The following is a 994,403-nucleotide window of genomic DNA, read 5'->3' on the forward strand; positions in this document are numbered from 1 at the left end:
TACTATGCGGTCAGTATTAAAACACTAGAAAATATCCACCACAGAAAATACAAATCACCACATCTGACTAAAGACATGGAGGGTATATCTGCATCTCCAGAGACACAGCTAGGCTGCAAAAAATCCTTCACAGACAAAGCTGGACAAGACGAAACATGAAAAACAAAGCCAGGACTTATCTTTGAAGAAAAGCACAGCGAACAGGAGAGACCAGAAGGGATGTGAATCCTCCAAAAAACAATGGACAACTGGCACTGACAAAAGGATCAAGCTGTTAGGGCTAGCGGAACGCACCGAGAAAATAGAGATGTTTTATTATAAATGGTGCGTTCGCAGCCCGGGGTCCACCGTGCAGGGGAACCTGCTGCTAGCGAATGGCGGCACTGTTAGGCGGTATAGACTAGCTCTGTTACTCCACAGAGTAGCCGTGAAAGGGAAGCACTGCGCCCTGTTAGCCTCACAGGAGCACAAGCTTACTGCCAAGCTGATAGCAGTCAGTGGTTATGCTACATGCAATCTCCTCACCGGAGAAGCCGGTATTCTAGGGGCTTATTTCAGCCGGGTCCCTGAACACTCTTATACAATCTCCTCACCGGAGGTGCCGGTATTCTAGGGGCTTATTTCAGCCGGGTCCCTGAACACACTCATACATAACCACACTGGCGCAAAGCACATATATGAATTGATACTAGTGCATGGCCGTGCGGCCATGCGAGCCTTAAATAGTTACAGCATGTTTAGGACCTTTCAAAGAAGGACCAATGGAGTGCTGCAGCATGTGACCCTAGATCTCCACTGAGAGATCTCGCCCTGGGCATGCTCAGTGTGCAAAACAGGATTTAGTCCTAGCAGCTACAAGGACCTTAGCTGCAGTATCTGATCATGTGACCCTCGATCTCCACTGAGAGATCTTACTCTGGGCATGCTCAGAATGTGAAAAGCAGGACTTAGCCCCAGAAGCGTCCGCTCGCCGCTGCCCAGCACTGACTTCAATGGGAGAAGCAGGAAACGCAGCAGTAACTCTTAGCACAGAGTCAGACTGAGCGAGACGCTGGGATCGACGTCTCCGCTGAGCAGGCTCCACTGCGGCAGGAGAAGAATGGGAGACCGCAGCGGAGATGGGCCGAGATTCCCCCTGTGCAGAGGCAGGAACTCGACCCCTAACATTACCCCCCCTCCTTGGGCCTCGCTACGTTCGAAGGCAGCAATGAGCTGCGGAGCCCGAATGTGCTCAGCAGGCTCCCAGGACCTATCTTCAGGACCGTAACCCTTCCAGTCCACCAAATAAAATTTTTTGCCACGTACCACCTTGTACCCCAAAATAGCGTTCATCTCGAAATCGTCCGTAGACGAACCCGATGTCCCGGCAGATGACTCAGAAAACCTGGACATGTATACGGGCTTAAGGAGGGACACATGAAAGGTGTCGGTGATACCAAGGCGTGGAGGAAGGGCCAGACGGTAGACCACAGGATTAACCTGTTCGAGGACCTTGAATGGACCCAAGTAGCGAGGAGCAAACTTAGTGGACTCCACTCGCAGCCTGATGTTACGGGCGGAGAGCCACACCAAGTCGCCAGGAGCAAAGGTCGGAGCGGGGCGCCGATGTGCATCGGCGGAGGACCTCATTCTCTCCTTGGAGGCCCGAATGGCATCCTGAGTGCGGTCCCAAATATCCCGTGCCTCCACAGCCCAGTCTGCCACCCTGAAGTCGGCGGAAGACACGGGCATAGGCACAGGTACCCGCGGATGCTGACCATAGTTGAGGAGGAATGGGGTTTGTCCAGTGGAGTCAGCTACGGCATTGTTCAGTGCAAACTCTGCCCACGATAGCAAGGATGCCCAGTCATCCTGCCTGGCTGAAACAAAATGTCGCAGGTATGTGACCAAGGTCTGGTTGGCCCTCTCTACCAACCCATTCGTCTCGGGATGATATGCGGAAGAGAGATTCAACTCAATGCTGAGAAGACGACAAAGCTCTCTCCAGAACCGAGACGCAAACTGGGGACCCCGGTCACTGACAATTTTGTCTGGCATACCATGTAGGCGGAAGATGTGTTTTATGAACAACGCTGCCAAGGCCCGTGCAGAAGGTAACCGTGGTAGCGGCACCAAATGCACCATTTTTGAGAAATGATCGGTGATGACCCAAATGATGGTACAGCCGCGAGACTTGGGTAAACCCACAACAAAGTCCATCCCGACCATCTCCCAGGGCCTATCTGCCACCGGCAAGGGATAGAGTAACCCAGCTGGCCTTTGACGAGGAGATTTATTTTTGGCGCAGGAGACACACGCTTGAATATAATCTCTAACATCCCGGACCATATGTGGCCACCAGTACGCCCTCGCCAGTAGCTCACATGTCCTCTTTGTCCCAAAGTGTCCACCCACCCTGGACGAATGAGCCCAAGAGAGAACCTCCGGTCGCAAATTAATGGGCACAAAAGTCTTGCCCGGAGGCACAGACTCAAGCGAAACCGGCGCTACGGTTCTCAGGCTCTCTGAAGGGACAATAAGCCGAGGCTCCCCCTCCTCCTCCTCAGATGACACAACAGAGCGAGAGAGAGCGTCTGCACGAATGTTCCTCTCCCCAGCGAGATAATGAAGGGTGAAGTGGAACCGGGAGAAGAACAAGGACCATCTGGCCTGGCGAGAATTTAGCCGCTGGGCTGTTTGCAGGTATAACAAATTTTTGTGGTCCGTGAAGACCTGAAAGGGAAAACGAGCCCCCTCCAAGAGATGTCTCCACTCCGAGAAAGCCAGCTTCATCGCTAGCAACTCCCTGTCCCCAATGGAATAATTCCTCTCCGCAGGTGTGAAGGTCTTGGAGAAGAAGAAGCACGGATGCTTCCGACCTTGAGCATCCTTTTGGAAGAGGACTGCTCCTGCACCAACGGAAGAGGCATCCACCTCCATAATGAATGGCTTATCAACATCGGGACGATGTAGGATGGGAGCGCTAGCAAAACGGGACTTAATAGAAGAAAAGGCCCTGGAGACCTCTTCAGACCACAATTTGGGATTTGCTCCCTTCTTGGTGAGGGCTACCAAGGGAGCTACCAAAGTTGAGAAGTGGGGAATGAACTGGCGGTAATAATTAATGAACCCCATAAAGCGCTGCACCGCTTTAAGAGAATGGGGTTCTTGCCAGTCCATCACAGCCTGTAGTTTGGCAGGATCCATAGCCAATCCCTGGGCGGAGATGATATAGCCCAGGAAAGGTAAAGACTCCTGCTCAAACATACACTTCTCCAACTTTGCGTAGAGAGAATGTGCCCGTAAGAGGTCAAAGACTCTGCCAACATCTCTCCGGTGGGAGTCAATATCTGGAGAAAAGATGAGAATATCATCCAGATAGACTACGACCGAGGTGGAAAGCATATCCCGGAAGATGTCGTTGACAAAATCTTGGAAAACGGCTGGGGCATTACAGAGCCCGAAGGGCATCACCAGATACTCATAGTGCCCATCTCTGGTGTTAAACGCCGTCTTCCATTCGTCCCCCTCACGGATGCGAATCAGGTTATAAGCACCCCGCAGATCCAATTTGGTAAATACCTTTGCTCCCCTTAGCCTATCAAAAAGCTCAGAAATCAGGGGCAGCGGATACTTATTTTTAACGGTGATGGCGTTAAGACCCCTGTAATCTATGCAAGGACGTAATTCTCCATTCTTCTTCTGCACAAAGAAGAACCCTGCCCCTGCGGGTGACACTGACTTCCTAATGAACCCTCTTGCCAAATTCTCCTGGATGTATTGGGACATGGCCTCTGTTTCCGGAAGAGAGAGGGGATAGACACGTCCCCGAGGAGGTTCTGCTCCAGGCAAGAGATCTATAGGACAGTCATAGGGGCGGTGAGGTGGAAGGGTCTCCGCAGCCTTTTTGGAGAAGACGTCTGCATAGGACCGATAGTATTTGGGGAGAGGGAAGAGAGATCTGCGGGTATCTCAGTGGTGGAAACCTGAACGCACTCTTTCACACATCTGCCCTTACAGGATTCACTCCAACCCAATATCCTCCCAGAGGACCACTCTATATGTGGGGAGTGGAAACGGAGCCAGGGTATTCCCAGCAGAATCTCATCCATTCCCTCGGGAAGGACAAGAAGGGAAACTATCTCCTGGTGGGATGGGGACATAGCTAACGTGAAATTGACAGTCTGGTGTGTGATCTGAGATGGAAGTGTTGACCCGTTCACTACTCTAACAGTCACCGGTTTGGCGAGCATCACCAGAGATATTGCATGGCGCAGAGCAAAAGCCGAGGACATGAAATTCCCCTCAGCTCCGGAGTCCACACAAAGCTCGATTGTTAGAGAGTGAGAACCTAATATGATTGTCCCCTTGAAGGACAGCTTGGAGGAAAAAGCCGCTGTGTCTAGAGAACCTCCTCCAAGGGTTACTAGACGCGATTGTGTACCCAACCGCCGTGGACATTTATTGGCATAATGTCCCTCTTGTTGGCAATTTCTGCAAACCACGGGTACTCGAGCGGTCCGAGACTTAGGTCCCTCTCGAGAGACCTCCATGGCCTCATGGGAGTCGGACGCCTGAACGGAAGAGTCTAGAGGTCTGGCAAAGGTGGGAGCCAGCCGATACCTCTGCCTACACTGGGCCCGCTTCAACCTCCGCTCGTTAAAACGGAGGTCGATGCGGGTAGATATAGAAATAAGCTCCTCCAGTGTGGCGGGAATCTCCCTGGTGGCCAAGGCATCCTTCACATGGTCTGCCAGTCCTCTCCAGAACACCGGAATAAGGACTTTATCCGGCCACTCCAGCTCCGAGACCAGAGTCCGGAATTGGACGGCGAACTGGCTGACCATGGACGAACCCTGGGTTGTTGCCAACAATTGGAGCGCGGTATCGTGGGTAACACGAGGTCCCAAAAAGACCTGTTTTAGAGCGTCCAAGAAGAGAGGAGCACTCTGTACCACACGATCATTGTGCTCCCATAGCGGTGTTGCCCACTCCAACGCCCTGCCCAATAAAAGGGATAAAATAAATCCCACTTTCGCCCGTTCCGTAGGAAAACGTGCAGCCAGAAGCTCAAGATGTATGGAGCACTGACTCACGAATCCCCGACATTGTTTACTGTCACCAGCAAACTTGTCTGGAAGCGGGAGACGGGATAAAGTCGGAGCAGGGGTGGCAGAGGACAAACTGGCTGCAGCTACACTTGCAGCCTGAACAGCGACTGCGGTAACATCCACAGCTGAGGTTGTGCGCTCGAGAGCCGCCAACCTACCCTCCAGCTGCTGGATGTACCGCTGTAAACGCTGACCGTCCGCCATTTACTAGCCAGACCCTGGCGCTAGTATACTGTTAGGGCTAGCGGAACGCACCGAGAAAATAGAGATGTTTTATTATAAATCGTGCGTTCGCAGCCCGGGGTCCACCGTGCAGGGGAAACTGCTGCTAGCGAATGGCGGCACTGTTAGGCGGTATAGACTAGCTCTGTTACTCCACAGAGTAGCCGTGAAAGGGAAGCACTGCGCCCTGTTAGCCTCACAGGAGCACAAGCTTACTGCCAAGCTGATAGCAGTCAATGGTTATGCTACATGCAATCTCCTCACCGGAGAAGCCGGTATTCTAGGGGCTTATTTCAGCCGGGTCCCTGAACACTCTCATACAATCTCCTCACTGGAGGTGCCGGTATTCTAGGGGCTTATTTCAGCCGGGTCCCTGAACACACTCATACATAACCACACTGGCGCAAAGCACATATATGAATTGATACTAGCGCATGGCCGTGCGGCCATGCGAGCCTTAAATAGTTACAGCATGTTTAGGACCTTTCAAAGAAGGACCAATGGAGTGCTGCAGCACCTGAGCATGTGACCCTAGATCTCCACTGAGAGATCTCGCCCTGGGCATGCTCAGTGTGCAAAACAGGATTTAGTCCTAGCAGCTACAAGGACCTTAGCTGCAGTATCTGATCATGTGACCCTCGATCTCCACTGAGAGATCTTACTCTGGGCATGCTCAGAATGTGAAAAGCAGGACTTAGCCCCAGAAGCGTCCGCTCGCCGCTGCCCAGCACTGACTTCAATGGGAGAAGCAGGAAACGCAGCAGTAACTCTTAGCACAGAGTCAGACTGAGCGAGACGCTGGGATCGACGTCTCCGCTGAGCAGGCTCCACTGCGGCAGGAGAAGAATGGGAGACCGCAGCGGAGATGGGCCGAGATTCCCCCTGTGCAGAGGCAGGAACTCGACCCCTAACACAAGCTGGACTAAATAGCTGAGTCCAAATTGAACACACCTGATAAATGCTGCGATCCACAGACAGCAGCACTACCACTCATAACCACCGGAGGGAGCCCAAGAGCAGAATTCACAACACTATATACAGAGCTCATTGTGTGGTGGTATTTGTTCCTTGCATGTGTTATTATTTGGTCACTATGTTGTGGTAATATGTGATCTTGTCATGGTGTGGTGGTATTTCTCTTTTATGTGGTATTGTTTGGTCACTATGTGGTGGTAATATGTTGTCTGGTCATAGTGTGACTGTATCTATCCCCTGTATGTGATATTATTCAGTCACTATATGGTAGTATTATGCGGTCTGGCCATGGTGTGGTGGTATTATTAGTCCCTTGTATGTGGTATCATTCTGCTTATTATGGTCTGGGTATGGTGTGGTGGTATTTTGCGCATGTTTGGACTGTGGCTGCTGAGGCCAGAGATGACAGATGGGCATGTGCTCATCCTTTCCAATTTGAGCAGGTTCCTTTAGACTAATTTTCAAAACTTGTAGAAAACCCATTTAATACTATACACCATACTAAAATGTGAGTGACAGTCACTGGGACAGTGTGTGCTGAAAAGGAGGAAATGAGCATTTAAATTAAGGTACAGGAGGGGTAACAAGGATAAAATGCCTTTAATTTTAGTTACTGTTACTTGTATTTTGTGGTTGAGGAAAGTGTGCGTGAAAATGAGCGTGGCTAGAAAAATGGATTTCACTTTTAAATGGGCATGGTTTTCAAACACAAACAGGGAACATGTTAAAAAATTGAATCCCAACCTGACATTGACCCATCTCAAATCTCTCAGATGGGTCATTAAACACTAAATATTTACTGATTTATCTATCTATCACCAATTCTCCACATACATGTAAGTGATTGTAATTTTGCACACATAGGAAGGGTGACACTAGCCCAGGTTCCATGCCATTCCAGTAATGCTACTTGCACGGAAATCGTTGGTATGCTCTTACAAGCTGCATGCACATTGAATACAGTATAATCGTTAGGCCTCTTTAAGACATCTGTTCTTGAACATGAAAAAGGAGTGATTTTTTTATTAGTGTGTTGGATTAGATTTCCACCAATCTTTAGTACGTGTGTCCATTTTTGCTCTCAGCATGCAATTCCTTTTTGTTTTATGACCCCCCAAAAATTCAAAAGCTTCTCCTCCCCATTATACAGAAAAAAAATGAACAGAACATGGATGACACAAAGATGTCATCTTTTTGTTTTCCAATATTTCCACTTACTCATTGACTTGCATTGTTGAGTTTGATCAGCAACCCGGATAAAAAGCGGACATGTCTCAGTTTGTTAATTTTACTAGTCCACAAAAAACACAGACATGTGAATAATTTTTCATGGATAGAAAATGTATGGTCCCTTAAAAAATAACTAGTTGTTAAATAAATTTAACTGAGAAATCTACACAAAAAAATAACCAGCACCATTTTTTCTAAAAAAAAAAATTGTATTCAATACCATCCTACAAGATAATAACTATTGGTCATCCTCACACTTGAAAAACACATGTAATAAAATTAAGCTTAACATTGAACGGAATACAAAGAAATGTTGGACTCATTTTTAATACATCTTACCATTTAAAAATCTCTCTATTTTTTGGAGCACTTAATCATGTGTACCCCAAAAGGATAAGTGGTAATCTGAAAATCAATTATAAAAAAAATGCCTAAAAAAGCAATGTAGCCAATAAAGAAGAATAAATCATTAGAGAATACAGGAAAACAAAATGAAACATTGCCAGTGGTGCAGTACATGATAACGGCCTTGGTTCTTGCATCTTTCATTTTTTTTCGACAAGGAAAAAATGTTGAAATGTTTCACCTTCTCTGTGAATCAATTTCACATTCTTCATTTTACCGATGTCCATATAATCAAGGTCCCAGTTATCTAGTTTCAATGATGATAAACATGGTAGCAACTCCACTATGGAGCACAGAGTATGGACCTCACCACCAATTGGGTTGTATATTGCCTGTGTGCTAAGATCAAAATGTTTCAAGTTCCTGAGACTTGGAAGGGCTTGAATGAGTAAGGTCCAGCCATCACTACTTGCACTGTTATGTGATAGGTCCAGAAACGAAAGCTGTCCAAAACTGTTCAGAAAGTGTTTCGCTGTAAAGAAATAAAACTAGAAAAGTTATTTTAAAGTTTTATGTATACATACATACATTTTTTAGCAAATACTGCTGTTTTACCAAAGCACGTTATGTAGTTAGTATTACACTTAAGGCCTCTTTCATACTTCAGTTGTTTGGCGTCAGTCTAAAACAGCCATTTTCCTAAAATAGAGGATCCGTCATTTTTTTTTGGCGGATCCGCTATTTTCCCATAGACTTGCATTAGCGACGGATTGCGGCAGATGGTCGTCCGTTCCATCCGCCATGCGAAATTTGGCGGACGTTGTCTAGACATTGATGGACATTGTAACGTTTTTTGTCTACGCCTAATTGGCGGTCTGCGACGGATCCGTCGCGACTGCTATTTTATAGAATGGGCGGCTATGGGCGACGGATCCATCGCGAACCGTCATTTGGCGGATCTGTCGCCCCAATCCGCTTTTTTCAACTGAGCATGCTCCAAAAAGTAGATACCTTGCCCAGACAACCCCAAAACTATATAAACAGGACAGGTGGGCCTCATTCTTCAATGTGCCATCAAGAGAGAACACAGACCCTGCCAGCAAGAGAAACCCTGCCAGCAAGAGAGACCCTGCCAGCAAGAGAGACAGACCCTGCCAGCAAGAGAGACCCTGCCAGCAAGAGAGACCCTGCCAGCAAGAGAGGGACCCTGCCAGCAAAAGAGAGACCCTGCCAGCAAGAGACAGACCCTGCCAGCAAGAGACAGATCCTGCCAGCAAGAGAGACAGACCCTGCCAGCAAGAGAGACAGACCCTGCCAGCAAGAGAGACCCTGCTAGCAGCCATCAAGACCCTGCCATAGACTGCTATGTGAGTAGTGTCATCCAGCGTGTGTGTGTGTGTGTGTGTGTGTGTGTGTGTGTGCCCGCCTTGCATATTTTTATTTTTCATACTGTGCTGGTATTTTGAATGGCTGTGCTGTGACTTGTGTGTGTATAAATGCTGTGTGATGTGTGTGCCCGACTGCCCGCCTTGCATGTTTTTTATTTTTCATACTGTGCTGGTATTTTGAATGGCTGTGCTGTGACATGTGTGTGGTGTGTACAAATGCCAAGTGATGTGTGTCCTGCATTTTTTTTCATTTTTCATACATTAACATACTGTACTGGTATTTCAAATAAAGAGCAGTGTAGCTCCTACTTTCCAACCAAAAAAAAAGAAAAAACAAAAAAAATTGTAATAAAAATTACACAAAACTGTCCGTAGTATGATTTCAAGATAAATTTAAAACTGGTCTACATTCAATAAAGGTGTTTGAGGTTCTATATATAAATGCGGAATGCAAACCTTTGGTATAGAAAATGTTATCTGGTTTTAGAAAATAGTAACTAGGGTAACCATAATTATCATTTTTGGGTATTGGTATTTTAACTTTGAATGAGGGAAATTTTTTATAAGGTTGAAACTGTGTCTCGAGGAGGGGGTGGGGTAGGTTTACCAAAATGCGCATGGCGCATCTCAACTTTAAAGTAGTTTTGGTGTTGCTTTGAAGGAATTTTTGGGGGAAACAGGAGGTGGAAGGTTTTGCAGCTTGTGCATCAAGCATATCAAGTTTGAAGGGAACACAATTTTTTTTTTTTTTTGGTGAATCAAAATGTATGTTGGCATACCAATACATAATCATTCTAATTAAAACTCTGTTTACGTTGGAAGATTCTAGAGGGACCAAGCAAGGGACCCAAGAAAAACGCAGCAAGGACCCAAGACAGACGCAGCCAGGCCCCCAAGTTTGGAAAACATGTAAGTATAAAGTCCTGAAAGCTGTATCTATCCTTTTGTATAGTAGCTTAGAACTTTATACTTGCAGATTCTTAGGGACCCTAAACTAACGAGACCCAAGACAGACGCAGCAAGGACCCAAGACAGACGCAGGACCATAATGTGTTCTTCTGAAAGTCCCCCCTCACATCGTCAGCCACCTGAGGTGATTTTTTTTTTCTTCATAAATTTTTTTTGGTACATCTCTGGTAAGATATGTATTTGAATCCTATATGTATTTATTCTGTTTTCACAGGAAGCTGAAGCAGAGGGGCTTCCAGAAGGAGACGGGCAGGGTGGAGAAATGACAGGAGCGGGAGCGCATAGTGTAAGTTTTGCAGAGACAGATCCTCACATAAAACACACTACACCCAACACAAACATTCAGCACAGCCCACACACAGTAGATATGCCTCCATCCAAGCACATCATTTTTTTTTTTTTATTAGTCTTCACCATCCGGGGCTCGACGTAGAGTTCCTCAGAACACCTCCCATAGTCGTCGGAATGCTAATCGCGGCAGTCACCGAAGAGTAAGTTCCTATTTTGGTTTGGTGTTTAGCAAACTGTAAAATTTATGTGATATAATCTTTCCCTTTTTTTCCTTTTTTTTTTTGTTGCTTCACAGCGTGCTCCCGAACAGGATGAGGAAGAGGAGGGCATTGATGTGGACACCCTCATCCAAGCGGTCCAAAGTCCGGAGCCGTTATGGAACATGTCGGACCGCCGCCATGCTGACCAGTTCGTCACCTGACGGCTATGGGAGGAAGTGTGCAGTGCTGTTATTGATAACTGGGAGGAACTCGAAGCTGGGGCCCAGGATCTAGTGCATAAGTATTAACACTTCATTAACTTGTGTTAGTATGATTTAATGTGTTGTATAGTAACCAATTTTTGCTTTCTCTTTCCAGGTAACAGGGTTATCGTGCGGTGGCGGTCACTCAGGGATCGCTTCAAGAGGGAGTTCAACAAGGAGATGCAGGCCCCGAGTGGATCTAGAGGACGCAGGAGCAGGTACAAATATGCCAGAGCCCTGTCATTCCTCCGGTCGATGCTGCTGAGCAGAAGGTAAATATTCAACACCACATGTTTTCAGTCAAACTGTTAAAATGTGTAAACTTCAATTTTTCTTGGCAGCAAGGGCAATTGTAATATCAAGATACTAATTTTTTTTTTCTTATTTAACAGTACTGTCTGTACTCGGGAGCCTGCATCAGAGTTGCACCCCTCTGGAGCGATCTCTCAGGAGTCCGCCTCCGGGGACCACGTCGACCCCTCTGTATCTCTACCTTCCCTTTTGTGTGATCCCTGCGCTGGAGCAGCAGGGTGGACTTCGTCACTTGAAGCTGCAGGTGATGAGTTAGAGTTCCCTTTACCCCACCCCTCTGACACTGCCGCAACATCTAGACCACCTTTGGGGTCAGGACGGCAGCGCCAGAGAGGTCAGGAAAGGAGCTATGCGCCTGAGTTCTTGCATCTGAATGCAGCCTTCCAGAATGCCATCAAGCTTTTGGGTGAGCAAACATCTGCTGGGTACAGTATGCTTAACAAAAGCATACTTGAACTCAGCAGTCGTCTGGATAGGATGCAATCAGATGCAAACCAGTCACCAAGACACTGTTTTTTTCAGTCGGTCCTCAGGCACATGGAAAATCTAACTCCTAACCTGCAGATGCATGTGATGCAAGGCTGCCACACTGCTCTAGTGCAGGCGATGTCCCAAGCCCCTCCACCCACCCTTCATGTTTCAACACCTTTCCCCTCTCAAGCTGCCGTCTATCCTCCCGTCCGTCCTCCTCCCGTCCATCCTCCTCCCGTCCATCCTACTTCTACTCCTTCATCATTCCTTCCTTCCCCCCCTCAGTATTTCCCAGTACCTACCTTCCCCTTTCCATTCTTCCCCTTTAACTTCACCATTCCCAATCCCACCAACACCTTCACCATACCTCCCACAAACCACATCTGTACCTCAACTCCCTGCCCAACCTCATGTTTTCACCACCCATTCCACTTCTGTTCCTCCCCGTGATGTCCTGTCCCCCCCTATTGACGTGTCCCGCCCTGTCAGCCCCTCCGCTACTATCTCCACTCCAAATTATGAGAACCTTTAAAAACTGAAAACCTTTAAAAACTTGTAAATCAATAAAACTTTTTGTGGTTTAAAAACAATTTTATTGTCTTTCTCTTTTTTTTTAAAAAAAAAAAAACTATTAAAACCACCAAGGTTATGGTAATAGTAACAGTAGAAAATGTTTAAAGGGTACCGGTTCACATACAATACTGCAAGGTTAAAGTACAAAGGTTTTGTAACCAAACAAAAAATGGTATTTTTACAAGTGTGAAAAAAATTTTTTTTCTAAACCATTTCATACTGCCAGTCAACTGATCCTGGAGGAGACATGAAGTAGTCTGCAAAATTGTCCTGCATTCTGGAGACTGTTACTGGACTGCGAAAAGTTGTGTTGTGGTAATCCCGCAAGGTGCTTTCTCACACATTATCCTCCAGGGAAACTTGTTCTTTTGATAAAACAAAATTGTGAAGTACCACGCAAGCCTTCACCACATCATCGACAGTTTCAGTCTGCAGTTTAATTGCAGTTAGTAGTATTCTCCATTTAGCAGTTAAGATGCCAAAAGCACATTCCACTACTCTTCATGCTCTGGTTAAGCGGTAATTAAAAATGTTCATCTTCTGGGTCAGTCCACTACTTCCAAAGGGTTTCAGCAAATGTGGGGAAAGCTGGAAGGCATCATCTCCAACGCAAACAAATGGTAATGGTGGACCGGTGGTTCCAGGGAGAGGTCTAGGGGGCGGAAAGTCAAATGTCTCTCCATACAAACAACGCCCCATTGGTGAAGTTTTAAAGATCTGTGAGTAATTTACGCGTCCATACGCACCGATATCCACAGCGATGAACTTGCAGTGTGTGTCGGCTATGGCCATCAATACAATTGAGAAGTGCTTCTTATAGTTGTAAAACTCTGATCCAGAGCCAGAAGGTTTGACGATCCTTATGTGCTTCCCATCGACTGCTCCGACACAATTTGGGAACTGGCATATTTGTTGAAAATTTTGTGCAATCTCCAGCCACCTCTCCTGTGATGGCTCTGGAATGTATTCCGCTTGTAGGCACTCCCACAATGCCCGCCAGGTATCTCTGATGATCCCTGAGATGGTGGATATCCCAAGCCTAAACTGAAAATGTAGGGATGAGAACGACTCTCCAGTTGCAAGGAATCTGTTAACAAAAGGAAAACACAATAATTAATAAAAACTTCCAAAAACAGCATTACAGTTATAAGTTTGATGAATGAGAATCATTTAAAAAAAAAATAACTTACCGAATAGTCACCATGAGACGCTCCGCTGGTGATATGGAGAAGCGCATCTGGGTGTCTCATCTCCGTATAGATTCTTGCACATGGCCCAATAAAATTTTGAAATTTTCAGCTTTCATCCTCACATAGTTGAAGAACTTCTGAGGGTTTTCCCTCAGTTCAATGTAAAGTGTGGAATAAACACCATGGGTCATGCGTTGGGCTGTGATGGGATGGATCCACAGCCTTCTCTTCCGCCGCTGATGCGCATTCTTTCTTCCTCCTTGTCTCGAACGATGACTGCCAACCGATTTGCCTCAAAAGTAAAATCGGCACATATCTTCACAATGATCGCCAGTACTCCTTCCATCTCTGCCACTTTCTCTACAACCTTTCAAAGATGTGTAAATACACAGTATATATAGTTTTCCAGTAATTTCCAGTAGCCAATCACATTGAGATCCTCCCTTTTTAAAAAAAGGATCAGTCAAAAAACGGTTCCAATGGATGCAAAAACGGTTGCAACGGTACTAACGGATCCGTGAGTGTAAGTGATCCGTCACAAAAATGGATCCGTTGGTACCGTTTTTTCAACAATTGTGATGGATCCGTCGATCCGTCACGATGTCGGACCTGACTGACGCCAAACAACTGAAGTGTGAAAGAAGCCTAAGAGGGGTCGTTGACACCTTTTTTTTTTCCAATGGGCCAGTGTAGTGGGAGCGAGAAAGAAAGAAAGAGAGAAAGAGAGAGCTATGACTTTTGGAAGACAGGGAGGGAAAAACCAAAAGCGCAAAAAATATTAATTATAATGGGAAGCTAAAAGAAAAGGGGTTTATAATTTTTATCAGTGGAGACAGGCTTGTTACACATTGTCATTCCTGTCAAAAATCACTACACAGAAACTGTAAAAATGTTGCAAATAAACTCACCTAACTCAGTCACATCATCATCCGTCATGTACCACCTTCTAAAGCCAAGTTTGGACAGTCTTGTGAGTCCTTTAAGATGATTTATCAGTATGCTCAGGCCACACTTAACATTTGTGCCTCCAGGAAGTAACAACGTTGTTAGTGATAGTAGATGAGTCAAGGTTTGACCTGTAAAAATATTTTTAAAGTTTGGCATCGCAGTTTGTTATGACTTTAATTAACAATACATGTACTGTATGTACTTACCAAAAGTTTCCAATGATAACTCCTCATCATCTTCCAAAAAGTTGTCAGACAAATCAAGTATTTCAAGGTTCGTGAACTTTGTTAGAATGTTTGCTGTAATAATAGTAATAAAATATACATACATAGTAATCTTAATTATTCCATACATTGCATGTACATCATATATTGTCACATACTTATAATTATCATTAGTGATCAGACCACAATACAGTATAATTGTATTAACTTTGCTGTAATTGCATAATTGAGTAATAATTGTTGTCAAAAACACATAATAGGGTGATGTATATGACAAAGTTTACACTAGAGCCTTAAAATTATTATTCCTCTGCACAACAGTCTTGGAAAATTCTCAATTAAATCTACAGAGGCGTACAAGAAATGCAGAGTCTCTACAGCAGGATATCAACTGTGCATTCTTTTGAGGGAGGGTAGAATTATACTGAGACATGTAATATACCATGGTGTGATAAAAAAGGGGTTATGCCAAAAATATTCAGAGCTCTAGAGCTTGAGGTTAGAGGGTGTCCCAGCTATCAGACCCATAGCGATTGGGACGTTATCCCCTATCCTACTGTTGGGGAATATATTTCAAACTTGGGAAGATCCCTTTAAGCTTTCTCATACAATTCCATTCCATATATTTCACCATCAAGATTACAAAATCTTCCCTTATGTTTGAAAGAAGCATAAAGGATGTTTAACAGCATCAACTCTTCCATGGTAGGGCTTGGGTGTAAGTCTGAACACTGAATCCTCATCTAGCTGGTTTCCAAATACAGTTTTCTTTTCTCATAACTGAAAAATGGTCCTTTTTTTAGTGAGCTGGACCCATTTTCAGTCCATGTGCCAGTTTTTACAGTCCTTGTCGCATCCATTCTTTTATATGAAAAATCCATGTGATATCCATATTTTTTTCTCTCCATTGACTTGCATTGACCAGTTTGATCCACAACATGGATCAAAGTATGACATGTCTCCAGGGTTTTTTGTGTGGACAACTGATAAGAGACACAATCATTGTAATGAGTCTATGATCTTTCTAAAAAAGTATAGAATAACACACCTACCAAAAAAACGAATGTGTGAGGCCTGCCTAAGGTACAGGTGATCTAACAATAGCTAGAGATTTATAAGCGCCCACTTCGATATGTGTCCATCAATATGCGCATATTGACGCAAGCTGCACACTTCACGAGTCAAGGTACTTATTTTGTCTTCATTAATTACAGTTGACCATGTAACATGTCTTTAATGACAGCTTTGCTGCTCCTCTGTTCATGCAATTACGCTGCACATATACATTAGACACTCAGTATCTGTGGTCATAAACAATAGATGTGTCACCTTTAGGATTTACCTTTGTTTGCCATCTAGTCATGACTTTGGATTCATTTGCACATGTACTTTACTAAAATATATATCCATATACAATACTGCTGTTACCTACAGGATTAACTTTTTCTGTACATGCACTTTACTAATGTATATGTATTACATTTAGGTCTGCACAGTAAATACACAGTATATTTCATTTATCCTAAGCACAGTAAATACATTTATCCTAAGCACCTCAATATATGTATATTGCATCATGATGCCAATAGCTACATCACATTTTGTTAATGACTTCTTTTGTGATTTTTTTGATTTTCTTGTGATTTCTTTGGAATCTTATTGCATGATTTTTCATGTTTTGGGGATTCATTTGTTGATCTATTCTTTGTAAAATCTTTCTACATCATACCACATTGTGCTCCTCAATTGAATCATTCCCAAGCCGCTGTTTGTAGCATTATATATACAATATATGCCAAACAAATGCCACTTGAATTGGCATTTGATATGCACCTCCTTATTTTAGCAATCTTGTTGCATAACCACTGCATATTATTTGTATAATAACTACATTTTTTTTTACCACTACCTGACCGTAATCTCGGTTCTTTTTAATTTTTTTGTTTGTATTGTACATTTGACCGAGGGTCATTGCTATATTAGATCCAAGGTGGATGTGCACATTAACATTGTATGCAAAACATACTGTGTACATATATTCACGCCTGGCAATGTCTTTGTTCTTTTCTTAATAACTAGAGATGACTAGATCAATTTGCGGGATTCCGGTCCAATGTCCAGGTCTGTAGTACCCGGCGGCTAGATAGTAGTCCCACAGATATCTTACCTTTCAGCGTCCAAGGCACTGCTTTTTATTAGAAAGAGCTGATGTGACATGAAGCCAGATGGTAAGAGATTTGCAGGACTCCTGGCTGGCCACCAGGTACCACTGACCTGGACGATGAACCAGTGTCACGCAAATCGATCCGCTCATCTCCACTTATAACCAGTCCTACCTAGATGAATGAATTTGAAAGTAACATCTGTAATACTTACACAGAATAATCAAACCTTTTGAAGTCAAACAGCTGTTAATAAGACAAAGTTCTTTTATTTTGTCACAGTTCGAAATTGATTTTACTACATGTTCCATGGAAATTCCGATCTTGGGTAGAACTGACAGTTTCAAGACTTCTAGATTCTTTAAATGCGAAATACAATTTGCTGCAAATTAAGTTAGAAAAATGTATTGCTTCAGTATTATACAATGCAGAAAACTGAGAAACATTGGCATTATACAGCTACAATTGTCACTAAGGCTCCATTTATCACCATGCTAAAAACTGCTATGATATACTATGCTAATCATTTTTTGTAATACTGAATACCATAGCAAACTACTTTATTAATTCTTTATCCAGAATTTTACAACTGATCGATTTATCCTGACAATAGGTCATCAATATCAGATCTGTGATGTTCTGACTATCGGCATCCATAGAGATCAGCTGTTTGAAGGGGTTGCAGACACAGTTCCCTGTAAGAGTCCATCTATATTTGATGATGTGCAAGACTAAATAACCTAAAATCAGCAGCTTATTTGCTGGTTGATGGTCATTTAATTGCCTGTTTACACAGGCAGACCACAATTATGATGTGTACAGAATGATTTGTAACAGACTATTCAGTGCGCAAAGGCTTCCATTCGATGATCTTTTGTGTAGCACAAAGGATAATTTCATCTGACAAATAAACGTCCTACTAATTCATCAGGTGATCGGCGACCCATTTCAATTTGTTCGTATTCGCAATAATCTTGCAGTGTAAGGGTATGTGCACACGTCAGGATTTCTTGCAGAAATTTCCTGAAGAAAACCTGAAATTTTCTGCAAGAAATCCGCATGTTTTTTTTTGCGTTTTTTTCCCGTTTTTTTTTCGCGTTTTTTTTAGCATTTTGCAAGCGTAATTAGCTTGCAGAATGCTAAAGTTTTCCAAGCGATCTGTAGCATCGCTTGGAAAACTGATTGACAGGTTGGTTACACTTGTCAAGCATAGTGTTTGACAAGTGTGACCAACTTTTTACTATAGATGCAGCCTATGCAGCATCAATAGTAAAAGATAGAATGTTAAAAATAATAAAAAAAATAAAAAAAAATGGTTATACTCACCTCCTGCAGACAGCCGATCTCCTCAGCGGCGTCCGTTCCTATAGATGGTGTGTGCAGGACCTTCGATGACGTCGTGGTTACGTGACCGCGACGTCATCGCGGTCATGTGACCGCGACGTCATCGCAGGTCCTTCACACACACCAGCTATAGGAGCCGAAGCGGCAGCGTGCGCCTGAGAGGCGGGAAGACTGCGGTGGCCATCGAAGGTGAGTATATGACTATTTTTTATTTTAATTCTTTTTTTTTACCAATTATACGGTGCCCAGTCCGTGGAGGAGAGTCTCCTCTCCTCCACCGTGGGTACCAACCGCACATGATCTGCTTACTTCCTGCATGGTGGGCATAGCCACATGCGGAAAGTAAGCAAATCAATGCATTCCTAGGTGTGCGGAATCCCCGCAATTCCGCAAATTTAATGAACATGTTGCTTTTTTTTCTGCGATGGGCCCACTGCACCATGAGAGTGCATTTGATTTGAGGCCTAGACAGGTAAGCACCTTTGCATGTTTTTCTGTGGTGTTTTTTCTAGAAGAGTGGAGGTTTTTTCCTCCTGTTGTAGTTTTTGCTGTTAGACTAGGGCTGGCAAGTGTGAGGACCCGTGACGTGGGTTGCCAGCTTATGTATTGTGGCCATAATATTAACTAATACCTTACATATTTTGATTTGTTCTTGTGCACCTATTTTACTTTTACTTTTTGAGGTGCAGTTGGGCTCTGATGGCTTTGTAAGTTGTGGCCTCTGTTCACACGGGACGCATTACAGTTAGCGCTGGTCAGCCCGCCACATGGCATTACTAATAGGCTAGGATCCAGTTGCTGTGCATACTCTGTGTGAACACTGCTGCAGATTATTTATTTGCACTGGTGTGCCAAGCAGCCATTCCCTGATTGTAGGCTGGCTGTCTTATTTGGTATTATCACACCTGTGTAGTCGCCATCTTTACTTGGGCCCACTGCACCATGAGAGTGCATTTGATTTGAGGCCTAGACAGGTAAGCACCTTTGCCTGTTTTTCTGTGAAATTTAATGAACATGTTGCTTTTTTTTCCGCGATGCGATTTTTTTCGCGGAAAAAAATGCAACATTTGCACAAGATATGCGGAATACACTGAAAATAATGGGAGGCATATGTAAGCTTTTTTTCGCGTTTTATCACGGTTTTATAGCGAAAAAAACGCGAAAAATACTGAACGTGTGCACATGGCCTAAATGGTCCTTAAGATATGCAATCTAGAAGTGATAATTAGTGTTGAGCATTCCGATACTGCAAATATCGGGTATCGGCCGATATTCGCTGTATCGGAATTCCGATACCGAGTTCCGATATTTTTGTGATATTGGAAATCGGAATCGGAAGTTGCCAGTGTATGGTTCCCAGGGTCTGGAGGAGAGGAGACTCTCCTTCAGGCCCTGGGATCCATATTCATGGAAAAAAAAAGAATAAAAAAAAAAAATATGGATATACTCACCCCTGCGGCGGACCTTGGACCTTAGCGGTGCAAGCGGCAGCCTCCGTTCCTAAGAATGCAGTGAGTGTAGGACCTGCGATGACGTCGCGGCTGGTGATTGGTTGCGTGAGCGGTCACGTGACCAATCACAAGCCGCGACGTCATCGCAGGTCCTACACTCACTGCATTCTTAAGAACGGAGACTGCCGGTTGCACCGCTAAGGTCCAGGGTCGTCCGAGGGTGAGTATATCCATATTTTTTATTTTTATTCTTTATTTTTTACATGAATATGGATCCCAGGGCCTGAAGGAGTTTCCTCTCCTTCAGACCCTGGGAACCATCCAGGATACCTTCCGATATTTTGGTCCCATTGACTTGTATTGGTATCGGGTATCGGTATCGGCGATATCCGATATTTTTTGGATATCCGCCAATCCAATCCGATACCGATACTTTTGAATATCGCTCAACACTAGTGATAATGTTAAAAAGAAATCCACACTGCAGACTGAAATATCTGTAAATAGGTTTCTTGTTTGTTGACTTCATTTCTTTGTTGTTTCAACTCTTTCCAGATTGATTAGCTTAGAGGGAACATTGGCCACATCAATCGGGTAAAGGACAGGACACCCGCATTATTTGATGGCCATGGCTTGCTACTTTTAGTACCTATTGTGCCTAGTATTGTATCTCAATTCCATTTTACCCTCACCTATTGTATCCTCACCCATCCCTTGTAGATTCTGAGCCCTCGCAGACAAAGTCTTCTCTCCTCCTGTACCAGTTGTGACTTTTATTGCTTAAGAGTACTGTACTGGTTTTTATGTATAGCCCTTTTCACAGGTAAAGCGCCATGGAATAAATGGAGTTAAAATAAATAATAATAATTTACTTGCGTGACCCAAGGATGTAGTAAGCTGTAATGCCATGCACAACAGCTACTAAAAGAAGGATGGTATTGTGCCTCGTAAACAATGATGGACACATTGTCTTCACCAAAATAGTAAGGCCAGGTTCACATTGCGTTAGCAGCAGCCCATTCAGCATATACGCTAACGGGCTGCTGTAAGCGCAAGTGCCGCGGTTTGCATAGCGCTAGCGCAGATAGAGCATCTGCTAGCTCTATCTGCGCTAGCAGTGACGGACCCAAAAACGCTGCAGCCCGCGTCTCAGGGTCCGTCACTCAATGACAGCACATCCCTAGCGCACGCCCATTGTGGGTGTGCGCTAGCGATGCGTCCGACATTGCTTTCAATGGCGGCATTAACGGACTACATTACACCGCATTATGCCGTGGTGTAACGTAGTACGTTAAACGTACGCCCTCAACGCAATGTGAACCTGGCCTTAGGCTTATTCTAACAGCTTGCAGCTAAAAATAGGCCATCTCACAGCTGTTTTTTAAGTTTTTTAAGTTTACCATCTTTCAGATCTTGCTATCAGATCCAGAGAAATAATATTTTGAGTAAATATGGACAATTTTATTTCAGTAGTTTTGGAATTAGAGACAATTGCTTTCTAAGAAAGAAAATTTTATTTTTTGATTCTGTCTTTTTTATATATCTTTTAGAGTACCTTATATACTCGAGTATAAGCCAAGATTTTCATCCCAAATTTTTGGGCTGAAAGTGCCCCTCTCGGCTTATACTCGAGTCACGGTCGGCGGTGGGGTCGGCGGGTGAGGGGGAGAGCAAGTGTCGCATACTCACCTAGTCCTGGCGTTCCCCCTGCCCGTCCCACGGTCTTCGGAGCCGCAGCTCTTCCCCTGTTCAGCGGTCACATGGTACCGCTCATTAAAGTTATGAATATGGACTCCACTCCCATAGGGGTGGAGCCGCATATTCATTTCTCTAATGAGCGGTAACGGTGACCGCTGACAGAGGAAGAGGCTGCGGCACCCGGAGACCATCTGTCCGTGATAAGGAGCCAGGGACGCCGGGAGCAGGTAAGTATCTCATAGTCACCTGTCCACGTTCCACACGCCGGGCACCGCTCCATCTTCGCATCCTCTTGCTCTGACTGTTCAGGTCAGAGGGCGCGATGACGTACTAATCTGCGCGCTGCCCTCTGCCTGAACAGTCAGTGCGGAGAGACGCAGAGACGGGACGCTGAGGAGCTGCGGGCAGCAAGAGAGGTGAGTATGTCGTTTTTTTTTTATTGCAGCAGCAGCATTATATATTGCACAGATTTATGTGGAGCATCTATGGGGGCAATAATCAACGGTGCAGAGCATTGTATATGGCACAGCTTTCTATGGAGCATCTATGCGGCAGTAATCAACGGTGCAGAGCATTGTATATGGCACAGCTTTCTATGGAGCATCTATGGGGCCATACTGAATGGTGCAGAGCATTCTATATGGCACAGCATTCTATGGGGCAATAATCAACGGTGCAGAGCATTGTATATGGCACAGCTTTATATGGAGCATCTATGGGGCCATACTGAACGGTGCAGATCATTATATATGGGGCAGCTTTATATGGAGCATCTATGGGACCATAATGAACGGTGCAGATCATTATATATGGCACAGCTTTATATGGAGCATCTATGGGGCCATAATGAACGGTGCAGAGCATTATATATGTCACAGCTTTCTGTGGAGCATCTATGGGTCCATAATGAACGGTGCAGAGCATTATATATGGGGCAGCTTTATGTGGAGCATCTATGGGGCCATAATGAACGGTGCAGAGCATTATATATGGCACAGCTTTATGTGGAGCATCTATGGGTCCATACTGAACGGTGCAGAGCATTCTATATGGCACAGCTTTATGTGGAGCATCTATGGGGCCATAATGAACGGTGCAGAGCATTATATATGGCACAGCTTTATATGGAGCATCTATGGGGCCATAATGAACGGTGCAGAGCATTGTATATTGCACAGCTTTATGTGGAGCATCTATGGGGCCATAATGAACAGTGCAGAGCATTATATGTGGCACAGCTTTATATGGAGCATCTATGGGGCCATAATGAACGGTATGGACCATCTATTTTTAATTTTGAAATTCACCGGTAGCGGCTGCATTTTCCACCCTAGGCTTATACTCGAGTCAATAAGTTTTCCCAGTTTTTTGTGGCAAAATTAGGGGGGTCGGCTTATACTCGGGTCGGCTTATACTCGAGTATATACGGTACATATCAGATGAAAGAAGAAATGTTGCAAAAGTGTTAATTCACTACAACTAATAAATAAAATATACATGGCAAAAAAGCAAACCGGTCCTCTGGAAAAGCATCAACAACGATAACGCTAATAATAGTAATAATATAAGAATTTCTTTACTTGTGTGGTAAATACTCACCCAGGATTTCACCATCTTTTTCATTTATGTTGATGTTGTGCAGAATTAACCTTTCAATTTCATAAAGCTTGTATAACCCATTTAATAAGATTTCTAGAATAGAAAAGACAAATATGAGCTACTGCCAACATTATTTAGTTCATGAACTTACTGGGCTTATTTAAAACTATTTCTAATAAGAATTGCTGTGTTTTGAAGAATTATGGATGGTATGATTTATCTAATATAATGGCATTTTTACATCTGGCAATTATTGTATTATTTGTCTCTGAGTGAAATCACCAATAACTGACCAGTGTAGATGTAAACCAGTGATAATCACTAAAATTCATTCTCATTTAAAAGCTGCTTCTACAGAGAAAGCATTACTGTCCAAAAAACAATATCAATCGGTTGGGCCAACAGTTTGAGTAATGTGTGTCAGAGCTGCTGACAATTGATTGTCGAAGGAAACGTCCAATTTCATACTGCTGATTGTATTGCTCTACCAAATAGATATCCTGCAGACAGACATGTGAGTTGGCGGCTTTCTCATAAAGAACACAGAAGTCGTTGGCCGAGCAAACGCTGCTGCATATAGGAAAGTTGGCTGAGATGGCTGTCGGACAAATGATTGGACAAAGTATATTTCAGTCAACAGCCTAATCGAATGTATATGGGGTCCTTTACACTAAAAATACTTGTAAGAAAAATATAACTGTACGGTTGTTGTTATGTTACCCAACACTCATGATAGCTGTTGCCAAACAATAATGATTCACTATGAAGTTGGGGAAAAAACTGGAAATGATCATCAGATGCTCATTGCTTGAATTCACTGATTGTTCATTGGTGGTTTAAAAATATATTCTCTGTAAGAGAAGTCTTATTCAATTCAACTCTTCTAATTTGAAGCAGACTTTCAATTCTCTTCTACATGGTACTGTAGATTGGTGTTGGGACTTTTTGAGCTGGTATACATTACCTCTTCAACATGAGTCTCAATGACCAGAGTATGGTGGAAGATGGAGCTAACCAGAAGTTAAATTTTATGGCAAAATTATAAATGTATCACAAAAAAACAAAAAGTAAATAGTTACACATTTAATAATCACCTTGTCGATGCTCTTTATCCATGTTGGAGATACTTAACGTTTTCATATTTACCATTTCCACAATTCGTGCTTCATCATCATTGGTTAGTGGAGTGTTATTGATAATAAGCTCTCTCATTCTTCTGCAATTGTCCACAATACGTGTGAGTTTCCCAGTAATTCCAGCACTCGAGCTAATATTGAGCCTCAGGTGTTTAGCGCAACAACATATTTTTCCAAGAAATTTTATATCGTATTTATCCAAACAATCAAATTTCTTTATTGTAACCTCTAATGTTTGCAGATCTTGATTCCAATCATAGAATAAGTTGACAACTTTTTTAGAAATGTATGTTTGAGGTTCAAGTACATTTAGATCATCGGGGCATCGAACATTTATGCATCCTGTCTCTGAATTACCTTCTTTGCCAAAAAGATCTAATTTGACCAGACGCAGAGCACTGAGACATCCTGGTAGATGCTCAAAAAACTCAACATGATGAGAACCTACATTATGCATGCTAATGTGCAACGTTTTACCAGCAAAGATGGGTTCAAATTCTGCATTCATCTCCTTCTTGGTCCCACTTTCATAGAAAAGATTGATTCCAAACTCTACAAAGTCAGAACTGGTTTCATTCATTTCATTTTTATACACATTTCTAATATGACAAATTACTTTCCGAGTGGCGGTTTTGGATGAACCACATGTGTATAATAGTAGGTTTTTGTACTTGTTGGTAACATCATAAGTGGTTTGCAATTTGTTGAGATAACATTCTCCTTCCTTTACTTGGTCAGTTTCATCTGATGATAATAGTTGAGATAATCTTCTTCCTGCTGTGTACTCCTGGAATGATGTATGAAAAAATCTATAACTTGGGATTTGTTTTTGAGCTGAATATTTATTTAGCAGTCCTATTTTAAGCAAGATATCCTCTATGATATTTTTTAACTGCTCTGTTCTAAATTCGTACTTTTGTTCAAAAAGACCTTTGAGAGCTAAGTCTCCACACAAACTGATATTCTCTTCCACAATGTTTTCTTCTATATCTTTAATTTTGCTGTGACCTCTGTCAATCATCAAATCATACAATGTACAAAACAGAGATGTTTGAGTGTTCATTTGAAAATCCGTTTCCCCCATTCTAAGTGCACATGCAATCACTAGGAACAGTGGCGTTTTCATGAGATTTTTCATAAAATCAGAGTCATCCAACTGATTCAACAACCCGGCAGCTTCTTTTTCCTCTAAGACGTTTGTGATCAAGGTTTGGGCACTTTCAATCGTGAAGTCACTTGTTTCAACAATCAAAGCACCATATAGTCTCACTTCTCTGAGTGATTCAGTTCTTGTAGTTACAATAACTGTGTTGTTGAATTTATGGTTTTTCTTGATAAGGTTGTCTATTTCTTTGCAGCTTTCAGAATTGAATTCATCATAACCATCTAGTAAAAACAATACCTTTTCTCCAAGGTCATTTATTTTTTGCAAAAATGCTTTTTTGTTCCAGTTGTATGTAACTGGAAAAAGTTGGTCACAAAGGGTTTCGTAAAGACCTTTACTTGTACCACGCAAAGTGATGAAAAAAACAAGTTTATACCCTTGTAATGGTTGGCACTTTTCTGATGCCCAAAGAACAGCAATTCTTTTTAACATTGTACTTTTACCCTTCCCAGCTTCTCCCTCAATAATGCAAGGACTCTTGAGAATGTATAACACATCTTCAAATTTCATTTTCTCCTTCCTGCGATTGTGTATGTCTTTCCTCCACAGTAAAGGATCTGTAAAAGTTGTTTCCAGATTGAAAATTATGTCAATGCCCGTTTCTTCACCCAATGGGTAAAAGTTTTGAAAACATGGATATCGATAAAACCGCTTCAAAAACGTTTCCAGTTCATCAATATCATTTTCTGCTATGCTTGACCTAACATCTAAAAAATAAAGCAAAACATATCATAGATTATTAGAATAACAATATCTTATGTATGAAGTCTTTTTTATGTACTGTATTTGTATACATAACTCATATTTTTATGATAGGGTTTATTATCTAGCAGATTATTGCTACACATACTACACAATCTCCTTAGTAAAATTCCCGGATGGACATAATCCAAGAGAGAAATACATTATCTATACACACGTTATCTAATTTCTGCCTGCCCTGCCATACCACTATCAACCTAAGTATGCTATGTATCCACATAACAGAGAGAGGTGGCCTTACATTTCTGTTTTGAGGATCCACTTGTAAATTTGACAAAAAAACTGTTTAGCCAAAGATTGCTATATGTAGCCGCTACATTGCATCCTAACACAAATTAATGGATCACATTGTGACCTTCAAAATACCGGAACAAGCAAGTCGCAAAAAACACAACACTTTTTGTGCCATTTGCTAGTCGTGGTCATGGTATCCTAGAGGTCATATTGCAACAGCATTCACTTGCATGATGATACAATGTAGCAGCTATACACAAAAAAACAGCCGCACTCCAGTCTTGGTTTCAACGTAGAAAGTTTTTTTGTTTTTATTCAAGTGCACAGGCACCACCAAATAATTTTTAAAGAGAGCAAAACAAGTGATTGCGGACAACACGGTAACACGGTAACGTTTCGACCTGGCACGGTCTTTTTCAAAACCTCACTTAAATGGGAGGAGTAGTAAGGAAGAGAAGGTAAGAGCAGAGAGTCCCCAAGGACAGTTCCAAGTAGAATCCAGGAGTAAGATGTCCGTATCATTGGTGGTGATACGGACATCTTACTCCTGGATTCTACTTGGAACTGTCCTTGGGGACTCTCTGCTCTTACCTTCTCTTCCTTACCACTCCTCCCATTTAAGTGAGGTTTTGAAAAAGACCGTGCCAGGTCGAAACGTTACCGTGTTACCGTGTTGTCCGCAATCACTTGTTTTGCTCTCTTTATAAATTATTTGGTGGTGCCTGTGCACTTGAATAAAAACAAAAAAACTTTCTACGTTGAAACCAAGACTGGAGTGCGGCTGTTTTTTTGTGTATATGTGACGTTAGATGTCCAGCCAGCACCTCTCTCACTGAAATATACAGTGTGCCCATCCTACTCTCTGGATACAATGTAGCAGCTACACATAGCAATATTTGGCCACACAAGCTGTGTCGCTGCCAAAGTCACCATGTAGCTCTACACTTAGGCTGGAGCTCACAACAGCAATTTTCACACAAGTTGCACAAACAAGAATATCTGTGCAGGCTGCCATAGCGTAACTATTCTTAGCTGCGATTTTGCTGCAAAAAAACCCAAAATGGACAAATTGCAGGCAAGTCACAATCACATACAACTTGAATTGAAGTCTATGGCAAGTAAGTCACATGTAACTTGTGACTAACGATAGAAAATCTAACCCATTTGAAAACATTTGCATCCATGGGCTGCAATTGTTGCGGTAGGTCATAGGCTGCAATACAACATCAGAGGAAATCATTAGATTCAATATCATTTTACATCACTATAATCTCAAATTTTCACTGTAGTCTTAGTCTGACACTTTTTTTAATGTATATTTATCATGCACAAAAAATCACAGAAAGTGAAAAAAATTAGCCTATTTATTTTTATGCATTAAGATCATTAAAAAAAATCTACAAACAAAATCTTTTGTGTGAATAGGAATTAATATGTTGGTTTTCATTCATAGCAAATATTTGACTCCTGCTTTTTCCTAAAAAAAAACTGTACAAATACAGTGTTGACCCATTCTGAAACTGATATATTATTATGTAGTATTTTAGGCTATTTTCTCACATTCATGTCTTTCTGCTTCCGCTTCCGCTTCCATTGAACTTTCAACATTTTCTTCACGACCAGGGAAAGCTTGTGACAAAGAAAAAAAAAATAATTTAAAATAAATTCAACTTATTCAAAATAAACATTCAATAGCTACATTTCCAATTGTTTGAACACACAACTTACAGCATGGCATAAGAGTGGTACAGGTTTAAGATCATTCTTATATTAACTAAAAAATCAAACATTGTAAGTACTCACTTGGTCCATAAAGATCCCGGAAAAGAAATTGATCATATGTTTCAAGAAGTTGGAGAAAACAATTGCAAGATTCTTCACCTTTATTTAAAATCATTGTAATAAGAGTCCTTGCTGCATTATCGCTTATCTTCTCAGCAAACACACAATTCATCTCTTGCATTGAAAAAACACGGTTTTCATAAAGCTTTTCCACTATTTTTGTGGAAGTTGTTATGTTAATTTTTTCTATCAAGCCTGTGAAATTTTCCTGAATAGATTCCACTTGGGAGGAAGAACAAAATACAGTTATATGAAAAAGTTTGGGCACCCTTATTAATCTTAAGCTTATTGTTTTACAAAAATTGTTTTTTTGCAACAGCTATTTCAGTTTCATATATCTAATAACTGTTGGACACAGTAATGTTTCTGCCTTGAAATGAGGTTTATTGGACTAACAGAAAATGTGCAATCTGCATTCAAACAAAATTTGACAGGTGCATAAGTATGGGCAACCTTATCATTTTCTTGTTTTAAATACTCCTACCTACTTTTTACTGACTTACTAAAGCACTTTTTTTGGTTTTCTAACCTCATTGAGCTTTGATCTTTATAGCCAGGTGTATATATACAGATATATAGACATCTCAGGAGACACGGGGACTGATGTTGCTATCGTTTACTGTGGGACGGGAGCACATCTCACGCTATCTCTGCCCACAAACTATGTCCTGACTCTGCCACTGGCCAGCGTGAAGATGTAATATTTCATTGCACACGCCTCAGTGGTCAGTAGTGAAAGCTGTGTGTGGCCAGAGTAAGAAGAAACTAAGGGGCTGACGGCCATCAAAACGCAGCTGCTGGCCCAAACTCTACAGTTTTGGGGGAATCTGCTCGTGAGCCGGGGGAAAAGATCATCCTGAGGTACGTCAAAACAGGAAATTAGTTGAGACCAAATGCTCACATCAGCTCTCCTGGTTGTTTTGAACTCTCAGCTATATCCTAAGGAAGCATATACGAACGAAGATGTGAACAAAGCCTTATAGGTACAACCCCAATTAGTAAAAACTTGGGACGCAATGTACAATGTAAAGAACACAATTGCAATGACTTTCAAATCTCTTATCTCCATATTTTATTCATAGTAGAACATAGACAATAGATTAAAGGTTGAAAGTTAGACAATTTTCCATTTCATATGGAAAATTTAACTAATTTTTAAACTGATGACAACAACATGCATTAAAAAGTTTGGGATATGAGCCATATATATCATTGTGTAGTATCCCCTCCTGCTTTTACAATAGTCTGTAAGTGTCTGGGAAGATAGGAGACTGATTGCTGGAGTTTTAGGGTATGTTTCCACGTTTAGGAAACGCTGCGTTTTTGACGCTGCATTGAGCCGCAGCGTCAAAAACGCAGCGTCCAGATCTTACAGCATAGTGGAGGGGATTTAATGAAATCCTGTCTCCACTATGCATTAAAAGACGCATGCGGCATACCCGCGAAAATGCGCATGCGGCGCGTCTTTTAAGAACGCAACATGTCCTTGCAGTGCAGAAAGAACGCAAGGACAGCGCAGGTGACCTGCCAGTGACCTCAGGTGCAAATTTGGTCAGGATTTTACCTGCATAAAATCCTGACCAAATCCTGAAGCAATCCTGAACGTGGACACATACCCTTAGAAGAGGAATGTTGTCCCATTATTGTCTGATGTAGGTCTCACACTGCTCCACAATCCCAAGTCTTTCCAGGATTTTTAATTTCATAATGTGCCAACTGTTTTCTATTGGTGAAAGGTCTGGACTTCAGGCTGCCAGATCATCACCTGAAATCTTCTTCTGCAAAGCCTTGTAGTCTATGGTTTAACATTGCCTTGCTGAAATGCAAGTCCATCGCCGAAATAAACATTGTCTGAAAAGGAGCATATGTTGTTCTAAAACCTCTAGATAATACTCGATATAGAAAGCGCCTTTCAAGATATGTAAGTCCCTATGCCATACACACTAGTGCAATCCCATAACTTCATACAGTTGTGCTCAAAAGTTTACATACCCTGGCAGAATTTTTGCTTTCTTGGCCTTTTTTCAGAGAATATGAAAGATAACACCAAAACTTTTTCTCCACTCATGGTTAGTGGTTGGGTGAAGCCATTTATTGTCAAACTACTGTGTTTTCTCTTTTTAAATCATTTTAACCCAAAACATCCAAATGACCCTGATCAAAAGTTTACATACCCCATTTCTTAATATCGTGTTTTGCCCCCTCTAATATAAATGACAGCTTTAAGTCTTTTGTGGTAGTTGTGGTTCTTTATTTTCTCAGATGGTAAAGCTGCACATTCTTCTTGGCAAAAAGCCTCCAGTTCCTGTAATTTCCTAGCCTGTCTAGCATGAACTGCATGCTTGAGATCTCCCCAGAGTGGTTCAATGATATTAAGGTCAGGAGACTGAGATGGCCACTCCTGAACCTTCACTTTATTCTGCTGTAGCCAATGACAGGTTGACTTGGCCTTGTGTTTTGGATCATTGTCATGTTGGAACGTCCAAGTACGTCCCATGCGCAGCTTCCAGGCTGATGAGTGCAAATTTGCCTCCAGTATTTGCTGATAACGTGCTAAATTCATCTTTACTTCAAATTTGACCAAGTTTCCTGTGCCTTTGTAGCTCATGCATCCCCAAAACATCAGCAATCCACCTCCATGCTTTACAGTAGGAATGGTATCATCATAGGCCTTGTTGACCTCTCTCCAAATGTAACGTTTATGGCTGTGGCCAAAAAGTTAAATTTTTGGTCTCATCACTCCAGATTACCTTGTTCCAGAAGTTTTGAGGCTTTTCTCTGCGCTGTTTTGCATATTGTAGGTGAGATACTTTGTGGCATTTGCACAGTAATGCTTTTCTACTGGCGACACGACCATGCAGCCCATTTTTCTTCAACTGCCTCCTTATTATGCATCTTGAAACAGCCACACTGCTAGTTTTCAGAGAGTTCTATATTTCAGCTGATGTTATTTGTGTTTTTTTTTGCATTTCAAACAATTTTCCTGGCAGTTGTAAACAACATTATTGTTGGTCTACCTGACCCTGGTATTGTTTTTACAGAGCCCTCGATTTTCCATTTGTTAATCACAGTTTGAATGCTGCTGACTGGCATCATCAATTCCTTGGATATCTTTTTGTATCCCTTTCCGGTTTTATACAGTTCAACTACCTTTTCCCATTGACAATTCTTTTGCTTTCCCCATGACTCACAATCCAGAAATATCAGTGGCTGGATGAAAGATGCAAGAGTCTGTATGAATCCCAGAAACTCACTCAGCTTTTATGCACACACTGATTAGGAGCAAACAGGTCATAGGTGAGGATATTACCTTTAGTAGCCATTCAAACCCATTTGTGTCAACTTCTTTGCATGTTATCAGGCCAAAATCACCAGGGTATGTAAACTTTTGATCAGAGTCATTTGGATGCTTTGGGTTGTCATTACGATTTAAAAAAAGAAAACACAGTAGTCTGACAATAAATGGCTTCACATTATGATTTAGAAAAAGAAAACACAGTAGTCTGATAATAAATGGCTTCACCCAACTACTAACCATGAGTGGAGAAAAAGTTTTGGTGTTATCATTCATATTCTCTGAAAAAAGGCCAAGAAAGCAAAAATTCTGCTGGGGTATGTAAACTTTTGAGCACAACTGTAAATTCTGGATTTTGAACTGTGCACTGCTAACAACTTGGATGGTCACTCTCCTCTTGAGTCAAAAAGGCATAGCAGTCATGGTTTTCATGAAGAATTCACAATTGATTTTTTGGACCACAAAATAGTTTTCCATTTTGCCCCAGTACATTTTAAATTAGCTTTGCCCAGAGAAGATAGCAGAGTTTCTGGATTGTGTTAATATATGGTTTCTTCTTTGATGATAACTTGCATTTGTGGATTGTTTGGTGATCTGGATACACAGACAATGATTTCTGGAAGTATTCCTGAGCCTCTGCAGTGATTCTCACAACTGAGTCATATTCAGTGCCGCACTAAATCACTAGCATCCAATATAGAGAGTCAGCCTTGTCACTTGTGGACATGGATGACTCCTCTCTGAATCTTTTGATGATATTATGTACTATAGAGGGTGGGATATTCAAAATATTTGCATTTTTGCTTTGTGAAACATTTTTCTATGATTATTCTACAATTTTTAGATGCTATTGTTCACAAATTGGTGAATCTCTGATCATCTTTGCTTCTAAGAGACTCTGCCTCTCTAACATGCTCTTTTTATACACATTCATGCGACTTAGTTAAAAGATGCCCCTGCAGATGTTTTACATTAGTGTTGCTTACTTTCCCAGCCTTTTGTTGAACCTGTCCTAACTATTTTGAGATGTGTTGCTGCCATCAATTTCTAACATCTATTTTTTCAAATGAAATGGAAAACTATCTGTCTTTCAACCTGTGATCTGTGTGCTATGTTCTGTTGTGAATTAAAGTTTGATTGAATTATTGGAAATTTCCAAATCATTGCATTGTTTTCTTTACATTTTTTCACAGCAGCTGGAGTTTTTTTAAATTTGAGTTGCATAAACTATTTAATGTAATGAGCTATTCCAGACAACACAAATTCATATTTTTTAATATATTTTCACAAATCACTTAAATGCAATTAGTTAGCATTACATGCAGTAAAACTTACTTGTAAACGTTTAACTTTTAGTTCTGTTGAGAAAAAAAGCAAAGCTAGTAAACAAAATAATATTTACAAAACACACACATATATGTATATATAAATATATATTGTGGTTTTGCAACTGGTCATGTAATTAGTGGGCGGTATGTATAGCAGAGGTGGGTGGCCCTGTGATGGAAGCCTGGGCGTGTTTTGCTCCGCAGACCTACTGCTGAGGTTATTTGTTTTACATTGGGAAGGCTTCCAGGTAACTTGGAGAGAAGGATGGGTCCAGTCATCTACATACTCACCCAAAGGGATGTGTCTGAACACCTAAGATGGTTGTGTGTTTAAGGACCTGCAGTGATGTCATGATCACCTGACTAGCCATGTGATAGGTACCTGGGTGTGGTTAGAACCATGTAATAGAGGTGTGTTTAGCACATGTGAGTGAGTGGGAGTCTCCCAGTGTGGACAGACTTCCATATGTCCAGGCTGGACATTATAGAGTGGTCTGTCTTAAGAGGGAGAAGCCTTTCTGTCTCCATGGCTCCAGGTGGAGCCTGAGTGCTGGACATTATACAGCCTGTGTACCCACAGAACTGGGAGAGCAGAGCTCTGCTATGGACATTGATACTGTGTCTACCTGCTGTAAATACTGTTTACCTTTTTGTTGCTGATTTAACAAATAAACCCACATGGACGTTGAAGAGAATGTGCCTCCTATTTCCTCCTACGCATCTGAGTAGAATCCTTACAATTGGTGGAGAATGCGGGCAATGGTCTAAGAAGCACATGTTGCAGTGCTGGCTGGTCTGAGCTAGAGGAGTGGACGGTCTGACAACCGTGAGTGATACTGACCGGGGTCAGTGAGAACTGTTTGCTGGATACCTCTGAAGAGAAAAGGGATCCAGGAACCTGTGTGGACAACACTAACAGGTAGTGGACAGGAATCCGTGTTATGCTGACCGGGGTCAGTGAGAAACTATGTTTATGCTGTAAAGCCGAGTGTGTAATGGACAGGAGTCCATGTTATGCTGACCGGGGTCAGTGAGAGACTGTGTTTTTTTCTATAAAGCTGAAGGTGTTACGGAATTTTTTTTTCTTCAAGTTAACTTGCAGTGGCTCTGGCGGTAACTCAGCGGGGTTACTAAGGTGGTCAACATCCTCAACGTAGAGTTGTCTGGAGGTCCGCAAAGCCGTCTGGAGGTTTGCAGAGACATGCAGAGCAGTTGCAGCAAGAGGTTCTGCAGCAGGAGCTGCAGTAGCAACCACAGGAGCCTCTCCGTGAGGAACTGTTGGGGCCTGAGAGTGCCGTGGGGGAGTCCACAGCGTGTACCTCAGAGTGGGGTGGTGTCCCTAAAGGGGGTGAGTCCCAAAAAGGAGCGATGACCCAAATAATTATGGTTGGCCAAAAGGGGGCCGAACATCCCAAAAAAGGGGCGGCATTCCAAAAGGGAGTAATTGTCCAGAAGGAGGCAGAGTCCCTAAAGGGGTTGGTGGCCCTAAAGGAGAAAAAGGGGGATAATGGCCCAAAAAGGGGCAGCACCGCTTACCTCATTGGACATGTCTGGGGAACAGAGGTGTTTGTGCTTTACTTATTCCGAGTGCGGCATAGACTTCCTGTATGATGACAGGCAGCAGGTGTGTACCGTGATGTTACATCGGGAAGGATTCTCTGGACTGCTGGAATTAAACAGTCAGGTGACTCTGACGGGAACTCCTCTCGTTTTCTGTCTGACGGAGAAAAAGGTCAAGGTTCGCTGCATCCATGGGGTTACTGTGGACTATACTGTGGACAGAGTGATGATTAATATGTCCAAAAGTGTCAAGTGCCTAGTTGGAAATATAACACTGAACTTATTGTACCCCTTTGAGAGGGGCTGGGACTTTGTGTTCCTTGAATATCTATGGGAAGTTGATGAAGTGTGGGGTTGCTCAGAGGAGAGACAGAATGGTTGAATGGAAGCCCCACTACAGCAGCAGGCTATGGGGATTCTTGTTAATGGGATGTATAAGGAGGATGAGGTAGCACCACCTAAAAGCAATAGTCCAGAATTCCAGGTGACAGGAAGAAAGTGTGGGTCCGACACCTGTTTAAGTGGGGATTTGCTGTTCCAGGATGATAGGGTGAGAGGGGGTGATTCCTATTCAGACTGTGACTCGAACGCAAGGGAAAAAGAGTGCAGTATGGGGATGCCGAGTAAAAATGACAGATCTTCATCTCGTCGTGGGGGCCACGGAAAGGTGGGACAGGCTACACCCTCTGAGAAGAGAGATGATGAGGAAGAGTCAGGGGCACGTACAGATCTGGTTACTGTCCTTGATAAGGAGGTCACTTTATCTCTGACAAATCCCAGCACAGAGGTAGGGCTGGAATTAAAACAGACCTGTAGTAGACCCACATCTGCAATGCCCAGAAAGCGTGATATGGCTCAGTATGATGAAGGATCCAGAGTACCTGATGCTGAAGAGATGGAGATCTCTGAAGTTTCCATGAGTCGAGAGGTACCTAAGAGTGAACAGACAGAGAGCCCCGCAGATACCATAGAGGCGGATGCAAAAACAGGTGGAACTCTGAAGAGGCAGAGTGTGGGTGGACTAGAGAGCCCATTTGAAAATCTAATTAAAGACATGCACTGGCCAAAATAGACCAAGACCATGACATAGAACTGCTTAAAGAGACAGTCGAGCGAGAAAGGGTCCTGAGACAAGCGATTGAGCACAGAATGGATGAGCTGGAGAAGGACGTCTCTGAGCTCAGAGGTCAGCTGTCAGCATGTCAAACCATGAACAAAGCCATATTGAAAGATATCGAGGTGCTCAGAGATGTCCAAGAGAAGCATCAGCAGGAGCTTCTCCAGAGAGAGGATGAGCGTCGCTGCCTGGCAGAGGAGCAAGATAAAGTTCTCCAAGAGCTCAAGATAAAGGAGACTAATTCCCAGCTCCAGAAACCAATGGATGACTGGGAAATCGAACTGTTGCACTCTCCTGATCTGATTGCAATGAAGGAGAGTGAGCTAGAAAGGCTGACCAAAGAAGTGGCCTCCACGGAGGAAGAAATCCAGCAGGGGAAGTGCCACGCAGATGGCCATACAAGGGATGTCGAGGTCTTGGAAAACTGCGCTGGCGCTAAGGATGAAGAGGTCCAATAGTATGTTCAAGAAGGTGAGACTTCCGGTTTCAAGTGCATAATAGAGGTACTCGAAGACATGCGAGAAGCGTGTGCCAGTGAGGAGGTGCATGAGGTGGTCGAAGCATGTAGGGTGAACTGGGCGCCTGAGACTCATCAACTGATCATACTGTTGACTAGGGAAGTCACAGTGAAGCGGGTGGCTGTCCTGAGGGATATGCATCTACAATACCTCCGCACAAAACAGATGATCAGGCTGAAGAATGAGGAAGCCGCTCGACGTGTGGAAGACGTCATTCTGGTACCCAGAAATTTGGTGGGGAAAATCATCAGAAGGCTTGGGAGAGTGATGCAGGAGATTGTAAATAGAGCCGGTGTGAAGAGACTGAGGATTCCGGTTGATGACAAGGCCCAGATTGTGGGTGAAGATGGGATGGTTCCATTCCTTGATGTCGGATCCATGGAGAGTCTTGGGAATATCCAGATGCTTCTGGGGTATCGCATGGCATACCCAAAAGAAGTCGAGCAGCTAAGACGTGAGAGGGAGCAGATCAATATAGAGCTGCAGGAAATGGCAAAAAGATTGCCTCCACCCTCATCTCGTGGGATAAAGAGGCAAAGAGGTTCACTTAAGACTGGAAGTCCTCAAGCTGGAGCTAACAGAGGACATAGAGATAAATGGAAGGACTGCTCTCCAGGCAATAAAGCCCATAGTAGAAGTGGCCAGCAGACACATAAAGGAAGGTGGCCTAATGGCAGAGGTAGAAGTAGTGATGCCTCAGTTAGCTCAGGGCTGAGTGACCTAGGCGGGAGGCCCTGTAGCGGACATGATACCAAAGAGTCAGACCAGACAGGAGGTATGGGTGCAAGGGAATTGCAACACCGTGCTGACTGCCGGGGATGTGGGTGGTCTGACAAGGGGTCATCTTTATCAAAATATGTGACGGAGATGGATGACGAGTACCTACGAAAGGGTTCAGTAGTAGGGCCTGACTTAGACAGATGGTTTGACTGTCAGGGACGACCGAGAAGGGTCTCTGGTCGTGTAATAGAAAGTGCCAAGCCCCACGGCTTTAGGCAGAGGGGGGTTATGTGGTATGGCGACTGGTCATGTGATTAATGGGCGATATGTATCGCAGAGGTGGGTGGCCCTGTGATGGAAGCCTAGGCGGGTTTTGCTCAGCAGATCTACTGCTGAAGTATTTGTTTTACATTGGGAAGGCTTCCAGGTGACTTGGAGAGATGGATGGGTCCAGTCACCTACATACCCACCCAAAGGGATGTGTCTGAACACCTAAGATGGTTGTGTGTTTAAGGACCTGCAGTGATGTCACGATCACCTGACTAGCCATGTGATAGGTACCTGGGTGTGGTTACAACCACGTAATAGAGGTGTGTTTGACACATGTGAGTGAGTGTTTGGGAGCCTGCCAGTGTGGACAGACTTCCATGTGAACAGGCTGGAAATTACAGAGAGGTTGGTGTCTTGAGAGGGAGAAGCCTTTGTGTCCATGGCTCCAGAAAGAGCCTGAGTGCTGGATATTGCACAGCCTATGTACCCACAGGCATGGGAGAGCAGAGCTCTGCTATGGACATTGATTCTTTGTTGGCCTCATGTAAAGACTGTTTACCTTTTTATTGCTGATTTGATGGTTTAGGGTATGTTCACACGTTCAGGATTTCCATCCTTTTTTTTTCAGGACAGTTTTTTTAAAAAACTGCAGCTTTTGGCAGAAAACGCAGGTCCTTTTTTTGGTCCTTTTTTTGTCCTTTTTTGATGCGTTTTTTGATGCGTTTTTTGATGCGTTTTTTGATGCGTTTTTTTATCCTTTTTTTATGCAGTTTTCTATGCAGAGACTGTGTGTTTCCTAGGAAGCTTTTTAGGGCTAAAATGGCTGAAAATACCCTAACCCTACCCCTAACCCTAACCCTACCCCTAACCCTACCCCTAACCCTAACCCTACCCCTAACCCTAGCCCTACCCCTAACCCTACCCCTAACCCTAACCCCACCCCTAACCCTACCCCTATTCTAACCTTAGTGAAAAAAAAATAAAAAATTCTTAATTTTTTTATTGTCCCTACCAATGGGGGTGACAAAGTGGGGGGGGTGTCATTTACTATTTTTTTATTTTGATCACTGAGATAGGTTATATCTCAGTGATCAAAATGCACTTTGGAGCGAATCTGCCGGCCGGCAGATTCGGCGGGCGCACTGCGCATGCGCCCGCCATTTTGCAAGATGGCGGCGCCCAGGGAGAAGACGGCCGGACGGACACCGGGACGCCGGGTAAGTATAAGGGGGGAGATTAGGGCACGAGGGGGGCATCGGAGCACTGGGGGGGGCATCGGAGCACGGGGGGGGGGGCATCGGAGCACGGGGGGGCGGGATCGGAGCACGGGGGGGCAGCCACACTCCGCCCACGCACTTCCGCCCGCTCCCCCGCACTTCCTGCTGCAGCGGTTCTGCACATCAAATCGCAGTAAAACCCGCAGATATATTTTTGATCTGCGGGTTTTACTGCGATTTTGACCTCACAATGGAGGTCTATGGGTGCAGAACCGCTGCGGTTCAGGAAAAAGAAGTGACATGCTCCTTCTTTTTTGCCGCAGCTATTCTGCGCGGCTTTTTAAACGAAATTACGGACCATGTGCACAGCAGTGACTGTTTTCCATAGGGTTACATTGTTATGTACCCTGCATGGAAAACTGCTGCGGAACCGCAGCGGCAATACCGCTGCGGTTCCGCAGTAAAAAACGCACTGTGTGAACATGGCCTTATGAAGCAAATAAACCCACATGGACATTGAAGAGAATGTGCCTCCTGTTTCCTCCTATGCATCTGAGTGAGTACAATCCTTACAATATATATATGTATATATATATATATATATAAAAATATATATATATATGTATATATATATGTATATATATATATATATATATATATATATATACAGTTGTGCTCAAAAGTTTACATACCCTGGCAAAATTTTTGTTTTGGGTTGTCATTATGATTTAAAAAGAGAAAACACAGTGGTTTGACAATAAATGGCTTTACCCAACCCCTAACCGTGAGTGGAGAAAAAGTTTTGGTGTTATGATTCATATTCTCTGTAAAAAGGCCAAGAAAGCAAATACTCTGCCGGCTTATGTAAATTTTGAGCACGTCTGTATATGTATATAGAGAGAGAGAGAGAATTCCAACAAAGAGGCAGCACTCCATTGTTTCAGTGGGAAAATGTGCAGGATTTTAATCAACCTACATGTCTGGGTGACGTTTCAGCTACAAATGAGCCTTTCTCAAGCCTTGAGAAAGGCTCATTTGTAGCCGAAACGTCGCGCAGACATGTGGGTTGATTAAAATCCTGCACATTTTCCCACTGAAACAATGGAGTGCTGCCCTCTTTCTTGGAATTCTATCAAGTTTGGATAATCATTGGACAGATTGTCTAGGGGCCTTGCACCAGAAGATAAGTATTATACTGTGCTTTTCCTTTTTTTGTTTCTATATATATATATATATATATATATATATATATATATATACGGTATATGTATATTTAATTTTTATAGATATATATATATATATATTTTTTTTTTTAAGGGAATCTGTTAATAGGATCAACCCTCCTACACCATCTACAGTACATGCGCATGCAGATGATAGGAAGCAAACAAAAGATACCTTGATATCTGCGATCTAATGTCTTATTACAGGAAAATTCAAATTTTTCTTATTAATAATAATAATTTTATTTCTATAGTGCCAACATATTCTGCAGCACTTTACATTTTAGAAGGGACTTGTATAGACAATAAAGACCTTACAGTATAAGACATAACTGAACAGATACTAAAAGGAGTGAGGGCCGTGCTTGCAAGCTTACAATCTATGAGAAAATATGTAAATGAGATGTTAAGATCTATGTATATGACACAACACCTAATCCTGTGCAATCTTCCCTCCCTTTCTCTAACTCCCAGCTTTCTTTTGAACCGTCCCTGTTCTGGATCACCTGAACCGTGGCAGAGGGGGACATTGAGGCCTACCTTGGACCTTCAGCTGTGACCTTTCCAACAGGCACCTGCCCACTCGCGAGCCTCGACGGTGAAGAATACCGGAGGTGAAGGAGAGATTTCTAGGGGATTTCCTCAGGCCCTAGAGCTTAAAGCTGCGAACTCCAGCATAGAAGCATGCGCGTCGAGGCCGACGCTGAAAGCGCTGGAGGTACTGTTTGTGCTTTCCTCCCGGACTGGGCCTCTCAATGAGAGGGTGATCCTTTACCTGTGGAGTTCCCCCCCTGCTTCCCTAGATCTTGTACCCAGCCTGTGTGGAGTCTTCTTTAGTCCCGCTTGCAGCCGTCTTTCGTGGGCTGGGTGTGGGGCAGGGGGTGGTGCTGCTGCTTCCTAGTCCCACCGCTGGAGACCCCTTGTTTTGGGAGATAAGAAGGTCCCTGACCACTCTATGCCAAAGGACCCGGACATCCCATAACATCTTCAGCGTCTCCATAAACACTTGAAGCCAACACTACTTTGCTGACATCTAGTGGCCAGTTATCAGAATTGCATAATAAGGCAAATTTGCTATTATTATTATTATTTATTTATATAGCACCATTGATTCCATGGTGCTGTACATGAGAAGGGGTTACATACAAGTTACAGATATCACTTACAGTAAACAAACTAACAATGACAGACTGATACAGAGGGGCGAGGACCCTGACCTTAGCTTACTATTAATAAATCCTTGGGAATTTACACATTTATCTGCACTTTTTGACTTGAAACTACATTTGCCTATTCACGTAAACTGTGGCAGGTTAAAACCTGAGACTTTCGAAATGTCTTAACCCTCACCCCACTACATGTAGTTTTGAGATCAACACGTAATATGCTTCCCCTTTGATCCCAATTAAAAAGAGCTGGGCAATAACTAGTAGATTATTTTTAAAACTCAGACACCCTCATCCCGAACTCACGTAAAACCACCTCAGCGACTCCTATCTTCAGTAGATCTTGGCGACATGTTCTCCGGCCCACATTCTACAGCTGAACTATCCTGCTCATCCCTGCTGGATGGGGCTCACTCGGAAAGGAACCCAGCATCCACAACCAGAAATCAATGTACTCCTATCCTGGATCAAGCAGCTCGCTTTTCACAGTTCAAATCTCTTACACTCTGAATTATCTAAAATGTCAGATAAATTAACTAAAGAATTTTCTAGAGAAATCAGGGAGCTGGGCACTTGTACCACTGATCTGGAAGATACAATGGACTCCACTTCAGCTGCCCTCTCTACTCATGAAAAAGAGACAGAGATACCCCATGAAGAAATTTACTCTCTGAACAATAAACTAGAGGATTTCAAAAAACAGGCTGGCAGGAGTAATATAAGCATCAGAGGCCTGCATGAAACAATTACAGACCTCCAATCCACAGCTACAGCCCTGTTCCAAGATCTCTTACCTGAAATTACCATTAAATGCCTGGAGATGTATCGCATCCACAGAGCCCTGAGTAGAAGTAAGCCAGAGATATTATCCTCAAAACGTATTTTTACAAAATGAAAGAACAACTTCTGCAAGCGGCAAGAAATTTCTCACCTCTGAAATTCCAAGGCCACGCTTATGAACTTTTTCACGACCTGGCCCCCGCTACTATTGCCAAAAGATGGGCTGTAAAACCGTATATAGATGAATACCGCTGGGGATTTCCATTCAAACTGAATTTTTCTCATCTTGAAATGGTCAATACAGTTCTCTCCTCTAAAGGGGCAAAACTTTGTCTCACCATATTGCGGCTTTTGGAATAGCCTGCTTCATCTTCTTTGCAGCAACTCAAAGAACGTCCCTCCAGATCTCGAGACCCACCCCCTCCCCCTTGATCCTACAACTACATGTTAGGAGTCGAGTTTCCTCTGCTGCACAGGGGGAATCTCGATCCGTGTCTGCTGCGGTCTCCCATTCGGTATCGGCCGCAGTGGGCTCTGCTCAGCGGAGACGTCGCTCCCAGCGTCTCGCTGGGGCTGATTCGGTGCATAGGGTCACTACTGCCTTTTCTGGCTTTCCTATGGTACCCTGCACTGATCTGCGGCGAGCGAGCCTCTCTGGGACTAAGTCCTTGTTTACTCACACTGAGCATGCCCAGGGCAGGGTCTCCCATTGGAGGTCGAGGGCTACATGTTCGGTCACATGCTCAGGTGCTGCAGTACATTCCATTGGTCCTTCTGGAAGGTCCTGAAAGGGCAAAACATGCTCAGGTACTGCAGCACTTTCCATTGGTCCTTCTGGAAGGTCCTGAAAGGGCAAAAACTTCAGTAGCAGCTTCCTGTGATGCAACTATATAAACTAGTATCGTCTTATGCTATATGCTTTGCGCCAATGTGGTCATGTGTTTGAATGTGTTCAGGGACCCGGCTGAAATAAGCCCCTAGAATGCTGGCACCTCCGGCGAGGAGATTGTGTTTAAGTGTGTTCAGGGACCCGGCTGAAACAAGCCCCTAGAATGCTGGCATCTCCGGCGAGGAGTTTTGTATGCATGCATGACCACTCACTGCTCACATCTGGGTAGTTGGCCTGTGCCTCTGTGAAAGTCTAACAGGGCACAGAGCTTTCCTCTCGCGGTTACTCTGTGGAGCTAACAGAGTTGGTATATATCGCCATATAGAGCCGCCATTATTTAGCAGCAGGCGCTTTCCTGCACGGTGAATCCCGGGTTGCGAACGCACCAATTCCATTTAATAAATTATATATTTGGTGCGTTCCGCCAACCCTAACACTACATACCTTGATGTTACATTATTAAGATAGATGAAAAGTTTGCTTCACTGCAGTACTCCTTCATACATTCCAGCCATCACCCATCTGTTACTATATAATGTTATAAAAAATGGTGTGTCTAATTGGCTCCCGAATTTTCGAGACACCTTAATTGACTTGCTTGTTAAAATACCCTTAGATGGTTCTATAATTTTACTGTTTCAATTTACAAAGTGTTTTGCATGCCTACAAATATACTACCAACCACAGGTATACCTCAAGTTCAAGACTACCAACCACTACTCACTACACCTTCAAAACAGATAAGTGACTTTTCAATTGGTGATATTATTGTCTTTAGACTTTTGGAATTCGACATATGGAACTCTACTTTAAATTCTTTAACCCCTTCTGTCACGATAATGTAAAATACCATAGCAGAGGAATTTTTGCACATGTGACCATGGTCCTGAAAGCACATGGCAGCTTTGACCCCCCCTGAATACAATAAACAAGCTGTATGGCCTAGACACTAGGTAACTTGAAGCAAGTGTGTGAGCAGGGTGTGTCTTTGGAATGCAGGTGACCAATCCTGTAAAGCCTCTAACCCTCCCTCTCCCCTGCTATATAGTGTAATGGGAGACCAGGGTGCAGCAGCCCCTCCCACTAAAAGAAATTTCTTTGTCTCCAGACTCTAAACACCTAAATATCTCTGAGAGAGCAGTGCATATCATTAACCCGCCCACTTAGTGATGTCAAGAGCAGAGGGCTTATCTTTATGCTGGCTGAGTGTTTGTAAAGGTACCGTCACACATAACGATATCGTTGCCTTTTGTGACGTAGCAATGATATCGTTAAGGAAATCGTTATGTGTGACAGCGACCAACGATCAGGCCCCTGCTGGGAGATTGTTGGTCGCTGAGGAAAGTCCAGAACTTTATTTCGTCGCTGGACTTCCCGCTGACATCGCTGTATCGGCGTGTGTGACACCGATCCAGCGATGTCTTCACTGGTAACCAGGGTAAACATCGGGTTACTAAGCGCAGGGCCGCGCTTAGTAACCCGATGTTTACCCTGGTTACCAGCGTAAACGTTAAAAAAACAAACATTACATACTTACCTTCAGCTGTCTGTCCCCGGCGCTGTGCTTCTCTGCACTCCTCCTGCATCCTGTGTCAGCGCCGGCCAGCCAGAAAGCACATCGGTGACGTCACCGCTCTGCTTTCCGGCCGCTGTGCTTACACAGTGCAGAGGAAAGCAGAGCGCCGGAGGACAGACAGCTGAAGGTAAGTATGCAGTGTTTGTTTTTTTAACGTTTATGCTGGTAACCATGGTAAACATCGGGTTACTAAGCGCGGCCCTGCGCTTAGTAACCCGATGTTTACCCTGGTTACAGGGGACCTCGGGATCGTTGGTCGCTGGAGAGCTGTCTGTGTGACAGCTCTCCAGCGACCAAACAGCGACGCTGCAGCGATGGAAAAGCTAAATGGCTCCACGCTCCCCCCAAAAAATTCAGCAAATTCTGCGCTTCTAAATCCAAATGCCCCCCCTCCCTTTTGAGCCCCAGTGTACCTATACCACATTTAGCACTGTCATGGTTTGCGGGGAGGATACCGTTATCATCCCCACTACTAATTTGTCATGAACCTGGGTTGTTTGGTTGCCCCTGGTTCTTTCTGAAGGGGATTTATCTTTATCCCACTTCCCAGTTCCGGCTTGGAACTTGCAGCTCAGGTCAGTCAGGGTACTGCACCTAGGATAATTAGTCGGCAGAAAGGCTGCCTTACTTTGTACTGGCTAATGGGCACACTGCAGCGAGGGTGATATGACTACTCCCACTCAGGCGAGAACAATAATTATCAACGACACAGTCGCTACAAAGCCTCCCAAATGCACAGGACAACTCCGCTGCCACCAGCTCTGATTTCTTACGTAGTAACGGGTCCAGAGCCAACCCAAATTAGTAGCGTAATTCACCTCAGAGGACGTGACAGTTTGTTATAGAGCAAGGAGAGACAAAACTAGTAATTTTATACATTTTACTCTAAAAAAGGTAGGCAGTGTTTACAGAAGGATAAAAAGATATTATAAACAAGACAATTACAGTATGTACAGGACAGTTACAAATAAAATGGGATTAAAGTTGAAGAGAACACTTACATTTTGTTATGTCATATCATTTCATGGCTGACTTTTTGCTGTGGAGGATGGACGAGCATATATCCAGATGCATCACCCCTGTATAGCAGCTAGACCCCGGACAAAAGACACGTGAAGACTGCTGCTTCACTCACTTATTTCCCAGCCTAAAAACAAGCCACTCCCCCTCACTTAGAGGCTGAATCCTCCCCTTTTCTTAGAGTTATGGCACCCATTTTTATGCCTAGCTGGCTGTACGAACCTCATATACGAAAGACACAATGATCAGGAGGTGCATCATGTCGGGGGAATTCTTTTAAGTGTAAACACAGTGTAGTTACGTAACCCACTTCGGAGAAAACCGCTCCTTGCACTTGTTGTGCTTAGATTGTAGTGATTTCAGGGAGTTATAGATCCCTTGATGGACATCCAGAATATATAATCCTTATGTCTCTAGCCCTGATCAGTGCCAAGTTAAATAACCTTAAAAGAACAATAGAAACCCATGCGTTCTGTACCAGTTGTAACCGGTACCAGGTGGGAGGGGGGTTATGAGTAGGGTATTCCACGCAGAACCGGGTGGTCTGATCCTTCTTTGGCACGAGAACTACAGGTGAGGCCCATACGTTCTTTGACCGTTGAATCACCCCCAGCTGTAACATCTCATCGATCTCCTGGCACACAACCTGCTGCACCTCTTCAGAGATCCGATAGGGTGTTCGTCATAGTGGGGCTTGATTCCCAGTGTCCACTTCATGGACCGCTAACTCAGTCCTTCCAGGTGGGTTGGAGAACACGGCCCGGGAGGGTTCCAGAGTGGTCTGCAAATGCAACGGCTGGGGTTCGGATAACGAGGCACTTACCTCCACTTCCTCGATGGACCCACCAGCCTTGGCAATGGCCAGCATATCCAGGAGGGGGTCTTCCTCCCCATCTTCGGGCAGGCTGCAGACTGGTAGGATGTAGGCTTCACATTCATGTTGAGCCTTCATCATATTGACGTGAAAGGCCTTTCACCTACCACGACCATGGTCAAGCGTGACCACGTAGGTAACTGGGTTGAGCTGTTGGTGGACCACGTAGGGGCCTTCCCAGGCTGCCTGAAGCTTATCCTTTGTAGTTTCTTTATTAACACAAACAATAAACATCACCAGGTGCTTTTTTAGGAGGTAAATGGGTGGCGTATCACCCACCAGGCGGACGCGCTTCCACACAACTCCACCGGAGCTGCCCTATGGGAACTCAGCTCTTTCTCCTCTCCTCTACCTCTTTGGCATAAGTGAGGTTTTGATAAAGACCCGCTGGGGTCGAAACGTTACCCGAATTGAATAGTCCGCCACCCATTTACCTCCTAAAAAAGCACCTGGTGATGTTTATTGTTTGTGTTAATAAAGAAACTACACAGTTTGCTGAACTTTCAACCATTTGAGTGCGGCTGATTTTTCTTATACTTGGACTATTTTGTTCATGCCTGCACCAACCTAGTGACAGTGTGCACATCTTTTTCCTGGATATACTACTATGTGGGCTGTGCTATATATAACTATGTGGGCTGTGCTATATATTACTACGTGGGCTGTGCTACATACTACTGTGTGGGCAGTGCTATATATTACTATGTGGGCTGTGCTATATACTACTATGTGGGCTGTGCTGTATACTACTATGTGGGCTGTGCTGTATACTACTATGTGGGCTGTGATATATACTACTATGTGGGCTGTGATATATACTACTATGTGGGCTGTGCTGTATACTACTATGTGGGCTGTGCTGTATACTACTATGTGGGCTGTGCTATATACTACTGTGTGGGCTGTGCTATATACTACTATGTGGGTTGTGCTATATACTACTATGTGGGTAGTTCTACATACTACACTGTGGGCTGTGCTGTATACTATGTGGGCTGTGCTATATTCTACTATGTGGGCTGTGCTATACTACTATGTGGGCTGTGCTATATACTACTGTGTGGGCTGTGCTGTATACTGTGTGGGCTGTGCTGTATACTACTGTGTGTGCTGTGCTGTATACTACTGTGAGGGCAGTGCTGTATACTGCTGTGTGAGCAGTGCTGTATAGTAATGTGTGGGCAGTGCTGTATACTACTGTGTTGTCTGCACGATATACTACTGTGTGGGCTGTGCTGTATACTATTTTGTGGGCTGTGCTGTATACTGCTATGTGGGCTGTGCTATATACTACTGTGTGGGCTGTGCTGCATACTACTACGTGGGCTGTGCTGTATACTTTTTTGTGGGCTGTGCTGTATACTGCTACGTGGGCTGTACTGTATACTACTATGTGGGCAGTGCTATATACTACTATTTGGGCTGTGCTGTATTCTACTGTGTGGGCTGTGCTGTATACTGCTATGTGGGCTGTGCTATATACTACTGTGTGGGCAGTGCTCTATACTACTTTGTGGGCTGTGCTTTATATTACTATGTGGGCTGTGCTATATACTACTATGTGGGCTGTGCTGTATACTACTATGTGGGCTGTGCTGTATACTACTATGTGGGCTGTGCTATATACTACTATGTGGGCTGTGCTATATACTACTACGTGGGCTGTGCTGCATTTTACTATGTGGGCTGTGCTATATACTACTGTGTGGGTTGTGCTATATACTACTATGTGGGCTGTGCTATATACTACTATGTGGGCATTTCTATATACTACTATGTGGGCTGTGCTGTATACTATGTGAGCTGTGCTATATTCTACAATGTGGGCTGTGCTATACTACTATGTGGGCTGTGCTATATACTACTGTGGGCTGTGCTGCATACTACTGTGTGGGCTGTGCTGTATACTACTGTGTGCTGTGCTATATACTACTGTGAGGGCAGTGCTGTATACTGCTGTGTGAGCAGTGCTGTATAGTAATGTTTGGGCAGTTCTGTATACTACTGTGTTGTCTGCGTGATATACTACTGTGTCGGCTGTGCTGTATACTATTATGTGGGCTGTTCTGCATACTACTATGTGGGCTGTGCTATATACTACTGTGTGGGCTGTGCTGCATACTACTACGTGCGCTGTGCTGCATACTTTTTTGTGGGCTGTGCTGTATACTGCTATGTGGGCTGTACTGTATACTACTGTGTGGGCTGTGCTGTATACTACTACGTGGGCTGTGTAATCTGCTATACGGGTTGTGCTATATGCTATGCGGGTTGTGCTGTATACTCCTGTGTGGGCTGTGCTGTATACTACTACATGGGCTGTGTTATCTGATATGCGGGTTGTGCTATATGCTATGCGGGTTGTGCTATATACTATGTGGGTTGTGCTATATACTATGTGGGTTGTGCTATATACTGTGCAGGCTTTGCTGTGTACTATGCGGGTTGTGCTATATACTATGCAGGCTTTGCTTTATACTATGGGTGTTATATTCTATTCTATGGGGGAGGCCGTGTTATATACTATGTGGCTGTGTTATATACTATTGTGGAGGGTATATTATATTCTATGGGGGAGGCTGTTATATACTATGGGGGTATATTATATTCTATGGAGGAGGCAGTGTTATATATTATGGGGCCTGCATTATATTCTATGGGGGCTATATTATATATTATGGGAAGGTGGGCTGTATTATATTCTATGGGGGGCTGTATTAGATTTTATGAGGGATGATTGCATCATACTTTTTGATGGGGCTGCATTATATTGTGTGGGGAGGAGGGCTGTATTATATTCTATTCGGGCCTACATTATATTCTATGGGGGGCTGTATTATATTTATATTCTTTGAGGGGTGATTGCATCATACTCTATGAGGGGGCTGCATTAAACTATGAGGGGGCTGCATTATATTCTATGGGGTGGCAGCATTATACTCTTGGGTGGCTGCTATATACTCTGGGGTGGCTGCATTATACAATATGTGGGCTGCATTATACTGTATTGAGGACTATGGGGAATACGTTATACTATATGGAGCACTATGATGAGTGTATTATGCTATATGGAGGACTGAGCAGTGTATTTTAATATATGGAGGACTATAGGGAGTGTATTATACTATATGGAGGACTGTGGTGCACATTATAATATATGGATGCCTATGGGGTGTATTTTACTAAACAAGTAAATTGCTGCATATTCAGATTGTTTTTGCTGGAACAAAAATCATTGTTCTTAGCAGCACATCACCGGTGTAAACTGTAGATGTGCTGATTGGATTCTGCACTTCCAGTTTGCGGTTAGCCTCATAGGCGTCGGCAATCTGCGCTGCTTTAGTCACGTCTTTGGTCTCTCTGTCCATCACGAACTGTCGTACCTCAGCTGGGCAAAGATGTAAGAACTGGTCTTTGATCATCAGGTCCCGCTGCTGTGCAAAAGTGGTCACTAACAGTCCTTGGGTCCACTGATCAAAGTGGGTCCCGAGTCCATGCGCCACATCGCCGTAGCTGTCGTGTGGGCCACGTTGGAGGTTCCGGAACTTTTTACGGTAAACCTCATGATTGGGTTGGTACTTTGTTATCAGGGCCTGCTTGATGGCCTCATAATCTTCATCTTGATCTGGAGGGAGAGAAGCAAACACCTCCAGAGCTTTGCCTTTTAGCTCTGGGGTCAGGCATTGGGGCCATTCGTTCCCGGGCAGCCAGTACTGTCTGCAGGTCTTCTCAAAGGCCCTCAAAAAAGTGTCCAAGTCCTCGCCCTTTTCCATCACAGGAAAGTGCTCTGGCTGGGGTTTATGGGACGGATTGTTACCGGACTCCCTGCCCCGTGTTGTGGATGGTACTGCCCCAAGTTGGGCCATCAGCAGTTCATGGGCCCTCCAAGCTTGAGCCTTCCATTCAGCTCTCTACGCCTCCCACTCGGCTCGGTGCTCAGCTTGGGCCTCCTGCTGGTATTACTGGATCAGACTCAGACGTCCATCATGGTCGTCGACGGGGAGTTGTTCCAAGGCTGCCAGCAGGTTGGGGTCCAACCCGCCCTGGTTGCAAGTAGGGTCAGCATTCAGTGGTTGGACCTCTGCTGCAGCACCATTTTCGCTTGTGCTGACTTCTGCGGCCACTGGGCTCTGAGACCGAGCTTAGTCCGCTTCAAACTGCACCATTTCCATGACCAATTGAGCCTTGGTTTTGCCATGGTGGTCCAGGCCATGGTACGTGCATACTCCAACAAGAGTGTCCCTCTTCTGCTGGGTGTACCAGGCTTCTCCTTTTGCGGCCTTCATTGACAAATTAAAGATAGGATAGAAAAACAAAGAGAAGGGTAGGAAGTAATCGCAAGTACACACTATTGTCTCAGAACTAGAAAACACTGAGCTTGTTCTCCAAAATTATTTTGCGCCAAGTCATCGCAAGAACTGTGCAAGTTTTTAGTGAGAGGAATGATTGTTCAAACCATATCACTAATGCTTTATTATCCCGCAGCTGCCACCAATATGTCAGGAAGCCCACCGCGCTGCCACCAATAGGTCACGATTCACGGGGAGGATACCGTTATCCCCACCACTCACACCAATTTGTCATGAACCAGGGTTGTTTGGTTGCCACTGGTTCTTTCTGAAGGGAATTTATCTTTATCCCACTTCTCCGTTCCGTCTTGGAACTTACAGCTCTCTGGCGCCCCACTTACCCTCAAGTTAGTCAGAGTACTGCACCTAGGATAATAAGTCACCAGAAAGGCTGCCTTACATTGTACTGGCTAATGGGCACACTGCAGTGAGGGCGATATAACTACTCCCACTCAGGCGAGAATAATATTATCAATGACGACGTCGCTACAGAGCCTCCCAAATGCACAGGACAACTCCGCTGCCCCCAGCCCTGATTTCTTACATAGTAACGGGTCTGGGGCCAACCCAAATTAGTAGCGTAATTCACCTCAGAAGACGTGATAGTTTGTTATAGAGCAAGGAGTGACAAAACTAGTAATTTTATATATTTTACTCCAAAAAAGTAGGCAGTGTTTACCGAAGGATAAAAAGATATTATAAACAAGACAATTACCGTATGTACAGGAAAATTACAAATAAAATGGGATTAAAGTTGAAAAGAACACTTACATTCTGTTATGTCATATCAGTTCATGGCTGACTGTGTGCTGTGGGGGATGGACAAGCATATATCCAGATGCATCACCCCTGTATAGCAACTAGACCCTGGACAAAGGACACATGAAGACTGCTGCTCCACTCATTTCCTAGCCTAAAAACAAGCCACTCCCCATGTGGTGACCTCACTTAGAGGCTGAATCCTCCCATTTTCTTAGAGTTATGGCACCCATTTTTATGCCTAGCTCGCAGTATAAACCTCGTATATGAAAGACACAATGATCAGGAGGTGCACCACATGGGGGAATTCTTTTAAGTGTAAACACGTCGTAGTTCTCTGACCCGTTTACGGAGAAACCTCTCCTTGCACTCGTTGGGTTTAGCTTCTAGCCATTTCATTGAGTTATAGATCCCTCGATGGACATCCGGAATATATAATCCTTGTGTCTCTAGCCCTGATCAGTGCCAATATATATCACCTTAAATGAACAATAGAAGCCCATGCGTTCTGCACCAGTTTTAACCAGTACCAGGTGGGAGGAGGAATGCGTAGGGTAGGACTTGTCTGCCCAGCACAGAGCTATATAAATTCTTGAGGGAGGGGAAAATGAGGGGTTTAGGATTACATACATAGGCAGAGGGAGAAAGAGTGGCTCAGAATTCCAGCCTTGTGTTGGCAGGCAGAGAAAAACTGCAGCTGAGAGCACTGTATGTGTAAGTGAAGTAATCAGAACTTTCCTATTTCCTGACAAGCACCCACATGTTTGGCATTTCTGTAGTGATGAGAGCCAGCCTATTTTTCATGTGCGTGTCTCCAGAAGCATGAGCTGGACATAATGTACTGGTCACTAAAGCAGCAGTTTGCAATTTTCACTCAGCAACATTCACTGCTGCCTGTTTCTGGAAAACACCCATGGAGTCAAAATCCTCACTACATCTGTAGATAAATTCCCAAAAAGTTATAGCTTCCAAAATGGGGTCACGTGAGGGGGGGTTTCCACTGTTTAGCCACACCAGATGCTCTCAAAATGTGACATGGCATCTTTGGAGACACGAGGGGTCGGAGGGCACCCAGGGACCGCTAGCCGAAACCGCGTGAACCAGAGATCGTGCCACCGAATGCCCGCTCTCCCTTTAACGTGGGCATAACGCTACTCAGACAACACAAGTGTTGGAAATGTTTATTGGACCACAAAATAGGCAGATAATACATAGAACAGTCCCAGCACAGTACACACAGAGAGAGGAGATAACGACATGCATAGGAAGATGACAGTCCAGAGAGTCCATATGAGGTCTAAAGCCAGTTGACATGAGAGGCACCACCTGGCTTATCAAAACATCTCCATGAAGCCAGGCGACCAGCGGATCCCAATCCTGGCTTTCTTCAAATGTATCCATGATTCAATGATGATCAATGGAGCAGATCTGTATCCTTCCAATCGTAGCCGAAAACCTCTAGGTTGTGTCCTATAGAATGATAGATCCATGTCCCACGTGATGGTGCCATGATGATTTGGCTTCAGTCCTTTCTCTCTTGGGTGTTTTGCATGATGTCCAGCTGTGTCACTCTCTATGTCTCTGAGTCTTTTTATGCAGAGGCATTTAACCTATTTTTAGATTTACCCAGTGTCCTTCAGTCCAGCATCAAGATAATGGGAACAATGGCGATGACAAAGTTGCCCTGTTTGATTATGTCATGTATTTGCATAGATTTTCCTCCTTTGTTTTAAAAATCAACAAACTATCTGGGCTAGACAATGTGTAATTTGCATATCTGTAGACTTCACTATTCATCAAGGATAAGAGCACACTATGGGTACCGTCACACAGTGGCACTTTGATCGCTAGGACGGCACGATCCGTGACGTTCCAGCGATATCGTTACGATCTCGCTGTGTCTGACACGCTACTGTGATCAGGGACCCCGCTGAGAATCGTATGTCGTAGCAGATCGTCTGAAACTTTATTTCGTCGCTGGATCTCCCGCTGACATCGCTGAATCGGCGTGTGTGACGCCGATTCAGCGATGTCTTCACTGGTAACCAGGGTAAACATCGGGTTACTAAGCGCAGGGCCACGCTTAGTAACCCGATGTTTACCCTGGTTACCAGTGTAAACGTAAAAAAACAAACATTACATACTTACCTTCAGCTGTCTGTCCCCGGCGCTCTGCTTCTCTGCACTCCTCCTGCATCCTGTGTCAGCGCCGGCCAGCCAGAAAGCACAGCGGTGACGTCACCGCTCTGATTTACGGTTGACTGGCGTTGACAGTGCAGAGGAAAGCACAGCGCCGGAGGACAGACACGGAATGTAAGTATGTAATGTTTGTTTTTTTTACGTTTATGCTGGTAACCAGGGTAAACATCGGGTTACTAAGCGCGGCCCTGCGCTTAGTAACCCAATGTTTACCCTGGTTACCAGGGGACTTCGGGATCGTTGGTCGCTGGAGAGCTGTCTGTGTGACAGCTCTCCAGCGACCAAACAGCGACGCTGCAGCGATCGACATCGTTGTCGTATCGCTGCAGCGTCGTTTCAGTGTGACGGTACCCTAAGTTATATCAAATATCAGCTTACAAGTCAATATTACTGGTTTACACAAGCAAAAATCTGTTTTCTTGACCAACCAAAAATCAACAATTTCAAATCCAATCCAAAAGCTAACATACTGATAAAAAGTAAATTCTTCTTGGTCTGCTAAACATAGTTATCTGGGTCATTAAGATATAATGTTTTTTTTCACAGCATCCGCTAATTATTCCAGTAAATTTTACATTCAAAAAGTCAAATGGCGCTCCTTCCCTTCCAAGCCCTGTCGTGCACCCAAACAATAGTATTCCCCCACATATGTGGAATCAATGTACTCAGGAGAAATTGCACAACAAATTGTATGGAGCAATTTCACCTGTTACCCTTAAAAAATGCAAAATATGGAGCTAAAAAAGATTTATTTTGGAAAAATGTGATTTTTTTTTTATTTCTACAGTTCTACGTTATATAATTCCGTGAAGCACCTGTGGGATCAATGTGCTCAATACACATCTAGATAAGTTCTATAAGGGTCTAGTTTCCAAAATGGTGTCACTTGTGGGGGGTTTCCATTGTTTAGGTGCATTAGGGGCTCTATAAAGCGACATGGCAACAGTTAATTATTCCAGTATTTTTTACATTCAAAAAGTCAAATGGCGCTCCTTCCCCTCCAAGCCCTGCCGTGCACCCAATCAGTTGTTTCCTCCACACACTGGATATCTGCACACTCAGGAGAAATTACTAAACAAATTTTATGCAGCAATTTCTCTTGTTACCCTTATGAAAATGCAAAATTTGGAGCAAAAAAGATTTATCTGGGAAAAATGTGATTTTTTTTTTTACATTTTACAGCTTAACATTATAAACTTTTGTGAAGCATCTGGGGGTACAAGGTGCTCAATACACAGATAAGTTCCCTAAGGGGTATAGTTTCCAAAATGGTGTCACTTGTGGGGGGTTTCCACTGTTTAGGCACATCAGGGGCTCTCCAAACGTGACATGGCAAACGTTAATTATTCTAGCAAATTTGGCTTTCAAAAAGTGAAATGGTGCTCCTTTCCTTCTGAGCCCTACTGTGTGCCCAAACAGTAGATTTCCCCCACATGAACTAGATGGACTTATAGTCTTCCTTCAACCTTAATAACTATGTAACTATGTAACTATGTATCAGCATGCTCAGGAGAAATTGCACAAAAAATGTATGGTCCATTTTCTCCTGTTACCCTTGTGAAAGTAAAAAAAAAATAGGTCTAAAGGAAAATTTTGGGGAAAGAAAAGTCGTAAATGTTTATTTTTTTCTTCCACATTCCAAAAATTCCTGTGAACAACCTGAAGGGTTAATAAACTTATTGAATGTGGTTTTGAGTACCTTGAGGGGTGCAGTTTTTAGAATGGTGTCATATTTGGGTATTTTCTGTCATATAGGACCCTCAAAGTCACTTCAAACGTGAGGGGGTCCCTAAAAAAATGGCTTTGCAAATTTTGTTGTAAAAATAAGAAATCGCTGGTCAACTTTTAACCTTTTAACTTCCTAACAAAAAAATTATGTCTCCAAAATTGTGCTGATGTAAAGTAGACGTCTGAGAAATGTTATTTATTAACTATAAGGACATATAAGGGCATACAAATTAAATTTTGAAAATTGCGAAATGTTTAAAATGTTTGCAAAATTTCAAGTTTTTTAACAAATAAATGCAAGTTATATAAAAGAAATTTTACAACTATCATAAAGTACAATATGTCATGAGAAAACATTCTCAGAATCACTGGGATCCGTTGAAGCATTCTAGAGTTATGACCTCATAAAGTGACAGTGGCCAGAATTGTAAAAATTGGCCTGGTCAGGAAGGTGAAAACAGGCTTTGGGGCAAAGGGGTTAACTTTTCACTACTTGTTTAGTGTTGGACCATGTTAATTTTCTTTCCTATTTCCAACTTCAATGTTGACTGTTGGTCCCTAACTTTACTACTAGCTTCCATTTACCAAGCCTAACACCTTTTCCCTTCAGGGCTAGGCTTGACTGTCATCTGCCTGGGTCCCAAAGCCCTATCTGCCATTCAGTCGCTCAATCAAAGAGATCCAAATAATTGAGGATAATCTGGTACACCTCATTTACTATAACAGGATCATTACCTGTTAAATCTGCCAGCTCACCTTATCTCCCCCTTTTTTAAAAATATAAATATAATCACTATATTGTATAACGTGTTGCTCCTTTCAAATCTCTATGACCCATCAGAGTTACTACAAACTGCTGCTCAGCATGTTGTGCTTAGCAATCTTCAGTACTTGTTACGCTCCCTTCTTTCCGCTTTGTCCCCCATACCTTGTACAAGTTACATTAATTGTTCTATGCACCTTAACCTCCACCCCCACTCAATTGCCTGAGAGGACTCATAACAATTTGCCATTCTCAATATGATGCTCACATTACTAATTATTAGCCACAGGCAGGACTTTCATACATAACCCTAATACCCTTTTTAACATCTTTATTATTATTATTATTATTATACATTTTTATAGCGCCATTTATTCCATGGCGCTTTACATGTGAATACGGGGCAGATATAGACAAATACATTAAACATGAGCAGATAACAAGGCACACGAGTACATAAGGAGGGAGGACCCTGCCCGCGAGGGCTCACAGTCTGCAGGGGGTGGGTGAGGATACACTAGGAGAGGGTAGGGCAGGTTGCGCGGCATCTTATCACATAATGTGTGTGGGCTTAATTCCCTGCACAAACTCTCCAATGCTTTCCATTATTACAGATCCTAACAAGCAGACGTGATTTACCTTCAAGAGACATACTTCTCTACCACATTGCACCCACACTTTTTGTCCCCCTCTTACTCACAAATGTGTCCCTTTAGTTTTAATCCATTAGTCACAGTCTGACAGATAAAGATGGCCATTCCCTTATGGTGATAGGTTCTATGTCTGATGAGGTGGTGACTAGTGTTGAGCGATACCTTCCGATATTTGAAAGTATCGGTATCGGATGGTATCGGCCGATACCGGCAAAATATCGGATCTCGCCGATACCGATACCCGATACCAATACAAGTCAATGGGACACAAATATCGGAATGTATCCTCGATGGTTACCAGGGTCAGAAGGAGAGGAAACTCTCCTTCAGGCCCTGGGATCCATATTAATGTAAAAAAATAAAGAATAAAAATAAAAAATATGGCTATACTCACCCCTCCGAAGGACCCTGGCTCTCACCGCTGCAAGCGTCCTTCTCCGTTCCTGAGAATTGCAGAGAGTGAAGGACCTTCGATGACGTCGCGGACTGCTTACGTGACCGCTCACCTGACCGCGACGTCATCGAAGGTCCTTCACTCACTACATTCTCAGGAATGGAGGCTGACGCTCGCAGCGGTGACAGCCAGGGTTCTTCGGAGCGGTGAGTATAGCCATATTTTTTATTTTTATTCTTTATTTTTTACATTAATATGGATCCCAGGGCCTGAAGGAGAGTTTCCTCTCCTCCAGACCCTTGGAACCATACGCACCGCACACTCCGATACCGATTTCCGATATCACAAAAATATCAGAACTCGGTATTGGAATTCCGATACAGCAAATATCGTCCAATACCCGATACTTGCAGTATCGGAATGCTCAACACTAGTGGTGACCTTTGTATCCTATTATGCTCCCAATACTCATCAATCTGCCTTCTTTTCTTGACTACTTAACTTAGTCTTTGAACATGCCCAAGGCACTAAACTACTCTGCGTTTACTTCAACACTATATTTAACTCCACTCTTGACAAGTCTACAAACCATCAAAAATTAACTTCTTCAATAGATCCTTTTTCCACAGATTTAGCTGCTCTAAATAGGCTCCTTTCTCAGTACCAATGGGTATATTTATGGAGAGAACATTTCCCCTAGGTCAAGGACTACACATACTTCTCTCCACGCCATTTAGTTTACACTAGAATAGACCACATATTTGCCCATCCATCATTCATACCTAATATAATGAGCATTTCTCTACACTCCCTGGTCAGACCATTCTCCAGTCCATCTCATCTGCTCCACTCTACACCAAAGGCCCTGTTCATTCAACTCGATTCTGAATGACTCCATCTCCTACCCTGAAATTGCTCAGAGACTGAAGGATCGTCATGATGAATATTTCTCTTTGAACTCTCAGTCAGCTTATTCACCATTCTCCCTTTGGGAAGCTCGTAAAGCAGTGTTGAGGGGCTTCTGCATTTAAGGCTACTTTCACACATCAGTTTTTTGCCATCAGTCACAATCCGTCGAATTTTAAAAAAAGGATCTGCCACAGATTGTGAAAAACTGATGCGATGGATCCGTTTTTTTCGCCAGATCCAACTAGCTGATCCAGCTAATTGAATCCTGAAAAAATCAGAGCATGCTAAGTTAAAAAAAACGGATTTTATCACCGGATTCTGTAATTTCATGGATTCGGTGCTATAGTCTTCAATTCTAGCAAACGATGGATGGCGACTTCGCTGTCTGTTTTTTCGACGGACACAAAAAACGTTACTATGTCCATTTTCTCTCACCACTGGATAAACAATTTTTGACGGATCTGGCAAAAAACGGATGAAACGTGAGGCAATCCATCACAATCCGTTGCTAATACAAGTCTAAGAGAAAAAAACGGATCCGTTGGCAACTTTTGCCGGATCCGTTTTTTCAAAATTCGCCAAATTGTGACTGACGGCAAAAAAACTGATGTGTGAAAGCAGCCTAAGAAACTTCTTGTAAGAAGAAAGAATGCAAGAATAGCTACTCTAGAAAGTAGGGTATCAACATTAGAGTCCCAGATGAAGAACTCTCCCTCTCCTTCAACATACTGTGACCTCACACTGTCATGCTCTGAACTAAATCTTTGCCTCTCTGAAAGTGCAGACCAAGCCATTCGTTGGTCTCAACAGTGATTTTATGCCCCTAATAATGTAAAATAATTCCAACCTTGCCAAATACGTCAAATGCCTCCCAACGACTAGTACTCCTATCTATCTGTGAACTGCCACGGGCTTAGCCTCCAATCTGCAACTAATTACTCACCAGTTTCAACAACTTGAACATTTATACGATGACACCTCTTCAACCAATACACAAAAAATAGATGCTTTCCTAAACCCTACCCCCATCCCAACTCTTGGCCCTAACATGATTGAACTTCTAAATCAAGCCATCTCTCTCTCTGAAATAGAAAATTCAATTCAACATCTAAAAATCAACAAAAAACCAGACCATGATGGGTTCACATCTGACCTACTACATGGCGGTGATATCCATGATACCCAAACCTATCTGGGATCACACATTATGGTCTAATTACAGACCAGTATCCCTGATCACCATAGATCTCAAACACTTAGTAAAGATGTTATCTCAACGCCTATATTTGGGTTTTGGAGCTCTCATACACAATGATCAGGTTGGTTTTGTGCCTTGCAGGCAAACATCAGATAATATCTGGAGAGTATCTCATCTTCTGCATCAATGCAAATAGCATTGCAAGTATGTTACTATCACTTGATATTAAATAGCCTTTTATTCAAACTCATGACATACCTAAATGCAGTCTTGTGGAAATGGAAATGCCTTATATAGTTCTCCTTCAGCAGTTTTTCCTCAGCATATTTTCCTATCAAAAGAGGTACCCGTCAGGGATGCCCCTTATCACTGCTACAATTTTAATTGCTTGTAATTGAGCCATTGGCAATTCACCTTTGACTTGACCCAAATATTCAAGGTATAGAATTGCGTTGATTTCCCACAAACTTTTTATGTTCGCAGATGACATATTACTACTTTTAACTGCCCCACAATCTTCTCTGCCAGTCCTACTTCATTCCCTTAATAAATTTGAACTGACACGTTTATCTCAAAGCTGAAACAAGATTTTATTTTCCAATGGACCACCAATCACCTTGAATATCTAGATGTAAACTTATCAGCTAACTTAGAGTCCCATTTCACTGCTAATTATCCTCAAATGTTTCATAAACTTCATCTACAACTTCAGAATTGGAAGAAGCTACATCTTTCTTGGCTAGGTCAAATATGGGCGCTTAAGATAACTTTTCTCCCCAGAATGCTCAATTTATTCTGAGTATTGCTTATCCCTGTTCCACCATACTACCTCAAAATAGCTCAATGTCTAGTTAACACTTTTGTTTGGAAGCGCCGCCTCCCCAGGGTTAACCCTGCTGTACTGTTCGGGTCAATATGACCTGAAATTATTTTTGAGACCCTGTAGATTTTTTTATATGAGGATTTGAAACTAGTGGTATCTTGACTTCTCCTCATTTGTGGAGCTCTATATATATTTTTTTTGTTTGTTTGTTTTTGTTTACTTTTTGCTACACGCTGATTGTTACACTTGTACCGTTCGGGTCAATGTGACCCAATAGCATTTTGTATTGTTCTACAGGTCTCTGATTATTTCTGACTGCAAAAGTTATGTTTTGTATGTGTACTTCATCTCAAAATGGTGGTGGTTTCACTGTTCTTATCCGTAAACAAGTAATTATCTAGTAATATCCATTTGCTGTTTGTGAGAGAGGAGACTGGTTGTCTATCATTCAAAGGCTGGGGGTTTCACTGTCATCAGTAATCAAGTATTTATTTAGTCAAATGCATTTTCAGTTTGTGAGAGAAGACACTGTTGTCTTATAAATTGGACACCAGTCATTTGACTTACACCCTGAAGCTAAGTCCTGTGAAAGAGACACTGGAATCTGTGAGAGAGAGCACTGAGCTGTGAATACACATCTTTACAGGTATTCTTTTTTTTCAAAACTTGGATAAAAATGTTTCTAAAATGTCTATTGACCGACACTGTGAATACATATCTTTACAACTATTCTTTTCTTTTCCGAACTTAGGTAATTCTAATGAGCACAATGCACCATGACAATGCCGTAAGTGATAGAGAAGACAGAAAGCCTGACATTATTTTGGATTATAATGCCACAAAGGGACCAGTTGATACTTTAAACCAAGCAATATCAACATATACATGCAAACGCAAAACCAATCGGTGGCCAATGATTTTATTTTATAACATACTGGACGTTTCTGCATACAATGCATTTGTCTTATGGAGAGAAATCGACCCCGATTGGAACCGGAATAAGCTGCATAAAAAAAGATTATTTCTTGAGGAATTGGGCAAATCCCTGGTTAGGCCATATATTGAGAGCAGAAAAGTGACCCCCAAAAGTGAAGGAGCAACAGCCATTGTAAAAAGTGTGCAGCATGCTCAAGAAAGAGACTCCACATCCACGGCCTCCACCAGCACAGCTACCAGCAGCACAGCGACCAGCAAAAAAAGGAAGAGATGTAGCTTCTGTCCATCTTCCTGTGACAGTAAGACTAATCTGACATGTGCTGGATGTTCAAAATAACTGTGTAAAGGACGTGTCTTATTATTGCGTTCAGTGTAAAAACGTATGAACATGATCAGTTTTTCTTTCTAAAAAGGTTGAAGTTTTTATGATTTTTCATTTTTTGATTTATAAATATTGGTTTCAAAAAGTTAAATTTCATGATTTAGTAATAGTAATGTAAAGCTTCTTTGTTATTTGTGTGCAGAATGCCAACAATCAAAGATAATTGTAAAAAGCCTGTGTAACCTTTTTATGAAAAAAAAAAAATAATTAAGTTTAAATTTAAATTTTTCATTTGTTTATGATCAACCATGTTCACATACAGTATAATAATGAAAAAAGTATTCAAATAAAACACTTAGAGTAGATAAAAATCAAGAATTAGTAGGTCGGGTCATATTGACCCGGGAACAGTACAAGTGTATAGTAAATGCGAACAGAACAGCAGGGTTAATAGAGCAACTCTCTACTGACACTGCCTAAAAGGAGACGTGGGAGTCCCTTACCCTTACAAATATTACCAGTCAGCTCAGGTAGCCCAATTAACTCTATATCATACTTATTCTGATCCCCAACAATAGATTTCCTTAGAAGCCCCTGAGTGTAACCCAACAACCCTTAACTTTTTTATTATGAATTCTCCCAGCACCATACAAACAAATTATAAATCCAATCCTATCGCATTCACTCAAAACACGGGATTCCCTGAAATATTCCTCGAACTTAATCTCCCCCTTCCTGCCTCTTGCCTCACTTTTGGGCAATTCACAATTTCCCCCTAGGAAATTAGTCTCTTTTGAACTTCCACTTATGGGTCACTGCAGGGATCATGAGAGTCCACCACCTATTTAATGTTAATGGTATTACTCTATTGCCCTCCATCAGCAGCACAAACTCCCTAGAGAAATATTCTGCTTTTTACAACTGTAGAACTTTATTTTCACACTACTAAGAAACTCCACCCAGCCTTTTACGTTCACTCCTTTCAAACAAAGGTGCCACCAGAATCCACACACCACAGGTACCAACTCCCTTCTCTGCTCACATATCAATTACACTTCGCACGGGTGTAACTTAACTTACACCTCTTTTTGTGGGTCTGCCCTTACTGACCCAGAATGGTCTCAGATTTGGTCCTCTTCAGTCGGTGGAATTCTAAATACCTTAATGCTAGAGATAAACTATAAGGTGTTAACTAGATGGTAGAGTTGCCAAAGCAGTTCCTGACTTCTCTTCCAATTGTTTTAGAGGTTGTGAATCTGATGCTGATGTGTACCATATTTGGTGGACGTGCCTCGGGGTGCGCAGATTTTGGACTAGGGTATGTCACCTTATTCAGTCACAAACACTAACCTTAAAAAAACCCTTGGGATGCTTTACTTAACAAATGTATGCCTAATACTTCTAAACACAAACAAATTCTCATCTCATTTACCATATTTTTCAAATTATAAAACACTCGGATTATAAGACGCACACCAAATTTTGAGGAAAAAAATAGGATTTTTTTAAAATAAAATGGTGGTGCTTCTTATAATCCATGCTTATTGCTTACCGGGGATGTTTGCTGAGGTGAAGAGGGGTCCCAGGGTCGCTGCTGGAGGAGGCAGGAGTTGGGTGATACTGCAGGCCGCAGGTTTGGAAGAGAGAGGTGTTGCTATGTGCTGCACGACGCTGCGGTCCGGCACTGCTGCAGGTGCCCGATGATGCTGTGGGAGTGACAGGCGCTGCTGCAGGGATGTCCGGTGCTGCTGCATGGGTGTCCGCTGCTGCGGGGGCTCTTCCGACATTTTGTGAAAGGCCAGGGCCCGCTGGGCACCTGCAGCAGCGCCAGACACCCCCTCATCCCAGCCTGCAGCCTGCAGCAACTGTACTGTTAACTATTAATTATTGGTTATTGATTTATGCTTATTACACTCAATTCTGTACTGAGCCTCATGGAAGGTTTGGCTGACATTACATGTGCTATTCCTGTATATTTAGTGCAGAGTAAAAGTTAACACCATATAGAGAGAACACGTGCTCCATGGGACATATATATATATATGTTCATGACTCACAGGAGGGAGGAGCTCGCTCTCTTGAGGTCTCTTCACTCACTGTGGACACACATGGCACACAGACTTCAGACAAGATGGACAGCTGGTACGTGAGTTAGCCATGTGTTTCTTGATGGCTTCTACAGAGACAGACACCATTTACCATTCAGAATCTCAGGAAAGATGGGGAACAAACTTTGATATGGATAAATGGACAATTTCTTTGTAACCATTGTATCTATTTTATGTTTTGCTGCAATAATGCTTTTTGGTGGACAATCCAATAAACCACTACATTTTTTATAAGAAATATCATGACATTTTCTTTAGAGTATTGCATCTGGTAAAGAGTCCTGAATAATTAAATATACAAAATAAGTATTTTTAACATTTGGCAAAGCCAGCTATATCTTATTTTTTGTGCTATTTTTCATGGATTTCCTTCTACTTGCACATGGGGGAAGAGAGAAGAGCTTCGCTAAACGTTAGTTGTGCAAGTTTTCAGGAATTCCACTACGATACTTCAAGTCACAAGGCTCGGACAGGAACTTACGAGTGAGGACTAAGAGTTGCCAGATGGATTGACAAGTACCAGAAGTACTACAAGTGCCAGATGTACTGAAGATAGACGTGCTGATGACCAGAGCTCAGCATTGTCCAACAAAGGAACTACAAGCTGAGATATTTCAAGGTAAGAAACATGGATGTCATTACGTCTTTTTCTAAGCAAAGTCAACTGAAATTTATGTCTTTAGATGAGTCAAACTTAGAAATGTTATGGCTCCGTTTATATGCAGAATGCCAGATTGAAAATATAAAGATAGATAATAAGAAGCTGATGTCCTTCAATAGAGAAAAAGAAAAATTGAAAAATATTTTACAGTTGGTCGACGTATTTCACAAGTTTGTGTCAGAGAAATCCAAAAATGACTGTGTAAAAATAGTGTCAGATGATACTAGTGATGTTCTCAAGACTGACTATAATGTGGAGATGGAATAAGATGTGAAAAATGTGTCTGTAACAGCCACTCAAGGTGACCTTGTGTCTCATGATGTAAAAAAAGATGGAGGAAATGTGGAGGAGATATGAGAACTAGATGACGTATGAGGGACAGATGTACAAAGAACACTAAAAATAGAAGACGACTCAGAGAACCAACCCCAAATTAAAGTTAGAGAAAACTTGTTAAAATTATGAAAAATCATTCCTGCATATGATATGAAAATCCATTTGTGTAGAAATTCAGAGATATTTGAGAGTTTTGCTGATAAGTTTGATTTAACTAATGAGGAGAAAAATCAGTTGTTTAAAATGTGGCTTCCTGTAACTTTATCTAGATGGTTAACATTAAAAATGCAGTTAGATAACGAGTTACGTGAGATTTAATTGACTCAGACAGATTAAGAATTCTAATTTTCTGTGGATTAAATGAAAATCATCCAGATATTGATATTCTTCAAAAATTAAGGATTGATTGGAAAGAATTTACCTGTATATTCATGTCTATCTTTGAATGGTTGTACAAAACTCTCATTAAAAATGTCAAAATACAATCAATGATAAAATGTTTGGGAACAAATTTGGATTCCTAAATTCTGCTTCTCGTGTTATTGCATCACAAAAAGATTCTTTATTTGAATGTGCCCAATCCCTTGACTTTACTAGGAAACTTGAGAATTGTGAAAGGACAATAAATCATACTAAGTTAGTAAAATCAGACAGAGAAAAATCTTATCAGAAACCAGAATCAAAATCTCCTAAACTGAGTTATCCCAAAAATCAAATCTACAAAGTGCGTACAAAATTACATATTTGTTATAAGCCCTACCAAATGATCCAAGAGTACACTGAAAAAGTTGCACAGAAAGAGTTAAAAACTGAAGGTTCTGACCTCTCTTTAAAAAGACAAATGGTGGAAATTGACAGACAGAAACAGGTGATTTCTGAGAGCGACATCATGGGAGGTGAACATAAGACTCCATTATCGGAGTTCTTGAAAGAATCTGTAAGTTTAAAAATGGCAATGTTAAATCGAGCTTTTCTGGACATTATCGACAAAGAAATAAGATTTCGTTTAGGAATTGGTTAAAAATGTAATTATAAGTGATGAGTGAGCACTAACATGTTCGAGTGCTCGTTGCTCGGGTTGAGCAAATTGGAATACTCGGGTACTCGACCCGAGCAATGGGCCCAATGTAAGTCTATGGGAAACCCGAGTATTTTTACCGCGATCCCCCCAGGGGTCCTTTTAGGGTCTAAAAACATCTGAAAACATCATGGGAATCGCCTTTGGAAGCATTTCTGACTCCTAGGTCCCATCTGTAGACAATGTTGTCAGAGTTTCATGCCATTTTTAGAGGTGCACCAAAAACATACAAAAACAAAACCAAAATGGATTTTGCTGGGAAATATGTTAAGGTACATCCTTTCCAGGCTAATGACTTGTATATAATGCAAAATAATTTACCCCAGACCAAAATGTTCCTCCACCACTTGGGCTATGTTCACATGCACCGTTTTCGATCCGTTTTTCAACTTTAACATTGCTTTCAGCCAATACAAATGCATTCACTTGTAAATCTCATTGTAACATTTAACAACCCTAGCTGGGCATGTGGTGTGTGACACATAAGGAGACAAAGCATGTTTCATTTAAGAAGGTGGGACTCTGAAAGTCACAAAGCCTATTTTTAGAGGGCATCAGGTGGCATTAATATTCTTAAAGGGCCATAATTAAACAGTGGGTCTCCTATACTGTTATTGCTTATGCAGTGAGTAGCTGGGCTGCCAAGAATTACAATACACCCCAATACCCCTTTCATGAAAGGTACAGGAGGGTCTCCTGAAAAAAAATGTTGCATTGAATGCAAGGTTTGCCTTGCTATCAAGTCATATGCACCCCAATAAGCCTTTGAACCCAGATACTGGATGGCCACAGTAAAACCCACTTCACAGTCTTCAGTTGGTCCTGCCATACAGGTTCCTTATGCATTCAATGCAAGGGCCGCCTTTACCCAAATTTGCATGCACCCCAATCCCACCTTGGAAGAAACATGGAGAAGGGCCTCCTAAACAAAACTGTCCCATTACCAAGGAGCGTGTTTCCTAGACTCGTACTGCCCATACTCTAAGTGTATGGGCTTACCAACATTTCTCCATGGGGGTAATTTTTTTTTAAAATCATGACAAAATAGTGTTTACTGTTTTGAGCTAGGGTAACACATAGCAAAAAATGATAATGGAAACCTCAAAAGCACACGTTGTAGCCCACAGATAGATGTGGAGTGTCACGGAACTACCATACTGTGAAAAAAAATTGTTTTAACCAAGATAGTATAGACCTAGGGTACTAGACAGACCAAAAATTGGAATGTATGCATGAAAAAAAACTATTTTTAGACCACGCATAAAATGGCCATCGGACGGAGATAACAGACTGTTTGAATATGTGGCCTGTATTTTAAAAAAATTTCTAATCACAAAATACTGTATAAACCAACCAAGGGTATCCGACCAAAAAATGGAATGTATGTCTGAAAAGACAAGATTTGAAGACCACTGATAGACCAGACGTGAGATAACAGACTGTTTCAATACGTGGGATGTATTTTTTTACATTTTAAAAACCACAAAATACTGTATACACCATGGGTAGCAGTCTAGCAGACCAAAAAGTGCAATGTATGCCTGTAAAGGAAGGATTTGGTCACCAGAGATACACCATCCGTCTGACGAAGATAACAGAGTGATCAAAATGTGTTCTTGTGTTTTTTTGACCCACCAAAAATTATCCATAAGTGGGCTATTTACACTAAAATAAAACATTTGGATTACTAAAATTGTCCAAACATTTCCCCATGTGGGGTACATTTTTTCAAAAACTTTTATGGGCATCATAGACACCCTCTCCAAAAATTAGAGGAAAATAAATCAGCTCAACATGTCTTTTATCTTGACCTCCTATGTGATCACCAAACACCTCGCATGGACCAGGGTGAAGTAGCCACAATGAATCCAACAGAAAAGCAGGTGTGTCCAGCGAGTGGTGAAGGTAAAAAATAACTTTTAATGAAAATAAATTAAAAATATATCCAAATATATGGTATCCAGCACTCAGTACACACTAGCTATAGAACCTAATGACGATCTACTCGTTTCGACCTGGTGGTCTTAGTCATGATCATGACTAAGAGCACCAAGTCGAAACGCGTAGATCATCATTAGGTTCTATAGCCAGTGTGTACTGAGTGCTGGATACCATATACATGGATAATTTTTTTAATTTATTTTCATTAAAAGTTATTTTTTATCTTCACCACTCACTGGACACACTTGCTTTTCTGTCTTTCCAAAAATTGGACTGGTTGTAGCAGCACAAAACTCATTAACCATGGTGATCAAGTGGCGGAGAATGATGATATCTTGAGGAAGGCATGCTTAAAAACTAAGCCCAATTTTAAGGAGCGGGTCTCTTAGACTTGTAATGCCCATACTGTAAGCGCATGGGCTGACAAACATTTCCCCATGGGGGTTAAATTTTTAAAAAATCTTTTATGGCCATCATAGACACCCTTGGCAAAAATTGGACTGGCTGTAGCAGCACAAAACCAGTTAACCCTGGTGATCTGGTGTTGAAAAATGAGGAGACATAAGATAAATCATACTGAATTAAAACAAATAAATTAAAAAATGTGACTCCACCTATGAAAGAAAATAACAAAATATAGGGGCAAACACAGGTTCATAAATATGAAGCCAGAATGTGTCCAATGAGATATGTTTGTCCCTAGCAACAGCTCAGAGACAGGGCTATAAGTAAAAATATAGTATAAAAGTCTTTGAATAATTTTCTATCGTAGAGGTATACACTCATTAGAGGGACTGTCCAGAGCTATGAAAAATGGAAAATATAATAATAAATGGGAAGAAGATATGTTCATCTCCTTTTTACGAAATTTTTCCCCTGTGGGAGTAACATTTCTTTTGGTTTCAAATTGGAAACGGCCATCATATAGACACTTTTGCCAAAAATTGCACTGGTGTATCAGCACAGAACACAATAAACCTGGTGATCTAGTGGTGGAGAATGAGGAAACATTGATGAAGGCCTTATTAAAAACTAGGCCCAATGTAAAGGAGCGTGTCTCCTAGACTTGTAATGCCCATACACAAAGTGCATGGGCTGACAAACATTTCCCCATGGCAGTTACAGTTTTAAAAAAATTATTTATGGGTATTATAGACACCCTTGCCCAAAAATTGAATGGCTGTAGCGGCATACAACATGTTCACCATGGTGATCTAGTGGTGGAGAATGAGTAAACATTGATGAAGGCCTCATTAAAAACTAGGCACAATACACACTAGTGCGTAGTTTGTGTACGAAGTAAAAGATGAGCGGCCAAGCTCGTGTGCAGGAGCAGGCCCCACAAAGACGACCTTGACAGGCAGAGCAGCTCCAAGGACCCTGGCCAGCAGTCATATCTCAGCAGCCAGCACCTGAACCTTTGCTCATTGGAAGAGGGCACCAGAAAGGTCCGCTGGCAGTGGCAGCAGAGAGACCATAGGTTCTGCAGGTGTCAACCGGATTTGCAGAAGTGTCTATCGGGGAACAGGGTGGCAGTAGGCGTGACGTTCCATGATGTTGGGGTAAACACCTGGCAGAACATCAAACATGTCCAAAAATCGAAAGCTGGCACATCTGGAACCAAGATTTCTCTTGTGACCAACCACATCAAGCTGGTGTATTGACCACAGTGGGCTCTGTACCAGTATCATGTTGATTTTAAACCCGCCATGGAGTCCAAGCATGTGCGGTAAGGCCTCCTGTACCAACATGAAGAAACCATCGAGAAGGCGCAGGTGTCACGATAATGTAAAAATGTCATAATGTGAGATTAATTCTGAAGTTTTTTGTCCGTGTGCTAGTTGCTATACAGATGTGTGGCATGCATCTAGATGTGGCCCCTCCTCCTCAGCCTACGGCTAGCCATGATGATATGAAATGATCTGAACGAACTGTAAGTGTTCTTTTCAATTTTAATCCCATTTTATTTGTAATTTGCATTGTACATGTGTTAGGGGTCGAGTTCCCACCTCTGCACAGTGGGAGTCTTGAACCATTTCCGCTGTGGTCTCCTATTCTTCTCCAGCCGCAGTGGAGCCTGCTCAGCGGAGACATCGGTCTCAGCGTCTGGCTCAGCTTGATACTGTGCGGATGGTTACTGCTGCCTTTCCAGGCTCAGCCATTGTAGCCAGTGCTGGTCAGCGTTCAGCAGACATCTCTGGGACTGAGTCCAGCTTTTCCCCTTCTGAGCATGCCCAAGGTAAGACCTCTCATTGGAGGTCAGGGGTCCCATGCTCAGGTACTGCAGCAGCTCCCATTGGTCCTCAAGGAAGGTCCTGAAATTGCTCAGGTACTGTAGAGCTCCCATTGGTCCTGTAGGAAGGTCCTGAAGTTGCTGCAGATATAAAAGGTTTGCATGGCCGCACAGCCATGCGCTAGGATCAGCTTATGTCATGAGCTTTTGCTATTCAGTGGTCTTGACTAGAGTTGAGCGACCTTGACCTTTTTAGAGTCGAGCCGGGTTTCGCGAAACCCGACTATCTCAAAAGTCGGGTCGAGTGAAATCGGCCGATTATGACGTAAAGTCGGGATCGACCGAAACACGAAACCCAATGCAAGTCAATGGGGCAGCATAGTCGGCAGTGAGTGGGGGCCAGGAAAACACCTAGAGTGCCCATTTTAATGTCAAAACCATCCATTCTTCTTAATGAAGCTTGTCAAGCGTAATTTACCTTATAATAATTGGAAGGCATTTGAAATTGGGGGTCATTTGGCTAAAGTTGTGGTGGGTAGGGCTGGTTCAAGTAATTAGTGGGCCCAGGAAATCTGGACCACGTCACGGCAGTGGAGCAGGGAGAGGTAAGTATTTCAACTTTGCAAGTGCTGTGAACCTGAGCAAGCAGGGGGGGCCCACTCGTTGGCATTGGCACTGGCACAGGGCCCCTCAAAGTACAGCGGTGTGTTTGCACGGCGGGGGCGCCTCCCACCGGCAGCAACACTTTTGCGTACTATGAGAGGCCCTGTGCCAGTGACGTCGCCAACTAGTATTCCTCCCCCCACCTGATGAAGGAACCTGCACTTTCATCTGCACCTTCCTCTTTGTCCCCGTGTAAGGTGGTATGGTATGCGGGAAGAGCAACCTGACTTTCAGCAGGGTCACAATGTTGTTGTGTAGCGTGCACGGGGAATGTTGCGTTATGGGTCAATGTACCAGCAGACTCATCTATCACTGGCTGGGCAATGGGCAGGATGAGGAGGAAACACAGATATAGGCCCAAATAATAAAGTGGGCTAAATGCAGTTCAAAATTGGTAACACAGGAATAACCAGGGGGCATTGCAGTGGAGGACAACTGGAATGAGAGGCTGACACAGAGAGTAGGCCCAAATCAGTAAGTAGTCGAAATGCAGTTCAAAATTGGCAACCGTAGTAAACAGGCGGCACAGCTTTGTTCAGTGGAGGAGAACAGCAAGGAGTGGCAGACACCGATAGTAGGCCCCAACCCAACTAGTAGGCCAAATGCAGTCTAATATTAACAACTACTTAACGAGCTCCTGAAAACGGAATTTCAGGACAGGAAACCAGGAGAACAGCAAGGAGCGGCAGACACTGTTAGTAGGCCCCAAACCAACTAGTACGCCAAATGCAGTTGTTCCATTTAACCACAATTTAACGAGAGCCTGAAGATAGAAGCTCAGGAAAGGCAACCTGGAGAACACCTTGGAGTGGAACACACCATCTCTCTCCACCCCATACCCATTTTGTAGGCCTAATGCTGTGTAGTTTTCTACAACTACTAAACGAGAGTCGGAAGACCGAAGCAATGGCAAGGCAACCTGGGGAACACCTTGGAGTGTAACACACCATCTCTCTCCCCCCGATACCCATTTTGTAGGCCTAATGCAGTGTAGTTTTCTACAACTACTAAACGAGAGTCGGAAGATCGAAGCAATGGCGAGGAAACCTGGAGAACACCTTGGAGTGTAACACACCATCTCTCTCCACCTGATACCCATTTTGTAGGCCTAATGCTGTGTAGTTTTCTACAACTACTAAACGAGAGTCGGAAGACCGAAGCAATGGCAAGGCAACCTGGGGAACACCTTGGAGTGTAACACACCATCTCTCTCCACCCGATACCCATTTTGTAGGCCTAATGCAGTGTAGTTTTCTACAACTACTAAACGAGAGTCGGAAGACCGAAGCAATGGCAAGGCAACCTGGGGAACACCTTGGAGTGTAACACACCATCTCTCTCCACCCGATACCCATTTTGTAGGCCTAATGCAGTGTAGTTTTCTACAACTACTAAACGAGAGTCGGAAGATCGAAGCAATGGCGAGGAAACCTGGAGAACACCTTGGAGTGTAACACACCATCTCTCTCCACCCCATACCCATTTTGTAGGCCTAATGCTGTGTAGTTTTCTACAACTACTAAACGAGAGTCGGAAGACCGAAGCAATGGCAAGGCAACCTGGGGAACACCTTGGAGTGTAACACACCATCTCTCTCCACCCGATACCCATTTTGTAGGCCTAATCCAGTGTAGTTTTCTACAACTACTAAACGAGAGTCGGAAGACCGAAGCAATGGCAAGGCAACCTGGGGAACACCTTGGAGTGTAACACACCATCTCTCTCCACCCGATACCCATTTTGTAGGCCTAATGCAGTGTAGTTTTCTACAACTACTAAACGAGAGTCGGAAGATCGAAGCAATGGCGAGGAAACCTGGAGAACACCTTGGAGTGTAACACACCATCTCTCTCCACCCCATACCCATTTTGTAGGCCTAATGCTGTGTAGTTTTCTACAACTACTAAACGAGAGTCGGAAGACCGAAGCAATGGTAAGGCAACCTGGGGAACACCTTGGAGTGTAACACACCATCTCTCTCCACCCGATACCCATTTTGTAGGCCTAATGCAGTGTAGTTTTCTACAACTACTAAACGAGAGTCGGAAGACCGAAGCAATGGCAAGGCAACCTGGGGAACACCTTGGAGTGTAACACACCATCTCTCTCCACCTGATGCCCATTTTGTAGGCCTAATGCAGTGTAGTTTTCTACAACTACTAAACGAGAGTCGGAAGATCGAAGCAATGGCGAGGAAACCTGGAGAACACCTTGGAGTGGAACACACCATCTCTCTACACCCCATACCCAATTTGTAGGCCTAATGCAGTGTAGTTTCCAAGAACTACTAAACGAGAGCCGGAAGATCGAAGCTCAGGAAAGGCAACCTGGAGAACACCTTGGAGTGGAACACACCATCTCTCTACACCCCATACCCAATTTGTAGGCCTAATGCAGTGTAGTTTCCAACAACTACTAAACGAGAGCCGGAAGATCGAAGCTCAGGAAAGGCAACCTGGAGAACACCTTGGAGTGGAACACACCATCTCTCTACACCCCATACCCAATTTGTAGGCCTAATGCAGTGTAGTTTCCAACAACTACTAAACGAGAGCCGGAAGATCGAAGCTCAGGAAAGGCAACCTGGAGAACACCTTGGAGTTGAACACACCATCTCTATACACCCCATACCCAATTTGTAGGCCTAATGCAGCCTACTTTCCGACAACTACTAAACGAGAGCATGAAGATCGAAGCTCAGGAAAGGCAACCTGGGGAACACCTTGGAGTGTAACACACCATCTCTCTCCACCCGATACCCATTTTGTAGGCCTAATGCAGTGTAGTTTTCTACAACTACTAAACGAGAGTCGGAAGACCGAAGCAATGGCAAGGCAACCTGGGGAACACCTTGGAGTGTAACACACCATCTCTCTCCACCCGATACCCATTTTGTAGGCCTAATGCAGTGTAGTTTTCTACAACTACTAAACGAGAGTCGGAAGATCGAAGCAATGGCGAGGAAACCTGGAGAACACCTTGGAGTGTAACACACCATCTCTCTCCACCCCATACCCATTTTGTAGGCCTAATGCTGTGTAGTTTTCTACAACTACTAAACGAGAGTCGGAAGACCGAAGCAATGGCAAGGCAACCTGGGGAACACCTTGGAGTGTAACACACCATCTCTCTCCACCCGATACCCATTTTGTAGGCCTAATGCAGTGTAGTTTTCTACAACTACTAAACGAGAGTCGGAAGATCGAAGCAATGGCGAGGAAACCTGGAGAACACCTTGGAGTGTAACACACCATCTCTCTCCACCCCATACCCATTTTGTAGGCCTAATGCTGTGTAGTTTTCTACAACTACTAAACGAGAGTCGGAAGACCGAAGCAATGGCAAGGCATCCTGGGGAACACCTTGGAGTGTAACACACCATCTCTCTCCACCCGATACCCATTTTGTAGGCCTAATGCAGTGTAGTTTTCTACAACTACTAAACGAGAGTCGGAAGACCGAAGCAATGGCAAGGCAACCTGGGGAACACCTTGGAGTGTAACACACCATCTCTCTCCACCCGATACCCATTTTGTAGGCCTAATGCAGTGTAGTTTTCTACAACTACTAAACGAGAGTCGGAAGATCGAAGCAATGGCGAGGAAACCTGGAGAACACCTTGGAGTGGAACACACCATCTCTCTACACCCCATACCCAATTTGTAGGCCTAATGCAGTGTAGTTTCCAAGAACTACTAAACGAGAGCCGGAAGATCGAAGCTCAGGAAAGGCAACCTGGAGAACACCTTGGAGTGGAACACACCATCTCTCTACACCCCATACCCAATTTGTAGGCCTAATGCAGTGTAGTTTCCAACAACTACTAAACGAGAGCCGGAAGATCGAAGCTCAGGAAAGGCAACCTGGAGAACACCTTGGAGTTGGACACACCATCTCTCTACACCCCATACCCAATTTGTAGGCCTAATGCAGCCTACTTTCCGACAACTACTAAACGAGAGCATGAAGATCGAAGCTCAGGAAAGGCAACCTGGGGAACACCTTGGAGTGTAACACACCCTCTCTCTACACCACGGAAGGGCTGATTCTTAGGAAGGAAGGCTGTCGGAAAGAAGCAGGGCGCGTCCGAGGGTGATTATATTCTTATTAGGTATATACTCACCCTCGGACGCGCCCTGCTTCTTTATTTGTAATGAATGTTTATTTGCAATGTGGTTTTGACTTACTCTATTTTTTTGGTAAATAATGATTTTATTATTTTCATTGTTTTGCATCTTCTTGGCAATAATATAAAGAAGACTCGACAGGACAACACTCGGTGGATGCCATATCTGTGTTTTAAATTGAAAAAAACTTTCAGTTAACTACTTGCAGGAGAAAGTTATTGTAGCTGGTGGCCATTTTTAGTACTGTACCAGATTTTTGTTGTATGTGTTTGTTTTTAATGTTAAAATGTCTGCATTTGATATCTCTCCAGTATTTTCTTTTTTATAAGCAAAATACTTATTTTTATATTTTCTGATGTTGGTTCCAGGGGAACACGGGCGGCAGTAGACAGGTCAGTGGAGGCCTAGTGGAAGGAGGGACCGCAGACAGGCTTCGAAGCCCTAACATAATAAATTGGGCTGGCTGTAGGCAATTTAAAATTGGTTCCAGGGGAACCCGGGCAGCAGTAGACAGGTCAGTGGAGGCCTAGTGGAAGGAGGGACCGCAGAAAGGCTTCCAAGCCCTAACATAATAAATTGGGCTGGCTGTAGGCAATTTAAAATTGGTTCCAGGGGAACACTGGCAGCAGTGGCCTGGTCAGTGTAGTAGTAGTGGAAAAACGGGCCGCAGACAGGCTTCGAAGGCCTAACATAACAAAAATTGGGATGTAGGCAATTTACAATTGGTTCCAGGGGAACACGGGCAGCAGTAGACAGGTCAGTGGAGGCCTAGTGGAAGGAGGGACCGCAGACAGGCTTCGAAGCCCTAACATAATAAATTGGCCTGGCTGTAGGCAATTTACAATTGGTTCCAGGGGAACACGGGCGGCAGTAGACAGGTCAGTGGAGGCCTAGTGGAAGGAGGGACCGCAGACAGGCTTCGAAGCCCTAACATAATAAATTGGGCTGGCTGTAGGCAATTTAAAATTGGTTCCAGGGGAACCCGGGCAGCAGTAGACAGGTCAGTGGAGGCCTAGTGGAAGGAGGGACCGCAGACAGGCTTCGAAGCCCTAACATAATAAATTGGGCTGGCTGTAGGCAATTTAAAATTGGTTCCAGGGGAACCCGGGCAGCAGTAGACAGGTCAGTGGAGGCCTAGTGGAAGGAGGGACCGCAGACAGGCTTCGAAGCCCTAATATAATAAATTGGCCTGGCTGTAGGCAATTTACAATTGGTTCCAGGGGAACACGGGCGGCAGTAGACAGGTCAGTGGAGGCCTAGTGGAAGGAGGGACCGCAGACAGGCTTCGAAGCCCTAACATAATAAATTGGGCTGGCTGTAGGCAATTTAAAATTGGTTCCAGGGGAACCCGGGCAGCAGTAGACAGGTCAGTGGAGGCCTAGTGGAAGGAGGGACCGCAGACAGGCTTCGAAGCCCTAACATAATAAATTGGGCTGGCTGTAGGCAATTTAAAATTGGTTCCACGGGAACCCGGGCAGCAGTAGACAGGTCAGTGGAGGCCTAGTGGAAGGAGGGACCGCAGACAGGCTTCGAAGCCCTAACATAATAAATTGGGCTGGCTGTAGGCAATTTAAAATTGGTTCCAGGGGAACACGGGCAGCAGTGGCCTGGTCAGTGTAGTAGTAGTGGAAAAACGGGCCGCAGACAGGCTTCGAAGGCCTAACATAACAAAAATTGGGATGTAGGCAATTTACAATTGGTTCCAGGGGAACACGGGCAGCAGTAGACAGGTCAGTGGAGGCCTAGTGGATGGAGGGACCGCAGACAGGCTTCGAAGCCCTAACATAATAAATTGGCCTGGCTGTAGGCAATTTACAATTGGTTCCAGGGGAACACGGGCGGCAGTAGACAGGTCAGTGGAGGCCTAGTGGAAGGAGGGACCGCAGACAGGCTTCGAAGCCCTAACATAATAAATTGGGCTGGCTGTAGGCAATTTAAAATTGGTTCCAGGGGAACCCGGGCAGCAGTAGACAGGTCAGTGGAGGCCTAGTGGAAGGAGGGACCGCAGACAGGCTTCGAAGCCCTAACATAATAAATTGGGCTGGCTGTAGGCAATTTAAAATTGGTTCCAGGGGAACCCGGGCAGCAGTAGACAGGTCAGTGGAGGCCTAGTGGAAGGAGGGACCGCAGACAGGCTTCGAAGCCCTAACATAATAAATTGGGCTGGCTGTAGGCAATTTAAAATTGGTTCCAGGGGAACCCGGGCAGCAGTAGACAGGTCAGTGGAGGCCTAGTGGAAGGAGGGACCGCAGACAGGCTTCGAAGCCCTAACATAATAAATTGGCCTGGCTGTAGGCAATTTACAATTGGTTCCAGGGGAACACGGGCGGCAGTAGACAGGTCAGTGGAGGCCTAGTGGAAGGAGGGACCGCAGACAGGCTTCGAAGCCCTAACATAATAAATTGGGCTGGCTGTAGGCAATTTAAAATTGGTTCCAGGGGAACCCGGGCAGCAGTAGACAGGTCAGTGGAGGCCTAGTGGAAGGAGGGACCGCAGACAGGCTTCGAAGCCCTAACATAATAAATTGGGCTGGCTGTAGGCAATTTAAAATTGGTTCCAGGGGAACCCGGGCAGCAGTAGACAGGTCAGTGGAGGCCTAGTGGAAGGAGTGACCGCAGACAGGCTTCGAAGGCCTAACATAAGAAAAATGTCAATACAATGGTATTGACAGTGCCAGGCATTGAAGGATGTCAGCGCATAGACTAAACATTGGTGGAGCTGTGAGAGAAAATTTTGCAAGTGGTAGAGCACTGTTTGACCTGGGGGGGGGGACTGTCTTGTGGCCGGCGGTACAGGCCCAGGGCCCCTCATATTACAACGGTGTGTCTGACGTTGGGTGCGCACCACCACCGCCAGACACTTTATTGTACTATGAGGGACCTAGTGGCAGTGCCGTCGACCAAAAGCGGGCACACCCACCTCTTCAGACAAACAGTACTCTCACGGGTGCTGGCGCCAAGTGGCGGTACCACGGCCCCGTGTGGGGACTTTGGCCATTTAGGGAGGTGTTAACATGTCGGATGCTGGACAATCAGGTGCTGCAAATTACGAGATTGGAAAAGTCGTTCAGAATAGTCCACAGGCAAGACCTTTACATAGGAAAGCTAGGTGTCAGCCGGGCAAGGTGGGGCAAAAGATTTCGAAATCCAGTTGTGGTTCATTTTAATGAAGGTTAGATCATCTACATTTTGGGTAGCCAGACGAGTCCTTTTTTCTGTTAGTATTGAACCTGCAGCACTGAATACTCTTTCTGATAGGACACTAGTTGCCGGGCAAGCAAGCTCCTGCAATGCATATTCTGCCAATTCTGGCCAGGTGTCTAATTTTGATGCCCAGTAATCAAATGGGAATGACGGTTGAGGGAGAACGTCGATAAGGGATGAAAAATAGTTAGTAACCATACTGGACAAATGTTGTCTCCTGTCACTTTGAATTGATGCTGCAGTACCTGTCCTGTCTGCGGTCATAGCAAAATCACTCCACAGCCTGGTCAGAAAACCCCTCTGGCCAGCGACACTTCTGATTTCTGCCCCTCTAACACCTCTGGTCTGCTGGCCCCTGCAGCTCGTGTTAGAACGATCACGGGCGCTGTGTGCAGGGAATGCCAGAAGCAAACGGTCAACAAGAGTTGATTGTTTGGTTGCTAATATTAGTTCCAAGTTCTCATGTGGCATTATATTTTGCAATTTGCCTTTATAGCGAGGATCAAGGAGGCAGGCCAACCAGTAATCGTCATCGTTCATCATTTTTGTTATGCGTGTGTCCCTTTTGAGGATACGTAAGGCATAATCCGCCATGTGGGCCAAAGTTCCAGTTCTCAAATCTGTGGTTGTGCTTGGTTGAGGGGCAGTTTCAGGCAAATCCACGTCACTTGTGTCCCTCCAAAAACCAGAACCCGGCCTTGCCGCGCCAACAATTTCCACTGGCCCCGGAAAAGCTTCCTCATTAAAAATATAATCATCCCCATCATCCTCCTCGTCCTCCTCCTCCTCTTCGCCCGCTACCTCGTCCTCTTCGCCCGCTACCTCGTCCTGTACACTGCCCTGGCCAGACAATGGCTGACTGTCATCAAGGCTTTCCTCTTCCTCAGCTGCAGACGCCTGATCCTTTATGTGCGTCAAACTTTGCATCAGCAGACGCATTAGGGGGATGCTCATGCTTATTATGGCGTTGTCTGCACTAACCAGCCGTGTGCATTCCTCAAAACACTGAAGGACTTGACACATGTCTTGAATCTTCGACCACTGCACACCTGACAACTCCATGTCTGCCATCCTACTGCCTGCCCGTGTATGTGTATCCTCCCACAAAAACATAACAGCCCGCCTCTGTTCACACAGTCTCTGAACCATGTGCAGTGTTGAGTTCCACCTTGTTGCAACGTCTATGATTAGGCGATGCTGGGGAAGGTTCAAAGAACGCTGATAGGTCTGCATACGGCTGGAGTGTACGGGCGAACGGCGGATATGTGAGCAAAGTCCACGCACTTTGAGGAGCAGGTCGAATAACCCCGGATAACTTTTCAGGAAGCACTGCACCACCAGGTTTAAGGTGTGAGCCAGGCAAGGAATGTGTTTCAGTTGGGAAATGGAGATGGCAGCCATGAAATTCCTTCCGTTATCACTCACTACCTTGCCTGCCTCAAGATCTACAGAGCCCAGCCACGACTGCGTTTCTTTCTGCAAGAACTCGGACAGAACTTCAGCGGTGTGTCTGTTGTCGCCCAAACACTTCATAGCCAATACAGCCTGCTGACGTTTGCCAGTAGCTGCCCCATAATGGGAGACCTGGTGTGCAACAGTGGCAGCTGCGGATGGAGTGGTTGTGCGACTGCGGTCTGTGGACGAGGTCTCGCTTCTGCAGGAGGACGAGGAGGAGGAGGAGGGGGTGCGAATGGCTACAGCCAACTGTTTCCTAGACCGTGGGCTAGGCAGAACTGTCCCAAACTTGCTGTCCCCTGTGGACCCTGCATCCACCACATTTACCCAGTGTGCCGTGATGGACACGTAACGTCCCTGGCCATGCCTACTGGTCCATGCATCTGTTGTCAGGTGCACCTTTGTGCTCACAGATTGCCTGAGTGCATGGACGATGCGCTCTTTAACATGCTGGTGGAGGGCTGGGATGGCTTTTCTGGAAAAAAAGTGTCGACTGGGTAGCTCGTAGCGTGGTACAGCGTAGTCCATCAGGGCTTTGAAAGCTTCGCTTTCAACTAACCGGTAGGGCATCATCACTAACGAGATTAGTCTAGCTATGTGGGCGTTCAAACCCTGTGTACGCGGATGCGAGGCTAAGTACTTCCTTTTTCTAACCATAGTCTCATGTAGGGTGAGCTGGACTGGAGAGCTGGAGATCGTGGAACTAGCGGGGGTGCCGGTGGACATGGCAGACTGAGAGACGGTGGGAGATGGTATTGTTGCCGCCGGTGCCCTAGATGCAGTGTTTCCTACTACGAAACTGGTAATTCCCTGACCCTGACTTCTTTGGCCTGGCAAAGAAACCTGCACAGATACTGCAGGTGGTGCAGAAAATGGTGGCCCTACACTGCCGGAAGGGATATTGCGTTGATGACTAGCTTCATTGGCCGAGGATGCTACAACCTTAAGGGACGTTTGGTAGTTAGTCCAAGCTTGCAAATGCATGGTGGTTAAATGTCTATGCATGCAACTTGTATTGAGACTTTTCAGATTCTGCCCTCTGCTTAAGGTAGTTGAACATTTTTGACAGATGACTTTGCGCTGATCAATTGGATGTTGTTTAAAAAAATGCCAGACTGCACTCTTTCTAGCATCGGATACCTTTTCAGGCATTGCAGACTGAGCTTTAACCGGATGGCCACGCTGTCCTCCAACAGGTTTTGACTTTGCCACGCGTTTTGGGCAAGATACGGGCCCGGCAGATGGAACCTGTTGCGATGTTGATGCCTGCTGCGGCCCCTCCTCCTCCGCTTCAGAACTGCTGCCACCTGCACCCTGTTCCCCCAATGGCTGCCAATCGGGGTCAAGAACTGGGTCATCTATTACCTCTTCTTGTAGCTCGTGTGCAACTTCGTCTGTGTCACCTTGTCGGTCGGTGGTATAGCGTTCGTGATGGGGCAACATAGTCTCATCAGGGTCTGATTCTTGATCAGCACCCTGCGAGGGCAATGTTGTGGTCTGAGTCAAAGGACCAGCATAGTAGTCTGGCTGTGGCTGTGCATCAGTGCACTCCATGTCAGATTCAACTTGTAATGGGCATGGACTGTTAACTGCTTCACTTTCTAAGCCAGGGACGGTATGTGTAAAGAGCTCCATGGAGTAACCCGTTGTGTCGCCTGCTGCATTCTTCTCTGTTATTGTTTTTGCTGAAGAGGACAAGGAAGCGACTTGTCCCTGACTGTGAACATCCACTAACGACGCGCTGCTTTTACTTTTACCAGTTTCACGAGAGGAGGCAAAAGAGCTAGAGGCTGAGTCAGCAAGATAAGCCAAAACTTGCTCTTGCTGCTCCGGCTTTAAAAGCGGTTTTCCTACTCCCAGAAAAGGGAGCGTTCGAGGCCTTGTGTAGCCAGACGACGAACCTGGCTCCACAGCTCCAGACTTAGGTGCAATATTTTTTTTCCCACGACCACCTGATGCTCCACCACTACCACTACCCTCATTACCAGCTGACAATGAACGCCCCCGGCCACGACCTCTTCCACCAGACTTCCTCATTGTTTTAAAAACGTTACCAAACTAACGGTATTTGTTGCAGTCACACAACTTACACGGTGAGCTATAACTTCAGTATGATTTAGCTACCCCTTTACAGGTGGGTGAGGCCACAACGAAAATCAGGCACAATGTTACACACTCTGTTGTTGGTGGCAACAAATGAGAGAGATGCCACACACGCAGGACTGTCACTGAAGCGCAAATGTAAATATTAATCTCCCACTGATTTGTGTTTTTTTTTTTAAAAAGGAGACTTTAGAAAAAAAAAAAAAATGATTTTTTAAGGAAGAATTTATAAACCAAATAAAATGAAATGATTTTTTCACGGAGAATTTAGAAAACAAATAAAACATAAAATAGCCTTTCTAGGGCCCAGTGAGTGAGAGAGGACGCACACAGGAGTCAGGAGTGGCACACAAGCCCAGAGGCCAATATTTATCTCCCACTGATTGATTTAGTGATTTTTTCAGGTAGATTTTGGAACCCAAATCAAGCAAAAAAATTAATAGGCTTTCTATGGCCCACAATTGGAGAGAGAGATGGCACACCCAGGAGTCAAGACTGGCACACAAGCAGAAAGGGCAATATTAATCTCCCACTGATTTGTTTTTTGTTTTTTTTTCAGGGAGACTTTAGAAAAAAAAAATACAAAAAAAATGATTTTTTTCAGGAATAATTTAGAAACCAAATAAAATAAAATGATTTTTTCAGGGAGAATTTAGAAAACAAATAAAACAAAAAATAGGCTTTCTAGGGCCCACTGAGTGAGAGAGGACGCACACAGGAGTCAGGAGTGGCACACAAGCCCAGAGGCCAATATTTATCTCCCACTGATTGATTTATTGATTTTTTCAGGTAGAATTTAGAACCCAAATCAACCAAAAAAATAAATAGGCTTTCTATGGCCCACTATTTGTGAGAGAGATGGCACGCTCAGGACTGGCACACAAGCCCAGAGGCCAATATTAATCTCCCACTTTTTTTTTTTTTTCCAGGGAAAATTTATAAACCCAATAAAAAAAATAATAAATAGGCTTTCTATGGCCCACTATCTGAGAGAGAGAGATGGCACGCTTAGGACTGGCACACAAGCCAAAAGGCCAATATTAATCTCCCACTGATTGATTTATTGATTTTTTCAGGTAGATTTTGGAACCCAAATCAAGCAAAAAAATAAATAGGCTTTCTATGGCCCACTGAGAGATGGCACACACAGGAGTAAGGAGTGGCACACAAGCCCTGAGGCCAATATTTTTCTCCCACTGATTGATGTAGTGATTTTTTCAGGTAGATTTTAGAACCCAAATCAAGCAAAAAAATAAATAGGCTTTCTATGGCCCACTGAGTGAGAGATGACACAGACAGGGATGGCACTCTAGCAGAAATGCCAATCTTAATCTCCCACAAAAAAAAAAAAAAAAGGAACTGTCCTTCAATTACTATCTCCCTGCAGTAATCTCAGCCAGGTATGGCAGGCAGCAATAAGGAGTGGACTGATGCACAAATTAAATAAAAAGTGTGGACAAACAAACAAGATAGCTGTGCAGAAAGGAAGGAACAAGAGGATTTGTGCTTTGAAAAAAGCAGTTGGTTTGCACAGCGGCGTACACACAGCAATGCAGCTATCAGGGAGCCTTCTAGGGCAGCCCAATGAGCTACAGCGCTGAGGGGAAAAAAAAAAATGTAGCTTCCACTGTCCCTGCACACCGAAGGTGGTGTTGGGCAGTGGAAATCGCTACAGTACAAGCGGTTTGGTGGTTAATGGACCCTGCCTAACGCTATCCCTGCTTCTGACGAAGCGGCAGCAACCTCTCCCTAGGCTCAGATCAGCAGCAGTAACATGGCGGTCGGCGGGAACGCCCCTTTATAGCCCCTGTGACGCCGCGGACAGCAAGCCAATCACTGCAATGCCCATCTCTAAGATGGTGGGGACCAGGACCTATGTCATCACGCTGCCCACACTCTGCGTTTACCTTCATTGGCTGAGAAATGGCGATTTTCGCGTCATTGAAACGCGACTTTGGCGCGAAAGTCGCGTACCGCATGGCCGACCCCGCACAGGGGTCGGATCGGGTTTCATGAAACCCGACTTTGTCAAAAGTCGGCGACTTTTGAAAATGTTCGACCCGTTTCGCTCAACCCTAGTCTTGACTGCTTGTGGTCAGGGTCCGGCTGAAATAAGCCACTAGAATACCAGCAACTCTGGTGAGGAGTTTTGTGTGGTGAATTCAGGGCTGGCGTAAAGCCATTAGAATTCCAGATCCATCGGAGAGGAGGTGTTTGTGTGCTTGCTACTCCCTGACCTCTGATTGCTTTTGTTCTGTTAGGCAGCTTTGTTCCCCTGTGATGCTAACAGGGAACATCGTTTTCCCTTCAGTGCAACTCTGTGAAGTAACAGAGTTGGCTTATACTGCCATAGTGTGCCGCCATTTGCTAGCAGCAGGTTCGTCTCCTGCACGGTGGACCCCGGGCTGCGAACGCACGAATAATTATATTTAAATATACTCGGTGCGTTCCGCCAGCCCTAACAACATGTGATATTGTCTCCTTTATAATATCTTTTTATTAGTGATGAGCCAGCACTAAAATGCTCGGATGCTCATTGCTCATTGGGTCAAGCAGATTGGAATATTCGGGTACTCGGCCAGAACAACGAGCCTAATGTAAGTCTATGGGAGACCCAAGTATTTTTACCGCGATCCCCCTGGGTTCTATGGTTTAAAAACGTCTGAAAATGGTGGAAACATTGCTCAAATGGCACAGGGACAACTTGGGGATCGCCCCTGGAAGCATTCCTGACTCCTAGTTCACAGCTTTAATCTTTATTTTCCAAGATTCATGGCGTTTTTCCATGTCACAAAAAAACATTAAAACAAAATTAAAATGGGTTTTGCTTGGAAATATGTCAAGGTACATCCTTTGCAGGTTAATGACTTGCCTGTAAGGCCAAATATTTCCCCCCAGACTGAAAGTTTCCTCCCCCACTTAGGCTTAGTTCAGACGCAGCATTTTTGAAGCGTTTTTTCACTATAACATTGATTTCAACCACTACAAATGCATTCACTGGGAAATGTAATTGTAACATTTAACAACCCTAGCTGGCCATATGGTGTGTGACACATAAGCAGAACCATCTTGTTTCATTTATGAAGGAGGGACTCTTAAAGTCATAGAGCCTATTTTTACTGGTGCATCATTCGGCATTAATCTTCTTAAATGGCCATTATGAAACAGTGGGTCTCCTAAGCTGTTGTAGCCTATGCTGTGAGTGGATGGGCTGCCAAGAATTATGACGCACCACAATACCCCTGTCATAAGATATCCAGGGGGGACTCCTGAAAAAGTGTTGCATTGAATTCAAGGCCTGCTCTGCTACCAATTCATGTGCACCCCAATAAGCCTTTGAACCCACATATTGGTTGGGCCCATGAAAATCCACTTCACAGTATGCATTTTGTACTTCTTACTCCTTTGTTTTACACATTGGCAGCAAGTCCAGCCCTGCTGCATAGTCAGTCATATGCACCCCTTGTAACCCACATACTGGATGGGCCCATGAAAATCCACTTCACAATATGCATTTTGTACTCTGTACTCCTTAGTTTTAATCATTGGCAGCAAGGCCAGCCCTGCTGAATAGTCAGTCATATGCACCCCATTACACCTTGGAACCCACATACTGGATGGGCCCATGAAAATCCACTCGTATTTTTTAATGGTATGATGGTTCCCTCTTTGCACAATTATTTACAGGAGAATGTGGCAATTTTATTTGCCATGTTTTTAACACTCAGATACGTCTTTAAAAAAAGGCTAATACTAGTAATACAACGCAATTTTATTGCAAACTACAAAATTCAAGGATTAGTATGATTGAATAGTGTGAGTGCGTATACTTTTGTATATGTTAACATACACAGGTTAATAAGTACCTATAAGGATTAAATAAACATAGTGATTACGTATGTATAAAGATTAACTACATACAGTATACTTACATCATCACCAAGAGGCTTTTAAACATCCTCCGTCTGGAATATCAGAGAAGCAACACCATGACAGAGAACCCCTGGGAAATTACCTACCCTGCATGGGCGTCCCCAATTATGCAGGTGTCAGCATACTGTACATGTACAGGTACCCCAGTTTTGGCATATGTCTTAGTAATGTTTCTCTGGTCTTATATAGTGATTTACAATATGTAGTAACTTTAGTTTTACCCAGACCTTCAAGTGGCCACTTTTCAAGGTTGGATGAAACTGAGATATCATGGAGTCATCAGACGAGAGGCCATAAACCCCTAGAAAATAAAAGCCACAAGGATTTAGATCAAACCACCACCGGCATAGATTCAGTAAACCTTAATGTTTACAATGACAAAAAGCAAACATAAAGAGGCTTAGAACTGTTTATGAAGTGAATAAACAAACATTTATCAAGATTGTGTCACTATGAGCATTGTCTGTCACATCTGTACATGTTTTACAAGAAATGCAGCTATGTGATTGTCTGAATGCATTGGGTATACAGTATTTAAATCTTGGTTACAAATCACCATTTGTATATTCGCCATTTGTACATTTGAGGCAGCCAAAGTTATGGCTCTCAATGAGAGAAACTAATATAGTGGACAAGGCTATATTTTTAATGAACTACTGAGCCAAACTAACAGCATTGCTTTATCAAATTTATGTGAAGTTATTGTGTCCAATGTGAGCAACCAGGCAACAGAAAAATGAGCTTTTTAAGGGAGCTCTTTAAGGTACACAAATGTTATGAAGTCTTTGCCAATAAGGATGTGGTTTCACCAATGTGGGGTACCTTTTTATAAAAATATACTAGTCCCATCGCAGGCCCCTTGCCCAAAATTCGCCGGCCTATAACAGTACAAAGCATGTTCATCCTGGTGATCTAGTGGTAGTTAAACAAGAGACATTGCAGGAGACAGAGTTAAGAATTAGGCCCAATGTAGTGGTGTGTGTCTCTGAAACTTGTAATACAGTGCATGAGCTGCCAAACAATTCCCCAATGTGGATACCTTTTTTAAAAAAATAGACTAGTGCCATAACAGTCCCCTTGCCCAAAATGCACTGTACAGAGCATGTACACCCTGGTGATCTAGTGGCAGGTGAAGGACACACTGCAGGAGACAGAGTTAAGAAGTAGGCCCAATGTAATGTAGTGGCCAATTCCCCTATGTGGGGTCCTTTCTTTACAAAATAATATAGTGCCATCACAGCTCCCTTTCCCAAAATGCATCGTGCAGATCACGTCCACCCTGGTGATCTAGTGGCTGGTGAAGGACACAATGCAGGAGACAGAGTTAAGAAGTAGGCCCAATGTAATGTAGTGGCCAATTCCTCAATGTGGGGTCCTTTCTTTACAAATTAAAATAGTGCCATCACAGCTCCCTTGCCCAAAATGCACCGTACAGAGCACGTTCACCCTGGTGATCTAGTAGCAGGTAATGGACACAATGCAGGAGACAGAGTTAAGAAGTAGGCCCAATGTAGTGGTGTGTGTCTCTGAAATACGTAATGCAGTGCAGGAGCTGCCAAACAATTCCCCAATGGGGTTACCTTTTTTAAAAATAGACTAGTGCCATCACAGTCCCCTTGCCCAAAATGCACCGTACAGAGCACGTTCACCCTGGTGATCTAGTGGCAGGTGAAGGACACACTGCAGGAGACAGAGTTAAGAAGTAGGCCCAAATGTAATGTAATGCCCAATTCCCCAATGTGGGGTCCTGTTGTTACTAAATAAAATAGTGCCTTCACAGCCCCCGTGCCCAAAATTCACCGGCCTATAACAGTAAAGAGCACGTTCACCCTTGTCATCTTGTGGTTCTGAATGATGAGGATAAGGAGGACAACAGCAAACAGACCAAATGTGGAAGCATATACCCATGTGTGGTTGTGAAGAGGTGCATGAGAATACACCTCCCCAAAAGAGAGAATGTATTTGAGGTTATGTTTCGCTGGTTTTACTAGGTGGTGTACTGAAGTCTTTCCCAAACCAGCCCTTGTTCATTTTTATTAGAGTCAGCCTGTCAGAATTTTCAGTTGACAGGAGGATGCACTTATCTGTTATAATTCCACCAGCGTCACTAAAAACCCGCTCTGACAGAATGCTAGCAGCAGGGCAGGCCTGGACCTCCAAGGCATAGAGAGCCAGTTCATGCTACGTGTCCAGCTTGGATACCCAATAATTAAAAGGCACAGAGGAATCACAGAGGACATTTGTATGATCTGCAAGGTACTCCCTCACCAGCTTCACAAACATTGCACTTCTTGTGACAGCACCCCTTGCCTCTGTGCCATCACGATGGGAGGATCTGAGAAAACTGTCCCAGAACTTTGCCAGTGTTCCCCTGCCTGAGCTGGATTGCACTTCTGTCTCTCTAGCTTGGACTCTTTGGTTGTACAACAAACTCTGATGTCTGCTGCCAGCGTTCTCACATGGGAATTTTCTAAGTAATTGTGCTACAAGGGCCCTCTGGTACTGCAACATTTTAGTACACCTCTCTGCTTCTGGTAGAAGAGATTGAAAGTTCTCCTTGTAGCGTGGGTCTAGAAGTGTCACCAACCAGTAATGAGTGTCACCCAAAATTTTTATAATGTGAGGGTCACGTGAAACGCAGCGCAACATATAGTCAGCCACGCGTGCCAGACTGCTAACAGGCAAGACTTCCGTGTCCTCACCAACAGGACGACTGACCATGCTATCCTCCTCATCCTTATCCTCCTCCTCCTCCTCCCTGTCCTCAGGCCATCCCAGCTGAACAGACGTATGTCATCTGTGTTTGTAGTACAGTCTATAGTGCATGAAAGTAGCTCCTGTTCTTCCTCCTCCTCCTCATTGACTACCAATCCACGATGAGAAGATGAGAAGACATGAGGCTGGGCTGAGTGTAATCCCCCTGTATGTTTCCTTGCTCCATATCCTTGTACTCTACCTGCAATAGATCCTCTTTAATTGTGATCAGAGAGGTTTTCAGAATGCTGAGAAGCGGGATGGTGATGCTAATTATGGCGTAATCACCGCTCACCATCTTGGTGCAGTCCTCAAAGTTTTGGAGGATGGTACATATGTTGGACATCCATGTCCACTCCTGAGGTCTTATGTGTGGAGTCTGAACTGAATATCGACGGCCTTGTTGATGTTGGTAGTCAACAACTGCCCTCTTCTGCTCACAAAGACTTTCCAACATAAGCAACATAGAGTTCCAGCACGTGGGGACATCACAAACCAGCCGGTGAGCTGGAAGCTGCAAATGCTGCTGAAGAATGGCAAGGGCGGCTGAAGCACTAGCTGACTTTCTAAAATGGGCAGACAGACAGCGTACATTCACTAGCAGATCTGGCAGCTCCGGGTAGCTTTTCAGAAAACGTTGAACCACGAGGTTAAGCACATGGCCCAAGCAAGGTACGTTTGTGAGCTCACCTTGCCTCAGAGCCGCCACCAGGTTACGGCCATTGTCACACATGACCATGCCTATCTGTAGGTTCAGCAGTGTCATCCAAACATCTGACTGCTCTTTCAGCACTGTCCACAACTCTTCTGCATTGTGCGGTTTGTCACCTATGCAGATTAGCTTCAGCACAGCCTGTTGCCACTTGGCTGAGGCAGTGCTGCAGTGCTTCCAGCTTCTGACTGATGTGTTGATTTCAGAGATGGAGGATGAGGAGGATGAGGTGCAGGAGCTGTAGACTGTGGGGGCAACCCTGATTGACGTAGGGCCAGCAATCCTCGGTGTGGGGAGGATGTGTTCCATCCCAAGGTCCGACTGGGTCCTGGCTTCCACTATGTTAACCCAATGTGCCGTCAGTGAGATGTACTGTCCCTGCCCACAAGCACTTGTCCACGTGTCCTGGTTAGGTGGACTTTCTCTGTAACAGCATTGTTGAGGGCACGAGTAATATTGTGGTACACATGCTGGTGTTATTCCGGTACGGCACACCAGGAGAAATAGTGGCGACTGGGGATCGAGTACCTTGGGATGGCCGCCGCCATCAGGTTGCGGAAAGCTTCCATCTCAACGAGCATAAAAGGCAGCATTTCTAGTGCAAGCAGAAGATAAATATTAGAATTTAGGACTGTGGCCTGTGGGGCGTTGGCGGGGTATTTCTGCTTGCATTCCAAAAACTGAATTATAGACAACTGAAGGCTGTGCTGGGACAAGGACGTGGTCGAGCTTGATGATTGTGCTGCTTGACTGTGGGCCACAAAAGGTGCAGGACTAGAGGCATTTTCACATGCACAGTGTACTGGGGATTGGCTTCTCTGCAAAACAGGCGAAGAAGCAGTGGTGTGACCAGCATCAGTGGTCCTGGAGCCTGGTGTTCAGCCCATAAAGTCGGGTGCTTTGCTGCCATATGCCTGATCATGCTGGTGGTGGCCAGGCTGGTTGTTTTGCTACCCATGCTGACGCGTGCATGGCAGGTGCTGCAAATGGCCTGTTTGGGTTTCGGCAGAGTCTTTAAAAAATAACCAGACCCGGGAAAATCTCACAGTTGGAATGGCTACTTCCCTCATGTTGGTGTTAAGAGGAACGGATGCATGCCTTCTGTCTGTGGCCACCACACTGCTTCTTCCTGGCTGTTGTGGTGATATGCCTCCTTCCCCATGTGTGCTGCTGCCCTTGCTCTGCATGTCCTCCTGCCTGGTTGGGTCAGTCACTATGTCATCCACCACCTCGTCTGCCACATCTGTACCCTGCTCCTCCTCCTGACTTTCTGGCAATTGTGTCTCATCATTGTCCACCTCTTCTGACACTTTCCCACCATCGCATTCGCGTGACCGGGGCTGGTCAAAGTTTTGGGCATCTGTACATGCGATCTCTTCTGTCCCCACTTCTGTCCCCACAGATGACCGGCCGAGTGTTCAGAATCTTGAAATGGAAAACTGAACAGCTCCTCAGAGTGGGATCAGTCATCTTAAGGCACTCGGTATGGTGGGAGGAAGGAGGATCAGGGTGAGGAATATCCATGCCACACTCACGGCTACTCAGACTGTGTGGAAGACATGGTGGTGGTGGTGAAGTGAATGGAAACATTATCCGCTATCCAATAAACAACAATTTCACACTTCTCTGGCTTCCATAGTGGTGTGCTGTGGTCACCTAGAAACTGGGACAGGAAGGACGAGCGAGAAGATGTGGGTCTTTGTCGTTGCCCACTTTCACCTTAGCCACGGCCTCGTCCTCTGCATGCACCATCATCATTACGTTCAATTGACTGTCCATTGCCCCTTGCCTTTCCCATTTTAAATGGACTACTGCACTATGTGGGGTTCCTCAAGGATCAGTCCTAGGCCCCCTCCTCTTCTCTTTGTATAATGCCCCTATTGGACAAACAATCAGTAGATTTGGTTTCCAGTACCAACTCTATGCTGTTGACACCCAATTATACACTTCTTCTCCTGATATCACGCCTACCTTTTTAGAAAACACCAGTGATTGTCTTACCGCTGTCTCTAACATCATGTCCTCCCTCTATCTGAAACTGAACCTGTCAAAAACTGAACTCTTATGTTCTCTCCCTCTACTAACCTACATTTGCCTGACATTGCCATCTCCGTGTGTGCTTCCACCATTACTCCCAAGCAACATGCCTGCTGCCTTGGGGTCATCCTTGATTCTGAGCTTTCCTTCACCCCCACATCCAATCATTGGCTCGCTCTTCTTATCTGCATCTCAAAAACATTTTTAGAATTCTCCTTTTTCTTACTTTCGATACTGCAAAAACTCTTACTGTTTCACTCATTCATTCTCGTCTGGACTATTGTAACTCTCTCTTAATTAGCCTCCCTCTTACCAAACTCTCCCCGCTCCAATCTGTCCTGAATGCTGCTGCCAGCATTATATTCCTCACCAACTGTTACACCGATGCCTCTACCCTAAGCCACTATTACCCTCATCCACAAAGCACTCCATGGCCCAGCACCACCCTACATCTCCTCCCTGGTCTCAGTGTTGTAGCTGTTTGCGTTCTGACCCAATGTCAGACAGGCCAGATCACCAGTGAGGCCAAATCAGGAGGTTACGCCCGTCATTTTACAAGCGCACTTGGAGACAAAGGACACCACACACATATTCTGTGAGCAAGTCATTTTTATCTTATGTAATTCCGCAAGATGAAGTATTTATACCATTTACAACAAATGTAACTCTCAATGTAATTCATGTAGCCCTCCCCCCCGTTACCCTGGGGTCATACTGACCTTTATTTCTCACGTACCCAGAACATGTTGCGGCTGGCTATTGAGAACATACATGATAAGAAGTGTAGTCTCCTTGAAGAGGAGACCATCAGACTACTGCGTCAACAGATTCTAGTAATTCTAGCAATTAAAGGCAAAAGGCACTTAAAGGCAAACTATTAACCCTTCTATATAAACAGTCTACCACCCTACCCGTGCTCTCCATTCTGCTAATGACCTGAGGTTAACATCCTCAATAATCAGAACCTCCCACTCCCATCTCCAAGACTTTTCACGTGCTTCACCAATTCTTTGGAATGCACTACCCAGGTTAATAAGATTAACCCCCAATCTCCACTGTTTTAAGCGTGCCCTAAAAACGCATTTGTTCAGACTGGTCTACCACCTCAATGCTTTAACCTTACTATCCCTGTGTGGCCCATTCAAAGAAAAAAAAACAAAAAAACTTAAACCTTAATCAGGTTCCTCACATCATGTTCTCATATATTTCATGCAGTTAATAGCCCTCTGTGTCTGTACTGTTACTTACTTAGGCTGTTAACTGGTTCATGCAGCTTTACATGAACACCCTATCCTTACACTATGGCTGGTCCGAACAACGAAAGCAATTGTTACCATCCACCTCTAGTGTCTCCCTTTTTCCTATAGATTGTAAGCTTGAGAGCAGAGCCCTCACTCCCATTGGTATCTATTTTGAACTGTGATTTTTGTCATGCTGTAATGTCTATTGTCTGTACAAATCCCCTCTATAATTTGTAAAGCGCTGCGGAATATGTTGGCACTATATAAATAAAATTAATATTATTATTATTTCAAATGCCCAACACAAATATATTTATTAGTAGCGAAATGATATCTGAGCAGTATGCCTGCAATTCTACGATTTTTCAAACCCAAACACCAGGCAGGCCTCAGCCTGATATAACAGATTGTATTCAATTTTAGGGGCTTTTTTTTAAAGTAAATTTATGCTAAATAATGCTGTATACGCAATATGGCGCCCCCGCTCCTCGACGGCTCACCCTATATGCCCTATGAGTCCCTTGATGTGATGATGCTATATACCTATTGATGCACCTAAATAGCCCACACCACAGGGCCCGAAGAAGAAGAAAAAATACACACACATAGACCAAACACCAGGTGGTAATTCACCAACAACATGCAAGTCCACACGGGCTTGTCTGACCGTACAGAGCCCTATAGCCTAAAGTACTCCGTCAGCGGCTAAGGCTAGTGCACCCTAAAGAGTCCCTAGTGTATCCCCTGCACCTACAATCAGGCACAGCATACATCTCCGTTGTGACTTGAACACACGGATGTCCAATTTCCCATATGCCTCCTGAGGAACCACATCATGGGGGGGAAACGCGTAGAGGCAAAACCTGACCGCAGATAAGTGGATTGGGTTTTTTATTTTGTTATTGTTTTTGGTATTTTTCACCAACTATGGACGTATAATTGGCATGAGTGTTCCTGCTATTTGGAATATAGCCTTCATTGTATCGCCTATGTGAATGCTCCCTGTTTATTCTATCGTCATTGGGGGTATAACCTTGGCTACACCATTGATGCTAATGTATTCTTATTTATATGTATATGCCTAGATGGTGGAGGTGCAACGTTTATCAGCCATCTTGTGTAAACTATTGCAAATCCCTAATAGGTACCCTGTATATTTCAGCTATTGCTATTGGGGATATAACTTTAGTTATGCCATTAATACTAAAATATCCTCGTTCATGTGTATATGCCTAGGTGGTGGAGGTGCAATATTCATCTGCCATCTCGTGTAAAAGTTGCCTTTCTCTTAAAGGTACTTGGTATATCGTAGGGATTATTAGTTTATGTGTCTTTATACAGTCTGTATTTTTTCTTATGGTCTGACCGAAGTTAGAGGGGTCCATGGTTACGAGTCACCGCTTTAGCCCCTCAGGCACCACCTGTGTATAGGATCCCCCTACGTGTGTAGGGATTCAGTGAGGGTCAACAGGGGCAGCCGTCGAGGAGTGGGGGCGCCATTTGCGTCCAAGAGGGTGCCAACCTCCGCTGACAGGCAGGGACTCTTGGCTAGGGACTCTTTAGGGTGCACTAGCCTTAGCCGCTGACGGAGTACTTTAGGCTATAGGGGTCTGTACGGTCAGACCAGCCCGTGTGGGCTTGCATGTTGTTGGTGAATTACCACCTGGTGTTTGGTCTATGTGTGTATTTTTTCTTCTTCTTCGGGCCCTGTGGTGTGGGCTATTTAGGTGCATCAATAGGTATATAGCATCATCACATCAAGGGACTCATAGGGCATATAGGGTGAGCCATCGAGGAGCGGGGGCGCAATATTGCGTTCAAGAGGGTGCCAACCTCCGCAGACAGGCAGGGAGTATTTTTTAGGGATATTTAGAATTTTTAATCCCATTTTTTCTCCCCCCATCTCTTATGATCAAGCCAGGTTTTTATGGACCCACTCCCAATACTAGGGGTTTGGGTGTCGTGCTAGTTTTTAATCCAATGGTTTTGAAATAAAGGTATTGCTTATATTAGTTGTTTTTTGTTTTTTTTCGCTTTGATACTAATTTTTGATTATTAGAGACTGTACTTTTTTAAATAATGGTGTACAGAATTAGAGTATCAGACAGCAAAAAATGGGGTCCACCAGCCTACAATGACCAAACTTGGAGCACGCACATATTTGAGGGCTGTCACGGAAATACAACACTGGCAAAAATGTGGCCTTTTTTTTTAAAATGCAAAATAGTGCTGTATAGAATTAGAGTTACCGACTGTTAGGGCTAGCAGAATGCACCGAGCATAGGAAGGAAACAATAAGGTGTGCTCGCAGCCCGGGGTCCACCGTGCAGATATATCTGCTGCAAAATAATTGGCAGCACTATATGGTGGTATTACCGAACTCTGTTACCTTCACAGAATCGCAAAGATATGAAAACGCTGTGCCCTGTTAACCTCACAGAGGATCACAGCTATCTAACTGAGCAAAGCAAAGAGTGGTCATGCAGACAGCATAGCACACAAAAAACTCTCACAGGAGGTGCCAGTATTCTAGGGGCTTATTTCAGCCAGGCCCTGAATCCAAGCATACAAAACTCCTCACCGGATGTGCCGGTATTCTAAGGGCTTATTTCAACCAACCCTGACCACATGCAGACATGACTGCCAAGTAGCAAAGCTCATAACATAGGTTGATACTAGCGCATGACCGTGCGGCCATGCGAACCTTATATAGCTGCAGCAGACAAGGACCTTCCTAGTTGTCCAATTGGAGCTGCTACAGGACCCGAGCGTGTGACCCCCGACTTCCAATGAGAGGTCCTGCCGTGGGCATGCTCAGTGTGTACAAAGCAGGACTTAGTCCCAGAAAAGCCTGCTCGCAGCTGAGCAGTGCTGGCTACAAAAGCAAAGCCTGGAAAGGCAGCAGTAACCCTTTGCACGGTATCAGGCTGAGCGAGATGCTGGGACCGACATCTCAGCTGAGCAGGCTCCACTGCGGCTGATGCAGAATTGGAGATTGCAGCAGACATGGCTCGAGATTTCCACTGTGCAGCGGCGGGAACTCAACCCCTAACATTACCCCCCTCCCAGGGCCCCCCTCCTTGGGCCTGGCTATGCTCAAAGACTGCAATGAGCAGTGGAGCCCGAATGTGCTCCGCAGGTTCCCAGGTTCTGATCTCTGGGCCGTGACCCTTCCAGTCCACCAGATAACATTTCTTGCCACGTATCACCTTGCACCCTACGATAGAGTTCACCTCAAACTCATCCGTGGACGAACCTGATGTCCCGGCAGATGACTCGTAATACCCGGACAAATAGACGGGCTTTAAGAGGGAAACGTGAAAGGTGTCAGGGATACCAAGGCGTGGAGGGATAGCCAAATGGTAGACCTGTTCCAGAACCTTGAAAGGGCCCATGAAGCGAGGCGCAAACTTAGTGGACTCAACTCCCAGCCTGATATTACGGGCGGAGAGCCACACTAAGTCGCCAGGAGCAAAGGTCGGAGTGGGACGCCGGTGTGCATCTGCAGAAACCCGCATTGTCTCCTTGGAGGCCTGGATAGCATCCTGTATGTGGTCCCAAATGTCAAGTGCCTCCACTGCCCAGTCTGCCACCCTAGAATCGGTGGATGACACGGGCATGGGCACAGGGACACGCAGATGTTGGCCGTAATTAAGGAGAAATGGAGTCTGCCTGGTAGAGTCGGCTATGGCGTCGTTCAAGGCAAATTTCACCCAAGGCAGCAAAGATGCCGAGTCATGCTGCCTGGTGGAGACAAAATGTCACAAGTAAGTGGCCAGAGTCTGGTTGGCCCTCTCTACCAACCCATTCGTCTCGGGATGATAAACAGAAGAGAGATTCAGCTCAATGCTGAGTAAACGACAGAGCTCTCTCCAAAACTGACACGTAAACTGAGGACCCGGTCACTGACAATTTTTTCAGGCATGCCATGTAGACGGAAAACATGTTTGACGAACAACGCCGCTAAAGCCTGTGCAAAAGGTAACCATGGAAGCGGAACCAAGTGCACCATCTTAGAAAAATGGTTGGTGACTACCCAGATAACTGTACAGCTATGAGACTTGGGTTAGCCTACCACAAAGTCCATCCCGACCATCTCCCAGGGCCTGACTGCCACCAGCAGGGGGTAAAGTAGCCCAGCAGGCCGTTGCCGAGGAGACTGATTGTTGGCACGGGAGACACACACCCGAATATAGTCCCCGACATCACGAGCCATATGTGGCCACCAGTACATCCTCTGTTGTGAATTCTGTGGCTGAATTCACTCCTGTGGTCACAAGTGGTACTGCAGCTTCTGAGCTTCCTCCCTCAGGTGTTCTGGTGAGCTCGTTGGCTGCTTTATTTAACTCCGCCTGATTCTGTCTTCCTTGCTCCTTGTCAATGTTCCAGTGTTGGATCTGAGCTTCTGGATCTTTCCTGTGGCCTGCTGCTCTGCTTAGATAAGTGCCTTTTTGCTTTTGTTGCTACTTTTTCTGTCCAGCTTGTCAATTCGTTTTGCTGGAAGCTCTGAGACGCAAAGGGTGTACCGCCGTGCCGTTAGTTCGGCACGGTGGGTCTTTTTGCCCCCTTTGCGTGGTTTTTTGCTTTAGGGTTTTTTGTAGACTGCAAAGTTCTCTTTGCTATCCTCGCTCTATCTAGAATATCGGGCCTCACTTTGCTGAATCTATTTCATCCTTACGTTTGTCTTTTCTTCTTGCTAACAGTCATTATATGTGGGGGGCTGCCTTTTCCTTTGGGGTATTTCTCTGAGGCAAGTCAGGCTTGTTTTTCTATCTTCAGGCTAGTCAGCTCCTCAGGCTGTGCCGAGTTGCATAGGTAGTGTCAGGCGCAATCCACAGCTGCCTTTAGTTGTGCTTAGGATAGGTTCAGGTATTGCGGTCTACAGAGATTCCACGTCTCAGAGCTCGTTCTATTGTTTTTGGGTTATTGTCAGATCACTGTATGTGCTCTGATTGCTGGCACACTGTGTCACTGGATTGCCTACATAACAGTACAAGGAGCCCGCCTAATGATTCTCAATAGAGGGAAAAAAGAAGTTCTGACATCATTTTTTTTTCTCAGCTCTGTGTTCAGTCTTTTTTTTCCCCTAGACATTTGGGTGTTTCAGGACACAGGTGTGGACATGGATATTCAGGGTCTGTGCTCTTCAATGGATAATCTCGTTACAAATGTACAAAGGATTCAAGATACTATTGATCAGAAATCTATGTTAGAACCAAGAATTCCTATTCCTGATTTGTTTTTTGGTGATAGAACTAAGTTTCTTAATTTCAAAAACAATTGTAAGCTATTTCTGGCCTTGAAACCTCATTCTTCTGGTAATCCTATTCAACAGGTTTTGATTATTATTTCTTTTTTGCGCGGCGACCCTCAGGACTGGGCATTTTCTCTTGCGCCAGGAGACCCTGCATTGAGTAATGTCAATGCGTTTTTCCTGGCGCTCGGATTACTTTACGATGAGCCTAATTCAGTGGATCAGGCTGAGAAAAATTTGCTGGCTTTGTGCCAGGGTCAGGATGATATAGAAGTATATTGTCAGAAATTTAGGAAGTGGTCAGTACTCACTCTGTGGAATGAATCTGCGCTGGCAGCTTTGTTCAGAAAGGGTCTCTCTGAGGCTCTTAAGGATGTCATGGTGGGTTTTCCTATGCCTGCTGGTTTGAATGAGTCTATGTCTTTGGCCATTCAGATCGGTCGACGCTTGCGCGAGCGTAAATCTGTGCACCATTTGGCGGTATTGTCTAAGATTAAACCTGAGCCTATGCAGTGAGATAGGACTATGACCAGAGTTGAACGGCAAGAACACAGACGTCTGAATGGTCTGTGTTTCTACTGTGGTGATTCCACTCATGCTATTTCTGATTGTCCTAAGTGCACTAAGCGGTTCGATAGGTCTGCCGTCATTGGTACTGTACAATCCAAATTCCTTCTGTCCATTACCTTGATATGCTCTTTGTCATCGTATTCTGTCATGGCGTTTGTGGATTCAGGCGCTGCCCTGAATCTGATGGATTTGGATTATGCTAAACGTTGTGGGTTTTTCTTGGAGCCTGTGCGGTGTCCTATTCCGTTGAGAGGAATTGATGCTACACCTTTGGCCAAGAATAAACCTCAGTACTGGACCCAGCTGACCATGTGCATGGCTCCTGCACATCAGGAAGTTATTCGCTTTCTGGTGCTACATAATCTGCATGATGTGGTCGTGTTGGGGTTGCCATGGCTGCAAACCCATAATCCAGTATTGGATTGGAACTCTATGTCGGTATCCAGCTGGGGTTGTCAGGGGGTACATGGTGATGTTCCATTTTTGTCTATTTCGTCATCCACTCCTTCTGAGGTCCCAGAGTTCTTGTCTGATTATCAGGATGTATTTGAAGAGCCCAAGTCCGATGCCCTACCTCCGCATAGGGATTGTGATTGTGCTATCAATTTGATTCCTGGTAGTAAATTCCCTAAAGGTCGATTATTTAATTTATCCGTGCCTGAACACGCCGCTATGCGCAGTTATGTGAAGGAATCCCTGGAGAAGGGACATATTCGCCCATCGTCATCACCACTGGGAGCAGGGTTCTTTTTTGTAGCCAAGAAGGATGGTTCGCTGAGACCGTGTATTGATTACCGCCTTCTTAATAAGATCACTGTTAAATTTCAGTATCCCTTGCCATTGTTATCTGACTTGTTTGCTCGGATTAAGGGGGCTAGTTGGTTCGCTAAGATAGATCTTCGTGGTGCGTATAATCTGGTGAGAATCAGGCAAGGAGATGAATGGAAAACTGCATTTAATACGCCCGAGGGTCATTTTGAGTATCTAGTGATGCCGTTCGGACTTGCCAATGCTCCATCTGTGTTTCAGTCTTTTATGCATGACATCTTCCGTGAGTATCTGGATAAATTCCTGATTGTTTACTTGGATGACATTTTGATCTTCTCAGATGATTGGGACTCTCATGTGAAGCAGGTCAGAATGGTTTTCCAGGTCCTGCGTGCTAATTCTTTGTTTGTGAAGGGATCAAAGTGTCTCTTCGGTGTGCAGAAAGTTTCATTTTTGGGGTTCATCTTTTCCCCTTCTACTATCGAGATGGATCCGGTTAAGGTCCAAGCCATCCAGGATTGGACTCAGCCGACATCTCTGAAAAGTCTGCAAAAATTCCTGGGCTTTGCTAATTTTTATCGTCGCTTCATCTGTAATTTTTCTAGCATTGCCAAACCATTGACCGATTTGACCAAGAAGGGTGCTGATTTGGTTAATTGGTCTTCTGCTGCTGTGGAAGCTTTTCAGGAATTGAAGCATCGTTTTTGTTCTGCCCCTGTGTTGTGTCAACCAGATGTTTCTCTTCCGTTCCAGGTCGAGGTTGATGCTTCTGAGATTGGAGCAGGGGCGGTTTTGTCACAGAGAGGTTCTGGTTGCTCAGTGTTGAAACCATGTGCTTTCTTTTCCAGGAAGTTTTCGGCTGCTGACCGTAATTATGATGTGGGCAACCGAGAGTTGCTGGCCATGAAGTGGGCATTCGAGGAGTGGCGTCATTGGCTTGAAGGAGCTAAGCATCGCGTGGTGGTATTGACTTATCATAAGAACCTTACTTATCTCGAGTCTGCCAAGCGCTTGAATCCTAGACAGGCCCGTTGGTCGTTATTTTTTGCCCGCTTCGATTTTGTGATTTCGTACCTTCCGGGCTCTAAAAATGTGAAGGCGGATGCTCTGTCTAGGAGTTTTGTGGCCGACTCTCCGGGTTCATCTGAGCCGGTGAGTATCCTCAAGGAAGGAGTCATTGTGTCTGCCATCTCCCCTGATTTACGGCGAGTGTTGCAAAAATTTCAGGCGAATAAACCTGATCGTTGTCCGGCGGAGAAACTGTTCGTCCCTGATAGGTGGACTAGTAAAGTTATCTCTGAACTTCATTGTTCGGTGTTGGCTGGTCATCCTGGAATCTTTGGTACCAGAGAGTTAGTGGCTAGATCCTTCTGGTGGCCATCTCTGTCACGGGATGTACGTACTTTTGTGCAGTCCTGTGGGATTTGTGCTAGGGCTAAGCCCTGCTGTTCACGTGCCAGTGGGTTGCTTTTGCCCTTGCCGGTCCCAAAGAGGCCTTGGACACATATTTCGATGAATTTCATTTCTGACCTTCCCGTTTCTCAAAAGATGTCAGTCATTTGGGTGGTCTGTGATCGCTTTTCTAAAATGGTCCATCTGGTGCCCTTGGTTAAACTGCCTTCCTCCTCTGATTTGGTGCCTTTGTTCTTCCAGCATGTGGTTCGTTTGCATGGCATTCCTGAGAATATTGTTTCTGACAGAGGTTCCCAGTTTGTTTCAAGGTTTTGGCGAGCCTTTTGTGGTAGGATGGGCATTGACCTATCTTTTTCCTCGGCTTTCCATCCTCAGACTAATGGCCAGACCGAACGAACCAATCAGACCTTGGAAACATATCTGAGATGTTTTGTTTCTGCAGACCAGGATGATTGGGTGTCCTTTTTGCCGTTGGCTGAGTTCGCCCTTAATAATCGGGCCAGCTCGGCTACCTTGGTCTCTCCATTTTTCTGCAATTCTGGGTTCCATCCTCGTTTCTCTTCAGGACAGGTTGAGTCTTCGGACTGTCCTGGTGTGGATTCTGTGGTGGACAGGTTGCAGCAGATCTGGACTCAGGTAGTGGACAATTTGACCTTGTCCCAGGAGAAGGCTCAACTTTTCGCTAATCGCAGACGCCGTGTGGGTCCCCGACTTCGTGTTGGGGATCTGGTTTGGTTATCTTCTCGTCATATTCCTATGAAGGTTTCCTCTCCTAAATTTAAACCTCGTTTTATTGGTCCGTATAGGATTTCAGAGATTCTCAATCCTGTGTCTTTTCGTCTGACCCTCCCAGACTCCTTTTCCATACATAATGTATTCCATAGGTCGTTGTTGCGGAGATACGTGGCACCTATGGTTCCATCTGTTGAGCCTCCTGCCCCGGTTTTGGTGGAGGGGGAATTGGAGTATATTGTGGAGAAAATTTGGGATTCTCGTGTTTCTAGACGGAAACTCCAGTATCTGGTTAAATGGAAGGGTTATGCTCAGGAAGATAATTCCTGGGTTTTTGCCTCTGATGTCCATGCTCCAGATCTTGTTCGTGCCTTTCATGTGGCTCATCCTGGTCGGCCTGGGGGCTCTGGTGAGGGTTCGGTGACCCCTCCTCAAGGGGGGGGTACTGTTGTGAATTCTGTGGCTGAATTCACTCCTGTGGTCACAAGTGGTACTGCAGCTTCTGAGCTTCCTCCCTCAGGTGTTCTGGTGAGCTCGTTGGCTGCTTTGTTATTTAACTCCGCCTGATTCTGTCTTCCTTGCTCCTTGTCAATGTTCCAGTGTTGGATCTGAGCTTCTGGATCTTTCCTGTGGCCTGCTGCTCTGCTTAGATAAGTGCCTTTTTGCTTTTGTTGCTACTTTTTCTGTCCAGCTTGTCAATTCGTTTTGCTGGAAGCTCTGAGACGCAAAGGGTGTACCGCCGTGCCGTTAGTTCGGCACGGTGGGTCTTTTTGCCCCCTTTGCGTGGTTTTTTGCTTTAGGGTTTTTTGTAGACTGCAAAGTTCTCTTTGCTATCCTCGCTCTATCTAGAATATCGGGCCTCACTTTGCTGAATCTATTTCATCCCTACGTTTGTCTTTTCTTCTTGCTAACAGTCATTATATGTGGGGGGCTGCCTTTTCCTTTGGGGTATTTCTCTGAGGCAAGTCAGGCTTGTTTTTCTATCTTCAGGCTAGTCAGCTCCTCAGGCTGTGCCGAGTTGCATAGGTAGTGTCAGGCGCAATCCACAGCTGCCTTTAGTTGTGCTTAGGATAGGTTCAGGTATTGCGGTCTACAGAGATTCCACGTCTCAGAGCTCGTTCTATTGTTTTTGGGTTATTGTCAGATCACTGTATGTGCTCTGATTGCTGGCACACTGTGTCACTGGATTGCCTACATAACAATCCTCGCCAAGAGCTCAGATGTACTCTTGGTCCCAAAATGTCCACCCACCCTGGACTAGTGAGCCCAAGCGAGAACCTCCGGTCGCAAATTAGATGGAACAAAAGTCTTGCCTGGGGGCACAGACTTTAGCGAAACCGGAGCCACAGTTCTCAGGCTCTCTGAAGGGACAATAAGCCGAGGCTCCTCCTCCTCTGATGACACTACAGAGCGAGAGAGAGCGTTGTTCTTCTCCCCGGAAAGAAAATGGAGGGTGAAATGGAACCGGGAGAAGAACAGGGACCATCTAGCCTGGCGAGGATTTAGCCACTGGGCTGTCTGAAAATACACCAAGTACTTGTGGTCTGTGAACACTTGGAAGGGAAAACGAGCTCGCTCTAGGAGGTGTCTCCACTCCGAGAAAGCCAACTCCATGGCTATCAACTCCCTGTCCCTGATGGAATAATTCCTCTTTACTGGTGAAAAGGTATTTGAGAAGAAGAAGCAAGGATGCTTCCGACCCTGAGCATCCTATTGGAAGAGAACTGCTCCAGCATCAACAGATGAGGCATCCACCTCCATAATAAATGGCTTATCTACATCGGGGCGATGCAGGATGGGAGCGCTAGAAAAGTGTGACTTAATCGAGAGAAAGGCCTTGGAGACCTCCTCCGACCACAACTTGTGATTTGCTCCCTTCTTGGTGAGGGCAACCAAGGGAGCTACGAAAGTTGAGAAGTGGGGAATGAACTGGCGATAGTAATTAATGAACCCCATAAAGCGCTGCACCGCTTTGAGAGAATGGGGTTCCTGCCAGTCTATCACAGCCTGTCACTTGGCAGGATCCATAGCCAAACCCTGGGCAGAGATGATATAGCCAAGGAAAGATAAGGACTCCTGCTCAAACACACACTTCTCCCACTTGGCATAAAAGGAGTTAGCCCGTAGGAGGTTGAAGACCTTGCAAAAATATCTCCGGTGGGAGTCAATATCTGGAGAGTAGATAAGAATATCATCCAGATAAACTACGACCGAGGTGGGGAGCATATCCTGGAAGATGTCATTTACAAAGTCTTGGAAAACAGCTGGGGCATTACAGAGCCCGAAGGGCATCACCAGATATTCATAGTGCCCATCCCTGGTGTTAAAAGCCGTCTTCCATTCATCCCCCTCACGAATGCGAATCAGGTTGTAAGCACCCCACAGATCTAATTTAGTAAATACCCTTTCTCCCCATAGCCTATCAAAAAGCTCAGATATCAGGGGTAGTGGGTAATTATTCTTAACGGTGATGGCGTTAAGACCCCTGTACTCTATGCATGGACGCAGTTCTCCACTCTTCTTCTGTACGAAGAAGAACCCAGCCCCTGCAGGTGACACTGACTTCCTAATGAATCCTCTTGCCAGATTCTCTTGGATATACTGTGGCATTGCCTCCGTCTCCGGAAGAGCTAACGGATAGACTCGACCCCGGGAAGGCTCTGCACCAGGCAAGAGGTCAATAGGACTGTCATAGGGGTGGTGAGGCAGAAGGGTTTCCGCAGACCTTTTAGAGAACACGTCCGCATAGGACCAATAGTGCTTGGGAAGAAAGGAAAGATCTGCGGGTACCTCAGTTGTAGCAACCTGAACGCACTGCCTCTGATATCTACCCTCACAGGATTTACTCCATCCCAGAATTCTCCCTGAGGAAAACTCTATATGAGGAGAATGGTAGCGTAACCTCATCAATTCCTTTGGGAATGACAAGTAGGGAAATAATCTCCTGATGAGATGGAGACATGGAGAGAGTGAATAGAATGGTTTGGTGTGTAATCTGTGAGGGTAGTGTCGACCCATTTACCACTCGAACGGTCACAGGTTTGGCGAGCATCACCAGGAGTATTGCGTGTCGCTGGGCGAAAGCAGATGACATAAAGTTGCCTTCCGCTCCGGAGTCCACACAAAGCTCTACCATAAGAGTGAATGGGCCTATGGTAATTGTCCCTTTGAAGGACAGTTTAGAGGAAAATGTCTCCGTGTCTAGTGTACCTCCTCCAACTACCACCAGACACCGACGTTCCCCCGACCGCGGAGAACACCTGGAGCCAAGATGTCCTGACTGCCGGCAAATATGACAGACCCTAAGTGCACAAGCAGACCGGGACTTGGATCCCACTCGTGACACCTCTATGGCCTCATGTGACTCAGGCGCCTGGACTGGAGATTCCAGAGGTTTGGCAAAGGTGGGAGCCAGCCGAAACCTCTGCCTACTCTGGGCTCGCTCTAACCTTTGCTTGTGAAAATGAAGGTCGATGCGAGTTGATACAGCTATGAGCTCCTCCAGTGTGGCAGGAATCTCCTTAGTGGCCAAAGCGTCCTTCACATGGTCAGCCAGAAGAGAGATTATAAATCCCACCCTTGCCCGCTCTGTAGGAAAACGTGTAGGCAGAAGCTCAAGGTGTATACCGCACTGGCTCATGAAACCCCTACTGTTTTTACTGTCACCAGAGAATTTCTCTGGCAGCAGGAGATGGGATAAAGTGAGAACAGCTATTGCGGTTACATTCACAGCTGAGGTTGCACGCTCGAGAGTTGTCAACCTGCCCTCCAGCTGCTGGATGTACCCCTGCGATCGCTGTTTCTCCGCCATTACTTAGCCAGACCATGGTGCTAGTATACTGTTAGGGCTAATGGAATGCACCGAGTATAGGAAGGAAACAACAAGGTGCGTTCGCAGCCCTGGGTCCACTGTGCAGAGATATCTGCTGCAAAGTAATTGGCAGCTCTATATGTTGGTATAACCGAACTCTGTTAACTTCACAGAATCACAAAGATATGAAAACACTGTGCCCTGTTAACCTCACAGAGGATCACAGCTACCTAACTGAGCAAAGCAAAGAGTGGTCATGCAGACAGCATAGCACACAAACAACTCCTCACCGGAGGTGCCGGTATTCTAGGGGCTTATTTCAGAAGGGCCCTGAATCCAAGCATACAAAACTCCTCACTGGAGGTGCTGGTATTCTCAGGGCTTATTTCAGCCAACCCTGACCACATGCAGACATGACCACCAAGTAGAAAAGCTTATAACATAGGTTGATACTAGTGCATGGACGTGCGGCCATGCAAACCTTATACAGCGGCAGCAGACAAGTACCTTCCTAGTGGTCCAATTGGAGCTGCTACAGGACCTGAGCGTGTGACCCCCGACCTCCAATGAGAGATCCTCTCGTGGGCATGCTCAGTGTGTACAAAGCAGGACTTAGTCCCAGAAAAGCCTGTTCGCAGCTGAGCAGTGCTGGCTACAAAAGCAAAGCCTGGAAAGGCAGCAGTAACCCTTTGCACAGTATCAGGCTGAGCGAGACGCTGGGACCGACGTCTCCGCTGAGCAGGCTCCACTGCGGCTGATCAAGAATAGGAGACCACAGCAGACATGGCTCGAAATTCCCCCTGTGCAGTTGCGGGAACTCGACCCCTAACACAGACAGCAAAAAAAAGAGATATACCGGCATACAACGACCAAACTTGGAGCACGCAGATATATGAGGGCTTTCACGGAAATACCACACTGGCAAATATGTGGCCTCTTTATAATTTTGGAAGCTAAATAATGCTGTATAGAATTAGAGTATCAGATATCAAAAAAGTGGTCCACCGGCCTACAATGCCCAAACTTGGAGCACGCAGATACTGTATATGAGGGCCGTCATGGAAACACCACACTGGCAAATATGTGGCCTTTTTATATTTTTTGAAGCTAAATATTGCTGTATAGAATTAGAGTATCAGACAGCAAAAAAGGGGTACATCTGCCTACAATGACCAAACTTGGAGAATGCAGATATATGCGGGCTGTCACAGAAATACTACGCTGGCAAATATGTGGCCTTTTTATGATTTTGGAAGCTAAATAGAGCTGTATAGAATTAGAGTATCAGATAGCAAAAAAAAGTGGTCCACCGGCCTACAATGCCCAAACTTGGAAATACCTCACTGGCAAATATGTGGCCTTTTTATATTTTTTGAAGCTAAATAGTGCTGTATAGATGTAGAGTATCAGACAGCAAAAAAAAGGGATACACCGGCCTACAATGACCAAACTTGGAGCATGCAGATATATGAGGGCTGTCACGGAAATACCACACTGGCATATATGTGGCCTTTTTATAATTTTGGAAGCTAAATAGTGCTGCATAGAATTAGGGTATCAGATAGCAAAAAAAGTGGTCCACAGGCCTACAATGCCCAAACTTGGAAATAACAAGTGACCCTTTTATAATTTTGGAAGCCAAATTGTGCTGTATATAATTAGAGTATCAGACAGCAAAAAAAGGGGTCCACCGGCCTGCAATGACCAAACTTGGAGCACGCAGATATATGAGGGCTGTCACGGAAATACAACACTGGCAAAAATGTGGCCTGTTTTTTTATTAAATGCAAAATAGTGCTGTATAGGATTAGAGTATCAGACAGCAAAAAAAGTGGCAAAACAGCCTACAATGCCCAACATTGGAGCACACAGATATATGAGGCCTTTTTCGGTGAATTTAAAACAAAAAAATAAAGTGGCATAAGGCTAGCACACACAACTATGCTACGTATGCCTGACAAACTATGATTTTTCGACAGGCCTCAGTCTGACAGAACAAACTGTATATTTTTGTTTTTTGGGGGTGAAATTTTGGGGAAAAAAAGGCAACTAAGTATATAGTAAAGAAGCTGCAACAGCAGCAGCAGACAGTTATGGAGCTCTGTGAAGGATGCAGTGGGAGCATTGTAGGCACATACAGTGCCTGCAGGCCTTGCACTGATGTGGATATGTTGTGCCCTGCCTACCTAGCGCTGCAATATCGGGACCCACAAATTAGCCCTAAAAAGGACTTTTGGTTTCTGAGGAGCTATGGATTTAAGAGTTGCAGACCTACACTAATTCTAAAAACCACAATTCTCACCTTATCTCGGCACCAGCTCTCCCAACTCTCGCTGAATCAGGAACAGAATGCGGCAAGCAGGGCGGCGCCAGGACTCTTATACTCGGGATGATGCTGTACAGCCAAGCAAATCACTGCACAACCACAACAAAGATGGCTGCGGTGTTTCATGGCCTGGCAGAAAATCCCTGCACCGAGATTAGGTCTCTAAAGTCCCCCAAAATGCTGGGTGGAGACACCAGTTACTGCTGAATAATGCCGGCAATGCTCGGTGCTCACCGAGTACCCCAAGTACCCCGATACTCGGGCGAGTAACGCGTAGTGGCGAGCACATTCGCTCATCACTAGTGAAGACATGTGATTTTGGTCACTAAGACGGTGATGTCAGGTACAGATATGTAGATCTGCGTGTCATCAGCGTACTGATGATATAGCAAACCGCGCCATTACATCAGCTGTCCCAGGCCGAAGGTGTAGATGGAGAAGAGTAGGGTCCTAGAACTGAGCCTTGGGGAATACCGAAAGACCGGGGTCAAAGTAAGGAGGTGGTATGGGAGAGGGAGACACTGAATGTCCCTGTAACAGCCTGGTTGTTTTTTTAAGACTGTGCCGATGAACCAAAAAAGGCCATTTACACCACTGGCCATGCCTGCAGCAGCAGGGGTAGCAAAAATCCCATCCTAACCACCATAAGCATCATCAGGCACATGGCAGCAAAGCACCTGACTTTGTTGGTTGAACACAAGGCTCCATGAACAGTGTCTCCGGGTGATACCACTGCTTCTTCCGATGTTGTGCATGCAAGCCAATCCACTGTCCATGGTACATTTTAAGATGCCCCATGCCCTACATCTGCAGTTTCACACAAACTGAAATAGCACCACAAACAAGCACGTCCATGTCCTTGTCCCAGCGCAGCGTTCAATTGTCCATACCCCAGTCTTTGGAACGCAAGCCGAAATACGCAGCCAACGCCACAGTACTAAATTCACACTTTTGTCATCTGCTTGCGCTGGAAATGTTGCATTTTAGGCCCGTGGGAGACGTAAGCTTTCCGCAACCAGATGGTGGTGACCATCGCAAGGTACTCGTTACCCAGCCGCCACAATTTTTCCCTGTCTGCCGTCACGACATCACACAAGCAAGCACGTGTCTGACAACATTACCCATGCCCTCCACAATGTTGTTATTGGGAAAGTCCACCTAACCACAGACACGTGGACAAGTGCTTGTGGTCAGGGATGGTACATCTCACTAATGGTACACTGGATTAACATAGTGGAAGCCAGGACCCAGTCCGACCTTGGGATGGTGCACATCCTCCAAACCCCGAGTACTGCAGGCCCTACACCAATCTGGGTTGCCCCCACAGTCTACAGCTCCTGCACCTCCTCTTCCTTCGTGTCCTCTTCAGCCTCCATCTCCAAAAGTAACACATCAGTCACAAGCTGGAAGCACTGCAGCACTGCCTCAGCCAAGCGGCAACAGGCTGTGCTGAAGGTAATATGCTGTGACAAGCCGCACAATGATGAAGAGCTGTGGACAGCTCTGAAAGAGAAGGCAGATCTGTGGCTGACACTCCTCAACCTACAGCTAAGCATGGTTGTGTGTGACAATGACTGGAACCTGGTGGCTGCTCTGTGTCGAGGCAAGCTCACACATGTGCCATGCCTGGCCCATGTGCTTAACCTCATTGTTGAACGTTTTCAGAAAAGCCACACAGAGGTGCCAGATCTGCTAGGAAAAGTACGAGGCTCTGCGTACCCATTTTAAAAAGTCAGCTAGAGCTTCATCAATCCTTGCCGTGATTCTGCAGCACTTGCAGCTTCTGGCTCACCGACTGATGTGTCATGTCCTCCCCATGCATTTGAACTCTACACTGCATATTTTGGAAAGGATTTGTGAGCAGAAGAAGGCATTTGTAGACTACCAGCATAAACAAGGCCATCAGTATTCAGTCCTGACTTCAAACATAAGATCTCAGGAGTGGACATGGATTTCAGACATACGTACCATCCTCCAAAACTTTGAGGAATTCACCAAGATGGTGATCGGCAATGATGCCATAATTAACATCTCCATCCTGCTTCTCTGTGTTCTAATATTAATATTTATAGTTATTTATATAGCATCAACATATTTAAAGTTTCAAACACAACAGTCCTAAGTAACAACGATAACAATACAACAATTAAACAGAAATCAAAATACCCTGCTTGTGACAGCTTACAATCTACACTAAGTAACAACGAATAACAATAATTAAATCCCTCCAAAAAAACCTGCACGTGACAACTTACAATCTACAATGAGGTGGGGAGGAAAAACTACAGGGGAATGTATTTACAGTGATGTATTTACAATGATGTATTTACAATGATGTTACTGAGGTTTGTCAAAAGTCGTGGAGGTCTGAAGACAAGAGGCGGAGGAGACCATGGTCAGTTGTCCTCTTGGTGAGGACATGGAAGTATCGACTGTTAGCAGTCTTGCACGCATGGCTGAGTTTATGTTACGCTGCCTTTCCCGTCACCCTCGCGTTCTCAAAATTTTAGGTGATAGGCAATACTAATTGTTGACAGTTCTAGACCCACGCTACAAGGAGAACTTTATATCTCTTATTTCAGAGGCAGACATGTGTACTACATTGTTGGAGGACAATAGGGCCCTTCTTGCTGAACTATTTAAAAAAAATTCCCATCTGAAAACGCTGGCAGAAGAGGTCACAGTTTGTTGGCCAAGCAAGGAGTACAGGTGAGAGAGACACAACTCCAATCCAGCAGAGACAGTGGAACACTGACAAAGTTCGGGGAGAGTTTTCTCAGACCCTCCTATAACCTCAGGCCTGTGGGATTCTGACATGGAGTGCATTGTTTGGGAAAATGCTAAGGGAGTACCTTCCTGACGGTACCAACGTCCTCTGTCATTCCTCTGTGCCCTTTTATTATTGTTTTGCAAAGCTGAACACGGAGCATGAACTGTCTCTCTCTACTGCGAATGTGCGCTGTACTCATGGTCATGGAGCGCACGGTGCCTCGTTCTCTGGCGGTCACTGTGAACACGGCTCCTCGCTTTCTGGCAGTACTGCTTTTATTGGCGGTATCAAACGCCTTCGTAATACAGACACAGAATACAACACCGCCCAAGCGTTCACGCTCTGCTACTCAGACTTTCTATGTGTGCAGTGACTGCCTCTAGGCAGAAGATGATGATGGTGGTAGTAGCAGTTGGAGCATTTAACACAGTCATGAAGCAGCCATAACAACTTGAAAGAGAAGTATTTTTAACGAGATACCACACTGTTCGATATGTGGCCTGTATTTTTTAATTTTTTAAACTAAAATACTGTAGCGAACTCGGGTAACACACAGCAAATAAAGCTGAATGTAGGCCTGAATTTCCACAATTTGTAGGCCTCAAATACATCAGACATCTGACAGCGATAGCACACTGCCAAATATGTGGCCTGTATTTTTTTTAAATGTAAAAGAATGCTGTATATAATTAGAGTAACAGAGAGCAAAAAAGTGGTCCACCGGCCTACAATGCCCAAACTTGGAGCACGCAGATATATGAGGGCTGTCACGAAAATACCACACTGGCAAATATGTGGCCTGTTTTTTTTTTAAAAATACCAAATAGTGCTGTATATAATTAGAGTAACAGACAGCAAAAACAGTGGCAAACGGCCTAAAATGCCCCAACTTGGAGCACGCAGATATGAGGCCTTTTTTGGTGAATTTAAAACACAAAGAAAATATTGTAAAACAAGGCTAGCACACACAACTATGCTACGTATGCCTAAAGAATACTAGATTTTTAAACAGACTGTATATTTTTTGGGGGGATTCATTTTTGTGAAAAAAAAAATTGCAACTAGGTATATAGTAAAGAAGCTGCAGCAGCAGCAGACAGTTATGGAGCTTTGGGAGGGATGCAGTGGGAGCTATGTACGCACATACAGTGCCTGCAGGCCTTGCACTGATGTGGATATGACGTGCCCTGCCTACCTAGCACTGCTATATTGGGACCCACGAATTAGCCCTAAAAAGGACTGTTGGTTTCTCAGGAGTTGTGGATTTAAGAGTTGCAGACCTACACTAACTACAAAAACCATGATTCTGACTATTAGGCTGCCGTCACACTACCAGTATTTGGTCAGTATTTTACCTCAGTATTTGTAAGCCAAAATCAGGAGTAGAACAATTAGAGGAAAAGTATAATAGAAACATATGAACCACTTCTGTATTTATCACCCACTCCTGGTTTTGGCTTCCAAATACTAATGTAAAATACTGACCAAATACTGCTAGTGTGACGGCAGCCTTAAAAGCACAATTCTGACCCTATCTCAGCAGCAGCTCTCCCTACACTCGCTAAGTCAGGAGCAGAATTTGGCGAGCAGGGCGCCAGGTCTCTTATACTCGGGATGATGATGTGCGGCCAAGCCAATCACTGCACGACCACAACAAAGATGGCTGCAGCGTTTCATGGCCTGGCAGACAATCCCTGCAGCGTGATTGGGTCTCTAAAGTCCGCCAAAAATGCTGGGTGGAGACACCAGTTACCACGGAATAATCCTGTAAATGCTCGGTGCTCGCTGAGTACAGTGATACTTGGGCGAGTAATGAGTAGTGGCGAGCATATTCGCTCATCACTAATGATAATGCATCAGTTTTTGCATTGTATTTTTTACGGTGTTCACTACAGGGGTTAACTAGTGGGACAGTTTTATAAGTTGGGTCATTCGTTCCGGATGCGTTCATACCAAATATGTGTACTTTTATTGTGTTTTGTTTTAGTACAATATATTTATTTATGGTTACAATATATATATATATATATATATATATATATATATATATATATATATATATATATATATATATATATATATATATATATATATATATATATATATTATTTTGTGATCTTTTAAAAAATATTTACACATTTTTCTTTGCTTTTTTTAACATTTTACATAGTCTCACTGTAGGACTTTCCCTTTCTGCCATCTTATTGCAGTTATAAAATATAGAAATGCAGGCCTGCCAAGACAGCCGAGGGGCTGGAAAACAGTGGCCCATCTGCCGCACCGTGTCCTCCCATGTCCGCCCACTCGCTCCTCCGGCCACTTCCTCCATCAATCAACGTGTGAAACAACTAACACAATGACGTAATTTCATTGCATCAGCTGTGTACTGCAGAGAGTCAGCCCACCGAAGACATGTAGACATGAACAGAAGCAGAACGTCGGGAGAACGGGACCGAGGTGAGTATGTGGCTTTCTTTTTTGTTCATGTGTATGGGATATTTGGCTGGACATGAAGCTATGGTAGTCTCATCCTGGACATGGAGAGGCTATGGGGGCTCATCCTGGACATAGGGTCGCTGTGGGTGTCTCATACTGGACATGGGGAGGCTATGGGGGTCTCATGCTGAACATGGGAGACTATGAGGCTCTCATGCTGGACATGATGAGGCTGTGTGGGGTTCATGTAGTATATGAGGAGGCTGTTTTGGGCTCATGCTGTATATGGGGAGGCTGTCTGGGGCTCATGCTGTACATAGGGAGGCTGTGTGGGACTCATGCAGTATATAGGTAGGCTGTGTGGTGCTAATAAAGTCATAGAATCATAGAATGGTAGAGTTGGAAGGGACCTCCTGGTCATCTGGTCCAACCCCTGCCCAAAGTAGGATTCACTAAATCATCCAAGACAGATGTCTGTCCAGCCTCTGTTTGAAGACTTCCATGGAAGGAGAACTCACCAACTCGTGGCAGCCTGTTCCACTCAATGATCACCCTGTCAAAAAGTTTTTTCTAATATCTAATCTGTGTCTCCTCCCATTCAGTTTCATCCCATTGCTTCTAGTCTTTCCTTGTGCAAATGAGAATAAAGATGATCCTTCTACAATGTGACAGCCCTTGAGATATTTATAGACAGCTATTAAGGCTCCTATCAGTCTACTTTTTGCAAGCTAAGCATTCCCAAATCCTGTAACCGTTCCTCAGAGGACATGGTTTGCACACCGGTCACCATTCTGGTCCCTCTTCTCTGAACTTGCTTGAGTCTGATGATGTCTTTTTTAACCCCTTCATGACCCAGCCTATTTTGACCTTAATGACCTGGCCGTTTTTTGCAATTCTGACCACTGTCCATTTATGAGGTAATAACTCAGGAATGCTTCAACGGATCCTAGCGGTTCTGAGATTGTTTTTTCGTGACATATTGGGCTTCATGTTAGTGGTAAATTTAGGTCAATAAATTCTGCATTTATTTGTGATAAAAAACGGAAATTTGGTGAAAATTTTCAAAAAAATTTCGCAATTTTCGCATTTCGAATTTTTATTCTGTTAAACCAGAGAGTTATGTGACACAAAATAGTTAATAAATAACATTTCCCACATGTATAATTTACATCAGCACAATTTTGGAAACAAAATTTTTTTTTTGCTAGGAAGTTATAAGGGTTAAAATTTGACCAGCGATTTCTCATTTTTACAATGAAATTTACAAAACCATTTTTTTAAGGGACCACCTCACATTTGAAGTCAGTTTGAGGTGTCAATATGGCTGAAAATACCCAAAAGTGACACCATTCTAAAAACTGCACCCCTCAAGGTGCTCAAAACCACATTCAAGAAGTTTATTAACCCTTCAGGTGCTTCACAGCAGCAGAAGCAACATGGAAGGAAAAAATGAACATTTAACTTTTTAGTCACAAAAATGATATTTTAGCAACAATTTTTTTATTTTCTCAATGGTAAAAGGAGAAACTGAACCACGAAAGTTGTTGTACAATTTGTCCTGAGTACGCTGATACCTCATATGTGGGGGTAAACCACTGTTTGGTCGCACGGCAGGGCTTGGAAGGGAAGGAGCGCCATTTGACTTTTTGAATGAAAAATTGGCTCCACTCTTTAGCGGACACCATGTCACGTTTGGAGAGCTCCTGTGTGCCTAAAAATTGGATCTCCCCCACAAGTGACCCAATTTTGGAAACTAGATGCCCCAAGGAACTTATCTAGATGCATAGTGAGCACTTTAAACCCCCAGGTGCTTCACAAATTGATCCGTAAAAATGAAAAAGTACTTTTTTTTCACAAAAACATTCTTTTAGCCTCAATTTTTTCATTTTCACATGGGCAACAGGATAAAATGGATCCTAAAATTTGTTGGGCAATTTCTCCTGAGTACACCGATACCTCACATGTTGGGGTAAACCACTGTTTGGGCACATGGTAAGGCTCGGAAGGGAAGGAGCGCCATTTGACTTTTTGAATGAAAAATTATCTCCATCGTTAGCAGACACCATGTCGCGTTTGGAGAGCCCCTGTGTGCCTAAACATTGGAGCTCCCCCACAACTGACCCCATTTTGGAAACTGGACCCCCCAAGGAACTTATCTAGATGCCTAGTGAGCACTTTAAACCCTCAGGTGCTTCACAAACTGATCCGTAAAAATGAAAAAGTACTTTTTTTTCCACAAAACAGTTATTTTTGCCTCAATTTTTTCATTTTCACATTTTCACATTAGATAAAATGGATCCTAAAATTTGTTGGGAAATTTCTCCCGAGTATGCAGATACCTCATATGTGGGGGTAAACCACTGTTTGGGCACATGGCAGGGCTCGGAAGGGAAGGCGCGCCATTTGACTTTTTGAATGGAAAATTAGCTCCAATTGTTAGCGGACACTATGTCGCCTTTGGAGAGCCCCTGTGTGCCTAAACATTGGAGCTCCCCCGCAAGTGACCCCATTTTGGAAACTAGACCCCCCAAGGAACTTATCTAGATGCATATTGAGCACTTTAAACCCCCAGGTGCTTCACAGAAGTTTATAACGCAGAGCCATGAAAATAAAAAATAATTTTTCTTTCCTCAAAAATGATTTTTTAGCCTGGAATTTCCTATTTTGCCAAGGGTAACAGGGGAAACTGGACCCCAAATGTTGGTATCCAGTTTGTCCTGAGTACGCTGATACCCCATATGTGGGGGTAAACCACTGTTTGGGCGCACGGCAGGGCTCGGAATGAAAGGCACGCCATTTGGCTTTTTAAATAGAAAATTAGCTCCAATAATTAGCGGACACCATGTCACGTTTGGAGAGCCCCTGTGTGCCTAAACATTGGAGATCCCCCACAAATGACCCAATTTTGGAAACTAGACCCCCAAAGGAACTAATCTAGATGTGTGGTGAGCACTTTAAACTCCCAACTGCTTCACAGAAGTTTATAACGCAGAGCCATGAAAATAAAAAAAAAAATTCTTTTCTCAAAAATGATTTTTTAGCCCGCAATTTTTTATTTTTCCAAGGGCAACAGGAGAAATTGGACCCCAATAGTTGTTGCCGAGTTTGTCCTGAGTACACTGATACCCAATATGTGGGGGTAAACCACTGTTTGGGCACACGTCGGGGCTCAGAATGGAAGTAGTGACTTTTGAAATGCAGGCTTTGATGGAATGGTCTGCGGGCGTCACGTTGCGTTTGCAGAGCCCCTCGTGTGCCTAAACAGTAGAAACCCCCCACAAGTGACCCCATTTTGGAAATTAGACCCCCCAAGAAACTTATCTAGATATGTGGTGAGCACTTTTAACCCCCAAGTGCGTCACAGACGTTTACAACGCAGAGCCGTGAAAATAAAAAATAATTTTTCTTTCCTCAAAAATGATGTTTTAGCAAGCAATTTTTTATTTTCACAAGGGTAACAGGAGAAATTGGACCCCAATAATTGTTGCCCAGTTTGTCCTGAGTATGCTGGTACCCCATATGTGGGGGTAAACCACTGTTTGGGCACACATCGGGGCTCGGAAGTGAGGGAGCACCATTTGACTTTTTGAATACAAGATTGGCTGGAATCAATGGTGGCGCCATGTTGCGTTTGGAGACCTCTGATGTGCCTAAACAGTGGAAACCCCTCAATTCTACCTCCAACACTAACCCCAACACACCCCTAACCCTAATCCCAACTGTAGCCATAACCCTAATCACAACCCTTACCACAACCCTAATTCCAACCCTAACCCTAAGGCTATGTGCCCACGTCGCGGATTCGTGTGAGATTTTTCAGCACCATTTTTGAAAAATCCGTGGGTAAAAGGCACTGCGTTTTACCTGCGGATTTACCGCGGATTTCCAGTGTTTTTTGTGTGGATTTCACCTGCGGATTCCTATTATGGAGCATGTGTAAAACGCTGCGGAATCCATACAAAGAATTGACATGCTGCGGAAAATACAACGCAGCCTTTCCGCGCGGTATTTTCCGCACCATGGGCACAGCGGATTTGGTTTTCCATAGGTTTACATGGTACTGTAAACCTGATGGAACACTGCTGCGAATCCGCAGCGGCCAATCCGCTGCGGATCCGCAGCCAAATCCGCACCGTTTGCACATAGCCTAAGGTATGTGCACACGCTGCGGAAAACGCTGTGGATCCGCAGCAGTTTCCCATGAGTTTACAGTTCAATGTAAACCTATGGGAAACAAAAATTGCTGTACATATGCTGCAGAAAAACTGCATGGAAACGCAGCGATTTACATTCCGCAGCATGTCACTTCTTTCTGTGGATTCCGCAGCGGTTTTACAACTGCTCCAACAGAAAATCGCAGTTGTAAAACCGCAGTGAAATGCGCAGAAAAACCGCGGTAAATCCGCCATAAATCCGCAGCGGTTTAGCACTGCGGATTTATCAAATCCGCTGCGGAAAAATCCGCAGAGGACCAGAATACGTGTGCACACACCGAAACCCTAACCCTAACCCTAACCCCAACTTTACTGGGAAAAAAAAAATGTCTTTATTTTATTATTGTCCCTACCTATGGGGGTGACAAGGGTGAGGGGGGGGGGGTAATTTACTATTTTTTTTATTTTGATCACTGTGATAGGTTTTATCACATTGATCAAAATGCACATTGGAACGAATCTGCCTGCCGGCAGATTCGGCGGGTGCACGGCGCATGCGCCCGCCATTTTGGAAGATGGAGAAGACGGACGGACCCCAGGAGGCTCGGTAAGTATGATGGGGTGGGGGGGAGCACAGGGGGTGGATCGGAGCATGGGGGGTGGATTGGAGCACGGGGGGTGGATTGGAGCACGGGTGGGGTGGATCGGAGTGCAGGGGGGTTGGATTGGAGCACGGGGGGTGGGATTGGAGCATGGGGGAGCGGACAAGAGCATGGGGGGAGTGGACAGGAGGACGGAGGGGAGCGGAACAGTGTACAGGACAGATCGGTGGACTGGGGGGGGCGATCGGTGGCAGTGGGGGGGCAGACCAGTGTTTCCAGCCATGGCCGATGATATTGCAGCATCGGCCATGGCTAGATTGTAATATTTCACCAGTTTTAATAGGTCAAATGTTACAAATCGCTCTGATTGGCAGTTTCACTTTCAACAGCCAATCAGAGCAAATGTAGCCAAGGGGGGGTGAAGCCACCCGTCCTGGGCTGTACTACCACTCCCCCTGTCCCTGCAGATCGGGTGAAATTGGAGTTAATCCTTTCACCGGATCTGCAGGGACGCGATCTTTTCATGATGCCACATAGGTGTCACAGGTCGGATTGGCACCGACTTTCATGACGCCTACGTGGCGTCATGGGTTGGGAAGGGGTAAAAATGTGGTGCCCAAAACTGGACACAGTATTCTGGATGAGGTCTGACCAAAGTAGTAGAGGGCAATAATGACTTCACGTGATATATACTGTATGCTTCTGTTAATACATCCCAGAATTGCATTTGCCTTTTTTGCTGCTGCATCACACTGTTGACGCATGTTCAGTTTAAGATATATTAGTATACCCAAGTCTTTTTCACATGTGCTGTTGCTTAGCGCTATTCCTCCCATTCTGTATATGCTTTTTTCATTTTTATTGCCCAGATGTAGGACTTTGCATTTTTCCCTGTTAAAAATCATTCTGTTAGTTGCTGCCCACTGCTCCAGTTTCTTTCTTTCTTTCTGAATCCTCTCTCTCTTCTCTAGTATTAGCTATCCCTCCTAGCCTTGTGTCATCAGCAAATTTAATCAATGTACCCCTCAATTTCTTCACCTAAATAATTGATAAAGATGGTGATCAATACAGTATATAGGGAGGCTGTGTGGGGCTCATGTAGTATATAGGGAGGCTGTGTGGGGCTCATGCTATGTATGGGGAGGCTCTGTGGGTTTCATGCAGTATATGGGGAGGCTATGTGGGGCTCATGCTGGATATGAGGAGACTGCATGGGGCTCATGCTGGATATGGAGAAGCTGTGTGGGGCTTATGCAGTATATAGGGAGACTGTGTGTGGGGCTCATGCAGTATTTAGGGAGGCTGTGTGGGGTTCATGCTGTATATGGGAGGCTGTTTGGGGACACATGCTGTATATGGAGAGGCTGTGTGGGGCTCATGCTGTATATAAGGAGGCTGTGTAGGGCTCATGCTTTACATGGGGAGGCTCTGTGGGGCTCATGCTGTATATAGGGAGGATGTGTGGGGCTAATGCTGTATATAAGGAGACTGTATGGGGCTCATGCTGAAAATGGGGATGCTGTGTGGGGTTCATGCTGCATATGGAGAGGTTGTGTGGGACCCAGGCTGTGTATAGGGAGGCTGTGTAGGGGTCATAATGTATATAGGGAGGCTGTGTGGGGCTCATGCTGTATATAGGGAGGCTCTTATAGACTCATGCTGTATATAGGGAGGCTGTGAGGTGGCTCTTACAGTATATAAGGGGCTGTGGGGGCCCATATGATATATAAAAGGGGCTGTATTGGGGTTCAAATGATATATAGGGGGATGTCAGCATACTTAATTCTGCTGAATATTAAGTGATACAATTAATCTACTATATAATTGTCTAAGGGTCACTTCTGTCTGTCTGTCTTTCTGTCACGGTTATTCATTCGCTGATTGGTCTCGCCAGCTGCCTGTCATGGCTGCCGGGACCAATCAGCGATTGGCACAGTCCGGAAGAAAATGAGCACAGAGGCGTAGCTAGGGGTTCAGCTCAGGGGGGGCGAAACTTCTCAGTGGGCCCCTAACCCCTGATTACAACTATGATGGTGCACTCTAATCGTGGGTATAGTAGAACGTCAGCAGATGATCCTGCTGTAGGTAAAAAAAGGTCTCCAAAAAGACCAACACTGATATTACCACCATACAGTGACCATATAGTGGTGGATACCAGTCGTACAAAGCATACAAGTGATTACAGTACACTTGTAGATGGTGACCTACAGCTGACGTTCTTTTTGATTGAATCGTTTATTTTTCCCGTCTATTCCATCTGGACCAGACCGACATGACTTCTTCCACCCAGGACTGCTGCAGAGATTACAACAAAGACACAGTTCACTTTTCACATTTTCAGCACTGTCCCCAATGGGACTATTCTCAACCTGCACAAACTCCTCATCCTTGTGTCACCCCAATACTGAGCCACTGCCGTATGTGTCCCTATTACTGCACCTGCAGTGTGGCACAACAACAATGCTCCTCATACTGATTTACATAGTAATACCACCACTGTGCCCTTACATAGTAAAATGTCTCCTTTGTGCCCTGACAGTAGCCCCAAACTGTTTACAGGCCCCCACAGTAACTCCCACACTGCATAATGGCCCCTGCATTATCATTCACGCTGTATAATGACTCCGTATTAGCTCTCACGCTGTATAATGGTACCCGCAATAGCCACGTAGTATATTGCCCAGCCACGTAGTATATTGCCCAGCCACGTAGTATATTGCCCAGCCACGTAGTATATTTCCCAGTCACGTATTGCCCAGCCACATAGTATATAGCACAGCCCACGTAGTACGGTATATTGCACAGTCACGTAGTATATTGCCCAGCCACATAGTATATAGCAGAGCCACGTAGTATATTGCCCAGCACAGAGCCACGTAGTACAGAGACTTAAAAAAAAAAAAAAAACATATACTCACCTATAGCCCGTTGGAAGTCCTGCTATACTTACCATCCGCTGCCTTTCCCGCCACTCTCCTGGGATCGCTCCATTGCAAGCGGCAGCTTGCGGTCCCAGGGCTGGTGTGAGCAGGACCTATGATGACGTCGCGGTCACATGACCGTGACGTCATGGCAGGTCCTTGTCGCACACCAGCCCTGGGACGGGACCGGAAGCTGCCGCTTGCAATGGAGCGGTCCCGGGAGCGAGAAAGGCGGCGGATGGTGAGTTTAGCAGGTTTTTTTGTTTTTTTAATTATTTTTAACATGACATATTTTTACTATTGATGCTGCATAGGCAGCATCAATAGTAAATAGTTGGGGACACACAGGGTTAATAGCAGCGGTAACGAAGTGCGTTACACCGCGGGCCGTTACCACTGGCATTAACCCTGTGTGAGCGGTGAGCGGATGGGATTACGGAGCGGGCGCCGGGCAGTGAGTGCAGGGGAGGGACTAATCGGACTGTGGCTGTCGCTGATTGGTCGCAGCAGCCATGACAGGCAGCTGCCGAGACCAATCAGCGAATGAATAACCGTGACAGAAGGACAGACAGACGGAAGTACCCCTTAGACAATTATGTATATAGATATTCAGCCTCAACTTTTTTATTTTTAATACAAGGTTTCATAATGGGGTTTTCATGTTTACTACCTTGAATTTACTGATATGAGATCATGCAGACACTGTACTGATAGGATCCTGACCTTGGCTATAGGATGGATGGATAGATATCCTATAGCCGGGGTCAGGATCCTATCAGACCAGTGTTTGTGTGATCTCATATCAGTAAATGCAGTGTGTATATATATATATACTGACAAGACAGGTCAGCAATGAGCACTTATAGATTTGACCCCGGCTGCAGGATATGACACACACACACACACACACGCACACGCACACGCACACACACTCACACACACATACACACTCTACAGTGCCTCAGATATAGACTGCAGATTTACAGCACAAGGCAGGGTCTTATCAGGAGGGGAGCCGTGTTCTGCCACATCCTCACTGCACGGTGCAGACATCTCCGGCCAGTACCTGCAGAAATCTGTACTGTTACTTACAGCACCACTGTCCGGTGACTGTCTGTCTTGTTCTTCTCTGGACACTCACAGAAGCAGTGTCCTGGTCCTCCTGACTTCTCTGCAGCAGAGCAGACACGCTCACACAGCGAGCAATGTGGGCGTGACTCTGCTGTATGCTGGAGTCAGCCAGCAGACAGGTACAGTGCCGGCACCTATCCTCCTCCCTCGTGCATGAGTTCCTCTGGCTCTCCCCGGTCACTGCCCGCAGTAGTGCAGGGAGATCGTGTCTCCCTGCTCTACAATGGAACATGGAGATTAACTATATCAGCGGGCTGTGCACGCTGATATAATTACCGTAAGTGTAGTGTAGCTCCAGGTGGGCCCCTGTGAGCGATGGGCCCGGGGCGGCTGCACCCTCTGCCCCCCTGGTAGCTACGCTACTGGACCGCTCCTTACTCCCCGCAGTCAGTGCCTGTCACCCGCATAGTCCCCTCCGGTCACCGCTAACACAGGGTTATTGCCGGCGGTAACAGACCGCGTTATGCCACGGGTAATGCACTCCGTTACCACCGCTATTAACCCTGTGTGTCCCCAACTTTTTACTATTGACGCTGCCTATGCGGCATCAATAGTAAAAAATGTAATGTTAAAAATAATTTTAAAAAAAATAAACCTGCTATACTCACCCTCTGTAGTCCGTTGAGCCGCTCCCGCCGGCCGCCATCTTCCGCTGCACTTTCCGGTGGCCTTGCGTGCCTGCGCGACAAGGACCTGCCATGACATCACGGTCATGTGACCGCGACGTCATCACAGGTCCTGCACCCATACCAACGCTGGGACCGGAAGCTGCCGTGGACTACAAGGGGCCTTCAGAAAGGTGAGTATATGTTTCTTTTTTATTTATTCACCTGTGACAAACCTGGCTGGGCAATATACTACGTAGCTGGGCAATATACTACGTGACTGGCCAATATACTACGTGGCTCTGTGCTGTATACTACGTTGCTGTGCGATATACTACGTCACTGGTCAATATACTACTTAACTGGGCAATATACTACGTGACTGGGCAATATACTAAGTGGCTGCGCAATATACTACGTGACTGGGCAATATACTACGTAACTGGCCAATATACTATGTGGCTGGGCAATATACTACGTGACTGGGCAATATACTACGTAACTGGCCAATATACTATGTGGCTGGGCAATATACTACGTGGCTGCACAATATACTACGTGGCTGCACAATATACTACGTGACTGGGCAATATACTACGTGACTGGGCAATATACTTTGTGGTTGGGTAATATACTATGTGTCTGGGCAATATACTACGTGGCTGGGCAATATACTACGTCGCTGGGCAATATACTACATCACTGGGCAATATACTACGTGTCTGGGCAATATACTACGTGGCTGGACAATATACTACGTCACTGGGCAATATACTATGTCACTGGGCAATATACTATGTCGCTGGGCAATATACTACATGGCTGGGCAATATACTACGTCACTGGGCAATATACTACATGACTGGGCAATATACTACGTGGCTGGGCAATATACTACGTAACTGGGCAATATACTACGTGGCTGGGCAATATACTACGTAACTGGGCAATATACTACGTGGCTGGGCAATATACTATGTGGCTGGGCAATATACTACGTCGCTGGGCAATATACTACATCACTGGGCAATATACTACGTGTCTGGGCAATATACTACGTGGCTGGAAAATATACTACGTCACTGGGCAATATACTACGCACCGTTGGGCAATATACTATGTCACTGGGCAATATACTACATGGCTGGGCAATATACTACGTCACTGGGCAATATACTACATGACTGGGCAATATACTACATGGCTGGGCAATATACTACGTAACTGGGCAATATACTACGTGGCTGGGCAATATACTACGTGGCTGGGCAATATACTACGTGGCTGGGAATATACTACGTGGCTGGGCAATATACTACGTAACTGGGCAATATACTACGTGGCTGTGTAATATACTACGTGGCTGGGCAATATACTACGTGGCTGGGCAATATACTACGTGGCTGGGCAATATACTACATAACTGGGCAATATACTACGTGGCTGGGCAATATACTACGTGGCTGGGCGATATACTACGTGGCTGGGCAATATACTAAGTGGCTGGGCAATATACTACATAACTGGGCAATATACTACGTGGCTGGGCAATATACTACGTGGCTGGGCAATATACTACGTGGCTGGGCAATATACTACGTGGCTGGGCAATATACTATGTGGCTGGGCAATATACTACGTCACTGGGTAATATACTACGTCACTGGGCAATATACTATGTGTCTGGGCAATATACTATGTGGCTGGACAATATACTACATCACTGGGCAATATACTACGTCGCTGGGCAATATACTACATCGCTGGGCAATATACTACGTGGCTGGGCAATATACTACGTGGCTGGGCAATATACTATGTGGCTGGGCAATATACTACGTCGCTGGGCAATATACTACATCACTAGGCAATATACTACGTGTCTGGGCAATATACTACGTGGCTGGACAATATACTACGTCACTGGGCAATATACTACGCACCGCTGGGCAATATACTATGTCGCTGGGCAATATACTACATGGCTGGGCAATATACTACGTCACTGGGCAATATACTACATGACTGGGCAATATACTACGTGGCTGGGCAATATACTACGTAACTGGGCAATATACTACGTGGCTGGGCAATATACTACGTGGCTGGGCAATATACTACGTGGCTGGGAATATACTACGTGGCTGGGCAATATACTACGTAACTGGGCAATATACTACGTGGCTGTGTAATATACTACGTGGCTGGGCAATATACTACGTGGCTGGGCAATATACTACGTGGCTGGGCAATATACTACATAACTGGGCAATATACTATGTGGCTGGGCAATATACTACGTGGCTGGGCGATATACTACGTGGCTGGGCAATATACTAAGTGGCTGGGCAATATACTACATAACTGGTCAATATACTACGTGGCTGGGCAATATACTACGTGGCTGGACAATATACTACGTGGCTGGGCAATATACTACGTGGCTGGGCAATATACTACGTGGCTGGGCAATATACTACGTCACTGGGTAATATACTACGTCACTGGGCAATATACTATGTGTCTGGGCAATATACTATGTGGCTGGACAATATACTACATCACTGGGCAATATACTACGTCGCTGGGCAATATACTACATCGCTGGGCAATATACTACATCGCTGGGCAATATACTACGTGGCTGGGCAATATACTACGTGGCTGGGCAATATACTACAGCACTCGGCAATATACTACGTGGCTGTGCAATATACTACTTGGCTGGGCAATATACTACTTGGCTGGGCAATATACTATGTGGCTGGGCAATATACTACGTGGCTGTGCAATATACTACGTCGCTGGGCAATATACTACGTGGCTGGGCAATATACTACGTCGACATGCATATTCTAGAATACCTGATGCGTTAGAATCGGGCCACCATCTAGTATTAATATAATTATCAATAACATTATAATTAATATATTGATATTAATATCGAGCAGAATTAATTTCAGCCTATTGGTTTGGCCCTCCACAACAGTCACGGTCTCTCATGTGGCCCCTCATGAAAATTAATTGCCCACCCTTGCCTTTTAACCTGTCAGCACTGCAGACAAAAGTTAGATAGACCATGCACTGCACATGATCTAACTTCCTAGAACCTGGTGACCCGGATATCGTCATGACAACATCGGGTCACCATGGCAACGAACGGGTCTTCGATCCAAGAGTAGAGGGGCTTTCTTCCCTCTGCCTGCTCTCAACATGCTGCGATCGCACCATTCGCATCATTTAGGGTTAAAGTGTCAGGAGTGGTGCAGATACCACTTCTGGCACTGAAAGCTGGGTGTCAGCTGGCAGAATCAGCTGACACCCGGCGGCGATCGCTGATGCAGAGCCCCTTGTTCACAGGCGATCGCCATGAGGAACTGGAGCGCCCCCAGATGCAGGGCCGCGGGTTACTCGGTACCGGTCCTCTCTGGCTCGGTTCTGGGGATGTCATGGTGGCTGGACCCGGTCCGTGACCCTGCTAAGGAGCGTCCAATAAAAGGTGATACGAGTCTGTCAAGGTTTTGTGACGCCACCTGTGGTATTCGGTCATGGTGACCGACGCTGCTTGGGGTGCACTGGGGTGATGTGATGGCAGCTAGATGGTTTACCTTCCCACAGGTGAGGTGAGTCCCCAGGGCTTCCCAGTAGAATAGGTGGTGATGATGTGAGGTGCAGACAATAACGAGGACACAGGGTTGCAGTCTCTTTACCTCTTTACTGATAACTTCAGGATCCTCAATCCAGAGTACAGTTAACAGGGCTGTCTGAGACCGGCCGGTCCGAAGGCACATCCAGAGTCCCCTTTGCAGGTGGAAATCATTGTCTACCACTAGCGCCTGTGTGTTGTAGTGCTTCCCTGCTGAGCATTCGGGATAGTCCTCACAACTTCTATTCTCGTTCGTTCCAGTTCTTTCTAGTTCTTTCTATTCTCCGTCCCCCCGGGTTTGTTATGGCTAGGATGCACCCGTTTGACGGGTAGGCTCGGAGCTCTTCTGGGACCCTAGAGATGCCCCTCTCCACGTGTTGCCCCCTATGTCTGCTTAGGTGATGTAAGGTAGACAGCCAACCTATAATTAACTGTCCTGCGGTATTTGAAGTAAGGCATAAAGTCAGTTACTTCCTCGGTGTTACGCGCCTCAGTAGGATGATGCCGTTCTCCGGGCACAACTCCGACTGGCTCTCCTTTGTGCTTGATCTCATTTCTCACTGTCCACAATATCCTTTGCTTCGTGTCCTTTCTAAGGATACCGCCGCAAGGTAGTGCAGGCACGGTTCCTTTCGTTCTGTTCTTGTCGCTAGGTACCTGCCAGGTTCCCACGCCTGACAGGGACCTCCCTGAATCTTCCCCCCCGCAACACCCCCTGCCACGGGATGTTGCCTGGACAAAACCAAGTCAGCTTCTGACCTAACTTCCTATCCAACCCCTAGTTTTACCAGTGTGAAGAATGGCCTAATAAATAGAACCTTTTGCTCCCCTTAGTGGCCGGAGTGTGAAGTGTTGTGTGTGCTTGTGATACCTGGTCAGATGAACTCCTTTAGTGCCATCAGACGTAACATCACTCCCCTTAGTGGCAGAGCAACATTACTGCAACGACCAGGTCTCTGGGGCGCTGCAGTACCTGCAGTGCTTTAGTCAGAAAGTCCTTGGCAATGATTACGTACATGTACTACAAATGTCAGGAAGGGGTTAAAAAGATTTTTTACATTCTGTAGAAACAATATGTAGTTGACTATTTCTAATAGAGACCTCTTTATTGTATTATTTACTTAAGTTAATTTCCTAAAAGCTGAAATAAATATTTTAAACTGAAACTGAAAAATATAATATGCACAATACAGTATGTAGAAGTACAAAAACTTTGGAGGTTTGAATTTTTACAGTAAATTAGAGGGATTCACATTTAAGATTCACTAATCTCTATAGAAAAATTTAGCAAACACATATACAGTATATTGAATAAGGACAGTGCAATTTTCTTACCTTTCAAAGATGCTGGAAAGAGATAATGTAGGAAAAACCTACATTTATTCATTGATTCACAAAATCCAGCACTTCATATTAAGCTTCCAAAATGCATTGTGTCTTTGTGCCTCATAATGCAGCACTAAACTGAAAGTTTCTTTTTACTTCCTGGATTGCTCAAATTAGTACATGAAATAGAATATGCAAATTGCCTCTTTTGAGATAGGGAAGTTAAGGCTGTTTTTAAAAGTCACTAATGCAGCTTAATATGTACAGGGAGAAAACATTGGGCATAGCTGCCAACTGTTAACCCCTTTACCCCCAAAGGTGGTTTGCACGTCAATGACCAGGCCAATTTTTACAATTCTGACCACTGTCCTTTTATGAGGTTATAACTCTGGAAGGCTTCAACGGATCCTGGTGATTCTGACACTGTTTTCTCGTGACATATTGTACTTCATGATAGTGGTAAAATTTATTTAATATTACCTGCGTTTATTTGTGAAAAAAACGGAAATTTGGCGAAAATTTGGAAAATGTCGCAATTTTCCAACTTTGAATTTTTATGCAATTAAATCACAGCGATATGTCACACAAAATACTTAATAAGTAACATATACAACATTTCTACTTTACATCAGCACAATTTTTGAACCCAAATTTTTTTTTGTTAGGGAGTTATAAGGGTTAAAAGTTGACCAGCAATTTCTCATTTTTACAACACCATTTTTTTTTCTAGGGACCACATCTCATTTGAAGTCATTTTGAGGGGTCTATATGATAGAAAATACCCAAGTGTGACACCATTCTAAAAACTGCACCCCTCAAGGTGTTCAAAACCACATTCAAGAAGTTTATTAACCCTTCAGGTGTTTCACAGGAATTTTTGGAATGTTTAAATAAAAATGAACATTTAACTTTTTTTCACAAAAAATTTACTTCAGCTCCAATTTGTTTTATTTTACCAAGGGTAACAGGAGAAAATGGACCCCAAAAGTTGTTGTACAATTTGTCCTGAGTACGCTGATACCCCATATGTGGGAGTAAACCACTGTTTGGGCGCATGACAGAGCTCGGAAGCGAAGGAGGGCAATTTGACCTTTCAATACAAAATTGACAGGAATTGAGATGGGACGCCATGTTGCGTTTGAAGAGCCCCTGATGTGCCTAAACAGTGGAAACCCCCACAAGTGACACCATTTTGGAAAGTAGACCCCCTAAGGAACTTATCTAGAGGTGTGGTGAGCACTTTGACCCACCAAATGCTTCACAGAAGTTCATAATGCAGAACTGTAAAAATAAAAAATCATATTTTTTCACAAAAATCTTCTTTTTGCTCCCAATTTTTTATTTTTCCAAGGGTAAGATAAGAAATTGGACCCCAAATGTTGTTGTACAATTTGTCCTGAGTACGCTGAAACTCCATATGTGGGAGTAAACCACTGTTTGGGCGCATGACAGAGCTCGGAAGCCAAGGAGGGCAATTTGACTTTTCAATGCAAAATTGACAGGAATTGAGATGGGACGCCATATTGCGTTTGGAGAGCCACTGATGTGCCTAAACATTGAAACCCCCCCACACATGACACCATTTTGGAAAGTAGACCCCCTAAGGAACGTATCTGGATGTGTGGTGAGCACTTTGCCCAACCAAGGGCTTCACAGAAGTTTATAATGCAGAACCATAAAAATAAAACAAAATTTTTTTCCCACAAAACTTATTTTTTAGCCCCCAGTTTTGTATTTTCCCTAGGGTAACAGGAAAAATTGGACCCCAAAAGTTGTTGTCCAATTTGTCCTGAGTACGTTGATACCCCATATGTGGGGGGGAACCACCGTTTGGGCGCATGGGAGGGCTCGGAAGTGAAGGAGCGCCATTTGTAATGCAGACTTAGATGAAATGGTCTGCAGGCGTCATATTGCGTTTGCAGAGCCCCTAATGTACCTAAACAGTAGAAACCCCCACAAGTGACACCATTTTGGAAATTAGACCCCCTAAGGAACTCATCTACATGTGTTGTGAGAGCTTTGAACCCCCAAGTATTTCACTACAGTTTATAACGCAGAGCCGTGCAAATAAAAAATATTTTTTTTCCACAAAAATTATATTTTAGCCCCCAGCTTTGTATTTTTCCAAGGGTAACAGGAGAAACTGGACCCTAAATGTTGTTGTCCAATTTGTCCTGAGTATGCTGATACCCGATATGTGGGGGGGGAACCACCGTTTGGGTGCATGGGAGGGCTCGGAAGGGAAGGAGCATCATTTGGAATTCAGACTTAGATGGATTGGTCTGCAGGCGTCACATTGCGTTTGCAGAGACCCTAATGTACCTAAACAGTAGAAACCCCCAACAAGTGACCCCATATTGGAAACTAGACCCCTCAAGTAACTTATCTAGATGTGTTGTGAGAACTTTGAACCCCCAAGTGTTTCACTACAGTTTATAACGCAGAGCCGTGAAAATAAAAAATCCTTTTTTTCCCACAAAAATTATTTTTAGCCCCCAGTTTTGTATTTTCCCAAGGGTAACAGGAGAAATTGGACCCCAAAATTTGTTGTCCAATTTGTCCTGAGTACGCTGATACCCGATATGTTGGGGTAAACCGCTGTTTGGGCACACGGGAGAGCTCAGAAGGGAAGGAGCACTGTTTTACTTTTTCAATGCAGAATTGGCTGGAATTGAGATCGGACACAATGTCGCGTTTGGAGAGCCCCTGATGTGCCTAGACAGTGGAAACCCCGAATTATAACTGAAACTCTAATCCAAACACACCCCTAACCCTAATCCCAACAGTAACCCTAACCACACCCCTAACCCTGACACACCCCTAACCCTAATCCCAACCCTATGCCCAACCATAAATGTAATCCAAACCCTAACTTTAGCCCCAACCCTAACCCTAACTTTAGCCCCAACCCTAACTGTAGCCTTAACCCTAACCCTATCCCTAACCCTAGCCCTAACCCTAGCCCTAACCCTAGCCCTAACCCTAGCCCTAGCCCTAACCCTAGCCCTAACCCTAGCCCTAACCCTAACCCTAGCCCTAATGGGAAAATGGAAATAAATACATTTTTTTTAATTTTTCCCTAACTAAGGGGGTGATGAAGGGGGGTTTGATTTACTTTTATAGCGGGTTTCTTAGCGGATTTTTATGATTGGCAGCCGTCACACACTGAAAGACGCTTTTTATTGCAAAATATATTTTTTGCGTTATCACATTTTGAGAGCTATAATTTTTCCATATTTGAGTCCACAGAGTCATGTGAGGTCTTGTTTTTTGTGGGACGAGTTAACGTTTTTATGGGTAACATTTTCGGGCACGTGACATTTTTTGATCGCTTTTTATTCCGATTTTTGTGAGGCAGAATGACCGAAAACCAGCTATTCCTGAATTTCTTTTAGGGGAGGCGTTTATACCGTTCCGCATTTGGTAAAATGGATAAAGCAGTTTTATTCTTCGGCTCAGTACGATTACAGCGATACCTCATTTATATTTTTTTTTATGTTTTGGCGCTTTTATACGATAAAAACTATTTTATAGAAAAAAAAATTATTTTGGCATCGCTTTATTCTGAGGACTATAACTTTTTTAGTTTTTTGGTGATCATGCTGTATGGCGACTCTTTTTCTGCGGGACAAGATGTCGTTTTCAGCGGTACCATGGTTATTTATATCTGTCTTTTTGATCGCGTGTTATTCCACTTTTTGTTCGGCGGTATGATAAAAAAGCGTTGTTTTTGCCTTGTTTTTTTTTACTGAAGGGGTTAACTAGTGGGCCAGTTTTTTAGGTTGGGTCGTTACGGACGCGGCGATACTAAATATGTGTACTTTTATTGTTTTTTTATTATTTAGATAAAGAAATGTATTTATGGGAATAATATATATATATTTTTTCATTATTTATGAATTTTTGTATTTATTTTTTTTTTTTTACACATTTGGAAATGTTTTTTTTTACTTTTTTACTTTGTCCCAGGGGGGACATCACAGATCGGTGATCTGACAGTTTGCACAGCACTCTGTCAGATCACCGATCTGACTTAGAGCACTGCAGGCTTCACAGTGCCTGCTCTGAGCAGGCTCTGTGAAGCCACCTCCCTCCCTGCAGGACCCGGATGCTGCGGCCATCTTGGATCCGGGGCCTGCAGCGAGGAAGGAGGTAGGAGACCCTCGCAGCAACGCGATCACATCGCGTTGCTGCGGGGGTCTCAGGGAACCCCGCAGGGAGCCCCCTCCCTGCGCGACGCTTCCCTGTACTGCCGGCACATCGCGATCATGTTTGATCGCGGTGTGCCGGGGGTTAATGTGCCGGGGGCGGTCCGTGACCACTCCTGGCACATTGTGCCGGATGTCAGCTGCGATAGGCAGCTGACACCCGGCTGCGATCGGCCGCGCTCCCCCCGTGAGCGCGGCCGATCGCTATGACGTACTATCCCATCGAGGGTCAGATAGGCCCAGGGCACCTCGATGGGATAGTACGTCTAAGGTCAGAGAGGGATTAAATACATTTGTTAGACTGGAAAACAGATAAATAGTTTTAGATACTAAGTCCCCAATTCATAACATTCACATCTTGTATATTTTGCACCTTTTATTTACATAGTAAGATAGATTGTAAAAAAGAGAGGCCAGAGTATACTGGGACATGGCTGCAGCCCTCACTTGACTCTAGGAGACCACCAAGAAAAGAGTGAGGGATTTGGTGATAGAAAACTAAAAACGGCAACACACATCCAGCGGAACAACAGCCCATCCACCATAGGCTGCTCTGTGGTCTGGTCCATCCTGCTGCAATAGCATCACACAGAAACACGTCCCGCACCCTGGAAGGGGGCCGTCCATGGCTATAATATAAAAAATGCAGGCCATATACCAACAATTACAAGGTTCAGTTTCCCACTGAAACACAACACTGATATTGTAATTCAACCCAATTAAAAAAGCCCTACCAAGCTGGCACATGCAAAAATTGCCACAAAACTCAGTTTTGCTCCTTCACATAGAAAATTTTAGTAAATCGTGAAACATTTTTACATTCTGAACAGTAGCCAGAGTATACTAGGCAAGAGCCAACTCCCGACCCACTTAGCCAGGCAGACCACCTAAAATAGGGTGCAGAATTTGTTGATGGAAGGACAAACATGGCAACAGCCCATCTTCCACTGACTGCTCCGTATTCTAATCAATCTGGCTCCCAGGAAAGGACATGTCCTTGACTGCAATATTCATAAAACGCCCACTTCCCAGCAACCACTGGGGTCAGTCTCTCACTCACTCCTATTAGTACCCAATTAATAAAGCCCCAGCAAGCTGATACATGCAAAAATTGTCACAAAACTCAGTTTTCCTCTCCATGGAAATTTTTACTAAAAGGCAAAAGAATATTATGTGCTAAATTAGAAGAAGAGAATACTGGGCAAGAGCCTACTCCCACGTACCACCATGGATGCCGCCTTTACTTTACATTACTCAGGAAGACCACCTAAAAATGGGTGCGTGATTTGGTGATAGAAAAACAAAAATGGCAACACACAGCCAGCCGTGCAACAGCCCATCTTCCGCAGGCTTCTCCGTGCTCAGTTCCCTCCTGCTGACAGAAAGACACCTGTCCCACTGCCCAGAAGAAGAAGGCCATCAATGGCTACAATATTCAAATGAGGGCCTCTTCCCAGCAACCCCAGGGTTCAGTCTCCCACCCACCCACCCATTCCTTTATTCTGTTGTTGAACCCAATTAAGGAAGCCCCAGCAAGCTGGAGCATGCAAAAATTGCCACAAAACTCAGTTTTGCTCCTCTCCACGGAAATCTTTAGTAAAAGGCGAAAGAATTTTACATTCTGAAGAAAAGCCAGAATATACTAGGCAAGGGCCTCCTCCTGACCTACCACCATGGCAGCAGCCCTCACTTGGCCCGGGGAGAGCACCTAGAAGTGGGTTCGTGGTTTGGTGATGGAAAAACAAAAACGGCAACAGCCCATCTTCCACAGGCTGCTCCGTTCTCAGTTCTATGCTGCTGACAGAGCATCACCTGTTCCGTTGCCCGGAAGAAGGCCATCCATGGCTACAATATGCAAATGAGGGCCTCTTCCCAGCAACCCCAGGGTTCAGTCTCCCACCGAAACCCCACCCACCCATTACTTTATTCTGTTGTTGAACCCAATTAAGGAAGCCCCAGCAAGCTGGAGCATGCAAAAATTGCCACAAAACTCAGTTTTGCTCCTCTCCACGGAAATCTTTACTAAAAGGCGAAAGATTTTTACGTTCTGAAGAGAAGCCAGAGTATACTGGGCAAGGGCCTCCTCCTGACCTACCACCATGGCAGCAGCCCTCACTTGGCCCCGGGAGAGCACCTAGAAGTGGGTTCGTGGTTTGGTGATGGAAAAACAAAAACGGCAACAGCCCATCTTCCACAGGCTGCTCCGTTCTCAGTTCTATGCTGCTGACAGGACATCACCTGTTCCGTTGCCCGGAAGAAGGCCATCCATGGCTACAATATGCAAATGAGGGCCTCTTCCCAGCAACCCCAGGGTTCAGTCTCCCACCGAAACCCCACCCACCCATTACTTTATTCTGTTGTTGAACCCAATTAAGGAAGCCCCAGCAAGCTGGAGCATGCAAAAATTGCCACAAAACTCAGTTTTGCTCCTCTCCACGGAAATCTTTAATAAAAGGCGAAAGATTTTTACGTTCTGAAGAGAAGCCAGAGTATACTGTGCAAAGGCCTCCTCCTGACCTACCACCATGGCAGCAGCCCTCACTTGGCCCGGGGAGAGCACCTAGAAGTGGGTTCGTGGTTTGGTGATGGAAAAACAAAAACGGCAACAGCCCATCTTCCACAGGCTGCTCCGTTCTCAGTTCTATGCTGCTGACAGAGCATCACCTGTTCTGTTGCCCGGAAGAAGGCCATCCATGGCTACAATATGCAAATGAGGGCCTCTTCCCAGCAACCCCAGGGTTCAGTCTCCCACCGAAACCCCACCCACCCATTACTTTATTCTGTTGTTGAACCCAATTAAGGAAGCCCCAGCAAGTTGGAGCATGCAAAAATTGCCACAAAACTCAGTTTTGCTCCTCTCCACGGAAATCTTTAGTAAAAGGCGAAAGATTTTTACGTTCTGAAGAGAAGCCAGAGTACACTGGGCAAGGGCCTCCTCCTGACCTACCACCATGGCAGCAGCCCTCACTTGGCCCGGGGACAGCACCTAGAAGTGGGTTCGTGGTTTGGTGATGGAAAAACAAAAACGGCAACAGCCCATCTTCCACAGGCTGCTCCGTTCTCAGTTCTATGCTGCTGACAGAGCATCACCTGTTCCGTTGCCCGGAAGAAGGCCATCCATGGCTACAATATGCAAATGAGGGCCTCTTCCCCGCAACCCCAGGGTTCAGTCTCCCACCGAAACCCCACCTACCCATTACTTTATTCTGTTGTTGAACCCAATTAAGGAAGCCCCAGCAAGCTGGAGCATGCAAAAATTGCCACAAAACTCAGTTTTGCTCCTCTCCACGGAAATCTTTAGTAAAAGGCGAAAGATTTTTACGTTCTGAAGAGAAGCTAGAGTATACTGGGCAAGGGCCTCCTCCTGACCTACTACCATGGCAGCAGCCCTCACTTGGCCCGGGGCGAGCACCTAGAAGTGGGTTCGTGGTTTGGTTATGGAAAAACAAAAACGGCAACAGCCCATCTTCCACAGGATGCTCCGTTCTCAGTTCTATGCTGCTGACAGAGCATCACCTGTTCCGTTGCCCGGAAGAAGGCCATCCATGGCTACAATATGCAAATGAGGGCCCTTTACCAGGAACCCCAGGGTTCAGTCTCCCACCGAAAGCCCACCCAGCCATTCCTTTATTCTGTTGTTGAACCCAATTAAGGAAGCCCCAGCAAGCTGGAGCATGCAAAAATTGCCACAAAACTCAGTTTTGCTCCTCTCCACGGAAATCTTTAGTAAAAGGCGAAAGATTTTTACGTTCTGAAGAGAAGCTAGAGTATACTGGGCAAAGGCCTCCTCCTGACCTACTACCATGGCAGCAGCCCTCACTTGGCCCGGGGCGAGCACCTAGAAGTGGGTTCGTGGTTTGGTGATGGAAAAACAAAAACGGCAACAGCCCATCTTCCACAGGATGCTCCGTTCTCAGTTCTATGCTGCTGACAGAGCATCACCTGTTCCGTTGCCCGGAAGAAGGCCATCCATGGCTACAATATGCAAATGAGGGCCTTTTACCAGGAACCCCAGGGTTCAGTCTCCCACCGAAACCCCACCCACTCCTTTATTCTGTTGTTGAACCCAATTAAGAAAGCCCCAGCAAGCTGGAGCATGCAAAAATTGTCTCAAAACTCAGTTTTGCTCCTCTCCACGGAAATCTTTAGTAAAAGGCGAAAGATTTTTACGTTCTGAAGAGAAGCCAGAGTATACTGTGCAAAGGCCTCCTCCTGACCTACCACCATGGCAGCAGCCCTCACTTGGCCCGGGGAGAGCACCTAGAAGTGGGTTCGTGGTTTGGTGATGGAAAAACAAAAACGGCAACAGCCCATCTTCCACAGGCTGCTCCGTTCTCAGTTCTATGCTGCTGACAGAGCATCACCTGTTCCGTTGCCCGAAAGAAGACCATCCATGGCTACAATATGCAAATGAGGGCTTCTTCCCAGCAACCCCAGGGTTCAGTCTCCCACCGAAACCCCACCCACCCATTCCTTTATTCTGTTCTTGAACCCAATTAAGGAAGCCCCAGCAAGCTGGAGCATGCAAAAATTGCCACAAAACTCAGTTTTGCTCCTCTCTACAGAAATCTTTAGTAAAAGGCGAAAGATTTTTACATTCCGAAGAGAAGCCAGAGTATACTGGGCAAGGGCCTCCTCCTGACCTACCACCATGGCAGCAGCCCTCACTTGGCCCGGGGAGAGCACCTAGAAGTGGGTTCGTGGTATGGTGATGGAAAAACAAAAACGGCAACAGCCCATCTTCCACAGGATGCTCCGTTCTCAGTTCTATGCTGCTGACAGAGCATCACCTGTTCCGTTGCCCGGAAGAAGGCCATCCATGGCTACAATATGCAAATGAGGGCCTCTTCCCAGCAACCCCAGGGTTCAGTCTCCCACCGAAACCCCACCCACCCATTACTTTATTCTGTTGTTGAACCCAATTAAGGAAGCCCCAGCAAGCTGGAGCATGCAAAAATTGCCACAAAACTCAGTTTTGCTCCTCTCCACGGAAATCTTTAGTAAAAGGCGAAAGATTTTTACGTTCTGAAGAGAAGCTAGAGTATACTGAGGGCCTCCTCCTGACCTACTACCATGGCAGCAGCCCTCACTTGGCCCGGGGCGAGCACCTAGAAGTGGGTTCGTGGTTTGGTGATGGAAAAACAAAAACGGCAACAGCCCATCTTCCACAGGATGCTCCGTTCTCAGTTCTATGCTGCTGACAGAGCATCACCTGTTCCGTTGCCCGGAAGAAGGCCATCCATGGCTACAATATGCAAATGAGGGCCTTTTACCAGAAACCCCACCCACTCCTTTATTCTGTTGTTGAACCCAATTAAGAAAGCCCCAGCAAGCTGGAGCATGCAAAAATTGCCACAAAACTCAGTTTTGCTCCTCTCCACGGAAATCTTTAGTAAAAGGCGAAAGATTTTTACGTTCTGATGAGAAGCCAGAGTATACTGTGCAAAGGCCTCCTCCTGACCTACCACCATGGCAGCAGCCCTCACTTGGCCCGGGGAGAGCACCTAGAAGTGGGTTCGTGGTATGGTGATGGAAAAACAAAAACGGCAACAGCCCATCTTCCACAGGATGCTCCGTTCTCAGTTCTATGCTGCTGACAGAGCATCACCTGTTCCGTTGCCCGGAAGAAGGCCATCCATGGCTACAATATGCAAATGAGGGCCTCTTCCCAGCAACCCCAGGGTTCAGTCTCCCACCGAAACCCCACCCACCCATTCCTTTATTCTGTTGTTGAACCCAATTAAGGAAGCCCCAGCAAGCTGGAGCATGCAAAAATTGCCACAAAACTCAGTTTTGCTCCTCTCCACGGAAATCTTTAGTAAAAGGCGAAAGATTTTTACGTTCTGAAGAGAAGCCAGAGAATACTGGGCAAGGGCCTCCTCCTGACCTACCACCATGGCAGCAGCCCTCACTTGGCCCGGGGAGAGCACCTAGAAGTGGGTTCGTGGTTTGGTGATGGAAAAACAAAAACGGCAACAGCCCATCTTCCACAGGATGCTCCGTTCTCAGTTCTATGCTGCTGACAGATCATCACCTGTTCCGTTGCCCGGAAGAAGGCCATCCATGGCTACAATATGCAAATGAGGGCCTTTTCCCAGGAACCCCAGGGTTCAGTCTCCCACCGAAACCCCACCCACCCATTCCTTTATTCTGTTGTTGAATCCAATTAAGAAAGCCCCAACAAGCTGGAGCATGCAAAAATTGCCACAAAACTCAGTTTTGCTCCTCTCCACGGAAATCTTTAGTAAAAGGCGAAAGATTTTTACGTTCTGAAGAGAAGCCAGAGTATACTGTGAAAAGGCCTCCTCCTGACCTACCACCATGGCAGCAGCCCTCACTTGGCCCGGGGAGAGCACCTAGAAGTGGGTTCGTGGTTTGGTGATGGAAAAACAAAAACGGCAACAGCCCATCTTCCACAGGCTGCTCCGTTCTCAGTTCTATGCTGCTGACAGAGCATCACCTGTTCCGTTGCTCGGAAGAAGGCCATCCATGGCTACAATATGCAAATGAGGGCCTCTTCCCAGCAACCCCAGGGTTCAGTCTCCCACCGAAACCCCACCCACCCATTCCTTTATTCTTTTGTTGAACCCAATTAAGCAAGCCCCAGCAAGCTGGAGCATGCAAAAATTGCCACAAAACTCAGTTTTGCTCCTCTCCACGGAAATCTTTAGTAAAAGGCGAAAGATTTTTACGTTCTGAAGAGAAGCCAGATTATACTGGGCAAGGGCCTCCTCCTGACCTACCACCATGGCAGCAGCCCTCACTTGGCCCGGGGAGAGCACCTAGAAGTGGGTTCGTGGTTTGGTGATGGAAAAACAAAAACGGCAACAGCCCATCTTCCACAGGCTGCTCCGTTCTCAGTTCTATGCTGCTGACAGAGCATCACCTGTTCTGTTGCCCGGAAGAAGGCCATCCATGGCTACAATATGCAAATGAGGGCCTCTTCCCCGCAACCCCAGGGTTCAGTCTCCCACCGAAACCCCACCCACCCATTACTTTATTCTGTTGTTGAACCCAATTAAGGAAGCCCCAGCAAGTTGGAGCATGCAAAAATTGCCACAAAACTCAGTTTTGCTCCTCTCCATGGAAATCTTTAGTAAAAGGCGAAAGATTTTTACGTTCTGAAGAGAAGCCAGAGTACACTGGGCAAGGGCCTCCTCCTGACCTACCACCATGGCAGCAGCCCTCACTTGGCCCGGGGACAGCACCTAGAAGTGGGTTCGTGGTTTGGTGATGGAAAAACAAAAACGGCAACAGCCCATCTTCCACAGGCTGCTCCGTTCTCAGTTCTATGCTGCTGACAGAGCATCACCTGTTCCGTTGCCCGGAAGAAGGCCATCCATGGCTACAATATGCAAATGAGGGCCTCTTCCCCGCAACCCCAGGGTTCAGTCTCCCACCGAAACCCCACCTACCCATTACTTTATTCTGTTGTTGAACCCAATTAAGGAAGCCCCAGCAAGCTGGAGCATGCAAAAATTGCCACAAAACTCAGTTTTGCTCCTCTCCACGGAAATCTTTAGTAAAAGGCGAAAGATTTTTACGTTCTGAAGAGAAGCTAGAGTATACTGGGCAAGGGCCTCCTCCTGACCTACTACCATGGCAGCAGCCCTCACTTGGCCCGGGGCGAGCACCTAGAAGTGGGTTCGTGGTTTGGTTATGGAAAAACAAAAACGGCAACAGCCCATCTTCCACAGGATGCTCCGTTCTCAGTTCTATGCTGCTGACAGAGCATCACCTGTTCCGTTGCCCGGAAGAAGGCCATCCATGGCTACAATATGCAAATGAGGGCCTTTTACCAGGAACCCCAGGGTTCAGTCTCCCACCGAAAGCCCACCCAGCCATTCCTTTATTCTGTTGTTGAACCCAATTAAGGAAGCCCCAGCAAGCTGGAGCATGCAAAAATTGCCACAAAACTCAGTTTTGCTCCTCTCCACGGAAATCTTTAGTAAAAGGCGAAAGATTTTTACGTTCTGAAGAGAAGCTAGAGTATACTGGGCAAAGGCCTCCTCCTGACCTACTACCATGGCAGCAGCCCTCACTTGGCCCGGGGCGAGCACCTAGAAGTGGGTTCGTGGTTTGGTGATGGAAAAACAAAAACGGCAACAGCCCATCTTCCACAGGATGCTCCGTTCTCAGTTCTATGCTGCTGACAGAGCATCACCTGTTCCGTTGCCCGGAAGAAGGCCATCCATGGCTACAATATGCAAATGAGGGCCTTTTACCAGGAACCCCAGGGTTCAGTCTCCCACCGAAACCCCACCCACTCCTTTATTCTGTTGTTGAACCCAATTAAGAAAGCCCCAGCAAGCTGGAGCATGCAAAAATTGTCTCAAAACTCAGTTTTGCTCCTCTCCACGGAAATCTTTAGTAAAAGGCGAAAGATTTTTACGTTCTGAAGAGAAGCCAGAGTATACTGTGCAAAGGCCTCCTCCTGACCTACCACCATGGCAGCAGCCCTCACTTGGCCCGGGGAGAGCACCTAGAAGTGGGTTCGTGGTTTGGTGATGGAAAAACAAAAACGGCAACAGCCCATCTTCCACAGGCTGCTCCGTTCTCAGTTCTATGCTGCTGACAGAGCATCACCTGTTCCGTTGCCCGAAAGAAGACCATCCATGGCTACAATATGCAAATGAGGGCTTCTTCCCAGCAACCCCAGGGTTCAGTCTCCCACCGAAACCCCACCCACCCATTCCTTTATTCTGTTCTTGAACCCAATTAAGGAAGCCCCAGAAAGCTGGAGCATGCAAAAATTGCCACAAAACTCAGTTTTGCTCCTCTCTACAGAAATCTTTAGTAAAAGGCGAAAGATTTTTACATTCCGAAGAGAAGCCAGAGTATACTGGGCAAGGGCCTCCTCCTGACCTACCACCATGGCAGCAGCCCTCACTTGGCCCGGGGAGAGCACCTAGAAGTGGGTTCGTGGTATGGTGATGGAAAAACAAAAACGGCAACAGCCCATCTTCCACAGGATGCTCCGTTCTCAGTTCTATGCTGCTGACAGAGCATCACCTGTTCCGTTGCCCGGAAGAAGGCCATCCATGGCTACAATATGCAAATGAGGGCCTCTTCCCAGCAACCCCAGGGTTCAGTCTCCCACCGAAACCCCACCCACCCATTACTTTATTCTGTTGTTGAACCCAATTAAGGAAGCCCCAGCAAGCTGGAGCATGCAAAAATTGCCACAAAACTCAGTTTTGCTCCTCTCCACGGAAATCTTTAGTAAAAGGCGAAAGATTTTTACATTCTGAAGAGAAGCTAGAGTATACTGAGGGCCTCCTCCTGACCTACTACCATGGCAGCAGCCCTCACTTGGCCCGGGGCGAGCACCTAGAAGTGGGTTCGTGGTTTGGTGATGGAAAAACAAAAACGGCAACAGCCCATCTTCCACAGGATGCTCCGTTCTCAGTTCTATGCTGCTGACAGAGCATCACCTGTTCCGTTGCCCGGAAGAAGGCCATCCATGGCTACAATATGCAAATGAGGGCCTTTTACCAGAAACCCCACCCACTCCTTTATTCTGTTGTTGAACCCAATTAAGAAAGCCCCAGCAAGCTGGAGCATGCAAAAATTGCCACAAAACTCAGTTTTGCTCCTCTCCACGGAAATCTTTAGTAAAAGGCGAAAGATTTTTACGTTCTGATGAGAAGCCAGAGTATACTGTGCAAAGGCCTCCTCCTGACCTACCACCATGGCAGCAGCCCTCACTTGGCCCGGGGAGAGCACCTAGAAGTGGGTTCGTGGTATGGTGATGGAAAAACAAAAACGGCAACAGCCCATCTTCCACAGGATGCTCCGTTCTCAGTTCTATGCTGCTGACAGAGCATCACCTGTTCCGTTGCCCGGAAGAAGGCCATCCATGGCTACAATATGCAAATGAGGGCCTCTTCCCAGCAACCCCAGGGTTCAGTCTCCCACAGAAACCCCACCCACCCATTCCTTTATTCTGTTGTTGAACCCAATTAAGGAAGCCCCAGCAAGCTGGAGCATGCAAAAATTGCCACAAAACTCAGTTTTGCTCCTCTCCACGGAAATCTTTAGTAAAAGGCGAAAGATTTTTACGTTCTGAAGAGAAGCCAGAGAATACTGGGCAAGGGCCTCCTCCTGACCTACCACCATGGCAGCAGCCCTCACTTGGCCCGGGGAGAGCACCTAGAAGTGGGTTCGTGGTTTGGTGATGGAAAAACAAAAACGGCAACAGCCCATCTTCCACAGGATGCTCCGTTCTCAGTTCTATGCTGCTGACAGATCATCACCTGTTCCGTTGCCCGGAAGAAGGCCATCCATGGCTACAATATGCAAATGAGGGCCTTTTCCCAGGAACCCCAGGGTTCAGTCTCCCACCGAAACCCCACCCACCCATTCCTTTATTCTGTTGTTGAATCCAATTAAGAAAGCCCCAACAAGCTGGAGCATGCAAAAATTGCCACAAAACTCAGTTTTGCTCCTCTCCACGGAAATCTTTAGTAAAAGGCGAAAGATTTTTACGTTCTGAAGAGAAGCCAGAGTATACTGTGAAAAGGCCTCCTCCTGACCTACCACCATGGCAGCAGCCCTCACTTGGCCCGGGGAGAGCACCTAGAAGTGGGTTCGTGGTTTGGTGATGGAAAAACAAAAACGGCAACAGCCCATCTTCCACAGGCTGCTCCGTTCTCAGTTCTATGCTGCTGACAGAGCATCACCTGTTCCGTTGCTCGGAAGAAGGCCATCCATGGCTACAATATGCAAATGAGGGCCTCTTCCCAGCAACCCCAGGGTTCAGTCTCCCACCGAAACCCCACCCACCCATTCCTTTATTCTTTTGTTGAACCCAATTAAGCAAGCCCCAGCAAGCTGGAGCATGCAAAAATTGCCACAAAACTCAGTTTTGCTCCTCTCCACGGAAATCTTTAGTAAAAGGCGAAAGATTTTTACGTTCTGAAGAGAAGCCAGAGTATACTGGGCAAGGGCCTCCTCCTGACCTACCACCATGGCAGCAGCCCTCACTTGGCCCGGGGAGAGCACCTAGAAGTGGGTTCGTGGTTTGGTGATGGAAAAACAAAAACGGCAACAGCCCATCTTCCACAGGCTGCTCCGTTCTCAGTTCTATGCTGCTGACAGAGCATCACCTGTTCTGTTGCCCGGAAGAAGGCCATCCATGGCTACAATATGCAAATGATGGCCTCTTCCCCGCAACCCCAGGGTTCAGTCTCCCACCGAAACCCCACCCACCCATTACTTTATTCTGTTGTTGAACCCAATTAAGGAAGCCCCAGCAAGTTGGAGCATGCAAAAATTGCCACAAAACTCAGTTTTGCTCCTCTCCACGGAAATCTTTAGTAAAAGGCGAAAGATTTTTACGTTCTGAAGAGAAGCCAGAGTACACTGGGCAAGGGCCTCCTCCTGACCTACCACCATGGCAGCAGCCCTCACTTGGCCCGGGGACAGCACCTAGAAGTGGGTTCGTGGTTTGGTGATGGAAAAACAAAAACGGCAACAGCCCATCTTCCACAGGCTGCTCCGTTCTCAGTTCTATGCTGCTGACAGAGCATCACCTGTTCCGTTGCCCGGAAGAAGGCCATCCATGGCTACAATATGCAAATGAGGGCCTCTTCCCCGCAACCCCAGGGTTCAGTCTCCCACCGAAACCCCACCTACCCATTACTTTATTCTGTTGTTGAACCCAATTAAGGAAGCCCCAGCAAGCTGGAGCATGCAAAAATTGCCACAAAACTCAGTTTTGCTCCTCTCCACGGAAATCTTTAGTAAAAGGCGAAAGATTTTTACGTTCTGAAGAGAAGCTAGAGTATACTGGGCAAGGGCCTCCTCCTGACCTACTACCATGGCAGCAGCCCTCACTTAGCCCGGGGCGAGCACCTAGAAGTGGGTTCGTGGTTTGGTGATGGAAAAACAAAAACGGCAACAGCCCATCTTCCACAGGATGCTCCGTTCTCAGTTCTATGCTGCTGACAGAGCGTCACCTGTTCCGTTGCCCGGAAGAAGGCCATCCATGGCTACAATATGCAAATGAGGGCCTTTTACCAGGAACCCCAGGGTTCAGTCTCCCACCGAAACCCCACCCAGCCATTCCTTTATTCTGTTGTTGAACCCAATTAAGAAAGCCCCAGCAAGCTGGAGCATGCAAAAATTGCCACAAATCTCAGTTTTGCTCCTCTCCACGGAAATCTTTAGTAAAAGGCGAAAGATTTTTACATTCTGAAGAGAAGCCAAAGTATACTGTGCAAAGGCCTCCTCCTGACCTACCACTATGGCAGCAGCCCTCACTTGGCCCGGGGAGAGCACCTAGAAGTGGGTTCGTGGTTTGGTGATGGAAAAACAAAAACGGCAACAGCCCATCTTCCACAGGCTGCTCCGTTCTCAGTTCTATGCTGCTGACAGAGCATCACCTGTTCCGTTGCCCGGAAGAAGGCCATCCATGGCTACAATATGCAAATGAGGGCCTCTTCCCAGCAACCCCAGGGTTCAGTCTCCCACCGAAACCCCACCCACCCATTACTTTATTCTGTTGTTGAACCCAATTAAGGAAGCCCCAGCAAGTTGGAGCATGTAAAAATTGCCACAAAACTCAGTTTTGCTCCTCTCCACGGAAATCTTTAGTAAAAGGCGAAAGATTTTTACGTTCTGAAGAGAAGCCAGAGTATACTGGGCAAGGGCCTCCTCCTGACCTACCACCATGGCAGCAGCCCTCACTTGGCCCGGGACAGCACCTAGAAGTGGGTTCGTGGTTTGGTGATGGAAAAACAAAAACGGCAACAGCCCATCTTCCACAGGCTGCTCCGTTCTCAGTTCTATGCTGCTGACAGAGCATCACCTGTTCCGTTGCCCGGAAGAAGGCCATCCATGGCTACAATATGCAAATGAGGGCCTCTTCCCCGCAACCCCAGGGTTCAGTCTCCCACCGAAACCCCACCCACCCATTACTTTATTCTGTTGTTGAACCCAATTAAGAAAGCCCCAGCAAGCTGGAGCATGCAAAAATTGCCACAAAACTCAGTTTTGCTCCTCTCCACAGAAATCTTTAGTAAAAGGCGAAAGATTTTTACGTTCTGAAGAGAAGCCAGAGTATACTGTGCAAAGGCCTCCTCCTGACCTACCACCATGGCAGCAGCCCTCACTTGGCCCGGGGAGAGCACCTAGAAGTGGGTTCGTGGTTTGGTGATGGAAAAACAAAAACGGCAACAGCCCATCTTCCACAGGCTGCTCCGTTCTCAGTTCTATGCTGCTGACAAAGCATCACCTGCTCCGTTGCCCGAAAGAAGACCATCCATGGCTACAATATGCAAATGAGAGCCTCTTCCCAGCAACCCCAGGGTTCAGTCTCCCACCGAAACCCCACCCACCCATTCCTTTATTCTGTTCTTGAACCCAATTAAGGAAGCCCCAGCAAGCTGGAGCAGGCAAAAATTGCCACAAAACTCAGTTTTGCTCCTCTCCACAGAAATCTTTAGTAAAAGGCGAAAGATTTTTACATTCCGAAGAGAAGCCAGAGTATACTGGGCAAGGGCCTCCTCCTGACCTACCACCATGGCAGCAGCCCTCACTTGGCCCGGGGAGAGCACCTAGAAGTGGGTTCGTGGTATGGTGATGGAAAAACAAAAACGGCAACAGCCCATCTTCCACAGGATGCTCCGTTCTCAGTTCTATGCTGCTGACAGAGCATCACCTGTTCCGTTGCCCGGAAGAAGGCCATCCATGGCTACAATATGCAAATGAGGGCCTCTTCCCAGCAACCCCAGGGTTCAGTCTCCCACCGAAACCCCACCCACCCATTACTTTATTCTGTTGTTGAACCCAATTAACGAAGCCCCAGCAAGCTGGAGCATGCAAAAATTGCCACAAAACTCAGTTTTGCTCCTCTCCACGGAAATCTTTAGTAAAAGGCGAAAGATTTTTACGTTCTGAAGAGAAGCTAGAGTATACTGGGCAAGGGCCTCCTCCTGACCTACCACCATGGCAGCAGCCCTCACTTGGCCCGGGGCGAGCACCTAGAAGTGGGTTCGTGGTTTGGTGATGGAAAAACAAAAACGGCAACAGCCCATCTTCCACAGGATGCTCCGTTCTCAGTTCTATGCTGCTGACAGAGCATCACCTGTTCCGTTGCCCGGAAGAAGGCCATCCATGGCTACAATATGCAAATGAGGGCCTTTTACCAGAAACCCCACCCACTCCTTTATTCTGTTGTTGAACCCAATTAAGAAAGCCCCAGCAAGCTGGAGCATGCAAAAATTGCCACAAAACTCAGTTTTGCTCCTCTCCACGGAAATCTTTAGTAAAAGGCGAAAGATTTTTACGTTCTGATGAGAAGCCAGAGTATACTGTGCAAAGGCCTCCTCCTGACCTACCACCATGGCAGCAGCCCTCACTTGGCCCGGGGAGAGCACCTAGAAGTGGGTTCGTGGTATGGTGATGGAAAAACAAAAACGGCAACAGCCCATCTTCCACAGGATGCTCCGTTCTCAGTTCTATGCTGCTGACAGAGCATCACCTGTTCCGTTGCCCGGAAGAAGGCCATCCATGGCTACAATATGCAAATGAGGGCCTCTTCCCAGCAACCCCAGGGTTCAGTCTCCCACCGAAACCCCACCCACCCATTCCTTTATTCTGTTGTTGAACCCAATTAAGGAAGCCCCAGCAAGCTGGAGCATGCAAAAATTGCCACAAAACTCAGTTTTGCTCCTCTCCACGGAAATCTTTAGTAAAAGGCGAAAGATTTTTACGTTCTGAAGAGAAGCCAGAGAATACTGGGCAAGGGCCTCCTCCTGACCTACCACCATGGCAGCAGCCCTCACTTGGCCCGGGGAGAGCACCTAGAAGTGGGTTCGTGGTTTGGTGATGGAAAAACAAAAACGGCAACAGCCCATCTTCCACAGGATGCTCCGTTCTCAGTTCTATGCTGCTGACAGAGCATCACCTGTTCCGTTGCCCGGAAGAAGGCCATCCATGGCTACAATATGCAAATGAGGGCCTTTTCCCAGGAACCCCAGGGTTCAGTCTCCCACCGAAACCCCACCCACCCATTCCTTTATTCTGTTGTTGAATCCAATTAAGAAAGCCCCAACAAGCTGGAGCATGCAAAAATTGCCACAAAACTCAGTTTTGCTCCTCTCCACGGAAATCTTTAGTAAAAGGCGAAAGATTTTTACGTTCTGAAGAGAAGCCAGAGTATACTGTGAAAAGGCCTCCTCCTGACCTACCACCATGGCAGCAGCCCTCACTTGGCCCGGGGAGAGCACCTAGAAGTGGGTTCGTGGTTTGGTGATGGAAAAACAAAAACGGCAACAGCCCATCTTCCACAGGCTGCTCCGTTCTCAGTTCTATGCTGCTGACAGAGCATCACCTGTTCCGTTGCCCGGAAGAAGGCCATCCATGGCTACAATATGCAAATGAGGGCCTCTTCCCAGCAACCCCAGGGTTCAGTCTCCCACCGAAACCCCACCCACCCATTCCTTTATTCTGTTGTTGAACCCAATTAAGGAAGCCCCAGCAAGCTGGAGCATGCAAAAATTGCCACAAAACTCAGTTTTGCTCCTCTCCACGGAAATCTTTAGCAAAAGGCGAAAGATTTTTACGTTCTGAAGAGAAGCCAGAGTATACTGGGCAAGGGCCTCCTCCTGACCTACCACCATGGCAGCAGCCCTCACTTGGCCCGGGGAGAGCACCTAGAAGTGGGTTCGTGGTATGGTGATGGAAAAACAAAAACGGCAACAGCCCATCTTCCACAGGATGCTCCGTTCTCAGTTCTATGCTGCTGACAGAGCATCACCTGTTCCGTTGCCCGGAAGAAGGCCATCCATGGCTACGATATGCAAATGAGGGCCTCTTCCCAGCAACCCCAGGGTTCAGTCTCCCACCGAAACCCCACCCACCCATTACTTTATTCTGTTGTTGAACCCAATTAAGGAAGCCCCAGCAAGCTGGAGCATGCAAAAATTGCCACAAAACTCAGTTTTGCTCCTCTCCACGGAAATCTTTAGTAAAAAGCAAAAGATTTTTACGTTCTGAAGAGAAGCCAGAGCATACTGGGCAAGGGCCTTCTCCTGACCTACCACCATGGCAGCAGCCCTCACTTGGCCCGGGGAGAGCACCTAGAAGTGGGTTCGTGGTTTGGTGATGGAAAAACAAAAACGGCAACAGCCCATCTTCCACAGGATGCTCCGTTCTCAGTTCTATGCTGCTGACAGAGCATCACCTGTTCCGTTGCCCGGAAGAAGGCCATCCATGGCTACAATATGCAAATGAGGGCCTTTTCCCAGGAACCCCAGGGTTCAGTCTCCCACCGAAACCCCACCCACCCATTCCTTTATTCTGTTGTTGAACCAATTAAGAAAGCCCCAGCAAGCTGGAGCATGCAAAAATTGCCACAAAACTCAGTTTTGCTCCTCTCCACGGAAATCTTTAGTAAAAGGCGAAAGATTTTTACGTTCTGAAGAGAAGCCATAGTATACTGGGCAAGGGCCTCCTCCTGACCTACCACCATGGCAGCAGCCCTCACTTGGCCCGGGACAGCACCTAGAAGTGGGTTCGTGGTTTGGTGATGGAAAAACAAAAACGGCAACAGCCCATCTTCCACAGGATGCTCCGTTCTCAGTTCTATGCTGCTGACAGAGCATCACCTGTTCCGTTGCCCGGAAGAAGGCCATCCATGGCTACAATATGCAAATGAGGGCCTCTTCCCCGCAACCCCAGGGTTCAGTCTCCCACCGAAACCCCACCCACCCATTACTTTATTCTGTTGTTGAACCCAATTAAGGAAGCCCCAGCAAGCTGGAGCATGCAAAAATTGCCACAAAACTCAGTTTTGCTCCTCTCCACGGAAATCTTTAGTAAAAGGCGAAAGATTTTTACGTTCTGAAGAGAAGCTAGAGTATACTGGGCAAGGGCCTCCTCCTGACCTACTACCATGGCAGCAGCCCTCACTTGGCCCGGGGAGAGCACCTAGAAGTGGGTTCGTGGTTTGGTGATGGAAAAACAAAAACGGCAACAGCCCATCTTCCACAGGATGCTCCGTTCTCAGTTCTATGCTGCTGACAGAGCATCACCTGTTCCGTTGCCCGGAAGAAGGCCATCCATGGCTACAATATGCAAATGAGGGCCTCTTCCCCGCAACCCCAGGGTTCAGTCTCCCACCAAAACCCCACCCACCCATTACTTTATTCTGTTGTTGAACCCAATTAACGAAGCCCCAGCAAGCTGGAGCATGCAAAAATTGCTACAAAACTCAGTTTTGCTCCTCTCCACGGAAATCTTTAGTAAAAGGCGAAAGATTTTTACGTTTTGAAGAGAAGCCAGAGTATACTGGGCAAGGGCCTCCTCCTGACCTACCACCATGGCAGCAGCCCTCACTTGGCCCGTGGAGAGCACCTAGAAGTGGGTTCGTGGTATGGTGATGGAAAAACAAAAACGGCAACAGCCCATCTTCCACAGGATGCTCCGTTCTCAGTTCTATGCTGCTGACAGAGCATCACCTGTTCCGTTGCCCGGAAGAAGGCCATCCATGGCTACAATATGCAAATGAGGGCCTCTTCCCAGCAACCCCAGGGTTCAGTCTCCCACCGAAACCCCACCCACCCATTACTTTATTCTGTTGTTGAACCCAATTAAGAAAGCCCCAGCAAGCTGGAGCATGCAAAAATTGCCACAAAACTCAGTTTTGCTCCTCTCCACGGAAATCTTTAGTAAAAGGCGAAAGATTTTTACGTTCTGAAGAGAAGCCAGAGTATACTGTGAAAAGGTCTCCTCCTGACCTACCACCATGGCAGCAGCCCTCACTTGGCCCGGGGAGAGCACCTAGAAGTGGGTTCGTGGTTTGGTGATGGAAAAACAAAAACGGCAACAGCCCATCTTCCACAGGCTGCTCCGTTCTCAGTTCTATGCTGCTGACAGAGCATCACCTGTTCCGTTGCCCGGAAGAAGGCCATCCATGGCTACAATATGCAAATGAGGGCCTCTTCCCAGCAACCCCAGGGTTCAGTCTCCCACCGAAACCCCACCCACCCATTCCTTTATTCTGTTGTTGAACCCAATTAAGGAAGCCCCAGCAAGCTGGAGCATGCAAAAATTGCCACAAAACTCAGTTTTGCTCCTCTCCACGGAAATCTTTAGCAAAAGGCGAAAGATTTTTACGTTCTGAAGAGAAGCCAGAGTATACTGGGCAAGGGCCTCCTCCTGACCTACCACCATGGCAGCAGCCCTCACTTGGCCCGGGGAGAGCACCTAGAAGTGGGTTCGTGGTATGGTGATGGAAAAACAAAAACGGCAACAGCCCATCTTCCACAGGATGCTCCGTTCTCAGTTCTATGCTGCTGACAGAGCATCACCTGTTCCGTTGCCCGGAAGAAGGCCATCCATGGCTACGATATGCAAATGAGGGCCTCTTCCCAGCAACCCCAGGGTTCAGTCTCCCACCGAAACCCCACCCACCCATTACTTTATTCTGTTGTTGAACCCAATTAAGGAAGCCCCAGCAAGCTGGAGCATGCAAAAATTGCCACAAAACTCAGTTTTGCTCCTCTCCACGGAAATCTTTAGTAAAAAGCAAAAGATTTTTACGTTCTGAAGAGAAGCCAGAGCATACTGGGCAAGGGCCTTCTCCTGACCTACCACCATGGCAGCAGCCCTCACTTGGCCCGGGGAGAGCACCTAGAAGTGGGTTCGTGGTTTGGTGATGGAAAAACAAAAACGGCAACAGCCCATCTTCCACAGGATGCTCCGTTCTCAGTTCTATGCTGCTGACAGAGCATCACCTGTTCCGTTGCCCGGAAGAAGGCCATCCATGGCTACAATATGCAAATGAGGGCCTTTTCCCAGGAACCCCAGGGTTCAGTCTCCCACCGAAACCCCACCCACCCATTCCTTTATTCTGTTGTTGAACCAATTAAGAAAGCCCCAGCAAGCTGGAGCATGCAAAAATTGCCACAAAACTCAGTTTTGCTCCTCTCCACGGAAATCTTTAGTAAAAGGCGAAAGATTTTTACGTTCTGAAGAGAAGCCAGAGTATACTGGGCAAGGGCCTCCTCCTGACCTACCACCATGGCAGCAGCCCTCACTTGGCCCGGGACAGCACCTAGAAGTGGGTTCGTGGTTTGGTGATGGAAAAACAAAAACGGCAACAGCCCATCTTCCACAGGATGCTCCGTTCTCAGTTCTATGCTGCTGACAGAGCATCACCTGTTCCGTTGCCCGGAAGAAGGCCATCCATGGCTACAATATGCAAATGAGGGCCTCTTCCCCGCAACCCCAGGGTTCAGTCTCCCACCGAAACCCCACCCACCCATTACTTTATTCTGTTGTTGAACCCAATTAAGGAAGCCCCAGCAAGCTGGAGCATGCAAAAATTGCCACAAAACTCAGTTTTGCTCCTCTCCACGGAAATCTTTAGTAAAAGGCAAAAGATTTTTACGTTCTGAAGAGAAGCTAGAGTATACTGGGCAAGGGCCTCCTCCTGACCTACTACCATGGCAGCAGCCCTCACTTGGCCCGGGGAGAGCACCTAGAAGTGGGTTCGTGGTTTGGTGATGGAAAAACAAAAACGGCAACAGCCCATCTTCCACAGGATGCTCCGTTCTCAGTTCTATGCTGCTGACAGAGCATCACCTGTTCCGTTGCCCGGAAGAAGGCCATCCATGGCTACAATATGCAAATGAGGGCCTCTTCCCCGCAACCCCAGGGTTCAGTCTCCCACCAAAACCCCACCCACCCATTACTTTATTCTGTTGTTGAACCCAATTAACGAAGCCCCAGCAAGCTGGAGCATGCAAAAATTGCTACAAAACTCAGTTTTGCTCCTCTCCACGGAAATCTTTAGTAAAAGGCGAAAGATTTTTACGTTTTGAAGAGAAGCCAGAGTATACTGGGCAAGGGCCTCCTCCTGACCTACCACCATGGCAGCAGCCCTCACTTGGCCCGGGGAGAGCACCTAGAAGTGGGTTCGTGGTATGGTGATGGAAAAACAAAAACGGCAACAGCCCATCTTCCACAGGATGCTCCGTTCTCAGTTCTATGCTGCTGACAGAGCATCACCTGTTCCGTTGCCCGGAAGAAGGCCATCCATGGCTACAATATGCAAATGAGGGCCTCTTCCCAGCAACCCCAGGGTTCAGTCTCCCACCGAAACCCCACCCACCCATTACTTTATTCTGTTGTTGAACCCAATTAAGAAAGCCCCAGCAAGCTGGAGCATGCAAAAATTGCCACAAAACTCAGTTTTGCTCCTCTCCACGGAAATCTTTAGTAAAAGGCGAAAGATTTTTACGTTCTGAAGAGAAGCCAGAGTATACTGTGCAAAGGCCTCCTCCTGACCTACCACCATGGCAGCAGCCCTCACTTGGCCCGGGGAGAGCACCTAGAAGTGGGTTCGTGGTATGGTGATGGAAAAACAAAAACGGAAACAGCCCATCTTCCACAGGATGCTCCGTTCTCAGTTCTATGCTGCTGACAGAGCATCACCTGTTCCGTTGCCCGGAAGAAGGCCATCCATGGCTACAATATGCAAATGAGGGCCTTTTCCCAGGAACCCCAGGGTTCAGTCTCCCACTGAAACCCCACCCACCCATTCATTTATTCTGTTGTTAAACCCAATTAAGAAAGCCCCAGCAAGATGGAGCATGCAAAATTTGCCACAAAACTCAGTTTTGCTCCTCTCCACGGATATCTTTAGTAAAAGGCGAAAGATTTTTACGTTCTGAAGAGAAGCCAGAGTATACTGTGCAAAGGCCTCCTCCTGACCTACCACCATGGCAGCAGCCCTCACTTGGCCCGGGGAGAGCACCTAGAAGTGGGTTCGTGGTTTGGTGATGGAAAAACAAAAACGGCAACAGCCCATCTTCCACAGGCTGCTCCGTTCTCAGTTCTATGCTGCTGACAGAGCATCACCTGTTCCGTTGCCCGGAAGAAGGCCATCCATGGCTACAATATGCAAATGAGGGCCTCTTCCCCGCAACCCCAGGGTTCAGTCTCCCACCGAAACCCCACCCACCCATTACTTTATTCTGTTGTTGAACCCAATTAAGGAAGCCCCAGCAAGCTGGAGCATGCAAAAATTGCCACAAAACTCAGTTTTGCTCCTCTCCACGGAAATCTTTAGTAAAAGGCGAAAGATTTTTACGTTCTGAAGAGAAGCTAGAGTATACTGGGCAAGGGCCTCCTCCTGACCTACTACCATGGCAGCAGCCCTCACTTGGCCCGGGGAGAGCACCTAGAAGTGGGTTCGTGGTTTGGTGATGGAAAAACAAAAACGGCAACAGCCCATCTTCCACAGGATGCTCCGTTCTCAGTTCTATGGTGCTGACAGAGCATCACCTGTTCCGTTGCCCGGAAGAAGGCCATCCATGGCTACAATATGCAAATGAGGGCCTTTTCCCAGGAACCCCAGGGTTCAGTCTCCCACCGAAACCCCACCCACTCCTTTATTCTGTTGTTGAACCCAATTAAGAAAGCCCCAGCAAGCTGGAGCATGCAAAAATTGCCACAAAACTCAGTTTTGCTCCTCTCCACGGAAATCTTTAGTAAAAGGCGAAAGATTTTTACGTTCTGAAGAGAAGCCAGAGTATACTGTGCAAAGGCCTCCTCCTGACCTACCACCATGGCAGCAGCCCTCACTTGGCCCGGGGAGAGCACCTAGAAGTGGGTTCGTGGTATGGTGATGGAAAAACAAAAACGGAAACAGCCCATCTTCCACAGGATGCTCCGTTCTCAGTTCTATGCTGCTGACAGAGCATCACCTGTTCCGTTGCCCGGAAGAAGGCCATCCATGGCTACAATATGCAAATGAGGGCCTTTTCCCAGGAACCCCAGGGTTCAGTCTCCCACTGAAACCCCACCCACCCATTCATTTATTCTGTTGTTAAACCCAATTAAGAAAGCCCCAGCAAGCTGGAGCATGCAAAATTTGCCACAAAACTCAGTTTTGCTCCTCTCCACGGAAATCTTTAGTAAAAGGCGAAAGATTTTTACGTTCTGAAGAGAAGCCATAGTATATTGTGCAAAGGCCTCCTCCTGACCTACCACCATGGCAGCAGCCCTCACTTGGCCCGGGGAGAGCACCTAGAAGTGGGTTCGTGGTTTGGTGATGGAAAAACAAAAACGGCAACAGCCCATCTTCCACAGGATGCTCCGTTCTCAGTTCTATGGTGCTGACAGAGCATCACCTGTTCCGTTGCCCGGAAGAAGGCCATCCATGGCTACAATATGCAAATGAGGGCCTTTTCCCAGGAACCCCAGGGTTCAGTCTCCCACCGAAACCCCACCCACCCATTACTTTATTCTGTTGTTGAACCCAATTAAGGAAGCCCCAGAAAGCTGGAGCATGCAAAAATTGCCACAAAACTCAGTTTTGCTCCTCTCCACGGAAATCTTTAGTAAAAGGCGAAAGATTTTTACGTTCTGAAGAGAAGCCGGAGTATACTGTGCAAAGGCCTCCTCCTGACCTACCACCATGGCAGCAGCCCTCACTTGGCCCGGGGAGAGCACCTAGAAGTGGGTTCGTGGTATGGTGATGGAAAAACAAAAACGGCAACAGCCCATCTTCCACAGGATGCTCCGTTCTCAGTTCTATGCTGCTGACAGAGCATCACCTGTTCCGTTGCCCGGAAGAAGGCCATCCATGGCTACAATATGCAAATGAGGGCCTTTTCCCAGGAACCCCAGGGTTCAGTCTCCCACCGAAACCCCACCCACTCCTTTATTCTGTTGTTGAACCCAATTAAGAAAGCCCCAGCAAGCTGGAGCATGCAAAAATTGCCACAAAACTCAGTTTTGCTCCTCTCCACGGAAATCTTTAGTAAAAGGCGAAAGATTTTTACGTTCTGAAGAGAAGCCAGAGTATACTGTGCAAAGGCCTCCTCCTGACCTACCACCATGGCAGCAGCCCTCACTTGGCCCGGGGAGAGCACCTAGAAGTGGGTTCGTGGTATGGTGATGGAAAAACAAAAACGGCAACAGCCCATCTTCCACAGAATGCTCCGTTCTCAGTTCTATGCTGCTGACAGAGCATCACCTGTTCCGTTGCCCGGAAGAAGGCCATCCATGGCTACAATATGCAAATAAGGGCCTCTTCCCCGCAACCCCAGGGTTCAGTCTCCCACCGAAACCCCACCCACCCATTACTTTATTCTGTTGTTAAACCCAATTAAGGAAGCCCCAGCAAGCTGGAGCATGCAAAAATTGCCACAAAACTCAGTTTTGCTCCTCTCCACGGAAATCTTTAGTAAAAGGCGAAAGATTTTTACGTTCTGAAGAGAAGCCAGAGTACACTGGGCAAGGGCCTCCTCCTGACCTACCACCATGGCAGCAGCCCTCACTTGGCGCGGGGAGAGCACCTAGAAGTGGGTTCGTGGTTTGGTGATGGAAAAACAAAAACGGCAACAGCCTATCTTCCACAGGATGCTCCGTTCTCAGTTCTATGCTGCTGACAGAGCATCACCTGTTCCGTTGCCCGGAAGAAGGCCATCCATGGCTACAATATGCAAATGAGGGCCTTTTCCCAGGAACCCCAGGGTTCAGTCTCCCACCGAAACCCCACCCACCCATTCATTTATTCTGTTGTTGAACCCAATTAAGGAAGCCCCAGCAAGTTGGAGCATGCAAAAATTGCCACAAAACTCAGTTTTGCTCCTCTCCACGGAAATCTTTAGTAAAAGGCGAAAGATTTTTACGTTCTGAAGAGAAGCCAGAGTATACTGGGCAAGGGCCTCCTCCTGACCTACCACCATGGCAGCAGCCCTCACTTGGCCCGGGAAGAGCACCTAGAAGTGGGTTCGTGGTTTGGTGATGGAAAAACAAAAACGGCAACAGCCCATCTTCCACAGGCTGCTCCGTTCTCAGTTCTATGCTGCTGACAGAGCATCACCTGTTCCGTTGCCCGGAAGAAGGCCATCCATGGCTACAATATGCAAATGAGGGCCTCTTCCCCGCAACCCCAGGGTTCAGTCTCCCACCGAAACCCCACCCACCCATTACTTTATTCTGTTGTTGAACCCAATTAACGAAGCCCCAGCAAGCTGGAGCATGCAAAAATTGCCACAAAACTCAGTTTTGCTCCTCTCCACGGAAATCTTTAGTAAAAGGCGAAAGATTTTTACGTTCTGAAGAGAAGCCGGAGTATACTGGGCAAGGGCCTCCTCCTGACCTACCACCATGGCAGCAGCCCTCACTTGGCCCGGGGAGAGCACCTAGAAGTGGGTTCGTGGTATGGTGATGGAAAAACAAAAACGGCAACAGCCCATCTTCCACAGGATGCTCCGTTCTCAGTTCTATGCTGCTGACAGAGCATCAACTGTTCCGTTGCCCGGAAGAAGGCCATCCATGGCTACAATATGCAAATGAGGGCCTCTTCCCAGCAACCCCAGGGTTCAGTCTCCCACCGAAACCCCACCCACCCATTACTTTATTCTGTTGTTGAACCCAATTAAGAAAGTCCCAGCAAGCTGGAGCATGCAAAAATTGCCACAAAACTCAGTTTTGCTCCTCTCCACGGAAATCTTTAGTAAAAGGCGAAAGATTTTTACGTTCTGAAGAGAAGCCGGACTATACTGTGCAAAGGCCTCCTCCTGACCTACCACCATGGCAGCAGCCCTCACTTGGCCCGGGGAGAGCACCTAGAAGTGGGTTCGTGGTATGGTGATGGAAAAACAAAAACGGCAACAGCCCATCTTCCACAGGATGCTCCGTTCTCAGTTCTATGCTGCTGACAGAGCATCACCTGTTCCGTTGCCCGGAAGAAGGCCATCCATGGCTACAATATGCAAATGAGGGCCTTTTCCCAGGAACCCCAGGGTTCAGTCTCCCACCGAAACCCCACCCACCCATTCCTTTATTCTGTTGTTGAACCCAATTAAGAAAGCCCCAGCAAGCTGGAGCATGCAAAAATTGCCACAAAACTCAGTTTTGCTCCTCTCCACGGAAATCTTTAGTAAAAGGCGAAAGATTTTTACGTTCTGAAGAGAAGCCAGAGTATACTGTGCAAAGGCCTCCTCCTGACCTACCACCATGGCAGCAGCCCTCACTTGGCCCGGGGAGAGCACCTAGAAGTGGGTTCGTGGTATGGTGATGGAAAAACAAAAACGGCAACAGCCCATCTTCCACAGGATGCTCCGTTCTCAGTTCTATGCTGGTGACAGAGCATCACCTGTTCCGTTGCCCGGAAGAAGGCCATCCATGGCTACAATATGCAAATAAGGGCCTCTTCCCCGCAACCCCAGGGTTCAGTCTCCCACCGAAACCCCACCCACCCATTACTTTATTCTGTTGTTGAACCCAATTAACGAAGCCCCAGCAAGCTGGAGCATGCAAAAATTGCCACAAAACTCAGTTTTGCTCCTCTCCACGGAAATCTTTAGTAAAAGGCGAAAGATTTTTACGTTCTGAAGAGAAGCCAGAGTACACTGGGCAAGGGCCTCCTCCTGACCTACCACCATGGCAGCAGCCCTCACTTGGCCCGGGGAGAGCACCTAGAAGTGGGTTCGTGGTTTGGTGATGGAAAAACAAAAACGGCAACAGCCCATCTTCCACAGGATGCTCCGTTCTCAGTTCTATGCTGCTGACAGAGCATCACCTGTTCCGTTGCCCGGAAGAAGGCCATCCATGGCTACAATATGCAAATGAGGGCCTTTTCCCAGGAACCCCAGGGTTCAGTCTCCCACCGAAACCCCACCCACCCATTCATTTATTCTGTTGTTAAACCCAATTAACGAAGCCCCAGCAAGCTGGAGCATGCAAAAATTGCCACAAAACTCAGTTTTGCTCCTCTCCACGGAAATTTTTAGTAAAAGGCGAAAGATTTTTACGTTCTGAAGAGAAGCCAGAGTATACTGGGCAAGGGCCTCCTCCTGACCTACCACCATGGCAGCAGCCCTCACTTGGCCCGGGGAGAGCACCTAGAAGTGGGTTCGTGGTATGGTGATGGAAAAACAAAAACGGCAACAGCCCATCTTCCACAGGATGCTCCGTTCTCAGTTCTATGCTGCTGACAGAGCATCACCTGTTCCGTTGCCCGGAAGAAGGCCATCCATGGCTACAATATGCAAATGAGGGCCTCTTCCCAGCAACCCCAGGGTTCAGTCTCCCACCGAAACCCCACCCACCCATTACTTTATTCTGTTGTTGAACCCAATTAAGGAAGCCCCAGCAAGCTGGAACATGCAAAAATTGCCACAAAACTCAGTTTTGCTCCTCTCCACGGAAATCTTTAGTAAAAGGCGAAAGATTTTTACGTTCTGAAGAGAAGCCAGAGAATACTGGGCAAGGGCCTTCTCCTGACCTACCACCATGGCAGCAGCCCTCACTTGGCCCGGGGAGAGCACCTAGAAGTGGGTTCGTGGTTTGGTGATGGAAAAACAAAAACGGCAACAGCCCATCTTCCACAGGATGCTCCGTTCTCAGTTCTATGCTGCTGACAGAGCATCACCTGTTCCGTTGCCCGGAAGAAGGCCATCCATGGCTACAATATGCAAATGAGGGCCTTTTCCCAGGAACCCCAGGGTTCAGTCTCCCACCGAAACCCCACCCACCCCTTTATTCTGTTGTTGAACCAATTAAGAAAGCCCCAGCAAGCTGGAGCATGCAAAAATTGCCACAAAACTCAGTTTTGCTCCTCTCCACAGAAATCTTTAGTAAAAGGCGAAAGATTTTTACATTCTGAAGAGAAGCCAAAGTATACTGTGAAAAGGCCTCCTCCTGACCTACCACCATGGCAGCAGCCCTCACTTGGCCCGGGGAGAGCACCTAGAAGTGGGTTCGTGGTTTGGTGATGGAAAAACAAAAACGGTAACAGCCCATCTTCCACAGGCTGCTCCGTTCTCAGTTCAATGCTGCTGACAGAGTATCACCTGTTCCGTTGCCCGGAAGAAGGCCATCCATGGCTACAATATGCAAATGAGGGCCTCTTCCCAGCAACCCCAGGGTTCAGTCTCCCACCGAAACCCCACCCACCCATTACTTTATTCTGTTGTTGAACCCAATTAAGGAAGCCCCAGCAAGTTGGAGCATGCAAAAATTGCCACAAAACTCAGTTTTGCTCCTCTCCACGGAAATCTTTAGTAAAAGGCGAAAGATTTTTACGTTCTGAAGAGAAGCCAGAGTATACTGGGCAAGGGCCTCCTCCTGACCTACCACCATGGCAGCAGCCCTCACTTGGCCCGGGACAGCACCTAGAAGTGGGTTCGTGGTTTGGTGATGGAAAAACAAAAACGGCAACAGCCCATCTTCCACAGGCTGCTCCGTTCTCAGTTCTATGCTGCTGACAGAGCATCACCTGTTCCGTTGCCCGGAAGAAGGCCATCCATGGCTACAATATGCAAATGAGGGCCTCTTCCCCGCAACCCCAGGGTTCAGTCTCCCACCGAAACCCCACCCACCCATTACTTTATTCTGTTGTTGAACCCAATTAAGGAAGCCCCAGCAAGCTGGAGCATGCAAAAATTGCCACAAAACTCAGTTTTGCTCCTCTCCACGGAAATCTTTAGTAAAAGGCGAAAGATTTTTACGTTCTGAAGAGAAGCGAGAGTATACTGGGCAAGGGCCTCCTCCTGACCTACTACCATGGCAGCAGCCCTCACTTGGCCCGGGGAGAGCACCTAGAAGTGGGTTCGTGGTTTGGTGATGGAAAAACAAAAACGGCAACAGCCCATCTTCCACAGGATGCTCCGTTCTCAGTTCTATGCTGCTGACAGAGCATCACCTGTTCCGTTGCCCGGAAGAAGGCCATCCATGGCTACAATATGCAAATGAGGGCCTTTTCCCAGGAACCCCAGGGTTCAGTCTCCCACCGAAACCCCACCCACCCACCCATTCCTTTATTCTGTTGTTGAACCCAATTAAGGAAGCCCCAGAAAGCTGGAGCATGCAAAAATTGCCACAAAACTGTTTTGCTCCTCTCCACGGAAATCTTTAGTAAAAGGCGAAAGATTTTTACGTTCTGAAGAGAAGCCAGATTATACTGGGCAAGGGCCTCCTCCTGACCTACCACCATGGCAGCAGCCCTCACTTGGCCCGGGAAGAGCACCTAGAAGTGGGTTCGTGGTTTGGTGATGAAAAAACAAAAACGGCAACAGCCCATCTTCCACAGGCTGCTCCGTTCTCAGTTCTATGCTGCTGACAGAGCATCACCTGTTCCGTTGCCCAGAAGAAGGCCATCCATGGCTACAATATGCAACTGAGGGCCTCTTCCCCGCAACCCCAGGGTTCAGTCTCCCACCGAAACCCCACCCACCCATTACTTTATTCTGTTGTTGAACCCAATTAACGAAGCCCCAGCAATCTGGAGCATGCAAAAATTGCCACAAAACTCAGTTCTGCTCTTCTCCACGGAAATCTTTAGTAAAAGGCGAAAGATTTTTATGTTCTGAAGAGAAGCCAGAGTATACTGGGCAAGGGCCTCCTCCTGACCTACCACCATAGCAGCAGCCCTCACTTGGCCCGGGGAGAGCACCTAGAAGTGGGTTCGTGGTATGGTGATGGAAAAACAAAAACGGCAACAGCCCATCTTCCACAGGATGCTCCGTTCCCAGTTCTATGCTGCTGACAGAGCATCACCTGTTCCGTTGCCCGGAAGAAGGCCATCCATGGCTACAATATGCAAATGAGGGCCTCTTCCCAGCAACCCCAAGGTTCAGTCTCCCACCGAAACCCCACCCACCCATTACTTTATTCTGTTGTTGAACCCAATTAAGAAAGCCCCAGCAAGCTGGAGCATGCAAAAATTGCCACAAAACTCAGTTTTGCTCCTCTCCACGGAAATCTTTAGTAAAAGGCGAAAGATTTTTACGTTCTGAAGAAAAGCCAGAATATACTGTGCAAAGGCCTCCTCCTGACCTACCACCATGGCAGCAGCCCTCACTTGGCCCGGGGAGAGCAACTAGAAGTGGGTTCGTGGTTTGGTGATGGAAAAACAAAAACGGCAACAGCCCATCTTCCACAGGCTGCTCCGTTCTCAGTTCTATGCTGCTGACAGAGCATCACCTGTTCCGTTGCCCGGAAGAAGGCCATCCATGGCTACAATATGCAAATGAGGGCCTCTTCCCCGCAACCCCAGGGTTCAGTCTCCCACCGAAACCCCACCCACCCATTACTTTATTCTGTTGTTGAACCCAATTAAGGAAGCCCCAGCAAGCTGGAGCATGCAAAAATTGCCACAAAACTCAGTTTTGCTCCTCTCCACGGAAATCTTTAGTAAAAGGCGAAAGATTTTTACGTTCTGAAGAGAAGCTAGAGTATACTGGGCAAGGGCCTCCTCCTGACCTACTACCATGGCAGCAGCACTCACTTGGCCCGGGGAGAGCACCTAGAAGTGGGTTCGTGGTTTGGTGATGGAAAAACAAAAACGGCAACAGCCCATCTTCCACAGGATGCTCCGTTCTCAGTTCTATGCTGCTGACAGAGCATCACCTGTTCCGTCGCCCGGAAGAAGGCCATCCATGGCTACAATATGCAAATGAGGGCCTTTTCCCAGGAACCCCAGGGTTCAGTCTCCCACCGAAACCCCACCCACCCATTCCTTTATTCTGTTGTTGAACCCAATTAAGGAAGCCCCAGAAAGCTGGAGCATGCAAAAATTGCCACAAAACTCAGTTTTGCTCCTCTCCACGGAAATCTTTAGTAAAAGGCGAAAGATTTTTACGTTCTGAAGAGAAGCCAGAGTATACTGTGCAAAGGCCTCCTCCTGACCTACCACCATGGCAGCAGCCCTCACTTGGCCCGGGGAGAGCACCTAGAAGTGGGTTCGTGGTTTGGTGATGGAAAAACAAAAACGGCAACAGCCCATCTTCCACAGGCTGCTCCGTTCTCAGTTCTATGCTGCTGACAGAGCATCACCTGTTCCGTTGCCCGGAAGAAGGCCATCCATGGCTACAATATGCAAATGAGGGCCTCTTCCCCGCAACCCCAGGGTTCAGTCTCCCACCGAAACCCCACCCACCCATTACTTTTATTCTGTTGTTGAACCCAATTAAGGAAGCCCCAGCAAGCTGGAGCATGCAAAAATTGCCACAAAACTCAGTTTTGCTCCTCTCCACGGAAATCTTTAGTAAAAGGCGAAAGATTTTTACGTTCTGAAGAGAAGCTAGAGTATACTGGGCAAGGGCCTCCTCCTGACCTACTACCATGGCAGCAGCCCTCACTTGGCCCGGGGAGAGCACCTAGAAGTGGGTTCGTGGTTTGGTGATGGAAAAACAAAAACGGCAACAGCCCATCTTCCACAGGATGCTCCGTTCTCAGTTCTATGCTGCTGACAGAGCATCACCTGTTCCGTTGCCCGGAAGAAGGCCATCCATGGCTACAATATGCAAATGAGGGCCTTTTCCCAGGAACCCCAGGGTTCAGTCTCCCACCGAAACCCCACCCACCCATTCCTTTATTCTGTTGTTGAACCCAATTAAGGAAACCCCAGAAAGCTGGAGCATGCAAAAATTGCCACAAAACTCAGTTTTGCTCCTCTCCACGGAAATCTTTAGTAAAAGGCGAAAGATTTTTACGTTCTGAAGACAAGCCGGAGTATACTGTGCAAAGGCCTCCTCCTGACCTACCACCATGGCAGCAGCCTTCACTTGGCCCGGGGAGAGCACCTGGAAGTGGGTTCGTGGTATGGTGATGGAAAAACAAAAACGGCAACAGCCCATCTTCCACAGGATGCTCCGTTCTCAGTTCTATGCTGCTGACAGAGCATCACCTGTTCCGTTGCCCGGAAGAAGGCCATCCATGGCTACAATATGCAAATGAGGGCCTTTTCCCAGGAACCCCAGGGATCAGTCTCCCACCGAAACCCCACCCACCCATTCCTTTATTCTGTTGTTGAACCCAATTAAGAAAGCCCAAGCAAGCTGGAGCATGCAAAAAATGCCACAAAACTCAGTTTTGCTCCTCTCCACGGAAATCTTTAGTAAAAGGCGAAAGATTTTTACGTTCTGAAGAGAAGCCAGAGTATACTGTGCAAAGGCCTCCTCCTGACCTACCACCATGGCAGCAGCCCTCACTTGGCCCGGGGAGAGCACCTAGAAGTGGGTTCGTGGTTTGGTGATGGAAAAACAAAAACGGCAACAGCCCATCTTCCACAGGCTGCTCCGTTCTCAGTTCTATGCTGCTGACAGAGCATCACCTGTTCCGTTGCCCGGAAGAAGGCCATCCATGGCTACAATATGCAAATGAGGGCCTCTTCCCAGCAACCCCAGGGTTCAGTCTCCCACCGAAACCCCACCCACCCATTACTTTATTCTGTTGTTGAACCCAATTAAGGAAGCCCCAGCAAGTTGGAGCATGCAAAAATTGCTACAAAACTCAGTTTTGCTCCTCTCCACGGAAATCTTTAGTAAAAGGCGAAAGATTTTTACGTTCTGAAGAGAAGCCAGAGAATACTGGGCAAGGGCCTTCTCCTGACCTACCACCATGGCAGCAGCCCTCACTTGGCCCGGGGAGAGCACCTAGAAGTGGGTTCGTGGTTTCGTGATGGAAAAACAAAAACGGCAACAGCCCATCTTCCACAGGATGCTCCGTTCTCAGTTCTATGCTGCTGACAGAGCATCACCTGTTCCGTTGCCCAGAAGAAGGCCATCCATGGCTACAATATGCAAATGAGGGCCTTTTCCCAGGAACCCCAGGGTTCAGTCTCCCACCGAAACCCCACCCACCCATTCCTTTATTCTGTTGTTGAACCAATTAAGAAAGCCCCAGCAAGCTGGAGCATGCAAAAATTGCCACAAAACTCAGTTTTGCTCCTCTCCACGGAAATCTCTAGTAAAAGGCGAAAGATTTTTACATTCTGAAGAGAAACCAAAGTATACTGTGAAAAGGCCTCCTCCTGACCTACCACCATGGCAGCAGCCCTCACTTGGCCCGGGGAGAGCACCTAGAAGTGGGTTCGTGGTTTGGTGATGGAAAAACAAAAACGGTAACAGCCCATCTTCCACAGGCTGCTCCGTTCTCAGTTCTATGCTGCTGACAGAGTATCACCTGTTCCGTTGCCCGGAAGAAGGCCATCCATGGCTACAATATGCAAATGAGGGCCTCTTCCCAGCAACCCCAGGGTTCAGTCTCCCACCGAAACCCCACCCACCCATTACTTTATTCTGTTGTTGAACCCAATTAAGGAAGCCCCAGCAAGTTGGAGCATGCAAAAATTGCCACAAAACTCAGTTTTGCTCCTCTCCACGGAAATCTTTAGTAAAAGGCGAAAGATTTTTACGTTCTGAAGAGAAGCCAGAGTATACTGGGCAAGGGCCTCAGCCCATCTTCCACAGGCTGCTCCGTTCTCAGTTCTATGCTGCTGACAGAGCATCACCTGTTCCGTTGCCCGGAAGAAGGCCATCCATGGCTACAATATGCAAATGAGGGCCTTTTCCCAGGAACCCCAGGGTTCAGTCTCCCACCGAAACCCCACCCACCCATTCATTTATTCTGTTGTTAAACCCAATTAACGAAGCCCCAGCAAGCTGGAGCATGCAAAAATTGCCACAAAACTCAGTTTTGCTCCTCTCCACGGAAATCTTTAGTAAAAGGCGAAAGATTTTTACGTTCTGAAGAGAAGCCAGAGTATACTGGGCAAGGGCCTCCTCCTGACCTACCACCATGGCAGCAGCCCTCACTTGGCCCGGGGAGAGCACCTAGAAGTGGGTTCGTGGTATGGTGATGGAAAAACAAAAACGGCAACAGCCCATCTTCCACAGGATGCTCCGTTCTCAGTTCTATGCTGCTGACAGAGCATCACCTGTTCCGTTGCCCAGAAGAAGGCCATCCATGGCTACAATATGCAAATGAGGGCCTTTTCCCAGGAACCCCAGGGTTCAGTCTCCCACCGAAACCCCACCCACTCCTTTATTCTGTTGTTGAACCAATTAAGAAAGCCCCAGCAAGCTGGAGCATGCAAAAATTGCCACAAAACTCAGTTTTGCTCCTCTCCACGGAAATCTCTAGTAAAAGGCGAAAGATTTTTACATTCTGAAGAGAAGCCAAAGTATACTGTGAAAAGGCCTCCTCCTGACCTACCACCATGGCAGCAGCCCTCACTTGGCCCGGGGAGAGCACCTAGAAGTGGGTTCGTGGTTTGGTGATGGAAAAACAAAAACGGTAACAGCCCATCTTCCACAGGCTGCTCCGTTCTCAGTTCTATGCTGCTGACAGAATATCACCTGTTCCGTTGCCCGGAAGAAGGCCATCCATGGCTACAATATGCAAATGAGGGCCTCTTCCCAGCAACCCCAGGGTTCAGTCTCCCACCGAAACCCCACCCACCCATTACTTTATTCTGTTGTTGAACCCAATTAAGGAAGCCCCAGCAAGTTGGAGCATGCAAAAATTGCCACAAAACTCAGTTTTGCTCCTCTCCACGGAAATCTTTAGTAAAAGGCGAAAGATTTTTACGTTCTGAAGAGAAGCCAGAGTATACTGGGCAAGGGCCTCAGCCCATCTTCCACAGGCTGCTCCGTTCTCAGTTCTATGCTGCTGACAGAGCATCACCTGTTCCGTTGCCCGGAAGAAGGCCATCCATGGCTACAATATGCAAATGAGGGCCTTTTCCCAGGAACCCCAGGGTTCAGTCTCCCACCGAAACCCCACCCACCCATTCATTTATTCTGTTGTTAAACCCAATTAACGAAGCCCCAGCAAGCTGGAGCATGCAAAAATTGCCACAAAACTCAGTTTTGCTCCTCTCCACGGAAATCTTTAGTAAAAGGCGAAAGATTTTTACGTTCTGAAGAGAAGCCAGAGTATACTGGGCAAGGGCCTCCTCCTGACCTACCACCATGGCAGCAGCCCTCACTTGGCCCGGGGAGAGCACCTAGAAGTGGGTTCGTGGTATGGTGATGGAAAAACAAAAACGGCAACAGCCCATCTTCCACAGGATGCTCCGTTCTCAGTTCTATGCTGCTGACAGAGCATCACCTGTTCCGTTGCCCGGAAGAAGGCCATCCATGGCTACAATATGCAAATGAGGGCCTTTTCCCAGGAACCCCAGGGTTCAGTCTCCCACCGAAACCCCACCCACCCATTCCTTTATTCTGTTGTTGAACCCAATTAAGAAAGCCCCAGCAAGCTGGAGCATGCAAAAATTGCCACAAAACTCAGTTTTGCTCCTCTCCACGGAAATCTTTAGTAAAAGGCGAAAGATTTTTACATTCTGAAGAGAAGCCAGAATATACTGGGCAAGGGCCTCCTCCTGACCTACCACCATGGCAGCAGCCCTCACTTGGCCCGGGGAGAGCACCTAGAAGTGGGTTCGTGGTTTGGTGATGGAAAAACAAAAACGGCAACAGCCCATCTTCCACAGGCTGCTCCGTTCTCAGTTCTATGCTGCTGACAGAGCATCACCTGTTCCGTTGCCCGGAAGAAGGCCATCCATGGCTACAATATGCAAATGAGGGCCTCTTCCCAGCAACCCCAGGGTTCAGTCTCCCACCGAAACCCCACCCACCCATTACTTTATTCTGTTGTTGAACCCAATTAAGGAAGCCCCAGCAAGTTGGAGCATGCAAAAATTGCCACAAAACTCAGTTTTGCTCCTCTCCACGGAAATCTTTAGTAAAAGGCGAAAGATTTTTACGTTCTGAAGAGAAGCCAGAGTATACTGGGCAAGGGCCTCCTCCTGACCTACCACCATGGCAGCAGCCCTCACTTGGCCCGGGACAGCACCTAGAAGTGGGTTCGTGGTTTGGTGATGGAAAAACAAAAACGGCAACAGCCCATCTTCCACAGGCTGCTCCGTTCTCAGTTCTATGCTGCTGACAGAGCATCACCTGTTCCGTTGCCCGGAAGAAGGCCATCCATGGCTACAATATGCAAATGAGGGCCTCTTCCCCGCAACCCCAGGGTTCAGTCTCCCACCGAAACCCCACCCACCCATTACTTTATTCTGTTGTTGAACCCAATTAAGGAAGCCCCAGCAAGCTGGAGCATGCAAAAATTGCCACAAAACTCAGTTTTGCTCCTCTCCACGGAAATCTTTAATAAAAGGCGAAAGATTTTTACGTTCTGAAGAGAAGCTAGAGTATACTGGGCAAGGGCCTCCTCCTGACCTACTACCATGGCAGCAGCCCTCACTTGGCCCGGGGAGAGCACCTAGAAGTGGGTTCGTGGTTTGGTGATGGAAAAACAAAAACGGCAACAGCCCATCTTCCACAGGATGCTCCGTTCTCAGTTCTATGCTGCTGACAGAGCATCACCTGTTCCGTTGCCCGGAAGAAGGCCATCCATGGCTACAATATGCAAATGAGGGCCTTTTCCCAGGAACCCCAGGGTTCAGTCTCCCACCGAAAACCCCACCCACCCACCCATTCCTTTATTCTGTTGTTGAACCCAATTAAGGAAGCCCCAGAAAGCTGGAGCATGCAAAAATTGCCACAAAACTGTTTTGCTCCTCTCCACGGAAATCTTTAGTAAAAGGCGAAAGATTTTTACGTTCTGAAGAGAAGCCAGAGTATACTGGGCAAGGGCCTCCTCCTGACCTACCACCATGGCAGCAGCCCTCACTTGGCCCGGGAAGAGCACCTAGAAGTGGGTTCGTGGTTTGGTGATGAAAAAACAAAAACGGCAACAGCCCATCTTCCACAGGCTGCTCCGTTCTCAGTTCTATGCTGCTGACAGAGCATCACCTGTTCCGTTGCCCGGAAGAAGGCCATCCATGGCTACAATATGCAACTGAGGGCCTCTTCCCCGCAACCCCAGGGTTCAGTCTCCCACCGAAACCCCACCCACCCATTACTTTATTCTGTTGTTGAACCCAATTAACGAAGCCCCAGCAATCTGGAGCATGCAAAAATTGCCACAAAACTCAGTTTTGCTCCTCTCCACGGAAATCTTTAGTAAAAGGCGAAAGATTTTTACGTTCTGAAGAGAAGCCAGAGTATACTGTGCAAAGGCCTCCTCCTGACCTACCACCATGGCAGCAGCCCTCACTTGGCCCGGGGAGGGCACCTAGAAGTGGGTTCGTGGTTTGGTGATGGAAAAACAAAAACGGCAACAGCCCATCTTCCACAGGCTGCTCCGTTCTCAGTTCTATGCTGCTGACAGAGCATCACCTGTTCCGTTGCCCGGAAGAAGGCCATCCATGGCTACAATATGCAAATGAGGGCCTCTTCCCCGCAACCCCAGGGTTCAGTCTCCCACCGAAACCCCACCCACCCATTCCTTTATTCTGTTGTTGAACCCAATTAAGGAAGCCCCAGCAAGCTGGAGCATGCAAAAATTGCCACAAAACTCAGTTTTGCTCCTCTCCACGGAAATCTTTAGTAAAAGGCGAAAGATTTTTACGTTCTGAAGAGAAGCCGGAGTATACTGTGCAAAGGCCTCCTCCTGACCTACCACCATGGCAGCAGCCCTCACTTGGCCCGGGGAGAGCACCTAGAAGTGGGTTCGTGGTATGGTGATGGAAAAACAAAAACGGCAACAGCCCATCTTCCACAGGATGCTCCGTTCTCAGTTCTATGCTGCTGACAGAGCATCACCTGTTCCGTTGCCCGGAAGAAGGCCATCCATGGCTACAATATGCAAATGAGGGCCTTTTCCCAGGAACCCCAGGGTTCAGTCTCCCACCGAAACCCCACCCACCCATTCCTTTATTCTGTTGTTGAACCCAATTAAGAAAGCCCAAGCAAGCTGGAGCATGCAAAAATTGTCACAAAACTCAGTTTTGCTCCTCTCCACGGAAATCTTTAGTAAAAGGCGAAAGATTTTTACGTTCTGAAGAGAAGCCAGAGTATACTGTGCAAAGGCCTCCTCCTGACCTACCACCATGGCAGCAGCCCTCACTTGGCCCGGGGAGAGCACCTAGAAGTGGGTTCGTGGTATGGTGATTGAAAAACAAAAACGGCAACAGCCCATCTTCCACAGGATGCTCCGTTCTCAGTTCTATGCTGCTGACAGAGCATCACCTGTTCCGTTGCCCGGAAGAAGGCCATCCATGGCTACAATATGCAAATAAGGGCCTCTTCCCCGCAACCCCAGGGTTCAGTCTCCCACCGAAACCCCACCCACCCATTACTTTATTCTGTTGTTGAACCCAATTAAGGAAGCCCCAGCAAGCTGGAGCATGCAAAAATTGCCACAAAACTCAGTTTTGCTCCTCTCCACGGAAATCTTTAGTAAAAGGCGAAAGATTTTTACGTTCTGAAGAGAAGCCAGAGTACACTGGGCAAGGGCCTCCTCCTGACCTACCACCATGGCAGCAGCCCTCACTTGGCCCGGGGAGAGCACCTAGAAGTGGGTTCGTGGTTTGGTGATGGAAAAACAAAAACGGCAACAGCCCATCTTCCACAGGATGCTCCGTTCTCAGTTCTATGCTGCTGACAGAGCATCACCTGTTCCGTTGCCCGGAAGAAGGCCATCCATGGCTACAATATGCAAATGAGGGCCTTTTCCCAGGAACCCCAGGGTTCAGTCTCCCACCGAAACCCCACCCACCCATTCATTTATTCTGTTGTTGAACCCAATTAACGAAGCCCCAGCAAGCTGGAGCATGCAAAAATTGCCACAAAACTCAGTTTTGCTCCTCTCCACGGAAATCTTTAGTAAAAGGCGAAAGATTTTTACGTTCTGAAGAGAAGCTAGAGTATACTGGGCAAGGGCCTCCTCCTGACCTACTACCATGGCAGCAGCCCTCACTTGGCCCGGGGGCGAGCACCTAGAAGTGGGTTCGTGGTTTGGTGATGGAAAAACAAAAACGGCAACAGCCCATCTTCCACAGGATGCTCCGTTCTCAGTTCTATGCTGCTGACAGAGCATCACCTGTTTTGTTGCCCGGAAGAAGGCCATCCATGGCTACAATATGCAAATGAGGGCCTTTTCCCAGGAACCCCAGCGTTCAGTCTCCCACCGAAACCCCACCCACTCCTTTATTCTGTTGTTGAACCCAATTAAGAAAGCCCCAGCAAGCTGGAGCATGCAAAAATTGCCACAAAACTCAGTTTTGCTCCTCTCCACGGAAATCTTTAGTAAAAGGCGAAAGATTTTTACGTTCTGAAGAGAAGCCAGAGTATACTGTGCAAAGGCCTCCTCCTGACCTACCACCATGGCAGCAGCCCTCACTTGGCCCAGGGAGAGCACCTAGAAGTGGGTTCGTGGTTTGGTGATGGAAAAACAAAAACGGCAACAGCCCATCTTCCACAGGCTGCTCCGTTCTCAGTTCTATGCTGCTGACAGAGCATCACCTGTTACGTTGCCCGGAAGAAGGCCATCCATGGCTACAATATGCAAATGAGGGCCTCTTCCCAGCAACCCCAGGGTTCAGTCTCCCACCGAAACCCCACCCGCCCATTACTTTATTCTGTTGTTGAACCCAATTAAGGAAGCCCCAGCAAGTTGGAGCATGCAAAAATTGCCACAAAACTCAGTTTTGCTCCTCTCCACGGAAATCTTTAGTAAAAGGCGAAAGATTTTTACGTTCTGAAGAGAAACCAGAGTATACTGGGCAAGGGCCTCCTCCTGACCTACCACCATGGCAGCAGCCCTCACTTGGCCCGGGGACAGCACCTAGAAGTGGGTTCGTGGTTTGGTGATGGAAAAACAAAAACGGCAACAGCCCATCTTCCACAGGCTGCTCCGTTCTCAGTTCTATGCTGCTGACAGAGCATCACCTGTTCCGTTGCCCGGAAGAAGGCCATCCATGGCTACAATATGCAAATGAGGGCCTCTTCCCCGCAACCCCAGGGTTCAGTCTCCCACCGAAACCCCACCCACCCATTCCTTTATTCTGTTGTTGAACCCAATTAAGGAAGCCCCAGCAAGCTGGAGCATGCAAAAATTGCCACAAAACTCAGTTTTGCTCCTCTCCACGGAAATCTTTAGTAAAAGGCGAAAGATTTTTACGTTCTGAAGAGAAGCCAGAGTATACTGGGCAAGGGCCTCCTCCTGACCTACCACCATGGCAGCAGCCCTCACTTGGCCCGGGGAGAGCACCTAGAAGTGGGTTCGTGGTTTGGTGATGGAAAAACAAAAACGGCAACAGCCCATCTTCCACAGGCTGCTCCGTTCTCAGTTCTATGCTGCTGACAGAGCATCACCTGTTCCGTTGCCCGGAAGAAGGCCATCCATGGCTACAATATGCAAATGAGGGCCTTTTACCAGGAACCCAGGGTTCAATCTCCCACCGAAACCCCACCCACTCCTTTATTCTGTTGTTGAACCCAATTAAGAAAGCCCCAGCAAGCTGGAGCATGCAAAAATTGCCACAAAACTCAGTTTTGCTCCTCTCCACGGAAATCTTTAGTAAAAGGCGAAAGATTTTTACGTTCTGAAGAGAAGCCAGAGTATACTGTGCAAAGGCCTCCTCCTGACCTACCACCATGGCAGCAGCCCTCACTTGACCCGGGGAGAGCACCTAGAAGTGGGTTCGTTGTTTGGTGATGGAAAAACAAAAACGGCAACAGCCCATCTTCCACAGGATGCTCCGTTCTCAGTTCTATGCTGCTGACAGAGCATCACCTGTTCCGTTGCCCGGAAGAAGGCCATCCATGGCTACATTATGCAAATAAGGGCCTCTTCCCAGGAACCCCAGGGTTCAGTCTCCCACCGAAACCACACCCACCCATTCCTTTATTCTGTTGTTGAACCCAATTAAGAAAGCCCCAGCAAGCTGGAGCATGCAAAAATTGCCACAAAACTCAGTTTTGCTCCTCTCCATGGAAATCTTAAGTAAAAGGCGAAAGATTTTTACGTTCTGAAGAGAAGGCAGAGTATACTGGGCAAGGGCCTCCTCCTGACCTACCACCATGGCAGCAGCCCTCACTTGGCCCGGGGAGAGCACCTAGAAGTGGGTTCGTGGTTTGGTGATGGAAAAACAAAAACGGCAACAGCCCATCTTCCACAGGATGCTCCGTTCCCAGTTCTATGCTGCTGACAGAGCATCACCTGTTCCGTTGCCAGGAAGAAGGCCATCCATGGCTACAATATGCAAATGAGGGCCTCTTCCCAGCAACCCCAGGGTTCAGTCTCCCACCGAAACCCAAAACACCCATTACTTTATTCTACTGTTGAACCCAATTAAGGAAGCCCCAGCAAGCTGGAGCATGCAAAAATTGCCACAAAACTCAGTTTTGCTCCTCTCCACGGAAATCTTTAGTAAAAGGCGAAAGATTTTTACGTTCTGAAAAGAAGCCAGAGTATACTGGGCAAGGGCCTCCTCCTGACCTACCACCATGGCAGCAGCCCTCACTTGGCCCGGGGACAGCACCTAGAAGTGGGTTCGTGGTTTGGTGATGGAAAAACAAAAACGGCAACAGCCCATCTTCCACAGGCTGCTCCGTTCTCAGTTCTATGCTGCTGACAGAGCATCACCTGTTCCGTTGCCCGGAAGAAGGCCATCCATGGCTACAATATGCAAATGAGGGCCTCTTCCCCGCAACCCCAGGGTTCAGTCTCCCACCGAAACCCCACCCACCCATTACTTTATTCTGTTGTTGAACCCAATTAAGAAAGCCCCAGCAAGCTGGAGCATGCAAAAATTGCCACAAAACTCAGTTTTGCTCCTCTCCACGGAAATCTTTAGTAAAAGGCGAAAGATTTTTACGTTCTGAAGAGGAGCGAGAGTATACTGGGCAAGGGCCTCCTCCTGACCTACCACCATGGCAGCAGCCCTCACTTGGCCCGGGGACAGCACCTAGAAGTGGGTTCGTGGTTTGGTGATGGAAAAACAAAAACGGCAACAGCCCATCTTCCACAGGATGCTCCTTTCCCAGTTCTATGCTGCTGACAGAGCATCACCTGTTCCGTTGCCCGGAAGAAGGCCATCCATGGCTACAATATGCAAATGAGGGCCTCTTCCCAGCAACTCCAGGGTTAAGTCTCCCACTGAAACCCCACCTATCCATTACTTTATTCTGTTGTTGAACCCAATTAAGGAAGCCCCAGCAAGCTGGAGCATGCAAAAATTGCCACAAAACTCAGTTTTGCTCCTCTTCACGGAAATCTTTAGTAAAAGGCGAAAGATTTTTACGTTCTGAAGAGGAGCGAGAGTATACTGGGCAAGGGCCTCCTCCTGACCTACCACCATGGCAGCAGCCCTCACTTGGCCCGGGGAGAGCACCTAGAAGTGGGTTCGTGGTTTGGTGATGGAAAAACAAAAACGGCAACAGCCCATCTTCCACAGGCTGCTCCGTTCTCAGTTCTATGCTGCTGACAGAAGATCACCTGTTCCGTTGCCCGGAAGAAGGCCATCCATGGCTACAATATGCAAATGAGGGTCTCTTCCCAGCAACCCCAGGGTTCAGTCTCCCACCGAAACCCCACCCACCCATTCCTTTATTCTGTTGTTGCACCCAATTAAGAAAGCCCCAGCAAGCTGGAGCATGCAAAAATTGCCACAAAACTCAGTTTTGCTCCTCTCCACGGAAATCTTTAGTAAAAGGCAAAATATTTTTACATTCCGAAGAGAAGCCAGAGTATATTGGGCAAGGGCCTCCTCCTGACCTACCACCATGGCAGCAGCCCTCACTTTGCCCGGGGAGAGCACCTAGAAGTGGGTTTGTGGTTTGGTGATGGAAAAACAAAAACGGCAACAGCCCATCTTCCACAGGATGCTCCGTTCTCAGTTCTATGCTGCTGACAGAGCATCACCTGTTCCGTTGCCCGGAAGAAGGCCATCCATGGCTACATTATGCAAATGAGGGCCTCTTCCCAGGAACCCCAGGGTTCAGTCTCCCACCGAAACCCCACCCACCCATTCCTTTATTCTGTTGTTGAACCCAATTAAGAAAGCCCCAGCAAGCTGGAGCATGCAAAAATTGCCACAAAACTCAGTTTTGCTCCTCTCCACGGAAATCTTTAGTAAAAGGCGAAAGATTTTTACGTTCTGAAGAGAAGGCAGAGTATACTGGGCAAGGGCCTCCTCCTGACCTACCACCATGGCAGCAGCCCTCACTTGGCCCGGGGAGAGCACCTAGAAGTGGGTTCGTGGTTTGGTGATGGAAAAACAAAAACGGCAACAGCCCATCTTCCACAGGATGCTCCGTTCCCAGTTCTATGCTGCTGACAGAGCATCACCTGTTCCGTTGCCCAGAAGAAGGCCATCCATGGCTACAATATGCAAATGAGGGCCTCTTCCCAGCAACCCCAGGGTTCAGTCTCCCACCGAAACCCCACCCATCCATTACTTTATTCTGTTGTTGAACTCAATTAAGGAAGCCCCAGCAAGCTGGAGCATGCAAAAATTGCCACAATACTCAGTTTTGCTCCTCTCCACGGAAATCTTTAGTAAAAAGCGAAAGATTTTTACGTTCTGAAAAGAAGCCAGAGTATACTGTGCAAAGGCCTCCTCCTGACCTACCACCATGGCAGCAGCCCTCACTTGGCCCGGGGAGAGCACCTAGAAGTGGGTTCGTGGTTTGGTGATGGAAAAACAAAAACGGCAACAGCCCATCTTCCACAGGCTGCTCCGTTCTCAGTTCTATGCTGCTGACAGAGCATCACCTGTTCCGTTGCCCGGAAGAAGGCCATCCATGGCTACAATATGCAAATGAGGGCCTCTTCCCAGCAACCCCAGGGTTCAGTCTCCCACCGAATCCCCACCCACCCATTACTTTATTCTGTTGTTGAACCCAATTAAGGAAGCCCCAGCAAGCTGGAGCATGCAAAAATTGCCACAAAACTCAGTTTTGCTCCTCTCCACAGAAATCTTTAGTAAAAGGCGAAAGATTTTTACGTTCTGAAGAGAAGCCAGAACATACTGGGCAAGGGTCTCCTCCTGACCTACCACCATGGCAGCAGCCCTCACTTGGCCCGGGGACAGCACCTAGAAGTGGGTTCGTGGTTTGGTGATGGAAAAACAAAAACGGCAACAGCCCATCTTCCACAGGCTGCTCCGTTCTCAGTTCTATGCTGCTGACAGAGCATCACCTGTTCCGTTGCCCGGAAGAAGGCCATCCAAGGCTACAATATGCAAATGAAGGCCTCTTCCCAGCAACCCCAGGGTTCAGTCTCCCACCGAAACCCCACCCACCCATTACTTTATTCTGTTGTTGAACCCAGTTAACGAAGCCCCAGCAAGCTAGAGCATGCAAAAATTGCCACAAAACTCAGTTTTCCTCCTCTCCACGGAAATCTTTAGTAAAAGGCGAAAAATTTTTACGTTCTGAAGAGAAACCAGAGTATACTGGGCAAGGGCCTCCTCCTGACCTACCACCATGGCAGCAGCCCTCACTTGGCCCGGGGAGAGCACCTAGAAGTGGGTTCGTGGTATGGTGATGGAAAAACAAAAACAGCAACAGCCCATCTTCCACAGGATGCTCCGTTCTCAGTTCTATGCTGCTGACAGAGCATCACCTGTTCCGTTGCCCGGAAGAAGGCCATCCATGGCTACAATATGCAAATGAGGGCCTCTCCCCAGCAACCCCAGGGTTCAGTCTCCCACCGAAACCCCACCCACCCATTACTTTATTCTGTTGTTGAACCCAATTAAGGAAGCCCCAGCAAGTTGGAGCATGCAAAAATTGCCACAAAACTCAGTTTTGCTCCTCTCCACGAAAATCTTTAGTAAAAGGCGAAAGATTTTTACGTTCTGAAGAGAAGCCAGAATATACTGGGCAAGCGCCTCCTCCTGACCTACCACCATGGCAGCAGCCCTCACTTGGCCCGGGGAGAGCACCTAGAAATGGGTTCGTGGTTTGGTGATGGAAAAACAAAAACGGCAACAGCCCATCTTCCACAGGCTGCTCCGTTCTCAGTTCTATGCTGTTGACAGAACATCACCTGTTCCGTTGCCCAGAAGAAGGCCATCCATGGCTACAATAAGCAAATGAGGACTTCTTCCCAGCAACCCCAGGGTTCAGTGTCCCACCGAAACACCACCCACTCATTCCTTTATTCTGTTCTTGAACCCAATTAAGGAAACCCCAGCAAGCTGGAGCATGCAAAAATTGCCACAAAACTCAGTTTTCCTCCTCTCCACGGAAATCTTTAGTAAAAGGCGAAAGATTTTTACATTCTGAAGACAAGCCAGAGTATACTGGGCAAGGGCCTCCTCCTGACCTACCACCATGGCAGCAGCCCTCACTTTGCCCGGGGAGAGCACCTAGAAGTGGGTTCGTGGTTTGGTGATGGAAAAACAAAAACGGCAACAGCCCATCTTCCACAGGCTGCTCCGTTCTCAGTTCTATGCTGCTGACAGAGCATCACCTGTTCCGTTGCCTGGAAGAAGGCCACCCATGGCTACAATATGCAAATGAGGGCCTCTTCCCAGCAACCCCAGGGTTCAGTCTCCCACCGAAACCCCACCCACCCATTACTTTATTCTGTTGTTGAACCCAATTAAGGAAGCCCCAGCAAGCTGGAGCATGCAAAAATTGCCACAAAACTCAGTTTTGCTTCTCTCCACGGAAATCTTTAGTAAAAGGCGAAAGATTTTTACGTTCTGAAGAGAAGCCAGAGTATACTGGGCAAGGGCCTCCTCCTGACCTACCACCATGGCAGCAGCCCTCACTTGGCCCGGGGAGAGCACCTAGAAGTGGGTTCGTGGTTTGGTGATGGAAATACAAAAACGGCAACAGCCCATCTTCCACAGGCTGCTCCGTTCTCAGTTCTATGCTGCTGACAGAGCATCACCTGTTCCGTTGCCCGGAAGAAGGCCATACATGGCTACACTATGCAAATGAGGGCCTCTTCCCCGCAACCCCAGGGTTCAGTCTCCCACCGAAACCCCACCCACCCATTACTTTATTCTGTTGTTGAACCCAATTAAGAAAGCCCCAGCAAGCTGGAGCATGCAAAAATTGCCACAAAACTCAGTTTTGCTCCTCTCCACGGAAATCTTTAGTAAAAGGCGAAAGATTTTTACGTTCTGAAGAGGAGCGAGAGTATACTGGGCAAGGGCCTCCTCCTGACCTACCACCATGGCAGCAGCCCTCACTTGGCCCGGGGACAGCACCTAGAAGTGGGTTCGTGGTTTGGTGATGGAAAAACAAAAACGGCAACAGCCCATCTTCCACAGGATGCACCGTTCCCAGTTCTATGCTGCTGACAGAGCATCACCTGTTCCGTTGTCCGGAAGAAGGCCATCCATGGCTACAATATGCAAATGAGGGCCTCTTCCCAGCAACTCCAGGGTTAAGTCTCCCACTGAAACCCCACCTATCCATTACTTTAGTCTGTTGTTGAACCCAATTAAGGAAGCCCCAGCAAGCTGGAGCATGCAAAAATTGCCACAAAACTCAGTTTTGCTCCTCTCCATGGAAATCTTTAGTAAAAGGCGAAAGATTTTTACGTTCTGAAGAGGAGCGAGAGTATACTGAGCAAGGGCCTCCTCCTGACCTACCACCATGGCAGCAGCCCTCACTTGGCCCGGGGAGAGCACCTAGAAGTGGGTTCGTGGTTTGGTGATGGAAAAACAAAAACTGCAACAGCCCATCTTCCACAGGCTGCTCCGTTCTCAGTTCTATGCTGCTGACAGAAGATCACCTGTTCCGTTGCCCGGAAGAAGGCCATCCATGGCTACAATATGCAAATGAGGGCCTCTTCCCAGCAACCCCAGGGTTCAGTCTCCCACCGAAACCCCACCCACCCATTCCTTTATTCTGTTGTTGAACCCAATTAAGGAAGCCCCAGCAAGCTGGAGCATGCAAAAATTGCCACAAAACTCAGTTTTGCTCCTCTCCACGGAAATCTTTAATAAAAGGCGAAAGATTTTTACGTTCTGAAGAGAAGCCAGAGTATACTGCGCAAGGGCCTCCTCCTGACCTACCACCATGACAGCAGCCCTCACTTTGCCCGGGGAGAGCACCTAGAAGTGGGTTTGTGGTTTGGTGATGGAAAAACAAAAACGGCAACAGCCCATCTTCCACAGGATGCTCCGTTCTCAGTTCTATGCTGCTGACAGAGCATCACCTGTTCCGTTGCCCGGAAGAAGGCCATCCATGGCTACATTATGCAAATAAGGGCCTCTTCCCAGGAACCCCAGGGTTCAGTCTCCCACCGAAACCACACCCACCCATTCCTTTATTCTGTTGTTGAACCCAATTAAGAAAGCCCCAGCAAGCTGGAGCATGCAAAAATTGCCACAAAACTCAGTTTTGCTCCTCTCCATGGAAATCTTAAGTAAAAGGCGAAAGATTTTTACGTTCTGAAGAGAAGGCAGAGTATACTGGGCAAGGGCCTCCTCCTGACCTACCACCATGGCAGCAGCCCTCACTTGGCCCGGGGAGAGCACCTAGAAGTGGGTTCGTGGTTTGGTGATGGAAAAACAAAAACGGCAACAGCCCATCTTCCACAGGATGCTCCGTTCCCAGTTCTATGCTGCTGACAGAGCATCACCTGTTCCGTTGCCAGGAAGAAGGCCATCCATGGCTACAATATGCAAATGAGGGCCTCTTCCCAGCAACCCCAGGGTTCAGTCTCCCACCGAAACCCAAAACACCCATTACTTTATTCTACTGTTGAACCCAATTAAGGAAGCCCCAGCAAGCTGGAGCATGCAAAAATTGCCACAAAACTCAGTTTTGCTCCTCTCCACGGAAATCTTTAGTAAAAGGCGAAAGATTTTTACGTTCTGAAAAGAAGCCAGAGTATACTGGGCAAGGGCCTCCTCCTGACCTACCACCATGGCAGCAGCCCTCACTTGGCCCGGGGACAGCACCTAGAAGTGGGTTCGTGGTTTGGTGATGTAAAAACAAAAACGGCAACAGCCCATCTTCCACAGGCTGCTCCGTTCTCAGTTCTATGCTGCTGACAGAGCATCACCTGTTCCGTTGCCCGGAAGAAGGCCATCCATGGCTACAATATGCAAATGAGGGCCTCTTCCCCGCAACCCCAGGGTTCAGTCTCCCACCGAAACCCCACCCACCCATTACTTTATTCTGTTGTTGAACCCAATTAAGAAAGCCCCAGCAAGCTGGAGCATGCAAAAATTGCCACAAAACTCAGTTTTGCTCCTCTCCACGGAAATCTTTAGTAAAAGGCGAAAGATTTTTACGTTCTGAAGAGGAGCGAGAGTATACTGGGCAAGGGCCTCCTCCTGACCTACCACCATGGCAGCAGCCCTCACTTGGCCCGGGGACAGCACCTAGAAGTGGGTTCGTGGTTTGGTGATGGAAAAACAAAAACGGCAACAGCCCATCTTCCACAGGATGCTCCGTTCCCAGTTCTATGCTGCTGACAGAGCATCACCTGTTCCGTTGCCCGGAAGAAGGCCATCCATGGCTACAATATGCAAATGAGGGCCTCTTCCCAGCAACTCCAGGGTTAAGTCTCCCACTGAAACCCCAACTATCCATTACTTTATTCTGTTGTTGAACCCAATTAAGGAAGCCCCAGCAAGCTGGAGCATGCAAAAATTGCCACAAAACTCAGTTTTGCTCCTCTTCACGGAAATCTTTAGTAAAAGGCGAAAGATTTTTACGTTCTGAAGAGGAGCGAGAGTATACTGGGCAAGGGCCTCCTCCTGACCTACCACCATGGCAGCAGCCCTCACTTGGCCCGGGGAGAGCACCTAGAAGTGGGTTCGTGGTTTGGTGATGGAAAAACAAAAACGGCAACAGCCCATCTTCCACAGGCTGCTCCGTTCTCAGTTCTATGCTGCTGACAGAAGATCACCTGTTCCGTTGCCCGGAAGAAGGCCATCCATGGCTACAATATGCAAATGAGGGTCTCTTCCCAGCAACCCCAGGGTTCAGTCTCCCACCGAAACCCCACCCACCCATTCCTTTATTCTGTTGTTGCACCCAATTAAGAAAGCCCCAGCAAGCTGGAGCATGCAAAAATTGCCACAAAACTCAGTTTTGCTCCTCTCCACGGAAATCTTTAGTAAAAGGCAAAAGATTTTTACATTCCGAAGAGAAGCCAGAGTATATTGGGCAAGGGCCTCCTCCTGACCTACCACCATGGCAGCAGCCCTCACTTTGCCCGGGGAGAGCACCTAGAAGTGGGTTTGTGGTTTGGTGATGGAAAAACAAAAACGGCAACAGCCCATCTTCCACAGGATGCTCCGTTCTCAGTTCTATGCTGCTGACAGAGCATCACCTGTTCCGTTGCCCGGAAGAAGGCCATCCATGGCTACATTATGCAAATGAGGGCCTCTTCCCAGGAACCCCAGGGTTCAGTCTCCCACCGAAACCCCACCCACCCATTCCTTTATTCTGTTGTTGAACCCAATTAAGAAAGCCCCAGCAAGCTGGAGCATTCAAAAATTGCCACAAAACTCAGTTTTGCTCCTCTCCACGGAAATCTTTAGTAAAAGGCGAAAGATTTTTACGTTCTGAAGAGAAGGCAGAGTATACTGGGCAAGGGCCTCCTCCTGACCTACCACCATGGCAGCAGCCCTCACTTGGCCCGGGGAGAGCACCTAGAAGTGGGTTCGTGGTTTGGTGATGGAAAAACAAAAACGGCAACAGCCCATCTTCCACAGGATGCTCCGTTCCCAGTTCTATGCTGCTGACAGAGCATCACCTGTTCCGTTGCCCAGAAGAAGGCCATCCATGGCTACAATATGCAAATGAGGGCCTCTTCCCAGCAACCCCAGGGTTCAGTCTCCCACCGAAACCCCACCCATCCATTACTTTATTCTGTTGTTGAACTCAATTAAGGAAGCCCCAGCAAGCTGGAGCATGCAAAAATTGCCACAATACTCAGTTTTGCTCCTCTCCACGGAAATCTTTAGTAAAAAGCGAAAGATTTTTACGTTCTGAAAAGAAGCCAGAGTATACTGTGCAAAGGCCTCCTCCTGACCTACCACCATGGCAGCAGCCCTCACTTGGCCCGGGGAGAGCACCTAGAAGTGGGTTCGTGGTTTGGTGATGGAAAAACAAAAACGGCAACAGCCCATCTTCCACAGGCTGCTCCGTTCTCAGTTCTATGCTGCTGACAGAGCATCACCTGTTCCGTTGCCCGGAAGAAGGCCATCCATGGCTACAATATGCAAATGAGGGCCTCTTCCCAGCAACCCCAGGGTTCAGTCTCCCACCGAAACCCCACCCACCCATTACTTTATTCTGTTGTTGAACCCAATTAAGGAAGCCCCAGCAAGCTGGAGCATGCAAAAATTGCCACAAAACTCAGTTTTGCTCCTCTCCACAGAAATCTTTAGTAAAAGGCGAAAGATTTTTACGTTCTGAAGAAAAGCCAGAATATACTGGGCAAGGGTCTCCTCCTGACCTACCACCATGGCAGCAGCCCTCACTTGGCCCGGGGACAGCACCTAGAAGTGGGTTCGTGGTTTGGTGATGGAAAAACAAAAACGGCAACAGCCCATCTTCCACAGGCTGCTCCGTTCTCAGTTCTATGCTGCTGACAGAGCATCACCTGTTCCGTTGCCCGGAAGAAGGCCATCCAAGGCTACAATATGCAAATGAGGGCCTCTTCCCACCAACCCCAGGGTTCAGTCTCCCACCGAAACCCCACCCACCCATTACTTTATTCTGTTGTTGAACCCAATTAACGAAGCCCCAGCAAGCTAGAGCATGCAAAAATTGCCACAAAACTCAGTTTTCCTCCTCTTCACGGAAATCTTTAGTAAAAGGCGAAAAATTTTTACGTTCTGAAGAGAAACCAGAGTATACTGGGCAAGGGCCTCCTCCTGACCTACCACCATGGCAGCAGCCCTCACTTGGCCCGGGGAGAGCACCTAGAAGTGGGTTCGTGGTATGGTGATGGAAAAACAAAAACAGCAACAGCCCATCTTCCACAGGATGCTCCGTTCTCAGTTCTATGCTGCTGACAGAGCATCACCTGTTCCGTTGCCCGGAAGAAGGCCATCCATGGCTACAATATGCAAATGAGGGCCTCTCCCCAGCAACCCCAGGGTTCAGTCTCCCACCGAAACCCCACCCACCCATTACTTTATTCTGTTGTTGAACCCAATTATGGAAGCCCCAGCAAGTTGGAGCATGCAAAAATTGCCACAAAACTCAGTTTTGCTCCTCTCCACGGAAATCTTTAGTAAAAGGCGAAAGATTTTTACGTTCTGAAGAGAAGCCAGAATATACTGGGCAAGGGCCTCCTCCTGACCTACCACCATGGCAGCAGCCCTCACTTGGCCCGGGGAGAGCACCTAGAAGTGGGTTCGTGGTTTGGTGATGGAAAAACAAAAACGGCAACAGCCCATCTTCCACAGGCTGCTCCGTTCTCAGTTCTATGCTGCTGACAGAACATCACCTGTTCCGTTGCCCGGAAGAAGGCTATCCATGGCTAAAATATGCAAATGAGGGCCTCTTTCCAGCAACCCCAGGGTTCAGTCTCCCACCGAAACCCCACCCACCCATTACTTTATTCTGTTGTTGAACCCAATTAAGGAAGCCCCAGCAAGCTGGAGCATGCAAAAATTGCCACAAAACTCAGTTTTGCTCCTCTCCACAGAAATCTTTAGTAAAAGGCGAAAGATTTTTACGTTCTGAAGAGAAGCGAGAGTATACTGGGCAAGGGCCTCCTCCTGACCTACCACCATGGCAGCAGCCCTCACTTGGCCCGGGGAGAGCACCTAGAAGTGGGTTTGTGGTTTGGTGATGGAAAAACAAAACGGCAACCGCCCATCTTCCACAGGCTGCTCCGTTCTCAGTTCTATGCTTCTGACAGAGCATCACCTGTTCCGTTGCCCAGAAGAAGGCCATCCATGGCTACAATAAGCAAATGAGGACTTCTTCCCAGCAACCCCAGGGTTCAGTGTCCCACCGAAACCCCACCCACTCATTCCTTTATTCTGTTCTTGAACCCAATTAAGGAAGCCCCAGCAAGCTGGAGCATAGAAAAATTGCCACAAAACTCTGTTTTGCTCCTCTCCACGGAAATCTTTAGTAAAAGGCGAAAGATTTTTACGTTCTGAAGAAAAGCCAGAGTATACTAGGCAAGGGCCTCCTCCTGACCTACCACCATGGCAGCAGCCCTCACTTGGCCCGGGGAGAGCACCTAGAAGTGGGTTCGTGGTTTGGTGATGGAAAAACAAAAACCGCAACAGCCCATCTTCCACAGGCTGCTCCGTTCTCAGTTCTATGCTGCTGACAGAGCATCACCTGTTCCGTTGCCCGGAAGAAGGCCATCCATGGCTACAATATGCAAATGAGGGCCTCTTCCCAGCAACCCTAGGGTTCAGTCTCCCACCGAAACCCCACCCACCCACCCACAACCCTAGGGTTCAGTCTCCCACCGAAACCCCACCCACGCACCCACCCATTCCTTTATTCTGTTGTTGAACCCAATTAAGAAAGCCCCAGCAAGCTGGAGCATGCAAAAATTGCCACAAAACTCAGTTTTCCTCCTCTCCACGGAAATCTTTAGTAAAAGGCGAAAGATTTTTACATTCTGAAGAGAAGCCAGAGTATACTGTGCAAAGGCCTCCTCCTGACCTACCACCATGGCAGCAGCCCTCACTTGGCCCGGGGAGAGCACCTAGAAGTGGGTTCGTGGTTTGGTGATGGAAAAACAAAAACGGCAACAGCCCATCTTCCACAGGATGCACCGTTCCCAGTTCTATGCTGCTGACAGAGCATCACCTGTTCCGTTGTCCGGAAGAAGGCCATCCATGGCTACAATATGCAAATGAGGGCCTCTTCCCAGCAACTCCAGGGTTAAGTCTCCCACTGAAACCCCACCTATCCATTACTTTAGTCTGTTGTTGAACCCAATTAAGGAAGCCCCAGCAAGCTGGAGCATGCAAAAATTGCCACAAAACTCAGTTTTGCTCCTCTCCACGGAAATCTTTAGTAAAAGGCGAAAGATTTTTACGTTCTGAAGAGGAGCGAGAGTATACTGAGCAAGGGCCTCCTCCTGACCTACCACCATGGCAGCAGCCCTCACTTGGCCCGGGGAGAGCACCTAGAAGTGGGTTCGTGGTTTGGTGATGGAAAAACAAAAACTGCAACAGCCCATCTTCCACAGGCTGCTCCGTTCTCAGTTCTATGCTGCTGACAGAAGATCACCTGTTCCGTTGCCCGGAAGAAGGCCATCCATGGCTACAATATGCAAATGAGGGCCTCTTCCCAGCAACCCCAGGGTTCAGTCTCCCACCGAAACCCCACCCACCCATTCCTTTATTCTGTTGTTGAACCCAATTAAGGAAGCCCCAGCAAGCTGGAGCATGCAAAAATTGCCACAAAACTCAGTTTTGCTCCTCTCCACGGAAATCTTTAGTAAAAGGCGAAAGATTTTTACGTTCTGAAAAGAAGCCAGAGTATACTGGGCAAGGGCCTCCTCCTGACCTACCACCATGGCAGCAGCCCTCACTTGGCCCGGGGAGAGCACCTAGAAGTGGGTTCGTGGTTTGGTGATGGAAAAACAAAAACGGCAACAGCCCATCTTCCACAGGATGCTCCGTTCTCAGTTCTATGCTGCTGAAAGAGCATCACCTGTTCCGTTGCCCGGAAGAAGGCCATCCATGGCTACAATATGCAAATGAGGGCCTTTTCCCAGGAACCCCAGGGTTCAGTCTCCCACCGAAACCCCACCCACCCATTCCTTTATTCTGTTGTTGAACCCAATTAAGGAAGCCCCAGCAAGCTGGAGCATGCAAAAATTGCCACAAAACTCAGTTTTGCTCCTCTCCACGGAAATCTTTAGTAAAAGGCGAAAGATTTTTACGTTCTGAAGAGAAGCCAGAATATACTGGGCAAGGGCCTCCTCCTGACCTACCACCATGGCAGCAGCCCTCACTTGGCCCGGGGACAGCACCTAGAAGTGGGTTCGTGGTTTGGTGATGGAAAAACAAAAACGGCAACAGCCCATCTTCCACAGGCTGCTCCGTTCTCAGTTCTATGCTGCTGACAGAGCATCACCTGTTCCGTTGCCCGGAAGAAGGCCATCCATGGCTACAATATGCAAATGAGGGCCTCTTCCCCGCAACCCCAGGGTTCAGTCTCCCACCGAAACCCCACCCACCCATTACTTTATTCTGTTGTTGAACCCAATTAAGGAAGCCCCAGCAAGCTGGAGCATGCAAAAATTGCCACAAAACTCAGTTTTGCTCCTCTCCACGGAAATCTTTAGTAAAAGGCGAAAGATTTTTACGTTCTGAAGAGAAGCCAGAATATACTGGGCAAGGGCCTCCTCCTGACCTACCACCATGGCAGCAGCCCTCACTTGGCCCGGGGACAGCACCTAGAAGTGGGTTCGTGGTTTGGTGATGGAAAAACAAAAACGGCAACAGCCCATCTTCCACAGGCTGCTCCGTTCTCAGTTCTATGCTGCTGACAGAGCATCACCTGTTCCGTTGCCCGGAAGAAGGCCATCCATGGCTACAATATGCAAATGAGGGCCTCTTCCCCGCAACCCCAGGGTTCAGTCTCCCACCGAAACCCCACCCACCCATTACTTTATTCTGTTGTTGAACCCAATTAAGAAAGCCCCAGCAAGCTGGAGCATGCAAAAATTGCCACAAAACTCAGTTTTGCTCCTCTCCACGGAAATCTTTAGTAAAAGGCGAAAGATTTTTACGTTCTGAAGAGGAGCGAGAGTATACTGGGCAAGGGCCTCCTCCTGACCTACCACCATGGCAGCAGCCCTCACTTGGCCCGGGGACAGCACCTAGAAGTGGGTTCGTGGTTTGGTGATGGAAAAACAAAAACGGCAACAGCCCATCTTCCACAGGATGCTCCGTTCCCAGTTCTATGCTGCTGACAGAGCATCACCTGTTCCGTTGCCCGGAAGAAGGCCATCCATGGCTACAATATGCAAATGAGGGCCTCTTCCCAGCAACTCCAGGGTTAAGTCTCCCACTGAAACCCCACCTATCCATTACTTTATTCTGTTGTTGAACCCAATTAAGGAAGCCCCAGCAAGCTGGAGCATGCAAAAATTGCCACAAAACTCAGTTTTGCTCCTCTTCACGGAAATCTTTAGTAAAAGGCGAAAGATTTTTACGTTCTGAAGAGGAGCGAGAGTATACTGGGCAAGGGCCTCCTCCTGACCTACCACCATGGCAGCAGCCCTCACTTGGCCCGGGGAGAGCACCTAGAAGTGGGTTCGTGGTTTGGTGATGGAAAAACAAAAACGGCAACAGCCCATCTTCCACAGGCTGCTCCGTTCTCAGTTCTATGCTGCTGACAGAAGATCACCTGTTCCGTTGCCCGGAAGAAGGCCATCCATGGCTACAATATGCAAATGAGGGTCTCTTCCCAGCAACCCCAGGGTTCAGTCTCCCACCGAAACCCCACCCACCCATTCCTTTATTCTGTTGTTGAACCCAATTAAGAAAGCCCCAGCAAGCTGGAGCATGCAAAAATTGCCACAAAACTCAGTTTTGCTCCTCTCCACGGAAATCTTTAGTAAAAGGCAAAAGATTTTTACATTCTGAAGAGAAGCCAGAGTATATTGGGCAAGGGCCTCCTCCTGACCTACCACCATGGCAGCAGCCCTCACTTTGCCCGGGGAGAGCACCTAGAAGTGGGTTTGTGGTTTGGTGATGGAAAAACAAAAACGGCAACAGCCCATCTTCCACAGGATGCTCCGTTCTCAGTTCTATGCTGCTGACAGAGCATCACCTGTTCCGTTGCCCGGAAGAAGGCCATCCATGGCTACATTATGCAAATGAGGGCCTCTTCCCAGGAACCCCAGGGTTCAGTCTCCCACCGAAACCCCACCCACCCATTCCTTTATTCTGTTGTTGAACCCAATTAAGAAAGCCCCAGCAAGCTGGAGCATGCAAAAATTGCCACAAAACTCAGTTTTGCTCCTCTCCACGGAAATCTTTAGTAAAAGGCGAAAGATTTTTACGTTCTGAAGAGAAGGCAGAGTATACTGGGCAAGGGCCTCCTCCTGACCTACCACCATGGCAGCAGCCCTCACTTGGCCCGGGGAGAGCACCTAGAAGTGGGTTCGTGGTTTGGTGATGGAAAAACAAAAACGGCAACAGCCCATCTTCCACAGGATGCTCCGTTCCCAGTTCTATGCTGCTGACAGAGCATCACCTGTTCCGTTGCCCGGAAGAAGGCCATCCATGGCTACAATATGCAAATGAGGGCCTCTTCCCAGCAACCCCAGGGTTCAGTCTCCCACCGAAACCCCACCCATCCATTACTTTATTCTGTTGTTGAACCCAATTAAGGAAGCCCCAGCAAGCTGGAGCATGCAAAAATTGCCACAAAACTCAGTTTTGCTCCTCTCCACGGAAATCTTTAGTAAAAGGCGAAAGATTTTTACATTCTGAAAAGAAGCCAGAGTATACTGTGCAAAGGCCTCCTCCTGACCTACCACCATGGCAGCAGCCCTCACTTGGCCCGGGGAGAGCACCTAGAAGTGGGTTCGTGGTTTGGTGATGGAAAAACAAAAACGGCAACAGCCCATCTTCCACAGGCTGCTCCGTTCTCAGTTCTATGCTGCTGACAGAGCATCACCTGTTCCGTTGCCCGGAAGAAGGCCATCCATGGCTACAATATGCAAATGAGGGCCTCTTCCCAGCAACCCCAGGGTTCAGTCTCCCACCGAAACCCCACCCATCCATTACTTTATTCTGTTGTTGAACCCAATTAAGGAAGCCCCAGCAAGCTGGAGCATGCAAAAATTGCCACAAAACTCAGTTTTGCTCCTCTCCACAGAAATCTTTAGTAAAAGGCGAAAGATTTTTACGTTCTGAAGAAAAGCCAGAATATACTGGGCAAGGGTCTCCTCCTGACCTACCACCATGGCAGCAGCCCTCACTTGGCCCGGGGACAGCACCTAGAAGTGGGTTCGTGGTTTGGTGATGGAAAAACAAAAACGGCAACAGCCCATCTTCCACAGGCTGCTCCGTTCTCAGTTCTATGCTGCTGACAGAGCATCACCTGTTCCGTTGCCCGGAAGAAGGCCATCCAAGGCTACAATATGCAAATGAGGGCCTCTTCCCAGCAACCCCAGGGTTCAGTCTCCCACCGAAACCCCACCCACCCATTACTTTATTCTGTTGTTGAACCCAATTAACGAAGCCCCAGCAAGCTAGAGCATGCAAAAATTGCCACAAAACTCAGTTTTCCTCCTCTCCACGGAAATCTTTAGTAAAAGGCGAAAAATTTTTACGTTCTGAAAAGAAACCAGAGTATACTGGGCAAGGGCCTCCTCCTGACCTACCACCATGGCAGCAGCCCTCACTTGGCCCGGGGAGAGCACCTAGAAGTGGGTTCGTGGTATGGTGATGGAAAAACAAAAACAGCAACAGCCCATCTTCCACAGGATGCTCCGTTCTTAGTTCTATGCTGCTGACAGAGCATCACCTGTTCCGTTGCCCGGAAGAAGGCCATCCATGGCTACAATATGCAAATGAGGGCCTCTCCCCAGCAACCCCAGGGTTCAGTCTCCCACCGAAACCCCACCCACCCATTACTTTATTCTGTTGTTGAACCCAATTAAGGAAGCCCCAGCAAGTTGGAGCATGCAAAAATTGCCACAAAACTCAGTTTTGCTCCTCTCCACGGAAATCTTTAGTAAAAGGCGAAAGATTTTTACGTTCTGAAGAGAAGCCAGAATATACTGGGCAAGGGCCTCCTCCTGACCTACCACCATGGCAGCAGCCCTCACTTGGCCCGGGGAGAGCACCTAGAAGTGGGTTCGTGGTTTGGTGATGGAAAAACAAAAACGGCAACAGCCCATCTTCCACAGGCTGCTCCGTTCTCAGTTCTATGCTGCTGACAGAACATCACCTGTTCCGTTGCCCGGAAGAAGGCTATCCATGGCTAAAATATGCAAATGAGGGCCTCTTTCCAGCAACCCCAGGGTTCAGTCTCCCACCGAAACCCCACCCACCCATTACTTTATTCTGTTGTTGAACCCAATTAAGGAAGCCCCAGCAAGCTGGAGCATGCAAAAATTGCCACAAAACTCAGTTTTGCTCCTCTCCACAGAAATCTTTAGTAAAAGGCGAAAGATTTTTACGTTCTGAAGAGAAGCGAGAGTATACTGGGCAAGGGCCTCCTCCTGACCTACCACCATGGCAGCAGCCCTCACTTGGCCCGGGGAGAGCACCTAGAAGTGGGTTTGTGGTTTGGTGATGGAAAAACAAAACGGCAACCGCCCATCTTCCACAGGCTGCTCCGTTCTCAGTTCTATGCTTCTGACAGAGCATCACCTGTTCCGTTGCCCAGAAGAAGGCCATCCATGGCTACAATAAGCAAATGAGGACTTCTTCCCAGCAACCCCAGGGTTCAGTGTCCCACCGAAACCCCACCCACTCATTCCTTTATTCTGTTCTTGAACCCAATTAAGGAAGCCCCAGCAAGCTGGAGCATAGAAAAATTGCCACAAAACTCTGTTTTGCTCCTCTCCACGGAAATCTTTAGTAAAAGGCGAAAGATTTTTACGTTCTGAAGAGAAGCCAGAGTATACTAGGCAAGGGCCTCCTCCTGACCTACCACCATGGCAGCAGCCCTCACTTGGCCCGGGGAGAGCACCTAGAAGTGGGTTCGTGGTTTGGTGATGGAAAAACAAAAACCGCAACAGCCCATCTTCCACAGGCTGCTCCGTTCTCAGTTCTATGCTGCTGACAGAGCATCACCTGTTCCGTTGCCCGGAAGAAGGCCATCCATGGCTACAATATGCAAATGAGGGCCTCTTCCCAGCAACCCCAGGGTTCAGTCTCCCACCGAAACCCCACCCATCCATTACTTTATTCTGTTGTTGAACCCAATTAAGGAAGCCCCAGCAAGCTGGAGCATGCAAAAATTGCCACAAAACTCAGTTTTGCTCCTCTCCACAGAAATCTTTAGTAAAAGGCGAAAGATTTTTACGTTCTGAAGAAAAGCCAGAATATACTGGGCAAGGGTCTCCTCCTGACCTACCACCATGGCAGCAGCCCTCACTTGGCCCGGGGACAGCACCTAGAAGTGGGTTCGTGGTTTGGTGATGGAAAAACAAAAACGGCAACAGCCCATCTTCCACAGGCTGCTCCGTTCTCAGTTCTATGCTGCTGACAGAGCATCACCTGTTCCGTTGCCCGGAAGAAGGCCATCCAAGGCTACAATATGCAAATGAGGGCCTCTTCCCAGCAACCCCAGGGTTCAGTCTCCCACCGAAACCCCACCCACCCATTACTTTATTCTGTTGTTGAACCCAATTAACGAAGCCCCAGCAAGCTAGAGCATGCAAAAATTGCCACAAAACTCAGTTTTCCTCCTCTCCACGGAAATCTTTAGTAAAAGGCGAAAAATTTTTACGTTCTGAAAAGAAACCAGAGTATACTGGGCAAGGGCCTCCTCCTGACCTACCACCATGGCAGCAGCCCTCACTTGGCCCGGGGAGAGCACCTAGAAGTGGGTTCGTGGTATGGTGATGGAAAAACAAAAACAGCAACAGCCCATCTTCCACAGGATGCTCCGTTCTCAGTTCTATGCTGCTGACAGAGCATCACCTGTTCCGTTGCCCGGAAGAAGGCCATCCATGGCTACAATATGCAAATGAGGGCCTCTCCCCAGCAACCCCAGGGTTCAGTCTCCCACCGAAACCCCACCCACCCATTACTTTATTCTGTTGTTGAACCCAATTAAGGAAGCCCCAGCAAGTTGGAGCATGCAAAAATTGCCACAAAACTCAGTTTTGCTCCTCTCCACGGAAATCTTTAGTAAAAGGCGAAAGATTTTTACGTTCTGAAGAGAAGCCAGAATATACTGGGCAAGGGCCTCCTCCTGACCTACCACCATGGCAGCAGCCCTCACTTGGCCCGGGGAGAGCACCTAGAAGTGGGTTCGTGGTTTGGTGATGGAAAAACAAAAACGGCAACAGCCCATCTTCCACAGGCTGCTCCGTTCTCAGTTCTATGCTGCTGACAGAACATCACCTGTTCCGTTGCCCGGAAGAAGGCTATCCATGGCTAAAATATGCAAATGAGGGCCTCTTTCCAGCAACCCCAGGGTTCAGTCTCCCACCGAAACCCCACCCACCCATTACTTTATTCTGTTGTTGAACCCAATTAAGGAAGCCCCAGCAAGCTGGAGCATGCAAAAATTGCCACAAAACTCAGTTTTGCTCCTCTCCACAGAAATCTTTAGTAAAAGGCGAAAGATTTTTACGTTCTGAAGAGAAGCGAGAGTATACTGGGCAAGGGCCTCCTCCTGACCTACCACCATGGCAGCAGCCCTCACTTGGCCCGGGGAGAGCACCTAGAAGTGGGTTTGTGGTTTGGTGATGGAAAAACAAAACGGCAACCGCCCATCTTCCACAGGCTGCTCCGTTCTCAGTTCTATGCTTCTGACAGAGCATCACCTGTTCCGTTGCCCAGAAGAAGGCCATCCATGGCTACAATAAGCAAATGAGGACTTCTTCCCAGCAACCCCAGGGTTCAGTGTCCCACCGAAACCCCACCCACTCATTCCTTTATTCTGTTCTTGAACCCAATTAAGGAAGCCCCAGCAAGCTGGAGCATAGAAAAATTGCCACAAAACTCTGTTTTGCTCCTCTCCACGGAAATCTTTAGTAAAAGGCGAAAGATTTTTACGTTCTGAAGAGAAGCCAGAGTATACTAGGCAAGGGCCTCCTCCTGACCTACCACCATGGCAGCAGCCCTCACTTGGCCCGGGGAGAGCACCTAGAAGTGGGTTCGTGGTTTGGTGATGGAAAAACAAAAACCGCAACAGCCCATCTTCCACAGGCTGCTCCGTTCTCAGTTCTATGCTGCTGACAGAAGATCACCTGTTCCGTTGCCCGGAAGAAGGCCATCCATGGCTACAATATGCAAATGAGGGCCTCTTCCCAGCAACCCTAGGGTTCAGTCTCCCACCGAAACCCCACCCACCCACAACCCTAGGGTTCAGTCTCCCACCGAAACCCCACCCACCCATTCCTTTATTCTGTTGTTGAACCCAATTAAGAAAGCCCCAGCAAGCTGGAGCATGCAAAAATTGCCACAAAACTCAGTTTTCCTCCTCTCCACGGAAATCTTTAGTAAAAGGCGAAAGATTTTTACATTCTGAAGAGAAGCCAGAGTATACTGTGCAAAGGCCTCCTCCTGACCTACCACCATGGCAGCAGCCCTCACTTGGCCCGGGGAGAGCACCTAGAAGTGGGTTCGTGGTTTGGTGATGGAAAAACAAAAACGGCAACAGCCCATCTTCCACAGGCTGCTCCGTTCTCAGTTCTATGCTGCTGACAGAGCATCACCTGTTCCGTTGCCTGGAAGAAGGCCACCCATGGCTACAATATGCAAATGAGGGCCTCTTCCCAGCAACCCCAGGGTTCAGTCTCCCACCGAAACCCCACCCACCCATTACTTTATTCTGTTGTTGAACCCAATTAAGGAAGCCCCAGCAAGCTGGAGCATGCAAAAATTGCCACAAAACTCAGTTTTGCTTCTCTCCACGGAAATCTTTAGTAAAAGGCGAAAGATTTTTACGTTCTGAAGAGAAGCCAGAGTATACTGGGCAAGGGCCTCCTCCTGACCTACCACCATGGCAGCAGCCCTCACTTGGCCCGGGGACAGCACCTAGAAGTGGGTTCGTGGTTTGGTGATGGAAATACAAAAACGGCAACAGCCCATCTTCCACAGGCTGCTCCGTTCTCAGTTCTATGCTGCTGACAGAGCATCACCTGTTCCGTTGCCCGGAAGAAGGCCATACATGGCTACACTATGCAAATGAGGGCCTCTTCCCCGCAACCCCAGGGTTCAGTCTCCCACCGAAACCCCACCCATTACTTTATTCTGTTGTTGAACCCAATTAAGAAAGCCCCAGCAAGCTGGAGCATGCAAAAATTGCCACAAAACTCAGTTTTGCTCCTCTCCACGGAAATCTTTAGTAAAAGGCGAAAGATTTTTACGTTCTGAAGAGGAGCGAGAGTATACTGGGCAAGGGCCTCCTCCTGACCTACCACCATGGCAGCAGCCCTCACTTGGCCCGGGGACAGCACCTAGAAGTGGGTTCGTGGTTTGGTGATGGAAAAACAAAAACGGCAACAGCCCATCTTCCACAGGATGCTCCGTTCCCAGTTCTATGCTGCTGACAGAGCATCACCTGTTCCGTTGCCCGGAAGAAGGCCATCCATGGCTACAATATGCAAATGAGGGCCTCTTCCCAGCAACTCCAGGGTTAAGTCTCCCACTGAAACCCCACCTATCCATTACTTTATTCTGTTGTTGAACCCAATTAAGGAAGCCCCAGCAAGCTGGAGCATGCAAAAATTGCCACAAAACTCAGTTTTGCTCCTCTCCACGGAAATCTTTAGTAAAAGGCGAAAGATTTTTACGTTCTGAAGAGGAGCGAGAGTATACTGAGCAAGGGCCTCCTCCTGACCTACCACCATGGCAGCAGCCCTCACTTGGCCCGGGGAGAGCACCTAGAAGTGGGTTCGTGGTTTGGTGATGGAAAAACAAAAACTGCAACAGCCCATCTTCCACAGGCTGCTCCGTTCTCAGTTCTATGCTGCTGACAGAAGATCACCTGTTCCGTTGCCCGGAAGAAGGCCATCCATGGCTACAATATGCAAATGAGGGCCTCTTCCCAGCAACCCCAGGGTTCAGTCTCCCACCGAAACCCCACCCACCCATTCCTTTATTCTGTTGTTGAACCCAATTAAGGAAGCCCCAGCAAGCTGGAGCATGCAAAAATTGCCACAAAACTCAGTTTTGCTCCTCTCCACAGAAATCTTTAGTAAAAGGCGAAAGATTTTTACGTTCTGAAGAGAAGCCAGAATATACTGGGCAAGGGCCTCCTCCTGACCTACCACCATGGCAGCAGCCCTCACTTGGCCCGGGGACAGCACCTAGAAGTGGGTTCGTGGTTTGGTGATGGAAAAACAAAAACGGCAACAGCCCATCTTCCACAGGCTGCTCCGTTCTCAGTTCTATGCTGCTGACAGAGCATCACCTGTTCCGTTGCCCGGAAGAAGGCCATGCATGGCTACGATATGCAAATGAGGGCCTCTTCCCCGCAACCCCAGGGTTCAGTCTCCCACCGAAACCCCAAACACCCATTACTTTATTCTATTGTTGAACCCAATTAAGGAAGCCCCAGCAAGCTGGAGCATGCAAAAATTGCCACAAAACTCAGTTTTGCTCCTCTCCACGGAAATCTTTAGTAAAAGGCGAAAGATTTTTACGTTCTGAAGAGAAGCCAGAGTATACTGGGCAAGGGCCTCCTCGTGACCTACCACCATGACAGCAGCCCTCACTTTGCCCGGGGAGAGCACCTAGAAGTGGGTTTGTGGTTTGGTGATGGAAAAACAAAAACGGCAACAGCCCATCTTCCACAGGATGCTCCGTTCTCAGTTCTATGCTGCTGACAGAGCATCACCTGTTCCGTTGCCCGGAAGAAAGCCATCCATGGCTACATTATGCAAATGAGGGCCTCTTCCCAGGAACCCCAGGGTTCAGTCTCCCACCGAAACCACACCCACCCATTACTTTATTCTGTTGTTGAACCCAATTAAGAAAGCCCCAGCAAGCTGGAGCATACAAAAATTGCCACAAAACTCAGTTTTGCGCCTCTCCATGGAAATCTTTAGTAAAAGGCGAAAGATTTTTACGTTCTGAAGAGAAGGCAGAGTATACTGGGCAAGGGCCTCCTCCTGACCTACCACCATGGCAGCAGCCCTCACTTGGCCCGGGGAGAGCACCTAGAAGTGGGTTCGTGGTTTGGTGATGGAAAAACAAAAACGGCAACAGCCCATCTTCCACAGGATGCTCCGTTCCCAGTTCTATGCTGCTGACAGAGCATCACCTGTTCCGTTGCCCGGAAGAAGGCCATCCATGGCTACAATATGCAAATGAGGGCCTCTTCCCAGCAACCCCAGGGTTCAGTCTCCCACCGAAACCCCACCCATCCATTACTTTATTCTGTTGTTGAACCCAATTAAGGAAGCCCCAGCAAGCTGGAGCATGCAAAAATTGCCACAAAACTCAGTTTTGCTCCTCTCCACAGAAATCTTTAGTAAAAGGCGAAAGATTTTTACGTTCTGAAGAGAAGCCAGAATATACTGGGCAAGGGCCTCCTCCTGACCTACCACCATGGCAGCAGCCCTCACTTGGCCCGGGGACAGCACCTAGAAGTGGGTTCGTGGTTTGGTGATGGAAAAACAAAAACGGCAACAGCCCATCTTCCACAGGCTGCTCCGTTCTCAGTTCTATGCTGCTGACAGAGCATCACCTGTTCCGTTGCCCGGAAGAAGGCCATCCATGGCTACAATATGCAAATGAGGGCCTCTTCCCCGCAACCCCAGGTTTCAGTCTCCCACCGAAACCCCAAACACCCATTACTTTATTCTATTGTTGAACCCAATTAAGGAAGCCCCAGCAAGCTGGAGCATGCAAAAATTGCCACAAAACTCAGTTTTGCTCCTCTCCACGGAAATCTTTAGTAAAAGGCGAAAGATTTTTACGTTCTGAAAAGAAGCCACAGTATACTGGGCAAGGGCCTCCTCCTGACCTACCACCATAGCAGCAGCCCTCACTTGGCCCGGGGAGAGCACCTAGAAGTGGGTTCGTGGTTTGGTGATGGAAAAACAAAAACGGCAACAGCCCATCTTCCACAGGATGCTCCGTTCTCAGTTCTATGCTGTTGAAAGAGCATCACCTGTTCCGTTGCCCGGAAGAAGGCAATCCATGGCTACAATATGCAAATGAGGACTTTTCCCAGGAACCCCAGGGTTCAGTCTCCCACCGAAACCCCACCCACCCATTCCTTTATTCTGTTGTTGAACCCAATTAAGGAAGCCCCAGCAAGCTGGAGCATGCAAAAATTGCCACAAAACTCAGTTTTGCTCCTCTCCACGGAAATCTTTAGTAAAAGGCGAAAGATTTTTACGTTCTGAAGAGAAGCCAGAATATACTGGGCAAGGGCCTCCTCCTGACCTACCACCATGGCAGCAGCCCTCACTTGGCCCGGGGACAGCACCTAGAAGTGGGTTCGTGGTTTGGTGATGGAAAAACAAAAACGGCAACAGCCCATCTTCCACAGGCTGCTCCGTTCTCAGTTCTATGCTGCTGACAGAGCATCACCTGTTCCGTTGCCCGGAAGAAGGCCATCCATGGCTACAATATGCAAATGAGGGCCTCTTCCCCGCAACCCCAGGGTTCAGTCTCCCACCGAAACCCCACCCACCCATTCCTTTATTCTGTTGTTGAACCCAATTAAGAAAGCCCCAGCAAGCTGGAGCATGCAAAAATTGCCACAAAACTCAGTTTTGCTCCTCTCCACGGAAATCTTTAGTAAAAGGCGAAAGATTTTTACGTTCTAAAGAGGAGCGAGAGTATACTGGGCAAGGGCCTCCTCCTGACCTACCACCATGGCAGCAGCCCTCACTTGGCCCGGGGACAGCACATAGAAGTGGGTTCGTGGTTTGGTGATGGAAAAACAAAAACGGCAACAGCCCATCTTCCACAGGATGCTCCGTTCCCAGTTCTATGCTGCTGACAGAGCATCACCTGTTCCGTTGCCCGGAAGAAGGCCATCCATGGCTACAATATGCAAATGAGGGCCTCTTCCCAGCAACTCCAGGGTTAAGTCTCCCACTGAAACCCCACCTATCCATTACTTTATTCTGTTGTTGAACCCAATTAAGGAAGCCCCAGCAAGCTGGAGCATGCAAAAATTGCCACAAAACTCAGTTTTGCTCCTCTTCACGGAAATCTTTAGTAAAAGGCGAAAGATTTTTACGTTCTGAAGAGGAGCGAGAGTATACTGGGCAAGGGCCTCCTCCTGACCTACCACCATGGCAGCAGCCCTCACTTGGCCCGGGGAGAGCACCTAGAAGTGGGTTCGTGGTTTGGTGATGGAAAAACAAAAACGGCAACAGCCCATCTTCCACAGGCTGCTCCGTTCTCAGTTCTATGCTGCTGACAGAAGATCACCTGTTCCGTTGCCCGGAAGAAGGCCATCCATGGCTACAATATGCAAATGAGGGTCTCTTCCCAGCAACCCCAGGGTTCAGTCTCCCACCGAAACCCCACCCAACCATTCCTTTATTCTGTTGTTGAACCCAATTAAGAAAGCCCCAGCAAGCTGGAGCATGCAAAAATTGCCACAAAACTCAGTTTTGCTCCTCTCCACGGAAATCTTTAGTAAAAGGCGAAAGATTTTTACATTCTGAAGAGAAGCCAGAGTATATTGGGCAAGGGCCTCCTCCTGACCTACCAATATGGCAGCAGCCCTCACTTTGCCCGGGGAGAGCACCTAGAAGTGGGTTTGTGGTTTGGTGATGGAAAAACAAAAACGGCAACAGCCCATCTTCCACAGGATGCTCCGTTCTCAGTTCTATGCTGCTGACAGAGCATCACCTGTTCCGTTGCCCGGAAGAAGGCCATCCATGGCTACATTATGCAAATGAGGGCCTCTTCCCAGCAACCCCAGGGTTCAGTCTCCCACCGAAACCGCACCCACCCATTCCTTTATTCTGTTGTTGAACCCAATTAAGAAAGCCCCAGCAAGCTGGAGCATGCAAAAATTGCCACAAAACTCAGTTTTGCTCCTCTCCACGGAAATCTTTAGTAAAAGGCGAAAGATTTTTACGTTCTGAAGAGGAGCGAGAGTATACTGGGCAAGGGCCTCCTCCTGACCTACCACCATGGCAGCAGCCCTCACTTGGCCCGGGGACAGCACCTAGAAGTGGGTTCGTGGTTTGGTGATGGAAAAACAAAAACGGCAACAGCCCATCTTCCACAGGATGCTCCGTTCCCAGTTCTATGCTGCTGACAGAGCATCACCTGTTCCGTTGCCCGGAAGAAGGCCATCCATGGCTACAATATGCAAATGAGGGCCTCTTCCCAGCAACCCCAGGGTTCAGTCTCCCACCGAAACCCCACCCACCCATTCCTTTATTCTGTTGTTGAACCCAATTAAGGAAGCCCCAGCAAGCTGGAGCATGCAAAAATTGCCACAAAACTCAGTTTTGCTCCTCTCCACGGAAATCTTTAGTAAAAGGCGAAAGATTTTTACGTTCTGAAGAGAAGCCAGAGTATACTGGGCAAGGGCCTCCTCCTGACCTACCACCATGACAGCAGCCCTCACTTTGCCCGGGGAGAGCACCTAGAAGTGGGTTTGTGGTTTGGTGATGGAAAAACAAAAACGGCAACAGCCCATCTTCCACAGGATGCTCCGTTCTCAGTTCTATGCTGCTGACAGAGCATCACCTGTTCCGTTGCCCGGAAGAAAGCCATCCATGGCTACATTATGCAAATGAGGGCCTCTTCCCAGGAACCCCAGGGTTCAGTCTCCCACCGAAACCACACCCACCCATTCCTTTATTCTGTTGTTGAACCCAATTAAGAAAGCCCCAGCAAGCTGGAGCATGCAAAAATTGCCACAAAACTCAGTTTTGCGCCTCTCCATGGAAATCTTTAGTAAAAGGCGAAAGATTTTTACGTTCTGAAGAGAAGGCAGAGTATCCTGGGCAAGGGCCTCCTCCTGACCTACCACCATGGCAGCAGCCCTCACTTGGCCCGGGGAGAGCACCTAGAAGTGGGTTCGTGGTTTGGTGATGGAAAAACAAAAACGGCAACAGCCCATCTTCCACAGGATGCTCCGTTCCCAGTTCTATAATGCTGACAGAGCATCACCTGTTCCGTTGCCCGGAAGAAGGCCATCCATGGCTACAATATGCAAATGAGGGCCTCTTCCCAGCAACTCCAGGGTTCAGTCTCCCACCGAAACCCCACCCATCCATTACTTTATTCTGTTGTTGAACCCAATTAAGGAAGCCCCAGCAAGCTGGAGCATGCAAAAATTGCCACAAAACTCAGTTTTGCTCCTCTCCACAGAAATCTTTAGTAAAAGGCGAAAGATTTTTACGTTCTGAAGAGAAGCCAGAATATACTGGGCAAGGGCCTCCTCCTGACCTACCACCATGGCAGCAGCCCTCACTTGGCCCGGGGACAGCACCTAGAAGTGGGTTCGTGGTTTGGTGATGGAAAAACAAAAACGGCAACAGCCCATCTTCCACAGGCTGCTCCGTTCTCAGTTCTATGCTGCTGACAGAGCATCACCTGTTCCGTTGCCCGGAAGAAGGCCATCCATGGCTACAATATGCAAATGAGGGCCTCTTCCCCGCAACCCCAGGTTTCAGTCTCCCACCGAAACCCCAAACACCCATTACTTTATTCTATTGTTGAACCCAATTAAGGAAGCCCCAGCAAGCTGGAGCATGCAAAAATTGCCACAAAACTCAGTTTTGCTCCTCTCCACGGAAATCTTTAGTAAAAGGCGAAAGATTTTTACGTTCTGAAAAGAATCCACAGTATACTGGGCAAGGGCCTCCTCCTGACCTACCACCATGGCAGCAGCCCTCACTTGGCCCGGGGAGAGCACCTAGAAGTGGGTTCGTGGTTTGGTGATGGAAAAACAAAAACGGCAACAGCCCATCTTCCACAGGATGCTCCGTTCTCAGTTCTATGCTGCTGAAAGAGCATCACCTGTTCCGTTGCCCGGAAGAAGGCCATCCATGGCTACAATATGCAAATGAGGGCCTTTTCCCAGGAACCCCAGGGTTCAGTCTCCCACCGAAACCCCACCCACCCATTCCTTTATTCTGTTGTTGAACCCAATTAAGGAAGCCCCAGCAAGCTGGAGCATGCAAAAATTGCCACAAAACTCAGTTTTGCTCCTCTCCACGGAAATCTTTAGTAAAAGGCGAAAGATTTTTACGTTCTGAAGAGAAGCCAGAATATACTGGGCAAGGGCCTCCTCCTGACCTACCACCATGGCAGCAGCCCTCACTTGGCCCGGGGACAGCACCTAGAAGTGGGTTCGTGGTTTGGTGATGGAAAAACAAAAACGGCAACAGCCCATCTTCCACAGGCTGCTCCGTTCTCAGTTCTATGCTGCTGACAGAGCATCACCTGTTCCGTTGCCCGGAAGAAGGCCATCCATGGCTACAATATGCAAATGAGGGCCTCTTCCCCGCAACCCCAGGGTTCAGTCTCCCACCGAAACCCCACCCACCCATTACTTTATTCTGTTGTTGAACCCAATTAAGAAAGCCCCAGCAAGCTGGAGCATGCAAAAATTGCCACAAAACTCAGTTTTGCTCCTCTCCACGGAAATCTTTAGTAAAAGGCGAAAGATTTTTACGTTCTGAAGAGGAGCGAGAGTATACTGGGCAAGGGCCTCCTCCTGACCTACCACCATGGCAGCAGCCCTCACTTGGCCCGGGGACAGCACCTAGAAGTGGGTTCGTGGTTTGGTGATGGAAAAACAAAAACGGCAACAGCCCATCTTCCACAGGATGCTCCGTTCCCAGTTCTATGCTGCTGACAGAGCATCACCTGTTCCGTTGCCCGGAAGAAGGCCATCCATGGCTACAATATGCAAATGAGGGCCTCTTCCCAGCAACTCCAGGGTTAAGTCTCCCACTGAAACCCCACCTATCCATTACTTTATTCTGTTGTTGAACCCAATTAAGGAAGCCCCAGCAAGCTGGAGCATGCAAAAATTGCCACAAAACTCAGTTTTGCTCCTCTTCACGGAAATCTTTAGTAAAAGGCGAAAGATTTTTACGTTCTGAAGAGGAGCGAGAATATACTGGGCAAGGGCCTCCTCCTGACCTACCACCATGGCAGCAGCCCTCACTTGGCCCGGGGAGAGCACCTAGAAGTGGGTTCGTGGTTTGGTGATGGAAAAACAAAAACGGCAACAGCCCATCTTCCACAGGCTGCTCCGTTCTCAGTTCTATGCTGCTGACAGAAGATCACCTGTTCCGTTGCCCGGAAGAAGGCCATCCATGGCTACAATATGCAAATGAGGGTCTCTTCCCAGCAACCCCAGGGTTCAGTCTCCCACCGAAACCCCACCCACCCATTCCTTTATTCTGTTGTTGAACCCAATTAAGAAAGCCCCAGCAAGCTGGAGCATGCAAAAATTGCCACAAAACTCAGTTTTGCTCCTCTCCACGGAAATCTTTAGTAAATGGCGAAAGATTTTTACATTCTGAAGAGAAGCCAGAGTATATTGGGCAAGGGCCTCCTCCTGACCTACCACCATGGCAGCAGCCCTCACTTTGCCCGGGGAGAGCACCTAGAAGTGGGTTTGTGGTTTGGTGATGGAAAAACAAAAACGGCAACAGCCCATCTTCCACAGGATGCTCCGTTCTCAGTTCTATGCTGCTGACAGAGCATCACCTGTTCCGTTGCCCGGAAGAAGGCCATCCATGGCTACATTATGCAAATGAGGGCCTCTTCCCAGCAACCCCAGGGTTCAGTCTCCCACCGAAACCCCACCCATCCATTACTTTATTCTGTTGTTGAACCCAATTAAGAAAGCCCCAGCAAGCTGGAGCATGCAAAAATTGCCACAAAACTCAGTTTTGCTCCTCTCCACGGAAATCTTTAGTAAAAGGCGAAAGATTTTTACGTTCTGAAAAGAAGCCAGAGTATACTGTGCAAAGGCCTCCTCCTGACCTACCACCATGGCAGCAGCCCTCACTTGGCCCGGGGAGAGCACCTAGAAGTGGGTTCGTGGTTTGGTGATGGAAAAACAAAAACGGCAACAGCCCATCTTCCACAGGCTGCTCCGTTCTCAGTTCTATGGTGCTGACAGAGCATCACCTGTTCCGTTGCCCGGAAGAAGGCCATCCATGGCTACAATATGCAAATGAGGGCCTCTTCCCAGCAACCCCAGGGTTCAGTCTCCCACCGAAACCCCACCCACCCATTACTTTATTCTGTTGTTGAACCCAATTAACGAAGCCCCAGCAAGCTAGAGCATGCAAAAATTGCCACAAAACTCAGTTTTCCTCCTCTCCACGGAAATCTTTAGTAAAAGGCGAAAAATTTTTACGTTCTGAAGAGAAACCAGAGTATACTGGGCAAGGGCCTCCTCCTGACCTACCACCATGGCAGCAGCCCTCACTTGGCCCGGGGACAGCACCTAGAAGTGGGTTCGTGGTATGGTGATGGAAAAACAAAAACGGCAACAGCCCATCTTCCACAGGATGCTCCGTTCTCAGTTCTATGCTGCTGACAGAGCATCACCTGTTCCGTTGCCCGGAAGAAGGCCATCCATGGCTACAATATGCAAATGAGGGCCTCTCCCCAGCAACCCCAGGGTTCAGTCTCCCACCGAAACCCCACCCACCCACTACTTTATTCTGTTGTTGAACCCAATTAAGGAAGCCCCAGCAAGTTGGAGCATGCAAAAATTACCACAAAACTCAGTTTTGCTCCTCTCCACGGAAATCTTTAGTAAAAGGCGAAAGATTTTTACGTTCTGAAGAGAAGCCAGAGTATACTGGGCAAGGGCCTCCTCCTGACCTACCACCATGGCAACAGCCCTCACTTGGCCCGGGGAGAGCACCTAGAAGTGGGTTCGTGGTTTGGTGATGGAAAAACAAAAACGGCAACAGCCCATCTTCCACAGGCTGCTCCGTTCTCAGTTCTATGCTGCTGACAGAACATCACCTGTTCCGTTGCCCGGAAGAAGGCCATCCATGGCTAAAATATGCAAATGAGGGCCTCTTTCCAGCAACCCCAGGGTTCAGTCTCCCACCGAAACCCCACCCACCCATTACTTTATTCTGTTGTTGAACCCAATTAAGGAAGCCCCAACAAGCTGGAGCATGCAAAAATTGCCACAAAACTCAGTTTTGCTCCTCTCCACGGAAATCTTTAGTAAACGGCGGAAGATTTTTACATTCTGAAGAGAAGCCAGAGTATACTGTGCAAAGGCCTCCTCCTGACCTACCACCATGGCAGCAGCCCTCACTTGGCCCGGGGAGAGCACCTAGAAGTGGGTTCGTGGTTTGGTGATGGAAAAACAAAAACGGCAACAGCCCATCTTCCACAGGCTGCTCCGTTCTCAGTTCTATGCTGCTGACAGAGCATCACCTGTTCCGTTGCCCGGAAGAAGGCCATCCATGGCTACAATATGCAAATGAGGGCCTCTTCCCAGCAACCCCAGGGTTCAGTCTCCCACCGAAACCCCACCCACCCATTACTTTATTCTGTTGTTGAACCCAATTAAGGAAGCCCCAGCAAGTTGGAGCATGCAAAAATTGCCACAAAACTCAGTTTTGCTCCTCTCCACAGAAATCTTTAGTAAAAGGCGAAAGATTTTTACGTTCTGAAGAGAAGCCAGAGTATACTGGGTAAGAGCCTCCTCCTGACCTACCACAATGGCAGCAGCCCTCACTTGGCCCGGGGACAGCACCTAGAAGTGGGTTCGTGGTTTGGTGATGGAAAAACAAAAACGGCAACAGCCCATCTTCCACAGGCTGCTCCGTTCTCAGTTCTATGCTGCTGACAGAGCATCACCTGTTCCGTTGCCCGGAAGAAGGTCATCCATGGCTACAATATGCAAATGAGGACCTCTTCCCCACAACCCCAGGGTTCAGTCTCCCACCGAAACCCCAAACACCCATTACTTTATTCTATTGTTGAACCCAATTAAGAAAGCCCCAGCAAGCTGGAGCATGCAAAAATTGCCACAAAACTCAGTTTTGCTCCTCTCCACGGAAATATTTAGTAAAAGGCGAAAGATTTTTACGTTCTGAAGAGAAGCTAGAGTATACTGTGCAAAGGCCTCCTCCTGACCTACCACCATGGCAGCAGCCCTCACTTGGCCCGGGGAGAGCACCTAGAAGTGGGTTCGTGGTTTGGTGATGGAAAAACAAAAACGGCAACAGCCCATCTTCCACAGGCTGCTCCGTTCTCAGTTCTATGCTGCTGACAGAGCATCACCTGTTCCGTTGCCCGGAAGAAGGCCATCCATGGCTACAATATGCAAATGAGGGCCTCTTCCCCGCAACCCCAGGGTTCAGTCTCCCACCGAAACCCCACCCACCCATTACTTTATTCTGTTGTTGAACCCAATTAACGAAGCCCCAGCAAGCTGGAGCATGCAAAAATTGCCACAAAACTCAGTTTTCCTCCTCTCCACGGAAATCTTTAGTAAAAGGCGAAAGATTTTTACGTTCTGAAAAGTAGCCAGAGTATACTGGGCAAGGGCCTCCTCCTGAACTACCACCATGGCAGCAGCCCTCACTTGGCCCGGGGAGAGCACCTAGAAGTGGGTTCGTGGTTTGGTGATGGAAAAACAAAAACGGCAACAGCCCATCTTCCACAGGCTGCTCCGTTCTCAGTTCTATGCTGCTGACAGAGCATCACCTGTTCCGTTGCCCGGAAGAAGGCCACCCATGGCTACAATATGCAAATGAGGGCCTCTTCCCAGCAACCCCAGGGTTCTGTCTCCCACCGAAACCCCACCCACCCATTACTTTATTCTGTTGTTGAACCCAATTAAGGAAGCCCCAGCAAGCTGGAGCATGCAAAAATTGCCACAAAACTCAGTTTTGCTCCTCTCCACAGAAATCTTTAGTAAAAGGCGAAAGATTTTTACGTTCTGAAGAGAAGCCAGAATATACTGGGCAAGGGCCTCCTCCTGACCTACCACCATGGCAGCGGCCCTCACTTGGCCCGGGGACAGCACCTAGAAGTGGGTTCGTGGTTTGGTGATGGAAAAACAAAAACGGCAACAGCCCATCTTCCACAGGCTGCTCTGTTCTCAGTTCTATGCTGCTGACAGAGCATCACCTGTTCCGTTGCCCGGAAGAAGGCCATCCATGGCTACAATATGCAAATGAGAGCCTCTTCCCCGCAACCCCAGGGTTCAGTCTCCCACCGAAACCCCACCCACCCATTACTTTATTCTGTTGTTGAACCCAATTAACGAAGCCCCAGCAAGCTGGAGCATGCAAAAATTGCCACAAAACTCAGTATTCCTCCTCTCCACGGAAATCTTTAGTAAAAGGCGAAAGATTTTTACGTTCTGAAAAGAAGTCAGAGTATACTGGGCAAGGGCCTCCTCCTGACCTACCACCATGGCAGCAGCCCTCACTTGGCCCGGGGAGAGCACCTAGAAGTGGGTTCGTGGTATGGTGATGGAAAAACAAAAACGGCAACAGCCCATCTTCCACAGGATGCTCCGTTCTCAGTTCTATGCTGCTGACAGAGCATCACCTGTTCCGTTGCCCGGAAGAAGGCCATCCATGGCTACAATATGCAAATGAGGGCCTCTTCCCAGCAACCCCAGGGTTCAGTCTCCCACCGAAACCCCACCCACCCATTACTTTATTCTGTTGTTGAACCCAATTAAGGAAGCCACAGCAAGTTGAAGCATGCAAAAATTGCCACAAAACTCAGTTTTGCTCCTCTCCACGGAAATCTTTAGTAAAAGGCGAAAGATTTTTACGTTCTGAAGAGAAGCCAGAGTATACTGGGCAAGGGCCTCCTCCTGACCTACCACCATGGCAGCAGCCCTCACTTGGCCCGGGGACAGCACCTAGAAGTGGGTTCGTGGTTTGGTGATGGAAAAACAAAAACGGCAACAGCCCATCTTCCACAGGCTGCTCCGTTCTCAGTTCTATGCTGCTGACAGAGCATCACCTGTTCCGTTGCCCGGAAGAAGGCCATCCATGGCTACAATATGCAAATGAGGGCCTCTTCCCCGCAACCCCAGGTTTCAGTCTCCCACCGAAACCCCAAACACCCATTACTTTATTCTATTGTTGAACCCAATTAAGGAAGCCCCAGCAAGCTGGAGCATGCAAAAATTGCCACAAAACTCAGTTTTGCTCCTCTCCACGGAAATCTTTAGTAAAAGGCGAAAGATTTTTATGTTCTGAAAAGAAGCCAGAGTATACTGGGCAAGGGCCTCCTCCTGACCTACCACCATGGCAGCAGCCCTCACTTGGCCCGGGGAGAGCACCTAGAAGTGGGTTCGTGGTTTAGTGATGGAAAAACAAAAACGGCAACAGCCCATCTTCCACAGGATGCTCCGTTCTCAGTTCTATGCTGCTGACAGAGCATCACCTGTTCCGTTGCCCGGAAGAAGGCCATCCATGGCTACAATATGCAAATGAGGGCCTTTTCCCAGGAACCCCAGGGTTCAGTCTCCCACCGAAACCCCACCCACCCATTCCTTTATTCTGTTGTTGAACCCAATTAAGAAAGCCCCAGCAAGCTGGAGCATGCAAAAATTGCCACAAAACTCAGTTTTCCTCCTCTCCACGGAAATCTTTAGTAAAAGGCGAAAGATTTTTACGTTCTGAAAAGAAGTCAGAGTATACTGGGCAAGGGCCTCCTCCTGACCTACCACCATGGCAGCAGCCCTCACTTGGCCCGGGGAGAGCACCTAGAAGTGGGTTCGTGGTATGGTGATGGAAAAACAAAAACGGCAACAGCCATCTTCCACAGGATGCTCCGTTCTCAGTTCTATGCTGCTGACAGAGCATCACCTGTTCCGTTGCCCGGAAGAAGGCCATCCATGGCAACAATATGCAAATGAGGGCCTCTTCCCAGCAACCCCAGGGTTCAGTCTCCCACCGAAACCCCACCCACCCATTACTTTATTCTGTTGTTGAACCCAATTAAGGAAGCCACAGCAAGTTGAAGCATGCAAAAATTGCCACAAAACTCAGTTTTGCTCCTCTCCACGGAAATCTTTAGTAAAAGGCGAAAGATTTTTACGTTCTGAAGAGAAGCCAGAGTATACTGGGCAAGGGCCTCCTCCTGACCTACCACCATGGCAGCAGCCCTCACTTGGCCCGGGGACAGCACCTAGAAGTGGGTTCGTGGTTTGGTGATGGAAAAACAAAAACGGCAACAGCCCATCTTCCACAGGCTGCTCCGTTCTCAGTTCTATGCTGCTGACAGAGCATCACCTGTTCCGTTGCTCGGAAGAAGGCCATCCATGGCTACAATATGCAAATGAGGGCCTCTTCCCCGCAACCCCAGGTTTCAGTCTCCCACCGAAACCCCAAACACCCATTACTTTATTCTATTGTTGAACCCAATTAAGGAAGCCCCAGCAAGCTGGAGCATGCAAAAATTGCCACAAAACTCAGTTTTGCTCCTCTCCAAGGAAATCTTTAGTAAAAGGCGAAAGATTTTTATGTTCTGAAAAGAAGCCAGAGTATACTGGGCAAGGGCCTCCTCCTGACCTACCACCATGGCAGCAGCCCTCACTTGGCCCGAGGAGAGCACCTAGAAGTGGGTTCGTGGTTTAGTGATGGAAAAACAAAAACGGCAACAGCCCATCTTCCACAGGATGCTCCGTTCTCAGTTCTATGCTGCTGACAGAGCATCACCTGTTCCGTTGCCCGGAAGAAGGCCATCCATGGCTACAATATGCAAATGAGGGCCTTTTCCCAGGAACCCCAGGGTTCAGTCTCCCACCGAAACCCCACCCACCCATTCCTTTATTCTGTTGTTGAACCCAATTAAGAAAGCCCCAGCAAGCTGGAGCATGCAAAAATTGCCACAAAACTCAGTTTTGCTCCTCTCCACGGAAATCTTTAGTAAAAGGCAAAAGATTTTTACATTCTGAAGAAAAGCCAGAGTATACTGTGCAAAGGCCTCCTCCTGACCTACCACCATGGCAGCAGCCCTCACTTGGCCCGGGGAGAGCACTTAGAAGTGGGTTCGTGGTTTGGTGATGGAAAAACAAAAACGGCAACAGCCCATCTTCCACAGGCTGCTCCGTTCTCAGTTCTATGCAGCTGAAAGAGCATCACCTGTTCCGTAGCCCGGAAGGCCATCCATGGCTACAATATGCGAATGAGGACCTCTTCCCAGCAACCCCAGGGTTCAGTCTCCCACCGAAACCCCACCCACCCATTACTTTATTCTGTTGTTGAACCCAATTAAGGAAGCCACAGCAAGTTGAAGCATGCAAAAATTGCCACAAAACTCAGTTTTGCTCCTCTCCACGGAAATCTTTAGTAAAAGGCGAAAGATTTTTACGTTCTGAAGAGAAACCAGAGTATACTGGGCAAGGGCCTCCTCCTGACCTACCACCATGGCAGCAGCCCTCACTTGGCCCGGGGACAGCACCTAGAAGTGGGTTCGTGGTTTGGTGATGGAAAAACAAAAACGGCAACAGCCCATCTTCCACAGGCTGCTCCGTTCTCAGTTCTATGCTGCTGACAGAGCATCACCTGTTCCGTTGCCCGGAAGAAGGCCATCCATGGCTACAATATGCAAATGAGGGCCTCTTCCCCGCAACCCCAGGTTTCAGTCTCCCACCGAAACCCCAAACACCCATTACTTTATTCTATTGTTGAACCCAATTAAGGAAGCCCCAGCAAGCTGGAGCATGCAAAAATTGCCACAAAACTCAGTTTTGCTCCTCTCCACGGAAATCTTTAGTAAAAGGCGAAAGATTTTTACGTTCTGAAAAGAAGCCAGAGTATACTGGGCAAGGGCCTCCTCCTGACCTACCACCATGGCAGCAGCCCTCACTTGGCCCGGGGAGAGCACCTAGAAGTGGGTTCGTGGTTTGGTGATGGAAAAACAAAAACGGCAACAGCCCATCTTCCACAGGATGCTCCGTTCTCAGTTCTATGCTGCTGACAGAGCATCACCTGTTCCGTTGCCCGGAAGAAGGCCATCCATGGCTACAATATGCAAATGAGGGCCTTTTCCCAGGAACCCCAGGGTTCAGTCTCCCACCGAAACCCCACCCACCCATTCCTTTATTCTGTTGTTGAACCCAATTAAGAAAGCCCCAGCAAGCTGGAGCATGCAAAAATTGCCACAAAACTCAGTTTTGCTCCTCTCCACGGAAATCTTTAGTAAAAGGCAAAAGATTTTTACGTTCTGAAGAAAAGCCAGAGTATACTGTGCAAAGGCCTCCTCCTGACCTACCACCATGGCAGCAGCCCTCACTTGGCCCGGGGAGAGCACTTAGAAGTGGGTTCGTGGTTTGGTGATGGAAAAACAAAAACGGCAACAGCCCATCTTCCACAGGCTGCTCCGTTCTCAGTTCTATGCAGCTGAAAGAGCATCACCTGTTCCGTTGCCCGGAAGAAGGCCATCCATGGCTACAATATGCGAATGAGGGCCTCTTCCCAGCAACCCCAGGGTTCAGTCTCCCACCGAAACCCCACCCACCCATTACTTTATTCTGTTGTTGAACCCAATTAAGGAAGCCCCAGCAAGCTGGAGCATGCAAAAATTGCCACAAAACTCAGTTTTGCTCCTCTCCACGGAAATCTTTAGTAAAAGGCGAAAGATTTTTACGTTTTGAAGAGAAGCCAGAATATACTGGGCAAGGGCCTCCTCCTGACCTACCACCATGGCAGCAGCCCTCACTTGGCCCGGGGACAGCACCTAGAAGTGGGTTCGTGGTTTGGTGATGGAAAAACAAAAACGGCAACAGCCCATCTTCCACAGGCTGCTCCGTTCTCAGTTCTATGCTGCTGACAGAGCATCACCTGTTCCGTTGCCCGGAAGAAGGCCATCCATGGCTACAATATGCAAATGAGGGCCTCTTCCCAGCAACCCCAGGGTTCAGTCTCCCACCGAAACCCCACCCACCCATTACTTTATTCTGTTGTTGAACCCAATTAACGAAGCCCCAGCAAGCTGGAGCATGCAAAAATTGCCACAAAACTCAGTTTTGCTCCTCTCCACGGAAATCTTTAGTAAAAGGCAAAAGATTTTTACGTTATGAAGAGAAGCCAGAGTATACTGGGCAAGGGCCTCCTCCTGACCTACCACCATGGCAGCAGCCCTCACTTGGCCCGGGGAGAGCACCTAGAAGTGGGTTCGTGGTATGGTGATGGAAAAACAAAAACGGCAACAGCCCATCGTCCACAGGATGCTCCGTTCTCAGTTCTATGCTGCTGACAGAGCATCACCTGTTCCGTTGCCCGGAAGAAGACTATCCATGGCTACAATATGCAAATGAGGGCCTCTTCCCAGCAACCCCAGGGTTCAGTCTCCCACCAAAACCCCACCCACCCATTACTTTATTCTGTTGTTGAACCCAATTAAGGAAGCCCCAGCAAGCTGGAGCATGCAAAAATTGCAACAAAACTCAGTTTTGCTCCTCTCCACGGAAATCTTTAGTAAAAGGCGAAAGATTTTTACGTTCTGAAGAGAAGCCAGAATATACTGTGCAAAGGCCTCGTCCTGACCTACCACCATGGCAGCAGCCCTCACTTGGCCCGGGGAGAGCACCTAGAAGTGGGTTCGTGGTTTGGTGATGGAAAAACAAAAACGGCAACAGCCCATCTTCCACAGGCTGCTCTGTTCTCAGTTCTATGCTGTTGACAGAGCATCACCTGTTCCGTTGCCCGGAAGAAGGCCATCCATGGCTACAATATGCAAATGAGGGCCTTTTCCCAGGAACCCCAGGGTTCAGTCTCCCACCGAAACCCCACCCATCCATTCCTTTATTCTGTTGTTGAACCCAATTAAGAAAGCCCCAGCAAGCTGGAGCATGCAAAAATTGCCACAAAACTCAGTTTTGCTCCTCTCCACGGAAATCTTTAGTAAAAGGCGAAAGATTTTTACATTCTGAAGAGAAGCCAGAGTATACTGTGCAAAGGCCTCCTCCTGACCTACCACCATGGCAGCAGCCCTCACTTGGCCCGGGGAGAGCACCTAGAAGTGGGTTCGTGGTTTGGTGATGGAAAAACAAAAACGGCAACAGCCCATCTTCCACAGGCTGCTCCGTTCTCAGTTCTATGCTGCTGAAAGAGCATCACCTGTTCCGTTGCCCAGAAGAAGGCCATCCATGGCTACAATATGCAAATGAGGGCCTCTTCCCAGCAACCCCAGGGTTCAGTCTCCCACCGAAACCCCACCCACCCATTACTTTATTCTGTTGTTGAACCCAATTAAGGAAGCCCCAGCAAGCTGGAGCATGCAAAAATTGCCACAAAACTCAGTTTTGCTCCTCTCCACGGAAATCTTTAGTAAAAGGCGAAAGATTTTTACGTTCTGAAGAGAAGCCAGAATATACTGGGCAAGGGCCTCCTCCTGACCTACCACCATGGCAGCAGCCCTCACTTGGCCCGGGGACAGCACCTAGAAGTGGGTTCGTGGTTTGGTGATGGAAAAACAAAAACGGCAACAGCCCATCTTCCACAGGCTGCTCCGTTCTCAGTTCTATGCTGCTGACAGAGCATCACCTGTTCCGTTGCCCGGAAGAAGGCCATCCATGGCTACAATATGCAAATGAGGGCCTCTTCCCCGCAACCCCAGGGTTCAGTCTCCCACCGAAACCCCACCCACCCATTACTTTATTCTGTTGTTGAACCCAATTAACGAAGCCCCAGCAAGCTGGAGCATGCAAAAATTGCCACAAAACTCAGTTTTGCTCCTCTCCAAGGAAATCTTTAGTAAAAGGCGAAAGATTTTTACGTTTTGAAGAGAAGCCAGATTATACTGGGCAAGGGCCTCCTCCTGACCTACCACCATGGCAGCAGCCCTCACTTGGCCCGGGGAGAGCACCTAGAAGTGGGTTCGTGGTATGGTGATGGAAAAACAAAAACGGCAACAGCCCATCTTCCACAGGATGCTCCGTTCTCAGTTCTATGCTGCTGACAGAGCATCACCTGTTCCGTTGCCCGGAAGAAGACCATCCATGGCTACAATATGCAAATGAGGGCCTCTTCCCAGCAACCCCAGGGTTCAGTCTCCCACCAAAACCCCACCCACCCATTACTTTATTCTGTTGTTGAACCCAATTAAGAAAGCCCCAGCAAGCTGGAGCATGCAAAAATTGCCACAAAACTCAGTTTTGCTCCTCTCCACGGAAATCTTTAGTAAAAGGCAAAAGATTTTTACGTTCTGAAGAAAAGCCAGAGTATACTGTGCAAAGGCCTCCTCCTGACCTACCACCATGGCAGCAGCCCTCACTTGGCCCGGGGAGAGCACTTAGAAGTGGGTTCGTGGTTTGGTGATGGAAAAACAAAAACGGCAACAGCCCATCTTCCACAGGCTGCTCCGTTCTCAGTTCTATGCAGCTGAAAGAGCATCACCTGTTCCGTTGCCCGGAAGAAGGCCATCCATGGCTACAATATGCGAATGAGGGCCTCTTCCCAGCAACCCCAGGGTTCAGTCTCCCACCGAAACCCCACCCACCCATTACTTTATTCTGTTGTTGAACCCAATTAAGGAAGCCCCAGCAAGCTGGAGCATGCAAAAATTGCCACAAAACTCAGTTTTGCTCCTCTCCACGGAAATCTTTAGTAAAAGGCGAAAGATTTTTACGTTTTGAAGAGAAGCCAGAATATACTGGGCAAGGGCCTCCTCCTGACCTACCACCATGGCAGCAGCCCTCACTTGGCCCGGGGACAGCACCTAGAAGTGGGTTCGTGGTTTGGTGATGGAAAAACAAAAACGGCAACAGCCCATCTTCCACAGGCTGCTCCGTTCTCAGTTCTATGCTGCTGACAGAGCATCACCTGTTCCGTTGCCCGGAAGAAGGCCATCCATGGCTACAATATGCAAATGAGGGCCTCTTCCCAGCAACCCCAGGGTTCAGTCTCCCACCGAAACCCCACCCACCCATTACTTTATTCTGTTGTTGAACCCAATTAACGAAGCCCCAGCAAGCTGGAGCATGCAAAAATTGCCACAAAACTCAGTTTTGCTCCTCTCCACGGAAATCTTTAGTAAAAGGCAAAAGATTTTTACGTTATGAAGAGAAGCCAGAGTATACTGGGCAAGGGCCTCCTCCTGACCTACCACCATGGCAGCAGCCCTCACTTGGCCCGGGGAGAGCACCTAGAAGTGGGTTCGTGGTATGGTGATGGAAAAACAAAAACGGCAACAGCCCATCGTCCACAGGATGCTCCGTTCTCAGTTCTATGCTGCTGACAGAGCATCACCTGTTCCGTTGCCCGGAAGAAGACTATCCATGGCTACAATATGCAAATGAGGGCCTCTTCCCAGCAACCCCAGGGTTCAGTCTCCCACCAAAACCCCACCCACCCATTACTTTATTCTGTTGTTGAACCCAATTAAGGAAGCCCCAGCAAGCTGGAGCATGCAAAAATTGCAACAAAACTCAGTTTTGCTCCTCTCCACGGAAATCTTTAGTAAAAGGCGAAAGATTTTTACGTTCTGAAGAGAAGCCAGAATATACTGTGCAAAGGCCTCGTCCTGACCTACCACCATGGCAGCAGCCCTCACTTGGCCCGGGGAGAGCACCTAGAAGTGGGTTCGTGGTTTGGTGATGGAAAAACAAAAACGGCAACAGCCCATCTTCCACAGGCTGCTCTGTTCTCAGTTCTATGCTGTTGACAGAGCATCACCTGTTCCGTTGCCCGGAAGAAGGCCATCCATGGCTACAATATGCAAATGAGGGCCTTTTCCCAGGAACCCCAGGGTTCAGTCTCCCACCGAAACCCCACCCATCCATTCCTTTATTCTGTTGTTGAACCCAATTAAGAAAGCCCCAGCAAGCTGGAGCATGCAAAAATTGCCACAAAACTCAGTTTTGCTCCTCTCCACGGAAATCTTTAGTAAAAGGCGAAAGATTTTTACATTCTGAAGAGAAGCCAGAGTATACTGTGCAAAGGCCTCCTCCTGACCTACCACCATGGCAGCAGCCCTCACTTGGCCCGGGGAGAGCACCTAGAAGTGGGTTCGTGGTTTGGTGATGGAAAAACAAAAACGGCAACAGCCCATCTTCCACAGGCTGCTCCGTTCTCAGTTCTATGCTGCTGAAAGAGCATCACCTGTTCCGTTGCCCAGAAGAAGGCCATCCATGGCTACAATATGCAAATGAGGGCCTCTTCCCAGCAACCCCAGGGTTCAGTCTCCCACCGAAACCCCACCCACCCATTACTTTATTCTGTTGTTGAACCCAATTAAGGAAGCCCCAGCAAGCTGGAGCATGCAAAAATTGCCACAAAACTCAGTTTTGCTCCTCTCCACGGAAATCTTTAGTAAAAGGCGAAAGATTTTTACGTTCTGAAGAGAAGCCAGAATATACTGGGCAAGGGCCTCCTCCTGACCTACCACCATGGCAGCAGCCCTCACTTGGCCCGGGGACAGCACCTAGAAGTGGGTTCGTGGTTTGGTGATGGAAAAACAAAAACGGCAACAGCCCATCTTCCACAGGCTGCTCCGTTCTCAGTTCTATGCTGCTGACAGAGCATCACCTGTTCCGTTGCCCGGAAGAAGGCCATCCATGGCTACAATATGCAAATGAGGGCCTCTTCCCCGCAACCCCAGGGTTCAGTCTCCCACCGAAACCCCACCCACCCATTACTTTATTCTGTTGTTGAACCCAATTAACGAAGCCCCAGCAAGCTGGAGCATGCAAAAATTGCCACAAAACTCAGTTTTGCTCCTCTCCAAGGAAATCTTTAGTAAAAGGCGAAAGATTTTTACGTTTTGAAGAGAAGCCAGATTATACTGGGCAAGGGCCTCCTCCTGACCTACCACCATGGCAGCAGCCCTCACTTGGCCCGGGGAGAGCACCTAGAAGTGGGTTCGTGGTATGGTGATGGAAAAACAAAAACGGCAACAGCCCATCTTCCACAGGATGCTCCGTTCTCAGTTCTATGCTGCTGACAGAGCATCACCTGTTCCGTTGCCCGGAAGAAGACCATCCATGGCTACAATATGCAAATGAGGGCCTCTTCCCAGCAACCCCAGGGTTCAGTCTCCCACCAAAACCCCACCCACCCATTACTTTATTCTGTTGTTGAACCCAATTAAGGAAGCCCCAGCAAGCTGGAGCATGCAAAAATTGCAACAAAACTCAGTTTTGCTCCTCTCCACAGAAATTTTTAGTAAAAGGCGAAAGATTTTTACGTTCTGAAGAGAAGCCAGAGAATACTGTGCAAAGGCCTCCTCCTGACCTACCACCATGGCAGCAGCCCTCACTTGGCCCGGGGAGAGCACCTAGAAGTGGGTTCGTGGTTTGGTGATGGAAAAACAAAAACGGCAACAGCCCATCTTCCACAGGCTGCTCCGTTCTCAGTTCTATGCTGCTGACAGAGCATCACCTGTTCCGTTGCCCGGAAGAAGACCATCCATGGTTACAATATGCAAATGAGGGCCTCTTCCCAGCAACCCCAGGGTTCAGTCTCCCACCAAAACCCCACCCACCCATTACTTTATTCTGTTGTTGAACCCAATTAAGGAAGCCCCAGCAAGCTGGAGCATGCAAAAATTGCAACAAAACTCAGTTTTGCTCCTCTCCACGGAAATCTTTAGTAAAAGGCGAAAGATTTTTACGTTCTGAAGAGAAGCCAGAATATACTGTGCAAAGGCCTCCTCCTGACCTACCACCATGGCAGCAGCCCTCACTTGGCCCGGGGAGAACACCTAGAAGTGGGTTCGTGGTTTGGTGATGGAAAAACAAAAACGGCAACAGCCCATCTTCCACAGGCTGCTCTGTTCTCAGTTCTATGCTGCTGACAGAGCATCACCTGTTCCGTTGCCCGGAAGAAGGCCATCCATGGCTACAATATGCAAATGAGGGCCTCTTCCCCGCAACCCCAGGGTTCAGTCTCCCACCGAAACCCCAAACACCCATTACTTTATTCTATTGTTGAACCCAATTAAGGAAGCCCCAGCAAGCTGCAGCATGCAGAAATTGCCACAAAACTCAGTTTTGCTCCTCTCCACGGAAATCTTTAGTAAAAGGCGAAAGATTTTTACGTTCTGAAAAGAAGCCAGAGTATACTGGGCAAGGGCCTCCTCCTGACCTACCACCATGGCAGCAGCCCTCACTTGGCCCGGGGAGAGCACCTAGAAGTGGGTTCGTGGTTTGGTGATGGAAAAACAAAAACGGCAACAGCCCATCTTCCACAGGATGCTCCATTCTCAGTTCTATGCTGCTGACAGAGCATCACCTGTTCCGTTGCCCGGAAGAAGGCCATCCATGGCTACAATATGCAAATGAGGGCCTTTTCCCAGGAACCCCAGGGTTCAGTCTCCCACCGAAACCCCACCCATCCATTCCTTTATTCTGTTGTTGAACCCAATTAAGAAAGCCCCAGCAAGCTGGAGCATGCAAAAATTGCCACAAAACTCAGTTTTGCTCCTCTCCACGAAAATCTTTAGTAAAAGGCGAAAGATTTTTACGTTCTGAAGAGAAGCCAGAGTATACTGTGCAAAGGCCTCCTCCTGACCTACCACCATGGCAGCAGCCCTCACTTGGCCCGTGGAGAGCACCTAGAAGTGGGTTCGTGGTTTGGTGATGGAAAAACAAAAACGGCAACAGCCCATCTTCCACAGGCTGCTCCGTTCTCAGTTCTATGCTGCTGAAAGAGCATCACCTGTTCCGTTGCCCGGAAGAAGGCCATCCATGGCTACAATATGCAAATGAGGGCCTCTTCCCAGCAACCCCAGGGTTCAGTCTCCCACCGAAACCCCACCCACCCATTACTTTATTCTGTTGTTGAACCCAATTAAGGAAGCCCCAACAAGCTGGAGCATGCAAAAATTGCCACAAAACTCAATTTTGCTCCTCTCCACGGAAATCTTTAGTAAAAGGCGAAAGATTTTTACGTTCTGAAGAGAAGCCAGAATATACTGTGCAAAGGCCTCCTCCTGACCTACCACCATGGCAGCAGCCCTCACTTGGCCCGGGGAGAACACCTAGAAGTGGGTTTGTGGTTTGGTGATGGAAAAACAAAAACGGCAACAGCCCATCTTCCACAGGCTGCTCTGTTCTCAGTTCTATGCTGCTGACAGAGCATCACCTGTTCTGTTGCCCGGAAGAAGGCCATCCATGGCTACAATATGCAAATGAGGGCCTCTTCCCCGCAACCCCAGGGTTCAGTCTCCCACCGAAACCCCAAACACCCATTACTTTATTCTATTGTTGAACCCAATTAAGGAAGCCCCAGCAAGCTGGAGCATGCAGAAATTGCCACAAAACTCAGTTTTGCTCCTCTCCACAGAAATCTTTAGTAAAAGGCGAAAGATTTTTACGTTCTGAAAAGAAGCCAGAGTATACTGGGCAAGGGCCTCCTCCTGACCTACCACCATGGCAGCAGCCCTCACTTGGCCCGGGGAGAGCACCTAGAAGTGGGTTCGTGGTTTGGTGATGGAAAAACAAAAACGGCAACAGCCCATCTTCCACAGGATGCTCCGTTCTCAGTTCTATGCTGCTGACAGAGCATCACCTGTTCCGTTGACCGGAAGAAGGCCATCCATAGCTACAATATGCAAATGAGGGCCTTTTCCCAGGAACCCCAGGGTTCAGTCTCCCACCGAAACCCCACCCATCCATTCCTTTATTCTGTTGTTGAACCCAATTAAGAAAGCCCCAGCAAGCTGGAGCATGCAAAAATTGCCACAAAACTCAGTTTTGCTCCTCTCCACGGAAATCTTTAGTAAAAGGCGAAAGATTTTTACGTTCTGAAGAGAAGCCACAGTATACTGTGCAAAGGCCTCCTCCTGACCTACCACCATGGCAGCAGCCCTCACTTGGCCCGGGGAGAGCACCTAGAAATGGGTTCGTGGTTTGGTGATGGAAAAACAAAAACGGCAACAGCCCATCTTCCACAGGCTGCTCCGTTCTCAGTTCTATGCTGCTGAAAGAGCATCACCTGTTCCGTTGCCCGGAAGAAGGCCATCCATGGCTACAATATGCAAATGAGGGCCTCTTCCCAGCAACCCCAGGGTTCAGTCTCCCACCGAAACCCCACCCACCCATTACTTTATTCTGTTGTTGAACCCAATTAAGGAAGCCCCAGCAAGCTGGAGCATGCAAAAATTGCCACAAAACTCAGTTTTGCTCCTCTCCACGGAAATCTTTAGTAAAAGGCGAAAGATTTTTACGTTCTGAAGAGAAGCCAGAATATACTGGGCAAGGGCCTCCTCCTGACCTACCACCATGGCAGCAGCCCTCACTTGGCCCGGGGACAGCACCTAGAAGTGGGTTCGTGGTTTGGTGATGGAAAAACAAAAACGGCAACAGCCCATCTTCCACAGGCTGCTCCGTTCTCAGTTCTATGCTGCTGACAGAGCATCACCTGTTCCGTTGCCCGGAAGAAGGCCATCCATGGCTACAATATGCAAATGAGGGCCTCTTCCCCGCAACCCCAGGGTTCAGTCTCCCACCGAAACCCCACCCACCCATTACTTTATTCTGTTGTTGAACCCAATTAACGAAGCCCCAGCAAGCTGGAGCATGCAAAAATTGCCACAAAACTCAGTTTTGCTCCTGTCCAAGGAAATCTTTAGTAAAAGGCGAAAGATTTTTACGTTCTGAAGAGAAGCCAGATTATACTGGGCAAGGGCCTCCTCCTGACCTACCACCATGGCAGCAGCCCTCACTTGGCCCGGGGAGAGCACCTAGAAGTGGGTTCGTGGTATGGTGATGGAAAAACAAAAACGGCAACAGCCCATCTTCCACAGGATGCTCCGTTCTCAGTTCTATGCTGCTGACAGAGCATCACCTGTTCCGTTGCCCGGAAGAAGACCATCCATGGCTACAATATGCAAATGAGGGCCTCTTCCCAGCAACCCCAGGGTTCAGTCTCCCACCAAAACCCCACCCACCCATTACTTTATTCTGTTGTTGAACCCAATTAAGGAAGCCCCAGCAAGCTGGAGCATGCAAAAATTGCAACAAAACTCAGTTTTGCTCCTCTCCACAGAAATTTTTAGTAAAAGGCGAAAGATTTTTACGTTCTGAAGAGAAGCCAGAGTATACTGTGCAAAGGCCTCCTCCTGACCTACCACCATGGCAGCAGCCCTCACTTGGCCCGGGGAGAGCACCTAGAAGTGGGTTCGTGGTTTGGTGATGGAAAAACAAAAACGGCAACAGCCCATCTTCCACAGGCTGCTCCGTTCTCAGTTCTATGCTGCTGACAGAGCATCACCTGTTCCGTTGCCCGGAAGAAGACCATCCATGGCTACAATATGCAAATGAGGGCCTCTTCCCAGCAACCCCAGGGTTCAGTCTCCCACCAAAACCCCACCCACCCATTACTTTATTCTGTTGTTGAACCCAATTAAGAAAGCCCCAGCAAGCTGGAGCATGCAAAAATTGCAACAAAACTCAGTTTTGCTCCTCTCCACGGAAATCATTAGTAAAAGGCGAAAGATTTTTACATTCTGAAGAGAAGCCAGAATATACTGTGCAAAGGCCTCCTCCTGACCTACCACCATGGCAGCAGCCCTCACTTGGCCCGGGGAGAACACCTAGAAGTGGGTTCGTGGTTTGGTGATGGAAAAACAAAAACGGCAACAGCCCATCTTCCACAGGCTGCTCTGTTCTCAGATCTATGCTGCTGACAGAGCATCACCTGTTCCGTTGCCCGGAAGAAGGCCATCCATGGCTACAATATGCAAATGAGGGCCTCTTCCCCGCAACCCCAGGGTTCAGTCTCCCACCGAAACCCCAAACACCCATTACTTTATTCTATTGTTGAACCCAATTAAGGAAGCCCCAGCAAGCTGGAGCATGCAGAAATTGCCACAAAACTCAGTTTTGCTCCTCTCCACGGAAATCTTTAGTAAAAGGCGAAAGATTTTTACGTTCTGAAAAGAAGCCAGAGTATACTGGGCAAGGGCCTCCTCCTGACCTACCACCATGGCAGCAGCCCTCACTTGGCCCGGGGAGAGCACCTAGAAGTGGGTTCGTGGTTTGGTGATGGAAAAACAAAAACGGCAACAGCCCATCTTCCACAGGATGCTCCGTTCTCAGTTCTATGCTGCTGACAGAGCATCACCTGTTCCGTTGCCCGGAAGAAGGCCATCCATGGCTACAATATGCAAATGAGGGCCTTTTCCCAGGAACCCCAGGGTTCAGTCTCCCACCGAAACCCCACCCATCCATTCCTTTATTCTGTTGTTGAACCCAATTAAGAAAGCCCCAGCAAGCTGGAGCATGCAAAAATTGCCACAAAACTCAGTTTTGCTCCTCTCCACGGAAATCTTTAGTAAAAGGCGAAAGATTTTTACATTCTGAAGAGAAGCCAGAGTATACTGTGCAAAGGCCTCCTCCTGACCTACCACCATGGCAGCAGCCCTCACTTGGCCCGGGGAGAGCACCTAGAAGTGGGTTCGTGGTTTGGTGATGGAAAAACAAAAACGGCAACAGCCCATCTTCCACAGGCTGCTCCGTTCTCAGTTCTATGCTGCTGAAAGAGCATCACCTGTTCCGTTGCCCAGAAGAAGGCCATCCATGGCTACAATATGCAAATGAGGGCCTCTTCCCAGCAACCCCAGGGTTCAGTCTCCCACCGAAACCCCACCCACCCATTACTTTATTCTGTTGTTGAACCCAATTAAGGAAGCCCCAGCAAGCTGGAGCATGCAAAAATTGCCACAAAACTCAGTTTTGCTCCTCTCCACGGAAATCTTTAGTAAAAGGCGAAAGATTTTTACGTTCTGAAGAGAAGCCAGAATATACTGGGCAAGGGCCTCCTCCTGACCTACCACCATGGCAGCAGCCCTCACTTGGCCCGGGGACAGCACCTAGAAGTGGGTTCGTGGTTTGGTGATGGAAAAACAAAAACGGCAACAGCCCATCTTCCACAGGCTGCTCCGTTCTCAGTTCTATGCTGCTGACAGAGCATCACCTGTTCCGTTGCCCGGAAGAAGGCCATCCATGGCTACAATATGCAAATGAGGGCCTCTTCCCCGCAACCCCAGGGTTCAGTCTCCCACCGAAACCCCACCCACCCATTACTTTATTCTGTTGTTGAACCCAATTAACGAAGCCCCAGCAAGCTGGAGCATGCAAAAATTGCCACAAAACTCAGTTTTGCTCCTCTCCAAGGAAATCTTTAGTAAAAGGCGAAAGATTTTTACGTTCTGAAGAGAAGCCAGATTATACTGGGCAAGGGCCTCCTCCTGACCTACCACCATGGCAGCAGCCCTCACTTGGCCCGGGGAGAGCACCTAGAAGTGGGTTCGTGGTATGGTGATGGAAAAACAAAAACGGCAACAGCCCATCTTCCACAGGATGCTCCGTTCTCAGTTCTATGCTGCTGACAGAGCATCACCTGTTCCGTTGCCCGGAAGAAGACCATCCATGGCTACAATATGCAAATGAGGGCCTCTTCCCAGCAACCCCAGGGTTCAGTCTCCCACCAAAACCCCACCCACCCATTACTTTATTCTGTTGTTGAACCCAATTAAGGAAGCCCCAGCAAGCTGGAGCATGCAAAAATTGCAACAAAACTCAGTTTTGCTCCTCTCCACAGAAATTTTTAGTAAAAGGCGAAAGATTTTTACATTCTGAAGAGAAGCCAGAGAATACTGTGCAAAGGCCTCCTCCTGACCTACCACCATGGCAGCAGCCCTCACTTGGCCCGGGGAGAGCACCTAGAAGTGGGTTCGTGGTTTGGTGATGGAAAAACAAAAACGGCAACAGCCCATCTTCCACAGGCTGCTCCGTTCTCAGTTCTATGCTGCTGACAGAGCATCACCTGTTCCGTTGCCCGGAAGAAGACCATCCATGGTTACAATATGCAAATGAGGGCCTCTTCCCAGCAACCCCAGGGTTCAGTCTCCCACCAAAACCCCACCCACCCATTACTTTATTCTGTTGTTGAACCCAATTAAGGAAGCCCCAGCAAGCTGGAGCATGCAAAAATTGCAACAAAACTCAGTTTTGCTCCTCTCCACGGAAATCTTTAGTAAAAGGCGAAAGATTTTTACGTTCTGAAGAGAAGCCAGAATATACTGTGCAAAGGCCTCCTCCTGACCTACCACCATGGCAGCAGCCCTCACTTGGCCCGGGGAGAACACCTAGAAATGGGTTCGTGGTTTGGTGATGGAAAAACAAAAACGGCAACAGCCCATCTTCCACAGGCTGCTCTGTTCTCAGTTCTATGCTGCTGACAGAGCATCACCTGTTCCGTTGCCCGGAAGAAGGCCATCCATGGCTACAATATGCAAATGAGGGCCTCTTCCCCGCAACCCCAGGGTTCAGTCTCCCACCGAAACCCCAAACACCCATTACTTTATTCTATTGTTGAACCCAATTAAGGAAGCCCCAGCAAGCTGGAGCATGCAGAAATTGCCACAAAACTCAGTTTTGCTCCTCTCCACGGAAATCTTTAGTAAAAGGCGAAAGATTTTTACGTTCTGAAAAGAAGCCAGAGTATACTGGGCAAGGGCCTCCTCCTGACCTACCACCATGGCAGCATCCCTCACTTGGCCCGGGGAGAGCACCTAGAAGTGGGTTCGTGGTTTGGTGATGGAAAAACAAAAACGGCAACAGCCCATCTTCCACAGGATGCTCCATTCTCAGTTCTATGCTGCTGACAGAGCATCACCTGTTCCGTTGCCCGGAAGAAGGCCATCCATGGCTACAATATGCAAATGAGGGCCTTTTCCCAGGAACCCCAGGGTTCAGTCTCCCACCGAAACCCCACCCATCCATTCCTTTATTCTGTTGTTGAACCCAATTAAGAAAGCCCCAGCAAGCTGGAGCATGCAAAAATTGCCACAAAACTCAGTTTTGCTCCTCTCCACGAAAATCTTTAGTAAAAGGCGAAAGATTTTTACGTTCTGAAGAGAAGCCAGAGTATACTGTGCAAAGGCCTCCTCCTGACCTACCACCATGGCAGCAGCCCTCACTTGGCCCGTGGAGAGCACCTAGAAGTGGGTTCGTGGTTTGGTGATGGAAAAACAAAAACGGCAACAGCCCATCTTCCACAGGCTGCTCCGTTCTCAGTTCTATGCTGCTGAAAGAGCATCACCTGTTCCGTTGCCCGGAAGAAGGCCATCCATGGCTACAATATGCAAATGAGGGCCTCTTCCCAGCAACCCCAGGGTTCAGTCTCCCACCGAAACCCCACCCACCCATTACTTTATTCTGTTGTTGAACCCAATTAAGGAAGCCCCAGCAAGCTGGAGCATGCAAAAATTGCCACAAAACTCAGTTTTGCTCCTCTCCACGGAAATCTTTAGTAAAAGGCGAAAGATTTTTACGTTCTGAAGAGAAGCCAGAATATACTGTGCAAAGGCCTCCTCCTGACCTACCACCATGGCAGCAGCCCTCACTTGGCCCGGGGAGAACACCTAGAAGTGGGTTCGTGGTTTGGTGATGGAAAAACAAAAACGGCAACAGCCCATCTTCCACAAGCTGCTCTGTTCTCAGTTCTATGCTGCTGACAGAGCATCACCTGTTCTGTTGCCCGGAAGAAGGCCATCCATGGCTACAATATGCAAATGAGGGCCTCTTCCCCGCAACCCCAGGGTTCAGTCTCCCACCGAAACCCCAAACACCCATTACTTTATTCTATTGTTGAACCCAATTAAGGAAGCCCCAGCAAGCTGGAGCATGCAGAAATTGCCACAAAACTCAGTTTTGCTCCTCTCCACGGAAATCTTTAGTAAAAGGCGAAAGATTTTTACGTTCTGAATAGAAGCCAGAGTATACTGGGCAAGGGCCTCCTCCTGACCTACCACCATGGCAGCAGCCCTCACTTGGCCCGGGGAGAGCACCTAGAAGTGGGTTCGTGGTTTGGTGATGGAAAAACAAAAACGGCAACAGCCCATCTTCCACAGGATGCTCCGTTCTCAGTTCTATGCTGCTGACAGAGCATCACCTGTTCCGTTGCCCGGAAGAAGGCCATCCATAGCTACAATATGCAAATGAGGGCCTTTTCCCAGGAACCCCAGGGTTCAGTCTCCCACCGAAACCCCACCCATCCATTCCTTTATTCTGTTGTTGAACCCAATTAAGAAAGCCCCAGCAAGCTGGAGCATGCAAAAATTGCCACAAAACTCAGTTTTGCTCCTCTCCACGGAAATCTTTAGTAAAAGGCGAAAGATTTTTACGTTCTGAAGAGAAGCCAGAGTATACTGTGCAAAGGCCTCCTCCTGACCTACCACCATGGCAGCAGCCCTCACTTGGCCCGGGGAGAGCACCTAGAAATGGGTTCGTGGTTTGGTGATGGAAAAACAAAAACGGCAACAGCCCATCTTCCACAGGCTGCTCCGTTCTCAGTTCTATGCTGCTGAAAGAGCATCACCTGTTCCGTTGCCCGGAAGAAGGCCATCCATGGCTACAATATGCAAATGAGGGCCTCTTCCCAGCAACCCCAGGGTTCAGTCTCCCACCGAAACCCCACCCACCCATTACTTTATTCTGTTGTTGAACCCAATTAAGGAAGCCCCAGCAAGCTGGAGCATGCAAAAATTGCCACAAAACTCAGTTTTGCTCCTCTCCACGGAAATCTTTAGTAAAAGGCGAAAGATTTTTACGTTCTGAAGAGAAGCCAGAATATACTGGGCAAGGGCCTCCTCCTGACCTACCACCATGGCAGCAGCCCTCACTTGGCCCGGGGACAGCACCTAGAAGTGGGTTCGTGGTTTGGTGATGGAAAAACAAAAACGGCAACAGCCCATCTTCCACAGGCTGCTCCGTTCTCAGTTCTATGCTGCTGACAGAGCATCACCTGTTCCGTTGCCCGGAAGAAGGCCATCCATGGCTACAATATGCAAATGAGGGCCTCTTCCCCGCAACCCCAGGGTTCAGTCTCCCACCGAAACCCCACCCACCCATTACTTTATTCTGTTGTTGAACCCAATTAACGAAGCCCCAGCAAGCTGGAGCATGCAAAAATTGCCACAAAACTCAGTTTTGCTCCTCTCCAAGGAAATCTTTAGTAAAAGGCGAAAGATTTTTACGTTCTGAAGAGAAGCCAGATTATACTGGGCAAGGGCCTCCTCCTGACCTACCACCATGGCAGCAGCCCTCACTTGGCCCGGGGAGAGCACCTAGAAGTGGGTTCGTGGTATGGTGATGGAAAAACAAAAACGGCAACAGCCCATCTTCCACAGGATGCTCCGTTCTCAGTTCTATGCTGCTGACAGAGCATCACCTGTTCCGTTGCCCGGAAGACGACCATCCATGGCTACAATATGCAAATGAGGGCCTCTTCCCAGCAACCCCAGGGTTCAGTCTCCCACCAAAACCCCACCCACCCATTACTTTATTCTGTTGTTGAACCCAATTAAGGAAGCCCCAGCAAGCTGGAGCATGCAAAAATTGCAACAAAACTCAGTTTTGCTCCTCTCCACAGAAATTTTTAGTAAAAGGCGAAAGATTTTTACGTTCTGAAGAGAAGCCAGAGTATACTGTGCAAAGGCCTCCTCCTGACCTACCACCATGGCAGCAGCCCTCACTTGGCCCGGGGAGAGCACCTAGAAGTGGGTTCGTGGTTTGGTGATGGAAAAACAAAAACGGCAACAGCCCATCTTCCACAGGCTGCTCCGTTCTCAGTTCTATGCTGCTGACAGAGCATCACCTGTTCCGTTGCCCGGAAGAAGACCATCCATGGCTACAATATGCAAATGAGGGCCTCTTCCCAGCAACCCCAGGGTTCAGTCTCCCACCAAAACCCCACCCACCCATTACTTTATTCTGTTGTTGAACCCAATTAAGGAAGCCCCAGCAAGCTGGAGCATGCAAAAATTGCAACAAAACTCAGTTTTGCTCCTCTCCACGGAAATCATTAGTAAAAGGCGAAAGATTTTTACATTCTGAAGAGAAGCCAGAATATACTGTGCAAAGGCCTCCTCCTGACCTACCACCATGGCAGCAGCCCTCACTTGGCCCGGGGAGAACACCTAGAAGTGGGTTCGTGGTTTGGTGATGGAAAAACAAAAACGGCAACAGCCCATCTTCCACAGGCTGCTCTGTTCTCAGATCTATGCTGCTGACAGAGCATCACCTGTTCCGTTGCCCGGAAGAAGGCCATCCATGGCTACAATATGCAAATGAGGGCCTCTTCCCCGCAACCCCAGGGTTCAGTCTCCCACCGAAACCCCAAACACCCATTACTTTATTCTATTGTTGAACCCAATTAAGGAAGCCCCAGCAAGCTGGAGCATGCAGAAATTGCCACAAAACTCAGTTTTGCTCCTCTCCACGGAAATCTTTAATAAAAGGCGAAAGATTTTTACGTTCTGAAAAGAAGCCAGAGTATACTGGGCAAGGGCCTCCTCCTGACCTACCACCATGGCAGCAGCCCTCACTTGGCCCGGGGAGAGCACCTAGAAGTGGGTTCGTGGTTTGGTGATGGAAAAACAAAAACGGCAACAGCCCATCTTCCACAGGATGCTCCGTTCTCAGTTCTATGCTGCTGACAGAGCATCACCTGTTCCGTTGCCCGGAAGAAGGCCATCCATGGCTACAATATGCAAATGAGGGCCTTTTCCCAGGAACCCCAGGGTTCAGTCTCCCACCGAAACCCCACCCATCCATTCCTTTATTCTGTTGTTGAACCCAATTAAGAAAGCCCCAGCAAGCTGGAGCATGCAAAAATTGCCACAAAACTCAGTTTTGCTCCTCTCCACGGAAATCTTTAGTAAAAGGCGAAAGATTTTTACATTCTGAAGAGAAGCCATAGTATACTGTGCAAAGGCCTCCTCCTGACCTACCACCATGGCAGCAGCCCTCACTTGGCCCGGGGAGAGCACCTAGAAGTGGGTTCGTGGTTTGGTGATGGAAAAACAAAAACGGCAACAGCCCATCTTCCACAGGCTGCTCCGTTCTCAGTTCTATGCTGCTGAAAGAGCATCACCTGTTCCGTTGCCCAGAAGAAGGCCATCCATGGCTACAATATGCAAATGAGGGCCTCTTCCCAGCAACCCCAGGGTTCAGTCTCCCACCGAAACCCCACCCACCCATTACTTTATTCTGTTGTTGAACCCAATTAAGGAAGCCCCAGCAAGCTGGAGCATGCAAAAATTGCCACAAAACTCAGTTTTGCTCCTCTCCACGGAAATCTTTAGTAAAAGGCGAAAGATTTTTACGTTCTGAAGAGAAGCCAGAATATACTGGGCAAGGGCCTCCTCCTGACCTACCACCATGGCAGCAGCCCTCACTTGGCCCGGGGACAGCACCTAGAAGTGGGTTCGTGGTTTGGTGATGGAAAAACAAAAACGGCAACAGCCCATCTTCCACAGGCTGCTCCGTTCTCAGTTCTATGCTGCTGACAGAGCATCACCTGTTCCGTTGCCCGGAAGAAGGCCATCCATGGCTACAATATGCAAATGAGGGCCTCTTCCCCGCAACCCCAGGGTTCAGTCTCCCACCGAAACCCCACCCACCCATTACTTTATTCTGTTGTTGAACCCAATTAACGAAGCCCCAGCAAGCTGGAGCATGCAAAAATTGCCACAAAACTCAGTTTTGCTCCTCTCCAAGGAAATCTTTAGTAAAAGGCGAAAGATTTTTACGTTCTGAAGAGAAGCCAGATTATACTGGGCAAGGGCCTCCTCCTGACCTACCACCATGGCAGCAGCCCTCACTTGGCCCGGGGAGAGCACCTAGAAGTGGGTTCGTGGTATGGTGATGGAAAAACAAAAACGGCAACAGCCCATCTTCCACAGGATGCTCCGTTCTCAGTTCTATGCTGCTGACAGAGCATCACCTGTTCCGTTGCCCGGAAGAAGACCATCCATGGCTACAATATGCAAATGAGGGCCTCTTCCCAGCAACCCCAGGGTTCAGTCTCCCACCAAAACCCCACCCACCCATTACTTTATTCTGTTGTTGAACCCAATTAAGGAAGCCCCAGCAAGCTGGAGCATGCAAAAATTGCAACAAAACTCAGTTTTGCTCCTCTCCACAGAAATTTTTAGTAAAAGGCGAAAGATTTTTACATTCTGAAGAGAAGCCAGAGAATACTGTGCAAAGGCCTCCTCCTGACCTACCACCATGGCAGCAGCCCTCACTTGGCCCGTGGAGAGCACCTAGAAGTGGGTTCGTGGTTTGGTGATGGAAAAACAAAAACGGCAACAGCCCATCTTCCACAGGCTGCTCCGTTCTCAGTTCTATGCTGCTGACAGAGCATCACCTGTTCCGTTGCCCGGAAGAAGACCATCCATGGTTACAATATGCAAATGAGGGCCTCTTCCCAGCAACCCCAGGGTTCAGTCTCCCACCAAAACCCCACCCACCCATTACTTTATTCTGTTGTTGAACCCAATTAAGGAAGCCCCAGCAAGCTGGAGCATGCAAAAATTGCAACAAAACTCAGTTTTGCTCCTCTCCACGGAAATCTTTAGTAAAAGGCGAAAGATTTTTACGTTCTGAAGAGAAGCCAGAATATACTGTGCAAAGGCCTCCTCCTGACCTACCACCATGGCAGCAGCCCTCACTTGGCCCGGGGAGAACACCTAGAAATGGGTTCGTGGTTTGGTGATGGAAAAACAAAAACGGCAACAGCCCATCTTCCACAGGCTGCTCTGTTCTCAGTTCTATGCTGCTGACAGAGCATCACCTGTTCCGTTGCCCGGAAGAAGGCCATCCATGGCTACAATATGCAAATGAGGGCCTCTTCCCCGCAACCCCAGGGTTCAGTCTCCCACCGAAACCCCAAACACCCATTACTTTATTCTATTGTTGAACCCAATTAAGGAAGCCCCAGCAAGCTGGAGCATGCAGAAATTGCCACAAAACTCAGTTTTGCTCCTCTCCACGGAAATCTTTAGTAAAAGGCGAAAGATTTTTACGTTCTGAAAAGAAGCCAGAGTATACTGGGCAAGGGCCTCCTCCTGACCTACCACCATGGCAGCATCCCTCACTTGGCCCGGGGAGAGCACCTAGAAGTGGGTTCGTGGTTTGGTGATGGAAAAACAAAAACGGCAACAGCCCATCTTCCACAGGATGCTCCATTCTCAGTTCTATGCTGCTGACAGAGCATCACCTGTTCCGTTGCCCGGAAGAAGGCCATCCATGGCTACAATATGCAAATGAGGGCCTTTTCCCAGGAACCCCAGGGTTCAGTCTCCCACCGAAACCCCACCCATCCATTCCTTTATTCTGTTGTTGAACCCAATTAAGAAAGCCCCAGCAAGCTGGAGCATGCAAAAATTGCCACAAAACTCAGTTTTGCTCCTCTCCACGAAAATCTTTAGTAAAAGGCGAAAGATTTTTACGTTCTGAAGAGAAGCCAGAGTATACTGTGCAAAGGCCTCCTCCTGACCTACCACCATGGCAGCAGCCCTCACTTGGCCCGTGGAGAGCACCTAGAAGTGGGTTCGTGGTTTGGTGATGGAAAAACAAAAACGGCAACAGCCCATCTTCCACAGGCTGCTCCGTTCTCAGTTCTATGCTGCTGAAAGAGCATCACCTGTTCCGTTGTCCGGAAGAAGGCCATCCATGGCTACAATATGCAAATGAGGGCCTCTTCCCAGCAACCCCAGGGTTCAGTCTCCCACCGAAACCCCACCCACCCATTACTTTATTCTGTTGTTGAACCCAATTAAGGAAGCCCCAGCAAGCTGGAGCATGCAAAAATTGCCACAAAACTCAGTTTTGCTCCTCTCCACGGAAATCTTTAGTAAAAGGCGAAAGATTTTTACGTTCTGAAGAGAAGCCAGAATATACTGTGCAAAGGCCTCCTCCTGACCTACCACCATGGCAGCAGCCCTCACTTGGCCCGGGGAGAACACCTAGAAGTGGGTTCGTGGTTTGGTGATGGAAAAACAAAAACGGCAACAGCCCATCTTCCACAGGCTGCTCTGTTCTCAGTTCTATGCTGCTGACAGAGCATCACCTGTTCTGTTGCCCGGAAGAAGGCCATCCATGGCTACAATATGCAAATGAGGGCCTCTTCCCCGCAACCCCAGGGTTCAGTCTCCCACCGAAACCCCAAACACCCATTACTTTATTCTATTGTTGAACCCAATTAAGGAAGCCCCAGCAAGCTGGAGCATGCAGAAATTGCCACAAAACTCAGTTTTGCTCCTCTCCACGGAAATCTTTAGTAAAAGGCGAAAGATTTTTACGTTCTGAAAAGAAGCCAGAGTATACTGGGCAAGGGCCTCCTCCTGACCTACCACCATGGCAGCAGCCCTCACTTGGCCCGGGGAGAGCACCTAGAAGTGGGTTCGTGGTTTGGTGATGGAAAAACAAAAACGGCAACAGCCCATCTTCCACAGGATGCTCCGTTCTCAGTTCTATGCTGCTGACAGAGCATCACCTGTTCCGTTGCCCGGAAGAAGGCCATCCATAGCTACAATATGCAAATGAGGGCCTTTTCCCAGGAACCCCAGGGTTCAGTCTCCCACCGAAACCCCACCCATCCATTCCTTTATTCTGTTGTTGAACCCAATTAAGAAAGCCCCAGCAAGCTGGAGCATGCAAAAATTGCCACAAAACTCAGTTTTGCTCCTCTCCACGGAAATCTTTAGTAAAAGGCGAAAGATTTTTACGTTCTGAAGAGAAGCCAGAGTATACTGTGCAAAGGCCTCCTCCTGACCTACCACCATGGCAGCAGCCCTCACTTGGCCCGGGGAGAGCACCTAGAAATGGGTTCGTGGTTTGGTGATGGAAAAACAAAAACGGCAACAGCCCATCTTCCACAGGCTGCTCCGTTCTCAGTTCTATGCTGCTGAAAGAGCATCACCTGTTCCGTTGCCCGGAAGAAGGCCATCCATGGCTACAATATGCAAATGAGGGCCTCTTCCCAGCAACCCCAGGGTTCAGTCTCCCACCGAAACCCCACCCACCCATTACTTTATTCTGTTGTTGAACCCAATTAAGGAAGCCCCAGCAAGCTGGAGCATGCAAAAATTGCCACAAAACTCAGTTTTGCTCCTCTCCACGGAAATCTTTAGTAAAAGGCGAAAGATTTTTACGTTCTGAAGAGAAGCCAGAATATACTGGGCAAGGGCCTCCTCCTGACCTACCACCATGGCAGCAGCCCTCACTTGGCCCGGGGACAGCACCTAGAAGTGGGTTCGTGGTTTGGTGATGGAAAAACAAAAACGGCAACAGCCCATCTTCCACAGGCTGCTCCGTTCTCAGTTCTATGCTGCTGACAGAGCATCACCTGTTCCGTTGCCCGGAAGAAGGCCATCCATGGCTACAATATGCAAATGAGGGCCTCTTCCCCGCAACCCCAGGGTTCAGTCTCCCACCGAAACCCCACCCACCCATTACTTTATTCTGTTGTTGAACCCAATTAACGAAGCCCCAGCAAGCTGGAGCATGCAAAAATTGCCACAAAACTCAGTTTTGCTCCTCTCCAAGGAAATCTTTAGTAAAAGGCGAAAGATTTTTACGTTCTGAAGAGAAGCCAGATTATACTGGGCAAGGGCCTCCTCCTGACCTACCACCATGGCAGCAGCCCTCACTTGGCCCGGGGAGAGCACCTAGAAGTGGGTTCGTGGTATGGTGATGGAAAAACAAAAACGGCAACAGCCCATCTTCCACAGGATGCTCCGTTCTCAGTTCTATGCTGCTGACAGAGCATCACCTGTTCCGTTGCCCGGAAGAAAACCATCCATGGCTACAATATGCAAATGAGGGCCTCTTCCCAGCAACCCCAGGGTTCAGTCTCCCACCAAAACCCCACCCACCCATTACTTTATTCTGTTGTTGAACCCAATTAAGGAAGCCCCAGCAAGCTGGAGCATGCAAAAATTGCAACAAAACTCAGTTTTGCTCCTCTCCACAGAAATTTTTAGTAAAAGGCGAAAGATTGTTACGTTCTGAAGAGAAGCCAGAGTATACTGTGCAAAGGCCTCCTCCTGACCTACCACCATGGCAGCAGCCCTCACTTGGCCCGGGGAGAGCACCTAGAAGTGGGTTCGTGGTTTGGTGATGGAAAAACAAAAACGGCAACAGCCCATCTTCCACAGGCTGCTCCGTTCTCAGTTCTATGCTGCTGACAGAGCATCACCTGTTCCGTTGCCCGGAAGAAGGCCATCCATGGCTACAATATGCAAATGAGGGCCTCTTCCCAGCAACCCCAGGGTTCAGTCTCCCACCGAAACCCCACCCACCCATTACTTTATTCTGTTGTTGAACCCAATTAAGGAAGCCCCAGCAAGTTGGAGCATGCAAAAATTGCCACAAAACTCAGTTTTGCTCCTCTCCACAGAAATCTTTAGTAAAAGGCGAAAGATTTTTACGTTCTGAAGAGAAGCCAGAGTATACTGGGTAAGGGCCTCCTCCTGACCTACCACAATGGCAGCAGCCCTCACTTGGCCCGGGGACAGCACCTAGAAGTGGGTTCGTGGTTTGGTGATGGAAAAACAAAAACGGCAACAGCCCATCTTCCACAGGCTGCTCCGTTCTCAGTTCTATGCTGCTGACTGAGCATCACCTGTTCCGTTGCCCGGAAGAAGGCCATCCATGGCTACAATATGCAAATGAGGGCCTCTACCCCGCTACCCCAGGGTTCAGTCTCCCACCGAAACCCCAAACACTTTATTCTATTGTTGAACCCAATTAAGGAAGCCCCAGCAAGCTGGAGCATGCAAAAATTGCCACAAAACTCAGTTTTGCTCCTCTCCATGGAAATCTTTAGTAAAAGGCGAAAGATTTTTACGTTCTGAAGAGAAGCCAGAGTATACTGTGCAAAGGCCTCCTCCTGACCTACCACCATGGCAGCAGCCCTCACTTGGCCCGGGGAGAGCACCTAGAAGTGGGTTCGTGGTTTGGTGATGGAAAAACAAAAACGGCAACAGCCCATCTTCCACAGGCTGCTCCGTTCTCAGTTCTATGCTGCTGACAGAACATCACCTGTTCCGTTGCCCGGAAGAAGGCCATCCATGGCTAAAATATGCAAATGAGGGCCTCTTTCCAGCAACCCCAGGGTTCAGTCTCCCACCGAAACCCCACCCACCCATTACTTTATTCTGTTGTTGAACCCAATTAAGGAAGCCCCAGCAAGCTGGAGCATGCAAAAATTACCACAAAACTCAGTTTTGCTCCTCTCCACGGAAATCTTTAGTAAAAGGCGAAAGATTTTTACGTTCTGAAGAGAAGCCAGAGTATACTGGGCAAGGGCCTCCTCCTGACCTACCACCATGGCAGCAGCCCTCACTTGGCCCGGGGAGAGCACCTAGAAGTGGGTTCGTGGTTTGGTGATGGAAAAACAAAAACGGCAACAGCCCATCTTCCCCAGGCTGCTCCGTTCTCAGTTCTATGCTGCTGACAGAACATCACCTGTTCCGTTGCCCGGAAGAAGGCCAACCATGGCTAAAATATGCAAATGAGGACCTCTTCCCAGCAACCCCAGGGTTCAGTCTCCCACCAAAACCCCACCCACCCATTACTTTATTCTGTTGTTGAACCCAATTAAGGAAGCCCCAGCAAGCTGGAGCATGCAAAAATTGCCACAAAACTCAGTTTTGCTCCTCTCCACGGAAATCTTTAGTAAAAGGCGAAAGATTTTTACTTTCTGAAGAGAAGCCAGAGTATACTGTGCAAAGGCCTCCTCCTGACATACCACCATGGCAGCAGCCCTCACTTGGCCCGGGGAGAGCACCTAGAAGTGGGTTCGTGGTTTGGTGATGGAAAAACAAAAACGGCAACAGCCCATCTTCCACAGGCTGCTCCGTTCTCAGTTCTATGCTGCTGACAGAGCATCACCTGTTCCGTTGCCCGGAAGAAGGCCATCCATGGCTACAATATGCAAATGAGGGCCTCTTCCCAGCAACCCCAGGGTTCAGTCTCCCACCGAAACCCCACCCACCCATTACTTTATTCTGTTGTTGAACCCAATTAAGGAAGCCCCAGCAAGTTGGAGTATGCAAAAATTGCCACAAAACTCAGTTTTGCTCCTCTCCACAGAAATCTTTAGTAAAAGGCGAAAGATTTTTACGTTCTGAAGAGAAGCCAGAGTATACTGGGTAAGGGCCTCCTCCTGACCTACCACAATGGCAGCAGCCCTCACTTGGCCCGGGGACAGCACCTAGAAGTGGGTTCGTGGTTTGGTGATGGAAAAACAAAAACGGCAACAGCCCATCTTCCACAGGCTGCTCCGTTCTCAGTTCTATGCTGCTGACAGAGCATCACCTGTTCCGTTGCCCGGAAGAAGGCCATGCATGGCTACGATATGCAAATGAGGGCCTCTTCCCCGCAACCCCAGGGTTCAGTCTCCCACCGAAACCCCAAACACCCATTACTTTATTCTATTGTTGAACCCAATTAAGGAAGCCCCAGCAAGTTGGAGTATGCAAAAATTGCCACAAAACTCAGTTTTGCTCCTCTCCACAGAAATCTTTAGTAAAAGGCGAAAGATTTTTACGTTCTGAAGAGAAGCCAGAGTATACTGGGTAAGGGCCTCCTCCTGACCTACCACAATGGCAGCAGCCCTCACTTGGCCCGGGGAGAGCACCTAGAAGTGGGTTCGTGGTTTGGTGATGGAAAAACAAAAACGGCAACAGCCCATCTTCCACAGGCTGCTCCGTTCTCAGTTCTATGCTGCTGACAGAGCATCACCTGTTCCGTTGCCCGGAAGAAGGCCATCCATGGCTACAATATGCAAATGAGGGCCTCTTCCCAGCAACCCCAGGGTTCAGTCTCCCACCGAAACCCCACCCTTCCATTACTTTATTCTGTTGCTGAACCCAATTAAGGAAGCCCCAGCAAGCTGGAGCATGCAAAAATTGCCACAAAACTCAGTTTTGCTCCTCTCCACGGAAATCTTTAGTAAAAGGCGAAAGATTTTTACGTTCTGAAGAGAAGCCAGAATATACTGGGCAAGGGCCTCCTCCTGACCTACCACCATGGCAGCAGCCCTCACTTGGCCCGGGGACAGCACCTAGAAGTGGGTTCGTGGTTTGGTGATGGAAAAACAAAAACGGCAACAGCCCATCTTCCACAGGCTGCTCCGTTCTCAGTTCTATGCTGCTGACAGAGCATCACCTGTTTCGTTGCCCGGAAGAAGGCCATCCATGGCTACAATATGCAAATGAGGGCCTCTTCCCCGCAACCCCACCCACCCACCCATTACTTTATTCTGTTGTTGAACCCAATTAACGAAGCCCCAGCAAGCTGGAGCATGCAAAAATTGCCACAAAACTCAGTTTTCCTCCTCTCCACGGAAATCTTTAGTAAAAGGCGAAAGATTTTTACGTTCTGAAAAGAAGCCAGAGTATACTGGGCAAGGGCCTCCTCCTGACCTACCACCATGGCAGCAGCCCTCACTTGGCCCGGGGAGAGCACCTAGAAGTGGGTTCGTGGTATGGTGATGGAAAAACAAAAACGGCAACAGCCCATCTTCCGCAGGATGCTCCGTTCTCAGTTCTATGCTGCTGACAGAGCATCACCTGTTCCGTTGCCCGGAAGAAGGCCATCCATGGCTACAATATGCAAATGAGGGCCTCTTCCCAGCAACCCCAGGGTTCAGTCTCCCACCGAAACCCCACCCACCCATTACTTTATTCTGTTGTTGAACCCAATTAAGGAAGCCCCAGCAAGTTGAAGCATGCAAAAATTGCCACAAAACTCAGTTTTGCTCCTCTCCACGGAAATCTTTAGTAAAAGACGAAAGATTTTTACGTTCTGAAGAGAAGCCAGAGTATACTGGGCAAGGGCCTCCTCCTGACCTACCACCATGGCAGCAGCCCTCACTTGGCCCGGGGAGAGCACCTAGAAGTGGGTTCGTGGTTTGGTGATGGAAAAACAAAAACGGCAACAGCCCATCTTCCACAGGCTGCTCCGTTCTCAGTTCTATGCTGCTGACAGAGCATCACCTGTTCCGTTGCCCGGAAGAAGGCCATCCATGGCTACAATATGCAAATGAGGGCCTCTTCCCCGCAACCCCAGGGTTCAGTCTCCCACCGAAACCCCAAACACCCATGACTTTATTCTATTGTTGAACCCAATTAAGGAAGCCCCAGCAAGCTGGAGCATACAAAAATTGCCACAAAACTCAGTTTTGCTCCTCTCCACGGAAATCTTTAGTAAAAGGCGAAAGATTTTTACGTTCTGAAAAGAAGCCAGAGTATACTGGGCAAGGGCCTCCTCCTGACCTACCACCATGGCAGCAGCCCTCACTTGGCCCGGGGAGAGCACCTAGAAGTGGGTTCGTGGTTTGGTGATGGAAAAACAAAAACGGCAACAGCCCATCTTCCACAGGATGCTCCGTTCTCAGTTCTATGCTGCTGACAGAGCATCACCTGTTCCGTTGCCCGGAAGAAGGCCATCCATGGCTACAATATGCAAATGAGGGCCTTTTCCCAGGAACCCCAGGGTTCAGTCTCCCACCGAAACCCCACCCATCCATTCCTTTATTCTGTTGTTGAACCCAATTAAGAAAGCCCCAGCAAGCTGGAGCATGCAAAAATTGCCACAAAACTCAGTTTTGCTCTTCTCCACGGAAATCTTTAGTAAAAGGCGAAAGATTTTTACGTTCTGAAGAGAAGCCAGAGTATACTGGGCAAGGGCCTCCTCCTGACCTACCACCATGGCAGCAGCCCTCACTTGGCCCGGGGAGAGCACCTAGAAGTGGGTTCGTGGTATGGTGATGGAAAAACAAAAACGGCAACAGCCCATCTTCCACAGGATGCTCCGTTCTCAGTTCTATGCTGCTGACAGAGCATCACCTGTTCCGTTGCCCGGAAGAAGACCATCCATGGCTACAATATGCAAATGAGGGCCTCTTCCCAGCAACCCCAGGGTTCAGTCTCCCACCAAAACCCCACCCACCCATTACTTTATTCTGTTGTTGAACCCAATTAAGGAAGCCCCAGCAAGCTGGAGCATGCAAAAATTGCAACAAAACTCAGTTTTGCTCCTCTCCACGGAAATCTTTAGTAAAAGGCGAAAGATTTTTACGTTCTGAAGAGAAGCCAGAGTATACTGTGCAAAGGCCTCCTCCTGACCTACCACCATGGCAGCAGCCCTCACTTGGCCCGGGAAGAGCACCTAGAAGTGGGTTCGTGGTTTGGTGATGGAAAAACAAAAACGGCAACAGCCCATCTTCCACAGGCTGCTCCGTTCTCAGTTCTATGCTGCTGACAGAGCATCACCTGTTCCGTTGCCCGGAAGAAGGCCATCCATGGATACAATATGCAAATGAGGGCCTCTTCCCAGCAACCCCAGGGTTCAGTCTTCCACCGAAACCCCACCCACCCATTACTTTATTCTGTTGTTGAACCCAATTAACGAAGCCCCAGCAAGCTAGAGCATGCAAAAATTGCCTCAAAACTCAGTTTTCCTCCTCTCCACGGAAATCTTTAGTAAAAGGCGAAAGATTTTTACGTTCTGAAGAGAAGCCAGAGTATCCTGGGCAAGGGCCTCCTCCTGACCTACCACCATGGCAGCAGCCCTCACTTGGCCCGGGGAGAGCACCTAGAAGTGGGTTCGTGGTATGGTGATGGAAAAACAAAAACAGCAACAGCCCATCTTCCACAGGATGCTCCGTTCTCAGTTCTATGCTGCTGACAGAGCATCACCTGTTCCGTTGCCCGGAAGAAGGCCATCCATGGCTACAATATGCAAATGAGGGCCTCTTCCCAGCAACCCCAGGGTTCAGTCTCCCACCGAAACCCCACCCACCCATTATTTTATTCTGTTGTTGAACCCAATTAAGGAAGCCCCAGCAAGTTGGAGCATGCAAAAATTGCCACAAAACTCAGTTTTGCTCCTCTCCACGGAAATCTTTAGTAAAAGGCGAAAGATTTTTACGTTCTGAAGAGAAGCCAGAGTATACTGGGCAAGGGCCTCCTCCTGACCTACCACCATGGCAGCAGCCCTCACTTGGCCCGGGGACAGCACCTAGAAGTGGGTTCGTGGTTTGGTGATGGAAAAACAAAAACGGCAACAGCCCATCTTCCACAGGCTGCTCTGTTCTCAGTTCTATGCTGCTGACAGAGCATCACCTGTTCCGTTGCCCGGAAGAAGGCCATCCATGGCTACAATATGCAAATGAGGGCCTCTTCCCCGCAACCCCAGGGTTCAGTCTCCCACCGAAACCCCAAACACCCATTACTTTATTCTATTGTTGAACCCAATTAAGGAAGCCCTAGCAAGCTGGAGCATGCAAAAATTGCCACAAAACTCAGTTTTGCTCCTCTCCACGGAAATCTTTAGTAAAAGGCGAAAGATTTTTACGTTCTGAAGAGAAGCTAGAGTATACTGGGCAAGGGCCTCCTCCTGACCTACCACCATGGCAGCAGCCCTCACTTGGCCCGGGGAGAGCACCTAGAAGTGGGTTCGTGGTATGGTGATGGAAAAACAAAAACGGCAACAGCCCATCTTCCACAGGATGCTCCGTTCTCAGTTTTATGCTGCTGACAGAGCATCACCTGTTCCGTTGCCCGGAAGAAGACCATCCATGGCTACAATATGCAAATGAGGGCCTCTTCCCAGCAACCCCAGGGTTCAGTCTCCCACCAAAACCCCACCCACCCATTACTTTATTCTGTTGTTGAACCCAATTAAGGAAGCCCCAGCAAGCTGGAGCATGCAAAAATTGCAACAAAACTCAGTTTTGCTCCTCTCCACGGAAATCTTTAGTAAAAGGCGAAAGATTTTTACTTTCTGAAGAGAAGCCAGAGTATACTGTGCAAAGGCCTCCTCCTGACCTACCACCATGGCAGCAGCCCTCACTTGGCCTGGGGAGAGCACCTAGAAGTGGGTTCGTGGTTTGGTGATGGAAAAACAAAAACGACAACAGCCCATCTTCCACAGGCTGCTCCGTTCTCAGTTCTATGCTGCTGACAGAGCATCACCTGTTCCGTTGCCCGGAAGAAGGCCATCCATGGCTACAATATGCAAATGAGGGCCTCTTCCCAGCAACCCCAGGGTTCAGTCTCCCACCGAAACCCCACCCACCCATTCCTTTATTCTGTTGTTGAACCCAATTAAGGAAGCCCCAGCAAGCTGGAGCATGCAAAAATTGCCACAAAACTCAGTTTTGCTCCTCTCCACGGAAATCTTTAGTAAAAGGCGAAAGAATTTTACGTTCTGAAGAGAAGCTAGAATATACTGGGCAAGGGCCTCCTCCTGACCTACCACCATGGCAGCAGCCCTCACTTGGCCCGGGGAGAGCACTTAGAAGTGGGTTCGTGGTTTGGTGATGGAAAAACAAAAACGGCAACAGCCCATCTTCCACAGGCTGCTCCGTTCTCAGTTCTATGCTGCTGACAGAACATCACCTGTTCCGTTGCCCGGAAGAAGGCCACCCATGGCTAAAATATGCAAATGAGGGCCTCTTTCTAGCAACCCCAGTGTTCAGTCTCCCACCGAAACCCCACCCACCCATTACTTTATTCTGTTGTTGAACCCAATTAAGGAAGCCCCAGCAAGCTGGAGCATGCAAAAATTGCAACAAAACTCAGTTTTGCTCCTCTCCACGGAAATCTTTAGTAAAAGGCGAAAGATTTTTACGTTCTGAAGAGAAGCCAGAGTATACTGTGCAAAGGCCTCCTCCTGACCTACCACCATGGCAGCAGCCCTCACTTGGCCCGGGGAGAGCACCTAGAAGTGGGTTCGTGGTTTGGTGATGGAAAAACAAAAACGGCAACAGCCCATCTTCCACAGGCTGCTCCGTTCTCAGTTCTATGCTGCTGACAGAGCATCACCTGTTCCGTTGCCCGGAAGAAGGCCATCCATGACTACAATATGCAAATGAGGGCCTCTTCCCAGCAACCCCAAGGTTCAGTCTCCCACCGAAACCCCACCCACCCATTCCTTTATTCTGTTGTTGAACCCAATTAAGGAAGCCCCAGCAAGCTGGAGCATGCAAAAATTGCCACAAAACTCAGTTTTGCTCCTCTCCACGGAAATCTTTAGTAAAAGGCGAAAGAATTTTACGTTCTGAAGAGAAGCTAGAATATACTGGGCAAGGGCCTCCTCCTGACCTACCACCATGGCAGCAGCCCTCACTTGGCCCGGGGAGAGCACTTAGAAGTGGGTTCGTGGTTTGGTGATGGAAAAACAAAAACGGCAACAGCCCATCTTCCACAGGCTGCTCCGTTCTCAGTTCTATGCTGCTGACAGAACATCACCTGTACCGTTGCCCGGAAGAAGGCCATCCATGGCTAAAATATGCAAACGAGGGCCTCTTTCCAGCAACCCCAGGGTTCAGTCTCCCACCGAAACCCCACCCACCCATTACTTTATTCTGTTGTTGAACCCAATTAAGGAAGCCCCAGCAAGCTGGAGCATGCAAAAATTGCAACAAAACTCAGTTTTGCTCCTCTCCACGGAAATCTTTAGTAAAAGGCGAAAGATTTTTACGTTCTGAAGAGAAGCCAGAGTATACTGTGCAAAGGCCTCCTCCTGACCTACCACCATGGCAGCAGCCCTCACTTGGCCCGGGGAGAGCACCTAGAAGTGGGTTCGTGGTTTGGTGATGGAAAAACAAAAACGGCAACAGCCCATCTTCCACAGGCTGCTCCGTTCTCAGTTCTATGCTGCTGACAGAACATCACCTGTTCCGTTGCCCGGAAGAAGGCCAACCATGGCTACAATATGCAAATGAGGGCCTCTTCCCAGCAACCCCAGGGTTCAGTCTCCCACCGAAACCCCACCCACCCATTACTTTATTCTGTTGTTGAACCCAATTAAGGAAGCCCCAGCAAGCTGGAGCATGCAAAAATTGCCACAAAACTCAGTTTTGCTCCTCTCCACGGAAATCTTTAGGAAAAGGCGAAAGATTTTTACTTTCTGAAGAGAAGCCAGAATATACTGTGCAAAGGCCTCCTCCTGACCTACCACCATGGCAGCAGCCCTCACTTGGCCCGGGGAGAGCACCTAGAAGTGGGTTCGTGGTTTGGTGATGGAAAAACAAAAACGGCAACAGCCCATCTTCCACAGGCTGCTCCGTTCTCAGTTCTATGCTGCTGACAGAGCATCACCTGTTCCGTTGCCCGGAAGAAGGCCATCCATGGCTACAATATGCAAATGAGGGCCTCTTCCCAGCAACCCCAGGGTTCAGTCTCCCACCGAAACCCCACCCACCCATTCCTTTATTCTGTTGTTGAACCCAATTAAGGAAGCCCCAGCAAGCTGGAGCATGCAAAAATTGCCACAAAACTCAGTTTTGCTCCTCTCCACGGAAATCTTTAGTAAAAGGCGAAAGAATTTTACGTTCTGAAGAGAAGCTAGAATATACTGGGCAAGGGCCTCCTCCTGACCTACCACCATGGCAGCAGCCCTCACTTGGCCCGGGGAGAGCACTTAGAAGTGGGTTCGTGGTTTGGTGATGGAAAAACAAAAACGGCAACAGCCCATCTTCCACAGGCTGCTCCGTTCTCAGTTCTATGCTGCTGACAGAACATCACCTGTTCCGTTGCCCGGAAGAAGGCCATCCATGGCTAAAATATGCAAATGAGGGCCTCTTTCCAGCAACCCCAGGGTTCAGTCTCCCACCGAAACCCCACCCACCCATTACTTTATTCTGTTGTTGAACCCAATTAAGGAAGCCCCAGCAAGCTGGAGCATGCAAAAATTGCAACAAAACTCAGTTTTGCTCCTCTCCACGGAAATCTTTAGTAAAAGGCGAAAGATTTTTACGTTCTGAAGAGAAGCCAGAGTATACTGTGCAAAGGCCTCCTCCTGACCTACCACCATGGCAGCAGCCCTCACTTGGCCCGGGGAGAGCACCTAGAAGTGGGTTCGTGGTTTGGTGATGGAAAAACAAAAACGGCAACAGCCCATCTTCCACAGGCTGCTCCGTTCTCAGTTCTATGCTGCTGACAGAGCATGACCTGTTCCGTTGCCCGGAAGAAGGCCATCCATGGCTACAATATGCAAATGAGGGCCTCTTCCCCGCAACCCCAGGGTCCAGTCTCCCACCGAAACCCCAAACACCCATTACTTTATTCTATTGTTGAACCCAATTAAGGAAGCCCCAGCAAGTTGGAGCATGCAAAAATTGCCACAAAACTCAGTTTTGCTCCTCTCCATGGAAATCTTTAGTAAAAAGCGAAAGATTTTTACGTTCTGAAGAGAAGCCAGAGTATACTGTGCAAAGGCCTCCTCCTGACCTACCACCATGGCAGCAGCCCTCACTTGGCCCGGGGAGAGCACCTAGAAGTGGGTTCGTGGTTTGGTGATGGAAAAACAAAAACGGCAACAGCCCATCTTCCACAGGCTGCTCCGTTCTCAGTTCTATGCTGCTGACAGAGCATCACCTGTTCCGTTGCCCGGAAGAAGGCCATCCATGGCTACAATATGCAAATGAGGGCCTCTTCCCAGCAACCCCAGGGTTCAGTCTCCCACCGAAACCCCACCCACCCATTACTTTATTCTGTTGTTGAACCCAATTAACGAAGCCCCAGCAAGCTAGAGCATGCAAAAATTGCCTCAAAACTCAGTTTTCCTCCTCTCCACGGAAATCTTTAGTAAAAGGCGAAAGATTTTTACGTTCTGAAGAGAAGCCAGAGTATACTGGGCAAGGGCCTCCTCCTGACCTACCACCATGGCAGCAGCCCTCACTTGGCCCGGGGAGAGCACCTAGAAGTGGGTTCGTGGTATGGTGATGGAAAAACAAAAACAGCAACAGCCCATCGTCCACAGGATGCTCCGTTCTCAGTTCTATGCTGCTGACAGAGCATCACCTGTTCCGTTGCCCGGAAGAAGGCCATCCATGGCTACAATATGCAAATGAGGGCCTCTTCCCAGCAACCCCAGGGTTCAGTCTCCCACCGAAACCCCACCCACCCATTACTTTATTCTGTTGTTGAACTCAATTAAGGAAGCCCCAGCAAGTTGGAGCATGCAAAAATTACCACAAAACTCAGTTTTGCTCCTCTCCACGGAAATCTTTAGTAAAAGTCGAAAGATTTTTACGTTCTGAAGAGAAGCCAGAGTATACTGGGCAAGGGCCTCCTCCTGACCTACCACCATGGCAGCAGCCCTCACTTGGCCCGGGGAGAGCACCTAGAAGTGGGTTCGTGGTTTGGTGATGGAAAAACAAAAACGGCAACAGCCCATCTTCCACAGGCTGCTCCGTTCTCAGTTCTATGCTGCTGACAGAGCATCACCTGTTCCGTTGCCCGGAAGAAGGCCATCCATGGCTACAATATGCAAATGAGGGCCTCTTCCCCGCAACCCCAGGGTTCAGTCTCCCACCGAAACCCCAAACACCCATTACTTTATTCTATTGTTGAACCCAATTAAGGAAGCCCCAGCAAGCTGGAGCATGCAAAAATTGCCACAAAACTCAGTTTTGCTCCTCTCCACGGAAATCTTTAGTAAAAGGCGAAAGATTTTTACGTTCTGAAGAGAAGCCAGAGTATACTGGGCAAGGGCCTCCTCCTGACCTACCACCATGGCAGCAGCCCTCACTTGGCCCGGGGAGAGCACCTAGAAGTGGGTTCGTGGTTTGGTGATGGAAAAACAAAAACGGCAACAGCCCATCTTCCACAGGATGCTCCGTTCTCAGTTCTATGCTGCTGACAGAGCATCACCTGTTCCGTTGCCCGGAAGAAGGCCATCCATGGCTACAATATGCAAATGAGGGCCTTTTCCCAGGAACTCCAGGGTTCCGTCTCCCACCGAAACCCCACCCATCCATTCCTTTATTCTGTTGTTGAACCCAATTAAGAAAGCCTCAGCAAGCTGGAGCATGCAAAAATTGCCACAAAACTCAGTTTTGCTCCTCGCCACGGAAATCTTTAGTAAAAGGCGAAAGATTTTTACGTTCTGAAGAGAAGCCAGAGTATACTGGGCAAGGGCCTCCTCCTGACCTACCACCATGGCAGCAGCCCTCACTTGGCCCGGGGAGAGCACCTAGAAGTGGGTTCGTGGTATGGTGATGGAAAAACAAAAACGGCAACAGCCCATCTTCCACAGGATGCTCCGTTCTCAGTTCTATGCTGCTGACAGAGCATCACCTGTTCCGTTGCCCGGAAGAAGACCATCCATGGCTACAATATGCAAATGAGGGCCTCTTCCCAGCAACCCCAGGGTTCAGTCTCCCACCAAAACCCCACCCACCCATTACTTTATTCTGTTGTTGAACCCAATTAAGGAAGCCCCAGCAAGCTGGAGCATGCAAAAATTGCAACAAAACTCAGTTTTGCTCCTCTCCACGGTAATCTTTAGTAAAAGGCGAAAGATTTTTACGTTCTGAAGAGAAGCCAGAGTATACTGTGCAAAGGCCTCCTCCTGACCTACCACCATGGCAGCAGCCCTCACTTGGCCCGAGAAGAGCACCTAGAAGTGGGTTCGTGGTTTGGTGATGGAAAAACAAAAACGGCAACAGCCCATCTTCCACAGGCTGCTCCGTTCTCAGTTCTATGCTGCTGACAGAGCATCACCTGTTCCGTTGCCCGGAAGAAGGCCATCCATGGCTACAATATGCAAATGAGGGCCTCTTCCCAGCAACCCCAGGGTTCAGTCTCCCACCGAAACCCCACCCACCCATTACTTTATTCTGTTGTTGAACCCAATTAAGGAAGCCCCAGCAAGCTGGAGCATACAAAAATTGCCACAAAACTCAGTTTTGCTCCTCTCCACGGAAATCTTTAGTAAAAGGCGAAAGATTTTTACATTCTGAAGAGAAGCCAGAGTATACTGTGCAAAGGCCTCCTCCTGACCTACCACCATGGCAGCAGCCCTCACTTGGCCCGGGGAGAGCACCTAGAAGTGGGTTCGTGGTTTGGTGATGGAAAAAAAAACACGGCAACAGCCCATCTTCCATAGGATGCTCCGTTCTCAATTCTATGCTGCTGACAGAGCATCACATGTTCCGTTGCCCGGAAGAAGGCCATCTATGGCTACAAAATGCAAATGAGGGCCTTTTCCCAGGAACCCCAGGGTTCAGTCTCCCACCAAAACCCCACCTCCCATTCCTTTATTCTGTTGTTGAACCCAATTAAGAAAGCCCCAGCAAGCTGGAGCATGCAAAAATTGCCACAAAACTCAGTTTTGCTCCTCTCCACGGAAATCTTTAGTAAAAGGCGAAAGATTTTTACATTCTGAAGAGAAGCCAGAGTATACAGTGCAAAGGCCTCCTCCTGACCTACCACCATGGCAGCAGCCCTCACTTGGCCCGGGGAGAGCACCTAGAAGTGGGTTCGTGGTTTGGTGATGGAAAAACAAAAACGGCAACAGCCCATCTTCCACAGGCTGCTCCGTTCTATGCTGCTGACAGAGCATCACCTGTTCCGTTGCCCGGAAGAAGGCCATCCATGGCTACAATATGCAAATGAGGGCCTGTTCCCAGCAACCCCAGGGTTCAGTCTCCCACCGAAACCCCACCCACCCATTACTTTATTCTGTTGTTGAACCCAATTAAGGAAGCCCCAGCAAGCTGGAGCATGCAAAAATTGCCACAAAACTTAGTTTTGCTCCTCTCCAAGGAAATCTTTAGTAAAAGGTGAAAGATTTTTACGTTCTGAAGAGAAGCCAGAGTATACTGGGCAAAGGCCTCCTCCTGACCTACCACCATGGCAGCAGCCCTCACTTGGCCCGGGGAGAGCACCTAGAAGTGGGTTCGTGGTTTGGTGATGGAAAAACAAAAACGGCAACAGCCCATCTTCCACAGGATGCTCCGTTCTCAGTTCTATGCTGCTGACAGAGCATCACCTGTTCCGTTGCCCGGAAGAAGGCCATCCATGGCTACAATATGCAAATGAGGGCCTTTTCCCAGGAACCCCAGGGTTCAGTCTCCCACCGAAACCCCACCCACCCATTCCTTTATTCTGTTGTTGAACCCAATTAAGAAAGCCCCAGCAAGCTGGAGCATGCAAAAATTGCCACAAAACTCAGTTTTGCTCCTCTCCACGGAAATCTTTAGTAAAAGGCGAAAGATTTTTACATTCTGAAGAGAAGCCAGAATATACTGGGCAAGGGCCTCCTCCTGACCTACCACCATGGCAGCAGCCCTCACTTGGCCCGGGGACAGCACCTAGAAGTGGGTTCGTGGTTTGGTGATGGAAAAACAAAAACGGCAACAGCCCATCTTCCACAGGCTGCTCCGTTCTCAGTTCTATGCTGCTGACAGAGCATCACCTGTTCCGTTGCCTGGAAGAAGGCCATCCATGGCTACAATATGCAAATGAGGGCCTCTTCCCAGCAACCCCAGGGTTCAGTCTCCCACCGAAACCCCACCCACCCATTACTTTATTCTGTTGTTGAACCCAATTAAGGAAGCCACAGCAAGCTGGAGCATGCAAAAATTGCCACAAAACTCAGTTTTGCTCCTCTCCATGGAAATCTTTAGTAAAAGGCGAAAGATTTTTACGTTCTGAAGAGAAGCCAGAGAATACTGGGCAAAGGCCTCCTCCTGACCTACCACCATGGCAGCAGCCCTCACTTGGCCCGGGGAGAGCACCTAGAAGTGGGTTCGTGGTTTGGTGATGGAAAAACAAAAACGGCAACAGCCCATCTTCCACAGGATGCTCCGTTCTCAGTTCTATGCTGCTGACAGAGCATCACCTGTTCCGTTGCCCAGAAGAAGGCCATCCATGGCTACAATATGCAAATGAGGGCCTTTTCCCAGGAACCCCAGGGTTCAGTCTCCCACCGAAACCCCACCCACCCACCCATTCCTTTATTCTGTTGTTGAACCCAATTAAGAAAGCCCCAGCAAGCTGGAGCATGCAAAAATTGCCACAAAACTCAGTTTTGCTCCTCTCCACGGAAATCTTTAGTAAAAGGCGAAAGATTTTTACGTTCTGAAGAGAAGCCAGAATATACTGGGCAAGGGCCTCCTCCTGACCTACCACCATGGCAGCAGCCCTCACTTGGCCCGGGGACAGCACCTAGAAGTGGGTTCGTGGTTTGGTGATGGAAAAACAAAAACGGCAACAGCCCATCTTCCACAGACTGCTCCGTTCTCAGTTCTATGCTGCTGACAGAGCATCACCTGTTCCGTTGCCCGGAAGAAGGCCATCCATGGCTACAATATGCAAATGAGGGCCTCTTCCCAGCAACCCCAGGGTTCAGTCTCCCACCGAAACCCCACCCACCCATTACTTTATTCTGTTGTTGAACCCAATTAAGGAAGCCCCAGCAAGCTGGAGCATGCAAAAATTGCCACAAAACTCAGTTTTGCTCCTCTCCACGGAAATCTTTAGTAAAAGGCGAAAGATTTTTACTTTCTGAAGAGAAGCCAGAGTATACTGGGCAAAGGCCTCCTCCTGACCTACCACCATGGCAGCAGCCCTCACTTGGCCCGGGGAGAGCACCTAGAAGTGGGTTCGTGGTTTGGTGATGGAAAAACAAAAACGGCAACAGCCAATCTTCCACAGGATGCTCCGTTCTCAGTTCTATGCTGCTGACAGAGCATCACCTGTTCCGTCGCCCGGAAGAAGGCCATCCATGGCTACAATATGCAAATGAGGGCCTTTTCCCAGGAACCCCAGGGTTCAGTCTCCCACCGAAACCCCACCCACCCATTCCTTTATTCTGTTGTTGAACCCAATTAAGAAAGCCCCAGCAAGCTGGAGCATGCAAAAATTGCCACAAAACTCAGTTTTGCTCCTCTCCACGGAAATCTTTAGTAAAAGGCGAAAGATTTTTACGTTCTGAAGAGAAGCCAGAATATACTGGGCAAGGGCCTCCTCCTGACCTACCACCATGGCAGCAGCCCTCACTTGGCCCGGGGACAGCACCTAGAAGTGGGTTCGTGGTTTGGTGATGGAAAAACAAAAACGGCAACAGCCCATCTTCCACAGGCTGCTCCGTTCTCAGTTCGATGCTGCTGACAGAGCATCACCTGTTCCGTTGCCCGGAAGAAGGCCATCCATGGCTACAATATGCAAATGAGGGCCTCTTCCCCGCAACCCCAGGGTTCAGTCTCCCACCGAAACCCCACCCACCCATTACTTTATTCTGTTGTTGAACCCAATTAACGAAGCCCCAGCAAGCTGGAGCATGCAAAAATTGCCACAAAACTCAGTTTTGCTCCTCTCCACGGAAATCTTTAGTAAAAGGCGAAAGATTTTTACGTTCTGAAGAGAAGCCTGAGTATACAGAGCAAGGGCCTCCTCCTGACCTACCACCATGGCAGCAGCCCTCACTTGGCCCGGGGAGAGCAACTAGAAGTGGGTTCGTGGTTTGGTGATGGAAAAACAAAAACGGCAACAGCCCATCTTCCACAGGCTGCTTCGTTCTCAGTTCTATGCTGCTGACAGAGCATCACCTGTTCCATTGCCCGGAAGAAGGCCATCCATGGCTACAATATGCAAATGAGGGCCTCTTCCCCGCAACCCAAGGGTTCAGTCTCCCACCGATACCCCACCCACCCATTACTTTATTCTGTTGTTGAACCCAATTAACGAAGCCCCAGCAAGCTGGAGCATGCAAAAATTGCCACAAAACTCAGTTTTGCTCCTCTCCACGGAAATCTTTAGTAAAAGGCGAAAGATTTTTACGTTCTGAAGAGAAGCCAGAGAATACTGGGCAAGGGCCTCCTCCTGACCTACCACCATGGCAGCAGCCCTCACTTGGCCCGGGGAGAGCACCTAGAAGTGGGTTCGTGGTTTGGTGATGGAAAAACAAAAACGGCAACAGCCCATCTTCCACAGGATGCTCCGTTCTCAGTTCTATGCTGCTGACAGAGCATCACCTGTTCCGTTGCCCGGAAGAAGGCCATCCATGGCTACAATATGCAAATGAGGGCCTTTTCCCAGGAACCCCAGGGTTCAGTCTCCCACCGAAACCCCACCCACCCATTCCTTTATTCTGTTGTTGAACCCAATTAAGAAAGCCCCAGCAAGCTGGAGCATGCAAAAATTGCCACAAAATTCAGTTTTGCTCCTCTCCACGGAAATCTTTAGTAAAAGGCAAAAGATTTTTACATTCTGAAGAGAAGCCAGAGTATACTGTGCAAAGGCCTCCTCCTGACCTACCACCATGGCAGCAGCCCTCACTTGGCCCGGGGAGAGCACCTAGAAGTGGGTTCGTGGTTTGGTGATGGAAAAAAAAAAACGGCAACAGCCCATCTTCCATAGGATGTTCCGTTCTCAGTTCTATGCTGCTGACAGAGCATCACCTGTTCCGTTGCCCGGAAGAAGGCCATCTATGGCTACAATATGCAAATGAGGGCCTTTTCCCAGGAACCCCAGGGTTCAGTCTCCCACCGAAACCCCACCCACCCATTCCTTTATTCTGTTGTTGAACCCAATTAAGAAAGCCCCAGCAAGCTGGAGCATGCAAAAATTGCCACAAAACTCAGTTTTGCTCCTCTCCACGGAAATCTTTAGTAAAAGGCGAAAGATTATTACATTCTGAAGAGAAGCCAGAGTATACTGTGCAAAGGCCTCCTCCTGACCTACCACCATGGCAGCAGCCCTCACTTGGCCCGGGGAGAGCACCTAGAAGTGGGTTCGTGGTTTGGTGATGGAAAAACAAAAACGGCAACAGCCCATCTTCCACAGGCTGCTCCGTTCTCAGTTCTATGCTGCTGACAGAGCATCACCTGTTCCGTTGCCCGGAAGAAGGCCATCCATGGCTACAATATGCAAATGAGGGCCTCTTCCCAGCAACCCCAGGGTTCAGTCTCCCACCGAAACCCCACCCACCCATTACTTTATTCTGTTGTTGAACCCAATTAAGGAAGCCCCAGCAAGCTGGAGCATGCAAAAATTGCCACAAAACTCAGTTTTGCTCCTCTCCACGGAAATCTTTAGTAAAAGGCGAAAGATTTTTACGTTCTGAAGAGAAGCCAGAATATACTGGGCAAGGGCCTCCTCCTGACCTACCACCATGGCAGCAGCCCTCACTTGGCCCGGGGACAGCACCTAGAAGTGGGTTCGTGGTTTGGTGATGGAAAAACAAAAACGGCAACAGCCCATCTTCCACAGGCTGCTCCGTTCTCAGTTCTATGCTGCTGACAGAGCATCACCTGTTCCGTTGCCCGGAAGAAGGCCATCCATGGCTACAATATGCAAATGAGGGCCTCTTCCCAGCAACCCCAGGGTTCAGTCTCCCACCGAAACCCCACCCACCCATTACTTTATTCTGTTGTTGAACCCAATTAAGGAAGCCCCAGCAAGCTGGAGCATGCAAAAATTGCCACAAAACTCAGTTTTGCTCCTCTCCACGGAAATCTTTAGTAAAAGGCGAAAGATTTTTACGTTCTGAAGAGAAACCAAAGTATACTGGGCAAAGGCCTCCTCCTGACCTACCACCATGGCAGCAGCCCTCACTTGGCCCGGGGAGAGCACCTAGAAGTGGGTTCGTGGTTTGGTGATGGAAAAACAAAAACGGCAACAGCCCATCTTCCACAGGATGCTCCGTTCTCAGTTCTATGCTGCTGACAGAGCATCACCTGTTCCGTTGCCCGGAAGAAGGCCATCCATGGCTACAATATGCAAATGAGGGCCTTTTCCCAGGAACCCCAGGGTTCAGTCTCCCACCGAAACTCCACCCACCCATTCCTTTATTCTGTTGTTGAACCCAATTAAGAAAGCCCCAGCAAGCTGGAGCATGCAAAAATTGCCACAAAACTCAGTTTTGCTCCTCTCCACGGAAATCTTTAGTAAAAGGCGAAAGATTTTTACGTTCTGAAGAGAAACCAGAGTATACTGGGCAAGGGCCTCCTCCTGACCTACCACCATGGCAGCAGCCCTCACTTGGCCCGGGGACAGCACCTAGAAGTGGGTTCGTGGTTTGGTGATGGAAAAACAAAAACGGCAACAGCCCATCTTCCACAGGCTGCTCCGTTCTCAGTTCTATGCTGCTGACAGAGCATCACCTGTTCCGTTGCCCGGAAGAAGGCCATCCATGGCTACAATATGCAAATGAGGGCCTCTTCCCAGCAACCCCAGGGTTCAGTCTCCCACCGAAACCCCACCCACCCATTACTTTATTCTGTTGTTGAACCCAATTAAGGAAGCCCCAGCAAGCTGGAGCATGCAAAAATTGCCACAAAACTCAGTTTTGCTCCTCTCCACGGAAATCTTTAGTAAAAGGCGAAAGATTTTTACATTCTGAAGAGAAGCCGGAGTATACTGGGCAAAGGCCTCCTCCTGACCTACCACCATGGCAGCAGCCCTCACTTGGCCCGGGGAGAGCACCTAGAAGTGGGTTCGTGGTTTGGTGATGGAAAAACAAAAACGGCAACAGCCCATCTTCCACAGGATGCTCCGTTCTCAGTTCTATGCTGCTGACAGAGCATCACCTGTTCCGTTGCCCGGAAGAAGGCCATCCATGGCTACAATATGCAAATGAGGGCCTTTTCCCAGGAACCCCAGGGTTCAGTCTCCCACCGAAACCCCACCCACCCATTCCTTTATTCTGTTGTTGAACCCAATTAAGAAAGCCCCAGCAAGCTGGAGCATGCAAAAATTGCCACAAAACTCAGTTTTGCTCCTCTCCACGGAAATCTTTAGTAAAAGGCGAAAGATTTTTACGTTCTGAAGAGAAGCCAGAATATACTGGGCAAGGGCCTCCTCCTGACCTACCACCATGGCAGCAGCCCTCACTTGGCCCGGGGACAGCACCTAGAAGTGGGTTCGTGGTTTGGTGATGGAAAAACAAAAACGGCAACAGCCCATCTTCCACAGGCTGCTCCGTTCTCAGTTCGATGCTGCTGACAGAGCATCACCTGTTCCGTTGCCCGGAAGAAGGCCATCCATGGCTACAATATGCAAATGAGGGCCTCTTCCCCGCAACCCCAGGGTTCAGTCTCCCACCGAAACCCCACCCACCCATTACTTTATTCTGTTGTTGAACCCAGTTAACGAAGCCCCAGCAAGCTGGAGCATGCAAAAATTGCCACAAAACTCAGTTTTGCTCCTCTCCACGGAAATCTTTAGTAAAAGGCGAAAGATTTTTACATTCTGAAGAGAAGCCAGAGTATACTGTGCAAAGGCCTCCTCCTGACCTACCACCATGGCAGCAGCCCTCACTTGGCCAGGGGAGAGCACCTAGAAGTGGGTTCGTGGTTTGGTGATGGAAAAACAAAAACGGCAACAGCCCATCTTCCACAGGCTGCTCCGTTCTCAGTTCTATGCTGCTGACAGAGCATCACCTGTTCCGTTGCCCGGAAGAAGGCCATCCATGGCTACAATATGCAAATGAGGGCCTTTTCCCAGGAACCCCAAGGTTCAGTCTCCCACCGAAACCCCACCCACCCATTCCTTTATTCTGTTGTTGAACCCAATTAAGAAAGCCCCAGCAAGCTGGAGCATGCAAAAATTGCCACAAAACTCAGTTTTGCTCCTCTCCACGGAAATCTTTAGTAAAAGGCGAAAGATTTTTACATTCTGAAGAGAAGCCAGAGTATACTGTGCAAAGGCCTCCTCCTGACCTACCACCATGGCAGCAGCCCTCACTTGGCCCGGGGAGAGCACCTAGAAGTGGGTTCGTGGTTTGGTGATGGAAAAACAAAAACGGCAACAGCCCATCTTCCACAGGCTGCTCCGTTCTCAGTTCTATGCTGCTGACAGAGCATCACCTGTTCCGTTGCCCGGAAGAAGGCCATCCATGGCTACAATATGCAAATGAGGGCCTCTTCCCAGCAACCCCAGGGTTCAGTCTCCCACCGAAACCCCACCCACCCATTACTTTATTCTGTTGTTGAACCCAATTAAGGAAGCCCCAGCAAGCTGGAGCATGCAAAAATTGCCACAAAACTCAGTTTTGCTCCTCTCCACGGAAATCTTTAGTAAAAGGCGAAAGATTTTTACGTTCTGAACAGAAGCCAGAGTATACTGGGCAAAGGCCTCCTCCTGACCTACCACCATGGCAGCAGCCCTCACTTGGCCCGGGGAGAGCACCTAGAAGTGGGTTCGTGGTTTGGTGATGGAAAAACAAAAACGGCAACAGCCCATCTTCCACAGGATGCTCCGTTCTCAGTTCTATGCTGCTGACAGAGCATCACCTGTTCCGTTGCCCGGAAGAAGGCCATCCATGGCTACAATATGCAAATGAGGGCCTTTTCCCAGGAACCCCAGGGTTCAGTCTCCCACCGAAACCCCACCCACCCATTCCTTTATTCTGTTGTTGAACCCAATTAAGAAAGCCCCAGCAAGCTGGAGCATGCAAAAATTGCCACAAAACTCAGTTTTGCTCCTCTCCACGGAAATCTTTAGTAAAAGGCGAAAGATTTTTACGTTCTGAAGAGAAGCCAGAATATACTGGGCAAGGGCCTCCTCCTGACCTACCACCATGGCAGCAGCCCTCACTTGGCCCGGGGACAGCACCTAGAAGTGGGTTCGTGGTTTGGTGATGGAAAAACAAAAACGGCAACAGCCCATCTTCCACAGGCTGCTCCGTTCTCAGTTCGATGCTGCTGACAGAGCATCACCTGTTCCGTTGCCCGGAAGAAGGCCATCCATGGCTACAATATGCAAATGAGGGCCTCTTCCCCGCAACCCCAGGGTTCAGTCTCCCACCGAAACCCCACCCACCCATTACTTTATTCTGTTGTTGAACCCAATTAACGAAGCCCCAGCAAGCTGGAGCATGCAAAAATTGCCACAAAACTCAGTTTTGCTCCTCTCCACGGAAATCTTTAGTAAAAGGCGAAAGATTTTTACGTTCTGAAGAGAAGCCTGAGTATACAGAGCAAGGGCCTCCTCCTGACCTACCACCATGGCAGCAGCCCTCACTTGGCCCGGGGAGAGCAACTAGAAGTGGGTTCGTGGTTTGGTGATGGAAAAACAAAAACGGCAACAGCCCATCTTCCACAGGCTGCTTCGTTCTCAGTTCTATGCTGCTGACAGAGCATCACCTGTTCCATTGCCCGGAAGAAGGCCATCCATGGCTACAATATGCAAATGAGGGCCTCTTCCCCGCAACCCAAGGGTTCAGTCTCCCACCGATACCCCACCCACCCATTACTTTATTCTGTTGTTGAACCCAATTAACGAAGCCCCAGCAAGCTGGAGCATGCAAAAATTGCCACAAAACTCAGTTTTGCTCCTCTCCACGGAAATCTTTAGTAAAAGGCGAAAGATTTTTACGTTCTGAAGAGAAGCCAGAGAATACTGGGCAAGGGCCTCCTCCTGACCTACCACCATGGCAGCAGCCCTCACTTGGCCCGGGGAGAGCACCTAGAAGTGGGTTCGTGGTTTGGTGATGGAAAAACAAAAACGGCAACAGCCCATCTTCCACAGGATGCTCCGTTCTCAGTTCTATGCTGCTGACAGAGCATCACCTGTTCCGTTGCCCGGAAGAAGGCCATCCATGGCTACAATATGCAAATGAGGGCCTTTTCCCAGGAACCCCAGGGTTCAGTCTCCCACCGAAACCCCACCCACCCATTCCTTTATTCTGTTGTTGAACCCAATTAAGAAAGCCCCAGCAAGCTGGAGCATGCAAAAATTGCCACAAAATTCAGTTTTGCTCCTCTCCACGGAAATCTTTAGTAAAAGGCAAAAGATTTTTACATTCTGAAGAGAAGCCAGAGTATACTGTGCAAAGGCCTCCTCCTGACCTACCACCATGGCAGCAGCCCTCACTTGGCCCGGGGAGAGCACCTAGAAGTGGGTTCGTGGTTTGGTGATGGAAAAAAAAAAACGGCAACAGCCCATCTTCCATAGGATGCTCCGTTCTCAGTTCTATGCTGCTGACAGAGCATCACCTGTTCCGTTGCCCGGAAGAAGGCCATCTATGGCTACAATATGCAAATGAGGGCCTTTTCCCAGGAACCCCAGGGTTCAGTCTCCCACCGAAACCCCACCCACCCATTCCTTTATTCTGTTGTTGAACCCAATTAAGAAAGCCCCAGCAAGCTGGAGCATGCAAAAATTGCCACAAAACTCAGTTTTGCTCCTCTCCACGGAAATCTTTAGTAAAAGGCGAAAGATTATTACATTCTGAAGAGAAGCCAGAGTATACTGTGCAAAGGCCTCCTCCTGACCTACCACCATGGCAGCAGCCCTCACTTGGCCCGGGGAGAGCACCTAGAAGTGGGTTCGTGGTTTGGTGATGGAAAAACAAAAACGGCAACAGCCCATCTTCCACAGGCTGCTCCGTTCTCAGTTCTATGCTGCTGACAGAGCATCACCTGTTCCGTTGCCCGGAAGAAGGCCATCCATGGCTACAATATGCAAATGAGGGCCTCTTCCCAGCAACCCCAGGGTTCAGTCTCCCACCGAAACCCCACCCACCCATTACTTTATTCTGTTGTTGAACCCAATTAAGGAAGCCCCAGCAAGCTGGAGCATGCAAAAATTGCCACAAAACTCAGTTTTGCTCCTCTCCACGGAAATCTTTAGTAAAAGGCGAAAGATTTTTACGTTCTGAAGAGAAGCCAGAATATACTGGGCAAGGGCCTCCTCCTGACCTACCACCATGGCAGCAGCCCTCACTTGGCCCGGGGACAGCACCTAGAAGTGGGTTCGTGGTTTGGTGATGGAAAAACAAAAACGGCAACAGCCCATCTTCCACAGGCTGCTCCGTTCTCAGTTCTATGCTGCTGACAGAGCATCACCTGTTCCGTTGCCCGGAAGAAGGCCATCCATGGCTACAATATGCAAATGAGGGCCTCTTCCCAGCAACCCCAGGGTTCAGTCTCCCACCGAAACCCCACCCACCCATTACTTTATTCTGTTGTTGAACCCAATTAAGGAAGCCCCAGCAAGCTGGAGCATGCAAAAATTGCCACAAAACTCAGTTTTGCTCCTCTCCACGGAAATCTTTAGTAAAAGGCGAAAGATTTTTACGTTCTGAAGAGAAACCAAAGTATACTGGGCAAAGGCCTCCTCCTGACCTACCACCATGGCAGCAGCCCTCACTTGGCCCGGGGAGAGCACCTAGAAGTGGGTTCGTGGTTTGGTGATGGAAAAACAAAAACGGCAACAGCCCATCTTCCACAGGATGCTCCGTTCTCAGTTCTATGCTGCTGACAGAGCATCACCTGTTCCGTTGCCCGGAAGAAGGCCATCCATGGCTACAATATGCAAATGAGGGCCTTTTCCCAGGAACCCCAGGGTTCAGTCTCCCACCGAAACTCCACCCACCCATTCCTTTATTCTGTTGTTGAACCCAATTAAGAAAGCCCCAGCAAGCTGGAGCATGCAAAAATTGCCACAAAACTCAGTTTTGCTCCTCTCCACGGAAATCTTTAGTAAAAGGCGAAAGATTTTTACGTTCTGAAGAGAAACCAGAGTATACTGGGCAAGGGCCTCCTCCTGACCTACCACCATGGCAGCAGCCCTCACTTGGCCCGGGGACAGCACCTAGAAGTGGGTTCGTGGTTTGGTGATGGAAAAACAAAAACGGCAACAGCCCATCTTCCACAGGCTGCTCCGTTCTCAGTTCTATGCTGCTGACAGAGCATCACCTGTTCCGTTGCCCGGAAGAAGGCCATCCATGGCTACAATATGCAAATGAGGGCCTCTTCCCAGCAACCCCAGGGTTCAGTCTCCCACCGAAACCCCACCCACCCATTACTTTATTCTGTTGTTGAACCCAATTAAGGAAGCCCCAGCAAGCTGGAGCATGCAAAAATTGCCACAAAACTCAGTTTTGCTCCTCTCCACGGAAATCTTTAGTAAAAGGCGAAAGATTTTTACATTCTGAAGAGAAGCTAGAGTATACTGGGCAAAGGCCTCCTCCTGACCTACCACCATGGCAGCAGCCCTCACTTGGCCCGGGGAGAGCACCTAGAAGTGGGTTCGTGGTTTGGTGATGGAAAAACAAAAACGGCAACAGCCCATCTTCCACAGGATGCTCCGTTCTCAGTTCTATGCTGCTGACAGAGCATCACCTGTTCCGTTGCCCGGAAGAAGGCCATCCATGGCTACAATATGCAAATGAGGGCCTTTTCCCAGGAACCCCAGGGTTCAGTCTCCCACCGAAACCCCACCCACCCATTCCTTTATTCTGTTGTTGAACCCAATTAAGAAAGCCCCAGCAAGCTGGAGCATGCAAAAATTGCCACAAAACTCAGTTTTGCTCCTCTCCACGGAAATCTTTAGTAAAAGGCGAAAGATTTTTACGTTCTGAAGAGAAGCCAGAATATACTGGGCAAGGGCCTCCTCCTGACCTACCACCATGGCAGCAGCCCTCACTTGGCCCGGGGACAGCACCTAGAAGTGGGTTCGTGGTTTGGTGATGGAAAAACAAAAACGGCAACAGCCCATCTTCCACAGGCTGCTCCGTTCTCAGTTCGATGCTGCTGACAGAGCATCACCTGTTCCGTTGCCCGGAAGAAGGCCATCCATGGCTACAATATGCAAATGAGGGCCTCTTCCCCGCAACCCCAGGGTTCAGTCTCCCACCGAAACCCCACCCACCCATTACTTTATTCTGTTGTTGAACCCAGTTAACGAAGCCCCAGCAAGCTGGAGCATGCAAAAATTGCCACAAAACTCAGTTTTGCTCCTCTCCACGGAAATCTTTAGTAAAAGGCGAAAGATTTTTACATTCTGAAGAGAAGCCAGAGTATACTGTGCAAAGGCCTCCTCCTGACCTACCACCATGGCAGCAGCCCTCACTTGGCCAGGGGAGAGCACCTAGAAGTGGGTTCGTGGTTTGGTGATGGAAAAACAAAAACGGCAACAGCCCATCTTCCACAGGCTGCTCCGTTCTCAGTTCTATGCTGCTGACAGAGCATCACCTGTTCCGTTGCCCGGAAGAAGGCCATCCATGGCTACAATATGCAAATGAGGGCCTTTTCCCAGGAACCCCAAGGTTCAGTCTCCCACCGAAACCCCACCCACCCATTCCTTTATTCTGTTGTTGAACCCAATTAAGAAAGCCCCAGCAAGCTGGAGCATGCAAAAATTGCCACAAAACTCAGTTTTGCTCCTCTCCACGGAAATCTTTAGTAAAAGGCGAAAGATTTTTACATTCTGAAGAGAAGCCAGAGTATACTGTGCAAAGGCCTCCTCCTGACCTACCACCATGGCAGCAGCCCTCACTTGGCCCGGGGAGAGCACCTAGAAGTGGGTTCGTGGTTTGGTGATGGAAAAACAAAAACGGCAACAGCCCATCTTCCACAGGCTGCTCCGTTCTCAGTTCTATGCTGCTGACAGAGCATCACCTGTTCCGTTGCCCGGAAGAAGGCCATCCATGGCTACAATATGCAAATGAGGGCCTCTTCCCAGCAACCCCAGGGTTCAGTCTCCCACCGAAACCCCACCCACCCATTACTTTATTCTGTTGTTGAACCCAATTAAGGAAGCCCCAGCAAGCTGGAGCATGCAAAAATTGCCACAAAACTCAGTTTTGCTCCTCTCCACGGAAATCTTTAGTAAAAGGCGAAAGATTTTTACGTTCTGAACAGAAGCCAGAGTATACTGGGCAAAGGCCTCCTCCTGACCTACCACCATGGCAGCAGCCCTCACTTGGCCCGGGGAGAGCACCTAGAAGTGGGTTCGTGGTTTGGTGATGGAAAAACAAAAACGGCAACAGCCCATCTTCCACAGGATGCTCCGTTCTCAGTTCTATGCTGCTGACAGAGCATCACCTGTTCCGTTGCCCGGAAGAAGGCCATCCATGGCTACAATATGCAAATGAGGGCCTTTTCCCAGGAACCCCAGGGTTCAGTCTCCCACCGAAACCCCACCCACCCATTCCTTTATTCTGTTGTTGAACCCAATTAAGAAAGCCCCAGCAAGCTGGAGCATGCAAAAATTGCCACAAAACTCAGTTTTGCTCCTCTCCACGGAAATCTTTAGTAAAAGGCGAAAGATTTTTACGTTCTGAAGAGAAGCCAGAATATACTGGGCAAGGGCCTCCTCCTGACCTACCACCATGGCAGCAGCCCTCACTTGGCCCGGGGACAGCACCTAGAAGTGGGTTCGTGGTTTGGTGATGGAAAAACAAAAACGGCAACAGCCCATCTTCCACAGGCTGCTCCGTTCTCAGTTCGATGCTGCTGACAGAGCATCACCTGTTCCGTTGCCCGGAAGAAGGCCATCCATGGCTACAATATGCAAATGAGGGCCTCTTCCCCGCAACCCCAGGGTTCAGTCTCCCACCGAAACCCCACCCACCCATTACTTTATTCTGTTGTTGAACCCAATTAACGAAACCCCAGCAAGCTGGAGCATGCAAAAATTGCCACAAAACTCAGTTTTGCTCCTCTCCACGGAAATCTTTAGTAAAAGGCGAAAGATTTTTACATTCTGAAGAGAAGCCAGAGTATACTGTGCAAAGGCCTCCTCCTGACCTACCACCATGGCAGCAGCCCTCACTTGGCCAGGGGAGAGCACCTAGAAGTGGGTTCGTGGTTTGGTGATGGAAAAACAAAAACGGCAACAGCCCATCTTCCACAGGCTGCTCCGTTCTCAGTTCTATGCTGCTGACAGAGCATCACCTGTTCCGTTGCCCGGAAGAAGGCCATCCATGGCTACAATATGCAAATGAGGGCCTCTTCCCAGCAACCCCAGGGTTCAGTCTCCCACCGAAACCCCACCCACCCATTACTTTATTCTGTTGTTGAACCCAATTAAGGAAGCCCCAGCAAGCTGGAGCATGCAAAAATTGCCACAAAACTCAGTTTTGCTCCTCTCCACGGAAATCTTTAGTAAAAGGCGAAAGATTTTTACGTTCTGAAGAGAAGCCAGAGTATACTGGGCAAAGGCCTCCTCCTGACCTACCACCATGGCAGCAGCCCTCACTTGGCCCGGGGAGAGCACCTAGAAGTGGGTTCGTGGTTTGGTGATGGAAAAAAAAAAACGGCAACAGCCCATCTTCCATAGGATGCTCCGTTCTCAGTTCTATGCTGCTGACAGAGCATCACCTGTTCCGTTGCCCGGAAGAAGGCCATCTATGGCTACAATATGCAAATGAGGGCCTTTTCCCAGGAACCCCAGGGTTCAGTCTCCCACCGAAACCCCACCCACCCATTCCTTTATTCTGTTGTTGAACCCAATTAAGAAAGCCCCAGCAAGCTGGAGCATGCAAAAATTGCCACAAAACTCAGTTTTGCTCCTCTCCACGGAAATCTTTAGTAAAAGGTGAAAGATTTTTACATTCTGAAGAGAAGCCAGAGTATACTGTGCAAAGGCCTCCTCCTGACCTACCACCATGGCAGCAGCCCTCACTTAGCCCGGGGAGAGCACCTAGAAGTGGGTTCGTGGTTTGGTGATGGAAAAACAAAAACGGCAACAGCCCATCTTCCACAGGCTGCTCCGTTCTCAGTTCTATGCTGCTGACAGAGCATCACCTGTTCCGATGCCCGGAAGAAGGCTGTCCATGGCTACAATAAGCAAATGAGGGCCTTTTCCCAGCAACCCCAGGGTTCAGTCTCCCACCGAAACCCCACCCACCCATTACTTTATTCTGTTGTTGAACCCAATTAAGGAAGCCCCAGCAAGCTGGAGCATGCAAAAATTGCCACAAAACTCAGTTTTGCTCCTCTCCACGGAAATCTTTAGTAAAAGGCGAAAGATTTTTATGTTCTGAAGAGAAGCCGGAGTATACTGGGCAAAGGCCTCCTCCTGACCTACCACCATGGCAGCAGCCCTCACTTGGCCCGGGGAGAGCACCTAGAAGTGGGTTCGTGGTTTGGTGATGGAAAAACAAAAACGGCAACAGCCCATCTTCCACAGGATGCTCCGTTCTCAGTTCTATGCTGCTGACAGAGCATCACCTGTTCCGTTGCCCGGAAGAAGGCCATCCATGGCTACAATATGCAAATGAGGGCCTTTTCCCAGGAACCCCAGGGTTCAGTCTCCCACCGAAACCCCACCCACCCATTCCTTTATTCTGTTGTTGAACCCAATTAAGAAAGCCCCAGCAAGCTGGAGCATGCAAAAATTGACACAAAACTCAGTTTTGCTCCTCTCCACGGAAATCTTTAGTAAAAGGCGAAAGATTTTTACGTTCTGAAGAGAAGCCAGAATATACTGGGCAAGGGCCTCCTCCTGACCTACCACCATGGCAGCAGCCCTCACTTGGCCCGGGGACAGCACCTAGAAGTGGGTTCGTGGTTTGGTGATGGAAAAACAAAAACGGCAACAGCCCATCTTCCACAGGCTGCTCCGTTCTCAGTTCTATGCTGCTGACAGAGCATCACCTGTTCCGTTGCCCGGAAGAAGGCCATCCATGGCTACAATATGCAAATGAGGGCCTCTTCCCAGCAACCCCAGGGTTCAGTCTTCCACCGAAACCCCACCCACCCATTACTTTATTCTGTTGTTGAACCCAATTAAGGAAGCCCCAGCAAGCTGGAGCATGCAAAAATTGCCACAAAACTCAGTTTTGCTCCTCTCCACGGAAATCTTTAGTAAAAGGCGAAAGATTTTTACATTCTGAAGAGAAACCAGAGTATACTGTGCAAAGGCCTCCTCCTGACCTACCACCATGGCAGCAGCCCTCACTTGGCCCGGGGAGAGCACCTAGAAGTGGGTTCGTGGTTTGGTGATGGAAAAAAAAAAACGGCAACAGCCCATCTTCCATAGGATGCTCCGTTCTCAGTTCTATGCTGCTGACAGAGCATCACCTGTTCCGTTGCCCGGAAGAAGGCCATCTATGGCTACAATATGCAAATGAGGGCCTTTTCCCAGGAACCCCAGGGTTCAGTCTCCCACCGAAACCCCACCCACCCATTCCTTTATTCTGTTGTTGAACCCAATTAAGAAAGCCCCAGCAAGCTGGAGCATGCAAAAATTGCCACAAAACTCAGTTTTGCTCCTCTCCACGGAAATCTTTAGTAAAAGGTGAAAGATTTTTACATTCTGAAGAGAAGCCAGAGTATACTGTGCAAAGGCCTCCTCCTGACCTACCACCATGGCAGCAGCCCTCACTTAGCCCGGGGAGAGCACCTAGAAGTGGGTTCGTGGTTTGGTGATGGAAAAACAAAAACGGCAACAGCCCATCTTCCACAGGCTGCTCCGTTCTCAGTTCTATGCTGCTGACAGAGCATCACCTGTTCCGATGCCCGGAAGAAGGCCATCCATGGCTACAATATGCAAATGAGGGCCTCTTCCCAGCAACCCCAGGGTTCAGTCTCCCACCGAAACCCCACCCACCCATTACTTTATTCTGTTGTTGAACCCAATTAAGGAAGCCCCAGCAAGCTGGAGCATGCAAAAATTGCCACAAAACTCAGTTTTGCTCCTCTCCACGGAAATCTTTAGTAAAAGGCGAAAGATTTTTACGTTCTGAAGAGAAGCCAGAATATACTGGGCAAGGGCCTCCTCCTGACCTACCACCATGGCAGCAGCCCTCACTTGGCCCGGGGACAGCACCTAGAAGTGGGTTCGTGGTTTGGTGATGGAAAAACAAAAACGGCAACAGCCCATCTTCCACAGGCTGCTCCGTTCTCAGTTCTATGCTGCTGACAGAGCATCACCTGTTCCGTTGCCCGGAAGAAGGCCATCCATGGCTACAATATGCAAATGAGGGCCTTTTCCCAGGAACCCCAGGGTTCAGTCTCCCACCGAAACCCCACCCACCCATTCCTTTATTCTGTTGTTGAACCCAATTAAGAAAGCCCCAGCAAGCTGGAGCATGCAAAAATTGCCACAAAACTCAGTTTTGCTCCTCTCCACGGAAATCTTTAGTAAAAGGCGAAAGATTTTTACGTTCTGAAGAGAAGCCAGAATATACTGGGCAAGGGCCTCCTCCTGACCTACCACCATGGCAGCAGCCCTCACTTGGCCCGGGGACAGCACCTAGAAGTGGGTTCGTGGTTTGGTGATGGAAAAACAAAAACGGCAACAGCCCATCTTCCACAGGCTGCTCCGTTCTCAGTTCTATGCTGCTGACAGAGCATCACCTGTTCCGTTGCCCGGAAGAAGGCCATCCATGGCTACAATAAGCAAATGAGGGCCTTTTCCCAGCAACCCCAGGGTTCAGTCTCCCACCGAAACCCCACCCACCCATTACTTTATTCTGTTGTTGAACCCAATTAAGGAAGCCCCAGCAAGCTGGAGCATGCAAAAATTGCCACAAAACTCAGTTTTGCTCCTCTCCACGGAAATCTTTAGTAAAAGGCGAAAGATTTTTATGTTCTGAAGAGAAGCCAGAGTATACTGGGCAAAGGCCTCCTCCTGACCTACCACCATGGCAGCAGCCCTCACTTGGCCCGGGGAGAGCACCTAGAAGTGGGTTCGTGGTTTGGTGATGGAAAAACAAAAACGGCAACAGCCCATCTTCCACAGGATGCTCCGTTCTCAGTTCTATGCTGCTGACAGAGCATCACCTGTTCCGTTGCCCGGAAGAAGGCCATCCATGGCTACAATATGCAAATGAGGGCCTTTTCCCAGGAACCCCAGGGTTCAGTCTCCCACCGAAACCCCACCCACCCATTCCTTTATTCTGTTGTTGAACCCAATTAAGAAAGCCCCAGCAAGCTGGAGCATGCAAAAATTGCCACAAAACTCAGTTTTGCTCCTCTCCACGGAAATCTTTAGTAAAAGGCGAAAGATTTTTACGTTCTGAAGAGAAGCCAGAATATACTGGGCAAGGGCCTCCTCCTGACCTACCACCATGGCAGCAGCCCTCACTTGGCCCGGGGACAGCACCTAGAAGTGGGTTCGTGGTTTGGTGATGGAAAAACAAAAACGGCAACAGCCCATCTTCCACAGGCTGCTCCGTTCTCAGTTCTATGCTGCTGACAGAGCATCACCTGTTCCGTTGCCCGGAAGAAGGCCATCCATGGCTACAATATGCAAATGAGGGCTTCTTCCCAGCAACCCCAGGGTTCAGTCTCCCACCGAAACCCCACCCACCCATTACTTTATTCTGTTGTTGAACCCAATTAAGAAAGCCCCAGCAAGCTGGAGCATGCAAAAATTGCCACAAAACTCAGTTTTGCTCCTCTCCACGGAAATCTTTAGTAAAAGGCGAAAGATTTTTACGTTCTGAAGAGAAGCCAGAGTATACTGGGCAAAGGCCTCCTCCTGACCTACCACCATGGCAGCAGCCCTCACTTGGCCCGGGGAGAGCACCTAGAAGTGGGTTCGTGGTTTGGTGATGGAAAAACAAAAACGGCAACAGCCCATCTTCCACAGGATGCTCCGTTCTCAGTTCTATGCTGCTGACAGAGCATCACCTGTTCCGTTGCCCGGAAGAAGGCCATCCATGGCTACAATATGCAAATGAGGGCCTTTTCCCAGGAACCCCAGGGTTCAGTCTCCCACCGAAACCCCACCCACCCATTCCTTTATTCTGTTGTTGAACCCAATTAAGAAAGCCCCAGCAAGCTGGAGCATGCAAAAATTGCCACAAAACTCAGTTTTGCTCCTCTCCACGGAAATCTTTAGTAAAAGGCGAAAGATTTTTACGTTCTGAAGAGAAGCCAGAATATACTGGGCAAGGGCCTCCTCCTGACCTACCACCATGGCAGCAGCCCTCACTTGGCCCGGGGACAGCACCTAGAAGTGGGTTCGTGGTTTGGTGATGGAAAAACAAAAATGGCAACAGCCCATCTTCCACAGGCTGCTCCGTTCTCAGTTCTATGCTGCTGACAGAGCATCACCTGTTCCGTTGCCCGGAAGAAGGCCATCCATGGCTACAATAAGCAAATGAGGGCCTTTTCCCAGCAACCCCAGGGTTCAGTCTCCCACCGAAACCCCACCCACCCATTACTTTATTCTGTTGTTGAACCCAATTAAGGAAGCCCCAGCAAGCTGGAGCATGCAAAAATTGCCACAAAACTCAGTTTTGCTCCTCTCCACGGAAATCTTTAGTAAAAGGCGAAAGATTTTTACATTCTGAAGAGAAGCCAGAGTATACTGTGCAAAGGCCTCCTCCTGACCTACCACCATGGCAGCAGCCCTCACTTGGCCCGGGGAGAGCACCTAGAAGTGGGTTCGTGGTTTGGTGATGGAAAAAAAAAAACGGCAACAGCCCATCTTCCATAGGATGCTCCGTTCTCAGTTCTATGCTGCTGACAGAGCATCACCTGTTCCGTTGCCCGGAAGAAGGCCATCTATGGCTACAATATGCAAATGAGGGCCTTTTCCCAGGAACCCCAGGGTTCAGTCTCCCACCGAAACCCCACCCACCCATTCCTTTATTCTGTTGTTGAACCCAATTAAGAAAGCCCCAGCAAGCTGGAGCATGCAAAAATTGCCACAAAACTCAGTTTTGCTCCTCTCCACGGAAATCTTTAGTAAAAGGCGAAAGATTTTTACATTCTGAAGAGAAGCCAGAGTATACTGTGCAAAGGCCTCCTCCTGACCTACCACCATGGCAGCAGCCCTCACTTGGCCCGGGGAGAGCACCTAGAAGTGGGTTCGTGGTTTGGTGATGGAAAAACAAAAACGGCAACAGCCCATCTTCCACAGGCTGCTCCGTTCTCAGTTCTATGCTGCTGACAGAGCATCACCTGTTCCGTTGCCCGGAAGAAGGCCATCCATGGCTACAATATGCAAATGAGGGCCTCTTCCCAGCAACCCCAGGGTTCAGTCTCCCACCGAAACCCCACCCACCCATTACTTTATTCTGTTGTTGAACCCAATTAAGGAAGCCCCAGCAAGCTGGAGCATGCAAAAATTGCCACAAAACTCAGTTTTGCTCCTCTCCACGGAAATCTTTAGTAAAAGGCGAAAGATTTTTACATTCTGAAGAGAAGCCAGAATATACTGGGCAAAGGCCTCCTCCTGACCTACCACCATGGCAGCAGCCCTCACTTGGCCCGGGGAGAGCACCTAGAAGTGGGTTCGTGGTTTGGTGATGGAAAAACAAAAACGGCAACAGCCCATCTTCCACAGGATGCTCCGTTCTCAGTTCTATGCTGCTGACAGAGCATCACCTGTTCCGTTGCCCGGAAGAAGGCCATCCATGGCTACAATATGCAAATGAGGGCCTTTTCCCAGGAACCCCAGGGTTCAGTCTCCCACCGAAACCCCACCCACCCATTCCTTTATTCTGTTGTTGAACCCAATTAAGAAAGCCCCAGCAAGCTGGAGCATGCAAGAATTGCCACAAAACTCAGTTTTGCTCCTCTCCACGGAAATCTTTAGTAAAAGGCGAAAGATTTTTACGTTCTGAAGAGAAGCCAGAATATACTGGGCAAGGGCCTCCTCCTGACCTACCACCATGGCAGCAGCCCTCACTTGGCCCGGGGACAGCACCTAGAAGTGGGTTCGTGGTTTGGTGATGGAAAAACAAAAACGGCAACAGCCCATCTTCCACAGGCTGCTCCGTTCTCAGATCGATGCTGCTGACAGAGCATCACCTGTTCCGTTGCCCGGAAGAAGGCCATCCATGGCTACAATATGCAAATGAGGGCCTCTTCCCCGCAACCCCAGGGTTCAGTCTCCCACCGAAACCCCACCCACCCATTACTTTATTCTGTTGTTGAACCCAATTAACGAAGCCCCAGCAAGCTGGAGCATGCAAAAATTGCCACAAAACTCAGTTTTGCTCCTCTCCACGGAAATCTTTAGTAAAAGGCGAAAGATTTTTACGTTCTGAAGAGAAGCCAGAGTATACTGGGCAAGGGCCTCCTCCTGACCTACCACCATGGCAGCAGCCCTCACTTGGCCCGGGGAGAGCACCTAGAAGTGGGTTCGTGGTTTGGTGATGGAAAAACAAAAACGGCAACAGCCCATCTTCCACAGGATGCTCCGTTCTCAGTTCTATGCTGCTGACAGAGCATCACCTGTTCCGTTGCCCGGAAGAAGGCCATCCATGGCTACAATATGCAAATGAGGGCCTTTTCCCAGGAACCCCAGGGTTCAGTCTCCCACCGAAACCCCACCCACCCATTCCTTTATTCTGTTGTTGAACCCAATTAAGAAAGCCCCAGCAAGCTGGAGCATGCAAAAATTGCCACAAAACTCAGTTTTGCTCCTCTCCACGGAAATCTTTAGTAAAAGGCGAAAGATTTTTACATTCTGAAGAGAAGCCAGAGTATACTGTGCAAAGGCCTCCTCCTGACCTACCACCATGGCAGCAGCCCTCACTTGGCCCGGGGAGAGCACCTAGAAGTGGGTTCGTGGTTTGGTGATGGAAAAAAAAAAACGGCAACAGCCCATCTTCCATAGGATGCTCCGTTCTCAGTTCTATGCTGCTGACAGAGCATCACCTGTTCCGTTGCCCGGAAGAAGGCCATCTATGGCTACAATATGCAAATGAGGGCCTTTTCCCAGGAACCCCAGGGTTCAGTCTCCCACCGAAACCCCACCCACCCATTCCTTTATTCTGTTGTTGAACCCAATTAAGAAAGCCCCAGCAAGCTGGAGCATGCAAAAATTGCCACAAAACTCAGTTTTGCTCCTCTCCACGGAAATCTTTAGTAAAAGGCGAAAGATTTTTACATTCTGAAGAGAAGCCAGAGTATACTGTGCAAAGGCCTCCTCCTGACCTACCACCATGGCAGCAGCCCTCACTTGGCCCGGGGAGAGCACCTAGAAGTGGGTTCGTGGTTTGATGATGGAAAAACAAAAACGGCAACAGCCCATCTTCCACAGGCTGCTCCGTTCTCAGTTCTATGCTGCTGACAGAGCATCACCTGTTCCGTTGCCCGGAAGAAGGCCATCCATGGCTACAATATGCAAATGAGGGCCTCTTCCCAGCAACCCCAGGGTTCAGTCTCCCACCGAAACCCCACCCACCCATTACTTTATTCTGTTGTTGAACCCAATTAAGGAAGCCCCAGCAAGCTGGAGCATGCAAAAATTGCCACAAAACTCAGTTTTGCTCCTCTCCACGGAAATCTTTAGTAAAAGGCGAAAGATTTTTACGTTCTGAAGAGAAGCCAGAGTATACTGGGCAAAGGCCTCCTCCTGACCTACCACCATGGCAGCAGCCCTCACTTGGCCCGGGGACAGCACCTAGAAGTGGGTTCGTGGTTTGGTGATGGAAAAACAAAAACGGCAACAGCCCATCTTCCACAGGATGCTCCGTTCTCAGTTCTATGCTGCTGACAGAGCATCACCTGTTCCGTTGCCCGGAAGAAGGCCATCCATGGCTACAATATGCAAATGAGGGCCTTTTCCCAGGAACCCCAGGGTTCAGTCTCCCACCGAAACCCCACCCACCCATTCCTTTATTCTGTTGTTGAACCCAATTAAGAAAGCCCCAGCAAGCTGGAGCATGCAAAAATTGCCACAAAACTCAGTTTTGCTCCTCTCCACGGAAATCTTTAGTAAAAGGCGAAAGATTTTTACGTTCTGAAGAGAAGCCAGAATATACTGGGCAAGGGCCTCCTCCTGACCTACCACCATGGCAGCAGCCCTCACTTGGCCCGGGGACAGCACCTAGAAGTGGGTTCGTGGTTTGGTGATGGAAAAACAAAAACGGCAACAGCCCATCTTCCACAGGCTGCTCCGTTCTCAGTTCTATGCTGCTGACAGAGCATCACCTGTTCCGTTGCCCGGAAGAAGGCCATCCATGGCTACAATATGCAAATGAGGGCCTCTTCCCAGCAACCCCAGGGTTCAGTCTCCCACCGAAACCCCACCCACCCATTACTTTATTCTGTTGTTGAACCCAATTAAGGAAGCCCCAGCAAGCTGGAGCATGCAAAAATTGCCACAAAACTCAGTTTTGCTCCTCTCCACGGAAATCTTTAGTAAAAGGCGAAAGATTTTTACGTTCTGAAGAGAAGCCAGAGTATATTGGGCAAAGGCCTCCTCCTGACCTACCACCATGGCAGCAGCCCTCACTTGGCCCGGGGAGAGCACCTAGAAGTGGGTTCGTGGTTTGGTGATGGAAAAACAAAAACGGCAACAGCCCATCTTCCACAGGATGCTCCGTTCTCAGTTCTATGCTGCTGACAGAGCATCACCTGTTCCGTTGCCCGGAAGAAGGCCATCCATGGCTACAATATGCAAATGAGGGCCTTTTCCCAGGAACCCCAGGGTTCAGTCTCCCACCGAAACCCCACCCACCCACCCACCCATTCCTTTATTCTGTTGTTGAACCCAATTAAGAAAGCCCCAGCAAGCTGGAGCATGCAAAAATTGCCACAAAACTCAGTTTTGCTCCTCTCCACGGAAATCTTTAGTAAAAGGCGAAAGATTTTTACGTTCTGAAGAGAAGCCAGAATATACTGGGCAAGGGCCTCCTCCTGACCTACCACCATGGCAGCAGCCCTCACTTGGCCCGGGGACAGCACCTAGAAGTGGGTTCGTGGTTTGGTGATGGAAAAACAAAAACGGCAACAGCCCATCTTCCACAGGCTGCTCCGTTCTCAGTTCGATGCTGCTGACAGAGCATCACCTGTTCCGTTGCCCGGAAGAAGGCCATCCATGGCTACAATATGCAAATGAGGGCCTCTTCCCCGCAACCCCAGGGTTCAGTCTCCCACCGAAACCCCACCCACCCATTACTTTATTCTGTTGTTGAACCCAATTAACGAAGCCCCAGCAAGCTGGAGCATGCAAAAATTGCCACAAAACTCAGTTTTGCTCCTCTCCACGGAAATCTTTAGTAAAAGGCGAAAGATTTTTACGTTCTGAAGAGAAGCCTGAGTATACAGAGCAAGGGCCTCCTCCTGACCTACCACCATGGCAGCAGCCCTCACTTGGCCCGGGGAGAGCAACTAGAAGTGGGTTCGTGGTTTGGTGATGGAAAAACAAAAACGGCAACAGCCCATCTTCCATAGGCTGCTTCGTTCTCAGTTCTATGCTGCTGACAGAGCATCACCTGTTCCATTGCCCGGAAGAAGGCCATCCATGGCTACAATATGCAAATGAGGGCCTCTTCCCCGCAACCCCAGGGTTCAGTCTCCCAACGAAACCCCACCCACCCATTACTTTATTCTGTTGTTGAACCCAATTAAGGAAGCCCCAGCAAGCTGGAGCATGCAAAAATTGCCACAAAACTCAGTTTTGCTCCTCTCCACGGAAATCTTTAGTAAAAGGCGAAAGATTTTTACGTTCTGAAGAGAATCCAGAGTATACTGGGCAAGGGCCTCCTCCTGACCTACCACCATGGCAGCAGCCCTCACTTGGCCCGGGGAGAGCACCTAGAAGTGGGTTCGTGGTTTGGTGATGGAAAAACAAAAACGGCAACAGCCCATCTTCCACAGGCTGCTCCGTTCTCAGTTCTATGCTGCTGACAGAGCATCACCTGTTCCGTTGCCCGGAAGAAGGCCATCCATGGCTACAATATGCAAATGAGGGCCTTTTCCCAGGAACCCCAGGGTTCAGTCTCCCACCGAAACCCCACCCACCCATTCCTTTATTCTGTTGTTGAACCCAATTAAGAAAGCCCCAGCAAGCTGGAGCATGCAAAAATTGCCACAAAACTCAGTTTTGCTCCTCTCCACGGAAATCTTTAGTAAAAGGCGAAAGATTTTTACATTCTGAAGAGAAGCCAGAGTATACTGTGCAAAGGCCTCCTCCTGACCTACCACCATGGCAGCAGCCCTCACTTGGCCAGGGGAGAGCACCTAGAAGTGGGTTCGTGGTTTGGTGATGGAAAAAAAAAAACGGCAACAGCCCATCTTCCATAGGATGCTCCGTTCTCAGTTCTATGCTGCTGACAGAGCATCACCTGTTCCGTTGCCCGGAAGAAGGCCATCTATGGCTACAATATGCAAATGAGGGCCTTTTCCCAGGAACCCCAGGGTTCAGTCTCCCACCGAAACCCCACCCACCCATTCCTTTATTCTGTTGTTGAACCCAATTAAGAAAGCCCCAGCAAGCTGGAGCATGCAAAAATTGCCACAAAACTCAGTTTTGCTCCTCTCCACGGAAATCTTTAGTAAAAGGCGAAAGATTTTTACATTCTGAAGAGAAGCCAGAGTATACTGTGCAAAGGCCTCCTCCTGACCTACCACCATGGCAGCAGCCCTCACTTGGCCCGGGGAGAGCACCTAGAAGTGGGTTCGTGGTTTGGTGATGGAAAAACAAAAACGGCAACAGCCCATCTTCCACAGGCTGCTCCGTTCTCAGTTCTATGCTGCTGACAGAGCATCACCTGTTCCGTTGCCCGGAAGAAGGCCATCCATGGCTACAATATGCAAATGACTGCCTCTTCCCAGCAACCCCAGGGTTCAGTCTCCCACCGAAACCCCACCCACCCATTACTTTATTCTGTTGTTGAACCCAATTAAGGAAGCCCCAGCAAGCTGGAGCATGCAAAAATTGCCACAAAACTCAGTTTTGCTCCTCTCCACGGAAATCTTTAGTAAAAGGCGAAAGATTTTTACGTTCTGAAGAGAAGCCAGAGTATACTGGGCAAAGGCCTCCTCCTGACCTACCACCATGGCAGCAGCCCTCACTTGGCCCGGGGAGAGCACCTAGAAGTGGGTTCGTGGTTTGGTGATGGAAAAACAAAAACGGCAACAGCCCATCTTCCACAGGATGCTCCGTTCTCAGTTCTATGCTGCTGACAGAGCATCACCTGTTCCGTTGCCCGGAAGAAGGCCATCCATGGCTACAATATGCAAATGAGGGCCTTTTCCCAGGAACCCCAGGGTTCAGTCTCCCACCGAAACCCCACCCACCCATTCCTTTATTCTGTTGTTGAACCCAATTAAGAAAGCCCCAGCAAGCTGGAGCATGCAAAAATTGCCACAAAACTCAGTTTTGCTCCTCTCCACGGAAATCTTTAGTAAAAGGCGAAAGATTTTTACGTTCTGAAGAGAAGCCAGAATATACTGGGCAAGGGCCTCCTCCTGACCTACCACCATGGCAGCAGCCCTCACTTGGCCCGGGGACAGCACCTAGAAGTGGGTTCGTGGTTTGGTGATGGAAAAACAAAAACGGCAACAGCCCATCTTCCACAGGCTGCTCCGTTCTCAGTTCTATGCTGCTGACAGAGCATCACCTGTTCCGTTGCCCGGAAGAAGGCCATCCATGGCTACAATATGCAAATGAGGGCCTCTTCCCAGCAACCCCAGGGTTCAGTCTCCCACCGAAACCCCACCCACCCATTACTTTATTCTGTTGTTGAACCCAATTAAGGAAGCCCCAGCAAGCTGGAGCATGCAAAAATTGCCACAAAACTCAGTTTTGCTCCTCTCCACGGAAATCTTTAGTAAAAGGCGAAAGATTTTTACGTTCTGAAGAGAAGCCAGAGTTTATTGGGCAAAGGCCTCCTCCTGACCTACCACCATGGCAGCAGCCCTCACTTGGCCCTGGGAGAGCACCTAGAAGTGGGTTCGTGGTTTGGTGATGGAAAAACAAAAACGGCAACAGCCCATCTTCCACAGGATGCTCCGTTCTCAGTTCTATGCTGCTGACAGAGCATCACCTGTTCCGTTGCCCGGAAGAAGGCCATCCATGGCTACAATATGCAAATGAGGGCCTTTTCCCAGGAACCCCAGGGTTCTGTCTCCCACCGAAACCCCACCCACCCATTCCTTTATTCTGTTGTTGAACCCAATTAAGAAAGCCCCAGCAAGCTGGAGCATGCAAAAATTGCCACAAAACTCAGTTTTGCTCCTCTCCACGGAAATCTTTAGTAAAAGGCGAAAGATTTTTACGTTCTGAAGAGAAGCCAGAATATACTGGGCAAGGGCCTCCTCCTGACCTACCACCATGGCAGCAGCCCTCACTTGGCCCGGGGACAGCACCTAGAAGTGGGTTCGTGGTTTGGTGATGGAAAAACAAAAACGGCAACAGCCCATCTTCCACAGGCTGCTCCATTCTCAGTTCGATGCTGCTGACAGAGCATCACCTGTTCCGTTGCCCGGAAGAAGGCCATCCATGGCTACAATATGCAAATGAGGGCCTTTTCCCAGGAACCCCAGGGTTCAGTCTCCCACCGAAACCCCACCCACCCACCCATTCCTTTATTCTGTTGTTGAACCCAATTAAGAAAGCCCCAGCAAGCTGGAGCATGCAAAAATTGCCACAAAACTCAGTTTTGCTCCTCTCCACGGAAATCTTTAGTAAAAGGCGAAAGATTTTTACATTCTGAAGAGAAGCCAGAGTATACTGTGCAAAGGCCTCCTCCTGACCTACCACCATGGCAGCAGCCCTCACTTGGCCAGGGGAGAGCACCTAGAAGTGGGTTCGTGGTTTGGTGATGGAAAAAAAAAAACGGCAACAGCCCATCTTTCATAGGATGCTCCGTTCTCAGTTCTATGCTGCTGACAGAGCATCACCTGTTCCGTTGCCCGGAAGAAGGCCATCTATGGCTACAATATGCAAATGAGAGCCTTTTCCCAGGAACCCCAGGGTTCAGTCTCCCACCGAAACCCCACCCACCCATTCCTTTATTCTGTTGTTGAACCCAATTAAGAAAGCCCCAGCAAGCTGGAGCATGCAAAAATTGCCACAAAACTCAGTTTTGCTCCTCTCCACGGAAATCTTTAGTAAAAGGCGAAAGATTTTTACATTCTGAAGAGAAGCCAGAGTATACTGTGCAAAGGCCTCCTCCTGACCTACCACCATGGCAGCAGCCCTCACTTGGCCCGGGGAGAGCACCTAGAAGTGGGTTCGTGGTTTGGTGATGGAAAAACAAAAACAGCAACAGCCCATCTTCCACAGGATGCTCCGTTCTCAGTTCTATGCTGCTGACAGAGCATCACCTGTTCCGTTGCCCGGAAGAAGGCCATCCATGGCTACAATATGCAAATGAGGGCCTTTTCCCAGGAACCCCAGGGTTCAGTCTCCCACCGAAACCCCACCCACCCATTCCTTTATTCTGTTGTTGAACCCAATTAAGAAAGCCCCAGCAAGCTGGAGCATGCAAAAATTGCCACAAAACTCAGTTTTGCTCCTCTCCACGGAAATCTTTAGTAAAAGGCGAAAGATTTTTACATTCTGAAGAGAAGCCAGAGTATACTGTGCAAAGGCCTCCTCCTGACCTACCACCATGGCAGCAGCCCTCACTTGGCCCGGGGAGAGCACCTAGAAGTGGGTTCGTGGTTTGGTGATGGAAAAACAAAAACGGCAACAGCCCATCTTCCACAGGCTGCTCCGTTCTCAGTTCTATGCTGCTGACAGAGCATCACCTGTTCCGTTGCCCGGAAGAAGGCCATCCATGGCTACAATATGCAAATGAGGGCCTCTTCCCAGCAACCCCAGGGTTCAGTCTCCCACCGAAACCCCACCCACCCATTACTTTATTCTGTTGTTGAACCCAATTAAGGAAGCCCCAGCAAGCTGGAGCATGCAAAAATTGCCACAAAACTCAGTTTTGCTCCTCTCCACGGAAATCTTTAGTAAAAGGCGAAAGATTTTTACGTTCTGAAGAGAAGCCAGAGTATACTGGGCAAGGGCCTCCTCCTGACCTACCACCATGGCAGCAGCCCTCACTTGGCCCGGGGAGAGCACCTAGAAGTGGGTTCGTGGTTTGGTGATGGAAAAACAAAAACGGCAACAGCCCATCTTCCACAGGATGCTCCGTTCTCAGTTCTATGCTGCTGACAGAGCATCACCTGTTCCGTTGCCCGGAAGAAGGCCATCCATGGCTACAATATGCAAATGAGGGCCTTTTCCCAGGAACCCCAGGGTTCAGTCTCCCACCGAAACCCCACCCACCCACCCATTCCTTTATTCTGTTGTTGAACCCAATTAAGAAAGCCCCAGCAAGCTGGAGCATGCAAAAATTGCCACAAAACTCAGTTTTGCTCCTCTCCACGGAAATCTTTAGTAAAAGGCGAAAGATTTTTACATTCTGAAGAGAAGCCAGAGTATACTGTGCAAAGGCCTCCTCCTGACCTACCACCATGGCAGCAGCCCTCACTTGGCCAGGGGAGAGCACCTAGAAGTGGGTTCGTGGTTTGGTGATGGAAAAAAAAAAACGGCAACAGCCCATCTTCCATAGGATGCTCCGTTCTCAGTTCTATGCTGCTGACAGAGCATCACCTGTTCCGTTGCCCGGAAGAAGGCCATCTATGGCTACAATATGCAAATGAGAGCCTTTTCCCAGGAACCCCAGGGTTCAGTCTCCCACCGAAACCCCACCCACCCATTCCTTTATTCTGTTGTTGAACCCAATTAAGAAAGCCCCAGCAAGCTGGAGCATGCAAAAATTGCCACAAAACTCAGTTTTGCTCCTCTCCACGGAAATCTTTAGTAAAAGGCGAAAGATTTTTACATTCTGAAGAGAAGCCAGAGTATACTGTGCAAAGGCCTCCTCCTGACCTACCACCATGGCAGCAGCCCTCACTTGGCCCGGGGAGAGCACCTAGAAGTGGGTTCGTTGTTTGGTGATGGAAAAACAAAAACGGCAACAGCCCATCTTCCACAGGCTGCTCCGTTCTCAGTTCTATGCTGCTGACAGAGCATCACCTGTTCCGTTGCCCGGAAGAAGGCCATCCATGGCTACAATATGCAAATGAGGGCCTCTTCCCAGCAACCCCAGGGTTCAGTCTCCCACCGAATCCCCACCCACCCATTACTTTATTCTGTTGTTGAACCCAATTAAGGAAGCCCCAGCAAGCTGGAGCATGCAAAAATTGCCACAAAACTCAGTTTTGCTCCTCTCCACGGAAATCTTTAGTAAAAGGCGAAAGATTTTTACGTTCTGAAGGGAAGCCAGAGTATACTGGGCAAAGGCCTCCTCCTGACCTACCACCATGGCAGCAGCCCTCACTTGGCCCGGGGAGAGTACCTAGAAGTGGGTTCGTGGTTTGGTGATGGAAAAACAAAAACGGCAACAGCCCATCTTCCACAGGCTGCTCCGTTCTCAGTTCTATGCTGCTGACAGAGCATCACCTGTTCCGTTGCCCGGAAGAAGGCCATCCATGGCTACAATATGCAAATGAGGGCCTATTCCCAGGAACCCCAGGGTTCAGTCTCCCACCGAAACCCCACCCACCCATTCCTTTATTCTGTTGTTGAACCCAATTAAGAAAGCCCCAGCAAGCTGGAGCATGCAAAAATTGCCACAAAACTCAGTTTTGCTCCTCTCCACGGAAATCTTTAGTAAAAGGCGAAAGATTTTTACGTTCTGAAGAGAAGCCAGAGTATACTGTGCAAAGGCCTCCTCCTGACCTACCACCATGGCAGCAGCCCTCACTTGGCCCGGGGAGAGCACCTAGAAGTGGGTTCGTGGTTTGGTGATGGAAAAACAAAAACGGCAACAGCCCATCTTCCACAGGCTGCTCCGTTCTCAGTTCTATGCTGCTGACAGAGCATCACCTGTTCCGTTGCCCGGAAGAAGGCCATCCATGGCTACAATATGCAAATGAGGGCCTCTTCCCAGCAACCCCAGGGTTCAGTCTCCCACCGAAACCCCACCCACCCATTCCTTTATTCTGTTGTTGAACCCAATTAAGAAAGCCCCAGCAAGCTGGAGCATGCAAAAATTGCCACAAAACTCAGTTTTGCTCCTCTCCACGGAAATCTTTAGTAAAAGGCGAAAGATTTTTACATTCTGAAGAGAAGCCAGAGTATACTGTGCAAAGGCCTCCTCCTGACCTACCACCATGGCAGCAGCCCTCACTTGGCCCGGGGAGAGCACCTAGAAGTGGGTTCGTGGTTTGGTGATGGAAAAACAAAAACGGCAACAGCCCATCTTCCACAGGCTGCTCCGTTCTCAGTTCTATGCTGCTGACAGAGCATCACCTGTTCCGTTGCCCGGAAGAAGGCCATCCATGGCTACAATATGCAAATGAGGGCCTCTTCCCAGCAACCCCAGGGTTCAGTCTCCCACCGAAACCCCACCCACCCATTACTTTATTCTGTTGTTGAACCCAATTAAGGAAGCCCCAGCAAGCTGGAGCATGCAAAAATTGCCACAAAACTCAGTTTTGCTCCTCTCCACGGAAATCTTTAGTAAAAGGCGAAAGATTTTTACGTTCTGAAGAGAAGCCAGAATATACTGGGCAAAGGCCTCCTCCTGACCTACCACCATGGCAGCAGCCCTCACTTGGCCCGGGGAGAGCACCTAGAAGTGGGTTCGTGGTTTGGTGATGGAAAAACAAAAACGGCAACAGCCCATCTTCCACAGGATGCTCCGTTCTCAGTTCTATGCTGCTGACAGAGCATCACCTGTTCCGTTGCCCGGAAGAAGGCCATCCATGGCTACAATATGCAAATGAGGGCCTTTTCCCAGGAACCCCAGGGTTCAGTCTCCCACCGAAACCCCACCCACCCATTCCTTTATTCTGTTGTTGAACCCAATTAAGAAAGCCCCAGCAAGCTGGAGCATGCAAAAATTGCCACAAAACTCAGTTTTGCTCCTCTCCACGGAAATCTTTAGTAAAAGGCGAAAGATTTTTACGTTCTGAAGAGAAGCCAGAATATACTGGGCAAGGGCCTCCTCCTGACCTACCACCATGGCAGCAGCCCTCACTTGGCCCGGGGACAGCACCTAGAAGTGGGTTCGTGGTTTGGTGATGGAAAAACAAAAACGGCAACAGCCCATCTTCCACAGGCTGCTCCGTTCTCAGTTCTATGCTGCTGACAGAGCATCACCTGTTCCGTTGCCCGGAAGAAGGCCATCCATGGCTACAATATGCAAATGAGGGCCTCTTCCCAGCAACCCCAGGGTTCAGTCTCCCACCGAAACCCCACCCACCCATTACTTTATTCTGTTGTTGAACCCAATTAAGGAAGCCCCAGCAAGCTGGAGCATGCAAAAATTGCCACAAAACTCAGTTTTGCTACTCTCCACGGAAATCTTTAGTAAAAGGCGAAAGATTTTTACGTTCTGAAGAGAAGCCAGAGTATACTGGGCAAAGGCCTCCTCCTGACCTACCACCATGGCAGCAGCCCTCACTTGGCCCGGGGAGAGCACCTAGAAGTGGGTTCGTGGTTTGGTGATGGAAAAACAAAAACGGCAACAGCCCATCTTCCACAGGATGCTCCGTTCTCAGTTCTATGCTGCTGACAGAGCATCACCTGTTCCGTTGCCCGGAAGAAGGCCATCCATGGCTACAATATGGAAATGAGGGCCTTTTCCCAGGAACCCCAGGGTTCAGTCTCCCACCGAAACCCCACCCACCCATTCCTTTATTCTGTTGTTGAACCCAATTAAGAAAGCCCCAGCAAGCTGGAGCATGCAAAAATTGCCACAAAACTCAGTTTTGCTCCTCTCCACGGAAATCTTTAGTAAAAGGCGAAAGATTTTTACGTTCTGAAGAGAAGCCAGAATATACTGGGCAAGGGCCTCCTCCTGACCTACCACCATGGCAGCAGCCCTCACTTGGCCCGGGGACAGCACCTAGAAGTGGGTTCGTGGTTTGGTGATGGAAAAACAAAAACGGCAACAGCCCATCTTCCACAGGCTGCTCCGTTCTCAGTTCTATGCTGCTGACAGAGCATCACCTGTTCCGTTGCCCGGAAGAAGGCCATCCATGGCTACAATATGCAAATGAGGGCCTCTTCCCAGCAACCCCAGGGTTCAGTCTCCCACCGAAACCCCACCCACCCATTCCTTTATTCTGTTGTTGAACCCAATTAAGAAAGCCCCAGCAAGCTGGAGCATGCAAGAATTGCCACAAAACTCAGTTTTGCTCCTCTCCACGGAAATCTTTAGTAAAAGGCGAAAGATTTTTACGTTCTGAAGAGAAGCCAGAATATACTGGGCAAGGGCCTCCTCCTGACCTACCACCATGGCAGCAGCCCTCACTTGGCCCGGGGACAGCACCTAGAAGTGGGTTCGTGGTTTGGTGATGGAAAAACAAAAACGGCAACAGCCCATCTTCCACAGGCTGCTCCGTTCTCAGTTCTATGCTGCTGACAGAGCATCACCTGTTCCGTTGCCCGGAAGAAGGCCATCCATGGCTACAATATGCAAATGAGGGCCTCTTCCCAGCAACCCCAGGGTTCAGTCTCCCACCGAAACCCCACCCACCCATTACTTTATTCTGTTGTTGAACCCAATTAAGGAAGCCCCAGCAAGCTGGAGCATGCAAAAATTGCCACAAAACTCAGTTTTGCTCCTCTCCACGGAAATCTTTAGTAAAAGGCGAAAGATTTTTACGTTCTGAAGAGAAGCCAGAGTATACTGGGCAAAGGCCTCCTCCTGACCTACCACCATGGCAGCAGCCCTCACTTGGCCCGGGGAGAGCACCTAGAAGTGGGTTCGTGGTTTGGTGATGGAAAAACAAAAACGGCAACAGCCCATCTTCCACAGGATGCTCCGTTCTCAGTTCTATGCTGCTGACAGAGCATCACCTGTTCCGTTGCCCGGAAGAAGGCCATCCATGGCTACAATATGGAAATGAGGGCCTTTTCCCAGGAACCCCAGGGTTCAGTCTCCCACCGAAACCCCACCCACCCATTCCTTTATTCTGTTGTTGAACCCAATTAAGAAAGCCCCAGCAAGCTGGAGCATGCAAAAATTGCCACAAAACTCAGTTTTGCTCCTCTCCACGGAAATCTTTAGTAAAAGGCGAAAGATTTTTACGTTCTGAAGAGAAGCCAGAATATACTGGGCAAGGGCCTCCTCCTGACCTACCACCATGGCAGCAGCCCTCACTTGGCCCGGGGACAGCACCTAGAAGTGGGTTCGTGGTTTGGTGATGGAAAAACAAAAACGGCAACAGCCCATCTTCCACAGGCTGCTCCGTTCTCAGTTCTATGCTGCTGACAGAGCATCACCTGTTCCGTTGCCCGGAAGAAGGCCATCCATGGCTACAATATGCAAATGAGGGCCTCTTCCCAGCAACCCCAGGGTTCAGTCTCCCACCGAAACCCCACCCACCCATTCCTTTATTCTGTTGTTGAACCCAATTAAGAAAGCCCCAGCAAGCTGGAGCATGCAAGAATTGCCACAAAACTCAGTTTTGCTCCTCTCCACGGAAATCTTTAGTAAAAGGCGAAAGATTTTTACGTTCTGAAGAGAAGCCAGAATATACTGGGCAAGGGCCTCCTCCTGACCTACCACCATGGCAGCAGCCCTCACTTGGCCCGGGGACAGCACCTAGAAGTGGGTTCGTGGTTTGGTGATGGAAAAACAAAAACGGCAACAGCCCATCTTCCACAGGCTGCTCCGTTCTCAGTTCTATGCTGCTGACAGAGCATCACCTGTTCCGTTGCCCGGAAGAAGGCCATCCATGGCTACAATATGCAAATGAGGGCCTCTTCCCAGCAACCCCAGGGTTCAGTCTCCCACCGAAACCCCACCCACCCATTACTTTATTCTGTTGTTGAACCCAATTAAGGAAGCCCCAGCAAGCTGGAGCATGCAAAAATTGCCACAAAACTCAGTTTTGCTCCTCTCCACGGAAATCTTTAGTAAAAGGCGAAAGATTTTTACGTTCTGAAGAGAAGCCAGAGTATACTGGGCAAAGGCCTCCTCCTGACCTACCACCATGGCAGCAGCCCTCACTTGGCCCGGGGAGAGCACCTAGAAGTGGGTTCGTGGTTTGGTGATGGAAAAACAAAAACGGCAACAGCCCATCTTCCACAGGATGCTCCGTTCTCAGTTCTATGCTGCTGACAGAGCATCACCTGTTCCGTTGCCCGGAAGAAGGCCATCCATGGCTACAATATGGAAATGAGGGCCTTTTCCCAGGAACCCCAGGGTTCAGTCTCCCACCGAAACCCCACCCACCCATTCCTTTATTCTGTTGTTGAACCCAATTAAGAAAGCCCCAGCAAGCTGGAGCATGCAAAAATTGCCACAAAACTCAGTTTTGCTCCTCTCCACGGAAATCTTTAGTAAAAGGCGAAAGATTTTTACGTTCTGAAGAGAAGCCAGAATATACTGGGCAAGGGCCTCCTCCTGACCTACCACCATGGCAGCAGCCCTCACTTGGCCCGGGGACAGCACCTAGAAGTGGGTTCGTGGTTTGGTGATGGAAAAACAAAAACGGCAACAGCCCATCTTCCACAGGCTGCTCCGTTCTCAGTTCGATGCTGCTGACAGAGCATCACCTGTTCCGTTGCCCGGAAGAAGGCCATCCATGGCTACAATATGCAAATGAGGGCCTCTTCCCCGCAACCCCAGGGTTCAGTCTCCCACCGAAACCCCACCCACCCATTACTTTATTCTGTTGTTGAACCCAATTAACGAAGCCCCAGCAAGCTGGAGCATGCAAAAATTGCCACAAAACTCAGTTTTGCTCCTCTCCACGGAAATCTTTAGTAAAAGGCGAAAGATTTTTACGTTCTGAAGAGAAGCCTGAGTATACAGAGCAAGGGCCTCCTCCTGACCTACCACCATGGCAGCAGCCCTCACTTGGCCCGGGGAGAGCTACTAGAAGTGGGTTCGTGGTTTGGTGATGGAAAAACAAAAACGGCAACAGCCCATCTTCCACAGACTGCTTCGTTCTCAGTTCTATGCTGCTGACAGAGCATCACCTGTTCCATTGCCCGGAAGAAGGCCATCCATGGCTACAATATGCAAATGAGGGCCTCTTCCCCGCAACCCCAGGGTTCAGTCTCCCACCGAAACCCCACCCACCCATTACTTTATTCTGTTGTTGAACCCAATTAACGAAGCCCCAGCAAGCTGGAGCATGCAAAAATTGCCACAAAACTCAGTTTTGCTCCTCTCCACGGAAATCTTTAGTAAAAGGCGAAAGATTTTTACGTTCTGAAGAGAAGCCAGAGTATACTGTGCAAAGGCCTCCTCCTGACCTACCACCATGGCAGCAGCCCTCACTTGGCCCGGGGAGAGCACCTAGAAGTGGGTTCGTGGTTTGGTGATGGAAAAACAAAAACGGCAACAGCCCATCTTCCACAGGCTGCTCCGTTCTCAGTTCTATGCTGCTGACAGAGCATCACCTGTTCCGTTGCCCGGAAGAAGGCCATCCATGGCTACAATATGCAAATGAGGGCCTCTTCCCAGCAACCCCAGGGTTCAGTCTCCCACCGAAACCCCACCCACCCATTACTTTATTCTGTTGTTGAACCCAATTAAGGAAGCCCCAGCAAGCTGGAGCATGCAAAAATTGCCACAAAACTCAGTTTTGCTCCTCTCCACGGAAATCTTTAGTAAAAGGCGAAAGATTTTTACGTTCTGAAGAGAAGCCAGAGTATACTGGGCAAAGGCCTCCTCCTGACCTACCACCATGGCAGCAGCCCTCACTTGGCCCGGGGAGAGCACCTAGAAGTGGGTTCGTGGTTTGGTGATGGAAAAACAAAAACGGCAACAGCCCATCTTCCACAGGATGCTCCGTTCTCAGTTCTATGCTGCTGACAGAGCATCACCTGTTCCGTTGCCCAGAAGAAGGCCATCCATGGCTACAATATGCAAATGAGGGCCTTTTCCCAGGAACCCCAGGGTTCAGTCTCCCACCGAAACCCCACCCACCCATTCCTTTATTCTGTTGTTGAACCCAATTAAGAAAGCCCCAGCAAGCTGGAGCATGCAAAAATTGCCACAAAACTCAGTTTTGCTCCTCTCCACGGAAATCTTTAGTAAAAGGCGAAAGATTTTTACATTCTGAAGAGAAGCCAGAGTATACTGTGCAAAGGCCTCCTCCTGACCTACCACCATGGCAGCAGCCCTCACTTGGCCCGGGGAGAGCACCTAGAAGTGGGTTCGTTGTTTGGTGATGGAAAAACAAAAACGGCAACAGCCCATCTTCCACAGGCTGCTCCGTTCTCAGTTCTATGCTGCTGACAGAGCATCACCTGTTCCGTTGCCCAGAAGAAGGCCATCCATGGCTACAATATGCAAATGAGGGCCTCTTCCCAGCAACCCCAGGGTTCAGTCTCCCACCGAAACCCCACCCACCCATTACTTTATTCTGTTGTTGAACCCAATTAAGGAAGCCCCAGCAAGCTGGAGCATGCAAAAATTGCCACAAAACTCAGTTTTGCTCCTCTCCACGGAAATCTTTAGTAAAAGGCGAAAGATTTTTACGTTCTGAAGGGAAGCCAGAGTATACTGGGCAAAGGCCTCCTCCTGACCTACCACCATGGCAGCAGCCCTCACTTGGCCCGGGGAGAGCACTTAGAAGTGGGTTCGTGGTTTGGTGATGGAAAAACAAAAACGGCAACAGCCCATCTTCCACAGGCTGCTCCGTTCTCAGTTCTATGCTGCTGACAGAGCATCACCTGTTCCGTTGCCCGGAAGAAGGCCATCCATGGCTACAATATGCAAATGAGGGCCTTTTCCCAGGAACCCCAGGGTTCAGTCTCCCACCGAAACCCCACCCACCCATTCCTTTATTCTGTTGTTGAACCCAATTAAGAAAGCCCCAGCAAGCTGGAGCATGCAAAAATTGCCACAAAACTCAGTTTTGCTCCTCTCCACGGAAATCTTTAGTAAAAGGCGAAAGATTTTTACGTTCTGAAGAGAAGCCAGAGTATACTGTGCAAAGGCCTCCTCCTGACCTACCACCATGGCAGCAGCCCTCACTTGGCCCGGGGAGAGCACCTAGAAGTGGGTTCGTGGTTTGGTGATGGAAAAACAAAAACGGCAACAGCCCATCTTCCACAGGCTGCTCCGTTCTCAGTTCTATGCTGCTGACAGAGCATCACCTGTTCCGTTGCCCGGAAGAAGGCCATCCATGGCTACAATATGCAAATGAGGGCCTCTTCCCAGCAACCCCAGGGTTCAGTCTCCCACCGAAACCCCACCCACCCATTACTTTATTCTGTTGTTGAACCCAATTAAGGAAGCCCCAGCAAGCTGGAGCATGCAAAAATTGCCACAAAACTCAGTTTTGCTCCTCTCCACGGAAATCTTTAGTAAAAGGCGAAAGATTTTTACGTTCTGAAGAGAAGCCAGAGTATACTGGGCAAAGGCCTCCTCCTGACCTACCACCATGGCAGCAGCCCTCACTTGGCCCGGGGAGAGCACCTAGAAGTGGGTTCGTGGTTTGGTGATGGAAAAACAAAAACGGCAACAGCCCATCTTCCACAGGATGCTCCGTTCTCAGTTCTATGCTGCTGACAGAGCATCACCTGTTCCGTTGCCCGGAAGAAGGCCATCCATGGCTACAATATGCAAATGAGGGCCTTTTCCCAGGAACCCCAGGGTTCAGTCTCCCACCGAAACCCCACCCACCCATTCCTTTATTCTGTTGTTGAACCCAATTAAGAAAGCCCCAGCAAGCTGGAGCATGCAAAAATTGCCACAAAACTCAGTTTTGCTCCTCTCCACGGAAATCTTTAGTAAAAGGCGAAAGATTTTTACATTCTGAAGAGAAGCCAGAGTATACTGTGCAAAGGCCTCCTCCTGACCTACCACCATGGCAGCAGCCCTCACTTGGCCCGGGGAGAGCACCTAGAAGTGGGTTCGTGGTTTGGTGATGGAAAAACAAAAACGGCAACAGCCCATCTTCCACAGGCTGCTCCGTTCTCAGTTCTATGCTGCTCACAGAGCATCACCTGTTCCGTTGCCCGGAAGAAGGCCATCCATGGCTACAATATGCAAATGAGGGCCTCTTCCCCGCAACCCCAGGGTTCAGTCTCCCACCGAAACCCCACCCACCCATTACTTTATTCTGTTGTTGAACCCAATTAACGAAGCCCCAGCAAGCTGGAGCATGCAAAAATTGCCACAAAACTCAGTTTTGCTCCTCTCCAAGGAAATCTTTAGTAAAAGGCGAAAGATTTTTACGTTCTGAAGAGAAGCCAGATTATACTGGGCAAGGGCCTCCTCCTGACCTACCACCATGGCAGCAGCCCTCACTTGGCCCGGGGAGAGCACCTAGAAGTGGGTTCGTGGTATGGTGATGGAAAAACAAAAACGGCAACAGCCCATCTTCCACAGGATGCTCCGTTCTCAGTTCTATGCTGCTGACAGAGCATCACCTGTTCCGTTGCCCGGAAGAAGACCATCCATGGCTACAATATGCAAATGAGGGCCTCTTCCCAGCAACCCCAGGGTTCAGTCTCCCACCAAAACCCCACCCACCCATTACTTTATTCTGTTGTTGAACCCAATTAAGGAAGCCCCAGCAAGCTGGAGCATGCAAAAATTGCAACAAAACTCAGTTTTGCTCCTCTCCACAGAAATTTTTAGTAAAAGGCGAAAGATTTTTACATTCTGAAGAGAAGCCAGAGAATACTGTGCAAAGGCCTCCTCCTGACCTACCACCATGGCAGCAGCCCTCACTTGGCCCGGGGAGAGCACCTAGAAGTGGGTTCGTGGTTTGGTGATGGAAAAACAAAAACGGCAACAGCCCATCTTCCACAGGCTGCTCCGTTCTCAGTTCTATGCTGCTGACAGAGCATCACCTGTTCCGTTGCCCGGAAGAAGACCATCCATGGTTACAATATGCAAATGAGGGCCTCTTCCCAGCAACCCCAGGGTTCAGTCTCCCACCAAAACCCCACCCACCCATTACTTTATTCTGTTGTTGAACCCAATTAAGGAAGCCCCAGCAAGCTGGAGCATGCAAAAATTGCAACAAAACTCAGTTTTGCTCCTCTCCACGGAAATCTTTAGTAAAAGGCGAAAGATTTTTACGTTCTGAAGAGAAGCCAGAATATACTGTGCAAAGGCCTCCTCCTGACCTACCACCATGGCAGCAGCCCTCACTTGGCCCGAGAAGAACACCTAGAAATGGGTTCGTGGTTTGGTGATGGAAAAACAAAAACGGCAACAGCCCATCTTCCACAGGCTGCTCTGTTCTCAGTTCTATGCTGCTGACAGAGCATCACCTGTTCCGTTGCCCGGAAGAAGGCCATCCATGGCTACAATATGCAAATGAGGGCCTCTTCCCCGCAACCCCAGGGTTCAGTCTCCCACCGAAACCCCAAACACCCATTACTTTATTCTATTGTTGAACCCAATTAAGGAAGCCCCAGCAAGCTGGAGCATGCAGAAATTGCCACAAAACTCAGTTTTGCTCCTCTCCACGGAAATCTTTAGTAAAAGGCGAAAGATTTTTACGTTCTGAAAAGAAGCCAGAGTATACTGGGCAAGGGCCTCCTCCTGACCTACCACCATGGCAGCATCCCTCACTTGGCCCGGGGAGAGCACCTAGAAGTGGGTTCGTGGTTTGGTGATGGAAAAACAAAAACGGCAACAGCCCATCTTCCACAGGATGCTCCATTCTCAGTTCTATGCTGCTGACAGAGCATCACCTGTTCCGTTGCCCGGAAGAAGGCCATCCATGGCTACAATATGCAAATGAGGGCCTTTTCCCAGGAACCCCAGGGTTCAGTCTCCCACCGAAACCCCACCCATCCATTCCTTTATTCTGTTGTTGAACCCAATTAAGAAAGCCCCAGCAAGCTGGAGCATGCAAAAATTGCCACAAAACTCAGTTTTGCTCCTCTCCACGAAAATCTTTAGTAAAAGGCGAAAGATTTTTACGTTCTGAAGAGAAGCCAGAGTATACTGTGCAAAGGCCTCCTCCTGACCTACCACCATGGCAGCAGCCCTCACTTGGCCCGTGGAGAGCACCTAGAAGTGGGTTCGTGGTTTGGTGATGGAAAAACAAAAACGGCAACAGCCCATCTTCCACAGGCTGCTCCGTTCTCAGTTCTATGCTGCTGAAAGAGCATCACCTGTTCCGTTGCCCGGAAGAAGGCCATCCATGGCTACAATATGCAAATGAGGGCCTCTTCCCAGCAACCCCAGGGTTCAGTCTCCCACCGAAACCCCACCCACCCATTACTTTATTCTGTTGTTGAACCCAATTAAGGAAGCCCCAGCAAGCTGGAGCATGCAAAAATTGCCACAAAACTCAGTTTTGCTCCTCTCCACGGAAATCTTTAGTAAAAGGCGAAAGATTTTTACGTTCTGAAGAGAAGCCAGAATATACTGTGCAAAGGCCTCCTCCTGACCTACCACCATGGCAGCAGCCCTCACTTGGCCCGGGGAGAACACCTAGAAGTGGGTTCGTGGTTTGGTGATGGAAAAACAAAAACGGCAACAGCCCATCTTCCACAGGCTGCTCTGTTCTCAGTTCTATGCTGCTGACAGAGCATCACCTGTTCTGTTGCCCGGAAGAAGGCCATCCATGGCTACAATATGCAAATGAGGGCCTCTTCCCCGCAACCCCAGGGTTCAGTCTCCCACCGAAACCCCAAACACCCATTACTTTATTCTATTGTTGAACCCAATTAAGGAAGCCCCAGCAAGCTGGAGCATGCAGAAATTGCCACAAAACTCAGTTTTGCTCCTCTCCACGGAAATCTTTAGTAAAAGGCGAAAGATTTTTACGTTCTGAAAAGAAGCCAGAGTATACTGGGCAAGGGCCTCCTCCTGACCTACCACCATGGCAGCAGCCCTCACTTGGCCCGGGGAGAGCACCTAGAAGTGGGTTCGTGGTTTGGTGATGGAAAAACAAAAACGGCAACAGCCCATCTTCCACAGGATGCTCCGTTCTCAGTTCTGTGCTGCTGACAGAGCATCACCTGTTCCGTTGCCCGGAAGAAGGCCATCCATAGCTACAATATGCAAATGAGGGCCTTTTCCCAGGAACCCCAGGGTTCAGTCTCCCACCGAAACCCCACCCATCCATTCCTTTATTCTGTTGTTGAACCCAATTAAGAAAGCCCCAGCAAGCTGGAGCATGCAAAAATTGCCACAAAACTCAGTTTTGCTCCTCTCCACGGAAGTCTTTAGTAAAAGGCGAAAGATTTTTACGTTCTGAAGAGAAGCCAGAGTATACTGTGCAAAGGCCTCCTCCTGACCTACCACCATGGCAGCAGCCCTCACTTGGCCCGGGGAGAGCACCTAGAAATGGGTTCGTGGTTTGGTGATGGAAAAACAAAAACGGCAACAGCCCATCTTCCACAGGCTGCTCCGTTCTCAGTTCTATGCTGCTGAAAGAGCATCACCTGTTCCGTTGCCCGGAAGAAGGCCATCCATGGCTACAATATGCAAATGAGGGCCTCTTCCCAGCAACCCCAGGGTTCAGTCTCCCACCGAAACCCCACCCACCCATTACTTTATTCTGTTGTTGAACCCAATTAAGGAAGCCCCAGCAAGCTGGAGCATGCAAAAATTGCCACAAAACTCAGTTTTGCTCCTCTCCACGGAAATCTTTAGTAAAAGGCGAAAGATTTTTACGTTCTGAAGAGAAGCCAGAATATACTGGGCAAGGGCCTCCTCCTGACCTACCACCATGGCAGCAGCCCTCACTTGGCCCGGGGACAGCACCTAGAAGTGGGTTCGTGGTTTGGTGATGGAAAAACAAAAACGGCAACAGCCCATCTTCCACAGGCTGCTCCGTTCTCAGTTCTATGCTGCTGACAGAGCATCACCTGTTCCGTTGCCCGGAAGAAGGCCATCCATGGCTACAATATGCAAATGAGGGCCTCTTCCCCGCAACCCCAGGGTTCAGTCTCCCACCGAAACCCCACCCACCCATTACTTTATTCTGTTGTTGAACCCAATTAACGAAGCCCCAGCAAGCTGGAGCATGCAAAAATTGCCACAAAACTCAGTTTTGCTCCTCTCCAAGGAAATCTTTAGTAAAAGGCGAAAGATTTTTACGTTCTGAAGAGAAGCCAGATTATACTGGGCAAGGGCCTCCTCCTGACCTACCACCATGGCAGCAGCCCTCACTTGGCCCGGGGAGAGCACCTAGAAGTGGGTTCGTGGTATGGTGATGGAAAAACAAAAACGGCAACAGCCCATCTTCCACAGGATGCTCCGTTCTCAGTTCTATGCTGCTGACAGAGCATCACCTGTTCCGTTGCCCGGAAGAAGACCATCCATGGCTACAATATGCAAATGAGGGCCTCTTCCCAGCAACCCCAGGGTTCAGTCTCCCACCAAAACCCCACCCACCCATTACTTTATTCTGTTGTTGAACCCAATTAAGGAAGCCCCAGCAAGCTGGAGCATGCAAAAATTGCAACAAAACTCAGTTTTGCTCCTCTCCACAGAAATTTTTAGTAAAAGGCGAAAGATTTTTACGTTCTGAAGAGAAGCCAGAGTATACTGTGCAAAGGCCTCCTCCTGACCTACCACCATGGCAGCAGCCCTCACTTGGCCCGGGGAGAGCACCTAGAAGTGGGTTCGTGGTTTGGTGATGGAAAAACAAAAACGGCAACAGCCCATCTTCCACAGGCTGCTCCGTTCTCAGTTCTATGCTGCTGACAGAGCATCACCTGTTCCGTTGCCCGGAAGAAGACCATCCATGGCTACAATATGCAAATGAGGGCCTCTTCCCAGCAACCCCAGGGTTCAGTCTCCCACCAAAACCCCACCCACCCATTACTTTATTCTGTTGTTGAACCCAATTAAGGAAGCCCCAGCAAGCTGGAGCATGCAAAAATTGCAACAAAACTCAGTTTTGCTCCTCTCCACGGAAATCATTAGTAAAAGGCGAAAGATTTTTACATTCTGAAGAGAAGCCAGAATATACTGTGCAAAGGCCTCCTCCTGACCTACCACCATGGCAGCAGCCCTCACTTGGCCCGGGGAGAACACCTAGAAGTGGGTTCGTGGTTTGGTGATGGAAAAACAAAAACGGCAACAGCCCATCTTCCACAGGCTGCTCTGTTCTCAGATCTATGCTGCTGACAGAGCATCACCTGTTCCGTTGCCCGGAAGAAGGCCATCCATGGCTACAATATGCAAATGAGGGCCTCTTCCCCGCAACCCCAGGGTTCAGTCTCCCACCGAAACCCCAAACACCCATTACTTTATTCTATTGTTGAACCCAATTAAGGAAGCCCCAGCAAGCTGGAGCATGCAGAAATTGCCACAAAACTCAGTTTTGCTCCTCTCCACGGAAATCTTTAGTAAAAGGCGAAAGATTTTTACGTTCTGAAAAGAAGCTAGAGTATACTGGGCAAGGGCCTCCTCCTGACCTACCACCATGGCAGCAGCCCTCACTTGGCCCGGGGAGAGCACCTAGAAGTGGGTTCGTGGTTTGGTGATGGAAAAACAAAAACGGCAACAGCCCATCTTCCACAGGATGCTCCGTTCTCAGTTCTATGCTGCTGACAGAGCATCACCTGTTCCGTTGCCCGGAAGAAGGCCATCCATGGCTACAATATGCAAATGAGGGCCTTTTCCCAGGAACCCCAGGGTTCAGTCTCCCACCGAAACCCCACCCATCCATTCCTTTATTCTGTTGTTGAACCCAATTAAGAAAGCCCCAGCAAGCTGGAGCATGCAAAAATTGCCACAAAACTCAGTTTTGCTCCTCTCCACGGAAATCTTTAGTAAAAGGCGAAAGATTTTTACATTCTGAAGAGAAGCCAGAGTATACTGTGCAAAGGCCTCCTCCTAACCTACCACCATGGCAGCAGCCCTCACTTGGCCCGGGGAGAGCACCTAGAAGTGGGTTCGTGGTTTGGTGATGGAAAAACAAAAACGGCAACAGCCCATCTTCCACAGGCTGCTCCGTTCTCAGTTCTATGCTGCTGAAAGAGCATCACCTGTTCCGTTGCCCAGAAGAAGGCCATCCATGGCTACAATATGCAAATGAGGGCCTCTTCCCAGCAACCCCAGGGTTCAGTCTCCCACCGAAACCCCACCCACCCATTACTTTATTCTGTTGTTGAACCCAATTAAGGAAGCCCCAGCAAGCTGGAGCATGCAAAAATTGCCACAAAACTCAGTTTTGCTCCTCTCCACGGAAATCTTTAGTAAAAGGCGAAAGATTTTTACGTTCTGAAGAGAAGCCAGAATATACTGGGCAAGGGCCTCCTCCTGACCTACCACCATGGCAGCAGCCCTCACTTGGCCCGGGGACAGCACCTAGAAGTGGGTTCGTGGTTTGGTGATGGAAAAACAAAAACGGCAACAGCCCATCTTCCACAGGCTGCTCCGTTCTCAGTTCTATGCTGCTGACAGAGCATCACCTGTTCCGTTGCCCGGAAGAAGGCCATCCATGGCTACAATATGCAAATGAGGGCCTCTTCCCCGCAACCCCAGGGTTCAGTCTCCCACCGAAACCCCACCCACCCATTACTTTATTCTGTTGTTGAACCCAATTAACGAAGCCCCAGCAAGCTGGAGCATGCAAAAATTGCCACAAAACTCAGTTTTGCTCCTCTCCAAGGAAATCTTTAGTAAAAGGCGAAAGATTTTTACATTCTGAAGAGAAGCCAGAGAATACTGTGCAAAGGCCTCCTCCTGACCTACCACCATGGCAGCAGCCCTCACTTGGCCCGGGGAGAGCACCTAGAAGTGGGTTCGTGGTTTGGTGATGGAAAAACAAAAACGGCAACAGCCCATCTTCCACAGGCTGCTCCGTTCTCAGTTCTATGCTGCTGACAGAGCATCACCTGTTCTGTTGCCCGGAAGAAGACCATCCATGGTTACAATATGCAAATGAGGGCCTCTTCCCAGCAACCCCAGGGTTCAGTCTCCCACCAAAACCCCACCCACCCATTACTTTATTCTGTTGTTGAACCCAATTAAGGAAGCCCCAGCAAGCTGGAGCATGCAAAAATTGCAACAAAACTCAGTTTTGCTCCTCTCCACGGAAACCTTTAGTAAAAGGCGAAAGATTTTTACGTTCTGAAGAGAAGCCAGAATATACTGTGCAAAGGCCTCCTCCTGACCTACCACCATGGCAGCAGCCCTCACTTGGCCCGGGGAGAACACCTAGAAATGGGTTCGTGGTTTGGTGATGGAAAAACAAAAACGGCAACAGCCCATCTTCCACAGGCTGCTCTGTTCTCAGTTCTATGCTGCTGACAGAGCATCACCTGTTCCGTTGCCCGGAAGAAGGCCATCCATGGCTACAATATGCAAATGAGGGCCTCTTCCCCGCAACCCCAGGGTTCAGTCTCCCACCGAAACCCCAAACACCCATTACTTTATTCTATTGTTGAACCCAATTAAGGAAGCCCCAGCAAGCTGGAGCATGCAGAAATTGCCACAAAACTCAGTTTTGCTCCTCTCCACGGAAATCTTTAGTAAAAGGCGAAAGATTTTTACGTTCTGAAAAGAAGCCAGAGTATACTGGGCAAGGGCCTCCTCCTGACCTACCACCATGGCAGCATCCCTCACTTGGCCCGGGGAGAGCACCTAGAAGTGGGTTCGTGGTTTGGTGATGGAAAAACAAAAACGGCAACAGCCCATCTTCCACAGGATGCTCCATTCTCAGTTCTATGCTGCTGACAGAGCATCACCTGTTCCGTTGCCCGGAAGAAGGCCATCCATGGCTACAATATGCAAATGAGGGCCTTTTCCCAGGAACCCCAGGGTTCAGTCTCCCACCGAAACCCCACCCATCCATTCCTTTATTCTGTTGTTGAACCCAATTAAGAAAGCCCCAGCAAGCTGGAGCATGCAAAAATTGCCACAAAACTCAGTTTTGCTCCTCTCCACGAAAATCTTTAGTAAAAGGCGAAAGATTTTTACGTTCTGAAGAGAAGCCAGAGTATACTGTGCAAAGGCCTCCTCCTGACCTACCACCATGGCAGCAGCCCTCACTTGGCCCGTGGAGAGCACCTAGAAGTGGGTTCGTGGTTTGGTGATGGAAAAACAAAAACGGCAACAGCCCATCTTCCACAGGCTGCTCCGTTCTCAGTTCTATGCTGCTGAAAGAGCATCACCTGTTCCGTTGTCCGGAAGAAGGCCATCCATGGCTACAATATGCAAATGAGGGCCTCTTCCCAGCAACCCCAGGGTTCAGTCTCCCACCGAAACCCCACCCACCCATTACGTTATTCTGTTGTTGAACCCAATTAAGGAAGCCCCAGCAAGCTGGAGCATGCAAAAATTGCCACAAAACTCAGTTTTGCTCCTCTCCACGGAAATCTTTAGTAAAAGGCGAAAGATTTTTACGTTCTGAAGTGAAGCCAGAATATACTGTGCAAAGGCCTCCTCCTGACCTACCACCATGGCAGCAGCCCTCACTTGGCCCGGGGAGAACACCTAGAAGTGGGTTCGTGGTTTGGTGATGGAAAAACAAAAACGGCAACAGCCCATCTTCCACAGGCTGCTCTGTTCTCAGTTCTATGCTGCTGACAGAGCATCACCTGTTCTGTTGCCCGGAAGAAGGCCATCCATGGCTACAATATGCAAATGAGGGCCTCTTCCCCGCAACCCCAGGGTTCAGTCTCCCACCGAAACCCCAAACACCCATTACTTTATTCTATTGTTGAACCCAATTAAGGAAGCCCCAGCAAGCTGGAGCATGCAGAAATTGCCACAAAACTCAGTTTTGCTCCTCTCCACGGAAATCTTTAGTAAAAGGCAAAAGATTTTTACGTTCTGAAAAGAAGCCAGAGTATACTGGGCAAGGGCCTCCTCCTGACCTACCACCATGGCAGCAGCCCTCACTTGGCCCGGGGAGAGCACCTAGAAGTGGGTTCGTGGTTTGGTGATGGAAAAACAAAAACGGCAACAGCCCATCTTCCACAGGATGCTCCGTTCTCAGTTCTATGCTGCTGACAGAGCATCACCTGTTCCGTTGCCCGGAAGAAGGCCATCCATAGCTACAATATGCAAATGAGGGCCTTTTCCCAGGAACCCCAGGGTTCAGTCTCCCACCGAAACCCCACCCATCCATTCCTTTATTCTGTTGTTGAACCCAATTAAGAAAGCCCCAGCAAGCTGGAGCATGCAAAAATTGCCACAAAACTCAGTTTTGCTCCTCTCCACGGAAATCTTTAGTAAAAGGCGAAAGATTTTTACGTTCTGAAGAGAAGCCAGAGTATACTGTGCAAAGGCCTCCTCCTGACCTACCACCATGGCAGCAGCCCTCACTTGGCCCGGGGAGAGCACCTAGAAATGGGTTCGTGGTTTGGTGATGGAAAAACAAAAACGGCAACAGCCCATCTTCCACAGGCTGCTCCGTTCTCAGTTCTATGCTGCTGAAAGAGCATCACCTGTTCCGTTGCCCGGAAGAAGGCCATCCATGGCTACAATATGCAAATGAGGGCCTCTTCCCAGCAACCCCAGGGTTCAGTCTCCCACCGAAACCCCACCCACCCATTACTTTATTCTGTTGTTGAACCCAATTAAGGAAGCCCCAGCAAGCTGGAGCATGCAAAAATTGCCACAAAACTCAGTTTTGCTCCTCTCCACGGAAATCTTTAGTAAAAGGCGAAAGATTTTTACGTTCTGAAGAGAAGCCAGAATATACTGGGCAAGGGCCTCCTCCTGACCTACCACCATGGCAGCAGCCCTCACTTGGCCCGGGGACAGCACCTAGAAGTGGGTTCGTGGTTTGGTGATGGAAAAACAAAAACGGCAACAGCCCATCTTCCACAGGCTGCTCCGTTCTCAGTTCTATGCTGCTGACAGAGCATCACCTGTTCCGTTGCCCGGAAGAAGGCCATCCATGGCTACAATATGCAAATGAGGGCCTCTTCCCCGCAACCCCAGGGTTCAGTCTCCCACCGAAACCCCACCCACCCATTACTTTATTCTGTTGTTGAACCCAATTAACGAAGCCCCAGCAAGCTGGAGCATGCAAAAATTGCCACAAAACTCAGTTTTGCTCCTCTCCAAGGAAATCTTTAGTAAAAGGCGAAAGATTTTTACGTTCTGAAGAGAAGCCAGATTATACTGGGCAAGGGCCTCCTCCTGACCTACCACCATGGCAGCAGCCCTCACTTGGCCCGGGGAGAGCACCTAGAAGTGGGTTCGTGGTATGGTGATGGAAAAACAAAAACGGCAACAGCCCATCTTCCACAGGATGCTCCGTTCTCAGTTCTATGCTGCTGACAGAGCATCACCTGTTCCGTTGCCCGGAAGAAAACCATCCATGGCTACAATATGCAAATGAGGGCCTCTTCCCAGCAACCCCAGGGTTCAGTCTCCCACCAAAACCCCACCCACCCATTACTTTATTCTGTTGTTGAACCCAATTAAGGAAGCCCCAGCAAGCTGGAGCATGCAAAAATTGCAACAAAACTCAGTTTTGCTCCTCTCCACAGAAATTTTTAGTAAAAGGCGAAAGATTTTTACGTTCTGAAGAGAAGCCAGAGTATACTGTGCAAAGGCCTCCTCCTGACCTACCACCATGGCAGCAGCCCTCACTTGGCCCGGGGAGAGCACCTAGAAGTGGGTTCGTGGTTTGGTGATGGAAAAACAAAAACGGCAACAGCCCATCTTCCACAGGCTGCTCCGTTCTCAGTTCTATGCTGCTGACAGAGCATCACCTGTTCCGTTGCCCGGAAGAAGGCCATCCATGGCTACAATATGCAAATGAGGGCCTCTTCCCAGCAACCCCAGGGTTCAGTCTCCCACCGAAACCCCACCCACCCATTACTTTATTCTGTTGTTGAACCCAATTAAGGAAGCCCCAGCAAGTTGGAGCATGCAAAAATTGCCACAAAACTCAGTTTTGCTCCTCTCCACAGAAATCTTTAGTAAAAGGCGAAAGATTTTTACGTTCTGAAGAGAAGCCAGAGTATACTGGGTAAGGGCCTCCTCCTGACCTACCACAATGGCAGCAGCCCTCACTTGGCCCGGGGACAGCACCTAGAAGTGGGTTCGTGGTTTGGTGATGGAAAAACAAAAACGGCAACAGCCCATCTTCCACAGGCTGCTCCGTTCTCAGTTCTATGCTGCTGACTGAGCATCACCTGTTCCGTTGCCCGGAAGAAGGCCATCCATGGCTACAATATGCAAATGAGGGCCTCTACCCCGCTACCCCAGGGTTCAGTCTCCCACCGAAACCCCAAACACTTTATTCTATTGTTGAACCCAATTAAGGAAGCCCCAGCAAGCTGGAGCATGCAAAAATTGCCACAAAACTCAGTTTTGCTCCTCTCCATGGAAATCTTTAGTAAAAGGCGAAAGATTTTTACGTTCTGAAGAGAAGCCAGAGTATACTGTGCAAAGGCCTCCTCCTGACCTACCACCATGGCAGCAGCCCTCACTTGGCCCGGGGAGAGCACCTAGAAGTGGGTTCGTGGTTTGGTGATGGAAAAACAAAAACGGCAACAGCCCATCTTCCACAGGCTGCTCCGTTCTCAGTTCTATGCTGCTGACAGAACATCACCTGTTCCGTTGCCCGGAAGAAGGCCATCCATGGCTAAAATATGCAAATGAGGGCCTCTTTCCAGCAACCCCAGGGTTCAGTCTCCCACCGAAACCCCACCCACCCATTACTTTATTCTGTTGTTGAACCCAATTAAGGAAGCCCCAGCAAGCTGGAGCATGCAAAAATTACCACAAAACTCAGTTTTGCTCCTCTCCACGGAAATCTTTAGTAAAAGGCGAAAGATTTTTACGTTCTGAAGAGAAGCCAGAGTATACTGGGCAAGGGCCTCCTCCTGACCTACCACCATGGCAGCAGCCCTCACTTGGCCCGGGGAGAGCACCTAGAAGTGGGTTCGTGGTTTGGTGATGGAAAAACAAAAACGGCAACAGCCCATCTTCCCCAGGCTGCTCCGTTCTCAGTTCTATGCTGCTGACAGAACATCACCTGTTCCGTTGCCCGGAAGAAGGCCAACCATGGCTAAAATATGCAAATGAGGACCTCTTCCCAGCAACCCCAGGGTTCAGTCTCCCACCAAAACCCCACCCACCCATTACTTTATTCTGTTGTTGAACCCAATTAAGGAAGCCCCAGCAAGCTGGAGCATGCAAAAATTGCCACAAAACTCAGTTTTGCTCCTCTCCACGGAAATCTTTAGTAAAAGGCGAAAGATTTTTACTTTCTGAAGAGAAGCCAGAGTATACTGTGCAAAGGCCTCCTCCTGACATACCACCATGGCGGCAGCCCTCACTTGGCCCGGGGAGAGCACCTAGAAGTGGGTTCGTGGTTTGGTGATGGAAAAACAAAAACGGCAACAGCCCATCTTCCACAGGCTGCTCCGTTCTCAGTTCTATGCTGCTGACAGAGCATCACCTGTTCCGTTGCCCGGAAGAAGGCCATCCATGGCTACAATATGCAAATGAGGGCCTCTTCCCAGCAACCCCAGGGTTCAGTCTCCCACCGAAACCCCACCCACCCATTACTTTATTCTGTTGTTGAACCCAATTAAGGAAGCCCCAGCAAGTTGGAGTATGCAAAAATTGCCACAAAACTCAGTTTTGCTCCTCTCCACAGAAATCTTTAGTAAAAGGCGAAAGATTTTTACGTTCTGAAGAGAAGCCAGAGTATACTGGGTAAGGGCCTCCTCCTGACCTACCACAATGGCAGCAGCCCTCACTTGGCCCGGGGACAGCACCTAGAAGTGGGTTCGTGGTTTGGTGATGGAAAAACAAAAACGGCAACAGCCCATCTTCCACAGGCTGCTCCGTTCTCAGTTCTATGCTGCTGACAGAGCATCACCTGTTCCGTTGCCCGGAAGAAGGCCATGCATGGCTACGATATGCAAATGAGGGCCTCTTCCCCGCAACCCCAGGGTTCAGTCTCCCACCGAAACCCCAAACACCCATTACTTTATTCTATTGTTGAACCCAATTAAGGAAGCCCCAGCAAGTTGGAGTATGCAAAAATTGCCACAAAACTCAGTTTTGCTCCTCTCCACAGAAATCTTTAGTAAAAGGCGAAAGATTTTTACGTTCTGAAGAGAAGCCAGAGTATACTGGGTAAGGGCCTCCTCCTGACCTACCACAATGGCAGCAGCCCTCACTTGGCCCGGGGAGAGCACCTAGAAGTGGGTTCGTGGTTTGGTGATGGAAAAACAAAAACGGCAACAGCCCATCTTCCACAGGCTGCTCCGTTCTCAGTTCTATGCTGCTGACAGAGCATCACCTGTTCCGTTGCCCGGAAGAAGGCCATCCATGGCTACAATATGCAAATGAGGGCCTCTTCCCAGCAACCCCAGGGTTCAGTCTCCCACCGAAACCCCACCCTTCCATTACTTTATTCTGTTGCTGAACCCAATTAAGGAAGCCCCAGCAAGCTGGAGCATGCAAAAATTGCCACAAAACTCAGTTTTGCTCCTCTCCACGGAAATCTTTAGTAAAAGGCGAAAGATTTTTACGTTCTGAAGAGAAGCCAGAATATACTGGGCAAGGGCCTCCTCCTGACCTACCACCATGGCAGCAGCCCTCACTTGGCCCGGGGACAGCACCTAGAAGTGGGTTCGTGGTTTGGTGATGGAAAAACAAAAACGGCAACAGCCCATCTTCCACAGGCTGCTCCGTTCTCAGTTCTATGCTGCTGACAGAGCATCACCTGTTTCGTTGCCCGGAAGAAGGCCATCCATGGCTACAATATGCAAATGAGGGCCTCTTCCCCGCAACCCCAGGGCTCAGTCTCCCACCGAAACCCCACCCACCCACCCATTACTTTATTCTGTTGTTGAACCCAATTAACGAAGCCCCAGCAAGCTGGAGCATGCAAAAATTGCCACAAAACTCAGTTTTCCTCCTCTCCACGGAAATCTTTAGTAAAAGGCGAAAGATTTTTACGTTCTGAAAAGAAGCCAGAGTATACTGGGCAAGGGCCTCCTCCTGACCTACCACCATGGCAGCAGCCCTCACTTGGCCCGGGGAGAGCACCTAGAAGTGGGTTCGTGGTATGGTGATGGAAAAACAAAAACGGCAACAGCCCATCTTCCACAGGATGCTCCGTTCTCAGTTCTATGCTGCTGACAGAGCATCACCTGTTCCGTTGCCCGGAAGAAGGCCATCCATGGCTACAATATGCAAATGAGGGCCTCTTCCCAGCAACCCCAGGGTTCAGTCTCCCACCGAAACCCCACCCACCCATTACTTTATTCTGTTGTTGAACCCAATTAAGGAAGCCCCAGCAAGTTGAAGCATGCAAAAATTGCCACAAAACTCAGTTTTGCTCCTCTCCACGGAAATCTTTAGTAAAAGACGAAAGATTTTTACGTTCTGAAGAGAAGCCAGAGTATACTGGGCAAGGGCCTCCTCCTGACCTACCACCATGGCAGCAGCCCTCACTTGGCCCGGGGAGAGCACCTAGAAGTGGGTTCGTGGTTTGGTGATGGAAAAACAAAAACGGCAACAGCCCATCTTCCACAGGCTGCTCCGTTCTCAGTTCTATGCTGCTGACAGAGCATCACCTGTTCCGTTGCCCGGAAGAAGGCCATCCATGGCTACAATATGCAAATGAGGGCCTCTTCCCCGCAACCCCAGGGTTCAGTCTCCCACCGAAACCCCAAACACCCATTACTTTATTCTATTGTTGAACCCAATTAAGGAAGCCCCAGCAAGCTGGAGCATACAAAAATTGCCACAAAACTCAGTTTTGCTCCTCTCCACGGAAATCTTTAGTAAAAGGCGAAAGATTTTTACGTTCTGAAAAGAAGCCAGAGTATACTGGGCAAGGGCCTCCTCCTGACCTACCACCATGGCAGCAGCCCTCACTTGGCCCGGGGAGAGCACCTAGAAGTGGGTTCGTGGTTTGGTGATGGAAAAACAAAAACGGCAACAGCCCATCTTCCACAGGATGCTCCGTTCTCAGTTCTATGCTGCTGACAGAGCATCACCTGTTCCGTTGCCCGGAAGAAGGCCATCCATGGCTACAATATGCAAATGAGGGCCTTTTCCCAGGAACCCCAGGGTTCAGTCTCCCACCGAAACCCCACCCATCCATTCCTTTATTCTGTTGTTGAACCCAATTAAGAAAGCCCCAGCAAGCTGGAGCATGCAAAAATTGCCACAAAACTCAGTTTTGCTCTTCTCCACGGAAATCTTTAGTAAAAGGCGAAAGATTTTTACGTTCTGAAGAGAAGCCAGAGTATACTGGGCAAGGGCCTCCTCCTGACCTACCACCATGGCAGCAGCCCTCACTTGGCCCGGGGACAGCACCTAGAAGTGGGTTCGTGGTTTGGTGATGGAAAAACAAAAACGGCAACAGCCCATCTTCCACAGGCTGCTCCGTTCTCAGTTCTATGCTGCTGACAGAGCATCACCTGTTCCGTTGCCCGGAAGAAGGCCATCCATGGCTACAATATGCAAATGAGGGCCTCTTCCCAGCAACCCCAGGGTTCAGTCTCCCACCAAAACCCCACCCACCCATTACTTTATTCTGTTGTTGAACCCAATTAAGGAAGCCCCAGCAAGCTGGAGCATGCAAAAATTGCAACAAAACTCAGTTTTGCTCCTCTCCACGGAAATCTTTAGTAAAAGGCGAAAGATTTTTACGTTCTGAAGAGAAGCCAGAGTATACTGTGCAAAGGCCTCCTCCTGACCTACCACCATGGCAGCAGCCCTCACTTGGCCCGGGAAGAGCACCTAGAAGTGGGTTCGTGGTTTGGTGATGGAAAAACAAAAACGGCAACAGCCCATCTTCCACAGGCTGCTCCGTTCTCAGTTCTATGCTGCTGACAGAGCATCACCTGTTCCGTTGCCCGGAAGAAGGCCATCCATGGATACAATATGCAAATGAGGGCCTCTTCCCAGCAACCCCAGGGTTCAGTCTTCCACCGAAACCCCACCCACCCATTACTTTATTCTGTTGTTGAACCCAATTAACGAAGCCCCAGCAAGCTAGAGCATGCAAAAATTGCCTCAAAACTCAGTTTTCCTCCTCTCCACGGAAATCTTTAGTAAAAGGCGAAAGATTTTTACGTTCTGAAGAGAAGCCAGAGTATCCTGGGCAAGGGCCTCCTCCTGACCTACCACCATGGCAGCAGCCCTCACTTGGCCCGGGGAGAGCACCTAGAAGTGGGTTCGTGGTATGGTGATGGAAAAACAAAAACAGCAACAGCCCATCTTCCACAGGATGCTCCGTTCTCAGTTCTATGCTGCTGACAGAGCATCACCTGTTCCGTTGCCCGGAAGAAGGCCATCCATGGCTACAATATGCAAATGAGGGCCTCTTCCCAGCAACCCCAGGGTTCAGTCTCCCACCGAAACCCCACCCACCCATTATTTTATTCTGTTGTTGAACCCAATTAAGGAAGCCCCAGCAAGTTGGAGCATGCAAAAATTGCCACAAAACTCAGTTTTGCTCCTCTCCACGGAAATCTTTAGTAAAAGGCGAAAGATTTTTACGTTCTGAAGAGAAGCCAGAGTATACTGGGCAAGGGCCTCCTCCTGACCTACCACCATGGCAGCAGCCCTCACTTGGCCCGGGGACAGCACCTAGAAGTGGGTTCGTGGTTTGGTGATGGAAAAACAAAAACGGCAACAGCCCATCTTCCACAGGCTGCTCTGTTCTCAGTTCTATGCTGCTGACAGAGCATCACCTGTTCCGTTGCCCGGAAGAAGGCCATCCATGGCTACAATATGCAAATGAGGGCCTCTTCCCCGCAACCCCAGGGTTCAGTCTCCCACCGAAACCCCAAACACCCATTACTTTATTCTATTGTTGAACCCAATTAAGGAAGCCCTAGCAAGCTGGAGCATGCAAAAATTGCCACAAAACTCAGTTTTGCTCCTCTCCACGGAAATCTTTAGTAAAAGGCGAAAGATTTTTACGTTCTGAAGAGAAGCTAGAGTATACTGGGCAAGGGCCTCCTCCTGACCTACCACCATGGCAGCAGCCCTCACTTGGCCCGGGGAGAGCACCTAGAAGTGGGTTCGTGGTATGGTGATGGAAAAACAAAAACGGCAACAGCCCATCTTCCACAGGATGCTCCGTTCTCAGTTTTATGCTGCTGACAGAGCATCACCTGTTCCGTTGCCCGGAAGAAGACCATCCATGGCTACAATATGCAAATGAGGGCCTCTTCCCAGCAACCCCAGGGTTCAGTCTCCCACCAAAACCCCACCCACCCATTACTTTATTCTGTTGTTGAACCCAATTAAGGAAGCCCCAGCAAGCTGGAGCATGCAAAAATTGCAACAAAACTCAGTTTTGCTCCTCTCCACGGAAATCTTTAGTAAAAGGCGAAAGATTTTTACTTTCTGAAGAGAAGCCAGAGTATACTGTGCAAAGGCCTCCTCCTGACCTACCACCATGGCAGCAGCCCTCACTTGGCCCGGGGAGAGCACCTAGAAGTGGGTTCGTGGTTTGGTGATGGAAAAACAAAAACGACAACAGCCCATCTTCCACAGGCTGCTCCGTTCTCAGTTCTATGCTGCTGACAGAGCATCACCTGTTCCGTTGCCCGGAAGAAGGCCATCCATGGCTACAATATGCAAATGAGGGCCTCTTCCCAGCAACCCCAGGGTTCAGTCTCCCACCGAAACCCCACCCACCCATTCCTTTATTCTGTTGTTGAACCCAATTAAGGAAGCCCCAGCAAGCTGGAGCATGCAAAAATTGCCACAAAACTCAGTTTTGCTCCTCTCCACGGAAATCTTTAGTAAAAGGCGAAAGAATTTTACGTTCTGAAGAGAAGCTAGAATATAGTGGGCAAGGGCCTCCTCCTGACCTACCACCATGGCAGCAGCCCTCACTTGGCCCGGGGAGAGCACTTAGAAGTGGGTTCGTGGTTTGGTGATGGAAAAACAAAAACGGCAACAGCCCATCTTCCACAGGCTGCTCCGTTCTCAGTTCTATGCTGCTGACAGAACATCACCTGTTCCGTTGCCCGGAAGAAGGCCATCCATGGCTAAAATATGCAAATGAGGGCCTCTTTCTAGCAACCCCAGTGTTCAGTCTCCCACCGAAACCCCACCCACCCATTACTTTATTCTGTTGTTGAACCCAATTAAGGAAGCCCCAGCAAGCTGGAGCATGCAAAAATTGCAACAAAACTCAGTTTTGCTCCTCTCCACGGAAATCTTTAGTAAAAGGCGAAAGATTTTTACGTTCTGAAGAGAAGCCAGAGTATACTGTGCAAAGGCCTCCTCCTGACCTACCACCATGGCAGCAGCCCTCACTTGGCCCGGGGAGAGCACCTAGAAGTGGGTTCGTGGTTTGGTGATGGAAAAACAAAAACGGCAACAGCCCATCTTCCACAGGCTGCTCCGTTCTCAGTTCTATGCTGCTGACAGAGCATCACCTGTTCCGTTGCCCGGAAGAAGGCCATCCATGACTACAATATGCAAATGAGGGCCTCTTCCCAGCAACCCCAAGGTTCAGTCTCCCACCGAAACCCCACCCACCCATTCCTTTATTCTGTTGTTGAACCCAATTAAGGAAGCCCCAGCAAGCTGGAGCATGCAAAAATTGCCACAAAACTCAGTTTTGCTCCTCTCCACGGAAATCTTTAGTAAAAGGCGAAAGAATTTTACGTTCTGAAGAGAAGCTAGAATATACTGGGCAAGGGCCTCCTCCTGACCTACCACCATGGCAGCAGCCCTCACTTGGCCCGGGGAGAGCACTTAGAAGTGGGTTCGTGGTTTGGTGATGGAAAAACAAAAACGGCAACAGCCCATCTTCCACAGGCTGCTCCGTTCTCAGTTCTATGCTGCTGACAGAACATCACCTGTACCGTTGCCCGGAAGAAGGCCATCCATGGCTAAAATATGCAAACGAGGGCCTCTTTCCAGCAACCCCAGGGTTCAGTCTCCCACCGAAACCCCACCCACCCATTACTTTATTCTGTTGTTGAACCCAATTAAGGAAGCCCCAGCAAGCTGGAGCATGCAAAAATTGCAACAAAACTCAGTTTTGCTCCTCTCCACGGAAATCTTTAGTAAAAGGCGAAAGATTTTTACGTTCTGAAGAGAAGCCAGAGTATACTGTGCAAAGGCCTCCTCCTGACCTACCACCATGGCAGCAGCCCTCACTTGGCCCGGGGAGAGCACCTAGAAGTGGGTTCGTGGTTTGGTGATGGAAAAACAAAAACGGCAACAGCCCATCTTCCACAGGCTGCTCCGTTCTCAGTTCTATGCTGCTGACAGAACATCACCTGTTCCGTTGCCCGGAAGAAGGCCAACCATGGCTACAATATGCAAATGAGGGCCTCTTCCCAGCAACCCCAGGGTTCAGTCTCCCACCGAAACCCCACCCACCCATTACTTTATTCTGTTGTTGAACCCAATTAAGGAAGCCCCAGCAAGCTGGAGCATGCAAAAATTGCCACAAAACTCAGTTTTGCTCCTCTCCACGGAAATCTTTAGGAAAAGGCGAAAGATTTTTACTTTCTGAAGAGAAGCCAGAATATACTGTGCAAAGGCCTCCTCCTGACCTACCACCATGGCAGCAGCCCTCACTTGGCCCGGGGAGAGCACCTAGAAGTGGGTTCGTGGTTTGGTGATGGAAAAACAAAAACGGCAACAGCCCATCTTCCACAGGCTGCTCCGTTCTCAGTTCTATGCTGCTGACAGAGCATCACCTGTTCCGTTGCCCGGAAGAAGGCCATCCATGGCTACAATATGCAAATGAGGGCCTCTTCCCAGCAACCCCAGGGTTCAGTCTCCCACCGAAACCCCACCCACCCATTCCTTTATTCTGTTGTTGAACCCAATTAAGGAAGCCCCAGCAAGCTGGAGCATGCAAAAATTGCCACAAAACTCAGTTTTGCTCCTCTCCACGGAAATCTTTAGTAAAAGGCGAAAGAATTTTACGTTCTGAAGAGAAGCTAGAATATACTGGGCAAGGGCCTCCTCCTGACCTACCACCATGGCAGCAGCCCTCACTTGGCCCGGGGAGAGCACTTAGAAGTGGGTTCGTGGTTTGGTGATGGAAAAACAAAAACGGCAACAGCCCATCTTCCACAGGCTGCTCCGTTCTCAGTTCTATGCTGCTGACAGAACATCACCTGTTCCATTGCCCGGAAGAAGGCCATCCATGGCTAAAATATGCAAATGAGGGCCTCTTTCCAGCAACCCCAGGGTTCAGTCTCCCACCGAAACCCCACCCACCCATTACTTTATTCTGTTGTTGAACCCAATTAAGGAAGCCCCAGCAAGCTGGAGCATGCAAAAATTGCAACAAAACTCAGTTTTGCTCCTCTCCACGGAAATCTTTAGTAAAAGGCGAAAGATTTTTACGTTCTGAAGAGAAGCCAGAGTATACTGTGCAAAGGCCTCCTCCTGACCTACCACCATGGCAGCAGCCCTCACTTGGCCCGGGGAGAGCACCTAGAAGTGGGTTCGTGGTTTGGTGATGGAAAAACAAAAACGGCAACAGCCCATCTTCCACAGGCTGCTCCGTTCTCAGTTCTATGCTGCTGACAGAGCATGACCTGTTCCGTTGCCCGGAAGAAGGCCATCCATGGCTACAATATGCAAATGAGGGCCTCTTCCCCGCAACCCCAGGGTCCAGTCTCCCACCGAAACCCCAAACACCCATTACTTTATTCTATTGTTGAACCCAATTAAGGAAGCTCCAGCAAGTTGGAGCATGCAAAAATTGCCACAAAACTCAGTTTTGCTCCTCTCCATGGAAATCTTTAGTAAAAAGCGAAAGATTTTTACGTTCTGAAGAGAAGCCAGAGTATACTGGGCAAGGGCCTCCTCCTGACCTACCACCATGGCAGCAGCCCTCACTTGGCCCGGGGAGAGCACCTAGAAGTGGGTTCGTGGTATGGTGATGGAAAAACAAAAACAGCAACAGCCCATCGTCCACAGGATGCTCCGTTCTCAGTTCTATGCTGCTGACAGAGCATCACCTGTTCCGTTGCCCGGAAGAAGGCCATCCATGGCTACAATATGCAAATGAGGGCCTCTTCCCAGCAACCCCAGGGTTCAGTCTCCCACCGAAACCCCACCCACCCATTACTTTATTCTGTTGTTGAACTCAATTAAGGAAGCCCCAGCAAGTTGGAGCATGCAAAAATTACCACAAAACTCAGTTTTGCTCCTCTCCACGGAAATCTTTAATAAAAGTCGAAAGATTTTTACGTTCTGAAGAGAAGCCAGAGTATACTGGGCAAGGGCCTCCTCCTGACCTACCACCATGGCAGCAGCCCTCACTTGGCCCGGGGAGAGCACCTAGAAGTGGGTTCGTGGTTTGGTGATGGAAAAACAAAAACGGCAACAGCCCATCTTCCACAGGCTGCTCCGTTCTCAGTTCTATGCTGCTGACAGAGCATCACCTGTTCCGTTGCCCGGAAGAAGGCCATCCATGGCTACAATATGCAAATGAGGGCCTCTTCCCCGCAACCCCAGGGTTCAGTCTCCCACCGAAACCCCAAACACCCATTACTTTATTCTATTGTTGAACCCAATTAAGGAAGCCCCAGCAAGCTGGAGCATGCAAAAATTGCCACAAAACTCAGTTTTGCTCCTCTCCACGGAAATCTTTAGTAAAAGGCGAAAGATTTTTACGTTCTGAAGAGAAGCCAGAGTATACTGGGCAAGGGCCTCCTCCTGACCTACCACCATGGCAGCAGCCCTCACTTGGCCCGGGGAGAGCACCTAGAAGTGGGTTCGTGGTTTGGTGATGGAAAAACAAAAACGGCAACAGCCCATCTTCCACAGGATGCTCCGTTCTCAGTTCTATGCTGCTGACAGAGCATCACCTGTTCCGTTGCCCGGAAGAAGGCCATCCATGGCTACAATATGCAAATGAGGGCCTTTTCCCAGGAACTCCAGGGTTCCGTCTCCCACCGAAACCCCACCCATCCATTCCTTTATTCTGTTGTTGAACCCAATTAAGAAAGCCTCAGCAAGCTGGAGCATGCAAAAATTGCCACAAAACTCAGTTTTGCTCCTCTCCACGGAAATCTTTAGTAAAAGGCGAAAGATTTTTACGTTCTGAAGAGAAGCCAGAGTATACTGGGCAAGGGCCTCCTCCTGACCTACCACCATGGCAGCAGCCCTCACTTGGCCCGGGGAGAGCACCTAGAAGTGGGTTCGTGGTATGGTGATGGAAAAACAAAAACGGCAACAGCCCATCTTCCACAGGATGCTCCGTTCTCAGTTCTATGCTGCTGACAGAGCATCACCTGTTCCGTTGCCCGGAAGAAGACCATCCATGGCTACAATATGCAAATGAGGGCCTCTTCCCAGCAACCCCAGGGTTCAGTCTCCCACCAAAACCCCACCCACCCATTACTTTATTCTGTTGTTGAACCCAATTAAGGAAGCCCCAGCAAGCTGGAGCATGCAAAAATTGCAACAAAACTCAGTTTTGCTCCTCTCCACGGTAATCTTTAGTAAAAGGCGAAAGATTTTTACGTTCTGAAGAGAAGCCAGAGTATACTGTGCAAAGGCCTCCTCCTGACCTACCACCATGGCAGCAGCCCTCACTTGGCCCGAGAAGAGCACCTAGAAGTGGGTTCGTGGTTTGGTGATGGAAAAAGAAAAACGGCAACAGCCCATCTTCCACAGGCTGCTCCGTTCTCAGTTCTATGCTGCTGACAGAGCATCACCTGTTCCGTTGCCCGGAAGAAGGCCATCCATGGCTACAATATGCAAATGAGGGCCTCTTCCCAGCAACCCCAGGGTTCAGTCTCCCACCGAAACCCCACCCACCCATTACTTTATTCTGTTGTTGAACCCAATTAACGAAGCCCCAGCAAGTTAGAGCATGCAAAAATTGCCTCAAAACTCAGTTTTCCTCCTCTCCACGGAAATCTTTAGTAAAAGGCGAAAGATTTTTACGTTTTGAAGAGAAGCCAGAGTATACTGGGCAAGGGCCTCCTCCTGACCTACCACCATGGCAGCAGCCCTCACTTGGCCCGGGGAGAGCACCTAGAAGTGGGTTCGTGGTATGGTGATGGAAAAACAAAAACGGCAACAGCCCATCTTCCACAGGATGCTCCGTTCTCAGTTCTATGCTGCTGACAGAGCATCACCTGTTCCGTTGCCCGGAAGAAGGCCATCCATGGCTACAATATGCAAATGAGGGCCTCTTCCCCTCAACCCCAGGGTTCAGTCTCCCACCGAAACCCCAAACACCCATTACTTTATTCTATTGTTGAACCCAATTAAGGAAGCCCCAGCAAGCTGGAGCATGCAAAAATTGCCACAAAACTCAGTTTTGCTCCTCTCCACGGAAATCTTTAGTAAAAGGCGAAAGATTTTTACGTTCCGAAAAAAATCCAGAGTATACTGGGCAAGGGCCTCCTCCTGACCTACCACCATGGCAGCAGCCCTCACTTGGCCCGGGGAGAGCACCTAGAAGTGGGTTCGTGGTTTGGTGATGGAAAAACAAAAACGGCAACAGCCCATCTTCCACAGGTTGCTCCGTTCTCAGTTCTATGCTGCTGACAAAGCATCACCTGTTCCGTTGCCCGGAAGAAGGCCATCCATGGCTACAATATGCAAATGAGGGCCTTTTCCCAGGAACCCCAGGGTTCAGTCTCCCACCGAAACCACACCCATCCATTCCTTTATTCTGTTGTTGAACCCAATTAAGAAAGCCCCAGCAAGCTGGAGCATGCAAAAATTGCCACAAAACTCAGTTTTGCTCCTCTCCACGGGAATCTTTAGTAAAAGGCGAAAGATTTTTACGTTCTGAAGAGAAGCCAGAGTATACTGTGCAAAGGCCTCCTCCTGACCTACCACCATGGCAGCAGCCCTCACTTGGCCCAGGGAGAGCACCTAGAATTGGGTTCGTGGTTTGGTGATGGAAAAACAAAAACGGCAACAGCCCATCTTCCACAGGCTGCTCCGTTCTCAGTTCTATGCTGCTGAAAGAGCATCACCTGTTCCGTTGCCCGGAAGAAGGCCATCCATGGCTACAATATGCAACTGAGGGCCTCTTCCCAGCAACCCCAGGGTTCAGTCTCCCACCGAAACCCCACCCACCCATTACTTTATTCTGTTGTTGAACCCAATTAAGGAAGCCCCAGCAAGCTGGAGCATGCAAAAATTGCCACAAAACTCAGTTTTGCTCCTCTCCACGGAAATCTTTAGTAAAAGGCGAAAGATTTTTACGTTCTGAAGAGAAGCCAGAATATACTGGGCAAGGGCCTCCTCCTGACCTACCACCATGGCAGCAGCCCTCACTTGGCCCGGGGACAGCACCTAGAAGTGGGTTCGTGGTTTGGTGATGGAAAAACAAAAACGGCAACAGCCCATCTTCCACAGGCTGCTCCGTTCTCAGTTCTATGCTGCTGACAGAGCATCACCTGTTCCGTTGCCTGGAAGAAGGCCATCCATGGCTACAATATGCAAATGAGGGCCTCTTCCCCGCAACCCCAGGGTTCAGTCTCCCACCGAAACCCCACCCACCCATTACTTTATTCTGTTGTTGAACCCAATTAACGAAGCCCCAGCAAGCTGGAGCATGCAAAAATTGCCACAAAACTCAGTTTTGCTCCTCTCCAAGGAAATCTTTAGTAAAAGCCGAAAGATTTTTACGTTCTGAAGAGAAACTAGAGTATACTGGGCAAGGGCCTCCTCCTGACCTACCACCATGGCAGCAGCCCTCACTTGGCCCGGGGAGAGCACCTAGAAGTGGGTTCGTGGTACGGTGATGGAAAAACAAAAACGGCAACAGCCCATCTTCCACAGGATGCTCCGTTCTCAGTTTTATGCTGCTGACAGAGCATCACCTGTTCCGTTGCCCGGAAGAAGACCATCCATGGCTACAATATGCAAATGAGGGCCTCTTCCCAGCAACCCCAGGGTTCAGTCTCCCACCAAAACCCCACCCACCCATTACTTTATTCTGTTGTTGAACCCAATTAAGAAAGCCCCAACAAGCTGGAGCATGCAAAAATTGCAACAAAACTCAGTTTTGCTCCTCTCCACGGAAATCTTTAGTAAAAGGCGAAAGATTTTTACGTTCTGAAGAGAAGCCAGAGTATACTGTGCAAAGGCCTCCTCCTGACCTACCACCATGGCAGCAGCCCTCACTTGGCCCGGGGAGAGCACCTAGAAGTGGGTTCGTGGTTTGGTGATGGAAAAACAAAAACGGCAACAGCCCATCTTCCACAGGCTGCTCCGTTCTCAGTTCTATGCTGCTGACAGAGCATCACCTGTTCCGTTGCCCGGAAGAAGGCCATCCATGGCTACAATATGCAAATGAGGGCCTTTTCCCCGCAACCCCAGGGTTCAGTCTCCCACCAAAACCCCACCCACCCATTACTTTATTCTGTTGTTGAACCCAATTAACGAAGCCCCAGCAAGCTGGAGCATGCAAAAATTGCCACAAAACTCAGTTTTCCTCCTCTCCACGGAAATCTTTAGTAAAAGGCGAAAGATTTTTACGTTCTGAAAAGAAGCCAGAGTATACTGGGCAAGGGCCTCCTCCTGACCTACCACCATGGCAGCAGCCCTCACTTGGCCCGGGGAGAGCACCTAGAAGTGGGTTCGTGGTATGGTGATGGAAAAACAAAAACGGCAACAGCCCATCTTCCACAGGATGCTCCGTTCTCAGTTCTATGCTGCTGACAGAGCATCACCTGTTCCGTTGCCCGGAAGAAGGCCATCCATGGCTACAATATGCAAATGAGGGCCTCTTCACCGGAAACCCCAGGGTTCAGTCTCCCACCGAAACCCCACCCACCCATTACTTTATTCTGTTGTTGAACCCAATTAAGGAAGCCCCAGCAAGTTGAAGCATGCAAAAATTGCCACAAAACTCAGTTTTGCTCCTCTCCACGGAAATCTTTAGTAAAAGGCGAAAGATTTTTACGTTCTGAAGAGAAGCCAGAGTATACTGGGCAAATGCCTCCTCCTGACCTACCACCATGGCAGCAGCCCTCACTTGGCCCGGGGACAGCACCTAGAAGTGGATTCGTGGTTTGGTGATGGAAAAACAAAAACGGCAACAGCCCATCTTCCACAGGCTGCTCCGTTCTCAGTTCTATGCTGCTGACAGAGCATCACCTGTTCCGTTGCCCGGAAGAAGGCCATCCATGGCTACAATATGCAAATGAGGGCCTCTTCCCAGCAACCCCAGGGTTCAGTCTCCCACCGAAACCCCACCCACCCATTCCTTTATTCTGTTGTTGAACCCAATTAAGGAAGCCCCAGCAAGCTGGAGCATGCAAAAATTGCCACAAAACTCAGTTTTGCTCCTCTCCACAGAAATCTTTAGTAAAAGGCGAAAGAATTTTAAGTTCTGAAGAGAAGCTAGAATATACTGGGCAAGTGCCTCCTCCTGACCTACCACCATGGCAGCAGCCCTCACTTGGCCCGGGGAGAGCACTTAGAAGTGGGTTCGTGGTTTGGTGATGGAAAAACAAAAACGGCAACAGCCCATCTTCCACAGGCTGCTCCGTTCTCAGTTCTATGCTGCTGACAGAACATCACCTGTTCCGTTGCCCGGAAGAAGGCCATCCATGGCTACAATATGCAAATGAGGGCCTTTTCCCCGCAACCCCAGGGTTCAGTCTCCCACCAAAACCCCACCCACCCATTACTTTATTCTGTTGTTGAACCCAATTAACGAAGCCCCAGCAAGCTGGAGCATGCAAAAATTGCCACAAAACTCAGTTTTTCTCCTCTCCACGGAAATCTTTAGTAAAAGGCGAAAGATTTTTACGTTCTGAAAAGAAGCCAGAGTATACTGGGCAAGGGCCTCCTCCTGACCTACCACCATGGCAGCAGCCCTCACTTGGCCCGGGGAGAGCACCTAGAAGTGGGTTCGTGGTATGGTGATGGAAAAACAAAAACGGCAACAGCCCATCTTCCACAGGATGCTCCGTTCTCAGTTCTATGCTGCTGACAGAGCATCACCTGTTCCGTTGCCCGGAAGAAGGCCATCCATGGCTACAATATGCAAATGAGGGCCTCTTCACCGGAAACCCCAGGGTTCAGTCTCCCACCGAAACCCCACCCACCCATTACTTTATTCTGTTGTTGAACCCAATTAAGGAAGCCCCAGCAAGTTGAAGCATGCAAAAATTGCCACAAAACTCAGTTTTGCTCCTCTCCACGGAAATCTTTAGTAAAAGGCGAAAGATTTTTACGTTCTGAAGAGAAGCCAGAGTATACTGGGCAAATGCCTCCTCCTGACCTACCACCATGGCAGCAGCCCTCACTTGGCCCGGGGACAGCACCTAGAAGTGGGTTCGTGGTTTGGTGATGGAAAAACAAAAACGGCAACAGCCCATCTTCCACAGGCTGCTCCGTTCTCAGTTCTATGCTGCTGACAGAGCATCACCTGTTCCGTTGCCCGGAAGAAGGCCATCCATGGCTACAATATGCAAATGAGGGCCTCTTCCCCGCAACCCCAGGTTTCAGTCTCCCACCGAAACGCCAAAAACCCATTACTTTATTCTATTGTTGAACCCAATTAAGGAAGCCCCAGCAAGCTGGAGCATGCAAAAATTGCCACAAAACTCAGTTTTGCTCCTCTCCATGGAAATCTTTAGTAAAAGGCGAAAGATTTTTACGTTCTGAAGAGAAGCCAGAGTATACTGTGCAAAGGCCTCCTCCTGACCTACCACCATGGCAGCAGCCCTCACTTGGCCCGGGGAGAGCACCTAGAAGTGGGTTCGTGGTTTGGTGATGGAAAAACAAAAACGGCAACAGCCCATCTTCCACAGGCTGCTCCGTTCTCAGTTCTATGCTGCTGACAGAACATCACCTGTTCCGTTGCCCGGAAGAAGGCCATCCATGGCTAAAATATGCAAATGAGGGCCTCTTTCCAGCAACCCCAGGGTTCAGTCTCCCACCGAAACCCCACCCACCCATTACTTTATTCTGTTGTTGAACCCAATTAAGGAAGCCCCAGCAAGCTGGAGCATGCAAAAATTGCCACAAAACTCAGTTTTGCTCCTCTCCACGGAAATCTTTAGTAAAAGGCGAAAGATTTTTACGTTCTGAAGAGAAACCAGAGTATACTGTGCAAAGGCCTCCTCCTGACCTACCACCATGGCAGCAGCCCTCACTTGGCCCGGGGAGAGCACCTAGAAGTGGGTTCGTGGTTTGGTGATGGAAAAACAAAAACGGCAAAAGCCCATCTTCCACAGGCTGCTCCGTTCTCAGTTCTATGCTGCTGACAGAGCATCACCTGTTCCGTTGCCCGGAAGAAGGCCATCCATGGCTACAATATGCAAATGAGGGCCTCTTCCCAGCAACCCCAGGGTTCAGTCTCCCACCGAAACCCCACCCACCCATTACTTTATTCTGTTGTTGAACCCAATTAAGGAAGCCCCAGCAAGTTGGAGCATGCAAAAATTGCCACAAAACTCAGTTTTGCTCCTCTCCACAGAAATCTTTAGTAAAAGGCGAAAGATTTTTACATTCTGAAGAGAAGCCAGAGTATACTGGGTAAGGGCCTCCTCCTGACCTACCACAATGGCAGCAGCCCTCACTTGGCCCGGGGACAGCACCTAGAAGTGGGTTCGTGGTTTGGTGATGGAAAAACAAAAACGGCAACAGCCCATCTTCCACAGGCTGCTCCGTTCTCAGTTCTATGCTGCTGACAGAGCATCACCTGTTCCGTTGCCCGGAAGAAGGCCATGCATGGCTACAATATGCAAATGAGGGCCTCTTCCCCGCAACCCCAGGGTTCAGTCTCCCACCGAAACCCCAAACACCCATTACTTTATTCTATTGTTGATCCCAATTAAGGAAGCCCCAGCAAGTTGGAGCATGCAAAAATTGCCACAAAACTCAGTTTTGCTCCTCTCCATGGAAATCTTTAGTAAAAGGCGAAAGATTTTTACGTTCTGAAGAGAAACCAGAGTATACTGTGCAAAGGCCTCCTCCTGACCTACCACCATGGCAGCAGCCCTCACTTGGCCCGGGGAGAGCACCTAGAAGTGGGTTCGTGCTTTGGTGATGGAAAAACAAAAACGGCAACAGCCCATCTTCCACAGGCTGCTCCGTTCTCAGTTCTATGCTGCTGACAGAGCATCACCTGTTCCGTTGCCCGGAAGAAGGCCATCCATGGCTACAATATGCAAATAAGGGCCTCTTCCCCGCAACCCCAGGTTTCAGTCTCCCACCGAAACGCCAAACACCCATTACTTTATTCTATTGTTGAACCCAATTTAGGAAGCCCCAGCAAGCTGGAGCATGCAAAAATTGCCACAAAACTCAGTTTTGCTCCTCTCCACGGAAATCTTTAGTAAAAGGCGAAAGATTTTTACGTTCTGAAAAGAAGCCAGAGTATACTGGGCAAGGGCCTCCTCCTGACCTACCACCATGGCAGCAGCCCTCACTTGGCCCGGGGAGAGCACCTAGAAGTGGGTTCGTGGTATGGTGATGGAAAAACAAAAACGGCAACAGCCCATCTTCCACAGGATGCTCCGTTCTCAGTTCTATGCTGCTGACAGAGCATCACCTGTTCCGTTGCCCGGAAGAAGGCCATCCATGGCTACAATATGCAAATGAGGGCCTCTTCCCGGCAACCCCAGGGTTCAGTCTACCACCGAAACCCCACCCACCCATTACTTTATTCTGTTGTTGAACCCAATTAAGGAAGCCCCAGCAAGTTGAAGCATGCAAAAATTGCCACAAAACTCAGTTTTGCTCCTCTCCACGGAAATCTTTAGTAAAAGGCGAAAGATTTTTACGTTCTGAAAAGAAGCCAGAGTATACTGGGCAAGGGCCTCCTCCTGACCTACCACCATGGCAGCAGCCCTCACTTGGCCCGGGGAGAGCACTTAGAAGTGGGTTTAGTGGTTTGGTGATGGAAAAACAAAAACGGCAACAGCCCATCTTCCACAGGCTGCTCCGTTCTCAGTTCTATGCTGCTGACAGAACATCACCTGTTCCGTTGCCCGGAAGAAGGCCAACCATGGCTACAATATGCAAATGAGGGCCTCTTCCCAGCAACCCCAGGGTTCAGTCTCCCACCGAAACCCCACCCACCCATTACTTTATTCTGTTGTTGAACCCAATTAAGGAAGCCCCAGCAAGCTGGAGCATACAAAAATTGCCACAAAACTCAGTTTTGCTCCTCTCCACGGAAATCTTTAGTAAAAGGCGAAAGATTTTTACATTCTGAAGAGAAGCCAGAGTATACTGTGCAAAGGCCTCCTCCTGACCTACCACCATGGCAGCAGCCCTCACTTGGCCCGGGGAGAGCACCTAGAAGTGGGTTCGTGGTTTGGTGATGGAAAAAAAAACACGGCAACAGCCCATCTTCCATAGGATGCTCCGTTCTCAATTCTATGCTGCTGACAGAGCATCACATGTTCCGTTGCCCGGAAGAAGGCCATCTATGGCTACAATATGCAAATGAGAGCCTTTTCCCAGGAACCCCAGGGTTCAGTCTCCCACCGAAACCCCACCCACCCATTCCTTTATTCTGTTGTTGAACCCAATTAAGAAAGCCCCAGCAAGCTGGAGCATGCAAAAATTGCCACAAAACTCAGTTTTGCTCCTCTCTACGGAAATCTTTAGTAAAAGGCGAAAGATTTTTACATTCTGAAGAGAAGCCAGAGTATACTGTGCAAAGGCCTCCTCCTGACCTACCACCATGGCAGCAGCCCTCACTTGGCCCGGGGAGAGCACCTAGAAGTGGGTTCGTGGTTTGGTGATGGAAAAACAAAAACGGCAACAGCCCATCTTCCACAGGCTGCTCCGTTCTCAGTTCTATGCTGCTGACAGAGCATCACCTGTTCCGTTGCCCGGAAGAAGGCCATCCATGGCTACAATATGCAAATGAGGGCCTCTTCCCAGCAACCCCAGGGTTCAGTCTCCCACCGAAACCCCACCCACCCATTACTTTATTCTGTTGTTGAACCCAATTAAGGAAGCCCCAGCAAGCTGGAGCATGCAAAAATTGCCACAAAACTCAGTTTTGCTCCTCTCCACGGAAATCTTTAGTAAAAGGCGAAAGATTTTTACGTTCTGAAGAGAAGCCAGAATATACTGGGCAAGGGCCTCCTCCTGACCTACCACCATGGCAGCAGCCCTCACTTGGCCCGGGGACAGCACCTAGAAGTGGGTTCGTGGTTTGGTGATGGAAAAAAAAAAACGGCAACAGCCCATCTTCCATAGGATGCTCCGTTCTCAGTTCTATGCTGCTGACAGAGCATCACCTGTTCCGTTGCCCGGAAGAAGGCCATCTATGGCTACAATATGCAAATGAGGGCCTTTTCCCAGGAACCCCAGGGTTCAGTCTCCCACCGAAACCCCACCCACCCATTCCTTTATTCTGTTGTTGAACCCAATTAAGAAAGCCCCAGCAAGTTGGAGCATGCAAAAATTGCCACAAAACTCAGTTTTGCTCCTCTCCACGGAAATCTTTAGTAAAAGGCAAAAGATTTTTACATTCTGAAGAGAAGCCAGAGTATACTGTGCAAAGGCCTCCTCCTGACCTACCACCATGGCAGCAGCCCTCACTTGGCCCGGGGAGAGCACCTAGAAGTGGGTTCGTGGTTTGGTGATGGAAAAACAAAAACGGCAACAGCCCATCTTCCACAGGCTGCTCCGTTCTCAGTTCTATGCTGCTGACAGAGCATCACCTGTTCCGTTGCCCGGAAGAAGGCCATCCATGGCTACAATATGCAAATGAGGGCCTCTTCCCAGCAACCCCAGGGTTCAGTCTCCCACCGAAACCCCACCCACCCATTACTTTATTCTGTTGTTGAACCCAATTAAGGAAGCCCCAGCAAGCTGGAGCATGCAAAAATTGCCACAAAACTCAGTTTTGCTCCTCTCCACGGAAATCTTTAGTAAAAGGCGAAAGATTTTTACGTTCTGAAGAGAAGCCAGAATACACTGGGCAAGGGCCTCCTCCTGACCTACCACCATGGCAGCAGCCCTCACTTGGCCCGGGGACAGCACCTAGAAGTGGGTTCGTGGTTTGGTGATGGAAAAACAAAAACGGCAACAGCCCATCTTCCACAGGCTGCTCCGTTCTCAGTTCTATGCTGCTGACAGAGCATCACCTGTTCCGTTGCCCGGAAGAAGGCCATCCATGGCTACAATATGCAAATGAGGGCCTCTTCCCAGCAACCCCAGGGTTCAGTCTCCCACCGAAACCCCACCCACCCATTACTTTATTCTGTTGTTGAACCCAATTAAGGAAGCCCCAGCAAGCTGGAGCATGCAAAAATTGCCACAAAACTCAGTTTTGCTCCTCTCCACAGAAATCTTTAGTAAAAGGCGAAAGATTTTTACGTTCTGAAGAGAAGCCAGAGTATACTGGGCAAAGGCCTCCTCCTGACCTACCACCATGGCAGCAGCCATCACTTGGCCCGGGGAGAGCACCTAGAAGTGGGTTCGTGGTTTGGTGATGGAAAAACAAAAACGGCAACAGCCCATCTTCCACAGGATGCTCCGTTCTCAGTTCTATGCTGCTGACAGAGCATCACCTGTTCCGTTGCCCGGAAGAAGGCCATCCATGGCTACAATATGCAAATGAGGGCCTTTTCCCAGGAACCCCAGGGTTCAGTCTCCCACCGAAACCCCACCCACCCATTCCTTTATTCTGTTGTTGAACCCAATTAAGAAAGCCCCAGCAAGCTGGAGCATGCAAAAATTGCCACAAAACTCAGTTTTGCTCCTCTCCACGGAAATCTTTAGTAAAAGGCGAAAGATTTTTACGTTCTGAAGAGAAACCAGAGTATACTGGGCAAGGGCCTCCTCCTGACCTACCACCATGGCAGCAGCCCTCACTTGGCCCGGGGACAGCACCTAGAAGTGGGTTCGTGGTTTGGTGATGGAAAAACAAAAACGGCAACAGCCCATCTTCCACAGGCTGCTCCGTTCTCAGTTCTATGCTGCTGACAGAGCATCACCTGTTCCGTTGCCCGGAAGAAGGCCATCCATGGCTACAATATGCAAATGAGGGCCTCTTCCCCGCAACCCCAGGGTTCAGTCTCCCACCGAAACCCCACCCACCCATTACTTTATTCTGTTGTTGAACCCAATTAACGAAGCCCCAGCAAGCTGGAGCATGCAAAAATTGCCACAAAACTCAGTTTTGCTCCTCTCCACGGAAATCTTTAGTAAAAGGCGAAAGATTTTTACATTCTGAAGAGAAGCCAGAGTATACTGTGCAAAGGCCTCCTCCTGACCTACCACCATGGCAGCAGCCCTCACTTGGCCAGGGGAGAGCACCTAGAAGTGGGTTCGTGGTTTGGTGATGGAAAAACAAAAACGGCAACAGCCCATCTTCCACAGGCTGCTCCGTTCTCAGTTCTATGCTGCTGACAGAGCATCACCTGTTCCGTTGCCCGGAAGAAGGCCATCCATGGCTACAATATGCAAATGAGGGCCTCTTCCCAGCAACCCCAGGGTTCAGTCTCCCACCGAAACCCCACCCACCCATTACTTTATTCTGTTGTTGAACCCAATTAAGGAAGCCCCAGCAAGCTGGAGCATGCAAAAATTGCCACAAAACTCAGTTTTGCTCCTCTCCACGGAAATCTTTAGTAAAAGGCGAAAGATTTTTACGTTCTGAAGAGAAGCCAGAGTATACTGGGCAAGGGCCTCCTCCTGACCTACCACCATGGCAGCAGCCCTCACTTGGCCCGGGGAGAGCACTTAGAATTGGGTTCGTGGTTTGGTGATGGAAAAACAAAAACGGCAACAGCCCATCTTCCACAGGCTGCTCCGTTCTCAGTTCTATGCTGCTGACAGAACATCACCTGTTCCGTTGCCCGGAAGAAGGCCAACCATGGCTACAATATGCAAATGAGGGCCTCTTCCCAGCAACCCCAGGGTTCAGTCTCCCACCGAAACCCCACCCACCCATTACTTTATTCTGTTGTTGAACCCAATTAAGGAAGCCCCAGCAAGCTGGAACATACAAAAATTGCCACAAAACTCAGTTTTGCTCCTCTCCACGGAAATCTTTAGTAAAAGGCGAAAGATTTTTACATTCTGAAGAGAAGCCAGAGTATACTGTGCAAAGGCCTCCTCCTGACCTACCACCATGGCAGCAGCCCTCACTTGGCCCGGGGAGAGCACCTAGAAGTGGGTTCGTGGTTTGGTGATGGAAAAAAAAACACGGCAACAGCCCATCTTCCATAGGATGCTCCGTTCTCAATTCTATGCTGCTGACAGAGCATCACATGTTCCGTTGCCCGGAAGAAGGCCATCTATGGCTACAAAATGCAAATGAGGGCCTTTTCCCAGGAACCCCAGGGTTCAGTCTCCCACCAAAACCCCACCTCCCATTCCTTTATTCTGTTGTTGAACCCAATTAAGAAAGCCCCAGCAAGCTGGAGCATGCAAAAATTGCCACAAAACTCAGTTTTGCTCCTCTCCACGGAAATCTTTAGTAAAAGGCGAAAGATTTTTACATTCTGAAGAGAAGCCAGAGTATACAGTGCAAAGGCCTCCTCCTGACCTACCACCATGGCAGCAGCCCTCACTTGGCCCGGGGAGAGCACCTAGAAGTGGGTTCGTGGTTTGGTGATGGAAAAACAAAAACGGCAACAGCCCATCTTCCACAGGCTGCTCCGTTCTATGCTGCTGACAGAGCATCACCTGTTCCGTTGCCCGGAAGAAGGCCATCCATGGCTACAATATGCAAATGAGGGCCTGTTCCCAGCAACCCCAGGGTTCAGTCTCCCACCGAAACCCCACCCACCCATTACTTTATTCTGTTGTTGAACCCAATTAAGGAAGCCCCAGCAAGCTGGAGCATGCAAAAATTGCCACAAAACTCAGTTTTGCTCCTCTCCATGGAAATCTTTAGTAAAAGGCGAAAGATTTTTACGTTCTGAAGAGAAGCAAGAGTATACTGGGCAAAGGCCTCCTCCTGACCTACCACCATGGCAGCAGCCCTCACTTGGCCCGGGGAGAGCACCTAGAAGTGGGTTCGTGGTTTGGTGATGGAAAAACAAAAACGGCAACAGCCCATCTTCCACAGGATGCTCCGTTCTCAGTTCTATGCTGCTGACAGAGCATCACCTGTTCCGTTGCCCGGAAGAAGGCCATCCATGGCTACAATATGCAAATGAGGGCCTTTTCCCAGGAACCCCAGGGTTCAGTCTCCCACCGAAACCCCACCCACCCATTCCTTTATTCTGTTGTTGAACCCAATTAAGAAAGCCCCAGCAAGCTGGAGCATGCAAAAATTGCCACAAAACTCAGTTTTGCTCCTCTCCACGGAAATCTTTAGTAAAAGGCGAAAGATTTTTACATTCTGAAGAGAAGCCAGAATATACTGGGCAAGGGCCTCCTCCTGACCTACCACCATGGCAGCAGCCCTCACTTGGCCCGGGGACAGCACCTAGAAGTGGGTTCGTGGTTTGGTGATGGAAAAACAAAAACGGCAACAGCCCATCTTCCACAGGCTGCTCCGTTCTCAGTTCTATGCTGCTGACAGAGCATCACCTGTTCCGTTGCCTGGAAGAAGGCCATCCATGGCTACAATATGCAAATGAGGGCCTCTTCCCAGCAACCCCAGGGTTCAGTCTCCCACCGAAACCCCACCCACCCATTACTTTATTCTGTTGTTGAACCCAATTAAGGAAGCCACAGCAAGCTGGAGCATGCAAAAATTGCCACAAAACTCAGTTTTGCTCCTCTCCATGGAAATCTTTAGTAAAAGGCGAAAGATTTTTACGTTCTGAAGAGAAGCCAGAGAATACTGGGCAAAGGCCTCCTCCTGACCTACCACCATGGCAGCAGCCCTCACTTGGCCCGGGGAGAGCACCTAGAAGTGGGTTCGTGGTTTGGTGATGGAAAAACAAAAACGGCAACAGCCCATCTTCCACAGGATGCTCCGTTCTCAGTTCTATGCTGCTGACAGAGCATCACCTGTTCCGTTGCCCAGAAGAAGGCCATCCATGGCTACAATATGCAAATGAGGGCCTTTTCCCAGGAACCCCAGGGTTCAGTCTCCCACCGAAACCCCACCCACCCACCCATTCCTTTATTCTGTTGTTGAACCCAATTAAGAAAGCCCCAGCAAGCTGGAGCATGCAAAAATTGCCACAAAACTCAGTTTTGCTCCTCTCCACGGAAATCTTTAGTAAAAGGCGAAAGATTTTTACGTTCTGAAGAGAAGCCAGAATATACTGGGCAAGGGCCTCCTCCTGACCTACCACCATGGCAGCAGCCCTCACTTGGCCCGGGGACAGCACCTAGAAGTGGGTTCGTGGTTTGGTGATGGAAAAACAAAAACGGCAACAGCCCATCTTCCACAGACTGCTCCGTTCTCAGTTCTATGCTGCTGACAGAGCATCACCTGTTCCGTTGCCCGGAAGAAGGCCATCCATGGCTACAATATGCAAATGAGGGCCTCTTCCCAGCAACCCCAGGGTTCAGTCTCCCACCGAAACCCCACCCACCCATTACTTTATTCTGTTGTTGAACCCAATTAAGGAAGCCCCAGCAAGCTGGAGCATGCAAAAATTGCCACAAAACTCAGTTTTGCTCCTCTCCACGGAAATCTTTAGTAAAAAGCGAAAGATTTTTACTTTCTGAAGAGAAGCCAGAGTATACTGGGCAAAGGCCTCCTCCTGACCTACCACCATGGCAGCAGCCCTCACTTGGCCTGGGGAGAGCACCTAGAAGTGGGTTCGTGGTTTGGTGATGGAAAAACAAAAACGGCAACAGCCCATCTTCCACAGGATGCTCCGTTCTCAGTTCTATGCTGCTGACAGAGCATCACCTGTTCCGTCGCCCGGAAGAAGGCCATCCATGGCTACAATATGCAAATGAGGGCCTTTTCCCAGGAACCCCAGGGTTCAGTCTCCCACCGAAACCCCACCCACCCATTCCTTTATTCTGTTGTTGAACCCAATTAAGAAAGCCCCAGCAAGCTGGAGCATGCAAAAATTGCCACAAAACTCAGTTTTGCTCCTCTCCACGGAAATCTTTAGTAAAAGGCGAACGATTTTTACGTTCTGAAGAGAAGCCAGAATATACTGGGCAAGGGCCTCCTCCTGACCTACCACCATGGCAGCAGCCCTCACTTGGCCCGGGGACAGCACCTAGAAGTGGGTTCGTGGTTTGGTGATGGAAAAACAAAAACGGCAACAGCCCATCTTCCACAGGCTGCTCCGTTCTCAGTTCGATGCTGCTGACAGAGCATCACCTGTTCCGTTGCCCGGAAGAAGGCCATCCATGGCTACAATATGCAAATGAGGGCCTCTTCCCCGCAACCCCAGGGTTCAGTCTCCCACCGAAACCCCACCCACCCATTACTTTATTCTGTTGTTGAACCCAATTAACGAAGCCCCAGCAAGCTGGAGCATGCAAAAATTGCCACAAAACTCAGTTTTGCTCCTCTCCACGGAAATCTTTAGTAAAAGGCGAAAGATTTTTACGTTCTGAAGAGAAGCCTGAGTATACAGAGCAAGGGCCTCCTCCTGACCTACCACCATGGCAGCAGCCCTCACTTGGCCCGGGGAGAGCAACTAGAAGTGGGTTCGTGGTTTGGTGATGGAAAAACAAAAACGGCAACAGCCCATCTTCCACAGGCTGCTTCGTTCTCAGTTCTATGCTGCTGACAGAGCATCACCTGTTCCATTGCCCGGAAGAAGGCCATCCATGGCTACAATATGCAAATGAGGGCCTCTTCCCCGCAACCCAAGGGTTCAGTCTCCCACCGATACCCCACCCACCCATTACTTTATTCTGTTGTTGAACCCAATTAACGAAGCCCCAGCAAGCTGGAGCATGCAAAAATTGCCACAAAACTCAGTTTTGCTCCTCTCCACGGAAATCTTTAGTAAAAGGCGAAAGATTTTTACGTTCTGAAGAGAAGCCAGAGAATACTGGGCAAGGGCCTCCTCCTGACCTACCACCATGGCAGCAGCCCTCACTTGGCCCGGGGAGAGCACCTAGAAGTGGGTTCGTGGTTTGGTGATGGAAAAACAAAAACGGCAACAGCCCATCTTCCACAGGATGCTCCGTTCTCAGTTCTATGCTGCTGACAGAGCATCACCTGTTCCGTTGCCCGGAAGAAGGCCATCCATGGCTACAATATGCAAATGAGGGCCTTTTCCCAGGAACCCCAGGGTTCAGTCTCCCACCGAAACCCCACCCACCCATTCCTTTATTCTGTTGTTGAACCCAATTAAGAAAGCCCCAGCAAGCTGGAGCATGCAAAAATTGCCACAAAATTCAGTTTTGCTCCTCTCCACGGAAATCTTTAGTAAAAGGCAAATGATTTTCACATTCTGAAGAGAAGCCAGAGTATACTGTGCAAAGGCCTCCTCCTGACCTACCACCATGGCAGCAGCCCTCACTTGGCCCGGGGAGAGCACCTAGAAGTGGGTTCGTGGTTTGGTGATGGAAAAAAAAAAACGGCAACAGCCCATCTTCCATAGGATGCTCCGTTCTCAGTTCTATGCTGCTGACAGAGCATCACCTGTTCCGTTGCCCGGAAGAAGGCCATCTATGGCTACAATATGCAAATGAGGGCCTTTTCCCAGGAACCCCAGGGTTCAGTCTCCCACCGAAACCCCACCCACCCATTCCTTTATTCTGTTGTTGAACCCAATTAAGAAAGCCCCAGCAAGCTGGAGCATGCAAAAATTGCCACAAAACTCAGTTTTGCTCCTCTCCACGGAAATCTTTAGTAAAAGGCGAAAGATTTTTACATTCTGAAGAGAAGCCAGAGTATACTGTGCAAAGGCCTCCTCCTGACCTACCACCATGGCAGCAGCCCTCACTTGGCCCGGGGAGAGCACCTAGAAGTGGGTTCGTGGTTTGGTGATGGAAAAACAAAAACGGCAACAGCCCATCTTCCACAGGCTGCTCCGTTCTCAGTTCTATGCTGCTGACAGAGCATCACCTGTTCCGTTGCCCGGAAGAAGGCCATCCATGGCTACAATATGCAAATGAGGGCCTCTTCCCAGCAACCCCAGGGTTCAGTCTCCCACCGAAACCCCACCCACCCATTACTTTATTCTGTTGTTGAACCCAATTAAGGAAGCCCCAGCAAGCTGGAGCATGCAAAAATTGCCACAAAACTCAGTTTTGCTCCTCTCCACGGAAATCTTTAGTAAAAGGCGAAAGATTTTTACGTTCTGAAGAGAAGCCAGAATATACTGGGCAAGGGCCTCCTCCTGACCTACCACCATGGCAGCAGCCCTCACTTGGCCCGGGGACAGCACCTAGAAGTGGGTTCGTGGTTTGGTGATGGAAAAACAAAAACGGCAACAGCCCATCTTCCACAGGCTGCTCCGTTCTCAGTTCTATGCTGCTGACAGAGCATCACCTGTTCCGTTGCCCGGAAGAAGGCCATCCATGGCTACAATATGCAAATGAGGGCCTCTTCCCAGCAACCCCAGGGTTCAGTCTCCCACCGAAACCCCACCCACCCATTACTTTATTCTGTTGTTGAACCCAATTAAGGAAGCCCCAGCAAGCTGGAGCATGCAAAAATTGCCACAAAACTCAGTTTTGCTCCTCTCCACGGAAATCTTTAGTAAAAGGCGAAAGATTTTTACATTCTGAAGAGAAACCAAAGTATACTGGGCAAAGGCCTCCTCCTGACCTACCACCATGGCAGCAGCCCTCACTTGGCCCGGGGACAGCACCTAGAAGTGGGTTCGTGGTTTGGTGATGGAAAAACAAAAACGGCAACAGCCCATCTTCCACAGGATGCTCCGTTCTCAGTTCTATGCTGCTGACAGAGCATCACCTGTTCCGTTGCCCGGAAGAAGGCCATCCATGGCTACAATATGCAAATGAGGGCCTTTTCCCAGGAACCCCAGGGTTCAGTCTCCCACCGAAACCCCACCCACCCATTCCTTTATTCTGTTGTTGAACCCAATTAAGGAAGCCCCAGCAAGCTGGAGCATGCAAAAATTGCCACAAAACTCAGTTTTGCTCCTCTCCACGGAAATCTTTAGTAAAAGGCGAAAGATTTTTACGTTCTGAAGAGAAACCAAAGTATACTGGGCAAAGGCCTCCTCCTGACCTACCACCATGGCAGCAGCCCTCACTTGGCCCGGGGACAGCACCTAGAAGTGGGTTCGTGGTTTGGTGATGGAAAAACAAAAACGGCAACAGCCCATCTTCCACAGGCTGCTCCGTTCTCAGTTCTATGCTGCTGACAGAGCATCACCTGTTCCGTTGCCCGGAAGAAGGCCATCCATGGCTACAATATGCAAATGAGGGCCTCTTCCCAGCAACCCCAGGGTTCAGTCTCCCACCGAAACCCCACCCACCCATTACTTTATTCTGTTGTTGAACCCAATTAAGGAAGCCCCAGCAAGCTGGAGCATGCAAAAATTGCCACAAAACTCAGTTTTGCTCCTCTCCACGGAAATCTTTAGTAAAAGGCGAAAGATTTTTACGTTCTGAAGAGAAACCAGAGTATACTGGGCAAGGGCCTCCTCCTGACCTACCACCATGGCAGCAGCCCTCACTTGGCCCGGGGAGAGCACCTAGAAGTGGGTTCGTGGTTTGGTGATGGAAAAACAAAAACGGCAACAGCCCATCTTCCACAGGATGCTCCGTTCTCAGTTCTATGCTGCTGACAGAGCATCACCTGTTCCGTTGCCCGGAAGAAGGCCATCCATGGCTACAATATGCAAATGAGGGCCTCTTCCCAGCAACCCCAGGGTTCAGTCTCCCACCGAAACCCCACCCACCCATTACTTTATTCTGTTGTTGAACCCAATTAAGGAAGCCCCAGCAAGCTGGAGCATGCAAAAATTGCCACAAAACTCAGTTTTGCTCCTCTCCACGGAAATCTTTAGTAAAAGGCGAAAGATTTTTACGTTCTGAAGAGAAGCCAGAATATACTGGGCAAGGGCCTCCTCCTGACCTACCACCATGGCAGCAGCCCTCACTTGGCCCGGGGAGAGCACCTAGAAGTGGGTTCGTGGTTTGGTGATGGAAAAACAAAAACGGCAACAGCCCATCTTCCACAGGCTGCTCCGTTCTCAGTTCGATGCTGCTGACAGAGCATCACCTGTTCCGTTGCCCGGAAGAAGGCCATCCATGGCTACAATATGCAAATGAGGGCCTTTTCCCAGGAACCCCAGGGTTCAGTCTCCCACCGAAACCCCACCCACCCATTCCTTTATTCTGTTGTTGAACCCAATTAAGAAAGCCCCAGCAAGCTGGAGCATGCAAAAATTGCCACAAAACTCAGTTTTGCTCCTCTCCACGGAAATCTTTAGTAAAAGGCGAAAGATTTTTACGTTCTGAAGAGAAGCCAGAATATACTGGGCAAGGGCCTCCTCCTGACCTACCACCATGGCAGCAGCCCTCACTTGGCCCGGGGACAGCACCTAGAAGTGGGTTCGTGGTTTGGTGATGGAAAAACAAAAACGGCAACAGCCCATCTTCCACAGGCTGCTCCGTTCTCAGTTCGATGCTGCTGACAGAGCATCACCTGTTCCGTTGCCCGGAAGAAGGCCATCCATGGCTACAATATGCAAATGAGGGCCTCTTCCCCGCAACCCCAGGGTTCAGTCTCCCACCGAAACCCCACCCACCCATTACTTTATTCTGTTGTTGAACCCAGTTAACGAAGCCCCAGCAAGCTGGAGCATGCAAAAATTGCCACAAAACTCAGTTTTGCTCCTCTCCACGGAAATCTTTAGTAAAAGGCGAAAGATTTTTACATTCTGAAGAGAAGCCAGAGTATACTGTGCAAAGGCCTCCTCCTGACCTACCACCATGGCAGCAGCCCTCACTTGGCCCGGGGAGAGCACCTAGAAGTGGGTTCGTGGTTTGGTGATGGAAAAACAAAAACGGCAACAGCCCATCTTCCACAGGCTGCTCCGTTCTCAGTTCTATGCTGCTGACAGAGCATCACCTGTTCCGTTGCCCGGAAGAAGGCCATCCATGGCTACAATATGCAAATGAGGGCCTCTTCCCAGCAACCCCAGGGTTCAGTCTCCCACCGAAACCCCACCCACCCATTACTTTATTCTGTTGTTGAACCCAATTAAGGAAGCCCCAGCAAGCTGGAGCATGCAAAAATTGCCACAAAACTCAGTTTTGCTCCTCTCCACGGAAATCTTTAGTAAAAGGCGAAAGATTTTTACGTTCTGAACAGAAGCCAGAGTATACTGGGCAAAGGCCTCCTCCTGACCTACCACCATGGCAGCAGCCCTCACTTGGCCCGGGGAGAGCACCTAGAAGTGGGTTCGTGGTTTGGTGATGGAAAAACAAAAACGGCAACAGCCCATCTTCCACAGGATGCTCCGTTCTCAGTTCTATGCTGCTGACAGAGCATCACCTGTTCCGTTGCCCGGAAGAAGGCCATCCATGGCTACAATATGCAAATGAGGGCCTTTTCCCAGGAACCCCAGGGTTCAGTCTCCCACCGAAACCCCACCCACCCATTCCTTTATTCTGTTGTTGAACCCAATTAAGAAAGCCCCAGCAAGCTGGAGCATGCAAAAATTGCCACAAAACTCAGTTTTGCTCCTCTCCACGGAAATCTTTAGTAAAAGGCGAAAGATTTTTACGTTCTGAAGAGAAGCCAGAATATACTGGGCAAAGGCCTCCTCCTGACCTACCACCATGGCAGCAGCCCTCACTTGGCCCGGGGAGAGCACCTAGAAGTGGGTTCGTGGTTTGGTGATGGAAAAACAAAAACGGCAACAGCCCATCTTCCACAGGCTGCTCCGTTCTCAGTTCGATGCTGCTGACAGAGCATCACCTGTTCCGTTGCCCGGAAGAAGGCCATCCATGGCTACAATATGCAAATGAGGGCCTTTTCCCAGGAACCCCAGGGTTCAGTCTCCCACCGAAACCCCACCCACCCATTCCTTTATTCTGTTGTTGAACCCAATTAAGAAAGCCCCAGCAAGCTGGAGCATGCAAAAATTGCCACAAAACTCAGTTTTGCTCCTCTCCACGGAAATCTTTAGTAAAAGGCGAAAGATTTTTACGTTCTGAAGAGAAGCCAGAATATACTGGGCAAGGGCCTCCTCCTGACCTACCACCATGGCAGCAGCCCTCACTTGGCCCGGGGACAGCACCTAGAAGTGGGTTCGTGGTTTGGTGATGGAAAAACAAAAACGGCAACAGCCCATCTTCCACAGGCTGCTCCGTTCTCAGTTCGATGCTGCTGACAGAGCATCACCTGTTCCGTTGCCCGGAAGAAGGCCATCCATGGCTACAATATGCAAATGAGGGCCTCTTCCCCGCAACCCCAGGGTTCAGTCTCCCACCGAAACCCCACCCACCCATTACTTTATTCTGTTGTTGAACCCAATTAACGAAACCCCAGCAAGCTGGAGCATGCAAAAATTGCCACAAAACTCAGTTTTGCTCCTCTCCACGGAAATCTTTAGTAAAAGGCGAAAGATTTTTACATTCTGAAGAGAAGCCAGAGTATACTGTGCAAAGGCCTCCTCCTGACCTACCATCATGGCAGCAGCCCTCACTTGGCCAGGGGAGAGCACCTAGAAGTGGGTTCGTGGTTTGGTGATGGAAAAACAAAAACGGCAACAGCCCATCTTCCACAGGCTGCTCCGTTCTCAGTTCTATGCTGCTGACAGAGCATCACCTGTTCCGTTGCCCGGAAGAAGGCCATCCATGGCTACAATATGCAAATGAGGGCCTCTTCCCAGCAACCCCAGGGTTCAGTCTCCCACCGAAACCCCACCCACCCATTACTTTATTCTGTTGTTGAACCCAATTAAGGAAGCCCCAGCAAGCTGGAGCATGCAAAAATTGCCACAAAACTCAGTTTTGCTCCTCTCCACGGAAATCTTTAGTAAAAGGCGAAAGATTTTTACGTTCTGAAGAGAAGCCAGAGTATACTGGGCAAAGGCCTCCTCCTGACCTACCACCATGGCAGCAGCCCTCACTTGGCCCGGGGAGAGCACCTAGAAGTGGGTTCGTGGTTTGGTGATGGAAAAAAAAAAACGGCAACAGCCCATCTTCCATAGGATGCTCCGTTCTCAGTTCTATGCTGCTGACAGAGCATCACCTGTTCCGTTGCCCGGAAGAAAGCCATCTATGGCTACAATATGCAAATGAGGGCCTTTTCCCAGGAACCCCAGGGTTCAGTCTCCCACCGAAACCCCACCCACCTATTCCTTTATTCTGTTGTTGAACCCAATTAAGAAAGCCCCAGCAAGCTGGAGCATGCAAAAATTGCCACAAAACTCAGTTTTGCTCCTCTCCACGGAAATCTTTAGTAAAAGGTGAAAGATTTTTACATTCTGAAGAGAAGCCAGAGTATACTGTGCAAAGGCCTCCTCCTGACCTACCACCATGGCAGCAGCCCTCACTTAGCCCGGGGAGAGCACCTAGAAGTGGGTTCGTGGTTTGGTGATGGAAAAACAAAAACGGCAACAGCCCATCTTCCACAGGCTGCTCCGTTCTCAGTTCTATGCTGCTGACAGAGCATCACCTGTTCCGATGCCCGGAAGAAGGCCATCCATGGCTACAATAAGCAAATGAGGGCCTTTTCCCAGCAACCCCAGGGTTCAGTCTCCCACCGAAACCCCACCCACCCATTACTTTATTCTGTTGTTGAACCCAATTAAGGAAGCCCCAGCAAGCTGGAGCATGCAAAAATTGCCACAAAACTCAGTTTTGCTCCTCTCCACGGAAATCTTTAGTAAAAGGCGAAAGATTTTTATGTTCTGAAGAGAAGCCGGAGTATACTGGGCAAAGGCCTCCTCCTGACCTACCACCATGGCAGCAGCCCTCACTTGGCCCGGGGAGAGCACCTAGAAGTGGGTTCGTGGTTTGGTGATGGAAAAACAAAAACGGCAACAGCCCATCTTCCACAGGATGCTCCGTTCTCAGTTCTATGCTGCTGACAGAGCATCACCTGTTCCGTTGCCCGGAAGAAGGCCATCCATGGCTACAATATGCAAATGAGGGCCTTTTCCCAGGAACCCCAGGGTTCAGTCTCCCACCGAAACCCCACCCACCCATTCCTTTATTCTGTTGTTGAACCCAATTAAGAAAGCCCCAGCAAGCTGGAGCATGCAAAAATTGACACAAAACTCAGTTTTGCTCCTCTCCACGGAAATCTTTAGTAAAAGGCGAAAGATTTTTACGTTCTGAAGAGAAGCCAGAATATACTGGGCAAGGGCCTCCTCCTGACCTACCACCATGGCAGCAGCCCTCACTTGGCCCGGGGACAGCACCTAGAAGTGGGTTCGTGGTTTGGTGATGGAAAAACAAAAACGGCAACAGCCCATCTTCCACAGGCTGCTCCGTTCTCAGTTCTATGCTGCTGACAGAGCATCACCTGTTCCGTTGCCCGGAAGAAGGCCATCCATGGCTACAATATGCAAATGAGGGCCTCTTCCCAGCAACCCCAGGGTTCAGTCTCCCACCGAAACCCCACCCACCCATTACTTTATTCTGTTGTTGAACCCAATTAAGGAAGCCCCAGCAAGCTGGAGCATGCAAAAATTGCCACAAAACTCAGTTTTGCTCCTCTCCACGGAAATCTTTAGTAAAAGGCGAAAGATTTTTACATTCTGAAGAGAAACCGGAGTATACTGTGCAAAGGCCTCCTCCTGACCTACCACCATGGCAGCAGCCCTCACTTGGCCCGGGGAGAGCACCTAGAAGTGGGTTCGTGGTTTGGTGATGGAAAAAAAAAAACGGCAACAGCCCATCTTCCATAGGATGCTCCGTTCTCAGTTCTATGCTGCTGACAGAGCATCACCTGTTCCGTTGCCCGGAAGAAGGCCATCTATGGCTACAATATGCAAATGAGGGCCTTTTCCCAGGAACCCCAGGGTTCAGTCTCCCACCGAAACCCCACCCACCCATTCCTTTATTCTGTTGTTGAACCCAATTAAGAAAGCCCCAGCAAGCTGGAGCATGCAAAAATTGCCACAAAACTCAGTTTTGCTCCTCTCCACGGAAATCTTTAGTAAAAGGTGAAAGATTTTTACATTCTGAAGAGAAGCCAGAGTATACTGTGCAAAGGCCTCCTCCTGACCTACCACCATGGCAGCAGCCCTCACTTAGCCCGGGGAGAGCACCTAGAAGTGGGTTCGTGGTTTGGTGATGGAAAAACAAAAACGGCAACAGCCCATCTTCCACAGGCTGCTCCGTTCTCAGTTCTATGCTGCTGACAGAGCATCACCTGTTCCGATGCCCGGAAGAAGGCCATCCATGGCTACAATATGCAAATGAGGGCCTCTTCCCAGCAACCCCAGGGTTCAGTCTCCCACCGAAACCCCACCCACCCATTACTTTATTCTGTTGTTGAACCCAATTAAGGAAGCCCCAGCAAGCTGGAGCATGCAAAAATTGCCACAAAACTCAGTTTTGCTCCTCTCCACGGAAATCTTTAGTAAAAGGCGAAAGATTTTTACGTTCTGAAGAGAAGCCATAATATACTGGGCAAGGGCCTCCTCCTGACCTACCACCATGGCAGCAGCCCTCACTTGGCCCGGGGACAGCACCTAGAAGTGGGTTCGTGGTTTGGTGATGGAAAAACAAAAACGGCAACAGCCCATCTTCCACAGGCTGCTCCGTTCTCAGTTCTATGCTGCTGACAGAGCATCACCTGTTCCGTTGCCCGGAAGAAGGCCATCCATGGCTACAATATGCAAATGAGGGCCTTTTCCCAGGAACCCCAGGGTTCAGTCTCCCACCGAAACCCCACCCACCCATTCCTTTATTCTGTTGTTGAACCCAATTAAGAAAGCCCCAGCAAGCTGGAGCATGCAAAAATTGCCACAAAACTCAGTTTTGCTCCTCTCCACGGAAATCTTTAGTAAAAGGCGAAAGATTTTTACGTTCTGAAGAGAAGCCAGAATATACTGGGCAAGGGCCTCCTCCTGACCTACCACCATGGCAGCAGCCCTCACTTGGCCCGGGGACAGCACCTAGAAGTGGGTTCGTGGTTTGGTGATGGAAAAACAAAAACGGCAACAGCCCATCTTCCACAGGCTGCTCCGTTCTCAGTTCTATGCTGCTGACAGAGCATCACCTGTTCCGTTGCCCGGAAGAAGGCCATCCATGGCTACAATAAGCAAATGAGGGCCTTTTCCCAGCAACCCCAGGGTTCAGTCTCCCACCGAAACCCCACCCACCCATTACTTTATTCTGTTGTTGAACCCAATTAAGGAAGCCCCAGCAAGCTGGAGCATGCAAAAATTGCCACAAAACTCAGTTTTGCTCCTCTCCACGGAAATCTTTAGTAAAAGGCGAAAGATTTTTATGTTCTGAAGAGAAGCCAGAATATACTGGGCAAAGGCCTCCTCCTGACCTACCACCATGGCAGCAGCCCTCACTTGGCCCGGGGAGAGCACCTAGAAGTGGGTTCGTGGTTTGGTGATGGAAAAACAAAAACGGCAACAGCCCATCTTCCACAGGATGCTCCGTTCTCAGTTCTATGCTGCTGACAGAGCATCACCTGTTCCGTTGCCCGGAAGAAGGCCATCCATGGCTACAATATGCAAATGAGGGCCTTTTCCCAGGAACCCCAGGGTTCAGTCTCCCACCGAAACCCCACCCACCCATTCCTTTATTCTGTTGTTGAACCCAATTAAGAAAGCCCCAGCAAGCTGGAGCATGCAAAAATTGCCACAAAACTCAGTTTTGCTCCTCTCCACGGAAATCTTTAGTAAAAGGCGAAAGATTTTTACGTTCTGAAGAGAAGCCAGAATATACTGGGCAAGGGCCTCCTCCTGACCTACCACCATGGCAGCAGCCCTCACTTGGCCCGGGGACAGCACCTAGAAGTGGGTTCGTGGTTTGGTGATGGAAAAACAAAAACGGCAACAGCCCATCTTCCACAGGCTGCTCCGTTCTCAGTTCTATGCTGCTGACAGAGCATCACCTGTTCCGTTGCCCGGAAGAAGGCCATCCATGGCTACAATATGCAAATGAGGGCTTCTTCCCAGCAACCCCAGGGTTCAGTCTCCCACCGAAACCCCACCCACCCATTACTTTATTCTGTTGTTGAACCCAATTAAGAAAGCCCCAGCAAGCTGGAGCATGCAAAAATTGCCACAAAACTCAGTTTTGCTCCTCTCCACGGAAATCTTTAGTAAAAGGCGAAAGATTTTTACGTTCTGAAGAGAAGCCAGAGTATACTGGGCAAAGGCCTCCTCCTGACCTACCACCATGGCAGCAGCCCTCACTTGGCCCGGGGAGAGCACCTAGAAGTGGGTTCGTGGTTTGGTGATGGAAAAACAAAAACGGCAACAGCCCATCTTCCACAGGATGCTCCGTTCTCAGTTCTATGCTGCTGACAGAGCATCACCTGTTCCGTTGCCCGGAAGAAGGCCATCCATGGCTACAATATGCAAATGAGGGCCTTTTCCCAGGAACCCCAGGGTTCAGTCTCCCACCGAAACCCCACCCACCCATTCCTTTATTCTGTTGTTGAACCCAATTAAGAAAGCCCCAGCAAGCTGGAGCATGCAAAAATTGCCACAAAACTCAGTTTTGCTCCTCTCCACGGAAATCTTTAGTAAAAGGCGAAAGATTTTTACATTCTGAAGAGAAGCCAGAGTATACTGTGCAAAGGCCTCCTCCTGACCTACCACCATGGCAGCAGCCCTCACTTGGCCCGGGGACAGCACCTAGAAGTGGGTTCGTGGTTTGGTGATGGAAAAACAAAAACGGCAACAGCCCATCTTCCACAGGCTGCTCCGTTCTCAGTTCTATGCTGCTGACAGAGCATCACCTGTTCCGTTGCCCGGAAGAAGGCCATCCATGGCTACAATATGCAAATGAGGGCCTCTTCCCAGCAACCCCAGGGTTCAGTCTCCCACCGAAACCCCACCCACCCATTACTTTATTCTGTTGTTGAACCCAATTAAGGAAGCCCCAGCAAGCTGGAGCATGCAAAAATTGCCACAAAACTCAGTTTTGCTCCTCTCCACGGAAATCTTTAGTAAAAGGCGAAAGATTTTTACATTCTGAAGAGAAGCCAGAATATACTGGGCAAAGGCCTCCTCCTGACCTACCACCATGGCAGCAGCCCTCACTTGGCCCGGGGAGAGCACCTAGAAGTGGGTTCGTGGTTTGGTGATGGAAAAACAAAAACGGCAACAGCCCATCTTCCACAGGATGCTCCGTTCTCAGTTCTATGCTGCTGACAGAGCATCACCTGTTCCGTTGCCCGGAAGAAGGCCATCCATGGCTACAATATGCAAATGAGGGCCTTTTCCCAGGAACCCCAGGGTTCAGTCTCCCACCGAAACCCCACCCACCCATTCCTTTATTCTGTTGTTGAACCCAATTAAGAAAGCCCCAGCAAGCTGGAGCATGCAAGAATTGCCACAAAACTCAGTTTTGCTCCTCTCCACGGAAATCTTTAGTAAAAGGCGAAAGATTTTTACGTTCTGAAGAGAAGCCAGAATATACTGGGCAAGGGCCTCCTCCTGACCTACCACCATGGCAGCAGCCCTCACTTGGCCCGGGGAGAGCACCTAGAAGTGGGTTCGTGGTTTGGTGATGGAAAAACAAAAACGGCAACAGCCCATCTTCCACAGGATGCTCCGTTCTCAGTTCTATGCTGCTGACAGAGCATCACCTGTTCCGTTGCCCGGAAGAAGGCCATCCATGGCTACAATATGCAAATGAGGGCCTTTTCCCAGGAACCCCAGGGTTCAGTCTCCCACCGAAACCCCACCCACCCATTCCTTTATTCTGTTGTTGAACCCAATTAAGAAAGCCCCAGCAAGCTGGAGCATGCAAAAATTGCCACAAAACTCAGTTTTGCTCCTCTCCACGGAAATCTTTAGTAAAAGGCGAAAGATTTTTACATTCTGAAGAGAAGCCAGAGTATACTGTGCAAAGGCCTCCTCCTGACCTACCACCATGGCAGCAGCCCTCACTTGGCCCGGGGAGAGCACCTAGAAGTGGGTTCGTGGTTTGGTGATGGAAAAAAAAAAACGGCAACAGCCCATCTTCCATAGGATGCTCCGTTCTCAGTTCTATGCTGCTGACAGAGCATCACCTGTTCCGTTGCCCGGAAGAAGGCCATCTATGGCTACAATATGCAAATGAGGGCCTTTTCCCAGGAACCCCAGGGTTCAGTCTCCCACCGAAACCCCACCCACCCATTCCTTTATTCTGTTGTTGAACCCAATTAAGAAAGCCCCAGCAAGCTGGAGCATGCAAAAATTGCCACAAAACTCAGTTTTGCTCCTCTCCACGGAAATCTTTAGTAAAAGGCGAAAGATTTTTACATTCTGAAGAGAAGCCAGAGTATACTGTGCAAAGGCCTCCTCCTGACCTACCACCATGGCAGCAGCCCTCACTTGGCCCGGGGAGAGCACCTAGAAGTGGGTTCGTGGTTTGATGATGGAAAAACAAAAACGGCAACAGCCCATCTTCCACAGGCTGCTCCGTTCTCAGTTCTATGCTGCTGACAGAGCATCACCTGTTCCGTTGCCCGGAAGAAGGCCATCCATGGCTACAATATGCAAATGAGGGCCTCTTCCCAGCAACCCCAGGGTTCAGTCTCCCACCGAAACCCCACCCACCCATTACTTTATTCTGTTGTTGAACCCAATTAAGGAAGCCCCAGCAAGCTGGAGCATGCAAAAATTGCCACAAAACTCAGTTTTGCTCCTCTCCACGGAAATCTTTAGTAAAAGGCGAAAGATTTTTACGTTCTGAAGAGAAGCCAGAGTATACTGGGCAAAGGCCTCCTCCTGACCTACCACCATGGCAGCAGCCCTCACTTGGCCCGGGGACAGCACCTAGAAGTGGGTTCGTGGTTTGGTGATGGAAAAACAAAAACGGCAACAGCCCATCTTCCACAGGATGCTCCGTTCTCAGTTCTATGCTGCTGACAGAGCATCACCTGTTCCGTTGCCCGGAAGAAGGCCATCCATGGCTACAATATGCAAATGAGGGCCTTTTCCCAGGAACCCCAGGGTTCAGTCTCCCACCGAAACCCCACCCACCCATTCCTTTATTCTGTTGTTGAACCCAATTAAGAAAGCCCCAGCAAGCTGGAGCATGCAAAAATTGCCACAAAACTCAGTTTTGCTCCTCTCCACGGAAATCTTTAGTAAAAGGCGAAAGATTTTTACGTTCTGAAGAGAAGCCAGAATATACTGGGCAAGGGCCTCCTCCTGACCTACCACCATGGCAGCAGCCCTCACTTGGCCCGGGGACAGCACCTAGAAGTGGGTTCGTGGTTTGGTGATGGAAAAACAAAAACGGCAACAGCCCATCTTCCACAGGCTGCTCCGTTCTCAGTTCTATGCTGCTGACAGAGCATCACCTGTTCCGTTGCTCGGAAGAAGGCCATCCATGGCTACAATATGCAAATGAGGGCCTCTTCCCAGCAACCCCAGGGTTCAGTCTCCCACCGAAACCCCACCCACCCATTACTTTATTCTGTTGTTGAACCCAATTAAGGAAGCCCCAGCAAGCTGGAGCATGCAAAAATTGCCACAAAACTCAGTTTTGCTCCTCTCCACGGAAATCTTTAGTAAAAGGCGAAAGATTTTTACGTTCTGAAGAGAAGCCAGAGTATATTGGGCAAAAGCCTCCTCCTGACCTACCACCATGGCAGCAGCCCTCACTTGGCCCGGGGAGAGCACCTAGAAGTGGGTTCGTGGTTTGGTGATGGAAAAACAAAAACGGCAACAGCCCATCTTCCACAGGATGCTCCGTTCTCAGTTCTATGCTGCTGACAGAGCATCACCTGTTCCGTTGCCCGGAAGAAGGCCATCCATGGCTACAATATGCAAATGAGGGCCTTTTCCCAGGAACCCCAGGGTTCAGTCTCCCACCGAAACCCCACCCACCCACCCATTCCTTTATTCTGTTGTTGAACCCAATTAAGAAAGCCCCAGCAAGCTGGAGCATGCAAAAATTGCCACAAAACTCAGTTTTGCTCCTCTCCACGGAAATCTTTAGTAAAAGGCGAAAGATTTTTACGTTCTGAAGAGAAGCCAGAATATACTGGGCAAGGGCCTCCTCCTGACCTACCACCATGGCAGCAGCCCTCACTTGGCCCGGGGACAGCACCTAGAAGTGGGTTCGTGGTTTGGTGATGGAAAAACAAAAACGGCAACAGCCCATCTTCCACAGGCTGCTCCGTTCTCAGTTCGATGCTGCTGACAGAGCATCACCTGTTCCGTTGCCCGGAAGAAGGCCATCCATGGCTACAATATGCAAATGAGGGCCTCTTCCCCGCAACCCCAGGGTTCAGTCTCCCACCGAAACCCCACCCACCCATTACTTTATTCTGTTGTTGAACCCAATTAACGAAGCCCCAGCAAGCTGGAGCATGCAAAAATTGCCACAAAACTCAGTTTTGCTCCTCTCCACGGAAATCTTTAGTAAAAGGCGAAAGATTTTTACGTTCTGAAGAGAAGCCTGAGTATACAGAGCAAGGGCCTCCTCCTGACCTACCACCATGGCAGCAGCCCTCACTTGGCCCGGGGAGAGCAACTAGAAGTGGGTTCGTGGTTTGGTGATGGAAAAACAAAAACGGCAACAGCCCATCTTCCATAGGCTGCTTCGTTCTCAGTTCTATGCTGCTGACAGAGCATCACCTGTTCCATTGCCCGGAAGAAGGCCATCCATGGCTACAATATGCAAATGAGGGCCTCTTCCCCGCAACCCCAGGGTTCAGTCTCCCAACGAAACCCCACCCACCCATTACTTTATTCTGTTGTTGAACCCAATTAAGGAAGCCCCAGCAAGCTGGAGCATGCAAAAATTGCCACAAAACTCAGTTTTGCTCCTCTCCACGGAAATCTTTAGTAAAAGGCGAAAGATTTTTACGTTCTGAAGAGAATCCAGAGTATACTGGGCAAGGGCCTCCTCCTGACCTACCACCATGGCAGCAGCCCTCACTTGGCCCGGGGAGAGCACCTAGAAGTGGGTTCGTGGTTTGGTGATGGAAAAACAAAAACGGCAACAGCCCATCTTCCACAGGCTGCTCCGTTCTCAGTTCTATGCTGCTGACAGAGCATCACCTGTTCCGTTGCCCGGAAGAAGGCCATCCATGGCTACAATATGCAAATGAGGGCCTTTTCCCAGGAACCCCAGGGTTCAGTCTCCCACCGAAACCCCACCCACCCATTCCTTTATTCTGTTGTTGAACCCAATTAAGAAAGCCCCAGCAAGCTGGAGCATGCAAAAATTGCCACAAAACTCAGTTTTGCTCCTCTCCACGGAAATCTTTAGTAAAAGGCGAAAGATTTTTACATTCTGAAGAGAAGCCAGAGTATACTGTGCAAAGGCCTCCTCCTGACCTACCACCATGGCAGCAGCCCTCACTTGGCCAGGGGAGAGCACCTAGAAGTGGGTTCGTGGTTTGGTGATGGAAAAAAAAAAACGGCAACAGCCCATCTTCCATAGGATGCTCCGTTCTCAGTTCTATGCTGCTGACAGAGCATCACCTGTTCCGTTGCCCGGAAGAAGGCCATCTATGGCTACAATATGCAAATGAGGGCCTTTTCCCAGGAACCCCAGGGTTCAGTCTCCCACCGAAACCCCACCCACCCATTCCTTTATTCTGTTGTTGAACCCAATTAAGAAAGCCCCAGCAAGCTGGAGCATGCAAAAATTGCCACAAAACTCAGTTTTGCTCCTCTCCACGGAAATCTTTAGTAAAAGGCGAAAGATTTTTACATTCTGAAGAGAAGCCAGAGTATACTGTGCAAAGGCCTCCTCCTGACCTACCACCATGGCAGCAGCCCTCACTTGGCCCGGGGAGAGCACCTAGAAGTGGGTTCGTGGTTTGGTGATGGAAAAACAAAAACGGCAACAGCCCATCTTCCACAGGCTGCTCCGTTCTCAGTTCTATGCTGCTGACAGAGCATCACCTGTTCCGTTGCCCGGAAGAAGGCCATCCATGGCTACAATATGCAAATGAGGGCCTCTTCCCAGCAACCCCAGGGTTCAGTCTCCCACCGAAACCCCACCCACCCATTACTTTATTCTGTTGTTGAACCCAATTAAGGAAGCCCCAGCAAGCTGGAGCATGCAAAAATTGCCACAAAACTCAGTTTTGCTCCTCTCCACGGAAATCTTTAGTAAAAGGCGAAAGATTTTTACGTTCTGAAGAGAAGCCAGAGTATACTGGGCAAAGGCCTCCTCCTGACCTACCACCATGGCAGCAGCCCTCACTTGGCCCGGGGAGAGCACCTAGAAGTGGGTTCGTGGTTTGGTGATGGAAAAACAAAAACGGCAACAGCCCATCTTCCACAGGATGCTCCGTTCTCAGTTCTATGCTGCTGACAGAGCATCACCTGTTCCGTTGCCCGGAAGAAGGCCATCCATGGCTACAATATGCAAATGAGGGCCTTTTCCCAGGAACCCCAGGGTTCAGTCTCCCACCGAAACCCCACCCACCCATTCCTTTATTCTGTTGTTGAACCCAATTAAGAAAGCCCCAGCAAGCTGGAGCATGCAAAAATTGCCACAAAACTCAGTTTTGCTCCTCTCCACGGAAATCTTTAGTAAAAGGCGAAAGATTTTTACGTTCTGAAGAGAAGCCAGAATATACTGGGCAAGGGCCTCCTCCTGACCTACCACCATGGCAGCAGCCCTCACTTGGCCCGGGGACAGCACCTAGAAGTGGGTTCGTGGTTTGGTGATGGAAAAACAAAAACGGCAACAGCCCATCTTCCACAGGCTGCTCCGTTCTCAGTTCTATGCTGCTGACAGAGCATCACCTGTTCCGTTGCCCGGAAGAAGGCCATCCATGGCTACAATATGCAAATGAGGGCCTCTTCCCAGCAACCCCAGGGTTCAGTCTCCCACCGAAACCCCACCCACCCATTACTTTATTCTGTTGTTGAACCCAATTAAGGAAGCCCCAGCAAGCTGGAGCATGCAAAAATTGCCACAAAACTCAGTTTTGCTCCTCTCCACGGAAATCTTTAGTAAAAGGCGAAAGATTTTTACGTTCTGAAGAGAAGCCAGAGTATATTGGGCAAAGGCCTCCTCCTGACCTACCACCATGGCAGCAGCCCTCACTTGGCCCTGGGAGAGCACCTAGAAGTGGGTTCGTGGTTTGGTGATGGAAAAACAAAAACGGCAACAGCCCATCTTCCACAGGATGCTCCGTTCTCAGTTCTATGCTGCTGACAGAGCATCACCTGTTCCGTTGCCCGGAAGAAGGCCATCCATGGCTACAATATGCAAATGAGGGCCTTTTCCCAGGAACCCCAGGGTTCTGTCTCCCACCGAAACCCCACCCACCCATTCCTTTATTCTGTTGTTGAACCCAATTAAGAAAGCCCCAGCAAGCTGGAGCATGCAAAAATTGCCACAAAACTCAGTTTTGCTCCTCTCCACGGAAATCTTTAGTAAAAGGCGAAAGATTTTTACGTTCTGAAGAGAAGCCAGAATATACTGGGCAAGGGCCTCCTCCTGACCTACCACCATGGCAGCAGCCCTCACTTGGCCCGGGGACAGCACCTAGAAGTGGGTTCGTGGTTTGGTGATGGAAAAACAAAAACGGCAACAGCCCATCTTCCACAGGCTGCTCCATTCTCAGTTCGATGCTGCTGACAGAGCATCACCTGTTCCGTTGCCCGGAAGAAGGCCATCCATGGCTACAATATGCAAATGAGGGCCTCTTCCCCGCAACCCCAGGGTTCAGTCTCCCACCGAAACCCCACCCACCCATTACTTTATTCTGTTGTTGAACCCAATTAACGAAGCCCCAGCAAGCTGGAGCATGCAAAAATTGCCACAAAACTCAGTTTTGCTCCTCTCCACGGAAATCTTTAGTAAAAGGCGAAAGATTTTTACGTTCTGAAGAGAAGCCAGAGTATACTGGGCAAGGGCCTCCTCCTGACCTACCACCATGGCAGCAGCCCTCACTTGGCCCGGGGAGAGCACCTAGAAGTGGGTTCGTGGTTTGGTGATGGAAAAACAAAAACGGCAACAGCCCATCTTCCACAGGATGCTCCGTTCTCAGTTCTATGCTGCTGACAGAGCATCACCTGTTCCGTTGCCCGGAAGAAGGCCATCCATGGCTACAATATGCAAATGAGGGCCTTTTCCCAGGAACCCCAGGGTTCAGTCTCCCACCGAAACCCCACCCACCCATTCCTTTATTCTGTTGTTGAACCCAATTAAGAAAGCCCCAGCAAGCTGGAGCATGCAAAAATTGCCACAAAACTCAGTTTTGCTCCTCTCCACGGAAATCTTTAGTAAAAGGCGAAAGATTTTTACATTCTGAAGAGAAGCCAGAGTATACTGTGCAAAGGCCTCCTCCTGACCTACCACCATGGCAGCAGCCCTCACTTGGCCAGGGGAGAGCACCTAGAAGTGGGTTCGTGGTTTGGTGATGGAAAAAAAAAAACGGCAACAGCCCATCTTTCATAGGATGCTCCGTTCTCAGTTCTATGCTGCTGACAGAGCATCACCTGTTCCGTTGCCCGGAAGAAGGCCATCTATGGCTACAATATGCAAATGAGAGCCTTTTCCCAGGAACCCCAGGGTTCAGTCTCCCACCGAAACCCCACCCACCCATTCCTTTATTCTGTTGTTGAACCCAATTAAGAAAGCCCCAGCAAGCTGGAGCATGCAAAAATTGCCACAAAACTCAGTTTTGCTCCTCTCCACGGAAATCTTTAGTAAAAGGCGAAAGATTTTTACATTCTGAAGAGAAGCCAGAATATACTGTGCAAAGGCCTCCTCCTGACCTACCACCATGGCAGCAGCCCTCACTTGGCCCGGGGAGAGCACCTAGAAGTGGGTTCGTGGTTTGGTGATGGAAAAACAAAAACAGCAACAGCCCATCTTCCACAGGATGCTCCGTTCTCAGTTCTATGCTGCTGACAGAGCATCACCTGTTCCGTTGCCAGGAAGAAGGCCATCCATGGCTACAATATGCAAATGAGGGCCTTTTCCCAGGAACCCCAGGGTTCAGTCTCCCACCGAAACCCCACCCACCCATTCCTTTATTCTGTTGTTGAACCCAATTAAGAAAGCCCCAGCAAGCTGGAGCATGCAAAAATTGCCACAAAACTCAGTTTTGCTCCTCTCCACGGAAATCTTTAGTAAAAGGCGAAAGATTTTTACATTCTGAAGAGAAGCCAGAGTATACTGTGCAAAGGCCTCCTCCTGACCTACCACCATGGCAGCAGCCCTCACTTGGCCCGGGGAGAGCACCTAGAAGTGGGTTCGTGGTTTGGTGATGGAAAAACAAAAACGGCAACAGCCCATCTTCCACAGGCTGCTCCGTTCTCAGTTCTATGCTGCTGACAGAGCATCACCTGTTCCGTTGCCCGGAAGAAGGCCATCCATGGCTACAATATGCAAATGAGGGCCTCTTCCCAGCAACCCCAGGGTTCAGTCTCCCACCGAAACCCCACCCACCCATTACTTTATTCTGTTGTTGAACCCAATTAAGGAAGCCCCAGCAAGCTGGAGCATGCAAAAATTGCCACAAAACTCAGTTTTGCTCCTCTCCACGGAAATCTTTAGTAAAAGGCGAAAGATTTTTACGTTCTGAAGAGAAGCTAGAGTATACTGGGCAAAGGCCTCCTCCTGACCTACCACCATGGCAGCAGCCCTCACTTGGCCCGGGGAGAGCACCTAGAAGTGGGTTCGTGGTTTGGTGATGGAAAAACAAAAACGGCAACAGCCCATCTTCCACAGGATGCTCCTTTCTCAGTTCTATGCTGCTGACAGAGCATCACCTGTTCCGTTGCCCAGAAGAAGGCCATCCATGGCTACAATATGCAAATGAGGGCCTTTTCCCAGGAACCCCAGGGTTCAGTCTCCCACCGAAACCCCACCCACCCATTCCTTTATTCTGTTGTTGAACCCAATTAAGAAAGCCCCAGCAAGCTGGAGCATGCAAAAATTGCCACAAAACTCAGTTTTGCTCCTCTCCACGGAAATCTTTAGTAAAAGGCGAAAGATTTTTACGTTCTGAAGAGAAGCCAGAGTATACTGTGCAAAGGCCTCCTCCTGACCTACCACCATGGCAGCAGCCCTCACTTGGCCCGGGGAGAGCACCTAGAAGTGGGTTCGTGGTTTGGTGATGGAAAAACAAAAACGGCAACAGCCCATCTTCCACAGGCTGCTCCGTTCTCAGTTCTATGCTGCTGACAGAGCATCACCTGTTCCGTTGCCCGGAAGAAGGCCATCCATGGCTACAATATGCAAATGAGGGCCTCTTCCCAGCAACCCCAGGGTTCAGTCTCCCACCGAAACCCCACCCACCCATTACTTTATTCTGTTGTTGAACCCAATTAAGGAAGCCCCAGCAAGCTGGAGCATGCAAAAATTGCCACAAAACTCAGTTTTGCTCCTCTCCACGGAAATCTTTAGTAAAAGGCGAAAGATTTTTACGTTCTGAAGAGAAGCCAGAGTATACTGGGCAAAGGCCTCCTCCTGACCTACCACCATGGCAGCAGCCCTCACTTGGCCCGGGGAGAGCACCTAGAAGTGGGTTCGTGGTTTGGTGATGGAAAAACAAAAACGGCAACAGCCCATCTTCCACAGGATGCTCCGTTCTCAGTTCTATGCTGCTGACAGAGCATCACCTGTTCCGTTGCCCGGAAGAAGGCCATCCATGGCTACAATATGCAAATGAGGGCCTTTTCCCAGGAACCCCAGGGTTCAGTCTCCCACCGAAACCCCACCCACCCACCCATTCCTTTATTCTGTTGTTGAACCCAATTAAGAAAGCCCCAGCAAGCTGGAGCATGCAAAAATTGCCACAAAACTCAGTTTTGCTCCTCTCCACGGAAATCTTTAGTAAAAGGCGAAAGATTTTTACATTCTGAAGAGAAGCCAGAGTATACTGTGCAAAGGCCTCCTCCTGACCTACCACCATGGCAGCAGCCCTCACTTGGCCCGGGGAGAGCACCTAGAAGTGGGTTCGTGGTTTGGTGATGGAAAAACAAAAACGGCAACAGCCCATCTTCCACAGGCTGCTCCGTTCTCAGTTCTATGCTGCTGACAGAGCATCACCTGTTCCGTTGCCCGGAAGAAGGCCATCCATGGCTACAATATGCAAATGAGGGCCTCTTCCCAGCAACCCCAGGGTTCAGTCTCCCACCGAAACCCCACCCACCCATTACTTTATTCTGTTGTTGAACCCAATTAAGGAAGCCCCAGCAAGCTGGAGCATGCAAAAATTGCCACAAAACTCAGTTTTGCTCCTCTCCACGGAAATCTTTAGTAAAAGGCGAAAGATTTTTACGTTCTGAAGAGAAGCCAGAGTATACTGGGCAAAGGCCTCCTCCTGACCTACCACCATGGCAGCAGCCCTCACTTGGCCCGGGGAGAGCACCTAGAAGTGGGTTCGTGGTTTGGTGATGGAAAAACAAAAACGGCAACAGCCCATCTTCCACAGGATGCTCCGTTCTCAGTTCTATGCTGCTGACAGAGCATCACCTGTTCCGTTGCCCAGAAGAAGGCCATCCATGGCTACAATATGCAAATGAGGGCCTTTTCCCAGGAACCCCAGGGTTCAGTCTCCCACCGAAACCCCACCCACCCATTCCTTTATTCTGTTGTTGAACCCAATTAAGAAAGCCCCAGCAAGCTGGAGCATGCAAAAATTGCCACAAAACTCAGTTTTGCTCCTCTCCACGGAAATCTTTAGTAAAAGGCGAAAGATTTTTACATTCTGAAGAGAAGCCAGAGTATACTGTGCAAAGGCCTCCTCCTGACCTACCACCATGGCAGCAGCCCTCACTTGGCCCGGGGAGAGCACCTAGAAGTGGGTTCGTTGTTTGGTGATGGAAAAACAAAAACGGCAACAGCCCATCTTCCACAGGCTGCTCCGTTCTCAGTTCTATGCTGCTGACAGAGCATCACCTGTTCCGTTGCCCGGAAGAAGGCCATCCATGGCTACAATATGCAAATGAGGGCCTCTTCCCAGCAACCCCAGGGTTCAGTCTCCCACCGAAACCCCACCCACCCATTACTTTATTCTGTTGTTGAACCCAATTAAGGAAGCCCCAGCAAGCTGGAGCATGCAAAAATTGCCACAAAACTCAGTTTTGCTCCTCTCCACGGAAATCTTTAGTAAAAGGCGAAAGATTTTTACATTCTGAAGAGAAGCCAGAGTATACTGTGCAAAGGCCTCCTCCTGACCTACCACCATGGCAGCAGCCCTCACTTGGCCCGGGGAGAGCACCTAGAAGTGGGTTCGTGGTTTGGTGATGGAAAAACAAAAACGGCAACAGCCCATCTTCCACAGGCTGCTCCGTTCTCAGTTCTATGCTGCTGACAGAGCATCACCTGTTCCGTTGCCCGGAAGAAGGCCATCCATGGCTACAATATGCAAATGAGGGCCTCTTCCCAGCAACCCCAGGGTTCAGTCTCCCACCGAAACCCCACCCACCCATTACTTTATTCTGTTGTTGAACCCAATTAAGGAAGCCCCAGCAAGCTGGAGCATGCAAAAATTGCCACAAAACTCAGTTTTGCTCCTCTCCACGGAAATCTTTAGTAAAAGGCGAAAGATTTTTACGTTCTGAAGAGAAGCCAGAGTATACTGGGCAAAGGCCTCCTCCTGACCTACCACCATGGCAGCAGCCCTCACTTGGCCCGGGGAGAGCACCTAGAAGTGGGTTCGTGGTTTGGTGATGGAAAAACAAAAACGGCAACAGCCCATCTTCCACAGGATGCTCCGTTCTCAGTTCTATGCTGCTGACAGAGCATCACCTGTTCCGTTGCCCGGAAGAAGGCTATCTATGGCTACAATATGCAAATGAGGGCCTTTTCCCAGGAACCCCAGGGTTCAGTCTCCCACCGAAACCCCACCCACCCATTCCTTTATTCTGTTGTTGAACCCAATTAAGAAAGCCCCAGCAAGCTGGAGCATGCAAAAATTGCCACAAAACTCAGTTTTGCTCCTCTCCACGGAAATCTTTAGTAAAAGGCGAAAGATTTTTACATTCTGAAGAGAAGCCAGAGTATACTGTGCAAAGGCCTCCTCCTGACCTACCACCATGGCAGCAGCCCTCACTTGGCCCGGGGAGAGCACCTAGAAGTGGGTTCGTGGTTTGGTGATGGAAAAACAAAAACGGCAACAGCCCATCTTCCACAGGCTGCTCCGTTCTCAGTTCTATGCTGCTGACAGAGCATCACCTGTTCCGTTGCCCGGAAGAAGGCCATCCATGGCTACAATATGCAAATGAGGGCCTCTTCCCAGCAACCCCAGGGTTCAGTCTCCCACCGAAACCCCACCCACCCATTACTTTATTCTGTTGTTGAACCCAATTAAGGAAGCCCCAGCAAGCTGGAGCATGCAAAAATTGCCACAAAACTCAGTTTTGCTCCTCTCCACGGAAATCTTTAGTAAAAGGCGAAAGATTTTTACGTTCTGAAGAGAAGCCAGAATATACTGGGCAAAGGCCTCCTCCTGACCTACCACCATGGCAGCAGCCCTCACTTGGCCCGGGGAGAGCACCTAGAAGTGGGTTCGTGGTTTGGTGATGGAAAAACAAAAACGGCAACAGCCCATCTTCCACAGGATGCTCCGTTCTCAGTTCTATGCTGCTGACAGAGCATCACCTGTTCCGTTGCCCGGAAGAAGGCCATCCATGGCTACAATATGCAAATGAGGGCCTTTTCCCAGGAACCCCAGGGTTCAGTCTCCCACCGAAACCCCACCCACCCATTCCTTTATTCTGTTGTTGAACCCAATTAAGAAAGCCCCAGCAAGCTGGAGCATGCAAAAATTGCCACAAAACTCAGTTTTGCTCCTCTCCACGGAAATCTTTAGTAAAAGGCGAAAGATTTTTACGTTCTGAAGAGAAGCCAGAATATACTGGGCAAGGGCCTCCTCCTGACCTACCACCATGGCAGCAGCCCTCACTTGGTCCGGGGACAGCACCTAGAAGTGGGTTCGTGGTTTGGTGATGGAAAAACAAAAACGGCAACAGCCCATCTTCCACAGGCTGCTCCGTTCTCAGTTCTATGCTGCTGACAGAGCATGACCTGTTCCGTTGCCCGGAAGAAGGCCATCCATGGCTACAATATGCAAATGAGGGCCTCTTCCCCGCAACCCCAGGGTCCAGTCTCCCACCGAAACCCCAAACACCCATTACTTTATTCTATTGTTGAACCCAATTAAGGAAGCCCCAGCAAGTTGGAGCATGCAAAAATTGCCACAAAACTCAGTTTTGCTCCTCTCCATGGAAATCTTTAGTAAAAAGCGAAAGATTTTTACGTTCTGAAGAGAAGCCAGAGTATACTGTGCAAAGGCCTCCTCCTGACCTACCACCATGGCAGCAGCCCTCACTTGGCCCGGGGAGAGCACCTAGAAGTGGGTTCGTGGTTTGGTGATGGAAAAACAAAAACGGCAACAGCCCATCTTCCACAGGCTGCTCCGTTCTCAGTTCTATGCTGCTGACAGAGCATCACCTGTTCCGTTGCCCGGAAGAAGGCCATCCATGGCTACAATATGCAAATGAGGGCCTCTTCCCAGCAACCCCAGGGTTCAGTCTCCCACCGAAACCCCACCCACCCATTACTTTATTCTGTTGTTGAACCCAATTAACGAAGCCCCAGCAAGCTAGAGCATGCAAAAATTGCCTCAAAACTCAGTTTTCCTCCTCTCCACGGAAATCTTTAGTAAAAGGCGAAAGATTTTTACGTTCTGAAGAGAAGCCAGAGTATACTGGGCAAGGGCCTCCTCCTGACCTACCACCATGGCAGCAGCCCTCACTTGGCCCGGGGAGAGCACCTAGAAGTGGGTTCGTGGTATGGTGATGGAAAAACAAAAACAGCAACAGCCCATCGTCCACAGGATGCTCCGTTCTCAGTTCTATGCTGCTGACAGAGCATCACCTGTTCCGTTGCCCGGAAGAAGGCCATCCATGGCTACAATATGCAAATGAGGGCCTTTTCCCAGGAACTCCAGGGTTCCGTCTCCCACCGAAACCCCACCCATCCATTCCTTTATTCTGTTGTTGAACCCAATTAAGAAAGCCTCAGCAAGCTGGAGCATGCAAAAATTGCCACAAAACTCAGTTTTGCTCCTCTCCACGGAAATCTTTAGTAAAAGGCGAAAGATTTTTACGTTCTGAAGAGAAGCCAGAGTATACTGGGCAAGGGCCTCCTCCTGACCTACCACCATGGCAGCAGCCCTCACTTGGCCCGGGGAGAGCACCTAGAAGTGGGTTCGTGGTATGGTGATGGAAAAACAAAAACGGCAACAGCCCATCTTCCACAGGATGCTCCGTTCTCAGTTCTATGCTGCTGACAGAGCATCACCTGTTCCGTTGCCCGGAAGAAGACCATCCATGGCTACAATATGCAAATGAGGGCCTCTTCCCAGCAACCCCAGGGTTCAGTCTCCCACCAAAACCCCACCCACCCATTACTTTATTCTGTTGTTGAACCCAATTAAGGAAGCCCCAGCAAGCTGGAGCATGCAAAAATTGCAACAAAACTCAGTTTTGCTCCTCTCCACGGTAATCTTTAGTAAAAGGCGAAAGATTTTTACGTTCTGAAGAGAAGCCAGAGTATACTGTGCAAAGGCCTCCTCCTGACCTACCACCATGGCAGCAGCCCTCACTTGGCCCGAGAAGAGCACCTAGAAGTGGGTTCGTGGTTTGGTGATGGAAAAACAAAAACGGCAACAGCCCATCTTCCACAGGCTGCTCCGTTCTCAGTTCTATGCTGCTGACAGAGCATCACCTGTTCCGTTGCCCGGAAGAAGGCCATCCATGGCTACAATATGCAAATGAGGGCCTCTTCCCAGCAACCCCAGGGTTCAGTCTCCCACCGAAACCCCACCCACCCATTACTTTATTCTGTTGTTGAACCCAATTAACGAAGCCCCAGCAAGTTAGAGCATGCAAAAATTGCCACAAAACTCAGTTTTGCTCCTCTCCACGGAAATCTTTAGTAAAAGGCGAAAGATTTTTACGTTCCGAAAAAAATCCAGAGTATACTGGGCAAGGGCCTCCTCCTGACCTACCACCATGGCAGCAGCCCTCACTTGGCCCGGGGAGAGCACCTAGAAGTGGGTTCGTGGTTTGGTGATGGAAAAACAAAAACGGCAACAGCCCATCTTCCACAGGTTGCTCCGTTCTCAGTTCTATGCTGCTGACAAAGCATCACCTGTTCCGTTGCCCGGAAGAAGGCCATCCATGGCTACAATATGCAAATGAGGGCCTTTTCCCAGGAACCCCAGGGTTCAGTCTCCCACCGAAACCACACCCATCCATTCCTTTATTCTGTTGTTGAACCCAATTAAGAAAGCCCCAGCAAGCTGGAGCATGCAAAAATTGCCACAAAACTCAGTTTTGCTCCTCTCCACGGGAATCTTTAGTAAAAGGCGAAAGATTTTTACGTTCTGAAGAGAAGCCAGAGTATACTGTGCAAAGGCCTCCTCCTGACCTACCACCATGGCAGCAGCCCTCACTTGGCCCAGGGAGAGCACCTAGAATTGGGTTCGTGGTTTGGTGATGGAAAAACAAAAACGGCAACAGCCCATCTTCCACAGGCTGCTCCGTTCTCAGTTCTATGCTGCTGAAAGAGCATCACCTGTTCCGTTGCCCGGAAGAAGGCCATCCATGGCTACAATATGCAACTGAGGGCCTCTTCCCAGCAACCCCAGGGTTCAGTCTCCCACCGAAACCCCACCCACCCATTACTTTATTCTGTTGTTGAACCCAATTAAGGAAGCCCCAGCAAGCTGGAGCATGCAAAAATTGCCACAAAACTCAGTTTTGCTCCTCTCCACGGAAATCTTTAGTAAAAGGCGAAAGATTTTTACGTTCTGAAGAGAAGCCAGAATATACTGGGCAAGGGCCTCCTCCTGACCTACCACCATGGCAGCAGCCCTCACTTGGCCCGGGGACAGCACCTAGAAGTGGGTTCGTGGTTTGGTGATGGAAAAACAAAAACGGCAACAGCCCATCTTCCACAGGCTGCTCCGTTCTCAGTTCTATGCTGCTGACAGAGCATCACCTGTTCCGTTGCCTGGAAGAAGGCCATCCATGGCTACAATATGCAAATGAGGGCCTCTTCCCCGCAACCCCAGGGTTCAGTCTCCCACCGAAACCCCACCCACCCATTACTTTATTCTGTTGTTGAACCCAATTAACGAAGCCCCAGCAAGCTGGAGCATGCAAAAATTGCCACAAAACTCAGTTTTGCTCCTCTCCAAGGAAATCTTTAGTAAAAGCCGAAAGATTTTTACGTTCTGAAGAGAAACTAGAGTATACTGGGCAAGGGCCTCCTCCTGACCTACCACCATGGCAGCAGCCCTCACTTGGCCCGGGGAGAGCACCTAGAAGTGGGTTCGTGGTACGGTGATGGAAAAACAAAAACGGCAACAGCCCATCTTCCACAGGATGCTCCGTTCTCAGTTTTATGCTGCTGACAGAGCATCACCTGTTCCGTTGCCCGGAAGAAGACCATCCATGGCTACAATATGCAAATGAGGGCCTCTTCCCAGCAACCCCAGGGTTCAGTCTCCCACCAAAACCCCACCCACCCATTACTTTATTCTATTGTTGAACCCAATTAAGGAAGCCCCAACAAGCTGGAGCATGCAAAAATTGCAACAAAACTCAGTTTTGCTCCTCTCCACGGAAATCTTTAGTAAAAGGCGAAAGATTTTTACGTTCTGAAGAGAAGCCAGAGTATACTGTGCAAAGGCCTCCTCCTGACCTACCACCATGGCAGCAGCCCTCACTTGGCCCGGGGAGAGCACCTAGAAGTGGGTTCGTGGTTTGGTGATGGAAAAACAAAAACGGCAACAGCCCATCTTCCACAGGCTGCTCCGTTCTCAGTTCTATGCTGCTGACAGAGCATCACCTGTTCCGTTGCCCGGAAGAAGGCCATCCATGGCTACAATATGCAAATGAGGGCCTTTTCCCCGCAACCCCAGGGTTCAGTCTCCCACCAAAACCCCACCCACCCATTACTTTATTCTGTTGTTGAACCCAATTAACGAAGCCCCAGCAAGCTGGAGCATGCAAAAATTGCCACAAAACTCAGTTTTCCTCCTCTCCACGGAAATCTTTAGTAAAAGGCGAAAGATTTTTACGTTCTGAAAAGAAGCCAGAGTATACTGGGCAAGGGCCTCCTCCTGACCTACCACCATGGCAGCAGCCCTCACTTGGCCCGGGGAGAGCACCTAGAAGTGGGTTCGTGGTATGGTGATGGAAAAACAAAAACGGCAACAGCCCATCTTCCACAGGATGCTCCGTTCTCAGTTCTATGCTGCTGACAGAGCATCACCTGTTCCGTTGCCCGGAAGAAGGCCATCCATGGCTACAATATGCAAATGAGGGCCTCTTCACCGGAAACCCCAGGGTTCAGTCTCCCACCGAAACCCCACCCACCCATTACTTTATTCTGTTGTTGAACCCAATTAAGGAAGCCCCAGCAAGTTGAAGCATGCAAAAATTGCCACAAAACTCAGTTTTGCTCCTCTCCACGGAAATCTTTAGTAAAAGGCGAAAGATTTTTACGTTCTGAAGAGAAGCCAGAGTATACTGGGCAAATGCCTCCTCCTGACCTACCACCATGGCAGCAGCCCTCACTTGGCCCGGGGACAGCACCTAGAAGTGGGTTCGTGGTTTGGTGATGGAAAAACAAAAACGGCAACAGCCCATCTTCCACAGGCTGCTCCGTTCTCAGTTCTATGCTGCTGACAGAGCATCACCTGTTCCGTTGCCCGGAAGAAGGCCATCCATGGCTACAATATGCAAATGAGGGCCTCTTCCCAGCAACCCCAGGGTTCAGTCTCCCACCGAAACCCCACCCACCCATTCCTTTATTCTGTTGTTGAACCCAATTAAGGAAGCCCCAGCAAGCTGGAGCATGCAAAAATTGCCACAAAACTCAGTTTTGCTCCTCTCCACAGAAATCTTTAGTAAAAGGCGAAAGAATTTTAAGTTCTGAAGAGAAGCTAGAATATACTGGGCAAGTGCCTCCTCCTGACCTACCACCATGGCAGCAGCCCTCACTTGGCCCGGGGAGAGCACTTAGAAGTGGGTTCGTGGTTTGGTGATGGAAAAACAAAAACGGCAACAGCCCATCTTCCACAGGCTGCTCCGTTCTCAGTTCTATGCTGCTGACAGAACATCACCTGTTCCGTTGCCCGGAAGAAGGCCATCCATGGCTACAATATGCAAATGAGGGCCTTTTCCCCGCAACCCCAGGGTTCAGTCTCCCACCAAAACCCCACCCACCCATTACTTTATTCTGTTGTTGAACCCAATTAACGAAGCCCCAGCAAGCTGGAGCATGCAAAAATTGCCACAAAACTCAGTTTTCCTCCTCTCCACGGAAATCTTTAGTAAAAGGCGAAAGATTTTTACGTTCTGAAAAGAAGCTAGAGTATACTGGGCAAGGGCCTCCTCCTGACCTACCACCATGGCAGCAGCCCTCACTTGGCCCGGGGAGAGCACCTAGAAGTGGGTTCGTGGTATGGTGATGGAAAAACAAAAACGGCAACAGCCCATCTTCCACAGGATGCTCCGTTCTCAGTTCTATGCTGCTGACAGAGCATCACCTGTTCCGTTGCCCGGAAGAAGGCCATCCATGGCTACAATATGCAAATGAGGGCCTCTTCACCGGAAACCCCAGGGTTCAGTCTCCCACCGAAACCCCACCCACCCATTACTTTATTCTGTTGTTGAACCCAATTAAGGAAGCCCCAGCAAGTTGAAGCATGCAAAAATTGCCACAAAACTCAGTTTTGCTCCTCTCCACGGAAATCTTTAGTAAAAGGCGAAAGATTTTTACGTTCTGAAGAGAAGCCAGAGTATACTGGGCAAATGCCTCCTCCTGACCTACCACCATGGCAGCAGCCCTCACTTGGCCCGGGGACAGCACCTAGAAGTGGGTTCGTGGTTTGGTGATGGAAAAACAAAAACGGCAACAGCCCATCTTCCACAGGCTGCTCCGTTCTCAGTTCTATGCTGCTGACAGAGCATCACCTGTTCCGTTGCCCGGAAGAAGGCCATCCATGGCTACAATATGCAAATGAGGGCCTCTTCCCCGCAACCCCAGGTTTCAGTCTCCCACCGAAACGCCAAAAACCCATTACTTTATTCTATTGTTGAACCCAATTAAGGAAGCCCCAGCAAGCTGGAGCATGCAAAAATTGCCACAAAACTCAGTTTTGCTCCTCTCCATGGAAATCTTTAGTAAAAGGCGAAAGATTTTTACGTTCTGAAGAGAAGCCAGAGTATACTGTGCAAAGGCCTCCTCCTGACCTACCACCATGGCAGCAGCCCTCACTTGGCCCGGGGAGAGCACCTAGAAGTGGGTTCGTGGTTTGGTGATGGAAAAACAAAAACGGCAACAGCCCATCTTCCACAGGCTGCTCCGTTCTCAGTTCTATGCTGCTGACAGAACATCACCTGTTCCGTTGCCCGGAAGAAGGCCATCCATGGCTAAAATATGCAAATGATGGCCTCTTTCCAGCATCCCCAGGGTTCAGTCTCCCACCGAAACCCCACCCACCCATTACTTTATTCTGTTGTTGAACCCAATTAAGGAAGCCCCAGCAAGCTGGAGCATGCAAAAATTGCCACAAAACTCAGTTTTGCTCCTCTCCACGGAAATCTTTAGTAAAAGGCGAAAGATTTTTACGTTCTGAAGAGAAACCAGAGTATACTGTGCAAAGGCCTCCTCCTGACCTACCACCATGGCAGCAGCCCTCACTTGGCCCGGGGAGAGCACCTAGAAGTGGGTTCGTGGTTTGGTGATGGAAAAACAAAAACGGCAAAAGCCCATCTTCCACAGGCTGCTCCGTTCTCAGTTCTATGCTGCTGACAGAGCATCACCTGTTCCGTTGCCCGGAAGAAGGCCATCCATGGCTACAATATGCAAATGAGGGCCTCTTCCCAGCAACCCCAGGGTTCAGTCTCCCACCGAAACCCCACCCACCCATTACTTTATTCTGTTGTTGAACCCAATTAAGGAAGCCCCAGCAAGTTGGAGCATGCAAAAATTGCCACAAAACTCAGTTTTGCTCCTCTCCACAGAAATCTTTAGTAAAAGGCGAAAGATTTTTACATTCTGAAGAGAAGCCAGAGTATACTGGGTAAGGGCCTCCTCCTGACCTACCACAATGGCAGCAGCCCTCACTTGGCCCGGGGACAGCACCTAGAAGTGGGTTCGTGGTTTGGTGATGGAAAAACAAAAACGGCAACAGCCCATCTTCCACAGGCTGCTCCGTTCTCAGTTCTATGCTGCTGACAGAGCATCACCTGTTCCGTTGCCCGGAAGAAGGCCATGCATGGCTACAATATGCAAATGAGGGCCTCTTCCCCGCAACCCCAGGGTTCAGTCTCCCACCGAAACCCCAAACACCCATTACTTTATTCTATTGTTGATCCCAATTAAGGAAGCCCCAGCAAGTTGGAGCATGCAAAAATTGCCACAAAACTCAGTTTTGCTCCTCTCCATGGAAATCTTTAGTAAAAGGCGAAAGATTTTTACGTTCTGAAGAGAAACCAGAGTATACTGTGCAAAGGCCTCCTCCTGACCTACCACCATGGCAGCAGCCCTCACTTGGCCCGGGGAGAGCACCTAGAAGTGGGTTCGTGCTTTGGTGATGGAAAAACAAAAACGGCAACAGCCCATCTTCCACAGGCTGCTCCGTTCTCAGTTCTATGCTGCTGACAGAGCATCACCTGTTCCGTTGCCCGGAAGAAGGCCATCCATGGCTACAATATGCAAATAAGGGCCTCTTCCCCGCAACTCCAGGTTTCAGTCTCCCACCGAAACGCCAAACACCCATTACTTTATTCTATTGTTGAACCCAATTTAGGAAGCCCCAGCAAGCTGGAGCATGCAAAAATTGCCACAAAACTCAGTTTTGCTCCTCTCCACGGAAATCTTTAGTAAAAGGCGAAAGATTTTTACGTTCTGAAAAGAAGCCAGAGTATACTGGGCAAGGGCCTCCTCCTGACCTACCACCATGGCAGCAGCCCTCACTTGGCCCGGGGAGAGCACCTAGAAGTGGGTTCGTGGTATGGTGATGGAAAAACAAAAACGGCAACAGCCCATCTTCCACAGGATGCTCCGTTCTCAGTTCTATGCTGCTGACAGAGCATCACCTGTTCCGTTGCCCGGAAGAAGGCCATCCATGGCTACAATATGCAAATGAGGGCCTCTTCCCGGCAACCCCAGGGTTCAGTCTCCCACCGAAACCCCACCCACCCATTACTTTATTCTGTTGTTGAACCCAATTAAGGAAGCCCCAGCAAGTTGAAGCATGCAAAAATTGCCACAAAACTCAGTTTTGCTCCTCTCCACGGAAATCTTTAGTAAAAGGCGAAAGATTTTTACGTTCTGAAAAGAAGCCAGAGTATACTGGGCAAGGGCCTCCTCCTGACCTACCACCATGGCAGCAGCCCTCACTTGGCCCGGGGAGAGCACTTAGAAGTGGGTTCGTGGTTTGGTGATGGAAAAACAAAAACGGCAACAGCCCATCTTCCACAGGCTGCTCCGTTCTCAGTTCTATGCTGCTGACAGAACATCACCTGTTCCGTTGCCCGGAAGAAGGCCAACCATGGCTACAATATGCAAATGAGGGCCTCTTCCCAGCAACCCCAGGGTTCAGTCTCCCACCGAAACCCCACCCACCCATTACTTTATTCTGTTGTTGAACCCAATTAAGGAAGCCCCAGCAAGCTGGAGCATGCAAAAATTGCCACAAAACTCAGTTTTGCTCCTCTCTACGGAAATCTTTAGTAAAAGGCGAAAGATTTTTACATTCTGAAGAGAAGCCAGAGTATACTGTGCAAAGGCCTCCTCCTGACCTACCACCATGGCAGCAGCCCTCACTTGGCCCGGGGAGAGCACCTAGAAGTGGGTTCGTGGTTTGGTGATGGAAAAACAAAAACGGCAACAGCCCATCTTCCACAGGCTGCTCCGTTCTCAGTTCTATGCTGCTGACAGAGCATCACCTGTTCCGTTGCCCGGAAGAAGGCCATCCATGGCTACAATATGCAAATGAGGGCCTCTTCCCAGCAACCCCAGGGTTCAGTCTCCCACCGAAACCCCACCCACCCATTACTTTATTCTGTTGTTGAACCCAATTAAGGAAGCCCCAGCAAGCTGGAGCATGCAAAAATTGCCACAAAACTCAGTTTTGCTCCTCTCCACGGAAATCTTTAGTAAAAGGCGAAAGATTTTTACGTTCTGAAGAGAAGCCAGAATATACTGGGCAAGGGCCTCCTCCTGACCTACCACCATGGCAGCAGCCCTCACTTGGCCCGGGGACAGCACCTAGAAGTGGGTTCGTGGTTTGGTGATGGAAAAAAAAAAACGGCAACAGCCCATCTTCCATAGGATGCTCCGTTCTCAGTTCTATGCTGCTGACAGAGCATCACCTGTTCCGTTGCCCGGAAGAAGGCCATCTATGGCTACAATATGCAAATGAGGGCCTTTTCCCAGGAACCCCAGGGTTCAGTCTCCCACCGAAACCCCACCCACCCATTCCTTTATTCTGTTGTTGAACCCAATTAAGAAAGCCCCAGCAAGTTGGAGCATGCAAAAATTGCCACAAAACTCAGTTTTGCTCCTCTCCACGGAAATCTTTAGTAAAAGGCAAAAGATTTTTACATTCTGAAGAGAAGCCAGAGTATACTGTGCAAAGGCCTCCTCCTGACCTACCACCATGGCAGCAGCCCTCACTTGGCCCGGGGAGAGCACCTAGAAGTGGGTTCGTGGTTTGGTGATGGAAAAACAAAAACGGCAACAGCCCATCTTCCACAGGCTGCTCCGTTCTCAGTTCTATGCTGCTGACAGAGCATCACCTGTTCCGTTGCCCGGAAGAAGGCCATCCATGGCTACAATATGCAAATGAGGGCCTCTTCCCAGCAACCCCAGGGTTCAGTCTCCCACCGAAACCCCACCCACCCATTACTTTATTCTGTTGTTGAACCCAATTAAGGAAGCCCCAGCAAGCTGGAGCATGCAAAAATTGCCACAAAACTCAGTTTTGCTCCTCTCCACGGAAATCTTTAGTAAAAGGCGAAAGATTTTTACGTTCTGAAGAGAAGCCAGAATACACTGGGCAAGGGCCTCCTCCTGACCTACCACCATGGCAGCAGCCCTCACTTGGCCCGGGGACAGCACCTAGAAGTGGGTTCGTGGTTTGGTGATGGAAAAACAAAAACGGCAACAGCCCATCTTCCACAGGCTGCTCCGTTCTCAGTTCTATGCTGCTGACAGAGCATCACCTGTTCCGTTGCCCGGAAGAAGGCCATCCATGGCTACAATATGCAAATGAGGGCCTCTTCCCAGCAACCCCAGGGTTCAGTCTCCCACCGAAACCCCACCCACCCATTACTTTATTCTGTTGTTGAACCCAATTAAGGAAGCCCCAGCAAGCTGGAGCATGCAAAAATTGCCACAAAACTCAGTTTTGCTCCTCTCCACGGAAATCTTTAGTAAAAGGCGAAAGATTTTTACGTTCTGAAGAGAAGCCAGAGTATACTGGGCAAAGGCCTCCTCCTGACCTACCACCATGGCAGCAGCCATCACTTGGCCCGGGGAGAGCACCTAGAAGTGGGTTCGTGGTTTGGTGATGGAAAAACAAAAACGGCAACAGCCCATCTTCCACAGGATGCTCCGTTCTCAGTTCTATGCTGCTGACAGAGCATCACCTGTTCCGTTGCCCGGAAGAAGGCCATCCATGGCTACAATATGCAAATGAGGGCCTTTTCCCAGGAACCCCAGGGTTCAGTCTCCCACCGAAACCCCACCCACCCATTCCTTTATTCTGTTGTTGAACCCAATTAAGAAAGCCCCAGCAAGCTGGAGCATGCAAAAATTGCCACAAAACTCAGTTTTGCTCCTCTCCACGGAAATCTTTAGTAAAAGGCGAAAGATTTTTACGTTCTGAAGAGAAACCAGAGTATACTGGGCAAGGGCCTCCTCCTGACCTACCACCATGGCAGCAGCCCTCACTTGGCCCGGGGACAGCACCTAGAAGTGGGTTCGTGGTTTGGTGATGGAAAAACAAAAACGGCAACAGCCCATCTTCCACAGGCTGCTCCGTTCTCAGTTCTATGCTGCTGACAGAGCATCACCTGTTCCGTTGCCCGGAAGAAGGCCATCCATGGCTACAATATGCAAATGAGGGCCTCTTCCCAGCAACCCCAGGGTTCAGTCTCCCACCGAAACCCCACCCACCCATTACTTTATTCTGTTGTTGAACCCAATTAAGGAAGCCCCAGCAAGCTGGAGCATGCAAAAATTGCCACAAAACTCAGTTTTGCTCCTCTCCACGGAAATCTTTAGTAAAAGGCGAAAGATTTTTACATTCTGAAGAGAAGCCGGAGTATACTGGGCAAAGGCCTCCTCCTGACCTACCACCATGGCAGCAGCCCTCACTTGGCCCGGGGAGAGCACCTAGAAGTGGGTTCGTGGTTTGGTGATGGAAAAACAAAAACGGCAACAGCCCATCTTCCACAGGATGCTCCGTTCTCAGTTCTATGCTGCTGACAGAGCATCACCTGTTCCGTTGCCCGGAAGAAGGCCATCCATGGCTACAATATGCAAATGAGGGCCTTTTCCCAGGAACCCCAGGGTTCAGTCTCCCACCGAAACCCCACCCACCCATTCCTTTATTCTGTTGTTGAACCCAATTAAGAAAGCCCCAGCAAGCTGGAGCATGCAAAAATTGCCACAAAACTCAGTTTTGCTCCTCTCCACGGAAATCTTTAGTAAAAGGCGAAAGATTTTTACGTTCTGAAGAGAAGCCAGAATATACTGGGCAAGGGCCTCCTCCTGACCTACCACCATGGCAGCAGCCCTCACTTGGCCCGGGGACAGCACCTAGAAGTGGGTTCGTGGTTTGGTGATGGAAAAACAAAAACGGCAACAGCCCATCTTCCACAGGCTGCTCCGTTCTCAGTTCGATGCTGCTGACAGAGCATCACCTGTTCCGTTGCCCGGAAGAAGGCCATCCATGGCTACAATATGCAAATGAGGGCCTCTTCCCCGCAACCCCAGGGTTCAGTCTCCCACCGAAACCCCACCCACCCATTACTTTATTCTGTTGTTGAACCCAATTAACGAAGCCCCAGCAAGCTGGAGCATGCAAAAATTGCCACAAAACTCAGTTTTGCTCCTCTCCACGGAAATCTTTAGTAAAAGGCGAAAGATTTTTACATTCTGAAGAGAAGCCAGAGTATACTGTGCAAAGGCCTCCTCCTGACCTACCACCATGGCAGCAGCCCTCACTTGGCCAGGGGAGAGCACCTAGAAGTGGGTTCGTGGTTTGGTGATGGAAAAACAAAAACGGCAACAGCCCATCTTCCACAGGCTGCTCCGTTCTCAGTTCTATGCTGCTGACAGAACATCACCTGTTCCGTTGCCCGGAAGAAGGCCAACCATGGCTACAATATGCAAATGAGGGCCTCTTCCCAGCAACCCCAGGGTTCAGTCTCCCACCGAAACCCCACCCACCCATTACTTTATTCTGTTGTTGAACCCAATTAAGGAAGCCCCAGCAAGCTGGAGCATACAAAAATTGCCACAAAACTCAGTTTTGCTCCTCTCCACGGAAATCTTTAGTAAAAGGCGAAAGATTTTTACATTCTGAAGAGAAGCCAGAGTATACTGTGCAAAGGCCTCCTCCTGACCTACCACCATGGCAGCAGCCCTCACTTGGCCCGGGGAGAGCACCTAGAAGTGGGTTCGTGGTTTGGTGATGGAAAAAAAAACACGGCAACAGCCCATCTTCCATAGGATGCTCCGTTCTCAATTCTATGCTGCTGACAGAGCATCACATGTTCCGTTGCCCGGAAGAAGGCCATCTATGGCTACAAAATGCAAATGAGGGCCTTTTCCCAGGAACCCCAGGGTTCAGTCTCCCACCAAAACCCCACCTCCCATTCCTTTATTCTGTTGTTGAACCCAATTAAGAAAGCCCCAGCAAGCTGGAGCATGCAAAAATTGCCACAAAACTCAGTTTTGCTCCTCTCCACGGAAATCTTTAGTAAAAGGCGAAAGATTTTTACATTCTGAAGAGAAGCCAGAGTATACAGTGCAAAGGCCTCCTCCTGACCTACCACCATGGCAGCAGCCCTCACTTGGCCCGGGGAGAGCACCTAGAAGTGGGTTCGTGGTTTGGTGATGGAAAAACAAAAACGGCAACAGCCCATCTTCCACAGGCTGCTCCGTTCTATGCTGCTGACAGAGCATCACCTGTTCCGTTGCCCGGAAGAAGGCCATCCATGGCTACAATATGCAAATGAGGGCCTGTTCCCAGCAACCCCAGGGTTCAGTCTCCCACCGAAACCCCACCCACCCATTACTTTATTCTGTTGTTGAACCCAATTAAGGAAGCCCCAGCAAGCTGGAGCATGCAAAAATTGCCACAAAACTCAGTTTTGCTCCTCTCCATGGAAATCTTTAGTAAAAGGCGAAAGATTTTTACGTTCTGAAGAGAAGCCAGAGTATACTGGGCAAAGGCCTCCTCCTGACCTACCACCATGGCAGCAGCCCTCACTTGGCCCGGGGAGAGCACCTAGAAGTGGGTTCGTGGTTTGGTGATGGAAAAACAAAAACGGCAACAGCCCATCTTCCACAGGATGCTCCGTTCTCAGTTCTATGCTGCTGACAGAGCATCACCTGTTCCGTTGCCCGGAAGAAGGCCATCCATGGCTACAATATGCAAATGAGGGCCTTTTCCCAGGAACCCCAGGGTTCAGTCTCCCACCGAAACCCCACCCACCCATTCCTTTATTCTGTTGTTGAACCCAATTAAGAAAGCCCCAGCAAGCTGGAGCATGCAAAAATTGCCACAAAACTCAGTTTTGCTCCTCTCCACGGAAATCTTTAGTAAAAGGCGAAAGATTTTTACATTCTGAAGAGAAGCCAGAATATACTGGGCAAGGGCCTCCTCCTGACCTACCACCATGGCAGCAGCCCTCACTTGGCCCGGGGACAGCACCTAGAAGTGGGTTCGTGGTTTGGTGATGGAAAAACAAAAACGGCAACAGCCCATCTTCCACAGGCTGCTCCGTTCTCAGTTCTATGCTGCTGACAGAGCATCACCTGTTCCGTTGCCTGGAAGAAGGCCATCCATGGCTACAATATGCAAATGAGGGCCTCTTCCCAGCAACCCCAGGGTTCAGTCTCCCACCGAAACCCCACCCACCCATTACTTTATTCTGTTGTTGAACCCAATTAAGGAAGCCACAGCAAGCTGGAGCATGCAAAAATTGCCACAAAACTCAGTTTTGCTCCTCTCCATGGAAATCTTTAGTAAAAGGCGAAAGATTTTTACGTTCTGAAGAGAAGCCAGAGAATACTGGGCAAAAGCCTCCTCCTGACCTACCACCATGGCAGCAGCCCTCACTTGGCCCGGGGAGAGCACCTAGAAGTGGGTTCGTGGTTTGGTGATGGAAAAACAAAAACGGCAACAGCCCATCTTCCACAGGATGCTCCGTTCTCAGTTCTATGCTGCTGACAGAGCATCACCTGTTCCGTTGCCCAGAAGAAGGCCATCCATGGCTACAATATGCAAATGAGGGCCTTTTCCCAGGAACCCCAGGGTTCAGTCTCCCACCGAAACCCCACCCACCCACCCATTCCTTTATTCTGTTGTTGAACCCAATTAAGAAAGCCCCAGCAAGCTGGAGCATGCAAAAATTGCCACAAAACTCAGTTTTGCTCCTCTCCACGGAAATCTTTAGTAAAAGGCGAAAGATTTTTACGTTCTGAAGAGAAGCCAGAATATACTGGGCAAGGGCCTCCTCCTGACCTACCACCATGGCAGCAGCCCTCACTTGGCCCGGGGACAGCACCTAGAAGTGGGTTCGTGGTTTGGTGATGGAAAAACAAAAACGGCAACAGCCCATCTTCCACAGACTGCTCCGTTCTCAGTTCTATGCTGCTGACAGAGCATCACCTGTTCCGTTGCCCGGAAGAAGGCCATCCATGGCTACAATATGCAAATGAGGGCCTCTTCCCAGCAACCCCAGGGTTCAGTCTCCCACCGAAACCCCACCCACCCATTACTTTATTCTGTTGTTGAACCCAATTAAGGAAGCCCCAGCAAGCTGGAGCATGCAAAAATTGCCACAAAACTCAGTTTTGCTCCTCTCCACGGAAATCTTTAGTAAAAGGCGAAAGATTTTTACTTTCTGAAGAGAAGCCAGAGTATACTGGGCAAAGGCCTCCTCCTGACCTACCACCATGGCAGCAGCCCTCACTTGGCCTGGGGAGAGCACCTAGAAGTGGGTTCGTGGTTTGGTGATGGAAAAACAAAAACGGCAACAGCCCATCTTCCACAGGATGCTCCGTTCTCAGTTCTATGCTGCTGACAGAGCATCACCTGTTCCGTCGCCCGGAAGAAGGCCATCCATGGCTACAATATGCAAATGAGGGCCTTTTCCCAGGAACCCCAGGGTTCAGTCTCCCACCGAAACCCCACCCACCCATTCCTTTATTCTGTTGTTGAACCCAATTAAGAAAGCCCCAGCAAGCTGGAGCATGCAAAAATTGCCACAAAACTCAGTTTTGCTCCTCTCCACGGAAATCTTTAGTAAAAGGCGAACGATTTTTACGTTCTGAAGAGAAGCCAGAATATACTGGGCAAGGGCCTCCTCCTGACCTACCACCATGGCAGCAGCCCTCACTTGGCCCGGGGACAGCACCTAGAAGTGGGTTCGTGGTTTGGTGATGGAAAAACAAAAACGGCAACAGCCCATCTTCCACAGGCTGCTCCGTTCTCAGTTCGATGCTGCTGACAGAGAATCACCTGTTCCGTTGCCCGGAAGAAGGCCATCCATGGCTACAATATGCAAATGAGGGCCTCTTCCCCGCAACCCCAGGGTTCAGTCTCCCACCGAAACCCCACCCACCCATTACTTTATTCTGTTGTTGAACCCAATTAACGAAGCCCCAGCAAGCTGGAGCATGCAAAAATTGCCACAAAACTCAGTTTTGCTCCTCTCCACGGAAATCTTTAGTAAAAGGCGAAAGATTTTTACGTTCTGAAGAGAAGCCTGAGTATACAGAGCAAGGGCCTCCTCCTGACCTACCACCATGGCAGCAGCCCTCACTTGGCCCGGGGAGAGCAACTAGAAGTGGGTTCGTGGTTTGGTGATGGAAAAACAAAAACGGCAACAGCCCATCTTCCACAGGCTGCTTCGTTCTCAGTTCTATGCTGCTGACAGAGCATCACCTGTTCCATTGCCCGGAAGAAGGCCATCCATGGCTACAATATGCAAATGAGGGCCTCTTCCCCGCAACCCAAGGGTTCAGTCTCCCACCGATACCCCACCCACCCATTACTTTATTCTGTTGTTGAACCCAATTAACGAAGCCCCAGCAAGCTGGAGCATGCAAAAATTGCCACAAAACTCAGTTTTGCTCCTCTCCACGGAAATCTTTAGTAAAAGGCGAAAGATTTTTACGTTCTGAAGAGAAGCCAGAGAATACTGGGCAAGGGCCTCCTCCTGACCTACCACCATGGCAGCAGCCCTCACTTGGCCCGGGGAGAGCACCTAGAAGTGGGTTCGTGGTTTGGTGATGGAAAAACAAAAACGGCAACAGCCCATCTTCCACAGGATGCTCCGTTCTCAGTTCTATGCTGCTGACAGAGCATCACCTGTTCCGTTGCCCGGAAGAAGGCCATCCATGGCTACAATATGCAAATGAGGGCCTTTTCCCAGGAACCCCAGGGTTCAGTCTCCCACCGAAACCCCACCCACCCATTCCTTTATTCTGTTGTTGAACCCAATTAAGAAAGCCCCAGCAAGCTGGAGCATGCAAAAATTGCCACAAAATTCAGTTTTGCTCCTCTCCACGGAAATCTTTAGTAAAAGGCAAAAGATTTTTACATTCTGAAGAGAAGCCAGAGTATACTGTGCAAAGGCCTCCTCCTGACCTACCACCATGGCAGCAGCCCTCACTTGGCCCGGGGAGAGCACCTAGAAGTGGGTTCGTGGTTTGGTGATGGAAAAAAAAAAACGGCAACAGCCCATCTTCCATAGGATGCTCCGTTCTCAGTTCTATGCTGCTGACAGAGCATCACCTGTTCCGTTGCCCGGAAGAAGGCCATCTATGGCTACAATATGCAAATGAGGGCCTTTTCCCAGGAACCCCAGGGTTCAGTCTCCCACCCACCCATTCCTTTATTCTGTTGTTGAACCCAATTAAGAAAGCCCCAGCAAGCTGGAGCATGCAAAAATTGCCACAAAACTCAGTTTTGCTCCTCTCCACGGAAATCTTTAGTAAAAGGCGAAAGATTTTTACATTCTGAAGAGAAGCCAGAGTATACTGTGCAAAGGCCTCCTCCTGACCTACCACCATGGCAGCAGCCCTCACTTGGCCCGGGGAGAGCACCTAGAAGTGGGTTCGTGGTTTGGTGATGGAAAAACAAAAACGGCAACAGCCCATCTTCCACAGGCTGCTCCGTTCTCAGTTCTATGCTGCTGACAGAGCATCACCTGTTCCGTTGCCCGGAAGAAGGCCATCCATGGCTACAATATGCAAATGAGGGCCTCTTCCCAGCAACCCCAGGGTTCAGTCTCCCACCGAAACCCCACCCACCCATTACTTTATTCTGTTGTTGAACCCAATTAAGGAAGCCCCAGCAAGCTGGAGCATGCAAAAATTGCCACAAAACTCAGTTTTGCTCCTCTCCACGGAAATCTTTAGTAAAAGGCGAAAGATTTTTACGTTCTGAAGAGAAGCCAGAATATACTGGGCAAGGGCCTCCTCCTGACCTACCACCATGGCAGCAGCCCTCACTTGGCCCGGGGACAGCACCTAGAAGTGGGTTCGTGGTTTGGTGATGGAAAAACAAAAACGGCAACAGCCCATCTTCCACAGGCTGCTCCGTTCTCAGTTCTATGCTGCTGACAGAGCATCACCTGTTCCGTTGCCCGGAAGAAGGCCATCCATGGCTACAATATGCAAATGAGGGCCTCTTCCCAGCAACCCCAGGGTTCAGTCTCCCACCGAAACCCCACCCACCCATTACTTTATTCTGTTGTTGAACCCAATTAAGGAAGCCCCAGCAAGCTGGAGCATGCAAAAATTGCCACAAAACTCAGTTTTGCTCCTCTCCACGGAAATCTTTAGTAAAAGGCGAAAGATTTTTACATTCTGAAGAGAAACCAAAGTATACTGGGCAAAGGCCTCCTCCTGACCTACCACCATGGCAGCAGCCCTCACTTGGCCCGGGGACAGCACCTAGAAGTGGGTTCGTGGTTTGGTGATGGAAAAACAAAAACGGCAACAGCCCATCTTCCACAGGATGCTCCGTTCTCAGTTCTATGCTGCTGACAGAGCATCACCTGTTCCGTTGCCCGGAAGAAGGCCATCCATGGCTACAATATGCAAATGAGGGCCTTTTCCCAGGAACCCCAGGGTTCAGTCTCCCACCGAAACCCCACCCACCCATTCCTTTATTCTGTTGTTGAACCCAATTAAGGAAGCCCCAGCAAGCTGGAGCATGCAAAAATTGCCACAAAACTCAGTTTTGCTCCTCTCCACGGAAATCTTTAGTAAAAGGCGAAAGATTTTTACGTTCTGAAGAGAAACCAAAGTATACTGGGCAAAGGCCTCCTCCTGACCTACCACCATGGCAGCAGCCCTCACTTGGCCCGGGGACAGCACCTAGAAGTGGGTTCGTGGTTTGGTGATGGAAAAACAAAAACGGCAACAGCCCATCTTCCACAGGCTGCTCCGTTCTCAGTTCTATGCTGCTGACAGAGCATCACCTGTTCCGTTGCCCGGAAGAAGGCCATCCATGGCTACAATATGCAAATGAGGGCCTCTTCCCAGCAACCCCAGGGTTCAGTCTCCCACCGAAACCCCACCCACCCATTACTTTATTCTGTTGTTGAACCCAATTAAGGAAGCCCCAGCAAGCTGGAGCATGCAAAAATTGCCACAAAACTCAGTTTTGCTCCTCTCCACGGAAATCTTTAGTAAAAGGCGAAAGATTTTTACGTTCTGAAGAGAAACCAGAGTATACTGGGCAAGGGCCTCCTCCTGACCTACCACCATGGCAGCAGCCCTCACTTGGCCCGGGGAGAGCACCTAGAAGTGGGTTCGTGGTTTGGTGATGGAAAAACAAAAACGGCAACAGCCCATCTTCCACAGGATGCTCCGTTCTCAGTTCTATGCTGCTGACAGAGCATCACCTGTTCCGTTGCCCGGAAGAAGGCCATCCATGGCTACAATATGCAAATGAGGGCCTCTTCCCAGCAACCCCAGGGTTCAGTCTCCCACCGAAACCCCACCCACCCATTACTTTATTCTGTTGTTGAACCCAATTAAGGAAGCCCCAGCAAGCTGGAGCATGCAAAAATTGCCACAAAACTCAGTTTTGCTCCTCTCCACGGAAATCTTTAGTAAAAGGCGAAAGATTTTTACGTTCTGAAGAGAAGCCAGAATATACTGGGCAAGGGCCTCCTCCTGACCTACCACCATGGCAGCAGCCCTCACTTGGCCCGGGGAGAGCACCTAGAAGTGGGTTCGTGGTTTGGTGATGGAAAAACAAAAACGGCAACAGCCCATCTTCCACAGGCTGCTCCGTTCTCAGTTCGATGCTGCTGACAGAGCATCACCTGTTCCGTTGCCCGGAAGAAGGCCATCCATGGCTACAATATGCAAATGAGGGCCTTTTCCCAGGAACCCCAGGGTTCAGTCTCCCACCGAAACCCCACCCACCCATTCCTTTATTCTGTTGTTGAACCCAATTAAGAAAGCCCCAGCAAGCTGGAGCATGCAAAAATTGCCACAAAACTCAGTTTTGCTCCTCTCCACGGAAATCTTTAGTAAAAGGCGAAAGATTTTTACGTTCTGAAGAGAAGCCAGAATATACTGGGCAAGGGCCTCCTCCTGACCTACCACCATGGCAGCAGCCCTCACTTGGCCCGGGGACAGCACCTAGAAGTGGGTTCGTGGTTTGGTGATGGAAAAACAAAAACGGCAACAGCCCATCTTCCACAGGCTGCTCCGTTCTCAGTTCGATGCTGCTGACAGAGCATCACCTGTTCCGTTGCCCGGAAGAAGGCCATCCATGGCTACAATATGCAAATGAGGGCCTCTTCCCCGCAACCCCAGGGTTCAGTCTCCCACCGAAACCCCACCCACCCATTACTTTATTCTGTTGTTGAACCCAGTTAACGAAGCCCCAGCAAGCTGGAGCATGCAAAAATTGCCACAAAACTCAGTTTTGCTCCTCTCCACGGAAATCTTTAGTAAAAGGCGAAAGATTTTTACATTCTGAAGAGAAGCCAGAGTATACTGTGCAAAGGCCTCCTCCTGACCTACCACCATGGCAGCAGCCCTCACTTGGCCCGGGGAGAGCACCTAGAAGTGGGTTCGTGGTTTGGTGATGGAAAAACAAAAACGGCAACAGCCCATCTTCCACAGGCTGCTCCGTTCTCAGTTCTATGCTGCTGACAGAGCATCACCTGTTCCGTTGCCCGGAAGAAGGCCATCCATGGCTACAATATGCAAATGAGGGCCTCTTCCCAGCAACCCCAGGGTTCAGTCTCCCACCGAAACCCCACCCACCCATTACTTTATTCTGTTGTTGAACCCAATTAAGGAAGCCCCAGCAAGCTGGAGCATGCAAAAATTGCCACAAAACTCAGTTTTGCTCCTCTCCACGGAAATCTTTAGTAAAAGGCGAAAGATTTTTACGTTCTGAACAGAAGCCAGAGTATACTGGGCAAAGGCCTCCTCCTGACCTACCACCATGGCAGCAGCCCTCACTTGGCCCGGGGAGAGCACCTAGAAGTGGGTTCGTGGTTTGGTGATGGAAAAACAAAAACGGCAACAGCCCATCTTCCACAGGATGCTCCGTTCTCAGTTCTATGCTGCTGACAGAGCATCACCTGTTCCGTTGCCCGGAAGAAGGCCATCCATGGCTACAATATGCAAATGAGGGCCTTTTCCCAGGAACCCCAGGGTTCAGTCTCCCACCGAAACCCCACCCACCCATTCCTTTATTCTGTTGTTGAACCCAATTAAGAAAGCCCCAGCAAGCTGGAGCATGCAAAAATTGCCACAAAACTCAGTTTTGCTCCTCTCCACGGAAATCTTTAGTAAAAGGCGAAAGATTTTTACGTTCTGAAGAGAAGCCAGAATATACTGGGCAAAGGCCTCCTCCTGACCTACCACCATGGCAGCAGCCCTCACTTGGCCCGGGGAGAGCACCTAGAAGTGGGTTCGTGGTTTGGTGATGGAAAAACAAAAACGGCAACAGCCCATCTTCCACAGGCTGCTCCGTTCTCAGTTCGATGCTGCTGACAGAGCATCACCTGTTCCGTTGCCCGGAAGAAGGCCATCCATGGCTACAATATGCAAATGAGGGCCTTTTCCCAGGAACCCCAGGGTTCAGTCTCCCACCGAAACCCCACCCACCCATTCCTTTATTCTGTTGTTGAACCCAATTAAGAAAGCCCCAGCAAGCTGGAGCATGCAAAAATTGCCACAAAACTCAGTTTTGCTCCTCTCCACGGAAATCTTTAGTAAAAGGCGAAAGATTTTTACGTTCTGAAGAGAAGCCAGAATATACTGGGCAAGGGCCTCCTCCTGACCTACCACCATGGCAGCAGCCCTCACTTGGCCCGGGGACAGCACCTAGAAGTGGGTTCGTGGTTTGGTGATGGAAAAACAAAAACGGCAACAGCCCATCTTCCACAGGCTGCTCCGTTCTCAGTTCGATGCTGCTGACAGAGCATCACCTGTTCCGTTGCCCGGAAGAAGGCCATCCATGGCTACAATATGCAAATGAGGGCCTCTTCCCCGCAACCCCAGGGTTCAGTCTCCCACCGAAACCCCACCCACCCATTACTTTATTCTGTTGTTGAACCCAATTAACGAAACCCCAGCAAGCTGGAGCATGCAAAAATTGCCACAAAACTCAGTTTTGCTCCTCTCCACGGAAATCTTTAGTAAAAGGCGAAAGATTTTTACATTCTGAAGAGAAGCCAGAGTATACTGTGCAAAGGCCTCCTCCTGACCTACCACCATGGCAGCAGCCCTCACTTGGCCAGGGGAGAGCACCTAGAAGTGGGTTCGTGGTTTGGTGATGGAAAAACAAAAACGGCAACAGCCCATCTTCCACAGGCTGCTCCGTTCTCAGTTCTATGCTGCTGACAGAGCATCACCTGTTCCGTTGCCCGGAAGAAGGCCATCCATGGCTACAATATGCAAATGAGGGCCTCTTCCCAGCAACCCCAGGGTTCAGTCTCCCACCGAAACCCCACCCACCCATTACTTTATTCTGTTGTTGAACCCAATTAAGGAAGCCCCAGCAAGCTGGAGCATGCAAAAATTGCCACAAAACTCAGTTTTGCTCCTCTCCACGGAAATCTTTAGTAAAAGGCGAAAGATTTTTACGTTCTGAAGAGAAGCCAGAGTATACTGGGCAAAGGCCTCCTCCTGACCTACCACCATGGCAGCAGCCCTCACTTGGCCCGGGGAGAGCACCTAGAAGTGGGTTCGTGGTTTGGTGATGGAAAAAAAAAAACGGCAACAGCCCATCTTCCATAGGATGCTCCGTTCTCAGTTCTATGCTGCTGACAGAGCATCACCTGTTCCGTTGCCCGGAAGAAAGCCATCTATGGCTACAATATGCAAATGAGGGCCTTTTCCCAGGAACCCCAGGGTTCAGTCTCCCACCGAAACCCCACCCACCCATTCCTTTATTCTGTTGTTGAACCCAATTAAGAAAGCCCCAGCAAGCTGGAGCATGCAAAAATTGCCACAAAACTCAGTTTTGCTCCTCTCCACGGAAATCTTTAGTAAAAGGTGAAAGATTTTTACATTCTGAAGAGAAGCCAGAGTATACTGTGCAAAGGCCTCCTCCTGACCTACCACCATGGCAGCAGCCCTCACTTAGCCCGGGGAGAGCACCTAGAAGTGGGTTCGTGGTTTGGTGATGGAAAAACAAAAACGGCAACAGCCCATCTTCCACAGGCTGCTCCGTTCTCAGTTCTATGCTGCTGACAGAGCATCACCTGTTCCGTTGCCCGGAAGAAGGCCATCCATGGCTACAATATGCAAATGAGGGCCTCTTCCCAGCAACCCCAGGGTTCAGTCTCCCACCGAAACCCCACCCACCCATTACTTTATTCTGTTGTTGAACCCAATTAAGGAAGCCCCAGCAAGCTGGAGCATGCAAAAATTGCCACAAAACTCAGTTTTGCTCCTCTCCACGGAAATCTTTAGTAAAAGGCGAAAGATTTTTACGTTCTGAAGAGAAGCCAGAGTATACTGGGCAAAGGCCTCCTCCTGACCTACCACCATGGCAGCAGCCCTCACTTGGCCCGGGGAGAGCACCTAGAAGTGGGTTCGTGGTTTGGTGATGGAAAAAAAAAAACGGCAACAGCCCATCTTCCATAGGATGCTCCGTTCTCAGTTCTATGCTGCTGACAGAGCATCACCTGTTCCGTTGCCCGGAAGAAAGCCATCTATGGCTACAATATGCAAATGAGGGCCTTTTCCCAGGAACCCCAGGGTTCAGTCTCCCACCGAAACCCCACCCACCCATTCCTTTATTCTGTTGTTGAACCCAATTAAGAAAGCCCCAGCAAGCTGGAGCATGCAAAAATTGCCACAAAACTCAGTTTTGCTCCTCTCCACGGAAATCTTTAGTAAAAGGTGAAAGATTTTTACATTCTGAAGAGAAGCCAGAGTATACTGTGCAAAGGCCTCCTCCTGACCTACCACCATGGCAGCAGCCCTCACTTAGCCCGGGGAGAGCACCTAGAAGTGGGTTCGTGGTTTGGTGATGGAAAAACAAAAACGGCAACAGCCCATCTTCCACAGGCTGCTCCGTTCTCAGTTCTATGCTGCTGACAGAGCATCACCTGTTCCGATGCCCGGAAGAAGGCCATCCATGGCTACAATAAGCAAATGAGGGCCTTTTCCCAGCAACCCCAGGGTTCAGTCTCCCACCGAAACCCCACCCACCCATTACTTTATTCTGTTGTTGAACCCAATTAAGGAAGCCCCAGCAAGCTGGAGCATGCAAAAATTGCCACAAAACTCAGTTTTGCTCCTCTCCACGGAAATCTTTAGTAAAAGGCGAAAGATTTTTATGTTCTGAAGAGAAGCCGGAGTATACTGGGCAAAGGCCTCCTCCTGACCTACCACCATGGCAGCAGCCCTCACTTGGCCCGGGGAGAGCACCTAGAAGTGGGTTCGTGGTTTGGTGATGGAAAAACAAAAACGGCAACAGCCCATCTTCCACAGGATGCTCCGTTCTCAGTTCTATGCTGCTGACAGAGCATCACCTGTTCCGTTGCCCGGAAGAAGGCCATCCATGGCTACAATATGCAAATGAGGGCCTTTTCCCAGGAACCCCAGGGTTCAGTCTCCCACCGAAACCCCACCCACCCATTCCTTTATTCTGTTGTTGAACCCAATTAAGAAAGCCCCAGCAAGCTGGAGCATGCAAAAATTGACACAAAACTCAGTTTTGCTCCTCTCCACGGAAATCTTTAGTAAAAGGCGAAAGATTTTTACGTTCTGAAGAGAAGCCAGAATATACTGGGCAAGGGCCTCCTCCTGACCTACCACCATGGCAGCAGCCCTCACTTGGCCCGGGGACAGCACCTAGAAGTGGGTTCGTGGTTTGGTGATGGAAAAACAAAAACGGCAACAGCCCATCTTCCACAGGCTGCTCCGTTCTCAGTTCTATGCTGCTGACAGAGCATCACCTGTTCCGTTGCCCGGAAGAAGGCCATCCATGGCTACAATATGCAAATGAGGGCCTCTTCCCAGCAACCCCAGGGTTCAGTCTCCCACCGAAACCCCACCCACCCATTACTTTATTCTGTTGTTGAACCCAATTAAGGAAGCCCCAGCAAGCTGGAGCATGCAAAAATTGCCACAAAACTCAGTTTTGCTCCTCTCCACGGAAATCTTTAGTAAAAGGCGAAAGATTTTTACATTCTGAAGAGAAACCGGAGTATACTGTGCAAAGGCCTCCTCCTGACCTACCACCATGGCAGCAGCCCTCACTTGGCCCGGGGAGAGCACCTAGAAGTGGGTTCGTGGTTTGGTGATGGAAAAAAAAAAACGGCAACAGCCCATCTTCCATAGGATGCTCCGTTCTCAGTTCTATGCTGCTGACAGAGCATCACCTGTTCCGTTGCCCGGAAGAAGGCCATCTATGGCTACAATATGCAAATGAGGGCCTTTTCCCAGGAACCCCAGGGTTCAGTCTCCCACCGAAACCCCACCCACCCATTCCTTTATTCTGTTGTTGAACCCAATTAAGAAAGCCCCAGCAAGCTGGAGCATGCAAAAATTGCCACAAAACTCAGTTTTGCTCCTCTCCACGGAAATCTTTAGTAAAAGGTGAAAGATTTTTACATTCTGAAGAGAAGCCAGAGTATACTGTGCAAAGGCCTCCTCCTGACCTACCACCATGGCAGCAGCCCTCACTTAGCCCGGGGAGAGCACCTAGAAGTGGGTTCGTGGTTTGGTGATGGAAAAACAAAAACGGCAACAGCCCATCTTCCACAGGCTGCTCCGTTCTCAGTTCTATGCTGCTGACAGAGCATCACCTGTTCCGATGCCCGGAAGAAGGCCATCCATGGCTACAATATGCAAATGAGGGCCTCTTCCCAGCAACCCCAGGGTTCAGTCTCCCACCGAAACCCCACCCACCCATTACTTTATTCTGTTGTTGAACCCAATTAAGGAAGCCCCAGCAAGCTGCAGCATGCAAAAATTGCCACAAAACTCAGTTTTGCTCCTCTCCACGGAAATCTTTAGTAAAAGGCGAAAGATTTTTACGTTCTGAAGAGAAGCCAGAATATACTGGGCAAGGGCCTCCTCCTGACCTACCACCATGGCAGCAGCCCTCACTTGGCCCGGGGACAGCACCTAGAAGTGGGTTCGTGGTTTGGTGATGGAAAAACAAAAACGGCAACAGCCCATCTTCCACAGGCTGCTCCGTTCTCAGTTCTATGCTGCTGACAGAGCATCACCTGTTCCGTTGCCCGCAAGAAGGCCATCCATGGCTACAATATGCAAATGAGGGCCTTTTCCCAGGAACCCCAGGGTTCAGTCTCCCACCGAAACCCCACCCACCCATTCCTTTATTCTGTTGTTGAACCCAATTAAGAAAGCCCCAGCAAGCTGGAGCATGCAAAAATTGCCACAAAACTCAGTTTTGCTCCTCTCCACGGAAATCTTTAGTAAAAGGCGAAAGATTTTTACGTTCTGAAGAGAAGCCAGAGTATACTGTGCAAAGGCCTCCTCCTGACCTACCACCATGGCAGCAGCCCTCACTTGGCCCGGGGAGAGCACCTAGAAGTGGGTTCGTGGTTTGGTGATGGAAAAACAAAAACGGCAACAGCCCATCTTCCACAGGCTGCTCCGTTCTCAGTTCTATGCTGCTGACAGAGCATCACCTGTTCCGTTGCCCGGAAGAAGGCCATCCATGGCTACAATATGCAAATGAGGGCCTCTTCCCAGCAACCCCAGGGTTCAGTCTCCCACCGAAACCCCACCCACCCATTCCTTTATTCTGTTGTTGAACCCAATTAAGGAAGCCCCAGCAAGCTGGAGCATGCAAAAATTGCCACAAAACTCAGTTTTGCTCCTCTCCACGGAAATCTTTAGTAAAAGGCGAAAGATTTTTACATTCTGAAGAGAAGCCAGAGTATACTGTGCAAAGGCCTCCTCCTGACCTACCACCATGGCAGCAGCCCTCACTTGGCCCGGGGAGAGCACCTAGAAGTGGGTTCGTGGTTTGGTGATGGAAAAAAAAAAACGGCAACAGCCCATCTTCCATAGGATGCTCCGTTCTCAGTTCTATGCTGCTGACAGAGCATCACCTGTTCCGTTGCCCGGAAGAAGGCCATCTATGGCTACAATATGCAAATGAGGGCCTTTTCCCAGGAACCCCAGGGTTCAGTCTCCCACCGAAACCCCACCCACCCATTCCTTTATTCTGTTGTTGAACCCAATTAAGAAAGCCCCAGCAAGCTGGAGCATGCAAAAATTGCCACAAAACTCAGTTTTGCTCCTCTCCACGGAAATCTTTAGTAAAAGGCGAAAGATTTTTACATTCTGAAGAGAAGCCAGAGTATACTGTGCAAAGGCCTCCTCCTGACCTACCACCATGGCAGCAGCCCTCACTTGGCCCGGGGAGAGCACCTAGAAGTGGGTTCGTGGTTTGATGATGGAAAAACAAAAACGGCAACAGCCCATCTTCCACAGGCTGCTCCGTTCTCAGTTCTATGCTGCTGACAGAGCATCACCTGTTCCGTTGCCCGGAAGAAGGCCATCCATGGCTACAATATGCAAATGAGGGCCTCTTCCCAGCAACCCCAGGGTTCAGTCTCCCACCGAAACCCCACCCACCCATTACTTTATTCTGTTGTTGAACCCAATTAAGGAAGCCCCAGCAAGCTGGAGCATGCAAAAATTGCCACAAAACTCAGTTTTGCTCCTCTCCACGGAAATCTTTAGTAAAAGGCGAAAGATTTTTACGTTCTGAAGAGAAGCCAGAGTATACTGGGCAAAGGCCTCCTCCTGACCTACCACCATGGCAGCAGCCCTCACTTGGCCCGGGGACAGCACCTAGAAGTGGGTTCGTGGTTTGGTGATGGAAAAACAAAAACGGCAACAGCCCATCTTCCACAGGATGCTCCGTTCTCAGTTCTATGCTGCTGACAGAGCATCACCTGTTCCGTTGCCCGGAAGAAGGCCATCCATGGCTACAATATGCAAATGAGGGCCTTTTCCCAGGAACCCCAGGGTTCAGTCTCCCACCGAAACCCCACCCACCCATTCCTTTATTCTGTTGTTGAACCCAATTAAGAAAGCCCCAGCAAGCTGGAGCATGCAAAAATTGCCACAAAACTCAGTTTTGCTCCTCTCCACGGAAATCTTTAGTAAAAGGCGAAAGATTTTTACGTTCTGAAGAGAAGCCAGAATATACTGGGCAAGGGCCTCCTCCTGACCTACCACCATGGCAGCAGCCCTCACTTGGCCCGGGGACAGCACCTAGAAGTGGGTTCGTGGTTTGGTGATGGAAAAACAAAAACGGCAACAGCCCATCTTCCACAGGCTGCTCCGTTCTCAGTTCTATGCTGCTGACAGAGCATCACCTGTTCCGTTGCTCGGAAGAAGGCCATCCATGGCTACAATATGCAAATGAGGGCCTCTTCCCAGCAACCCCAGGGTTCAGTCTCCCACCGAAACCCCACCCACCCATTACTTTATTCTGTTGTTGAACCCAATTAAGGAAGCCCCAGCAAGCTGGAGCATGCAAAAATTGCCACAAAACTCAGTTTTGCTCCTCTCCACGGAAATCTTTAGTAAAAGGCGAAAGATTTTTACGTTCTGAAGAGAAGCCAGAGTATATTGGGCAAAGGCCTCCTCCTGACCTACCACCATGGCAGCAGCCCTCACTTGGCCCGGGGAGAGCACCTAGAAGTGGGTTCGTGGTTTGGTGATGGAAAAACAAAAACGGCAACAGCCCATCTTCCACAGGATGCTCCGTTCTCAGTTCTATGCTGCTGACAGAGCATCACCTGTTCCGTTGCCCGGAAGAAGGCCATCCATGGCTACAATATGCAAATGAGGGCCTTTTCCCAGGAACCCCAGGGTTCAGTCTCCCACCGAAACCCCACCCACCCACCCATTCCTTTATTCTGTTGTTGAACCCAATTAAGAAAGCCCCAGCAAGCTGGAGCATGCAAAAATTGCCACAAAACTCAGTTTTGCTCCTCTCCACGGAAATCTTTAGTAAAAGGCGAAAGATTTTTACGTTCTGAAGAGAAGCCAGAATATACTGGGCAAGGGCCTCCTCCTGACCTACCACCATGGCAGCAGCCCTCACTTGGCCCGGGGACAGCACCTAGAAGTGGGTTCGTGGTTTGGTGATGGAAAAACAAAAACGGCAACAGCCCATCTTCCACAGGCTGCTCCGTTCTCAGTTCGATGCTGCTGACAGAGCATCACCTGTTCCGTTGCCCGGAAGAAGGCCATCCATGGCTACAATATGCAAATGAGGGCCTCTTCCCCGCAACCCCAGGGTTCAGTCTCCCACCGAAACCCCACCCACCCATTACTTTATTCTGTTGTTGAACCCAATTAACGAAGCCCCAGCAAGCTGGAGCATGCAAAAATTGCCACAAAACTCAGTTTTGCTCCTCTCCACGGAAATCTTTAGTAAAAGGCGAAAGATTTTTACGTTCTGAAGAGAAGCCTGAGTATACAGAGCAAGGGCCTCCTCCTGACCTACCACCATGGCAGCAGCCCTCACTTGGCCCGGGGAGAGCAACTAGAAGTGGGTTCGTGGTTTGGTGATGGAAAAACAAAAACGGCAACAGCCCATCTTCCATAGGCTGCTTCGTTCTCAGTTCTATGCTGCTGACAGAGCATCACCTGTTCCATTGCCCGGAAGAAGGCCATCCATGGCTACAATATGCAAATGAGGGCCTCTTCCCCGCAACCCCAGGGTTCAGTCTCCCAACGAAACCCCACCCACCCATTACTTTATTCTGTTGTTGAACCCAATTAAGGAAGCCCCAGCAAGCTGGAGCATGCAAAAATTGCCACAAAACTCAGTTTTGCTCCTCTCCACGGAAATCTTTAGTAAAAGGCGAAAGATTTTTACGTTCTGAAGAGAATCCAGAGTATACTGGGCAAGGGCCTCCTCCTGACCTACCACCATGGCAGCAGCCCTCACTTGGCCCGGGGAGAGCACCTAGAAGTGGGTTCGTGGTTTGGTGATGGAAAAACAAAAACGGCAACAGCCCATCTTCCACAGGCTGCTCCGTTCTCAGTTCTATGCTGCTGACAGAGCATCACCTGTTCCGTTGCCCGGAAGAAGGCCATCCATGGCTACAATATGCAAATGAGGGCCTTTTCCCAGGAACCCCAGGGTTCAGTCTCCCACCGAAACCCCACCCACCCATTCCTTTATTCTGTTGTTGAACCCAATTAAGAAAGCCCCAGCAAGCTGGAGCATGCAAAAATTGCCACAAAACTCAGTTTTGCTCCTCTCCACGGAAATCTTTAGTAAAAGGCGAAAGATTTTTACATTCTGAAGAGAAGCCAGAGTATACTGTGCAAAGGCCTCCTCCTGACCTACCACCATGGCAGCAGCCCTCACTTGGCCAGGGGAGAGCACCTAGAAGTGGGTTCGTGGTTTGGTGATGGAAAAAAAAAAACGGCAACAGCCCATCTTCCATAGGATGCTCCGTTCTCAGTTCTATGCTGCTGACAGAGCATCACCTGTTCCGTTGCCCGGAAGAAGGCCATCTATGGCTACAATATGCAAATGAGGGCCTTTTCCCAGGAACCCCAGGGTTCAGTCTCCCACCGAAACCCCACCCACCCATTCCTTTATTCTGTTGTTGAACCCAATTAAGAAAGCCCCAGCAAGCTGGAGCATGCAAAAATTGCCACAAAACTCAGTTTTGCTCCTCTCCACGGAAATCTTTAGTAAAAGGCGAAAGATTTTTACATTCTGAAGAGAAGCCAGAGTATACTGTGCAAAGGCCTCCTCCTGACCTACCACCATGGCAGCAGCCCTCACTTGGCCCGGGGAGAGCACCTAGAAGTGGGTTCGTGGTTTGGTGATGGAAAAACAAAAACGGCAACAGCCCATCTTCCACAGGCTGCTCCGTTCTCAGTTCTATGCTGCTGACAGAGCATCACCTGTTCCGTTGCCCGGAAGAAGGCCATCCATGGCTACAATATGCAAATGAGGGCCTCTTCCCAGCAACCCCAGGGTTCAGTCTCCCACCGAAACCCCACCCACCCATTACTTTATTCTGTTGTTGAACCCAATTAAGGAAGCCCCAGCAAGCTGGAGCATGCAAAAATTGCCACAAAACTCAGTTTTGCTCCTCTCCACGGAAATCTTTAGTAAAAGGCGAAAGATTTTTACGTTCTGAAGAGAAGCCAGAATATACTGGGCAAAGGCCTCCTCCTGACCTACCACCATGGCAGCAGCCCTCACTTGGCCCGGGGAGAGCACCTAGAAGTGGGTTCGTGGTTTGGTGATGGAAAAACAAAAACGGCAACAGCCCATCTTCCACAGGCTGCTCCGTTCTCAGTTCTATGCTGCTGACAGAGCATCACCTGTTCCGTTGCCCGGAAGAAGGCCATCCATGGCTACAATATGCAAATGAGGGCCTCTTCCCAGCAACCCCAGGGTTCAGTCTCCCACCGAAACCCCACCCACCCATTACTTTATTCTGTTGTTGAACCCAATTAAGGAAGCCCCAGCAAGCTGGAGCATGCAAAAATTGCCACAAAACTCAGTTTTGCTCCTCTCCACGGAAATCTTTAGTAAAAGGCGAAAGATTTTTACGTTCTGAAGAGAAGCCAGAGTATATTGGGCAAAGGCCTCCTCCTGACCTACCACCATGGCAGCAGCCCTCACTTGGCCCTGGGAGAGCACCTAGAAGTGGGTTCGTGGTTTGGTGATGGAAAAACAAAAACGGCAACAGCCCATCTTCCACAGGATGCTCCGTTCTCAGTTCTATGCTGCTGACAGAGCATCACCTGTTCCGTTGCCCGGAAGAAGGCCATCCATGGCTACAATATGCAAATGAGGGCCTTTTCCCAGGAACCCCAGGGTTCTGTCTCCCACCGAAACCCCACCCACCCATTCCTTTATTCTGTTGTTGAACCCAATTAAGAAAGCCCCAGCAAGCTGGAGCATGCAAAAATTGCCACAAAACTCAGTTTTGCTCCTCTCCACGGAAATCTTTAGTAAAAGGCGAAAGATTTTTACGTTCTGAAGAGAAGCCAGAATATACTGGGCAAGGGCCTCCTCCTGACCTACCACCATGGCAGCAGCCCTCACTTGGCCCGGGGACAGCACCTAGAAGTGGGTTCGTGGTTTGGTGATGGAAAAACAAAAACGGCAACAGCCCATCTTCCACAGGCTGCTCCATTCTCAGTTCGATGCTGCTGACAGAGCATCACCTGTTCCGTTGCCCGGAAGAAGGCCATCCATGGCTACAATATGCAAATGAGGGCCTCTTCCCCGCAACCCCAGGGTTCAGTCTCCCACCGAAACCCCACCCACCCATTACTTTATTCTGTTGTTGAACCCAATTAACGAAGCCCCAGCAAGCTGGAGCATGCAAAAATTGCCACAAAACTCAGTTTTGCTCCTCTCCACGGAAATCTTTAGTAAAAGGCGAAAGATTTTTACGTTCTGAAGAGAAGCCAGAGTATACTGGGCAAGGGCCTCCTCCTGACCTACCACCATGGCAGCAGCCCTCACTTGGCCCGGGGAGAGCACCTAGAAGTGGGTTCGTGGTTTGGTGATGGAAAAACAAAAACGGCAACAGCCCATCTTCCACAGGATGCTCCGTTCTCAGTTCTATGCTGCTGACAGAGCATCACCTGTTCCGTTGCCCGGAAGAAGGCCATCCATGGCTACAATATGCAAATGAGGGCCTTTTCCCAGGAACCCCAGGGTTCAGTCTCCCACCGAAACCCCACCCACCCATTCCTTTATTCTGTTGTTGAACCCAATTAAGAAAGCCCCAGCAAGCTGGAGCATGCAAAAATTGCCACAAAACTCAGTTTTGCTCCTCTCCACGGAAATCTTTAGTAAAAGGCGAAAGATTTTTACATTCTGAAGAGAAGCCAGAGTATACTGTGCAAAGGCCTCCTCCTGACCTACCACCATGGCAGCAGCCCTCACTTGGCCAGGGGAGAGCACCTAGAAGTGGGTTCGTGGTTTGGTGATGGAAAAAAAAAACGGCAACAGCCCATCTTTCATAGGATGCTCCGTTCTCAGTTCTATGCTGCTGACAGAGCATCACCTGTTCCGTTGCCCGGAAGAAGGCCATCTATGGCTACAATATGCAAATGAGAGCCTTTTCCCAGGAACCCCAGGGTTCAGTCTCCCACCGAAACCCCACCCACCCATTCCTTTATTCTGTTGTTGAACCCAATTAAGAAAGCCCCAGCAAGCTGGAGCATGCAAAAATTGCCACAAAACTCAGTTTTGCTCCTCTCCACGGAAATCTTTAGTAAAAGGCGAAAGATTTTTACATTCTGAAGAGAAGCCAGAGTATACTGTGCAAAGGCCTCCTCCTGACCTACCACCATGGCAGCAGCCCTCACTTGGCCCGGGGAGAGCACCTAGAAGTGGGTTCGTGGTTTGGTGATGGAAAAACAAAAACAGCAACAGCCCATCTTCCACAGGATGCTCCGTTCTCAGTTCTATGCTGCTGACAGAGCATCACCTGTTCCGTTGCCCGGAAGAAGGCCATCCATGGCTACAATATGCAAATGAGGGCCTTTTCCCAGGAACCCCAGGGTTCAGTCTCCCACCGAAACCCCACCCACCCATTCCTTTATTCTGTTGTTGAACCCAATTAAGAAAGCCCCAGCAAGCTGGAGCATGCAAAAATTGCCACAAAACTCAGTTTTGCTCCTCTCCACGGAAATCTTTAGTAAAAGGCGAAAGATTTTTACATTCTGAAGAGAAGCCAGAGTATACTGTGCAAAGGCCTCCTCCTGACCTACCACCATGGCAGCAGCCCTCACTTGGCCCGGGGAGAGCACCTAGAAGTGGGTTCGTGGTTTGGTGATGGAAAAACAAAAACGGCAACAGCCCATCTTCCACAGGCTGCTCCGTTCTCAGTTCTATGCTGCTGACAGAGCATCACCTGTTCCGTTGCCCGGAAGAAGGCCATCCATGGCTACAATATGCAAATGAGGGCCTCTTCCCAGCAACCCCAGGGTTCAGTCTCCCACCGAAACCCCACCCACCCATTACTTTATTCTGTTGTTGAACCCAATTAAGGAAGCCCCAGCAAGCTGGAGCATGCAAAAATTGCCACAAAACTCAGTTTTGCTCCTCTCCACGGAAATCTTTAGTAAAAGGCGAAAGATTTTTACGTTCTGAAGAGAAGCTAGAGTATACTGGGCAAAGGCCTCCTCCTGACCTACCACCATGGCAGCAGCCCTCACTTGGCCCGGGGAGAGCACCTAGAAGTGGGTTCGTGGTTTGGTGATGGAAAAACAAAAACGGCAACAGCCCATCTTCCACAGGATGCTCCGTTCTCAGTTCTATGCTGCTGACAGAGCATCACCTGTTCCGTTGCCCAGAAGAAGGCCATCCATGGCTACAATATGCAAATGAGGGCCTTTTCCCAGGAACCCCAGGGTTCAGTCTCCCACCGAAACCCCACCCACCCATTCCTTTATTCTGTTGTTGAACCCAATTAAGAAAGCCCCAGCAAGCTGGAGCATGCAAAAATTGCCACAAAACTCAGTTTTGCTCCTCTCCACGGAAATCTTTAGTAAAAGGCGAAAGATTTTTACGTTCTGAAGAGAAGCCAGAGTATACTGTGCAAAGGCCTCCTCCTGACCTACCACCATGGCAGCAGCCCTCACTTGGCCCGGGGAGAGCACCTAGAAGTGGGTTCGTGGTTTGGTGATGGAAAAACAAAAACGGCAACAGCCCATCTTCCACAGGCTGCTCCGTTCTCAGTTCTATGCTGCTGACAGAGCATCACCTGTTCCGTTGCCCGGAAGAAGGCCATCCATGGCTACAATATGCAAATGAGGGCCTCTTCCCAGCAACCCCAGGGTTCAGTCTCCCACCGAAACCCCACCCACCCATTACTTTATTCTGTTGTTGAACCCAATTAAGGAAGCCCCAGCAAGCTGGAGCATGCAAAAATTGCCACAAAACTCAGTTTTGCTCCTCTCCACGGAAATCTTTAGTAAAAGGCGAAAGATTTTTACGTTCTGAAGAGAAGCCAGAGTATACTGGGCAAAGGCCTCCTCCTGACCTACCACCATGGCAGCAGCCCTCACTTGGCCCGGGGAGAGCACCTAGAAGTGGGTTCGTGGTTTGGTGATGGAAAAACAAAAACGGCAACAGCCCATCTTCCACAGGATGCTCCGTTCTCAGTTCTATGCTGCTGACAGAGCATCACCTGTTCCGTTGCCCGGAAGAAGGCCATCCATGGCTACAATATGCAAATGAGGGCCTTTTCCCAGGAACCCCAGGGTTCAGTCTCCCACCGAAACCCCACCCACCCACCCATTCCTTTATTCTGTTGTTGAACCCAATTAAGAAAGCCCCAGCAAGCTGGAGCATGCAAAAATTGCCACAAAACTCAGTTTTGCTCCTCTCCACGGAAATCTTTAGTAAAAGGCGAAAGATTTTTACATTCTGAAGAGAAGCCAGAGTATACTGTGCAAAGGCCTCCTCCTGACCTACCACCATGGCAGCAGCCCTCACTTGGCCCGGGGAGAGCACCTAGAAGTGGGTTCGTGGTTTGGTGATGGAAAAACAAAAACGGCAACAGCCCATCTTCCACAGGCTGCTCCGTTCTCAGTTCTATGCTGCTGACAGAGCATCACCTGTTCCGTTGCCCGGAAGAAGGCCATCCATGGCTACAATATGCAAATGAGGGCCTCTTCCCAGCAACCCCAGGGTTCAGTCTCCCACCGAAACCCCACCCACCCATTACTTTATTCTGTTGTTGAACCCAATTAAGGAAGCCCCAGCAAGCTGGAGCATGCAAAAATTGCCACAAAACTCAGTTTTGCTCCTCTCCACGGAAATCTTTAGTAAAAGGCGAAAGATTTTTACGTTCTGAAGAGAAGCCAGAGTATACTGGGCAAAGGCCTCCTCCTGACCTACCACCATGGCAGCAGCCCTCACTTGGCCCGGGGAGAGCACCTAGAAGTGGGTTCGTGGTTTGGTGATGGAAAAACAAAAACGGCAACAGCCCATCTTCCACAGGATGCTCCGTTCTCAGTTCTATGCTGCTGACAGAGCATCACCTGTTCCGTTGCCCAGAAGAAGGCCATCCATGGCTACAATATGCAAATGAGGGCCTTTTCCCAGGAACCCCAGGGTTCAGTCTCCCACCGAAACCCCACCCACCCATTCCTTTATTCTGTTGTTGAACCCAATTAAGAAAGCCCCAGCAAGCTGGAGCATGCAAAAATTGCCACAAAACTCAGTTTTGCTCCTCTCCACGGAAATCTTTAGTAAAAGGCGAAAGATTTTTACATTCTGAAGAGAAGCCAGAGTATACTGTGCAAAGGCCTCCTCCTGACCTACCACCATGGCAGCAGCCCTCACTTGGCCCGGGGAGAGCACCTAGAAGTGGGTTCGTTGTTTGGTGATGGAAAAACAAAAACGGCAACAGCCCATCTTCCACAGGCTGCTCCGTTCTCAGTTCTATGCTGCTGACAGAGCATCACCTGTTCCGTTGCCCGGAAGAAGGCCATCCATGGCTACAATATGCAAATGAGGGCCTCTTCCCAGCAACCCCAGGGTTCAGTCTCCCACCGAAACCCCACCCACCCATTACTTTATTCTGTTGTTGAACCCAATTAAGGAAGCCCCAGCAAGCTGGAGCATGCAAAAATTGCCACAAAACTCAGTTTTGCTCCTCTCCACGGAAATCTTTAGTAAAAGGCGAAAGATTTTTACGTTCTGAAGGGAAGCCAGAGTATACTGGGCAAAGGCCTCCTCCTGACCTACCACCATGGCAGCAGCCCTCACTTGGCCCGGGGAGAGTACCTAGAAGTGGGTTCGTGGTTTGGTGATGGAAAAACAAAAACGGCAACAGCCCATCTTCCACAGGCTGCTCCGTTCTCAGTTCTATGCTGCTGACAGAGCATCACCTGTTCCGTTGCCCGGAAGAAGGCCATCCATGGCTACAATATGCAAATGAGGGCCTTTTCCCAGGAACCCCAGGGTTCAGTCTCCCACCGAAACCCCACCCACCCATTCCTTTATTCTGTTGTTGAACCCAATTAAGAAAGCCCCAGCAAGCTGGAGCATGCAAAAATTGCCACAAAACTCAGTTTTGCTCCTCTCCACGGAAATCTTTAGTAAAAGGCGAAAGATTTTTACATTCTGAAGAGAAGCCAGAGTATACTGTGCAAAGGCCTCCTCCTGACCTACCACCATGGCAGCAGCCCTCACTTGGCCCGGGGAGAGCACCTAGAAGTGGGTTCGTGGTTTGGTGATGGAAAAACAAAAACGGCAACAGCCCATCTTCCACAGGCTGCTCCGTTCTCAGTTCTATGCTGCTGACAGAGCATCACCTGTTCCGTTGCCCGGAAGAAGGCCATCCATGGCTACAATATGCAAATGAGGGCCTCTTCCCAGCAACCCCAGGGTTCAGTCTCCCACCGAAACCCCACCCACCCATTCCTTTATTCTGTTGTTGAACCCAATTAAGAAAGCCCCAGCAAGCTGGAGCATGCAAAAATTGCCACAAAACTCAGTTTTGCTCCTCTCCACGGAAATCTTTAGTAAAAGGCGAAAGATTTTTACATTCTGAAGAGAAGCCAGAGTATACTGTGCAAAGGCCTCCTCCTGACCTACCACCATGGCAGCAGCCCTCACTTGGCCCGGGGAGAGCACCTAGAAGTGGGTTCGTGGTTTGGTGATGGAAAAACAAAAACGGCAACAGCCCATCTTCCACAGGCTGCTCCGTTCTCAGTTCTATGCTGCTGACAGAGCATCACCTGTTCCGTTGCCCGGAAGAAGGCCATCCATGGCTACAATATGCAAATGAGGGCCTCTTCCCAGCAACCCCAGGGTTCAGTCTCCCACCGAAACCCCACCCACCCATTACTTTATTCTGTTGTTGAACCCAATTAAGGAAGCCCCAGCAAGCTGGAGCATGCAAAAATTGCCACAAAACTCAGTTTTGCTCCTCTCCACGGAAATCTTTAGTAAAAGGCGAAAGATTTTTACGTTCTGAAGAGAAGCCAGAGTATACTGGGCAAAGGCCTCCTCCTGACCTACCACCATGGCAGCAGCCCTCACTTGGCCCGGGGAGAGCACCTAGAAGTGGGTTCGTGGTTTGGTGATGGAAAAACAAAAACGGCAACAGCCCATCTTCCACAGGATGCTCCGTTCTCAGTTCTATGCTGCTGACAGAGCATCACCTGTTCCGTTGCCCAGAAGAAGGCCATCCATGGCTACAATATGCAAATGAGGGCCTTTTCCCAGGAACCCCAGGGTTCAGTCTCCCACCGAAACCCCACCCACCCATTCCTTTATTCTGTTGTTGAACCCAATTAAGAAAGCCCCAGCAAGCTGGAGCATGCAAAAATTGCCACAAAACTCAGTTTTGCTCCTCTCCACGGAAATCTTTAGTAAAAGGCGAAAGATTTTTACATTCTGAAGAGAAGCCAGAGTATACTGTGCAAAGGCCTCCTCCTGACCTACCACCATGGCAGCAGCCCTCACTTGGCCCGGGGAGAGCACCTAGAAGTGGGTTCGTTGTTTGGTGATGGAAAAACAAAAACGGCAACAGCCCATCTTCCACAGGCTGCTCCGTTCTCAGTTCTATGCTGCTGACAGAGCATCACCTGTTCCGTTGCCCGGAAGAAGGCCATCCATGGCTACAATATGCAAATGAGGGCCTCTTCCCAGCAACCCCAGGGTTCAGTCTCCCACCGAAACCCCACCCACCCATTACTTTATTCTGTTGTTGAACCCAATTAAGGAAGCCCCAGCAAGCTGGAGCATGCAAAAATTGCCACAAAACTCAGTTTTGCTCCTCTCCACGGAAATCTTTAGTAAAAGGCGAAAGATTTTTACGTTCTGAAGGGAAGCCAGAGTATACTGGGCAAAGGCCTCCTCCTGACCTACCACCATGGCAGCAGCCCTCACTTGGCCCGGGGAGAGCACCTAGAAGTGGGTTCGTGGTTTGGTGATGGAAAAACAAAAACGGCAACAGCCCATCTTCCACAGGCTGCTCCGTTCTCAGTTCTATGCTGCTGACAGAGCATCACCTGTTCCGTTGCCCGGAAGAAGGCCATCCATGGCTACAATATGCAAATGAGGGCCTTTTCCCAGGAACCCCAGGGTTCAGTCTCCCACCGAAACCCCACCCACCCATTCCTTTATTCTGTTGTTGAACCCAATTAAGAAAGCCCCAGCAAGCTGTAGCATGCAAAAATTGCCACAAAACTCAGTTTTGCTCCTCTCCACGGAAATCTTTAGTAAAAGGCGAAAGATTTTTACATTCTGAAGAGAAGCCAGAGTATACTGTGCAAAGGCCTCCTCCTGACCTACCACCATGGCAGCAGCCCTCACTTGGCCCGGGGAGAGCACCTAGAAGTGGGTTCGTGGTTTGGTGATGGAAAAAAAAAAACGGCAACAGCCCATCTTCCATAGGATGCTCCGTTCTCAGTTCTATGCTGCTGACAGAGCATCACCTGTTCCGTTGCCCGGAAGAAGGCTATCTATGGCTACAATATGCAAATGAGGGCCTTTTCCCAGGAACCCCAGGGTTCAGTCTCCCACCGAAACCCCACCCACCCATTCCTTTATTCTGTTGTTGAACCCAATTAAGAAAGCCCCAGCAAGCTGGAGCATGCAAAAATTGCCACAAAACTCAGTTTTGCTCCTCTCCACGGAAATCTTTAGTAAAAGGCGAAAGATTTTTACATTCTGAAGAGAAGCCAGAGTATACTGTGCAAAGGCCTCCTCCTGACCTACCACCATGGCAGCAGCCCTCACTTGGCCCGGGGAGAGCACCTAGAAGTGGGTTCGTGGTTTGGTGATGGAAAAACAAAAACGGCAACAGCCCATCTTCCACAGGCTGCTCCGTTCTCAGTTCTATGCTGCTGACAGAGCATCACCTGTTCCGTTGCCCGGAAGAAGGCCATCCATGGCTACAATATGCAAATGAGGGCCTCTTCCCAGCAACCCCAGGGTTCAGTCTCCCACCGAAACCCCACCCACCCATTACTTTATTCTGTTGTTGAACCCAATTAAGGAAGCCCCAGCAAGCTGGAGCATGCAAAAATTGCCACAAAACTCAGTTTTGCTCCTCTCCACGGAAATCTTTAGTAAAAGGCGAAAGATTTTTACGTTCTGAAGAGAAGCCAGAATATACTGGGCAAGGGCCTCCTCCTGACCTACCACCATGGCAGCAGCCCTCACTTGGCCCGGGGACAGCACCTAGAAGTGGGTTCGTGGTTTGGTGATGGAAAAACAAAAACGGCAACAGCCCATCTTCCACAGGCTGCTCCGTTCTCAGTTCTATGCTGCTGACAGAGCATCACCTGTTCCGTTGCCCGGAAGAAGGCCATCCATGGCTACAATATGCAAATGAGGGCCTCTTCCCAGCAACCCCAGGGTTCAGTCTCCCACCGAAACCCCACCCACCCATTACTTTATTCTGTTGTTGAACCCAATTAAGGAAGCCCCAGCAAGCTGGAGCATGCAAAAATTGCCACAAAACTCAGTTTTGCTACTCTCCACGGAAATCTTTAGTAAAAGGCGAAAGATTTTTACGTTCTGAAGAGAAGCCAGAGTATACTGGGCAAAGGCCTCCTCCTGACCTACCACCATGGCAGCAGCCCTCACTTGGCCCGGGGAGAGCACCTAGAAGTGGGTTCGTGGTTTGGTGATGGAAAAACAAAAACGGCAACAGCCCATCTTCCACAGGATGCTCCGTTCTCAGTTCTATGCTGCTGACAGAGCATCACCTGTTCCGTTGCCCGGAAGAAGGCCATCCATGGCTACAATATGGAAATGAGGGCCTTTTCCCAGGAACCCCAGGGTTCAGTCTCCCACCGAAACCCCACCCACCCATTCCTTTATTCTGTTGTTGAACCCAATTAAGAAAGCCCCAGCAAGCTGGAGCATGCAAAAATTGCCACAAAACTCAGTTTTGCTCCTCTCCACGGAAATCTTTAGTAAAAGGCGAAAGATTTTTACGTTCTGAAGAGAAGCCAGAATATACTGGGCAAGGGCCTCCTCCTGACCTACCACCATGGCAGCAGCCCTCACTTGGCCCGGGGACAGCACCTAGAAGTGGGTTCGTGGTTTGGTGATGGAAAAACAAAAACGGCAACAGCCCATCTTCCACAGGCTGCTCCGTTCTCAGTTCTATGCTGCTGACAGAGCATCACCTGTTCCGTTGCCCGGAAGAAGGCCATCCATGGCTACAATATGCAAATGAGGGCCTCTTCCCAGCAACCCCAGGGTTCAGTCTCCCACCGAAACCCCACCCACCCATTCCTTTATTCTGTTGTTGAACCCAATTAAGAAAGCCCCAGCAAGCTGGAGCATGCAAGAATTGCCACAAAACTCAGTTTTGCTCCTCTCCACGGAAATCTTTAGTAAAAGGCGAAAGATTTTTACGTTCTGAAGAGAAGCCAGAATATACTGGGCAAGGGCCTCCTCCTGACCTACCACCATGGCAGCAGCCCTCACTTGGCCCGGGGACAGCACCTAGAAGTGGGTTCGTGGTTTGGTGATGGAAAAACAAAAACGGCAACAGCCCATCTTCCACAGGCTGCTCCGTTCTCAGTTCTATGCTGCTGACAGAGCATCACCTGTTCCGTTGCCCGGAAGAAGGCCATCCATGGCTACAATATGCAAATGAGGGCCTCTTCCCAGCAACCCCAGGGTTCAGTCTCCCACCGAAACCCCACCCACCCATTACTTTATTCTGTTGTTGAACCCAATTAAGGAAGCCCCAGCAAGCTGGAGCATGCAAAAATTGCCACAAAACTCAGTTTTGCTCCTCTCCACGGAAATCTTTAGTAAAAGGCGAAAGATTTTTACGTTCTGAAGAGAAGCCAGAGTATACTGGGCAAAGGCCTCCTCCTGACCTACCACCATGGCAGCAGCCCTCACTTGGCCCGGGGAGAGCACCTAGAAGTGGGTTCGTGGTTTGGTGATGGAAAAACAAAAACGGCAACAGCCCATCTTCCACAGGATGCTCCGTTCTCAGTTCTATGCTGCTGACAGAGCATCACCTGTTCCGTTGCCCGGAAGAAGGCCATCCATGGCTACAATATGGAAATGAGGGCCTTTTCCCAGGAACCCCAGGGTTCAGTCTCCCACCGAAACCCCACCCACCCATTCCTTTATTCTGTTGTTGAACCCAATTAAGAAAGCCCCAGCAAGCTGGAGCATGCAAAAATTGCCACAAAACTCAGTTTTGCTCCTCTCCACGGAAATCTTTAGTAAAAGGCGAAAGATTTTTACGTTCTGAAGAGAAGCCAGAATATACTGGGCAAGGGCCTCCTCCTGACCTACCACCATGGCAGCAGCCCTCACTTGGCCCGGGGACAGCACCTAGAAGTGGGTTCGTGGTTTGGTGATGGAAAAACAAAAACGGCAACAGCCCATCTTCCACAGGCTGCTCCGTTCTCAGTTCGATGCTGCTGACAGAGCATCACCTGTTCCGTTGCCCGGAAGAAGGCCATCCATGGCTACAATATGCAAATGAGGGCCTCTTCCCCGCAACCCCAGGGTTCAGTCTCCCACCGAAACCCCACCCACCCATTACTTTATTCTGTTGTTGAACCCAATTAACGAAGCCCCAGCAAGCTGGAGCATGCAAAAATTGCCACAAAACTCAGTTTTGCTCCTCTCCACGGAAATCTTTAGTAAAAGGCGAAAGATTTTTACGTTCTGAAGAGAAGCCTGAGTATACAGAGCAAGGGCCTCCTCCTGACCTACCACCATGGCAGCAGCCCTCACTTGGCCCGGGGAGAGCTACTAGAAGTGGGTTCGTGGTTTGGTGATGGAAAAACAAAAACGGCAACAGCCCATCTTCCACAGACTGCTTCGTTCTCAGTTCTATGCTGCTGACAGAGCATCACCTGTTCCATTGCCCGGAAGAAGGCCATCCATGGCTACAATATGCAAATGAGGGCCTCTTCCCCGCAACCCCAGGGTTCAGTCTCCCACCGAAACCCCACCCACCCATTACTTTATTCTGTTGTTGAACCCAATTAACGAAGCCCCAGCAAGCTGGAGCATGCAAAAATTGCCACAAAACTCAGTTTTGCTCCTCTCCACGGAAATCTTTAGTAAAAGGCGAAAGATTTTTACGTTCTGAAGAGAAGCCAGAGTATACTGTGCAAAGGCCTCCTCCTGACCTACCACCATGGCAGCAGCCCTCACTTGGCCCGGGGAGAGCACCTAGAAGTGGGTTCGTGGTTTGGTGATGGAAAAACAAAAACGGCAACAGCCCATCTTCCACAGGCTGCTCCGTTCTCAGTTCTATGCTGCTGACAGAGCATCACCTGTTCCGTTGCCCGGAAGAAGGCCATCCATGGCTACAATATGCAAATGAGGGCCTCTTCCCAGCAACCCCAGGGTTCAGTCTCCCACCGAAACCCCACCCACCCATTACTTTATTCTGTTGTTGAACCCAATTAAGGAAGCCCCAGCAAGCTGGAGCATGCAAAAATTGCCACAAAACTCAGTTTTGCTCCTCTCCACGGAAATCTTTAGTAAAAGGCGAAAGATTTTTACGTTCTGAAGAGAAGCCAGAGTATACTGGGCAAAGGCCACCTCCTGACCTACCACCATGGCAGCAGCCCTCACTTGGCCCGGGGAGAGCACCTAGAAGTGGGTTCGTGGTTTGGTGATGGAAAAACAAAAACGGCAACAGCCCATCTTCCACAGGATGCTCCGTTCTCAGTTCTATGCTGCTGACAGAGCATCACCTGTTCCGTTGCCCAGAAGAAGGCCATCCATGGCTACAATATGCAAATGAGGGCCTTTTCCCAGGAACCCCAGGGTTCAGTCTCCCACCGAAACCCCACCCACCCATTCCTTTATTCTGTTGTTGAACCCAATTAAGAAAGCCCCAGCAAGCTGGAGCATGCAAAAATTGCCACAAAACTCAGTTTTGCTCCTCTCCACGGAAATCTTTAGTAAAAGGCGAAAGATTTTTACATTCTGAAGAGAAGCCAGAGTATACTGTGCAAAGGCCTCCTCCTGACCTACCACCATGGCAGCAGCCCTCACTTGGCCCGGGGAGAGCACCTAGAAGTGGGTTCGTTGTTTGGTGATGGAAAAACAAAAACGGCAACAGCCCATCTTCCACAGGCTGCTCCGTTCTCAGTTCTATGCTGCTGACAGAGCATCACCTGTTCCGTTGCCCGGAAGAAGGCCATCCATGGCTACAATATGCAAATGAGGGCCTCTTCCCAGCAACCCCAGGGTTCAGTCTCCCACCGAAACCCCACCCACCCATTACTTTATTCTGTTGTTGAACCCAATTAAGGAAGCCCCAGCAAGCTGGAGCATGCAAAAATTGCCACAAAACTCAGTTTTGCTCCTCTCCACGGAAATCTTTAGTAAAAGGCGAAAGATTTTTACGTTCTGAAGGGAAGCCAGAGTATACTGGGCAAAGGCCTCCTCCTGACCTACCACCATGGCAGCAGCCCTCACTTGGCCCGGGGAGAGCACCTAGAAGTGGGTTCGTGGTTTGGTGATGGAAAAACAAAAACGGCAACAGCCCATCTTCCACAGGCTGCTCCGTTCTCAGTTCTATGCTGCTGACAGAGCATCACCTGTTCCGTTGCCCGGAAGAAGGCCATCCATGGCTACAATATGCAAATGAGGGCCTTTTCCCAGGAACCCCAGGGTTCAGTCTCCCACCGAAACCCCACCCACCCATTCCTTTATTCTGTTGTTGAACCCAATTAAGAAAGCCCCAGCAAGCTGGAGCATGCAAAAATTGCCACAAAACTCAGTTTTGCTCCTCTCCACGGAAATCTTTAGTAAAAGGCGAAAGATTTTTACGTTCTGAAGAGAAGCCAGAGTATACTGTGCAAAGGCCTCCTCCTGACCTACCACCATGGCAGCAGCCCTCACTTGGCCCGGGGAGAGCACCTAGAAGTGGGTTCGTGGTTTGGTGATGGAAAAACAAAAACGGCAACAGCCCATCTTCCACAGGCTGCTCCGTTCTCAGTTCTATGCTGCTGACAGAGCATCACCTGTTCCGTTGCCCGGAAGAAGGCCATCCATGGCTACAATATGCAAATGAGGGCCTCTTCCCAGCAACCCCAGGGTTCAGTCTCCCACCGAAACCCCACCCACCCATTACTTTATTCTGTTGTTGAACCCAATTAAGGAAGCCCCAGCAAGCTGGAGCATGCAAAAATTGCCACAAAACTCAGTTTTGCTCCTCTCCACGGAAATCTTTAGTAAAAGGCGAAAGATTTTTACGTTCTGAAGAGAAGCCAGAGTATACTGGGCAAAGGCCTCCTCCTGACCTACCACCATGGCAGCAGCCCTCACTTGGCCCGGGGAGAGCACCTAGAAGTGGGTTCGTGGTTTGGTGATGGAAAAACAAAAACGGCAACAGCCCATCTTCCACAGGATGCTCCGTTCTCAGTTCTATGCTGCTGACAGAGCATCACCTGTTCCGTTGCCCGGAAGAAGGCCATCCATGGCTACAATATGCAAATGAGGGCCTTTTCCCAGGAACCCCAGGGTTCAGTCTCCCACCGAAACCCCACCCACCCATTCCTTTATTCTGTTGTTGAACCCAATTAAGAAAGCCCCAGCAAGCTGGAGCATGCAAAAATTGCCACAAAACTCAGTTTTGCTCCTCTCCACGGAAATCTTTAGTAAAAGGCGAAAGATTTTTACATTCTGAAGAGAAGCCAGAGTATACTGTGCAAAGGCCTCCTCCTGACCTACCACCATGGCAGCAGCCCTCACTTGGCCCGGGGAGAGCACCTAGAAGTGGGTTCGTTGTTTGGTGATGGAAAAACAAAAACGGCAACAGCCCATCTTCCACAGGCTGCTCCGTTCTCAGTTCTATGCTGCTGACAGAGCATCACCTGTTCCGTTGCCCGGAAGAAGGCCATCCATGGCTACAATATGCAAATGAGGGCCTCTTCCCAGCAACCCCAGGGTTCAGTCTCCCACCGAAACCCCACCCACCCATTACTTTATTCTGTTGTTGAACCCAATTAAGGAAGCCCCAGCAAGCTGGAGCATGCAAAAATTGCCACAAAACTCAGTTTTGCTCCTCTCCACGGAAATCTTTAGTAAAAGGCGAAAGATTTTTACGTTCTGAAGGGAAGCCAGAGTATACTGGGCAAAGGCCTCCTCCTGACCTACCACCATGGCAGCAGCCCTCACTTGGCCCGGGGAGAGTACCTAGAAGTGGGTTCGTGGTTTGGTGATGGAAAAACAAAAACGGCAACAGCCCATCTTCCACAGGCTGCTCCGTTCTCAGTTCTATGCTGCTGACAGAGCATCACCTGTTCCGTTGCCCGGAAGAAGGCCATCCATGGCTACAATATGCAAATGAGGGCCTTTTCCCAGGAACCCCAGGGTTCAGTCTCCCACCGAAACCCCACCCACCCATTCCTTTATTCTGTTGTTGAACCCAATTAAGAAAGCCCCAGCAAGCTGGAGCATGCAAAAATTGCCACAAAACTCAGTTTTGCTCCTCTCCACGGAAATCTTTAGTAAAAGGCGAAAGATTTTTACATTCTGAAGAGAAGCCAGAGTATACTGTGCAAAGGCCTCCTCCTGACCTACCACCATGGCAGCAGCCCTCACTTGGCCCGGGGAGAGCACCTAGAAGTGGGTTCGTGGTTTGGTGATGGAAAAACAAAAACGGCAACAGCCCATCTTCCACAGGCTGCTCCGTTCTCAGTTCTATGCTGCTGACAGAGCATCACCTGTTCCGTTGCCCGGAAGAAGGCCATCCATGGCTACAATATGCAAATGAGGGCCTCTTCCCAGCAACCCCAGGGTTCAGTCTCCCACCGAAACCCCACCCACCCATTCCTTTATTCTGTTGTTGAACCCAATTAAGAAAGCCCCAGCAAGCTGGAGCATGCAAAAATTGCCACAAAACTCAGTTTTGCTCCTCTCCACGGAAATCTTTAGTAAAAGGCGAAAGATTTTTACATTCTGAAGAGAAGCCAGAGTATACTGTGCAAAGGCCTCCTCCTGACCTACCACCATGGCAGCAGCCCTCACTTGGCCCGGGGAGAGCACCTAGAAGTGGGTTCGTGGTTTGGTGATGGAAAAACAAAAACGGCAACAGCCCATCTTCCACAGGCTGCTCCGTTCTCAGTTCTATGCTGCTGACAGAGCATCACCTGTTCCGTTGCCCGGAAGAAGGCCATCCATGGCTACAATATGCAAATGAGGGCCTCTTCCCAGCAACCCCAGGGTTCAGTCTCCCACCGAAACCCCACCCACCCATTACTTTATTCTGTTGTTGAACCCAATTAAGGAAGCCCCAGCAAGCTGGAGCATGCAAAAATTGCCACAAAACTCAGTTTTGCTCCTCTCCACGGAAATCTTTAGTAAAAGGCGAAAGATTTTTACGTTCTGAAGAGAAGCCAGAGTATACTGGGCAAAGGCCTCCTCCTGACCTACCACCATGGCAGCAGCCCTCACTTGGCCCGGGGAGAGCACCTAGAAGTGGGTTCGTGGTTTGGTGATGGAAAAACAAAAACGGCAACAGCCCATCTTCCACAGGATGCTCCGTTCTCAGTTCTATGCTGCTGACAGAGCATCACCTGTTCCGTTGCCCAGAAGAAGGCCATCCATGGCTACAATATGCAAATGAGGGCCTTTTCCCAGGAACCCCAGGGTTCAGTCTCCCACCGAAACCCCACCCACCCATTCCTTTATTCTGTTGTTGAACCCAATTAAGAAAGCCCCAGCAAGCTGGAGCATGCAAAAATTGCCACAAAACTCAGTTTTGCTCCTCTCCACGGAAATCTTTAGTAAAAGGCGAAAGATTTTTACATTCTGAAGAGAAGCCAGAGTATACTGTGCAAAGGCCTCCTCCTGACCTACCACCATGGCAGCAGCCCTCACTTGGCCCGGGGAGAGCACCTAGAAGTGGGTTCGTTGTTTGGTGATGGAAAAACAAAAACGGCAACAGCCCATCTTCCACAGGCTGCTCCGTTCTCAGTTCTATGCTGCTGACAGAGCATCACCTGTTCCGTTGCCCGGAAGAAGGCCATCCATGGCTACAATATGCAAATGAGGGCCTCTTCCCAGCAACCCCAGGGTTCAGTCTCCCACCGAAACCCCACCCACCCATTACTTTATTCTGTTGTTGAACCCAATTAAGGAAGCCCCAGCAAGCTGGAGCATGCAAAAATTGCCACAAAACTCAGTTTTGCTCCTCTCCACGGAAATCTTTAGTAAAAGGCGAAAGATTTTTACGTTCTGAAGGGAAGCCAGAGTATACTGGGCAAAGGCCTCCTCCTGACCTACCACCATGGCAGCAGCCCTCACTTGGCCCGGGGAGAGCACCTAGAAGTGGGTTCGTGGTTTGGTGATGGAAAAACAAAAACGGCAACAGCCCATCTTCCACAGGCTGCTCCGTTCTCAGTTCTATGCTGCTGACAGAGCATCACCTGTTCCGTTGCCCGGAAGAAGGCCATCCATGGCTACAATATGCAAATGAGGGCCTTTTCCCAGGAACCCCAGGGTTCAGTCTCCCACCGAAACCCCACCCACCCATTCCTTTATTCTGTTGTTGAACCCAATTAAGAAAGCCCCAGCAAGCTGTAGCATGCAAAAATTGCCACAAAACTCAGTTTTGCTCCTCTCCACGGAAATCTTTAGTAAAAGGCGAAAGATTTTTACATTCTGAAGAGAAGCCAGAGTATACTGTGCAAAGGCCTCCTCCTGACCTACCACCATGGCAGCAGCCCTCACTTGGCCCGGGGAGAGCACCTAGAAGTGGGTTCGTGGTTTGGTGATGGAAAAAAAAAAACGGCAACAGCCCATCTTCCATAGGATGCTCCGTTCTCAGTTCTATGCTGCTGACAGAGCATCACCTGTTCCGTTGCCCGGAAGAAGGCTATCTATGGCTACAATATGCAAATGAGGGCCTTTTCCCAGGAACCCCAGGGTTCAGTCTCCCACCGAAACCCCACCCACCCATTCCTTTATTCTGTTGTTGAACCCAATTAAGAAAGCCCCAGCAAGCTGGAGCATGCAAAAATTGCCACAAAACTCAGTTTTGCTCCTCTCCACGGAAATCTTTAGTAAAAGGCGAAAGATTTTTACATTCTGAAGAGAAGCCAGAGTATACTGTGCAAAGGCCTCCTCCTGACCTACCACCATGGCAGCAGCCCTCACTTGGCCCGGGGAGAGCACCTAGAAGTGGGTTCGTGGTTTGGTGATGGAAAAACAAAAACGGCAACAGCCCATCTTCCACAGGCTGCTCCGTTCTCAGTTCTATGCTGCTGACAGAGCATCACCTGTTCCGTTGCCCGGAAGAAGGCCATCCATGGCTACAATATGCAAATGAGGGCCTCTTCCCAGCAACCCCAGGGTTCAGTCTCCCACCGAAACCCCACCCACCCATTACTTTATTCTGTTGTTGAACCCAATTAAGGAAGCCCCAGCAAGCTGGAGCATGCAAAAATTGCCACAAAACTCAGTTTTGCTCCTCTCCACGGAAATCTTTAGTAAAAGGCGAAAGATTTTTACGTTCTGAAGAGAAGCCAGAATATACTGGGCAAAGGCCTCCTCCTGACCTACCACCATGGCAGCAGCCCTCACTTGGCCCGGGGAGAGCACCTAGAAGTGGGTTCGTGGTTTGGTGATGGAAAAACAAAAACGGCAACAGCCCATCTTCCACAGGATGCTCCGTTCTCAGTTCTATGCTGCTGACAGAGCATCACCTGTTCCGTTGCCCGGAAGAAGGCCATCCATGGCTACAATATGCAAATGAGGGCCTTTTCCCAGGAACCCCAGGGTTCAGTCTCCCACCGAAACCCCACCCACCCATTCCTTTATTCTGTTGTTGAACCCAATTAAGAAAGCCCCAGCAAGCTGGAGCATGCAAAAATTGCCACAAAACTCAGTTTTGCTCCTCTCCACGGAAATCTTTAGTAAAAGGCGAAAGATTTTTACGTTCTGAAGAGAAGCCAGAATATACTGGGCAAGGGCCTCCTCCTGACCTACCACCATGGCAGCAGCCCTCACTTGGCCCGGGGACAGCACCTAGAAGTGGGTTCGTGGTTTGGTGATGGAAAAACAAAAACGGCAACAGCCCATCTTCCACAGGCTGCTCCGTTCTCAGTTCTATGCTGCTGACAGAGCATCACCTGTTCCGTTGCCCGGAAGAAGGCCATCCATGGCTACAATATGCAAATGAGGGCCTCTTCCCAGCAACCCCAGGGTTCAGTCTCCCACCGAAACCCCACCCACCCATTACTTTATTCTGTTGTTGAACCCAATTAAGGAAGCCCCAGCAAGCTGGAGCATGCAAAAATTGCCACAAAACTCAGTTTTGCTACTCTCCACGGAAATCTTTAGTAAAAGGCGAAAGATTTTTACGTTCTGAAGAGAAGCCAGAGTATACTGGGCAAAGGCCTCCTCCTGACCTACCACCATGGCAGCAGCCCTCACTTGGCCCGGGGAGAGCACCTAGAAGTGGGTTCGTGGTTTGGTGATGGAAAAACAAAAACGGCAACAGCCCATCTTCCACAGGATGCTCCGTTCTCAGTTCTATGCTGCTGACAGAGCATCACCTGTTCCGTTGCCCGGAAGAAGGCCATCCATGGCTACAATATGGAAATGAGGGCCTTTTCCCAGGAACCCCAGGGTTCAGTCTCCCACCGAAACCCCACCCACCCATTCCTTTATTCTGTTGTTGAACCCAATTAAGAAAGCCCCAGCAAGCTGGAGCATGCAAAAATTGCCACAAAACTCAGTTTTGCTCCTCTCCACGGAAATCTTTAGTAAAAGGCGAAAGATTTTTACGTTCTGAAGAGAAGCCAGAATATACTGGGCAAGGGCCTCCTCCTGACCTACCACCATGGCAGCAGCCCTCACTTGGCCCGGGGACAGCACCTAGAAGTGGGTTCGTGGTTTGGTGATGGAAAAACAAAAACGGCAACAGCCCATCTTCCACAGGCTGCTCCGTTCTCAGTTCTATGCTGCTGACAGAGCATCACCTGTTCCGTTGCCCGGAAGAAGGCCATCCATGGCTACAATATGCAAATGAGGGCCTCTTCCCAGCAACCCCAGGGTTCAGTCTCCCACCGAAACCCCACCCACCCATTCCTTTATTCTGTTGTTGAACCCAATTAAGAAAGCCCCAGCAAGCTGGAGCATGCAAGAATTGCCACAAAACTCAGTTTTGCTCCTCTCCACGGAAATCTTTAGTAAAAGGCGAAAGATTTTTACGTTCTGAAGAGAAGCCAGAATATACTGGGCAAGGGCCTCCTCCTGACCTACCACCATGGCAGCAGCCCTCACTTGGCCCGGGGACAGCACCTAGAAGTGGGTTCGTGGTTTGGTGATGGAAAAACAAAAACGGCAACAGCCCATCTTCCACAGGCTGCTCCGTTCTCAGTTCTATGCTGCTGACAGAGCATCACCTGTTCCGTTGCCCGGAAGAAGGCCATCCATGGCTACAATATGCAAATGAGGGCCTCTTCCCAGCAACCCCAGGGTTCAGTCTCCCACCGAAACCCCACCCACCCATTACTTTATTCTGTTGTTGAACCCAATTAAGGAAGCCCCAGCAAGCTGGAGCATGCAAAAATTGCCACAAAACTCAGTTTTGCTCCTCTCCACGGAAATCTTTAGTAAAAGGCGAAAGATTTTTACGTTCTGAAGAGAAGCCAGAGTATACTGGGCAAAGGCCTCCTCCTGACCTACCACCATGGCAGCAGCCCTCACTTGGCCCGGGGAGAGCACCTAGAAGTGGGTTCGTGGTTTGGTGATGGAAAAACAAAAACGGCAACAGCCCATCTTCCACAGGATGCTCCGTTCTCAGTTCTATGCTGCTGACAGAGCATCACCTGTTCCGTTGCCCGGAAGAAGGCCATCCATGGCTACAATATGGAAATGAGGGCCTTTTCCCAGGAACCCCAGGGTTCAGTCTCCCACCGAAACCCCACCCACCCATTCCTTTATTCTGTTGTTGAACCCAATTAAGAAAGCCCCAGCAAGCTGGAGCATGCAAAAATTGCCACAAAACTCAGTTTTGCTCCTCTCCACGGAAATCTTTAGTAAAAGGCGAAAGATTTTTACGTTCTGAAGAGAAGCCAGAATATACTGGGCAAGGGCCTCCTCCTGACCTACCACCATGGCAGCAGCCCTCACTTGGCCCGGGGACAGCACCTAGAAGTGGGTTCGTGGTTTGGTGATGGAAAAACAAAAACGGCAACAGCCCATCTTCCACAGGCTGCTCCGTTCTCAGTTCGATGCTGCTGACAGAGCATCACCTGTTCCGTTGCCCGGAAGAAGGCCATCCATGGCTACAATATGCAAATGAGGGCCTCTTCCCCGCAACCCCAGGGTTCAGTCTCCCACCGAAACCCCACCCACCCATTACTTTATTCTGTTGTTGAACCCAATTAACGAAGCCCCAGCAAGCTGGAGCATGCAAAAATTGCCACAAAACTCAGTTTTGCTCCTCTCCACGGAAATCTTTAGTAAAAGGCGAAAGATTTTTACGTTCTGAAGAGAAGCCTGAGTATACAGAGCAAGGGCCTCCTCCTGACCTACCACCATGGCAGCAGCCCTCACTTGGCCCGGGGAGAGCTACTAGAAGTGGGTTCGTGGTTTGGTGATGGAAAAACAAAAACGGCAACAGCCCATCTTCCACAGACTGCTTCGTTCTCAGTTCTATGCTGCTGACAGAGCATCACCTGTTCCATTGCCCGGAAGAAGGCCATCCATGGCTACAATATGCAAATGAGGGCCTCTTCCCCGCAACCCCAGGGTTCAGTCTCCCACCGAAACCCCACCCACCCATTACTTTATTCTGTTGTTGAACCCAATTAACGAAGCCCCAGCAAGCTGGAGCATGCAAAAATTGCCACAAAACTCAGTTTTGCTCCTCTCCACGGAAATCTTTAGTAAAAGGCGAAAGATTTTTACGTTCTGAAGAGAAGCCAGAGTATACTGTGCAAAGGCCTCCTCCTGACCTACCACCATGGCAGCAGCCCTCACTTGGCCCGGGGAGAGCACCTAGAAGTGGGTTCGTGGTTTGGTGATGGAAAAACAAAAACGGCAACAGCCCATCTTCCACAGGCTGCTCCGTTCTCAGTTCTATGCTGCTGACAGAGCATCACCTGTTCCGTTGCCCGGAAGAAGGCCATCCATGGCTACAATATGCAAATGAGGGCCTCTTCCCAGCAACCCCAGGGTTCAGTCTCCCACCGAAACCCCACCCACCCATTACTTTATTCTGTTGTTGAACCCAATTAAGGAAGCCCCAGCAAGCTGGAGCATGCAAAAATTGCCACAAAACTCAGTTTTGCTCCTCTCCACGGAAATCTTTAGTAAAAGGCGAAAGATTTTTACGTTCTGAAGAGAAGCCAGAGTATACTGGGCAAAGGCCTCCTCCTGACCTACCACCATGGCAGCAGCCCTCACTTGGCCCGGGGAGAGCACCTAGAAGTGGGTTCGTGGTTTGGTGATGGAAAAACAAAAACGGCAACAGCCCATCTTCCACAGGATGCTCCGTTCTCAGTTCTATGCTGCTGACAGAGCATCACCTGTTCCGTTGCCCAGAAGAAGGCCATCCATGGCTACAATATGCAAATGAGGGCCTTTTCCCAGGAACCCCAGGGTTCAGTCTCCCACCGAAACCCCACCCACCCATTCCTTTATTCTGTTGTTGAACCCAATTAAGAAAGCCCCAGCAAGCTGGAGCATGCAAAAATTGCCACAAAACTCAGTTTTGCTCCTCTCCACGGAAATCTTTAGTAAAAGGCGAAAGATTTTTACATTCTGAAGAGAAGCCAGAGTATACTGTGCAAAGGCCTCCTCCTGACCTACCACCATGGCAGCAGCCCTCACTTGGCCCGGGGAGAGCACCTAGAAGTGGGTTCGTTGTTTGGTGATGGAAAAACAAAAACGGCAACAGCCCATCTTCCACAGGCTGCTCCGTTCTCAGTTCTATGCTGCTGACAGAGCATCACCTGTTCCGTTGCCCGGAAGAAGGCCATCCATGGCTACAATATGCAAATGAGGGCCTCTTCCCAGCAACCCCAGGGTTCAGTCTCCCACCGAAACCCCACCCACCCATTACTTTATTCTGTTGTTGAACCCAATTAAGGAAGCCCCAGCAAGCTGGAGCATGCAAAAATTGCCACAAAACTCAGTTTTGCTCCTCTCCACGGAAATCTTTAGTAAAAGGCGAAAGATTTTTACGTTCTGAAGGGAAGCCAGAGTATACTGGGCAAAGGCCTCCTCCTGACCTACCACCATGGCAGCAGCCCTCACTTGGCCCGGGGAGAGCACCTAGAAGTGGGTTCGTGGTTTGGTGATGGAAAAACAAAAACGGCAACAGCCCATCTTCCACAGGCTGCTCCGTTCTCAGTTCTATGCTGCTGACAGAGCATCACCTGTTCCGTTGCCCGGAAGAAGGCCATCCATGGCTACAATATGCAAATGAGGGCCTTTTCCCAGGAACCCCAGGGTTCAGTCTCCCACCGAAACCCCACCCACCCATTCCTTTATTCTGTTGTTGAACCCAATTAAGAAAGCCCCAGCAAGCTGGAGCATGCAAAAATTGCCACAAAACTCAGTTTTGCTCCTCTCCACGGAAATCTTTAGTAAAAGGCGAAAGATTTTTACGTTCTGAAGAGAAGCCAGAGTATACTGTGCAAAGGCCTCCTCCTGACCTACCACCATGGCAGCAGCCCTCACTTGGCCCGGGGAGAGCACCTAGAAGTGGGTTCGTGGTTTGGTGATGGAAAAACAAAAACGGCAACAGCCCATCTTCCACAGGCTGCTCCGTTCTCAGTTCTATGCTGCTGACAGAGCATCACCTGTTCCGTTGCCCGGAAGAAGGCCATCCATGGCTACAATATGCAAATGAGGGCCTCTTCCCAGCAACCCCAGGGTTCAGTCTCCCACCGAAACCCCACCCACCCATTACTTTATTCTGTTGTTGAACCCAATTAAGGAAGCCCCAGCAAGCTGGAGCATGCAAAAATTGCCACAAAACTCAGTTTTGCTCCTCTCCACGGAAATCTTTAGTAAAAGGCGAAAGATTTTTACGTTCTGAAGAGAAGCCAGAGTATACTGGGCAAAGGCCTCCTCCTGACCTACCACCATGGCAGCAGCCCTCACTTGGCCCGGGGAGAGCACCTAGAAGTGGGTTCGTGGTTTGGTGATGGAAAAACAAAAACGGCAACAGCCCATCTTCCACAGGATGCTCCGTTCTCAGTTCTATGCTGCTGACAGAGCATCACCTGTTCCGTTGCCCGGAAGAAGGCCATCCATGGCTACAATATGCAAATGAGGGCCTTTTTCCAGGAACCCCAGGGTTCAGTCTCCCACCGAAACCCCACCCACCCATTCCTTTATTCTGTTGTTGAACCCAATTAAGAAAGCCCCAGCAAGCTGGAGCATGCAAAAATTGCCACAAAACTCAGTTTTGCTCCTCTCCACGGAAATCTTTAGTAAAAGGCGAAAGATTTTTACATTCTGAAGAGAAGCCAGAGTATACTGTGCAAAGGCCTCCTCCTGACCTACCACCATGGCAGCAGCCCTCACTTGGCCCGGGGAGAGCACCTAGAAGTGGGTTCGTGGTTTGGTGATGGAAAAACAAAAACGGCAACAGCCCATCTTCCACAGGCTGCTCCGTTCTCAGTTCTATGCTGCTGACAGAGCATCACCTGTTCCGTTGCCCGGAAGAAGGCCATCCATGGCTACAATATGCAAATGAGGGCCTCTTCCCAGCAACCCCAGGGTTCAGTCTCCCACCGAAACCCCACCCACCCATTACTTTATTCTGTTGTTGAACCCAATTAAGGAAGCCCCAGCAAGCTGGAGCATGCAAAAATTGCCACAAAACTCAGTTTTGCTCCTCTCCACGGAAATCTTTAGTAAAAGGCGAAAGATTTTTACGTTCTGAAGAGAAGCCAGAGTATACTGGGCAAAGGCCTCCTCCTGACCTACCACCATGGCAGCAGCCCTCACTTGGCCCGGGGAGAGCACCTAGAAGTGGGTTCGTGGTTTGGTGATGGAAAAACAAAAACGGCAACAGCCCATCTTCCACAGGATGCTCCGTTCTCAGTTCTATGCTGCTGACAGAGCATCACCTGTTCCGTTGCCCAGAAGAAGGCCATCCATGGCTACAATATGCAAATGAGGGCCTTTTCCCAGGAACCCCAGGGTTCAGTCTCCCACCGAAACCCCACCCACCCATTCCTTTATTCTGTTGTTGAACCCAATTAAGAAAGCCCCAGCAAGCTGGAGCATGCAAAAATTGCCACAAAACTCAGTTTTGCTCCTCTCCACGGAAATCTTTAGTAAAAGGCGAAAGATTTTTACATTCTGAAGAGAAGCCAGAGTATACTGTGCAAAGGCCTCCTCCTGACCTACCACCATGGCAGCAGCCCTCACTTGGCCCGGGGAGAGCACCTAGAAGTGGGTTCGTTGTTTGGTGATGGAAAAACAAAAACGGCAACAGCCCATCTTCCACAGGCTGCTCCGTTCTCAGTTCTATGCTGCTGACAGAGCATCACCTGTTCCGTTGCCCGGAAGAAGGCCATCCATGGCTACAATATGCAAATGAGGGCCTCTTCCCAGCAACCCCAGGGTTCAGTCTCCCACCGAAACCCCACCCACCCATTACTTTATTCTGTTGTTGAACCCAATTAAGGAAGCCCCAGCAAGCTGGAGCATGCAAAAATTGCCACAAAACTCAGTTTTGCTCCTCTCCACGGAAATCTTTAGTAAAAGGCGAAAGATTTTTACGTTCTGAAGGGAAGCCAGAGTATACTGTGCAAAGGCCTCCTCCTGACCTACCACCATGGCAGCAGCCCTCACTTGGCCCGGGGAGAGCACCTAGAAGTGGGTTCGTGGTTTGGTGATGGAAAAACAAAAACGGCAACAGCCCATCTTCCACAGGCTGCTCCGTTCTCAGTTCTATGCTGCTGACAGAGCATCACCTGTTCCGTTGCCCGGAAGAAGGCCATCCATGGCTACAATATGCAAATGAGGGCCTCTTCCCAGCAACCCCAGGGTTCAGTCTCCCACCGAAACCCCACCCACCCATTACTTTATTCTGTTGTTGAACCCAATTAAGGAAGCCCCAGCAAGCTGGAGCATGCAAAAATTGCCACAAAACTCAGTTTTGCTCCTCTCCACGGAAATCTTTAGTAAAAGGCGAAAGATTTTTACGTTCTGAAGAGAAGCCAGAATATACTGGGCAAAGGCCTCCTCCTGACCTACCACCATGGCAGCAGCCCTCACTTGGCCCGGGGAGAGCACCTAGAAGTGGGTTCGTGGTTTGGTGATGGAAAAACAAAAACGGCAACAGCCCATCTTCCACAGGATGCTCCGTTCTCAGTTCTATGCTGCTGACAGAGCATCACCTGTTCCGTTGCCCGGAAGAAGGCCATCCATGGCTACAATATGCAAATGAGGGCCTTTTCCCAGGAACCCCAGGGTTCAGTCTCCCACCGAAACCCCACCCACCCATTCCTTTATTCTGTTGTTGAACCCAATTAAGAAAGCCCCAGCAAGCTGGAGCATGCAAGAATTGCCACAAAACTCAGTTTTGCTCCTCTCCACGGAAATCTTTAGTAAAAGGCGAAAGATTTTTACGTTCTGAAGAGAAGCCAGAATATACTGGGCAAGGGCCTCCTCCTGACCTACCACCATGGCAGCAGCCCTCACTTGGCCCGGGGACAGCACCTAGAAGTGGGTTCGTGGTTTGGTGATGGAAAAACAAAAACGGCAACAGCCCATCTTCCACAGGCTGCTCCGTTCTCAGTTCTATGCTGCTGACAGAGCATCACCTGTTCCGTTGCCCGGAAGAAGGCCATCCATGGCTACAATATGCAAATGAGGGCCTCTTCCCAGCAACCCCAGGGTTCAGTCTCCCACCGAAACCCCACCCACCCATTACTTTATTCTGTTGTTGAACCCAATTAAGGAAGCCCCAGCAAGCTGGAGCATGCAAAAATTGCCACAAAACTCAGTTTTGCTCCTCTCCACGGAAATCTTTAGTAAAAGGCGAAAGATTTTTACGTTCTGAAGAGAAGCCAGAGTATACTGGGCAAAGGCCTCCTCCTGACCTACCACCATGGCAGCAGCCCTCACTTGGCCCGGGGAGAGCACCTAGAAGTGGGTTCGTGGTTTGGTGATGGAAAAACAAAAACGGCAACAGCCCATCTTCCACAGGATGCTCCGTTCTCAGTTCTATGCTGCTGACAGAGCATCACCTGTTCCGTTGCCCGGAAGAAGGCCATCCATGGCTACAATATGGAAATGAGGGCCTTTTCCCAGGAACCCCAGGGTTCAGTCTCCCACCGAAACCCCACCCACCCATTCCTTTATTCTGTTGTTGAACCCAATTAAGAAAGCCCCAGCAAGCTGGAGCATGCAAAAATTGCCACAAAACTCAGTTTTGCTCCTCTCCACGGAAATCTTTAGTAAAAGGCGAAAGATTTTTACGTTCTGAAGAGAAGCCAGAATATACTGGGCAAGGGCCTCCTCCTGACCTACCACCATGGCAGCAGCCCTCACTTGGCCCGGGGACAGCACCTAGAAGTGGGTTCGTGGTTTGGTGATGGAAAAACAAAAACGGCAACAGCCCATCTTCCACAGGCTGCTCCGTTCTCAGTTCTATGCTGCTGACAGAGCATCACCTGTTCCGTTGCCCGGAAGAAGGCCATCCATGGCTACAATATGCAAATGAGGGCCTCTTCCCAGCAACCCCAGGGTTCAGTCTCCCACCGAAACCCCACCCACCCATTACTTTATTCTGTTGTTGAACCCAATTAAGGAAGCCCCAGCAAGCTGGAGCATGCAAAAATTGCCACAAAACTCAGTTTTGCTCCTCTCCACGGAAATCTTTAGTAAAAGGCGAAAGATTTTTACGTTCTGAAGAGAAGCCAGAGTATACTGGGCAAAGGCCTCCTCCTGACCTACCACCATGGCAGCAGCCCTCACTTGGCCCGGGGAGAGCACCTAGAAGTGGGTTCGTGGTTTGGTGATGGAAAAACAAAAACGGCAACAGCCCATCTTCCACAGGATGCTCCGTTCTCAGTTCTATGCTGCTGACAGAGCATCACCTGTTCCGTTGCCCGGAAGAAGGCCATCCATGGCTACAATATGGAAATGAGGGCCTTTTCCCAGGAACCCCAGGGTTCAGTCTCCCACCGAAACCCCACCCACCCATTCCTTTATTCTGTTGTTGAACCCAATTAAGAAAGCCCCAGCAAGCTGGAGCATGCAAAAATTGCCACAAAACTCAGTTTTGCTCCTCTCCACGGAAATCTTTAGTAAAAGGCGAAAGATTTTTACGTTCTGAAGAGAAGCCAGAATATACTGGGCAAGGGCCTCCTCCTGACCTACCACCATGGCAGCAGCCCTCACTTGGCCCGGGGACAGCACCTAGAAGTGGGTTCGTGGTTTGGTGATGGAAAAACAAAAACGGCAACAGCCCATCTTCCACAGGCTGCTCCGTTCTCAGTTCGATGCTGCTGACAGAGCATCACCTGTTCCGTTGCCCGGAAGAAGGCCATCCATGGCTACAATATGCAAATGAGGGCCTCTTCCCCGCAACCCCAGGGTTCAGTCTCCCACCGAAACCCCACCCACCCATTACTTTATTCTGTTGTTGAACCCAATTAACGAAGCCCCAGCAAGCTGGAGCATGCAAAAATTGCCACAAAACTCAGTTTTGCTCCTCTCCACGGAAATTTTTAGTAAAAGGCGAAAGATTTTTACGTTCTGAAGAGAAGCCTGAGTATACAGAGCAAGGGCCTCCTCCTGACCTACCACCATGGCAGCAGCCCTCACTTGGCCCGGGGAGAGCTACTAGAAGTGGGTTCGTGGTTTGGTGATGGAAAAACAAAAACGGCAACAGCCCATCTTCCACAGACTGCTTCGTTCTCAGTTCTATGCTGCTGACAGAGCATCACCTGTTCCATTGCCCGGAAGAAGGCCATCCATGGCTACAATATGCAAATGAGGGCCTCTTCCCCGCAACCCCAGGGTTCAGTCTCCCACCGAAACCCCACCCACCCATTACTTTATTCTGTTGTTGAACCCAATTAACGAAGCCCCAGCAAGCTGGAGCATGCAAAAATTGCCACAAAACTCAGTTTTGCTCCTCTCCACGGAAATCTTTAGTAAAAGGCGAAAGATTTTTACGTTCTGAAGAGAAGCCAGAGTATACTGGGCAAGGGCCTCCTCCTGACCTACCACCATGGCAGCAGCCCTCACTTGGCCCGGGGAGAGCACCTAGAAGTGGGTTCGTGGTTTGGTGATGGAAAAACAAAAACAGCAACAGCCCATCTTCCACAGGATGCTCCGTTCTCAGTTCTATGCTGCTGACAGAGCATCACCTGTTCCGTTGCCCGGAAGAAGGCCATCCATGGCTACAATATGCAAATGAGGGCCTTTTCCCAGGAACCCCAGGGTTCAGTCTCCCACCGAAACCCCACCCACCCATTCCTTTATTCTGTTGTTGAACCCAATTAAGAAAGCCCCAGCAAGCTGGAGCATGCAAAAATTGCCGCAAAACTCAGTTTTGCTCCTCTCCACGGAAATCTTTAGTAAAAGGCGAAAGATTTTTACATTCTGAAGAGAAGCCAGAGTATACTGTGCAAAGGCCTCCTCCTGACCTACCACCATGGCAGCAGCCCTCACTTGGCCCGGGGAGAGCACCTAGAAGTGGGTTCGTGGTTTGGTGATGGAAAAAAAAAAACGGCAACAGCCCATCTTCCATAGGATGCTCCGTTCTCAGTTCTATGCTGCTGACAGAGCATCACCTGTTCCGTTGCCCGGAAGAAGGCCATCTATGGCTACAATATGCAAATGAGGGCCTTTTCCCAGGAACCCCAGGGTTCAGTCTCCCACCGAAACCCCACCCACCCATTCCTTTATTCTGTTGTTGAACCCAATTAAGAAAGCCCCAGCAAGCTGGAGCATGCAAAAATTGCCACAAAACTCAGTTTTGCTCCTCTCCACGGAAATCTTTAGTAAAAGGCGAAAGATTTTTACATTCTGAAGAGAAGCCAGAGTATACTGTGCAAAGGCCTCCTCCTGACCTACCACCATGGCAGCAGCCCTCACTTGGCCCGGGGAGAGCACCTAGAAGTGGGTTCGTGGTTTGATGATGGAAAAACAAAAACGGCAACAGCCCATCTTCCACAGGCTGCTCCGTTCTCAGTTCTATGCTGCTGACAGAGCATCACCTGTTCCGTTGCCCGGAAGAAGGCCATCCATGGCTACAATATGCAAATGAGGGCCTCTTCCCAGCAACCCCAGGGTTCAGTCTCCCACCGAAACCCCACCCACCCATTACTTTATTGTGTTGTTGAACCCAATTAAGGAAGCCCCAGCAAGCTGGAGCATGCAAAAATTGCCACAAAACTCAGTTTTGCTCCTCTCCACGGAAATCTTTAGTAAAAGGCGAAAGATTTTTACGTTCTGAAGAGAAGCCAGAGTATACTGGGCAAAGGCCTCCTCCTGACCTACCACCATGGCAGCAGCCCTCACTTGGCCCGGGGAGAGCACCTAGAAGTGGGTTCGTGGTTTGGTGATGGAAAAACAAAAACGGCAACAGCCCATCTTCCACAGGATGCTCCGTTCTCAGTTCTATGCTGCTGACAGAGCATCACCTGTTCCGTTGCCCGGAAGAAGGCCATCCATGGCTACAATATGCAAATGAGGGCCTTTTCCCAGGAACCCCAGGGTTCAGTCTCCCACCGAAACCCCACCCACCCATTACTTTATTCTGTTGTTGAACCCAATTAAGAAAGCCCCAGCAAGCTGGAGCATGCAAAAATTGCCACAAAACTCAGTTTTACTCCTCTCCACGGAAATCTTTAGTAAAAGGCGAAAGATTTTTACATTCTGAAGAGAAGCCAGAGTATACTGTGCAAAGGCCTCCTCCTGACCTACCACCATGGCAGCAGCCCTCACTTGGCCCGGGGAGAGCACCTAGAAGTGGGTTCGTGGTTTGGTGATGGAAAAAAAAAAACGGCAACAGCCCATCTTCCATAGGATGCTCCGTTCTCAGTTCTATGCTGCTGACAGAGCATCACCTGTTCCGTTGCCCGGAAGAAGGCTATCTATGGCTACAATATGCAAATGAGGGCCTTTTCCCAGGAACCCCAGGGTTCAGTCTCCCACCGAAACCCCACCCACCCATTCCTTTATTCTGTTGTTGAACCCAATTAAGAAAGCCCCAGCAAGCTGGAGCATGCAAAAATTGCCACAAAACTCAGTTTTGCTCCTCTCCACGGAAATCTTTAGTAAAAGGCGAAAGATTTTTACATTCTGAAGAGAAGCCAGAGTATACTGTGCAAAGGCCTCCTCCTGACCTACCACCATGGCAGCAGCCCTCACTTGGCCCGGGGAGAGCAACTAGAAGTGGGTTCGTGGTTTGGTGATGGAAAAACAAAAACGGCAACAGCCCATCTTCCACAGGCTGCTCCGTTCTCAGTTCTATGCTGCTGACAGAGCATCACCTGTTCCGTTGCCCGGAAGAAGGCCATCCATGGCTACAATATGCAAATGAGGGCCTTTTCCCAGGAACCCCAGGGTTCAGTCTCCCACCGAAACCCCACCCACCCATTCCTTTATTCTGTTGTTGAACCCAATTAAGAAAGCCCCAGCAAGTTGGACCATGCAAAAATTGCCACAAAACTCAGTTTTGCTCCTCTCCACGGAAATCTTTAGTAAAAGGCGAAAGATTTTTACATTCTGAAGAGAAGCCAGAGTATACTGTGCAAAGGCCTCCTCCTGACCTACCACCATGGCAGCAGCCCTCACTTGGCCCGGGGAGAGCACCTAGAAGTGGGTTCGTGGTTTGGTGATGGAAAAACAAAAACGGCAACAGCCCATCTTCCACAGGCTGCTCCGTTCTCAGTTCTATGCTGCTGACAGAGCATCACCTGTTCCGTTGCCCGGAAGAAGGCCATCCATGGCTACAATATGCAAATGAGGGCCTCTTCCCAGCAACCCCAGGGTTCAGTCTCCCACCGAAACCCCACCCACCCATTACTTTATTCTGTTGTTGAACCCAATTAAGAAAGCCCCAGCAAGCTGGAGCATGCAAAAATTGCCACAAAACTCAGTTTTGCTCCTCTCCACGGAAATCTTTAGTAAAAGGCGAAAGATTTTTACGTTCTGAACAGAAGCCAGAGTATAATGGGCAAAGGCCTCCTCCTGACCTACCACCATGGCAGCAGCCCTCACTTGGCCCGGGGAGAGCACCTAGAAGTGGGTTCGTGGTTTGGTGATGGAAAAACAAAAACGGCAACAGCCCATCTTCCACAGGATGCTCGGTTCTCAGTTCTATGCTGCTGACAGAGCATCACCTGTTCCGTTGCCCAGAAGAAGGCCATCCATGGCTACAATATGCAAATGAGGGCCTTTTCCCAGGAACCCCAGGGTTCAGTCTCCCACCGAAACCCCACCCACCCATTCCTTTATTCTGTTGTTGAACCCAATTAAGAAAGCCCCAGCAAGCTGGAGCATGCAAAAATTGCCACAAAACTCAGTTTTGCGCCTCTCCACAGAAATCTTTAGTAAAAGGCGAAAGATTTTTACGTTCTGAAGAGAAGCCAGAGTATACTGGGCAAAGGACTCCTCCTGACCTACCACCATGGCAGCAGCCCTCACTTGGCCCGGGGAGAGCACCTAGAAGTGGGTTCGTGGTTTGGTGATGGAAAAACAAAAACGGCAACAGCCCATCTTCCACAGGCTGCTCCGTTCTCAGTTCTATGCTGCTGACAGAGCATCACCTGTTCCGTTGCCCGGAAGAAGGCCATCCATGGCTACAATATGCAAATGAGGGCCTCTTCCCAGCAACCCCAGGGTTCAGTCTCCCACCGAAACCCCACCCACCCATTACTTTATTCTGTTGTTGAACCCAATTAAGGAAGCCCCAGCAAGCTGGAGCATGCAAAAATTGCCACAAAACTCAGTTTTGCTCCTCTCCACGGAAATCTTTAGTAAAAGGCGAAAGATTTTTACGTTCTGAAGAGAAGCCAGAGTATACTGGGCAAAGGCCTCCTCCTGACCTACCACCATGGCAGCAGCCCTCACTTGGCCCGGGGAGAGCACCTAGAAGTGGGTTCGTGGTTTGGTGATGGAAAAACAAAAACGGCAACAGCCCATCTTCCACAGGATGCTCCGTTCTCAGTTCTATGCTGCTGACAGAGCATCACCTGTTCCGTTGCCCAGAAGAAGGCCATCCATGGCTACAATATGCAAATGAGGGCCTTTTCCCAGGAACCCCAGGGTTCAGTCTCCCACCCACCCACCCATTCCTTTATTCTGTTGTTGAACCCAATTAAGAAAGCCCCAGCAAGCTGGAGCATGCAAAAATTGCCACAAAACTCAGTTTTGCTCCTCTCCACGGAAATCTTTAGTAAAAGGCGAAAGATTTTTACATTCTGAAGAGAAGCCAGAGTATACTGTGCAAAGGCCTCCTCCTGACCTACCACCATGGCAGCAGCCCTCACTTGGCCCGGGGAGAGCACCTAGAAGTGGGTTCGTGGTTTGGTGATGGAAAAACAAAAACGGCAACAGCCCATCTTCCACAGGCTGCTCCGTTCTCAGTTCTATGCTGCTGACAGAGCATCACCTGTTCCGTTGCCCGGAAGAAGGCCATCCATGGCTACAATATGCAAATGAGGGCCTCTTCCCAGCAACCCCAGGGTTCAGTCTCCCACCGAAACCCCACCCACCCATTACTTTATTCTGTTGTTGAACCCAATTAAGGAAGCCCCAGCAAGCTGGAGCATGCAAAAATTGCCACAAAACTCAGTTTTGCTCCTCTCCACGGAAATCTTTAGTAAAAGGCGAAAGATTTTTACGTTCTGAAGAGAAGCCAGAGTATACTGGGCAAAGGCCTCCTCCTGACCTACCACCATGGCAGCAGCCCTCACTTGGCCCGGGGAGAGCACCTAGAAGTGGGTTCGTGGTTTGGTGATGGAAAAACAAAAACGGCAACAGCCCATCTTCCACAGGATGCTCCGTTCTCAGTTCTATGCTGCTGACAGAGCATCACCTGTTCCGTTGCCCGGAAGAAGGCCATCCATGGCTACAATATGCAAATGAGGGCCTTTTCCCAGGAACCCCAGGGTTCAGTCTCCCACCGAAACCCCACCCACCCATTCCTTTATTCTGTTGTTGAACCCAATTAAGAAAGCCCCAGCAAGCTGGAGCATGCAAAAATTGCCACAAAACTCAGTTTTGCTCCTCTCCACGGAAATCTTTAGTAAAAGGCGAAAGATTTTTACGTTCTGAAGAGAAGCCAGAGTATACTGGGCAAAGGCCTCCTCCTGACCTACCACCATGGCAGCAGCCCTCACTTGGCCCGGGGAGAGCACCTAGAAGTGGGTTCGTGGTTTGGTGATGGAAAAACAAAAACGGCAACAGCCCATCTTCCACAGGATGCTCCGTTCTCAGTTCTATGCTGCTGACAGAGCATCACCTGTTCCGTTGCCCAGAAGAAGGCCATCCATGGCTACAATATGCAAATGAGGGCCTTTTCCCAGGAACCCCAGGGTTCAGTCTCCCACCCACCCACCCACCCATTCCTTTATTCTGTTGTTGAACCCAATTAAGAAAGCCCCAGCAAGCTGGAGCATGCAAAAATTGCCACAAAACTCAGTTTTGCTCCTCTCCACGGAAATCTTTAGTAAAAGGCGAAAGATTTTTACATTCTGAAGAGAAGCCAGAGTATACTGTGCAAAGGCCTCCTCCTGACCTACCACCATGGCAGCAGCCCTCACTTGGCCCGGGGAGAGCACCTAGAAGTGGGTTCGTGGTTTGGTGATGGAAAAACAAAAACGGCAACAGCCCATCTTCCACAGGCTGCTCCGTTCTCAGTTCTATGCTGCTGACAGAGCATCACCTGTTCCGTTGCCCGGAAGAAGGCCATCCATGGCTACAATATGCAAATGAGGGCCTCTTCCCAGCAACCCCAGGGTTCAGTCTCCCACCGAAACCCCACCCACCCATTACTTTATTCTGTTGTTGAACCCAATTAAGGAAGCCCCAGCAAGCTGGAGCATGCAAAAATTGCCACAAAACTCAGTTTTGCTCCTCTCCACGGAAATCTTTAGTAAAAGGCGAAAGATTTTTACGTTCTGAAGAGAAGCCAGAGTATACTGGGCAAAGGCCTCCTCCTGACCTACCACCATGGCAGCAGCCCTCACTTGGCCCGGGGAGAGCACCTAGAAGTGGGTTCGTGGTTTGGTGATGGAAAAACAAAAACGGCAACAGCCCATCTTCCACAGGATGCTCCGTTCTCAGTTCTATGCTGCTGACAGAGCATCACCTGTTCCGTTGCCCGGAAGAAGGCCATCCATGGCTACAATATGCAAATGAGGGCCTTTTCCCAGGAACCCCAGGGTTCAGTCTCCCACCGAAACCCCACCCACCCATTCCTTTATTCTGTTGTTGAACCCAATTAAGAAAGCCCCAGCAAGCTGGAGCATGCAAAAATTGCCACAAAACTCAGTTTTGCTCCTCTCCACGGAAATCTTTAGTAAAATGCGAAAGATTTTTACGTTCTGAAGAGAAGCCAGAGTATACTGGGCAAAGGCCTCCTCCTGACCTACCACCATGGCAGCAGCCCTCACTTGGCCCGGGGAGAGCACCTAGAAGTGGGTTCGTGGTTTGGTGATGGAAAAACAAAAACGGCAACAGCCCATCTTCCACAGGATGCTCCGTTCTCAGTTCTATGCTGCTGACAGAGCATCACCTGTTCCGTTGCCCGGAAGAAGGCCATCCATGGCTACAATATGCAAATGAGGGCCTTTTCCCAGGAACCCCAGGGTTCAGTCTCCCACCGAAACCCCACCCACCCATTCCTTTATTCTGTTGTTGAACCCAATTAAGAAAGCCCCAGCAAGCTGGAGCATGCAAAAATTGCCACAAAACTCAGTTTTGCTCCTCTCCACGGAAATCTTTAGTAAAAGGCGAAAGATTTTTACGTTCTGAAGAGAAGCCAGAGTATACTGGGCAAAGGCCTCCTCCTGACCTACCACCATGGCAGCAGCCCTCACTTGGCCCGGGGAGAGCACCTAGAAGTGGGTTCGTGGTTTGGTGATGGAAAAACAAAAACGGCAACAGCCCATCTTCCACAGGATGCTCCGTTCTCAGTTCTATGCTGCTGACAGAGCATCACCTGTTCCGTTGCCCGGAAGAAGGCCATCCATGGCTACAATATGCAAATGAGGGCCTTTTCCCAGGAACCCCAGGGTTCAGTCTCCCACCGAAACCCCACCCACCCATTCCTTTATTCTGTTGTTGAACCCAATTAAGAAAGCCCCAGCAAGCTGGAGCATGCAAAAATTGCCACAAAACTCAGTTTTGCTCCTCTCCACGGAAATCTTTAGTAAAATGCGAAAGATTTTTACGTTCTGAAGAGAAGCCAGAGTATACTGGGCAAAGGCCTCCTCCTGACCTACCACCATGGCAGCAGCCCTCACTTGGCCCGGGGAGAGCACCTAGAAGTGGGTTCGTGGTTTGGTGATGGAAAAACAAAAACGGCAACAGCCCATCTTCCACAGGATGCTCCGTTCTCAGTTCTATGCTGCTGACAGAGCATCACCTGTTCCGTTGCCCGGAAGAAGGCCATCCATGGCTACAATATGCAAATGAGGGCCTTTTCCCAGGAACCCCAGGGTTCAGTCTCCCACCGAAACCCCACCCACCCATTCCTTTATTCTGTTGTTGAACCCAATTAAGAAAGCCCCAGCAAGCTGGAGCATGCAAAAATTGCCACAAAACTCAGTTTTGCTCCTCTCCACGGAAATCTTTAGTAAAAGGCGAAAGATTTTTACATTCTGAAGAGAAGCCAGAGTATACTGTGCAAAGGCCTCCTCCTGACCTACCACCATGGCAGCAGCCCTCACTTGGCCCGGGGAGAGCACCTAGAAGTGGGTTCGTGGTTTGGTGATGGAAAAAAAAAAACGGCAACAGCCCATCTTCCATAGGATGCTCCGTTCTCAGTTCTATGCTGCTGACAGAGCATCACCTGTTCCGTTGCCCGGAAGAAGGCTATCTATGGCTACAATATGCAAATGAGGGCCTTTTCCCAGGAACCCCAGGGTTCAGTCTCCCACCGAAACCCCACCCACCCATTCCTTTATTCTGTTGTTGAACCCAATTAAGAAAGCCCCAGCAAGCTGGAGCATGCAAAAATTGCCACAAAACTCAGTTTTGCTCCTCTCCACGGAAATCTTTAGTAAAAGGCGAAAGATTTTTACATTCTGAAGAGAAGCCAGAGTATACTGTGCAAAGGCCTCCTCCTGACCTACCACCATGGCAGCAGCCCTCACTTGGCCCGGGGAGAGCACCTAGAAGTGGGTTCGTGGTTTGGTGATGGAAAAACAAAAACGGCAACAGCCCATCTTCCACAGGCTGCTCCGTTCTCAGTTCTATGCTGCTGACAGAGCATCACCTGTTCCGTTGCCCGGAAGAAGGCCATCCATGGCTACAATATGCAAATGAGGGCCTCTTCCCAGCAACCCCAGGGTTCAGTCTCCCACCGAAACCCCACCCACCCATTACTTTATTCTGTTGTTGAACCCAATTAAGGAAGCCCCAGCAAGCTGGAGCATGCAAAAATTGCCACAAAACTCAGTTTTGCTCCTCTCCACGGAAATCTTTAGTAAAAGGCGAAAGATTTTTACGTTCTGAAGAGAAGCCAGAGTATACTGGGCAAAGGCCTCCTCCTGACCTACCACCATGGCAGCAGCCCTCACTTGGCCCGGGGAGAGCACCTAGAAGTGGGTTCGTGGTTTGGTGATGGAAAAACAAAAACGGCAACAGCCCATCTTCCACAGGATGCTCCGTTCTCAGTTCTATGCTGCTGACAGAGCATCACCTGTTCCGTTGCCCGGAAGAAGGCCATCTATGGCTACAATATGCAAATGAGGGCCTTTTCCCAGGAACCCCAGGGTTCAGTCTCCCACCGAAACCCCACCCACCCATTCCTTTATTCTGTTGTTGAACCCAATTAAGAAAGCCCCAGCAAGCTGGAGCATGCAAAAATTGCCACAAAACTCAGTTTTGCTCCTCTCCACGGAAATCTTTAGTAAAAGGCGAAAGATTTTTACATTCTGAAGAGAAGCCAGAGTATACTGTGCAAAGGCCTCCTCCTGACCTACCACCATGGCAGCAGCCCTCACTTGGCCCGGGGAGAGCACCTAGAAGTGGGTTCGTGGTTTGATGATGGAAAAACAAAAACGGCAACAGCCCATCTTCCACAGGCTGCTCCGTTCTCAGTTCTATGCTGCTGACAGAGCATCACCTGTTCCGTTGCCCGGAAGAAGGCCATCCATGGCTACAATATGCAAATGAGGGCCTCTTCCCAGCAACCCCAGGGTTCAGTCTCCCACCGAAACCCCACCCACCCATTACTTTATTCTGTTGTTGAACCCAATTAAGGAAGCCCCAGCAACCTGGAGCATGCAAAAATTGCCACAAAACTCAGTTTTGCTCCTCTCCACGGAAATCTTTAGTAAAAGGCGAAAGATTTTTACATTCTGAAGAGAAGCCAGAGTATACTGTGCAAAGGCCTCCTTCTGACCTACCACCATGGCAGCAGCCCTCACTTGGCCAGGGGAGAGCACCTAGTAGTGGGTTCGTGGTTTGGTGATGGAAAAAAAAAAACGGCAACAGCCCATCTTCCACAGGATGCTCCGTTCTCAGTTCTATGCTGCTGACAGAGCATCACCTGTTCCGTTGCCCGGAAGAAGGCCATCTATGGCTACAATATGCAAATGAGGGCCTTTTCCCAGGAACCCCAGGGTTCAGTCTCCCACCGAAACCCCACCCACCCATTCCTTTATTCTGTTGTTGAACCCAATTAAGAAAGCCCCAGCAAGCTGGAGCATGCAAAAATTGCCACAAAACTCAGTTTTGCTCCTCTCCACGGAAATCTTTAGTAAAAGGCGAAAGATTTTTACATTCTGAAGAGAAGCCAGAGTATACTGTGCAAAGGCCTCCTCCTGACCTACCACCATGGCAGCAGCCCTCACTTGGCCCGGGGAGAGCACCTAGAAGTGGGTTCGTGGTTTGGTGATGGAAAAACAAAAACAGCAACAGCCCATCTTCCACAGGCTGCTCCGTTCTCAGTTCTATGCTGCTGACAGAGCATCACCTGTTCCGTTGTCCGGAAGAAGGCCATCCATGGCTACAATATGCAAATGAGGGCCTTTTCCCAGGAACCCCAGGGTTCAGTCTCCCACCGAAACCCCACCCACCCATTCCTTTATTCTGTTGTTGAACCCAATTAAGAAAGCCCCAGCAAGCTGGAGCATGCAAAAATTGCCACAAAACTCAGTTTTGCTCCTCTCCACGGAAATCTTTAGTAAAAGGCGAAAGATTTTTACATTCTGAAGAGAAGCCAGAGTATACTGTGCAAAGGCCTCCTCCTGACCTACCACCATGGCAGCAGCCCTCACTTGGCCCGGGGAGAGCACCTAGAAGTGGGTTCGTGGTTTGATGATGGAAAAACAAAAACGGCAACAGCCCATCTTCCACAGGCTGCTCCGTTCTCAGTTCTATGCTGCTGACAGAGCATCACCTGTTCCGTTGCCCGGAAGAAGGCCATCCATGGCTATAATATGCAAATGAGGGCCTCTTCCCAGCAACCCCAGGGTTCAGTCTCCCACCGAAACCCCACCCACCCATTACTTTATTCTGTTGTTGAACCCAATTAAGGAAGCCCCAGCAAGCTGAAGCATGCAAAAATTGCCACAAAACTCAGTTTTGCTCCTCTCCACGGAAATCTTTAGTAAAAGGCGAAAGATTTTTACATTCTGAAGAGAAGCCAGAGTATACTGGGCAAAGGCCTCCTCCTGACCTACCACCATGGCAGCAGCCCTCACTTGGCCCGGGGAGAGCACCTAGAAGTGGGTTCGTGGTTTGGTGATGGAAAAACAAAAACGGCAACAGCCCATCTTCCACAGGATGCTCCGTTCTCAGTTCTATGCTGCTGACAGAGCATCACCTGTTCCGTTGCCCGGAAGAAGGCCATCCATGGCTACAATATGCAAATGAGGGCCTTTTCCCAGGAACCCCAGGGTTCAGTCTCCCACCGAAACCCCACCCACCCATTCCTTTATTCTGTTGTTGAACCCAATTAAGAAAGCCCCAGCAAGCTGGAGCATGCAAAAATTGCCACAAAACTCAGTTTTGCTCCTCTCCACGGAAATCTTTAGTAAAAGGCGAAAGATTTTTACGTTCTGAAGAGAAGCCAGAATATACTGGGCAAGGGCCTCCTCCTGACCTACCACCATGGCAGCAGCCCTCACTTGGCCCGGGGACAGCACCTAGAAGTGGGTTCGTGGTTTGGTGATGGAAAAACAAAAACGGCAACAGCCCATCTTCCACAGGCTGCTCCGTTCTCAGTTCTATGCTGCTGACAGAGCATCACCTGTTCCGTTGCCCGGAAGAAGGCCATCCATGGCTACAATATGCAAATGAGGGCCTCTTCCCAGCAACCCCAGGGTTCAGTCTCCCACCGAAACCCCACCCACCCATTACTTTATTCTGTTGTTGAACCCAATTAAGGAAGCCCCAGCAAGCTGGAGCATGCAAAAATTGCCACAAAACTCAGTTTTGCTCCTCTCCACGGAAATCTTTAGTAAAAGGCGAAAGATTTTTACGTTCTGAAGAGAAGCCAGAGTATATTGGGCAAAGGCCTCCTCCTGACCTACCACCATGGCAGCAGCCCTCACTTGGCCCGGGGAGAGCACCTAGAAGTGGGTTCGTGGTTTGGTGATGGAAAAACAAAAACGGCAACAGCCCATCTTCCACAGGATGCTCCGTTCTCAGTTCTATGCTGCTGACAGAGCATCACCTGTTCCGTTGCCCGGAAGAAGGCCATCCATGGCTACAATATGCAAATGAGGGCCTCTTCCCAGCAACCCCAGGGTTCAGTCTCCCACCGAAACCCCACCCACCCATTACTTTATTTTGTTGTTGAACCCAATTAAGGAAGCCCCAGCAAGCTGGAGCATGCAAAAATTGCCACAAAACTCAGTTTTGCTCCTCTCCACGGAAATCTTTAGTAAAAGGCGAAAGATTTTTACGTTCTGAAGAGAAGCCAGAGTATATTGGGCAAAGGCCTCCTCCTGACCTACCACCATGGCAGCAGCCCTCACTTGGCCCGGGGAGAGCACCTAGAAGTGTGTTCGTGGTTTGGTGATGGAAAAACAAAAACGGCAACAGCCCATCTTCCACAGGATGCTCCGTTCTCAGTTCTATGCTGCTGACAGAGCATCACCTGTTCCGTTGCCCGGAAGAAGGCCATCCATGGCTACAATATGCAAATGAGGGCCTTTTCCCAGGAACCCCAGGGTTCAGTCTCCCACCGAAACCCCACCCACCCATTCCTTTATTCTGTTGTTGAACCCAATTAAGAAAGCCCCAGCAAGCTGGAGCATGCAAAAATTGCCACAAAACTCAGTTTTGCTCCTCTCCACGGAAATCTTTAGTAAAAGGCGAAAGATTTTTACGTTCTGAAGAGAAGCCAGAATATACTGGGCAAGGGCCTCCTCCTGACCTACCACCATGGCAGCAGCCCTCACTTGGCCCGGGGACAGCACCTAGAAGTGGGTTCGTGGTTTGGTGATGGAAAAACAAAAACGGCAACAGCCCATCTTCCACAGGCTGCTCCGTTCTCAGTTCGATGCTGCTGACAGAGCATCACCTGTTCCATTGCCCGGAAGAAGGCCATCCATGGCTACAATATGCAAATGAGGGCCTCTTCCCAGCAACCCCAGGGTTCAGTCTCCCACCGAAACCCCACCCACCCATTACATTATTCTGTTGTTGAACCCAATTAACGAAGCCCCAGCAAGCTGGAGCATGCAAAAATTGCCACAAAACTCAGTTTTGCTCCTCTCCACGGAAATCTTTAGTAAAAGGCGAAAGATTTTTACGTTCTGAAGAGAAGCCAGAGTATACTGGGCAAGGGCCTCCTCCTGACCTACCACCATGGCAGCAGCCCTCACTTGGCCCGGGGAGAGCACCTAGAAGTGGGTTCGTGGTTTGGTGATGGAAAAACAAAAACGGCAACAGCCCATCTTCCACAGGATGCTCCGTTCTCAGTTCTATGCTGCTGACAGAGCATCACCTGTTCCGTTGCCCGGAAGAAGGCCATCCATGGCTACAATATGCAAATGAGGGCCTTTTCCCAGGAACCCCAGGGTTCAGTCTCCCAACGAAACCCCACCCACCCATTCCTTTATTCTGTTGTTGAACCCAATTAAGAAAGCCCCAGCAAGCTGGAGCATGCAAAAATTGCCACAAAACTCAGTTTTGCTCCTCTCCACGGAAATCTTTAGTAAAAGGCGAAAGATTTTTACGTTCTGAAGAGAAGCCAGAGTATACTGGGCAAAGGCCTCCTCCTGACCTACCACCATGGCAGCAGCCCTCACTTGGCCCGGGGAGAGCACCTAGAAGTGGGTTCGTGGTTTGGTGATGGAAAAACAAAAACGGCAACAGCCCATCTTCCACAGGATGCTCCGTTCTCAGTTCTATGCTGCTGACAGAGCATCACCTGTTCCGTTGCCCAGAAGAAGGCCATCCATGGCTACAATATGCAAATGAGGGCCTTTTCCCAGGAACCCCAGGGTTCAGTCTCCCACCCACCCACCCATTCCTTTATTCTGTTGTTGAACCCAATTAAGAAAGCCCCAGCAAGCTGGAGCATGCAAAAATTGCCACAAAACTCAGTTTTGCTCCTCTCCACGGAAATCTTTAGTAAAAGGCGAAAGATTTTTACATTCTGAAGAGAAGCCAGAGTATACTGTGCAAAGGCCTCCTCCTGACCTACCACCATGGCAGCAGCCCTCACTTGGCCCGGGGAGAGCACCTAGAAGTGGGTTCGTGGTTTGGTGATGGAAAAACAAAAACGGCAACAGCCCATCTTCCACAGGCTGCTCCGTTCTCAGTTCTATGCTGCTGACAGAGCATCACCTGTTCCGTTGCCCGGAAGAAGGCCATCCATGGCTACAATATGCAAATGAGGGCCTCTTCCCAGCAACCCCAGGGTTCAGTCTCCCACCGAAACCCCACCCACCCATTACTTTATTCTGTTGTTGAACCCAATTAAGGAAGCCCCAGCAAGCTGGAGCATGCAAAAATTGCCACAAAACTCAGTTTTGCTCCTCTCCACGGAAATCTTTAGTAAAAGGCGAAAGATTTTTACGTTCTGAAGAGAAGCCAGAGTATACTGGGCAAAGGCCTCCTCCTGACCTACCACCATGGCAGCAGCCCTCACTTGGCCCGGGGAGAGCACCTAGAAGTGGGTTCGTGGTTTGGTGATGGAAAAACAAAAACGGCAACAGCCCATCTTCCACAGGATGCTCCGTTCTCAGTTCTATGCTGCTAACAGAGCATCACCTGTTCCGTTGCCCGGAAGAAGGCCATCCATGGCTACAATATGCAAATGAGGGCCTTTTCCCAGGAACCCCAGGGTTCAGTCTCCCACCGAAACCCCACCCACCCATTCCTTTATTCTGTTGTTGAACCCAATTAAGAAAGCCCCAGCAAGCTGGAGCATGCAAAAATTGCCACAAAACTCAGTTTTGCTCCTCTCCACGGAAATCTTTAGTAAAAGGCGAAAGATTTTTACATTCTGAAGAGAAGCCAGAGTATACTGTGCAAAGGCCTCCTCCTGACCTACCACCATGGCAGCAGCCCTCACTTGGCCCGGGGAGAGCACCTAGAAGTGGGTTCGTGGTTTGGTGATGGAAAAAAAAAAACGGCAACAGCCCATCTTCCATAGGATGCTCCGTTCTCAGTTCTATGCTGCTGACAGAGCATCACCTGTTCCGTTGCCCGGAAGAAGGCTATCTATGGCTACAATATGCAAATGAGGGCCTTTTCCCAGGAACCCCAGGGTTCAGTCTCCCACCGAAACCCCACCCACCCATTCCTTTATTCTGTTGTTGAACCCAATTAAGAAAGCCCCAGCAAGCTGGAGCATGCAAAAATTGCCACAAAACTCAGTTTTGCTCCTCTCCACGGAAATCTTTAGTAAAAGGCGAAAGATTTTTACATTCTGAAGAGAAGCCAGAGTATACTGTGCAAAGGCCTCCTCCTGACCTACCACCATGGCAGCAGCCCTCACTTGGCCCGGGGAGAGCAGCTAGAAGTGGGTTCGTGGTTTGGTGATGGAAAAACAAAAACGGCAACAGCCCATCTTCCACAGGCTGCTCCGTTCTCAGTTCTATGCTGCTGACAGAGCATCACCTGTTCCGTTGCCCGGAAGAAGGCCATCCATGGCTACAATATGCAAATGAGGGCCTCTTCCCAGCAACCCCAGGGTTCAGTCTCCCACCGAAACCCCACCCACCCATTACTTTATTCTGTTGTTGAACCCAATTAAGGAAGCCCCAGCAAGCTGGAGCATGCAAAAATTGCCACAAAACTCAGTTTTGCTCCTCTCCACGGAAATCTTTAGTAAAAGGCGAAAGATTTTTACGTTCTGAAGAGAAGCCAGAGTATACTGGGCAAAGGCCTCCTCCTGACCTACCACCATGGCAGCAGCCCTCACTTGGCCCGGGGAGAGCACCTAGAAGTGGGTTCGTGGTTTGGTGATGGAAAAACAAAAACGGCAACAGCCCATCTTCCACAGGATGCTCCGTTCTCAGTTCTATGCTGCTGACAGAGCATCACCTGTTCCGTTGCCCGGAAGAAGGCCATCCATGGCTACAATATGCAAATGAGGGCCTTTTCCCAGGAACCCCAGGGTTCAGTCTCCCACCGAAACCCCACCCACCCATTCCTTTATTCTGTTGTTGAACCCAATTAAGAAAGCCCCAGCAAGCTGGAGCATGCAAGAATTGCCACAAAACTCAGTTTTGCTCCTCTCCACGGAAATCTTTAGTAAAAGGCGAAAGATTTTTACGTTCTGAAGAGAAGCCAGAATATACTGGGCAAGGGCCTCCTCCTGACCTACCACCATGGCAGCAGCCCTCACTTGGCCCGGGGACAGCACCTAGAAGTGGGTTCGTGGTTTGGTGATGGAAAAACAAAAACGGCAACAGCCCATCTTCCACAGGCTGCTCCGTTCTCAGTTCGATGCTGCTGACAGAGCATCACCTGTTCCGTTGCCCGGAAGAAGGCCATCCATGGCTACAATATGCAAATGAGGGCCTCTTCCCCGCAACCCCAGGGTTCAGTCTCCCACCGAAACCCCACCCACCCATTACTTTATTCTGTTGTTGAACCCAATTAACGAAGCCCCAGCAAGCTGGAGCATGCAAAAATTGCCACAAAACTCAGTTTTGCTCCTCTCCACGGAAATCTTTAGTAAAAGGCGAAAGATTTTTACGTTCTGAAGAGAAGCCTGAGTATACAGAGCAAGGGCCTCCTCCTGACCTACCACCATGGCAGCAGCCCTCACTTGGCCCGGGGAGAGCAACTAGAAGTGGGTTCGTGGTTTGGTGATGGAAAAACAAAAACGGCAACAGCCCATCTTCCACAGGCTGCTTCGTTCTCAGTTCTATGCTGCTGACAGAGCATCACCTGTTCCATTGCCCGGAAGAAGGCCATCCATGGCTACAATATGCAAATGAGGGCCTCTTCCCCGCAACCCCAGGGTTCAGTCTCCCACCGAAACCCCACCCACCCATTACTTTATTCTGTTGTTGTACCCAATTAACGAAGCCCCAGCAAGCTGGAGCATGCAAAAATTGCCACAAAACTCAGTTTTGCTCCTCTCCACGGAAATCTTTAGTAAAAGGCGAAAGATTTTTACGTTCTGAAGAGAAGCCAGAGTATACTGGGCAAGGGCCTCCACCTGACCTACCACCATGGCAGCAGCCCTCACTTGGCCCGGGGAGAGCACCTAGAAGTGGGTTCGTGGTTTGGTGATGGAAAAACAAAAACGGCAACAGCCCATCTTCCACAGGATGCTCCGTTCTCAGTTCTATGCTGCTGACAGAGCATCACCTGTTCCGTTGCCCGGAAGAAGGCCATCCATGGCTACAATATGCAAATGAGGGCCTTTTCCCAGGAACCCCAGGGTTCAGTCTCCCACCGAAACCCCACCCACCCATTCCTTTATTCTGTTGTTGAACCCAATTAAGAAAGCCCCAGCAAGCTGGAGCATGCAAAAATTGCCACAAAACTCAGTTTTGCTCCTCTCCACGGAAATCTTTAGTAAAAGGCGAAAGATTTTTACATTCTGAAGAGAAGCCAGAGTATACTGTGCAAAGGCCTCCTCCTGACCTACCACCATGGCAGCAGCCCTCACTTGGCCCGGGGAGAGCACCTAGAAGTGGGTTCGTGGTTTGGTGATGGAAAAAAAAAAACGGCAACAGCCCATCTTCCATAGGATGCTCCGTTCTCAGTTCTATGCTGCTGACAGAGCATCACCTGTTCCGTTGCCCGGAAGAAGGCCATCTATGGCTACAATATGCAAATGAGGGCCTTTTCCCAGGAACCCCAGGGTTCAGTCTCCCACCGAAACCCCACCCACCCATTCCTTTATTCTGTTGTTGAACCCAATTAAGAAAGCCCCAGCAAGCTGGAGCATGCAAAAATTGCCACAAAACTCAGTTTTGCTCCTCTCCACGGAAATCTTTAGTAAAAGGCGAAAGATTTTTACATTCTGAAGAGAAGCCAGAGTATACTGTGCAAAGGCCTCCTCCTGACCTACCACCATGGCAGCAGCCCTCACTTGGCCCGGGGAGAGCACCTAGAAGTGGGTTCGTGGTTTGATGATGGAAAAACAAAAACGGCAACAGCCCATCTTCCACAGGCTGCTCCGTTCTCAGTTCTATGCTGCTGACAGAGCATCACCTGTTCCGTTGCCCGGAAGAAGGCCATCCATGGCTACAATATGCAAATGAGGGCCTCTTCCCAGCAACCCCAGGGTTCAGTCTCCCACCGAAACCCCACCCACCCATTACTTTATTCTGTTGTTGAACCCAATTAAGGAAGCCCCAGCAACCTGGAGCATGCAAAAATTGCCACAAAACTCAGTTTTGCTCCTCTCCACGGAAATCTTTAGTAAAAGGCGAAAGATTTTTACATTCTGAAGAGAAGCCAGAGTATACTGTGCAAAGGCCTCCTCCTGACCTACCACCATGGCAGCAGCCCTCACTTGGCCCGGGGAGAGCACCTAGAAGTGGGTTCGTGGTTTGGTGATGGAAAAACAAAAACAGCAACAGCCCATCTTCCACAGGCTGCTCCGTTCTCAGTTCTATGCTGCTGACAGAGCATCACCTGTTCCGTTGCCCGGAAGAAGGCCATCCATGGCTACAATATGCAAATGAGGGCCTTTTCCCAGGAACCCCAGGGTTCAGTCTCCCACCGAAACCCCACCCACCCATTCCTTTATTCTGTTGTTGAACCCAATTAAGAAAGCCCCAGCAAGCTGGAGCATGCAAAAATTGCCACAAAACTCAGTTTTGCTCCTCTCCACGGAAATCTTTAGTAAAAGGCGAAAGATTTTTACATTCTGAAGAGAAGCCAGAGTATACTGTGCAAAGGCCTCCTCCTGACCTACCACCATGGCAGCAGCCCTCACTTGGCCCGGGGAGAGCACCTAGAAGTGGGTTCGTGGTTTGATGATGGAAAAACAAAAACGGCAACAGCCCATCTTCCACAGGCTGCTCCGTTCTCAGTTCTATGCTGCTGACAGAGCATCACCTGTTCCGTTGCCCGGAAGAAGGCCATCCATGGCTATAATATGCAAATGAGGGCCTCTTCCCAGCAACCCCAGGGTTCAGTCTCCCACCAAAACCCCACCCACCCATTACTTTATTTTGTTGTTGAACCCAATTAAGGAAGCCCCAGCAAGCTGGAGCATGCAAAAATTGCCACAAAACTCAGTTTTGCTCCTCTCCACGGAAATCTTTAGTAAAAGGCGAAAGATTTTTACATTCTGAAGAGAAGCCAGAGTATACTGGGCAAAGGCCTCCTCCTGACCTACCACCATGGCAGCAGCCCTCACTTGGCCCGGGGAGAGCACCTAGAAGTGGGTTCATGGTTTGGTGATGGAAAAACAAAAACGGCAACAGCCCATCTTCCACAGGATGCTCCGTTCTCAGTTCTATGCTGCTGACAGAGCATCACCTGTTCCGTTGCCCGGAAGAAGGCCATCCATGGCTACAATATGCAAATGAGGGCCTTTTCCCAGGAACCCCAGGGTTCAGTCTCCCACCGAAACCCCACCCACCCATTCCTTTATTCTGTTGTTGAACCCAATTAAGAAAGCCCCAGCAAGCTGGAGCATGCAAAAATTGCCACAAAACTCAGTTTTGCTCCTCTCCACGGAAATCTTTAGTAAAAGGCGAAAGATTTTTACGTTCTGAAGAGAAGCCAGAATATACTGGGCAAGGGCCTCCTCCTGACCTACCACCATGGCAGCAGCCCTCACTTGGCCCGGGGACAGCACCTAGAAGTGGGTTCGTGGTTTGGTGATGGAAAAACAAAAACGGCAACAGCCCATCTTCCACAGGCTGCTCCGTTCTCAGTTCTATGCTGCTGACAGAGCATCACCTGTTCCGTTGCCCGGAAGAAGGCCATCCATGGCTACAATATGCAAATGAGGGCCTCTTCCCAGCAACCCCAGGGTTCAGTCTCCCACCGAAACCCCACCCACCCATTACTTTATTCTGTTGTTGAACCCAATTAAGGAAGCCCCAGCAAGCTGGAGCATGCAAAAATTGCCACAAAACTCAGTTTTGCTCCTCTCCACGGAAATCTTTAGTAAAAGGCGAAAGATTTTTACGTTCTGAAGAGAAGCCAGAGTATATTGGGCAAAGGCCTCCTCCTGACCTACCACCATGGCAGCAGCCCTCACTTGGCCCGGGGAGAGCACCTAGAAGTGGGTTCGTGGTTTGGTGATGGAAAAACAAAAACGGCAACAGCCCATCTTCCACAGGATGCTCCGTTCTCAGTTCTATGCTGCTGACAGAGCATCACCTGTTCCGTTGCCCAGAAGAAGGCCATCCATGGCTACAATATGCAAATGAGGGCCTCTTCCCAGCAACCCCAGGGTTCAGTCTCCCACCGAAACCCCACCCACCCATTACTTTATTCTGTTGTTGAACCCAATTAAGGAAGCCCCAGCAAGCTGGAGCATGCAAAAATTGCCACAAAACTCAGTTTTGCTCCTCTCCACGGAAATCTTTAGTAAAAGGCGAAAGATTTTTACGTTCTGAAGAGAAGCCAGAGTATATTGGGCAAAGGCCTCCTCCTGACCTACCACCATGGCAGCAGCCCTCACTTGGCCCGGGGAGAGCACCTAGAAGTGGGTTCGTGGTTTGGTGATGGAAAAACAAAAACGGCAACAGCCCATCTTCCACAGGATGCTCCGTTCTCAGTTCTATGCTGCTGACAGAGCATCACCTGTTCCGTTGCCCGGAAGAAGGCCATCCATGGCTACAATATGCAAATGAGGGCCTTTTCCCAGGAACCCCAGGGTTCAGTCTCCCACCGAAACCCCACCCACCCATTCCTTTATTCTGTTGTTGAACCCAATTAAGAAAGCCCCAGCAAGCTGGAGCATGCAAAAATTGCCACAAAACTCAGTTTTGCTCCTCTCCACGGAAATCTTTAGTAAAAGGCGAAAGATTTTTACGTTCTGAAGAGAAGCCAGAATATACTGGGCAAGGGCCTCCTCCTGACCTACCACCATGGCAGCAGCCCTCACTTGGCCCGGGGACAGCACCTAGAAGTGGGTTCGTGGTTTGGTGATGGAAAAACAAAAACGGCAACAGCCCATCTTCCACAGGCTGCTCCGTTCTCAGTTCGATGCTGCTGACAGAGCATCACCTGTTCCATTGCCCGGAAGAAGGCCATCCATGGCTACAATATGCAAATGAGGGCCTCTTCCCAGCAACCCCAGGGTTCAGTCTCCCACCGAAACCCCACCCACCCATTACATTATTCTGTTGTTGAACCCAATTAACGAAGCCCCAGCAAGCTGGAGCATGCAAAAATTGCCACAAAACTCAGTTTTGCTCCTCTCCACGGAAATCTTTAGTAAAAGGCGAAAGATTTTTACGTTCTGAAGAGAAGCCAGAGTATACTGGGCAAGGGCCTCCTCCTGACCTACCACCATGGCAGCAGCCCTCACTTGGCCCGGGGAGAGCACCTAGAAGTGGGTTCGTGGTTTGGTGATGGAAAAACAAAAACGGCAACAGCCCATCTTCCACAGGATGCTCCGTTCTCAGTTCTATGCTGCTGACAGAGCATCACCTGTTCCGTTGCCCGGAAGAAGGCCATCTATGGCTACAATATGCAAATGAGGGCCTTTTCCCAGGAACCCCAGGGTTCAGTCTCCCACCGAAACCCCACCCACCCATTCCTTTATTCTGTTGTTGAACCCAATTAAGAAAGCCCCAGCAAGCTGGAGCATGCAAAAATTGCCACAAAACTCAGTTTTGCTCCTCTCCACGGAAATCTTTAGTAAAAGACGAAAGATTTTTACATTCTGAAGAGAAGCCAGAGTATACTGTGCAAAGGCCTCCTCCTGACCTACCACCATGGCAGCAGCCCTCACTTGGCCCGGGGAGAGCACCTAGAAGTGGGTTCGTGGTTTGGTGATGGAAAAAAAAAAACGGCAACAGCCCATCTTCCATAGGATGCTCCGTTCTCAGTTCTATGCTGCTGACAGAGCATCACCTGTTCCGTTGCCCGGAAGAAGGCCATCTATGGCTACAATATGCAAATGAGGGCCTTTTCCCAGGAACCCCAGGGTTCAGTCTCCCACCGAAACCCCACCCACCCATTCCTTTATTCTGTTGTTGAACCCAATTAAGAAAGCCCCAGCAAGCTGGAGCATGCAAAAATTGCCACAAAACTCAATTTTGCTCCTCTCCACGGAAATCTTTAGTAAAAGGCGAAAGATTTTTACATTCTGAAGAGAAGCCAGAGTATACTGTGCAAAGGCCTCCTCCTGACCTACCACCATGGCAGCAGCCCTCACTTGGCCCGGGGAGAGCACCTAGAAGTGGGTTCGTGGTTTGGTGATGGAAAAAAAAAAACGGCAACAGCCCATCTTCCATAGGATGCTCCGTTCTCAGTTCTATGCTGCTGACAGAGCATCACCTGTTCCGTTGCCCGGAAGAAGGCCATCTATGGCTACAATATGCAAATGAGGGCCTTTTCCCAGGAACCCCAGGGTTCAGTCTCCCACCGAAACCCCACCCACCCATTCCTTTATTCTGTTGTTGAACCCAATTAAGAAAGCCCCAGCAAGCTGGAGCATGCAAAAATTGCCACAAAACTCAGTTTTGCTCCTCTCCACGGAAATCTTTAGTAAAAGACGAAAGATTTTTACATTCTGAAGAGAAGCCAGAGTATACTGTGCAAAGGCCTCCTCCTGACCTACCACCATGGCAGCAGCCCTCACTTGGCCCGGGGAGAGCACCTAGAAGTGGGTTCGTGGTTTGCTGATGGAAAAACAAAAACGGCAACAGCCCATCTTCCACAGGCTGCTCCGTTCTCAGTTCTATGCTGCTGACAGAGCATCACCTGTTCCGTTGCCCGGAAGAAGGCCATCCATGGCTACAATATGCAAATGAGGGCCTCTTCCCAGCAACCCCAGGGTTCAGTCTCCCACCGAAACCCCACCCACCCATTACTTTATTCTGTTGTTGAACCCAATTAAGGAAGCCCCAGCAAGCTGGAGCATGCAAAAATTGCCACAAAACTCAGTTTTGCTCCTCTCCACGGAAATCTTTAGTAAAAGGCGAAAGATTTTTACATTCTGAAGAGAAGCCAGAGTATACTGTGCAAAGGCCTCCTCCTGACCTACCACCATGGCAGCAGCCCTCACTTGGCCCGGGGAGAGCACCTAGAAGTGGGTTCGTGGTTTGGTGATGGAAAAAAAAAACGGCAACAGCCCATCTTCCATAGGATGCTCCGTTCTCAGTTCTATGCTGCTGACAGAGCATCACCTGTTCCGTTGCCCGGAAGAAGGCCATCTATGGCTACAATATGCAAATGAGGGCCTTTTCCCAGGAACCCCAGGGTTCAGTCTCCCACCGAAACCCCACCCACCCATTCCTTTATTCTGTTGTTGAACCCAATTAAGAAAGCCCCAGCAAGCTGGAGCATGCAAAAATTGCCACAAAACTCAGTTTTGCTCCTCTCCACGGAAATCTTTAGTAAAAGGCGAAAGATTTTTACGTGCTGAAGAGAAGCCAGAGTATACTGGGCAAAGGCCTCCTCCTGACCTACCACCATGGCAGCAGCCCTCACTTGGCCCGGGGAGAGCACCTAGAAGTGGGTTCGTGGTTTGGTGATGGAAAAACAAAAACGGCAACAGCCCATCTTCCACAGGATGCTCCGTTCTCAGTTCTATGCTGCTGACAGAGCATCACCTGTTCCGTTGCCCGGAAGAAGGCCATCCATGGCTACAATATGCAAATGAGGGCCTTTTCCCAGGAACCCCAGGGTTCAGTCTCCCACCGAAACCCCACCCACCCATTCCTTTATTCTGTTGTTGAACCCAATTAAGAAAGCCCCAGCAAGCTGGAGCATGCAAAAATTGCCACAAAACTCAGTTTTGCTCCTCTCCACGGAAATCTTTAGTAAAAGGCGAAAGATTTTTACGTTCTGAAGAGAAGCCAGAATATTCTGGGCAAGGGCCTCCTCCTGACCTACCACCATGGCAGCAGCCCTCACTTGGCCCGGGGACAGCACCTAGAAGTGGGTTCGTGGTTTGGTGATGGAAAAACAAAAACGGCAACAGCCCATCTTCCACAGGCTGCTCCGTTCTCAGTTCGATGCTGCTGACAGAGCATCACCTGTTCCGTTGCCCGGAAGAAGGCCATCCATGGCTACAATATGCAAATGAGGGCCTCTTCCCCGCAACCCCAGGGTTCAGTCTCCCACCGAAACCCCACCCACCCATTACTTTATTCTGTTGTTGAACCCAATTAACGAAGCCCCAGCAAGCTGGAGCATGCAAAAATTGCCACAAAACTCAGTTTTGCTCCTCTCCACGGAAATCTTTAGTAAAAGGCGAAAGATTTTTACGTTCTGAAGAGAAGCCTGAGTATACAGAGCAAGGGCCTCCTCCTGACCTACCACCATGGCAGCAGCCCTCACTTGGCCCGGGGAGAGCAACTAGAAGTGGGTTCGTGGTTTGGTGATGGAAAAACAAAAACGGCAACAGCCCATCTTCCACAGGCTGCTTCGTTCTCAGTTCTATGCTGCTGACAGAGCATCACCTGTTCCATTGCCCGGAAGAAGGCCATCCATGGCTACAATATGCAAATGAGGGCCTCTTCCCCGCAACCCCAGGGTTCAGTCTCCTACCGAAACCCCACCCACCCATTACTTTATTCTGTTGTTGAACCCAATTAACGAAGCCCCAGCAAGCTGGAGCATGCAAAAATTGCCACAAAACTCAGTTTTGCTCCTCTCCACGGAAATCTTTAGTAAAAGGCGAAAGATTTTTACGTTCTGAAGAGAAGCCAGAGTATACTGGGCAAGTGCCTCCTCCTGACCTACCACCATGGCAGCAGCCCTCACTTGGCCCGGGGAGAGCACCTAGAAGTGGGTTCGTGGTTTGGTGATGGAAAAACAAAAACGGCAACAGCCCATCTTCCACAGGATGCTCCGTTCTCAGTTCTATGCTGCTGACAGAGCATCACCTGTTCCGTTGCCCGGAAGAAGGCCATCCATGGCTACAATATGCAAATGAGGGCCTTTTCCCAGGAACCCCAGGGTTCAGTCTCCCACCGAAACCCCACCCACCCATTCCTTTATTCTGTTGTTGAACCCAATTAAGAAAGCCCCAGCAAGCTGGAGCATGCAAAAATTGCCACAAAACTCAGTTTTGCTCCTCTCCACGGAAATCTTTAGTAAAAGGCGAAAGATTTTTACATTCTGAAGAGAAGCCAGAGTATACTGTGCAAAGGCCTCCTCCTGACCTACCACCATGGCAGCAGTCCTCACTTGGCCCGGGGAGAGCACCTAGAAGTGGGTTCGTGGTTTGGTGATGGAAAAAAAAAAACGGCAACAGCCCATCTTCCACAGGATGCTCCGTTCTCAGTTCTATGCTGCTGACAGAGCATCACCTGTTCCGTTGCCCGGAAGAAGGCCATCCATGGCTACAATATGCAAATGAGGGCCTCTTCCCAGCAACCCCAGGGTTCAGTCTCCCACCGAAACCCCACCCACCCATTACTTTATTCTGTTGTTGAACCCAATTAAGGAAGCCCCAGCAAGCTGGAGCATGCAAAAATTGCCACAAAACTCAGTTTTGCTCCTCTCCACGGAAATCTTTAGTAAAAGGCGAAAGATTTTTACGTTCTGAAGAGAAGCCAGAATATTCTGGGCAAGGGCCTCCTCCTGACCTACCACCATGGCAGCAGCCCTCACTTGGCCCGGGGACAGCACCTAGAAGTGGGTTCGTGGTTTGGTGATGGAAAAACAAAAACGGCAACAGCCCATCTTCCACAGGCTGCTCCGTTCTCAGTTCGATGCTGCTGACAGAGCATCACCTGTTCCGTTGCCCGGAAGAAGGCCATCCATGGCTACAATATGCAAATGAGGGCCTCTTCCCCGCAACCCCAGGGTTCAGTCTCCCACCGAAACCCCACCCACCCATTACTTTATTCTGTTGTTGAACCCAATTAACGAAGCCCCAGCAAGCTGGAGCATGCAAAAATTGCCACAAAACTCAGTTTTGCTCCTCTCCACGGAAATCTTTAGTAAAAGGCGAAAGATTTTTACGTTCTGAAGAGAAGCCTGAGTATACAGAGCAAGGGTCTCCTCCTGACCTACCACCATGGCAGCAGCCCTCACTTGGCCCGGGGAGAGCAACTAGAAGTGGGTTCGTGGTTTGGTGATGGAAAAACAAAAACGGCAACAGCCCATCTTCCACAGGCTGCTTCGTTCTCAGTTCTATGCTGCTGACAGAGCATCACCTGTTCCATTGCCCGGAAGAAGGCCATCCATGGCTACAATATGCAAATGAGGGCCTCTTCCCCGCAACCCCAGGGTTCAGTCTCCCACCGAAACCCCACCCACCCATTACTTTATTCTGTTGTTGAACCCAATTAAGGAAGCCCCAGCAAGCTGGAGCATGCAAAAATTGCCACAAAACTCAGTTTTGCTCCTCTCCACGGAAATCTTTAGTAAAAGGCGAAAGATTTTTACGTTCTGAAGAGAAGCCAGAGTATACTGGGCAAAGGCCTCCTCCTGACCTACCACCATGGCAGCAGCCCTCACTTGGCCCGGGGAGAGCACCTAGAAGTGGGTTCGTGGTTTGGTGATGGAAAAACAAAAACGGCAACAGCCCATCTTCCACAGGATGCTCCGTTCTCAGTTCTATGCTGCTGACAGAGCATCACCTGTTCCGTTGCCCGGAAGAAGGCCATCCATGGCTACAATATGCAAATGAGGGCCTTTTCCCAGGAACCCCAGGGTTCAGTCTCCCACCGAAACCCCACCCACCCATTCCTTTATTCTGTTGTTGAACCCAATTAAGAAAGCCCCAGCAAGCTGGAGCATGCAAAAATTGCCACAAAACTCAGTTTTGCTCCTCTCCACGGAAATCTTTAGTAAAAGGTGAAAGATTTTTACATTCTGAAGAGAAGCCAGAGTATACTGTGCAAAGGCCTCCTCCTGACCTACCACCATGGCAGCAGCCCTCACTTGGCCCGGGGAGAGCACCTAGAAGTGGGTTCGTGGTTTGGTGATGGAAAAAAAAAAACGGCAACAGCCCATCTTCCATAGGATGCTCCGTTCTCAGTTCTATGCTGCTGACAGAGCATCACCTGTTCCGTTGCCCGGAAGAAGGCCATCTATGGCTACAATATGCAAATGAGGGCCTTTTCCCAGGAACCCCAGGGTTCAGTCTCCCACCGAAACCCCACCCACCCATTCCTTTATTCTGTTGTTGAACCCAATTAAAAAAGCCCCAGCAAGCTGGAGCATGCAAAAATTGCCACAAAACTCAGTTTTGCTCCTCTCCACGGAAATCTTTAGTAAAAGGCGAAAGATTTTTACATTCTGAAGAGAAGCCAGAGTATACTGTGCAAAGGCCTCCTCCTGACCTACCACCATGGCAGCAGCCCTCACTTGGCCCGGGGAGAGCACCTAGAAGTGGGTTCGTGGTTTGGTGATGGAAAAACAAAAACGGCAACAGCCCATCTTCCACAGGCTGCTCCGTTCTCAGTTCTATGCTGCTGACAGAGCATCACCTGTTCCGTTGCCCGGAAGAAGGCCATCCATGGCTACAATATGCAAATGAGGGCCTCTTCCCAGCAACCCCAGGGTTCAGTCTCCCACCGAAACCCCACCCACCCATTACTTTATTCTGTTGTTGAACCCAATTAAGGAAGCCCCAGCAAGCTGGAGCATGCAAAAATTGCCACAAAACTCAGTTTTGCTCCTCTCCACGGAAATCTTTAGTAAAAGGCGAAAGATTTTTACGTTCTGAAGAGAAGCTAGAGTATACTGGGCAAAGGCCTCCTCCTGACCTACCACCATGGCAGCAGCCCTCACTTGGCCCGGGGAGAGCACCTAGAAGTGGGTTCGTGGTTTGGTGATGGAAAAACAAAAACGGCAACAGCCCATCTTCCACAGGATGCTCCGTTCTCAGTTCTATGCTGCTGACAGAGCATCACCTGTTCCGTTGCCCAGAAGAAGGCCATCCATGGCTACAATATGCAAATGAGGGCCTTTTCCCAGGAACCCCAGGGTTCAGTCTCCCACCGAAACCCCACCCACCCATTCCTTTATTCTGTTGTTGAACCCAATTAAGAAAGCCCCAGCAAGCTGGAGCATGCAAAAATTGCCACAAAACTCAGTTTTGCTCCTCTCCACGGAAATCTTTAGTAAAAGGCGAAAGATTTTTACGTTCTGAAGAGAAGCCAGAGTATACTGTGCAAAGGCCTCCTCCTGACCTACCACCATGGCAGCAGCCCTCACTTGGCCCGGGGAGAGCACCTAGAAGTGGGTTCGTGGTTTGGTGATGGAAAAACAAAAACGGCAACAGCCCATCTTCCACAGGCTGCTCCGTTCTCAGTTCTATGCTGCTGACAGAGCATCACCTGTTCCGTTGCCCGGAAGAAGGCCATCCATGGCTACAATATGCAAATGAGGGCCTCTTCCCAGCAACCCCAGGGTTCAGTCTCCCACCGAAACCCCACCCACCCATTACTTTATTCTGTTGTTGAACCCAATTAAGGAAGCCCCAGCAAGCTGGAGCATGCAAAAATTGCCACAAAACTCAGTTTTGCTCCTCTCCACGGAAATCTTTAGTAAAAGGCGAAAGATTTTTACGTTCTGAAGAGAAGCCAGAGTATACTGGGCAAAGGCCTCCTCCTGACCTACCACCATGGCAGCAGCCCTCACTTGGCCCGGGGAGAGCACCTAGAAGTGGGTTCGTGGTTTGGTGATGGAAAAACAAAAACGGCAACAGCCCATCTTCCACAGGATGCTCCGTTCTCAGTTCTATGCTGCTGACAGAGCATCACCTGTTCCGTTGCCCGGAAGAAGGCCATCCATGGCTACAATATGCAAATGAGGGCCTTTTCCCAGGAACCCCAGGGTTCAGTCTCCCACCGAAACCCCACCCATTCCTTTATTCTGTTGTTGAACCCAATTAAGAAAGCCCCAGCAAGCTGGAGCATGCAAAAATTGCCACAAAACTCAGTTTTGCTCCTCTCCACGGAAATCTTTAGTAAAAGGCGAAAGATTTTTACATTCTGAAGAGAAGCCAGAGTATAGTGTGCAAAGGCCTCCTCCTGACCTACCACCATGGCAGCAGCCCTCACTTGGCCCGGGGAGAGCACCTAGAAGTGGGTTCGTGGTTTGGTGATGGAAAAACAAAAACGGCAACAGCCCATCTTCCACAGGCTGCTCCGTTCTCAGTTCTATGCTGCTGACAGAGCATCACCTGTTCCGTTGCCCGGAAGAAGGCCATCCATGGCTACAATATGCAAATGAGGGCCTCTTCCCAGCAACCCCAGGGTTCAGTCTCCCACCGAAACCCCACCCACCCATTACTTTATTCTGTTGTTGAACCCAATTAAGGAAGCCCCAGCAAGCTGGAGCATGCAAAAATTGCCACAAAACTCAGTTTTGCTCCTCTCCACGGAAATCTTTAGTAAAAGGCGAAAGATTTTTACGTTCTGAAGAGAAGCCAGAGTATACTGGGCAAAGGCCTCCTCCTGACCTACCACCATGGCAGCAGCCCTCACTTGGCCCGGGGAGAGCACCTAGAAGTGGGTTCGTGGTTTGGTGATGGAAAAACAAAAACGGCAACAGCCCATCTTCCACAGGATGCTCCGTTCTCAGTTCTATGCTGCTGACAGAGCATCACCTGTTCCGTTGCCCAGAAGAAGGCCATCCATGGCTACAATATGCAAATGAGGGCCTTTTCCCAGGAACCCCAGGGTTCAGTCTCCCACCGAAACCCCACCCACCCATTCCTTTATTCTGTTGTTGAACCCAATTAAGAAAGCCCCAGCAAGCTGGAGCATGCAAAAATTGCCACAAAACTCAGTTTTGCTCCTCTCCACGGAAATCTTTAGTAAAAGGCGAAAGATTTTTACATTCTGAAGAGAAGCCAGAGTATACTGTGCAAAGGCCTCCTCCTGACCTACCACCATGGCAGCAGCCCTCACTTGGCCCGGGGAGAGCACCTAGAAGAGGGTTCGTTGTTTGGTGATGGAAAAACAAAAACGGCAACAGCCCATCTTCCACAGGCTGCTCCGTTCTCAGTTCTATGCTGCTGACAGAGCATCACCTGTTCCGTTGCCCGGAAGAAGGCCATCCATGGCTACAATATGCAAATGAGGGCCTCTTCCCAGCAACCCCAGGGTTCAGTCTCCCACCGAAACCCCACCCACCCATTACTTTATTCTGTTGTTGAACCCAATTAAGGAAGCCCCAGCAAGCTGGAGCATGCAAAAATTGCCACAAAACTCAGTTTTGCTCCTCTCCACGGAAATCTTTAGTAAAAGGCGAAAGATTTTTACGTTCTGAAGGGAAGCCAGAGTATACTGGGCAAAGGCCTCCTCCTGACCTACCACCATGGCAGCAGCCCTCACTTGGCCCGGGGAGAGTACCTAGAAGTGGGTTCGTGGTTTGGTGATGGAAAAACAAAAACGGCAACAGCCCATCTTCCACAGGCTGCTCCGTTCTCAGTTCTATGCTGCTGACAGAGCATCACCTGTTCCGTTGCCCGGAAGAAGGCCATCCATGGCTACAATATGCAAATGAGGGCCTTTTCCCAGGAACCCCAGGGTTCAGTCTCCCACCGAAACCCCACCCACCCATTCCTTTATTCTGTTGTTGAACCCAATTAAGAAAGCCCCAGCAAGCTGGAGCATGCAAAAATTGCCACAAAACTCAGTTTTGCTCCTCTCCACGGAAATCTTTAGTAAAAGGCGAAAGATTTTTACGTTCTGAAGAGAAGCCAGAGTATACTGTGCAAAGGCCTCCTCCTGACCTACCACCATGGCAGCAGCCCTCACTTGGCCCGGGGAGAGCACCTAGAAGTGGGTTCGTGGTTTGGTGATGGAAAAACAAAAACGGCAACAGCCCATCTTCCACAGGCTGCTCCGTTCTCAGTTCTATGCTGCTGACAGAGCATCACCTGTTCCGTTGCCCGGAAGAAGGCCATCCATGGCTACAATATGCAAATGAGGGCCTCTTCCCAGCAACCCCAGGGTTCAGTCTCCCACCGAAACCCCACCCACCCATTCCTTTATTCTGTTGTTGAACCCAATTAAGAAAGCCCCAGCAAGCTGGAGCATGCAAAAATTGCCACAAAACTCAGTTTTGCTCCTCTCCACGGAAATCTTTAGTAAAAGGCGAAAGATTTTTACATTCTGAAGAGAAGCCAGAGTATACTGTGCAAAGGCCTCCTCCTGACCTACCACCATGGCAGCAGCCCTCACTTGGCCCGGGGAGAGCACCTAGAAGTGGGTTCGTGGTTTGGTGATGGAAAAACAAAAACGGCAACAGCCCATCTTCCACAGGCTGCTCCGTTCTCAGTTCTATGCTGCTGACCGAGCATCACCTGTTCCGTTGCCCGGAAGAAGGCCATCCATGGCTACAATATGCAAATGAGGGCCTCTTCCCAGCAACCCCAGGGTTCAGTCTCCCACCGAAACCCCACCCACCCATTACTTTATTCTGTTGTTGAACCCAATTAAGGAAGCCCCAGCAAGCTGGAGCATGCAAAAATTGCCACAAAACTCAGTTTTGCTCCTCTCCACGGAAATCTTTAGTAAAAGGCGAAAGATTTTTACGTTCTGAAGAGAAGCCAGAGTATACTGGGCAAAGGCCTCCTCCTGACCTACCACCATGGCAGCAGCCCTCACTTGGCCCGGGGAGAGCACCTAGAAGTGGGTTCGTGGTTTGGTGATGGAAAAACAAAAACGGCAACAGCCCATCTTCCACAGGATGCTCCGTTCTCAGTTCTATGCTGCTGACAGAGCATCACCTGTTCCGTTGCCCAGAAGAAGGCCATCCATGGCTACAATATGCAAATGAGGGCCTTTTCCCAGGAACCCCAGGGTTCAGTCTCCCACCGAAACCCCACCCACCCATTCCTTTATTCTGTTGTTGAACCCAATTAAGAAAGCCCCAGCAAGCTGGAGCATGCAAAAATTGCCACAAAACTCAGTTTTGCTCCTCTCCACGGAAATCTTTAGTAAAAGGCGAAAGATTTTTACATTCTGAAGAGAAGCCAGAGAATACTGTGCAAAGGCCTCCTCCTGACCTACCACCATGGCAGCAGCCCTCACTTGGCCCGGGGAGAGCACCTAGAAGTGGGTTCGTTGTTTGGTGATGGAAAAACAAAAACGGCAACAGCCCATCTTCCACAGGCTGCTCCGTTCTCAGTTCTATGCTGCTGACAGAGCATCACCTGTTCCGTTGCCCGGAAGAAGGCCATCCATGGCTACAATATGCAAATGAGGGCCTCTTCCCAGCAACCCCAGGGTTCAGTCTCCCACCGAAACCCCACCCACCCATTACTTTATTCTGTTGTTGAACCCAATTAAGGAAGCCCCAGCAAGCTGGAGCATGCAAAAATTGCCACAAAACTCAGTTTTGCTCCTCTCCACGGAAATCTTTAGTAAAAGGCGAAAGATTTTTACGTTCTGAAGGGAAGCCAGAGTATACTGGGCAAAGGCCTCCTCCTGACCTACCACCATGGCAGCAGCCCTCACTTGGCCCGGGGAGAGCACCTAGAAGTGGGTTCGTGGTTTGGTGATGGAAAAACAAAAACGGCAACAGCCCATCTTCCACAGGCTGCTCCGTTCTCAGTTCTATGCTGCTGACAGAGCATCACCTGTTCCGTTGCCCGGAAGAAGGCCATCCATGGCTACAATATGCAAATGAGGGCCTTTTCCCAGGAACCCCAGGGCTCAGTCTCCCACCGAAACCCCACCCACCCATTCCTTTATTCTGTTGTTGAACCCAATTAAGAAAGCCCCAGCAAGCTGTAGCATGCAAAAATTGCCACAACACTCAGTTTTGCTCCTCTCCACGGAAATCTTTAGTAAAAGGCGAAAGATTTTTACATTCTGAAGAGAAGCCAGAGTATACTGTGCAAAGGCCTCCTCCTGACCTACCACCATGGCAGCAGCCCTCACTTGGCCCGGGGAGAGCACCTAGAAGTGGGTTCGTGGTTTGGTGATGGAAAAAAAAAAACGGCAACAGCCCATCTTCCATAGGATGCTCCGTTCTCAGTTCTATGCTGCTGACAGAGCATCACCTGTTCCGTTGCCCGGAAGAAGGCTATCTATGGCTACAATATGCAAATGAGGGCCTTTTCCCAGGAACCCCAGGGTTCAGTCTCCCACCGAAACCCCACCCACCCATTCCTTTATTCTGTTGTTGAACCCAATTAAGAAAGCCCCAGCAAGCTGGAGCATGCAAAAATTGCCACAAAACTCAGTTTTGCTCCTCTCCACGGAAATCTTTAGTAAAAGGCGAAAGATTTTTACATTCTGAAGAGAAGCCAGAGTATACTGTGCAAAGGCCTCCTCCTGACCTACCACCATGGCAGCAGCCCTCACTTGGCCCGGGGAGAGCACCTAGAAGTGGGTTCGTGGTTTGGTGATGGAAAAACAAAAACGGCAACAGCCCATCTTCCACAGGCTGCTCCGTTCTCAGTTCTATGCTGCTGACAGAGCATCACCTGTTCCGTTGCCCGGAAGAAGGCCATCCATGGCTACAATATGCAAATGAGGGCCTCTTCCCAGCAACCCCAGGGTTCAGTCTCCCACCGAAACCCCACCCACCCATTCCTTTATTCTGTTGTTGAACCCAATTAAGGAAGCCCCAGCAAGCTGGAGCATGCAAAAATTGCCACAAAACTCAGTTTTGCTCCTCTCCACGGAAATCTTTAGTAAAAGGCGAAAGATTTTTACGTTCTGAAGAGAAGCCAGAATATACTGGGCAAAGGCCTCCTCCTGACCTACCACCATGGCAGCAGCCCTCACTTGGCCCGGGGAGAGCACCTAGAAGTGGGTTCGTGGTTTGGTGATGGAAAAACAAAAACGGCAACAGCCCATCTTCCACAGGATGCTCCGTTCTCAGTTCTATGCTGCTGACAGAGCATCACCTGTTCCGTTGCCCGGAAGAAGGCCATCCATGGCTACAATATGCAAATGAGGGCCTTTTCCCAGGAACCCCAGGGTTCAGTCTCCCACCGAAACCCCACCCACCCATTCCTTTATTCTGTTGTTGAACCCAATTAAGAAAGCCCCAGCAAGCTGGAGCATGCAAAAATTGCCACAAAACTCAGTTTTGCTCCTCTCCACGGAAATCTTTAGTAAAAGGCGAAAGATTTTTACGTTCTGAAGAGAAGCCAGAATATACTGGGCAAGGGCCTCCTCCTGACCTACCACCATGGCAGCAGCCCTCACTTGGCCCGGGGACAGCACCTAGAAGTGGGTTCGTGGTTTGGTGATGGAAAAACAAAAACGGCAACAGCCCATCTTCCACAGGCTGCTCCGTTCTCAGTTCTATGCTGCTGACAGAGCATCACCTGTTCCGTTGCCCGGAAGAAGGCCATCCATGGCTACAATATGCAAATGAGGGCCTCTTCCCAGCAACCCCAGGGTTCAGTCTCCCACCGAAACCCCACCCACCCATTACTTTATTCTGTTGTTGAACCCAATTAAGGAAGCCCCAGCAAGCTGGAGCATGCAAAAATTGCCACAAAACTCAGTTTTGCTACTCTCCACGGAAATCTTTAGTAAAAGGCGAAAGATTTTTACGTTCTGAAGAGAAGCCAGAGTATACTGGGCAAAGGCCTCCTCCTGACCTACCACCATGGCAGCAGCCCTCACTTGGCCCGGGGAGAGCACCTAGAAGTGGGTTCGTGGTTTGGTGATGGAAAAACAAAAACGGCAACAGCCCATCTTCCACAGGATGCTCCGTTCTCAGTTCTATGCTGCTGACAGAGCATCACCTGTTCCGTTGCCCGGAAGAAGGCCATCCATGGCTACAATATGGAAATGAGGGCCTTTTCCCAGGAACCCCAGGGTTCAGTCTCCCACCGAAACCCCACCCACCCATTCCTTTATTCTGTTGTTGAACCCAATTAAGAAAGCCCCAGCAAGCTGGAGCATGCAAAAATTGCCACAAAACTCAGTTTTGCTCCTCTCCACGGAAATCTTTAGTAAAAGGCGAAAGATTTTTACGTTCTGAAGAGAAGCCAGAATATACTGGGCAAGGGCCTCCTCCTGACCTACCACCATGGCAGCAGCCCTCACTTGGCCCGGGGACAGCACCTAGAAGTGGGTTCGTGGTTTGGTGATGGAAAAACAAAAACGGCAACAGCCCATCTTCCACAGGCTGCTCCGTTCTCAGTTCTATGCTGCTGACAGAGCATCACCTGTTCCGTTGCCCGGAAGAAGGCCATCCATGGCTACAATATGCAAATGAGGGCCTCTTCCCAGCAACCCCAGGGTTCAGTCTCCCACCGAAACCCCACCCACCCATTCCTTTATTCTGTTGTTGAACCCAATTAAGAAAGCCCCAGCAAGCTGGAGCATGCAAGAATTGCCACAAAACTCAGTTTTGCTCCTCTCCACGGAAACCTTTAGTAAAAGGCGAAAGATTTTTACGTTCTGAAGAGAAGCCAGAATATACTGGGCAAGGGCCTCCTCCTGACCTACCACCATGGCAGCAGCCCTCACTTGGCCCGGGGACAGCACCTAGAAGTGGGTTCGTGGTTTGGTGATGGAAAAACAAAAACGGCAACAGCCCATCTTCCACAGGCTGCTCCGTTCTCAGTTCTATGCTGCTGACAGAGCATCACCTGTTCCGTTGCCCGGAAGAAGGCCATCCATGGCTACAATATGCAAATGAGGGCCTCTTCCCAGCAACCCCAGGGTTCAGTCTCCCACCGAAACCCCACCCACCCATTACTTTATTCTGTTGTTGAACCCAATTAAGGAAGCCCCAGCAAGCTGGAGCATGCAAAAATTGCCACAAAACTCAGTTTTGCTCCTCTCCACGGAAATCTTTAGTAAAAGGCGAAAGATTTTTACGTTCTGAAGAGAAGCCAGAGTATACTGGGCAAAGGCCTCCTCCTGACCTACCACCATGGCAGCAGCCCTCACTTGGCCCGGGGAGAGCACCTAGAAGTGGGTTCGTGGTTTGGTGATGGAAAAACAAAAACGGCAACAGCCCATCTTCCACAGGATGCTCCGTTCTCAGTTCTATGCTGCTGACAGAGCATCACCTGTTCCGTTGCCCGGAAGAAGGCCATCCATGGCTACAATATGGAAATGAGGGCCTTTTCCCAGGAACCCCAGGGTTCAGTCTCCCACCGAAACCCCACCCACCCATTCCTTTATTCTGTTGTTGAACCCAATTAAGAAAGCCCCAGCAAGCTGGAGCATGCAAAAATTGCCACAAAACTCAGTTTTGCTCCTCTCCACGGAAATCTTTAGTAAAAGGCGAAAGATTTTTACGTTCTGAAGAGAAGCCAGAATATACTGGGCAAGGGCCTCCTCCTGACCTACCACCATGGCAGCAGCCCTCACTTGGCCCGGGGACAGCACCTAGAAGTGGGTTCGTGGTTTGGTGATGGAAAAACAAAAACGGCAACAGCCCATCTTCCACAGGCTGCTCCGTTCTCAGTTCGATGCTGCTGACAGAGCATCACCTGTTCCGTTGCCCGGAAGAAGGCCATCCATGGCTACAATATGCAAATGAGGGCCTCTTCCCCGCAACCCCAGGGTTCAGTCTCCCACCGAAACCCCACCCACCCATTACTTTATTCTGTTGTTGAACCCAATTAACGAAGCCCCAGCAAGCTGGAGCATGCAAAAATTGCCACAAAACTCAGTTTTGCTCCTCTCCACGGAAATCTTTAGTAAAAGGCGAAAGATTTTTACGTTCTGAAGAGAAGCCTGAGTATACAGAGCAAGGGCCTCCTCCTGACCTACCACCATGGCAGCAGCCCTCACTTGGCCCGGGGAGAGCTACTAGAAGTGGGTTCGTGGTTTGGTGATGGAAAAACAAAAACGGCAACAGCCCATCTTCCACAGACTGCTTCGTTCTCAGTTCTATGCTGCTGACAGAGCATCACCTGTTCCATTGCCCGGAAGAAGGCCATCCATGGCTACAATATGCAAATGAGGGCCTCTTCCCCGCAACCCCAGGGTTCAGTCTCCCACCGAAACCCCACCCACCCATTACTTTATTCTGTTGTTGAACCCAATTAACGAAGCCCCAGCAAGCTGGAGCATGCAAAAATTGCCACAAAACTCAGTTTTGCTCCTCTCCACGGAAATCTTTAGTAAAAGGCGAAAGATTTTTACGTTCTGAAGAGAAGCCAGAGTATACTGTGCAAAGGCCTCCTCCTGACCTACCACCATGGCAGCAGCCCTCACTTGGCCCGGGGAGAGCACCTAGAAGTGGGTTCGTGGTTTGGTGATGGAAAAACAAAAACGGCAACAGCCCATCTTCCACAGGCTGCTCCGTTCTCAGTTCTATGCTGCTGACAGAGCATCACCTGTTCCGTTGCCCGGAAGAAGGCCATCCATGGCTACAATATGCAAATGAGGGCCTCTTCCCAGCAACCCCAGGGTTCAGTCTCCCACCGAAACCCCACCCACCCATTACTTTATTCTGTTGTTGAACCCAATTAAGGAAGCCCCAGCAAGCTGGAGCATGCAAAAATTGCCACAAAACTCAGTTTTGCTCCTCTCCACGGAAATCTTTAGTAAAAGGCGAAAGATTTTTACGTTCTGAAGAGAAGCCAGAGTATACTGGGCAAAGGCCTCCTCCTGACCTACCACCATGGCAGCAGCCCTCACTTGGCCCGGGGAGAGCACCTAGAAGTGGGTTCGTGGTTTGGTGATGGAAAAACAAAAACGGCAACAGCCCATCTTCCACAGGATGCTCCGTTCTCAGTTCTATGCTGCTGACAGAGCATCACCTGTTCCGTTGCCCAGAAGAAGGCCATCCATGGCTACAATATGCAAATGAGGGCCTTTTCCCAGGAACCCCAGGGATCAGTCTCCCACCGAAACCCCACCCACCCATTCCTTTATTCTGTTGTTGAACCCAATTAAGAAAGCCCCAGCAAGCTGGAGCATGCAAAAATTGCCACAAAACTCAGTTTTGCTCCTCTCCACGGAAATCTTTAGTAAAAGGCGAAAGATTTTTACATTCTGAAGAGAAGCCAGAGTATACTGTGCAAAGGCCTCCTCCTGACCTACCACCATGGCAGCAGCCCTCACTTGGCCCGGGGAGAGCACCTAGAAGTGGGTTCGTTGTTTGGTGATGGAAAAACAAAAACGGCAACAGCCCATCTTCCACAGGCTGCTCCGTTCTCAGTTCTATGCTGCTGACAGAGCATCACCTGTTCCGTTGCCCGGAAGAAGGCCATCCATGGCTACAATATGCAAATGAGGGCCTCTTCCCAGCAACCCCAGGGTTCAGTCTCCCACCGAAACCCCACCCACCCATTACTTTATTCTGTTGTTGAACCCAATTAAGGAAGCCCCAGCAAGCTGGAGCATGCAAAAATTGCCACAAAACTCAGTTTTGCTCCTCTCCACGGAAATCTTTAGTAAAAGGCGAAAGATTTTTACGTTCTGAAGGGAAGCCAGAGTATACTGGGCAAAGGCCTCCTCCTGACCTACCACCATGGCAGCAGCCCTCACTTGGCCCGGGGAGAGCACCTAGAAGTGGGTTCGTGGTTTGGTGATGGAAAAACAAAAACGGCAACAGCCCATCTTCCACAGGCTGCTCCGTTCTCAGTTCTATGCTGCTGACAGAGCATCACCTGTTCCGTTGCCCGGAAGAAGGCCATCCATGGCTACAATATGCAAATGAGGGCCTTTTCCCAGGAAGCCCAGGGTTCAGTCTCCCACCGAAACCCCACCCACCCATTCCTTTATTCTGTTGTTGAACCCAATTAAGAAAGCCCCAGCAAGCTGGAGCATGCAAAAATTGCCACAAAACTCAGTTTTGCTCCTCTCCACGGAAATCTTTAGTAAAAGGCGAAAGATTTTTACGTTCTGAAGAGAAGCCAGAGTATACTGTGCAAAGGCCTCCTCCTGACCTACCACCATGGCAGCAGCCCTCACTTGGCCCGGGGAGAGCACCTAGAAGTGGGTTCGTGGTTTGGTGATGGAAAAACAAAAACGGCAACAGCCCATCTTCCACAGGCTGCTCCGTTCTCAGTTCTATGCTGCTGACAGAGCATCACCTGTTCCGTTGCCCGGAAGAAGGCCATCCATGGCTACAATATGCAAATGAGGGCCTCTTCCCAGCAACCCCAGGGTTCAGTCTCCCACCGAAACCCCACCCACCCATTACTTTATTCTGTTGTTGAACCCAATTAAGGAAGCCCCAGCAAGCTGGAGCATGCAAAAATTGCCACAAAACTCAGTTTTGCTCCTCTCCACGGAAATCTTTAGTAAAAGGCGAAAGATTTTTACGTTCTGAAGAGAAGCCAGAGTATACTGTGCAAAGGCCTCCTCCTGACCTACCACCATGGCAGCAGCCCTCACTTGGCCCGGGGAGAGCACCTAGAAGTGGGTTCGTGGTTTGGTGATGGAAAAACAAAAACGGCAACAGCCCATCTTCCACAGGCTGCTCCGTTCTCAGTTCTATGCTGCTGACAGAGCATCACCTGTTCCGTTGCCCGGAAGAAGGCCATCCATGGCTACAATATGCAAATGAGGGCCTCTTCCCAGCAACCCCAGGGTTCAGTCTCCCACCGAAACCCCACCCACCCATTCCTTTATTCTGTTGTTGAACCCAATTAAGAAAGCCCCAGCAAGCTGGAGCATGCAAAAATTGCCACAAAACTCAGTTTTGCTCCTCTCCACGGAAATCTTTAGTAAAAGGCGAAAGATTTTTACATTCTGAAGAGAAGCCAGAGTATACTGTGCAAAGGCCTCCTCCTGACCTACCACCATGGCAGCAGCCCTCACTTGGCCCGGGGAGAGCACCTAGAAGTGGGTTCGTGGTTTGGTGATGGAAAAACAAAAACGGCAACAGCCCATCTTCCACAGGCTGCTCCGTTCTCAGTTCTATGCTGCTGACAGAGCATCACCTGTTCCGTTGCCCGGAAGAAGGCCATCCATGGCTACAATATGCAAATGAGGGCCTCTTCCCAGCAACCCCAGGGTTCAGTCTCCCACCGAAACCCCACCCACCCATTACTTTATTCTGTTGTTGAACCCAATTAAGGAAGCCCCAGCAAGCTGGAGCATGCAAAAATTGCCACAAAACTCAGTTTTGCTCCTCTCCACGGAAATCTTTAGTAAAAGGCGAAAGATTTTTACGTTCTGAAGAGAAGCCAGAGTATACTGGGCAAAGGCCTCCTCCTGACCTACCACCATGGCAGCAGCCCTCACTTGGCCCGGGGAGAGCACCTAGAAGTGGGTTCGTGGTTTGGTGATGGAAAAACAAAAACGGCAACAGCCCATCTTCCACAGGCTGCTCCGTTCTCAGTTCTATGCTGCTGACAGAGCATCACCTGTTCCGTTGCCCGGAAGAAGGCCATCCATGGCTACAATATGCAAATGAGGGCCTTTTCCCAGGAACCCCAGGGCTCAGTCTCCCACCGAAACCCCACCCACCCATTCCTTTATTCTGTTGTTGAACCCAATTAAGAAAGCCCCAGCAAGCTGTAGCATGCAAAAATTGCCACAACACTCAGTTTTGCTCCTCTCCACGGAAATCTTTAGTAAAAGGCGAAAGATTTTTACATTCTGAAGAGAAGCCAGAGTATACTGTGCAAAGGCCTCCTCCTGACCTACCACCATGGCAGCAGCCCTCACTTGGCCCGGGGAGAGCACCTAGAAGTGGGTTCGTGGTTTGGTGATGGAAAAAAAAAAACGGCAACAGCCCATCTTCCATAGGATGCTCCGTTCTCAGTTCTATGCTGCTGACAGAGCATCACCTGTTCCGTTGCCCGGAAGAAGGCTATCTATGGCTACAATATGCAAATGAGGGCCTTTTCCCAGGAACCCCAGGGTTCAGTCTCCCACCGAAACCCCACCCACCCATTCCTTTATTCTGTTGTTGAACCCAATTAAGAAAGCCCCAGCAAGCTGGAGCATGCAAAAATTGCCACAAAACTCAGTTTTGCTCCTCTCCACGGAAATCTTTAGTAAAAGGCGAAAGATTTTTACATTCTGAAGAGAAGCCAGAGTATACTGTGCAAAGGCCTCCTCCTGACCTACCACCATGGCAGCAGCCCTCACTTGGCCCGGGGAGAGCACCTAGAAGTGGGTTCGTGGTTTGGTGATGGAAAAACAAAAACGGCAACAGCCCATCTTCCACAGGCTGCTCCGTTCTCAGTTCTATGCTGCTGACAGAGCATCACCTGTTCCGTTGCCCGGAAGAAGGCCATCCATGGCTACAATATGCAAATGAGGGCCTCTTCCCAGCAACCCCAGGGTTCAGTCTCCCACCGAAACCCCACCCACCCATTCCTTTATTCTGTTGTTGAACCCAATTAAGGAAGCCCCAGCAAGCTGGAGCATGCAAAAATTGCCACAAAACTCAGTTTTGCTCCTCTCCACGGAAATCTTTAGTAAAAGGCGAAAGATTTTTACGTTCTGAAGAGAAGCCAGAATATACTGGGCAAAGGCCTCCTCCTGACCTACCACCATGGCAGCAGCCCTCACTTGGCCCGGGGAGAGCACCTAGAAGTGGGTTCGTGGTTTGGTGATGGAAAAACAAAAACGGCAACAGCCCATCTTCCACAGGATGCTCCGTTCTCAGTTCTATGCTGCTGACAGAGCATCACCTGTTCCGTTGCCCGGAAGAAGGCCATCCATGGCTACAATATGCAAATGAGGGCCTTTTCCCAGGAACCCCAGGGTTCAGTCTCCCACCGAAACCCCACCCACCCATTCCTTTATTCTGTTGTTGAACCCAATTAAGAAAGCCCCAGCAAGCTGGAGCATGCAAAAATTGCCACAAAACTCAGTTTTGCTCCTCTCCACGGAAATCTTTAGTAAAAGGCGAAAGATTTTTACGTTCTGAAGAGAAGCCAGAATATACTGGGCAAGGGCCTCCTCCTGACCTACCACCATGGCAGCAGCCCTCACTTGGCCCGGGGACAGCACCTAGAAGTGGGTTCGTGGTTTGGTGATGGAAAAACAAAAACGGCAACAGCCCATCTTCCACAGGCTGCTCCGTTCTCAGTTCTATGCTGCTGACAGAGCATCACCTGTTCCGTTGCCCGGAAGAAGGCCATCCATGGCTACAATATGCAAATGAGGGCCTCTTCCCAGCAACCCCAGGGTTCAGTCTCCCACCGAAACCCCACCCACCCATTACTTTATTCTGTTGTTGAACCCAATTAAGGAAGCCCCAGCAAGCTGGAGCATGCAAAAATTGCCACAAAACTCAGTTTTGCTACTCTCCACGGAAATCTTTAGTAAAAGGCGAAAGATTTTTACGTTCTGAAGAGAAGCCAGAGTATACTGGGCAAAGGCCTCCTCCTGACCTACCACCATGGCAGCAGCCCTCACTTGGCCCGGGGAGAGCACCTAGAAGTGGGTTCGTGGTTTGGTGATGGAAAAACAAAAACGGCAACAGCCCATCTTCCACAGGATGCTCCGTTCTCAGTTCTATGCTGCTGACAGAGCATCACCTGTTCCGTTGCCCGGAAGAAGGCCATCCATGGCTACAATATGGAAATGAGGGCCTTTTCCCAGGAACCCCAGGGTTCAGTCTCCCACCGAAACCCCACCCACCCATTCCTTTATTCTGTTGTTGAACCCAATTAAGAAAGCCCCAGCAAGCTGGAGCATGCAAAAATTGCCACAAAACTCAGTTTTGCTCCTCTCCACGGAAATCTTTAGTAAAAGGCGAAAGATTTTTACGTTCTGAAGAGAAGCCAGAATATACTGGGCAAGGGCCTCCTCCTGACCTACCACCATGGCAGCAGCCCTCACTTGGCCCGGGGACAGCACCTAGAAGTGGGTTCGTGGTTTGGTGATGGAAAAACAAAAACGGCAACAGCCCATCTTCCACAGGCTGCTCCGTTCTCAGTTCTATGCTGCTGACAGAGCATCACCTGTTCCGTTGCCCGGAAGAAGGCCATCCATGGCTACAATATGCAAATGAGGGCCTCTTCCCAGCAACCCCAGGGTTCAGTCTCCCACCGAAACCCCACCCACCCATTCCTTTATTCTGTTGTTGAACCCAATTAAGAAAGCCCCAGCAAGCTGGAGCATGCAAGAATTGCCACAAAACTCAGTTTTGCTCCTCTCCACGGAAACCTTTAGTAAAAGGCGAAAGATTTTTACGTTCTGAAGAGAAGCCAGAATATACTGGGCAAGGGCCTCCTCCTGACCTACCACCATGGCAGCAGCCCTCACTTGGCCCGGGGACAGCACCTAGAAGTGGGTTCGTGGTTTGGTGATGGAAAAACAAAAACGGCAACAGCCCATCTTCCACAGGCTGCTCCGTTCTCAGTTCTATGCTGCTGACAGAGCATCACCTGTTCCGTTGCCCGGAAGAAGGCCATCCATGGCTACAATATGCAAATGAGGGCCTCTTCCCAGCAACCCCAGGGTTCAGTCTCCCACCGAAACCCCACCCACCCATTACTTTATTCTGTTGTTGAACCCAATTAAGGAAGCCCCAGCAAGCTGGAGCATGCAAAAATTGCCACAAAACTCAGTTTTGCTCCTCTCCACGGAAATCTTTAGTAAAAGGCGAAAGATTTTTACGTTCTGAAGAGAAGCCAGAGTATACTGGGCAAAGGCCTCCTCCTGACCTACCACCATGGCAGCAGCCCTCACTTGGCCCGGGGAGAGCACCTAGAAGTGGGTTCGTGGTTTGGTGATGGAAAAACAAAAACGGCAACAGCCCATCTTCCACAGGATGCTCCGTTCTCAGTTCTATGCTGCTGACAGAGCATCACCTGTTCCGTTGCCCGGAAGAAGGCCATCCATGGCTACAATATGGAAATGAGGGCCTTTTCCCAGGAACCCCAGGGTTCAGTCTCCCACCGAAACCCCACCCACCCATTCCTTTATTCTGTTGTTGAACCCAATTAAGAAAGCCCCAGCAAGCTGGAGCATGCAAAAATTGCCACAAAACTCAGTTTTGCTCCTCTCCACGGAAATCTTTAGTAAAAGGCGAAAGATTTTTACGTTCTGAAGAGAAGCCAGAATATACTGGGCAAGGGCCTCCTCCTGACCTACCACCATGGCAGCAGCCCTCACTTGGCCCGGGGACAGCACCTAGAAGTGGGTTCGTGGTTTGGTGATGGAAAAACAAAAACGGCAACAGCCCATCTTCCACAGGCTGCTCCGTTCTCAGTTCGATGCTGCTGACAGAGCATCACCTGTTCCGTTGCCCGGAAGAAGGCCATCCATGGCTACAATATGCAAATGAGGGCCTCTTCCCCGCAACCCCAGGGTTCAGTCTCCCACCGAAACCCCACCCACCCATTACTTTATTCTGTTGTTGAACCCAATTAACGAAGCCCCAGCAAGCTGGAGCATGCAAAAATTGCCACAAAACTCAGTTTTGCTCCTCTCCACGGAAATCTTTAGTAAAAGGCGAAAGATTTTTACGTTCTGAAGAGAAGCCTGAGTATACAGAGCAAGGGCCTCCTCCTGACCTACCACCATGGCAGCAGCCCTCACTTGGCCCGGGGAGAGCTACTAGAAGTGGGTTCGTGGTTTGGTGATGGAAAAACAAAAACGGCAACAGCCCATCTTCCACAGACTGCTTCGTTCTCAGTTCTATGCTGCTGACAGAGCATCACCTGTTCCATTGCCCGGAAGAAGGCCATCCATGGCTACAATATGCAAATGAGGGCCTCTTCCCCGCAACCCCAGGGTTCAGTCTCCCACCGAAACCCCACCCACCCATTACTTTATTCTGTTGTTGAACCCAATTAACGAAGCCCCAGCAAGCTGGAGCATGCAAAAATTGCCACAAAACTCAGTTTTGCTCCTCTCCACGGAAATCTTTAGTAAAAGGCGAAAGATTTTTACGTTCTGAAGAGAAGCCAGAGTATACTGTGCAAAGGCCTCCTCCTGACCTACCACCATGGCAGCAGCCCTCACTTGGCCCGGGGAGAGCACCTAGAAGTGGGTTCGTGGTTTGGTGATGGAAAAACAAAAACGGCAACAGCCCATCTTCCACAGGCTGCTCCGTTCTCAGTTCTATGCTGCTGACAGAGCATCACCTGTTCCGTTGCCCGGAAGAAGGCCATCCATGGCTACAATATGCAAATGAGGGCCTCTTCCCAGCAACCCCAGGGTTCAGTCTCCCACCGAAACCCCACCCACCCATTACTTTATTCTGTTGTTGAACCCAATTAAGGAAGCCCCAGCAAGCTGGAGCATGCAAAAATTGCCACAAAACTCAGTTTTGCTCCTCTCCACGGAAATCTTTAGTAAAAGGCGAAAGATTTTTACGTTCTGAAGAGAAGCCAGAGTATACTGGGCAAAGGCCTCCTCCTGACCTACCACCATGGCAGCAGCCCTCACTTGGCCCGGGGAGAGCACCTAGAAGTGGGTTCGTGGTTTGGTGATGGAAAAACAAAAACGGCAACAGCCCATCTTCCACAGGATGCTCCGTTCTCAGTTCTATGCTGCTGACAGAGCATCACCTGTTCCGTTGCCCAGAAGAAGGCCATCCATGGCTACAATATGCAAATGAGAGCCTTTTCCCAGGAACCCCAGGGATCAGTCTCCCACCGAAACCCCACCCACCCATTCCTTTATTCTGTTGTTGAACCCAATTAAGAAAGCCCCAGCAAGCTGGAGCATGCAAAAATTGCCACAAAACTCAGTTTTGCTCCTCTCCACGGAAATCTTTAGTAAAAGGCGAAAGATTTTTACATTCTGAAGAGAAGCCAGAGTATACTGTGCAAAGGCCTCCTCCTGACCTACCACCATGGCAGCAGCCCTCACTTGGCCCGGGGAGAGCACCTAGAAGTGGGTTCGTTGTTTGGTGATGGAAAAACAAAAACGGCAACAGCCCATCTTCCACAGGCTGCTCCGTTCTCAGTTCTATGCTGCTGACAGAGCATCACCTGTTCCGTTGCCCGGAAGAAGGCCATCCATGGCTACAATATGCAAATGAGGGCCTCTTCCCAGCAACCCCAGGGTTCAGTCTCCCACCGAAACCCCACCCACCCATTACTTTATTCTGTTGTTGAACCCAATTAAGGAAGCCCCAGCAAGCTGGAGCATGCAAAAATTGCCACAAAACTCAGTTTTGCTCCTCTCCACGGAAATCTTTAGTAAAAGGCGAAAGATTTTTACGTTCTGAAGGGAAGCCAGAGTATACTGGGCAAAGGCCTCCTCCTGACCTACCACCATGGCAGCAGCCCTCACTTGGCCCGGGGAGAGCACCTAGAAGTGGGTTCGTGGTTTGGTGATGGAAAAACAAAAACGGCAACAGCCCATCTTCCACAGGCTGCTCCGTTCTCAGTTCTATGCTGCTGACAGAGCATCACCTGTTCCGTTGCCCGGAAGAAGGCCATCCATGGCTACAATATGCAAATGAGGGCCTTTTCCCAGGAACCCCAGGGTTCAGTCTCCCACCGAAACCCCACCCACCCATTCCTTTATTCTGTTGTTGAACCCAATTAAGAAAGCCCCAGCAAGCTGGAGCATGCAAAAATTGCCACAAAACTCAGTTTTGCTCCTCTCCACGGAAATCTTTAGTAAAAGGCGAAAGATTTTTACGTTCTGAAGAGAAGCCAGAGTATACTGTGCAAAGGCCTCCTCCTGACCTACCACCATGGCAGCAGCCCTCACTTGGCCCGGGGAGAGCACCTAGAAGTGGGTTCGTGGTTTGGTGATGGAAAAACAAAAACGGCAACAGCCCATCTTCCACAGGCTGCTCCGTTCTCAGTTCTATGCTGCTGACAGAGCATCACCTGTTCCGTTGCCCGGAAGAAGGCCATCCATGGCTACAATATGCAAATGAGGGCCTCTTCCCAGCAACCCCAGGGTTCAGTCTCCCACCGAAACCCCACCCACCCATTACTTTATTCTGTTGTTGAACCCAATTAAGGAAGCCCCAGCAAGCTGGAGCATGCAAAAATTGCCACAAAACTCAGTTTTGCTCCTCTCCACGGAAATCTTTAGTAAAAGGCGAAAGATTTTTACGTTCTGAAGAGAAGCCAGAGTATACTGTGCAAAGGCCTCCTCCTGACCTACCACCATGGCAGCAGCCCTCACTTGGCCCGGGGAGAGCACCTAGAAGTGGGTTCGTGGTTTGGTGATGGAAAAACAAAAACGGCAACAGCCCATCTTCCACAGGCTGCTCCGTTCTCAGTTCTATGCTGCTGACAGAGCATCACCTGTTCCGTTGCCCGGAAGAAGGCCATCCATGGCTACAATATGCAAATGAGGGCCTCTTCCCAGCAACCCCAGGGTTCAGTCTCCCACCGAAACCCCACCCACCCATTCCTTTATTCTGTTGTTGAACCCAATTAAGAAAGCCCCAGCAAGCTGGAGCATGCAAAAATTGCCACAAAACTCAGTTTTGCTCCTCTCCACGGAAATCTTTAGTAAAAGGCGAAAGATTTTTACATTCTGAAGAGAAGCCAGAGTATACTGTGCAAAGGCCTCCTCCTGACCTACCACCATGGCAGCAGCCCTCACTTGGCCCGGGGAGAGCACCTAGAAGTGGGTTCGTGGTTTGGTGATGGAAAAACAAAAACGGCAACAGCCCATCTTCCACAGGCTGCTCCGTTCTCAGTTCTATGCTGCTGACAGAGCATCACCTGTTCCGTTGCCCGGAAGAAGGCCATCCATGGCTACAATATGCAAATGAGGGCCTCTTCCCAGCAACCCCAGGGTTCAGTCTCCCACCGAAACCCCACCCACCCATTACTTTATTCTGTTGTTGAACCCAATTAAGGAAGCCCCAGCAAGCTGGAGCATGCAAAAATTGCCACAAAACTCAGTTTTGCTCCTCTCCACGGAAATCTTTAGTAAAAGGCGAAAGATTTTTACGTTCTGAAGAGAAGCCAGAGTATACTGGGCAAAGGCCTCCTCCTGACCTACCACCATGGCAGCAGCCCTCACTTGGCCCGGGGAGAGCACCTAGAAGTGGGTTCGTGGTTTGGTGATGGAAAAACAAAAACGGCAACAGCCCATCTTCCACAGGATGCTCCGTTCTCAGTTCTATGCTGCTGACAGAGCATCACCTGTTCCGTTGCCCAGAAGAAGGCCATCCATGGCTACAATATGCAAATGAGGGCCTTTTCCCAGGAACCCCAGGGTTCAGTCTCCCACCGAAACCCCACCCACCCATTCCTTTATTCTGTTGTTGAACCCAATTAAGAAAGCCCCAGCAAGCTGGAGCATGCAAAAATTGCCACAAAACTCAGTTTTGCTCCTCTCCACGGAAATCTTTAGTAAAAGGCGAAAGATTTTTACATTCTGAAGAGAAGCCAGAGAATACTGTGCAAAGGCCTCCTCCTGACCTACCACCATGGCAGCAGCCCTCACTTGGCCCGGGGAGAGCACCTAGAAGTGGGTTCGTTGTTTGGTGATGGAAAAACAAAAACGGCAACAGCCCATCTTCCACAGGCTGCTCCGTTCTCAGTTCTATGCTGCTGACAGAGCATCACCTGTTCCGTTGCCCGGAAGAAGGCCATCCATGGCTACAATATGCAAATGAGGGCCTCTTCCCAGCAACCCCAGGGTTCAGTCTCCCACCGAAACCCCACCCACCCATTACTTTATTCTGTTGTTGAACCCAATTAAGGAAGCCCCAGCAAGCTGGAGCATGCAAAAATTGCCACAAAACTCAGTTTTGCTCCTCTCCACGGAAATCTTTAGTAAAAGGCGAAAGATTTTTACGTTCTGAAGGGAAGCCAGAGTATACTGGGCAAAGGCCTCCTCCTGACCTACCACCATGGCAGCAGCCCTCACTTGGCCCGGGGAGAGCACCTAGAAGTGGGTTCGTGGTTTGGTGATGGAAAAACAAAAACGGCAACAGCCCATCTTCCACAGGCTGCTCCGTTCTCAGTTCTATGCTGCTGACAGAGCATCACCTGTTCCGTTGCCCGGAAGAAGGCCATCCATGGCTACAATATGCAAATGAGGGCCTTTTCCCAGGAACCCCAGGGCTCAGTCTCCCACCGAAACCCCACCCACCCATTCCTTTATTCTGTTGTTGAACCCAATTAAGAAAGCCCCAGCAAGCTGTAGCATGCAAAAATTGCCACAACACTCAGTTTTGCTCCTCTCCACGGAAATCTTTAGTAAAAGGCGAAAGATTTTTACATTCTGAAGAGAAGCCAGAGTATACTGTGCAAAGGCCTCCTCCTGACCTACCACCATGGCAGCAGCCCTCACTTGGCCCGGGGAGAGCACCTAGAAGTGGGTTCGTGGTTTGGTGATGGAAAAAAAAAAACGGCAACAGCCCATCTTCCATAGGATGCTCCGTTCTCAGTTCTATGCTGCTGACAGAGCATCACCTGTTCCGTTGCCCGGAAGAAGGCCATCCATGGCTACAATATGCAAATGAGGGCCTCTTCCCAGCAACCCCAGGGTTCAGTCTCCCACCGAAACCCCACCCACCCATTACTTTATTCTGTTGTTGAACCCAATTAAGGAAGCCCCAGCAAGCTGGAGCATGCAAAAATTGCCACAAAACTCAGTTTTGCTCCTCTCCACGGAAATCTTTAGTAAAAGGCGAAAGATTTTTACGTTCTGAAGAGAAGCCAGAGTATACTGTGCAAAGGCCTCCTCCTGACCTACCACCATGGCAGCAGCCCTCACTTGGCCCGGGGAGAGCACCTAGAAGTGGGTTCGTGGTTTGGTGATGGAAAAACAAAAACGGCAACAGCCCATCTTCCACAGGCTGCTCCGTTCTCAGTTCTATGCTGCTGACAGAGCATCACCTGTTCCGTTGCCCGGAAGAAGGCCATCCATGGCTACAATATGCAAATGAGGGCCTCTTCCCAGCAACCCCAGGGTTCAGTCTCCCACCGAAACCCCACCCACCCATTCCTTTATTCTGTTGTTGAACCCAATTAAGAAAGCCCCAGCAAGCTGGAGCATGCAAAAATTGCCACAAAACTCAGTTTTGCTCCTCTCCACGGAAATCTTTAGTAAAAGGCGAAAGATTTTTACATTCTGAAGAGAAGCCAGAGTATACTGTGCAAAGGCCTCCTCCTGACCTACCACCATGGCAGCAGCCCTCACTTGGCCCGGGGAGAGCACCTAGAAGTGGGTTCGTGGTTTGGTGATGGAAAAACAAAAACGGCAACAGCCCATCTTCCACAGGCTGCTCCGTTCTCAGTTCTATGCTGCTGACAGAGCATCACCTGTTCCGTTGCCCGGAAGAAGGCCATCCATGGCTACAATATGCAAATGAGGGCCTCTTCCCAGCAACCCCAGGGTTCAGTCTCCCACCGAAACCCCACCCACCCATTACTTTATTCTGTTGTTGAACCCAATTAAGGAAGCCCCAGCAAGCTGGAGCATGCAAAAATTGCCACAAAACTCAGTTTTGCTCCTCTCCACGGAAATCTTTAGTAAAAGGCGAAAGATTTTTACGTTCTGAAGAGAAGCCAGAGTATACTGGGCAAAGGCCTCCTCCTGACCTACCACCATGGCAGCAGCCCTCACTTGGCCCGGGGAGAGCACCTAGAAGTGGGTTCGTGGTTTGGTGATGGAAAAACAAAAACGGCAACAGCCCATCTTCCACAGGATGCTCCGTTCTCAGTTCTATGCTGCTGACAGAGCATCACCTGTTCCGTTGCCCAGAAGAAGGCCATCCATGGCTACAATATGCAAATGAGGGCCTTTTCCCAGGAACCCCAGGGTTCAGTCTCCCACCGAAACCCCACCCACCCATTCCTTTATTCTGTTGTTGAACCCAATTAAGAAAGCCCCAGCAAGCTGGAGCATGCAAAAATTGCCACAAAACTCAGTTTTGCTCCTCTCCACGGAAATCTTTAGTAAAAGGCGAAAGATTTTTACATTCTGAAGAGAAGCCAGAGAATACTGTGCAAAGGCCTCCTCCTGACCTACCACCATGGCAGCAGCCCTCACTTGGCCCGGGGAGAGCACCTAGAAGTGGGTTCGTTGTTTGGTGATGGAAAAACAAAAACGGCAACAGCCCATCTTCCACAGGCTGCTCCGTTCTCAGTTCTATGCTGCTGACAGAGCATCACCTGTTCCGTTGCCCGGAAGAAGGCCATCCATGGCTACAATATGCAAATGAGGGCCTCTTCCCAGCAACCCCAGGGTTCAGTCTCCCACCGAAACCCCACCCACCCATTACTTTATTCTGTTGTTGAACCCAATTAAGGAAGCCCCAGCAAGCTGGAGCATGCAAAAATTGCCACAAAACTCAGTTTTGCTCCTCTCCACGGAAATCTTTAGTAAAAGGCGAAAGATTTTTACGTTCTGAAGGGAAGCCAGAGTATACTGGGCAAAGGCCTCCTCCTGACCTACCACCATGGCAGCAGCCCTCACTTGGCCCGGGGAGAGCACCTAGAAGTGGGTTCGTGGTTTGGTGATGGAAAAACAAAAACGGCAACAGCCCATCTTCCACAGGCTGCTCCGTTCTCAGTTCTATGCTGCTGACAGAGCATCACCTGTTCCGTTGCCCGGAAGAAGGCCATCCATGGCTACAATATGCAAATGAGGGCCTTTTCCCAGGAACCCCAGGGCTCAGTCTCCCACCGAAACCCCACCCACCCATTCCTTTATTCTGTTGTTGAACCCAATTAAGAAAGCCCCAGCAAGCTGTAGCATGCAAAAATTGCCACAACACTCAGTTTTGCTCCTCTCCACGGAAATCTTTAGTAAAAGGCGAAAGATTTTTACATTCTGAAGAGAAGCCAGAGTATACTGTGCAAAGGCCTCCTCCTGACCTACCACCATGGCAGCAGCCCTCACTTGGCCCGGGGAGAGCACCTAGAAGTGGGTTCGTGGTTTGGTGATGGAAAAAAAAAAACGGCAACAGCCCATCTTCCATAGGATGCTCCGTTCTCAGTTCTATGCTGCTGACAGAGCATCACCTGTTCCGTTGCCCGGAAGAAGGCTATCTATGGCTACAATATGCAAATGAGGGCCTTTTCCCAGGAACCCCAGGGTTCAGTCTCCCACCGAAACCCCACCCACCCATTCCTTTATTCTGTTGTTGAACCCAATTAAGAAAGCCCCAGCAAGCTGGAGCATGCAAAAATTGCCACAAAACTCAGTTTTGCTCCTCTCCACGGAAATCTTTAGTAAAAGGCGAAAGATTTTTACATTCTGAAGAGAAGCCAGAGTATACTGTGCAAAGGCCTCCTCCTGACCTACCACCATGGCAGCAGCCCTCACTTGGCCCGGGGAGAGCACCTAGAAGTGGGTTCGTGGTTTGGTGATGGAAAAACAAAAACGGCAACAGCCCATCTTCCACAGGCTGCTCCGTTCTCAGTTCTATGCTGCTGACAGAGCATCACCTGTTCCGTTGCCCGGAAGAAGGCCATCCATGGCTACAATATGCAAATGAGGGCCTCTTCCCAGCAACCCCAGGGTTCAGTCTCCCACCGAAACCCCACCCACCCATTCCTTTATTCTGTTGTTGAACCCAATTAAGGAAGCCCCAGCAAGCTGGAGCATGCAAAAATTGCCACAAAACTCAGTTTTGCTCCTCTCCACGGAAATCTTTAGTAAAAGGCGAAAGATTTTTACGTTCTGAAGAGAAGCCAGAATATACTGGGCAAAGGCCTCCTCCTGACCTACCACCATGGCAGCAGCCCTCACTTGGCCCGGGGAGAGCACCTAGAAGTGGGTTCGTGGTTTGGTGATGGAAAAACAAAAACGGCAACAGCCCATCTTCCACAGGATGCTCCGTTCTCAGTTCTATGCTGCTGACAGATCATCACCTGTTCCGTTGCCCGGAAGAAGGCCATCCATGGCTACAATATGCAAATGAGGGCCTTTTCCCAGGAACCCCAGGGTTCAGTCTCCCACCGAAACCCCACCCACCCATTCCTTTATTCTGTTGTTGAACCCAATTAAGAAAGCCCCAGCAAGCTGGAGCATGCAAAAATTGCCACAAAACTCAGTTTTGCTCCTCTCCACGGAAATCTTTAGTAAAAGGCGAAAGATTTTTACGTTCTGAAGAGAAGCCAGAATATACTGGGCAAGGGCCTCCTCCTGACCTACCACCATGGCAGCAGCCCTCACTTGGCCCGGGGACAGCACCTAGAAGTGGGTTCGTGGTTTGGTGATGGAAAAACAAAAACGGCAACAGCCCATCTTCCACAGGCTGCTCCGTTCTCAGTTCTATGCTGCTGACAGAGCATCACCTGTTCCGTTGCCCGGAAGAAGGCCATCCATGGCTACAATATGCAAATGAGGGCCTCTTCCCAGCAACCCCAGGGTTCAGTCTCCCACCGAAACCCCACCCACCCATTCCTTTATTCTGTTGTTGAACCCAATTAAGGAAGCCCCAGCAAGCTGGAGCATGCAAAAATTGCCACAAAACTCAGTTTTGCTCCTCTCCACGGAAATCTTTAGTAAAAGGCGAAAGATTTTTACGTTCTGAAGAGAAGCCAGAATATACTGGGCAAAGGCCTCCTCCTGACCTACCACCATGGCAGCAGCCCTCACTTGGCCCGGGGAGAGCACCTAGAAGTGGGTTCGTGGTTTGGTGATGGAAAAACAAAAACGGCAACAGCCCATCTTCCACAGGATGCTCCGTTCTCAGTTCTATGCTGCTGACAGATCATCACCTGTTCCGTTGCCCGGAAGAAGGCCATCCATGGCTACAATATGCAAATGAGGGCCTTTTCCCAGGAACCCCAGGGTTCAGTCTCCCACCGAAACCCCACCCACCCATTCCTTTATTCTGTTGTTGAACCCAATTAAGAAAGCCCCAGCAAGCTGGAGCATGCAAAAATTGCCACAAAACTCAGTTTTGCTCCTCTCCACGGAAATCTTTAGTAAAAGGCGAAAGATTTTTACGTTCTGAAGAGAAGCCAGAATATACTGGGCAAGGGCCTCCTCCTGACCTACCACCATGGCAGCAGCCCTCACTTGGCCCGGGGACAGCACCTAGAAGTGGGTTCGTGGTTTGGTGATGGAAAAACAAAAACGGCAACAGCCCATCTTCCACAGGCTGCTCCGTTCTCAGTTCTATGCTGCTGACAGAGCATCACCTGTTCCGTTGCCCGGAAGAAGGCCATCCATGGCTACAATATGCAAATGAGGGCCTCTTCCCAGCAACCCCAGGGTTCAGTCTCCCACCGAAACCCCACCCACCCATTACTTTATTCTGTTGTTGAACCCAATTAAGGAAGCCCCAGCAAGCTGGAGCATGCAAAAATTGCCACAAAACTCAGTTTTGCTACTCTCCACGGAAATCTTTAGTAAAAGGCGAAAGATTTTTACGTTCTGAAGAGAAGCCAGAGTATACTGGGCAAAGGCCTCCTCCTGACCTACCACCATGGCAGCAGCCCTCACTTGGCCCGGGGAGAGCACCTAGAAGTGGGTTCGTGGTTTGGTGATGGAAAAACAAAAACGGCAACAGCCCATCTTCCACAGGATGCTCCGTTCTCAGTTCTATGCTGCTGACAGAGCATCACCTGTTCCGTTGCCCGGAAGAAGGCCATCCATGGCTACAATATGGAAATGAGGGCCTTTTCCCAGGAACCCCAGGGTTCAGTCTCCCACCGAAACCCCACCCACCCATTCCTTTATTCTGTTGTTGAACCCAATTAAGAAAGCCCCAGCAAGCTGGAGCATGCAAAAATTGCCACAAAACTCAGTTTTGCTCCTCTCCACGGAAATCTTTAGTAAAAGGCGAAAGATTTTTACGTTCTGAAGAGAAGCCAGAATATACTGGGCAAGGGCCTCCTCCTGACCTACCACCATGGCAGCAGCCCTCACTTGGCCCGGGGACAGCACCTAGAAGTGGGTTCGTGGTTTGGTGATGGAAAAACAAAAACGGCAACAGCCCATCTTCCACAGGCTGCTCCGTTCTCAGTTCTATGCTGCTGACAGAGCATCACCTGTTCCGTTGCCCGGAAGAAGGCCATCCATGGCTACAATATGCAAATGAGGGCCTCTTCCCAGCAACCCCAGGGTTCAGTCTCCCACCGAAACCCCACCCACCCATTCCTTTATTCTGTTGTTGAACCCAATTAAGAAAGCCCCAGCAAGCTGGAGCATGCAAGAATTGCCACAAAACTCAGTTTTGCTCCTCTCCACGGAAATCTTTAGTAAAAGGCGAAAGATTTTTACGTTCTGAAGAGAAGCCAGAATATACTGGGCAAGGGCCTCCTCCTGACCTACCACCATGGCAGCAGCCCTCACTTGGCCCGGGGACAGCACCTAGAAGTGGGTTCGTGGTTTGGTGATGGAAAAACAAAAACGGCAACAGCCCATCTTCCACAGGCTGCTCCGTTCTCAGTTCTATGCTGCTGACAGAGCATCACCTGTTCCGTTGCCCGGAAGAAGGCCATCCATGGCTACAATATGCAAATGAGGGCCTCTTCCCAGCAACCCCAGGGTTCAGTCTCCCACCGAAACCCCACCCACCCATTACTTTATTCTGTTGTTGAACCCAATTAAGGAAGCCCCAGCAAGCTGGAGCATGCAAAAATTGCCACAAAACTCAGTTTTGCTCCTCTCCACGGAAATCTTTAGTAAAAGGCGAAAGATTTTTACGTTCTGAAGAGAAGCCAGAGTATACTGGGCAAAGGCCTCCTCCTGACCTACCACCATGGCAGCAGCCCTCACTTGGCCCGGGGAGAGCACCTAGAAGTGGGTTCGTGGTTTGGTGATGGAAAAACAAAAACGGCAACAGCCCATCTTCCACAGGATGCTCCGTTCTCAGTTCTATGCTGCTGACAGAGCATCACCTGTTCCGTTGCCCGGAAGAAGGCCATCCATGGCTACAATATGGAAATGAGGGCCTTTTCCCAGGAACCCCAGGGTTCAGTCTCCCACCGAAACCCCACCCACCCATTCCTTTATTCTGTTGTTGAACCCAATTAAGAAAGCCCCAGCAAGCTGGAGCATGCAAAAATTGCCACAAAACTCAGTTTTGCTCCTCTCCACGGAAATCTTTAGTAAAAGGCGAAAGATTTTTACGTTCTGAAGAGAAGCCAGAATATACTGGGCAAGGGCCTCCTCCTGACCTACCACCATGGCAGCAGCCCTCACTTGGCCCGGGGACAGCACCTAGAAGTGGGTTCGTGGTTTGGTGATGGAAAAACAAAAACGGCAACAGCCCATCTTCCACAGGCTGCTCCGTTCTCAGTTCGATGCTGCTGACAGAGCATCACCTGTTCCGTTGCCCGGAAGAAGGCCATCCATGGCTACAATATGCAAATGAGGGCCTCTTCCCCGCAACCCCAGGGTTCAGTCTCCCACCGAAACCCCACCCACCCATTACTTTATTCTGTTGTTGAACCCAATTAACGAAGCCCCAGCAAGCTGGAGCATGCAAAAATTGCCACAAAACTCAGTTTTGCTCCTCTCCACGGAAATCTTTAGTAAAAGGCGAAAGATTTTTACGTTCTGAAGAGAAGCCTGAGTATACAGAGCAAGGGCCTCCTCCTGACCTACCACCATGGCAGCAGCCCTCACTTGGCCCGGGGAGAGCTACTAGAAGTGGGTTCGTGGTTTGGTGATGGAAAAACAAAAACGGCAACAGCCCATCTTCCACAGACTGCTTCGTTCTCAGTTCTATGCTGCTGACAGAGCATCACCTGTTCCATTGCCCGGAAGAAGGCCATCCATGGCTACAATATGCAAATGAGGGCCTCTTCCCCGCAACCCCAGGGTTCAGTCTCCCACCGAAACCCCACCCACCCATTACTTTATTCTGTTGTTGAACCCAATTAACGAAGCCCCAGCAAGCTGGAGCATGCAAAAATTGCCACAAAACTCAGTTTTGCTCCTCTCCACGGAAATCTTTAGTAAAAGGCGAAAGATTTTTACGTTCTGAAGAGAAGCCAGAGTATACTGTGCAAAGGCCTCCTCCTGACCTACCACCATGGCAGCAGCCCTCACTTGGCCCGGGGAGAGCACCTAGAAGTGGGTTCGTGGTTTGGTGATGGAAAAACAAAAACGGCAACAGCCCATCTTCCACAGGCTGCTCCGTTCTCAGTTCTATGCTGCTGACAGAGCATCACCTGTTCCGTTGCCCGGAAGAAGGCCATCCATGGCTACAATATGCAAATGAGGGCCTCTTCCCAGCAACCCCAGGGTTCAGTCTCCCACCGAAACCCCACCCACCCATTACTTTATTCTGTTGTTGAACCCAATTAAGGAAGCCCCAGCAAGCTGGAGCATGCAAAAATTGCCACAAAACTCAGTTTTGCTCCTCTCCACGGAAATCTTTAGTAAAAGGCGAAAGATTTTTACGTTCTGAAGAGAAGCCAGAGTATACTGGGCAAAGGCCTCCTCCTGACCTACCACCATGGCAGCAGCCCACACTTGGCCCGGGGAGAGCACCTAGAAGTGGGTTCGTGGTTTGGTGATGGAAAAACAAAAACGGCAACAGCCCATCTTCCACAGGATGCTCCGTTCTCAGTTCTATGCTGCTGACAGAGCATCACCTGTTCCGTTGCCCAGAAGAAGGCCATCCATGGCTACAATATGCAAATGAGGGCCTTTTCCCAGGAACCCCAGGGTTCAGTCTCCCACCGAAACCCCACCCACCCATTCCTTTATTCTGTTGTTGAACCCAATTAAGAAAGCCCCAGCAAGCTGGAGCATGCAAAAATTGCCACAAAACTCAGTTTTGCTCCTCTCCACGGAAATCTTTAGTAAAAGGCGAAAGATTTTTACATTCTGAAGAGAAGCCAGAGTATACTGTGCAAAGGCCTCCTCCTGACCTACCACCATGGCAGCAGCCCTCACTTGGCCCGGGGAGAGCACCTAGAAGTGGGTTCGTTGTTTGGTGATGGAAAAACAAAAACGGCAACAGCCCATCTTCCACAGGCTGCTCCGTTCTCAGTTCTATGCTGCTGACAGAGCATCACCTGTTCCGTTGCCCGGAAGAAGGCCATCCATGGCTACAATATGCAAATGAGGGCCTCTTCCCAGCAACCCCAGGGTTCAGTCTCCCACCGAAACCCCACCCACCCATTACTTTATTCTGTTGTTGAACCCAATTAAGGAAGCCCCAGCAAGCTGGAGCATGCAAAAATTGCCACAAAACTCAGTTTTGCTCCTCTCCACGGAAATCTTTAGTAAAAGGCGAAAGATTTTTACGTTCTGAAGGGAAGCCAGAGTATACTGGGCAAAGGCCTCCTCCTGACCTACCACCATGGCAGCAGCCCTCACTTGGCCCGGGGAGAGCACCTAGAAGTGGGTTCGTGGTTTGGTGATGGAAAAACAAAAACGGCAACAGCCCATCTTCCACAGGCTGCTCCGTTCTCAGTTCTATGCTGCTGACAGAGCATCACCTGTTCCGTTGCCCGGAAGAAGGCCATCCATGGCTACAATATGCAAATGAGGGCCTTTTCCCAGGAACCCCAGGGTTCAGTCTCCCACCGAAACCCCACCCACCCATTCCTTTATTCTGTTGTTGAACCCAATTAAGAAAGCCCCAGCAAGCTGGAGCATGCAAAAATTGCCACAAAACTCAGTTTTGCTCCTCTCCACGGAAATCTTTAGTAAAAGGCGAAAGATTTTTACGTTCTGAAGAGAAGCCAGAGTATACTGTGCAAAGGCCTCCTCCTGACCTACCACCATGGCAGCAGCCCTCACTTGGCCCGGGGAGAGCACCTAGAAGTGGGTTCGTGGTTTGGTGATGGAAAAACAAAAACGGCAACAGCCCATCTTCCACAGGATGCTCCGTTCTCAGTTCTATGCTGCTGACAGAGCATCACCTGTTCCGTTGCCCGGAAGAAGGCCATCCATGGCTACAATATGCAAATGAGGGCCTTTTCCCAGGAACCCCAGGGTTCAGTCTCCCACCGAAACCCCACCCACCCATTCCTTTATTCTGTTGTTGAACCCAATTAAGAAAGCCCCAGCAAGCTGGAGCATGCAAAAATTGCCACAAAACTCAGTTTTGCTCCTCTCCACGGAAATCTTTAGTAAAAGGCGAAAGATTTTTACATTCTGAAGAGAAGCCAGAGTATACTGTGCAAAGGCCTCCTCCTGACCTACCACCATGGCAGCAGCCCTCACTTGGCCCGGGGAGAGCACCTAGAAGTGGGTTCGTGGTTTGGTGATGGAAAAACAAAAACGGCAACAGCCCATCTTCCACAGGCTGCTCCGTTCTCAGTTCTATGCTGCTGACAGAGCATCACCTGTTCCGTTGCCCGGAAGAAGGCCATCCATGGCTACAATATGCAAATGAGGGCCTCTTCCCAGCAACCCCAGGGTTCAGTCTCCCACCGAAACCCCACCCACCCATTACTTTATTCTGTTGTTGAACCCAATTAAGGAAGCCCCAGCAAGCTGGAGCATGCAAAAATTGCCACAAAACTCAGTTTTGCTCCTCTCCACGGAAATCTTTAGTAAAAGGCGAAAGATTTTTACGTTCTGAAGAGAAGCCAGAGTATACTGGGCAAAGGCCTCCTCCTGACCTACCACCATGGCAGCAGCCCTCACTTGGCCCGGGGAGAGCACCTAGAAGTGGGTTCGTGGTTTGGTGATGGAAAAACAAAAACGGCAACAGCCCATCTTCCACAGGATGCTCCGTTCTCAGTTCTATGCTGCTGACAGAGCATCACCTGTTCCGTTGCCCAGAAGAAGGCCATCCATGGCTACAATATGCAAATGAGGGCCTTTTCCCAGGAACCCCAGGGTTCAGTCTCCCACCGAAACCCCACCCACCCATTCCTTTATTCTGTTGTTGAACCCAATTAAGAAAGCCCCAGCAAGCTGGAGCATGCAAAAATTGCCACAAAACTCAGTTTTGCTCCTCTCCACGGAAATCTTTAGTAAAAGGCGAAAGATTTTTACATTCTGAAGAGAAGCCAGAGTATACTGTGCAAAGGCCTCCTCCTGACCTACCACCATGGCAGCAGCCCTCACTTGGCCCGGGGAGAGCACCTAGAAGTGGGTTCGTTGTTTGGTGATGGAAAAACAAAAACGGCAACAGCCCATCTTCCACAGGCTGCTCCGTTCTCAGTTCTATGCTGCTGACAGAGCATCACCTGTTCCGTTGCCCGGAAGAAGGCCATCCATGGCTACAATATGCAAATGAGGGCCTCTTCCCAGCAACCCCAGGGTTCAGTCTCCCACCGAAACCCCACCCACCCATTACTTTATTCTGTTGTTGAACCCAATTAAGGAAGCCCCAGCAAGCTGGAGCATGCAAAAATTGCCACAAAACTCAGTTTTGCTCCTCTCCACGGAAATCTTTAGTAAAAGGCGAAAGATTTTTACGTTCTGAAGGGAAGCCAGAGTATACTGTGCAAAGGCCTCCTCCTGACCTACCACCATGGCAGCAGCCCTCACTTGGCCCGGGGAGAGCACCTAGAAGTGGGTTCGTGGTTTGGTGATGGAAAAACAAAAACGGCAACAGCCCATCTTCCACAGGCTGCTCCGTTCTCAGTTCTATGCTGCTGACAGAGCATCACCTGTTCCGTTGCCCGGAAGAAGGCCATCCATGGCTACAATATGCAAATGAGGGCCTCTTCCCAGCAACCCCAGGGTTCAGTCTCCCACCGAAACCCCACCCACCCATTACTTTATTCTGTTGTTGAACCCAATTAAGGAAGCCCCAGCAAGCTGGAGCATGCAAAAATTGCCACAAAACTCAGTTTTGCTCCTCTCCACGGAAATCTTTAGTAAAAGGCGAAAGATTTTTACGTTCTGAAGAGAAGCCAGAATATACTGGGCAAAGGCCTCCTCCTGACCTACCACCATGGCAGCAGCCCTCACTTGGCCCGGGGAGAGCACCTAGAAGTGGGTTCGTGGTTTGGTGATGGAAAAACAAAAACGGCAACAGCCCATCTTCCACAGGCTGCTCCGTTCTCAGTTCTATGCTGCTGACAGAGCATCACCTGTTCCGTTGCCCGGAAGAAGGCCATCCATGGCTACAATATGCAAATGAGGGCCTTTTCCCAGGAACCCCAGGGCTCAGTCTCCCACCGAAACCCCACCCACCCATTCCTTTATTCTGTTGTTGAACCCAATTAAGAAAGCCCCAGCAAGCTGTAGCATGCAAAAATTGCCACAACACTCAGTTTTGCTCCTCTCCACGGAAATCTTTAGTAAAAGGCGAAAGATTTTTACATTCTGAAGAGAAGCCAGAGTATACTGTGCAAAGGCCTCCTCCTGACCTACCACCATGGCAGCAGCCCTCACTTGGCCCGGGGAGAGCACCTAGAAGTGGGTTCGTGGTTTGGTGATGGAAAAAAAAAAACGGCAACAGCCCATCTTCCATAGGATGCTCCGTTCTCAGTTCTATGCTGCTGACAGAGCATCACCTGTTCCGTTGCCCGGAAGAAGGCTATCTATGGCTACAATATGCAAATGAGGGCCTTTTCCCAGGAACCCCAGGGTTCAGTCTCCCACCGAAACCCCACCCACCCATTCCTTTATTCTGTTGTTGAACCCAATTAAGAAAGCCCCAGCAAGCTGGAGCATGCAAAAATTGCCACAAAACTCAGTTTTGCTCCTCTCCACGGAAATCTTTAGTAAAAGGCGAAAGATTTTTACATTCTGAAGAGAAGCCAGAGTATACTGTGCAAAGGCCTCCTCCTGACCTACCACCATGGCAGCAGCCCTCACTTGGCCCGGGGAGAGCACCTAGAAGTGGGTTCGTGGTTTGGTGATGGAAAAACAAAAACGGCAACAGCCCATCTTCCACAGGCTGCTCCGTTCTCAGTTCTATGCTGCTGACAGAGCATCACCTGTTCCGTTGCCCGGAAGAAGGCCATCCATGGCTACAATATGCAAATGAGGGCCTCTTCCCAGCAACCCCAGGGTTCAGTCTCCCACCGAAACCCCACCCACCCATTCCTTTATTCTGTTGTTGAACCCAATTAAGGAAGCCCCAGCAAGCTGGAGCATGCAAAAATTGCCACAAAACTCAGTTTTGCTCCTCTCCACGGAAATCTTTAGTAAAAGGCGAAAGATTTTTACGTTCTGAAGAGAAGCCAGAGTATACTGGGCAAAGGCCTCCTCCTGACCTACCACCATGGCAGCAGCCCTCACTTGGCCCGGGGAGAGCACCTAGAAGTGGGTTCGTGGTTTGGTGATGGAAAAACAAAAACGGCAACAGCCCATCTTCCACAGGATGCTCCGTTCTCAGTTCTATGCTGCTGACAGAGCATCACCTGTTCCGTTGCCCGGAAGAAGGCCATCCATGGCTACAATATGCAAATGAGGGCCTTTTCCCAGGAACCCCAGGGTTCAGTCTCCCACCGAAACCCCACCCACCCATTCCTTTATTCTGTTGTTGAACCCAATTAAGAAAGCCCCAGCAAGCTGGAGCATGCAAAAATTGCCACAAAACTCAGTTTTGCTCCTCTCCACGGAAATCTTTAGTAAAAGGCGAAAGATTTTTACGTTCTGAAGAGAAGCCAGAATATACTGGGCAAGGGCCTCCTCCTGACCTACCACCATGGCAGCAGCCCTCACTTGGCCCGGGGACAGCACCTAGAAGTGGGTTCGTGGTTTGGTGATGGAAAAACAAAAACGGCAACAGCCCATCTTCCACAGGCTGCTCCGTTCTCAGTTCTATGCTGCTGACAGAGCATCACCTGTTCCGTTGCCCGGAAGAAGGCCATCCATGGCTACAATATGCAAATGAGGGCCTCTTCCCAGCAACCCCAGGGTTCAGTCTCCCACCGAAACCCCACCCACCCATTACTTTATTCTGTTGTTGAACCCAATTAAGGAAGCCCCAGCAAGCTGGAGCATGCAAAAATTGCCACAAAACTCAGTTTTGCTACTCTCCACGGAAATCTTTAGTAAAAGGCGAAAGATTTTTACGTTCTGAAGAGAAGCCAGAGTATACTGGGCAAAGGCCTCCTCCTGACCTACCACCATGGCAGCAGCCCTCACTTGGCCCGGGGAGAGCACCTAGAAGTGGGTTCGTGGTTTGGTGATGGAAAAACAAAAACGGCAACAGCCCATCTTCCACAGGATGCTCCGTTCTCAGTTCTATGCTGCTGACAGAGCATCACCTGTTCCGTTGCCCGGAAGAAGGCCATCCATGGCTACAATATGGAAATGAGGGCCTTTTCCCAGGAACCCCAGGGTTCAGTCTCCCACCGAAACCCCACCCACCCATTCCTTTATTCTGTTGTTGAACCCAATTAAGAAAGCCCCAGCAAGCTGGAGCATGCAAAAATTGCCACAAAACTCAGTTTTGCTCCTCTCCACGGAAATCTTTAGTAAAAGGCGAAAGATTTTTACGTTCTGAAGAGAAGCCAGAATATACTGGGCAAGGGCCTCCTCCTGACCTACCACCATGGCAGCAGCCCTCACTTGGCCCGGGGACAGCACCTAGAAGTGGGTTCGTGGTTTGGTGATGGAAAAACAAAAACGGCAACAGCCCATCTTCCACAGGCTGCTCCGTTCTCAGTTCTATGCTGCTGACAGAGCATCACCTGTTCCGTTGCCCGGAAGAAGGCCATCCATGGCTACAATATGCAAATGAGGGCCTCTTCCCAGCAACCCCAGGGTTCAGTCTCCCACCGAAACCCCACCCACCCATTCCTTTATTCTGTTGTTGAACCCAATTAAGAAAGCCCCAGCAAGCTGGAGCATGCAAGAATTGCCACAAAACTCAGTTTTGCTCCTCTCCACGGAAATCTTTAGTAAAAGGCGAAAGATTTTTACGTTCTGAAGAGAAGCCAGAATATACTGGGCAAGGGCCTCCTCCTGACCTACCACCATGGCAGCAGCCCTCACTTGGCCCGGGGACAGCACCTAGAAGTGGGTTCGTGGTTTGGTGATGGAAAAACAAAAACGGCAACAGCCCATCTTCCACAGGCTGCTCCGTTCTCAGTTCTATGCTGCTGACAGAGCATCACCTGTTCCGTTGCCCGGAAGAAGGCCATCCATGGCTACAATATGCAAATGAGGGCCTCTTCCCAGCAACCCCAGGGTTCAGTCTCCCACCGAAACCCCACCCACCCATTACTTTATTCTGTTGTTGAACCCAATTAAGGAAGCCCCAGCAAGCTGGAGCATGCAAAAATTGCCACAAAACTCAGTTTTGCTCCTCTCCACGGAAATCTTTAGTAAAAGGCGAAAGATTTTTACGTTCTGAAGAGAAGCCAGAGTATACTGGGCAAAGGCCTCCTCCTGACCTACCACCATGGCAGCAGCCCTCACTTGGCCCGGGGAGAGCACCTAGAAGTGGGTTCGTGGTTTGGTGATGGAAAAACAAAAACGGCAACAGCCCATCTTCCACAGGATGCTCCGTTCTCAGTTCTATGCTGCTGACAGAGCATCACCTGTTCCGTTGCCCGGAAGAAGGCCATCCATGGCTACAATATGGAAATGAGGGCCTTTTCCCAGGAACCCCAGGGTTCAGTCTCCCACCGAAACCCCACCCACCCATTCCTTTATTCTGTTGTTGAACCCAATTAAGAAAGCCCCAGCAAGCTGGAGCATGCAAAAATTGCCACAAAACTCAGTTTTGCTCCTCTCCACGGAAATCTTTAGTAAAAGGCGAAAGATTTTTACGTTCTGAAGAGAAGCCAGAATATACTGGGCAAGGGCCTCCTCCTGACCTACCACCATGGCAGCAGCCCTCACTTGGCCCGGGGACAGCACCTAGAAGTGGGTTCGTGGTTTGGTGATGGAAAAACAAAAACGGCAACAGCCCATCTTCCACAGGCTGCTCCGTTCTCAGTTCGATGCTGCTGACAGAGCATCACCTGTTCCGTTGCCCGGAAGAAGGCCATCCATGGCTACAATATGCAAATGAGGGCCTCTTCCCCGCAACCCCAGGGTTCAGTCTCCCACCGAAACCCCACCCACCCATTACTTTATTCTGTTGTTGAACCCAATTAACGAAGCCCCAGCAAGCTGGAGCATGCAAAAATTGCCACAAAACTCAGTTTTGCTCCTCTCCACGGAAATCTTTAGTAAAAGGCGAAAGATTTTTACGTTCTGAAGAGAAGCCTGAGTATACAGAGCAAGGGCCTCCTCCTGACCTACCACCATGGCAGCAGCCCTCACTTGGCCCGGGGAGAGCTACTAGAAGTGGGTTCGTGGTTTGGTGATGGAAAAACAAAAACGGCAACAGCCCATCTTCCACAGACTGCTTCGTTCTCAGTTCTATGCTGCTGACAGAGCATCACCTGTTCCATTGCCCGGAAGAAGGCCATCCATGGCTACAATATGCAAATGAGGGCCTCTTCCCAGCAACCCCAGGGTTCAGTCTCCCACCGAAACCCCACCCACCCATTACTTTATTCTGTTGTTGAACCCAATTAACGAAGCCCCAGCAAGCTGGAGCATGCAAAAATTGCCACAAAACTCAGTTTTGCTCCTCTCCACGGAAATCTTTAGTAAAAGGCGAAAGATTTTTACGTTCTGAAGAGAAGCCAGAGTATACTGTGCAAAGGCCTCCTCCTGACCTACCACCATGGCAGCAGCCCTCACTTGGCCCGGGGAGAGCACCTAGAAGTGGGTTCGTGGTTTGGTGATGGAAAAACAAAAACGGCAACAGCCCATCTTCCACAGGCTGCTCCGTTCTCAGTTCTATGCTGCTGACAGAGCATCACCTGTTCCGTTGCCCGGAAGAAGGCCATCCATGGCTACAATATGCAAATGAGGGCCTCTTCCCAGCAACCCCAGGGTTCAGTCTCCCACCGAAACCCCACCCACCCATTACTTTATTCTGTTGTTGAACCCAATTAAGGAAGCCCCAGCAAGCTGGAGCATGCAAAAATTGCCACAAAACTCAGTTTTGCTCCTCTCCACGGAAATCTTTAGTAAAAGGCGAAAGATTTTTACGTTCTGAAGAGAAGCCAGAGTATACTGGGCAAAGGCCTCCTCCTGACCTACCACCATGGCAGCAGCCCACACTTGGCCCGGGGAGAGCACCTAGAAGTGGGTTCGTGGTTTGGTGATGGAAAAACAAAAACGGCAACAGCCCATCTTCCACAGGATGCTCCGTTCTCAGTTCTATGCTGCTGACAGAGCATCACCTGTTCCGTTGCCCAGAAGAAGGCCATCCATGGCTACAATATGCAAATGAGGGCCTTTTCCCAGGAACCCCAGGGTTCAGTCTCCCACCGAAACCCCACCCACCCATTCCTTTATTCTGTTGTTGAACCCAATTAAGAAAGCCCCAGCAAGCTGGAGCATGCAAAAATTGCCACAAAACTCAGTTTTGCTCCTCTCCACGGAAATCTTTAGTAAAAGGCGAAAGATTTTTACATTCTGAAGAGAAGCCAGAGTATACTGTGCAAAGGCCTCCTCCTGACCTACCACCATGGCAGCAGCCCTCACTTGGCCCGGGGAGAGCACCTAGAAGTGGGTTCGTTGTTTGGTGATGGAAAAACAAAAACGGCAACAGCCCATCTTCCACAGGCTGCTCCGTTCTCAGTTCTATGCTGCTGACAGAGCATCACCTGTTCCGTTGCCCGGAAGAAGGCCATCCATGGCTACAATATGCAAATGAGGGCCTCTTCCCAGCAACCCCAGGGTTCAGTCTCCCACCGAAACCCCACCCACCCATTACTTTATTCTGTTGTTGAACCCAATTAAGGAAGCCCCAGCAAGCTGGAGCATGCAAAAATTGCCACAAAACTCAGTTTTGCTCCTCTCCACGGAAATCTTTAGTAAAAGGCGAAAGATTTTTACGTTCTGAAGGGAAGCCAGAGTATACAGGGCAAAGGCCTCCTCCTGACCTACCACCATGGCAGCAGCCCTCACTTGGCCCGGGGAGAGCACCTAGAAGTGGGTTCGTGGTTTGGTGATGGAAAAACAAAAACGGCAACAGCCCATCTTCCACAGGCTGCTCCGTTCTCAGTTCTATGCTGCTGACAGAGCATCACCTGTTCCGTTGCCCGGAAGAAGGCCATCCATGGCTACAATATGCAAATGAGGGCCTTTTCCCAGGAACCCCAGGGTTCAGTCTCCCACCGAAACCCCACCCACCCATTCCTTTATTCTGTTGTTGAACCCAATTAAGAAAGCCCCAGCAAGCTGGAGCATGCAAAAATTGCCACAAAACTCAGTTTTGCTCCTCTCCACGGAAATCTTTAGTAAAAGGCGAAAGATTTTTACGTTCTGAAGAGAAGCCAGAGTATACTGTGCAAAGGCCTCCTCCTGACCTACCACCATGGCAGCAGCCCTCACTTGGCCCGGGGAGAGCACCTAGAAGTGGGTTCGTGGTTTGGTGATGGAAAAACAAAAACGGCAACAGCCCATCTTCCACAGGCTGCTCCGTTCTCAGTTCTATGCTGCTGACAGAGCATCACCTGTTCCGTTGCCCGGAAGAAGGCCATCCATGGCTACAATATGCAAATGAGGGCCTCTTCCCAGCAACCCCAGGGTTCAGTCTCCCACCGAAACCCCACCCACCCATTACTTTATTCTGTTGTTGAACCCAATTAAGGAAGCCCCAGCAAGCTGGAGCATGCAAAAATTGCCACAAAACTCAGTTTTGCTCCTCTCCACGGAAATCTTTAGTAAAAGGCGAAAGATTTTTACGTTCTGAAGAGAAGCCAGAGTATACTGGGCAAAGGCCTCCTCCTGACCTACCACCATGGCAGCAGCCCTCACTTGGCCCGGGGAGAGCACCTAGAAGTGGGTTCGTGGTTTGGTGATGGAAAAACAAAAACGGCAACAGCCCATCTTCCACAGGATGCTCCGTTCTCAGTTCTATGCTGCTGACAGAGCATCACCTGTTCCGTTGCCCGGAAGAAGGCCATCCATGGCTACAATATGCAAATGAGGGCCTTTTCCCAGGAACCCCAGGGTTCAGTCTCCCACCGAAACCCCACCCACCCATTCCTTTATTCTGTTGTTGAACCCAATTAAGAAAGCCCCAGCAAGCTGGAGCATGCAAAAATTGCCACAAAACTCAGTTTTGCTCCTCTCCACGGAAATCTTTAGTAAAAGGCGAAAGATTTTTACATTCTGAAGAGAAGCCAGAGTATACTGTGCAAAGGCCTCCTCCTGACCTACCACCATGGCAGCAGCCCTCACTTGGCCCGGGGAGAGCACCTAGAAGTGGGTTCGTGGTTTGGTGATGGAAAAACAAAAACGGCAACAGCCCATCTTCCACAGGCTGCTCCGTTCTCAGTTCTATGCTGCTGACAGAGCATCACCTGTTCCGTTGCCCGGAAGAAGGCCATCCATGGCTACAATATGCAAATGAGGGCCTCTTCCCAGCAACCCCAGGGTTCAGTCTCCCACCGAAACCCCACCCACCCATTACTTTATTCTGTTGTTGAACCCAATTAAGGAAGCCCCAGCAAGCTGGAGCATGCAAAAATTGCCACAAAACTCAGTTTTGCTCCTCTCCACGGAAATCTTTAGTAAAAGGCGAAAGATTTTTACGTTCTGAAGAGAAGCCAGAGTATACTGGGCAAAGGCCTCCTCCTGACCTACCACCATGGCAGCAGCCCTCACTTGGCCCGGGGAGAGCACCTAGAAGTGGGTTCGTGGTTTGGTGATGGAAAAACAAAAACGGCAACAGCCCATCTTCCACAGGATGCTCCGTTCTCAGGTCTATGCTGCTGACAGAGCATCACCTGTTCCGTTGCCCAGAAGAAGGCCATCCATGGCTACAATATGCAAATGAGGGCCTTTTCCCAGGAACCCCAGGGTTCAGTCTCCCACCGAAACCCCACCCACCCATTCCTTTATTCTGTTGTTGAACCCAATTAAGAAAGCCCCAGCAAGCTGGAGCATGCAAAAATTGCCACAAAACTCAGTTTTGCTCCTCTCCACGGAAATCTTTAGTAAAAGGCGAAAGATTTTTACATTCTGAAGAGAAGCCAGAGTATACTGTGCAAAGGCCTCCTCCTGACCTACCACCATGGCAGCAGCCCTCACTTGGCCCGGGGAGAGCACCTAGAAGTGGGTTCGTTGTTTGGTGATGGAAAAACAAAAACGGCAACAGCCCATCTTCCACAGGCTGCTCCGTTCTCAGTTCTATGCTGCTGACAGAGCATCACCTGTTCCGTTGCCCGGAAGAAGGCCATCCATGGCTACAATATGCAAATGAGGGCCTCTTCCCAGCAACCCCAGGGTTCAGTCTCCCACCGAAACCCCACCCACCCATTACTTTATTCTGTTGTTGAACCCAATTAAGGAAGCCCCAGCAAGCTGGAGCATGCAAAAATTGCCACAAAACTCAGTTTTGCTCCTCTCCACGGAAATCTTTAGTAAAAGGCGAAAGATTTTTACGTTCTGAAGGGAAGCCAGAGTATACTGTGCAAAGGCCTCCTCCTGACCTACCACCATGGCAGCAGCCCTCACTTGGCCCGGGGAGAGCACCTAGAAGTGGGTTCGTGGTTTGGTGATGGAAAAACAAAAACGGCAACAGCCCATCTTCCACAGGCTGCTCCGTTCTCAGTTCTATGCTGCTGACAGAGCATCACCTGTTCCGTTGCCCGGAAGAAGGCCATCCATGGCTACAATATGCAAATGAGGGCCTCTTCCCAGCAACCCCAGGGTTCAGTCTCCCACCGAAACCCCACCCACCCATTACTTTATTCTGTTGTTGAACCCAATTAAGGAAGCCCCAGCAAGCTGGAGCATGCAAAAATTGCCACAAAACTCAGTTTTGCTCCTCTCCACGGAAATCTTTAGTAAAAGGCGAAAGATTTTTACGTTCTGAAGAGAAGCCAGAATATACTGGGCAAAGGCCTCCTCCTGACCTACCACCATGGCAGCAGCCCTCACTTGGCCCGGGGAGAGCACCTAGAAGTGGGTTCGTGGTTTGGTGATGGAAAAACAAAAACGGCAACAGCCCATCTTCCACAGGATGCTCCGTTCTCAGTTCTATGCTGCTGACAGAGCATCACCTGTTCCGTTGCCCGGAAGAAGGCCATCCATGGCTACAATATGCAAATGAGGGCCTTTTCCCAGGAACCCCAGGGTTCAGTCTCCCACCGAAACCCCACCCACCCATTCCTTTATTCTGTTGTTGAACCCAATTAAGAAAGCCCCAGCAAGCTGGAGCATGCAAGAATTGCCACAAAACTCAGTTTTGCTCCTCTCCACGGAAATCTTTAGTAAAAGGCGAAAGATTTTTACGTTCTGAAGAGAAGCCAGAATATACTGGGCAAGGGCCTCCTCCTGACCTACCACCATGGCAGCAGCCCTCACTTGGCCCGGGGACAGCACCTAGAAGTGGGTTCGTGGTTTGGTGATGGAAAAACAAAAACGGCAACAGCCCATCTTCCACAGGCTGCTCCGTTCTCAGTTCTATGCTGCTGACAGAGCATCACCTGTTCCGTTGCCCGGAAGAAGGCCATCCATGGCTACAATATGCAAATGAGGGCCTCTTCCCAGCAACCCCAGGGTTCAGTCTCCCACCGAAACCCCACCCACCCATTACTTTATTCTGTTGTTGAACCCAATTAAGGAAGCCCCAGCAAGCTGGAGCATGCAAAAATTGCCACAAAACTCAGTTTTGCTCCTCTCCACGGAAATCTTTAGTAAAAGGCGAAAGATTTTTACGTTCTGAAGAGAAGCCAGAGTATACTGGGCAAAGGCCTCCTCCTGACCTACCACCATGGCAGCAGCCCTCACTTGGCCCGGGGAGAGCACCTAGAAGTGGGTTCGTGGTTTGGTGATGGAAAAACAAAAACGGCAACAGCCCATCTTCCACAGGATGCTCCGTTCTCAGTTCTATGCTGCTGACAGAGCATCACCTGTTCCGTTGCCCGGAAGAAGGCCATCCATGGCTACAATATGGAAATGAGGGCCTTTTCCCAGGAACCCCAGGGTTCAGTCTCCCACCGAAACCCCACCCACCCATTCCTTTATTCTGTTGTTGAACCCAATTAAGAAAGCCCCAGCAAGCTGGAGCATGCAAAAATTGCCACAAAACTCAGTTTTGCTCCGCTCCACGGAAATCTTTAGTAAAAGGCGAAAGATTTTTACGTTCTGAAGAGAAGCCAGAATATACTGGGCAAGGGCCTCCTCCTGACCTACCACCATGGCAGCAGCCCTCACTTGGCCCGGGGAGAGCACCTAGAAGTGGGTTCGTGGTTTGGTGATGGAAAAACAAAAACGGCAACAGCCCATCTTCCACAGGCTGCTCCGTTCTCAGTTCTATGCTGCTGACAGAGCATCACCTGTTCCGTTGCCCGGAAGAAGGCCATCCATGGCTACAATATGCAAATGAGGGCCTCTTCCCAGCAACCCCAGGGTTCAGTCTCCCACCGAAACCCCACCCACCCATTCCTTTATTCTGTTGTTGAACCCAATTAAGAAAGCCCCAGCAAGCTGGAGCATGCAAGAATTGCCACAAAACTCAGTTTTGCTCCTCTCCACGGAAATCTTTAGTAAAAGGCGAAAGATTTTTACGTTCTGAAGAGAAGCCAGAATATACTGGGCAAGGGCCTCCTCCTGACCTACCACCATGGCAGCAGCCCTCACTTGGCCCGGGGACAGCACCTAGAAGTGGGTTCGTGGTTTGGTGATGGAAAAACAAAAACGGCAAAAGCCCATCTTCCACAGGCTGCTCCGTTCTCAGTTCTATGCTGCTGACAGAGCATCACCTGTTCCGTTGCCCGGAAGAAGGCCATCCATGGCTACAATATGCAAATGAGGGCCTCTTCCCAGCAACCCCAGGGTTCAGTCTCCCACCGAAACCCCACCCACCCATTACTTTATTCTGTTGTTGAACCCAATTAAGGAAGCCCCAGCAAGCTGGAGCATGCAAAAATTGCCACAAAACTCAGTTTTGCTCCTCTCCACGGAAATCTTTAGTAAAAGGCGAAAGATTTTTACGTTCTGAAGAGAAGCCAGAGTATACTGGGCAAAGGCCTCCTCCTGACCTACCACCATGGCAGCAGCCCTCACTTGGCCCGGGGAGAGCACCTAGAAGTGGGTTCGTGGTTTGGTGATGGAAAAACAAAAACGGCAACAGCCCATCTTCCACAGGATGCTCCGTTCTCAGTTCTATGCTGCTGACAGAGCATCACCTGTTCCGTTGCCCGGAAGAAGGCCATCCATGGCTACAATATGGAAATGAGGGCCTTTTCCCAGGAACCCCAGGGTTCAGTCTCCCACCGAAACCCCACCCACCCATTCCTTTATTCTGTTGTTGAACCCAATTAAGAAAGCCCCAGCAAGCTGGAGCATGCAAAAATTGCCACAAAACTCAGTTTTGCTCCTCTCCACGGAAATCTTTAGTAAAAGGCGAAAGATTTTTACGTTCTGAAGAGAAGCCAGAATATACTGGGCAAGGGCCTCCTCCTGACCTACCACCATGGCAGCAGCCCTCACTTGGCCCGGGGACAGCACCTAGAAGTGGGTTCGTGGTTTGGTGATGGAAAAACAAAAACGGCAACAGCCCATCTTCCACAGGCTGCTCCGTTCTCAGGTCGATGCTGCTGACAGAGCATCACCTGTTCCGTTGCCCGGAAGAAGGCCATCCATGGCTACAATATGCAAATGAGGGCCTCTTCCCCGCAACCCCAGGGTTCAGTCTCCCACCGAAACCCCACCCACCCATTACTTTATTCTGTTGTTGAACCCAATTAACGAAGCCCCAGCAAGCTGGAGCATGCAAAAATTGCCACAAAACTCAGTTTTGCTCCTCTCCACGGAAATTTTTAGTAAAAGGCGAAAGATTTTTACGTTCTGAAGAGAAGCCTGAGTATACAGAGCAAGGGCCTCCTCCTGACCTACCACCATGGCAGCAGCCCTCACTTGGCCCGGGGAGAGCTACTAGAAGTGGGTTCGTGGTTTGGTGATGGAAAAACAAAAACGGCAACAGCCCATCTTCCACAGACTGCTTCGTTCTCAGTTCTATGCTGCTGACAGAGCATCACCTGTTCCATTGCCCGGAAGAAGGCCATCCATGGCTACAATATGCAAATGAGGGCCTCTTCCCCGCAACCCCAGGGTTCAGTCTCCCACCGAAACCCCACCCACCCATTACTTTATTCTGTTGTTGAACCCAATTAACGAAGCCCCAGCAAGCTGGAGCATGCAAAAATTGCCACAAAACTCAGTTTTGCTCCTCTCCACGGAAATCTTTAGTAAAAGGCGAAAGATTTTTACGTTCTGGAGAGAAGCCAGAGTATACTGGGCAAGGGCCTCCTCCTGACCTACCACCATGGCAGCAGCCCTCACTTGGCCCGGGGAGAGCACCTAGAAGTGGGTTCGTGGTTTGGTGATGGAAAAACAAAAACGGCAACAGCCCATCTTCCACAGGATGCTCCGTTCTCAGTTCTATGCTGCTGACAGAGCATCACCTGTTCCGTTGCCCGGAAGAAGGCCATCCATGGCTACAATATGCAAATGAGGGCCTTTTCCCAGGAACCCCAGGGTTCAGTCTCCCACCGAAACCCCACCCACCCATTCCTTTATTCTGTTGTTGAACCCAATTAAGAAAGCCCCAGCAAGCTGGAGCATGCAAAAATTGCCACAAAACTCAGTTTTGCTCCTCTCCACGGAAATCTTTAGTAAAAGGCGAAAGTTTTTTACATTCTGAAGAGAAGCCAGAGTATACTGTGCAAAGGCCTCCTCCTGACCTACCACCATGGCAGCAGCCCTCACTTGGCCCGGGGAGAGCACCTAGAAGTGGGTTCGTGGTTTGGTGATGGAAAAAAAAAACCGGCAACAGCCCATCTTCCATAGGATGCTCCGTTCTCAGTTCTATGCTGCTGACAGAGCATCACCTGTTCCGTTGCCCGGAAGAAGGCCATCTATGGCTACAATATGCAAATGAGGGCCTTTTCCCAGGAACCCCAGGGTTCAGTCTCCCACCGAAACCCCACCCACCCATTCCTTTATTCTGTTGTTGAACCCAATTAAGAAAGCCCCAGCAAGCTGGAGCATGCAAAAATTGCCACAAAACTCAGTTTTGCTCCTCTCCACGGAAATCTTTAGTAAAAGGCGAAAGATTTTTACATTCTGAAGAGAAGCCAGAGTATACTGTGCAAAGGCCTCCTCCTGACCTACCACCATGGCAGCAGCCCTCACTTGGCCCGGGGAGAGCACCTAGAAGTGGGTTCGTGGTTTGATGATGGAAAAACAAAAACGGCAACAGCCCATCTTCCACAGGCTGCTCCGTTCTCAGTTCTATGCTGCTGACAGAGCATCACCTGTTCCGTTGCCCGGAAGAAGGCCATCCATGGCTACAATATGCAAATGAGGGCCTCTTCCCAGCAACCCCAGGGTTCAGTCTCCCACCGAAACCCCACCCACCCATTACTTTATTGTGTTGTTGAACCCAATTAAGGAAGCCCCAGCAAGCTGGAGCATGCAAAAATTGCCACAAAACTCAGTTTTGCTCCTCTCCACGGAAATCTTTAGTAAAAGGCGAAAGATTTTTACGTTCTGAAGAGAAGCCAGAGTATACTGGGCAAAGGCCTCCTCCTGACCTACCACCATGGCAGCAGCCCTCACTTGGCCCGGGGAGAGCACCTAGAAGTGGGTTCGTGGTTTGGTGATGGAAAAACAAAAACGGCAACAGCCCATCTTCCACAGGATGCTCCGTTCTCAGTTCTATGCTGCTGACAGAGCATCACCTGTTCCGTTGCCCGGAAGAAGGCCATCCATGGCTACAATATGCAAATGAGGGCCTTTTCCCAGGAACCCCAGGGTTCAGTCTCCCACCGAAACCCCACCCACCCATTACTTTATTCTGTTGTTGAACCCAATTAAGAAAGCCCCAGCAAGCTGGAGCATGCAAAAATTGCCACAAAACTCAGTTTTACTCCTCTCCACGGAAATCTTTAGTAAAAGGCGAAAGATTTTTACATTCTGAAGAGAAGCCAGAGTATACTGTGCAAAGGCCTCCTCCTGACCTACCACCATGGCAGCAGCCCTCACTTGGCCCGGGGAGAGCACCTAGAAGTGGGTTCGTGGTTTGGTGATGGAAAAAAAAAAACGGCAACAGCCCATCTTCCATAGGATGCTCCGTTCTCAGTTCTATGCTGCTGACAGAGCATCACCTGTTCCGTTGCCCGGAAGAAGGCTATCTATGGCTACAATATGCAAATGAGGGCCTTTTCCCAGGAACCCCAGGGTTCAGTCTCCCACCGAAACCCCACCCACCCATTCCTTTATTCTGTTGTTGAACCCAATTAAGAAAGCCCCAGCAAGCTGGAGCATGCAAAAATTGCCACAAAACTCAGTTTTGCTCCTCTCCACGGAAATCTTTAGTAAAAGGCGAAAGATTTTTACATTCTGAAGAGAAGCCAGAGTATACTGTGCAAAGGCCTCCTCCTGACCTACCACCATGGCAGCAGCCCTCACTTGGCCCGGGGAGAGCAACTAGAAGTGGGTTCGTGGTTTGGTGATGGAAAAACAAAAACGGCAACAGCCCATCTTCCACAGGCTGCTCCGTTCTCAGTTCTATGCTGCTGACAGAGCATCACCTGTTCCGTTGCCCGGAAGAAGGCCATCCATGGCTACAATATGCAAATGAGGGCCTTTTCCCAGGAACCCCAGGGTTCAGTCTCCCACCGAAACCCCACCCACCCATTCCTTTATTCTGTTGTTGAACCCAATTAAGAAAGCCCCAGCAAGTTGGACCATGCAAAAATTGCCACAAAACTCAGTTTTGCTCCTCTCCACGGAAATCTTTAGTAAAAGGCGAAAGATTTTTACATTCTGAAGAGAAGCCAGAGTATACTGTGCAAAGGCCTCCTCCTGACCTACCACCATGGCAGCAGCCCTCACTTGGCCCGGGGAGAGCACCTAGAAGTGGGTTCGTGGTTTGGTGATGGAAAAACAAAAACGGCAACAGCCCATCTTCCACAGGCTGCTCCGTTCTCAGTTCTATGCTGCTGACAGAGCATCACCTGTTCCGTTGCCCGGAAGAAGGCCATCCATGGCTACAATATGCAAATGAGGGCCTCTTCCCAGCAACCCCAGGGTTCAGTCTCCCACCGAAACCCCACCCACCCATTACTTTATTCTGTTGTTGAACCCAATTAAGAAAGCCCCAGCAAGCTGGAGCATGCAAAAATTGCCACAAAACTCAGTTTTGCTCCTCTCCACGGAAATCTTTAGTAAAAGGCGAAAGATTTTTACGTTCTGAACAGAAGACAGAGTATAATGGGCAAAGGCCTCCTCCTGACCTACCACCATGGCAGCAGCCCTCACTTGGCCCGGGGAGAGCACCTAGAAGTGGGTTCGTGGTTTGGTGATGGAAAAACAAAAACGGCAACAGCCCATCTTCCACAGGATGCTCCGTTCTCAGTTCTATGCTGCTGACAGAGCATCACCTGTTCCGTTGCCCAGAAGAAGGCCATCCATGGCTACAATATGCAAATGAGGGCCTTTTCCCAGGAACCCCAGGGTTCAGTCTCCCACCGAAACCCCACCCACCCATTCCTTTATTCTGTTGTTGAACCCAATTAAGAAAGCCCCAGCAAGCTGGAGCATGCAAAAATTGCCACAAAACTCAGTTTTGCGCCTCTCCACAGAAATCTTTAGTAAAAGGCGAAAGATTTTTACGTTCTGAAGAGAAACCAGAGTATACTGGGCAAAGGACTCCTCCTGACCTACCACCATGGCAGCAGCCCTCACTTGGCCCGGGGAGAGCACCTAGAAGTGGGTTCGTGGTTTGGTGATGGAAAAACAAAAACGGCAACAGCCCATCTTCCACAGGCTGCTCCGTTCTCAGTTCTATGCTGCTGACAGAGCATCACCTGTTCCGTTGCCCGGAAGAAGGCCATCCATGGCTACAATATGCAAATGAGGGCCTCTTCCCAGCAACCCCAGGGTTCAGTCTCCCACCGAAACCCCACCCACCCATTACTTTATTCTGTTGTTGAACCCAATTAAGGAAGCCCCAGCAAGCTGGAGCATGCAAAAATTGCCACAAAACTCAGTTTTGCTCCTCTCCACGGAAATCTTTAGTAAAAGGCGAAAGATTTTTACGTTCTGAAGAGAAGCTAGAGTATACTGGGCAAAGGCCTCCTCCTGACCTACCACCATGGCAGCAGCCCTCACTTGGCCCGGGGAGAGCACCTAGAAGTGGGTTCGTGGTTTGGTGATGGAAAAACAAAAACGGCAACAGCCCATCTTCCACAGGATGCTCCGTTCTCAGTTCTATGCTGCTGACAGAGCATCACCTGTTCCGTTGCCCAGAAGAAGGCCATCCATGGCTACAATATGCAAATGAGGGCCTTTTCCCAGGAACCCCAGGGTTCAGTCTCCCACCCACCCACCCATTCCTTTATTCTGTTGTTGAACCCAATTAAGAAAGCCCCAGCAAGCTGGAGCATGCAAAAATTGCCACAAAACTCAGTTTTGCTCCTCTCCACGGAAATCTTTAGTAAAAGGCGAAAGATTTTTACATTCTGAAGAGAAGCCAGAGTATACTGTGCAAAGGCCTCCTCCTGACCTACCACCATGGCAGCAGCCCTCACTTGGCCCGGGGAGAGCACCTAGAAGTGGGTTCGTGGTTTGGTGATGGAAAAACAAAAACGGCAACAGCCCATCTTCCACAGGCTGCTCCGTTCTCAGTTCTATGCTGCTGACAGAGCATCACCTGTTCCGTTGCCCGGAAGAAGGCCATCCATGGCTACAATATGCAAATGAGGGCCTCTTCCCAGCAACCCCAGGGTTCAGTCTCCCACCGAAACCCCACCCACCCATTACTTTATTCTGTTGTTGAACCCAATTAAGGAAGCCCCAGCAAGCTGGAGCATGCAAAAATTGCCACAAAACTCAGTTTTGCTCCTCTCCACGGAAATCTTTAGTAAAAGGCGAAAGATTTTTACGTTCTGAAGAGAAGCCAGAGTATACTGGGCAAAGGCCTCCTCCTGACCTACCACCATGGCAGCAGCCCTCACTTGGCCCGGGGAGAGCACCTAGAAGTGGGTTCGTGGTTTGGTGATGGAAAAACAAAAACGGCAACAGCCCATCTTCCACAGGATGCTCCATTCTCAGTTCTATGCTGCTGACAGAGCATCACCTGTTCCGTTGCCCGGAAGAAGGCCATCCATGGCTACAATATGCAAATGAGGGCCTTTTCCCAGGAACCCCAGGGTTCAGTCTCCCACCGAAACCCCACCCACCCATTCCTTTATTCTGTTGTTGAACCCAATTAAGAAAGCCCCAGCAAGCTGGAGCATGCAAAAATTGCCACAAAACTCAGTTTTGCTCCTCTCCACGGAAATCTTTAGTAAAAGGCGAAAGATTTTTACGTTCTGAAGAGAAGCCAGAGTATACTGGGCAAAGGCCTCCTCCTGACCTACCACCATGGCAGCAGCCCTCACTTGGCCCGGGGAGAGCACCTAGAAGTGGGTTCGTGGTTTGGTGATGGAAAAACAAAAACGGCAACAGCCCATCTTCCACAGGATGCTCCGTTCTCAGTTCTATGCTGCTGACAGAGCATCACCTGTTCCGTTGCCCGGAAGAAGGCCATGCATGGCTACAATATGCAAATGAGGGCCTCTTCCCAGCAACCCCAGGGTTCAGTCTCCCACCGAAACCCCACCCACCCATTACTTTATTCTGTTGTTGAACCCAATTAAGGAAGCCCCAGCAAGCTGGAGCATGCAAAAATTGCCACAAAACTCAGTTTTGCTCCTCTCCACGGAAATCTTTAGTAAAAGGCGAAAGATTTTTACGTTCTGAAGAGAAGCCAGAGTATACTGGGCAAAGGCCTCCTCCTGACCTACCACCATGGCAGCAGCCCTCACTTGGCCCGGGGAGAGCACCTAGAAGTGGGTTCGTGGTTTGGTGATGGAAAAACAAAAACGGCAACAGCCCATCTTCCACAGGATGCTCCGTTCTCAGTTCTATGCTGCTGACAGAGCATCACCTGTTCCGTTGCCCGGAAGAAGGCCATCCATGGCTACAATATGCAAATGAGGGCCTTTTCCCAGGAACCCCAGGGTTCAGTCTCCCACCGAAACCCCACCCACCCATTCCTTTATTCTGTTGTTGAACCCAATTAAGAAAGCCCCAGCAAGCTGGAGCATGCAAAAATTGCCACAAAACTCAGTTTTGCTCCTCTCCACGGAAATCTTTAGTAAAAGGCGAAAGATTTTTACGTTCTGAAGAGAAGCCAGAGTATACTGGGCAAAGGCCTCCTCCTGACCTACCACCATGGCAGCAGCCCTCACTTGGCCCGGGGAGAGCACCTAGAAGTGGGTTCGTGGTTTGGTGATGGAAAAACAAAAACGGCAACAGCCCATCTTCCACAGGATGCTCCGTTCTCAGTTCTATGCTGCTGACAGAGCATCACCTGTTCCGTTGCCCGGAAGAAGGCCATCCATGGCTACAATATGCAAATGAGGGCCTTTTCCCAGGAACCCCAGGGTTCAGTCTCCCACCGAAACCCCACCCACCCATTCCTTTATTCTGTTGTTGAACCCAATTAAGAAAGCCCCAGCAAGCTGGAGCATGCAAAAATTGCCACAAAACTCAGTTTTGCTCCTCTCCACGGAAATCTTTAGTAAAAGGCGAAAGATTTTTACATTCTGAAGAGAAGCCAGAGTATACTGTGCAAAGGCCTCCTCCTGACCTACCACCATGGCAGCAGCCCTCACTTGGCCCGGGGAGAGCACCTAGAAGTGGGTTCGTGGTTTGGTGATGGAAAAAAAAAAACGGCAACAGCCCATCTTCCATAGGATGCTCCGTTCTCAGTTCTATGCTGCTGACAGAGCATCACGTGTTCCGTTGCCCGGAAGAAGGCTATCTATGGCTACAATATGCAAATGAGGGCCTTTTCCCAGGAACCCCAGGGTTCAGTCTCCCACCGAAACCCCACCCACCCATTCCTTTATTCTGTTGTTGAACCCAATTAAGAAAGCCCCAGCAAGCTGGAGCATGCAAAAATTGCCACAAAACTCAGTTTTGCTCCTCTCCACGGAAATCTTTAGTAAAAGGCGAAAGATTTTTACATTCTGAAGAGAAGCCAGAGTATACTGTGCAAAGGCCTCCTCCTGACCTACCACCATGGCAGCAGCCCTCACTTGGCCCGGGGAGAGCACCTAGAAGTGGGTTCGTGGTTTGGTGATGGAAAAACAAAAACGGCAACAGCCCATCTTCCACAGGCTGCTCCGTTCTCAGTTCTATGCTGCTGACAGAGCATCACCTGTTCCGTTGCCCGGAAGAAGGCCATCCATGGCTACAATATGCAAATGAGGGCCTCTTCCCAGCAACCCCAGGGTTCAGTCTCCCACCGAAACCCCACCCACCCATTACTTTATTCTGTTGTTGAACCCAATTAAGGAAGCCCCAGCAAGCTGGAGCATGCAAAAATTGCCACAAAACTCAGTTTTGCTCCTCTCCACGGAAATCTTTAGTAAAAGGCGAAAGATTTTTACGTTCTGAAGAGAAGCCAGAGTATACTGGGCAAAGGCCTCCTCCTGACCTACCACCATGGCAGCAGCCCTCACTTGGCCCGGGGAGAGCACCTAGAAGTGGGTTCGTGGTTTGGTGATGGAAAAACAAAAACGGCAACAGCCCATCTTCCACAGGATGCTCCGTTCTCAGTTCTATGCTGCTGACAGAGCATCACCTGTTCCGTTGCCCGGAAGAAGGCCATCCATGGCTACAATATGCAAATGAGGGCCTTTTCCCAGGAACCCCAGGGTTCAGTCTCCCACCGAAACCCCACCCACCCATTCCTTTATTCTGTTGTTGAACCCAATTAAGAAAGCCCCAGCAAGCTGGAGCATGCAAGAATTGCCACAAAACTCAGTTTTGCTCCTCTCCACGGAAATCTTTAGTAAAAGGCGAAAGATTTTTACGTTCTGAAGAGAAGCCAGAATATACTGGGCAAGGGCCTCCTCCTGACCTACCACCATGGCAGCAGCCCTCACTTGGCCCGGGGACAGCACCTAGAAGTGGGTTCGTGGTTTGGTGATGGAAAAACAAAAACGGCAACAGCCCATCTTCCACAGGCTGCTCCGTTCTCAGTTCGATGCTGCTGACAGAGCATCACCTGTTCCGTTGCCCGGAAGAAGGCCATCCATGGCTACAATATGCAAATGAGGGCCTCTTCCCCGCAACCCCAGGGTTCAGTCTCCCACCGAAACCCCACCCACCCATTACTTTATTCTGTTGTTGAACCCAATTAACGAAGCCCCAGCAAGCTGGAGCATGCAAAAATTGCCACAAAACTCAGTTTTGCTCCTCTCCACGGAAATCTTTAGTAAAAGGCGAAAGATTTTTACGTTCTGAAGAGAAGCCTGAGTATACAGAGCAAGGGCCTCCTCCTGACCTACCACCATGGCAGCAGCCCTCACTTGGCCCGGGGAGAGCAACTAGAAGTGGGTTCGTGGTTTGGTGATGGAAAAACAAAAACGGCAACAGCCCATCTTCCACAGGCTGCTTCGTTCTCAGTTCTATGCTGCTGACAGAGCATCACCTGTTCCATTGCCCGGAAGAAGGCCATCCATGGCTACAATATGCAAATGAGGGCCTCTTCCCCGCAACCCCAGGGTTCAGTCTCCCACCGAAACCCCACCCACCCATTACTTTATTCTGTTGTTGTACCCAATTAACGAAGCCCCAGCAAGCTGGAGCATGCAAAAATTGCCACAAAACTCAGTTTTGCTCCTCTCCACGGAAATCTTTAGTAAAAGGCGAAAGATTTTTACGTTCTGAAGAGAAGTCAGAGTATACTGGGCAAGGGCCTCCACCTGACCTACCACCATGGCAGCAGCCCTCACTTGGCCCGGGGAGAGCACCTAGAAGTGGGTTCGTGGTTTGGTGATGGAAAAACAAAAACGGCAACAGCCCATCTTCCACAGGATGCTCCGTTCTCAGTTCTATGCTGCTGACAGAGCATCACCTGTTCCGTTGCCCGGAAGAAGGCCATCCATGGCTACAATATGCAAATGAGGGCCTTTTCCCAGGAACCCCAGGGTTCAGTCTCCCACCGAAACCCCACCCACCCATTCCTTTATTCTGTTGTTGAACCCAATTAAGAAAGCCCCAGCAAGCTGGAGCATGCAAAAATTGCCACAAAACTCAGTTTTGCTCCTCTCCACGGAAATCTTTAGTAAAAGGCGAAAGATTTTTACATTCTGAAGAGAAGCCAGAGTATACTGTGCAAAGGCCTCCTCCTGACCTACCACCATGGCAGCAGCCCTCACTTGGCCCGGGGAGAGCACCTAGAAGTGGGTTCGTGGTTTGGTGATGGAAAAAAAAAAAAAAAGGCAACAGCCCATCTTCCATAGGATGCTCCGTTCTCAGTTCTATGCTGCTGACAGAGCATCACCTGTTCCGTTGCCCGGAAGAAGGCCATCTATGGCTACAATATGCAAATGAGGGCCTTTTCCCAGGAACCCCAGGGTTCAGTCTCCCACCGAAACCCCACCCACCCATTCCTTTATTCTGTTGTTGAACCCAATTAAGAAAGCCGCAGCAAGCTGGAGCATGCAAAAATTGCCACAAAACTCAGTTTTGCTCCTCTCCACGGAAATCTTTAGTAAAAGGCGAAAGATTTTAACATTCTGAAGAGAAGCCAGAGTATACTGTGCAAAGGCCTCCTCCTGACCTACCACCATGGCAGCAGCCCTCACTTGGCCCGGGGAGAGCACCTAGAAGTGGGTTCGTGGTTTGGTGATGGAAAAACAAAAACAGCAACAGCCCATCTTCCACAGGCTGCTCCGTTCTCAGTTCTATGCTGCTGACAGAGCATCACCTGTTCCGTTGTCCGGAAGAAGGCCATCCATGGCTACAATATGCAAATGAGGGCCTTTTCCCAGGAACCCCAGGGTTCAGTCTCCCACCGAAACCCCACCCACCCATTCCTTTATTCTGTTGTTGAACCCAATTAAGAAAGCCCCAGCAAGCTGGAGCATGCAAAAATTGCCACAAAACTCAGTTTTGCTCCTCTCCACGGAAATCTTTAGTAAAAGGCGAAAGATTTTTACATTCTGAAGAGAAGCCAGAGTATACTGTGCAAAGGCCTCCTCCTGACCTACCACCATGGCAGCAGCCCTCACTTGGCCCGGGGAGAGCACCTAGAAGTGGGTTCGTGGTTTGATGATGGAAAAACAAAAACGGCAACAGCCCATCTTCCACAGGCTGCTCCGTTCTCAGTTCTATGCTGCTGACAGAGCATCACCTGTTCCGTTGCCCGGAAGAAGGCCATCCATGGCTATAATATGCAAATGAGGGCCTCTTCCCAGCAACCCCAGGGTTCAGTCTCCCACCGAAACCCCACCCACCCATTACTTTATTCTGTTGTTGAACCCAATTAAGGAAGCCCCAGCAAGCTGGAGCATGCAAAAATTGCCACAAAACTCAGTTTTGCTCCTCTCCACGGAAATCTTTAGTAAAAGGCGAAAGATCTTTACATTCTGAAGAGAAGCCAGAGTATACTGGGCAAAGGCCTCCTCCTGACCTACCACCATGGCAGCAGCCCTCACTTGGCCCGGGGAAAGCACCTAGAAGTGGGTTCGTGGTTTGGTGATGGAAAAACAAAAACGGCAACAGCCCATCTTCCACAGGATGCTCCGTTCTCAGTTCTATGCTGCTGACAGAGCATCACCTGTTCCGTTGCCCGGAAGAAGGCCATCCATGGCTACAATATGCAAATGAGGGCCTTTTCCCAGGAACCCCAGGGTTCAGTCTCCCACCGAAACCCCACCCACCCATTCCTTTATTCTGTTGTTGAACCCAATTAAGAAAGCCCCAGCAAGCTGGAGCATGCAAAAATTGCCACAAAACTCAGTTTTGCTCCTCTCCACGGAAATCTTTAGTAAAAGGCGAAAGATTTTTACGTTCTGAAGAGAAGCCAGAATATACTGGGCAAGGGCCTCCTCCTGACCTACCACCATGGCAGCAGCCCTCACTTGGCCCGGGGACAGCACCTAGAAGTGGGTTCGTGGTTTGGTGATGGAAAAACAAAAACGGCAACAGCCCATCTTCCACAGGCTGCTCCGTTCTCAGTTCTATGCTGCTGACAGAGCATCACCTGTTCCGTTGCCCGGAAGAAGGCCATCCATGGCTACAATATGCAAATGAGGGCCTCTTCCCAGCAACCCCAGGGTTCAGTCTCCCACCGAAACCCCACCCACCCATTACTTTATTCTGTTGTTGAACCCAATTAAGGAAGCCCCAGCAAGCTGGAGCATGCAAAAATTGCCACAAAACTCAGTTTTGCTCCTCTCCACGGAAATCTTTAGTAAAAGGCGAAAGATTTTTACGTTCTGAAGAGAAGCCAGAGTATATTGGGCAAAGGCCTCCTCCTGACCTACCACCATGGCAGCAGCCCTCACTTGGCCCGGGGAGAGCACCTAGAAGTGGGTTCGTGGTTTGGTGATGGAAAAACAAAAACGGCAACAGCCCATCTTCCACAGGATGCTCCGTTCTCAGTTCTATGCTGCTGACAGAGCATCACCTGTTCCGTTGCCCGGAAGAAGGCCATCCATGGCTACAATATGCAAATGAGGGCCTCTTCCCAGCAACCCCAGGGTTCAGTCTCCCACCGAAACCCCACCCACCCATTACTTTATTCTGTTGTTGAACCCAATTAAGGAAGCCCCAGCAAGCTGGAGCATGCAAAAATTGCCACAAAACTCAGTTTTGCTCCTCTCCACGGAAATCTTTAGTAAAAGGCGAAAGATTTTTACATTCTGAAGAGAAGCCAGAGTATATTGGGCAAAGGCCTCCTCCTGACCTACCACCATGGCAGCAGCCCTCACTTGGCCCGGGGAGAGCACCTAGAAGTGGGTTCGTGGTTTGGTGATGGAAAAACAAAAACGGCAACAGCCCATCTTCCACAGGATGCTCCGTTCTCAGTTCTATGCTGCTGACAGAGCATCACCTGTTCCGTTGCCCGGAAGAAGGCCATCCATGGCTACAATATGCAAATGAGGGCCTTTTCCCAGGAACCCCAGGGTTCAGTCTCCCACCGAAACCCCACCCACCCATTCCTTTATTCTGTTGTTGAACCCAATTAAGAAAGCCCCAGCAAGCTGGAGCATGCAAAAATTGCCACAAAACTCAGTTTTGCTCCTCTCCACGGAAATCTTTAGTAAAAGGCGAAAGATTTTTACGTTCTGAAGAGAAGCCAGAATATACTGGGCAAGGGCCTCCTCCTGACCTACCACCATGGCAGCAGCCCTCACTTGGCCCGGGGACAGCACCTAGAAGTGGGTTCGTGGTTTGGTGATGGAAAAACAAAAACGGCAACAGCCCATCTTCCACAGGCTGCTCCGTTCTCAGTTCGATGCTGCTGACAGAGCATCACCTGTTCCATTGCCCGGAAGAAGGCCATCCATGGCTACAATATGCAAATGAGGGCCTCTTCCCAGCAACCCCAGGGTTCAGTCTCCCACCGAAACCCCACCCACCCATTACATTATTCTGTTGTTGAACCCAATTAACGAAGCCCCAGCAAGCTGGAGCATGCAAAAATTGCCACAAAACTCAGTTTTGCTCCTCTCCACGGAAATCTTTAGTAAAAGGCGAAAGATTTTTACGTTCTGAAGAGAAGCCAGAGTATACTGGGCAAAGGCCTCCTCCTGACCTACCACCATGGCAGCAGCCCTCACTTGGCCCGGGGAGAGCACCTAGAAGTGGGTTCGTGGTTTGGTGATGGAAAAACAAAAACGGCAACAGCCCATCTTCCACAGGATGCTCCGTTCTCAGTTCTATGCTGCTGACAGAGCATCACCTGTTCCGTTGCCCAGAAGAAGGCCATCCATGGCTACAATATGCAAATGAGGGCCTTTTCCCAGGAACCCCAGGGTTCAGTCTCCCACCCACCCACCCACCCACCCATTCCTTTATTCTGTTGTTGAACCCAATTAAGAAAGCCCCAGCAAGCTGGAGCATGCAAAAATTGCCACAAAACTCAGTTTTGCTCCTCTCCACGGAAATCTTTAGTAAAAGGCGAAAGATTTTTACATTCTGAAGAGAAGCCAGAGTATACTGTGCAAAGGCCTCCTCCTGACCTACCACCATGGCAGCAGCCCTCACTTGGCCCGGGGAGAGCACCTAGAAGTGGGTTCGTGGTTTGGTGATGGAAAAACAAAAACGGCAACAGCCCATCTTCCACAGGCTGCTCCGTTCTCAGTTCTATGCTGCTGACAGAGCATCACCTGTTCCGTTGCCCGGAAGAAGGCCATCCATGGCTACAATATGCAAATGAGGGCCTCTTCCCAGCAACCCCAGGGTTCAGTCTCCCACCGAAACCCCACCCACCCATTACTTTATTCTGTTGTTGAACCCAATTAAGGAAGCCCCAGCAAGCTGGAGCATGCAAAAATTGCCACAAAACTCAGTTTTGCTCCTCTCCACGGAAATCTTTAGTAAAAGGCGAAAGATTTTTACGTTCTGAAGAGAAGCCAGAGTATACTGGGCAAAGGCCTCGTCCTGACCTACCACCATGGCAGCAGCCCTCACTTGGCCCGGGGAGAGCACCTAGAAGTGGGTTCGTGGTTTGGTGATGGAAAAACAAAAACGGCAACAGCCCATCTTCCACAGGATGCTCCGTTCTCAGTTCTATGCTGCTGACAGAGCATCACCTGTTCCGTTGCCCGGAAGAAGGCCATCCATGGCTACAATATGCAAATGAGGGCCTTTTCCCAGGAACCCCAGGGTTCAGTCTCCCACCGAAACCCCACCCACCCATTCCTTTATTCTGTTGTTGAACCCAATTAAGAAAGCCCCAGCAAGCTGGAGCATGCAAGAATTGCCACAAAACTCAGTTTTGCTCCTCTCCACGGAAATCTTTAGTAAAAGGCGAAAGATTTTTACGTTCTGAAGAGAAGCCAGAATATACTGGGCAAGGGCCTCCTCCTGACCTACCACCATGGCAGCAGCCCTCACTTGGCCCGGGGACAGCACCTAGAAGTGGGTTCGTGGTTTGGTGATGGAAAAACAAAAACGGCAACAGCCCATCTTCCACAGGCTGCTCCGTTCTCAGTTCGATGCTGCTGACAGAGCATCACCTGTTCCGTTGCCCGGAAGAAGGCCATCCATGGCTACAATATGCAAATGAGGGCCTCTTCCCCGCAACCCCAGGGTTCAGTCTCCCACCGAAACCCCACCCACCCATTACTTTATTCTGTTGTTGAACCCAATTAACGAAGCCCCAGCAAGCTGGAGCATGCAAAAATTGCCACAAAACTCAGTTTTGCTCCTCTCCACGGAAATCTTTAGTAAAAGGCGAAAGATTTTTACGTTCTGAAGAGAAGCCTGAGTATACAGAGCAAGGGCCTCCTCCTGACCTACCACCATGGCAGCAGCCCTCACTTGGCCCGGGGAGAGCAACTAGAAGTGGGTTCGTGGTTTGGTGATGGAAAAACAAAAACGGCAACAGCCCATCTTCCACAGGCTGCTTCGTTCTCAGTTCTATGCTGCTGACAGAGCATCACCTGTTCCATTGCCCGGAAGAAGGCCATCCATGGCTACAATATGCAAATGAGGGCCTCTTCCCCGCAACCCCAGGGTTCAGTCTCCCACCGAAACCCCACCCACCCATTACTTTATTCTGTTGTTGTACCCAATTAACGAAGCCCCAGCAAGCTGGAGCATGCAAAAATTGCCACAAAACTCAGTTTTGCTCCTCTCCACGGAAATCTTTAGTAAAAGGCGAAAGATTTTTACGTTCTGAAGAGAAGCCAGAGTATACTGGGCAAGGGCCTCCACCTGACCTACCACCATGGCAGCAGCCCTCACTTGGCCCGGGGAGAGCACCTAGAAGTGGGTTCGTGGTTTGGTGATGGAAAAACAAAAACGGCAACAGCCCATCTTCCACAGGATGCTCCGTTCTCAGTTCTATGCTGCTGACAGAGCATCACCTGTTCCGTTGCCCGGAAGAAGGCCATCCATGGCTACAATATGCAAATGAGGGCCTTTTCCCAGGAACCCCAGGGTTCAGTCTCCCACCGAAACCCCACCCACCCATTCCTTTATTCTGTTGTTGAACCCAATTAAGAAAGCCCCAGCAAGCTGGAGCATGCAAAAATTGCCACAAAACTCAGTTTTGCTCCTCTCCACGGAAATCTTTAGTAAAAGGCGAAAGATTTTTACATTCTGAAGAGAAGCCAGAGTATACTGTGCAAAGGCCTCCTCCTGACCTACCACCATGGCAGCAGCCCTCACTTGGCCCGGGGAGAGCACCTAGAAGTGGGTTCGTGGTTTGGTGATGGAAAAAAAAAAACGGCAACAGCCCATCTTCCATAGGATGCTCCGTTCTCAGTTCTATGCTGCTGACAGAGCATCACCTGTTCCGTTGCCCGGAAGAAGGCCATCTATGGCTACAATATGCAAATGAGGGCCTTTTCCCAGGAACCCCAGGGTTCAGTCTCCCACCGAAACCCCACCCACCCATTCCTTTATTCTGTTGTTGAACCCAATTAAGAAAGCCCCAGCAAGCTGGAGCATGCAAAAATTGCCACAAAACTCAGTTTTGCTCCTCTCCACGGAAATCTTTAGTAAAAGGCGAAAGATTTTTACATTCTGAAGAGAAGCCAGAGTATACTGTGCAAAGGCCTCCTCCTGACCTACCACCATGGCAGCAGCCCTCACTTGGCCCGGGGAGAGCACCTAGAAGTGGGTTCGTGGTTTGATGATGGAAAAACAAAAACGGCAACAGCCCATCTTCCACAGGCTGCTCCGTTCTCAGTTCTATGCTGCTGACAGAGCATCACCTGTTCCGTTGCCCGGAAGAAGGCCATCCATGGCTACAATATGCAAATGAGGGCCTCTTCCCAGCAACCCCAGGGTTCAGTCTCCCACCGAAACCCCACCCACCCATTACTTTATTCTGTTGTTGAACCCAATTAAGGAAGCCCCAGCAACCTGGAGCATGCAAAAATTGCCACAAAACTCAGTTTTGCTCCTCTCCACGGAAATCTTTAGTAAAAGGCGAAAGATTTTTACATTCTGAAGAGAAGCCAGAGTATACTGTGCAAAGGCCTCCTTCTGACCTACCACCATGGCAGCAGCCCTCACTTGGCCAGGGGAGAGCACCTAGAAGTGGGTTCGTGGTTTGGTGATGGAAAAAAAAAAACGGCAACAGCCCATCTTCCACAGGATGCTCCGTTCTCAGTTCTATGCTGCTGACAGAGCATCACCTGTTCCGTTGCCCGGAAGAAGGCCATCTATGGCTACAATATGCAAATGAGGGCCTTTTCCCAGGAACCCCAGGGTTCAGTCTCCCACCGAAACCCCACCCGCCCACCCACCCATTCCTTTATTCTGTTGTTGAACCCAATTAAGAAAACCCCAGCAAGCTGGAGCATGCAAAAATTGCCACAAAACTCAGTTTTGCTCCTCTCCACGGAAATCTTTAGTAAAAGGCGAAAGATTTTTACATTCTGAAGAGAAGCCAGAGTATACTGTGCAAAGGCCTCCTCCTGACCTACCACCATGGCAGCAGCCCTCACTTGGCCCGGGGAGAGCACCTAGAAGTGGGTTCGTGGTTTGGTGATGGAAAAACAAAAACAGCAACAGCCCATCTTCCACAGGCTGCTCCGTTCTCAGTTCTATGCTGCTGACAGAGCATCACCTGTTCCGTTGCCCGGAAGAAGGCCATCCATGGCTACAATATGCAAATGAGGGCCTTTTCCCAGGAACCCCAGGGTTCAGTCTCCCACCGAAACCCCACCCACCCATTCCTTTATTCTGTTGTTGAACCCAATTAAGAAAGCCCCAGCAAGCTGGAGCATGCAAAAATTGCCACAAAACTCAGTTTTGCTCCTCTCCACGGAAATCTTTAGTAAAAGGCGAAAGATTTTTACATTCTGAAGAGAAGCCAGAGTATACTGTGCAAAGGCCTCCTCCTGACCTACCACCATGGCAGCAGCCCTCACTTGGCCCGGGGAGAGCACCTAGAAGTGGGTTCGTGGTTTGATGATGGAAAAACAAAAACGGCAACAGCCCATCTTCCACAGGCTGCTCCGTTCTCAGTTCTATGCTGCTGACAGAGCATCACCTGTTCCGTTGCCCGGAAGAAGGCCATCCATGGCTATAATATGCAAATGAGGGCCTCTTCCCAGCAACCCCAGGGTTCAGTCTCCCACCGAAACCCCACCCACCCATTACTTTATTTTGTTGTTGAACCCAATTAAGGAAGCCCCAGCAAGCTGGAGCATGCAAAAATTGCCACAAAACTCAGTTTTGCTCCTCTCCACGGAAATCTTTAGTAAAAGGCGAAAGATTTTTACATTCTGAAGAGAAGCCAGAGTATACTGGGCAAAGGCCTCCTCCTGACCTACCACCATGGCAGCAGCCCTCACTTGGCCCGGGGAGAGCACCTAGAAGTGGGTTCGTGGTTTGGTGATGGAAAAACAAAAACGGCAACAGCCCATCTTCCACAGGATGCTCCGTTCTCAGTTCTATGCTGCTGACAGAGCATCACCTGTTCCGTTGCCCGGAGGAAGGCCATCCATGGCTACAATATGCAAATGAGGGCCTTTTCCCAGGAACCCCAGGGTTCAGTCTCCCACCGAAACCCCACCCACCCATTCCTTTATTCTGTTGTTGAACCCAATTAAGAAAGCCCCAGCAAGCTGGAGCATGCAAAAATTGCCACAAAACTCAGTTTTGCTCCTCTCCACGGAAATCTTTAGTAAAAGGCGAAAGATTTTTACGTTCTGAAGAGAAGCCAGAATATACTGGGCAAGGGCCTCCTCCTGACCTACCACCATGGCAGCAGCCCTCACTTGGCCCGGGGACAGCACCTAGAAGTGGGTTCGTGGTTTGGTGATGGAAAAACAAAAACGGCAACAGCCCATCTTCCACAGGCTGCTCCGTTCTCAGTTCTATGCTGCTGACAGAGCATCACCTGTTCCGTTGCCCGGAAGAAGGCCATCCATGGCTACAATATGCAAATGAGGGCCTCTTCCCAGCAACCCCAGGGTTCAGTCTCCCACCGAAACCCCACCCACCCATTACTTTATTCTGTTGTTGAACCCAATTAAGGAAGCCCCAGCAAGCTGGAGCATGCAAAAATTGCCACAAAACTCAGTTTTGCTCCTCTCCACGGAAATCTTTAGTAAAAGGCGAAAGATTTTTACGTTCTGAAGAGAAGCCAGAGTATATTGGGCAAAGGCCTCCTCCTGACCTACCACCATGGCAGCAGCCCTCACTTGGCCCGGGGAGAGCACCTAGAAGTGGGTTCGTGGTTTGGTGATGGAAAAACAAAAACGGCAACAGCCCATCTTCCACAGGATGCTCCGTTCTCAGTTCTATGCTGCTGACAGAGCATCACCTGTTCCGTTGCCCAGAAGAAGGCCATCCATGGCTACAATATGCAAATGAGGGCCTCTTCCCAGCAACCCCAGGGTTCAGTCTCCCACCGAAACCCCACCCACCCATTACTTTATTCTGTTGTTGAACCCAATTAAGGAAGCCCCAGCAAGCTGGAGCATGCAAAAATTGCCACAAAACTCAGTTTTGCTCCTCTCCACGGAAATCTTTAGTAAAAGGCGAAAGATTTTTACGTTCTGAAGAGAAGCCAGAGTATATTGGGCAAAGGCCTCCTCCTGACCTACCACCATGGCAGCAGCCCTCACTTGGCCCGGGGAGAGCACCTAGAAGTGGGTTCGTGGTTTGGTGATGGAAAAACAAAAACGGCAACAGCCCATCTTCCACAGGATGCTCCGTTCTCAGTTCTATGCTGCTGACAGAGCATCACCTGTTCCGTTGCCCGGAAGAAGGCCATCCATGGCTACAATATGCAAATGAGGGCCTTTTCCCAGGAACCCCAGGGTTCAGTCTCCCACCGAAACCCCACCCACCCATTCCTTTATTCTGTTGTTGAACCCAATTAAGAAAGCCCCAGCAAGCTGGAGCATGCAAAAATTGCCACAAAACTCAGTTTTGCTCCTCTCCACGGAAATCTTTAGTAAAAGGCGAAAGATTTTTACGTTCTGAAGAGAAGCCAGAATATACTGGGCAAGGGCCTCCTCCTGACCTACCACCATGGCAGCAGCCCTCACTTGGCCCGGGGACAGCACCTAGAAGTGGGTTCGTGGTTTGGTGATGGAAAAACAAAAACGGCAACAGCCCATCTTCCACAGGCTGCTCCGTTCTCAGTTCGATGCTGCTGACAGAGCATCACCTGTTCCATTGCCCGGAAGAAGGCCATCCATGGCTACAATATGCAAATGAGGGCCTCTTCCCAGCAACCCCAGGGTTCAGTCTCCCACCGAAACCCCACCCACCCATTACATTATTCTGTTGTTGAACCCAATTAACGAAGCCCCAGCAAGCTGGAGCATGCAAAAATTGCCACAAAACTCAGTTTTGCTCCTCTCCACGGAAATCTTTAGTAAAAGGCGAAAGATTTTTACGTTCTGAAGAGAAGCCAGAGTATACTGGGCAAGGGCCTCCTCCTGACCTACCACCATGGCAGCAGCCCTCACTTGGCCCGGGGAGAGCACCTAGAAGTGGGTTCGTGGTTTGGTGATGGAAAAACAAAAACGGCAACAGCCCATCTTCCACAGGATGCTCCGTTCTCAGTTCTATGCTGCTGACAGAGCATCACCTGTTCCGTTGCCCGGAAGAAGGCCATCTATGGCTACAATATGCAAATGAGGGCCTTTTCCCAGGAACCCCAGGGTTCAGTCTCCCACCGAAACCCCACCCACCCATTCCTTTATTCTGTTGTTGAACCCAATTAAGAAAGCCCCAGCAAGCTGGAGCATGCAAAAATTGCCACAAAACTCAGTTTTGCTCCTCTCCACGGAAATCTTTAGTAAAAGACGAAAGATTTTTACATTCTGAAGAGAAGCCAGAGTATACTGTGCAAAGGCCTCCTCCTGACCTACCACCATGGCAGCAGCCCTCACTTGGCCCGGGGAGAGCACCTAGAAGTGGGTTCGTGGTTTGGTGATGGAAAAAAAAAAACGGCAACAGCCCATCTTCCATAGGATGCTCCGTTCTCAGTTCTATGCTGCTGACAGAGCATCACCTGTTCCGTTGCCCGGAAGAAGGCCATCTATGGCTACAATATGCAAATGAGGGCCTTTTCCCAGGAACCCCAGGGTTCAGTCTCCCACCGAAACCCCACCCACCCACCCATTCCTTTATTCTGTTGTTGAACCCAATTAAGAAAGCCCCAGCAAGCTGGAGCATGCAAAAATTGCCACAAAACTCAATTTTGCTCCTCTCCACGGAAATCTTTAGTAAAAGGAGAAAGATTTTTACATTCTGAAGAGAAGCCAGAGTATACTGTGCAAAGGCCTCCTCCTGACCTACCACCATGGCAGCAGCCCTCACTTGGCCCGGGGAGAGCACCTAGAAGTGGGTTCGTGGTTTGGTGATGGAAAAAAAAAAACGGCAACAGCCCATCTTCCATAGGATGCTCCGTTCTCAGTTCTATGCTGCTGACAGAGCATCACCTGTTCCGTTGCCCGGAAGAAGGCCATCTATGGCTACAATATGCAAATGAGGGCCTTTTCCCAGGAACCCCAGGGTTCAGTCTCCCACCGAAACCCCACCCACCCATTACTTTATTCTGTTGTTGAACCCAATTAAGAAAGCCCCAGCAAGCTGGAGCATGCAAAAATTGCCACAAAACTCAGTTTTGCTCCTCTCCACGGAAATCTTTAGTAAAAGACGAAAGATTTTTACATTCTGAAGAGAAGCCAGAGTATACTGTGCAAAGGCCTCCTCCTGACCTACCACCATGGCAGCAGCCCTCACTTGGCCCGGGGAGAGCACCTAGAAGTGGGTTCGTGGTTTGCTGATGGAAAAACAAAAACGGCAACAGCCCATCTTCCACAGGCTGCTCCGTTCTCAGTTCTATGCTGCTGACAGAGCATCACCTGTTCCGTTGCCCGGAAGAAGGCCATCCATGGCTACAATATGCAAATGAGGACCTCTTCCCAGCAACCCCAGGGTTCAGTCTCCCACCGAAACCCCACCCACCCATTACTTTATTCTGTTGTTGAACCCAATTAAGGAAGCCCCAGCAAGCTGGAGCATGCAAAAATTGCCACAAAACTCAGTTTTGCTCCTCTCCACGGAAATCTTTAGTAAAAGGCGAAAGATTTTTACGTTCTGAAGAGAAGCCAGAGTATACTGGGCAAAGGCCTCCTCCTGACCTACCACCATGGCAGCAGCCCTCACTTGGCCCGGGGAGAGCACCTAGAAGTGGGTTCGTGGTTTGGTGATGGAAAAACAAAAACGGCAACAGCCCATCTTCCACAGGATGCTCCGTTCTCAGTTCTATGCTGCTGACAGAGCATCACCTGTTCCGTTGCCCGGAAGAAGGCCATCCATGGCTACAATATGCAAATGAGGGCCTTTTCCCAGGAACCCCAGGGTTCAGTCTCCCACCGAAACCCCACCCACCCATTCCTTTATTCTGTTGTTGAACCCAATTAAGAAAGCCCCAGCAAGCTGGAGCATGCAAAAATTGCCACAAAACTCAGTTTTGCTCCTCTCCACGGAAATCTTTAGTAAAAGGCGAAATATTTTTACATTCTGAAGAGAAGCCAGAGTATACTGTGCAAAGGCCTCCTCCTGACCTACCACCATGGCAGCAGCCCTCACTTGGCCCGGGGAGAGCACCTAGAAGTGGGTTCGTGGTTTGGTGATGGAAAAAAAAAACGGCAACAGCCCATCTTCCATAGGATGCTCCGTTCTCAGTTCTATGCTGCTGACAGAGCATCACCTGTTCCGTTGCCCGGAAGAAGGCCATCTATGGCTACAATATGCAAATGAGGGCCTTTTCCCAGAAACCCCAGGGTTCAGTCTCCCACCGAAACCCCACCCACCCATTCCTTTATTCTGTTGTTGAACCCAATTAAGAAAGCCCCAGCAAGCTGGAGCATGCAAAAATTGCCACAAAACTCAGTTTTGCTCCTCTCCACGGAAATCTTTAGTAAAAGGCGAAAGATTTTTACGTGCTGAAGAGAAGCCAGAGTATACTGGGCAAAGGCCTCCTCCTGACCTACCACCATGGCAGCAGCCCTCACTTGGCCCGGGGAGAGCACCTAGAAGTGGGTTCGTGGTTTGGTGATGGAAAAACAAAAACGGCAACAGCCCATCTTCCACAGGATGCTCCGTTCTCAGTTCTATGCTGCTGACAGAGCATCACCTGTTCTGTTGCCCGGAAGAAGGCCATCCATGGCTACAATATGCAAATGAGGGCCTTTTCCCAGGAACCCCAGGGTTCAGTCTCCCACCGAAACCCCACCCACCCATTCCTTTATTCTGTTGTTGAACCCAATTAAGAAAGCCCCAGCAAGCTGGAGCATGCAAAAACTGCCACAAAACTCAGTTTTGCTCCTCTCCACGGAAATCTTTAGTAAAAGGCGAAAGATTTTTACGTTCTGAAGAGAAGCCAGAATATTCTGGGCAAGGGCCTCCTCCTGACCTACCACCATGGCAGCAGCCCTCACTTGGCCCGGGGACAGCACCTAGAAGTGGGTTCGTGGTTTGGTGATGGAAAAACAAAAACGGCAACAGCCCATCTTCCACAGGCTGCTCCGTTCTCAGTTCGATGCTGCTGACAGAGCATCACCTGTTCCGTTGCCCGGAAGAAGGCCATCCATGGCTACAATATGCAAATGAGGGCCTCTTCCCCGCAACCCCAGGGTTCAGTCTCCCACCGAAACCCCACCCACCCATTACTTTATTCTGTTGTTGAACCCAATTAACGAAGCCCCAGCAAGCTGGAGCATGCAAAAATTGCCACAAAACTCAGTTTTGCTCCTCTCCACGGAAATCTTTAGTAAAAGGCGAAAGATTTTTACGTTCTGAAGAGAAGCCTGAGTATACAGAGCAAGGGCCTCCTCCTGACCTACCACCATGGCAGCAGCCCTCACTTGGCCCGGGGAGAGCAACTAGAAGTGGGTTCGTGGTTTGGTGATGGAAAAACAAAAACGGCAACAGCCCATCTTCCACAGGCTGCTTCGTTCTCAGTTCTATGCTGCTGACAGAGCATCACCTGTTCCATTGCCCGGAAGAAGGCCATCCATGGCTACAATATGCAAATGAGGGCCTCTTCCCCGCAACCCCAGGGTTCAGTCTCCCACCGAAACCCCACCCACCCATTACTTTATTCTGTTGTTGAACCCAATTAACGAAGCCCCAGCAAGCTGGAGCATGCAAAAATTGCCACAAAACTCAGTTTTGCTCCTCTCCACGGAAATCTTTAGTAAAAGGCGAAAGATTTTTACGTTCTGAAGAGAAGCCAGAGTATACTGGGCAAGTGCCTCCTCCTGACCTACCACCATGGCAGCAGCCCTCACTTGGCCCGGGGAGAGCACCTAGAAGTGGGTTCGTGGTTTGGTGATGGAAAAACAAAAACGGCAACAGCCCATCTTCCACAGGATGCTCCGTTCTCAGTTCTATGCTGCTGACAGAGCATCACCTGTTCCGTTGCCCGGAAGAAGGCCATCCATGGCTACAATATGCAAATGAGGGCGTTTTCCCAGGAACCCCAGGGTTCAGTCTCCCACCGAAACCCCACCCACCCATTCCTTTATTCTGTTGTTGAACCCAATTAAGAAAGCCCCAGCAAGCTGGAGCATGCAAAAATTGCCACAAAACTCAGTTTTGCTCCTCTCCACGGAAATCTTTAGTAAAAGGCGAAAGATTTTTACATTCTGAAGAGAAGCCAGAGTATACTGTGCAAAGGCCTCCTCCTGACCTACCACCATGGCAGCAGTCCTCACTTGGCCCGGGGAGAGCACCTAGAAGTGGGTTCGTGGTTTGGTGATGGAAAAAAAAAAACGGCAACAGCCCATCTTCCACAGGATGCTCCGTTCTCAGTTCTATGCTGCTGACAGAGCATCACCTGTTCCGTTGCCTGGAAGAAGGCCATCCATGGCTACAATATGCAAATGAGGGCCTCTTCCCAGCAACCCCAGGGTTCAGTCTCCCACCGAAACCCCACCCACCCATTACTTTATTCTGTTGTTGAACCCAATTAAGGAAGCCCCAGCAAGCTGGAGCATGCAAAAATTGCCACAAAACTCAGTTTTGCTCCTCTCCACGGAAATCTTTAGTAAAAGGCGAAAGATTTTTACGTTCTGAAGAGAAGCCAGAGTATACTGGGCAAAGGCCTCCTCCTGACCTACCACCATGGCAGCAGCCCTCACTTGGCCCGGGGAGAGCACCTAGAAGTGGGTTCGTGGTTTGGTGATGGAAAAACAAAAACGGCAACAGCCCATCTTCCACAGGATGCTCCGTTCTCAGTTCTATGCTGCTGACAGAGCATCACCTGTTCTGTTGCCCGGAAGAAGGCCATCCATGGCTACAATATGCAAATGAGGGCCTTTTCCCAGGAACCCCTGGGTTCAGTCTCCCACCGAAACCCCACCCACCCATTCCTTTATTCTGTTGTTGAACCCAATTAAGAAAGCCCCAGCAAGCTGGAGCATGCAAAAATTGCCACAAAACTCAGTTTTGCTCCTCTCCACGGAAATCTTTAGTAAAAGGCGAAAGATTTTTACGTTCTGAAGAGAAGCCAGAATATACTGGGCAAGGGCCTCCTCCTGACCTACCACCATGGCAGCAGCCCTCACTTGGCCCGGGGACAGCACCTAGAAGTGGGTTCGTGGTTTGGTGATGGAAAAAAAAAAACGGCAACAGCCCATCTTCCATAGGATGCTCCGTTCTCAGTTCTATGCTGCTGACAGAGCATCACCTGTTCCGTTGCCCGGAAGAAGGCCATCTATGGCTACAATATGCAAATGAGGGCCTTTTCCCAGGAACCCCAGGGTTCAGTCTCCCACCGAAACCCCACCCACCCATTCCTTTATTCTGTTGTTGAACCCAATTAAGAAAGCCCCAGCAAGCTGGAGCATGCAAAAATTGCCACAAAACTCAGTTTTGCTCCTCTCCACGGAAATCTTTAGTAAAAGACGAAAGATTTTTACATTCTGAAGAGAAGCCAGAGTATACTGTGCAAAGGCCTCCTCCTGACCTACCACCATGGCAGCAGCCCTCACTTGGCCCGGGGAGAGCACCTAGAAGTGGGTTCGTGGTTTGCTGATGGAAAAACAAAAACGGCAACAGCCCATCTTCCACAGGCTGCTCCGTTCTCAGTTCTATGCTGCTGACAGAGCATCACCTGTTCCGTTGCCCGGAAGAAGGCCATCCATGGCTACAATATGCAAATGAGGGCCTCTTCCCAGCAACCCCAGGGTTCAGTCTCCCACCGAAACCCCACCCACCCATTACTTTATTCTGTTGTTGAACCCAATTAAGGAAGCCCCAGCAAGCTGGAGCATGCAAAAATTGCCACAAAACTCAGTTTTGCTCCTCTCCACGGAAATCTTTAGTAAAAGGCGAAAGATTTTTACGTTCTGAAGAGAAGCCAGAGTATACTGGGCAAAGGCCTCCTCCTGACCTACCACCATGGCAGCAGCCCTCACTTGGCCCGGGGAGAGCACCTAGAAGTGGGTTCGTGGTTTGGTGATGGAAAAACAAAAACGGCAACAGCCCATCTTCCACAGGATGCTCCGTTCTCAGTTCTATGCTGCTGACAGAGCATCACCTGTTCCGTTGCCCGGAAGAAGGCCATCCATGGCTACAATATGCAAATGAGGGCCTTTTCCCAGGAACCCCAGGGTTCAGTCTCCCACCGAAACCCCACCCACCCATTCCTTTATTCTGTTGTTGAACCCAATTAAGAAAGCCCCAGCAAGCTGGAGCATGCAAAAATTGCCACAAAACTCAGTTTTGCTCCTCTCCACGGAAATCTTTAGTAAAAGGCGAAAGATTTTTACATTCTGAAGAGAAGCCAGAGTATACTGTGCAAAGGCCTCCTCCTGACCTACCACCATGGCAGCAGCCCTCACTTGGCCCGGGGAGAGCACCTAGAAGTGGGTTCGTGGTTTGGTGATGGAAAAAAAAAACGGCAACAGCCCATCTTCCATAGGATGCTCCGTTCTCAGTTCTATGCTGCTGACAGAGCATCACCTGTTCCGTTGCCCGGAAGAAGGCCATCTATGGCTACAATATGCAAATGAGGGCCTTTTCCCAGGAACCCCAGGGTTCAGTCTCCCACCGAAACCCCACCCACCCATTCCTTTATTCTGTTGTTGAACCCAATTAAGAAAGCCCCAGCAAGCTGGAGCATGCAAAAATTGCCACAAAACTCAGTTTTGCTCCTCTCCACGGAAATCTTTAGTAAAAGGCGAAAGATTTTTACGTGCTGAAGAGAAGCCAGAGTATACTGGGCAAAGGCCTCCTCCTGACCTACCACCATGGCAGCAGCCCTCACTTGGCCCGGGGAGAGCACCTAGAAGTGGGTTCGTGGTTTGGTGATGGAAAAACAAAAACGGCAACAGCCCATCTTCCACAGGATGCTCCGTTCTCAGTTCTATGCTGCTGACAGAGCATCACCTGTTCCGTTGCCCGGAAGAAGGCCATCCATGGCTACAATATGCAAATGAGGGCCTTTTCCCAGGAACCCCAGGGTTCAGTCTCCCACCGAAACCCCACCCACCCATTCCTTTATTCTGTTGTTGAACCCAATTAAGAAAGCCCCAGCAAGCTGGAGCATGCAAAAATTGCCACAAAACTCAGTTTTGCTCCTCTCCACGGAAATCTTTAGTAAAAGGCGAAAGATTTTTACGTTCTGAAGAGAAGCCAGAATATTCTGGGCAAGGGCCTCCTCCTGACCTACCACCATGGCAGCAGCCCTCACTTGGCCCGGGGACAGCACCTAGAAGTGGGTTCGTGGTTTGGTGATGGAAAAACAAAAACGGCAACAGCCCATCTTCCACAGGCTGCTCCGTTCTCAGTTCGATGCTGCTGACAGAGCATCACCTGTTCCGTTGCCCGGAAGAAGGCCATCCATGGCTACAATATGCAAATGAGGGCCTCTTCCCCGCAACCCCAGGGTTCAGTCTCCCACCGAAACCCCACCCACCCATTACTTTATTCTGTTGTTGAACCCAATTAACGAAGCCCCAGCAAGCTGGAGCATGCAAAAATTGCCACAAAACTCAGTTTTGCTCCTCTCCACGGAAATCTTTAGTAAAAGGCGAAAGATTTTTACGTTCTGAAGAGAAGCCTGAGTATACAGAGCAAGGGTCTCCTCCTGACCTACCACCATGGCAGCAGCCCTCACTTGGCCCGGGGAGAGCAACTAGAAGTGGGTTCGTGGTTTGGTGATGGAAAAACAAAAACGGCAACAGCCCATCTTCCACAGGCTGCTTCGTTCTCAGTTCTATGCTGCTGACAGAGCATCACCTGTTCCATTGCCCGGAAGAAGGCCATCCATGGCTACAATATGCAAATGAGGGCCTCTTCCCCGCAACCCCAGGGTTCAGTCTCCCACCGAAACCCCACCCACCCATTACTTTATTCTGTTGTTGAACCCAATTAACGAAGCCCCAGCAAGCTGGAGCATGCAAAAATTGCCACAAAACTCAGTTTTGCTCCTCTCCACGGAAATCTTTAGTAAAAGGCGAAAGATTTTTACGTTCTGAAGAGAAGCCAGAGTATACTGGGCAAGTGCCTCCTCCTGACCTACCACCATGGCAGCAGCCCTCACTTGGCCCGGGGAGAGCACCTAGAAGTGGGTTCGTGGTTTGGTGATGGAAAAACAAAAACGGCAACAGCCCATCTTCCACAGGATGCTCCGTTCTCAGTTCTATGCTGCTGACAGAGCATCACCTGTTCCGTTACCCGGAAGAAGGCCATCCATGGCTACAATATGCAAATGAGGGCCTTTTCCCAGGAACCCCAGGGTTCAGTCTCCCACCGAAACCCCACCCACCCATTCCTTTATTCTGTTGTTGAACCCAATTAAGAAAGCCCCAGCAAGCTGGAGCATGCAAAAATTGCCACAAAACTCAGTTTTGCTCCTCTCCACGGAAATCTTTAGTAAAAGGCGAAAGATTTTTACATTCTGAAGAGAAGCCAGAGTATACTGTGCAAAGGCCTCCTCCTGACCTACCACCATGGCAGCAGTCCTCACTTGGCCCGGGGAGAGCACCTAGAAGTGGGTTCGTGGTTTGGTGATGGAAAAAAAAAAACGGCAACAGCCCATCTTCCACAGGATGCTCCGTTCTCAGTTCTATGCTGCTGACAGAGCATCACCTGTTCCGTTGCCCGGAAGAAGGCCATCCATGGCTACAATATGCAAATGAGGGCCTCTTCCCAGCAACCCCAGGGTTCAGTCTCCCACCGAAACCCCACCCACCCATTACTTTATTCTGTTGTTGAACCCAATTAAGGAAGCCCCAGCAAGCTGGAGCATGCAAAAATTGCCACAAAACTCAGTTTTGCTCCTCTCCACGGAAATCTTTAGTAAAAGGCGAAAGATTTTTACGTTCTGAAGAGAAGCCAGAGTATACTGGGCAAAGGCCTCCTCCTGACCTACCACCATGGCAGCAGCCCTCACTTGGCCCGGGGAGAGCACCTAGAAGTGGGTTCGTGGTTTGGTGATGGAAAAACAAAAACGGCAACAGCCCATCTTCCACAGGATGCTCCGTTCTCAGTTCTATGCTGCTGACAGAGCATCACCTGTTCTGTTGCCCGGAAGAAGGCCATCCATGGCTACAATATGCAAATGAGGGCCTTTTCCCAGGAACCCCAGGGTTCAGTCTCCCACCGAAACCCCACCCACCCATTCCTTTATTCTGTTGTTGAACCCAATTAAGAAAGCCCCAGCAAGCTGGAGCATGCAAAAATTGCCACAAAACTCAGTTTTGCTCCTCTCCACGGAAATCTTTAGTAAAAGGCGAAAGATTTTTACGTTCTGAAGAGAAGCCAGAATATACTGGGCAAGGGCCTCCTCCTGACCTACCACCATGGCAGCAGCCCTCACTTGGCCCGGGGACAGCACCTAGAAGTGGGTTCGTGGTTTGGTGATGGAAAAACAAAAACGGCAACAGCCCATCTTCCACAGGCTGCTCCGTTCTCAGTTCGATGCTGCTGACAGAGCATCACCTGTTCCGTTGCCCGGAAGAAGGCCATCCATGGCTACAATATGCAAATGAGGGCCTCTTCCCCGCAACCCCAGGGTTCAGTCTCCCACCGAAACCCCACCCACCCATTACTTTATTCTGTTGTTGAACCAAATTAACGAAGCCCCAGCAAGCTGGAGCATGCAAAAATTGCCACAAAACTCAGTTTTGCTCCTCTCCACGGAAATCTTTAGTAAAAGGCGAAAGATTTTTACGTTCTGAAGAGAAGCCAGAGTATACTGGGCAAGGGCCTCCTCCTGACCTACCACCATGGCAGCAGCCCTCACTTGGCCCGGGGAGAGCACCTAGAAGTGGGTTCGTGGTTTGGTGATGGAAAAACAAAAACGGCAACAGCCCATCTTCCACAGGCTGCTCCGTTCTCAGTTCTATGCTGCTGACAGAGCATCACCTGTTCCGTTGCCCGGAAGAAGGCCATCCATGGCTACAATATGCAAATGAGGGCCTCTTCCCAGCAACCCCAGGGTTCAGTCTCCCCCCCGAAACCCCACCCACCCATTACTTTATTCTGTTGTTGAACCCAATTAAGGAAGCCCCAGCAAGCTGGAGCATGCAAAAATTGCCACAAAACTCAGTTTTGCTCCTCTCCATGGAAATCTTTAGTAAAAGGCGAAAGATTTTTACGTTCTGAAGAGAAGCCAGAGTATACTGGGCAAAGGCCTCCTCCTTACCTACCACCATGGCAGCAGCCCTCACTTGGCCCGGGGAGAGCACCTAGAAGTGGGTTCGTGGTTTGGTGATGGAAAAACAAAAACGGCAACAGCCCATCTTCCACAGGATGCTCTGTTCTCAGTTCTATGCTGCTGACAGAGCATCACCTGTTCCGTTGCCCGGAAGAAGGCCATCCATGGCTACAATATGCAAATGAGGGCCTTTTCCCAGGAACCCCAGGGTTCAGTCTCCCACCGAAACCCCACCCACCCATTCCTTTATTCTGTTGTTGAACCCAATTAAGAAAGCCCCAGCAAGCTGGAGCATGCAAAAATTGCCACAAAACTCAGTTTTGCTCCTCTCCACGGAAATCTTTAGTAAAAGGCGAAAGATTTTTACGTTCTGAAGAGAAGCCAGAATATACTGGGCAAGGGCCTCCTCCTGACCTACCACCATGGCAGCAGCCCTCACTTGGCCCGGGGACAGCACCTAGAAGTGGGTTCGTGGTTTGGTGATGGAAAAACAAAAACGGCAACAGCCCATCTTCCACAGGCTGCTCCGTTCTCAGTTCTATGCTGCTGACAGAGCATCACCTGTTCCGTTGCCCGGAAGAAGGCCATCCATGGCTACAATATGCAAATGAGTGCCTCTTCCCAGCAACCCCAGGGTTCAGTCTCCCACCGAAACCCCACCCACCCATTACTTTATTCTGTTGTTGAACCCAATTAAGAAAGCCCCAGCAAGCTGGAGCATGCAAAAATTGCCACAAAACTCAGTTTTGCTCCTCTCCACGGAAATCTTTAGTAAAAGGCGAAAGATTTTTACGTTCTGAAGAGAAGCCAGAGTATACTGGGCAAAGGCCTCCTCCTGACCTACCACCATGGCAGCAGCCCTCACTTGGCCCGGGGAGAGCACCTAGAAGTGGGTTCGTGGTTTGGTGATGGAAAAACAAAAACGGCAACAGCCCATCTTCCACAGGATGCTCCGTTCTCAGTTCTATGCTGCTGACAGAGCATCACCTGTTCCGTTGCCCGGAAGAAGGCCATCCATGGCTACAATATGCAAATGAGGGCCTTTTCCCAGGAACCCCAGGGTTCAGTCTCCCACCGAAACCCCACCCACCCATTCCTTTATTCTGTTGTTGAACCCAATTAAGAAAGCCCCAGCAAGCTGGAGCATGCAAAAATTGCCACAAAACTCAGTTTTGCTCCTCTCCACGGAAATCTTTAGTAAAAGGCGAAAGATTTTTACGTTCTGAAGAGAAGCCAGAATATACTGGGCAAGGGCCTCCTCCTGACCTACCACCATGGCAGCAGCCCTCACTTGGCCCGGGGACAGCACCTAGAAGTGGGTTCGTGGTTTGGTGATGGAAAAACAAAAACGGCAACAGCCCATCTTCCACAGGCTGCTCCGTTCTCAGTTCTATGCTGCTGACAGAGCATCACCTGTTCCGTTGCCCGGAAGAAGGCCATCCATGGCTACAATATGCAAATGAGGGCCTCTTCCCAGCAACCCCAGGGTTCAGTCTCCCACCGAAACCCCACCCACCCATTACTTTATTCTGTTGTTGAACCCAATTAAGGAAGCCCCAGCAAGCTGGAGCATGCAAAAATTGCCACAAAACTCAGTTTTGCTCCTCTCCACGGAAATCTTTAGTAAAAGGCGAAAGATTTTTACGTTCTGAAGAGAAGCCAGAGTATACTGGGCAAAGGCCTCCTCCTTACCTACCACCATGGCAGCAGCCCTCACTTGGCCCGGGGAGAGCACCTAGAAGTGGGTTCGTGGTTTGGTGATGGAAAAACAAAAACGGCAACAGCCCATCCTCCACAGGATGCTCCGTTCTCAGTTCTATGCTGCTGACAGAGCATCACCTGTTCCGTTGCCCGGAAGAAGGCCATCCATGGCTACAATATGCAAATGAGGGCCTTTTCCCAGGAACCCCAGGGTTCAGTCTCCCACCGAAACCCCACCCACCCATTCCTTTATTCTGTTGTTGAACCCAATTAAGAAAGCCCCAGCAAGCTGGAGCATGCAAAAATTGCCACAAAACTCAGTTTTGCTCCTCTCCACGGAAATCTTTAGTAAAAGGCGAAAGATTTTTACGTTCTGAAGAGAAGCCAGAATATACTGGGCAAGGGCCTCCTCCTGACCTACCACCATGGCAGCAGCCCTCACTTGGCCCGGGGACAGCACCTAGAAGTGGGTTCGTGGTATGGTGATGGAAAAACAAAACGGCAACAGCCATCTTCCACAGGCTGCTCCGTTCTCAGTTCTATGCTGCTGACAGAGCATCACCTGTTCCGTTGCCCGGAAGAAGGCCATCCATGGCTACAATATGCAAATGAGGGCCTTTTCCCAGGAACCCCAGGGTTCAGTCTCCCACCGAAACCCCACCCACCCACCCATTACTTTATTCTGTTGTTGAACCCAATTAACGAAGCCCCAGCAAGCTGGAGCATGCAAAAATTGCCACAAAACTCAGTTTTGCTCCTCTCCACGGAAATCTTTAGTAAAAGGCGAAAGATTTTTACGTTCTGAAGAGAAGCCTGAGTATACAGAGCAAGGGCCTCCTCCTGACCTACCACCATGGCAGCAGCCCTCACTTGGCCCGGGGAGAGCAACTAGAAGTGGGTTCGTGGTTTGGTGATGGAAAAACAAAAACGGCAACAGCCCATCTTCCACAGGCTGCTTCGTTCTCAGTTCTATGCTGCTGACAGAGCATCACCTGTTCCATTGCCCGGAAGAAGGCCATCCATGGCTACAATATGCAAATGAGGGCCTCTTCCCCGCAACCCCAGGGTTCAGTCTCCCACCGAAACCCCACCCACCCATTACTTTATTCTGTTGTTGAACCCAATTAACGAAGCCCCAGCAAGCTGGAGCATGCAAAAATTGCCACAAAACTCAGTTTTGCTCCTCTCCACGGAAATCTTTAGTAAAAGGCGAAAGATTTTTACGTTCTGAAGAGAAGCCAGAGTATACTGGGCAAGGGCCTCCTCCTGACCTACCACCATGGCAGCAGCCCTCACTTGGCCCGGGGAGAGCACCTAGAAGTGGGTTCGTGGTTTGGTGATGGAAAAACAAAAACGGCAACAGCCCATCTTCCACAGGATGCTCCGTTCTCAGTTCTATGCTGCTGACAGAGCATCACCTGTTCCGTTGCCCGGAAGAAGGCCATCCATGGCTACAATATGCAAATGAGGGCCTTTTCCCAGGAACCCCAGGGTTCAGTCTCCCACCGAAACCCCACCCACCCATTCCTTTATTCTGTTGTTGAACCCAATTAAGAAAGCCCCAGCAAGCTGGAGCATGCAAAAATTGCCACAAAACTCAGTTTTGCTCCTCTCCACGGAAATCTTTAGTAAAAGGCGAAAGATTTTTACATTCTGAAGAGAAGCCAGAGTATACTGTGCAAAGGCCTCCTCCTGACCTACCACCATGGCAGCAGCCCTCACTTGGCCCGGGGAGAGCACCTAGAAGTGGGTTCGTGGTTTGGTGATGGAAAAACAAAAACGGCAACAGCCCATCTTCCACAGGCTGCTCCGTTCTCAGTTCTATGCTGCTGACAGTGCATCACCTGTTCCGTTGCCCGGAAGAAGGCCATCCATGGCTACAATATGCAAATGAGGGCCTCTTCCCAGCAACCCCAGGGTTCAGTCTCCCACCGAAACCCCACCCACCCATTACTTTATTCTGTTGTTGAACCCAATTAAGGAAGCCCCAGCAAGCTGGAGCATGCAAAAATTGCCACAAAACTCAGTTTTGCTCCTCTCCACGGAAATCTTTAGTAAAAGGCGAAAGATTTTTACGTTCTGAAGAGAAGCCAGATTATACTGGGCAAAGGCCTCCTCCTGACCTACCACCATGGCAGCAGCCCTCACTTGGCCCGGGGAGAGCACCTAGAAGTGGGTTCGTGGTTTGGTGATGGAAAAACAAAAACGGCAACAGCCCATCTTCCACAGGATGCTCCGTTCTCAGTTCTATGCTGCTGACAGAGCATCACCTGTTCCGTTGCCCGGAAGAAGGCCATCCATGGCTACAATATGCAAATGAGGGCCTTTTCCCAGGAACCCCAGGGTTCAGTCTCCCACCGAAACCCCACCCACCCATTCCTTTATTCTGTTGTTGAACCCAATTAAGAAAGCCCCAGCAAGCTGGAGCATGCAAAAATTGCCACAAAACTCAGTTTTGCTCCTCTCCACGGAAATCTTTAGTAAAAGGCGAAAGATTTTTACATTCTGAAAAGAAGCCAGAGTATACTGTGCAAAGGCCTCCTCCTGACCTACCACCATGGCAGCAGCCCTCACTTGGCCCGGGGAGAGCACCTTGAAGTGGGTTCATGGTTTGGTGATGGAAAAAAAAAAACGGCAACAGCCCATCTTCCATAGGATGCTCCGTTCTCAGTTCTATGCTGCTGACAGAGCATCACCTGTTCCGTTGCCCGGAAGAAGGCCATCTATGGCTACAATATGCAAATGAGGGCCTTTTCCCAGGAACCCCAGGGTTCAGTCTCCCACCGAAACCCCACCCACCCATTCCTTTATTCTGTTGTTGAACCCAATTAAGAAAGCCCCAGCAAGCTGGAGCATGCAAAAATTGCCACAAAACTCAGTTTTGCTCCTCTCCACGGAAATCTTTAGTAAAAGGCGAAAGATTTTTACATTCTGAAGAGAAGCCAGAGTATACTGTGCAAAGGCCTCCTCCTGACCTACCACCATGGCAGCAGCCCTCACTTGGCCCGGGGACAGCACCTAGAAGTGGGTTCGTGGTTTGGTGATGGAAAAACAAAAACGGCAACAGCCCATCTTCCACAGGCTGCTCCGTTCTCAGTTCGATGCTGCTGACAGAGCATCACCTGTTCCGTTGCCCGGAAGAAGGCCATCCATGGCTACAATATGCAAATGAGGGCCTCTTCCCCGCAACCCCAGGGTTCAGTCTCCCACCGAAACCCCACCCACCCATTACTTTATTCTGTTGTTGAACCCAATTAACGAAGCCCCAGCAAGCTGGAGCATGCAAAAATTGCCACAAAACTCAGTTTTGCTCCTCTCCACGGAAATCTTTAGTAAAAGGCGAAAGATTTTTACGTTCTGAAGAGAAGCCTGAGTATACAGAGCAAGGGCCTCCTCCTGACCTACCACCATGGCAGCAGCCCTCACTTGGCCCGGGGAGAGCAACTAGAAGTGGGTTCGTGGTTTGGTGATGGAAAAACAAAAACGGCAACAGCCCATCTTCCACAGGCTGCTTCGTTCTCAGTTCTATGCTGCTGACAGAGCATCACCTGTTCCATTGCCCGGAAGAAGGCCATCCATGGCTACAATATGCAAATGAGGGCCTTTTCCCAGGAACCCCAGGGTTCAGTCTCCCACCGAAACCCCACCCACCCATTCCTTTATTCTGTTGTTGAACCCAATTAAGAAAGCCTCAGCAAGCTGGAGCATGCAAAAATTGCCACAAAACTCAGTTTTGCTCCTCTCCATGGAAATCTTTAGTAAAAGGCAAAAGATTTTTACGTTCTGAAGAGAAGCCAGAATATACTGGGCAAGGGCCTCCTCCTGACCTACCACCATGGCAGCAGCCCTCACTTGGCCCGGGGACAGCACCTAGAAGTGGGTTCGTGGTTTGGTGATGGAAAAACAAAAACGGCAACAGCCCATCTTCCACAGGCTGCTCCGTTCTCAGTTCTATGCTGCTGACAGAGCATCACCTGTTCCGTTGCCCGGAAGAAGGCCATCCATGGCTACAATATGCAAATGAGGGCCTCTTCCCAGCAACCCCAGGGTTCAGTCTCCCACCGAAACCCCACCCACCCATTACTTTATTCTGTTGTTGAACCCAATTAAGGAAGCCCCAGCAAGCTGGAGCATGCAAAAATTGCCACAAAACTCAGTTTTGCTCCTCTCCACGGAAATCTTTAGTAAAAGGCGAAAGATTTTTACGTTCTGAAGAGAAGCCAAATTATACTGGGCAAAGGCCTCCTCCTGACCTACCACCATGGCAGCAGCCCTCACTTGGCCCGGGGAGAGCACCTAGAAGTGGGTTCGTGGTTTGGTGATGGAAAAACAAAAACGGCAACAGCCCATCTTCCACAGGATGCTCCGTTCTCAGTTCTATGCTGCTGACAGAGCATCACCTGTTCCGTTGCCCGGAAGAAGGCCATCCATGGCTACAATATGCAAATGAGGGCCTTTTCCCAGGAACCCCAGGGTTCAGTCTCCCACCGAAACCCCACCCACCCATTCCTTTATTCTGTTGTTGAACCCAATTAAGAAAGCCCCAGCAAGCTGGAGCATGCAAAAATTGCCACAAAACTCAGTTTTGCTCCTCTCCACGGAAATCTTTAGTAAAAGGCGAAAGATTTTTACGTTCTGAAGAGAAGCCAGAACATACTGGGCAAGGGCCTCCTCCTGACCTACCACCATGGCAGCAGCCCTCACTTGGCCCGGGGAGAGCACCTAGAAGTGGGTTCGTGGTTTGGTGATGGAAAAACAAAAACGGCAACAGCCCATCTTCCACAGGATGCTCCGTTCTCAGTTCTATGCTGCTGACAGAGCATCACCTGTTCCGTTGCCCGGAAGAAGGCCATCCATGGCTACAATATGCAAATGAGGGCCTTTTCCCAGGAACCCCAGGGTTCAGTCTCCCACCGAAACCCCACCCACCCATTCCTTTTTTCTGTTGTTGAACCCAATTAAGAAAGCCCCAGCAAGCTGGAGCATGCAAAAATTGCCACAAAACTCAGTTTTGCTCCTCTCCACGGAAATCTTTAGTAAAAGGCGAAAGATTTTTACGTTCTGAAGAGAAGCCAGAATATACTGGGCAAGGGCCTCCTCCTGACCTACCACCATGGCAGCAGCCCTCACTTGGCCCGGGGACAGCACCTAGAAGTGGGTTCGTGGTTTGGTGATGGAAAAACAAAAACGGCAACAGCCCATCTTCCACAGGCTGCTCCGTTCTCAGTTCGATGCTGCTGACAGAGCATCACCTGTTCCGTTGCCCGGAAGAAGGCCATCCATGGCTACAATATGCAAATGAGGGCCTCTTCCCCGCAACCCCAGGGTTCAGTCTCCCACCGAAACCCCACCCACCCATTACTTTATTCTGTTGTTGAACCCAATTAAGGAAGCCCCAGCAAGCTGGAGCATGCAAAAATTGCCACAAAACTCAGTTTTGCTCCTCTCCACGGAAATCTTTAGTAAAAGGCGAAAGATTTTTACGTTCTGAAGAGAAGCCTGAGTACACAGAACAAGGGCCTCCTCCTGACCTACCACCATGGCAGCAGCCCTCACTTGGCCCGGGGAGAGCAACTAGAAGTGGGTTCGTGGTTTGGTGATGGAAAAACAAAAACGGCAACAGCCCATCTTCCACAGGCTGCTTCGTTCTCAGTTCTATGCTGCTGACAGAGCATCACCTGTTCCATTGCCCGGAAGAAGGCCATCCATGGCTACAATATGCAAATGAGGGCCTCTTCCCCGCAACCCCAGGGTTCAGTCTCCCACCGAAACCCCACCCACCCATTACTTTATTCTGTTGTTGAACCCAATTAACGAAGCCCCAGCAAGCTGGAGCATGCAAAAATTGCCACAAAACTCAGTTTTGCTCCTCTCCACGGAAATCTTTAGTAAAAGGCGAAAGATTTTTACGTTCTGAAGAGAAGCCAGAGCATACTGGGCAAGGGCCTCCTCCTGACCTACCACCATGGCAGCAGCCCTCACTTGGCCCGGGGAGAGCACCTAGAAGTGGGTTCGTGGTTTGGTGATGGAAAAACAAAAACGGCAACAGCCCATCTTCCACAGGATGCTCCGTTCTCAGTTCTATGCTGCTGACAGAGCATCACCTGTTCCGTTGCCCGGAAGAAGGCCATCCATGGCTACAATATGCAAATGAGGGCCTTTTCCCAGGAACCCCAGGGTTCAGTCTCCCACCGAAACCCCACCCACCCATTCCTTTATTCTGTTGTTGAACCCAATTAAGAAAGCCCCAGCAAGCTGGAGCATGCAAAAATTGCAACAAAACTCAGTTTTGCTCCTCTCCACGGAAATCTTTAGTAAAAGGCGAAAGATTTTTACATTCTGAAGAGAAGCCAGAGTATACTGTGCAAAGGCCTCCTCCTGACCTACCACCATGGCAGCAGCCCTCACTTGGCCCGGGGAGAGCACCTAGAAGTGGGTTCGTGGTTTGGTGATGGAAAAAAAAAAACGGCAACAGCCCATCTTCCATAGGATGCTCCGTTCTCAGTTCTATGCTGCTGACAGAGCATCACCTGTTCCGTTGCCCGGAAGAAGGCCATCTATGGCTACAATATGCAAATGAGGGCCTTTTCCCCAGGAACCCCAGGGTTCAGTCTCCCACCGAAACCCCACCCACCCATTCCTTTATTCTGTTGTTGAACCCAATTAAGAAAGCCCCAGCAAGCTGGAGCATGCAAAAATTGCCACAAAACTCAGTTTTGCTCCTCTCCACGGAAATCTTTAGTAAAAGGCGAAAGATTTTTACATTCTGAAGAGAAGCCAGAGTATACTGTGCAAAGGCCTCCTCCTGACCTACCACCATGGCAGCAGCCCTCACTTGGCCCGGGGAGAGCACCTAGAAGTGGGTTCGTGGTTTGGTGATGGAAAAACAAAAACGGCAACAGCCCATCTTCCACAGGCTGCTCCGTTCTCAGTTCTATGCTGCTGACAGAGCATCACCTGTTCCGTTGCCCGGAAGAAGGCCATCCATGGCTACAATATGCAAATGAGGGCGTCTTCCCAGCAACCCCAGGGTTCAGTCTCCCACCGAAACCCCACCCACCCATTACTTTATTCTGTTGTTGAACCCAATTAAGGAAGCCCCAGCAAGCTGGAGCATGCAAAAATTGCCACAAAACTCAGTTTTGCTCCTCTCCACGGAAATCTTTAGTAAAAGGCGAAAGATTTTTACGTTCTGAAGAGAAGCCAGAGTATACTGGGCAAAGGCCTCCTCCTGACCTACCACCATGGCAGCAGCCCTCACTTGGCCCGGGGAGAGCAACTAGAAGTGGGTTCGTGGTTTGGTGATGGAAAAACAAAAACGGCAACAGCCCATCTTCCACAGGATGCTCCGTTCTCAGTTCTATGCTGCTGACAGAGCATCACCTGTTCCGTTGCCCGGAAGAAGGCCATCCATGGCTACAATATGCAAATGAGGGCCTTTTCCCAGGAACCCCAGGGTTCAGTCTCCCACCGAAACCCCACCCACCCATTCCTTTATTCTGTTGTTGAACCCAATTAAGAAAGCCCCAGCAAGCTGGAGCATGCAAAAATTGCCACAAAACTCAGTTTTGCTCCTCTCCACGGAAATCTTTAGTAAAAGGCGAAAGATTTTTACATTCTGAAGAGAAGCCAGAGTATACTGTGCAAAGGCCTCCTCCTGACCTTCCACCATGGCAGCAGCCCTCACTTGGCCCGGGGAGAGCACCTAGAAGTGGGTTCGTGGTTTGGTGATGGAAAAACAAAAACGGCAACAGCCCATCTTCCACAGGCTGCTCAGTTCTCAGTTCTATGCTGCTGACAGAGCATCACCTGTTCCGTTGCCCGGAAGAAGGCCATCCATGGCTACAATATGCAAATGAGGGCCTCTTCCCAGCAACCCCAGGGTTCAGTCTCCCACCGAAACCCCACCCACCCATTACTTTATTCTGTTGTTGAACCCAATTAAGGAAGCCCCAGCAAGCTGGAGCATGCAAAAATTGCCACAAAACTCAGTTTTGCTCCTCTCCACGGAAATCTTTAGTAAAAGGCGAAAGATTTTTACGTTCTGAAGAGAAGCCAGAGTATACTGGGCAAAGGCCTCCTCCTGACCTACCACCATGGCAGCAGCCCTCACTTGGCCCGGGGAGAGCACCTAGAAGTGGGTTCGTGGTTTGGTGATGGAAAAACAAAAACGGCAACAGCCCATCTTCCACAGGATGCTCCGTTCTCAGTTCTATGCTGCTGACAGAGCATCACCTGTTCCGTTGCCCGGAAGAAGGCCATCCATGGCTACAATATGCAAATGAGGGCCTTTTCCCAGGAACCCCAGGGTTCAGTCTCCCACCGAAACCCCACCCACCCATTCCTTTATTCTGTTGTTGAACCCAATTAAGAAAGCCCCAGCAAGCTGGAGCATGCAAAAATTGCCACAAAACTCAGTTTTGCTCCTCTCCACGGAAATCTTTAGTAAAAGGCGAAAGATTTTTACATTCTGAAGAGAAGCCAGAGTATACTGTGCAAAGGCCTCCTCCTGACCTTCCACCATGGCAGCAGCCCTCACTTGGCCCGGGGAGAGCACCTAGAAGTGGGTTCGTGGTTTGGTGATGGAAAAACAAAAACGGCAACAGCCCATCTTCCACAGGCTGCTCCGTTCTCAGTTCTATGCTGCTGACAGAGCATCACCTGTTCCGTTGCCCGGAAGAAGGCCATCCATGGCTACAATATGCAAATGAGGGCCTCTTCCCAGCAACCCCAGGGTTCAGTCTCCCACCGAAACCCCACCCACCCATTACTTTATTCTGTTGTTGAACCCAATTAAGGAAGCCCCAGCAAGCTGGAGCATGCAAAAATTGCCACAAAACTCAGTTTTGCTCCTCTCCACGGAAATCTTTAGTAAAAGGCGAAAGATTTTTACGTTCTGAAGAGAAGCCAGAGTATACTGGGCAAAGGCCTCCTCCTGACCTACCACCATGGCAGCAGCCCTCACTTGGCCCGGGGAGAGCACCTAGAAGTGGGTTCGTGGTTTGGTGATGGAAAAACAAAAACGGCAACAGCCCATCTTCCACAGGATGCTCCGTTCTCAGTTCTATGCTGCTGACAGAGCATCACCTGTTCCGTTGCCCGGAAGAAGGCCATCCATGGCTACAATATGCAAATGAGGGCCTTTTCCCAGGAACCCCAGGGTTCAGTCTCCCACCGAAACCCCACCCACCCATTCCTTTATTCTGTTGTTGAACCCAATTAAGAAAGCCCCAGCAAGCTGGAGCATGCAAAAATTGCCACAAAACTCAGTTTTGCTCCTCTCCACAGAAATCTTTAGTAAAAGGCGAAAGATTTTTACATTCTGAAGAGAAGCCAGAGTATACTGTGCTAAGGCCTCCTCCTGACCTACCACCATGGCAGCAGCCCTCACTTGGCCCGGGGAGAGCACCTAGAAGTGGGTTCGTGGTTTGGTGATGGAAAAACAAAAACGGCAACAGCCCATCTTCCACAGGCTGCTCCGTTCTCAGTTCTATGCTGCTGACAGAGCATCACCTGTTCCGTTGCCCGGAAGAAGGCCATCCATGGCTACAATATGCAAATGAGGGCCTCTTCCCAGCAACCCCAGGGTTCAGTCTCCCACCGAAACCCCACCCACCCATTACTTTATTCTGTTGTTGAACCCAATTAAGGAAGCCCCAGCAAGCTGGAGCATGCAAAAATTGCCACAAAACTCAGTTTTGCTCCTCTCCACGGAAATCTTTAGTAAAAGGCGAAAGATTTTTACGTTCTGAAGAGAAGCCAGAGTATACTGGGCAAAGGCCTCCTCCTGACCTACCACCATGGCAGCAGCCCTCACTTGGCCCGGGGAGAGCACCTAGAAGTGGGTTCGTGGTTTGGTGATGGAAAAACAAAAACGGCAACAGCCCATCTTCCACAGGATGCTCCGTTCTCAGTTCTATGCTGCTGACAGAGCATCACCTGTTCCGTTGCCCGGAAGAAGGCCATCCATGGCTACAATATGCAAATGAGGGCCTTTTCCCAGGAACCCCAGGGTTCAGTCTCCCACCGAAACCCCACCCATCCATTCCTTTATTCTGTTGTTGAACCCAATTAAGAAAGCCCCAACAAGCTGGAGCATGCAAAAATTGCCACAAAACTCAGTTTTGCTCCTCTCCACGGAAATCTTTAGTAAAAGACGAAAGATTTTTACATTCTGAAGAGAAGCCAGAGTATACTGTGCAAAGGCCTCCTCCTGACCTACCACCATGGCAGCAGCCCTCACTTGGCCCGGGGAGAGCACCTAGAAGTGGGTTCGTGGTTTGGTGATGGAAAAAAAAAAACGGCAACAGCCCATCTTCCATAGGATGCTCCGTTCTCAGTTCTATGCTGCTGACAGAGCATCACCTGTTCCGTTGCCCGGAAGAAGGCCATCTATGGCTACAATATGCAAATGAGGGCCTTTTCCCAGGAACCCCAGGGTTCAGTCTCCCACCGAAACCCCACCCACCCATTCCTTTATTCTGTTGTTGAACCCAATTAAGAAAGCCCCAGCAAGCTGGAGCATGCAAAAATTGCCACAAAACTCAGTTTTGCTCCTCTCCACGGAAATCTTTAGTAAAAGGCGAAAGATTTTTACATTCTGAAGAGAAGCCAGAATATACTGTGCAAAGGCCTCCTCCTGACCTACCACCATGGCAGCAGCCCTCACTTGGCCCGGGGAGAGCACCTAGAAGTGGGTTCGTGGTTTGGTGATGGAAAAACAAAAACGGCAACAGCCCATCTTCCACAGGATGCTCCGTTCTCAGTTCTATGCTGCTGACAGAGCATCACCTGTTCCGTTGCCCGGAAGAAGGCCATCCATGGCTACAATATGCAAATGAGGGCCTTTTCCCAGGAACCCCAGGGTTCAGTCTCCCACCGAAACCCCACCCACCCATTCCTTTATTCTGTTGTTGAACCCAATTAAGAAAGCCCCAGCAAGCTGGAGCATGCAAAAATTGCCACAAAACTCAGTTTTGCTCCTCTCCACGGAAATCTTTAGTAAAAGGCGAAAGATTTTTACGTTCTGAAGAGAAGCCAGAATATACTGGGCAAGGGCCTCCTCCTGACCTACCACCATGGCAGCAGCCCTCACTTGGCCCGGGGACAGCACCTAGAAGTGGGTTCGTGGTTTGGTGATGGAAAAACAAAAACGGCAACAGCCCATCTTCCACAGGCTGCTCCGTTCTCAGTTCTATGCTGCTGACTAGTGTTGAGCGATACCTTCCGATATCGGAAAGTATCGGTATCGGTTTGGATCGGCCGATATTCAAAAAATATCGGATATCGCCGATACCGATACCCGATCCCAATGCAAGTCAATGGGACCAAAATATCGGAATTAAAATAAACCCTTTCTTTCCTTGTAGGTTCATTCTACATGAAGGAAAACAACTAAGAATAATGTAGGATGTATGGGGGAGGTGGCGGAGACATTAAAGGCAATGAGGATTAGTCCAATCAAATAGAATAGCATGTTTTTTTTTTTTTTTAAAGACGTTCGGATTGAAAAAGATATTGACTATGTAAATTTTTTTTATTTTGTCAGATATTGATGTTTCACTATTCCACGCCCTTCCCCTTCTTTTTTTTCTTTTTTTTTTTTTCTTTTCCCACACTTTCATCTTCATCATCATCAGCATCTTTGACATCAACTTCTTCACCTTATTCATCTTCTTCTTCATCTTCTACCTATTTTTTTTTTTTATTACATTCTTCATATTCATTTTCTTCAACTATTATTATTCTTCCTATTCTACATATTCTTTTTATTCCACTGTTATTATTCTTCCTATTCTACTTCTTCATCATATTCTCATTTGTGACAGGCATTCCCGTAGTTGTTATCTATAAAAGTTGGAAGATTACACCTTCCGTTCTGCCAGTCACAAAAGTTACATTTGTCCGCGTTCAGTTTGGCCTGCAGCATCAGGCTTTATCCAGGGGCACCACGAGGAGGAACGGACTCACCCCCATACACTGCTTAGTCTTCTTCTGCATATAATTTAGATAATATCTTTTGCTCTGATATTAAGTCTTATGCTTAATGTTCTTCTGCTCTTTGTTCTGCAGCCTCTTGTTCTTCTGCTTCTCGGTCTTCCATGTTGTCGTCTCCAGGGTCGTCGTCTCCAGTGTCGTCATCTCCGCCGTCGTCGTCTCAGCCGTCGTCGTCTCCGCCGTCGTCGTCTCCGCCGTCGTCGTCGTCGTCATCGGGGTGGTCTTCCGGGTCGTCGTCATCGGGGTGGTCTTCCGGGTTGTCGACGTTAGGGTCTTCAACTTGGAAATGTAGCAGAAGGTACAAGAAGGCTGAGAAAATGCCAAGAACCAGCTGATGGAACTGGAACTCGGATGGCTACCCGAAGGTTCAAGAGCCTATGGAACTACCGAGGACCAGCTGACGTTACTGGAACCCGGTTACTAAGCAGGAGGTACCCGTGCTAAAAAGCACTACCAAGGACCGCCTGACGTTGGCGGAACTCGGATACCCAGAAGGAGGCACCTAAGCCAAAGGCTCTGCCCGGAACCAGCTGACGTTACTGGAACCAGGATGGGGAGCAGAAGGTACAAGAGCAAAAGACACTGCCGAGAACCAGCTGACGGTACTGGAACCCGGATGGGTAGCCGAATGTCCAAGAGCCAATGGAACTACCAAGGACCAGCTGACGTTACTGGAACCCGGTTACTAAGCAGGAGGTACCCGTGCCTGAAAGCACTACCAAAGACCACCTGACATTGGTGGAACTTGGATACCCAGAAGGAGGCACCTAAGCCAAAGGCTCTGCCCGGAACCAGCTGACGGTACTGGAACCAGGATGGGGAGCAGAAGGTACAAGAGCAAAAGACACTGCCGAGAACCAGCTGACGGTGCTGGAACCAGGTGGTGGACCCGAAGGCCCACAGGAGAGGAGAGAACAGCTAGGCCGCGAGGCAGCCGCAGTTACCGAACCCCAACAGTCCTACAGGGGGACCTGGGCCTACTGGCACTACAGAACCAGCCTTGACTACCAGTTCACGCAGCCCACATAGGAAGCTCCTAAACTGGAGGCACCCTGGAGTTGGCTAACTCGACCGCACCACGACGGGGCAAGCATAGGCGTCTCAGTGAAGTTGACACAACCCGGAAACAGCTGACGGTGCTGAAACCAGGCTTGGCACGAGGGAGTACCTGTGACAAGAACACTGCCGAGAACCAGCTGGCGGTGCTGGAACCCGGATGCGTTGCCCCAGTGTGCAAGAGCCAATGGCACGACCGAGGACCAGCTGACGGTGCTGGAACCCGGTTACTAAGCTGTAGGTGCCCGCGCTTAAAAGCACTACCAAGGACCGCCTGGCGTTGGCGGAACTCGGATACCCAGGAGGAGGCACGTAAGCCAAAGGCTCGGCCCGGAACCAGCTGACGGTGCTGGAACCAGGTGGTGGACCCCAAGGCCCACAGGAGAGGAGAGAACAGCTAGGCCGCGAGGCAGCCGCAGTTACCGAACCCCAACAGTCCTACAGGGGGAGCTGGGCCTACTGGCACTACAGAACCAGCCTTGACTACCAGTTCACGCAGCCCACATAGGAAGCTCCTAAACTGGAGGCACCCTGGAGTTGGCTAACTCGACCGCCCCACGACGGGGCAAGCATAGGCGTCTCAGTGAAGTTGACACAACCCGGAAACAGCTGACGGTGCTGAAACCAGGCTTGGCACGAGGGAGTACCTGTGACAAGAACACTGCCGAGAACCAGCTGGCGGTGCTGGAACCCGGATGCGTTGCCCCAGTGTGCAAGAGCCAATGGCACGACCGAGGACCAGCTGACGGTGCTGGAACCCGGTTACTAAGCTGTAGGTGCCCGCGCTTAAAAGCACTACCAAGGACCGCCTGGCGTTGGCCGAACTCGGATACCCAGGAGGAGGCACGTAAGCCAAAGGCTCGGCCCGGAACCAGCTGACGGTGCTGGAACCAGGTGGTGGACCCCAAGGCCCACAGGAGAGGAGAGAACAGCTAGGCCGCGAGGCAGCCGCAGTTACCGAACCCCAACAGTCCTACAGGGGGAGCTGGGCCTACTGGCACTACAGAACCAGCCTTGACTACCAGTTCACGCAGCCCACATAGGAAGCTCCTAAACTGGAGGCACCCTGGAGTTGGCTAACTCGACCGCACCACGACGGGGCAAGCATAGGCGTCTCAGTGAAGTTGACACAACCTGGAAACAGCTGACGGTGCTGAAACCAGGCTTGGCACGAGGGAGTACCTGTGACAAGAACACTGCCGAGAACCAGCTGGCGGTGCTGGAACCCGGATGCGTTGCCCCAGTGTGCAAGAGCCAATGGCACGACCGAGGACCAGCTGACGGTGCTGGAACCCGGTTACTAAGCTGTAGGTGCCCGCGCTTAAAAGCACTACCAAGGACCGCCTGGCGTTGGCGGAACTCGGATACCCAGGAGGAGGCACGTAAGCCAAAGGCTCGGCCCGGAACCAGCTGACGGTGCTGGAACCAGGTGGTGGACCCGAAGGCCCACAGGAGAGGAGAGAACAGCTAGGCCGCGAGGCAGCCGCAGTTACCGAACCCCAACAGTCCTACAGGGGGAGCTGGGCCTACTGGCACTACAGAACCAGCCTTGACTACCAGTTCACGCAGCCCACATAGGAAGCTCCTAAACTGGAGGCACCCTGGAGTTGGCTAACCCGACCGCCCCACGACGGGGCAAGCATAGGCGTCTCAGTGAAGTTGACGCAACCTGGAAACAGCTGACGGTGCTGAAACCAGGCTTGGCACGAGGGAGTACCTGTGACAAGAACACTGCCGAGAACCAGCTGGCGGTGCTGGAACCCGGATGCGTTGCCCCAGTGTGCAAGAGCCAATGGCACGACCGAGGACCAGCTGACGGTGCTGGAACCCGGTTACTAAGCTGTAGGTGCCCGCGCTTAAAAGCACAACCAAGGACCGCCTGGCGTTGGCGGAAATCGGATACCCAGGAGGAGGCACCTAAGCCAAAGGCTCGGCCCGGAACCAGCTGACGGTGCTGGAACCAGGTGGTGGACCCCAAGGCCCACAGGAGAGGAGAGAACAGCTAGGCCGCGAGGCAGCCGCAGTTACCGAACCCCAACAGTCCTACAGGGGGAGCTGGGCCTACTGGCACTACAGAACCAGCTTTGACTACCAGTTCACGCAGCCCACATAGGAAGCTCCTAAACTGGAGGCACCCTGGAGTTGGCTAACTCGACCGCACCACGACGGGGCAAGCATAGGCGTCTCAGTGAAGTTGACACAACCCGGAAACAGCTGACGGTGCTGAAACCAGGCTTGGCACGAGGGAGTACCTGTGACAAGAACACTGCCGAGAACCAGCTGGCGGTGCTGGAACCCGGATGCGTTGCCCCAGTGTGCAAGAGCCAATGGCACGACCGAGGACCAGCTGACGGTGCTGGAACCCGGTTACTAAGCTGTAGGTGCCCGCGCTTAAAAGCACTACCAAGGACCGCCTGGCGTTGGCGGAACTCGGATACCCAGGAGGAGGCACCTAAGCCAAAGGCTCGGCCCGGAACCAGCTGACGGTGCTGGAACCAGGTGGTGGACCCGAAGGCCCACAGGAGAGGAGAGAACAGCTAGGCCGCGAGGCAGCCGCAGTTACCGAACCCCAACAGTCCTACAGGGGGAGCTGGGCCTACTGGCACTACAGAACCAGCCTTGACTACCAGTTCACGCAGCCCACAGAGGAAGCTCCTAAACTGGAGGCACCCTGGAGTTGGCTAACTCGACCGCCCCACGACGGGGCAAGCATAGGCGTCTCAGTGAAGTTGACACAACCCGGAAACAGCTGACGGTGCTGAAACCAGGCTTGGCACGAGGGAGTACCTGTGACAAGAACACTGCCGAGAACCAGCTGGCGGTGCTGGAACCCGGATGCGTTGCCCCAGTGTGCAAGAGCCAATGGCACGACCGAGGACCAGCTGACGGTGCTGGAACCCGGTTACTAAGCTGTAGGTGCCCGCGCTTAAAAGCACTACCAAGGACCGCCTGGCGTTGGCGGAACTCGGATACCCAGGAGGAGGCACCTAAGCCAAAGGCTCGGCCCGGAACCAGCTGACGGTGCTGGAACCAGGTGGTGGACCCCAAGGCCCACAGGAGAGGAGAGAACAGCTAGGCCGCGAGGCAGCCGCAGTTACCGAACCCCAACAGTCCTACAGGGGGACCTGGGCCTACTGGCACTACAGAACCAGCCTTGACTACCAGTTCACGCAGCCCACATAGGAAGCTCCTAAACTGGAGGCACCCTGGAGTTGGCTAACTCGACCACACCACGACGGGGCAAGCATAGGCATCTCAGTGAAGTTGACACAACCTGGAAACAGCTGACGGTGCTGAAACCAGGCTTGGCACGAGGGAGTACCTGTGACAAGAACACTGCCGAGAACCAGCTGGCGGTGCTGGAACCCGGATGCGTTGCCCCAGTGTGCAAGAGCCAATGGCACGACCGAGGACCAGCTGACGGTGCTGGAACCCGGTTACTAAGCTGTAGGTGCCCGCGCTTAAAAGCACTACCAAGGACCGCCTGGCGTTGGCGGAACTCGGATACCCAGGAGGAGGCACCTAAGCCAAAGGCTCGGCCCGGAACCAGCTGACGGTGCTGGAACCAGGTGGTGGACCCGAAGGCCCACAGGAGAGGAGAGAACAGCTAGGCCGCGAGGCAGCCGCAGTTACCGAACCCCAACAGTCCTACAGGGGGAGCTGGGCCTACTGGCACTACAGAACCAGCCTTGACTACCAGTTCACGCAGCCCACATAGGAAGCTCCTAAACTGGAGGCACCCTGGAGTTGGCTAACTCGACCGCCCCACGACGGGGCAAGCATAGGCGTCTCAGTGAAGTTGACACAACCCGGAAACAGCTGACGGTGCTGAAACCAGGCTTGGCACGAGGGAGTACCTGTGACAAGAACACTGCCGAGAACCAGCTGGCGGTGCTGGAACCCAGATGCGTTGCCTTGCCTATTAAAGATTGTCTTCCTAGAGCCCCAACTAGCGGTGTTGGAGCAAAGGGTAAGCATTGGGAGATGAGTGTAGGCCGAAGCCTGCACTGGAGGCAGCTTTGTGTCTGCGTTGCGTTTGCAGGACACTTTGCCGGCTACACACTGGGGGAACAGCTGGCGTTGCTGAACCCCACTAACACAATGGCGTGTGTTTTTATCTGTGCAGCTAGCACTTGCGGGCAAAAACTAGCGATGTTAGAGCCCGTGTTGAAGCAGGAGGAGGAGGAGAGGAGCAGAGTGTAGGCCGAAGCCTAGTTGAACCAATTTCAAAGGAAACCTTTAACCCCCCCCTCAGGTGTTACAAAGTACAAGAGACACACCTTGTGCAGTATTAATGCTGCACAAGTGAAAGGTTGCTCTATTAATTTGTCTACTTGCACACGCTGAATGAAAGACATACACAATTTACCCCATTCTACAGTCAAACTGTAGTGGATGCGTGACTTGGTTTTTTGATGAGACGCAGCACAGGTGACCAAAATAACGCCTTGGTGCTTGGCGCAGCTTCCTGAGCGTTGTTATTTGCTGTACAGGAGTCTGCGCTCTTGTGTTATCCCTTGGCAATGCCCTGTTAGCGCTGCCCATCTTATGACATCATTTCATGTTGGCCGGTGCGGTTAACGATGGCCATAAATCCCAGACCCACAGTGTCTTTTCATAAAGCCACACTGCGGTGCTGGGATTCGTGGCCTTGAGCAGTAAATATTTTGGCCGCTCACACACGTCCTTACACCTGCTTCAGACTGGGCGGCCTCTGCTGATCCCTTCTCGCATGCCGCGGCCATGAGGCTGCACAGTCTGAAGAAGGCGGAAGGAGATGAGTTAAGACAGGCGAAGATATGCACTGCTCGTGCCCATCAATCACACCCTCGCAGTCAAAATAATTAAGACAACGAGGAGCATTTTATTCAGGCAGGGCGGACGAACAGGCGCAAGTAGCCAACCAATGATGTCAGAAGACGGGAAGCGCTACCAAGGGGGGTGCTGCGTATCATTAGAAAGGAAAGTCACACCTCAGGGACAGTGGAATGGTCTCAAAGAGACACATTTTGTACGTGTTGAGTTCCACGTGGGCAAGGAGAAAACATCAGCCACCTTGTACAAATGCAGCAGTACTGCTGTACAAGGTGGCTGTTATACATAGAAACACCTGGGGGTGGGGGCCAGGCTCCCTTCAATTTCAGTTCATGTGCCTGCGTGGCGTTTGCAGGTCACGTTGCAAGCTGCACAGCAGGGGAACAGCTGGCGGTGCTGAACCCCACTAACACATTGGCTGGTGTTTTTCTCTGTGCAGCTAGCATGTCCGGGCAGAAACTGGCGTTGTTTGAGCCCAGGGTCAGCAGGAGGAGGAGAGGAGCAAAGTGTAGGCCGAAGCCTGCACTGGTGGCAGCTTTTGTTCTCTTGTGCCAGCGTGGCTTGTGCTGGACACGTTGCCGACTACACAGCAGGGGAACAGCTGGCGTTGCTGAGCCCCACTAACACATTGGCTGGTGTTTTTCTCTGTGCAGCTAGCATTTCCGGGCAAAAACTAGCGGTGTTTGAGCCCAGGGTCAGCAGGAGGAGGAGAGGAGCAAAGTGTAGGCCGAAGCCTGCACTGGTGGCAGCTTTTGTTCTGTTGTGCCAGCGTGGCTTGTGCTGGACACGTTGCCGACTACACAGCAGGGGAACAGCTGGCGGTGCTGAACCCCACTAACACATTGGCTGGTGTTTTTCTCTGTGCAGCTAGCATTTCCGGGCAAAAACTAGCGGTGTTTGAGCCCAGGGTCAGCAGGAGGAGTAGAGGAGCACAGTGTTGGCCAAAGCCTAGTTGAACCAATTTCAAAGGTTACCTTTAACCCCCCCCTCAGGTGTTGCAAGGTACAAGAGCCACACCTTGAACAGCATTATTGATGCACAAGTCAAAGGTTGCTCTATTTAATTTTGCTCCTTGCACACGCTGAATTAAACACGTACACTATTTAGCCCATTATACTGTCAAACAGTAGTGGAGGCGTGACTACTAGTCTTTTTAAGGAGACGCAGCACAGGTGTACAAATTTACACCTAGGTGCTGTGCGCTGATTCCTTACCGTTGTTATTTGCAGTACAGGAAACTGCGCTCTTGTGTTATCCCTTGGCAATACCCTGTTAGTGCAGGCCGTCTCATGACCTCATTTCATGTTGGCCGGTGCGGTTAACGATGGCCATAAATCCCAGACCCACAGTGGCTTTTCCTAAAGTCACACTGCGGTGCTGGGATTCGTGGCCTTGTGCAGTAAATATGTTCGCCGCTCACACATGTCCTTACACCTGCTTCAGACTGGGCGGCCTCAGCTGATCCCTTATCGCATGCCGCGGCCATGAGGCCGCACAGTCAGAAGAAGGCGGAAGGAGGGGAGTGAAAACAGGGGAACATATGCACTGCTCGTGCCCATCAATCACACCCTTGCAGTCAAAATATATGAGACAACGGGGGGCGTTGTGTCGGGCAGGGGGGACGCACAGGCACAGCCAGCCAACCAATGATGTCAGGAGACGGGCAGCGCTAACAATGGGGGTGCTGCGTGTCATTAAAAAGGAAAGTCACACCTCAGGGACATTGTAATGGTCTGTAATGAGACACATTTTGTACTTGTTGAGTTCCACGTGTGCAAGGAGAAAAAGTCAGCCACCTTGTACAAATGCAGCAGTACTGCTGTACAAGGTGGCTGTTATACATAGAAACACCTGGGGGGGTGGGGGGCAGGCTCCCTTCAATTTCAGTTCATGTTCCTGCGTGGCGTTTGCAGGAAACGTTGCAAGCTACACAGCAGGGGAACAGCTGGCGGTGCTGAACCCCACTAACACATTGGCTGGTGTTTTTCTCTGTGCAGCTAGCATGTCCGGGCAGAAACTGGCGTTGTTTTAGCCCAGGGTCAGCAGGAGGAGGAGAGGAGCAAAGTGTAGGCCGAAGCCTGCACTGGTGGCAGCTTTTGGTCAGTTGTGCCAGCGTGGCTTGTGCTGGACACGATGCCGACTACACAGCAGAGGAACAGCTGGCGGTGCTGAACCCCACTAACACATTGGCTGGTGTTTTTCTCTGTGCAGCTAGCATGTCCGGGCAGAAACTGGCGTTGTTTTAGCCCAGGGTCAGCAGGAGGAGGAGAGGAGCAAAGTGTAGGCCGAAGCCTGCACTGGTGGCAGCTTTTGTTCTGTTGTGCCAGCGTGGCTTGTGCTGGACACGATGCCGGCTACACAGCAGAGGAACAGCTGGCGGTGCTGAACCCCACTAACACATTGGCTGGTGTTTTTCTCTGTGCAGCTAGCATGTCCGGGCAGAAATAGGCGTTGTTTTAGCCCAGGGTCAGCAGGAGGAGGAGAGGAGCAAAGTGTAGGCCGAAGCCTGCACTGGTGGCAGCTTTTGGTCGGTTGTGCCAGCGTGGCTTGTGCTGGACACGATGCCGGCTACACAGCGGGGGAACAGCTGGCGGTGCTGAATACCACTAACACATTGGCTGGTGTTTTTCTCTGTGCAGCTAGCATTTCCGGGCAAAAACTAGCGTTGTTAGAGCCCAGGGTCAGCTGGAGGAGGAGAGGAGCAGAGTGTAGGCCGAAGCCTAGTTGAACCAATTTCAAAGGTTACCTTTAACCCCCCCTCAGGTGTTACAAAGTACAAGAGCCACTCCTTCTGCAGCATTAATGCTGCACAAGTAAAAGGTTGCTCTATTAATTTTTCTACTTGCACAAGCTGAATGCAACACGTAGACTATTTAGCCCATTATACTGTTAATCAGTAGTGGAGGCGTGACTTGTCTTTTTAAAGAAAAGCAGCACAGGTGTCGAAAACAACACCTTTTTGCATGGGCGCAGCTTCCTGAGCGTTGTTAGTTGCTGTACAGGAGTCTGCGCTCTTGTGATCCTTTGGCCATGCGCTGTGAGCGCTTCCTGTCTTATGACCTCATTTCATGTTGGCCGTTGCGGTTAGCGATGGACATGAATCCCAGACCCACAGTGTGTTTTTAAAAAATCACACTGCGGTGCTGGGATTCGTGCCCTGGTGCACTAAATATGTTTGCCGCTCACACATGTCCTTACACCTGCTTCAGACTGGGCGGCCTCATCTGATCCCTTATCGCCTGCCGCGGCCATGAGGACACCCAGTCTGAAGAAGGCGGAAGGAGATGAGTGAACACAGGCAAACATATGCACTGCACATGCCCATCAATCACACCCTCGCTGTCCAAAAAAATAAGACACCGAGGGCCGTTGTTTCGAGCAGGGGAGATGCACAGGCGCAGCCAGCTAACCAATGATGTCAAAAGACGGGCAGCGCTAACAAGGGTGGTGCTGCGTGTCATTACAAAGGAAAGTCACACCTCAGGGACATTGTAATGGTCTCTAATGAGACACATTTTGTACGTGTTGAGTTCCACGTGGGCAAGGAGAAAAAGTCAGCCACCTTGTACAAATGCAGCAGTACTGCTGTACAAGGTGGCTGATATACATAGAAACACCTGTGGGTGGGGGGCAGGCTCCCTTCAATTTCAGTTCATGTGCCTGCGTGGCGTTTGCAGGTCACGTTGCAAGCTACACAGCAGGGGAACAGCTGGCGTTGCTGAACCCCACTGACACATTGACTGGTGTTTTTCTCTGTGCAGATTGCATGTCCGGGCAAAAACTAGCGGTGTTAGAGCCCAGGGTCAGCAGGAGGAGGAGGAGAGGAGCAAAGTGTAGGCCGAAGCCTGCACTGGTGGCAGCTTTTGGTCGGTTGTGCCAGCGTGGCTTGTGCTGGACACGATGCCGGCTACACAGCGGGGGAACAGCTGGCGGTGCTGAACCCCACTAACACATTGGCTGGTGTTTTTCTCTGTGCAGCTAGCATGTCCGGGCAGAAACTCGCGTTGTTTGAGCCCAGGGTCAGCAGGAGGAGGAGAGGAGCAAAGTGTAGGCCGAAGCCTGCACTGGTGGCAGCTTTTGTTCTGTTGTGCCAGCGTGGCTTGTGCTGGACACGTTGCCGACTACACAGCAGGGGAACAGCTGGCGGTGCTGAACCCCACTAACACATTGGCTGGTGTTTTTCTCTGTGCAGCTAGCATTTCCGGGCAATAACTAGCGGTGTTTGAGCCCAGGGTCAGCAGGAGGAGTAGCAGAGCAGAGTGTAGGCCGAAGCCTAGTTGAACCAATTTCAAAGGTTACCTTTAACCCCCCCCTCAGGTGTTGCAAGGTACAAGAGCCACACCTTGTGCAGCATTAATGCTGCACAAGTAAAAGGTTGCTCTATTTGTTTTGCTCCTTGCACACGCTGACTAAAACACGTACACTATTTAGCCCATTATACTGTCAAACAGTTGTGGAGGCGTGACTTGTCTTTTTAACGAGACGCAGCACAGGTGTCAAAATTTGCACCTAGGTACTGGGCGCAGCTTCCTGAGCGTTGTTATTTGCTGTACAGGAGTCTGCGCTATTGTGATCCCTTGGCCATGCGCTGTGAGCGCTTCCTGTCTTCTGACCTCATTTCATGTCGGCCGTTGCGGTTAGCGATGGACATGAATCCCAGACCCACAGTGTGATTTTAAAAAATCACACTGCGGTGCTGGGATTCGTGCCCTGGTGCACTAAATATGTTTGCCGCTCACACATGTCCTTACACCTGCTTCAGACTGGGCGGCCTCATCTGATCCCTTATCGCCTGCCGCGGCCATGAGGACACCCAGTCTGAAGAAGGCGGAAGGAGATGAGTGAACACAGGCAAACATATGCACTGCACATGCCCATCAATCACACCCTCGCTGTCCAAAAAAATAAGACACCGAGGGCCGTTGTTTCGAGCAGGGGAGATGCACAGGCGCAGCCAGCTAACCAATGATGTCAAAAGACGGGCAGCGCTAACAAGGGTGGTGCTGCGTGTCATTACAAAGGAAAGTCACACCTCAGGGACATTGTAATGGTCTCTAATGAGACACATTTTGTACGTGTTGAGTTCCACGTGGGCAAGGAGAAAAAGTCAGCCACCTTGTACAAATGCAGCAGTACTGCTGTACAAGGTGGCTGATATACATAGAAACACCTGTGGGTGGGGGGCAGGCTCCCTTCAATTTCAGTTCATGTGCCTGCGTGGCGTTTGCAGGTCACGTTGCAAGCTACACAGCAGGGGAACAGCTGGCGTTGCTGAACCCCACTGACACATTGACTGGTGTTTTTCTCTGTGCAGATTGCATGTCCGGGCAAAAACTAGCGGTGTTAGAGCCCAGGGTCAGCAGGAGGAGGAGGAGAGGAGCAAAGTGTAGGCCGAAGCCTGCACTGGTGGCAGCTTTTGGTCGGTTGTGCCAGCGTGGCTTGTGCTGGACACGATGCCGGCTACACAGCGGGGGAACAGCTGGCGGTGCTGAACCCCACTAACACATTGGCTGGTGTTTTTCTCTGTGCAGCTAGCATGTCCGGGCAGAAACTGGCGTTGTTTGAGCCCAGGGTCAGCAGGAGGAGGAGAGGAGCAAAGTGTAGGCCGAAGCCTGCACTGGTGGCAGCTTTTGTTCTGTTGTGCCAGCGTGGCTTGTGCTGGACACGTTGCCGACTACACAGCAGGGGAACAGCTGGCGGTGCTGAACCCCACTAACACATTGGCTGGTGTTTTTCTCTGTGCAGCTAGCATTTCCGGGCAAAAACTAGCGGTGTTTGAGCCCAGGGTCAGCAGGAGGAGTAGAGGAGCAGAGTGTAGGCCGAAGCCTAGTTGAACCAATTTCAAAGGTTACCTTTAACCCCCCCCCTCAGGTGTTGCAAGGTACAAGAGCCACACCTTGTGCAGCATTAATGCTGCACAAGTAAAAGGTTGCTCTATTTGTTTTGCTCCTTGCACACGCTGACTAAAACACGTACACTATTTAGCCCATTATACTGTCAAACAGTTGTGGAGGCGTGACTTGTCTTTTTAACGAGACGCAGCACAGGTGTCAAAATTTGCACCTAGGTACTGGGCGCAGCTTCCTGAGCGTTGTTATTTGCTGTACAGGAGTCTGCGCTATTGTGATCCCTTGGCCATGCGCTGTGAGCGCTTCCTGTCTTCTGACCTCATTTCATGTCGGCCGTTGCGGTTAGCGATGGACATGAATCCCAGACCCACAGTGTGTTTTTAAAAAATCACACTGCAGTGCTGGGATTCGTGCCCTGGTGCACTAAATATGTTTGCCGCTCACACATGTCCTTACACCTGCTTCAGACTGGGCGGCCTCATCTGATCCCTTATCGCCTGCCGCGGCCATGAGGACACCCAGTCTGAAGAAGGCGGAAGGAGATGAGTGAACACAGGCAAACATATGCACTGCACATGCCCATCAATCACACCCTCGCTGTCCAAAAAAATAAGACACCGAGGGCCGTTGTTTCGAGCAGGGGAGATGCACAGGCGCAGCCAGCTAACCAATGATGTCAAAAGACGGGCAGCGCTAACAAGGGTGGTGCTGCGTGTCATTACAAAGGAAAGTCACACCTCAGGGACATTGTAATGGTCTCTAATGAGACACATTTTGTACGTGTTGAGTTCCACGTGGGCAAGGAGAAAAAGTCAGCCACCTTGTACAAATGCAGCAGTACTGCTGTACAAGGTGGCTGATATACATAGAAACACCTGTGGGTGGGGGGCAGGCTCCCTTCAATTTCAGTTCATGTGCCTGCGTGGCGTTTGCAGGTCACGTTGCAAGCTACACAGCAGGGGAACAGCTGGCGTTGCTGAACCCCACTGACACATTGACTGGTGTTTTTCTCTGTGCAGATTGCATGTCCGGGCAAAAACTAGCGGTGTTAGAGCCCAGGGTCAGCAGGAGGAGGAGGAGAGGAGCAAAGTGTAGGCCGAAGCCTGCACTAGTGGCAGCTTTTGGTCGGTTGTGCCAGCGTGGCTTGTGCTGGACACGATGCCGGCTACACAGCGGGGGAACAGCTGGCGGTGCTGAACCCCACTAACACATTGGCTGGTGTTTTTCTCTGTGCAGCTAGCATTTCCGGGCAAAAACTAGCGGTGTTTGAGCCCAGGGTCAGCAGGAGGAGTAGAGGAGCAGAGTGTAGGCCGAAGCCTAGTTGAACCAATTTCAACGGTTACCTTTAACCCCCCCTCAGGTGTTGCAAGGTACAAGAGCCACACCTTGTGCAGCATTAATGCTGCACAAGTAAAAGGTTGCTCTATTTGTTTTGCTCCTTGCACACGCTGACTAAAACACGTACACTATTTAGCCCATTATACTGTCAAACAGTTGTGGAGGCGTGACTTGTCTTTTTAACGAGACGCAGCACAGGTGTCAAAATTTGCACCTAGGTACTGGGCGCAGATTCCTGAGCGTTGTTATTTGCTGTACAGGAGTCTGCGCTATTGTGATCCCTTGGCCATGCGCTGTGAGCGCTTCCTGTCTTCTGACCTCATTTCATGTCGGCCGTTGCGGTTAGCGATGGACATGAATCCCAGACCCACAGTGTGTTTTCAAAAAATCACACTGCGTGGCTGGGATTCGTGGCCTTGTGCAGTAAATAGGTTTGCCGCTTACACATGTCCTTACACCTGCTCCAGACTGGGCGGCCTCAGCTGATCCCTTATCGCCTACCACGGCCAGGAGGCCGCACAGTCTGAAGAAGGCGGAAGGAGATGAGTTAAGACAGGCGAACATATGCACTGCTCGTGCCCATAAACCACACCCTCGCTGACAAAATAAATATGACAACGAGGGGCGTTGTTTCTAGCAGGGCGGATGCACAGGCGCAGCCAGCTAACCATGATGACAAAAGACGGGAAACGCTACCAAGGGGGGTGCTGCGTATCATTACAAAGGAAAGTCACACCTCAGGGACAGTGGAATGGTCTCAATGAGACACATTTTGTACGTGTTGAGTTACACGTGGGCAAGGAGAAAAAGTCAGCCACCTTGTACAAATGCAGCAGTACTGCTGTACTAGGTGGCTGTTATACATAGAAACACCTGGGGGGGTGGGGCCAGGTTCCCTTTTAATTTCAGTTCCTGTGCCTGCATGGCGTTTGCAGGTCACGTTGCCGGCTACACAGCAGGGGAACAGCTGGCGTTGCTGAACCCCACTAACACATTGGCTGGTGTTTTTCTCTGTGCAGCTAGCACTTCCGGGCAAAAACTAGCGGTGTTTGAGCCCAGGGTCAGCAGGAGGAGGAGAGGAGCAGAGTATAGGCCGAAGCCTGCACTGGTGGCAGCTTTTGTTCTGTTGTGCCAGCGTGGCTTGTGCTGGACACGTTGCCGACTACACAGCAGGGGAACAGCTGGCGGTGCTGAACCCCACTGACACATCACCTAGTGTTTTTTCTGTGTAGACAACACTTCCAGGTGGCAACTGACAGTGTTGAAACCCAGGGAATCAAAGAGGAGCAGAGTGTAGGCCGAAGCCTGCAGTGGAGCAAGTTGAAAGGGAACCTTTAACCCCCCCCCCCAGGCATTTGTTGCTGAAAGAGCCATCTTGTACAGCAGTAATACTGCACATGGAAAATGGTGGCTCCGAAAATTATGCTCCTTGCAAACGCTGAAGTACACACTCATATAATGTGTCCCCTCACACCGTCAAACCATCCCGGAAGTGGGACTTTCCTTTGTAATGTGACACAGCACAGCCGTCATTCCAACCCCCTTGGTGCCGGGCACCACCTCCTCAACGTTGTTTGGTTCTGTCACGGAGCCCGCACTGTAATGTTATCCCTTGGCCATGCACAGTTAGCGGTGCCCGTCTTCTGACATCATGTAGGTGTCAGGCTGGCAGTGCCTGTGCGTCCAAGCTGCCCGAGATCCAACCTTGCAGTGTCATCTAATGTAGTCCCACTGCGGGCCAGGGATCCATGGGCATGCGCAGTGCATATCATCGCCTCTCACTCACCTCCTTCCTGCTTCTTCAGACTGTGCGGCGTCACGGCCGTGGCATGCTATTAGGGATCAGCTGACGCCGCCTAGTCTGAAGAAGCGTGAAGAAGGGGAGTGAGAGGCTAGTATATGCACTGCGCATGGCCATGGATACCAGGCCCACTGTGGGATCACATTAGACGACACTGCGAGGTGTGATTTCGGGCAGCGTGGACGCACAGGCGCAGCCAGGACGACAACAAATGATGTCAGAGAATGGGCAGCGCAAACTGTGCATGGCCAAGGGATAACATAACAGCGCAGGGTCCATGACGGAATCAAACAACGCTAAGGAGGCAGCGCACGGTGCCAAGGGGGTAGCAATGACGGCTGTGCTGCGTCACATTACAAAGGAAAGTCCCACCTCCGGGACGGTTGGACGGTGTGAGGGGACACATTACATGAGTGTGTAGTTCAGCGTTTGCAAGGAGCATAATTTCAAGAGCGACCTTTCCCTTGTGCAGTATTAGTGCTGCACATGGTGGCTCTTTCAGTAACAAACGCCTAGGGGGGGGGGGACAGGTCCCCTTACATTTTAGTTGTGCCAGCGTGGCGGTCGCATGACACGTTGCCGGATACACAGCTGGGGATCAGCTGACGTTACTGAACCCCAATAACAGAGGAGCGACTGTTGACTGTGCACACAGCACTTCCAGGCACCAACTGGCGGTGTTAGAGCCCAGGGACAGCAGGAGGAGCAGATTGGAGGTATTGCCGCACACACAGCTGGGGATCAGCTGACGTTACTGAACCCCAATAACAGAGGAGCGACTGTTGACTGTGCACACAGCACTTCCAGGCACCAACTGGCGGTGTTAGAGCCCAGGGACAGCAGGAGGAGCAGATTGGAGGTATTGCCGCACACACAGCTGGGGATCAGCTGACGTTACTGAACCCCAATAACAGAGGAGCGACTGTTGACTGTGCACACAGCACTTCCAGGCACCAACTGGCGGTGTTAGAGCCCAGGGACAGCAGGAGGAGCAGAGGAACAGAGTGTAGGCCGAAGCCTGATTGGAGCAAGTTGAAAGGAAACCTTTAACCCCCCCCAAGACGTTTGTAGCTGAAAGAGCCATGTTGTGCAGCACTAAGGATGCAAAAGGAAAAGGTTGCTCTTTTAATTATGCTCCTTGCAAACACCGAAGTAAACACTAAAAATGTGTCCCTTTATACCGTTAAACCGTTCCGGAGGTGCGAATTTCCTTCGTAATGGGACACAGCACAGCTGTCATTCCTATCCCCTTGATGCCGTGCGCTGCCTCCTCAGCGTTGTTTTAAGCTGTCACGGAGCCTGCGCTGTTCTGTTAGCCCTTGGCCATGCCCAATTAGCGCTGCCTGTCTTCTGACATAATTTGGTGTCAGGCTGTCAGTGCCTGTGCGTCCACGCTGCTCCAGATCCCACCTCGCAGTCTCATCTAACGTAATCCCACTGCGGGCCTTGGAACCATGGGCATGCACAGTGCATAACCTCGACTCTCACTCCCCTCCTTCCCTCTTCTTCAGACTGTGCGGTGTCACGGCCGTGGCATGCTAGGGATCAGCTGACGGCGCACAGTCTAAAGAAGGCGGAGGGAAATGAGCGAGAGCCCGAGGGGAAGATATGCACTGCGCATGCCCATGGATCCCAGGCCCGCAGTGTGACTCAATCAGAAGACACTGCGAGGCGGGATCTCGGGCACCGCGGCCGCACAGGCGCAGCCAGCCTGACATCAAATTATGTCAGAAGACAGGCAGCGCAAATAGGGCAAGCCCAAGGGATAACAGAACAGCGCAGGCTCCGTGACAGCTTAAAACAACGCTGAGGAGGCAGCGCATGGCACCAAGGGGGTAGGAATGACGGCTGTGCTGCGTCACATTACGAAGGAAAGTCCCAGCTCCGGGACGGTATAACGGTATCAGTGAACACATTTTATAAGTGTTAAGTTCTGCGTGTGCAAAGAGCTAAAAAAAAAGAGCTACCTTTTCCTTGTGCAGCATTACTGCTGCACAAGATGGCTCTTTCAGTAACAAACGACGGGGGGGGGGGGACAGGTTCCCTTACATTTAGGTTGTTGTGCCAGCGTGGCGGTCGCAGGACACATTGCCGGCTACACAGCTGGGGATCAGCTGACGTTACTGAAACCCAATAACACTGGGTCGTATGTTTTTACTGTGCAGCCTGCACTTCTGAGCCGCAACTGGCGGTGTTGGAGCCCAGGAATAGCAGTTCAGGTGGTAGAAAGATGAACACAGCAGGAGACCTGGATGACACCCAATTACTTAATCAGGCAGAGGAGTGGCAAATTCCTGCGAGATCCAGGCCTGGTTCATTTTCAGGAAAGTAAGCCGGTCAACGTTATCGGAGGATAGTCGCATGCGACGGTCTGTTAGTACACCACCTGCGGCACTAAAGACACGTTCCGATAAGACACTAGCCGCAGGGCAAGCCAGCACCTCCAATGCATACTGGCTTAGCTCTGGCCATGTATCCAGCTTAGAGACCCAAAACTTGAACGGGGAAGAGCCGTCTGGGAGTACAGTAAGAGGGCAAGCCATGTAGTCTGTCACCATCTGACGGAACCGTTGCCTCCTGCTGACTGGAGCCGCCGGTGATGGTGTAGACATTTGGGGCGGGCACACAAAAGTGTGCCAGAGTTGTGCCATACTGGGCTTGCCTTGGGCAGAGGCACTGCTTCTGCTCCCTCTTTGGGCAGAGCCTCCCCCACTGCCTCGACGCACTGAGCTGCTTTGTAAAGCACTAGCAGCACTCCTCTCAGTTGGACAGGAGAAGATGATGGAATTCACCAGTGTGTCGTGGTACTCCCGCAATTTACGCTCCCGGGTCAACGCAGGGATGAGGTTTTGGACGTTGTCCCGGTAGCGAGGATCGAGGAGGGTGAACACCCAATAATCAGGCATGTTGAGAATGTGGTCGATGCGGCGGTCGTTTCTCAGGCACTGCAGCATGAAATCCACCATGTGCTGCAGAGTGCCAACCGGCCCAGAAACGCTGTCCCCTGCTTGAGACATGATCTCTGCCCGCTCGTCATCACCCCACCCTCGCTGTACACACTGACCACTGGACAATTGTGTCGCTCCCTCCTCTGGACGGAGCTCTTCCTCCTCCATTGACTCCTCCTCATCCTCCTCACAAATTGGCCCCTGCGTACCCCTTTGTGAGGAACCACGTGGCGCTGACTCTCCAGAAGCTGATGGAAAAGGTGACTCCTCATCCTCCACCTCTTCCACCACATCATCCCTTAACCCTTGCAAAGTTTGCTGAAGCAGGCAGATAAGGGGGACAGTCATGCTGACTAGTGCATCATCTGCACTTGCCATCCGCGTGGAATAATCAAAAGGACGCAAAACCTGGCAGACGTCCTTCATAGTGGCCCACTCTGTGGTTGTGAAGTCTGATCGGCGCTGACTGCGACTTCTTTGCGCCTGATGCAGCTGGTACTCCATAACTGCTTGCTGCTGCTCACACAACCGCTCCAACATATGTAACGTGGAATTCCACCGGGTAGGTAGGTCACATATGATGCGGTGTTCCGGAAGGCGGAATCGGCGCTGCAGAGCAGCAATGCGGGATCTGGCCAAGCTGGAACGCCGCAAGTGAGCACACTCTAGGCGGACCTTGTGCAGCAGGGCATCAAGATCCGGATAGTCCCTCAGAAAACTCTGCACAACCAAATTGAGCACATGTGCCAGACATGGGATGTGAGTGAGGTTGCCAAGGGCCAAAGCTGCCACCAGATTTCGGCCATTGTCACACACTACCATGCCTGGCTGGAGATTCGCTGGCAGTAACCACACATCGCTCTCCTGCTTTATGGCATTCCAGAGCTCCTGCGCTGTGTGGCTTCGATGCCCCAATGAAACTAGTTTCAAGACGGCCTGCTGACGTTTGGCCACGGCTGTGCTCATGTCGGTCATAGGTAAACGTTCACGGGTCCATGTGGGGGTGGACTGTGACGGATCCTGCAGAGAGGAATCAGAGGAACTGGTGTAAGAGGAGGAGTCGATGCGTACAGACTGGATTCCTGCAATCCTTGGAGTGGGCAGGACACGTCCTGCGCCACTCGCACGATCTGTACCTGGCTCAACAACATTAACCCAATGGGCAGTGAGGGAAACATATCGCCCCTGTCCATGCTGACTGGTCCACGCATCGGTGGTGAGGTGGACCTTGCTACTGACGGCGTTCAGTAGCGCATGTTTTATGTTTGCCTCAACATGCCTGTGCAGGGCAGGGACAGCCTGCCTGCTGAAGTAAAAGCGGCTGGGCACCTTGTACTGTGGGACTGCCAATGCCATCAAGTCACGGAAGCTGTCAGTCTCCACCAGCCTGAACGAGAGCATTTCCAGGGACAACAGTTTGGCAATGCCTGCATTCAGAGCCTGTGCTCGGGGGTGGTTGGCCGAGAATGCCCGCCTTTTCTCCCATGCCTGTACTACCGATGGCTGTAGAGTAGACTGGGAGTGTGAGGATGACTGGGAAGGTGGTGCTGTGGGTGGAATTACACAAGGTCTCTGGGAGGAAGCCAAACCAGCTGTGCGTGAGCTGGAGGAAGAGGCAACACGAGCTGAAGAGGTGGTAGCTGCCGCTGTTGGTTGGCCTACATCTTCAGTGTGTTTCTGTAACTCCACCGCGTGCCTGGTCCGCACATGTTTCCACATATTTGTGGTATTGAGGTTGCTGACATTTTTCCCTCTTTTTACTTTATGATGACACAGCTTGCATTTGACAAAACAAATGTCATCTGCAACTGTGTCAAAAAAGGACCAGGCACTGCAAGTCTTGGGAGCGCCCTTTTTGGCTTTGGAAAGAGACAGGCTCCTAACGGGTGCCAAAGTGGAGGCTACAGGCTCCGCAGTCTTCCCCCTCCCTCTCCCTCTTTGGCCCGTAAGAGGAAGCTCTTCCTCTGAGCTGCTCCCACCACCTTCCTGTTCCTCACGCCACGATGGGTCAAGGACCTCATCATCTCCACTACCCTCTGCCACCAACTGCTCCTCCTGGGTAGTCTCAGCAGCACAGTACGCACGAGAAAGCGGCACCTGAGTTTCATCATCAGATGCGTACTGCGCTGTGGTCACCGGAGGCACTGGCCCACCTGCCTCTTCAGAGTCAGAGAGAAAATGGTGTTGGGCATCACTGCACACTGCCTCTTCTTCCATTTCTCCAATGCTGCTTGGCTGGCCCCCTGTTTCCAAGCCAAGAGATTCAGAGAACAGAAGTAGAGACGGCTCCTGTCCTGGGCTCTCTGACTGCCTGGCCAATTTGGCAGGTGGTGAAGAGACAGATGGCTGCTCTCCAGTGCTCTGTGCCTGAGAGGATGTGGCACTAACTGAAGTCGATGCCGAGGCGTTAGCTGCCATCCACCCGACAACGGCTTCAATTTGGTCTTCACGCAGCAGCGGTGCACGGCGCTCTCCGACAAAGCTGCGCATGAAGGACTGTTCCCTGCTGAAACTGAGTGACGACGAGTCACCGGCGCCCGCAGCAGGCACAGAATCACCACGTCCTCTCCCTGCTCCTCTCCCTGCTCCGCGCCCACGCCCACGTGCCTTACTCCCTGCCCTCTTCATCTTGGTTGACAGATAAAGATAAGCAGAAAAGTACTAGGGCCTTAGTGTGCTTATTCCTGTAATGCTCCTCCTAACAGGTGTAAGAAACACTAATGTTGTAAATTGTGGACTAAACTTTATTATTTTTCAAATGTGGCCTACACAAGTGTAAGTTGTGTTTGGTGAACTTAACCTTTTTTTTGGTGCAGATCGGGCTACAGAGCTAGTTTAAATCACACGGAGACCGTGCAGACAGCCGTAAACGGCGCTGCAAGGCCAAGAAACCCTCCTCTAGGTTATCCTATATAGTGTTTTTCCACTATTTAGCTGGATACAAGTGGAAAGACACTAATAGGAATTTTTTTTTTCAAATTTTAAACTGGCTGCACTATTTGAAAAAAAGGAAATTGTTTTTCAAGGTATGAGGCAGTAACGCACCCTGAGCTGAATCCAACCGGCTATGGCTGCACACAGACTACAGGGCGAGCTGCGCTCACACAGAGACCGTGCAGACAGCCGTAAACGGCGCTGCAAGGCCCCAAAAAAACCCTCTAGGTTATCCTATGTAGTGTTTTTCCACAATTGAGCTGGAGACTGGTGGAAAGACACTAATAGGAATTTTTTTTTTTCCAAATTTTAAACAGGCTGCACTATTTGAAAAAAAGGAAAATTTTTCTCAAGGTATGAGCCAGTAACGAACCCTGAGCTGAATCCAACCGGCTATGGCTGCACACAGACTACAGGGCGAGCTGGGCTCACACGGAGACCGTGCAGACAGCCGTAAACGGCGCTGCAAGGCCAAAAAACCCTCCTCTAGGTTATCCTATATAGTGTTTTTCCACTATTTAGCTGGATACGAGTGGAAAGACACTAATAGGAATTTTTTTTTTCAAATTTTAAACAGGCTGCACTATTTGAAAAAAAGGAAAATTTTTCTCAAGGTATGAGCCAGTAACGAACCCTGAGCTGAATCCAACCGGCTATGGCTGCACACAGACTACAGGGCGAGCTAGGCTCACACGGAGACCGTGCAGACAGCCGTAAACGGCGCTGCAAGGCCCAAAAACCCCCCTCTAGGTTATCCTATGTAGTGTTTTTCCACAATAGAGCTGGAGACTGGTGGAAAAACACTAATAGGAAATTTGAGAAAAAATGTGCAGCAGGCTGCACTAAGAGCAAAAAAGAACAACTGTGTGAGGCAGTGTGAACCCCCCCTGAGCTGAATACAACCGGGTATATGGCTGCACACAGACTACAGAGTGAGCTGCACACACACACACACACAGAGACCTTGCAGAACGCTGTTAAAACAGCGCTGCAAGGCAAGAGCAAGGTGAACAGTGAAGAACACACAGCGTTTTGCTAAATTAGCCTTTGGAAAGGAAAATAAAGCAATTAGCAAGCTCAACTGGCCCTCAGTTAGAACACAGCGTCCTGTCCCTAACTGAAATCACAGCAGAGTGAGCGCAAAATGGCGGCAGCGCTTTTTTATAGTGCAGAGTGACATCATTTCAGCAGCCAATCCAAGCCTTGCCAGTACTTACATGCCCACCATGCTAAACAGGATGTGCCCACACTTTCATTCATTCCTCATTGGCTGCTGCGTTCAATTTGAATTCTGGGAACTTCCGATTCCGGTATCCGATACGCGGGAAGTATCGGAATTCAGTATCGGAATTCCGATACCGCAAATATCGGCCGATACCCGATACTTGCGGTATCGGAATGCTCAACACTACTGCTGACAGAGCATCACCTGTTCCGTTGCCCGGAAGAAAGCCATCCATGGCTACAATATGCAAATGAGGGCCTCTTCCCAGCAACCCCAGGGTTCAGTCTCCCACCGAAACCCCACCCACCCATTACTTTATTCTGTTGTTGAACCCAATTAAGGAAGCCCCAGCAAGCTGGAGCATGCAAAAATTGCCACAAAACTCAGTTTTGCTCCTCTCCACGGAAATCTTTAGTAAAAGGCGAAAGATTTTTACGTTCTGAAGAGAAGCCAGAGTATACTGGGCAAAGGCCTCCTCCTGACCTACCACCATGGCAGCAGCCCTCACTTGGCCCGGGGAGAGCACCTAGAAGTGGGTTCGTGGTTTGGTGATGGAAAAACAAAAACGGCAACAGCCCATCTTCCACAGGATGCTCCGTTCTCAGTTCTATGCTGCTGACAGAGCATCACCTGTTCCGTTGCCCGGAAGAAGGCCATCCATGGCTACAATATGCAAATGAGGGCCTTTTCCCAGGAACCCCAGGGTTCAGTCTCCCACCGAAACCCCACCCACCCCTTTATTCTGTTGTTGAACCCAATTAAGAAAGCCCCAGCAAGCTGGAGCATGCAAAAATTGCCACAAAACTCAGTTTTGCTCCTCTCCACGGAAATCTTTAGTAAAAGGCGAAAGATTTTTACGTTCTGAAGAGAAGCCAGAATATACTGGGCAAGGGCCTCCTCCTGACCTACCACCATGGCAGCAGCCCTCACTTGGCCCGGGGACAGCACCTAGAAGTGGGTTCGTGGTTTGGTGATGGAAAAACAAAAACGGCAACAGCCCATCTTCCACAGGCTGCTCCGTTCTCAGTTCGATGCTGCTGACAGAGCATCACCTGTTCCGTTGCCCGGAAGAAGGCCATCCATGGCTACAATATGCAAATGAGGGCCTCTTCCCCACAACCCCAGGGTTCAGTCTCCCACCGAAACCCCACCCACCCATTACTTTATTCTGTTGTTGAACCCAATTAACGAAGCCCCAGCAAGCTGGAGCATGCAAAAATTGCCACAAAACTCAGTTTTGCTCTTCTCCACAGAAATCTTTAGTAAAAGGCGAAAGATTTTTACATTCTGAAGAGAAGCCAGAGTATACTGGGCAAAGGCCTCCTCCTGACCTACCACCATGGCAGCAGCCCTCACTTGGCCCGGGGAGAGCACCTAGAAGTGGGTTCGTGGTTTGGTGATGGAAAAACAAAAACGGCAACAGCCCATCTTCCACAGGATGCTCCGTTCTCAGTTCTATGCTGCTGACAGAGCATCACCTGTTCCGTTGCCCGGAAGAAGGCCATCCATGGCTACAATATGCAAATGAGGGCCTTTTCCCAGGAACCCCAGGGTTCAGTCTCCCACCGAAACCCCACCCACCCATTCCTTTATTCTGTTGTTGAACCCAATTAAGAAAGCCCCAGCAAGCTGGAGCATGCAAAAATTGCCACAAAACTCAGTTTTGCTCCTCTCCACGGAAATCTTTAGTAAAAGGCGAAAGATTTTTACGTTCTGAAGAGAAGCCAGAATATACTGGGCAAGGGCCTCCTCCTGACCTACCACCATGGCAGCAGCCCTCACTTGGCCCGGGGACAGCACCTAGAAGTGGGTTCGTGGTTTGGTGATGGAAAAACAAAAACGGCAACAGCCCATCTTCCACAGGCTGCTCCGTTCTCAGTTCTATGCTGCTGACAGAGCATCACCTGTTTCGTTGCCCGGAAGAAGGCCATCCATGGCTACAATATGCAAATGAGGGCCTCTTCCCAGCAACCCCAGGGTTCAGTCTCCCACCGAAACCCCCCCCACCCATTACTTTATTCTGTTGTTGAACCCAATTAAGGAAGCCCCAGCAAGCTGGAGCATGCAAAAATTGCCACAAAACTCAGTTTTGCTCCTCTCCACGGAAATCTTTAGTAAAAGGCGAAAGATTTTTACGTTCTGAAAAGAAGCCAGATTATACTGGGCAAAGGCCTCCTCCTGACCTACCACCATGGCAGCAGCCCTCACTTGGCCCGGGGAGAGCACCTAGAAGTGGGTTCGTGGTTTGGTGATGGAAAAACAAAAACGGCAACAGCCCATCTTCCACAGGATGCTCCGTTCTCAGTTCTATGCTGCTGACAGAGCATCACCTGTTCCGTTGCCCGGAAGAAGGCCATCCATGGCTACAATATGCAAATGAGGGCCTTTTCCCAGGAACCCCAGGGTTCAGTCTCCCACCGAAACCCCACCCACCCATTCCTTTATTCTGTTGTTGAACCCAATTAAGAAAGCCCCAGCAAGCTGGAGCATGCAAAAATTGCCACAAAACTCAGTTTTGCTCCTCTCCACGGAAATCTTTAGTAAAAGGCGAAAGATTTTTACGTTCTGAAGAGAAGCCAGAATATACTGGGCAAGGGCCTCCTCCTGACCTACCACCATGGCAGCAGCCCTCACTTGGCCCGGGGACAGCACCTAGAAGTGGGTTCGTGGTTTGGTGATGGAAAAACAAAAACGGCAACAGCCCATCTTCCACAGGCTGCTCCGTTCTCAGTTCGATGCTGCTGACAGAGCATCACCTGTTCCGTTGCCCGGAAGAAGGCCATCCATGGCTACAATATGCAAATGAGGGCCTCTTCCCCGCAACCCCAGGGTTCAGTCTCCCACCGAAACCCCACCCACCCATTACTTTATTCTGATGTTGAACCCAATTAACGAAGCCCCAGCAAGCTGGAGCATGCAAAAATTGCCACAAAACTCAGTTTTGCTCCTCTCCACGGAAATCTTTAGTAAAAGGCGAAAGATTTTTACGTTCTGAAGAGAAGCCTGAGTATACAGAGCAAGGGCCTCCTCCTGACCTACCACCATGGCAGCAGCCCTCACTTGGCCCGGGGAGAGCAACTAGAAGTGGGTTCGTGGTTTGGTGATGGAAAAACAAAAACGGCAACAGCCCATCTTCCACAGGCTGCTTCGTTCTCAGTTCTATGCTGCTGACAGAGCATCACCTGTTCCATTGCCCGGAAGAAGGCCATCCATGGCTACAATATGCAAATGAGGGCCTCTTCCCCGCAACCCCAGGGTTCAGTCTCCCACCGAAACCCCACCCACCCATTACTTTATTCTGTTGTTGAACCCAATTAAGGAAGCCCCAGCAAGCTGGAGCATGCAAAAATTGCCACAAAACTCAGTTTTGCTCCTCTCCACGGAAATCTTTAGTAAAAGGCGAAAGATTTTTACGTTCTGAAGAGAAGCCAGAGTATACTGGGCAAGGGCCTCCTCCTGACCTACCACCATGGCAGCAGCCCTCACTTGGCCCGGGGAGAGCACCTAGAAGTGGGTTCGTGGTTTGGTGATGGAAAAACAAAAACGGCAACAGCCCATCTTCCACAGGATGCTCCGTTCTCAGTTCTATGCTGCTGACAGAGCATCACCTGTTCCGTTGCCCGGAAGAAGGCCATCCATGGCTACAATATGCAAATGAGGGCCTTTTCCCAGGAACCCCAGGGTTCAGTCTCCCACCGAAACCCCACCCACCCATTACTTTATTCTGTTGTTGAACCCAATTAAGAAAGCCCCAGCAAGCTGGAGCATGCAAAAATTGCCACAAAACTCAGTTTTGCTCCTCTCCACGGAAATCTTTAGTAAAAGGCGAAAGATTTTTACATTCTGAAGAGAAGCCAGAGTATACTGTGCAAAGGCCTCCTCCTGACCTACCACCATGGCAGCAGCCCTCACTTGGCCCGGGAAGAGCACCTAGAAGTGGGTTCGTGGTTTGGAGATGGAAAAAAAAAAACGGCAACAGCCCATCTTCCATAGGATGCTCCGTTCTCAGTTCTATGCTGCTGACAGAGCATCACCTGTTCCATTGCCCGGAAGAAGGCCATCTATGGCTACAATATGCAAATGAGGGCCTTTTCCCAGGAACCCCAGGGTTCAGTCTCCCACCGAAACCCCACCCACCCATTCCTTTATTCTGTTGTTGAACCCAATTAAGAAAGCCCCAGCAAGCTGGAGCATGCAAAAATTGCCACAAAACTCAGTTTTGCTCCTCTCCACGGAAATCTTTAGTAAAAGGCGAAAGATTTTTACATTCTGAAGAGAAGCCAGAGTATACTGTGCAAAGGCCTCCTCCTGACCTACCACCATGGCAGCAGCCCTCACTTGGCCCGGGGAGAGCACCTAGAAGTGGGTTCGTGGTTTGGTGATGGAAAAACAAAAACGGCAACAGCCCATCTTCCACAGGCTGCTCCGTTCTCAGTTCGATGCTGCTGACAGAGCATCACCTGTTCCGTTGCCCGGAAGAAGGCCATCCATGGCTACAATATGCAAATGAGGGCCTCTTCCCAGCAACCCCAGGGTTCAGTCTCCCACCGAAACCCCACCCACCCATTACTTTATTCTGTTGTTGAACCCAATTAACGAAGCCCCAGCAAGTTGGAGCATGCAAAAATTGCCACAAAACTCAGTTTTGCTCCTCTCCACGGAAATCTTTAGTAAAAGGCGAAAGATTTTTACATTCTGAAGAGAAGCCTGAGTATACAGAGCAAGGGCCTCCTCCTGACCTACCACCATGGCAGCAGCCCTCACTTGGCCCGGGGAGAGCAACTAGAAGTGGGTTCGTGGTTTGGTGATGGAAAAACAAAAACGGCAACAGCCCATCTTCCACAGGCTGCTTCGTTCTCAGTTCTATGCTGCTGACAGAGCATCACCTGTTCCATTGCCCAGAAGAAGGCCATCCATGGCTACAATATGCAAATGAGGACCTCTTCCCCGCAACCCCAGGGTTCAGTCTCCCACCGAAACCCCACCCACCCATTACTTTATTCTGTTGTTGAACCCAATTAACGAAGCCCCAGCAAGCTGGAGCATGCAAAAATTGCCACAAAACTCAGTTTTGCTCCTCTCCACGGAAATCTTTAGTAAAAGGCAAAAGATTTTTACGTTCTGAAGAGAAGCCAGAGTATACTGGGCAAGGGCCTCCTCCTGACCTACCACCATGGCAGCAGCCCTCACTTGGCCCGGGGAGAGCACCTAGAAGTGGGTTCGTGGTTTGGTGATGGAAAAACAAAAACGGCAACAGCCCATCTTCCACAGGATGCTCCGTTCTCAGTTCTATGCTGCTGACAGAGCATCACCTGTTCCGTTGCCCGGAAGAAGGCCATCCATGGCTACAATATGCAAATGAGGGCCTTTTCCCAGGAACCCCAGGGTTCAGTCTCCCACCAAAACCCCACCCACCCATTCCTTTATTCTGTTGTTGAACCCAATTAAGAAAGCCCCAGCAAGCTGGAGCATGCAAAAATTGCCACAAAACTCAGTTTTGCTCCTCTCCACGGAAATCTTTAGTAAAAGGCGAAAGATTTTTACATTCTGAAGAGAAGCCAGAGTATACTGTGCAAAGGCCTCCTCCTGACCTACCACCATGGCAGCAGCCCTCACTTGGCCCGGGGAGAGCACCTAGAAGTGGGTTCGTGGTTTGGTGATGGAAAAAAAAAAACGGCAACAGCCCATCTTCCATAGGATGCTCCGTTCTCAGTTCTATGCTGCTGACAGAGCATCACCTGTTCCGTTGCCCGGAAGAAGGCCATCTATGGCTACAATATGCAAATGAGGGCCTTTTCCCAGGAACCCCAGGGTTCAGTCTCCCACCGAAACCCCACCCACCCATTCCTTTATTCTGTTGTTGAACCCAATTAAGAAAGCCCCAGCAAGCTGGAACATGCAAAAATTGCCACAAAACTCAGTTTTGCTCCTCTCCACGGAAATCTTTAGTAAAAGGCGAAAGATTTTTACATTCTGAAGAGAAGCCAGAGTATACTGTGCAAAGGCCTCCTCCTGACCTACCACCATGGCAGCAGCCCTCACTTGGCCCGGGGAGAGCACCTAGAAGTGGGTTCGTGGTTTGGTGATGGAAAAACAAAAACGGCAACAGCCCATCTTCCACAGGCTGCTCCGTTCTCAGTTCTATGCTGCTGACAGAGCATCACCTGTTCCGTTGCCCGGAAGAAGGCCATCCATGGCTACAATATGCAAATGAGGGCCTCTTCCCAGCAACCCCAGGGTTCAGTCTCCCACCGAAACCCCACCCACCCATTACTTTATTCTGTTGTTGAACCCAATTAAGGAAGCCCCAGCAAGCTGGAGCATGCAAAAATTGCCACAAAACTCAGTTTTGCTCCTCTCCACGGAAATCTTTAGTAAAAGGCGAAAGATTTTTACGTTCTGAAGAAAAGCCAGAGTATGCTGGGCAAAGGCTTCCTCCTGACCTACCACCATGGCAGCAGCCCTCACTTGGCCCGGGGAGAGCACCTAGAAGTGGGTTCGTGGTTTGGTGATGGAAAAACAAAAACGGCAACAGCCCATCTTCCACAGGATGCTCCGTTCTCAGTTCTATGCTGCTGACAGAGCATCACCTGTTCCGTTGCCCGGAAGAAGGCCATCCATGGCTACAATATGCAAATGAGGGCCTTTTCCCAGGAACCCCAGGGTTCAGTCTCCCACCGAAACCCCACCCACCCATTCCTTTATTCTGTTGTTGAACCCAATTAAGAAAGCCCCAGCAAGCTGGAGCATGCAAAAATTGCCACAAAACTCAGTTTTGCTCCTCTCCACGGAAATCTTTAGTAAAAGGCGAAAGATTTTTACGTTCTGAAGAGAAGCCAGAATATACTGGGCAAGGGCCTCCTCCTGACCTACCACCATGGCAGCAGCCCTCACTTGGCCCGGGGAGAGCACCTAGAAGTGGGTTCGTGGTTTGGTGATGGAAAAACAAAAACGGCAACAGCCCATCTTCCACAGGATGCTCCGTTCTCAGTTCTATGCTGCTGACAGAGCATCACCTGTTCCGTTGCCCGGAAGAAGGCCATCCATGGCTACAATATGCAAATGAGGGCCTCTTCCCAGCAACCCCAGGGTTCAGTCTCCCACCGAAACCCCACCCACCCATTACTTTATTCTGTTGTTGAACCCAATTAAGGAAGCCCCAGCAAGCTGGAGCATGCAAAAATTGCCACAAAACTCAGTTTTGCTCCTCTCCACGGAAATCTTTAGTAAAAGGCGAAAGATTTTTACGTTCTGAAAAGAAGCCAGAGTATACTGGGCAAAGGCCTCCTCCTGACCTACCACCATGGCAGCAGCCCTCACTTGGCCCGGGGAGAGCACCTAGAAGTGGGTTCGTGGTTTGGTGATGGAAAAAAAAAAACGGCAACAGCCCATCTTCCATAGGATGCTCCGTTCTCAGTTCTATGCTGCTGACAGAGCATCACCTGTTCCGTTGCCCGGAAGAAGGCCATCTATGGCTACAATATGCAAATGAGGGCCTTTTCCCAGGAACCCCAGGGTTCAGTCTCCCACCGAAACCCCACCCACCCATTCCTTTATTCTGTTGTTGAACCCAATTAAGAAAGCCCCAGCAAGCTGGAGCATGCAAAAATTGCCACAAAACTCAGTTTTGCTCCTCTCCACGGAAATCTTTAGTAAAAGGCGAAAGATTTTTACATTCTGAAGAGAAGCCAGAGTATACTGTGCAAAGGCCTCCTCCTGACCTACCACCATGGCAGCAGCCCTCACTTGGCCCGGGGAGAGCACCTAGAAGTGGGTTCGTGGTTTGGTGATGGAAAAACAAAAACGGCAACAGCCCATCTTCCACAGGCTGCTCCGTTCTCAGTTCTATGCTGCTGACAGAGCATCACCTGTTCCGTTGCCCGGAAGAAGGCCATCCATGGCTACAATATGCAAATGAGGGCCTCTTCCCAGCAACCCCAGGGTTCAGTCTCCCACCGAAACCCCACCCACCCATTACTTTATTCTGTTGTTGAACCCAATTAAGGAAGCCCCAGCAAGCTGGAGCACGCAAAAATTGCCACAAAACTCAGTTTTGCTCCTCTCCACGGAAATCTTTAGTAAAAGGCGAAAGATTTTTACGTTCTGAAGAGAAGCCAGAGTATACTGGGCAAAGGCCTCCTCCTGACCTACCACCATGGCAGCAGCCCTCACTTGGCCCGGGGAGAGCACCTAGAAGTGGGTTCGTGGTTTGGTGATGGAAAAACAAAAACGGCAACAGCCCATCTTCCACAGGATGCTCCGTTCTCAGTTCTATGCTGCTGACAGAGCATCACCTGTTCCGTTGCCCGGAAGAAGGCCATCCATGGCTACAATATGCAAATGAGGGCCTTTTCCCAGGAACCCCAGGGTTCAGTCTCCCACCGAAACCCCACCCACCCATTCCTTTATTCTGTTGTTGAACCCAATTAAGAAAGCCCCAGCAAGCTGGAGCATGCAAAAATTGCCACAAAACTCAGTTTTGCTCCTCTCCACGGAAATCTTTAGTAAAAGGCGAAAGATTTTTACGTTCTGAAGAGAAGCCAGAATATACTGGGCAAGGGCCTCCTCCTGACCTACCACCATGGCAGCAGCCCTCACTTGGCCCGGGGACAGCACCTAGAAGTGGGTTCGTGGTTTGGTGATGGAAAAACAAAAACGGCAACAGCCCATCTTCCACAGGCTGCTCCGTTCTCAGTTCTATGCTGCTGACAGAGCATCACCTGTTCCGTTGCCCGGAAGAAGGCCATCCATGGCTACAATATGCAAATGAGGGCCTCTTCCCAGCAACCCCAGGGTTCAGTCTCCCACCGAAACCCCACCCACCCATTACTTTATTCTGTTGTTGAACCCAATTAAGGAAGCCCCAGCAAGCTGGAGCATGCAAAAATTGCCACAAAACTCAGTTTTGCTCCTCTCCACGGAAATCTTTAGTAAAAGGCGAAAGATTTTTACATTCTGAAGAGAAGCCAGACTATACTGGGCAAAGGCCTCCTCCTGACCTACCACCATGGCAGCAGCCCTCACTTGGCCCGGGGAGAGCACCTAGAAGTGGGTTCGTGGTTTGGTGATGGAAAAACAAAAACGGCAACAGCCCATCTTCCACAGGATGCTCCGTTCTCAGTTCTATGCTGCTGACAGAGCATCACCTGTTCCGTTGCCCGGAAGAAGGCCATCCATGGCTACAATATGCAAATGAGGGCCTTTTCCCAGGAACCCCAGGGTTCAGTCTCCCACCGAAACCCCACCCACCCATTCCTTTATTCTGTTGTTGAACCCAATTAAGAAAGCCCCAGCAAGCTGGAGCATGCAAAAATTGCCACAAAACTCAGTTTTGCTCCTCTCCACGGAAATCTTTAGTAAAAGGCGAAAGATTTTTACGTTCTGAAGAGAAGCCAGAATATACTGGGCAAGGGCCTCCTCCTGACCTACCACCATGGCAGCAGCCCTCACTTGGCCCGGGGACAGCACCTAGAAGTGGGTTCGTGGTTTGGTGATGGAAAAACAAAAACGGCAACAGCCCATCTTCCACAGGCTGCTCCGTTCTCAGTTCTATGCTGCTGACAGAGCATCACCTGTTCCGTTGCCCGGAAGAAGGCCATCCATGGCTACAATATGCAAATGAGGGCCTCTTCCCAGCGACCCCAGGGTTCAGTCTCCCACCAAAACCCCACCCACCCATTACTTTATTCTGTTGTTGAACCCAATTAAGGAAGCCCCAGCAAGCTGGAGCATGCAAAAATTGCCACAAAACTCAGTTTTGCTCCTCTCCACGGAAATCTTTAGTAAAAGGCGAAAGATTTTTACGTTCTGAAGAGAAGCCAGAGTATACTGGGCAAAGGCCTCCTCCTGACCTACCACCATGGCAGCAGCCCTCACTTGGCCCGGGGAGAGCACCTAGAAGTGGGTTCATGGTTTGGTGATGGAAAAACAAAAACGGCAACAGCCCATCTTCCACAGGATGCTCCGTTCTCAGTTCTATGCTGCTGACAGAGCATCACCTGTTCCGTTGCCCGGAAGAAGGCCATCCATGGCTACAATATGCAAATGAGGGCCTTTTCCCAGGAACCCCAGGGTTCAGTCTCCCACCGAAACCCCACCCACCCATTCCTTTATTCTGTTGTTGAACCCAATTAAGAAAGCCACAGCAAGCTGGAGCATGCAAAAATTGCCACAAAACTCAGTTTTGCTCCTCTCCACGGAAATCTTTAGTAAAAGGCGAAAGATTTTTACGTTCTGAAGAGAAGCCAGAATATACTGGGCAAGGGCCTCCTCCTGACCTACCACCATGGCAGCAGCCCTCACTTGGCCCGGGGACAGCACCTAGAAGTGGGTTCGTGGTTTGGTGATGGAAACACAAAAACGGCAACAGCCCATCTTCCACAGGCTGCTTCGTTCTCAGTTCTATGCTGCTGACAGAGCATCACCTGTTCCATTGCCCGAAAGAAGGCCATCCATGGCTACAACATGCAAATGAGGGCCTCTTCCCCGCAACCCCAGGGTTCAGTCTCCCACCGAAACCCCACCCACCCATTACTTTATTCTGTTGTTGAACCCAATTAATGAAGCCCCAGCAAGCTGGAGCATGCAAAAATTGCCACAAAACTCAGTTTTGCTCCTCTCCACGGAAATCTTTAGTAAAAGGCGAAAGATTTTTACGTTCTGAAGAGAAGCCAGAGTATACTGGGCAAGGGCCTCCTCCTGACCTACCACCATGGCAGCAGCCCTCACTTGGCCCGGGGAGAGCACCTAGAAGTGGGTTCGTGGTTTGGTGATGGAAAAACAAAAACGGCAACAGCCCATCTTCCACAGGATGCTCCGTTCTCAGTTCTATGCTGCTGACAGAGCATCACCTGTTCCGTTGCCCGGAAGAAGGCCATCCATGGCTACAATATGCAAATGAGGGCCTTTTCCCAGGAACCCCAGGGTTCAGTCTCCCACCGAAACCCCACCCACCCATTCCTTTATTCTGTTGTTGAACCCAATTAAGAAAGCCCCAGCAAGCTGGAGCATGCAAAAATTGCCACAAAACTCAGTTTTGCTCCTCTCCACGGAAATCTTTAGTAAAAGGCGAAAGATTTTTACATTCTGAAGAGAAGGCAGAGTATACTGTGCAAAGGCCTCCTCCTGACCTACCACCATGGCAGCAGCCCTCACTTGGCCCGGGGAGAGCACCTAGAAGTGGGTTCGTGGTTTGGTGATGGAAAAACAAAAACGGCAACAGCCCATCTTCCACAGGCTGCTCCGTTCTCAGTTCTATGCTGCTGACAGAGCATCACCTGTTCCGTTGCCCGGAAGAAGGCCATCCACGGCTACAATATGCAAATGAGGGCCTCTTCCCAGCAACCCCAGGGTTCAGTCTCCCACCGAAACCCCACCCACCCATTACTTTATTCTGTTGTTGAACCCAATTAAGGAAGCCCCAGCAAGCTGGAGCATGCAAAAATTGCCACAAAACTCAGTTTTGCTCCTCTCCACGGAAATCTTTAGTAAAAGGCGAAAGATTTTTACGTTCTGAAGAGAAGCCAGAGTATACTGGGCAAAGGCCTCCTCCTGACCTACCACCATGGCAGCAGCCCTCACTTGGCCCGGGGAGAGCACCTAGAAGTGGGTTCGTGGTTTGGTGATGGAAAAACAAAAACGGCAACAGCCCATCTTCCACAGGCTGCTCCGTTCTCAGTTCTATGCTGCTGACAGAGCATCACCTGTTCCGTTACCCGGAAGAAGGCCATCCATGGCTACAATATGCAAATGAGGGCCTCTTCCCAGCAACCCCAGGGTTCAGTCTCCCACCGAAACCCCACCCACCCATTACTTTATTCTGTTGTTGAACCCAATTAAGGAAGCCCCAGCAAGCTGGAGCATGCAAAAATTGCCACAAAACTCAGTTTTGCTCCTCTCCACGGAAATCTTTAGTAAAAGGCGAAAGATTTTTACGTTCTGAAGAGAAGCCAGAATATACTGGGCAAGGGCCTCCTCCTGACCTACCACCATGGCAGCAGCCCTCACTTGGCCCGGGGAGAGCAACTAGAAGTGGGTTCGTGGTTTGGTGATGGAAAAACAAAAACGGCAACAGCCCATCTTCCACAGGCTGCTTCGTTCTCAGTTCTATGCTGCTGACAGAGCATCACCTGTTCCATTGCCCGAAAGAAGGCCATCCATGGCTACAATATGCAAATGAGGACCTCTTCCCCGCAACCCCAGGGTTCAGTCTCCCACCGAAACCCCACCCACCCATTACTTTATTCTGTTGTTGAACCCAATTAACGAAGCCCCAGCAAGCTGGAGCATGCAAAAATTGCCACAAAACTCAGTTTTGCTCCTCTCCACGGAAATCTTTAGTAAAAGGCGAAAGATTTTTACGTTCTGAAGAGAAGCCAGAGCATACTGGGCAAGGGCCTCCTCCTGACCTACCACCATGGCAGCAGCCCTCACTTGGCCCGGGGAGAGCACCTAGAAGTGGGTTCGTGGTTTGGTGATGGAAAAACAAAAACGGCAACAGCCCATCTTCCACAGGATGCTCCGTTCTCAGTTCTATGCTGCTGACAGAGCATCACCTGTTCCGTTGCCCGGAAGAAGGCCATCCATGGCTACAATATGCAAATGAGGGCCTTTTCCCAGGAACCCCAGGGTTCAGTCTCCCACCGAAACCCCACCCACCCATTCCTTTATTCTGTTGTTGAACCCAATTAAGAAAGCCCCAGCAAGCTGGAGCATGCAAAAATTGCCACAAAACTCAGTTTTGCTCCTCTCCACGGAAATCTTTAGTAAAAGGCGAAAGATTTTTACATTCTGAAGAGAAGCCAGAGTATACTGTGCAAAGGCCTCCTCCTGACCTACCACCATGGCAGCAGCCCTCACTTGGCCCGGGGAGAGCACCTAGAAGTGGGTTCGTGGTTTGGTGATGGAAAAACAAAAACGGCAACAGCCCATCTTCCACAGGATGCTCCGTTCTCAGTTCTATGCTGCTGACAGAGCATCACCTGTTCCGTTGCCCGGAAGAAGGCCATCCATGGCTACAATATGCAAATGAGGGCCTTTTCCCAGGAACCCCAGGGTTCAGTCTCCCACCGAAACCCCACCCACCCATTCCTTTATTCTGTTGTTGAACCCAATTAAGAAAGCCCCAGCAAGCTGGAGCATGCAAAAATTGCCACAAAACTCAGTTTTGCTCCTCTCCACGGAAATCTTTAGTAAAAGGCGAAAGATTTTTACATTCTGAAAAGAAGCCAGAGTATACTGTGCAAAGGCCTCCTCCTGACCTACCACCATGGCAGCAGCCCTCACTTGGCCCGGGGAGAGCACCTAGAAGTGGGTTCGTGGTTTGGTGATGGAAAAACAAAAACGGCAACAGCCCATCTTCCACAGGCTGCTCCGTTCTCAGTTCTATGCTGCTGACAGAGCATCACCTGTTCCGTTGCCCGGAAGAAGGCCATCCATGGCTACAATATGCAAATGAGGGCCTCTTCCCAGCAACCCCAGGGTTCAGTCTCCCACCGAAACCCCACCCACCCATTACTTTATTCTGTTGTTGAACCCAATTAAGGAAGCCCCAGCAAGCTGGAGCATGCAAAAATTGCCACAAAACTCAGTTTTGCTCCTCTCCACGGAAATCTTTAGTAAAAGGCGAAAGATTTTTACGTTCTGAAGAGAAGCCAGAGTATGCTGGGCAAAGGCTTCCTCCTGACCTACCACCATGGCAGCAGCCCTCACTTGGCCCGGGGAGAGCACCTAGAAGTGGGTTCGTGGTTTGGTGATGGAAAAACAAAAACGGCAACAGCCCATCTTCCACAGGATGCTCCGTTCTCAGTTCTATGCTGCTGACAGAGCATCACCTGTTCCGTTGCCCGGAAGAAGGCCATCCATGGCTACAATATGCAAATGAGGGCCTTTTCCCAGGAACCCCAGGGTTCAGTCTCCCACCGAAACCCCACCCACCCATTACTTTATTCTGTTGTTGAACCCAATTAAGGAAGCCCCAGCAAGCTGGAGAATGCAAAAATTGCCACAAAACTCAGTTTTGCTCCTCTCCACGGAAATCTTTAGTAAAAGGCGAAAGATTTTTACGTTCTGAAGAGAAGCCAGAGTATACTGGGCAAAGGCCTCCTCCTGACCTACCACCATGGCAGCAGCCCTCACTTGACCCGGGGAGAGCACCTAGAAGTGGGTTCGTGGTTTGGTGATGGAAAAACAAAAACGGCAACAGCCCATCTTCCACAGGATGCTCCGTTCTCAGTTCTATGCTGCTGACAGAGCATCACCTGTTCCGTTGCCCGGAAGAAGGCCATCCATGGCTACAATATGCAAATGAGGGCCTTTTCCCAGGAACCCCAGGGTTCAGTCTCCCACCGAAACCCCACCCACCCATTCCTTTATTCTGTTGTTGAACCCAATTAAGAAAGCCCCAGCAAGCTGGAGCATGCAAAAATTGCCACAAAACTCAGTTTTGCTCCTCTCCACGGAAATCTTTAGTAAAAGGCGAAAGATTTTTACGTTCTGAAGAGAAGCCAGAATATACTGGGCAAGGGCCTCCTCCTGACCTACCACCATGGCAGCAGCCCTCACTTGGCCCGGGGAGAGCACCTAGAAGTGGGTTCGTGGTTTGGTGATGGAAAAACAAAAACGGCAACAGCCCATCTTCCACAGGATGCTCCGTTCTCAGTTCTATGCTGCTGACAGAGCATCACCTGTTCCGTTGCCCGGAAGAAGGCCATCCATGGCTACAATATGCAAATGAGGGCCTCTTCCCAGCAACCCCAGGGTTCAGTCTCCCACCGAAACCCCACCCACCCATTACTTTATTCTGTTGTTGAACCCAATTAAGGAAGCCCCAGCAAGCTGGAGCATGCAAAAATTGCCACAAAACTCAGTTTTGCTCCTCTCCACGGAAATCTTTAGTAAAAGGCGAAAGATTTTTACGTTCTGAAAAGAAGCCAGAGTATACTGGGCAAAGACCTCCTCCTGACCTACCACCATGGCAGCAGCCCTCACTTGGCCCGGGGAGAGCACCTAGAAGTGGGTTCGTGGTTTGGTGATGGAAAAAAAAAAACGGCAACAGCCCATCTTCCATAGGATGCTCCGTTCTCAGTTCTATGCTGCTGACAGAGCATCACCTGTTCCGTTGCCCGGAAGAAGGCCATCTATGGCTACAATATGCAAATGAGGGCCTTTTCCCAGGAACCCCAGGGTTCAGTCTCCCACCGAAACCCCACCCACCCATTCCTTTATTCTGTTGTTGAACCCAATTAAGAAAGCCCCAGCAAGCTGGAGCATGCAAAAATTGCCACAAAACTCAGTTTTGCTCCTCTCCACGGAAATCTTTAATAAAAGGCGAAAGATTTTTACATTCTGAAGAGAAGCCAGAGTATACTGTGCAAAGGCCTCCTCCTGACCTACCACCATGGCAGCAGCCCTCACTTGGCCCGGGGAGAGCACCTAGAAGTGGGTTCGTGGTTTGGTGATGGAAAAACAAAAACGGCAACAGCCCATCTTCCACAGGCTGCTCCGTTCTCAGTTCTATGCTGCTGACAGAGCATCACCTGTTCCGTTGCCCGGAAGAAGGCCATCCATGGCTACAATATGCAAATGAGGGCCTCTTCCCAGCAACCCCAGGGTTCAGTCTCCCACCGAAACCCCACCCACCCATTACTTTATTCTGTTGTTGAACCCAATTAAGGAAGCCCCAGCAAGCTGGAGCATGCAAAAATTGCCACAAAACTCAGTTTTGCTCCTCTCCACGGAAATCTTTAGTAAAAGGCGAAAGATTTTTACGTTCTGAAGAGAAGCCGGAGTATACTGGGCAAAGGCCTCCTCCTGACCTACCACCATGGCAGCAGCCCTCACTTGGCCCGGGGAGAGCACCTAGAAGTGGGTTCGTGGTTTGGTGATGGAAAAACAAAAACGGCAACAGCCCATCTTCCACAGGATGCTCCGTTCTCAGTTCTATGCTGCTGACAGAGCATCACCTGTTCCGTTGCCCGGAAGAAGGCCATCCATGGCTACAATATGCAAATGAGGGCCTTTTCCCAGGAACCCCAGGGTTCAGTCTCCCACCGAAACCCCACCCACCCATTCCTTTATTCTGTTGTTGAACCCAATTAAGAAAGCCCCAGCAAGCTGGAGCATGCAAAAATTGCCACAAAGCTCAGTTTTGCTCCTCTCCACGGAAATCTTTAGTAAAAGGCGAAAGATTTTTACGTTCTGAAGAGAAGCCAGAATATACTGGGCAAGGGCCTCCTCCTGACCTACCACCATGGCAGCAGCCCTCACTTGGCCCGGGGACAGCACCTAGAAGTGGGTTCGTGGTTTGGTGATGGAAAAACAAAAACGGCAACAGCCCATCTTCCACAGGCTGCTCCGTTCTCAGTTCTATGCTGCTGACAGAGCATCACCTGTTCCGTTGCCCGGAAGAAGGCCATCCATGGCTACAATATGCAAATGAGGGCCTCTTCCCAGCAACCCCAGGGTTCAGTCTCCCACCGAAACCCCACCCACCCATTACTTTATTCTGTTGTTGAACCCAATTAAGGAAGCCCCAGCAAGCTGGAGCATGCAAAAATTGCCACAAAACTCAGTTTTGCTCCTCTCCACGGAAATCTTTAGTAAAAGGCGAAAGATTTTTACATTCTGAAGAGAAGCCAGAGTATACTGGGCAAAGGCCTCCTCCTGACCTACCACCATGGCAGCAGCCCTCACTTGGCCCGGGGAGAGCACCTAGAAGTGGGTTCGTGGTTTGGTGATGGAAAAACAAAAACGGCAACAGCCCATCTTCCACAGGATGCTCCGTTCTCAGTTCTATGCTGCTGACAGAGCATCACCTGTTCCGTTGCCCGGAAGAAGGCCATCCATGGCTACAATATGCAAATGAGGGCCTTTTCCCAGGAACCCCAGGGTTCAGTCTCCCACCGAAACCCCACCCACCCATTCCTTTATTCTGTTGTTGAACCCAATTAAGAAAGCCCCAGCAAGCTGGAGCATGCAAAAATTGCCACAAAACTCAGTTTTGCTCCTCTCCACGGAAATCTTTAGTAAAAGGCGAAAGATTTTTACGTTCTGAAGAGAAGCCAGAATATACTGGGCAAGGGCCTCCTCCTGACCTACCACCATGGCAGCAGCCCTCACTTGGCCCGGGGACAGCACCTAGAAGTGGGTTCGTGGTTTGGTGATGGAAAAACAAAAACGGCAACAGCCCATCTTCCACAGGCTGCTCCGTTCTCAGTTCTATGCTGCTGACAGAGCATCACCTGTTCCGTTGCCCGGAAGAAGGCCATCCATGGCTACAATATGCAAATGAGGGCCTCTTCCCAGCGACCCCAGGGTTCAGTCTCCCACCAAAACCCCACCCACCCATTACTTTATTCTGTTGTTGAACCCAATTAAGGAAGCCCCAGCAAGCTGGAGCATGCAAAAATTGCCACAAAACTCAGTTTTGCTCCTCTCCACGGAAATCTTTAGTAAAAGGCGAAAGATTTTTACGTTCTGAAGAGAAGCCAGAATATACTGGGCAAGAGCCTCCTCCTGACCTACCACCATGGCAGCAGCCCTCACTTGGCCCGGGGACAGCACCTAGAAGTGGGTTCGTGGTTTGGTGATGGAAAAACAAAAACGGCAACAGCCCATCTTCCACAGGCTGCTCCGTTCTCAGTTCTATGCTGCTGACAGAGCATCACCTGTTCCGTTGCCCGGAAGAAGGCCATCCATGGCTACAATATGCAAATGAGGGCCTCTTCCCAGCGACCCCAGGGTTCAGTCTCCCACCAAAACCCCACCCACCCATTACTTTATTCTGTTGTTGAACCCAATTAAGGAAGCCCCAGCAAGCTGGAGCATGCAAAAATTGCCACAAAACTCAGTTTTGCTCCTCTCCACGGAAATCTTTAGTAAAAGGCGAAAGATTTTTACGTTCTGAAGAGAAGCCAGAATATACTGGGCAAGGGCCTCCTCCTGACCTACCACCATGGCAGCAGCCCTCACTTGGCCCGGGGACAGCACCTAGAAGTGGGTTCGTGGTTTGGTGATGGAAAAACAAAAACGGCAACAGCCCATCTTCCACAGGCTGCTCCGTTCTCAGTTCTATGCTGCTGACAGAGCATCACCTGTTCCGTTGCCCGGAAGAAGGCCATCCATGGCTACAATATGCAAATGAGGGCCTCTTCCCAGCGACCCCAGGGTTCAGTCTCCCACCAAAACCCCACCCACCCATTACTTTATTCTGTTGTTGAACCCAATTAAGGAAGCCCCAGCAAGCTGGAGCATGCAAAAATTGCCACAAAACTCAGTTTTGCTCCTCTCCACGGAAATCTTTAGTAAAAGGCGAAAGATTTTTACGTTCTGAAGAGAAGCCAGAGTATACTGGGCAAAGGCCTCCTCCTGACCTACCACCATGGCAGCAGCCCTCACTTGGCCCGGGGAGAGCACCTAGAAGTGGGTTCATGGTTTGGTGATGGAAAAACAAAAACGGCAACAGCCCATCTTCCACAGGATGCTCCGTTCTCAGTTCTATGCTGCTGACAGAGCATCACCTGTTCCGTTGCCCGGAAGAAGGCCATCCATGGCTACAATATGCAAATGAGGGCCTTTTCCCAGGAACCCCAGGGTTCAGTCTCCCACCGAAACCCCACCCACCCATTCCTTTATTCTGTTGTTGAACCCAATTAAGAAAGCCCCAGCAAGCTGGAGCATGCAAAAATTGCCACAAAACTCAGTTTTGCTCCTCTCCACGGAAATCTTTAGTAAAAGGCGAAAGAATTTTACGTTCTGAAGAGAAGCCAGAATATACTGGGCAAGGGCCTCCTCCTGACCTACCACCATGGCAGCAGCCCTCACTTGGCCCGGGGACAGCACCTAGAAGTGGGTTCGTGGTTTGGTGATGGAAAAACAAAAACGGCAACAGCCCATCTTCCACAGGCTGCTCCGTTCTCAGTTCTATGCTGCTGACAGAGCATCACCTGTTCCGTTGCCCGGAAGAAGGCCATCCATGGCTACAATATGCAAATGAGGGCCTCTTCCCAGCGACCCCAGGGTTCAGTCTCCCACCAAAACCCCACCCACCCATTACTTTATTCTGTTGTTGAACCCAATTAAGGAAGCCCCAGCAAGCTGGAGCATGCAAAAATTGCCACAAAACTCAGTTTTGCTCCTCTCCACGGAAATCTTTAGTAAAAGGCGAAAGATTTTTACGTTCTGAAGAGAAGCCAGAATATACTGGGCAAGGGCCTCCTCCTGACCTACCACCATGGCAGCAGCCCTCACTTGGCCCGAGGACAGCACCTAGAAGTGGGTTCGTGGTTTGGTGATGGAAAAACAAAAACGGCAACAGCCCATCTTCCACAGGCTGCTCCGTTCTCAGTTCTATGCTGCTGACAGAGCATCACCTGTTCCGTTGCCCGGAAGAAGGCCATCCATGGCTACAATATGCAAATGAGGGCCTCTTCCCAGCGACCCCAGGGTTCAGTCTCCCACCAAAACCCCACCCACCCATTACTTTATTCTGTTGTTGAACCCAATTAAGGAAGCCCCAGCAAGCTGGAGCATGCAAAAATTGCCACAAAACTCAGTTTTGCTCCTCTCCACGGGAATCTTTAGTAAAAGGCGAAAGATTTTTACGTTCTGAAGAGAAGCCAGAGTATACTGGGCAAAGGCCTCCTCCTGACCTACCACCATGGCAGCAGCCCTCACTTGGCCCGGGGAGAGCACCTAGAAGTGGGTTCATGGTTTGGTGATGGAAAAACAAAAACGGCAACAGCCCATCTTCCACAGGATGCTCCGTTCTCAGTTCTATGCTGCTGACAGAGCATCACCTGTTCCGTTGCCCGGAAGAAGGCCATCCATGGCTACAATATGCAAATGAGGGCCTTTTCCCAGGAACCCCAGGGTTCAGTCTCCCACCGAAACCCCACCCACCCATTCCTTTATTCTGTTGTTGAACCCAATTAAGAAAGCCCCAGCAAGCTGGAGCATGCAAAAATTGCCACAAAACTCAGTTTTGCTCCTCTCCACGGAAATCTTTAGTAAAAGGCGAAAGAATTTTACGTTCTGAAGAGAAGCCAGAATATACTGGGCAAGGGCCTCCTCCTGACCTACCACCATGGCAGCAGCCCTCACTTGGCCCGGGGACAGCACCTAGAAGTGGGTTCGTGGTTTGGTGATGGAAAAACAAAAACGGCAACAGCCCATCTTCCACAGGCTGCTTCGTTCTCAGTTCTATGCTGCTGACAGAGCATCACCTGTTCCATTGCCCGAAAGAAGGCCATCCATGGCTACAATATGCAAATGAGGGCCTCTTCCCCGCAACCCCAGGGTTCAGTCTCCCACCGAAACCCCACCCACCCATTACTTTATTCTGTTGTTGAACCCAATTAACGAAGCCACAGCAAGCTGGAGCATGCAAAAATTGCCACAAAACTCAGTTTTGCTCCTCTCCACGGAAATCTTTAGTAAAAGGCGAAAGATTTTTACGTTCTGAAGAGAAGCCAGAGTATACTGGGCAAGGGCCTCCTCCTGACCTACCACCATGGCAGCAGCCCTCACTTGGCCCGGGGAGAGCACCTAGAAGTGGGTTCGTGGTTTGGTGATGGAAAAACAAAAACGGCAACAGCCCATCTTCCACAGGATGCTCCGTTCTCAGTCCTATGCTGCTGACAGAGCATCACCTGCTCCGTTGCCCGGAAGAAGGCCATCCATGGCTACAATATGCAAATGAGGGCCTTTTCCCAGGAACCCCAGGGTTCAGTCTCCCACCGAAACCCCACCCACCCATTCCTTTATTCTGTTGTTGAACCCAATTAAGAAAGCCCCAGCAAGCTGGAGCATGCAAAAATTGCCACAAAACTCAGTTTTGCTCCTCTCCACGGAAATCTTTAGTAAAAGGCGAAAGATTTTTACATTCTGAAGAAAAGCCAGAGTATACTGTGCAAAGGCCTCCTCCTGACCTACCACCATGGCAGCAGCCCTCACTTGGCCCGGGGAGAGCACCTAGAAGTGGGTTCGTGGTTTGGTGATGGAAAAACAAAAACGGCAACAGCCCATCTTCCACAGGCTGCTCCGTTCTCAGTTCTATGCTGCTGACAGAGCATCACCTGTTCCGTTGCCCGGAAGAAGGCCATCCATTGCTACAATATGCAAATGAGGGCCTCTTCCCAGCAACCCCAGGGTTCAGTCTCCCACCGAAACCCCACCCACCCATTACTTTATTCTGTTGTTGAACCCAATTAAGGAAGCCCCAGCAAGCTGGAGCATGCAAAAATTGCCACAAAACTCAGTTTTGCTCCTCTCCACGGAAATCTTTAGTAAAAGGCGAAAGATTTTTACGTTCTGAAGAGAAGCCAGAGTATACTGGGCAAAGGCCTCCTCCTGACCTACCACCATGGCAGCAGCCCTCACTTGGCCCGGGGAGAGCACCTAGAAGTGGGTTCGTGGTTTGGTGATGGAAAAACAAAAACGGCAACAGCCCATCTTCCACAGGCTGCTCCGTTCTCAGTTCTATGCTGCTGACAGAGCATCACCTGTTCCGTTACCCGGAAGAAGGCCATCCATGGCTACAATATGCAAATGAGGGCCTCTTCCCAGCAACCCCAGGGTTCAGTCTCCCACCGAAACCCCACCCACCCATTACTTTATTCTGTTGTTGAACCCAATTAAGGAAGCCCCAGCAAGCTGGAGCATGCAAAAATTGCCACAAAACTCAGTTTTGCTCCTCTCCACGGAAATCTTTAGTAAAAGGCGAAAGATTTTTACGTTCTGAAGAGAAGCCGGAGTATACTGGGCAAAGGCCTCCTCCTGACCTACCACCATGGCAGCAGCCCTCACTTGACCCGGGGAGAGCACCTAGAAGTGGGTTCGTGGTTTGGTGATGGAAAAACAAAAACGGCAACAGCCCATCTTCCACAGGATGCTCCGTTCTCAGTTCTATGCTGCTGACAGAGCATCACCTGTTCCGTTGCCCGGAAGAAGGACATCCATGGCTACAATATGCAAATGAGGGCCTTTTCCCAGGAACCCCAGGGTTCAGTCTCCCACCGAAACCCCACCCACCCATTCCTTTATTCTGTTGTTGAACCCAATTAAGAAAGCCCCAGCAAGCTGGAGCATGCAAAAATTGCCACAAAACTCAGTTTTGCTCCTCTCCACGGAAATCTTTAGTAAAAGGCGAAAGATTTTTACGTTCTGAAGAGAAGCCAGAATATACTGGGCAAGGGCCTCCTCCTGACCTACCACCATGGCAGCAGCCCTCACTTGGCCCGGGGACAGCACCTAGAAGTGGGTTCGTGGTTTGGTGATGGAAAAACAAAAACGGCAACAGCCCATCTTCCACAGGCTGCTCCGTTCTCAGTTCGATGCTGCTGACAGAGCATCACCTGTTCCGTTGCCCGGAAGAAGGCCATCCATGGCTACAATATGCAAATGAGGGCCTCTTCCCCGCAACCCCAGGGTTCAGTCTCCCACCGAAACCCCACCCACCCATTACTTTATTCTGTTGTTGAACCCAATTAACGAAGCCCCAGCAAGCTGGAGCATGCAAAAATTGCCACAAAACTCAGTTTTGCTCCTCTCCACGGAAATCTTTAGTAAAAGGCGAAAGATTTTTACGTTCTGATGAAAAGCCTGAGTATACAGAGCAAGGGCCTCCTCCTGACCTACCACCATGGCAGCAGCCCTCACTTGGCCCGGGGAGAGCAACTAGAAGTGGGTTCGTGGTTTGGTGATGGAAAAACAAAAACGGCAACAGCCCATCTTCCACAGGCTGCTTCGTTCTCAGTTCTATGCTGCTGACAGAGCATCACCTGTTCCATTGCCCGAAAGAAGGCCATCCATGGCTACAATATGCAAATGAGGACTTCTTCCCCGCAACCCCAGGGTTCAGTCTCCCACCGAAACCCCACCCACCCATTACTTTATTCTGTTGTTGAACCCAATTAACGAAGCCCCAGCAAGCTGGAGCATGCAAAAATTGCCACAAAACTCAGTTTTGCTCCTCTCCACGGAAATCTTTAGTAAAAGGCGAAAAATTTTTACGTTCTGAAGAGAAGCCAGAGCATACTGGGCAAGGGCCTCCTCCTGACCTACCACCATGGCAGCAGCCCTCACTTGGCCCGGGGAGAGCACCTAGAAGTGGGTTCGTGGTTTGGTGATGGAAAAACAAAAACGGCAACAGCCCATCTTCCACAGGATGCTCCGTTCTCAGTTCTATGCTGCTGACAGAGCATCACCTGTTCCGTTGCCCGGAAGAAGGCCATCCATGGCTACAATATGCAAATGAGGGCCTTTTCCCAGGAACCCCAGGGTTCAGTCTCCCACCGAAACCCCACCCACCCATTCCTTTATTCTGTTGTTGAACCCAATTAAGAAAGCCCCAGCAAGCTGGAGCATGCAAAAATTGCCACAAAACTCAGTTTTGCTCCTCTCCACGGAAATCTTTAGTAAAAGGCGAAAGATTTTTACATTCTGAAGAGAAGCCAAAGTATACTGGGCAAGGGCCTCCTCCTGACCTACCACCATGGCAGCAGCCCTCACTTGGCCCGGGGAGAGCACCTAGAAGTGGGTTCGTGGTTTGGTGATGGAAAAAAAAAAACGGCAACAGCCCATCTTCCATAGGATGCTCCGTTCTCAGTTCTATGCTGCTGACAGAGCATCACCTGTTCCGTTGCCCGGAAGAAGGCCATCTATGGCTACAATATGCAAATGAGGGCCTTTTCCCAGGAACCCCAGGGTTCAGTCTCCCACCGAAACCCCACCCACCCATTCCTTTATTCTGTTGTTGAACCCAATTAAGAAAGCCCCAGCAAGCTGGAGCATGCAAAAATTGCCACAAAACTCAGTTTTGCTCCTCTCCACGGAAATCTTTAGTAAAAGGCGAAAGATTTTTACATTCTGAAGAGAAGCCAGAGTATACTGTGCAAAGGCCTCCTCCTGACCTACCACCATGGCAGCAGCCCTCACTTGGCCCGGGGAGAGCACCTAGAAGTGGGTTCGTGGTTTGGTGATGGAAAAACAAAAACGACAACAGCCCATCTTCCACAGGCTGCTCCGTTCTCAGTTCTATGCTGCTGACAGAGCATCACCTGTTCCGTTGCCCGGAAGAAGGCCATCCATGGCTACAATATGCAAATGAGGGCCTCTTCCCAGCAACCCCAGGGTTCAGTCTCTCACCGAAACCCCACCCACCCATTCCTTTATTCTGTTGTTGAACCCAATTAAGGAAGCCCCAGCAAGCTGGAGCATGCAAAAATTGCCACAAAACTCAGTTTTGCTCCTCTCCACGGAAATCTTTAGTAAAAGGCGAAAGATTTTTACGTTCTGAAGAGAAGCCAGAGTATACTGGGCAAAGGCCTCCTCCTGACCTACCACCATGGCAGCAGCCCTCACTTGGCCCGGGGAGAGCACCTAGAAGTGGGTTCGTGGTTTGGTGATGGAAAAACAAAAACGGCAACAGCCCATCTTCCACAGGATGCTCCGTTCTCAGTTCTATGCTGCTGACAGAGCATCACCTGTTCCGTTGCCCGGAAGAAGGCCATCTATGGCTACAATATGCAAATGAGGGCCTTTTCCCAGGAACCCCAAGGTTCAGTCTCCCACCGAAACCCCACCTACCCATTCCTTTATTCTGTTGTTGAACCCAATTAAGAAAGCCCCAGCAAGCCGGAGCACGCAAAAATTGCCACAAAACTCAGTTTTGCTCCTCTCCACGGAAATCTTTAGTAAAAGGCGAAAGATTTTTACATTCTGAAGAGAAGCCAGAGTATACTGTGCAAAGGCCTCCTCCTGACCTACCACCATGGCAGCAGCCCTCACTTGGCCCGGGGAGAGCACCTAGAAGTGGGTTCGTGGTTTGGTGATGGAAAAACAAAAACGGCAACAGCCCATCTTCCACAGGCTGCTCCGTTCTCAGTTCTATGCTGCTGACAGAGCATCACCTGTTCCGTTACCCGGAAGAAGGCCATCCATGGCTACAATATGCAAATGAGGGCCTCTTCCCAGCAACCCCAGGGTTCAGTCTCCCACCGAAACCCCACCCACCCATTCCTTTATTCTGTTGTTGAACCCAATTAAGAAAGCCCCATCAAGCTGGAGCATGCAAAAATTGCCACAAAACTCAGTTTTGCTCCTCTCCACGGAAATCTTTAGTAAAAGGCGAAAGATTTTTACGTTCTGAAGAGAAGCCAGAATATACTGGGCAAGGGCCTCCTCCTGACCTACCACCATGGCAGCAGCCCTCACTTGGCCCGGGGACAGCACCTAGAAGTGGGTTCGTGGTTTGGTGATGGAAAAACAAAAACGGCAACAGCCCATCTTCCACAGGCTGCTCCGTTCTCAGTTCTATGCTGCTGACAGAGCATCACCTGTTCCGTTGCCCGGAAGAAGGCCATCCATGGCTACAATATGCAAATGAGGGCCTCTTCCCAGCAACCCCAGGGTTCAGTCTCCCACCGAAACCCCACCCACCCATTACTTTATTCTGTTGTTGAACCCAATTAAGGAAGCCCCAGCAAGCTGGAGCATGCAAAAATTGCCACAAAACTCAGTTTTGCTCCTCTCCACGGAAATCTTTAGTAAAAGGCGAAAGATTTTTACGTTCTGAAGAGAAGCCAGAGTATGCTGGGCAAAGGCCTCCTCCTGACCTACCACCATGGCAGCAGCCCTCACTTGGCCCGGGGAGAGCACCTAGAAGTGGGTTCGTGGTTTGGTGATGGAAAAACAAAAACGGCAACAGCCCATCTTCCACAGGATGCTCCGTTCTCAGTTCTATGCTGCTGACAGAGCATCACCTGTTCCGTTGCCCGGAAGAAGGCCATCCATGGCTACAATATGCAAATGAGGGCCTTTTCCCAGGAACCCCAGGGTTCAGTCTCCCACCGAAACCCCACCCACCCATTACTTTATTCTGTTGTTGAACCCAATTAAGAAAGCCCCAGCAAGCTGGAGAATGCAAAAATTGCCACAAAACTCAGTTTTGCTCCTCTCCACGGAAATCTTTAGTAAAAGGCGAAAGATTTTTACGTTCTGAAGAGAAGCCAGAATATACTGGGCAAGGGCCTCCTCCTGACCTACCACCATGGCAGCAGCCCTCACTTGGCCCGGGGAGAGCACCTAGAAGTGGGTTCGTGGTTTGGTGATGGAAAAACAAAAACGGCAACAGCCCATCTTCCACAGGATGCTCCGTTCTCAGTTCTATGCTGCTGACAGAGCATCACCTGTTCCGTTGCCCGGAAGAAGGCCATCTATGGCTACAATATGCAAATGAGGGCCTCTTCCCAGCAACCCCAGGGTTCAGTCTCCCACCGAAACCCCACCCACCCATTACTTTATTCTGTTGTTGAACCCAATTAAGGAAGCCCCAGCAAGCTGGAGCATGCAAAAATTGCCACAAAACTCAGTTTTGCTCCTCTCCACGGAAATCTTTAGTAAAAGGCGAAAGATTTTTACGTTCTGAAGTGAAGCCAGAGTATACTGTGCAAAGGCCTCCTCCTGACCTACCACCATGGCAGCAGCCCTCACTTGGCCCAGGGAGAGCAACTAGAAGTGGGTTCGTGGTATGGTGATGGAAAAACAAAAACGGCAACAGCCCATCTTCCACAGGCTGCTCCGTTCTCAGTTCTATGCTGCTGACAGAGCATCACCTGTTCCGTTGCCCGGAAGAAGGCCATCTATGGCTACAATATGCAAATGAGGGCCTCTTCCCAGCAACCCCAGGGTTCAGTCTCCCACCGAAACCCCACCCACCCATTACTTTATTCTGTTGTTGAACCCAATTAAGGAAGCCCCAGCAAGCTGGAGCATGCAAAAATTGCCACAAAACTCAGTTTTGCTCCTCTCCACGGAAATCTTTAGTAAAAGGCGAAAGATTTTTACGTTCTGAAGAGAAGCCATAGTATATTGGGCAAGGGCCTCCTCCTGACCTACCACCATGGCAGCAGCCCTCACTTGGCCCGGGAAGAGCACCTAGAAGTGGGTTCGTGGTTTGTTGATGGAAAAACAAAAACGGCAACAGCCCATCTTCCACAGGCTGCTCCGTTCTCAGTTCTATGCTGCTGACAGAACATCACCTGTTCCGTTGCCCGGAAGAAGGCCATCCATGGCTACAATATGCAAATGAGGGCCTTTTCCCAGCAACCCCAGGGTTCAGTCTCCCACCGAAACCCCACCCACCCACTCCTTTATTCTGTTGTTGAACCCAATTAAGGAAGCCCCAGCAAGCTGGAGCATGCAAAAATTGCCACAAAACTCAGTTTTGCTCCTCTCCACGGAAATCTTTAGTAAAAGGCGAAAGATTTTTACGTTCTGAAGAGAAGCCAGAGTATACTGGGCAAGGGCCTCCTCCTGACCTACCACCATGGCAGCAGCCCTCACTTGGCCCGGGGAGAGCACCTAGAAGTGGGTTCGTGGTTTGGTGATGGAAAAACAAAAACGGCAACAGCCCATCTTCCACAGGATGCTCCGTTCTCAGTTCTATGCTGCTGACAGAGCATCACCTGTTCCGTTGCCCGGAAGAAGGCCATCTATGGCTACAATATGCAAATGAGGGCCTCTTCCCAGCAACCCCAGGGTTCAGTCTCCCACCGAAACCCCACCCACCCATCACTTTATTCTGTTGTTGAACCCAATTAAGGAAGCCCCAGCAAGCTGGAGCATGCAAAAATTGCCACAAAACTCAGTTTTGCTCCTCTCCACGGAAATCTTTAGTAAAAGGCGAAAGATTTTTACGTTCTGAAGAGAAGCCAGAGTATGCTGGGCAAAGGCCTCCTCCTGACCTACCACCATGGCAGCAGCCCTCACTTGGCCCGGGGAGAGCACCTAGAAGTGGGTTCGTGGTTTGGTGATGGAAAAACAAAAACGGCAACAGCCCATCTTCCACAGGATGCTCCGTTCTCAGTTCTATGCTGCTGACAGAGCATCACCTGTTCCGTTGCCCGGAAGAAGGCCATCCATGGCTACAATATGCAAATGAGGGCCTTTTCCCAGGAACCCCAGGGTTCAGTCTCCCACCGAAACCCCACCCACCCATTCCTTTATTCTGTTGTTGAACCCAATTAAGGAAGCCCCAGCAAGCTGGAGCATGCAAAAATTGCCACAAAACTCAGTTTTGCTCCTCTCCACGGAAATCTTTAGTAAAAGGCGAAAGATTTTTACGTTCTGAAGTGAAGCCAGAGTATACTGTGCAAAGGCCTCCTCCTGACCTACCACCATGGCAGCAGCCCTCACTTGGCCCAGGGAGAGCAACTAGAAGTGGGTTCGTGGTATGGTGATGGAAAAACAAAAACGGCAACAGCCCATCTTCCACAGGCTGCTCCGTTCTCAGTTCTATGCTGCTGACAGAGCATCACCTGTTCCGTTGCCCGGAAGAAGGCCATCCATGGCTACAATATGCAAATGAGGGCCTCTTCCCCGCAACCCCAGGGTTCAGTCTCCCACCGAAACCCCAAACACCCATTACTTTATTCTATTGTTGAACCCAATTAAGGAAGCCCCAGCAAGCTGGAGCATGCAAAAATTGCCACAAAACTCAGTTTTGCTCCTCTCCACGGAAATCTTTAGTAAAAGGCGAAAGATTTTTACGTTCTGAAGAGAAGCCATAGTATATTGGGCAAGGGCCTCCTCCTGACCTACCACCATGGCAGCAGCCCTCACTTGGCCCGGGGAGAGCACCTAGAAGTGGGTTCGTGGTTTGTTGATGGAAAAACAAAAACGGCAACAGCCAATCTTCCACAGGCTGCTCCGTTCTCAGTTCTATGCTGCTGACAGAACATCACCTGTTCCGTTGCCCGGAAGAAGGCCATCCATGGCTACAATATGCAAATGAGGGCCTTTTCCCAGCAACCCCAGGGTTCAGTCTCCCACCGAAACCCCACCCACCCACTCCTTTATTCTGTTGTTGAACCCAATTAAGGAAGCCCCAGCAAGCTGGAGCATGCAAAAATTGCCACAAAACTCAGTTTTGCTCCTCTCCACTGAAATCTTTAGTAAAAGGCGAAAGATTTTTACGTTCTGAAGAGAAGCCAGAGTATACTGGGCAAGGGCCTCCTCCTGACCTACCACCATGGCAGCAGCCCTCACTTGGCCCGGGGAGAGCACCTAGAAGTGGGTTCGTGGTTTGGTGATGGAAAAACAAAAACAGCAACAGCCCATCTTCCACAGGCTGCTCCATTCTCACTTCTATGCTGCTGACAGAGCATCACCTGTTCCGTTGCCCGGAAGAAGGCCATCCATGGCTACAATATGCAAATGAGGGCCTCTTCCCAGCAACCCCAGGGTTCAGTCTCCCACCGAAACCCCACCCACCCATTACTTTATTCTGTTGTTGAACCCAATTAAGGAAGCCCCAGCAAGTTGGAGCATGCAAAAATTGCCACAAAACTCAGTTTTGCTCCTCTCCACGGAAATCTTTAGTAAAAGGCGAAAGATTTTTACGTTCTGAAGAGAAGCCATAGTATATTGGGCAAGGGCCTCCTCCTGACCTACCACCATGGCAGCAGCCCTCACTTGGCCCGGGGAGAGCACCTAGAAGTGGGTTCGTGGTTTGGTGATGGAAAAACAAAAACGGCAACAGCCCATCTTCCACAGGCTGCTCCGTTCTCAGTTCTATGCTGCTGACAGAACATCACCTGTTCCGTTGCCCGGAAGAAGGCCATCCATGGCTACAATATGCAAATGAGGGCCTTTTCCCAGCAACCCCAGGGTTCAGTCTCCCACCGAAACCCCACCCACCCATTCCTTTATTCTGTTGTTGAACCCAATTAAGGAAGTCCCAGCAAGCTGGAGCATGCAAAAATTGCCACAAAACTCAGTTTTGCTCCTGTCCACGGAAATCTTTAGTAAAAGGCGAAAGATTTTTACGTTCTGAAGTGAAGCCAGAGTATACTGTGCAAAGGCCTCCTCCTGACCTACCACCATGGCAGCAGCCCTCACTTGGCCCGGGGAGAGCAACTAGAAGTGGGTTCGTGGTATGGTGATGGAAAAACAAAAACGGCAACAGCCCATCTTCCACAGGCTGCTCCGTTCTCAGTTCTATGCTGCTGACAGAGCATCACCTGTTCCGTTGCCCAGAAGAAAGCCATCCATGGCTACAATATGCAAATGAGGGCCTCTTCCCCGCAACCCCAGGGTTCACTCTCCCACCAAAACCCCAAACACCCATTACTTTATTCTATTGTTGAACCCAATTAAGGAAGCCCCAGCAAGCTGGAGCATGCAAAAATTGCCACAAAACTCAGTTTTGCTCCTCTCCACGGAAATCTTTAGTAAAAGGCGAAAGATTTTTACGTTCTGAAGAGAAGCCGGAGTATACTGGGCAAGGGCCTCCTCCTGACCTACCACCATGGCAGCAGCCCTCACTTGGCCCGGGGAGAGCACCTAGAAGTGGGTTCGTGGTTTGGTGATGGAAAAAAAAAAACGGCAACAGCCCATCTTCCACAGGCTGCTCCATTCTCAGTTCTATGCTGCTGACAGATCATCACCTGTTCCGTTGCCCAGAAGAAGGCCATCCATAGCTAAAATATGCAAATGAGGGCCTCTTCCCAGCAACCCCAGGGTTCAGTCTCCCACCGAAACCCCACCTACCCATTCCTTTATTCTGTTGTTGAACCCAATTAAGGAAGCCCCAGCACGCTGGAGCATGCAAAAATTGCCACAAAACTCAGTTTTGCTCCTCTCCACGGAAATCTTTAGTAAAAGGCGAAAGATTTTTACGTTCTGAAGAGAAGCCAGAGTATACTGTGCAAAGGCCTCCTCCTGACCTACCACCATGGCAGCAGCCCTTACTTGGCCCGGGGAGAGCACCTAGAAGTGGGTTCGTGGTTTGGTGATGGAAAAACAAAAACGGCAACAGCCCATCTTCCACAGGCTGCTCCGTTCTCAGTTCTATGCTGCTGACAGAGCATCACCTGTTCCGTTGCCCGGAAGAAGGCCATCCATGGCTACAATATGCAAATGAGGGCCTCTTCCCCGCAACCACAGGGTTCAGTCTCCCACCAAAACCCCAAACACCCATTACTTTATTCTATTGTTGAACCCAATTAAGGAAGCCACAGCAAGCTGGAGCATGCAAAAATTGCCACAAAACTCAGTTTTGCTCCTCTCCACGGAAATCTTTAGTAAAAGGCGAAAGATTTTTACGTTCTGAAGAGAAGCCAGAGTATACTGGGTAAGGACCTCCTCCTGACCTACCACCATGGCAGCAGCCCTCACTTGGCCCGGGGAGAGCACCTAGAAGTGGGTTCGTGGTTTGGTGATGGAAAAACAAAAACGGCAACAGCCCATCTTCCATAGGATGCTCCGTTCTCAGTTCTATGCTGCTGACAGAGCATCACCTGTTCCGTTGCCCGGAAGAAGGCCATCTATGGCTACAATATGCAAATGAGGGCCTTTTCCCAGGAACCCCATTGTTCAGTCTCCCACCGAAACCCCACCCACCCATTCCTTTATTCTGTTGTTGAACCCAATTAAGAAAGCCCCAGCAAGCTGGAGCATGCAAAAATTGCCACAAAACTCAGTTTTGCTCCTCTCCACGGAAATCTTTAGTAAAAGGCGAAAGATTTTTAAGTTCTGAAGAGAAGCCAGAGTATACTGTGCAAAGGCCTCCTCCTGACCTACCACCATGGCAGCAGCCCTCACTTGGCCCGGGGAGAGCACCTAGAAGTGGGTTCGTGGTTTGGTGATGGAAAAACAAAAACGGCAACAGCCCATCTTCCACAGGCTGCTCCGTTCTCAGTTCTATGCTGCTGACAGAGCATCACCTGTTCCGTTGCCCAGAAGAAGGCCATCCATGGCTACAATATGCAAATGAGGGCCTCTTCCCAGCAACCCCAGGGTTCAGTCTCCCACCGAAACCCCACCCACCCATTACTTTATTCTGTTGTTGAACCCAATTAAGGAAGCCCCAGCAAGCTGGAGCATGCAAAAATTGCCACAAAACTCAGTTTTGTTCCTCTCCACGGAAATCTTTAGTAAAAGGCGAAAGATTTTTACGTTCTGAAGAGAAGCTAGAGTATACTGGGCAAGGGCCTCCTCCTGACCTACCACCATGGCAGCAGCCCTCACTTGGCCCGGGGAGAGCACCTAGAAGTGGGTTCGTGGTTTGGTGATGGAAAAACAAAAACGGCAACAGCCCATCTTCCACAGGATGCTCCGTTCTCAGTTCTATGCTGCTGACAGAGCATCACCTGTTCCGTTGCCCGGAAGAAGGCCATCCATGGCTACAATATGCAAATGAGAACCTTTTCCCAGGAACCCCAGGGTTCAGTCTCCCACCGAAACCCCACCCACCCATTCCTTTATTCTGTTGTTGAACCCAATTAAGAAAGCCCCAGCAAGCTGGAGCATGCAAAAATTGCCACAAAACTCAGTTTTGCTCCTCTCCATGGAAATCTTTAGTAAAAGGCGAAAGATTTTTACGTTCTGAAGAGAAGCCAGAGTATACTGTGCAAAGGCCTCCTCCTGACCTACCACCATGGCAGCAGCCCTCACTTGGCCCGGGGAGAGCACCTAGAAGTGGGTTCGTGGTTTGGTGATGGAAAAACAAAAACGGCAACAGCCCATCTTCCACAGGATGCTCCGTTCTCAGTTCTATGCTGCTGACAGAGCATCACCTGTTCCGTTGCCCGGAAGAAGGCCATCCATGGCTACAATATGCAAATGAGGGCCTCTTCCCAGCAACCCCAGGGTTCAGTCTCCCACCGAAACCCCACCCACCCATTACTTTATTCTGTTGTTGAACCCAATTAGGGAAGCCCCAGCAAGCTGGAGCATGCAAAAATTGCCACAAAACTCAGTTTTGCTCCTCTCCACGGAAATCTTTAGTAAAAGGCGAAAGATTTTTACGTTCTGAAGAGAATCCAGAGTATACTGGGCAAGGGCCTCCTCCTGACCTACCACCATGGCAGCAGCCCTCACTTGGCCCGGGGAGAGCACCTAGAAGTGGGTTCGTGGTTTGGTGATGGAAAAACAAAAACGGCAACAGCCCATCTTCCACAGGCTGCTCTGTTCTCAGTTCTATGCTGCTGACAGAACATCACCTGTTCCGTTGCCCAGAAGAAGGCCATCCATGGCTAAAATATGCAAATGAGGGCCTCTTCCCAGCAACCCCAGGGTTCAGTCTCCCACCGAAACCCCACCTACCCATTCCTTTATTCTGTTGTTGAACCCAATTAAGGAAGCCCCAGCAAGATAGAGTATGCAAAAATTGCCACAAAACTCAGTTTTGCTCCTCTGCACGGAAATCTTTAGTAAAAGGCGAAAGATTTTTACGTTCTGAAGAGAAGCCAGAGTATACTGTGCAAAGGCCTCCTCCTGACCTACCACCATGGCAGCAGCCCTCACTTGGCCCGGGGAGAGCACCTAGAAGTGGGTTCGTGGTTTGGTGATGGAAAAACAAAAACGGCAACAGCCCATCTTCCACAGGCTGCTCCGTTCTCAGTTCTATGCTGCTGACAGAGCATCACCTGTTCCGTTGCCCGGAAGAAGGCCATCCATGGCTACAATATGCAAATGAGGGCCTCTTCCCCGCAACCCCAGGGTTCAGTCTCCCACCAAAACCCCAAACACCCATTACTTTATTCTATTGTTGAACCCAATTAAGGAAGCCCCAGCAAGCTGGAGCATGCAAAAATTGCCACAAAACTCAGTTTTGCTCCTCTCCACGGAAATCTTTAGTAAAAGGCGAAAGATTTTTACGTTCTGAAGAGAAGCCAGAGTATACTGGGCAAGGGCCTCCTCCTGACCTACCACCATGGCAGCAGCCCTCACTTGGCCCGGGGAGAGCACCTAGAAGTGGGTTCGTGGTTTGGTGATGGAAAAACAAAAACGGCAACAGCCCATCTTCCATAGGATGCTCCGTTCTCAGTTCTATGCTGCTGACAGAGCATCACCTGTTCCGTTGCCCGGAAGAAGGCCATCTATGGCTACAATATGCAAATGAGGGCCTTTTCCCAGGAACCCCAGGGTTCAGTCTCCCACCGAAACCCCACCCACCCATTCCTTTATTCTGTTGTTGAACCCAATTAAGAAAGCCCCAGCAAGCTGGAGCATGCAAAAATTGCCACAAAACTCAGTTTTGCTCCTCTCCATGGAAATCTTTAGTAAAAGGCGAAAGATTTTTACGTTCTGAAGAGAAGCCAGAGTATACTGTGCAAAGGCCTCCTCCTGACCTACCACCATGGCAGCAGCCCTCACTTGGCCCGGGGAGAGCACCTAGAAGTGGGTTCGTGGTTTGGTGATGGAAAAACAAAAACGGCAACAGCCCATCTTCCACAGGATGCTCCGTTCTCAGTTCTATGCTGCTGACAGAGCATCACCTGTTCCGTTGCCCGGAAGAAGGCCATCCATGGCTACAATATGCAAATGAGGGCCTTTTCCCAGGAACCCCAGGGTTCAGTCTCCCACCGAAACCCCACCCACCCATTCCTTTATTCTGTTGTTGAACCCAATTAAGAAAGCCCCAGCAAGCTGGAGCATGCAAAAATTGCCACAAAACTCAGTTTTGCTCCTCTCCACGGAAATCTTTAGTAAAAGGCGAAAAATTTTTACATTCTGAAGAGAAGCCAGAGTATACTGGGCAAGGGCCTCCTCCTGACCTACCACCATGGCAGCAGCCCTCACTTGGCCCGGGGAGAGCACCTAGAAGTGGGTTCGTGGTTTGGTGATGGAAAAACAAAAACGGCAACAGCCCATCTTCCACAGGCTGCTCCGTTCTCAGTTCTATGCTGCTGACAGAGCATCACCTGTTCCGTTGCCCGGAAGAAGGCCATCCATGGCTACAATATGCAAATGAGGGCCTCTTCCCAGCAACCCCAGGGTTCAGTCTCCCACCGAAACCCCACCCACCCATCCATTCCTTTATTCTGTTGTTGAACCCAATTAAGAAAGCCCCAGCAAGCTGGAGCATGCAAAAATTGCCACAAAACTCAGTTTTGCTCCTCTCCACGGAAATCTTTAGTAAAAGGCGAAAGAATTTTACGTTCTGAAGAGAAGCTAGAATATACTAGGCAAGGGCCTCCTCCTGACCTACCACCATGGCAGCAGCCCTCACTTGGCCCGGGGAGAGCACCTAGAAGTGGGTTCGTGGTTTGGTGATGGAAAAACAAAAACGGCAACAGCCCATCTTCCACAGGATGCTCCGTTCTCAGTTCTATGCTGCTGACAGAGCATCACCTGTTCCGTTGCCCGGAAGAAGGCCATCCATGGCTACAATATGCAAATGAGGGCCTTTTCCCAGGAACCCCAGGGTTCAGTCTCCCACCGAAACCCCACCCACCCATTCCTTTATTCTGTTGTTGAACCCAATTAAGAAAGCCCCAGCAAGCTGGAGCATGCAAAAATTGCCACAAAACTCAGTTTTGCTCCTCTCCACGGAAATCTTTAGTAAAAGGCTAAAGATTTTTACATTCTGAAGAGAAGCCAGAGTATACTGGGCAAGGGCCTCCTCCTGACCTACCACCATGGCAGCAGCCCTCACTTGGCCCGGGGAGAGCACCTAGAAGTGGGTTCGTGGTTTGGTGATGGAAAAACAAAAACGGCAACAGCCCATCTTCCACAGGCTGCTCCGTTCTCAGTTCTATGCTGCTAACAGAGCATCACCTGTTCCATTGCCCGGAAGAAGGCCATCCATGGCTACAATATGCAAATGAGGGCCTCTTCCCAGCAACCCCAGGGTTCAGTCTCCCACCGAAACCCCACCCACCCATTACTTTATTCTGTTGTTGAACCCAATTAAGGTAGCCCCAGCAAGTTGGAGCATGCAAAAATTGCCACAAAACTCAGTTTTGCTCCTCTCCACAGAAATCTTTAGTAAAAGGCGAAAGATTTTTACGTTCTGAAGAGAAGCCAGAGTATACTGGGCAAGGGCCTCCTCCTGACCTACCACAATGGCAGCAGCCCTCACTTGGCCCGGGGACAGCACCTAGAAGTGGGTTCGTGGTTTGGTGATGGAAAAACAAAAACGGCAACAGCCCATCTTCCACAGGCTGCTCCGTTCTCAGTTCTATGCTGCTGACAGAGCATCACCTGTTCCGTTGCCCGGAAGAAGGCCATCCATGGCTACAATATGCAAATGAGGGCCTCTTCCCAGCAACCCCAGGGTTCAGTCTCCCACCGAAACCCCACCCACCCATTCCTTTATTCTGTTGTTGAACCCAATTAAGGAAGCCCCAGCAAGCTGGAGCATGCAAAAATTGCCTCAAAACTCAGTTTTGCTCCTCTCCACGGAAATCTTTAGTAAAAGGCGAAAGAATTTTACGTTCTGAAGAGAAGCTAGAATATACTAGGCAAGGGCCTCCTCCTGACCTACCACCATGGCAGCAGCCCTCACTTGGCCCGGGGAGAGCACCTAGAAGTGGGTTCGTGGTTTGGTGATGGAAAAACAAAAACGGCAACAGCCCATCTTCCACAGGCTGCTCCATTCTCAGTTCTATGCTGCTGACAGAGCATCACCTGTTCCGTTGCCCGGAAGAAGGCCATCCATGGCTACAATATGCAAATGAGGGCCTCTTCCCAGCAACCCCAGGGTTCAGTCTCCCACCGAAACCCCACCCACCCATTACTTTATTCTGTTGTTGAACCCAATTAAGGAAGCCCCAGCAAGTTGGAGCATGCAAAAATTGCCACAAAACTCAGTTTTGCTCCTCTCCACAGAAATCTTTAGTAAAAGGCGAAAGATTTTTACGTTCTGAAGAGAAGCCAGAGTATACTGGGCAAGGGCCTCCTCCTGACCTACCACAATGGCAGCAGCCCTCACTTGGCCCGGGGACAGCACCTAGAAGTGGGTTCGTGGTTTGGTGATGGAAAAACAAAAACGGCAACAGCCCATCTTCCACAGGCTGCTCCGTTCTCAGTTCTATGCTGCTGACAGAGCATCACCTGTTCCGTTGCCCGGAAGAAGGCCATCCATGGCTACAATATGCAAATGAGGGCCTCTTCCCCGCAACCCCAGGGTTCAGTCTCCCACCGAAACCCCAAACACCCATTACTTTATTCTATTGTTGAACCCAATTAAGGAAGCCCCAGCAAGCTGGAGCATGCAAAAATTGCCACAAAACTCAGTTTTGCTCCTCTTAACGGAAATCTTTAGTAAAAGGCGAAAGATTTTTACGTTCTGAAGAGAAGCCAGAGTATACTGGGCAAGGGCCTCCTCCTGACCTACCACCATGGCAGCAGCCCTCACTTGGCCCGGGGAGAGCACCTAGAAGTGGGTTCGTGGTTTGGTGATGGAAAAACAAAAACGGCAACAGCCCATCTTTCACAGGCTGCTTCGTTCTCAGTTCTATGCAGCTGACAGAGCATCACCAGTTCCGTTGCCCGGAAGAAGGCCATCCATGGCTACAATATGCAAATGAGGGCCTCTTCCCCGCAACCCCAGGATTCAGTCTCCCACCAAAACCCCAAACACCCATTACTTTATTCTATTGTTGAACCCAATTAAGGAAGCCCCAGCAAGCTGGAGCATGCAAAAATTGCCACAAAACTCAGTTTTGCTCCTCTCCACGGAAATCTTTAGTAAAAGGCGAAAGATTTTTACGTTCTGAAGATAAGCCAGAGTATAATGGGCAAGGGCCTCCTCCTGACCTACCACCATGGCAGCAGCCCTCACTTGGCCTGGGGAGAGCACCTAGAAGTGGGTTCGTGGTTTGGTGATGGAAAAACAAAAACGGCAACAGCCCATCTTCCATAGGATGCTCCGTTCTCAGTTCTATGCTGCTGACAGAGCATCACCTGTTCCGTTGCCCGGAAGAAGGCCATCTATGGCTACAATATGCAAATGAGGGCCTTTTCCCAGGAACCCCAGGGTTCAGTCTCCCACCGAAACCCCACCCACCCATTCCTTTATTCTGTTGTTGAACCAATTAAGGAAGCCCCAGCAAGCTGGAGCATGCAAAAATTGCCACAAAACTCAGTTTTGCTCCTCTCCACGGAAATCTTTAGTAAAAGGCGAAAGATTTTTACGTTCTGAAGAGAAGCCAGAATATACAGAGCAAGCAGTGGCGTAGGAAAGGGGTGCGGGGGGGGCGGTCCGCCCCGGGCGGCACAATGCGGGGGGCGGCCGGCGCTGCAGGAGAAAGAAAAAAAAAAAAAAAAGACGCCCCTTTAAATCTTCGGGCGGCGCCGTCCGCCTCCACGACCAGGCTCCCCCCACCCCGGGCCCCCGCCCCCCGCTCTATACTCACCTCTCCTGGTTCCTGCGGCGCCGGCAGCTACAGCGTCCTCTGACTCTGCGACGTCTCAGAGCAGAGGGCGCGATGACGTCACTACTGTGCGCGCCTCTCTGTCCTGAGCGTCGCAGAGCCGGAGAGACGCTGACTGGCTGCACCGGACCTGCGCTAGGAGCGGGAGAGGTGAGGATTTTACTTTTTTTTTTTTTTCTTTATGTCTGACTCTGGGGGCAATGCTGGAGACCATTGGGCAGATTGCTGGACACATCGGGGCAATACTGGAGACCATGGGGCAGAATGCTGGACACACTGGGGCAATACTGAAGACCATGGGGCAGAATGCTGGACACAATGGGGCAATACTGGAGACCATGGGGCAGAATGCTGGACACACTGGGGCAATACAGGAGACCATGGGGCAGATTGCTGGACACACTGGGGCAATACTGGAGACCATGGGGCAGAATGCTGGACACACCGGGGCAATACTGGAGACCATGGGGCAGATTGCTGGACACACTGGGGCAGTACTGGAGACCATGGGGCAGATTGCTGGACACACTGGGGCAATACTGGAGACCATGGGGCAGAATGCTGGACACACTGGGGCAATACTGAAGACCATGGGGCAGAATGCTGGACACACTGGGGCAGATTGCTGGACACACTGGGGGTAATATGCTGGACACACTGGGGGTAATATGCTGGACACACTGGGGGTAATATGCTGGACACACTGGGGCAGACTGCTGGACACACTGGGGCAATGCTGGACACTGGGGCAGATTGCTGGACACACTGGGGGCAGGACTTGGGGCATGATTGGAGACATGGGGCAGGATTGGATCATGGGGCAGGACGGATACGATGGAGGCTGGTGGGGCAGGATGGGGAGATCATATGGGGTAGAATGGATAGTCATGAGTGCAGGATACGAGAACATATGGCTGGAGCCAGGAATGAGATAAACGGGGCCAGGGTGGGGAATAGTGTTACCATAGGGGCTAATTAAGGGATATTATTACTGCAGTGATGTATTTATTTTATTTTTTGAGTATACTGTTTTAAATGGGGGAGCGGTACTGTTATTGTGCAGAGTGACACTATATCGCCTTTTTGTCTTCATGTGGTGTAATGTAGAAGTTGTGAAAAATTAAGTAATGTGTTCTGCAAGCGGAGCTCGAGATAACTGTGTTATTTCCTGCAGAGACGAGTCCTGGCTGGAAGGAATGATGGCGGTCTGTGCTGGATGAAAGATGAAGGACTTCACCTAGAGACGTCACTGGTGAGTCAGTGTTACCTAAACACTGACACTATACACTGTATACTATATAGAGGTCCTGTGTATAATGTCACCAGTGATCTCTGTATTACCTCTACACAGACACTGCATACTAAGTACAGATCTCCTGTGAATACTGGCACTTATGGTGATAGTATTGTGTTTTTTTTTATTACTGATCAGTATTGTAGTATTCAGTCACTATGTGGTGGTAATATGTGGTCTGGAAATGGTGTTGTGGTATTTGTCCCTTGTATGTAGTATTATTCGGTCACTATGTGGTCTGGTCATGGTGTGGTGGTATTAAGTCACAGGTTTGGCATGTGGGGGTGACACCATTAGGCCCAGTTTAAGTTCTACAAAACAGGAAAACCATTTTTGGTAACCTTTGTGTGTATTGGTATTGAGCCAGGGGGGGGGGGGGGGGGGGCGCCAAACTCGGGAACAGCCCCGGGCGGCAAAAGCTCTAGCTACGCCTCTGAGAGCAAGGGCCTCCTCCTGACCTACCACCATAGCAGCAGCCCTCACTTGGCCCGGGGAGAGCAACTAGAAGTGGGTTCGTGGTTTGGTGATGGAAAAACAAAAACGGCAACAGCCCATCTTCCACGGGCTGCTTCGTTCTCAGTTCTATGCTGCTGACAGAGCATCACCTGTTCCGTTGCCCGGAAGAAGGCCATCCATGGCTACAATATGCAAATGAGGGCCTCTTCCCCGCAACCCCAGGGTTCAGTCTCCCACCAAAACCCCAAACACCCATTACTTTATTCTATTGTTGAACCCAATTAAGGAAGCCCCAGCAAGCTGGAGCATGCAAAAATTGCCACAAAACTCAGTTTTGCTCCTCTCCACGGAAATCTTTAGTAAAAGGCGAAAGATTTTTACGTTCTGAAGAGAAGCCAGAGTATACTGGGCAAGGGCCTCCTCCTGACCTACCACCATGGCAGCAGCCCTCACTTGGCCCGGGGAGAGCACCTAGAAGTGGGTTCGTGGTTTGGTGATGGAAAAACAAAAACGGCAACAGCCCATCTTCCATAGGATGCTCCGTTCTCAGTTCTATGCTGCTGACAGAGCATCACCTGTTCCGTTGCCCGGAAGAAGGCCATCTATGGCTACAATATGCAAATGAGGGCCTTTTCCCAGGAACCCCAGGGTTCAGTCTCCCACCGAAACCCCACCCACCCATTCCTTTATTCTGTTGTTGAACCCAATTAAGAAAGCCCCAGCAAGCTGGAGCATGCAAAAATTGCCACAAAACTCAGTTTTGCTCCTCTCCATGGAAATCTTTAGTAAAAGGCGAAAGATTTTTACGTTCTGAAGAGAAGCCAGAGTATACTGTGCAAAGGCCTCCTCCTGACCTACCACCATGGCAGCAGCCCTCACTTGGCCCGGGGAGAGCACCTAGAAGTGGGTTCATGGTTTGGTGATGGAAAAACAAAAACGGCAACAGCCCATCTTCCACAGGCTGCTCCGTTCTCAGTTCTATGCTGCTGACAGAGCATCACCTGTTCCGTTGCCCGGAAGAAGGCCATCCATGGCTACAATATGCAAATGAGGGCCTCTTCCCCGCAACCCCAGGGTTCAGTCTCCCACCGAAACCCCACCCACCCATTACTTTATTCTGTTGTTGAACCCAATTAACGAAGCCCCAGCAAGCTGGAGCATGCAAAAATTGCCACAAAACTCAGTTTTGCTCCTCTCCACGGAAATCTTTAGTTAAAGGCGAAAGATTTTTACGTTCTGAAGAGAAGCCAGAGTATACTGGGCAAGGGCCTCCTCCTGACCTACCACCATGGCAGCAGCCCTCACTTGGCCCGGGGAGAGCACCTAGAAGTGGGTTCGTGGTTTGGTGATGGAAAAACAAAAACGGCAACAGCCCATCTTCCACAGGATGCTCCGTTCTCAGTTCTATGGTGCTGACAGAGCATCACCTGTTCCGTTGCCCGGAAGAAGGCCATCCATAGCTACAATATGCAAATGAGGGCCTTTTCCCAGGAACCCCAGGGTTCAGTCTCCCACCGAAACCCCACCCACCCATTCCTTTATTCTGTTGTTGAACCAAATTAAGAAAGCCCCAGCAAGCTGGAGCATGCAAAAATTGCCACAAAACTCAGTTTTGCTCCTCTCCACGGAAATCTTTAGTAACAGTCGAAAGATTTTTACGTTCTGAAGAGAAGCCAGAGTATGCTGGGCAAGGGCCTCCTCCTGACCTACCACCATGGCAGCAGCCCTCACTTGGCCCGGGGAGAGCACCTAGAAGTGGGTTCGTGGTTTGGTGATGGAAAAACAAAAACGGCAACAGCCCATCTTCCACAGGCTGCTCCGTTCTCAGTTCTATGCTGCTGACAGAACATCACCTGTTCCGTTGCCCGGAAGAAGGCCATCCATGGCTAAAATATGCAAATGAGGGCCTCTTTCCAGCAACCCCAGGGTTCAGTCTCCCACCGAAACCCCACCCACCCATTACTTTATTCTGTTGTTGAACCCAATTAAGGAAGCCCCAGCAAGTTGGAGCATGCAAAAATTGCCACAAAACTCAGTTTTGCTCCTCTCCACGGAAATCTTTAGTAAAAGGCGAAAGATTTTTACGTTCTGAAGAGAAGCCAGAGTATACTGGGCAAAGGCCTCATCCTGACCTACCACCATGGCAGCAGCCCTCACTTGGCCCGGGGAGAGCACCTAGAAGTGGGTTCGTGGTTTGGTGATGGAAAAACAAAAACGGCAACAGCCCATCTTCCACAGGCTGCTCCGTTCTCAGTTCTATGCTGCTGACAGAGCATCACCTGTTCCGTTGCCCGGAAGAAGGCCATCCATGGCTACAATATGCAAATGAGGGCCTCTTCCCAGCAACCCCAGGGTTCAGTCTCCCACCGAAACCCCACCCACCCATTACTTTATTCTGTTGTTGAACCCAATTAAGGAAGCCCCAGCAAGTTGGAGCATGCAAAAATTGCCACAAAACTCAGTTTTGCTCCTCTCCACAGAAATCTTTAGTAAAAGGCGAAAGATTTTTACGTTCTGAAGAGAAGCCAGAGTATACTGGGCAAGGGCCTCCTCCTGACCTACCACCATGGCAGCAGCCCTCACTTTGCCCGGGGACAGCACCTAGAAGTGGGTTCATGGTTTGGTGATGGAAAAACAAAAACGGCAACAGCCCATCTTCCATAGGATGCTCCGTTCTCAGTTCTATGCTGCTGACAGAGCATCACCTGTTCCGTTGCCCGGAAGAAGACCATCTATGGCTACAATATGCAAATGAGGGCCTTTTCCCAGGAACCCCAGGGTTCAGTCTCCCACCGAAACCCCACCCACCCATTCCTTTATTCTGTTGTTGAACCCAATTAAGAAAGCCCCAGCAAGCTGGAGCATGCAAAAATTGCCACAAAACTCAGTTTTGCTCCTCTCCATGGAAAACTTTAATAAAAGGCGAATGATTTTTACGTTCTGAAGAGAAGCCAGAGTATACTGTGCAAAGGCCTCCTCCTGACCTACCACCATGGCAGCAGCCCTCACTTGGCCCGGGGAGAGCACCTAGAAGTGGGTTCGTGGTTTGGTGATGGAAAAACAAAAACGGCAACAGCCCATCTTCCACAGGATGCTCCGTTCTCAGTTCTATGCTGCTAACAGAGCATCACCTGTTCCGTTGCCCGGAAGAAGGCCATCCATGGCTACAATATGCAAATGAGGGCCTTTTCCCAGGAACCCCAGGGTTCAGTCTCCCACAGAAACCCCACCCACCCATTCCTTTATTCTGTTGTTGAACCCAATTAAGAAAGCCCCAGCAAGCTGGAGCATGCAAAAATTGCCACAAAACTCAGTTTTGCTCCTCTCCACGGAAATCTTTAGTAAAAGGCGAAAGATTTTTACGTTCTGAAGAGAAGCCAGAATATACTGGGCAAGGGCCTCCTCCTGACCTACCACCATGGCAGCAGCCCTCACTTGGCCCGGGGACAGCACCTAGAAGTGGGTTCGTGGTTTGGTGATGGAAAAACAAAAACGGCAACAGCCCATCTTCCACAGGCTGCTCCGTTCTCAGTTCGCTGCTGCTGACAGAGCATCACCTGTTCCGTTGCACGGAAGAAGGCCATCCATGGCTACAGTATGCAAATGAGGGCCTCTTCCCCGCAACCCCAGGGTTCACTCTCCCACCAAAACCCCAAACACCCATTACTTTATTCTATTGTTGAACCCAATTAAGGAAGCCCCAGCAAGCTGGAGCATGCAAAAATTGCCACAAAACTCAGTTTTGCTCCTCTCCACAGAAATCTTTAGTAAAAGGCGAAAGATTTTTACATTCTGAAGAGAAGCCAGAGTATACTGGGCAAGGGCCTCCTCCTGACCTACCACCATGGCAGCAGCCCTCACTTGGCCCGGGGAGAGCACCTAGAAGTGGGTTCGTGGTTTGGTGATGGAAAAACAAAAACGGCAACAGCCCATCTTCCACAGGCTGCTCCGTTCTCAGTTCTATGCTGCTGACAGAGCATCACCTGTTCCGTTGCCCGGAAGAAGGCCATCCATGGCTACAATATGCAAATGAGGGCCTCTTCCCAGCAACCCCAGGGTTCAGTCTCCCACCGAAACCCCACCCACCCACCCACCCACCCATCCATCCATTCCTTTATTCTGTTGTTGAACCCAATTAAGGAAGCCCCAGCAAGCTGGAGCATGCGAAAATTGCCACAAAACTCAGTTTTGCTCCTCTCCACGGAAATCTTTAGTAAAAGGCGAAAGAATTTTACGTTCTGAAGAGAAGCTAGAATATACTAGGCAAGGGCCTCCTCCTGACCTACCACCATGGCAGCAGCCCTCACTTGGCCCGGGGAGAGCACCTAGAAGTGGGTTCGTGGTTTGGTGATGGAAAAACAAAAACGGCAACAGCCCATCTTCCACAGGCTGCTCCATTCTCAGTTCTATGCTGCTGACAGAGCATCACCTGTTCCGTTGCCCGGAAGAAGGCCATCCATGGCTACAATATGCAAATGAGGGCCTCTTCCCAGCAACCCCAGGGTTCAGTCTCCCACCGAAACCCCACCCACCCATTACTTTATTCTGTTGTTGAACCCAATTAAGGAAGCCCCAGCAAGTTGGAGCATGCAAAAATTGCCACAAAACTCAGTTTTGCTCCTCTCCACAGAAATCTTTAGTAAAAGGCGAAAGATTTTTACGTTCTGAAGAGAAGCCAGAGTATACTGGGCAAGGGCCTCCTCCTGACCTACCACAATGGCAGCAGCCCTCACTTGGCCCGGGGACAGCACCTAGAAGTGGGTTCGTGGTTTGGTGATGGAAAAACAAAAACGGCAACAGCCCATCTTCCACAGGCTGCTCCGTTCTCAGTTCTATGCTGCTGACAGAGCATCACCTGTTCCGTTGCCCGGAAGAAGGCCATCCATGGCTACAATATGCAAATGAGGGCCTCTTCCCCGCAAACCCCAGGGTTCAGTCTCCCACCGAAACCCCAAACACCCATTACTTTATTCTATTGTTGAACCCAATTAAGGAAGCCCCAGCAAACTGGAGCATGCAAAAATTGCCACAAAACTCAGTTTTGCTCCTCTCCACGGAAATCTTTCGTAAAAGGAGAAAGATTTTTACGTTCTGAAGAGAAGCTAGAGTATACTGGGCAAGGGCCTCCTCCTGACCTACCACCATGGCAGCAGCCCTCACTTGGCCCGGGGAGAGCACCTAGAAGTGGGTTCGTGGTTTGGTGATGGAAAAACAAAAACGGCAACAGCCCATCTTCCACAGGATGCTCCGTTCTCAGTTCTATGCTGCTGACAGAGCATCACCTGTTCCGTTGCCCGGAAGAAGGCCATCCATGGCTACAATATGCAAATGAGGGCCTTTTCCCAGGAACCCCAGGGTTCAGTCTCCCACCGAAACCCCACCCACCCATTGCTTTATTCTGTTGTTGAACCCAATTAAGAAAGCCCCAGCAAGCTGGAGCATGCAAAAATTGCCACAAAACTCAGTTTTGCTCCTCTCCACGGAAATCTTTAGTAAAAGGCTAAAGATTTTTACGTTCTGAAGAGAAGCCAGAGTATACTGGGCAAGGGCCTCCTCCTGACCTACCACCATGGCAGCAGCCCTCACTTGGCCCGGGGAGAGCACCTAGAAGTGGGTTCGTGGTTTGGTGATGGAAAAACAAAAACGGCAACAGCCCATCTTCCACAGGCTGCTCCGTTCTCAGTTCTATGCTGCTAACAGAGCATCACCTGTTCCGTTGCCCGGAAGAAGGCCATCCATGGCTACAATATGCAAATGAGGGCCTCTTCCCAGCAACCCCAGGGTTCAGTCTCCCACCGAAACCCCACCCACCCATTCCTTTATTCTGTTGTTGAACCCAATTAAGGAAGCCCCAGCAAGCTGGAGCATGCAAAAATTGCCACAAAACTCAGTTTTGCTCCTCTCCACGGAAATCTTTAGTAAAAGGCGAAAGAATTTTACGTTCTGAAGAGAAGCTAGAATATACTAGGCAAGGGCCTCCTCCTGACCTACCACCATGGCAGCAGCCCTCACTTGGCCCGGGGAGACCACCTAGAAGTGGGTTCGTGGTTTGGTGATGGAAAAACAAAAACGGCAACAGCCCATCTTCCACAGGCTGCTCCATTCTCAGTTCTATGCTGCTGACAGAGCATCACCTGTTCCGTTGCCCGGAAGAAGGCCATCCATGGCTACAATATGCAAATGAGGGCCTCTTCCCAGCAACCCCAGGGTTCAGTCTCCCACCGAAACCCCACCCACCCATTACTTTATTCTGTTGTTGAACCCAATTAAGGAAGCCCCAGCAAGTTGGAGCATGCAAAAATTGCCACAAAACTCAGTTTTGCTCCTCTCCACAGAAATCTTTAGTAAAAGGCGAAAGATTTTTACGTTCTGAAGAGAAGCCAGAGTATACTGGGCAAGGGCCTCCTCCTGACCTACCACCATGGCAGCAGCCCTCACTTTGCCCGGGGACAGCACCTAGAAGTGGGTTCATGGTTTGGTGATGGAAAAACAAAAACGGCAACAGCCCATCTTCCATAGGATGCTCCGTTCTCAGTTCTATGCTGCTGACAGAGCATCACCTGTTCCGTTGCCCGGAAGAAGACCATCTATGGCTACAATATGCAAATGAGGGCCTTTTCCCAGGAACCCCAGGGTTCAGTCTCCCACCCACCCATTCCTTTATTCTGTTGTTGAACCCAATTAAGAAAGCCCCAGCAAGCTGGAGCATGCAAAAATTGCCACAAAACTCAGTTTTGCTCCTCTCCATGGAAAACTTTAGTAAAAGGCGAATGATTTTTACGTTCTGAAGAGAAGCCAGAGTATACTGTGCAAAGGCCTCCTCCTGACCTACCACCATGGCAGCAGCCCTCACTTGGCCCGGGGAGAGCACCTAGAAGTGGGTTCGTAGTTTGGTGATGGAAAAACAAAAACGGCAACAGCCCATCTTCCACAGGATGCTCCGTTCTCAGTTCTATGCTGCTGACAGAGCATCACCTGTTCCGTTGCCCGGAAGAAGGCCATCCATGGCTACAATATGCAAATGAGGGCCTTTTCCCAGGAACCCCAGGGTTCAGTCTCCCACCGAAACCCCACCCACCCATTCCTTTATTCTGTTGTTGAACCCAATTAAGAAAGCCCCAGCAAGCTGGAGCATGCAAAAATTGCCACAAAACTCAGTTTTGCTCCTCTCCACGGAAATCTTTAGTAAAAGGCGAAAGATTTTTACGTTCTGAAGAGAAGCCAGAATATACTGGGCAAGGGCCTCCTCCTGACCTACCACCATGGCAGCAGCCCTCACTTGGCCCGGGGACAGCACCTAGAAGTGGGTTCGTGGTTTGGTGATGGAAAAACAAAAACGGCAACAGCCCATCTTCCACAGGCTGCTCCGTTCTCAGTTCGCTGCTGCTGACAGAGCATCACCTGTTCCGTTGCACGGAAGAAGGCCATCCATGGCTACAGTATGCAAATGAGGGCCTCTTCCCCGCAACCCCAGGGTTCACTCTCCCACCAAAACCCCAAACACCCATTACTTTATTCTATTGTTGAACCCAATTAAGGAAGCCCCAGCAAGCTGGAGCATGCAAAAATTGCCACAAAACTCAGTTTTGCTCCTCTCCACAGAAATCTTTAGTAAAAGGCGAAAGATTTTTACATTCTGAAGAGAAGCCAGAGTATACTGGGCAAAGGCCTCCTCCTGACCTACCACCATGGCAGCAGCCCTCACTTGGCCCGGGGAGAGCACCTAGAAGTGGGTTCGTGGTTTGGTGATGGAAAAACAAAAACGGCAACAGCCCATCTTCCACAGGCTGCTCCGTTCTCAGTTCTATGCTGCTGACAGAGCATCACCTGTTCCGTTGCCCGGAAGAAGGCCATCCATGGCTACAATATGCAAATGAGGGCCTCTTCCCAGCAACCCCAGGGTTCAGTCTCCCACCGAAAAAATCCATTCCTTTATTCTGTTGTTGAACCCAATTAAGGAAGCCCCAGCAAGCTGGAGCATGCGAAAATTGCCACAAAACTCAGTTTTGCTCCTCTCCACGGAAATCTTTAGTAAAAGGCGAAAGAATTTTACGTTCTGAAGAGAAGCTAGAATATACTAGGCAAGGGCCTCCTCCTGACCTACCACCATGGCAGCAGCCCTCACTTGGCCCGGGGAGAGCACCTAGAAGTGGGTTCGTGGTTTGGTGATGGAAAAACAAAAACGGCAACAGCCCATCTTCCACAGGCTGCTCCGTTCTCAGTTCTATGCTGCTAACAGAGCATCACCTGTTCCGTTGCCCGGAAGAAGGCCATCCATGGCTACAATATGCAAATGAGGGCCTCTTCCCAGCAACCCCAGGGTCCAGTCTCCCACCGAAACCCCACCCATCCATTACTTTATTCTGTTGTTGAACCCAATTAAGGAAGCCCCAGCAAGTTGGAGCATGCAAAAATTGCCACAAAACTCAGTTTTGCTCCTCTCCACAGAAATCTTTAGTAAAAGGCGAAAGATTTTTACGTTCTGAAGAGAAGCCAGAGTATACTGGGCAAGGGCCTCCTCCTGACCTACCACAATGGCAGCAGCCCTCACTTGGCCCGGGGACAGCACCTAGAAGTGGGTTCGTGGTTTGGTGATGGAAAAACAAAAACGGCAACAGCCCATCTTCCACAGGCTGCTCCGTTCTCAGTTCTATGCTGCTGACAGAGCATCACCTGTTCCGTTGCCCGGAAGAAGGCCATCCATGGCTACAATATGCAAATGAGGGCCTCTTCCCCGCAACCCCAGGGTTCAGTCTCCCACCGAAACCCCAAACACCCATTACTTTATTCTATTGTTGAACCCAATTAAGGAAGCCCCAGCAAGCTGGAGCATGCAAAAATTGCCACAAAACTCAGTTTTGCTCCTCTCCACGGAAATCTTTAGTAAAAGGCGAAAGATTTTTACGTTCTGAAGAGAAGCCAGAGTATACTGGGCAAGGGCCTCCTCCTGACCTACCACCATGGCAGCAGCCCTCACTTGGCCCGGGGAGAGCACCTAGAAGTGGGTTCGTGGTTTGGTGATGGAAAAACAAAAACGGCAACAGCCCATCTTCCACAGGCTGCTTCGTTCTCAGTTCTATGCTGCTGACAGAGCATCACCTGTTCCATTGCCCGGAAGAAGGCCATCCATGGCTACAATATGCAAATGAGGGCCTCTTCCCCGCAACCCCAGGATTCAGTCTCCCACCAAAACCCCAAACACCCATTACTTTATTCTATTGTTGAACCCAATTAAGGAAGCCCCAGCAAGCTGGAGCATGCAAAAATTGCCACAAAACTCAGTTTTGCTCCTCTCCACGGAAATCTTTAGTAAAAGGCGAAAGATTTTTACGTTCTGAGGATAAGCCAGAGTATACTGGGCAAGGGCCTCCTCCTGACCTACCACCATGGCAGCAGCCCTCACTTGGCCTGGGGAGAGCACCTAGAAGTGGGTTCGTGGTTTGGTGATGGAAAAACAAAAACGGCAACAGCCCATCTTCCATAGGATGCTCCGTTCTCAGTTCTATGCTGCTGACAGAGCATCACCTGTTCCGTTGCCCGGAAGAAGGCCATCTATGGCTACAATATGCAAATGAGGGCCTTTTCCCAGGAACCCCAGGGTTCAGTCTCCCACCGAAACCCCACCCACCCATTCCTTTATTCTGTTGTTGAACCAATTAAGGAAGCCCCAGCAAGCTGGAGCATGCAAAAATTGCCACAAAACTCAGTTTTGCTCCTCTCCACGGAAATCTTTAGTAAAAGGCGAAAGATTTTTACGTTCTGAAGAGAAGCCAGAATATACAGAGCAAGCAGTGGCGTAGGAAAGGGGTGCGGGGGGGGCGGTCCGCCCCGGGCGGCACAATGCGGGGGGCGGCCGGCGCTGCAGGAGAAAAAAAAAAAAAAAAAAGATGCCCCTTTAAATCTTCGGGCGGCGCCGTCCGCCGCCACGACCAGGCTCCCCCCACCCCCGGGGCCCCCGCCCCCCGCTCTATACTCACCTCTCCTGGTTCCTGCGGCGCCGGCAGCTACAGCGTCCTCTGACTCTGCGACGTCTCAGAGCAGAGGGCGCGATGACGTCACTACTGTGCGCGCCTCTCTGTCCTGAGCGTCGCAGAGCCGGAGAGACGCTGACTGGCTGCACCGGACCTACGCTAGGAGCGGGAGAGGTGAGGATTTTACTTTTTTTTTTTTTTCTTTATGTCTGACTCTGGGGGCAATGCTGGAGACCATTGGGCAGATTGCTGGACACATCGGGGCAATACTGGAGACCATGGGGCAGAATGCTGGACACACTGGGGCAATACTGAAGACCATGGGGCAGAATGCTGGACACAATGGGGCAATACTGGAGACCATGGGGCAGAATGCTGGACACACTGGGGCAATACAGGAGACCATGGGGCAGATTGCTGGACACACTGGGGCAATACTGGAGACCATGGGGCAGAATGCTGGACACACCGGGGCAATACTGGAGACCATGGGGCAGATTGCTGGACACACTGGGGCAGTACTGGAGACCATGGGGCAGATTGCTGGACACACTGGGGCAATACTGGAGACCATGGGGCAGAATGCTGGACACACTGGGGCAATACTGAAGACCATGGGGCAGAATGCTGGACACACTGGGGCAGATTGCTGGACACACTGGGGGTAATATGCTGGACACACTGGGGGTAATATGCTGGACACACTGGGGGTAATATGCTGGACACACTGGGGCAGACTGCTGGACACACTGGGGCAATGCTGGACACTGGGGCAGATTGCTGGACACACTGGGGGCAGGACTTGGGGCATGATTGGAGACATGGGGCAGGATTGGATCATGGGGCAGGACGGATACGATGGAGGCTGGTGGGGCAGGATGGGGAGATCATATGGGGTAGAATGGATAGTCATGAGTGCAGGATACGAGAACATATGGCTGGAGCCAGGAATGAGATAAACGGGGCCAGGGTGGGGAATAGTGTTACCATAGGGGCTAATTAAGGGATATTATTACTGCAGTGATGTATTTATTTTATTTTTTGAGTATACTGTTTTAAATGGGGGAGCGGTACTGTTATTGTGCAGAGTGACACTATATCGCCTTTTTGTCTTCATGTGGTGTAATGTAGAAGTTGTGAAAAATTAAGTAATGTGTTCTGCAAGCGGAGCTCGAGATAACTGTGTTATTTCCTGCAGAGACGAGTCCTGGCTGGAAGGAATGATGGCGGTCTGTGCTGGATGAAAGATGAAGGACTTCACCTAGAGACGTCACTGGTGAGTCAGTGTTACCTAAACACTGACACTATACACTGTATACTATATAGAGGTCCTGTGTATAATGTCACCAGTGATCTCTGTATTACCTCTACACAGACACTGCATACTAAGTACAGATCTCCTGTGAATACTGGCACTTATGGTGATAGTATTGTGGTTTTTTTTATTACTGATCAGTATTGTAGTATTCAGTCACTATGTGGTGGTAATATGTGGTCTGGAAATGGTGTTGTGGTATTTGTCCCTTGTATGTAGTATTATTCGGTCACTATGTGGTCTGGTCATGGTGTGGTGGTATTAAGTCACAGGTTTGGCATGTGGGGGTGACACCATTAGGCCCAGTTTAAGTTCTACAAAACAGGAAAACCATTTTTGGTAACCTTTGTGTGTATTGGTATTGAGCCAGGGGGGGGGGGGGGGGGGGGGCGCCAAACTCGGGAACAGCCCCGGGCGGCAAAAGCTCTAGCTACGCCTCTGAGAGCAAGGGCCTCCTCCTGACCTACCACCATAGCAGCAGCCCTCACTTGGCCCGGGGAGAGCAACTAGAAGTGGGTTCGTGGTTTGGTGATGGAAAAACAAAAACGGCAACAGCCCATCTTCCACGGGCTGCTTCGTTCTCAGTTCTATGCTGCTGACAGAGCATCACCTGTTCCGTTGCCCGGAAGAAGGCCATCCATGGCTACAATATGCAAATGAGGGCCTCTTCCCCGCAACCCCAGGGTTCAGTCTCCCACCAAAACCCCAAACACCCATTACTTTATTCTATTGTTGAACCCAATTAAGGAAGCCCCAGCAAGCTGGAGCATGCAAAAATTGCCACAAAACTCAGTTTTGCTCCTCTCCACGGAAATCTTTAGTAAAAGGCGAAAGATTTTTACGTTCTGAAGAGAAGCCAGAATATACTGGGCAAGGGCCTCCTCCTGACCTACCACCATGGCAGCAGCCCTCACTTGGCCCGGGGAGAGCACCTAGAAGTGGGTTCGTGGTTTGGTGATGGAAAAACAAAAACGGCAACAGCCCATCTTCCACAGGATGCTCCGTTCTCAGTTCTATGGTGCTGACAGAGCATCACCTGTTCCGTTGCCCGGAAGAAGGCCATCCATGGCTACAATATGCAAATGAGGGCCTTTTCCCAGGAACCCCAGGGTTCAGTCTCCCACCGAAACCCCACCCACCCATTCCTTTATTCTGTTGTTGAACCAAATTAAGAAAGCCCCAGCAAGCTGGAGCATGCAAAAATTGCCACAAAACTCAGTTTTGCTCCTCTCCACGGAAATCTTTAGTAAAAGGCGAAAGATTTTTACGTTCTGAAGAGAATCCAAAATATACTGGGCAAGGGCCTCCTCCTGACCTACCACCATGGCAGCAGCCCTCACTTGGCCTGGGGAGAGCACCTAGAAGTGGGTTCGTGGTTTGGTGATGGAAAAACAAAAACGGCAACAGCCCATCTTCCACAGGCTGCTCCGTTCTCAGTTCTATGCTGCTGACAGAGCATCACCTGTTCCGTTGCCCGGAAGAAGGCCATCCATGGCTACAATATGCAAATGAGGGCCTCTTCCCAGCAACCCCAGGGTTCAGTCTCCTACCGAAACCCCACCCACCCATTGCTTTATTCTGTTGTTGAACCCAATTAAGGAAGCCCCAGCAAGCTGGAGCATGCAAAAATTGCCACAAAACTCAGTTTTGCTCCTCTCCACGGAAATCTTTAGTAAAAGGCGAAAGACTTTTACGTTCTGAAGAGAAGCCAGAGTATATTGGGCAAGGGCCTCCTCCTGACCTACCACCATGGCAGCAGCCCTCACTTGGCCCGGGGAGAGCACCTAGAAGTGGGTTCGTGGTTTGGTGATGGAAAAACAAAAACGGCAACAGCCCATCTTCCACAGGCTGCTCCGTTCTCAGTTCTATGCTGCTGACAGAACATCACCTGTTCCGTTGCCCGGAAGAAGGCCATCCATGGCTAAAATATGCAAATGAGGGCCTCTTTCCAGCAACCCCAGGGTTCAGTCTCCCACCGAAACCCCACCCACCCATTACTTTATTCTGTTGTTGAACCCAATTAAGGAAGCCCCAGCAAGTTGGAGCATGCAAAAATTGCCACAAAACTCAGTTTTGCTCCTCTCCACGGAAATCTTTAGTAAAAGGCGAAAGATTTTTACGTTCTGAAGAGAATCCAGAGTATACTGGGCAAGGGCCTCCTCCTGACCTACCACCATGGCAGCAGCCCTCACTTGGCCCGGGGAGAGCACCTAGAAGTGGGTTCGTGGTTTGGTGATGGAAAAACAAAAACGGCAACAGCCCATCTTCCACAGGCTGCTCCGTTCTCAGTTCTATGCTGCTGACAGAACATCACCTGTTCTGTTGCCCGGAAGAAGGCCAACCATGGCTAAAATATGCAAATGAGGGCCTCTTCCCAGCAACCCCAGGGTTCAGTCTCCCACCGAAACCCCACCCACCCATTACTTTATTCTGTTGTTGAACCCAATTAAGGAAGCCCCAGCAAGCTGGAGCATGCAAAAATTGCCACAAAACTCAGTTTTGCTCCTCTCCACGGAAATCTTTAGTAAAAGGCGAAAGATGTTTACTTTCTGAAGAGAAGCCAGAGTATACTGTGCAAATGCCTCCTCGTGACCTACCACCATGGCAGCAGCCCTCACTTGGCCCGGGGAGAACACCTAGAAGTGGGTTCGTGGTTTGGTGATGGAAAAACAAAAACGGCAACAGCCCATCTTCCACAGGCTGCTCCGTTCTCAGTTCTATGCTGCTGACAGAGCATCACCTGTTCCGTTGCCCGGAAGAAGGCCATCCATGGCTACAATATGCAAATGAGGGCCTCTTCCCAGCAACCCCAGGGTTCAGTCTCCCACCGAAACCCCACCCACCCATTACTTTATTCTGTTGTTGAACCCAATTAAGGAAGCCCCAGCAAGTTGGAGCATGCAAAAATTGCCACAAAACTCAGTTTTGCTCCTCTCCACAGAAATCTTTAGTAAAAGGCGAAAGATTTTTACATTCCGAAGAGAAGCCAGAGTATACTGGGCAAGGGCCTCCTCCTGACCTACCACCATGGCAGCAGCCCTCACTTTGCCCGGGGACAGCACCTAGAAGTGGGTTCGTGGTTTGGTGATGGAAAAACAAAAACGGCAACAGCCCATCTTCCACAGGCTGCTCCGTTCTCAGTTCTATGCTGCTGACATAGCATCACCTGTTCCGTTGCCCGGAAGAAGGCCATCCATGGCTACAATATGCAAATGAGGGCCTCTTCCCAGCAACCCCAGGGTTCAGTCTCCCACCGAAACCCCACCCACCCATTCCTTTATTCTGTTGTTGAACCCAATTAAGAAAGCCCCAGCAAGCTGGAGCATGCAAAAATTGCCACAAAACTCAGTTTTGCTCCTCTCCACGGAAATCTTTAGTAAAAGGCGAAAGATTTTTACGCTCTGAAGAGAAGCCAGAATATACTGGGCAAGGGCCTCCTCCTGACCTACCACCATGGCAGCAGCCCTCACTTGGCCCGGGGACAGCACCTAGAAGTGGGTTCGTGGTTTGGTGATGGAAAAACAAAAACGGCAACAGCCCATCTTCCACAGGCTGCTCCGTTCTCAGTTCGCTGCTGCTGACAGAGCATCACCTGTTCCGTTGCCCGGAAGAAGGCCATCCATGGCTACAATATGCAAATGAGGGCCTCTTCCCCGCAACCCCAGGGTTCAGTCTCCCACCGAAATCCCACCCACCCATTACTTTATTCTGTTGTTGAACCCAATTAACGAAGCCCCAGCAAGCTGGAGCATGCAAAAATTGCCACAAAACTCAGTTTTGCTCCTCTCCACGGAAATCTTTAGTAAAAGGCGAAAGATTTTTACGTTCTGAAGAGAAGCCTGAGTATACAGAGCAAGGGCCTCCTCCTGACCTACCACCATGGCAGCAGCCCTCACTTGGCCCGGGGAGAGCAACTAGAAGTGGGTTCGTGGTTTGGTGATGGAAAAACAAAAACGGCAACAGCCCATCTTCCACAGGCTGCTTCGTTCTCAGTTCTATGCTGCTGACAGAGCACCACCTGTTCCATTGCCCGGAAGAAGGCCATCCATGGCTACAATATGCAAATGAGGGCCTCTTCCCCGCAACCCCAGGGTTCAGTCTCCCACCGAAACCCCACCCACCCATTACTTTATTCTGTTGTTGAACCCAATTAACGAAACCCCAGCAAGCTGGAGCATGCAAAAATTGCCACAAAACTCAATTTTGCTCCTCTCCACGGAAATCTTTAGTAAAAGGCGAAAGATTTTTACGTTCTGAAGAGAAGCCAGAATATACTGGGCAAGGGCCTCCTCCTGACCTACCACCATGGCAGCAGCCCTCACTTGGCCCGGGGAGAGCACCTAGAAGTGGGTTCGTGGTTTGGTGATGGAAAAACAAAAACGGCAACAGCCCATCTTCCACAGGATGCTCCGTTCTCAGTTCTATGCTGCTGACAGAGCATCACGTGTTCCGTTGCCCGGAAGAAGGCCATCCATGGCTACAATATGCAAATGAGGGCCTTTTCCCAGGAACCCCAGGGTTCAGTCTCCCACCGAAACCCCACCCACCCATTCCTTTATTCTGTTGTTGAACCCAATTAAGAAAGCCCCAGCAAGCTGGAGCATGCAAAAATTGCCACAAAACTCAGTTTTGCTCCTCTCCACGGAAATCTTTAGTAAAAGGCGAAAGATTTTTACGTTCTGAAGAGAAGCCAGAATATACTGGGCAAGGGCCTCCTCCTGACCTACCACCATGGCAGCAGCCCTCACTTGGCCCGGGGACAGCACCTAGAAGTGGGTTCGTGGTTTGGTGATGGAAAAACAAAAACGGCAACAGCCCATCTTCCACAGGCTGCTCCGTTCTCAGTTCGATGCTGCTGACAGAGCATCACCTGTTCCGTTGCCCGGAAGAAGGCCATCCATGGCTACAATATGCAAATGAGGGCCTCTTCCCCGCAACCCCAGGGTTCAGTCTCCCACCGAAACCCCACCCACCCATTACTTTATTCTGTTGTTGAACCCAATTAACGAAGCCCCAGCAAGCTGGAGCATGCAAAAATTGCCACAAAACTCAGTTTTGCTCCTCTCCACGGAAATCTTTAGTAAAAGGCGAAAGATTTTTACGTTCTGAAGAGAAGCCAGAGTATACTGGGCAAGGGCCTCCTCCTGACCTACCACCATGGCAGCAGCCCTCACTTGGCCCGGGGAGAGCACCTAGAAGTGGGTTCGTGGTTTGGTGATGGAAAAACAAAAACGGCAACAGCCCATCTTCCACAGGATGCTCCGTTCTCAGTTCTATGCTGCTGACAGAGCATCACCTGTTCCGTTGCCCGGAAGAAGGCCATCCATGGCTACAATATGCAAATGAGGGCCTTTTCCCAGGAACCCCAGGGTTCAGTCTCCCACCGAAACCCCACCCACCCATTCCTTTATTCTGTTGTTGAACCCAATTAAGAAAGCCCCAGCAAGCTGCAGCATGCAAAAATTGCCACAAAACTCAGTTTTGCTCCTCTCCACGGAAATCTTTAGTAAAAGGCGAAAGATTTTTACGTTCTGAAGAGAAGCCAGAGTATACTGGGCAAGGGCCTCCTCCTGACCTACCACCATGGCAGCAGCCCTCACTTGGCCCGGGGACAGCACCTAGAAGTGGGTTCGTGGTTTGGTGATGGAAAAACAAAAACGGCAACAGCCCATCTTCCACAGGCTGCTCCGTTCTCAGTTCGATGCTGCTGACAGAGCATCACCTGTTCCGTTGCCCGGAAGAAGGCCATCTATGGCTACAATATGCAAATGAGGGCCTCTAACCCCGCAACCCCAGGGTTCAGTCTCCCACCGAAACCGCACCCACCCATTACTTTATTCTGTTGTTGAACCCAATTAACGAAGCCCCAGCAAGCTGGAGCATGCAAAAATTGCCACAAAACTCAGTTTTGCTCCTCTCCACGGAAATCTTTAGTAAAAGGCGAAAGATTTTTACGTTCTGAAGAGAAGCCAGAGTATACTGGGCAAGGGCCTCCTCCTGACCTACCACCATGGCAGCAGCCCTCACTTGGCCCGGGGAGAGCACCTAGAAGTGGGTTCGTGGTTTGGTGATGGAAAAACAAAAACGGCAACAGCCCATCTTCCACAGGCTGCTCCGTTCTCAGTTCTATGCTGCTGACAGAACATCACCTGTTCCGTTGCCCGGAAGAAGGCCATCCATGGCTACAATATGCAAATGAGGGCCTCTTCCCAGCAACCCCAGGGTTCAGTCCCCCACCGAAACCCCACCCACCCATTCCTTTATTCTGTTGTTGAACCCAATTAAGGAAGCCCCAGCAAGCTGGAGCATGCAAAAATTGCAACAAAACTCAGTTTTGCTCCTCTCCACGGAAATCTTTAGTAAAAGGCGAAAGATTTTTACGTTCTGAAGAGAAGCCAGAGTATACTGTGCAAAGGCCTCCTCCTGACCTACCACCATGGCAGCAGCCCTCACTTGGCCCGGGGAGAGCACCTAGAAGTGGGTTCGTGGTTTGGTGATGGAAAAACAAAAACGGCAACAGCCCATCTTCCACAGGCTGCTCCGTTCTCAGTTCTATGCTGCTGACAGAGCATCACCTGTTCCGTTGCCCGGAAGAAGGCCATCCATGGCTACAATATGCAAATGAGGGCCTCTTCCCCGCAACCCCAGGGTTCAGTCTCCCACCGAAACCCCACCCACCCATTACTTTATTCTGTTGTTGAACCCAATTAACGAAGCCCCAGCAAGCTGGAGCATGCAAAAATTGCCACAAAACTCAGTTTTGCTCGTCTCCACGGAAATCTTTAGTAAAAGGCGAAAGATTTTTACGTTCTGAAGAGAAGCCAGAGTATACTGGGCAAGGGCCTCCTCCTGACCTACCACCATGGCAGCAGCCCTCACTTGGCCCGGGGAGAGCAACTAGAAGTGGGTTCGTGGTATGGTGATGGAAAAACCAAAACGGCAACAGCCCATCTTCCACAGGATGCTCCGTTCTCAGTTCTATGCTGCTGACAGAGCATCACCTGTTCCGTTGCCCGGAAGAAGGCCATCCATGGCTACAATATGCAAATGAGGGCCTCTTCCCCGCAACCCCAGGGTCCAGTCTCCCACCGAAACCCCACCCACCCATTACTTTATTCTGTTGTTGAACCCAATTAAGGAAGCCCCAGCAAGCTGGAGCATGCAAAAATTGCCACAAAACTCAGTTTTGCTCGTCTCCACGGAAATCTTTAGTAAAAGGCGAAAGATTTTTACGTTCTGAAGAGAAGCCAGAGTATACTGGGCAAGGGCCTCCTCCTGACCTACCACCATGGCAGCAGCCCTCACTTGGCCCAGGGAGAGCACCTAGAAGTGGGTTCGTGGTTTGGTGATGGAAAAACAAAAACGGCAACAGCCCATCTTCCACAGGATGCTCCGTTCTCAGTTCTATGCTGCTGACAGAGCATCACCTGTTCCGTTGCCCGGAAGAAGGCCATCCATGGCTACAATATGCAAATGAGGGCCTTTTCCCAGAAACCCCACCCACCCATTCCTTTATTCTGTTGTTGAACCCAATTAAGAAAGCCCCAGCAAGCTGGAGCATGCAAAAATTGCCACAAAACTCAGTTTTGCTCCTCTCCACGGAAATCTTTAGTAAAAGGCGAAAGATTTTTACGTTCTGAAGAGAAGCCATAGTATATTGGGCAAGGGCCTCCTCCTGACCTACCACCATGGCAGCAGCCCTCACTTGGCCCGGGGAGAGCACCTAGAAGTGGGTTCGTGGTTTGGTGATGGAAAAACAAAAACGGCAACAGCCCATCTTCCACAGGCTGCTCCGTTCTCAGTTCTATGCTGCTGACAGAACATCACCTGTTCCGTTGCCCGGAAGAAGGCCATCCATGGCTACAATATGCAAATGAGGGCCTTTTCCCAGCAACCCCAGGGTTCAGTCTCCCACCGAAACCCCACCCACCCATTCCTTTATTCTGTTGTTGAACCCAATTAAGGAAACCCCAGCAAGCTGGAGCATGCAAAAATTGCCACAAAACTCAGTTTTGCTCCTCTCCACGGAAATCTTTAGTAAAAGGCGAAAGATTTTTACGTTCTGAAGTGAAGCCAGAGTATACTGTGCAAAGGCCTCCTCCTGACCTACCACCATGGCAGCAGCCCTCACTTGGCCCGGGGAGAGCAACTAGAAGTGGGTTCGTGGTATGGTGATGGAAAAACAAAAACGGCAACATCCCATCTTCCACAGGCTGCTCCGTTCTCAGTTCTATGCTGCTGACAGAGCATCACCTGTTCCGTTGCCCGGAAGAAGGCCATCCATGGCTACAATATGCAAATGAAGGCCTCTTCCCCGCAACCCCAGGGTTCACTCTCCCACCAAAACCCCAAACACCCATTACTTTATTCTATTGTTGAACCCTATTAAGGAAGCCCCAGCAAGCTGGAGCATGCAAAAATTGCCACAAAACTCAGTTTTGCTCCTCTCCACGGAAATCTTTAGTAAAAGGCGAAAGATTTTTACGTTCTGAAGAGAAGCTAGAGTATACTGGGCAAGGGCCTCCTCCTGACCTACCACCATGGCAGCAGCCCTCACTTGGCCCGGGGAGAGCACCTAGAAGTGGGTTCGTGGTTTGGTGATGGAAAAACAAAAACGGCAACAGCCCATCTTCCACAGGATGCTCCGTTCTCAGTTCTATGCTGCTGACAGAGCATCACCTGTTCCGTTGCCCGGAAGAAGGCCATCCATGGCTACAATATGCAAATGAGGGCCTTTTCCCAGGAACCCCAGGGTTCCGTCTCTCACCGAAACCCCACCCACCCATTCCTTTATTCTGTTGTTGAACCCAATTAAGAAAGCCCCAGCAAGCTGGAGCATGCAAAAATTGCCACAAAACTCAGTTTTGCTCCTCTCCATGGAAATCTTTAGTAAAAGGCGAAAGATTTTTACGTTCTGAAGAGAAGCCAGAGTATACTGTGCAAAGGCCTCCTCCTGACCTACCACCATGGCAGCAGCCCTCACTTGGCCCGGGGAGAGCACCTAGAAGTGGGTTCGTGGTTTGGTGATGGAAAAACAAAAACGGCAACAGCCCATCTTCCACAGGCTGCTCCGTTCTCAGTTCTATGCTGCTGACAGAGCATCACCTGTTCCGTTGCCCGGAAGAAGGCCATCCATGGCTACAATATGCAAATGAGGGCCTCTTCCCAGCAACCCCAGGGTTCAGTCTCCCACCGAAACCCCACCCACCCATTACTTTATTCTGTTGTTGAACCCAATTAAGGAAGCCCCAGCAAGCTGGAGCATGCAAAAATTGCCACAAAACTTAGTTTTGCTCCTCTCCACGGAAATCTTTAGTAAAAGGCGAAAGATTTTTACGTTCTGAAGAGAATTCGGAGTATACTGGGCAAGGGCCTCCTCCTGACCTACCACCATGGCAGCAGCCCTCACTTGGCCCGGGGAGAGCACCTAGAAGTGGGTTCGTGGTTTGGTGATGGAAAAACAAAAACGGCAACAGCCCATCTTCCACAGGCTGCTCCGTTCTCAGTTCTATGCTGCTGACAGAACATCACCTGTTCCGTTGCCCAGAAGAAGGCCATCCATGGCTAAAATATGCAAATGAGGGCCTCTTCCCAGCAACCCCAGGGTTCAGTCTCCCACCGAAAACCCACCTACCCATTCCTTTATTCTGTTGTTGAACCCAATTAAGGAAGCCCCAGCAAGCTGGAGCATGCAAAAATTGCCACAAAACTCAGTTTTGCTCCTCTCCACGGAAATCTTTAGTAAAAGGCGAAAGATTTTTACGTTCTGAAGAGAAGCCAGAGTATACTGTGCAAAGGCCTCCTCCTGACCTACCACCATGGCAGCAGCCCTCACTTGGCCCGGGGAGAGCACCTAGAAGTGGGTTCGTGGTTTGGTGATGGAAAAACAAAAACGGCAACAGCCCATCTTCCACAGGCTGCTCCGTTCTCAGTTCTATGCTGCTGACAGAGCATCACCTGTTCCGTTGCCCGGAAGAAGGCCATCCATGGCTACAATATGCAAATGAGGGCCTCTTCCCCGCAACCCCAGGGTTCAGTCCCCCACCAAAACCCCAAACACCCATTACTTTATTCTATTGTTGAACCCAATTAAGGAAGCCCCAGCAAGCTGGAGCATGCAAAAATTGCCACAAAACTCAGTTTTGCTCCTCTCCACGGAAATCTTTAGTAAAAGGCGAAAGATTTTTACGTTCTGAAGAGAATCCAGAGTATACTGGGTAAGGGCCTCCTCCTGACCTACCACCATCGCAGCAGCCCTCACTTGGCCCAGGGAGAGCACCTAGAAGTGGGTTCGTGGTTTGGTGATGGAAAAACAAAAACGGCAACAGCCCATCTTCCATAGGATGCTCCGTTCTCAGTTCTATGCTGCTGACAGAGCATCACCTGTTCCGTTGCCCGGAAGAAGGCCATCCATGGCTACAATATGCAAATGAGGGCCTTTTCCCAGGAACCCCAGGGTTCCGTCTCTCACCGAAACCCCACCCACCCATTCCTTTATTCTGTTGTTGAACCCAATTAAGAAAGCCCCAGCAAGCTGGAGCATGCAAAAATTGCCACAAAACTCAGTTTTGCTCCTCTCCATGGAAATCTTTAGTAAAAGGCGAAAGATTTTTACGTTCTGAAGCGAAGCCAGAGTATACTGTGCAAAGGCCTCCTCCTGACCTACCACCATGGCAGCAGCCCTCACTTGGCCCGGGGAGAGCACCTAGAAGTGGGTTCGTGGTTTGGTGATGGAAAAACAAAAACGGCAACAGCCCATCTTCCACAGGCTGATCCGTTCTCAGTTCTATGCTGCTGACAGAGCATCACCTGTTCCGTTGCCCGGAAGAAGGCCATCCATGGCTACAATATGCAAATGAGGGCCTCTTCCCAGCAACCCCACCCACCCATTACTTTATTCTGTTGTTGAACCCAATTAAGGAAGCCCCAGCAAGCTGGAGCATGCAAAAATTGCCACAAAACTCAGTTTTGCTCCTCTCCACGGAAATCTTTAGTAAAAGGCGAAAGATTTTTACGTTCTGAAGAGAATTCGGAGTATACTGGGCAAGGGCCTCCTCCTGACCTACCACCATGGCAGCAGCCCTCACTTGGCCCGGGGAGAGCACCTAGAAGTGGGTTCGTGGTTTGGTGATGGAAAAACAAAAACGGCAACAGCCCATCTTCCACAGGCTGCTCCGTTCTCAGTTCTATGCTGCTGACAGAACATCACCTGTTCCATTGCCCAGAAGAAGGCCATCCATGGCTAAAATATGCAAATGAGGGCCTCTTCCCAGCAACCCCAGGGTTCAGTCTCCCACCGAAACCCCACCTACCCATTCCTTTATTCTGTTGTTGAACCCAATTAAGGAAGCCCCAGCAAGTTGGAGCATGCAAAAATTGCCACAAAACTCAGTTTTGCTCCTCTCCACGGAAATCTTTAGTAAAAGGCGAAAGATTTTTACGTTCTGAAGAGAAGCCAGAGTATACTGTGCAAAGGCCTCCTCCTGACCTACCACCATGGCAGCAGCCCTCACTTGGCCCGGGGAGAGCACCTAGAAGTGGGTTCGTGGTTTGGTGATGGAAAAACAAAAACGGCAACAGCCCATCTTCCACAGGCTGCTCCGTTCTCAGTTCTATGCTGCTGACAGAGCATCACCTGTTCCGTTGCCCGGAAGAAGGCCATCCATGGCTACAATATGCAAATGAGGGCCTCTTCCCCGCAACCCCAGGGTTCAGTCTCCCACCAAAACCCCAAACACCCATTACTTTATTCTATTGTTGAACCCAATTAAGGAAGCCCCAGCAAGCTGGAGCATGCAAAAATTGCCACAAAACTCAGTTTTGCTCCTCTCCACGGAAATCTTTAGTAAAAGGCGAAAGATTTTTACGTTCTGAAGAGAAGCCAGAGTATACTGGGCAAGGGCCTCCTCCTGACCTACCACCATGGCAGCAGCCCTCACTTGGCCCGGGGAGAGCACCTAGAAGTGGGTTCGTGGTTTGGTGATGGAAAAACAAAAACGGCAACAGCCCATCTTCCATAGGATGCTCCGTTCTCAGTTCTATGCTGCTGACAGAGCATCACCTGTTCCGTTGCCCGGAAGAAGGCCATCTATGGCTACAATATGCAAATGAGGGCCTTTTCCCAGGAACCCCAGGGCTCAGTCTCCCACCGAAACCCCACCCACCCATTCCATTATTCTGTTGTTGAACCCAATTAAGAAAGCCCCAGCAAGCTGGAGCATGCAAAAATTGCCACAAAACTCAGTTTTGCTCCTCTCCATGGAAATCTTTAGTAAAAGGCGAAAGATTTTTACGTTCTGAAGAGAAGCCAGAGTATACTGTGCAAAGGGCTCCTCCTGACCTACCACCATGGCAGCAGCCCTCACTTGGCCCGGGGAGAGCACCTAGAAGTGGGTTCGTGGTTTGGTGATGGAAAAACAAAAACGGCAACAGCCCATCTTCCACAGGATGCTCCGTTCTCAGTTCTATGCTGCTGACAGAGCATCACCTGTTCCGTTGCCCGGAAGAAGGCCATCCATGGCTACAATATGCAAATGAGGGCCTTTTCCCAGGAACCCCAGGGTTCAGTCTCCCACCGAAACCCCACCCACCCATTCCTTTATTCTGTTGTTGAACCCAATTAAGAAAGCCCCAGCAAGCTGGAGCATGCAAAAATTGCCACAAAACTCAGTTTTGCTCCTCTCCACGGAAATCTTTAGTAAAAGGCGAAAGATTTTTACGTTCTGAAGAGAAGCCAGAATATACTGGGCAAGGGCCTCCTCCTGACCTACCACCATGGCAGCAGCCCTCACTTGGCCCGGGGACAGCACCTAGAAGTGGGTTCGTGGTTTGGTGATGGAAAAACAAAAACGGCAACAGCCCATCTTCCACAGGCTGCTCCGTTCTCAGTTCGATGCTGCTGACAGAGCATCACCTGTTCCGTTGCCCGGAAGAAGGCCATCCATGGCTACAATATGCAAATGAGGGCCTCTTCCCCGCAACCCCAGGGTTCACTCTCCCACCAAAACCCCAAACACCCATTACTTTATTCTATTGTTGAACCCAATTAAGGAAGCCCCAGCAAGCTGGAGCATGCAAAAATTGCCACAAAACTCAGTTTTGCTCCTCTCCACAGAAATCTTTAGTAAAAGGCGAAAGATTTTTACATTCTGAAGAGAAGCCAGGGTATATTGGGCAAGGGCCTCCTCCTGACCTACCACCATGGCAGCAGCCCTCACTTGGCCCGGGGAGAGCACCTAGAAGTGGGTTCGTGGTTTGGTGATGGAAAAACAAAAACGGCAACAGCCCATCTTCCACAGGCTGCTCCGTTCTCAGTTCTATGCTGCTGACAGAGCATCACCTGTTCCGTTGCCCGGAAGAAGGCCATCCATGGCTACAATATGCAAATGAGGGCCTCTTCCCAGCAACCCCAGGGTTCAGTCTCCCACCGAAACCCCACCCACCCATCCATTCCTTTATTCTATTGTTGATCCCAATTAAGGAAGCCCCAGCAAGCTGGAGCATGCAAAAATTGCCACAAAACTCAGTTTTGCTCCTCTCCACGGAAATCTTTAGTAAAAGGCGAAAGATTTTTACGTTCTGAAGAGAAGCCAGAATATACTGGGCAAGGGCCTCCTCCTGACCTACCACCATGGCAGCAGCCCTCACTTGGCCCGGGGACAGCACCTAGAAGTGGGTTCGTGGTTTGGTGATGGAAAAACAAAAACGGCAACAGCCCATCTTCCACAGGCTGCTCCGTTCTCAGTTCGATGCTGCTGACAGAGCATCACCTGTTCCGTTGCCCGGAAGAAGGCCATCCATGGCTACAATATGCAAATGAGGGCCTCTTCCCCGCAACCCCAGGGTTCACTCTCCCACCAAAACCCCAAACACCCATTACTTTATTCTATTGTTGAACCCAATTAAGGAAGCCCCAGCAAGCTGGAGCATGCAAAAATTGCCACAAAACTCAGTTTTGCTCCTCTCCACAGAAATCTTTAGTAAAAGGCGAAAGATTTTTACATTCTGAAGAAAAGCCAGAGTATATTGGGCAAGGGCCTCCTCCTGACCTACCACCATGGCAGCAGCCCTCACTTGGCCCGGGGAGAGCACCTAGAAGTGGGTTCGTGGTTTGGTGATGGAAAAACAAAAACGGCAACAGCCCATCTTCCACAGGCTGCTCCGTTCTCAGTTCTATGCTGCTGACAGAGCATCACCTGTTCCGTTGCCCGGAAGAAGGCCATCTATGGCTACAATATGCAAATGAGGGCCTTTTCCCAGGAACCCCAGGGTTCAGTCTCCCACCGAAACCCCACCCACCCATTCCTTTATTCTGTTGTTGAACCCAATTAAGAAAGCCCCAGCAAGCTGGAGCATGCAAAAATTGCCACAAAACTCAGTTTTGCTCCTCTCCATAGAAATCTTTAGTAAAAGGCGAAAGATTTTTACGTTCTGAAGAGAAGCCAGAGTATACTGTGCAAAGGCCTCCTCCTGACCTACCACCATGACAGCAGCCCTCTCTTGGCCCGGGGAGAGCACCTAGAAGTGGGTTCGTGGTTTGGTGATGGAAAAACAAAAACGGCAACAGCCCATCTTCCACAGGCTGCTCCGTTCTCAGTTCTATGCTGCTGACAGAGCATCACCTGTTCCGTTGCCCGGAAGAAGGCCATCCATGGCTACAATATGCAAATGAGGGCCTCTTCCCAGCAACCCCAGGGTTCAGTCTCCCACCGAAACCCCACCCACCCATTCCTTTATTCTGTTGTTGAACCCAATTAAGAAAGCCCCAGCAAGCTGGAGCATGCAAAAATTGCCACAAAACTCAGTTTTGCTCCTCTCCACGGAAATCTTTATTAAAAGGCGAAAGATTTTTACGTTCTGAAGAGGAGCCAGAATATACTGGCCAAGGGCCTCCTCCTGACCTACCACCATGGCAGCAGCCCTCACTTGGCCCGGGGACAGCACCTAGAAGTGGGTTCGTGGTTTGGTGATGGAAAAACAAAAACGGCAACAGCCCATCTTCCACAGGCTGCTCCGTTCTCAGTTCTATGCTGCTGACAGAGCATCACCTGTTCCGTTGCCCGGAAGAAGGCCATCCATGGCTACAATATGCAAATGAGGGCCTCTTCCCAGCAACCCCAGGGTTCAGTCTCCCACCGAAACCCCACCCACCCATTCCTTTATTCTGTTGTTGAACCCAATTAAGGAAGCCCCAGCAAGCTGGAGCATGCAAAAATTGCCACAAATCTCAGTTTTGCTCCTCTCCACAGAAATCTTTAGTAAAAGGCGAAAGAATTTTATGTTCTGAAGAGAAGCTAGAATATACTAGGCAAGGGCCTCCTCCTGACCTACCACCATGGCAGCAGCCCTCACTTGGCCCGGGGAGAGCAACTAGAAGTGGGTTCGTGGTATGGTGATGGAAAAACCAAAACGGCAACAGCCCATCTTCCACAGGATGCTCCGTTCTCAGTTCTATGCTGCTGACAGAGCATCACCTGTTCCGTTGCCCGGAAGAAGGCCATCCATGGCTACAATATGCAAATGAGGGCCTCTTCCCCGCAACCCCAGGGTCCAGTCTCCCACCGAAACCCCACCCACCCATTACTTTATTCTGTTGTTGAACCCAATTAAGGAAGCCCCAGCAAGCTGGAGCATGCAAAAATTGCCACAAAACTCAGTTTTGCTCCTCTCCACGGAAATCTTTAGTAAAAGGCGAAAGATTTTTACATTCTGAAGAGAGGCTAGAGTATACTGGGCAAGGGCCTCCTCCTGACCTACCACCATGGCAGCAGCCCTCACTTGGCCCAGGGAGAGCACCTAGAAGTGGGTTCGTGGTTTGGTGATGGAAATACAAAAACGGCAACAGCCCATCTTCCACAGGATGCTCCGTTCTCAGTTCTATGCTGCTGACAGAGCATCACCTGTTCCGTTGCCCGGAAAAAGGCCATCCATGGCTACAATATGCAAATGAGGGCCTTTTCCCAGGAACCCCAGGGTTCAGTCTCCCACCGAAACCCCACCCACCCATTCCTTTATTCTGTTGTTGAACCCAATTAAGAAAGCCCCAGCAAGCTGGAGCATGCAAAAATTGCCACAAAACTCAGTTTTGCTCCTCTCCACGGAAATCTTTAGTAAAAGGCGAAAGATTTTTACGTTCTGAAGAGAAGCCAGAGTATACTGGGAAAGGGCCTCCTCCTGACCTACCACCATGGCAGCAGCCCTCACTTGGCCTGGGGAGAGCACCTAGAAGTGGGTTCGTGGTTTGGTGATGGAAAAACAAAAACGGCAACAGCCCATCTTCCACAGGCTGCTCCGTTCTCAGTTCTATGCTGCTGACAGAGCATCACCTGTTCCGTTGCCCGGAAGAAGGCCATCCATGGCTACAATATGCAAATGAGGGCCTCTTCCCCGCAACCCCAGGGTTCAGTCTCCCACCGAAACCCCACCCACCCATTACTTTATTCTGTTGTTGAACCCAATTAAGGAAGCCCCAGCAAGCTGGAGCATGCAAAAATTGCCACAAAACTCAGTTTTGCTCCTCTCCACGGAAATCTTTAGTGAAAGGCGAAAGATTTTTACGTTCTGAAGACAAGCTAGAGTATACTGGGCAAGGGCCTCCTCCTGACCTACCACCATGGCAGCAGCCCTCACTTGGCCCGGGGAGAGCACCTAGAAGTGGGTTCGTGTTTTGGTGATGGAAATACAAAAACGGCAACAGCCCATCTTCCACAGGATGCTCCGTTCTCAGTTCTATGCTGCTGACAGAGCATCACCTGTTCCGTTGCCCGGAAGAAGGCCATCCATGGCTACAATATGCAAATGAGGGCCTTTTCCCAGGAACCCCAGGGTTCAGTCTCCCACCGAAACCCCACCCACCCATTCCTTTATTCTGTTGTTGAACTCAATTAAGAAAGCCCCAGCAAGCTGGAGCATGCAAAAATTGCCACAAAACTCAGTTTTGCTCCTCTCCACGGAAATCTTTAGTAAAAGGCGAAAGATTTTTACGTTCTGAAGAGAAGCCAGAGTATACTGGGCAAGGGCCTCCTCCTGACCTACCACCATGGCAGCAGCCCTCACTTGGCCCGGGGAGAGCACCTAGAAGTGGGTTCGTGGTATGGTGATGGAAAAACAAAAACGGCAACAGCCCATCTTCCACAGGATGCTCCATTCTCAGTTCTATGCTGCTGACAGAACATCACCTGTTCCGTTGCCCGGAAGAAGGCCATCCATGGCTACAATATGCAAATGAGGGCCTCTTCCCAGCAACCCCAGGGTTCAGTCTCCCACCAAAACCCCACCCACCCATTACTTTATTCTGTTGTTGAACCCAATTAAGGAAGCCCCAGCAAGCTGGAGCATGCAAAAATTGCCACAAAACTCAGTTTTGCTCCTCTCCACGGAAATCTTTAGTAAAAGGCGAAAGATTTTTACGTTCTGAAGAGAAGCTAGAGTATACTGTGCAAAGGCTTCCTCCTGACCTACCACCATGGCAGCAGCCCTCACTTGGCCCGGGGAGAGCACCTAGAAGTGGGTTCGTGGTTTGGTGATGGAAAGACAAAAACGGCAACAGCCCATCTTCCACAGGCTGCTCCGTTCTCAGTTCTATGTTGCTGACAGAGCATCACCTGTTCCGTTGCCCGGAAGAAGGCCATCCATGGCTACAATATGCAAATGAGGGCCTCTTCCCAGCAACCCCAGGGTTCAGTCTCCCACCGAAACCCCACCCACCCATTCCTTTATTCTGTTGTTGAACCCAATTAAGGAAGCCCCAGCAAGCTGAAGCATGCAAAAATTGCCACAAAACTCAGTTTTGCTCCTCTCCACGGAAATCTTTAGTAAAAGGCGAAAGAATTTTACGTTCTGAAGAGAAGCTAGAATATACTGGGCAAGTGCCTCCTCCTGACCTAACACCATGGCAGCAGCCCTCACTTGGCCCGGGGAGAGCACCTAGAAGTGGGTTCGTGGTTTGGTGATGGAAAAACAAAAACGGCAACAGCCCACCTTCCACAGGCTGCTCCATTCTCAGTTCTATGCTGCTGACAGAGCATCACCTGTTCCGTTGCCCGGAAGAAGGCCATCCATGGATACAATATGCAAATGAGGGCCTCTTCCCAGCAACCCCAGGGTTCAGTCTCCCACCGAAACACCATCCACCCACCCACCCATTACTTTATTCTGTTGTTGAACCCAATTAAGAAAGCCCCAGCAAGCTGGAGCATGCAAAAATTGCCACAAAACTCAGTTTTGCTCCTCTCCACTGAAATCTTTAGTAAAAGTCGAAAGATTTTTACATTTTGAAGAGAAACCAGAGTATACTGGGCAAGGGCCTCCTCCTGACCTACCACCATGGCAGCAGCCCTCACTTGGCCCGGGGAGAGCACCTAGAAGTGGGTTCGTGGTTTGGTGATGGAAAAACAAAAACGGCAACAGCCCATCTTCCACAGGCTGCTCTGTTCTCAGTTCTATGCTGCTGACAGAACATCACCTGTTCCGTTGCCCGGAAGAAGGCCATCCATGGCTACAATATGCAAATGAGGGCCTCTTCCCAGCAACCCCAGGGTTCAGTCTCCCACCGAAACCCCACCCACCCATTACTTTATTCTGTTGTTGAACCCAATTAAAGAAGCCCCAGCAAGCTGGAGCATGCAAAAATTGCCACAAAACTCAGTTTTGCTCCTCTCCACGGAAATCTTTAGTAAAAGGCGAAAGATTTTTACGTTCTGAAAAGAAGCTAGAGTATACTGGGCAAGTTCCTCCTCCTGACCTACCACCATGGCAGCAGCCCTCACTTGGCCCGGGGAGAGCACCTAGAAGTGGGTTCGTGGTTTGGTGATGGAAAAACAAAAACGGCAACAGCCCATCTTCCACAGGCTGCTCCGTTCTCAGTTCTATGCTGCTGACAGAACATCACCTGTTCCGTTGCCCGGAAGAAGGCCAACCATGGCTAAAATATGCAAATGAGGGCCTCTTCCCAGCAACCCCAGGGTTCAGTCTCCCACCGAAACCCCACCCACCCATTACTTTATTCTGTTGTTGAACCCAATTAAGGAAGCCCCAGCAAGCTGGAGCATGCAAAAATTGCCACAAAACTCAGTTTTGCTCCTCTCCACGGAAATCTTTAGTAAAAGGCGAAATATTTTTACGTTCTGAAGAGAAGCCAGAGTATACTGTGCAAAGGCCTCCTCCTGACCTACCACCATGGCAGCAGCCCTCACTTGGCCCGGGGAGAGCACCTAGAAGTGGGTTCGTAGTTTGGTGATGGAAAAACAAAAACGGCAACAGCCCATCTTCCACAGGCTGCTCCGTTCTCAGTTCTATGCTGCTGACAGAACATCACCTGTTCCGTTGCCCGGAAGAAGGCCATCCATGGCTACAATATGCAAATGAGGGCCTCTTCCCCGCAACCCCAGGGTTCAGTCTCCCACCAAAACCCCAAACACCCATTACTTTATTCTATTGTTGAACCCAATTAAGGAAGCCCCAGCAAGCTGGAGCATGCAAAAATTGCCACAAAACTCAGTTTTGCTCCTCTCCACGGAAATCTTTAGTAAAAGGCGAAAGATTTTTACATTCTGAAGAGAAGCCAGAGTATACTGGGCAAGGGCCTCCTCCTGACCTACCACCATGGCAGCAGCCCTCACTTGGCCCGGGGAGAGCACCTAGAAGTGGGTTCGTGGTTTGGTGATGGAAAAACAAAAACGGCAACAGCCCATCTTCCATAGGATGCTCCGTTCTCAGTTCTATGCTGCTGACAGAGCACCACCTGTTCCGTTGCCCGGAAGAAGGCCATCTATGGCTACAATATGCAAATGAAGGCCTTTTCCCAGGAACCCCAGGGTTCAGTCTCCCACCGAAACCCCACCCACCCATTCCTTTATTCTGTTGTTGAACCCAATTAAGAAAGCCCCAGCAAGCTGGAGCATGCAAAAATTGCCACAAAACTCAGTTTTGCTCCTCTCCACGGAAATCTTTAGTAAAAGGCGAAAGATTTTTACGTTCTGAAGAGAAGCCAGAGTATACTGTGCAAAAGCCTCCTCCTGACCTACCACCATGGCAGCAGCCCTCACTTGGCCCGGGGAGAGCACCTAGAAGTGGGTTCGTGGTTTGGTGATGGAAAAACAAAAACGGCAACAGCCCATCTTCCACAGGCTGCTCCGTTCTCAGTTCTATGCTGCTGACAGAGCATCACCTGTTCCATTGCCCGGAAGAAGGCCATCCATGGCTACAATATGCAAATGAGGGCCTCTTCCCAGCAACCCCAGGGTTCAGTCTCCCACCGAAACCCCACCCACCCATTACTTTATTCTGTTGTTGAACCCAATTAAGGAAGCCCCAGCAAGCTGGAGCATGCAAAAATTGCCAACAAAACTCAGTTTTGCTCCTCTCCACGGAAATCTTTAGTAAAAGGCGAAAGATTTTTACGTTCTGAAGAGAAGCCAGAATATACTGGGCAAGGGCCTCCTCCTGACCTACCACCATGGCAGCAGCCCTCACTTGGCCCGGGGAGAGCACCTAGAAGTGGGTTCGTGGTTTGGTGATGGAAAAACAAAAACGGCAACAGCCCATCTTCCACAGGCTGCTCCGTTCTCAGTTCTATGCTGCTGACAGAGCATCACCTGTTCCGTTGCCCGGAAGAAGGCCATCCATGGCTACAATATGCAAATGAAGGCCTCTTCCCCGCAACCCCAGGATTCAGTCTCCCACTGAAACCCCACCCACCCATTACTTTATTCTGTTGTTGAACCCAATTAACGAAGCCCCAGCAAGCTGGAGCATGCAAAAATTGCCACAAAACTCAGTTTAGCTCCTCTCCACGGAAATCTTTAGTAAAAGGCGAAAGATTTTTACGTTCTGAAGAGAAGCCGGAGTATACTGGGCAAGGGCCTCCTCCTGATCTACCACCATGGCAGCAGCCCTCACTTGGCCCGGGGAGAGCAACTAGAAGTGGGTTCGTGGTTTGGTGATGGAAAAACCAAAACGGCAACAGCCCATCTTCCACAGGATGCTCCGTTCTCAGTTCTATGCTGCTGACAGAGCATCACCTGTTCCGTTGCCCGGAAGAAGGCCATCCATGGCTACAATATGCAAATGAGGGCCTCTTCCCCGCAACCCCAGGGTCCAGTCTCCCACCGAAACCCCACCCACCCATTACTTTATTCTGTTGTTGAACCCAATTAAGGAAGCCCCAGCAAGCTGGAGCATGCAAAAATTGCCTCAAAACTCAGTTTTGCTCCTCTCCACGGAAATCTTTAGTAAAAGGCGAAAGATTTTTACGTTCTGAAGAGAAGCCAGAGTATACTGGGCAAGGACCTACCACCATGGCAGCAGCCCTCACTCGGCCCGGGGAGAGCACCTAGAAGTGGGTTCGTGGTTTTGTGATGGAAAAACAAAAATGGCAACAGCCCATCTTCCACAGGATGCTCCGTTCTCAGTTCTATGCTGCTGACAGAACATCACCTGTTCCGTTGCCCGGAAGAAGGCCATCCATGGCTACAATATGCAAATGAGGGCCTCTTCCCAGCAACCCCAGGGTTCAGTCTCCCACCGAAACCCCACCCACCCACCCATTCCTTTATTCTGTTGTTGAACCCAATTAAGGAAGCCCCAGCAAGCTGGAGCATGCAAAAATTGCCACAAATCTCAGTTTTGCTCCTCTCCACGGAAATCTTTAGTAAAAGGCGAAAGATTTTTACGTTCTGAAGAGAAGCCAGAATATACTGGGCAAGGGCCTCCTCCTGACCTACCACCATGGCAGCAGCCCTCACTTGGCCCGGGGACAGCACCTAGAAGTGGGTTCGTGGTTTGGTGATGGAAAAACAAAAACGGCAACAGCCCATCTTCCACAGGCTGCTCCGTTCTCAGTTCGATGCTGCTGACAGAGCATCACCTGTTCCGTTGCCCGGAAGAAGGCCATCCATGGCTACAATATGCAAATGAGGGCCTCTTCCCCGCAACCCCAGGGTTCAGTCTCCCACCGAAACCCCACCCACTCATTACTTTATTCTGTTGTTGAACCCAATTAACGAAGCCCCAGCAAGCTGGAGCATGCAAAAATTGCCACAAAACTCAGTTTTGCTCCTCTCCACGGAAATCTTTAGTAAAAGGCGAAAGATTTTTACGTTCTGAAGAGAAGCCTGAATATACTGGGCAAGGGCCTCCTCCTGACCTACCACCATGGCAGCAGCCCTCACTTGGCCCGGGGAGAGCAACTAGAAGTGGATTCGTGGTTTGGTGATGGAAAAACAAAAACGGCAACAGCCCATCTTCCACAGGCTGCTTCGTTCTCAGTTCTATGCTGCTGACAGAGCATCACCTGTTCCGTTGCCCGGAAGAAGGCCATCCATGGCTACAATATGCAAATGAGGGCCTTTTCCCCGCAACCCCAGGATTCAGTCTCCCACCGAAACCCCACCCACCACTTTATTCTGTTGTTGAACCCAATTAAGGAAGCCCCAGCAAGCTGGAGCATGCAAAAATTGCCACAAAACTCAGTTTTGCTCCTCTCCACGGAAATCTTTAGTAAAAGGCGAAAGATTTTTACGCTCTGAAGAGAAGCCAGAGTATACTGGGTAAGGGCCTCCTCCTGACCTACCACCATGGCAGTAGCCCTCACTTGGCCCGGGGAGAGCACCTAGAAGTGGGTTCGTGGTTTGGTGATGGAAAAACAAAAACGGCAACAGCCCATCTTCCACAGGATGCTCCGTTCTCAGTTCTATGCTGCTGACAGAGCATCACCTGTTCCGTTGCCCGGAAGAAGGCCATCCATGGCTACAATATGCAAATGAGGGCCTTTTCCCAGGAACCCCAGGGTTCAGTCTCCCACCGAAACGCCACCCACCCATTCCTTTATTCTGTTGTCGAACCCAATTAAGAAAGCCCCAGCAAGCTGGAGCATGCAAAAATTGCCACAAAACTCAGTTTTGCTCCTCTCCACGGAAATCTTTAGTAAAAGGCGAAAGAATTTTACGTTCTGAAGAGAAGCCAGAATATACTGGGCAAGGGCCTCCTCCTGACCTACCACCATGGCAGCAGCCCTCACTTGGCCTGGGGAGAGCACCTAGAAGTGGGTTCGTGGTTTGGTGATGGAAAAACAAAAACGGCAACAGCCCATCTTCCACAGGCTGCTCCGTTCTCAGTTCTATGCTGCTGACAGAGCATCACCTGTTCCGTTGCCCGGAAGAAGGCCATCCATGGCTACAATATGCAAATGAGGGCCTCTTCCCAGCAACCCCAGGGTTCAGTCTCCCACCGAAACCCCACCCACCCATTCCTTTATTCTGTTGTTGAACCCAATTAAAGAAGCCCCAGCAAGCTGGAGCATGCAAAAATTGCCACAAAACTCAGTTTTGCTCCTCTCCATGGAAATCTTTAGTAAAAGGCGAAAGATTTTTACGTTCTGAAGAGAAGCCAGAGTATACTGTGCAAAGGCCTCCTCCTGACCTACCACCATGGCAGCAGCCCTCACTTGGCCCGGGGAGAGCACCTAGAAGTGGGTTCGTGGTTTGGTGATGGAAAAACAAAAACGGCAACAGCCCATCTTCCATAGGATGCTCCGTTCTCAGTTCTATGCTGCTGACAGAGCATCACCTGTTCCGTTGCCCGGAAGAAGGCCATCTATGGCTACAATATGCAAATGAGGGCCTTTTCCCAGGAACCCCAGGGTTCAGTCTCCCACCGAAACCCCACCCACCCATTCCTTTATTCTGTTGTTGAACCCAATTAAGAAAGCCCCAGCAAGCTGGAGCATGCAAAAATTGCCACAAAACTCAGTTTTGCTCCTCTCCATGGAAATCTTTAGTAAAAGGCGAAAGATTTTTACATTCTGAAGAGAAACCAGAGTATATTGGGCAAGGGCCTCCTTCTGACCTACCACCATGGCAGCAGCCCTCACTTGGCCCGGGGAGAGTACCTAGAAGTGGGTTCGTGGTTTGGTGATGGAAAAACAAAAACGGCAACAGCCCATCTTCCACAGGCTGCTCCATTCTCAGTTCTATGCTGCTGACAGAGCATCACCTGTTCCGTTGCCCGGAAGAAGGCCATCCATGGCTACAATATGCAAATGAGGGCCTCTTCCCAGCAACCCCAGGGTTCAGTCTCCCACCGAAACCCCACCCACCCATTACTTTATTCTGTTGTTGAACCCAATTAAGGAAGCCCCAGCAAGTTGGAGCATGCAAAAATTGCCACAAAACTCAGTTTTGCTCCTCTCCACAGAAATCTTTAGTAAAAGGCGAAAGATTTTTACGTTCTGAAGAGAAGCCAGAGTATACTGGGCAAGGGCCTCCTCCTGACCTACCACAATGGCAGCAGCCCTCACTTGGCCCGGGGACAGCACCTAGAAGTGGGTTCGTGGTTTGGTGATGGAAAAACAAAAACGGCAACAGCCCATCTTCCACAGGCTGCTCCGTTCTCAGTTCTATGCTGCTGACAGAGCATCACCTGTTCCGTTGCCCGGAAGAAGGCCATCCATGGCTACAATATGCAAATGAGGGCCTCTTCCCCGCAAACCCCAGGGTTCAGTCTCCCACCGAAACCCCAAACACCCATTACTTTATTCTATTGTTGAACCCAATTAAGGAAGCCCCAGCAAGCTGGAGCATGCAAAAATTGCCACAAAACTCAGTTTTGCTCCTCTCCACGGAAATCTTTAGTAAAAGGCGAAAGATTTTTACGTTCTGAAGAGAAGGCAGAGTATACTGGGCAAGGGCCTCCTCCTGACCTACCACCATGGCAGCAGCCCTCACTTGGCCCGGGGAGAGCACCTAGAAGTGGGTTCGTGGTTTGGTGATGGAAAAACAAAAACGGCAACAGCCCATCTTCCACAGGATGCTCCGTTCTCAGTTCTATGCTGCTGACAGAGCATCACCTGTTCCGTTGCCCGGAAGAAGGCCATCCATGGCTACAATATGCAAATGAGGGCCTTTTCTCAGGAACCCCAGGGTTCAGTCTCCCACCGAAACCCCACCCACCCATTCCTTTATTCTGTTGTTGAACCCAATTAAGGAAGCCCCAGCAAGCTGGAGCATGCTAAAATTGCCACAAAACTCAGTTTTGCTCCTCTCCACGGAAATCTTTAGTAAAAGGCTAAAGATTTTTACATTCTGAAGAGAAGCCAGAGTATACTGGGCAAGGGCCTCCTCCTGACCTACCACCATGGCAGCAGCCCTCACTTGGCCTGGGGAGAGCACCTAGAAGTGGGTTCGTGGTTTGGTGATGGAAAAACAAAAACGGCAACAGCCCATCTTCCACAGGCTGCTCCGTTCTCAGTTCTATGCTGCTAACAGAGCATCACCTGTTCCGTTGCCCGGAAGAAGGCCATCCATGGCTAAAATATGCAAATGAGGGACTCTTCCCAGCAACCCCAGGGTTCAGTCTCCCACCGAAACCCCACCCACCCATTCCTTTATTCTGTTGTTGAACCCAATTAAGGAAGCCCCAGCAAGTTGGAGCATGCAAAAATTGCCACAAAACTCAGTTTTGCTCCTCTCCACAGAAATCTTTAGTAAAAGGCGAAAGATTTTTACGTTCTGAAGAGAAGCCAGAGTATACTGGGCAAGGGCCTCCTCCTGACCTACCACAATGGCAGCAGCCCTCACTTGGCCCGGGGACAGCACCTAGAAGTGGGTTCGTGGTTTGGTGATGGAAAAACAAAAACGGCAACAGCCCATCTTCCACAGGCTGCTCCGTTCTCAGTTCTATGCTGCTGACAGAGCATCACCTGTTCCGTTGCCCGGAAGAAGGCCATCCATGGCTACAATATGCAAATGAGGGCCTCTTCCCCGCAACCCCAGGGTTCAGTCTCCCACCGAAACCCCAAACACCCATTACTTTATTCTATTGTTGAACCCAATTAAGGAAGCCCCAGCAAGCTGGAGCATGCAAAAATTGCCACAAAACTCAGTTTTGCTCCTCTCCACGGAAATCTTTAGTAAAAGGCGAAAGATTTTTACGTTCTGAAGAGAAGCTAGAGTATACTGGGCAAGGGCCTCCTCCTGACCTACCACCATGGCAGCAGCCCTCACTTGGCCCGGGGAGAGCACCTAGAAGTGGGTTCGTGGTTTGGTGATGGAAAAACAAAAACGGCAACAGCCCATCTTCCACAGGCTGCTTCGTTCTCAGTTCTATGCTGCTGACAGAGCATCACCCGTTCCGTTGCCCGGAAGAAGGCCATCCATGGCTACAATATGCAAATGAGGGCCTCTTCCCCGCAACCCCAGGGTTCAGTCTCCCACCAAAACCCCAAACACCCATTACTTTATTCTATTGTTGAACCCAATTAAGGAAGCCCCAGCAAGCTGGAGCATGCAAAAATTGCCACAAAACTCAGTTTTGCTCCTCTCCACGGAAATCTTTAGTAAAAGGCGAAAGATTTTTACGTTCTGAAGAGAAGCCAGAATATACTGGGCAAGGGCCTCCTCCTGACCTACCACCATGGCAGCAGCCCTCACTTGGCCTGGGGAGAGCACCTAGAAGTGGGTTCGTGGTTTGGTGATGGAAAAACAAAAACGGCAACAGCCCATCTTCCACAGGATGCTCCGTTCTCAGTTCTATGCTGCTGACAGAGCATCACCTGTTCCGTTGCCCGGAAGAAGGCCATCCATGGCTACAATATGCAAATGAGGGCCTTTTCCCAGGAACCCCAGGGTTCAGTCTCCCACCGAAACCCCACCCACCCATTCCTTTATTCTGTTGTTGAACCCAATTAAGAAAGCCCCAGCAAGCTGGAGCATGCAAAAATTGCCACAAAACTCAGTTTTGCTCCTCTCCACGGAAATCTTTAGTAAAAGGCGAAAGATTTTTACGTTCTGAAGAGAAGCCAGAATATACTGGGCAAGGGCCTCCTCCTGACCTACCACCATGGCAGCAGCCCTCACTTGGCCCGGGGACAGCACCTAGAAGTGGGTTCGTGGTTTGGTGATGGAAAAACAAAAACGGCAACAGCCCATCTTCCACAGGCTGCTCCGTTCTCAGTTCGATGCTGCTGACAGAGCATCACCTGTTCCGTTGCCCGGAAGAAGGCCATCCATGGCTACAATATGCAAATGAGGGCCTCTTCCCCGCAACCCCAGGGTTCACTCTCCCACCAAAACCCCAAACACCCATTACTTTATTCTATTGTTGAACCCAATTAAGGAAGCCCCAGCAAGCTGGAGCATGCAAAAATTGCCACAAAACTCAGTTTTGCTCCTCTCCACAGAAATCTTTAGTAAAAGGCGAAAGATTTTTACATTCTGAAGAGAAGCCAGAGTATATTGGGCAAGGGTCTCCTCCTGACCTACCACCATGGCAGCAGCCCTCACTTGGCCCGGGGAGAGCACCTAGAAGTGGGTTCGTGGTTTGGTGATGGAAAAACAAAAACGGCAACAGCCCATCTTCCACAGGCTGCTCCGTTCTCAGTTCTATGCTGCTGACAGAGCATCACCTGTTCCGTTGCCCGGAAGAAGGCCATCCATGGCTACAATATGCAAATGAGGGCCTCTTCCCCGCAAACCCCAGGGTTCAGTCTCCCACCGAAACCCCAAACACCCATTACTTTATTCTATTGTTGAACCCAATTAAGGAAGCCCCAGCAAGCTGGAGCATGCAAAAATTGCCACAAAACTCAGTTTTGCTCCTCTCCACGGAAATCTTTAGTAAAAGGCGAAAGATTTTTACGTTCTGAAGAGAAGGCAGAGTATACTGGGCAAGGGCCTCCTCCTGACCTACCACCATGGCAGCAGCCCTCACTTGGCCCGGGGAGAGCACCTAGAAGTGGGTTCGTGGTTTGGTGATGGAAAAACAAAAACGGCAACAGCCCATCTTCCACAGGATGCTCCGTTCTCAGTTCTATGCTGCTGACAGAGCATCACCTGTTCCGTTGCCCGGAAGAAGGCCATCCATGGCTACAATATGCAAATGAGGGCCTTTTCCCAGGAACCCCAGGGTTCAGTCTCCCACCGAAACCCCACCCACCCATTCCTTTATTCTGTTGTTGAACCCAATTAAGAAAGCCCCAGCAAGCTGGAGCATGCAAAAATTGCCACAAAACTCAGTTTTGCTCCTCTCCACAGAAATCTTTAGTAAAAGGCGAAAGATTTTTACGTTCTGAAGAGAAGCCAGAGCATACTGGGCAAGGGCCTCCTCCTGACCTACCACCATGGCAGCAGCCCTCACTTGGCCCGGGGAGAGCACCTAGAAGTGGGTTCGTGGTTTGGTGATGGAAAAACAAAAACGGCAACAGCCCATCTTCCACAGGCTGCTCCGTTCTCAGTTCTATGCTGCTGACAGAGCATCACCTGTTCCGTTGCCCGGAAGAAGGCCATCCATGGCTACAATATGCAAATGAGGGCCTCTTCCCCGCAACCCCAGGGTTCAGTCTCCCACCGAAACCCCAAACACCCATTACTTTATTCTATTGTTGAACCCAATTAAGGAAGCCCCAGCAAGCTGGAGCATGCAAAAATTGCCACAAAACTCAGTTTTGCTCCTCTCCACGGAAATCTTTAGTAAAAGGCGAAAGATTTTTACGTTCTGAAGAGAAGCTAGAGTATACTGGGCAAGGGCCTCCTCCTGACCTACCACCATGGCAGCAGCCCTCACTTGGCCCGGGGAGAGCACCTAGAAGTGGGTTCGTGGTTTGGTGATGGAAAAACAAAAACGGCAACAGCCCATCTTCCATAGGATGCTCCGTTCTCAGTTCTATGCTGCTGACAGAGCATCACCTGTTCCGTTGCCCGGAAGAAGGCCATCTATGGCTACAATATGCAAATGAGGGCCTTTTCCCAGGAACCCCAGGGTTCAGTCTCCCACCGAAACCCCACCCACCCATTCCTTTATTCTGTTGTTGAACCCAATTAAGAAAGCCCCAGCAAGCTGGAGCATGCAAAAATTGCCACAAAACTCAGTTTTGCTCCTCTCCATAGAAATCTTTAGTAAAAGGCGAAAGATTTTTACGTTCTGAAGAGAAGCCAGAGTATACTGTGCAAAGGCCTCCTCCTGACCTACCACCATGACAGCAGCCCTCACTTGGCCCGGGGAGAGCACCTAGAAGTGGGTTCGTGGTTTGGTGATGGAAAAACAAAAACGGCAACAGCCCATCTTCCACAGGCTGCTCCGTTCTCAGTTCTATGCTGCTGACAGAGCATCACCTGTTCCGTTGCCCGGAAGAAGGCCATCCATGGCTACAATATGCAAATGAGGGCCTCTTCCCAGCAACCCCAGGGTTCAGTCTCCCACCGAAACCCCACCCACCCATTACTTTATTCTGTTGTTGAACCCAATTAAGGAAACCCCAGCAAGCTGGAGCATGCAAAAATTGCCATAAAACTCAGTTTTGCTCCTCTCCACAGAAATCTTTAGTAAAAGGCGAAAGATTTTTACGTTCTGAAGAGAAGCCAGAATATACTGGGCAAGGGCCTCCTCCTGACCTACCACCATGGCAGCAGCCCTCACTTGGCCCGGGGAGAGCACTTAGAAGTGGGTTCATGGTTTGGTGATGGAAAAACAAAAACGGCAACAGCCCATCTTCCACAGGATGCTCCGTTCTCAGTTCTATGCTGCTGACAGAGCATCACCTGTTCCGTTGCCCGGAAGAAGGCCATCCATGGCTACAATATGCAAATGAGGGCCTTTTCCCAGGAACCCCAGGGTTCAGTCTCCCACCGAAACCCCACCCACCCATTCCTTTATTCTGTTGTTGAACCCAATTAAGAAAGCCCCAGCAAGCTGGAGCATGCAAAAATTGCCACAAAACTCAGTTTTGCTCCTCTCCACGGAAATCTTTAGTAAAAGGCGAAAGATTTTTACGTTCTGAAGAGGAGCCAGAATATACTGGCCAAGGGCCTCCTCCTGACCTACCACCATGGCAGCAGCCCTCACTTGGCCCGGGGACAGCACCTAGAAGTGGGTTCGTGGTTTGGTGATGGAAAAACAAAAACGGCAACAGCCCATCTTCCACAGGCTGCTCCGTTCTCAGTTCTATGCTGCTGACAGAGCATCACCTGTTCCGTTGCCCGGAAGAAGGCCATCCATGGCTACAATATGCAAATGAGGGCCTCTTCCCAGCAACCCCAGGGTTCAGTCTCCCACTGAAACCCCACCCACCCATTCCTTTATTCTGTTGTTGAACCCAATTAAGGAAGCCCCAGCAAGCTGGAGCATGCAAAAATTGCCACAAATCTCAGTTTTGCTCCTCTCCACAGAAATCTTTAGTAAAAGGCGAAAGAATTTTATGTTCTGAAGAGAAGCTAGAATATACTAGGCAAGGGCCTCCTCCTGACCTACCACCATGGCAGCAGCCCTCACTTGGCCCGGGGAGAGCACCTAGAAGTGGGTTCGTGGTTTGGTGATGGAAAAACAAAAACGGCAACAGCCCATCTTCCACAGGATGCTCCGTTCTCAGTTCTATGCTGCTGACAGAGCATCACCTGTTCCGTTGCCCGGAAGAAGGCCATCCATGGCTACAATATGCAAATGAGGGCCTTTTCCCAGGAACCCCAGGGTTCAGTCTCCCACCGAAACCCCACCCACCCATTCCTTTATTCTGTTGTTGAACCCAATTAAGAAAGCCCCAGCAAGCTGGAGCATGCAAAAATTGCCACAAAACTCAGTTTTGCTCCTCTCCATGGAAATCTTTAGTAAAAGGCGAAATATTTTTACGTTCTGAAGAGAAGCCAGAGTATACTGTGCAAAGGCCTCCTCCTGACCTACCACCATGGCAGCAGCCCTCACTTGGCCCGGGGAGAGCACCTAGAAGTGGGTTCGTGGTTTGGTGATGGAAAAACAAAAACGGCAACAGCCCATCTTCCACAGGCTGCTCCGTTCTCAGTTCTATGCTGCTGACAGAGCATCACCTGTTCCGTTGCCCGGAAGAAGGCCATCCATGGCTACAATATGCAAATGAGGGCCTCTTCCCAGCAACCCCAGGGTTCAGTCTCCCACCGAAACCCCACCCACCCATTACTTTATTCTGTTGATGAACCCAATTAAGGAAGCCCCAGCAAGCCGGTGCATGCAAAAATTGCCACAAAACTCAGTTTTGCTCCTCTCCACGGAAATCTTTAGTAAAAGGCGAAAGATTTTTACGTTCTGAAGAGAAGCCAGAGTATACTGGGCAAGAGCTTCCTCCTGACCTACCACCATGGCAGCAGCCCTCACTTGGCCCGGGGAGAGCACCTAGAAGTGGGTTCATGGTTTGGTGATGGAAAAACAAAAACGGCAACAGCCCATCTTCCACAGGCTGCTCCGTTCTCAGTTCTATGCTGCTGACGGAACATCACCTGTTCCGTTGCCCAGAAGAAGGCCATCCATGGCTAAAATATGCAAATGAGGGCCTCTTCCCAGCAACCCCAGGGTTCAGTCTCCCACCGAAACCCCACCTACCCATTCCTTTATTCTGTTGTTGAACCCAATTAAGGAAGCCCCAGCAAGCTGGAGCATGCAAAAATTGCCACAAAACTCAGTTTTGCTCCTCTCCACGGAAATTTTTAGTAAAAGGCGAAAGATTTTTACGTTCTGAAGAGAAGCCGGAGTATACTGGGCAAGGGCCTCCTCCTGACCTACCACCATGGCAGCAGCCCTCACTTGGCCCGGGGAGGGCAACTAGAAGTGGGTTCGTGGTATGGTGATGGAAAAACCAAAACGGCAACAGCCCATCTTCCACAGGATGCTCCGTTCTCAGTTCTATGCTGCTGACAGAGCATCACCTGTTCCGTTGCCCGGAAGAAGGCCATCCATGGCTACAATATGCAAATGAGGGCCTCTTCCCCGCAACCCCAGGGTTCAGTCTCCCACCGAAACCCCAAACACCCATTACTTTATTCTATTGTTGAACCCAATTAAGGAAGCCCCAGCAAGCTGGAGCATGCAAAAATTGCCACAAAACTCAGTTTTGCTCCTCTCCACGGAAATCTTTAGTAAAAGGCGAAAGATTTTTACGTTCTGAAGAGAAGCTAGAGTATACTGGGCAAGGGCCTCCTCCTGACCTACCACCATGGCAGCAGCCCTCACTTGGCCCGGGGAGAGCACCTAGAAGTGGGTTCGTGGTTTGGTGATGGAAAAACAAAAACGGCAACAGCCCATCTTCCATAGGATGCTCCGTTCTCAGTTCTATGCTGCTGACAGAGCATCACCTGTTCCGTTGCCCGGAAGAAGGCCATCTATGGCTACAATATGCAAATGAGGGCCTTTTCCCAGGAACCCCAGGGTTCAGTCTCCCACCGAAACCCCACCCACCCATTCCTTTATTCTGTTGTTGAACCCAATTAAGAAAGCCCCAGCAAGCTGGAGCATGCAAAAATTGCCACAAAACTCAGTTTTGCTCCTCTCCATAGAAATCTTTAGTAAAAGGCGAAAGATTTTTACGTTCTGAAGAGAAGCCAGAGTATACTGTGCAAAGGCCTCCTCCTGACCTACCACCATGACAGCAGCCCTCACTTGGCCCGGGGAGAGCACCTAGAAGTGGGTTCGTGGTTTGGTGATGGAAAAACAAAAACGGCAACAGCCCATCTTCCACAGGCTGCTCCGTTCTCAGTTCTATGCTGCTGACAGAGCATCACCTGTTCCGTTGCCCGGAAGAAGGCCATCCATGGCTACAATATGCAAATGAGGGCCTCTTCCCAGCAACCCCAGGGTTCAGTCTCCCACCGAAACCCCACCCACCCATTACTTTATTCTGTTGTTGAACCCAATTAAGGAAACCCCAGCAAGCTGGAGCATGCAAAAATTGCCATAAAACTCAGTTTTGCTCCTCTCCACAGAAATCTTTAGTAAAAGGCGAAAGATTTTTACGTTCTGAAGAGAAGCCAGAATATACTGGGCAAGGGCCTCCTCCTGACCTACCACCATGGCAGCAGCCCTCACTTGGCCCGGGGAGAGCACTTAGAAGTGGGTTCATGGTTTGGTGATGGAAAAACAAAAACGGCAACAGCCCATCTTCCACAGGATGCTCCGTTCTCAGTTCTATGCTGCTGACAGAGCATCACCTGTTCCGTTGCCCGGAAGAAGGCCATCCATGGCTACAATATGCAAATGAGGGCCTTTTCCCAGGAACCCCAGGGTTCAGTCTCCCACCGAAACCCCACCCACCCATTCCTTTATTCTGTTGTTGAACCCAATTAAGAAAGCCCCAGCAAGCTGGAGCATGCAAAAATTGCCACAAAACTCAGTTTTGCTCCTCTCCATGGAAATCTTTAGTAAAAGGCGAAATATTTTTACGTTCTGAAGAGAAGCCAGAGTATACTGTGCAAAGGCCTCCTCCTGACCTACCACCATGGCAGCAGCCCTCACTTGGCCCGGGGAGAGCACCTAGAAGTGGGTTCGTGGTTTGGTGATGGAAAAACAAAAACGGCAACAGCCCATCTTCCACAGGCTGCTCCGTTCTCAGTTCTATGCTGCTGACAGAGCATCACCTGTTCCGTTGCCCGGAAGAAGGCCATCCATGGCTACAATATGCAAATGAGGGCCTCTTCCCAGCAACCCCAGGGTTCAGTCTCCCACCGAAACCCCACCCACCCATTACTTTATTCTGTTGTTGAACCCAATTAAGGAAGCCCCAGCAAGCCGGTGCATGCAAAAATTGCCACAAAACTCAGTTTTGCTCCTCTCCACGGAAATCTTTAGTAAAAGGCGAAAGATTTTTACGTTCTGAAGAGAAGCCAGAGTATACTGGGCAAGAGCTTCCTCCTGACCTACCACCATGGCAGCAGCCCTCACTTGGCCCGGGGAGAGCACCTAGAAGTGGGTTCATGGTTTGGTGATGGAAAAACAAAAACGGCAACAGCCCATCTTCCACAGGCTGCTCCGTTCTCAGTTCTATGCTGCTGACGGAACATCACCTGTTCCGTTGCCCAGAAGAAGGCCATCCATGGCTAAAATATGCAAATGAGGGCCTCTTCCCAGCAACCCCAGGGTTCAGTCTCCCACCGAAACCCCACCTACCCATTCCTTTATTCTGTTGTTGAACCCAATTAAGGAAGCCCCAGCAAGCTGGAGCATGCAAAAATTGCCACAAAACTCAGTTTTGCTCCTCTCCACGGAAATTTTTAGTAAAAGGCGAAAGATTTTTACGTTCTGAAGAGAAGCCGGAGTATACTGGGCAAGGGCCTCCTCCTGACCTACCACCATGGCAGCAGCCCTCACTTGGCCCGGGGAGGGCAACTAGAAGTGGGTTCGTGGTATGGTGATGGAAAAACCAAAACGGCAACAGCCCATCTTCCACAGGATGCTCCGTTCTCAGTTCTATGCTGCTGACAGAGCATCACCTGTTCCGTTGCCCGGAAGAAGGCCATCCATGGCTACAATATGCAAATGAGGGCCTCTTCCCCGCAACCCCAGGGTCCAGTCTCCCACCGAAACCCCACCCACCCATTACTTTATTCTGTTGTTGAACCCAATTAAGGAAGCCCCAGCAAGCTGGAGCATGCAAAAATTGCCACAAAACTCAGTTTTGCTCCTCTCCACGGAAATCTTTAGTAAAAGGCGAAAGATTTTTACGTTCTGAAGAGAAGCTAGAGTATACTGGGCAAGGGCCTCCTCCTGACCTACCACCATGGCAGCAGCCCTCACTTGGCCCAGGGAGAGCACCTAGAAGTGGGTTCGTGGTTTGGTGATGGAAATACAAAAACAGCAACAGCCCATCTTCCACAGGATGCTCCGTTCTCAGTTCTATGCTGCTGACAGAGCATCACCTGTTCCGTTGCCCGGAAGAAGGCCATCCATGGCTACAATATGCAAATGAGGGCCTTTTCCCAGGAACCCCAGGGTTCAGTCTCCCACCGAAACCCCACCCACCCATTCTTTTATTCTGTTGTTGAACCCAATTAAGAAAGCCCCAGCAAGCTGGAGCATGCAAAAATTGCCACAAAACTCAGTTTTGCTCCTCTCCACGGAAATCTTTAGTAAAAGGCGAAAGATTTTTACATTCTGAAGAGAAGCTAGAGTATCCTGGGCAAGGGCATCCTCCTGACCTACCACCATGGCAGCAGCCCTCACTTGGCCCGGGGAGAGCACCTAGAAGTGGGTTCGTGGTTTGGTGATGGAAAAACAAAAACGGCAACAGCCCATCTTCCACAGGCTGCTCCTTCTCAGTTCTATGCTGCTGACAGAGCATCACCTGTTCCGTTGCCCGGAAGAAGGCCATCCATGGCTACAATATTCAAATGAGGGCCTCTTCCCAGCAACCCCAGGGTTCAGTCTCCCACCGAAACCCCACCCACCCACTCTTTTATTCTGTTGTTGAACCCAATTAAGGAAGCCCCAGCAAGCTGGAGCATGCAAAAATTGCCTCAAAACTCAGTTTTGCTCCTCTCCACGGAAATCTTTAGTAAAAGGCGAAAGATTTTGACGTTCTAAAGAGAAGCTAGAGTGTACTCGGCAAGGGCATCCTCCTGACCTACCACCATGGCAGCAGCCCTCACTTGGCCCGGGGAGAGCACCTAGAAGTGGGTTCGTGGTTTGGTGATGGAAAAACAAAAACGGCAACAGCCCATCTTCCACAGGCTGCTCCTTCTCAGTTCTATGCTGCTGACAGAGCATCACCTGTTCCGTTGCCCGGAAGAAGGCCATCCATGGCTACAATATTCAAATGAGGGCCTCTTCCCAGCAACCCCAGGGTTCATTCTCCCACCGAAACCCCACCCACCCACTCTTTTATTCTGTTGTTGAACCCAATTAAGGAAGCCCCAGCAAGCTGGAGCATGCAAAAATTGCCTCAAAACTCAGTTTTGCTCCTCTCCACGGAAATCTTTAGTAAAAGGCGAAAGATTTTTACATTCTGAAGAGAAGCTAGAGTATACTGGGCTAGGGCCTCCTCCTGACCTACCACCATGACAGCAGCCCTCACTTGGCCCAGGGAGAGCACCTAGAAGTGGGTTCGTGGTTTGGTGATGGAAAAACAAAAACGGCAACAGCCCATCTTCCACAGGCTGCTCCGTTCTCAGTTCTATGCAGCTGACAGAGCATCACCTGTTCCGTTGCCCGGAAGAAGGCCATCCATGGCTACAATATTCAAATGAGGGCCTCTTCCCAGCAACCCCAGGGTTCAGTCTCCCACCGAAACCCCACCCACCCATTCCTTTTTTCTGTTGTTGAACCCAATTAAGGAAGCCCCAGCAAGCTGGAGCATGCAAAAATTGCCTCAAAACTCAGTTTTGCTCCTCTCCACGGAAATCTTTAGTAAAAGGCGAAAGATTTTTACGTTCTGAAGAGAAGCTAGAGTATACTGGGCAAGGGCCTCCTCTTGACCTACCACCATGGCAGCAGCCCTCACTTGGCCCAGGGAGAGCACCTAGAAGTGGGTTCGTGGTTTGGTGATGGAAAATTAAAAACGGCAACAGCCCATCTTCCACAGGCTGCTCCGTTCTCAGTTCTATGCTGCTGACAGAGCATCACCTGTTCCGTTGCCCGGAAGAAGGCCATCCATGGCTACAATATTCAAATGAGGACCTCTTCCCAGCAACCCCAGGGTTCAGTCTCCCACCGAAACCGCACACACCCATTTCTTTATTCTGTTGTTGAACCCAATTAAGAAAGCCCCAGCAAGCTGGAGCATGCAAAAATTGCCTCAAAATTCAGTTTTGCTCCTCTCCACGGAAATCTTTAGTAAAAGGCGAAAGATTTTTACGTTCTGAAAAGAAGCTAGAATATACTGGGCAAGGGCCTCCTCCTGACCTACCACCATGGCAGCAGCCCTCACTTGGCCCGGGGAGAGCACCTAGAAGTGGGTTCGTGGTTTGGTGATGGAAAAACAAAAACGGCAACAGCCCATCTTCCACAGGCTGCTCCTTCTCAGTTCTATGCTGCTGACAGAGCATCACCTGTTCCGTTGTCCGGAAGAAGGCCATCCATGGCTACAATATTCAAATGAGGGCCTCTTCCCAGCAACCCCAGGGTTCAGTCTCCCACCGAAAACCCACCCACCCACTCCTTTATTCTGTTGCTGAACCCAATTAAGGAAGCCCCAGCAAGCTGGAGCATGCAAAAATTGCCTCAAAACTCAGTTTTGCTCCTCTCCACGGAAATCTTTAGTAAAAGGCGAAAGATTTTTACATTCTGAAGAAAAGCTAGAGTATACTGGGCAAGGGCCTCCTCCTGACCTACCACCATGGCAGCAGCCCTCACTTGGCCCGGGGAGAGCACCTAGAAGTGGGTTCGTGGTTTGGTGATGGAAAAACAAAAACGGCAACAGCCCATCTTCCACAGGCTGCTCCGTTCTCAGTTCTATGCTGCTGACAGAGCATCACCTGTTCCGTTGCCCGGAAGAAGGCCATCCATGGCTACAATATTCAAATGAGGGCCTCTTCCCAGCAACCCCAGGGTTCAGTCTCCCACCGAAACCCCACCCACTCCTTTATTCTGTTGTTGAACCCAATTAAGGAAGCCCCAGCAAGCTGGAGCATGCAAAAATTGCCTCAAAACTCAGTTTTGCTCCTCTCCACGGAAATCTTTAGTAAAATGCGAAAGATTTTTACGTTCTGAAGAGAAGCTAGAGTATACTGGGCAAGGGCCTCCTCCTGACCTACCACCATGGCAGCAGCCCTCACTTGGCCCGGGGAGAGCACCTAGAAGTTGGTTCGTGGTTTGAAGATGGAAAAACAAAAACGGCAACAGCCCATCTTCTACAGGCTGCTCCGTTCTCAGTTCTATGCTGCTGACAGAGCATCACCTGTTCCGTTGCCCGGAAGAAGGCCATCCATGGCTACAATATTCAAATGAGGGCCTCTTCCCAGCAACACCAGGGTTCACTCTCCCTCCGAAACCCCAACCAAACCCATTCCTTTATTCTGTTGTTGAACTCAATTAAGGAAGCCCCAGCAAGCTGGAGCATGCAAAAATTGCCTCAAAACTCAGTTTTGCTCCTCTCCACGGAAATCTTTAGTAAAAGGCGAAAGATTTTGACGTTCTGAAGAGAATATTGAGTATACTGGGCAAGGGCCTCCTCCTGACCTACCACCATGGCAGCAGCCCTCACTTGGCCCGGGGAGAGCACTTGGAAGTGGGTTCGTGGTTTGGTGATGGAAAAACAAAAACGGCAACAGCCCATCTTCCACAGGCTGCTCCGTTCTCAGTTCTATGCTGCTGACAGAGCATCACCTGTTCCGTTGCCCGGAAAAAGGCCATCCATGGCTACAATATTCAAATGAGGGCCTCTTCCCAGCAACCCCAGGGTTCAGTCTCTCACCGAAACCCCACCCACCCATTCCTTTATTCTGTTGTTGAACCCAATTAAGGAAGCCCCAGCAAGCTGGAGCATGCAAAAATTGCCTCAAAACTCAGTTTTGCTCCTCTCCACGGAAATCTTTAGTAAAAGTCGAAAGATTTTTACGTTCTGAAGAGAAGCTAGAGTATACTGGGCAAGGGCCTCCTCCTGACCTACCACCATGGCAGCAGCCCTCACTTGGCCCGGGGAGAGCACCTAGAAGTGGGTTCGTGGTTTGGTGATGGAAAATTAAAAACGGCAACAGCCCATCTTCCACAGGCTGCTCCGTTCTCAGTTCTATGCTGCTGACAGAGCATCACCTGTTCCGTTGCCCGGAAGAAGGCCATCCATGGCTACAATATTCAAATGAGGGCCTCTTCCCAGCAACCCCAGGCTTCAGTCTCCCACCGAAACCCCACCCACTCCTTTATTCTGTTGTTGAACCCAATTAAGGAAGCCCCAGCAAGCTGGAGCATGCAAAATTGCCTCAAAACTCAGTTTTGCTCCTCTCCACGGAAATCTTTAATAAAAGGCGAAAGATTTTTACGTTCTGAAGAGAAGCTAGAGTATACTGGGCAAGGGCCTCCTCCTGACCTACCACCAAGGCAGCAGCCCTCACTTGGCCCGGGGAGAGCACCTAGAAGTGGGTTCGTGGTTTGGTGATGGAAAAACAAAAACAGCAACAGCCCATCTTCCACAGGCTGCTCCGTTCTCAGTTCTATGCTGCTGACAGAGCATCACTTGTTCCGTTGCCCGGAAGAAGGCCATCCATGGCTACAATATTCAAATGAGGGCCTCTTCCCACCGAAACCCCTCCCAAACCCATTCCTTTATTCTGTTGTTGAACCCAATTAAGAAAGCCCCAGCAAGCTGGAGCATGCAAAAATTGCCTCAAAACTCAGTTTTGCTCCTCTCCACGGAAATCTTTAGTAAAAGGCAAAAGATTTTTACGTTCTGAAGAGAATCTTGAGTATACTGGGCAAGGGCCTCCTCCTGACCTACCACCATGGCAGCAGCCCTCACTTGGCCCAGGGAGAGCACTTGGAAGTGGGTTCGTGGTTTGGTGATGGAAAAACAAAAACGGCAACAGCCCATCTTCCACAGGCTGCTCCGTTCTCAGTTCTATGCTGCTGACAGAACATCACCTGTTCCGTTGCCCGGAAGAAGGCCATCCATGGCTACAATATTCAAATGAGGGCCTCTTCCCAGCAACCCCAGGGTTCAGTCTCCCACCGAAACCCCACCCACCCATTCCTTTTTTCTGTTGTTGAACCCAATTAAGGAAGCCCCAGCAAGCTGGAGCATGCAAAAATTGCCTCAAAACTCAGTTTTGCTCCTCTCCACGGAAATCTTTAGTAAAAGGCGAAAGATTTTTACGTTCTGAAGAGAAGCTAGAGTATACTGGGCAAGAGCCTCCTCCTGACCTACCACCATGGCAGCAGCCCTCACTTGGCCCAGGGAGAGCACCTAGAAGTGGGTTCGTGGTTTGGTGATGGAAAATTAAAAACGGCAACAGCCCATCTTCCACAGGCTGCTCCGTTCTCAGTTCTATGCTGCTGACAGAGCATCACCTGTTCCGTTGCCCGGAAGAAGGCCATCCATGGCTACAATATTCAAATGAGGACCTCTTCCCAGCAACCCCAGGGTTCAGTCTCCCACCGAAACCGCACACACCCATTTCTTTATTCTGTTGTTGAACCCAATTAAGAAAGCCCCAGCAAGCTGGAGCATGCAAAAATTGCCTCAAAACTCAGTTTTGCTCCTCTCCACGGAAATCTTTAGTAAAAGGCGAAAGATTTTTACGTTCTGAAAAGAAACTAGAGTATACTGGGCAAGGGCCTCCTCCTGACCTACCACCATGGCAGCAGCCCTCACTTGGCCCGGGGAGAGCACCTAGAAGTGGGTTCGTGGTTTGGTGATGGAAAAACAAAAACGGCAACAGCCCATCTTCCACAGGCTGCTCCTTCTCAGTTCTATGCTGCTGACAGAGCATCACCTGTTCCGTTGTCCGGAAGAAGGCCATCCATGGCTACAATATTCAAATGAGGGCCTCTTCCCAGCAACCCCAGGGTTCAGTCTCCCACCGAAACTCCACCCACCCACTCCTTTATTCTGTTGTTGAACCCAATTAAGGAAGCCCCAGCAAGCTGGAGCATGCAAAAATTGCCTCAAAACTCAGTTTTGCTCCTCTCCACGGAAATCTTTAGTAAAAGGCGAAAGATTTTTACATTCTGAAGAAAAGCTAGAGTATACTGGGCAAGGGCCTCCTCCTGACCTACCACCATGGCAGCAGCCCTCACTTGGCCCGGGGAGAGCACCTAGAAGTGGGTTCGTGGTTTGGTGATGGAAAAACAAAAACAGCAACAGCCCATCTTCCACAGGCTGCTCCGTTCTCAGTTCTATGCTGCTGACAGAGCATCACCTGTTCCGTTGCCCGGAAGAAGGCCATCCATGGCTACAATATTCAAATGAGGGCCTCTTCCCAGCAACCCCAGGGTTCAGTCTCCCACCGAAACCCCACCCACTCACTCTTTTATTCTGTTGTTGAACCCAATTAAGGAAGCCCCAGCAAGCTGGAGCATGCAAAAATTGCCTCAAAACTCAGTTTTGCTCCTCTCCACGGAAATCTTTAGTAAAAGGCGAAAGATTTTTACATTCTGAAGAGAAGCTAGAGTATACTGGGGAAGGGCCTCCTCCTGACCTACCACCATGGCAGCAGCCCTCACTTGGCCCAGGGAGAGCACCTAGAAGTGGGTTCGTGGTTTGGTGATGGATAAACAAAAACAGCAACAGCCCATCTTCCACAGGCTGCTCCGTTCTCAGTTCTATGCTGCTGACAGAACATCACCTGTTCCGTTGCCCGGAAGAAGGCCATCCATGGCTACAATATTCAAATGAGGGCCTCTTCCCACCGAAACCCCACCCAAACCCATTCCTTTATTCTGTTGTTGAACCCAATTAAGGAAGCCCCAACAAGCTGGAGCATGGAAAAATTGCCTCAAAACTCAGTTTTGCTCCTCTCCACGGAAATCTTTAGTAAAAGGTGAAAGATTTTTACATTCTGAAGAGAAGCTAGAGTATACTGGGCAAGGGCCTCCTCCTGACCTACCACCATGGCAGCAGCCCTCACTTGGCCCGGGGAGAGCACCTAGAAGTGGGTTCGTGGTTTGAAGATGGAAAAACAAAAACGGCAACAGCCCATCTTCCACAGGCTGCTCCGTTCTCAGTTCTATGCTGCTGACAGAGCATCACCTGTTCCGTTGCCCGGAAGAAGGCCATCCATGGCTACAATATTCAAATGAGGGCCTCTTCCCAGCAACCCCAGGGTTCAGTCTCCCACCGAAACCCCACCCACCCATTTCTTTTTTCTGTTGTTGAACCCAATTAAGGAAGCCCCAGGAAGCTGGAGCATGCAAAAATTGCCTCAAAACTCAGTTTTGCTCTTCTCCACGGAAATCTTTAGTAAAAGGCGAAAGATTTTTACGTTCTGAAGAGAAGCTAGAGTATACTGGGCAAGGGCCTCCTCCTGACCTACCACCATGGCAGCAGCCCTCACTTGGCCCGGGGAGAGCACCTAGAAGTGGGTTCGTGGTTTGGTGATGGAAAATTAAAAACGGCAACAGCCCATCTTCCACAGGCTGCTCCGTTCTCAGTTCTATGCTGCTGACAGAGCATCACCTGTTCCGTTGCCCGGAACAAGGCCATCCATGGCTACAATATTCAAATGAGGACCTGTTCCCAGCAACCCCAAGGTTCAGTCTCCCACTGAAACTGCACACACCCATTTCTTTATTCTGTTGTTGAACCCAATTAAGGAAGCCCCAGCAAGCTGGAGCATGCAAAAATTGCCTCAAAACTCAGCTTTGCTCCTCTCCACGGAAATCTTTAATAAAAGGCGAAAGATTTTTACATTCTGAAGAGAAGCTAGAGTATCCTGGGCAAGGGCATCCTCCTGACCTACCACCATGGCAGCAGCCCTCACTTGGCCCGGGGAGAGCACCTAGAAGTGGGTTCGTGGTTTGGTGATGGAAAAACAAAAACGGCAACAGCCCATCTTCCACAGGCTGCTCCTTCTCAGTTCTATGCTGCTGACAGAGCATCACCTGTTCCGTTGCCCGGAAGAAGGCCATCCATGGCTACAATATTCAAATGAGGGCCTCTTCCCAGCAACCCCAGGGTTCAGTCTCCCACCGAAACCCCACCCACCCACTCTTTTATTCTGTTGTTGAACCCAATTAAGGAAGCCCCAGGAAGCTGGAGCATGCAAAAATTGCCTCAAAACTCAGTTTTGCTCCTCTCCACGGAAATCTTTAGTAAAAGGCGAAAGATTTTGACGTTCTAAAGAGAAGCTAGAGTGTACTCGGCAAGGGCATCCTCCTGACCTACCACCATGGCAGCAGCCCTCACTTGGCCCGGGGAGAGCACCTAGAAGTGGGTTCGTGGTTTGGTGATGGAAAAACAAAAACGGCAACAGCCCATCTTCCACAGGCTGCTCCTTCTCAGTTCTATGCTGCTGACAGAGCATCACCTGTTCCGTTGCCCGGAAGAAGGCCATCCATGGCTACAATATTCAAATGAGGGCCTCTTCCCAGCAACCCCAGGGTTCATTCTCCCACCGAAACCCCACCCACCCACTCTTTTATTCTGTTGTTGAACCCAATTAAGGAAGCCCCAGCAAGCTGGAGCATGCAAAAATTGCCTCAAAACTCAGTTTTGCTCCTCTCCACGGAAATCTTTAGTAAAAGGCGAAAGATTTTTACATTCTGAAGAGAAGCTAGAGTATACTGGGCTAGGGCCTCCTCCTGACCTACCACCATGACAGCAGCCCTCACTTGGCCCAGGGAGAGCACCTAGAAGTGGGTTCGTGGTTTGGTGATGGAAAAACAAAAACAGCAACAGCCCATCTTCCACAGGCTGCTCCGTTCTCAGTTCTATGCTGCTGACAGAGCATCACTTGTTCCGTTGCCCGGAAGAAGGCCATCCATGGTTACAATATTCAAATGAGGGCCTCTTCCCACCGAAACCCCTCCCAAACCCATTCCTTTATTCTGTTGTTGAACCCAATTAAGAAAGCCCCAGCAAGCTGGAGCATGCAAAAATTGCCTCAAAACTCAGTTTTGCTCCTCTCCACGGAAATCTTTAGTAAAAGGCAAAAGATTTTTACGTTCTGAAGAGAATCTTGAGTATACTGGGCAAGGGCCTCCTCCTGACCTACCACCATGGCAGCAGCCCTCACTTGGCCCAGGGAGAGCACCTAGAAGTGGGTTCGTGGTTTGGTGATGGAAAAACAAAAACAGCAACAGCCCATCTTCCACAGGCTGCTCCGTTCTCAGTTCTATGCTGCTGACAGAGCATCACCTGTTCCGTTGCCCGGAAGAAGGCCATCCATGGCTACAATATTCAAATGAGGACCTCTTCCCAGCAACCCCAGGGTTCAGTCTCCCACCTAAACTGCACACACCCATTTCTTTATTCTGTTGATGAACCCAATTAAGGAAGCCCCAGCAAGCTGGAGCATGCAAAAATTGCCTCAAAACTCAGTTTTGCTCCTCTCCACGGAAATCTTTAGTAAAAGGCGAAAGATTTTGACGTTCTGAAGAGAAGCTAGAGTGTACTCGGCAAGAGCATCCTCCTGACTTACCACCATGGCAGCAGCTCTCACTTGGCCCGGGGAGAGCACCTAGAAGTGGGTTCGTGGTTTGGTGATGGAAAAACAAAAACGGCAACAGCCCATCTTCCACAGGCTGCTCCTTCTCAGTTCTATGCTGCTGACAGAGCATCACCTGTTCCGTTGCCCGGAAGAAGGCCATCCATGGCTACAATATTCAAATGAGGGCCTCTTCCCAGCAACCCCAGGCTTCAGTCTCCCACCGAAACCCCACCCACTCCTTTATTCTGTTGTTGAACCCAATTAAGGAAGCCCCAGCAAGCTGGAGCATGCAAAATTGCCTCAAAACTCAGTTTTGCTCCTCTCCACGGAAATCTTTAGTAAAAGGCGAAAGATTTTTACGTTCTGAAGAGAAGCTAGAGTATACTGGGCAAGGGCCTCCTCCTGACCTACCACCAAGGCAGCAGCCCTCACTTGGCCCGGGGAGAGCACCTAGAAGTGGGTTCGTGGTTTGGTGATGGGAAAACAAAAACAGCAACAGCCCATCTTCCACAGGCTGCTCCGTTCTCAGTTCTATGCTGCTGACAGAGCATCACTTGTTCCGTTGCCCGGAAGAAGGCCATCCATGGCTACAATATTCAAATGAGGGCCTCTTCCCACCGAAACCCCTCCCAAACCCATTCCTTTATTCTGTTGTTGAACCCAATTAAGAAAGCCCCAGCAAGCTGGAGCATGCAAAAATTGCCTCAAAACTCAGTTTTGCTCCTCTCCACGGAAATCTTTAGTAAAAGGCAAAAGATTTTTACGTTCTGAAGAGAAGCTAGAGTATACTGGGCAAGGGCCTCCTCCTGACCTACCACCATGGCAGCAGCCCTCACTTGGCCCGGGGAGAGCACTTGGAAGTGGGTTCGTGGTTTGGTGATGGAAAAACAAAAACGGCAACAGCCCATCTTCCACAGGCTGCTCCGTTCTCAGTTTTATGCTGCTGACAGAACATCACCTGTTCCGTTGCCCGGAAGAAGGCCATCCATGGCTACAATATTCAAATGAGGGCCTCTTCCCAGCAACCCCAGGGTTCAGTCTCCCACCGAAACCCCACCCACCCATTCCTTTTTTCTGTTGTTGAACCCAATTAAGGAAGCCCCAGCAAGCTGGAGCATGCAACAATTGCCTCAAAACTCAGTTTTGCTCCTCTCCACGGAAATCTTTAGTAAAAGGCGAAAGATTTTTACGTTCTGAAGAGAAGCTAGAGTATACTGGGCAAGGGCCTCCTCCTGACCTACCACCATGGCAGCAGCCCTCACTTGGCCCAGGGAGAGCACCTAGAAGTGGGTTCGTGGTTTGGTGATGGAAAATTAAAAACGGCAACAGCCCATCTTCTACAGGCTGCTCCGTTCTCAGTTCTATGCTGCTGACAGAGCATCACCTGTTCCGTTGCCCGGAAGAAGGCCATCCATGGCTACAATATTCAAATGAGGGCCTCTTCCCAGCAACACCAGGGTTCACTCTCCCTCCGAAACCCCAACCAAACCCATTCCTTTATTCTGTTGTTGAACTCAATTAAGGAAGCCCCAGCAAGCTGGAGCATGCAAAAATTGCCTCAAAACTCAGTTTTGCTCCTCTCCACGGAAATCTTTAGTAAAAGGCGAAAGATTTTTACGTTCTGAAGAGAATATTGAGTATACTGGGCAAGGGCCTCCTCCTGACCTACCACCATGGCAGCAGCCCTCACTTGGCCCGGGGAGAGCACTTGGAAGTGGGTTCGTGGTTTGGTGATGGAAAAACAAAAACGGCAACAGCCCATCTTCCACAGGCTGCTCCGTTCTCAGTTCTATGCTGCTGACAGAGCATCACCTATTCCGTTGCCCGGAAGAAGGCCATCCATGGCTACAATATTCAAATGAGGGCCTCTTCCCAGCAACCCCAGGGTTCAGTCTCCCACCGAAACCCCACCCACTCCTTTATTCTGTTGTTGAACCCAATTAAGGAAGCCCCAGCAAGCTGGAGCATGCAAAATTGCCTCAAAACTCAGTTTTGCTCCTCTCCACGGAAATCTTTAGTAAAAGGCGAAAGATTTTTACGTTCTGAAGAGAAGCTAGAGTATACTGGGCAAGGGCCTCCTCCTGACCTACCACCAAGGCAGCAGCCCTCACTTGGCCCGGGGAGAGCACCTAGAAGTGGGTTCGTGGTTTGGTGATGGAAAATTAAAAACGGCAACAGCCCATCTTCCACAGGCTGCTCCGTTCTCAGTTCTATGCTGCTGACAGAGCATCACCTGTTCCGTTGCCCGGAAGAAGGCCATCCATGGCTACAATATTCAAATGAGGACCTCTTCCCAGCAACCCCAGGGTTCAGTCTCCCACCGAAACCGCACACACCCATTTCTTTATTCTGTTGTTGAACCCAATTAAGAAAGCCCCAGCAAGCTGGAGCATGCAAAAATTGCCTCAAAACTTAGTTTTGCTCCTCTCCACGGAAATCTTTAGTAAAAGGCGAAAGATTTTTACGTTCTGAAGAGAAGCTAGAGTATACTGGGCAAGGGCCTCCTCCTGACCTACCACCATGGCAGCAGCCCTCACTTGGCCCGGGGAGAGCACCTAGAAGTGGGTTCGTGGTTTGGTGATGGAAAAACAAAAACGGCAACAGCCCATCTTCCACAGGCTGCTCCTTCTCAGTTCTATGCTGCTGACAGAGCATCACCTGTTCCGTTGCCCGGAAGAAGGCCATCCATGGCTACAATATTCAAATGAGGGCCTCTTCCCAGCAACCCCAGGCTTCAGTCTCCCACCGAAACCCCACCCACCCACTCCTTTATTCTGTTGTTGAACCCAATTAAGGAAGCCCCAGCAAGCTAGAGCATGCAAAAATTGCCTCAAAACTCAGTTTTACTCCTCTCCACGGAAATCTTTAGTAAAAGGCGAAAAATTTTTACATTCTGAAGAGAAGCTAGAGTATACTGGGCAAGGGCCTCCTCCTGACCTACCACCATGGCAGCAGCCCTCACTTGGCCCAGGGAGAGCACCTAGAAGTGGGTTCGTGGTTTGGTGATGGAAAAACAAAAACGGCAACAGCCCATCTTCCACAGGCTGCTCCTTCTCAGTTCTATGCTGCTGACAGAGCATCACCTGTTCCGTTGCCCGGAAGAAGGCCATCCATGGCTACAATATTCAAATGAGGGCCTCTTCCCAGCAACCCCAGGGTTCAGTCTCCCACCGAAACCCCACCCACCCATTCCTTTATTCTGTTGTTGAACCCAATTAAGGAAGCCCCAGCAAGCTGGAGCATGTAAAAATTGCCTCAAAACTCAGTTTTGCTCCTCTCCACGGAAATCTTTAGTAAAAGGCGAAAGATTTTTACGTTCTGAAGAGAAGCTAGAGTATACTGGGCAAGGGCCTCCTCCTGACCTACCACCATGGCAGCAGCCCTCACTTGGCCCGGGGAGAGCACCTAAAAGTGGGTTCGTGGTTTGGTGATGGAAAATTAAAAACGGCAACAGCCCATCTTTCACAGGCTGCTCCGTTCTCAGTTCTATGCTGCTGACAGAGCATCACCTGTTCCGTTGCCCGGAAGAAGGCCATCCATGGCTACAATATTCAAATGAGGACCTCTTCCCAGCAACCCCAGGGTTCAGTCTCCCACCGAAACCGCACACACCCATTTCTTTATTCTGTTGTTGAACCCAATTAAGGAAGCCCCAGCAAGCTGGAGCATACAAAAATTGCCTCAAAACTCAGTTTTGATCCTCTCCACGGAAATCTTTAGTAAAAGTCGAAAGATTTTTACGTTCTGAAGAGAAGCTAGAGTATACTGGGCAAGGGCCTCCTCCTGACCTACCACCATGGCAGCAGCCCTCACTTGGCCCGGGGAGAGCACCTAGAAGTGGATTCGTGGTTTGGTGATGGAAAAACAAAAACGGCAACAGCCCATCTTCCACAGGCTGCTCCTTCTCAGTTCTATGCTGCTGACAGAGGATCATCTGTTCCGTTGCCCGGAAGAAGGCCATCCATGGCTACAATATTCAAATGAGGGCCTCTTCCCAGCAACCCCAGGCTTCAGTTTCCCACCGAAACCCCACCCACCCACTCCTTTATTCTGTTGTTGAACCCAATTAAGGAAGCCCCAGCAAGCTGGAGCATGCAAAAATTGCCTCAAAACTCAGTTTTGCTCCTCTCCACGGAAATCTTTAGTAAAAGGCGAAAGATTTTTACATTCTGAAGAGAAGCTAGAGTATACTGCGCAAGGGCCTCCTCCTGACCTACCACCATGGCAGCAGCCCTCACTTGGCCCAGGGAGAGCACCTAGAAGTGGGTTCGTGGTTTGGTGATGGAAAAACAAAAACGGCAACAGCCCATCTTCCATAGGCTGCTCCTTCTCAGTTCTATGCTGCTGACAGAGCATCACCTGTTCCGTTGCCCGGAATAAGGCCATCCATGGCTACAATATTCAAATGAGGGCCTCTTCCCAGCAACCCCAGGGTTCAGTCTCCCACCGAAACCCCACCCACCCACTCCTTTATTCTGTTGTTGAACCCAATTAAGGAAGCCCCAGCAAGCTGGAGCATGCAAAAATTGCCTCAAAACTCAGTTTTGCTCCTCGCCACGGAAATCTTTAGTAAAAGGCGAAAGATTTTTACATTCTGAAGAAAATCTAGAGTATACTGGGCAAGGGCCTCCTCCTGACCTACCACCATGGCAGCAGCCCTCACTTGGCCCGGGGAGAGCACCTAGAAGTGGGTTCGTGGTTTGGTGATGGAAAAACAAAAACGGCAACAGCCCATCTTCCACAGGCTGCTCCGTTCTCAGTTCTATGCTGCTGACAGAGCATCACCTGTTCCGTTGCCCGGAAGAAGGCCATCCATGGCTACAATATTCAAATGAGGGCCTCTTCCCAGCAACCCCAGGGTTCAGTCTCCCACCGAAACCCCACCCACCCATTCCTTTATTCTGTTGTTGAACCCAATTAAGGAAGCCCCAGTAAGCTGGAGCATGCAAAAATTGCCTCAAAACTCAGTTTTGCTCCTCTCCACGGAAATCTTTAGTAAAAGACGAAAGATTTTTACATTCTGAAGCAAAGCTAGAGTGTACTGGGCAAGGGCCTCCTCCTGACCTACCACCATGGCAGCAGCCCTCACTTGGCCCGGGGAGAGCACCTAGAAGTGGGTTCGTGGTTTGGTGAAGGAAAAACAAAAATGGCAACAGCCCATCTTCCACAGGCTGGTCCGTTCTCAGTTCTATGCTGCTGACAGAGCATCACCTGTTCCGTTGCCCGGAAGAAGGCCATCCATGGCTACAATATTCAAATGAGGGCCTCTTCCCAGCAACCCCAGGGTTCAGTCTCCCACCGAAACCCCACCCACCCACTCTTTTATTCTGTTGTTGAACCCAATTAAGGAAGCCCCAGCAAGCTGGAGCATGCAAAAATTGCCTCAAAACTCAGTTTTGCTCCTCTCCACGGAAATCTTTAGTAAAAGGCAAAAGTTTTTTACGTTCTGAAGAGAATCTTGAGTATACTGGGCAAGGGCCTCCTCCTGACCTACCACCATGGCAGCAGCCCTCACTTGGCCCGGGGAGAGCACTTGGAAATGGGTTCGTGGTTTGGTGATGGAAAATTAAAAACGGCATCAGCCCATGTTCCACAGGCTGCTCCGTTCTATGCTGCTGACAGAGCATCACCTGTTCCGTTGCCCGGAAGAAGGCCATCCATGGCTACAATATTCAAATGAGGACCTCTTCCCAGCAACCCCAGGGTTCAGTCTCCCACCGAAACTGCACACACCTATTTCTTCATTCTGTTGTTGAACCCAATTAAGGAAGCCCCAGCAAGCTGGAGCATGCAAAAATTGCCTCAAAACTCAGTTTTGCTCCTCTCCACGGAAATCTTTAGTAAAAAGCAAAAGATTTTTACTTTCTGAAGAGAAGCTAGAGGATCCTGAGCAAAGGCATCCTCCTGACCTACCACCATGGCAGCAGCCCTCACTTGGCCCGGGGAGAGCACCTAAAAGTGGGTTCGTGGTTTGGTGATGGAAAAACAAAAACGTCAAAAGCCCATCTTCCACAGGCTGCTCCTTCTCAGTTCTATGCTGCTGACAGAGCATCACCTGTTCCGTTGCCCGGAAGAAGGCCATCCATGGCTACAATATTCAAATGAGGGCCTCTTCCCAGCAACCCCAGGGTTCAGTCTCCCACCGAAACCCCACCCACCCACTCTTTTATTCTGTTGTTGAACCCAATTAAGGAAGCCCCAGCAAGCTGGAGCATGCAAAAATTGCCTCAAAACTCAGTTTTCCTCCTCTCCACGGAAATCTTTAGTAAAAGGCGAAAGATTTTTACATTCTGAAGAGAAGCTAGAGTATACTGGGCAAGGGCCTCCTCCTCACCTACCACCATGGCAGCAGCCCTCACTTGGCCCAGGGAGAGCACCTAGAAGTGGGTTCGTGGTTTGGTGATGGATAAACAAAAACAGCAACAGCCCATCTTCCACAGGCTGCTCCGTTCTCAGTTCTATGCTGCTTACAGAACATCACCTGTTCCGTTGCCCGGAAGAAGGCCATCCATGGCTACAATATTCAAATGAGGGCCTCTTCCCACCAAAACCCCACCCAAACCCATTCCTTTATTCTGTTGTTGAACCCAATTAAGGAAGCCCCAACAAGCTGGAGCATGCAAAAATTGCCTCAAAACTCAGTTTTGCTCCTCTCCACGGAAATCTTTAGTAAAAGGTGAAAGATTTTTACGTTCTGAAGAGAAGCTAGAGTATACTGGGCAAGAACCTCCTCCTGACCTACCACCATGGCAGCAGCCCTCACTTGTCCCGGGGAGAGCACCTAGAAGTGGGTTCGTGGTTTGAAGATGGAAAAACAAAAACGGCAACAGCCCATCTTCCACAGGCTGCTCCGTTCTCAGTTCTATGCTGCTGACAGAGCATCACCTGTTCCGTTGCCCGGAAGAAGGCCATCCATGGCTACAATATTCAAATGAGGACCGCTTCCCAGCATCCCCAGGGTTCAGTCTCCCACCGAAACCCCACCCACCCACTCTTTTATTCTGTTGTTGAACCCAATTAAGGAAGCCCCAGCAAGCTGGAGCATGCAAAAATTGCCTCAAAACTCAGTTTTGCTCCTCTCCACGGAAATCTTTAGTAAAAGGCAAAAGATTTTTACGCTCTGAAGAGAATCTTGAGTATACTGGGCAAGGGCCTCCTCCTGACCTACCACCATGGCAGCAGCCCTCACTTGGCCCGGGGAGAGCACTTGGAAGTGGGTTCGTGGTTTGGTGATGGAAAATTAAAAACGGCAACAGCCCATCTTCCACAGGCTGCTCTGTTGTCAGTTCTATGCTGCTGACAGAGCATCACCTGTTCCGTTGCCCGGAAGAAGGCCATCCATGGCTACAATATTCAAATGAGGACCTCTTCCCAGCAACCCCAGGGTTCAGTCTCCCACCGAAACTGCACACACCAATTTTTTCATTCTGTTGTTGAACCCAATTAAAGGGAACCTGTCACCTGAATTTGGCGGGACTGGTTTTGGGTCATATGGGCGGAGTTTTCGGGTGTTTGATTCACCCTTTCCTTACCTGCTGGCTGCATGCTGGCTGCAATATTGGATTGAAGTTCATTCTCTGTCCTCCGTAGTACACACCTGCGCAAAGTAATCTTACCTTGCGCAGGCGTGTACTATGGAGGACAGAGAATGAACTTCAATCCAATATTTCGGCCAGCATGCAGCCAGCAGGTAAGGAAAGGGTGAATCAAACACCCGAAAACTCCGCCCATATGACCCAAAACTGGTCCCGCCAAATTCAGGTGACAGGTTCCCTTTAAGGAAGCCCCAGCAAGCTGGAGCATGCAAAAATTGCCTCAAAACTCAGTTTTGCTCCTCTCCACGGAAATCTTTAGTAAAAGGCAAAAGATTTTTACGTTCTGAAGAGAAGCTAGAGTATCCTGGGCAAAAGCATCCTCCTGACCTACCACCATGGCAGCAGCCCTCACTTGGCCCGGGGAGAGCACCTAAAAGCGGGTTCGTGGTTTGGTGATGGAAAAACAAAAACGTCAAAAGCCCATCTTCCACAGGCTGCTCCTTCTCAGTTCTATGCTGCTGACAGAGCATCACCTGTTCCGTTGCCCGGAAGAAGGCCATCCATGGCTACAATATTCAAATGAGGGCCTTTTCCCAGCAACCCCAGGGTTCAGTCTCCCACCGAAACCCCACCCACCCACTCTTTTATTCTGTTGTTGAAACCAATTAAGGAAGCCCCAGCAAGCTGGAGCATGCAAAAATTACCTCAAAACTCAGTCTTGCTCCTCTCCACGGAAATCTTTAGTAAAAGGCAAAAGATTTTTACGTTCTGAAGAGAATCTTGAGTATACTGGGCAAGGGCCTCCTCCTGACCTACCACCATGGCAGCAGCCCTCACTTGGCCCGGGGAGAGCACTTGGAAGTGGGTTCGTGGTTTGGTGATGGAAAATTAAAAACGGCAACAGCCCACCTTCCACAGGCTGCTCTGTTCTCAGTTCTATGCTGCTGACAGAGCATCACCTGTTACGTTGCCTGGAAGAAGGCCATCCATGGCTACAATATTCAAATGAGGACCTCTTCCCAGCAACCCCAGGGTTCAGTCTCCCACCGAAACTGCACACACCCATTTCTTTATTCTGTTGTTGAACCCAATTAAGGAAGCCCCAGCAAGCTGAAGCATGCAAAAATTGCCTCAAAACTCAGTTTTGCTCCTCTCCACGGAAATCTTTAGTAAAAGGCGAAAGATTTTTACGTTCTGAAGATAAGCTAGAGTATCCTGGGCAAGGGCATCCTCCTGACCTACCACCATGGCAGCAGCCCTCACTTGGCCCAGGGAGAGCACCTAGAAGTGGGTTCGTGGTTTGGTGATGGAAAAACAAAAACAGCAACAGCCCATCTTCCACAGGCTGCTCCGTTCTATGCTGCTGACAGAGCATCACCTGTTCCGTTGCCCGGAAGAAGGCCATCCATGGCTACAATATTCAAATGAGGACCTCTTCCCAGCAACCCCAGGGTTCAGTCTCCCACAGAAACTGCACACACCTATTTCTTCATTCTGCTGTTGAACCCAATTAAGGAAGCCCCAGCAAGCTGGAGCATGCAAAAATTGCCTCAAAACTCAGTTTTGCTCCTCTCCACGGAAATCTTTAGTAAAAGGCAAAAGATTTTTACGTTCTGAAGAGAAGCTAGAGTATCCTGGGCAAAGGCATCCTCCTGACCTACCACCATGGCAGCAGCCCTCACTTGGCCCGGGGAGAGCACCTAAAAGTGGGTTCGTGGTTTGGTGATGGAAAAACAAAAACGTCAAAAGCCCATCTTCCACAGGCTGCTCCTTCTCAGTTCTATGCTGCTGACAGAGCATCACCTGTTCCGTTGCCCGGAAGAAGGCCATCCATGGCTACAATATTCAAATGAGGGCCTCTTCCCAGCAACCCCAGGGTTCAGTCTCCCACCGAAACCCCACCCACCCACTCTTTTATTCTGTTGTTGAACCCAATTAAGGAAGCCCCAGCAAGCTGGAGCATGCAAAAATTGCCTCAAAACTCAGTTTTGCTCCTCTCCACGGAAATCTTTAGTAAAAGGCGAAAGATTTTTACATTCTGAAGAGAAGCTAGAGTATACTGGGCAAGGGCCTCCTCCTGACCTACCACCATGGCAGCAGCCCTCACTTGGCCCAGGGAGAGCACCTAGAAGTGGGTTCGTGGTTTGGTGATGGATAAACAAAAACAGCAACAGCCCATCTTCCACAGGCTGCTCCGTTCTCAGTTCTATGCTGCTGACAGAACATCACCTGTTCCGTTGCCCGGAAGAAGGCCATCCATGGCTACAATATTCAAATGAGGGCCTCTTCCCACCGAAACCCCACCCAAACCCATTCCTTTATTCTGTTGTTGAACCCAATTAAGGAAGCCCCAACAAGCTGGAGCATGCAAAAATTGCCTCAAAACTCAGTTTTGCTCCTCTCCACGGAAATCTTTAGTAAAAGGTGAAAGATTTTTACGTTCTGAAGAGAAGCTAGAGTATCCTGGGCAAGAACCTCCTCCTGACCTACCACCATGGCAGCAGCCCTCACTTGGCCGGGGAGAGCACCTAGAAGTGGGTTCGTGGTTTGGTGATAGAAAAACAAAAACGGCAACAGCCCATCTTCCACAGGCTGCTCCTTCTCAGTTCTATGCTGCTGACAGAGCATCACCTGTTCCGTTGCCCGGAAGAAGGCCATCCATGGCTACAATATTCAAATGAGGGCCTCTTCCCACCGAAACCCCACCCAAACCCATTCCTTTATTCTGTTGTTGAACCCAATTAAGGAAGCCCCAGCAAGTTGGAGCATGCAAAAATTGCCTCAAAACTCAGTTTTGCTCCTCTCCACAGGAAATCTTTAGTAAAAGGCGAAAGATTTTTACGTTCTGAAGAGAAGCTAGAGTATACTGGGCAAGGGCCTCCTCCTGACCTACCACCATGGCAGCAGCCTTCACTTGGCCCGGGGAGAGCACCTAGAAGTGGGTTCGTGGTTTGATGATGGAAAAACAAAAACGGCAACAGCCCATCTTCCACAGGCTGCTCCGTTCTCAGTTCTATGCTGCTGACAGAGCATCACCTGTTCCGTTGCCCGGAAGAAGGCCATCCATGGGTACAATATTCAAATGAGGGCCTCTTCCCAGCAACCCCAGGGTTCAGTCTCCCACCCAAACCCATTCCTTTATTCTGTTGTTGAACCAATTAAGGAAGCCCCAACAAGCTGGAGCAAGCAAAAATTGCCTCAAAACTCAGTTTTGCTCCTCTCCACGGAAATCTTTAGTAAAAGGCGAAAGATTTTTACGTTCTGAAGAGAAGCCAGAGTATACTGGGCAAGGGCCTCCTCCTGACCTACCACCATGGCAGCAGCCCTCACTTGGCCCGGGGAGAGCACCTAGAAGTGGGTTCGTGGTTTGGTGATGGAAAAACAAAAACGGCAACAGCCCATCTTCCACAGGCTGCTCCGTTCTCAGTTCTATGCTGCTGACAGAGCATCACCTGTTTCGTTGCCCGGAAGAAGGCCATCCATGGGTACAATATTAAAATGAGGGCCTCTTCCCAGCAACCCCAGGGTTCAGTCTCCCACCGTAACCCCACCCAAACCCATTCCTTTATTCTGTTGTTGAACCCAATTAAGGAAGCCCCAGCAAGCTAGAGCATGCAAAAATTGCCTCAAAACTCAGTTTTGCTCCTCTCCACGGAAATCTTTAGTAAAAGGCGAAAGATTTTTACGTTCTGAAGAGAAGCTAGAGTATACTGGGCAAGGGCCTCCTCCTGACCTACCACCATGGCAGCAGCCCTCACTTGGCACGAGGAGAGCACCTAGAAGTGGGTTCGTGGTTTGGTGATGGAAAAACAAAAACGGCAACAGCCCATCTTCCACAGGCTGCTCCGTTCTCAGTTCTATGCTGCTGACAGATCATCACCTGTTCCGTTGCCTGGAAGAAGGCCATGCATGGCTACAAAATTCAAATAAGGTCCTCTTCCCAGCAACCCCAGGGTTCAGTCTCCCACCAAAACCCCACCCACGCATTCCTTTATTCTGTTTTTAAACCCAATTAAGGAAGCCCCAGCAAGCTGGAGCATGCAAAAATTGCCTCAAAACTCAGTTTTGCTCCTCTCCACGGAAATCTTTAGTAAAAGGCGAAAGATTTTTACTTTCTGAAGAGAAGCTAGAGTATACTGGGAAAGGGCCTCCTCCTGACCTACCACCATGGCAGCAGCCCTCACTTGGCCCGGGGAGAGCACCTAGAAGTGGGTTCGTGGTTTGGTGATGGAAAATTAAAAACGGCAACAGCCCATCTTCCACAGGCTGCTCCGTTCTCAGTTCTATGCTGCTGACAGAGCATCACCTGTTCCGTTGCCCGGAAGAAGGCCATCCATGGCTACAATATTCAAATGAGGACCTCTTCCCAGCAACCCCAGGGTTCAGTCTCCCACCGAAACCGCACACACCCATTTCTTTATTCTGTTGTTGAACCCAATTAAGGAAGCCCCAGCAAGCTGGAGCATGCAAAAATTGCCTCAAAACTCAGTTTTGCTCCTCTCCACGGAAATCTTTAGTAAAAGGCGAAAGATTTTTACATTCTGAAGAGAAGCTAGAGTATCCTGGGCAAGGGCATCCTCCTGACCTACCACCATGGCAGCAGCCCTCACTTGGCCCGGGGAGAGCACCTAGAAGTGGGTTCGTGGTTTGGTGATGGAAAATTAAAAACGGCAACAGCCCATCTTCCACAGGCTGCTCCGTTCTCAGTTCTATGCTGCTGACAGAGCATCACCTGTTCCGTTGCCCGGAAGAAGGCCATCCATGGCTACAATATTCAAATGAGGACCTCTTCCCAGCAACCCCAGGGTTCAGTCTCCCACCGAAACCGCACACACCCATTTCTTTATTCTGTTGTTGAACCCAATTAACCCTTATCCGGCTGAATAGGTACAATTGTAACTATTCCGTTTTAAAATTGCAATAACTTTTTTTTGAAAAGACGTAGAGGGCTGAAATTTCGTGACATCTCTACATTTTTGGTCCAGAATATATTGGCCAAATTTCAATAAAATATCTCCACCCGCTTCCGAGATAAGGGGTCGAGATCTTTTTGCATCCATAACAAGCTGCATAGGTACAAATGTACCTCATATATTTTGAATGAAGATAATGCAAGGGAAAAAGCATAAATTTTTTTTAATGATAATGCTATTTAACTATTATAAACAAGTAAAAAACTTTTCATTTACATTATAAAAGAAAATGTAAGAAACTTTTTTTTATTGATTTTCTTTGCAAGTAATGCATGTTGGCTTTGCTACAGAGTGTTCATCGCAAATGGGTTTCACACAAACCACACAAGACTTTCTAGTCTTGCGTTGTTTTCGCCTCAGGTCTCTGCAGACATAGCAACTACCAACAACAGGGGAGGGTCCACGACTACCATGAGGTATTTTGGGGCCAGCTGCTGGCTGCGATGCTACCACAATGCATCGTCCAAGCACCATTTCTACTGCACCTCGAAGAAAATGGTTTCTCATTATCATTTTGTTTGTACTACGATCTTCAATTGCAATCATACACAGCTGATTTGCGAGATCTTTCAGGAACTTTCTTCGTTGATCCTTTGCCCTGAAGCTTGGATTGTGTTCTCTGTAGATGATGTAGGATGCTAACCCACTGACATCAATCATATTGTAGAAAAATGCCAAAGTCCAACGTGATGTTCGTCGTTTCACAGTGTACTCTCCCAACATTTTATCCATAACATCAACGCCACCTTTTGTTATGTTGTAGTATTTTATTATCTCTGGCTTGGCTGCTAGTGTCTCTTCAACTTCTCCCGTCATGTGCATAGATGATAGAAGCACGACTGATTTGTTCTTCTTTGGTACATATGAACAGACTGTTGCATCATGATTGTAGGCAAAATTTGTCGAGTATACAGGCCTTTCTTTGGCAGGCTGCATGTTGTTAGGTAGGAACCTTTTGTTTTTTCTCACTGTACCAACTAGTGTCATGTTTCAGGAGTTCAATACCTTAGCTAGTTCCATGGTTGTAAAGAAGTTATCGGTGGTGACATTTCTTCCAGAGCCTTTATACGAGCTCACTAGGTCCAATACTGTTCGTTCTCCAATGTTTACTTGTCGAGGACCATCAGTTGGTTTCCCAGTGTAGAGCTGACCTTGTAAAGGGTAGGCATTTGATGAGTCACAAGCCCAGAAAATCTTTATGCCATATTTAGCTGGTTTTGAAGGTATATACTGGGTAAATTTAGTATGACCTCTAAATGGAAATAATTGCTCGTCGACGGTGATACAATGATATGGCTTGTAGGCTCTCTCCAGATTACTGTTCAGCATTGTCCAGATGTCCCGTATTGGTGCAGCTTTATCTGTTTGCACACGTTCTGCACGTGTATTTTCGTTGTCAAACCTGATAAATCTGAGTATCATCTTGAAGCGGTCACGAGACATGGCTGCACGTATAAGAGGCAGAGCAGCAACATTCCACATTTCCTCCAGATTCTCTTTGTTGGCTCTGTGCACACCAGCAGCAATCAGTATGCCCAAAAATGCATGAAGTTCAGTTTCAGTAAATTGCTTGAATGTTTTTTGTGGTGGCCGTTTGGAAGAATCAGGAAAACGTTGTACCAGTTCGTTGTTGTAAGCATCACAAACTCTCTTGGCCTTTCGATTCGTTTCCCGTAATATGATGTCACACATCTCGGGAGTCATGATGGACTTGAATAGCTCTTTTGCTGTATATAGGTTGCTGATTGCTGCAGGGCCACCTCTTTGTCGTAGGACATTACGAGATTTTGTTTGTGCATTTGGCAGTGGATTACTGCACCATTGAGTTTCATCCTTAGCAGTCCAAATGTCGCCTGCACTTTGAGGCACAGAATCATCCTCAACACTTTCGTCTGATTCGTATTCATTTTCATGCTCTATGACCATTTCTTGTTCAATGTCTGAATCTTCTTCAGTAACATCCACTTGTGGTACATAGTTTTCATCATCAGATGGAACATATGGTTCATCCTCATGCTCAGAATCAGATTCTTCTAGCATTCGCATTATTTCGTCAGACGTAAATCTGTAAATATGAAAAAATGTAAAATAATTTTCCGAAATACTACATTATTGGCTTTTCACAAAATTATACTAACCTGCAAACACGTTTTCTTGGATTATGGCGGAAACTAGATCCAGCATTACTATCACTCATGATGACTTGCTAGATGAATTTTGGCTTCGTATTTTGTGCTGAATATAAATAAAACATCGTAAAACAATATGTAGATACTAATTATTATCCATTTTTCGTATAAAAATTATACCTATAGTGATAAGTTTCATACAAAATATATGTAAGCCAAGTCCAGGCTGAAAGACAATTTGACTGTTCTGTCCCCACATAATGAGAATAAAGGTATAACTGGCTGTTAGATGCTGTGAGACTTTCCTACCTTCGTTTCCAAGAAATTGAAGACTTCACAAGCCTAGAAATGTGTGCTCACAGCAATGAGATGAACAGCAAAATGGCTAATGAGAGGAGGGAGGCAGGAAGACAAGTAGAAGCCACTCCCAGTTTGAATTAACTTAATTGACAGCAACATAAGTGACCAGTAACAACACTGAACAATAGATATCAGCATAACATTTGTAGCTGAATGAACTTTAGTTTCTGAAACCAAGTAAAGTCTTCCCACAGTGGAGGTATATGTGAAGGTACAATTGTACCTATGCAGCCTGTTAAGGTTGTAAAATTATGCAGCCTGACAAGGGTTAAGGAAGCCCCAGCAAGCTGGAGCATGCAAAAATTGCCTCAAAACTCAGTTTTGCTCCTCTCCACGGAAATCTTTAGTAAAAGGCGAAAGATTTTTACGTTCTGAAGAGAAGCTAGAGTATCCTGGGCAAGGGCATCCTCCTGACCTACCACCATGGCAGCAGCCCTCACTTGGCCGGGGAGAGCACCTAGAAGTGGGTTCGTGGTTTGGTGATGGAAAAACAAAAACGGCAACAGCCCATCTTCCACAGGCTGCTCCTTCTCAGTTCTATGCTGCTGACAGAGCATCACCTGTTCCGTTGCCCGGAAGAAGGCCATCCATGGCTACAATATTCAAATGAGGGCCTCTTCCCACCGAAACCCCACCCAAACCCATTCCTTTATTCTGTTGTTGAACCCAATTAAGGAAGCCCCAGCAAGCTGGAGCATGCAAAAATTGCCTCAAAACTCAGTATTGTTCCTCTCCACAGGAAATCTTTAGTAAAAGGCGAAAGATTTTTACGTTCTGAAGAGAAGCTAGTGTATACTGGGCAAGGGCCTCCTCCTGACCTACCACCATGGCAGCAGCCTTCACTTGGCCCGGGGAGAGCACCTAGAAGTGGGTTCGTGGTTTGATGATGGAAAAACAAAAACGGCAACAGCCCATCTTCCACAGGCTGCTCCGTTCTCAGTTCTATGCTGCTGACAGAGCATCACCTGTTCCGTTGCCCGGAAGAAGGCCATCCATGGGTACAATATTCAAATGAGGGCCTCTTCCCAGCAACCCCAGGGTTCAGTTTCCCACCCAAACCCATTCCTTTATTCTGTTGTTGAACCCAATTAAGGAAGCCCCAACAAGCTGGAGCAAGCAAAAATTGCCTCAAAACTCAGTTTTACTCCTCTCCACGGAAATCTTTAGTAAAAGGCAAAAGATTTTTACGTTCTGAAGAGAATCTTGAGTATACTGGGCAAGGGCCTCCTCCTGACCTACCACCATGGCAGCAGCCCTCACTTGGCCCGGGGAGAGCACCTAGAAGTGGGTTCGTGGTTTGGTGATGGAAAAACAAAAACGGCAACAGCCCATCTTCCACAGGCTGCTCCGTTCTCAGTTCTATGCTGCTGACAGAGCATCACCTGTTTCGTTGCCCGGAAGAAGGCCATCCATGGGTACAATATTAAAATGAGGGCCTCTTCCCAGCAACCCCAGGGTTCAGTCTCCCACCGTAACCCCACCCAAACCCATTCCTTTATTCTGTTGTTGAACCCAATTAAGGAAGCCCCAGCAAGCTAGAGCATGCAAAAATTGCCTCAAAACTCAGTTTTGCTCCTCTCCACGGAAATCTTTAGTAAAAGGAGAAAGATTTTTACGTTGTGAAGAGAAGCTAGAATATACAGAGCAAAGGCCTCCTCCTGACCTACCACCATGGCAGCAGCCCTCACTTGGCCCGGGGAGAGCACCTAGAAGTGGGTTCGTGGTTTGGTGATGGAAAATTAAAAACGGCAACAGCCCATCTTCCACAGGCTGCTCTGTTCTCAGTTCTATGCTGCTGACAGAGCATCACCTGTTCCATTGCCCGGAAGAAGGCCATCCATGGCTACAATATTCAAATGAGGACCTCTTCCCAGCAACCCCAGGGTTCAGTCTCCCACCGAAACCGCACACACCCATTTCTTTATTCTGTTGTTGAACCCAATTAAGGAAACCCCAGCAAGCTGGAGCATGCAAAAATTGCCTCAAAACTCAGTTTTGCTCCTCTCCACGGAAATCTTTAGTAAAAGGCGAAAGATTTTTACGTTCTGAAGAAAAGCTAGAGTATACTGGGCAAGGGCCTCCTCCTGACCTACCACCATGGCTGCAGCCCTCACTTGGCCCGGGGAGAGCACCTAGAAGTGGGTTCGTGGTTTGGTGATGGAAAAACAAAAACGGCAACAGCCCATCTTCCACAGGCTGCTCCTTCTCAGTTCTATGCTGCTGACAGAGCATCACCTGTTCCGTTGCCCGGAAGAAGGCCATCCATGGCTACAATATTCAAATGAGGGCCTCTTCCCAGCAACCCCAGGGTTCAGTCTCCCACCGAAACCCCACCCAAACCCATTCCTTTATTCTGTTGTTGAACCCAATTAAGGAAGCCCCAACAAGCTGGAGCATGCAAAAATTGCCTTAAAACTCAGTTTTGCTCCTCTCCACGGAAATCTTTAGTAAAAGGCGAAAGATTTTTACGTTCTGATGAGAATCTTGAGTATACTGGGCAAGGGCCTCCTCCTGACCTACCACCATGGCAGCAGCCCTCACTTGGCCCGGGGAGAGCACTTGGAAGTGGGTTCGTGGTTTGGTGATGGAAAAACAAAAACGGCAACAGCCCATCTTCCACAGGCTGCTCCGTTCTCAGTTCTATGCTGCTAACAGAGCATCACCTGTTCCGTTGCCCGGAAGGAGGCCATCCATGGCTACAATATTCAAATGAGGGCCTCTTCCCAGCAACCCCAGGGTTCAGTCTCCCACCGAAACCCCACCCACCCACTCCTTTATTCTGTTGTTGAACCCAATTAACCCTCCGTCACATACAATATTCGGACTAACGAGTTCACATACAATGTGCCTGTCAGGCGCCTGCTGGAAAAATACCTATAATATCTAATGTTTGCAATTTCAGTGCTCTAAAAGTGATCAGTGACCTTCATAGGGATGTAATAAAAGAGACTACACATAATCAGTTGCAAAAAAAACATTTACTTAACATAAAACTAATAACTATGAAATACAAACTTTTCAAAACTCCCGCCAAATAGTCCCCAGTTCGACTCTCTCAAAAAAATGTACAAAGAAAATTTTTGAACACAAACTTAATTTTAAGGTACCTTAAGTACTATTAAAAACATATTCAATCAGAAGTAGATGCTGAGGTTTCCCCAGAAAAGTCACACTTGCAGAGCAAATAGCAAGAATTACACACCATTTTTGCATGTGTCAGGCAAATTGCTTTATGACATTTGAGACATTCATAATTTGAAAGCCTTCTGGTTCCGCTTTCCGTTTGGCAGGTGGTGCATCTCCTTCTTTTGTGAGGTAGTGCAGATGGTGACTTTTCACCATCATCTTCTGGGCGGAACCTTTTGAGCTGAACTTGAAGGCGAGAGGGGATACCGATTGTTTTCACGCTTCTCCTGCGTAGCTCTCCAAGTACTAGTTCTTTTCCAATATAATATGATCCAACTTCTTCATCCTCACCACTGTCACCATCTTGCTCTGTTTCAGAATCCAGGACACATTCTTCCACCTCATCATGAGAATCAATCTCACTTTCCTTTCCTAAATCCTCATTCAGTGTGAGGTCTCTATCATCTAACAGCATGTTTGTTACTTCCTCAACATCAAGTTGTTTGGATAAATTGTACATTTTCCTCTCCATTTCAGCAGATAATCTGAAGCAAGAGAAGGAATATGTTAGGGAACTACTGTATATGCCTGAGCAGCACACTTTCTTTTATAAAATCTCCCTTATTTCTATTAAATATCCTCACATTTTGTGCTATACATTCATAAAACAAGCTAAACAAACTATTGTGATGAATAAAAACATAAAATACCAACCTTACTGAATCTGACGTATTCACATACAATGAGCCTGAGAGATCTGTGCAGCTATATCCTCTCCCCTGAAGCTCTGAAATCCAACTGTGATATCAGGTTTCACAGACCTTCAAGAGACAGGAGACTACCTGGAGGGAGGGGGTTTCCTCACAATCTGGTGAGGAAGGAGAAATGAAAGTAAAAGAGAAGCGCCTATCAGATCAGTTGTATGTGACGGAGGGTAAAGGAAGCCCCAACAAGCTGGAGCATGCAAAAATTGCCTCAAAACTCAGTTTTTCTCCTCTCCACGGAAATCTTTAGTAAAAGGCGAAAGATTTTTACGTTCTGAAGAGAAGCTAAAGTATACTGGGCAAGGGCATCCTCCTGACCTACCACCATGGCAGCAGCCCTCACTTGGCCCGGGGAGAGCACCTAGAAGTGAGTTCGTGGTTTGGTGATGGAAAATTAAAAACGGCAACAGCCCATCTTCCACAGGCTGCTCCGTTCTCAGTTCTATGCTGCTGACAGATCATCACCTGTTCCGTTGCCCGGAAGAAGGCCATCCATGGCTACAATATTCAAATGAGGACCTCTTCCCAGCAACCCCAGGGTTCAGTCTCCCACCGAAACTGCACACACCCATTTCTTTATTCTGTTGTCGTACCCAATTAAGGAAGCCCCAGCAAGCTGGAGCATGCAAAAATTGCCTCAAAACTCAGTTTTGCTCCTCTCCACGGAAATCTTTAGTAAAAGGCGAAAGATTTTTACGTTCTGAAGAGAAGCTAGAGTATCCTGGGCAAGGGCATCCTCCTGACCTACCACCATGGCAGCAGCCCTCACTTGGCCCGGGGAGAGCACCTAGAAGTGGGTTCGTGGTTTGGTGATGGAAAAACAAAAACGGCAACAGCCCATCTTCCACAGGCTGCTCCTTCTCAGTTCTATGCTGCTGACAGAGCATCACCTGTTCCGTTTCCCGGAAGAAGGCCATCCATGGCTACAATATTCAAATGAGGGCCTCTTCCCAGCAACCCCAGGGTTCAGTCTCCCACCGAAACCCCACCCACCCACTCCTTTATTCTGTTGTTGAACCCAATTAAGGAAGCCCCAACAAGCTGGAGCATGCAAAAATTGCCTCAAAACTCAGTTTTGCTCCTCTCCACGGAAATCTTTAGTAAAAGGCGAAAGATTTTTACATTCTGAAGAGAAGCTAGAGTATACTGGGCAAGGGCCTCCTCCTGACCTACCACCATGGCAGCAGCCCTCACTTGGCCCAGGGAGAGCACCTAGAAGTGGGTTCGTGGTTTGGTGATGGAAAAACAAAAACAGCAACAGCCCATCTTCCACAGGCTGCTCCGTTCTCAGTTCTATGCTGCTGACAGAGCATCACCTGTTCCGTTGCCCGGAAGAAGGCCATCCATGGCTACAATATTCAAATGAGGGCCTCTACCCACCGAAACCCCACCCAAACCCATTCCTTTATTCTGTTGTTGAACCCAATTAAGGAAGCCCCAGCATGCTGGAGCATGCAAAAATTGCCTCGAAACTCAGTTTTGCTCCTCTCCACGGAAATCTTTAGTAAAAGGCGAAAGATTTTTACGTTCTGAAGAGAAGCTAGAGTATACTGGGCAAGGGCCTCCTCCTGACCTACCACCATGGCAGCAGCCTTCACTTGGCCCGGAGAGAGCACCTAGAAGTGGGTTCGTGGTTTGGTGATGGAAAAACAAAAACGGCAACAGCCCATCTTCCACAGGCTGCTCCGTTCTCAGTTCTATGCTGCTGACAGAGCATCACCTGTTCCGTTGCCCGGAAGAAGGCCATCCATGGGTACAATATTCAAATGAGGGCCTCTTCCCAGCAACCCCAGGGTTCAGTCTCCCACCGAAACCCCACCCACCCATTCCTTTATTCTGTTGTTGAACCCAATTAAGGAAGCCCCAGCAAGCTGGAGCATGCAAAAATTGCCTCAAAACTCAGTTTTGCTCCTCTCCACAGAAATCTTTAGTAAAAGGCGAAAGATTTTTACATTCTGAAGAAAAGCTAGAGTATACTGGGCAAGGGCTTCCTCCTGACCTACCACCATGGCAGCAGCCCTCACTTGGCCCGGGGAGAGCACCTAGAAGTGGGTTCGTGGTTTGGTGATGGAAAAACAAAAATGGCAACAGCCCATCTTCCACAGGCTGCTACGTTCTCAGTTCTATGCTGCTGACAGAGCATCACCTGTTCCGTTGCCCGGAAGAAGGCCATCCATGGCTACAATATTCAAATGAGGGCCTCTTCCCAGCAACCCCAGGGTTCAGTCTCCCACCGAAACCCATTCCTTTATTCTGTTGTTGAACCCAATTAAGGAAGCCCCAACAAGCTGGAGCATGCAAATATTGCCTCAAAACTCAGTTTTGCTCCTCTCCACGGAAATCTTTAGTAAAAGGCGAAAGATTTTTACGTTCTGAAGAGAAGCTAGAGTATACTGGGAAAGGGCCTCCTCCTGACCTACCACCATGGCAGCAGCCCTCACTTGGCCCGGGGATTGCACCTAGAAGTGGGTTCGTGGTTTGAAGATGGAAAAACAAAAACTGCAACAGCCCATCTTCCACAGGCTGCTCCTTTCTCAGTTCTATGCTGCTGACAGAGCATCACCTGTTCCGTTGCCCGGAAGAAGGCAATCCATGGCTACAATATTCAAATGAGGGCCTCTTCACAGCAACCCCAGGGTTCAGTCTCCCACCGAAACCCCACCCACCCACTCCTTTATTCTGTTGTTGAACCCAATTAAGGAAGCCCCAGCAAGCTGGAGTATGCAAAAATTGCCTCAAAACTCAGTTTTGCTCCTCTCCACGGAAATCTTTAGTAAAAGGCGAAAGATTTTTTCATTCTGAAGAAAAGTTAGAGTATACTGGGCAAGGGCCTCCTCCTGACCTACCACCATGGCAGCAGCCCTCACTTGGCCCGGGGAGAGCACCTAGAAGTGGGTTCGTGGTTTGGTGATGGAAAAACAAAAATGGCAACAGCCCATCTTCCACAGGATGCTCCGTTCTCAGTTCTATGCTGCTGACAGAGCATCACCTGTTCCGTTGCCCGGAAGAAGGCCATCCATGGCTACAATATTCAATTGAGGGCCTCTTCCCAGCAACCCCAGGGTTCAGTCTCCCACCGAAACCCTACCCACTCCTTTATTCTGTTGTTGAACCCAATTAAGGAAGCCCCAGCAAGCTGGAACATGCAAAAATTGCCTCAAAACTCAGTTTTGCTCCTTTCCACGGAAATCTTTAGTAAAAGGCGAAAGATTTTTACGTTCTGAAGAGAAGCTAGAGTATACTGGGCAAGGGCCTCCTCCTGACCTACCACCATGGCAGCAGCCCTCACTTGGCCCGGGGAGAGCACCTAGAAGTGGCTTCTTTCTTCTTCTCCTTCTCCTTCTCCTTCTTCTTCTTCTTCTTCCTTCCCTCACTGTAAGCCCGCCGTTTAGGACAACACCAGCAGCAAATGTGGAGGTATTGTTACAAGGCCAAAGCAGTCAGGGAATCACAAGGTTCTTGGTAGGAAACACTGTATGTAGGCCAACATCAAGAATACCATCACCAACCCTCTCTCAATCTGCCATGTCCACCACTACCCCTGCTAGTTCCACCATATGCAGCTCTCCAGTCCAGCTCACCCTACAAGAGACTCTCGTTAGGAAAAGAAAGTACTCATCCTGTCATCCGCGTACACAGGGTTTGAACGCCCACATTGCTAGACTAATCTCCTTAGAGATGATGCCCTACCGGTTGGTTGAAAGTGAAGCTTTCAAAGCTCTGATGGACTACGCAGTACCATGCTATGACCTACCCAGTCGACACTTCTTTGTGAGAAAAGCCATCCCAGCGCTCCACCAGCATGTCAAAGACCACATTGTCCATGCACTGAGGCAATCAGTCAGTAGAAAAGTGCACCTCACAACAGATGCATGGACCAGTAGGCATGGCCAGGGATGTTACGTGTCCATCACGGTGCACTAGGTTAATGTGGAGGATGCAGGGTCCACAGGGGACAGGACAGCCATAGTGGGACAGTTCTGCCTAACCCATGGTCTAGGAAACAGTTGGCTGTAGGCGTTCGCCACCCCTCCTCCTCCTCCAGAAGTGAAAGCTCATCCACAGAGTGCAGTCGCACGACCACTCCATCCGCAGCTGCCAGTGTTGCACACGAGGTGTAACATTATCGAACAGCTAGTGGTAAGCGTCAGCAGGCTGTGCTACAAATGAAGTGTTTGGGCGACAACAGACACACCGCGGAAGTACTGGCCGAGTACTTGCAGCAAGAAACTCAGGCATGGCTGGGCAGTGTACATCTTGAGGCAGGCAAGGTAGTCAGTGATAACGGAAGGAATTTTATAGCTGCCACAACCCTTTCAGATCTGAAACACATACCTTGCCTGGCTCACACCTTGAATCTGGTGGGGCAGTGCTTCCTGAAAAATTATCCGGAGTTACCAGCCCTGCTCCTGAAGGTGCGAAGACTTTGCTCGCGCATCCGCCGGTCGCCCGTACACTCCAGCCGTATGCTGAACCATCAGCGATCGCTGAATCTTCCCCAGCACCGCCTAATAATCGACGTTGCAACAAGGTGGAACTCCACACTGCATATGCTTCAGAAGCTGTGCGAACAGAGGCGTGCTGTCATTTATTTGTGGGAGGATACACATACACGGGCAGGCAGTTGGATGGCAGACATGGAGTTGTCTGGTGTGCAGTGGTCGAAGCTACAAGACCTCTGTCAAGTCCTTCAGTGTTTTGAGGAATGTTCATGGCTGGTAAGTAGTGTTGAGCATTCCGATACCGCAAGTATCGGGTATCGGCCGATACTTGCGGTATCGGAATTCCGATACCGAGATCCGATATTTTTGTGATATCGGGTATCGGTATCGGAAGTGTAAAATAAAGAATTAAAATAAAAAATATTGTTATATTCACCTCTCCGGCGGCCCCTGGACATCTGCGCGAGGAACCTGCGTCCGGCACGGCTTCTTTCTTCAAAATGCGCGCCTTTAGGACCTGTGGTATGACGTCCCGGCTTCTGATTGGTCGCGTGCCGCCCATGTGACCGCCACGCGACCAATCAGAAGCCGGTGACGTCATTCCTCAGCTAAAGTCCTAGAATGAGCGCCTTTTAGGACCTGAGGAATGACGTCGCGGCTTCTGATTGGTCGCGTGGCGGTCACATGGGCGGCACGCGACCAATCAGAAGCCGGGACGTCATTCCACAGGTCCTAAAGGCACGCATTTTGAAGAAAGAAGCCGTGCCGGACGCCGGATCCTCCCGCTGATGTCCAGGGGCCGCCGGAGAGGTGAATATAACAATATTTTTTATTTTAATTCTTTATTTTACACTTTAATATGGATCCCAGGGCCTGAAGGAGAGTTTCCTCTCCTTCAGACCCTGGGATCCATGAGGATACATTCCGATACTTGATGTCCCATTGACTTGTATTGGTATCGGATATCGGTATCGGCGATATCCGATATTTTTCGGGTATCGGCCGATACTATCCGATACCGATACTTTCAAGTATCGGACGGTATCGCTCAACACTACTGGTAAGTGCAGACAACGCCATCATAAGCATGAGCATCCCACTAATGCGTCTGTTGATGCAAAGTTTGACGCACATTAAGGAGCAGGCGTCTGCAGCCGAGAAGGTGGGAAGCCTTGATGACAGTCAGCCATTGACTGCTTAGGGAACTCTCCTGGACGAGGTGGCGGACAAAGAGGAGGAGGATGATGGGGATGAATATTTATGGGAGGAGGATGCTTCCCAGGGGGCAACAGAAACTGGTGGCGTTGCAAAGTCAGGTACAGGGTTTTTGCATGCCACAAGTGAGGTTGATTTGCAAGAAAGTGCTCCTCAACCCAGCACAAGCAGTGAATTGACACCTGGAGCATTGGCCCACATGGCTGAGTATGCCTTGCGTATCCTAAAAAGGGACCCCCGCATTATCAAAATGATGACCGATGACGAAGCCTCCTTTGTGGGGCGACACGCGTCGGGTCTCCGCTTCACCTGCGCTTCTGACTGGGTCATACACGTTTAGGGTATTGTATTATATGGCTGCACATGGGACTTTGTGTAGGCTTACTTGCCTGTAGCCCCGTTTGGTGATATTAGTGAGGCTTCCGGCCTCTGTGTATGCCAAAGCAAGGGACATGCTTATATGAAGGTTAGCATTTATGGCTGTACTTACGGCAGTATTTTGTGGTGAAAACCGCACAAGTACTATTGTGTTATAGGATTGTCCTTTATTGTTTCCATCTTAAAATACTTACCTATGGATCTACTCATTTTTACTGTAAGTGTATGCACAGTGGTGTCCATATAGGCTTTTTTCCTATTAGGTATTGCCTGATTTGCTTTAGCGCGCAAGTGTAGGCCTTATTATGGGCTCTGTTTCTAAGGAACAAGTGTGTTGCCTTTTTTAATTGTTTTTAAACTGTCTGTTTTCTGTATTGCTTGTTTCATGTGTATTGCAGTTTAATAAAAATTGTTCTATTTTGCTAAATCCAATGTGTGGTGATCCCCATTTGCATGACCTTCGCTTTTTTTCTTTTCCGCTTTCTAATATACATGGTTGTAGGTCAGGGTGATCCCACTGTATAGTCTGTGGTGCCCCCTTCTTAGTCATTTTCTGACCGATGATGATTGCTGGTTGGTAGTGTTGAGCATTCCGATACCGCAAGTATCGAGTATCGGACGATATTTGCGGTATCGGAATTCCGATACCGATTTCCGATATTTACCGCATATCGGATACCGGAATCAGAAGTTCCCAGAAATCAAACTGCACGCAGCAGCCAATGAGGAATGAATGGAAGTATGGGCACATCCTGTTTAGCATGGTGGGCATGTAACTACTGGCAAGGCTGTGATTGGCTGCTGAAATGATGTCATGATGCACTATAAAAAAACGCTTGACGCCATTTTGCGCTCACTCTGCTGTGATTTCAGTTAGGGACAGGACGCTGTGTTCTAACTGAGGGCCAGTTGAGATAGCGAATTGCTTCATTGCGCTTTTCCCAGGCTAATTTAGCAACCGCTGTGTGTTCACCTTGCTCTTGCCTTGCAGCGCTGTTTTAACAGCGTTCTGCAAGGTCTCTCTTGTGTGTGTGTGTGTGCAGCTCACTCTGTAGTCTGTATGCAGCCATAGCCGGTTGTATTCAGCTCAATGGGGGTTCACACTGCCTCATACTGTTCTATCCATTGTCCTTTTTTGCTCGTAGTGCAGCCTGCTGCACATTTTTTCTCAAATTTTCTAATAGTGGCTTTCCACCCGTCTCCAGCTAAATAGTGGAAAAACACTACATAGGATAACCTAGAGGAGGGTTTTTGGGCCTTGCAGCGCCGTTTACGGCTGTCTGCACGGTCTCCGTGTGAGTGCAGCTCGCCCTGTAGTCTGTGTGCAGCCACAGCCGGTTGTCTTCAGCTCAGGGTCCGTCACTGTTTCATACCGTAAAAAAACTTGTCCTTTTTTGCTCATAGTGCAGCCTGCTGCACATTTTTTCTCAAATTTCCTATTAATGGCTTTCCACCCGTCTCCAGCTAAATTGTGGAAAAACACTACATAGGATATCCTAGAGGAGTGTTTTTGGGCCTTGCAGCGCCGTTTACGGCTGTCTGCACGGTCTCCGTGTGAGTGAAACTCGCTCTGTAGCCCGATCTGCCCCCCCAAAAAAAGTAAAGTTCACCAAACACCACTTAACACTTGTGTAGGCCACATTTTATCAATAATAAAGTCTAGTCCACACTAGAAAATTAGTGTTTCTTACACCTGTTAGGAGGAGCATTTCAGGAATAAGCACACTAAGGCCTTAATACTTTTCTGCTTATCTTTATCTGTGAACCAAGATGAAGAGGGCAGGGAGTAAGGCACGTGGGCGTGGGCGCGGGGCAGGGAGAGGAGCAGGGAGAGGACGTGGTGATTCTGTGCCTGCTGCGGGCACCGGTGACTCATCATCACCCAGTTTCATCAGGGAACAGTCCTTCATCCGCAGCTTTGTAGGAGAGCACCGTGCACCGCTGCTGCGTGAAGATCAAATTGAAGCCGTTGTCGGATGGATGGCAGCTAACGCATCGGCATCGACTTCAATTAGTGCCACATCCTCTCAGGCACAGACAACTGGAGAGCAGCCATCTGTCTCTTCACCACCTGCCAAATTGGCCAGGCAGTCAGAGAGCCCAGGACAGGAGCCGTCTCTACTTCTGTTCTCTGAATCTCTTGGCTTGGAAACAGGGGGCCAGCCAAGCAGCATTGGAGAAATGGAAGAAGAGGCAGTGTGCAGTGATGCCCAACAGCTTTGTCTCTCTGACTCTGAAGAGGCGGGTGGGCCAGTGCCTCCGGTGACCACAGCGCAGTACGCATCTGATGATGAAACACAGGTGCCGCTTTCTGGTGCGTACTGTGCTGCCGAGACTACCCAGGAGGAGCAGTTGGTGGTAGAGGGTAGTGGAGATGATGAGGTCCTTGACCCATCGTGGCGTGAGGAACAGGAAGGTGGTGGGAGCAGCTCTGAGGAAGAGATTCCCCGAACGGGCCAAAGAGGGAGGGGGAGGGGGAAGACTGCGGAGCCTGTAGCCTCCACTTTGGCACCCGTTAGGAGCCTGTCTCTTCCAAAAGCCAAAAAGAGCGCTCCCAAAACTTGCAGTGCCTGGTCCTTTTTTGACACAGTTGCAGATGACATTTGTTTTGTCAAATGCAAGCTGTGTCATCAGAAAGTCAAAAGAGGGAAAAGTGTCAGCAACCTCAATACCACAAATATGTGGAAACATGTGCGGACCAGGCACGCGGTGGAGTTACAAAAACACACTGAAGACCTAGGCCAACCAACAGCGGCAGCTACCACCTCTTCAGCTCATGTTGCCTCTTCCTCCAGCTCACACACAGCTGGTTCGGCTTCCTCCCAGGATCGCCATGGAAGAACCTCTGGCACTGTTGTCCAGAGACCTAGTGTAATTCTACCCACAGCACCACGTTCCCAGTCATCCTCACACTCCCAGCCTAGTCTACAGCCATCGGTAGTACAGGCATGGGAGAAAAGGCGTCCATTCTCGGCAAACCACCCCCGAGCACAGGCTCTGAATGCAGGCATTGCCAAACTTCTGTCACTGGAAATGCTCTCATTCAGGCTGGTGGAGACTGACAACTTCCGTGACTTGATGGCATTGGCAGTCCCACAGTACAAGGTGCCCAGCCACTTTTACTTCAGCAGGCAAGCCGTCCCTGCCCTGCACAATCATGTGGAGGGACACATAAAACATGCGCTACTGAACGCCGTCAGTAGCAAGGTCCACCTCACCACCGATGCGTGGACCAGTCAACATGGACAGGGGCGATACCTTTCCCTCACTGCCCATTGGGTTAATGTTGTTGAGCCGGGTACAGATCGTGCGAGTGGCACAGGACGTGTCCTGCCCACTCCAAGGATTGCAGGAATCCAGTCTGTACGCATTGACTCCTCCTCATACACAAGTTCCTCAGAATCATCGCTGCAGGAGCCGTCACAGTCCACCTCCACACGGACCCGTGAACGTTTACCTGTTACGACCGACATGAGTGGCCAAACGTCAACAGGCCGTCTTGAAATTAGTTTCTTTGGGGAATCGAAGCCACACAGCGCAGGAGCTCTGGAATGCCATCAAGCAGGAGAAGGATTTGTGGTTTGTGCCAGCGAATCTCCAGCCAGGCATGGTAGTGTGTGACATTGGCCGAAATCTGGTGGCAGCTTTGGCCCTTGGCAACCTCACTCACATCCCATGTCTGGCACATGTGCTCAATTTGGTTGTGCAGAGTTTTCTGAGGGACTATCCGGATCTTGATGCACTGCTGCACAAGGCCCGCCTAGAGTGTGCTCACTTGCGGCTTTCCAGCTTGGCAAGATCCCGCATTGCTGCTCTGCAGTGCCGATTCCGCCTTCAGGAACAACGCATCATATGTGACCTACCTACCAGGTGGAATTCCACGTTACATATTTTGGAGCGGTTGTGTGAGCAGCAGCAAGTAGTAATGGAGTACCAGCTGCATCCGGCGCAAAGAAGTCGCAGTCAGCCGTTCAGACTTCACAACCACAGAGTGGGCCACTATGAAGAACGTCTGCCAGGTTTTGCGTCCTTTCGATTATTCCACGCGGATGGCAAGTGCAGATGATGCACTAGTCAGCATGACTGTCCCCCTTATCTGCCTGCTTCAACAAACACTGCAAGCGTTAAGGGATGATGTTGCGGAAGAGGTGGAGGATGAGAAGTCACCTTTTCCATCAGCTTCTGGACAGTCAGCGCCACGTGGTTCCTCACAAAGGGGTAGGCAGGGGACACTTTGTGAGGATGAAGAGAATGAGTCAATGGAGGAGGAAGAGCTCCGTCCAGAGGAGGGAGTTACACAATTGTCCAGTGGTCAGTGTGTACAGCGAGGGTGGGGTGATGAAGAGCGGGCAGAGATCATGTCTCAAGCAGGGGACAGCGTTTCTGGGCCAGTTGGCAGTCTGCAGCACATGGTTGATTTCATGTTGCAGTGCCTGAGAGACGACCGCCGCATCGACCACATTCTCAACATGCCTGATTATTGGGTGTACACCCTCCTCGATCCTCGCTACCGGGACAACGTCCAAAACCTCTTCCCAGCGTTGACCCGGGAGCATAAAATGCGGGAGTACCACGACACACTGGTGAATTCTATCATCTTCTCCAGTCCAACTGAGAGGAGTGCTGCTAGTGCTTTACAAAGCAGCTCAGTGCGTCGAGGCAGTGGAGGAGGCTCTGCAAAAAGAGGGAGCAGAAGCAGTGCCTCTGCCCAAGGCAAGACCAGTATGGCCCAACTGTGGAAAACTTTTGTGTGCCCGCCCCAAATGTCTACACCATCACCGGCGGCTCCAGTCAGCAGGAGGCAACGGTTCCATCAGATGGTGTCAGACTACATGTCTTGCCCTCTTACTGTACTCCCAGACGGCTCTTCCCCTTTCAAGTTTTGGGTCTCTAAGCTGGATACATGGCCAGAGCTAAGCCAGTATGCATTGGAGGTGCTGGCTTGCCCTGCGGCTAGTGTCTTATCGGAACGTGTCTTTAGTGCCGCAGGGGGTGTACTAACAGACCGTCGCATGCGACTATCCTCCGATAACGTTGACCGGCTTACTTTTCTGAAAATGAACCAGGCCTGGATCTCGCAGGAATTTGCCACTCCTCTGCCTGACTAAGTAATTGGGTGTCATCCAGGTCTCCTGATGTGTTCATCTTTCTACCACCTGAACTGCAATTCCTGGGCTCCAACACTGCCAGTTGCGGCTCAGAAGTGCAGGCTGCATAGTCAAAACATACGACCCAGCGTTATTGGGTTTCAGTAATGTCAGCTGATCCCCAGCTGTGTAGCCGGCAATGTGTCCTGCGACCGCCAAGCTGACACAACAACCTAAATGTAAGGGAACCTGTCCCCCCCCCCCGCGTTTGTTACTGAAAGAGCCACCAGGAAAAGGTAGCTCTTTTAGTTTAGCTCCTTGCACACGCAGAACTTAACACTTATAAAATGTGTTCACTGATACCAATATACCGTCCCGGAGCTGGGACTTTCCTTCCTAATGTGACGCAGCACAGCCGTCATTCCTACCCCCTTGGTGCCGTGCGCTGCCTCCTCAGCGTTGTTTTAAGCTGTCACGTACCCTGCGCTGTTCTGTTATCCCTTGGCCATGCCCAATTTGCGCTGCCTGTCTTCTGACATAATTTGGTGTCAGGCTGGCTGCGCCTGTGCAGCCGCGCTGCCCGACATCCCGCCTCGCAGTGTCTTCTGATTTAATCACACTGCGGGCCTGGGATCCATGGGCATGCGCAGTGCATATCTTCCCCTCAGGCTCTCGCTCATCTCCCTCCGCCTTCTTCAGACTGTGCGCCGTCAGCTGATCCCTAATAGCATGCCACGGCCGTGATGCCACACAGTCTGAAGAAGAGGGAATGAGGGGAGTGAGAGGCAAGGATATGCACTGCGCATGCCCATGGATCCCAGGCCCGCAGTGGGATTACATTAGATGACACTGCGAGGTGGGATCTCGGGCAGCGTGGACGCACAGGCACTGACAGCCTGACACCTAAATGATGTCAGAAGACGGGCACCGCTAAGTGTGCATGGCCAAGGGATAACATAACAGCGCAGGCTCTGTGACAGCTTAAAACAACGCTGATGAGGCGGCGCATGGCACCAAGGGGATAGGAATGACGGCTGTGCTGCGTCCCATTACGAAGGAAATTCCCACCTCCGGGACGGTTTTACGGTATCAGGGGACACATTTTATAAGTGTTTACTTCTGTGTTTGCAAGGAGCATAATAAAAAGAGCAACCTTTTCCTTTTGCATCCTTAGTGCTGCACAAGATGGCTCTTTCAGCTACAAACGCCTTGGGGGGGTTAAAGGTTCCCTTTCAACTTTCTCCAATCAGGCTTCGGCCTACACTCTGTTCCTCTGCTACTCGTGCTGTCCCTGGGCTCTAACATCGCCAGTTGGTGCCTGGAAGTGCTGTCCGCACAGTCAACAGTCGCTCCTCTGTTATTGGGGTTCCATAACGTCAGCTGATCCCCAGCTGTGTGTGTGGCAATACCTCCAATCTGCTCCTCCTGCTGTCCCTGGGCTCTAACACCGCCAGTTGGTGCCTGGAAGTGCTGTCTGCACAGTCAACAGTCGCTCCTCTGTTATTGGGGTTCAGTAACGTCAGCTGATCCCCAGCTGTGTGTGCGGCAATACCTCCAATCTGCTCCTCCTGCTGTCCCTGGGCTCTAACACTGCCAGTTGGTGCCTGGAAGTGCTGTCTGCACAGTCAACAGTCGCTCCTCTGTTATTGGGGTTCAGTAACGTCAGCTGATCCCCAGCTGTGCATCCGGCAACGTGTCATGCGACCGCCACGCTGGCACACTAACAGACATTTACATGCCTACAGTGCATTCTTCGGCCTACACTCTGCTCCTCCTGCTGTCACTGGGCTCCAACACTGCTGGTTGATGCCCGGAAGTGCTGTTTGCACAGAGCCAAACACCTTGCCAATGTGTTAGTGGGGTTCAGTCACGCCTGCTGCTCCCCTGCTGTGTATTCGGCAACGTGTCATGCGACCGCCACGCTGGCACAACTAAAATGTAAGGGAACCTGTCCCCCCCCTAGGCGTTTGTTACTGAAAGAGCCACCTTGTGCAGCACTAATACTGCACAAGGAAAAGGTGGCCCTTTAAATTATGCTCCTTGGAAACGGTGAACTACACACTCATGTAATTTGTCCCCTCACACCGTCAAACCGTCCCGGAGGTGGGACTTTCCTTTGTAATGTGACGCAGAACAGCCGTCATTCCTACCCCCTTGGCTCCGTGCGCTGCCTCCTTAGCGTTGTTTAATTCTGTCACGGACCCTGCGCTGTTATGTTATCCCTTGGCCATGCACAGTTTGCGCTGCCAGTCCTCTGACATCATTTGTTGTCGGCCTGGCTGCGCCTGTGCGTCCACGCTGCCCAAAACCCCACCTCGCAGTGTCGTCTAATGTGATCCCACAGTGGGCCTGGGATCCATGGCCATGCGCAGTGCATATACTTGCCTCTCACTCCCCTTCTTCCCGCTTCTTCAGACTAGGCGGCGTCAGCTGATCCCTAATAGCATGCCATGGCCGTGACGCCGCACAGTCTGAAGAAGCAGGAAGGAGGGGAGTGAGAGGCGATGATATGCACTGCGTATGCCCATGTATCCCAGGCCCGCAGTGGGATTACATTAGATGACACTGCGAGGATGGATCTCGGGCAGCTTGGACGCACAGGCACTGCCAGCCTGACACCTAAATGATGTCAGAAGACGGGCACCGCTAAGTGTGCATGGCCAAGGGATAACATTACAGCACGGGCTCCGTGACAGAATCAAACAACGCTGAGGAGGCGGCGCACGGCACCAAGGGGGTTGGAATGATGGCTGTGCTGTGTCACATTACAAAGGAAAGTCCCACCTCCGGGACGGTTTAACGGTGTGAGGGGACACATTATATGAGTGTGTAGTTCAGCGTTTGCAAGGAGCATAATTTAAAGTGCCACCTTTTTCCTTTTGCAGTATTACTGCTGTACAAGATGGCTCTTTCAGCAACAAACGCCTGGGGGAGGTTAAAGGTTCCCTTTCAACTTGCTCCAGTGCAGGCTTCGGCCTACACTCTGCTCCTACTGCAGACCCTGGGCTCTAACACCGCCAGTTGTTGCCCGGAAGTGCTAGCTGCACAGAGAAAAACACCCGCCAATGTGTCAGTGGGGTTCAGCAACGCCAGCTGTTCCCCTGCTGTGTAGCCGGCAACGTGTCCAGCACAAGCCACGCTGGCACAACAGACCAAAAGCTGCCACCAGTGCAGGCTTCGGCCTACACTCTGCTCCTCTCCTCCTCCTGCTGACCCTGGGCTCTAACACCGCCAGTTGTTGCCTGGAAGTGCTAGCTGCACAGAGAAAAACACCAGCCAATGTGTCAGTGGGGTTCAGCAACGCCAGCTGTTCCCCTGCTGTGTAGCCGGCAACGTGTCCTGCAAATGCCACGCAGGCACCTGAACTGAAATTAAAGGGACCCTGCCCCCCCCCACAGGCGTTTGTATGTATAACAGCCACCTTGTACAGCGGTAATGCTGCATTTGTACAAGGTGGCTCACTTTTTCTCCATGCACTCTTCGAACTCAACACGTACAAAATGTGTCTCATTAGAGACCATTACATTGTCCCTGAGGTGTGACTTTCCTTTTTAAATGACACGCAGCACCCCCCTTGGTAGCGCTGGCCGTCTTCTGACATCATTGGTTGGCTGCCTGTGCCTGTGCGTCCGCCCTGCCCGACACAACGACCCTCGTTGTCTGATATATTTTGACTGCGAGGGTGTGATTGATGGGCATGTGCAGTGCATATGTTCGCCTGTCTTCACTCATCTCCTTCCGCCTTCTTCAGACTATGCGGCCTCATGGCCGCGGCATGTGATAAGGGATCAGCTGAGGCCACCCAGTCTGAAGCAGGTGTAAGGACATGAGTGAGAGGCGAACATATTTACTGCGCAAGGCCACGAATCCCAGCACCGCAGTGTGACTTTATGAAAAGACACTGTGGGTCTGGGATTCATGGCCATTGCTAAGGCTACGTTCACATTAGCGTCATGCGACGCAGCGTCGCCGACGCAACGCACGACGCATCGGAAACGCACGCAAAAACGCACCATTTTTGACGCATGCGTCGAACGGATGCGTCGTAAAACGCTGCGTTTTTTGTGCGTTTTTGTTGCGTTTTTCCAAAAAACGCAGCATTTTCCAACGCATGCGTTGTCAAACAATGATGTCATTTTTCAACACAATTTAGTGTCTAGACACTAGATAATACCACCAATGAATAGAAGAGGGTGGGTCTAGTGTCTAGACACTAGATAATGCCACCAATGGATAGATGAGGGTGGGTATAATGGAATTGTGGTATATATACCCCGGCATAGATAAATTCCAACCATACAGCATCAAGATGGAGCGTCCCATGGAGAGTATCTACCTCAATATGGAGCTGGATTTTGCCATTGCTTTTGCTTACGCTATTGCCTGTCATGAACAGAGGAAAAGAGAAAAACTACGGAGAAGGAGTCGTCGGCGTTTTTGGCTACACCCTATAGTGGAAGTCCGAGAGAGTCGTGGAGCCTACCATTGTTTGTTTGGCGAGTTAAATGACAACCAGGAGAAATACTTTGAGTACACCAGGATGTCTCAAAACAGCTTCCGATATCTGCTGCGTCTGGTGGAAAGAGCCATTTCCAGGCAGGACACGCAGCTCCGTAAATCAATTTCCCCCGAGGAACGTCTGCTGGTGACTCTACGGTACGTAATGCAATGTGAAGGATTTATATGTTCTTGCCATTTTTTAAAGTAACGTGTTTTGGTTTTGTGGGGTGGGGGATTGGAATTAAAAATGAAAATTTATTTCATAACAATGTAATTAATTAAATTTATTTATTTTTCTTCTTGTCAGTTTCCTGGCTACCGGAGAGACCTTGAGATCACTGCATTTCCAGTTTCGGATTGGAGTCTCCACACTTTCTGGTATTATTGCCGACACATGCCGCGCATTGTGGGACAACCTCCGGGAGGAATTTTTACCCATCCCTACAACTGAATTATGGCAGGCCAACGCCCAAAAATTTGAACAACTGTGTTCTTTCCTTAACTGTATTGGAGCAGTGGATGGGAAGCACATTAGGATTACAAAGCCTGCAAGAAGTGGATCTCTGTTTTTTAATTATAAAAAATACTTTTCCACCGTGCTCATGGCAATTGCAGGTGCGGACTGCAGGTTTCTCGCTGTGGACATTGGAGCGTTTGGCCGTGCAAATGATTCACGGACATTTAAGGAGTCTGACATGGGCCGAAGATTATACGAGAACAATTTTAATTTCCCCCAGCCACGACCTCTTCCCAACACCGAAGGCCCGGCCATGCCATTTGTTGTGGTTGGGGATGAGGCTTTTCAAATGAGTGGCAACCTACTGAAACCGTACTCCAGTCGGGGGTTGGACCGCACAAAAAGTATTTTTAATTATAGACTGCCCAGGGCCAGAAGAACTGTGGAGTGCGCCTTTGGAATCCTTGTCTCCAAATGGCGTATCTTAGGATTCGCTATAAATTTGAAAATTGAGACAGTGGATGAGGTGGTGAAGGCTTGTGTGGTTCTCCACAATTATATTATTGATAAAGAGAGAGTCAACGTGGAACTCGATGAACACATACCAAATCCATTGCCTGATTATCAAGATCATCCTCTGCGTAAACAACTGTGGACATTGCTCATATGAGGGACCGATTTGCTGCATACTTTGTTTCAGATGTTGGGCGTGTTTCATGGCAAGTTCAAATGGTTTAATTCATCCTGGTATTATGATAAAATAAAAACACTGTCATGTAAACACTGTGGAGTCCATGACATTTTACCAGCCTATGTAATGTTATTTAAATGTTGTTAATGTCCCCTGAATTTCTAATGCGTTGCGTTTTGAAATAAAGTTCTTGTGCCTTTCCGTTTTTACAAAACAAATCTCCCATATGTTTTTCCAAAGAAAATAAAATTTAAAATCCAATGTTCTAGAAACTAATGTGTGTCCCACAAAATTTATGTGAGCACCAGTACCCAAATTGACTGTGACAAAACAAAAAAATTGTTCAGCCGTGTGTTCCATAGTTTTGACATATAACATGATCGGCTCCCACCTTGTCAACCATTTTTAATCTTGCAGACTATTTGCATATGGAACCTGGCTTGACAAGGAGGGAGACGATCATGTTTGCAAAACTCTACAGAGTTAACACTATTGGACTCAGGAGTCCAGAGTCAAATAGTGGCGACACTGTGAACATTGCTACCACCTCACCTGACCAATATTCTTAAGGTACCGTAATAAAACGATTAGCCAACGATCCCGACCAGTGATACGACCGGACCGTGATCGTTGTTAGTCGTCGCGTGGTTGCTGGAGAGCTGTCACACAGACAGCTCTCCAGCGACCAAAAAATAGCAAGTCCCTGTGTAATCTGGGTAAACATTGTGTTATGAAGCGCATGGCCGCACTCACGATGTTTTCCCTGTTTACCATTGTAAATGTAAAAAAAAAAAAATACCCTTACATTCCGGTGTGTGACACGTCCATCGCCGTCAGCTTTCCGTACTGTGCCAGCCCTAAAGCACAGAGTTTATTATTAAGTCAACGGTGTGCTCTGCTTTACGGCCGGGAATGACAGTGTCAGTCACTGCGGGAAGATGACGGCGAGGGACGTGGTTGACACCGTAATAAGTATGTATTTTTTTTGGGTATTGTTCACTTTTTTGATTGTTTAAAACACTGCGCTAGTAACCCAATATTCCCTTGTTTACAGCAAAGACATCGCTGGATCGGTGTCAAACACGCCGATCCAACAATGACAGCGTGTGATCAGTTACCCAAAAAAGTTCCTGATCATTCGCTGAGACCTACAATCTCCCAGCAGGGGCCTGATCGTTGGACGATTTCAGAAAAGATAACGTTGCTAAGTGACAAAAACCAACTATATCGTTAATGAAATCGTTGTGTGATGGTACCTTTTAAAATTGATATATTGAGCAATGCTCTTTGTGTTTGTAACATCTCATAGTACAATGAGCGACAGCCCTAAAAAAAATGTTAAAAAATATTGATAAAATAGTGTCAGACATTGCACATCAGGTGTTACAAACACAAGATTTGTTTATACGGCGCACGGTGTAATTTGGTGCAAACTTTATTTTAGACAAAGAAAAACTCAGTATTTTTGAACAAATTAACAAATTTATTTGGGACACAAAAATAAAAAATGGGTAAATGTTATGGGGTATCAATGTCAGCGATTAAGGGGGATTTATATCCTCCACTTTGGGCGTGTGTTGAGGAGACCGAGGAGGAGGACGAGGGGGAGGAACCAGCATACTCTAATACACTAGACGGGATGCCGACGTCAATCCAGCCAGTAGACGGTGGCGATACTGCCAACGCAGGAGGTGAGGGAGGAGGAGGGACGACCAGTGTCCTAGGCTGGCTACTCCTGCTCCGGGTAGACCCAGGCTGAGTACTGGGTGTGCTCCGTGTAGACCCAGGCTGGGTACTGGGTGTGCTCCGGGTAGACCCAGGCTGGGTACTGGGTGTGCTCCGGGTAGACCCAGGCTGGGTACATTGTGTGCTTGTTTTTGGAGCAGCCATAGCCGAGGTTGTAGTGCTGGTCTTCTTCTTTTTTTCCTCCTCTCTCCCTCTGGGTGTGGGTCGGCTTCCCGTCTGTGTGCCCTTGAAGGCCTGGCAGGATCAGAAGTTTGGGGCTCTGTTCTGTGGTGGCGGTGGCGGCGGCGGTGGCCCTCGGCACGCGGAGCTCTGTGTTGGTGCTCTGCAGCAGGAGTCGGAGCCATGGTAGCCAGCGATGGTACTGCGGGCATTGTATTCGCTGACTGCATGACCCGAGCCTGCTGCAGACGTATGCGTTGTTGCAGGCCTGCATCACCGAAATCTGGAGTTCCGGCGTAAGATGTTCCACCATGCCCTTCTCAATGGCACTAAAAAAATGTTTGACCGGCCTCGAGAGCTCCGATTCCATTGTTTCAAGACGCCGGTCGATATTGGCCAGAGATGTGTCCATTCTATCGCCCAGCGCCTTGAAACAATTCTGGAAGACCGTGCTCAAATGTAAAAATTCGGGCAGGACCGCCCTGTCCGAGGCCCGCTGACGCTGTCGGGAAGACCCGAAGGAAGGAGCGACAGAGGCCTCGGGGGAACATCTGATGGACCGGCTGCCGGTTCGCCAGATTGTGGTGGTGCAGACCTGCTCTCGCTGTGGGATGGCTGTGACGGGTCAGATGGCGATTCACGAAGGACCGCTCCAGAGGGTCGGACAGGCTCGCGGGTGCTGCTGTGTGTTCTGTGAAAACATAAGGAAACCATTAGTATACAAAATATAACATTTCACATTCGTCACCACCTGTGTAAAACTAAACATTGCATCACACACTATTACTGTTAAGGGTTTGTTCAGTCAGTCGTAACGGTTTGCTGATTGAACCGGCCAGCTGCCTGACATGGCTGATGCAACCAATCAGCGCGGGTGACAGGCCTGATTAAAATGCCCGCTCCTTACTAACCGCAGTGAAGGCCCGTCGCCCGCATACTCCCCTGTCATTAATTAACTTTACCGGCGGTATCCATTGCCGTCGTTAATGTTAACCAATTTTTAATATTGACACTGCATATGCCGCATCAATATTAAAAATACAATACATTTATTTATTTCAAAATAGTCACCCATGTTTGCCGTTTGTAACGCCTGACAATTACGCTTATCGTCGGAACTGCCATGACGTCACGGTCATGTGACCGAGACGTCATCACAGGTCCTGCAAGCTGAGCAACCATGGGAACATAACCTGCCTTGGAGTAGAAGGTATGCCGTGTCTATTATATTTTTCCTTTTTTTTTAAAAATCTGGGATACACCTGGATGGGCAATATACTACTCCGCTATGAAATATTGCCCGGGCATGGCCAATCTACTATCTTTCTGTGTTCTGTATACTTCTTACTTCAGGAAAAAAAAGAGGAAGTCCAGCTCACCAGAGTAGTAATCCCAGAAGGCTCGGAGCACGGAGACGCTGTGTCAAGCGTGAGAAGACCAGAAATGAAGAAAAAATTCCAGCTCTACGAGGTGTGAAAAGTAAAAACTAAATACTTTATTCACTTCAATCAGAAGCAGAGGATGAAACATCAGCACAATACAATAAAAACACTATCTACGCATTTCAGGTGACAGGGCACCCTTAAAGGGGTTGTCCACTACTTTCATGTAACCCCCCAATGTATCCCCCCAGGGCCCCTATTGCATTGTGTAAATACCTTGCGTTGTCGTTTTTGCCTGTGAGCGGCGCTATGGCTGCAGCTGGGTACGGGTCACATGACCCCCAGACTGCAGCCGCCGCTCATTTCCGCCGACGTCACGTCAATTTCCAGGCTCTGAAAATTGACGTGACGTCAGCAGCAGGCGTGACCAGCCCCCACAGTCTGCAGTCACTCAGCAAAAGTGACTGGGCTGGGGGCGGGGCTGCCTGCAGGGCTGTGCTGGGGGCGGGCGGGGCTATGTGTGCTCACTGCTCACGCTGGGATCTGAGGACAGGGCTGTGCTGGCTCTGCTGGGGGGAGTGCGTGGATGCCTGACGCTGGGGTCTGGGTGCCGGCATGTGCCGCTCGGCGCCGGCGGTCTCCTGTGCCGCTCGGCGCCGGGGGTCTCCTGTGCCGCTCGGCGCCGGGGGTCTCCTGTGCCGCTCGGCGCCGGGGGTCTCCTGTGCCGCTCGGCGCCGGGGGTCTCCTGTGCCGCTCGGCGCCGGGGGTCTCCTGTGCCGCTCGGCGCCGGGGGTCTCCTGTGCCGCTCGGCGCCGGCGGTCTCCTGTGCCGCTCGGCGCCGGGGGTCTCCTGTGCCGCTCGGCGCCGGGGGTCTCCTGTGCCGCTCGGCGCCGGGGGTCTCCTGTGCCGCTCGGCGCCGGGGGTCTCCTGTGCCGCTCGGCGCCGGGGGTCTCCTGTGGGGGGTTGTTGGTGTGTGTGTGTGTGTGTATGTATATATATGTGTATGTATGTGTGTGCAGGCATCGTCCGATGGGACTACAAGTCCCATCGGGCTCTGCCTGCTACACTGACAGTGACTGGCACATTAGCCAATGATGGGACAGTTGTAGTCCCATCATCCGGCTAATGTGTTGAATGAAAAAAAAAAAACACTCAGTACATACATACAACACACACCATGTAACATGCGACGACATGCACCATGCGACGACATGCTACATGCACCATGCGATGACATGCACCATGCTACATGCACCATGCTACATGCACCATGCGACGACATGCTGCATGCACCATGTGACGGCATGCGACATGTACCATGCGACGACATGCACCATGCGACGACATGCACCATGCAGCGACATGCACCATGCAGCGACATGCACCATGCAGCGACATGCACCATGCGACGGCATGCAACATGCACCATGCAGCAGCATGCGACATGCACCATGCGACGACATGCACCATGCGACGACATGCACCATGCGACGACATGCACCATGCAGCGACATGCACCATGCAGCGACATGCACCATGCGACGGCATGCGACATGTACCATGCGACGACATGCGCCATGCACCATGCGACGGCATGCGACATGCACCATGCAGCGGCATGCGACGGCATGCGACGACATGCACCATGCAACGACATGCACCATGCGACGACATGCACCATGCAGCGACATGCACCATGCAGCGACATGCACCATGCAGCTACATGCACCATGCGACGACATGCGTCATGCACCATGCGACGGCATGCGACATGCACCATGCGGTGACATGCACCATGCGGCGACATGCTACATGCACCATGCGCTGGCATGCACCATGCGACGACATGCAGCGGCATGTGACATGCACCATGCAGAGGCGTGCAACATGCACCATGCAGCGGCATGCGACATGCACCATGCGACGACATGCACCATGCAACAACATGCGCCATGCGACGGCATGTGACATGTACCATGCGACGACATGCTACATGCACCATGCGATGACATGCACCATGCGACGACATGCACCATGCGACATGCTACATGCACCATGCGCCGGCATGCGACATGCACCATGCAACGACATGCACCATGCGACGACATGCGACATACAGTACATACATACTACAGACATACAGTACATATAACATAGAGTACATACTCACCATCACTTGTCACTTTGTTCCCCGAAGCCATTGTCACCTGTAAAAAATATTAAAATAATAAACAAACAATATACTCCCTGTCCGCAGAAATCCAATTAAAACGAGTGTCCCACGACGATCTCCCGTGGAGAGCAGGAGCATCAGTTGATGCGACCACTCTCCAGGGGCTCCAGGAACACAATGATGGAAGGTATCCTTCCATCATGTATTCCTCACAAGGTATTCCTACGCCCCTGTGAGAAAATAGTCCCTAGTCTCACTATTGGCATTGCTGGGTGAGACATTTTCCCACGCAGCAATTGCCATAAAGTGAGACCAGTGAACTAGAGTAACCTCAGTGATGCACTGCAGGAGCCATTGTCTCCTGTCAGTGTGTCACTGAGGGTCCTATAGAGCAGTGACATCACCCGATGTCACTGTTCTATAGGGGAGATCGTCGTGGGACACTCGTTATTAATTGGACTGCGTCGGACAGGTAGTATACGGTTTATTATTTTACTTTTTTTTGCAGGCACAGAAGTATGGTAAGTATGGTTAAATGAAGAATATTAAAATATTTTTTTCCAAATGTGTGTGTTTTATTAACCCTTTCTTACTATTGGATTAGTAATGGATAGGCGTCTTATTGACGCCTCTCCGTTATTAACCCGGCTTCATGTCACCTTACAATAGCAAGGTGACATTAACCCCTTATTACCCCATATCCCACCGCTACTCGGGAGTGGGAAGAGAGGGGCTAAGTGCCGGAATTGGCGCATCTTACAGATGCGCCATTTCTGGGATGGCTGCGGACTGGTATTTGTAGCCGGGGGGGGGCCAATATCCATGGCCCCTCTCTAGGCTATGAATATAAGCCCGCAGCTGTCTGCGTAGCCTTTCTGGCTATAAAATATAGGGGGACCCCACATCATTTTTTTGGGGGGGTCCTCCTATTTTAATAGCCAGTAAAGGCTACGCAGACAGCTGCGGGCTGATATTCATAGCAGGCTACAAATATTGGCCCCCGGCCGTCGGCTTTCCCCCTCTGGCGCAGAGAATTGCACGGGAGCCCACGCCGTTTTTTTCTTTATTTTTAAAAAATTCAACGCTCATTAAGGCCTCTTTCACTCTTGCGTCGGTACAGGTCCGTCGCTATGCGTCGGGCCGACGTACCGACGCACGTTGTGAAATTTGTGTACGAAGTGGGCAGCGGATGCAGTTTTTCAACGCATCTGCTGCCCATTCTGAAGTGCGGGGAGGAGGGGGCGGAGTTTCTGCCGCAACGGCCAAAAAAACGTTCACTTGAACGTTTTTTCGTGCTGACGGTATTCCAAAACACGACTGATCCGTAGCACGACGGACGCGACTTGTGGCCATCTGTCGCTAATACAAGTCTATGGGTGAAACGCATCCTGCGAGCACATTTGCAGGATCCATTTTTTTCCACCGGGATGTTTTTTTTCCGCCGGATCCGTTTTTTTCCGCCGGATGTTTTTTTTTTTCCACCAGATCTGTTTTTTCCACCGGATCCGTTTATTTTCGCCGAATCCTTTTTTTTACGCCAGATCCGTTTTTTCTCATAGAGTTGTATTAGCGCCGGATTACACCTGATGGCCACACGTTTCATCCGTTTTTGGCAGGATACGTCAAAAAAGCTGTTTCCGCCGGACGGAAAACACATACAGAGAAACGGTTTTTCGGTACGTCGAAAAAATGCACAGCGACGGATCTAGCAAAAAACGGATGAAACGTGTGGCCATCAGGCGCTAATACAACTCTGAGAAAAAACGGATCCGGCAAAAAAAAAAGGATCCTGCAAATGTGCTCGCATATAGTATATAAGACAGCCTCCCCCATAGAATATAATATACCCCACATAGTATATAAGACAGCCTCCCCCATAGAATAGAATATACCCCCGCAGTAGTATATAACACAGCCACATCTATAATATAACACTGGGAGCGTCACTCTGTCCGAAGCCTTTATAGACTGCGCAAGCGCCGGCGCAGTCTGGACCCCACAGAGTGACGCTCCCAGGAGATCGAGGTATGCGTAAACACTGAACGCACACCACGATCTCCAACGGAGAGGCAGGGACGCGCCAGGAGGGTAAGTATAAGCTATATTCACCTGTCCCCCGTTCCAGCGCTGCGTGCGGCTCTGTCTCCCGGGTCCTCTGCCTGTGATTTTCACAGTTCAGAGGGCGCGATGACGCGCTTAATGCGCGCTGCCCTCTGACTGAACAGTCACAGCCAGAGGACCGGAAGAAGTGGCGTGCAGCGCTGGAACAGGGGACAGGTGAATATAGCAAGTGTCGGGGGCCTGAGCTAGCGGCAATACCAGCACCTGACCCCCACAGCGCGCCGGTGTCCCCGCCTGCTCAGGCCCCCCAGCACTCGGTGCCCAGCGATGATAGGTGAGTATGTTATTTTTTTTTTTTTTATATATATATATCGCAGCAGCATACGGGGCATATAATACTATGAAGCATCTTATGGGGGCCATCAACATTTATGGAGCAGTGTATGGGGCATATACTATGGAGCATGTTATGGGGGCCATGAACCATAATGGAGCAGTGTACCGGCCATATGCATGGGAGCAGCAAATTACAGAACGGTGGCGCAGGATGGGAGCAGCACATGTCAGAATGGGGCTGCAGGATGGCAGCAGCACATGACAGAACAGGGGTGCAGGATTTGAGCAGCACATGACAGGATGGGGGCGCAGGATGGAGCAGCACATGACAGGATGGAGACCATATACCAATATAAATGCTCGCCACCTGGGCGTAGAACGGGTTCAATAGCTAGTAGTATATAACACGGCCTCCCCCATAGAATATAATATACCTCCCATAGTATATATCAAAGCCCGCATATAATATAGCACAACTTGCATAGTATATAGCACAGCCCATGTAGTAGTATACAGCACAGCGCGGGTCGTAGTATATACAGTACAGCCCGAATAGTAGTTTACAGCACAGCCCGTGTAGTAGTATACAGCACAGCCCGTGTAGTAGTATACAGCACAGTCCGGGTCGTAGTATATACAGCACAGCCCGCGTAGTAGTAAATACAGCACAGCCCGCGTAGTAGTATATACAGCACAGCCCGCGTAGTAGTATACACAACACACAGCCCACACAGTGGTATATACACAGCACAGCCCACACAGTGGTATATACACAGCACAGCCCACACAGTGGTATATACACAGCACAGCCCCCACAGTGGTATATACACAGCACAGCCCACACAGTGGTATATACACAGCACAGCCCACACAGTGGTATATACACAGCCCACACAGTGGTACATACACAGCCCAGCCCACACAGTGGTATATAAACGAAAAAAGCTCCAGGGGTGAAGGGGTTTAGAAACATGGATATGGACATATCTATGGAAATAGATATATAGATATATCTGTATGTATCCATCTATCCCATATCTATCTAATTCTATCCATCTGTCTGTGTCTATCTATCTATCTATCTATCTATCATCTCTCTATCCCATATCTATCTATCTATCTATTATCTGTCTGTGTCTATCTATCTATCTATCATCTCTCTATCCCATATCTATCTATCTATTATCTGTCTGTGTCTATCTATCTATTATCTCTCTATCCCATATCTATCTATCTATCTATCTATCTATCTATCTATCTATCTATCTATCTATTATCTATCTATTATCTCTCTATCCCATATCTATCTATCTATTATCTGTCTGTGTCTATCTATCTATCTATCTATCATCTGTCTGTCTATTATCTATCTATCCCATATCTATCTATCCCACATCTATCTATCTATCTATCTATCTATCTATCTATCTATCTATCTATCTATCTATCTATCTATCTATCTATCTATCTATCTATCTATCCCACATCTATCTATCTATCTCATATCTCTCTCTCTCTCTATCTAATATCTATCTATCTATCTATCCCATATCTATCTATCTCTCTATCTATTATCTATCTATCTATCTATCTATCTATCTATCTATCTATCTATCTATCTATCGCTCTGTGTAATGGAGTGTGGGTTGGACAAATGTAAAAGAGGAGTTGGACAGAAATGACACCACAAATCTTTTTGAAGAGAGAGGAGGGAGAGGAGGGAGGGGTTTGGGTGTGTTTTTGGAGGGGGTGTGCTAGATTCGGGCTTAGTGGCATTGCAAAGCATCATGGAACTTGTAGTATTAGGTCACAATAAGGAAGTAGTCGATTAACCCCATGAGAGCTGAATCCAGCACTGAAGATGTGCTGCTACAGCATGATAACAGCTAATATTGCTAAAATAAACACAGTAGATGTTTTCAGTGGCACATAATAGCAAGATTTATGAAAAAAAAAAAAAAACTTTATAGTAGTGGATAACTTCTTTAATCATGATGTCTGATTAATGTGCCCTGTCACCTGAAACGCGTGGATAGTGTTTTTATTGTATTGTGCTGATGTTTCATCCTCTGCTTCTGATTGAAGTGAATAAAGTATTTAGTTTTTACTTTTCACGCCTCGGTGAGCTTGAATTTTTTTCTTCATTTCTATACTTCGTACTTGCCAAAATAAATGGCTGGGCAATAAACTACGTGGCTGGAATATAGTACGTGAATATGCATGTTTTCAAAACTACGTGTGTGAATAGGTGCTATACTTACTCTCTGCTTTCAAGGACCGGTCGCAGGAACTGCAAAATACGATTATATTTATAGACTGAGGTCCTTGAAGCTGCAGCACCACTACGAATCTGTCCCTCCTTTTTCAGGCCCCTCTTGAAACGGTCCTTCATGGAGCGCCATCTGGTCTTCAATTGTTTAACTGTGTATAAAGTTAAAAAAAAAAATTAGTTTGAGAGAAAATATTGAAATTGATAACGCAACCGTGTGCAATCCCAATAGAAGACATAACAGACGGTTGTGTATCCTGGCATGATGGGTCAGAGCAGCATTTCGGAAATACTTACGAAATTTATCTTTGTCCGCGGGGGAAGCGCTGTCGAAGCCATCCCACAGCGATTTTGCCACCTCAATCCACAAACGGCGCAACACGCCCTGGTCCGCGTGCCGGGGGTCACGGCTGTCCCACAACGGGCCTCGTTCCTGTATGGATGCCACCATGAGGTCTATGTCCAGTGGGTCATCATGGGCCCGTTGTGAAACCTAGAATAATTGGAAAATATTAATGTTTGCAAGATAAAAATTGTTCTCCCTACCTCCTCCACCACCACCTACCACCTACACCACCCCCCCCTCCCACCACCCCCCATACCCCCCAAAAAAAAAAATTAAAGAAAAAAAAGGAATAGGTTTGACATAAAAACTTACTCACCGTCCTGCCACCACAGCTTGGTCCCGTGGTCTCTGCTTCTGAGGGCTATGTTCCTCCTGGCTCTCCTCCTCACTTGAAGAAGCCTGTAAAATAGTTTAAAAAAAGTTGAGTGACCCATCTACAAATGACACCGAATAGTAAGCAACAGTAGATCATGTACTCACCGGACTCCTCAGCGGTGGGGTGGGGCTTGACTCGCTGGCCATTACTAATGCAATTCTGAAATAAAAAACAAAATAGAATTTATCCTATGCACAATACAGCGGAACAAAAAAAAAATACATTTACATTTCAACCACAAAGAACATTGCACTAATGCCAACTGAACTAACGCTGAGCAAACAACACTGCCACATTGAAACAAAAAACAATGGCAGAGACAACACAATGCCAGAGTAAACAAAAGCCTAAAGATAACAAAACAAATACACAACAGACCCTATGTCGTAATCCAAAAAGACAGTTTTGTTTAAAAAAATGTTTACTACATTGATTGCAAAAAGTCAAAATAAAAGCAAAACCATACCACCATACGTGACAATTAAAAAAAAAATTAACCAAACAACAAAAAACACTAAATATAAAGACCTTAAATACCAAACTGATTAAAAAAGCAAACATTTATTTTTAAAAAAGCAAAAAAAATTGGGAACAACAGTATGCACTGAGCAACCAAAAAACCACAATAGATTTTTGAAAAAAAAAAAATTAACAACCCCCAAAAATTAAGGACAAAAACGGCAATCCTGGATACACCACTGTTGTGAATTCTGTGGCTGAATTCACTCCTGTGGTCACAAGTGGTACTGCAGCTTCTGAGCTTCCTCCCTCAGGTGTTCTGGTGAGCTCGTTGGCTGCTTTGTTATTTAACTCCACCTGATTCTGTCTTCCTTGCTCCTTGTCAATGTTCCAGTGTTGGATCTGAGCTTCTGGATCTTTCCTGTGGCCTGCTGCTCTGCTTAGATAAGTGCTTCTTTGCTTTTGTTGCTATTTTTTCTGTCCAGCTTGTCTATTCGTTTTGCTGGAAGCTCTGAGACGCAAAGGGTGTACCGCCGTGCCGTTAGTTCGGCACGGTGGGTCTTTTTGCCCCCTTTGCGTGGTTTTTTGCTTTAGGGTTTTTTGTAGACTGCAAAGTTCTCTTTGCTATCCTCGCTCTATCTAGAATATCGGGCCTCACTTTGCTGAATCTATTTCATCTCTACGTTTTGTCTTTTCATCTTGCTAACAGTCATTATATGTGGGGGGCTGCCTTTTCCTTTGGGGTATTTCTCTGAGGCAAGCCAGGCTTGTATTTCTATCTTCAGGCTAGTCAGTTCCTCAGGCTGTGCCGAGTTGCATAGGTAGTGTCAGGCGCAATCCACAGCTGCCTTTAGTTGTGTTTAGGATAGGTTCAGGTATTGCGGTCTACAGAGATTCCACGTCTCAGAGCTCGTTCTATTGTTTTTGGGTTATTGTCAGATCACTGCATGTGCCTTCATAACAGTACAAGGAGCCAAACTAATGATTCTCAATAGAGGGAAAAAAGAAGTTCTGACATCATTTTTTTTTCTCAGCTCTGTGTTCAGTCTTTTTTTCCCCTAGACATTTGGGTGTTTCAGGACACAGGTGTGGACATGGATATTCAGGGTCTGTGCTCTTCAATGGATAATCTCGTTACAAATGTACAAAGGATTCAAGATACTATTGATCAGAAATCTATGTTAGAACCAAGAATTCCTATTCCTGATTTGTTTTTTGGTGATAGAACTAAGTTTCTTAATTTCAAAAATAATTGTAAGCTATTTCTGGCCTTGAAACCTCATTCTTCTGGTAATCCTGTGCAACAGGTTTTGATTATTATTTCTTTTTTGCGCGGCGACCCTCAGGACTGGGCATTTTCTCTTGCGCCAGGAGACCCTGCATTGAGTAATGTCAATGCGTTTTTCCTGGCGCTCGGATTACTGTACGATGAGCCTAATTCAGTGGATCAGGCTGAGAAAAATTTGCTGGCTTTGTGCCAGGGTCAGGATGATATAGAAGTATATTGTCAGAAATTTAGGAAGTGGTCAGTACTCACTCTGTGGAATGAATCTGCGCTGGCAGCTTTGTTCAGAAAGGGTCTCTCTGAGGCTCTTAAGGATGTCATGGTGGGTTTTCCTATGCCTGCTGGTTTGAATGAGTCTATGTCTTTGGCCATTCAGATCGGTCGACGCTTGCGCGAGCGTAAATCTGTGCACCATTTGGCGGTATTGTCTGAGATTAAACCTGAGCCTATGCAGTGCGATAGGACTATGACCAGAGTTGAACGGCAAGAACACAGACGTCGGAATGGGCTGTGTTTCTACTGTGGTGATTCCACTCATGCTATTTCTGATTGTCCTAAGCGCACTAAGCGGTTCGATAGGTCTGCCGTCATTGGTACTGTACAATCCAAACTCCTTCTGTCCATTACCTTGATATGCTCTTTGTCATCGTATTCTGTCATGGCGTTTGTGGATTCAGGCGCTGCCCTGAATCTGATGGATTTGGATTATGCTAAACGTTGTGGGTTTTTCTTGGAGCCTTTGCGGTGTCCTATTCCGTTGAGAGGAATTGATGCTACACCTTTGGCCAAGAATAAACCTCAGTACTGGACCCAGCTGACCATGTGCATGGCTCCTGCACATCAGGAAGTTATTCGCTTTCTGGTGCTACATAATCTGCATGATGTGGTCGTGTTGGGGTTGCCATGGCTGCAAACCCATAATCCAGTATTGGATTGGAACTCTATGTCGGTATCCAGCTGGGGTTGTCAGGGGGTACATGGTGATGTTCCATTTTTGTCTATTTCGTCATCCACTCCTTCTGAGGTTCCAGAGTTCTTGTCTGATTATCAGGAGGTATTTGAAGAGCCCAAGTCCGATGCCCTACCTCCGCATAGGGATTGTGATTGTGCCATCAATTTGATTCCTGGTAGTAAATTCCCTAAAGGTCGATTATTTAATTTATCCGTGCCTGAACACGCCGCTATGCGCAGTTATGTGAAGGAATCCCTGGAGAAGGGACATATTCGCTCATCATCATCACCACTGGGAGCAGGGTTCTTTCTTGTAGCCAAGAAGGATGGTTCGCTGAGACCGTGTATTGATTACCGCCTTCTTAATAAGATCACTGTTAAATTTCAGTATCCCTTGCCATTGTTATCTGACTTGTTTGCTCGGATTAAGGGGGCTAGTTGGTTCACTAAGATAGATCTTCGTGGTGCGTATAATCTGGTGAGAATCAGGCAGGGAGATGAATGGAAAACTGCATTTAATACGCCCGAGGGTCATTTTGAGTATCTAGTGATGCCGTTCGGACTTGCCAATGCTCTATCTGTGTTTCAGTCTTTTATGCATGACATCTTCCGTGAGTATCTGGATAAATTCCTGATTGTTTACTTGGATGACATTTTGATCTTCTCAGATGATTGGGAGTCTCATGTGAAGCAGGTCAGAATGGTTTTCCAGGTCCTGCGTGCTAATTCTTTGTTTGTGAAGGGATCAAAGTGTCTCTTCGGTGTGCAGAAAGTTTCATTTTTGGGGTTCATCTTTTCCCCTTCTACTATCGAGATGGATCCGGTTAAGGTCCAAACCATCCAGGATTGGACTCAGCCGACATCTCTGAAAAGTCTGCAAAAATTCCTGGGCTTTGCTAATTTTTATCGTCGCTTCATCTGTAACTTTTCTAGCATTGCCAAACCATTGACCGATTTGACCAAGAAGGGTGCTGATTTGGTTAATTGGTCTTCTGCTGCTGTGGAAGCTTTTCAGGAGTTGAAGCGTCGTTTTTGTTCTGCAACTGTGTTGTGTCAACCAGATGTTTCTCTTCCGTTCCAGGTCGAGGTTGATGCTTCTGAGATTGGAGCAGGGGCGGTTTTGTCACAGAGAGGTTCTGGTTGCTCAGTGTTGAAACCATGTGCTTTCTTTTCCAGGAAGTTTTCGGCTGCTGAGCGTAATTATGATGTGGGCAACCGAGAGTTGCTGGCCATGAAGTGGGCATTTGAGGAGTGGCGTCATTGGCTTGAAGGAGCTAAGCATCGCGTGGTGGTATTGACTGATCATAAGAACCTTACTTATCTCGAGTCTGCCAAGCGCTTGAATCCTAGACAGGCCCGTTGGTCGTTATTTTTTGCCCGCTTCGATTTTGTGATTTCGTACCTTCCGGGCTCTAAAAATGTGAAGGCGGATGCTCTGTCTAGGAGTTTTGTGCCCGACTCTCCGGGTTCATCTGAGCCGGCGAGTATCCTCAAGGAAGGAGTCATTGTGTCTGCCATCTCCCCTGATTTGCGGCGAGTGTTGCAAAAATTTCAGGCGAATAAACCTGATCGTTGTCCGGCGGAGAAACTGTTCGTCCCTGATAGGTGGACTAGTAAAGTTATCTCTGAACTTCATTGTTCGGTGTTGGCTGGTCATCCTGGAATCTTTGGTACCAGAGAGTTTGTGGCTAGATCCTTCTGGTGGCCATCTCTGTCACGGGATGTACGTACTTTGGTGCAGTCCTGTGGGATTTGTGCTAGGGCTAAGCCCTGCTGTTCACGTGCCAGTGGGTTGCTTTTGCCCTTGCCGGTCCCAAAGAGGCCTTGGACACATATTTCGATGGATTTCATTTCTGACCTTCCCGTTTCTCAAAAGATGTCAGTCATTTGGGTGGTCTGTGATCGCTTTTCTAAAATGGTCCATCTGGTGCCCTTGGTTAAATTGCCTTCCTCCTCTGATTTGGTGCCTTTGTTCTTCCAGCATGTGGTTCGTTTGCATGGCATTCCTGAGAATATTGTTTCTGACAGAGGTTCCCAGTTTGTTTCAAGGTTTTGGCGAGCCTTTTGTGGTAGGATGGGCATTGACCTATCTTTTTCCTCGGCTTTCCATCCTCAGACTAATGGCCAGACCGAACGAACCAATCAGACCTTGGAAACATATCTGAGATGTTTTGTTTCTGCAGACCAGGATGATTGGGTGTCCTTTTTACCGTTGGCTGAGTTCGCCCTTAATAATCGGGCCAGCTCGGCTACCTTGGTCTCTCCATTTTTCTGCAATTCTGGGTTCCATCCTCGTTTCTCTTCAGGACAGGTTGAGTCTTCGGACTGTCCTGGTGTGGATTCTGTGGTGGACAGGTTGCAGCAGATCTGGACTCAGGTAGTGGACAATTTGACCTTGTCCCAGGAGAAGGCTCAACTTTTCGCTAATCGCAGACGCCGTGTGGGTCCCCGACTTCGTGTTGGGGATCTGGTTTGGTTATCTTCTCGTCATATTCCTATGAAGGTTTCCTCTCCTAAATTTAAACCTCGTTTTATTGGTCCGTATAGGATTTCTGAGATTCTCAATCCTGTATCTTTTCGTCTGACCCTCCCAGACTCCTTTTCCATACATAATGTATTCCATAGGTCGTTGTTGCGGAGATACGTGGCACCTATGGTTCCATCTGTTGAGCCTCCTGCCCCGGTTTTGGTGGAGGGGGAATTGGAGTATATTGTGGAGAAAATTTTGGATTCTCGTGTTTCTAGACGGAAACTCCAGTATCTGGTTAAATGGAAGGGTTATGCTCAGGAAGATAATTCCTGGGTTTTTGCCTCTGATGTCCATGCTCCCGATCTTGTTCGTGCCTTTCATGTGGCTCATCCTGGTCGGCCTGGGGGCTCTGGTGAGGGTTCGGTGACCCCTCCTCAAGGGGGGGGTACTGTTGTGAATTCTGTGGCTGAATTCACTCCTGTGGTCACAAGTGGTACTGCAGCTTCTGAGCTTCCTCCCTCAGGTGTTCTGGTGAGCTCGTTGGCTGCTTTGTTATTTAACTCCACCTGATTCTGTCTTCCTTGCTCCTTGTCAATGTTCCAGTGTTGGATCTGAGCTTCTGGATCTTTCCTGTGGCCTGCTGCTCTGCTTAGATAAGTGCTTCTTTGCTTTTGTTGCTATTTTTTCTGTCCAGCTTGTCTATTCGTTTTGCTGGAAGCTCTGAGACGCAAAGGGTGTACCGCCGTGCCGTTAGTTCGGCACGGTGGGTCTTTTTGCCCCCTTTGCGTGGTTTTTTGCTTTAGGGTTTTTTGTAGACTGCAAAGTTCTCTTTGCTATCCTCTCTCTATCTAGAATATCGGGCCTCACTTTGCTGAATCTATTTCATCCCTACGTTTTGTCTTTTCATCTTGCTAACAGTCATTATATGTGGGGGGCTGCCTTTTCCTTTGGGGTATTTCTCTGAGGCAAGCCAGGCTTGTATTTCTATCTTCAGGCTAGTCAGTTCCTCAGGCTGTGCCGAGTTGCATAGGTAGTGTCAGGCGCAATCCACAGCTGCCTTTAGTTGTGTTTAGGATAGGTTCAGGTATTGCGGTCTACAGAGATTCCACGTCTCAGAGCTCGTTCTATTGTTTTTGGGTTATTGTCAGATCACTGCATGTGCTCTGACTGCTGGCACACTGTGTCACTAGATTGCCTTCATAACACACCACCATACTTTACAATAAAACCGACAGGGCCGGAGACAATAAAAGGCCATACAACGCCATACATCACAACCAGAAACATACAACAATGTCTTTACACAACCACAGTGCAGAACATAATACACAACTTGCAATAAAAATTATTACATTTAATAAAAGGGCGCAGAATCATTCTATACTACCATACTTTACAATAAAACCAACAGGGCAGGAGACAATTAAACGCCATCATATAACGCAAGAAAAATACATCACAACTGAATACAAAAAACCCCCCCAAACCAATAAATGGAAAAGAAAAATCTATCCTGGAAAGAACAATAATCAAGGCCGGAGACAATGAAACGCCATCCTTTACAACACCATACATCACAACCAGACTAAAAATACAACAATGTCTTTAAACAACCACAGTGCAGAATATAATACACAACTTGCAAAAACAATTTAAAAATAAAACATGTAGAAAATGCACAGAATCATTCTATACTTACATCTCTGGACAGCAGATGAAGTTGTCTGGTCTGGTGTGTTGCCTATAGATGCTGCAGCAGAAGTGACAAACAATCCAAACATTTTCTTTATATATGGGGGATGTTTTTATCACTGTCTTCACTGTCTAGACACTGTCTAGACACTTTTTTGTTTAATTTTATTTAACGACGCATGCGTTGCACAACGCACGCACGACGCACGCACTTGCGTCTCGTGCGTTGTCAATTGGTTTCAATGGGAGATTGTAACGCAATGACGACGCAAGAGCGACGCAAGTGCGACGCATGCGTTTAATAGACGCTACAAAAATGCAACATGCAGCATCTCCGACGCCACCCAGGTGCGGTGAAATGACGCATGCGTCGTGCGTTTTCACAAAAACGCATGACAACGCAACGCATGCGTCCCCAATGATAAAGATAGGGGCGCATGACGCATGCGTCGTTGTGCGTCGACGACGCTGCGTCGCATGACGCTAATGTGAACGTAGCCTAACCGCACCGGCCAACATGAAATGAGGTCAGAAGACGTGCAGCGCTAACAGGGCATTACCAAGGAATAACACAAGAGCGCAGACTCCTGTACAGCAAATAACGACGCTTAATAGTCTGCGACCAGCACCTAGGTGTAAATTTTGACACCTGTGCTGAGTCTCCCTAAAAAGGCAAGTCATGCCTCCAATACAGTTTGACTGTATAATGGGCTAAATTGTGTACGTGTTTCATTCAGCATGTGCAAGTAGAAAAATTCAAAGAGCAACCTTTTACTTGTGCAGCATTAATGCTGCACAAGGTGTGGCTCTTGTAGTTTGTAACACCTGAAGGGGGGTTAAAGGTTACCTTTGAAATTAGTTCTACTAGGCTTCGGCCTACACTCTGCTCCTCTCCTCCTCCTGCTGACCCTGGGCTCTAACACTGCCAGTTGTTGCCCGGAAGTGCTAGCTGCACAGAGAAAAACACCCGCCAATGTGTCAGTGGGGTTCAGCAACGCCAGCTGTTCCCCTGCTGTGTAGCCGGCAACGTGTCCAGCACAAGCCACGCTGGCACAACAGACCAAAAGCTGCCACCAGTGCAGGCTTCGGCCTACACTCTGCTCCTCTCCTCTTCCTGCAGACCCTGGGTTCTAACACCGCCAGTTGTTGCCCGGAAGTGCTAGCTGCACAGAGAAAAACACCAGCCAATGTGTCAGTGGGGTTCAGCAACGCCAGCTGTTCCCCTGCTGTGTAGCCGGCAACGTGTCCTGCAAACGCCACGCAGGCACCTGAACTGAAATTAAAGGGACCCTGCCCCCCACAGGCGTTTGTATGTATAGCAGCCACCTTGTACAGCGGTAATGCTGCATTTGTACAAGGTGGCTCACTTTTTCTCCATGCACACGTCGAACTCGACACGTACAAAATGTGTCTCATTAGAGACCTTTACATTGTTCATGAGGTGTGACTTTCCTTTTTAAATGACACGCAGCACCCCCCTTGGTCGTGCTGGCCGTCTTCTGACATCATTGGTTGGCTGGCTGTGCCTGTGCGTCCGCCCTGCCCGACACAACGACCCTCCTTGTCTGATATATTTTGACTGCGAGGGTGTGATTGATGGGCATGTGCAGTGCAGATGTTCGCCTGTCTTCACTCATCTCCTTCCGCCTTCTTCAGACTGTGCAGCCTCATGGCCGCGGCATGCGATAAGGGATCAGCTGAGGCCGCCCAGTCTGAAGCAGGTGTAAGGACATGAGTGAGAGGCGAACATATTTACTGCGCAAGGCCACAAATCCCAGCACCGCAGTGTGACTTTATGAAAAGACACTGTGGGTCTGGGATTCATGGTCATCGCTAACCGCACCGGCCAACATGAAATGAGGTTAGAAGACGTGCAGCGCTAACAGGGCATTGCCAAGGGATAACAAAAGAGCGCAGACTCCTGTACAGCAAATAACGATGCTTAATAATCTGCGCCCAGCACCTAGGTGTAAATTTTGACACCTGTGCTGCGTCTCCTTAAAAAGGCAAGTCATGCCTCCAATACAGTTTGACTGTATAATGGGCTAAATTGTGTACGTGTTTCATTCAGCGTGTGCAAGCAGAAAAATTCATAGAGCAACGTTTTACTTGTGCAGCATTAATGCTGCACAAGGTGTGGCTCTTGTAGTTTGTAACACCTGAGGGGGGGTTAAAGGTTACCTTTGAAATTGGTTCTACTAGTCTTCGGCCTACACTCTGCTCCTCTCCTCCTCCTGCTGACCTTGGGCTCTAACACCGCCGGTTGTTGCCCGGAAGTGCTAGCTGCACAGAGAAAAACACCCGCCATTGTGTCAGTGGGGTTCAGCAATACCAGCTGTTCCCCTGCTGTGTAGCCGGCAAAGTGTCCAGCACAAGCCACGCTGGACAACAGACCAAAAGCTGCCACCAGTGCAGGCTTCGGCCTACACTCTGCTCCTCTCCTCCTCCTGCTGACCCTGGGCTCTAGCACCGCCAGTTGTTGCCTGGAAGTGCTAGCTGCACAGAGAAAAACACACGCCATTGTGTCAGTGGGGCTCAGCAACGCCAGCTTTTCCCCTGCTGTGTAGCCGGCAACGTGTCCAGCACAAGCCACGCTGGCACAACAGACCAAAAGCTGCAACCAGTGCAGGCTTCGGCCTACACTCTGCTCCTCTCCTCCTCCTGCTGACCCTGGGCTCTAACACCGCCAGTTGTTGCCCGGAAGTGCTAGCTGCACAGAGAAAAACACCAGCCAATGTGCCAGTGGGGTTCAGCAACGCCAGCTGTTCCCCTGCTGTGTAGCCAGCAACGTGTCCTGCAAACACCACGCAGGCACCTGAACTGAAATTAAAGGGACCCTGCCCCCCCCACAGGCGTTTGTATGTATAACAGCCACCTTGTACAGCGGTAATGCTGCATTTGTACAAGGTGGCTCACTTTCTCTCCATGCACACTTCGAACTCAACACGTACAAAATGTGTCTCATTAGAGACCATTACATTGTCCCTGAGGTGTGACTTTCCTTTTTAAATGACACGCAGCACCCCCCTTGGTAGCGCTGGCCATCTTCTGACATTATTGGTTGGCTGCCTGTGCCTGTGCATCCGCCCTGCCCGACACAACGACCCTCGTTGTCTGATATATTTTGACTGCGAGGGTGTGATTGATGGGCATGTGCAGTGCATATGTTCGCCTGTCTTCACTCATCTCCTTCCGCCTTCTTCAGACTGTGCAGCCTCATGGCCGCGGCATGCGATAAGGGGTCAGCTGAGGCCGCCCAGTCTGAAGCAGGTGTAAGGACTTGAGTGAGAGGCGAACATATTTACTGCGCAAGGCCACGAATCCCAGCACCGCAGTGTGACTTTATGAAAAGACACTGTGGGTCTGGGATTCATGGCAATCGCTAACCGCACCGGCCAACATGAAATGAGGTCAGAAGACGTGCAGCGCTAACAGGGCATTGCCAAGGGATAACACAAGAGCGCAGACTCCTGTACAGCAAATAACGACGCTTAATAGTTTGCGCCCAGCACCTAGGTTTAAATTTTGACACCTGTGCTGCGTCTCCTTAAAAAGGCAAGTCATGCCTCTAATACAGTTTGACTGTATAATGGGCTAAATTGTGTACGTGTTTCATTCAGCATGTGCAAGTAGAAAAATTCAAAGAGCAACCTTTTACTTGTGCAGCATTAATGCTGCACAAGGTGTGGCTCTTGTAGTTTGTAACACCTGAAGGGGGGTTAAATGTTACCTTTGAAATTAGTTCTACTAGGCTTCGGCCTACACTCTGCTCCTCTCCTCCTCCTGCTGACCCTGGGCTCTAACACCGCCAGTTGTTGCCCGGAAGTGCTAGCTGCACAGAGAAAAACACCCGCCATTGTGTCAGTGGGGTTCAGCAACGCCAGCTGTTCCCCTGCTGTGTAGCCGGCAACGTGTCCAGCACAAGCCACGCTGGCACAACAGACCAAAAGCTGCCACCAGTGCAGGCTTCGGCCTACACTCTGCTCCTCTCCTCCTCCTGCAGACCCTGGGTTCTAACACCGCCAGTTGTTGCCCGGAAGTGCTAGCTGCACAGAGAAAAACACCCGCCATTGTGTCAGTGGGGTTCAGCAACACCAGCTGTTCCCCTGCTGTGTAGCCGGCAACGTGTCCAGCACAAGCTAAACTGGCACAACAGACCAAAAGCTGCCACCAGTGCAGGCTTCGGCCTACACTCTGCTCCTCTCCTCCTCCTGCTGACCCTGGGCTCTAACACCGCCAGTTGTTGCCCGGAAGTGCTAGCTGCACCGAGAAAAACACCAGCCAATGTGTCAGTGGGGTTCAGCAACGCCAGCTGTTCCCCTGCTGTGTAGCCGGCAACGTGTCCTGCAAACGCCACGCAGGCACCTGAACTGAAATTAAAGGGACCCTGCCCGCCCACAGGCGTTTGTATGTATAGCAGCCACCTTGTACAGCGGTAATGCTGCATTTGTACAAGGTAGCTCACTTTTTCTCCATGCACACGTCGAACTCAACACGTACAAAATGTGTCTCATTAGAGACCTTTACATTGTTCCTGAGGTGTGACTTTCCTTTTTAAATGAAACGCAGCACCCCCCTTGGTAGCGCTGGCCGTCTTCTGACATCATTGGTTGGCTGGCTGTGCCTGTGCGTCCGCCCTGCCCGACACAACGACCCTCGTTGTCTGATATATTTTGACTGCGAGGGTGTGATTGATGGGCATGTGCAGTGCATATGTTCGCCTGTCTTCACTCATCTCCTTCCGCCTTCTTCAGACTGTGCGGCCTCATGGCCGCGGCATGCGATAAGGGATCAGCTGAGGCCGCCCAGTCTGAAGCAGGTGTAAGGACATGAGTGAGAGGCGATCATATTTACTGCGCAAGGCCACAAATCCCAGCACCGCAGTATGACTTTATGAAAAGACACTGTGGGTCTGGGATTCATGGCCATCGCTACCCGCACCGGCCAACATGAAATGAGGTCAGAAGACGTGCAGCGCTAACAGGGCATTGCCAAGGGATAACACAAGAGCGCAGACTCTTGTACAGCAAATAACGACGCTTAATAATCTGCGCCCAGCACCTAGGTGTAAATTTTGACACCTGTGCTGCGTCTCCTTAAAAAGGCAAGTCATGCCTCCAATACAGTTTGACTGTATAATGGGCTACATTGTGTACGTGTTTCATTCAGCGTGTGCAAGCAGAAAAATTCATAGAGCAACCTTTTACTTGTGCAGCATTAATGCTGCACAAGGTGTGGCTCTTGTAGTTTGTAACACCTGAGGGGGGGTTAAAGGTTACCTTTGAAATTGGTTCTACTAGGCTTCGGCCTACACTCTGCTCCTCTCCTCCTCCTGCTGACCCTGGGCTCTAACACCGCCAGTTGTTGCCCGGAAGTGCTAGCTGCACAGAGAAAAACACCCGCCATTGTGTCTGTGGGGTTCAGCAATGCCAGCTGTTCCCCTGCTGTGTAGCCGGCAAAGTGTCCAGCACAAGCCACGCTGGCACAACAGACCAAAAGCTGCCACCAGTGCAGGCTTCGGCCTACACTCTGCTCCTCTCCTCCTCCTGCTGACCCTGGGCTCTAACACAGCCAGTTGTTGCCTGGAAGTGCTAGCTGCACAGAGAAAAACACCCGCCATTGTGTCAGTGGGGCTCAGCAACGCCAGCTGTTCCCCTGCTGTGTAGCCGGCAACGTGTCCAGCACAAGCCATGCTGGCACAACAGACCAAAAGCTGCCACCAGTGCAGGCTTCGGCCTACACTCTGCTCCTCTCCTCCTCCTGCTGACCCTGGGCTCTAACACCGCCAGTTGTTGCCCGGAAGTGGTAGCTGCACAGAGAAAAACACCAGCCAATGTGCCAGTGGGGTTCAGCAACGCCAGCTGTTCCCCTGCTGTGTAGCCAGCAACGTGTCCTGCAAACACCACGCAGGCACCTGAACTGAAATTAAAGGGACCCTGCCCCCCCCACAGGCGTTTGTATGTATAACAGCCACCTTGTACAGCGGTAATGCTGCATTTGTACAAGGTGGCTCACTTTTTCTCCATGCACACTTCGAACTCAACACGTACAAAATGTGTCTCATTAGAGACCATTACATTGTCCCTGAGGTGTGACTTTCCTTTTTAAATGACACGCAGCACCCCCCTTGGTAGCGCTGGCCGTCTTCTGACATCATTGGTTGGCTGCCTGTGCCTGTGCATCCGCCCTGTCCGACACAACGACCCTCCTTGTCTGATATATTTTGACTGCGAGGGTGTGATTGATGGGCATGTGCAGTGCATATGTTCGCCTGTCTTCACTCATCTCCTTCCGCCTTCTTCAGACTGTGCGGCCTCATGGCCGCGGCATGCGATAAGGGGTCTGCTGAGGCCGCCCAGTCTGAAGCACGTGTAAGGACATGAGTGAGAGGCGAACATATTTACTGCGCAAGGCCACGAATCCCAGCACCGCAGTGTGACTTTATGAAAAGACACTGTGGGTCTGGGATTCATGGCCATCGCTAACCGCACCGGCCAACATGAAATGAGGTCAGAAGACGTGCAGCGCTAACAGGGCATTGCCAAGGGATAACACAAGAGCGCAGACTCCTGTACAGCAAATAACGACGCTTAATAGTCTGCGCCCAGCACCTAGGTTTAAATTTTGACACCTGTGCTGCGTCTCCTTAAAAAGGCAAGTCATGCCTCTAATACAGTTTGACTGTATAATGGGCTAAATTGTGTACGTGTTTCATTCAGCGTGTGCAAGTAGAAAAATTCATGGAGCAACCTTTTACTTGTGCAGCTTTAATGCTGCACAAGGTGTGGCTCTTGTAGTTTGTAACACCTGAGGGGGGGTTAAAGGTTACCTTTGAAATTGGTTCTACTAGGCTTCGGCCTACACTCTGCTCCTCATGCAGACCCTGGGCTCTAACACCGCCAGTTGTTGCCAGGAAGTGCCAGCTGCACAGAGAAAAACACCTGCCATTGTGTCAGTGGGGTTCAGCAAAGCCAGCTGTTCCCCTGCTGTGTAGCCGGCAACATGTCCAGCACAAGCCACGCTGGCACAACAGACCAAAAGCTGCCACCAGTGCAGGCTTCGGCCTACACTCTGCTCCTACTGCAGACCCTGGGCTCCAACACCACCAGTTGTTGCCCGGAAGTGCTAGCTGCACAGAGAAAAACACCAGCCAATGTGTCAATGGGGTTCAGCAACACCAGCTGTTCCCCTGCTGTGTAGCTGGCAACGTGTCCTGCAAACACCACACAGGCACCTGAACTGAAATTAAAGGGACCCTGCCCCCCCCACAGGCATTTGTATGTATAACAGGCACCTTGTACAGCGGTAATGCTGCATTTGTTCAAGGTGGCTCACTTTTTCTTCATGCACACGTCGAACTCAACACGTACAAAATGTGTCTCCTTAGAGACCATTACATTGTCCCTGAGGTGTGACTTTCCTTTTTAAATGACACGCAGCACCCCCCTTGGTAGCGCTGGCCATCTTCTGACATCATTGGTTGGCTGGCTGTGCCTGTGCGTCCGCCCTGCCCGACACAACGACCCTCATTGTCTGATATATTTTGACTGGGAGGGTGTGATTGATGGGCATGTGCAGAGCATATGTTCGCCTGTCTTCACTCATCTCCTTCCGCCTTCTTCAGACTGTGCGGCCTCATGGCCGCGGCATGCGATAAGGGATCAGCTGAGGCCACCCAGTCTGAAGCAGGTGTGAGGACATGAGTGAGAGGCGAACATATTTACTGCGCAAGGCCACGAATCCCAGCACCGCAGTGTGACTTTATGTAAATACACTGTGGGTCTGGGATTCATGGCCATCGCTAACCTCAACGGCCAACATGAAATGAGATCAGAAGACGTGCAGCGCTAACAGGGCATTGCCAAGGGATAACACAAGAGCGCAGACTCCTGTACAGCAAATAACGACGCTCAGGAGGCTGCGCCCAGCACCAAGATGGGATTTTTTGTCAGCTATGCTGCGTCTAATTAAAAAGGCAAGTCACGCCTCCAAGACAGTTTGACTGTAAAAGGGGCTACATTGTATACGTGTTTCATTCAGCGTGTGCAAGGAGAAAAATTCATAGAGCAACCTTTTACTTGTGCAGCATTAATGCTGCACAAGGTGTGGCTCTTGTAGTTTGTAACACCTGAGGGGGGGTTAAAGGTTACCTTTGAAATTGGTTCTACTAGGCTTCGGCCTACACTCTGCTCCTCATGCAGACCCTGGGCTCTAACTACGCCAGTTGGGGCCCGGAAGTGCTGGCTGCACAGAGAAAAACACCTGCCATTGTGTCAGTGGGGTTCAGCAAAGCCAGCTGTTCCCCTGCTGTATAGCCGGCAACGTGTCCTGCTCACGCAACGGAGACACAAAGCTGCCTCCAGTGCAGGCTTCGGCCTACACTCTGCTCCCCCTGCTTACCCTTTGCTCCAACACCGCTAGTTGGGGCTCTAGGAAGACAATCTTAAATAGGTCCAAATCCGGGTTCCAGTACCGTCAGCTGGTTCTTGGCAGTGTCTTTGTCACGGGTACTCCCTCGTGCCCAGCCTGGGTCCAGCACCGTCAGCTGGTTCCGGGTAGTGTCAAGGTCACTTAGACTCCAATACGTTGTCCCGTCGTGTTGCGGTCGGGTTAGCCAACTCCATGGTGCCTCCAGTTTAGGAGCTTCCTATGTGGGCTGCGGGAATTGGCAATCAAGGCTGGTTCTGTAGTGCCAGTAGGCCAAGCTCCCCCTGTAGGACTGTTGGTGTTCGGTAACTGCGGCAGCCTCGTGGCCTAGCTGTTCTCTCCTCTCCTGTGGATCTTCTGGTCCACATCCTGGTTCCAACACCGTCAGCTGGTTCCGGGCAGAGCCTTTGGCTTAGGTGCCTCCTTCTGGGTATCCGAGTTCCACCAACGCCAGGCGGTCCTTGGTAGGGTTGAGCGAAACTGGTCGTTCATTTTCAAAAGTCGCCGACTTTTGGCAAAGTCGGGTTTCATGAAACCTGATCCGACCCCTGTGCGGGGTCAGCCATGCGGTACGCGACTTTTGCGCCAAAGTCGCGTTTCAATGAAGCGAAAAGCGCCATTTCTCAGCCAATGAAGGTGAACGCAGAGTGTGGGCAGCGTGATGACATAGGGCCTGGTCCCCACCATCTTAGAGAAGGGCATTGCAGTGATTGGCTTGCTGTCTGCGGCATCACAGGGGCTATAAAGGGGCGTTCCCGCCGACCGCCATCTTACTGCTGCTGATCTGAGCTTAGGGAGAGGTTGCTGCCGCTTCGTCAGAAGCAGGGATAGCGTTAGGCAGGGTCCATTAACCACCAAACCGCTTGTGCTGTAGCGATTTCCACTGTCCAACACCACCTTCGGTGTGCAGGGACAGTGGAAGCTACATTTTTTTTTTCCTCAGCGCTGTAGCTCATTGGGCTGCCCTAGAAGGCTCCCTGATAGCTGCATTGCTGTGTGTACGCCGCTGTGCAAACCAACTGCTTTTTTCAAAGCACAAATCCTGTTGTTCCTTCCGTTCTGCACAGCTATCTTTTTTGTTTGTCCACACTTTTTATTTAATTTGTGCATCAGTCCACTCCTTATTGCTGCCTGCCATACCTGGCTGAGATTACTGCAGGGAGATAGTAATTGTAGGACAGTCCCTGTTTTTATTTTTTTTTTTGTGGGAGATTAAGATTGGCATTTCTGCTAGAGTGCCATCCCTGTGTGTGCCATCTCTCACTCAGTGGGCCATAGAAACCCTATTTATTTTTTTGCTTGATTTGGGTTCCAAAATCTACCTGAAAAAATAACTACATCAATCAGTGGGAGAAAAATATTGGCCTCTGGGCTTGTGTGCCACTCCTGACTCCTGTGTGTGCCATCTCTCACTCAGTGGGCCATAGAAAGCCTATATATTTTTTTGCTTGATTTGGGTTCCAAAATCTACCTGAAAAAATAACTACATCAATCAGTGGGAGAAAAATATTGGCCTCTGGGCTTGTGTGCCACTCCTGACTCCTGTGTGTGCCATCTCTCACTCAGTGGGCCATAGAAAGCCTTTTTTTTTTATTTATTTGGTTTCTAAATTGTCCCTGAAAAAATCATTTTATTTTATTTGGTTTCTAAATTCTTCCTGAAAAAATCATTTTATTTTATTTTGTTTCTAAAGTCTCCCTGAAAAAAAAATAAATAAAATAAAACAGTGGGAGATTAATATTGCCCTTTCTGCTTGTGTGCCAGTCTTAACTCCTGGGTGTGCCATCTCTCTCTCTCTCTCTCTCTCTCTCTCTCTCTCTCTCTCTCTCTCTCAAATTGTGGGCCATAGAAAGCCTATTTATTTTTTTGCTTGATTTGGGTTCTAAATCCTACCTGAAAAAATCAATAAATCAATCAGTGGGAGAAAAATATTGGCCTCTGGGCTTGTGTGCCACTCCTGACTCCTGTGTGTGCCATCTCTCACTCAGTGGGCCATAGAAAGCCTTTTTTTTTTTTTTTTGGTTTCTAAATTGTCCCTGAAAAAATCATTTTATTTTATTTGGTTTCTAAATTCTTCCTGAAAAAATCATTTTATTTTATTTTGTTTCTAAAGTCTCCCTGAAAAAAAAAAAAAAAAAAAAACCAGTGGGAGATTAATATTGCCCTTTCTGCTTGTGTGCCACTCTTGACTCCTGGGTGTGCCATCTCTCTCTCTCTCTCTCAAATTGTGGGCCATAGAAAGCCTATTTATTTTTTTGCTTGATTTGGGTTCCAAAATCTACCTGAAAAAATCACTACATCAATCAGTGGGAGAAAAATATTGGCCTCTGGGCTTGTGTGCCACTCCTGACTCCTGTGTGTGCCATCTCTCACTCAGTGGGCCATAGAAAGCCTTTTTTTTTTTTTATTTATTTGGTTCTAAATTGTCCCTGAAAAAATCATTTTATTTTATTTGGTTTCTAAATTCTTCCTGAAAAAATCATTTTATTTTATTTTGTTTCTAAAGTCTCCCTGAAAAAAAAAAACAAACAAAAAAAAACAGTGGGAGATTAATATTGCCCTTTCTGCTTGTGTGCCACTCTTGACTCCTGGGTTTGCCATCTCTCTCTCTCTCTCTCTCTCAAATTGTGGGCCATAGAAAGCCTATTTATTTTTTTGCTTGATTTGCGTTCCAAAATCTACCTGAAAAAATCACTACATCAATCAGTGGGAGAAAAATATTGGCCTCTGGGCTTGTGTGCCACTCCTGACTCCTGTGTGTGCCATCTCTCACTCAGTGGGCCATAGAAAGCCTTTTTTTTTTTTTTTTTATTTGGTTTCTAAATTGTCCCTGAAAAAATCATTTTATTTTATTTGGTTTCTAAATTCTTCCTGAAAAAATCATTTTATTTTATTTTGTTTCTAAAGTCTCCCTGCAAAAAAAAAAACCAGTGGGAGATTAACCCCTTAAGCCCCGAGGGTGGTTTGCACGTTAATGACCGGGCCAATTTTTACAATTCTGACCACTGTCCCTTTATTAGGTTATAACTCTGGAACGCTTCAACGGATCTTGGCGATTCTGACATTGTTTTCTCGTGACATATTGTACTTCATTTTAGTGGTAACATTTATTCGATATAACCTGCGTTTATTTGTGAAAAAAACGGAAATTTGGCAAAAATTTCGCAATTTTCCAACTTTAAATTTTTATGCCCTTAAATCACAGATATATGTCACGCAAAATACTTAATAAGTAACATTTCCCACATGTGTACTTTACATCAGCACAATTTTGGAACCAAAATTTTTTTTTGTTAGGGAGTTATAAGGGTTAAAAGTTGACCAGCAATTTCTCGTTTTTACAACACCATTTTTTTTTAGGGACCACATCTCATTTGAAGTCATTTTGAGGGGTCTATATGATAGAAAATACCCAAGTGTGACACCATTCTAAAAACTGCACCCCTCAAGGTGCTCAAAACCACATTCAAGAAGTTTATTAACCCTTCAGGGGTTTCACAGGAATTTTTGGAATGTATAAATAAAAATGAATATTTAACTTTTTTTCACACACAATTTATTTCAGCTCCAATTTGTTTTATTTTACCAAGGGTAACAGGATAAAATGGATGCCAAACGTTGTTGTACAATCTGTACTGAGTACGCTGATACCCCATATGTGGGGGTAAACCACTGTTTGGGCGCATGGCAGAGCTCGGAAGGAAAGGAGCGCCATTTGACTTTTCAATGCAAAATTGACAGGAATTGAGATGGGACGCCATGTTGCGTTTGGAGAGCCCCTCATGTGCCTAAACATTGAAACCCCCCACAAGTGACACCATTTTGGAAAGTAGACACCCTAAGGAACTTATCTAGATGTGTGGTGACCACTTTGACCCACCAATTGCTTCACAGAAGTTTATAATGCAGAGCCGTAAAAATAAAAAATCATATTTTTTCACAAAAATGATCTTTTCGCCCCCAATTTTTTATTTTTCCAAGAGTAAGAGAAGAAATTGGACCTCAAAAATTGTTGTCCAATTTGTCCTGAGTACGCTGATACCCCATATATGGGTGTAAACCATTGTTTGGGCGTATGGCAGAGCTCGGAAGGGAAGGAGCGCCATTTTACTTTTCAATGCAAAATTGACTGGAATTGAGATGGGATGCCATGTTGCGTTTGGAGAGCCCCTGATGTGCCTAAACATTGAAATCCCCACAAGTGACACCATTTTGGAAAGTAGACCCCTTAAGGAACTTATCTAGAGGTGTGGTGAGCACTTTGACCCAACAAGTGCTTCACAGAAGTTTATAATGCAGAGCCGTAAAAATAAAAAATCATATTTTTTCACAAAAATGATCTTTTCGCCACCAATTTTTTATTTTCCCAAGGGTAAGAGAAGAAATTAGACCACAAAAGTTGTTGTGCAATTTGTCCTGAGTGCGACGATACCCCATATGTGGGGGTAAACCACTGTTTGGGCGCATGGCAGAGCTCGGAAGGAAAGGAGCGCCATTTGACTTTTCAATGCAAAATTGACTGGAATTGAGATGGGACGCCATGTTGCGTTTGGAGAGCCCCTGATGTGCCTAAACATTGGAACCCCTCACAAGTGACACCATTTTGAAAAGTAGACCCCTTAAGGAACTTATCTAGATGTGTGGTGACCACTTTGACCCAACAAGTGCTTCACAGAAGTTTATAATGCAGAGCCGTAAAAATAAAAAATCTTATTTTTTCACAAAAATGATCGTTTCGCCCCCAATTTTTTATTTTCCCAAGGGTAAGAGAAGAAATTAGACCACAAAAGTTGTTGTGCAATTTGTCCTGAGTGCGACGATACCCCATATGTGGGGGTAAACCACTTTTTGGGCACATAGCAGAGCTCGGAAGGGAAGGAGCGCCATTTGACTTTTCAATGCAAAATTGACTGGAATTAAGATGGGACGCCATGTTGGTTTGGAGAGCCCCTGATGTGCCTAAACATTAAAACCCCCCACAAGTGACACCATTTTGGAAACTAGACCCCCTAAGGAACTTATCTAGATGTGTTTTGAGAGCTTTGAACCCCCAAGTGTTTCACTACAGTTTATAACGCAGAGCCGTTAAAATAATTTTTTTCTTTTTTCGCAAAAATTATTTTTTAGCCCCCAGCTTTGTATTTTTACAAGGGTAACAGAATAAATTGGACCCCAAAAGTTGTTGTCCAATTTGTCCTGAGTACGCTGATACCCCATATGTGGGGGGGAACCACTGTTTGGGCGCATGGCAGAGCTCGGAAGGGAAGGAGCGCCATTTGGAATGCAGACTTAGATGGATTGGTCTGCAGGCATCATGTTGCATTTGCAGAGCCCCTGATGTACCCAAACAGTACAAACCCCCCACAAGTGACCTCATATTGGAAACTAGACCTCCCACGGAACTTATCTAGGTGTGTTGTGAAAACTTTGAACCCCCAAGTGTTTCACTACAGTTTACAACGCAGAGCCGTGAAAATAAAAAATCCTTTTTTTTTCCCACAAAAATGATTTTTAGCCCCCCAAATTTTTATTTTCCCAAGGATAACAAGAGAACTTGGACCCAAAAAGTTGTTGTCCAATTTGTCTCGAGTACGATGATACCCCATATGTTGGGGTAAACCCCTGTTTGGGCGCACGGGAGAGCTCGGAAGTGAAGGAGCACTGTTTTACTTTTTCAATGCAGAATTGGCTGGAATTGAGATCGGACGCCATGTCACGTTTGGAGAGCCCCTGATGTGCCTAAACAGTGGAAACCCCCCAATTATAAATGAAACCCTAATCCAAACGCACCCCTAACCCGAATCCCAACTGTAACCCTAACCACACACCTAACCCTGACACACCCCTAATTCTAATCCCAACCCTAATCCCAACCGTAAATGTAATCCAAACCCTAACCCTAGCCCTAACCCTAGCCCTAACCCTAGCCCTTACCCTAACCCTAGCCCTAACCCTAGCCCTAACCCTAATGGGAAAATGGAAATAAATACATTTTTTTTTAATTTTATTATTTTTCCCTAAGGCTAGGTTCACATTGCGTTAGGGAAATCCATTTAGCGCTAGCGGATTGCGCTAACGCAATGTCTTTTTAGGTGTCGTGTTTAGTGGTCGCGTTAACGTCCCCGCTCTGGAAGATCGGGGATCGGACCTCGGGCGCGCCGCGGACGCTGCAAGCAGCGTCCGAGGCGCGCCACAAAAGAACGGCACCTTGCTAGCGCGAGCCGAAAATGGCACGCTCTAGCGATGCGCTACACCCGAAAATCACATTGCTGTCAATGAGTGTGCTAACGGACCCGTTTCACGGCGTTGTGACATTTTCGCCGTGCAACGCTGTCCGTTAACGTTAACCCATTAACGCAATGTGAACCTAGCCTAACTAAGGGGGTGATGAAGGGGGGGGTTTGATTTACTTTTATAGCGTTTTTTATATCGGATTTTTATGATTGGCAGCCGTCACACACTAAAAGACGCTTTTTATAGCAAAAAAGTTTTTGCGTCTCCACATTTTGAGACCTGTGTCATGTGAGGTCTTGTTTTTTGCAGGACAAGTTGACGTTTTTATCGGTAACATTTTCGGACACGTGACAGTTTTTGATCGCTTTTTATTCCGATTTTTTGTGAGGCAGAATGACCAAAAACCAGCTATTCATGAATTTCTTTTGGGGGAGGCGTTTATACCGTTCCGCGTTTGGTAAAATTGATGAAGCAGTTTTATTCTTCGGGTCAGTACGATTACAGCGATACCTCATTTATATCATTTTTTTTATGTTTTGGCGCTTTTATACGATAAAAGCTATTTTATAGAAAAAATAATTATTTTGGCATTGCTTTATTCTGAGGACTATAACTTTTTTATTTTTTTGGTTATGATGCTATATCGCGGCTCATTTTTTGCGGGACAAGATAACGTTTTCAGAGGTACCATGGTTATTTATATCCGTCTTTTTGATCGCGTGTTATTCCACTTTTTGTTCAGCGTTATAATAATAAAGCGTTGTTTTTTGGCCCGTTTTTTTTTCTTTTTTCTTATGTGTTCACTGAAGGGGTTAACTAGTGGGCCAGTTTTATAGGTCGGGTCGTTACGGACGCGGCAATACTAAATATGTGTACTTTTATTTTTTTATTTTTTTTTTTAGATAAAGAAATGTATTTATGGGAATAATTATTATTTTTTTCTTCTTTATTTAGGAATTTTTTTTTTTTTTTTTTTTTTTTTTACACGTGTGGAAATTTTTTTTTTTACTTTTTCACTTTGTCCCAGGGGGGGACATCACAGATCACCGATCTGACAGTGTGCACAGCACTCTGTAAGATCGGTGATCTTACATACAGCCGGGCAGGATTAGAGCTGCAGCTGCAGCCTGATCCTGACCAGGAAGCGCTCCCTGCAGGACCCGGATGCAGCCCCGCGGCCATTTTGGAACCGGGGACTGCAGGGAGAAGACGCTCGGTATACGGTGAGTACATCACCGTGTACCGATCGTCTCAGGGAAGCCCGCAGGGAGCCCCCTCCCTGCGCGATGCTTCCCTGCACCGCCGGCACACCGCGATCATCTTTGATCGCGGTGTGCCGGGGGTTAGTGTGCCGGGAGTGGTCCGTGAATGCTCCTGGCACATAGTGCCGGATGTCAGCTGCGATAGGCAGCTGACACCCGGCCGCGTCGGCCGCGCTCCCCCCGTGAGCGCGGCCGATCGCATATGACGTACTATCCCGTCACTGGGAATTAAGTCCCAGGTCACCTGGACGGGATAGTACGTCATATGGGATTAAGGGGTTAATATTGCCCTTTCTGCTTGTGTGCCACTCTTGACTCCTGGGTGTGCCATCTCTCTCTCTCTCTCAAATTGTGGGCCATAGAAAGCCTATTTATTTTTTTGCTTGATTTGGGTTCCAAAATCTACCTGAAAAAATCACTACATCAATCAGTGGGAGAAAAATATTGGCCTCTGGGCTTGTGTGCCACTCCTGACTCCTGTGTGTGCCATCTCTCACTCAGTGGGCCATAGAAAGCCTTTTTTTTTTTTCATTTGGTTTCTAAATTGTCCCTGAAAAAATCATTTTATTTTATTTGGTTTCTAAATTCTTCCTGAAAAAATCATTTTATTTTATTTTGTTTCTAAATTCTCCCTGAAAAAAAAAATAAAAATAAAACAGTGGGAGACTAATATTGCCCTTTCTGCTTGTGTGCCAGTCTTGACTCCTGGGTGTGCCATCTCTCTCTCTCTCTCTCTCTCTCTCTTTCTCTCTCTCAAATTGTGGGCCATAGAAAGCCTATTTATTTTTTTGCTTGATTTGGGTTCTAAATTCTACCTGAAAAAATCAATAAATCAATCAGTGGGAGATAAGTATTGGCCTCTGGGCTTGTGTGCCACTCCTGACTCCTGTGTGCGCCATCTCTCACTCAGTGGCCATAGAAAGCCTTTCTTTTTTTTTTTATTTGGTTTCTAAATTGTCCCTGAAAAAATCATTTTATTTTATTTGGTTTCTAAATTCTTCCTGAAAAAATCATTTTATTTTATTTTGTTTCTAAAGTCTCCCTGAAAAAAAAAATAAATAAAACAGTGGGAGATTAATATTGCCCTTTCTGCTTGTGTGCCAGTCTTGACTCCTGGGTGTGCCATCTCTCTCTCTCTCTCTCTCTCTCAAATTGTGGGCCATAGAAAGCCTATTTATTTTTTTGCTTGATTTGGGTTCTAAATTCTACCTGAAAAAATCAATAAATCAATCAGTGGAAGATAAGTATTGGCCTCTGGGCTTGTGCGCCACTCCTGACTCCTGTGTGCGCCATCTCTCACTCAGTGGGCCATAGAAAGCCTTTTTTTATTTTTTTATTTGGTTTCTAAATTGTCCCTGAAAAAATCATTTTATTTTATTTGGTTTCAAAATTCTTCCTGAAAAAAATCATTTTATTTTATTTTGTTTCTAAAGTCTCCCTGAAAAAAAAAAAAAAAAAAAAATAGGTGGGAGATTAATATTGACATTTGTGCTTGAGTGACAGTCCTGCGTGTGTGGCATCTCTGTGATTTGGTGCCACAGAAAACAGAGTGTGTAACATTGTGCCTGATTTTCCTTGTGGTCTCACCAACCTATAAAGGGATATTGAAATCGTACTGAAGTTATAGCTCACCGTGTAAGTTGTTTGACAGCAACAAATAAAGTTACTTTGGTTAAGTTTTTAAAACAATGAGGAAGTCTGGTGCAAGAGGTCGTGGCCGTGGGCGTTCATTGTCAGCTGTTAATGATGGTAGTGGTAGTGGAGCATCAGGTGGTCTTGGGAAAAAAAATATTCCACCTAAGTCTGGAGCTGTGGAGCCAGGTTCGTCGTCTGGCTACACAAGGCCTCGAACGCTCTCTTTTTTGGGAGTAGGAAAACCTCTTTTAAAGCCGGAGCAGCAACAGCAAGTTTTGGCTTACCTTGCAGACTCAGCCTCTAGCTCTTTTACCTCCTCTTCTGAAACTGGTAAATGTAAAAGCAGCGCTTCGCTTGTGGATGTTCACGGTCAGGGACAAGTCGCTTCCTTGTCCTCTTCAGCAAAAACAACAACAAGAGAGAAGGATGCAGCAGGCGACACAACGGGTTACTCCATGGAGATCTTTACACATACCGTCCCTGGCTTAGAAAGTGAAACAGTTAACAGGCCATGCCCATTACAAGTAGATTCTGACATGGAGTGCACTGATGCACAGCCACAGCCAGACTACTATGCTGGTCCTTTGACTCAGACCACAACATTGCCCTCTCAGGGTACTGATCCACAATCAGACCCTGATGAGACTATGTTGCCCCGTCACGAACGCTATACCACAGACCGACATGGTGACACAGACGAAGTTGCACACGAGCTAGAAGAGGAGGTAATAGATGACCCAGTTGTTGACCCCGATTGGCAGCCATTGGGGGAACAGGGTGCTGGCAGCAGTAGTTCAGAAGCGGAGGTGGAGGAGGGGCCGCAGCAGGCATCAACATCGCAACAGGTTCCATCTGCCGGGCCCGTATCTGGCCCAAAACGCGTGGCAAAGCCAAAACCTGTTGGAGGACAGCGTGGCCATCCGGTTAAAGCTCAGTCTGCAATCCCTGAAAAGGGATCCGATGCTAGGAAGAGTGCAGTCTGGCATTTTTTTAAACAACATCCAATTGATCAGCGCAACGTCATCTGTCAAAAATGTTCAACTAGCTTAAGCAGAGGTCAGAATCTGAAAAGTCTCAATACAAGTTGCATGCATAGACATTTAACCACCATGCATTTTCAAGCCTGGACTAACTACCAAATGTCCCTTAAGGTTGTAGCACCCTCGGCCAATGAAGCTAGTCAGCAACGCAACATCCCTTCCGTCACTGTAAGGCCACCATTTTCCGCACCACCGGCAGTATCTGTGCAGGTTTCTTTGCCAGCCAAAAGCAGTCAGGGTCAGGGAATCACCAGTTTTGTTGGAGGAAATATTGCATCTAGGGCACCGGCGGAAACAATACCGTCTCCAACCGTCTCTCAGTCTGCCATGTCCACCGGCACACCCGCTAGTTCCACGATCTCCAGCTCTCCAGTCCAGCTCACCCTACGTGAAACTCTGGTTAGAAAAAGGAAGTACTTATCCTCGCATCCGCGTACACAGGGTTTTAACGCCCACATAGCTAGACTAATCTCGCTAGAGATGATGCCCTACCGGTTAGTTGAAAGCGAAGCTTTCAAAGCCCTGATGGAGTACGCTGAACCACGCTACGAGCTACCCAGTCGACACTTTTTTTCCAGAAAAGCCATCCCAGCCCTGCACCAGCATGTTAAACAGCGCATCGTCCATGCACTCAGGCAATCTGTGAGTACAAAGGTGCACCTGACTACAGATGCATGGACCAGTAGGCATGGCCAGGGACGTTACGTGTCCATCACGGCACACTGGGTGAATGTGGTGGATGCAGGGTCCACAGGGGACATCAATTTCGGGACAGTTGTGCCTAGCCCACGGTCTAGGAAACAGTTGGCTGTAGGCGTTCGCACCCCCTCCTCCTCGTCCTCCTGCAGAAGCGACAGCTCTTCCACAGACCGCAGTCGGCCAACCACTCCATCGGCAGCTGACACTGTTGCACACCAGTTGTCCCATTATGGGCCAGCTACTGGCAAGCGTCAGCAGGCTGTATTGGCTATGAAGTGTTTGGGCGACAACAGACACACCGCGGAAGTTCTGTCCGAGTTCTTGCAACAAGAAACGCAGTCGTGGCTGGGCACAGTAGATCTTGAGGCAGGCAAGGTAGTGAGTGATAACGGAAGGAATTTCATGGCTGCCATCTCCCTTTCCCAACTGAAACACATTCCTTGCCTGGCTCACACCTTAAACCTGGTGGTGCAGTGCTTATTGAAAACTTATCCTGGGTTCTCCGACCTGCTCCTCAAAGTGCGTGGACTTTGCTCACATATTCGACGTTCGCCTGTACACTCCAGCCGTATGCAGACCTATCAGCGGTCTTTGAACCTTCCCCAGCATCGCCTAATCATAGACGTTGCAACAAGGTGGAACTCAACACTGCACATGCTTCAGAGACTGTGCCAACAGAGGCGGGCTGTTATGTTTTTGTGGGAGGATACACATACACGGGCAGGCAGTAGGATGGCAGACATGGAGTTGTCAGGTGTGCAGTGGTCGAAGATACAAGACATGTGTCAAGTCCTTCAGTGTTTTGAGGAATGCACACGGCTGATTAGTGCAGACAACGCCATAATAAGCATGAGCATCCCCCTAATGTGTCTGCTGATGCAAAGTTTGACGCACATAAAGGATCAGGCGTCTGCACCAGAGGAAGAAGAAAGCCTTGATGACAGTCAGCCATTGTCTGGTCAGGGCAGTGTACAGGACGAGGTAGCGGGCGAAGAGGAGGTGGAGGACGAGGAGGATGATGGGGATGAGTATATTTTTAATGAGGAAGCTTTCCCGGGGGCACTGGAAATTGGTTGCGTGGCAAGGCCGGGTTCTGGTTCTTTGAGGGACACAAGTGACGTAGATTTGCCTGAAACTGCCCCTCAACCAATCACAACCGCAGATTTGACAACTGGAACTTTGGCCCACATGGCGGATTATGCCTTACGTATCCTCAAAAGGGACACACGCATTACTAAAATGATGAACGATGACGATTACTGGTTGGCCTGCCTCCTTGATCCACGCTATAAAGGCAAATTGCAAAATATTATGCCGCATGAGAACTTGGAACTAATATTAGCAACCAAACAAACAACTCTTGTTGACCGTTTGCTTCAGGCATTCCCAGCACACAGCGCACGTGATCGTTCTCACACGAGCTCCAGGGGGCAGCAGACCAGGAGTGTTAGGGGTGCACACATCAGAAGTGGCGTTGGACAGAGGGGTTTTCTGACCAGGTTGTGGAGTGATTTTGCTATGACCGCAGACAGGACAGGTACTGCTGCATCAATTGAAAGTGACAGGAGACAACATTTGTCCAGTATGGTTACTAACTATTTTTCATCCCTTATCGATGTTCTACCTCAACCGTCATTCCCATTTGATTACTGGGCATCAAAATTAGACACCTGGCCAGAATTGGCAGAATATGCATTGCAGGAGCTTGCTTGCCCGGCAGCTAGTGTCCTATCAGAAAGAGTATTCAGTGCTGCAGGTTCAATATTAACCGAAAAATGGACTCGTCTGGCTACCCAAAATGTTGATGATCTAACATTCATTAAAATGAACCACAACTGGATTTCGAATTCTTTTGCCCCACCTTGCCCGGCAGACACCTAGCTTTCCTATGAAAAGCTCTTGCCTGTGGACTACTGTGAATTACTTATCTAATGTCTAATTTGCTGCAGCTGATTGTCCAGCATACGACATGTTTACACCTCCCTAAATAGCCAAACTTCCCACACGGGGATCGCGACTTGGCGCAAGCACCCGTGAGAGTGCTGTTTGTCTGAAGAGGTGGGTGTGCCCGCTTTTGGTCGACGGCACTGCCACTGGGTCCCTCATAGTACAATAAAGTGTCTCTGGCGGTGGTGGTGCGCACCCAACGTCAGACACACTGTTGTAACATGAGGGGCCCTGGGCCTGTACCGCCGGCCACAAGAGAGTTCACCCACCCCCAGGTCAAACATTGCTCTACCACTTCCACAGTTATCTCTCACACTTCCACCAATGTTTAGTCTATGCGCTGACATCCTTCCATTCCTGCCACTGACAATACCATTGTGTTGACATGTATGATGGTACTTAACATAGTCAGGGGCAGTGTCCTCTATTTACCACAGTAAATACTTTGTGCTAAATTAGTAGGTCTGAAACTACGCAGAGGATCCCACCCCTGAACCTAATGATTGCACCCTTTAGTGTTTTCGTTTTGTTTTAATGTGAGACATTCACATTTATTTATTGTTTTGGACTACTAACTGGCAGACACTCATTACAATCGGCCTCCGCTAACCAGACCACTGCTGCCCGTGTACCCCTGGAACCAATTTTAAATTGCCTACAGCCTGTCCAATTTTATTATGTTAGGCCTTCGAAGCCTGTCTGCGGTCCCTCCTTCCACTAGGCCTCCACTGACCTGTCTACTGCTGCCCGTGTACCCCTGGAACCAATTTTAAATTGCCTACAGCCAGCCCATTTTATTATATTAGGCCTTCGAAGCCTGTCTGCGGTCCCTCCTTCCACTAGGCCTCCACTGACCAGACCACTGCTGCCCGTGTACCCCTGGAACCAATTTTAAATTGCCTACAGCCAGCCCATTTTATTATGTTAGGCCTTCGAAGCCTGTCTGCGGTCCCTCCTTCCACTAGGCCTCCACTGACCAGACCACTGCTGCCCGTGTACCCCTGGAACCAATTTTAAATTGCCTACAGCCAGCCCATTTTATTATGTTAGGCCTTCGAAGCCTGTCTGTGGTCCCTCCTTCCACTAGGCCTCCACTGACCTGTCTACTGCTGCCTGTGTACCCCTGGAACCAATTTTATATTGCCTACAGCCAGCCCATTTTATTATGTTAGGCCTTCGAAGCCTGTCTGCGGTCCCTCCTTCCACTAGGCCTCCACTGACCAGACCACTGCTGCCCGTGTACCCCTGGAACCAATTATAAAGTGCCTACAGCCTTCCAATTTTATTATGTTAGGCCTTCGAAGCCTGTCTGCGGTCCCTCCTTCCACTAGGCCTCCACTGACCTGTCTACTGCTGCCCGTGTACCCCTGGAACCAATTTTAAATTGCCTACAGCCAGCCCATTTTATTATGTTAGGCCTTCGAAGCCTGTCTGCAGTCCCTCCTTCCACTAGGCCTCCACTGACCAGACCACTGCTGCCCGTGTACCCCTGGAACCAATTATAAAGTGCCTACAGCCTTCCAATTTTATTATGTTAGGCCTTCGAAGCCTGTCTGCGGCCCGTTCTTTCTACTACTACTACACTGACCAGTCTACTGCTGCCTGTGTACCCCTGGAACCTATTTAAAAGTGCCTACAGCCCAATATTTTTTATGTTAGGCCTTCGAAGCCTGTCTGCGGTCCCTCCTTCCACTAGGCCTCCACTGACCTGTCTACTGCTGCCCGTGTACCCCTGGAACCAATTTTAAATTGCCTACAGCCAGCCCATTTTATTATGTTAGGCCTTCGAAGCCTGTCTGCAGTCCCTCCTTCCACTAGGCCTCCACTGACCAGACCACTGCTGCCCGTGTACCCCTGGAACCAATTATAAAGTGCCTACAGCCTTCCAATTTTATTATGTTAGGCCTTCGAAGCCTGTCTGCGGCCCGTTCTTTCTACTACTACTACACTGACCAGTCTACTGCTGCCTGTGTACCCCTGGAACCTATTTAAAAGTGCCTACAGCCCAATATTTTTTATGTTAGGCCTTCGAAGCCTGTCTGCGGCCCGTTCTTTCTACCACTCCTACACTGACCAGACCACTGCTGCCCGTGTACCCCTGGAACCTAATTTTTATTGCATAGAGCATTCTTTTTTTAATAGTAGGCGTACAAAGTCTGTCTGCGGTCCACTATTGAAATTGTCCTCCACTGCCCAGAGCAATGCTGCCTGTGTACCCCTGTAACCTTTTTTAAGCTGCAGTGAGCCACATTTTTGGTTTAAGGCCTACTACCTGTGTCTGTCTGCGCCACTCAATTCAGCTGTGTTCCTTTTAAAAAAGCTGAGTGTCAATAGTCTTGTTTTCAGCCTCTAGGAATTTTAAAACTGCATTGGGGGTACAACTTTGGTAGGGCCTACTAACGGTGTCTGCCGCCCCAAGGTGTGCCCCAGGTTTCGTCCACATTGCTTCGATCTTCCTACTCTCGTTTAGTAGTTGGTGAAAACTACACTGCATTAGGCCTACAAATTGGGTATGGGGTGTAGAGAGATGGTGTGTTACACTCCAAGGTGTTCCCCAGGTTTCGTCCACATTGCTTCGGTCTTCCGACTCTCGTTTAGTAGTTGTAGAAAACTACACTGCATTAGGCCTACAAATTGGGTATGGGGTGTAGAGACGGTGTGTTCCACTCCAAGGTGTTCCCCAGGTTTCCTCGCCATTGCTTCGATCTTAATGCTCTCGTTTAGTAGTTGTTGGAAACTACACTGCATTAGGCCTACAAATTGGGTATGGGGTGTAGAGACGGTGTGTTCCACTCCAAGGTGTTCCCCAGGTTGCCTTTCCTGAGCTTCTATTTTCAGGCTCTCGTTTAGTAGTTGTTGGAAACTACACTGCATTAGGCGTACAAATTGGGTATGGGGTGTAGTGTGTTACACTCCAAGGTGTTCCCCAGGTTTCGTCCACATTGCTTCGGTCTTCCGACTCTCGTTTAGTAGTTGTTGAAAACTACACTGCATTAGGCGTACAAATTGGGTATGGGGTGTAGAGAGATGGTGTGTTCCACTCCAAGGTGTACCCCAGGTTTCCTCTCCATTGCTTCAATCTTAATGCTCTCGTTTAGTAGTTGTTGGAAACTACACTGCATTAGGCCTACAAATTGGGTATGGGGTGTAGAGACGGTGTGTTCCTCTCCAAGGTGTTCTCCAGGTTGCCTTTCCTGAGCTTCTATCTTCAGGCTCTTGTTAAATAGTGGTTATATGGAACAACTGCATTTGGCGTACTAGTTGGTTTGGGGCCTACTAACAGTGTCTGCCGCTCCTTGCTGTTCTCCTGGTTTCCTGTCCTGAAATTCCATTTTCAGGCTCTCGTTAAGTAGTTGTTAATGTTAGACTGCATTTGGCCTACTAGTTGGGTTGGGGCCTACTATCGGTGTCTGCCACTCCTTGCTGTTCTCCTCCACTGAACAAAGCTGTGCCGCCTGTTTACTACGGTTGCCAATTTTGAACTGCATTTCGAGTACTTACTGATTTGGGCCTACTCTCTGTGTCAGCCTCTCATTCCAGTTGTCCTCCACTGCAATGCCCCCTGGTTAGTCCTGTGTTACCAATTTTGAACTGCATTTAGCCAACTTTATTCTTTGGGCCTATATCTGTGTTTCCTCCTCATCCTGCCTATTGCCCAGCCAGTGATAGATGAGTCTGCTGGTACATTGACCCATAACGCAAAATTCCCCGTGCACGCTACACAGCAAGATTGTGACCCTGCTGAAAGTCAGGTCCCCCTTCCCGCATACCATACCACCTTACACGGGGACAAAGAGGAAGGTGCAGATGAAAGTGCAGGTTCCTTCATCAGGTGGGGGGAGGAATACTAGTTGGCGACGTCACTGGCACAGGGCCTCTCATAGTACGCAAAAGTGTTGCTGCCGGTGGGAGGCGCCCCCGCCGTGCAAACACACCGCTGTACTTTGAGGGGCCCTGTGCCAGTGCCAATGCCAACTAGTGGGCCCCCCCGCTTGCTCAGGATCACAGCACTTGCAAAGTTTAAATACTTACCTCTCCCTGCTCCACTGCCGTGACGTGTTTCAGATTTCCTGGGCCCACTAATTACTTGAACCAGCCCTACCCCCCACAACTTTAGCCAAATGACCCCCAATTTCCAATGCCTTCCAATTATTATAAGGTAAATTACGATTGACAAGCTTCTGTAACAAGAATGGATGTTTTTGCCATTAAAATGGGCAGTGTAGGTGTTTTCCTGGCCTCCACTCACTGCCGACTATGCTCCCCCATTTTCAGTGTGGTTTTGACAAAGACCAGCCTTGGTCGAAACGTTAACCGTAATTTAAAGTATCCGTCATTTTTTCTGAACACTAATAAGCATTTGGTGATGCCTGTACTAATAATAAAAAATACAACTTTCACGTAAAAACCTGCAAGTCTTGAGTGTGCGGCTGTTTTTTCTATAGACACTGTGACTTTCTGTTCAGCCTGCACCTTTTTTCCATGCGGAGTGCACCACATCTCTTGTACTGCCTGAACAATTTTTTGTTGTTGGTTGCACCTGCTACCTAATGTCTACATAGACTTTTGCGTTTGATGAAACAACCGCATCGACTATCTTGTCGAAGATCACGAAATCCAGTGATTTTCTCCGCACACCAACGCAGGAGATTAGAAGCAAAGACTATGAGAAGGAACGCCGGAGATTAATGTCGTATGACCTTCACTCCATTACCTTAGCTGAATATTTTAAATTGGGCAGGATTCCAAGAGGATTGCGGTGCAACCTCCGCCCTACACTATTCGCGGACAAACCAGATTACTGCGAGAAGTATCAACAAATTCTGAACAAGTGCTCATTGGACTTAATCCTTCTTACAATAGAGACTCTACAGAAGGCCATCCTTGAATCAGAAACAAAGGTCAAGTCCATCGAGGAACAACTCAGCTCAACTATTCCTGCCTCAGATTGGCAAACTCTGAAATTGAAGACTGACAAGATCATAGAAGAGAACCGGAAAACTCTGCAAGAGACTAAGAGAAGCAAATTTCATAGGGACTCGGAGGACTATAGACTTGAACGTGTATACCGATGGAACGAGCCCACATACTCTGGACAAAGGCGAGGACAATACACCTCCAGACGTCCCGGTTCTTTCAGCTCCGACAGCAGTGGATCCTCATATACCAACAACCAGGGACGTTTTTTAGGGAAAAGACAACCCGGGAGGGGCAATTGGAGACAGCAAGGAGGAGACCGACAAGGAGGTCCAAACGTAAATACAACCGAACGTATGGTAACGAGGTCACAGGTAGGGAATGTAAGTCTGTGATCAATATATCATCTTACACTTTAAACCCATTGGAACTTTTAGTTCTAAAGCGTGGGCTCTCATTCTGCCCTACGCCTGCCTGGGATAGTTTTAAACTTGAACAGGACCTACAGTATTTCTATCGGAGTATTAGACTCAAAACACACTTTGGTTTGTTTCAGGAGACTCTTGGGAATAAACCTCCCCCCACTGTGGGGACTCCTACTCCCGAACTATCAATTTCTTCTCTAGGCTTGTTTAATAAAAGCTCATTTAACCCACCCCACACATATCATGCAACTGAAGCATGCATTGAACTGATACACCGGGATATACAGGATATCCTTAAACAACACCAAAAGGGCCATTTCCCCACAAAAAGCAATATAACACCTTTGGAAAAACAGGCCATTGAATCATTGAAAAACAATAAAAATATAACAATTAAACCAGCAGACAAAGGTGGGGCCATAGTCGTTATGAATTCTAGTGACTACATGAGGGAAATCCACAATCAGCTTTCAGACACTTCTACCTATAAACAAATTGCCCATGACCCCACAGCCAAAATCAAAAAGAAAATTGATACTATACTCCAGGAATATACAACCCTTAACTGCATTGATCAAAAAACGGCGATTTTCCTGTCAAACCCACACCCAGTTACACCAGTATTTTACGTTCTTCCCAAGATATATAAATCCCTGACCAACCCTCCAGGTCGCCCTATAGTGGCGTCCACAGATTCTATCCTATCTCCACTATCCATTTTTCTCGAGAAATATCTTACTCCGCTGGTCAAGAACACCAGGTCTTTTATTTTAGACACCGGCCACTTCATCAGGACAATCAAACAACTGTCCTTTATTCCAACAGAATGTCTATTGACTACTCTGGATGTCAAAAGCCTCTACACCTCAATCAAGCATGATTTGGGTGTGGAGGTAGTGAGCAATAACTTGTTGACCTCTAACCTTAGCCACCGGTCACAACAATTCATTTTGGACCTTTTGACCCTAGTCCTAGAGGAAAACTATTTCCTTTTCGGCGACCAATTCTATCAACAAATCTGTGGGACCGCCATGGGGTCTAATATGGCGCCGGCTTACGCCAATCTATATATGGACCACTTTGAACGGAGTATGTTAATCCGCTTTTTCAGTTACACTCAGGATGCTGGGTCCGCTACATAGACGACGTCTTCTGTCTATGGAACGGGCCAGCCGAAACGTTCTCCCTATTTGTCTCTCAGATCAATGAGGTAAGACCTGAGCTACAATTTGTACCTAATAGTGATACACAAAAAATTCCATTTCTAGACACCCTGGTGATCAAAAACGGGCATGGTGGTTTGGACACGGACATCTTTGTAAAACCTACAGATTCAAATAATCTACTCCTCTACACAAGTTGTCACCCCAAATCCACTAGGAACAGCTTACCGCGATCACAATTCCACAGGGTCACTAATATAGTTTAAGACCCCAACTTGACAGAGACACGGCTAAACGACATGTCCCAGAAATTCATGGAGAGAGAATATCCCATCAATATTCTCCAAAATGAGAAACAAAGAGTTCTACAAAATCATCCTCCTCCGGCCAACCAAACCCCCAAAAAAGATAGGGTCCCTTTCATACATACACATCACCCTATTATGCCCTTGGTATACAAGGTAATTAACAAACATTGGCCCCTCCTGTCCGAGGCTTATCCTCAAATAACCCCCTTTCAATCTCCTACCCTGATGTGCAAGCGTAGACCAAGAAACATCAGGGATTATCTTGTTAGGGCTGATGTGGGTAGCCTCACCAGACAACCGAAACAACAGTTTTTAGGCTCCGCAAGAACAGGCACGTTCCCTTGTCTAGGATGTGCCAGCTGTGCGAATGTAATCAAGTCAAGTGAGATCATACACCCACACACTGGCAAGAGGTTTGACATCAAGGGGTTTCATACATGCAACTCCAATTTTGTAGTCTACTTGATAAAATGCCCTTGTGGCCTCATATATGTAGGCGAAACGACTCAGCATGTGCGCGATAGGATTTCGAGCCATAAATCTACTATCAGACTTAGGAAAACATGGCTCCCACTTCCGGATCACTTTAGTAGGGCCAACCATTCGGTGTCACAATTACGCTTCCAGGTGATTGAAAAAGTAGAGAAACCTAGACGTGGGGGGGATCATGTAAAATTGTTAAAACAAAGGGAGGCCTTTTGGATCTATACGCTACAGACCCTTTCACCTAAGGGGCTCAATAGGGAACTGGATTTGGTATTCAACTAGGTACATGCGACATGAGTCTCTTCATATACCATAATCTACAGGCTCTTCATATTTATGCAATAATTAACCCTTGTTCCTCTTCCTTCCTCTCCATCACGCTTCAAACTTCATGATAGAGCTATATACAGAAGCTGGAGGATCGCACTCTTTTCCTCTATCACTGCACTCTCAGGGTAAGTCCTCTTAGCTTTCCAATTTTTGTTCAAAAAAAAAAAAAATTTTTATTTTATATTTTTTTTTTCTCATTTTGTTCATCTTTTATCTTTTATTTTTTATCCCTTTATTTTTATTTTTTAATTTTTATTTCTCAGTCATTATCTTCATTTTTATATTTATTTTCATTATTTTCTTCAGTATTAGTCAGTTTTTTTGCTGTCCAACATTAACAATCTCTATTCCTATGCTAAACCTGATGGTTGCAGCAAAGTGTTCAACGATAAAATCTTATTCCCTTCTCACTACGGGATATACGGTATTATTGTTATTATCCTTCTTTTGTCTTTTTCGTTTTATTGAAATTCTGGGATGTTTTCCCGGCGTATTTTTTCCTATATAACTACTTAGAGGCTACCCGTCCCTTTAATCCTTAATCTTTTATTTTTATTTTTAATGGGAATTTTCCCCCTTTTTTTTCTCCTTCCCGTCCATCTCCTGGGTTTCAGACATTTCCCCTGAGGTGTTCAATTTCAGCTCCACACAGAGATCACATGGCCTTGCTCCAGGCACATCCTCCCCTCAGACAGACTACACAGATTCATAGATCCCCGTGTGGCCAGACTGCTTGTTTACATAGGACCAGGTCTATTGCGCAGACTCCTAGTAACACTTCCAGCACTGTGCTAGGGGCACTGTACTGGGCATGCCCGGAAATGATGTCAGACGCCTTCAGCTTAAAATGCTGGTGGCTTTCACTACTCTACACTGCATCACCAGTGTGACGGACTCAGTGCTACAGGACCCTTGCAGACTTCGGTAATTACCGTATATACTCGAGTATAAGCCGACCCGAGTATAAGCCGACCCCCCTAATTTTGCCACAAAAAACTGGGAAAACTTATTGACTCGAGTATAAGCCTAGGGTGGAAATGTAGCATTTACCGGTGAATTTCAAAAATAAAAATAGATCATTATTTCCCCATAGCTGTGCCATATAGTGCTCTGCACCGTTCATATTGCCCCATAGATGCTGCACAGATGCCCCATATAGTGCTGTGTGCCGTTCATACTGCCCCATAGATGCTGCACAGATGCCCCATATAGTGCTGTGTGCCGTTCATACTGCCCCCATAGATGCTGCACAGATGCCCCATATAGTGCTGTGTGCCGTTCATACTGCCCCATAGATGCTGCACAGATGCCCCATATAGTGCTGTGTGCCGTTCATACTGCCCCCATAGATGCTGCACAGATGCCCCATATAGTGCTGTGTGCCGTTCATACTGCCCCATAGATGCTGCACAGATGCCCCATATAGTGCTGTGTGCCGTTCATACTGCCCCCATATAGTGCTGTGTGCCGTTCATACTGCCCCCATATAGTGCTGTGTGCCGTTCATACTGCCCCCATATAGTGCTGTGTGCCGTTCATACTGCCCCCATATAGTGCTGTGTGCCGTTCATACTGCCCCCATAGATGCTGCACATAAATCTGTGCTGCCGCTGCTGCTGCTGCAATAAAAAAAAAAAACCACATACTCACCTCCCTTGATTGCGGCTCCCAGCGTCCGGTCCCGGCGCCTCCATCTTCCCGGCGTCTCTGCTCTGACTGATCAGGCAGAGGGCGCCGCGCACACTATATGCGTCATCGCGCCCTCTGCCTGAACAGTCAGAGCGCAGACGCCGGGAAGATGGAGGCGCCGGGAAGATGGAGCGACGCCCGGCGGCTGGAACGCGGACAGGTGAATATAACATACTTACCTAGTCCCAGCGATCCTCGCGCTGTCCCTGCCTTCCTCCCCGTCTTCTGTGCTGCAGCATCTTCCTGTCAGCGGTCACCGGCACCGCTGATTAGAGAAATGAATAGGCGGCTCCGCCCCTATGGGAGGTGGAGCCGCTTATTCATATCTCTAATGAGCGGTCCCACGTGACCGCTGAAGAGGGGAAGACGCTGCAGCACAGAAGACGGGGAGGAAGGCAGGGACAGCGCGAGGATCGCTGGGACTAGGTAAGTATACCTCAGCGCCCTCTCCCCCTCACCCGCCGACCCAACCACTACCGTGACTCGAGTATAAGCCGAGGGGGGCACTTTCAGCCCAAAAATTTGGGCTGAAAATCTCGGCTTATACTCGAGTATATACGGTACCTGAATTTCTAATGGGAATCACTTAGACTCTTATTAATCCGCAATTCTCTCACTGCAGTGGTACACATGTGGGATACTTATAAGTTTCTTTTCTTCTCACAGCCTACTCCAGACTGCTTCTGCACCTTTTCTACCCTCCATTAGAAGGTCAGTGTCACATGTGATATTAGAGACTCTGAATAGGGGTTAATGTTGTTCCAGGATCCGGCAGATTGTGGACTATTTTTGCTTTTTTCCTGCATATGTTTTTTCTGCAGATTTCTTGTATGCAAATGGTTTATGCTGACCCTAGGGTCTGTAGTATAACGGCCGCGGTTTCCTTTTTTGCTCCTTCCTGTATATTGGACTAGTGACTTCAGGGGTTAATACAATGATAGGAATTGGGCTCTTGGGTGTTTGTGTATGTATGTAGGTATATATGTCTGCATGTGTACATGTGTGTGTATATGTGTGTATGTATCTATAATATAACGCTGGGAGCGTCACTCTGTCCGAAGCCTCTATAGACTGCGCAAGCGCAAGCGCCGGCGCAGTCTGGGCCTCACAGAGCGACGCTCCCGGGAGATCGCGGTATGCGTAAGCACTGAACGCATACCGCGATCTCCACGGGAGAGTCAGGGACCGCCAGGAGGGAGGGTAAGTATACTCACCTTTCCCGGTTCCAGCGCTGCTTGCGGCTCCGTCTCCCGGCTCCTCTGCTCCCGGCTCCGGAGGGCGCGGACTGCGCAGGCGCCGATTCCTGCTGCCGGAATCGGCGCCTGCGCAGTCCGCGCTTTCCGGCGCCATTTTTTTGAAGACACACTCCGGCTCCACTGCAGGTGTCTTCAAGAAAATGGCGCCGGAAAGCGCGGACTGCGCAGGCGCCAATTCCTGCTGCCGGAATCGGCGCCTGCGCAGTCCCCGCTTTCCGGCGCCATTTTCTTGAAGACATACCTGCAGTGGAGCCGGACGATAGGTGAGTATGGTATTTTTTTTTTTTTTTATATGGCAGCAGCATTCGGGGGCATACACACTGGAGCGGGGGGCATATAATACAATGGTGGCGCAGGATGGGAGCAGCACATGACAGAACGGGCGCAGGATGGCAGCAGCACATGACAGAACGGGCGCAGGATGGCCGCAGCACATGACAGAACGGGCGCAGGATGGCCGCAGCACATGACAGAACGGGCGAAGGATAGCAGCAGCACATGACAGAACGGGCGAAGGATGGCAGCAGCACATGACAGAACGGGCGAAGGATGGCAGCAGCACATGACAGAACGGGCGCAGGATGGCAGCAGCACATGACAGAACGGGCGCAGGATGGGAGCAGCACATGACAGAACGGGCGCAGGATGGGAGCAGCACATGACAGAACGGGCGCAGGATGGGAGCAGCACATGACAGAACGGGCGCAGGATGGCAGCAGCACATGACAGAACGGGCGCAGGATGGCAGCAGCACATGACAGAACGGGCGCAGGATGGCAGCAGCACATGACAGAACGGGCGCAGGATGGCAGCAGCACATGACAGAACGGGCGCAGGATGGCAGCAGCACATGACAGAACGGGCGCAGGATGGCAGCAGCACATGACAGAACGGACGCAGGATGGCAGCAGCACATGACAGAACGGGCGCAGGATGGCAGCAGCACATGACAGAACGGGCGCAGGATGGGAGCAGCACATGACAGAACGGGCGCAGGATGGCAGCAGCACATGACAGAACGGGCGCAGGATGGCAGCAGCACATGACAGAACAGGGGAGCAGGATGGGAGCAGCACATGACAGAACGGGCGCAGGATGGGAGCAGCACATGACAGAACAGGCGCAGGATGGCAGCAGCACATGACAGAACGGGCGCAGGATGGGAGCAGCACATGACAGAACGGGGGCGCAGGATGGGAGCAGCACATGACAGAACGGGGGCGCAGGATGGGAGCAGCATATGACAGAACGGGGGCGCAGGATGGGAGCAGCACATGACAGAACGGGCGCAGGATGGCAGCAGCACATGACAGAACGGGGGCAGGATGGCAGCAGCACATGACAGAACGGGCGCAGGATGGCAGCAGCACATGACAGAACGGGCGCAGGATGGCAGCAGCACATGACAGAACGGGCGCAGGATGGCAGCAGCACATGACAGAACGGGTGCAGGATGGCAGCAGCAAATGACAGAACGGGCGCAGGATGGCAGCAGCAAATGACAGAACGGGCGCAGGATGGCAGCAGCAAATGACAGAACGGGGACGCAGGATGGGAGCAGCAAATGACAGAACAGGCGCAGGATGGGAGCAGCAAATGACAGGATGGGAGCAGTAAATGACAGAATGGAGGCGCAGGATGGGAGCAGCACATGACAGAACGGGGGCGCAGGATCGGAGCAGCACATGACAGGATGGGGGCGCAGGATGGAGCAGCACATACCAGGATGGAGACCATATACCAATATAAATGCTCGCCACCCGGGCGTAGAACGGGTTCAATAGCTAGTATATATATATATATATATATATATATATATATATATATATATATATATATATATATATAGATAGATAGATATGTGTTAATAATGCATGCAGGGCATACCTAGGCAGCCCTTCTCATACTCCTCTTGCTTCTCCTGTTTCTACAATATTTATGTTCATATGGATTCCCTACATTACCCCTGTACTTAGGGGTTCTAGTTAATATTGTTTTGTATATATTAGGTTGTAAATATAAATATATTATATGTACTAGATCCTTGTTTTAGGTGAATGTTATTGTGTTAATATATTGTTTACTGTATATTCATGTCACAGATACATGTACAGCACATCTATATCATGTACTTACACTGTATGTTTGTTTTTCAGTGTGGTTTTGACAAAGACCAGCCTTGGTCGAAACGTTAACCGTAATTTAAAGTATCCGTCATTTTCTCTGAACACTAATAAGCATTTGGTGATGCCTGTACTAATAATAAAAAATACAACTTTCACGTAAAAACCTGCAAGTCTTGAGTGTGCGGCTGTTTTTTCTATAGACACTATGCTCCCCCATTGACTTGCATTGGGTTTCGTGTTTCGGGCGATACCCGACTTTTCGCGATAATCGGCCGATTCCACTCGACTCGACTTCTAAGATAGTCGGGTTGCGCGAAACACGGCTCGACTCTAAAAAGGTCAAGGTCACTCAACCCTAGTCCTTGGTAGTGCTTTTAAGCGCGGGTACCTACAGCTTTGTAACCGTGTTCCAGCACCGTCAGCTGGTCCTCGGTGCCATTGGCTCTTGCACACTTGGGCAACGCATCCGGGTTCCAGTACCGTCAGCTGGTTCTCGGCAGTGTCTTTGTCACGGGTACTCCCTCGTGCCCAGCCTGGGTCCAGCACCGTCAGCTGGTTCCGGGTAGTGTCAAGGTCACTTAGACTCCAATACGTTGTCCCGTCGTGTTGCGGTCGGGTTAGCCAACTCCATGGTGCCTCCAGTTTAGGAGCTTCCTATGTGGGCTGCGGGAATTGGCAATCAAGGCTGGTTCTGTAGTGCCAGTAGGCCAAGCTCCCCCTGTAGGACTGTTGGTGTTCGGTAACTGCGGCAGCCTCGCGGCCTAGCTGTTCTCTCCTCTCCTGTGAACCTTCTGGTACACATCCTGGTTCCAGCACCGTCAGCTGGTTCCGGGCAGAGTCTTTGGCTTAGGTGCCTCCTTCTGGGTATCCGAGTTCCGCCAACGTCAGGCTGTCCTTGGTAGTGCTTTTTAGCATGGGTACCTCCTGCTTAGTAACCGGGTTCCAGCACCGTCAGCTGGTCTTCGGTCATGCCATTGGCTCTTGCATACTTGGCCAACGCATCCGGGTTCCAGTACCGTCAGCTGGTTCTCGGCAGTGTCTTTGTCACGGGTACTCCCTCCTGCCCAGCCTGGGTCCAGCACCATCAGCTGGTTCCGGGTAGTGTCAAGGTCACTTAGACGCCAATACGTTGTCCCGTCGTGTTAGCCAACTCCATGGTGCCTCCAGTTTAGGAGCTTCCTATGTGGGCTGCGGGAATTGGCAATCAAGGCTGGTTCTGTAGTGCCAGTAGGCCAAGCTCGCCCTGTAGGACTGTTGGTGTTCGGTAACTGCGGCAGCCTCGCGGCCTAGCTGTTCTCTCCTCTCCTGTGGACCTTCTGGTCCACATCCTGGTTCCAGCACCGTCAGCTGGTCCTCGGTCGTGCCATTGGCTCTTGCACAGTTGGCTAACGCATCCTGGTTCCAGTACCGTCAGCTGGTTCCGGGCAGAGCCTTTGGCATAGGTGCCTCCTTCTGGGTATCCGAGTTCCACCAGCGTCAGGTGGTCCTTGGTAGTGCTTTCAGGCATGGGTACCTCCATTCTTAGTAACCGGGTTCCAGTAACGTCAGCTGGTCCTCGGTAGTTCCATTGGCTCTTGGACCTTCGGCTACCCATCCGGGTTCCAGTACCGTCAGCTGGTTCTCGGCAGTGTCTTTTGCTCTTGTACCTTCTGCTCCCCATCCTGGTTCCAGTAACGTCAGCTGGTTCCGGGCAGAGCCTTTGGCTTAGGCGCCTCCTTCTGGGTATCCGAGTTCCGCCAACGTCAGGCGGTCCTTGGTAGTGCTTTTTAGCATGGGTACCTCCTGCTTAGTAACCGGGTTCCAGTAACGTCAGCTGGTCCTCGGTAGTTCCATTGGCTCTTGGACCTTCGGGTAGCCATCCGAGTTCCAGTTCCATCAGCTGGTTCTCGGCATTTTCTCAGCCTTCTTGTACCTTCTGCTACATTTCCAAGTTCAAGACCCTAAAGACGACGACCCGGAAGACCACCCCTAAGATGATGAAGACACCAGAGACGACAACCACTGAGATGACGATGACCCTGGAGACGACGACCCTGAAGACCACCCCGATGACGACGACGGCGGAGACGACGACGGCGGAGACGACGACCCTGGAGACGACGACCCTGGAGACGACGACATGGAAGACCGAGAAGCAGAAGAACAAGAGGCTGCAGAACAAAGAGCAGAAGAACATTAAGCATAACACTTAATATCAGAGCAAAATATATTATCTAAATTATATGCAGAAGAAGACTAAGCAGTGTATGGGGGTGAGTCCGTTCCTCCTCGTGGTGCCCCTGGATAAAGCCTGATGCTGCAGGCCAAACTGAACGCGGACAAATGTAACTTTTGTGACAGGCAGAACGGAAGGTGTAATCTTCAAACTTTTATAGATAACAACTACGGGAATGCCTGTCACAAATGAGAATATGATGAAGAAGTAGAATAGGAAGAATAATAATAGTTGAAGAAAATGAATATGAATAATGTAATAAAAAAAAATAGGTAGAAGATGAAGAAGAAGATGAATAAGGTGAAGAAGAAGTTGATGTCAAAGATGCTGATGATGATGAAGATGAAAGTGTGGGAAAAGTTAAAAAAAAGGTGAAGGGCGTGGAATAGTGAAACATCAATATCTGACAAAATAAAAAAAATCTTAACATAGTCAATATCTTTGTAACTCCGAACATCTTAAAAAAAAATTAAAATTCCTGCTATTCTATTTGTATATTTATATATTTTATATCTATTTGATTGGGCTAAACCTCTATGCCTTTAATGTCTCCGCCACCTCCCCAAATACATCCTGCATTATTCTTTGTTGTTTTCCTTCATGTAGAATGAACCTACAAGGAAAGAAAGGGTTTATTTTAATTCCGATATTTTGGTCCCATTGACTTGCATTGGGATCGGGGATCGGTATCGGCGATATCCGATATTTTTTGAATATCGGCCGATCCAATCCGATACTGATACTTTCCGATATCGGAAGGTATCGCTCAACACTACTGGTTGGCCTGCCTCCTGCATCCACGATATAAAGGAAAAGAACAAAATATCATGCCACATGAGAACCTTGAGCAAATATTGGCTACCAAACAAGCAACTCTTCTAGACCGTTTGGTTCAGGCATTCCCAGCACACAGCGGCGTTGATCGTTCTCACACGAGCTGTAGGGGCAACATGGCACAGGTGGTAGAGGTGCACAAATCTGAAGTGGCGTTGGACAGAGGGGTTTTATGACCAGGTTGTGGAGTGATTTCGCAATGACTGCAGACACGACAGGTACTGCTGCATCGATTCAAAGTGACAGGAGACAGCATTTGTCCAGTATGGTTACGAACTATTTTTCCTCCCTTATCGATGTTCTCCCTTACAGGTCATTTCCCTTTGATTACTGGGCATCTAAAATAGACATCTGGCCTGAATATGCAGAATATGCATTACAGGAGCTCGCTTGCCCAGCTGCTAGTGTGCTATCAGAAAGAGTCTTCAGTGCTGTTGGTTCAATACTGACCGAAAAAAGGACACGTCTGGCTACCAGAAATGTTGATGATCTAACTTTCATTAAAATGAACCAATCATGGATTTCAAATTATTTTGCCCCACCTTCCCCTGCTGACACGTAGCTTGCCTGAAAAATGTCTTGCTTTTGGCCTCCTCTTACTGACTGCTCCAATTCCTCCATTTGCAGCTGCTGAATGTCCACCATAGGCAATTTTTATACCTCCCTAAATGGGCTGACTCTCCCCACAGGGCCATGGCCACCACTTGGCGCAAGCACCCGTGCGAGTGCCGTTTGCCTGGACATGTGGGTGTGCCCACTCTTGGGCGATGGCACTGGCACAGGGTCCCTCATAGTACAATGAAGTGTCTCTGATGGTGGTGGTGCACAACCAACATCAGACACACCGTCGCAATATGAGGGGCCCTGTGCCAATACCGTTGCCCACGAGAGAGTGTTCCCTCCCAGCTCGAATAGTGCTCTACCACTTGCAAAACTTACCTCTCCCTGCTCCACCACTGTGTAGTCTGTGCTGTTAAATCCTTCAATGGCACTGCCAATACAACTTTGTTGAAATGATAGATGATAGTAAAAATATACAGGGGCCCTGGCCTCCATTTAGACCAGTTCATACTTTGCGCCAACTACCACTGTCTGCTACTCAGCAGAGGAGCCCACCCCTGTACCTAGCTATGCCACCTGTTTATTTATGAACAATTTTTTGGCAGACATTTAGCCCACCTTATTATTTTGGCCTACTAACTGTGTCAGCCAATCATTACAGTTGTCTTCCGCTGAATAAAGCAATGCCGCCTGTTTAGTCCTGTTACCAATTTTGAACTGCATTTAGCCTACTTATTTATTTTAGGCCTACTAAGTCTGTCTGAGCCACTTATTACAGTTGTCCTCCACTGAATAGAGCAATGCCGCCTGTGTACTCCTGTTACCAAGTTTGAACTGCATTTAGCCTACTTACTTATTTGGGCCTAGTAACTGTGTCAGCCTCTCATTACAGTTGTCCTCCGCTGAACAAAGCAATGCCACCTGTGTACTCCTGTTACCAATTTTGAACTGCATTTAGCCTACTTTTTTATTTTAGGCATACTAAGTCTGTCTGAGCCACTTATTACAGTTGTCCTACACTGAAAAAAGCAATGCCGCCTGTGTACTCCTGTTACCAATTTTGAACTGCATTTAGCCTACTTACTTATTTGGGCCTACTAACTGTGTCCGCCTCTCATTTCAGTTGTCCTCCGCTGAACAAAGCAATGGTGCCTGTGTACTCCAGTTGCCAATTTTGAACTGCATTTAGCCTACTTTTTTATTTTAGGCCTACTAAGTCTGTCTGAGCCACTTATTACAGTTGTCCTCTGCTGAACAAAGCAATGCCGCCTGTGTACTTCTGTTACCAATTTTGAACTGCATTTACCTACTTACTTATTTGGGTCTAGTAACTGTGTCAGCCTCTCATTAGAGTTGTCCTCTGCTGAACAAAGCAATGCCGCCTGTGTACTCCTGTTACCAATTTTGAACTGCATTTAGCCTACTTTCTTATTTGGGCCTACTAACTGTGTCTGCCCCTCATTACAGTTGTCCTCCACTGAACAAAGCAATGCCGCCTGTTTAGTCCTGTTAGCAATTTTGAACTGCATTTAGCCTACTTACTTTTTTGGGCCTAGTAACTGTGTCAGCCTCTCATTACAGTTGTCCTCCGCTGAACAAAGCAATGCCACCTGTGTACTCCTGTTACCAATTTTGAACTGCATTTAGCCTACTAAGGCTACGTTCACATTAGCGTTTTGCGGGGCTGCGTCGGGCGCAGCTGCGGCGACGCATGCGTCATGCTCCCCTATATTTAACATGGGGGCGCATGGACATGCGTTGTCTTGCGTTTTGTGACGCATGCATCTTTTTTGGCGCAAGTGTCAGGGCGCAGAGGATGCAGCAAGTTGCATTTTTTTGCGTCCAAAATCATGCCAAAAAATGACGCATGCGTCACAAAACAATGCGTTTTGCATGCATTTTTGTTTGCGTTGTGCGTTGCGTCGCCGACGCAGCACCGCACAATGCAAATGTGAAAGTAGCCTAACTTATTTGGGCCTAGTAACTGTGTCAGCCTCTCATTACAATTGTCCTCCGCTGAACAAAGCAATGCCGCCTGTGTACTCCTGTTACCAATTTTGAACTGCATTTAGCCAACTTACTTATTTGGGCCTAGTAACTGTGTCAGCCTCTCATTACTGTTGTCCTCCGCTGAACAAAGCAATGCCGCCTGTGTACTCCTGTTGCCAATTTGGAACTGCATTTAGCCTACTTTTTTTTTTTTTTAGGCCTACTTAGTCTGTCTGAGCCACTTATTACAGTTGTCCTACACTGAAAAAAGCAATGCCGCCTGTGTACTCCTGTTACCAATTTTGAACTGCATTTAGCCAACTTACTTATTTGGGCCTTGTAACTGTGTCAGCCTCTCATTACAGTTGTCCTCCGCTGAACAAAGCAATGCCGCCTGTGTACTCCTGTTACCAATTTTTAACTGCATTTAGCCTACTTACTTATTTGGGCCTTGTAACTGTGTCAGCCTCTCATTACAGTTGTCCTCCGCTGAACAAAGCAATGCCACCTGTGTACTCCTGTTACCAATTTTGAACTGCATTTAGCCTACTTACTTATTTGGGCCTTGTAACTGTGTCAGCCTCTCATTACAGTTGTCCTCCGCTAAAAAAGCAATGCCACCTGTGTACTCCTGTTACCAATTTTGAACTGCATTTAGCCTACTTTTTTATTTTAGGCATACTAAGACTGTCTGAGCCACTTATTACAGTTGTCCTACACTGAAAAAAGCAATGCCGCCTGTGTACTCCTGTTACCAATTTTGAACTGCATTTAGCCTACTTACTTATTTGGGCCTTGTAACTGTGTCAGCCTCTCATTACAGTTGTCCTCCGCTGAACAGAGCAATGCCACCTGTGTACTCCTGTTACCAATTTTGAACTGCATTTAGCCTACTTTTTTATTTTAGGCATACTAAGTCTGTCTGAGCCACTTATTACAGTTGTCCTACACTGAAAAAAGCAATGCCGCCTGTGTACTCCTGTTACCAATTTTGAACTGCATTTAGCCTACTTACTTATTTGGGCCTACTAACTGTGTCCGCCTCTCATTTCAGTTGTCCTCCGCTGAACAAAGCAATGGTGCCTGTGTACTCCAGTTGCCAATTTTGAACTGCATTTAGCCTACTTTTTTATTTTAGGCCTACTAAGTCTGTCTGAGCCACTTATTACAGTTGTCCTCTGCTGAACAAAGCAATGCCGCCTGTGTACTTCTGTTACCAATTTTGAACTGCATTTACCTACTTACTTATTTGGGCCTACTAACTGTGTCTGCCCCTCATTACAGTTGTCCTCCACTGAACAAAGCAATGCCGCCTGTTTAGTCCTGTTAGCAATTTTGAACTGCATTTAGCCTACTTACTTTTTTGGGCCTAGTAACTGTGTCAGCCTCTCATTACAGTTGTCCTCCGCTGAACAAAGCAATGCCGCCTGGGTACTCCTGTTACCAATTTTGAACTGCATTTAGCCTACTTTTTTATTTTAGGCTTACTAAGTCAGTCTGAGCCACTTATTACAGTTGTCCTCCGCTGAACAAAGCAATGCCGCCTGTGTACTCCTGTTACCAGTTTTGATCTGCATTTAGCCTACTTACTTATTTGGGCCTAGTAACTGTGTCAGCCTCCCATTAGAGTTGTCCTCCGCTGAACAAAGCAATAGCGCCTGTGTACTCCTGTTACCAATTTTGAACTGCATTTAGCCTACTTTCTTATTTGGGCCTCCTAACTGTGTCTGCCCCTCATTACAGTTGTCCTCCACTGAACAAAGCAATGCCACCTGTTTAGTCCTGTTAGCAATTTAGAACTGCATTTAGCCTACTCACTTTTCTGGGCCTACGAACTGTGTCAGCCTCTCATTACAGTTGTCCTCCGCTGAACAAAGCAATGCCGCCTGTTTAGTCCTGTTACCAATTTTGAACTGGATTTAGCCTACTTTCTTATTTGGGCCTATATCTGTGTTTCCTCCTCATCCTGCCCATTGGCCAGCCACTGCTATATGAGTCTGCTGGTACATTGACCCAGACTACTACATTCCCCTTGCACTCTACACAGCCAGAATCTGACCCTGCTGAAAGTCAGGTTCCCCTTCCCGCATACTATACCACCTTACACGGGGACAAAGAGGAAGGTGCAGATGAAAGTGCAGGTTCCTTCATCAGGTGGGGAAGCATACTCGTTGGCACTGGCACAGGGCCCTTTCATAGTACGCAAAAGTGTCTCTGGCAGTGGGAGGCGCCGCCCGCCATCAAACACACCACCATACTATGAGATGCCCTGTGCCAGTGCCAACTAGTAGGCCCCCTCTGCTTGCTCAGGATCACAGCACTTGCAAAGTTGAAATACTTACCTCTCCCTGCTCCACTGCCGTGACGTATTCCGCGTTTCCTGGGCCCACAAAACCTTGAGCCAGTCCTACCCCCCCACAACTTTAGCCAAATGAGCCCCTGTTTTCAATGCCTAACTATTGTTATAAAATAAATTAAGATTGACAAGCTTCAGTAATACGAATTGATGTTTTTGGCATTAAAATGGGCACTGTAGGTGTTTTCCTGACCTCCACTCACTGCCGACTTTGATTCCCCATTAACTTGCATTGGGTTTCGTGTTTCAGTCGGGCACCGACTTTTCGCAATAATCGGCCGATTTCACCCAACCCGACTTCTGTAGTATGTATGTAGTATGTAGTATGTATTTAGTATATATGTAGTATGTATGTATGTATGTAGTATGTATGTAGTGTGTATGTATGTAGTATTTTTTTTTTTTTTTACATTCAACACATTAGCCGGATGATGGGACTACTACTGTAGTATGTAGTATGTATGTATGTAGTATGTTGTATGTATGTAGTATGTATGCAGTATTTATTTTTTTTTACATTCAACACATTAGCCGGATGATGAGACTACTACTGTCCCATCATTGGCTAATGTGTCAATCACTGTCACTGTAGCATGCATCATCCGATGGGACTTGCAGTGCCATCGGACGATGCCTGCTCACACGCACAGACCCCCGGCAGCCCGCACAGACCCCCGGCAGCCCGCACAGACCCCCGGCAGCCCGCACAGACCCCCGGCAGCCCGCACAGACCCCCGGCAGCACACACAGAGCCCCGGCAGGTCCACACAGACCCCCGGCAGGCACGCACAGACCCCTAGCAGCCTGTACAGTCCCCCGGTAGGCACGCACAGACCCCCGAGAGGCCCATACAGACCCCCAGCAGCCCACACAGAGCCCCGGTAGGCACGCCCAGACCCCCGGCAGGCACACACAGACCCCTGGCAGCCCGCATAGACCCCTGGCAGGCACGCACAGACCCCCCACGGTCACACACAGACCCCGCCCGCACAGACGCAGTCTCCGCCCACGCACCGCCCACATTCCATTATAGTGCATCATTGCACAATGGGAACTTCCGATTCCAGTATCCGATATCACAAAAGTATCGGAACTCGGTATCAGAATTCCGATACAGCGAATATCGGCCGATACCCGATATTTGCAGTATCGGAATGCTCAACACTAACAACCACCTATCTTACTAGCTAAAATGCGGGATACAGCAGGTTTTTTCATATTTAGCTACTGAAATATCATTTAGAATGCTATACTCCTGCATGCAGCACTATAGAAGCTGTGTACAACACACTTGTAGCCCTGCCGGTTTTGTCTGAGAACCTCAATAATGTCACAAAAAAAGATTCCAGAAGGTAAATTTTACAGCCACACTGGACACTATCTAGCTACACTATCTGAATGATGTACAACCGCCTTACTAAATACCTGAAATGTTGCTAGCAACAGTGGCAGCATCAGGAGCAGCCTCTCTGCGCTGTATCAGTGTCCAAATAGCACTAAAACAACATGTGATTTCAGCAGCCAATGACATAAGCTGTGGTGTCAGGACATTGTGGGTGTTTCCTGTGCCCTGATGACTGCTGTGCTTCCAAGAATGCCACGATTCTGAGTTCTGCAAACCACCTCCCCTCCAACACATGCCAGTCTGATCACGAATCCGAATATGCCATATTCATGCCGAATTTATATTTGGTAATTGTTTTCTGCTTAAATTCTCTCATTTTGAGGCTCCAGTCTTTCATTTCTGGTTTTGGTCACCCGGATCTGGTCTCTCGGTTCCTTCACTCTGGTCTGGACTCTTGGTTCCTTCACTCGGGTCTGGTTTCTCATAAAGGCAGCCATAAGCCAACTCAGAATCCTCGCATGTCTGTCATGCTGCATGTCCAGGCGTCAACTCTCTCTTCACTGCCCTCCCAAGCCTTTTATAATTATTAACTGCGCCACACCTACCACCTGACCTAGTGTCTCCTTCAACCTCTTCCTCTCAGGCCGGTTTCACACGTCAGTGGCTCCGGTACGTGAGGTGACAGTTTCCTCACGTACCGGAGCCACTGACACACGTAGACACATAAAAATCAATGCATCTGTGCAGATGTCATTGATTTTTTGCGGACCGTGTCTCCGTGTGCCAAACACGGAGACATGTCAGTGTTCGTGGGAGCGCATGGATTACACGGACCCATTAAAGTCCGTGTGCCATGCAGGAGACAGCGCTACAGTAAGCGCTGTCCCCCCCACTGGTGCTGAAGCCGCGAGTCATATCCTCCCTGCAGCAGCGTTTGCTGTAGAGAAGATATGAATAATTGTGTTTAAAATAAATATCCATGTGCCCAATCCCCCTCCCACCCCCTGTGCCCCCCTCCCCCCCCGCTGTTGTTAAAATACTCACCTGGCTGTTGTGAATTTTGTTCTTGGGCTCCCTCCGGTGGTTGTAAATGGCACTTTTGTGAATTCTGCCCTTGGGCTCCCTCTGGTGGTTTTGAGTGGAACTGCCGCTCCTTGGGTTTAGCTTTAGCAGCTGCTTTCACTAATCGTCTCTCCTGGCTCTGCTATTTAACCTTGCTCTAGTCTTCAGCCTATGCCACTTGTCAATGTTCTCTGGCTGGATTCACATCTCTGCTTGGATTCTCCTGGTTTTCTGACCAGTTCTGCAAAGATAAGTTCTGGCTTTGCTCATTTCAGTCCACATGTTGTGGACTTATTGTTCTGTGCATTCTATTTTTGTCCAGCTTGTCAGTATGGATTATTTCTGTTAGCTGGAAGCTCTGGGAAGCAGATTTACCCTCCACACCTTTAGTCAGGTGTGGAGATTTTGTAAACTCTGTGTGGATTGTTTTGTAGTTTTTATACTGACTGCACAATATCCTTTCCTGTCCTATCTATCAAGCTAGACTGGCCTCCTATGCTAAAATCTGATTTAATCTCTGCGTATGTTATTTTCCCCTCCTCTCACCGTCAATATTTGTGGGGGCTATCTTTCCTTTGGGGATTTTCTCTGAGGCAAGATAGGTTTCCTGTTTCCATCTTTAGGGGAAGTTAGATCTTAGGCTGTGCCGAGGGGTCTAGGGAGTGTCAGGTACCCCCCACGGCTATTTCTAGTTGCGCTGCTAGGTTCAGGGTCTGCGGTCAGTACAGATACCACCTCCTTCAGAGCTTGTCTCATGTTGTTCCTAAACCACCAGATCATAACACCTGGCTCCCTCGCTGGCTCTGCTTCCTGCCCTGGCCGCATCTTCTACTGTATGAGCGGTCACGTGGGGCCGCCCATTACAATCATGAATATGCGGCTCCACCTCCCATAGGGAGGGGGGTTGGCACATAGATATTTATTTCAAACACGATTATTCATATCTTCTCTACAGCAAACACTGCTGCAGGGAAAATATGAATCGCGGCTTCAGCACCAGATGCTGGTACATGTGGTACCCAGCACAGTGCGTGTGGTACCCAGTGGGCACACGGGTGGCACACGTGTGCCACACTGATGTGCCACAGAAACTCACCAGCACACGGACACGGATAATTCTGGTACCGATTTTTCCGGTACCGGAATTATCTGGACGTGTGAGACTGCCCTCAGGAATCATGTGTTCCTGCTTATGTGGCTCTTTCTACTTTCTCTGGTCCTACAATATTTAATCATTAAATGGCAGTGCTTGCTTGCAGCACTAGGCCTCAAACTTTGGAAATCTCTCTTCTTGTCCACATCCTTGCACAAATGTTTTACACTGCATAGTGATATTAAATAAAGGAGCAAAAAGGTGTAATTACAATTTTTTTTTTTTTTTTTTAAAACAAGGACCAAAACAATGATTAAATACCCTGCAGTAAATAAAAAAATAGCATAGTGCATGAAAATAATATACGGTATTTATTTAACATGTGTTTTTATTAAAAAAAATACAAAAGCAATGGCAACAGTAATAGGTACAGTCCTAACTCTAATTTGTTTATTTTTTAAAGCAAAAAATATGTCAACTAAATACCGTATATTGTTTTCATGCACTATGCTAATTATTTACTGCAGGGTATTTAGTCATTATGTCCTTTTTTGTGTTCAATGGCTTGTGTGAACATGTGCTTACATGCTGCATGCACACCAATTTATATCCCAGTTCATACCTTTGGGTTTTAGTTTTGCATTTTGGCCAAAGCAAGTAACATTTTTTTTTTTTTAACTTTACCAATCTGAAGAAAAGAACATCTATATGTGAATGGAAAAAAAAGGAAAATAGAACATGCAACAAAGTTGAACAAAAATAAGTGACTAAAAAGTCTGTTTTATAAAGAAATGTACTAACTGTGTGAGACTACTGTGCATTTTTATAATGCAGCAAGTCCATTGTGCCATTCTCAGATTGAAATCCATAAAGGTTCCTATGAAGTTCATGTAGTGCTTTGCTGTATTCAAACAAAGCACACACTTGCCATATGATAAATTCATCTGTCCTGCAGTTAAACTACTGATTTGTGTTTTAGCAGAAATGTTGCTATGGGCACATTATCTGGAAAAACTGGATTAGTCTAGACAGGTAATTACAAATTGGAAGTATTAGAATATACACTGCGTGCAGAATTATTAGGCAAGTTGTATTTCACAGGATTATTTTTATTATTGATCAACAACTATGTTCTCAATCAACCCAAAAAACTCATAAATATCAAAGCTTAATATTTTTGGAAGTTGGAGTGGGTTTTTTTTAGATTTGGCTATCTTAGGAGGATATCTGTTTGTGCAGGTAACTATTACGGTGCAGAATTATTAGGCAACTTAATAAAAACCAAATATATTCCCATCTCACTTGTTTATTTTCGCCAGGTAAACCGATATAACTGCACAAAATTTAGAAATAAACATTTCCGACATGCAAAAACAAAACCAAAAAAAATTAGTGCCCAATATAGCCACCTTTCTTTATGATGACACTCAACAGCCTTCCATCCATAGATTCTTTCAGTTGCTTGATCTGGTTACGACCAACATTGCGTGCAGCAGCCACCACAGCCTCCCAGACACTGTTCCGAGAGGTGGACTGTTTTCCCTCCCTGTAGATCTCATATTTTATGAGGGACCACAGGTTCTCAGATCAGGTGAACAAGGGGGCCATGCAGGTACGGACCGGGACTAAAATTTAGCCCTGGCATTTGCAGTCACACTGGCCCATGTTGTCCCGTTTCCAAGCAACAGATGAGGATATATTAACAATATTGTGGATGGAGGAAAGCAAGATTTACTACAAGACCAATATTTCTAATGATACCCGTGGCCTGCTGGTGTAAGTGACGGAGTCAGCGACTTTGTGCTCCATCACAACTCTTAACAGTATGGAAGTCTTGAGAACAATGATTCTGCTAACAACGTAGCAGACAAGGCAGCCCATGACCAGACAGGCCCTTCTGGCATTTGCCAGAATTGCCCAATGGCCTGCCCAGCCCTGGGGCCATGTCATTATTTTTTCTTCTTTGAGACCTTTACTGGCCAGCCACGCTGTGAAGTAGTTGGAGGCATGTGATGGAGCATTGTCCTACATGAAAATCATGTTTTTCTTGAACGATACTGACTTCTTCCTGTACCACTGCTTGAAGAAGTTGTCTTCAAGAAACTGGCAGTAGGTCTGGGAGTTGAGCTTCACTCCATCCTCAACCCAAAAAGGTCCCACAAGTTCATCTTTGATGATACCAACCCATACCAATACCCCACCACCACCTTGCTGGCGTCTGAGTCGGAGTGGAGCTCTCTGCCCTTTACTGATCCAGTCTCTGGCCCATCAAGAGTCACTCTCATTTCATCAGTCCATAAAACCTTTGAAAAGTCAGTCTTAAGATATTTCTTGGCCCAGTCTTGACGTTTTATCTTACGTTTCTTGTTCACAGGTGGTCGTTTTTCAGCCTTCCTTACCTTGGCCATGTCCCTGAGTATCGCACACCTTGTGCTTTTTGTTACTCCAGTAACGTTGCAGCTCTGAAATACGGCAAAACTGGTGGCAAATGGCATCTTGGCAGCTTCACGCTTGATTTTCCTCAATTCATGGGCAGTTATTTTGAGCCTTTTTTGCCCAACACACTTCTTGCGACCCTGTTGGCTATTTGCCATGAAACGCTTGACTGTTCGGTGATCACGCTTCAAAAGTTTGGCAATTTCAAAACTGCTGCATCCCTCTGCAAGACATCTCACAATTTTGGACTTTTCAGAGCCCGTCAAATCTCTCTTCTGACCCATTTTGCCAAAGGAAAGAAAGTTGCCTAATAATTAAGCACACCTTATATAGGGTTTTGATGTCATTAGACAACACCCCTCCTCATTACAGAGATGCACATCACCTGATTTACTTAATTTGTAGTTGGCTCTCAAGCCTGAACAGCTTGGAGTAGGACAACATATATAAAAAGTATCATGTGATCCAAAAAACAACTTGCCGAATAATTCTGCACGCAGTGTATTCAGACATTGTGGATTTGTTGCAAATTACATACAAATAAACAAATTACAGTACAATATAAGTGTATGGGGATTAACGGGAATCTGTCAACAGGTTTTTGCTATGTAATTTGAGAGCATAATAATATAGGGGCAGAGAGACTCATTGCATGGATGTGTCACTTACTAGGCTGTGTGCTATAGTTTCATTACAATCAATGTTTTATCATTAGAAGATTATTACTGCCTGACTAGGTGTCTGTTCCAAACCAATCCAGGTAATCTGTGTAATCCTGCCACCACCACTGATTGTATATTGTGCATTGTCAGCAAACTGCCACAGGAAGGTGCCAGTCAGAGGTGTTGGCGGGTTAATACACAGCTCAGTATTCTGAGCGTCTACAAGAGATAAAACAGGGATTCTATCAAAACTGCACCAAGTAGTCCAGTAAGTGATACATCACTGGAATCAGGCTCTCTGCCCATACCCATACATCATGCTATTCTCCAATTCCATAGCAAAAACCTGCTGACTAGATTTTTTTTTTAAAGGGAATCAATCACATGCAGCAGAGAAAAACTGCATGTTTTGGAACATTACTGCATATTTTCAGAACCACAACAATTAATATTTGTCATGTGTTATTTCATCTAAGCTTACCCTTTTGGAGACAGTGATAAAATAGGCAATATGTAAAATATGCTCAAGTCTTAAATAATTTAGCCCATGGTATTTTCTAATTAACTTTTTTTTATGGCACAACAGGATTGACAGTTTAAAAAATAATATTTTGTGATGAAATACAATACTGGAACATGCGTTGAAATGGTTCTAAAACAAATGTGAAATGTATCAAATGTGATAAACAGCATATATTTTGAGCTAGAGGTTTGATTTAACAATATGCCTGATTTCATCTCTTTTTATTAATGACAAGGAAAAAAGTAAGAAAAACAAAACAAAAAAAAAAACAGAACCATACATAAAACATTTGTAACCTAAGCAATTCTTAAAATTAATACAATGTCATAACGTCATAACTTAATTTAAGTCTTAAAGAATGTGATTTGATTCCAATGTATTTCTGAACTTTTGGTGTTTTTTTAAGAAATGTTACTGTATTTTAAATACATTTCAAATGAACTTAATTGCTTGACAATCCAATGTTTGGTCTGTAGAGGAGATCAAGCAAGTCGAAAGTCGAGATCCAACAGTAGAACAATAGAAGGTATCTTGGGTCATCATACATATGCATTTCACATAACAAGACATTATCTTATTAGTAATCTTTTAAGGATTTGGAACTTGTGCTTTAAACAAGATATTCAGTTATTCTAGAGATACGTGCAGATCACGCTTAGCCAGTCTGGTATTGCACACAATGTTTTGTAGATTGAAACAAAGTCATAAACATTGCAGATCTCACAGTCATACGCAAGTGTCTCTGGCAAACTTGAGATGCAAAATCTTGGTCCTGCTGATAAATGGGTAGGCGGTGCAGAGGCATCCAGCTGCTACTATCAAGCCCAGGCTGCACCACGCACAAAACAAAGACCAGCTGTATCCATGTTCCACATCAGTTGGAAGCCCATAAATAAATTTTGGCAGGCGGTTTAGATCATAAGCGACACTTGCTGCATATGTACACAAAGAAATTGTACAAAAGATTCCTAAAAACAAATTAAACAAACAAAAGAAGTTAGTAGAAAAATAATTCAAATGTTTATTTAGGCTCATATAGATCTTTACTTAACCAACGTTTATTTTTTTAAACACTGAATTTGAAGAACTTATTAAAATTACAAATGAATATTTTAAACATAATCTAACTTTGAGATCAAATACAACTGTTATTTTTATTATATTATCATATATGTTATAATGCTATGGCATTAAAATATAATGTGAGATAACAGTCTTGATACCAGATGGACAGACATGAAAAAATTCTGTCACTAAAATTACATTATAATTTAGAATTTCAAACATATACCTATAATAACATAAATATAATATTAAGTTTAATCATGCTTGTTCATTGTCTGAAACTGCTGCCTGTTTTAAACATGCTGCAATGAAAAAAAAATGTTGTTTTTATGGCAGAAGTGTAGGGAAAGTTTGGTTTGGCAATACACCTTACTGATTATCCAAGCAAGGTCCAGTGAAGCACCCCCTGGACCCTGAACCACTGCTTTAAGAGTTCTAGGTTTGAATCAGGGGGTGTTGGTAGCTTAAAAGACCCGAGTCTATGTTCCCAAACTTCTTGCCAGGTGCTCAGTTTCTCCTGCGATCACTACATTGAACTCATTCAATGTCAACATGACGATCATACAGTTCTATCCTGTGATAGAAGTGGGAGCGAAAGCTGCTGGCGCTATGCTGTCCATCTCATAGGCTGGAGACCGTCGAAGGCCGGTGGTTTATGAAACGTCAGTGTACCACGCAGGCACGGTGACGATTAACGAAAACTGAAAAAGATGGAGTCAAAAAGTCTGTCTATAATGAATACAAAAGGATTTTTATTGCTACATTTAACAACAACATGTAGTAAAATAGTTTTCATCAATATAAGTACAGTCATGGCCAAAAGTTTTGAGAATGACACCAAAATTATATTTTCACATGATCTGCTGCCCTCTGGTTTTTATTAGTGTTTATCTGATGTTTATATCACATACAGAAATATAATTGCAATCATATTATGAGTACCAATAGGTTATATTGACAGTTAGAATGAGTTAATGCAGCAAGTCAATATTTGCAGTGTTGACCCTTCTTCTTCAAGACCTCTGCAATTCTCCCTGGCATGCTCTCAATCAACTTCTGGACCAAATCCTGACTGATAGCAGTCCATTCTTGCATAATCAATGCTTGCATTTTGCCAGAATTTGTTGGTTTTTGTTTGTCCACCCGTCTCTTGATGATTGACCACAAGTTCTCAATGGGATTAAGATCTGGGGAGTTTCCAGGCCATGGACCCAAAATCTCTATGTTTTGTTCCATGAGCCATTTAGTTATCACCTTTGCTTTATGGCAAGGTGCTCTATCATGCTCGAAAAGGCATTGTTGGGCGCCAAACTGCTCTTGGACGGTTGGGAGAAGTTGCCCTTGGAGGACATTCTGGTACCATTCTTTATTCATGGCTGTGTTTTAAGGCAAGACTGTGAGTGAGCCGATTCCCTTGGCTGAGAAGCAACCCCACACATGAATGGTTTCAGGATGCTTTACAGTTGGCATGAGACAAGACTGGTGGTATCGCTCACCTCTTCTTCTCCGAATAAGCTGTTTTCCAGATGTCCCAAACAATCAAAAAGGGAATTCATCAGAGAAAATGACTTTGCCCCAGTCCTCAGCAGTCCACTTCCTGTACCTTTTGCAGAATATCAGTTGGTCCCTGATGTTTTTTCTGGAGAGAAGTGGCTTCTTTGCTGCCCTCCTTGAAACCAGGCCTTGCTCAAAGAGTCTCCGCCTCACAGTGCGTGCAGAAACACTCACACCAGCCTGCTGCCATTCCTGAGCAAGCTCAGCACTGCTGGTAATCCGATCCCGCAGCTGAAACTTTTTTAAGATACGGTCCTGGCGCTTGCTGGTCTTTCTTGGGCGCCCTGGAGCCTTTTTGACAACAATGGAAGCTCTCTCCTTGAAGTTCTTGATGATGCGATAGATTGTTGACTGAGGTGCAATCTTTGTAGCTGCAATACTCTTCCCTGTTAGGCCATTTTTGTGCAGTGCAATGATGGCTGCACGTGTTTCTTTAGAGATAACCATGGTTAACTGAAGAGAAACAATGATACCAAGCACCAGCCTCCTTTTAAAGTGTCCAGTGATGTCATTCTTACTTAATCATGACTGATTGATCGCCAGCCCTGTCCTTATCAACACCCACACCTGTGTTAATGGATCAATCACTAAAACGATGTTAGCTGCTCCTTTTAAGGCAGGACTGCAATGATGTTGAAATGTGTTTGGGGGGTTAAAGTTCATTTTCTGAGCAAATATTGACTTTGCAAGTACAGTAATTGCTGTTAAGCTGATCACTCTGACATTCAGGAGTATATGCAAATTGCCATTAGAAAAAATGAAGCAGTAGACTTTGGAAAAATTAATATTTGTCTCATTCTCAAAATTTTTGTCCATGACTGTAGTAATACAAAGGGCCTGGAAGATTGGAAAGGACTTAGGTATTGCGAGTCTGTGAGTCAATATAAAACATTAAAGTGTTGGCCTCTGGCCTTTGATTAGCAGGTCACTCTTCTCTCAGTGACCTGTCTCCTCTGCTGTCATTGCTTAGGTTTGTTTCATTTGAAGGGCGGCACATGCGCAGTGGAGAAGAGCCAGTAATCCCCCAAAGACATTAGATAGTTTGACTGTTCCACCTTACATCAGGGAGTTAAGATGAGTATTGTTTAGTGTGCATATGTGTTTTTACTATATCCCAGATCTCCTCTATGTGAATGTTAAAGATGCCTATTCATCGTCTGCACTGCCCCCACTGGGGAAATCAGACCACAACCTCATACTATTGTCTCCATCATACCAACATGTTGTCAGTAAACAACCAGTGACAATAAAACTAATTAGGAAGTGGACTCCAGGGTCAGAGGCAGCTCTACAAGACTGCTTTGACCTCACAGACTGGGAGGTGATATGCGACAGGGGAGAGCATGGTGATGTAAATGATATTGTCGGGCGAGTAACGGATTATATAAATTTTTGTACTGACACTGTTTTATCAGCTAAAAAGATTTGATGTTATGCAAATAACAAGCCTTGGATTACAAAAGAATTGAAACACTAAACAAGAAAAAACTGGCATTTAAAATGAAGGATACAAAGAAACTGAAATTGATACAAAGGGGAAAATTAACAATGCCCGTGTGTTAGTATCGAGTTCCCACCTCTGCAGAGGGGGAATCTTGAGCAATATCCGCTGCAGTCTCCCATTCTTCTCCTGCCGCAGTGGAGCCTGCTCGGCGGAGGCGTTGGTCCCAGCGTCTCGCTCAGTCTGACACTATGCAAAGGGTTACTGCTGCCTTTCCAGCTTCTGCCATTGTAGCCAGTACTGGTCAGCGGCGAGCAGACATCTTTGGGGCTAAGTCCTACTTTTCCCCTTCTGAGCATGTCCAGGGTAAGATCTCTTATTGGAGATCAAGGGTCACATGCTCGGATACTGCAGCAACTCCCATTGGTCCTCTAGGAAGGTCCTGAAGTTGCTCAAGTTCTGTGGCAGCCTCCCATTGGTTCTTCTAGGAAGGTCCTGTAGTTGCTGCAGCTATAAAAAGTTTGCATGACCGCACAGCCGTGCGCTAGTGTTAATCCTTGTTATGTGCTTTGCGCCAGTGTGGTCATGTATGCCTGTGGTCAGGGTCGGCTGTAAAAGCCATTAGAATACCGGCACCTCTGGTCATGAGTTTGGTTGCATGTATTCAGGGCCTGGCTGAAATAAGCCACTAGGATACTGGCTCCTCTGGTGAGGAATTGGTTGTGTGCTTTCCTGTCTGCATGACCACTGACTGCTATCTGCTCAGCAGGTATCTGTGTGCTCCTGTGACCTTAACAGGACACAGTCCTTTTCTATATCAGCGACTCTATGTGGTAACAGAGTTCGTGCATACCGCCATATAGTGCCATTTACTAGCAACAGGTTCCGCCTACACGGTTTAACCCGGGTTGGGAACACACCAATATCTTCATCTATTTACTCGGTGCATTCCACTAGCTCTAACAGAATACTTGCGCCAGGGTCTGGCTAGTAAATGGCAGACGATCAGCATCTACGGCAGTACATCCAGCAGCTGGAGGGTAGGTTGTCGGCTCTAAAATGCACAACCTCAGCTGTGGATGTTGCCGCAGTCGCTATTCAGGCTCCTAGTGTGGCTCTAGCCAGTTTGTCCTCTGCCTACGCCCGTGTCTTCCGCCGACTCCAGGGTGGCAGACTGGGCTGTGGAGGCACGGGACATTTGGGACCTCACTCAGGATGCCATTCGAGCCTCCGAGGAGAGAATGAGGTCCTCTGCCGATGCACATCGGCGCCCCGCTCCGACCTTTGCTCCTAGCGACTTAGTGTGGCTCTCCGCCTGTAACATCAGGCTGCGAATTGAGTCCACTAAGTTTGCACCTTGCTACTTGGGACCCTTCAAGGTCCTTGAAAAGGTTAACCCTGTGGTCTACCGTCTGGCCCTTCCACCACGCCTGGGTATCACCGACACCTTTCATGTGTCCCTCTTGAAGCCCATATACATGTCCCGGTTTTCCGAGTCATCTGCCGGGACATTGGGCTTGTCTACGGACAATTACGAGGTGAATGTTATTTTGGGTTGCAAGGTGGTACATGGCAAAAAAATTTATTTGGTGGACTGGAAGGATTATGGTCCTGAGGACAGGTCCTGGGAGCCTGCTGAGCACATTCAGGCTCGGCAGCTCATTGCTGCCTTCGAGCAAGGTGGGGTTCAGGGGGGCCCTGGGGGGTGGTGTTAGGGATCGAGTTCCCACCTCTGTACAGGGGGAATCTTGAGCCTTCTCCGCTGCGGTCTCCCATTCTCCTCCTGCCACAGTAGAGCCTGCTCAGCGGAGGCGTCGGTCTCAGCGTCTCGCTCAGTCTGACACTGTGCAAAGGGTTACTGCTGCCGTTCCAGCTTCTGCCATTGTAGCCAGTACTGGTCAGCAGCGAGCAGACGTCTTTGGGACTAAGTCCTACTTTTCCCCTTCTGAGCATGCCAAGGGTAAGATCTCTCATTGGAGATCAAGAGTCACATGCTCGGGTACTGCAGGAACTCCCATTGGTCCTCTAGGAAGGTCCTGAAGTTGCTCAAGTTCTGTGGCAGCCTCCCATTGGTCCTTCTTTGAAGGTTCTGTAGTTGCTGCAGCTATAAAAGGTTTGCATGACAGTAGGGCCGTGCGCTAGCTCGAACACCGTGAGACATTCCGAATTAAATTAGAAAATAAATTGTCACACAACGATTCCATGGAGGTGTTGTCAGGCATGAAACAGCTAACAGGGTTTAAGGCAAAGCTGGAGCATGGGGAAGTGGATCTGCCCTTGGCTAATGAAATGAACGAGTTTTTCAACAGATTCACCAACACCAGCACAGCGTCATCAGGAATGGGTAATGGAGCTGGGAAAACATCGGCAGCGTTGACATTGGGGGATAAGCTGCCTGCTTTCACTGTCTCCCAAAGCGACGTGAGAAGACAGTTTAGTAGACTTGTTATTAGCAAAGCAGCTGGGCCTGATGGCCTCAGTCCATGTGTCCTCAGCGCGTGTACAAGCCAACTGTGTACTGTCTTCTAGTACCTGTCTAACTGGAGCCTTCAATCACAGGGTGTACCAGATCTATGGAAGACCACTTGTCTGGTGCCGGTTCCTAAGACCATTTTTCCAACTTCCCTACAACTATCGTCCAGTGGCCTTAACATCACATGCTATGAAGTCCTTGGAAAGAATAATACTCGCCTACTTGGGTCTGAGGGTGAGGGCTTTTACTGACCCCCTGCAGTTTGTGTACCAGCAGAGATTGGCGGTGGATGATGCTGTAGTGCCTCTGCTACATACAGTACATTCATTCTTGGACAATGATGGACCTGCAGTCAGCACCATGTTTTTTGACTTCTCAAGTGCTTTCAATACCTTATAGCCGCCCTTACTACGTAATAAGCTGACTGATATGAGGTAGATGAGGGGATGGTGAACTGGATAAACGACTAACTGACGGACAGGCGGCAGTTTGTAAGGATGGGGGAGGTGGTATCTGGCAGTGTACAGAGCAGTGTTGGAGCCCCTCAGGGTACAGTGCTGTCGCCCTTTCTCTTCACATTGTATACAGCTGACTTTCAGTATAAATCAGATTTTTGTCACCTCCAAAAATTCTCAGGTGAATCAGTGATTGTAGGGGGCATTGTGGGGGGCTGGGGGGAGGAGGAATATAGAAGGGTGGTTTCTGACTTTGTGGATTGGTGCCAAACTAACTGTCTAGAACTAAATGTAAAGAAAACCAAAGAGTTGGTGGTGAGTTCTAGAAAGAAAAAGGAGGATTACTTACCGAACAAAATTGCTGGCCAGGAGCTTGAGATTGTTGAGAGCTACAAATATTTGGGGGTTCACCTTCACAGTAAACTCGATTGAAGGTGTCATACAGAAAAGGTTTACAAGAAGAGAATGAGTAGACTGTACTTTCTTCGGAAGCTCAGGTCATTCAATGTGTGCAGTAAAATGCTGGAAATGTTCTACCAATCCGTTATGGCAAGCGCCATCTTTTTTGCTATCATATGCTGGGGCAGTAGTGTGTGAGTAGCTGACGATGATAAGCTCAACAAACTTATCAAGAAGGCAAGCACGGCTGTTGGCCTCCATCTGGACTCTTTTGAGGAGGTATTGGAGGATAGAATTCAGAAGAAGTGTGGGGCTATAATGAACAATAATACACACCCACTATACGAGCTGTTCTTGAAGCAGAAGAGCACATTCAGCAGCCGTCTAATCCTACTAAGGTGTAAGAAGGAGAAATTCAGGAAATCGTTTGTACCTACTGCTATGCGGATGTATAATAATTTCCAAGGGTGGTAGACAATAATGACTGATTGCTGGTGTACTAATGTCAGTTAACAGTGATTTATATACCTGAACCACCCACATTTATTTGTTATGTAATGTTGGTATACCTGTGCAAGATTTGTGTACAAATATTTTATGTACTGCTGTTTGTATTGCTGCTGTAATAGTATACTATAATTTCCCCCCGGGATCAATAAAGTGTATCGTATCGTATTGTATCGTATTGTATTAAAAACAATTCAACATCTCATTTTAAGTGAAAATCCAGGAGAAACCTTCCCACATGCCAAAGACATACTGATAGTGATCATTTAGATTGTAATCCCCATTGGGGACAGTAAAGATCATGTCTGTAAAGTGCTGTACAATATAATTGTGCTATGTAAGTCAAATAAATAAGATATGGGAAATGCTACATCATAGAGTGAATTCAATTGAATTTGACTTAATTTTATCTGAATATTTTACCTGTCATGAGAAAAAGTAGTCCAGCCACATGCTGTGTAAGGCTCTCTTCCCAAAAGAAACTCACTGCTGCCACTATACATCCACACAGGAGGACAGCAGCGGCCATACCCAAAAATCCAGCAGTAATTCTTCTTAAATCTGTCCAAGCACAGACATAAAAAAAGGTGAGTTATCTTCTCTTCCTCAGCGGCAATGTAAAAGGTTGGCAAAAGTTTAATATTCCTAAGTAGTGTTGAGCATTCCGATACCGCAAGTATCGGGTATCGGCCGATACTTGCGGTATCGGAATTCCGATACCGAGATCCGATACTTTTGTGATATCGGGTATCGGTATCGGATCAATAGGGATGTGTAAAATAAAGAATTAAAATAAAAAATATTGATATGCTCACCTCTCCGGCGGCCCCTGGACATCACGCTGCTAACCGGGAGGCTTCTGTGTTTAAAATGCGCGCCTTTAGGACCTGCGAATGACGTCCCGGCTTCTGATTGGTCGCGTGCCGCCCATGTGACCGGCACGCGACCAATCAGAAGCCGCGACGTCATTCTCATTCACAAAAACTCCTAATTCTAGGAATTAAGGACCTGCGAATGACGTAGCGGCTTCTGATTGGTCGCGTGCCGGTCACATGGGCGGCACGCGACCAATCAGAAGCCGGGACGTCATTCGCAGGTCCTAAAGGCGCGCATTTTAAACACAGAAGCCTCCCGGTTAGCAGCGTGATGTCCAGGGGCCGCCGGAGAAGTGAGCATATCAATATTTTTTATTTTAATTCTTTATTTTACACATCCCTATGGATCCCAGGGCCTGAAGGAGAGTTTCCTCTCCTTCAGACCCTGGGAACCATGAGAATACCTTCCGATACTTGATGTCCCATTGACTTGTATTGGTATCGGATATCGGTATCGGCGATATCCGATATTTTTCGGGTATAGGCCGATACTATCCGATACCGATACTTTCAAGTATCGGACGGTATCGCTCAACACTATTCCTAAGACATTTCATTTGAGAACATAAATGAAAAATACCAACAAAGTGCTTTAATCCCTTCTGTACATTAAAACATCAAACACCTAAGGAAAACTATGAATACCTTTTATTTTACCGACTATTCCACTAAGTTTGATTAACTTTTAAATTATTTCAATTGTAATTTCTCACTTCAAAAAAATCAATTAAATCATACAGCATTACTCAGCATGAATCTCTTGGGCTACGGTCCCACAAAGAGCTTTTATAATGTTTTTGATGCTGCATGTTTTTTCCTGCGTTAAAAACACAGCATCTTACAGTTCTAGCAAAGATGATGGGATTCCTAGAAATCTCCTACCCACATGTGCTTCCTATTAACCCTATGGAATATGACCTGCGGTGCGCATTTCAAATGTACAGCATTTCTCTTGTGGGTACGCTGAGTTTTACGTGCATATTTTCCCCATAGACCTACATTAGATGCAGAAAATCTGCAGGTAAAAACACACATGCATTGTTAGTTTGTTTCTGTGGTGGAAACATATCAAAGACACATGTGATCTGCACCTAAACATATAGAGTTCAGTGAAATCAAAATATCAGGAAGTTTTAAAAACAAGACCGCTTTATTTAACCCCTTTACGATAGATACGTCATAGGTCACCTCCCCCTCTTTGATCTGATCAGCTATCATGTGTCCCTAACAGCCAGGGTTGGAATTACAATCCACCAGTGGCTGTTAACATGTTAAATGCCAATGTCAATCTCCGATAGGTGCATGTCATTATGTCCTCCCATCGGGTCCCCTGTCACATGACTGCAGGGCACAGATGGGTTGGCATGACAACTCGTGGTTTGCAGAAGATCCTTGTGGTTGTCATTTCCAAACTGCTATGAGCAGTTAATTAATAACCAGCAAAGGCTATGCAGACTGCTGCAGGCTGATATTAATAGCCTAGGAAGGGACCATGGATACTGCCCCCCAGGCTAAAAACATCAACTCTCAGCTGCCCCAGAAAAGGCCAATCTCTAAGATGCGCCAATTCTGGCACTTAGCCTCACTCTTCCCATTTGCCCTGTAGCCATGGCAAGTGGGGTGATAGTTGGGGAGTTTGTATTGTCAGGTGACATCAAGTCCCGAGGTTAGTAATGGAAAGGCATCAATAACACACCCCTATTGCCAACCCCATAGTCACATTGTATGAAAACACAGACACCCAGACTAAAGTTCTGTAATTAAAAGAATGACATAGACTCCTTTAATAAATCTTAATTAAACCATGCTTACGACCTCGTCCATTCCTCCAATGCCCTTGTTATCTGCAAAAGAGTTAAAAATAAAAACAACAATATTGCTCACCTTTCCGCAGAGATGCTGCTAATCAATTTGTACCATGACAGGTCTAGCTCTGCTACATCTAGATGGCAGGCTGCGTGGTTGCATGATGTAACCTTACAGCATGTCATCCAGCACAAACACTGAGCAGTGTGTGCTCATTGTTTCCCTGTGAATGCCTATTCCCTGTCTGAGCTCACCATGAGCGTGAGAAAGTTATCCTGCTTGCGGTGCCGTCAGAAAGGTCATGCAAGTTCACAGCCAATGAACTCACTTTACCTTTCTGACATCAACACGAGCGTGGTGGCAAATTTTGATGCCTCTCCATTACTAATCTAGGGGCTTGATGTCACCTGACAATACAAAGGTGACATCAACCACCCCAACTATCACCCCACTTGCCACTGCTACAGGGCAAGTGGGAAGAGTGAGGCTAAGTGCCAGAATTGGCACATCTTAGAGATGCACCCTTTTCTGGGGTGCCTGAGAGCTGATATTTTTGCCTAAGGGGGCAGTATCCATGGCCCCTTTCTAGGTTATTAATATCAGCCCACAGCTGTCTGCATAGCCTTTGCTAGTTATTAATTATAGGGGGACCTTCAGACTTTTTTTAGGGTCTCCCATTTTAATAGCTAGTGAAGGCTATGTATACAGTTGTGAGCTGATATTAATAGCCTGGGAAGCTCCATGGGTATTACCCCCTTCCTAGGCTATAAACATCAGCACCCAGCCATCGGTTTTCCCTCTGATAGTTATAAAAATTACATGGGAGCACACACCATTTTTTTCAGAAAAATCTTTTATTAGTTAAATACATGTACAGTAAGCTGCACACACACTGTACTAATAGTATATGTCACTGATATCTATATATCTACTGTGTATAATCCATCTATTCTATCCTGTCAGCTCCTGCTGTGATATTACTCTACACAGCTGCTGAATTGCTGACTTTATATATTGTAGGGATTGGCTCAGGTGAGCAATGGTAGGGCTGCAGTAATGAGGCAACACACAGGCTTCCAGTCCAAACTTCAGTGGTTTATTGACACTTTAAACAGTTCGTGACAAAAAACGAAAGAAAAACCAAATATACTCCAGCTTGGAGAACCACTGGTCTCAGACTCACCCTTACAGGGGACGGGCTTAACTAAGCGGCTGCCAGGTCAGCGGCTTCGGCCAGGTGCCATTCCCAGGGTTTCTAACAGTCATGTCACCAACCTTTGTGACATGTATGGTAGAGAAAACAGTTCAGGCTCATTCCAGCCTAGCTCCACACCCAGAATAACATGTGCCAAACAAAAGAAACTCCATTACATAGTCTATAGCCACACCCACAGGTGAGGTATCCATCACATGGGCTGATCACATGATCGTGACATCACTTCAGGTCCTCAACCTTAGGAAAATAACAGACCAAAACATCCTGCTGGGAGAAATATATCTTCCGTGCAGCACTACACTTTTTACTGCACCACATACAGTGGGGCAAAAAAGTATTTAGTCAGTCAGCAATAGTGCAAGTTCCACCACTTAAAAAGATGAGAGGCGTCTGTAATTTACATCATAGGTAGACCTCAACTATGGGACACAAACTGAGAAAAAAAAATCCAGAAAATCACATTGTCTGTTTTTTTAACAATTTATTTGCATATTATGGTGGAAAATAAGTATTTGGTCAGAAACAAACAATCAAGATTTCTGGCTCTCACAGACCTGTAACTTCTTCTTTAAGAGTCTCCTCTTTCCTCCACTCATTACCTGTAGTAATGGCACCTGTTTAAACTTGTTATCAGTATAAAAAGACACCTGTGCACACCCTCAAACAGTCTGACTCCAAACTCCACTATGGTGAAGACCAAAGAGCTGTCAAAGGACACCAGAAACAAAATTGTAGCCCTGCACCAGGCTGGGAAGACTGAATCTGCAATAGCCAACCAGCTTCGAGTGAAGAAATCAACAGTGGGAGCAATAATTAGAAAAAGGAAGACATACAAGACCACTGATAATCTCCCTCGATCTGGGGCTCCACGCAAAATCCCACCCCGTGGCGTCAGAATGATCACAAGAACGGTGAGCAAAAATCCCAGAACTACGCGGGGGGACCTAGTGAATGAACTGCAGAGAGCTGGGACCAATGTAACAAGGCCTACCATAAGTAACACACTACGCCACCATGGACTCAGATCTTGCAGTGCCAGACATGTCCCACTGCTTAAGCCAGTACATGTCCGGGCCCGTCTGAAGTTTGCTAGAGAGCATTTGGATGATCCAGAGGAGTTTGGGGAGAATGTCCTATGGTCTGATGAAACCAAACTGGAACTGTTTGGTAGAAACACAACTTGTCGTGTTTGGAGGAAAAAGAATACTGAGTTGCATCCATCAAACACCATACCTACTGTAAAGCATGGTGGTGGAAACATCATGCTTTGGGGCTGTTTCTCTGCAAAGGGGCCAGGACGACTGATCCGGGTACATGAAAGAATGAATGGGGCCATGTATCGTGAGATTTTGAGTGCAAACCTCCTTCCATCAGCAAGGGCATTGAAGATGAAACGTGGCTGGGTCTTTCAACATGACAATGATCCAAAGCACACCGCCAGGGCAACGAAGGAGTGGCTTCGTAAGAAGCATTTCAAGGTCCTGGAGTGGCCTAGCCAGTCTCCAGATCTCAACCCTATAGAAAACCTTTGGAGGGAGTTGAAAGTCCGTGTTGCCAAGCGAAAAGCCAAAAACATCACTGCTCTAGAGGAGATCTGCATGGAGGAATGGGCCAACATACCAACAACAGTGTGTGGCAACCTTGTGAAGACTTACAGAAAACGTTTGACCTCTGTCATTGCCAGCAAAGGATATATTACAAAGTATTGAGATGAAATTTTGTTTCTGACCAAATACTTATTTTCCACCATAATATGCAAATAAATTGTTAAAAAAACAGACAATGTGATTTTCTGGATTTTTTTTTCTCAGTTTGTCTCCCATAGTTGAGGTCTACCTATGATGTAAATTACAGACGCCTCTCATCTTTTTAAGTGGTGGAACTTGCACTATTGCTGACTGACTAAATACTTTTTTGCCCCACTGTACCTCCCCCCTTTGTTCAACCCTATGGGGGTGGACACATGACATACAGTGGACTCTGGACAGGGCATCTGCATTCCCCTGTAGTCTGCCTGCCCGATGTTCTACTGAAAATTTAAAGTTTTGCAGGGACAGAAACCATCTGGTGACTCGTGCATTTCTCTCCTTAGCTTGACTTATCTATGTAAGAGGGGAGTGATCTGTCACCAAGCAAAATTTTCTCCCCAGCAAATAATACTGAAGAGACTCAAGTGCCCATTTAATGGCCAGGCACTCTCTCTCTCCACAATACTGTACCTGCTTTCGGCTGGGGTAAGCTTCCGGCTCAGGAAACTAATGGGATGCTCTTCTCCATTAATTTCTTGAGACAACACGGCACAAAGACCTATCTCAGAGGCATCATTTTGCACGATGAACTCTCTTTTGAAATCGGGTGTAATCAGTCCAGGTGTACCACACAGTACTGATTTTAACTTTACAAAGGCCTCTTCTATCTGATCATTCCATTGGACCATCACAGACTTCCTCCCTTTCAAGCAGTCTGTTAAAGGCGCGGACAACGTTGCAAAGTTGGGAACAAATCGCCTGTAATATCCCACTAAGCCTAAAAAGGCTTTTACCTGCTTTGTTGTGAGGGGACGGGGCCAGTTCTGTATTGCCTCCACTTTGCTTATTTGGGGCTTAAGGACCCCTCTTCCGATGACATAACCCAAGGCAAACAGGATCATGGGGTGCATTAAAAGAGGTCTGGATACACATGATGAGAGCATTATACTGCCTCTGTACATATCCCTAGTTAGACCGCACATGGAGTACTGTGTCCAGTTTTGGGCACCGGTGCTCAGGAAGGATATAATGGAACTAGAGAGAGTACAAAGGAGGGCAACAAAATTAATAAAGGGGATGGGAGAACTACAATACCCAGATAGATTAGCGAAATTAGGATTATTTAGTCTAGAAAAAAGACGACTGAGGGGCGATCTAATAACCATGTATAAGTATATAAGGGGACAATACAAATATCTCGCTGAGGATCTGTTTATACCAAGGAAGGTGACGGGCACAAGGGGGCATTCTTTGCGTCTGGAGGAGAGAAGGTTTTTCCACCAACATAGAAGAGGATTCTTTACTGTTAGGGCAGTGAGAATCTGGAATTGCTTGCCTGAGGAGGTGGTGATGGCGAACTCAGTCGAGGGGTTCAAGAGAGGCCTGGATGTCTTCCTGGAGCAGAACAATATTGTATCATACAATTATTAGGTTCTGTAGAAGGACGTAGATCTGGGTATTTATTATGATGGAATATAGGCTGAACTGGATGGACAAATGTCTTTTTTCGGCCTTACTAACTATGTTATGTTACTATGTTACCGATCTTCCTCCCACCCTATGGAACACTTCTTTGGATTGGCTGTTAGCCCTGCTTGTCGGAGGGAATCTATCACCGCCTGTACCTTGGGTATGTGACTTTCCCAGTCTGCACTGTACACAACAATATCATCCAGATAGGCTGAGGCATAACGGCAATGGGGACAGAGAACAATATCCATTAACCGATGGAAGGTCGCCGGCGTACCATGCAAACCAAAAGGTAATACCTTATACTGAAACAGCCCTTCGGGCGTTACAAATGCCGTTTTTTCCTTAGCTGCCTTTGTTATGGGGCACCTGCCAATACCCTTTTGTAATATCAAGGGTTGAAAAATATTGTGCCTGCCCAAACCGCTCTATCATTTCATCCACCCGGGGCATGGGGTAAGCATCAAATTTTGAAACTTCATTAAGTTTTCTGAAGTCATCACAGAATCTTAGGGTCCCATCAGGCTTAGGTATTAGGACTATTGGACTGGCCCAGTCACTTTGCGACTCTTCTATGACCCCTAATTGTAACATATTTTCCACCTCCCAGGATATGGCTTGTCGCCGGGCCTCAGGCACCCGATATGGCTTTAATCGGACTTTGGCCTGTGGCTCCGTAACAATGTCATGTTGGACTATGGAGGTACGTCCAGGGAGTTCAGAAAAAACGTCCGTATTTTGGCTAACAAACTCCCGGACCTCCTGGACCTGTTTAGGAGACAACATATCTAGTATTTTGACTACAGACAAGGCTTCTCCTGACTCACTCAGAGGTAATGGAGCCTTCTCTACTTGAAATGCAGGCAGCGGACTATCCCCGCCAAGGTGGTCTCTGTGTTTCCACAGATTAAGCAAATTAATATGATAAACCTGCTCTGGCTTCCTCCGACCTGGTTGGTGTACCTTATAGTCTACCAGTCCCACCTTCTCCATAATCTCATAGGGCCCCTGCCACCTTGCCAGAAATTTGCTATCCACTGTGGGCACAAGTACCAACACGTGATCCCCAGGACTAAAGGTTCTTACCTGAGCCTCCCGGTTATAGACCCGACTGTGAGACTGTTGTGCTGCTTCCATATGTTCCCGGACCAATGGTAGGACTGTCTCCATCCTTTCCTGCATTTTTGCAACATGCTCTATTACACTCGTGGGGGGTTGGTTGGTGCTCCCAAGCCTCCTTGGCTATATCAAGTAAACCCAGGGGATGTCGGCCATACAAAAATTCAAAGGGCGAGTGTTAGGAGTCGAGTTTCCTCTGCTGCACAGGGGGAATCTCGATCCGTCTCCGCTGCGGTCTCCCATTCTCCTCCGGCCACAGTGGAGTCTGCTCAGCGGGGACGTCACTCCCAGTGTCTTGCTCACTCTCACTCTGTACAGAGAGTTACTGCTGCTTCTTCAGCTCCTGCCATTAAAGTCAGTGCTGGTCAGCGGCGAGCGGACTTCCCTGGGACTAAGTCCTTGTTTGCGCACACTGAGCATGCCCAGGGCAAGATCTCCCGTTGGAGATCGAGGGTCATGTGCTCAGGCTCTGCAGCACATTCCATTGGACCTCTTGGCAGGTCTTGGAAGGGCAAAGTTTCTGTGGCCACTTCCTGTGCTGCAACTATATAAACTGCGCATGACCGCACGGCCATGCGCTAGTGTACAATTGAATACGTGTGTTTGTTGTGAGTGCAAGTCGTTCATTAAATACCCCTACCCTATTGTATGACTGTTCGCGTATGGAGTATGGCTGCTATCTAGCGCCCGACAAATCACTCAACGTGTCACACACGTATCAGCGTCTATTGCTGTGACCGCCAGTGCGGCGCCACGCGCCAGTAGTGTGCTTCCTGACCCACATCTGGGTGCATAGTGGTGCCTGCCAGCACGGCACAGTTCGCACTTCGGTGCTCTAATTATAAGAGTTGCCTAACACACCCAGTTGCGGTGTTGTGCCAGCAAGTGGTCTAATCAGACTTCAATCCTAGTTGGGGTTAAGTTCGCTGACTGCTTGCTCGCCTTCTATGTGCGGTACCGCGATCCTGTGACGCAACAGGATCGCTTCCTTCACGTTGGGTGAAGTTTAACCCACGCGAGTATACTTATGAGTACCGCCATATAGTCCGTCATTACTCAGCAGCAGGTTCCATCTCTGCACGGTGGACCCCGGGCTACGAACGCACCGTACACTATCAGTCTTATTATCTGGTGCGTTCCGCTAGCCCTAACAGCGAGAACCCCGTAGATGCCTGTGGCACCTCCCGTACTGCAAACAACAAATATGGGAGAAAAAGATCCCAATCCTTCCCATCTTTAGAAATGTATTTTTTAGCATGCTCTTTAGCGTCTTATTGAATCTTTCTACCAGCCCATCTGTTTGGGGGTGATAAACTGAGGTGCGCAACTGTTTGACATTTAACAAGCGGCAGAGCTCTTTCATAATTTTTGACATAAAGAGGGTTCCTTGGTCTGTTAAAATCTCTGTCGGAATCCCCACCCTAGAAAACATTCCAATGAGTTCTTTTGCTATGAGCTTAGCTGACGTGTGGAGCAGCAGAACAGCCTCAGGATACTGGGTGGCATAATCTAGAACTACTAGGATGTGTTGGTGCCCCCTTGCTGACTTATTGACAGGACCGACCAGATCCATTGCCACTCTTTCAAAAGGCACCTCTATAATAGGTAAAGGCACTAAAGGACTCCGAAAGTGTGGCTGGGGACTAAATAAACTTTCCTGGAAAGCTCCCAGGCTCGAGTTCATATGAGGACATCCAGCAGAGGGCTGGACCTACATTGACCTACATTACCTTCATTCCCCGGGGTTTTACAGGCACGAGCACAGCTGCATTATAGCAGAGCTCCTGCCTGTAAAATATTTTAACCCCTTCAGATGGATTTACATCGTGGGACGTTACAGAGCAACGGAAGGTATGTATATTGTTGGTTTATTATTTTTAATTTGTTACAGGTCGAGGGTCTTCAGGTAGATTGAGAGAGCAATAAAATATTAAAACAACCTGTGTTTATTTCATTAAAATACTTTTTAATAATGTGTGTGTGTTTTTTTTAACCCTTTCATACAATTGGATTAATAATGGATAGGTGTCAGAATTGACGCCTGTCCATTATTAATCTGGCTTAATGTCACCTTACAATAGCAAGGTGACATTAACCCTTCATTACCCCATATCCCACCACTACACGAGAGTGGGAAGAGAGTGGCCAAGTGACAGAATAGGCGCATTTTCCAGATGTGCCTTTTCTGGGGTGGCTGGGGGCAGATATTTTTAGCCAGGGGGGCCAATAACCATGGACCCTCTCCAGGCTATTAATATCTGCCCTCAGTCACTGGCTTTACCACTCTGGCGGAGAAAATTGCGCGGGAGCCCACGCCAATTTTTTCCACGATTTAACTCTTAAATTTAATAGCTAGAGTGCCGAAATTTTGCACATGCACACTACTAACATTAGTAGTGTGTAATATGCAAAAAAAGGGGGGATATGACATGGTTTACTGTATGTAAACCATGTCTCATATCATGTCGGGTTTAGGCAGGAGAAATGGAAAGCCGGCAATTGAATTACCGGCTTTTCTGCTATATCGCGCTGAAGTAAATATATAAAAAAAAAATTCCCATTGACTTGCATTGGGTTTCGTGTTTCGGCCGATCCCCGACCCCGACTTTTCAATAAGATCGGCCGATTTCACTCGACCCGACTTTTGAGAAAGTCGGGTTTCTCGAAACCCGACTCGACCTCAAAAAATGAAAAGTCGCTCAACCCTAGTCACACTGCATTCAGATGTAAATCGGATGCTAGGTGTGAAAAAAAATTGGATTGTACTTTCATGACACTTGCATTACAGCCGTGCGACTCTTGGCCGGGTGACTCGGACAGATTTTTCATACGTTTAGTGTGACTCCTGTCTTGAAGGGGTATTCCCATCTCCAAGATCTTACCCCAATATGTAGTGAGTGTAATAATGATAATATTAGCAAATACCTACAATGACAAATGTAGTCTAAGGTCACATTCACATAATCAGTATTTGGTCAGTATTTTACTGCAGTATTTGTAAGCCAAAATGAGGCGTGGAACAATCAGAGGAAAAGTATAATAGAAACACGTCATCACTACTGCATTTTTAACCCACTCTCGGTTTTGGCTTACAAATGCAGATGTAAAATAATGAAAGTGTGAGCATGGTCTCATGGTTCTTCTGATTAGATATGGGCGGACACCTGGATGTTCGAGTCCGGCGGGTTCGGGCAAACAATTACAAAAAGAACAGTACCCGGACCTGAACCCCATTCACTTGAATGGGGGGCCCGAACATCCAGTGTTTGCTGCTCTGTAAAGGCAAACACTGCTTCTGATCGGCGGTGAAATCATCCCCGTCGGTCAGAGAGCCGCGGTTCCCATGCTGTCAGAAGACAGCGTGAGCACTAAGCTGTAATCGGACGTATAAAGTTTACCTCCAGTCACTGGTTTCAGCTGATGGGACAACTGCTCCCATTATCTGAAACCTGCTGCCGCTAATAACAGTGAGAGCAGGAGTGGCAAATGGGGATATTCAGCCGCTCCTGCGCTGTAAATAAATAATTTAAAAAAAAAAAGCCGTGGGTTCCCCTTTTTTTGTGTTAACCAGCTAGGCAAAACACAGCTCCAACCCTCAGCTGTCAGCTTCAGCAAGGCTAGTTATCAAGAATAGAGGGGTCCTCACACTGTATTTTTTAATTTTTAAATAAAAATGGGCGTCCCCCCCATTTTTGACAACCAACCCAGCCTAAAAATAGCAGCCCACAGCTGCCTAGAAGAGGCACATCTACTAGATGTGCCAATTCTGACGCTTTGCCCAGCTCTTCCTACTTACCCTGTAGCGGTGGCAAGTGGAGTAATAGTTGGGGGGTTGATTTCACCTTTGCATTGTTCGGTGACATCAAGCCCCGAGGTTAGTAATAGAAAGACATCTATAAGACGTCCCCATTACTAACCCCATAGTCACATTGTATGAAAACACAGACACCAAGAATAAAGTCCTTTAAATGACAAAATGACAGACTCCTTTAATAATCTCAATTAAACCATACTTACAACCTCGCCTAACTCCTCCGAAGCCCTCTTTCTCTTGTAATAAACCAAAAATAATAAAACAATACTATACCATACCTGTCCGTCATTCTATCCCACGTCTGGGGAAAAACAGTTTTCAACCTAGACGGTGCCAAGATGCGACCGTCAAGGCTGAGGACCACTGGGGAATGAACTGCTCTGAGTGCAGCGTCAGTGACTAGCGGTGACGAAACTGAGGTTGCGTTCCCAACTGGCTGAACTGTGGTGACCTCGGTGAAACCCTTGCTCTCACGGTGCTAGTGATGAGAGCCCGATTAATTTACGGATGCGTGTATCCAGAAGCATGAGCTGGGCACTACAATGTAGTAGACATTACTAAGTACTGGAAACTACAACGTACTGGGCACTACAATGGCACTTTGCAGTTTTCACTCATCAACATCCACTGCAGCTTGTTTCTAGAAAACACTCAATCAAAATAGTCACTACACCTGTAAATAAATTCCAAAAGGGGTATACTGTAATTTACAAAATTGGGTTACTTGAGGGGAGATTCTGCTCTTCTAGGACTTAGGAACTCTGCATATGGAGTCTGCAAATTATTCTAGGAAAATCTGCACTCCATGAGGCAAATAGCGCTCCGTCCCTCTCGAGACTCACCTTATGGTAAGCAGTACTGTACAGCCACATTTGGGGTATTACTACATTCAGAAGAAATTGTGGTACATATTTTGGTGCCATTTTTACCCATTTCCCCTTATGAAAATGTAGAATCTGAGGCTAAAACAAAATTTTAGTGGTAAAAATGTAATTTTTTCTTCACTGCCCAATGGTCTAAAATTCTGTGAGACACATGTGGTGTCAATATGATCACTGCAAGCCTAGATGAATTCACTGAGGGGAGTAGTTTGTAAAATGAGGTTGCTAGGAAATAGCGACCACAATATTGTACAGTTTCACCTGTCTTTCACTAGGGGGACTTGTCAGGGAGTCACAAAAACACTGAACTTTAGGAAGGCAAAGTTTGACCAGCTTAGAGATGCCCTTAATCTGGTAGACTGGGACAATATCCTCGGAAATAAGAATAACAGATAATAAATGGAAAATGTTTAAGAACATCCTAAATAGGCAGTGTAAGCGGTTTATACCTTGTGGGAATAAAAGGACTAGAAATAGGAAAAACCCAATGTGGCTAAACAAAGAAGTAAGACAGGCAATTAACAGTAAAAAGAAAGCATTTGCACTACTAAAGCAGGATGGCACCATTGAAGCTCTAAAAAACTATAGGGAGAAAAATACTTTATCTAAAAAACTAATTAAAGCTGCCAAAAAGGAAACAGAGAAGCACATTGCTAAGGAGAGTAAAACTAATCCCAAACTGTTCTTCAACTATATCAATGGTAAAAGAATAAAAACTGAAAATGTAGGCCCCTTAAAAAATAGTGAGGAAAGAATGGTTGTAGATGACGAGGAAAAAGCTAACATATTAAACACCTTCTTCTCTACGGTATTCACGGTAGAAAATGAAATGCTAGGTGAAATCCCAAGAAACAATGAAAACCCTATATTAAGGGTCACCAATCTAACCCAAGAAGAGGTGCGAAACCGGCTAAATAAGATTAAAATAGATAAATCTCCGGGTCCAGATGGCATACACCCACGAGTACTAAGAGAACTAAGTAATGTAATAGATAAACCATTATTTCTTATTTTTAGGGACTCTATAGCGACAGGGTCTGTTCCGCAGGATTGGCGCATAGCAAATGTGGTGCCAATATTCAAAAAGGGCTCTAAAAGTGAACCTGGAAATTATAGGCCAGTAAGTCTAACCTCTATTGTTGGTAAAATATTTGAAGGGATTCTGAGGGATGTTATTCTGGATTATCTCAATGAGAATAACTGTTTAACTCTATATCAGCATGGGTTTATGAGAAATCGCTCCTGTCAAACCAATCTAATCAGTTTTTATGAAGAGGTAAGCTATAGGCTGGACCACGGTGAGTCATTGGACGTGGTATATCTCGATTTTTCCAAAGCGTTTGATACCATGCCGCACAAGAGGTTGGTACACAAAATGAGAATGCTTGGTCTGGGGGAAAATGTGTGTAAATGGGTTAGTAACTGGCTTAGTGATAGAAAGCAGAGGGTGGTTATAAATGGTATAGTCTCTAACTGGGTCGCTGTGACCAGTGGGGTACCGCAGGGGTCAGTATTGGGACCTGTTCTCTTCAACATATTCATTAATGATCTGGTAGAAGGTTTACACAGTAAAATATCGATATTTGCAGATGATACAAAACTATGTAAAGCAGTTAATACAAGAGAAGATAGTATTCTGCTACAGATGGATCTGGATAAGTTGGAAACTTGGGCTGAAAGGTGGCAGATGAGGTTTAACAATGATAAATGTAAGGTTATACACATGGGAAGAAGGAATCAATATCACCATTACACACTGAATGGGAAACCACTGGGTAAATCTGACAGGGAGAAGGACTTGGGGATCCTAGTTAATGATAAACTTACTTGGAGCAGCCAGTGCCAGGCAGCAGCTGCCAAGGCAAACAGGATCATGGGGTGCATTAAAAGAGGTCTGGATACACATGATGAGAGCATTATACTGCCTCTGTACAAATCCCTAGTTAGACCGCACATGGAGTACTGTGTCCAGTTTTGGGCACCGGTGCTCAGGAAGGATATAATGGAACTAGAGAGAGTACAAAGGAGGGCAACAAAATTAATAAAGGGGATGGGAGAACTACAATACCCAGATAGATTAGCGAAATTAGGATTATTTAGTCTAGAAAAAAGACGACTGAGGGGCGATCTAATAACCATGTATAAGTATATAAGGGGACAATACAAATATCTTGCTGAGGATCTGTTTATACCAAGGAAGGTGACAGGCACAAGGAGGAATTCTTTGCGTCTGGAGGAGAGAAGGTTTTTCCACCAACATAGAAGAGGATTCTTTACTGTGGGCAGTGAGAATCTGGAATTGCTTGCCTGAGGAGGTGGTGATGGCGAACTCAGTCGAGGGGTTCAAGAGAGGCCTGGATGTCTTCCTGGAGCAGAACAATATTGTATCATACAATTATTAGGTTCTGTAGAAGGACGTAGATCTGGGGATTTATTATGATGGAATATAGGCTGAACTGGATGGACAAATGTCTTTTTTCGGCCTTACTATGTTATTGGGAGATTTCTGCTGTCTTGGCATCTCAGGGGCTCTGCCAATGTAACATGGCACCCTCAAATTATTCCAGCAAAATCTGAACTCCAATTTAGCACCTTCATCCCTTCTCAGGTTTGCACTATGCCTCAAAAAGTAGTTTTTGACCACATATGGGATATGGAGTATTGGTGTAGTCAGGAGAAATTTGACAACACATTTTTGGCTAATTTTCTTCTGCTATCCTTGTGAAAATGAAAACATGTGGCCTAAGAAATTTTTGCTGGAAATTTTTATTTTATTTTATTTTCACAGATCAATGTTGTAAAATGTGGGTTCAAGGTGCTCACCACACATCTAGATAAATTCCTTGAGGGGTCTAGTCTCTAAAATGGGGTCACTTATGGGGGGTTTCCACTGTTGGGCACGTTAGGGGTTCTCCAAACATGACATCACACCTGCAGACCATTTCCTTAAAAAAATTAGCGTTCCTGAACGTCACTTTTTCCTTTCTATGCTTTGCCATGCACCCGTACAGTAGTTTTCCCCCACATATGGGATATCTGCATATTCATGTGAAATTGAACACTACATTTTGATTTCCATATTCTCCTGGTACCCTTGTTAAGATAAAAATTGTGGGGCTAAAAGAACATTTTTGTGGTAAAAATGTGATTTTAAATTTTCATGGCTCTACGTTATAAATTTCTGTGAAGCCCCTGGTGGTTCAAGATGCTCACCACACATCTAGATAAATTCCTTGAGGGGTCTAGTTTCCAAAATGGGGTCATTTGTGTGGGATTTCCACTATTTAGGCATATCAGGGGCTCTCCAAACGCATCATGGCATCCACTCATGATTCCATCCAATTTTGCATTCAAAAAGTCAAATGGTGCTCCTTCCTTTCTGAGCCCTGCCGTGCACTCAAACAGTAGTTTTTCACCACATATGGGGTATTGGCATACTCAGAATAAATTGAACAACAATTTATGGAGACCATTTTATCCTTTCCCATTGTTAAAATGAATAAAAAAATTATGCTAAAAGAATATTTTTGTGGAAAAAATTAGATTTTTTATTTTCATGGCTAAAGGTTATAAAATTCTGTGAAGCATCTGAGGGTTCAAGGTGCTCAACACACATCTTGGTAGATTGCTTGAAGGGTCTAGTTTCCAAAATGGGGTCACTTGTGTGGAGTTTCTATTGCTTACGTCCATCAGGGACTCTCCAAATGCAACATGGCGTCTGCTTTCAATTCCTGCCAATTTTGAGTTTAAAAAGTGAAATGGTGCTTCTTCCTTTTCGAGCCTTGCCGTGCTCCCCAAAGTATCTTGCCAACACATATCAGGTATTGGCGCATTCAGGAGAAATTGCACAATAATTTTAGAGGTCCATTTTCTCCTTTTACCCTTGTGGAAATAAAATATTTTGAGCTAAATCAACATTTTTGTGTAAAAAATCTGATTTTATTATTTTTGCAGCTCAATGTTATAAATTTCTGCATACAAAAAAAATCATATGGTGCTCCTTCTCTTCCAAGCCCTGTTGTGAGCCCAAACAGTAGTTTTCCTCACATATGAGGTATTGGCTTACTCAGGAGAATTTGCTCAACAAATTTTTGGTTCCATTGTCTGTTTTCCTTTTGAACATACAACAATTTGGAGCTAAAGTAAAAATTTTGTGAGAAAAAATTTAAATGTTCATTTTTTTCCTCCACGTTTCTTCAATTCCTATGAAGCATCTGAATTGTTAATAAACTTCTTGAATGTGGTTTTGAGCACCTTGAAGTGTGCAGTTTTTAGTATGATGTCACTTTTTGGTATTTTCTGTCATATAGGCATTTCAAAGTTACTTGAAATGTGATGTAGTCCCTAAAAAAATGGTTTTGGAAACTTTGTTGGAAAAAATGAGAAATCACTGATCAACGTTTAACTCTGCCAACTTGCTAACAAAAAAAAATTGTTTAAAATATTATGCTGATGTAAAGTAGACATGTTTGAAATATTATGTATTAACTGTTTTGTGTGACATAGCTCTCTGGTTTAAGGGTATAAAAATTAAAAGTTTGAAATTTGTGAAATTTTCACAAAATGTCTGTTTTTTCACAAATAAGTGCAAGTCACATCAAACAAATTTTACCACTACCATGATGTAAAATAGGTCATGAAAAATCTCTCAGAATCCATGGAATCCATTGAAGGGGGGTAACGACGTTAAATATCTCTAGTGCAGAAAAAAGTAACTTCTTTAACTGCTCATTTTGTTTTGAGTCTGTAAACCTGTTTCTATGTTCTCTCCTCCATCATAACTGCAGATTGGTGTTACTCATTCACTCTACTTACGGAGAAGGTGCCACTCATCTTGCTGAATAGTCCTGGTCAGATTGAATGGAATATTTCTCAGGCGAATTGGATGAGAGAAGTGATACTTGATGGCTGTGCATTTCTGTGCAATTCCTTCAAAGAAAAAAGTAAAGTAATTTAGCATACTATTGTATGTGTAAAAACAGCACATTCACCTAAAGAAGCTCAGTATTCATAATTACATACTCAGACATTACTTATTCTCAACACAGTCGATGTTTTAAATGGTCAAGTGGCAACTATTAATGAATAGTTTGTAAATAGTGTTGAGCATTCCGATACCGCAAGTATCGGGTATCGGCCGATACTTGCGGTATCGGAATTCCGATACCGAGATCCGATACTTTTGTGGTATCGGGTATCGGTATCGGATCAATAGGGATGTGTAAAATAAAGAATTAAAATAAAAAATATTGATATATTCACCTCTCCGGCGGCCCCTGGACATCACGCTGGTAACCGGCCGGCTTCTTTGTTTAAAATGAGCACCTTCAGGACCTGCTTCTGATTGGTCGCGTGCCGGTCACATGGGCGGCACGCGACCAATCAGAAGCCGCGACGTCATTCGCAGGTCCTGAAGGCGCTCATTTTAAACAAAGAAGCCGGCCGGTTACCAGCGTGATGTCCAGGGGAGAGGTGAGCATATCAATATTTTTTATTTTAATTCTTTATTTTACACATCCCTATGGATCCCAGGGCCTGAAGGAGAGTTTCCTCTCCTTCAGACCCTGGGAACCATGAGAATACCTTCCGATACTTGATGTCCCATTGACTTGTATTGGTATTGGATATCGGTATCGGCGATATCCGATATTTTTCGGGTATCGGCCGATACTATCCGATACTTTCAAGTATCGGACGGTATCGCTCAACACTATTTGTAAAGCAAATGACATGGCAGGATAGATCAAAATAATTTTTTTATACGATTGGCTTCATAGTAACTGGGAAAAGAAGATGAAGAGCCCTAAGCATTTTGCCCTGCAAACTTGAAATATAAAAATACATTTCCAACTTTTATCAGGTTTATGTCCAAAATTCTGTGATAATTAATTTATTAATATATTTCTATTAAAACTTATTTTGAAACTATATAACACCATGTGAACATTCTGTAAGGCTTGTTTTAGGCAACCATAAAATGGATGCATATTAGGGTCTGCAATAGTTTTTATTTATTTTACTCACTTACATAGCACCATCAATTCAACTGTGATTTACAGACATTATCATCGCTGTCCCCAATGAGGCTCACAATCTAGATTCCCTATCAGTATGTCTTTGGAATGTGGGAGGAAACACACGCATCACAGGAAGAACATACAAACTCCTTGCAGATGTTGTCCTTGGTGGGATTAGAACCCAGGACCCCAGCGCTGCAAGGCTGACCAGTGAGCCACCAGGCTGGTCTACAATTATTGGACCATCTGTGCTTCTATTGTGTTAAACTAAAATCACTACAAAATTCCTTTGACTATCAATGGCTGCAGGCAGCTGGTGCGGACAGCTGAAGGCCCCTGTGTACTAACAGTATGCAAATCTCCTACCTCTTGTTATGCTCATAAAGACACACAAATATTAATCTTCTGCAGCAAACCACAGTCTGTTTCATTCATATACAGTATATATCCTAATGCTGTATTTTTAAATTGGTAAGGTAATACAGACAACCTTTTAACAAAGTGAATTTGCTGTCTACCTATTCATATAGGCAAAGCTTTAAAAAAGAAAAATTTACTTTTTCAATATTTTTCTGCACAATCTTTACCCAGTAGATAACAGTTGATTATTGTTGACGGTAACATACACAGTGGTCTAGGCTAATAAACAGGTTAAAGATGCAGCTTGAGGTTTGGGTAGCAGGACTGAAGACAGGAATGAAGATGCATGTTCCCTTTAATTAACCCTAGCATGCGTATTGGGGGCCTCTTAGGCCCCCATGCTTACTTTTTTGCTATTATCTGCAAAATGACTTAAGTTAGAATTTTGAAACTCCAGGTAATCCTCAAGTATGTCGTTGTTGGTAATATCCAGTTGTTCATATAATTTTTTTTCATAGGCATTTCAGTGTAGCAATGCTTTTTTGGTGAAAACCACATATGTACGGATTTGGGGCCTTTTAGGCCCCCATGTATTTTTTATCATGTTCGTGTTTGTGTCTCAAGTTACTTTATTTGTACTCAGTAATGCTGGTGGAGGGGCCAAGGTGTGGATAATGCCATATGAGGATGTCATGTGATTTTTGGAGGGTGAGATAAGGCCATGACATCATCTCAGGTTCTTCTGAACACAGTAAGGCTAGGTTCACATTTGTGTTGTGCAGTCCGTCTAGCGCATATGCTAATGGACTGCGTTAATGCAATGTCTAAAAAGGGATCACATTTAGAGATCGCGCTAGCACAGATGCCCGATCTGCGCTAGCGAGAACAGACCCAAAAACACTGCAGACAGCATTCGAGGTCCGTCAGAAAATAACGGAACATCGCTAATGCATGCCAAAAATGGAATGCGTTAGGGATGCGTTACATAAATTGCGGTCAATGGGTGCGCTAACGGATCCGTTACATTGCATTAGTGGCGCTATGTAACGGATTCCGTCAGCGGACACCCACTAACGCAATGGGAACCTAGCCTAATAAGCTGTGTAGAGAGTAATGAGGACAGTATACACAGTGAGCTAATTGTGAAGGACATGAGATAAGATAAGATGTTGAGAGGAAGTCTGATTCAGTTTCTATGATTCTAAGAAGCATGCAAAGGGTAAAGCTATTGAGCTATAGACATCCAGAGAATTGTACAACACCTTAAAGAAAGTATAAAAGGTAAGAGGTGCTGAGGGTGAGAGGAGGGAGGGGGCACTTTACACTTACAGTGTGTAACACACAAGCAAAGAGTGGACAACCCTGATTGTGTTCATTGTTTTTTCTTTTAGTTTGCTAACATCTAGTCAGCAGTGACCAAGAGATTGAGGTAATTGTGTTTCAAAGGAATCTATCTTTGTCCGATAATGAGTACCTGCCACCAGAGAATCAAACATCCTCAAGTGATTCTTCTTCTGATGCTGAAGAAGTGAATACAGTGGATTCTCAAGAAGTGATAAGTAGAACATCCAAAACGAATGTTTTTTGGGACAGTAATCCTACATTAGTTGGACGTACTGCAATCCATAATATTGTGAGACAGGCTCAAGGAGCTGTGGGAAGTCCCAGTTACTTTTCCCCTAAAGACGTTTTCTGAACTTTTTTTCTGACAATATTTGAGAAGAAGTCCTTTTATGTTCAAACCTAGAATGAAGACGTATCGCTTCTGCAAAAAATAAGTCCTGGAAAAATATCTCAAAAGAGGAACTTTATGCATACATTGGACTTTTACTGCTGGCAGGGAGTCAAAAATCGTATGATGTTCCATTTCGAGAATTATTTCTGGACGCACTTTCTGATCCACACTATAAGGCGACAATGTCAGTGGACAGATATATGGAAATTAGAAGACAAATTCGATTGGATGATAAGTGAATACGTGCATTGAGGTTTGAAACAGACAAATTAGCCCCTATCAGTTATATCAGGAACATATTTATCAAAAATTGCACCAAACTTTACAATCCTAGTACTAATGTTACAGTAGATGAGCAACTTGTACCGTTCAGAGGATGCTGCAAGTTCATACAATACATGCCCAGCAAGCCAGCCAAATATGGAATCAAAATCTTCTGGATGTGTGATTCTGCTAATTATTATGGCATAAATGGTGCAATCTCCTGTGGCAAAGAGGTTGGTGCACCAGTACAGAAGGATCTGGGGTCTGAAATTGTCAAAACTCTTGCTGTTCCAATATTCAATTCTGGTAGAAACATTATGTGACGCCCAGGAGACCGGGATACCCAGCACCGGACCAATGGGGTCTGTCTCTTGAGGGGGATGTCACAGGTGGCTTGACCCGGTGCTGTGGCCTCAGGCAATGCACAGTGTAAGGGGTATCGTGAGGGGACAGGCACTTACTTGATCAGCAGCAGGTTCTCCCAGCGGTGACGATCCCGATCCTGGATAGATGGCTATTGTCCAAATGAAAGACTGAGGCACTGAAACGTTTAACCAGTTTACTTTAACATAAAAGGATTTACAACCAGTCCTGTCACCGGAGTCTGTATGGGAACTCTGAGTTACTTTGACCCTGCCGGGGTCTTCGCCTCTTATTGTGCGCAATTTCTGTGTGGCCCTGCTGCTGTATGTGAACTGGCTGCCGGCCCAATCTGTCCCCTCCGGGTCCTGGTTCGACGGGCAACCCGAGTCCTTTTATCGGCTTACCCCCTCCGGGAGTACCGCTGAACTCTGTGTCTGTTGCTGCGTCCGGCCCTAGTGAAGCTGATATCACCTCACGTTTTTCCGGTTGCTGTATTATATATAATGAATACAGCCACGGATCCGGTATCCGTCTTTGCGCCTGTTCTGGGTAGTGATTAATGCTACCCGGTTCTCACAATGTCCCTTTTCTCTGTCCCTCCTCTCCTCAGGCCGGTGATTTGGGCCTGGAAACCGTCATAGGGCTGTTAGAAATTCAGCTGTATGACCTCTCACTATCAGCTCCTTAGCCCAACTGCCATTTCTTCTCTCAGACCAGAATGGATCAAGGGGAGTCTCTGGAGCTCCCCCTTCTGGCCGGAAGTGGTAGTGCAGTTTTGCTATCTTAATATTTGTATTTAGTGTCAGTAACTATTTTTGTGGCAAATACCCCTAGGGGTGCCACATTCCCCCTTAGTTAAGAACAGTACTCCGGGACTGTGGGACGATAACATTTTGAAATAACAATTAATATGTACAGAGTCTTAAAAATGAAAAGTTACAAAAACCACTCAAGGAAACAAAAATAGAGTTCTGTAAAAAGTCACTTCAAATAGCGTCTATTAATACAGTTCTATCCTTGAAGGTATTAGGAAAGGCACTGCACTTTGTGTCCAGGAATTTAGTTCCATTTTTCCAACGGAGTTATTAATATAAAGTCTAAAGAAAGTTCAAAAAGAGCAAAAAGCAAAGTTCAAAAAGCAGTCTTTCCGGAGCTTTGATTTAGTGCCTCCGGGCTGATAAAAAGTTCAAGAATATGCAAGAAGTTCATACAGACAAGTCTCTGTAGGCACTGGGCTTAAACCTTGCAGGCTGATAACAATGACTATACTACATTTTCTGTTTAACTATATACGGCATAACATATATACAATTCACATTATGAGCTTTATAGTTGGTAATCTGCATACCTGGCCGGTAATTGACCCTGGGTACTACGCTGTGATCTACGTAATAGCGGTGTCTCTTCATGTGGTGTACTACTGTCTACTGCAGATGTAGTATCTGCCCTCTCTGCTAAAGATAATTCCACGACTATGGAGTTGGCAAGTCCACCGTGAATGGGATTACTCTGATCAGGAATCTGTTCTTCCTGGCCTGGAACCTCCCGTAGTACGGGGTCAGCCTCTTCCTGTCTTGGGACTTCTGGTATTGGGTTCGGTGTTGGGTAAAAGGCCACCATAGGAACCACTACTGCACCATGGTATGTTAGTAAGGTTTTGGGAAAGTCTCCTATACAGGTGTGATACATTTCCTCTTCTTTTTCCTTTACTGGTTGAACCTGTATGGGTTGAATAACTTCTGGTTCTGGCTGGACAACGTCTGGCTCTTTCAATGCTTCCGGACATAATTTAAGATTGTCTCTTGACACTAGTACAGATGTTAAGCCTCCGTTTTTGCTAATGAGACACATTTTAGGATTATCCATTCTTGTTGGTAAAACTGTGTAGGGTACGGCTTCCCACTGATTGTCTAGTTTATTGGTTCGACGATTTCTCTTGAGCACTTGGTCACCCGGTCTTATTGGGGTCGCTAGAGCATTCTGGTTGAAAGTTCGCTCTTGTCTTTCTCTAGTTTGCTGAAGGCTTCTTTCCACACTCTCTTGCACTTGGCGATACTGCTTTTGCCGTATGATATCCCAATTGGAGTCTTGAACTTCTGCGTCTGGTTTCAGAATTCCCATTTCTAGATCGATTGGTAATTGGCCGGGTCTTGCACGCATAAGGTAAGCTGGGGTGCAGTTGGTGGAGCTTACCGGGACATGATTATATAGATCTACCAAGTCAGGCAATTTCTCTGGCCATTGATTCCTTTCTGTCTCAGGTAAAGTCTTTAGTAGGTCTATTATAATATGGTTCATCATCTCGCATAAGCCGGTTGTTTGTGGATGATAGGCCGTCGTCCGGATCTTTTTGCAACCATACATACAGTGGGGCAAAAAAGTATTTAGTCAGTCAGCAATAGTGCAAGTTCCACCACTTAAAAAGATGAGAGGCGTCTGTAATTTACATCATAGGTAGACCTCAACTATGGGAGACAAACTGAGAAAAAAAAATCCAGAAAATCACATTGTCTGTTTTTTTAACATTTTATTTGCATATTATGGTGGAAAATAAGTATTTGGTCAGAAACAAAATTTCATCTTGATACTTTGTAATATATCCTTTGTTGGCAATGACAGAGGTCAAACGTTTTCTGTAAGTCTTCACAAGGTTGCCACACACTGTTGTTGGTATGTTGGCCCATTCCTCCATGCAGATCTCCTCTAGAGCAGTGATGTTTTTGGCTTTTCGCTTGGCAGCACGGACTTTCAACTCCCTCCAAAGGTTTTCTATAGGGTTGAGATCTGGAGACTGGCTAGGCCACTCCAGGACCTCGAAATGCTTCTTATGAAGCCACTCCTTCGTTGCCCTGGCGGTGTGCTTTGGATCATTGTCATGTTGAAAGACCCAGCCACGTTTCATCTTCAATGCCCTTGCTGATGGAAGGAGGTTTGCACTCAAAATCTCACGATACATGGCCCCATTCATTCTTTCATGTACCCGGATCAGTCGTCCTGGCCCCTTTGCAGAGAAACAGCCCCAAAGCATGATGTTTCCACCACCATGCTTTACAGTAGGTATGGTGTTTGATGGATGCAACTCAGTATTCTTTTTCCTCCAAACACGACAAGTTGTGTTTCTACCAAACAGTTCCAGTTTGGTTTCATCAGACCATAGGACATTCTCCCAAAACTCCTCTGGATCATCCAAATGCTCTCTAGCAAACTTCAGACGGGCCCGGACATGTACTGGCTTAAGCAGTGGGACACGTCTTGCACTGCAGGATCTGAGTCCATGGTGGCGTAGTGTGTTACTTATGCTAGGCCTTGTTACATTGGTCCCAGCTCTCTGCAGTTCATTCACTAGGTCCCCCCGCGTGGTTCTGGGATTTTTGCTCACCGTTCTTGTGATCATTCTGACCCCACGGGGTGGGATTTTGCGTGAAGCCCCAGATCGAGGGAGATTATCAGTGGTCTTGTATGTCTTCCATTTTCTAATTATTGCTCCCACTGTTGATTTCTTCACTCCAAGCTGGTTGGCTATTGCAGATTCAGTCTTCCCAGCCTGGTGCAGGGCTACAATTTTGTTTCTGGTGTCCTTTGACAGCTCTTTGGTCTTCACCATAGTGGAGTTTGGAGTCAGACTGTTTGAGGGTGTGCACAGGTGTCTTTTTATACTGATAACAAGTTTAAACAGGTGCCATTACTACAGGTAATGAGTGGAGGAAAGAGGAGACTCTTAAAGAAGAAGTTACAGGTCTGTGAGAGCCAGAAATCTTGATTGTTTGTTTCTGACCAAATACTTATTTTCCACCATAAAATGCAAAAAAAATGATAAAAAAAGACAATGTGATTTTCTGGATTTTTTTTTCTCAGTTTGTCTCCCATAGTTGAGGTCTACCTATGATGTAAATTACAGACGCCTCTCATCTTTTTAAGTGGTGGAACTTGCACTATTGCTGACTGACTAAATACTTTTTTGCCCCACTGTATTACAGAATTCTCTGAAGATTTCTGATTCAAAGGCTGTACCTTGGTCGGTGAGAACCTGTTCCGGATATCCATGGGGTCTACAAAAGTACATTTGGAACGCTTTGGCTGCTGTTTTTGCTGTCAGATCTTTTACGGGTACTACTACCAAGAAGCGTGAATAATGGTCCACGATGGTCAAGGCATAGACATAGCCGGACCGGCTTGGTATTAATTTCACGTGGTCTATGGCTACAAGTTCAAGTGGTTGTTTGGTGATTATGGGCTGCAGTGGTGCTCTTTGGTTCTTTTGATCGTTTCTTCTGAGGTTGCACGGGCCACAATTTCTGCACCACTGTTCGATTGATTTTCTCATCCCGACCCAATAAAATCTTTCTCTTAGAAGTACTTCTAACTTTTTCCAACCAAAGTGACCAGCACCATTATGGTAAGCTTCGAGGACCATCTTGACATCTTGTTTAGGCACGATAATCTGCCAAACCAATTCATGTGTTTTCGGATTGGTGTACCTTCTACAGAGCTTCCCTTGATACAGGAACATTTTGCCTCTCTCTTTCCAGAGTTGATGCGTCTCTTCTGGGGCATCCTCATCGGGATATGCACTTTGCTCAGTTAACAGTTCCTTCACCAACTTCACAGCCGGATTGCTGTCTTGGGTGTCAGCCCATCTATGGTGTGCTAACGGATTAAAATTCACCTCTTGTTGTTTCTGATAGGTACTTGACTGATGATGTTTTGCCTTGGGATGATGGAAGGCTGGTAGTTCAATTTCTTCAAGCTCCCCCGTTTCTTCTTCTACATCTCTCAAGTGTGGCATCCGGGATAGGGCATCGGCATTTCCATTCTTGCGACCTGCTCGATACTTGATCTTGAAGTTGTAATTAGATAACCGGGCTATCCATCGCTGTTCTAACGCACCTAATTTGGCTGTGTCCAGGTGGGTCAACGGATTGTTGTCAGTATAGACAATAAATTCTGCAGCGGCCAGATAGTGTTTGAAACATTTCGTCACAGCCCAAACTACTGCCAGTAGTTCCAATTTGAAGGAGCTATAATTTTCTGGATTTCTTTCAGTAGGCCGGAGCTTTCTACTTGCAAAGGCGATGACTTTCTCCCGACCTTCTTGCTTTTGTGACAGCACCGCTCCTAGTCCCACATTACTGGCATCGGTGTAGAGGATGAAAGGTTGATGGCAATCTGGGTATGCCAGAACCTCTTCTCCGGTTAGTGCCTTCTTTAGTTGTTCAAAGGAGTCTTCCCTTTCGTCGTTCCACTGGAAAGGAGGGTTTCGGTTTGAAGGTTTCTTCGTCTGCGCTACCAAGGCGTCTTGCAAGGGTGCTGCCAACTTGGTAAATCCTTTTATAAATCTGCGATAGTAACCCACCAATCCCAGGAATTGCCTCACTTCTTTTGCGCTGGTAGGTCTCGGCCAATCCCTTATGGCGGTTATTTTCTCGGGATCCGGTGCTACTCCCTCCAAACTCACGATGTGTCCCAGGTACTGTACCTTTGGCTTGAGAAGGTGACATTTGGATGGCTTGATTTTCATGCCATACCTGGATAAGGCTTCGAACACTTCTGCCAAGTCTTTTAAGTGTTGTTCGTAAGTCTTTGAGTAGACGATCACATCATCTAGGTACAGGAGGACGGTCTCGAAGTTCTTGTGTCCGAGGCAGCATTCCATCAGCCGCTGGAAGGTACCGGATGCATTGCAGAGTCCGAACGGCATGCGATTAAATTCACTTAGACCCATTGGTGTGGTGAATGCCGTCTTTTCCTTATCTCTCTCAGCCACAGGGACTTGCCAATACCCGCTTGTTAAGTCTAAGGTGGAAAAATAATTAGCAGATTTCAAAGCAGTCAAGGACTCTTCTATCCTAGGCAAGGGGTAGGCGTCTTTATGGGTGATGTTATTAATCTGCCGGTAGTCTACGCACATTCTCATAGTTCCATCTTTTTTTTTTGACAATCACTAGAGGGGCCGCCCAGGGGCTACAGCTGTCTCTTATTACCCCGGCCTGTTTCATTTCCCTCAGCATATCTTTTGCACATTGATAGTGAGCGGGCGGTATGGGTCTATATCTTTCTTTTATTGGGGGATGGTCACCTGTGGGGATTGTGTGTTCTACCCCTACTATCCGTCCGAAGTCCAATGGGTGTTTACTGAAGACTTGTTCATATTCCGTCACTAGCCTATACACCCCTTGTTTTTGATGGGTAGGTGTTGAATTTATGCCCACGTGTAGCTGTTGGCACCAATCCTCCATTTCTCCATCTGAGCCATTGCCTTCCACCTGACAGGTTGGTTCTAAGGGCTCAATGGTTGTGATGGCATTGTTGTCAACAGTATATAGCTTTGCCATTGTAGCATACCTTGGCAAAGTGACCTCTTCCTCTCCACAGTTCAAAAGTCGTACCGGCACTCGTCCCCGGTGTACCTCGACTATCCCTCGTGCTGTGAGTATAGTGGGCCTGCTGTCGGTCTACACTGGTTCTATTAAGGCTTGATAATCTCGTCCCTTAGTACCAATGGCTGCTCTACACCATACCAGCATTTCTGTTTTTGGTGGGATTACAATAGACGTTGGATCACTTACCCTCACACTGCCGATTTCTCCACCTGCAACTTCTACCTGTTGCCTTAACATCAATATTTTTATTTCCCTCCGGAGAACTCTCTGCTGGCAGGATTGGGCAGTTTCAGCAATTTGCTGTAAGACAGAAATGACTTCGGAAAAGCAGTTCTCTAACATATTCATTCCTATCAATACAGTTGGTTCACAGTTCCGCCGGTCAACATCAACAACAATTATACCCTGTTTCTTCAATTCTACTTTACCAATCTTTATGGTCATCTCCCTGAATCCTAGTTTCGGTACCAACTTACCATTACTGGCCCATATATCTAGTTCAACATCAGAGGGCCCTTTATCAATATCTGCATCAGCCCAGTACCTCTTATAAAGGATATACGGTATAGATGAAATCTGGGAACCTGTGTCCAGCAAAGCGTTGAGGGGAATTCCGTCCAGCACGATAGGGATAATGGGTCGTCCTCCGATGTACCTGTCGTGCCAGGGTGTTGGGCCTTGAAAGTTCATTCCTGCGAAGCGGCCCGCATTCCCAGGGGATTCCCGTTTAAATCACAATCTCGTGCAAAGTGGCCTGGCTGCTGGCAACGGCGGCAAATGGGCTGTCCATCCGGTTGGTAGCGGTCGCGGGGTCGTCCTCTCCATGTCGGGTATCTCCGGGGTCTCATCCATGGAACACCTTCTCTACGGTTTGACAACTCCATCTTGGGTCCTCTCATCTCCTGCATGGTTTTAGCCATTGAAGCAACAACATCAGTTAAAGAGTCAAGCTTTTGTTGAAAAGCCTCATTAGTACTTGTCCCCAGGGGCTTAGCAATGGCCCCGGACATAGCTGATGTCACTGGTACTCCATGTTGTTGAGGAGCCTCTGCCATGAGTTGCGCAGGCTCCTGATCCCGAGGTGCCTCTGCCAGCTGGAGACGTATAACGCTCTCCTTTAATTGGGCAAATGTCAATTCAGGGTTCTTAAAAACAAGCATGCTCACATGCCCCCGGTGAGAAGGGGTGTAGAGTCCCTCCATAAATTGATCTCTTAGCAGTTTATCCGCTCCGGTGTTAAAAATGGGTTCAGCCAGTGTAAGTGATTTAAGGGCTTCCTGCAGGTTTAAGGCAAAGTCTCTCACGCCCTCATTAACTTTTTGTTTGCAATTAAAGAATCGTACTTTAGCTTTGCTGCTGGCAGTGGTTTCAAATGTAGCTTTTAATCCAGCAAATATGCGTTCAACAGTGCCTTTTAGATCAGCTGCCCATGCTGTGACTTCTCGCTTAGCATGGCCACTTAACTGCATCATCAGGAGACTAACACGCTGAACTTCACCCACGGGGAACATGTTAAAATGGGCCAGCATCTTTTCTCTGAAATTGTCAAGGGTATTAGGCTCACCTTCATACATTGGAAGCCACGGGCCACCTGGGGTATATGGCATCAGCACCGGCATGATGGGCGCCACTTCTTGCACCGCTGCGCTACCAGACGCTCTATCGACACTCTGTCTTTCAGCTGCATTAGCGTCGCCGGATGCTGCGGCGTCTCCGTGCTGTGACATACTGTGCCCCCTTAGTTAATCCGGACCCTTCCGGTCCTCCGCTTCCGTCGGGATAGTGTAGATTCGTTCCGCTGTGCAGCAGGATCGATTTTCCCCTTGCTCTGATGTCAGAGCGCTCAGCTTGGTGCCGCCCACAATGACACGCCCCCTGCTGCTCCTGCCGGCCGCGCGCTCTGTAATGGCGGATTCTGAAGTTTTTCAGTTAGACTAGGGCTCAGGTGATGGCGTAGCTCAATTAACAGTCTCGTGCCTAACGGTTATGAAGTGATTACCTCAGGGGATGGCGGCCATCTTTACTCCATTATAACCAATGGGGAAAAGTCACTTTCAATAGTTTTCAATGGGGAATGGATTTTTCTTTAATAAAGTCAATTTTCAAGATTTTTCGTCCAAGTTTTCACAGTTTTGGGCTCCAATCACGGCACACAATACCCGGTATACGGGCTGGCTAGATCCTGTTCGTGACGCCAAATGTGACGCCCAGGAGACCGGGATACCCAGCACCGGACCAATGGGGTCTGTCTCTTGAGGGGGATGTCACAGGTGGCTTGACCCGGTGCTGTGGCCTCAGGCAATGCACAGTGTAAGGGGTATCATGAGGGAACAGGCACTTACTTGATCAGCAGCAGGTTCTCCCAGCGGTGACGATCCCGATCCTGGATAGATGGCTATTGTCCAAATGAAAGACTGAGGCACTGAAACGTTTAACCAGTTTACTTTAACATAAAAGGATTTACAACCAGTCCTGTCACCGGAGTCTGTATGGGAACTCTGAGTTACTTTGACCCTGCCGGGGTCTTCGCCTCTTATTGTGCGCAATTTCTGTGTGGCCCTGCTGCTGTATGTGAACTGGCTGCCGGCCCAATCTGTCCCCTCCGGGTCCTGGTTCGACGGGCAACCCGAGTCCTTTTATCGGCTTACCCCCTCCGGGAGTACCGCTGAACTCTGTGTCTGTTGCTGCGTCCGGCCCTAGTGAAGCTGATATCACCTCACGTTTTTCCGGTTGCTGTATTATATATAATGAATACAGCCACGGATCCGGTATCCGTCTTTGCGCCTGTTCTGGGTAGTGATTAATGCTACCCGGTTCTCACAATGTCCCTTTTCTCTGTCCCTCTTCTCCTCAGGCCGGTGATTTGGGCCTGGAAACCGTCATAGGGCTGTTAGAAATTCAGCTGTATGACCTCTCACTATCAGCTCCTTAGCCCAACTGCCATTTCTTCTCTCAGACCAGAATGGATCAAGGGGAGTCTCTGGAGCTCCCCTTTCTGGCCGGAAGTGGTATAGTTCAGTTTTGCTATCTTAATATTTGTATTTAGTGTCAGTAACTATTTTTGTGGCAAATACCCCTAGGGGTGCCACAATTACCATGGACAATTATTTCACCAATGTTTAACTTGGCAATTTTCTGCTTCAAAAAGCTATTACACTTGTTGGTACTATCAAGCCAAACCGACGAGAAATTCCAGAAGCACTGAAACACAGCTGTCAGCGAGCACTTTATGAGAGTGTCTTTGGATTCAATAACAAAGTGACATTGGTATCTTACAAAGCGAAGAAGGAGAAATCAGTGATTTTACTCAGTGCCATGCATCACAATTGCAGTATTGACTGACAGCAATGACAGAAAATTAAAACCACAAATCATCCTGCATTACAATAAAACAAAAGGAGGTGTAGACAAAATGGATGAGATGGTGGGAGAATATTCATGCAAGAGGCAAACAAAACGATGGCCTGTAGTACTTTTTTCAAATATGCTTGATGTAGCAGCCCTAAATTCATTCATCATTTATACAGAAACTCATCCAGAATTCCATGCAAGGAGGAAGGACAGGAGACGCCTATTTTTGAAGGACCTTTGTCATGAACTTGTAATGCCTCACATTATACAGCGAAGCGACGTGAAAGGCTTGCTAAAGCAAACTAAAGAAGCAATGAAACAGTGTGGCGTACAGTTTCAGATGATTCCAGGGCCAGGAGAAAGAAAAAGAAAGTGCTGTTTCATGTGTCCAAGAAACATAGAAAGGGAAACTGAGAGATTTTGTTCAATTTGCAAGGAAAATGTCTGCAAAGAACATTCTTCCGAAAAAATAATTTGTCAAAATTGTTTGGAAGACTAATATAATAGAAAAGAAACATAACAGAAATGTAGCTGCACCTAGTGTTAGGGATCAAGTTCCCACCTCTGCACAGAAGGAATCTCGAGCCATCTCCACTGCGGTCTCCCATTCTTCTTCTGCCACGGTGGAGCCTGCTCAGCAGAGACATCGATCCCAGCGTCTATCCCAGCGACTTGCTCAGTCTGGCACTGTGCCAAGGGTTACTGCTGCCTTTCCAGCTTCTGCCGTTGTAGCCAGTACTGGTAAGTGGCAAGCAGATGTCTTTGGGACTAAGTCCTACTTTTCCCCTTCTGAGCATGCCCAGGGTAAGGTCTCTCATTGGAGATCAAGGGTCACATGCTCAGGTACTGTAGCAACTCCCATTGCTCCTATGGGAAGGTCCTGAAGTTGCTAAATTTCTGTGGCAGCCTCCCATTGGTCCTTCTGGGAAGGTCCTGTAGTTGCTGCAGCTATGAAAGGTTTTCATGACCACACAGCCATGCGCTATTATTAATCCTTGTTATGTGCTTTGCACCAGTGTGGTCATGTATGCCTGTGGTCAGGATCGGCTGTAAAAGCCATTAGAATACCGACACCTCCGGTCAGGAGTTTGGTTGCATGTACTCAGGACCCGGCTAAAAAAAGCCACTAGAATACCGGCTCCTCCGGTGAGGAATTGGTTGTGTGCTTTCCTGACTGCATGACCACTGACTGCTATCTGCTCCGCAGTTATCTGTCTGCTGCGATGAGCTTAACAGGGCACAGTCCTTTTCTATAACAGTGAGAGAAAACACCGTGTGCACAGCTATACTGTGGTGCTTAGACTAGGTTCCCAGACCTTCAATACAAATAGAAAGAAGTCTAGCACTCAACTTAAGCGGCGAAAGATTTGATTTATTTGTAGCACTTGAAACGTTTCAGTCCATAAGGACTTTCATCAGTCACGTGCCATTAGAAGCCCGTAGGGCTGGGTTCAGAAAGAGCAGGGATGCACAGAATGTGCAAAAAGCGCCGCCACAGCTTGCGTTATAGAGAATGGAGGTAAAATAGAGCTTAGTTAGAGTGCTGTAATGGTGGGGCAATGGCCGCACATCAGGATGTAGCACCCACAAGCTGAAAGCTCTGGTGTTCGGGGTGAGGGGCACTGCCTCCAGACACGGTATCCACAGATAGTCTGAGACTAGCGGTGGATACCGTGTCTGGAGGCAGTGCCCCTCACCCCGAACACCAGAGCTTTCAGCTTGTGGGTGCTACATCCTGATGTGCGGCCATTGCCCCACCATTACAGCACTCTAACTAAGCTCTATTTTACCTCCATTCTCTATAACGCAAGCTGTGGCGGCGCTTTTTGCACATTCTGTGCATCCCTGCTCTTTTTGAACCCAGCCCTACGGGCTTCTAATGGCACGTGACTGATGAAAGTCCTTATGGACTGAAACGTTTCAAGTGCTACAAATAAATCAAATCTTTCGCCGCTTAAGTTGAGTGCTAGACTTTTCTATATCAGTGACTCTGTGAGGTAACAGAGTTCGCTTATACAGCCATATAGTGCCATTAACTAGCAGCAGGTTCCTCCTGCACGGTGGACCCCGGGCTGCGAACACACCAATAATTTCATCTATTTACTCGGAGCAGCTCCACACCCCAGGCTTTCCTCTCTCGCCTCCTCGACCCTCACTCTCTGTCCCTACACACAGACTAACTCACTCCGCCTCCAGACCACAACTTATAGGGAATTTCCCCTCAAACCGGGTTTAGAGCTCCCCCTTCTGGTCTGGAGTCAGGAAGGTGTTGCATGTTTGTGTTACCGGCCAAGGGGATCCCTCCTTACCTCCAGACATGACATCACCCCCTGTGAGAAAAGCAATGCCATTGTGGTAACCGGACTCCTGGGGTGTCACATATAGCAGTTTTATTAGAGTCAGTTTTCTCTACTGCAGATTTAGCAGAGCTCAGTTGTTGAGCTGTGATAATGCCGTCCATACCACAGCTTTCTGTATACATTGTAAAGTGACAGAGCAGCTAATCAGTGCTGGGGGCGAGGTTGCAGTAAGATGCACTTGCCAAGTTGTCCTGTAATGATAATCTCATGCTGATAAAATACTGATTGTGTTGAAACAGCAAAGCAAAGCCCAGTAAGTGACACATCACTGTAAAGAAGGACTCTGCTCCTACATTTTGGTACTCTTAGATTACATAGGAAAAAACCCCAAAGGTAAAAATTAGGTCTGGTGAAGGATTAAATAAAACTTTATTTTATTTCATCAGATTAAAAAAGAAGGATATCCATGCAGTATGGACTGTAGTACTTTGGATGAAGCAGCGGCAAGGCACGGTGAGGCTTTTCATATTCTCCTTTTACTCTGACTTTATTACATAGCAAAAACCTGGTAAAAGATCCATTTATGCACACAATAACAGTAATGTGCAATGTAAAAATGGCAAACTTATGTAGAGATATAGTTTTATGATTGATATGATTAAAATATCTAAATAAATTTACCCAAAAGTCTTATGTACTAAAATCAAACGAAAGTCAGAAGATTCAAGATAAGGATGTTAAAATATTGCAGCCAATATTGAAGACAAGAGTGAGACCATTACTGATCTGCTAATATTGCCAGTCGATAAATAAAATTAGTTTCCATACATTTCAACCACCTATATTGAAAAAGCTATTCAACCATACCTGTGTGTTACCAAATAAAAAAACGTCATAAAAAATAATGCTACTATTGAAACGCGACGTCATGTTTTTTTGACAGTATGTTGATTTAGAGATAATTTTGCTACATGTACTTCAACCACTAGAGGGCAGCAAAACCATTATATTTCTTAGTGTACGCCACTTCATTAAAAAATCACAGATTTTTACCAGCAAGTAATGCAGAACTCACTACACGGGCTCACACATCGTCTGCTTCATTCAATAGAAGCAAAATAATGTAATATCCAAGTAGAACAGTTTAGCACATTATGTTAGCTTACTTTTGAGTATACAAATCATGGAGAAAAAAAAACAGATGCTATGCATATAGCAACTTTCTGCCCTAAAATACAATGCCAACATGCCTTGCAAAATGTGCAAGCCTTTCCCCAGGAAGTCATATGTCATGAAGGGGTGATGTCACAGAGCTAAAGGTACCGTCACACTAGACGATATCGCTAGCGATCCGTGACGTTGCAGCGTCCTGGCTAGCGATATCGTCCAGTGTGACACGCAGCAGCGATCAGGCCCCTGCTGTGCTGTCGCTGGTCGGGGAAGAAAGTCCAGAACTTTGTTTCGTCGCTGGACTCCCCGCAGACATCGCTGAATCGGTGTGTGTGACGCTGATTCAGCGATGTCTTCGCTGGTAACCAGGGTAAACATCGGGTTACTAAGCGCAGGGCCGCGCTTAGTAACCCGATGTTTACCCTGGTTACCATCGTTAAAGTAAAAAAAACAACCACTACATACTTACCTTCCGCTGTCTGTCCCCGGCGCTGTGCTTCTCTGCACTCCTCCTGTACTGGCTGTGAGCACAGCGGCCGGAAAGCAGAGTGGTGACGTCACCGCTCTGCTTTCCGGCTGCCCGGCGCTCACAGCCAGAGCAGAGAAGCCCAGCGCCGGGGACAGACAGCGGTAGGTAAGTATGTAGTGGTTGTTTTTTTTACTTTAACGATGGTAACCAGGGTAAACATCGGGTTACTAAGCGCGGCCCTGCGCTTAGTAACCCGATGTTTACCCTGGTTACCGGGGACCTCGGGATTGTTGGTCGCTGGAGAGTTGTCTGTGTGACAGCTCTCCAGCGACCAAACAGCGACGCTGCAGCGATCCGGATCGTTGTCGGTATCGCTGCAGCGTCGCTAAGTGTGACGGGGCCTTAATGGAAAAGAGAAGTCTTAGCTGGGAAGAAAGGCAATATGACCAACTATAAGTACACAGTGCTATGCAATATGATGATTGCAATATATTAATAAGATAAAAATGCTGATGGGAGTGCTTCTCTTAAGGATTCATTTACTCATCTCGTTAAATGTCCCTATGCCATATCTCTGCTCTTTATGTGTATATATGTTTATTCAGATAATTTGTTATGCCATGTCTGAGTCAGAGACCTAAGTAGCCATGAAAGCTTGCTTTGTAACATCACTTATAGCCATTAAAAGGTATAATAACTAGTAGATCATTATTTTGCTTCTTTCACTGAGAGCAATCAACCCACTAAACAAATTGAGACTGCTAGATTCAGGGTCTCTTCCCCTACATCATGCTGCTCTCAGATGGGGTAGCAAAACACTGGTGACAGATTCTCTTTAACGACTATTTCCAATGAATCAATGCACAATATATATATATTTTTTTTAAAATATATTGCACAACAGATTCTGGTTCGAAATAGCAGCACCGACCATCTGTAGTCCATGCTGTGAGCCGAGCATAACTGTGCAGTAGGAGTCAGATCGTGCTGGTCTGTCTTCTAGGCTTCACTATCATGTACAGTATGGGGTGTTAATTAGAATCAATTCTGTGCTGTTATGAATTTGAAAGAGTTAATAACTGTACAAGGCAAATGCAATGGCAGCTTTATTTCTCATTTCATAATTACAAATGTCAGATCACTTATCCCTGACTCATTTACCTATGAATATGAAATGGAAATTTAGACTAACTTTTTCAAACTACCTTTGTCAGCAGTCAAAAAACGTACTTTTATAGCCAATCAATATCTTTTAATGCAGTTATAGGGAACCTGTCAGCAGGATTGTGCGTAGTAACCTACTCACAGTGTCAGGTCGGCATCATAGTAACATAGCAATATAGTAATTAAGGTTGAAGGAAGACTTTAAGTCCATCTAGTTCAACCCATAGCCTAACCTAACATGCCCTAACATGTTGATCCAGAGGAAGGCAAAAAAAAACATGTGGCAAAGAGTAAGCTCCACACTGGGGAAAATTTCCTTCCCGACTCCACATACGGCAATCAGACTAGTTCCCTGGATCAACGCCCTATCAAGGAATCTAGTATATATACCCTGCAACATTATACTTTTCACTAAAGGTATCCAATCCCCTCTTAAATTTAAGTAATGAATCACTCATTACAACATCATACGGCAGAGAGTTCCATAATCTCACTGCTCTTACAGTAAAGAATCTGCATCTGTTATTATGCCTAAACCTTCTTTCCTCCAGACGTAGAGGATGCCCCCTTGTCCCTGTCTCAGGTCTACGATTAAAAAGATCATCAGAAAGGTCTTTGTACTGGCCCCTCATATATTTGTACATTAAAATAAGATCACCCCTTAGTCTTCGTTTTTCCAAACTAAATAGTCCCAAGTGTAATAACCTATCTTGGTATTGCAGACCCCCCCAGTCCTCTAATAACCTTGGTCGCTCTTCTCTGCACCCGCTCCAGTTCAGCTATGTCTTTCTTATACACCGGAGACCAGAACTGTACACAGTATTCTAAGTGTGGTCAAACTAGTGACTTGTATAGAGGTAAAATTATGTTCTCCTCATGAGCATCTATGCCTCTTTTAATGCATCCCATTATTTTATTTGCCTTTGTAGCAGCTGCCTGACACTGTCCACTGAACATGAGTTTGTCATCCACCCATACACCCAGGTCTTTTTCATTGATGGTTTTCCCAGAGTTTTAGAATTAGGCCGGGGTCACACTAGACCGTAATACGGACGAGTGCAATGCGATAAAAAATCGCATAGCACTCGCCCCAATGTTAATCTATGGGGCAGCTCCCATCATCCGATATTTTCTCGGCCGTATTCAGGATCCGAGTGAAATCGCAGCATGCTGCGATTGTCAGCGTATCTCGGGCGAGACTCGCCAATGAAAGTCTATGGGTGCGAGAAAACATCGGATTACATACGGACCATGCGTGTGCATTGCGAGAAATACGGAAGACTTCTCCAGGTGACAGGAAATTGAATCATCCATTATCAGGAAGCTTTGGAATGCTAATTTCAGGCCCACGCTGGATTGCAAACCAGGAAGCATGCCTCCACGGAGTGTTCTGTAGTAGCAGCATGGCCAGGCATATTAATGTGGAGATGCTCATTGCTCTGGTCCATGATAGGCCCGAATTATGGGACCAACGCGACGCACATTATGCAGACCGTGCACGTAAAGACGCAGCATGGAGGGCAATATGTCGCCACATGTTCCCCGATTTTGATGAGCGACCTCAAGAGGTTCAGCAAGAAATATGTAAGTACCATTCTTCAAATGTTTTTTTTTTTCATGTAAGCCTGAAAGCATCATATGTGTTTTGCTTATGATGTTAGTAAATCATCCATGCTCTTGGTTGAAGATGCCAAAACATTCCCAAGAGACACAAATATGGCTTTAAATTAATTTAGCTATAGTCCGTTAATATAGGGCCAAAGGAATTTTATGTCCCCCTAGCCCATGTGTTTTTGCAAAGCCTGTAACTGTTTGTGTGTGATATTTATCTCAAATGTTTTGTATATTTGCAGTCAATGATGTAAATAGACGCTGGCGGAGTTGCCGGGACCAATACCGGCGTGAGCGTCAAGTTCATGGGCGGAGTGGTGATGCAGCCCCCAAAAAAAGGAAATACCTTTATTATGACCGCCTAAATTTTCTTGCCCCGGTGATGGAGCTACGACCGTAAGTGCATGCATGTGTACAAATATTTAACACATTTTATGATGTGAATATGTAGCATCCACCCTCCCCCACCACCACAACCAGCAGCAGCGTCTACCGCTCCACAGGAGGCAAATCCTGAGGTTGATGAAGGAGGCCAGAGCAGCAGTCCAACATTGGCTCTGGATACATCACCACAGCCTACTGCCAGACCAAACCGTGGTCGTCGCAGAAGGGTGGCTTTGAACATTGGCACCAGGAGGCAAGTTGATACCGGGGTGTTGGACTATTTGTCCCGAGCTGCCAATGATGATGGGGAGGAAGCTTACTTCCGCAGTCTTGCCCGCTATTTACGTCCCATTCCCCGCTCGCTCAGGCTGCGGACCAGAGGTTGCATCCAAATTTTGCTAGATGCGGCAACACCCCCAAACAACCCGACTAATATCTTTAATTATCTTGAACGGTGGCAAATGTCATCTACCAACCTTCTGGCGGTGCAAGACCTTCCACAGGACCAATCACAAACTGTGTCAGCACCACCCCCGCAACCTATAGCTCCACAGCCTGCACAAACCACACAACAAGGCCAAAACAGGGGTATTTATGATTTTGCAGCACATCCCCAATCTGACCACTTGAACAGACACATGTTTGGAGGCTGGTCCCAACATGTGTCTGCTCGACATGGTCATATTGGGGGTTCGGAACAAATGGGTCAAGCCAGTAGCCAGGACTTGATGCCCTTCTACCCTCCACATCAAGTGTTAGGTCATACACATGATCGCAGCTTGCAGCAACACCCGCAATTTCTATCTGCAATAACACAGGTAGACAGAGTGGTTGGTCAACCACCCAGGCCAAGTTCCGCACATGCTGGACACCCGCCATCACCATCACCACCCCCAACCTACCATAACCTGTAATGTTTTGGATGTTAGATTTTGCCTGTCATTTTGGCCTTTTGTTGGCCTTAGTTTTTTGTGACCATGGCATGTAAAGCTGTGTTGTTTGTTTTGTTTAAATTACATATGAAAATTGAAATATGTTTTGGGAATGCATATATATATGCGCAGAGCAGTAAAAATTTGTTCTGAAAACAGAGTCTTATGTCTTGGTCCAGCTACATACATGATTTGTCAGCTTTACACACTTACATCTTTTCATCATCAGATACATATTACACCAATTTCTGAAGGAAATTATGTGATTTATTAACTTAGAATCTAATCAAAAATTAAGGCAAAACAGCATTGTCTTGCCAAACCGTAGATCCCTCTGGTGACACAAAAAAATTGGTTAAAACATCACGAACTTTTAGGCCAGAGGGCTGACGACGTGAAGGACGAACACGTGTAGTTGTCAAGACAGTATTTGCATAATCAATGTCATCTGCAGCAGATGATGGGCAATCATGGTCTCTTGTAAAGTTGTGAAGAACAACACATGCTTTTATTACACCATTTACATTGCCTTCACTCAGTTGGATTGCAGACTGAAGGACCCGCCATTTTGCACTGAGAATGCCAAATGAACACTCGACCAGACGGCGGGCACGGGAAAGACGCAAATTAAAGATTCTGCGCCGGTAGTCCAGGCCTCTCCGTGGATAGGGTCTCATGACGTTCCTTGATAATTGAAAGGCCTCATCTGCTACCATCATGTAAGGCACCGCATCCAAATTAGCACCTGGTATGTGACTTGGGGGTGGGAGATCCAATTCATTGTTGCGCAGCCGCCGACCCATAATGGAAGAACTGAAGACTCTAGAGTCTCCAGTTCTCCCATAGGCCCCAATATCTACAATTATAAACCTGTAGTTGCTGTCGACTAGGGCCAACAGCACTACAGAGAAAAACTGTTTATAATTATAGAATTGGGTCCCTGAACCTGGCGGCTTACGCACACGGATGTGCTTTCCGTCAAGAGCCCCAATACAGTGCGGAAACTGGCATGTGTCCTGAAATCCTTGAGCAATACGTAACCAGTCTGCAATTTTTGGTTCAGGCATCACCTCTTGATGGAGTCTTCTCCAGATTTCCGTGCATGTATCCCGCACAATCCCAGAAATTGTAGATTTGCCCAATAAAAACTCTAAATGCAGGGCCGCATATGATAGGCCAGTGGTAAGGAAGCTAAAAGACAAAATAATATTTTTATCAAAGATAAAATTAACACAATACAGGGTGATATGGGGCAATCAAACACTTTTTTAAAATTAAAAAAAAAAAAAAGCTATGGCTTTGATCTTTTAAAAAAATTACATTAAGAAAATAAGTAAAAATTATGTTGAAGTTAATTAACCATTTAAGTATATAATTTGAAGAAGGGGTATCGACAAAAAAATGAGTAACATATTGGGTCAATTAGTATTAAGGCATACCGCAAGGTAAGGATAAGGCGCTCCTCAGCTGAAATAGATTTGCGCATCCTGGTGTCCTTCTTCGTGATCCCTGGACGCAAAATCTCCAACAAAATGTCAAAGGTTTGAATCCTCATCCGACAATAGTTGAAGAACTTGTCCGGATTAGTCCTCAGAGCAGCATACAGACGGCTGAAATGGCCTTTATTGATACGTTGTTTGATAAGTGGATGTACCCACATCCGTCTCCGCCTCCTCGGATCTACAATAACTGGGTATGGCTGGCCAAAACGTTGGGAAAGTACCCAGTTGAAAAGCACACGCTCTGTGGTGTTGAAAGTCAGTCGATCAGACATGTTGCTCATCAATCCGAAGTGCATCAACACAAGCAGGGACTCTACTGCATAGATTGGTGGGTGGCACCTGTGTTTTGGGCCATTAAATAATGTTCTTGGTGATGATTTAAATTTTTTCAGGTGGAAAAACCGTTATATGTCCATTTTGCAAGCCTGCGAGAAATTCTCGCCATACGGAAGCCATACCGATGTCACACGGATGTCAAACGGATCATTTGATGCGAGAAAATCGCATCCTCGCACTGCACTCGGATGACTGTTTTGTAAAAATTTGTGCGATTCTCGTCCGTCAAAAACGGACCGTTTTTTTATACGTTGTGTGTGTCCCCGGCCTTAAGCACATAATTATACATCTTATTACTTCTACCCAAGTGCATGACCTTACATTTATCCCCATTAAAGCTCATTTGCCATTTATTAGCCCAAGCTTTTAGTTTACATAAATCATCCTACCCAATGATGACAGAAGTATTCTGGGAGTGATACCTTTATTGGCTAACCAGAAAATAATATGTTTGCAAGCTTTCAGAGCACAGAGGCTCCTTCTTCAGGCAAGATTACAGATAGATTAAGAAGAAAAAAGCACAATATTTAAAGAACAGTACAGCAGGACATTTGTTAGGGGGTGGGAAGTGTGAGGAGTCCATGCATAACCCAAGATAATCAAATTAGGCATTTTCTTACAAATGGAGAGGTAATGGGAACAATGTTCTTAGTTATCTGGAGTCTGTCTGGTGGAGGTGTGAATTGTATCCATGTAGTGACTCATAAATTCAGGTGTTAAATTGAGTCCTAGTGTCAACGAATTAAACATATTCATTAGTTTGTATTCCCAAATGTTTCTTTCCCTGTGGTCCTTAAAATTACCTTTTAGTATTAAGACTTTTAAATCTGTCATACTGTGTCCAGGTCCAGAGAAATGTTTTCCCACAGGTGTGTCCACTTCATTCCTGATTGTGTGTCTGTGTAGATTCATCCTAGTTTGTAGTAACATAGTAACATAGTAACATAGTAACATAGTAACATAGTTAGTAAGGCCGAAAAAAGACATTTGTCCATCCAGTTCAGCCTATATTCCATCATAATAAATACCCAGATCTACGTCCTTCTACAGAACCTAATAATTGTATGATACAATATTGTTCTGCTCCAGGAAGACATCCAGGCCTCTCTTGAACCCCTCAACTGAGTTCGCCATCACAACCTCCTCAGGCAAGCAATTCCAGATTCTCACTGCCCTAACAGTAAAGAATCCTCTTCTATGTTGGTGGAAAAACCTTCTCTCCTCCAGACGCAAAGAATGCCCCCTTGTGCCCGTCACCTTCCTTGGTATAAACAGATCCTCAGCGAGATATTTGTATTGTCCCCTTATATACTTATACATGGTTATTAGATCGCCCCTCATTCGTCTTTTTTCTAGACTAAATAATCCTAATTTCGCTAATCTATCTGGGTATTGTAGTTCTCCCATCCCCTTTATTAATTTTGTTGCCCTCCTTTGTACTCTCTCTAGTTCCATTATATCCTTCCTGAGCACCGGTGCCCAAAACTGGACACAGTACTCCATGTGCGGTCTAACTAGGGATTTGTACAGAGGCAGTATAATGCTCTCATCATGTGTATCCAGACCTCTTTTAATGCACCCCATGATCCTGTTTGCCTTGGCAGCTGCTGCCTGGCACTGGCTGCTCCAGGTAAGTTTATCATTAACTAGGATCCCCAAGTCCTTCTCCCTGTCAGATTTACCCAGTGGTTTCCCGTTCAGTGTGTAATGGTGATATTGATTCCCTCTTCCCATGTGTATAACCTTACATTTATCATTGTTAAACCTCATCTGCCACCTTTCAGCCCAAGTCTTTGTATAGTTTCCCCAATATAAATACTTCCAGGCCACCTCGTACATTGTATCATGTACACCACGTTGACGAGGTGCCCTGGAAGTATGAATGCCTCTGACTCCTGAATGGGGTTAAAGGTGGAGGGATTAGCCAATGTAGTGTGAATGTATGCGCCAGGAACAGGATGAGTATCTACTATAAATGGTTTCTCTGTTTTAAAGAAGTATTTCTTCACTGATAGATTTCACAGGTATTTCTTCATGCTTATATACAGATTAAATGGTTTGCCTGTAGAGGTGGGTGCATACTTTAGCCCTTTTTGGAGAAGTGAAATTTCATTAGTGGTTAGCTCATGTGAACTTAAATTGAATATTTTTTGTGGGTTGTTCACTAATGAACTTACTATAGTTTTGGAGAGTTTCCTCCCCCTCCAACCCCTCTTAGTTCTGTGGATCTTACCCGAAACAAATCCTGGTTTACTTACTAAAGTAAGTTCAATCGTTTTTTTCACAAAAATTATCTTTTCGCCCCCAATTTTTTATTTTCCCAAGGGTAAGAGAAGAAATTGGACCCTAAATGTTGTTGTACAATTTGTCCTGAGTACGCTGATACCCAATATGTGGGAGTAAACCACTGTTTGGGCGCATGGGAGAGCTCGGAAGGGAAGGAGCGCCTTTTGACTTTTCCATGCAAAATTGACAGGAATTGAGATGGAACACCATGTTGCGTTTGGAGAGCCACTGATGTGCCTAAACATTGAAACCCCCCACAAGTGACACCATTTTGGAAAGTAGACCCCCTAAGGAAGTTATCTAGAGGTGTAGTGAGCACTTTGACCCACCAAGTGCTTCACAGAAGTTTATAATGCAGAACCGTAAAAATAAAAAATCATTTTTTTTCACAAAAATTATCTTTTCGCCCCCAATTTTTTATTTTCCCAAGGGTAAGAGAAGAAATTGGACCCCAAAAGTTGTTGTCCAATTTGTCCTGAGTACGCTGATACCCCATATGTTGGGGTAAACCCCTGTTTGGGCACACGGGAGAGCTTGGAAGGGAAAGAGCACTGTTTTACGTTTTCAATGCAGAATTGGCTGGAATTGAGATCGGACGCCATGTCGCGTTTGGAGAGCCCCTGATGTGCCTAAACAGTGGAAACCCCCCAATTATAACAAACCCTAATCCAAACACACCCCTAACCCTAATCCTAACGGTAACCCTAACCACACCTCTAACCCAGACACACCCCTAACCCTAATCCCATCTCTATTCCCAACCGTAAATGTAATCCAAACCCTAACCCTAACTTTAGCCCCAACCCTAACTGTAGCCTTAACCCTAGCCCCAACCCTAGCCCTAACCCTAACCCTAGCCCCAACCCTAACCCTAGCCCTAACCCTAAACCTAGCCCTAATCCTAGACCTAGCCCTAACCCTAGCCCTAGCCCTAACGGGAGAATGGAAATAAATACATTTTTTAAATTTTTTAATTTTTCCCTAAGGGGGTGATGAAGGGGGGTTTGATTTACTTTTATAGCGGGTTTTTTAGCGGAACTTTATGATTGGCAGCCGTCACACACTAAAAGACGCTTTTTATTGCAAAAAATATTTTTTGCGTTACCACATTTTGAGAGCTATAATTTTTCCAAATTTTGGTCCACAGAGTCATATGAGGTCTTGTTTTTTGCGGGACAAGTTGATGTTTTTAATGGTAATATTTTCAGGCACGTGACATTTTTTGATCGCTTTTTATTCCGATTTTTGTGAGGCAGAATGACCAAAAACCAGCTATTCATGAATTTCTTTTGGGGGAGGCGTTTATACCGTTCCGCGTTTGGTAAAATAGATAAAGCAATTTTATTCATCGGGTCAGTACGATTACAGCGATACCTCATTTTTATCATTTTTTTATGTTTTGGCGCTTTTATGCGATAAAAACTATTTTATAGAAAAAATAATTATTTTTGCATCGCTTTATTCTGAGGACTATAACTTTTTTATGTTTTTGCTGATGATGCTGTATTGTGGCTCGTTTTTTGCGGGACAAGATGACGCTTTCAGCGATACCATGGTTATTTATATCGCGTGTTATTCCACTTTTTGTTCGGCGGTATGACAATAAAGCGTTGCTTTTTGCCTCGTTTTTTTTTTCTCTTACGGTGTTTACTGAAGGGGTTAACTAGTGATATAGTTTTATAGGTGGGGTCGTTACGGACGCGGCAATACTAAATATGTGTACTTTTATTGTTTGGTTTTTTTATTTAGATAAAGAAATGAATTTAAGAGAATAATATTTTTTTTTTCATTATTTAGGAATTTTTTTTTTTAATTTTTTTTACACGTGTGGAATTTTTTAAAAACTTTTTTACTTTGCCCCAGGGGGGGACATCACAGATCGGTGATCTGACAGTTTGCACAGCACTCTGTCAGATCACCGATCTGACCTGCAGCACTGCAGGCTTCACAGTGCCTGCTCTGAGCAGGCTCTGTGAAGCCACCTCCCTCCCTGCAGGACCCGGATGCCGCGGCCATCTTGGATCCGGGTCTGGAGCAGGGAGGGAGGTGAGGAGACTCTCGCAGCAACGCGATCACATCGCGTTGCTGCGGGGGTCTCAGGGAAGCCCGCAGAGAGCCCCCTCCCTGCGCGATGCTTCCCTGTACCGACGGCACACCGCGATCATGTTTGATCCCGGTGTTCCGGGGGTCAATGTGCCGGGAGCGGTCCGTGACCGCTCCTGGCACATAGTGCCAGATGTCAGCTGCGATAGGCAGCTGACACCCGGCCGTGATCGGCCGCGGCCGATCGCGCTGGACGTACTATTCCGTCCTTGGGAAGTAGGGCCCACCCCACATGGACGGAATAGTACGTCCATTGGCAGAAAGGGATTAATTAGGTGCCAACCAAAGAAAGCATATAAGTAAAAGATAGTAAGGTTGCACCATGATTTACCAAAAATGATTACTCTAGAACATTGAAACTGATTTAAAGCCATAGAAAATGGGAAAAAATGGAAGAAGTGCTATATAATGTATATATCAAATATTCATCTGCAAAAATTGTTATGTATAAAAGGAAGGTACTTAGCACATAGACTGGCCAATATAAAAAAGCCTACAATTTATGGGGAATGAACGGACCAGCTAATCTGCTTAAAATCACCTGTGGCTAATGCGAGTACGAGTGCACAAGTCGAAAAGGCTTTAATACAAATAGAGAAATTATAATGCTTTTTTCCCTTAAATTATGTTGATCTACTTTTCATAAAGAGGTATATGAATGATTTAATTCCGATGTTTAAAAACCTTATGGTATTTATGCCAAGTCCTGCTATGTAAACTAAGAGGAGATAGATTTATGTATTTTAATAAACATCAAGAAGACCTTCAAGAGGATCTTTCACCATTTTTTTTATTTTGAACTGGACATGTGATGTAATATATATATGTAATTTGCATATAACAGCACTATATAGTTGTTGTGTTTTTTTCTTCATCAATTTTGCCTCTCTGTTGCAGAGATTTTAGCATTCAAAGTATTTTACACATGAGTTAACTTTTGTTAAGTCCATGTGGGTGTTATTACATAACAAAACAGAAGTGCATGATGTCCCCAATGAAAACACACATTTGGACTTTCCTAAAGTTAAATTAATAGGTGCCAAATGTGACGGGGTGTACGGCAGAGCAAGAAGGGACAACAGGCCGAGGGATGATTCAACAGATTTATTATCAAGAACGCTGGAACAACACATGCAGGTAGATCTACAGAGTCCACAATTAGTCCAATGGAACAGGTTCAGGGGCACCTCCCGATAATCCTTGTGCCAGGTAACAAAGCAATAGTCCACAATTAGTCCAAGGGATCCCAAAACAATCTCACGAACGACGAGATATGTACTCAGCTCAAGTCTCGCCCCGTTCGCTTCCGCAGTCCCAGATGGACATGGGGTCTTGCCTCAGCTAAGAATCCCCACTCCTTCTCCTTCAAGGATCAACTCACATCTGATCTCAAAATAAGAATGGATTGTCTGAGCTCCTGGGATCCGCCCATAAAGGGGGGTCACACCTTCTATTCAATGGTTGGGTGCACCAAAAGATTCTAGACTGGTGGGCTCCAGGCAGTCTAGGTAGTATTTACATTTGACTAGCCACCTGCTGTGAGGAAGAATGGCTATTCTTTCCCTAGTGGTGTGGACAAAGCTTAATTACATTATAGCTCAGGGCTGCAAGTATTGGGGGAAGGAGACAGGTTAGTTACATACACCCCATGACATTGCAAAATGTACAGTAAATACAACGAAAGAGAAGTCGCATCACATCATGACATGTTATACAAAATACAGGACAGGGATAAAAGTACAGATCATGACAATCCCTTCCCCTCCCAATTTGTGTACGTACTAGGGACCTCTACAGGTCACTGGTTAAGTACACACAGGCAGAGCGTAACTTACATGTGGTTTCATGCAGCCACGAATTGGCATCGTAGCTCTCCCACATCATTGCCCAGGAGAACATCTGCAGGCAGACCACCCATCACCCCAACCACACATCGCCTGACCCCAAAACCAAAGTTCAGATCCACAGTGGTGTGGGAATAGTCCTCCATTGTCCACCAGCCAGTTCAATGACAATCCCAGGTCCTCGATGGATTGCCTCAGGCCGAACCACTCGGGGATCAGCCAGTGTGAGGAAAGCCCCTGAGTCACAAAATCCAATAAGTCTCTGTCCATCCAGCACGACCTCCTGCAAGTGCTTACCTCGATGAGCAGAAGTCGTCATAGCTGCGGGTCGCACACCATAAACTCCTAGTGATGCAACATGGGTGGGTGAGGCACTAGGCCAGTCCTCACGTAGTGGTGACACGTCGTCCTCCATGGCACTTGGGTGTACATAATTAATAATACGACTGGGTACAGGATTAATCCTCATTTGAACAGCTGGGCAGGAGGCTTGCAGATGCCCCGGCTGTCCACATCGATAGCATCTCTGCTGGGTCTCACTCCATCCAAGGCATCCTCTTGGGCGAGGGGTAAGGGAACCTGGAGGCCGGCTCCCACCTGAACGTGCTGTAGGGGTTTGAGGACGACTTCTCCATGAGCTGGCTGGGCATGAGGCCTGCAGATGCCCCAGATGCCCACAACCATAACACCTGCGCTCTGCTACTTCCTCTCCTCGTCGTATTCCAGAAAACGCAGTAGAAGCAACTGGAGGCACATTTACACGGGTATCAGCATGAGGTGGTGGCTTAGAGGAACAGGGAACAATGGGGACAGAAGAACAGGGGGCCACCGGGGTTGTGGAGCTGGTAGGCCTCTCTCCATCCTCCAACAGAACCCTCCACTGAGGCTTGATGGTGAGAGCCTCATCAGCTAGAGCTGCAGCTTCCTCCACAGTGGCTGGTCTCCTCTCACGCACCCATTCCCGGATCTCAGCAGGGCACTTAAGTAAAACTGCTCTTTTAGGATAACCTGGAGGAAGGTCTCCCAGGTTAAGGCCTCCTCTGCCTCCAGCCAGCGATGACATATTTGTTTGAGTCTGTGGGCATACATCTTGAAAGACACTTCCTCATCACAGGCTAAAGTACGGAACTGAGTCCTGCAAGTGTCTGGGGTAACAGCATAATGTTCTAGAATAGTCCGTTTAATCTCCGCATACTTACAGTTTCCCCGAGGGTCCATAGCTCTATAGGCCGCGGCAGCTCCACCCTCTAAGAGCCCCACCAGATGTCGGACTCGCTCCCTTTCCGGGACTTCCATTAATCGACACTGATGCTCAAAGTCCTGGAAGAAGCCCTCAATGTCGCCTGCAGCCTCATTAAAGGGCTTGAAGTCTTTGCGGGACACTCTGGGGAGTTCCCTCATGGTGGGTGCTGGGGTTACAGTCTGTCTGGAGCTTCTAGCTGCTTCCAAAGCGATCTGCCTCTCCAGCAATGCCATCTCCTGAGCTCTGTCCTCGGCTCTGTGAATGGCCTCCCTCTCCCTCTCCTCGGCTCTGTGAATGGCCTCCCTCTCCCTCTCCTCGGCTCTGTGAATGGCCTCCCTCTCCTGAGCTCTGTGAATGGCCTCCCTCTTATCGTCCATGGTGGCCTCTTCTCCCAGCAATGCCAACTCCTCCTCGTACCACACAACCCACTGACTTTTTTGGGTATTTACCTCCGGCTGCAGTCTTTCCTCCATTTGCTGTGAGGGTCCTTCCTCAGCGTCATCTTGCAGGCGAACTCCTTCCAAAGCCTCAATAAGCTGCTCCTTGGAGAGTCCCTTAAAACGGACTCCTACTTCACGGGCCTTTGATTGTAGGCTCCCCAAAGTCCAGTTCTTGTACTCTGCGGTGTTGGTTCCCGATGTTGGGCCATTGTCCTCCATTCCTTCTGCTCTGATCCCACTGCTTGCCACTAGTTTGTGATGGGGTGTACGGCAGAGCAGGAAGGGACAACAGGCCGAGGGATGATTCAACAGATTTATTATCAAGAACGCTGGAACAACACATGCAGGTAGATTTACAGAGTCCACAATTAGTCCAATGGAACAGGTTCAGGGGCACCTCCCGATAATCCTTGTGCCAGGTAACAAAGCAATAGTCCACAATTAGTCCAAGGGATCCCAAAACAATCTCACGAACGACGAGATATGTCCTCAGCTCAAGTCTCGCCCCTTTCGCTTCCGCAATCCCAGATGAACATGGGGTCTTGCCTCAGCTAAGAATCCCCACTCCTTCTCCTTCAAGGATCAACTCGCATCTGATCTCAAAATAAGAATGGATTGTCTGAGCTCCTGGGATCCGCCCATAAAGGGGGGTCACACCTTCTATTCAATGGTTGGGTGCACCAAAAGATTCTAGACTGGTGGGCTCCAGGCAGTCTAGGTAGTATTTACATTTGACTAGCCACCTGCTGTGAGGAAGAATGGCTATTCTTTCCCTAGTGGTGTGGACAAAGCTTAATTACATTATAGCTCAGGGCTGCAAGTATTGGGGGAAGGAGACAGGTTAGTTACATACACCCCATGACATTGCAAAATGTACAGTAAATACAACGAAAGAGAAGTCGCATCACATCATGACATGTTATACAAAATACAGGACAGGGATAAAAGTACAGATCATGACACCAAACACTTTGATTGCTAATATCTTCTCAATGAAGAGGTAAAATTAAAAACAACCAAAAAGTTTTTTTTTCCGCTCTGCAGCCACTATCACATTTTGTGTCCTGTTCAACATACAACATTTGATGAAGGGTCCTCTTAAATCATTTCCAATGTAGGACATACTATTATGTCGTGTCACCATTTATAGAGCAGACTCAAGAGCCTTTGGCTTGTCTTTATTGGAGAACATCATTTTCTATATACTGTATATTGCATTACAATCTTATTGCAGTATATAGAACAAGAGATCAAATAATCACAGGTTCAAGTTCCCTAAGAGGACAAAAAAATAGAGTAATAGAACATTGCACAAACATGGATGATTAAGACATCAGTTTTTTTCTACTGTCTCAAGTTTGGAGTGCTGCTATTTTTTGCTGTATGCTTCAAATTACTGAAATCAGTCATTTTCCTTTTTGCTTTATTAAGTCTTGATATCATGGTGAGAAAAATGACACTTGCCTGTGTTAATAAAACTGTGTATGTCCATGACAACCGTTTCTTAATTAAAGTTATTTCATAATATTTGATTTAGGTCATGGTCTAAAGTAAGCACAGTTCAAATTTAGAGCACAAAAAAGCAATATTTAAAATAAATATGATTGTTACATAATGTATCATGGAACCTTGAGGCTTAGGAACGATGGCAACTTGATCAACTGTTACAAGAAAATTAAAAATTGATCTTTAGGTCGTAAAATAAAATTCTAATTTTACTTACTTCCTTAGCTTAAATGCAAGAACAATGCAAAATATGTTTTATGATATGCTGTTATTTCCAAAGGGAATAGATAAAATGTAATGTAAAATGTCTAGACTTTGGCTGTCAGCTCCAGGAACAGAGGAAAACAATTATTTTAAAAATGAATAAAAGTTTGTTAGGGCTGGCTGAACGCACCGAGTATATTTAGATATAATTATTGGTGCGTTCGCAGCCCGGGGTCCACCGTGCAGGAGACAAACCTGCTGCTAGCAAATGGCGGCACAATATGGTGGTATAAGCAAACTCTGTTACTTTACAGAGTCGCACAGAAGGGAAATTGCTGTGCCCTGTTAGCGTCACAGGTGAACACAGCTGCCTAACAGAGCAAAAGCAATCAGTGGTCAGGGAGTAGCAAGCACACAAAAACTTCCTCTCCGGTGGAGCCGGAATTCTAATGGCTTTATGCCAGCCCGGAATTCACCATACAAAACTCCTCACCGAAGGTGCCGGTATTCTAGTGGCTTATTTCAGCCGGAACCTGACCACAAGCAGACAAGACCACTGAATAGCAAAAGCTCATGACATAAGCTGATCCTAGCGCATGGCCGTGTGGCCATGCAAACCTTTAATAGCTGCAGCAACTTCAGTACCTTCCTAGGGGACCAATGGGAGCTGCCACAGTACCTGAGCAACTTCAGGACCTTCCTAGAGGACCAATGGGAGCTGCTGCAGTACCTGAGCATGTGACACCTGACCTCCAATGAGAGGTCTTGCCTTGGGCATACTCAGAAGGGAATAATCAGGACTTAGTCCCGAGACTTCTGCTAGCCGCTGACCAGTACTGGCTACAATGGCTGAGCCTGGAAAGGCAGCAGTAACCATCTGCACAGTATCAGGCTGAGACCGACGTCTCCGCTGAGCAGGCTCCACTGTGGCTGGAGAAGAATGGGAGACCACAGCAGAGATGGTTCGAGACTCCCCCCTGTGTAGAGGTGGGAACTCGACCCCTAACAATGTTGTCCACAAAAGGCATTTTAGGCAACCTGTCAAATGGAGAAGCACCTTCATCAGGGGGCACCCTCCACCCCAATCCGAAGCATGCATTGGGGTGGAGGCGTGCCCCCTGGACATCTAGACTGCATTTATCTTACTGTTAATTACCATCGGCTTTATGCTTATACTCTTCTATAAGTATCTCAGGGTAAACTGGACCCTAATGAGAGTCTATGGTGGGTTTTACCGTTTATGAATTAGCAGTAGACTTTTATATGCATTCCTGCCTCTCTGTACTATGTATAAATGCTTCTATATTTTGATACTCTATAGGGGCTATGGATCATTGCTCAGGGTGACACGCTTCTTTTGCACAGCACATATAAAGTTCATAGTTCTGTATCTTCACTTCCCTTCACTAGTGTCTGTGAATTTTAACAATAAAGTTTATCTACGTCTTGATTAATTTAGACCAAAGTATCATCTTTTTGCACGGGTGTTATAGGAGCCGACAAGATAGAATAGATGGGTTACATACAGTAAATACAAATAGAATAGGCAGATATATAGATGTCTGTGACAAATACAATTAGTGCAGTGTGTGTGCAGCTTGCTGTATATGTTTTAAATCAATAAAAGATTATTTTTCTGAAAAAAATGGAGTGGGCTCCTGCGTAATTTTTTAAACCAGCAGAGGGAAAGCCAATGGCTGGGGGCAAATGTTTATAGCCTGGAAAGGGCGTAATACTCGTAGAGCTTCACAGTCTATTAATTTCAGCTAGCTGCTGCATAATTAGCCTTTACTGGCTATTAAAATGGGGGACCCCCAAAAAATGACGTGGGGTCCGCCTATAATTAATAACCAGCATAGGCTATGCAGACAGCATCGGGCTGATATTAATAGCCTAGGAAGGGGCCATGGCTACTGGCCGACTCCAGGCTTAAAACATCAGCTCTCAGCTGCCCCAGAAAAGGCGCATGGCTTTTCCCACTTGCCCTGTAGCGGTAGCAAGGGGGGTGATAGTTGGGGCGGTTGATGTCACTTTTGTATTGTCAGGTGACAACAAGCCCCGAGGTTAGTACTGGAGAGGAGTCAATAAGACGCCCCATTACTAACCCCATAGTCACATTGTATGAAAACATAGACACTGAGAATAAAGTCCTTTAATTGGAAGAATGTTCATTCTGCCTACAAAAGATCGCAGTAAGGCTAGGCGCACATTTATCCTGTGCTCTACACTGAGCGCTTATATTGGAGTTTCAGTGTAAACACGTGATTCAGACAGAACCGCTGGAAGAAGACTACCTATAATGAGGCAGATGGAGGCGTTGTGAACGCCATAGGACCTGTGATCCAGCGGTGTCTGTCTTTTTAAGCGTGCATAAAAATGCGGTCCACCATAATTTTGTTCACCTCTGAATGGAAGGACATTGAACAGAGGCCAGACGGAGTCCAGAGTAACTCTGATGCCTCTGTCACGTAGCTTCCTCCCATAGGGGTGGAGCTGCATATTCATTACTGTAATGGGCGGCCCCACGTGACCGCTCATACAGGAGAAGGTGCGGCGAGGACAGGACACTGCGAGGGAGCCAGGTGAGTATTTTAATAACAGCGGGCGGGCGCACAGGGGGTGGGAGGAGGGTGTTGACAGGGATCTTTATTTTAAACACGAGAAACAAAAAAAAAGGATTTTTCATATCTTCTCTACAGCAAATGCTGCTGCAGAAAAGATTTTTCATACCTTCTCTACAGCAAATGCTGCTGCAGAGAAGATATGAATGGCGGCTTCAGCACCAGATGCAAGGGACAGCGCTTATCTCTAACGCTGTCTCCTGCACGCTCCGTGTGGTACCCAGTCGTCACACGGGCGGCACACGTGTGCCACACTGATGTGCCACAGAAACGCACTGGCACACGGACACGGATAATTCCGGTACCGATTTTTCTGGTACCGGAATTATCTGGAAGTGTGGGATAGGCCTCAAAAGTAGTTTTCACCCACACATGAGGTACTGGCACACTCAAGGGAAATTGCACAACAAATTCTGGGGTCCATTTTCTCCTGTTACCCTTGAAAAACTAAAAAATTTGGGGCTAGAAGAAAAATTGAGAGAAAATTTTGTTTTTTTTTATTTTCTTAGCTCTGTTATAAAATTTTGTAAGGCAAATGGTGGTTCAAGATGCTCACCACACATCCAGATAAGTTCCTTGAGGAGTCTAGTTTCCAAAATGGTATCACTTGTGGGGGATTCCACTGTTTAGGCACATCAGTGGCCCTCCAAATGTGACATGGCGTCTGCTCTTGATTCCAGCTAATTTTGGGTTCACAACATGAAACTGTGCCCCTTCCCTTCCAAGCCATGCTGTGCACCCAAACAGGGGTCTTTCTCCCCAAATGGGCAATCGACGTACTCAGGAGAAATTGTACAATCATTTTTGGGGTCCATTTTCTCCTACTACTTTTGTTAAAATAAAAAATTTGGTTCTAAAACACGATTTTTATGGAAAAAAATAGATTTTTAATTTTCACGGCTCTACGTGATAAACTTATGTTAAACACCTGGGGGTTCAAGGCGCTCACCAAACATCTACATAAGTCACATGAGGGGTCTAGTTTCCAAAATGGAGTCACTTGTGGGGGGTTTCCACTGTTTAGACACATCAGGGGCTCTCCAAATGCGACATGGCATCCGCTCTCGATTCCAGCCAATTTTACGTTTTAAACTTCAAATGACATACCAGCTCTGGCTTGTCAAGGTAAGGAGGCTTATTCGCCTTGCAATGCTCCTCTACGAAATATAATATGCAAATTGCCAAGCCAGAGCAGGTATGTCACTCTCCATAAGGAGAAACGTTGCCCCTTAGACCCCAGTCCAGAGCCTCTCATCTAGCCAAATTATTTCTCATGCTTAGCACAGACTAGGGCCAGCAGCCCGAAACACCGTGTCTGCGAATTTAGATATTGGTTTGGCTTTTATTCTAAGTTATATTGCATGACTCGTTAAAGGGTTGATTGTGACTTGCAGGATTGCTACTTATAACAGGTGGCGCTATAGAGTTTAAGTCCTCTTTTCCTCTGAAGAGGCAGTTTGCATATTTTATTTCCCAGAGGAGCATTGCACGGCGAATAAAAGCCTCCTTACCTTCACAAGCCAGAGCTGGTGTGTCACTCTCCATAAGGAGAAACGTTGCCCCTTAGACCCCAGTTCAGAGCCTCTCATCTAGCCAAATTAGTTCACATGCTTTGCACTGATGAGGGCTAACAGCCCAAAACACAGTGTCTGCGAATTGAGATACTGATTTGGCTTTTATCCAAAGTCATATTGCACGACTTGTTAAAGGGTTGATTGGGACTTGTAGAATCTCTACTTCCAACAGGTGACGCTATAGAGTTTAAGTCCTCTTTTTCTCTGAAGAGGCAATTTGCATAGTGGAAGATGATCAGTAAATCCACATAAGGAATGAGAATACTTCAAAGAGAGTGTGGGAAGCATTGAGAAAGCTACATGAAAGATCCAGCTTAAATCAAAAACTATTCCTGCTAAGAAAACTTTACAAGATGAGATTAAGTGCAGGAGCATATAAACTCCATGATGGAGGTGGTAAAACAGCTGAGATCCGTTGGTGAAGACACTAAGAAAAGCCATTTAGCAGCAATATTTATTGTGCACTTTCCATATTCATACACTGCTCTGATAAATGCACCGGAGACAAGACCTGAAGCAAACATTTACACTAGAGTTTGTAAAGACCAGACTTATAGATGATTACCATAGAAGAAAACAGCAAACAAACAATTCCACTGAAAGGAATAGTAAAAATGCTCTTAAAGCAACAGACAAGAAGCCCCATAATACAGAGACAAGATAATGTTTCAGATGTAAGAAAAAGGGACATTTTAAAGACTGTACTATATGGAAAGGAGAACAACAGAAATTACACCAAAAGGAGAATAAATAGAAAGTAAAAAGCACAATTTCTAACCCACATGCAGATCACTGGAAAGGTACATTTAAAGTAACTGATAAACAGTCATCGTCAAGCTGGTTTATTGACTCAGGAGCAACAAGTCACATGACTACTGATTAAAGCTTCGTTACTGAACTTGATGAAAATAAGAAGGAAGCAATTTATCTTGCAGATGGGAGTGAAATAACCATAGAAGGTATTGGACAAGAAATGCTAATCTGTCCTGATAGATTTGGGCATAATTCAAAATTACTAGTAAAGGATGTGTTATATGTTCCAGGACTAGAAGGAGAATTGTTATCCATAAATCGTCTGACAGCCAAAGGACTTACTGTAAAATTCAAAGATGATAATTGTACAATCATAGCGGGAGATAAGGTAATAATTAATGTCAAAGCAGGTGAACAATTATATTATCTAGACACATTAAAGGAACAGATGAAGTTATGTACACATGAGAGAGTGAGACAAAAAGCACAAGACTATGAAGAATAAAAGTGAAGTTTTTGAAAAATTAGAAGACTATGTGACAAAGCCAAAAAACAAGTTTCAGAGGAAGCCAATCATCATCAGAAGTGATAATGAAGGTGAATTTACAGGACACCAAATAGAAAACTAAGACAGAATGGCATAGAGCAGAGGTCCCCAACTCCAGTCCTCAAGGCCCACCAACAGGTCATGTTTTCAGGATTTCCTTTGCATTGCACAGGTGATGCAATTATTACCTGGGCAAGACTAAGGAAATCCTGAAAACATGACATGTTGGTGGGCCTTGAGGACTGGAGTTGGGGACCCCTGGCATAGAGCATCAAAATACTTCCATGCACACCTGAAAAGAACGAGGTAGCAGAAAGGAAAAACAGACCTTTGACTGAAAGGATATGATGTTTGCTAACAGACTCCAAACTACCAGAGAAATACTGGGGTGAAGCAGCAATGACAGCTACTTATATGCAAAACAGACTTTTTTAAAGAAAACAGAAAAAAAAAAACATATGAACTGTGGCTGTAATCCTAGCTACTATGGGAGGCTTGGGCTGTGGGATCACTGGAGCTTGTCAGTTCTGGTCCATCCTGTACTATGTGGATCAGAACTGTGGAGCAGGCGTGTACTACGGAGGACATAGAATGAACTTCAATCCAATATTGCAGCCAACATGCAGCCAGCGGGTAAGGAAAGGGTGAATCAAGCACCCAAAAACTCCGCCCATATGACCGAAAACCGGTCCTGCCAAATTCAGGTGACAGGTTCCCTTTAAGAGTTTTGGTTGCAAAGTATTTGTGTTTGTTCCAGAAGAAAAACGCTCCAAACTTCAAAGCAGAGCCATTAAAGGAATATTTGTCAGTTATAGTGACAATTGCAGAGGATACAGAATCCTAGATCCGAAGACAGAATCACAGTGAGCAACAGGGTAACATTCATTGAAGATCTAAATAATGACATAATGACATCACTGGAAATGAAAAATGAGAGAAATGAAAGTGATATATCTGCAGGAACATCTGATGAGAAAGAAGAGGAAGTCGATGAAAATCAAAAAACTGAAAGTCCAGAGATACAGCTCCATACAGACACAGAACCAAAATGCTCAATAAGAGAAAACAAGGAAAGACCACCTCAATGTCTTTCATAGAAGGCAAGTACAAATAAAGTTTATGAACCTATATCTTGGGAGGACATATCCCCACTTTCAGAAGAAGAGGCCAACAAATGGATAAAGGCTGCAGGAACAGATATAAAATCCATGCATGATTCAAAGACATGGACACTGACAGGACTACCAAAAGAAAGAAAGGCTATAGGATGTAAATGGATTTTTAAAGTAAAATACGATGCAGACCGCACAACTGATCGATACCAAGCAAGACTCATGGCTAAAGGCTAGTCTCAGAAATATGGCGAAGACTATGATGAGACATTTGCTCCAGTTGTCAAACACACCACAATCAGGACTTTGTTTGCAGTTGCAGCAACAAAACAAATGCAGTTGAAACATCTGGATGTAAAGGCCACATTTCTGAATGGAGACCTAACAGAAGACATTTACACGGAACAACCCCCAGGATTCAAGGATAAAAGGAAACCAAACATGGTTTGTAAGCTGAAATCATCAACCAATATAGTCAAAAATAAGCTTGTGGTATATAATAAACATCTAGAATCCAAAAATATGCCCCAAAACTAAGACATAGTAGGGGACATATAGCAATAACCACTATTATCAATGTGTTTGTTTAAAAAAATAACAATTTAATGAAAATATATTTAAAAAACACATGTATATAAAATTTACAAAATTCAACAAGGTGCCTTTTCATGTGAGGGAAGCAGTATCAGTCACTGCAGATATAATATCAGCAACAAGTGTGCAAATAGTTTTAGCTAAAAGACCATAACATAACGTAGTGCAGGTAAAAGTTTGTAAAGAAGGCAGATTTACTTCTTCTGAAGAATACACGAAACGTGCGTTGGAGTAGAGGGAAACACCATCAGCTCCGCATTAATAAGCTGGATTCCACACCTGAACACTTACTGCTTTAGGTAAATATGCCCTCTTTACAAACTTTTACCTGCACTACGTTATGTTATGGTCTTTATTATTCATTTAACATAGGCACTTGTACCTTTTGTTCTTCCGGCATCTTGCCGTAAATTAGACCAGGTAGTGTGGCAATTTAATCCATATACTTCCATGGTGGATAAACCTGCTGTTTATGACAGGACACTATCCAGCTAAAACTATTTGCACACTTGTTGTTGATATTATATCTGCCGTGACTGATACTGCTTCCCGTCAGTTTTCCTATATTTACTGATACTGCTTCCCTCACATGAAAAGGCACCTTGTTGAATTTTGTGTATTTTATATACATGTGTTTTTTAAATATATTTCCAATAAATTGTTATTTTTTTAAACAAACACATTGATAATAGTGGTTATTGCTATATGTCCCCTACTATGTGTTAGTTTTGGAGCATATTTATGGTTTGTAAGCTATGGAAAAGTATATATAACAAGCCACTAAAGCATGGAATGATAAAATCATAGAAGTACTCATAAATAAACATTTTCAAAGAAGCAAAGCGGATCCTTGTCTATATACAAAGAGACAGACAGACAGATGGATCTATGTGCTAATATATGTGGACGATATTTTCGTTTGTTTTGAAAAAGAATGGGATGAAGTGTAGATAGTGAAAACTTTGGATCAACACTTCGAGATCAAAGATCTGGGAAATGTGAAACTGTACCTAGGAATACAGATAGAAAGAGAAGATGGGAGTCTCCTTCTTAATCAAAATCACATGATTCAAGACAGTCGAAATATTTGGATTGAAAGGTACAAAATCAGTAAAGTCTCCAATGGAAACCAACTATCTGAAGGAAATAAATAGTAAAAAGCATCTGTTACTGAATAATGAACAATACAGAAAGTCAATGGGAAAATTATTATATTTTGCGAGAAGACCAGACATTGTAGCAGCAGTGGGAATTTTGAGCAGGAAGGTGTCAAAGCCAAACAAAATGGATTGGAATGCAGTGAAGAGAGTAATCCGTTATTTGAAAGGGACTAGCAGTGTTAAACTGAAAATAACTGCAAGTGAGAAATGCATTTTAACTGGATACGTTGATGCAAACTTGGCTGGAGATCCGATTGACAGAAAATCTACCAGTGGCTATCTGTTCATGCTCTCAGGCAGACCAATTAGCTGGACCGATAAGTTGGACTAGTAAGTTGGACTGTTGTCGACAGAAGCAGAATATGTCGCTACAGCACGTCAGTCAAGAAGTTCTATGGTTAAGACAACTGCTAACAGACTTAGGACAACAACAATTGGGACGAGCAAAGATGTATGAGGACAATCAAGGATGTCTAGTTCTTGCTCAGATGGAAAGGGTTAATCCAAGAACTAAACAAATTGATGTGAAATTTCACTTCTTGAGAGATCACCATGAACAATAAATCCTAAATTCAGAGTACTGCCCAACTGAAGATATGACAGCAGATATTTTCACAAAGGCATTGAATGCTGAAAGACATCAGAGACTGATGAAGAAATTAGGCTTAGGCTACTTTCACACTTCCGTCGGTACTTGGCCGTCGCAAACCGTCGGACGTTGTGCAAAATAGTGCACAACGTGGGCAGCGGATGCTGTTTTCAGACGCATCCGCTGCCCATTATGAGTTCCGGGGAGGAGGGGGAGGAGGGGGCGGAGTTTTGGCCGCGCATGCGCGGTCGAAAATGGTGGAGGCGTCGCACATAAAAAAAGAGACATTGAACTTTTTTGTGACGACGGTCCACCAATTACCGAAGCATCCCATGCACGATGTATGGAACGTGTGTCCATATGTCGCGATGTATCGGTAATACAAGTCTATGTGCAAAAAACGCATCCTGCAGGCAACTTTGCAGGATGCGTTTTTTGCACAGAACGATGCATTGCAACGTCTTTATAAAGACGGAAGTGTGAAAGTAGCCTTAAACGAATAAGTTCTTACTGTTGGCAGATATGTCATATGTCTTCCTTGGAGCAGAGCTGTGATTCTGCCCTGACATAGCTTTCCTGCTAGAGGTACAATAGGAATTTTTCTAAAACGAAGGCTGTAAGCTCCGTTTATTTTATTAGTCCCTTTTAGACCCAGCAGTCTGGGAGGAAACTCCTCTTCCTACCAAATGGCTTCCTCTTCTCACTCCTCTCACAAAATGTCTAACCTGCAAAAAACAATCTCAGAATCAGTGGGATCAGTTGAAGAGTTCCAGAGTTATTACTTTATAAATTGATAATGGTCAGAATTTAAAAAATTGGCACAGCCATGAAGGTGAAAACAGGCTTCGGAGTGAAGGGGTTAACACCGGACACAGATGTTTTCCACAGCAGCCATCTCGTTTGCCTCTCCCTCTCCCATTTACAGCCACAGCAGGTACAACTGAACTTTAAAACGCACCCCCATTTTCCTCCAAAATGTTGTTATATATTGCAATAAAACACATTGTTCCTCCATCTATATTGATAACATCCCTACAATCAACCTTCAACTTTAAAAATACTATTTACCTCTACACATACAGGTCCTTCTAAAAAAATTAGCATATAGTGTTAAATTTCATTATTTACCATAATGTAATGATTACAATTAAACTTTCATATATTATAGATTCATTATCCACCAACTGAAATTTGTCAGGTCTTTTATTGTTTTAATACTGATGATTTTGGCATACAACTCCTGATAACCCAAAAAACCTGTCTCAATAAATTAGCATATTTCACCCATCCAATCAAATAAAAGTGTTTTTTAATAACAAACAAAAAAACCATCAAATAATAATGTTCAGTTATGCACTCAATACTTGGTCGGGAATCCTTTGGCAGAAATGACTGCTTCAATGCGGCGTGGCATGGAGGCAATCAGCCTGTGACACTGCTGAGATGTTATGGAGGCCCAGGATGCTTCAATAGCGGCCTTAAGCTCATCCAGAGTGTTGGGTCTTGCGTCTCTCAACTTTCTCTTCACAATATCCCACAGATTCTCTATGGGGTTCAGGTCAGGAGAGTTGGCAGGCCAATTGAGCACAGTAATACCATGGTCAGTAAACCATTTACCAGTGGTTTTGGCACTGTGAGCAGGTGCCAGGTCGTGCTGAAAAATGAAATCTTCATCTCCATAAAGCATTTCAGCCGATGGAAGCATGAAGTGCTCCAAAATCTCCTGATAGCTAGCTGCATTGACCCTGCCCTTGATGAAACACAGTGGACCAACACCAGCAGCTGACATGGCACCCCACACCATCACTGACTGTGGGTACTTGACACTGGACTTCAGGCATTTTGGCATTTCCTTCTCCCCAGTCTTCCTCCAGACTCTGGCACCTTGATTTCCGAATGACATGCAAAATTTGCTTTCATCAGAAAAAAGTACTTGGGACCACTTAGCAACAGTCCAGTGCTGCTTCTCTGTAGCCCAGGTCAGGCGCCTCTGCCGCTGTTTATGGTTCAAAAGTGGCTTTACCTGGGGAATGCGGCACCTGTAGCCCATTTCCTGCACACGCCTGTGCACGGTGGCTCTGGATGTTTCCACACCAGACTCAGTCCACTGCTTCCTCAGGTTCCCCAAGGTCTGGAATCGGTCCTTCTCCACAATCTTCCTCAGGGTCCGGTCTCCTCTTCTCGTTGTACAGCGTTTTCTGCCACATTGTTTCCTTCCAACAGACTTACCATTGAGGTGCCTTGATACAGCACTCTGGGAACAGCCTATTTGTTGAGAAATTTCTTTCTGGGTCTTACCCTCTTGCTTGAGGGTGTCAATGATGGCCTTCTTGACATCTGTCAGGTCGCTAGTCTTACCCATGATGGGGGTTTTGAGTAGTGAACCAGGCAGGGAGTTTATAAAAGCCTCAGGTATCTTTTGCATGTGTTTAGAGTTAATTAGTTGATTCAGAAGATTAGGGTAATAGGTCGTTTAGAGAACCTTTTCTTGATATGCTAATTTATTGAGACAGGTTTTTTGGGTTATCAGGAGTTGTATGCCAAAATCATCAGTATTAAAACAATAAAAGACCTGACAAATTTCAGTTGGTGGATAATGAATCTATAATATATGAAAGTTTAATTGTAATCATTACATTATGGTAAATAATGAAATTTAACACTATATGCTAATTTTTTGAGAAGGACCTGTATAAGGGTAATCTGCTGAAAAATAGAGTTAAAATGCTGCTTCACTGCATTATTAAAAGTGCCACGAACTGGAGAAAATTAATCGTTTTCCTCCCCGAAACCTACAGCTTTCATTCATAGGAGTGATGCAGGGAGTTATTAGTCATTGCTCATAGCACCATTCACAATTTTGTAAGCACACCCAGGCACTATGACAGTCAACTTTGCAGTGCATCTGAGTAGAGTGACCTGTAAATCAAAGGACCAGAGTGTCACAAACTTACTTTACACCAAAAATATTTCTTCAGCCTCCAACTGGAGTAATATTTATGGTGTGTGAATGGATGTGTATGACACTTTTAAGCCAAGCCTAGTTCATTAAGAAGCACATGACTCTAAAAAAAATCAGTCACCATGGCTCCAGCACACACCCAGATCAAGGTTAGCGTGAATAACACTTGTCTTGAGGAATCAGGGTCTTCATGTTCATTTGAGTGAAAGTGAAAAAAATATTAAGTCTGTTCTGTCACATTACTTGCACGTTGCATTACAAATGTCGCTAATAAAGACTGCAACCAAATATTATACTCCATGAAAAAAAAAAAGAATTATTTGTTATGTGTATTTGGATTCTTTAAAGCTTTCGTAAGAGATAATGGAATATTTGTAAGGATACATTGCTGATATATTACATTACTAGATTATGAAGAATGTTGCAATACAGAGGTAACAAATTTGCTTCATCATTCCAGCCAAGCCTCTGATAAGTATAAAACTAATTTACCAAAGACAATTGCTCATATAGGAATATGTATTTACAATTAGTAATGTGAGCATGACAGCTAATTTCTCATTTCAAAACAGAATGGTAATCAATATATATATAAGTGTTCTACAAACAGCTTACTCTGGCCATAATTTACTGAGCCAAGAGTAAAAGTTATATTTTTAAAGAGGGCCTGTCACCAAATTTTTAATGCTGAACTGGGCACGCAATGTAATATTGACTGCAGAGTAGAATGAAACATATTTTGTTATTTTGACTCCCCATTGTGGAGATATTTGCAATTATATTATTGGGCACTTAATGAGTTAACTTTAGTTAAGTTATCAGATAGCAGCTCATACAGGGAGAAGAGGTGAATGCCCCCAGTTAAAACACCCACTTAGATTTAAGATAACTTATTGGATGCTAAATACTCTGATTGCTAATATCTCTGCAACAGAGGTGAAATTAAAAATGAACAAAAATGTTTTAGTCTGTTCCTGAAACCATTTTTACATTGTGTGTCCAGTTTAACCCCTTAACATCCAATGATGGATATATCCGACATTGGACGCCTCCCCCTGTTTGGTGCGGTCTCTGGCAATGAGCCCGCACGTTTTCCGGCACACAACAGTAGATCTGTCTCGGAAAATGGCAACCTTTTTGGGAGGTGGAGCCGCATATTCATGACTGTAATCGGCGGCCCCACGTGACCGCTCATACAGGAGAAGGTGCGGTGAGGACAGGATGCTGCGAAGGAGGCGGGTGAGTATTTTATCAACAGCGGGGGGGGGGTGCACAGGGGGTGGGAGGGGGTTGGGGATAGGGATCTTTATTTTAAACACGAGGACAAAAAGAAAAGGATTTTTCATATCTTCTTTCCAGCGAACGCTGCTGGAGAGAAGATATGAATGGCGGCTTCAGCACCACGTGGGGGGGACAGCGCTTACAGTAGCGCTGTCTCCTGCACAGCACACGGACTGCACACGGACTGACTTTAATGGGTCCGTGTAATCTGTGCGCTCCCACGAACACTGACATGTCTCCGTGTTTTGCACACGGACACACGGTCCGTGAAAACACGCTGACATGTGCAGAGACACATTGATTTCAATGTGTCTACGTGAGTCAGTGTCTCCGGTACGTGAGGAAACTGTCACCTCACGTACCGGAGCCACTGACGTGTGAAACCGGCCTTACTTGCATCAAGCTGTGCTTGTCTAATCTCTCTGCAGTTTGCTCAGACTAAGGCTGCCGTCACACTAGCAGTATTAGGTCAGTATTTTACATCAGTATTTGTAAGCCAAAACCAGGAGTGGAACAATCAGAGGAAAAGTATAACAGAAACATATGCACCGCTTCTGCATTTATCACCCACTCCTGGTTTTGGCTTACAAATACTGATGTAAATGTGGCACCCCTAGGGGTATTTGCCACAAAAATAGTTACTGACAGTAAGTACAAATACTAAAATAGCAAGACTGCACTACCACCTCCGGCCAGAAGGGGGAGCTCCAGAGACTTCCCTTGATCCATTCTGGTCTGAGAGAAGAAATGGCAGTTGGGCTAAGGAGCTGAAAGTGAGAGGTCATACAGTTGTATCTCTAACAGCCCTGTGACTGTTACCAGGCCTAAATCACCGGCCTGAGGAGAAGAGGGATAGAGAAAAAGGACATTGTGAGAACCGGGTAGCATTAATCACTACCCAGAACAGGCGCAAAGACGGATACCGGATCCGTGGCTGTATTCATTATATATAATACAGCAACCGGAAAAACGTGAGGTGATATCAGCTTCACTAGGGCCGGACGCAGCAACAGACACAGAGTTCAGCGGTACTCCCAGAGGGGGTAAACCGATAAAAGGACTCGGGTTGCCCGTCGAACCAGGACCCGGAGGGGACAGATTGGGCCGGCAGCCAGTTCACATACAGCAGCAGGGCCACACAGAAATTGCGCACAATAAGAGGCGAAGACCCCGGCAGGGTCAAAGTAACTCAGAGTTCCCATACAGACTCCGGTGACAGGACTGGTTGTAAATCCTTTTATGTTAAAGTAAACTGGTTAAACGTTTCAGTGCCTCAGTCTTTCATTTGGACAATAGCCATCTATCCAGGATCGGGATCGTCACCGCTGGGAGAACCTGCTGCTGATCAAGTAAGTGCCTGTCCCCTCATGATACCCCTTACACTGTGCATTGCCTGAGGCCACAGCACCGGGTCAAGCCACCCGTGACATCCCCCTCAAGAGACAGACTCCATTGGTCCGGTGCTGGGTATCCCGGTCTCCTCGGCGTCACAATTGGCGTCACGAACAGGATCTAGCCAGCCCGTATACCGGGTATTGTGTGCCGTGATTGGAGCCCAAAACTGTGAAAACTGGGATGAAAAATCTTGAAAATTGACTTTATTAAAGAAAAATCCATTCCCCATTGAAAACTATTGAAAGTGACTTTTCCCCATTGGTTATAATGGAGTAAAGATGGCCGCCATCCCCTGAGGTAATCACTTCATAACCGTTAGGCACGAGACTGTTAATTGAGCTACGCCATCACCTGAGCCCCAGTCTAACTGAAAAACTTCAGAATCCGCCATTACAGAGCGCGGTGGGTGGGAGCAGCAGGGGGCGTGTCATTGTGGGTGGCACCAAGCTGAGCGCTCTGACATCAGAGCAAGGGGAAAATCGATCCTGCTGCACAGCGGAACGAATCTACACTATCCCGACGGAAGCGGAGGACCGGAAGGGTCCGGATTAACTAAGGGGGCACAGTATGTCGCAGCACGGAGACGCCGCAGCACCCGGCAACGCTAATGCAGCTAAAAGACAGAGTGTCAATAGAGAGTCCGGCAGCGCAGCGGTGCAAGGAGTGGCGCCCATCATGCCGGTGCTGATGCCATATACCCCGGGTGGCCCATGGCTTCCAATGTATGAAGGTGAGCCTAATACCCTTGACGATTTCAGAGAAAAGATGCTGGCCCATTTTGACATGTTCCCTGTGGGTGAAGTTCAGCGTGTTAGTCTCCTGATGATGCAGTTAAGTGGCCATGCTAAGCGAGAAGTCACAGCATGGGCAGCTGATCTAAAAGGCACTGTTGAACGCATATTTGCTGGATTAAAAGCTACATTTGAAACCACGGCCAGCAGCAAAGCTAAAATACGATTCTTTAATTGCAAACAAAAAGCTAATGAGGGCGTGAGAGACTTTGCCTTAAACCTGCAGGAAGCCCTTAAATCACTTACACTGGCTGAACCCATTTTTAACACCGGAGCGGATAAACTGCTAAGAGATCAATTTATTGAGGGACTCTACACCCCTTCTCACCGGGGGCATGTGAGCATGCTTGTTTTTAAGAACCCTGAATTGACATTTGCCCAATTAAAGGAGAGCGCTATACGTCTCCAGCTGGCAGAGGCACCTCGGGATCAGGATCCTGCGCAACCCATGGCAGAGGCACCTCAACAACAGGGAGTGCCAGTGACATCAGCTATGTCTGGGGCCATTGCTAAGCCCCTGGGGCCCAGTACTAATGAGGCTCTTCAACAAAAGCTTGACTCTTTAGCTGATGTTGTTGCTTCAATGGCTAAAACCATGCAGGAGATGAGAGGACACAAGATGGAGTTGGCAAACTGTAGAGAGGATGTTCCATGGATGAGACCCCGGAGATACCCGACATGGAGAGGACGACCCCGCGACCGCTACCAACCGGATGGACAGCCCATTTGCCGCCGTTGCCAGCAGCCGGGCCACTTTGCACGAGATTGTGATTTAAACGGGAATCCCCTGGGAATGCGGGCCGCTTCGCAGGAATGAACTTTCAAGGCCCAACACCCTGGCACGACAGGTACATCGGAGGACGACCCATTATCCCTATCGTGCTGGACGGAATTCCCCTCAACGCTTTGCTGGACACAGGTTCCCAGATTTCATCTATACCGTATATCCTTTATAAGAGGTACTGGGCTGATGCAGATATTGATAAAGGGCCCTCTGATGTTGAACTAGATATATGGGCCAGTAATGGTAAGTTGGTACCGAAACTAGGATTCAGGGAGATGACCATAAAGATTGGTAAAGTAGAACTGAAGAAACAGGGTATAATTGTTGTTGATGTTGACCGGCGGAACTGTGAACCAACTGTATTGATAGGAATGAATGTGTTAGAGAACTGCTTTTCCGAAGTCATTTCTGTCTTACAGCAAATTGCTGAAACTGCCCAATCCTGCCAGCAGAGAGTTCTCCGGAGGGAAATAAAAGTATTGATGTTAAGGCAACAGGTAGAAGTTGCAGGTGGAGAAATCGGCAGTGTGAGGGTAAGTGATCCAACGTCTATTGTAATCCCACCAAAAACAGAAATGCTGGTATGGTGTAGAGCAGCCATTGGTACTAAGGGACGAGATTATCAAGCCTTAATAGAACCAGTGTACACCGACAGCAGGCCCACTATACTCACAGCACGAGGGATAGTCGAGGTACACCGGGGACGAGTGCCGGTACGACTTTTGAACTGTGGAGAGGAAGAGGTCACTTTGCCAAGGTATGCTACAATGGCAAAGCTATATACTGTTGACAACAATGCCATCACAACCATTGAGCCCTTAGAACCAACCTGTCAGGTGGAAGGCAATGGCTCAGATGGAGAAATGGAGGATTGGTGCCAACAGCTACACGTGGGCATAAATTCAACACCTACCCATCAAAAACAAGGGGTGTATAGGCTAGTGACGGAATATGAACAAGTCTTCAGTAAACACCCATTGGACTTCGGACGGATAGAAGGGGTAGAACACACAATCCCCACAGGTGACCATCCCCCAATAAAAGAAAGATATAGACCCATACCGCCCGCTCACTATCAATGTGCAAAAGATATGCTGAGGGAAATGAAACAGGCCGGGGTAATAAGAGACAGCTGTAGCCCCTGGGCGGCCCCTCTAGTGATTGTCAAAAAAAAGGATGGAACCATGAGAATGTGCGTAGACTACCGGAAGATTAATAACATCACCCATAAAGACGCCTACCCCTTGCCAAGGATAGAAGAGTCCTTAACTGCTTTGAAATCTGCTAATTATTTTTCCACCTTAGACTTAACAAGCGGGTATTGGCAAGTCCCTGTGGCTGAGAGAGATAAGGAAAAGACGGCATTCACCACACCAATGGGTCTATGTGAATTTAATCGCATGCCGTTCGGACTCTGCAACGCATCCGGTACCTTCCAGCGGCTGATGGAATGCTGCCTCGGACACAAGAACTTCGAGACCGTCCTCCTGTACCTAGATGATGTGATCGTCTACTCAAAGACTTACGAACAACACTTAATAGACCTGGCAGAAGTGTTCGAAGCCTTATCCAGGTATGGCATGAAAGTCAAGCCATCCAAATGTCACCTTCTCAAGCCAAAGGTACAGTACCTGGGACACATCGTGAGTTCGGAGGGAGTAGCACCAGATCCCGAGAAAATAAGCGCCATAAGGGATTGGCCAAGACCTACCAGCGCAAAAGAAGTGAGACAATTCCTGGGATTGGTGGGTTACTATCGCAGATTTATAAAAGGATTTACCAAGTTGGCAGCACCCTTGCAAGACACCTTGGTAGGGCAGACGAAGAAACCTTCAAACCGAAACCCTCCTTTTCAGTGGAACGACGAAAGGGAAGACTCCTTTGAACAACTAAAGAAGGCACTAACTGGAGAAGAGGTTCTGGCATACCCAGATTACCATCAACCTTTCATCCTCTACACCGATGCCAGTAATGTGGGACTAGGAGCGGTGCTGTCACAAAAGCAAGAAGGTCGGGAGAAAGTCATCGCCTTTGCAAGTAGAAAGCTCCGGCCTACTGAAAGAAATTCAGAAAATTACAGCTCCTTCAAATTGGAACTACTGGCAGTAGTTTGGGCTGTGACGGAGCGTTTCAAACACTATCTGGCCGCTGCAGAATTTATTGTCTATACTGACAACAATCCGTTGACCCACCTGGACACAGCCAAATTAGGTGCGTTAGAACAGCGATGGATAGCCCGGTTATCTAATTACAACTTCATAATCAAGTATCGAGCAGGGCGCAAGAATGGAAATGCCGATGCCCTATCCCGGATGCCACACTTGAGAGATGTAGAAGAGGAAACGGGGGAGCTTGAAGAAATTGAACTACCAGCCTTCCATCGTCCCAAGGCAAAACATCATCAGTCAAGTACCTATCAGAAACAACAAGAGGTGAATTTTAATCCGTTAGCACACCATAGATGGGCTGACACCCAAGACAGCAATCCGGCTGTGAAGTTGGTGAAGGAACTGTTGACTGAGCAAAGTGCATATCCCGATGAGGATGCCCCAGAAGAGACGCATCAACTCTGGAAAGAGAGAGGCAAAATGTTCCTGTATCAAGGGAAGCTCTGTAGAAGATACACCAATCCGAAAACACATGAATTGGTTTGGCAGATTATTGTGCCTAAACAAGATGTGAAGATGGTCCTCGAAGCTTACCATAATGGTGCTGGTCACTTCGGTTGGAAAAAGTTAGAAGTACTTCTAAGAGAAAGATTTTATTGGGTCGGGATGAGAAAATCAATCGAACAGTGGTGCAGAAATTGTGGCCCGTGCAACCTCAGAAGAAACGATCAAAAGAACCAAAGAGCACCACTGCAGCCCATAATCACCAAACAACCCCTTGAACTTGTAGCCATGGACCACGTGAAGTTGACACCAAGCCGGTCCGGCTATGTCTATGCCTTGACCATCGTGGACCATTATTCACGTTTCTTGGTAGTAGTACCCGTAAAAGATCTGACAGCAAAAACAGCAGCCAAAGCGTTCCAAACGTACTTTTGTAGACCCCATGGATATCCGGAACAGGTTCTCACCGACCAAGGTACAGCCTTTGAATCAGAGATCTTCAGAGAATTCTGTAATATGTATGGTTGCAAAAAGATCCGGACGACGGCCTATCATCCACAAACAAACGGCTTATGCGAGAAGATGAACCATATTGTAATAGACCTACTAAAGACTTTACCTGAGACAGAAAGGAATCAATGGCCAGAGAAATTGCCTGACTTGGTGGATCTGTATAATCATGTCCCGGTGAGCTCCACCAACTGCACCCCAGCTTACCTTATGCGTGCAAGACCCGGCCAATTACCAATCGATCTAGAAATGGGAATTCTGAAACCAGACGCAGAAGTTCAAGACTCCAATTGGGATATCATACGGCAAAAGCAGTATCGCCAAGTGCAAGAGAGTGTGGAAAGAAGCCTTCAGCAAACTAGAGAAAGACAAGAGCGAACTTTCAACCAGAATGCTCTAGCGACCCCATTAAGACCGGGTGACCAAGTGCTCAAGAGAAATCGTCGAACCAATAAACTGGACAATCAGTGGGAAGCCGTACCCTACACAGTTTTACCAACAAGAGTGGATAATCCTAAAATGTGTCTCATTAGCAAAAACGGAGGCTTAACATCTGTACTAGTGTCAAGAGACAATCTTAAATTGTGTCCGGAAGCATTCAAAGAGCCAGACGTTGTCCAGCCAGAACCAGAAGTTATTCAACCCATACAGGTTCAACCAGTAAAGGAAAAAGAAGAGGAAGTGTATCACACCTGTATAGGAGACTTTCCCAAAACCCTACTAACATACCATGGTGCAGTAGTGGTTCCCATGGTGGCCTTTTACCCAACACCGAACCCAATACCAGAAGTCCCAAGACAGGAAGAGGCTGACCCCGTACTACAGGAGGTTCCAGGCCAGGAAGAACAGATTCCTGGTCAGAGTAATCCCATTCACGGTGGACTTGCCAACTCCATAGTCGTGGAATTATCTTTAGCAGAGCGGGCAGATACTACATCCGCAGTAGACAGTAGTACACCACATGAAGAGACACCGCTATTACGTAGATCACAGCGTAGTACCCAGGGTCAATTACCGGCCAGGTATGCAGATTACCAACTATAAAGCTCATAATGTGAATTGTATATATGTTATGCCGTATATAGTTAAACAGAAAATGTAGTATAGTCATTGTTATCAGTCTGCAATGTTTAAGCCCAGTGCCTACAGAGACTTGTCTGTATGAACTTATTGCATATTCTTGAACTTTTTATCAGCCCGGAGGCACTAAATCAAAGCTCCGGAAAGACTGCTTTTTGAACTTTGCTTTTTGCTCTTTTTGAACTTTCTTTAGACTTTATATTGATAACTCCGTTGGAAAAATGGAACTAAATTCCTGGACACTAAGTACAGTGCCTTTCCTAATACCTTCAAGGATAGAACTGTATTAATGGATGCTATTTGAAGTGACTTTTTTTACAGAACTCTATTTTTGTTTCCTTGAGTGGTTTTTGTAACTTTTCATTTTTAAGACTCTGTACATATTAATTGTTATTTCAAAATGTTATTGTCCCACAGTCCCGGAGTACTGTTCTTAACTAAGGGGGAATGTGGCACCCCTAGGGGTATTTGCCACAAAAATAGTTACTGACAGTAAGTACAAATACTAAAATAGCAAGACTGCACTACCACCTCCGGCCAGAAGGGGGAGCTCCAGAGACTTCCCTTGATCCATTCTGGTCTGAGAGAAGAAATGGCAGTTGGGCTAAGGAGCTGAAAGTGAGAGGTCATACAGCTGAATCTCTAACAGCCCTGTGACTGTTACCAGGCCTAAATCACCGGCCTGAGGAGAAGAGGGACAGAGAAAAAGGACATTGTGAGAACCGGGTAGCATTAATCACTACCCAGAACAGGCGCAAAGACGGATACCGGATCCGTGGCTGTATTCATTATATATAATACAGCAACCGGAAAAACGTGAGGTGATATCAGCTTCACTAGGGCCGGACGTAGCAACAGACACAGAGTTCAGCGGTACTCCCAGAGGGGGTAAACCGATAAAAGGACTCGGGTTGCCCGTCGAACCAGGACCCGGAGGGGACAGATTGGGCCGGCAGCCAGTTCACATACAGCAGCAGGGCCACACAGAAATTGCGCACAATAAGAGGCGAAGACCCCGGCAGGGTCAAAGTAACTCAGAGTTCCCATACAGACTCCGGTGACAGGACTGGTTGTAAATCCTTTTATGTTAAAGTAAACTGGTTAAACGTTTCAGTGCCTCAGTCTTTCATTTGGACAATAGCCATCTATCCAGGATCGGGATCGTCACCGCTGGGAGAACCTGCTGCTGATCAAGTAAGTGCCTGTCCCCTCATGATACCCCTTACACTGTGCATTGCCTGAGGCCACAGCACCGGGTCAAGCCACCCGTGACATCCCCCTCAAGAGACAGACTCCATTGGTCCGGTGCTGGGTATCCCGGTCTCCTGGGCGTCACATAAAATACTGACCAAATACTGCTAGTGTGACAGCAGCCTAAAGGTACCTTCACACTCAGCAACTTTACAATGAGAACGACAACGATCTGTGATGTTGCAGCGTCCTGGATAGCGATCTCGCTGTGTTTGACATGCAGCAGCGATCTGGATCCCGCTGTGCCATCGCAGGTCGGAGCTAGAAGTCCAGAACTTTATTTTGTCGTCAGGTCGGCGTGTATCGTCATGTTTGACAGCAAAAGCAACGATGCCAGCAATGTTTTTACATGGAGCTAACAACCAGCGAGAACGATAAGTGAGTCGCCGTTACGTCACTGGATCGCTCCTGCATCATTCTGGAGTTGCTGTGTTTGACGTCTCTACATCGACCAAGTGTGTCACACTCCATTAGCGGTGGATACCGCATTTATCCCTAGTGTCCCGGCGTACTGACAGCTCTTTTAAGCCTCAGCGCCACCTATTATTCTGACTCACCGTCAGTTGATGCAAATCCGAGTATTCTATTGTTTTTGGGGCCATACAAGTGTACAATTATACCTAGCACACTGATGAAGGTCCAGTATCGACCAAAACGTTTGTGATTTACTGTATGTAATAAATCCCCCATTTTTTTGCATCACAACACCCTGGAGTGTGCTAGTCACTTTATATTGTATACCTCTCCATTACTAATCCAATAATTGTTAAAGGGTTAATAAAACACCACACAGTAAGAATAAATTATTTTATTGAAATCATACACCACAAAGTTCCCCATCTTTATTAGTCTGCCAATCCAAGCGAAGCCCTCGATCTCCTGTACAAAAAGTCAAAATAATAAGCCCACAATATACCCATACCTGTCCGGCATACAGTCAGTCCCACAGTGTAATCCATATCTGGGGAATGTACTGTTTACAACCAGGAGCAGTGCTAATGCGACCGCCCCCAGGCTGTAAACTGCTGGGGAATGAATAAGAAGCAGCGAGCACAGACTCAGTGACATCACCGCTAGTTACTAAGCCTGCGCCCGCAGCGTCTCATTCATTCCCCAGTTTACACCCGGGGGTAGTCGCATTAGGACCACTCCTGGTCGTAAACTGTACATTCCCCAGATACGGATTATGCCATGGGACTGACTGTATGCCGGACAGGTATGGGTATATTGTTGGTTTATTATTTTGGCATATTTTACAGGAGATCGAGGACTTCACTTGGATTGGCAGACTAATAAAGATGGGAAACTTTTGTGGTGTATGATTTCATTAAAAGACTTACTGAGTGGTTTTATTAACCCTTTAACAACTATAGGATTAGTAATAGATGCGCCTTTTCTGGGCAGCTGCAGGCTGCTGTTTTTAGGCTGGGGGGCCCATATCCATGGCCCCTTACCAGACTGAGAATAGCAGCCCTCACCTGTGAGTTTTGTCAGGTTGGTTGAAAAACATAGTGGGGACCTCACGTCGGTATTTTCTTTCATTTATTCTCCCCTGTTCACGCTGCTCGCCGGCAGAGCAGGGGAGAATGGATGACATCTGGCTTCAGGACCACATGAAGGGGAACAGCACTTACAGCGTCCGTCCGTGCACACGAAGGACAGTGTACACTGTTATTCGTGTGCATGTGTGTGGCACGTTTTGCAGCCTGTGTGTCCTGGCTAAAATGGACATGTCTGCGTGTTTTGCACACAGACACACAGTCCGTCAAAACAAGTTGACATGTGCATAGACCCATTCATTTGAATGGGTCTACGTGTGTTAGTGTATTCGGTACTTGAGAAAACTGTCACTACACGTACCGGAGACACTGAAGTGTGAAACTGGCCTAAATTATAGTTTAAAACAGCATTAGGGTATGCACACACAATATCTTTTTGAGGTGTACACACTTGAAAAAGAATGAATATATGCACTGCAATGTAAAAACAACTTACTGTGAATACAGTATGTTCTGTTTTTTGAGCTTCTGTTAATTGCTTCAGGTCTCCAAAGATGGAAAGCAGCTAAAATAAATGACCTGGTCATTCTTCAGGTGGCTTCCACAGGGAAGACGATCATTAGTTAATTCCATAAAAGATACAATAAAGACATCGGCAACCAAAAGACATAGCTAATGATGGGCGAGCACTAAAATGCTCGGGTGCTGGTTGCTCAAGTCAAGCAATTTGTAATACTCGGGTACTCGGCCAGAACAACGAGCCCAATGTAAGTCTATGGGAAACCCGAGCATTTTTACGACGATCCCCCCGGGGGTCCTTTTAAGGTCTAAAAGCATCTGATAATGATGGAAACAGTGCTCAAATGACATGGGAACATCATGAGAAATGCTCCTAGAAGCATTTCTGACTCCCAGGTTACAGATTTGATCAAAGTTGTCAGAGTCTTATGCCATTTTTACAGGCGCACCCAAAAACATACAAAAACGAAACCAAAATGGATTTTCCCGGGGAAATTTGTTAATGAACAACCTTTCCAGGGTAATGAATTATATATAAGGCAAAATAATTTACCAAAAACAAATGCTCCTCCACCACTTTGGCTATGTTCACATGTAGCGTTTTTGACAGACACATCATGTTTCATTTATGAAGGAGGGACTCTTAAATTCACAAAGCCATAGTGTTTGCCTATGCATTGAATGCAAGGTCTGACCTGCAGCAAAGTAACATGCACCCCAATAAGCCTTTGAGCTCACGTACTGGATGACCACATGAAACCAAAGTATCCTTTTTCACCATAGCACTCATTGTTTTATCTCCCTCTGTGTAATTCTACATTTATACAATTTTGTCTCCTTGACGAGAATTCAGCTCTAGCCTCCAGCACACTGGGTACTGCTTGTGCCTCACTACCTTTGGGAGCTTTTTCTGCAATTATTTTCTCTACTCTTCGAATGAGACATACTACGTTTTCGTCTGTGTTTTATTTTTTGTTTTTTACTTTATTGTCCATGTACTGATATGTGCATAGTTGTTATGATATTTTATTTTCCTGTTTTTGTGTGATGATTCACTTATGTATATCTTTTCAATTTTTTCCAAACCAGAAAAATTGTTCTGATGAAGGTCCGGATGTGGACCGAAAACATTCAAACATATCTTTGTGGATGCACATTAAAGGATCTTCTTCTTTACACCAAAATTCTTCTTGAGTGCCAAGTTTTTTCTTATTTTGGATTCCTGGGTTGGATACCCTACTTGAGCACCTATACTGATTATTAGTACTAGTGCCGTGCTGCTTCTTTTTCATTGACTGCACCAAAGTAACACACACCCCAATACGCCTTGGAAGAGACGTAGAGGTGGGCCTCCTGAAAGCAATGTTCCCATTATTAGGAAGTGGGTCTCCCATAGTGTTTGCCTATGCAGTGAATGCAAAGCCTGCAAAAAATTAGGAGGCACTCCGATGCCCCGTGAAAGATGTGGAGGAGGGCCTAATAAAAAAATGTTCCTATTATAAAGGAGCGGGTCTCCTATACTTGTAATGCCCATACACTAAGTGTATGGGCTGACAAACATTTCCCCCTGGGCGGTACACATTTTTTTATTTAATTAGTTACAGGCATCATAAACACCCTTGCCAAAAATAGAGTGACTGTTGCATCACGGAATATGTTCACCCTGGTGTTCTATTTGTGGTGTCTGAAGAGATGTGGAGGATGTCCTCCCAATAATCTATTCCCAATTTAAAGGAGTGTGTCTTCTATATTTGGAATGTCCATACACTAAGTGTATGGGCTGACAAACATTTCCCCCTGGGTGGTACACTTTTTTTAAAATTATTTACGGGCATCATAAACACCCTTGCCAAAAAAAAGAATGACTGTTGCATCACGGAAAACGTTCATCCTCGTGTTTTAGTTGTAGTGTCTGAAGAGACGTGGAGGATGTCATCCTAAGAATCTATTCCCAATTTAAAGGAGCGGGTCTTCTATATTCAGCGGATATGACTTTTTGATATGAATGTGGACTATATAGGGTATCCTTTATATTATATTTTCATATATGCTGTTTAAAGCATTAGTTATATTTAGTCACTATGCTCTATATATTCATATTGTTCACGATTTATTAATCTAATTTTTATTAATATTATTTTATCCATACATCCTCCCGCTCCAATGATGATAGTCTTGCGCTATGGTATGAAGTTTTTACCTTTTTTATCATTAATGGTCAGGTCCTGGTGTGCGCATGTCTCCTGTTACTGTGACCCAGAGCATTGCCGATGGCACCGGTGGATGATGCTTGCATGTCAGTGACTTCAGTGCGACGATTGTGGTGGCACGTAGCATCGTCCCGCCCTGCCGGAAGTGATGCAAGTTCCGGCGCGTACTTCCGGAAACATGTGCCGGTGATACGGGCACCTGGGATAAAAGATATTTAAACATTGGCCCACACACACTACACTACCGCAGCTTAAAAAAGAAGCAAAACATGCGTTAGTGGTGGTGTGGCATGGGTCCAGCTTTATATGCACAATGGGTAAGCATAATTAGGCATTGATAAACATAGAGCTTGCTACTTAGCAAATACACAACTGATCGAATAAGCTCTGTTGCTCTTCTCCGTATTGCTTCCCTTTGTTAATACTAGCACTTGGCACTTTATTTGTTATCTACAGTTTTATGCTTGGATACCTGTGGCCAACAATTATCTGATCCCTCTCTATTGTTATGTCTTTTCCAATGTGATTTATTTATTATATTATCATGTGATGGACAGTAAAATTTAAATTTTTTATTGAAATTTTGGACATATTACTCCTATATTTTCTGGTTGATCTCCTCCTCCTCATTGTCTACCAATCCACGTTGGGATGACAGGAGGCTGGGCTGTGTGTAATCACCCTGTATGGTTCCTTGCTCCATGTCTTTATGCTCTGCCTGTGTTTCTGGAGACTAAGCTCCCTTTAATCATGACCAAGGGATGATTAAGGAAGCTTAGTCCCAAGAAGCATGTTGAGATAAACACCCATATGGTTTGTGCTGAAGTTTGTATCTTCTATGCTACAAAAAGTTTGTGAATAAAGAAACCTTTTTTCCATGGATTTGGTGAAGCTGGACATTTTCTTCTTATGCACACACAACCATGCCTGGCTGTAGGTTCAGCGGTGTCAGCCTCAAATCTGACTGCTGTAGCAGAGCTGTCCACAACTCTTCAGCATTGTACAGTTTGTCACCTAAGCAGATTAGCTTCAGCACAGCCTGTTGCCGCTTGGCTGAGGCAGCGCTGCAGTGCTTCCAGCTTCTGACTAATGTGCTCATTTCAGAGATGGAGGCTGAAGAGGAGGAGGTGCAGGAGCTGTAGACTGTGGGGGCAACCCTGATTGATGTAGGGCCCGCAATCCTCGGCGTTGGGAGGACGTATTCCATCCCATGGTCTGCCTGGGTCCCGGCTTCCACTATGTTAACCCAGTGTGCTATCAGTGAGATGTATTGTCCCTGCCCACAAGTACTTGTCCATGTGCCGTGGTTAGGTGGACTTTCCCAGTAACAGCATTGTTGAGGGCACGGGTAATGTTGTGGAACACATGCTGTATAATGCCAGTACGGCACACTGGGAGAAATAATGGCAGCTGAGGACCGATTCCCTTGAGATGGCCGCCGCCATCAGGTTGCAGAAATCTTCCATCTCCATGAGCCTAAAAGGCAACATTTCGACCGCAGACGAGAAATGTGTGAATTTAGCACTGTGGCCTGTGGGGCGTTGGCTGCGTATTTCTGCTTGTGTTCCAATGACTGGGGTATGGACTACTGAAGGCTGCACTGAGACAAGGATGTGGATGTTCTTGATGATGGTGCTAGTTGACTGTGGGCAGTGACAGGTGCAGGGCACGAGGCATCTTTGCATGCACCGTGGACAGGGGATTGGCTTGCACACAAAACAGTGGAAGAAGCAGTGGTGTCACCCGCAGACACTGTTCCATGAGCCTGGGTTTCGGCCCACAAAGTTGGGTGCTTTGCTGCCATGTGCCTGATCATGCTGGTGGTGGTCAGGCTGGTAGTTTTGCTACCCCTGCTGATGTGGGCATGGCAGGTGGTGCAAATGGCCTGTTTGGGGTTATCGGCAGAGTCTTTAAAAAAACAACCAAACTCGGGAAGACCTAAAAGTTGGAATGTCAACTTCCGTCATGGAACAGATGCTCACCTTCTGTCTGCGGCCACCACACTGCTTCTTCCTGCCTGTTGGGGTGCTATGAGTCCTTCCCCATGTGTGCTGCTGTCCTTGCTCTGCATGTCCTCCTGCCAGGTTGGGTCAGTTACTATATCATCCACCACCTCGTCTTCCACATCTGCACCCTGGTCCTCCTCCTGACTTTCTGGCAATTGTGTTTCATCCTTGTCCACCTCTTGTGACACTTTCCCACCGCTGCAATCGTGTGACCGTGGCTGCTCAAATATTTGTGCATCGCTACATGCGATCTCATCTTGCCCCACTTCAAGTGGACCGGCCAAGAGTCCCGAATCTATAAATGGAAAAGTGAACAGCTCCTCGGAGTGTCCAAGTGTGGGATCATTTGTCTCTGGGCACTCGGCATGGTGGGAGGTAGGAGGATCAGGGTTAGTAATATTCTGACCAGACTCACGGCTACTCAGACTTGACCGTGTGGAAGACGGGGTGGTGGCAAAGTGACTGGAAGCATTATCCACTATCCAACCAACAACCTTTTGATACTGCTCTGGGTTCAATAGTGGTGTACTGCAGTCCCCTAGTAATTGTGACAGTAAGGTTGAGCGAGAAGATGTGGGTGTTTGTTGTGGCCCACTTTCAGCTTGCCCACGGCCTCGGCCTCTGCATGCACCATCAGAATCACGTCCACTTCCCCATCCCCTGCCACGTGGCTTGACCATTTTAAATGGACTACTAAAATATATTTCCCCGTTCACTTCAAATGGCTGAATTTGGAGCAAACTTATATATGATCAGTGTGTGTAAAAACCACAGCTTTAATTATCTGGAAGGTAGGTAATTTTTTTTAAATGTTGTTAATAACTAGGGTAAGACCCAGCTAAACCAGTTCAAAGGAGCACTCAAATGCCACAATTTTTAGCCCACAGATAGATCAGGCGTCTGATGTAGATACCAGACTGTTTGATATGTGGCCTGTATGTTTGTTTTTTCACTGAAAAATACTGTATAGAATTACGGTAAGACACAGGCGAAAAAGGAGAATGTAGGCCTGAAATTACACAATTTGTAGCCCACAGATATATCTGGCATTTGACGGAGTTACCAGACTGTTCAATATGTGGCCGGTATGTTTGTTTTTTTACCGACAAATACTGCATAGAATTACGGTAAGACACAGGCAAAAAAGGAGAATGTAGGCCTGAAATGCCACAGTTTGTAGGCCACAGATCGATCAGGCTTCTGATGGGGATAGCACTCTGTTAAATATGTGGCCTGGATTGTTTTACTCCAAAATAGTATATAGAAATAGGATAACAGACAGCAAATACAGTGGAATGTAGCCCTGAAATGACACAATTTGTAGCCCACAGATAGCTATCGCATTTGACGGAGATACCAGACTGTTCAATATGTGGCCTGTATTATTACATTTTTTACCGCAAAGTAGTCTATTGAACTAGGGTAAGACACAGCAAAAAAAGGGCTATGTAGCTCTGAAATGACACAATTTGTAGCCCACAGATAGACAAGGCGTCTGACGGAGATACCAGACTGTTCAGTTTGTGGCCTGTGTGTTTGTTTTTTTTACCAAAAAATACTGTATAGAATTACAGTAAGACACTGGCAAAAAAGGAGAATGTAGGCCTGAAATGCCAGAATTTGTAGGCCACAGATGGATCAGGCTTCTGACGAAGATAGCAGACTGTTAACCCCTTAAGCCCCGAGGGTGGTTTGCACGTTAATGACCGGGCCAATTTTTACAATTCTGACCACTGTCCCTTTATGAGGTTATAACTCTGGAACACTTTAACGGATCTTGGCGATTCTGACATTGTTTTCTCGTGACATATTGTACTTCATGTTAGTGGTAAAATTTATTCGATATAACTTGCGTTTATTTCTGAAAAAAATGGAAATTTGGCGAAAATTTTGAAAATTTCGCAATTTTCCAACTTTGAATTTTTATGCCCTTAAATCACAGAGATATGTCACACGAAATACTTAATAAGTAACATTTCCCACATGTCTACTTTACATCAGCACAATTTTGGAACCAAAATTTTTTTTTGTTAGGGAGTTATAAGGGTTAAAAGTTGACCAGCAATTTCTCATTTTAACAACACCATTTTTTTTTTAGGGACCACATCTCATTTGAAGTCATTTTGAGGGGTCTATATGATAGAAAATACCCAAGTGTGACACCATTCTAAAAACTGCAGACCTCAAGGTGCTCAAAACCACATTCAAGAAGTTTATTATCCCTTCAGGTGTTTCACAGGAATTTTTGGAATGTTTAAATAAAAATGAATATTTAACTTTTTTTCACACAATTTGTTTTATTTTACCAAGGGTAACAGGATAAAATGGACACCAAAAGTTGTTGTACAATCTGTCCTGAGTATGCTGATACCCCATATGTGGGGGTAAGCCACTGTTTGGGCGCATGGCAGAGCTCGGAAGGAAAGGAGCGCCATTTTCAATGCAAAATTGACTGGAATTGAGATGGGACGCCATGTTGCATTTGGAGAGCCCCTCATGTGCCTAAACATTGAAACCCCCCACAACTGACACCATTTTGAAAAGTAGACACCCTAAGGAACTTATCTAGATGTGTGGTGACCACTTTGACCCACCAAGTGCTTCACAGAAGTTTATAATGCAGATCCGTAAAAATAAAAAATCATATTTTTTCACAAAAATGATCTTTTTGCCCCCAATTTTTTATTTTCCCAAGAGTAAGGGTACCGTCACACTGAAACGATGCTGCAGCGATACGACAACGATGTCGATCGCTGCAGCGTCGCTGTGTGGTCGCTGGAGAGCTGTCACACAGACCGCTCTCCAGCGACCAACGATCCCGAAGTCCCCGGGTAACCAGGGCAAACATCGGGTTACTAAGCGCAGGGCCGCGCTTAGTAACCCGATGTTTACCCTGGTTACCAGCATAAACGTAAAAAAAACAAACACTACATACTTACATTCCGTGTCTGTCCTCCGGCGCTGTGCTTTCCTCTGCACTGTCAGTGCCGGTCAGCCGTAAAGCAAAGTGGTGATGTCACCGCTGTGCTTTCCGGCTGGCCGGCGCTCACAGCCAGTGCAGAGAAGCAGAGCGCCGGGGAAAGACACCGGGAATGTAAGTATGTAGTGTTTGGTTTTTTTACGTTTACGCTGGTAACCAGGGTAAACATCGGATTACTAAGCGCGGCCCTGCGCTTAGTAACCCGATGTTTACCCTGGTTACCAGTGAAGACATCGCTGAATCGGCATCACACACGCCGATTCAGCGATGTCAGCGGGAGATCCAGCGACGAAAGAAAGTTTCAAACGATCTGCTACGACGTACGATTCTCAGCGGGGTCCCTGATCGCAGGAGCTTGTCAGACACAGCGAGATCGTAACGATATCGCTGGAAAGTCACGAATCGTGCCGTCGTAGCGATCAAAATGCCACTGTGTGACGGTACCCTAAGAGAATAAATTGGACCTCAAAAATTGTTGTCCAATTTATCGTGAGTACGCTGATACCCCATATATGGGTGTAAACCATTGTTTGGGCGTATGGCAGAGCTCAGAAGGGAAGGAGCGCCATTTTACTTTTCAATGCAAAATTGACTGGAATTGAGATGGGATGCCATGTTGCGTTTGGAGAGGCCCTGATGTGCCTAAACATTGAAACCCCCCACAAGTGACACCATTTTGGAAAGTAGACCCCTTAAGGAACTTATCTAGATGTGTGGTGAGCACTTTGACCCAGCAAGTGCTGCACAGAAGTTTATAATGCAGAGCCGTAAAAATAAAAAATCATATTTTTTCACAAAAATGATCTTTTCGCCCCCAATTTTTTATTTTCCTAAGGGTAAGAGAAGAAATTAGACCACAAAAGTTGTTGTGCAATTTGTCCTGAGTGCGACGATACCCCATATGTGGGGGTAAACCACTGTTTGGGCGCATGGCAGAGCTTGGAAGGGAAGGAGCGCCATTTGACTTTTCAATGCAAAATTGACTGGAATTGAGATGGGACGCCATGTTGCGTTTGGAGAGCCCCTGATGTGCCTAAACATTGAAACCCCTCACAAGTGACACCAATTTGGAAAGTAGACCCCTTAAGGAACTTATCTAGATGTATGGTGAGCACTTTGACCCAACAAGTGCTTCACAGAAGTTTATAATGCAGAGCCGTAAAAATAAAAAATCATATTTTTTCACAAGAATGATTTTTTCGCCCCCAATTTTTTATTTTCCCAAGGGTGAGAGAAGAAATTAGACCACAAAAGTTGTTGTGCAATTTGTCCTGAGTGCGAAGATACCCCATATGTGGGGGTAAATCACTTTTTGGGCGCATAGCAGAGCTCGGAAGGGAAGGAGCGCCATTTGACTTTTCAATGCAAAATTGACTGGAATTAAGATGGGACGCCATGTTGGTTTGGAGAGCCCCTGATGTGCCTAAACATTAAAACCCCCCACAAGTGACACAATTTTGGAAACTAGACCCCCTAAGAAACCTATCTAGATGTGTTTTGAGAGCTTTATACCCCCAAGTGTTTCACTACAGTTTATAACGCAGAGCCGTGAAAATAAAAAAAAATTTTTCACAAAAATTATTTTTTAGCCCTTAGTTTTGTATTTTCACAAGGGTAACATGATAAATTGGACCCCAAAAGTTGTCCAATTTGTCCTGAGTATGCTGATACCCCATATGTGGGGGGGAGGAACCACTGTTTGGGCGCATGGCAGAGCTCGAAAGGGAAGGAGCGCCATTTGAAATGCAGACTTAAATGGATTGGTCTGCAGGCATCACGTTGCATTTGCAGAGCCCCTGATGTACCCAAACAGTACAAACCCCCCACAAGTGACCCCATATTAGAAACTAGACCTCCCAAGAACTTATCTGGATGTGTTGTGAGAACTTTAAACCCCTAAGTGTTTCACTACAGTTTATAACGCAGAGCCGTGAAAATAAAAATTCTTTTTTTTTTTCACAAAAATGATTTTTAGCCCCCAGCTTTGTATTTTTACAAGGGTAACAGAATAAATTGGACCCCAAAAGTTGTTGTCCAATTTGTCCTGAGTACGCTGATACCCCATATGTGGGGGGGGAACCACTGTTTGGGCGCATGGCAGAGCTCGGAAGGGAAGGAGCGCCATTTGGAATGCAGACTTAGATTGATTAGATTAGATTAGATTAGATTAGATTGGTCTGCAGGCGTCACGTTGCATTTGCAGAGCCCCTGATGTACCCAAACAGTACAAACCCCCCACAAGTGACCCCATATTGGAAACTAGACCTCCCAAGGAACTTATCTAGGTGTGTTGTGAGAACTTTAAACCCCCAAGTGTTTCACTACAGTTTATAACGCAGAGCCGTGAAAATAAAAAATCCTTTTTTTTCCCCACAAAAATGATTTTTAGCCCCCCAAATTTTTATTTTCCCAAGGATAACAAGAGAACTTGGACCCAAAAAGTTGTCCAATTTGTCTCAAGTACGCTGATACCCCATATGTTGGGGTAAACCCCTGTTTGGGCTCACGGGAGAGCTCGGAAGTGAAGGAGCACTGTTTTACTTTTTCAATGCAGAATTGGCTGGAATTGACATCGGACGCCATGTCGCATTTGGAGAGCCCCTGATGTGCCTGAACAGTGGAAACTCCCCAATTCTACCTGAAACCCTAAACCAAACACAGCACCAACCCTAATCCCAACTGTAACCCTAACCACACACCTAACCCTGACACTCCCCTAATTCTAATCCCAACCCTAATCCCAACTGTAAATGTAATCCAAACCCTAACCCTAGCCCTAACCCTAATCCTAACCCTAGCCCTAACCCTAGCCCTAACCCTAATGGGAAAATGGAAATAAATACATTTTTTTTAATTTTATTATTTTTCCCTAAGGCTAGGTTCACATTGCGTTAGGGCAATCCGTTTAGCGCTAGCGCTAGCGGATTGCGCTAACACAATGTCTTTTTAGGCGTCGTGTTTAGGGGTCGCGTTAACGTCCCCGCTCTGGCAGATCGGGGATCGGACCTCGGGCGCGCCGCGGACGCGAGGCGCGCCACAAAAGAACGGCACCTTGCTAGCGCGAGCCGAAAATGGCACGCGCTAGCGATGCGCTACACCCGAAAATCACATTGCTGTCAATGGGTGCGCTAATGGACCCGTTGCACGGCGTTAATTGTGACATTTTCGCCATGCAATGCTGTCCATTAGCGTTAACCCATTAATGCAATGTGAACCTAGCCTAACTGAGGGGGTGATGAAGGGGGGTTTGATTTACTTTTATAGCATTTTTTATATCGGATTTTTATGATTGGCAGCCGTCACACACTAAAAGATGCTTTTTATAGCAAAAAAGTTTTTGCGTCTCCACATTTTGAGAGCTATAATTTTTCCATATTTTGGTCCACAGAGTCATGTGAGGTCTTGTTTTTTGCGGGACGAGTTGACGTTTTTATTGGTAACATTTTCGGACACATGACAGTTTTTGATCGTTTTTTATTCCGATTTTTGTGAGGCAGAATGACCAAAAACCAGCTATTCATGAATTTCTTTTGGGGGAGGCGTTTACACTGTTTTGCGTTTGGTAAAATTGATCAAGCAGTTTTATTCTTCGGGTCAGTACGATTACAGCGATACCTCATTTATATCATTTTTTTATGTTTTGGCGCTTTTATACGATGAAAGCTCTTTTATAGAAAAAATAATTATTTTGGCTTTTCTTTATTCTGAGGACTATAACTTTTTTATTTTTTTGGTTATGATGCTATATAGTAGCTCGTTTTTTGCGGAACAAGATGACGTTTTCAGCGGTACCATTGTTATTTATATGCGTTTTTTTGATCGCGTGTTATTCCACTTTTTGTTCGGCAGTATGATAATAAAGCGTTGTTTTTTGGTTCGGTTTTTTTTCTTACGGTGTTCACTGGAGGGATTAACTAGTGGGACAGTTTTATAGGTTGGGTCGTTACGGACGCGGCAATACTAAATATGTGCACTTTTATTGTTTTGTTTTTTTTTGATAAAGAAATGTATTTATGGGAATAATATTTTTTTTCTTCTTTATTTAGGAATTATTTATTTATTTATTTTTACACGTGGAATTTTTTTTTTTTACTCTTTCACTTTGTCCCAGGGGGGGACATCACAGATCACTGATCTGACAGTGTGCACAGCACTCTGTCAGATCGGTGATCTGACAAACAGCCGTGCAGGATTAGAGCTGCAGCTGCAGCATGCTCCTGACCCGGAAGTACTCCCTACAGGACCCGGATGCAGCCCCATGGCCATTTTGGATCCGGGGACTGCAGGGAGAAGACGCTCGGTACACGGTGAGTACATCACCGTGTACCGATCGTCTCAGGGAAGCACGCAGGGAGCCCCCTCCCTGCGCGATGCTTCCCTGTACCGCTGGTACACCGCGATCATGTTTGATCGCGGTGTGCTGGGGGTTGATGTGGCGGGGGAGGTCCGTGACCGCTTCTGGCACATAGTGCCGGATGTCAGCTGCGATAGGCAGCTGACACCCGGCCGCGATCGGCCGCGCTCCCCCCGTGAGCGCGACCGATCGCTATGACGTACTATCCCATCGGTGGGAATTAAGGCCCACCCCACCTCGACGGGATAGTACGTCATATGGGATTAAGGCTTTAAATATGTGGCCTGGATTTTTTTTTAGTCCACCAAAATTGTGTCAATAACTAAGCTATGACACTACAAAAAAATTATTTGGAGGACTAAAATTGTAAAATATTTAGCGCAATGATATGCGATGCGTGTGGCAGACAAAACATAGTGTTAAATTTATGAACTGTAGCTAAATATTTTTTGGGCAGCTAAATTTTTTGTGCAAGCTAAATATTTTTTGGGCAGCTAAATATTTTTTGAGCAGCTAAATATTTTTTGGCAGATATTTTTTGGCAGCTAAATATTTTTTTTGCAAGCTAAATATTTTTGGGCAGATAAATATTTTTTGAGCAGCTAAATACTTTTTGGGCAGATAAATATTTTTTGGGTCAGCAAAATGGTGTCAAAATTTTTTATAAGACACTCAAAAAAATGCTACAGTACCATAAAAAATGCCAGAATTTTCTGCCCACTCAGATGTGATGCCTGGGATGGCCAAAGCCGTTCAAAATTGCTGGATTTTCACACTGTAGTATTATAGTGATCTGGCTGTAGTCTGCATTGTCCACAAGCAAATGAAGAAAAAAAGGGGGTCTGGATTGCTTTGGAACAAAATAATCTGTATTAAGGTGCAAAAAAAATTATTGCTAGCCACTGATATCCAGAGCTAGGTATATATGTAATAGGCAGCAGCAGCACCAGATAATAATGGACCCTCTTGATGTATGTGTGGCGCCCCAGGGTCCTGGTCGTCACATTAGCATTACTTTCCTCACGGGGAGAGTGATGTTATGTTTGGAAGCGATGAAGGATATCTTTTATCAAGTAACCACCCTACACACAACATGTTCACACTCCAGGCCACAAGGGGACGCTTTTGATCCTATTTACTAGGTGACTCCCCTATATATATTGTGGTTTGGAGGGAAAGGGAGAGCAGATTGTCAGAGAGACAGAAAGGAGCAGACCGACCTAGAGGGTCAGAAGGTCTGAATGGGCCGTGTAGTCGGAAGCACTACAGCTCCTGAAAAAAGACATACAGAAAGCCAAACATTGTTCAGTGAGCGTGCAGGAGAGCGAAGCACAGGAGAGTAACATCAGAGAAGACCAGCTAAGAGAAGGCTGCCTCCCACTGAGTTGCAGATAACCGGTAGCCGGACCACCGAGGTTGTGAGGACTCTACAACTTACATCAGAGACCGGCATGACAGCTGAACTGCAAGCTACCTGTCCGCCTTAATACCCAGGAGACACGGTGACAGCTATAGAGCCCGGGGCGTGCTAGAGTCCTTGTAAAAAGGCTCAAGTCACCAGTCATATGGGTTATGTCCTATCCTATATGGGTGACAGAGAAGAACTGTGAGGACCTTATCTGAAGCCATAGGCAGTAAGGGACTACAACACCACCACGCTAGAGGAAGGCTTTTAACTCCACCTGTAAAAGGGAACTCTGGATTCATTTCCAAACCAGCCGAACCCTGCCTGCCCTGTGATCTGGTACCCTGGACTGTGGCTGCCCGAAGTCTTCAGTAAACCAGGTAAAGAGACTGCAAACCTGTGTCCTCGTTCTTTACTGCGCCATTCACATCTTCCATCTACACACCGGGAGCCCTGGGGATTCACTTCACCTATGGGAAGTTATACCATCTAGCTGCCATAACATCACCCCAGTGGACCACTTAAAGCAGCGTCAGTCCCCACTGACCGAATACCACAGGTGGCGTCATGAACATAGACTTTATTCATTAAATCCCTTTAAAGACTTTCCCCTTTTACATGGGCGCCCAGGGCCACAGACTGGGTCGCCACCATGACATCCCCCTGTAAACACCGGACCCGGTACTGGTACCTCACGGCCCTGGCGGGCGACTCATATGCAATATCTATATAGCCACATACAGTGCTTGCATGCATTGCACTGATGTGTATATACTCACATACACTCCCCTGCCTAACTAGCACTGCAATCTATATACGCTGTTATTAGTCCTTAGGCCACATTCCCACCTACAGTATTTGGTCAATATTGGTCAATATTTTACCTCAGTATTTGTAAGCCAAAACCAGGAGTGGCACAATCAGAGGAAAAGTATAATAGACACACGTCACCACTTCTGTATTTATCACCCACTCCTGGTTTTGGCTTACAAATACTGATGTAAAATACTGACCAAATACTGAAGGTGAGAACATTGTTATGACCTGGTGGTTAGGAGCACCCAGTATGACCTGATAGTTAAACTCACACAGGACAAGCTCTGGGATGTGGGAGCTCTGCTGACCGCAGGCCCTAATCCTATCACACACACTAGAAATAGCCGTGGAGCGGTCCTGACTCTCCCTAGACGCCTCTTCACAGCCTAAGAGCTAGCTAGCCCTAGAGATAGAAAATAAAGCCTACCTTGCCTCAGAGAAATTCCCCAAAGGAAAAGGCAGCGCCCCACATATATTGACTGTGAGTAAAGATGAAAGTCACAAACGCAGAAATGAAACAGGTTTCAGCAAAGGGAGGCCAGACTTACTAAACAGACAGAGGATAGGAAAGGTATCTTTGCGGTCAGCACAAAAACCTACAAAAGACCACGCAGAGTGTGCAAAAAGACCTCCGCACCGACTAACGGTGCGGAGATGCCACTCTGCATCCCAGAGCTTCCAGCTAGCAAGACAAAATCATGATAACCAGCTGGACAAGGAAACAATGAACAAATAATAACTATCAGGAACTTAGCTTTTGCTGGAGAAGACAGGTCACCAGAAAGATCCAGGAGCGAACTGAACCAATGCAGGAACATTGACAGCTGGCATGGAGTAACGATCTGACTGGAGTTAAATAGAGCAGCCAACCAAAGGATAAACCACGTCACCTGTGTAAGGAACCTCAGAAGCAGCAGCTTCACTCACAGCCACCAGAGGGAGTCCATGGACAGAACTCGCCAAAGTACCATTCACGACCATAGGAGGGAGTTCGACAACAGAATTCACAACAGAACATGGCCTTAGAAGGACTGTTGGTTTAGCTGGATATGTGGATTCAACAATGGTATACCCACACTAACTAATAAAAGCACAAATCTGACCCTATCTCAGCTGCAGCTCTACACTCTCTGATTCCCGAGCCGGGCAGTGCCAGGTCTCTTATAGACCTGATGATGCTGTGCGGCCAGCCAATCACTGTAATACCACAACAAAGATGGCTGCGGCATTACAGTGCGTGGCAGACAATCCCTGCATGTTGATTGGCTCTGTAAAGAGCGCCAATTATACAGGGCGGAGACCTGACCTCCCACCAATCAAACCTAGAAATGCTTGGTGCTCGCCGAGTACCACAAGTACATCAAAGCTCGGTCGAGTAACGAGCATTACCGAGTATGCTCGCTTATCACTAGACATAGCAAAAAAACTACCGAAAAGACCTCATAATTATATTGTTATATATCATTAGTAGTAGTGGTAGTAAAATAAATTAACTTTAAAACAAATTGTAAATCTCGACTTGATTGCAAGTATAAGTATTTGAGCTTTGTAAGGCCGGTTTCACATTTGCGGTTGTGTCCGCAGCGTTTCTTCAGCATTTATCTGCATGCGTTGTGTATTCCTATATTTAACATTAGAGACGCATGTGTCTGCGATCGATTGCGTTTTGCCGCGTTTGAAAAAAGAAGAGAAAGAAATAGACCAAAAATCGGGGATCACCGGAGGCACGGATCAAGTAAAAAGAGCAAATTTTATTCAAAAGTGTATAGACGGACACAGAAAACCACATAGAGCACACATTAAAAACATTTAAAACATTGGTCATCCATGTGACCTATACGTGGTACACTTAGGCCCAAAATGGAGCTATCCCCCTGTATGAGCCAACTCCCTAGTATCAATAGATGACAAATATAAAGAAAATCCTTACTATTACCGAGTGTGATGTCTATATGAACAGCACCTTATTTTATCATGCAAAGAAATATTGAAGATATTGATTAAAGAGAGCTAAATGGTAAATACACATATAGTCATATAGTTAGCACATTCAGCATGTGTCACAATGACTTGTAAGGAGATCCACATTGCCTAGATGCACCATGTTATAATGAAGGCAATATCCATGGTGCAAACACATGAAAAAATGAGTCATCTAGACATGAACCCCAATTGCCATAGAAATAAATAAAGATACATATAGAGATGTAGATAGCCAGCCCAGCTGAGGGCACAATCAGGTTCAAAGACTAGTATATCTATTAGCAGAGTAAGTACGAGACTCAATGTGCCAAAGCTGCAGAGACTACCATGCTGAAGAGGCATACACACAGCTACCAGAGCCTCTGGGGCTAGATGACCAAAGCTCAATCACGGCATATAAAGTAAAGCCAAGGGCTGCTGGACACACACAGGACCACCTGGGGAGTGGAGACAGGGGGTACGCTGACCCGACGTGTGTCGCCACACTCAGTGGCTTCATCAGGGGTCCGCCGCGTTTGATGACGCATGCGTCGTTTTGTCGTCTGCAGTTTGGCGCGGTAAACGCTACATGTAGTAATTTTAGAGGCGTCAATTTGCCGCATAGAAACGTATGCGGTTGTTAGCGGATGGAATGCGGCAAAAAAACGCATTGCTGTCTATGTGAACGCACGCAGCTGCAAGGTGATAAAGGGAGGGAGTGGACTTTTGCAGGTCACTACTCAGCAGACAGAGAAGCAGAGCAGACGCAGGCAAGAACCTTGGAAGAACCTTGGAAGCAAGAACCTTGGAGGAACCTTGGAGCAAACTGAACAATGTGAGTATATCAAAGGTAATGCCTTTATTTTCTATTTTCTGTCTCTACATGTCCTAATTTCTGCCACTTCTTCCTTGCTGCATGCAGCAGAATGTCATCTTCTTCTGATGAGGAGCAACGTTCTGGGCCTTCTCAAGCCGAACATGTCAGTGAAGTAAGCACTCAACTCCTCAGATTGGTAAGTATTCACTGTCACATCTACACATGTGACAATTTTTAATTCCTTTTTTTAGAGTACTTCTTCTACTGCGGCAGAGGGTGAGCAGGAGCAGCGGGGTCACGGTCGGGTGGCAAGGCGGCAGCATGTAAGTATACCTGGCTGACTGTTTATCGTATCTTCACTTTAGTATTCTTGAATCTTCCTTTCTTTACTTTCCTCTTTCTTTACATTTTTCTTCTGGACTCCTTTTTTATCTTGACTTTCATTATTCATGCCATTTCTCAGCCTCTGTTTTCTTTCTTTTCCTTATGTTAATGTATCCAACATTAATCCAGACAGGAAGAAAATAGCAGCACCACACAAGTCTTCCAATAAAAAAAACCCTTGTCCTTTATTTCAACAATGCGCTGTGGACATGGTTACAGAGGGCATCATAGTTGCAAGACGAACTGGTTAGGTTAATGGACTACAGCCGTTTTGCATGGTATACGCTTCAACTGGTCCAGTTGACGACTCAGCTCATCCTACTGGACTTTGCTAGACTGCTCAAACAGTGAGTACTCACCTGTTTCTTAGTGCCATTCAGCTTTTTTATTGTATCCAACATTAATGTATTCATTTATTTTTTAGGTTCCAGAACGGGATGAGGACCTCGTTGACAACGATATCCTCATCTCCCTGGCCTATGAGCGAGTCCCATTGTGGGACACCCGGGTTCCCCAGCACTCGGACAATGTGACGATACGGCGGCTATGGCATGAGGTGGCCAAAGCGATGTGGGATGGCTGGGACAACGCCCCGACTCGGGTCCAAAATGCATTTTGTAAGTATTGCAATGCAGTGTGATGCAGCAGAGACCTTGGCCGTGCTCACTACAACTGTGTGTGATGACAGAAACTCACAGGAGTTTCTCTCATCACACACAGTTGTGTGAGCACGGCCAAAAGTACATTGTCTAACCATTATTTTTTGTTTTTTTCAACAGTGCTCAAAGTCAAAACACGTTGGCGTTCGATGAAGGACAGCTTCAACAAGGATCTGAGTCAAGAGCGCCATGTTCCCAGTGGTTCTGGAGTAAGGATCTGAAAGTATAAATACCACAGCATTCTGACATTTTTAAGACCGGTCCTTGCCCAGAGAATGTAAGTATTTTTTGGTGTATTAGGTTGTGTTGTATTGCCATAATCTGCATGTTTCTATTCAACAGGAGTTGGCGTTTTTTAAGTTTTTGGTATTAATTTTTTTCCTTTTTTCACAGCACATGGATCAGCACTGTTGACCCAGGTTCTGGAGCGGTCCTTCATCAGACAGCCATGGACCCGTCCCAGTCATTCAGCAGTGCTGCAGCAAGAGGGCCTGCCACACTAACTAGAGACAGGAAGCTGGTCCATCAGGTGTTCCCCTTTCACAGTCCTCTGCCTCTGCCCCTTTTTTGGGAGGCTCCTCCTGGCAGTGGCAGAGGGCATCAGACAGGTCACTCATGCCCGAGTTTTTGCACTTGAGCTTGGTTTTTCACGATGGACTCAAGGCTTTGGGTGACCAACTGGATACTGCCATTAGCCATATGAATACAACGTATCCAGGAGGTCACCAAAAGTCTTGACCAAGTAAAAACCAACCTCCAGAGGCCAGCAGCACAACATTTTTTTAACAAAATTGAACAGGGCATGTCGGAACAACTTACTCCTGATCTCCAGCTTAGTGTCATGCAGGCCTGCAATGCTGCTTACGTGCAGGCTATGCAGCAGAATCGGTATTTTCAGCAGACAGTGGCGGCATATCCACCTGTGCCTTCACTGTCACGATTAACCTCAATGCCGAGCTCTGCTGCATACCACTGCACGGCCACCTCCATTCCAAGCACAGCCGGACACCACTACAGCACCACCACCATGCCGAGTGCTGTAGGACAGCCCACCGCCACCACCACGACAACTGCTGCTCCTGCTTGGACCTCCTCCACTGACACCACCATGCAGCAGCAGGACCCTGGCATGGCCTTCCGCTCCGCCATCACGATGCAGCAGGACTCTGGCATTCCCATCTGCTCAGCCACCACGATGCAGCAGGACCCGGGCATGGCCTTCGGCTCCGCCACCATGATGCAGCAGGACCCTAGCATAGACTTCCGCTCTGCCACCATGATGCAGCAGGACCCTGGCAATCCCTTCCGCTCCACCACCACGATGCAGCAGGACCCTGGCATTCCCTTCCACTCTGCCACCACGATGCAGCAGGACCCTGGCATGGCCTTCTGCTCCGCCACAACGATGCAGCAGGACCCTGGCATGTCCTTCCGCTCCGCCACCACGATGCAGCAGGACCCTGGCATGGCCTTACAAACTTCTACTGCAACCATGCAGCAGCAGCAGCATGATAAAGACAGTGACAGTTTGGCCACTATGACCAGGCCGCAAGAAATGAGCCCGCCGAGACTCCCCAGACCGCAGCACCGATCCCAAAAAGGGAAAATAAAAAAGCAGACTATTTTTATTCCTCCCCCTCACCTCCCAATGTGTCTGTTATGTCAAGTTTGTCTCACCCTTCCAGTGTGTCTCAGCCCTCTCATGCGTCGAGCCTCATCCCCGATCTGCCAGACCTCAGTAATTTAATTGCCCCTTCTCCTGCCACCCCTGCGTCGTCCACAATGAGTCAAGCTTCACAGCTACATACTCCCCATTTCCAGCACTCTATCCCAAGCAGGCGTAGTTAATTTTTTTTTATTTGTTAAAAAAAAAATAATAATGTTTTTTGCCCCCAAAAAGGTTTGGTTAATTGTGCATTTCGCTGCCGGCAACACACACCGTGCGCCAAATAAAAAACTGCACCGCACACTTTATTTTTTGCCCACATCATAGCTCCAGTAGTTAGCAAGTACAACACTGCAGTTTTGTGTGTCTTTAGTATAGAGATATGAGGTGGGCCAAAAAATGTATACTTACAGTATATTTTCTCCATAATCTCTTCCTTCTGCTTAGTCTGTGACTAGTATTGCAGACTGAAGAGAAAATGGTGGCAATACAATGCAGAACTATACTCAACAGGTCAGGTGTCCAAAAACTCATTAGTTAGGACTCTTGACCTGGTGAGTAGAGAACTGCCTTGTATAACCTCCATTTTCTCTTCTGTGTATGTAATCTATTTCACACAAAGTGAAGCGACAGGGCGGTCATACAAGGCATATCTATGCTCACCTGGACATGTGTCAGAAATAGTGAATTCATGAGGCTGTTATATATGCATCATGAATTCATTATTTCTGACAACTGACTTGATGAGTATATATCTGTTTTGTATTAAACAGCTTTTGTCTCTTCAGTCTGCGTCCAATAGATACAGCAGAACAGAATCAGGACGCAATGACGTCAACAACCTTACCACTAACAACCTAAGGCTGCCGTCCCACTAGCAGTATTTGGTCAGTATTTTACATCAGTATTTGTAAGCCAAAACCAGGAGTGGAACAATTAGAGGAAAAGTATAATAGAAAAATATGCACCACTTCTACATTTATCACCCATTCCTGGTTTTGGCTTACAAATACTGATGTAAAATACTGACCAAATACTGCTAGTGTGACGGCAGCCTTGGTTTGTAGAGGAAATACACAGAAGACACGGTCAATATACCCAAAAATTTAAGTTTATTAACAACAAATATTATTAACATTTAAACAAATAACTGGTACAGACCAAATCTCAACAGGACATTTACACAATATTGTCCTGCCATGACACACGTCCAATATCAGAATCAAAAAAGGCAGCAAATTGGTCCCGCATGTGGTCAACTTCAGCAGTTGACCGTAGCGGGTGATGCTGGTAATCTGGCAATGAGTTTCCAACTGGTTCATCCAGTTCAATGTTGGGTCGCTCCTTAGCCATTATGTAATTGTGGAGAACCACACAGGCTTTGACCACCTCATTGACTGTCTCCATTTTTAGATTAATGGCTGTTGCAAGAATGCGCCATTTTGAGACTAGAATCCCAAGGGTACACTCTACTGTTCTTCGGGCCCTGGTCAGTCTGTAATTAAAGATCCTTCTAGTATGGTTCAAGTCCCGACTGGAATATGACTTCAGTAGGTTTTCACACATCTGAAAGGCCTCATCCCCAACCATAACAAATGGCATCGGTGGACCTTGAGTGTTGGGGAGAGGTTGTGGCCGTGGAAAATTAAAATTTTTACCATACACATTGCGCCCAATATCCGACAGTCCACATCTGCTATTGCCATGAGCACAACATAAAAATATTTTTTATAATTGAAGTACTCCGATCCTGTTCTGGCTGGTTTGATAATGCAGATGTGCTTTCCATCCACTACTTCCAAACAGTTGGGGAAATCACACACACTCCAGAATTTTTCAGCAATTTCAATCCACATGTCCGCGGTGGGTAGGGGTATATACTCATCCCGGAGAACATTCCACAAAGCCCGGCAGGTGTCCTCAACTATTCCGGGCAGGGTGGAAATTCCAAGCCAGTATTGGAAGTGGAGGGATGATAAATTCTCTCCGGTTGCCAGAAATATGTAATAAAATTAAAAAAGAAAAATGAACAATCAATTTTATTTATGGTGTTGTTCTGCTAAAGACATAAAGGAAAATATAAAGAATACATGTCAGAACAACCAAAATTAGGACTGGCATTTGTTTAGAATTGTTACGTACCTTAATGTAACCAGCAGACATTCCTCTGGTGGAATCGCTCTACGGAGCTGAGTGTCCTGTCTCCGGATGACTCCTTGGACATGACCAAGCAAATCCCGGAAAGAGTCTTGTGACATCCTTGTATATTCTGGGAATTTGTCCGGGATGGCATTAAGCTCGCCATACAGCGTGTGATAGACTCCACGGCTCTCACGTAATTCTCGCCAAAAACGCCTACGCCGTGTCCTTCTCCATCTTTCACGATTTCTGTGTTGCTCCCAAGCAAATGCATAGGCAAGAAACAGCTTGATGCTTAAATCCAGGTTGAAATAAAAGCTCTCCATGCGAAGATCCATCATGACACAGGATACAGTAGCACACTGTTAAGATTTCAGCAGTCCTAGGGTCTATATATAGATATCCCATAATACACGCCCTCTGTAGTCCTGTTGGCGGTGTCTGGTTATCTAGATTTTTCTCCTGTAAAATTTTCCACCATGCGCACAAAATACGCAAACGCAAAACAAAACGCATGATAAAGTGGGAAAACGCAGCGATTTATTAACCGCATGCATCTAGAAAATGCTGCGTTTGTAAGTGTTTCCATGCATTTTTTCCTGCACTTGCGGATGCGGGTTAAATGCTGCGGATTAGAACACAAATGTGAAACTAGCCTTAGTCTATGGTTAAGCAAGAACATATGGCCATAATATTCTTGCGAGATACTGTCCATAATGAGCCCTTCTCAATATCATAAATGGCTAAACTTGAAAAGTGCTTGTCAAACAAACAACTTTGCATTCTATGTCTTTTGAAAATTGTCTCTGTTCTCAAGGACCAAAATATTTTTAATTTTATTGTTTACTGATCACTGGCTACTAGGTTTATTACTTGTGCCCCTGCTACAATCTATCAGTGATGGCCAGTTTCCTTTTAGGGTATGTGCACGCGTCAGAATTTTTTCCTGACAAAATCCTGAGAATTCTGCCAGAAATCCGCGTGCTTTTTTCGCGCGGATTTCTCGCGGAATTTGCGCGTTTTTTGCGCGGATTTTTTGCGGATTTTTTTTTTCCGGAATGACCTTTTTGATAGGAAATCCGCAAAAAATCCTGAAAAAGATAGAGCATGTCCAGATTTTTTGCGGTATGCGTTTTTTTGCGGAAAAAAACGCTAACATCTGCACAAAAAATGCGGAATGCATTCTAAAAGATAAGATGCATAATGTTAGCGTTTTTTTACCGGATTTATAGCATTTTTATGGCGAAATTCCGCAAAAAAACGCTAAAAATCCTGACGTGTGCACATACCCTTAAAGGAGTATAACATTTAGAAGTTCTTTGCTGTAGAGCATGTAAGTGCTGCCTAGGTCTGGCCAGCTTCAGTGTGTTTCTCCAGTGCTGCAGAAGCAAAACTGTGTTTGCTTGCAGCGTCATAAAATGCACAGTTCAGGCCAACAGCGCAATCATGTTTTCAATTTTATCATTAGAACACCACCCCTAAGCAAGCTGGATGCAAACACTCTGGGATCTATGTTGTGACAAACATTTTAAGTTTAACTGGTTAAAGTTTTTTAAGCTATCAAGTGGAAATTAGCATGGATGAAGAAAATATAACATTAAAGGGTTACGCAGATACTAATAGACAAAAAGATCTTACATTCAATTTTTTTTCAAAATTCCTTCCAAAATTGCACTCACATTTATTGTATGAAGAGTAGCTTACTATTCAACTTTGCCTTTAGTCCAAGAAATAACATATTCCCCATTTATTGAACTTTTTGGTATCAAACCAGCATACATTTTTTAAAACTGCCAATAGCTATTGAAAATAACAATAAACTAATTTGCTTATGTCTAGCACTTTTTGCACAAAGGACTCTGTAAGTAGCTGCAAATAAAACTATGTAAGAATTTATAAACCCTACCTCACACAGAGTTATCAGCACACTGAAAACATGACATGGACTTGCCAGACTATTAATAAGGTTGAAAAGCTCCAGGGATTAAATCTGCACACCTCTCAGCTCACTCAGCATGAAGCATTTTCAAAAGCCAGGCACTGACTAACAATTAAAAGCTGTCACCTGTGATTTTTTAAATTTTTTTTATCCCAAACATACTTTGAAAAAGATAATCCAGCTTGTAATAAAAATATATGTTTGATTTACAGACCTTGTTTAAAAACACTAACTTTAATTTATATATATATGCAATACTGTGCAAAGGCTTTGGCAGGTGTGGAAAAAGTTTTGAAAATTAAGAAAAAATGTAAGCGATAAAAGTTTATTTTTAGCAATTAATAAAATGCAAAGTGAATGTTATGAACATGTACACACTCACACATGGATAACGGAAAAAGGAAAGTTCAACAACAGGGAGATATCGTACCTACAGTACCCCCAACTGATTTCTACATAGACTAGAAAGGCCCTAGCCACACAACTAAAAACACAACCTCCTACCTGGCTCCCTAATAGGGTGTCAAGGAGTTTTCGTACCTACTAAGGAACTAGAGGGGAGGCTGCAACATGCTGCAAACAGAGGGGAGAGGAAAGTGTGAAGAAAGATACAAAGCCCAAGGTGAGAAACTGAAACATGTTCATATTGGGTATGGAGAGAAAACTAAGGAGAACCAATAATAATAGGATCAAGTAACCTCCCAGAAACCCAACAGTAGAAAAAGAGAAAGGGGCAGGAAAGGAAACAAAATAGACTCACTGCAAGAATATAACTGGAGTTTACCAAACAAGGTAAACCCCTTAGCTGAACAGTGGAACTCCTGAGTACACATCCACCAAGAGGTATAACCAGCAATAAAGTGCAGTGAAGGGTGAACATAAAAACATCCCAACCACAATGTGATAGGGCAAACTAAAACGGTAAAATGTGAAACATTTGGAGAGGGGCAAACCAAGAAATTAAAACAAAGACAATAGAAACCATCAGCATTTGGATAAGATGAAAGGGTGATATCTCAGCAGACAGATGAATTGATCATGCAGCAAGAGGTCACCAAATCAAATCCCCAAACCGAGCCATAACAGTGAATTAAGAAAAGAGAAATAAAAATCAAATCAATATTTGGTGTGACCACTGCTTGTCATTAAAACAGCATCAATCTTTCTAAGTACTGGAACACAGATTTTGAAAGAACAACAGGGAGGTTTTCAAAACATCTTGAAGCACAAATCACAGATCTTCCGTGGATGTAGGCTTGTGCAAATCTTTCTGTCTCTTCAGTCTTACTAAGAACCCTGTGTTATTTAGATGCACTTTTGCTTTTTACTTATTTAGTTACAGCAGGGTTTATGTTTATTTTGCTTCTTGTAGGTTTTTTATGCTTCATGGCTAAAGTGAACATGCATTTAGGTGCTGCATGTATTCCAACTTAAACCAAGCTCAATTTTTGTGTTTTTCTTTGTATTTTTGCATTCTGTGCAAGCCGGAGTGTGGACTCCCTCCCTTGAGCTGGAAATTACATTTAAAGGCTTCCCAAGGCTGGTGTCCACAGGTCGGGAGTCCCTGTCCTTTTGGAATTGGAAGTTCCTATAATGCAATTATGCAATATAATGAAGTGTGGGCGGTGCGTGCGCGGAGACTGCATGTGTGTGTGTGCGGGTGGTGCCTGTGCGTGACCGTGGGGCTCTGTGCTTGTGTGCCGGGGCTCTGTGCTTGTGTGCCGGGGCTCTGTGCTTGTGTGCCAGGGCTCTATGCGGTGTGCCGGGGCTCTATGCGGTGTGCCGGGGCTCTATGCGGTGTGCCGGGGCTCTATGCAGCGTGCCGGGGCTCTATGCGGGATGCCGGGGCTCAGTGGGGTCTGTGCGGTGTGCTGGGGCTCTGTGCGGCATGTGGGGTTTCTGTGCGGCATGCGGGGTCTCTATGTGGCGTGCGGGGTCTCTGTGCGGCGTGCGGGGTGTCTCTCTGTGGCGTGGGGGTCTCTGTGCGGCTTGCGGGGTCTCTGTGCGGCGTGCCGGGGCTCTGTGTGGGCATCATCCGATGGGACTACAAGTCCCATCGGACGATGCCTGCTACACTGACAGTGATTGGCACATTAGCCAATGATGGGACAGTAGTAGTCCCATCATCCGGCTAATGTGTTGAATGAAAAAAAAACCTCCATATATACTCCATACATACTCCATACATACTCCATATAGTACATTCATACATTACATACAATAATAATATACTCCCTGTCCACAGAAATCCACGAGTGTCCCACGACGGTCTCCCGTGGAGAGCAGCAGCATCAGATGATGCGACCGCTCTCCAAGGGCCCCAGAAACACAATGATGGGAGGAAGGGATTCCTCCTCCGCTGTAAAAAAATAGTCCCTAGCCTCACTTATGGCTAGGGTGAGAAATTTTCCCATGCAGCAATTGCCATAAAGTGAGACTTTGTCCTAAGGTAACCTCTCAGTGATGCACTGGAGGGGCCATTGTCTCCTGTTAGTGTGTCACTAAGGGTCCTATAGAGCAGTGACATCACCCGATGTCACTGTTCTATAGGGGAGATCGTCGTGGGACACTCGTTATTAATTGGACTACGGCAGACAGGTAGTATACGGCTTATTATTTTACGTTTTTTGCAGGCGCTGAAGTATGATAAGTGTGGTTAAATGAAGAATATTAAAATACTTTTTTCCTAATGTGTGTGTTTTATTAACCCTTTACTAGTATTGGATTAATAATGGATAGGCGTCTTATTGACGCCTCTCCGTTATTAACCCGGCTTAATGTCACCTTACAATAGCAAGGTGACATTAACCCCTTATTACCCCGTATCCCACCGCTACACGGGAGTGGGAAGAGAGGGGCAAGTTGCTGGAATTGGCGCATCTTACAGATGCGCCATTTCTGGGGTGGCTGCAGACTGGTATTTGTAGCCGGGGGGGGGCAATATCCATGGCCCCTCTCTAGTCTATGAATATCAGCCCGCAGCTGTCTGCATAGCCTTTCTGGCTATAAAATATAGGGTGACCTCACGTCATTTTTTTGGGAGGGTCCCCCTATTTTAATAGCCAGTAAAGGCTACGCAGACAGCTGCGGGCTGATATTCATAGCAGGCTACAAATATTGGTCCAGCGTGTCCACATGGACATTCCTTTTCTGAATCCTGCTCATACAGGTATTGTACATATGACCAGGTTTTAAATACATCAGATAGGGATTACATACATTAGTTAGGACTGCTCTGATATGGGTATACCTTGACGTTTGGTAGAGCGGCTTAATATACATTTTTTGCAAAAAACGTATCAACCAAATACCCTGTTTTTTCCATCTTTTTACTAGCACTTGCTGTCCACTGTGATTTTTTTGCAACAGTGTGTTTTTGGTTTTACTGTGCTTTTTTGTGTTTTCAAGTCTCTTGGTGGTGTGAACATGTCTCTACGGGCTTGTTCACTGTGCGCGCAGCTCATGTATTCTGGTTTCATATAATTGTTTTCTTGTGTCCACAAGACTGGGGAGGCCTCCACCCCTCTTTTTTTGAGCTGTGCGCACAGGAGCCGTTCTGTCCAGCGTGTCCACATGGACATTCCTTTTCTGAATCCTGCTCATACAGGTATTGTACATATGACCAGGTTTTAAATACATCAGATAGGGATTACATACATTAGTTAGGACTGCTCTGATATGGGTATACCTTGACGTTTGGTAGAGCGGCTTAATATACATTTTTTGCAAAAAACGTATCAACCAAATACCCTGTTTTTTCCATCTTTTTACTAGCACTTGCTGTCCACTGTGATTTTTTTGCAACAGTGTGTTTTTGGTTTTACTGTGCTTTTTTGTGTTTTCAAGTCTCTTGGTGGTGTGAACATGTCTCTACGGGCTTGTTCACTGTGCGCGCAGCTCATGTATTCTGGTTTCATATAATTGTTTTCTTGTGTCCACAAGACTGGGGAGGCCTCCACCCCTCTTTTTTTGAGCTGTGTGCACAGGAGCCATTCTGTCCAGCGTGTCCACATGGACATTCCTTTTCTGAATCCTGCTCATACAGGTATTGTACATATGACCAGGTTTTAAATACATCAGATAGGGATTACATACATTAGTTAGGACTGCTCTGATATGGGTATACCTTGACGTTTGGTAGAGCGGCTTAATATACATTTTTTGCAAAAAACGTATCAACCAAATACCCTGTTTTTTCCATCTTTTTACTAGCACTTGCTGTCCACTGTGATTTTTTTGCAACAGTGTGTTTTTGGTTTTACTGTGCTTTTTTGTGTTTTCAAGTCTCTTGGTGGTGTGAACATGTCTCTACGGGCTTGTTCACTGTGCGCGCAGCTCATGTATTCTGGTTTCATATAATTGTTTTCTTGTGTCCACAAGACTGGGGAGGCCTCCACCCCTCTTTTTTTGAGCAGTGCGCACAGGAGCCGTTCTGTCCAGCGTGTCCACATGGACATTCCTTTTCTGAATCCTGCTCATACAGGTATTGTACATATGACCAGGTTTTAAATACATCAGATAGGGATTACATACATTAGTTAGGACTGCTCTGATATGGGTATACCTTGACGTTTGGTAGAGCGGCTTAATATACATTTTTTGCAAAAAACGTATCAACCAAATACCCTGTTTTTTCCATCTTTTTACTAGCACTTGCTGTCCACTGTGATTTTTTTGCAACAGTGTGTTTTTGGTTTTACTGTGCTTTTTTGTGTTTTCAAGTCTCTTGGTGGTGTGAACATGTCTCTACGGGCTTGTTCACTGTGCGCGCAGCTCATGTATTCTGGTTTCATATAATTGTTTTCTTGTGTCCACAAGACTGGGGAGGCCTCCACCCCTCTTTTTTTGAGCTGTGCGCACAGGAGCCGTTCTGTCCAGCGTGTCCACATGGACATTCCTTTTCTGAATCCTGCTCATACAGGTATTGTACATATGACCAGGTTTTAAATACATCAGATAGGGATTACATACATTAGTTAGGACTGCTCTGATATGGGTATACCTTGACGTTTGGTAGAGCGGCTTAATATACATTTTTTGCAAAAAACGTATCAACCAAATACCCTGTTTTTTCCATCTTTTTACTAGCACTTGCTGTCCACTGTGATTTTTTTGCAACAGTGTGTTTTTGGTTTTACTGTGCTTTTTTGTGTTTTCAAGTCTCTTGGTGGTGTGAACATGTCTCTACGGGCTTGTTCACTGTGCGCGCAGCTCATGTATTCTGGTTTCATATAATTGTTTTCTTGTGTCCACAAGACTGGGGAGGCCTCCACCCCTCTTTTTTTGAGCTGTGTGCACAGTTTTACTGTGCTTTTTTGTGTTTTCAAATATTGGCCCCCGGCTGTTGGCTTTCCCCTTCTGGCGCAGAAAATTGTGCGGGAGCCCACGCCGTTTTTTTACGCTTTTTTTTAAAAATTCAACGCTCATTAAGGCCTCTTTCACTCTCGCGTCGGTACGGGTCCGTCGCTATGCGTCGGGCCAACGTACCGACACACGTTGTGAAATTTGTGCACGACGTGGGCAGCAGATGCAGTTTTTCAATGTATCTGCTGCCCATTCTGAAGTCTGAACATATACATAGGGAAATGTCTCATGCATCTGCGGTGCCCCAGGGTCCTGGTCGTCGCAGTGGTATTGCTTTCCTCTCAGGGTGAGTGATGCTACGTTTGGAGGCAAAGAAGGATAACTGCATCCAGGTATCACAAATATGCAACACATTTCACACCCCAGACCACCAGGGGGAGCTTCTGCTCCTATTTATTAGGTCACTCCTCATATATATATACAACTAGTAGTCTGTAGGGAAAGTTAGAACATTCCAGACCAGAGTCTGAGGAGGATGGACGGTTAAAAGGAGCTGTGCATGCCCTCAGAGCTGCAGCTCCCGGAAAGAGACATTGAAAGGCAGAATTGTATTGCAGCGAGCATGAAGGAAGTCGAAGCAAAGGAGAGGATACCAGAAGGGACCAGCCCCGCTCAAGCTGTCTCCTTCTGAGGCGCAAATCCCGGTAGCCGGAACACCGAGGGAGTAAGGACCTCTACGCCTTATTTCAGAGACTGGCAGGACAGCTAATTGCAGGTTACCTGTCCGCACCTACACCCAGGAGGCACGGTGACACCTACAGAGCCGGGTTATCTAAGATACCCTATAAACAGGCTCAAGTCACCAGTCATACGGGTATTGTCCTATCCTATATGGGGGACAGAGAGAGCGAAACATCGCATCTGTGAGACCCTTATGTGAAGCCATAGGCAGTAAGGGACTACACCACCGCAGCGCAAAGGAAGGCTACTGATTTCCACCTGGATAAGTGAACTCTGGACTTGCCTCCAAACCAGCCGGACTCTGCCTGCCCTGTGATCTGGTGTCCTGGACTGTGGATGCTGAAGTTTTCAGTAAAGGTAAAGAGACTGCAACCTTGTGTCCTCGTTCTTCTCTGCGCCTCTCATCATACCACCATCTACAAACCGGGAAGCCCTGGGGACATACTTCACCTGTGGGAAGGTATACCATCTAGCTGCCATAACATCACCCCAGCTGACTCCTTAAAACAGCGTCGGTCACCCTGACCGAATACCACAGGTGGCGTCACGAACATTCCCCTTAAAGACCTTTCCCTTTTACAGGGACGTCCCAGGGCCACGGATCAGGTCAGCCACCGTGAACTGCAGGACCCGGTACCGAGTACCCCACTGCCCTTGGGGGGCGATCCACATCCAACCATGAAGTATGTTATATGACAGCATATACAAAATATGTCAAAGGCAAAAATAAATTATAGGGAGGATCATCAGTCACCCCACTAAAGGAAAAAAATCCTAACAAAATTACAGGGGATTTCCCACAAACAAAAGTTTATTTTAATCAAAATATCGTGGAATAACAATAAGTTCCATAATTGGATGTGTTTAAATTAAATGTTCCAGTGCTGAGATAATCTTATAAATGTGCCCCTGCTGTGTACTTGTGTAATGGCTGTGTTTGACCATACAGGAACATGGTCTGATCATACCACAGCTCCTGGGCAGGGGAGAGAAAAAGAGTATACATACATTACAGCAAGGGATCACAAATTATTTTTCTAAAACATAGCTTAAAAACAGGCAGGGAAATGTTTTACCTCACAAAAACAAAAAATCAAACAAACTAAAAAACAAAACAAAAATCAGCTGCAATCCCGTACTGTAATATCAGCATACACTTCTGCTTCCCCCCTGCCCAGGAGAAGTAGTATGATCAGACCATGTTCCTGTATGGTCAGACACAACCATTACACAGTATACAGCAGGGGCACATTCATAAGATTATCTCAGCACAGGAACATTTTATTTAAACGCACCCAGTTGTGGAAATTATTATTATTCCAAAATTTATTGATTTAAATGAACTTATGTTCATGGGAAAACCCCTCTAAGTTTATGGTTAGAGAATGTATGAGAATGTTTGATTGCTCGAACGCCCATCATTAAGAGAGGGTGTCAAATCTGATTCAAAAATCCTTTACATATTACCATAATTGACCATTGTTAATTATATTAAATTAATAAAACATTATTTACATTTCTATACTGCAAATATATTACACCAAGAAATCGAAAAAACACATGTAACCTTAACTAAAGAGAATATGAACGTTACACAGTTTACCATTCATTATCAAACTCATAAAATCAAATCTAATAATATTTTACAGTTGTTGCTATAGTTAGCAAAGGAAATGAAGTTCATAGTCGCTGCAGAGGCTGTTATGCACACGGATTTTTTTGGCAATGTCTCAATCACTGGGGAAAAATGTCACTTACAAGGACAGGAATGTCCTTTGATAAAGGATCTGGCTGCAATCCTTGCTTGTCTTATTAAATAATTTAAAAGCTTTTTCTAGCCAAATAGACATATTTCTTCTGGATTGAAACAGGAAGTTTATAATTGTAATTTCCAGCCTCTGCGCAAAAGTCAGCACAAATACAACATAGATTTAGAAAAAAAAAGTTGCAAGCAATATAAACATGTATGAAGTTTTCTGAAAGTTTATTTAATTAACAGTCAAATGACGGGCTTTAATGTTTAGCAATACATCATGTTATTATCCTTGTTTATATGCACAGTGTATCTGTGAAAATGCTGATTATGACATTATTCAACTAGAATCAATAGGGATGTGCATAATGTTCAGCAGTAAGAGATGTAAAATGCATATAAGAATGCAAAAATGTTTTAGAAATTGAAATCCAGTCTTGAAATATAAATCTGATTACTTTTTTTTCTGGCATAACTTATTAAAAGCTATAGAAACCATCCTACTGTACATAGCTCATACTACTTGCTACTAGTGATGAGCGAGTATACTCGTTGCTCGAGTTTTCCCTGAGCACGCTCGGGTGATCTCCAAGTATTTGTTAGTGCTCGGAGATTTAGTTTTAGTTGCCGCAGCTGCATGATTTATGGCTGCTGGACAGCCTGAATACACGTGGAAATTCCCTAACAAACAGGCATTCCTCACATGTATTCAGCCTGTCTAGCAGCCGTAAATCATGTAGCTGCGGCAACAAAAACTAAACCACCAGAACGTGCTCCATAAAACCCGAGCAATTAGTATACTCGCTCATCACTACTTGCTACTTAAAGAGGATAGAAAAGAACACACGATTTTCAATAATTTTGTTAACAAAAATGTCAACTATTGCAATTATGTAGGTCAAACTACTATACATTTTAAGAAGATAAAACGCTGTCAAGTGCATAACTGCCAAAAAAGAAAGGGCTGCCACAGACAAAAGTGGGCCCCTATGGAAGAACAGTGCATGGGCCCTTCGCGGTCCAGTAGCTTATCATAATGAACCTCTTTATGTGTCTGTGACAAGAGCTGCTTACTGTTTTAGTGGTGGAAGAGGACCCCCTCACCTCTTGGACACCTGTGCAGCTAAACAGGTTGTGCCATTAATATGTTTGCCCCTGTATACTGACAACAATGCAACTGTAACACAGACATAAAACAAATTAATGTAGACTACCTAGTTTTTTAAAAAATGAACATTTTTACTAAAGCTGAAATTGAGCACAAAAAATCCCTTGACTATCTAGAGTCTGAAACTAAAGACCTCACTACTATAGAAAAAAGTTTTATTTTGCAGATCAGTTTGTTAGATGCATTAAGTATAACAACTACAAAGTCCTCCATATTTTAAAACATAAATGTGGCAGATAACCCTCAGTTTAAACTACTATCTTGTAGTCTACCTTCATACAGTTGTCAAGAATTCCTGTACACCAGATGCCAACCAGACTCATTCACCTATTCTGCACCCACCAGGACAATGTTATAGATGTAGCTGACCACACTTATTGTGCACACACAAACAGTACTCCTGAGATATCAACAAGTCTTATATTAACATGACACACTTTCACACAGTGCCTTGGGACTATGGATGCTAGCCAGGTCCATAGAACTAGAGGTGCCCTAGTCTATCCCTGTCACATGAATTACTCCTGGAGACATCAGGTTCACGGTCATTGCTATTCTCCTATATTAACCTTTATCTGTCCCCTTCCCCACCCAGGGAGGTAGGAAACTGAAATATATAGGATAAGACTAACTAGACAAATATGGGAGGACAGACGGAGATAAGTGAAAGTAACAATCATACAAAATACACTCACCAAACAACAGAATGGAACACAGGGGAGTTTAAGGAAGGAGAAACAAAATACAAGTGGATGAGGATGTGCACAAAAACAAATCTCCAAGCAACAGTCTCCTGAACAAATCTCAAAATACCTACTTCAACCACAAATTATACCTCCAACTATAAACCAGGCAGTAAGAACTAACACTGGCAATTCCGTAGTGTCAGAGGCGAGCATATATTGCAGGGGGGAGTGTCCAACACTGAACAGTGGAAACAAACCAGATAGGAAATTTGCAGGAGCTTCAACTGAACTGATTCACCCTTGCAATGCCAGCAAGTAAAAAATCTGCACTGTTTAATAAGATGGTGAAGTACTTCTAGCCAGTGCAAGAGTTCATGAAACCAGACACCGTGATCTTCTGGCCGTCTTTGTCGCAGTATCTCTGTAACACACACACTAGTAACACATCTCCAGCAACACATCTTAAAGAACCACTCCCATCCAAATGGTAGCACAAGTAAGCACAAAATGCAGTTTTTAAATGAAGGTCTTTACTATAAAGGGAAAAAGAAATCCAAACATACAGGGCTTTGTGTGAAAGAGTAATTGCTCTCTAAACCTAATAACTGGTTAGGTCACCCTTAGCAGCAACAACTTTAATCAAGCATTTGCTATAACTGGCAATGAGTCTTTTAAAACACTGTGGAGGAATTTTGGCCCACTCGTATTTGCAAAATTCTTGTAATTCAGACACATTGGAGGGTTTCCAAGCATGAACCATCTTTAAAGGTTATGCCACAGCATCTCAACTGGATTAAGGTCAGTACTTTGACTAGCCCACTCTAAGGTCTTAATTTTATTTTTCTTATGCCATTCAGGTTGACAAGCTGGTGTGTTTGGACCATTGTCTTGCTGCCTAACCCAAGTGCGCTTCAGCTTGAGGTTACAAATGGATGGCCAGACATTCTCCTTTAGGATATTTAGGTAGACAGCAGAAGTCATGATTCCATTTGCCACAGCAAGTCTTCCAGGGTCTGAAGCAGCAAATCAGCCCCAGATCATCACACTATCACCACCATATTTTACTGTTGGTATGATGCTTCTTTTCTGAAATGCTGTGTTACTTCTGGGACATACACCTTCCAAAAAGTTCAACTTTTGTCTTGTCAGTCCACAGAGTATTAGGGTGTGCGATAGTAGGCAAAATCTCATAGCAGTTCTGGACCTAGCCAGTTTGACTTACATCCCTTGCCTTGTGCATGTGCTGAACTTGGTGAAGAGCTTACTGAAAAACTACCTACACATGTCGGAGCTGCTGCTGTGGACAGTCTGTGTGCACTTTTGGCGTTCTCACCCTGCTGCTGCTCGCATGTCTGTACTTCAGTGTCACTTATGCCTTCCCGCTCGCCAACGAAAGACTGTGCGAGAAGCAGCAGGTAACAGTGGAGTTTCAGCTACAGCACGCACAAGTCGCTCTGCAGAACAACACCACTTCACCACCAATGAGTGGTCCTCAATGTGGGATGTGTGTGCTGCTGCTTCAAATTTCCACCAATATGGCCAGCAATAAGGACACCATCATCAGCTTTATTATACCCACTTATATAAACCTATAAAAAGTGTCCACGTGGCCAAATGGGACACACCACTAAGCCTAAATGACAATACCATAAACCAAAAAAGAAAGGATCTCTGATGTAAAAAATCAAGATAGAATCCTTATACCATGCTAAGCAGTAGAAAAGAGGATTTTTGTAAATAAGTATAATTTTATTGCACACATTCAATAACAGACAAAGACATAAAGATATTCAGATGAGATATCATGACAGCTAAAGAAGCCGGTGCTAGAATATAATAAGTGACCAATGATGCACCGGGAAGAGAAAAATGTGTCTCACATAGAATGTCCACATAAATAAATAAGTAAAAGTTGACCGCAAAAACAGACTATCAGACCGATGAGACTGAATAGCACTGCCCAGAAAATGCAAGCTGCAAGCAGATTAGCCTGTAAGTATATTGGACAGGGTTATAGGGATTCAAATTGCTATCCCCATTTAATAACAAGCTTAAAGTTTAAGCAATTGCGGACAATGGAAACCAGGGAAATCATGTACAAAGCCGAAGGCTATGAAATGCGTGTCGAGGCTCCTGTGTGTCTCATTAGCACCCCTGCATAAGATATCTACAATGTCTCAAGGTAATACTTTATTTATCTTCATGTGTACACGGTTTCCCTGAGGAATAATCTTTGGAGAGTACATTAGCCAGCCAGCAGTGCCGATCATATTCAAAAGGTCACATAACCAGTTATATCATCCAGTTATATCATCCATTGCCAATCTTGTGCCACCTTCAATCACTTCATGGACTTCACTGTCACTGAATGAAAAAAAAACCTTGTTTTTATTTCTGTTTCACTACATGGAATGAAAGTGTGGTATTGCAGAGTCCCTTTGATGGGTTCTGCTTCCTGTAACCAATGTTTTAAAAGACGCTCCTCTTCTTCGTAGTCCTGCCCTGGATGTTAGGATTATTTTTCTCACTCCAGTTGAAAAGTTGTATGGATGTTAACATTTGGTGTGAATAAGGCCTCTGAAGGCTAGCTCGAGCTGCAATGTGCATCACAATGCCTCCTAAACCTAACGTGCCATTCAGCGCCCACTCTAAAATCATTCTTGTGATGGCATACATTTATAAAGTTTCTCCTGCTTTTGTACTGTGCAGAAGAGCCATCCAAGAAGTAGTAGACCTTGCTCAAACTTGGTATGATGTCAGTTTTATGACTGAAAGATATATTTTTGGAACAAATGAACAGCTATTGAATCATGAAGTAAGCACTCAGCTATCATAACTACGGTTGTATTTTTATTTCTGACTGTGCTTCATCATGAACAGCAAACAAACAGTTCTCTGAAAAATCTAAGCTTGTTACTGCTTCACTCTGATGTTTTCTTTGAGATGTTTTTTAACCCCTTAACCCCCAAGGGTGGTTTGCACGTTAGTGACCGGGCCAATTTTTACGCTTCTGACCACTGTCCCTTTTTGAGGTTATAACTCTGGAACGCTTCAACGGATACTGATGATTCTGACATTGTTTTCCCGTGACATATTGTACTTCATGACAGTGGTAACATTTCTTTGATACTACCTGCGTTTATTTGTGAAAAAAACAGAAATTTGGCAAAAATTTGGAAAATTTAGCAATTTTCCAAATTTGAATTTTTATACCCTTAAATCACAGAGATATGTCACACAAAATACTTAGTAAGTAACATTTCCCACATGTCTACTTTACACCAGCACAATTTTGGAACCAAATTTTTTTTTGTTAGGGAGTAATAAGGGTTAAAAGTTGACAAGCAATTTCTCATTTTTACAACACCAATTTTTTTTAGGGACCACATCACATTTACATAGTAACATAGTAACAGTTATTAAGGTTGAAGGAAGACTTTAAGTCCATCTAGTTCAACCCATAGCCTAACCTAACATGCCCTAACATGTTGATACAGAGGAAGGCAAAAAAAAAACCCAGGTGGCAAAGAGTAAGCTCCACACTAGGGAAAAAAAATTCCTTCCAGACTCCACATACGGCAATCAGACTAGTTCCCTGGATCAACACCCTAACAAGGAATCTAGTGTATATACCCTGTAACATTATACTTTTCAAGAAAGGCATCCAGTCCCCTCTTAAATTTAAGTAATGAATCACTCATTACAACATCATACGGCAGAGAGTTCCATAGTCTCACTGCTCTTACAGTAAAGAATCCGCATCTGTTATTATGCGTAAACCTTCTTTCCTCCAGACGTAGAGGATGCCCCCTTGTCCCTGTCTCAGGTCTATGATTAAAAAGATCATCAGAAAGGTCTTTGTACTGTCCCCTCATATATTTATACATTAACATAAGATCACCCTTTAGCCTTCGTTTTTCCAAACTAAATAGCCCCAAGTGTAATAACCTATCTTGGTATTGCAGATCCCCCAGTCCTCTAATAACCTTGGTCGCTCTTCTATGCACCCGCTCAAGTTCACCTATGTCTTTCTTATACACCGGAGACCAGAACTGTACACAGTATTCTAAGTGTGGTTGAACTAGTGACTTGTATAGAGGTAAAATTATGTTCTCCTCATGAGCATCTATGCCTCTTTTAATGCATCCCATTATTTTATTTGCCTTTGTAGCAGCTGCCTGACACTGGGCACTAAATGTGAGTTTGTCATCCACCCATACACCCAGGTCTTTTTCATTGACGGTTTTGCCCAGAGTTTTAGAATTAAGCACATAGTTATACATCTTATTACTTCTACCCAAGTGCATGACCTTACATCTATCCCCATTAAAGCTCATTTGCCACTTTTCAGCACAAGCTTCTAGTTTACATAAATCATCCTGTAATATAAAATTGTCCTCCTCTGTATTGATTACCCTGCAGAGTTTAGTGTGTTTCACATGAATTTTTGGAATGTTTAAAAAAAAATGAACATTTAACTTTTTTTCACAAAAAATTACTTCAGCTCCAATTTGTATTATTTTACCAAGGGTAACAGGAGAAATTGGACCCCAAAAGTTGTTGTCTAATTTGTCCTGAGTATGCTGATGCTCCATATGTGGGGGGGGACTACCGTTTGGGCGCATGGCAGAGCTTGGAAGGGAAGGAGTGCCGTTTGGAATACAGACTTAGATGGATTGGTCTGCAGGCGTCACGTTGCATTTGCAGAGCCCCTGATGTACCTAAACAGTAGAAACCCCCCACAAGTGACACCATATTGGAAACTAGACTCCCCAAGGAACTTATCTAGATGTGTTGTGAGAACTTTGAAACCCCAAGTGTTTCACTACAGTTTATAACGCAGAGCTGTGAAAATAAAAAATATTTTATTTTCCCACAAAAATTATTTTTTAGCCCCTGGTTTTGTATTTTCCCAAGGGTAACTGTAGAAATTGGACCCCAAAAGTTGTTGTCCAATTTGTACTGAGTACGCTGATACCCCATATGTTGGGGTAAACCCCTGTTTGGGCACACGGGAGAGCTCGGAAGGGAAGGAGCACTGTTTTACTTTTTCAATGTAGAATTGGCTGGAATTGAGATCGGACGCCATGTCGCGTTTGGAGAGCCCCTGATGTACCTAAACAGTGGAAATCCCCGAATTCTAACTGAATCCCTAAGGCTACGTTCACATTAGCGTCGCGTCGCCGTTGCGTCGGCGACGCAGCGGCGACGCACGGAAAAACGCGCGCAAACGCGCGCAAAAACGCGCGCGTTTTGCGATGCGTGCGTCGTTTTTGACGAAAATCGGACGCACAGAAAATGCTACATGTAGCGTTTTCTTGCGTCCGACGCTAGCGTCGGAAACGACGCACGTGGCGAAAAACGCCACCAAAACAACGCACGCGTCCCCTATGTTAAACATAGGGGCGCGTCGCCGCTGCGTCGCCGCTGCGTCGCCGCTGCGTCGCCGACGCAACGGCGACGCGACGCTAATGTGAACGTAGCCTAATCCATACACACCCCTAACCCTAATCCCAACCCTAACCATAACCCTAACCACACGCCTAACCCGAACATGCCCCTAGCCCTAATCCCAACCACATTCCTAACCCCATCACACCCCTAACCCTAATCCCAACCATAACCCTAACCACACCCCTAACCCTAATCCCAACCATAATTCCAACCGTAAATGTAATCCAAACCCTAACTTTAGCCCCAACCCTAATCCTAACTTTAGACCCTACTCTAAACCTAACCCTAACTTTAGCCCCAACCATAACCCTAACCTTAGCCCAACCCTGACCCTAACTTTAGCCCCATCCCTAACCCTAATGGGAAAATGGAAATAAATACTTTTTTTAAAATTTTATTATTTTTCTCTAACTGAGGGGGTGATGAAGGGGGTTTTATTTACTTTTATAGCGGTTTTTTTTTAGCAGATTTTTATGATTGGCAGCCATCACACACTAAAAGACGCTTTTTATTGCAAAAAATATTTTTTGCGCCTCCATATTTTGAGAGCTATAATTTTTCCATATTTTGGTCCACAGAGTCATGTGAGGTCTTGTTTTTTGCTGGACGAGTTGACGTTTTTACTGGTATCATTTTCGGTCACGTGACATTTTTTGATTGCATTTTATTCCTATTTTTGTGAGGCAGAATGACCAAAAATCAGCTATTCATGAATTTCTTTTGGGGGGGGCGTTTATACTGTTCCACGTTTGGTAAATTGGTAAAGCAGTTTTATTCTTCAGGTCAGTACGATTACAGCGATACCTCATTTATATCATTTTTTTATGTTTGGTGCTTTTATACGATAAAAACTATTTTATATAAAAAATAATTATTTTTGCATCGCTTTATTCTGAGGACTATACCTTTTTATTTTTTTGCTGATGATGCTGTATGGTGACTCTTTTTTTGCGGGACAAGATGATGTTTTCAGAGGTACCATGGTTATTTATATCCGTCTTTTTGATTGCGTGTTATTCCACTTTTTGTTCGGCGGTATGATAATAAAGTTTTTTGTTTTTTGCCTCGTTTTTTTTTGCGGTGTTCACTGAAGGGGTTATCTAGTGGGACAGTTTTATAGGTCGGGTCATCGGTACGGTCGCGGCGATACTAAATATGTGTACTTTTATTGTTTTTTTATTTAGAAAAAGAAATGTTTATTGGAACAATATATATATATATATATATATATATATATATATATTTCTTTATTTAGGTTTTTTTTTTTACACATGTAATTTTTTTTTTTTACTTTTTTACATTGCCCCATGGGGACATCACTGTTTAGTGACAGATCGCTCATCTGACACTTTGCAGTGCACTGTGTCAGATCAGTGATCTGACAAGCACTGCAGGGAGGCTTCCCGGAGGTAGGAGACCCTCGGAGCAACGAGGGTCTCAGGAAAGCACGCAGGGAGCCCCTTCCCTGCGAGATGCTTCCCTGTGCTGCCAGAATGCTGTGATCATCTTTGTTCACAGTGTGCCAGGGATTATTGTGCCTGGAGCGGTCCATGATGTCAGTCGATCGGCCGCGCTCCCCCTGTAAGCGCTGCCGATCGACTATGACGTACTACTCCTTCACGGGGAATTAAGTCCCAGGTCACCTCGATGGGATAGTACGTCATATGGGATTAAGGGGTAAAGGGTTAGTCTGAAACCCAAAGGTAAATTTTAATAAATAAATCTTTAAAATCTAATAACTTTTCTAATTTAAGTCATGATAAAATTCTCTACCAATCACTCTGTACTGCATTTTAGGGTTCTGTCTATATTACTCACTTTCTGTGAAGATTCGTTTGAGAATCCCCAGTGCATGATGGGATACTCAAACCAATTGTCATCTCCTGTCAGAATCTGCTTTCACTCCACTGAAACAAAGCGTCATCGGTCTGGAGCTGGGACATCCCGACACTCCCATTGCTTTGTTTGCCTCCCTGAAATGAAGCGTAATCAGTGATTCTCATATCAGGCGCTAGTCCCTGCTCTGTCCCTGCAGTGTCTTCCTTGTGTAGTGTCTCCTGCATGCGCAGGTCCGGTCTGCTGTCTACTTAGATGAATAGTAATAAGCTAGCAGCAGAGCGGTGTCACTATGCCTGACAGAGACCAATGGCGACACCTGCTGGTGTGGCACTAGTACTCCTGCACACACGGGGTATAGTGAAACAGCTCTGCTGCTGGCTTACTACTATTCAGCTAAACAGACAACAGACTTGACGCTACAGGAGACACTGCACAAGGGAGACAGAGCAGGGACCAGCCCCTGAAATCAGCTTAACTGATGATGCTTCATTTCAGAAATGCAAACGAGGCAAGGGGAGTGTTAGGAGGTTAATTGAATTTTACTTTTGGGTTTCAGACTAACCCTTTAAGGACTGGTCTCAAAAATGTTCTATAAAGTATTCTGCACTATTAGAAACAGTGTTAAAATTACATCTGTCAGATATCTACTGTTTATAAGTTATACTGTCTACTAGGGTTGAGCGAAACGGGTCGGCCAGATTCAGAAGTCGCCGACTTTTGGCAAAGTCGGGTTTCATGAAACCCGACCCGACCCTTGTGTGGGGTCGGCCATGAGGTCGGCGATCTTCTGAATCTGGTATCGGAATTCCGATACCGATTCCCGATATGTTTAAGATATCGGGAATCGGTATTGGAATTCAGATTTAAGTGTAAAATAAAGAATAAAAATAAAAAATATTGCTATACTCACCCTATTAGGAATATACTCACCCTCGGACGCGCCCTGGTTCTAATCCGCAGCCTTCCTTCCTAAGAATCAGCGCTTGAAGGACCTTTCGATGACGCCGCGGCTTGTGATTGGTCGCGTGACGCCCATGTGACCGCTCACGCGACCAATCACAAGCCGCAACGTCATTGAAAGGTCCTTCAGGCGCTCATTCTTAGGAAGGAAGGCTCCCGGTTACAACCAGGGCGCGTCCGAGGGTGAGTATAGCAATATTTTTTATTTTTATTCTTTATTTTACACATTAATATGGATCGCAGGGCCTGAAGGAGAGTTTCCTCTCCTTCAGACCCTGGGAACCATTAGAAACCCAATGCACTGCATTGGGTTTCGTGTTTCGGCCGACCCCGACCCCGACTTTTCTATAGGATCGGCCGATTTCACTCGACCCTACTTTTGAAAAAGTCGGGTTTCGTGAAACCCGACCCGATCCTATAAAAACAAAAGTCGCTCAACCCTACTGTCTACCAAACCAAATATGTTATATTTAAAAGTAAAGAGGAGAGCGATTCAAATGTTTATGTTTAACCCCTTAATGACCGCCGACACACATTAAAACGGTAGCCTCTAAGGGGCTTTATTCCCTCACTGACATTTTAAAATGGCGATCGGGAATATGGCTGTAGCGCCCCACAGAGTTGGAAAATCTCCAGGGGTAGTTGAGACCACGATCAGGGATTTTCTGGTCCTCAATCAAGTGTATAACGGCAATCATAAAGAAAAAGAAAAGTGTGCCCGCTGTTACAATGATTTCAATGATATACGTCAGAGGAGAGAGAAATGTTGCCCCCCCCCCCGAGCTCCTCCTACACCTTCACCATACTCCTCCTGATCCATCCCCCATCCCTCTGTGTCACCTTCCTAAGAAAAAAATGTTAGTCACGCGCCCACCGAGATCTGCCAGACCCAGCAACAATAGGGATCTTTTTCTCTTGGTTCCTGTGGAGACACAGCATTGTATCTTAATTAACAATACAACAATTTTTAGCAAACCAAGAAGAATAGACTGTTATCTGAATGCTGGTTTATGAATTTATGTGTTAGTCAAGAAAACAGACTTTTGCTTGTGTAAGCCTGTAATATTGACATTTCATATAACATATTGTGATCTTATCCTTGATGACTAGTAATGTTTACTGATATGCTAATTATGTTTTGTGTAGGCCAGATAGTTTGGTGACTCCAAAAACAGAGGAAGAGAAATTATGCAAATAGATTAAATAATCAAGTAATGCTACTTGATCTTGTCTCCATTCTTACGCTTGTTTGTCAATATTGAATGAAGGACACTTGTTAAGTATAAAAATGGGTCACAAGCCTCTATAGAGAGAGACAGAGAAAGAGACAGCCAGAGATTATGCCAAGTCATCCAAACGTCCAGGGAACCCTACAGGACTGCTGCCAATACATCATGGCTTCATCATGAGGGAAGCAAATATATTGTTCTACAGGAAACAACCTAGCGGACCAATCAGCTGCGGATCCGCAGCAAAATCTGTAACGTGGGCACATAGCCTAAAAGCTGCAGTTGCCTATGTCTCTGCTACACATGCTACACACAGGTGATGATCAGAATGCCTGTGTGTAGCAGAAATGCTCACTTGCTATAAGCGCCGACCATAGCAAGTGATAACACTACACTACACTACATAAAATTATACAAACATTTAATGAAAGAAAAATATTAATGGGAGTGTTTCTTTAAATTTTACTGTATTTTTAAGTCCCCTTAGGGGACTTGAACCTGCAATCCTTTAATTGCTTGTTCTATATAATGCAATACCATAATATTAGAGTTATATAGTAGAAATTATAAAGCCCAACTTTTTGCTAGACTATGCAGGAGTCCCTAGATGGTAGGCATAGGGTCTTCAGCAAACCACAGGCTGCTATGGTAGCCCAACAGTACTGTGCATTCACTATGTGGGATGACTGCTCCATTTAAATGTGGCTTTCAGAGATTTACAACAGCATCTAAATGGATAAACAGCTTGCTTTTTTCAGAAACACATGCCAGCTGTGTAAGGCTACGTTCAGATTTGCATCTATGGGCGCAGCGTCGTCGACGGATACCGACGCATGCGTCATGTGCCCCTATCTTTAACATGGGGGGAGCAAGGACATGCGCCGATATGCGTTGTCAAGCGTTTTACGATGCTGCATAGGCAGCATCTATAGTAAAAAGTTGGTCACACTTGTCAAACACTATGTTTGACAAGTGTGACCAACCTGTCAGTCAGTTTTCCAAGCGATGCTACAGATCGCTTGGAAAACTTTAGCATTCTGCAAGCTAATTTCGCTTGCAAAATGCTAAAAAAAAAAACACGAAAAAAACGGGAAAAAAACGCAAAAAAAAATGCGGATTTCTTGCAGAAAATTTCCGGTTTTCTTCAGGAAATTTCTGCAAGAAATCCTGACGTGTGCACATACCCTTATAATTCCCATATTTGTTATTCATGTGTCGGTATTTTAGTTTTTTAATGTAACATGCTTGAAAAAAAAAATGCACATCAGAATTACAAAAACGATTAGACAGTTTAGAATTAGACTAGATGTGACAAATTTATCACAGCGGCTCAGGCTAGATGATAAATTTGGCATCAAAAACAATTAATGTTGAGGATGGCATGTGCGCCAGAATTTTGGCTCATTTACAGTCTGAATTCTGAAGAATTTTGAGTTATAATGTTCCCCACTATGTTATACCTATGCACAGGGCCGGACTGGGACTAAAATTCAGGGATGAGACGACCAAAGTCTATGGAACCTAATTCTGATGCTCCATAAACTTTACCTACAGCCACTTTTGGTTCTGCTGCGCAGCACGAGACCCGGTGACTCTGGAGAGCGGTGACATCAGTAACGTCACCGCTCTTCAGATATTCCGGGTCTTGCGCTGAGCTCGGCGACTGTGAAGAGCGGTACTGTTTCTACCGTCACCGCTCTTCAGAGTCACTGGGTCTCGCCAGGTCTGGGCTAGTACTGGGGGTGTCTGATAGACACCTCTCCATTACTTACACCAGGGATTGATAGCAGCTGACATTACGCAGCTGACACCAACCCTAAAAATCATTACACATACCAGAATTAAATGCTTTGGCAGCTGGGAAAAGCAGTAGAGTTAGCGCTATTCCCAGGCTCCAGGTGCTAACTACAACTGTCATCTTCCTTGCCTGGTCTCCCTGCGAAGCATTTCTGTTGTATTTACATGCGCTGATCTCAGGCCGCTAAACGAGTGTGATCAACAGTACTGAAGTCGTTCGCTTGTTTCCAGGTCTGTTTACACCAACTGAGAAAGAATGATGGGGACAGAACAATCGCAATTAGATCAATCTGTCCCCATACAGTATCATGTTATCAGCAGCACATCTACAGTTTACACCGGCGATGTGCTGCTGAGAACAAGGATATCTGTTCCCACATAAACAATCCATTCACTCGATGAATAGGCAGCATTTTGCTTGTTTAGTATAATACACCCCATAGTCCTCCATATATTATAATGTGCACCTCAGTGCTCCATATAATATAATACACGCCTCAGTGCTCCATATAGTATAATACACTCCTCAGTTCTCCATATAGTATAATACACTCCTCAGTCATCCATATAGTATAATACACTCCTCAGTCCTCCATATAGTATAATACACTCCTCATAGTCCTCCATATATTAAAATATACTGCTCAGTCCTCCATATAATATAATACACTCCTCAGTCCTCCATGTAGTATAATGTACTGCCGCAGTCCTCCAAATAGTATAATACACTTCTCATAGTGCTCCATATAGTATAATGCACCGCCATTGTCATCCATCCCCTAGTTCTTCATATAGTATAATGTATTCCCCATAGTCCTCAATACAGTATAATGCAGCGCACAAATAGTATAATGATGCCACTCCAGAGTATAATGCAGCCACCCCACAGAATATATTGTAGCACCCTGAGTATAATGTAACCCCCCAGAGAATATAATGCAGCCCCCTCATATAGTATAATGCAGCCCCTGCATATATATGGTAGCCCCCTCATAGAGCAGCCCCCATAGAATATAATATAGCCCCTCCATAGAATACAATGCAGCCCTCCTCATATAGTATAATGCAGCTCCCCATAGAATATAATGTAGCCCTCTCATAGAGTATGATGCAATCACCCCTCATAGAATATAATACAGCCCCCCATAGGATATAATGTAGCCCCCAGAGAATGTAATACAGCCCCCCATACAATATAATACAGCCCCTCATAGAATATAATACAGCACCCCATAGAATGTAATACAGCCCACCTCCCCACAGAATATAATACAACCCCCCATGGAATATAATGTAGCCCCCATAGAATGTAAAACAGCCCCCCATAGAATGTAATACAGCCCCCCATAGAATGTAATACAGCACAGCACCCATAGAATGTAATACAGCCCAGCCCCCATAGAATGTAATACAGCACAGCCCCCATAGAATGTAATACAGCACAGCCCTCATAGAATGTAATGCAGCCAGCCCCCATAGAATGTAATAAGCCCCCAATAGAATGTAATGCAGCCAGCCCCCATAGAATGTAATAAAGCCCCCCAATAGAATGTAATACAGCACAGCCCCCATAGAATGTAATGCAGCCAGCCCCCATAAAATGTAATGCAGCGAGCCCCCACAGAATGTAATACAGCAAAGCCCCCATAGAATGTAATACAGCACAGCCCCCATAAAATGTAATACAGCACAGCCCCCATAGAAAGTAATGCAGCCAGCCCCCATAGAATGTAATAAGCCCCCAATAGAATGTAATGCAGCCAGCCCCCATAGAATGTAATAAAGCCCCCCCAATAGAATGTAATCCAGCACAGCCCCCATAGAATGTAATGCAGCCAGCCCCCATAGAATGTAATGCAGCCAGCCCCGATAAAATGTAATGCAGCCAGCCCCCATAGAATGTAATACAGCAAAGCCCCCATAGAATGTAATACAGCCCTTCCCCATAGAATGTAATACAGCAGAGCCCCCATAGAATGTAATGCAGCCAGCCCCATAGAATCTAATGCAGCCAGCCCCCATAGATTGTAATGCAGCCAGCCCGCATAGAATGTAATAAAGCCCCCCATAGAATGTAATACAGCAATGTAATGCAGCCAGCCCCCATAGAATGTAATGCAGCCAGCCCCCATAGAATGTAAGGCAGCCAGCCCCCATAGAATGTAATGCAGCCAGCCCCATAGAATGTAATGCAGCCATCCCCCATAGAATGTAATACAGCCAGCCCCCATAGAATATAATACAGCACAGCCCCCATAGAATGTAATACAGCCCCCCCCAATTGCCCCACAATCCAGTTATCACTCACTGATATATTTAAAAAAAAACACTCTCCTCACCTCTCCTCGTGCCCCGTGCTGCTTCCGGCTCCGGTCTCAGCAGCTACAGTCTGCCCGGCCACACAGCAGGTGCACGATGATATGAAGTCATCACGCACCCGCAGTGTCAGCGCAAGGCAGAGCGGGGAATGATGGGAGAGGGAGCGACAGCGGACGTTCTTTCCTCCATCATTGAATTCAACTGTACTGGCATCATAGACGCCAGTATAGTTGAATGCGGGGCGGGTGATCGGGGGGGTGAGTCGGCACCAGTGGGAGGAGTCAGCTCTGGCGCCGCTGATAGCTGCAGCGGCCCACTTCTGGCACTGGCCCCTCTGGCATTTGCCAGGAGTCCCTGATGGCCAGTCTGGCCCTGCCTATGCAGAATTTGATAGGGCAATACATGATTTTATCTTTGGTTTTGTTTGAATCAGTGTCATGCAAAGATTCTCAGACCCCGCAATATGCACAGTACAGTATTCAGTTTTTACTGGAGTATCCTTTAGACTGCTCAATATCCTCTAGCTAAATAGTACACTATATGGATAGTGTGAAGTATTGGGAGACCTGTACATTACATATGTCTCCCTGCCTGTCTGTTGTCTAGTCTTCTAAACTGCCAGTGCCAATTGTCAGAGCTCAGCCAGGCAACTACTCCCTGTCCATCATGTCATCTATACTGTACTGCTGCTATCTGGGCTGTCATTGCTGTCCATACTTTGTTAGACATCTTCTTTCCTGACCTGTCATACTTCTCTAAGGTGTAGTTTCTGCTGCAGCTACTGCATAGCCATGCCAGCCACTCCTGGCTGCACATTGTGTTTTATAGTGCAATGTTGTCCTGCTGCTGCCAGGGCTGCAATGCAGGTGTAAGGAGGAGAACAGGGCCTTGGGTACCTGTCCTGTGCCAGGTCTGGAACTGTCAGGGCTGTCTCCTCTGTTTTCCGGGGGGAAAAGTTGGAGACCGGACAGACCTTTTCACTCGGAAGCTGGGGATGTGGCTAAGCGGCAGCAGCCACAGCACACGCAGAACCAGTCAGTCTTGGTAGGAACAGGCCGCATGCAGCACAGGGAAAGAAGTGCTCCATCCCTGTGCACCGAGACTGCACCAGCCAGCGTCCGTGTACTCCCGCCGTCACCAGCAGAGATTCCAGACAGAGATGTGAAGTGTGCCCGGTAGCTGGCAAAGAGTGAGGTGCCGTGTACTTGGTGACCATGAGTACAGCGCACGTGCCGCATAGAGAAAACATGGTACTGAACAGATGTTTGCGGCCCACCTTACCAGTATATACCTGCCCGCTCACATTGGACCCTGATAGTGCTGCGGCCTTGTTTGTTCCTGCCGCATATGCTTATGGACTAGGGGCTCAGCAGAAGGTGCCGGAGACCGACTGTTGCCGCCAGAAGACTGACAGCTGTTACTAACAGAACCTGTTTGGACAAGCACCGTGCCAGCCGTTGTTGGCGCTACTAACCCCCAAGTAATATCTGCAGGCTGAGGAACTTCTGACATGATAAGTCTACAAAAAGAACTGCCGTTACCTTGTTCATTAACTCTGCATATCCTTTGCAATTTGACAGTTTATTGCCTTGTTTAATCCTTCCCTTCATCTCCCATTGAGGAGTTAACCCCCTGTTCAATTAAAACAGTAAAAAAATTGATAACCCTTGCCAATTGTCTGTCACTGCATCCCGACTCTGCTCACACAGGCACTACAGTGACAGCATCTCCTTGCCTGACCTGTCATATATTTATACTGTGCAGCTTCTGCCATGCCAGCTTCTGGGTGGCTGCCCGCTGTGCTTAAAAGTGCTATACTGTACTACTGCTGCAGGGGCTATTATTGCTGGGGCTTTTTTACTGTCCGACTTCTGCTGCTACTGCCACTAGATGCCCACAAAAATTTTCTGAGCTTGTCCAGTGTGATGTATACTTTACTGCTGCTGGCAAGTATAATCTGGTCATTGTACACAAACATGAAACTACTCCCAAAATAGGGATACTTTTTTTATGGCTAAAAAAAGATTTTAAAAAAGCCTTTGTAATTGGCTATTGACTTTGAGAATAAGAAACCTGTTGCTGATTAAAAAAAGAGATTATTTTTTTACTCCTTGTTGATAATCTATTTATTTTCTAAACAGTATACCTACCATTAGGGTTGAGCAAAACGGATCGGACAATTTCAAATGTCGCCGACTTTTGGTAAAGTCGGGTTTCATGAAACCCGACCCGATCCTAGTGTGGGATCGGCCATGCGGTCAGCGATCTTCGCACCAAAGTCGGGTTTAAAATGACGCGTTCAGCGCCATTTTTATATATATATATGTCATTGAGACACATATATATATATATTTATATTTACTTCAGCGCGATATAGCAGAAAAGCCGGTAATTCAATTGCCGGCTTTTCATTTCTCCTTCCTAAACCCGACATGATATGAGACATGGTTTACATACAGTAAACCATGTCATATTCCCATTTTTTTCGCGTATTACACACTACTAATGTTAGTAGTGTGTATGTGCAAAATTTGGGCGCTGTAGCTATTAAATTTAAGGGTTAAATCGCGAAAAAAATTGGCGTGGGCTCCCACGCAATTTTCTCCGCCAGAGTGGTAAAGCCAGTGACTGAGGGCAGATATTAATAGCCTAGAGAGGGTCCACGGTTATTGCCCCCCCCCCCTGGCTAAAAACATCTGCCCCCAGCCACCCCAGAAAAGGCACATCTGGAAGATGCGCCTATTCTGGCACTTGGCCACTCTCTTCCCACTCCCGTGTAGCGGTGGGATATGGGATAATGAAGGGTTAATGCCACCTTGCTATTGTAAGGTGACATTAAGCCAGATTAATAATGGAGAGGCGTCAATTATGACACCTATCCATTATTAATCCAATAGTATGAAATGGTTAAAAAAACACACACACAATATTGCAAAGTATTTTAATGAAATAAACACACAGCTTGTTGTAATATTTTATTCCACTCTCAATCCACCTGAAGACCCTCGACCTGTAACAAAGTAAAAATAATAAACCAACAATATCTCATACCTTCCGTCGATCTGTCCCACAATGTAAATCCATCTGAAGGGGTTAAAATATTTTACAGGCAGGAGCTCTGCTATAATGCAGCTGTGCTCGTGCCTGTAAAACCCCAGGAAATGAAGGTAATGTAGGTCAATGACCTGTAGTTACCTTCAGTCGCAGTGATGCACCCTCTGCTGGATGTCCTCATATGACCTCGAGCGTGGGAACTTTTCTGAATATTTTCCCAGCCTCGCCATACGCCGTACGCGGCGTATAAAACGACCCCCGACTTTTGAGATGATTTTCAGAAGTTAAAAAGTCGTCTTATACGCCGGAAAATATGGTACTTTTGCCTCCCAGATAAAGAGATATTTTTTGGACACCTTGTAAAAATCCATAGCTTCCAAGTTTACCAATAAATAATTTCTGCAACTGTATTGCACTGGTACTTTAGTGTTGTTAAATAGGCTGTTGGTCTTACCACCGGTTACCATCTGTTTACTTTTAGCCAGATATACAAAGATCACTTGGACATTACAAAGGCTGTGTTCATATACAAGACCTCAAGAGGATTCAGTAGGAGACCTCAGAGTGTTATACATGTCTTCTGGGCAATAAGAGCTTTCGCAGTATTGACATTCATGGCAAATATATTAACCGTGATTCACATTTTTGGGCAAATTTGGAAAAGCTGGCAAATTTGAATGTCAAAAGAACAATACATCTCTTATTATAAGTAATATATGTGATTATACATTTCTCTAAGTTTTATGTAAAATATACAGTTCCTAAGAAAATGTTATCAGTATTTTGTTTTCATTTTTCACATAGTTAAAAAAAAACTATATTTAACCTCATAATCCCATATGTACGTCATATGTGCTCACGGGGGGAGCGCGGCCGATCGTAGCTGACATCCGGCACTATGTGTCAGGAGTGGTCACGGACTGCCCCTGGCACATTAACCCCCTAGAACACTGCGATCAAACATGATCGCAGCGTTCCGGAGGTACAGGTAAGCATCGCGCAGGGAGTGGGCTCCCTGCGTGCTTCCCTGAGACCCTCGGTACAAGGCGATGTGCTCCCTGCAGACCCCGGATCCAAAATGGCCGTGGGGGCTACATCTGGGTCCTGCAGGGAGGTGGCTTACCAGCGCCTGCTCAGAGCAAGAGCTAATAAGGCTGCAGCCTTGCATGTCAGATCGCTGATCTGACACAGCGCTCTGCAAAGTGTCAGATCAGCGATCTGACCCTATCACATGATGCCCCCTCTGGGGCAATGTTATAAAGTTAAAAAAAATATTCACATATGTAAAAAAAAAAAATTCTAAATGAAGAAAAAAAAATATTGTTCCCATAAATACAGTTCTTTAAATAATAAAAAAACAAGAAAAGTACACATATTTAGTATCGCTGCATCAGTAACGGCCCCACCTATAAAACTGTCCTGCTAGTTAACCCCTTCAGTGAAAGTGGTATAAAAAAAAGAAAACAAGGCAAAAAACAACGCTTTATTTTCATACCGCCGAACAAAAAGTAGAATAACACGCGATCAAAAAGACAGATATAAATAACCATGGTAACACTGAAAACGTCATCTTGTCCCATAAAAAAATCGAGCCATCATACATCATCATGAGCGAAAAAATGAAAAAGTTATAGTCCTCAGAAAATGCAAAAATAATTATTTTTTCTATAAAATAGCTTTTAGCGTATAAAAGTGCCAAAACATACAAAAAGATATAAATGAGGTATCACTGTAATTGTACTGACCCGAAGAATAAAACTGCTTTATCAATTTTACCAAACGTGGAACAGTATAAACGCCCCCCAAAAAGAAATTCATGAATAGCTGGTTTTTGATCATTCTGCCTCACAAAAATCTGAATAAAAAGCGATCAAAAAATGTCACGTGCCCGAAAATGTTACCAATAAAAACTTTAACTCGTCCCACAAAAAACAAGACCTCACATGACTCTGTGGACAAAAATATGGAAAAATGATAGCTCTCAAAATGTGGAGATGCAAAAACTATTTTTTGCAATAAAAAGCGTCTTTTAGTGTGTGACGGCTGCATCATAAAAATCCGCTAAAAAACCCGCTACAAATAGTAAATCAAATCCCCCTTCATCACCCCCTTAGTTAGGGAAAAATAATAACATTAAAAAAAGGTATTTATTTCCATTTTCCCATTAGGGTTAGGGCTAGGGTTAGGGTTAGGGCTAGGATTAGAGCTAGGGTTAGGGCTAGGGTTAGGATTAGGGCTAGGGTTAGGGCTAGGGTTACAGTTAGGTTTAGGGCTAAGGATAGGGTTAGGGTTAGGGTTAGGGGTATGTTATGTTTGCTAATGACAGGTGTTATGAAGGCAATCCAGAAACACAGTGTGCTTAGCGATCAGAGCGCACACAGTGATCTGACAAATACCCAAAAATACAAGAACGAGCTCTGAGACATGGAAACTCTGTAGACTGCACACCTGATCCTATCCTAAACACAACTAAAAGCGGCTGTGGATTGCGCCTAACAACTACCTAGGCAACTCGGCACAGCCTAAGAAACTAGCTAGCCTGAAGATAGAAAAATAGGCCTGACTTGCCCCAGAGAAATTCCCCAAAGGAAAAGGCAGCCCCCCACATATAATGACTGTGAGTAAGATGAAAAGACAAAACGTAGGGATGAAATAGATTCAGCAAAGTGGGGCCCGATATTCTAGGACAGAGCGAGGACAGTAAAGCGAACTTTGCAGTTTACAAAAAACCCTAAAGCAAAACCACGCAAAGGGGGCAAAAAAAACCCACCGTGCCGAACTAACGGCACGGCGGTACACCCTTTGCGTCTCAGAGCTTCCAGCAAAACAAAAGACAAGCTGGACAGAAAAAAAGCAACAAAAAAGCAAAAAGCACTTAGCTATACAGAGCAGCAGGTCACAGGAACAATCAGGAGAAGCTCAGATCCAACACTGAAACATTGACAAGGAGCAAGGATAGCAGCATCAGGCGGAGTTAAGTAATGAAGCAGTTAACGAGCTCACCAGAACACCTGAGGGAGGAAGCTCAGAAGCTGCAGTACCACTTGTGACCACAGGAGGGGTTCAAGAGAGGCCTGGATGTCTTCCTGGAGCAGAATAATATTGTATCATACAATTAGGTTCTGTGGAAGGACGTAGATCTGGGGATTTATTATGATGGAATATAGGCTGAACTGGATGGACAAATGTCTTTTTTCGGCCTTACTAACTATGTTACTATGTATGTTACTATGAGTGAATTCAGCCACAGAATTCACAACAGTACCCCCCCCCTTGAGGAGGGGTCACCGAACCCTCACCAGAGCCCCCAGGCTGACCAGGATGAGCCGCATGAAAGGCACGAACAAGATCGGAAGCATGAACATCAGAGGCAAAAACCCAGGAATTATCTTCCTGAGCATAACCCTTCCATTTAACCAGATACTGGAGTTTCCGTCTAGAAACACGAGAATCCAAAATCTTCTCCACAATATACTCCAATTCCCCCTCCACCAAAACCGGGGCAGGAGGCTCAACAGATGGAACCATAGGTGCCACGTATCTCCGCAACAACGACCTATGGAATACATTATGTATGGAAAAGGAGTCTGGGAGGGTCAAACGAAAAGACACAGGATTGAGAACCTCAGAAATCCTATACGGACCAATAAAACGAGGTTTAAATTTAGGAGAGGAAACCTTCATAGGAATATGACGAGAAGATAACCAAACCAGATCCCCAACACCAAGTCGGGGACCCACACGGCGTCTGCGATTAGCGAAAAGTTGAGCTTTCTCCTGGGACAAGATCAAATTGTCCACTACCTGAGTCCAGATCTGCTGCAACCTATCCACCACAGAATCCACACCAGGACAGTCCGAAGACTCAACCTGTCCTGAAGAGAAACGAGGATGGAACCCAGAATTGCAAAAAAATGGAGAAACCAAGGTAGCCGAGCTGGCCCGATTATTAAGGGCGAACTCAGCCAACGGCAAAAAGGACACCCAATCATCCTGGTCTGCAGAAACAAAACATCTCAGATATGTTTCCAAGGTCTGATTGGTTCGTTCGGTCTGGCCATTAGTCTGAGGATGGAAAGCTGAGGAAAAGGATAGGTCAATGCCCATCCTACCACAAAAGGCTCGCCAAAACCTTGAAACAAACTGGGAACCTCTGTCAGAAACAATATTCTCAGGAATGCCATGCAACCGAACCACATGCTGAAAGAACAAAGGTACCAAATCAGAGGAGGAAGGCAATTTAGCCAAGGGCACCAGATGGACCATTTTAGAAAAGCGATCACAGACCACCCAAATGACTGACATCTTTTGAGAAACGGGAAGGTCAGAAATTAAATCCATCGAAATATGTGTCCAAGGCCTCTTTGGGACCGGCAAGGGCAAAAGCAACCCACTGGCACGAGAACAGCAGGGCTTAGCCCTAGCACAAATCCCACAGGACTGCACAAAAGTACGTACATCCCGTGACAGAGATGGCCACCAGAAGGATCTAGCCACTAACTCTCTGGTACCAAAGATTCCAGGATGACCAGCCAACACCGAACAATGAAGTTCAGAGATAAGTTTATTAGTCCACCTATCAGGGACGAACAGTTTCTCTGCTGGACAACGATCAGGTTTATTCGCCTGAAATTTTTGCAGCACCCGCCGCAAATCAGGGGAGATGGCAGACACAATGACTCCTTCCTTGAGGATACCCGCTGGCTCAGATAAACCCGGAGAGTCGGGCACAAAACTCCTAGACAGAGCATCCGCCTTCACATTTTTAGAGCCCGGAAGGTACGAAATCACAAAGTCGAAGCGGGCAAAAAATAACGACCAACGGGCCTGTCTAGGATTCAAGCGCTTGGCAGACTCGAGATAAGTCAAGTTCTTATGATCAGTCAATACCACCACGCGATGCTTAGCTCCTTCAAGCCAATGACGCCACTCCTCGAATGCCCACTTCATGGCCAGCAACTCTCGATTGCCCACATCATAATTACGCTCAGCGGGCGAAAACTTCCTGGAAAAGAAAGCACATGGTTTCCTCACTGAGCAATCAGAACCTCTCTGTGACAAAACCGCCCCTGCTCCAATCTCAGAAGCATCAACCTCGACCTGGAACGGAAGAGAAACATCTGGCTGACACAACACAGGGGCAGAACAAAAACGACGCTTCAACTCCTGAAAAGCTTCCACAGCAGCAGAAGACCAATTAACCAAATCAGCACCCTTCTTGGTCAAATCGGTCAATGGTTTGGCAATGCTAGAAAAATTACAGATGAAGCGACGATAAAAATTAGCAAAGCCCAGGAACTTTTGCAGACTTTTCAGAGATGTCGGCTGAATCCAATCCTGGATGGCTTGGACCTTAACTGGATCCATCTCGATAGTAGAAGGAGTAAAGATGAACCCCAAAAATGAAACTTTCTGCACACCGAAGAGACACTTTGATCCCTTCACAAACAAAGAGTTAGCACGCAGGACCTGAAAAACCATTCTGACCTGCTTCACATGAGACTCCCAATCATCTGAGAAGATCAAAATGTCATCCAAGTAAACAATCAGGAATTTATCCAGATACTCACGGAAGATGTCATGCATAAAAGACTGAAACACAGATGGAGCATTGGCAAGTCCGAACGGCATCACTAGATACTCAAAATGACCCTCGGGCGTATTGAATGCAGTTTTCCATTCATCTCCTTGCCTGATTCTCACCAGATTATACGCACCACGAAGATCTATCTTAGTGAACCAACTAGCCCCCTTAATCCGAGCAAACAAGTCAGATAACAATGGCAAGGGATACTGAAATTTAATAGTGATCTTATTAAGAAGGCGGTAATCAATACACGGTCTCAGCGAACCATCCTTCTTGGCTACAAAGAAGAACCCTGCTCCCAGTGGTGATGACGATGGGCGAATATGTCCCTTCTCCAGGGATTCCTTCACATAACTGCGCATAGCGGCGTGTTCGGGCACGGATAAATTAAATAATCGACCTTTAGGGAATTTACTACCAGGAATCAAATTGATAGCACAATCACAATCCCTATGCGGAGGTAGAGCATCGGACTTGGGCTCTTCAAATACATCCTGATAATCAGACAAGAACTCTGGGACCTCAGAAGGGGTGGATGACGAAATCGACAAAAATGGAACATCACCATGTACCCCCTGACAACCCCAGCTGGATACCGACATGGAATTCCAATCCAATACTGGATTATGGGTTTGTAGCCATGGCAACCCCAACACGACCACATCATGCAGATTATGCAACACCAGAAAGCGAATAACTTCCTGATGTGCAGGAGCCATGCACATGGTCAGCTGGGCCCAGTATTGAGGTTTATTCTTGGCCAAAGGTGTAGCATCAATTCCTCTCAATGGAATAGGACACCGCAAAGGCTCCAAGAAAAACCCACAACGTTTAGCATAATCCAAATCCATCAGATTCAGGGCAGCGCCCGAATCCACAAACGCCATGACAGAAAACGACGACAAAGAGCATATCAAGGTAATGGACAGAAGGAATTTGGACTGTACAGTACCAATGACGGCAGACCTAGCGGACCGCTTAGTGCGCTTAGGACAATCAGAAATAGCATGAGTGGAATCACCACAGTAGAAACACAGACCATTCAGACGTCTGTATTCCTGCCGTTCAACTCTAGTCATAGTCCTATCGCACTGCATAGGCTCAGGTTTAACCTCAGGCAGTACCGCCAAATGGTGCACAGATTTACGCTCGCGCAAGCGTCGACCGATCTGAATGGCCAAAGACAAGACTCATTCAAACCAGCAGGCATAGGAAATCCCACCATGACATCCTTAAGAGCCTGAGAGAGACCCTTTCTGAACAAAGCTGCCAGCGCAGATTCATTCCACTGAGTGAGTACTGACCATTTCCTAAATTTCTGACAATATACTTCTATATCATCCTGATCCTGGCACAAAGCCAGCAAATTTTTCTCAGCCTGATCCACTGAATTAGGCTCATCGTACAGCAATCCGAGCGCCAGGAAAAACGCATCGACACTACTCAATGCAGGGTCTCCTGGCGCAAGAGAAAATGCCCAGTCTTGAGGGTCGCCGCGCAAAAAAGAAATAATAATCAAAACCTGTTGAATAGGATTACCAGAAGAATGAGGTTTCAAGGCCAGAAATAGCTTACAATTATTTTTGAAACTTAGAAACTTAGTTCTATCTCCAAAAAACAAATCAGGAATAGGAATTCTTGGTTCTAACATAGATTTCTGATCAATAGTATCTTGAATTTTTTGTACATTTATAACGAGATTATCCATTGAAGAGCACAGACCCTGAATATCCATGTCCACACCTGTGTCCAGAATCACCCAAATGTCTAGGGGAAAAAAAAAAAAGTGAACACAGAGCAGAAAAAAAAAAAATGATGTCAGAACTTTTTCTTTCCCTCTATTGAGAATCATTAGTTTGGCTCCTTGTACTGTTATGTTTGCTAATGACAGTTGTTATGAAGGCAATCCAGAAACACAGTGTGCTTAGCGATCAGAGCGTACACAGTGATCTGACAAATACCCAAAAATACAAGAACGAGCTCTGAGACGTGGAAACTCTGTAGACTGCACACCTGATCCTATCCTAAACACAACTAAAAGCGGCTGTGGATTGCGCCTAACAACTACCTAGGCAACTCGGCACAGCCTAAGAAACTAGCTAGCCTGAAGATAGAAAAATAGGCCTGACTTGCCCCAGAGAAATTCCCCAAAGGAAAAGGCAGCCCCCCACATATAATGACTGTGAGTAAGATGAAAAGACAAAACGTAGGGATGAAATAGATTCAGCAAAGTGGGGCCCGATATTCTAGGACAGAGCGAGGACAGTAAAGCGAACTTTGCAGTCTACAAAAAACCCTAAAGCAAAACCACGCAAAGGGGGCAAAAAAAAACCACCGTGCCGAACTAACGGCACGGCGGTACACCCTTTGCGTCTCAGAGCTTCCAGCAAAACAAAAGACAAGCTGGACAGAAAAAAAGCAACAAAAAAGCAAAAAGCACTTAGCTATACAGAGCAGCAGGTCACAGGAACAATCAGGAGAAGCTCAGATCCAACACTGAAACATTGACAAGGAGCAAGGATAGCAGCATCAGCGGAGTTAAGTAATGAAGCAGTTAATGAGCTCACCAGAACACCTGAGGGAGGAAGCTCAGAAGCTGCAGTACCACTTGTGACCACAGGAGTGAATTCAGCCACAGAATTCACAACAGGGGTAGGGTTAAGGTTAAGGTTAGGGCTAAGGTTAGGGCTAGGGTTAGGGCAAGGGTTAGGATTAGGGCTAGGGTTAGGGCTAGGGTTAGGGCCAGGGTTGGGGCTAGGGATAGGGATGGGGCTAGGGTTAGGGTTTCAGTTAGAATTGGGGGTTTCCACTGTTTAGGCACATCAGGGGCTCTCCAAACGCGACATGGCTTCCGATCTAAATTCCAGCCAATTCTGTGTTGAAAAAGTAAAACAGTGCTCCTTCCCTTCCGAGCTCTCCTGTGCACCCAAACAGGGGTTTACCCCAACATATGGGGTATCAGCGTACTCAGGACAAAGTGGACAACATCTTTTGGAGTCCAATTTCTCTTGTTACCCTTGGGAAAATAAAAATTTGGGGGCTAAAAAAACATTTTTGCGTTATAAACTGTTGTGAAACACTTGGGGGTTCAAAGTTCTTACAACACATCTTGATAAGTTCCTTGGGGGGTCTAGTTTCTAACATGGGGTCACTTGGGGGGGTTTCTACTGTTTAGGTACATTAGGGGCTCTGCAAACGCAATGTGATGCCTGCAGACCAATCCATCTAAGTCTGCATTCCAAATGGCGTACCTTCCCTTCTGAGCTCTGCCATGCATCCAAGCGGTGGTTCCCCCCCACATATGGTGTATCATCGTACTCAGGACAAATTGGACAACAACTTTTGGGGTCCAATTTCTCTTGTTACCCTTCGGAAAATAAAAATTTGGGGGGCTAAAAAAACATTTTTGTAGGAAAAAAATGATTTTTTATTTTCACGGCTCTGCGTTATAAACTGTAGTGAAACACTTGGGGGTTCAAAGTTCTCACAACACATCTAGATAAGTTCCTTGCGGGGTCTAGTTTCTAATATGGGGTCACTTGTGGGGGGTTTCTACTTTTTAGGTACATTAGGGGCTCTGCAAACGCAATGTGATGCCTGCAGACCATTCCATCTAAGTCTGCATTCCAAATGGCACGCCTTCCCTTCCAAATAATTTTTATTTTCACGGCTCTGCATTATAAACTGTAGTGAAATACTTGGGGGTTCAAATCTCTTACAACACATCTAGATAAGTTAAGGGGTTTACTTTCCAAAATTGTGTCACTTTTGGGGGGTCTCAATGTTTAGGCACATCAGTGGCTCTCCAAACGCAACATGGCATCCCATCTCAATTGCAGTCAATTTAGCATTGAAAAATTTGGGGGCTAAAAAAAACATTTTTGCATTATAAACTGTTCTGAAACACTTGGGGGTTCAAAGTTCTTACAACACATCTTGATAAGTTCCTTGGGGGGTCTAGTTTCTAATATGGGGTCACTTGTGGGGGGTTTCTACTTTTTAGGTACATTAGGGGCTCTGCAAATGCAATGTGATGCCTGCAGACCATTCCATCTAAGTCTGCATTCCAAATGGCGCGCCTTCCCTTCCAAATAAATTTTATTTTCACGGCTCTGCATTATAAACTGTAGTGAGACACTTGGGGGTTCAAATCTCTTACAACACATCTAGATAAGTTAAGGGGTTTACTTTCCAAAATTGTGTCACTTTTGTGGGGTCTCAATGTTTAGGCACATCAGTGGCTCTCCAAACGCAACATGGCGTCCCATCTCAATTGCAGTCAATTTTGCATTGAAAAGTCAAACGGCGCTCCTTCCCTTCCGAGCTCTGCCATGCACCCAAACAGTGGTTTGCCCCCATATATGGGGCATTAGGACAAATTTAACAACAACTTTTGGGGTCCAATTTCTTCTCTTACCCTTGGGAAAATAAAAAATTGGGGGTGAAAAGATCATTTTGTGAAAAAATATGATTTTTAATTTTTACGGCTCTGCATAATAAACTTCTGTGAAGCAATTAGTGGGTCAAAGTGCTCACCACACATCTAGATAAGTTCCTTAGGGGGTCTACTTTCCAAAATGGTGTCACTTGTGAGGGGTTTCAATGTTTAGGCACATCAGGGGCTCTCCAAATGCAACATGGCGTCCCATCTCAATTCCAGTCAATTTTGCTTTGAAATGTCAAATGGCGCTCCTTACCTTCCGAGCTCTGCCATGCGCCCAAACAGTGGTTTACCCCCACATATGGGGTATCTGTGTACTCAAAACAAATTGTACAACTTTTGGGGACCATTTTCTCCTGATACCCTTGGTAAAATCAAACAAATTGGAGCTGAAGTAAATTTTGTGTGAAAAAAGTTAAATGATCTATTTCATTTAAACATTCCAAAAATTCCTGTGAAACACCTAAAGGGTTAATAAACTTTTTGAATGTGGTTTTGAGCACCTTGAATGGTACAGTTTTTAGAATTGTGTCACACTTGGTTATTTTCTATCATATAGACCCCTCAAAATGACTTCAAATGAGATGTGGTCCCTAAAAAAAAATGGTGTTGTAAAAATAAGAAATTGCTGGTCAACTTTTAACCCTTATAACTCCCTAACAAAAAAACATTTGGTTCCAAAATTGTGTTGATGTAAAGTAGACCTTTGGGAAATGTTGCTTATTAAGTATTTTGTGCGACATATCTCTGTGATTTAAGGGCAAAAAAATACAAAGTTGGAAAATTGCAAAATTTTCAAAATTTTCACCAAATTTCAGTTTTTTTCACAAATAAATGCAAATGCAAGTCCTATCGAAGAAATTTTACCAGTATCATGAAGTACATTATGTCACAAGAAAACATCAGGATCATCAGGATCCGTTGAAGAATTCCAGAGTGACAGTGGTCAGAATTGTAAAAATTGGCCCGGTCATTAACGTGCAAACCACCCTTGGGGCTTAAGGGGTTAAAAAAGAATGGTAAAACATACTTTTTTTTTACTTTGGTCACTGATTGCAAATAATAGGCTGAAACTACTTGTTTTGTAGAGATTACTACAACAACTTGGAGTATTGCAATATATGCAAATCTTAGATTAGATGGTTGCCACTTGCAACTGCTTTATTCAGGCATGTCAATGTTCCAGAATGTTCTGTGCTGACATTGTGAAGGAAACACTTGCATTCATCTATAAAAACTGCCAATACTGTGCAGGAAGTATTGTACCACAGAAGAATAAAGGAAGCTGAGCTCACAGGCCAGTATTATTGCTCAGTGTATTGATTAGATGAAAGTACTATAATTCTCACTGGAAACAGGTGGTAATTTTTTACAGATGGCAATTTCTGGTTCAAAATTGACTTGCTACTTCCAATTAATTTATATTGCTCAAATTAGATTCAAAGTAAGAGAAGTATAGTAAAATTCCCCTTGACTTTATTTTACTGTCAGTACAGGGAAATTCTATAATCTTTGCAATATACCTCCATTACTTTTCTTTTTTTCTTTAATTTTTTTTCAATTTCCCTGAAGGCTGGTTTCACACGTCAGTGCCTCCGGTACGTGTAGTGACAGTTTTCTCACATACCGGAGACACTGACACACATAGACCCATTCAAATGGTTTTAGCTGTCCTTTGATGGCCTGAATAGAATTTTTTTAACAAATAACTGCTTTTTAGCAGTTAAAAGGCGATTACAGATTTATGTCACAAGTGACATAGGAATATTTGTATCATTATTAATTTGTAGTACTGCGCATGCGAATTGTGTGCTCTTTAATTTAAATGCCTCGGAGCGTCTGATTCTTTGGTACACATAAAATGTTCAACATCTTATGGTCCAGATAGGATGGCCTGAATATAACACCTTCTATATAGTGACTTACTGTACAATAGCAGGCTATTGTGCTACCCAAATGGTTGCAAAGTATGTATCGAGATTTTTTGTTTTTTTGTGGTATAAACTACAGGCATTTAATTTCTGCACCAGCTTCCAGAAACATATGGAGGGGACTGGTATTATAGTTATGTTGGATATGACTGCAGTTTTCAGTGTCTCGTATGCAGGCCTGCATGGCGGTGATTCATGCCCAGGACGCTACTTTCACATGCGGAGGTCTCCATGGCAGCCGCTTCCAGGCACGATGACGTGCGATGGGTGGAGTTTCCATCCAGGGATGCGTCGTCGGTGCACACTGGACACTGCCATGAAGGATCTCCGGCTGGACTGATTCTGCACACTTCTTGGTAAGCGGCACAGCTGCACTCTCGTTTAGGGTTAACTGGTGTATGAAAGGGGACAGGAAACCTACAGGAGGTATCCCGGACGAAGCCACGTTAGGTGGCGACACGCGCCGGGTCTTGGTACCACCTGATCTTACTCCCTGGGGTCATCTAGAGGTTAACAGCACCACTAGTGATGACGGAGCTTGACTGGCGTTCATAGCTTCTTTGGTAACTCATTTCACTTCCCTTTATTGAGTACAGAACATTCGGAGTGCTCATTGGAGTTCTGGTAGGGATCTCTTTGAGAGGGGGCCACGCACTTGCAGGTGCAGTGTTCATCATTTAAGCTTATATTTTGCTCTTTAGAGTCTGTGAAAGTGCTGTTCAGATAGATACCAATTTTTTGTATTTTTAAGTTTATTATATTATATATTTTTTGGGGAGTATTTCAGGTGGAATGCTCTATTATGAGTCAATTGATTAATGGTTCAGGTCACATGTGTGACCGTTTTAAATGTTTTAATGTGTGATGTAGGTTTCTTGTGTTCAATAAAGATTTAAGATTTTCATACTGATCCATGTTTCAGGTGATCCCCTACTTTGTGATCTATTCGTTTTGTCTTTCTCTATAAGACGTCACCGAAGCTGCGCCCACTGGCTGCATGAACTCAAATAAACTCTTCAGCGTGGGAAAATCAGCTGGCATTTTCCCAGGCTGAAGAGTTCATTTGAGTTCATGCCGCCAGGGGGCGCAGCTTCGGTGACAACACCGCTAGTCACCGAAGCTTCACTCCCTGCATTTCATTCATTTCCCAGTCATTTACAGCTGGTAGTGGCCGCATTAGCAGCGCTCCCGGTTGTAAAATGTAAATTGTTATGATCCGTTGACCTAGGAGCTGCATAAGAACTTTTACTGGAGAAGGTGTCCACTATACTGACCGCAATCCTGAACTTAACACCGCAGCTAGAAGTAGCCGTGGAGTGTACCTAACACACCTAGACACCTCGTCACAGCCGGAGGACTAAATACCCCTAAAGATGGAAATTGGAATACTACCTTGCCTCAGAGAAAATCCCCAAAGGATAGACAGCCCCCCACAAATATTGGCGGTGAGTCGGAGAGGAAAAAACATACACAGGCAGAAAAACAGGATTTAGCACAGGAGGCCACTCTAGCTAGATAGGACTGGATAGGACAGAGTTCTGTGCGGTCAGTATTAAAACCCTTCAAAACATACACAGCAGAATATACAAAAAACTTCCTACATCTACTAAAAGATGTAGGAGCGTAAATCTGCAACTCCAGTGAATCCTACAATCAGAGCAGGAATAAAACTGAAACAAGCACACAGCAGTGTGCCACAGATACAAAAACCAAACACGTATCTTTGCTGAATTTGGCAGCAACAGGAGAAGCCAGAAAGTGATCCAACACTTCACAAGAAACATTGACAACTGACAAGGGCTAAAGGATCCTGCACACCTAAATATCCCAGTCAGAATTGTAATCATCCGATACACCTGGCCAGGACTGCGAGTCAGAGACAACTGCATTCCCACCAACAACCACTGGAGGGAACCCAAGAGTAGAATTCACAACAGTAAATGCACCCAGATATGGATTACTGCGTGGGGCTTGACTGTACAGCGGACATGTATGGGTATATTGTTAGTTTTTTATTTTGACTTGTTTCCAGGAGATCAAGGGCTTCGCTTGGAATGGCATTAGATCATTGTATGATTTTTGGAGGTGCTGTCCATTCTCTTTTTTTCAAGATAATTCTTTCTCATGAGCACACACGACAGCAAGGTAAATGACTCAAATCTCAATGTTAATTATTAGACAGTGACCAAAACCATAGGTTTCATGCACGAAGTATATCTCTACTTAGTAATTGTGCTACAGCAAAACTGTATTATATTGTACATTTTGTACAAAAATATATTGTGGTACAGTGTTAGCCCAAAAACTGTTAACAAATATTTTATGTTAAAAAAAAGACTAAAAAGTATTCTGGAAGTGATACATTCATTGGCTAACCCCGAAAAATTATATTTGTAGGCTTTTGAAGCACAGAGATTCCTTCACTGGTTTTTAAACTAGCCTGATGAAGGAATCTTTGTACCCCAAAAGCTTGAAAATATATATTTTAGGATAGTCAATAAAGGTATCCCTCTTAGAATACTTTTGTCTTTTCTTACATAATAGTATTTACAGATTTTGACAAAATTCTCAAGCAGTTCCCATGCCATTCTCAGTGGATGGTTACATCAGTTAAGAATGCTGTATATTCAATCCAAAGTAAGGCATTACATAGACAGAAATTAATTTGTGAAAAAATTATAACATAAACAATCATAATGGAAAGAAATTGTATTTCCAAACATCCTGAACAAAGTTTTCCAACATATTGTCATTAAATATTATAACTAACAGAATGGAACTAGCAATCCTAACCCAAAAAGATGACAAGACAATTAAATATTTGTCCCTTGATTGTCCAAAAATAACCAATAGTTGCTTATTTTGGTATATAACTAATCTCTGAAATAAACTAATATAAAATTATATAAAAAAAAGTGAATGTTAACCCATAAATGTTAGTAGCCCGTTTGTATTAATTTATGACTCAGCGCCTCAGGCTTCATTCTATTAACATTCACAGCATTCTGCACCCTGTGTGTACATGGCTTGCCTTGCTTGCTGCAAATGTGTTATGGACCGTGTAACTATGAAAATTTATTACTTTTATATTGAAATTTTATCACATGTGTGCATTTCTTTGGGCAATCAACTTGACATCTTTCTTGTTCTGGCTCTCCTCACATTAATTATTAGGCATAAAATGCTTGCAAGTCTTTGTGCTTTAAAGATAAAGGCCCTTTCTTGAATAAATATAAATGTGAGCCATTTTTTATCTCAAAGAAAAAATAATAATGAGAGAATATAGTCTGTAGTTTCTTAAAAAAAAGCCTCTGCACAGCAGAAAAAGTAAGCTGAGTTTACTATGTATTATCATAGCAAATGTCCTAAAGAGTTGGACTACTGGGTTTTCCAAAGAACAGGCCATAAATGTATCATCATTGGCATCCAACACACAGAACCCTTTTTTGAAATGGAAAGCAAAGGGGCACTTTATTTAGAACCACAGCCCATTTATTGCAGTACCTGACACCGCTATAACCATACACATGTGTACTGGGGCACAGCTCATTTGCTTGATTTTTAGTGACAGACACAATGACACAAGTATGGATGTCGCCATGTCATGCAATTTAGCAAAAGCCTGTTGCATTCAATCTAGCACTGCTCGATTATCATTCTGCTGATCAATGTGAAGGTAGGGGAAGGGGTGAAGAAAATGGGATTCCCACGGATAATGATTTATTTTTCGTCAATATAAAATCTCAGAAAGACCCTTTAGGATTTTAAAGTTCTTTCTTTGTGAATTTGTATTGAGCAAGCTGTATAAACCAAACGGAACAGACTAGGTACAATTATACAAAATCAGCTTGCATGCAATATTAGACATGTTCTGGAGAATACTTTAAAAATAAGATAACTTGGGATTCCATTACAAAATAATTACCCGAATTATATTAAAATTAGACAGAGAGGATAACGTGAAGGACTACAGCTTTGAAGTAACTTATCACCTGATGGAGGTCTAAGAATTCTGTAAAGAACATTGCTCCAGGGAACTTTTCTGATAGCCATATGTTAGGAGGATAGGAGTAGTAGTCTGCACTGCTGTGCTAGATTCAACAAATCCAGAGGACATAGTGAGGAATTAGATCATGTGATTTATTCTCAGCACATTTTGAAGTTGAACCAACTTCATAAAGAGAACCAACTTCGAAAATCGTTGAGAATAAATCGCATGATCTAATTCCTCACTACGTCCTCTGAATTTCTTGAATCTACCACAGAAGCACAGACTGCTACTCTGCAACAGCTGTCATACCTTGATTCCTCAGTTGTGGGTTAAACAACCCCAACTAACCTTTCATCTTGACCATTTCTCCACTGGATAAGACCCTATTGCCATTGGGGTCTCACCCTCTTTCTGATTGCCAAATGTCGAATTGGGAAGGAATCTTCCCCTTAGTATAGTGCAATTAGGATTGGCCTTATTGGGTTTGTTTTCCTTAGATTGGATCAATATGTTAGACAATAGGTTGAACTCAGCAGTCTTGGGTCCTCTGTCAATGTTAAGGCTATGTTCCCACGATGAGCTTAAGGGGCATTTTTGATGCTGCATATTTTTTCTGCATCAAAAATGCAGTGTTTTACCATTCCGGCAAAGGGGATGGGATTTATAGAAATCTCATTTCCACCATCCTTTTTTTTAAGCATACACTGACCTGCGGTGCATATTTCAAATCTACAGGATGTTAAAGTCTCTTGCAGATACGCTAAGTTTTCTGTGTGAATATTCCACATAGACTTGCAGTAGATGCATTTCTGCAGTGCAACCTCAAGTAAACTACAAGTTTTCTTGCGGAACCACAAGTAAACTAATTTTAAATAATATGTACAGAAATTCTGCAGTGTCAAAACTCACCAAAAGCTCATCGTGGCAATGTAGCATAAAACTATGAAACCTTATAACAATAGTCTCATCTAATTCATCACATCTTTAATAACTTAACTGGAACTGAAAAAATATGAATTAAATTTATTTTTTAATTTATGTTGCTATATTTATGGTCCTACCAAAGTAGTGTTTCACATGCTCTATAAACTAGTATTTTGAAATTTTACCATTAAAAAGTGCCAGATCAGAGTTAAATGGTTTGTTCTAAACTTTTCTATGAATAATTAATCTATCTTTAGGAAAGATCATCATTATACAGTGGCTTGTGAAAGTATTCACCCCCTTGGCCTTTTTAAGTTTTGCTTCTTCACAACCTGGAATTTCACTAGTTTTTTTGAGGGTTAGCATCAGTTCATGTAAAGAACATGCCAGTAACTGTGAACATTTTTTGGGGGAAGCAAATGACAAATAGAACAAAATAACTGAAAACTGCAGTGTGCATAAATATTCAATCCCCTAAAGTAACTACTTTGTAGAGCCTCCTTTTTTGACGACTACAGCTGCAAGTCACTTTGGATAGGTCTCCCCACAGATTTTCAATTGGATTAAGATCTGGGCTTTGACTAGACTACTCCTCAACATTTACACGCTTCCCCTTAAACCACTAGAGTGTTGCTTTAGCAGTATGCTTGAGGTCATTGTCTTGTTGGCAGGTGAACCTCCGTCAGAGTCTTAATTCACTGGCAGACCTAAACAGGTTTTGCTCAAGAATATCCCTGTAGTACCAGTATCACCATCGATCTTCTACTCAACTCGGACCAATTTGCCCTGTCCCTGCTGCCGAAAAACATCCCTACAATGTGATGCTGCCCCCACCATGTTTTACGGTGGGGATGGTGTTCTTGGGGTGATGAGCTGTGTTGGTTTGGCTCTCGACCTGGTGTTTATATTGGAGACCAAAAAGGTCAATTTTTGTTTACACCACACCTTCCTCCATACATCTGGGAGTCTCCCACATGTCTTTTAGCAAACTCAAAATGAGCTTTACAATTTGTGTATGTAAGTAAAGGCTTTTATCTGCCCACTCTTCCATAGCGGCCACCTCTATGGAGTGCATGGTTTATTGTGGTTGCATGGACAGATACTCCAGTCTTTGCTTGGGAACTCTACAGCTCCTTCAGCATTACCTATGGCTTCTGTACTGCCTCTCTGATTAATGCCCTCTTTGCCAAAGTTGATAGTTTTGGTGGGAGGCCCTCTCTTGGCAGGTTTGTTATGGGTGGTATCATGTTCTTTCCATTTGATGATAATGGATCATCACAGATTGAGATATTTTTTTTATAACCCAACACTGACTTGTACTTCTCAACACCTTTGTCCCTGACATGTTTGGAGATCTCCTTGTTCTTTATGGTATTGTTTGGTTAGTGATGCTTCTTGCTTAATGGTGTTGAAGCCTTGGTGGCCTTTCTGAATAAGTGTGTATATAATGACAGACCAAGTGATACTTACATTGCACACAGGAGGACTTCATTTCAATAAGAATGTGACTTATGAAAGTAATTGCTTGCACCAGAAATGTTTAGGGGCTCCATAGCAAAAGAGGCGAATACATATGCACATGCCAATTTTTTGTTATTTGATCCCATAAATTTAATGTATGCCTATATTTTTTTCACTTCCCTAACTTACTGTGATTGGCTGGCTGCATTACCTCATCAGAGGTTATAAAAGGACTGATGCCGCCACGCTTGGCTCACTGATGCCAATGCGTAGTTCAGGGACAGTTGTAATTGGGGGAAGAGAGTAGTTGTCCAGGCCTGTGTGTGCACAATTTCATTAATCAGAATCCTGTAGTGGTTTTAACTTATGCCGATGCTGAATCATCATATTTAAAGTCCTTCCAATGGCTAATCTTGTTCTTTTTCTGTTTTCATTCTGTATTCAGCCTTGGGACGAGTGCTGGAGCTAGTCCCCACACAAGCTTTGTCCCATCTCTCCTACATGAATGTACTGAGGAGGGAAATGATAAGGAAGAGGAGAAGAGACGGAGAGTCTTCATCATGTTGGAGACAGGGAAGTGTTGGCTGCAGGGATCTTTTCACATTTGTCCGACTTTATGTACTGATGCCTTTCTTGTGACCCTCACATTATATTCATCTTGGACAAAAAAGAGTATTGGTTGGGCACACTGCCAGACCCATTCTACAAAGAGAACCTTGTATTTCTCCTTCTGAGGAAGAGAGGTCTACTAAAATGGTGCTATACCAGAAGGCCATTGTGGAAAATATGTTGAAAAAATTCCCATCAGGCAATGCTATCTGCAGGGGTCAGGCTTCCTCACCCAACTAAGGAGGAAAAGCGAGGGAGATACACACCAGGTACAACAGAGGCAGGGGTACAATGTCAATGGCCTGGGCCAATTTCAAGACACTCTCCCAACATCCAGGTTCTTATGATGGGGTACTTTTGATAAGGATGAAAAAGGTTTTTAAAGATGGTCAAGCAATACCTAGCTGACAAAACCAGCATATACCCTTCAAGGGTGTATGGATGGCCCTGCTTGTAATTTTTGGCAGGTTTTTTCACTGTGTGTAGAGCTTTGATGAGTGCAGGAAGACCACAACTACTCTTTGTTCACAATATTTGACTGAGGTACTACAGTTGATCCCTTGAAGGGTGTATAGATGACTCTGCTTGTAAGTTTTTGACAGGCTTTGCACTGTGTGCAGAGTTTTTATGAGTGTAGAAGTACTACAACTACACTTTGTTCACAATATTTGAATGAGGTACTACAGTTGTTGCCTTGAATGGTGTATGGAAGACCCTGCTTGTAATTTTTGGCAGGCTTTGCACTTTGTGAAGAGATTTTATGAGTGTAGGAGCTCCATAACTACACTTTGTACACAATATTTGAATGAGATACTACAGATGGTGCCTTAAAAGGTGTATGGATGACACAGTCAGGGTTTGCACTGTGTGCAGAGCTTTTATGAGTGTACAAGAACCACATCTACACTTTGTTCACAATATTTGAATGAGGAACTACATTTCAAAGGTGTATCGATGACCCTGTTTGTAATGTTTTAGCAGGCGTTGCACTTAGTGCATAGCCTTTATGAGTCTACAAGTACCACAACATGACTATTTGAACAGAACATAATGTATATGAGGCCCTCCTTAATGTCTAATATAGAGCATATCTGAGTCCCTCTTCCATCTTTTTTTTGGCAGTTCTTGCTTCCTTCATAAATGACACTAAAATTTACATTTTTTAATCAAATTTTCAATTTTGGTTTACTTAAAATATTTTGTTTTTGTTTAAATTCTTTTTAAATGTTCCCTTGTATACAAGTCATTATGCAGGAAACAATGTTTCTTAACTTTTTTTTCTTGTAAACTACAATTTCTGTTTGATTTTTAATGTTTTATTGTCAGTCCATAAAGTGGACTAAAAGTGTGACAGCATTGTTCTCAGCAGCGATCTGAGAGGCAGAGATGCTTCCAGGGGTCTTCATCATGTTTTTCTCCTTCCATTCAGCACTATTTTTATCCATTTCAACATTTTCACTGCCTGCCAGTCCTCCTTGTAGGATCTACAGGAAAAATGATCAGATTTCCCATTGACTCTCATTATACTCATTACTCTAAATGAGCATTCGAGCATTAGGAATTGCTTGGTTTGAGTAACAAACATTCAAGCACATTAGTGCTCGCTCATCCCTAGTGCTGATGCATCACATCCCAATTGGATTACAAAAATATTTAAATACAGATTGTAGTGCAACAAAGTAGGTAAAAAGTCAAGGGGGTGAATACTTTGGCAAGCCTTTGTTTGATTAATGGGAGTCTGTCACCCAGCAATCCCACCAATCAGTTGTCATGACCTCTGAGTGGCAAACTGTGGATGGAATGAAATACAACTGCTCCATGCCACTGTTTAGTGGCCGCAGCCAAGTAATGAAGACGAGCTCTTATTCTCTTCAATAAGATCTGATCTTCAGACCCCATCAACAGTCACTTAACAGAGTAAAATAGCAGATTGTGGTCAACTCCTCCAGAAGCTTAAAGTGAGAACAGCTGATTGCTGGGGGTGGTGGTTGTTGGATCTCCACAATATTACATTGATGATATATCCTAAGGATGAGTCATCAATATAAAAGTGGTGGACAACGCTATTAAAGTATTTTAAAGGGGGGTTATTTTTTTAATATTAAAATCTGAATTAGGGATTGTCATGAAGTCTCACAGCTACTTTTATCTTCTGCTGTTAACTGGTGAGTGAAACCTGTCAGTACAGTTATTAATAAAACATTTTCAAACAACTCTAGCCATTTCAAAGGAGTTTTCAATCTAAAAAAAATACGCCCCCCTTTATGAAGAAGCAGTAAACGCGAATCGGCGCTCGTCGGGCACAGGACGCTGACACAACCACATCCTTATGCTGCATTCCTTTCCAGCCTCTTGACTCAGGTAACCTTTGATCATGTTTTATCAGCTCCATTATAACACGTTTGTCTCCGAATCCTATATTTCCTATGCATTGCACATTATCCTATACGTTCCTGCAATCTGGTGGTTGTTCATGTAACTACAGTCCATAGGATATTTCTATGTTCCAATATTGATTGTGATTTGTTCCAGTTCTTTCATTTGTGAGCTGTTTTTAGCAATTTTAAATTGCATACTTGTTATGTTAGGTTAATACCTGTGGTGTTAGGCCTTTCCTGGTTTCTGTTCTCCGCGAGATAGAGGACTATGAGGTGAAACTCTCGAGATGCTCTTGCGCCCATCACCTTTCTGAGATATACCCTTTCAATCTATTTCGGGGAACTCTTTCCGGGAGCAGACATATTAACGAAAAATCACCATCTTCTTGTGTCACATCCTGATTAGTTCTTTGGAGGTCCTACAATTCCCTTTCCATCTCCCTGTCTTTTTATACTAAATGAGTTGTTTTAAACATTTTTGTTAATAAAAAGTTGTTTTATTCTATTACCTTTTGCGTCACTTCCTACCTTAAGGTAAACTTTGGTAATTAAGTACAGTTATTAATAATACATTTCCAAACAACTCCAGCCATTTCAAAGGAGTTTTCAATCTAAGCACAAGTCTAGCAGGTGATAGCTATAGAGTTTTCAGGTTTAAGTGTATGTTTCTACGTTCCGTAAAGGCAGTGCTTTGGACACAGCAGATACCCCCTCCGTCCAAAGCACTGCCGGCTTTTGCACGCTCGGTGGTTCCACATGTGTTCATTGAACACATGCAGAATCACCGCATCCTATACATAGAACGGTGCTATTTATCTTGCAGAGACTGAGGGTCTCTGCAAGATAAATAGACATGCTGCAGTCTAAAAAGATGCGCCACATGTCCGGTTACGCATGTCTGCCACCTGCGTCTTTGAACGCATAGTAGAGATGGGATTTCACAAAATCCCATCCACTATGCTGTAACATCTGGCCGCTGCGGATTGGACGCTGCGGCTGTACGCAGAGTCCAATCCGCAGCAAATACTGAACGTGGAAACATACTCTAACATTTCTGATATTCTACCTTTATCTCCAACTAGAGGCAACAGGAACAAGAGTGTTTGCAAGGTAACAGAGGGCGGTAGCCATGGACGAGGTGCTGCTTTATAACACCCTGGCACTTTACAGCAAAATCAAATCCCCGTTCATATGGGCTGTTGGGTGTGAGGAGTATCACACTCACTTGTAGGCCAAAGGCCTCTGCTGTCTCAAGGCCTCCATACTACAGAGCAGCCACAAATAACTCAGTGGATCCCCAGATCTTTCTATCACACAGAAGTTTACTAGACAGTTCAAGTTCATCAGATTGCAACACATAGTATTGTGCACAACACTTTAGCAATTTTTCAGCATTACTAGCCATCCCTCCTGGAATAGCCCTACATTTACTTGCTCCGTTAGTCCCAGGGATTTCCTGTCTTGTTCCGCAGTTTACTTGGGATCTTTTACCTTCCTTTCACGCGAGTCCACTTCCATCTTCCTCTTTACGCCAGATTATAAGGCACTCTTCATAGTACCTGTATCAAGCCTTGAGCTCTGGACCTTGCAGGAATGTCTGCAAGGGATTCCAGTAAGGCCTTCCACTGCCCCAAACAATAGATTCTTACTGTCATTAACAGCCCACCGCAACTTGAACTTAACCTTGGTTAACAAACTTCCCTATCTGACTGTCTTATCAGGTAGCTGTCCCTTTTTTACCGTGAATTTACCCTCTCACTATGGGCTAGTCCCAAACTTAAGCTATGACTGCTCCTACAGTATGTAGCTGGGCAGATGTCCCTCACAAACACTATGCTTTACTTTTATATACATTAAACCTATTACATATACTGTATAATACTTACCAAAGTTTATCTTACCCTATACTTATTTCATGCTATACACTACTTAAATTATGCATAACCTTTACATAACAATTCACAGTATATAACATGACTACCTAATACATTTTTTAAACCACAGGATATTATTTACACCTCACATGACACTTAATATATAAAAAATGCATGACATCATTCACATGACAAAATTAGTGTCTTCGGGGATAAGAATACGACAGTACAGTCCACCATTCATACATATTTTCCAACGGCTGAAACACGAGGACATGAGGTATTGGAAAAAGTTAAAAGACCACCAAGTTTTTGCCACCTACTCTGATCAGCATAGAGACAGACTGTGATTTCCACAGTATCACTTACTGGGCTGCTTGCTGTAGTTGTGTTAAAATCACTGTTTTTAGGGGAGACATTCTAGTAATCATATTGCCAACAGTCCTTAACCCCTTAACCCCCGGAGGTTTTTTTTTTTTTTCATTTTTCGCTCCCTTTCTTTCCAGAGCCATAACTTTTTTATTTTTCCATCAATATGGCCATGTGAGGGTTTATTTTTTGTGGGACGAGTTATTCTTTTGAACAACACCATTAGTTTTACCATGTTGTGTAACAGAAAATGGGAAAAAATTCCAAATGCGATGAAATTCCAAAAAAAAGTGCAATTCCACACTTGTTTTTTGCTTGGCTTTTTTTGCTAGGTTCACTAATGCTAACACTGACCTGCCATATGATTCTCCAGGTCATTACGAGTTCATAGACACCAAACATGTCCAGGTTCTCTTTTATCTAAGTGGTAAAAAAAAAATTGTGCAATTTTACGATACCCGTAGCGTCTCCATTTTTCATGATCTCGGGTTGGCTGAGGGCTTATTTTTGGCGTGCCGATCTGTTGTTTTTAATGATACCACTTTTGTGCAGATATGTTCTTTTGATCGCCTGTTATTGCATTTTAATGCAATGTCACGGTGACCAAAAAAACGTAACTTTGGTGTTTTGATTTTTTTTTCTCGCTACGCCATTTAGCGATCAGGGTAATCCTTTTTTTTATAGATCGGGCAATTCTGAATGCGGCGATGCCAAATATGTGTAGGTTTGATTTTTATTATTATTGTTTTATTTTGATTGGAGCGAAAGGGGGGGTGATTTGAACTTTTACATTTTTAATTTTTTCATATTTTTAAACACTTTTTTTTAAATTTTGGCATGCTTCAATAGCCTCCATGGGAGGCTAGAAGCATCCACTACTCGATCGCCTCTGCTACATAGAGATGATGTACAGATCACTTCCATGCAGCAGAATTACAGGCTTGCTATGAGTGCCGACCACAGGTCTCATAGCAATCTGCCATAAACAGAGGAGACCTCTGGTTGTAATGGCAATGCACCGATCACATGATGGGGGTCAGTGGTGTGTGTACTTCCGGCCGCGCGGCAGGCAGCACTTGTTAAATGCCGCTGTCAGAGTTTGACAGCGGCATTTAACTAGTTAATGGGCGCGGGCAGATCATGATTCCGCTCGCTCCTATTGTGGACACATGTTAGCTGTTGAAAACAGTTAACAAGTCACGGCTTTGAGGTGGGCTCACCACCGGAGCTCACCTCAAAGCGGGGGGATACTGCCAGCTGACGTACTGTTCCGTCAGCTGGCAGAAAGGGTTAATATTCATTAGCGCTGTATAACCCTGCCTACACCACTAATTGACTGCTTTCTGCCTATTCCCAGTGTACTCAGTAAGCTGCCAGTCAAAGGTGTGTTTGGGGTTAACAATGCTCAGCATACACAGAACTGGTAAAATTGCTGCAGATACAACTGTGATGTCATCAAAGGGTATCAAGCAGCCCAGGAAGAGACACCTTGTTAAAATCAGGGTCTTTGACACGATGTCATACTGCTCTCAGGTGGTGATAGAGTCCTTTTAAAAGATCCATAACACTGGAGAATAATTAGAGTAGGATCTTAGTAAGTATGCTATGAATTATGAACTCAAAAACAAAACATCACAGGGTGTCCTAATATGTAACCAATTAATAAGGTATGACTTTTCATGATTTAACAGAAGTAGGTCTAAGACTCGGTGGGGTATATTTATCAATATTCTCTAATTCGTAGACCATTTTAGACTGTTTAGTCCAGTTTATACCACCTCCTAGTTGACTTACTTACTGAATTATGGCCAATATATGTGCCTTTTTTGGAACATTGTCTTGTACATTATACCACAGAACTATTATCCACAGTATCACTGTAAATATTTAGAAACTGAAGTGTTGCTAGCAGTGAAAATACAGCAAAACACAATTGCAATGAGAGATAAATATTGTAAAGGTCTTGTTCCACAAACAGACTACTTTTTTTTATCAACAGATCTTGGAATAATATTAAGTTCAACAAATGAATGTGTTAAAAAATTGTTCCTGTGCTGAGATGCTGTGTTTAAGATGTCAGGGAAAGCATAAGTCAAGTATGAAAAGTGAGTATACAGTCAAAACAGCAGGGACTCTCACAGCTTCTTCTTTACGAGGTAACACATTTCTTTTGAATACTCCAGAGTAGGGTTGAGCGAAACGGGTCGAACATTTTCAAAAGTCGCCGACTTTTGGCTAAGTCGGGGTTTCATGAAACCCGATCCGACCCCTGTGCGGGGTCGGCCATGCGGTACGCGACTTTCGCGCCAAAGTCGCGTTTCAATGACGCGAAAAGCGCCATTTCTCAGCCAATGAAGGTAAACGCAGAGTGTGGGCAGCGTGATGACATAGGTCCTGGTCCCCACCATCTTAGAGAAGGGCATTGCAGTGATTGGCTTGCTGTCTGCGACGTCACAGGGGCTATAAAGAGGCGTTCCCGCCGACCGCCATCTTACTGCTGCTGATCTGAGCTTAGGGAGAGGTTGCTGCCGCTTTGTCAGAAGCAGGGATAGCGTTAGGCAGGGTCCATTAACCACAAAACCGCTTGTGCTGCAGCGATTTGCACTGTCCAACACCACCCTCGGTGTGCAGGGACAGTGGAAGTTTTTTTTTTTTTTTTTTTCCCCTCAGCGCTGTAGCTCATTGGGCTGCCCTAGAAGGCTCCCTGATAGCTGCATTGCTGTGTGTACGCCGCTGTGCAAACCAACTGCTTTTTTCAAAGCACAAATCCTCTTGTTCCTTCCTTTCTGCACAGCTATCTTTTTTGTTTGTCCACACTTTTTATTTCATTTGTGCATCAGTCCACTCCTTATTGCTGCCTGCCATACCTGGCTGAGATTACTGCAGGCAGGGAGATAGTAGCTGCCTGCCATACCTGGCTGAGATTACTGCAGGCAGGGAGATAGTAATTGTAGGACATTCCCTGTTTTTTTTTTTTTTTTTTTTTTGGTGGGAGATTAAGATTGGCAATTTGGCATTTCTGCTAGAGTGCCATCCCTGTGTGTGCCATCTCTCTCACATAGTGGGCCATAGAAAGCCTTTTCATTTTTCTGTATTTTTTTTTGTGGGGTGTATAAATTCTCCCTGATAAAAATACAGTGGGAGATTAATATTGGCCTTTGGGCTTGTGTGCCAGTCCTGAGTGTGCCATCTCTCTCACAAATAGTGGGCCATAGAAAGCCTATTTATTTTTTTTTTTGGTTTTATAAATTCTCCCTGAAAAAAAGGGAGATTAATATTGGCCTCTGGGCTTGTGTGCCAGTCCTGAGCGTGCCATCTGTGCCAGCCCTGAGCGTGCCATCTCTCTCACAAATAGTGGGCCATAGAAAGCCTATTTAATTTTTTTTTTTGTTTTATAAATTTTCCCTGAAAAAAGGGAGATTAATATTGGCCTCTGGGCTTGTGTGCCAGTTGTGAGCGTGCCATCTGTGCCAGTCCTGAGCGTGCCATCTCTCTCACAAATAGTGGGCCATAGAAAGCCTATTTAAATATTTTTTTGGTTTTATAAATTCTCCCAGAAAAAAAGGGAGATTAATATTGGCCTCTGGGCTTGTGTGCCAGTCCTGAGCGTGCCATCTGTGCCAGCCAGCCCTGAGCGTGCCATCTCTCTCACAAATAGTGGGCCATAGAAAGCCTATTTAATTTTTTTTTTTGTTTTATCAATTTTCCCTGAAAAAAGGGAGATTAATATTGGCCTCTGGGCTTGTGTGCCAGTTGTGAGCGTGCCATCTGTGCCAGTCCTGAGCGTGCCATCTCTCTCACAAATAGTGGGCCATAGAAAGCCTATTTAAATATTTTTTTGGTTTTATAAATTCTCCCAGAAAAAAAGGGAGATTAATATTGGCCTCTGGGCTTCTGTGCCAGTCCTGAGCGTGCCATCTGTGCCAGTCCTGAGCGTCCCATCTCTCTCACAAATAGTGGGCCATAGAAAGCCTATTTTATTTTTTTTTTGGGTTTTAGAAATTCTCCCTGAAAAAAGGGAGATTAATATTGGCCTCTGGGCTTGTGTGCCAGTTGTGAGCGTGCCATCTGTGCCAGTCCTGAGCGTGCCATCTCTCTCACAAATAGTGGGCCATAGAAAGCCTATTTAAATATTTTTTTGGTTTTATAAATTCTCCCAGAAAAAAAGGGAGATTAATATTGGCCTCTGGGCTTCTGTGCCAGTCCTGAGCGTGCCATCTGTGCCAGTCCTGAGCGTCCCATCTCTCTCACAAATAGTGGGCCATAGAAAGCCTATTTTATTTTTTTTTTGGGTTTCAGAAATTCTCCCTGGAAAAAAAAAGGGAGATTAATATTGCCCTTTGGGCTTGTGTGCCAGTACTAAGCGTTCCATCTCTCTCTCTCTCTCAGTCAGTGGGCCATAGAACGCATATTTTTGGTTTTATTTGTTTTCTAAATTCTCCCTGAAAAAATCATTTTATTTTATTTGGTTTCTAAATTCTTCCTGATAAAATCATATTTTTTTTATTATTTTTATTTCTAAAGTCTCCCTGAAAAAAAAAAAAAAAAAACAACCAAAAAAACAGTGGGAGATTAATATTGGCCTTTCTGCTTGTGTGCCAGTCTTGACTCCTGGGTGTGCCATCTCTCTCTCTCTCTCTCTCTCTCTCTCTCTCTCTCTCCAATTGTGGTCCATAGAAAGCCTATATTTTTTTTCCTTGATTTGGGTTCTAAAATCTACCAGAGAAAATAACTACATCAATCATTGGTAGAAAAATATTGGCCTCTGGGTTTGTGTGCCACTCCTGACTCCTGTGTGCGTCATCTCTCAGTCAGTGGGCCATAGAACGCCTATTTTTGGTTTTATTTGTTTTCTAAATTCTCCCTGAAAAAATCATTTTATTTTATTTGGTTTCTAAATTCTTCCTGATAAAATCATATTTTTTTTATTATTTTTTTTTCTAAAGTCTCCCTGAAAAAAAAAAAAAAAAACAGTGGGAGATTAATATTGGCCTTTCTGCTTGTGTGCCAGTCTTGACTCCTGGGTGCGTCATCTCTCAGTCAGTGGGCCATAGAACGCCTATTTTTGGTTTTATTTGTTTTATAAATTCTCCCTGAAAAAATCATTTTATTTTATTTGGTTTCTAAATTCTTCCTGATAAAATCATATTTTTTTTATTATTTTTTTTTCTAAAGTCTCCCTGAAAAAAAAAAAAAAAAACAACCAAAAAAAACAGTGGGAGATTAATATTGGCCTTTCTGCTTGTGTGCCAGTCTTGACTCCTGGGTGCGTCATCTCTCAGTCAGTGGGCCATAGAACGCCTATTTTTGGTTTTATTTGTTTTATAAATTCTCCCTGAAAAAATCATTTTATTTTATTTGGTTTCTAAATTCTTCCTGATAAAATCATATTTTTTTTATTATTTTTTTTTCTAAAGTCTCCCTGAAAAAAAAAAAAAAAAAAACAACCAAAAAAAACAGTGGGAGATTAATATTGGCCTTTCTGCTTGTGTGCCAGTCTTGACTCCTGGGTGTGCCATCTCTCTCTCTCTCTCTCTCTCTCTCTCTCTCTCTCTCTCTCTCTCTCCAATTGTGGTCCATAGAAAGCCTATATTTTTTTTCCTTGATTTGGGTTCTAAAATCTACCAGAGAAAATAACTACATCAATCATTGGTAGAAAAATATTGGCCTCTGGGTTTGTGTGCCACTCCTGACTCCTGTGTGCGTCATCTCTCAGTCAGTGGGCCATAGAACGCCTATTTTTGTTTTTATTTGTTTTATAAATTCTCCCTGAAAAAATCATTTTATTTTATTTGGTTTCTAAATTCTTCCTGATAAAATCATATTTTTTTTATTATTTTTTTTTCTAAAGTCTCCCTGAAAAAAAAAAAAAAAAAAAAAAACAAAAAAAAAACAGTGGGAGATTAATATTGGCCTTTCTGCTTGTGTGCCAGTCTTGACTCCTGGGTGTGCCATCTCTCTCTCTCTCTCTCTCCAATTGTGGTCCATAGAAAGCCTACATTTTTTTTCCTTGATTTGGGTTCCAAAATCTACCAGAGAAAATAACTCCATCAATCATTGGTAGAAAAATATTGGCCTCTGGGCTTGTGTGCCACTCCTGATTCCTGTGTGCGTCATCTCTCACTCAGTGGCCCATAGAAAGCATATAGTTTGTTACATTTGTTTTCTAAATTCTCCCTGCAAAAATCTATTTTTTTTTTTTTGGGGGGTTTCTAAAGTGTTCCTGAAAAAAATAAAAATAAAAAAAAAATAATAGTGTGACATTAATATTAACATTTGTGCTTCAGTGACAGTCCTGCGTGTGGGGCATCTCTCTAATTTGCAGCCACCAAAAAAAGAGTGTGTAACATTGGGCCTGATTTTCGCTGTGGTCTCACCAACCTGTAAAGGGGTAGCTAAATCATACTGAAGTTATAGCTCACCGTGTAAGTTGTGTGACTGCAACAAATAACGTTAGTTTGGTTACGTTTTTAAAACAATGAGGAAGTCTAGTGGAAGAGGTCGTGGCCGGGGGCGTTCATTGTCAGCTGGTAATGAGGGTAGTGGTAGTGGTGGAGCATCAGGTGGTCGTGGGGGAAAAAATATTGCACCTAAGTCTGGAGCTGTGGAGCCAGGTTCGTCGTCCGGCTACACAAGGCCTCGAACGCTCCCTTTTCTGGGATTAGGAAAACCGCTTTTAAAGCCGGAGCAGCAAGAGCAAGTTTTGGCTTATCTTGCTGACTCAGCCTCTAGCTCTTTTGCCTCATCTCGTGAAACTGGTAAAAGTAAAAGCAGCGCGTCGTTAGTGGATGTTCACGGTCAGGGACAAGTCACTTCCTTGTCCTCTTCAGCAAAAACAACAACAGAGAAGAATGCAGCAGGCGACACAACGGGTTACTCCATGGAGCTCTTTACACATACCGTCCCTGGCTTAGAAAGTGAAGCAGTTAACAGTCCATGCCCATTACAAATTGAATCTGACATGGAGTGCACTGACGCACAGCCACAGCCAGACTACTATGCTGGTCCTTTGACTCAGACCACAACATTGCCCTCGCAGGGTGCTGATCAAGAATCAGACCCTGATGAGACTATGTTGCCCCATCACGAACGCTATACCACCGAACGACACGGTGACACAGACGAAGTTGCGCAGGAGGTACAAGAAGAGTTATTAGATGACCCAGTTCTTGACCCCGATTGGCAGCCATTGGGGGAACAGGGTGCAGGCGGCAGCAGTTCTGAAGCAGAGGAGGAGGAGGGGCCGCAGCAGGCATCAACATCGCCACAGGTTCCATCTGCCGGGCCCGTATCTTGCCCAAAACGCGTGGCAAAGCCAAAACCTGGTGGAGGACAGCGTGGCCATCCGGTTAAAGCTCAGTCTGCAATGCCTGAAAAGGTATCCGATGCTAGAAAGAGTGCAGTCTGGCATTTTTTTAAACAACATCCAATTGATCAGCGCAAAGTCATCTGTCAAAAATGTTCTACTTCCTTAAGCAGAGGTCAGAATCTGAAAAGTCTCAATACTAGTTGCATGCATAGACATTTAACCACCATGCATTTGAAAGCTTGGACTAACTACCAAACGTCCCTTAAGGTTGTTGCACCCTCGGCCAATGAAGCTAGTCATCAACGCAACATCCCTTCCGGCAGTGTAGGACCACCATTTAGCGCACCACCTGCTGTATCTGTGCAGGTATCTTTGCCAGGCCAAAGCAGTCAGGGTCAGGGAATCACCAGTTTCGTAGTAGGAAACACTGCATCTAGGGCACCGGCGGCAACAATACCATCTCCCACCGTCTCTCAGTCTGCCATGTCCACCGGCACCCCCGCTAGTTCCACGATCTCCAGCTCTCCAGTCCAGCTCACCCTACATGAGACTATGGTTAGAAAAAGGAAATACTTAGCCTCGCATCCGCGTACACAGGGTTTGAACGCCCACATAGCTAGACTAATCTCGTTAGAGATGATGCCCTACCGGTTAGTTGAAAGCGAAGCTTTCAAAGACCTGATGGACTACGCTGTACCACGCTACGAGCTACCCAGTCGACACTTTTTTTCCAGAAAAGCCATCCCAGCCCTCCACCAGCATGTTAAAGAGCGCATCGTCCATGCACTCAGGCAATCTGTGAGCACAAAGGTGCACCTGACAACAGATGCATGGACCAGTAGGCATGGCCAGGGACGTTACGTGTCCATCACGGCACACTGGGTAAATGTGGTGGATTCAGGGTCCACAGGGGACAGCAAGTTTGGGACAGTTCTGCCTAGCCCACGGTCTAGTAAACAGTTGTCTGTAGCCGTTCGCACCCCCTCCTCCTCCTCCTCCTCGTCCTCCTGCAGAAGCAAGAGCTCGTCCACAGACCGCAGTCGCACAAACACTCCATCCGCACCTGCCACTGTTGCACACCAGGTCTCCCATTATGGGGCAGCTACTGGCATACGTCAGCAGGCTGTATTGGCTATGAAGTGTTTGGGCGACAATAGACACACCGCGGAAGTTCTGTCCGAGTTCTTGCAGCAAGAAACGCAGTCGTGGCTGGGCACTGTAGATCTTGAGGCAGGCAAGGTAGTGAGTGATAACGGAAGGAATTTCATGGCTGCCATCTCCCTTTCCCAACTGAAACACATTCCTTGCCTGGCTCACACCTTAAACCTGGTGGTGCAGTGCTTCCTGAAAAGTTATCCGGGGTTATCCGACCTGCTCCTCAAAGTGCGTGGACTTTGCGCACATATCCGCCGTTCGCCTGTACACTCCAGCCGTATGCAGACCTATCAGCGTTCTTTGAACCTTCCCCAGCATCGCCTAATCATAGACGTTGCAACAAGGTGGAACTCAACACTGCACATGCTTCAGAGACTGTGCGAACAGAGGCGGGCTGTTATGTTTTTGTGGGAGGATACACATACACGGGCAGGCAGTAGGATGGCAGACATGGAGTTGTCAGGTGTGCAGTGGTCGAAGATTCAAGACGTGTCAAGTCCTTCAGTGTTTTGAGGAATGCACACGGCTGGTTAGTGCAGACAACGCCATAATAAGCATGAGCATCCCCCTAATGCGTCTGCTGATGCAAAGTTTGACGCACATAAAGGATCAGGCGTCTGCACCAGAGGAAGAGGAAAGCCTTGATGACAGTCAGCGATTATCTGGTCAGGGCAGTGTACATGACGAGGTACCGGGCGAAGAGGAGGTGGAGGATGAGGAGGATGATGGGGATGAGTATATTTTTAATGAGGAAGCTTTCCCGGGGGCACGGGAAATTGGTGGCGTGGCAAGGCCGGGTTCTGGTTTTTTGAGGGACACAAGTGACGTAGATTTGCCTGCAACTGCCCCTCAACCAAGCACAACCGCAGATTTGACAACGGGAACTTTGGCCCACATGGCGGATTATGCCTTGCGTATCCTCAAAAGGGACACACGCATTACAAAAATGATGAACGATGACGATTACTGGTTGGCCTGCCTCCTTGATCCTCGCTATAAAGGCAAATTGCAAAATATTATGCCACATGAGAACTTGGAACTAATATTAGCAACAAAACAATCAACTCTTGTTGACCGTTTGCTTCTGGCATTCCCTGCACACAGCGCCCGTGATCGTTCTCACACGAGCTCCAGGGGCCAGCAGACCAGAGGTGTTAGAGGGGCAGAAATCAGAAGTGGCGTTGGACAGAGGGGTTTTCTGACCAGGTTGTGGAGTGATTTTTCTATGACCGCAGACAGGACAGGTACTGCAGCATCAATTCAAAGTGACAGGAGACAACATTTGTCCAGTATGGTTACAAACTATTTTTCATCCCTTATCGACGTTCTCCCTCAACCGTCATTCCCATTTGATTACTGGGCATCCAAATTAGACACCTGGCCAGAATTGGCAGAATATGCATTGCAGGAGCTTGCTTGCCCGGCAGCTAGTGTCCTATCAGAAAGAGTATTCAGTGCTGCAGGTTCAATACTAACAGAAAAAAGGACTCGTCTGGCTACCCAAAATGTAGATGATCTAACCTTCATTAAAATGAACCACAACTGGATTTCAAAATCTTTTGCCCCACCCTGCCCGGCTGACACCTAGCTTTCCTATGAAAAGGTCTTGCCTGTGGACTATTCTGAATGACTTTTCCAATCTCGTAATTTTCTTCACCTGATTGTCCAGCATACGACATGTTTCCACCTCACGAAATGGCCAAACTCCCCACACGGGGCCGTGCTATCGCCACTTTGCGCTTGGACCCTTGAGAGTGCTGTTTGTCTGAAGAGGTGGGTGTGGCCGCTTTTGGTCGACGGCACTGCCACTGGGTCCCTCATAGTACAATAAAGTGTCTCTGGCGGTGGTGGTGTGCACCCAACGTCAGACACACCGTTGTAATATGAGGGGCCCTGTGCCTGTACCGCCGGCCACAAGACAGTTCCCCCCCCCAGCTCAAACAGTGCTCTACCACTAGCAAAATTATCTCTCACAGCTTCACCAATGTGTAGTCTAGCCGCTGACATCCTTCAATGCCTGGCACTGACAATACCATTGTTTTGACATTTTTGTTATGTTAGGCCTTCGAAGCCTGTCTGCGGTCCCTTCTTTCTACAACTACTACACTGACCAGGCCACTGCTGGCCGTGTTACCCTGGAACCAATTTAAAAGTGCCTACAGTCAGCCCAATTTTGTTATGTTAGGCCTTCGAAGACTGTCTGCCGTCACTCCTTCCACTAGACTTCCACTGACCATACACTGCTGCCCATGTACCCCTGGAACCAATTTAAAGTGCCTACAGCCAGCCCAATTTTGTTATGTTAGGCCTTCGAAGCCTGTCTGCGGTCACTCCTTCCACTAGACTTCCACTGACCAGACCACTGCTGCCCGTGTACCCCTGGAACCAATTTAAAAGTGCCTACAGCCAGCCCAAGTTTGTTATGTTAGGCCTTGGAAGCCTGTCTGCGGTCACTCCTTCCACTAGACTTCCACTGACCAGACCACTGCTGCCCGTGTACCCCTGGAACCAATTTAAAAGTGCCTACAGCCAGCCCAAGTTTGTTATGTTAGGCCTTGGAAGCCTGTCTGCGGTCACTCCTTCCACTAGACTTCCACTGACCAGACCACTGCTGCCCGTGTACCCCTGGAACCAATTTAAAAGTGCCTACAGCCAGCCCAAGTTTGTTATGTTAGGCCTTGGAAGCCTGTCTGCGGTCACTCCTTCCACTAGACTTCCACTGACCAGACCACTGCTGCCCGTGTACCCCTGGAACCAATTTAAAAGTGCCTACAGCCAGCCCAAGTTTGTTATGTTAGGCCTTGGAAGCCTGTCTGCGGTCACTCCTTCCACTAGACTTCCACTGACCAGACCACTGCTGCCCGTGTACCCCTGGAACCAATTTAAAAGTGCCTACAGCCAGCCCAAGTTTGTTATGTTAGGCCTTGGAAGCCTGTCTGCGGTCACTCCTTCCACTAGACTTCCACTGACCAGACCACTGCTGCCCGTGTACCCCTGGAACCAATTTAAAAGTGCCTACAGCCAGCCCAAGTTTGTTATGTTAGGCCTTCTAAGCCTGTCTGCGGTCCATTCTTTCAACTACTACTACACTGACCAGGTCACTGCTGCCCGTGTACCCCTGGAACCAATTTAAAATTGCCTACAGCCAGCCCAATTTTTTTATTTTAGGCCTTCGATGCCTGTCTGCGGTCCATTCTTTCAACTACTACTACACTGACCAGGTCACTGCTGTCCGTGTACCCCTGGAACCAATTTAAAATTGCCTACAGCCATGTGTTATTATTTTAGGCCTTCGATGCCTGTCTGCGGTCACTCCTTCCACTAGGCCTCCACTGACCACACCACTGCTGTCCGTGTACCCCTGGAACCAATTTAAAATTGCCTACAGCCATGTGTTATTATTTTAGGCCTTCGATGCCTGTCTGCGGTCACTCCTTCCACTAGGCCTCCACTGACCACACCACTGCTGTCCGTGTACCCCTGGAACCAATTTAAAATTGCCTACAGCCAGCCCAATTTTTTTATTTTAGGCCTTCGATGCCTGTCTGCGGTCCATTCTTTCAACTACTACTACACTGACCAGGTCACTGCTGTCCGTGTACCCCTGGAACCAATTTAAAATTGCCTACAGCCATGTGTTATTATTTTAGGCCTTCGATGCCTGTCTGCGGTCACTCCTTCCACTAGGCCTCCACTGACCACACCACTGCTGTCCGTGTACACCTGGAACCAATTTAAAATTGCCTACAGCCATGTGTTATTATTTTAGGCCTTCGATGCCTGTCTGCGGTCACTCCTTCCACTAGGCCTCCACTGACCACACCACTGCTGTCCGTGTACCCCTGGAACCAATTTAAAATTGCCTACAGCCAGCCCAATTTTTTTATTTTAGGCCTTCGATGCCTGTCTGCGGTCCATTCTTTCAACTACTACTACACTGACCAGGTCACTGCTGTCCGTGTACCCCTGGAACCAATTTAAAATTGCCTACAGCCATGTGTTATTATTTTAGGCCTTCGATGCCTGTCTGCGGTCACTCCTTCCACTAGGCCTCCACTGACCACACCACTGCTGTCCGTGTACCCCTGGAACCAATTTAAAATTGCCTACAGCCATGTGTTATTATTTTAGGCCTTCGATGCCTGTCTGCGGTCACTCCTTCCACTAGGCCTCCACTGACCACACCACTGCTGCCCGTGTACCCCTGGAACCAATTTAAAATTGCCTACAGCCAGCCCAATTTTTTTATTTTAGGCCTTCGATGCCTGTCTGCGGTCCATTCTTTCAACTACTACTACACTGACCAGGTCACTGCTGTCCGTGTACCCCTGGAACCAATTTAAAATTGCCTACAGCCATGTGTTATTATTTTAGGCCTTCGATGCCTGTCTGCGGTCACTCCTTCCACTAGGCCTCCACTGACCACACCACTGCTGCCCGTGTACCCCTGGAACCAATTTAAAATTGCCTACAGCCAGCCCAATTTTTTTATTTTAGGCCTTCGATGCCTGTCTGCGGTCCATTCTTTCAACTACTACTACACTGACCAGGTCACTGCTGTCCGTGTACCCCTGGAACCAATTTAAAATTGCCTACAGCCATGTGTTATTATTTTAGGCCTTCGATGCCTGTCTGCGGTCACTCCTTCCACTAGGCCTCCACTGACCACACCACTGCTGTCCGTGTACCCCTGGAACCAATTTAAAATTGCCTACAGCCATGTGTTATTATTTTAGGCCTTCGATGCCTGTCTGCGGTCACTCCTTCCACTAGGCCTCCACTGACCACACCACTGCTGTCCGTGTACCCCTGGAACCAATTTAAAATTGCCTACAGCCAGCCCAATTTTTTTATTTTAGGCCTTCGATGCCTGTCTGCGGTCCATTCTTTCAACTACTACTACACTGACCAGGTCACTGCTGTCCGTGTACCCCTGGAACCAATTTAAAATTGCCTACAGCCATGTGTTATTATTTTAGGCCTTCGATGCCTGTCTGCGGTCACTCCTTCCACTAGGCCTCCACTGACCACACCACTGCTGTCCGTGTACCCCTGGAACCAATTTAAAATTGCCTACAGCCATGTGTTATTATTTTAGGCCTTCGATGCCTGTCTGCGGTCACTCCTTCCACTAGGCCTCCACTGACCACACCACTGCTGTCCGTGTACCCCTGGAACCAATTTAAAATTGCCTACAGCCAGCCCAATTTTTTTATTTTAGGCCTTCGATGCCTGTCTGCGGTCCATTCTTTCAACTACTACTACACTGACCAGGTCACTGCTGTCCGTGTACCCCTGGAACCAATTTAAAATTGCCTACAGCCATGTGTTATTATTTTAGGCCTTCGATGCCTGTCTGCGGTCACTCCTTCCACTAGGCCTCCACTGACCACACCACTGCTGTCCGTGTACCCCTGGAACCAATTTAAAATTGCCTACAGCCATGTGTTATTATTTTAGGCCTTCGATGCCTGTCTGCGGTCACTCCTTCCACTAGGCCTCCACTGACCACACCACTGCTGCCCGTGTACCCCTGGAACCAATTTAAAATTGCCTACAGCCAGCCCAATTTTTTTATTTTAGGCCTTCGATGCCTGTCTGCGGTCCATTCTTTCAACTACTACTACACTGACCAGGTCACTGCTGTCCGTGTACCCCTGGAACCAATTTAAAATTGCCTACAGCCATGTGTTATTATTTTAGGCCTTCGATGCCTGTCTGCGGTCACTCCTTCCACTAGGCCTCCACTGACCACACCACTGCTGTCCGTGTACCCCTGGAACCAATTTAAAATTGCCTACAGCCATGTGTTATTATTTTAGGCCTTCGATGCCTGTCTGCGGTCACTCCTTCCACTAGGCCTCCACTGACCACACCACTGCTGTCCGTGTACCCCTGGAACCAATTTAAAATTGCCTACAGCCAGCCCAATTTTTTTATTTTAGGCCTTCGATGCCTGTCTGCGGTCCATTCTTTCAACTACTACTACACTGACCAGGTCACTGCTGTCCGTGTACCCCTGTAACCAATTTAAAATTGCCTACAGCCATGTGTTATTATTTTAGGCATTCGATGCCTGTCTGCGGTCCATTTTTTCAACTACTACTACACTGACCAGGTCACTGCTGCCCGTGTACCCCTGGAACCAATTTAAAATTGCCTACAGCCATGTGTTATTATTTTAGGCCTTCGATGCCTGTCTGCGGTCACTCCTTCCACTAGGCCTCCACTGACCACACCACTGCTGCCCGTGTACCCCTGGAACCAATTTAAAATTGCCTACAGCCAGCCCAATTTTTTTATTTTAGGCCTTCGATGCCTGTCTGCGGTCCATTCTTTCAACTACTACTACACTGACCAGGTCACTGCTGCCCGTGTACCCCTGGAACCAATTTAAAATTGCCTACAGCCATGTGTTATTATTTTAGGCCTTCGCCTGTCTGCGGTCACTCCTTCCACTAGGCCTCCACTGACCACACCACTGCTGTCCGTGTACCCCTGGAACCAATTTAAAATTGCCTACAGCCATGTGTTATTATTTTAGGCCTTCGATGCCTGTCTGCGGTCACTCCTTCCACTAGGCCTCCACTGACCACACCACTGCTGCCCGTGTACCCCTGGAACCAATTTAAAATTGCCTACAGCCAGCCCAATTTTTTTATTTTAGGCCTTCGATGCCTGTCTGCGGTCCATTCTTTCAACTACTACTACACTGACCAGGTCACTGCTGTCCGTGTACCCCTGGAACCAATTTAAAATTGCCTACAGCCATGTGTTATTATTTTAGGCCTTCGATGCCTGTCTGCGGTCACTCCTTCCACTAGGCCTCCACTGACCACACCACTGCTGTCCGTGTACCCCTGGAACCAATTTAAAATTGCCTACAGCCATGTGTTATTATTTTAGGCCTTCGATGCCTGTCTGCGGTCACTCCTTCCACTAGGCCTCCACTGACCACACCACTGCTGTCCGTGTACCCCTGGAACCAATTTAAAATTGCCTACAGCCAGCCCAATTTTTTTATTTTAGGCCTTCGATGCCTGTCTGCGGTCCATTCTTTCAACTACTACTACACTGACCAGGTCACTGCTGTCCGTGTACCCCTGTAACCAATTTAAAATTGCCTACAGCCATGTGTTATTATTTTAGGCATTCGATGCCTGTCTGCGGTCCATTTTTTCAACTACTACTACACTGACCAGGTCACTGCTGCCCGTGTACCCCTGGAACCAATTTAAAATTGCCTACAGCCATGTGTTATTATTTTAGGCCTTCGATGCCTGTCTGCGGTCACTCCTTCCACTAGGCCTCCACTGACCACACCACTGCTGCCCGTGTACCCCTGGAACCAATTTAAAATTGCCTACAGCCAGCCCAATTTTTTTATTTTAGGCCTTCGATGCCTGTCTGCGGTCCATTCTTTCAACTACTACTACACTGACCAGGTCACTGCTGCCCGTGTACCCCTGGAACCAATTTAAAATTGCCTACAGCCATGTGTTATTATTTTAGGCCTTCGATGCCTGTCTGCGGTCACTCCTTCCACTAGGCCTCCACTGACCACACCACTGCTGTCCGTGTACCCCTGGAACCAATTTAAAATTGCCTACAGCCATGTGTTATTATTTTAGGCCTTCGATGCCTGTCTGCGGTCCATTCTTTCAACTACTACTACACTGACCAGGGCACTGCTGGCCGTGTACCCCTGGAACCAACATCAGAAAATATAAAAATAAGTATTTTGCTTATAAAAAAGAAAATACTGGTGAGATATCAAATGCAGACATTTTAACATTAAAAACAAACACACAACTCTAATCTGGTACAGTACTAAAAATGGCCACCAGCTACAATTACTTTCTCCTGCAAGTAGTTAACTGAAAGTTTTTTTAAATTGAAAACACACATATGGCATCCACCGAGTGTTGTCCTGTCGCGTCTTCTTTATATTATTGCCGAGAAGATGCAAAATAATGAAAATAATAAAATCATTAATTACCAAAATAATAGAGAAAGTCAACACCACATTGCAAATAAACATTCATTCCAAATAAAGAAGCAGGGCGCGTCCGAGGGTGAGTATATACCTAATAAGAATATAATCACCCTCGGACGCGCAATGCTTATTTCCAACAGCCTTCCTTCCTAAGAATCAGCCCTTCCGTCGTGTAGAGAGACGTTGTGTTACACTCCAAGGTGTTCCCCAGGTTGCCTTTCCTGAGCTTCGATCTTCCGGCTCTCGTTTAGTAGTTCTTGGAAACTACTCTGCATTAGGCCTTCAAATTGGGTATGGGGTGTAGAGAGATGGTGTGTTCCACTCCAAGGTGTTCCCCAGGTTGCCTTTCCTGAGCTTCGATCTTCCGGCTCTCGTTTAGTAGTTGTTGGAAACTACGCTGCATTAGGCCTTCAAATTGGGTATGGGGTGTAGCGAGAGGGTGTGTTACACTCCAAGGTGTTCCCCAGGTTGCCTTTCCTGAGCTTCGATCTTCCGGCTCTCGTTTAGTAGTTCTTGGAAACTACACTGCATTAGGCCTTCAAATTGGGTATGGGGTGTAGAGAGAGGGTGTGTTACACTCCAAGGTGTTCCCCAGGTTGCCTTTCCTGAGCTTCGATATTCCGGCTCTCGTTTAGTAGTTGTCGGAAACTACGCTGCATTAGGCCTACAAATTGGGTATGGGGCGTAGAGAGAGGGTGTGTTACACTCCAAGGTGTTCCCCAGGTTGCCTTTCCTGAGCTTCGATATTCCGGCTCTCGTTTAGTAGTTGTCGGAAACTACGCTGCATTAGGCCTACAAATTGGGTATGGGGTGTAGAGAGAGGGTGTGTTACACTCCAAGGTGTTCCCCAGGTTGCCTTTCCTGAGCTTCGATCTTCATGCTCTCGTTTAGTAGTTGTCGGAAACTACGCTGCATTAGGCCTACAAATTGGGTATGGGGTGTAGAGAGAGGGTTTGTTACACTCCAAGGTGTTCCCCAGGTTGCCTTTCCTGAGCTTCGATCTTCCGGCTCTCGTTTAGTAGTTGTTGGAAACTACGCTGCATTAGGCCTTCAAATTGGGTATGGGGTGTAGCGAGAGGGTGTGTTACACTCCAAGGTGTTCCCCAGGTTGCCTTTCCTGAGCTTCGATCTTCCGGCTCTCGTTTAGTAGTTCTTGGAAACTACACTGCATTAGGCCTTCAAATTGGGTATGGGGTGTAGAGAGAGGGTGTGTTACACTCTAAGGTGTTCCCCAGGTTTCCTTGCCATTGCTTCGGTCTTCCGACTCTCGTTTAGTAGTTGTAGAAAAGTACACTGCATTAGGCCATACAAAATGGGTATGGGGTGGAGAGAGATGGTGTGTTACACTCCAAGGTGTTCCCCAGGTTGCCTTTCCTGAGCTTCTATCTTCAGGCTCTCATTAAATTGTGGTTAAATGGAACAACTGCATTTGGCGTACTAGTTGGTTTGGGGCCTACTATCGGTGTCTGCCACTCCTTGCTGTTCTCCTCCACTGAACAAAGCTGTGCCGCCTGTTTACTACGGTTGCCAATTTTGAACTGCATTTCGACTACTTACTGATTTGGCCCTACTCTCTGTGTCAGCCTCTCATTCCAGTTGTCCTCCACTGCAATGCCCCCTGGTTATTCCTGTGTTACCAATTTTGAACTGCATTTAGCCCACTTTCTTCTTTGGGCCTATATCTGTGTTTCCACTTCATCGTGCCCATTGCCCAGCCAGTGATAGATGAGTCTGCTGGTACATTGACCCATAACGCAACATTCCCCGTGCACGCTACACAACAACATTGTGACCCTGCTGAAAGTCAGGTTGCTCTTCCCGCATACCATACCACCTTACACGGGGACAAAGAGGAAGGTGCAGATGAAAGTGCAGGTTCCTTCATCAGGTGGGGGGAGGAATACTAGTTGGCGACGTCACTGGCACAGGGCCTCTCATAGTACGCAAAAGTGTTGCTGCCGGTGGGAGGCGCCCCCGCCGTGCAAACACACCGCTGTACTTTGAGGGGCCCTGTGCCAGTGCCAATGCCAACGAGTGGGCCCCCCCTGCTTGCTCAGGTTCACAGCACTTGCAAAGTTGAAATACTTACCTCTCCCTGCTCCACTGCCGTGACGTGGTCCAGATTTCCTGGGCCCACTAATTACTTGAACCAGCCCTACCCCCCACAACTTTAGCCAAATGACCCCCAATTTCAAATGCCTTCCAATTATTATAAGGTAAATTACGCTTGACAAGCTTCATTAAGAAGAATGGATGGTTTTGACATTAAAATGGCCACTCTAGGTGTTTTCCTGGCCCCCACTCACTGCCGACTATGCTGCCCCATTGACTTGCATTGGGTTTCGTGTTTCGGTCGATCCCGACTTTACGTCATAATCGGCCGATTTCACTCGACCCGACTTTGGACATAGTCGGGTTTCGCAAAACCCGGCTCGACTCTAAAAAGGTCAAGGTCGCTCAACTCTACTCCAGAGTAGCATCACTGTCTACATATCTGGTGGAGGTCTGGAGATCATTTGTAAGTGGATGGCCTTTACACTCAACTGATGTAAAATGGCACCACAATGGTTATTTGGAGAAGAAGTCAAAAATATTGTCTACTTGACACAGTGCTGGTTCAGATAAAAAAAAAGTCCTTCCTTCTCACCTGTCAGACATAACGTAAGTCCTACTCTATCTAAGAATACTGAAATCTTCCGATAATGGCTGCACTTTCACAGAACGATGGCAAAATAGGCCAAGAAGGATTCATACCACAGTTTTCTTGACCTCCTAGCACGTAATCACCACAGCATTACAAAAATACATTCAATATGAGCATCTACCCAATGATTTCCATTTTTGACTTATGTAGAGCCATTATATTGTCCTATACTGGGATGCCATGAAGCACATATCACCTCCTCCTCTCTGAAACTATTATATAGACTTCTGGGGGTAGCTAGCAACAGCCACTGATAACAGGCAGCGCTGCCTCCTTCAGTATCACTGTGCAAGCACAGGACCACGGCTAGGGTTCAAGCCGTGCTTATTCTGGCCAGGCAAGCACTGTCAATCAAAGTCAGGGCAAGCAAATTGAGGGGGGTCATAAAGGAGCAAAGAGCTATTGAACACCCCAGGGGTGCATATGGATTAAGACAAGTCTTAAAAGTAATTATAGCAATGAAATATATAGGGCTTATATGATTTCTATTGGGCTAAGTCCCATTATATAACTGTTTAATTAGTTTCTAATGCATTTTGGCAGTAACAGAATTCCTCTATGGAGTAAAACAAATTGTGCCATAAACAGTTCTATAGAACAAGTTGGTGCTGCATACGGCGTAGATAGTAATTAGCAAACACTTCACAAATTATATACACTGTAAGTTGATACCACAGCTTTAGATGTATAAATAACTTGTCACTTTGTCACTGATTATTCATTTAAAATTCAGTAAAAATGAGAATAGGTAAACAGATTATCACTTTACTATATCATTGTGTGCTCTTCAACATGTCACAGCTATGGTCGCCTTACAGAACTGAGTAAAAAAAGAAACAATTGGGAGTGAACAAGTAACAAAGCACTTTTCATGTGCATAGTATTTCGAGCCAAAGCATTTAATTAGTGTGGGAACATCAATATCACACTTTTCAAGTCATGTTATTCTACTAGAAACCTTCTGGCACTGGAAGATGTCTAATAATGCAACATTTGTAAGATGTCCCACTAGAGCTTGAAGATATAATATTCATTAGTATGTCTTAATAGGTAAATAGACCAGTGAAAATAATGACCCTGTCACTGAATTCGGCTAGATTCTCTTGGGTATGAGATGCCAGAGCATAAATTCTGTGAAATTATCAAATACAGTGGATTGTAAAATTAATTTTGACAATAAAAGAGTGGGAATAATGGCACAATGACTGGAAGGAGAAAAATTAGAATCTCATTGCTATTCTTGAGCGAGGGATGAGGTGAGTTTGACTTTAGTTTTTTTTTAAAAACTGAGAATAAGGGACTCAAAGGAGGTCATCATAAGTAAACAATGGCATAAAAAGGGACCTATTTATTGTATGGGGCCAAAAAGAAGAGTGGAATTATTGTATATGGACAAAAAACCACCACCTAATAATTAGACATGGGCATAAAGGGGAATCTAATTATTTGAGGGCACAAAAGGAGACCTAATGATTGTATGAGAGCCAAAATGAGGGCCTAACTATTGTACGGGAGCACAAATAACTGTGTAATTATTCTATAGGGAAACAAAGGGGAACATATTATTTTATAAGGCACAGAGGGGCACCTATTTATTGTATGGGCACAAAAGGAAAATTAATTATTGTATCGGGACACAAAGGTATCCTAATTAATGTATGTGTTTACAAAGGGAGACCTATTTATAGTATAGGAGCATAACGTGAGACCTAATTATTGTATGGGGGTATAAAGGGAGAACTTAACGTCAATAGTAATGCACCGTCGCAGCTACAGCCACAAAATTTTGCACAGTCACACGTCTGGACCCCGAGAGCATCATAGGCTATGTTGTGAGGCAAAATTTTAACTCCACACGTACCAATTCACCAAACAATTTTGCCCCAATCTACATAATGGGGAAAAAGTGAAAGGAAAAGTGTTGAAGGCAAATTGACAGCTGCCAGATGTGAACAAGGGGGACTTAAAGAGTGAGAGCGATGGTGCCAAAGAGTATATACCGTACAGTTGCTAAGGTGGGGCCCCGACATGGGATACTCACCACACATGGGGATATGAACACACACACAAAATGCGCCACACACTACCACGTGCTTGAACACATATACCACCCTCAGCACACATTTCACCACACATACACCAACCTCACCACATAAAAGTCGAAACACAAAAGTCGCCGCTCAAAACTCGCCACGCGCAAAACTCACCACATGCAAAACTAGGCTCACACAAAACTCGCCACACATGCAAAACTCACCTCATGGAAAACTCGCCACACGCAAAACTTGCACCGCGGAAAAATTGCCACATGCACAAAAGTTGCAACACATGCAAAAGTTGCCTCACACAAAGCTTGCACATACTCAAAACGCACCACACATAAAACTCGCCACGTGCAAAACTCGCCATGCGCAAAACTTGCTGCACACAACTTGCTACACTAACCTGTCACATGCAACTCGACAAACAAAAAGTTGCTACATGCATGTCACCACACAAAACTCATCTCACAAAAGTCGTTACATGCATGTAGCCACATGCAACTCAACACACACAACTTGACACATGAAACTCGCTCTAAAACACACAGAAGTCTGGTATTATCCTTCAAAAATAAAAATCTGATTAATAAGCAGACAAACTACAAGAGCAACAAATGTACCATATAGGAAATACGGCAGCTGTCAGTCACATGACCTGTCTATTATGTGTATGTGTGAGCTAATATATACTGCCAGGGGAGAGGGCTTCCTGTTGGCTGAGGATTTATCAGGCTGCCAATTTAGCTTACAAATACTGAGGTAAAAATACTGACCAAATAACATGTGAACGAGGTCTAATACAGGAGGAGATGACACACAGGTACATACTATATACAGGGGAGATGACACACAGGCATATACTATATACAGGAGGAGATGACACACAGGAATATACTATATACAGGAGGAGATGACACACACATATATACTATATACAGGGGAGATGACACACAGGTATATACTATATACAGGAGGAGATGACATACAGGTATATACTATATACAGAGGAGATGACATACAGGTACATACTATATATAGGAGAGATGACACACAGGTATATACTATATACAGGGGAGATGACACACAGGTATATACTATATACAGGGGAGATGACACACAGGTATATACTATATACAGAGGAGATGACATACAGGTACATAGTATGCGCCCCCTGAGGAAGGTACAACTACCGAAACGCGCGTCGGGGTGTCCTGTGTCCCCTGCAGCGGTCCGGACCCTTCACATAAGGTATCAGCACAGTGATTCTTAGCGCCCACATGCACTTTACTTTACTATTCTATACCTTTAAGGCTATTATGTAGCCCCTTGTGGCAGCACTGTCGACACTTTAGTTCTTATAGGTGATTAATATGTGATGCGCCATGTGCTTATATATACCAGGTGTTGGGTTCTGGGATGTTGCCGGGGTCATTATACCTTGGGTGACTGCACTTTTTGTTGCCTGAGGCAGATATTTTGATGTCATCTGCCGGCCCTTCTTTACGCCATCTGTCTGGCCTTTTGTATGTATTTTTTAACTTTTTCTGTAATAAAGTTATACTGTTTTATTGGATTCAGTGACTGCATGGTCTCGTCTTGTTCTCAATGTGTTTTTGGTAGTTATCCATATTGTCCATGCGAGGAGGGTGTATGCTGACCATTTATATAAACATCATCCTATTTTTCAGCACGCTTTTACACCACCAATTATGCTTATTGGAATTGTCTTATATATATACAGGAGGAGATGACACACAGGTATATACTATATAGATGACCTACAGGTACATACTATATACTGGAGGAGATGACACACAGATATATACTATATACAGGAGGAGATGACACACAGGTATATACTATATACAGGAGGAGATGACACACAGGTATATACTATATACAGGGGAAATGACACACGTATATACTATATACAGGAGGAGATGACACACTGGTATATACTATATACAGAGGAGATGACATACAGGTACATAGTATATACAGGGGAGATGACACACAGGTATGTACTATATACAGGAGGAGATGACACACTGGTATATACTATATAAAGAGGAGATGACATACAGGTACATACTATATACAGGGGAGATGACACACAGGTATATACTATATACAGGAGGAGATGACACACAGGTATATACTATATACAGGAGGAGATGACACACATATATACTATATATAGGAGGAGATGACATACAGGTATATACTATATAAAAGAGGAGATGACACATAGGTATACAGTGGAGGAGATGACATACAGCAGGTATATACTATATACAGGGGAGATGACATACAGGTATATACTATATACAGGAGATGACATACAGGTCTATACTATATATAGGAGGAGACACAAAAGAGAATGGTAAAACCAAAAACACTCAGTTTGAAAAAATGTTTGCAGTAATCCGCAAGTGCTAGTAAAAGATGTAAATAACAGGGTATTTGGTTGATACGTTTTTTGCAAAAAATGTATACTAAGCTGCTCTACCAATCTTCACGGTATACCCATATCAGAGCAGTCCTAACTAATGTATGCAATCCCTATCTGATGTATTTAAAACCTGATCATCTGTATATTACCTGTGTGAACAGGGTTCAGAGAGGAAAAATCCATGTGTGCATACAGGGCAGAACAGCTTTTGTGCAGCTAGCCCAAGAGGAGTGGTGGAACTCCCCAGTCTTGTAGACACAAGAGAACAATCATGGAAACAGGAACACATGGGCTACTTGCACAGTGAACAAGTCTGTAAGAACATGTTCACACACCACCAAGAAACCTGAAGACACAAAAGAGAATGGTAAAACCAAAAACACTCAGTTTGAAAAAATGTTTGCAGTAATCCGCAAGTGCTAGTAAAAGATGTAAATAACAGGGTATTTGGTTGATACGTTTTTTGCAAAAAATGTATACTAAGCTGCTCTACCAATCTTCACGGTATACCCATATCAGAGCAGTCCTAACTAATAACTCCCCAGTCTTGTAGACACAAGAGAACAATCATGGAAACAGGAACACATGGGCTACTTGCACAGTGAACAAGTCTGTAAGAACATGTTCACACACCACCAAGAAACCTGAAGACACAAAAGAGAAAGCTGTTCTGCCCTGTATGCACACATGGATTTTTCCTCTCTGAACCCTGTTCACACAGGTAATATACAGATGATCAGGTTTTTAAATACATCAGATAGGGATTGCATACATTAGTTAGGACTGCTCTGATATGGGTATACCGTGAAGATTGGTAGAGCAGCTTAGTATACATTTTTTGCAAAAAACGTATCAACCAAATACCCTGTTATTTACATCTTTTACTAGCACTTGCGGATTACTGCAAACATTTTTTCAAACTGAGTGTTTTTGGTTTTACCATTCTCTTTTGTGTCTTCAGGTTTCTTGGTGGTGTGTGAACATGTTCTTACAGACTTGTTCACTGTGCAAGTAGCCCATGTGTTCCTGTTTCCATGATTGTTCTCTTGTGTCTACAAGACTGGGGAGTTCCACCACTCCTCTTGGGCTAGCTGCACAAAAGCTGTTCTGCCCTGTATGCACACATGGATTTTTCCTCTCTGAACCCTGTTCACACAGGTAATATACAGATGATCAGGTTTTTAAATACATCAGATAGGGATTGCATACATTAGTTAGGACTGCTCTGATATGGGTATACCGTGAAGATTGGTAGAGCAGCTTAGTATACATTTTTTGCAAAAAACGTATCAACCAAATACCCTGTTATTTACATCTTTTACTAGCACTTGCGGATTACTGCAAACATTTTTTCAAACTGAGTGTTTTTGGTTTTACCATTCTCTTTTGTGTCTTCAGGTTTCTTGGTGGTGTGTGAACATGTTCTTACAGACTTGTTCACTGTGCAAGTAGCCCATGTGTTCCTGTTTCCATGATTGTTCTCTTGTGTCTACAAGACTGGGGAGTTCCACCACTCCTCTTGGGCTAGCTGCACAAAAGCTGTTCTGCCCTGTATGCACACATGGATTTTTCCTCTCTGAACCCTGTTCACACAGGTAATATACAGATGATCAGGTTTTTAAATACATCAGATAGGGATTGCATACATTAGTTAGGACTGCTCTGATATGGGTATACCGTGAAGATTGGTAGAGCAGCTTAGTATACATTTTTTGCAAAAAACGTATCAACCAAATACCCTGTTATTTACATCTTTTACTAGCACTTGCGGATTACTGCAAACATTTTTTCAAACTGAGTGTTTTTGGTTTTACCATTCTCTTTTGTGTCTTCAGGTTTCTTGGTGGTGTGTGAACATGTTCTTACAGACTTGTTCACTGTGCAAGTAGCCCATGTGTTCCTATATATAGGAGGAGATGACATACAGGTATATAGTATATGCAGAAGAGATGACATACAGGTATATACTGTATACAGGAGGAGATGACACATAGGTATATACAATATACAGGAGGAGATGACATACAGCAGGTATATACTATTTACAGGGGAGATGACATACAGGTATATACTATATACAGGAGATGACATACAGGTGTATACTATATATAAGGGAGATGACAAACATGTATATACTGAGGGGAAAATGAGAGGTGTGAGGTGGAAATGAGGGGTGTGAGGTGAAAATGAAAAGGTGTGAGTGCAAAATGAGAGGAGTGAGGGAAAATAGTTGAGTGATCGAAAAATGACAGATGTGAGGACGAAATGACAAGCGTTAGGGGGAATGAGAGGAGTGAGGGGGAAAATTAGATTTGTAAGGGAGAAAATGAAAGATGTGAGGGGGAAAATGAGAGGCGTAATGGGAAAATAAGAGAAGTGAGGTGCTATAACTAACCACAGATATTTACTATGCCCAGGCAACGCTGGGTTCTTCAGCTAGCTAACTATAAAATTAGGAAATAGACAATAATGATATGCACTAAAGACACCTAATTGTAACAATAATGATGGATATAAATAGCTGGATGCCTATAAATTATGTTGAGTAGACTCAGTATGGAGTAAATTTGCAATGCTCTGTGCTTAGTGGTGATTGCTGGCATGAACTATGAAGGTGCGGTAGATTCTGCTGCACCTGTGATCCATGCTGTGGACAAACAGTTTTGGCAGGTCATGCTTGCCAGATACCTGTTTGAAAAGGAAAAAAACTGCAAGCCTGTGTGTGCATGACTTCACTAAGTTACAGGCTCTCTTCAATGGCAAAAAGGAAGAGTGCTGATTATCCAACGCGTTTCTGAGAAACCGTCCTCCTTTATCAGGGGTTACATTCTATGATCAATGACAGTTCTTATATAGGATTGTGTCACAGCACATTGGTCAATTGTTTTTAGAAAGCAAACAATTTTGTTTCACTATTGAGACCTGCTAGTCTCAATGTGTTTAGCGTGAAATTCCATTTACTTTCTGCCCTTGACATTTGATGTATATCACCTCTTCTCGTATACACTTTCTATGCCCCAGAATGAACTTCCCACTAATGTTGAGCATTCCGATACCGCAAGTATCGGGTATCGGCCGATACTTGCGGTATCGGAATTCCGATACCGAGATCCGATACTTTTGTGGTATCGGGTATCGGTATCGGATCCATAGTGAGGTGTAAAATAAAGAATTAAAATAAAAAATATTGATATATTCACCTCTCCGGCGGCCCCTGGACATCACCGCGGGTAACCGGCAGGCTTCTTTGTTTAAAATGAGCACGTTTAGGACCTGAGGAATGACGTCGCGGCTTCTGATTGGTCGCGTGCCGCCCATGTGACCGCCACACGACCAATCAGAAGCCGCGACGTCATTCCTCAGGTCCTAAATTCCTAGAATGAGGAGTTTAGTGCCTGAGAATGACTTCTGATTGGTCGCGTGGCGGTCACATGGGCGGCACGCGACCAATCAGAAGCCGCGACGTCATTCCTCAGGTCCTAAACGTGCTCATTTTAAACAAAGAAGCCTGCCGGTTACCCGCGGTGATGTCCAGGGGCCGTCGGAGAGGTGAATATATCAATATTTTTTATTTTAATTCTTTATTTTACACATTAATATGGATCCCAGGGCCTGAAGGAGAGTTTCCTCTCATTCAGACCCTGGGAACCATCAGGATACCTTCCGATACTTGGTGTCCCATTGACTTGTATTGGTATCGGATATCGGTATCGGCGATATCCGATACTTTTCGGGTATCGGCCGATACTATCCGATACCGATACTTTCAAGTATCGGACGGTATCGCTCAACACTACTTCCCACTAGTTTGCTATTGTGTGCCATCTTATAACGACCCCTTTAGTACAACACATTATATAGGGTTTTATTATAAATGTTCCCTCTGGGGTTTCAAATGTATATGTTGGATTGCGATTTTTTTATTATTGCTTTGCACATTGTGCAGTTTTTGGAAAGGGAAAAAACACATTGTTTTGTCTTTGATTGTTATTTTTTTGCAGTACATACATTTTTAATAACTGTAGGAGCTATTTTACTAGCTAAATTGCTTGCTTTACTAAATAAAAAACATGGCTGAGGTGGGATAATTTTCCCCATCATTTTATCCACTTGCAATAGCAACCAATTTTTTTGCAATTAGTTTTAACAACTTACACTCATGGTTATATTGGGTTATTATGGGTATATTAATTGGATTATACTCTTTTCTACCTTATTTACTATGTTGTTAATTAGAAAGGATTCCTTCTGCATTTTTTCTACTTTATTATTATTATTATTAATCTTTATTTAGTTATATAGCACCATTAATTCCATTGTGCTGTACATGAGAAGGGGTTACATACAAAGTTATAGATATTGTTTACAGTAATCAAATTTACGATGACAGACTGGTACAGAGGGGAGAGGACCCTGTTCTAGCGGACTTATATTCTACTCGTCGTTAATTTCATTTAGCTTAGCCTGATTGCATTCTTTTTAAACAAATGTATTTATATTTTTTTGTGATTCTTCACGATAGTCCAAATTTTCATATAATTTCTCCTAATTCGCATGAACTGACTTCTCAGGATATTTTCATGCCATACTGGAAAAACGGTGGAATTTGAGGTGATTTGGAAATACCATCTGAACAAATAGGCTTTGTAAGAAAAAGCCACAAGGTTAATTTTAACTCATACATTTTTTAAATATGATAATCAATTTTACTTGCAGACATGAGGCACTGCGATGGGGACCAGATTCGCACCAAGTTTTGCTAATCGCTATGTGGGGAGGTGGGAGGGTCTAACACTTCCACCACAAGGGGAACTTGGTGCGGTTTTGTCCTCTGGAAATGTTTTTAATGATATAAATAAAAATGATTTAAATTTACATTTTTGTTCAACCACTAGTACTACATCCATTAACTTGTTGGACATTATTGTATTTGTAGATGGAAATAATATAGCCACCAAGACATATAGCAAACCAACAGACAAAAATAGTTATATTCAAATTCACTAGTTGCCATTTGCCACTATGGCTTGAAAATATCCCGAGAGGCCAGTTCATACAAATTAGGAGACATTGTATGAAAAAGGTAGACTACTGCGAGGAATTGCCAAAAATTATAAATTTAATTTGTTCAAAAAGGATATAATCAAGATAAACTTAAATTAAATAATGACAAAGAAGAAAAAATGCTACTGGCTTTCTATATACACTTGCAAACCCTACCTGCACTAGCATTTGCACCTTCTGTATCCCTTTCTGGCCAAACACTTTGACCTCAAATACATTGATATTTACAGTTATATGAAAACGTTTGGGCACCCCTATTAATCTTAAGCTTAATGTTTTATAAAAATTGGTTTTTTGCAACAGCTATTTCAGTTTCATATATCTAATAACTGTTGGACACAGTAATGTTTCTGCCTTGAAATGAGGTTTATTGTACTAACAGAAAATGTGCAATGTGCATTCAAACAAAATTTGACAGGTGCATAAGTATGAGCACCTCACCAGAAAAGTAACATTAATATTTAGTAAATCCTCCTTTTGCAAAAAATAACAGCCTCTAGTTGCTTCCTGTAGCTTTTAATGAGTTCCTGGATCCTGGATGAAGGTATTTTTGACCATTCCTCTTTACAAAACAATTCCAGTTCAGTTAAGTTTGATGGTCGCCGAGCATGGACAGCCCTCTTCAAATGATCCCACAGATGTTCAATGATATTCAGGTCTGGGGACTGGGATGGCCATTCCAGAACAGTGTAATTGTTCCTCTGCATGAATGCTTGAGTAGATTTGGAGCGGTGTTTTGGATCATTGTCTTGCTGAAAGATCCATCCCCTGCGTAACTTCAACTTTGTCACTGATTCATGAACATTATTGTCAAGAATCTGCTGATACTGAGAGGAATCCATGCGTCCCTTAACTTTAACAAGATTCCCGATGCTGGCATTGGCCACACAGCCCCAAAGCATGATGGAACCTCCATCAAATTTTACAGTGGGTAGCAAGTGTTTTCCTTGGAATGCTGTGTTTTTTGGCCGCCATGCATAACGCCTTTTTGTATGACCAAACAACTCAATCTTGGTTTCATCAGTCCACAGGACCTTCTTCCAAAAAGAAATTGGCTTCTCCAAATGTGCTTTTGCATACCTCAGCCAACTCTGTTTGTGGCGTGCTTGCAGAAACGGCTTCTTTCGCATCACTCTCCCATACAGCTTCTCCTTGTGCAAAGTGCGTTGTATAGTTGACCGATGCTCAGTGACACAATCTGCAGCAAGTTGATGCTGCAGCTCTCTGGAGGTGGTCTGAGGATTTTCCTTGACTGATCTCACCATTCTTCTTCTCTGCCTTTCTGATGTTTTTCTTGGCCTGCCACTTCTGGCCTTAACAAGAACTGTACCTGTGTTCTTCCATTTCCTTACTATGTTCCTCACAGTGGAAATTGACAGGTTAAATCTCTGAGACAGCTTTTTGTATCCTTCCCCTGAACAACTATGTTGAATAATCTTTGTTTTCAGATCATTAGACAGTTGTTTTGAGAAGCCCATGATGCCACTCTTCAGAGGAGATTCAAACAGGAGAACAACTTGCAAGTGGCCACTTTAAGTAGCGTTTCTCATGATTGCATACACCTGGCTATGAAGTTCAAATCTCAATGAGGTTAGAATACCAAAAAAAGTGCTTTAGTAAGTCAGTAAAAAGTAGGTAGGAGTATTTAAAACAAGAAAATGATAAGGGTGCCCATACTAATGCACCTGTCAAATTTTGTTTGAATGCAGATTGCACATTTTCTGTTAGTATAATAAACCTCATTTCAAGGCAGAAACATTACTGTGTCCAACAGTTATTAGATATATGAAACTGAAATAGCTGTTGCAAAAAAAAAACAATTTTTATAAAACATTAAGCTTAAGATTAATAGGGGTGCCCAAACTTTTTCATATAACTGTACATATTTTGTATGCCAGTGCATGATAATTTCTTTTCCCTATGGACTATATATGATTTGTTCTTAATTGAAACTGTATATTACTCTTGGGTGTGTCGACCCGAGTAAAAGCCGAGACACCTAATATTACCATGAAAAAATGGGAAAACATATTGACTCGAGTACAAGCTGGGTATGCATTGTCCATTCATCCCTGTCCTTGCATGCATGGCCCCCCATCCCCGTCCTTGTATGCATGGCTCCCCTGTTATGACCTGGTGGTTAGGACAATAATGGACCTAGTGGGTAAGAGCACACGGAATGACCTAATAGTTACTAATAATATAGGACGAGCTCTGAGACGTGGGAACTCTGCTGACCGCAATCCCTAATCCTATCACACACACTAGAAATAGCCGTGGATTGCTCCTAACGCTCCCTATGCAACTCGACACAGCCTAAGAAACTAGCTAGCCCTAGAGAAGAAAAATAAAGCCTACCTTGCCTCAGAGAGTGAGGCCCGACTTACTGAACAGACAGAGGATAGGAAAGGTAACTTTGCGGTCAGCACAAAAACCTACAAAAAGACCACGCAGAGGGCGCAAAAAGACCCTCCGCACCGACTCACGGTGCGGAGGCGCTCCCTCTGCGTCCCAGAGCTTCCAGCAAGCAAGACAAAAATCAAAATAGCAAGCTGGACAGAAAAATAGCAAACCAGAGAAAAACAAGCAGTAACTTAGCTTCAGCTGGGAAGACAGGTCACAAGAACGATCCAGGAGAGAGCAAGACCAATACTGGAACATTGACAGGTGGCGTGGAGCAATGATCTAAGTGGAGTTAAATAGAGCAGCCAGCTAACTAATTAACCTCGTCACCTGTAGAAGGAAACTCAGAAGCCGCAGCTCCACTCACAACCACCAGAGGAAGCCCAAGGACAGAACCAGCCGAAGTACCATTCATGACCACAGGAGGGAGCTTGACAACAGAATTCACAACACTCCCCATCCCCATCCTTGTATGCATGGCTCTCCATCCCCATCCTTGTATGCATGGCTCCCCATCCACATCATTGTATGCATGGCTCCCCGTTCCTGTCCTTGTATGCATGGCTCCTTATCCCTGTCCCTGTATGCATAGCCCCTTATCCTTGTCATTGTATGCATGGTTTCTGCAAAAAAAAAAATCCTCCTTCCGGTGCCAGCAGCTCTTCCAGCCGAGCGATCAGGTGTCCCCGCTCAATAATGTAATGAATATTCACTCCACGTCTATGAGAGTGGAGAGGGGTGAATATTCATTACCTTAATGAACTAGGACACATGATCGCTCAGCCAGAAGACTGGCACCGCAAGGAGATGCAGCGAGGGCGCGCAGGGAAGATAAGCAGAATATGTGCTGGAAGCCAGCGGCTGCGGCTGTAACTGTCCACACTATAAGAGAAATGAATATTCACTGCCAGTGCACTGAATATTCATTTCTCTTTAGCAGCGGTCACAGTTAAGGTCACAGCCGCTGGCTCCTCCCTCTGTGACCCGCTGCTCCGCCACTCCCCAACCCCGCCATCTTTCTGGGACAATGACTCATGTATAAGCTAAGGGGGGGCATTTTCAGCACAAAAAATGTGCTGACAAACTCGGCTTATACATGAGTATATACGGTATCTTGCATTGTTCTGGTTTTTCCTATTATCATCTGTATATTAATAAAAAAATATATATATATTTTCACCATCCTCTTTACTTTGGACTTTACGGTCTGATTTGTTTCTTGCCTTTCTCTTCGTGACAAGAAAGCAGCACATCTTCAAAGCAGAGGACATAACACACTTTATTTTGTCTCAGTTCACAATTGTAATGTATCCTCATAGACAGAAAAAAAGTACAGGGCACAGTGCTGTCAGCAACAGTGCAGGGATCTAAATATTAAATCACTGGAGGGACTTATGGACTGCTTCTCAAGGGAGACTGAGCTGCCCACTGTTGGTATTTACTTTTTAGTGTACAATGACTACTTGATTGCTAACAGTCAGACTGACCTTCCAGGACAGAAGAAATTCTACTGGATGGGGTACATAAATTAGAATATTGCTATTCTTAGTTGCAACTGAATAAGTTTGTTCTTTTATTTCTAAAGCATGGCAAACAATGACTGCACTGATTGTGATTGTATGGTAATAAAGAATTTGATGTCATCTTTTTAGCATGTATTTGCTTCACAGAAACTATTTTAAGGGTTCATCTATATTCAGAAAGATTTTTTTTCGGTTAAACTGTAATTCATGAACTAATATAGAATTGAAAACATATATCAATATACGGTGAGGCAAATAAGTATTTGATCCCCTGCTTATTTTGTAAGTTTGACCACTTACAAAAACATGAACAGTCTATAATTTAAGGGTAGGATAGTTTTAATATTGAGTATAAATTATATAAATTTATTTGCATTTTGCAGTGAGAAATAAGTGCCATATATATAATCATATATATAATCACGTATAAATCGATCAGAGTATAAGCCGGGGCACCTAATTTTTCCACCAAAAACTGGGAAAACGTATTGACTGGAGTATAAGCCGGGTATGCATTGTACCCTCATCCCTATCCTTGTATGCATGGCTCCTGGTCCCTGTCCTTGTATTCACGGCTCCTCATCACTATCCTCGTATGCATGCCTCCTTATCCCTGTCCTGGTATGCATGGCTCCTCATCCCTATCCTTTTATGCATGGCTCCTCATCCCTGTCTTGGTATGCATGGCTCCTTATCTCTGTCCTTGTCTGCATGGTTCCTCATCCCTATCCTTGAATGCATGCCCCCCCATGAGAAAAGCATAAAAAACCCAAACTCCTACTTACCTTCCCTGCGTTCCCTCCCAGCATCTTGTTCCGGCTTCCAGCAGTTGCTGCGGCTGAGTGATCGCGTGTCCCCGCTCATTAAGGTAATGGATATTCAACTTGCTCCATGCACTGGGGACACATGATCACATGGAGGCAGGAGATGCTGGAAGCTGGAACAAGATGCTGCGAGGGCGTGCAGGGAAGGTATGTAGAAGGGTTTTTTTTACAGTGGCTGGAAGCCAGCAGCTGAGGCTGTAACTGTGCACTCTATAAGAGAAATGAATATTCATTGCCAGTGCAGTGAATATTCGGTTTTTTTTTGCAGCGGGTTACAGCCGAAGCTGCTGGCTTTTGCCTCCTATGACCCACTCCCTCACCAGCTTCTGGGAAATTAACGCGTGTATAAGCTGAGGCGGGCGTTTTCAGCACAAAAATATGTGCTAAAAAACTCAGCTTATACACAAGTATATATGGTATTTGATCTCTCTGGCAAACAAGACTTAATACTTGGCGGCAAAATTCTTGTTGGCAAGCGCAGCAGTCAGACGTATTTTGTAGTTGATGGTGAGGTTTTCGCACATATCAGGAGGAATTTTGGTCCACTCCTCTTTGCAGATCATCGCTAAATCATTAAGATTTTGAGCCTGTCGCTTGGCAGCTCAGAGCTTCAACTCCCTCCATACATTTTCTATGGGATTAAGGTCTGGAAATTGGCTAGACCACTCCATGACCTTAATATGCTCTTTTTGACCAACTCCTTTGTTGCCTTGGCTGCATGTTTTGGGTCATTGTCTGCTGGAAGACCCAGCCACGACCCATTTTTAATGTCCTGGCGGAGGGAAGGAGGTTGTCACTCACGATTTTACGGCACATGGCTCCATCCGTTCTCCTATTGATGCGGTGAAGCAGTCCTGTGCCCTTAGCAGAGAAACACCCCCAAAACATAACATTTCCACCACCATGCTTGACAGTGGGGATGGTGTTCTTTGGGTCATAGGCAGCATTTCTCTAACTCCAAACACGGCAAATTGAGTAAATGCCAAATACCTCATTTTTGTCTCATCTGACCACAGTAACTTCTCCCAATCACTCACAGAATAAACCAGGTATTCATTGGCAAACTTCAGACTGGTCTGCACATGTGCCTTCTTGTGCAGGGGGACCTTGCGGACACGGCAGGAATTTAAACCTTTATGGCATAATCTGTTACCAATGGTTTTCTTGGTGACTGCGGTCCCAGCAGCCTTAAGATCATTAACAAGTTCCTCTCGTGTAGTTTTAGGCTGATCTCTCAGCTTCTTCAAGATCAGATATAGTCTATGAGGAGAGATTTTGCATGGTGCCTCAGATCGATGTCGATTGACAGTCATTTTGTATTTCTTCCACTTTCTTACTATTGCACCAACATCTCTTTTCTTCTCACCCAGCACCTTACATATTGTTTCATAGCCCATTCCAGCTTTGTGCAGGTCTATGATCTTGTCCCTAAGTAAATTCCGTGTGCACTGCTATGTTATGGTGCAGAGACTAGGTTCCCAAACCATCCAGTATATAGAGTAAAAGTCTCGCACTCAACTTAAATCTTATTGCTTCATAGATTTTTATTGGTACTAAGGTAGCACTGGAAACGTTTCAGCCCTTATTGAGCTTTCATCAGTCACGTGCTGTGCCTTTAAATGTGTGACGACTACGCCAAAAAATTGGGATACGGGTCGTGCTTGATGCAGTCAAACGACTGCTAGGAAATAAGGTGGTGATATCCTGTATATACAGAGATTATAGATAAAACTTGCGTGGAGAATGCATATAGTAGAAGGTAATGCCAGAGGGGGCGGCCAGCATAAGGACAGGAGCTGAAGGGGAACCGCCTAGATGTGAAAGAAGTCCACTGAGACGCGGAGTCCACAAGTCCATGTTATTTTCTGGATTTTATTTTTGATATTCTATCTCTCATTGTTAAAATTAACATACGCTTAAAATCATAGACTGTTCATCTTTTTGTCAGTGGGCAAACTTGCAAAATTAGCAAGGGATCAAATACTTATTTTCCCCCTGTATAGATATATATATTTGACCCTAAAATATATTTTAAATAAAAAAATTATATGTTTTTAGCCTAAATTTAATATGCTTTGGAGTCTGGATAGACGGCAACATGAATTAAATCTTGGTGCTTGACTTTGAGGGAAACTGCTGAATTTAAATAAGAAAATCAAGTTATTGGGTGTACCTCTGGAGGAATATAGGCAAAGAAAGAAACAAATAAATATATATCCACTCCAGCCAAGAAGAAAAAGAAAAAGGCAGCACTCACTGATCCATCCAAGAGGGGTAAATTTATTTGCTTACATTAAAATCTTCACGGCCGGGGGTGCAGATTTACAGAGTGCGGCAAGCCTGACGACGGCCGTTTCGCGCCCACCTGGCGCTTCCACGGGTCAGACCCGTGGAAGTATTGTATACTTAACAAAAGTTTCACACTTTTTTGTTAAGTATATAATTCCACATATGTTAATTCATAGTTTTGATGCCTTCAGTGTGAATGTACAATTTTCATAGTCATAGTCATAGTCATGAAAATACAGAAAAATCTTTAAATGAGAAGGTGTGTCCAAACTTTTGGTCTGTACTGTAGGTCCCTGAAAGTCCATTTAAATCTGAATAGAATTAGTTTTTACAAACGTCTTGAAAAAATTAGAAATTGCTACTAAACTTTTAACTTCAAAATTCCTAACAAATTAAAATGACGCTTGAAAAATGATGGACAAAGAAAGTAGACATTTGGTAAATGTTTCTGATCAATTACTTGGTACAGCATGACTAACTGGTTTAAGGCTATCAAATAAAGTAGGGGTGTACACTGACAGCTTGGGGCACCTGTGCAGGAAATGTGTCTGAGCCCCCCACCCTGTCGGCACACCTCTTAGGATAGATTTAAAAAATGTATCCTGATCCTTAAGGTTAAAACTGACTCGGTCATTAAGGGCTTAAAAAAGAAGCTGATTTCTGGCAGATGCATCCATAGATGCATTAAGATGTTCAGCTATGTCAGCAGATCTATCTAACTCAGCTAGCTTAGCATTATGGTTGAAAAACTGGTCCGAAAACTCAGACTCTAAGAATTGCTTATGTTATATTCCATGTGAGCGAGGTTTCCTATTTGGATCTGGGCTCAATGATATTAGCCAAAGCTGGAGAGAGGAAAAAAGGGTTTCCCTTATATTTCAAACCAAAAGGAAATAGTTTTTTGTTTGTTTTTTTTGCTTCACAAACTCTTTACAGTCTCAGCAAAAGGAGAAAAGCGAGGTAAACAGATACAGATTCTTAAGCAGAAACAATAGAGGATTCATATTCTCTCAAAACTCTGTGTCATTGAGAAAACCTACAGGTGTTTCTCACAAAATTACAATATCATCAAATAGTTAATTTATTTCAGTTCTTCAAAACTCATATGCTATATAGAGTCATTACAAACAGTATTTCAAGTGTTTATTTTTGTTAATGTTGATGATTGTGACTTACAGCCAATGAAAACTCAAAAGTCATTATCTCAGTAAATAAGAATAATGAACAAAAACACCTGCAAAGGCTTCCTTAGCAGTTAAAAAGGTCCCTTAGTCTGTTTCAGTAGGCTCAACAATCATAGGGAAGACTTGACAGATGTTTAGAAGGCAAGGAGGGTAAGCCACAAAAAGTCATTGCTAAAGAATGCTATATCCAAGCATATTAATGGAATGTTGAGTGGAAGGAAAAAGTGTGGTAGAAAAGGGTGCACAAGCAACCAGGATAACCGCAGCTTTGAAAGAATTGTTCACAAAAGGCCATTCAAAAATTTGGGGGAGATTCACAAGAAGTGGACTGCTGCTATAGTCATTGCTTCAAAATCCACCACACACAGACATATCCAGGACATGAGCTAGAAGTATTGCATTCCTTGAGTCAAGCCACTCATGACCAATAGACAACACCAGAAGCGTCTTACCTGGGTGTTATGAATCGGAAGTTGTTTGGTTGCCCCAGTCCCTTTAGGGGATTTATTTACATCCCACTTCCCAGTTCCAGTTTAGAACTCGCAGTTCTATGGCAAATCCCCTTATCCTCAGGTCAGACAGGGAACTGCACCTAGGATAATTAGTTACCAGAAAGGCTGCCTTGCTATGTACTGGCTATTGGACACACTGCAGCGAGGGCGATATAACTACTCCTGCTCAAGCTGGAAAAATAATTATCGATGCCGTCCGTCGCTGCCAGTTTCCCCAAAAGCTCAGGACACTTCCACTGCCACCAGCTCCTATTTCTTATTTAATAACGGGTCAGGAGCCAAACCAATCAGTAGCAATGGCATAGGTCAGAGGCTTTAGGGTAAGTTTAGAGCAAGGAAAACAACGCTAGTAAATATTATAACTTTTACTCCAAAAAAGGTTAGGCTGTGTTTACAAAAGTATATAAAAAAAATTATAAAAGGAGACAATTATCATATGTACAGACAATTACAAAATTTCTTGGCAGACCATGCAGTGTGGGGGAGGGGCGATACATAAAAATGCATCACAGAGCATCTCTCAGCTAGCTCCCTGGACAAAGACTAGTGCAAAATGACCTCCCACTATCTTATACCTGTGCCCAAAACCAAGGCACTCCCCCTGTGCTGACCTCACTGGGTGGCTGAATACTCCCCATTTCGAAAGTTATGAAATCCTGCTATTACCTATATCTCTTAGGGTGAACCTTGTAGAAGAAAGACAAAATTATCATTATGCTCAGCATGACATGGGGGTTCATTTAAGTATAAACACAAAGTGGATACATGACCTACTTATGGAGAAATCCATTCCTTGAATTTCATTGGGTTTGGATCCTAGAGATTTAAGTGGGTCATGCATCTAACAGTGGACATTCGGAATATGTAACTTTTATATCTCTATCACTACCTGGGATCGATTTATTTCATCTTGAATAACACTCACACAAACCAGAAAGCGCATAGCTGCAAACAAAAGAGCTGAGGCTAATTAACACATTCCTGAGGGGGGAAGGAGTATAGGATTAAACACACAGGCAGAGTGAGGAGGAAAGCTGAGGGGGGAAGGGGGGTTGAATCTGATGCGTGTGTGTGCCATGGAACCTTCTAGAAGTCTACTCAGAATATGGCATATTTATATCATCATGACACTTTGCAAAGGAGAAAAAGAACTGGTCTATTGCTCAGTGGTCCAAAGTCCCAGAGTCTGGAGGAAGAGAGAAGAGGCACACAATCCAAGCTACTTGAGGTCTAGTGTGAAGTTTCGACAATCAGTGATGGTTTGGGGAGTCATGTCATTTAGCACACTTCATGCTTCCCTCTGCCGACAAGATATTTGGAGTGGGAAATTTAATTCTCCAGCAGGACTTAGCACCTGTCCACACTGCCAAAAGTACCAATACCTGGTTTAAAAACAACAGTATTACTGTGCGTGATTGGCCAGCAAACTTGCCTGACATTAACCCCATAATCTATGGGGGTATTATCAAGAGAAATATGAGAGACACCAGACCCAACAATGCAGACAATCTGAAGGCTGCTATCAAAGCAACCTGGGCTTCCATAACACCTCAGCAATGCTGCAGGCTGATCGGCTCCATGCCACACAGTAATTGATGCAAAAAGAGACTTTATCAAGTATTGAGTGCATTTACTGAACATACATTTCAGTACACCAACATTTTGGATTTTAAAATAATTTTTTAAGCTGGTGTTATAAAGTATTCCAAGTTTTCATTGGCTGTAAGCCAGAATCATGAACATTAACAGAAATAAACTTTCAAAATAGATCACTCTGTTTGTAATGATTCTATATAATATATGAGTTTCACTTTTTGCATTCAAGAACTAAAATAAATTAACTTTTTGATGATATTCTATTTTTGTGAGAAGCACATATAACTCCCAACACTGAGGCAAGACAAGACAGAGGAAGAATGTCTCACATGTTGCCAGCATGCCAAAAAATAAATAAATTGGGAATAAAATTATTTTTGGAGACAAGTAGATCCAGTAATCTTAAAGAGGACTTATCACCTCCACACATATAGTGGTTTGAAAGTGTTTGCCCCATTCATGACTTCCTATTCTTTTGCATGTTTGTCACACTTAAATGTTTCAAATCACCAAACAATCTAAACATTAGGCAAAGATAACACAAGTAAGCACAAAATGCAGTTTAAATGAAGGTCTTTATAAAAAAGGAAAAAGAAATCCAAACCTACAGGGCCATGTGTGAAAAAGTGATTACCACACCCCTTCCTTAAAACATAAATTATCTGGGATTTATCACATTGTCGGCAAGCTGAGTTTAATTTCCCTAGCCATACCCAGGCCCGATTACTGCCAAACCTGTTCTCAATCAAGAAATCACTTACAGAGGACCTGCCTGACAAAGTGAAGTAGACCAAAAGATCCTCAAAAGCTAGACATCATGCTGTGATCCAAAGAAATTCTGGAACAAATGAGAAACAAAGTAATTGAGATCTATCAGTCTGGAAAAAGGCTATAATGCCATTTATAAATCTCTGGGATTCCAGTGAACCAGTGAGAGCCATTATCTACAAATTGGTGAGAATATGGAACTGTGGTGAACCTTCCCAGGAGTGGCTGACCAACCAACCAAAATTACCCTAAGAGTGCAGCAACCATATATACAAGTTCACAAAAGACCCCACAACAACATCCAAAGAACTGCAGGCCTCACTTGCCTCAGTTAAAGTCAGTGTTCATAACTCTACCATAGAAAGAGACTGGGCAAAAATGCCCTGCGTGGCAGAGTTCCAAGATGAAAACCACGTAAAACCATATAATACACATAAACTTATATATACAGCACTCTATCTTGCTATTTACAGTTTATATACATAGTACATGCAAATGTATGCACCTCTTAAAAAATGTGGTGCTATCTTTCAGCTCCTGTGAATCTCTACGAGAAATGTAATCCAGTTGTGTCCATTAAGGCAGTGTTCCTCAACTTCAGTCCTTAAGGCCCATTAGCAGTTTATGTTTTTAGGATTCTCTTAGAATTGCACAGGTGATAGAATTATCATGTGCTCAATATTAAGGAAATACTAAAAACACGACCTGTTGGTGGGTCTTGAGGACTGGAGTTAAAGAACACTGGACTAGGGTATATTTCTGTTATTATTGATTCAACACCATGTTCTGGTGGAAATTGTCACATCCACCAGGCCATATCCCTTCTTCTCTATGTTCTACCCAGTTTTCAAAATTTTGGCAGAGTTGACAGGGACAGGCGTATGAACTCCAAAAGTCAGTTGCAAGTTGTACAAATATATTGCAAAATTTCAAACAGCTTTACAACAGAAAACACTTGATGAATCGGGTGCTCTTGGGCTCTTGACTTAGGCTCTTGTTAGTCCCCTTTTACACTACACTTCCTGGTAATTTCAGTACTGAAAAAAAAAAACAGTACTGGTGAGATCCATGGTCCGTGTGCCAGCCGTGTGTAGATATGTGACAACAGTGGCACATCTAGGTGACATCCGTGTGTTGTCCGTGTGCTGTGTGTGTCATGTATGAGATGAAATGCAGCATAGAAATTAAAAAGAGTTTTATGTATTAAAAATGTTCAAAGATACAGTAGAGATAGATAGCAATGAGGAGCTAGGTAGATAGATAGAAAATTTTTCAGTGTGCTTTCTAATCAATGCTTGCATGCTTATTTTTCTGTACCTGTATTTATTTTTTAAATAAATAAATAATATGGCATGGGGTCCCCCTTAATTTTCATATCATGTAAATATTCTGAGAAAGGGCCAATAGCCATAAAGGTTCCCAGGCTATTAATATCAGCTCACAGCTGTTTGCTAAGCTTTTACTGGTTATTATAGGGGAGACCACCCCAAAATGTGACGTTGATCCCCCCTTTATTTACTAACCAGCAAAGGCTAAACAGATTCAGGCTGATATTATTAGCATAGGAAGGGACAATGGATAATTTTGCTTTTTATTTTTTTTTAATTAATGGGTAAAAGAGGTTCGGGGAGTTATAATTTCAAATAAATGATTTTGTGCGTTTAGTTCAATTAAAAGACTTTACTCTGTCTCTGTCTTTACAAAATTTAACTATGGGGTTAGTAGTGGGGATGTCTTATAGTCGCCTCTCCAATGCTAACCCCTGGGCTTAATATCAGCAGCCATAAAACTGCTGATATCAACCCTACAACCATTACCCCACTTGCCACTACACCAAGTCAATTGGGAAGAGCAGAAGCTAAGCGCCGGAAATGATGGATATTGTTATGACCTGGTGGTTAGGAGCACCCGAAATGACCTGATGGTTAAACCGATACAGGACAAGCTCTGGGAAGTGGGAACTCTGCTGACCGCAACCCCTAATCCTATCACACACACTAGAAATAGCCCGATAACAGAATTCACAACAGGATATGCCATTTGTGGGGCAGCTGAGGGCTGATATTTTTTGTCTGGGAAGGGGCCAATATCCATGACCCCTTCCTAGGCTATTTATATCAACCCACAGCTGTCTATTTAGCCTTTGCTGGTTAGTAAATATAGTTCAGACACCACATCATTTTTTGGAGGGGGTCTTCACTATAATAACCAAAAAACTAAGCAAACAGCTGAGAGCTGATATTAATAACCTGAAAATCTTAATAGCTAACCCTGAGGGAGGAGACAGCAGTCTCCGAAACGCGTAGGTTAGGTGACCCTCATTGCGTTCCGTACTCACTCCCGGGCTCCGTTTACGGTCACGTGACCAGTTACGTCACGCAAGTCCTGCACTGCATCCGGACTCACCGCTTTCACTCCACGCGGTGTCTGGCACCACAGGACCCTGTTTCAACCCGGAGGTTAGTTTCAGGTGGCTGCTACCGGCCAGGGCAGCCACTAGTCTGGATTTTTACCTTCAATTCTTACCTGGAATTCATCGGAACTACAGCGGCAGCATCGCGGCTTCCCACTTCACCGAGGACGTGTGACTTGTGACTGGAGGTAGGAATACCTATGAACATTATTCATCCTACTGACTATTGGTGTTATAATAGGCATTGGTGTATATACTAAAAAGCTGCACTTTTCACCTATCACCAATATGGGCCACTCCACTCCTTTATTTATTTATTATTGAGTTTCTATGGGCTATTATCTAGCGCGTACCTATATGTACTGAGGTACATAATTTTATTGTATTAAATCTTAATAGCTATTGGGCCCTTCCCAGAATATTAACATCAGACCCCAGATGTCAGCTTTCCCTCAGCTGGTTCTGAAAATTGAGGTGGAGTCCACACACTTTTTTTATATTTACTTAATACACAGCATGTGCTGACTCAAACTCTCATCAGCGTTGCCTGGTCTTGCTGATCGTAGGGAGACCAGGTTACAATGAGAGCTGCATTCAGCACTCAGCACCTGGGAAGAGCGCTAATTATATTGCTTTTCCCAGGTGCTGGTATGTGTCACACTGTTGTCACACGGATGTCTTCTGTGTGTCATCAGCGTGCACTAGTGCAGCACACATTCTGTCCATGCTGCGTGAAAAAAAGGACATTTCTGTGGGCTTTTCACATGGACACACAGTCTGTGTGAAAAAACTGACGTGCACACCACCATTGAATACAATGGGTGTGCGTATGTTCGTATTTGCGGTCTTTAAATAATAGACTGCATACTGACAAAAAATGGAAGTGTGAAGAAGGCCTTACTTTCTGTCTCTTGACCACACCTACCTGACTCAATGAAGTTCTATTATATGTTATCCATCTGCTTCCTGAATGATGCTTCATGTCACCAAAGACTGCAATGTGAAGTTCCCATTTCTACAATCCTGTGCCAGACCAACAGGTTACCTACGCTTCTGTTGGTGTACAGAGTTACTAGTCTTCTGTGTTTTCTTCTTTGTTTAAGGATTTGGCTTGGTCCTGACCTCGTACTCCTGTCATCTGCCTGCATTGAACTTTTGCCTGTTTTACTACTTTTTCGATGTGCTGTTTTAGTACTGGGAATTTGGGTTAACTGACTACCTCACATTATCCAGTGCATACAAAACTTCACCGTAACACTGCCCTCTAATCGTGGCAACCCAGAGTATTGTCTTTCCATGCGACATCATGTCACAAGCATAACCAAAGTTTTGTGAGTCCATGTTAGGCCATTTTTAAACTGCCAGCTGTAATGTTGCATTCAAGCCTGTTGCCTCTTGTATGATTTTGTAGATAGTAAGCACTTTGCCTTATGACAGACTCTGTAACTACTAATACATCGCCACCCTGTGGTCAGCGCTCATAGCAATGCAGTAATTCTGCTGCATAGAGGCCATCTGAGCATCGCCCCTATGTAGCAGAGCCGGTCAAGTTGTAGCAGCTTCTAGATTCCCATGGAGTCTACTGAAGCATTCCAAAACTTAAAGAAAAATAGTTTTAAAAATATAATATAAATATATATTATATATATATATATATATATATATATATATATATATATATATAAAAGTTTAAATCACCCCCCTTTCACCCTATTCAAAATAAAACAATAAAAAAATCAAACGAACACATATTTGGTAGCGCCGCATTCAGAATCGCCTGATCTATCAATAAAAAAAAGGATTACCCTGATTACATTTTTTTGGTCCCCAAGACATTGCATTAAAATTCAGTAACGGGCGATCAAAAGAACGTATCTGCACAAAAGTGGGATCATTAAAAATGTCAGCTCAGAGCGCAAAAAATAAGCCCTCATCCAACCAGATATCATGAAAAATGGAGATGCTACAGTATCGGAAAATTGCACAATTTTTTTTTATTTTTTTAGCAAATTTTGATTTTTTTTTTCGCCACTTAGATAAAAAGGAACCTAGACATGTTTGGTGTCTATGAATTTGTAATGACCTATAGAATCATAATGGCAGGTCTGTTTTAGCATTTAGTGAACCTAGCAAAAAAAGACAAACAAAAAACAAGTGTGGGATTGCACTCTTTTTTTTGCAATTTTACCGCACTTGGAATTTTTTTCCCGTTTTCGAGTACACGACATGCTAAAACCAATAATGTTGTACAAAAGTACAACTTATGCCGCAAAAAATAAGCTCTCATATGGCCATATTGATGGAAAAATCTAAAAGTTATGGCTCTGGAAAGAAGGGGAGTAAAAAACGAAACCGCAAACACGAAAAAAGCTCCGGTCATGAAGGGGTTAATGTTGGACTGTTTTTCTGCATACGGCGCTTCATACAATTGAAGGAAGGCTATATGAACAAATTTACTGAGACATTCTTGATAAAAAAAAATCTGCTGCCATCTACCAGGAAGATGAAACGAGGGTGGATGTTTCAGCAAGACAAAGATCCCAAACACACAGCCAAAGAAACTCAATTGATTTCAGAGAAAGAAATAAAGCTGCCAGAATGGCAAAGCCAATCACCTGACCTGAATCAAATACAAAATTTATGGAAGTTCATGCAAACAGCCCACACAGCTTTCAGGATTTGATGAGTGTTTGTTTTCAATAATGGGTCAAAATCATACCACCTGAGCAATGCATGCGTCTAATTTCTCCATAAAGGAGGTGTCTTGAATCTTTTGGGCTTTTGTAAAATGTATTCAATACTTTTCAGTAAGAGCGTTCAATACTTTTTCCATGTGCCATTTCTAATTTTTACACAACTTAATTTATGGACATCTAGGGCTTGATTTCTTTGCCTATGTGGATTGGATAGGTTGTTATCGACATTTATTATTTTATTATTATTATTATTATTATTATTATTATTTGCCTTGTGCAGAACATCTAACTATATAATTGTCTACGGTCCTCTTCCATCTGTTTGTCTGTCTGTCACGGAAATCCCGCTTCGCTGATTGGTCATGGCCGACAGGCGGACGGGCACAGTCCGGCCATGAATTGGCCCCTCCCTACTCCTCTGCAGTCAGTGCCCCCTCCATACTCCCCCCAGTCAGCGCTCACATAGCGTTAAAAGGACTGCTTTACACCGCGGCATAACGCGGTGTAAGGCAGTCCGTTAACGCTGCCATTAACCCTCAGTGTGCCTATGCAGCATCAATAGTAAAAACATATAATGTTAAAAATAATTAAAAAATAAAAAAATCATTATATACTCACCCTCTGACGGCCCCCGGATCCAGCCGAGGCCTTTCCCGCTCCTCGCGCGCCACTCCGGTCCCCAGAATGCAATGCGGCAATGACCGGAGATGACGTAGCGGTCTCGTGAGACCACTACATCATCACATGATATTGCCGCTTGGGACCGGAGCGGCGCATGAGGAGCGGGAAAGACCTGGGCTGGATCCAGGGGTCGTCGGAGGGAGAGTATATAACTATTTTTTATTTTAATTCATTTTTTAACAGGGATATGGTGCCCACATTGCTATATACCTCATGGGCCGTGTTATATACTGCGTGGGCTGTTATATACTACATCGGCTGTGCAATATAATACGTGGCTGTGCTATATACTACGTGGCTGTGTAATATACTACGTGGGCTGTGCTATATACTGCGTGGGCTGTGTTATATACTGTGTCGGCTGTGTAATATACTACATGGGCTGTGCTATATACTGCGTCGTCTGTGCTATATACTGTGTGGGCTGTGTTATATACTGTGTTGGCTGTGTAATATACTACGTGGGCTGTTCTATATACTGTGTGAGCTGTGCTATATACTGCGTCGGCTGTGCAATATACTACATGGGCTGTGCAATATACTAATGGGCTGTGCTACATACTACGTGGCTGTGTTATACACTACGTGGGCTGTGCGTTACACTACGTGGGCTGTTATATACTGCGTGGGCTGTTATATACTGTGTGGCTGTGTTATATGCTATGTGGGCTGCTATATATTACGTGGCTGTGCTATATACTACGTGGCTGTGCTATATACTACATGGCCGGCCACGAACAATCAGCGACAGGCGCACTCCGGCCGCGAATTGGTGTGGGATTTGAACCACGCTTCGCTAATTGGTCGCACCTGGCCAGCCGAATTCTGTGTATTCATTGTATTATTCTAAAATCTTCATAAATAAACTACATACATATCCTAGAATACCCAATGCATTAGAATCGGGCCACCATCTAGTATGTTATATTTTCAAAAGATATGTCACCTTTTTAACATCATGTCATTTTTAGGTTCAAGTTTCCAAGTGGGTGAATGTCTCTTTTTCTCCTATACAAAACTCTAAATTCACTCCATGGATATACAGTTAAATGGTATGCTGATTAATTGATCAATTAGGAAAGATTTTATTGCATACAGATATATTATTGACTTCAATATATGTGCATGTAGCCCCTTCAGAGAGTAAGAAGACAGGAACTCTAGTACCTAATATTGGAAATAGAAATCCTATTTGTCAATTTCAACCCTTTAAACTGCTTTGCCACATGATCTAGGATAAAATGCAAAACTAGAGAATCGAAATGCAGACGTGTTTTGGGTTGTTTGTTCCACATTAGTGCAAAGCATAAATACAAATTTAGCTGGGTGGTGAACAAATTGTAGTGCCTTATGGCGATTGACAAATTGGCACAGAGAATCATATAGGCCACGCTATGCTCGCCTTGGAATTTGAATATGACTTCAATGTATAAACATTATGCAGTCAGCTCCTAAGTAACCACAAAAGTGCATTTGTAACAGTAGGAATGTTATCCTTTAAGTAAAGTCCTTAATAAAGAAATTGCAACACCAAGAAGGAAAAGTCATGGAACTATAGAAATCACGGGATTGATAGACGTGTTAATGATATGCAAATGGTGAAAAAACATCTCAAATGACTTAGTATCGAGTATGAGTGCTATATGCATACATTGGCAGCTATCATTCAAGTTATTAATGGTTGTCTGAGGATTGTTCTGTCAAGTTAAGGTCATTCAGGCAAGCAAATCACCAAGATCCGCTGCTGGCAGCTCCCTTTATAATTGACAACCAAGGACAAACCAGATGTGCTTGACGGGAGACAAGTCCAGACATGCTGCAGGCCATGGAAGCTCACAGTAGCATGAGCAATTCGTAGCTGCATGTGTAGCCGCTGTGTGACAGTCACGACCCATGCATGGAGAGCCTGTGTGTGGGGCTTTCCATGCATGTGCTGTGACTATGACACAGCTGTAACACATGCGGCTGCGGCGCGGGACACCTGGTTATCGAAGCGCTCCAGGCCCTCTGCAGCTTATTCGGTAAGCGCTATAGCTTGCCGAATAAGCCCTGACACGATCAAATTCGCTCATCTGTAATAATAACCCCTCATATGTCTATGTGGACAGAAAAAATATTAAAAGTTATGGGTCTGGGAAGAAGAGGAGGAGGAAAAAACGAAAAACGCAAAAACACAAGGGGAAGGGGTTAAACAATAGGTCATTTTTATGGTGACATCTTGGTGACATCCATTGCACATGTACAGGGGATGTGCACAGTGTTTATATGTAGGCTACTCTCATATACACCTGGGTGTAGCAAGTGACTGAAGACAGGAAAGACGGCTGTGTGTACCTTCACATTGGTATGTCGAAGCTTAGACTGCAGTCACATACCAATGACGGAGGCGCGGGCATATGCTAAACCAATGGTCGGAACAGTGCAACTGAAGCACTTGACCATGCCAAGGATAAACTGAGCACCCTGACTAGCGTATGGAATAGAACATTTTATTCACTATGTAGGAAGCAAATTATTAATAACATTCATGATTTTGATAGGGGCTATGTATCTTGCTCTACCCCAAGATATTATGACCATCCACAATTTGCATAGTTTTATGCGCTCCCTCAAAACACATTTGTTCAGAGCGGCCTATCACGTTCCCTAATCAAAATCATTTTATGTGTAGCCCATTCACTACATCCATCTATCTCCCACCCCCTGAAGATGGCTGGACCATCATTGTAAATCCATCATTGTAAATACACACCTGTACTTTGTATCTCCCCCACCTCATTGTAGATTGTAAGCTCTCACGAGCAGGGTCGTCCTATTTTGCTTTAATTATTGTATTGTTAACATTGTTACTTATGACTGTTGCGTTTGAAACTGTTAAACTGTAAAGCGCTGCGGAATATGTTGGCGCTACATAAATAAAGATTATTATTATTATATCAGCCTATGAGTTCAGTTTCAAATGCCATTTGGTGCTGACAGTCTCCATTTCCAGTGATGTGATACCATCAAAATGTAATGTCTGTGCTCCTTGACAAACATGGTATGTCTATCCAGATGTTAGCATTATAAATGCAGCAACATAATAGCAGAAACTTGTGTAAGTAGTAGTGGGAATATACAGCCTGCTTAGTGTGAATAAATTACAGAATGTCACGGGGATGTGCTTCTAATTATTGGAAGTCAAGTCACACATACACAGGGAACCACTGGGCTTCAAAAAGATTTGATCGAAAGAACGATGTGGAATGAGTAAACTGTATTTAGATATCTTCCTCATTAAAAATGCATTATTGATTTTAATAATGAGCAAAATTAACATTTTTAGGGCATTTTAAAATTGTATAATCATAATGTCAAGACCATGATATACAAATAGAATTGATTATTTATGTACATAATGAATCTATCATGTAAATAGATAATATGCGTATTCTTACAAACCTAAAAATGCAATCTGAATTTCTTCTATGCCCATCCATTCCAAAGCTATGCCCTCTGAATGCCAATTTTCCCTGCAACCAACTGGATGGCAGAACTCTTTTTTTTTGTGAGCATTTGCTTTTTCTCTTCTGACGCAGATCGATCAAAATAAGGCTGCTCCCATGGAAAGGTTTTCTGGTACACACCCAGTTGGAAGAAGGAAAAAATTCCACCATTATTTCCCAGGACCTTAGAAGAAAAAGAAAAATTGTTCCAGAATCAGTGCAGAAGTGGAGGAGGTATTCAGGATAAATTTAAGGTGTTCTTTAAATGATATGATGAAAACATAACTATCAAACTCTGCTGATTGTGTCATGTAACATTTATATTTTATCGAAATAAGTTAAAAAATCTATGCTGAAGAATTTTGTAATCTCCCCAATAACGGTCCCAGGCTTTGTTTTTATCATATAGAGCTCCAAATCCATTTCAGAAGCATATAGGCTCCTCAACATTGAAATTGTTACACCTAGAAGAAAAAGTCAGGAATTATTGAAATAATAAGATTGATAGATATGTTAATGAAAAGTAAGTGCTGAAAAATGGAAACAAAATGTTAACAACATCTCGATTTATTCAGCATCAAGTATGAGCTCCACGCACAAAAATGCACGCACTAACACGTCTAAACATACTATGGCTAGGGTCATATTTTCTCTCATGTGAGAGAATTGAGTTGATTATGCTAATCACTCTCTGATCAGAATTTGATTGGAGTGTGATCCAATTTTCTTGGATGTGGAGAAGACGGAAAAAATAAATTTCTCCATCTTCTCTGTTCTGCCAGTACATGAAAATCGGACTGCACTCAGATGTCATCCGAGTGCATTTTGATTTATTCATGGACTCATACACTTGCATGGCAGAGTGCAATCTGAATATCGGATGCAAATAGAGCATGCTGTGTTTTTTTTTAATCTCGGACAGACTCAGTCCAAAAAAAAATACAGCTGTCTGCATGAGGTCTATCGATGAGGTTATTTATAGTTGTCTGTACACTCATCAATATCTCAATCGCTGGATTGCAATGATAATACCTTAATGTTGATATTACACAGGAGCTACCATGTACAATATGTGATGTTACAGCTCACCTCCTCTCTTTCTCTGCACAATGGCCTCTGATAAGGTATTGTATGTCTACAATACTCTGTTATAGAAGTCAATGAGTCAGATCTTGCTTTTTATTATCTACAGACAATAAGGCTGCTATAAAACATACTTCTAAATGCTGTCAACAGAAGCAAATGGAAGATACCAGCCCCTATAATCATATTCAGTAAATAGTTAACAAAAATTACAATCATGAAATATAAACAAATTGTAAAAAAAAATCTATCACTACTATCGGATTGAAACTCTTTCATTATTAGAAAATAATAAATCTATGTTCCATGCTTTTAACTTCGTAGAATTTTTGTGTAATGTGAATTGAGATTCATCTGACACTAATGTTTTTAAAGGGAATCTGTTAACAGCGCTGTTTGTGCTATGTACAGTAATCTAACAGCAGCATGAGGTAGTGACAGAGACCCTGATTCCAGCAATATATCAATTAATTTACTGGGTGCAGGAGTTGCGATGGAATCACAATATTCTCTGCTGTAGAGCTCCTTTGTTGAGCTGTTTATAACCTTGCCCACACCACAGCTTATGTGCACATTGTATAGTAAGAGAAACTGCAAATCAATGGAAGAGGTGTGGTTGGACTACCAGGCATGAGGACAGTTGTCCTGCAGTGATAATCTCCTCCTGATAAAACACTGACTGTATTGAAACTGCAAAACACAGACTAGCAAGTGACACAGTCCTGTATTCAGGGTTTCTGCTCCTACATTATGGTACTTTCAGATAACATAGAAAAAAAACTGGTGAAAGAGTCTTACAGGAAATATTACTAAAACAACCATCGTTGCCACCTTTTCACATCCGATGCCAAATAATTCCAAAGCTTCATTAGATTTATCTCATTATATTTAAATTACCATATTTTTTGTACTATAAGACGCTCTTTTTTCCCAAAAATGTTGGGAATGGGGGTCCGTCTTATAGTCAGAATATACTTACAAGTAGTGTGGTGGCAGCAGGAGTCAGGCGATTCTGCAGCGGTCCAACATTGCAGGGCGATGATCACACTCCCTTCTCAGGCTGGTGCGGCAGGATCAGCGGTGCTAGGTGGTGCAGGGGCTCTGCTGGCATTTTGTGAAAGCCCGGAGCCCCCCGCACATCCATTACTACGATGCGGTGGACTCTGGGAAAATGGCTGCTGGGGGGCGGCGCATGCTCAGATAGAAATCTCGGCACCCGAGATCTCGTTCTCAAGATTTCAATCTGAGCATGCGCCACCCCTGGTGGCCATTTTCCCAGCGGCCACCGCATCGTAGTGTGCGGGGGGCTCCGGGCTTTCACAAAATTCCGGGGGAGCCCCCCGCACCACAGAACACTGCTGAATCTGCCGCACCAGCCTGGGATGGGGTTTCCGGGAGGCCACAACATCCCAGAGCACGCCAAACCTGCCGCACAAGTCTGGGACGGGAGTCATATCGCCAGACCACCGAACATCCCCTGTGACTACGCTCCACCAGCACTGCCAATTTCCCCTGGTAAACTGAATTCGGATTGTAAGACAGACCCCCATTTGACACATTAATTTTCTTCCCAAATTTCCTTCTGAAACTTTTGGGTGCGTCTTATGGTCCGGTGTGTCTTATAGTCCGAAAAATACCATATAAAAAATAGATTAAAGTCAAATAATGATAAAAAATAAGAACTGATAAAACAAACTTGTCATCTCTTATTCCTTTTTGTACTTTTCACATAAGCACATGGGTTTTGACAAGTACATTAGGTCTCAAAGTTGCACGTGCTTACTAGCTACTATTCATATGGTCATGATAATGGTGCAGCACGGTCAAAAGCCTCTTGGAAATGCCATATGGTAACAATAAACTGCATGCCAAAAGATGATACCCGGACAGTGCTATCAAATACTAGCAAAGATTTCTTGTAGGCAATAATCTACCTGTTACTACTGGTGACCACAGATACATTGTCTAATACAGGTATAGACAGTGTGGTCACTTAGTGAGGATGTCATTAACAACTGGAGAGAAGGAGGCATCGGATCATGTACAGTGAAGAACTCAAAAGGAGAACAAAGATTATCGTGAAACAAGGTATTTTGCTTTACAGACTTGTCAAAAGCTGTGATTGATTATGGACCAGTTGCTTAGACCCCAGTAATGTACTACTGAGTGTTGTACCCATTGTTAGAGACGGGATTTCCATTCCTACTCAGGCTTTCTCTGTCTTAGGTACCCAAGCTATGAAGCATAAACCAGCAAGACACATACCGTTGTCTGTCTGAATCATCTCTGTTTATTATTGGATGTGGTGATCTTTTATAGAAATGAGCGAATCTGTTCGGGTCGCTCCTTATTTGGCAAGCTATAGCGCTTACCGAATAAGCTGCAGAGGGAACTTGGCTACCTGGATCGATCCTGGCTGATGAGCTGTCCAGCACCGCAGCTGCATGTGTCACGGCTATTTCACTGTCATAACACATTCATGGAGAGCCTGTGTGGTGGGCTCTCCATGCATGTGTTGGTGTTGGCGCCGGACAGCTGATCAGCAGGAGCGATCCAGGTAGCCGGGTTCCCTCTGCAGCGTATTCGATAAGCGCTATAACTTGCCAAATAAGGAGGGACCCGAGCAGATTTGCTCATTTCTAATCTTTTAAAATGCAAGATCAAAGGGAAATGGGATATTATATAATAGTTTGGCAGAAATATGAGTTATACAATTGCTTGTCAAATACATCCTGGGACACAAGATTGATTACATGAAGCAATGTGGGGAAACTTTCCATATGTCAGAGTGACCTGGTTCAAAAGTTGAAGTTCTCGAAAAAATTGGGCTGAATCCACAGAATTTTGGGTTGTTGTACCTTAAGAGACAGAATTTGGAAACAACACCTTGGGAATTGTAGAAAAAAAACATCAGGCCAAAAGAATGTGTGTGAGTATGACACATAGGTCTTCTTGCATAAGACTATTTTGTTTGTATTTTGTTCAGTTTAAGGAACAAAACAGAAATTAACCATTTCTCTAACACCATTATTCCCTGTCTAGTTATATTTATTTAATTCACTTATATAGCGCCATTAATTCCAAAGCCCCATTGGGGCTCAAAATCTAAATTCCCTATCACTATGTCTTTATAGTGAGAGCAGAAACCAACATAAACACGGGGAGAACATACAAACACCTTGCAGATGTTCTCCTTGGTGGGATTTGAACCCAGTACCCCAAGACTACAATGCTAACCATTGAACCAATATATGACTATTAATGAGTATATCGCCCATTAAATGCTCCTTGAGGAGAACCACAGTGCTTTAGCAATCAGAATTTTTGCCCCCAAAATAAACCAGATCTGTCTAATTCTCTGGCTTCCAATATTACACTTTAAAAAAAGGCAATTTATTCTCTTGCTATAGTGGTATTGTCTACATTTTGGGCAGCACTGATTTTGCAAATGTAGTACTGGCATCTGCACAAATATAGCCTACCTCAATTTGGTTTTACAAATGGCATGCAAAATTCATTTCCAACATAAAGCTTAGGAAAGATCTTTGCAAAAAACAAAAAAAAAAAGACAATACTACTAAAAACGAGAGCAATGTGTTTCTCTGTGTACATCCAGCAATCTAAGGGACTTTTGTATGCTTAATAAAATAAATATGCGCTCTGCTTCCAAAAAGAGTCTGTTTACCACCATTCCGTAGGAAAATTAATACAAAACTATGCCAAGTCCCAAACTGCTGACAATATTTCTGCAGTTTCTGCATTTTTTGGAGGGCATTAAACAATTATGTTGATACATCCCATATACATCTGTTCAGCAAGCACATCAAATCTGAGCGCCAAAAATCTGTCTATGAATTACAGTCCATCAGATAAGACTATATATTCAGATAGTGCAGCTTTTTATACCATAGCTGCCTTTGAATAGGTTATTAAAACGTCCTCTTTGTGCACTTACAAAACATAATTTAACTTTGTACTTGCTTTTCCTATCATAATAATTATGAAACATCTTTTAAGATATATTTTATATGTTGTATTTGTCTATTGGAAATGAGGTTGGACACTGACATTGTACCAACCTCTAGAACTGCTGAATGCTATTTATTCCTTAGGAGCCTTTTTATGTGTTTGTATACAAGATATGGACATAGCTGTGGACTTCGAAAATAAAAATGCAGATCCGCGCACAAATTAATTTATGCGAGGTTAGAAAGGCTTCAGCAAATGTTACCACTGGAAAGGGGTTAAAGAGCTATGGATATAATGATTGTGACTTACACTATTCATTACCTACATTAACGATGGGTAAATTAGATTGATGTGACACAATCGAGGTTTAATTGTGTAAAGAGGTTTATAGGTCAATTCTTGCGTTGCAAAGCGTCCATTTTTAGTAACCTCGCTACAAGAGTCGTTCCAGGGATAATTGCTCGAATTCAAGCACATTTACTAGCAAACAAGTGTCATTCATCTTCCTTTTGGAACAAAATAAATACATGCCTTGGTTCCCTCTAGTTTATTTCAATTCTCATAATGATCTGCTCTATTTCCTAAGGGTGCCAGCTGCAGTTTACAGTGGCGTGCAGGGCATAGTCCATTAACTCATGTTCTAGAGTGTCAAAGATGCATTCTGTGTGAATACACTTACAATGAGTATTTATGGGTATCAACACTTTCTAGGCACTAGCATTACATAAATCGCAGATGGCTGGTAAATAAATCTATGATGTGCAGCTAGGCAACCATTATACATCACAATCTGTTTTACGATGCTAATTATAACAATCAAATAGTCATATGCAAATACATAAACCTATGAGTTAGGCAAAGAGTTGCACGGTGAATTGTGGCCGTGTGACATAAGATCAGAATGCCACATTGCTCAAATTGCAAGTAATGGAATGGAATAGTGAATACACCAAGTTAGGATTTTTGCCAACTATCGTGTCATAGTGGTGGAATCATGCTGGTTACAACGGGCCACGTTGACTATCATAAGTTGCGTTATGACAGTGCGACATTTTAAGCTTATGCCATTTGGTCATAAGTCGCCTTGTAGCCCTACTCATATTCACAATGGTCAAGTGTTATAACTTTAGCTATGGGATTTTGGCTCTACATGTGGGCATTATGGTGGCTCAGTGGTTAGCATTGGCGTCATGGGTTTGAATGTGACCGAGGGTAACATCTGCATGCAATCTGTGTGTGTGTGGGTTTAGTCCCACACTCTAATAATTTGGGTTCCCAATCTAATAAAATTTAGATTGGGAGCGCCAATGGTGACAGGGACCGATATTAGTGACGAATGACGATATCTGCAGAATATGTTAGCGCTCTATACATTAATACAATAATGACATCTGAATTTGAGCTGTCATGACCACTGTGAATCATATTTTTTTTTTATAGTTTGTCTTGTTTTTTGAGACCTGCGTCAATTTATGCTAATTAAAATAAGATTTATTAACCAGGCCAATCCAGTTAACTTATTATTTTAATTAATGGTCCAATTAGAAATCTAACAGATTGCATGGCTATTGTTGTTATGTCCTGTGTCTTCAGTTAGTGAAAGCATGCCAGAAAAATGCGGACATTTAAATCATAAACATATATACATATGATTATTTCAATCTACAGCCTAGTAAAAACAGTCCATTTTAATACTAATCTTAGTCTTCATGTACATGTATTAATATTTACACTTGCAAATATTTAGTAAGTAAAATATGCTTAGATATATCACATTAAGACAGAAGGACTTGGCTGTTCAAATTGTAAATGATCCTGTTATTGATAGGATGTGGGCTAGAAATTGAAAAAATAAAATAAATGCAACTAATTAGATGTGATAAAGTAGATTCATATATGGTACATTTTTACAAGAATGTGGCTTGCATTTAAGCTGTCATTTCCTCCATCTCAGCTGGCTGAGTTTGTGGATGACTAGGACTTTTATCTAAGATAGATTGGGACTTACATCATACAGAAAGCTAATTCTTGTCCTCAGCTCTAGTCAATTTCTTTGATGATAGTAATTTGACCATGTCGTGGTATTCACACAGCCTTAAATAAGAGAACAGCTCAGTCGTATTGATTTTTAACCCAATCAGACATTCTGATAATTAAGACATTTATCTAGACTCTTCTACAACAGGAACATTTTTTTAGAACCACAATAAGAAATAAATGCTGCTATAACCCATAATGTCTTTTGTACCATTTCACCATTTACATCCTCCTGCCATAATAGTATAAGTCATCCTTAGAATCAGTCCAACATATTGTCATTTTACCGGTTTACACGCACGGTTACCAGTAACACGGGGTATTATTGGATTATGTGTAAATACACTGCAATCAAGTCTTCAGTGCTGTAAATTAGTAGATTAAAATGATTGATCTGACTAAACAAATCATTTTTTAATAACGCAACTGTTTTTTATAAATGTCAAAAAGTGTGGATACTTTTTTTTACTTTTATGTTTTACAAAAAAAAAATGTTCAGAAACAATGGCATAGTTATAATGATTATGAACTTTTCAAAAGAAGAATATTCAGATATCTAGCTAAATGTAACTTACACACCAAGCCAAATATTGTGCACATGGTACCAACAACAGAATTCCACCTTGTGTAACCATGCCCACCTTTCAGGATCAGATGGTCAATGTCCATGTCAATTCCCATAATATAGCATTTCCTCCACAGCCCAGAGTAGGTAGAGAATAGGGGGCGTCCACAGTCTGACTCCAGAACCCCAAGTCCTAGGAGAGACCTCCAGTTCTCCAGTAGATCCTCTGGTTCTCTTACCCCACCAGCTGGGGCTGGTGACAGAAGACCCATCTTGCGGTTCTTTGAGGAGTCTCCACGGTAGGGCAGCTGATAGAGGGGCATGAGTCTGTTCTTCTGGTCTGTAGGGTCTGAGTTACCCTGGCTCTCACATATCTCCTTATGTTTGCGAGTGTCTGTCTCATACCAGTGGTCTGTAAATATAGCTATGACCAGCAGAATCAGGGAGAGAAGGCTCAGAGCCAGGCTAACAGCAGTGACCAAGCCCCGTGTCTCCATGGCTCTTTGTGAAGCAGCAGCATCACACCAAGGCAATACCGGCTGGCATGATGCTTGGCTTCAGGAAACCCACTCCTTTCCTCTCACCCCTCGTTGTGCCTTTGCAACCATTAAGCCACCCCTTCTGCAATCTGCATCCTCCAAAACATTCAGGATGCCTCTTCTCCATAGCCTAGACCATCATGTCACCTACTTCTAGCTGTCTTCAGTCTCCAACTGAGCAATCAAAATCTAGTGAGTTGTGCAGAACCTGGATCCAACTCAGCCTATTATGTGTCTTGCATTCTCAGCCTGCCCGGGAACAGAATGCAGGCAGCAGCTTTCTTACCCAGCCAAGCAGTGTATCTTCCCTCCTCTCCCTCCTTTCCCAGAACATTATTTCTTCCTACATTGCCCCACCTTCCTCTCTGCCCATACTACACTTCTTCTCTCACTCTCCTATTATTTCTCTCTCCCTCTCTCCTTGCTGCCCTTTCCTCTCTCATTCCTTGCTCTCTCCTGTGTTCCCTTACTTATCTTCCTCTGATTCTTCTCTCCCTATCTCTCTCTTGCTTTAATCTCCCTTACATTTCAAATACTCTCTCTCTCTAACTGTCCCTCAGCTCTTTATCTCTCCCTCTTTGCTCTCTCCCTATCTTTCTCTTCAATGCAGCATGGTTACAAATCTCTAAATCAAGAGGTAGAAGGATATTTATACCTGCTAAGTGAATGAATAATGTACAGTCTAATCAATCACAATAATGATCTACTCCCCACAGCATGTGCCCTTCCCAGATCTAGGCAGGGTATGACAAGGTCACAAAGACAAATCAGTAACAATGCAGAATAGAGGAAATACAAGCAAGCGGCAACATAGCGACAGAATTCTGGTAAAGACTGTAAATACTGGAATATTAACGATATAGATGTTGTTAAACAAAAAAAGCCAACATAGTAATCTTTCGTAAACAGAAGAAATATTTTGTAATTACTTGTCAACGTCATTATTCAATCTGGCAATCAATATTGTTATACAAGAATGAATTATTCGGGAATCTAGTAAGAACTGTGATTATGATTTAGTACTTATTCAATCATCCTGTGATAATATTGTCTCCACAGAAAATGATACACTCTCCGGAGTTTGCCTATCAAACTACCTAGTGCAAATGATGTGCTTTCCCTCATCTCCATATACGTGCCATATTTTCTAGAATGTTAAGTCATTTCCTTTCCAACACCAACGTCTCTATCTTAGAGGTGTTATATTAAGTTAAAAAAAATATAAAGAGCAAGGAAAAACACATTTAACCTTCGTCAGGCTGCATCATTTTACAACGTTAACAGGCTGCAGAGGTACAATTGTACCTTCATATATATTTTATTGAAATTTGGCCAATATATTCTGGACCAAAACTGCAGAGATGTCACGAAATTTCAGCCCTCTACGGCTTTTCGAAAAAAAAAAGTTATTGCAATTTTAAAACGGAATAGTTACAATTGTACCTACTCAGCCGGACGAAGGTTAAGATATATATATCTTTTATATGATGTGTATATACAAATGAATATAGACATTGTGGTTTATTATGTGGTTTTAAAAATTAACATTTTTAGGCAATTGAGTGAATTACAGATTTTGTTTGAAATTATGTACATATTATCACTCGTTAATTATGTGATATAAGGAGAGCCCTGTCAATCACCTGGAGTGGCACGAGAAAGGGGAAAGTCTTCCAGGGACGGTGCTGGACATGTCTTGTCTCTGGCTATAGTGTCTGGCCAGACTTTCACACTGTATTCACTCTGAAACGTCAGAGCGTTTCAGATTAAAATATACTTGGCTGCAATCCTGCAGCTGGGCTCTGATTTATGTTTCCTGCAATTTGGGCAGCATGAATCAGCTGACAAGTTCCCTTTAAGGCAAAATGACTTGGCATTTTTGCAGGTAGCAAGAATTGCAGATCAAAGAAGAAGCAAAGCAAAATGAGTAACACTTTGGTCTCATGATTAGGGATGAGCAGGCCTATGGATGTCCGGGTTCGGCGGAACTGTAGTTCAAAGTTTGGTTCAGCATCCGAACTTGACTCCAATCCAATAGAAGTCAATGTGGACCTGAACTTTGGCGCTTTAAAATAACTGTAAAATGGTCATAGTAAGGGTCAAGGGGCTGCAAAACAAAGCTAAGTGGGGGTAAGAGCAGGACAATTCCAGTGCAAACAAATGTGGATAGTGAAATGACTTAAAATAATAAATAATAACAAAAATATATATAACTTAATAATCTTACACCAGGATGTGGAGGCCCAAGTGGAGGAGGAGATGGTGGATATGACTGTGTAGGTGGAAGAAGCAGAGGATGAGAAAGGCAAAACTTTATTTTTTGGGGGGAGGGAGAGGGTACTCTGAAAACAGGCTTGGTGAGGGTACTGTACACTCAGGAAGCATAATAATTCTCTCCATTTTTTGGGGTGCAAAAAATGTGGGTAGGTAAATTACTTAAAGAAGGTTTTCCCAGGAACAAAGTTAATTTTAAAGTTTATTTTAAGCAATACATTTTGGAACATTAATAATTTCCACAATTGCATGTGCTAAATAAAATGTTCCTGTGCTGAGATGATCTTATAAATGTTCCCCTGCTGTGTACTGTGTAATGGCCGTGTCTGACCGTACAGGGACATGGTCTGATCATACCACAGCTCCTGGGCAGGGGAGGAAGCAAAAGAAAGCGTACAGATAGGACAGCACGGTGTTACAGCTGATTCTTTTTGTGAGATAAAGTATTTCTCTGACTGTTTTTTAAAAATGCTTGACCTCAAATAATTATTTGCCATTCAGTGCTGTAATGTCTGTATACTTTATTACATCCTCACCCAGATGTGGTATGATCAGACCATTTTCCTTTCTAGTTAGACACGACCTTTACACAGTACATAGCAGGGGCACAATTATAAGATTATTTCAGCAAGGAATATTTTTTTAAACACATAAAATTGTGGAAATTATTGGATGAAGAGGTAGTCAATACTATATACAGTACAGACCAAAAGTTTGGACACACCTTGTCATTTAAAGATTTTTCTGTATTTTCATGACTATGAAAATTGTAAATTCACACTGAAGGCATCAAAACTATGAATTAACACATGTGGAATTATATACCGTATATACTCGAGTATAAGCCGACCCGAGTATAAGCCGACCCCCCTAATTTTGCCACAAAAAACTGGGAAAAATTATTGACTCGAGTATAAGCCTAGGGTAGGAAATGCAGCAGCTAGCGGTAAATTTCAAAAATAAAAATAGATGCTCCATACCGTTCATTATTGCCCCATAAGATGCTCCGTATAAAGCTGTGCCACATATAATGCTCCATACTGTTCATTATTGCCCCATAGATGCTCCATATAAAGCTGTGCCACATATAATGCTCCATATTGTTCATTATAGCCCCATAGATGTGCCATATAAAACTGTGCCATATAGTGCTCTGCACCATTCATTATTGTCCCATAGATGTGCCATATAAAGCTGTGCCATATAGTGCTCTGCACCGTTCATTATTGCCCCATAGATGTGCCATATAAAGCTGTGCCATATAGTGCTCTGCACCGTTCATTATTGCCCCATAGATGTGCCATATAAAGCTGTGCCATATAGTGCTCTGCACCGTTCATTATTGCCCCATAGATGTGCCATAGAAAGCTCTGCCATATAGTGCTCTGCACCGTTCAGCATGGTCCCATAGATGTGCCATAGAAAGCTCTGCCATATAGTACTCTGCACCGTTCATTATTGCCCCATAGATGTGCCATAGAAAGCTCTGCCATATAGTGCTCTGCACCATTCAGCATGGTCCCATAGATGTGCCATAGAAAGCTCTGCCATATAGTACTCTGCACCGTTCATTATTGCCCCATAGATGTGCCATATAAAGCTGTGCCATATAGTGCTCTGCACCGTTCATTATTGCCCCATAGATGTGCCATATAAAGCTGTGCCATATAGTGCTCTGCACCGTTCATTATTGCCCCATAGATGTGTCATATAAAGCTGTGCCATATAGTGCTCTGCACCGTTCATTATTGCCCCATAGATGTGCCATAGAAAGCTCTGCCATATAGTGCTCTGCACCGTTCAGCATGGTCCCATAGATGTGCCATAGAAAGCTCTGCCATATAGTACTCTGCACCGTTCATTATTGCCCCATAGATGTGCCATAGAAAGCTCTGCCATATAGTGCTCTGCACCGTTCATTATTGCCCCATAGATGTGCCATATAAAACTGTGCTACCGGTATGTATAATGCTGCAGCTGCTGCAATTAAAAAAAAATGCCATACTCACCTCTCGCTGCCACAGCTCCTCAGCGTCCCATCTCGGCATCTCTCCGCGCTGACTGTTCAAGCAGAGGGCGGCGCGCACACTAGTACGTCATCGCGCCCTCTGACCTGAACAGTCAAAGCCAGAGGACGGGAAGACGGAGCGGCGCCCGGCGGGTGGAATGCAGACAGGTGAATATGTAATACTTACCTGCTCCCGGCGTCCCGCTCCTTCTCCCGGACAGCTGGTCTTCGGGTGCCGCAGCCTCTTCCTCTGTCAGCGGTCACTGGCACCGCTCATTAGAGGAATGAATATGCGGCTACACCCCTATGGGAGTGGAGTCCATATTCATAAGTTTAATGAGCGGTCCCATGTGAGCGCTGAACAGGGGAAGAGCTGCGGCACCCGAAGACCGTGGGACGGGCAGGGGGAGCGCAGGAGCGCCGGGAGCAGGTAAGTATGCCTCAGACCTCTCTCCCCCTCACCCGCCGACCCTGCCGCCGACCGTGACTCGAGTACAAGCCGAGAGGGGCACTTTCAGCCCAAAAATTTGGGCTGAAAATCTCGGCTTATACTCGAGTATATACGGTACTTAACAAAAAAGTGTGAAACAACTGAAAATATGTCTTATATTCTAGGTTCTTCAAAGTAGCCACCTTTTGCTTTGATGACTGCTTTGCACACTCTTGGCATTCTCTTGATGAGCCTCAAGAGGTAGTCACCGGGAATGGACTTCCAACAATCTTGAAGAAGTTCCCAGAGATGCTTAGTACTTGTTGGCCCTTTTTCCTTCACTCTGCAGTCCAGCTCACCCCAAACTATCTCGATTGGGTTCAGGTCTGGTGACTGTGGAGGCCAGGTCATCTGGTGTAGCACCCCATCACTCTCCTTCTTGGTCAAATAGCCCTTACACAGCCTGGAGGTGTGTTTAGGGTCATTGTCCTGTTGAAAAATAAATGATGGTCCAACTAAACGCAAACTGGATGGAATAGCATGCCGCTGCAAGATGCTGTGGTAGCCATGCTGGTTCAGTATGCCTTCAATTTTTGAATAAATCCCCAATAATGTCACCAGCAAAACACCCCCACACCATCACACTCCATGCTTCACAGTGGGAACCAGGCATATAGAGTCCATCCGTTCACCTTTTCTGCGTCGCACAAAGACACGGTGGTTGGAACCAATGATCTCAAATTTGGACTCATCAGACGAAAGCACAGATTTCCACTGGTCTAATGTCCATCCCTTGTGTTCTTTAGCCCAAACAAGTCTCTTCTGCTTGTTGCCTGTCCTTAGCAGTGGTTTCCTAGCAGCTATTTTACCATGAAGGCCTGCTGCACAAAGTCTCCTCTTAACAATTGTTGTAGAGATGTGTCTGCTGCTAGAATTCTGTGTGGCATTGACTTGGTCTCTAATCTGAGCTGCTGTTAACCTGCGATTTCTGAGGCTGGTGACTCGGATAAACTTATCCTCAGAAACAGAGGTGACTCTTGGTCTTCCTTTCCTGGGGCGGTCCTCATGTGAGCCAGTTTCTTTGTAGCGCTTGATGATTTTTGCAACTGCACTTGGGGACACTTTCACAGTTTTCCCAATTTTTCGGAAAGACTGACCTTCATTTCTTAAAGTAATGATGGCCACTCTTTTTTCTTTACTTAGCTGCTTTTTTCTTGCCATAATACAAATTCTAACAGTCTATTAAGTAGGACTATCAGCTGTGTATCCACCAGACTTCTGCTCAATACAACTGATGGTCCCAACCCCATTTATAAGGCAAGAAATCCAACTTATTAAACCTGACAGGGCACACCTGTGAAGTGAATATCATTTCCGGTGACTACCTCTTGAAGCTCATCAAGAGAATGCCAACAATGTTCAAAGTAGTCATCAAAGCAAAAGGTGGCTACTTTTAAGAACCTAGAATATAAGACATATTTTCAGTTGTTTCACCCTTTTTTAAGTATATAATTCCACATGTGATAATTTAAAGTTTTGATGCCTTCAGTGTGAATTTACAATTTTCATAGTCCTGAAAATACAGAAAAATCTTTAAATGAGAAGGTGTGTCCAAACTTTTGGTCTGTACTGTATATATACACATATATATATATATATATATATATATATATACAGTGGGGCAAAAAAGTATTTAGTCAGTCAGCAATAGTGCAAGTTCCACCACTTAAAAAGATGAGAGGCATCTGTAATTTACATCATAGGTAGACCTCAACTATGGGAGACAAACTGAGAAAAAAAAATCCAGAAAATCATATTGTCTGTTTTTTTAACAATTTATTTGCATATTATGGTGGAAAATAAGTATTTGGTCAGAAACAAAATTTCATTTCAATACTTTGTAATATATCCTTTGTTGGCAATGACAGAGGTCAAACGTTTTCTGTAAGTCTTCACAAGGTTGCCACACACTGTTGTTGGTATGTTGGCCCATTCCTCCATGCAGATCTCCTCTAGGGCAGTGATGTTTTTGGCTTTTCGCTTGGCAACATGGAATTTCAACTCCCTCCAAAGGTTTTCTATAGGGTTGAGATCTGGAGACTGGCTAGGCCACTCCAGGACCTTGAAATGCTTCTTACAAAGCCACTCCTTCGTTGCCCTGGCGGTGTGCTTTGGATCATTGTCATGTTGAAAGACCCAGCCACGTTTCATCTTCAATGCCCTTGCTGATGGAAGGAGGTTTGCACTCAAAATCTCACGATACATGGCCCCATTCATTCTTTCATGTACCCGGATCAGTCGTCCTGGCCCCTTTGCAGAGAAACAGCCCCAAAGCATGATGTTTCCACCACCATGCTTTACAGCAGGTATGGTGTTTGATGGATGCAACTCAGTATTCTTTTTCCTCCAAACACGACAAGTTGTGTTTCTACCAAACAGTTCCAGTTTGGTATCATCAGACCATAGGACATTCTCCCAAAACTCCTCTGGATCATCCAAATGCTCTCTAGCAAACTTCAGACGGGCCCGCACATGTACTGGCTTAAGCAGTGGGACACGTCTGGCACTGCAGGATCTGAGTCCATGGTGACGTAGTGTGTTACTTATGGTAGGCCTTGTTACATTGGTCCCAGCTCTCTGCAGTTCATTCACTAGGTCCCCCCGCGTGGTTCTGGGATTTTTGCTCACCGTTCTTGTGATCATTCTGACCCCACGGGGTGGGATTTTGCGTGGAGCCCCAGATCGAGGGAGATTATCAGTGGTCTTGTATGTCATCCATTTTCTAATTATTGCTCCCACTGTTGATTTCTTCACTCCAAGCTGGTTGGCTATTGCAGATTCAGCCTTCCCAGCCTGGTGCAGGGCTACAATTTTGTTTCTGGTGTCCTTTGACAGCTCTTTGGTCTTCACCATAGTGGAGTTTGGAGTCAGACTGTTTGAGGGTGTGCACAGGTGTCTTTTTATACTGATAAGTTTAAACAGGTGCCATTACTACAGGTAATGAGTGGAGGAAAGAGGAGACTCTTAAAGAAGAAGTTACAGGTCTGTGAGAGCCAGAAATCTTGATTGTTTGTTTCTGACCAAATACTTATTTCCCACCATAATATGCAAATAAATTGTTAAAAAAACAGACAATGTGATTTTCTGGATTTTTTTTTCTCAGTTTGTCTCCCATAGTTGAGGTCTACCTATGATATAAATTACAGACGCCTCTCATCTTTTTAAGTGGTGGAACTTGCACCATTGCTGACTGACTAAATACTTTTTTGCCCCACTGTATATACTAGATGGCAGCCCGACTCTAAAGAATCGGGAGTCTAGAATCCATATATACTTTATTTATTCAAATGTAAGAATAATACAATTAATAAATAATAGTAAGAAAGAACAAAAATAATAGGCAGTATATGGAGAAAACACCAAACAAAAGTTCAAAATTGGTGTGAAAATGTCACTGAACCACTTCACAACTAAATATATATAGTTTTGGTAAATGGTATTATCATTTTTTTGACGAAATTCGGCAGGAGCTTGAAGAGCAACGTCACTGGGCCCGCCTCCACGCAGTAGAAACTTGCTGTGAGGTAAAAATTCAAAAATCACACCAAAATGGCGGGCGGAGTGTGTCACAGTACGGCACGTTTCTGATTGGTCGCTCGCAGCAGGCGGCAACCAATCAGACACTGGACACTGTTGACGTCACTTATCTCCGGACATTAGCTCCGGACATTAGCTCCGGACATTAGCTCCGGACATTAGCTCCGGACAAAGCCACGGAAGTTGGCAGAAATTGCAGGAAGTAGTATTCTAGGCAATTAATCTCCGGACATTAGCTCCGGACATTAGCTCCGGACATTAGCTCCGGACATTAGATCCGGACAAAGCCACGGAAGTTGGCACAAATTGCAGGAAGTAGTATTCTAGGCAATTATATATTATATATATATATATATATATATATATATATATATATATATATATATATATATACAGCTCTGGCGAAAACTAAGAGAGCACCACATCAAAACCCTGTCATTGGCAGCCCAATCTCCAGACCTGAACCTTTTTTACTTTTTTATTATTATTATTATTATTATTACCTCATTGAAAACCTCTGGAATGTAATCAAGAGGATGATGGATAGGCACAAGCCATCAAACAAAGAAGAACTGCTTAAATTTTTGCGCCAGAAGCAGTGTGAAAGACTGGTGGCTTTTTTCGTTGTTTTTTTTTTTTTTTTTGCTCCCCTCCTTCAAAAAGCAATAACTTTTTTATTTTTCCATTAATATGGACATGTGAGGGCTTATTTTTTGCAGGACAAGATGTACATTTGAACAACACCATTGGTTTTACCATGACGTGTATAAGAAAATGGGAAAAATTTCCAAGTGCGGTGAAATTGCAAAAAAGTCCAATCCCAAACTTGTTTTTTGTTTGGCTTTTTTGCTAGGTTAACTAAATGCTAAAACTGGTGTGGCATTATGATTCTTCAGGTCATTACGAGTTCATAGACACCAAACAATGTCTAGATTCATTTTTATCTAAGTGGTGAAAAAAAATTCCAAACTTTGTTAAAAAAAAAAAATTGAGCAATTTTCTGTTACCCATAGCGTCTCCATTTTTCATGATCAGTGGTTGGGTGGGGGCTTATTTTTTGCATGCCGAGCTGACATTTTTATTGATACTATTTTGGTGTGGATACATTGTTTTCATCTCCCATTATTGCATTTTAATGCAATGTCGCTGTGACCAAAAAACGTAATTCTGGCATTTTGACTTGTTTTCTTGCTACAACGTTTAGCGATCAGGTTCATCCTTTTTTAATGCTAGATCAGGTTTCATTTTTTTAATTGTTTTATTTTGAATGGGGCCAAAAGGGGGTGATTTAGACTTTTATATGTATTTTTTTTTTCATATATATAAAAACATTTTTTTCTTTTTGGCATGCTTTAACAGCCCCAATGGGAGTCTAGAAGCTGCCACATCTTGATCACTTCTGCTACATAGAGGCGATGCTCAGATTGCCCCTATGTTGTAGAATTGCAGCATTGCTATGAGAACCGACCACGGGGTGGCGCTCATAGCAATCCGGCATCAACAACCATAGAGGTCTGCAGGAGACCTCTGGTTGTTATGCTGACGCACCGATGACCCCTGATCACATGACGAGGGTCATTGGTGTGCGCATTTCTGTCCGGATGGCCAGAAGCGCTTGTTAAATGCCGCTGTCAGAGTTTGACAGTGGTTTTTAACTAGTTAATAGGCAGGGTCGGATCACAATTCCACCCGCTCCTATTGTGGGCACATGTCAGTTGTTCAAAACAGCTGACATGTCCCGGCTTTGATACGGGCTCACCGCCGGAGACCGCATCAAAGCGGTGGTTCTGCCATCGAACGTACTATTCCTTCCGATGGCAGAAAGAGGTTAAAAATCATGGTTATTCCACAAAATTTTGATTTCTGAACTCTTCTTGAGTTAAAACATTAGTATTGTTGTTTCTAAATGATTATGAACTTGTTTTCTTTGCATTATTTGAGGTCTGAAAGCACTGGCTTTCTTTTTTAATTTTGACCATTTTTCTTTGTCAGAAAAAAATACAAAACTTATTGCTTGGAAATTTCGGAGACATGTCATAAGTTTATAGACTAAAAGACCAATTTACATTTTTGCTCAAAAATATACCTATAAAGAGAAAAATCAGATAAACTGAACATTTTGCAGTGGTCTCTTAATTTTTGCCAGAGCTGTATCTTTCTGATTTAAGGGCACAAGAATTCAAGTTTTAAAATTGCAAAATTTTCCAAATGTTCTCCAAATGTAATTTTTTTACACAAATAAGTGCAAGTTTCAGTCTCCCACCGAAACCCCACCCACCCATTCCCTAATTCTGTTGTTGAACCCAATTAAGGAAGCTCCAGCAAGCTGGAGCATGCAAAAATTGCCACAAAACTCAGTTTTGCTCCGCTCCACAGAAATCTTTAGTGAAAGGTGAAAGATTTTTATGTTCTCAAGAGAAGCCAGAGTATCCTGGGCAAGTTATATCGAAGAAATTTTACCACTGTCTTGAAGTACAATATGTCACGAAAGAGCAGTCTCAGAATCAGTGGGATCCGTTGAAACATTCCAGAGTTATTACCTCATATAGTGACAGTGTTCAGAATTGCAAAAATTGGCCCGGTCATTAACGTGCAAACCACCTTGGGGGGTAAAGGGGGTAAAGCCCTCCCTTCCAGTTGATAGGTCTACTAATGGACACAAATGCATATGACTCCTTTTTAAAGAATAAGGAAGTAACTTACCCATTCCCGTAGACTTTTAAAGAACAGAACTTTCTACATGTAAAGATTTCTCTCCTATGTGTGGCCGTGATAGAGTCTTAGGCCGGGATCACACATGCGAGAAACACGTCCGTGTCTCGCATGTGAAACCCCAGCTCTGGCGCCGGCACTCCAGAGCGGAGCGTGCGGCTCCATGTGTTCCTATGCGGCCGCATGCTCCGCTCTGGAGTGCCGGCACCAGAGCTTGGGTTTCACATGCGAGACACGGACGTGTTTCTCGCATGTGTGATCCCGGCCTTAGGTGGAGTCAGTGTTCCCATCAACCCTAATCTAGTTCTGGCACTTAATTCTCCCAAGCAAGGGCTGCTGTTCGCAGTGACTTTCCATTCTGATAAAAAAAAACACATCAGGCTTTACTATTATACACTGAAGAATTTCCTAAATGAACATAGTCTGCTTGTGGCATTAAAATCAATAGGGTTGTTAAAAGAAATGTTTCTCTATTTTCTGTAAAAACAATGATACAGAATAACAGAGAAAAATATTATGCTGAAAAGAACATTAGCTAACGTTATGTTTTTCTGTGATATAAAAAATAAAGTCATCTGAATTTATTTCACTGTCATAGGAACAGCTTTACAGGGCTAAAAAGTCAACCATTGATTTTCAGCCTGCCACTCTTTAGTTAGGGAGAAAAAAATCAGTGGTCACTGTCTATCTCCATCCATATCAGGTTTTCATTCACAGGAAGGGGTCTTGTGGGCTTATTCAATGCAATGCAATGGCACAGACAGAAAATGCTGACATCGCCAAGATCGTGGTGTAGCCAATATTTTTTGAAGTCCAATTATACTAATTGTGTTCTAAGAGAGCCACTAGTAATCTGGATATTATTTGGCTGTGTATTGTAAGTATCTTAATGCATATTGTGCTTCTTTTATACCATAGAATCATAGAATGGTAGAGTTGGAAGTGACCTCCTGGGTCATCTGGTCCAACCCCCTGCTCAATGAAGGATTCACTAAATCATCCCTCACATATGTCTATCCAGTCTCTGTTTGAAGACTTACATTAAAGGAAAACTCACCACTAGTGTTGAGCGATACCTTCCGATATCGGAAAGTATCGGTATCGGTTGGGATCGGCCGATATTCAAAAAATATCGGATATCGCCGATACCGATACCCGATCCCAATGCAAGTCAATGGGACCAAAATATCGGAATTAAAATAAACCCTTTCTTTCCTTGTAGGTTCATTCTACATCAAGGAAAACAACTAAGAATAATGTAGGATGTATTGTGGGAGGTGGCGGAGACATTAAAGGGAACCTGTCAGCTGAATTTGGCGGGACCAGTTTTGGGTCATATGGGCGGAGTTTTCAGGTGTTTGATTCACCCTTTCCTTACCCGCTGGCTGCATGCTGGCCGAAATATTGGATTGAAGTTCATTCTCTGTACTCCGTAGTACACGCCTGCGCAATGCAAGATTACCTTTCGCAGGCGTGTACTACGGAGGACATAGAATGAACTTCAATTCAATATTGCGGCCAGCATGCAGCCAGCGGGTAAGGAAAGGGTGAATCAAACACCTGAAAACTCCGCCCATATGACCCAAAACTGGTCCCGCCAAATTCAGGTGACGGGTTCCCTTTAAAGGCAATGAGGTTTAGCCCAATCAAATAGAATAGCATGTTTTTGTTTTTTTTTAAGACGTTCGGAGTGAAAAAGATATTGAGTATGTAAATTTTTTTTTATTTTGTCAGATATTGATGTTTCACTATTCCACGCCCTTCCCCTTCTTTTTTTTCTTTTTTTTTTTACTTTTCCCACACTTTCATCTTCATCATCATCAGCATCTTTGACATCAACTTCTTCTTCACCTTATTCATCTTCTTCTTCATCTTCTACCTATTTTTTTTTTTATTACATTCTTCATATTCATTTTATTCAACTATTATTATTCTTCCTATTCTACATATTCTTTTTATTCCACTGTTATTATTCTTCCTATTCTACTTCTTCATCATATTCTCATTTGTGACAGGCATTCCCGTAGTTGTTATCTATAAAAGTTGGAAGATTACACCTTCCGTTCTGCCAGTCACAAAAGTTACATTTGTCCGCGTTCAGTTTGGCCTGCAGCATCAGGCTTTATCCAGGGGCACCACGAGGAGGAACGGACTCACCCCCATACACTGCTTAGTCTTCTTCTGCATATAATTTAGATAATATCTTTTGCTCTGATATTAAGTCTTATGCTTAATGTTCTTCTGCTCTTTGTTCTGCAGCCTCTTGTTCTTCTGCTTCTCGGTCTTCCATGTCGTCGTCTCCAGGGTCGTCGTCTCCAGTGTCGTCATCTCCGCCGTCGTCGTCTCAGCCGTCGTCGTCTCCGCCGTCGTCGTCTCCGCCGTCGTCATCGGGGTGGTCTTCCGGGTCGTCGTCGTCGTCATCGGGGTGGTCTTCCGGGTCGTCGTCATCGGGGTGGTCTTCCGGGTCGTTGACTTTAGGGTCTTAAACTTGGAAATGTAGCAGAAGGTGCAAGAAGGCTGAGAAAATGCCAAGAACCAGCTGATGGAACTGGAACTCGGATGGCTACCCGAAGGTTCAAGAGCCTATGGAACTACCGAGGACCAGCTGACGTTACTGGAACCCGGTTACTAAGCAGGAGGTACCCGTGCTAAAAAGCACTACCAAGGACCGCCTGGCGTTGGCGGAACTCGGATACCCAGAAGGAGGCACCTAAGCCAAAGGCTCTGCCCGGAACCAGCTGACGTTACTGGAACCAGGATGGGGAGCAGAAGGTACAAGAGCAAAAGACACTGCCGAGAACCAGCTGACGGTACTGGAACCCGGATGGGTAGCCGAAGGTCCAAGAGCAAAAGACACTGCCGAGAACCAGCTGACGGTACTGGAACCAGGATGGGGAGCAGAAGGTACAAGAGCAAAAGACACTGCCGAGAACCAGCTGACGGTGCTGGAACCAGGTGGTGGACCCGAAGGCCCACAGGAGAGGAGAGAACAGCTAGGCCGCGAGGCAGCCGCAGTTACCGAACCCCAACAGTCCTACAGGGGGAGCTGGGCGTACTGGCACTACAGAACCAGCCTTGACTACCAGTTCATGCAGCCCACATAGGAAGCTCCTAAACTGGAGGCACCCTGGAGTTGGCTAACCCGACTGCAACACGACGGGGCAAACATAGGCGTCTCAGCGAGTTTGACACACCCCGGAAACAGCTGACGGTGCTGAAACCAGGTTTGGCACGAGGGAGTACCTGTGACAAAAACACTGCCGAGAACCAGCTGGCGGTGCTGGAACCCAGATGCGTTGCCCCAGTGTGCAAGAGCCAATGGCACGACCGAGGACCAGCTGACGGTGCTGGAACACGGTTACTAAGCTGTAGGTGCCCGCGCTTAAAAGCACTACCAAGGACCGCCTGACGTTGGCGGAACTCGGATACCCAGGAGGAGGCACCTAAGCCAAAGGCTCGGCCCGGAACCAGCTGACGGTGCTGGAACCAGGTGGTGGACCCCAAGGCCCACAGGAGAGGAGAGAACAGCTAGGCCGCGAGGCAGCCGCAGTTACCGAACCCCAACAGTCCTACAGGGGGAGCTGGGCCTACTGGCACTACAGAACCAGCCTTGACTACCAGTTCACGCAGCCCACATAGGAAGCTCCTAAACTGGAGGCACCCTGGAGTTGGCTAACCCGACCGCACCACGACGGGGCAAGCATAGGCGTCTCAGTGAGCTTGACACAACCCGGAAACAGCTGACGGTGCTGAAACCAGGCTTGGCACGAGGGAGTACCTGTGACAAGAACACTGCCGAGAACCAGCTGGCGGTGCTGGAACCCAGATGCGTTGCCCCAGTGTGCAAGAGCCAATGGCACGACCGAGGACCAGCTGGCGGTGCTGGAACCCGGTTACTAAGCTGTAGGTGCCCGCGCTTAAAAGCACTACCAAGGACCGCCTGACGTTGGCGGAACTCGGATACCCAGGAGGAGGCACCTAAGCCAAAGGCTCGGCCTGGAACCAGCTGACGGTGATGGAACCAGGTGGTGGACCCCAAGGCCCACAGGAGAGGAGAGAACAGCTAGGCCGCGAGGCAGCCGCAGTTACCGAACCCCAACAGTCCTACAGGGGGAGCTGGGCCTACTGGCACTACAGAACCAGCCTTGACTACCAGTTCACGCAGCCCACATAGGAAGCTCCTAAACTGGAGGCACCCTGGAGTTGGCTAACCCGACCGCACCACGACGGGGCAAGCATAGGCGTCTCAGTGAGCTTGACACAACCCAGAAACAGCTGACGGTGCTGAAACCAGGCTTGGCACGAGGGAGTACCTGTGACAAGAACACTGCCGAGAACCAGCTGGCGGTGCTGGAACCCAGATGCGTTGCCCCAGTGTGCAAGAGCCAATGGCACGACCGAGGACCAGCTGGCGGTGCTGGAACCCGGTTACTAAGCTGTAGGTGCCCGCGCTTAAAAGCACTACCAAGGACCGCCTGACGTTGGCGGAACTCGGATACCCAGGAGGAGGCACCTAAGCCAAAGGCTCGGCCTGGAACCAGCTGACGGTGCTGGAACCAGGTGGTGGACCCCAAGGCCCACAGGAGAGGAGAGAACAGCTAGGCCGCGAGGCAGCCGCAGTTACCGAACCCCAACAGTCCTACAGGGGGAGCTGGGCCTACTGGCACTACAGAACCAGCCTTGACTACCAGTTCACGCAGCCCACATAGGAAGCTCCTAAACTGGAGGCACCCTGGAGTTGGCTAACCCGACCGCACCACGACGGGGCAAGCATAGGCGTCTCAGTGAGCTTGACACAACCCGGAAACAGCTGACGGTGCTGAAACCAGGCTTGGCACGAGGGAGTACCTGTGACAAGAACACTGCCAAGAACCAGCTGGCGGTGCTGGAACCCAGATGCGTTGCCCCAGTGTGCAAGAGCCAATGGCACGACCGAGGACCAGCTGGCGGTGCTGGAACACGGTTACTAAGCTGTAGGTGCCCGCGCTTAAAAGCACTACCAAGGACCGCCTGACGTTGGCGGAACTCGGATACCCAGGAGGAGGCACCTAAGCCAAAGGCTCGGCCCGGAACCAGCTGACGGTGCTGGAACCAGGTGGTGGACCCCAAGGCCCACAGGAGAGGAGAGAACAGCTAGGCCGCGAGGCAGCCGCAGTTACCGAACCCCAACAGTCCTACAGGGGGAGCTGGGCCTACTGGCACTACAGAACCAGCCTTGACTACCAGTTCACGCAGCCCACATAGGAAGCTCCTAAACTGGAGGCACCCTGGAGTTGGCTAACCCGACCGCACCACGACGGGGCAAGCATAGGCGTCTCAGTGAGCTTGACACAACCCGGAAACAGCTGACGGTGCTGAAACCAGGCTTGGCACGAGGGAGTACCTGTGACAAGAACACTGCCGAGAACCAGCTGGCGGTGCTGGAACCCAGATGCGTTGCCCCAGTGTGCAAGAGCCAATGGCACGACCGAGGACCAGCTGGCGGTGCTGGAACCCGGTTACTAAGCTGTAGGTGCCCGCGCTTAAAAGCACTACCAAGGACCGCCTGACGTTGGCGGAACTCGGATACCCAGGAGGAGGCACCTAAGCCAAAGGCTCGGCCTGGAACCAGCTGACGGTGCTGGAACCAGGTGGTGGACCCCAAGGCCCACAGGAGAGGAGAGAACAGCTAGGCCGCGAGGCAGCCGCAGTTACCGAACCCCAACAGTCCTACAGGGGGAGCTGGGCCTACTGGCACTACAGAACCAGCCTTGACTACCAGTTCACGCAGCCCACATAGGAAGCTCCTAAACTGGAGGCACCCTGGAGTTGGCTAACCCGACCGCACCACGACGGGGCAAGCATAGGCGTCTCAGTGAGCTTGACACAACCCGGAAACAGCTGACGGTGCTGAAACCAGGCTTGGCACGAGGGAGTACCTGTGACAAGAACACTGCCGAGAACCAGCTGGCGGTGCTGGAACCCAGATGCGTTGCCCCAGTGTGCAAGAGCCAATGGCACGACCGAGGACCAGCTGGCGCTGCTGGAACCCGGTTACTAAGCTGTAGGTGCCCGCGCTTAAAAGCACTACCAAGGACCGCCTGACGTTGGCGGAACTCGGATACCCAGGAGGAGGCACCTAAGCCAAAGGCTCGGCCTGGAACCAGCTGACGGTGCTGGAACCAGGTGGTGGACCCCAAGGCCCACAGGAGAGGAGAGAACAGCTAGGCCGCGAGGCAGCCGCAGTTACCGAACCCCAACAGTCCTACAGGGGGAGCTGGGCCTACTGGCACTACAGAACCAGCCTTGACTACCAGTTCACGCAGCCCACATAGGAAGCTCCTAAACTGGAGGCACCCTGGAGTTGGCTAACCCGACCGCACCACGACGGGGCAAGCATAGGCGTCTCAGTGAGCTTGACACAACCCGGAAACAGCTGACGGTGCTGAAACCAGGCTTGGCACGAGGGAGTACCTGTGACAAGAACACTGCCGAGAACCAGCTGGCGGTGCTGGAACCCAGATGCGTTGCCCCAGTGTGCAAGAGCCAATGGCACGACCGAGGACCAGCTGGCGGTGCTGGAACCCGGTTACTAAGCTGTAGGTGCCCGCGCTTAAAAGCACTACCAAGGACCACCTGACGTTGGCGGAACTCGGATACCCAGAAGGAGGCACCTAAGCCAAAGGCTTGGCCCGGAACCAGCTGACGGTGCTGGAACCAGGTGGTGGACCCCAAGGCCCACAGGAGAGGAGAGAACAGCTAGGCCGCGAGGCAGCCGCAGTTACCGAACCCCAACAGTCCTACAGGGGGAGCTGGGCCTACTGGCACTACAGAACCAGCCTTGACTACCAGTTCACGCAGCCCACATAGGAAGCTCCTAAACTGGAGGCACCCTGGAGTTGGCTAACCCGACCGCACCACGACGGGGCAAGCATAGGCGTCTCAGTGAGCTTGACACAACCCGGAAACAGCTGACGGTGCTGAAACCAGGCTTGGCACGAGGGAGTACCTGTGACAAGAACACTGCCGAGAACCAGCTGGCGGTGCTGGAACCCAGATGCGTTGCCCCAGTGTGCAAGAGCCAATGGCACGACCGAGGACCAGCTGGCGGTGCTGGAACCCGGTTACTAAGCTGTAGGTGCCCGCGCTTAAAAGCACTACCAAGGACCGCCTGACGTTGGCGGAACTCGGATACCCAGGAGGAGGCACCTAAGCCAAAGGCTCGGCCTGGAACCAGCTGACGGTGCTGGAACCAGGTGGTGGACCCCAAGGCCCACAGGAGAGGAGAGAACAGCTAGGCCGCGAGGCAGCCGCAGTTACCGAACCCCAACAGTCCTACAGGGGGAGCTGGGCCTACTGGCACTACAGAACCAGCCTTGACTACCAGTTCACGCAGCCCACATAGGAAGCTCCTAAACTGGAGGCACCCTGGAGTTGGCTAACCCGACCGCACCACGACGGGGCAAGCATAGGCGTCTCAGTGAGCTTGACACAACCCAGAAACAGCTGACGGTGCTGAAACCAGGCTTGGCACGAGGGAGTACCTGTGACAAGAACACTGCCGAGAACCAGCTGGCGGTGCTGGAACCCAGATGCGTTGCCCCAGTGTGCAAGAGCCAATGGCACGACCGAGGACCAGCTGGCGGTGCTGGAACCCGGTTACTAAGCTGTAGGTGCCCGCGCTTAAAAGCACTACCAAGGACCGCCTGACGTTGGCGGAACTCGGATATCCAGGAGGAGGCACCTAAGCCAAAGGCTCGGCCCGGAACCAGCTGACGGTGCTGGAACCAGGTGGTGGACCCCAAGGCCCACAGGAGAGGAGAGAACAGCTAGGCCGCGAGGCAGCCGCAGTTACCGAACCCCAACAGTCCTACAGGGGGAGCTGGGCCTACTGGCACTACAGAACCAGCCTTGACTACCAGTTCACGCAGCCCACATAGGAAGCTCCTAAACTGGAGGCACCCTGGAGTTGGCTAACCCGACCGCACCACGACGGGGCAAGCATAGGCGTCTCAGTGAGCTTGACACAACCCGGAAACAGCTGACGGTGCTGAAACCAGGCTTGGCACGAGGGAGTACCTGTGACAAGAACACTGCCGAGAACCAGCTGGCGGTGCTGGAACCCAGATGCGTTGCCTATTAAAGATTGTCTTCCTAGAGCCCCAACTAGCGGTGTTGGAGCTAAGGGTAAGCAGGGGGAGCAGAGTGTAGGCCGAAGCCTGCACTGGAGGCAGCTTTGTGTCTGCGTTGCGTTTGCAGGACACTTTGCCGGCTACACAGTGGGGGAACAGCTGGCGTTGCTGAACCCCACTAACACAATGGCGTGTGTTTTTCTCTGTGCAGCTAGCACTTGCGGTCAAAAACTAGCGATGTTAGAGCCCGTGTTGAAGCAGGAGGAGGAGGAGAGAAGCAGAGTGTAGGCCGAAGCCTATTTGAACCAATTTCAAAGGAAACCTTTAACCCCCCCTCAGGTGTTACAAAGTACAAGAGACACACCTTGTGCAGTATTAATGCTGCACAAGTGAAAGGTTGCTCTATTAATTTGTCTACTTGCACACGCTGAATGAAAGACGTACACAATTTAGCCCATTCTACAGTCAAACTGTAGTGGATGCGTGACTTGGCTTTTTAAGGAGACGCAGCACAGGTGTCCCAAATAACGCCTTGGTGCTTGGCGCAGCTTCCTGAGCATTGTTATTTGCTGTACAGGAGTCTGCGCTCTTGTGTTATCCCTTGGCAATGCCCTGTTAGAGCTGCCCGTCTTATGACCTCATTTCATGTTGGCCGGTGCGGTTAACGATGGCCATAAATCCCAGACCCACAGTGCCTTTTCATAAAGTCACACTGCGGTGCTGTGATTCGTGGCCTTGAGCAGTAAATATTTTGGCCGCTCACACACGTCCTTACACCTGCTTCAGACTGGGCGGCCTCTGCTGATCCCTTCTCGCATGCCGCGGCCATGAGGCTGCACAGTCTGAAGAAGGCGGAAGGAGATGAGTTAAGACAGGTGAAGATATGCACTGCTCGTGCCCATCAATCACACCCTCGCAGTCAAAATAAGACAACGAGGAGCATTGTTTCAGGCAGGGCGGACGCACAGGCGCAACAAGCCAACCAATGATGTCAGAAGACGGGAAGCGCTACCAAGGGGGGTGCTGCGTATCATTAGAAAGGAAAGTCACACCTCAGGGACAGTGGAATGGTCTCAATGAGACACATTTTGTACGTTTTGAGTTCCACGTGGGCAAGGACAAAAAGTCAGCCACCTTGTACAAATGCAGCAGTACTGCTGTACAAGGTGGCTGTTATACATAGAAACACCTGGGGGTGGGGGGCAGGCTCCCTTCAATTTCAGTTCATGTGCCTGCGTGGCGTTTGCAGGACACGTTGCCAGCTACACAGCAGGGGAACAGCTGGCGGTGCTGAACCCCACTAACACATTGGCTGGTGTTTTTCTCTGTGCAGCTAGCATGTCCGGGCAGAAACTGGCGTTGTTTGAGCCCAGGGTCAGCAGGAGGAGGAGAGGAGCAAAGTGTAGGCCGAAGCCTGCACTGGTGGCAGCTTTTGGTCAGTTGTGGCAGCGTGGCTTGTGCTGGACACGATGCCGACTACACAGCAGGGGAACAGCTGGCGGTGCTGAACCCCACTAACACATTGGCTGGTGTTTTTCTCTGTGCAGCTAGCATGTCCGGGCAGAAACTGGCGTTGTTTGAGCCCAGGGTCAGCAGGAGGAGGAGAGGAACAAAGTGTAGGCCGAAGCCTGCACTGGTGGCAGCTTTTGTTCTGTTGTGCCAGCGTGGCTTGTGCTGGACACGTTGCCGACTACACAGCAGGGGAACAGCTGGCGTTGCTGAACCCCACTAACACATTGACTGGTGTTTTTCTCTGTGCAGCTAGCAGTTCCGGGCAAAAACTAGCGGTGTTTGAGCCCAGGGTCAGCAGGAGGAGTAGAGGAGCAGAGTGTAGGCCGAAGCCTAGTTGAACCAATTTCAAAGGTTACCTTTAACCCCCCCCTCAGGTGTTGCAAGGTACAAGAGCCACACCTTGAACAGCATTAATGATGCACAAGTCAAAGGTTGCTCTATTTAATTTTGCTCCTTGCACACGCTGAATTAAACACGTACACTATTTAGCCCATTATACTGTAAAACAGTAGTGGAGGCGTGACTACTAGTCTTTTTAAGGAGACGCAGCACAGGTGTACAAATTTACACCTAGGTGCTGTGCGCAGATTCCTTACCGTTGTTATTTGCAGTACAGGAAACTGCGCTCTTGTGTTATCCCTTGGCAATACCCTGTTAGTGCAGGCCGTCTCATGACCTCATTTCATGTTGGCCGGTGCGGTTAACGATGGCCATAAATCCCAGACCCACAGTGGCTTTTCCTAAAGTCACACTGCGGTGCTGGGATTCGTGGCCTTTTGCAGTAAATATGTTCGCCGCTCACACATGTCCTTACACCTGCTTCAGACTGGGCGGCCTCAGCTGATCCCTTATCGCATGCCGCGGCCATGAGGCCGCACAGTCAGAAGAAGGCGGAAGGAGGGGAGTGAAGACAGGGGAACATATGCACTGCTCGTGCCCATCAATCACACCCTCGCAGTCAAAATATATGAGACAATGGGGGGCGTTGTGTCGGGCAGGGGGGACGCACAGGCACAGCCAGCCAACCAATGATGTCAGGAGACGGGCAGCGCTAACAATGGGGGTGCTGCGTGTCATTAAAAAGGAAAGTCACACCTCAGGGACATTGTAATGGTCTGTAATGAGACACATTTTGTACTTGTTGAGTTCCACGTGTGCAAGGAGAAAAAGTCAGCCACCTTGTACAAATGCAGCAGTACTGCTGTACAAGGTGGCTGTTATACATAGAAACACCTGGGGGGGTGGGGGGCAGGCTCCCTTCAATTTCAGTTCATGTGCCTGCGTGGCGTTTGCAGGACACGTTGCCAGCTACACAGCAGGGGAACAGCTGGCGGTGCTGAACCCCACTAACACATTGGCTGGTGTTTTTCTCTGTGCAGCTAGCATGTCCGGGCAGAAACTGGCGTTGTTTGAGCCCAGGGTCAGCAGGAGGAGGAGAGGAGCAAAGTGTAGGCCGAAGCCTGCACTGGTGGCAGCTTTTGGTCAGTTGTGGCAGCGTGGCTTGTGCTGGACACGATGCCGACTACACAGCAGGGGAACAGCTGGCGGTGCTGAACCCCACTAACACATTGGCTGGTGTTTTTCTCTGTGCAGTTAGCATGTCCGGGCAGAAACTGGCGTTGTTTGAGCCCAGGGTCAGCAGGAGGAGGAGAGGAGCAAAGTGTATGCCGAAGCCTGCACTGGTGGCAGCTTTTGTTCTGTTGTGCCAGCGTGGCTTGTGCTGGACACGTTGCCGACTACACAGCAGGGGAACAGCTGGCGTTGCTGAACCCCACTAACACATTGACTGGTGTTTTTCTCTGTGCAGCTAGCAGTTCCGGGCAAAAACTAGCGGTGTTTGAGCCCAGGGTCAGCAGGAGGAGTAGAGGAGCAGAGTGTAGGCCGAAGCCTAGTTGAACCAATTTCAAAGGTTACCTTTAAACCCCCCCCTCAGGTGTTGCAAGGTACAAGAGCCACACCTTGAACAGCATTAATGATGCACAAGTCAAAGGTTGCTCTATTTAATTTTGCTCCTTGCACACGCTGAATTAAACACGTACACTATTTAGCCCATTATACTGTAAAACAGTAGTGGAGGCGTGACTACTAGTCTTTTTAAGGAGACGCAGCACAGGTGTACAAATTTACACCTAGGTGCTGTGCGCAGATTCCTTACCGTTGTTATTTGCAGTACAGGAAACTGCGCTCTTGTGTTATCCCTTGGCAATACCCTGTTAGTGCAGGCCGTCTCATGACCTCATTTCATGTTGGCCGGTGCGGTTAACGATGGCCATAAATCCCAGACCCACAGTGGCTTTTCCTAAAGTCACACTGCGGTGCTGGGATTCGTGGCCTTTTGCAGTAAATATGTTCGCCGCTCAGACATGTCCTTACACCTGCTTCAGACTGGGCGGCCTCAGCTGATCCCTTATCGCATGCCGCGGCCATGAGGCCGCACAGTCAGAAGAAGGCGGAAGGAGGGGAGTGAAGACAGGGGAACATATGCACTGCTCGTGCCCATCAATCACACCCTCGCAGTCAAAATATATGAGACAATGGGGGGCGTTGTGTCGGGCAGGGGGGACGCACAGGCACAGCCAGCCAACCAATGATGTCAGGAGACGGGCAGCGCTAACAATGGGGGTGCTGCGTGTCATTAAAAAGGAAAGTCACACCTCAGGGACATTGTAATGGTCTGTAATGAGACACATTTTGTACTTGTTGAGTTCCACGTGTGCAAGGAGAAAAAGTCAGCCACCTTGTACAAATGCAGCAGTACTGCTGTACAAGGTGGCTGTTATACATAGAAACACCTGGGGGGGTGGGGGGCAGGCTCCCTTCAATTTCAGTTCATGTGCCTGCGTGGCGTTTGCAGGACACGTTGCCAGCTACACAGCAGGGGAACAGCTGGCGGTGCTGAACCCCACTAACACATTGGCTGGTGTTTTTCTCTGTGCAGCTAGCATGTCCGGGCAGAAACTGGCGTTGTTTGAGCCCAGGGTCAGCAGGAGGAGGAGAAGAGCAAAGTGTAGGCCGAAGCCTGCACTGGTGGCAGCTTTTGGTCAGTTGTGCCAGCGTGGCTTGTGCTGGACACGATGCCGACTACACAGCAGGGGAACAGCTGGCGGTGCTGAACCCCACTAACACATTGGCTGGTGTTTCTCTCTGTGCAGCTAGCATGTCCGGGCAGAAACTGGCGGTGTTTGAGCCCGGGGTCAGCAGGAGGAGGAGAGGAGCAGAGTGTAGGCCGAAGCCTGCACTGGTGGCAGCTTTTGGTCGGTTGTGCCAGCGTGGCTTGTGCTGGACACGATGCCAACTACACAGCAGGGGAACAGCTGGCGGTGCTGAACCCCACGAACACATTGACTGGTGTTTTTCTCTGTGCAGCTAGCAGTTCCGGGCAGAAACTAGCGGTGTTTGAGCCCAGGGTCAGCAGGAGGAGTAGAGGAGCAGAGTGTAGGCCGAAGCCTAGTTGAACCAATTTCAAAGGTTACCTTTAACCCCCCCCTCAGGTGTTGCAAGGTACAAGAGCCACACCTTGAACAGAATTAATGATGCACAAGTCAAAGGTTGCTCTATTTAATTTTGCTCCTTGCACACGCTGAATAAAACACGTACACTGTTTAGTCCATTATACTGTCAAACAGTAGTGGAGGCGTGACTACTAGTCTTTTTAAGGAGATGCAGCACAGGTGTCAAAATTTACACCTAGCTGCTGTGCGCAGATTCCTGAGCGTTGTTATTTGCTGTACAGGAGTTTGCGCTATTGGGATCCCTTGGCCATGCGCTGTGAGCGCTTCCTGTCTTCTGACCTCATTTAATGTTGGCCGTTACGGTTAGCGATGGACATGAATCCCAGACCCACAGTGTGTTTTCAAAAAATCACACTGCGTGGCTGGGATTCGTGGCCTTGTTCAGTAAATATGTTTGACGCTCACACATGTCCTTACACCTGCTTCAGACTGGGCGGCCTCATCTGATCCCTTATCGCCTGCCGCGGCCATGAGAACACCCAGTCTGAAGAAGGCGGAAGGAGATGAGTGAACACAGGCAAACATATGCACTGCACATGCCCATCAATCACACCCTCGCTGTTCAAAAAAATAAGACACCGAGGGGCGTTGTTTCGAGCAGGGCAGACGCACAGGCGCAGCCAGCTAACCAATGATGTCAAAAGACGGGCAGCGCTAACAAGGGTGGTGCTGCGTATCATTAGAAATGAAAGTCACACCTCAGGGACAGTGGAATGGTCTCAATGAGACACATTTTGTACGTGTTGAGTTCCACGTGGGCAAGGAGAAAAAGTCAGCCACCTTGTACAAATGCAGCAGTACTGCTGTACAAGGTGGCTGTTTTACATAGAAACACCTGGGGGTGGGGGGCAGGCTCCCTTCAATTTCAGTTCATGTGCCTGCGTGGCGTTTGCAGGTCACGTTGCAAGCTACACAGCAGGGGAACAGCTGGCGGTGCTGAACCCCACTGACACATTGACTGGTGTTTTTCTCTGTGCAGCTCGCATGTCCGGGCAAAAACTGGCGGTGTTAGAGCCCAGGGTCAGCAGGAGGAGGAGAGGAGCAATGTGTAGGCCGAAGCCTGCACTGGTGGCAGCTTTTGGTCAGTTGTGCCAGCGTGGCTTGTGCTGGACACGATGCCGACTACACAGCAGGGGAACAGCTGGCGGTGCTGAACCTCACTAACACATTGACTTGTGTTTTTCTCTGTGCAGCTAGCAGTTCCGGGCAAAAACTAGCGGTGTTTGAGCCCAGGGTCAGCAGGAGAGGAGCAGAGTGTAGGCCAAAGCCTAGTTGAACCAATTTCAAAGGTTACCTTTAACCCCCCTCAGGTGTTGCAAGGTACAAGAGCCACAACTTGTGCAGCATTAATGCTGCACAAGTAAAAGGTTGCTCTATTTGTTTTGCTCCTTGCACACGCTGACTAAAACACGTACACTATTTAGCCCATTATACTGTCAAACAGTTGTGGAGGCGTGACTTGTCTTTTTAAGGAGACGCAGCACAGGTGTCAAAATTTGCACCTAGGTACTGGGCGCAGATTCCTGAGCGTTGTTATTTGCTGTACAGGAGTCTGCGCTATTGTGATCCCTTGGCCATGCGCTGTGAGTGCTTCCTGTCTTCTGACCTCATTTCATGTCGGCCGTTGCAGTTAGCGATGGACATGAATCCCAGACCCACAGTGTGTTTTCAAAAAATCACACTGCGTGGCTGGGATTCGTGGCCTTGTGCAGTAAATAGGTTTGCCGCTTACACATGTCCTTACACCTGCTCCAGACTGGGCGGCCTCAGCTGATCCCTTATCGCCTACCACGGCCAGGAGGCCGCACAGTCTGAAGAAGGCGGAAGGAGATGAGTTAAGACAGGCGAACATATGCACTGCACGTGCCCATAAACCACACCCTCGCTGACAAAATAAATATGACAACGAGGGGCGTTGTTTCTAGCAGGGCGGATGCACAGGCGCAGCCAGCTAACCATGATGACAAAAGACGGGAAACGCTACCAAGGGGGGTGCTGCGTATCATTAGAAAGGAAAGTCACACCTCAGGGACAGTGGAATGGTCTCAATGAGACACATTTTGTACGTGTTGAGTTCCACGTGGGCAAGGAGAAAAAGTCAGCCACCTTGTACAAATGCAGCAGTACTGCTGTACTAGGTGGCTGTTATACATAGAAACACCTGGGGGGGTGGGGCCAGGTTCCCTTTAATTTCAGTTCATGTGCCTGCGTGGCGTTTGCAGGTCACGTTGCCGGCTACACAGCAGGGGAACAGCTGGCGTTGCTGAACCCCACTAACACATTGGCTGGTGTTTTTCTCTGTGCAGCTAGCACTTCCGGGCAAAAACTAGCGGTGTTTGAGCCCAGGGTCAGCAGGAGGAGGAGAGGAGCAGAGTGTAGGCCGAAGCCTGCACTGGTGGCAGCTTTTGTTCTGTTGTGCCAGCGTGGCTTGTGCTGGACACGTTGCCAACTACACAGCAGGGGAACAGCTGGCGGTGCTGAACCCCACTGACACATCACCCAGTGTTTTTTCTGTGTAGACAACACTTCCAGGTGGCAACTGACAGTGTTGAAACCCAGGGAATCAAAGAGGAGCAGAGTGTAGGCCGAAGCCTGCAGTGGAGCAAGTTGAAAGGGAACCTTTAACCCCCCCCCCCAGGCATTTGTTGCTGAAAGAGCCATCTTGTACAGCAGTAATACTGCACATGGAAAATGGTGGCTCCGAAAATTATGCTCCTTGCAAACGCTGAAGTACACACTCATATAATGTGTCCCCTCACACCGTCAAACCATCCCGGAAGTGGGACTTTCCTTTGTAATGTGACACAGCACAGCCGTCATTCCAACCCCCTTGGTGCCGGGCGCCACCTCCTCAACGTTGTTTGGTTCTGTCACGGAGCCCGCGCTGTAATGTTATCCCTTGGCCATGCACAGTTAGCGGTGCCCGTCTTCTGACATCATGTAGGTGTCAGGCTGGCAGTGCCTGTGCGTCCAAGCTGCCCGAGATCCAACCTTGCAGTGTCATCTAATGTAGTCCCACTGCGGGCCAGGGATCCATGGGCATGCGCAGTGCATATCATCGCCTCTCACTCACCTCCTTCCTGCTTCTTCAGACTGTGCGGCGTCACGGCCGTGGCATGCTATTAGGGATCAGCTGACGCCGCCTAGTCTGAAGAAGCGTGAAGAAGGGGAGTGAGAGGCTAGTATATGCACTGCGCATGGCCATGGATACCAGGCCCACTGTGGGATCACATTAGACGACACTGCGAGGTGTGATTTCGGGCAGCGTGGACGCACAGGCGCAGCCAGGACGACAACAAATGATGTCAGAGGACGGGCAGCGCAAACTGTGCATGGCCAAGGGATAACATAACAGCGCAGGGTCCATGACGGAATCAAACAACGCTAAGGAGGCAGCGCACGGTGCCAAGGGGGTAGCAATGACGGCTGTGCTGCGTCACATTACAAAGGAAAGTCCCACCTCCGGGACGGTTGGACGGTGTGAGGGGACACATTACATGAGTGTGTAGTTCAGCGTTTGCAAGGAGCATAATTTCAAGAGCGACCTTTCCCTTGTGCAGTATTAGTGCTGCACATGGTGGCTCTTTCAGTAACAAACGCCTAGGGGGGGGGGGACAGGTCCCCTTACATTTTAGTTGTGCCAGCGTGGCGGTCGCATGACACGTTGCCGGATACACTGCTGGGGATCAGCTGACGTTACTGAACCCCAATAACAGAGGAGCGACTGTTGACTGTGCACACAGCACTTCCAGGCACCAACTGGCGGTGTTAGAGCCCAGGGACAGCAGGAGGAGCAGATTGGAGGTATTGCCGCACACACAGCTGGGGATCAGCTGACGTTACTGAACCCCAATAACAGAGGAGCGACTGTTGACTGTGCACACAGCACTTCCAGGCACCAACTGGCGGTGTTAGAGCCCAGGGACAGCAGGAGGAGCAGAGGAACAGAGTGTAGGCCGAAGCCTGATTGGAGCAAGTTGAAAGGAAACCTTTAACCCCCCCCCCAAGACGTTTGTAGCTGAAAGAGCCATCTTGTGCAGCACTAAGGATGCAAAAGGAAAAGGTTGCTCTTTTAATTATGCTCCTTGCAAACACCGAAGTAAACACTAAAAATGTGTCCCTTTATACCGTTAAACCGTTCCGGAGGTGCGAATTTCCTTCGTAATGGGACACAGCACAGCTGTCATTCCTATCCCCTTGATGCCGTGCGCTGCCTCCTCAGCGTTGTTTTAAGCTGTCACGGAGCCTGCGCTGTTCTGTTAGCCCTTGGCCATGCCCAATTAGCGCTGCCTGTCTTCTGACATAATTTGGTGTCAGGCTGTCAGTGCCTGTGCGTCCACGCTGCTCCAGATCCCACCTCGCAGTCTCGTCTAACGTAATCCCACTGCGGGCCTTGGAACCATGGGCATGCACAGTGCATAACCTCGACTCTCACTCCCCTCCTTCCCTCTTCTTCAGACTGTGCGGTGTCACGGCCGTGGCATGCTAGGGATCAGCTGACGGCGCACAGTCTAAAGAAGGCGGAGGGAAATGAGCGAGAGCCCGAGGGGAAGATATGCACTGCTCATGCCCATGGATCCCAGGCCCGCAGTGTGACTCAATCAGAAGACACTGCGAGGCAGGATCTCGGGCAGCGCGGCCGCAGAGGCGCAGCCAGCCTGACACCAAATTATGTCAGAAGACAGGCAGCGCAAATAGGGCATGCCCAAGGGATAACAGAACAGCGCAGGCTCCGTGACAGCTTAAAACAACGCTGAGGAGGCAGCGCATGGCACTAAGGGGGTAGGAATGACGGCTGTGCTGCGTCACATTACGAAGGAAAGTCCCAGCTCCGGGACGGTATAACGGTATCAGTGAACACATTTTATAAGTGTTAAGTTCTGCGTGTGCAAAGAGCTAAAAAAAAAGAGCTACCTTTTCCTTGTGCAGCATTACTGCTGCACAAGATGGCTCTTTCAGTAACAAACGACGGGAGGGGGGGGGGACAGGTTCCCTTACATTTAGGTTGTTGTGCCAGCGTGGCGGTCGCAGGACACATTGCCGGCTACACAGCTGGGGATCAGCTGACGTTACTGAAACCCAATAACACTGGGTCGTATGTTTTTACTGTGCAGCCTGCACTTCTGAGCCGCAACTGGCGGTGTTGGAGCCCAGGAATAGCAGTTCAGGTGGTAGAAAGATGAACACAGCAGGAGACCTGGATGACACCCAATTACTTAATCAGGCAGAGGAGTGGCAAATTCCTGCGAGATCCAGGCCTGGTTCATTTTCAGGAAAGTAAGCCGGTCAACGTTATCGGAGGATAGTCGCATGCGACGGTCTGTTAGTACACCACCTGCGGCACTAAAGACACGTTCCGATAAGACACTAGCCGCAGGGCAAGCCAGCACCTCCAATGCATACTGGCTTAGCTCTGGCCATGTATCCAGCTTAGAGACCCAAAACTTGAACGGGGAAGAGCCGTCTGGGAGTACAGTAAGAGGGCAAGCCATGTAGTCTGTCACCATCTGACGGAACCGTTGCCTCCTGCTGACTGGAGCCGCCGGTGATGGTGTAGACATTTGGGGCGGGCACACAAAAGTGTGCCAGAGTTGTGCCATACTGGGCTTGCCTTGGGCAGAGGCACTGCTTCTGCTCCCTCTTTGGGCAGAGCCTCCCCCACTGCCTCGACGCACTGAGCTGCTTTGTAAAGCACTAGCAGCACTCCTCTCAGTTGGACAGGAGAAGATGATGGAATTCACCAGTGTGTCGTGGTACTCCCGCAATTTACGCTCCCGGGTCAACGCAGGGATGAGGTTTTGGACGTTGTCCCGGTAGCGAGGATCGAGGAGGGTGAACACCCAATAATCAGGCATGTTGAGAATGTGGTCGATGCGGCGGTCGTTTCTCAGGCACTGCAGCATGAAATCCACCATGTGCTGCAGAGTGCCAACTGGCCCAGAAACGCTGTCCCCTGCTTGAGACATGATCTCTGCCCGCTCGTCATCACCCCACCCTCGCTGTACACACTGACCACTGGACAATTGTGTCGCTCCCTCCTCTGGACGGAGCTCTTCCTCCTCCATTGACTCCTCCTCATCCTCCTCACAAATTGGCCCCTGCGTACCCCTTTGTGAGGAACCACGTGGCGCTGACTCTCCAGAAGCTGATGGAAAAGGTGACTCCTCATCCTCCACCTCTTCCACCACATCATCCCTTAACCCTTGCAAAGTTTGCTGAAGCAGGCAGATAAGGGGGACAGTCATGCTGACTAGTGCATCATCTGCACTTGCCATCCGCGTGGAATAATCAAAAGGACGCAAAACCTGGCAGACGTCCTTCATAGTGGCCCACTCTGTGGTTGTGAAGTCTGATCGGCGCTGACTGCGACTTCTTTGCGCCTGATGCAACTGGTACTCCATAACTGCTTGCTGCTGCTCACACAACCGCTCCAACATACAGTATGTAACGTGGAATTCCACCGGGTAGGTAGGTCACATATGATGCGGTGTTCCGGAAGGCGGAATCGGCGCTGCAGAGCAGCAATGCGGGATCTGGCCAAGCTGGAACGCTGCAAGTGAGCACACTCTAGGCGGACCTTGTGCAGCAGGGCATCAAGATCCGGATAGTCCCTCAGAAAACTCTGCACAACCAAATTGAGCACATGTGCCAGACATGGGTTGTGAGTGAGGTTGCCAAGGGCCAAAGCTGCCACCAGATTTTGGCCATTGTCACACACTACCATGCCTGGCTGGAGATTCGCTGGCAGTAACCACACATCGCTCTCCTGCTTGATGGCATTCCAGAGCTCCTGCGCTGTGTGGCTTCGATGCCCCAATGAAACTAGTTTCAAGACGGCCTGCTGACGTTTGGCCACGGCTGTGCTCATGTCGGTCATAGGTAAACGTTCACGGGTCCATGTGGAGGTGGACTGTGACGGATCCTGCAGAGAGGAATCAGAGGAACTGGTGTAAGAGGAGGAGTCGATGCGTACAGACTGGATTCCTGCAATCCTTGGAGTGGGCAGGACACGTCCTGCGCCACTCGCACGATCTGTACCTGGCTCAACAACATTAACCCAATGGGCAGTGAGGGAAACATATCGCCCCTGTCCATGCTGACTGGTCCACGCATTGGTGGTGAGGTGGACCTTGCTACTGACGGCGTTCAGTAGCGCATGTTTTATGTTTGCCTCAACATGCCTGTGCAGGGCAGGGACAGCCTGCCTGCTGAAGTAAAAGCGGCTGGGCACCTTGTACTGTGGGACTGCCAATGCCATCAAGTCACGGAAGCTGTCAGTCTCCACCAGCCTGAACGAGAGCATTTCCAGGGACAACAGTTTGGCAATGCCTGCATTCAGAGCCTGTGCTCGGGGGTGGTTGGCCGAGAATGCCCGCCTTTTCTCCCATGCCTGGACTACCGATGGCTGTAGAGTAGACTGGGAGTGTGAGGATGACTGGGAAGGTGGTGCTGTGGGTGGAATTACACTAGGTCTCTGGACAACAGTGGAGGAAGAGGCAACACGAGATGAAGAGGTGGTAGCTGCCGCTGTTGGTTGGCCTACGTCTTCACTGTGTTTCTGTAACTCCACCGCGTGCCTGTTCCGCACATGTTTCCACATATTTGTGGTATTGAGGTTGCTGACACTTTTACCTCTTTTTACTTTCTGATGACACAGCTTGCATTTGACAAAACAAATGTCATCTGCAACTGTGTCAAAAAAGGACCAGGCACTGCAAGTCTTGGGAGCGCCCTTTTTGGCTTTGGAAAGAGACAGGCTCCTAACGGGTGCCAAAGTGGAGGCTACAGGCTCCGCAGTCTTCCCCCTCCCTCTCCCTCTTTGGCCCGTGAGGGGAAGCTCTTCCTCAGAGCTGCTCCCACCACCTTCCTGTTCCTCACGCCACGATGGGTCAAGGACCTCATCATCTCCACTACCCTCTGCCACCAACTGCTCCTCCTGGGTAGTCTCGGCAGCACAGTACGCATCAGAAAGCGGCACCTGAGTTTCATCATCAGATGCGTACTGCGCTGTGGTCACCGGAGGCACTGGCCCACCTGCCTCTTCAGAGTCAGAGAGATAAAGCTTTTGGGCATCACTGCACACTGCCTCTTCTTCCATTTCTCCAATGCTGCTTGGCTGGCCCCCTGTTTCCAAGCCAAGAGATTCAGAGAACAGAAGTAGAGACGGCTCCTGTCCTGGGCTCTCTGACTGCCTGGCCAATTTGGCAGGTGGTGAAGAGACAGATGGCTGCTCTCCAGTGCTCTGTGCCTGAGAGGATGTGGCACTAACTGAAGTCGATGCCGAGGCGTTAGCTGCCATCCACCCGACAACGGCTTCAATTTGGTCTTCACGTAGCAGCGGTGCACGGCGCTCTCCGACAAAGCTGCGCATGAAGGACTGTTCCCTGCTGAAACTGAGTGACGACGAGTCACCGGCGCCCGCAGCAGGCACAGAATCACCACGTCCTCTCCCTGCTCCTCTCCCTGCTCCGCGCCCACGCCCACGTGCCTTACTCCCTGCCCTCTTCAACTTGGTTGACAGATAAAGATAAGCAGAAAAGTACTAAGGCCTTAGTGTGCTTATTCCTGAAATGCTCCTCCTAACAGGTGTAAGAAACACTAATGTTGTAAATTGTGGACTAAACTTTATTATTTTTCAAATGTGGCCTACACAAGTGTTAAGTTGTGTTTGGTGAACTTAACTTTTTTTTTGGTGCAGATCGGGCTACAGAGCTAGTTTAAATCACACGGAGACCGTGTAGACAGCCGTAAACGGCGCTGCAAGGCCAAAAAACCCTCCTCTAGGTTATCCTATATAGTGTTTTTCCACTATTTAGCTGGATACGAGTGGAAAGACACTAATAGGAATTTTTTTTTCAAATTTTAAACTGGCTGCACTATTTGAAAAAAAGGAAATTGTTTTTCAAGGTATGAGGCAGTAACGCACCCTGAGCTGAATCCAACCGGCTATGGCTGCACACAGACTACAGGGCGAGCTGCGCTCACACAGAGACCGTGCAGACAGCCGTAAACGGCGCTGCAAGGCCAAAAAACCCTCCTCTAGGTTATCCTATATAGTGTTTTTCCACTATTTAGCTGGATACGAGTGGAAAGACACTAATAGGAATTTTTGTTTTTCAAATTTTAAACAGGCTGCACTATTTGAAAAAAAGTAAAATTTTTCTCTAGGTATGAGCCAGTAACGAACCCTGAGCTGAATACAACCGGCTATGGCTGCACACAGACTACAGGGCGAGCTGGGCTCACACGGAGACCGTGCAGACAGCCGTAAACGGCGCTGCAAGGCCAAAAAACCCTCCTCTAGGTTATCCTATATAGTGTTTTTCCACTATTTAGCTGGATACGAGTGGAAAGACACTAATAGGAATTTTTTTTTTTCAAATTTTAAACAGGCTGCACTATTTGAAAAAAAGTAAAATTTTTCTCAAGGTATGAGCCAGTAACGAACCCTGAGCTGAATCCAACCGGCTATGGCTGCACACAGACTACAGGGCGAGCTGGGCTCACACGGAGACCGTGCAGACAGCCGTAAACGGCGCTGCAAGGCCCAAAAACCCCCCTCTAGGTTATCCTATGTAGTGTTTTTCCACAATAGAGCTGGAGACTGGTGGAAAAACACTAATAGGAAATTTGAGAAAAAATGTGCAGCAGGCTGCACTAAGAGCAAAAAAGGACAACTGTGTGAGGCAGTGTGAACCCCCCCTGAGCTGAATACAACCGGGTATATGGCTGCACACAGACTACAGAGTGAGCTGCACACACACACACACACAGAGACCTTGCAGAACGCTGTTAAAACAGCGCTGCAAGGCAAGAGCAAGGTGAACAGTGAAGAACACACAGCGTTTTGCTAAATTAGCCTTTGGAAAGGAAAATAAAGCAATTAGCTAGCTCAACTGGCCCTCAGTTAGAACACAGCGTCCTGTCCCTAACTGAAATCACAGCAGAGTGAGCGCAAAATGGCGGCAGCGTTTTTTATAGTGCAGAGTGACATCATTTCAGCAGCCAATCCAAGCCTTGCCAGTACTTACATGCCCACCATGCTAAACAGGATGTGCCCACACTTCCAATTATTCCTCATTGGCTGCTGCGTTCAGTTTGAATTCTGGGAACTTCCGATTCCGGTATCCGATACGCGGGAAGTATCGGAATTCGGTATCGGAATTCCGATACCGCAAATATCGGCCGATACCCGATACTTGCGGTATCGGAATGCTCAACACTACTCACCACCTCTCATAGCAGCCTGTTCCACTTGTCGATCACCCTCACTGTCAAAAAGTTTTTTCTAATATCTAATCTGTGTCTCCTCCCATTCAGTTTCATCCCATTATTATTATTATTATTATTATTACGTCATTTATTCCATGGCGTTTTACATGTGAGGAGGGGTATACCTAATAAAAAACAAGTACAATAATCTTAATCAATACAAGTCACGACTGGTACATGAGGAGAGAGGACCCTGACCGCGAGGGCCCAAATTTTGGGAGGAAAATGGGCTTGCGTCTTATAATGCGAATATACCTTACCGGCCGCGGTGGAGCAGGGTCCCAGCTGGAGGAGGCAAGCGACCCTGGGATCTCATCTCCCGAGATCTTGTTGCCGAGATCTCCATCTGCGTGCACGCCGCCCCGACAGCCATTTTCCCGGAGTCCACCGCATAGTAGACTATGTAAGTGCGGGGGATCGGGGCTTTCACAAAATGTCAGCAGAGCCCCTACACCACAGAAAACCCGCAGCGGCGCACATCTGAACACCCCCTCATCCCAGCCTGCAGCATGCAACAATGCTCCACTCTTGCCTCCTCCAGCAGCGACCCGAGGACCCCACTTTACCACAGCCACCACCCCTGGTAAGCAATAAGGCACATGGATTATAAGAAGCACCACCATTTTATTTCAAAAAGTTTTTTTCCTATTTTTCTCCTCAAAATTTGGGCTGCGTCTTATAATCCGGTGCGTTTTATTATCCGCAAAATACGGTAATCATTTTTTTCAGTAAGGATGGTATGAGATATTTTGTCAAATGCTTTGCTGAAGTCAAGACATAATATATCTACTGTGCTTTCCGGATCCACCCAATCAATGATTCTGTCAAGGATATTAAGTTAGTCTGACAGGAATTTAGATTTGGACTGCATTTGTAGGCTCATGTAACACATGGAATACCTTTATAGTGCAAAAATATATTGATGTGTTTCTTGTTTTACCTAAAAAAAGTGACATATATAACGCTACCAAATCCCATAGCACTTTACAGACATTGTCTTATTGTCTTCACTGTCCCCATTGGGTTTCACAATCTGAATTCCCTGTCAGTATGTCTTTGGAGTGTGGGAGGAAATCAGAGAACTCAAAGGAAACCCATGCAAACAAGGGGATAACATACTGTATATACTCAAGTATAAGCCAAGATTTTCAGCCCAAAAAAATGGGCTGAAAGTGCCCCTCTCGGCTTATACTCGAGTCATGGGAGGTGGGGGGGTTGGTGGGTGAGGGGGAGGAATGCCTATGAAATACTCACCTGCTCCCGGCGCTCCTGACGTGGTCCCCGCATGTCCCATGGTCTTCGAACACTGCAGCTTCTTCCTCTGTTCAGCTGTCACTGGTACCGCTCATTAAAGTAATAAATATGGATTCCACTCCCATAGGATTGGAGCCGCATATTCATTACTGTAATATTACTGGCTGCCAATATTGTAAAGTAACTAAAAGCAGCTATACTCACCTGTTTTCTTCCCTAGTGATGCATCATGACTATCATTCCAGAGCAGCGATCACAGTAGTATGGACCGTGACTGCTGCACTGTTCACATGTTTGCACGACCAGCGGAAGCATTGAAACTGGAACGCGGCCCAGGCAGTGCTGGAAAAGCAATCATGGAGATCAGTTAGGCAACTATGCTTTTTTTATCATCCCTTTTACCACCCAAGCTTGTTCTCACCTTCATGACCAGGCCAACTTTTACAATTCTGACAAGTGTCAATTTATGGCTCTGGAACACTTGAAAGGATCCCAGTGATTTTGTAAATGTTTTATCAAGACATATTGTACTTCATGATATTGATGAAAATTAGTTCGATATGACATGCATTTATTTGGGAAAATATCGGAAATTTTGAGAAAATGTGAAAAATTTTACAACAACGTTTCATTTACGTCTGCATAATTTTTTAAACATTTTTTTTGTTAGGAAGTTAGAAGGGTTAAAAGTTAATCAGCAAATTTCTTATTTTTACAACAAAATTTACAAAACCATTTTTTTAGGGACCACATTATGTTTGAAGTGACTTTGCAAGGTCTATATTACAGAAAATACCCAAAAGTGACACCACTCTCAAAACTGCACCCCTCAAAGTCCTCAAAAACAGATTCATGAAGTTGATTAACCCTTAAGTTGCTTCACAGGAATTAATGCAATGTGGAGGGAAAAATGAACATTTTCCTTTTTTTCACACAAACTTAATTTTACCCCCATTTTTTATTTTCACAAGGGTAACAAAAGAAATTTTACCCCAAATTAGTTGTGCAATTTCTCCTGAGTACCAATACCCCATATGTAGGGAAAATCTACTGTTTGGGTGCAAGGCAGGGCTTGGAAGGGAAAGACCATTGTTTGACTTTTTAACACCAAAAATGGATGGAACCGAAAGCGGATGCCATGTTGCATTTGGACAGCCCCTGATGTGCCTAATCATTGAAAGTTCTGAAAGAAGTGACCCCATTTTGGAAACTAGACCCCTTAAGGAATGTATCTAGATATGTGGTGAGCGCCTAGAACGCCCAGGTGCTTCACAGAAGTTTATAACATCGACTGTAAAAATAAAAAATCACATTATTCCCACAAAAAGAGTTCTTTTAGACAATTTTTTTTTATTTTCATAAGGGTAACAGGAGAAAATAGTACCCAAAATTTCTTCTGCAATTTCTCTTGTATACGCAGATACCCCACATGAGGGAGAAACTATTATTTGGGCACATGTCATTTTAGCCTCAATTTTTTAATTCACAAGGCTATCAGAAGAAAATGGACTCTAAAATTTGTTGTGCAATTTCTGCTGAATATGCCAATGGCCCATATTTGGGGAAAATTACTGTTTGGGCATATGGCAGGGCTTGGAAAGCAAGGAGCACCGTTTGACTTTTTGAATGCATAAATGGCTAGAATTGAGAACAGATGCCATGTCGTGTTTGGAGAGCCCCTGATGTACCTAAACAGCGGAAACCCCCCATTCGTCACTCCTACAGTTTTATTATCTTTATCATCATCATTGTCACCATCTGTACCATCTAATCAAGCTGTTTTCCTCTTCCCCAAGTATGCACTGAATGTTCCTGCTTTCCCCAGCTCCTGAATGTCTATGTGAACTGCATTTAGTTTTCTCTGTTATGCACTGAATGTTCCTGCTTTCCCTGGCTCCTGAATGTCTATGTGGCCTGCATTTAGTTTTCTCTGGTATGCACTGCTCACCCTTCACTTTGGATCTATAATGTATTTCACTTCTCTGGTGTTTTCCATGCATACCTCTGAGCAGTCAGTCTAACCCCCCTTTTATGACCTTTTGTTTAACTCTGAACATGTGTTTTGTCTACACCCCCCACATCCAGTCACAGCTGAGTCCTCTTAGTAGCAGATATATTCAGATCCAGGAGTCTGATCCAGACTCTAGTCTGATCCATGTATCTTTCAAATTCCATCTTTCAAATTACATATTTCTAATTACTTTGAATTAGACTGGAATTCACTGGAAGGTAACAGAATATCAAGCCACTACAATGTTTTGGTTTCTTTTCTCTTTCACCCCCATACTACTTTCCTTCTTAAAATCTCCTGCAATCCCTTCACCTAGTAAAGAACTACTCATGTCTTCCTCCATACTCCCCAGCCATCTCACCTTCTCCTCAGAACTGTTCCTGGCTAACCAGCCTGATCAAAGAACTGAGACGGGCTTCCAGGGTCACTGAGCAGAGATGGAAGAGATCCCGCTCTGCGGAGCACTTCATCTCATACAAGCAGTCCCTCACCAGCTTCAAGTCCACACTCACTGCCGCAAAACAAACTTACTTCTCATCTCTCATATCCTCGCTGTCTCACAACCTTAAACAGCTTTTCAAAACTTTCAATTCTCTACTCCATCCCCCTGCAACTCCTCCCTCCCCTCTCATTTCTGTTGAAAACTTTGCCTCTTTTTTTAAACAGAAGATCGATACGATCAGAAAAAGCTTTGGCCCACAGCGCCCAATGCCCCTCTTAGCTGCTCAACCCTGTTCCTCCAAAACCAGCTTCTCCACCATGACAGAAGATGAGCTCTCCACCCTTCTGTCAAAATCACACCTCACCACTTGCATGCTTTACCTGCTCCCGTCCCACCTCATCCCTAACCTTGCCACGGTCTTCATCCCAACGCTAACACACCTTTTCAACATCTCACTCACAAAAGGTGTCTTCCCCTCATCCTTCAAACATTACAAGATCACACCAATCCTCAAAAAGCCCTCCCTCAACCCATCCTCTGTGTCTAGCTATCACCCGATATCTCTTCTCCCTTATGCCTCAAAACTACTGGAACAACCTTTCCATCTTGAACTGTCCTCCCACCTCTCCTCCTGCTCCCTCTTTGACCGGTTACAATCTGGCTTCCAACCCCATCACTCAACTGAAACTGCCCTAACTATAGTCACCAATGACCTACTAACTGCCAAGAGCAAGCGACACTACTCTGTCCTTCTTCTCCTGGACCTGTCTTCTGCCTTTGAAACTGTGGACCACTCCCTCCTACAGATCCTCTCATCTCTTGGCATCAAAGACTTGGCCCTATCCTGGATCTCGTCATATCAACAGACTGAACATTCAGTGTCTCCCTCTCCCACACCACCTCCTCACTTCATCCCTTGTCTGTCGGTGCTCCTCAAGGCTCTGTTCTAGGACCCCTACTCTTCTCCAGCTACACCTTCGGCCTGGGACAGCTATTAGAATCCCACAGTGTGCATTATCATCTCTACGCCGATGACATGCAGATCTACCTATCCGGACTTGACCTCACCTCCTTACTGACCAAAATCCCACACTGTCTGTTTGCCACCTCGGCCTTCTTTTTTTCTCGTTTTCTAAAACTGAACATGGACAAAACAGAATTCATCATCTTTCCCCCATCTCACTCTACCTCTCCACCAGACCTATCCATCAATGTCAATGGCTACTCACTTTCCCCAGTCCTACATGCTCGGTGCCTCGGGGTGATCCTCGACTCTGCCTTCTCTTTCAAGCCACTTATCCAAGCACACCCTTTTCATCTCCCGCCTTGACTACTGCAAACTCCTACTCTATGGCCTCCCCTCTAGTACTCTGGCACCACTCCAATCCATCCTACACTCTTCTGCCTGACTAATCTACCTGTCTCCCCACTATTCCCCAGCCTCTCCCCTATACCAAACCCTTCACTGGCATCCTATTGTCCAGAGACTCCAGTTCAAAACCCTTACTATGACATACAAAGCCATCCACAACCTGTCTCTTCCATACATCTGTGACATGGTCTCCCGGTACTTACCTACACGCAACCTTTGATCCTCTCAAGATCTCCTTCTCTACTCCCTTCTCATCTCTTCTTCCCACAACCGCATCCAAGACTTCTCCCATGCTTCCCCCATACTCTGGAACTCTCTACCCCAACACATCAGACTCTCGCCTACCATAGAAACCTTCAAAAAGAACCTGAAGACTCACCTCTTCTGACAAGCCTACAGCCTGCAGTGATCCACAACCTACTAAACCACCACACAACCAGCTCTACCCTCTCCTAGTGTATCCTCATCCATCCCCTGCAGACTGTGAGCCCTCACGGGCAGGGTCCTCCCTCCTTTTGTACCTGTCAGTGCCTTGTTTTCTGCTCATGTTTAATGTATTTGTCTATATTTGCCCCCTTTTCACATGTAAAGCGCCATGGAATAAATGCGCTACAAAAATGTATAATAATAAGTGACCTTATTTTGGAAAACAGAACCCTCAAGGAGTGACATTTTGGAACATTTTGATTGAATGCTCTGCAGCTGTTGCCGTGTTTGAAGAGCCCCTGATGTGCCTAAACAGTGGATATCCCCCATAAGTGACCCCATTTTGGAAACTAGACCCCTCAAGGAGTTTATCTAGACCTGGAGCACCTTGAACTCACAGTTGCTTCACAGAATCTTACAACGTTGAACTGTGAAAATGAGAGAAAATTATTTCTCACAATTTTTCATTTTCACAAGGATAGTAGAAGAAAATGGACCCCAAAATTTGTTTAGCAATTTCTCCAGAGTACACCGATTCCCCATATGTGGTTGAAAACTACTTTTGAGGCACAGTGCAAAGCTCAGAAGGGATGATGCGCCATATTGGCGTTCAGTTTTGTTGGAACAGTATGAGGGTGCCACTTTCCACTGGCAGAGCCCCTGAGGTACAGCAGAAACCCCCCATAAGTGACCTAATTTTACAGATTACACGCCCCATTGAATTTATCTAGGGTTGCAGTGAGCATGTTGACACATGTGCCTCACTGAGTCATGTTAGGGCTTGTTTTTGTTGGTACTATTTTTGGGCACATAACTTCTTTTGATCACTTTCTATTCTAATTTTTGGGAGGCAGAATAAAAATGTATTCAGGAATTGTTTTTATCATTTATCATTTATCATTATGCTGTCTGACCGGCGGTAATAATTTTATCGCCTAACAGGAAAAGCCAAACCCGAACAGTAACACAGACTTCTTGCTGAAGTCCGTGTTCAGTGTTCGGTACGGACTCCGAACTTAACTGTTCGGGTTCGCCCATCTCTAGTAGGGACATTTTTGTGGATTGATTTGAAGCTTTTGTTGGGAATATTTTGCATAACATTGTGGATCACATTTATCCTGAGCTCTATGCTGAGCACTTACTTTGAGGTTTCCATCAAAATCTCCGAGTGATGTGATTAAGATGAAACCCCTGAGAAATCCAATCACTATATTGAGTAAGCAGAGTTACTCTGGACTCTGTATGGCCTCTGTTCAATGTTGTCGTTTTGTTCAGAAGTGCACAAACTGTGGTCAACCATGCTTTTATGCAATCCAAAAAAGATGGACATTGCCTGATTATAGGCCAGATGGTGTCCACAGTGCCTCCATCTGCCTCATTATGGAAAGTCTTCCTCTGGGGATTACATCTCAATCATATATTTCAGACATTTACATGCAAACCCACTGTGTAAGTGCTCAGCATAGTGCACAGGACAAATGTGAGCTGAACTTTACTGAGATCTTTGGGAGTCAGAATGAACAAATCAACAGCAGGTGAAGAATTGGTTTTATTTATTTTGACACTGTTTCTTGTGCAGTGGCATTAGATGACTTTATTTTTCTGGACAACACCAGATTTATATTGTCTCTTTATCTGTACAAAACAGAGAAAAAATGTGGCACTCATCAGAATGAGAAAAATTCCATTGTACTTTATTTCACCATGTGCAGCTTAGACAATGTGTCAGACATACAGATTAAGGAGACATACCGGGAGAATGGACTACTGCCGTTACGTGTGTTATCGCTTCAACGGGTCCATATATATTGTCTCTTTATGTTTGGCTACTATCCCACATTAAAAGATGCTTTTCATTTCAAAAACAAGTTTTATGCATCACCATATTGTTAGAGCTATAATTTTCCTATATTTCTGCTGACAGATTCAAGTTAGGGCTTGTTTTTTGCATTGACGTTTTTATTGGTATTATTTTCGGGCACATAACTTCTTTTGATCACTTTCTATTCCAATTTTTGGGAGGCAGAATAACAAAAATAGATATTCAGGAATTGTTTTTATTTTCCTTTTTTTTTCGTTCTGCTTGTAGTGAAATAGATAAGGCACCTTTATTCTTTGAGTTAGCATAATTACAGCTATACCACATTTTAATTTTTTTAATGTTTTGGCTCTTTTACACAATAAAAATACTATTTTTGCATTGCTTTATTCTGAGAGCTATTATTTTTTTTATTTTTCCCCTGATTGAGCTGTATGGGGGCTTAGTTTTTGCTGGACAAGATGACATCTTAAGCTATCTAAGGCTAAGTTCACACTGCGTTCAGTGACTATGTTAAACAGACTACTTTACACTGCGGCATAAAGCGGTGTAACGTAGTCAGTTAACGTTGCCATTGAATACAATGTCGGACACATCGTTAGCGCACGCCCACAATGGGCGTGTGCTAGCGATGTGCCGTTATTTGAGTGACGGACCCGAGACGCGGGCTGCAGCGTTTCCGGGTCCGTCACTACTAGCGCAGATGTAGCTAGCAGATGCTCCATCTGAGCTAGCGCGATGTAGCGCCGGCACTTGCGCTAGCAGCAGCCCGTTAGCGTATGTGCTGAACGGGCTGCAGCTAACGCAGTGTGAACTTAGCCTTAAGCTATTTCATTTTTATTTATCATATTTTATAAAACACACAGGATTATATGACGCACCCCATATGTTGGGGAGAAATATAGGAAGAAACACTTTTTTAATAAAATGGTGGTTGATGTAATCCATGTGTCTTATAGCTTACAGGGGGTGGCGGCTGCGATGGAGCAGGGTTCCAGATCCTGGTGGAGGCACGAGTAGGGTGATGCTGCAGACCACAGGCTGGGAGAAAGGGGTGTTCAGATGTGTGATGTTGTAGGTGTTCGGTGGTGCAGGGGCTCCGCCGACATTTTGTGAAAACCCAGCGCCCCCACACTTCCACGGCTAACATTGCGGTGAACTCTGAGAAAAGGGCTTCCGGGGTGATGCATGCACAGATGGAGATCTCAGCACCGAGATCATGTCTCCCAAAATCTTAGTGCCGAGATCTCCATCTTCACATGCACCCCCGGTGGCTGTTTTCTCAGAGTCTACCACAATGTAAGCACATGGGGCATTTTTTTTTTTTTAGAAATTTTTGCACTTGGAAATACTATACATTTGATCAGGGTTGTGGATTTTCACTTGTTCAGAAGTGTGAAACAGATGGAGAAATTTCTAGAATGAATTTACCTCATATGAACATACTCATCACGATTTCGCCTATCGGTGTGTTTGAACGCACAAACATTGACAGTTCAAACATCCAATCTAGGGCATTACTGTGCTGAGCTGTCAGAATGGTGATGCGCAATGCAGTACTTTGCCCTCGGCAGTGCAGAAAGAAGTGCATCTGCACAGGAGTGCGATGTGGGAGCACTGTGTGGATGATGTAGGACGCGTCATCCACATGAAACGGAAGGGGGACGGCAATTGTGAGAAGAGAAGAGGCACTGGATTGAGACCAGAGATGCCCATTGGATTGGAATGTGCCATCTGTGAGTATAATAAAAGGTAATTTTTGTGCCTTGCAAAGGGAATTGAAGACATACACACAGCATAGACTTGTATTAGTGACGGATTGTGACAGATGGTAAAAAAACAGTCTGTCGGGCAGAGAAAACGTTCAGAGGAACGTTTCTTGTGCACGCCGGAAAATCGGTCAGCGACGCATCCTGCGCTGCCCATCACTGGCTACAATGGAAGCCTATGGGCGCAGGATAAGTCGCTGCCTGTGAAAAGCAGAAATCCAGCGACGGGTCCTGTCTTTTCAAACTTCTCTCAAGATTTCGCAATGTATTACTAGGAACGCTAGCTGCCGGGAGCATCGCTGCGCGGGAATGCCGGTAGGCGAGAATTATGCGATTTTTTTCTTTTTTTAACCTGGTTTGTGTTGTGTATGCGTTTTCGCAGCGGAAGACACATACACAACAGGTGCACATAGCCTCG

At 47.7% G+C, this 994,403-nt stretch overlaps 2 protein-coding genes and 1165 non-coding genes across 1172 annotated transcripts; all 1167 read right to left on the reverse strand.

Annotated features, from left to right (window-relative positions):
- Positions 1-7,216: 7,216 nt before the first annotated feature.
- NLRC4 (NLR family CARD domain containing 4) lies at positions 7,217-125,868 on the reverse strand. 5 transcript variants are annotated; one of them, XM_069769024.1, is made up of 11 exons: positions 125,730-125,859; positions 84,739-84,812; positions 32,715-32,737; positions 28,046-28,306; positions 27,803-27,871; positions 24,040-25,953; positions 22,946-23,038; positions 17,068-17,235; positions 14,674-14,766; positions 14,428-14,595; positions 7,217-8,394 (listed from the first exon to the last, which is right to left on the reverse strand). In XM_069769024.1, coding segments are annotated over exons 3-11 (3,099 nt in total). In that variant the 5' UTR covers positions 32,716-32,737; positions 84,739-84,812; positions 125,730-125,859; the 3' UTR covers positions 7,217-8,062. The 5 variants fall into 5 exon arrangements, with proteins under 5 accessions (XP_069625125.1, XP_069625121.1, XP_069625123.1 ...); XM_069769020.1 differs by having other exon boundaries at positions 84,511-84,812; XM_069769022.1 differs by lacking the exon at positions 84,739-84,812 and adding an exon at positions 41,293-41,339 and having other exon boundaries at positions 125,730-125,829.
- Positions 125,869-130,654: 4,786 nt separating this feature from the next.
- On the reverse strand, positions 130,655-130,770 carry LOC138639785 (U5 spliceosomal RNA). Its single transcript, XR_011313353.1, has one exon. It is a non-coding gene; the product is annotated as a U5 spliceosomal RNA (small nuclear RNA).
- A 683-nt stretch (positions 130,771-131,453) lies between these two features.
- On the reverse strand, positions 131,454-131,569 carry LOC138639739 (U5 spliceosomal RNA). Its single transcript, XR_011313308.1, has one exon. It is a non-coding gene; the product is annotated as a U5 spliceosomal RNA (small nuclear RNA).
- A 310-nt stretch (positions 131,570-131,879) lies between these two features.
- Positions 131,880-131,995, reverse strand: LOC138639520 (U5 spliceosomal RNA). The gene has a single exon (XR_011313100.1). It is a non-coding gene; the product is annotated as a U5 spliceosomal RNA (small nuclear RNA).
- Positions 131,996-132,305: 310 nt separating this feature from the next.
- LOC138639381 (U5 spliceosomal RNA) lies at positions 132,306-132,421 on the reverse strand. The gene has a single exon (XR_011312967.1). It is a non-coding gene; the product is annotated as a U5 spliceosomal RNA (small nuclear RNA).
- Positions 132,422-132,731: 310 nt separating this feature from the next.
- On the reverse strand, positions 132,732-132,847 carry LOC138640006 (U5 spliceosomal RNA). The gene has a single exon (XR_011313528.1). It is a non-coding gene; the product is annotated as a U5 spliceosomal RNA (small nuclear RNA).
- A 310-nt stretch (positions 132,848-133,157) lies between these two features.
- LOC138638987 (U5 spliceosomal RNA) lies at positions 133,158-133,273 on the reverse strand. The gene has a single exon (XR_011312591.1). It is a non-coding gene; the product is annotated as a U5 spliceosomal RNA (small nuclear RNA).
- Positions 133,274-133,583: 310 nt separating this feature from the next.
- LOC138638988 (U5 spliceosomal RNA) lies at positions 133,584-133,699 on the reverse strand. The gene has a single exon (XR_011312592.1). It is a non-coding gene; the product is annotated as a U5 spliceosomal RNA (small nuclear RNA).
- A 306-nt stretch (positions 133,700-134,005) lies between these two features.
- Positions 134,006-134,121, reverse strand: LOC138638986 (U5 spliceosomal RNA). The gene has a single exon (XR_011312590.1). It is a non-coding gene; the product is annotated as a U5 spliceosomal RNA (small nuclear RNA).
- A 310-nt stretch (positions 134,122-134,431) lies between these two features.
- On the reverse strand, positions 134,432-134,547 carry LOC138639762 (U5 spliceosomal RNA). The gene has a single exon (XR_011313330.1). It is a non-coding gene; the product is annotated as a U5 spliceosomal RNA (small nuclear RNA).
- A 310-nt stretch (positions 134,548-134,857) lies between these two features.
- LOC138638989 (U5 spliceosomal RNA) lies at positions 134,858-134,973 on the reverse strand. The gene has a single exon (XR_011312593.1). It is a non-coding gene; the product is annotated as a U5 spliceosomal RNA (small nuclear RNA).
- A 276-nt stretch (positions 134,974-135,249) lies between these two features.
- LOC138639212 (U5 spliceosomal RNA) lies at positions 135,250-135,365 on the reverse strand. Its single transcript, XR_011312805.1, has one exon. It is a non-coding gene; the product is annotated as a U5 spliceosomal RNA (small nuclear RNA).
- A 310-nt stretch (positions 135,366-135,675) lies between these two features.
- On the reverse strand, positions 135,676-135,791 carry LOC138639183 (U5 spliceosomal RNA). Its single transcript, XR_011312779.1, has one exon. It is a non-coding gene; the product is annotated as a U5 spliceosomal RNA (small nuclear RNA).
- Positions 135,792-136,101: 310 nt separating this feature from the next.
- On the reverse strand, positions 136,102-136,217 carry LOC138639170 (U5 spliceosomal RNA). The gene has a single exon (XR_011312767.1). It is a non-coding gene; the product is annotated as a U5 spliceosomal RNA (small nuclear RNA).
- Positions 136,218-136,527: 310 nt separating this feature from the next.
- On the reverse strand, positions 136,528-136,643 carry LOC138639421 (U5 spliceosomal RNA). The gene has a single exon (XR_011313006.1). It is a non-coding gene; the product is annotated as a U5 spliceosomal RNA (small nuclear RNA).
- Positions 136,644-136,953: 310 nt separating this feature from the next.
- Positions 136,954-137,069, reverse strand: LOC138639352 (U5 spliceosomal RNA). Its single transcript, XR_011312938.1, has one exon. It is a non-coding gene; the product is annotated as a U5 spliceosomal RNA (small nuclear RNA).
- Positions 137,070-137,379: 310 nt separating this feature from the next.
- Positions 137,380-137,495, reverse strand: LOC138638990 (U5 spliceosomal RNA). The gene has a single exon (XR_011312594.1). It is a non-coding gene; the product is annotated as a U5 spliceosomal RNA (small nuclear RNA).
- A 310-nt stretch (positions 137,496-137,805) lies between these two features.
- LOC138638991 (U5 spliceosomal RNA) lies at positions 137,806-137,921 on the reverse strand. The gene has a single exon (XR_011312595.1). It is a non-coding gene; the product is annotated as a U5 spliceosomal RNA (small nuclear RNA).
- Positions 137,922-138,227: 306 nt separating this feature from the next.
- On the reverse strand, positions 138,228-138,343 carry LOC138638998 (U5 spliceosomal RNA). Its single transcript, XR_011312601.1, has one exon. It is a non-coding gene; the product is annotated as a U5 spliceosomal RNA (small nuclear RNA).
- Positions 138,344-138,653: 310 nt separating this feature from the next.
- LOC138639756 (U5 spliceosomal RNA) lies at positions 138,654-138,769 on the reverse strand. Its single transcript, XR_011313324.1, has one exon. It is a non-coding gene; the product is annotated as a U5 spliceosomal RNA (small nuclear RNA).
- Positions 138,770-139,079: 310 nt separating this feature from the next.
- Positions 139,080-139,195, reverse strand: LOC138639385 (U5 spliceosomal RNA). Its single transcript, XR_011312971.1, has one exon. It is a non-coding gene; the product is annotated as a U5 spliceosomal RNA (small nuclear RNA).
- Positions 139,196-139,471: 276 nt separating this feature from the next.
- On the reverse strand, positions 139,472-139,587 carry LOC138639213 (U5 spliceosomal RNA). The gene has a single exon (XR_011312806.1). It is a non-coding gene; the product is annotated as a U5 spliceosomal RNA (small nuclear RNA).
- A 310-nt stretch (positions 139,588-139,897) lies between these two features.
- On the reverse strand, positions 139,898-140,013 carry LOC138639184 (U5 spliceosomal RNA). The gene has a single exon (XR_011312780.1). It is a non-coding gene; the product is annotated as a U5 spliceosomal RNA (small nuclear RNA).
- A 310-nt stretch (positions 140,014-140,323) lies between these two features.
- Positions 140,324-140,439, reverse strand: LOC138639182 (U5 spliceosomal RNA). The gene has a single exon (XR_011312778.1). It is a non-coding gene; the product is annotated as a U5 spliceosomal RNA (small nuclear RNA).
- Positions 140,440-140,749: 310 nt separating this feature from the next.
- Positions 140,750-140,865, reverse strand: LOC138639391 (U5 spliceosomal RNA). Its single transcript, XR_011312976.1, has one exon. It is a non-coding gene; the product is annotated as a U5 spliceosomal RNA (small nuclear RNA).
- Positions 140,866-141,175: 310 nt separating this feature from the next.
- Positions 141,176-141,291, reverse strand: LOC138640007 (U5 spliceosomal RNA). Its single transcript, XR_011313529.1, has one exon. It is a non-coding gene; the product is annotated as a U5 spliceosomal RNA (small nuclear RNA).
- A 310-nt stretch (positions 141,292-141,601) lies between these two features.
- LOC138638993 (U5 spliceosomal RNA) lies at positions 141,602-141,717 on the reverse strand. The gene has a single exon (XR_011312596.1). It is a non-coding gene; the product is annotated as a U5 spliceosomal RNA (small nuclear RNA).
- Positions 141,718-142,027: 310 nt separating this feature from the next.
- LOC138639603 (U5 spliceosomal RNA) lies at positions 142,028-142,143 on the reverse strand. Its single transcript, XR_011313179.1, has one exon. It is a non-coding gene; the product is annotated as a U5 spliceosomal RNA (small nuclear RNA).
- Positions 142,144-142,453: 310 nt separating this feature from the next.
- LOC138640052 (U5 spliceosomal RNA) lies at positions 142,454-142,569 on the reverse strand. Its single transcript, XR_011313573.1, has one exon. It is a non-coding gene; the product is annotated as a U5 spliceosomal RNA (small nuclear RNA).
- Positions 142,570-142,878: 309 nt separating this feature from the next.
- Positions 142,879-142,994, reverse strand: LOC138639293 (U5 spliceosomal RNA). The gene has a single exon (XR_011312882.1). It is a non-coding gene; the product is annotated as a U5 spliceosomal RNA (small nuclear RNA).
- A 310-nt stretch (positions 142,995-143,304) lies between these two features.
- Positions 143,305-143,420, reverse strand: LOC138639736 (U5 spliceosomal RNA). The gene has a single exon (XR_011313305.1). It is a non-coding gene; the product is annotated as a U5 spliceosomal RNA (small nuclear RNA).
- Positions 143,421-143,730: 310 nt separating this feature from the next.
- Positions 143,731-143,846, reverse strand: LOC138638994 (U5 spliceosomal RNA). The gene has a single exon (XR_011312597.1). It is a non-coding gene; the product is annotated as a U5 spliceosomal RNA (small nuclear RNA).
- Positions 143,847-144,126: 280 nt separating this feature from the next.
- On the reverse strand, positions 144,127-144,242 carry LOC138639214 (U5 spliceosomal RNA). Its single transcript, XR_011312807.1, has one exon. It is a non-coding gene; the product is annotated as a U5 spliceosomal RNA (small nuclear RNA).
- Positions 144,243-144,552: 310 nt separating this feature from the next.
- Positions 144,553-144,668, reverse strand: LOC138639185 (U5 spliceosomal RNA). Its single transcript, XR_011312781.1, has one exon. It is a non-coding gene; the product is annotated as a U5 spliceosomal RNA (small nuclear RNA).
- A 310-nt stretch (positions 144,669-144,978) lies between these two features.
- On the reverse strand, positions 144,979-145,094 carry LOC138639194 (U5 spliceosomal RNA). The gene has a single exon (XR_011312789.1). It is a non-coding gene; the product is annotated as a U5 spliceosomal RNA (small nuclear RNA).
- Positions 145,095-145,404: 310 nt separating this feature from the next.
- On the reverse strand, positions 145,405-145,520 carry LOC138639336 (U5 spliceosomal RNA). Its single transcript, XR_011312923.1, has one exon. It is a non-coding gene; the product is annotated as a U5 spliceosomal RNA (small nuclear RNA).
- A 310-nt stretch (positions 145,521-145,830) lies between these two features.
- On the reverse strand, positions 145,831-145,946 carry LOC138639535 (U5 spliceosomal RNA). The gene has a single exon (XR_011313114.1). It is a non-coding gene; the product is annotated as a U5 spliceosomal RNA (small nuclear RNA).
- A 309-nt stretch (positions 145,947-146,255) lies between these two features.
- LOC138639405 (U5 spliceosomal RNA) lies at positions 146,256-146,371 on the reverse strand. The gene has a single exon (XR_011312990.1). It is a non-coding gene; the product is annotated as a U5 spliceosomal RNA (small nuclear RNA).
- A 309-nt stretch (positions 146,372-146,680) lies between these two features.
- On the reverse strand, positions 146,681-146,796 carry LOC138638995 (U5 spliceosomal RNA). Its single transcript, XR_011312598.1, has one exon. It is a non-coding gene; the product is annotated as a U5 spliceosomal RNA (small nuclear RNA).
- A 310-nt stretch (positions 146,797-147,106) lies between these two features.
- Positions 147,107-147,222, reverse strand: LOC138638963 (U5 spliceosomal RNA). The gene has a single exon (XR_011312568.1). It is a non-coding gene; the product is annotated as a U5 spliceosomal RNA (small nuclear RNA).
- Positions 147,223-147,532: 310 nt separating this feature from the next.
- On the reverse strand, positions 147,533-147,648 carry LOC138639402 (U5 spliceosomal RNA). Its single transcript, XR_011312987.1, has one exon. It is a non-coding gene; the product is annotated as a U5 spliceosomal RNA (small nuclear RNA).
- Positions 147,649-147,958: 310 nt separating this feature from the next.
- LOC138639337 (U5 spliceosomal RNA) lies at positions 147,959-148,074 on the reverse strand. The gene has a single exon (XR_011312924.1). It is a non-coding gene; the product is annotated as a U5 spliceosomal RNA (small nuclear RNA).
- Positions 148,075-148,384: 310 nt separating this feature from the next.
- Positions 148,385-148,500, reverse strand: LOC138639536 (U5 spliceosomal RNA). The gene has a single exon (XR_011313115.1). It is a non-coding gene; the product is annotated as a U5 spliceosomal RNA (small nuclear RNA).
- Positions 148,501-148,809: 309 nt separating this feature from the next.
- On the reverse strand, positions 148,810-148,925 carry LOC138639413 (U5 spliceosomal RNA). Its single transcript, XR_011312998.1, has one exon. It is a non-coding gene; the product is annotated as a U5 spliceosomal RNA (small nuclear RNA).
- A 309-nt stretch (positions 148,926-149,234) lies between these two features.
- On the reverse strand, positions 149,235-149,350 carry LOC138639178 (U5 spliceosomal RNA). The gene has a single exon (XR_011312774.1). It is a non-coding gene; the product is annotated as a U5 spliceosomal RNA (small nuclear RNA).
- A 310-nt stretch (positions 149,351-149,660) lies between these two features.
- On the reverse strand, positions 149,661-149,776 carry LOC138638974 (U5 spliceosomal RNA). The gene has a single exon (XR_011312579.1). It is a non-coding gene; the product is annotated as a U5 spliceosomal RNA (small nuclear RNA).
- A 310-nt stretch (positions 149,777-150,086) lies between these two features.
- Positions 150,087-150,202, reverse strand: LOC138639424 (U5 spliceosomal RNA). Its single transcript, XR_011313009.1, has one exon. It is a non-coding gene; the product is annotated as a U5 spliceosomal RNA (small nuclear RNA).
- Positions 150,203-150,512: 310 nt separating this feature from the next.
- On the reverse strand, positions 150,513-150,628 carry LOC138639443 (U5 spliceosomal RNA). Its single transcript, XR_011313027.1, has one exon. It is a non-coding gene; the product is annotated as a U5 spliceosomal RNA (small nuclear RNA).
- Positions 150,629-150,938: 310 nt separating this feature from the next.
- On the reverse strand, positions 150,939-151,054 carry LOC138638996 (U5 spliceosomal RNA). The gene has a single exon (XR_011312599.1). It is a non-coding gene; the product is annotated as a U5 spliceosomal RNA (small nuclear RNA).
- Positions 151,055-151,360: 306 nt separating this feature from the next.
- Positions 151,361-151,476, reverse strand: LOC138639435 (U5 spliceosomal RNA). Its single transcript, XR_011313020.1, has one exon. It is a non-coding gene; the product is annotated as a U5 spliceosomal RNA (small nuclear RNA).
- A 310-nt stretch (positions 151,477-151,786) lies between these two features.
- LOC138639628 (U5 spliceosomal RNA) lies at positions 151,787-151,902 on the reverse strand. The gene has a single exon (XR_011313203.1). It is a non-coding gene; the product is annotated as a U5 spliceosomal RNA (small nuclear RNA).
- Positions 151,903-152,212: 310 nt separating this feature from the next.
- Positions 152,213-152,328, reverse strand: LOC138640017 (U5 spliceosomal RNA). The gene has a single exon (XR_011313539.1). It is a non-coding gene; the product is annotated as a U5 spliceosomal RNA (small nuclear RNA).
- A 306-nt stretch (positions 152,329-152,634) lies between these two features.
- On the reverse strand, positions 152,635-152,750 carry LOC138639447 (U5 spliceosomal RNA). Its single transcript, XR_011313032.1, has one exon. It is a non-coding gene; the product is annotated as a U5 spliceosomal RNA (small nuclear RNA).
- A 310-nt stretch (positions 152,751-153,060) lies between these two features.
- Positions 153,061-153,176, reverse strand: LOC138640059 (U5 spliceosomal RNA). Its single transcript, XR_011313580.1, has one exon. It is a non-coding gene; the product is annotated as a U5 spliceosomal RNA (small nuclear RNA).
- Positions 153,177-153,486: 310 nt separating this feature from the next.
- Positions 153,487-153,602, reverse strand: LOC138639068 (U5 spliceosomal RNA). The gene has a single exon (XR_011312667.1). It is a non-coding gene; the product is annotated as a U5 spliceosomal RNA (small nuclear RNA).
- A 310-nt stretch (positions 153,603-153,912) lies between these two features.
- On the reverse strand, positions 153,913-154,028 carry LOC138640067 (U5 spliceosomal RNA). Its single transcript, XR_011313588.1, has one exon. It is a non-coding gene; the product is annotated as a U5 spliceosomal RNA (small nuclear RNA).
- A 310-nt stretch (positions 154,029-154,338) lies between these two features.
- On the reverse strand, positions 154,339-154,454 carry LOC138639663 (U5 spliceosomal RNA). Its single transcript, XR_011313236.1, has one exon. It is a non-coding gene; the product is annotated as a U5 spliceosomal RNA (small nuclear RNA).
- A 310-nt stretch (positions 154,455-154,764) lies between these two features.
- On the reverse strand, positions 154,765-154,880 carry LOC138639459 (U5 spliceosomal RNA). Its single transcript, XR_011313043.1, has one exon. It is a non-coding gene; the product is annotated as a U5 spliceosomal RNA (small nuclear RNA).
- Positions 154,881-155,190: 310 nt separating this feature from the next.
- LOC138640060 (U5 spliceosomal RNA) lies at positions 155,191-155,306 on the reverse strand. The gene has a single exon (XR_011313581.1). It is a non-coding gene; the product is annotated as a U5 spliceosomal RNA (small nuclear RNA).
- A 310-nt stretch (positions 155,307-155,616) lies between these two features.
- LOC138639351 (U5 spliceosomal RNA) lies at positions 155,617-155,732 on the reverse strand. Its single transcript, XR_011312937.1, has one exon. It is a non-coding gene; the product is annotated as a U5 spliceosomal RNA (small nuclear RNA).
- Positions 155,733-156,042: 310 nt separating this feature from the next.
- LOC138639347 (U5 spliceosomal RNA) lies at positions 156,043-156,158 on the reverse strand. Its single transcript, XR_011312933.1, has one exon. It is a non-coding gene; the product is annotated as a U5 spliceosomal RNA (small nuclear RNA).
- A 305-nt stretch (positions 156,159-156,463) lies between these two features.
- On the reverse strand, positions 156,464-156,579 carry LOC138639629 (U5 spliceosomal RNA). The gene has a single exon (XR_011313204.1). It is a non-coding gene; the product is annotated as a U5 spliceosomal RNA (small nuclear RNA).
- A 310-nt stretch (positions 156,580-156,889) lies between these two features.
- LOC138639079 (U5 spliceosomal RNA) lies at positions 156,890-157,005 on the reverse strand. Its single transcript, XR_011312678.1, has one exon. It is a non-coding gene; the product is annotated as a U5 spliceosomal RNA (small nuclear RNA).
- Positions 157,006-157,314: 309 nt separating this feature from the next.
- Positions 157,315-157,430, reverse strand: LOC138639286 (U5 spliceosomal RNA). The gene has a single exon (XR_011312875.1). It is a non-coding gene; the product is annotated as a U5 spliceosomal RNA (small nuclear RNA).
- Positions 157,431-157,744: 314 nt separating this feature from the next.
- Positions 157,745-157,858, reverse strand: LOC138639652 (U5 spliceosomal RNA). Its single transcript, XR_011313225.1, has one exon. It is a non-coding gene; the product is annotated as a U5 spliceosomal RNA (small nuclear RNA).
- A 310-nt stretch (positions 157,859-158,168) lies between these two features.
- Positions 158,169-158,284, reverse strand: LOC138639708 (U5 spliceosomal RNA). Its single transcript, XR_011313278.1, has one exon. It is a non-coding gene; the product is annotated as a U5 spliceosomal RNA (small nuclear RNA).
- Positions 158,285-158,594: 310 nt separating this feature from the next.
- LOC138639425 (U5 spliceosomal RNA) lies at positions 158,595-158,710 on the reverse strand. The gene has a single exon (XR_011313010.1). It is a non-coding gene; the product is annotated as a U5 spliceosomal RNA (small nuclear RNA).
- A 310-nt stretch (positions 158,711-159,020) lies between these two features.
- On the reverse strand, positions 159,021-159,136 carry LOC138638997 (U5 spliceosomal RNA). Its single transcript, XR_011312600.1, has one exon. It is a non-coding gene; the product is annotated as a U5 spliceosomal RNA (small nuclear RNA).
- Positions 159,137-159,446: 310 nt separating this feature from the next.
- On the reverse strand, positions 159,447-159,562 carry LOC138639205 (U5 spliceosomal RNA). Its single transcript, XR_011312800.1, has one exon. It is a non-coding gene; the product is annotated as a U5 spliceosomal RNA (small nuclear RNA).
- A 311-nt stretch (positions 159,563-159,873) lies between these two features.
- On the reverse strand, positions 159,874-159,989 carry LOC138638999 (U5 spliceosomal RNA). Its single transcript, XR_011312602.1, has one exon. It is a non-coding gene; the product is annotated as a U5 spliceosomal RNA (small nuclear RNA).
- A 310-nt stretch (positions 159,990-160,299) lies between these two features.
- Positions 160,300-160,415, reverse strand: LOC138639661 (U5 spliceosomal RNA). The gene has a single exon (XR_011313234.1). It is a non-coding gene; the product is annotated as a U5 spliceosomal RNA (small nuclear RNA).
- Positions 160,416-160,725: 310 nt separating this feature from the next.
- LOC138639433 (U5 spliceosomal RNA) lies at positions 160,726-160,841 on the reverse strand. The gene has a single exon (XR_011313018.1). It is a non-coding gene; the product is annotated as a U5 spliceosomal RNA (small nuclear RNA).
- A 310-nt stretch (positions 160,842-161,151) lies between these two features.
- Positions 161,152-161,267, reverse strand: LOC138640023 (U5 spliceosomal RNA). The gene has a single exon (XR_011313545.1). It is a non-coding gene; the product is annotated as a U5 spliceosomal RNA (small nuclear RNA).
- Positions 161,268-161,576: 309 nt separating this feature from the next.
- Positions 161,577-161,692, reverse strand: LOC138639664 (U5 spliceosomal RNA). The gene has a single exon (XR_011313237.1). It is a non-coding gene; the product is annotated as a U5 spliceosomal RNA (small nuclear RNA).
- A 310-nt stretch (positions 161,693-162,002) lies between these two features.
- Positions 162,003-162,118, reverse strand: LOC138639090 (U5 spliceosomal RNA). Its single transcript, XR_011312689.1, has one exon. It is a non-coding gene; the product is annotated as a U5 spliceosomal RNA (small nuclear RNA).
- Positions 162,119-162,330: 212 nt separating this feature from the next.
- Positions 162,331-162,446, reverse strand: LOC138639471 (U5 spliceosomal RNA). The gene has a single exon (XR_011313054.1). It is a non-coding gene; the product is annotated as a U5 spliceosomal RNA (small nuclear RNA).
- A 305-nt stretch (positions 162,447-162,751) lies between these two features.
- Positions 162,752-162,867, reverse strand: LOC138639614 (U5 spliceosomal RNA). The gene has a single exon (XR_011313190.1). It is a non-coding gene; the product is annotated as a U5 spliceosomal RNA (small nuclear RNA).
- Positions 162,868-163,177: 310 nt separating this feature from the next.
- Positions 163,178-163,293, reverse strand: LOC138639102 (U5 spliceosomal RNA). Its single transcript, XR_011312701.1, has one exon. It is a non-coding gene; the product is annotated as a U5 spliceosomal RNA (small nuclear RNA).
- A 212-nt stretch (positions 163,294-163,505) lies between these two features.
- On the reverse strand, positions 163,506-163,621 carry LOC138639482 (U5 spliceosomal RNA). The gene has a single exon (XR_011313065.1). It is a non-coding gene; the product is annotated as a U5 spliceosomal RNA (small nuclear RNA).
- A 310-nt stretch (positions 163,622-163,931) lies between these two features.
- On the reverse strand, positions 163,932-164,047 carry LOC138639390 (U5 spliceosomal RNA). The gene has a single exon (XR_011312975.1). It is a non-coding gene; the product is annotated as a U5 spliceosomal RNA (small nuclear RNA).
- Positions 164,048-164,357: 310 nt separating this feature from the next.
- On the reverse strand, positions 164,358-164,473 carry LOC138639113 (U5 spliceosomal RNA). The gene has a single exon (XR_011312712.1). It is a non-coding gene; the product is annotated as a U5 spliceosomal RNA (small nuclear RNA).
- A 309-nt stretch (positions 164,474-164,782) lies between these two features.
- Positions 164,783-164,898, reverse strand: LOC138639595 (U5 spliceosomal RNA). Its single transcript, XR_011313171.1, has one exon. It is a non-coding gene; the product is annotated as a U5 spliceosomal RNA (small nuclear RNA).
- A 315-nt stretch (positions 164,899-165,213) lies between these two features.
- On the reverse strand, positions 165,214-165,327 carry LOC138639683 (U5 spliceosomal RNA). Its single transcript, XR_011313254.1, has one exon. It is a non-coding gene; the product is annotated as a U5 spliceosomal RNA (small nuclear RNA).
- A 310-nt stretch (positions 165,328-165,637) lies between these two features.
- LOC138640005 (U5 spliceosomal RNA) lies at positions 165,638-165,753 on the reverse strand. The gene has a single exon (XR_011313527.1). It is a non-coding gene; the product is annotated as a U5 spliceosomal RNA (small nuclear RNA).
- Positions 165,754-166,063: 310 nt separating this feature from the next.
- LOC138640068 (U5 spliceosomal RNA) lies at positions 166,064-166,179 on the reverse strand. Its single transcript, XR_011313589.1, has one exon. It is a non-coding gene; the product is annotated as a U5 spliceosomal RNA (small nuclear RNA).
- A 310-nt stretch (positions 166,180-166,489) lies between these two features.
- Positions 166,490-166,605, reverse strand: LOC138638980 (U5 spliceosomal RNA). Its single transcript, XR_011312584.1, has one exon. It is a non-coding gene; the product is annotated as a U5 spliceosomal RNA (small nuclear RNA).
- A 310-nt stretch (positions 166,606-166,915) lies between these two features.
- LOC138640061 (U5 spliceosomal RNA) lies at positions 166,916-167,031 on the reverse strand. The gene has a single exon (XR_011313582.1). It is a non-coding gene; the product is annotated as a U5 spliceosomal RNA (small nuclear RNA).
- Positions 167,032-167,341: 310 nt separating this feature from the next.
- LOC138639000 (U5 spliceosomal RNA) lies at positions 167,342-167,457 on the reverse strand. The gene has a single exon (XR_011312603.1). It is a non-coding gene; the product is annotated as a U5 spliceosomal RNA (small nuclear RNA).
- Positions 167,458-167,764: 307 nt separating this feature from the next.
- Positions 167,765-167,880, reverse strand: LOC138639494 (U5 spliceosomal RNA). The gene has a single exon (XR_011313076.1). It is a non-coding gene; the product is annotated as a U5 spliceosomal RNA (small nuclear RNA).
- A 310-nt stretch (positions 167,881-168,190) lies between these two features.
- On the reverse strand, positions 168,191-168,306 carry LOC138640009 (U5 spliceosomal RNA). Its single transcript, XR_011313531.1, has one exon. It is a non-coding gene; the product is annotated as a U5 spliceosomal RNA (small nuclear RNA).
- Positions 168,307-168,616: 310 nt separating this feature from the next.
- LOC138639506 (U5 spliceosomal RNA) lies at positions 168,617-168,732 on the reverse strand. Its single transcript, XR_011313087.1, has one exon. It is a non-coding gene; the product is annotated as a U5 spliceosomal RNA (small nuclear RNA).
- A 305-nt stretch (positions 168,733-169,037) lies between these two features.
- On the reverse strand, positions 169,038-169,153 carry LOC138639518 (U5 spliceosomal RNA). The gene has a single exon (XR_011313098.1). It is a non-coding gene; the product is annotated as a U5 spliceosomal RNA (small nuclear RNA).
- Positions 169,154-169,463: 310 nt separating this feature from the next.
- Positions 169,464-169,579, reverse strand: LOC138639763 (U5 spliceosomal RNA). Its single transcript, XR_011313331.1, has one exon. It is a non-coding gene; the product is annotated as a U5 spliceosomal RNA (small nuclear RNA).
- A 310-nt stretch (positions 169,580-169,889) lies between these two features.
- Positions 169,890-170,005, reverse strand: LOC138640100 (U5 spliceosomal RNA). The gene has a single exon (XR_011313619.1). It is a non-coding gene; the product is annotated as a U5 spliceosomal RNA (small nuclear RNA).
- A 310-nt stretch (positions 170,006-170,315) lies between these two features.
- LOC138639222 (U5 spliceosomal RNA) lies at positions 170,316-170,431 on the reverse strand. Its single transcript, XR_011312815.1, has one exon. It is a non-coding gene; the product is annotated as a U5 spliceosomal RNA (small nuclear RNA).
- A 310-nt stretch (positions 170,432-170,741) lies between these two features.
- LOC138639206 (U5 spliceosomal RNA) lies at positions 170,742-170,857 on the reverse strand. The gene has a single exon (XR_011312801.1). It is a non-coding gene; the product is annotated as a U5 spliceosomal RNA (small nuclear RNA).
- A 310-nt stretch (positions 170,858-171,167) lies between these two features.
- On the reverse strand, positions 171,168-171,283 carry LOC138639713 (U5 spliceosomal RNA). Its single transcript, XR_011313283.1, has one exon. It is a non-coding gene; the product is annotated as a U5 spliceosomal RNA (small nuclear RNA).
- Positions 171,284-171,593: 310 nt separating this feature from the next.
- On the reverse strand, positions 171,594-171,709 carry LOC138638975 (U5 spliceosomal RNA). The gene has a single exon (XR_011312580.1). It is a non-coding gene; the product is annotated as a U5 spliceosomal RNA (small nuclear RNA).
- A 310-nt stretch (positions 171,710-172,019) lies between these two features.
- On the reverse strand, positions 172,020-172,135 carry LOC138639525 (U5 spliceosomal RNA). Its single transcript, XR_011313105.1, has one exon. It is a non-coding gene; the product is annotated as a U5 spliceosomal RNA (small nuclear RNA).
- Positions 172,136-172,445: 310 nt separating this feature from the next.
- LOC138639640 (U5 spliceosomal RNA) lies at positions 172,446-172,561 on the reverse strand. Its single transcript, XR_011313214.1, has one exon. It is a non-coding gene; the product is annotated as a U5 spliceosomal RNA (small nuclear RNA).
- Positions 172,562-172,871: 310 nt separating this feature from the next.
- LOC138639665 (U5 spliceosomal RNA) lies at positions 172,872-172,987 on the reverse strand. Its single transcript, XR_011313238.1, has one exon. It is a non-coding gene; the product is annotated as a U5 spliceosomal RNA (small nuclear RNA).
- Positions 172,988-173,297: 310 nt separating this feature from the next.
- Positions 173,298-173,413, reverse strand: LOC138639496 (U5 spliceosomal RNA). The gene has a single exon (XR_011313078.1). It is a non-coding gene; the product is annotated as a U5 spliceosomal RNA (small nuclear RNA).
- A 310-nt stretch (positions 173,414-173,723) lies between these two features.
- Positions 173,724-173,839, reverse strand: LOC138639771 (U5 spliceosomal RNA). Its single transcript, XR_011313339.1, has one exon. It is a non-coding gene; the product is annotated as a U5 spliceosomal RNA (small nuclear RNA).
- Positions 173,840-174,149: 310 nt separating this feature from the next.
- Positions 174,150-174,265, reverse strand: LOC138639368 (U5 spliceosomal RNA). The gene has a single exon (XR_011312954.1). It is a non-coding gene; the product is annotated as a U5 spliceosomal RNA (small nuclear RNA).
- A 310-nt stretch (positions 174,266-174,575) lies between these two features.
- Positions 174,576-174,691, reverse strand: LOC138639223 (U5 spliceosomal RNA). The gene has a single exon (XR_011312816.1). It is a non-coding gene; the product is annotated as a U5 spliceosomal RNA (small nuclear RNA).
- Positions 174,692-175,001: 310 nt separating this feature from the next.
- Positions 175,002-175,117, reverse strand: LOC138639596 (U5 spliceosomal RNA). The gene has a single exon (XR_011313172.1). It is a non-coding gene; the product is annotated as a U5 spliceosomal RNA (small nuclear RNA).
- Positions 175,118-175,427: 310 nt separating this feature from the next.
- Positions 175,428-175,543, reverse strand: LOC138639382 (U5 spliceosomal RNA). Its single transcript, XR_011312968.1, has one exon. It is a non-coding gene; the product is annotated as a U5 spliceosomal RNA (small nuclear RNA).
- Positions 175,544-175,853: 310 nt separating this feature from the next.
- On the reverse strand, positions 175,854-175,969 carry LOC138639764 (U5 spliceosomal RNA). The gene has a single exon (XR_011313332.1). It is a non-coding gene; the product is annotated as a U5 spliceosomal RNA (small nuclear RNA).
- A 310-nt stretch (positions 175,970-176,279) lies between these two features.
- LOC138640101 (U5 spliceosomal RNA) lies at positions 176,280-176,395 on the reverse strand. The gene has a single exon (XR_011313620.1). It is a non-coding gene; the product is annotated as a U5 spliceosomal RNA (small nuclear RNA).
- Positions 176,396-176,705: 310 nt separating this feature from the next.
- LOC138639225 (U5 spliceosomal RNA) lies at positions 176,706-176,821 on the reverse strand. Its single transcript, XR_011312817.1, has one exon. It is a non-coding gene; the product is annotated as a U5 spliceosomal RNA (small nuclear RNA).
- Positions 176,822-177,131: 310 nt separating this feature from the next.
- LOC138639209 (U5 spliceosomal RNA) lies at positions 177,132-177,247 on the reverse strand. Its single transcript, XR_011312802.1, has one exon. It is a non-coding gene; the product is annotated as a U5 spliceosomal RNA (small nuclear RNA).
- Positions 177,248-177,557: 310 nt separating this feature from the next.
- Positions 177,558-177,673, reverse strand: LOC138639423 (U5 spliceosomal RNA). Its single transcript, XR_011313008.1, has one exon. It is a non-coding gene; the product is annotated as a U5 spliceosomal RNA (small nuclear RNA).
- Positions 177,674-177,983: 310 nt separating this feature from the next.
- Positions 177,984-178,099, reverse strand: LOC138640113 (U5 spliceosomal RNA). Its single transcript, XR_011313631.1, has one exon. It is a non-coding gene; the product is annotated as a U5 spliceosomal RNA (small nuclear RNA).
- Positions 178,100-178,409: 310 nt separating this feature from the next.
- On the reverse strand, positions 178,410-178,525 carry LOC138639526 (U5 spliceosomal RNA). The gene has a single exon (XR_011313106.1). It is a non-coding gene; the product is annotated as a U5 spliceosomal RNA (small nuclear RNA).
- A 310-nt stretch (positions 178,526-178,835) lies between these two features.
- LOC138639658 (U5 spliceosomal RNA) lies at positions 178,836-178,951 on the reverse strand. Its single transcript, XR_011313231.1, has one exon. It is a non-coding gene; the product is annotated as a U5 spliceosomal RNA (small nuclear RNA).
- Positions 178,952-179,261: 310 nt separating this feature from the next.
- On the reverse strand, positions 179,262-179,377 carry LOC138639655 (U5 spliceosomal RNA). Its single transcript, XR_011313228.1, has one exon. It is a non-coding gene; the product is annotated as a U5 spliceosomal RNA (small nuclear RNA).
- A 310-nt stretch (positions 179,378-179,687) lies between these two features.
- Positions 179,688-179,803, reverse strand: LOC138640093 (U5 spliceosomal RNA). The gene has a single exon (XR_011313613.1). It is a non-coding gene; the product is annotated as a U5 spliceosomal RNA (small nuclear RNA).
- A 310-nt stretch (positions 179,804-180,113) lies between these two features.
- Positions 180,114-180,229, reverse strand: LOC138639611 (U5 spliceosomal RNA). The gene has a single exon (XR_011313187.1). It is a non-coding gene; the product is annotated as a U5 spliceosomal RNA (small nuclear RNA).
- Positions 180,230-180,538: 309 nt separating this feature from the next.
- LOC138639271 (U5 spliceosomal RNA) lies at positions 180,539-180,654 on the reverse strand. The gene has a single exon (XR_011312861.1). It is a non-coding gene; the product is annotated as a U5 spliceosomal RNA (small nuclear RNA).
- A 364-nt stretch (positions 180,655-181,018) lies between these two features.
- On the reverse strand, positions 181,019-181,134 carry LOC138639544 (U5 spliceosomal RNA). The gene has a single exon (XR_011313123.1). It is a non-coding gene; the product is annotated as a U5 spliceosomal RNA (small nuclear RNA).
- Positions 181,135-181,444: 310 nt separating this feature from the next.
- On the reverse strand, positions 181,445-181,560 carry LOC138639226 (U5 spliceosomal RNA). Its single transcript, XR_011312818.1, has one exon. It is a non-coding gene; the product is annotated as a U5 spliceosomal RNA (small nuclear RNA).
- A 310-nt stretch (positions 181,561-181,870) lies between these two features.
- Positions 181,871-181,986, reverse strand: LOC138640102 (U5 spliceosomal RNA). The gene has a single exon (XR_011313621.1). It is a non-coding gene; the product is annotated as a U5 spliceosomal RNA (small nuclear RNA).
- Positions 181,987-182,296: 310 nt separating this feature from the next.
- Positions 182,297-182,412, reverse strand: LOC138639017 (U5 spliceosomal RNA). The gene has a single exon (XR_011312619.1). It is a non-coding gene; the product is annotated as a U5 spliceosomal RNA (small nuclear RNA).
- A 310-nt stretch (positions 182,413-182,722) lies between these two features.
- Positions 182,723-182,838, reverse strand: LOC138639018 (U5 spliceosomal RNA). The gene has a single exon (XR_011312620.1). It is a non-coding gene; the product is annotated as a U5 spliceosomal RNA (small nuclear RNA).
- A 310-nt stretch (positions 182,839-183,148) lies between these two features.
- Positions 183,149-183,264, reverse strand: LOC138639227 (U5 spliceosomal RNA). The gene has a single exon (XR_011312819.1). It is a non-coding gene; the product is annotated as a U5 spliceosomal RNA (small nuclear RNA).
- Positions 183,265-183,574: 310 nt separating this feature from the next.
- Positions 183,575-183,690, reverse strand: LOC138639210 (U5 spliceosomal RNA). Its single transcript, XR_011312803.1, has one exon. It is a non-coding gene; the product is annotated as a U5 spliceosomal RNA (small nuclear RNA).
- Positions 183,691-184,000: 310 nt separating this feature from the next.
- On the reverse strand, positions 184,001-184,116 carry LOC138638968 (U5 spliceosomal RNA). Its single transcript, XR_011312573.1, has one exon. It is a non-coding gene; the product is annotated as a U5 spliceosomal RNA (small nuclear RNA).
- A 310-nt stretch (positions 184,117-184,426) lies between these two features.
- Positions 184,427-184,542, reverse strand: LOC138638977 (U5 spliceosomal RNA). Its single transcript, XR_011312581.1, has one exon. It is a non-coding gene; the product is annotated as a U5 spliceosomal RNA (small nuclear RNA).
- Positions 184,543-184,852: 310 nt separating this feature from the next.
- LOC138639314 (U5 spliceosomal RNA) lies at positions 184,853-184,968 on the reverse strand. The gene has a single exon (XR_011312902.1). It is a non-coding gene; the product is annotated as a U5 spliceosomal RNA (small nuclear RNA).
- Positions 184,969-185,278: 310 nt separating this feature from the next.
- LOC138639659 (U5 spliceosomal RNA) lies at positions 185,279-185,394 on the reverse strand. Its single transcript, XR_011313232.1, has one exon. It is a non-coding gene; the product is annotated as a U5 spliceosomal RNA (small nuclear RNA).
- Positions 185,395-185,704: 310 nt separating this feature from the next.
- On the reverse strand, positions 185,705-185,820 carry LOC138639731 (U5 spliceosomal RNA). Its single transcript, XR_011313300.1, has one exon. It is a non-coding gene; the product is annotated as a U5 spliceosomal RNA (small nuclear RNA).
- Positions 185,821-186,130: 310 nt separating this feature from the next.
- On the reverse strand, positions 186,131-186,246 carry LOC138640094 (U5 spliceosomal RNA). The gene has a single exon (XR_011313614.1). It is a non-coding gene; the product is annotated as a U5 spliceosomal RNA (small nuclear RNA).
- Positions 186,247-186,556: 310 nt separating this feature from the next.
- On the reverse strand, positions 186,557-186,672 carry LOC138639612 (U5 spliceosomal RNA). Its single transcript, XR_011313188.1, has one exon. It is a non-coding gene; the product is annotated as a U5 spliceosomal RNA (small nuclear RNA).
- Positions 186,673-186,981: 309 nt separating this feature from the next.
- On the reverse strand, positions 186,982-187,097 carry LOC138640055 (U5 spliceosomal RNA). The gene has a single exon (XR_011313576.1). It is a non-coding gene; the product is annotated as a U5 spliceosomal RNA (small nuclear RNA).
- Positions 187,098-187,407: 310 nt separating this feature from the next.
- Positions 187,408-187,523, reverse strand: LOC138639660 (U5 spliceosomal RNA). The gene has a single exon (XR_011313233.1). It is a non-coding gene; the product is annotated as a U5 spliceosomal RNA (small nuclear RNA).
- A 310-nt stretch (positions 187,524-187,833) lies between these two features.
- LOC138639732 (U5 spliceosomal RNA) lies at positions 187,834-187,949 on the reverse strand. Its single transcript, XR_011313301.1, has one exon. It is a non-coding gene; the product is annotated as a U5 spliceosomal RNA (small nuclear RNA).
- A 310-nt stretch (positions 187,950-188,259) lies between these two features.
- LOC138640095 (U5 spliceosomal RNA) lies at positions 188,260-188,375 on the reverse strand. Its single transcript, XR_011313615.1, has one exon. It is a non-coding gene; the product is annotated as a U5 spliceosomal RNA (small nuclear RNA).
- A 310-nt stretch (positions 188,376-188,685) lies between these two features.
- On the reverse strand, positions 188,686-188,801 carry LOC138639613 (U5 spliceosomal RNA). Its single transcript, XR_011313189.1, has one exon. It is a non-coding gene; the product is annotated as a U5 spliceosomal RNA (small nuclear RNA).
- Positions 188,802-189,110: 309 nt separating this feature from the next.
- LOC138640056 (U5 spliceosomal RNA) lies at positions 189,111-189,226 on the reverse strand. Its single transcript, XR_011313577.1, has one exon. It is a non-coding gene; the product is annotated as a U5 spliceosomal RNA (small nuclear RNA).
- Positions 189,227-189,578: 352 nt separating this feature from the next.
- Positions 189,579-189,694, reverse strand: LOC138639545 (U5 spliceosomal RNA). The gene has a single exon (XR_011313124.1). It is a non-coding gene; the product is annotated as a U5 spliceosomal RNA (small nuclear RNA).
- A 310-nt stretch (positions 189,695-190,004) lies between these two features.
- Positions 190,005-190,120, reverse strand: LOC138639379 (U5 spliceosomal RNA). Its single transcript, XR_011312965.1, has one exon. It is a non-coding gene; the product is annotated as a U5 spliceosomal RNA (small nuclear RNA).
- Positions 190,121-190,426: 306 nt separating this feature from the next.
- LOC138639228 (U5 spliceosomal RNA) lies at positions 190,427-190,542 on the reverse strand. The gene has a single exon (XR_011312820.1). It is a non-coding gene; the product is annotated as a U5 spliceosomal RNA (small nuclear RNA).
- A 310-nt stretch (positions 190,543-190,852) lies between these two features.
- On the reverse strand, positions 190,853-190,968 carry LOC138639229 (U5 spliceosomal RNA). Its single transcript, XR_011312821.1, has one exon. It is a non-coding gene; the product is annotated as a U5 spliceosomal RNA (small nuclear RNA).
- A 310-nt stretch (positions 190,969-191,278) lies between these two features.
- On the reverse strand, positions 191,279-191,394 carry LOC138639530 (U5 spliceosomal RNA). The gene has a single exon (XR_011313110.1). It is a non-coding gene; the product is annotated as a U5 spliceosomal RNA (small nuclear RNA).
- A 310-nt stretch (positions 191,395-191,704) lies between these two features.
- Positions 191,705-191,820, reverse strand: LOC138639529 (U5 spliceosomal RNA). The gene has a single exon (XR_011313109.1). It is a non-coding gene; the product is annotated as a U5 spliceosomal RNA (small nuclear RNA).
- Positions 191,821-192,130: 310 nt separating this feature from the next.
- LOC138639653 (U5 spliceosomal RNA) lies at positions 192,131-192,246 on the reverse strand. The gene has a single exon (XR_011313226.1). It is a non-coding gene; the product is annotated as a U5 spliceosomal RNA (small nuclear RNA).
- Positions 192,247-192,556: 310 nt separating this feature from the next.
- LOC138639531 (U5 spliceosomal RNA) lies at positions 192,557-192,672 on the reverse strand. The gene has a single exon (XR_011313111.1). It is a non-coding gene; the product is annotated as a U5 spliceosomal RNA (small nuclear RNA).
- Positions 192,673-192,982: 310 nt separating this feature from the next.
- Positions 192,983-193,098, reverse strand: LOC138639590 (U5 spliceosomal RNA). The gene has a single exon (XR_011313167.1). It is a non-coding gene; the product is annotated as a U5 spliceosomal RNA (small nuclear RNA).
- Positions 193,099-193,407: 309 nt separating this feature from the next.
- Positions 193,408-193,523, reverse strand: LOC138639019 (U5 spliceosomal RNA). Its single transcript, XR_011312621.1, has one exon. It is a non-coding gene; the product is annotated as a U5 spliceosomal RNA (small nuclear RNA).
- A 310-nt stretch (positions 193,524-193,833) lies between these two features.
- LOC138639367 (U5 spliceosomal RNA) lies at positions 193,834-193,949 on the reverse strand. Its single transcript, XR_011312953.1, has one exon. It is a non-coding gene; the product is annotated as a U5 spliceosomal RNA (small nuclear RNA).
- A 310-nt stretch (positions 193,950-194,259) lies between these two features.
- On the reverse strand, positions 194,260-194,375 carry LOC138639211 (U5 spliceosomal RNA). The gene has a single exon (XR_011312804.1). It is a non-coding gene; the product is annotated as a U5 spliceosomal RNA (small nuclear RNA).
- A 310-nt stretch (positions 194,376-194,685) lies between these two features.
- LOC138640131 (U5 spliceosomal RNA) lies at positions 194,686-194,801 on the reverse strand. The gene has a single exon (XR_011313647.1). It is a non-coding gene; the product is annotated as a U5 spliceosomal RNA (small nuclear RNA).
- Positions 194,802-195,111: 310 nt separating this feature from the next.
- LOC138639231 (U5 spliceosomal RNA) lies at positions 195,112-195,227 on the reverse strand. The gene has a single exon (XR_011312823.1). It is a non-coding gene; the product is annotated as a U5 spliceosomal RNA (small nuclear RNA).
- A 310-nt stretch (positions 195,228-195,537) lies between these two features.
- LOC138639541 (U5 spliceosomal RNA) lies at positions 195,538-195,653 on the reverse strand. Its single transcript, XR_011313120.1, has one exon. It is a non-coding gene; the product is annotated as a U5 spliceosomal RNA (small nuclear RNA).
- A 310-nt stretch (positions 195,654-195,963) lies between these two features.
- Positions 195,964-196,079, reverse strand: LOC138639677 (U5 spliceosomal RNA). The gene has a single exon (XR_011313249.1). It is a non-coding gene; the product is annotated as a U5 spliceosomal RNA (small nuclear RNA).
- A 310-nt stretch (positions 196,080-196,389) lies between these two features.
- On the reverse strand, positions 196,390-196,505 carry LOC138639532 (U5 spliceosomal RNA). Its single transcript, XR_011313112.1, has one exon. It is a non-coding gene; the product is annotated as a U5 spliceosomal RNA (small nuclear RNA).
- Positions 196,506-196,815: 310 nt separating this feature from the next.
- On the reverse strand, positions 196,816-196,931 carry LOC138639722 (U5 spliceosomal RNA). The gene has a single exon (XR_011313292.1). It is a non-coding gene; the product is annotated as a U5 spliceosomal RNA (small nuclear RNA).
- A 310-nt stretch (positions 196,932-197,241) lies between these two features.
- On the reverse strand, positions 197,242-197,357 carry LOC138639020 (U5 spliceosomal RNA). Its single transcript, XR_011312622.1, has one exon. It is a non-coding gene; the product is annotated as a U5 spliceosomal RNA (small nuclear RNA).
- Positions 197,358-197,667: 310 nt separating this feature from the next.
- LOC138639232 (U5 spliceosomal RNA) lies at positions 197,668-197,783 on the reverse strand. The gene has a single exon (XR_011312824.1). It is a non-coding gene; the product is annotated as a U5 spliceosomal RNA (small nuclear RNA).
- Positions 197,784-198,093: 310 nt separating this feature from the next.
- On the reverse strand, positions 198,094-198,209 carry LOC138639457 (U5 spliceosomal RNA). Its single transcript, XR_011313041.1, has one exon. It is a non-coding gene; the product is annotated as a U5 spliceosomal RNA (small nuclear RNA).
- A 310-nt stretch (positions 198,210-198,519) lies between these two features.
- LOC138639593 (U5 spliceosomal RNA) lies at positions 198,520-198,635 on the reverse strand. The gene has a single exon (XR_011313169.1). It is a non-coding gene; the product is annotated as a U5 spliceosomal RNA (small nuclear RNA).
- Positions 198,636-198,945: 310 nt separating this feature from the next.
- LOC138640103 (U5 spliceosomal RNA) lies at positions 198,946-199,061 on the reverse strand. The gene has a single exon (XR_011313622.1). It is a non-coding gene; the product is annotated as a U5 spliceosomal RNA (small nuclear RNA).
- A 310-nt stretch (positions 199,062-199,371) lies between these two features.
- On the reverse strand, positions 199,372-199,487 carry LOC138639666 (U5 spliceosomal RNA). Its single transcript, XR_011313239.1, has one exon. It is a non-coding gene; the product is annotated as a U5 spliceosomal RNA (small nuclear RNA).
- Positions 199,488-199,797: 310 nt separating this feature from the next.
- Positions 199,798-199,913, reverse strand: LOC138639033 (U5 spliceosomal RNA). Its single transcript, XR_011312634.1, has one exon. It is a non-coding gene; the product is annotated as a U5 spliceosomal RNA (small nuclear RNA).
- Positions 199,914-200,223: 310 nt separating this feature from the next.
- Positions 200,224-200,339, reverse strand: LOC138639770 (U5 spliceosomal RNA). The gene has a single exon (XR_011313338.1). It is a non-coding gene; the product is annotated as a U5 spliceosomal RNA (small nuclear RNA).
- Positions 200,340-200,649: 310 nt separating this feature from the next.
- LOC138639193 (U5 spliceosomal RNA) lies at positions 200,650-200,765 on the reverse strand. Its single transcript, XR_011312788.1, has one exon. It is a non-coding gene; the product is annotated as a U5 spliceosomal RNA (small nuclear RNA).
- Positions 200,766-201,075: 310 nt separating this feature from the next.
- LOC138639542 (U5 spliceosomal RNA) lies at positions 201,076-201,191 on the reverse strand. Its single transcript, XR_011313121.1, has one exon. It is a non-coding gene; the product is annotated as a U5 spliceosomal RNA (small nuclear RNA).
- A 310-nt stretch (positions 201,192-201,501) lies between these two features.
- LOC138639669 (U5 spliceosomal RNA) lies at positions 201,502-201,617 on the reverse strand. Its single transcript, XR_011313242.1, has one exon. It is a non-coding gene; the product is annotated as a U5 spliceosomal RNA (small nuclear RNA).
- A 310-nt stretch (positions 201,618-201,927) lies between these two features.
- Positions 201,928-202,043, reverse strand: LOC138639534 (U5 spliceosomal RNA). The gene has a single exon (XR_011313113.1). It is a non-coding gene; the product is annotated as a U5 spliceosomal RNA (small nuclear RNA).
- Positions 202,044-202,353: 310 nt separating this feature from the next.
- LOC138639428 (U5 spliceosomal RNA) lies at positions 202,354-202,469 on the reverse strand. The gene has a single exon (XR_011313013.1). It is a non-coding gene; the product is annotated as a U5 spliceosomal RNA (small nuclear RNA).
- Positions 202,470-202,779: 310 nt separating this feature from the next.
- Positions 202,780-202,895, reverse strand: LOC138640091 (U5 spliceosomal RNA). The gene has a single exon (XR_011313611.1). It is a non-coding gene; the product is annotated as a U5 spliceosomal RNA (small nuclear RNA).
- Positions 202,896-203,205: 310 nt separating this feature from the next.
- Positions 203,206-203,321, reverse strand: LOC138639403 (U5 spliceosomal RNA). Its single transcript, XR_011312988.1, has one exon. It is a non-coding gene; the product is annotated as a U5 spliceosomal RNA (small nuclear RNA).
- A 310-nt stretch (positions 203,322-203,631) lies between these two features.
- Positions 203,632-203,747, reverse strand: LOC138639458 (U5 spliceosomal RNA). The gene has a single exon (XR_011313042.1). It is a non-coding gene; the product is annotated as a U5 spliceosomal RNA (small nuclear RNA).
- Positions 203,748-204,056: 309 nt separating this feature from the next.
- LOC138640092 (U5 spliceosomal RNA) lies at positions 204,057-204,172 on the reverse strand. Its single transcript, XR_011313612.1, has one exon. It is a non-coding gene; the product is annotated as a U5 spliceosomal RNA (small nuclear RNA).
- A 310-nt stretch (positions 204,173-204,482) lies between these two features.
- Positions 204,483-204,598, reverse strand: LOC138639695 (U5 spliceosomal RNA). The gene has a single exon (XR_011313266.1). It is a non-coding gene; the product is annotated as a U5 spliceosomal RNA (small nuclear RNA).
- Positions 204,599-204,908: 310 nt separating this feature from the next.
- On the reverse strand, positions 204,909-205,024 carry LOC138639380 (U5 spliceosomal RNA). Its single transcript, XR_011312966.1, has one exon. It is a non-coding gene; the product is annotated as a U5 spliceosomal RNA (small nuclear RNA).
- A 307-nt stretch (positions 205,025-205,331) lies between these two features.
- On the reverse strand, positions 205,332-205,447 carry LOC138639217 (U5 spliceosomal RNA). Its single transcript, XR_011312810.1, has one exon. It is a non-coding gene; the product is annotated as a U5 spliceosomal RNA (small nuclear RNA).
- A 310-nt stretch (positions 205,448-205,757) lies between these two features.
- LOC138640104 (U5 spliceosomal RNA) lies at positions 205,758-205,873 on the reverse strand. Its single transcript, XR_011313623.1, has one exon. It is a non-coding gene; the product is annotated as a U5 spliceosomal RNA (small nuclear RNA).
- A 310-nt stretch (positions 205,874-206,183) lies between these two features.
- LOC138638983 (U5 spliceosomal RNA) lies at positions 206,184-206,299 on the reverse strand. Its single transcript, XR_011312587.1, has one exon. It is a non-coding gene; the product is annotated as a U5 spliceosomal RNA (small nuclear RNA).
- Positions 206,300-206,609: 310 nt separating this feature from the next.
- On the reverse strand, positions 206,610-206,725 carry LOC138640114 (U5 spliceosomal RNA). The gene has a single exon (XR_011313632.1). It is a non-coding gene; the product is annotated as a U5 spliceosomal RNA (small nuclear RNA).
- Positions 206,726-207,035: 310 nt separating this feature from the next.
- LOC138639010 (U5 spliceosomal RNA) lies at positions 207,036-207,151 on the reverse strand. The gene has a single exon (XR_011312612.1). It is a non-coding gene; the product is annotated as a U5 spliceosomal RNA (small nuclear RNA).
- Positions 207,152-207,461: 310 nt separating this feature from the next.
- Positions 207,462-207,577, reverse strand: LOC138640123 (U5 spliceosomal RNA). The gene has a single exon (XR_011313640.1). It is a non-coding gene; the product is annotated as a U5 spliceosomal RNA (small nuclear RNA).
- Positions 207,578-207,887: 310 nt separating this feature from the next.
- Positions 207,888-208,003, reverse strand: LOC138640133 (U5 spliceosomal RNA). Its single transcript, XR_011313648.1, has one exon. It is a non-coding gene; the product is annotated as a U5 spliceosomal RNA (small nuclear RNA).
- A 310-nt stretch (positions 208,004-208,313) lies between these two features.
- LOC138639022 (U5 spliceosomal RNA) lies at positions 208,314-208,429 on the reverse strand. The gene has a single exon (XR_011312624.1). It is a non-coding gene; the product is annotated as a U5 spliceosomal RNA (small nuclear RNA).
- Positions 208,430-208,739: 310 nt separating this feature from the next.
- On the reverse strand, positions 208,740-208,855 carry LOC138639674 (U5 spliceosomal RNA). Its single transcript, XR_011313247.1, has one exon. It is a non-coding gene; the product is annotated as a U5 spliceosomal RNA (small nuclear RNA).
- Positions 208,856-209,165: 310 nt separating this feature from the next.
- On the reverse strand, positions 209,166-209,281 carry LOC138638984 (U5 spliceosomal RNA). Its single transcript, XR_011312588.1, has one exon. It is a non-coding gene; the product is annotated as a U5 spliceosomal RNA (small nuclear RNA).
- Positions 209,282-209,591: 310 nt separating this feature from the next.
- On the reverse strand, positions 209,592-209,707 carry LOC138640115 (U5 spliceosomal RNA). The gene has a single exon (XR_011313633.1). It is a non-coding gene; the product is annotated as a U5 spliceosomal RNA (small nuclear RNA).
- A 310-nt stretch (positions 209,708-210,017) lies between these two features.
- LOC138639021 (U5 spliceosomal RNA) lies at positions 210,018-210,133 on the reverse strand. The gene has a single exon (XR_011312623.1). It is a non-coding gene; the product is annotated as a U5 spliceosomal RNA (small nuclear RNA).
- A 310-nt stretch (positions 210,134-210,443) lies between these two features.
- LOC138640124 (U5 spliceosomal RNA) lies at positions 210,444-210,559 on the reverse strand. Its single transcript, XR_011313641.1, has one exon. It is a non-coding gene; the product is annotated as a U5 spliceosomal RNA (small nuclear RNA).
- Positions 210,560-210,869: 310 nt separating this feature from the next.
- LOC138640134 (U5 spliceosomal RNA) lies at positions 210,870-210,985 on the reverse strand. Its single transcript, XR_011313649.1, has one exon. It is a non-coding gene; the product is annotated as a U5 spliceosomal RNA (small nuclear RNA).
- A 310-nt stretch (positions 210,986-211,295) lies between these two features.
- On the reverse strand, positions 211,296-211,411 carry LOC138639023 (U5 spliceosomal RNA). Its single transcript, XR_011312625.1, has one exon. It is a non-coding gene; the product is annotated as a U5 spliceosomal RNA (small nuclear RNA).
- Positions 211,412-211,721: 310 nt separating this feature from the next.
- Positions 211,722-211,837, reverse strand: LOC138639676 (U5 spliceosomal RNA). The gene has a single exon (XR_011313248.1). It is a non-coding gene; the product is annotated as a U5 spliceosomal RNA (small nuclear RNA).
- Positions 211,838-212,147: 310 nt separating this feature from the next.
- On the reverse strand, positions 212,148-212,263 carry LOC138639719 (U5 spliceosomal RNA). Its single transcript, XR_011313289.1, has one exon. It is a non-coding gene; the product is annotated as a U5 spliceosomal RNA (small nuclear RNA).
- A 310-nt stretch (positions 212,264-212,573) lies between these two features.
- Positions 212,574-212,689, reverse strand: LOC138640125 (U5 spliceosomal RNA). The gene has a single exon (XR_011313642.1). It is a non-coding gene; the product is annotated as a U5 spliceosomal RNA (small nuclear RNA).
- A 310-nt stretch (positions 212,690-212,999) lies between these two features.
- On the reverse strand, positions 213,000-213,115 carry LOC138639670 (U5 spliceosomal RNA). Its single transcript, XR_011313243.1, has one exon. It is a non-coding gene; the product is annotated as a U5 spliceosomal RNA (small nuclear RNA).
- Positions 213,116-213,425: 310 nt separating this feature from the next.
- Positions 213,426-213,541, reverse strand: LOC138639341 (U5 spliceosomal RNA). Its single transcript, XR_011312927.1, has one exon. It is a non-coding gene; the product is annotated as a U5 spliceosomal RNA (small nuclear RNA).
- A 310-nt stretch (positions 213,542-213,851) lies between these two features.
- On the reverse strand, positions 213,852-213,967 carry LOC138640054 (U5 spliceosomal RNA). The gene has a single exon (XR_011313575.1). It is a non-coding gene; the product is annotated as a U5 spliceosomal RNA (small nuclear RNA).
- A 310-nt stretch (positions 213,968-214,277) lies between these two features.
- On the reverse strand, positions 214,278-214,393 carry LOC138639654 (U5 spliceosomal RNA). The gene has a single exon (XR_011313227.1). It is a non-coding gene; the product is annotated as a U5 spliceosomal RNA (small nuclear RNA).
- A 310-nt stretch (positions 214,394-214,703) lies between these two features.
- Positions 214,704-214,819, reverse strand: LOC138639450 (U5 spliceosomal RNA). The gene has a single exon (XR_011313035.1). It is a non-coding gene; the product is annotated as a U5 spliceosomal RNA (small nuclear RNA).
- Positions 214,820-215,129: 310 nt separating this feature from the next.
- Positions 215,130-215,245, reverse strand: LOC138639025 (U5 spliceosomal RNA). The gene has a single exon (XR_011312626.1). It is a non-coding gene; the product is annotated as a U5 spliceosomal RNA (small nuclear RNA).
- A 310-nt stretch (positions 215,246-215,555) lies between these two features.
- LOC138639760 (U5 spliceosomal RNA) lies at positions 215,556-215,671 on the reverse strand. The gene has a single exon (XR_011313328.1). It is a non-coding gene; the product is annotated as a U5 spliceosomal RNA (small nuclear RNA).
- A 310-nt stretch (positions 215,672-215,981) lies between these two features.
- On the reverse strand, positions 215,982-216,097 carry LOC138639624 (U5 spliceosomal RNA). The gene has a single exon (XR_011313199.1). It is a non-coding gene; the product is annotated as a U5 spliceosomal RNA (small nuclear RNA).
- A 310-nt stretch (positions 216,098-216,407) lies between these two features.
- LOC138639740 (U5 spliceosomal RNA) lies at positions 216,408-216,523 on the reverse strand. The gene has a single exon (XR_011313309.1). It is a non-coding gene; the product is annotated as a U5 spliceosomal RNA (small nuclear RNA).
- A 310-nt stretch (positions 216,524-216,833) lies between these two features.
- On the reverse strand, positions 216,834-216,949 carry LOC138639409 (U5 spliceosomal RNA). The gene has a single exon (XR_011312994.1). It is a non-coding gene; the product is annotated as a U5 spliceosomal RNA (small nuclear RNA).
- A 310-nt stretch (positions 216,950-217,259) lies between these two features.
- LOC138640135 (U5 spliceosomal RNA) lies at positions 217,260-217,375 on the reverse strand. The gene has a single exon (XR_011313650.1). It is a non-coding gene; the product is annotated as a U5 spliceosomal RNA (small nuclear RNA).
- A 310-nt stretch (positions 217,376-217,685) lies between these two features.
- LOC138639026 (U5 spliceosomal RNA) lies at positions 217,686-217,801 on the reverse strand. Its single transcript, XR_011312627.1, has one exon. It is a non-coding gene; the product is annotated as a U5 spliceosomal RNA (small nuclear RNA).
- A 310-nt stretch (positions 217,802-218,111) lies between these two features.
- LOC138639698 (U5 spliceosomal RNA) lies at positions 218,112-218,227 on the reverse strand. The gene has a single exon (XR_011313269.1). It is a non-coding gene; the product is annotated as a U5 spliceosomal RNA (small nuclear RNA).
- A 310-nt stretch (positions 218,228-218,537) lies between these two features.
- LOC138639746 (U5 spliceosomal RNA) lies at positions 218,538-218,653 on the reverse strand. Its single transcript, XR_011313315.1, has one exon. It is a non-coding gene; the product is annotated as a U5 spliceosomal RNA (small nuclear RNA).
- Positions 218,654-218,963: 310 nt separating this feature from the next.
- Positions 218,964-219,079, reverse strand: LOC138640126 (U5 spliceosomal RNA). Its single transcript, XR_011313643.1, has one exon. It is a non-coding gene; the product is annotated as a U5 spliceosomal RNA (small nuclear RNA).
- Positions 219,080-219,389: 310 nt separating this feature from the next.
- Positions 219,390-219,505, reverse strand: LOC138639410 (U5 spliceosomal RNA). The gene has a single exon (XR_011312995.1). It is a non-coding gene; the product is annotated as a U5 spliceosomal RNA (small nuclear RNA).
- A 310-nt stretch (positions 219,506-219,815) lies between these two features.
- LOC138639342 (U5 spliceosomal RNA) lies at positions 219,816-219,931 on the reverse strand. The gene has a single exon (XR_011312928.1). It is a non-coding gene; the product is annotated as a U5 spliceosomal RNA (small nuclear RNA).
- A 310-nt stretch (positions 219,932-220,241) lies between these two features.
- Positions 220,242-220,357, reverse strand: LOC138639027 (U5 spliceosomal RNA). The gene has a single exon (XR_011312628.1). It is a non-coding gene; the product is annotated as a U5 spliceosomal RNA (small nuclear RNA).
- A 310-nt stretch (positions 220,358-220,667) lies between these two features.
- On the reverse strand, positions 220,668-220,783 carry LOC138639548 (U5 spliceosomal RNA). Its single transcript, XR_011313127.1, has one exon. It is a non-coding gene; the product is annotated as a U5 spliceosomal RNA (small nuclear RNA).
- Positions 220,784-221,093: 310 nt separating this feature from the next.
- Positions 221,094-221,209, reverse strand: LOC138639553 (U5 spliceosomal RNA). Its single transcript, XR_011313131.1, has one exon. It is a non-coding gene; the product is annotated as a U5 spliceosomal RNA (small nuclear RNA).
- A 310-nt stretch (positions 221,210-221,519) lies between these two features.
- LOC138639028 (U5 spliceosomal RNA) lies at positions 221,520-221,635 on the reverse strand. Its single transcript, XR_011312629.1, has one exon. It is a non-coding gene; the product is annotated as a U5 spliceosomal RNA (small nuclear RNA).
- A 310-nt stretch (positions 221,636-221,945) lies between these two features.
- Positions 221,946-222,061, reverse strand: LOC138639699 (U5 spliceosomal RNA). The gene has a single exon (XR_011313270.1). It is a non-coding gene; the product is annotated as a U5 spliceosomal RNA (small nuclear RNA).
- Positions 222,062-222,371: 310 nt separating this feature from the next.
- Positions 222,372-222,487, reverse strand: LOC138639625 (U5 spliceosomal RNA). Its single transcript, XR_011313200.1, has one exon. It is a non-coding gene; the product is annotated as a U5 spliceosomal RNA (small nuclear RNA).
- A 310-nt stretch (positions 222,488-222,797) lies between these two features.
- On the reverse strand, positions 222,798-222,913 carry LOC138639741 (U5 spliceosomal RNA). Its single transcript, XR_011313310.1, has one exon. It is a non-coding gene; the product is annotated as a U5 spliceosomal RNA (small nuclear RNA).
- A 310-nt stretch (positions 222,914-223,223) lies between these two features.
- LOC138639696 (U5 spliceosomal RNA) lies at positions 223,224-223,339 on the reverse strand. The gene has a single exon (XR_011313267.1). It is a non-coding gene; the product is annotated as a U5 spliceosomal RNA (small nuclear RNA).
- A 310-nt stretch (positions 223,340-223,649) lies between these two features.
- LOC138639589 (U5 spliceosomal RNA) lies at positions 223,650-223,765 on the reverse strand. The gene has a single exon (XR_011313166.1). It is a non-coding gene; the product is annotated as a U5 spliceosomal RNA (small nuclear RNA).
- Positions 223,766-224,075: 310 nt separating this feature from the next.
- LOC138639029 (U5 spliceosomal RNA) lies at positions 224,076-224,191 on the reverse strand. Its single transcript, XR_011312630.1, has one exon. It is a non-coding gene; the product is annotated as a U5 spliceosomal RNA (small nuclear RNA).
- A 310-nt stretch (positions 224,192-224,501) lies between these two features.
- On the reverse strand, positions 224,502-224,617 carry LOC138639700 (U5 spliceosomal RNA). Its single transcript, XR_011313271.1, has one exon. It is a non-coding gene; the product is annotated as a U5 spliceosomal RNA (small nuclear RNA).
- A 310-nt stretch (positions 224,618-224,927) lies between these two features.
- LOC138639747 (U5 spliceosomal RNA) lies at positions 224,928-225,043 on the reverse strand. Its single transcript, XR_011313316.1, has one exon. It is a non-coding gene; the product is annotated as a U5 spliceosomal RNA (small nuclear RNA).
- A 310-nt stretch (positions 225,044-225,353) lies between these two features.
- LOC138640128 (U5 spliceosomal RNA) lies at positions 225,354-225,469 on the reverse strand. The gene has a single exon (XR_011313644.1). It is a non-coding gene; the product is annotated as a U5 spliceosomal RNA (small nuclear RNA).
- Positions 225,470-225,779: 310 nt separating this feature from the next.
- LOC138639411 (U5 spliceosomal RNA) lies at positions 225,780-225,895 on the reverse strand. Its single transcript, XR_011312996.1, has one exon. It is a non-coding gene; the product is annotated as a U5 spliceosomal RNA (small nuclear RNA).
- A 310-nt stretch (positions 225,896-226,205) lies between these two features.
- LOC138639343 (U5 spliceosomal RNA) lies at positions 226,206-226,321 on the reverse strand. The gene has a single exon (XR_011312929.1). It is a non-coding gene; the product is annotated as a U5 spliceosomal RNA (small nuclear RNA).
- A 310-nt stretch (positions 226,322-226,631) lies between these two features.
- LOC138639030 (U5 spliceosomal RNA) lies at positions 226,632-226,747 on the reverse strand. The gene has a single exon (XR_011312631.1). It is a non-coding gene; the product is annotated as a U5 spliceosomal RNA (small nuclear RNA).
- Positions 226,748-227,057: 310 nt separating this feature from the next.
- LOC138639412 (U5 spliceosomal RNA) lies at positions 227,058-227,173 on the reverse strand. The gene has a single exon (XR_011312997.1). It is a non-coding gene; the product is annotated as a U5 spliceosomal RNA (small nuclear RNA).
- A 310-nt stretch (positions 227,174-227,483) lies between these two features.
- LOC138639564 (U5 spliceosomal RNA) lies at positions 227,484-227,599 on the reverse strand. Its single transcript, XR_011313142.1, has one exon. It is a non-coding gene; the product is annotated as a U5 spliceosomal RNA (small nuclear RNA).
- Positions 227,600-227,909: 310 nt separating this feature from the next.
- Positions 227,910-228,025, reverse strand: LOC138639031 (U5 spliceosomal RNA). Its single transcript, XR_011312632.1, has one exon. It is a non-coding gene; the product is annotated as a U5 spliceosomal RNA (small nuclear RNA).
- Positions 228,026-228,335: 310 nt separating this feature from the next.
- On the reverse strand, positions 228,336-228,451 carry LOC138639701 (U5 spliceosomal RNA). The gene has a single exon (XR_011313272.1). It is a non-coding gene; the product is annotated as a U5 spliceosomal RNA (small nuclear RNA).
- Positions 228,452-228,761: 310 nt separating this feature from the next.
- On the reverse strand, positions 228,762-228,877 carry LOC138639751 (U5 spliceosomal RNA). The gene has a single exon (XR_011313320.1). It is a non-coding gene; the product is annotated as a U5 spliceosomal RNA (small nuclear RNA).
- Positions 228,878-229,187: 310 nt separating this feature from the next.
- On the reverse strand, positions 229,188-229,303 carry LOC138639195 (U5 spliceosomal RNA). Its single transcript, XR_011312790.1, has one exon. It is a non-coding gene; the product is annotated as a U5 spliceosomal RNA (small nuclear RNA).
- A 303-nt stretch (positions 229,304-229,606) lies between these two features.
- Positions 229,607-229,722, reverse strand: LOC138639317 (U5 spliceosomal RNA). Its single transcript, XR_011312905.1, has one exon. It is a non-coding gene; the product is annotated as a U5 spliceosomal RNA (small nuclear RNA).
- A 310-nt stretch (positions 229,723-230,032) lies between these two features.
- On the reverse strand, positions 230,033-230,148 carry LOC138639334 (U5 spliceosomal RNA). Its single transcript, XR_011312921.1, has one exon. It is a non-coding gene; the product is annotated as a U5 spliceosomal RNA (small nuclear RNA).
- A 310-nt stretch (positions 230,149-230,458) lies between these two features.
- LOC138639013 (U5 spliceosomal RNA) lies at positions 230,459-230,574 on the reverse strand. Its single transcript, XR_011312615.1, has one exon. It is a non-coding gene; the product is annotated as a U5 spliceosomal RNA (small nuclear RNA).
- A 310-nt stretch (positions 230,575-230,884) lies between these two features.
- LOC138639461 (U5 spliceosomal RNA) lies at positions 230,885-231,000 on the reverse strand. Its single transcript, XR_011313045.1, has one exon. It is a non-coding gene; the product is annotated as a U5 spliceosomal RNA (small nuclear RNA).
- Positions 231,001-231,310: 310 nt separating this feature from the next.
- LOC138639462 (U5 spliceosomal RNA) lies at positions 231,311-231,426 on the reverse strand. Its single transcript, XR_011313046.1, has one exon. It is a non-coding gene; the product is annotated as a U5 spliceosomal RNA (small nuclear RNA).
- Positions 231,427-231,736: 310 nt separating this feature from the next.
- LOC138639032 (U5 spliceosomal RNA) lies at positions 231,737-231,852 on the reverse strand. The gene has a single exon (XR_011312633.1). It is a non-coding gene; the product is annotated as a U5 spliceosomal RNA (small nuclear RNA).
- Positions 231,853-232,140: 288 nt separating this feature from the next.
- On the reverse strand, positions 232,141-232,256 carry LOC138639513 (U5 spliceosomal RNA). Its single transcript, XR_011313094.1, has one exon. It is a non-coding gene; the product is annotated as a U5 spliceosomal RNA (small nuclear RNA).
- Positions 232,257-232,566: 310 nt separating this feature from the next.
- Positions 232,567-232,682, reverse strand: LOC138639372 (U5 spliceosomal RNA). Its single transcript, XR_011312958.1, has one exon. It is a non-coding gene; the product is annotated as a U5 spliceosomal RNA (small nuclear RNA).
- A 310-nt stretch (positions 232,683-232,992) lies between these two features.
- LOC138640062 (U5 spliceosomal RNA) lies at positions 232,993-233,108 on the reverse strand. Its single transcript, XR_011313583.1, has one exon. It is a non-coding gene; the product is annotated as a U5 spliceosomal RNA (small nuclear RNA).
- A 310-nt stretch (positions 233,109-233,418) lies between these two features.
- LOC138639434 (U5 spliceosomal RNA) lies at positions 233,419-233,534 on the reverse strand. Its single transcript, XR_011313019.1, has one exon. It is a non-coding gene; the product is annotated as a U5 spliceosomal RNA (small nuclear RNA).
- A 310-nt stretch (positions 233,535-233,844) lies between these two features.
- On the reverse strand, positions 233,845-233,960 carry LOC138639218 (U5 spliceosomal RNA). The gene has a single exon (XR_011312811.1). It is a non-coding gene; the product is annotated as a U5 spliceosomal RNA (small nuclear RNA).
- Positions 233,961-234,270: 310 nt separating this feature from the next.
- On the reverse strand, positions 234,271-234,386 carry LOC138639445 (U5 spliceosomal RNA). The gene has a single exon (XR_011313029.1). It is a non-coding gene; the product is annotated as a U5 spliceosomal RNA (small nuclear RNA).
- Positions 234,387-234,696: 310 nt separating this feature from the next.
- Positions 234,697-234,812, reverse strand: LOC138639124 (U5 spliceosomal RNA). The gene has a single exon (XR_011312723.1). It is a non-coding gene; the product is annotated as a U5 spliceosomal RNA (small nuclear RNA).
- Positions 234,813-235,122: 310 nt separating this feature from the next.
- Positions 235,123-235,238, reverse strand: LOC138639474 (U5 spliceosomal RNA). The gene has a single exon (XR_011313057.1). It is a non-coding gene; the product is annotated as a U5 spliceosomal RNA (small nuclear RNA).
- Positions 235,239-235,548: 310 nt separating this feature from the next.
- On the reverse strand, positions 235,549-235,664 carry LOC138640121 (U5 spliceosomal RNA). The gene has a single exon (XR_011313638.1). It is a non-coding gene; the product is annotated as a U5 spliceosomal RNA (small nuclear RNA).
- Positions 235,665-235,974: 310 nt separating this feature from the next.
- LOC138639685 (U5 spliceosomal RNA) lies at positions 235,975-236,090 on the reverse strand. The gene has a single exon (XR_011313256.1). It is a non-coding gene; the product is annotated as a U5 spliceosomal RNA (small nuclear RNA).
- Positions 236,091-236,400: 310 nt separating this feature from the next.
- On the reverse strand, positions 236,401-236,516 carry LOC138639230 (U5 spliceosomal RNA). Its single transcript, XR_011312822.1, has one exon. It is a non-coding gene; the product is annotated as a U5 spliceosomal RNA (small nuclear RNA).
- Positions 236,517-236,826: 310 nt separating this feature from the next.
- On the reverse strand, positions 236,827-236,942 carry LOC138639686 (U5 spliceosomal RNA). The gene has a single exon (XR_011313257.1). It is a non-coding gene; the product is annotated as a U5 spliceosomal RNA (small nuclear RNA).
- A 310-nt stretch (positions 236,943-237,252) lies between these two features.
- Positions 237,253-237,368, reverse strand: LOC138639242 (U5 spliceosomal RNA). The gene has a single exon (XR_011312833.1). It is a non-coding gene; the product is annotated as a U5 spliceosomal RNA (small nuclear RNA).
- A 310-nt stretch (positions 237,369-237,678) lies between these two features.
- On the reverse strand, positions 237,679-237,794 carry LOC138639650 (U5 spliceosomal RNA). Its single transcript, XR_011313223.1, has one exon. It is a non-coding gene; the product is annotated as a U5 spliceosomal RNA (small nuclear RNA).
- A 310-nt stretch (positions 237,795-238,104) lies between these two features.
- Positions 238,105-238,220, reverse strand: LOC138639687 (U5 spliceosomal RNA). Its single transcript, XR_011313258.1, has one exon. It is a non-coding gene; the product is annotated as a U5 spliceosomal RNA (small nuclear RNA).
- A 310-nt stretch (positions 238,221-238,530) lies between these two features.
- LOC138639253 (U5 spliceosomal RNA) lies at positions 238,531-238,646 on the reverse strand. Its single transcript, XR_011312844.1, has one exon. It is a non-coding gene; the product is annotated as a U5 spliceosomal RNA (small nuclear RNA).
- Positions 238,647-238,956: 310 nt separating this feature from the next.
- LOC138639608 (U5 spliceosomal RNA) lies at positions 238,957-239,072 on the reverse strand. The gene has a single exon (XR_011313184.1). It is a non-coding gene; the product is annotated as a U5 spliceosomal RNA (small nuclear RNA).
- A 310-nt stretch (positions 239,073-239,382) lies between these two features.
- LOC138639446 (U5 spliceosomal RNA) lies at positions 239,383-239,498 on the reverse strand. The gene has a single exon (XR_011313030.1). It is a non-coding gene; the product is annotated as a U5 spliceosomal RNA (small nuclear RNA).
- A 310-nt stretch (positions 239,499-239,808) lies between these two features.
- On the reverse strand, positions 239,809-239,924 carry LOC138639296 (U5 spliceosomal RNA). The gene has a single exon (XR_011312885.1). It is a non-coding gene; the product is annotated as a U5 spliceosomal RNA (small nuclear RNA).
- A 310-nt stretch (positions 239,925-240,234) lies between these two features.
- On the reverse strand, positions 240,235-240,350 carry LOC138639576 (U5 spliceosomal RNA). Its single transcript, XR_011313153.1, has one exon. It is a non-coding gene; the product is annotated as a U5 spliceosomal RNA (small nuclear RNA).
- Positions 240,351-240,660: 310 nt separating this feature from the next.
- Positions 240,661-240,776, reverse strand: LOC138639592 (U5 spliceosomal RNA). Its single transcript, XR_011313168.1, has one exon. It is a non-coding gene; the product is annotated as a U5 spliceosomal RNA (small nuclear RNA).
- A 310-nt stretch (positions 240,777-241,086) lies between these two features.
- LOC138639310 (U5 spliceosomal RNA) lies at positions 241,087-241,202 on the reverse strand. Its single transcript, XR_011312898.1, has one exon. It is a non-coding gene; the product is annotated as a U5 spliceosomal RNA (small nuclear RNA).
- A 310-nt stretch (positions 241,203-241,512) lies between these two features.
- On the reverse strand, positions 241,513-241,628 carry LOC138640096 (U5 spliceosomal RNA). Its single transcript, XR_011313616.1, has one exon. It is a non-coding gene; the product is annotated as a U5 spliceosomal RNA (small nuclear RNA).
- Positions 241,629-241,937: 309 nt separating this feature from the next.
- LOC138640136 (U5 spliceosomal RNA) lies at positions 241,938-242,053 on the reverse strand. Its single transcript, XR_011313651.1, has one exon. It is a non-coding gene; the product is annotated as a U5 spliceosomal RNA (small nuclear RNA).
- A 303-nt stretch (positions 242,054-242,356) lies between these two features.
- On the reverse strand, positions 242,357-242,472 carry LOC138639757 (U5 spliceosomal RNA). The gene has a single exon (XR_011313325.1). It is a non-coding gene; the product is annotated as a U5 spliceosomal RNA (small nuclear RNA).
- Positions 242,473-242,782: 310 nt separating this feature from the next.
- On the reverse strand, positions 242,783-242,898 carry LOC138639392 (U5 spliceosomal RNA). Its single transcript, XR_011312977.1, has one exon. It is a non-coding gene; the product is annotated as a U5 spliceosomal RNA (small nuclear RNA).
- A 310-nt stretch (positions 242,899-243,208) lies between these two features.
- On the reverse strand, positions 243,209-243,324 carry LOC138639724 (U5 spliceosomal RNA). Its single transcript, XR_011313294.1, has one exon. It is a non-coding gene; the product is annotated as a U5 spliceosomal RNA (small nuclear RNA).
- Positions 243,325-243,638: 314 nt separating this feature from the next.
- LOC138639034 (U5 spliceosomal RNA) lies at positions 243,639-243,754 on the reverse strand. The gene has a single exon (XR_011312635.1). It is a non-coding gene; the product is annotated as a U5 spliceosomal RNA (small nuclear RNA).
- A 310-nt stretch (positions 243,755-244,064) lies between these two features.
- LOC138639014 (U5 spliceosomal RNA) lies at positions 244,065-244,180 on the reverse strand. The gene has a single exon (XR_011312616.1). It is a non-coding gene; the product is annotated as a U5 spliceosomal RNA (small nuclear RNA).
- Positions 244,181-244,490: 310 nt separating this feature from the next.
- Positions 244,491-244,606, reverse strand: LOC138639035 (U5 spliceosomal RNA). The gene has a single exon (XR_011312636.1). It is a non-coding gene; the product is annotated as a U5 spliceosomal RNA (small nuclear RNA).
- A 310-nt stretch (positions 244,607-244,916) lies between these two features.
- On the reverse strand, positions 244,917-245,032 carry LOC138640024 (U5 spliceosomal RNA). The gene has a single exon (XR_011313546.1). It is a non-coding gene; the product is annotated as a U5 spliceosomal RNA (small nuclear RNA).
- A 310-nt stretch (positions 245,033-245,342) lies between these two features.
- LOC138639186 (U5 spliceosomal RNA) lies at positions 245,343-245,458 on the reverse strand. Its single transcript, XR_011312782.1, has one exon. It is a non-coding gene; the product is annotated as a U5 spliceosomal RNA (small nuclear RNA).
- Positions 245,459-245,768: 310 nt separating this feature from the next.
- Positions 245,769-245,884, reverse strand: LOC138639567 (U5 spliceosomal RNA). Its single transcript, XR_011313145.1, has one exon. It is a non-coding gene; the product is annotated as a U5 spliceosomal RNA (small nuclear RNA).
- A 310-nt stretch (positions 245,885-246,194) lies between these two features.
- On the reverse strand, positions 246,195-246,310 carry LOC138639523 (U5 spliceosomal RNA). The gene has a single exon (XR_011313103.1). It is a non-coding gene; the product is annotated as a U5 spliceosomal RNA (small nuclear RNA).
- Positions 246,311-246,620: 310 nt separating this feature from the next.
- Positions 246,621-246,736, reverse strand: LOC138639036 (U5 spliceosomal RNA). The gene has a single exon (XR_011312637.1). It is a non-coding gene; the product is annotated as a U5 spliceosomal RNA (small nuclear RNA).
- Positions 246,737-247,046: 310 nt separating this feature from the next.
- Positions 247,047-247,162, reverse strand: LOC138639233 (U5 spliceosomal RNA). Its single transcript, XR_011312825.1, has one exon. It is a non-coding gene; the product is annotated as a U5 spliceosomal RNA (small nuclear RNA).
- Positions 247,163-247,472: 310 nt separating this feature from the next.
- LOC138640072 (U5 spliceosomal RNA) lies at positions 247,473-247,588 on the reverse strand. The gene has a single exon (XR_011313593.1). It is a non-coding gene; the product is annotated as a U5 spliceosomal RNA (small nuclear RNA).
- A 310-nt stretch (positions 247,589-247,898) lies between these two features.
- Positions 247,899-248,014, reverse strand: LOC138639283 (U5 spliceosomal RNA). The gene has a single exon (XR_011312872.1). It is a non-coding gene; the product is annotated as a U5 spliceosomal RNA (small nuclear RNA).
- Positions 248,015-248,324: 310 nt separating this feature from the next.
- On the reverse strand, positions 248,325-248,440 carry LOC138639037 (U5 spliceosomal RNA). Its single transcript, XR_011312638.1, has one exon. It is a non-coding gene; the product is annotated as a U5 spliceosomal RNA (small nuclear RNA).
- Positions 248,441-248,750: 310 nt separating this feature from the next.
- LOC138640137 (U5 spliceosomal RNA) lies at positions 248,751-248,866 on the reverse strand. Its single transcript, XR_011313652.1, has one exon. It is a non-coding gene; the product is annotated as a U5 spliceosomal RNA (small nuclear RNA).
- Positions 248,867-249,176: 310 nt separating this feature from the next.
- Positions 249,177-249,292, reverse strand: LOC138640138 (U5 spliceosomal RNA). Its single transcript, XR_011313653.1, has one exon. It is a non-coding gene; the product is annotated as a U5 spliceosomal RNA (small nuclear RNA).
- Positions 249,293-249,602: 310 nt separating this feature from the next.
- Positions 249,603-249,718, reverse strand: LOC138639277 (U5 spliceosomal RNA). The gene has a single exon (XR_011312867.1). It is a non-coding gene; the product is annotated as a U5 spliceosomal RNA (small nuclear RNA).
- Positions 249,719-250,028: 310 nt separating this feature from the next.
- Positions 250,029-250,144, reverse strand: LOC138639038 (U5 spliceosomal RNA). The gene has a single exon (XR_011312639.1). It is a non-coding gene; the product is annotated as a U5 spliceosomal RNA (small nuclear RNA).
- Positions 250,145-250,454: 310 nt separating this feature from the next.
- Positions 250,455-250,570, reverse strand: LOC138640025 (U5 spliceosomal RNA). The gene has a single exon (XR_011313547.1). It is a non-coding gene; the product is annotated as a U5 spliceosomal RNA (small nuclear RNA).
- Positions 250,571-250,880: 310 nt separating this feature from the next.
- On the reverse strand, positions 250,881-250,996 carry LOC138639187 (U5 spliceosomal RNA). Its single transcript, XR_011312783.1, has one exon. It is a non-coding gene; the product is annotated as a U5 spliceosomal RNA (small nuclear RNA).
- Positions 250,997-251,306: 310 nt separating this feature from the next.
- Positions 251,307-251,422, reverse strand: LOC138639568 (U5 spliceosomal RNA). The gene has a single exon (XR_011313146.1). It is a non-coding gene; the product is annotated as a U5 spliceosomal RNA (small nuclear RNA).
- A 310-nt stretch (positions 251,423-251,732) lies between these two features.
- Positions 251,733-251,848, reverse strand: LOC138639524 (U5 spliceosomal RNA). The gene has a single exon (XR_011313104.1). It is a non-coding gene; the product is annotated as a U5 spliceosomal RNA (small nuclear RNA).
- Positions 251,849-252,158: 310 nt separating this feature from the next.
- LOC138639039 (U5 spliceosomal RNA) lies at positions 252,159-252,274 on the reverse strand. Its single transcript, XR_011312640.1, has one exon. It is a non-coding gene; the product is annotated as a U5 spliceosomal RNA (small nuclear RNA).
- Positions 252,275-252,584: 310 nt separating this feature from the next.
- On the reverse strand, positions 252,585-252,700 carry LOC138639234 (U5 spliceosomal RNA). The gene has a single exon (XR_011312826.1). It is a non-coding gene; the product is annotated as a U5 spliceosomal RNA (small nuclear RNA).
- A 310-nt stretch (positions 252,701-253,010) lies between these two features.
- On the reverse strand, positions 253,011-253,126 carry LOC138640073 (U5 spliceosomal RNA). Its single transcript, XR_011313594.1, has one exon. It is a non-coding gene; the product is annotated as a U5 spliceosomal RNA (small nuclear RNA).
- Positions 253,127-253,436: 310 nt separating this feature from the next.
- Positions 253,437-253,552, reverse strand: LOC138639387 (U5 spliceosomal RNA). Its single transcript, XR_011312972.1, has one exon. It is a non-coding gene; the product is annotated as a U5 spliceosomal RNA (small nuclear RNA).
- A 310-nt stretch (positions 253,553-253,862) lies between these two features.
- On the reverse strand, positions 253,863-253,978 carry LOC138639040 (U5 spliceosomal RNA). Its single transcript, XR_011312641.1, has one exon. It is a non-coding gene; the product is annotated as a U5 spliceosomal RNA (small nuclear RNA).
- Positions 253,979-254,288: 310 nt separating this feature from the next.
- On the reverse strand, positions 254,289-254,404 carry LOC138640139 (U5 spliceosomal RNA). Its single transcript, XR_011313654.1, has one exon. It is a non-coding gene; the product is annotated as a U5 spliceosomal RNA (small nuclear RNA).
- Positions 254,405-254,714: 310 nt separating this feature from the next.
- On the reverse strand, positions 254,715-254,830 carry LOC138640140 (U5 spliceosomal RNA). The gene has a single exon (XR_011313655.1). It is a non-coding gene; the product is annotated as a U5 spliceosomal RNA (small nuclear RNA).
- A 310-nt stretch (positions 254,831-255,140) lies between these two features.
- Positions 255,141-255,256, reverse strand: LOC138639278 (U5 spliceosomal RNA). Its single transcript, XR_011312868.1, has one exon. It is a non-coding gene; the product is annotated as a U5 spliceosomal RNA (small nuclear RNA).
- A 310-nt stretch (positions 255,257-255,566) lies between these two features.
- On the reverse strand, positions 255,567-255,682 carry LOC138639041 (U5 spliceosomal RNA). Its single transcript, XR_011312642.1, has one exon. It is a non-coding gene; the product is annotated as a U5 spliceosomal RNA (small nuclear RNA).
- A 310-nt stretch (positions 255,683-255,992) lies between these two features.
- Positions 255,993-256,108, reverse strand: LOC138639303 (U5 spliceosomal RNA). The gene has a single exon (XR_011312892.1). It is a non-coding gene; the product is annotated as a U5 spliceosomal RNA (small nuclear RNA).
- A 310-nt stretch (positions 256,109-256,418) lies between these two features.
- Positions 256,419-256,534, reverse strand: LOC138639587 (U5 spliceosomal RNA). The gene has a single exon (XR_011313164.1). It is a non-coding gene; the product is annotated as a U5 spliceosomal RNA (small nuclear RNA).
- Positions 256,535-256,844: 310 nt separating this feature from the next.
- LOC138639555 (U5 spliceosomal RNA) lies at positions 256,845-256,960 on the reverse strand. Its single transcript, XR_011313133.1, has one exon. It is a non-coding gene; the product is annotated as a U5 spliceosomal RNA (small nuclear RNA).
- Positions 256,961-257,270: 310 nt separating this feature from the next.
- On the reverse strand, positions 257,271-257,386 carry LOC138639353 (U5 spliceosomal RNA). The gene has a single exon (XR_011312939.1). It is a non-coding gene; the product is annotated as a U5 spliceosomal RNA (small nuclear RNA).
- Positions 257,387-257,696: 310 nt separating this feature from the next.
- Positions 257,697-257,812, reverse strand: LOC138640082 (U5 spliceosomal RNA). The gene has a single exon (XR_011313602.1). It is a non-coding gene; the product is annotated as a U5 spliceosomal RNA (small nuclear RNA).
- A 310-nt stretch (positions 257,813-258,122) lies between these two features.
- LOC138639287 (U5 spliceosomal RNA) lies at positions 258,123-258,238 on the reverse strand. Its single transcript, XR_011312876.1, has one exon. It is a non-coding gene; the product is annotated as a U5 spliceosomal RNA (small nuclear RNA).
- Positions 258,239-258,548: 310 nt separating this feature from the next.
- On the reverse strand, positions 258,549-258,664 carry LOC138639556 (U5 spliceosomal RNA). Its single transcript, XR_011313134.1, has one exon. It is a non-coding gene; the product is annotated as a U5 spliceosomal RNA (small nuclear RNA).
- Positions 258,665-258,974: 310 nt separating this feature from the next.
- LOC138639042 (U5 spliceosomal RNA) lies at positions 258,975-259,090 on the reverse strand. Its single transcript, XR_011312643.1, has one exon. It is a non-coding gene; the product is annotated as a U5 spliceosomal RNA (small nuclear RNA).
- A 310-nt stretch (positions 259,091-259,400) lies between these two features.
- On the reverse strand, positions 259,401-259,516 carry LOC138639043 (U5 spliceosomal RNA). The gene has a single exon (XR_011312644.1). It is a non-coding gene; the product is annotated as a U5 spliceosomal RNA (small nuclear RNA).
- A 310-nt stretch (positions 259,517-259,826) lies between these two features.
- Positions 259,827-259,942, reverse strand: LOC138639215 (U5 spliceosomal RNA). The gene has a single exon (XR_011312808.1). It is a non-coding gene; the product is annotated as a U5 spliceosomal RNA (small nuclear RNA).
- A 310-nt stretch (positions 259,943-260,252) lies between these two features.
- On the reverse strand, positions 260,253-260,368 carry LOC138639045 (U5 spliceosomal RNA). The gene has a single exon (XR_011312646.1). It is a non-coding gene; the product is annotated as a U5 spliceosomal RNA (small nuclear RNA).
- A 310-nt stretch (positions 260,369-260,678) lies between these two features.
- LOC138639599 (U5 spliceosomal RNA) lies at positions 260,679-260,794 on the reverse strand. The gene has a single exon (XR_011313175.1). It is a non-coding gene; the product is annotated as a U5 spliceosomal RNA (small nuclear RNA).
- Positions 260,795-261,104: 310 nt separating this feature from the next.
- LOC138639046 (U5 spliceosomal RNA) lies at positions 261,105-261,220 on the reverse strand. Its single transcript, XR_011312647.1, has one exon. It is a non-coding gene; the product is annotated as a U5 spliceosomal RNA (small nuclear RNA).
- Positions 261,221-261,530: 310 nt separating this feature from the next.
- On the reverse strand, positions 261,531-261,646 carry LOC138640141 (U5 spliceosomal RNA). The gene has a single exon (XR_011313656.1). It is a non-coding gene; the product is annotated as a U5 spliceosomal RNA (small nuclear RNA).
- Positions 261,647-261,956: 310 nt separating this feature from the next.
- LOC138640142 (U5 spliceosomal RNA) lies at positions 261,957-262,072 on the reverse strand. The gene has a single exon (XR_011313657.1). It is a non-coding gene; the product is annotated as a U5 spliceosomal RNA (small nuclear RNA).
- A 310-nt stretch (positions 262,073-262,382) lies between these two features.
- Positions 262,383-262,498, reverse strand: LOC138639393 (U5 spliceosomal RNA). Its single transcript, XR_011312978.1, has one exon. It is a non-coding gene; the product is annotated as a U5 spliceosomal RNA (small nuclear RNA).
- A 310-nt stretch (positions 262,499-262,808) lies between these two features.
- Positions 262,809-262,924, reverse strand: LOC138639479 (U5 spliceosomal RNA). Its single transcript, XR_011313062.1, has one exon. It is a non-coding gene; the product is annotated as a U5 spliceosomal RNA (small nuclear RNA).
- Positions 262,925-263,234: 310 nt separating this feature from the next.
- LOC138639610 (U5 spliceosomal RNA) lies at positions 263,235-263,350 on the reverse strand. The gene has a single exon (XR_011313186.1). It is a non-coding gene; the product is annotated as a U5 spliceosomal RNA (small nuclear RNA).
- Positions 263,351-263,660: 310 nt separating this feature from the next.
- Positions 263,661-263,776, reverse strand: LOC138640145 (U5 spliceosomal RNA). Its single transcript, XR_011313658.1, has one exon. It is a non-coding gene; the product is annotated as a U5 spliceosomal RNA (small nuclear RNA).
- Positions 263,777-264,086: 310 nt separating this feature from the next.
- LOC138640146 (U5 spliceosomal RNA) lies at positions 264,087-264,202 on the reverse strand. Its single transcript, XR_011313659.1, has one exon. It is a non-coding gene; the product is annotated as a U5 spliceosomal RNA (small nuclear RNA).
- Positions 264,203-264,512: 310 nt separating this feature from the next.
- LOC138639622 (U5 spliceosomal RNA) lies at positions 264,513-264,628 on the reverse strand. Its single transcript, XR_011313197.1, has one exon. It is a non-coding gene; the product is annotated as a U5 spliceosomal RNA (small nuclear RNA).
- A 310-nt stretch (positions 264,629-264,938) lies between these two features.
- LOC138639047 (U5 spliceosomal RNA) lies at positions 264,939-265,054 on the reverse strand. The gene has a single exon (XR_011312648.1). It is a non-coding gene; the product is annotated as a U5 spliceosomal RNA (small nuclear RNA).
- A 310-nt stretch (positions 265,055-265,364) lies between these two features.
- LOC138639634 (U5 spliceosomal RNA) lies at positions 265,365-265,480 on the reverse strand. The gene has a single exon (XR_011313208.1). It is a non-coding gene; the product is annotated as a U5 spliceosomal RNA (small nuclear RNA).
- Positions 265,481-265,798: 318 nt separating this feature from the next.
- Positions 265,799-265,914, reverse strand: LOC138639048 (U5 spliceosomal RNA). The gene has a single exon (XR_011312649.1). It is a non-coding gene; the product is annotated as a U5 spliceosomal RNA (small nuclear RNA).
- A 310-nt stretch (positions 265,915-266,224) lies between these two features.
- LOC138640026 (U5 spliceosomal RNA) lies at positions 266,225-266,340 on the reverse strand. Its single transcript, XR_011313548.1, has one exon. It is a non-coding gene; the product is annotated as a U5 spliceosomal RNA (small nuclear RNA).
- A 310-nt stretch (positions 266,341-266,650) lies between these two features.
- Positions 266,651-266,766, reverse strand: LOC138639260 (U5 spliceosomal RNA). The gene has a single exon (XR_011312851.1). It is a non-coding gene; the product is annotated as a U5 spliceosomal RNA (small nuclear RNA).
- A 310-nt stretch (positions 266,767-267,076) lies between these two features.
- On the reverse strand, positions 267,077-267,192 carry LOC138640147 (U5 spliceosomal RNA). The gene has a single exon (XR_011313660.1). It is a non-coding gene; the product is annotated as a U5 spliceosomal RNA (small nuclear RNA).
- A 310-nt stretch (positions 267,193-267,502) lies between these two features.
- On the reverse strand, positions 267,503-267,618 carry LOC138640148 (U5 spliceosomal RNA). The gene has a single exon (XR_011313661.1). It is a non-coding gene; the product is annotated as a U5 spliceosomal RNA (small nuclear RNA).
- Positions 267,619-267,928: 310 nt separating this feature from the next.
- Positions 267,929-268,044, reverse strand: LOC138639645 (U5 spliceosomal RNA). Its single transcript, XR_011313219.1, has one exon. It is a non-coding gene; the product is annotated as a U5 spliceosomal RNA (small nuclear RNA).
- Positions 268,045-268,354: 310 nt separating this feature from the next.
- LOC138639049 (U5 spliceosomal RNA) lies at positions 268,355-268,470 on the reverse strand. The gene has a single exon (XR_011312650.1). It is a non-coding gene; the product is annotated as a U5 spliceosomal RNA (small nuclear RNA).
- Positions 268,471-268,780: 310 nt separating this feature from the next.
- LOC138640008 (U5 spliceosomal RNA) lies at positions 268,781-268,896 on the reverse strand. Its single transcript, XR_011313530.1, has one exon. It is a non-coding gene; the product is annotated as a U5 spliceosomal RNA (small nuclear RNA).
- Positions 268,897-269,206: 310 nt separating this feature from the next.
- On the reverse strand, positions 269,207-269,322 carry LOC138639051 (U5 spliceosomal RNA). The gene has a single exon (XR_011312651.1). It is a non-coding gene; the product is annotated as a U5 spliceosomal RNA (small nuclear RNA).
- Positions 269,323-269,636: 314 nt separating this feature from the next.
- On the reverse strand, positions 269,637-269,752 carry LOC138640150 (U5 spliceosomal RNA). Its single transcript, XR_011313662.1, has one exon. It is a non-coding gene; the product is annotated as a U5 spliceosomal RNA (small nuclear RNA).
- Positions 269,753-270,062: 310 nt separating this feature from the next.
- LOC138640151 (U5 spliceosomal RNA) lies at positions 270,063-270,178 on the reverse strand. The gene has a single exon (XR_011313663.1). It is a non-coding gene; the product is annotated as a U5 spliceosomal RNA (small nuclear RNA).
- Positions 270,179-270,488: 310 nt separating this feature from the next.
- Positions 270,489-270,604, reverse strand: LOC138640152 (U5 spliceosomal RNA). Its single transcript, XR_011313664.1, has one exon. It is a non-coding gene; the product is annotated as a U5 spliceosomal RNA (small nuclear RNA).
- Positions 270,605-270,914: 310 nt separating this feature from the next.
- LOC138639657 (U5 spliceosomal RNA) lies at positions 270,915-271,030 on the reverse strand. Its single transcript, XR_011313230.1, has one exon. It is a non-coding gene; the product is annotated as a U5 spliceosomal RNA (small nuclear RNA).
- Positions 271,031-271,344: 314 nt separating this feature from the next.
- On the reverse strand, positions 271,345-271,460 carry LOC138640153 (U5 spliceosomal RNA). Its single transcript, XR_011313665.1, has one exon. It is a non-coding gene; the product is annotated as a U5 spliceosomal RNA (small nuclear RNA).
- A 310-nt stretch (positions 271,461-271,770) lies between these two features.
- On the reverse strand, positions 271,771-271,886 carry LOC138640154 (U5 spliceosomal RNA). The gene has a single exon (XR_011313666.1). It is a non-coding gene; the product is annotated as a U5 spliceosomal RNA (small nuclear RNA).
- A 310-nt stretch (positions 271,887-272,196) lies between these two features.
- On the reverse strand, positions 272,197-272,312 carry LOC138639237 (U5 spliceosomal RNA). The gene has a single exon (XR_011312829.1). It is a non-coding gene; the product is annotated as a U5 spliceosomal RNA (small nuclear RNA).
- Positions 272,313-272,622: 310 nt separating this feature from the next.
- On the reverse strand, positions 272,623-272,738 carry LOC138639668 (U5 spliceosomal RNA). Its single transcript, XR_011313241.1, has one exon. It is a non-coding gene; the product is annotated as a U5 spliceosomal RNA (small nuclear RNA).
- Positions 272,739-273,048: 310 nt separating this feature from the next.
- On the reverse strand, positions 273,049-273,164 carry LOC138640155 (U5 spliceosomal RNA). The gene has a single exon (XR_011313667.1). It is a non-coding gene; the product is annotated as a U5 spliceosomal RNA (small nuclear RNA).
- A 310-nt stretch (positions 273,165-273,474) lies between these two features.
- On the reverse strand, positions 273,475-273,590 carry LOC138639052 (U5 spliceosomal RNA). The gene has a single exon (XR_011312652.1). It is a non-coding gene; the product is annotated as a U5 spliceosomal RNA (small nuclear RNA).
- A 310-nt stretch (positions 273,591-273,900) lies between these two features.
- Positions 273,901-274,016, reverse strand: LOC138639053 (U5 spliceosomal RNA). Its single transcript, XR_011312653.1, has one exon. It is a non-coding gene; the product is annotated as a U5 spliceosomal RNA (small nuclear RNA).
- A 310-nt stretch (positions 274,017-274,326) lies between these two features.
- Positions 274,327-274,442, reverse strand: LOC138640010 (U5 spliceosomal RNA). Its single transcript, XR_011313532.1, has one exon. It is a non-coding gene; the product is annotated as a U5 spliceosomal RNA (small nuclear RNA).
- A 310-nt stretch (positions 274,443-274,752) lies between these two features.
- Positions 274,753-274,868, reverse strand: LOC138639054 (U5 spliceosomal RNA). The gene has a single exon (XR_011312654.1). It is a non-coding gene; the product is annotated as a U5 spliceosomal RNA (small nuclear RNA).
- A 310-nt stretch (positions 274,869-275,178) lies between these two features.
- On the reverse strand, positions 275,179-275,294 carry LOC138639480 (U5 spliceosomal RNA). The gene has a single exon (XR_011313063.1). It is a non-coding gene; the product is annotated as a U5 spliceosomal RNA (small nuclear RNA).
- A 310-nt stretch (positions 275,295-275,604) lies between these two features.
- On the reverse strand, positions 275,605-275,720 carry LOC138639680 (U5 spliceosomal RNA). The gene has a single exon (XR_011313252.1). It is a non-coding gene; the product is annotated as a U5 spliceosomal RNA (small nuclear RNA).
- A 310-nt stretch (positions 275,721-276,030) lies between these two features.
- LOC138639055 (U5 spliceosomal RNA) lies at positions 276,031-276,146 on the reverse strand. The gene has a single exon (XR_011312655.1). It is a non-coding gene; the product is annotated as a U5 spliceosomal RNA (small nuclear RNA).
- Positions 276,147-276,456: 310 nt separating this feature from the next.
- LOC138639481 (U5 spliceosomal RNA) lies at positions 276,457-276,572 on the reverse strand. Its single transcript, XR_011313064.1, has one exon. It is a non-coding gene; the product is annotated as a U5 spliceosomal RNA (small nuclear RNA).
- A 310-nt stretch (positions 276,573-276,882) lies between these two features.
- On the reverse strand, positions 276,883-276,998 carry LOC138639692 (U5 spliceosomal RNA). Its single transcript, XR_011313263.1, has one exon. It is a non-coding gene; the product is annotated as a U5 spliceosomal RNA (small nuclear RNA).
- A 310-nt stretch (positions 276,999-277,308) lies between these two features.
- LOC138639057 (U5 spliceosomal RNA) lies at positions 277,309-277,424 on the reverse strand. Its single transcript, XR_011312657.1, has one exon. It is a non-coding gene; the product is annotated as a U5 spliceosomal RNA (small nuclear RNA).
- A 310-nt stretch (positions 277,425-277,734) lies between these two features.
- On the reverse strand, positions 277,735-277,850 carry LOC138640027 (U5 spliceosomal RNA). The gene has a single exon (XR_011313549.1). It is a non-coding gene; the product is annotated as a U5 spliceosomal RNA (small nuclear RNA).
- Positions 277,851-278,160: 310 nt separating this feature from the next.
- LOC138639704 (U5 spliceosomal RNA) lies at positions 278,161-278,276 on the reverse strand. The gene has a single exon (XR_011313274.1). It is a non-coding gene; the product is annotated as a U5 spliceosomal RNA (small nuclear RNA).
- Positions 278,277-278,586: 310 nt separating this feature from the next.
- On the reverse strand, positions 278,587-278,702 carry LOC138639715 (U5 spliceosomal RNA). Its single transcript, XR_011313285.1, has one exon. It is a non-coding gene; the product is annotated as a U5 spliceosomal RNA (small nuclear RNA).
- Positions 278,703-279,012: 310 nt separating this feature from the next.
- LOC138640157 (U5 spliceosomal RNA) lies at positions 279,013-279,128 on the reverse strand. The gene has a single exon (XR_011313668.1). It is a non-coding gene; the product is annotated as a U5 spliceosomal RNA (small nuclear RNA).
- A 310-nt stretch (positions 279,129-279,438) lies between these two features.
- On the reverse strand, positions 279,439-279,554 carry LOC138639238 (U5 spliceosomal RNA). Its single transcript, XR_011312830.1, has one exon. It is a non-coding gene; the product is annotated as a U5 spliceosomal RNA (small nuclear RNA).
- A 310-nt stretch (positions 279,555-279,864) lies between these two features.
- On the reverse strand, positions 279,865-279,980 carry LOC138639726 (U5 spliceosomal RNA). The gene has a single exon (XR_011313296.1). It is a non-coding gene; the product is annotated as a U5 spliceosomal RNA (small nuclear RNA).
- Positions 279,981-280,290: 310 nt separating this feature from the next.
- LOC138639738 (U5 spliceosomal RNA) lies at positions 280,291-280,406 on the reverse strand. The gene has a single exon (XR_011313307.1). It is a non-coding gene; the product is annotated as a U5 spliceosomal RNA (small nuclear RNA).
- A 310-nt stretch (positions 280,407-280,716) lies between these two features.
- Positions 280,717-280,832, reverse strand: LOC138640158 (U5 spliceosomal RNA). The gene has a single exon (XR_011313669.1). It is a non-coding gene; the product is annotated as a U5 spliceosomal RNA (small nuclear RNA).
- A 310-nt stretch (positions 280,833-281,142) lies between these two features.
- Positions 281,143-281,258, reverse strand: LOC138639703 (U5 spliceosomal RNA). The gene has a single exon (XR_011313273.1). It is a non-coding gene; the product is annotated as a U5 spliceosomal RNA (small nuclear RNA).
- Positions 281,259-281,568: 310 nt separating this feature from the next.
- LOC138639748 (U5 spliceosomal RNA) lies at positions 281,569-281,684 on the reverse strand. Its single transcript, XR_011313317.1, has one exon. It is a non-coding gene; the product is annotated as a U5 spliceosomal RNA (small nuclear RNA).
- Positions 281,685-281,994: 310 nt separating this feature from the next.
- On the reverse strand, positions 281,995-282,110 carry LOC138640129 (U5 spliceosomal RNA). Its single transcript, XR_011313645.1, has one exon. It is a non-coding gene; the product is annotated as a U5 spliceosomal RNA (small nuclear RNA).
- A 310-nt stretch (positions 282,111-282,420) lies between these two features.
- On the reverse strand, positions 282,421-282,536 carry LOC138639414 (U5 spliceosomal RNA). Its single transcript, XR_011312999.1, has one exon. It is a non-coding gene; the product is annotated as a U5 spliceosomal RNA (small nuclear RNA).
- Positions 282,537-282,846: 310 nt separating this feature from the next.
- LOC138639344 (U5 spliceosomal RNA) lies at positions 282,847-282,962 on the reverse strand. The gene has a single exon (XR_011312930.1). It is a non-coding gene; the product is annotated as a U5 spliceosomal RNA (small nuclear RNA).
- Positions 282,963-283,272: 310 nt separating this feature from the next.
- LOC138639058 (U5 spliceosomal RNA) lies at positions 283,273-283,388 on the reverse strand. Its single transcript, XR_011312658.1, has one exon. It is a non-coding gene; the product is annotated as a U5 spliceosomal RNA (small nuclear RNA).
- A 310-nt stretch (positions 283,389-283,698) lies between these two features.
- On the reverse strand, positions 283,699-283,814 carry LOC138639415 (U5 spliceosomal RNA). Its single transcript, XR_011313000.1, has one exon. It is a non-coding gene; the product is annotated as a U5 spliceosomal RNA (small nuclear RNA).
- A 310-nt stretch (positions 283,815-284,124) lies between these two features.
- LOC138639384 (U5 spliceosomal RNA) lies at positions 284,125-284,240 on the reverse strand. Its single transcript, XR_011312970.1, has one exon. It is a non-coding gene; the product is annotated as a U5 spliceosomal RNA (small nuclear RNA).
- A 310-nt stretch (positions 284,241-284,550) lies between these two features.
- Positions 284,551-284,666, reverse strand: LOC138639059 (U5 spliceosomal RNA). Its single transcript, XR_011312659.1, has one exon. It is a non-coding gene; the product is annotated as a U5 spliceosomal RNA (small nuclear RNA).
- A 310-nt stretch (positions 284,667-284,976) lies between these two features.
- LOC138639705 (U5 spliceosomal RNA) lies at positions 284,977-285,092 on the reverse strand. The gene has a single exon (XR_011313275.1). It is a non-coding gene; the product is annotated as a U5 spliceosomal RNA (small nuclear RNA).
- A 310-nt stretch (positions 285,093-285,402) lies between these two features.
- Positions 285,403-285,518, reverse strand: LOC138639626 (U5 spliceosomal RNA). The gene has a single exon (XR_011313201.1). It is a non-coding gene; the product is annotated as a U5 spliceosomal RNA (small nuclear RNA).
- Positions 285,519-285,828: 310 nt separating this feature from the next.
- LOC138639742 (U5 spliceosomal RNA) lies at positions 285,829-285,944 on the reverse strand. Its single transcript, XR_011313311.1, has one exon. It is a non-coding gene; the product is annotated as a U5 spliceosomal RNA (small nuclear RNA).
- A 310-nt stretch (positions 285,945-286,254) lies between these two features.
- LOC138639605 (U5 spliceosomal RNA) lies at positions 286,255-286,370 on the reverse strand. Its single transcript, XR_011313181.1, has one exon. It is a non-coding gene; the product is annotated as a U5 spliceosomal RNA (small nuclear RNA).
- Positions 286,371-286,680: 310 nt separating this feature from the next.
- LOC138640159 (U5 spliceosomal RNA) lies at positions 286,681-286,796 on the reverse strand. Its single transcript, XR_011313670.1, has one exon. It is a non-coding gene; the product is annotated as a U5 spliceosomal RNA (small nuclear RNA).
- Positions 286,797-287,106: 310 nt separating this feature from the next.
- LOC138639060 (U5 spliceosomal RNA) lies at positions 287,107-287,222 on the reverse strand. Its single transcript, XR_011312660.1, has one exon. It is a non-coding gene; the product is annotated as a U5 spliceosomal RNA (small nuclear RNA).
- A 310-nt stretch (positions 287,223-287,532) lies between these two features.
- Positions 287,533-287,648, reverse strand: LOC138639697 (U5 spliceosomal RNA). The gene has a single exon (XR_011313268.1). It is a non-coding gene; the product is annotated as a U5 spliceosomal RNA (small nuclear RNA).
- Positions 287,649-287,958: 310 nt separating this feature from the next.
- LOC138639378 (U5 spliceosomal RNA) lies at positions 287,959-288,074 on the reverse strand. Its single transcript, XR_011312964.1, has one exon. It is a non-coding gene; the product is annotated as a U5 spliceosomal RNA (small nuclear RNA).
- Positions 288,075-288,384: 310 nt separating this feature from the next.
- Positions 288,385-288,500, reverse strand: LOC138639416 (U5 spliceosomal RNA). Its single transcript, XR_011313001.1, has one exon. It is a non-coding gene; the product is annotated as a U5 spliceosomal RNA (small nuclear RNA).
- Positions 288,501-288,810: 310 nt separating this feature from the next.
- LOC138639345 (U5 spliceosomal RNA) lies at positions 288,811-288,926 on the reverse strand. Its single transcript, XR_011312931.1, has one exon. It is a non-coding gene; the product is annotated as a U5 spliceosomal RNA (small nuclear RNA).
- A 310-nt stretch (positions 288,927-289,236) lies between these two features.
- LOC138639451 (U5 spliceosomal RNA) lies at positions 289,237-289,352 on the reverse strand. Its single transcript, XR_011313036.1, has one exon. It is a non-coding gene; the product is annotated as a U5 spliceosomal RNA (small nuclear RNA).
- A 310-nt stretch (positions 289,353-289,662) lies between these two features.
- Positions 289,663-289,778, reverse strand: LOC138639420 (U5 spliceosomal RNA). The gene has a single exon (XR_011313005.1). It is a non-coding gene; the product is annotated as a U5 spliceosomal RNA (small nuclear RNA).
- Positions 289,779-290,088: 310 nt separating this feature from the next.
- On the reverse strand, positions 290,089-290,204 carry LOC138639749 (U5 spliceosomal RNA). The gene has a single exon (XR_011313318.1). It is a non-coding gene; the product is annotated as a U5 spliceosomal RNA (small nuclear RNA).
- Positions 290,205-290,514: 310 nt separating this feature from the next.
- LOC138639061 (U5 spliceosomal RNA) lies at positions 290,515-290,630 on the reverse strand. Its single transcript, XR_011312661.1, has one exon. It is a non-coding gene; the product is annotated as a U5 spliceosomal RNA (small nuclear RNA).
- Positions 290,631-290,940: 310 nt separating this feature from the next.
- Positions 290,941-291,056, reverse strand: LOC138639706 (U5 spliceosomal RNA). The gene has a single exon (XR_011313276.1). It is a non-coding gene; the product is annotated as a U5 spliceosomal RNA (small nuclear RNA).
- A 310-nt stretch (positions 291,057-291,366) lies between these two features.
- Positions 291,367-291,482, reverse strand: LOC138639627 (U5 spliceosomal RNA). Its single transcript, XR_011313202.1, has one exon. It is a non-coding gene; the product is annotated as a U5 spliceosomal RNA (small nuclear RNA).
- Positions 291,483-291,792: 310 nt separating this feature from the next.
- LOC138639196 (U5 spliceosomal RNA) lies at positions 291,793-291,908 on the reverse strand. Its single transcript, XR_011312791.1, has one exon. It is a non-coding gene; the product is annotated as a U5 spliceosomal RNA (small nuclear RNA).
- A 303-nt stretch (positions 291,909-292,211) lies between these two features.
- LOC138639318 (U5 spliceosomal RNA) lies at positions 292,212-292,327 on the reverse strand. The gene has a single exon (XR_011312906.1). It is a non-coding gene; the product is annotated as a U5 spliceosomal RNA (small nuclear RNA).
- A 310-nt stretch (positions 292,328-292,637) lies between these two features.
- Positions 292,638-292,753, reverse strand: LOC138639346 (U5 spliceosomal RNA). Its single transcript, XR_011312932.1, has one exon. It is a non-coding gene; the product is annotated as a U5 spliceosomal RNA (small nuclear RNA).
- Positions 292,754-293,063: 310 nt separating this feature from the next.
- On the reverse strand, positions 293,064-293,179 carry LOC138639015 (U5 spliceosomal RNA). The gene has a single exon (XR_011312617.1). It is a non-coding gene; the product is annotated as a U5 spliceosomal RNA (small nuclear RNA).
- A 310-nt stretch (positions 293,180-293,489) lies between these two features.
- Positions 293,490-293,605, reverse strand: LOC138639463 (U5 spliceosomal RNA). Its single transcript, XR_011313047.1, has one exon. It is a non-coding gene; the product is annotated as a U5 spliceosomal RNA (small nuclear RNA).
- Positions 293,606-293,915: 310 nt separating this feature from the next.
- Positions 293,916-294,031, reverse strand: LOC138639464 (U5 spliceosomal RNA). Its single transcript, XR_011313048.1, has one exon. It is a non-coding gene; the product is annotated as a U5 spliceosomal RNA (small nuclear RNA).
- Positions 294,032-294,341: 310 nt separating this feature from the next.
- Positions 294,342-294,457, reverse strand: LOC138639062 (U5 spliceosomal RNA). Its single transcript, XR_011312662.1, has one exon. It is a non-coding gene; the product is annotated as a U5 spliceosomal RNA (small nuclear RNA).
- A 314-nt stretch (positions 294,458-294,771) lies between these two features.
- On the reverse strand, positions 294,772-294,887 carry LOC138639514 (U5 spliceosomal RNA). The gene has a single exon (XR_011313095.1). It is a non-coding gene; the product is annotated as a U5 spliceosomal RNA (small nuclear RNA).
- Positions 294,888-295,197: 310 nt separating this feature from the next.
- Positions 295,198-295,313, reverse strand: LOC138639373 (U5 spliceosomal RNA). The gene has a single exon (XR_011312959.1). It is a non-coding gene; the product is annotated as a U5 spliceosomal RNA (small nuclear RNA).
- Positions 295,314-295,623: 310 nt separating this feature from the next.
- LOC138640063 (U5 spliceosomal RNA) lies at positions 295,624-295,739 on the reverse strand. The gene has a single exon (XR_011313584.1). It is a non-coding gene; the product is annotated as a U5 spliceosomal RNA (small nuclear RNA).
- Positions 295,740-296,049: 310 nt separating this feature from the next.
- Positions 296,050-296,165, reverse strand: LOC138639436 (U5 spliceosomal RNA). Its single transcript, XR_011313021.1, has one exon. It is a non-coding gene; the product is annotated as a U5 spliceosomal RNA (small nuclear RNA).
- Positions 296,166-296,475: 310 nt separating this feature from the next.
- Positions 296,476-296,591, reverse strand: LOC138639264 (U5 spliceosomal RNA). The gene has a single exon (XR_011312855.1). It is a non-coding gene; the product is annotated as a U5 spliceosomal RNA (small nuclear RNA).
- A 310-nt stretch (positions 296,592-296,901) lies between these two features.
- Positions 296,902-297,017, reverse strand: LOC138639448 (U5 spliceosomal RNA). Its single transcript, XR_011313033.1, has one exon. It is a non-coding gene; the product is annotated as a U5 spliceosomal RNA (small nuclear RNA).
- A 310-nt stretch (positions 297,018-297,327) lies between these two features.
- On the reverse strand, positions 297,328-297,443 carry LOC138639136 (U5 spliceosomal RNA). The gene has a single exon (XR_011312734.1). It is a non-coding gene; the product is annotated as a U5 spliceosomal RNA (small nuclear RNA).
- A 310-nt stretch (positions 297,444-297,753) lies between these two features.
- Positions 297,754-297,869, reverse strand: LOC138639475 (U5 spliceosomal RNA). The gene has a single exon (XR_011313058.1). It is a non-coding gene; the product is annotated as a U5 spliceosomal RNA (small nuclear RNA).
- A 310-nt stretch (positions 297,870-298,179) lies between these two features.
- LOC138640122 (U5 spliceosomal RNA) lies at positions 298,180-298,295 on the reverse strand. Its single transcript, XR_011313639.1, has one exon. It is a non-coding gene; the product is annotated as a U5 spliceosomal RNA (small nuclear RNA).
- A 310-nt stretch (positions 298,296-298,605) lies between these two features.
- Positions 298,606-298,721, reverse strand: LOC138639688 (U5 spliceosomal RNA). Its single transcript, XR_011313259.1, has one exon. It is a non-coding gene; the product is annotated as a U5 spliceosomal RNA (small nuclear RNA).
- Positions 298,722-299,031: 310 nt separating this feature from the next.
- Positions 299,032-299,147, reverse strand: LOC138639276 (U5 spliceosomal RNA). Its single transcript, XR_011312866.1, has one exon. It is a non-coding gene; the product is annotated as a U5 spliceosomal RNA (small nuclear RNA).
- A 310-nt stretch (positions 299,148-299,457) lies between these two features.
- On the reverse strand, positions 299,458-299,573 carry LOC138639689 (U5 spliceosomal RNA). The gene has a single exon (XR_011313260.1). It is a non-coding gene; the product is annotated as a U5 spliceosomal RNA (small nuclear RNA).
- Positions 299,574-299,883: 310 nt separating this feature from the next.
- Positions 299,884-299,999, reverse strand: LOC138639288 (U5 spliceosomal RNA). The gene has a single exon (XR_011312877.1). It is a non-coding gene; the product is annotated as a U5 spliceosomal RNA (small nuclear RNA).
- A 310-nt stretch (positions 300,000-300,309) lies between these two features.
- Positions 300,310-300,425, reverse strand: LOC138639651 (U5 spliceosomal RNA). Its single transcript, XR_011313224.1, has one exon. It is a non-coding gene; the product is annotated as a U5 spliceosomal RNA (small nuclear RNA).
- A 310-nt stretch (positions 300,426-300,735) lies between these two features.
- On the reverse strand, positions 300,736-300,851 carry LOC138639690 (U5 spliceosomal RNA). Its single transcript, XR_011313261.1, has one exon. It is a non-coding gene; the product is annotated as a U5 spliceosomal RNA (small nuclear RNA).
- A 310-nt stretch (positions 300,852-301,161) lies between these two features.
- LOC138639299 (U5 spliceosomal RNA) lies at positions 301,162-301,277 on the reverse strand. The gene has a single exon (XR_011312888.1). It is a non-coding gene; the product is annotated as a U5 spliceosomal RNA (small nuclear RNA).
- A 310-nt stretch (positions 301,278-301,587) lies between these two features.
- LOC138639527 (U5 spliceosomal RNA) lies at positions 301,588-301,703 on the reverse strand. Its single transcript, XR_011313107.1, has one exon. It is a non-coding gene; the product is annotated as a U5 spliceosomal RNA (small nuclear RNA).
- A 310-nt stretch (positions 301,704-302,013) lies between these two features.
- Positions 302,014-302,129, reverse strand: LOC138639648 (U5 spliceosomal RNA). The gene has a single exon (XR_011313222.1). It is a non-coding gene; the product is annotated as a U5 spliceosomal RNA (small nuclear RNA).
- A 310-nt stretch (positions 302,130-302,439) lies between these two features.
- LOC138639761 (U5 spliceosomal RNA) lies at positions 302,440-302,555 on the reverse strand. Its single transcript, XR_011313329.1, has one exon. It is a non-coding gene; the product is annotated as a U5 spliceosomal RNA (small nuclear RNA).
- A 310-nt stretch (positions 302,556-302,865) lies between these two features.
- On the reverse strand, positions 302,866-302,981 carry LOC138639268 (U5 spliceosomal RNA). The gene has a single exon (XR_011312858.1). It is a non-coding gene; the product is annotated as a U5 spliceosomal RNA (small nuclear RNA).
- Positions 302,982-303,291: 310 nt separating this feature from the next.
- Positions 303,292-303,407, reverse strand: LOC138639312 (U5 spliceosomal RNA). Its single transcript, XR_011312900.1, has one exon. It is a non-coding gene; the product is annotated as a U5 spliceosomal RNA (small nuclear RNA).
- A 310-nt stretch (positions 303,408-303,717) lies between these two features.
- On the reverse strand, positions 303,718-303,833 carry LOC138639297 (U5 spliceosomal RNA). Its single transcript, XR_011312886.1, has one exon. It is a non-coding gene; the product is annotated as a U5 spliceosomal RNA (small nuclear RNA).
- A 310-nt stretch (positions 303,834-304,143) lies between these two features.
- On the reverse strand, positions 304,144-304,259 carry LOC138639718 (U5 spliceosomal RNA). Its single transcript, XR_011313288.1, has one exon. It is a non-coding gene; the product is annotated as a U5 spliceosomal RNA (small nuclear RNA).
- A 310-nt stretch (positions 304,260-304,569) lies between these two features.
- Positions 304,570-304,685, reverse strand: LOC138639399 (U5 spliceosomal RNA). The gene has a single exon (XR_011312984.1). It is a non-coding gene; the product is annotated as a U5 spliceosomal RNA (small nuclear RNA).
- A 310-nt stretch (positions 304,686-304,995) lies between these two features.
- LOC138639063 (U5 spliceosomal RNA) lies at positions 304,996-305,111 on the reverse strand. Its single transcript, XR_011312663.1, has one exon. It is a non-coding gene; the product is annotated as a U5 spliceosomal RNA (small nuclear RNA).
- Positions 305,112-305,421: 310 nt separating this feature from the next.
- On the reverse strand, positions 305,422-305,537 carry LOC138639768 (U5 spliceosomal RNA). Its single transcript, XR_011313336.1, has one exon. It is a non-coding gene; the product is annotated as a U5 spliceosomal RNA (small nuclear RNA).
- A 310-nt stretch (positions 305,538-305,847) lies between these two features.
- Positions 305,848-305,963, reverse strand: LOC138639044 (U5 spliceosomal RNA). Its single transcript, XR_011312645.1, has one exon. It is a non-coding gene; the product is annotated as a U5 spliceosomal RNA (small nuclear RNA).
- A 310-nt stretch (positions 305,964-306,273) lies between these two features.
- LOC138639515 (U5 spliceosomal RNA) lies at positions 306,274-306,389 on the reverse strand. The gene has a single exon (XR_011313096.1). It is a non-coding gene; the product is annotated as a U5 spliceosomal RNA (small nuclear RNA).
- Positions 306,390-306,700: 311 nt separating this feature from the next.
- LOC138640018 (U5 spliceosomal RNA) lies at positions 306,701-306,816 on the reverse strand. Its single transcript, XR_011313540.1, has one exon. It is a non-coding gene; the product is annotated as a U5 spliceosomal RNA (small nuclear RNA).
- A 310-nt stretch (positions 306,817-307,126) lies between these two features.
- LOC138639774 (U5 spliceosomal RNA) lies at positions 307,127-307,242 on the reverse strand. Its single transcript, XR_011313342.1, has one exon. It is a non-coding gene; the product is annotated as a U5 spliceosomal RNA (small nuclear RNA).
- A 310-nt stretch (positions 307,243-307,552) lies between these two features.
- Positions 307,553-307,668, reverse strand: LOC138639460 (U5 spliceosomal RNA). Its single transcript, XR_011313044.1, has one exon. It is a non-coding gene; the product is annotated as a U5 spliceosomal RNA (small nuclear RNA).
- A 311-nt stretch (positions 307,669-307,979) lies between these two features.
- On the reverse strand, positions 307,980-308,095 carry LOC138640020 (U5 spliceosomal RNA). Its single transcript, XR_011313542.1, has one exon. It is a non-coding gene; the product is annotated as a U5 spliceosomal RNA (small nuclear RNA).
- Positions 308,096-308,405: 310 nt separating this feature from the next.
- Positions 308,406-308,521, reverse strand: LOC138639319 (U5 spliceosomal RNA). Its single transcript, XR_011312907.1, has one exon. It is a non-coding gene; the product is annotated as a U5 spliceosomal RNA (small nuclear RNA).
- Positions 308,522-308,831: 310 nt separating this feature from the next.
- On the reverse strand, positions 308,832-308,947 carry LOC138640074 (U5 spliceosomal RNA). The gene has a single exon (XR_011313595.1). It is a non-coding gene; the product is annotated as a U5 spliceosomal RNA (small nuclear RNA).
- A 310-nt stretch (positions 308,948-309,257) lies between these two features.
- On the reverse strand, positions 309,258-309,373 carry LOC138639431 (U5 spliceosomal RNA). Its single transcript, XR_011313016.1, has one exon. It is a non-coding gene; the product is annotated as a U5 spliceosomal RNA (small nuclear RNA).
- Positions 309,374-309,683: 310 nt separating this feature from the next.
- LOC138639369 (U5 spliceosomal RNA) lies at positions 309,684-309,799 on the reverse strand. The gene has a single exon (XR_011312955.1). It is a non-coding gene; the product is annotated as a U5 spliceosomal RNA (small nuclear RNA).
- A 310-nt stretch (positions 309,800-310,109) lies between these two features.
- LOC138640105 (U5 spliceosomal RNA) lies at positions 310,110-310,225 on the reverse strand. The gene has a single exon (XR_011313624.1). It is a non-coding gene; the product is annotated as a U5 spliceosomal RNA (small nuclear RNA).
- Positions 310,226-310,535: 310 nt separating this feature from the next.
- LOC138639179 (U5 spliceosomal RNA) lies at positions 310,536-310,651 on the reverse strand. The gene has a single exon (XR_011312775.1). It is a non-coding gene; the product is annotated as a U5 spliceosomal RNA (small nuclear RNA).
- Positions 310,652-310,962: 311 nt separating this feature from the next.
- LOC138640097 (U5 spliceosomal RNA) lies at positions 310,963-311,078 on the reverse strand. The gene has a single exon (XR_011313617.1). It is a non-coding gene; the product is annotated as a U5 spliceosomal RNA (small nuclear RNA).
- Positions 311,079-311,388: 310 nt separating this feature from the next.
- Positions 311,389-311,504, reverse strand: LOC138639598 (U5 spliceosomal RNA). The gene has a single exon (XR_011313174.1). It is a non-coding gene; the product is annotated as a U5 spliceosomal RNA (small nuclear RNA).
- Positions 311,505-311,814: 310 nt separating this feature from the next.
- On the reverse strand, positions 311,815-311,930 carry LOC138639064 (U5 spliceosomal RNA). The gene has a single exon (XR_011312664.1). It is a non-coding gene; the product is annotated as a U5 spliceosomal RNA (small nuclear RNA).
- Positions 311,931-312,240: 310 nt separating this feature from the next.
- LOC138640065 (U5 spliceosomal RNA) lies at positions 312,241-312,356 on the reverse strand. Its single transcript, XR_011313586.1, has one exon. It is a non-coding gene; the product is annotated as a U5 spliceosomal RNA (small nuclear RNA).
- Positions 312,357-312,666: 310 nt separating this feature from the next.
- On the reverse strand, positions 312,667-312,782 carry LOC138639291 (U5 spliceosomal RNA). The gene has a single exon (XR_011312880.1). It is a non-coding gene; the product is annotated as a U5 spliceosomal RNA (small nuclear RNA).
- Positions 312,783-313,092: 310 nt separating this feature from the next.
- On the reverse strand, positions 313,093-313,208 carry LOC138639294 (U5 spliceosomal RNA). The gene has a single exon (XR_011312883.1). It is a non-coding gene; the product is annotated as a U5 spliceosomal RNA (small nuclear RNA).
- A 310-nt stretch (positions 313,209-313,518) lies between these two features.
- LOC138640076 (U5 spliceosomal RNA) lies at positions 313,519-313,634 on the reverse strand. Its single transcript, XR_011313597.1, has one exon. It is a non-coding gene; the product is annotated as a U5 spliceosomal RNA (small nuclear RNA).
- A 310-nt stretch (positions 313,635-313,944) lies between these two features.
- LOC138640161 (U5 spliceosomal RNA) lies at positions 313,945-314,060 on the reverse strand. Its single transcript, XR_011313671.1, has one exon. It is a non-coding gene; the product is annotated as a U5 spliceosomal RNA (small nuclear RNA).
- A 310-nt stretch (positions 314,061-314,370) lies between these two features.
- Positions 314,371-314,486, reverse strand: LOC138639772 (U5 spliceosomal RNA). Its single transcript, XR_011313340.1, has one exon. It is a non-coding gene; the product is annotated as a U5 spliceosomal RNA (small nuclear RNA).
- A 310-nt stretch (positions 314,487-314,796) lies between these two features.
- LOC138639259 (U5 spliceosomal RNA) lies at positions 314,797-314,912 on the reverse strand. The gene has a single exon (XR_011312850.1). It is a non-coding gene; the product is annotated as a U5 spliceosomal RNA (small nuclear RNA).
- A 309-nt stretch (positions 314,913-315,221) lies between these two features.
- LOC138640162 (U5 spliceosomal RNA) lies at positions 315,222-315,337 on the reverse strand. Its single transcript, XR_011313672.1, has one exon. It is a non-coding gene; the product is annotated as a U5 spliceosomal RNA (small nuclear RNA).
- A 303-nt stretch (positions 315,338-315,640) lies between these two features.
- Positions 315,641-315,756, reverse strand: LOC138639588 (U5 spliceosomal RNA). Its single transcript, XR_011313165.1, has one exon. It is a non-coding gene; the product is annotated as a U5 spliceosomal RNA (small nuclear RNA).
- Positions 315,757-316,066: 310 nt separating this feature from the next.
- On the reverse strand, positions 316,067-316,182 carry LOC138639394 (U5 spliceosomal RNA). Its single transcript, XR_011312979.1, has one exon. It is a non-coding gene; the product is annotated as a U5 spliceosomal RNA (small nuclear RNA).
- Positions 316,183-316,492: 310 nt separating this feature from the next.
- Positions 316,493-316,608, reverse strand: LOC138639725 (U5 spliceosomal RNA). The gene has a single exon (XR_011313295.1). It is a non-coding gene; the product is annotated as a U5 spliceosomal RNA (small nuclear RNA).
- A 314-nt stretch (positions 316,609-316,922) lies between these two features.
- LOC138639065 (U5 spliceosomal RNA) lies at positions 316,923-317,038 on the reverse strand. The gene has a single exon (XR_011312665.1). It is a non-coding gene; the product is annotated as a U5 spliceosomal RNA (small nuclear RNA).
- Positions 317,039-317,348: 310 nt separating this feature from the next.
- On the reverse strand, positions 317,349-317,464 carry LOC138639566 (U5 spliceosomal RNA). The gene has a single exon (XR_011313144.1). It is a non-coding gene; the product is annotated as a U5 spliceosomal RNA (small nuclear RNA).
- A 310-nt stretch (positions 317,465-317,774) lies between these two features.
- On the reverse strand, positions 317,775-317,890 carry LOC138639714 (U5 spliceosomal RNA). The gene has a single exon (XR_011313284.1). It is a non-coding gene; the product is annotated as a U5 spliceosomal RNA (small nuclear RNA).
- A 310-nt stretch (positions 317,891-318,200) lies between these two features.
- On the reverse strand, positions 318,201-318,316 carry LOC138640028 (U5 spliceosomal RNA). Its single transcript, XR_011313550.1, has one exon. It is a non-coding gene; the product is annotated as a U5 spliceosomal RNA (small nuclear RNA).
- A 310-nt stretch (positions 318,317-318,626) lies between these two features.
- Positions 318,627-318,742, reverse strand: LOC138639188 (U5 spliceosomal RNA). Its single transcript, XR_011312784.1, has one exon. It is a non-coding gene; the product is annotated as a U5 spliceosomal RNA (small nuclear RNA).
- Positions 318,743-319,052: 310 nt separating this feature from the next.
- Positions 319,053-319,168, reverse strand: LOC138639778 (U5 spliceosomal RNA). Its single transcript, XR_011313346.1, has one exon. It is a non-coding gene; the product is annotated as a U5 spliceosomal RNA (small nuclear RNA).
- A 310-nt stretch (positions 319,169-319,478) lies between these two features.
- Positions 319,479-319,594, reverse strand: LOC138640163 (U5 spliceosomal RNA). Its single transcript, XR_011313673.1, has one exon. It is a non-coding gene; the product is annotated as a U5 spliceosomal RNA (small nuclear RNA).
- A 310-nt stretch (positions 319,595-319,904) lies between these two features.
- LOC138639067 (U5 spliceosomal RNA) lies at positions 319,905-320,020 on the reverse strand. The gene has a single exon (XR_011312666.1). It is a non-coding gene; the product is annotated as a U5 spliceosomal RNA (small nuclear RNA).
- Positions 320,021-320,330: 310 nt separating this feature from the next.
- Positions 320,331-320,446, reverse strand: LOC138639452 (U5 spliceosomal RNA). The gene has a single exon (XR_011313037.1). It is a non-coding gene; the product is annotated as a U5 spliceosomal RNA (small nuclear RNA).
- Positions 320,447-320,756: 310 nt separating this feature from the next.
- On the reverse strand, positions 320,757-320,872 carry LOC138639235 (U5 spliceosomal RNA). The gene has a single exon (XR_011312827.1). It is a non-coding gene; the product is annotated as a U5 spliceosomal RNA (small nuclear RNA).
- Positions 320,873-321,182: 310 nt separating this feature from the next.
- LOC138640077 (U5 spliceosomal RNA) lies at positions 321,183-321,298 on the reverse strand. The gene has a single exon (XR_011313598.1). It is a non-coding gene; the product is annotated as a U5 spliceosomal RNA (small nuclear RNA).
- A 310-nt stretch (positions 321,299-321,608) lies between these two features.
- LOC138639069 (U5 spliceosomal RNA) lies at positions 321,609-321,724 on the reverse strand. The gene has a single exon (XR_011312668.1). It is a non-coding gene; the product is annotated as a U5 spliceosomal RNA (small nuclear RNA).
- Positions 321,725-322,034: 310 nt separating this feature from the next.
- Positions 322,035-322,150, reverse strand: LOC138639070 (U5 spliceosomal RNA). Its single transcript, XR_011312669.1, has one exon. It is a non-coding gene; the product is annotated as a U5 spliceosomal RNA (small nuclear RNA).
- Positions 322,151-322,460: 310 nt separating this feature from the next.
- Positions 322,461-322,576, reverse strand: LOC138640164 (U5 spliceosomal RNA). Its single transcript, XR_011313674.1, has one exon. It is a non-coding gene; the product is annotated as a U5 spliceosomal RNA (small nuclear RNA).
- A 310-nt stretch (positions 322,577-322,886) lies between these two features.
- On the reverse strand, positions 322,887-323,002 carry LOC138639279 (U5 spliceosomal RNA). Its single transcript, XR_011312869.1, has one exon. It is a non-coding gene; the product is annotated as a U5 spliceosomal RNA (small nuclear RNA).
- A 310-nt stretch (positions 323,003-323,312) lies between these two features.
- LOC138639071 (U5 spliceosomal RNA) lies at positions 323,313-323,428 on the reverse strand. The gene has a single exon (XR_011312670.1). It is a non-coding gene; the product is annotated as a U5 spliceosomal RNA (small nuclear RNA).
- A 310-nt stretch (positions 323,429-323,738) lies between these two features.
- Positions 323,739-323,854, reverse strand: LOC138639072 (U5 spliceosomal RNA). The gene has a single exon (XR_011312671.1). It is a non-coding gene; the product is annotated as a U5 spliceosomal RNA (small nuclear RNA).
- A 310-nt stretch (positions 323,855-324,164) lies between these two features.
- On the reverse strand, positions 324,165-324,280 carry LOC138639304 (U5 spliceosomal RNA). The gene has a single exon (XR_011312893.1). It is a non-coding gene; the product is annotated as a U5 spliceosomal RNA (small nuclear RNA).
- A 310-nt stretch (positions 324,281-324,590) lies between these two features.
- Positions 324,591-324,706, reverse strand: LOC138639783 (U5 spliceosomal RNA). The gene has a single exon (XR_011313351.1). It is a non-coding gene; the product is annotated as a U5 spliceosomal RNA (small nuclear RNA).
- Positions 324,707-325,016: 310 nt separating this feature from the next.
- Positions 325,017-325,132, reverse strand: LOC138639557 (U5 spliceosomal RNA). Its single transcript, XR_011313135.1, has one exon. It is a non-coding gene; the product is annotated as a U5 spliceosomal RNA (small nuclear RNA).
- Positions 325,133-325,442: 310 nt separating this feature from the next.
- LOC138639354 (U5 spliceosomal RNA) lies at positions 325,443-325,558 on the reverse strand. The gene has a single exon (XR_011312940.1). It is a non-coding gene; the product is annotated as a U5 spliceosomal RNA (small nuclear RNA).
- Positions 325,559-325,868: 310 nt separating this feature from the next.
- Positions 325,869-325,984, reverse strand: LOC138640083 (U5 spliceosomal RNA). The gene has a single exon (XR_011313603.1). It is a non-coding gene; the product is annotated as a U5 spliceosomal RNA (small nuclear RNA).
- Positions 325,985-326,294: 310 nt separating this feature from the next.
- LOC138639429 (U5 spliceosomal RNA) lies at positions 326,295-326,410 on the reverse strand. Its single transcript, XR_011313014.1, has one exon. It is a non-coding gene; the product is annotated as a U5 spliceosomal RNA (small nuclear RNA).
- A 310-nt stretch (positions 326,411-326,720) lies between these two features.
- On the reverse strand, positions 326,721-326,836 carry LOC138639558 (U5 spliceosomal RNA). Its single transcript, XR_011313136.1, has one exon. It is a non-coding gene; the product is annotated as a U5 spliceosomal RNA (small nuclear RNA).
- Positions 326,837-327,146: 310 nt separating this feature from the next.
- On the reverse strand, positions 327,147-327,262 carry LOC138639604 (U5 spliceosomal RNA). The gene has a single exon (XR_011313180.1). It is a non-coding gene; the product is annotated as a U5 spliceosomal RNA (small nuclear RNA).
- Positions 327,263-327,572: 310 nt separating this feature from the next.
- On the reverse strand, positions 327,573-327,688 carry LOC138639073 (U5 spliceosomal RNA). Its single transcript, XR_011312672.1, has one exon. It is a non-coding gene; the product is annotated as a U5 spliceosomal RNA (small nuclear RNA).
- Positions 327,689-327,998: 310 nt separating this feature from the next.
- Positions 327,999-328,114, reverse strand: LOC138639465 (U5 spliceosomal RNA). The gene has a single exon (XR_011313049.1). It is a non-coding gene; the product is annotated as a U5 spliceosomal RNA (small nuclear RNA).
- Positions 328,115-328,424: 310 nt separating this feature from the next.
- On the reverse strand, positions 328,425-328,540 carry LOC138639074 (U5 spliceosomal RNA). Its single transcript, XR_011312673.1, has one exon. It is a non-coding gene; the product is annotated as a U5 spliceosomal RNA (small nuclear RNA).
- A 310-nt stretch (positions 328,541-328,850) lies between these two features.
- Positions 328,851-328,966, reverse strand: LOC138639794 (U5 spliceosomal RNA). The gene has a single exon (XR_011313361.1). It is a non-coding gene; the product is annotated as a U5 spliceosomal RNA (small nuclear RNA).
- A 310-nt stretch (positions 328,967-329,276) lies between these two features.
- Positions 329,277-329,392, reverse strand: LOC138640165 (U5 spliceosomal RNA). Its single transcript, XR_011313675.1, has one exon. It is a non-coding gene; the product is annotated as a U5 spliceosomal RNA (small nuclear RNA).
- A 310-nt stretch (positions 329,393-329,702) lies between these two features.
- On the reverse strand, positions 329,703-329,818 carry LOC138639395 (U5 spliceosomal RNA). Its single transcript, XR_011312980.1, has one exon. It is a non-coding gene; the product is annotated as a U5 spliceosomal RNA (small nuclear RNA).
- Positions 329,819-330,128: 310 nt separating this feature from the next.
- On the reverse strand, positions 330,129-330,244 carry LOC138639483 (U5 spliceosomal RNA). The gene has a single exon (XR_011313066.1). It is a non-coding gene; the product is annotated as a U5 spliceosomal RNA (small nuclear RNA).
- A 310-nt stretch (positions 330,245-330,554) lies between these two features.
- Positions 330,555-330,670, reverse strand: LOC138640166 (U5 spliceosomal RNA). The gene has a single exon (XR_011313676.1). It is a non-coding gene; the product is annotated as a U5 spliceosomal RNA (small nuclear RNA).
- Positions 330,671-330,980: 310 nt separating this feature from the next.
- On the reverse strand, positions 330,981-331,096 carry LOC138640167 (U5 spliceosomal RNA). Its single transcript, XR_011313677.1, has one exon. It is a non-coding gene; the product is annotated as a U5 spliceosomal RNA (small nuclear RNA).
- A 310-nt stretch (positions 331,097-331,406) lies between these two features.
- LOC138639806 (U5 spliceosomal RNA) lies at positions 331,407-331,522 on the reverse strand. The gene has a single exon (XR_011313366.1). It is a non-coding gene; the product is annotated as a U5 spliceosomal RNA (small nuclear RNA).
- A 310-nt stretch (positions 331,523-331,832) lies between these two features.
- Positions 331,833-331,948, reverse strand: LOC138639075 (U5 spliceosomal RNA). Its single transcript, XR_011312674.1, has one exon. It is a non-coding gene; the product is annotated as a U5 spliceosomal RNA (small nuclear RNA).
- Positions 331,949-332,258: 310 nt separating this feature from the next.
- LOC138639818 (U5 spliceosomal RNA) lies at positions 332,259-332,374 on the reverse strand. The gene has a single exon (XR_011313367.1). It is a non-coding gene; the product is annotated as a U5 spliceosomal RNA (small nuclear RNA).
- Positions 332,375-332,688: 314 nt separating this feature from the next.
- Positions 332,689-332,804, reverse strand: LOC138639076 (U5 spliceosomal RNA). Its single transcript, XR_011312675.1, has one exon. It is a non-coding gene; the product is annotated as a U5 spliceosomal RNA (small nuclear RNA).
- A 310-nt stretch (positions 332,805-333,114) lies between these two features.
- LOC138640029 (U5 spliceosomal RNA) lies at positions 333,115-333,230 on the reverse strand. The gene has a single exon (XR_011313551.1). It is a non-coding gene; the product is annotated as a U5 spliceosomal RNA (small nuclear RNA).
- Positions 333,231-333,540: 310 nt separating this feature from the next.
- LOC138639261 (U5 spliceosomal RNA) lies at positions 333,541-333,656 on the reverse strand. Its single transcript, XR_011312852.1, has one exon. It is a non-coding gene; the product is annotated as a U5 spliceosomal RNA (small nuclear RNA).
- A 310-nt stretch (positions 333,657-333,966) lies between these two features.
- LOC138640169 (U5 spliceosomal RNA) lies at positions 333,967-334,082 on the reverse strand. Its single transcript, XR_011313678.1, has one exon. It is a non-coding gene; the product is annotated as a U5 spliceosomal RNA (small nuclear RNA).
- A 310-nt stretch (positions 334,083-334,392) lies between these two features.
- On the reverse strand, positions 334,393-334,508 carry LOC138640170 (U5 spliceosomal RNA). The gene has a single exon (XR_011313679.1). It is a non-coding gene; the product is annotated as a U5 spliceosomal RNA (small nuclear RNA).
- Positions 334,509-334,818: 310 nt separating this feature from the next.
- On the reverse strand, positions 334,819-334,934 carry LOC138639830 (U5 spliceosomal RNA). Its single transcript, XR_011313368.1, has one exon. It is a non-coding gene; the product is annotated as a U5 spliceosomal RNA (small nuclear RNA).
- Positions 334,935-335,244: 310 nt separating this feature from the next.
- Positions 335,245-335,360, reverse strand: LOC138639077 (U5 spliceosomal RNA). Its single transcript, XR_011312676.1, has one exon. It is a non-coding gene; the product is annotated as a U5 spliceosomal RNA (small nuclear RNA).
- A 310-nt stretch (positions 335,361-335,670) lies between these two features.
- Positions 335,671-335,786, reverse strand: LOC138639842 (U5 spliceosomal RNA). Its single transcript, XR_011313371.1, has one exon. It is a non-coding gene; the product is annotated as a U5 spliceosomal RNA (small nuclear RNA).
- Positions 335,787-336,096: 310 nt separating this feature from the next.
- LOC138639078 (U5 spliceosomal RNA) lies at positions 336,097-336,212 on the reverse strand. Its single transcript, XR_011312677.1, has one exon. It is a non-coding gene; the product is annotated as a U5 spliceosomal RNA (small nuclear RNA).
- A 310-nt stretch (positions 336,213-336,522) lies between these two features.
- Positions 336,523-336,638, reverse strand: LOC138639854 (U5 spliceosomal RNA). The gene has a single exon (XR_011313382.1). It is a non-coding gene; the product is annotated as a U5 spliceosomal RNA (small nuclear RNA).
- Positions 336,639-336,948: 310 nt separating this feature from the next.
- On the reverse strand, positions 336,949-337,064 carry LOC138640171 (U5 spliceosomal RNA). Its single transcript, XR_011313680.1, has one exon. It is a non-coding gene; the product is annotated as a U5 spliceosomal RNA (small nuclear RNA).
- A 310-nt stretch (positions 337,065-337,374) lies between these two features.
- LOC138639396 (U5 spliceosomal RNA) lies at positions 337,375-337,490 on the reverse strand. Its single transcript, XR_011312981.1, has one exon. It is a non-coding gene; the product is annotated as a U5 spliceosomal RNA (small nuclear RNA).
- Positions 337,491-337,800: 310 nt separating this feature from the next.
- Positions 337,801-337,916, reverse strand: LOC138640172 (U5 spliceosomal RNA). The gene has a single exon (XR_011313681.1). It is a non-coding gene; the product is annotated as a U5 spliceosomal RNA (small nuclear RNA).
- A 310-nt stretch (positions 337,917-338,226) lies between these two features.
- Positions 338,227-338,342, reverse strand: LOC138639001 (U5 spliceosomal RNA). The gene has a single exon (XR_011312604.1). It is a non-coding gene; the product is annotated as a U5 spliceosomal RNA (small nuclear RNA).
- Positions 338,343-338,652: 310 nt separating this feature from the next.
- Positions 338,653-338,768, reverse strand: LOC138639865 (U5 spliceosomal RNA). The gene has a single exon (XR_011313393.1). It is a non-coding gene; the product is annotated as a U5 spliceosomal RNA (small nuclear RNA).
- A 310-nt stretch (positions 338,769-339,078) lies between these two features.
- On the reverse strand, positions 339,079-339,194 carry LOC138639867 (U5 spliceosomal RNA). Its single transcript, XR_011313395.1, has one exon. It is a non-coding gene; the product is annotated as a U5 spliceosomal RNA (small nuclear RNA).
- Positions 339,195-339,508: 314 nt separating this feature from the next.
- On the reverse strand, positions 339,509-339,624 carry LOC138640173 (U5 spliceosomal RNA). The gene has a single exon (XR_011313682.1). It is a non-coding gene; the product is annotated as a U5 spliceosomal RNA (small nuclear RNA).
- Positions 339,625-339,934: 310 nt separating this feature from the next.
- LOC138639868 (U5 spliceosomal RNA) lies at positions 339,935-340,050 on the reverse strand. The gene has a single exon (XR_011313396.1). It is a non-coding gene; the product is annotated as a U5 spliceosomal RNA (small nuclear RNA).
- Positions 340,051-340,360: 310 nt separating this feature from the next.
- Positions 340,361-340,476, reverse strand: LOC138640174 (U5 spliceosomal RNA). Its single transcript, XR_011313683.1, has one exon. It is a non-coding gene; the product is annotated as a U5 spliceosomal RNA (small nuclear RNA).
- A 310-nt stretch (positions 340,477-340,786) lies between these two features.
- LOC138640175 (U5 spliceosomal RNA) lies at positions 340,787-340,902 on the reverse strand. The gene has a single exon (XR_011313684.1). It is a non-coding gene; the product is annotated as a U5 spliceosomal RNA (small nuclear RNA).
- A 310-nt stretch (positions 340,903-341,212) lies between these two features.
- Positions 341,213-341,328, reverse strand: LOC138639869 (U5 spliceosomal RNA). Its single transcript, XR_011313397.1, has one exon. It is a non-coding gene; the product is annotated as a U5 spliceosomal RNA (small nuclear RNA).
- Positions 341,329-341,638: 310 nt separating this feature from the next.
- LOC138640176 (U5 spliceosomal RNA) lies at positions 341,639-341,754 on the reverse strand. The gene has a single exon (XR_011313685.1). It is a non-coding gene; the product is annotated as a U5 spliceosomal RNA (small nuclear RNA).
- Positions 341,755-342,064: 310 nt separating this feature from the next.
- LOC138639080 (U5 spliceosomal RNA) lies at positions 342,065-342,180 on the reverse strand. Its single transcript, XR_011312679.1, has one exon. It is a non-coding gene; the product is annotated as a U5 spliceosomal RNA (small nuclear RNA).
- Positions 342,181-342,490: 310 nt separating this feature from the next.
- Positions 342,491-342,606, reverse strand: LOC138639081 (U5 spliceosomal RNA). Its single transcript, XR_011312680.1, has one exon. It is a non-coding gene; the product is annotated as a U5 spliceosomal RNA (small nuclear RNA).
- A 310-nt stretch (positions 342,607-342,916) lies between these two features.
- LOC138639609 (U5 spliceosomal RNA) lies at positions 342,917-343,032 on the reverse strand. The gene has a single exon (XR_011313185.1). It is a non-coding gene; the product is annotated as a U5 spliceosomal RNA (small nuclear RNA).
- A 310-nt stretch (positions 343,033-343,342) lies between these two features.
- On the reverse strand, positions 343,343-343,458 carry LOC138639449 (U5 spliceosomal RNA). The gene has a single exon (XR_011313034.1). It is a non-coding gene; the product is annotated as a U5 spliceosomal RNA (small nuclear RNA).
- Positions 343,459-343,768: 310 nt separating this feature from the next.
- On the reverse strand, positions 343,769-343,884 carry LOC138639269 (U5 spliceosomal RNA). Its single transcript, XR_011312859.1, has one exon. It is a non-coding gene; the product is annotated as a U5 spliceosomal RNA (small nuclear RNA).
- Positions 343,885-344,194: 310 nt separating this feature from the next.
- On the reverse strand, positions 344,195-344,310 carry LOC138639313 (U5 spliceosomal RNA). The gene has a single exon (XR_011312901.1). It is a non-coding gene; the product is annotated as a U5 spliceosomal RNA (small nuclear RNA).
- A 310-nt stretch (positions 344,311-344,620) lies between these two features.
- LOC138639730 (U5 spliceosomal RNA) lies at positions 344,621-344,736 on the reverse strand. Its single transcript, XR_011313299.1, has one exon. It is a non-coding gene; the product is annotated as a U5 spliceosomal RNA (small nuclear RNA).
- A 310-nt stretch (positions 344,737-345,046) lies between these two features.
- LOC138639400 (U5 spliceosomal RNA) lies at positions 345,047-345,162 on the reverse strand. Its single transcript, XR_011312985.1, has one exon. It is a non-coding gene; the product is annotated as a U5 spliceosomal RNA (small nuclear RNA).
- Positions 345,163-345,472: 310 nt separating this feature from the next.
- Positions 345,473-345,588, reverse strand: LOC138639082 (U5 spliceosomal RNA). Its single transcript, XR_011312681.1, has one exon. It is a non-coding gene; the product is annotated as a U5 spliceosomal RNA (small nuclear RNA).
- A 310-nt stretch (positions 345,589-345,898) lies between these two features.
- On the reverse strand, positions 345,899-346,014 carry LOC138639769 (U5 spliceosomal RNA). Its single transcript, XR_011313337.1, has one exon. It is a non-coding gene; the product is annotated as a U5 spliceosomal RNA (small nuclear RNA).
- A 310-nt stretch (positions 346,015-346,324) lies between these two features.
- Positions 346,325-346,440, reverse strand: LOC138639056 (U5 spliceosomal RNA). The gene has a single exon (XR_011312656.1). It is a non-coding gene; the product is annotated as a U5 spliceosomal RNA (small nuclear RNA).
- A 310-nt stretch (positions 346,441-346,750) lies between these two features.
- LOC138639516 (U5 spliceosomal RNA) lies at positions 346,751-346,866 on the reverse strand. The gene has a single exon (XR_011313097.1). It is a non-coding gene; the product is annotated as a U5 spliceosomal RNA (small nuclear RNA).
- Positions 346,867-347,177: 311 nt separating this feature from the next.
- Positions 347,178-347,293, reverse strand: LOC138640021 (U5 spliceosomal RNA). Its single transcript, XR_011313543.1, has one exon. It is a non-coding gene; the product is annotated as a U5 spliceosomal RNA (small nuclear RNA).
- A 310-nt stretch (positions 347,294-347,603) lies between these two features.
- On the reverse strand, positions 347,604-347,719 carry LOC138639775 (U5 spliceosomal RNA). Its single transcript, XR_011313343.1, has one exon. It is a non-coding gene; the product is annotated as a U5 spliceosomal RNA (small nuclear RNA).
- A 310-nt stretch (positions 347,720-348,029) lies between these two features.
- LOC138639647 (U5 spliceosomal RNA) lies at positions 348,030-348,145 on the reverse strand. Its single transcript, XR_011313221.1, has one exon. It is a non-coding gene; the product is annotated as a U5 spliceosomal RNA (small nuclear RNA).
- Positions 348,146-348,456: 311 nt separating this feature from the next.
- On the reverse strand, positions 348,457-348,572 carry LOC138640022 (U5 spliceosomal RNA). Its single transcript, XR_011313544.1, has one exon. It is a non-coding gene; the product is annotated as a U5 spliceosomal RNA (small nuclear RNA).
- Positions 348,573-348,882: 310 nt separating this feature from the next.
- Positions 348,883-348,998, reverse strand: LOC138639320 (U5 spliceosomal RNA). The gene has a single exon (XR_011312908.1). It is a non-coding gene; the product is annotated as a U5 spliceosomal RNA (small nuclear RNA).
- Positions 348,999-349,308: 310 nt separating this feature from the next.
- Positions 349,309-349,424, reverse strand: LOC138640078 (U5 spliceosomal RNA). Its single transcript, XR_011313599.1, has one exon. It is a non-coding gene; the product is annotated as a U5 spliceosomal RNA (small nuclear RNA).
- Positions 349,425-349,734: 310 nt separating this feature from the next.
- LOC138639432 (U5 spliceosomal RNA) lies at positions 349,735-349,850 on the reverse strand. Its single transcript, XR_011313017.1, has one exon. It is a non-coding gene; the product is annotated as a U5 spliceosomal RNA (small nuclear RNA).
- Positions 349,851-350,160: 310 nt separating this feature from the next.
- On the reverse strand, positions 350,161-350,276 carry LOC138639370 (U5 spliceosomal RNA). Its single transcript, XR_011312956.1, has one exon. It is a non-coding gene; the product is annotated as a U5 spliceosomal RNA (small nuclear RNA).
- A 310-nt stretch (positions 350,277-350,586) lies between these two features.
- Positions 350,587-350,702, reverse strand: LOC138640106 (U5 spliceosomal RNA). Its single transcript, XR_011313625.1, has one exon. It is a non-coding gene; the product is annotated as a U5 spliceosomal RNA (small nuclear RNA).
- A 310-nt stretch (positions 350,703-351,012) lies between these two features.
- Positions 351,013-351,128, reverse strand: LOC138639180 (U5 spliceosomal RNA). The gene has a single exon (XR_011312776.1). It is a non-coding gene; the product is annotated as a U5 spliceosomal RNA (small nuclear RNA).
- Positions 351,129-351,438: 310 nt separating this feature from the next.
- On the reverse strand, positions 351,439-351,554 carry LOC138639600 (U5 spliceosomal RNA). Its single transcript, XR_011313176.1, has one exon. It is a non-coding gene; the product is annotated as a U5 spliceosomal RNA (small nuclear RNA).
- A 310-nt stretch (positions 351,555-351,864) lies between these two features.
- Positions 351,865-351,980, reverse strand: LOC138639083 (U5 spliceosomal RNA). Its single transcript, XR_011312682.1, has one exon. It is a non-coding gene; the product is annotated as a U5 spliceosomal RNA (small nuclear RNA).
- A 310-nt stretch (positions 351,981-352,290) lies between these two features.
- LOC138640066 (U5 spliceosomal RNA) lies at positions 352,291-352,406 on the reverse strand. The gene has a single exon (XR_011313587.1). It is a non-coding gene; the product is annotated as a U5 spliceosomal RNA (small nuclear RNA).
- Positions 352,407-352,716: 310 nt separating this feature from the next.
- On the reverse strand, positions 352,717-352,832 carry LOC138639292 (U5 spliceosomal RNA). Its single transcript, XR_011312881.1, has one exon. It is a non-coding gene; the product is annotated as a U5 spliceosomal RNA (small nuclear RNA).
- A 310-nt stretch (positions 352,833-353,142) lies between these two features.
- Positions 353,143-353,258, reverse strand: LOC138639871 (U5 spliceosomal RNA). Its single transcript, XR_011313398.1, has one exon. It is a non-coding gene; the product is annotated as a U5 spliceosomal RNA (small nuclear RNA).
- A 310-nt stretch (positions 353,259-353,568) lies between these two features.
- On the reverse strand, positions 353,569-353,684 carry LOC138640079 (U5 spliceosomal RNA). Its single transcript, XR_011313600.1, has one exon. It is a non-coding gene; the product is annotated as a U5 spliceosomal RNA (small nuclear RNA).
- Positions 353,685-353,994: 310 nt separating this feature from the next.
- Positions 353,995-354,110, reverse strand: LOC138639284 (U5 spliceosomal RNA). Its single transcript, XR_011312873.1, has one exon. It is a non-coding gene; the product is annotated as a U5 spliceosomal RNA (small nuclear RNA).
- Positions 354,111-354,420: 310 nt separating this feature from the next.
- LOC138639084 (U5 spliceosomal RNA) lies at positions 354,421-354,536 on the reverse strand. The gene has a single exon (XR_011312683.1). It is a non-coding gene; the product is annotated as a U5 spliceosomal RNA (small nuclear RNA).
- Positions 354,537-354,846: 310 nt separating this feature from the next.
- LOC138640177 (U5 spliceosomal RNA) lies at positions 354,847-354,962 on the reverse strand. The gene has a single exon (XR_011313686.1). It is a non-coding gene; the product is annotated as a U5 spliceosomal RNA (small nuclear RNA).
- Positions 354,963-355,272: 310 nt separating this feature from the next.
- On the reverse strand, positions 355,273-355,388 carry LOC138640099 (U5 spliceosomal RNA). Its single transcript, XR_011313618.1, has one exon. It is a non-coding gene; the product is annotated as a U5 spliceosomal RNA (small nuclear RNA).
- Positions 355,389-355,697: 309 nt separating this feature from the next.
- On the reverse strand, positions 355,698-355,813 carry LOC138640178 (U5 spliceosomal RNA). The gene has a single exon (XR_011313687.1). It is a non-coding gene; the product is annotated as a U5 spliceosomal RNA (small nuclear RNA).
- Positions 355,814-356,116: 303 nt separating this feature from the next.
- On the reverse strand, positions 356,117-356,232 carry LOC138639321 (U5 spliceosomal RNA). Its single transcript, XR_011312909.1, has one exon. It is a non-coding gene; the product is annotated as a U5 spliceosomal RNA (small nuclear RNA).
- A 310-nt stretch (positions 356,233-356,542) lies between these two features.
- On the reverse strand, positions 356,543-356,658 carry LOC138639397 (U5 spliceosomal RNA). Its single transcript, XR_011312982.1, has one exon. It is a non-coding gene; the product is annotated as a U5 spliceosomal RNA (small nuclear RNA).
- A 310-nt stretch (positions 356,659-356,968) lies between these two features.
- On the reverse strand, positions 356,969-357,084 carry LOC138639727 (U5 spliceosomal RNA). Its single transcript, XR_011313297.1, has one exon. It is a non-coding gene; the product is annotated as a U5 spliceosomal RNA (small nuclear RNA).
- A 314-nt stretch (positions 357,085-357,398) lies between these two features.
- On the reverse strand, positions 357,399-357,514 carry LOC138639085 (U5 spliceosomal RNA). Its single transcript, XR_011312684.1, has one exon. It is a non-coding gene; the product is annotated as a U5 spliceosomal RNA (small nuclear RNA).
- Positions 357,515-357,824: 310 nt separating this feature from the next.
- On the reverse strand, positions 357,825-357,940 carry LOC138639016 (U5 spliceosomal RNA). The gene has a single exon (XR_011312618.1). It is a non-coding gene; the product is annotated as a U5 spliceosomal RNA (small nuclear RNA).
- Positions 357,941-358,250: 310 nt separating this feature from the next.
- On the reverse strand, positions 358,251-358,366 carry LOC138639716 (U5 spliceosomal RNA). The gene has a single exon (XR_011313286.1). It is a non-coding gene; the product is annotated as a U5 spliceosomal RNA (small nuclear RNA).
- Positions 358,367-358,676: 310 nt separating this feature from the next.
- On the reverse strand, positions 358,677-358,792 carry LOC138640031 (U5 spliceosomal RNA). The gene has a single exon (XR_011313553.1). It is a non-coding gene; the product is annotated as a U5 spliceosomal RNA (small nuclear RNA).
- A 310-nt stretch (positions 358,793-359,102) lies between these two features.
- LOC138639189 (U5 spliceosomal RNA) lies at positions 359,103-359,218 on the reverse strand. The gene has a single exon (XR_011312785.1). It is a non-coding gene; the product is annotated as a U5 spliceosomal RNA (small nuclear RNA).
- Positions 359,219-359,528: 310 nt separating this feature from the next.
- LOC138639569 (U5 spliceosomal RNA) lies at positions 359,529-359,644 on the reverse strand. The gene has a single exon (XR_011313147.1). It is a non-coding gene; the product is annotated as a U5 spliceosomal RNA (small nuclear RNA).
- A 299-nt stretch (positions 359,645-359,943) lies between these two features.
- LOC138640180 (U5 spliceosomal RNA) lies at positions 359,944-360,059 on the reverse strand. The gene has a single exon (XR_011313688.1). It is a non-coding gene; the product is annotated as a U5 spliceosomal RNA (small nuclear RNA).
- Positions 360,060-360,369: 310 nt separating this feature from the next.
- Positions 360,370-360,485, reverse strand: LOC138639086 (U5 spliceosomal RNA). Its single transcript, XR_011312685.1, has one exon. It is a non-coding gene; the product is annotated as a U5 spliceosomal RNA (small nuclear RNA).
- A 310-nt stretch (positions 360,486-360,795) lies between these two features.
- Positions 360,796-360,911, reverse strand: LOC138639454 (U5 spliceosomal RNA). Its single transcript, XR_011313038.1, has one exon. It is a non-coding gene; the product is annotated as a U5 spliceosomal RNA (small nuclear RNA).
- A 310-nt stretch (positions 360,912-361,221) lies between these two features.
- On the reverse strand, positions 361,222-361,337 carry LOC138639236 (U5 spliceosomal RNA). The gene has a single exon (XR_011312828.1). It is a non-coding gene; the product is annotated as a U5 spliceosomal RNA (small nuclear RNA).
- A 310-nt stretch (positions 361,338-361,647) lies between these two features.
- Positions 361,648-361,763, reverse strand: LOC138640080 (U5 spliceosomal RNA). Its single transcript, XR_011313601.1, has one exon. It is a non-coding gene; the product is annotated as a U5 spliceosomal RNA (small nuclear RNA).
- Positions 361,764-362,073: 310 nt separating this feature from the next.
- Positions 362,074-362,189, reverse strand: LOC138639087 (U5 spliceosomal RNA). The gene has a single exon (XR_011312686.1). It is a non-coding gene; the product is annotated as a U5 spliceosomal RNA (small nuclear RNA).
- Positions 362,190-362,499: 310 nt separating this feature from the next.
- On the reverse strand, positions 362,500-362,615 carry LOC138639088 (U5 spliceosomal RNA). Its single transcript, XR_011312687.1, has one exon. It is a non-coding gene; the product is annotated as a U5 spliceosomal RNA (small nuclear RNA).
- Positions 362,616-362,925: 310 nt separating this feature from the next.
- LOC138640181 (U5 spliceosomal RNA) lies at positions 362,926-363,041 on the reverse strand. Its single transcript, XR_011313689.1, has one exon. It is a non-coding gene; the product is annotated as a U5 spliceosomal RNA (small nuclear RNA).
- A 310-nt stretch (positions 363,042-363,351) lies between these two features.
- On the reverse strand, positions 363,352-363,467 carry LOC138639280 (U5 spliceosomal RNA). Its single transcript, XR_011312870.1, has one exon. It is a non-coding gene; the product is annotated as a U5 spliceosomal RNA (small nuclear RNA).
- Positions 363,468-363,777: 310 nt separating this feature from the next.
- LOC138639089 (U5 spliceosomal RNA) lies at positions 363,778-363,893 on the reverse strand. The gene has a single exon (XR_011312688.1). It is a non-coding gene; the product is annotated as a U5 spliceosomal RNA (small nuclear RNA).
- Positions 363,894-364,203: 310 nt separating this feature from the next.
- LOC138639091 (U5 spliceosomal RNA) lies at positions 364,204-364,319 on the reverse strand. Its single transcript, XR_011312691.1, has one exon. It is a non-coding gene; the product is annotated as a U5 spliceosomal RNA (small nuclear RNA).
- A 310-nt stretch (positions 364,320-364,629) lies between these two features.
- On the reverse strand, positions 364,630-364,745 carry LOC138639305 (U5 spliceosomal RNA). Its single transcript, XR_011312894.1, has one exon. It is a non-coding gene; the product is annotated as a U5 spliceosomal RNA (small nuclear RNA).
- Positions 364,746-365,055: 310 nt separating this feature from the next.
- Positions 365,056-365,171, reverse strand: LOC138639872 (U5 spliceosomal RNA). Its single transcript, XR_011313399.1, has one exon. It is a non-coding gene; the product is annotated as a U5 spliceosomal RNA (small nuclear RNA).
- Positions 365,172-365,481: 310 nt separating this feature from the next.
- Positions 365,482-365,597, reverse strand: LOC138639559 (U5 spliceosomal RNA). Its single transcript, XR_011313137.1, has one exon. It is a non-coding gene; the product is annotated as a U5 spliceosomal RNA (small nuclear RNA).
- Positions 365,598-365,907: 310 nt separating this feature from the next.
- Positions 365,908-366,023, reverse strand: LOC138639873 (U5 spliceosomal RNA). Its single transcript, XR_011313400.1, has one exon. It is a non-coding gene; the product is annotated as a U5 spliceosomal RNA (small nuclear RNA).
- A 310-nt stretch (positions 366,024-366,333) lies between these two features.
- On the reverse strand, positions 366,334-366,449 carry LOC138639560 (U5 spliceosomal RNA). Its single transcript, XR_011313138.1, has one exon. It is a non-coding gene; the product is annotated as a U5 spliceosomal RNA (small nuclear RNA).
- A 310-nt stretch (positions 366,450-366,759) lies between these two features.
- Positions 366,760-366,875, reverse strand: LOC138639355 (U5 spliceosomal RNA). The gene has a single exon (XR_011312941.1). It is a non-coding gene; the product is annotated as a U5 spliceosomal RNA (small nuclear RNA).
- A 310-nt stretch (positions 366,876-367,185) lies between these two features.
- Positions 367,186-367,301, reverse strand: LOC138640084 (U5 spliceosomal RNA). Its single transcript, XR_011313604.1, has one exon. It is a non-coding gene; the product is annotated as a U5 spliceosomal RNA (small nuclear RNA).
- A 310-nt stretch (positions 367,302-367,611) lies between these two features.
- On the reverse strand, positions 367,612-367,727 carry LOC138639430 (U5 spliceosomal RNA). The gene has a single exon (XR_011313015.1). It is a non-coding gene; the product is annotated as a U5 spliceosomal RNA (small nuclear RNA).
- A 310-nt stretch (positions 367,728-368,037) lies between these two features.
- LOC138639561 (U5 spliceosomal RNA) lies at positions 368,038-368,153 on the reverse strand. The gene has a single exon (XR_011313139.1). It is a non-coding gene; the product is annotated as a U5 spliceosomal RNA (small nuclear RNA).
- A 310-nt stretch (positions 368,154-368,463) lies between these two features.
- On the reverse strand, positions 368,464-368,579 carry LOC138639565 (U5 spliceosomal RNA). Its single transcript, XR_011313143.1, has one exon. It is a non-coding gene; the product is annotated as a U5 spliceosomal RNA (small nuclear RNA).
- Positions 368,580-368,889: 310 nt separating this feature from the next.
- Positions 368,890-369,005, reverse strand: LOC138639874 (U5 spliceosomal RNA). Its single transcript, XR_011313401.1, has one exon. It is a non-coding gene; the product is annotated as a U5 spliceosomal RNA (small nuclear RNA).
- Positions 369,006-369,315: 310 nt separating this feature from the next.
- Positions 369,316-369,431, reverse strand: LOC138640182 (U5 spliceosomal RNA). The gene has a single exon (XR_011313690.1). It is a non-coding gene; the product is annotated as a U5 spliceosomal RNA (small nuclear RNA).
- A 310-nt stretch (positions 369,432-369,741) lies between these two features.
- LOC138640183 (U5 spliceosomal RNA) lies at positions 369,742-369,857 on the reverse strand. Its single transcript, XR_011313691.1, has one exon. It is a non-coding gene; the product is annotated as a U5 spliceosomal RNA (small nuclear RNA).
- A 310-nt stretch (positions 369,858-370,167) lies between these two features.
- LOC138639875 (U5 spliceosomal RNA) lies at positions 370,168-370,283 on the reverse strand. Its single transcript, XR_011313402.1, has one exon. It is a non-coding gene; the product is annotated as a U5 spliceosomal RNA (small nuclear RNA).
- Positions 370,284-370,593: 310 nt separating this feature from the next.
- LOC138639092 (U5 spliceosomal RNA) lies at positions 370,594-370,709 on the reverse strand. The gene has a single exon (XR_011312692.1). It is a non-coding gene; the product is annotated as a U5 spliceosomal RNA (small nuclear RNA).
- Positions 370,710-371,019: 310 nt separating this feature from the next.
- Positions 371,020-371,135, reverse strand: LOC138639876 (U5 spliceosomal RNA). Its single transcript, XR_011313403.1, has one exon. It is a non-coding gene; the product is annotated as a U5 spliceosomal RNA (small nuclear RNA).
- A 314-nt stretch (positions 371,136-371,449) lies between these two features.
- Positions 371,450-371,565, reverse strand: LOC138639093 (U5 spliceosomal RNA). Its single transcript, XR_011312693.1, has one exon. It is a non-coding gene; the product is annotated as a U5 spliceosomal RNA (small nuclear RNA).
- A 310-nt stretch (positions 371,566-371,875) lies between these two features.
- LOC138640032 (U5 spliceosomal RNA) lies at positions 371,876-371,991 on the reverse strand. Its single transcript, XR_011313554.1, has one exon. It is a non-coding gene; the product is annotated as a U5 spliceosomal RNA (small nuclear RNA).
- Positions 371,992-372,301: 310 nt separating this feature from the next.
- Positions 372,302-372,417, reverse strand: LOC138639262 (U5 spliceosomal RNA). Its single transcript, XR_011312853.1, has one exon. It is a non-coding gene; the product is annotated as a U5 spliceosomal RNA (small nuclear RNA).
- Positions 372,418-372,727: 310 nt separating this feature from the next.
- On the reverse strand, positions 372,728-372,843 carry LOC138640184 (U5 spliceosomal RNA). Its single transcript, XR_011313692.1, has one exon. It is a non-coding gene; the product is annotated as a U5 spliceosomal RNA (small nuclear RNA).
- Positions 372,844-373,153: 310 nt separating this feature from the next.
- On the reverse strand, positions 373,154-373,269 carry LOC138640185 (U5 spliceosomal RNA). Its single transcript, XR_011313693.1, has one exon. It is a non-coding gene; the product is annotated as a U5 spliceosomal RNA (small nuclear RNA).
- A 310-nt stretch (positions 373,270-373,579) lies between these two features.
- On the reverse strand, positions 373,580-373,695 carry LOC138639094 (U5 spliceosomal RNA). The gene has a single exon (XR_011312694.1). It is a non-coding gene; the product is annotated as a U5 spliceosomal RNA (small nuclear RNA).
- Positions 373,696-374,005: 310 nt separating this feature from the next.
- On the reverse strand, positions 374,006-374,121 carry LOC138639877 (U5 spliceosomal RNA). Its single transcript, XR_011313404.1, has one exon. It is a non-coding gene; the product is annotated as a U5 spliceosomal RNA (small nuclear RNA).
- Positions 374,122-374,431: 310 nt separating this feature from the next.
- On the reverse strand, positions 374,432-374,547 carry LOC138639095 (U5 spliceosomal RNA). Its single transcript, XR_011312695.1, has one exon. It is a non-coding gene; the product is annotated as a U5 spliceosomal RNA (small nuclear RNA).
- A 310-nt stretch (positions 374,548-374,857) lies between these two features.
- Positions 374,858-374,973, reverse strand: LOC138639878 (U5 spliceosomal RNA). The gene has a single exon (XR_011313405.1). It is a non-coding gene; the product is annotated as a U5 spliceosomal RNA (small nuclear RNA).
- A 310-nt stretch (positions 374,974-375,283) lies between these two features.
- LOC138640186 (U5 spliceosomal RNA) lies at positions 375,284-375,399 on the reverse strand. The gene has a single exon (XR_011313694.1). It is a non-coding gene; the product is annotated as a U5 spliceosomal RNA (small nuclear RNA).
- Positions 375,400-375,708: 309 nt separating this feature from the next.
- LOC138640187 (U5 spliceosomal RNA) lies at positions 375,709-375,824 on the reverse strand. Its single transcript, XR_011313695.1, has one exon. It is a non-coding gene; the product is annotated as a U5 spliceosomal RNA (small nuclear RNA).
- A 310-nt stretch (positions 375,825-376,134) lies between these two features.
- LOC138640188 (U5 spliceosomal RNA) lies at positions 376,135-376,250 on the reverse strand. Its single transcript, XR_011313696.1, has one exon. It is a non-coding gene; the product is annotated as a U5 spliceosomal RNA (small nuclear RNA).
- Positions 376,251-376,560: 310 nt separating this feature from the next.
- On the reverse strand, positions 376,561-376,676 carry LOC138639002 (U5 spliceosomal RNA). The gene has a single exon (XR_011312605.1). It is a non-coding gene; the product is annotated as a U5 spliceosomal RNA (small nuclear RNA).
- Positions 376,677-376,986: 310 nt separating this feature from the next.
- On the reverse strand, positions 376,987-377,102 carry LOC138639879 (U5 spliceosomal RNA). Its single transcript, XR_011313406.1, has one exon. It is a non-coding gene; the product is annotated as a U5 spliceosomal RNA (small nuclear RNA).
- Positions 377,103-377,412: 310 nt separating this feature from the next.
- Positions 377,413-377,528, reverse strand: LOC138639880 (U5 spliceosomal RNA). The gene has a single exon (XR_011313407.1). It is a non-coding gene; the product is annotated as a U5 spliceosomal RNA (small nuclear RNA).
- A 314-nt stretch (positions 377,529-377,842) lies between these two features.
- On the reverse strand, positions 377,843-377,958 carry LOC138640189 (U5 spliceosomal RNA). Its single transcript, XR_011313697.1, has one exon. It is a non-coding gene; the product is annotated as a U5 spliceosomal RNA (small nuclear RNA).
- Positions 377,959-378,268: 310 nt separating this feature from the next.
- Positions 378,269-378,384, reverse strand: LOC138639881 (U5 spliceosomal RNA). Its single transcript, XR_011313408.1, has one exon. It is a non-coding gene; the product is annotated as a U5 spliceosomal RNA (small nuclear RNA).
- A 310-nt stretch (positions 378,385-378,694) lies between these two features.
- Positions 378,695-378,810, reverse strand: LOC138640192 (U5 spliceosomal RNA). The gene has a single exon (XR_011313698.1). It is a non-coding gene; the product is annotated as a U5 spliceosomal RNA (small nuclear RNA).
- Positions 378,811-379,120: 310 nt separating this feature from the next.
- LOC138639239 (U5 spliceosomal RNA) lies at positions 379,121-379,236 on the reverse strand. The gene has a single exon (XR_011312831.1). It is a non-coding gene; the product is annotated as a U5 spliceosomal RNA (small nuclear RNA).
- A 310-nt stretch (positions 379,237-379,546) lies between these two features.
- Positions 379,547-379,662, reverse strand: LOC138640193 (U5 spliceosomal RNA). Its single transcript, XR_011313699.1, has one exon. It is a non-coding gene; the product is annotated as a U5 spliceosomal RNA (small nuclear RNA).
- Positions 379,663-379,972: 310 nt separating this feature from the next.
- LOC138640194 (U5 spliceosomal RNA) lies at positions 379,973-380,088 on the reverse strand. The gene has a single exon (XR_011313700.1). It is a non-coding gene; the product is annotated as a U5 spliceosomal RNA (small nuclear RNA).
- Positions 380,089-380,398: 310 nt separating this feature from the next.
- LOC138639882 (U5 spliceosomal RNA) lies at positions 380,399-380,514 on the reverse strand. Its single transcript, XR_011313409.1, has one exon. It is a non-coding gene; the product is annotated as a U5 spliceosomal RNA (small nuclear RNA).
- A 310-nt stretch (positions 380,515-380,824) lies between these two features.
- LOC138640195 (U5 spliceosomal RNA) lies at positions 380,825-380,940 on the reverse strand. Its single transcript, XR_011313701.1, has one exon. It is a non-coding gene; the product is annotated as a U5 spliceosomal RNA (small nuclear RNA).
- Positions 380,941-381,250: 310 nt separating this feature from the next.
- LOC138639241 (U5 spliceosomal RNA) lies at positions 381,251-381,366 on the reverse strand. The gene has a single exon (XR_011312832.1). It is a non-coding gene; the product is annotated as a U5 spliceosomal RNA (small nuclear RNA).
- A 310-nt stretch (positions 381,367-381,676) lies between these two features.
- On the reverse strand, positions 381,677-381,792 carry LOC138639468 (U5 spliceosomal RNA). Its single transcript, XR_011313052.1, has one exon. It is a non-coding gene; the product is annotated as a U5 spliceosomal RNA (small nuclear RNA).
- A 310-nt stretch (positions 381,793-382,102) lies between these two features.
- Positions 382,103-382,218, reverse strand: LOC138640196 (U5 spliceosomal RNA). Its single transcript, XR_011313702.1, has one exon. It is a non-coding gene; the product is annotated as a U5 spliceosomal RNA (small nuclear RNA).
- A 310-nt stretch (positions 382,219-382,528) lies between these two features.
- Positions 382,529-382,644, reverse strand: LOC138639096 (U5 spliceosomal RNA). Its single transcript, XR_011312696.1, has one exon. It is a non-coding gene; the product is annotated as a U5 spliceosomal RNA (small nuclear RNA).
- A 310-nt stretch (positions 382,645-382,954) lies between these two features.
- LOC138640011 (U5 spliceosomal RNA) lies at positions 382,955-383,070 on the reverse strand. Its single transcript, XR_011313533.1, has one exon. It is a non-coding gene; the product is annotated as a U5 spliceosomal RNA (small nuclear RNA).
- A 310-nt stretch (positions 383,071-383,380) lies between these two features.
- On the reverse strand, positions 383,381-383,496 carry LOC138639098 (U5 spliceosomal RNA). Its single transcript, XR_011312697.1, has one exon. It is a non-coding gene; the product is annotated as a U5 spliceosomal RNA (small nuclear RNA).
- Positions 383,497-383,806: 310 nt separating this feature from the next.
- On the reverse strand, positions 383,807-383,922 carry LOC138639484 (U5 spliceosomal RNA). The gene has a single exon (XR_011313067.1). It is a non-coding gene; the product is annotated as a U5 spliceosomal RNA (small nuclear RNA).
- A 310-nt stretch (positions 383,923-384,232) lies between these two features.
- Positions 384,233-384,348, reverse strand: LOC138639883 (U5 spliceosomal RNA). Its single transcript, XR_011313410.1, has one exon. It is a non-coding gene; the product is annotated as a U5 spliceosomal RNA (small nuclear RNA).
- A 310-nt stretch (positions 384,349-384,658) lies between these two features.
- On the reverse strand, positions 384,659-384,774 carry LOC138639099 (U5 spliceosomal RNA). Its single transcript, XR_011312698.1, has one exon. It is a non-coding gene; the product is annotated as a U5 spliceosomal RNA (small nuclear RNA).
- Positions 384,775-385,084: 310 nt separating this feature from the next.
- Positions 385,085-385,200, reverse strand: LOC138640033 (U5 spliceosomal RNA). Its single transcript, XR_011313555.1, has one exon. It is a non-coding gene; the product is annotated as a U5 spliceosomal RNA (small nuclear RNA).
- Positions 385,201-385,510: 310 nt separating this feature from the next.
- Positions 385,511-385,626, reverse strand: LOC138639884 (U5 spliceosomal RNA). The gene has a single exon (XR_011313411.1). It is a non-coding gene; the product is annotated as a U5 spliceosomal RNA (small nuclear RNA).
- Positions 385,627-385,936: 310 nt separating this feature from the next.
- Positions 385,937-386,052, reverse strand: LOC138639885 (U5 spliceosomal RNA). The gene has a single exon (XR_011313412.1). It is a non-coding gene; the product is annotated as a U5 spliceosomal RNA (small nuclear RNA).
- Positions 386,053-386,362: 310 nt separating this feature from the next.
- Positions 386,363-386,478, reverse strand: LOC138640197 (U5 spliceosomal RNA). The gene has a single exon (XR_011313703.1). It is a non-coding gene; the product is annotated as a U5 spliceosomal RNA (small nuclear RNA).
- A 310-nt stretch (positions 386,479-386,788) lies between these two features.
- Positions 386,789-386,904, reverse strand: LOC138639243 (U5 spliceosomal RNA). The gene has a single exon (XR_011312834.1). It is a non-coding gene; the product is annotated as a U5 spliceosomal RNA (small nuclear RNA).
- A 310-nt stretch (positions 386,905-387,214) lies between these two features.
- LOC138639887 (U5 spliceosomal RNA) lies at positions 387,215-387,330 on the reverse strand. Its single transcript, XR_011313413.1, has one exon. It is a non-coding gene; the product is annotated as a U5 spliceosomal RNA (small nuclear RNA).
- Positions 387,331-387,640: 310 nt separating this feature from the next.
- On the reverse strand, positions 387,641-387,756 carry LOC138639888 (U5 spliceosomal RNA). Its single transcript, XR_011313414.1, has one exon. It is a non-coding gene; the product is annotated as a U5 spliceosomal RNA (small nuclear RNA).
- A 310-nt stretch (positions 387,757-388,066) lies between these two features.
- LOC138640198 (U5 spliceosomal RNA) lies at positions 388,067-388,182 on the reverse strand. Its single transcript, XR_011313704.1, has one exon. It is a non-coding gene; the product is annotated as a U5 spliceosomal RNA (small nuclear RNA).
- A 310-nt stretch (positions 388,183-388,492) lies between these two features.
- Positions 388,493-388,608, reverse strand: LOC138639244 (U5 spliceosomal RNA). The gene has a single exon (XR_011312835.1). It is a non-coding gene; the product is annotated as a U5 spliceosomal RNA (small nuclear RNA).
- A 310-nt stretch (positions 388,609-388,918) lies between these two features.
- On the reverse strand, positions 388,919-389,034 carry LOC138640199 (U5 spliceosomal RNA). The gene has a single exon (XR_011313705.1). It is a non-coding gene; the product is annotated as a U5 spliceosomal RNA (small nuclear RNA).
- Positions 389,035-389,344: 310 nt separating this feature from the next.
- Positions 389,345-389,460, reverse strand: LOC138640200 (U5 spliceosomal RNA). The gene has a single exon (XR_011313706.1). It is a non-coding gene; the product is annotated as a U5 spliceosomal RNA (small nuclear RNA).
- A 310-nt stretch (positions 389,461-389,770) lies between these two features.
- LOC138639889 (U5 spliceosomal RNA) lies at positions 389,771-389,886 on the reverse strand. The gene has a single exon (XR_011313415.1). It is a non-coding gene; the product is annotated as a U5 spliceosomal RNA (small nuclear RNA).
- Positions 389,887-390,196: 310 nt separating this feature from the next.
- LOC138640201 (U5 spliceosomal RNA) lies at positions 390,197-390,312 on the reverse strand. The gene has a single exon (XR_011313707.1). It is a non-coding gene; the product is annotated as a U5 spliceosomal RNA (small nuclear RNA).
- A 310-nt stretch (positions 390,313-390,622) lies between these two features.
- LOC138639245 (U5 spliceosomal RNA) lies at positions 390,623-390,738 on the reverse strand. Its single transcript, XR_011312836.1, has one exon. It is a non-coding gene; the product is annotated as a U5 spliceosomal RNA (small nuclear RNA).
- Positions 390,739-391,048: 310 nt separating this feature from the next.
- On the reverse strand, positions 391,049-391,164 carry LOC138639470 (U5 spliceosomal RNA). The gene has a single exon (XR_011313053.1). It is a non-coding gene; the product is annotated as a U5 spliceosomal RNA (small nuclear RNA).
- Positions 391,165-391,474: 310 nt separating this feature from the next.
- Positions 391,475-391,590, reverse strand: LOC138640203 (U5 spliceosomal RNA). The gene has a single exon (XR_011313708.1). It is a non-coding gene; the product is annotated as a U5 spliceosomal RNA (small nuclear RNA).
- A 310-nt stretch (positions 391,591-391,900) lies between these two features.
- LOC138639100 (U5 spliceosomal RNA) lies at positions 391,901-392,016 on the reverse strand. The gene has a single exon (XR_011312699.1). It is a non-coding gene; the product is annotated as a U5 spliceosomal RNA (small nuclear RNA).
- Positions 392,017-392,326: 310 nt separating this feature from the next.
- LOC138639101 (U5 spliceosomal RNA) lies at positions 392,327-392,442 on the reverse strand. The gene has a single exon (XR_011312700.1). It is a non-coding gene; the product is annotated as a U5 spliceosomal RNA (small nuclear RNA).
- Positions 392,443-392,752: 310 nt separating this feature from the next.
- LOC138640012 (U5 spliceosomal RNA) lies at positions 392,753-392,868 on the reverse strand. The gene has a single exon (XR_011313534.1). It is a non-coding gene; the product is annotated as a U5 spliceosomal RNA (small nuclear RNA).
- A 310-nt stretch (positions 392,869-393,178) lies between these two features.
- LOC138639103 (U5 spliceosomal RNA) lies at positions 393,179-393,294 on the reverse strand. Its single transcript, XR_011312702.1, has one exon. It is a non-coding gene; the product is annotated as a U5 spliceosomal RNA (small nuclear RNA).
- Positions 393,295-393,604: 310 nt separating this feature from the next.
- Positions 393,605-393,720, reverse strand: LOC138639486 (U5 spliceosomal RNA). The gene has a single exon (XR_011313068.1). It is a non-coding gene; the product is annotated as a U5 spliceosomal RNA (small nuclear RNA).
- A 310-nt stretch (positions 393,721-394,030) lies between these two features.
- LOC138639891 (U5 spliceosomal RNA) lies at positions 394,031-394,146 on the reverse strand. Its single transcript, XR_011313416.1, has one exon. It is a non-coding gene; the product is annotated as a U5 spliceosomal RNA (small nuclear RNA).
- A 310-nt stretch (positions 394,147-394,456) lies between these two features.
- LOC138639104 (U5 spliceosomal RNA) lies at positions 394,457-394,572 on the reverse strand. Its single transcript, XR_011312703.1, has one exon. It is a non-coding gene; the product is annotated as a U5 spliceosomal RNA (small nuclear RNA).
- A 310-nt stretch (positions 394,573-394,882) lies between these two features.
- LOC138640034 (U5 spliceosomal RNA) lies at positions 394,883-394,998 on the reverse strand. Its single transcript, XR_011313556.1, has one exon. It is a non-coding gene; the product is annotated as a U5 spliceosomal RNA (small nuclear RNA).
- Positions 394,999-395,308: 310 nt separating this feature from the next.
- Positions 395,309-395,424, reverse strand: LOC138639892 (U5 spliceosomal RNA). The gene has a single exon (XR_011313417.1). It is a non-coding gene; the product is annotated as a U5 spliceosomal RNA (small nuclear RNA).
- A 310-nt stretch (positions 395,425-395,734) lies between these two features.
- Positions 395,735-395,850, reverse strand: LOC138639893 (U5 spliceosomal RNA). The gene has a single exon (XR_011313418.1). It is a non-coding gene; the product is annotated as a U5 spliceosomal RNA (small nuclear RNA).
- Positions 395,851-396,160: 310 nt separating this feature from the next.
- Positions 396,161-396,276, reverse strand: LOC138640204 (U5 spliceosomal RNA). The gene has a single exon (XR_011313709.1). It is a non-coding gene; the product is annotated as a U5 spliceosomal RNA (small nuclear RNA).
- Positions 396,277-396,586: 310 nt separating this feature from the next.
- Positions 396,587-396,702, reverse strand: LOC138639246 (U5 spliceosomal RNA). Its single transcript, XR_011312837.1, has one exon. It is a non-coding gene; the product is annotated as a U5 spliceosomal RNA (small nuclear RNA).
- A 310-nt stretch (positions 396,703-397,012) lies between these two features.
- Positions 397,013-397,128, reverse strand: LOC138639894 (U5 spliceosomal RNA). The gene has a single exon (XR_011313419.1). It is a non-coding gene; the product is annotated as a U5 spliceosomal RNA (small nuclear RNA).
- A 310-nt stretch (positions 397,129-397,438) lies between these two features.
- Positions 397,439-397,554, reverse strand: LOC138639895 (U5 spliceosomal RNA). Its single transcript, XR_011313420.1, has one exon. It is a non-coding gene; the product is annotated as a U5 spliceosomal RNA (small nuclear RNA).
- A 310-nt stretch (positions 397,555-397,864) lies between these two features.
- Positions 397,865-397,980, reverse strand: LOC138640205 (U5 spliceosomal RNA). The gene has a single exon (XR_011313710.1). It is a non-coding gene; the product is annotated as a U5 spliceosomal RNA (small nuclear RNA).
- A 310-nt stretch (positions 397,981-398,290) lies between these two features.
- LOC138639896 (U5 spliceosomal RNA) lies at positions 398,291-398,406 on the reverse strand. Its single transcript, XR_011313421.1, has one exon. It is a non-coding gene; the product is annotated as a U5 spliceosomal RNA (small nuclear RNA).
- A 310-nt stretch (positions 398,407-398,716) lies between these two features.
- Positions 398,717-398,832, reverse strand: LOC138640206 (U5 spliceosomal RNA). Its single transcript, XR_011313711.1, has one exon. It is a non-coding gene; the product is annotated as a U5 spliceosomal RNA (small nuclear RNA).
- Positions 398,833-399,142: 310 nt separating this feature from the next.
- On the reverse strand, positions 399,143-399,258 carry LOC138639247 (U5 spliceosomal RNA). Its single transcript, XR_011312838.1, has one exon. It is a non-coding gene; the product is annotated as a U5 spliceosomal RNA (small nuclear RNA).
- A 310-nt stretch (positions 399,259-399,568) lies between these two features.
- Positions 399,569-399,684, reverse strand: LOC138639105 (U5 spliceosomal RNA). The gene has a single exon (XR_011312704.1). It is a non-coding gene; the product is annotated as a U5 spliceosomal RNA (small nuclear RNA).
- Positions 399,685-399,994: 310 nt separating this feature from the next.
- On the reverse strand, positions 399,995-400,110 carry LOC138639487 (U5 spliceosomal RNA). Its single transcript, XR_011313069.1, has one exon. It is a non-coding gene; the product is annotated as a U5 spliceosomal RNA (small nuclear RNA).
- Positions 400,111-400,420: 310 nt separating this feature from the next.
- On the reverse strand, positions 400,421-400,536 carry LOC138639897 (U5 spliceosomal RNA). The gene has a single exon (XR_011313422.1). It is a non-coding gene; the product is annotated as a U5 spliceosomal RNA (small nuclear RNA).
- Positions 400,537-400,846: 310 nt separating this feature from the next.
- On the reverse strand, positions 400,847-400,962 carry LOC138639106 (U5 spliceosomal RNA). Its single transcript, XR_011312705.1, has one exon. It is a non-coding gene; the product is annotated as a U5 spliceosomal RNA (small nuclear RNA).
- Positions 400,963-401,272: 310 nt separating this feature from the next.
- On the reverse strand, positions 401,273-401,388 carry LOC138639898 (U5 spliceosomal RNA). The gene has a single exon (XR_011313423.1). It is a non-coding gene; the product is annotated as a U5 spliceosomal RNA (small nuclear RNA).
- A 310-nt stretch (positions 401,389-401,698) lies between these two features.
- On the reverse strand, positions 401,699-401,814 carry LOC138639107 (U5 spliceosomal RNA). The gene has a single exon (XR_011312706.1). It is a non-coding gene; the product is annotated as a U5 spliceosomal RNA (small nuclear RNA).
- Positions 401,815-402,124: 310 nt separating this feature from the next.
- LOC138639439 (U5 spliceosomal RNA) lies at positions 402,125-402,240 on the reverse strand. The gene has a single exon (XR_011313024.1). It is a non-coding gene; the product is annotated as a U5 spliceosomal RNA (small nuclear RNA).
- Positions 402,241-402,550: 310 nt separating this feature from the next.
- On the reverse strand, positions 402,551-402,666 carry LOC138639899 (U5 spliceosomal RNA). The gene has a single exon (XR_011313424.1). It is a non-coding gene; the product is annotated as a U5 spliceosomal RNA (small nuclear RNA).
- A 310-nt stretch (positions 402,667-402,976) lies between these two features.
- On the reverse strand, positions 402,977-403,092 carry LOC138638973 (U5 spliceosomal RNA). The gene has a single exon (XR_011312578.1). It is a non-coding gene; the product is annotated as a U5 spliceosomal RNA (small nuclear RNA).
- Positions 403,093-403,402: 310 nt separating this feature from the next.
- LOC138640207 (U5 spliceosomal RNA) lies at positions 403,403-403,518 on the reverse strand. The gene has a single exon (XR_011313712.1). It is a non-coding gene; the product is annotated as a U5 spliceosomal RNA (small nuclear RNA).
- Positions 403,519-403,828: 310 nt separating this feature from the next.
- LOC138639900 (U5 spliceosomal RNA) lies at positions 403,829-403,944 on the reverse strand. Its single transcript, XR_011313425.1, has one exon. It is a non-coding gene; the product is annotated as a U5 spliceosomal RNA (small nuclear RNA).
- A 310-nt stretch (positions 403,945-404,254) lies between these two features.
- On the reverse strand, positions 404,255-404,370 carry LOC138639363 (U5 spliceosomal RNA). The gene has a single exon (XR_011312949.1). It is a non-coding gene; the product is annotated as a U5 spliceosomal RNA (small nuclear RNA).
- A 310-nt stretch (positions 404,371-404,680) lies between these two features.
- LOC138640208 (U5 spliceosomal RNA) lies at positions 404,681-404,796 on the reverse strand. Its single transcript, XR_011313713.1, has one exon. It is a non-coding gene; the product is annotated as a U5 spliceosomal RNA (small nuclear RNA).
- A 310-nt stretch (positions 404,797-405,106) lies between these two features.
- LOC138639349 (U5 spliceosomal RNA) lies at positions 405,107-405,222 on the reverse strand. Its single transcript, XR_011312935.1, has one exon. It is a non-coding gene; the product is annotated as a U5 spliceosomal RNA (small nuclear RNA).
- Positions 405,223-405,532: 310 nt separating this feature from the next.
- Positions 405,533-405,648, reverse strand: LOC138639281 (U5 spliceosomal RNA). Its single transcript, XR_011312871.1, has one exon. It is a non-coding gene; the product is annotated as a U5 spliceosomal RNA (small nuclear RNA).
- A 310-nt stretch (positions 405,649-405,958) lies between these two features.
- Positions 405,959-406,074, reverse strand: LOC138639550 (U5 spliceosomal RNA). Its single transcript, XR_011313128.1, has one exon. It is a non-coding gene; the product is annotated as a U5 spliceosomal RNA (small nuclear RNA).
- A 310-nt stretch (positions 406,075-406,384) lies between these two features.
- Positions 406,385-406,500, reverse strand: LOC138639901 (U5 spliceosomal RNA). The gene has a single exon (XR_011313426.1). It is a non-coding gene; the product is annotated as a U5 spliceosomal RNA (small nuclear RNA).
- A 303-nt stretch (positions 406,501-406,803) lies between these two features.
- LOC138640209 (U5 spliceosomal RNA) lies at positions 406,804-406,919 on the reverse strand. The gene has a single exon (XR_011313714.1). It is a non-coding gene; the product is annotated as a U5 spliceosomal RNA (small nuclear RNA).
- A 310-nt stretch (positions 406,920-407,229) lies between these two features.
- Positions 407,230-407,345, reverse strand: LOC138639903 (U5 spliceosomal RNA). The gene has a single exon (XR_011313427.1). It is a non-coding gene; the product is annotated as a U5 spliceosomal RNA (small nuclear RNA).
- A 310-nt stretch (positions 407,346-407,655) lies between these two features.
- On the reverse strand, positions 407,656-407,771 carry LOC138639904 (U5 spliceosomal RNA). The gene has a single exon (XR_011313428.1). It is a non-coding gene; the product is annotated as a U5 spliceosomal RNA (small nuclear RNA).
- Positions 407,772-408,078: 307 nt separating this feature from the next.
- On the reverse strand, positions 408,079-408,194 carry LOC138640210 (U5 spliceosomal RNA). The gene has a single exon (XR_011313715.1). It is a non-coding gene; the product is annotated as a U5 spliceosomal RNA (small nuclear RNA).
- Positions 408,195-408,504: 310 nt separating this feature from the next.
- On the reverse strand, positions 408,505-408,620 carry LOC138639905 (U5 spliceosomal RNA). The gene has a single exon (XR_011313429.1). It is a non-coding gene; the product is annotated as a U5 spliceosomal RNA (small nuclear RNA).
- A 310-nt stretch (positions 408,621-408,930) lies between these two features.
- Positions 408,931-409,046, reverse strand: LOC138639375 (U5 spliceosomal RNA). The gene has a single exon (XR_011312961.1). It is a non-coding gene; the product is annotated as a U5 spliceosomal RNA (small nuclear RNA).
- Positions 409,047-409,356: 310 nt separating this feature from the next.
- On the reverse strand, positions 409,357-409,472 carry LOC138639906 (U5 spliceosomal RNA). Its single transcript, XR_011313430.1, has one exon. It is a non-coding gene; the product is annotated as a U5 spliceosomal RNA (small nuclear RNA).
- A 310-nt stretch (positions 409,473-409,782) lies between these two features.
- On the reverse strand, positions 409,783-409,898 carry LOC138639376 (U5 spliceosomal RNA). The gene has a single exon (XR_011312962.1). It is a non-coding gene; the product is annotated as a U5 spliceosomal RNA (small nuclear RNA).
- Positions 409,899-410,208: 310 nt separating this feature from the next.
- LOC138640211 (U5 spliceosomal RNA) lies at positions 410,209-410,324 on the reverse strand. Its single transcript, XR_011313716.1, has one exon. It is a non-coding gene; the product is annotated as a U5 spliceosomal RNA (small nuclear RNA).
- Positions 410,325-410,634: 310 nt separating this feature from the next.
- Positions 410,635-410,750, reverse strand: LOC138640212 (U5 spliceosomal RNA). Its single transcript, XR_011313717.1, has one exon. It is a non-coding gene; the product is annotated as a U5 spliceosomal RNA (small nuclear RNA).
- Positions 410,751-411,060: 310 nt separating this feature from the next.
- Positions 411,061-411,176, reverse strand: LOC138639907 (U5 spliceosomal RNA). Its single transcript, XR_011313431.1, has one exon. It is a non-coding gene; the product is annotated as a U5 spliceosomal RNA (small nuclear RNA).
- Positions 411,177-411,486: 310 nt separating this feature from the next.
- Positions 411,487-411,602, reverse strand: LOC138640214 (U5 spliceosomal RNA). The gene has a single exon (XR_011313719.1). It is a non-coding gene; the product is annotated as a U5 spliceosomal RNA (small nuclear RNA).
- A 310-nt stretch (positions 411,603-411,912) lies between these two features.
- Positions 411,913-412,028, reverse strand: LOC138639219 (U5 spliceosomal RNA). Its single transcript, XR_011312812.1, has one exon. It is a non-coding gene; the product is annotated as a U5 spliceosomal RNA (small nuclear RNA).
- Positions 412,029-412,338: 310 nt separating this feature from the next.
- On the reverse strand, positions 412,339-412,454 carry LOC138640215 (U5 spliceosomal RNA). The gene has a single exon (XR_011313720.1). It is a non-coding gene; the product is annotated as a U5 spliceosomal RNA (small nuclear RNA).
- A 310-nt stretch (positions 412,455-412,764) lies between these two features.
- LOC138640216 (U5 spliceosomal RNA) lies at positions 412,765-412,880 on the reverse strand. Its single transcript, XR_011313721.1, has one exon. It is a non-coding gene; the product is annotated as a U5 spliceosomal RNA (small nuclear RNA).
- Positions 412,881-413,190: 310 nt separating this feature from the next.
- Positions 413,191-413,306, reverse strand: LOC138639298 (U5 spliceosomal RNA). The gene has a single exon (XR_011312887.1). It is a non-coding gene; the product is annotated as a U5 spliceosomal RNA (small nuclear RNA).
- A 310-nt stretch (positions 413,307-413,616) lies between these two features.
- Positions 413,617-413,732, reverse strand: LOC138639108 (U5 spliceosomal RNA). The gene has a single exon (XR_011312707.1). It is a non-coding gene; the product is annotated as a U5 spliceosomal RNA (small nuclear RNA).
- Positions 413,733-414,042: 310 nt separating this feature from the next.
- On the reverse strand, positions 414,043-414,158 carry LOC138639908 (U5 spliceosomal RNA). The gene has a single exon (XR_011313432.1). It is a non-coding gene; the product is annotated as a U5 spliceosomal RNA (small nuclear RNA).
- A 310-nt stretch (positions 414,159-414,468) lies between these two features.
- Positions 414,469-414,584, reverse strand: LOC138639909 (U5 spliceosomal RNA). Its single transcript, XR_011313433.1, has one exon. It is a non-coding gene; the product is annotated as a U5 spliceosomal RNA (small nuclear RNA).
- A 310-nt stretch (positions 414,585-414,894) lies between these two features.
- Positions 414,895-415,010, reverse strand: LOC138639109 (U5 spliceosomal RNA). Its single transcript, XR_011312708.1, has one exon. It is a non-coding gene; the product is annotated as a U5 spliceosomal RNA (small nuclear RNA).
- Positions 415,011-415,320: 310 nt separating this feature from the next.
- LOC138639910 (U5 spliceosomal RNA) lies at positions 415,321-415,436 on the reverse strand. The gene has a single exon (XR_011313434.1). It is a non-coding gene; the product is annotated as a U5 spliceosomal RNA (small nuclear RNA).
- Positions 415,437-415,746: 310 nt separating this feature from the next.
- On the reverse strand, positions 415,747-415,862 carry LOC138639911 (U5 spliceosomal RNA). The gene has a single exon (XR_011313435.1). It is a non-coding gene; the product is annotated as a U5 spliceosomal RNA (small nuclear RNA).
- Positions 415,863-416,165: 303 nt separating this feature from the next.
- Positions 416,166-416,281, reverse strand: LOC138640218 (U5 spliceosomal RNA). Its single transcript, XR_011313722.1, has one exon. It is a non-coding gene; the product is annotated as a U5 spliceosomal RNA (small nuclear RNA).
- Positions 416,282-416,591: 310 nt separating this feature from the next.
- LOC138639912 (U5 spliceosomal RNA) lies at positions 416,592-416,707 on the reverse strand. The gene has a single exon (XR_011313436.1). It is a non-coding gene; the product is annotated as a U5 spliceosomal RNA (small nuclear RNA).
- Positions 416,708-417,017: 310 nt separating this feature from the next.
- LOC138640219 (U5 spliceosomal RNA) lies at positions 417,018-417,133 on the reverse strand. The gene has a single exon (XR_011313723.1). It is a non-coding gene; the product is annotated as a U5 spliceosomal RNA (small nuclear RNA).
- A 310-nt stretch (positions 417,134-417,443) lies between these two features.
- Positions 417,444-417,559, reverse strand: LOC138640220 (U5 spliceosomal RNA). The gene has a single exon (XR_011313724.1). It is a non-coding gene; the product is annotated as a U5 spliceosomal RNA (small nuclear RNA).
- Positions 417,560-417,869: 310 nt separating this feature from the next.
- LOC138639913 (U5 spliceosomal RNA) lies at positions 417,870-417,985 on the reverse strand. The gene has a single exon (XR_011313437.1). It is a non-coding gene; the product is annotated as a U5 spliceosomal RNA (small nuclear RNA).
- Positions 417,986-418,295: 310 nt separating this feature from the next.
- Positions 418,296-418,411, reverse strand: LOC138639488 (U5 spliceosomal RNA). The gene has a single exon (XR_011313070.1). It is a non-coding gene; the product is annotated as a U5 spliceosomal RNA (small nuclear RNA).
- Positions 418,412-418,721: 310 nt separating this feature from the next.
- On the reverse strand, positions 418,722-418,837 carry LOC138640036 (U5 spliceosomal RNA). Its single transcript, XR_011313557.1, has one exon. It is a non-coding gene; the product is annotated as a U5 spliceosomal RNA (small nuclear RNA).
- Positions 418,838-419,147: 310 nt separating this feature from the next.
- On the reverse strand, positions 419,148-419,263 carry LOC138639914 (U5 spliceosomal RNA). Its single transcript, XR_011313438.1, has one exon. It is a non-coding gene; the product is annotated as a U5 spliceosomal RNA (small nuclear RNA).
- A 310-nt stretch (positions 419,264-419,573) lies between these two features.
- LOC138640221 (U5 spliceosomal RNA) lies at positions 419,574-419,689 on the reverse strand. The gene has a single exon (XR_011313725.1). It is a non-coding gene; the product is annotated as a U5 spliceosomal RNA (small nuclear RNA).
- Positions 419,690-419,999: 310 nt separating this feature from the next.
- Positions 420,000-420,115, reverse strand: LOC138640222 (U5 spliceosomal RNA). Its single transcript, XR_011313726.1, has one exon. It is a non-coding gene; the product is annotated as a U5 spliceosomal RNA (small nuclear RNA).
- A 310-nt stretch (positions 420,116-420,425) lies between these two features.
- Positions 420,426-420,541, reverse strand: LOC138639220 (U5 spliceosomal RNA). The gene has a single exon (XR_011312813.1). It is a non-coding gene; the product is annotated as a U5 spliceosomal RNA (small nuclear RNA).
- Positions 420,542-420,851: 310 nt separating this feature from the next.
- LOC138640223 (U5 spliceosomal RNA) lies at positions 420,852-420,967 on the reverse strand. Its single transcript, XR_011313727.1, has one exon. It is a non-coding gene; the product is annotated as a U5 spliceosomal RNA (small nuclear RNA).
- Positions 420,968-421,277: 310 nt separating this feature from the next.
- Positions 421,278-421,393, reverse strand: LOC138640224 (U5 spliceosomal RNA). The gene has a single exon (XR_011313728.1). It is a non-coding gene; the product is annotated as a U5 spliceosomal RNA (small nuclear RNA).
- Positions 421,394-421,703: 310 nt separating this feature from the next.
- Positions 421,704-421,819, reverse strand: LOC138639110 (U5 spliceosomal RNA). Its single transcript, XR_011312709.1, has one exon. It is a non-coding gene; the product is annotated as a U5 spliceosomal RNA (small nuclear RNA).
- A 310-nt stretch (positions 421,820-422,129) lies between these two features.
- On the reverse strand, positions 422,130-422,245 carry LOC138639915 (U5 spliceosomal RNA). Its single transcript, XR_011313439.1, has one exon. It is a non-coding gene; the product is annotated as a U5 spliceosomal RNA (small nuclear RNA).
- Positions 422,246-422,555: 310 nt separating this feature from the next.
- On the reverse strand, positions 422,556-422,671 carry LOC138639916 (U5 spliceosomal RNA). Its single transcript, XR_011313440.1, has one exon. It is a non-coding gene; the product is annotated as a U5 spliceosomal RNA (small nuclear RNA).
- A 310-nt stretch (positions 422,672-422,981) lies between these two features.
- LOC138639111 (U5 spliceosomal RNA) lies at positions 422,982-423,097 on the reverse strand. Its single transcript, XR_011312710.1, has one exon. It is a non-coding gene; the product is annotated as a U5 spliceosomal RNA (small nuclear RNA).
- Positions 423,098-423,407: 310 nt separating this feature from the next.
- LOC138639917 (U5 spliceosomal RNA) lies at positions 423,408-423,523 on the reverse strand. The gene has a single exon (XR_011313441.1). It is a non-coding gene; the product is annotated as a U5 spliceosomal RNA (small nuclear RNA).
- A 310-nt stretch (positions 423,524-423,833) lies between these two features.
- Positions 423,834-423,949, reverse strand: LOC138639508 (U5 spliceosomal RNA). Its single transcript, XR_011313089.1, has one exon. It is a non-coding gene; the product is annotated as a U5 spliceosomal RNA (small nuclear RNA).
- Positions 423,950-424,259: 310 nt separating this feature from the next.
- On the reverse strand, positions 424,260-424,375 carry LOC138640090 (U5 spliceosomal RNA). The gene has a single exon (XR_011313610.1). It is a non-coding gene; the product is annotated as a U5 spliceosomal RNA (small nuclear RNA).
- Positions 424,376-424,685: 310 nt separating this feature from the next.
- Positions 424,686-424,801, reverse strand: LOC138639509 (U5 spliceosomal RNA). The gene has a single exon (XR_011313090.1). It is a non-coding gene; the product is annotated as a U5 spliceosomal RNA (small nuclear RNA).
- A 310-nt stretch (positions 424,802-425,111) lies between these two features.
- Positions 425,112-425,227, reverse strand: LOC138640226 (U5 spliceosomal RNA). The gene has a single exon (XR_011313729.1). It is a non-coding gene; the product is annotated as a U5 spliceosomal RNA (small nuclear RNA).
- Positions 425,228-425,536: 309 nt separating this feature from the next.
- Positions 425,537-425,652, reverse strand: LOC138640086 (U5 spliceosomal RNA). The gene has a single exon (XR_011313606.1). It is a non-coding gene; the product is annotated as a U5 spliceosomal RNA (small nuclear RNA).
- Positions 425,653-425,962: 310 nt separating this feature from the next.
- LOC138639112 (U5 spliceosomal RNA) lies at positions 425,963-426,078 on the reverse strand. The gene has a single exon (XR_011312711.1). It is a non-coding gene; the product is annotated as a U5 spliceosomal RNA (small nuclear RNA).
- Positions 426,079-426,388: 310 nt separating this feature from the next.
- Positions 426,389-426,504, reverse strand: LOC138640037 (U5 spliceosomal RNA). Its single transcript, XR_011313558.1, has one exon. It is a non-coding gene; the product is annotated as a U5 spliceosomal RNA (small nuclear RNA).
- Positions 426,505-426,814: 310 nt separating this feature from the next.
- LOC138639918 (U5 spliceosomal RNA) lies at positions 426,815-426,930 on the reverse strand. The gene has a single exon (XR_011313442.1). It is a non-coding gene; the product is annotated as a U5 spliceosomal RNA (small nuclear RNA).
- Positions 426,931-427,240: 310 nt separating this feature from the next.
- Positions 427,241-427,356, reverse strand: LOC138640227 (U5 spliceosomal RNA). The gene has a single exon (XR_011313730.1). It is a non-coding gene; the product is annotated as a U5 spliceosomal RNA (small nuclear RNA).
- Positions 427,357-427,666: 310 nt separating this feature from the next.
- LOC138639114 (U5 spliceosomal RNA) lies at positions 427,667-427,782 on the reverse strand. The gene has a single exon (XR_011312713.1). It is a non-coding gene; the product is annotated as a U5 spliceosomal RNA (small nuclear RNA).
- Positions 427,783-428,092: 310 nt separating this feature from the next.
- On the reverse strand, positions 428,093-428,208 carry LOC138640038 (U5 spliceosomal RNA). Its single transcript, XR_011313559.1, has one exon. It is a non-coding gene; the product is annotated as a U5 spliceosomal RNA (small nuclear RNA).
- A 310-nt stretch (positions 428,209-428,518) lies between these two features.
- LOC138639919 (U5 spliceosomal RNA) lies at positions 428,519-428,634 on the reverse strand. The gene has a single exon (XR_011313443.1). It is a non-coding gene; the product is annotated as a U5 spliceosomal RNA (small nuclear RNA).
- A 310-nt stretch (positions 428,635-428,944) lies between these two features.
- Positions 428,945-429,060, reverse strand: LOC138639562 (U5 spliceosomal RNA). Its single transcript, XR_011313140.1, has one exon. It is a non-coding gene; the product is annotated as a U5 spliceosomal RNA (small nuclear RNA).
- A 310-nt stretch (positions 429,061-429,370) lies between these two features.
- On the reverse strand, positions 429,371-429,486 carry LOC138640228 (U5 spliceosomal RNA). The gene has a single exon (XR_011313731.1). It is a non-coding gene; the product is annotated as a U5 spliceosomal RNA (small nuclear RNA).
- A 310-nt stretch (positions 429,487-429,796) lies between these two features.
- On the reverse strand, positions 429,797-429,912 carry LOC138639003 (U5 spliceosomal RNA). The gene has a single exon (XR_011312606.1). It is a non-coding gene; the product is annotated as a U5 spliceosomal RNA (small nuclear RNA).
- Positions 429,913-430,222: 310 nt separating this feature from the next.
- On the reverse strand, positions 430,223-430,338 carry LOC138639920 (U5 spliceosomal RNA). The gene has a single exon (XR_011313444.1). It is a non-coding gene; the product is annotated as a U5 spliceosomal RNA (small nuclear RNA).
- A 310-nt stretch (positions 430,339-430,648) lies between these two features.
- Positions 430,649-430,764, reverse strand: LOC138639921 (U5 spliceosomal RNA). Its single transcript, XR_011313445.1, has one exon. It is a non-coding gene; the product is annotated as a U5 spliceosomal RNA (small nuclear RNA).
- A 306-nt stretch (positions 430,765-431,070) lies between these two features.
- Positions 431,071-431,186, reverse strand: LOC138640229 (U5 spliceosomal RNA). The gene has a single exon (XR_011313732.1). It is a non-coding gene; the product is annotated as a U5 spliceosomal RNA (small nuclear RNA).
- A 310-nt stretch (positions 431,187-431,496) lies between these two features.
- On the reverse strand, positions 431,497-431,612 carry LOC138639922 (U5 spliceosomal RNA). The gene has a single exon (XR_011313446.1). It is a non-coding gene; the product is annotated as a U5 spliceosomal RNA (small nuclear RNA).
- Positions 431,613-431,922: 310 nt separating this feature from the next.
- On the reverse strand, positions 431,923-432,038 carry LOC138640230 (U5 spliceosomal RNA). Its single transcript, XR_011313733.1, has one exon. It is a non-coding gene; the product is annotated as a U5 spliceosomal RNA (small nuclear RNA).
- A 310-nt stretch (positions 432,039-432,348) lies between these two features.
- LOC138639248 (U5 spliceosomal RNA) lies at positions 432,349-432,464 on the reverse strand. Its single transcript, XR_011312839.1, has one exon. It is a non-coding gene; the product is annotated as a U5 spliceosomal RNA (small nuclear RNA).
- Positions 432,465-432,774: 310 nt separating this feature from the next.
- On the reverse strand, positions 432,775-432,890 carry LOC138639923 (U5 spliceosomal RNA). The gene has a single exon (XR_011313447.1). It is a non-coding gene; the product is annotated as a U5 spliceosomal RNA (small nuclear RNA).
- Positions 432,891-433,200: 310 nt separating this feature from the next.
- LOC138640231 (U5 spliceosomal RNA) lies at positions 433,201-433,316 on the reverse strand. Its single transcript, XR_011313734.1, has one exon. It is a non-coding gene; the product is annotated as a U5 spliceosomal RNA (small nuclear RNA).
- Positions 433,317-433,626: 310 nt separating this feature from the next.
- Positions 433,627-433,742, reverse strand: LOC138639924 (U5 spliceosomal RNA). Its single transcript, XR_011313448.1, has one exon. It is a non-coding gene; the product is annotated as a U5 spliceosomal RNA (small nuclear RNA).
- Positions 433,743-434,052: 310 nt separating this feature from the next.
- Positions 434,053-434,168, reverse strand: LOC138639417 (U5 spliceosomal RNA). The gene has a single exon (XR_011313002.1). It is a non-coding gene; the product is annotated as a U5 spliceosomal RNA (small nuclear RNA).
- Positions 434,169-434,478: 310 nt separating this feature from the next.
- LOC138639249 (U5 spliceosomal RNA) lies at positions 434,479-434,594 on the reverse strand. Its single transcript, XR_011312840.1, has one exon. It is a non-coding gene; the product is annotated as a U5 spliceosomal RNA (small nuclear RNA).
- A 310-nt stretch (positions 434,595-434,904) lies between these two features.
- Positions 434,905-435,020, reverse strand: LOC138639581 (U5 spliceosomal RNA). The gene has a single exon (XR_011313158.1). It is a non-coding gene; the product is annotated as a U5 spliceosomal RNA (small nuclear RNA).
- Positions 435,021-435,330: 310 nt separating this feature from the next.
- LOC138640232 (U5 spliceosomal RNA) lies at positions 435,331-435,446 on the reverse strand. The gene has a single exon (XR_011313735.1). It is a non-coding gene; the product is annotated as a U5 spliceosomal RNA (small nuclear RNA).
- A 310-nt stretch (positions 435,447-435,756) lies between these two features.
- Positions 435,757-435,872, reverse strand: LOC138639115 (U5 spliceosomal RNA). The gene has a single exon (XR_011312714.1). It is a non-coding gene; the product is annotated as a U5 spliceosomal RNA (small nuclear RNA).
- A 310-nt stretch (positions 435,873-436,182) lies between these two features.
- Positions 436,183-436,298, reverse strand: LOC138639116 (U5 spliceosomal RNA). The gene has a single exon (XR_011312715.1). It is a non-coding gene; the product is annotated as a U5 spliceosomal RNA (small nuclear RNA).
- Positions 436,299-436,608: 310 nt separating this feature from the next.
- LOC138640013 (U5 spliceosomal RNA) lies at positions 436,609-436,724 on the reverse strand. The gene has a single exon (XR_011313535.1). It is a non-coding gene; the product is annotated as a U5 spliceosomal RNA (small nuclear RNA).
- A 310-nt stretch (positions 436,725-437,034) lies between these two features.
- On the reverse strand, positions 437,035-437,150 carry LOC138639117 (U5 spliceosomal RNA). The gene has a single exon (XR_011312716.1). It is a non-coding gene; the product is annotated as a U5 spliceosomal RNA (small nuclear RNA).
- A 310-nt stretch (positions 437,151-437,460) lies between these two features.
- Positions 437,461-437,576, reverse strand: LOC138639641 (U5 spliceosomal RNA). The gene has a single exon (XR_011313215.1). It is a non-coding gene; the product is annotated as a U5 spliceosomal RNA (small nuclear RNA).
- A 310-nt stretch (positions 437,577-437,886) lies between these two features.
- On the reverse strand, positions 437,887-438,002 carry LOC138639925 (U5 spliceosomal RNA). Its single transcript, XR_011313449.1, has one exon. It is a non-coding gene; the product is annotated as a U5 spliceosomal RNA (small nuclear RNA).
- A 310-nt stretch (positions 438,003-438,312) lies between these two features.
- On the reverse strand, positions 438,313-438,428 carry LOC138639118 (U5 spliceosomal RNA). The gene has a single exon (XR_011312717.1). It is a non-coding gene; the product is annotated as a U5 spliceosomal RNA (small nuclear RNA).
- A 310-nt stretch (positions 438,429-438,738) lies between these two features.
- On the reverse strand, positions 438,739-438,854 carry LOC138640039 (U5 spliceosomal RNA). The gene has a single exon (XR_011313560.1). It is a non-coding gene; the product is annotated as a U5 spliceosomal RNA (small nuclear RNA).
- A 310-nt stretch (positions 438,855-439,164) lies between these two features.
- LOC138639926 (U5 spliceosomal RNA) lies at positions 439,165-439,280 on the reverse strand. The gene has a single exon (XR_011313450.1). It is a non-coding gene; the product is annotated as a U5 spliceosomal RNA (small nuclear RNA).
- A 310-nt stretch (positions 439,281-439,590) lies between these two features.
- Positions 439,591-439,706, reverse strand: LOC138639927 (U5 spliceosomal RNA). The gene has a single exon (XR_011313451.1). It is a non-coding gene; the product is annotated as a U5 spliceosomal RNA (small nuclear RNA).
- A 310-nt stretch (positions 439,707-440,016) lies between these two features.
- On the reverse strand, positions 440,017-440,132 carry LOC138640234 (U5 spliceosomal RNA). Its single transcript, XR_011313736.1, has one exon. It is a non-coding gene; the product is annotated as a U5 spliceosomal RNA (small nuclear RNA).
- A 310-nt stretch (positions 440,133-440,442) lies between these two features.
- LOC138639250 (U5 spliceosomal RNA) lies at positions 440,443-440,558 on the reverse strand. Its single transcript, XR_011312841.1, has one exon. It is a non-coding gene; the product is annotated as a U5 spliceosomal RNA (small nuclear RNA).
- A 310-nt stretch (positions 440,559-440,868) lies between these two features.
- LOC138639928 (U5 spliceosomal RNA) lies at positions 440,869-440,984 on the reverse strand. The gene has a single exon (XR_011313452.1). It is a non-coding gene; the product is annotated as a U5 spliceosomal RNA (small nuclear RNA).
- Positions 440,985-441,294: 310 nt separating this feature from the next.
- LOC138639929 (U5 spliceosomal RNA) lies at positions 441,295-441,410 on the reverse strand. Its single transcript, XR_011313453.1, has one exon. It is a non-coding gene; the product is annotated as a U5 spliceosomal RNA (small nuclear RNA).
- Positions 441,411-441,720: 310 nt separating this feature from the next.
- On the reverse strand, positions 441,721-441,836 carry LOC138640235 (U5 spliceosomal RNA). The gene has a single exon (XR_011313737.1). It is a non-coding gene; the product is annotated as a U5 spliceosomal RNA (small nuclear RNA).
- A 310-nt stretch (positions 441,837-442,146) lies between these two features.
- On the reverse strand, positions 442,147-442,262 carry LOC138639930 (U5 spliceosomal RNA). The gene has a single exon (XR_011313454.1). It is a non-coding gene; the product is annotated as a U5 spliceosomal RNA (small nuclear RNA).
- A 310-nt stretch (positions 442,263-442,572) lies between these two features.
- LOC138639582 (U5 spliceosomal RNA) lies at positions 442,573-442,688 on the reverse strand. Its single transcript, XR_011313159.1, has one exon. It is a non-coding gene; the product is annotated as a U5 spliceosomal RNA (small nuclear RNA).
- A 310-nt stretch (positions 442,689-442,998) lies between these two features.
- LOC138640236 (U5 spliceosomal RNA) lies at positions 442,999-443,114 on the reverse strand. Its single transcript, XR_011313738.1, has one exon. It is a non-coding gene; the product is annotated as a U5 spliceosomal RNA (small nuclear RNA).
- A 310-nt stretch (positions 443,115-443,424) lies between these two features.
- LOC138639119 (U5 spliceosomal RNA) lies at positions 443,425-443,540 on the reverse strand. Its single transcript, XR_011312718.1, has one exon. It is a non-coding gene; the product is annotated as a U5 spliceosomal RNA (small nuclear RNA).
- Positions 443,541-443,850: 310 nt separating this feature from the next.
- Positions 443,851-443,966, reverse strand: LOC138639120 (U5 spliceosomal RNA). Its single transcript, XR_011312719.1, has one exon. It is a non-coding gene; the product is annotated as a U5 spliceosomal RNA (small nuclear RNA).
- A 310-nt stretch (positions 443,967-444,276) lies between these two features.
- Positions 444,277-444,392, reverse strand: LOC138640014 (U5 spliceosomal RNA). Its single transcript, XR_011313536.1, has one exon. It is a non-coding gene; the product is annotated as a U5 spliceosomal RNA (small nuclear RNA).
- Positions 444,393-444,702: 310 nt separating this feature from the next.
- On the reverse strand, positions 444,703-444,818 carry LOC138639121 (U5 spliceosomal RNA). The gene has a single exon (XR_011312720.1). It is a non-coding gene; the product is annotated as a U5 spliceosomal RNA (small nuclear RNA).
- Positions 444,819-445,128: 310 nt separating this feature from the next.
- On the reverse strand, positions 445,129-445,244 carry LOC138639642 (U5 spliceosomal RNA). The gene has a single exon (XR_011313216.1). It is a non-coding gene; the product is annotated as a U5 spliceosomal RNA (small nuclear RNA).
- A 310-nt stretch (positions 445,245-445,554) lies between these two features.
- Positions 445,555-445,670, reverse strand: LOC138639931 (U5 spliceosomal RNA). Its single transcript, XR_011313455.1, has one exon. It is a non-coding gene; the product is annotated as a U5 spliceosomal RNA (small nuclear RNA).
- A 310-nt stretch (positions 445,671-445,980) lies between these two features.
- LOC138639122 (U5 spliceosomal RNA) lies at positions 445,981-446,096 on the reverse strand. The gene has a single exon (XR_011312721.1). It is a non-coding gene; the product is annotated as a U5 spliceosomal RNA (small nuclear RNA).
- A 310-nt stretch (positions 446,097-446,406) lies between these two features.
- On the reverse strand, positions 446,407-446,522 carry LOC138640040 (U5 spliceosomal RNA). The gene has a single exon (XR_011313561.1). It is a non-coding gene; the product is annotated as a U5 spliceosomal RNA (small nuclear RNA).
- Positions 446,523-446,832: 310 nt separating this feature from the next.
- LOC138639932 (U5 spliceosomal RNA) lies at positions 446,833-446,948 on the reverse strand. The gene has a single exon (XR_011313456.1). It is a non-coding gene; the product is annotated as a U5 spliceosomal RNA (small nuclear RNA).
- Positions 446,949-447,258: 310 nt separating this feature from the next.
- LOC138639933 (U5 spliceosomal RNA) lies at positions 447,259-447,374 on the reverse strand. Its single transcript, XR_011313457.1, has one exon. It is a non-coding gene; the product is annotated as a U5 spliceosomal RNA (small nuclear RNA).
- Positions 447,375-447,684: 310 nt separating this feature from the next.
- Positions 447,685-447,800, reverse strand: LOC138640238 (U5 spliceosomal RNA). The gene has a single exon (XR_011313740.1). It is a non-coding gene; the product is annotated as a U5 spliceosomal RNA (small nuclear RNA).
- Positions 447,801-448,110: 310 nt separating this feature from the next.
- On the reverse strand, positions 448,111-448,226 carry LOC138639251 (U5 spliceosomal RNA). The gene has a single exon (XR_011312842.1). It is a non-coding gene; the product is annotated as a U5 spliceosomal RNA (small nuclear RNA).
- Positions 448,227-448,536: 310 nt separating this feature from the next.
- On the reverse strand, positions 448,537-448,652 carry LOC138639934 (U5 spliceosomal RNA). Its single transcript, XR_011313458.1, has one exon. It is a non-coding gene; the product is annotated as a U5 spliceosomal RNA (small nuclear RNA).
- A 310-nt stretch (positions 448,653-448,962) lies between these two features.
- LOC138639935 (U5 spliceosomal RNA) lies at positions 448,963-449,078 on the reverse strand. The gene has a single exon (XR_011313459.1). It is a non-coding gene; the product is annotated as a U5 spliceosomal RNA (small nuclear RNA).
- A 310-nt stretch (positions 449,079-449,388) lies between these two features.
- Positions 449,389-449,504, reverse strand: LOC138640239 (U5 spliceosomal RNA). Its single transcript, XR_011313741.1, has one exon. It is a non-coding gene; the product is annotated as a U5 spliceosomal RNA (small nuclear RNA).
- A 310-nt stretch (positions 449,505-449,814) lies between these two features.
- LOC138639936 (U5 spliceosomal RNA) lies at positions 449,815-449,930 on the reverse strand. The gene has a single exon (XR_011313460.1). It is a non-coding gene; the product is annotated as a U5 spliceosomal RNA (small nuclear RNA).
- A 310-nt stretch (positions 449,931-450,240) lies between these two features.
- Positions 450,241-450,356, reverse strand: LOC138639418 (U5 spliceosomal RNA). Its single transcript, XR_011313003.1, has one exon. It is a non-coding gene; the product is annotated as a U5 spliceosomal RNA (small nuclear RNA).
- A 310-nt stretch (positions 450,357-450,666) lies between these two features.
- On the reverse strand, positions 450,667-450,782 carry LOC138639252 (U5 spliceosomal RNA). The gene has a single exon (XR_011312843.1). It is a non-coding gene; the product is annotated as a U5 spliceosomal RNA (small nuclear RNA).
- Positions 450,783-451,092: 310 nt separating this feature from the next.
- Positions 451,093-451,208, reverse strand: LOC138639583 (U5 spliceosomal RNA). Its single transcript, XR_011313160.1, has one exon. It is a non-coding gene; the product is annotated as a U5 spliceosomal RNA (small nuclear RNA).
- Positions 451,209-451,518: 310 nt separating this feature from the next.
- LOC138639937 (U5 spliceosomal RNA) lies at positions 451,519-451,634 on the reverse strand. Its single transcript, XR_011313461.1, has one exon. It is a non-coding gene; the product is annotated as a U5 spliceosomal RNA (small nuclear RNA).
- A 310-nt stretch (positions 451,635-451,944) lies between these two features.
- LOC138640240 (U5 spliceosomal RNA) lies at positions 451,945-452,060 on the reverse strand. The gene has a single exon (XR_011313742.1). It is a non-coding gene; the product is annotated as a U5 spliceosomal RNA (small nuclear RNA).
- Positions 452,061-452,370: 310 nt separating this feature from the next.
- Positions 452,371-452,486, reverse strand: LOC138639938 (U5 spliceosomal RNA). Its single transcript, XR_011313462.1, has one exon. It is a non-coding gene; the product is annotated as a U5 spliceosomal RNA (small nuclear RNA).
- Positions 452,487-452,796: 310 nt separating this feature from the next.
- Positions 452,797-452,912, reverse strand: LOC138639419 (U5 spliceosomal RNA). Its single transcript, XR_011313004.1, has one exon. It is a non-coding gene; the product is annotated as a U5 spliceosomal RNA (small nuclear RNA).
- A 310-nt stretch (positions 452,913-453,222) lies between these two features.
- Positions 453,223-453,338, reverse strand: LOC138639254 (U5 spliceosomal RNA). The gene has a single exon (XR_011312845.1). It is a non-coding gene; the product is annotated as a U5 spliceosomal RNA (small nuclear RNA).
- A 310-nt stretch (positions 453,339-453,648) lies between these two features.
- On the reverse strand, positions 453,649-453,764 carry LOC138639584 (U5 spliceosomal RNA). Its single transcript, XR_011313161.1, has one exon. It is a non-coding gene; the product is annotated as a U5 spliceosomal RNA (small nuclear RNA).
- A 310-nt stretch (positions 453,765-454,074) lies between these two features.
- On the reverse strand, positions 454,075-454,190 carry LOC138640241 (U5 spliceosomal RNA). The gene has a single exon (XR_011313743.1). It is a non-coding gene; the product is annotated as a U5 spliceosomal RNA (small nuclear RNA).
- Positions 454,191-454,500: 310 nt separating this feature from the next.
- On the reverse strand, positions 454,501-454,616 carry LOC138639123 (U5 spliceosomal RNA). Its single transcript, XR_011312722.1, has one exon. It is a non-coding gene; the product is annotated as a U5 spliceosomal RNA (small nuclear RNA).
- A 310-nt stretch (positions 454,617-454,926) lies between these two features.
- On the reverse strand, positions 454,927-455,042 carry LOC138639125 (U5 spliceosomal RNA). Its single transcript, XR_011312724.1, has one exon. It is a non-coding gene; the product is annotated as a U5 spliceosomal RNA (small nuclear RNA).
- Positions 455,043-455,352: 310 nt separating this feature from the next.
- LOC138639126 (U5 spliceosomal RNA) lies at positions 455,353-455,468 on the reverse strand. The gene has a single exon (XR_011312725.1). It is a non-coding gene; the product is annotated as a U5 spliceosomal RNA (small nuclear RNA).
- Positions 455,469-455,778: 310 nt separating this feature from the next.
- Positions 455,779-455,894, reverse strand: LOC138639127 (U5 spliceosomal RNA). Its single transcript, XR_011312726.1, has one exon. It is a non-coding gene; the product is annotated as a U5 spliceosomal RNA (small nuclear RNA).
- Positions 455,895-456,204: 310 nt separating this feature from the next.
- Positions 456,205-456,320, reverse strand: LOC138640015 (U5 spliceosomal RNA). The gene has a single exon (XR_011313537.1). It is a non-coding gene; the product is annotated as a U5 spliceosomal RNA (small nuclear RNA).
- A 310-nt stretch (positions 456,321-456,630) lies between these two features.
- LOC138639128 (U5 spliceosomal RNA) lies at positions 456,631-456,746 on the reverse strand. Its single transcript, XR_011312727.1, has one exon. It is a non-coding gene; the product is annotated as a U5 spliceosomal RNA (small nuclear RNA).
- A 310-nt stretch (positions 456,747-457,056) lies between these two features.
- LOC138639489 (U5 spliceosomal RNA) lies at positions 457,057-457,172 on the reverse strand. The gene has a single exon (XR_011313071.1). It is a non-coding gene; the product is annotated as a U5 spliceosomal RNA (small nuclear RNA).
- A 310-nt stretch (positions 457,173-457,482) lies between these two features.
- Positions 457,483-457,598, reverse strand: LOC138639939 (U5 spliceosomal RNA). Its single transcript, XR_011313463.1, has one exon. It is a non-coding gene; the product is annotated as a U5 spliceosomal RNA (small nuclear RNA).
- A 310-nt stretch (positions 457,599-457,908) lies between these two features.
- On the reverse strand, positions 457,909-458,024 carry LOC138639129 (U5 spliceosomal RNA). The gene has a single exon (XR_011312728.1). It is a non-coding gene; the product is annotated as a U5 spliceosomal RNA (small nuclear RNA).
- Positions 458,025-458,334: 310 nt separating this feature from the next.
- LOC138640041 (U5 spliceosomal RNA) lies at positions 458,335-458,450 on the reverse strand. The gene has a single exon (XR_011313562.1). It is a non-coding gene; the product is annotated as a U5 spliceosomal RNA (small nuclear RNA).
- Positions 458,451-458,760: 310 nt separating this feature from the next.
- On the reverse strand, positions 458,761-458,876 carry LOC138639940 (U5 spliceosomal RNA). The gene has a single exon (XR_011313464.1). It is a non-coding gene; the product is annotated as a U5 spliceosomal RNA (small nuclear RNA).
- Positions 458,877-459,186: 310 nt separating this feature from the next.
- LOC138639941 (U5 spliceosomal RNA) lies at positions 459,187-459,302 on the reverse strand. The gene has a single exon (XR_011313465.1). It is a non-coding gene; the product is annotated as a U5 spliceosomal RNA (small nuclear RNA).
- A 310-nt stretch (positions 459,303-459,612) lies between these two features.
- LOC138640242 (U5 spliceosomal RNA) lies at positions 459,613-459,728 on the reverse strand. Its single transcript, XR_011313744.1, has one exon. It is a non-coding gene; the product is annotated as a U5 spliceosomal RNA (small nuclear RNA).
- A 310-nt stretch (positions 459,729-460,038) lies between these two features.
- Positions 460,039-460,154, reverse strand: LOC138639255 (U5 spliceosomal RNA). The gene has a single exon (XR_011312846.1). It is a non-coding gene; the product is annotated as a U5 spliceosomal RNA (small nuclear RNA).
- Positions 460,155-460,464: 310 nt separating this feature from the next.
- On the reverse strand, positions 460,465-460,580 carry LOC138639942 (U5 spliceosomal RNA). Its single transcript, XR_011313466.1, has one exon. It is a non-coding gene; the product is annotated as a U5 spliceosomal RNA (small nuclear RNA).
- A 310-nt stretch (positions 460,581-460,890) lies between these two features.
- Positions 460,891-461,006, reverse strand: LOC138640243 (U5 spliceosomal RNA). The gene has a single exon (XR_011313745.1). It is a non-coding gene; the product is annotated as a U5 spliceosomal RNA (small nuclear RNA).
- A 310-nt stretch (positions 461,007-461,316) lies between these two features.
- On the reverse strand, positions 461,317-461,432 carry LOC138639943 (U5 spliceosomal RNA). The gene has a single exon (XR_011313467.1). It is a non-coding gene; the product is annotated as a U5 spliceosomal RNA (small nuclear RNA).
- A 310-nt stretch (positions 461,433-461,742) lies between these two features.
- LOC138640244 (U5 spliceosomal RNA) lies at positions 461,743-461,858 on the reverse strand. Its single transcript, XR_011313746.1, has one exon. It is a non-coding gene; the product is annotated as a U5 spliceosomal RNA (small nuclear RNA).
- Positions 461,859-462,168: 310 nt separating this feature from the next.
- On the reverse strand, positions 462,169-462,284 carry LOC138639256 (U5 spliceosomal RNA). The gene has a single exon (XR_011312847.1). It is a non-coding gene; the product is annotated as a U5 spliceosomal RNA (small nuclear RNA).
- A 310-nt stretch (positions 462,285-462,594) lies between these two features.
- LOC138639130 (U5 spliceosomal RNA) lies at positions 462,595-462,710 on the reverse strand. The gene has a single exon (XR_011312729.1). It is a non-coding gene; the product is annotated as a U5 spliceosomal RNA (small nuclear RNA).
- A 310-nt stretch (positions 462,711-463,020) lies between these two features.
- Positions 463,021-463,136, reverse strand: LOC138639585 (U5 spliceosomal RNA). The gene has a single exon (XR_011313162.1). It is a non-coding gene; the product is annotated as a U5 spliceosomal RNA (small nuclear RNA).
- Positions 463,137-463,446: 310 nt separating this feature from the next.
- On the reverse strand, positions 463,447-463,562 carry LOC138640245 (U5 spliceosomal RNA). The gene has a single exon (XR_011313747.1). It is a non-coding gene; the product is annotated as a U5 spliceosomal RNA (small nuclear RNA).
- A 310-nt stretch (positions 463,563-463,872) lies between these two features.
- Positions 463,873-463,988, reverse strand: LOC138639944 (U5 spliceosomal RNA). Its single transcript, XR_011313468.1, has one exon. It is a non-coding gene; the product is annotated as a U5 spliceosomal RNA (small nuclear RNA).
- A 310-nt stretch (positions 463,989-464,298) lies between these two features.
- On the reverse strand, positions 464,299-464,414 carry LOC138639131 (U5 spliceosomal RNA). The gene has a single exon (XR_011312730.1). It is a non-coding gene; the product is annotated as a U5 spliceosomal RNA (small nuclear RNA).
- A 310-nt stretch (positions 464,415-464,724) lies between these two features.
- Positions 464,725-464,840, reverse strand: LOC138640016 (U5 spliceosomal RNA). The gene has a single exon (XR_011313538.1). It is a non-coding gene; the product is annotated as a U5 spliceosomal RNA (small nuclear RNA).
- Positions 464,841-465,150: 310 nt separating this feature from the next.
- LOC138639132 (U5 spliceosomal RNA) lies at positions 465,151-465,266 on the reverse strand. Its single transcript, XR_011312731.1, has one exon. It is a non-coding gene; the product is annotated as a U5 spliceosomal RNA (small nuclear RNA).
- Positions 465,267-465,576: 310 nt separating this feature from the next.
- Positions 465,577-465,692, reverse strand: LOC138639490 (U5 spliceosomal RNA). The gene has a single exon (XR_011313072.1). It is a non-coding gene; the product is annotated as a U5 spliceosomal RNA (small nuclear RNA).
- A 310-nt stretch (positions 465,693-466,002) lies between these two features.
- LOC138639945 (U5 spliceosomal RNA) lies at positions 466,003-466,118 on the reverse strand. The gene has a single exon (XR_011313469.1). It is a non-coding gene; the product is annotated as a U5 spliceosomal RNA (small nuclear RNA).
- Positions 466,119-466,428: 310 nt separating this feature from the next.
- LOC138639134 (U5 spliceosomal RNA) lies at positions 466,429-466,544 on the reverse strand. Its single transcript, XR_011312732.1, has one exon. It is a non-coding gene; the product is annotated as a U5 spliceosomal RNA (small nuclear RNA).
- Positions 466,545-466,854: 310 nt separating this feature from the next.
- Positions 466,855-466,970, reverse strand: LOC138640043 (U5 spliceosomal RNA). The gene has a single exon (XR_011313564.1). It is a non-coding gene; the product is annotated as a U5 spliceosomal RNA (small nuclear RNA).
- A 310-nt stretch (positions 466,971-467,280) lies between these two features.
- On the reverse strand, positions 467,281-467,396 carry LOC138639946 (U5 spliceosomal RNA). Its single transcript, XR_011313470.1, has one exon. It is a non-coding gene; the product is annotated as a U5 spliceosomal RNA (small nuclear RNA).
- A 310-nt stretch (positions 467,397-467,706) lies between these two features.
- On the reverse strand, positions 467,707-467,822 carry LOC138639947 (U5 spliceosomal RNA). The gene has a single exon (XR_011313471.1). It is a non-coding gene; the product is annotated as a U5 spliceosomal RNA (small nuclear RNA).
- A 310-nt stretch (positions 467,823-468,132) lies between these two features.
- LOC138640246 (U5 spliceosomal RNA) lies at positions 468,133-468,248 on the reverse strand. Its single transcript, XR_011313748.1, has one exon. It is a non-coding gene; the product is annotated as a U5 spliceosomal RNA (small nuclear RNA).
- Positions 468,249-468,558: 310 nt separating this feature from the next.
- Positions 468,559-468,674, reverse strand: LOC138639257 (U5 spliceosomal RNA). The gene has a single exon (XR_011312848.1). It is a non-coding gene; the product is annotated as a U5 spliceosomal RNA (small nuclear RNA).
- Positions 468,675-468,984: 310 nt separating this feature from the next.
- LOC138639949 (U5 spliceosomal RNA) lies at positions 468,985-469,100 on the reverse strand. The gene has a single exon (XR_011313472.1). It is a non-coding gene; the product is annotated as a U5 spliceosomal RNA (small nuclear RNA).
- Positions 469,101-469,410: 310 nt separating this feature from the next.
- LOC138639950 (U5 spliceosomal RNA) lies at positions 469,411-469,526 on the reverse strand. The gene has a single exon (XR_011313473.1). It is a non-coding gene; the product is annotated as a U5 spliceosomal RNA (small nuclear RNA).
- A 310-nt stretch (positions 469,527-469,836) lies between these two features.
- Positions 469,837-469,952, reverse strand: LOC138640247 (U5 spliceosomal RNA). The gene has a single exon (XR_011313749.1). It is a non-coding gene; the product is annotated as a U5 spliceosomal RNA (small nuclear RNA).
- A 310-nt stretch (positions 469,953-470,262) lies between these two features.
- LOC138639951 (U5 spliceosomal RNA) lies at positions 470,263-470,378 on the reverse strand. Its single transcript, XR_011313474.1, has one exon. It is a non-coding gene; the product is annotated as a U5 spliceosomal RNA (small nuclear RNA).
- Positions 470,379-470,688: 310 nt separating this feature from the next.
- On the reverse strand, positions 470,689-470,804 carry LOC138640250 (U5 spliceosomal RNA). The gene has a single exon (XR_011313750.1). It is a non-coding gene; the product is annotated as a U5 spliceosomal RNA (small nuclear RNA).
- Positions 470,805-471,114: 310 nt separating this feature from the next.
- LOC138639258 (U5 spliceosomal RNA) lies at positions 471,115-471,230 on the reverse strand. Its single transcript, XR_011312849.1, has one exon. It is a non-coding gene; the product is annotated as a U5 spliceosomal RNA (small nuclear RNA).
- Positions 471,231-471,540: 310 nt separating this feature from the next.
- Positions 471,541-471,656, reverse strand: LOC138639135 (U5 spliceosomal RNA). The gene has a single exon (XR_011312733.1). It is a non-coding gene; the product is annotated as a U5 spliceosomal RNA (small nuclear RNA).
- A 310-nt stretch (positions 471,657-471,966) lies between these two features.
- On the reverse strand, positions 471,967-472,082 carry LOC138639491 (U5 spliceosomal RNA). The gene has a single exon (XR_011313073.1). It is a non-coding gene; the product is annotated as a U5 spliceosomal RNA (small nuclear RNA).
- Positions 472,083-472,392: 310 nt separating this feature from the next.
- LOC138639952 (U5 spliceosomal RNA) lies at positions 472,393-472,508 on the reverse strand. Its single transcript, XR_011313475.1, has one exon. It is a non-coding gene; the product is annotated as a U5 spliceosomal RNA (small nuclear RNA).
- Positions 472,509-472,818: 310 nt separating this feature from the next.
- Positions 472,819-472,934, reverse strand: LOC138639498 (U5 spliceosomal RNA). The gene has a single exon (XR_011313080.1). It is a non-coding gene; the product is annotated as a U5 spliceosomal RNA (small nuclear RNA).
- A 310-nt stretch (positions 472,935-473,244) lies between these two features.
- LOC138639492 (U5 spliceosomal RNA) lies at positions 473,245-473,360 on the reverse strand. Its single transcript, XR_011313074.1, has one exon. It is a non-coding gene; the product is annotated as a U5 spliceosomal RNA (small nuclear RNA).
- A 310-nt stretch (positions 473,361-473,670) lies between these two features.
- Positions 473,671-473,786, reverse strand: LOC138639953 (U5 spliceosomal RNA). The gene has a single exon (XR_011313476.1). It is a non-coding gene; the product is annotated as a U5 spliceosomal RNA (small nuclear RNA).
- Positions 473,787-474,096: 310 nt separating this feature from the next.
- Positions 474,097-474,212, reverse strand: LOC138639137 (U5 spliceosomal RNA). Its single transcript, XR_011312735.1, has one exon. It is a non-coding gene; the product is annotated as a U5 spliceosomal RNA (small nuclear RNA).
- A 310-nt stretch (positions 474,213-474,522) lies between these two features.
- On the reverse strand, positions 474,523-474,638 carry LOC138639440 (U5 spliceosomal RNA). The gene has a single exon (XR_011313025.1). It is a non-coding gene; the product is annotated as a U5 spliceosomal RNA (small nuclear RNA).
- A 310-nt stretch (positions 474,639-474,948) lies between these two features.
- On the reverse strand, positions 474,949-475,064 carry LOC138639322 (U5 spliceosomal RNA). The gene has a single exon (XR_011312910.1). It is a non-coding gene; the product is annotated as a U5 spliceosomal RNA (small nuclear RNA).
- A 310-nt stretch (positions 475,065-475,374) lies between these two features.
- Positions 475,375-475,490, reverse strand: LOC138639637 (U5 spliceosomal RNA). The gene has a single exon (XR_011313211.1). It is a non-coding gene; the product is annotated as a U5 spliceosomal RNA (small nuclear RNA).
- Positions 475,491-475,800: 310 nt separating this feature from the next.
- LOC138640251 (U5 spliceosomal RNA) lies at positions 475,801-475,916 on the reverse strand. Its single transcript, XR_011313751.1, has one exon. It is a non-coding gene; the product is annotated as a U5 spliceosomal RNA (small nuclear RNA).
- A 310-nt stretch (positions 475,917-476,226) lies between these two features.
- LOC138639954 (U5 spliceosomal RNA) lies at positions 476,227-476,342 on the reverse strand. Its single transcript, XR_011313477.1, has one exon. It is a non-coding gene; the product is annotated as a U5 spliceosomal RNA (small nuclear RNA).
- A 310-nt stretch (positions 476,343-476,652) lies between these two features.
- On the reverse strand, positions 476,653-476,768 carry LOC138639364 (U5 spliceosomal RNA). Its single transcript, XR_011312950.1, has one exon. It is a non-coding gene; the product is annotated as a U5 spliceosomal RNA (small nuclear RNA).
- A 310-nt stretch (positions 476,769-477,078) lies between these two features.
- Positions 477,079-477,194, reverse strand: LOC138640252 (U5 spliceosomal RNA). Its single transcript, XR_011313752.1, has one exon. It is a non-coding gene; the product is annotated as a U5 spliceosomal RNA (small nuclear RNA).
- A 310-nt stretch (positions 477,195-477,504) lies between these two features.
- LOC138639350 (U5 spliceosomal RNA) lies at positions 477,505-477,620 on the reverse strand. The gene has a single exon (XR_011312936.1). It is a non-coding gene; the product is annotated as a U5 spliceosomal RNA (small nuclear RNA).
- A 310-nt stretch (positions 477,621-477,930) lies between these two features.
- On the reverse strand, positions 477,931-478,046 carry LOC138639594 (U5 spliceosomal RNA). Its single transcript, XR_011313170.1, has one exon. It is a non-coding gene; the product is annotated as a U5 spliceosomal RNA (small nuclear RNA).
- Positions 478,047-478,356: 310 nt separating this feature from the next.
- LOC138639638 (U5 spliceosomal RNA) lies at positions 478,357-478,472 on the reverse strand. Its single transcript, XR_011313212.1, has one exon. It is a non-coding gene; the product is annotated as a U5 spliceosomal RNA (small nuclear RNA).
- Positions 478,473-478,782: 310 nt separating this feature from the next.
- On the reverse strand, positions 478,783-478,898 carry LOC138639004 (U5 spliceosomal RNA). Its single transcript, XR_011312607.1, has one exon. It is a non-coding gene; the product is annotated as a U5 spliceosomal RNA (small nuclear RNA).
- A 303-nt stretch (positions 478,899-479,201) lies between these two features.
- On the reverse strand, positions 479,202-479,317 carry LOC138640253 (U5 spliceosomal RNA). The gene has a single exon (XR_011313753.1). It is a non-coding gene; the product is annotated as a U5 spliceosomal RNA (small nuclear RNA).
- A 310-nt stretch (positions 479,318-479,627) lies between these two features.
- LOC138639955 (U5 spliceosomal RNA) lies at positions 479,628-479,743 on the reverse strand. Its single transcript, XR_011313478.1, has one exon. It is a non-coding gene; the product is annotated as a U5 spliceosomal RNA (small nuclear RNA).
- A 310-nt stretch (positions 479,744-480,053) lies between these two features.
- Positions 480,054-480,169, reverse strand: LOC138639956 (U5 spliceosomal RNA). Its single transcript, XR_011313479.1, has one exon. It is a non-coding gene; the product is annotated as a U5 spliceosomal RNA (small nuclear RNA).
- Positions 480,170-480,479: 310 nt separating this feature from the next.
- Positions 480,480-480,595, reverse strand: LOC138639957 (U5 spliceosomal RNA). The gene has a single exon (XR_011313480.1). It is a non-coding gene; the product is annotated as a U5 spliceosomal RNA (small nuclear RNA).
- A 310-nt stretch (positions 480,596-480,905) lies between these two features.
- On the reverse strand, positions 480,906-481,021 carry LOC138639958 (U5 spliceosomal RNA). The gene has a single exon (XR_011313481.1). It is a non-coding gene; the product is annotated as a U5 spliceosomal RNA (small nuclear RNA).
- Positions 481,022-481,331: 310 nt separating this feature from the next.
- LOC138640254 (U5 spliceosomal RNA) lies at positions 481,332-481,447 on the reverse strand. The gene has a single exon (XR_011313754.1). It is a non-coding gene; the product is annotated as a U5 spliceosomal RNA (small nuclear RNA).
- A 310-nt stretch (positions 481,448-481,757) lies between these two features.
- LOC138640255 (U5 spliceosomal RNA) lies at positions 481,758-481,873 on the reverse strand. The gene has a single exon (XR_011313755.1). It is a non-coding gene; the product is annotated as a U5 spliceosomal RNA (small nuclear RNA).
- Positions 481,874-482,183: 310 nt separating this feature from the next.
- On the reverse strand, positions 482,184-482,299 carry LOC138639959 (U5 spliceosomal RNA). The gene has a single exon (XR_011313482.1). It is a non-coding gene; the product is annotated as a U5 spliceosomal RNA (small nuclear RNA).
- A 310-nt stretch (positions 482,300-482,609) lies between these two features.
- On the reverse strand, positions 482,610-482,725 carry LOC138639493 (U5 spliceosomal RNA). Its single transcript, XR_011313075.1, has one exon. It is a non-coding gene; the product is annotated as a U5 spliceosomal RNA (small nuclear RNA).
- A 310-nt stretch (positions 482,726-483,035) lies between these two features.
- Positions 483,036-483,151, reverse strand: LOC138640044 (U5 spliceosomal RNA). Its single transcript, XR_011313565.1, has one exon. It is a non-coding gene; the product is annotated as a U5 spliceosomal RNA (small nuclear RNA).
- A 310-nt stretch (positions 483,152-483,461) lies between these two features.
- LOC138639285 (U5 spliceosomal RNA) lies at positions 483,462-483,577 on the reverse strand. Its single transcript, XR_011312874.1, has one exon. It is a non-coding gene; the product is annotated as a U5 spliceosomal RNA (small nuclear RNA).
- Positions 483,578-483,887: 310 nt separating this feature from the next.
- Positions 483,888-484,003, reverse strand: LOC138640256 (U5 spliceosomal RNA). Its single transcript, XR_011313756.1, has one exon. It is a non-coding gene; the product is annotated as a U5 spliceosomal RNA (small nuclear RNA).
- Positions 484,004-484,316: 313 nt separating this feature from the next.
- On the reverse strand, positions 484,317-484,432 carry LOC138639671 (U5 spliceosomal RNA). Its single transcript, XR_011313244.1, has one exon. It is a non-coding gene; the product is annotated as a U5 spliceosomal RNA (small nuclear RNA).
- A 310-nt stretch (positions 484,433-484,742) lies between these two features.
- LOC138640257 (U5 spliceosomal RNA) lies at positions 484,743-484,858 on the reverse strand. Its single transcript, XR_011313757.1, has one exon. It is a non-coding gene; the product is annotated as a U5 spliceosomal RNA (small nuclear RNA).
- A 310-nt stretch (positions 484,859-485,168) lies between these two features.
- Positions 485,169-485,284, reverse strand: LOC138639427 (U5 spliceosomal RNA). Its single transcript, XR_011313012.1, has one exon. It is a non-coding gene; the product is annotated as a U5 spliceosomal RNA (small nuclear RNA).
- A 310-nt stretch (positions 485,285-485,594) lies between these two features.
- LOC138639138 (U5 spliceosomal RNA) lies at positions 485,595-485,710 on the reverse strand. Its single transcript, XR_011312736.1, has one exon. It is a non-coding gene; the product is annotated as a U5 spliceosomal RNA (small nuclear RNA).
- A 310-nt stretch (positions 485,711-486,020) lies between these two features.
- Positions 486,021-486,136, reverse strand: LOC138639960 (U5 spliceosomal RNA). The gene has a single exon (XR_011313483.1). It is a non-coding gene; the product is annotated as a U5 spliceosomal RNA (small nuclear RNA).
- Positions 486,137-486,446: 310 nt separating this feature from the next.
- Positions 486,447-486,562, reverse strand: LOC138640258 (U5 spliceosomal RNA). The gene has a single exon (XR_011313758.1). It is a non-coding gene; the product is annotated as a U5 spliceosomal RNA (small nuclear RNA).
- A 310-nt stretch (positions 486,563-486,872) lies between these two features.
- Positions 486,873-486,988, reverse strand: LOC138639139 (U5 spliceosomal RNA). Its single transcript, XR_011312737.1, has one exon. It is a non-coding gene; the product is annotated as a U5 spliceosomal RNA (small nuclear RNA).
- Positions 486,989-487,298: 310 nt separating this feature from the next.
- On the reverse strand, positions 487,299-487,414 carry LOC138639961 (U5 spliceosomal RNA). The gene has a single exon (XR_011313484.1). It is a non-coding gene; the product is annotated as a U5 spliceosomal RNA (small nuclear RNA).
- A 311-nt stretch (positions 487,415-487,725) lies between these two features.
- LOC138640259 (U5 spliceosomal RNA) lies at positions 487,726-487,841 on the reverse strand. The gene has a single exon (XR_011313759.1). It is a non-coding gene; the product is annotated as a U5 spliceosomal RNA (small nuclear RNA).
- A 310-nt stretch (positions 487,842-488,151) lies between these two features.
- Positions 488,152-488,267, reverse strand: LOC138639962 (U5 spliceosomal RNA). Its single transcript, XR_011313485.1, has one exon. It is a non-coding gene; the product is annotated as a U5 spliceosomal RNA (small nuclear RNA).
- Positions 488,268-488,577: 310 nt separating this feature from the next.
- On the reverse strand, positions 488,578-488,693 carry LOC138639495 (U5 spliceosomal RNA). Its single transcript, XR_011313077.1, has one exon. It is a non-coding gene; the product is annotated as a U5 spliceosomal RNA (small nuclear RNA).
- Positions 488,694-489,003: 310 nt separating this feature from the next.
- LOC138640045 (U5 spliceosomal RNA) lies at positions 489,004-489,119 on the reverse strand. Its single transcript, XR_011313566.1, has one exon. It is a non-coding gene; the product is annotated as a U5 spliceosomal RNA (small nuclear RNA).
- Positions 489,120-489,429: 310 nt separating this feature from the next.
- Positions 489,430-489,545, reverse strand: LOC138639963 (U5 spliceosomal RNA). Its single transcript, XR_011313486.1, has one exon. It is a non-coding gene; the product is annotated as a U5 spliceosomal RNA (small nuclear RNA).
- A 310-nt stretch (positions 489,546-489,855) lies between these two features.
- Positions 489,856-489,971, reverse strand: LOC138640261 (U5 spliceosomal RNA). Its single transcript, XR_011313760.1, has one exon. It is a non-coding gene; the product is annotated as a U5 spliceosomal RNA (small nuclear RNA).
- A 310-nt stretch (positions 489,972-490,281) lies between these two features.
- LOC138640262 (U5 spliceosomal RNA) lies at positions 490,282-490,397 on the reverse strand. Its single transcript, XR_011313761.1, has one exon. It is a non-coding gene; the product is annotated as a U5 spliceosomal RNA (small nuclear RNA).
- A 310-nt stretch (positions 490,398-490,707) lies between these two features.
- Positions 490,708-490,823, reverse strand: LOC138639221 (U5 spliceosomal RNA). The gene has a single exon (XR_011312814.1). It is a non-coding gene; the product is annotated as a U5 spliceosomal RNA (small nuclear RNA).
- A 318-nt stretch (positions 490,824-491,141) lies between these two features.
- Positions 491,142-491,257, reverse strand: LOC138639306 (U5 spliceosomal RNA). The gene has a single exon (XR_011312895.1). It is a non-coding gene; the product is annotated as a U5 spliceosomal RNA (small nuclear RNA).
- Positions 491,258-491,567: 310 nt separating this feature from the next.
- On the reverse strand, positions 491,568-491,683 carry LOC138640263 (U5 spliceosomal RNA). Its single transcript, XR_011313762.1, has one exon. It is a non-coding gene; the product is annotated as a U5 spliceosomal RNA (small nuclear RNA).
- Positions 491,684-491,993: 310 nt separating this feature from the next.
- On the reverse strand, positions 491,994-492,109 carry LOC138640264 (U5 spliceosomal RNA). Its single transcript, XR_011313763.1, has one exon. It is a non-coding gene; the product is annotated as a U5 spliceosomal RNA (small nuclear RNA).
- Positions 492,110-492,419: 310 nt separating this feature from the next.
- On the reverse strand, positions 492,420-492,535 carry LOC138639140 (U5 spliceosomal RNA). The gene has a single exon (XR_011312738.1). It is a non-coding gene; the product is annotated as a U5 spliceosomal RNA (small nuclear RNA).
- Positions 492,536-492,845: 310 nt separating this feature from the next.
- LOC138639964 (U5 spliceosomal RNA) lies at positions 492,846-492,961 on the reverse strand. Its single transcript, XR_011313487.1, has one exon. It is a non-coding gene; the product is annotated as a U5 spliceosomal RNA (small nuclear RNA).
- A 310-nt stretch (positions 492,962-493,271) lies between these two features.
- LOC138639965 (U5 spliceosomal RNA) lies at positions 493,272-493,387 on the reverse strand. The gene has a single exon (XR_011313488.1). It is a non-coding gene; the product is annotated as a U5 spliceosomal RNA (small nuclear RNA).
- A 310-nt stretch (positions 493,388-493,697) lies between these two features.
- On the reverse strand, positions 493,698-493,813 carry LOC138639141 (U5 spliceosomal RNA). Its single transcript, XR_011312739.1, has one exon. It is a non-coding gene; the product is annotated as a U5 spliceosomal RNA (small nuclear RNA).
- Positions 493,814-494,123: 310 nt separating this feature from the next.
- On the reverse strand, positions 494,124-494,239 carry LOC138639966 (U5 spliceosomal RNA). Its single transcript, XR_011313489.1, has one exon. It is a non-coding gene; the product is annotated as a U5 spliceosomal RNA (small nuclear RNA).
- A 310-nt stretch (positions 494,240-494,549) lies between these two features.
- On the reverse strand, positions 494,550-494,665 carry LOC138639510 (U5 spliceosomal RNA). The gene has a single exon (XR_011313091.1). It is a non-coding gene; the product is annotated as a U5 spliceosomal RNA (small nuclear RNA).
- Positions 494,666-494,979: 314 nt separating this feature from the next.
- LOC138639554 (U5 spliceosomal RNA) lies at positions 494,980-495,095 on the reverse strand. The gene has a single exon (XR_011313132.1). It is a non-coding gene; the product is annotated as a U5 spliceosomal RNA (small nuclear RNA).
- Positions 495,096-495,405: 310 nt separating this feature from the next.
- LOC138639511 (U5 spliceosomal RNA) lies at positions 495,406-495,521 on the reverse strand. Its single transcript, XR_011313092.1, has one exon. It is a non-coding gene; the product is annotated as a U5 spliceosomal RNA (small nuclear RNA).
- Positions 495,522-495,831: 310 nt separating this feature from the next.
- On the reverse strand, positions 495,832-495,947 carry LOC138639967 (U5 spliceosomal RNA). Its single transcript, XR_011313490.1, has one exon. It is a non-coding gene; the product is annotated as a U5 spliceosomal RNA (small nuclear RNA).
- A 310-nt stretch (positions 495,948-496,257) lies between these two features.
- On the reverse strand, positions 496,258-496,373 carry LOC138639607 (U5 spliceosomal RNA). The gene has a single exon (XR_011313183.1). It is a non-coding gene; the product is annotated as a U5 spliceosomal RNA (small nuclear RNA).
- Positions 496,374-496,682: 309 nt separating this feature from the next.
- On the reverse strand, positions 496,683-496,798 carry LOC138640088 (U5 spliceosomal RNA). Its single transcript, XR_011313608.1, has one exon. It is a non-coding gene; the product is annotated as a U5 spliceosomal RNA (small nuclear RNA).
- Positions 496,799-497,108: 310 nt separating this feature from the next.
- LOC138639404 (U5 spliceosomal RNA) lies at positions 497,109-497,224 on the reverse strand. Its single transcript, XR_011312989.1, has one exon. It is a non-coding gene; the product is annotated as a U5 spliceosomal RNA (small nuclear RNA).
- A 310-nt stretch (positions 497,225-497,534) lies between these two features.
- On the reverse strand, positions 497,535-497,650 carry LOC138640046 (U5 spliceosomal RNA). The gene has a single exon (XR_011313567.1). It is a non-coding gene; the product is annotated as a U5 spliceosomal RNA (small nuclear RNA).
- A 310-nt stretch (positions 497,651-497,960) lies between these two features.
- On the reverse strand, positions 497,961-498,076 carry LOC138639968 (U5 spliceosomal RNA). Its single transcript, XR_011313491.1, has one exon. It is a non-coding gene; the product is annotated as a U5 spliceosomal RNA (small nuclear RNA).
- Positions 498,077-498,386: 310 nt separating this feature from the next.
- Positions 498,387-498,502, reverse strand: LOC138640265 (U5 spliceosomal RNA). Its single transcript, XR_011313764.1, has one exon. It is a non-coding gene; the product is annotated as a U5 spliceosomal RNA (small nuclear RNA).
- Positions 498,503-498,812: 310 nt separating this feature from the next.
- LOC138639969 (U5 spliceosomal RNA) lies at positions 498,813-498,928 on the reverse strand. Its single transcript, XR_011313492.1, has one exon. It is a non-coding gene; the product is annotated as a U5 spliceosomal RNA (small nuclear RNA).
- Positions 498,929-499,238: 310 nt separating this feature from the next.
- Positions 499,239-499,354, reverse strand: LOC138639142 (U5 spliceosomal RNA). The gene has a single exon (XR_011312740.1). It is a non-coding gene; the product is annotated as a U5 spliceosomal RNA (small nuclear RNA).
- Positions 499,355-499,664: 310 nt separating this feature from the next.
- On the reverse strand, positions 499,665-499,780 carry LOC138639512 (U5 spliceosomal RNA). The gene has a single exon (XR_011313093.1). It is a non-coding gene; the product is annotated as a U5 spliceosomal RNA (small nuclear RNA).
- Positions 499,781-500,090: 310 nt separating this feature from the next.
- LOC138639970 (U5 spliceosomal RNA) lies at positions 500,091-500,206 on the reverse strand. Its single transcript, XR_011313493.1, has one exon. It is a non-coding gene; the product is annotated as a U5 spliceosomal RNA (small nuclear RNA).
- A 310-nt stretch (positions 500,207-500,516) lies between these two features.
- LOC138640266 (U5 spliceosomal RNA) lies at positions 500,517-500,632 on the reverse strand. Its single transcript, XR_011313765.1, has one exon. It is a non-coding gene; the product is annotated as a U5 spliceosomal RNA (small nuclear RNA).
- A 309-nt stretch (positions 500,633-500,941) lies between these two features.
- Positions 500,942-501,057, reverse strand: LOC138640089 (U5 spliceosomal RNA). Its single transcript, XR_011313609.1, has one exon. It is a non-coding gene; the product is annotated as a U5 spliceosomal RNA (small nuclear RNA).
- A 310-nt stretch (positions 501,058-501,367) lies between these two features.
- Positions 501,368-501,483, reverse strand: LOC138639143 (U5 spliceosomal RNA). The gene has a single exon (XR_011312741.1). It is a non-coding gene; the product is annotated as a U5 spliceosomal RNA (small nuclear RNA).
- Positions 501,484-501,793: 310 nt separating this feature from the next.
- LOC138640047 (U5 spliceosomal RNA) lies at positions 501,794-501,909 on the reverse strand. Its single transcript, XR_011313568.1, has one exon. It is a non-coding gene; the product is annotated as a U5 spliceosomal RNA (small nuclear RNA).
- A 310-nt stretch (positions 501,910-502,219) lies between these two features.
- On the reverse strand, positions 502,220-502,335 carry LOC138639971 (U5 spliceosomal RNA). Its single transcript, XR_011313494.1, has one exon. It is a non-coding gene; the product is annotated as a U5 spliceosomal RNA (small nuclear RNA).
- A 310-nt stretch (positions 502,336-502,645) lies between these two features.
- LOC138640267 (U5 spliceosomal RNA) lies at positions 502,646-502,761 on the reverse strand. The gene has a single exon (XR_011313766.1). It is a non-coding gene; the product is annotated as a U5 spliceosomal RNA (small nuclear RNA).
- Positions 502,762-503,071: 310 nt separating this feature from the next.
- On the reverse strand, positions 503,072-503,187 carry LOC138639972 (U5 spliceosomal RNA). The gene has a single exon (XR_011313495.1). It is a non-coding gene; the product is annotated as a U5 spliceosomal RNA (small nuclear RNA).
- Positions 503,188-503,497: 310 nt separating this feature from the next.
- On the reverse strand, positions 503,498-503,613 carry LOC138639144 (U5 spliceosomal RNA). The gene has a single exon (XR_011312742.1). It is a non-coding gene; the product is annotated as a U5 spliceosomal RNA (small nuclear RNA).
- A 310-nt stretch (positions 503,614-503,923) lies between these two features.
- LOC138639973 (U5 spliceosomal RNA) lies at positions 503,924-504,039 on the reverse strand. Its single transcript, XR_011313496.1, has one exon. It is a non-coding gene; the product is annotated as a U5 spliceosomal RNA (small nuclear RNA).
- A 311-nt stretch (positions 504,040-504,350) lies between these two features.
- On the reverse strand, positions 504,351-504,466 carry LOC138639323 (U5 spliceosomal RNA). The gene has a single exon (XR_011312911.1). It is a non-coding gene; the product is annotated as a U5 spliceosomal RNA (small nuclear RNA).
- A 310-nt stretch (positions 504,467-504,776) lies between these two features.
- Positions 504,777-504,892, reverse strand: LOC138639145 (U5 spliceosomal RNA). The gene has a single exon (XR_011312743.1). It is a non-coding gene; the product is annotated as a U5 spliceosomal RNA (small nuclear RNA).
- A 310-nt stretch (positions 504,893-505,202) lies between these two features.
- Positions 505,203-505,318, reverse strand: LOC138639974 (U5 spliceosomal RNA). Its single transcript, XR_011313497.1, has one exon. It is a non-coding gene; the product is annotated as a U5 spliceosomal RNA (small nuclear RNA).
- A 310-nt stretch (positions 505,319-505,628) lies between these two features.
- Positions 505,629-505,744, reverse strand: LOC138639146 (U5 spliceosomal RNA). Its single transcript, XR_011312744.1, has one exon. It is a non-coding gene; the product is annotated as a U5 spliceosomal RNA (small nuclear RNA).
- Positions 505,745-506,054: 310 nt separating this feature from the next.
- Positions 506,055-506,170, reverse strand: LOC138639975 (U5 spliceosomal RNA). The gene has a single exon (XR_011313498.1). It is a non-coding gene; the product is annotated as a U5 spliceosomal RNA (small nuclear RNA).
- Positions 506,171-506,480: 310 nt separating this feature from the next.
- On the reverse strand, positions 506,481-506,596 carry LOC138639148 (U5 spliceosomal RNA). The gene has a single exon (XR_011312746.1). It is a non-coding gene; the product is annotated as a U5 spliceosomal RNA (small nuclear RNA).
- Positions 506,597-506,908: 312 nt separating this feature from the next.
- Positions 506,909-507,024, reverse strand: LOC138640048 (U5 spliceosomal RNA). The gene has a single exon (XR_011313569.1). It is a non-coding gene; the product is annotated as a U5 spliceosomal RNA (small nuclear RNA).
- A 310-nt stretch (positions 507,025-507,334) lies between these two features.
- LOC138639976 (U5 spliceosomal RNA) lies at positions 507,335-507,450 on the reverse strand. The gene has a single exon (XR_011313499.1). It is a non-coding gene; the product is annotated as a U5 spliceosomal RNA (small nuclear RNA).
- Positions 507,451-507,760: 310 nt separating this feature from the next.
- On the reverse strand, positions 507,761-507,876 carry LOC138640268 (U5 spliceosomal RNA). Its single transcript, XR_011313767.1, has one exon. It is a non-coding gene; the product is annotated as a U5 spliceosomal RNA (small nuclear RNA).
- A 310-nt stretch (positions 507,877-508,186) lies between these two features.
- On the reverse strand, positions 508,187-508,302 carry LOC138639422 (U5 spliceosomal RNA). The gene has a single exon (XR_011313007.1). It is a non-coding gene; the product is annotated as a U5 spliceosomal RNA (small nuclear RNA).
- Positions 508,303-508,612: 310 nt separating this feature from the next.
- On the reverse strand, positions 508,613-508,728 carry LOC138639315 (U5 spliceosomal RNA). Its single transcript, XR_011312903.1, has one exon. It is a non-coding gene; the product is annotated as a U5 spliceosomal RNA (small nuclear RNA).
- Positions 508,729-509,038: 310 nt separating this feature from the next.
- Positions 509,039-509,154, reverse strand: LOC138640269 (U5 spliceosomal RNA). The gene has a single exon (XR_011313768.1). It is a non-coding gene; the product is annotated as a U5 spliceosomal RNA (small nuclear RNA).
- A 310-nt stretch (positions 509,155-509,464) lies between these two features.
- On the reverse strand, positions 509,465-509,580 carry LOC138640049 (U5 spliceosomal RNA). The gene has a single exon (XR_011313570.1). It is a non-coding gene; the product is annotated as a U5 spliceosomal RNA (small nuclear RNA).
- Positions 509,581-509,890: 310 nt separating this feature from the next.
- Positions 509,891-510,006, reverse strand: LOC138639710 (U5 spliceosomal RNA). Its single transcript, XR_011313280.1, has one exon. It is a non-coding gene; the product is annotated as a U5 spliceosomal RNA (small nuclear RNA).
- Positions 510,007-510,316: 310 nt separating this feature from the next.
- Positions 510,317-510,432, reverse strand: LOC138639519 (U5 spliceosomal RNA). Its single transcript, XR_011313099.1, has one exon. It is a non-coding gene; the product is annotated as a U5 spliceosomal RNA (small nuclear RNA).
- A 310-nt stretch (positions 510,433-510,742) lies between these two features.
- On the reverse strand, positions 510,743-510,858 carry LOC138639366 (U5 spliceosomal RNA). Its single transcript, XR_011312952.1, has one exon. It is a non-coding gene; the product is annotated as a U5 spliceosomal RNA (small nuclear RNA).
- A 310-nt stretch (positions 510,859-511,168) lies between these two features.
- Positions 511,169-511,284, reverse strand: LOC138639150 (U5 spliceosomal RNA). Its single transcript, XR_011312747.1, has one exon. It is a non-coding gene; the product is annotated as a U5 spliceosomal RNA (small nuclear RNA).
- Positions 511,285-511,594: 310 nt separating this feature from the next.
- Positions 511,595-511,710, reverse strand: LOC138640130 (U5 spliceosomal RNA). Its single transcript, XR_011313646.1, has one exon. It is a non-coding gene; the product is annotated as a U5 spliceosomal RNA (small nuclear RNA).
- Positions 511,711-512,020: 310 nt separating this feature from the next.
- LOC138640116 (U5 spliceosomal RNA) lies at positions 512,021-512,136 on the reverse strand. Its single transcript, XR_011313634.1, has one exon. It is a non-coding gene; the product is annotated as a U5 spliceosomal RNA (small nuclear RNA).
- A 310-nt stretch (positions 512,137-512,446) lies between these two features.
- LOC138640110 (U5 spliceosomal RNA) lies at positions 512,447-512,562 on the reverse strand. Its single transcript, XR_011313628.1, has one exon. It is a non-coding gene; the product is annotated as a U5 spliceosomal RNA (small nuclear RNA).
- Positions 512,563-512,873: 311 nt separating this feature from the next.
- LOC138640270 (U5 spliceosomal RNA) lies at positions 512,874-512,989 on the reverse strand. The gene has a single exon (XR_011313769.1). It is a non-coding gene; the product is annotated as a U5 spliceosomal RNA (small nuclear RNA).
- Positions 512,990-513,299: 310 nt separating this feature from the next.
- On the reverse strand, positions 513,300-513,415 carry LOC138639977 (U5 spliceosomal RNA). The gene has a single exon (XR_011313500.1). It is a non-coding gene; the product is annotated as a U5 spliceosomal RNA (small nuclear RNA).
- A 310-nt stretch (positions 513,416-513,725) lies between these two features.
- LOC138640272 (U5 spliceosomal RNA) lies at positions 513,726-513,841 on the reverse strand. Its single transcript, XR_011313771.1, has one exon. It is a non-coding gene; the product is annotated as a U5 spliceosomal RNA (small nuclear RNA).
- A 310-nt stretch (positions 513,842-514,151) lies between these two features.
- LOC138639978 (U5 spliceosomal RNA) lies at positions 514,152-514,267 on the reverse strand. Its single transcript, XR_011313501.1, has one exon. It is a non-coding gene; the product is annotated as a U5 spliceosomal RNA (small nuclear RNA).
- Positions 514,268-514,577: 310 nt separating this feature from the next.
- Positions 514,578-514,693, reverse strand: LOC138640273 (U5 spliceosomal RNA). Its single transcript, XR_011313772.1, has one exon. It is a non-coding gene; the product is annotated as a U5 spliceosomal RNA (small nuclear RNA).
- A 310-nt stretch (positions 514,694-515,003) lies between these two features.
- On the reverse strand, positions 515,004-515,119 carry LOC138639980 (U5 spliceosomal RNA). Its single transcript, XR_011313502.1, has one exon. It is a non-coding gene; the product is annotated as a U5 spliceosomal RNA (small nuclear RNA).
- A 310-nt stretch (positions 515,120-515,429) lies between these two features.
- Positions 515,430-515,545, reverse strand: LOC138639502 (U5 spliceosomal RNA). The gene has a single exon (XR_011313083.1). It is a non-coding gene; the product is annotated as a U5 spliceosomal RNA (small nuclear RNA).
- Positions 515,546-515,855: 310 nt separating this feature from the next.
- LOC138639981 (U5 spliceosomal RNA) lies at positions 515,856-515,971 on the reverse strand. The gene has a single exon (XR_011313503.1). It is a non-coding gene; the product is annotated as a U5 spliceosomal RNA (small nuclear RNA).
- A 310-nt stretch (positions 515,972-516,281) lies between these two features.
- Positions 516,282-516,397, reverse strand: LOC138639444 (U5 spliceosomal RNA). Its single transcript, XR_011313028.1, has one exon. It is a non-coding gene; the product is annotated as a U5 spliceosomal RNA (small nuclear RNA).
- A 310-nt stretch (positions 516,398-516,707) lies between these two features.
- On the reverse strand, positions 516,708-516,823 carry LOC138639398 (U5 spliceosomal RNA). The gene has a single exon (XR_011312983.1). It is a non-coding gene; the product is annotated as a U5 spliceosomal RNA (small nuclear RNA).
- Positions 516,824-517,133: 310 nt separating this feature from the next.
- LOC138639151 (U5 spliceosomal RNA) lies at positions 517,134-517,249 on the reverse strand. The gene has a single exon (XR_011312748.1). It is a non-coding gene; the product is annotated as a U5 spliceosomal RNA (small nuclear RNA).
- Positions 517,250-540,509: 23,260 nt separating this feature from the next.
- Positions 540,510-540,625, reverse strand: LOC138639982 (U5 spliceosomal RNA). The gene has a single exon (XR_011313504.1). It is a non-coding gene; the product is annotated as a U5 spliceosomal RNA (small nuclear RNA).
- A 306-nt stretch (positions 540,626-540,931) lies between these two features.
- Positions 540,932-541,047, reverse strand: LOC138639152 (U5 spliceosomal RNA). The gene has a single exon (XR_011312749.1). It is a non-coding gene; the product is annotated as a U5 spliceosomal RNA (small nuclear RNA).
- A 310-nt stretch (positions 541,048-541,357) lies between these two features.
- Positions 541,358-541,473, reverse strand: LOC138639735 (U5 spliceosomal RNA). Its single transcript, XR_011313304.1, has one exon. It is a non-coding gene; the product is annotated as a U5 spliceosomal RNA (small nuclear RNA).
- Positions 541,474-541,783: 310 nt separating this feature from the next.
- On the reverse strand, positions 541,784-541,899 carry LOC138639153 (U5 spliceosomal RNA). The gene has a single exon (XR_011312750.1). It is a non-coding gene; the product is annotated as a U5 spliceosomal RNA (small nuclear RNA).
- A 310-nt stretch (positions 541,900-542,209) lies between these two features.
- LOC138639563 (U5 spliceosomal RNA) lies at positions 542,210-542,325 on the reverse strand. The gene has a single exon (XR_011313141.1). It is a non-coding gene; the product is annotated as a U5 spliceosomal RNA (small nuclear RNA).
- A 310-nt stretch (positions 542,326-542,635) lies between these two features.
- Positions 542,636-542,751, reverse strand: LOC138639154 (U5 spliceosomal RNA). The gene has a single exon (XR_011312751.1). It is a non-coding gene; the product is annotated as a U5 spliceosomal RNA (small nuclear RNA).
- A 310-nt stretch (positions 542,752-543,061) lies between these two features.
- Positions 543,062-543,177, reverse strand: LOC138640050 (U5 spliceosomal RNA). The gene has a single exon (XR_011313571.1). It is a non-coding gene; the product is annotated as a U5 spliceosomal RNA (small nuclear RNA).
- Positions 543,178-543,487: 310 nt separating this feature from the next.
- LOC138639983 (U5 spliceosomal RNA) lies at positions 543,488-543,603 on the reverse strand. Its single transcript, XR_011313505.1, has one exon. It is a non-coding gene; the product is annotated as a U5 spliceosomal RNA (small nuclear RNA).
- Positions 543,604-543,913: 310 nt separating this feature from the next.
- Positions 543,914-544,029, reverse strand: LOC138640274 (U5 spliceosomal RNA). The gene has a single exon (XR_011313773.1). It is a non-coding gene; the product is annotated as a U5 spliceosomal RNA (small nuclear RNA).
- Positions 544,030-544,339: 310 nt separating this feature from the next.
- Positions 544,340-544,455, reverse strand: LOC138640276 (U5 spliceosomal RNA). The gene has a single exon (XR_011313774.1). It is a non-coding gene; the product is annotated as a U5 spliceosomal RNA (small nuclear RNA).
- A 310-nt stretch (positions 544,456-544,765) lies between these two features.
- LOC138638969 (U5 spliceosomal RNA) lies at positions 544,766-544,881 on the reverse strand. Its single transcript, XR_011312574.1, has one exon. It is a non-coding gene; the product is annotated as a U5 spliceosomal RNA (small nuclear RNA).
- A 310-nt stretch (positions 544,882-545,191) lies between these two features.
- LOC138640004 (U5 spliceosomal RNA) lies at positions 545,192-545,307 on the reverse strand. The gene has a single exon (XR_011313526.1). It is a non-coding gene; the product is annotated as a U5 spliceosomal RNA (small nuclear RNA).
- Positions 545,308-545,617: 310 nt separating this feature from the next.
- Positions 545,618-545,733, reverse strand: LOC138640277 (U5 spliceosomal RNA). The gene has a single exon (XR_011313775.1). It is a non-coding gene; the product is annotated as a U5 spliceosomal RNA (small nuclear RNA).
- A 310-nt stretch (positions 545,734-546,043) lies between these two features.
- Positions 546,044-546,159, reverse strand: LOC138639295 (U5 spliceosomal RNA). The gene has a single exon (XR_011312884.1). It is a non-coding gene; the product is annotated as a U5 spliceosomal RNA (small nuclear RNA).
- A 310-nt stretch (positions 546,160-546,469) lies between these two features.
- Positions 546,470-546,585, reverse strand: LOC138638981 (U5 spliceosomal RNA). Its single transcript, XR_011312585.1, has one exon. It is a non-coding gene; the product is annotated as a U5 spliceosomal RNA (small nuclear RNA).
- A 310-nt stretch (positions 546,586-546,895) lies between these two features.
- On the reverse strand, positions 546,896-547,011 carry LOC138639155 (U5 spliceosomal RNA). Its single transcript, XR_011312752.1, has one exon. It is a non-coding gene; the product is annotated as a U5 spliceosomal RNA (small nuclear RNA).
- A 310-nt stretch (positions 547,012-547,321) lies between these two features.
- LOC138640107 (U5 spliceosomal RNA) lies at positions 547,322-547,437 on the reverse strand. The gene has a single exon (XR_011313626.1). It is a non-coding gene; the product is annotated as a U5 spliceosomal RNA (small nuclear RNA).
- A 310-nt stretch (positions 547,438-547,747) lies between these two features.
- Positions 547,748-547,863, reverse strand: LOC138638958 (U5 spliceosomal RNA). The gene has a single exon (XR_011312563.1). It is a non-coding gene; the product is annotated as a U5 spliceosomal RNA (small nuclear RNA).
- Positions 547,864-548,173: 310 nt separating this feature from the next.
- Positions 548,174-548,289, reverse strand: LOC138640111 (U5 spliceosomal RNA). The gene has a single exon (XR_011313629.1). It is a non-coding gene; the product is annotated as a U5 spliceosomal RNA (small nuclear RNA).
- A 310-nt stretch (positions 548,290-548,599) lies between these two features.
- LOC138639156 (U5 spliceosomal RNA) lies at positions 548,600-548,715 on the reverse strand. The gene has a single exon (XR_011312753.1). It is a non-coding gene; the product is annotated as a U5 spliceosomal RNA (small nuclear RNA).
- Positions 548,716-549,025: 310 nt separating this feature from the next.
- Positions 549,026-549,141, reverse strand: LOC138639621 (U5 spliceosomal RNA). Its single transcript, XR_011313196.1, has one exon. It is a non-coding gene; the product is annotated as a U5 spliceosomal RNA (small nuclear RNA).
- Positions 549,142-549,451: 310 nt separating this feature from the next.
- Positions 549,452-549,567, reverse strand: LOC138639157 (U5 spliceosomal RNA). Its single transcript, XR_011312754.1, has one exon. It is a non-coding gene; the product is annotated as a U5 spliceosomal RNA (small nuclear RNA).
- Positions 549,568-549,877: 310 nt separating this feature from the next.
- On the reverse strand, positions 549,878-549,993 carry LOC138639984 (U5 spliceosomal RNA). The gene has a single exon (XR_011313506.1). It is a non-coding gene; the product is annotated as a U5 spliceosomal RNA (small nuclear RNA).
- Positions 549,994-550,303: 310 nt separating this feature from the next.
- On the reverse strand, positions 550,304-550,419 carry LOC138639540 (U5 spliceosomal RNA). The gene has a single exon (XR_011313119.1). It is a non-coding gene; the product is annotated as a U5 spliceosomal RNA (small nuclear RNA).
- Positions 550,420-550,729: 310 nt separating this feature from the next.
- LOC138639985 (U5 spliceosomal RNA) lies at positions 550,730-550,845 on the reverse strand. Its single transcript, XR_011313507.1, has one exon. It is a non-coding gene; the product is annotated as a U5 spliceosomal RNA (small nuclear RNA).
- Positions 550,846-551,155: 310 nt separating this feature from the next.
- On the reverse strand, positions 551,156-551,271 carry LOC138639365 (U5 spliceosomal RNA). The gene has a single exon (XR_011312951.1). It is a non-coding gene; the product is annotated as a U5 spliceosomal RNA (small nuclear RNA).
- A 310-nt stretch (positions 551,272-551,581) lies between these two features.
- Positions 551,582-551,697, reverse strand: LOC138639986 (U5 spliceosomal RNA). The gene has a single exon (XR_011313508.1). It is a non-coding gene; the product is annotated as a U5 spliceosomal RNA (small nuclear RNA).
- A 310-nt stretch (positions 551,698-552,007) lies between these two features.
- On the reverse strand, positions 552,008-552,123 carry LOC138639158 (U5 spliceosomal RNA). The gene has a single exon (XR_011312755.1). It is a non-coding gene; the product is annotated as a U5 spliceosomal RNA (small nuclear RNA).
- Positions 552,124-552,433: 310 nt separating this feature from the next.
- On the reverse strand, positions 552,434-552,549 carry LOC138640117 (U5 spliceosomal RNA). Its single transcript, XR_011313635.1, has one exon. It is a non-coding gene; the product is annotated as a U5 spliceosomal RNA (small nuclear RNA).
- Positions 552,550-552,859: 310 nt separating this feature from the next.
- On the reverse strand, positions 552,860-552,975 carry LOC138638959 (U5 spliceosomal RNA). The gene has a single exon (XR_011312564.1). It is a non-coding gene; the product is annotated as a U5 spliceosomal RNA (small nuclear RNA).
- A 310-nt stretch (positions 552,976-553,285) lies between these two features.
- Positions 553,286-553,401, reverse strand: LOC138639316 (U5 spliceosomal RNA). The gene has a single exon (XR_011312904.1). It is a non-coding gene; the product is annotated as a U5 spliceosomal RNA (small nuclear RNA).
- Positions 553,402-553,711: 310 nt separating this feature from the next.
- Positions 553,712-553,827, reverse strand: LOC138639987 (U5 spliceosomal RNA). Its single transcript, XR_011313509.1, has one exon. It is a non-coding gene; the product is annotated as a U5 spliceosomal RNA (small nuclear RNA).
- A 310-nt stretch (positions 553,828-554,137) lies between these two features.
- On the reverse strand, positions 554,138-554,253 carry LOC138639216 (U5 spliceosomal RNA). Its single transcript, XR_011312809.1, has one exon. It is a non-coding gene; the product is annotated as a U5 spliceosomal RNA (small nuclear RNA).
- A 310-nt stretch (positions 554,254-554,563) lies between these two features.
- On the reverse strand, positions 554,564-554,679 carry LOC138639160 (U5 spliceosomal RNA). The gene has a single exon (XR_011312757.1). It is a non-coding gene; the product is annotated as a U5 spliceosomal RNA (small nuclear RNA).
- Positions 554,680-554,989: 310 nt separating this feature from the next.
- LOC138640108 (U5 spliceosomal RNA) lies at positions 554,990-555,105 on the reverse strand. The gene has a single exon (XR_011313627.1). It is a non-coding gene; the product is annotated as a U5 spliceosomal RNA (small nuclear RNA).
- Positions 555,106-555,415: 310 nt separating this feature from the next.
- On the reverse strand, positions 555,416-555,531 carry LOC138639573 (U5 spliceosomal RNA). The gene has a single exon (XR_011313151.1). It is a non-coding gene; the product is annotated as a U5 spliceosomal RNA (small nuclear RNA).
- A 310-nt stretch (positions 555,532-555,841) lies between these two features.
- LOC138640069 (U5 spliceosomal RNA) lies at positions 555,842-555,957 on the reverse strand. The gene has a single exon (XR_011313590.1). It is a non-coding gene; the product is annotated as a U5 spliceosomal RNA (small nuclear RNA).
- A 310-nt stretch (positions 555,958-556,267) lies between these two features.
- Positions 556,268-556,383, reverse strand: LOC138639521 (U5 spliceosomal RNA). Its single transcript, XR_011313101.1, has one exon. It is a non-coding gene; the product is annotated as a U5 spliceosomal RNA (small nuclear RNA).
- A 310-nt stretch (positions 556,384-556,693) lies between these two features.
- LOC138638960 (U5 spliceosomal RNA) lies at positions 556,694-556,809 on the reverse strand. The gene has a single exon (XR_011312565.1). It is a non-coding gene; the product is annotated as a U5 spliceosomal RNA (small nuclear RNA).
- Positions 556,810-557,119: 310 nt separating this feature from the next.
- Positions 557,120-557,235, reverse strand: LOC138639161 (U5 spliceosomal RNA). Its single transcript, XR_011312758.1, has one exon. It is a non-coding gene; the product is annotated as a U5 spliceosomal RNA (small nuclear RNA).
- Positions 557,236-557,545: 310 nt separating this feature from the next.
- On the reverse strand, positions 557,546-557,661 carry LOC138639162 (U5 spliceosomal RNA). Its single transcript, XR_011312759.1, has one exon. It is a non-coding gene; the product is annotated as a U5 spliceosomal RNA (small nuclear RNA).
- Positions 557,662-557,971: 310 nt separating this feature from the next.
- LOC138639163 (U5 spliceosomal RNA) lies at positions 557,972-558,087 on the reverse strand. The gene has a single exon (XR_011312760.1). It is a non-coding gene; the product is annotated as a U5 spliceosomal RNA (small nuclear RNA).
- Positions 558,088-558,397: 310 nt separating this feature from the next.
- On the reverse strand, positions 558,398-558,513 carry LOC138639988 (U5 spliceosomal RNA). Its single transcript, XR_011313510.1, has one exon. It is a non-coding gene; the product is annotated as a U5 spliceosomal RNA (small nuclear RNA).
- Positions 558,514-558,823: 310 nt separating this feature from the next.
- LOC138639577 (U5 spliceosomal RNA) lies at positions 558,824-558,939 on the reverse strand. The gene has a single exon (XR_011313154.1). It is a non-coding gene; the product is annotated as a U5 spliceosomal RNA (small nuclear RNA).
- Positions 558,940-559,249: 310 nt separating this feature from the next.
- Positions 559,250-559,365, reverse strand: LOC138639164 (U5 spliceosomal RNA). Its single transcript, XR_011312761.1, has one exon. It is a non-coding gene; the product is annotated as a U5 spliceosomal RNA (small nuclear RNA).
- Positions 559,366-559,675: 310 nt separating this feature from the next.
- On the reverse strand, positions 559,676-559,791 carry LOC138639401 (U5 spliceosomal RNA). Its single transcript, XR_011312986.1, has one exon. It is a non-coding gene; the product is annotated as a U5 spliceosomal RNA (small nuclear RNA).
- A 310-nt stretch (positions 559,792-560,101) lies between these two features.
- Positions 560,102-560,217, reverse strand: LOC138639578 (U5 spliceosomal RNA). The gene has a single exon (XR_011313155.1). It is a non-coding gene; the product is annotated as a U5 spliceosomal RNA (small nuclear RNA).
- A 310-nt stretch (positions 560,218-560,527) lies between these two features.
- Positions 560,528-560,643, reverse strand: LOC138639300 (U5 spliceosomal RNA). The gene has a single exon (XR_011312889.1). It is a non-coding gene; the product is annotated as a U5 spliceosomal RNA (small nuclear RNA).
- Positions 560,644-560,953: 310 nt separating this feature from the next.
- Positions 560,954-561,069, reverse strand: LOC138639377 (U5 spliceosomal RNA). Its single transcript, XR_011312963.1, has one exon. It is a non-coding gene; the product is annotated as a U5 spliceosomal RNA (small nuclear RNA).
- Positions 561,070-561,379: 310 nt separating this feature from the next.
- Positions 561,380-561,495, reverse strand: LOC138639989 (U5 spliceosomal RNA). The gene has a single exon (XR_011313511.1). It is a non-coding gene; the product is annotated as a U5 spliceosomal RNA (small nuclear RNA).
- A 310-nt stretch (positions 561,496-561,805) lies between these two features.
- Positions 561,806-561,921, reverse strand: LOC138640070 (U5 spliceosomal RNA). Its single transcript, XR_011313591.1, has one exon. It is a non-coding gene; the product is annotated as a U5 spliceosomal RNA (small nuclear RNA).
- A 310-nt stretch (positions 561,922-562,231) lies between these two features.
- Positions 562,232-562,347, reverse strand: LOC138639165 (U5 spliceosomal RNA). The gene has a single exon (XR_011312762.1). It is a non-coding gene; the product is annotated as a U5 spliceosomal RNA (small nuclear RNA).
- Positions 562,348-562,657: 310 nt separating this feature from the next.
- On the reverse strand, positions 562,658-562,773 carry LOC138639528 (U5 spliceosomal RNA). The gene has a single exon (XR_011313108.1). It is a non-coding gene; the product is annotated as a U5 spliceosomal RNA (small nuclear RNA).
- A 310-nt stretch (positions 562,774-563,083) lies between these two features.
- LOC138639302 (U5 spliceosomal RNA) lies at positions 563,084-563,199 on the reverse strand. The gene has a single exon (XR_011312891.1). It is a non-coding gene; the product is annotated as a U5 spliceosomal RNA (small nuclear RNA).
- Positions 563,200-563,509: 310 nt separating this feature from the next.
- Positions 563,510-563,625, reverse strand: LOC138639309 (U5 spliceosomal RNA). Its single transcript, XR_011312897.1, has one exon. It is a non-coding gene; the product is annotated as a U5 spliceosomal RNA (small nuclear RNA).
- A 310-nt stretch (positions 563,626-563,935) lies between these two features.
- Positions 563,936-564,051, reverse strand: LOC138638961 (U5 spliceosomal RNA). The gene has a single exon (XR_011312566.1). It is a non-coding gene; the product is annotated as a U5 spliceosomal RNA (small nuclear RNA).
- A 310-nt stretch (positions 564,052-564,361) lies between these two features.
- On the reverse strand, positions 564,362-564,477 carry LOC138639990 (U5 spliceosomal RNA). The gene has a single exon (XR_011313512.1). It is a non-coding gene; the product is annotated as a U5 spliceosomal RNA (small nuclear RNA).
- Positions 564,478-564,787: 310 nt separating this feature from the next.
- LOC138639477 (U5 spliceosomal RNA) lies at positions 564,788-564,903 on the reverse strand. Its single transcript, XR_011313060.1, has one exon. It is a non-coding gene; the product is annotated as a U5 spliceosomal RNA (small nuclear RNA).
- A 310-nt stretch (positions 564,904-565,213) lies between these two features.
- On the reverse strand, positions 565,214-565,329 carry LOC138640112 (U5 spliceosomal RNA). The gene has a single exon (XR_011313630.1). It is a non-coding gene; the product is annotated as a U5 spliceosomal RNA (small nuclear RNA).
- Positions 565,330-565,639: 310 nt separating this feature from the next.
- Positions 565,640-565,755, reverse strand: LOC138639991 (U5 spliceosomal RNA). Its single transcript, XR_011313513.1, has one exon. It is a non-coding gene; the product is annotated as a U5 spliceosomal RNA (small nuclear RNA).
- A 310-nt stretch (positions 565,756-566,065) lies between these two features.
- On the reverse strand, positions 566,066-566,181 carry LOC138639466 (U5 spliceosomal RNA). Its single transcript, XR_011313050.1, has one exon. It is a non-coding gene; the product is annotated as a U5 spliceosomal RNA (small nuclear RNA).
- Positions 566,182-566,491: 310 nt separating this feature from the next.
- Positions 566,492-566,607, reverse strand: LOC138639190 (U5 spliceosomal RNA). Its single transcript, XR_011312786.1, has one exon. It is a non-coding gene; the product is annotated as a U5 spliceosomal RNA (small nuclear RNA).
- A 310-nt stretch (positions 566,608-566,917) lies between these two features.
- LOC138639406 (U5 spliceosomal RNA) lies at positions 566,918-567,033 on the reverse strand. The gene has a single exon (XR_011312991.1). It is a non-coding gene; the product is annotated as a U5 spliceosomal RNA (small nuclear RNA).
- A 310-nt stretch (positions 567,034-567,343) lies between these two features.
- Positions 567,344-567,459, reverse strand: LOC138639992 (U5 spliceosomal RNA). Its single transcript, XR_011313514.1, has one exon. It is a non-coding gene; the product is annotated as a U5 spliceosomal RNA (small nuclear RNA).
- A 310-nt stretch (positions 567,460-567,769) lies between these two features.
- LOC138639993 (U5 spliceosomal RNA) lies at positions 567,770-567,885 on the reverse strand. The gene has a single exon (XR_011313515.1). It is a non-coding gene; the product is annotated as a U5 spliceosomal RNA (small nuclear RNA).
- Positions 567,886-568,195: 310 nt separating this feature from the next.
- Positions 568,196-568,311, reverse strand: LOC138639192 (U5 spliceosomal RNA). The gene has a single exon (XR_011312787.1). It is a non-coding gene; the product is annotated as a U5 spliceosomal RNA (small nuclear RNA).
- A 310-nt stretch (positions 568,312-568,621) lies between these two features.
- On the reverse strand, positions 568,622-568,737 carry LOC138639407 (U5 spliceosomal RNA). Its single transcript, XR_011312992.1, has one exon. It is a non-coding gene; the product is annotated as a U5 spliceosomal RNA (small nuclear RNA).
- Positions 568,738-569,047: 310 nt separating this feature from the next.
- On the reverse strand, positions 569,048-569,163 carry LOC138639335 (U5 spliceosomal RNA). Its single transcript, XR_011312922.1, has one exon. It is a non-coding gene; the product is annotated as a U5 spliceosomal RNA (small nuclear RNA).
- Positions 569,164-569,473: 310 nt separating this feature from the next.
- LOC138639307 (U5 spliceosomal RNA) lies at positions 569,474-569,589 on the reverse strand. Its single transcript, XR_011312896.1, has one exon. It is a non-coding gene; the product is annotated as a U5 spliceosomal RNA (small nuclear RNA).
- A 310-nt stretch (positions 569,590-569,899) lies between these two features.
- LOC138639662 (U5 spliceosomal RNA) lies at positions 569,900-570,015 on the reverse strand. Its single transcript, XR_011313235.1, has one exon. It is a non-coding gene; the product is annotated as a U5 spliceosomal RNA (small nuclear RNA).
- A 310-nt stretch (positions 570,016-570,325) lies between these two features.
- On the reverse strand, positions 570,326-570,441 carry LOC138640071 (U5 spliceosomal RNA). The gene has a single exon (XR_011313592.1). It is a non-coding gene; the product is annotated as a U5 spliceosomal RNA (small nuclear RNA).
- A 310-nt stretch (positions 570,442-570,751) lies between these two features.
- LOC138640085 (U5 spliceosomal RNA) lies at positions 570,752-570,867 on the reverse strand. The gene has a single exon (XR_011313605.1). It is a non-coding gene; the product is annotated as a U5 spliceosomal RNA (small nuclear RNA).
- Positions 570,868-571,177: 310 nt separating this feature from the next.
- On the reverse strand, positions 571,178-571,293 carry LOC138639301 (U5 spliceosomal RNA). The gene has a single exon (XR_011312890.1). It is a non-coding gene; the product is annotated as a U5 spliceosomal RNA (small nuclear RNA).
- A 310-nt stretch (positions 571,294-571,603) lies between these two features.
- On the reverse strand, positions 571,604-571,719 carry LOC138639267 (U5 spliceosomal RNA). Its single transcript, XR_011312857.1, has one exon. It is a non-coding gene; the product is annotated as a U5 spliceosomal RNA (small nuclear RNA).
- A 310-nt stretch (positions 571,720-572,029) lies between these two features.
- On the reverse strand, positions 572,030-572,145 carry LOC138639467 (U5 spliceosomal RNA). Its single transcript, XR_011313051.1, has one exon. It is a non-coding gene; the product is annotated as a U5 spliceosomal RNA (small nuclear RNA).
- Positions 572,146-572,455: 310 nt separating this feature from the next.
- On the reverse strand, positions 572,456-572,571 carry LOC138639325 (U5 spliceosomal RNA). Its single transcript, XR_011312912.1, has one exon. It is a non-coding gene; the product is annotated as a U5 spliceosomal RNA (small nuclear RNA).
- A 310-nt stretch (positions 572,572-572,881) lies between these two features.
- On the reverse strand, positions 572,882-572,997 carry LOC138639263 (U5 spliceosomal RNA). Its single transcript, XR_011312854.1, has one exon. It is a non-coding gene; the product is annotated as a U5 spliceosomal RNA (small nuclear RNA).
- Positions 572,998-573,307: 310 nt separating this feature from the next.
- LOC138639441 (U5 spliceosomal RNA) lies at positions 573,308-573,423 on the reverse strand. The gene has a single exon (XR_011313026.1). It is a non-coding gene; the product is annotated as a U5 spliceosomal RNA (small nuclear RNA).
- Positions 573,424-573,733: 310 nt separating this feature from the next.
- Positions 573,734-573,849, reverse strand: LOC138639994 (U5 spliceosomal RNA). The gene has a single exon (XR_011313516.1). It is a non-coding gene; the product is annotated as a U5 spliceosomal RNA (small nuclear RNA).
- A 310-nt stretch (positions 573,850-574,159) lies between these two features.
- LOC138639326 (U5 spliceosomal RNA) lies at positions 574,160-574,275 on the reverse strand. Its single transcript, XR_011312913.1, has one exon. It is a non-coding gene; the product is annotated as a U5 spliceosomal RNA (small nuclear RNA).
- Positions 574,276-574,585: 310 nt separating this feature from the next.
- LOC138639333 (U5 spliceosomal RNA) lies at positions 574,586-574,701 on the reverse strand. Its single transcript, XR_011312920.1, has one exon. It is a non-coding gene; the product is annotated as a U5 spliceosomal RNA (small nuclear RNA).
- Positions 574,702-575,015: 314 nt separating this feature from the next.
- Positions 575,016-575,131, reverse strand: LOC138639691 (U5 spliceosomal RNA). The gene has a single exon (XR_011313262.1). It is a non-coding gene; the product is annotated as a U5 spliceosomal RNA (small nuclear RNA).
- A 310-nt stretch (positions 575,132-575,441) lies between these two features.
- Positions 575,442-575,557, reverse strand: LOC138639383 (U5 spliceosomal RNA). The gene has a single exon (XR_011312969.1). It is a non-coding gene; the product is annotated as a U5 spliceosomal RNA (small nuclear RNA).
- Positions 575,558-575,867: 310 nt separating this feature from the next.
- On the reverse strand, positions 575,868-575,983 carry LOC138639197 (U5 spliceosomal RNA). The gene has a single exon (XR_011312792.1). It is a non-coding gene; the product is annotated as a U5 spliceosomal RNA (small nuclear RNA).
- Positions 575,984-576,293: 310 nt separating this feature from the next.
- On the reverse strand, positions 576,294-576,409 carry LOC138639682 (U5 spliceosomal RNA). The gene has a single exon (XR_011313253.1). It is a non-coding gene; the product is annotated as a U5 spliceosomal RNA (small nuclear RNA).
- A 310-nt stretch (positions 576,410-576,719) lies between these two features.
- LOC138639198 (U5 spliceosomal RNA) lies at positions 576,720-576,835 on the reverse strand. The gene has a single exon (XR_011312793.1). It is a non-coding gene; the product is annotated as a U5 spliceosomal RNA (small nuclear RNA).
- A 310-nt stretch (positions 576,836-577,145) lies between these two features.
- Positions 577,146-577,261, reverse strand: LOC138639438 (U5 spliceosomal RNA). Its single transcript, XR_011313023.1, has one exon. It is a non-coding gene; the product is annotated as a U5 spliceosomal RNA (small nuclear RNA).
- Positions 577,262-577,571: 310 nt separating this feature from the next.
- LOC138639497 (U5 spliceosomal RNA) lies at positions 577,572-577,687 on the reverse strand. Its single transcript, XR_011313079.1, has one exon. It is a non-coding gene; the product is annotated as a U5 spliceosomal RNA (small nuclear RNA).
- Positions 577,688-577,996: 309 nt separating this feature from the next.
- On the reverse strand, positions 577,997-578,112 carry LOC138639166 (U5 spliceosomal RNA). Its single transcript, XR_011312763.1, has one exon. It is a non-coding gene; the product is annotated as a U5 spliceosomal RNA (small nuclear RNA).
- A 2,254-nt stretch (positions 578,113-580,366) lies between these two features.
- LOC138639995 (U5 spliceosomal RNA) lies at positions 580,367-580,482 on the reverse strand. The gene has a single exon (XR_011313517.1). It is a non-coding gene; the product is annotated as a U5 spliceosomal RNA (small nuclear RNA).
- Positions 580,483-580,792: 310 nt separating this feature from the next.
- On the reverse strand, positions 580,793-580,908 carry LOC138639327 (U5 spliceosomal RNA). The gene has a single exon (XR_011312914.1). It is a non-coding gene; the product is annotated as a U5 spliceosomal RNA (small nuclear RNA).
- Positions 580,909-581,218: 310 nt separating this feature from the next.
- On the reverse strand, positions 581,219-581,334 carry LOC138639426 (U5 spliceosomal RNA). The gene has a single exon (XR_011313011.1). It is a non-coding gene; the product is annotated as a U5 spliceosomal RNA (small nuclear RNA).
- Positions 581,335-581,644: 310 nt separating this feature from the next.
- Positions 581,645-581,760, reverse strand: LOC138639733 (U5 spliceosomal RNA). The gene has a single exon (XR_011313302.1). It is a non-coding gene; the product is annotated as a U5 spliceosomal RNA (small nuclear RNA).
- Positions 581,761-582,070: 310 nt separating this feature from the next.
- On the reverse strand, positions 582,071-582,186 carry LOC138639147 (U5 spliceosomal RNA). The gene has a single exon (XR_011312745.1). It is a non-coding gene; the product is annotated as a U5 spliceosomal RNA (small nuclear RNA).
- Positions 582,187-582,496: 310 nt separating this feature from the next.
- LOC138639199 (U5 spliceosomal RNA) lies at positions 582,497-582,612 on the reverse strand. Its single transcript, XR_011312794.1, has one exon. It is a non-coding gene; the product is annotated as a U5 spliceosomal RNA (small nuclear RNA).
- Positions 582,613-582,922: 310 nt separating this feature from the next.
- On the reverse strand, positions 582,923-583,038 carry LOC138639781 (U5 spliceosomal RNA). The gene has a single exon (XR_011313349.1). It is a non-coding gene; the product is annotated as a U5 spliceosomal RNA (small nuclear RNA).
- Positions 583,039-583,348: 310 nt separating this feature from the next.
- LOC138639167 (U5 spliceosomal RNA) lies at positions 583,349-583,464 on the reverse strand. Its single transcript, XR_011312764.1, has one exon. It is a non-coding gene; the product is annotated as a U5 spliceosomal RNA (small nuclear RNA).
- A 310-nt stretch (positions 583,465-583,774) lies between these two features.
- LOC138639503 (U5 spliceosomal RNA) lies at positions 583,775-583,890 on the reverse strand. Its single transcript, XR_011313084.1, has one exon. It is a non-coding gene; the product is annotated as a U5 spliceosomal RNA (small nuclear RNA).
- Positions 583,891-584,220: 330 nt separating this feature from the next.
- LOC138639753 (U5 spliceosomal RNA) lies at positions 584,221-584,336 on the reverse strand. Its single transcript, XR_011313322.1, has one exon. It is a non-coding gene; the product is annotated as a U5 spliceosomal RNA (small nuclear RNA).
- Positions 584,337-584,646: 310 nt separating this feature from the next.
- On the reverse strand, positions 584,647-584,762 carry LOC138639200 (U5 spliceosomal RNA). Its single transcript, XR_011312795.1, has one exon. It is a non-coding gene; the product is annotated as a U5 spliceosomal RNA (small nuclear RNA).
- A 311-nt stretch (positions 584,763-585,073) lies between these two features.
- On the reverse strand, positions 585,074-585,189 carry LOC138639721 (U5 spliceosomal RNA). The gene has a single exon (XR_011313291.1). It is a non-coding gene; the product is annotated as a U5 spliceosomal RNA (small nuclear RNA).
- A 310-nt stretch (positions 585,190-585,499) lies between these two features.
- Positions 585,500-585,615, reverse strand: LOC138638985 (U5 spliceosomal RNA). Its single transcript, XR_011312589.1, has one exon. It is a non-coding gene; the product is annotated as a U5 spliceosomal RNA (small nuclear RNA).
- Positions 585,616-585,925: 310 nt separating this feature from the next.
- Positions 585,926-586,041, reverse strand: LOC138639693 (U5 spliceosomal RNA). The gene has a single exon (XR_011313264.1). It is a non-coding gene; the product is annotated as a U5 spliceosomal RNA (small nuclear RNA).
- A 310-nt stretch (positions 586,042-586,351) lies between these two features.
- Positions 586,352-586,467, reverse strand: LOC138639201 (U5 spliceosomal RNA). The gene has a single exon (XR_011312796.1). It is a non-coding gene; the product is annotated as a U5 spliceosomal RNA (small nuclear RNA).
- Positions 586,468-586,766: 299 nt separating this feature from the next.
- On the reverse strand, positions 586,767-586,882 carry LOC138639777 (U5 spliceosomal RNA). Its single transcript, XR_011313345.1, has one exon. It is a non-coding gene; the product is annotated as a U5 spliceosomal RNA (small nuclear RNA).
- A 310-nt stretch (positions 586,883-587,192) lies between these two features.
- LOC138639168 (U5 spliceosomal RNA) lies at positions 587,193-587,308 on the reverse strand. The gene has a single exon (XR_011312765.1). It is a non-coding gene; the product is annotated as a U5 spliceosomal RNA (small nuclear RNA).
- A 310-nt stretch (positions 587,309-587,618) lies between these two features.
- On the reverse strand, positions 587,619-587,734 carry LOC138639504 (U5 spliceosomal RNA). Its single transcript, XR_011313085.1, has one exon. It is a non-coding gene; the product is annotated as a U5 spliceosomal RNA (small nuclear RNA).
- A 304-nt stretch (positions 587,735-588,038) lies between these two features.
- On the reverse strand, positions 588,039-588,154 carry LOC138639755 (U5 spliceosomal RNA). The gene has a single exon (XR_011313323.1). It is a non-coding gene; the product is annotated as a U5 spliceosomal RNA (small nuclear RNA).
- A 310-nt stretch (positions 588,155-588,464) lies between these two features.
- Positions 588,465-588,580, reverse strand: LOC138639202 (U5 spliceosomal RNA). The gene has a single exon (XR_011312797.1). It is a non-coding gene; the product is annotated as a U5 spliceosomal RNA (small nuclear RNA).
- Positions 588,581-588,890: 310 nt separating this feature from the next.
- Positions 588,891-589,006, reverse strand: LOC138639996 (U5 spliceosomal RNA). The gene has a single exon (XR_011313518.1). It is a non-coding gene; the product is annotated as a U5 spliceosomal RNA (small nuclear RNA).
- A 310-nt stretch (positions 589,007-589,316) lies between these two features.
- LOC138639667 (U5 spliceosomal RNA) lies at positions 589,317-589,432 on the reverse strand. Its single transcript, XR_011313240.1, has one exon. It is a non-coding gene; the product is annotated as a U5 spliceosomal RNA (small nuclear RNA).
- Positions 589,433-589,741: 309 nt separating this feature from the next.
- On the reverse strand, positions 589,742-589,857 carry LOC138639169 (U5 spliceosomal RNA). Its single transcript, XR_011312766.1, has one exon. It is a non-coding gene; the product is annotated as a U5 spliceosomal RNA (small nuclear RNA).
- Positions 589,858-592,113: 2,256 nt separating this feature from the next.
- On the reverse strand, positions 592,114-592,229 carry LOC138639171 (U5 spliceosomal RNA). Its single transcript, XR_011312768.1, has one exon. It is a non-coding gene; the product is annotated as a U5 spliceosomal RNA (small nuclear RNA).
- Positions 592,230-592,539: 310 nt separating this feature from the next.
- On the reverse strand, positions 592,540-592,655 carry LOC138639616 (U5 spliceosomal RNA). The gene has a single exon (XR_011313192.1). It is a non-coding gene; the product is annotated as a U5 spliceosomal RNA (small nuclear RNA).
- A 310-nt stretch (positions 592,656-592,965) lies between these two features.
- On the reverse strand, positions 592,966-593,081 carry LOC138639181 (U5 spliceosomal RNA). Its single transcript, XR_011312777.1, has one exon. It is a non-coding gene; the product is annotated as a U5 spliceosomal RNA (small nuclear RNA).
- Positions 593,082-593,391: 310 nt separating this feature from the next.
- On the reverse strand, positions 593,392-593,507 carry LOC138638982 (U5 spliceosomal RNA). Its single transcript, XR_011312586.1, has one exon. It is a non-coding gene; the product is annotated as a U5 spliceosomal RNA (small nuclear RNA).
- Positions 593,508-593,817: 310 nt separating this feature from the next.
- Positions 593,818-593,933, reverse strand: LOC138639597 (U5 spliceosomal RNA). The gene has a single exon (XR_011313173.1). It is a non-coding gene; the product is annotated as a U5 spliceosomal RNA (small nuclear RNA).
- A 310-nt stretch (positions 593,934-594,243) lies between these two features.
- LOC138639635 (U5 spliceosomal RNA) lies at positions 594,244-594,359 on the reverse strand. Its single transcript, XR_011313209.1, has one exon. It is a non-coding gene; the product is annotated as a U5 spliceosomal RNA (small nuclear RNA).
- Positions 594,360-594,669: 310 nt separating this feature from the next.
- On the reverse strand, positions 594,670-594,785 carry LOC138639289 (U5 spliceosomal RNA). The gene has a single exon (XR_011312878.1). It is a non-coding gene; the product is annotated as a U5 spliceosomal RNA (small nuclear RNA).
- Positions 594,786-595,095: 310 nt separating this feature from the next.
- LOC138640051 (U5 spliceosomal RNA) lies at positions 595,096-595,211 on the reverse strand. Its single transcript, XR_011313572.1, has one exon. It is a non-coding gene; the product is annotated as a U5 spliceosomal RNA (small nuclear RNA).
- Positions 595,212-595,521: 310 nt separating this feature from the next.
- Positions 595,522-595,637, reverse strand: LOC138639273 (U5 spliceosomal RNA). The gene has a single exon (XR_011312863.1). It is a non-coding gene; the product is annotated as a U5 spliceosomal RNA (small nuclear RNA).
- A 310-nt stretch (positions 595,638-595,947) lies between these two features.
- On the reverse strand, positions 595,948-596,063 carry LOC138639172 (U5 spliceosomal RNA). The gene has a single exon (XR_011312769.1). It is a non-coding gene; the product is annotated as a U5 spliceosomal RNA (small nuclear RNA).
- Positions 596,064-596,373: 310 nt separating this feature from the next.
- LOC138639997 (U5 spliceosomal RNA) lies at positions 596,374-596,489 on the reverse strand. The gene has a single exon (XR_011313519.1). It is a non-coding gene; the product is annotated as a U5 spliceosomal RNA (small nuclear RNA).
- A 310-nt stretch (positions 596,490-596,799) lies between these two features.
- LOC138639339 (U5 spliceosomal RNA) lies at positions 596,800-596,915 on the reverse strand. Its single transcript, XR_011312926.1, has one exon. It is a non-coding gene; the product is annotated as a U5 spliceosomal RNA (small nuclear RNA).
- Positions 596,916-597,226: 311 nt separating this feature from the next.
- LOC138639998 (U5 spliceosomal RNA) lies at positions 597,227-597,342 on the reverse strand. Its single transcript, XR_011313520.1, has one exon. It is a non-coding gene; the product is annotated as a U5 spliceosomal RNA (small nuclear RNA).
- Positions 597,343-597,652: 310 nt separating this feature from the next.
- Positions 597,653-597,768, reverse strand: LOC138639311 (U5 spliceosomal RNA). Its single transcript, XR_011312899.1, has one exon. It is a non-coding gene; the product is annotated as a U5 spliceosomal RNA (small nuclear RNA).
- Positions 597,769-598,078: 310 nt separating this feature from the next.
- LOC138639551 (U5 spliceosomal RNA) lies at positions 598,079-598,194 on the reverse strand. Its single transcript, XR_011313129.1, has one exon. It is a non-coding gene; the product is annotated as a U5 spliceosomal RNA (small nuclear RNA).
- A 310-nt stretch (positions 598,195-598,504) lies between these two features.
- LOC138639552 (U5 spliceosomal RNA) lies at positions 598,505-598,620 on the reverse strand. Its single transcript, XR_011313130.1, has one exon. It is a non-coding gene; the product is annotated as a U5 spliceosomal RNA (small nuclear RNA).
- A 284-nt stretch (positions 598,621-598,904) lies between these two features.
- On the reverse strand, positions 598,905-599,020 carry LOC138639408 (U5 spliceosomal RNA). The gene has a single exon (XR_011312993.1). It is a non-coding gene; the product is annotated as a U5 spliceosomal RNA (small nuclear RNA).
- A 310-nt stretch (positions 599,021-599,330) lies between these two features.
- Positions 599,331-599,446, reverse strand: LOC138639371 (U5 spliceosomal RNA). The gene has a single exon (XR_011312957.1). It is a non-coding gene; the product is annotated as a U5 spliceosomal RNA (small nuclear RNA).
- A 310-nt stretch (positions 599,447-599,756) lies between these two features.
- LOC138639005 (U5 spliceosomal RNA) lies at positions 599,757-599,872 on the reverse strand. Its single transcript, XR_011312608.1, has one exon. It is a non-coding gene; the product is annotated as a U5 spliceosomal RNA (small nuclear RNA).
- Positions 599,873-600,182: 310 nt separating this feature from the next.
- On the reverse strand, positions 600,183-600,298 carry LOC138639328 (U5 spliceosomal RNA). Its single transcript, XR_011312915.1, has one exon. It is a non-coding gene; the product is annotated as a U5 spliceosomal RNA (small nuclear RNA).
- A 310-nt stretch (positions 600,299-600,608) lies between these two features.
- LOC138639750 (U5 spliceosomal RNA) lies at positions 600,609-600,724 on the reverse strand. The gene has a single exon (XR_011313319.1). It is a non-coding gene; the product is annotated as a U5 spliceosomal RNA (small nuclear RNA).
- Positions 600,725-601,034: 310 nt separating this feature from the next.
- On the reverse strand, positions 601,035-601,150 carry LOC138639999 (U5 spliceosomal RNA). Its single transcript, XR_011313521.1, has one exon. It is a non-coding gene; the product is annotated as a U5 spliceosomal RNA (small nuclear RNA).
- A 310-nt stretch (positions 601,151-601,460) lies between these two features.
- LOC138639265 (U5 spliceosomal RNA) lies at positions 601,461-601,576 on the reverse strand. The gene has a single exon (XR_011312856.1). It is a non-coding gene; the product is annotated as a U5 spliceosomal RNA (small nuclear RNA).
- Positions 601,577-601,886: 310 nt separating this feature from the next.
- On the reverse strand, positions 601,887-602,002 carry LOC138639602 (U5 spliceosomal RNA). The gene has a single exon (XR_011313178.1). It is a non-coding gene; the product is annotated as a U5 spliceosomal RNA (small nuclear RNA).
- A 284-nt stretch (positions 602,003-602,286) lies between these two features.
- LOC138639643 (U5 spliceosomal RNA) lies at positions 602,287-602,402 on the reverse strand. The gene has a single exon (XR_011313217.1). It is a non-coding gene; the product is annotated as a U5 spliceosomal RNA (small nuclear RNA).
- Positions 602,403-602,712: 310 nt separating this feature from the next.
- On the reverse strand, positions 602,713-602,828 carry LOC138639159 (U5 spliceosomal RNA). The gene has a single exon (XR_011312756.1). It is a non-coding gene; the product is annotated as a U5 spliceosomal RNA (small nuclear RNA).
- A 310-nt stretch (positions 602,829-603,138) lies between these two features.
- On the reverse strand, positions 603,139-603,254 carry LOC138640000 (U5 spliceosomal RNA). The gene has a single exon (XR_011313522.1). It is a non-coding gene; the product is annotated as a U5 spliceosomal RNA (small nuclear RNA).
- A 310-nt stretch (positions 603,255-603,564) lies between these two features.
- LOC138639329 (U5 spliceosomal RNA) lies at positions 603,565-603,680 on the reverse strand. Its single transcript, XR_011312916.1, has one exon. It is a non-coding gene; the product is annotated as a U5 spliceosomal RNA (small nuclear RNA).
- A 310-nt stretch (positions 603,681-603,990) lies between these two features.
- LOC138639173 (U5 spliceosomal RNA) lies at positions 603,991-604,106 on the reverse strand. The gene has a single exon (XR_011312770.1). It is a non-coding gene; the product is annotated as a U5 spliceosomal RNA (small nuclear RNA).
- Positions 604,107-604,416: 310 nt separating this feature from the next.
- Positions 604,417-604,532, reverse strand: LOC138639712 (U5 spliceosomal RNA). Its single transcript, XR_011313282.1, has one exon. It is a non-coding gene; the product is annotated as a U5 spliceosomal RNA (small nuclear RNA).
- A 314-nt stretch (positions 604,533-604,846) lies between these two features.
- Positions 604,847-604,962, reverse strand: LOC138639174 (U5 spliceosomal RNA). The gene has a single exon (XR_011312771.1). It is a non-coding gene; the product is annotated as a U5 spliceosomal RNA (small nuclear RNA).
- Positions 604,963-605,272: 310 nt separating this feature from the next.
- On the reverse strand, positions 605,273-605,388 carry LOC138639644 (U5 spliceosomal RNA). Its single transcript, XR_011313218.1, has one exon. It is a non-coding gene; the product is annotated as a U5 spliceosomal RNA (small nuclear RNA).
- A 310-nt stretch (positions 605,389-605,698) lies between these two features.
- LOC138639630 (U5 spliceosomal RNA) lies at positions 605,699-605,814 on the reverse strand. Its single transcript, XR_011313205.1, has one exon. It is a non-coding gene; the product is annotated as a U5 spliceosomal RNA (small nuclear RNA).
- Positions 605,815-606,124: 310 nt separating this feature from the next.
- On the reverse strand, positions 606,125-606,240 carry LOC138639618 (U5 spliceosomal RNA). The gene has a single exon (XR_011313193.1). It is a non-coding gene; the product is annotated as a U5 spliceosomal RNA (small nuclear RNA).
- A 310-nt stretch (positions 606,241-606,550) lies between these two features.
- On the reverse strand, positions 606,551-606,666 carry LOC138639779 (U5 spliceosomal RNA). The gene has a single exon (XR_011313347.1). It is a non-coding gene; the product is annotated as a U5 spliceosomal RNA (small nuclear RNA).
- A 310-nt stretch (positions 606,667-606,976) lies between these two features.
- LOC138639639 (U5 spliceosomal RNA) lies at positions 606,977-607,092 on the reverse strand. The gene has a single exon (XR_011313213.1). It is a non-coding gene; the product is annotated as a U5 spliceosomal RNA (small nuclear RNA).
- Positions 607,093-607,402: 310 nt separating this feature from the next.
- Positions 607,403-607,518, reverse strand: LOC138640001 (U5 spliceosomal RNA). The gene has a single exon (XR_011313523.1). It is a non-coding gene; the product is annotated as a U5 spliceosomal RNA (small nuclear RNA).
- A 310-nt stretch (positions 607,519-607,828) lies between these two features.
- Positions 607,829-607,944, reverse strand: LOC138639759 (U5 spliceosomal RNA). Its single transcript, XR_011313327.1, has one exon. It is a non-coding gene; the product is annotated as a U5 spliceosomal RNA (small nuclear RNA).
- A 310-nt stretch (positions 607,945-608,254) lies between these two features.
- Positions 608,255-608,370, reverse strand: LOC138640002 (U5 spliceosomal RNA). The gene has a single exon (XR_011313524.1). It is a non-coding gene; the product is annotated as a U5 spliceosomal RNA (small nuclear RNA).
- A 310-nt stretch (positions 608,371-608,680) lies between these two features.
- LOC138639006 (U5 spliceosomal RNA) lies at positions 608,681-608,796 on the reverse strand. Its single transcript, XR_011312609.1, has one exon. It is a non-coding gene; the product is annotated as a U5 spliceosomal RNA (small nuclear RNA).
- A 310-nt stretch (positions 608,797-609,106) lies between these two features.
- LOC138639734 (U5 spliceosomal RNA) lies at positions 609,107-609,222 on the reverse strand. The gene has a single exon (XR_011313303.1). It is a non-coding gene; the product is annotated as a U5 spliceosomal RNA (small nuclear RNA).
- A 318-nt stretch (positions 609,223-609,540) lies between these two features.
- On the reverse strand, positions 609,541-609,656 carry LOC138639745 (U5 spliceosomal RNA). Its single transcript, XR_011313314.1, has one exon. It is a non-coding gene; the product is annotated as a U5 spliceosomal RNA (small nuclear RNA).
- Positions 609,657-609,966: 310 nt separating this feature from the next.
- Positions 609,967-610,082, reverse strand: LOC138639348 (U5 spliceosomal RNA). Its single transcript, XR_011312934.1, has one exon. It is a non-coding gene; the product is annotated as a U5 spliceosomal RNA (small nuclear RNA).
- Positions 610,083-610,392: 310 nt separating this feature from the next.
- On the reverse strand, positions 610,393-610,508 carry LOC138639437 (U5 spliceosomal RNA). The gene has a single exon (XR_011313022.1). It is a non-coding gene; the product is annotated as a U5 spliceosomal RNA (small nuclear RNA).
- A 310-nt stretch (positions 610,509-610,818) lies between these two features.
- Positions 610,819-610,934, reverse strand: LOC138638962 (U5 spliceosomal RNA). The gene has a single exon (XR_011312567.1). It is a non-coding gene; the product is annotated as a U5 spliceosomal RNA (small nuclear RNA).
- A 310-nt stretch (positions 610,935-611,244) lies between these two features.
- On the reverse strand, positions 611,245-611,360 carry LOC138640003 (U5 spliceosomal RNA). Its single transcript, XR_011313525.1, has one exon. It is a non-coding gene; the product is annotated as a U5 spliceosomal RNA (small nuclear RNA).
- Positions 611,361-611,670: 310 nt separating this feature from the next.
- On the reverse strand, positions 611,671-611,787 carry LOC138639455 (U5 spliceosomal RNA). Its single transcript, XR_011313039.1, has one exon. It is a non-coding gene; the product is annotated as a U5 spliceosomal RNA (small nuclear RNA).
- A 310-nt stretch (positions 611,788-612,097) lies between these two features.
- Positions 612,098-612,213, reverse strand: LOC138640118 (U5 spliceosomal RNA). The gene has a single exon (XR_011313636.1). It is a non-coding gene; the product is annotated as a U5 spliceosomal RNA (small nuclear RNA).
- A 310-nt stretch (positions 612,214-612,523) lies between these two features.
- On the reverse strand, positions 612,524-612,639 carry LOC138639357 (U5 spliceosomal RNA). The gene has a single exon (XR_011312943.1). It is a non-coding gene; the product is annotated as a U5 spliceosomal RNA (small nuclear RNA).
- A 303-nt stretch (positions 612,640-612,942) lies between these two features.
- LOC138639478 (U5 spliceosomal RNA) lies at positions 612,943-613,058 on the reverse strand. Its single transcript, XR_011313061.1, has one exon. It is a non-coding gene; the product is annotated as a U5 spliceosomal RNA (small nuclear RNA).
- Positions 613,059-613,368: 310 nt separating this feature from the next.
- Positions 613,369-613,484, reverse strand: LOC138639270 (U5 spliceosomal RNA). Its single transcript, XR_011312860.1, has one exon. It is a non-coding gene; the product is annotated as a U5 spliceosomal RNA (small nuclear RNA).
- A 306-nt stretch (positions 613,485-613,790) lies between these two features.
- On the reverse strand, positions 613,791-613,906 carry LOC138640057 (U5 spliceosomal RNA). The gene has a single exon (XR_011313578.1). It is a non-coding gene; the product is annotated as a U5 spliceosomal RNA (small nuclear RNA).
- Positions 613,907-614,216: 310 nt separating this feature from the next.
- On the reverse strand, positions 614,217-614,332 carry LOC138639579 (U5 spliceosomal RNA). Its single transcript, XR_011313156.1, has one exon. It is a non-coding gene; the product is annotated as a U5 spliceosomal RNA (small nuclear RNA).
- Positions 614,333-614,642: 310 nt separating this feature from the next.
- On the reverse strand, positions 614,643-614,758 carry LOC138639330 (U5 spliceosomal RNA). Its single transcript, XR_011312917.1, has one exon. It is a non-coding gene; the product is annotated as a U5 spliceosomal RNA (small nuclear RNA).
- Positions 614,759-615,068: 310 nt separating this feature from the next.
- LOC138639623 (U5 spliceosomal RNA) lies at positions 615,069-615,184 on the reverse strand. Its single transcript, XR_011313198.1, has one exon. It is a non-coding gene; the product is annotated as a U5 spliceosomal RNA (small nuclear RNA).
- Positions 615,185-615,494: 310 nt separating this feature from the next.
- Positions 615,495-615,610, reverse strand: LOC138639203 (U5 spliceosomal RNA). The gene has a single exon (XR_011312798.1). It is a non-coding gene; the product is annotated as a U5 spliceosomal RNA (small nuclear RNA).
- Positions 615,611-615,921: 311 nt separating this feature from the next.
- LOC138638978 (U5 spliceosomal RNA) lies at positions 615,922-616,037 on the reverse strand. The gene has a single exon (XR_011312582.1). It is a non-coding gene; the product is annotated as a U5 spliceosomal RNA (small nuclear RNA).
- A 310-nt stretch (positions 616,038-616,347) lies between these two features.
- LOC138639646 (U5 spliceosomal RNA) lies at positions 616,348-616,463 on the reverse strand. The gene has a single exon (XR_011313220.1). It is a non-coding gene; the product is annotated as a U5 spliceosomal RNA (small nuclear RNA).
- A 310-nt stretch (positions 616,464-616,773) lies between these two features.
- On the reverse strand, positions 616,774-616,889 carry LOC138639204 (U5 spliceosomal RNA). The gene has a single exon (XR_011312799.1). It is a non-coding gene; the product is annotated as a U5 spliceosomal RNA (small nuclear RNA).
- A 310-nt stretch (positions 616,890-617,199) lies between these two features.
- On the reverse strand, positions 617,200-617,315 carry LOC138639007 (U5 spliceosomal RNA). The gene has a single exon (XR_011312610.1). It is a non-coding gene; the product is annotated as a U5 spliceosomal RNA (small nuclear RNA).
- Positions 617,316-617,625: 310 nt separating this feature from the next.
- Positions 617,626-617,741, reverse strand: LOC138639176 (U5 spliceosomal RNA). The gene has a single exon (XR_011312772.1). It is a non-coding gene; the product is annotated as a U5 spliceosomal RNA (small nuclear RNA).
- A 310-nt stretch (positions 617,742-618,051) lies between these two features.
- On the reverse strand, positions 618,052-618,167 carry LOC138639177 (U5 spliceosomal RNA). Its single transcript, XR_011312773.1, has one exon. It is a non-coding gene; the product is annotated as a U5 spliceosomal RNA (small nuclear RNA).
- Positions 618,168-618,477: 310 nt separating this feature from the next.
- Positions 618,478-618,593, reverse strand: LOC138639505 (U5 spliceosomal RNA). Its single transcript, XR_011313086.1, has one exon. It is a non-coding gene; the product is annotated as a U5 spliceosomal RNA (small nuclear RNA).
- A 311-nt stretch (positions 618,594-618,904) lies between these two features.
- Positions 618,905-619,020, reverse strand: LOC138638979 (U5 spliceosomal RNA). The gene has a single exon (XR_011312583.1). It is a non-coding gene; the product is annotated as a U5 spliceosomal RNA (small nuclear RNA).
- Positions 619,021-619,330: 310 nt separating this feature from the next.
- On the reverse strand, positions 619,331-619,446 carry LOC138639476 (U5 spliceosomal RNA). The gene has a single exon (XR_011313059.1). It is a non-coding gene; the product is annotated as a U5 spliceosomal RNA (small nuclear RNA).
- A 310-nt stretch (positions 619,447-619,756) lies between these two features.
- Positions 619,757-619,872, reverse strand: LOC138639009 (U5 spliceosomal RNA). The gene has a single exon (XR_011312611.1). It is a non-coding gene; the product is annotated as a U5 spliceosomal RNA (small nuclear RNA).
- Positions 619,873-620,182: 310 nt separating this feature from the next.
- LOC138639631 (U5 spliceosomal RNA) lies at positions 620,183-620,298 on the reverse strand. The gene has a single exon (XR_011313206.1). It is a non-coding gene; the product is annotated as a U5 spliceosomal RNA (small nuclear RNA).
- A 310-nt stretch (positions 620,299-620,608) lies between these two features.
- LOC138639538 (U5 spliceosomal RNA) lies at positions 620,609-620,724 on the reverse strand. Its single transcript, XR_011313117.1, has one exon. It is a non-coding gene; the product is annotated as a U5 spliceosomal RNA (small nuclear RNA).
- A 310-nt stretch (positions 620,725-621,034) lies between these two features.
- On the reverse strand, positions 621,035-621,150 carry LOC138640119 (U5 spliceosomal RNA). Its single transcript, XR_011313637.1, has one exon. It is a non-coding gene; the product is annotated as a U5 spliceosomal RNA (small nuclear RNA).
- Positions 621,151-621,460: 310 nt separating this feature from the next.
- On the reverse strand, positions 621,461-621,576 carry LOC138639780 (U5 spliceosomal RNA). The gene has a single exon (XR_011313348.1). It is a non-coding gene; the product is annotated as a U5 spliceosomal RNA (small nuclear RNA).
- Positions 621,577-621,886: 310 nt separating this feature from the next.
- Positions 621,887-622,002, reverse strand: LOC138639678 (U5 spliceosomal RNA). The gene has a single exon (XR_011313250.1). It is a non-coding gene; the product is annotated as a U5 spliceosomal RNA (small nuclear RNA).
- A 310-nt stretch (positions 622,003-622,312) lies between these two features.
- On the reverse strand, positions 622,313-622,428 carry LOC138639274 (U5 spliceosomal RNA). The gene has a single exon (XR_011312864.1). It is a non-coding gene; the product is annotated as a U5 spliceosomal RNA (small nuclear RNA).
- A 310-nt stretch (positions 622,429-622,738) lies between these two features.
- LOC138639472 (U5 spliceosomal RNA) lies at positions 622,739-622,854 on the reverse strand. The gene has a single exon (XR_011313055.1). It is a non-coding gene; the product is annotated as a U5 spliceosomal RNA (small nuclear RNA).
- A 310-nt stretch (positions 622,855-623,164) lies between these two features.
- LOC138639011 (U5 spliceosomal RNA) lies at positions 623,165-623,280 on the reverse strand. The gene has a single exon (XR_011312613.1). It is a non-coding gene; the product is annotated as a U5 spliceosomal RNA (small nuclear RNA).
- Positions 623,281-623,590: 310 nt separating this feature from the next.
- On the reverse strand, positions 623,591-623,706 carry LOC138639632 (U5 spliceosomal RNA). Its single transcript, XR_011313207.1, has one exon. It is a non-coding gene; the product is annotated as a U5 spliceosomal RNA (small nuclear RNA).
- Positions 623,707-624,016: 310 nt separating this feature from the next.
- Positions 624,017-624,132, reverse strand: LOC138639539 (U5 spliceosomal RNA). Its single transcript, XR_011313118.1, has one exon. It is a non-coding gene; the product is annotated as a U5 spliceosomal RNA (small nuclear RNA).
- A 310-nt stretch (positions 624,133-624,442) lies between these two features.
- LOC138639679 (U5 spliceosomal RNA) lies at positions 624,443-624,558 on the reverse strand. The gene has a single exon (XR_011313251.1). It is a non-coding gene; the product is annotated as a U5 spliceosomal RNA (small nuclear RNA).
- Positions 624,559-624,868: 310 nt separating this feature from the next.
- Positions 624,869-624,984, reverse strand: LOC138639275 (U5 spliceosomal RNA). The gene has a single exon (XR_011312865.1). It is a non-coding gene; the product is annotated as a U5 spliceosomal RNA (small nuclear RNA).
- A 310-nt stretch (positions 624,985-625,294) lies between these two features.
- Positions 625,295-625,410, reverse strand: LOC138639473 (U5 spliceosomal RNA). Its single transcript, XR_011313056.1, has one exon. It is a non-coding gene; the product is annotated as a U5 spliceosomal RNA (small nuclear RNA).
- A 310-nt stretch (positions 625,411-625,720) lies between these two features.
- Positions 625,721-625,836, reverse strand: LOC138639012 (U5 spliceosomal RNA). Its single transcript, XR_011312614.1, has one exon. It is a non-coding gene; the product is annotated as a U5 spliceosomal RNA (small nuclear RNA).
- A 310-nt stretch (positions 625,837-626,146) lies between these two features.
- On the reverse strand, positions 626,147-626,262 carry LOC138639388 (U5 spliceosomal RNA). The gene has a single exon (XR_011312973.1). It is a non-coding gene; the product is annotated as a U5 spliceosomal RNA (small nuclear RNA).
- A 309-nt stretch (positions 626,263-626,571) lies between these two features.
- LOC138639615 (U5 spliceosomal RNA) lies at positions 626,572-626,687 on the reverse strand. Its single transcript, XR_011313191.1, has one exon. It is a non-coding gene; the product is annotated as a U5 spliceosomal RNA (small nuclear RNA).
- A 309-nt stretch (positions 626,688-626,996) lies between these two features.
- On the reverse strand, positions 626,997-627,112 carry LOC138639356 (U5 spliceosomal RNA). The gene has a single exon (XR_011312942.1). It is a non-coding gene; the product is annotated as a U5 spliceosomal RNA (small nuclear RNA).
- Positions 627,113-627,422: 310 nt separating this feature from the next.
- Positions 627,423-627,538, reverse strand: LOC138638964 (U5 spliceosomal RNA). The gene has a single exon (XR_011312569.1). It is a non-coding gene; the product is annotated as a U5 spliceosomal RNA (small nuclear RNA).
- Positions 627,539-627,848: 310 nt separating this feature from the next.
- On the reverse strand, positions 627,849-627,964 carry LOC138639374 (U5 spliceosomal RNA). Its single transcript, XR_011312960.1, has one exon. It is a non-coding gene; the product is annotated as a U5 spliceosomal RNA (small nuclear RNA).
- A 309-nt stretch (positions 627,965-628,273) lies between these two features.
- LOC138639571 (U5 spliceosomal RNA) lies at positions 628,274-628,389 on the reverse strand. Its single transcript, XR_011313149.1, has one exon. It is a non-coding gene; the product is annotated as a U5 spliceosomal RNA (small nuclear RNA).
- Positions 628,390-628,695: 306 nt separating this feature from the next.
- On the reverse strand, positions 628,696-628,811 carry LOC138639570 (U5 spliceosomal RNA). Its single transcript, XR_011313148.1, has one exon. It is a non-coding gene; the product is annotated as a U5 spliceosomal RNA (small nuclear RNA).
- A 312-nt stretch (positions 628,812-629,123) lies between these two features.
- Positions 629,124-629,239, reverse strand: LOC138639758 (U5 spliceosomal RNA). Its single transcript, XR_011313326.1, has one exon. It is a non-coding gene; the product is annotated as a U5 spliceosomal RNA (small nuclear RNA).
- A 310-nt stretch (positions 629,240-629,549) lies between these two features.
- On the reverse strand, positions 629,550-629,665 carry LOC138639601 (U5 spliceosomal RNA). Its single transcript, XR_011313177.1, has one exon. It is a non-coding gene; the product is annotated as a U5 spliceosomal RNA (small nuclear RNA).
- Positions 629,666-629,971: 306 nt separating this feature from the next.
- On the reverse strand, positions 629,972-630,086 carry LOC138639765 (U5 spliceosomal RNA). The gene has a single exon (XR_011313333.1). It is a non-coding gene; the product is annotated as a U5 spliceosomal RNA (small nuclear RNA).
- A 288-nt stretch (positions 630,087-630,374) lies between these two features.
- LOC138639546 (U5 spliceosomal RNA) lies at positions 630,375-630,490 on the reverse strand. The gene has a single exon (XR_011313125.1). It is a non-coding gene; the product is annotated as a U5 spliceosomal RNA (small nuclear RNA).
- Positions 630,491-630,800: 310 nt separating this feature from the next.
- Positions 630,801-630,916, reverse strand: LOC138638965 (U5 spliceosomal RNA). The gene has a single exon (XR_011312570.1). It is a non-coding gene; the product is annotated as a U5 spliceosomal RNA (small nuclear RNA).
- Positions 630,917-631,226: 310 nt separating this feature from the next.
- LOC138639456 (U5 spliceosomal RNA) lies at positions 631,227-631,342 on the reverse strand. Its single transcript, XR_011313040.1, has one exon. It is a non-coding gene; the product is annotated as a U5 spliceosomal RNA (small nuclear RNA).
- A 309-nt stretch (positions 631,343-631,651) lies between these two features.
- Positions 631,652-631,767, reverse strand: LOC138639572 (U5 spliceosomal RNA). The gene has a single exon (XR_011313150.1). It is a non-coding gene; the product is annotated as a U5 spliceosomal RNA (small nuclear RNA).
- A 310-nt stretch (positions 631,768-632,077) lies between these two features.
- On the reverse strand, positions 632,078-632,193 carry LOC138639358 (U5 spliceosomal RNA). Its single transcript, XR_011312944.1, has one exon. It is a non-coding gene; the product is annotated as a U5 spliceosomal RNA (small nuclear RNA).
- Positions 632,194-632,481: 288 nt separating this feature from the next.
- On the reverse strand, positions 632,482-632,597 carry LOC138639720 (U5 spliceosomal RNA). Its single transcript, XR_011313290.1, has one exon. It is a non-coding gene; the product is annotated as a U5 spliceosomal RNA (small nuclear RNA).
- A 310-nt stretch (positions 632,598-632,907) lies between these two features.
- Positions 632,908-633,023, reverse strand: LOC138639619 (U5 spliceosomal RNA). The gene has a single exon (XR_011313194.1). It is a non-coding gene; the product is annotated as a U5 spliceosomal RNA (small nuclear RNA).
- A 310-nt stretch (positions 633,024-633,333) lies between these two features.
- LOC138639723 (U5 spliceosomal RNA) lies at positions 633,334-633,449 on the reverse strand. Its single transcript, XR_011313293.1, has one exon. It is a non-coding gene; the product is annotated as a U5 spliceosomal RNA (small nuclear RNA).
- A 309-nt stretch (positions 633,450-633,758) lies between these two features.
- LOC138639636 (U5 spliceosomal RNA) lies at positions 633,759-633,874 on the reverse strand. Its single transcript, XR_011313210.1, has one exon. It is a non-coding gene; the product is annotated as a U5 spliceosomal RNA (small nuclear RNA).
- A 309-nt stretch (positions 633,875-634,183) lies between these two features.
- On the reverse strand, positions 634,184-634,299 carry LOC138639359 (U5 spliceosomal RNA). The gene has a single exon (XR_011312945.1). It is a non-coding gene; the product is annotated as a U5 spliceosomal RNA (small nuclear RNA).
- Positions 634,300-634,587: 288 nt separating this feature from the next.
- On the reverse strand, positions 634,588-634,703 carry LOC138639547 (U5 spliceosomal RNA). The gene has a single exon (XR_011313126.1). It is a non-coding gene; the product is annotated as a U5 spliceosomal RNA (small nuclear RNA).
- A 310-nt stretch (positions 634,704-635,013) lies between these two features.
- Positions 635,014-635,129, reverse strand: LOC138639522 (U5 spliceosomal RNA). Its single transcript, XR_011313102.1, has one exon. It is a non-coding gene; the product is annotated as a U5 spliceosomal RNA (small nuclear RNA).
- Positions 635,130-635,434: 305 nt separating this feature from the next.
- On the reverse strand, positions 635,435-635,549 carry LOC138639672 (U5 spliceosomal RNA). Its single transcript, XR_011313245.1, has one exon. It is a non-coding gene; the product is annotated as a U5 spliceosomal RNA (small nuclear RNA).
- Positions 635,550-635,837: 288 nt separating this feature from the next.
- LOC138638970 (U5 spliceosomal RNA) lies at positions 635,838-635,953 on the reverse strand. Its single transcript, XR_011312575.1, has one exon. It is a non-coding gene; the product is annotated as a U5 spliceosomal RNA (small nuclear RNA).
- Positions 635,954-636,263: 310 nt separating this feature from the next.
- Positions 636,264-636,379, reverse strand: LOC138639507 (U5 spliceosomal RNA). Its single transcript, XR_011313088.1, has one exon. It is a non-coding gene; the product is annotated as a U5 spliceosomal RNA (small nuclear RNA).
- Positions 636,380-636,691: 312 nt separating this feature from the next.
- On the reverse strand, positions 636,692-636,807 carry LOC138639711 (U5 spliceosomal RNA). The gene has a single exon (XR_011313281.1). It is a non-coding gene; the product is annotated as a U5 spliceosomal RNA (small nuclear RNA).
- A 306-nt stretch (positions 636,808-637,113) lies between these two features.
- LOC138639673 (U5 spliceosomal RNA) lies at positions 637,114-637,228 on the reverse strand. Its single transcript, XR_011313246.1, has one exon. It is a non-coding gene; the product is annotated as a U5 spliceosomal RNA (small nuclear RNA).
- A 310-nt stretch (positions 637,229-637,538) lies between these two features.
- On the reverse strand, positions 637,539-637,654 carry LOC138639543 (U5 spliceosomal RNA). Its single transcript, XR_011313122.1, has one exon. It is a non-coding gene; the product is annotated as a U5 spliceosomal RNA (small nuclear RNA).
- A 309-nt stretch (positions 637,655-637,963) lies between these two features.
- On the reverse strand, positions 637,964-638,079 carry LOC138639709 (U5 spliceosomal RNA). Its single transcript, XR_011313279.1, has one exon. It is a non-coding gene; the product is annotated as a U5 spliceosomal RNA (small nuclear RNA).
- A 309-nt stretch (positions 638,080-638,388) lies between these two features.
- LOC138639338 (U5 spliceosomal RNA) lies at positions 638,389-638,504 on the reverse strand. The gene has a single exon (XR_011312925.1). It is a non-coding gene; the product is annotated as a U5 spliceosomal RNA (small nuclear RNA).
- Positions 638,505-638,814: 310 nt separating this feature from the next.
- LOC138639694 (U5 spliceosomal RNA) lies at positions 638,815-638,930 on the reverse strand. Its single transcript, XR_011313265.1, has one exon. It is a non-coding gene; the product is annotated as a U5 spliceosomal RNA (small nuclear RNA).
- Positions 638,931-639,239: 309 nt separating this feature from the next.
- LOC138639360 (U5 spliceosomal RNA) lies at positions 639,240-639,355 on the reverse strand. The gene has a single exon (XR_011312946.1). It is a non-coding gene; the product is annotated as a U5 spliceosomal RNA (small nuclear RNA).
- A 309-nt stretch (positions 639,356-639,664) lies between these two features.
- LOC138639766 (U5 spliceosomal RNA) lies at positions 639,665-639,780 on the reverse strand. The gene has a single exon (XR_011313334.1). It is a non-coding gene; the product is annotated as a U5 spliceosomal RNA (small nuclear RNA).
- A 310-nt stretch (positions 639,781-640,090) lies between these two features.
- Positions 640,091-640,206, reverse strand: LOC138639767 (U5 spliceosomal RNA). The gene has a single exon (XR_011313335.1). It is a non-coding gene; the product is annotated as a U5 spliceosomal RNA (small nuclear RNA).
- A 310-nt stretch (positions 640,207-640,516) lies between these two features.
- LOC138639744 (U5 spliceosomal RNA) lies at positions 640,517-640,632 on the reverse strand. The gene has a single exon (XR_011313313.1). It is a non-coding gene; the product is annotated as a U5 spliceosomal RNA (small nuclear RNA).
- Positions 640,633-640,935: 303 nt separating this feature from the next.
- On the reverse strand, positions 640,936-641,051 carry LOC138639752 (U5 spliceosomal RNA). The gene has a single exon (XR_011313321.1). It is a non-coding gene; the product is annotated as a U5 spliceosomal RNA (small nuclear RNA).
- A 309-nt stretch (positions 641,052-641,360) lies between these two features.
- Positions 641,361-641,476, reverse strand: LOC138639656 (U5 spliceosomal RNA). The gene has a single exon (XR_011313229.1). It is a non-coding gene; the product is annotated as a U5 spliceosomal RNA (small nuclear RNA).
- A 288-nt stretch (positions 641,477-641,764) lies between these two features.
- LOC138639499 (U5 spliceosomal RNA) lies at positions 641,765-641,880 on the reverse strand. The gene has a single exon (XR_011313081.1). It is a non-coding gene; the product is annotated as a U5 spliceosomal RNA (small nuclear RNA).
- Positions 641,881-642,190: 310 nt separating this feature from the next.
- Positions 642,191-642,306, reverse strand: LOC138639620 (U5 spliceosomal RNA). Its single transcript, XR_011313195.1, has one exon. It is a non-coding gene; the product is annotated as a U5 spliceosomal RNA (small nuclear RNA).
- Positions 642,307-642,948: 642 nt separating this feature from the next.
- On the reverse strand, positions 642,949-643,064 carry LOC138638971 (U5 spliceosomal RNA). The gene has a single exon (XR_011312576.1). It is a non-coding gene; the product is annotated as a U5 spliceosomal RNA (small nuclear RNA).
- A 309-nt stretch (positions 643,065-643,373) lies between these two features.
- On the reverse strand, positions 643,374-643,489 carry LOC138639606 (U5 spliceosomal RNA). The gene has a single exon (XR_011313182.1). It is a non-coding gene; the product is annotated as a U5 spliceosomal RNA (small nuclear RNA).
- Positions 643,490-643,799: 310 nt separating this feature from the next.
- On the reverse strand, positions 643,800-643,915 carry LOC138639707 (U5 spliceosomal RNA). Its single transcript, XR_011313277.1, has one exon. It is a non-coding gene; the product is annotated as a U5 spliceosomal RNA (small nuclear RNA).
- Positions 643,916-644,218: 303 nt separating this feature from the next.
- LOC138638972 (U5 spliceosomal RNA) lies at positions 644,219-644,334 on the reverse strand. The gene has a single exon (XR_011312577.1). It is a non-coding gene; the product is annotated as a U5 spliceosomal RNA (small nuclear RNA).
- A 309-nt stretch (positions 644,335-644,643) lies between these two features.
- On the reverse strand, positions 644,644-644,759 carry LOC138639361 (U5 spliceosomal RNA). The gene has a single exon (XR_011312947.1). It is a non-coding gene; the product is annotated as a U5 spliceosomal RNA (small nuclear RNA).
- A 288-nt stretch (positions 644,760-645,047) lies between these two features.
- Positions 645,048-645,163, reverse strand: LOC138639500 (U5 spliceosomal RNA). Its single transcript, XR_011313082.1, has one exon. It is a non-coding gene; the product is annotated as a U5 spliceosomal RNA (small nuclear RNA).
- A 286-nt stretch (positions 645,164-645,449) lies between these two features.
- Positions 645,450-645,566, reverse strand: LOC138639684 (U5 spliceosomal RNA). The gene has a single exon (XR_011313255.1). It is a non-coding gene; the product is annotated as a U5 spliceosomal RNA (small nuclear RNA).
- A 300-nt stretch (positions 645,567-645,866) lies between these two features.
- Positions 645,867-645,982, reverse strand: LOC138640058 (U5 spliceosomal RNA). Its single transcript, XR_011313579.1, has one exon. It is a non-coding gene; the product is annotated as a U5 spliceosomal RNA (small nuclear RNA).
- Positions 645,983-646,294: 312 nt separating this feature from the next.
- Positions 646,295-646,410, reverse strand: LOC138639272 (U5 spliceosomal RNA). Its single transcript, XR_011312862.1, has one exon. It is a non-coding gene; the product is annotated as a U5 spliceosomal RNA (small nuclear RNA).
- A 310-nt stretch (positions 646,411-646,720) lies between these two features.
- LOC138639389 (U5 spliceosomal RNA) lies at positions 646,721-646,836 on the reverse strand. Its single transcript, XR_011312974.1, has one exon. It is a non-coding gene; the product is annotated as a U5 spliceosomal RNA (small nuclear RNA).
- Positions 646,837-647,146: 310 nt separating this feature from the next.
- Positions 647,147-647,262, reverse strand: LOC138639362 (U5 spliceosomal RNA). Its single transcript, XR_011312948.1, has one exon. It is a non-coding gene; the product is annotated as a U5 spliceosomal RNA (small nuclear RNA).
- Positions 647,263-650,438: 3,176 nt separating this feature from the next.
- On the reverse strand, positions 650,439-650,554 carry LOC138638966 (U5 spliceosomal RNA). Its single transcript, XR_011312571.1, has one exon. It is a non-coding gene; the product is annotated as a U5 spliceosomal RNA (small nuclear RNA).
- Positions 650,555-650,840: 286 nt separating this feature from the next.
- On the reverse strand, positions 650,841-650,957 carry LOC138639776 (U5 spliceosomal RNA). The gene has a single exon (XR_011313344.1). It is a non-coding gene; the product is annotated as a U5 spliceosomal RNA (small nuclear RNA).
- Positions 650,958-651,258: 301 nt separating this feature from the next.
- On the reverse strand, positions 651,259-651,374 carry LOC138639717 (U5 spliceosomal RNA). Its single transcript, XR_011313287.1, has one exon. It is a non-coding gene; the product is annotated as a U5 spliceosomal RNA (small nuclear RNA).
- Positions 651,375-651,686: 312 nt separating this feature from the next.
- Positions 651,687-651,802, reverse strand: LOC138639737 (U5 spliceosomal RNA). Its single transcript, XR_011313306.1, has one exon. It is a non-coding gene; the product is annotated as a U5 spliceosomal RNA (small nuclear RNA).
- Positions 651,803-652,112: 310 nt separating this feature from the next.
- Positions 652,113-652,228, reverse strand: LOC138639537 (U5 spliceosomal RNA). Its single transcript, XR_011313116.1, has one exon. It is a non-coding gene; the product is annotated as a U5 spliceosomal RNA (small nuclear RNA).
- Positions 652,229-652,539: 311 nt separating this feature from the next.
- Positions 652,540-652,655, reverse strand: LOC138639586 (U5 spliceosomal RNA). The gene has a single exon (XR_011313163.1). It is a non-coding gene; the product is annotated as a U5 spliceosomal RNA (small nuclear RNA).
- A 1,576-nt stretch (positions 652,656-654,231) lies between these two features.
- On the reverse strand, positions 654,232-654,347 carry LOC138639580 (U5 spliceosomal RNA). The gene has a single exon (XR_011313157.1). It is a non-coding gene; the product is annotated as a U5 spliceosomal RNA (small nuclear RNA).
- A 310-nt stretch (positions 654,348-654,657) lies between these two features.
- On the reverse strand, positions 654,658-654,773 carry LOC138638967 (U5 spliceosomal RNA). The gene has a single exon (XR_011312572.1). It is a non-coding gene; the product is annotated as a U5 spliceosomal RNA (small nuclear RNA).
- Positions 654,774-655,082: 309 nt separating this feature from the next.
- On the reverse strand, positions 655,083-655,198 carry LOC138639290 (U5 spliceosomal RNA). Its single transcript, XR_011312879.1, has one exon. It is a non-coding gene; the product is annotated as a U5 spliceosomal RNA (small nuclear RNA).
- Positions 655,199-655,486: 288 nt separating this feature from the next.
- Positions 655,487-655,602, reverse strand: LOC138639331 (U5 spliceosomal RNA). The gene has a single exon (XR_011312918.1). It is a non-coding gene; the product is annotated as a U5 spliceosomal RNA (small nuclear RNA).
- A 310-nt stretch (positions 655,603-655,912) lies between these two features.
- Positions 655,913-656,028, reverse strand: LOC138639729 (U5 spliceosomal RNA). Its single transcript, XR_011313298.1, has one exon. It is a non-coding gene; the product is annotated as a U5 spliceosomal RNA (small nuclear RNA).
- Positions 656,029-656,329: 301 nt separating this feature from the next.
- Positions 656,330-656,445, reverse strand: LOC138639332 (U5 spliceosomal RNA). Its single transcript, XR_011312919.1, has one exon. It is a non-coding gene; the product is annotated as a U5 spliceosomal RNA (small nuclear RNA).
- A 310-nt stretch (positions 656,446-656,755) lies between these two features.
- LOC138639743 (U5 spliceosomal RNA) lies at positions 656,756-656,871 on the reverse strand. Its single transcript, XR_011313312.1, has one exon. It is a non-coding gene; the product is annotated as a U5 spliceosomal RNA (small nuclear RNA).
- Positions 656,872-657,177: 306 nt separating this feature from the next.
- On the reverse strand, positions 657,178-657,293 carry LOC138639574 (U5 spliceosomal RNA). Its single transcript, XR_011313152.1, has one exon. It is a non-coding gene; the product is annotated as a U5 spliceosomal RNA (small nuclear RNA).
- An 80,459-nt stretch (positions 657,294-737,752) lies between these two features.
- TMEM178A (transmembrane protein 178A) lies at positions 737,753-951,088 on the reverse strand. 2 transcript variants are annotated; one of them, XM_069769026.1, is made up of 4 exons: positions 950,002-951,088; positions 763,187-763,300; positions 745,866-746,003; positions 737,753-738,516 (listed from the first exon to the last, which is right to left on the reverse strand). In XM_069769026.1, exons 1-4 carry the CDS (start codon positions 950,420-950,422, stop codon positions 738,275-738,277), a joined length of 915 nt encoding a protein of 304 aa, XP_069625127.1. In that variant the 5' UTR covers positions 950,423-951,088; the 3' UTR covers positions 737,753-738,274. The 2 variants fall into 2 exon arrangements, with proteins under 2 accessions (XP_069625127.1, XP_069625128.1); XM_069769027.1 differs by lacking the exon at positions 745,866-746,003 and having other exon boundaries at positions 950,002-950,769.
- Positions 951,089-961,087: 9,999 nt separating this feature from the next.
- LOC138639782 (U5 spliceosomal RNA) lies at positions 961,088-961,203 on the reverse strand. Its single transcript, XR_011313350.1, has one exon. It is a non-coding gene; the product is annotated as a U5 spliceosomal RNA (small nuclear RNA).
- Positions 961,204-994,403: the final 33,200 nt, after the last annotated feature.

The sequence above is a fragment of the Ranitomeya imitator genome, chromosome 5 (genome assembly GCF_032444005.1).
Source record: "Ranitomeya imitator isolate aRanImi1 chromosome 5, aRanImi1.pri, whole genome shotgun sequence".
NCBI lineage: Eukaryota > Metazoa > Chordata > Amphibia > Anura > Dendrobatidae > Ranitomeya > Ranitomeya imitator.

Coding starts and splice junctions, on each gene's coding strand:
- NLRC4 (XM_069769025.1), bottom strand. Junction 14,767..17,067: donor AAAAGGTTTGATTATTCTGT/GTAAGTATTACA, acceptor CTATTATTACAG/CAAACATTCTAACAAAGTTC. Junction 8,395..14,427: donor TGATGATGTGACTGAGTTAG/GTGAGTTTATTT, acceptor ATTTCTTTACAG/CGAAACACTTTCTGAACAGT.
- TMEM178A (XM_069769026.1), bottom strand. CDS start 950,422: ATGGAGACACGGGGCTTGGTCACTGCTGTTAGCCTGGCTCTGAGCCTT. Junction 763,301..950,001: donor TGACCATCTGATCCTGAAAG/GTGGGCATGGTT, acceptor TTTTCTTTGAAG/GAATTGCACAGAAATGCACA. Junction 738,517..745,865: donor ACTACTTTTTCTCATGACAG/GTAAAATATTCA, acceptor ATTTGTTTTTAG/GAATCTTTTGTACAATTTCT.